The sequence below is a fragment of the Pleurodeles waltl genome, chromosome 10 (assembly GCF_031143425.1).
Source record: "Pleurodeles waltl isolate 20211129_DDA chromosome 10, aPleWal1.hap1.20221129, whole genome shotgun sequence".
In the NCBI taxonomy this organism is placed as follows: Eukaryota; Metazoa; Chordata; class Amphibia; order Caudata; family Salamandridae; genus Pleurodeles; species Pleurodeles waltl.
Window position 1 is genome coordinate 938,722,170 of NC_090449.1, and position 1,153,433 is coordinate 939,875,602.

Below are 1,153,433 nucleotides of genomic sequence, written 5' to 3' on the forward strand. Positions count from 1 at the left end.
GACAGCCACAGGCCACAGCAGACCTTCCCCCCTCTGGGAACACCAGCACAGCACCCACCCAGCGGGCCCATACCTCTGTCCCAAGGACACGTCAATCAGCGGTGTGTCCACCACTACAGGGCACCCAGGTTAACCCACCACCCCAACAACAACAGGGACCTGGGGGCAGTGGCAGTGGGCACACGGTCCAGGGGACAGAGGCCCAGGGAAACAGGGCAACTGGGAGGGCTGCTGTGCGATAGGGCGGGGACAGACCCAGGGAACCCACTCTCCACGAGGCCCTCACCACCATCATGGGAGCATACCTGGCCAGTACCGCTCCCAGGAGACGATGGCGACGGTACTGGCCAGGTGTCAGGAGACCCAGCGCCTGCAGGAGGAACAGTATTTGGGCTTCAGGGAGGAACTAAGAACCATCAGTTCCACCCTGGGCACCATCGTAGGGGTGCTGAATGTGATAGCCACCTCATTGCAGCCCACCGTGGCACCACAAAGGGCCCCTGACACTAGCATGGACCAAGAACTGCCTACCACCTCCGCCGGCGCTAGTGGACAGGAGGCCCCGCCACAGGACCAACAGGCCACCAGCACCCCACCCCCTGCAGAAGGAGAACCACCCCGCAAGCGGTCCCTGAGATCCAGGAAGAACACAGAGTAAGATGCCAAGACCCCCGCCAGCAAAGGATACCACCCTGATTGTCATCCCACTGTCCCACATTGTCACCCTGTCCATCCTTAAACTGCCCCAGCTCCACTTTCCACAGGCATCTGGACAATGCACCTGTGATCCCAATAGTCTGGACTCTGCCATGGACATTCCTCCACCATCCCCCCTCACCAATTTGCAACCACCCCACAATATAGAGCACTCAAATAAACACAGTTATTGCACAAAAAACTCAGGAGTCTGGCTGTGATTTTGAACAAAGGGATCAGACATTACCGTGCCAAAATGCTTATTTACATTGTGATGCCAACATACCAATGTCACACAGCTGTAGTCCATGGGTAAACAAAGCAGATGTCACACACTGGGGGCCACATTTCTGAAATCGCAAAGGAAAGTGACAACTCAGTTACCATACACTGGGTGAAAACGACAGACAGGAGAGAGGTAGTAGTGGTTAAGTACATGTAGTAGGCAGCTATGTATTCTTACCTGTCTGTCATTGGAAATACTGCTCTACAACTGTGTTCCTGTTGTCTATGTCGTCCTCTTCTGCTTCCTCCTCTTCACTCTCCACAGGCTCCACAGCTGCTACAAAACCACCATCTGGACCATCCTCCTGCAGAAAAGGCACCTGGCGACGCAAAGCCAGGTTGTGAAGCATGCAGCAGGCCACGATGATCTGGCACACCTTCTTTGGTGAGTAGAATAGCGATCCACCTGTCATATGGAGGCAGCAAAACCTGGCCTTCAGGAGGCCGAAGGTCCGCTCGATCACCCTCCTAGTTCGCCCATGGGCCTCATTGTAGCGTTCCTCTGCCCTTGTCCTGGGATTCCTCACTGGGGTCAGTAGCCATGACAGGTTGGGGTATCCAGAGTCACCAATTAGCCACACACGGTGCCTCTGGAGTTGCTCCATCACGTAGGGGATGCTGCTATTCCGCATAATGTACGCGTCATGCACTGAGCCAGGGAACTTGGCATTCACATGGGAGATGTACTGGTCTGCCAAACACACCATCTGGACATTCATCGAATGATAACTCCTCCGATTTCTATACACCTCTTCCCTCCTGTGGGGTGGGGACCAAAGCCACATGGGTCCCATCAATGGCACCTATGATGTTGGGGATATGTCCAAGGGCATAGAAATCACCCTTCACTGTAGGCAAATCCCCCACCTCAGGGAAAACGATGTAGCTCCGCATGTGTTTCAGCAGGGCAGACAACACTCTGGACAACACCTTGGAAAACATAGCCTGGGACATCCCTGATGATATAGCCACTGTTGTTTGAAAGGACCCACTTGCTAGGAAATGGAGCACTGACAGCACCTGCACTTGAGGGGGGATTCCTGTGGGTTGGCGGATAGGTGACATCAGGTCTGGCTCCAGCTGGGCACACAGTTCCAGGATTGTGGCACGGTCAAGCCTGTAGGTCAGTATGACATGTCTCTCTTCCATTGTCGACAGGTCCACCAGAGGTCTGTACACCGGAGGATGCCGCCATCTCCTCACATGTCCCAGCGGACGGGGCCTATGAAGGACAACAGCGAGCACAGAGTCAAACATCCCAGAGGTACGTAACCACAGCTTGCACAGAACACAATTCTTAATCCCTAGAATGGCTTGTATGAGTGTTGAGGCAAGGCCTAGGTATGTGTGACGCAGTTAAAATATTAAGGCATGTGGGCCCCTGAAATGGCGGCTGCCTGACCTGTGAAGTGTGACAATGGGATGTGAGGTAACTGCGCTGGTGTAGTACACTGTGGCGGTAGGCGGTCGAAGACCGCGGCGCAATGCTGTATTGGTTAACATTGAACCCTATGGGTCCCAGGAGCCATACGCACCGCCGCGGACGTGACCGCCATTTTCTATCTGCTTAATCACTCGATACCTGATCTTCGACAGGAGAGGACCTATACTGCAAGTGCTGCTGTGACTTCGGTCTGGAAGAGACAATGGCTTAAGTGACTGGGGAAAGGGCCCCTGCCTTCACCACTGAGGAATTGGAGAAACTAGTGGATGGGGTCCTCCCTCAGCACGCGCAACTCTACGGTCCTCCAGACAAACAGGTAAATACACTGGGAGCAAGCTGTATGGGCTATGCCTGTGTGGAGTGGGGTGGATGAAAGTTGGGGAGGGAGGGGAGATTGAGGCGTGCATGAAACGACGGTGATTGCATGTGCCACATTGCAAGGGTAGGGATGGGGGCCACTCACATTGACGGTGCAGAAGGTAATGACTTCTCTTCTCCCTCCGTACTTTTCATATAGGTGAGCACCCACCAGAAGTTAGATATTTGGCGTGCCATCGCCAAGGACGTCCGGACCCTGGGGGTCCACCGCAGATGGGGCACCCACTGCCGGAAGAGATGAGAGGACATCTGCCGCTGGAGCAGGAAGACGGCGGAGGCTCAGCTGGGGATGGCCTCCCAACGTGGGAGGGGTGCCAGTTGGACTTTGACCCCCTGATGTCCCGGATCCTGGAGGTGGCCTACCCCAAATTGGATGGGCGCGTGAGGGCATCACAGCAGACACAAGGGGGTGAGTACACTCTCATTCTGCTGACTTTGCGCGCAGTGGAGGTATCTGTGTGGGGGAGGAGGGTTATGGGTCTCCCTAGGCCAGGGCGAATTCTGTAGGCTAGGCCCCTCCGTAAGGCATGGCCCTGTGCCCCCGCCCCCACCCTCTGTAGGGTGCCAAGTACAGGAGATCATGGCCCTGTGTCATCTATGTGTGCGGATGTCGTCCATAGGCTTGTAGGCCATGTCCCAGGGATTGAGTAGTCGACCCCAAGTGCGCGGCGTAGTGCAGGGGGCTTCTGTGTCTGTCCTGTCCACCAACGGTGTCGCCAATGCATGCACTCAACATGTCTTTATTTTGTTTCCCCTCCCCCTTTTTTGTGGTCTTCCTGTTCATGTGTGCATTAGCATCATCAGGCGGAGGAGAAGTGGCACCGGAGCACGAGGGAGCTGCATCCCACATGGCCATGGAGGGCCACACCACGGAGTCTGAGTTCACCAGTGTGACGGAGGGCGAGGGGAGCTCTACAGCGGGGACTCGTGCCGACAACAGTGACACCGACTCGTCCTCTGAAGGGAGCTCCCTTGTGGTGGCGGCAACATCTGTGGCCACCCCAACAACAGGTACAGCCGCCACCCCCCGCACCAGCACCGCCCTCCCAGCAGCCCCTCAGCGTTTGTTCCGTGCCCGCACACCCAGGAAGGTGGGCATCTCCTTCGCCCCAGGCACCTCAGGCCCTGCCCCAGTCACCCCTGCTGCCCTCAGTGAGCAGGTCATTGACCTCCTGAGGACGCTCACTGTTGGGCAGTCTACCATTTTGAATGCCATCCAGGGTGTAGAAAGGGAAGTGCACCAGAGCAATGCATACCTGGACGGCATTCATTCTGGTCAGGCGGCCCTTCAGCGATCGTTCCAGACTCTGGCCTCAGCACTGATGGCAGCCATTGTCCCTGTGTCTAGCCTCCCCCCTCCAACTTCCTCCACCCATTCCCTATCACCTGTACCTCTGCCTATCCCAGGGACACCATCAGACCAGCCTGCACACATCTCAACACCCAAGGGGGGCTCAGCCAGACATAAGCACCACACATCCCACAGGCAGTCACACAAGCATCATACCCATGCAGATATAGCAACAGCCACTGCCTCCACTGTGTCCCCCTCCTCCACGTCTCCCTCCTCCCTCCCTGTCACCTCTACATTCACACCTGCATGCACACCATCTTCAGCCACTACGTCCCTCAGCAGCACAGACACCAGAACACCCCGCACACGTGCAGTCACCACCCCCACTGCCATTTACACATCTCCTGTGTCCTCTCCCAGTGTGTCTGTGACGCCCCCTCCCAACATACACAAACGCAGGCAGCCACCCACCCAACAGCGATCCACCTCACGACAGCCTCCAGCCCAAGCACCAGCACCCAAAACCACAAAACTTACACCTCCTACAACCACTACCTCTTCCTCCACTCCCATAACCACTACACCTACCCATCCCACTGCTCCCAAAAAGTTCTTCCTGTCGAAACTCAACCTCTTCCCACCAACTCCCCCACCCCGTCCATGTCATATGACTCGATTGAGCACCTCAGCCCCCACAAAACCCGGCCCTGCCATCAAGGTCTGCCAGGGACAGTGGAGTGCCCCACCCACCAGGGCAGCCAGTTTGGTCCGGAGCCAAGGCACGGCCAGCCCACCCCCGGAGAAACACCCAAAAATAGGCAGTGGCCGGCGGGAGAGGCAGATGACATCAGGCACCAAAACCCCAACCAGGCCTCCGCCAGGGAGTGTGGAGACAGCTGCCACACCGGGCAAGGTGGGGAAGGGCCACAGGCGAACTGAGAAGGCTGGGAAGGGCAGCACGGCCGACACCACCGCCATCAGCCAAGCTGCCCAGGAGTGGCCCACCAGCCCCATCCCATGTGGGCAGGACCCCAGCAACAGGCCCGGCCCAGCTGCCCAGGAGGACACCGCCAGCCACAGGTCAGGTGGGAAATGAGCACCCCGCCATTGCCGGGGCCGCTGACCTGCCCACTTCCATCTCAAGCACCGCTGAACTGGGCCCTTCATCTCAAGCACCGCTGAACCGGGCACCGCCGTCTCAAGCACCGCTGAACCGGGCACCGCCGTCTCAAGCACCGCTGAACTGGGCCCTTCATCTCAAGCACCGCTGAACTGGGCACTACATCTCAAGCACTGCTGAACTGGGCCCTTCATCTCAAGCACCGCTGAACTGGGCCCTTCATCTCAAGCACCGCTGAACTGGGCACTCCATCTCAAGCACCGCTGAACTGAGCCCTTCATCTCAAGCACCGCTGAACCAGGCACCGCCGTCTCGTGCACTGCTGAACTGGGCACTCCAACTCAAGCACCGCTGAACTGCTCCCTTCATCTCAAGCACCTCTGAACCGGGCACCGCCGTCTCAAGCACCGCTGGCCCATGAGCGGCAGGGGCTGGGCCGCATCTGTGTTGAGCCGGCCTGCACGAAGCACCCTGGGCAGCAGGCCCCCTCCAGAACCAGTGGAAGAAGGCATCCACTACCTCTGTCCTGCACAGGATGAAGCACTCTAGGCACCAGGCCCCCTCCAGAACCAGTGGAGACTGTCATCGACTTGAGAGACTGTGGCTTTGCACTCCCCAGGATTGAGCAGTGGGCAGCCCACCCACTGTATAGACTTGTGAGACTGTGGCTTTGCACTCCCCAGGATTGAGCAGTGGGCAGCCCACCCACTGTATAGACTTGTGAGACTGTGGCTTTGCACTCCCCAGGATTGAGCAGTGGGCAGCCCACCCACTGTATAGACTTGCACTCCCCAGGATTGAGCAGTGGGCAGCCCACCCACTGTATAGACTTGTGAGACTGTGGCTTTGCACTCCCCAGGATTGAGCAGTGGGCAGCCCACCCACTGTATAGACTTGTGAGACTGTGGCTTTGCACTCCCCAGGATTGAGCAGTGGGCAGCCCACCCACTGTATAGACTTGTGAGACTGTGGCTTTGCACTCCCCAGGATTGAACAGTGGGCATGGAGGCCCCTCGTGGATCTGGCGTCGTGCACTCATCCGGCTGAGATGCTCCCCCTTCCCTTCCCCCTGAGGTGCCTGTAGTTTTGCCATCTGATGCCCCTGCAGTGTTCTCTCCGTTGGATTCAGGTATCCTGTGTGGGCTTTGCCCATGTGATTTGGCCTGAGTGGTCCACGGACAATGCCTGCTACAATGCTCGGACTTGTACATTACTGTATTTATTATTGTGTTTTGGTGTAAATATTTAAATAGGTAGTTTTTTGATATATGCAAATGTTTCAAACTAATTCCTTTTGTCTTTGCATTCTTCCAGGAGGTTTGGGGGGTGTAACTGTGATGTTTTGCTATGCATTGATGTGTGTTTTGTAGTGGGTGAGGGTGGGGGTGGGTGTGTTGCGTATGTGTGTCCCCGTAATTTTTTGCCTCCCCCCTCCCCTGTGTCGTAGGTGCAGTACTCACCGTTGTCTTCTGCGCCGGCGTTCGTACTCCTGGTACAGGAGCAGGAATACTATCGCTGGGAGTATGTGAAGTTCCGGTTCCATGCTGTCCTGGCTCCTTGTGGGGTGTATTGAGGTGAGCGTTTTCCCTTCGGTATAGCGGTTTCCGCCGTGTTTTTATCTGCGGGGCTACCGCCCCGGAAAAGGTGGCGGATTGGTGGGTTGTGATACTGTGGGCGGTACATTGACTCCCGCCTGTTTGTTGGCGGTGACCGGCGCGCTGTTTGTTGGTTCCGCCGTGGCGGTCGGTGTGTTAAAGTGGCGGCCTCTGTTGGCGGTTAGCGCCACGGTCGGAATGCCATTTTTTTTGCCGCCATCCTGTTGGTGGTTTAGCCGCTGCTTTAACGCCGACCGCCAGGGTTGGAATGACCACCTATGTCTTTCAGCACCTGCTCATTTTTCTCAATTTCATTGATCAATTTGTGTTGATCATTTGTGAGTAAGCTGATCTCTACCACTACTGTGTACATCTTACATTCTTCCCTAGTGTCACTGATGGGTATCAGTAAATTGGAGTTAAATTTGTCAGTTGGGATGGGAGGCTACTCTCCCTGCATCCCAATGTTCCTCTCTGTGCATTTGCCTTCTGGGTCAGTCCACTTCTGGGCTCCAGGTAACACCTCCTTCCATCACGAGTGACTGCCCATAGTGAGGGTGGCATTCACTGCCTGAAGCATAAGCCACTGCTTAGAGGGGTCAGACGAGGTTGTTTGGGACAGGGTATCAATGGAGCCCCTGTCTTCTCGCTATCAGGAGGGAGTCCTCTCTTGGCATGGCAATTGAGTCGCAGGGTGTACAAAGTAAATTAATATGATTGAGGGAGTGGCCAGCAATCACATCCCTGGTCCCAGACGGATGGTGTGCCCCCAGACTAACTATATGTCCTTGTGGTGACTCGGGGCTCAACATCCTTTAGTGTGCTGGATTGCTCAGTCCAGTACAGGGGACTTCATGGGCCTCTCCCCATCTCCTCCATTGCCATCATCTTTCAGGCTTCTGTGCTGTGCTCTGCCACTGGTCCTCTACTTAGCTATCTGGCATCTCCAGGAGGCCATAAGGCCACAGCTGGGCAAATCCAGCATGCTGTTCACTTCCCTAGAATAGCTGGGGACCCTTCTCCCACCTTCTCAAACCTGGGGCTTGCGGGTCTATGTATCACAGTATCGGCCAGGGTGTGTGCCACCTGGGTATTTCAGCCAGGAGCCAAGGGCCACGTGCACGCCCTGGCTTAGGCAGCAGAAGTACTTTGCGGTCAGTGCTGATGTCTAGCTCTCAAGCTATACCACAGGGGTGAATTCCTTAGCATGCTGTGTGATGTTTAAAATGGCAATGTTGTCACATTATTGTACACAGGTGTGTGCATGTTTAGATACTAACACCAGTGAGGTGGAGTGCCCACAATAGCTGATATGCATTTTCTAACTGTGTTTTATACTTAACAAAGTTTTTCTATTTATGAATGCCATACACATTCACAAAGAGACAAAGACAAGTAGGAGATCCCTATTCATCCTTTTTTCCACAATTTCCCTAAACATAGTTAAGGCAGGGAGGTCTAGGTGCCCTGAAGTAGACCGAGCGACCCTTATGGGTTTATGGAATTCGACAAAAACATGTTGGCAGATTAGAGATGCTGGAACCATTGTATTCCTAGAGGGCATCCACACTCTTGATTTTAACTGCAGTATGGGTTCCAGACAATAAATTGTTTGGGTTAATCCATGACCAATTTCTAGCCTGAACCTGGACCGCTGTAAATTGCCCAGAAGTTATGAATATATAAGAGCTCCCCGGAAGTTGTTGAGCCCACCCTAGTGGTATATACCTCCAAGGATGAGAAAAAACACCAATAATGACGCACGCCACCATTTGGCAGGTGAAGTATTTTTTCTTAATATTTTAATATTCCTGTATGATTCAGCATTCAAATACATATATAGGTAACAATTCAGAGACCGTTGCACTTTTGGTGCGTGTTTGGACTATATTGGGAGAACGTGCATAGGCCTATTTACCTCACACCCTCCCTTTATTGTGTTGGAATATGCTCAAATTACCTTTTTTAAGGCTTAGGGAAGGCCTCAGTGAACTTTACGTGACACTGGCATAGTTGGCGTAATTTTGAAAATTTCATGGTATGCTTGTTAATTAAAATTCGTGAAATTACACCCTTACACCACATCATGTAATTACATGCCATTTGTGGTAAAAACCGAATTCACATGGGCCATTCATGGTAAAGATTTACTATAAATACATGGGAACAACAGAACACAAGTGTTGTTGTTCGTGGTGCTTTTACTTAAATGTGTCCTTATTAGACTTTTCATCCTTGGTGTGGTCTCCCATACCTTTTTGCCTCTGTTTCACAGGTTGTTGATGTGTGCTGGACTCTGTTTTGCTGTTTTGTTACTCTGGGCACTTTACCACTGCTAACCAGTGATAACGTGCAAGTGCTCCTATACAAAATGTGTATGTAATTGGTTCATCCATGATTGGAATATTTGATTTACTGATAAGTCCCTACTACAGTGCTCTATAGGTGCCTAGGGCCTGTAAATCAAATGCTACTAATGTGCCTGCAGCACTGGTTGTGCCACCCACAATAGTAGCTCTTGAAACATGACTCAGACCTGCCACTGCAGTGTCTGTGTGTGCAATTTTAATCTGCCAATTCGACTTGGCAAGTGTACCCACTTGCCAGGCCTAAACCTTCCCTTTTCTTACATGTAAGACACCCTTAAGGTAGGCCCTAGGTAGTCCCATGGGCAGGGTGCAGTGTACGTTTAAGGTAGGGCATATACTAATGTGTTTTATATGTTCTAACAGTGAAATACTGCTAAATTTGGTTTTTACTGTTGCAAGGCCTATCCCTCTCATAGGTTAACATGGGGGCTGCCTTTAAATATGATTAAAGTGTAAATTCCCTTTGGGAGCGGATACACATGTGGATTTTGGGGTCTCTGAGCTCACAATTTAAGAATACATATTTTAGTAAAGTTGATTTTAAGATTGTGTGTTTGAAAATGCCACGTTTAGAAAGTGAGCATTTTCTTGCCTAAACTATTCTGTGACTCTGCCTGCTTGTGGATTCCCTGCCTGGGTCAGTTTGACAGTTGGGCTGTTTGCACCTCTCTCTAGACAGTGAGACAAAAGGAGCTGGGGTGTAGCCTGCATATCCTGATGAGCCATCTGTGCTAGGTGGGAGGGTAGGAGTGGTCACTCACACCTGAAAGGGCTGTGCCTGCCCTCACACAATGCAGTCTCCAACCCCTTGCTGTGTGTCTGGGGCCTGGCCGGGGCAAGGCAGGATTTCACAAACAAGAGAGACTTTTCTTTGAAGTAAGCCTACTTCAAAGGGCAAAATGGGTATAAGAAGGGCACCCAAAACCACAGACTTTAGATCACTTCTGGAAACCAAGAGAAACCTCTCCCTGGAGAGGAGCCGAAGAACTGAGGAAGTAGAGCTGCCTGTGACTGTGCTTTGTGGAGCTATCCTGCAGATGCTGCTTCTGCCTGTGCAAGAGTACAAAGACTGTCTCTATGTGACTTCCTGCTTGTGAAGAACTCTCCAAGGGCTTGAAACTGAGCTTGCCTCCAGTTGTTGAAGTCTCAGGGACAGCAAAGACTTCCCTCTGCCAGCACCTGGAGCCTCTGCTGAGACTTCTGCCCTGCCAAGTGGTGCCCTATCCAGTTCCTGGGGCCTTGACAGGTGAAGCTGGTGGACCAAGGTTGGAAATCCACGCACAGATAGCTGTGCAGGGAAATTTCCGACGCAACCTCCAAGAGCGGCTAAAAATACAACGCACTGCAGGCTCCGCGGCTGAAATCGACACAGCGCTTGCAGCGCAGCTGTAAAATCGATGCATGCAGCTGAAAAAACAATGCTCGGCATCGCTGATGGAGGCTGCAATGATGCAACATCGCTAGGCGTGGAAAAACCATGCAAGCCTGCCCAGACAGGTGGTGCTTTGTCCGGATCGACGCATCTCTCTCCTGTGGGTAAAAAAGCAACACATGCCGATCGGACCGGAGAAGGAGAAACGATACACGACCTCCCTTGTAAATCAACGCACCGCTTACCTTTTTCGACACACACTCGCCCGTGCGGGTCATTTTGACGCAACCCAGGTAAATTTTCACGCTAACAGCGTTAGCATTGTGTTTTAAAAGAACATGAAGACTCTTTTTGCTTTTTAATTAATAACTTGACTTGTGTATGATGGATTTTTGTCGTTTTGGTCTTGTTTTGTTTAGATAAATATTTTCTATTTTTCTAAACCTGTGTTATTTCATTTTGTAGAGTTTTCATTGAGTTACTGTGTGTATTGGTACAAATACTTTACATCTAGCATGAAATTATGAATTTCCAGTTAAAAGAAGTATGCAAAATGTTGTGTAATTTTGCAGAAATTTTGTGTAATTATGTGAAAGCAAATTACGTGAATTTCGAACACTTCTAGGTTAGACCTTAATTTGTATTAGAAAATACAAGTCAGAAAACATTGTTCTTTTTGAACATTACAGCTAGCACATTTCATGAGAAAATCTCACTTGCAAAGTACTGCTATTTTCTTCTCCATATTTTGAGGTTCTCATTCTAACATTATCACAAGGGTGATGTTGCAAGAGTGATCAGCTCTGGTATATCTCTCAGCCAAATCTAAGTTTCCTGCCCCAGAAGTTACATTCCTTCATGGTGCTGAGTGTCAAAATAAATGCATCATTGTCTCAGCATCTAAAACGTATATGTTCAGTGCACAACACAGACATCAGCAACTGCAATAACTGCAATGAGCAGGATCTTCTTTCACAATGATAAGTAATAAAAAAGAGATTAAGTGGAGAGGTTCCTGTGATGTAAAGTATCCATACTGTCACCAGTCAGAATCCCATTAGATTTGGTATAGAATTTACATTATTACCACTATTGTAGAAAATCGGGCTACTGTGAAACCCTACTCGAGCAGCAAGCAGCAACCACGATTTTTGTCCAGGTGAAACACTAGCAAATGCAAAATGAACCTGTGCTCAATCTTCTGGTAGCTTGACATAAAAGCAGTCAGACTTACCTAAAACGCAATGAATAAAGTATTAATAGCACATAGACAATAATAAAGCAAAAACACAACACATAAAACATCCCACACCAATTTAGGAAAATAGAGTAAACATTAATAAACTATTTGACATTAAAATGACACAAATCCAATCAGTATAACCAGAAAAATGCTAATTTAAAGGTTTTGAGTACATTAAGCACTAAGAAACAAAATGCACCAACCGCACTTATCTGGTCACGCTACACCAGATCCAAATCACAAGTTTAGATAGACGATGGTGGAGTGTGGGCTGGATACAGGACTGAGTTCAACCTGCTGCCAAATTACCTTGTGGCATGGGCATCAAAATGTGAAACCCTTGCGTTGAAATAAGTGGGCCAGCACTGCTGATCCATCAAGGAGGATCGGCAATGTGAGGTCCGGCACTGAGATGCACCACGCAGAGGTGGAGTCAATGATCACTGATGGGGAGCTGTTATGCGAGGTCCTGCGTTGTCATCAAGGAAGCCAGTGGACCTTGCAGTGACTTTCACTATGATGGGTTAGTGCAGGGGACGAGATGCATTGTGCTGAGCCAGCGGCAGCATTGGGCTGCATCAGCATTGAAGAAGCCTTCAGTGCTTGTGTGGACTTGTACTGAGATTGGTCAAGGACGAGTTGTATGATGCTGGGTCGAGATGCATGAAGATGTGCTGATGTCCTAGAAACCTGCTATGCCCCTGTGACCTGGGCAGGGGCCAGCCAACTGACCCTTGGAGATTTACTGGAGTTCTGGGTCTACACAGGCAGACAGGATCCAGCAGGGCAGTTCACAGCAGCAGAAGAGTCCTGGTGTAGCAGCAGCAGGCCTTGGCAGGAAACCAGTCCTTGATCAGCAAGCAGGCCATCAAGGCAGCTTTCACAGCTGGGTAGTCTTTCTTTGTGGCAGAGTCCACAGGCACAGAAGTGATCTGCAGAGTGGATCTGAGGGTCGAATATTTATACCTGGTACCTGCTTTGAAGTGGGAGAAGCTTCTACAGTCCTCCTCCTACAGAGGTATCTGGAAGTTCCTGCGTCCCTGCCTGGCCCCAGTTTGCCCGGGGGGCACAAAAGACAAGTGTGAAACCCTTTGTGAGTGTGCTGAGGCAGATTATTTGTGATGTGCAAGTGTGGTAGGTGACAACTCCACCCACTAGTAAGTCAGAGATGGCCCATCCTGCAAACACCTATTCCCCCCTTGTCTCACATTCTGGGAGGAATACACAAAGACCGGCTTCCAGCTACACCTAGTCATGTTACCAAGGACACAGCCTACATGCACCAAATGTATGGGACAAGAAAATAGCAACATTCTAAAAGTGGTAATTTCAAAATTGTGACTTAAAATCCAACTCTACGATTAAAGAGGGTTTTAAATTACTGTTCTTTAGAGACCAAGTTCAACATTTCTACCTATTACCAATTGAAAGTTATCACGTAATAAATGAAATAAGATAACCCAATGTTTGCCTTTGGGAGAGGCAGACCTTGCATTAGTGAAAAACAAATGTATGAGATTTTCCCTGCCAGGACATGTACAAGTTCGGCTATTTAAATACACCACACCCTGCCCTCTGGGCTGTTCAGGGCCTAATCTAGGATGACATATCATGAGAAACCAAATAGGCTGTTTGTCACTACCAGGACAGGCCACACAACTAGTCAAATGTCCTGCCTTTTACATGCATAGCACCTTGCCCATAGGGCTGGCTAGGGCCTACCTTAGGGGTGACTTACATGTACTAAAAGGGGAGTTCCAGGCATGGCAAGTAAATTTTGATGTGAGTCCCCTGTGGCAGTAACTTGTGCACGCAGACCCTGCGCTAGCAGGCCTGAGACAGGTTTGAGAGGCTACTTCTGTTGGTGGTGCAAGCAGCGCTAATGCCCACTAGTAGCATTTAATTTACAGCCCCTGGGTATACGGATACCACTGTAGAAGGCACTTATAGGTAAATTAAATGTGCTGATTAGGTGGAAGCCACCCATACCAACTTTAGAAGGGAGAGCACCTGCATTTTAGCGCAGATCAGCAGTGCTCAGAGTCCTATAGCCAACAACAAAAGGTCAGAAAAATAGGAGGAGAAAGGCAAAAAGTATGGGGATGACCCTTTGAAAGGGGCCAGGTCCAAAAGAACATTTCAATCAGTTTGAAAGATAGAAACGTCACCTGCAATGCAATGTGTGTTGCGATGTTTATTATCTTAACTGCACATGCAAAGAAGCCTTTCATCATTGTTAATAAAAGCTTCTTTATATTTATCAATCTGTTTTTCAAAATGCTCTCTTAAAATGAATATTGCAATAAAAGATAAAAGAATAAAAAAGATAAAGAATAAAAGATAGGCATGGCGGTCCGTAGCATCCCGAATTTAAATAATAAAAAATAATCACTAATACGCATTAACCTGACACCCACTCTCAATGTGTCATACATCCAGAAAACTCTGACTTATGTTCATATCTTGACTATACAGGCGGTGTGGGTCTTCGGCACCACATCCCTGGGAACACCAATAAGTACTCTTCTTTTACCAACATGAGCTATATAAGAAAAGAGTAAATGAAGCATTTCAAGGGCGATAATGCACCATTTTTTCTAGTGAACTTGTATTTTATTATTGGTATATTTAAAGGTCGTGGTGGGGTGGAACCATAATTCCTTAATATAAGATTTTACCAAGCTAGTACCCTTTGCTACAGATGACAATGAAATGAGTTGCTCGTTAGTGTTTAGTTAAGTACATGTAACGTAATCTCATTATGTCCCATGTACGAACTCTTAATAGAACTCTAGTGACCGTGGCATGCACGTTCATCATGAGTGCGATGTTTATTGGTTCGTCGAGGCACGCGGGGCAGCCTTTCATCCCTGTACATAGAAGTATCCCTAATTTGAAGGACTTTTTTTTAATATGTTAACCTCAAATAAATATTTCAAGCAAAGATAGATCAATGGCACCAAAAGGACTAATAAGAAAAAAACAGCCCGGATTGGACCAACTATGGCATGAAAGGAGACTAGTATTTAGGTGGATGCACGAATGCGCTCAAACAAATTGCCCTCACTCACAGTGAGCATAGCTCGTGACAGATTTGGGGTAACCCACTGTTCTAATGATGTATATTTTGGTTGCCGGAAGCAAAATGTGAATGACAATTGAATAGACCAATAGGTGAAGGCCAATGGCCCAAAGAGCCCTCCGTATGTTTGTATGTATGTTATGTATATATTTTGAACGATTTTTTTCTAAAAGAAACAATACGTCTTGGCTAGCGCCAGACGACTTAAAAAGTACATGTTGGAAAACAGTTGTCCAAATAGTGTATCTTACAGTCAGGTTTATTCAAAGTAAATTGGCTAAAAGTCAACGGCTTTTTATTTTACAGAGCATTCTGAAGCAAATTAATGAAGTATTGCAATGCTGAAGAGTCCACCACAATAGTTCTTCATAATAGTACATAATATATGCACTTACTGAAATGCAGTGGGCGCATGACTGTCTGTTAGGGTGCGCCATCATATCGCTTGATTTTTTTGTTTAAATATGCACTATATGTTACGAACGTATTCATTTTTACTTCCAGCTATATAACCTTTCAGATTGCTATGCTTTGTCAAGCCACATTACCAGGAAGGAGATAACTTTACCTTATCTTGATGATTATGGTTTCCTCGTTGACACGCCAAGGTGATTTTTTAAGAAAATTACAATGTTTGAAAAGTATGGACATGCCTATTGTATTTCAAAGGTACCGTGATAGGCGTGCTGTACAAATTGCTTCATCCGAAAATGAAAACCTAATTCATTACAGCGAAAACGCAGTAATTCACTGAAAAAAACACAAAGATAAATCATTTCTTAGCTGCGGGACTGTAGATATTTTCATTTCTTTATTAAGTAGTCTCAGGAAACACCTGCTGTGGAGATCAATAACTCTCAGAAGAGAGAGTCGAGATTACTTATATCCTACTCATCATAACATACCACAAACTGGGAAAAGCTTTTATAATTTTCACTGGTAATGCTTTGGGTCTCTTTTGACTCAAGAAAAATGCAGGTTTTTTGAGACACCAAAGGCATCCTTTGGTATGAAACAGCAAATAAACAAGCATTGGTATTTTTTTTCAGTTTTATTTATCGCCCGAGTGCATTAGAGGGCTCTGCATGAGAACCAAGCACTGCACTTTTTTTTATTTTTCAGACATGATGAGCTTAAGTGAACTGCCCAGAATCAGAGGACATTGAGCAGAGGCTGATACTCAAACCGTTTTTTTCAGTTCCCAAGTCAGCAGTTCTATCTAGACTCAATAGGCAAGGGCATTTTAAGGATTCGGGGGGGGCCCTGGACATATTTTAGTGGCCCCTTTTTGGAACAGCTGTGAATTTATGAGCTCCTTTCAGTTCTTTCATGCCCTCTTTAGCCAGGTCACTCACTGAGCACAGGCACACTGGTTCAAATTCTAAATGTATTTTCATCTAATATTCAGGAATAGTGATATGTGTTTTCAGTTCAGTAACACAGCGGCAACTCACTAATAATACTGCGAATAATCTTTGTGACACTGTCCCATTTCTCATACGTGAGGTCATGTTTTGATCTAAAAGAAACATTTTTATGAATGTTGCATCAAACATAAACACATTTCTCTGCAAAATGTCTGTAATATACTCTCACACATCATTCACATTAAAAATAAATTAAAGAAATTGGTATTTTAAACAATCTCAGACAATGAAGAACGTGGCTGTGTGTAGAAAGTGCGCACTTCCAAAGGCTTTTGATTAATAGAATACAAAGTTCATGACAGCAAAGTCTCTTCTTGGAGAAAGGGAGTGCTCAAGTGGTTAAACACCCAGCCACAGGGTGTATAAAGCTGTTGCCCAAAAAGGGTCCCAGTCCATGTAAATGATGAGAAAACCACGGCACATCACATGATCGTAGTATGAAACATTTGCTATTTAATAGTGTTTCAGGAAAACAAATATCCTGATTCAATGAAATACATTCATAAGGTTGCTTGTAGATAGGTTCCAGAATGGTAAGAAAACAGCCGACACGTGTTTCGTCATCCTTGACTTTTTCAAGGCTGTGAAAGATGTAATATAACAATCATAAAGCTAGTTGGTATTAATGAGATGTATTTCAGTGTGAAATGTGAATGAAGCAAAGATGTGCAAGCCTGATAACAAGAAGGAAAACAAAAGAGAAAACCCCGTGTGATAGATATGAATAGATTGAAGATATAGAACAAGAATATTATGTCACCTTAATAGTGTAGTGATTCTATATAAAAAGGAAGAAAAAATACCAGTGGGAAAGTGGATACTAATATGACACTGTAGTTAAAAATCATGAAAAAGGTTAAAAAGTCAACTGCAACAATAAAGTGTTGGGTTGTCTGAGAGTAACAGCATATCCCCACATGTGATTATAAGGATATGACAGTGTGTGTCCAAGCAGGAAAAATAAGGACATACCTCATTTATATTTTGAAGGGTAGAATAACTGATGGGAGTTCCATATTCCAAACAGGTTTAACAAATTCGATCAGTATGGCAGAATGATAGACGGAGTCACAGGACCATGATAAGTCTATAATGCAATAGGGGAAGCATGGAACGTCGGTTTAATGAGGTCAAGGGAGAAAATTAGAAAATTAAAAGGGACAAAATATCTACTTATATGTCCAACTGGAGAAAATGTGTGTCAAAAAAACCTAAGTTATTGGTCAAAGATCAGGAAAATTCGAAAAATTGATAAGTTTCTTGGAACTACCGTTTGTTATATTTAAAACGATACTATATTTAAAAGAATCAATTATTATATAGGAGAACCAAAAGGAGATTTATAACGCTAACAAAAAAGACCGTGGAAATCGACAGTCCTTTTAAATCTTGAACTTTAGTGAGAGAGCATGTAATCGCCGTAATTTGTAAGAGTACGGTTAAGTTATGCACTACTAAAGGCAGGTAAAAGATATTTAGCAAATTACAAATTGCTACGGGTGAAAAAAACTAAACTGAAAGGCTAAAGACCATGATATAGCACGCGTTGACTCATCAAAGACATAAGCCAAATGGTTGGTACAAGAGGGGAAAGTGGTAGCAGAGCGCCCTTACCTGCAGCCGATCTGTAGGTTATTTTGGCCGGGTGCCGTGTCGTAACTAAGGCGAACACCGGCAACGCGTTTATAAAGACGGAACGGACAATGGAGATGGAAAGAGGACTCATAAAACAAGAATGGGGTCCGCCATCTTAGAATGGTGCATGGACACACAGTGTCGATAATGGTAAAAGGGAAAAGAGAAATTGTGTGCGATGTGGAAGAGGATAAATAAGGAAATTTAGAACCTCGCTCATATTGATGTTACTTGAGAACTGATGTATGTACAGACGTGCTGATAGTTGTGTGGGTGCTAATAAGGTATGGTATGTCATTGCAATGATACATTTCTATATTACAATATTACAAATGTATTGGGAAAATTCCTGGGCAGATAAAAAGGGCACACATCACGTTTTTGAATGGTATCATTAATAATATGCGGTCTATACAGATAACATTAGAAAATGATTAACAAAGATGTCAAAAAAGAGGAATGGAATGGATCTTATTTTAAGGAATTATGGTTCCACCCCACCACGACCTTTAAATATACCAATAATAAAATACAATTTCACTAGAAAAAAATGGTGCATTATCGCCCTTGAAATGCTTCATTTACTCTTTTTTATATTGCTCATGTTGGTAAAAGAAGAGTACTTATTGGTGTTCCAAGGGATGTGGTGCCGAAGACCCACACCGCCTGTATAGTCAAGATATGAACATAAGTCAGAGTTTTCTGGAAGTATGACACATTGAGAGTGGGTGTCAGGTTAATGCGTATTAGTGATTATTTTTTATTATTTAAATTCGGGATGCTACGGACCGCCATGCCTATCTTTTATTGCAATATTCATTTTAAGAGAGCATTTTGAAAAACAGATTAATAAATATAAAGAAGCTTTTATTAACAATGATGAAAGGCTTCTTTGCATGTGCAGTTAAGATAATAAACATCGCAACACACATTGCATTGCAGGTGACGTTTCTATCTTTCAAACTGATTGAAATGTTCTTTTGGACCTGGCCCCTTTCAAAGGGTCATCCCCATACTTTTTGCCTTTCTCCTCCTATTTTTCTGACCTTTTGTTGTTGGGTCTAGGACTCTGAGCACTGCTGATCTGTGCTAAAATGCAGGTGCTCTCCCTTCTAAAGTTGGTATGGTTGGCTTACACCTAATCAGCACATTTAATTTACCTGTAAGTGCCTTCTACAGTGGTATCCGTATACCCAGGGGCTGTAAATTAAATGCTACCAGAACCCACTTTGCCCATACCTTAAAATGTCTCTGTCAATAGATTTCTTCTTGCTTGATGCTGCTGCCATACGTTTAGCAAATTTACTTTGTTGGCTGAGCCAAACACCTTTCTCCTATCTTGCTAATCTATCTGGGCTTTGTGTAATATCTTAAGATGACTGTTAGCAGTAAACACTACATAGTTTGTCAGGCCATCCATAGATATTTGGGGGCATATTTATAAGCCCCTAGTGCCACCTTTCGTCACTCTAGCGTCATTTTTGTTTTACGCTAAGGCAGCATTAAGGAGGCCTTTCTCCCATGCCATATTTACAAAGTGGAGCAATGCTTGCATTGTGCCACTTTGTAAACCCTTGTGCCACGTTATGCCTGCTCCAGGCATAATGTATGCAAGGGGAGCGTTCCAACGCAGGGAAGCCCGACAAAATGGCGCAGTGAAATGTACAAAATTCCACTGCGCACTGGCATTTTTAAAAACTGCTCAGAGCAGGCATTAAAATGGCGTACCCATTTTAATCAATGGGCCTCCCAGTGCTTTGCTGCACTAGTGTCAACATTTTTACTATTGCAGCAAAGCTCCACAATAGTGTCAGAAATTTTGACATTATTGTCCTAATGACCGTCATGGAATATTGTAAATACAGTGCAACCATGGTGTCGTTAGAGGGAGTAGGGGTGATGCTAGAAAAGTGGCGCATCAGGAGCGATGCGCCACTTTCTTGTAAATATGCCCCCTGGTGTTAAAACCCTTCTTACAGATTTGTCTCAGTTCTTAACTTCAATAATTATGTCAGTTAGTGGTATCTTTTTTATAAACTTTGCAGACTCATTTTACTATTACTCTTTAAAAAAAAACACTTGGTCCTTAGTCACTTGCTCTTTCAAAGAAAATACCTAATGGGATTACAGACATTGAGAACAAAAGACGAATCTGTAGTACGAAATTAAATACACCACAAATAGTAATTTGTTGCAAAAAAATTATAACCAGTTTAATGTGTCAGATGAAAAAATACTATACCTCAGAATGCGTACACTACCAGAGATTCTGTCTTTCCCGTAATAGCTATATTGTTGAAAAAACAAGTTGCCATAACTATCTTGATTCTGCAGATTACTGTTCATTTAAAAAAAAAAAAAAACACAGATCATTAGAACGAAAAATTCTTGTTGTTTAACCTAGGGCTATAATAATGCCCCGTGACCCGCCTTTCCCCTTAGCTGCTGGCAGCAGGCTTTCTACTTTGCAATTCAACTGTAATAAATGATTGCAGTTGAGCAGCGATGGGGTGCCACACTTGACTTTAAGAAGGAAACAATAAACAGGCTTGTATACAAGGATTGGTTTCTCCAATAGATTATTTTCTTATTACGAGCCTTTCTGTGATAGACTTGTTTCACAAAATCACGACATACTAGAAGCACTTGCCCTGCCTATTCAAAATTGCCTGTTGCCCAGAACAATCTATGGGAAACAAAATACAGGCCCTGCTGAAGCAGATATGCTAATTAAAATTATTAATGAGTATTATGCATTATTAAGTAACAAAGAGAGATGGTAAAAATGACTAATCTAGAGAAATTAATGTGCACGTTTGAAAATGTGACCACGAAGAGTGGCTGTCAATATTCAAGAATTATACTAAAAACAATAAAAAATATGGAAAATAATGAAAATGAATTATAAAAATGCAGTAATATGTCATAAGATGTTTAATATGTCAAAAGATGTATGACGTATGTTCTGAATTATATTGTAGAGCTAACTTAGCCGAAGTTGTGCCTAGTTGTCAGGCCTCATGGCGAAGCTGAAGAATTGCACACTGTAGTGAAGCTGGGATGTTGAACTAACCTTGAACCACCTGATGTTAAAGTCAGCTTAAGCTATAATTTTCGGCAATGTACCGATGGACAGGAGATGATGGAATCGAGTTGATACAATTATGTGTAGAGTAGACTGGATGTACTTTCCCAGGACTTGAGCAAAAGGGACACTGACTGGAGGAGAAGATGCAACATTTTCGATACCTGATGAGCCGGATGATGAGGACATCGTACAGTGAACCAATCAACGAACTGTGAACGGTGTAATATTAGAATTCATAGATTTGTTAAGAAAAATTAATTGGAGAGAGTAATAACTGGTGATTAGTGAACCAATTAGGATTTGGGGGATGGACTGAAAAACTCTAATAAAAAGTCATGGCAATGGGCTAAAACTTCAGATGCGAGCGAGAGTGAGACATAAGGGTAGAATTGATGACATCAGAAGACTCGATTTGTGATCCTGTCATTGGGCTTATGCACTTGAGAGACTGATGTGTTGCTGATCAATTGATGACCTGAAGACGAAGACTGACTTTGTTGCTTATCCATTCTGTGGATAGGTAGCTGCGACAATGTGACTGATTAACTTTTGTGCCATTTCTTCTGGGTAACAACTGCTCTGTTTTATAGCATTCTCTTAGGTAAATGCTTTCCAAATTCATGTTTTTCTAAATTGTTTTCGCATGAAGTCCCACATGCCAATGCTAATCTGGGTTAGGTAAGGTTACTTTGGGTGACGCTAACAGTGAAAAATGATTGACAAACTGATTGCTGAACTCTGTTATTAATGTTGTCATATTCTTCTTTATTAGCTTATGTTGAAGCTTTAGAACAAATGTTTTCTCAAGTTCTGATTAGACTGTTATTGGTGGTCATTAATGAATTATATCTGAGCTGATTAAGATAAAGTTTGAATTAACATTATGGGGGTCATTCTGACCCTGGCGGTAAAAACCGCCAGGGCCAACGACCGCGAGAGCACCGCCAACAGGCTGGCGGTGCTCCCATGGGCATTCTGACCGCGGCGGTACAGCCGCGGTCAGAAACGGAAAACCGGCGGTGTACCGCCGGTTTCCCGCTGCCCTGGAGAATCCTCCATGGCGGCGCAGCTTGCTGCGCCGCCATGGGAATCCGACCCCCATACCGCCATCCTGTTCCTGGCGGTTTTGGCCGCCGGGAAGAGAATGGCGGTATGGGGTGTCGTGGGGCCCCTGGGGGCCCCTGCAGTGCCCATGCCAATGGCATGGGCACTGCAGGGCCCCCCGTAACAAGGCCCCACAAAGATTTTCAGTGTCTGCCATGCAGACACTGAAAATCACGACGGGTGCAACTGCACCCGTCGCACCCCTTCCACTCCGCAGGCTCCATTCGGAGCCGGCATCCTCATGGAAGGGGGTTTCCCGCTGGGCTGGCGGGCGGCCTTCTGGCGGTCGCCCGCCAGCCCAGTGGGAAACTCAAAATAACCACGGCGGTCTTTTGACCGCGCAGCGGTATTCTGCCGGCGGGACTTTGGCGGGCGGCCTCCGCCGCCCGCCAAAGTCAGAATGAGGGCCTATGCCTTAGAATTGTAACAAATTAGGAAATAAAAATTGGTAAAACATATATTGAGTTGTTATTCATGAATTATTGATGTAATTAACAGTTGATTAATTTTTTATCTTAGTGGTTATTGATTGCATTTTGAAATTATTGATATATGTTAGTCACTACATGGCTAGCATACTCCATGCGATTCAAAAGGTTCATCTGCCTATACGCGTCCCCTTGTAGGTTTTCTTACTAGGGACCAGACACGCTAACAGTTTTTTGTAGCAGCTTGATGGTTAGTTTCCTTGGAGAACTAGTTATGTGGTGATTAATGGTTATGGTAGTAGTTTGAGTTAGGGTTAGTTGTTTATTTTATGAGATTTTAATTTCGTTTTTCTGAAATGGCAGTTGTAGCAAAGATGATGTCCCCGTAAGCCCAGAAATGACTTTACCAGATCCTGGATCCTGCTAGTAGAGTTGGGTATGTTCTCGGCATTCTTGTGATTGTGTGAAAGTGATAGGTCGCTCTTGCAAAGGCTTATGCAAATCGCAGGTGAATTGTGATGTATGGGAGTTAAAAGTAGGGAGTCTGCGTACTCCAGTTGAGGTTAGTAGGAGTGTGCGTACTCCGCAGTATGAGAGTAGAGAAGTCATCGAACTTCAAATGTGTGTGGCGCTTTGTGCTAAAAAATTGTCCACATGGTTGTTGGTGACATACGGACCCTTCATGGTCTAAGACCCTGGAGTATATTGACAAGTGTAGGAGACAATTGGTTATTGTTTGTAATCTGTCTGGTTTAGTAGTAGGTTGATCGGGTGTGGTCAACAAGTCGGTATGTAAGTTAAGAGAGTAAGAGACATTTTCGACTGAGATTTGGCGAGTCCTATGTGCACCAGGACAGACCCATTGATCAGTTGGCAGTGAAATTCGCAGGTCGAATTTTGCTTGCGAATGTCGGAGACTGAGAAAGAGGAGTAGCTGCATGAGCGAAAGGGCCATCAGTGAAAATCCGTAAGGTCTCTGAAGCGATTGTGTACCTTCCTGTAGTAAACCAGCTGATTTGTTTTGGTTATTAATTTTGGTTAGTGCTCACAATAATTTTGCATTCGTTTTGTGTGAATTGGAGATCAGGAGGACAAGCCGCAAGACTTTGTCAGCTGAAGTGTGTGAGTGTGACGTCAGAGTGAGCTATGCTGGGATAGGTTGGTTAGTGAGAAGAGTCGCAAGCAGATTGGCAGCCGTCTGCAAGAGGTAATTGGGTGTGGAAGCGGGTGAAAGTAATCTTGAGAGTAAAAGTAATTTCCTTATTGAGTCTAATACACAAAAGATAGACAGATTACGTTTTTCAAAGCATTCAGGAGTGCCATGAAGGGCGATTCTTACATGAAGGCGACAGTTGGGGAGCCTGCCCCACCGTAAATTCTACGGCATAAATTGTGATGGAGGAGTGAGGTGTCACGCCATGTCTTTGGTTGAAGCAGTGGTGCAAATTGACAGAGAAAAAGGGAGCTTTACCGTTTCCAGAGCATGGAACGTTTAATTTGAGAATTTTGGATCAGTTGAGAATGGCATTATATGAGATGAAGCCACTTCTGAGGCCAGCACAGTTTGAGGCATTAGCGGTTTGGGAGCTCATAGCGAGACAGCAGCATGAAATCAAATTCCATACGAGAGTAAGAAAGGTAGAGAAGTCTTTAGCAGAAGCAAGATGAGACTGAAAACAAAAGAAGTGGAGAATGGCAATGTTACAGGGTGTGAGGTTGTTTCCAGCTATCACAGAGGAAGGTGAGTCAGAAGAGAAAGAAGAGACTAGTAAGAGTGATAAGAGTTCATCAGGTGGTAGGAAGGAGAAAAAGTCTTACGTAGAAGGAGAAGATTCAGATGTTGAGGATCTTATTACTCAGATATTAAGGAATCAGCACATGATGAGGGTCCAAGTATTCGTTCTGCTCCAACTGCCCCAGCACAGGCATTTGGGACAGTGGGACCAGTGCAAACAGATAATGGACAGGTACAGGGGGTATTGCAGAGTACTCCAAATGCAGTGACTACTTCAGTAGTCCAAGCACAAATGCATCCACCACCCATAAAGAGAATTTATCCAGAAGTACCGGTTCCTGAGTCAACCTTGAACTTAGTGGTTCCTACAGAGCAAGTGGTTCCGTGGCCAATGCTAGTTCAAACTGAGCCAACTCCAATGTTATTGCCTCAGGCACCAACACAGGGTGTGCCGAAGTTCACACCATTGACCGGGACACAGTAAGATGTGACAGCAGTGATAAATCAGAGTATGGGAGTAGCCCTTCTACATAATGCGGGTGTCAGAGCGGCACCAGATGCAATGTAGTTGCCAATTACAGTTGGTCCAGCGGTACCATTGTTAGCACAAAAGAAGGCGATTGCAGGAGAACAGGGTGAAATGTCATAGAGCCTCCTGAGGAGGGGAGTGATAGATCATGTGCAAGTAATATCATCTATAGGACAGACCTTTGATTGTCACGTAGGCTCTCATTATCCTAAATGAGACTACTGGATTTCTAGGCAGCAGGATCGATAACGGTGTGGGGGACTGAGTCTGACCCACGTGTAAAGAACTCTGTCACCCTAAATCCGTTTTTTTGCTCCGGCTAACTAGCAGTGCCTCATTTCTCCCATAAGGAAGAAATGATTTGGCAGCCGAGCGCATGACATCTTTGGAACTTCTCAGGGAAGTCGTGGTCACTCAGATCCAAACCAACTCTCTTATTTCCAATATGATCTCATATACAAATGACAAAGACAGTATAAGTTTTATATAATGTTTTAATAAAACGACTGTATTTTATATATTAAGGCGTGAGGCGCAATAACCAGAACAATACAACACGGTAGGATTGAAATAGTCACCAGGAGAGTAAAACATAAAAACAAAGCTATCATATTGTCTATCAGTTTCTACTCTCCCTCTGCTTGTTCTATTTAGAGCACAGCATGTTAAGCTTCTAGCTTGCCTTTCAGAATCACTGTGGAGACATCAGCCCTCATACCTGAGCAAAGACCTGTGATCTTGGTTGAGCATCTGCAACGAGGCAGTCAGCGTCTAGTTGTGGTTCCCTGGTCGGAATCTCCCTCTTCCGTGTATTGGGACAAGGAAGTGATTTTATAACAAACATGTCATCGTGATCACAAAATGTCCCTACGCAGGAATGCCAAATCTAAACTCCTACCACGTCTATCGGCAATGTACCAGACTGTATCCTTGACTGAAGCACAGAGTAAATATGTTATGGAGAACTTCAGTGCTGAAGTAGGCAAAACAGTGTGATATGAATAAAAAACAACACCGTAGAACTGGCTATTTGAAAAATAACAGTACGAAGCCTAATAAAAAGCATGTAGAGCAAAGTGCACAGAGGCTCTAAGCTTATCTTATTGCAGGGATTAACAGCACAGCAGTTGAGGGAGTGGTTAGACAGTCTACATACCCCTTGAAATACATCCAGAGGTGAGGAGCAGATTGATCGTGTGAGGCTGGGTACAGAGATAACTGAACTAGTCGAGGGATCAATGGGACTGAATAGGTTAGAATCCTACTTAGAAGAAGAGCTGGGATATTTGTGGCCAAGAATTACTAGAGAAGTGGGAAAGATACATCAGAAATTGGCAGACCTGGCAGATAAACATGTTATAGAAATTGAGGAAACAAAGCACTTGAAAAGGAGTTACAGATTAGATTTTGAGGCAAAAGATTTTGAACACATGAGGTCAGCAGGGATGAAAGCGCATCTCAAAGAGTTGTTGCAGAGTGATCAGATTTGGGGAGCCTTAGAGAAGTGGGAAGGCAGATGGGCGAAGAAGAAGGATTAATGGAGTATCACTACTGGGAAGGAACTTATTGTGCAAAACCAAATGTTCAATTAATTGTTCATATGCTGGAATAGCGGTTCAGACAAATAGTGATGATGAGGAAGAACAGTCTCTTGAAACTGAGAATGAAATCTTTAATGAAGAATACCCATTGATTGAGTTTTTCCCGGTGTTCACCGGGAAATAATTGCATGCCGCAGGGAACGGTACAGGAAAATGGGTGGGACCTGACAGGCAAGGAAGTGGGTCTGATTAAGGGCGTGGAACCGATCAAAGTCACTTTGAAGCCGAATGTAGTGTTTCTGCAGCTTCCACAGTAATACATGGCACAGGACGTTTTGATAAAAGTGGCGCAGATAACACAGATAATTTGAGATATCCTGAAACAAGGGGTTTTGAAAGAATTGTTGAGCAGTCCATGTAATTCACCGATAATGTGCACAAAGAAGCCATGTGGGAAAGTGCGCATTGTACAGGACTTGCGAAAAGTGATTGACATGGTGGTCAAGTGTTGTCCCATAGTGCCAAATCCAGCAGCAATAATGTTTCAGATTCCATGCGATGCAGAGTGGTTCACAGTGGTTGACTTGTCACAAGCTTTCTTTTCTGTGCCTCTTCATTCGGATAGTCAGTTTCTTTTTAGTTTTAAATTCCTAGACAGTCTACAGCTGGTGCAGACTTCCTCAAGGCTACACGGAGTCACCGTCTCTGTTTAATCAGATTCTGAAAAAGAACTTGGAGTCATTGGAACTACTGTGCCAATCAACTCTAGTACAGTACATTGATGATCTATTGACTGCTGCAAGAACGAGGGACGAGTGTAAGTATGACTCAGTTGCCCTGTTGAATCACTTGGGAAAATTGGGACATAAGGTGTCATCTTTGAAATTGCAGTACTGTCAGAAATCAGTAAAATATTTGGGTGACCAAATTGAAAAAGGGTCAAGAAGAATTTCCAGAGAAAGGATTACAATGATATTGCAGAGAAGTCCTCCGACTTCACAGAGAGATGTCAGAATGTTTCTGGGAATTGTAGGCTATTGTCGTCGGTGGATTCCAAATTTTTCTGAGATTGCCAAACTATTGCAACAGCTGACACATAAGGATGTTACAAATCCCATTACACTAGATGAAGATCAGATGAAAGCATTCACTGAGTTGAGAGAGAGTTTGTGCAGAGCTCCAGGGTTGGGAATGCCTCATTACACGAAACCATTCACATTGTTTTGTCATGAACGTGATGCTTGTTCGTTGTCTGTCTTGACACAGGTCCATGGAGGTGCTTATCGCTCAGTAGCCTATTTTTCAGCTACCTTGGACCCAGTTGCAGCAGCCTTACCAGGTTGTTTGCGTGCCGTTGCCGCAGTTGGTCAAAGTCATTCTCAATGTGAGGGAGTAGTGATGGGATGCCCTCTAATGGTAGTGGTTCCTCACTCTGCTGGGATTTTATTGACAAGGACAAAAACACAGTATTTGACTGGTGCCAGACTGACAAGGTATGAGACGAGCATTTTAGGTGCTCCAATTGTAACATTGGAAAGAAGTACAGTGCTGAACCCGGCAACATTACTTCCAAGTGACACTGTTGAAATTGAAAAAGAGGAAGACATTGAATATGATTGTCTTGAGGTAACTGAACTGTGTACCAAACCAAGGCCTGATATCAGAGATACATGATTGGAAGAGAATGACCAAATTGTCTTTGTTGATGGCTCATGTATCAGTGATGGTATAGGGACATTGAGAGCATGATATGCTGTGTGCACAATTACAGGTACTTTAGAAGCTTCCTGGCTTCGCGGAGTGTATTCTGCACAAGTGGCAGAATTGGTAGCTCTTACTAGAGCGTGCCATGTTTCTGTTAGATTGAGAGTCACCATCTATACGGATAGTCAATATGGATTTGGAATTGTTCATGATTTTGGTCAATTGTGGTCGCAAAGAGGTTTCCTGACCTCTACTGGTTCACCAGTGAGAAATGGCAACAGGACTAAAGAATTACTGTTTGCAATACAGTTACCTGAAGAAATTGCCGTGGTGAAATGCAGTGCTCATCAAAAGACACAGTATGACATCTCATTGGGAAATGGATATGCGGATCAAGTCGCAAGGTTTTGCGCATTGAACTGTATATCGTTCAAAGACAAGTGAGAGTTGATGTCGGAGCAAGAAAATACATGTACAAGTTTTGCAATAAAAGTAATCAATACTTTGGAAGAGTTGAAAACATTGCAGAGTAATCTTGACAAGGAAGAAAAACAACTCTGGGTGAAATTTAAATGTGTCCAAAGACCTGATGAGATTTGCGTTCCAGAGGAGGGCCAGATGGTTTTGCCAAATAGTTTGTTGTCACAAATGGGCCGCTATTACCGTGGGCAGGCACACATTGGGAGGGATGCCATGGTTCGGTTGTTCAGGATAGACTGGTTGTAGAAAGCTGTATGCACTATTTCAAAGTAAGGAATAGTATGCACAGAGTCCAAGGGTTCCCCTTAGAGGTAAGATAGTGGCAAAAAGAGATAATACTAATGCTCTATTTTGTGGTAGTGTGGTCGAGAAGTAAGCTTATCAAAGGAGTAGTGTTAAGCATTTGTTGTACATACACAAGCAATAAATGAGGAACACACACTCAAAGACAATTCCAGGCCAATAGGTTTTTGTATAGAAAAATATATTTTCTTAGTTTATTTTAAGAACCACAGGTTAAAATTTTACATGTAAATACTTTAAATGAAAGGTATTGCAGGTAGGTACTTTAGGAACTTTGAATAATCAAAATAGCATATACAGTCTTCACATAAATCACATATAGCTATTTTAAAACTAGACACAGTGCAATTTTCAACAGTTCCTGGGGGGAGTAAGAGTTAGTTAGTTTTTGCAGGTAATTAAACCACCTACGGGGTTCAAGTTTGGGTCCAAGGTAGCCCACCGTTGGGGGTTCAGAGCAACCCCAAAGTTACCACACCAGCAGCTCAGGGCCGGTCAGGTGCGGAGGTCAAAGTGGTGCCCAAAACGCATAGGCTTCAATGGAGAAGGGGGTGCCCCGGTTCCAGTCTGCCAGCAGGTAAGTACCTGCGTCTTCGGAGGGCAGACCAGGGGGGTTTTGTAGGGCGGGGGGGGACACAAGTCAGCACAGAAAGTACACCCTCAGCAGCACTGGGGCGGCCGGGTGCAGTGTGCCAACAAGCGTCGGGTTTTCAATAGAAATCAATGGGAGACCAAGGGGTCTCTTCCGCGATGCAGGCAGGCAAGGGGAGGGCTCCTCGGGGTAGCAACCACCTGGGCAAGGGAGAGGGCCTCCTGGGGGTCACTCCTGCACTGGAGTTCGGATCCTTCAGGTCCTGGGGGCTGCGGGTGCAGAGTCTTTACCAGGCGTCGGGATCTGAGGAGCAGGCAGTAGCGGTCAGGGGGAGCCTCGGGATTCCCTCTGCAGGCGTCGCTGTGGGGGCTCAGGGGGGGGCAACTCTGGCTACTCACGGTCTCGCAGTTGCCGGTGAGTCCTCCCTTAAGTGATTGTTCTCCACAAGTCGAGCCGGGGGCGTCGGGTGCAGAGTAGCAAGTCTCACGCTTCCGGCGGGAAACGCAGGTTGTTTTAAAGTTGCTCCTTTGTAACAAAGTTGCAGTCTTGGGTGAACAGAGCCACTGTCCTCTGGAGTTCTTGGTCCTTCTAGAGCAGGGCAGTCCTCTGAGGATTCAGAGGTCGCTGGTCCCTGGGGAAAGCGTCGCTGGAGCAGTGTCTTTAGAAGGGGGGAGACAGGCCGGTAGAACTGGGGCCAAAGCAGTTGGTGTCTCCATCTTCTCTGCAGGGTTTTTCAGCTTAGCAGTCCTCTTCTTCTTAGGTTGCAGGAATCTAGTTTCCTAGGTTCTGGGGAGCCCCTAAATACTGAATTTAGGGGTGTGTTTAGGTCTGGGATGGCAGTAGCCAATGGCTACTGTCCTTGAGAGTGGCTACACCCTCTTTGTGCCTCCTCCCTGAGGGGAGGGGGGCACATCCCTATTCCTATTGGGGGAATCCTCCAAAATCAAGATGGAGGATTTCTAAAAGTCAGAGTCACCTCAGCTCAGGACACCTTAGGGGCTGTCCTGACTGGCCAGTGACTCCTCCTTGTTTTTCTCATTATCTCTCCTGGACTTGCCGCCAAAAGTGGGGGCTGTGTCCAGGGGGCGGGCATCTCCACTAGCTGGAGTGCCCTGGGGCATTGTAACACGAAGCCTGAGCCTTCGAGGCTCACTGCTAGGTGTTACAGTTGCTGCAGGGAGGAGGTGTGAAGCATCTCCACCCAGAGCAGGCTTTTGTTTCTGTCCTCAGAGAACACAAAGGCCCTCACCACATGGGGTCAGAAACTCGTCTCTCAGCAGCAGGCTGGCACAGACCAGTCAGTCCTGCACTGAACAATTGGGTAAAATACAGGGGGCATCTCTAAGATGCCCTCTGTGTGCATTTTTTAATAAATGCAACACTGGCATCAGTGTGGGTTTATTATTCTGAGAAGCTTGATACCAAACTTCCCAGTATTCAGTGTAGCCATTATGGAGATGTGGAGTTCGTTTTTGACATACTCCCAGACCATATACTCTTATGGCTACCCTGCACTTACAATGTCTAAGGTTTTGCTTAGACACTGTAGGGGTATAGTACTCATGTACCTATGCCCTCACCTGTGGTATAGTGCACCCTGCCTTAGGCTGTAAGGCCTGTTAGAGGGGTGACTTACCTATGCCATAGGCAGTATGAGGTTGGCATGGCACCCTGAGGGGAGTGCCATGTCAACTTAGTCATTTTCTCCCCACCAGCACACACAAGCTGGCAAGCAGTGTGTCTGTGCTGAGTGAGAGGTCCCTAGGGTGGCATAAGACATGCTGCAGCCCTTAGAGACCTTCCCTGGCATCAGGGCCCTTGGTACCAGGGGTACCAGTTACAAGGGACTTACCTGGGTGCCAGGGTTGTGCCAATTGTGGAGACAATGGTACATTTTAGGTGAAAGAACACTGGTGCTGGGGCCTGGTTAGCAGGGTCCCAGCACACTTCTCAGTAAAGTCAGCATCAGTATCAGGCAAAAAGTGAGGGGTAATTGCAACAGGGAGCCATTTCCTTACACAAGCCCCCCCCCCCCAGCCCACAGGCCAGGAGACTCAGCCAAAGCTGGGAGAGTCTTCCTAGTCTGTCAGGCGAGGAAGAGTAGAGGACATAGGCTGGTTTGTTGCAGGGCCTACTCTGTCTTACATCCTCCTGTTCAGGTCATTCCCTCTGAGGAACTGACCCACTTCCACAGTGATAGGAATTAGTTTGAATTGACTCTTGTCTGTGTCTTTAATGTCTCCACCCATTCTCTCTATTTTGGGGTTAGAGGTATCCACCTCTGCTAATCTTATGTTAGCCAGGGTCACCCCTAGCTTACCAAAAGAGGTTACCCAGAGCTGGAGTAACCCCACCATGACCAACAGGGTCAGGGGGCCTAACTTGCTATTTGGCATGGGGTCAGACCACCATGCCAAGGATAGTGCAGCCATAATGGGCTAACACCCAGCAGAGGCCACTGACAGCTGTCAGTGCCCAGAACCACACCTTTAGCTCTTCACCTACAAGGGAAGGGGCTAAGTTACAGGCTTCTTTGGGTTCAGGGTGCCTGTCTGCTGTATTAGAGCGGGGTGTTACCACATCTTATAGTAAACACCCTTCTTCCACTCTTTCTTCTGTTAGCTGAGGAGCCACCCACTCAGGCTTAACAGTTGCCTGACTAGCCAGGACTTCTTGTGGGTCAGGTTGGACGTTACCTATGCCACTTGTGGAGTTCTCTCCTACTGGAGCAGAATCTCCTTGGCTTGCTGGAACCGTGGCTAAAGGTTGTCCACCCTTCCTACACTGTTTTATTTTCTTTTTCTTCTGGGGCCGGCTTGCAGTTACTGCAGGGGCAGGACCTCCAGAATCCTTGGGAGAGGACTGGCACTGGACCAGTTCCTCTCTTGGGCTCTGACTAACCTCTGGGTAGTCATTTCCAAGGAGACAATCAAGGGGGAGGTCTGTACTGACTACCACCCTTCTCCAGCTAAAAGTCCCACCCACTTCTATGGGCACAAAAGCCACAGGCCTATTAGTGACCCTGTCTGGGCTAACTCTTACTCTGGCAGTCTCACCTGGGATGTACTGGTTTGAGAACACCAGCCTGTCATGCACAATAGTGTGACTGGCACAAGTGTCTCTCAGGGCAGTGGCTGGGATTCCATTCACCAGTAGGTGGTGGAAGTGTCTACTTCCCTCTGGAATCTCCAACTCACCTGTCGGGCCCTTTTTCCAGTTGAAGGCTATGAAGACCTCCTCATCTGAGGAGTCATCCCCAATGGCTACACTGGTTACCCCAGGGATTTTGCTAGGGGGTTTGTTTTTGGGACAAGAAGTGTCCTTGGTGTGGTGCCCTGTCTGTCTACAGTTTTGGCACCATGCCTTAGTGGCATCCCAGTTCTTACCCTGGTACCCACCTTTGTTTTGGGTTGTGTCTTGGGGCCCACCCACCTGGTCTGGTGTTTGGGGGTCTACAGAGGACTCTTTTTCTTTATTTCTAGTGTCACCCAATTTCTCCTGGGGAGGCTTTGTAACCCCTTTCTTTTGGTCACCCCCAGTGGAAGTTTTGGTTACCCTAGTCTTGACTCAGTGGTCTGCCTTCTTTCCCAATTCTTGGGGAGAAATTGGACCTAGGTCTACCAGATACTGATGCAACTTTTTATTGAAGCAGTTACTTAAAATGTGTTCTTTCATAAACAAATTATAAAGCCCAACATAGTCATGCACTTCATTTCCAGTTACCCAACCATCCAGTGTTTTCACTGAGTAGTCAACAAAATCAACCCAGGTCTGGCTCGAGGATTTTTGAGCCCCCCTGAACCTAATTCTGTACTCCTCAGTGGAGAATCCAAAGCCCTCAATCAGGGTAGCCTTCATGAGGTCATATGATTCTGCATCTTTTCCAGAGAGTGTGAGGAGTCTATCCCTATACTTTCCAGTGAACATTTCCCAAAGGAGAGCACCCCAGTGAGATCTGTTTACTTTTCTGGTTGCACAAGCCCTCTCAAAAGCGGTGAACCATTTGGTGATGTCATCACCATCTTCATATTTAGTTACAATCCCTTTTGGGATTTTCAACATGTCAGGAGAATCTCTGACCCTATTTATGTTGCTGCCACCATTGATGGGACCAAAACCCATCTCTTGTCTTTCCCTTTCTATGGCTAGGAGCTGTCTCTCTAAAGCCAATCTTTTGACCATCCTGGCTAACAGTAGGTCATCTTCACTGAGGCTGTCTTCAGTGATTCCAGAGGTGCTGGACTCTCCTGTGAGAGAAGCAACATCTCTGACTATCACCTTTGGAGTCAGGGTTTGAGGGACCATGTTCTCCCTAACTAGGACTGGAGGGGGAAAATTCTCCTCCACATCACTAGCTTCCCCCTCTGTGAGGGCATCATCAGAGGGGTTGTTTTTAGCAAACTCTGCCAAGAGCTCCTGGAGCTGTTCTTTGGTAGGGTTTGATCCAGTTTTTATTTTTTTTATTCTGCAGAGTCCTTAACTCTGACATCCTAAGACGCAGGTAAGGTGTGAGGTTGAGCTCCACCACTGTCTCTTCTGCAGTAGACATTATGGGGGTCATTCTGACCTCGGCGGTAAAAGGCGCTTACCGCCGGTCAGAAGCCCGCCATAACACCGCCGCGGTCGCGGTAAACCGCCACGTCATTCTGACCCGCAACTGGCAAACCGCCAAAAACCCGACATCAACAAAAGGCCGCCACACCAAAGGTCAGCGGGAAACTGGCGATGACCAAACCTCCACCGTCACACCAACAGAAATACGCCCATACCATTCCGACCCACAAATCCCCACAGCGGTCTTTCAGCGGCGGTATTCCATTGGCGGTACACACCGCCGCGGTCAAAATACACACACCTTTACAAAACACTACCACATTGGATAATTCAAAATACACACACCTGAGACACATACACACACCACTCCCACACACCCAAATAAATATAAAACACACACCCACATCACCCACAAACCCTTACGACCACAATTGCGACTGAAGGACAGAGAGAGAGAGCACAGCATAGAGTAGACCATCACACAGAGGCAAATCACAACATCACCCACACAATTTCCACGCACAAATCACCATACACCACCACACTCACCACACTCTACAACACATACACCACCCCTCACCTCATCCACACCACCCCATGGCACCCCAAAGACACCCAAGGTTCTCTGACGCAGAACTCAGGGTCATGGTGGAGGAAATAGTTAGTGTAGAGCCCCAGCTCTTCGGGGCACAGGTGCAGCACACCACCATTGCCAGGGAGATGGAGCTATGGCAAAGAATAGTGGACAGGGTCAACGCTGTGGGACAGCATCCACGCAATCGGGACGACATCAGGAAGCGGTGGAACGACCTACGGGGGAAGGTGCGTTCCATGGTATCAAGGCACAACATCGCGGTGCAGAAGACTGGTGGCGGATCCCCACCTACTCCCCCAGAATTCACAGCATGGGAGGAGGAAGTCTTGCACATCCTGCATCCTGAGGGCCTCGCAGGAGTAGGCGGAGGAATGGACTCTGGTAAGTCAAATCTTCACTACTTCATTCCCCCCACCCCACCTGCATGCCAAATCATACCCCCACCCTCACCACCACCCCCATCACACCAACTCCTTGCAAATGGCTCACCATCACATCCCACCCATCCCAAAACCTAGCCCTGCATGTGTCCCCAAAGCATGGACACCCATCCCCAAAGCATGCCCACTGCACACACCCATCACCCCCACAAGCCACCGTCACAAAAGCCCCCACAAGGGAATGCCAGCACTCGGGTACACGGCCACCCACCCATTACACGAAATGCCACACACAGAAGCAATAACCATACACTTATACCCCTGCAGGACCCGAACACCACCACACCGCCACGGAGGGTCCAGAGATGTCCATCCCACCCCCAGAAGAGACCCCCAGTGATGACAGCAGCTCTGTCTCCCTGGACCCAGATGACCAGCCTGGCCCATCGGGGACCTCTGGACAGTCGGTTCCCCACAGACAGCCACAGGCTACACCAGACCTAACCCCCTCTGGGAACACCAGCACAGCTCCCACCCAGCGGGCCCATGCCTCTGTCTCCAGGACACGTCAATCAGCGATGTGTCCACCACTACAGGGCACCCAGGTTGACCCACCACCCCAACAACAACAGGGACCTGGGGGCAGTGGTAGTGGGCACACCGTCCAGGGGACAGAGGCCCAGGGAAACAGGGGAACTGGGAGGGCTGCTGTGCGACAGGGGGGGGACAGGCCCAGGGAACCGACTCTCCAAGAGGCCCTCTCCTCCATCATGGGAGCATACCACCACTCCCAGGAGACGATGGCGACGGTACTGGCCAGGTTCCAGGAGATCCAGGTACTGCAGGAGGAACAGTACATGGGGTTCAGAGAGGAACTGAGGAACATTAGTTCTGCAATCGGGACCATCGTCGTGGCCCTTAACCAGATAGTCACCACATTGCGGGACCATGTGGCACCACAAAGGGCCCCTGTCACTAGCCTGGACCAGGAACAGCCTACCACCTCCGCCGGCGCTAGTGGACAGGAGGCCCCCACACAACGACAGGCCACCAGAACCCCACCTCCTGCAGAAGAAGAACCACCCCGCAAGCGGAACCTGAGATCTCACAAGAAGACAGAGTAGGATGCCAAGACCCCCGCCAGCAAACGATACCCCCTGATGTCATCCCACTGTCCCACATTGTCACCCTGTCCAACCTTGAACTGCCCCTGTTCCATCCTTCCACAGGCATATGGACAATGCACCTGTGAGACTGAGAACTGGACTCTGCCATGGACATTACTCCACCATCACCCATCACCGTTTTACAATCATGTTCCTAAATGTAGCACCTCAATTAAATCACTTATTGCACTTAAAAAATCTGGAGTCTGCTTGTATTTTGAACAAATGTATTAGACATAACTGTGCAAAAATTTTCAGTTACATTGTGATGACAACATACCACTGTCACACAGCTGTAGTCCATGGGTAAACAAAGCAGAGGTCACGCAGTCGGGCCCACAGCTCTGAAAATGGAAGGGAAAGTCACAACTCAGTTAACAGGAACTCGGGGGGAACTCAGACAGTAGAGAGGCAGGAGACTTTAAGTAAATGTAAAATGGCGGGGTTGATTCGTACCTGTGTGCTACTGAAAATACTGTTGTATCACTGTGTCCCTGTTGTCTGTGTCGTCCCCGTCGTCTTCCTCCTCTTCACTCTCCACAGGCTCCACAGCTGCTACAACACCACCATCTGGACCATCCTCCTGCAGGAAAGGCACCTGGCGTCACAAAGCCAGGTTGTGAAGCATACAGCAGGCCACGATGATATGGCACACCTTCTTTGGTGAGTACATTAGGGATCCACCTGTCATATGCAGGCACCTAAACCTGGCCTTCAGGAGGCCGGAGGTTCTTTCTATAATCCTCCTAGTTCACCCATGGGCCTCATTGTAGCGTTCCTCTGCCCTTGTCCTGGGATTCCTCACTGGTGTAAGTAGCCACGAGAGGTTGGGGTAACCAGAGTCACCTATTAGCCACACACGGTGTCTCTGTAGCTGTTCCATCACATAAGGGATGCTGCTATTTCGCATGATGTACGCGTCATGCACTGACCCAGGGAACTTGGCATTTACATGGGAGATGTACTGGTCAGCCAAACAGACCACCTGGACATTCATCGAATGATAACTTTTTCTGTTCCTGTACACCTGCTCACTTCCACTGGGGGGAACCAAAGCCACATGGGTCCCATCAATGGCACCAATGATGTTTGGAATATGTCCAAGGGCATAGAAATCACCCTTCACTGTAGCCAAATCGCCCACCTCAGGGAAAACAATGTAGCTCCGCATGTATTTCATCAGGGCAGACAACACTCTGGACAAAACCTTAGAAAACATAGGCTGAGACATCCCTGATGATATGGCCACTGTTGTTTGGAATGATCCACTTGCCAAAAAATGGAGTACTGACAGAACCTGCATCAGAGGGGGAATCCCTGTGGGTTGGCGAATGGGGGACATCAGGTCTGGCTCCAGCTGGGCACACAGTTCCTGTATAGTGGCTCGGTCAAGTCTGTATGTCAGTATGACATGTCTTTCTTCCATTGTCGACAGGTCCACCAGCAGTCTGTACACGGGAGGATTCCTCCATCTCCTCGCAAGTCCCAGCGGACGGTGCCTAGGAAGGACAACATGGAGCACAGAGTCAAGCAACCCACAGGTACGTAACCACAGCTTGCACAGTACACGATTCGCTATGCATTGAATGGCTTGTATGAGTGGCAATGCTAGGCCTAGGCCTGTGTGACGCAGTAGAAATTAAGCCATGTGGGCCCTTGAAATGGTGGCTGCCTGACCTGTGAAGTGTGACAATGGGATGTGAGGTCAATGCGCTGGCGTGCCACATCGTGGCGGTAGGCGGTCGAAGACCGCGGCGCAAAGCAGCATTGGTTAACATTGAACCCTATGGGTCTCAGGAGCCAATGACGATGTTCGCCGGCGGTCGCGGTACGCACCGTCGCGGTACGCACCGCCGCGGTACGCACCGCCGCGGGCGTGACCGCCATTTTCTAACTGCTTAATCACTCGAGACCTGATCATCCACAGGAGAGGACCTATACTGCAAGTGCTGCTGTGACCTCGGTCTGGAAGATGCAATGGCTGCTGCGACTGGGGAAAGGGCTCCTGCCTTCACATCTGAGGAATTGGAGAAACTTGTTGATGGGGTCCTCCCCCAGTATGCGCTACTCTACGGTCCTCCAGACCAACAGGTAAGTACACAGGGAGCACGTAGTATGGGCTATGCCTGTGTTGAGTGGGGTGGATGTAAGATGGTGGGGAGGGGAGCGAATGAGGAGTGCAACGCACGACAGATGAGAGCATGTGCCACATGGCAAGGTTGGGGAGGGGGGGCCACTCACATCGACCATGCAGAAAAGTGATGATATTTCATTTTCCACCCTGTACATGTCACATAGGTCAGCGCCCATCAGAAGATCGACATTTGGCGTGCCATCGCCAAGGACGTCCGGGCTCTGGGGGTCCACAACAGACGGGGCACCCACTGCCGCAAGAGGTGGGAGGACATCCGCCGCGGGAGCAGAAAGACCGCCGAGGCTCTGCTGGGGATGGCCTCCCAACGTAGGAGGGGTGCCAGTCGTCAATTGACCCCCCTGATGTCCCGGATCCTGGCGGTGGCCTACCCCGATTTGGCTGGGCACATGAGGACATCACAGCAGACACAAGGGGGTGAGTATCAGCACATTCTGCTATATTAGCGCACAGTGGAGGTGTCTGGGTGGGGGAGGAGGGCTGTGGCTATCTCTCGGCCAGGGCGGTTTCTGTAGGCTAGCCTGTCCACTAGGCATGGCCCTGTGCCCCCGCCCCCCACCTCTGTAGGGTGCTAAGTACAGCTATCCATGGTCCGGGCTCACCTATGTGTGCATTTGTCATCCATAGACTTGCAGGCCAAGTCACAATAATTAAGTAGTGTACCCGAGTGCGCGGCGTAGTTCAGGGGGCTTCTGTGTCTGTCCTCTCCGCCAACAGTGCCGCCAATGCATGCACTCAACATGTCTTTCTTTCTTCTCCCCCCCCTTTTTTTTGTTTTTCCTGTTCATGTGTGCATTAGCATCATCAGGCGGAGGAGAAGTGGCATCGGTGCACGAGGGAGCTGCATCTCACATGGCCCCGGAGGGCCCTGCAACCGACTCGGAGTTAACCAGTGAGACGGAGGGCGATGGGAACTCCACAACGGGGAACCGTGGAGACGTCAGCGACACCGACACGTCCTCGGAAGGGAGCTCCCTTGTGGTGGCGGCAACATCCGTGCCCACCGCAACAACAGGTACAGCCGCCACCCAGCGCACCAGCTCTGCCCTCCCAGCAGCCCCTCAGCTTTCGCCCCATGCCCGCTCGGCCAGGAAGCCGGGCATCTCCTTCGCCCCTGGCATCTCAGGTCCTGCCACAGTTACCCCTGCTGCCCTCAGTGCGGAGATCATTGACCTCCTCCAGACGCTCATTGTTGGGCAGTCTACCCTTTTGAATGCCATCCAGGGGGTAGAAAGGGAGGTGCATCGGAGCAATGTATACCTGGAGGGCATTCATTCAGGTCAGGCTGCCCATCAGCGATCGTTCAATGCTCTGGCCTCAGCACTGACGGCAGCAATTGTCCCTGTGTCTAGCCTCCCCCCTCCAACTTCCTCAACCCAGTCCCACTCCCCTGTTCCTCTGCCTATCCCAGACACACCTACAGACCAGCCTACACACACCTCAACACCCAAGGGCAGCTCATCCAGACATAAGCACCACAGATCACACAAGCATTCACCCAAGCAACATCCACATGCAGACATGCCAACAGCCATTGCCTCCTCTGTGTCCCCCTCCTCCTCCTCTCCCTCCTCCCTCCCTGTGACGTCTCCACTCACACCTGCATCCACACCACCATCAGCCAGTACGTCCATCACCACCACACCTACCAGAACAGTCCGCACACGTGCAGTCACCACCCCCACTGCCATTTACAAGTCCCCTGTGTCCTCTCCCAGTGTGTCTGTCACCCCCTCTTCCAAACCACACAAACGCAGGCAGCCACCCACCCAACAGCCATCCACCTCACGACAGCCTCCAGCACAAGCACCGGCACCCAAAGACACCAGACTTCACTCTCCTACAACCACTTCCTCCACTCCCATACCCACTACAACTACCCGTCCCTGTCTTTCTAAATTGATTTTCCTTTCCAACCTTGACCTCTTTCCAACTACTGACCCACCCCCTCCATCTCATAAGACTCCAATCAGCACCTCAGCCACCACAAGCCCTGCACCTACTAGGACCATCGTTCAGGGCTATTGGAGTCCACCAGCTCCTAGGGCAGGAACATCGGCCAGCAGCAAGGGGACAGCCAGCCCACCCCCTGGGAAAAGAACCAAAAAAGGGAAGGGCCGGCGCGACAGGCCTGAGACGGCTGCCCCCAAGGACACCACCCTTGCACCGTCACCTGGCCCATCCACAAAGGGAGGCAAGGGCCCCAGAGATTCTGCCAAGGGGGGCAATGGCAGCAGGGCGGACAAGTCCGGCAGCAGGCCAGCTGCCCAGGAGGGCCCCACCAGCCCCATTAGGGGTGTGACGGAGGACACCCACGGGCCCAGGACTCCAGCACAGGAGGGCCCCGCAAGCGAAAGGTCGGATGGCGACTGAGCGGGAATTATTGGCCAGATCTGGTTCCCTAGGAACACAAGACAAGCACCGCTGAACAGGGCCCCGCCGTGAGACGCACCGCTGAACAGGGCCCCGCCAAGACAAGCACCGCTGAACAGGGCCCCGCCGTGAGAAGCACCGCTGAACAGGGCCCCGCCAAGACAAGCACCGCTGAACAGGGCCCCGCCGTGAGAAGCACCGCTGAACAGGGCCCCGCCGTGAGAAGCACCACTCCGCTGGGCCCTTCCTGTCAAGCACCGCTCCGCTGGGCCCTTCATCTCAGGCACCGCTCCGCTGGGCCCTTCATCTCTGCACCGCTCCGCTGGGCCCTTCATCTCAAGCACCGCTCCGCTGGGCCCTTCATCTCTGCACAGCTCCGCTGGGCCCTTCATCTCTGCACCGCTCCGCTGGGCCCTTCATCTCAAGCAACGCTCCGCTGGGCACCGCCGTCTCTGAACTGCTCCGCTGGGCCCTTCCTGTCAAGCACCGCTCCTCTGGGCCCTTCATCTCAAGCACCGCTGCGCTGGGCACCGCCGTCTCTGAACTGCTCCGCTGGGCCTTTTCTGTCAAGCACCGCTCCGCTGGGCCCTTCATCTCAAGCACCGCTCCGCTGGGCACCGCCGTCTCTGAACTGCTCCGCTGGGCCCTTCATCTCAAGCACCGCTCCGCTGGGCACCGCCGTCTCTGCACCGCTCCGCTGGGCCCTTCATCTCAAGCACCGCTGGCCCATTGGCAGGGCCGGATCTGTGTCGGGCAGGGCTTCACAAAGCACTCTGGCCAACATGCCTCCTCCATAACCAGTGGAGTCTGTAATCCACCTGATGGACTGTGGCTTTGCACTCCCCCGGATGGTACAGTGGGCAATCCACCCACTGTGAAGACTTGGAAAACTGTGGCTTTGCACTCCCCAGGATGGTACAGTGGGCAACCCACCCACTGTTGAGACTTGTGAGACTGTGGCTTTGCACTCCCCAGGATGGTAAAGTGGGCATGGAGGCCCCTCGTGGATCTGGCGTCGTGGACTCATGTGGCTGAGGTGCGCCCCCTTCCCTTCCCCCTGAGGTGCCTGTGGTTTTATTATCTGATGCCCCAGCAGTGTTCTCTCCAATGGAATCGGGTCTCGTGTGTGGGCTTTGCCCATGTGTTTCTGCACATTGGCCCACGAACAATGGAATGTAGCCAATATGTGCCGGACTTTTGGACTATGTATATATTGTTCATATTGTAATATATTTATTTTATAAATTTCATATTTCACTTAAGTTCAAATATGCTTTAATATACTTCAATTTTAATGATCATTTTATTTTGTCTTTGCATTATTCCGGGGGGTTTGGAGGGTGTCACTCTGACTTGTTGCTCTGCATTGGAGTGTAGGGATTTGGGGGGGGGGGTGGGTGTGTCGCGTATGTGTGTGCCAGTAACCTTTTCTCCTCCCCCCTCCCCTGTGTCGTAGGTGCAGTACTCACCGTTGTCTTCTGCGCCGGCATTCGTGCTCCTGGTAGAGGAGCAGGAAGACAATGGCTGGTAGGATGTTTAATTCGGGTTCCATGCTGTCCAGATTCCTCGTGGAGTGTGTATAAGTGAGCGTTTCCCCGTTCGTAGTCTGTTTCCGCCGTGTTTTTATCGGCGGGGCTCCCGCCCCGGAAAAGGTGGCGGATTGGTGGGTCGTGATAGTGTGGGCGGTACATTGTCTGCCACCTGTCTGTTGGCGGTGACCGCCGCGCTGTTTGTTTGTCCCGCCGTGGCGGTCGGAGTGTTAAAGTGGCGGGCTGTGTTGGCGGTTCCCGCCAGGGTCAGAATTCCATTTTTATTACCGCCTGCCTGTTGGTGGGTTGGCCGCCGCTTTAACACCGACCGCCAGGGTTGGAATGACCCCCTATGTTTCTAAAAGTTGGAATACTTTTTAAGAATCTAAAACTATCTCTAGAACTTAATTCAAACTTTTACAAAACTTTTAAACTCTAAAAGAAATGCTAACAGGGACTAACACAAGGCCTTAGCAGGACTTTAAAAAATTTAGAAAAATAGCTCAAATTTCAAAAATCAGTTTCTAATGACAATTTTTGGAATTTAATCGTGTGATAAGGTATTGGCTGAGTAGTCCAGCAAATGCAAAGTCTTGTATCCCACCGCTGCTACCAATGTAGGAAGTTGGCTCTGTATGCACTATTTCAAAGTAAGGAATAGTATACACAGAGTCCAAGGGTTCCCCTTAGAGGTAAGATAGTGGCAAAAAGAGATAATACTAATGCTCTATTTTGTGGTAGTGTGGTCGAGCAGTAGGCTTATCAAAGGAGTAGTTTTAAGCATTTGTTGTACATACACAAGCAATAAATGAGGAACACACACTCAAAGACAATTCCAGGCCAATAGGTTTTTGTACAGAAAAATATATTTTCTTACTTTATTTTAAGAACCACAGGTTAAAATTTTACATGTAAATACTTTAAATGAAAGGTATTGCAGGTAGGTACTTTAGGAACTTTGAATAATCAAAATAGCATATACAGTCTTCACATAAATCACATATAGCTATTTTAAAACTAGACACAGTGCAATTTTCAACAGTTCCTGGGGGGAGTAAGAGTTACTTAGTTTTTGGAGGTAAGTAAACCACCTACGGGGTTCAAGTTTGGGTCCAAGGTAGCCCACCGTTGGGGGTTCAGAGCAACCCCAAAGTTACCACACCAGCAGCTCAGGGCCGGTCAGGTGCAGAGGTCAAAGTGGTGCCCAAAACGCACAGGCTTCAATGGAGAAGGGGGTGCCCCGTTTCCAGTCTGCCAGCAGGTAAGCACCCACGTCTTCGGAGGGCAGACCAGGGGGGTTTTGTAGGACACCGGGGGGGACACAAGTCAGCACAGAAAGTACACCCTCAGCAGCACGGGGCGGCCGGGTGCAGTGTGCCAACAAGCGACGAGTTTTCAATAGAAATCAATGGGAGACCAAGGGGTCTCTTCCGCGATGCAGGCAAGCAAGGGGGGGGCTCCTCGGGGTAGCCACCACCTGGGCAAGGGAGAGGGCCTCCTGGGGGTCACTCCGGCACTGGAGTTCGGATCCTTCAGGTCCTGGGGGCTGCGGGTGCAGAGTCTTTACCAGGCGTCGGGATCTGAGGAGCAGGCAGTCGTGGTCAGGGGGAGCCTCGGGATTCCCTCTGCAGGCATTGCTGTGGGGGCCGAGGGGGGGAACTCTGGCTACGCACGGTCTCGCAGTCGCCGGGGAGTCCTCCCTGAAGTGATTGTTCTCCACAAGTCGAGCCGGGGGCGTAGGGTGCAGAGTAGCAAATCTCACGCTTCCAGCGGGAAACGCAGGTTGTTTTAAAGTTGCTCCTTTGTAACAAAGTTGCAGTCTTGGGTGAACAGAGCCGCTGTCCTCGGGAGTTCTTGGTCCTTCTAGAGCAGGGCAGTCCTCTGAGGATTCAGAGGTCGCTGGTCCCTGGGGAAAGCGTTGCTGGAGCAGTGTCTTTAGAAGGGGGTAGACAGGCCGGTAGAGCTGGGGCCAAAGCAGTTGGTGTCTCCGTCTTCTCTGCAGGGTTTTTCAGCTTAGCAGTCCTCTTCTTCTTAGGTTGCAGAAATCTTGTTTCCTAGGTTCTGGGGAGCCCCTAAATACTGAATTTAGGGATGTGTTTAGTTTTGGGAGGGCAGTTGCCAATGGATACTGTCCTTGAGAGTGGCTACACCCTCTTTGTGCCTCCTCCCTGAGGGGAGGGGGGCACATCCCTATTCCTATTGGGGGAATCCTCCAAAATCATGATGGAGGATTTCTAAAAGTCAGAGTCATCTCAGCTCAGGACACCTTAGGGGCTGTCCTGACTGGCCAGTAACTCCTCCTTGTTTTTCTCATTATCTCTCCTGGACTTACTGCCAAAAGTGGGGGCTGTGTCCAGGGGGCGGGCATCTCCACTAGCTGGAGTGCCCTGGGGCATTGTAACATGAAGCCTGAGCCTTTGAGGCTCACTACTAGGTGTTACAGTTCCTGCAGGGAGGAGGTGTGAAGCAACTCCACCCAGAGCAGGCTTTTGTTTCTGTCCTCAGAGAGCACAAAGGCCCTCACCACATGGGGTCAGAAACTTGTCTCTCAGCAGCAGGCTGGCACAGACCAGTCAGTCCTGCACTGAACAATTGGGTAAAATACAGGGGGCATCTCTAAGATGCCCTCTGTGTGCATTTTTTAATAAATCCAACACTGGCATCAGTGTGGGTTTATTATTCTGAGAAGTTTGATACCAAACTTCCCAGTATTCAGTGTAGCCATTATGGAGCTGTGGAGTTCGTTTTTGACAGACTCCCAGACCATAAACTATTATGGCTACCCTGCACTTACAATGTCTAAGGTTTTGCTTAGACACTGTAGGGGCATAGTGCTCATGCACTTAGCCCTCACCTGTGGTATAGTGCACCCTGCCTTAGGGCTGTAAGGCCTGTGAGAGGGGTGACTTAACTATGCCATAGGCAGTGTGAGGTTGGCATGGCACCCTGAGGGGAGTGCCATGTCGACTTAGTCATTTTCTCCCCACCAGCACACACAAGCTGGCAAGCAGTGTGTCTGTGCTGAGTGAGGGGTCCCTAGGGTGGCATAAGACATGCTGCAGCCCTTAGAGACCTTCCCTGGCATCAGGGCCCTTGGTACCAGGGGTACCAGTTACAAGGGACTTACCTGGGTGCCAGGGTCATGCCAATTGTGGAGACAATGGTACATTTAGGTGAAAGAACACTGGTGCTGGGCCCTGGTTAGCAGGGTCCCAGCACACTTCTCAGTCAAGTCAGCATCGGTATCAGGCAAAAAGTGGGGGGTAATTGCAACAGGGAGCCATTTCCTTACACTGGTTCAATCCTAAATTTAGGCAGGTGGCAGAAGCAGTAGGTCATTGCTGTATTATTTGTCAGCAGCTAAACGTGGGAAAAGGGACAGTGGTGCATTTGAGCCACAATGGAAGAGCAGGAGGACCATTCAGCAGAATGGAACTGGATTTCACTGAGATGCCAGCGTGTGGAGGTTTGAAGTACGTGTTGGTGATTGTGTGTGTTTTTAGTCACTGGTTTGAATCATACCCTACTAGAAGAAATGACAGTCTCACAGTAGCAAAGTTTTTACTAAGGGAGTTTCGGGTTTCCGATCTCTTTAGAATCAGATAGAGGAACTCACTTCAACAATGAGGTGATTAAACTCATATGTGCAGCACTAAACATTGAGCAGAAATTGCATTGTAGCTATCGCCCTGAAGCCTCAGGACTAGTGGAACAGATGAATAGTACCTTAAAATCAAGAATTACAAAGATGTGTGAAGCCAGCAATCTGAAATGGCCAGATGCATTACCTTTGGTGTTGATGTCGATGAGAAACACACCCAATAGAAAGAATAAGCTGTCACCCCATGAGATCCTTATGGTAGAGCAATGAGATTACCTGCAGTTCCAGCCAGTGCACTTGTAAGTATTACAGATGATAGGGTGTTTGACTCCTGCAAGGGTCTGGCTGATGTGGTTCGCTCTTTCTCTCAGCAGGTGCAGGACACTACCCTGCCACCCATCCACGATCCAGGACACAATCTGAGAGCTGGTGACTGGGTCGTTGTCATGAAACATGTTTGCAAGACGTGTTTAGAGCATGGTGGGGAGGTCCATATCAGGTGATCTTAACGATAACGACAGCTGTGAAGTGTGCAGGACTTCCAAATTGGATACACCCGAGCCATAGAAAGAGAGTGGTTTGTCCACAAGAGCATGAAGAGGTGTTGTTGGGAGTACCAACAACAGCGAAACAGGTTGCCACACCTGAACCAGAAAAAGAGCCAAGAGAGACTGAAGCTGAACCACAACACTTGGAAGAAGGTTCAATTACCCCTGTAAGAGACGAAGGTGAAGCATTACAGGACAGTGCGGAAGAATCAATCTCAACGGATACAGCAGAAGAGCCTAGCTCAGCAGAAGTTCTCCCAAAAGCAGACAGTGCTGAAAAGCAAACAGAGTGAGTGTCAGACCAAGAGGGGGAAAGAGTTGGGATGGATCAAAGTCAAAGTGATCTGACTCCTCCTGAGCCCTTTGCAGGTCCATCAAGAGAAAACACCATTGAGAAACAAAAAGAAAAGAGTCCAATCCTGAGAAGAATATTGACAGAAGGATCAAGGAAACAAGATAATTCTCCTGAATTGCAGATAGGGAAGAAAAAGGAATTGGTCATAAATGAAACAATACAGGAAGAATTAAATACTACGAGGAAAGAAGAATTGAGTGAAGGAGAACTGAGTGGTGATCGAAAGTTGAAAAGAAAGAGAATAGCAAGTCGGTGTTACACAGGTCCTGAATGGGCATATGTAACTACCAATGAATAACAACACAAGTTCATGTCTTTTTGTTTTAATAGAGAGGTTCCGAGTCAGTACTTTGATGTAACCTGAAGGTGATCAGGAAGCTGATTGTTGAGCTAATCTGAAGAAACCATAAAGAAACGGTTGGATAAAGTAAACTGGAAGAGACATTGATAACGTGATCTAACATTAAAAACCGGATGTGACAAGCTGCTAATCTACTTTGACAAAAAAAAAGGGGTTCGTGAGTGTGAAACTGAACTGCAAAAGATTATTTTTTTTGCTTTACTGCACTTTACATAAGAGTTACTTCTGCTTTCTGATTCTTTACAGATAATGGCTGAGTTAAATAATCAAGTTAGAAATGCTAGGCGCTGTAGATATATGAGTGTTGTATTGGCAATTATGTGTGGAATGTTGTTTATAGAAGTGATTGTGGAATGTCTGTAATGGATATGAAGGAGAAGAATAATATACCTGCTTTTGAGACTACTACACTAACAGCTCTGGAAAAAATCAAGTTAAATGAGAAATATTTGCATGATAATACTAATGCACAGGGAGAGCTTTCTTCTAATGTTTTCTATTGCTTGTTGGGTGAGTATGTTGAAACAATGGATGCAAAGGATTGTCTTGTGTGTACTCAGATTCCTTCGTCAGTAGAGGAAGGAGTTACATACCACAGCTTGCCATTAATTTACGGAAATAGCTGTAGTCTGCTACTAACAAGGTTCTATAACCAAGAGTATATTCAGTATTTTTATTCCAACCACGATGTTGTGTTTTCACTTGTTCCTACTATTAGGTATTTGAGTAAGGTAGCTAAGGAGCATGATATAGTACTAGTTAGAGGATTCTTTGAGCAGACACTAACATTGGGGAAAGCTTACGCACATAAGAATAACCTGACATGCTTGCTTACACCTTTAGAAAAGAGCTTCATAGGGCATACTGATGATAGAAGGAAGGCATTGAAATAAAAATTAGAAAAAGGCTTAGAGAAAAGGACTTACAAGAATGATTATGCTTACACTGGAATTAAAACACAAGTGAAATTAGCATTATATGCATTACATGTAGGGAAGCTTTGTGTATATATAGGCCAAAGTCACGCACTGACACTACATTTGGGGAACGAGTGAATGTAGGCATGTGTTTTTATGTTGAATGGTGCGGACCCTATGATTCCTGGGATCTATTACATATGGACTTAGGCCTTCATTACGAACATGGCGGGTTGGCCCGCCATGCCGGCATTTGTGGCTGAATCCACCAGCCGGCATGGCGGGCCAACCTGCCACATAATAAACACGGTGAGGGCCGCCATCAGCAGCCCTCACTCACCACTAGGCTTAAGCCGTCAGGCAGCCTGGCGGTGAGTGGAAACACTATCCGACAGGGTAGCTGAGCGGCCCTTCGGATAAGGTTTCCATTTCTGCCAGCCTTTCCCTGGTGGGTTCACCTGCCAGGGAAAGGCTGGCGGAGGGGGTGGCCCTGCACTGCCCATGCACTTTGCATGGGCAGTGCAGGGGCCCCGGTGCAGTGCCCCGTCGCGCATGTCACTGGACGATGTTCGGGCAGCGATCTGTGTGACAGGTACAGTTGCACCTGCAGCACAGAGGCATTGACGGTGGCTCCATGTGGAGCCGCCGGCAATGTCCCGGCCGGACCTTTCTGTGAGCCGGCGGGCGGAAACAATGTTTCCACCCGCCGGCCCACAGAAATGTTCGTTATTTGGCCAGCAGGGTTCTGGGGTCTCTGGCGGTCAGTGTTTTGTCCGCCAGCATGAACACGGCGGTATTACCGCCATGTTCATAATGACCGCCTTAATGCTTATTACAGTCTTCCAAGGGGATGGTATGGGACTTGTTATTTGGGGATAGTTTTCCCAAAGATTTATCAGATAGATGACCTAAAGAAGTTACTGAAATTGACTTAATTACATCATAAGCGACAGAGGAGGGAAACCGCTTCTACAGTTGTGGGCGATATCTTTGGTGCAGTGAGTCCTTCAGTAGGAGTCATTCTGAATTCGATCAAAATGCGAAAGTTGTCTACTATTGTGGATAACATGCTGACAAATTTTACAGGACCAATACTCCTGATAGATACCGAATTAGCTGCGGATAGAGCTATGACGCTTCAAAATCGGCTTGCTTTAGATATTCTTTTAGCGAAAGTTTGTAAAATTATTATTTCTAGGTACTGTTGTTCGTATATTCCAGACAACTATAAAGAGATACGAGATTTGCTCACTAACCTGACTAACTCAAGAAAGGAATTGAAGGAATTGAAGGAACCAGGAGTTTGGGAAAAGGTTGGGAAAGGATTTGCTTCAGTGGGAAACGGCTTGCATATTAGGATTATGGGATTCATGCAAATTATGTCAAAAGATTAAGTTAAAAAGGGCTAAAAAATAATCATAGGAGGGAAGAAGGAAACAGGGAAAGAATCTATAGGGAAGATTTGAGAAGAAGGCAAAATACAGAGGAAATAGAATTATGAAAATGTTGATAGTGAAGTAGTGTGATGACATATTTAGGCATTAGAGGAAGGATTGCTGAAGCAGATATGTTAATTAAAATTATTAATGAGTATTATACATTATTAAGTAACAAAGAGAAATGGTACAAATGACTAATCTAGAGAAGTGAATGTGCACGTTTGAAAATGTGACCACGAAGAGTGGCTGCCAATATTCAAGAATTATACTAAAAAAGATAAAAAATGTGGAAAATTATGAAAATGAATTATAAAAATGTAGTAATATGTCATAATGAGATGTATAACGTATGTTCTGCATTATATTGAAGAGCTAACATAGCCGAAGTTGTGGCCAAGTTGTCAGGCCTCATGTTGAAGCTGAATAATTGCACACTGTAGTGAAGCTGGGATGTTGAACTAACCTTGAACCAGCTGATGTTAAAGTCTGCTTAGCTAGAATTTTCTAGAATTTTCTGTAATGTACCGATTGACAGGAGATGATGGAATCGAGTTGATACAATTATGTGTAGAGTAGACTGGATGTACTTTCCCAGGACTTGGACAACAGGGAAACTGACTAGAGAAGAAGATGCAACATTTTCGATACCTGATGAGCGAGATGATGAGGACATTGTACAGTGAACCAATCAATGAACTGTGAATGGTGTAATATTAGAATTCATAGATTTAACAAAAATTAATTGGAGGGAGTAATAACTGGTGATTAGTGAACCAATTAGGAATTAGGGGGATGGACTGAAAAACTCCAACGCAAAGTCATTGCAAGGGGCTAAAATCTCAGATGTGAGAGAGAGAGAGAGTGAGATGTGAGGGGAGAATTGACGTCAGAAGACGCAATACATGATCCTTTCATTGGGCTCATGCACTTGAGAGCCTGATGTGTTGCTGATCGATTGATGACCTGAAGACGAAGACTGACTTTGTTGCTGATCCATTCTGTGGATAGGTAGCTATGACAATGTGACTGATTAACTTTTGTGCCTTTTCTTCTAGGTACCAAATGCCCTGTTTCATAGTATTCTCTAAGCTAGATGTTTTCCAAATTCATATTTTTCGAAATTGTTTCCCCATGAAGTCCCACATGCTAATGCTGATCTGGGTTAGATAAGGTTACTTTGGGTGACGCTGACAATCACTAATATAAACAATATTCCACACATAACTGCCAGAACAACACTCATATATCTACAGCGTCTAGCATTTCTAACTTGATCATTTAACTTAGCCATTATCTGTAAAGGATCAAAAAGCAGAAGTAACTCTTATAAAAAGTGCAGTAAAGCAAAAAATTCTTCTTTTGCAGTTCAGTTTCACACTCAGGAACTCCTTTTTCTTTTGTCAAAGTAGATTAACAGCTTGTCACATCCGGTTTTTAATGTCAGATCACATAATCAAGGTCTCTTCCAGTTTACTTTATTCAACAGTCTCTTTATGGTTTCTTCAGATTAGCTCAACAATCAGCTTCCTGATCACCTTCAGGTTACATCAAAGTACTGGCTCGGAACCTCTCTATTAAAACAGAAGGACATGAACTTGTGTTGTCATTCATTGGTAGTTACATATGCCCATTCAGGAGCTTGTGGTTATTCATGAATTATTGATGAAATTAACAGTTGATTAATGTTTTGTCTTAGTGTTTATTGATTGCGTATTGAAATTATTGATGTACATTAGTCACTACATGGCTAAGATACTTCATGCGATTCAAAAGGTTCATCAGCCTATTCACGTCCCCTTGTAAGTTTGCTTACTAAGGACCAGGCGCACTAACAGCCCTAATTACGACCCTGGCGGTCGGCGGTAATATGGTGGAAAGTATTGCCAACAGGCTGGCAGTACTCTCCACCATGTTATGACATTGGCCGTTTGGCTGAAGACAAACAACCAGTGTACCACACCGACCTCCACGGCGGTAACAGTTGCTGGGCTGGAGATAGCAATCTCCAGCCTGCCAGCAGAACACTGACAGGCCGTATTGTTGGTCATAATACGGCCGGCGAAGGTCTACTGGCGTGGCACTGCTGCTGGCAGCAGTGCCACCTTACCGCCATCCGCCGGCCTGACCACAGCCGGATTTCCACCATCCTTCTGCCGAAAATCTGTCTATGGTCATAATATGGCTGGTAGGCACGGCAACGGTCTTTTGACGGCCATCGCCACAGCGGTAAGTGGTTTTTACCACCAATGTCATAATGAGGGCCATAGTCTGTGAGGCACCATGGATGAATGAACACCACTGTGTGTTTTCAGAGATGTGTATTAAAATTACAGCATGTAGGAAACATTGATTTAAACTCCTTAATAGGAGTAAAAACAAAATACAGTAATACACAAGATGCAATTTAGCAATAGTTTATTTTCAGTAAGATAACCCAAAAGATACTGTAAACTTGAATAGCTAAAAAACTTGTCCTCATGTTTTTGCATTTCAAAACACATTCTTAACATTTACTCCAGAAACATGGCGTGGTATATACTAAAGGGATTCTGATATGGTTGCCTTTCAGATGGCCAAGTGAGATTTATGAAACTTGTAGAGATGTTTGAAGAGAGCAAATTTTGTTTTTTATTGCACATGTAAGCTCTCTGTAGGTTGTATGTTCTTGTTTCATTAAGCATTTCACATAAATATGTGAATATATCGACTTAACATGTGCATGAATCCAGATTTCGACCCATAAAAACAGTTTTTTTGAGGTGGGCCCTCTTAGGCATATCATTAACAGTTGGACTGGGTCAGAACACAGCAGTGTGCCGGTGTTTATGCATTTGCACACTTTGAACCACATACATTTACCTCAGAAATTTTCCAGCTTAAGGATGAACATCAGACAGTGAAGCCCAGAAACAGAGTGGCAATCACTGCTCACTATTTCTTAGTTAAGTTGTCTTTAGTTCATGCATAAACTTGGAGACATTCTCAGTTAAATGCAGTGCTTTAAAAGGACAGGTACTGTCTAGTACTGCATGTCTACACTTCTTTAAATTGAGAACCAGAATACTGGCACTTCTCAGCACTACTGCAACATATTTAAAGGGAGAATACCAGCATTTCCCAGAAGCAAAGAGATACTCTAAGAACATGCACTTTTCTATTTACATTTAAAGGGCTTGTTAAATGTTTGTACTGTAGACAACACATATGCATAAAAACAAGTGCTCAGCTATTCCATGAATCTGTTTCTTGACAGGGATCTAGGTTTCTGGACTTCTGCTGGATGTGAGTCCCCATAACAGAGCAAAATGTGCTTCTATTAAATATAGTTTTGAGCACTGCAACTATCAGCGACCCTGTTTTTGCTGTCTTTATGACTGCATACTTTACCACTACTAACTAGTGCTAAAGAGCCCACTCCTTAAAAAATTGACATTGTCTTTTTCCCCAATGAGCATACTTAATTTACTTGTAAGTCCCTAGGAAAGTGGCACTACAAGTGCTCAGGACCTGCAAATTAAATGCTACTAGTGGGCCTGCGGCACTGATTGCGCCACCCATTTAGGCAGTGTAGGAAAGTACCATCTTGCCTGGCATGTTACCCCCATTTGTATATGTATGTAAGTTTGTTTTTGCCTGTCACATTGGGATCCTGCTAGCCAGTACTGCAATGCTTATAGTTTGTGGCCTGAATGTGTATACCTGTGTAGTTACTAACTGTGTCACTGCGGCTCTGCTAAGCAGAACCTCAGTGCTTATGCTCTCTCTACCTTTAAATTTGTCACTATAGGCTAGTGACCACTTTTACCAATTTCAATTGGCACACTTATAATTCCCTAGTATATGATACCTAGGTTCCCAGGGTATTGGGAATCCAGGAGATCCCTATGGACTGCAGCATTTATTTTGCCACCCATAGGGAGCTCAGTCAAACCTTTACACAGGACTGCCACTGCAGCCTGAGTGAAATAAAACACACGTTATTTCACAGCCATTTTCACTGCACTTAAGTAACTTATAAGTCACCTATGTGTCTTACCTTCACTTGCTGAAGGTTAGGTGCAAAGTTACTAAGTGTGAGGGCACCCCTGCACTAGCAAAGGTGCCCTCACATCGCTCAGGGCAATTTTCCTGAACTTTGTGAGTGCGGGGACACCATTACACGCGTGCACTACATATAGGTCAGTACCTATATGTAGCTTCACAAAGGTAACTCAGAATATGGCCATGTAACATGTCTAAGATCATGGAATTGTCCCCCATTCCAAACCTGGTATTCAGGAGCCAATACCATGCATCCACGGGCCTCCACTATGGACCCTGGGTACTGCCAAACCATCTCTCCGGGGTTTGCTCTGCAGCAACTGCTGCTGCCACCCCACAGACAGGTTTCCGCTCTCCTGGTGTCTGGGCAGCCCGGTCCCAGGAAGGCAGAACAAATAATTTCCTCTGAGAGAGGGTGTTACACCCTCTCCCTTTGGAAATAGGTGTTAAAGGCTGGGGAGGGGTAGCCTCTCCCAGCCTCTGGAAATGCTTTGAAGGGCACAGATGGTGCCCTCCATGCATAAGCCAGTCTACACCGGTTTAGGGAACCCCCAGTCCCTGCTCTGGCACGAAACTGGGCAAAGGAAAGGGGAGTGACCACTCCCCTGTCCATCACCACCCCAGGGGTAGTGCTCAGAGCTCCTCCAGTGTGTCCCAGACCTCTGCCATCTTGTTTCCATAGGTGTGAGGGAACATCAGAGACCCCTCCTGATAGGTGCTTACCTGACTAGGTGCCAAGCCTCCTCTGAGGGCTATTAAGGGTCTCTCCAGTGGGCTATTCCTCAGATAACAACTTTCAAGAATTCACCAGAGTTCCTCTGCACCTCTTTCTTCAACTTCTGCCAAGGATCGACCGCTGACTGCTTCAGGATGCCTTCAAAACAGCGACAAAGTAGCAAGAAGACTACCAGCAACATTGTAGCGCCTAATCCTGCTGGCTTTCCCGACTGTTTCCTGGTGGTGCATGCTCAGCGGGATGCCTGCCTTCACCCTGTACTGGAAGCCACGAAGAAATCTCCTGTGGGTCGACGGAATCTTCCCCCTGCTTCAGCAGGCACCAAACGTCAGCTTTACTGGTACTCTGGGACCCCTCTCATCCTGACGATAATGGCCCCTAGAACACAGGTGGTGGACCCAAGTGACCCAGACTGTCCAGTGGTCCAACTCTCCAAATTTGGAGCAGGTAAGTTCTTGCCTCCCCTCTCCAGACAGTAATCCTGTGCACCGCATGAAATGCAGCTACAAGGGCTTCTGTGCACATTTCAGGAAATCCTACATGCACAGCTGAGCCTAGGTCCCCAGCACTCTGTCCTGCGATGCTCAGCTCCCTGAGTTGATCTTCGGTGTCGTGGGACCTCCTTCTGCAGTGTTGAGACGACCACTGTGTTCAGACTTCTTGAACCCGTGTTCAAGGACTTCTGCGGGTTCTTCCTGCTTGTGGGTGGGCTTTCTACGTTGCTGAGGGCTCCCTCTGTCTCCTCACCCAAGTGGTGACATCCTCGTCCTTCCTGGTCCCAGGCAGCACTCTTTTTTCTCTAACTGTGACTCTTGCAGCTAGTAAGGCTTGTTTGTGGTATTTTGCAAAGGAAACAACTCTGCTTCCTCTAGCACACCTTGGGATATCTTCAGCACAAGGGAGAAGTTCCTAGCACCTTTCATTGTTGCAGAATCTTCAGCTTCTTCCATCCGGAGGCATCCATTTTGCACCTTCATTCGGGGTTTAGTGGGCTCCTGCCCCCGCTGGACACTTTCGCGACTCTTGGACTTGGTCCCCTTCTTTTGTAGGTCCTCAGGTCCAGGAATCCATCTTCAGTGCTTTGCAGTCTGTTGTGGTCTTTGCAAAATCCCTTATCATGACTTTAGTGTGTTTCTGGGGAAATAGTAGAAATTTACTCCTACTTTCCAGGGTCTTGTAGTGGGGTATCTTGGACACCCTTAGTGTTTTCTTACACTCCCAGCGACCCTCTACACACTACACTAGCCTAGGGGTCAATTTGTGGTTCGCATTCCACTTTCTTAGTATATGGTTTGTGTTGTCCCTCGGCCTATTACATCCTATTGTATTCTACACTTTTTGCACTACTTTCTGACTGTTTTACTTACCTGATTTTGGTTTGTCTGTATATTTTGTGTATTTTACTTACCTCCTAAGGGAGTACATCCTCTGAGATATTTTTGGCACATTGTCACTAAAATAAAGTACCTTTATTTTTAGTAACCCTGAGTATTGTCTTTCTTATGATATAGTACCTATATCATATAAGTGGTATAGTAGGAGTTTTGCATGTCTCCTACTTCAGCCTTGGCTGCTCTGCTATAGCTACCTCTATTAGCCTAAGCTGCTAGAATACTACTAATCTACTAATAAGGGATAAATGGACCTGGCACAAGGTGTAAGTACCATTGGTACCCACTATAAGCTAGGCCAGCCTCCTACATTGGTGGTGCAGCAGTGGGATAAGTACTTGTAACTGCTTTACCACTTTGTCATTGCTGCTTTTCATAAGAAAACCATATTCTAAATATTTAGAAATATACAGAAATAACCTTAAGAGTCTTACTTTCTTTCTAAAAAAATTCAGAAAAGTTTTTAAAAGTTTTTCTCTTTTCTTTAACATTTTTCTAAACTTTTTCTCTCTTCCCTAACCTCTTTCTTTCCACTATGTCTCTGGTAGAGGCCACTCCTAAAGTTGTGAAGACAACTTATGAGAATCTAAACTTTAACATTTTGAGGGGTGTCGTCTGTATAGAAAGGAGTTTAGGGATTGGTAAGAACCATACCAAGGATCTCCTTCTTAGCCTTCTCCTTGAAAGTGACCAGAGTCAGACTGGTCAAACCCAGGATCAGGAGGTAGAGGAGGGGGTGCCCAGGTAGAATCAGGGGAGGGCCCTGAGGACTCTGGGGAGGGTACTTCCAAAGACCTTCCAGTTATCAGGCCACCTAGTGAAACTGGTAGTTGGAGGGGGTCACACATCAGCAGCGCACCTTTCACTCCAAAAGGCCAGGTCACTAGGGTTCAGGTAGTTAGGGAAAGGTTCACTTCTGCTAATTCTCACATTTCCTCTGTGTCAGAGAATTCCCAAACCTCTCATCCCGAGGATTACACCCTAGACAGGGAACTCAGTAAGCTGAGGTTGGAAGAGGCCAGGCTGAAGCTAAGACAGGAGTAGTTGGCCTTAGACAAGAAATCCCTAGATGTAGCGAGGGAAAGACAGAAGCTGGGGTTAGTTCCCCATGGTGGCAGCAGCAGTAATCTTGATAGTCATCCTGTCAGAGAAACAGATTCAAGAAACCTGCAAAAGATTGTTCCCCTTTACAAGGAGGGGGATGACATAAACAAGTGGTTTTATGCACTTGAGAGGGCCTGTATAGTACAGTTGGTCCCTCAAAGGTAGTGGGCTGTTATATTGTGGCTATCTTTCACTGGCGAAGGTAGGGACAGACTCCTTACTCTCAGGGAGAATGATGTCAACAATTACAAAGTTTTGAAGGATTCACTCTTAGATGGATTTGGCTTAACCTCTGAACAATACAGGATAAAGTTCAGAGATACCAGAAAAGAGTCCTCGCAAGACTGGACAGACTTTGTAGACTGTTCAGTGAAGTCCTTTGAGGGATGGTTACATGGCAGTAAGGTGACTGACTATGAAAGTCTATATAATCTTATTTTGAGAGAGCATATTTTGAATAATTGTGTGTCTGACTTGTTGCATCAGTAGTTGGTAGACTCAGATCTGACCTCTCCCCAAGAACTGGGAAAGAAGGCAGACAAATGGGTCAGAACAAGAGTGAGCAAAAAAGCTCATACAGGTGGTGACAAGGATGGCAAGAAGAAGGATTGTAAGTCTTCAGACAAGGGTGGGGACAGAGACAAAAAGAGTTCAGAGTGTTCATCAGGCCCACAAAAATCTTGGGGAGGTGGGTCCAAATCCTCTTCACACAATCAAAAGAAGCCATGCTGTTATTTATGTAAGACTAAAGGCCGTTGGGCAAGTGATTCCACTTGTCCAAAGAAAAACACAAAGGCTCCCACAACCACAACTGCTACTGCGTCCACTAGTACCCCCAGTAATAGCAGTGGTGGTAGGAAGAACACTACAAATAGCCAATCAAAGGGTGTAGCTGGGCTCACCATTGGTAATGTAGTTGGGGTTGGTCTTGTTAGGGAGATCACAGAGGCTGTTTTAGTCTCTGATGGTGGTATTGATTTTGCCACCTTGGTTGCTTGTCACTTTAAAATGGGTAAGTACAAGCAACTACCCCTAATAAATGGTGTTGAGGATGAGGCCTACAGGGACACAGGAGCCAGTGTCACCATGGTGATAGAGAAACTGGTTGCCCCTGAACACCACCTACTTGGTCAGCAGTAACAAGTGACTGATGCTCATAACAACACTCTTAGCTACCCCATGGCTGTTGTGAATCTCAACTGGGGGGGGCGGTTACTGGTCCAAATAAAGTTGTGGTGGCCACTGATTTACCTATAGACTGCTTACTAGGAAATGATTTGATGACATCAGCTTCGGCTGAAGTGGAGTTGGAGGCTCATTCAGCAATGCCAGGCATTCCAGGGCATATCTCTGCTCTCACAAGGGCTCAGGCCCAGAAGCAAGGAGGACAGGGAAGCTTGGATCCTGGAACAATGGACCAAGTGCTCCCAAAAGCTAGGGGTAGAAAGGGTAAATCCTTGCCTTGCCCACTATCCATCTCTCTCCAGAAGATTCCCCTTTTGAGGAAGAGGAATCCTCGCCCTGTGCAGAACCTACACCAGATGAGCTGGCAGCAGACACTGCTGAGCTTTTGGGCGCGGGGGCCTGCTAGGGAAGATCTGAGTGTGGCACAGCAAACCTGTCCCATACTAGAGGGTTTAAGACAGCAAGCTGTCAAACAGCAGTATGGGGATATCACTGATAGCCATAAAGTCTATTGGGAAGACAACCTGCTCTATACCGAGTCAAGGTACCCTAAACCTGGAGCTGCCAGGAGATTGGTCATCCCTTTGCAGTATAGGGAGTTTCTTCTGACTTTGGCTCATGATATTCCTATGGCTGGGCATTTGGGCCAAAGTAAGACTTGGGACAGACTTGTTCCATTGTTTCACTGGCCTCATATGTCAGAGGACACCAAGCAGTTTTGTCGCTCCTGTGTGACCTGCCAAGCCAGTGGCAAGACTGGTGGCACACCTAAGGCCCCCTTAATACCACTCCCAGTGGTTGGGGTGCCCTTTGAAAGGGTAGGTGTTGACATTGTTGGCCCCCTTGACCCTCCAACAGCTTCAGGAAATAGATTTATCCTTGTGGTAGTGGATCATGCCACTAGGTATTCTGAAGTCATACCCTTAAGGACCACTACAGCTCCTGCAGTGGCAAAAGCCCTCCTGGGAATCATTTCCAGAGTGGGCTTCCCTAAGGAAGTGGTATCAGACAGAGGTAGTAACTTCATGTCTGCATATCTCAAGGCAATGTGGAAGGAGTGTGGTGTGACCTACAAGTCCACCACCCCTTATCATCCACAAACAAATGGACTGGTTGAGAGGTTTAATAAAACTCTCAAAGGTATGATCATGGGACTCCCTGAAAAACTCAGGAGGAGATGGGATGTCCTGTTGCCATGCCTCCTTTTTGCTTACAGGAAGGCACCCCAGAAAGGAGTGGGCTTCAGCCCCTTTGAACTCCTCTTTGGACACCCTGTAAGAGGTCCCCTTGCTTGTGTGAAGGAGGGTTGGGAACAACCTTTAAAAGCTCCCAAACAGGACATTGTGGATTATGTACTTGGCCTCAGATCAAGGATGGCTGAGTACATGAAAAAGTCCAGTAAAAACCTTCAGGCCAGCCAAGAGCTCCAAAAGCAATGGCATGACCAGAAGGCTATTCTGACTCAGTACCAGCCAGGACAGAAGGTGTGGGTAGTGGAGCCTATGGCCCCAAGAGCATTCCAGGACAAATGCAGTGGATCCCATCTCATTGTGGAAAAGAAAGGTGAGGTCACCTATTTGGTGGATCTGGGCACTGCCAGAAGCCCCCTTAGGGTACTTCATGTCAATCGCCTGAAACCTTACTATGACAGGGTTGACTTACCCCTGCTCATGGCCACTGATGAGGGGCAGGAGGAAGAGAGCGACCCTCTCCCTGACCTCTTCTCCACCACTGAAGCTGATGGCTTAGTGGAGAGAGTTGTATTGGCAGATTGCCTTACTGCTGAACAGAAGGACAACTGCATAAATCTCCTTGATCAGTTCTCTGACCTCTGCTCACTGATTCCAGGTACAACAACCTGGTGGGAGCATACAATTGATACTGGAGACAGTTTACCTGTCAAAAGTAAAATTTATAGACAGCCTGACCATGTCAGAGACTGTATTAAACAAGAGGTACAGTAAATGTTGGATCTGGGAGTGATTGAACCTTCCGAAAGCCCATGTGCCAGCCCAGTGGTGCTTGTACCCAAACCTCATAGTAAAGATGGTAAAAAGGAAATGAGGTTTTGTGTGGACTATAGGGGTCTCAATCAAGTAACAAAATCTAATGCTCACCCTATACCCAGGGCAGATGAGCTGATAGATACACTGGCTTCTGCCAAGTATCTAAGCACTTTTGATTTAACTGCAGGGTATTGGCGGATTAAGTTATCAGAAGATGCTAAACCAAAGACAGCATGTTCAACTATTGGAGGGCACTATCAGTTCACTGTTATGCCCTTTGGATTGAAAAATGCCCATGCCACTTTTCAGAGGTTGGTGAATACAGTCCTCCAAGGATTGGAAGCCTTTAGTGCAGAATATCTGGACGATATTGCTGTCTTTAGCTCCACCTGGGATGATCACCTGGTCCACTTGTGGAAAGTTTTGGAGGCCCTGCAAAAGGCAGGCCTCACTATTAAGGCTTCAAAGTACCAGGTAGGGCAGGGGAAAGTGGTTTATCTGGGCCACCTGGTAGGTGGGGGAACAGATTGCACCACTGCAGGGGAAGATCCAAACCATTATGGAATGAGCTCCCCCTACAACTCAAACCCAAGTGAGATCCTTCCTAGGACTCACAGGATACTACAGGAGGTTCATAAAGAATTATGGCACTATAGCTGCCCCTCTCACACTAAAGAAGATGCCTAACAAGGTATTATGGACAGCTAGCTGTCAAAAGGCTTTTGATGAGCTCAAACTGGCCATGTACTCTGCACCTGTCCTAAAAAGCCCTTGTTACTCCAAACAAATCATAGTTCAAACTTATGCTTCCGAATTAGGGGTAGGGGCAATTCTATCACAGCTTAACACTGAGGGCCAGGATCAACCTGTTGCTTTTATCAGAGGGAGATTGACCCCTAGAGAAAAGCGTAGGTCTGCCATAGAGAGGGAGGCCTTTACTGTGGTCTGGGCCTTGAAAAAGTTGAGACCATACCTGTTTGGTACTCACTTTATTGTTCAGACAGACCACAAACCTCTATTATGGCTTAAACAAATGAAAGGTAAAAACCCTACATTGTTGAGGAGGTCCATCTCCCTACAGGTAATGGACTATACAGTGGAACATAGACCTGGGAGTACCCACTCCAATGCAGATGGACTGTCCAGATATTTCCACTTAGACAATGAAGACTTATCTTAGACTTAGACAATGAAGACTCATCTTAGCCTTATTGTCCCTCGTTTGGGGAGGGGGGTTGTGTAGGAAAGTACCATCTTGCCTGGCATGTTACCCCCATTTTTACATGTATGTAAGTTTGTTTTTGCCTGTCTCACTGGGATCCTGCTAGCCAGGACCCCACCGCTCATAGTTTGTGGCCTGAATGTGTATACCTGTGTAGTGACTAACTGTGTCACTGACGCTCTGCTAATCAGAATCTCAGTGCTTATGCTCTCTCTGCCTTTAAATTTGTCCCTTTAGGCTAGTGACCACTTTAACCAATTTCATTTGGCACACTGGAACACCCTATAATTCCCTAGCATATGGTACCTATGTACCCAGGGTATTGGGGTTCCAGGAGATCCCTATGGGCTGCAGCATTTCTTATGCCACCCATAGGGAGCTCAGTAAAACCTTTACACAGGACTGCCATTGCAGCCTGAGTGAAATAACGCACATGTTATTTCACAGCCATTTTCACTGCACTTAATTAACTTGTAAGTCACCTATATGTCTAACCTTCACTTGTTGAAGGTTAGGTGCAAAGTTACTAAGTGTGAGGGCACCCTTGCACTAGCAAAGGTGCCCCCACATTGTTCAGGGCAATTTCCCCGAACTTTGTGAGTGCGGGGACACCATTACACGTGTGCACTACATAAAGGTCAATACCTATATGCAGCTTCACAATGGTAACTACAAATATGGCCATGTAACATGTCTAAGATCATGGAATTGCCTCCCCATTCCAAATCTGGTATTGGGGAGCCAATTCCATTCATCCCCGGGGCTCCGCTATGGACCCCGGGTACTGCCAAACCAGCTCTCTGGGGTTTTCTCTGCCGCTACCGCTGCTGCCACACCACAGACAGGGTTCTGCCCCCCTGGGGTCTGAGCAGCCCGGTCCCAGGAAGGCAGAACAAAGAATTTCCTCTTAGAGAATAACTGGACCTGGTACAAGGTGTAAGTACAATTGGTACCCACAATAAGGCAGGCCAGCCTCCTACAGGTATAACTGCTGAATTTCTATGGTTTTGTACGAGTAAGTACAGAACCTAAGTATAACGTCTTTTTCAGAGAATATTTATATATGTATATGGACTGGAAAACAACAATGTGCTAACAGATTGACACCACCTGAGGAAGACGGAATGTTGAAATGGATTGTGGTACCTGACTCTGCTGACTGCCTTTGAGATTAAAATCTTCCTATCTTGTTTGCGGGAGTGCAGTGTTTCTTTGGCTTTTGTGAAGCATTAAATGAGGGTTGTGGTCTTAAACCCTAACACTTGCACCAACAGTTGTGTGCTCTGCTTTTTAGACCAGATTGTTTTTTTCTATTTTGTAATCGGAAGCAGCCAGCACTGGTGACAAGTGCTTTTGAAACTTAGATGGCGAGGAGATACTGATCCCCTGCACTTGTATTTGTACATGGAAGTCTGCAAAGACCAGAGTTTGCCTACTTCCAATTCACCTGGCACCACTCAACAATCAGAGGATTTAACTTACCAAGGAATCTGTTGAGCACGGTTCTTTTTGAACTCATACCCCAGAATGCCAATGTGGCCCTTTAATGCCCACAGTGTCCGGAGACAGGGGCACCAACTATGAACTTTCCTTGACACGTAGAGGTACTGTTTAAAAAAGTGATTTATTTACTGCTAGTAATGGTGCAGGCATTTAACGATGTACACGCTGTCAACAGCATGAGAACACTAGCAATAGTTGGTGCAAGAATATCGTGAGAGTGAATGAATGATGGAACTTTACTAACTTTGATTATTACTGTGAGACTTGTGGCGCCTGCACCATAAATAATTATGCTTTCAGCAGTAATTGAAAACTACATATCCTATAATGCCTTGTGTGCTTGTAAAATGGGCTGGAAAACAACAATGTGCTAACAGATTGATAGCAACAGAGGAAGACGGAATGTTGAAGTGCATTGTGGTACCTGACTCTGCTGCTTGACTTTGAGATAAAAATCTGTCTATCATGTTTCTGGGAGTGAGGTGTTTCTTTGGCTTTTGTGAAACATTATATATATGTATATATATATATATATATATATATATATATATATATATATATATATATATGCATATATATATATATATATATCCACCCAACCCTGCGTGATGCACGGTCTTCAGCAGTGCGCAGGGGTGGTTGACCTTAGATTCTGATCTGCAGATAGTCCCTGTGGCCAACCCCATAACCACCCAACCCCGGCCGTGCACAGCAAAGGTTGGCTGCAGGGCCTGGCCTCCAGCCAGTCCCTGCAGCCAAACCCTTTAACAAGCCAACCCTGCATGAATCCCTTTCACAGGCTGATATCAGCCCCGGGACCCCATCCCAGGGAACTGCGTAAATATTTTCTTTTAAATTTGGAGGGTAGAGGGCATATTCCCTCTCCCCAGACCAATCTTGGCCCCATGGACCCCATCCCCTGGGACCCGGCCATGTGACCTCACAACCGTGGGAGTAGTCTGAAGGCCCCAATAGTCCCTGCTGGCTCCCCGTCTCCTGCGGGAGCCAGAATTGCTGTCACAGAGAGGGAACTGCTATAGAAGCTCCCTCTCTGTAAGAGCAATTTCCTCTGAGTGCCTGCCTACATCTTCGCTGGCAGGCAGACAGAGCAAACCTCTTCTCCAATGAAGGGTGAGCTGTTTGACAGTCCTCCTTTCATTGGAGCAGAATGTTTGCTGTGGCGTTTTGCCAGCTGTGGGAAAACTGCGCTGATTGCAGAAGCCCCATAACCTTTTGCCCCCATTTTTCACTCATACTGGTGTATTTCTGACTGACAGTCCCCAGGGCACTGCTAAACAGTCCCATAGTCTGTGCTCTGATCAAAATGGCTATGCAAATTAGGTTCATTATAATTGGCTATGCCAACCTACCTATAAGTCCCTAGTATATGGTTGGGCATGTAGGTTTACGGACCCCAGCATGTGTAGTACACCCATAGGTACACTGCTGTGGCGTCCAGTGCCATTTTAAAGGTAGGCCTGCCTTGCTGGCTACTTTTAAGTTAAAGGTAACCCCAAATTCAACTTTGGAATTAAAAGTGCTTCCAAAGTCCTTATTTTTACATATGTCACCCGTAAGGTATGCCCTAAGTGTCCCCAGGAATGGGTGCAGTGTAACTATAAGCAGTGACTTTGTAAAGTGAGCCATGGTGAGGAAAAAAACAGCTAAGTTTGTTTTACCCATTGTAGTGAATGGGCTCCGTAGGCTAATACGGAGAGACTTTATTTTAAAATAATAGAGTCTTATATTTTCATAGGAAGGCAATAAATATGGCATGTTTAGTATCAAATTAAAAGTTGTAATAAATCCAACAACTTGTCACTGTTGAAATTAATATAACTTGTACCTAGAAACAGTTTTAGAACTCTCACAAAAATGTTACCCACTTTAGCCCTGTAGTGCCCTTCTCTGATTAGTCAGCCTCTGGCAGCCTTACCCGGGCAGCCTTAATGAGGTGTAAAGTTGTCTGAGCTGAAACAAAAGAAGCATCTGGTGGGAGGACATTTGCTTCAGCAGATGGTAGAACAAGATGGGGGTACAGCCGCCAAACTGGTCTTCAAAGGAGGGAAGGAAATTTGGGACAGCAACTGTACCTCCCCCTTTTCATGCAAACCCAGACATCCAGGTGCCCCCTGATTAGATTAAGGAATGGGTGTGTTAAGGGAATCTTAGCCACACTTGTGGGTGGGCTCAGACCTAACCAACCAAACCAAACCAGACCTAAACTCTAAGATAGAATTTTTGCTATCTTGGATTTTGAAGGAATGTTGCTCCCTGTGATTGATTTTTCCACACTTCCCAGGAAGTGGTCACTCCAGAGGGTGATGACCTGCGTGTGATTGGACAGAGCCCCCGCCCCTGCTTTTCACCGCAGGAGAAAGGATAAAAGTGGCAGAGCTGATCCCCCACCTCATATTCCTACTGGAACAAGACAATAAGTGAAAGGACTGCCCTGTTGCACCCCTGGCCTGCACCTGGACAGTGCACTCGGAAGAACTGCAACAAAATCACACTTGGTCTTTACCAACAAAAGGGCTTTGCCTGGCTTCTTTTTCTTTAAGAAGGAACTCCCTGTATCCTGCAGGTAGAAAATAGCGGACCAGAGTTCCCTTCATCAAGCCCTGAAGAAAGTGACCAGCTGACCAGTGACCAGCGGTCATTTTTGGAATTGAACCAGGTGCATTCTGGGAGTTGGAGTCGTAACCCCAAAAGAGCAACTCAGAGCTTCTGGAACCTTGGGTGAGTTGTGTACACATAAATAACCTTAGAAGAGTTTCTGTAAGAAGATCCAGAAGCTTAAAGAAGTTTGGAGTAACTTTGGAAAGAAGCTCCATAAATGGACCGACCTGATGTTGTGATTCAAGCCGGCCAACGTCTACCTCAACCCGGCCGGATTTTCAGGTTCGTCCTGCTAAAAAGCTCCGGAGCCCCAGACTTCCAGGATTTCACCAGGGGCTCGGGAAAGGCAATCTGCAACAAAATCCACTTGCTGTGGATGGTCGTCTGACATCGGGGAGAAAAAGCTAAAAAAAATTCAACTTGGTCCTGGATGAGTATTTCTGTCCTGAAAAATCATTGAATTCCAAACGTAAAATCCTTGACCGAGGCCTCCTGGGATGCATATCTGAAGAGGGCTCCAAGAAGGTCGGCTACAACAGGTGACCTCATCCCGGACCAGTAAACTTTCAAGAAAAAGATTAAGTCAGAAGGTAAAACTTTGTCTGAGGCCTCCACTCACTGCAGCCAAGTGGGGCTCCATTACGGTCGGCCTCAAATTTTGACTTTGCCCCGGTTGAGTGCAACCATATGTCCAGATTGGTGCTTTTGATTTCTATGTGCTATAAAACATTTATACCCTCATTATGACCCTGGCGGTCTTTTGATTGCCAGGATAAATGTGGCGATATCACTGCCAACAGGGTTGGCACCTAATCCCCGCACCCCTACACACATAGCGCTCCCCACACCCATACACACAAAGCACCTCCACCCCCTCCCCTCATACATGCACACACCCATACGCACCACGCATACACCCATTCACCTCCACTTTCAGACACGCATCCACTCACACTCATCCATACATGCACTCACTCACACATACTCACACTCATCCATACATGCAGTCACTCACACATACTGACACGCATTCAGGCATGCATCCACACAAACATACTCACATGCATACTCACACACATATACACTGATATGAAGAGACGCATTCACTGCAACATCCATACATGCATTCACTCACATGCATACAACACGCACACACCACAACACTCACAGGCGCATTTACACACGCACACACACACATTCATACACATAGGCAGACACCATATACAACATCCAATACCCTCCCACCCCCTCCCCTGTCGGATGCCCAACTAATCTTGTCCGGCAAGGAGGGCATCCGGCAGGGAAGGGGCACTGCCAGCCGGACACCGCTAGGCCATAATAATGGTCTTAATACAGCTGGCAGAGTGCTACTGGCGGTGCGGTGCAGGTTGTAGCAATGCCAGAGTGCCACCGTCCACCAGAATGGCTACAACCGGATTTCTGCCCACAGTGTGACGGTAATCCATCAGTAGCCATTATATGGTGGGTGGAAGATCACCAGCACTGGCAATCTTCTGGTACCAGTGGCTTCGAAGGTCTACAGAAAAGACCGCTGAAGTCATGGTGAGGGCCTTAATCTTCAAAAATATATATCTCCGGTTCCCTTTATAGAAATGTTGCCATTTTAGTTTCATTTTAAACATAAAAATAGAATCTATTTTTATTGATTGGTTTTGGAGTTTTATTGTATTTTGTGTTGTACTTATTTACTGTCTTGTGATTATGAAATGCTTTACATACCGTCTCCTAAGTTTCACCTAACTGCTTATTGGTAAGCTACCAAGGGTTGAGCTTGGATTAATTTATTGAGACCCTGACAGGATGTAGTGGGAGTTTGTGGTGTATTGCTAAGTGTAGGTAGTTACCTGCTCTTTCCAATATTCCACTTTCCAACAGCAGCTGTCAAAGCTGCCACCAATCGAAAGCAAACAGCTATGTCCCAGGGGTGAGCTACCCGGGACATAGCAGGTGCCATCCCTGAGGGTGGCGGTCCCCAGGACTATCACAGGCTCCTCGAGGAGGGCCACGCATCCCCCTTCTAACACAGAATAGCCATGGGGAGGTGGTGGTCCCCGGGTCTGCAGGGGGTCCGTTTCGGACCCCTTTTAAATTTTTTTACAGTTTGCCCCAGCGAGGTGTTGCCCCTTTTTCACTGTGGGGGGCGGGCGCAGCCACCTGCACCAAATTTAGTGAATGCCCATGGAACCTGGTGAAGCCCAGGGCTGCAGAGGGGTGCACATGGCCCCCAGCACCATATTTCTGTAATGCTTTTGGGAGGTGCTGGTCTCCAGGGCTGCGTGGCACCTCCACATAGAATTACATTATAGCTCCGGGGAGGTGATGGTTCCTGGGGCTGCGAGGTGCCACATGCCCCCCCCCTGCATTTAATCTAACAATAGCGGTGGTCCCTGAGACCGAGGGGGGTCAGGAAGACCCCTCATTTAAAATAAGACATGCCCCAGGACCTGGCCCAACTAAGGGCTTATTAAAAAACAAGCACAGGAGCCCGTGCTTGTTTTTTACAATTTTTTTCCGAGAGTTTGCAAGAACGTCACAATTTTGTGGTAAAAATTGAAACAACTAGTTTTTTTGCTCTGGTGGGTTTCCTCTGGGGCCTCAGCACCAGCGCTAAGGAGTCAGTGTGACTCTACCCTAACCCCTTGGTTTTTTTTTACACTTTTTTGTGGGACTCGATTCAAGTCCCAAGATGGCTGTCAGCACTTCCTGGTTTGAAGTGTTGGCAGCCAATTAGAGCTGTGCATTTGCCACACATTGTAATGAATTCATATTAGCTTTTATTCTGACTCACGAGATTAGCTTAGCCCTTTGGCTTGCAAGCCTATGCCCCCGTCTTTTAACCTACTTGGCGTGCTCTGTTTAAGTCCATTAATTTTATTACTTCTTTTAAGATGGCTGCCACTGTTTATAGTTATGAAAATGTTTTGATTTGCGCTATCAGTGCTACTCTGTGAAGTCATCACTATCAGAGTCATAATCAAGTGATGTACGTAGGTATTCACATCATGTCCCTTTCTTACTTACATGTGACAGGAACATAATGTTCACTTGTTGGGGATTGTTTGCATAATTGCCGCCACAAGTCTGCCTACTTATCAATTGTTTGGGAATATACCTGCGCCAGGGGTCCTACAAGATCTGTATAAATATATTTCACACAGACCAGCATATCAGAGGGATTCCTTCCAAATGCCATCTATGTCATCTATGCTGCAGGTCACCTCACTGCAGGATTCAGCCTTTGTGTCATCACAGAGTCTGAGCTAGAGAACTCATTCCAAGGTAACAAGGGTTGGGGGGCTCTTCTCATGGACATAGTACTGGCAGATTAGGTTTATCATACCTAGCTCTTGTTAGGTTAGAGATTAGGTTCTCCTTGCTAGGGATTTTACATTTAAGGGTCTTTATATTCCCGACTCTCATCTTCAAAATGGTGCTTCTTTTATTGTTCATTATCATAATCGTTGCAGCTCATGCGTTTTACCGTAGATTGCAGTCCTTTCAATAAATATATTGAAAATTCTCCTGCATCTCCTTCATTGCCTGTGTGTGACTGAGACTTATTGCTAACATGAGAAAAGGGTAACTTCCGTTCTACCACGACTGCCCTGAGATGTCGCACTCAGGAGTCAAAGCATAAGACTGCCAGAAACCACATTTTACTGTTTGGGTTTTTGGTGAGGTACTGCTTGTGAGTCGGGAGGGTTGGGCTGGCAGTTGCAACTTGTTACAGGACTGGCTTAGTCGCCTACAAAGAAAAGTGCTGTCTCCCCTAAACCAGCAGTCTTGCCTAGGAGCGAGAGTCCAACTATGATAGCATGAGCTCATAATCTTCACGAAGTCATCGCTGCCTCAGATATACAAATTTGTTTTCCCTTTAATATCTCAAAAATTACTGAACGAATTTACACCAAATAAATTATAGCACAATCTGCGTACCGAAAGCAAGCTTTCTGCCAAATGTGGTGTAATTCCATCTAATGGTTAGGGCTATAGCCTTGTTCAAAGGTCCTATGGGAATTACCATGGGAAACACAACTTTTCTGACCCCCCTTTTTCTTAGCCCCTTCTTAATGGATCACCCCGAAACTTTCTGTGCACAACAAGAATCACTGGGGCACATTTGTTTGGAAAATGAAGATTCATCTAATAGTGCAAAGATAGAGGCAAGTCAAAAAGCACTTTTTCTATGGAAACATGATCCTAACTATAACTACCGATTGGCGACAACCAGTAGGTAAGATATAAATATATTTCTCTATATATCTTACCTTCTGGCGGTCGCCAATTGGTAGTTATATTTAGGACCATGCTTCCATAGAAAAACATTTTTTTGACTTGCTTATATCTTTTGCACCGTTTGATGAATCTTCACACAATTTTCCCAAAAAAGTGCTCCACTGATTCTTCTTGCGCATGGAAAGTTTTGGGGGGATCTGTCAAGCGGGGGCTGAGAAAAAGGTGGGGTAAATAAACATGTGTTTACCATGTTAATTCCCATAAATCTGCCGTTATCGAGAGATTCAAGGAAATCTAAATTTGTATATTTCTGACTGTGACAACTTTGTGAATAATGACGAGATCATGCAGGGAAATGCAGAGCTCTAAGTGGCTGCCAACACCTCAACCAGGAAGTGTTGTCAGCCATCTTGGAGTTTGGCTTCAGTCAGTCCCAAAAAATAATAAAAAAATAAGGCAAAGGGCCAGGGTAGAATCACTCTGACCCCTTAGCTGTGGTGCTGGGGTCCTAGAGTGTCCCCCACGAGAGCTAAAAAAAACACCTTTTAAAAAAATGTTTGCTGTGAATTTGCAAATTCACAGGAAAAAAGAAAAAACAAGCGCTGGGTCCAGTACTTGTTTTTGTGAGGCCCCTAGGTGGGCCAGGAACCGGGGACATATTCAAATTAAAGGAAGAGGGAGCAACGATAATCAGTGCAAGGGGGCCGTGAGGCCCTGTCACCCTTTCGCGCAAGCTAGGGACAGAAAAATTAGCTTCCACTGCTGGTCACAACAAGAGGAAAATTAAGGTTTGTCATTCTTATTTGGAACTGGGAGGCTGTTTTATTTTCTCTTACAGCTTGCTACAATTCAGTGATTCTGTTGAGATTGATTTTACTTCTTTTCAAAACATCATGTCTAGGAGTCACTTCCAAGACTGCACTATAGGGAACATGTAAATAATCAAATACACAAGCAGTACCAGCGTTATCAACCGTGTGTACCCGGGCTGCACCTCTTCCACCATAGGAATAGCTTGTAGGGCTGTCTCAGGCGTGTCCTCAATGAATACATAGCACCTTACACAAGCCAGTTCTGCAACATCCAGAAGCTCTGCACTCTTCTGGATTCTGTCTGTCACCAACACGTGTTGCTGTGTTCCGATCATGCGCAAAGCTATAACATTTATGGGAGAGGGTGGGTGGCATCAGGCTTCAAGATTTTTACCCCAATGAAAATCGAGGCCATTTTCCAGCACTTGTTGCTGTTCAATATGTTAATAGAAAACGTACTGTTGGTATAATGTAAGTTTAGGGCATAGTCATAAAACTGCAGTGCCACTATAGCCTTAGAACCCGCTGTAGCGGGCTCTACCGGCTATTAAAGGCCTGCTTCCGCGTTAAAGGCCAGAGCCGAAGGCGAGGGCCTTTAACAAGGGAGAGGGCCTTTAATAGCTAGTAGAGCCTGCTACGGCGGGTTCTAGGCTATTAGAACATTCTGCCATTAGAGGGCAGAATGTTCTCCTAAATAAAACAAAGGCTTCACGAACCGGAGGGGATTACAATCCCCTCAGGCTCTGTGAAGCTTTAAAGAAGATTGGAATGTTGGCGCTGCGGGCTTTTACCGGCCAGTAAAAGCCCGGAGCACTCCATTGTTTTCAATGGAGCTGCCAAAGTTCCAGTGTTGAACATTGGAATGCTGGGGGCTTCTTTTGAGACAATGGAGTGCTCTGGGCTTTTACTGTCTGGTAAAAGCCTGGAATGTCAACATTCCAATGTTACTTGTTCACAGCAACAGCTGTGAACACAGGCCTCACCAGTCTGAGGGGATTTTAATGCCTTTAAATCCCCTTGGACTCTGTGAGGACTTTGTTTTTATTTATTAGAACATTCTGCCCTCTAGTGGCAGAATGTTCTGATAGCCTTATAGCTCTTCATAGCTGGGTTATACCGGCAATTAAAGTCCTGCTCCCTTTAACGCTGAAGCTAATGGTCGGTATAGCCCACTAGGGCGGGCACTAAGGCTATATTAATTGCTTTCTACTATTGAAAGTGTTAAGACACACACTAAAACCACGCCAGAAAAGCAGAAAGCACCCTCGCTGGTTTGTGTCAAAAAGTATAAATATGGGCCTCAAAGCATTAATCTGAGGTCCAGGAGCCCCTCAAGCCTCTATGTACTGATGCTTTGCACTTACAGCACTATTGAATATGTGTGGATGATCACGATAAGACAGTTGCAATTATTTGTTTACTAGAATTAGGGTGCATTGAAGACCTACTCACCTCACATTAAGGTCACACGTACTGTGTATAACCCAGTCTCTCTTTCTCAATCATGCTGGATGGATGCCCCCACCGTCATGAGTTATACGCACGCCCTGTGTCCCCCATGCAATTTTTTACAGTAACATTCCTGTTACTTGTGATATTTTCCTCCAGCAATGCAAGTAAACACCCTCTTTGGTCTCATAATGTGCAACGACCTGAACACGCCCTTTTGTATCTAAACGTCATTATGCCAAGGTTTTGGTTATGCTTACTTCAGAACTCGTATTGCTATATTTTACTTCTGCCCAGTCAGAATTTCCAAGCATTTGTTATTTTATTGCTATACTCTAATTTCAACATTTTAAGTTTCCAGGCTCTCGTGACTCTTTCATCCTCCTTTTTGGTTTGGCTGAACTAGTTATACATTTCAACAGTTTCTATAACATTATTCGTTAGATTATTATGTTCTACAGAGCACCGCTGGAGCAAGCTAGCATTTTATGTTTAGCTTCATTACATCATGTAGGTGTATCCAACACTTTCACTTGTGATTTGAAGTGTCCTTAATGGGTACATTTATTCCAAAATGTAGTTTAAGTTTGGGTTTGTTACCTTTTGCAGGTGTTAACAAGGTTGTAGATTAGATGAACCCAGTTCATGCACCCCGAAGAATACACATTGCACAACACACATCAAAAGTACTATATCACCTGGACACAGAGGGCACTCTATGGATTTGATTAACATATAGGCCCTCATTCTGACCCTGGCGGTTCTCTACCGCCAGGGCCAACGGGGGCGGGAGCACCGCCGACAGGCCGGCGGTGCTCCCTTGGTCATTCTGACCGCGGCGCTTTGGCCGCGGTCAGAACGGGAAAACCGGCGGTCTCCCGCCGGTTTTCCACTGACCTAAGAATCCTCCAAGGCGGCGCAGCTCGCTGCGCCGCCGAGGGGATTCTGACCCCCCCTACCACCATCCTGTTCATGGCGGGAAAGCCGCCATGAACCGGATGGCGGTAGGGGGGGTCGCGGGGCCCCTGGGGGCCCCTGCCGTGCCCATGCCAATGGCATGGGCACGGCAGGGGCCCCCGTAAGAGAGCCCCGCAAAGTATTTCAGTGTCTGCCTTGCAGACACTGAAATACGCGACGGGTGCCACTGCACCCGTCGCACCTTCCCACTCCGCCGGCTCGATTACGAGCCAGCATCCTCGTGGGAAGGGAGTTTTTCCCTTGGCTGGCGGGCGGTCTTTTGGAGACCGCCCGCCAGCCCAGGGAAAAACTCATAATACCCTCCGCGGTCTTCTGACCGCGGAGTGGTATAATGGAGGGCGGGATCCTGGCGGGCGGCCTCCGCCGCCCGCCAGGGTCATAATGAGGCCCATAGTAATTAAAATTACATTATGTTAAAAAAGCCCAAAGAAATTCCATTAAAAAAACAAAAGTTGGGAAATAGAATTGAACAAACATTAGAAATTCACTTAAAAAACCCAAAGGTTACAGGGACATTATAGTTAGACTCCCATTTGACAATATCAAACCATAGAAATTCAGCAGTTATAGCTACCTGAGCTAACTATAACATGTGCCCTCATAATGTACTGCTTATGACTTCACATATTACATCACTAATGACATGGTCAGTGACATCAATGATGATATCATTGATGACATCATCCACAGAACCACTCACACACCCACTCATACCCTCATTCAAACTCTTGTACACACACACACACACACACCTACTCACACACTCATTCACATACCCATAAAACTACTGACACAAACCTACTCATTCACTCACACAACTACTGACACAATCACTCACTCACACATACAGCACTAACTCAGCTATTCACACACTCATACAGCTACTCAAACACCCACTCACAGCCGATACAGCAACTGACACATCCTTTCATGCACCCATACATCTACTTACAGACCCACTCACACACTGATGCACCCACTAACAGACCCACTCAAACACTGACATACCCAGTCATATTCCCACTCAGATCCTCACACACCCACTCGCAGACCCACTGAGACACTCACACACCCACTCACAGACCCACTCAGACCATCGTGCACCCACTCAGAGAGCCCCTCAGACACTGACAGACCCTCTTACAGACCCACTGAGATACTGGTGCACTCACTCACAGACCCACTAAGACCCTCATGCATCCACTCACAGACCCACTCAGACACTTGTGAACCCACCCACAGACCCACTTCGATCCTCCTCCACCCACTCGGAGACCCTCTCAGACACTGACACACCCACTCCCAGACCCACTCACACACTGATGCACCCATTAACAGACCCATTCACACCATCACACATCCACTTCCAGAACTACTCACGTACCCACTCTTAGACACTCTCACACCCAAAGACACCCTCTCACAGCTTTTCTCACACCAAGAGAAACAGACCATTCAGCTGTGCATGGTGCAGGGTTGGGTGATTATCAGGGTTGGCTGCAAGGCATGGCCATAGGCCAGGCCCTTCAGCCTACCCACACTGTACACGGCCAAAGGCCATGTACGGCAGTGGTTGAAGTAACATATAGTAATTAAAATTACTTTACTTTAAAAAAGAAAATAATAGAAATTCACTGAAAACACCAAAGGTTACAGGGACCTTATAGTTAAGTTCTGAACTTACTCATACAAAACCATACAAATTTAGCAGTTATTGTTAAAGTTATTTCAAGTACCTATAACTTGCGCCCTAAGGTAACTATGACTCGTGCACTCCCCATGCACTGCTATTTACCTCAGATATTACAGCACTCATGACATCTTCTATAACATCATTAAAAATATAAATGAAACATTACCAGTCAAGTTATTTAGGAAAAGAACTATGCATGGCAGGGGCGCAAGTTATAATTACATTAGGGCCCAAGTTATGGTTACTTCAAATAACTCTGGCTATAACTGCTCAATGTCTATGGTTTTGTACGAGTAAATTCAGAACCTAACTATAACGCCCCTTTAACCTTGTTTTTTCAGTGAATATATATCTATCTATATATATATATATATATATAGATATATATATATAAATATAAATATAGATAAATACATATATTCATTGACGAAAATAGAGGTTACAGATACGTTATAGTTAGGAACTAGAATTAAAAATCTTTAGAAATTCACTTAAAAAAACAAATGTTACAGGGATGTTATAGGTAGGGTCATATTTGACACACGTAAAACCATAGACATTCAGCAGTTACAGCTAACTATGACTTGCCCCTCATAATCCACTGCTTATGACTTCACAAATTACATCACTCATGTCATGGTCAGTGACATCACTGATGCCATCACTGTTTCCATCTCAATAAGATCAATGATAACATCAACCAGTGAGTGTATCTGGCTCTATGAATGTGTGAGTGGTGTATCAGTCTGTCTATGGGTGAGTGAGTGGGTGAATCAGTTGCTGTATGGGAGAGTGAATAGATGTGTGAGTAGTTGTATGGGTGTGCAAGTGGCTGTGTGAGTGGCTGCATTGGTTGAGTGAGTGTGTGTGTGAGTGGCTGTATGGGTGAGTGACTAGGTGTGTTAGTGAGTGAGTGGGTGAGTCAGTGACTGTATGGGTGAGTGAGTGCATGTATGAGGGGCTGTATGTATAACTTAATGGCTGTGTTAGTGACTGCATAGAGGAGTGAGTGGATGAGAGTAGTTGTATCAGTGAGTGAGTGGGTGTGTGAGTGGCTCCATGAGTGAGTGAGTGGGCGTGTGAGTGCCTGTACAGGTGAGTGAGTGGATGTTGGATTGGTTGTGTGGGTGAGTGACTGGGTGTGTAAATGTCTGTATCAATGAGTGAGTGGCTATGTCAGTGACTATATGGCTGAGTGTGTGAGTAGTTGTATGGGTGAGTGAGTGGGTGTGTGGTGGCTGTGTGGGACTGTTAGTGAGTGGGTCTCTGAGTGGGTGCATGATGGTCTGAGTGGATCTGTGAGTGGGTGCATGAGTGTCTAACTAAGTCTGTGAGTGTGTACGTGAGGATCTGAGAGGGTCTGTGAGTGGATGTGAGAGTGTTACTAGGACTGAATGAATTAGTGTATTAATGACTTTGTGAATTTGTTTTGTTGTCATAGATATTCGCGACGTCATCTAAACATTACACGTAGGGCTATGCTGAGCTTTGCAACATATTCGTGAATATCGCACAGCGTGAAAAAATATTTTTAAGGACTTAATTTCACTCACACAGATCCCTATATCACAGCTCTGCAGTCAGTGCACCATTATCCTGACCCCTTATGCGACTTTTCAATTTATTTTTCAGCCCCAGGGAGCGTGTCCTGTTACCTAAAATGGCGGCTGCAACTTTCTGGTCAGTTTGCAGCCAGCCAATCACAGCACTCCTGTTGGCACGTGCATTTGCAAATAGGCCACAATAATCGAGAAATCTTTGGGAAGGATCCATGGCCCTAGAAATACAAATTTATTAACCCTTTAATTTTTCAAAAGCTACTGAAAGGATTTGCACCAATTTTGGAAATGGCAATCCGCATACCAAAACCTACCTTTTTGCCAAATTTGGTGAAATTCAATCCACTGGTTCGGGCTGTAGTCATGTTCAAAACTCCTAAAGGCATTAACACAGGAAACACACTTTTTTTACCTCCCCCTTTTTTATCACCCCCCCCCCCCCAATTAACGGGACAACCCAAACCTTTCTGTGCACAGCAAAAATCACTAGCCACTTATTTTTTGGAAAACTTTGTGAAAATTTGCCAAACAGTGCCAAATATATGGGCATGTAAAAAAACTATTTTTATGAAAACATCATGGTACTAACTATAACTACCTACTGGCAACCGCCAGTGAGTTTTATATATATATATATATATATATATATGTATATATATATGTATATATATGTATATATACACATCCTTGATGTTGACGCAACCAGGATTAAGATACTTTTGTTCGGTGTGCCTCACTGTGTCTATGTATCTGGCCCATACTCCATTGCAGTCAGCCTGAACTCTTTACTTTGTCCCGGTCCGGCATGACCAGATATCTCTGGTTTGTGCTTCTTTCTTTCACGCACTATTCTGCAGTTTAATGTTTAAAAATTCATAAGTCAAATTCTACTTATTTGATTTTTTGTTGTTTTAGTCTTGTTGTGTTTATTAAATTAAGCTCAGCTCTATGTTTTTAACCAGGTGTGGTATCTTTTCATGTGGTATTTTCACTGTTATACTGTTTGAAGTGTTGCACAACTGCTTAACACATTGGCCCTCATTATGACTTTGGCGGTCTCAAACCGAGACCGCCAAAGCCATGGGTGCCATGAGACTGCCAGTGGTGGCGGTCTTCCACCCGCCATAATATGGTTACTGACGGATTTCTGCCACATTTAGGGCAGAAATCTGTCAGTAGCCTTGCTGGCGGACGAGGAGCTTGGGCAGTGCCACCACCTGCACCGCCTTGCCAATAGGATGCCGGCAGTCTTATGTTGACCATTCAGACAGCCTGGTGGTGTCCTGCTGGTGGGGCACTGCTGGCGATAGCAGCACCCCTTCCCGTTCCCTAGCATAAGACCTCCTCACCGGACAATGTAAGTCGGGCGTCTGACATGGAAGGGGGTGTGGGGGGTGTCTGGGTGGGTGTGTTGTGTGTGAGTGTGTATTGTCTGTGTGTGTTTGAATGTGTGTGTGTGTGCATTCATTTGTGAGTGTTGTGTATGCATGGTTATTTGCATGTGAGAGAATGCGTGTATGTATGTTACAGTGAGTGCGTGTCAGTATGTCAGTATGTCAGTGTGTATGCGTGTGAGTATGTGTGAGTGAATGTGTGTGAGTATGTGTGAGTGAATGTGTGTATAGATGAGTGTGAGTGAATGCATGTATGGAAGTGGTGCACTGGTGAATGAGTGGTGTGTGTGGGTGTGCATGATTGCAAGGGGTGTGCTGTCATTCTAGGTGGGGCGGGGGGTGTGGGGTTGGGTGTTTGGTGATTGCTGGGGGATGCGGGTAGCCTCCTACCAGTAAAAAGGGAAGGAATTCCCTGTCGCCGGTAGCCCTACTGCCAGGTTTTTGTGGCGGTGGTACCCCTACAAAAACCATGGTGGTAAGCGACTCATTATACCGTTGGTGGTCAAGTGTGGATAGCTGGGTCGGAGATGCACATCTCCGGCCTGGCAGTTAATACCGTCATGGTGGTATGATTGGTGATGTGGCGGGTTGTCGGCGGTGATACCGTCACATTAACCCTGGCGGTTAACATGAGGGCCATTGTCTCTTAAGTTAAGCCTGACTGTAGTGTACCAAGCTATCATGAGATGAGCACAGGTTAATTTAAGGTGTGTTTGTAACTTACCCTGACTAGGATTGTGTTTTCTGCATGGTCAGGGTGCATGCCTTTGCCAACCAGAAACCAAATTTCTAACAGACACCATTCTGAGTTTTCTTTGTCCAATGGGAAATTCATGTCAAAACCAATGTTTCTGCACTGATTTCCACACTTAATTCTCAGTTTCTGTGACGTTTTCTAATAACATGTGAAGACAAGGTTTACTTGGTGTGTTGTGTTTTACAGAAATTCAGGTGCAGTAATATTGTATGCAGTATTACCACCTTTCTTGTAAACAACTATTTGGGTGGAGACAAGGTTTACTTGGTGTGTTGTATTTTACAGAAATTCAGGTGCAGTAATATTGTATGCAGTATTACCACCTTTCTTGTAAAAAACTATTTGGGTGGTTACTTCTGTTTTGGCAAACAGGTTGCAATGGCAGGCCTGAGACATGTTTTGTTTTAAAGGGCTACTTATGTGGGTGGCACAATTAGTGCTTCAGGTCTACTAGTAGAATTACATTTAAAGCCAAATCTTCCCTGCCTTCAGGCTTCATTTGATTAATCAGGCTCCAAGTGCCAGAAGGGGAAAAGAGAGCTGAAGACTCCAAAATGACATGGAAAGTCTCTACACCCTAATTGGCAGAATGGAGTTCTCCCAAATTGTCTCTTCAAAAGTTCATGGATGTAAGCTTTGTTTCCTCAGAGTCCCACATGAGGTCATTGTCCTTAGTGGTGTCTTCATCCAGACTATCTTTCAGCACTGCACAAGGTATCATAGAAATTGCAAGTAAACAGATTGGCTCAGACAAAGCCTGTTGGGGTTTCACCTTAAACCTCCTGCATTATTTACCTCTGCTTTCCACACTAGTGTGCTTGCCAGATAAAGCTTTGATGGTCCGCCCACATAACATGGTGACTTTCAGATCTCCCCCTGTATGAGGTATATTGTTGACCTTAACTATGAGGGGCTATATTTTGAATCAATGAGTGTCTTTCATAAATGGGATACAATTTATTTGGGCTGATTAGGAGGTGTAACTTGATTTAAATAGTAGTTTTGCCTCAGTTTCTTACCCGTTTAAGTCAATATCTTTATATCTCCCCAAACATTTTTTTAACAAAGGTTGAAGCCAGCTGTATAAAATCATATGGGGTTATAAAAAACCTTGCTGTGCCATCTGTTTTCTGCAGTTACCACGTGATATGGATGGTATTGCCCTTCACTCATTATGGTTCTACTCCCTTTCTTCATTTGGGTGAAGACTCTTGTCAGTCATGGGTATGTTCAACTGGTTCTTATTTTATTTTTTCCAGAGCATGGGATTTCTGGCTGCACCTTGTCACCTTTGCAGGGCCTCATTAATACAGGCTATTTCAAATGCACTAGGTTTATGATGCTTTTTGTCTATCATAAGATTTGGCTCTTCATTAAAATGCATTGTAATATCTCGACCTTCAACACGTAGACGCACTTAAGTTCGAACCCTAATATGATGTTGCAATTGCACAAAAACTATGTACAGTTCTGTCATGCATCGATAGAACCTTTTCAGGTACTTGCAGCTTAGGGACTTCATTGCCCATCTTACAGCTAATGAAATCACAGTGGGTCATAATCAATTTCTTAATCAATTTTGTCATATGCCTAAATGCTGCTCTATTAGTACCTTGTATCAGATTTTTGTTCGGTGCAGTTCCAAAGAACATCAATTTGTGGCCAAGTGGACTAAGAATTTAGGCCTGCCAGTGTCTTTTGATGATATTAGATTAAGTATCCACCTGTCCCAAAGTACACTTAATGAATCACGCTTTAAAACCCATTCTTTCAAGATTATATATGATATGTATTAAATACCTCACAAGTGGTTTATAACGTGGTTTAGAGGAACCACTGATTGCTTTCAGTGTAAGGGGAGGTCAGGTGTGGACAGTATCCATATCTTTGCAACTTGTCCAATCCTTTTATCATTTTGGGCCCCACTATTTGATAAATTAAATAGTCTGCTACAGTATGGTTGCAATTTTGATCCAAAGCTCATCATGTTGGGTCATTCATGCTCAATACCTGGTAATCTGGTTGGGATCTGTTTTTATTCAATAACTGTTGCAAGATTAGGCATTGCTTAAGGCATGGTTACAAAGTGAGACGCCAGATCCAAGGGCATGGTAGCAGGAGTTAATTTCTGATTGTCACTTGGAATTTTTAATCATCCAGCATAATCTCAACAGGAGAACATTGATAAAGCTGTGGGCCCCAGTCAGGTAGGGGTTTGAGTCTTGTGTGCCTCACTGCATTTGGGAGATTAATGTAATTTAACTGCTTGATCTATTTGTTTTGTTTTTCTATTCCAATCTTACCATTACTGCTATCATGGTAGTATGACAAATGTTTTTTCTACTATTGCTAAAATATGTGTATTTGCAATTGGAAATTGAAATTAAATGTAGTTTTTGTATTGACTTTGGTATGTCATCCCTTTATAAATTCTCAATAAAAAAATACATTAAAAAGCCTTAGGTACGTGTAGTATCACCTGACTCTGCACTGGAAAGTTTGGGGGTGACCCTGCAGAGAAGGCCAGGTCCAACAGTAAAAAAACCTATCAAAATGTCAAATGTCATGTTCAGCACATTCTCCTGTTCAGCAAAGCAGGAGCAACATTTGGCACCTAATAATCACAAGTTTATGAACTTTGAAAATATATGACTATTGAATGTTTCCTTTCAGCCAAGTATTGATACCTGGGACCAAAAGATAGGTTCCTTAAACAGACATTTCTTTTTAAGCTGCTTTATAGCCTTATAGTCTGCTGCAGAGAGCTTTACTGGTTGTTAAAGGCCCTCAACCTGAATTATAGGCCCGAGCCTTAGGCTCGGGCTATAACATGGCAGAGGGCCTTAACAACTAGTATAGCCTGAGGCAGAAGGTCCATAACACTATTAGAACAATCCATCTACTGAGGAATAAATGTTTTAAATTAAAAAGGGAGAAACACAAACACAAACATTGGAATGTTGGAGCAAAAGGTCCATGCCAGCTGTTTTTATCCCTGAGCCACTTCGTTGTCTTCAGCATTCCAATGTTCTAATATAGCCTTATGGTCAGTCCACCATGGCAGGCTATACCGGACGTTAAAGGCCCGCTCGGCAAGGGCCTTTAAAGGGGAAGCTGGACTTTAATGCAGGTATGACCCAGCTACAGAGGGCTATAACGCTATCAGAACATTCTGCCACTGAGGGCAGTATGCTCTAATAAATAAAATAAAGGCCTCACAGAGCCCGAGGAGGTTGAAATCCCCTCTGGCTTGCTAGCGCAGGTGCTTTAATAAAAATTATTAATGAGTGTTTATGTATTTTGAATAATAGTTTTTTGTAGAAAATGAAATAACGTAGAAAAATAATGCACACATTTGAAAATGTGATCACTAAGAATGGCCACCAATGTTAACAAAGTTTACTAATCAATGATTAATTCTTATGAAATATTGAATATATATGTTAGACTAATGCAGTAATATGTCATAATAAGGATTATGAATTTAGCTTTAGCTTTATTAATTGTAGGCCTTAACTTAGCAAGTGTCTTGGCCTATTTTGCCAGGCCTCATGAAAAACTGTATTTCTTAACGTTTATTAACAATGCTGACCAAGTGAATTAAACTTTGAAATGTCTATTGTATTGTGACTACTAGGAGATGATGTTCTTGCTAATCCAACATTTTATATGTAACGTGTGTGAGTCTGACTTTCCCAGGACAAGAACAATGAAGATACTGACTAGAGTGGAAGCTGCAACAATATTGTTACCTGACAAGCCGGATGATGAGAACATCGCAAGAGGAACCAATCAACAATATGAGAACGGAGAAATATTAGAATCCATAGATTTGGGATAGTAGTTTTATTGGACAGAGTGCGAACATACGATTAACTGAACAATAAGTAATTCGGGGAGGATTTAGGTGACTTTAATATAACGCACATTCTGAGAGAGGAGCGTCATTCCGACATTCTGTCTCAATCTACCCACATTTCCTGACCGAAAGGTTATTATTTTCCAATGCGTCTTTACTAGAGACATGCTTATCTTTAATGCTTAATGACTTTGCCAACATTTTCCTGACTGAGAGCCTGATGCCTTGCTGATCGACTGATGTCCTGAGGACAAAGACTGATTCTGCTTTGCTGATCCATACTGAGGATAGGTATATTCTGAATTGTGATTATTATGCATATTTGTTTTCCTTTCTAGGTACCAACTGCACTGTTTTGTCTACGGCTCTATTATAGTTAGATGTTTTTCCAAATTTGTGTTACTAAATTGTTTTGCATGAAGCCCAACTTTCTGATGCTAATCTGATGTTAGTTAAGGATCCTGACTTACGACAATTGAGACTAATGCTTGATGGATTTCTCTGCTTAACTTCATGTACCTCCTCACGTTGATGCAGCTGACATTGCTATTGATTTACTCTGTAACTTTAGAATGTGTTGTAGTTTAATTATTGATTAGATTGTGTTTCTTCTGCCGTTTTGGACAGCAATTGTTATTCATGTATGTGATTTTGAGATTAATCTACATGATCTTAGCATTGTTAATGTAGGGAAATAAACATTCTAAACTTTTACTAATGGTGTGGTTATTCATGACTGGAGGGTCATGGTGCATGACAATTACTGACTCCATTGATTATTTATGTTATTAATTACTAAAGATTATTGATTATTGTGTATTGATTATTGATTATGTACTGGAGCTATGGTAGGAACTTCTTAATTGCGAGTCAAAAAGGTTCATCAACCCATTTGCGTCCCCTTGTAAGTTTACTTATTAAGGTCAGGTGCTAACAGGCTCCATGAGGCCTTTGTTCACAGCAACAATGAACATTGGAATGTTCATGTTCTAGGCTTCTGCCCGCCATTAGAATCCCTGAGCACACCAATATTTTCAGTAGAGCTCCCAACATTCTAGTGTTCTAAAATTGTATAATTGATTGTACAGGCTATATTTCTAGACCCAAGAAATACTGGGCAACATTTCTTTGGTTAGAGGTTCAAGATTTATGTTTGTTCATTTGAGAAGCAACAAAATATCGAGCACATTGGTGAAAACATTGTAAAACTCTTCACATGATTCATTGTATCTTCAGTTTGCAATGAGCTATTGATGCTGGGTTTGTTCCAATTCACTACAATAACATGTTGTTTTTATTAGTGCAAAAAGTACCAATGAAATACCTAAAGCTGGTTTGTTGAATTAAAGTTCAAAGACGGAAGGTACACAAACTCCACAGCAGTAAAACAGTTTTTCCATTGTTAAACATGTTTTAATACATATTAAATTCTTCTTAATTTTTCTAAATTGGATATATTTTTAACTTTAATGTCATTTGACACTGCCTGAACCTACAGTGCATTTTTCTGGAAATTGCCTTCTGCTTGTGCTTGTGCCACAGCGCCTGTGGGTTTATGAGTAAACCGTGTGAACTAAGAAGATGAGATTAATTAAATTGGTAGGGTCACCCCATGCCAAATTAATAACCCACTTTATGACACTATCCGTATTTCCATCTGTCCGTCTCTCTATTAACCACTTCTGTGCCACAGACATAATGGTTACGTCCCACGGCACAGTGCTCCTGTGCCGAGGACATAACCATTATATCCCTGCACCAGAGCTCAGAGTGAGCGCTTCCCCCACACCCCCCCAGGGTAGGGATGGAAGCCCTTCCCCTGACACCCCCGACCTCCCCACCCCGTAGCGCCTATTTTTATTAGGCCAATCTGCCCCCAAGAGGGGCAGAAACCACTAGACACCAGTCTTGCATCACTTTCACGCAAGGGGAGCGACCCCTTAGGCAAGGGGTGTTCCCCTGGAGGGCAAATTTATTTTAGGCCATTTCTGCTCCTCTTGGGGGTAGATCAGACTATTTTTGATAGGCAGCAGAAACCACTAGGCACCAGGGATTATTTTTGCACCAATTTTACGCAAGGGGAGCAACCCCTTTGGCCAGGGTCGCTCCCCTGTGAGGGCAAATTTATTTTAGGCCATTTCTGCTCCCCTTGGGGGCAGATTGACCTATTTCTATTAGGCCGATCGGCCCCCAGGGGGGCAGAAACCACTTAGGCACCAGGGATTGGTGTGTGTGTATGTGTGTGTTTTGTTTGGGAGGGGCAGCCCCTTGGGCAAGGGTTGCTCCCCATGGGGGCACATTACTGTTGGTCATATCTGCCCACCTATTTTTGGAAGGCCCAATTGCCCCCAAGGGGGGTAGAAAGCCCACCAGAGACCAGGGAAGATTTTTTTCCAAAATAAGAGGGTGGGGGTATGGCCATACCCCCACCCCAAATAAATGGGGCCAAATTTGTTCTCCCCATTAGGTAGGTTTGTATTTGATAATTTTGATGTGTCCAGATACTGTTGTGGGGCATTTCCTTTCACGGGCACTGTGCCTACCGACACAAGTGAGGTACCATTTTTATCGGGAGACTTGGGGGAACACTGGGTGGAAGGACATTTATGGTTTTTCTCAGATTCCAGAACGTTCTGTCACCGAAATGTGAGGAAAAAGTGTTTTTTTGCCCACCTTTTTAGGTTTGCAAAGGATTCTGGGTAACAGAACCTGGTGAGATCACCATAAGTCACCCCATCCTGGATTCCCCTAGGTGTGTAGTTTTTAAAAATGCACAGGTTTGGTAGGTTTGCCTAGGTGCCGGCTGAGCTAGAGGCCAAAACCACAGCTTGGCCTTTGGCAAAAAGCATCTCTGTTTTCTTTGGGAAAATGTGATGTGTCCACGTTCTGTTTTGGGGCATTTCCTGTCACAGGCGCTAGGCCTGCACACACAAGTGAGGTACCATTTTTATCAGGAGACTTGGGGGAATGCTGGGTGGAAGGAAACTTTCTGTCACCAAACTGTGAGGAAAAAGTGTTTTTTGGCCAAATTTTGAGGTTTGCAAAGGATTCTGGGTAACAGAACCTGGTGAGAGCCCCACAAGTCACCTCATCTTGGATTACCCTAGGTGTCTAGTTTTAAAAAATACACAGGTTTGGTAGGTTTCCTTAGGTGGCGTTTGAGCTACAGGCAAAAATCCCCAGCTACGCACTTTCCAAAAAAACAGCTCAGTTTTCTTTGTGAAAATGTGATGGGTCCACGTTGTGTTTTGGGGCATTTCCTGTCGTGGGTGCTAGGCTTACCCACACAAGTGAGGTACCATTTTTATTGGTAGACTTGGGGGAACGCTGGGTGGAAGGAAATTTGTGGCTCCTCCCAGATTCTAGAACTTTCAGTCACCAAAATGTGTGGAAAACGTTTTTTTGGGGCCAAATTTTGAGGTTTGCAAAGAATTCTGAGTAACAGAACCTGGTGAGAGCCCCACAAGTCACCCTATCCTGGATTCCCCTAGGTGTCTAGTTTTACAAAATGCACAGGTTTGATAGGTTTCCCTAGGTGCCAGCTGAGCTAGAGGCCAAAATCTACAGCCATGCACTTTGCAAAAAACACGCCAGATCTCAATGTAAAAATGTGATGTGTCCATGTTGCATTTCCTGTTGCGAACAATAGGCCTACCCAGGCAAGTGAGGTACCATTTGTATCGGGAGACTTAGGGGAACACAGAATAGCAAAACAAGTGTTATTGCCCCTTGTCTGTCTCTACATTTTCTCCTTCCAAATGTAAGATAGTGTGTAAAAAAGACATCTATTTGAGAAATGCCCTGTAATTCACGTGCCAGTATGGGCATCCCGGGATTTAGAGATGTGCAAAAAACCACTGCTTCTCAACACCTTATCTTGTGCCCATATTGGAAATAAAAAGGTTTTCTTGATACCTATTTTTCATTCATTATATTTCAGCAAATGAATTGCTGTATACCCAGTATACAATGAAAACCCATTGCAAGGTGCAGCTCATTTATTGGCCCTGGGTACCTAGGGTTCTTGATGAACCTACAAGCCCTATGTATCCCTGCAACCAGAAAAGTCCAGCAGACGTAACAGTATATTGCTTCCAAAAATCTGACATCACAGGAAAAAGTTACAGAGTAAAACGTAGAGAAAAATTGCTGTTTTTTTACCTCAATTTCAATATTTTCTTTTTATTTCAGCTGTTATTTTTTGTAGGAAAACCTCGTAGGATCTACACAAATTACCCCTCGCTGAATTCTAAATTTTGTCTACTTTTTAGAAATGTTTAGCTTTCTGGGATCCAGCATTGGTTTCATACCCATTTCTGTCATTAACTGGAAGGAGACTGAAAGCACAAAAAATAGTAAAAATGTCCCAGTAAAATGCCAAAATTGTGTTGAAAACTTTGGTTTTCTGATTCCAGTCTGCCGGTTCCTGAAAGCTGGGAAGATGGTGACCACAAACCCTTTGTTGATGCCATTTTCAGAGGAAAAACCACAAGCCTTCTTCTGCAGCCCTTTTTTCACATTTAAAAAAATAAAAAAAACTTAAATTTTGCTGTATTTTGGGTAATTCCCTGGTCTCCTTCAGGGGAACCCACAAACTCTGGGTACCTCTAGAATCCCTATTATGTTGGAAAAAAGGACAAAATTTGGCATGGGCAGCTTATGTGGAAAAAAAATTATGAGCGCCTAAGCGTGAACTGCCCCAAATAGCCAAAAAAAGGCTTGGCACAGAGGGGAAAAGGCCTGGCAGCGAAGGGGTTAATCCTCTTTACATGTCTGGCTTTGACTGCCTCTGGCTTTCATATGCTCCCTCTTTTCAATTGTTTTCTCAGCACCAGCGGTTTTGTTCCTCTAAAGAGATACAAGGTAACACATTTAAGCCCTGAAAACTGTACAATGAACATAAATGTCCAAAATTAGTTCGGTTAAAAATCGAATTTTCTAACAGATTTAAAAAAAAACATTTTATTCTCAGTGTTATCCATTTGAACAGTAGTCCCACTTCTGAACAGGAGCTTTTCAAGTGACGCACTTTTGTTTCTTGGTCGGTGGCTAGGATTAACGTACGATTGTCATGCATATTTTGGCTTCAATTGAATTCAATGAACCAGAAAATGAGAGTGCTTTCTCGGAATCATCATTCTTTACATCCTCATTACAGAAGCAATAATGAGTAATTATATTGAATCGGCCTCTTTTCAATTGATGCGTTTTACTTCACTGCTAGTATTTCGAAGTTCCATAACCATGATTCATGAGGAACTTGGCTAACTTTTTATGTTTGAAATAGAAGCTGGTAGAGACATCTCTGAATATTGCATTGACTGGCAAGTCACATGTATCTTATAGAAAACTTGACATATGCATATACCATGAAGATGGCCTGAGATAGTGGGGTAAGTATTTCTTTTTGCTGTGGTTTTACCAGTGTTATTATTTTGTTCCAATTATTTACATGATAAATATATATTTTAAAATGTATTTTTAGACACTGCTTTTTTTTGTAAATGAAGCTAGCATTTATTATCTACAAAGGAAAGAAGCATTTGCAATGCAGTGGGTCTCGTGTTTGCTCGAGTAAGATATTTGCGTTATAAATTCCGAACTGGGCATTTCTCGCCATATAAATTGAAAAACAAAAGTAAAACAGAAGTTTGCTCGCAGTCAAACATTTTAATGGCAAAAATTCCATTTTCCATGTTACATGGTCGATGAGATGCAAAGCGCTCGACTACTGCAAGATCGTACTGCGTAGGAAATAAATAGAAAAAAGTAGTCCTGGAACCATACGGAAAATACTGAATCTCGTATGTTTTCAGTAGTTGGCTGGTGCACTTGAGGAAGTCTAAACACAGGAAAAGGTATGACATATGCATGCCTTCCACTAATTAAAGCAAGCCAATGTTAAAAGGCAGGCCCACAAACCAACCAAGCTCATGGGCATGCACTGGGTGTGGTTACAAGCCCATAGAGAGATTACAGCAGGGACAGAGTGCTTTGGACTCGACCCTCAAAAACGAAATTCTAGAAGTAAAGTTTGATTGCTCCCATAAATCTGGATATTAAAATATCCAAAACATTGGGTTAAATATTTCCCCTGCCCAGCACCGAGGCTCTGGAACTCTCTGATTGAGGATTCCAGGCCTAAGAGCCCGTTACAAGTGGGCTGATAATTGACTCGGAATTTCCCTACTTAACTGCAGATGTCAGGGGCATGGGATGGCAGGATTACCATAGAATGTAAGGTAACGGAAACAAAATATGTATATTGATGTTTCTGCACCAATTCCCCGTTTTTCTCCATTTTCAGTCAGAGTTTCGCCCAGACATTTCCCATGCATTCAGGTGAAGTGTCCACCTGAAAAAACTCTGGACCCAGCACCAATAATGATAGCTTTAATACAGATCTCTTTTTCTGAAGGAACTTAAAAAACACATACATTCATATCCTATCTGAAAGACTAATTTTACCACCTCCACTGTGCTTACTTTACCTGCATAAACATAAACACTTATTGTTGTTCCCGTTTATCATGCACTTGCATAGTGTTTAATTAATTTCTCACTTCATCAGTGGCTAGATTTGCCTACACAAACACATAGTAATGGATTAAACTCTAAAATATACAAAATAGTGTGGCATGCTGGTTAGGCTAGTGCTGCAAGAAGTACGACCATTTTTAGCTGTCGAAACAGAGATCTGGCTCATTTGCTGCTGCTAACGGACCACTGCCTGCCCTTAAAAAATGAAACAGAAAGGTTTCATTTTTCTTTTTGAAACACATCCCACTTGCCTTTAAGGAAATCGGGCTACATTTCTTTTTTTAAAACTGCTTTATTTGAAAGCAAACACAGACATGGTGGTCTGCTGTCCCCCGCATGTCACCATCACTGTGTTATTGCCCATTCCCAATGGGTCGCAAATTGCGACCTGCCTCATGAATATTGATGAGGCAGGTCAATTGTGACTCCATTAGGAATCTCTAAAAGCATTTGTGACACATTAATACATTCGCGACTCTCAAATTGGGAGTCACAAAATTGTGCAGTTTGTGAGTCGCAAAAAGAAATGGCTAAACAGCTGTCCCATGGTGACTAATCTCATATTTATCAACAGAAGCATTGTAGAACACCATGTTAGCAACTGAAGTAATAAAAGTGATGCTTGTAGAAGTGCATTTGGCCCTATATCCTGTTTCTTGGTCCCACTTACATGTAATACTATAGAGAGATGGCTTTGGACCAGTCGCCTGCTCATGATTGGACATTTTGTTGCCTAGCTCAAGTTCCCTGTTCATTGCATGACTTTCTTCAACATTCTTGTGCTTGTCTTGCACTGGGGCATTTCCCATTCATCCTTGTTTCTGATTAGTGAGTTGTATCCTTCCAGTGCTGACACCATGGAACTGCTCATCCTCACTTCTCATTTAACATTGAAGACGTTTTCCTTCTTTCTCTGTACCCCTAAATCATGCATGCACCCTTTCAAATAACTCCCCCCTTTCTCTCTCCCCTCCACCATATGTTACTCATTAGTCTTGATTTATTTTTATATTTTTTTCTATTTGTTGGAATATGAGTGAGTGTGCATTCCCTTGCTTCCTGACCGTCTCTGTTTTTCCACTCCCAAGTCATGTTGCTTTTTCTCTGTGGCTTAGTGTCAGATTCTCTTTCCCCTCTATCACCTCCTCTGCTCTCTGGCTCATCTTACTTCTCTTCCCTCTTTTACCACTACATTCACCTGTTGTTCCCTCCCTACCCCCTCCTCTCTTTGTTAAAACCTCTTCCACCACCTCTCTGCAGTGTGTGCCATTGTGTCAGCATTGTACAAAGCTAAAAACTGTGTTGAGCAATTTCCACACTTTAAAGATTGCTGTCATGTTGAGTGAACATGCAATTTAAAATTCTTCTTGAATCCATAGAAAATCACATTCTGTATACTTTTTAGATATCTGGCATGATGCATGAAACAACGTGATGTGGCGCAATACAGCAGCCATTTTTAATGTATAGAAAATGTTTTCATTCTCTCAAGATGGTTGGCGTGTGGCATTATGCTGCAATGATTCCCACAATGAGGCAGCCATTTAGAAAGTATGAAACCATTATTTTCTATTCTTTCAAGATGGCTACTGCATTTCTTTACACCACATTGAATCACACACTGTGGTGACCATCTTGAAAGTATAGTGAATAGACTTTCAAGATGACTGTTGGACATGGCCCTCTCTCCAGGTTCACCCCCATTTGTTGCTGAATTTATTTTTGTTGGCTTTAAGACTCTGCACAGTTTACTATTGCTAACCAGTGCTAAAGCGCTTGTGCTCTCTCCTCAAAACATGGTGGAATTGTCATATACCTAAATGGCACTTTTGATTTACCTGGAAGTTTCTAGTACAGTGGTACCACATGCACATGGGAGGCATATTTGCAAGCCTTGTGGGGCAGGGCAGGTCAGCATGTGACCTTGCTGCACTGTCCTGCTCCACTGGGAAACGGGAGGAATACACTGTATGTACAAGATAAGGAGCATTTCTGTCCTCTCCTCCTGCGCTGGTACACAATGGGCTGCCTAGCGCTGTAGCAGCACCATGGTGCAAGGATGCCTGCTTTGCTAACAGGATTGTTTCTTTGTAGGTAGAGACACATTCCTGCACAAACATAATCCATGGGAGCTTTTTCCTCTTTCCATGTGTGCTGCAGAATGCAGTACACATAGAAAGAGGAAAAAACAGGGAAAAATGAACATATTTCTCCTTGTTGTGCCTTCCCTGGGAGGCGTAATATTTTGGTTTATTCCCACGCTTACAATGCTTTGTAAATCTGGGAATACACCAAAACCCATGGGTGTTGCATGGGGAAACCCACTTCAATGCCCATGGAACACCTCCCTGATGCGGTGCAAGGCAACTCAGCGACTTGTGCTGAGTTGCATTACACCATATCTACAAGGCCATGAAAAGCCAAGCAAAGTTACTTTGTGCGGCCATGTAGATATGGGCCTGCACAATGCACCACCAGTGCGTCACAAAAAGTGAAGCACCGGCGGCACATGGGGCTGGTAAATAAGCCCCTAAGGGCCTCATTAACAAAGATTTGACATAGGGCAGCGCAGCACAACATTTTGCTATGATGACCTCACCCAAATTGAAAGAGCAGGCATGCACCATATTTACAAGCTACAGTACTTTCCTGACCTTTCAGCCAGCGCTGGCCCACAATTTGGTGCCTAGCACCAAAGCAGTTACCCTTGCACCAAGGTGCCAGGGTGTCTTCAATGTTAGCAGGATTGTTTTGTGCAGGAGGGACCACCTTCCTGCACAAAAACAATCAACAAAGGCGTTTTCCTCATTCTATGTGTGCTGCAGAATGCAGTACACATGGAAAGAGGAAAAAACATGGAGATATGAAAACATTACTCCTCATTATGCCTGCTCTGCGGAGGTGGTAAAGCCCATGTTTACATGATTTATTAAATCTAAGGCAGCATAAGAATCTATGGGTATTGCGTGGGAACACCCACCGCAATGCCCATAGAACTCCTCCTTGACACAGAGTAAGGCAAGGCAGGGCTGTGTGCTGCCTTGCCTTACTCCATATCTCTGAGGCCATGCAGAGTTACACAGGGTGGCTTTGCGTCACATCATAGATATGATTGAGAGGCTGATGCCACCGGTACATCTAAAAAAGTGATGCTCTGGCGGCACAGGCCTCTTGTAAATAACCACAAGTATCTGTGAATTTTTAATCATAACTCTCAAAATGCCACTTTTAGAAAGATGCCATTTTCTGGTCCTAACCATTTGGTATATGTGGCCTCATCCGGGGACACATGACTAGATGTAGTTGGCCTTTGTTCCTTGTGTACTGCTCCAGGACAGTGAGACAAAGGGAAGCTAGGAGTTGGCAAGGTCGGCCACTCTGAGTTAATGAGGGGGTGGCGCTGTTACCTACCACACTTGCACTTCACAAAGGCTCTGCCTGAGCACTCCCAAAGGGGTTTGACACTAGTCTATTGTGACCCCAGGTAATCTGGGGCCAGCGAAAGGAGGCAGAAAATTTCAAGCCCCTATGGGAGGCAGAATCCTTTGAAAGCTTCTCTCACTTTAGAGTGGGCAAGAAGTACGATTATTGGACCTCAGGCACCAAACCCTCATTACACTTCTGGACCTGTGAAAGACTCTCTGCAGGGAAAAAGCACTGTTATGCTGCTGAAAGGACTGCCGCTCTGCTGGACTGCTGCCTTCCTGCCTGGGTGAGAAGGTCTGGACCTACAACTCTTACCCATGACCACCAGAGTGAATACAAGTTATAGGCTCATGTAACCAGCAACTGGACTCTGCAGCTATGAGTTTTACCATGCCAAGTTTTGCCATCCCATTCCTGGACCCTCAAAAGTGCATTTAAAGGTGCTTTGTGAGCCCATCTGTGTATGCAGCTGAACCAACACATCCCTGCTGCATGGTGCAGACAAAGGGAACGGTTTCATTGTGCCACTGGTTTCAAGCTAGCCTGGCTGATGAGTGGCGATACCCCTAAACCAGTCTCAGGATACTTGTTTATGGTCATGGGACCTGGCCTGGCAAATCAGGCTGGACTGTTCACATAGGGAGCAGGATCAAGATTGATTTGCAATGGCTGGGCCCATACTGGGGCAGCATGGTGGGCAAAAAATGGAGTGGGATGCGTCTCAAGGGATTGCAAGTGGCTGAGATTAATTCAAGCATTCCATCCATCACCTTACTGTTTTTGCAATTGCTGCCCTAGGTATGCCAGCTATTCCCAGACGTGGGTCTCAGGCTCACTGTGCCACTGGATATGAGTTAGCCTAGCTGATGAGGGATGATACCCTGAAACCAGTCCCAGGATGCTTCTTTTCATTCTAGGGTTTACCTGGCTTTGAAGTTGTGGCTGGATTGTTCCATGGGGAAGAGGGTCAAGACTGATTTGTATATGGCTGGGTCAAAACTGCGGTGGCATGGAGGGCAAAAAACATTTGATTGGGTTGTGGCCCGAGCGATTGCCAGTGGCTGAGATTAATTCAAGCATTCATCCATCACCTTGTTGTTTTGCATTTGCCGCCATAAGTGTGCCTGTTATGCCCAGATGCAGGTCCGAGGCGCACTGTGCCACTGAATTCAAGCTGTCTGGCTGATGAGGGGTAATACCTTGAAATCGGTCCCTGGATGTTTGTTTCTGGTCCAGGGAGGACCTGGGCTGGCAGTTTGGGCTGGACTGTTCTCATGGGGAGCAGGGTCAAGACTGATTTGCATATGGCTGGGTCCAAACTGGGATGCATGGTGGGCAAACAAACAATGGATTGGGATGTGGCCTGCGCAATTGCCAGTGGCTGAGATTAACTCAAGGATTCCATCTAGCACGTTGTTGTTTTTTGCATTTGCCTCCATAAGTGTGCCAGTTATGCCCAGATGCGTACCGGGGCTCGCTGTGCCACTGGATTCAAACTAGCATGGCTGATGAGGGGTGATACCCCGAAACTGGTTCCAGGATGTCTGTTTCTGGTCCAGGGAGGGCTTGGCCTGGCAGCTTGGATCAGACTGTGCCAATGGAGAGCAGAGTCAAGGCTGATTTGGATATGGCTTGGTCCAAGCTGGGGTGGCATGGTGGACAAAAAACAATAGATTGGGATGAGAAATTGCCAGTCGCTGAGATTAATTCAAGCATTCCATCCATCATCTTGTTGCATTGTGCAACCCCAAGCAAAACTGATGCACCTCCTCTGCTGCGAGGACTCTTCCGGTGCAAGTACTGAAGCCTCATCGGAACCACCACTGTGTGACCACCAATGAGTGAGGCACCCTCAGTGCAGACCCTCATATCGCAAGCCCCTTATCAACAACAGCAGCCTCTGTGATGGCACAGTGATTCACATCACAAGCCCCACAATTTCTTCTGAACCAGCCAGTGCACAAAGCATCCTCTAAGATGGACGTTACATCACAAGACCATCACAGTACCTCACATTGCAGCCTCGCTGCTCCCCAGAACCAATGTTGTGCAGGCCTTCTCCAATCCCGACCTCACGTTGCTTCAGCAGCATGATATATAACACATACTCGATGCAAGACTTTGAAAAGCTCAATAACCAGGAATTAAGGTACTCTTGTTCAGCAGGCCTACCTGGTCCCTGTAACCAGCCCACACTCCATCATGGTCAGCCTGAACTTGTGACTTTTTCCCAGTTAACTGGCAACCAGATAACCACAAGTGGCGCTTTGTGCTGTTCAACTCTAGTTTTAATTATATCTTTAAACCTGCATATCTTTGGTTGTACTGATTACATTTTGACATTTTGTTCTTATTCTATTATTTAAAATGTACTCTATTGTTCTAATCTTTTGTGGGATTTTTTCTTGTCCTGTGTTTCACTTGGTTACTGTTTAAGGTAATGTATAAATACTTTACACATTACCTCTAAGTTAAGCCAGACTGCTCTGTACCAAATGACAGCAGGGATGAGCACAGGTGTCAGGAATAAGGCTGTGCATGGTCCAGGACCCGCCCTGACCTCTGCTTCACGTTTTTGCTGCACGTCATCTGCGCCGCTTGTCATCCCAGCTTGCTCCAGAAGTGGTCATCAGCGTCCCTGCCCTGTGGTAAAGCTCATGTAGCTGCAGGGTCAAGACATTGGTGGACAAGATGCACTTATCAATGCCATTCTATGAATGGACTACAACTCCCAAGTTTTTAGAGGCAGCGGCCATCTTGTGGTGTGACAGGCAATAAAGCCCAGCCACACCCAAGCACATTGCTCACTATTTTGAAGACTTCGGTGCAGTCGGACCTCGTGGGGAGTTCCTCTGAAGAAAGCGGATTTCCTGCATGGCAGAGTGGCAGCATTTCAGAGTATCCTTGTTTCCATGTTGAATTAAAAAATTAGTAGGTCGTACTCGTATCGGTAAGGTCTTGACGAGTCAAATCTTGAAGGGGGTTGTTTACTCCCAAAAGTAAAGCGCCTCTTAGCAAAATGAGCAAAACGCTTTAAACCAAAAGTAAAGCGCTCCTTGCACAACGATCAAAGTGCTTCAGGCCAAATGAGTAAAGCGCCCTTAGCATGACAATCAAAGCGCTTCAGGCCACACGAGTAAAGCGCCCCGTAGCACAATGAGCAAAGTGATTCAGGCTAAATGAGTAAAGCGCCCTTGGCACTACAATCAAAGCACTTCAGGCCACACAAGGAAAGTGCCTTTGGCACGACAATCAAAGCGCTTCAGGCCACACGAGTAAAGCGCCCTTGGCAAGATGAACAAAGTGCTTCAAACAAAATGAGTAAAGCGCCCCTTGACACAACAAGCAAAGCGCTTCAGGCAAAACAAGTAGAAGCACCCCTGGCATAATGAGTGTTAGACTTTTCATCCTTGGCTTGGTCTCCCTTAACTTTTTGCCTCTGTTCCCCAGGTTGTTGATGTGTGCTGGACTCTGATTTTACTGTTTTTGTTACTCTGGGAACTTTACCACTGCTAACCAGTGCTAAAGTGCAAGTGCTCCTGTTTAAAATGTGTACGTAATTGGTTCTCCATGATTGGCATATTTGTTTTACTGTTAAGTCCCTAGTAAAGTGCACTAGAGGTGCCCAGGGCCTGTAAATCAAATGTTACTAGTGGGCCTGCAGCACTGGTTGTGCCACCCACACAAGTAACCCTGTAATCATGTCTCAGACCTGCCACGGCAGTGTCTGTGTGTATATTTTTACACTGTAAATTCGACTTGGCAAGTGTACCCAATTGCCAGGCCTAAACCTTCCCTTTTATTACATGTAAGGCACCCCTAAGGTAGGCCCTAGGTAGCCCCAAGGGCAGGGTGCAGTGTATGGGTAAGGTAGGACATATAGTAATGTGGTTTATATGTCCTGACAGTGAAATACTGCCAACTTCGTTTTTCACTGTTGCAAGGCCTGTCTCTCTCATAGGATAATATGGGGGCTACCTTTAAATATGATTAAAGTGTAGATTCCCCTAGAGAGTAGATGGACATGTGGAGTTTGGGGTCCCTGAACTCACAATTTAAAAATACATCTTTTAGTAAAGTTGATTTTAAGATTGTGCGTTTGAAAATGCCACTTTTAGAAACTGAGCATTTTCTTGCTTAAACCATTCTGTGACTCTGCCTTGTTTGTGGATTCCCTGTCTGGGTCAGTTTGACAGTTGGGTTGTTTTTCACCTCGCACTAGACAGTGACACAAAGGGAGCTGGGGTGTAACCTGCATTTCCTGATTAGCCATCTCTGCTAGGAGGGGGGTGGTGGAGTGGTCACTCTCATCTGAAAGGATTGTGCCTGCCTCTCACAATGCAGACTCCAACCCCCCGGTGTGTGTCTGAGGCCTTGCCTGGGCAAGGCAGGATTTCACAAGTAGGTGTGAGTCCCCTTTGAAGAAAGGTGACTTCAAAGACTAAAATGGGTATAAGAAGGGCACCCAAATCTACAGACTTTAGAAACACTTCTGGAACCAAGAGGAACCTCTGCCTGGAGAAGTGCTGATAGCTGAGAAAGAAGTGCTGCCCTGCCTGTGACTGTGCTTTGTGGAGCTTTCCGGCAGTGCTGCTTCTGCCAGAGTAAGAGGGCAAAGACTGGACTTTGTGTGCCTTCCATCTTGTGAAGAAATCTCCAAGGGCTTGAGTTAGAGCTTGCCTCCTGTTGTTTGAAGTCTCAGGGACAAGCAAAGACTTCTCTCTGCCAGCACCTGGAGTCTCTGGAGAGACTCCTGCTCTGACAAGTGGTACCCTATCCAGTCCCTGGGCCCTTGAAAGGAAAGCTGGTGGAAATCCAAGGAAATCGATTTCGGACTACTCAGGACCGATGCCGCTGCTGAATCCGGTGACGCCGCCTGCACCCGACGCTGTGACCTTCGCTGGAACGCGACGCTCTTCGCAGGACCGACGCCGCTGCAGCCCCGCTGAAGTCCACGACTCCGTGGATGTCGCCGCACCACGTCGTAACCGGCGCCGCTCGAAGTGCGTGGATTCAACGTTTCGCACAAACGCCGCAATCCCCGACTTCGCGCATCGGCTTGTTTTCATTCTTCACCAAAGGTACTGTACTTCGGGGTCTACACGACTCCGTGTCCGGCGCCGCTGGTGTCGACTTGTTGGGAATGACTCTGTCACGACACCGTGTTAACATCTCATCGAAGCATTTTTGTTTCTAAACGCTATTTTTGAGTTTAATCTTTAAAAAGTCATAACTTGACTTGTGTATGTTGGATTTTTGTCGTTTTGTTCTTGTTTTGTTTAGATAAATATTTCCTATTTTTCTAACCTGGTGTTGTGTCATTTTGTTGTGTTTTTCATTAAGTTACTGTGTGTGTTGGTACAAATACTTTACACCTAGCACTCTGAAGTTAAGCCTACTGCTCTGCCAAGCTACCAAGGGGGTAAGCAGGGGTTAGCTGAGGGTGATTCTCTTTTACCCTGACTAGAGTGAGGTTCCTTGCTTGAACAGGGGGTAACCTGGCTGTCAACCAAAGACCCCATTTCTAACAATGAGTAAAGTGCTTCATGCATGACGATGAAAGAGCTTCAAGTTCAATTAGTAAAACTTTTCTGGCCTCAGTTGCAAATATGAAAGCGCTTGAGAAAAACAAGCTGTAGTTTCATTGTTTTTTGGGAAGTACAATATGTGAGGTACATATTTAAATCTTTGTGCATTTCTAGGCTGAGATCAAACATTTATGTTATGAAAGCATATTTGTTACATGGTTAATATTCAGAGTATGATCATAGTCCAAAGCTCTTGCCAGCTTTAGGTACAGAGACTGCAGTTTGTTCTTGTTCCATGATTCAAAGAAGGGGCTATGCCCAGTTCACAAAGGGTCTCAATCCGATATCATGGAGACGCCTTTGTTCCAGAGTCTATTGGTGAGTTTATACTGTTAAGAAAGAGTATATGCATATTTGTCCTAACCATTTTCTTTTCAGAACTCTCTCCCTGCAGCTCCCTACCCTAATTCCCTTCCCCCCGCCTGGCTTCATCAATACTCTGCGCTCTGATAGCTTTCTAAGTTGGTGACACCGGTAGGTGGGCCTTTTGGTGAGCAGCGTGCAGATCCCAAGGAAAGGGCACTGTGACACAGGTTAATATGGGGTTGCTTGTGACTTCACCCTCACAAGGATTGTGACTGCCTCTTGAGAAGGGTTTCAGCCCTCTCAACCGATAACCCAATTTCTTACAATAGCTCATTTCAACTGTTATATTGAAATGCTCACTTATATTAAAGCAGCAGGCACTAGCAATACTAATAGCAGTCTCCACAAAGTTTTTAGAAGGGTTTCAGCCCTCTCAACCCATAACCCAATGTCTTACAATGGCTCATTGCTACTGTTGGTATTGAAATGCTCACTTGTTTTAAAGAAGCAGGCACTATCAATACTAATTGCAGTCTCCACAATGTTTTGGCAAATCATGTGATATTGGCTTAGCCAATATGTGTCTTCTCAGGTAACAGCACTTGCTGGAACCCGAATAACCAAAGGTCTTCTCCATAAGAATTGCCTTTACGATTTTGATCGCAATAGTATTTAGACTATCATCAACTGAGCAAAGTATGCCTCAAGACTAAGGCTCATATTTATGGAAAGTTAGCACTGCCTTAGCATAATTTTTTTACGCTAAAGTGGCGCTAACTTAACTCCATATTTATATTTGGAAGCTAGACCCTGCTAGTGTCAGAATATCTGAACTAGTGCCATTTTTAGGAAGCGTCAACCCCACTTGCATTGAATTGCGACAATGATATGCAAGGTAGGCATTCCCTCTCTATAAATGACGCCAGCCCCCCAGTGCGATATTTACCTCCTGACGCTAAAACGACTCACACTAAGGAGGTGGACCTAAAGAATGACGCTAAGTCTGATTAGCATCAAATTTTAACAACTGGTCACACCAGGTGTTAAAGTGCTGTTAGGCACATTTTCTTGGGGAAACACCATGGAGTCCACCATGGTGTCACTGTGTTGGGCACATAGAGGCCCACCCCAACCCCTGGCATCACCACCACCCACACCACAGAGACACTACAGAATGAGGGAGCCCACCCCAAGTAGGTATACGTTCCTTTCTGCTATGTGACACTGGGGACCACTTGCATGGGGTCCCCTGGCTGGCAATGGTTCTGTTGTGATTGTCCTGGGGACAGTGGCCCCCCGTGGTGGACATTGGGGTTGTGGTAATGTCTCCTGTCTATACTTAGACAGGTGTCATTTGTTGGCTGCTTGTGTGATACAAAATGATGCTAGGCTGACTAGTGGTAGAATTTTTGGCTCTAATTAGTCTAGTGTCATTTTTTACACTCTAGCGCCATTTTCCCTAATGCCATCCATCATCGGCTAGTGTTGTTTTCTAGACGCTAACCATTTATTTGCGCCATTGTGCGTCTTTTTTTAAATATGGCACACGGATAGCACTAGGCAATGGCTTTGCTTGCAGTAAAAATTTTGAAGCACAAATGCACTAGGTCAGTTGTGTGACATTTTTCATAAATATAGGCCTAAATCTGCCATTGTTTGGTATTCAACAAAAAGGTATGAACCTGTCAGACAGCATAGCTTGCAAAGTATTACATTGTTGTTTCTCAAAAATGTTACTTACTCAAATGGACTTGGCCACATGAGTTGCTAATGTATCACTTTTGCAATAATTTGAAATAACTTCTGACTTTCAGTTCACATACATTTAAGAGCTGTGAAGAATTGTGTGGGAGTGCAGGAAGATGTTGTGGTGCCATTAAAACAAGGCTGTCATTAAGAAAAGGAGGACGAAAGTCGAAAATATTATTCTAATGTACCACAACTGGATTTCTCTTCATTTAATTTGTTTTTCCTTTTTACAGTAAAGTTGCATTACTGTATCTAAATTGTGGTAATACCACTTGAATGCATTGTAATCCCATTTCTATTACTGCCAGCAGCAATCAGGTGCTTATTTTTAAAAAGGAAAATATGTTGAAAAAACATTTCATCATGGTATTCCCATTTAATGCTTTATTCACAGCAGTATCAAGATACAATAAAGCAGTTTCTGAATTGTGGTACAAGTGTAAAGTGCCAGGTTTTGTATAAATGAGGGCTAAATTAACCCCTTCGCTGCCAGGCCTTTTCCCCCTCCTGTGCCAGGCCTTTTTTTGCCTATTTGGGGCAGTTCGCGCTTAGGCCCTCATAACTTTTTGTCCACATAAGCTAACCAAGCCAAATTTGCGTCCTTTTTTTCCAACATCCTAGGGATTCTAGAGGTATCGAGACTTTGTGGGTTCCCCTGAAGGAGGCCAAGAAATTAGCCAAAATACAGAGAAAATTTCGTTTTTTTTAAAAAAAATTGAAAAAGTGGCTGCCGAAGAAGGCTTGTGGTTTTTCCCCTGAAATTGGCATCAACAAAGGGTTTGCGGTGATAAACTCAGCAGCTTCTCAGCTTTCAGGAACAGGCAGACTTGAATCCGAAAACCCAATTTATCAACACAATTTTGGCATTTTACTGGGACATACCCCATTTTTGCAATTTTTTGTGCTTTCAGCCTCCTTCCAGTCAGTGACAGAAATGGGCATGAAAACAATGCTGGATCCCAGAACCTTAAACATTTCTGAAAAGTAGACAAAATTCTGAATTCAGCAAGGGGTCATTTGTGTATGATCTTACAAGGGTTTCCTACAGAAAATAACAACTGAAAAAGAAAAATATTGAAATTGAGGTGAAAAAAACATCAATTTTTCTCTACGTTTTACTCTGTAACTTTTCACTGCAATGTCAGATTATCGAAAGCAATATACCGTTACGTCTGGTGGACTGCTCTGGTTGGGGGGATAAATAGGGCTTGTAGGTTCATCAAGAACCCGAGGAACCCAGAGCTAATAAATGAGCTGCACCCTGCAGTGCGTTTTCATTCTATACCGGGTGTACAGCAATTCATTTGCTGAAGTATAAAGAGTAAAAAAATTCTATCAAGAAAACCTTTGTATTTCCAAAAAGGGCACAAGATAAGGTGTTGAGGGGCAGTGGTTATTTGCACATCTCTGAATTCCGTGGTGACCATACTAGCATGTGAATAACAGGGCATTTCTCAAATAGATGTCTTTTTTCACACACTCTCCTATATTTGGGAGGAAAAAATGTAGAGAAAGACAAGGGCCAATAACACTTGTTTTGCTAATCTATGTTCCCCCAAGTCTCCCGATAAAAATGATACCTCACTTGTGTGGGTAGGCCTAGCGCCCGCGACAGGAAACGCCCCAAAGCGTAACGTGGACACATCCAATTTTTTGAAAGAAAAAAGAGGTGATTTTTGCAAAGTGCCTACCTGTAGATTTTGGCCTCTAGCTCAGCCGGCACCTAGGTAAACCTACCAAACCTGTGCATTTCTGAAAACTAGAGACCTAGGGGAATCCAAGATGGGGTGACTAGTGGGGCTCGGACCAGGTTCTGTTACCCAGAATCCTTTGCAAACCTCAAAATTTGGCTAAAAAAACACATGTTCCTCACATTTCTGTGGCAGAAAGTTCTGGAATCTGAGAGGAGCCACAAATTTCCTTCCACCCAGCGTTCCCCCAAGTCTCCCGATAAAAATGATACCTCACTTGTGTGGGAAGGCCTAGCGCCCGCGACAGGAAACGCCCCAAAGCGCAACGTGGACACATCCAATTTTTTGAAAGAAAACAGAGGTGATTTTTGCGAAGTGCCTACCTGTAGATTTTGGCCTCTAGCTCAGCCGGCACCTAGGGAAACCTACCAAACCTGTGCATTTCTGAAAACTACAGACCTAGGGAAATCCAAGATGGGGTGACTTGTGGGGCTCGGACCAGGTTCTGTTACCCAGAATCCTTTGCAAACCTCAAAATGTGGCTAAAAAAACACATGTTCCTCAAATTTCTGTGGCAGAAAGTTCTGGAATCTGAGAGGAGCCACAAATTTCCTTCCACCCAGCGTTCCCCCAAGTCTCCCGATAAAAATCATACCTCACTTGTGTGGGTAGGCCTAGCACCCGCGATAGGAAACGCCCCAAAGCGCAACGTGGACACATCCAATTTTTTATAAGAAAACAGAGGTGTTTTTTGCAAAGTGCCTACCTGTAGATTTTGGCCTCTAGCTCAGCCGGCACCTAGGTTAACCTACCAAACCTGTGCATTTCTGAAAACTAGAGACCTAGGGGAATCGAAGATGGGGTGACTAGTGGGGCTCGGACCATGTTCTGTTACCCAGAATCCTTTGCAAACCTCAAAATTTGGCTAAAAAAACACATGTTCCTCACATTTCTGTGGCAGAAAGTTCTGGAATCTGAGAGGAGCCACAAATTTCCTACCACCCAGCGTTCCCCCAAGTCTCCCGATAAAAATGATACCTCACTTGTGTGGGTAGGCCTAGTGCCCGCGACAGGAAACGTCCCAAAGCGCAACGTGGACACATCCAATTTTTTTAAAGAAAACAGAGGTGTTTTTTGCGAAGTGCCTACCTGTAGATTTTGGCCTCTAGCTCAGCCGGCACCTAGGGAAACCTACCAAACCTGTGCATTTCTGAAAACTAGAGACCTAGGGGAATCCAAGATTGGGTGACTTGTGAGGCTCGGACCAGGTTCTGTTACCCAGAATCCTTTGCAAACCTCAAAATTTGGCTAAAAAAACACATGTTCCTCACATTTCTGTGGCAGAAAGTTCTGGAATCTGAGAGGAGCCCCAAATTTCCTTCCACCCAGCGTTCCCCCAAGTCTCCCGATAAAAATCATACCTCACTTGTGTGGGTAGGCCTAGCGCCCGCGACAGGAAACGCCCCAAAGCGCAACGTGGACACATCCAATTTTTTTAAAGAAAACAGAGGTGTTTTTTGCAAAGTGCCTACCTGTAGATTTTGGCCTCTAGCTCAGCCGCACCTAAGTTAACCTACCAAACCTGTGCATTTCTGAAAACTAGAGACCTAGGGGAATCCATGATGGGGTGTCTTGTGGGTCTCGGACCAGGTTCTGTTACCCAGAATCCTTTGCAAACCTCAAAATTTGGCTAAAAAAACACATGTTCCTCACATTTCTGTGGCAGAAAGTTCTGGAATCTGAGAGGAGCCACAAATTTCCTTCCACCCAGCGTTCCCCCAAGTCTCCCGATAGAAATGATACCTCACTTGTGTGGGTAGGCCTAGCGCCCGCGACAGGAAACGCCCCAAAGCGTAACGTGGACACATCCAATTTTTTGAAAGAAAAAAGAGGTGTTTTTTGCAAAGTGCCTACCTGTAGATTTTGGCCTCTAGCTCAGCCGGCACCTAGGTAAACCTACCAAACCTGTGCATTTCTGAAAACTAGAGACCTAGGGGAATCCAAGATGGGGTGACTAGTGGGGCTCGGACCAGGTTCTGTTACCCAGAATCCTTTGCAAACCTCAAAATTTGGCTAAAAAAACACATGTTCCTCACATTTCTGTGGCAGAAAGTTCTGGAATCTGAGAGGAGCCACAAATTTCCTTCCACCCAGCGTTCCCCCAAGTCTCCCGATAAAAATCATACCTCACTTGTGTGGGTAGGCCTAGCGCCCGCGACAGGAAACGCCCCAAAGCGCAACGTGGACACATCCAATTTTTTTAAAGAAAACAGAGGTGATATTTGCAAAGTGCCTACCTGTAGATTTTGGCCTCTAGCTCAGCCGGCACCTAGGGAAACCTACCAAACCTGTGCATTTCTGAAAACTACAGACCTAGGGAAATCCAAGATGGGGTGACTTGTGGGGCTCGGACCAGGTTCTGTTACCCAGAATCCTTTGCAAACCTCAAAATGTGGCTAAAAAAACACATGTTCCTCACATTTCTGTGGCAGAAAGTTCTGGAATCTGAGAGGAGCCACAAATTTCCTTCCACCCAGCGTTCCCCCAAGTCTCCCGATAAAAATCATACCTCACTTGTGTGGGTAGGCCTAGCACCCGCGATAGGAAACGCCCCAAAGCGCAACGTGGACACATCCAATTTTTTGAAAGAAAACAGAGGTGTTTTTTGCAAAGTGCCTACCTGTAGATTTTGGCCTCTAGCTCAGCCGGCACCTAGGTTAACCTACCAAACCTGTGCATTTCTGAAAACTAGAGACCTAGGGGAATCCAAGATGGGGTGACTAGTGGGGCTCGGACCATGTTCTGTTACCCAGAATCCTTTGCAAACCTCAAAATTTGGCTAAAAAAACACATGTTCCTCACATTTCTGTGGCAGAAAGTTCTGGAATCTGAGAGGAGCCACAAATTTCCTTCCACCCAGCGTTCCCCCAAGTCTCCCGATAAAAATCATACCTCACTTGTGTGGGTAGGCCTAGCGCCCGCGACAGGAAACGCCCCAAAGCGCAACGTGGACACATCCAATTTTTTAAAAGAAAACAGAGGTGTTTTTTGCAAAGTGCCTACCTGTAGATTTTGGCCTCTAGCTCAGCCGCACCTAGGTTAACCTACCAAACCTGTGCATTTCTGAAAACTAGAGACCTAGGGGAATCCATGATGGGGTGTCTTGTGGGTCTCGGACCAGGTTCTGTTACCCAGAATCCTTTGCAAACCTCAAAATTTGGCTAAAAAAACACATGTTCCTCACATTTCTGTGGCAGAAAGTTCTGGAATCTGAGAGGAGCCACAAATTACCTTCCACCCAGCGTTCCCCCAAGTCTCCCGATAGAAATGATACCTCACTTGTGTGGGTAGGCCTAGCGCCCGCGACAGGAAACGCCCCAAAGCGTAACGTGGACACATCCAATTTTTTGAAAGAAAACAGAGGTGTTTTTTGCAAAGTGCCTACCTGTAGATGTTGGCCTCTAGCTCAGCCGGCACCTAGGTAAACCTACCAAACCTGTGCATTTCTGAAAACTAGAGACCTAGGGGAATCCAAGATGGGGTGACTAGTGGGGCTCGGACCAGGTTCTGTTACCCAAAATCCTTTGCAAACCTCAAAATTTGGCTAAAAAAACACATGTTCCTCACATTTCTGTGGCAGAAAGTTCTGGAATCTGAGAGGAGCCACAAATTTCCTTCCACCCAGCGTTCCCCCAAGTCTCCCGATAAAAATGATACCTCACTTGTGTGGGTAGGCCTAGCGCCCGCGACAGGAAACGCCCCAAAGCGCAACGTGGACACATCCAATTTTTTGAAAGAAAACAGAGGTGTTTTTTGCGAAGTGCCTACCTGTAGATTTTGGCCTCTAGCTCAGCCGGCACTTAGGGAAACCTACCAAACCTGTGCATTTCTGAAAACTAGAGACCTAGGGGAATCCAAGATGGGGTGACTTGTGGGGCTCGGACCAGGTTCTGTTACCCAGAATCCTTTGCAAACCTCAAAATTTGGCTAAAAAAACACATGTTCCTCACATTTCTGTGGCAGAAAGTTCTGGAATCTGAGAGGAGCCACAAATTTCCTTCCACCCAGCGTTCCCCCAAGTCTCCCGATAATAATGATACCTCACTTGTGTGGGTAGGCCTAGCGCCAGCGACAGGAAATGCCCCAAAGCGCAATGTGGACACATCCAAATTTTTGAAAGAAAACAGAGGTGTTTTTTGCAAAGCGCCTACTTGTAGATTTTGGTCTCTAGCTCAGCCGGCACCTAGGGAAACGTACCCAACTTGTGCATTTCTGAAAACTAGAGACCTAGGGGAATCCAAGATGGGGTGACTTGTGGGGCTCGGAACAGGTTCTGTTACCCAGAATTCTTTGCAAACCTCAAAATTTGGCTAAAAAAACACGTTCCTCACATTTCTGTGGCAGAAAGTTCTGGAATCTGAGAGGAGCCACAAATTTCCTTCCACCCAGCGTTCCCCCAAGTCTCCCGATAAAAATCATACCTCACTTGTGTGGGTAGGCCTAGCGCCCGCGACAGGAAACGCCCCAAAGCGCAATGTGGACACATCCAAATTTTTGAAAGAAAACAGAGGTGTTTTTTGCAAAGTGCCTACTTGTAGATTTTGGCCTCTAGCTCAGCCGGCACCTAGGGAAACCTACCAAACCTGTGCATTTCTGAAAACTAGAGACCTAGGGGAATCCAAGATGGGGTGACTTGTGTGGCTCGGAACAGGTTCTGTTACCCAGAATCCTTTGCAAACCTCAAAATTTGGCTAAAAAAACACATGTTCCTCACATTTCTGTGGCAGAAAGTTCTGGAATCTGAGAGGAGCCCCAAATTTCCTTCCACCCAGCGTTCCCCCAAGTCTCCCGATAAAAATCATACCTCACTTGTGTGGGTAGGCCTAGCGCCCGCGACAGGAAACGCCCCAAAGCGCAACGTGGACACATCCAATTTTTTAAAAGAAAACAGAGGTGTTTTTTGCAAAGTGCCTACCTGTAGATTTTGGCCTCTAGCTCAGCCGCACCTAGGTTAACCTACCAAACCTGTGCATTTCTGAAAACTAGAGACCTAGGGGAATCCATGATGGGGTGTCTTGTGGGTCTCGGACCAGGTTCTGTTACCCAGAATCCTTTGCAAACCTCAAAATTTGGCTAAAAAAACACATGTTCCTCACATTTCTGTGGCAGAAAGTTCTGGAATCTGAGAGGAGCCACAAATTTCCTTCCACCCAGCGTTCCCCCAAGTCTCCCGATAGAAATGATACCTCACTTGTGTGGGTAGGCCTCGCGCCCGCGACAGGAAACGCCCCAAAGCGTAACGTGGACACATCCAATTTTTTGAAAGAAAACAGAGGTGTTTTTTGCAAAGTGCCTACCTGTAGATGTTGGCCTCTAGCTCAGCCGGCACCTAGGTAAACCTACCAAACCTGTGCATTTCTGAAAACTAGAGACCTAGGGGAATCCAAGATGGGGTGACTAGTGGGGCTCGGACCAGGTTCTGTTACCCAAAATCCTTTGCAAACCTCAAAATTTGGCTAAAAAAACACATGTTCCTTTCATTTCTGTGGCAGAAAGTTCTGGAATCTGAGAGGAGCCACAAATTTCCTTCCACCCAGCGTTCCCCCAAGTCTCCCGATAAAAATGATACCTCACTTGTGTGGGTAGGCCTAGCGCCCGCGACAGGAAACGCCCCAAAGCGCAACGTGGACACATCCAATTTTTTTAAAGAAAACAGAGGTGATTTTTGCGAAGTGCCTACCTGTAGATTTTGGCCTCTAGCTCAGCCGGCACTTAGGGAAACCTACCAAACCTGTACATTTCTGAAAACTAGAGACCTGGGAGAATCCAAGATGGGGTGACTTGTGGGTCTCGGACCAGGTTCTGTTACCCAGAATCCTTTGCAAACCTCAAAATTTGGCAAAAAAAACACATGTTCCTCTCATTTCTGTGGCAGAAAGTTCTGGAATCTGAGAGGAGCCACAAATTTCCTTCCACCCAGCGTTGCCCCAAGTCTCCCGATAATAATGATACCTCACTTGTGTGGGTAGGCCTAGCGCCAGCGACAGGAAATGCCCCAAAGCGCAATGTGGACACATCCAAATTTTTGAAAGAAAACAGAGGTGTTTTTTGCAAAGTGCCTACTTGTAGATTTTGGCCTCTAGCTCAGCCGGCACCTAGGGAAACCTACCAAACCTGTGCATTTCTGAAAACTAGAGACCTAGGGGAATCCAAGATGGGGTGACTTGTGTGGCTCGGAACAGGTTCTGTTTCCCAGAATCCTTTGCAAACCTCAAAATTTGGCTAAAAAAACACATGTTCCTCACATTTCTGTGGCAGAAAGTTCTGGAATCTGAGAGGAGCCACAAATTTCCTTCCACCCAGCGTTTCCCCAAGTCTCCCGATAAAAATGATACCTCACTTGTGTGGGAAGGACTAGCGCCCACGAAAGGAAATGGCCCAAAACACAATGTGGACACATCAAATTTTTTATAGAAAACAGTGCCTACCTGTGGATTTTGGCCTGTAGCTCAGCCGGCAGCTGCGGAAACCTAGCAAACCAGCGCATTTTTTAAAACTAGAGACCTAGGGGATTCCATGATGGGGTGTCTTGTGGGGCTCGGACCAGGTTCTGTTACCCAGAATCCTTTGCAAACCTCAAAATTTGGCTAAAAAAACACATGTTCCTCACATTTCTGTGGTAGAAAGTTCTGGAATCTGAGAGGAGCCACAAATTTCCTTCCACCCAACGTTCCCCCAAGTCTCCCGATAAAAATGATACCTCACTTGTGTGGGTAGGCCTAGCGCCCGCGACAGGAAACGCCCCAAAGCGCAACGTGGACACATCCAATTTTTTGAAAGAAAACAGAGGTGATTTTTGCGAAGTGCCTACCTGTAGATTTTGGCCTCTAGCTCAGCCGGCACCTAGGGAAACCTACCAAACCTGTGCATTTCTGAAAACTAGAGACCTAGGGAAATCCAAGATGGGGTGACTTGTGGGGCTCGGACCAGGTTCTGTTACCCAGAATCCTATGCAAACCTCAAAATTTGGCTAAAAAAACACATGTTCCTCACATTTCTGTGGCAGAAAGTTCTGGAATCTGAGAGGAGCCACAAATTTCCTTCCACCCAGCGTTCCCCCAAGTCTCCCGATAAAAATCATACCTCACTTGTGTGGGTAGGCCTAGCGCCCGCAACAGGAAACGCCCCAAAGCGCAACGTGGACATATCCAATTTTTTTAAAGAAAACAGAGGTGTTTTTTGCAAAGTGCCTACCTGTAGATTTTGGCCTCTAGCTCAGCCGGCACCTAGGTTAACCTACCAAACCTGTGCATTTCTGAAAACTAGAGACCTAGGGGAATCCAAGATGGGGTGACTAGTGGGGCTCGGACCAGGTTCTGTTACCCAGAATCCTTTGCAAACCTCAAAATTTGGCTAAAAAAACACATGTTCCTCACATTTCTGTGGCAGAAAGTTCTGGAATCTGAGAGGAGCCACAAATTTCCTTCCACCCAGCGTTCCCCCAAGTCTCCCGATAAAAATGATACCTCACTTGTGTGGGTAGGCCTAGCGCCCGCGACAGGAAACGCCCCAAAGCGCAACGTGGACACATCCAATTTTTTTAAAGAAAACAGAGGTGATTTTTGCGAAGTGCCTACCTGTAGATTTTGGCCTCTAGCTCAGCCGGCACCTAGGGAAACCTACCAAACCTGTGCATTTCTGAAAACTAGAGACCTAGGGGAATCCAAGATGGGGTGACTTGTGGGGCTCGGACCAGGTTCTGTTACCCAGAATCCTTTGCAAACCTCAAAATTTGGCTAAAAAAACACATGTTCCTCACATTTCTGTGGCAGAAAGTTCTGGAATCTGAGAGGAGCCCCAAATTTCCTTCCACCCAGCGTTCCCCCAAGTCTCCCGATAAAAATGATACCTCACTTGTGTGGGTAGGCCTAGCGCCCGCGACAGGAAACGCCCCAAAGCGCAACGTGGACACATCCAATTTTTTTAAAGAAAACAGAGGTGTTTTTTGCAAAGTGCCTACCTGTAGATTTTGGCCTCTAGCTCAGCCGGCACCTAGGTTAACCTACCAAACCTGTGCATTTCTGAAAACTAGAGACCTAGGGGAATCCAAGATGGGGTGACTTGTAGGGCTCGGACCAGGTTCTGGTACCCAGAATCCTTTGCAAACCTCAAAATTTGGCTAAAAAAACACATGTTCCTCACATTTCTGTGGCAGAAAGTTCTGGAATCTGAGAGGAGCCACAAATTTCCTTCCACCCAACGTTCCCCCAAGTCTCCCGATAAAAATGATACCTCACTTGTGTGGGTAGGCCTAGTGCCCGCGACAGGAAATGCCCCAAAGCGCAACGTGGACACATCCAAATTTTTGAAAGAAAACAGAGGTGTTTTTTGCAAAGTGCCTACCTGTAGATTTTGGCCTCTAGCTTAGCCGACACCTACGGAAACCTACCAAACCTGTGCATTTCTGAAAACTAGAGACCTAGGGGAATCCATGATGGGGTGTCTTGTGGGTCTCGGACCAGGTTCTGTTACCCAGAATCCTTTGCAAACCTCAAAATTTGGCTAAAAAAACACATGTTCCTCACATTTCTGTGGCAGATAGTTCTGGAATCTGAGAGGAGCCACAAATTTCCTTCCACCCAGCGTTCCCCCAAGTCTCCCGATAAAAATCATACCTCACTTGTGTGGGTAGGCCTAGCACCCGCGATAGGAAACGCCCCAAAGCGCAACGTGGACACATCCAATTTTTTTAAAGAAAACAGAGGTGTTTTTTGCAAAGTGCCTACCTGTAGATTTTGGCCTCTAGCTCAGCCGGCACCTAGGTTAACCTACCAAACCTGTGCATTTCTGAAAACTAGAGACCTAGGGGAATCCAAGATGGGGTGACTAGTGGGGCTCGGACCATGTTCTGTTACCCAGAATCCTTTGCAAACCTCAAAATTTGGCTAAAAAAACACATGTTCCTCACATTTCTGTGGCAGAAAGTTCTGGAATCTGAGAGGAGCCACAAATTTCCTTCCACCCAGCGTTCCCCCAAGTCTCCCGATAAAAATGATACCTCACTTGTGTGGGTAGGCCTAGCGCCCGCGACAGGAAACGCCCCAAAGCGCAACGTGGACACATCCAATTTTTTGAAAGAAAACAGAGGTGTTTTTTGCGAAGTGCCTACCTGTAGATTTTGGCCTCTAGCTCAGCCGGCACCTAGGGAAACCTACCAAACCTGTGCATTTCTGAAAACTAGAGACCTAGGGGAATCCAAAATGGGTTGACTTGTGGGGCTCGGACCAGGTTATGTTACCCAGAATCCTTTGCAAACCTCAAAATTTGGCTAAAAAAACACATGTTCCTCACATTTCTGTGGCAGAAAGTTCTGGAATCTGAGAGGAGCCCCAAATTTCCTTCCACCCAGCGTTCCCCCAAGTCTCCCGATAAAAATCATACCTCACTTGTGTGGGTAGGCCTAGCGCCCGCGACAGGAAACGCCCCAAAGCGCAACGTGGACACATCCAATTTTTTTAAAGAAAACAGAGGTGTTTTTTGCAAAGTGCCTACCTGTAGATTTTGGCCTCTAGCTCAGCCGGCACCTAGGTTAACCTACCAAACCTGTGCATTTCTGAAAACTAGAGACCTAGGGGAATCCAAGATGGGGTGACTTGTAGGGCTCGGACCAGATTCTGGTACCCAGAATCCTTTGCAAACCTCAAAATTTGGCTAAAAAAACACATGTTCCTCACATTTCTGTGGCAGAAAGTTCTGGAATCTGAGAGGAGCCACAAATTTCCTTCCACCCAACGTTCCCCCAAGTCTCCCGATAAAAATGATACCTCACTTGTGTGGGTAGGCCTAGTGCCCGCGACAGGAAATGCCCCAAAGCGCAACGTGGACACATCCAAATTTTGGAAAGAAAACAGAGGTGTTTTTTGCAAAGTGCCTACCTGTAGATTTTGGCCTCTAGCTTAGCCGACACCTACGGAAACCTACCAAACCTGTGCATTTCTGAAAACTAGAGACCTAGGGGAATCCATGATGGGGTGTCTTGTGGGTCTCGGACCAGGTTCTGTTACCCAGAATCCTTTGCAAACCTCAAAATTTGGCTAAAAAAACACATGTTCCTCACATTTCTGTAGCAGAAAGTTCTGGAATCTGAGAGGAGCCACAAATTTCCTTCCACCCAGCGTTCCCCCAAGTCTCCCGATAGAAATGAATCCTCACTTGTGTGGGTAGGCCTAGCGCCCGCGACAGGAAACGCCCCAAAGAGTAACGTGGACACATCCAATTTTTTGAAAGAAAACAGAGGTGTTTTTTGCAAAGTGCCTACCTGTAGATTTTGGCCTCTAGCTCAGCCGGCACCTAGGTAAACCTACCAAACCTGTGCATTTCTGAAAACTAGAGACCTAGGGGAATCCAAGATGGGGTGACTAGTGGGGCTCGGACCAGGTTCTGTTACCCAGAATCCTTTGCAAACCTCAAAATTTGGCTAAAAAAACACATGTTCCTCACATTTCTGTGGCAGAAAGTTCTGGAATCTGAGAGGAGCCACAAATTTCCTTCCACCCAGCGTTCCCCCAAGTCTCCCGATAAAAATGATACCTCACTTGTGTGGGTAGGCCTAGCGCCCGCGACAGGAAACGCCCCAAAGCGCAACGTGGACACATCCAATTTTTTGAAAGAAAACAGGGGTGTTTTTTGCGAAGTGCCTACCTGTAGATTTTGGCCTCTAGCTCAGCCGGCACTTAGGGAAACCTACCAAACCTGTGCATTTCTGAAAACTAGAGACCTAGGGGAATCCAAGATGGGGTGACTTGTGGGGCTCGGACCAGGTTCTGTTACCCAGAATCCTTTGCAAACCTCAAAATTTGGCTAAAAAAACACATGTTCCTCACATTTCTGTGGCAGAAAGTTCTGGAATCTGAGAGGAGCCACAAATTTCCTTCCACCCAGCGTTCCCCCAAGTCTCCTGATAAAAATGGTACCTCACTTGTGTGGGTAGGCCTAGCGCCCGCGACAGGAAACGCCCCAAAGCGCAACGTGGACACATCCAATTTTTTTAAAGAAAACTGAGGTGATTTTTGCGAAGTGCCTACCTGTAGATTTTGGCCTCTAGCTCAGCCGGCACCTAGGGAAACCTACCAAACCTGTGCATTTCTGAAAACTAGAGACCTGGGAGAATCCAAGATGGGGTGACTTGTGGGGCTCGGACCAGGTTCTGTTACCCAGAATCCTTTGCAAACCTCAAAATTTGGCAAAAAAAACACATGTTCCTCTCATTTCTGTGGCAGAAAGTTCTGGAATCTGAGAGGAGCCACAAATTTCCTTCCACCCAGCGTTCCCCCAAGTCTCCCGATAAAAATGATACCTCACTTGTGTGGGTAGGCCTAGCGCCCGCGACAGGAAACGCCCCGAAGCGCAACGTGGACACATCCAATTTTTTTAAAGAAAATAGAGGTGATTTTTGCGAAGTGCCTACCTGTAGATTTTGGCCTCTAGCTCAGCCGACACCTAGGGAAACCTACCATCCTTGTGCATTTCTGAAAACTAGAGACCTAGGGGAATCCAAGATTGGGTGACTTGTTGGGCTCGGACCAGGTTCTGTTACCCAGAATTCTTTGCAGACCTCAAAATTTGGCTAAAAAAACACATGTTCCTCACATTTCTGTGGTAGAAAGTTCTGGAATCTGAGAGGAGCCACAAATTTCCTTCCACCCAACGTTGCCCCAAGTCTCCTGATAATAATGATACCTCACTTGTGTGGGTAGGCCTATCGCCAGCGACAGGAAATGCCCCAAAGCGCAATGTGGACACATCCACATTTTTGAAAGAAAACAGAGGTGTTTTTTGCAAAGTGCCTACTTGTAGATTTTGGTCTCTAGCTCAGCCGGCACCTAGGGAAACCTACCCAACTTGTGCATTTCTGAAAACTAGAGACCTAGGGGAATCCAAGATGGGGTGACTTGTGGGGCTCGGAACAGGTTCTGTTACCCATAATTCTTTGCAAACCTCAAAATTTGGCTAAAAAAACACGTTCCTCACATTTCTGTGGCAGAAAGTTCTGGAATCTGAGAGGAGCCACAAATTTCCTTCCACCCAGCGTTCCCCCAAGTCTCCCGATAAAAATCATACCTCACTTGTGTGGGTAGGCCTAGCGCCCGCGACAGGAAACACCCCAAAGCGCAATGTGGACACATCCAAATTTTTGAAAGAAAACAGAGGTGTTTTTTGCAAAGTGCCTACTTGTAGATTTTGGCCTCTAGCTCAGCCGGCACCTAGGGAAACCTACCAAACCTGTGCATTTCTGAAAACTAGAGACCTAGGGGAATCCAAGATGGGGTGACTTGTGTGGCTCGGAACAGGTTCTGTTACCCAGAATCCTTTGCAAACCTCAAAATTTGGCTAAAAAAACACATGTTCCTCACATTTCTGTGGCAGAAAGTTCTGGAATCTGAGAGGAGCCACAAATGTCCTTCCACCCAGCGTTTCCCCAAGTCTCCCGATAAAAATGATACCTCACTTGTGTGGGAAGGACTAGCGCCCACAAAAGGAAATGGCCCAAAACACAATGTGGACACATCAAATTTTTTCATAGAAAACAGTGCCTACCTGTGGATTTTGGCCTGTAGCTCAGCCGGCACCTGCGGAAACCTAGCAAACCAGCGCATTTTTGAAAACTAGAGACCTAGGGGATTCCATGATGGGGTGTCTTGTGGGGCTCGGACCAGGTTCTGTTACCCAGAATCCTTTGCAAACCTCAAAATTTGGCTAAAAAAACACATGTTCCTCACATTTCTGTGGTAGAAAGTTCTGGAATCTGAGAGGAGCCAGAAATTTCCTTCCACCCAACGTTGCCCCAAGTCTCCCGATAATAATGATACCTCACTTGTGTGGGTAGGCCTAGCGCCAGCGACAGGAAATGCCCCAAAGCGCAATGTGGACACATCCAAATTTTTGAAAGAAAACAGAGGTGTTTTTTGCAAAGTGCCTACTTGTAGATTTTGGCCTCTAGCTCAGCCGGCACCTAGGGAAACCTACCCAACTTGTGCATTTCTGAAAACTAGAGACGTAGGGGAATCCAAGATGGGGTGACTTGTGGGGCTCGGAACAGGTTCTGTTACCCAGAATTCTTTGCAAACCTCAAAATTTGGCTAAAAAAACACGTTCCTCACATTTCTGTGGCAGAAAGTTCTGGAATCTGAGAGGAGCCACAAATTTCCTTCCACCCAGCGTTCCCCCAAGTCTCCCGATAAAAATGATACCTCACTTGTGTGGGTAGGCCTAGCGCCCGCGACAGGAAACGCCCCGAAGCGCAACGTGGACACATCCAATTTTTTGAAAGAAAATAGAGGTGATTTTTGCGAAGTGCCTACCTGTAGATTTTGGCCTCTAGCTCAGCCGGCACCTAGGGAAACCTACCATCCTTGTGCATTTCTGAAAACTAGAGACCTAGGGGAATCCAAGATTGGGTGACTTGTTGGGCTCGGACCAGGTTCTGTTACCCAGAATTCTTTGCAAACCTCAAAATTTGGCTAAAAAAACACATGTTCCTCACATTTCTGTGGTAGAAAGTTCTGGAATCTGAGAGGAGCCACAGATTTCCTTCCACCCAGCGTTCCCCTAAGTCTCTCGATAAAAATGGTACCTCACTTCTGTGGGTAGGCCTAGCGCCCACGAAAGGAAATGGCCCAAAACACAACGTGGACACAACATATTTTTTCACAGAAAACAGAGGTGTTTTTTGCAAAGTGCCTACCTGTGGAGTTTGGCCTCTAGCTCAGCCGGCCCCGGGTGGGGGGGCAGAAATGCCCTAAAATAGATTTGACCCCCCCCCAAACTCCCCCTGCCCGGGAGCGACCCTTGCCTACGGGGTCTCTCCCCCTGCGTGACATTGGCGCCAAAAAACAAATCCCCGGTGCCTAGTGGTTTCTGCCCCCTTGGGGGCAGATTGACCTAAAATCGGCCAATCTGCCCCCAAGGGGGGCAGAAATGGTCTAAATACAATTTCCCCCCTAGGGCAGCGACCCTACCCTGATGGGTCGCTCCCCATCTCTAAAAAACAAACAAACAAAAAAAAAAACAGAAAACAGTGCCTACCTGTGGATTTTGGCCTGTAGCTCAGCCGGCACCTGCGGAAACCTAGCAAACCAGCGCATTTTTGAAAACTAGAGACCTAGGGGATTCCATGATGGGGTGTCTTGTGGGGCTCGGACCAGGTTCTGTTACCCAGAATCCTTTGCAAACCTCAAAATTTGGCTAAAAAAACACATGTTCCTCACATTTCTGTGGTAGAAAGTTCTGGAATCTGAGAGGAGCCACAAATTTCCTTCCACCCAGCGTTCCCCCAAGTCTCCCGATAATAATGATACCTCACTTGTGTGGGTAGGCCTAGCGCCAGCGACAGGAAATGCCCCAAAGCGCAATGTGGACACATCCACATTTTTTAAAGAAAACAGAGGTGTTTTTTGCAAAGTGCCTACTTGTAGATTTTGGCCTCTAGCTCAGCCGGCACCTAGGGAAACCTACCAAACCTGTGCATTTCTGAAAACTAGAGACCTAGGGGAATCCAAGATGGGGTGACTTGTGTGGCTCGGAACAGGTTCTGTTACCCAGAATCCTTTGCAAACCTCAAAATTTGGCTAAAAAAACACATGTTCCTCACATTTCTGTGGCAGAAAGTTCTGGAATCTGAGAGGAGCCACAAATTTCCTTCCACCCAGCGTTTCCCCAAGTCTCCCGATAAAAATGATACCTCACTTGTGTGGGAAGGACTAGCGCCCACGAAAGGAAATGGCCCAAAACACAATGTGGACACATCACATTTTTTCATAGAAAACAGTGCCTACCTGTGGATTTTGGCCTGTAGCTCAGCCGGCACCTGCGGAAACCTAGCAAACCAGCACATTTTTGAAAACTAGAGTCCTAGGGGATTCCATGATGGGGAGTCTTGTGGGGCTCGGACCAGGTTCTGTTACCCAGAATCCTTTGCAAACCTCAAAATTTGGCTAAAAAAACACATGTTCCTCACATTTCTGTGGTAGAAAGTTCTGGAATCTGAGAGGAGCCACAAATTTCCTTCCACCCAGCGTTCCCCCAAGTCTCCCGATAATAATGATACCTCACTTGTGTGGGTAGGCCTAGCGCCAGCGACAGGAAATGCCCCAAAGCGCAATGTGGACACATCCACATTTTTTAAAGAAAACAGAGGTGTTTTTTGCAAAGTGCCTACTTGTAGATTTTGGCCTCTAGCTCAGCCGGCACCTAGGGAAACCTACCGAACCTGTGCATTTCTGAAAACTAGAGACCTAGGGGAATCCAAGATGGGGTGACTTGTGGGGCTCGGAACAGGTTCTGTTACCCAGAATTCTTTGCAAACCTCAAAATTTGGCTAAAAAAACACATGTTCCTCACATTTCTGTGGCAGAAAGTTCTGGAATCTGAGAGGAGCCACAAATTTCCTTCCACCCAGCGTTCCCCCAAGTCTCCCGATAATAATGATACCTCACTTGTGTGGGTAGGCCTAGCGCCAGCGACAGGAAATGCCCCAAAGCGCAATGTGGACACATCCACATTTTTTAAAGAAAACAGAGGTGTTTTTTGCAAAGTGCCTACTTGTAGACTTTGGCCTCTAGCTCAGCCGGCACCTAGGGAAACCTACCGAACCTGTGCATTTCTGAAAACTAGAGACCTAGGGGAATCCAAGATGGGGTGACTTGTGGGGCTCGGAACAGGTTCTGTTACCCAGAATTCTTTGCAAACCTCAAAATTTGGCTAAAAAAACACATGTTCCTCACATTTCTGTGGCAGAAAGTTCTGGAATCTGAGAGGAGCCACAAATTTCCTTCCACCCAGCGTTCCCCCAAGTCTCCCGATAAAAATGATACCTCACTTGTGTGGGTAGGCCTAGCGCCCGCGACAGGAAACACCCCAAAGCGCAATGTGGACACATCCAAATTTTTGAAAGAAAACAGAGGTGTTTTTTGCAAAGTGCCTACTTGTAGATTTTGGCCTCTAGCTCAGCCGGCACCTAGGGAAACCTACCACACCTGTGCATTTCTGAAAACTAGAGACCTAGGGGAATCCAAGATGGGGTGACTTGTGGGGCTCGGAACAGGTTCTGTTACCCAGAATTCTTTGCAAACCTCAAAATTTGGCTAAAAAAACACATGTTCCTCACATTTCTGAGGCAGAAAGTTCTGGAATCTGAGAGGAGCCACAAATTTCCTTCCACCCAGCGTTCCCCCAAGTCTCCCGATAAAAATCATACCTCACTTGTGTGGGTAGGCCTAGCGCTCGCGACAGGAAACACCCCAAAGCGCAATGTGGACACATCCAAATTTTTGAAAGAAAACAGAGGTGTTTTTTGCAAAGTGCCTACTTGTAGATTTTGGCCTCTAGCTCACCCGGCACCTAGGGAAACCTACCAAACCTGTGCATTTCTGAAAACTAGAGACCTAGGGGAATCCAAGATGTGGTGACTTGTGGGGCTCGGACCAGGTTCTGTTACCCAGAATCCTTTGCAAACCTCAAAATTTGGCTAAAAAAACACATGTTCCTCACATTTCTGTGGCAGAAAGTTCTGGAATCTGAGAGGAGCCACAAATTTCCTTCCACCCAGCGTTCCCCCAAGTCTCCCGATAAAAATGATACCTCACTTGTGTGGGAAGGACTAGCGCCCACGAAAGGAAATGGCCCAAAACACAACGTGGACACATCACATTTTTTCATAGAAAACAGTGCCTACCTGTGGATTTTGGCCTGTAGCTCAGCCGGCACCTGTGGAAACCTAGTAAACCAGCGCATTTTTGAAAACTAGAGACCTAGGGGAATCCAAGATGGGGTGACTTGCGGGGCTCTGACCAGGTTATGTTACCCAGAATCCTTTGCAAACATCAAAATTTGGCCCAAAAAACACTTTTTCCTCTCATTTCGGTGACAGAAAGTTCTGGAATCTGAGAGGAGCCACAGATTTCCTTCCACCCAGCGTTCCCCTAAGTCTCTCGATAAAAATGGTACCTCACTTCTGTGGGTAGGCCTAGCGCCCACGAAAGGAAATGGCCCAAAACACAACGTGGACACAACATATTTTTTCACAGAAAACAGAGGTGTTTTTTGCAAAGTGCCTACCTGTGGAGTTTGGCCTCTAGCTCAGCCGGCCCCGGGTGGGGGGGCAGAAATGCCCTAAAATAGATTTGACCCCCCCCCAAACTCCCCCTGCCCGGGAGCGACCCTTGCCTACGGGGTCTCTCCCCCTGCGTGACATTGGCGCCAAAAAACAAATCCCCGGTGCCTAGTGGTTTCTGCCCCCTTGGGGGCAGATTGACCTAAAATCGGCCAATCTGCCCCCAAGGGGGGCAGAAATGGTCTAAATACAATTTCCCCCCTAGGGCAGCGACCCTACCCTGATGGGTCGCTCCCCATCTCTAAAAAACAAACAAACAAAAAAAAAAACAGAAAACAGTGCCTACCTGTGGATTTTGGCCTGTAGCTCAGCCGGCACCTGCGGAAACCTAGCAAACCAGCGCATTTTTGAAAACTAGAGACCTAGGGGATTCCATGATGGGGTGTCTTGTGGGGCTCGGACCAGGTTCTGTTACCCAGAATCCTTTGCAAACCTCAAAATTTGGCTAAAAAAACACATGTTCCTCACATTTCTGTGGTAGAAAGTTCTGGAATCTGAGAGGAGCCACAAATTTCCTTCCACCCAGCGTTCCCCCAAGTCTCCCGATAATAATGATACCTCACTTGTGTGGGTAGGCCTAGCGCCAGCGACAGGAAATGCCCCAAAGCGCAATGTGGACACATCCACATTTTTTAAAGAAAACAGAGGTGTTTTTTGCAAAGTGCCTACTTGTACATTTTGGCCTCTAGCACAGCCGGCACCTAGGGAAACCTACCGAACCTGTGCATTTCTGAAAACTAGAGACCTAGGGGAATCCAAGATGGGGTGACTTGTGGGGCTCGGAACAGGTTCTGTTACTCAGAATTCTTTGCAAACCTCAAAATTTGGCTAAAAAAACACATGTTCCTCACATTTCTGTGGCAGAAAGTTCTGGAATCTGAGAGGAGCCACAAATTTCCTTCCACCCAGCGTTCCCCCAAGTCTCCCGATAAAAATGATACCTCACTTGTGTGGGTAGGCCTAGCGCCCGCGACAGGAAACACCCCAAAGCGCAATGTGGACACATCCAAATTTTTGAAAGAAAACAGAGGTGTTTTTTGCAAAGTGCCTACTTGTAGATTTTGGCCTCTAGCTCAGCCGGCACCTAGGGAAACCTACCAAACCTGTGCATTTCTGAAAACTAGAGACCTAGGGGAATCCAAGATGGGGTGACTTGTGGGGCTCGGAACAGGTTCTGTTACCCAGAATTCTTTGCAAACCTCAAAATTTGGCTAAAAAAACACATGTTCCTCACATTTCTGAGGCAGAAAGTTCTGGAATCTGAGAGGAGCCACAAATTTCCTTCCACCCAGCGTTCCCCCAAGTCTCCCGATAAAAATCATACCTCACTTGTGTGGGTAGGCCTAGCGCTCGCGACAGGAAACACCCCAAAGCGCAATGTGGACACATCCAAATTTTTGAAAGAAAACAGAGGTGTTTTTTGCAAAGTGCCTACTTGTAGATTTTGGCCTCTAGCTGACCCGGCACCTAGGGAAACCTACCAAACCTGTGCATTTCTGAAAACTAGAGACCTAGGGGAATCCAAGATGTGGTGACTTGTGGGGCTCGGACCAGGTTCTGTTACCCAGAATCCTTTGCAAACCTCAAAATTTGGCTAAAAAAACACATGTTCCTCACATTTCTGTGGCAGAAAGTTCTGGAATCTGAGAGGAGCCACAAATGTCCTTCCACCCAGCGTTCCCCCAAGTCTCCCGATAAAAATGATACCTCACTTGTGTGGGAAGGACTAGCGCCCACGAAAGGAAATGGCCCAAAACACAATGTGGACACATCACATTTTTTCATAGAAAACAGTGCCTACCTGTGGATTTTGGCCTGTAGCTCAGCCGGCACCTGTGGAAACCTAGTAAACCAGCGCATTTTTGAAAACTAGAGACCTAGGGGAATCCAAGATGGGGTGACTTGCGGGGCTCTGACCAGGTTATGTTACCCAGAATCCTTTGCAAACATCAAAATTTGGCCCAAAAAACACTTTTTCCTCTCATTTCGGTGACAGAAAGTTCTGGAATCTGAGAGGAGCCACAGATTTCCTTCCACCCAGCGTTCCCCTAAGTCTCTCGATAAAAATGGTACCTCACTTCTGTGGGTAGGCCTAGCGCCCACGAAAGGAAATGGCCCAAAACACAACGTGGACACAACATATTTTTTCACAGAAAACAGAGGTATTTTTTGCAAAGTGCCTACCTGTGGAGTTTGGCCTCTAGCTCAGCCGGCCCTGGATGGGGGGGCAGAAATGCCCTAAAATAGATTTGACCCCCCCCCAAACTCCCCCTGCCCGGGAGCGACCCTTGCCTACGGGGTCTCTCCCCCTGCGTGACATTGGCGCCAAAAAACAAATCCCCGGTGCCTAGTGGTTCTTGCCCGCTTGGGGGCAGATTGACCTAACATCGACCAAAAAAAAAAAAATTGCCCTGGCGCCAGGGGGGGGGGGGGGAGGGCAGAAATGGGCTAAAATAAATTTGCCCCCCCAGGGAGCGACCCTTGCCTAAGGGGTCGCTCCCCTTGCGTTAAATTCACGCAAAGAAAAAACTCCCTGGCGTCTAGTGGTTTCTGCCCCCCTTGGGGGCAAATTGGCCTCATCAAAATAGGCCAATCTGCCCCCAAGGGGGGCAGAAATGGCCTAAATATAATTTTCCCCCAAGGGGAGCGACCCTTGCCTAAGGGGTCACTCCCCACCTAAAAAAATTAAATAAAACATATATATATATTTTTTTAAAATGATCCCTGGTGCCTAGGGGGCAGATTGGCCTAATAATAGGCCGATCTGCCCCCAGGGGAGGCAGAAAAGGCCTTCCCGAAAAAATGCCCCCCCTGGGAGCGACCTTTGCCCAAGGGGTAGCTCCCTTCTGTCAATTTCACCCAAAAAAAAAAATCCCTGGTGTCTAGTGGGGTTTCAAAAGCCCGATTGCAAGCAATCCGGCTTTTGAAACCCTGGGAGAGACTTCAAAGGGAAGGAAATACATTTTCTTCCCTTTGAAGCCCCTCCGGGCCTCCCCCAGTGATTAAAAGAGAAATGCTTTGCATTTCTCTTTCAATCGCACTGGAAGCTCGGCCCCTGTGACAAATCAGCGCGCGCTCGCACGCTGACGTCACAGGGGGGTTGGGGGGGTCAGGGGTGGAAGGGGAAGGTCTTCCCCTTCCATCCCCGCCTTGGGGGGACGGGGGTGCACGGGGGCGCGCTAGCGCTCCCCCAAGTTCCCCTGTGCCTTGGACGAGGTCACCTCGTCCAAGGCACAGAAGCGGTTAAGGGAGGCAAATGTTACCATAGCACAGGCTACAAAGAGGGTATCTAGAATGCCATCCTAGGTGTCCTCCAAATTAACCATAAAGCATGTTAACACACTGAAGACACAACCACATGCCAACGTATCACCACCTCTGCTGCCTTTTTCACCAAACACTAATAAGTAGTTGATTTAGATCCTACTCCTATCCCACCTATAGGCTATATTGTAATTGTAATTGTATTTATATAGCGCTTACTGCCCCTGATGAGGCATTGAAGCGCTTTTCTGCGATTAGACCGCTACTCTGTCCATCTCTCTTGAAAATATCAGTGCTACAATCCTCTTTCAATCTTTTATCATGTCATATTTTCCTATTCCCCAGGTCCTAAAAGGATCATTCTTTAAACATCTAGACATGTTTCTGCATCCTCATTCTCAGAGACATAATGTGGAACATAATGAATCAACAAAAAAAGCACCTAAAATACCTCAAATTAACCCTCTCCATGGTTGTAGTAGCAGAGTGCATGTTCTCTTGAGAAAGATGCCTCCTTATATCATGGTTAAGTTGCTCTTGGGTGGACTAAATATATTATAGAGGAATATCACTCTGAACTTTCTGTGAAATATAATTTTTGTTAACATGGTGAAACCCGCATTGGCCCTGGGTATATCCCATGAATCGGATGGATATAACACATGGTTAATAGATTATCTGGAATAATCTCTGAAAATTTGTTCACAGCCAGCTTCATCTAGGCAGGCCCACTAGAATGTTGATGTCATCACTGCACAATCTTGAGGGCTGTGATTTCTTAGGTCAGCACTCATGACACTCATGAGTAGACTACACAAATTACTAGTGTAACTACCTGCTTTCCTTCTAGGAGTAGTATCTTCCTGGCCATAACAGCGCCATATGAATCCATTAGATTGTGTAGCATAATTTAACTCAGATCTCACTGGAAGTGCTTCACCAGAACCAGGCCCTTCAATGAACCTGAAGAGTTGCTCATCAAATCAAATATGCAAACCAGAACTGCCCATCACCTGTCCCAGCACAGACTTAATGCTAATACAGGACATAATCGGCCCTCTTAAGTTCCTTATCCCACATGCAACCAACTTTCATTAACACCAAACAAACCCCTGCTATTCCTCTTCCCAATGTCATCCATTTTCTACTACCAGCTCCCCCTAACCATCAAACACTAAGCCCTCCCAGGCTTCTATTCACACACTATAAAGCACAAAGCCCCTCCAACTTCATCTTCATACTCACAGACAATTGCTGCTCCTTAATCGTTTGCTATATTCTCCTCCCTCTTGACACTTATACTTCTTTCCAGCACCACAAGCCACCAAAATCATACTCTCCTAGCATGCTTTCTTCTCTCTCCAATCACCTCTTCCTCCTCTCATACCTTCACATCTGGCATGGTCCAGGGTCTCAGTCGAACAGCCAGGTTTTTAGCATCCTATGGAACTCCTGTATATTTGGGGAGGTGCAGGAGGATGTCATCCCAGGCTTTGGCTGTGAGGTGGAAGGAGCATCCACCTGCTCACCAGCGTTGTATGCAGGGGTAACGGGCCAGTGCAGAGGAGGCAGAGCGGAGGTGTCTGGAGAGTTTGTGGAATCTCAGGCAGTGGTTGATGTAGACCGATTGGAGTTGTGCAGGGTCTTGAACACGTGGGTGAGGAGCTTGAACTTGCATCTCTTATGAACCAGGAGCCAGTGGAGGTTTTTTGAGGTGTGGGATGATGTGGACGCAATGAGAGAAATCTAGAATAAGCTTTGCTGCAGCGTTCTGGATAGTATGTAGGCCTCATTTTCTATGTAGAAGGTGTTTCCATTGTCCAGCCAGCTGGTGACAAGGGCCTGGGCGATGGTGCGTCTCGCAATTTGGGGAAGCCATTTGAAAAATGTATGTAACATGCACAGGATGAATACGCTGGAGGATGACACTGCACTTACTTGGGACCTCATAGTGAGTTTGCTGTCCATAGTGAGTTTGCTGGCATAGTCAGCTGGGTTTGGAGTGGGGTCTAGTTCTGTGGGACATCAGGAAGTGTCCCAAGGGAGTTGTTGCTGCCGTAGATCATCACTTCAGCCTTTCTTTCTTGAACTTGAGGCAGTTATTCCTCATTCAACTGGTGACGATAATCATGCATTGGGTGGGAGTTGGTTCTGGTGGAGCTGGAGTTTTCAGAGAGGAAGAGGATGAATTGTGAGTCCTCCGCGTAGGATATAATGTTGAGTCCGTGGGGTTTGATTTTGTGGGCAAGTGGGGACACATAGATGTTGAATAGAGTGTGATTAAATGATGAGACTTGAGATACTCCACAGATGATTGGTTTGGGTTTCAAGTTGCAGGGTGGAAGGTGAACTTGTTGTGTTGTGTCAGTGAGGCAAGGGGCGAACCATCCAAGGGCAGCTACTTGGATGCATATATTGTGAAGTCAAGTGATGAGCAAGTGGTAGGAAATGGGATCAGAGGCTGCTGTGAGATCTAGGAGGATAAGGGCCGCTGTCTCTCCTTTGTCGAGGAGGGTCTGGATGTGGAGGGCCCGGATGTTATCTGTGACCACAATCTTGTCTTCAGCACTGTGATTGTTGTGGAATCCAGATTAGGAGTCATCCTTGAGGTAATTGTGTTACAGGTAGATGGAGAGTTGTTGGTCGCTAGCTTTTTTGATGACTTTGGCCAGGAAAGGGAGCAGGTGGATGGGTCTGTAGTTGTTGAGTTTGCCAGGGTCCTCTGGATGTTTCTTCGGCAGAGGTTTGATTTCTGTGTGCTCACAGTCTTCTGGCAATGTTGCAGAATCCAGTGAGGTGTTGAGTAGGGTGTAAAGTTTAAGGCCAATCCTCAATGCTCCTAGGTTGAAGACATGGTGGGGGCACGGATTAGGCCCCTGAGTGGATGAATATCATGATGGTGATGGTGTCCTGAGCGTGAGGTGGTTCCAGGTGGATAGCCTTGGGATAGGCATGTATGTGGAGGTGTGGCCATTGCAAAAGACTTCAGGCTTGTGCAGAGGGTTAAAGGTACTGTATTTTTTGTCCTGGAAGAAATCCGCGAGGCTTTCACAAAGGTCCAGCAAGGGAGAGATGTTGTTTGTAGTTGTTGTTGTGTTGGTGAATTCCTTGACTATGCAGAAGAGCTCCATGCTGTCAAAGCGATAAGGTTTGATGCACGATTCCAGGACTTTCTTAGAAGCTCACTTAGTTGGTGGTGGTATGGGTGAGTGCTGATTTGTAGGAAGATCTGTTGGCTGGGTGTTTGTTGGTGTGCCATCTTCTCTCAAAGTATTGCAATTGTGCTTGTTCCTAAGGTCCTCGGTGTACCAGCTGGATTGCTTGGTGGATCTTCTGTGTTTCTTGTTATTGATGGGGGTGAAGTCTGCAAAGTTAGTGGTCCAAGTGTTGAAGCTTCTGATGTCCTGGTTCATTGGTTCAGGTTGTTGTGGTGGTTAGGCAGGTTAAGGGTGAGGGTGTTTGTTTATTTGGTCTATGGAGACTTGTTCCAGCTGCTGTGGGTGGCATTGGGTTATGTCAGGTGGGAGGGCATGGGGGTTCTGATGATGAAGTGGACAAATGAGTGGTCAGTCCATGTGAGTTTAGTGGTGTGGCTGTATTTGATGCAGTTGCTGGAGGTGAATATGAGGTTTAGCATGTGTGCTGCGATGTGCATATGATTGTGTATGAATTGGGTGAAGCCATTGCTGTTCAGGTTGTCAAGGAGGTGGGTGAAGTTAGGGTCTGTTATGTCATTGAGGTGGAAGTTAGGGGTCACCCAGCAACATGTAGTCCTTTGAGACAATGGCAAGGGGGGTAAATTAAGTGATGAGGTTGCAGAAGGTGGTTTGAGGTCCCAATGGACCGTATATGAGGGTTCCCCTAATGGTGGATTTCTCACCCATTTGGATAATGAAGTTGATGTGTTGAATTGCTAGGATGTTGTTGTCTGTGGTGCATTTGATGGATCTCTGGGGACAACGGCAATTTCTCCACTTGCCTTTTGAAGCGGTCATGGTGGGTGACTCTGTTGCCTGCTGGTATGGTGGTGGCGATGTCAGGGGCTGATGAGGTGTTGAGCCAAGTCTCGGTTAGGAAGATGATGTTGGAGGGATAGTGTCGCTAAAGTCCCAGGATACTGTGGTGTGTTTGCTGAGTGAGTTAGGGTTGAGGTGGGTACATGCGAGCTGGTGGTGGGTAGCTGGTGTTGCACGTTGAGTGGGCTGGTTGTTGTTGAGAGGAGTGGGGGCATGCGTGTTGTGGCAAGTGAAGTGGCAGAGGAAGCAGGTGAAAGGCCCTACTGTGGAGTGTGGTGTGGCAGAGTGCAGTGTTCGTGGTGACATCCAGGGCTGAGGCCGCAGAGAGCAATAGAAGTGTAGATGCGGGTGGCGGTTGGACCAGGGTTCCCTGCACTGGGTGCACCAGGCATTCTTGGGTGCAGATGGGCTTGCCGTAGGCGCACCTTTGTAACACTATTAAGTAGGTCCTGGGAGGGGGGAGGTGCAGTAGGGTGCAGTGGTGGGCTGGCGAGAAGGCAGGAAGGCGAGGGATAGGTGGGAGGAGATGGGGAAAGGAGCAGAAAAAGGGCAAAAAAGAAAGAGAGCAGGTGCAGCAAAAATGGCAGGAATTAAATCAGGAGCAGCAAAAAGGGTGGGAAAAAGCAGGAGCAGCTAAAGGGCAGGAAAGAGAGCAGTAAGATGTTGAAGAGGAGAGAGGGCAGAAGAGGAAGAAGAATGCAGCAGAAGAGAGAGGACTTGGAAGAATGTCGATCCTGGAGCTGGCTAAGGGCCAACAGAGGTAGGTGGAGAGTTGGGCCTAGGCCCCTGCTCCTGCACCATCCTGCACCCTTACCCATTACAGGCATCCTAATAACCTCCAATCATCTTTCAGTTCTTAACCTAACTCCTTCCCTGCCAAGACTTGCTTTTCAGCCCAATCCAATCATGGACTTTCCCTCCCTAACTATGTTCTACAGATCCTTAATTTTTCTTTAAACCACCACCCCTTGGCCTGCAACACAACATTCACTGACACCTACTTATCTATATTTGTCTCAATACTTTTTCTAGCCTCCACTCCTTACCACTGATATTTCCAGCTTGCCATCTATTGACTTGCTATAACTCTCTTCTCATGTACTGCCTATTGTGATGTTAGTTGATAATCTCCTCAATCTCTCTCAACTACATCCATGATAACTATGCTGCCATCTTGTAGTCGCCTATGCCTTTCCAATCCATTAAACTTCCTAATCTGATAAGTTACTTTTACTTTTGCCTGATCCCTTAACCCTCATTCATGCCCAGGTCTCTCTCCTCTTCCTTTTTTTTCCAAAACCTCTCATCTGCAAACCTCACTAAGTCTTAGCAAGACTTACCTTTATCCATCCTCTTCCTTTCTCTAGCAAGGGAAATGTTCAGTATCCTGTCCTAATTCTTCCATGCAGAAAGAATGGTAGCTAACCCCACTGTATCTCAAAAACTTTGTAAAGAGCTAAGTGACTGCTTTGTAAAAGAAACTGACTGTGTTGTATCTGATATAGGTGAATTGTGGATGAACTAGGGCTACTTTCATTACCAATTAGGCTCTCTCCTTATCCTTTGCCTCCAAAGCTCCTAAATCTCTTTGCCACCTAAAAGACAGCCAATGTTTGGAACTTCGTAAAGCCAGTTACAAATCTGTATCCACAGCACACTCCTTCCTGTCCATCAGCAATTTTCCTCACTTTTCACATACTTTTGTCAATATTAGGTAATATCCTGAAAGTATAATTCTCTCAAAATATTTACCCAGATGACTTAAATACTTGCCACCTTAAACCACAGTGAAACCAGCTCAGGGTTGACTCAAACAATTCAGATAATAATACCGTTGTCATGTAAGGAACATTCCTGGGTAAACTGACAGAAATATAGACTTTTACCCCACTTAACCAATATAATGAGGATTGTAAACACCTCAAAAGACAGCTCCTTTAGAGTACAAGGGTGTTCATAAAATTTTGGGAATGTATGCAGATGATCTCCTTATCTACATTATAAATGTGAATAACACTCTGTCCCAGTTACAACATGAAATAGCTACATTTGGGAAATGTTCTGCTTATTAAGTTAATTAATTGTGATAAAACAGAAATAATGCCCTGGAATCAAGTTTGGGAAGGAATGGAGAGGAAAGAAGTGATTAAATATTGAGGGATACTGATGGTTGAGGATTTAGAAAAAGATCCAGGCATTACTTAAATAGAGCAACAAGAGAAATTCCAGCATTACTTAATAAGTGGAGGAACTTGCCTTTGACAGTATATGGTCGGGTCAATTTGGTCTAAATTGTAATCCTGCCAAAGCTCACTTTCCTCTTTGATAATATCCCCTTGAATTTTGATATGCTTGTACAGTATTAGGGAAAATACAGGGGCCATCAGTAGCTACATTTGGGCGTGAAGAGGATTCAGGATGGTGTGGAAGAAGTTGAGGAGAAAACTAGCCAAATTAGGTCTCGGCATACCAGAGGTTCACCAATTTAAAAAAAAAACTGTAGGAAGATTTTGGGAACTCTGGAAATAAGACCAATTGGCAAGGTCCAGCACTGTATGGTGGAAGATATTGCTTTATGTGCAAATTTGGAACACCCAAATTTTTAAAGAAAGTTAGTCTGACAATTTTGCAGGCAGCTGCTAGGTTATGGTTTGAGATTAGGAAACGTCTGAAAATTCCGTATCTCCAGATTTGACCTGTGGTGTGCAGACAGAGCCAAGTTGGGGACAGAGCCATGTTGCAGACAAAGCCCTGTGGTGGGAACAATGGGTCGAGTGAACTGAGAGCTCAATTTTACCCTTTGAGTATTTGCAAATGACATGTTGGCTAAAGAAACAGTAGATTCCACTTGTCGAGTTGGAGTCAAACATGATGGAAAAGAAACCGAAGAATCTTGGTTCTACAAAAAAGAAAGTTTCAGTGTGGAATGAGCATTTGTTGGCAGCGTTAGATGGGAGGGACAAACCAATATATGCATCTTGGATGTCAGATCTGCTTCAGGGCCAGTTAAAGAGTTATGGCAAGGATTGTTCGGATGATTGTATTCTACAGTTAGATCTGTCACTCCTAAAAAGAACCACTTTTTCACTATGCAGTGGTACTATTGGGCTCAACAGCAGATGGCAAGGATTAATAGTAATGAAAATTGATGCTGTAAATGGTGTGGACTTCAGAATGCTAATGATATACACATGTTCTTGGATTCGCCATTCCAGACTTTCTACTGGCAGGCAGTTGGGTCTACACTATCCATGATGTTGAGGCTTGATATTCAAGTTAGCTGCTCCTGGGAAGTTGGACATAGTTGCAAATTGATGTAGGCTGCTGTTTTATAAGATTTTGTTTGCCAGGAGGGACATATGCAGACGGTGGCCACAAACAGACCCCTTGGGAGGTGAGGGATTGGTTGAGAGACGTAAATTGAGTTCATGCACCGGAGAAGGTGGTGCATAATGGTCTAACCTGCACGATTTGGGCACCCTACAAGAGATGGCTACGCATAACAGAAACATTAATCATTGTCCAATGATTATGGCTGGTCCCCTGTGCATACGTTCTTCTTTGGACAGCTAAATAATACTTGCATGCATGTGATGGTATGCAACCTGGGGGAGACACTCCTCTATCAACCTGGAGAGGGTAGTTTCTATGTGCTACAGAGTTGGTAGCACTTTCAGAGCTATGTGAACCTTAAAAAAGGATTGCAAACACCTGCCAGATGCTGGGGTAGGTTTTGACCACTTTAGCGGACAGAGTCAATCCTAAGTAAACAGCAATGGTGCTGGTACATTTGTTTCTGGACCTATATAATCTTACTCTGCCTGAAAATCTCCACAGGATCAGAATCCAAGACAAGACCTTTCACTTGATCACCCCTTTGCCCAAACACACAAAAGCATCTCTTAAAACACATTTCATCTTGTTTCCTTGTCCAGTCCTGTGTGGCATACTGGAGGGCTCTGTGATTGCTCCAGTCGGGTTCACCATCTACCTCAGATCACCTTGGTCTTTAGTGCTACAACTGTGTTTCCTGGGGCTGTGTTCTACACTGTGCCCTGGGGACACAATATACACTTGGGATAACTTTGTGTACCTCTGGAGGGTGCAATGGTATCATAGAAGGAGCCAAGAATGCTTGAGCATCCCTTTCTGTAACACTGACAGCTCTGGTGCACAAGTAGCACCAGTGCTATCAGGAGAGGGTTTTCAATCAGTTGTATGGAAGTGTGGCCCCATGCAAATAAGAAAAACTCTTTGCTTCTGCATCCACGCTCTATCATGGACGCAAGTGCAGAGGCAAACATGCTCTTATGTTACACTGAAAGTGTGCCACAAAAAGGTGGTGCACCTTTACAGTAGTATGCCGCCTAAAGGCAGCCCTCTGGAGGTTAGAAGGAGGTTTCCTTGAATCCCATACATCCCACTGTATGCAGGTACACTCACTTACTGCACCCGCCTTCATGGCGATCTCTCTCCTCTCTTCAAAGTGCAGGTGAAATGCCACCTGCATTGTAGAACAAGGTGTGGCTTAGAAGCAGCTATTCTGTATTTCACTTGAATGCACTGCCCCAGTTCCCAGCTCCCGTGGGGGCAGCACATTCTTTGTGATATGGCACACTGCCCCTTTTTGCACCCCGTGCACCATTTAAAAGATATGCTGTTGAGCAAACAGGGAAAATGGGCCATATACATAATACTACTGCAAATCTTCATGACGCTGGAACCACACTTGATTGAACACAAACAGTAGAAGGCTCAAGTGCTGTCAGTCTGCCATTTTAAACTGGATAATAGGAAGCCATTTTAAACTACACCTGATAAACAATCTGCTGAAAATGCACACCAAACTAGTGGTCCACATTTGCAACAATGTTAATTTGCAAAAAAATGCAATTGATGCCTAGAGTGTTAAGGTATTTAGAGCATGGCGTATTTCAAAGGCAAAATAAGTATTCATTCTGGTCCTTTTCAGTTACTGACTATAAAGAAGTGTTTTCCTTGATAATTAATGTAATACTAATTTTGAATGAACTTTTCACACAAAACAAATACAGGGCATTAATTCGTGCAAACAGTTAAGAAAATGATGAGTGCTGTCTGAGCAGGCCTTTCTAAAAAACACCAGATATTACTATAAGTATAATATTGCAGTTTTTATTCCAGGACTAATTGTGCCATTTCAGAATGCATTTAAGAAAGAAAGATAAACGACTTGCAAATGGTCTTTTGCCTAATTCCTTTAAAAAATGTTAACCACCAAATACTTCAAAATGCAGAATTGAATTACACAGACAGTAAACTTTTAGCCTGACTAACAAAGTATTATTTTGCCAGAAGACATATACTTAGGGATGAAAATGGATTCATTTTCACCTGTCAGTAGACCACAAAATGGTACTAAGCAGATGCAAATGCCTTTACCACTGAGGTGCCGTATGCCAAGACTGTACAGTTATGCAGTAGTAAACCATACACTGATGGAGAGTGGGAGAATAAAGGTGTGATTTTACTTCAAAGGTTGTCAGCACCCATAAATTGTGAGTTTGGGGGTTTTCATGAATTCCTTTAAACCTTTCCTACTTATTTACAAATTGTCAAAGATTTGATATGGCAAATGTCTGAATTAAATCGTCTTCAAAGGTGAGAAAGGGAATAGAACACCCCCAAATTTTGTGGGGGTGTAAGAAAGGAGTTTAGCCAAAGGGTAAAATAATTTCCCTGAGGAGAAAAGAAAAACAAAGAAAGAAGATAATTGTGTAATATTGCAAACTTTCACCTTTTCTACTTTGGTACAGTAGCAATGTTTACAAATTTGTATTAACATTGTAAGTATTACCCTTGAAAACCTTTGGCTGGGGAAGCTTTTCAAGCAAGCTGTTGGGACCATTTGTAAACTACATAAAGTCATGAAGCTGCATCATTTCGTAGGAGTACTTCTACAAATGAAGATTATATCCTTGGGGCCGAATTTAAGGGAAAGTGGAGCTGCATCCAATGCAGAGCCACTATTCTTGCCCCCCCCCCACAGTGTCCCACTAATGCCACCATGTGTGCGCTGTACTAATGATACAGTGCACCATGGTGGTATTAGGAACAATAGCATAAAAATGTTTGATGCTATTGTGGTGCTTTGCTCCACTAGCATCAAAAATGTTGACACTAGTGGAGAAAATTGCAAGGAGGCCCATTGATTACAATGGGTGCATCCTTTTGATGCCAAAAATGGAGCAATGAAATCTTGTAGATTTGATTGCACTATTTTTGCAGGCCTCCTTTGCATACATTATGCATGGCGCATGCATAATGTGGCGCAAAGGGTTACAAATTGGTGCCATAGATGCATGGCGCTACTTTGTAACAATGGCGGGGAGAAAAGGACACCTTAGCGTAAAGAAAATCACGCTAAGGTGGTGCTAAAGTGGCACAAGGAGGTCTTAAATCCGCCCCTTTGTTTGCTAATTAGTCCCTCTGACCTAAATTTAAGAAAAGTGGTGCTGCATCCAATGCAGCGCCATTTTTCTTGTGGCACTTAGCGCCCTCCTACCGCCACCATGGGTGCGCCGTATTTAATATACGGCGCACCATGGCACAGGGTAGGGACAATAGCCATAAAATGTTGGTGCTAATACTGCTGAGTGCATAGGAGCGCATTGAAAACAACTGGATGACCCTGTCGTAGTTTGGACTCTTGCTTTAGGCAAGACTGCTGGTTAAAGGATTACAGTACTTTTGCTTGTAGGCTACTATGCCTATCCTACAGCAAGTCGCAACTGTTGTCCCAACCTTACTGGCTCATTAGCAGCACCTCACCAGAAACACAATAGTAAAAGGTGATTTGTGGTAGCCTTTATGCATGGACTCCGGAATAAGACATCCTAGGGAGTGTCGTGGTTAAACAGAGATTAATTCTTTCTCACAGATATATCATGTCTCATACTAACACAGGCAATAACAAAGATGCAGTAAAGCTTCAATAGTTTTTATTTAACACAACTGCAGTTTGTGATATGTTGCATGGGCTGCAATGATTAGGATAATGAATAATGCAAGAAACAGAATTGTGAAGATGAGAGTCACTATTACAAAGACCCCCACTATCTTCGAATGCATAAGAAAGACATACAGTACAAGATGTAATATGCCCTAATACCCTAATGTGAGAGGCCTAACCTCCTACCTAAAGGAGAGCTGGGTTTGATAAACCTAATCTGCCAATGCCATGTCCATGAGAGGAGCCCCCAACCATCATTACCTTGGAATGAGGTCTCTATCTCAGACTCTGTAGGGACACGAAGACTAGGTCAGCGTCAAGATGATGTGCAGCATCGATATCAGCGATGGTGGCGATGACCTCTGATCGGAATCCCTCTGATTATCTGTCTAAAGTGCAATGTATATATACAGATAGACCAGAACCCCTGACGTAGGTGTGTTCCCAAAGAAAAGATAACAGACATGCTTGGGACGGCAATTCATATAAACAATCCATCAAAAGTATAGAAAGGGAAAATCCCTAAGTGTGAACACCTACTGTTTGTTTGTCTTTGTTGCTTGATTTTGACACCTTAGTGCGGTGGCACTGATAATGCAAATCATAACAAGTGGCCTAACTATAAACAAGGCAGCCATCTTTGAAGAGTTAAATAATTAAATAGGCTAAGACAGAGCAAGCTAAGTAGGTTAAAAGTCACTAGATGATGGGGGCACGAGTCTGCAAGCCAAAGGCTAAGCTAACTCCTTTTATCCCATTAAAACAGACTAGGATTTACTACACCCTCCCCATTGCCGCAACAGGTATGACGAAGATACAGGAACCCAAATGCTAAAATTGCTCTGAACTAAAAAAAAGCTAAAAGCATAAAAACTAGCTAAAAAATAATTAAAATGTGTTTAAAAAGGAATAAAACAGTTAAAATACATACTCACGATGTTAATGTCAACCATGACAAGCGCAGCGTGCCAAAGCAAGTCAATTTAAATGCATAATTTGTAACCGGGAATGGCAAGTCAATTCATCAAATTTTTTGCTGTCCTGATGATCTTGAAGAGTGTCATTGAAGTCACCAACCAAGGACCTCAAAAATGAGTCAACATCATCTGATGTTAAATCGAGTGCTGGGCGGACAAACGGATCCACAGAGCAGTAGTGAGCAGTACTTTCTGGTGAAAAGTAATTTGTTGAAGTGCCATCGTCCATGGTAGATCTCAAAGTGGAAGGCTCATAGGTGGCCTCGCGGAGCAACCTCAGTCTCAAAGGACATGACCATGTATGAACCCTCATCAGGGACATCAGCAGTTCATGGTCCACAGGAGATGTTGGTGCAACAGCAAGACAGACCATAGGCAGATGTTCAAAGAGGCACCATATGAAGCGAAAAACTGGTTGTACGCACCAGAGAAGGGGCCAAAATTACAACGACCAGTCATGCTCCAGTTCCACCAGCAAGGGTGCACCGAAGATCCAAACCATGCGTTCACGGCACAGTGGAGTTGGTGGGAGCGGCTTTATTGCTCTGCGTAGCTGGAAAGAAACAACCACTGCGAATCAGAACAAATAGCAGTAGTAGTCCGCCAATCAAAGCCAAAATAATTGGAAAGCCACCAAACACACTTGAAAAGAGCGAGTGGATGGCTCACGGGATGACTCCGAAGACTGTCTGGAAGATGGACACGAAACCAGACCAGACAGCCTTAAAGAAATGAACAATCCCAGTGGTGCTTGAAGCATTGAATATTCTGGATACCAGTTCTCCAAAGTGCTTGGGGAAGTTGTTAGAGCATACGTCTCTTTTGCGGATGTCAAGGCGACCTGTTTTTGAAACAACAGCGCCTTTACCCTGCTCAGCTTGTCATAGTTCACATTAATAGTATCTATGTGGGGCCACATGTCAGATACTTTTATCTCAGTTGTGGGGGGGCAAAATCGAGACCGAGATTGCGTGGGCAATTCCTGGTCGCATGCTGCAACAACTTTGATCGTTCAGTACCACATGACTTCCATTGGAAAGTACATGAAATACCGGGTGAATCAAAGGGACGGTAGTACCCTTCAGCAAAAAGGCCAAGTTTGCGAACCCCGCATTGCAAAGACTGTGAAGGGACACCTGCTTACATATCATGGAATGACTAACAGCAGTCTCACATTCGCTTCCGCTAAGAAAGACCTCTATTTTGCCTTTCAGACATTTATAGTCAAAGGGCAACTCCTACTCTTTCTTAATATAGCCATCTCCTAGTTGCTCGTACCTTCCCACTGCAAGATGTTTCAGGCAGCTTGAGAAATGAAAGTTCGAAATGGGTAAATTAATTATGCCATATAAGAGCCAGATAGTTGAAGGACTCTCTGCTACAGTGAAGGGCAATTTATCTAACTTTTCTATGTGAAGCATGGTGAAACTAGCCTCCCTTTTAGCCATTGTCTTATTCTCTGGAAACATTAAAAGCAGTGAAGAATTCACTCCTGTTAATATATTTCCATGGAATACGGCCATTTTTCAGTGTCTGTAAAGTCCAACCCAGCTGCATGATGGAACGTAGCTGTGTTTCCCCATGATATAACCAGGACAAGTCTGTCTGAGTGATATCAACGGCAGACAACCCTATGGCCCTCATTACAACCCTGGCTGTCGGTGTTAAAGCGGCGGTAATATCGCCAACAGGCCGGCGGCAAAAAAAATGGGATTCCGACCACGGCGGAAACCGCCAACAAAGACAGCCACTTTAACACTCCGACAGCCACGGCGGTACAAACAAACAGTGCAGCAGTAACCGCCAACAGACAGGCGGAAGACAATGAACCGCCCACCCTATCACAAGATGCCAATCCGCCACTTTTTCCAGGGCGGAACCAGCGCATTCAAAAACACAGCGGAAACAGTACACAGAAGGGGAAATCACTCACCTCTCCACACCCCACGAGGAACCAGGACGCCATGGAGCCAGAACTGCAGATCCTGCCGGCGATCGTCTTCCTGCTCCTCTATCACGAGCTCCAGAGACGGCGGCAATGACCATAGTGAGTACTGCACCAACAACACAGGGGAGGGGGGAGGGAAAAGAGAGTGACACACGCATGCAACACGTAACACCCCCACCCTGACCCACAACACCATACACACAAATACATGCTGCAACATTACATATACACCCCCCCCACCCCTCTTCAATAACGCAAGGACAAGAGGAATTGATTTGAACGATTGTAATCAATAAAACTCCAGTACTCAAAACTCTAAATACAGTATATACAAATATGTACACCAACTACACAAGTCTGGATAGTGCACCAATCATTGTCCGTGGACCACTGGGCCAAAAATGTATGGGCGAGGCCCACACTCGATGCCTGACTCCAAACGGAGAGAACACTGGAGGGGCATCAGATGGAAAATAAACAGGCACCTCATGGGAAGGGGGAGGGGGGCACCTCAGCCTGATGAATGCACAATGCCACTGCTCCACTAGGGGGCTCCATGCCCATTGATGTATCCTGGGGAGTGCAAATCCACAGTCTCTCAAGTCTCTCCAGTGGGTGGGTTGCCCACAGCTTTATCCTGGGGAGTGCAAAGCCACAGGCTCTCAAGTCTCTCCAGTGGGTGGGTTGTCCACTGCTTTATCCTGGGGAGTGCAAAGCCACAGTCTCTCAAGTATCTCCAGTGGGTGGGTTGCCCACTGCTTTATCCTGGCGAGTGCAAAGCCACAGTCTCTCAAGTCTTTTCAGTGGGTGGGTTGCCCACTGCTTTATCCTGGGGAGTGCAAAGCCACAGTCTCTCAAGTATCTCCAATGGGTGGTTTGCCCACTGCTTTATCCTGGGGAGTGCAAAGCCACAGTCTCTCAAGTCTTTTCAGTGGGTGGGTGGCCCACTGCTTTATCCTGGGGAGTGCAAAGCCACAGTCTCTCAAGTCTTTTCAGTGGGTGGGTTGCCCACTGCTTTATCCTGGGGAATGCAAAGCCACAGTCTCTCAAGTCTCTCCAGTGGGTGGGTTGCCCACTGCTTTTTCCTGGGGAGTGCAAGGCCACATTCTCTCAAGTTTTCTCAGTGGGTGGGTTGCCCACTGCTTTATCCTGGGGAGCACCAAGCCACAGTATCACAAGTGGATGCCTTTCTCCACTGGTTCTGGTGGGGGCTTTGTGCCCAGAGTGCTTCATCCTGCCAAGAACAGAGGTAGTGGATGTGATACTCCACTGGTTCTGGAGGGGGCTTTGTGCCCGGAGTGCTTCATCCTGCCAAGGATAGGGTGAGTGGATGTTTTTCTCCACTGGTTCTGGAGGAGGCTTTGTTCCCAGAGTGCTTCATCCTGCCAAGGACTGTGTTAGTGGATGTTTTTCTCCACTGGTTCTGGAGGGGGCTTTGTGCCCAGAGTGCTTCATCCTGCCAAGGATAGGGTGAGTGGATGCCTTTCTCCACTGGTTCTGGAGGGGGCTTTGTGCCCAGAGTGCTTCATCCTTCCAAGGACAGAGGTAGTGGATGTGATACTCCACTGGTTCTGGAGGGGGCTTTATGCCCAGAGTGCTTCATCCTGCCAAAGACTGAAGTAGTGGATGTCTTTCTCCACTGGTTCTGGAGGGGGCTTTGTGCCCAGAGTGCTTCATCCTGCCAAGGACAGAGGTAGTGGATGTGATACTCCACTGGTTCTGGAGGGGGCTTTGTGCCCAGAGTGCTTCATCCTGCCAAGGACTGAGGTAGTGGATGTATCTCTTCACTGGTTCTGGAGGGGGCTTGGTGCCCACAGTGCTTCATCGGACGAATGACCACTGGGGATGGCAGCCATGTCTGCGGTGGTGCCACTGGCTCACGATGTCGCTGGCCGCTGGTGGTGTTTGCGGCGGTGTCGGTCGTGGCGGGGCTGGCGGCGGGCTCTGTGGTGGCGGGGCTGGCTGCGGGCTCTGTGGCAGTGGTGCTGGATGCGGGCTCTGTGGCAGCAGTGCTGGCTGCGGGCTCTGTGGCAGTGGTGCTGGCGACGGGCTCTGTGGTGGCAGTGCTGGTGGCGGTGCTGGTGGCGGGCTCTGTGGCAGCGGTGCTGGCTACGGGCTCTGTGGCGGTGCAGGTGGTGGTCTTCTCCGCCATACAGGTTGGTGTCGACATGGACAGAAGGTGTGACACTGGTCCCTCAGTCGGTGCAACCATGCCCTCTCCTGACCTGCCCTTCAGTTTCTGGCCCTTCCCCACCCTGGATGGTGGCGCAGCTGTCTTGCCCATTCGCATTTCGTTTTCCCTGAGCCCGTGGTTGCAGGTGTTTTCTGCTTCTCTCTCTGGGTTGTGGGCAACTTTTTTAGTTTTGCAGGTGGCGGAATGTCCTTGCCCTTGCTCCGTGGCACACTGGCAGCCCTGATGGTTGGCGCACTCCAATAGCCCGCAGTTGCTGGCACCACTGTGCCTGGGGCTGTGGTGAGTGAGGTGCTGGATTGGGACCTTGAAAGCCTGGCCCTAGGGGACGGACCGGGGGGGAGGTGTAGGGAAGAGGTCAATATTAGCCAGGAAAGGTTTTTAGATACACTGGGACGGGTAGATGGAGGGGGTTTGGGAGTGGAGGTAGAGGTAATGGTTGTAGGAGGTGTACATCTGTTGAATTCGGGTGAAGGTGCATGGGCTGGAGGCTGTTGTGAGGTGAAAGGCTTTTTGGAAGTGTGTGTGCCTGCGTTTGTGTAGTTTGGGAAGAGGGCTCACAGACACACTGGGAGAGGACACAGGGGATGTGTGAATGGTAATAGGGGTGGTGAGTGCACGTGAGCGGTGTGTGGTGATGGTCGTGCTGGTGATGGAGGTAGTGTATGCAGGTGTGAGTGGAGACGAGACTGGGAGGGAGGAGGGAGATGTGGAGGAGGGGGACACAGTGGAGGCAGTGGATGTTGGTATGTCTGCATGGGTATGATCCTTGTGTGAGTGCCTGTGGGATGTGTGGTGCTTATGTTTGCCTGAGCCACCCTTGTGTGTTGATGTGTGTGCATGCTGGCCTTATGGTGTGCTTGGGATAGGCTGAGGTACAGGGGATTGGGTCTGGGTATAGGAAGTTGGAGGGGGAGGTTGGGCACAGGGTCAATGGTTGCAATCAGTGCCGAGGCCAGAGCCTGAAATTCTCTCTGTTGGGCTGCCTGGCCAGAATGAATGCCCTCCAGGTATGCATTTGTTTGTTGCAAATGCCTCTCAACATCCTGGATGGCATTCACAATGGTAGACTGCCCAACAGTGAGGGATCTCAGGAGGTCAATAGCCTCCTCACTGAGGGCAGCAGGGCTGACTGGGGCAGGGCCTGAGGTGCCTGGGGTGAAGGAGATGCCCACCCTCCTGTGTGAGTGGGCACGGGACACATGCTGAGGAGTTGCTGGGAGGGCAGTGCTTGTAGGGGGAGTTGCAGCTGTACCTGTTGATGCGGGGGCACAGAGAGGCCCACCAACGCAAGGGAGCTCCCATCAGAGGAGGAGTCACTTTCGCTGGTCTCTTCACCTGTCCCCGCCGTGGAGCTCCCCTCGCCCTCCGTCCCACTGGTGGCTTCAGACTCGTTGTTTCACCCTCCAGGGCTAAGTGGGATGCAGCTACCTCCTGCTCCGGTGCCACTGCTCCTCCGCCTGATGATGCTATTGCACTCAAGAACAGGGAGACCACAAAAAGGGGGGGGGAGACAGAAGAAAGACATGTTCAGTGCATGCAACACCACTACCGTTGGCGGACACTACAGACACAGTAGACCTCTGCACTGCGCCATGCACTTATAGTTCCTAGATTATTCACAGGGCCATGGGGTACAAGGCCTATGCCCGATTGCTGCACACATGGAAGTCACAGGAGCCTGACTAGGTGTAGATGGCACTAACCACTAGTGGGGTTGGGGTGCCACTGAGCCTGGCTCACAAGGGACCTTGCCTACCCAGCTCGCCCTGGCCTAGGGGAACCCACTGCTCACCTCCCCTACCCAGACACCTCGTAATGCTCGCAGAGTCAGATGATTGTGACTGTACTCACCCCATTGTGGCTGCTGTGATGCCTTCAAGCGCCTATCCAACTCCGGATAGGTCACCGCCAGGATCCGGAACATCAGTAGGGTCATGGTGCGATGGGCACCTCTCAAACGTTGGGATGCCATCCCCAGCTGGGCCTCTGCCGTCTTCTTGCTCCAGCGGCGAATGTCCTCCCATCTTTTCCAGCAGTGGTTGCTCCATCTATGGTGGACCCCCAGGGGCCGGACGTCCTTGGCGATGGCACGCCAAATATCCTTCTTCTGGTGGGCGCTGACCTAGAGGAATAGTACAAGGGAAAAGGATAATCTGTACCCGTCCGGACCGTCATACTCATTGGCCCACATTCCCACCCTTGCCCTGGGGCACATACACTCACCGTCCGCTGATGCAGGCCTCAGTCCCCCCCCATGTATCTTCCAACCACACCACTCCAAACAGGCATTGTCCATGCAGCATGCTCACAGTGTACTCACCTGTTTGTCTGGAGGACCGTAGAGTAGCGTGTACTGGGGGAGGACCCCATCCACTAACTTCTCCAACTCCTCCGAAGTGAAGGCAGGGCCCCTTTCCCCAGACACATGAGCCATCGTCGCTTCCAGACCCAGGTCAAAGCAGCACTTGCAGTGTAGGTCCTCTACTGTCGAAGGTCAGGTATCAAGTGAGTGAACAGACAGAAAATGGTGGTCACGTCCACGGCGGTGCATTCCGTCTCCGTCGGCGTACATCGTCATTGTCTCCTGGGACCCATATGGTCCAATGTTCACCAATGCACAATTGCGCCACGGTCTTCGACCACCTACCGCAATGGTGTTGAACGCCAGTGCAGTTACCTCATATCCCCTTGTCCCACCTTACAGGTCAGGCAGCCGCCATTTCAGGGTGCCACATGGCATTAATAATAACTGCATCACACCTCTAGTGCAGGTCCTGTCAGTACTCCATTTCCTGGCAAGTGGGTCTTTTCAAACAACAGTGGCCATTGCATCAGGGATGTCCCAGCCAATGCTCTCTAACGTGTTGTCCAGAGTGTTGTCTGCCCTGCTGAAACATGTGCATCTACATCATTTTCCCTCAGGTGGAGGATTTGCCTACAGTGAAAGGTGACTTCTATGCCCTAGGACATATCCCCAACATCATAGGTGCCATTGATGGGGCACATGTGCCCTTGGTAACCCCCTGCAGGAGTGAACAGGTGTTCAGAAACCGGAAGAGCTACCATTCGATGAATGTGCAGATGGTGTGTTTGGCCAACCAGTACATCTCCCATGTGAATGCCAAGTTTCCTGGCTCAGTGCATGACGCTTACATTCTGTGGAATAGCAGCATCCCTTATGTGATGGGGCAACTCCAGAGGCACAGTGTGTGGCTAATAGGTGAGGACGAGGACCCTATACCCTGTGAATAGTTCTCTGGGCCTTGGGTTGTCCCTTCGGGTTAGTGTGTGTCTAACAGTTGTCCCTCAATGTTTTCAGATGACTCTGGTTACCCCAACTTGTCATGGCTACTGACCCCAATGAGAAATCCCAGGACAAGGGCAGAGGAACGCTACAATAAGGCACATGGGCAAACTAGGAGGATTATAGAAAGAACCGTCGGCCTCCTGAAGGCCAGGTTCCGGTGCCTCAGTATGACAGGTGGGTCTCTCTACTACTCACCAAAGAAGGTGTGCCAGATCATCGTGGCCTGCTGTATGCTGCACAACCTGGCTTTGCGATGACAAGTGCCTTATCTGCAGGAGGATGGTCCAGCTGGAGGTCTTGTGGCAGCTGTGGAGCCTGTGGACAGTGAAGACGAGGAGGCAGAAGAAGAGGATATCGACAACAGAAACGTTATCCAGCAATAATTCCAGTGAGACAAAGGAGATATCACTGTCTCCCACATCTCATACTATTGTTTGACCTGTCATAAGTCTGTCATTTTCACCCAGTGTATGGACCCTGACTTGTCACTTTTCCTTTCCATGTAACAGATGTGGGTCCAACTTTGTGACCTCTGCTATATTTCCTCAGGGACTAGAGCTGTGTTACATCGGTATGTTGACGTTTAAATTGACATTGCTAAATTCCATAGTTATTGCAATTACACATTTGTGAAAGCACAGATTGACTCTAGATTGTTTTGTGATTGATGTGCGTTTATTTTTGTGCAAATAAGTGGAGGGTGTTGTAAACTGGTCAGGGCTGATGGTGGAGGAATGTCCATGGCAGAGTCCAGTCTATTTGTTTCACAGGTGCATTGTCCAAAGGGGCATAGGAAGTAGAGCAAGGGCAGTTGAAGGATGGACAGGGTGACAAAGTGGGACAGAAGGATGACATTCATGGGGGGTCTCATTTCCTGGCGAGGGTCTTGGCAATGTTCTCTGTCTGGTTCCTGGATCTCAGGCTCCATTTGCGGGGTGGCTCTCCATCTGCGGGGGGTGGGGTGGGTGTCAGGGGCCCCTTGTTGTGCCACAGTGTCCCTCCTGGTGTTGACAAGATCCTGCAGCACCCCTACAATGGTGACCAGGGTGGTGTTCATGGACTTGAGTTCCTCCATGATCCCCAGACAGTGTTCCTCCTGCAGCCGCTGGGTCTCCTGAAAGTTGGCCAGTACTGTTGCCATCGTCTCCTGGGAATAATGATATGCTCCCAGGATGTTGGAGAGGGCCTCGTGGAGAGTGGGTTCCCTGGGCCTGTCCTCCTCCTGTCACACAGCAGTCCTCCAAGTTCCCCTGTTTTCCTGTTCCTCTGTCCCCTGAACCGTGTGCCCACTGCCACTGGACCCAGGTCCCTGATTTTCTTGGGTTGGTTGGTTTGCCTGGGTTCCCTGTATTGGTGGACACACTGCTGCTTGACATGTCCTGGGGAAAGAGGGATGGGCCCGCTGGATGGGTGCTGTGCTGGTGTTTCCTGAGGGGGGAGGCGCTGTGGTGGCTTGTGACAGTGTCAGAGGAACCGACTGTCCTGAAGTTCCAGATGGGCTGGGCTGGTCATCTTAATCCAGTTGTGCAGAGCTGCTGTCATCACTGTGGGGCTCTTCTGTGGGGTGACTGGACATGTCTGGAACCTCCTGTCCGGTGACGTTAGGTAGGGGTCCTGCAGGGGTGTAAAGGCATGATTATTGCATCTGTGTGTGCCATTGTGTGCAATGGGTGAGTGACCCTGTACTCCAGTGCTTGCATTCTTGACTAGGTCCTTGTGTGATATGTGGTTTGGGGTCTGTGTGGGTATCTGTTGTGGACATGCTTTGGTGATGGGTGTCCATGCTTTGGTGTTGCATGCAGAGCTTGGTGTTGGAATGTGTGGGTTGTGATAGGGGGACATATGTGAGGTGTTGGAGGGATGGGGTGAGGGTGGATCTATGTGATGGCATGCAGGTAGGGTGGGGGATATAATAGTTAAGAGTTGCCTTACAAGAGTCCATTCCTCCTGCGAGGCCCTCAGGATGCAGTATTGCCAAGACTTGCTCCTCCCATGTTGTTAGTTGTGGGGGAGGAGGTGGGGGTCCACCGCCAGTCCTCTGTACTGCAATCTGGTGTCTTGAGACTACGGAACGTACCTTCCCCCGTAGGTCGGTCCACCTCTTCCTAATGTCATCCCGTGTTCTGGGGTGCTGTCCCACTGCATTGACCCTGTCGATGATTCTGCACCATAGCTCCATCTTCCTAGCAATGGAGGTGTGCTTCACCTGTGATACGAATAGCTGTGGGTCAACCCGGACGATTTCTTCCACCATGACCCTGAACTCCTCCTCAGAGAACCTCGGGTGTCGTTGAGGTGCCATGATGTGGTGTGGGTGATGTGTGAGGTGGTGTAGGTTGTGATGTGTGAGGGGATGTTTTTTTGTGTGTTGTCTGAGGTGCGTGGATATTGTGTGAGTGATGATGTTGTGTGCCTGTGGATGCTAGTGTTGTTTCTGGTGGTGACTTTCTCTGGCCTTCTATCGCAATTCTGGTCATAATGGTTTGTGGGTGATGAGGGTGTGTGTTTTATATTGGATTGGGTGTGTGGGAGTGGTGTGTGTATGTGTATCAGGTGTGTGTATTTCGATTTGTCCAATGTGGTTGTGTTTTGTATATGTGTGTGTATTTTGAGCGTGGCGGTGTGTACCGCCATTGGAATACCACGGTTGAAAGACCTCGGCGTGGATTCGTGGGTCATGATTGTGTGGGCGTATTCCTGTTGGCGTGACGGTGTCGGTTTTGTAATCGCCAGTTTATCACTGACCTTTGGTGTGGCAGACTTGTTTGGGTGTCTGGATTTTGAAGGATTCCGAGCTGTGGGTCGTAATAGCTGTAGTGGAATTCCGCAGCTGCAGCGGTGTGTTGGCGGTCTTCTGCATGGCGGTAAGTGGGATTTACCGCCAATGTTGTAATGAGGGCCTATATTTGATAGTGAATAAATTCTGTTGGACAGAGTATTCACGCCGTTGTCGACAACCGCTAAAGCCTTTTCTGAATTTTCCTTATCCAAATGCCTTAAACGCACAGCAGCCTCAATCTGTGAAAGTTTCCAAATTTCATTGTACATAGCATATAGAAACCTTTTTGTGTGCTGTTTTCTAGGACCCAGCAGAAAATCCTGCAAGTCTACATCTTCAGAGAGAGTGTTCAGGTGTTTCTTAACTGCGGCTAACGTGTTGGTCAGTGCCCATTGCTGGCACAGTTTACCCACACTGTGGGGGTCATTCCAATGTTGGCGGGCGGCGGAGGCCGCCCGCCAGAATTCCCCCCTCCGAAATACCGCGCCGCGGTCAAAAGACCGCGGCGGGTATTACAAGTTTTCCCCTGGGCTGGCGGGCGGTTGCTGAAAAACCGCCCGCCAGCCCAGGGGAAAACGACCTTCCCACGAGGATGCCGGCTCGTAATCGAGCCGGCGGAGTGGGAAGGTGCGACGGGTGCAGTGGCACCCGTCACGTATTTCAGTGTCTGCAAGGCAGACACTGAAATACTTTGCGGGGCCCTCTTACGGGGGCCCCTGCCGTGCCCATGCCATTGGCATGGGCACGGCAGGGGCCCCCAGGGGCCCCGTGACCCCCCCTACCACCATCCTGTTCATGGTGGCTTTCCCGCCATGAACAGGATGGCGGTAGGGGGGGTCGGAATCCTCATGGCTGCGGAGCGCGCTCCGCAGCCATGGAGGATTCACACGAGCAGCGGAAAGTCGGCGGGAGACCGCTGACTTTCCGCTTCTGACCGCGGCGGTCAGAATGCTCGTTGGAGCACCGCCAGCCTGTTGGCGGTGCTCCCGTGGTCGGTGGCCCTGGCGGCCACCGGCCGCCAGGGTCAGAATGACCCTCTGTTTGTCTTAACTATACTTGTATGTTGACCAGATACAAAGCGAGGGTCTGGCCTGTTAATTGAAAAAACACCTGAAGAGTTCAAAAAACGCATTTGACACTCATTAGTGTCAGTGGGCCATATTAACCACCCACCGGGATTGGAAAGTGAAGAATTATAGGTACCAGCCTTGACCACTGCATCCAACTTTTCCCCGGTGATATTAAGGAAATATTGGCAATCTTTAAACCTTGCCGGAGTGGGGATACTGTGCATGTTAATGTCTTTAAAGTTTGCTAACCCCAGACGGGATGACTCCTGGATAGTGTCATTTAAGAAAATCATTTGCACAGGAATCAGGCATGCTCGAAATAAAGCTTCCCTACCCTGTATCTGCCAATCTTGTGTTCCCCATACACTTTTCAAGTCAATAGTGCTCTTTCACTGCGGGCCAGGAAACAAGGGGATCTGAATAAATCAATTTTGTGTCAGTTAGCAACATTTTTCTAATTTGTGCTGGAGGTATTTTAAAATAATACCACTCTGCTTTTTTTGTGTCATGCCCAGAAAAATCTGTAAATTTATCACTATAGTATTTTGGGCTCCCCACCGGTGGTGTAAAACAGTGTTCCCACTGTGTGTAGTTTAATAGTGGCCTGTATCTAGTGGCACAGTGTAGATAGTAATGTCCTCAATTACAATGGCAGAACATTTCCCCATAATTCATTGTATGTTTATATACATAATCACTTTCAAATGCAGAATAGTCCTTCATTTCAGTTAGCATGGAATCAACTGTTTGGACATTCCAATCATCAGAGACAACATCAGGTGTAATTACATCTGTCATAGAAATTTTGAACATGTATGGTATTTGAATAATTTCTGTAGGCCCGTATATATCAAATGGAACTTTGTCCCATACAATCCCATCAGAAATCGGTATTGCTGTAACATTTACTGGGGACAAGTCTCTTCGGACCTTATGTGAGGAATGACATGGAGTTAAAACTTCATCTACAAGCTCAACAGAGGAGCGATCAGGAATATAGCAACCATTTATGAGCAAAAAGAAAACAGTCACAAAACCAATCCATAAAAATAATGCAAAAAATGTCAAACAGAGCCATAAATAGTTCCATGGGTATTTTAAATAGTTCTTTTTAAGCCATTGATACGGCTTACTTCTTGTTGAAACATTGTCAATCACAGTAGTGGATGAGTCTGAAGAAAAGTCATCAATGTCAATGAAATAGCCAGAGGTAGTCTCTGTAAACACGGGAGCCGCTGCACTATCCGTACTTTGGTCCACTTCACGTGGTGTCATTAGTCTGTGATGTGTTTGTGTAAAAAACAGCCAAATCTTGGACAGGAGTGGTCACTGAATTGGTGACAGGAACTAGCAAGAGTTTATTTTGTGCCCTCCCCATGGTCGAGGAGGTATCTGGAACAGCGTTGGACATTGTTGCATAGTCCGTAGAAGTGTTCTTCATCCTACTATGTAGATGTATGTCCTGTTGGGTAGTGAGAGGGGATCGGGAACCACCCAAGGGACCTCTTGGTCTACTGTGAAGGATCGGCCACATGGTGTAATTTGATGTCATCAATGGAGATAAATCTGTTCATTCGAGAGCCAGACAGCGGTGGTAAGATGACAGTCCTGGTAACTTGATTTCCCAAGACCGGTACAGGTGCTCTGTATGATGGACCGAATTCCTTCTTCACAGCGATCTTCTCACAAACCAGATCCCCAACTTTAGGAATCCAGCCAGTCAAAGTTTTTGCTAAATCTTTTATTCCTAAGGTGATAGCACTTGCAGATGATTTATCATCACAAAATTGCTGAAGCTCCTGTAAAACAGTAAGACGTTCATTTATGTCAAATGGTGTTTCTCGTGCCACCATACCAGAGGCATCAAAATCTGGGACATAATAGGTATCCCAAAGAGAACCACATATGGAGTGCTTCCCCCCAAGGAACGTCTTGGCAGATTTTTCAGAGCTCTCTGGACCCCAAATAGGTGATGTAACCAACTGCAGCCTGAACCTAATACTCAAGCTGTTAAGGACTGCTTTAGATCACGATTCCGCCTCTCCACAACCAAATTTCCCTCGGGATGGTATGGTGAGGAATATTGGCGTTCAACACCCATCGTCCCCATGGTGTCCCTGAATGCCTTAGAGGCAAATGCAGGGCCCTGGTCCGAATGGAATGCTGCAACTGCATATGTACCAGTATAGATCAACAAGTCTTTTATAACAGTACGAGCGCCAGCCGACCGCTGTGGCCATACCCACAGGAATCAAGAACAAGAGTCGACAGCGACTAGTATGTATTTGTATGCACCATCAGGCTGTAAGGGACCACAATGGTCCAGGTACACACACTGTAGTGGCCGGTTGGGCACTAAGAGGGATGTCTGAGGTGGGCATTTGACATTAGAGCCCTTTATCTGCTGGCAAATGTCACAGCAAAGGACATCGTTTTTTGTTCGTCTGCATAGACCAGGCCACCAGAAGCGTTTCTGTAAGAGTGTTATCGTGGCCGATATACCAGCATGTGCAGAAGCGACACCCTCATGCGCTGATTTTACTAGATCTAGTCTCTGGTCTTCGTTGGGGATCACTAGATCTCCATCCCAAGGAACTTATGCATAGGCAACATTCTGTGCATTGATATGGTAAGTATATTTTGTAGGGTATCCCTTCGGAAGGGGCTTGCCTGCAGCCAAATCTTTCACAGCAGTGAGTATTTTGTTATACAATCTCGTTTGCAAACGAGTCACTGCAGCCACAGAAGCCGTAGCTACTGCTGCTTTGGCCGCTTCATCAGCCAATGTATTGCCAGTAACGTGTACTCCTACACGTTGGTGGCCCAATGTATGTACCACATGGACACGTGGTAGCTTATCCTTAAGATCAGCCACCCTCCCCCACTATATTTTGTGTTTAATGGTGTTCCTTTTAGAGTCTCTAAACCCGTTCAGCTTCCAATGATTGAGATAATCATTGTATGACTGAACGCATTAATATGACTCATAGGGGGTCATTCCGAGTTTGGCGGGCGGCGGTTGCCGCCCGCCAAGCGGGAACCGCCAATTGGCCGCTCCGCGATCAGAAGACCGCGGGGGCCATTCTGACTTTCCCGCTGGGCCGGCGGGTGCCCGCCAAGAGAGCGCCCGCCGGCCCAGCGGGAAAGGGCCTGCAACACTGAAGCCGGCTCCGAATGGAGCCGGCGGTGTTGCAGGTGTGCGACGGGTGCAGTTGCACCCGTCGCGCTTTTCACTGTCTGCTAAGCCGACAGTGAAAAGCATACTGGGGCCCTGTTAGGGGGCCCCTGCACTGCCCATGCCAGTGGCATGGGCAGTGCAAGGGCCCCCAGGGGCCCCAGGACACCAGTTCCCGCCATCCTGTTTCTGGCGGTGAAAGCCGCCAGAAACAGGCTTGCGGGAAGGGGGTCGGAATCCCCATGGCGGCGCTGCTTGCAGCGCCGCCATGGAGGATTCGCCCAGCCGGGGCTAATCCGGCGGGAAACCGCCGGACCCGGTTTTCCGACGGAATGGGCAATGAAGCACCGCCAGCCTGTTGGCGGTGCTTCAGTCGTCCGACCGCCAGGGTCAGAATGACCCCCATAGACTATTAAAGTCAGGCTTCCTGGCTCTGTATGTTGGAGCGCTAGTATAAGAGCTTTAAGTTCAGCCAACTGGGCTGTGCAGTCTCCTAACATTTGTGTGTAGGTATTGTGTGGGTGGAAGACTCCATCTTCCATTAATCTGCTCACGGCTTTGCAAGCTGTGGAGTATTGAATTTTAGTACCTACAGCCGGTTGTGCTGAACCGTCAGTGTATATGACAGTATGGTATCTGTCTAGTGGCAAGATATTTAGAGTAGCAGGGTACTCTTGTTCGTAATTGAGGAACTCCTGTGTCTGAAGTTTTGGATCAAAAATGTAATTGACATCAGTGGCGGTCAGAGACGTTGCCCATTGAATCCAACGTGGATGTAATGCTTTAGCGTTAGGAACACTTGCTTTGGTGACAGCCTCTAAGGCCGGCACCGGGGTGACAACAATAATACGTTTCCCCTGGGCAAGTGGCCTCTCTTTTATGACGGCCATCTGAACTGCCATCAGAATCTTTTCTGTAGGTGCAAAACGCTATTCTTCATTGGAGTATAAATGTTATTTATATGCTATAGGTACTGTGTCACCCTCATTGAAGGTGAAATAAGTAAATCCAATGGCACCAGCAATTATTCTGATAACCAAATTTGTTTTATTATCACGTGTGTGCAAATGTTTAGCTTCTAGCATGTCCTGTTGAATTTACCTTAGGATGCGTGTGTGTTCAATTGTCTGCTAGAAAAAGTGGGCTGAACCAAGTCATAAAGTGGCTTGATAAATTGTGCATAATCTGGAATGTATGTTCTGCCAAAATTAAAGAAACCTAGAAATGACTGTAATTTTTTAAGTGTGTTAGGAGGGTGCAGTTGTGCACATTTTTCTAGAAAGTGCATGGCCAGGCTATTTCCCTCATTTGATAGCTCATATCCCAGGAATAATATGCTGAGAAAGGCGATCTTGCTTTTCTTAAAGTTGAATTTGTAACCTAGGTCTGCAAATCCCAAAATGATCAGATCTACCCTTGCAAGATGAATGTCGAGGTTGTCGTCTGTGAGATATATGTCATCCACGTAGGATAACACCTCGGTATCAATATCATGCAATATTGATGTTACACTGGCTGAAAATATCCCGGGCTGTGTTTATAACCTTGAGGTAAATGAGAAAAGCATTTCTGAGAGCCAAATGAGAATGCACTCAGGTCCCGACTTTTGTGTGCTAAGTTCTGGCAGAAAAAAGCCATTAGATATGTCTAATTTTGTTTTATGTTTTTTATTCACTATATTGTTTATTAGTGCTGTGCCATGTGAATCTTGTATAGCATATGTGCGTGTATGACTATTTAAATGTCTATAATCAATGACTATTCTGTATGAATGGTCTGGCTTTGCAACGGGGAATAAAGGATTAGTCATTGCAGATGTACAGGGCTCAGTTACTCCCTGGTATTCAAGTTGGGTGAGGATCTCCTTCTCTGGAGCTTTTGCTTCATGTTTTACAGGATATTGTGGCTGTGGTTGTGGTGTAGACCTAACAGGAATAACATGGAGTCTCTTTGTCCCAACCTACATGATTGCGACATAACGCAGGTGCCTGCGCTAAAGCCCATTCAGCAGCATAGGCTTCTTTTTCTGCTTCCGGAACAAGATTGGAGAAAGAAGGCAAAATGTCATCTTCCCCATGCGGGAGTTACGGACGTGCTCAGGTGGCCAGTCTCTTTCGGACAATAGGATATCACTAGTAAGTTCATCCCAAAATATCACACTAATGGTGCACTCCACATCTCCCGCTATCTGAATTTTTAAATCATAAACCCTGTTGGGGGGGAGAACACGGCCGTCCGCTGTTTCAACTGCGATTAAATCGCTAGTTGTTGTCACATCCAGATGATCTTTCAGACTCCGGCGACATTTCGTGACCTCTGCTGCGCTGTCTTACAGAGTCACTGCCCACGTCTTGTTCCTCAACAGTGTCCTCAAGTATACTTGCATTTTTAGCTGTCAGTGCTGCCACCTTTTTCTTTTTAAACTGTGGCTTTTGCTGAGGAGTCTATTCTTCTTTTTTAAAGGTAGTCTGCGGCGAGTCTTACTTTTGTTTCACGTATTCAGGACGTCGATCTGGACGGCCCCTTCTCTCTCGCTATGTCTATCCGGTGCGTCCTGATAGGAACGAGAGGGACGTGAATCAGTTTATCTGTCTGGGATTTTAATGTTCTCCCTATTTCTGAGATTGTATCTCCTTTCGGAGTTTTCCTGTGTGGAGAATCAGCTCTTTTATTTCTTCTATCTTTAAAATCTTTTTGTTTGTCCCAGTGCTTCTTAGGGCCCTCTTGTGCCTGCTTAGTACCCTCCTTATGGGTGGTACCTTGTAACTCCAATTTCTTTGGCTTGGCTCCCAAACTATCCTGCCCTATACTAGTATAGGTATTAGAAATAATTTTCGGTAGCTGTCTCTCTTGTTCGTGGTGTGGAGTTTCCCGGAGATGCTGGCGTATTGCCAGTGCTACCGCTTCCCCTTTAATGTCACTGAGTATTATTGAGGAAACCGCATCAAAGTTACACATTAATTTCATCCTCAAATCCAAGGGTGGTGCAGCCCCGTGCTCATTCTGTATTTGTTTTAACACTTCCAGTAAATGGGCCAGTGTCGGGGTACCATGTGTGGTAGTGTATATGGCAGCAAAGACTGTACCCCATTTGGCACAGTCATCCACTGAGGGAACCATCCCAAAGGGCAAGCACATAGTGAGTAGTCTATATTTTTCCTGTGGTCCCGTATGGGGAAACACAGCTTCCAGCTGATTCGTTTTCTGGGCAATCCAGAACATTATTTTTTCCCGTTCCGCGTGTACTTTACCCATGATAGTATGCACTGTTTGTGGATTAATCCCAGTAGCCAATTGGTAACAACCAGGTGCTGGCAGTGCTGGACGCGCTGGTGTTGTGTTCAGTGTTCGCATTATGAACTGAACCAATCGTCTATATAATGTCACTAATTACTTAAGGGACCTAACCTCACTCTTTGTAGTACATGTGGTAGGGCGCCTTCAAACCAGTTCTGGTGCTCTTGGTATGTGAGCGATATTTCATGATACTGGTATGCTCGGTACCGTGGAGGTACGTTTGCAATTTCATATGTGTGAAATGTATGTGTTCCTTGGTCTACCTCAGGAAAGGTGACCCAACAGTAAAATGTTTCTGTTTGGTATGCTTCATTAGCTTCTATTATAAGAGTAACATCCCTGCCCTCATCTGTAAGGCCATGTGTTGATAAATGTTGTGTTAGTGCTTATCTAGCATTTTCAGGAATGTCAATGGCAGCATCCATTTTTGTTTAGAAAAACGGAACACCAAAAATGGGGAGTATAAGTCCTTTTATGAGTTCGAGCTCGAACAACCTAAAGCTTAATCAGGTGTTACCTTTTCAGCTGAGGAGGAATTTCACAAAGAACACGGACGTCTCTGTATAATGGTACTTAGGGTACCTGTCGTCTGTGAGACAGTGATAGTATCCATAAATTAGTGCCTACACACCATCGTTGGTGGCACCATGTCGTAGTTTGGACTCTTGCTTTAGGCAAGACTGCTGATTAAAGGATGACAGTACTTTTGCTTGTAGGCGGCTATGCCTATCCTACAACATGTCGCAACTGTTGTCCCAACATTACCGGCTCACTAGCAGCACCTCACCAGAAATACAATAGTAAAAGGTAATTTGTGGTAGCCCTTACACATGGACTCGAGAATAAGACATCTCAGGGAGTGTCGTGGTTAAACGGAGATTACCCCTTTCTCACAGATATATCATGTCTCATACAAACACAGGTAATGACAAAGATGCAGTAAAGGTTCAATAGTTATTATTTAACACAACTGCAGTTTGTGATATGTTGCATAGGCTGCAATGATTAGGATAATGAATAATGCAAGAAACAGAATTGTGAAGACGAGAGTCATTATTACAAAGACCCCCACCATTTCGCAATGCATAAGAAAGACATACAAGATGTAATATGCCCTAATATCCTAATGTGAGAGGCCTAACCTCCTACCTAAAGGAGAGCTGGGTTTGCTAAACCTAATCTGCCAATGCCATGTCCATGAGTGGAGCACCCAACCCTCGTTACCTTGAAATGAGGTCTCTATCTCTGTAGGGACACGAAGACTGGGTCAGCATCAAGACGACGTGCAGCATCGATATCAGCGATGGTGGCAATGCCCTCTGGTCGGAATCCCTCTGATTATCTGTCTAAAGTGCAATGTATTTATACAGATTTACCAGGACCCCTGGCATAGGTGTGTTCCCAAACAATAGATAACAGACATGCTTGGGACGGCAATTAAAATAAACAATGCCTCAAAAGTATAGAGAGGGAAAATCCCTAAGTGTGAACACCTACTGTTTGTTTGTCTTTGTTGCTTGATTTTGACGCCTTATCGTGGTGGCACTGATAATGCAAAGCATAACAAGTGGCCTAACTATAAACAAGGCAGCCATCTTTGAAGAGTTAAATAATTAAATAGGCTAAGACAGAGCAAGCTAAGTAGGTTAAAAGTCACTAGGTGATGGGGGCACGAGTCTGCAAGCCAAAGGCTAAGATAACTCCTGTTATCCCATTAAAACAGACTAGGATTCACTACACCCACTTTTAAAGCCTGGCCTGTACAGGTGTTAAAAATAGCCGCTAAAAATGGCGCAGTAGAATCTCTTAGATTCCACTGCGCCATTTTTGGGGTCCCCCTAATAGAGAATTCCCCTTTAGCATACACTATGCCTGGCACACGAATAATGTGGCGCAAGGGGTTACAAAATGGTGCAATGCATGCATTGCGCCACTTTGTAAATATGGTGGCACTTCGTAAATATGGAGCTGTGATTTTGACCTTGTTGGGTCACATTACTGTCATAAAAAATGATGCTAATGTGGCGCAAGGAGGTACTAGGCTGTCTTAAATCTGGGCCACTGTGATTTGTTGTCTTCAATGTAGGGTGGACAAATATGGGGGGGCTGGTCATAATGGTTGTGAGAGGAATCATCCTAAAACTCTTGGATTAGAAAGAAGAGAATGAGAAAGAAGACCGGGCAACTGGGAAGAAATTGCACTTGCTGCTCAGTCACAAACTTTGTTTGAATCTTTATTCTTTTTGGGGAGAGGCAGGGGCTTGAGAAACGACCTAAGGCTGCTAAGGCTGTTTCCCGCCCTGTGGGCATGGTGGGCCTTGCTTTCCAGGTATAGGCATTCATATGGGGTGTTATTTACAAAGACCATGGGCAGGATTGAAATACTTCTATTAAAGTAAATACCAGGGAGCTGGCTTGCTCATGGGGCAATGAAGAAGTTTGTGTGTTTCTGCTCTGTGCCTCGTTCATTGCCAGCCAGCAATTGCTGTTGTTTCTTCACCATCTTAATTGTTATCTGTGGGCTGCGGTGGGGGGAGGACTCCAGCATAACTTTACTTGAGGCAAACTACCTTGAGTAATGTAGAAACTCAGAGGTGTTGTGTTTTTTTATTTGTTTCACCAGTGAAAGTTTGGCATTGGAGTAGCTGCGCAACTTGGTTTTATAGACCTTTGTGAGAGGTGTGTCTGAGTCCAATCCTCTATCTGACTCAGACTTTCATCCATATATCGGTGCCTTTTTAGACCCACTTCTGCAGCCACCAAGGGGGCCTTTTTAGACCCACTTATGTAGCCACCAAGGGAATTAGATGGAATCCTGGCCATGTGAATCAACCAGCAGCCTGGATCAGAGAGTTAGGCCCTCATTATGAACATGGCGGTAAACACCGCACCGCCGGCGGTTGCGGTAACAACCACCAACAGACGTGTGGTCTGAACCGCCAAATAATGAACAGGCAGCCTGAAAAACACTCACCGCCAGCAGAGGAGTGCTAACAATGATGACAGAGCCCGCCCACAGGCCGACGGAAAAGCCCTACCCACCCATCAAATAATGAAGCACTAGACTGCTGTCAGTTCCGGGGTGGGAACCACCACCACGCAAAGCCAGGCGGAAACAAACCAAATAAAAGGAGACACTCACTGTAGGCACACACAACATGCTGAAGCAGACATGGATAGAGTGTTGAAGATCATGCCAGCCCTGCTCCTTGCCACATACCTCCATATCCAAGACCGCCGACGAAGATGACGACTGTAAGAACTGCAACCTACTAAAAAAGGGAAGAAAGGGCACAGTTACATACTCACCCACTATACCCACCCCACAATGCTCCCACAACCCTTCACAGAAGCACAAGCCATACACCCCACAGCAAGAGGTACTTACCAGACACAAGACAAATCCAACCTGCCCAAAGTACACACATGTGCCCATCACCCCCAACTAATGAAACGATGAACCACGGAGCCTGAGTGCGTCTTAAACAACACAGGCCACACATGAATTTTATTCAGCTCAATGGGCAATATAAGTGCAACAAAAGGCCAATGGCCAGTCCAGTGTACGTAGTCCGATGGGCCACATTGGCCCCAACTTGACTCCCACAAGTGCAAAGGTACTCCACCTCATAGGGGCAACAATGGGGCATCCAGGCACCTCAGGGAACAGGGGCAGGGGGTGGTGGAGATGGGGACTTATGACTGGGAGTTGGGGCTTTGATTTACATTTGGAAGGTGGAGGGGTTTGGGTTTTGTGCTTGCAGCTGGTGGAGTGGACTTGGCCTGGGGTGCTGCAGATGTTCCAGGGCCAGCATGGGTCTCTTTCTCACAGGGGAGCTAGCACGGTAATGGGAAGGGCAGACAGTGGCGGGCTGTGACGTGGGAGGAGTGGACAGGGCAAGGAGGTGTGCACGTTTAGGGACGAGGCGGGGTGGGCCAGTGGGTTCAAGTAGGTCCACACGGGATAGGAAAAGTTTCTTATGGCCAATTGGGGTGGACCTGGAGGAAGACGTGGGAGTGGAGGTAGAGTGAGTGGAGGTGACAGGTGTTGCTGTGAGTGACGTAGGTGCAGGTGAATGGACAGTATGCTGAGGTGTGGTGGATGTGTGATGGGTGGGTGTTTTTGTGCGTTTGAGTGTTTTGGGAGGAGGAGGGGTGGACACAGTGGGACAAGACAGGCTGCCAATGTAAATGTATGTTGTCTGTGTGTCTGCGAGTCTTGTGAGTGTGCTGCATGTGTCAACTCAAGGTGTTTTTGTGAGTGCAGGTGTGTTGTCTGGGGTGGATGAATGGATGTTTGATATTGTGATGACTGCAAGAATAAGGTCAGCAACATTGAATGAGGGTGCAGTGCCTGTGGGTGTGCATGTAGATGGGACAGACAGAGAGGCGGAAGAGGTGGACACACTGGAAGAAGTGGATGTTGGTGTGTGTGCATGTGTGTGATGGCTGTGTGTATGCCTGTGGTGGGAGGTGTGGTGCTTTTGTTTTGAAGTGTACTTCTTGTGTGTTGAGGTGTGCGCCTCCGTGTCAGAATGTGTGAAGGGAGTCGGGTGCTGAAAGGGGTAGAGTTGGTTGGAGGGGGGACGGAATGAACTGAGACACTGGCTGCTGTCAAAGAGGAGGCCAGAGCCTGAAAAGATCTCTGTAGGCCAGACACAGCACTGTGAATGCCATCCAGATAGGCATTGGTCTGCTGCACCTCTGATGCTAGCCCCTGGATGGCATTGACGATGGTTGTCTGCCCTACAGAGATGGTTCTCAGGAGGTCAATAGCCTCCTCCGTGAGGGCAGCAGGGCTGACTGGGGCAGGGGAGGAGGTGCCTGGGGTGAAGGAGAGGCCCACCCTTCTTGGTGAGCGGGCACAGGCAACTCAGTGGGGAGCAAATGGGAAGGCGTGATGGTATGGGGTGGCAGAAGATGACACAGAATGGGTGGGCCCACTAGGGTCCGCCACCACCAGGGAGGAGGTAATAGAGTTACTACTTTCAGTGGTAGTTGGCTCCCCCGTGGTACTCCCCTCGCCCTCCAACCCACTGGTCCACTTGGCGTCAGACCACTCTGCCTCTGTGGAACCGGGGCCACTGCATCCCCACTCGCCGGTGCCTCAGCTCCCTCGCCAGATGATGTTGATGTACACAGACAAAACAAGAGAACAGGGATGGGGAGACAAAACAGGAGAGACACTTGTAAATAGCTGAATGGAGGTACATAACTGGTTCACACATACACCCACCCTGAAAATATTCCACCAGGCAGCACCTACTGGTATGCACATGGCTATGCCCCTGACTAGTGGCCAGAACCCTGCTCTACAGCCATTCCCCATAGCACTTAAGGAACTGACGTACTGCAGACTTGACCCTTACCCTGACCCTTGAGCTCCCTTTCTGTGAAGGGTGGGTGTTTGGGGGGTGCCATGGTGTGTGTTGTGAATGGTGTCTTGTGTGGATCTAGGTGAGGGTGCTGTTGTGTAGTTGGGTGTATGTATCGTGTATTGTGGCGTTCGGTGTCTGCTTCCGGGGCTCTCTGTATCAGTTGTCCTAATTTCATTGCAAACGTTTGTGGGGTGTGTCTGTGAGTGTTTTATAGTGTTGTGGATGTGTGTCAGGTGTCTGGGTTTCAAAATTGCCAATGTGTGCATTTCTTAATGTTGGGTCTACTTGCCACCCGTGGCGGTCTGTACCACCAATGGTCATTCGGCTCCCACTGACCGCCGTGGTGATTTGTGCTTCATTATTTAGAGGGCAGGGTGTTAGTGTGCTCGCCGGTGGCAGGGTGGGAGGTCCATCATTTCAGCCGGCAAGGTCCTGGCGGTACCTGGTGGCAGGGAGATTTTTGTCTGTTTCTGATTTTTGCATCATTATATGGTGGGTTTCTGTTCACCGCCAATGGCGGTCTTCTGTTAGCCGTCGCTACAACGGTCGACTGTGTTTACTGCTGTGTTCATAAGGAGGGCCTAAGTCTGTATTTGTCTGTATTTGCTGTAGACTGCTGCCTGAGGTGACCCTACTGATCTCTGCACGAAGAGGTTGCTCACTCTTACTAGCCTAAGCCATTGCTGCAACCAGGAAGGATTACAGACATGACAAACTCCTACTGAAAGTCCAGTAGGTCAGGGACTCCACTCGCACTGCTCCCCAGCTTCAGGGGGTAATAAAATTGCCAGTGTGAGTGGTAAGTCTGAGTTGTTGCCAGTGCCAGCAGTCCAGTCCTATAATCTGACTTGCACTTTGCTTTGTTCTTTCTTTATTTGGAAGGCACCTCTAACATAGCCTGCAAACAGACACGATAGAGGAATTTCCTGTATTCTTTTGTGGGCACCTGCAGAACCCACCGAGCAGCATTTGTCTTACCTGTCCAGGTTGCAATAGCAAGCAAGTCTAATTCTGAGGTACTGGGTTTTTCAGAACTGGTACTGATCCGGTAACCCAGCGGTGCCAGGGTACACCCAAAGACCTCGGGTACTTTCCTGATTCAGACCACAGAAACTCAGAGTCTTCTAGGTGAAGTCAAAGATCGAATTTATTGGCTGCAACCAAGCGACAAGCGTCCTAGAAGTACAACAGCACGGTTTGTATGTTCTCAGGAGACTGTGTTTCAATGCAAAGTCAGGTTTCCTTATATACAGTTTTTTAAGCTTCAGGCAAACATTCTTGACATTTTGGTTGGTCATTCACATGTTTTCACTACAAAGGAAAAAACAGTGTCATGATGAAACCTCATATTTCATGTCATCCAACCCATAATAAATTACCCGGCAAGGCCTAGTATTTTACATCAGATAAGTGTGGACCCCCAATAAAAACGGGCACCTCCCCCTCGTAAAGTAAGAAGAAGAAAAGAGCAGGTGCAGGTGTGAGCAAGATTAGGCAGGGTGTGTGAGCGATAATAAGGGTTTTATGGCATGGTGTGCCTTGATGCTATCTGATTCGGCCACTGGGAGAGGGACTGACCAAACAGGTTTGGCCTGAGGCAATGGTTCCAGCTTGCCCAGGTCAGAGAAAAGTCAATCAAGGTGTACGTGTCCTTGGAATCAAATCTGACTGTATTATAAGCCTATGTGAGGGCAACTTTTAAAATTGGCTGCCGTGTATAAAATGGGAGCCACGAGTGCAGGACGAAAATGGCGATTTCGAGGTGAAAACGCTGATGGAATTGAGCGAAAACGCTCATGCTTAGTGTGCTAGTCATTATCAGTCTTTTGATACTAAAATCGTACTGCTGTGGCAAAGTAAATTACATGGGTCCAGAATTTTTAGAACCACAAACCCTCCTTTTGCCCTTACATAGGCAATAAACCTATTCTCATGCTAATCTGAGTCCAGGTCTATGTTTATAAGGCCATGGAGATGTTGCTGGAGCAAAATTCTAGTACTTGGTAACTCTCTCTGGACAGGTCTCCTCGAACATGAAGTAGCACAAAAGGCCACATATGGCAGGACAAAATAAGGAATACCTCTATCTGCAGTAGGTGACATAAGATCACACACCCAACAATTAGTGATGTTCACTACTAACTAGTGTTGATGCAGAAGCTGTACAAAAGAATTGCTTACGAATTCTGATCTTCTAACCTGCTCATGTTCAGGAAAAGGGTGAAAAGAGTGCAAAGAAACAATAGTAGGAAAAGACATAGGTTGGGAAGTGGGTGCAGAAGTCAATTGAGTAGAGAAAAACAATCCCACCCATAAATGACAATGTCATGTTTAAAAGACACTAGAAAACACGTTATTAAGAACATATAGACAACGGGAGAAAGTAGTGACCACTATTACAAATGAAATAATAATTTTTCACAACCCTAACCAAAAAGCAAATCCTAAAATTATCTAGTAACATTTTTAGGGCTCCTCTGCATTTCAGTAATTTTTGTATGTTCAGGTGGAACAGTGGTGACTCTCATCAATGCTCTAAGGTGAAAAGGGAGTACTCTTTCCACAGAAAATGGCCTTTATTCTGCTTTTACTAAACAGAATAGTACTTTAAAACAATGCCAGCAATACAATCAGTCTCCTAACACCTAGTCTATACAATCACACGGAAACCTCTTGTGAAACCAACTATGCCCAGAGTCCGTTCAAAAAGCCTCTCTGGCAGGCTTCTATTGTCCATAAAATTTTCTTTTGTTGTTTTCTTTCGCATGGGCCTCTCAATTCAGGCCTCTTCGTGAGAAAAGTACTGCTTAGTTGGAGTGCCCTCCTGGCAAACACCCACAGCTCACTCGAAAGTCTCAATGTCTTAAAGCAATGCACTAGTGTCTCTCCTCTGTGGCAGACACTACAAACAATGTGCTCTTCATTGATCAAGGGCACAAATCATCTCGTACAGACCCAAGCACCATTAATTGGGAAATAGCTCAAGCTCAGCAGCACTTTCAGACTCCAACACTCATTATTTAGTGTCAGAGGACGCTCAAGCTGCTCTTTCATAGGCACCACAATATGGGGCCTTTTTCCAACCTTGAAATCTCCGGTGCACTGCCCTTCTTCCGTTGGAGCAAAGAAAAGGGGGGGGGTGGCCAAAACTCAGGCCAAGGGGCTCAAGGGATTGCACACTGTCAGAGGTTACCAGCACATGACAGGTAGAGAAATGAAACCTCAAAACAGCTCTGCCATCAACAACAGGAATCCTTCTCTTTAGCTCCTTTACAATGAAACTTTGGCTCTGCGATGTCCAACGCCGTCTGATGGAGCAAGTACGATACCATGCGCTGGCGATCGCTGTCCAGCTTTGCTACTTTCTGGGTGCTGAGACTGTAGGGCCAAGACGTCCGTCTTTCATCTGTAGCTGTCACTGATGGGAATTAGGCTTAAATCAATGTCCTGCAGGTTATTATGACTTGATACCCGCAGAATCTAGTGACGTAGGAAATGTGCCACAGTTGTTAGTTTCCTTCAATTTAGTAAAAAAAACAGTTCATGGTTTTTAACAAGGGGACTGCAAGCAGGTGGTCTGCAATCTTCAAAGGAGTAGCCATACACAATGGGCATAAAATACAAAGACAAAGGCAGAAGGGCAAAACAGGGTCTCTAGCATCTTTAATTGGGTTCTCTCCATTATTCTCTGCCATCTATAGCTACATGAGAATTCTATTTGAATGGATTTCCTCACACAGTGGCATTGTCTAATGGAGTAAACACATATTTTCCTCAATGATTAAGTCTAGGTGTTCCTCCTTACCTTAGAACATCTCAATAGAGAAATCACATGATACCGATTATCAGGGACATGTAGAAACCTTCCTTTAAAAACTGTGCATCAGGTGCACTATGCAATACACAGGCTAATAGTCAAATGTGCAAACAAAAAGACAAGAACTAGAGGGTCCTGATATTTGCATGATTAGGACACATCTGATCCCACCAAAAATTAAAGTAGCAGGAACAGAAGGGAACCGAAAACCAAATTAAAATAGACATTGAAAATTCGTCATGTTCAAAAAGGTAAACATAAGATATCTCCTATTGAAATGGAAAACTTGTCTTACTATAATATTGAGTCAGTTAACCAGTCTATCGCTACCCTGACAGTCAGGCTGGAAAACATTGAAGCAGGCCTAAGGCAAACTCTTGAAAAACAGTCTGGTCATACCAAAGGGAATTATACATAACATGGGGGTCCCCGGTACATCACTGCAGTCTGGAAATGTGAACCTGAACAATACATCAATAATAATAAAAGGGCTGACTGGTGAAAGGAATTCGAAAAAGAGAAATGGGACTAGGACAGAGCTAAAATCTCAATAACTAAGCATGATGTGACATTGGTCAGGGGAAGTAACAAAAGAAAAAATCTGTAGGAAGAACAAAAAAAAATATTTGGGTGATAGTCAGGCATGTGACACAACACCGAGAGTACGGGTGATACACAAAGGCCAAAGTTACACAAATTTTAACTCTACCGTTGGCGACTACACCATATACGGTACTCCTAGCTAATGTTTCAGTTCCTTCTTCAGGAAAAAATGAAAACCTGGTTTTCTTTTAAGGAATGAAAGCCATATGCTACTTAGGAAACAGAACATCATTAACTAATGTAATATAGAAATTAGGCCACCTTGAGTCACAGATCTATAATTTCATCCTTAGGTCCAATCAAGGCTACATAAATGTAGGGCTGCCTGTTCCTTTAAGGGAAGGGGCAGTAACGTGACTAAATGCAGGTGACACACTTTGATCCTGTATATCTCTTTTTATTTTCCTTCAATACCATTATAGCCAAATAGACATGCACTGGTGAAGTGTTGTCTTTTATGTTCACAGCATGAAATATCATTATCTGTGGAATTTAGTAACCAGAACAAGTTCAACCAACTGTTGCGTAGCGATGGGCATTGTCATGACCATCCCCTCACAACACAGGGGAGCTTGTAATAGTATCAAAAGCAGCAACAAACATGCAAAAAACAAATAAAAAATAATAAAAACGCACAAAACGTCAAGCCATCAGATATACTTGCTGTGTATCAAGCACAAAAAGCATAGACAAAACAATAGCATGTGTGAATAAGCGGTGACACACAACACCATGTCATGTACTTTATGCACTGTAAACCTGCAGCCCAAAACCCAATATTTGGGCCTGTTTAATTTGTCAGGTTTAAAATCCTTACCCTCCTTTTGACAGTAGATCACCAGGCAATGGAAATCTGCTGTCAAATATAACTTTACTGTTTCTCTTCTAACATACAGGACCAGCAAGAACAATTCATGATAGGACCAAATACATGAAAATAAAGTTCCATTACTTAACTGTTACCCTCTTGTCAGTTACTTCGCAACATCAAGCCACCTTAGTTTTACCTTTCTAAAAGTAAAAATTGTTACACTGACACTCCATATTAATTTGGCACCTACAATTTCCACTGTGAAAAATAAGTCTTAATTGGCAAATCGTTCTCATTAAGGCATGTAGCCTTCAACATTTTAGAAAAGGGCTGCATCTTATTTTCTGTCTAAGACTTAATGCAACACTTCGTTTTCTGTCAAATAAAAGCAACTAGCAGGCATCATTTTATTTTTTTAGAGCGGAGACACAAATGTATCAGTTCTGCAGAGCATTTAACATGATGTTGGGACTTTCGAAGAAACCCGTTTTTTTTATATTTTCCCTTTGGAATTAAGTTCTTTAATTGTATTGATGTTCAGCCTGCCACTCTGAATCTGTCAAAGACAGTAGGCCTTCCTATTTTCCTTCTAACCTGCAATAATTCACTCTATTTAAAAAAAAAAAAAAAATTCCTTTTTAGGCGCTAAAAAAAAAAAATTATCTCTATTTCCAGATTATTAAACTACATTTACTGTGAATAATTCACAAACCTTAATAACACACATACCAGTTGTTAGAATAAATGCTTGTTGCAATTCCATGCAATGGTACATATTTCATCAACCTCGAATGAATGAACGTCTCAGTAGGCCCAGCTGAGGTTAGAACCTTCAACCTCGATATTAAAACAAGCCTTTGTACTGGCACATTGACTCATTGAATCATAAGAAGGCACAACCTGCAAATATATATCAAACCTAAATGTATGCATTTACTGAAGCCTGAGACACTTTAAAAAGTACTCTGAATGAAAGAAAATGCAGTTTAAACAGTGCTTTTGCCCAAAATCGACTTTGATATTTTAGGCATTAAAAAATCAATATCCTACAATTTTCTTGCATAATATGCATTACCAGAATGTCTATTACACAATCCATGAGTCAGCCATTGAAAATATTAACTTTATACTTTATAGAAATGAGCTTGTTTGCTCCTGCGCCAAGGGAAAATTGCACATACAAATGTCATTTTAGCGGTGCAACATAACTTAAATAAAATTTTAATGTTAGGATGTCATAGTATAGGTATTAAGCTTTATAAATATTAAAAAACGATTTTGAAAGGCACTTATTTTTTTAATAATTTTTCCATAATTAATAATTTTCTTTAAAAATAAAAAATAAAAACCCAATTATTCTTTTTTTTGTGATAATTCCACATATAAAAGCAAGCTGCATCCCTTGCCTATTATTTGGGATACATTAACTCACAAGCCTAAGCGCATAAGCCTAACTTGAAATGCGTCACATTTTTGCGCCACTTTCATTTAAAAGGAAGGTTATGCAAAATTCCACCCATGTTTAACTGGGAAAGTGCTGGCTGAATTGAACATTCCTATCAAATATACTGCAGCTGAAAAGTTTGCCTGTGAACATCTAATACAATGCATCTAAGAAAAATGCTGTAAATGTATTTTTTTTTTTTTTGCAAAAATAGATAATTTCGTTTTTTTTGGGGCCCTATTTATATCTATTGAATGTGTTTTCTAATTTATTAAGCATTTAACGGCAGTTTTGTATATGTGCACAATTACTCATTCTATAAATTAAAGAGCAACATATAGCTATGTTAGCACATCACATGGTTCATTTCTGGATTTTTTCTAAGTTTCCACTTAATATTAATTAACCAACATTTTACTTAACAAACTGTAAACATCAAGAAGACCCACAAACACACATTGAGCTCATTTCAGATATAAACAGAAAACACTCAGTACACACAATACAGCGCGCTTTAGCCATTTTTCATAAATAGCGCAGTCGCAATTTACTTACAGAACCGTTTGCAGATCCTAGTTGTAAGTCATATTCACAAGAAAAAAAAAGAAAACCCATACTTTATTAAACGTGATGGGGCCTACTCCGTGCTTCACATATAGTTCATAGGTTGGAGTTCCAATCGGAGGAACCGGACATGAGTCCTCCAACCGGGAGTCCCTTTTACAACCAAGACAAAACAAATTTCCAAGTCTGCTAAGACCAGGCATCTTCGCTCACTAGTCTAGCTTCAAACTTCAAAGGATTATCGTTTACGATAGTCTCGTGAATACACGAGTCCTTCTGCTTTGGTACTTGCAAGTTCCAAATCAAAGTGATCCCGAAGGGATACCAAACCAAATGTCCAACTAAGGACCAAACCAAGTGTCCAACTAAGGACTGGGAGACGCTCCACTTATACTTAACTGAAAATATCGATGACGTCACCAGAAGACTCGTCTTATCGTTTCGCTCTACCAAACATCAAGGGTCCAAATCAGGGCGATAGCCAGGGCAGCAGTCCTTCGTAGCCGTCGGGAAGCGGGGAACCTCGCAGAAAAGACTTTCGGACCACGTCGACATGCAGGGGTCGATGAAGTGGCGGCCTTCCTCCAGAATTTTCACACGAAGCTCCCCACGGACCTCAGGCTTGGACCGGTACCGCTGGTATCGCCCCACGTTGGGCGCCAACTGAGGTACTGGGTTTTTCAGAACCGGTACTGATCCGGTAACCCAGCGGTGCCAGGGTACACCCAAAGACCTCGGGTACTTTCCTGATTCAGACCACAGAAACTCAGAGTCTTCTAGGTGAAGTCAAAGATCGAATTTATTGGCTGCTACCAAGCGACAAGCGTCCTAGAAGTACAACAGCACGGTTTGTATGTTCTCAGGAGACTGTGTTTCAATGCAAAGTCAGGTTTCCTTATATACAGTTTTTTAAGCTTCAGGCAAACATTCTTGACATTTTGGTTGGTCATTCACATGTTTTCACTACAAAGGAAAAAACAGTGTCATGATGAAACCTCATATTTCATGTCATCCAACCCATAATAAATTACCCGGCAAGGCCTAGTATTTTACATCAGATAAGTGTGGACCCCCAATAAAAACGGGCACCTCCCCCTCGTAAAGTAAGAAGAAGAAAAGAGCAGGTGCAGGTGTGAGCAAGATTAGGCAGGGTGTGTGAGCGATAATAAGGGTTTTATGGCATGGTGTGCCTTGATGCTATCTGATTCGGCCACTGGGAGAGGGACTGAATAAACAGGTTTGGCCTGAGGCAATGGTTCCAGCTTGCCCAGGTCAGAGAAAAGTCAATCAAGGTGTACGTGTCCTTGGAATCAAATCTGACTGTATTATAAGCCTATGTGAGGGCAACTTTTAAAATTGGCTGCTGTGTATAAAATGGGAGTCACGAGTGCAGGACGAAAATGGCGATTTCGAGGTGAAAACGCTGCTGGAATTGAGCGAAAATGCTCATGCTTAGTGTGCTAGTCATTATCGGTCTTTTGATACTAAAATCGTACTGCTGTGGCAAAGTAAATTACATGGGTCCAGAATTTTTAGAACCACAATTCTTTGGATCAGTCTGACTGTTGCTGCTCTGGCTGATCATGCTGCTCTCTGCCAGGCTTCATGGAGTATTATCTACCTGCACCAGCAGCCACCATGAAGAACATACTGTCTGATTCCGACCGAGGCATCCAGAGCTTGGACACCACACACCCCAGTTTTGTGGTCACTAGGCAGCATAGGTTTGGCCGCTATCATTCGAGCTTGTATTGAGGTGCACAGGGATGCACTGCTGCCATTTCCTGGCAATTGTGAAGCACTCTTGTGCCCCTGAGCAAGTTTGTGCTATGTTAAACTGGTAAAAAAAATAGAATAAGGAATCTGCCTGCCACCTATGCTCTAATCTCATCCTACAGTAGTTAGGAGGAAGGCATTATCATTTTATGTCAGAAAGAGATACCCCTCTAGTCGCTGCTGCTCAATGTTAAACTGGAAAACCGATGATCAATTACGGCTTCCATTCTTGCAACTTGTGTGATCCTAGGCAAATATGTTATTTCAGAGTTTTCTTTTTTTCATTGTCATATGTCAAAGTATCTTCAAATACATGAGTTCAAGATGCCTTCTGTGCAAAAATCTTGTGGTTGCTGTAATAGAATATAATGTTGCTCTCTCAAATCTAGGCCACATTTAGGTTGCACATAACTGAATTGCCTCTGTACACTAATGGCGTTGTTTTCAGGGCTAGGGCAGGAAAGTTTCTAAATGTATGATCACAAACCCGCCTCTTTAAATAAATGTCTCTCACTGCCACACTATAATCTGATGTACTAAGGTAAAACACTGTGGTGTGTTAAATAATGTGTCTATGTGTTTATGCATTACTTCATGCGGGAAAGCCTATAAATGGCCTGATGCCCATGATCAATCACGAAGCCCTCAGAGCCTCTGTGCATGCAGAACACTTTATGGCTTTGGCATTTGTTCGTGCTAGTTATTTTGGCTTGCTTAGATTAAGAAACTTGCTAAACCCCAAGCTGTTGGACCATTAAGTCTATTAACACTGGCATATCTTCACTGAATCCCATTTTTGTGGGGCGAGCACCCTCCCCAGTCTCCCCTACTTAAGTTTGCGATTGTTAACGCTGACATTTTTACTAATGGATATTGATGTATTTTAAATGTTAAAAATGAATGGAAAATGAGTTAACATAGAAAAATAATACACAAGTTTGAAAATGTGCTAAGTTATGTACTTGCTTTATTAATAGTAGGACTTAATTTACCGAGGTCTTGGGCCTAGTTGCACGGCCTCATGTCAAGTTGCATTGCTTAGACCAATCATAAAATGGCTGCTTAGAGAACTAAATTGTACTTTTCCATTGCGCTAACTGGATGCTAGTAGCTAGAATCCTTTCCTATGAGGACTGCTTGCTAGAATATGTTGTACCAGCTAGGGATACATTGTATAACTTGTAGTGTGTGTAAAGACGATGTTCCCAGTACTGGACAATGGATGCACTGACTGAATACATAAGCTGATACAAATTTGTTACCTGATGAGCTCCATGACAGGAACTGGAGAAGAGGAGCCAATCATCGTCATGTGAACAAAGGTTTAGTAAATTCTTAGATTTGAGGTTCTACTTTCATTGGACTAAACGTAAAGTGCACTACTTTGATCAATAACAATGTGGGAAGTAGTTTATGGGAATCTAACTTAGCCAGACTGCACTGAGAGGAGAGAGGCTATTCTCCCCATTCTTCTTGAACATTTAGATATTATTCTTTCTGAACTGCATGAAGAGACTTTGCTTTCCTGAACTTTAATGTTGAATTTCGATGCTTTGCTGACTGAACCGATGTCCAATTGATGAAGACAGTCACAGCTTGCTGAGCCATACTGAGGCGAGGTATAAGACGATGTTACTGAATGTTATGTCTATTTGCTTTTGTCCCTAGGTACCAACCGTTAATTTTGATAGAGTCATAGTTAGAAGTTGTTCCAAGTTTGTGTTGACCAAAATTATTTTGCATAAAGCCCAAACATGCTATTCTAATCAGAAGATTAGTTAGGATACTCACTGATGATGCTTGCTACGTGTAATAACAGTTGATGTCTTTTCTTTGCTGAATTCTAAATGTATGCCATTTCTCTTGCGCAGTTATTTCTGCTATTGATCTGTACTGTAACCTTAGAATGTGCAGTGGTCCAAGCCTTGATTAAATTGCGATTCTTTAGAAGATTTGGTCAGCCAGTATTTTTTTGTATGTTTATCATTTGATATTGAGACTAAGTTACGTGATACTATCATTATTAATATAGGGAAATAAACATTCTAACTTTTACATAAAGGTGTGGTTATTCATGGCCAAGAGGTCATGGTAAGTGAAAATTACTGACTCCCAAGATACATTGGTGTTATTGATTGTTATTGCTATTAATTTGTATTGGTACTGAGTCTTTTGGTGGGAACTACTCTAAGAGCAGTCCCCTTATAAATGAATGTTAATTAACCAAATAAGGTCAGACGCGCTAACACACTCCCTTGCTAAGCTCACATGCGTACTTGCATATTGTACTCTTGTCTGATATTTCCGCCCCACCTTTTTTAAAATTCACCTGTTTATTACATTGCGCCATTTCATCATTTCCATTTCATTACCTCAAGATACAACTGTGACCACCTGCATGCACTCTTTATTAGCAATAAAAACAAGTATTGCAATAGGTCTTGCATTTTCTTGAGTTAGAGCTATTGGCATTGTAAATTCATAAGTGGACTTTTCTTGCCACATAAATTGGACAACCTTGCCTCATAATTCCATCTTTTCCTACCATATAATTCCAGTGGCCCAGCATTTAACTAAAGCACTTCGATTTACCTTCTTCCTCTATCTTAAAACATATACAGTTATCATATAAACCTTTATCAGAAATAAACTTTTGGCATTAGGTTGTAGTGCTCAAAACACCATAAAAAGAATATCATTTGGGACGGATTGGATGGTGAAAGGAAAATGGGAGCCGGGAGTAACGATGGAGAGGACAAGTGGTATACTAACGGTGTCATGGTCTCTGGAGTAAGAAAGTGTTAGAAATTGGGTTTGTGGTTGGCAGTCAGGTTACCCTCTGTCCAATCAAGAACCCTCACTCTAGTCAGGGTAAGTCACACACAATCCAAAATTAGCCTGTGCCCACCCTCTGGTAGCTTGGCATGAGCAGTCAGGTTTAACTTAGAAGGCAATGTGTAAAGTATTTGTGCAATAAATCATACAATACCACCATATAGCACCACAAAAATACACCACACAGTGTTTAGAAGAATATATAATATTTATCAGGATAATTGTAGGTCAGACCAAGAATAAAGTTGCAATGTGAATTTGTAAAGATATCACTGAAAAGTGATATAAAGGCCCTCATTCTGACCTTGGCGGGCGGCGGAGGCCGCCCGCCAAAGTCCCGCCGTCAGGTTACCGTTCCGCGGTCGAAAGACCGCGGCGGTAATTCTGACTTTCCCGCTGGGCTGGCGGGCGGTCTCCTTCAGACCGCCAGCCAGCCCAGCGGGAAAGAGGCTTCCACGATGAAGCCGGCTCGGAATCGAGCCGGCGGAGTGGAAGCTGTGCGACGGGTGCAGTTGCACCCGTCGCGTATTTCACTGTCTGCGCAGCAGACAGTGAAATACATTTAGGGGACCTCTTACGGGGGCCCCTGCAATGCCCATGCCAGTGGCATGGGCACTGCAGGGGCCCCCAGGGGCCCCGCGACCCCCCCTACCGCCATCCGGATCTCGGCGGTCCGACCGCCGGGATCTGGATGGCGGTAGGGGGGGTCAGAATCCCCGCGGCGGTGCAGCAAGCTGCGCCGCCGCGGAGGATTCAATGGGGCCGCGGTACACTGGCGGGACCCCGCCAGTGGTGCCGGTCCGACCGCGGCTTTACCGCCGCGGTCGGAATCCCCATTGAAGCACCGCCGGCTTGTCGGCGGTGCTCCCGCGGTCCTCCGCCCTGGCGGTCAAAGACCGCCAGGGTCAGAATGAGGGCCAAAGTGTCTTAAGTCTTTAAAAAAGCAAAGTCTCATTCAAGCACAAAATACCTGGTTTGGAGTGGAAAATCTCTGCAAAGGGCCGCAGAAGAAGAGATACGTGGACAAATAGTGTGTGGGTCGATTTCTCCCCAACACACACGGACTTGCGTTGTTATTTTTCACGCTGGGAATAAAAGCGTCGTTTTCCGGGGCGCGGACAGTCTCTTTCTATGGGTCGCGGGGATTACCAGATGTCCCAGGTCTGTGCGTGGATTCTCCTGCTTGTTTTCCATCTGCACGTCGTTCTGCGGGGCTGTGCTTCGAAGTTTCGCTTCCACGGCAGGCGTCGCGTCGATTTCTCCCCCGGAAGTCAGGCGGCGTTGTCCTTGCGAGGCCGTGCGTCGAAGTTCTGATCATCCCGAAGGCGTCGCATCGATCACCGTAGGTGTGCTGCGTTTTTCTCGCCGCGGAACAAGCTGTGCGTCAAAAATGTAGGCGCACGAAGAATCCAAGTGAAAAAGAGAAGTCTTTTTGGTCCTGAGACTTCAGGGAACAGGAGGCAAGCTCTATCCAAGCCCTTGGAGAGTACTTTCACAGCCAGACAAGAGTTCAGCAAGGCAGCAGGCCAACAGCAAGGCAGCAGTCCTTTGTAGAAAAGCAGACAGGTGAGTCCTTTGAGCAGCCAGGCAGTTCTTCTTGGCAGGATGTAGTTTCTGGTTCAGGTTTCTTCTCCAGCAAGTGTCTGATGAGGTAGGGCAGAGGCCCTGTTTTATACCCAAATGTGCCTTTGAAGTGGGGGAAACTTCAAAGAGTGGCTAAGAAGTGCACCAGGTCCCCTTTCAGTTCAATCCTGTCTGCCAGGGTCCCAGTAGGGGGTGTGGCAGTCCTTTGTGTGAGAGCAGGCCCTCCACCCTCCCAGCCCAGGAAGACCCATTCAAAATGCAGATGTATGCAAGTGAGGCTGAGTACCCTGTGTTTGGGGTGTGTCTGAGTGAATGCACAAGGAGCTGTCAACCAAGCCCAGCCAGATGTGGATTGTAAGGCACAGAAAGATTTAAGTGCAAAGAAATGCTTACTTTCTAAAAGTGTCATTTCTAGAATAGTAATATTAAATCCGACTTCACCAGTCAGCAGGATTTTGTATTACCATTCTGGCAATACTAAATATCACCTTCCTGCTCCTTTCAGATCAGCAGCTGCCACTTCAACAATGTATGAGGGCAGCCCCAATGTTAGCCTATGAAGGGAGCAGGCCTCACAGTAGTGTAAAAACGAATTTAGGAGTTTTACACTACCAGGACATATAACTACACAGGTACATGTCCTGCCTTTTACCCACACAGCACCCTGCTCTAGGGGTTACCTAGGGCACACATTAGGGGTGACTTATATGTAGAAAAAGGGGAGTTCTAGGCTTGGCAAGTCCTTTTAAATGCCAAGTCGAAGTGGCAGTGAAACTGCACACACAGGCCTTGCAATGGCAGGCCTGAGACAAGGTTAAGGGGGCTACTTAAGTGGGTGGCACAACCAGTGCTGCATGCCCACTAGTAGCATTTAATCTACAGGCCCTAGGCACATATAGTGCACATCACTAGGTACTTATAAGTAAATTAACTAGTCCAATCAGGTATGATCCAATGTTACCATGTTTAAAAAGGGAGAGAACATATGCACTTTAGCACTGGTTAGCAGTGGTAAAGTGCGCAGAGTCTAAAAGCCAGCAAAACAGGATCCAAAAAGTGGAGGTAGGCAGGCAAAAAGTTAGGGGTGACCACCCTAAGGCATGTAAGGTCTAACAGAAAGGAAAATGGTTGACTGCAGTTTTAGTAGGGAATTACAACTGTAATTAGAGTAGAGTGAGGTCTATAGGTCTCTGGGCCCTGGTGCCGCTGCACCTGTTGCTCCATTGAAGCAAGAGAAGGGGTCGCAAGGAAATAAAAGAAAGAAAAGAAAGGAAGAGAAAATGAAAACACAACTAAGAGAAGAAATAGAGCAAAAGTGTGGGACAAAAGAAAAAAGGGAATGAAGCTAACAAACTAAAGGTAAAGAGGACAAAATAATGAAAGAAGTGTGAATAGAAAGAGAAAAATGAACATTGGAGAAAAAAAGAGTGATGGTGAGAGAAATGCAGCAAAAGAACCAGGACATGTATGTACTGACACATTTCCTACAGACACAGAAGTGAAAACCACTTTGACACGTCGGGTCCAGACAAGTAAATTGTGGCTTCCACATACAGACGGTAAAAAGAGAGATGTATATTAGAATGTGAATTGATAGATAAGGATAAGAAAAACACCAGAGAAAGGAAGGTAGAAAGATCTAAAAAAAGTCAAATGAATCATACAGAGTCAAAGGAAAGAGCAAATAAAAAATGGCAAAGAAAGAATGAATGGAAGAGAAAAAATAGTGAAAGAATGAACATCTTATGAAGAAAAAAGAGAGAAACTAAACAATGAAAGAAATAACCAAGTTTTTGTGAGTTTGAAATTGGAGGTATCAAGAAGAAGAGCGAAATGAGAAAAGAGAGAGCAGTAGAAATAAACAGTTGAAAGAAAGAGCTAAACTGTTAAAGTGTGGATTTTAAGAGCTGGAAAGATAAAAGTGGGGGAGAAAGAAAACTTTGAGACTAAACAGAGTAATGGAAAGAAGGGAGTCATATAGGGGAAACCAACCCTTTCAAAAAAAGATGGCAGCTAAGAATAGATTGAATTGGCTCCCCCACGTCCTCAAACAGAAGTCACAGTGAGGAACAGCAGGAGGAACTGCAGAACAGTAGGAGGTGCATAAGCAGAGTTGTATGTGAACCCCAATACAGCAATATTGTGGTGCTTCAGATCAGGATTGGGGGTATAGACAGAGCTGTGTCCCGGCCCAGTGCTGGAAGAACAGAAAGGCAGCGGGTGAGGAATGAGAAACGGAGCACCGTTTAACTCCTGGTATTGGAATAATGGGGTGCTGCAGGTTAGTGTGGAGGTGCACTGACAGAGTTGTATATGGGCTGCAGTACTGGAATAGTAACGGGCACACAAGGTCAGAAGTGAGGTATGTTAATGGAGCTATGTGTGGATCCTAGTATTGGCATGCCAGTGTTGCCGAGTGTTAGCCTGGAGGTGCCTTGATGAAGCTGCGAGTGGGGCCCAGTGTCAGAGTGGAATTGCTTCAGAACCGCAGAAGCCGGGAGTCCTTAAGGGCATGTGTGAGCCTTAGTACTGAGAAGAAATGAGCACTGAATGTTAGAATTGATTGAATTTGGCGGAGCAGTGGTGGTTCCCATCAACAGTGGCATTGGATGATAGACTTGAGATGCATTTGCTGAGCTGTGTTTTGCTCCTTTGGGTCCAGTATTAGCTTGGTAGTGGGACTGAAAATTAGAATTGAGCTGCTGTAATGGAACTGTATGTGAGCGGGGTCCCAGTATAGGAAAGGAAGTGACCTTGTCGGGGTAGAACTAGAACTGAGGTGCACTAATGGAGCTGCGCCTGAGGTCCTAGTACTGGAACAGCAGAGTGTACTGACTGTAAGAACTGAGGTGCTCTGGCAGACGGTGTGTGCGGGGTTCTGGCACAGCAGAGGGGCTTGGAGTGTGTGAGCTGAGGTGCACTGATGGAGCTGTGCCCGAGGTCTCAGGGCTGTAACAGTAGTGTGTACTGACGGTAAGAGCTAAGGTGCTCTGGCAGACACCATGTGTGTGGTTCCTAGCAGTGGCATGGCTGAGTGCTTAGAGTGTGTGAACTGCGGTGCACTGATGGAAGATCCAAGATTCCAGTCATGGAGCAGTGGAGTGCACTGAACATTCATTATATATATATATATATATATATATATATATATATATATATATATATATATAGAGAGAGAGAGAGAGAGAGAGAAAGAGAGAGAGAGAGAAATCGTTCAAATTACCTTTTTGGAATAAAAACAGCCATCTACAAATGCATGGATTGTGTGGAACTCACCACTACAGTTTTGAGAGTATGACTAATTGAATGACTAATTGATATGTAATAGGGTACAAGGGGCACACAGGGAATGCTCAGATTATATTCCATAACCTGCACCTTCAACACCCTCTGAATTAATTTAAATACTGCCCTGAAAGGAAATCAAACAAAACGGGCAGAAATTAAAATACTATAAACTATAATGTAGTGCCTCTTTGATTAGAAGTGTCGTGTTTGCCTAATTACTGTTGCCTTCTGCGAACATAAAAAGCAAATATGTCAGCTCTATAATGGTTAAGATGAAAAACTGCTTCCCAAGCCCAAGCATATATAACCGGTTCCACCCAAGCCCAAATCCGAGTGCCAAAAATTGGGAGATAGCCTCGGGGAATTAGACTACTCTCGAAAAAAGAAGTAATTCCTATTTCCTAAAAAGAGACATATTTGGCTAAAATGTGAAAAACGATGTGAGAGTGATTGAAAATTGGATCCGCACTGTTTCAGTGCAGACTTCCTTATGTATTTACAGTCAAGTAGTAGATCAACAAATTTAAAGGCCTAGATTTTCTATTATGGGTTGTACGTGCACCTCAGAAGCCAGAAAGGGGACAGAATATTCTGCACAATTTTTCTTTGCGGCTCTAGCCCCTTTAATGTTAGGTATATCAATGCAGTACTTTATTACCCTTTGAGCCACGTGAGTGCCTACCAAAAACTTCAGTAAATAAACCCAAAGTGTATTTAGGGGTAAAAACAAGCATGTCCACAAAAGGCTGCCGCACAAATTATTGTTTCATTCAAATCAATCATAGCATTTGCAAAACAATCATTAAGACATACTATAGCTATCAGCTCTAAAGTGTGGATGAATCGGCCTTGATAATGTTTTTTTTGCATCTCTTGCATGCACTTACGTAAAGACACACATGCACGCATCCAGTGGGAATTTTGCATATGGATTTTCTAACAATTTGGTGATGACTACTGGCATGCTGCATGGGCCCGCACAGATACTGATGTCTATGTAGTGATGCATGTTTATGCATGAGGATGCTAATTTTTAATTTGCCAGTCTAAGATGGCAAATGCCCATATAAGATCAGGAAATTAAAATATTTAAGAAAAAACCGAAAACAAGCTTGTGAGCAGTCTGGCAGAACTTTGCAGCTTCCATGCTCTCTGAAAAAATAAATAACATTGGAAGAGGGTGGTAAGAGGCGGGCAAGCATTCTGAGGCAGGAGAGTGCAACCTGTATTTTAAACAATGAATTTGATTGGTTGAGGCTTGAGAGGAGCAGGCAAAGCATCATGGAGAGAATGTAGGCGAGGGAAATCTGAAATCGGAAGCAGCACTCTTGTGAGAGAGCTAGAAAACATGCAGTCCCACTGAATGCTTGTAGAAAAAGAAAAACAAAGTTCACTGAATGCAAGCAAGTTCAGAAGTGGAAGGATGCAGGTCAGCCAGTAAGAACACTGTGAGTCTTAAAGACTAATTGTGGGACAATATGAATAGAGAGAAAAGCCATCAAATCAGGAGCAGGGATGAGAGATAGACAAGTAAGCCATCTGGTAAAATGCGAGGGGCTGACACAAAAGCCATTTTGTGTGTATTAGAGAAAATAGGTGTGGCTAACATAAGCAACCTAAAAATGGTAGTGCCAGTACAGAAAAAGTATTTTTTTTAAAAAGCATACAACTGCACTTCCAAGTGTACCAGAAGTGGTATTGTCTAAAAGTAGCAATTAAACGCAAATGCAAATGTGAATTGGTGCTTACAGTCATGATTAGCCTATGACATTTTACAGATGTGTACATTTTCAGCATTTACATTTTGCTTTGGTGAGTGGCAAACCTAATATTATTTCTTTGCATTGTGGCTAATGAGGCACTGCAGCAGCTCCTGCGTGAGATCTGTTAGCTCGCAAGGGCAGAGTGTGAAGGGGAGACACCGCGGTGTGCCAAACCCCCTACATCTTGCTGCTGCTTTGAGCACTGTCACTATCACAGAGGTCCTACAGCTACATGGCCATGCCCACCATCAAGGATGAGGCTTTCATCTCCCCTAACCTAAGTGCAACCATTTCCAGCCACAGCAGCTTGCTGCTGAAGCATCGGCTTTCTTTTTGCTCTTCAATGATCCACTCTCTCTTAGAATCCACCCTGAAATGTAGCTACAAACTATTATAATTGGAGCAGAGGTTCCTACTTCTAATGGCACTACCCTCAATTAGTACACCAAATCCATGTGAGGGTCATGAACACTGAGCAATAGCATTGCCACCTATATTGGCCAACAATTGCTTCTCTCATATCCCTGCTCCCCTTTAGAGGCCAATCCTCAGTGTAACTACTACACTCCTTTAATGGGATCATTGCCAGTTGCACAAATAACTCAAGCAGTAGATATGACAGGCAGCTATGGAGAATGTTTGAGGGATAGAAGAGGCACGGAACTAGGGTTTGATTGACGTTTACCTATGGTAATGCACTTTTCAACCTTTAGAAAGGCTTTTGAAGGGATATGAATGGGGGCCTTTGCCTTCATGTATGGAAGTTGAAACTGTAGCGGCGGCATTTGACCATGATTGTAAGCCATTGATCATTTCCCACCACCCTGGTTGGGGTGGTCACTGATTTGCACATGAGAATTGATCTGCAGATGACAGCTTACTCTTTTGGAAATTTGTCAGGTGGCCTTAGGGGAGTGGTATGGGAGGTCAGTGCATGCTCCTCCTAATGTCTTTACAAAATGTTAACCTTTTTTTAAGAGGTTGCAGTTCCCCTTCAATGGCAAAGGCTATGTTTTTTTTTTTTTTAAAGAGGTTGACATGCAAGCTGTCCCTCTCAAACCTCAATCTATGTATTCTTAGCCATACATAGAGAGTTGTCAAATATGGCCAGTGTCATTAATATTGTTCTCATGCACTCACCTGGTTCCAACCGCGGAGGCAATGCTGGACCTCTTATCCACCCAGAGGGGCAGCCAATGACCAAGGAACTACAACCCTTAAATTAGACACTGCCCGAGGGAAAGTAGGGGTGGGATAAAACAAGTAAAGATATACTTGCAGCACCAGCTCTGCTCAGCTGTCTTGCAACATTTTGTGTAAGGTGGTCTCCACTCCTTGGACCTTTTGGTGTTGGTGAGGATGCAGTTAACAGGGAATCAATAAAGAGAATAGTTAATTGACAGTTCTCAGCATATAGTGACTTAGGGGATTATTTACAAGCCCCTGTGTTCAACCAGATCAACACTTTTGTGATGTTCCTGTGGTGCATAATGCAGACCCATATCTACATGGCAACATAAACCACCCACGTGGCTGTCCATGGTCTTGTAGATATGGAGTAAGGCAACACAGTGCATGTTGCTGCGTTGCCTCACACAGTGTCTGAGAGGTGTGCCATGGGCATTGCTGTGGGTGTTCCCACTCAAAACCCATGGTTTTTTATACTGCCCCAGATTTAAAACCTAGTGTAAATCTGGAGCAGTGCCAAAAACGTACACCTCTACAGTTCAGGCATAGCGAGGAGAAATGTTTAAATTTATCCTTGTTTTTTTCCCTCTTTCCACATGTGCTGCATTCTGCAGCACACAGAGAATGAGGAAACTCCTCTTGTGAATGATTTTGTATAGGAAGATACCCTTTCCTGCACAAAACAATCATGCCAACAACACAGGCACCCATGCACCATAGTGCAAGGGTGCCTGTGTTGGTGCTCATCTGCAATTTGAGCACTGGTAACGGCTGAAAGGACAGAAATTATCTGTATCTGGTAGATATTATGTATTCATGCCCTTTTGAATTGGCATAGGGCAGCACAGAAAAATGAATTGCCGTGCTGCCCTACCCCAATTCTTTGTAGACAAAGTCTTGAGTATTTATTTACAATAGTATACACTTACATGCTTCATCTTAAACACTCCATGAATGCAGGTACAATTCAAAAATATAGCTGGCATTTCTGGCACTCCCAAGAATCAGTTAACATACTGTTTTCAGTTCAAGCTCAAAAACACATATTGGGCGCTCTAAAATCTTCTCTTGTTCTTCTTACAATTTAGCAAGGAATACTGATCTGAGGATTTTCAGGTTTGATGCAATTAAAGCTTGGAGCTCCCACTCCGGAAATGTGTCCAGAGCGCTAAGACCACAGAAACATTTTCAGACAAATACTGTCTGATTTCCAAAAGACAAGTTTTCTCTTTCAAAGGACGCCATACTGTCTTTAGTCTTATGCTAAATCAATACATCACTTTGCACTAACCTGTGATCATGTACCTAGCCTTGTCTTTAATCCTTCAACTGAAATCCAAAGGAAGACTTGTAGCCGTGGTCCAGGGAGCCAAAGAGGAAGAGGAATCACCCCATTGAACACAAAGACAAGGAACTGCCGATAATGTCATGATCACATGAACAGCAGAGAGGCTTGGGATGAGGAAGACTAGAGCTCTGGAGGATTCCGGCTGACTCGGAAGGCGAGTTCAGGGATTGTGCTTACTCAGGACAGAAACAAGGCCAAGCACCAACTCAGGCATGGTTCAAATACTCGATGAGTGAGGCTGAATCTTGAAATAGACCGTGGCTCACATGGGAGACAGGAAAGTTCCAAACCAGCCTTGGGAAAGAATACATCAGCCTTATGGTTTTGACCTTTACTGTAGACATTTGCAAATGACAGTTGGTACCAATAAACATTAACAAGTGGAATCAATTTAACTTAGTAGGTGGAGTCAATAGGTCATGGCAGTTGGAACCAATAAACCATGGCAGGTGGAGCCAATAAGCAATAACAGATGGAGTGAATAGGTCATCACAATTGAAACCAATAAACTTGAAAACATGTGGCTCTCCTTCACAAGTTTGCAAACTGAAAAAAACTAAGTGAACAATGGAGCATGAGGTTCAATAAGTTCATGTGCTCTGGGAGAGGGCCTGCAAAGGGGTGAAGCCTTGAAATGCCACAAGGGAAATACAACATGGACCCTATGCGCCAAGCCCACAGTACAGAGGACATAAGAGGGAGTTGTGACAATTGATGAGGGAGGAGGCTTTGTGGCTCTCTTTTAACATACTTTTTGTGCTGTGATGGGTTGGTTTTTCATTTTGACTACTAATTCTGGGCAAGTCATAAACCTCACTGGGTAGTTTGCACCCACTATTTATGACCTCTCCCATGACACATCAGGACCTTAGTTGTGTAATACTGAGGCATTTCTCCAAATATCATGCTTAGTGCTCATATATCTGTGCAGTATCCACAGAAAAATAACAATTTAAGTATTTAATCCCAACAGTTAGTAATCAAGACATTTTAATAAGATCAAGAAGTAATTTTGGCAATGTTCTATAGTTGTTACTTTGTAAATCTTTCATAGCTCATTAGAAAAAGTAAGTCTCAGGGGTAAGGCTTCAGCAGCAGACCGCCACTTGAGGATGCCCCATCACTTATGTTGGTGTTTTATCTTGATTTGAGCAAGGCTCTCAGCCCCTCAGCTTAGAGCCTTCCATGCAACTGCCATGTTTTATGCAGCCTGTTTAAAAGAGGCATGATGGCAGCCTAGTTCAAGATGCTGAACATAATGCCCCGGTGAAAGCTGTCCCTATCTGCTTTGTGAAGTTGATCCATGTCCTTTACTAATGGACCAATGATTGATAATGGCACCCCTAGGCTCAGTGTGTGTGATCACAAAAGTGATTTGAACATCTGGTCCTTACTTCCTAGATCCAAGATCATAGGGCAAATATATACAATACGGTCAATAGGATCATTTGCTGACAGACATAAATATTTGAGTTGACCATGCTCTGATAATTTCCAAAGACACCAAAATGGCATATATAGCATTTTTAAACTTAGAAACTGTTAATGCAAGCATGTTTTTGTGTTGGAGAGTCCATTGCAAATAATGTTAGGCCTAGATTTAAGAAAAGTGTTGCTTCATGTCATGAAGCTCCACTTTTCTTGCAGGCCATTTTCCCCCACAACCCCACCATGTGTGCACCTTATTTAACATATGGCACACCATGGCACAGATTAGGGACAATAGCATCATCATTTTGATGCTATTGTTGTACTTTGCAGGATTAGCGGCAAAAATGTTGGTGCTAATCCTGCAAAGTACATAGAGGCCCATTAAAAATAATGATGTGCCTCCTTTTAATGCTTTTAATGCCTGCTCTGTGCAGACGTTAAAAATGGCACTAAAAATGGTGCAGTGGAATCTCATATATTCCACTGCTCCATTTTTGCAGGCCCCCTAACGGACGAACGCCCTCCTTGCATACATAATGCCTGGCGCAGGCACAATGTGGCACAGGGGTTTACAAAGTGGTTCAATGCGTGCACTGCACCACTTTGTAAAGAAGGCACAGCGTTTTGCCACACTATCCTCACATTAGCGTCATAAAAATGATGCTAATGTGACGATAGTTGGTGCTAGGCCCATCTTAAATTTAGGCCTTCATTTTCTAAATGCAGATTTCAAACAGTCTTTATTATGAGAATTTAGCATATTTTATGTAAAGGCTGCAGTTCTATAAAATATGTCTCTAGGTTGTAGCTGATCATGTTTCCTGTTGAAGTTGATTTCAAATCTAGGGCCAAAATATATTTTAGGGTCCCGTCTTTGGCTCTCTAAGATTCCACTATTTAATTTAGGAATAGGGCCTTGTGAAGAGCAGGACGCAGTGTGGAGTGGGAGGGTTCTCTGGGTGGGGCTGGAGGATTGGCCTCCTCGGTGCCAGCTAGTCACGCTGCTAGAGGTTGGGCCGATCAAGGTAGGAGTTAGGGAAGGGTTTTTTGCATTTAAAAAAAAAAGAAAAAAAGGGAAAACATGGCCATGGGCCATGATATTAACACACTTCGGGCCATGCTTTGCTTGCTAGCTGAAGCTGGCTGCAGAGACCTACTCAGGCCTGGCGTCCTCGACCAGGCCTTGGTAGGCATGACACGCACAACCTGCGCTGCATCACAGGGGGTTGTGTCGGCGACTGACGCTTGCCGTTCCCCATTCAAGGGTAGGAAGTCAAAAAGGGGGGGCAGAGCGCAGCTCGTCCACCCCCCACTAACATTGAAGGGGGGGGCACATGGGGAGCCTCAGAGGAATACATGGATGGGTGGGGAGGAACTCGGGAGAGGGGGGTCATCTGGGGACACGGCAGGCCCTCTGGGACTGGGACTGGATCAGGTGGAGCCTGCTCAGCAGGCAGGGCAAGAGCTCATTGAGCCACTGGGGCTGGAGCAGCCCCTAGATCTCACCTTAACTGGGTGGGGATTGGCACGGAGGCTTCGGGTTCTAATAACTATGGACAATTGGACCTCTGCCTTTTTGATTTATGCGAGCATCTACTGTAAGAAATACCTAGACAGGGCCATTGCCATGTTTAAGTATATGGATATTATTCGGAAAGCCCAGTTGCACTTCAGGGTTTTGCATGGCTGAACTATGATGAGGAGTTCAGAGTTAGCATTAACCCCAAAAGTCCGTGAGGGGATGTGGATTCTGAATTATGGATGCAATGGATGGCATCTTCGCATTTGGAGGCATCCACCCACAAAGCTAGTCGTGTCCCTGTAGTTTACAAGCTTTTACCAATGTCCCACTCAGGGAGGGGTGGGTATGCCTCAGAGGGCTCAGGTACCTAACTCAGGAGCATGCTGGAACTTCAACAAGGGGTTTTGCTCTAGGCACCCCTACAAATTTAAACATGAGTGTTCCAAATGTGGGGGTAAACACCCAGTCATGCAATGTTTTTCACTCGCCAGTCCAGCCAAGAGGTGGAGGTCTACCAGGGGCAGAGAGGGCCAAGGCGCTCCTGGGCCAAAGGGCGCCTACTCCAATCAGGTTGGAGAGATTACTGTCTTGGTTGCGCGTGTACCTGGATAAAGATACAGCGCTAAAATTGAAATGGGGTTTCAGAGATGACTTCCGGGTGGGATATCGGGGGCCACGTGTAAGGAGATGGGTGGATAACTTGCAGTCAGCCAAGGCCATACCAGTGGTGGTGGCGGCGAAATTGAGCAAGAAGGTGGCCGAGGGCAGAATTTTGGGCCCCTTTTACGACTGGCCAATGGAGGATTTGATGATCTCACCTTTGGGAATGGTACCAAAAAAGATCAGAGGGGACTTTAGGCTGATACACCATTTGTCATGGCCTGAAGGGGCATCAGTGAATGATTTCATCTATACGCCTCAGTGGATGATGCCATTCGGCTCATACGGGGGGTGGAAAAGGTGCTGAGCTGGCCCAGCGCGATATCAAGGCAGCTTTTCGGCTGCTCCTCATTCACCCAGACAATTTTTCCTTGCTAGGTATGCAGTTGGGGGGGGGCATGTACGTGGACAGAGTGCTGCCTATGGGGTGTGCAATTTCCTGTGCATTGTTTGAGGCATTTCAGCCCATATTTATACTTTTTTAGCAACTCATTTGCGTCGCTTTTTGATGCAAAATTGGCGTAAACTTACAAAATACAGTGGTATTTTGTAGGTTTGCGACGATTTTGCGTCAAAAAATGACACAAATGTGGCGCTAAAAAAGTATAAATATGGGCCTTAGTATCTTCTTGCAGTGGGCTTTTGTTCAGGTGAGTGGACATAGGACGATGTCACACTATCCGGATGATTTTCTTTTTGTGGGGACATCACAGTCAGACTTGGGTGGCAGGGCACTGCGGTGTTTTGAGCAGTTGACACAAGATTTTGGGGTACCTTTCGCCCCAGAGAAAAAAGAGGGCCCTAGTTGTGTCTTGACTTTTTTGGGCATCGAACTGGACACGAGGGAGTTCATAGCTCGCCTACCGGCGGTGAAGGTTGCAGAAATTCTGCTATTTTTGAGGCAGATCTGATTGAAGTGGAACATTGAACTGCTCGTGGCTCAATTTTGCCTGTGGAGTGGTCCAAGGTGGTAGGACTTTTTGCAGGTGCAAGGGGTTGGCAATGTCGGGTGCATCCCTCCCACATCACAGGACTAGGTTGACCATGGGTCTGCGAGAAGACATTAAAGTATGGGACCTGTTTTTGACACAGTTTAATGGGGTCTCAATGTCTTTCCTGGAGGTGGACACTGTTTGGCAGGTGAAGATTTTTTCAGATGCGGCAGGTGCATCTGGTTTTGGTCTGTTTTGGGGTGGACGATGGTGTGCAGAGACATGGCCTGCGCAATGGTTGAGTCAACAAATGCAAAAACATCAGATGTTCCCCATGTCCATCATCTGTTCTTTTTGCATTTGTCGCCCCACGTGGGAAGGATATGCCCAGACGTGGGTCCCGTGCTCACTGCGCCACTAGATTCAAGCTAGCCTAGCTGATGAAGGGTGATACCCTGAAACCGGTCCTAGGATGCTTGTTTCCGCTCCAGGGAGGACCTGGCTTGGCAGTTCGGGCTGGACTGTTACCATGAGGAACAGGGTCAAGACTGATTTGCATATAGCTGGGTCCAACCTGGGGTGGCGTGGTGAGCAAAAAAACGATGGATTAAACCCAGATCTTTGTGACTGGGGATGAATGTTTGATTTGTTCTGCATTCTGTCCATCATCTGTTCTTTTTGCAATGGTTGAGTCAAGGCCTTTTTGGAATTCTTGCCTCTGCTGGTGGCATTGTCGTTATGGGGAGAACAATTGGCTAACAGGACAGTGATGTTTCATGTGGACAACTTGACGGTGGTTAATTTGGTGAACAGACAGAGGGCTAGGGATCTTAAAGTATTACGGTTGCTGAGGAGGTTTACGTTGGGTTGCTTAACTTTGAATATAATATTTAAGCCTGCACACATTCCAGGGGTAAACAATTCCATTGCAGACTCCCTGTCTCGTTTGCAGTGGCAGCGTTTCCGCCAGTTGGCACCCGGCGCAGAGGAGCACAAGACAGCGGTGCCAGCAGACACTTGCGAGTGGGATGGGTGATGGTATTGAGACTGGTGGAGGGGTCGCTAGCAGAATCAACCCTCAGGAGTTACCGCCTAGCATGGTTGGAATTTCAGAATTTTGAAGTTTGCAGGGGGGCAGTTTTGGAGACAGAAACAAGGAAAGCTTGAGGTTCGGGTGATGTGTTTTGTTTTATTTCTGATTTGGGGTGATGTGTTTTGTTTTATTTCTGATTTGGAAGGGTTTATTGCCAGCCACGATTGGGGGCAAGTTGGCAGGGGTGTTTTTCTATGTGAAGTTGATTTTTTGTCGGGGATCCGGCAAGGAATGACCTTCTGGGAAAAATGCTCAAAGGTTGGGGGAGAATCTGCACAGGATCAGTTTTTGTTCATGAAGCCATTACATTTGAGTTGCTTTTGGAGATCTTGCACGTGTTGCCCATTTGTTTGAAGGCCAACGAAGTGACTCTGTTTCGGTTGTGTATGATATGGACATTTTTTGTGGCATTTCGTGTGTCTGAATTGTTGGGAGTGGGGCAAGCTTGTGGTTTAAGGGTGAGTGAGGTGCAACATCCAGTTGAGAGACTAGGAATCTGGTTGAGCTGATCAAAGACAGATCAATGGGTAAGAGTAAGTGGATATGGTTTTACCAAGGGGGAGTGTTGGAAGCATGCCCGGTACGGAAATGGGACACTTTCAAGGAGCACAGGGTGAGTCGAAGGGAAGGTGTGTTTTGTCATGAGAATGGCACAAAGGTTACAGATTTTCAGTTGTTGTCTGTTTTGAGAATGGTTCGGAGCTGCCTAGGTAGACATGCGGGTAACTTTGGTACTCACTCCTTCAGAATTGGTGCAGCGACTGAAGCAGCCAGGTTAGGGTGTGATTGGGATCGGATCAGGTGAATTGGACGGGAGCAATCAAAATGTTGTGAGAGATATGTAAGGTCCTGATTTGGTTAAGGGGAAAGGCAGAGGCAAGTTTGGGGGTAGTGAGAGGTTGTCAGGTGTGGTTTTGCAATAGGGGTGGGAGGGTTGTTGTTTTACAAGCTGACATTTGTTTTTCTTTCCAGGTTGCGTGAGTGGCCCAGAGAAAAATAAGGTGATCATGTGGTTGGTCGGACACTCTTTTATTCATTGGGCTGCTAAATATGCAGAGAAGCAGGTCTATGGATGATCTCTGGGACTCCCGAGTAGTAGGCATGAAGTGTTATGGTGGGGAAAGAGCGGCATGACATGGGGCAATTTGCTTCCTTTTATTACATCGATTTTGCCGAAGTGGGGATGTCCTGATGTATTAGTATTGCACCTTGGGGAGAATGACCTGGTCCGTCTCTCTGGGTTCACCCTACTGCAACACATGCAACGAGCTCTGGCACTGCTGAGGTGCAACATGCATGGGACTTGCTTAGTGTGGACAGTATTTGTGCCAAGGAGGAAATGGCGTGGATCACTAAAACATGGGTCTATTGAGATGGCTCAGAGGTAACTCAATAGGGCTATGCAAGTTTTCTGCTGGGCTCATGACATTAGTGCTGACACACAAGGGGATAAAAGAAGAAGAGCAGGTGCTTTTCAGGGATGACGGTGTGCATCTCTCGGAGATGGGGAATGCACATTACATGATGGAGTTGCGTTTCTTACTGACCAACTTATGGGGAGAGAAACTTCGGTGGAGTGTGGTTGATGGATGGGCATGGAATGTTGCAGTGGGGTTCGCTGGTGGGGCAGCAAAACTCCAAGAGGGTTTGTTCTGGGTGGCAGTAGATGGGGGAGGGTGGAGAGTCAGATGCGGGCTTGTCAACCCTTCCAGGGGGGGAAAAGAAGCAGGTGAAGGGTGACAGACTGGGGGAGGCCCGAGTCAGGCAGGGGATAAAAAGAAAAGGGGAATGTGTGGGAATGGAAGTGGAAATTGGGTGAGTGCAGGATAAGTGAAGGAGTGAAGTGAGAATGGAAGATGGGGAGTTACAAGGTTAAAGATAAAAAGTTGTTCAATTAAAGTTCCGGTTATGTTGATTTATCATGATGAGCAAGCCTGTCCTAATAAATCGCCTTTTACACTAATCAATGGGTGTCGGAGTCTATGTCCAGAAGAGCTGTCCAGAAGAAGAAAAAGTACTTTATATCCTATACTCTAGTCATAGACAACATTGTGGCAGCAGCTGTGGAGGAACAACTACCTAGCACAGTCAATGACTAGTATAATCCTTGCTTTATTTAGTTTACCAAAACGGAAGCCGATACTTACAGAATAATGAATTCAAATTTACATACTGATATTGTAATCCTGTGGATGGACCTTTGTAGTGTTAAGAATTATTTTAAGCGTACTGTCACACAATGGCATTGTTCTTTCAAGTTACATACGTGTGATTCTCAATTCACTTTCTGAGAAAAAAAGGGGTGCCAGGAACCAGCCTTGCTTCAACTAATTTTTTGTTCTAATTTTAGGGGTGCATCCTTCTCAAGTTGGTAGTGTGGACATGTTTTGGAATGTAATTCCCGTGTAATATTCCACAGAGTTCTATTCATCACTATGCACTTTGGATTTCTTCCATAGCCAATAGGGTGTACCACCCTCACTTCACGGGCAGTTAATGCATATTTTTGATAATTTTGAGTAACTAAATTTACACTTAATGCCTGAGACTACGTCATTAAGTCATATTGTGTAACTAGAATTCTGTTCAGTGAAAAATTGTAACATGAAAAGTACTGAAACAATGCAATTGACATGCACATGAACATCATTTTCCATGTGCCAGTTGCATTTCTTTACTGCAGACAGTCAACATACATTTTCGATTGCTTTGCTAATCCAACGGGTTGCTTCAGATAATTTACGAGTGCACAACTGCAGTTCTGTAGGTGAGCAGCAGTTCTTTTAACAACAGAGCCTGTAAATCAACTGAAACATAGTTGAGTTTTTACCTAAATGGACCAGTCAGGTAATTTTGTTGAGCCCAAAACACATTTTTGTTTTTTCATTTCTTTCATAGGAGGAAAGTGCCATAGAGACTGGGCGGTGACTGTACATATACCAGCAACTTTCCCTTCCTGTCCTGAAGACTCGCCCCTCTGCTTTGGTCAGCATTTGGGCATTTTGGATTTGGAGGGAAAGCCGCACTGTCTTTATATCTGCAGTCTCTCCTGCATCCTCATCTTTCGACTCTACGTTTTGGGAAAAACCATGCAAATTCAATGCAGTACATTGCAAAAAGTCTGTTGATTGAGAAAGTGCAGTCACCACCTTTTGTGTTCTTTTATGTTGGGGTAATTGTGGGATTATGTTATTTTAAGGGTCAATTTTTGAACACTTTTGGATGGTTACATGCCTGGGGTTATAATGTACATATTCAAAATTTTCTTGTGTTTTTTGTGAATCTTGACAAGATTTGTTAATTATTTTACTGTGTTGTTGTTTTACCATGTGGAACCTGGTGTGCCCCATAGTAGGCTTTGGGTGTATTTTTAATGTATGATCCACATTCTCACTGCTGTCTGTTATTCTATAGTAGTTTTATTAATTGATGGGCTTGTGGATGGCCTTGCATTCATGAAAAATGTAGGTTATTTTTTGTGTTAACGTACCTATTGGTGAATAGGTTTGGAGTGGCTCCTGGAGTCGAGGCCCATGTAGACAGACAATAATTCCCCTTTTTTTCAGCTACCTTCGTCCTTATGTGGTTGTCCACCAGATTTATGTAAGTATGTGTATGTTTGAGAAGATTGATTGATTATTAGGTCTATTTCTGCAACTTTTAAAATATTTTGGAGGGGTAATTGATTTACGCTTATAATATTTGTGAATGGGGCATTTTTAAGTGTATTTTTTCATCTTCCATTGCTGATTTAAAGATGGTGGATAAGACAATGGCAGTCCTATGGGTGAGCCCTTAAATGTTACATATTTTTTGGGGGGGTTGGAGGTCAGTGAGGGCGGCTCTCCAGGCAGGGCAACAATGGTTTTGTTGTCCAGGCCTCATTCTTTGCTGTTCACGTGGCAACTGCCATTTTGAGGAGCCAATGATTGTTTGAGTGAGTCTGTGGCGGCTTTTTGTGTTTGTTTTCCATGCTTCCTTTGCTGGCCATGCAGTGACAATAGGTGGTACATCTTCCTCTGTTCAAGCGGCCAAACTATGGAATTCTTTACCACCAAATATAAGATCCACGGATAACTATCTAATCTTCAGAAGACTGCTCAAGGGTTGACCACCATACTCAAAAAGCAATGTACTGCATGTCCCTGTATAGGTAAACATTTATAATTTGATTATATGCATATATCTAGACGTGTATTTCTTTTTTAACAAATATGTATAAGAGCTATGTATATATTACTTACGAATAAATATATATGTGTATTATTCGATGCTTAACATGTTCATACGTTATTGCATAGTTTCTATATAAGTTGTTTTGATTAGATGTTTATGGGTCAGTTTATTTATCTATTCACAATAGGAAAATATTATTTAACTATTATTCTACAAGCATTTCACTTTTGGAATATTGAGGAATAGATAATGTTATAAAAAATAACTCTCTCCAATGCACTACTCTGTCTCACCCGAAACCTATCTCAATCTATCCTCTATCTCCACTCACTGACTAATTCCAGACCTCATTCTACTACTATGATCTTCAAAATAACCATTCCTAGACTCTTCCCTCCTCTATCCCTCCTGACTCACCCCAAAACTCAGTTTATTACTATGATCTCCCAAACAATCCTACAATATTTTCCCTCATGTAGCTCTCCTTTGACTCATCCCAAACCTCCTTTTACTGCTATGATCTCCCTCTTCCCTTTCTACATTTCTCCTATACTCATTCAAAACCTCACCTTACTACTAAGAGCTCCCAATCTGCACATTCTGGATTCTTCCCTCTATTATCCCTCCATTATTCTATCCAATTCAACTAAAAGATTCACATGTCTACCGCTCAAAAGAACTCTTATTTCCCTATACTAAAACTAATACTACACTTATATTTCCCTATACTAATCCACAACTAATCCTTCTGGGTTCCAGAGTAGTGTGCTACTTGCTGAAAAGGGGTAGTAAGCGATATATAAATAGAAATACAATTGTGTGCATCGTGTGAGTTGGGTGGCTATTTTGTCTATGTTTTCCATGCCTCCTTCTTCGTTGGCCATTTGGTGGTTATGAGTGACCTTATTTTGTGCGGCCAATGTGTGTTTCAATCATTTCTATCTACTTTTAAAAGCCATTATTTAGTGGCATCAATAGAAGATTCCTGTTTTTTTTTGTTTTTCCTGAATTAGTTATTTGTGCTTGTGGCTGCTTGTAGTAGTCTGTAGTACATAGATAATATTTTTGATTAATTTATTTAATTTTGTGCCTGACACCCATGTGCCCTGGAAGAATAAGATATCAGGGATTATTTTAAAATAATTTATTTGATTTTTGCATGCCCCCCAAGGGGTACCCTGTGCCCTGGAGTGATGCCAGATATTGATTAAATGATGTATTCAGTTCTCTGTGACCTCCTTGCCTCATGTTGAGACCTCATAGACCCTGAAGGGACTCCAGCTTCTATTTAAGTCATTTTTATTTACTTGAATTTTGCCTGCCTTTCCTTGCTTCCTAAAGGGGACAATGGGCCCTTGAAGGACGCAGCAATTATTTATTTAATTTATTCAATTTTTGCCTGCTCCCTATAGGGACTTCATGTGCACTGGAGGATACCAGTTTTGTTAAGTTGATTTATTTGATATTTGGCTGCCTTCTTCTGCTTTCCATAGGGTCTCTACGGGCCCTGGAAGAACTCCAACTATTATTTAAATAACTACATTTTGCCTGCTTCTCATAGGGTACGTCACTGGCCCTGGAAGTACAACACCTACTATTTATTTATTTTGGGGGTTTTTTGTCTGCATCCCCTTGTCTCCAAAGCGGCTTCCTGGCCCGGGCCCAGGATGGATACCAGCAAGTATTTAATTAATGTATTCACTATTACCAGCCTCCCATAGGGTCACCTTGGGACCTGGAGTGATGCAAGTTATCATTTAATTAATTTATTGGATTTTTGCCTGCCTCCTATAGGGTCATCATGGCCCTTGGAGCAAAACCAGCTATTATTTAATCAATTTATTTGATTTTTCCTGCTTTCCTGGGTCCACATAGGGTCTCCATGGGCCCTGGGACTACATCGGTTTTATTTAATAATTCATTTAATCTGTGTCCACCTTCCTTTGCATCCCAGAAGGGTTCCATAGTTAATTCATTTATTTGATTTTGACTGCCTCACAAAACTCCCCACAGGCCCTGGATTGACACAAACTAATATTTAATTAATGTATTTCAATTTTACCCATCTCCACTTGCCTCCTAAAGGGGTCCCATAGGCTAATGAAGGACATCAGTAATTATTAAATTAATGAATTTGATTTTGCCTACCTCCTACAGGGTCCCTATGAGCCTTGTGTGACATCAGTTAGTATTTATTAATTTACTCAATATTTCCCTGGCTCTCCCTGTCCTTCATAGCAGCCCCATGGACACTGGAGGTATACCAGCAATTATACTAATAATGTTTTATATTTTCCTGCCCACAAAAGGGGTCCTATGGGCCCCAGCAATTATTTATTTGATTTTTTCTTTTTTTCGCTGCCTCCTCTTGCTTCACAAAGGGTCGCCAAGGACCTTGGAGGAACACCAGCTATTATTCAATAATTGATTCAATTTTTGCCTGCCTCCACTTGCCTCCCAAATGTGCCATTTTGGCTTGGAGGGACACAACCCTAGCTTTTCATGTGTACTGTCTATTGAGCATATGTGATGATTAATGAAGGCTATTATCACATTAGCCAGGTGGCTGAAGTCTTACTGACTTCCTGCTTCAGTTTTATTCTGCATGTGCACAGTATGATACTGAGATGGACAGAAATCTGCGTCTTAGCCGAGGGTGACACCAGAGTCCTCTGCTAAGTCCTTCTCCTTGCGCTAAGTGCTAACCCTTGCAAAAAGTAAAAAAGGAGGTTCCTGGCACGAAAGTGACCAGTAAGGAGAAGAATTCTGTTGTCAGTGCCACCAGTGGCATCATGTCTTCCTCAATGTTCTGGGTGTGTAAAGTGCCTGCTGCAGCCTCCTCTGGGCAGGGAGAGCTGGAAGGTGGATCGCCCCTGGAACAATGACACCACGAGTAAAACCAAAGCTAGTGTCTCTTAGTGCTGCTTTAGTCATTTAGAGCAGTGAATCTAAAATCAATTTATCCCAGCAGCAAACCAATTCTTCACAGGAAAGTCAACACAGGAACAACAGACACAAACACCTGATCTTCCAGAAGTAGGAGCAGAATAGATCATTTAACTTACTGCAGAGCAGGATGCTGTTGTGACTGCTCTTCCACTGGACACATTAGCTTCACAAGTTTCAGCACTGACATGAAAAATCTCTCCCCATCTTCTCCAAGCTCACCATCTGATGATTTTGACATGAAGTCTGACTGAAACCCACTATGAGAAACAAGTTTTTTTTTAATTGTTGTTTTCTTTTATTAGATATGTAAATCATAGTTTAATTGTATAAAGGGTAAGATGAGTGGAGTTGATAGAAATGTGGGTGCAGAATGTAATGTTATGAAAGGTGGGGGGAATGGTAGAAGAAGAGGAAAGAAGCTGGAGGTAACAATGTGAAATAAAGCTAAACCTGAATCTACCACTGCATGAGCTCACCTTTACATCCTTTCACTCAGGCCACATTAGGAGCACATTAATGAATGCTTAATTTGCTGCAAAAATGTTCAAGAGAAGAAGCTGAACTGATAGTTTGCTTTCCTGATGAGGAACAAGAAGAGGATGTCAGTGTCATGTGAAGCAGCTTTCTGGTTGTCACTCATGGGGGCACAAAGGTAGAGTCACCCCAAAGTGCTCAAGCAGCCAACACGCTCCCTATGAGGTCACTGGTTGAGGTATCAAAACAGTATCAAAAATCAACTATAAAGGCTATGATTATCAAGGAATCCACCCTACCACCGAAACCATGCTAAAGTGCATTTATGCAATTGGAAACTAACCAAAATATTAGCACCTGATCTTCTCCCTTTTTCTTTAATGAAAGAAGAGAGGTTTCTTGAAGTTGTGGAAACACTTCCAAAAATGCCATTCACTAAGCCAGATCTAGTTTTCCACTGTTGCCATGTCAGCGCTACACCATCAACTGTTGCAATTGGTTGGTGAAGCTATCAAGGAGATCATTGTTCAGTCCATCCAACTCAGGACACAAATGCAGACACATCACTGCATAATAGATCTCTATTAAGGGAGTAAAGCAGCGGCTAACTGCTAGTCTCACCGCTGATGATTTGTTTTCGTGTATTTGGCAGCATGCAACAGTTCCAATGTTCACCATAGAGAAATTGCATACAGCTGTCAATATCTTGGACGAATATCATACCAAAGTATTTGAATGGCTTCAGCCCAGAGGTCTTAGCATTACATAGGTTGCCACTGATGATGGTAGTACAATTGTCAAAGTTTGATTGACAGAGGAAACTTCAGAGTCCTGTGCTTAACACATTTCATACACCTAATTGTGCCGGACTTCCTCAAAAAAGAAGTAGTCCACTACATACTGGTCACCTGTCACTGATTTTTAACTCTCTTAAGTCATTCTTCCAAAGACTTGAAGCAGTTGAGGATAATTTAACATGATAGTAGAGTACCTGTAAAAGCTTTTATACAGAAGGTGCCAACACGCTGGAATTCCACCTAATACATGCTGCAACACCTGTTTGAGCACTATAGGGCCTATCAACGATTATGCCCTGATATGTTCTTCTCCGCAGCAGCAAATCCTCTTCATCGGTCCCTTGCCTAAGGGGTATCTGGCCACCTGGAACTCTTATCAGCTACTACCCACTGTATCGTCCTGCTGGAGATTTTTGACTTCCAAAACACTGACTAGTCTGAACGTAGAAATCATCACCATGACTTCATCTAGCAGCTCCCCAACAATGGCACTCCCTCCTCAGACATTGCCTGCAGCCTTGCACCGCTGAACTTAACCTTCTCAGAATGTTTGTTTCAGGATGTCTTCTAAGTCCAATGGTAAGCAGTGACAGGGCCTAATGCACTTCTTGTATTTGACTCGCTCTCCATCTCAGTAGGCCTTATTTTTTTTACTTGACCTGGTTCAGCACAACTAGATGTCCATAACTGCTGCTTTGTTTTTTTTAGGTGTTAGATTGTACTAAAAACTTTAAACATTCATACCTCCTGTTCTACTAATTGGATTTTTTATGTTTTGGTATCAAATCATTTATTAAAATGTACTCTATTTTTCTGAATTGGTGGGGGATTTTTCTCATGTTGTCTTTTCACTTTATTTACTGTTTATTTGCTGCATAAATCCTAGGCCTGGGCGGAACTCATGGAGTTTCACTCTGTGGAATTCCACAGAGGTACATAAAAACTCCACAAGATTCTGCAGTGTTCTGAGAGTGGGCACATCACGCTGCTTACCCTCATTTGTAGCACCAGGAGCTTTTTTTGGCACTGGGAGTTTGTTCTGCACTGCAATATCAGCACAAACTGCACCATATGGCATGCCAGACAGTGCTGCTTATTTCTGCAGCTCAAGTAGATTTTCTACTCAAGATGCAGCTTTCTTAACAGGAGCAGTTGCCACCTGCCATCGCCCCTTGTGCTGAGAAATCTCCTTAGGTAGTATTCTAGGGCCCAAAAATCACACTAATGGACACAAATTCTCGCTCGCTCTCGCCAACTAAACTTTGGTGAGCCGTGCGTGAGAAAAAACTCCACCACAAAGCAGAGCACTGAGTGGGCAAAACTCTGCAAACTCCGTCGGCAAAGCAGAATTTTTCACCCACCCCTAATAAATAATTCACAGATTGCCTGTAAGTTAAACCTGACTGCTTTTTGTGCCAAGCTATGCAGGGTAAAGCACAGGTTCATTTAGTGACTTTTGCGATTCACCCTCACAGGGATTGTAGTTGTTGCTTGAACAGAGGTCATTCAACCAATAACCCCATGAACTAGATCATCAGGAAATCAGGTAATCTAGAAGATGAACATTCTCAAATTTGAAAACATGGCAGACATGAAGTGCAAAAGTAAGACTTATGCTCTTAAATTTTACATGTCCTGGTAGTGAAAACTAATTCAATTTTTCACTACTGTGAGAGCTACCTCTTCCATATAATAACATTGAGGGGGTCATTACTACATTGGCGGTAAAAGCCGCTTACCGCGGTACAGAAGACCGCCAACACACCGCCACTGCTATTGTGACCCACATCTCGGAATCCGCCAAAAGTCAGACACCCACACAAGTCCGCCACACCAAAGGTGATAACCTGGCGAAAACAAAACCGACACCGTCACGCCAACAGAAAAACGCCCTCACTATCACGACACACGAATACACGCGGCGGTCTTTCAACCGCGGTATTCCATTGGCGGTACACACCGCCGCGCTCAAAATACATACACTCTTACAAAACATCCCCACATTGGACAAGTCAAAATACACACACCTGAGACACATACACACACCACTCCCACACACCCAATATAATATAAAACACACACCCACATCACCCACAAACCCCTATGACCACAATTCACGACCGAAGGCCAGAGAGAGACACCACCATCAACAAACTAGCATCCACAGGCACACAACACCATCACCCACACAACTTCCACGCACCTCACACAACACACCACTACATATCACCACACTTATCACCACACATACCACCCCACACATCACCTACACCACCCCAAGGCACGGCAAAGACACCCCAGGTTCTCGGAGGAGGAGCTCAGGGTCATGGTGGAGGAAATCGTCCGGGTAGAGCCACAGCTATTTGGAGCACAGGTGCAGCACACCTCAATTGCAAGGAAGATGGAGCTATGGCGAAGAATAGTCGACAGGGTCAACGCAGTGAGACAACACCCAAAAAATCGGGAGGACCTCAGGAAGACGTGGAACGACCTATGGGGGAAGGTGCGTTCTGTGGTCTCCAGACACCACCTGGCGGTTCAGCGGACTGGCGGCGGACCCCCACCTCCTCCCCCACAGCTAACAACATGGGAGGAGCAGGTCTTGGCGATTCTGCATCCTGAGGGCCTTGCAGGAGTCGGTGGAGGAATGGACTCTGGTAAGTCAAATCTTAACTATTACATCCCCCACCCTACCTGCATGCAATCACATACCCCAACCCTCGCCCTCACCCCTATCACTTCAACTCCTCACAAATGTACCAATATCACAAACCACACATCCCAACACCAAGCCCTGCATGCAACAACAACGCATGGACACCCATCACTAAAGCATGCCCACTGCACATACCCATACACCCCCCTAAACCATCATCACACAAGCTCACACACAGGAATGCCAGCACTGGGGTACACGGTCACCCACCCATTGCACACCATGACACACACAGATGCAATAATCATGCCTTTACACCCCTGCAGGACCACTACCCAACGTCACCAGACAGGAGGGTCAAGACATGTCCACTCCACCCACAGAAGAGGCCCCCAGTGATGACAGCACCTCTGTCCACCTGGATATAGATGACCAGCCCGGACCATCGGGGGCCTCGGGACAGTCGGTTCCCCTCACACAGGCACAGGCCACCACAGACCTTCCCCCCTCAGGAAACACCAGCACAGCACCCACCCAGCGGGCCCATAACTTCGTCCCCAGGACACGTCAATTAGCTATGTGTCCACCACTACAGGGAACCCAGGACAACCCACCACCCCAACAACACCAGGGACCTGGGGGCAGTGGCAGTGGGCACACGGTCCAGGGGACGGAGGCCGAGGAACACAGGGGAACTGGGAGGGCTGCTGTGCGACAGGGAGCGGACAGGCCAAGGGAACCCACTCTCCACGAGGCCCTCTCCTCCATCATGGGAGCCTACCACCACTCCCAGGAGACAATGGCAACAGTACTGGCCAAGTTTCAGGAGACCCAGCGGATGCAGGAGGAACAGTATTTGGGCTTCAGGGAGGAACTCAGAACCATCAGCTCCACCCTGGGCACCATCGTAGGGGTGCTGAAGGAAGTACTCAACACCAGGAGGGACACTGTGTCACTACAAGGGGCCCCTGACACTGGCATGGACGATGAACTGCCCACCACCTCCGCCAGCGCTAGTGGACAGGAGGCACCGCCACAGGACCACCACACCAGCACCCCACCCCCTGCAGATGGAGAGTCACCCTGCAAACGGTCCCTGAGATCCAGGAACAAGACAGAACACGATGCCAAGACCCCCGCCAAGAAATGAGACCACCCTGATTGTCATCCCACTGTCCCACTTTGTCACCCTGTCCATATTGAAACTGCCCCAGCTCCACTTCCTATGCCCATATGGGCAATGCACCTGTGAGACTAATAGACTGGACTCTGCCATGGACACTCCTCCGCCATCACCCCTCACCATTCAACTTCCCCCTCCAATATCTTGTATTTAAATAAACACACCTAAAGCACCAAAAGATCTGGAGTCTGTCTGTGATTTCAAAATTGTGTATTTGCAATTACAGTGACAAAATGTTCTTGCAATAGTAATGTCAACATGCCTATGTCACACAGCTCTAGTCCATGAGGAATCTAAGCAGATGAGACACGTTGGGACCCACACCTGTGAAACCGTAAGGGAAAGTGACAACTCAGTGACCATACACTGGGTGAAAACAACAGACAGGAAAGAGGTAGAAGTGTAAAAGTACATGTAGTAGGCAGGAATGTATTCTCACCTGTGTTTCACTGAAAATATTGCTGGATCACTGAGTCCCTGTTCTGCATGTCTTCTTCCTCTGCTTCATCCTCATCACTGTCCACAGGCTCCACAGCTGCCACAACACCGCCATCTGGACCATCCTCCTGCAGAAAAGGCACCTGTCGTCGCAAAGCCAAGTTATAAAGCATACAGCAGGCCACGATGATCTGGCACATCTTCTTTGGTGAGTAGAATAGGGATCCACCTGTCATATGCAGACACCTGAACCTGGCCTTCAGGAGGCCGAAGGTCCGCTCGATCACCCTCCTAGTTCGCCCATGGGCCTCACTGTAGCGTTCCTCTGCCCTTGTCCTGGGATTCCTCACTGGGGTCAGTAGCCATGACAGGTTGGGGTAACCAGAGTCACCTAATAGCCACACACGGTGCCTCTGGAGTTGCCCCATCACATAAGGAATGCTGCTATTCTGCAGGATGTAGGCATCATGCACTGAGCCAGGGAACATGGCATTCACATGGGAGATGTACTGGTCTGCCAAACATACCATCTGTACATTCATGGAATGATAACTCTTCCGGTTTCTGAACACCTGTTGACTCCTGTGGAGGGGGGGGCAAAACCACATGGGTCCCATCAATGGCACCTATGATGTTGGGGATATGTCCAAGGGCATAGAAGTCACCTTTCACTGTAGGCAAATCCTCCACCTGAGGGAAAACGATGTAGCTCCTCATGTGTCAGCAGGGCAGACAACACTCTGGACAATACGTTGGAAAACATAGGCTGGGACATCCCTGATGCCATGGCCACAGTTGTTTGAAAAGACCCACTTGCAAGGAAATGGAGCACTGATAGCACCTGCACTTGAGGGGGGATTCCTGTGGGATGGCGGATTGCTGACATCAGGTCAGGTTCCAACTGGGTACACAGTTCCTGGATTGTGGCACGGTCAAACCTGTAGGTGATAATCACATTTCTTTCCTCCATTGTCGACAGGTCCACCAGTGGTCGGTACACCGGAGGATTCCGCCATCTCCTCACATGTCCCAGCGGACGGTGCCTATGAAGGACAACAGCGAGCACAGAGTCAAACAACTCAGAGGTATGTACTGACAGTCTACACAGAACACCAATCATACACAAAATGTGGCCTGTATGTGTGTTGAGACTCGGCCTAGGTGTGTGTGACGCAGTTGGAAATTCGGCCATGTGGGCCCCTGAAATGGCGGCTGCCTGACCTCTAAAGTGGGACAATGGGATGTGAGGTAACTGCGCTGGCGTTGTACACCGTCGCGGTAGGTGGTCGAAGACCGCGGCGCAATGCTACATTGGTTAACATTGGACCCTATGGGTCCCAGGAGCCAATGACGATGTACGCCGGCGGTGATGGTACGCACCGCCGCGGACGTGACCGCCATTTTCTATCTGTATAATCACTCAATACCTGATCTTTGACAGGAGTGGACCTACACTGCAAGTGCCGCTGTGACCTCGGTCTGGCAGAGACAATGGCTCATGTGTCTGGGGAAAGGGCCCCTGCCTTCACATCGAAGGAGTTGGAGTAGCTCGTCGATGAGGTCCTCCCCCAGTACACGCTACTCTACGGTCCTCCAGACCAACAGGTAAGTACACAGGGAGCATGTTGTATGGGCAATGCCTGTGTGGAGATGACTGGTTGTAAAAAGGAAGGGGGCAGAGTTCTGCGTGCATGAAAGACGGTGGGTGCATGTGCCACATGGCAAGGGTAGGGATGAGGGCCACTCACTTTGACGGCGCAGTTGGTAATGACTTCTCTTCTTCCCCTGTACATTTCATGTAGGTCAGCGCCCACCAGAAGAAGGATATTTGGCATGCCATCGCCAAGGACATCCAGACCCTGGGGGTCCACCACAGACGGAGCACCCACTGCCGTAAAAGATGGGAGGACATTCGCCGCTGGAGCAAGAAGATGGCGGAGGCTCAGCTGGGGATGGCCTCCCAACGTGGGAGGGGTGCCCGTCGAACCATAACCCCCCTGATGTTCAGGATCCTGGCAGTGGCCTACCCGGAGTTGGATGGGCACTTGAGGGCATCACAGAAGACACAAGGGGGTGAGTACACTCTCATTCAGCTGACTCTGAGCGCAGTGGAGGTGTCTGGGTGGGGGAGGAGGGCTGTGGGTTTCCCTAGGGCAGGGCGAGTTCCGTACGCTATGCCCCTCCGTAAGGCATGGCCCTGTGGCCCCCCACCCCACCTCTGTAGAGTGCCAAGTACAGCTATTCATGCACCTGTGTCATCTATGTGTGCAGATGTTGTTCATAGCCTTGTAGGCCATTTCCCAGGAATTGCACTGTAGAGCCGAAGAGTGCGACGTAGTGCAGGGGGCTTCTGTGTCTGTCTTGTCCGCCAACGGTAGTGGTAATCCATGCACTCAACATGTCTTTCTTCTATTCCCCCCCCTTTTTTGTGGTCTCCCTGTTCTTGTGTGCATTAGCATCATCAGGCGGAGGAGCAGTGGCACCGGAGCACGAGGGAGCTGCATCCCACATGGCCATGGAGGGCCACACTATGGACTCAGAATTCACCAGTGGGATGGAGGGCGAGGGGAACACCACAGCGGGGACAGGAGCTGAAACCAGCGACACAGACTCGTCCTCTGATGGGAGCTCCCTTGTGGTGGCGGCAACATCTTTCCCCCCTGCATCTACAGGTACAGCCGCCACCCCCCCTACCAGCACCGCCCTCCCAGCAGCCCCTCAGCCTTCGCCCCGTGCCCGCTCACCCAGGAGGGTGGGCATCACCGTCGCCCCAGACACCTCAGGCCCTGCCCCAGTCACCCCTGCTGCCCTCAGTGAGGAGGCCATTGACCTCCTCAGGTCCCTCACTGTTGGGCAGTCTACCATTTTGAATGCCATCCAGGGTGTAGAAAGGCAGTTGCAACAAACAAATGCATTCCTGGAGGGCATTCATTCTGGTCAGGCGGCCCTTCACCGAGCCTTTCAAGCTCTGGCCTCAGCACTGATGGCAGCCATTGTCCCTTTGTCTATTCTCCCCCCTCCAACTTCCTCTACCCAGACCCAATCCCCTGTACCTCTGCCATTCCCAAGCACACCATGAGACCAGCCTGCACACACCTCACCACACAAGGGAAGCTCAGGCAAACATAAGCACCACACATCCCACAGGCACTCACGCAAGCATCACACACATACAGACACACCAACATCCACTGCCTCCACTGTGTCCCCCTCCTCGTCGTCTCCCTCCTCCCTCCCAATCTCGTCTACACTCACACCTGCATGCGCTACCTCTACAGCCACTACGTCCATTACCAGCACACCCACCAGCACACCCCACAAATGTGCAGTCACCACCCCCACTACCATACACACGTCCCCTGTGTCCTCTCCCAGTGTGTCTGGGATGCCCCCTCGGAAGATACACAAACGCAGGCACACACCCACCCAACAGCCATCCACCTCATGACAGCCTCCAGCGCATGCACCTGCACCCAAAGCCACAAAACGTACACCTCCTACAACCATCACCTCTTCCTCCACTCCCAAACCCCCTCCAGCTACCAGTCCCAGTGTGTCAAAAACCTTTTCCTGTCCAGCCTTGACCTAATTCACAACCCCCCACCCCCCGTCCAACTCATAGGTCCCGAACTAGCACCTCAGCCACAACATCTCCGGGACCAGTGGTGCCTGTAGTCACAGGTATGTGGAGTGCACCGGCCACCAGGACAGCCAGTGTGGCACGGAGCCACAGCACTGCCAGTCCCCCCCCTGTGAAGCACCAGAAGTTGGCCAGTGCCCGGCGGAAGAGGGGGAAGACTCCAGCCACCCAAGCCGCTCCCAGGGGTCCCGGTGGAGTGTGGACTCAGCTGTGACTCCTCCCAAGGTGGGGAAGGGCCACAAGAAACCCGGCAAGTCTGGGAGGAGCAGCACGGCGGAGAAGCCCGCCATCATCCCCGCTGCCCAGGAGGGCCCCGCCAGTCCCATCCCCGCTGCCCAGGAGGGCCCTGCCAGCCCCATCGTCGCTGCCCAGGAGGGCCCCGCCACCCAATCCCCGCTGCCCAGGAGGGCCCCGCCAGCCCCATTGTCGCTGCCCAGGAGGGCCCCGCCAGCCCCATCCCCGCTGCCCAGGAGGGCCCCGCCAGCCCCGTCCACGCTGCCCAGGAGGGCCCCTCCAGCCCCATCGTCGCTGCCCAGGAGGCCATCGCCAGACCCATCCTCGCTGCACAGGAGGCCACCACCAGCCCCATCATCGCTGCCCAGGAGGCCACCGCCAGGCCAATCCTCGCTGCACAGGAGTTCCCCGCCGGCCACAGCCCAGCTGCCCAGGAGGGCCCCGCCAGCCACTGCCCAGCTGCCCAATGAAGGACCGCCAGCCCCAGCCCAACTGGGCAATAAAGGGCAGCCAACTCAAGCACCGCTGAACAAGGCACCGCCAACTCAAGCACCGCTGAACAGGGCACCGCCAACTCAAGCACCGCTGAACAGGGCACCGCCAAAGCAAGCACCGCTGAAAAGTGCACCGCCAACTCAAGCACCGCTAAATATGGCACCGCCAACTCAAGCAGCGTTGAACAGGGCACCGCCAACTCAAGCACCGCTAGCCCATGAGCTACAGGGGCACTGACGCAACTGGGACCGTCACGGGGTGTGTGATGCACTCTGGGCACCAGTCCCCCTCCAGAACCAGTGGAGACATCCATCTACTCCGTCTGTCCTTAACAGGATGAAGCACTCTGGGCACCAGTCCCCCTACAGAATCAGTGGAGACATGCATCCACTCCGTCTGTCCTTAACAGGATGAAGCACTCTGGGCACCAGTCCCCCTCCAGAACCAGTGGAGACATGCATCCACTCCGTCTGTCCTTAACAGGATGAAGCAGTCTGGGCACCAGTCCCCCTCCTTAACAGGACAGCCAGTGTGGCACGGAGCCACAGCACAGCCAGTCCCCCCCCTGTGAAGCGTCAGCGGTTGGCCAGTGCCCGGCGGGAGAGGGGGAAGACTCCAGCCACCCAAGCCACTCACAGGGGTCCCGGTGGTAGTGTGGAGTCAGCTGTGACACCTCCCAAGGTGGGGAAGGGCCACAAGAAACCCGGCAAGTCTGGGAAGAGCAGCACAGTGGAGAAGACCGCCATCATCCCCGCTGCCCAGGAGGGCCCCGCCAGCCCCATCCCAGCTGCCCAGGAGGGCCCCGCCAGCCCCAGCCCAGCTGCCCAGGAGGGCCCCGCCAGCCCCAGCCCAGCTGCCCAGGAGGGCCCCGCCAGCCCCAGCCCAGCTGCCCAGGAGGGCCCCGCCAGCCCCAGCCCAGCTGGGCCATGAAGGACTGCCAGCACAAAACCCGCTGGCCCATGAATGACCGCCAACTCAAGCACCGCTGAACAGGGCAAGCACCGCTGAACAAGGCACCGCAAACTCAAGCACCGCTGAACAGGGAACCGGCAAAGCAAGCCCCACTGAAAAGTGCACCGCCAACTCAAGCACCGCTGAACAGGGCACCGCCAACTCAAGCACCGCTGAACAGGGCACCGCCAACTAAAGCACTGCTGAACAGGGCACCGCCAACTCAAGCACCGCTGAACAGGGCACCGCCAAAGCAAGCACCGCTGAAAAGTGCACCGCCAACTCAAGCACCGCTGAATATGGCACCGCCAACTCAAGCACCGCTAGCCCATGAGCGCAGCGGCACTGACGCAACTGGGACCGTTACGGGGTGAGTGATGCACTCTGGGCACCAGTCCCCCTCCAGAACCAGTGGAGACATGCATCCACTACCTCTGTCCTTCACAGGATGAAGCACTCTGGGCACCAGTCCCCCTCCAGAACCAGTGGAGACATGCATCCACTACCTCTGTCCTTCACAGGATGAAGCACTCTGGGCACCATGCCCCCTCCAGAAGCAGTGGAGACTGTTATCCACTTGAGAGACTGTGGCTTTGCACTCCCCAGGAATGAACAGTGGGCAACCCACCCACTGTAGAGACTTGAGAGACTGTGGCTTTGCACTCCCCAGGATATGTCAGTGGGCAAACCACCCACTGTAGAGACTTGAGAGACTGTGGCTTTGCACTCCCCAGGATGGAACAGTGGGCAACCCACCCACTGTAGAGACTTAAGAGACTGTGGCTTTGCACTCCCCAGTATACATCAATGGGCATGGAGCCCCCTCGTGGATCTGGCGTTGTGCACTCATCCGGCTGAGGTGCCACCCCTACCCTTCCCCCTGATGCCCCTGCAGTGTTCTCTCTGTTTTGATCTGGTATCGAGTGTGGGCCTCGCCCATGGATTTTGGGTCCAGTGGTCCACGGACTGTAAATGGTGCAATACCTGGACTACTATTCTTGGTGTATATTTTGTTAATAGTGTATATATGTATATTTTTGCGTACTGGATTTTAATATATTCCAATGGTTACACTCATTTGCTTTTGTCTTTGCATTCTTCCGGGGGGGTTGGGGGGTGTTACTTTAATGTATAGATATGCATTAGTGTGTGTGTTGTAGTGGGTGAGGGTGGGGGTGGGGGTGGGGGTGTTGCGTGTGTGTGTCCCTGTTTTTTGCCTCCCCCCTCCCCTGTGTCGTAGGTGCAGTACTCACCGTGGTCTTCGCCGCCGGTGTTGGTGCTCCTGGTACAGGAGCAGGAAGACTATCGCAGGTAGGAGTTGGAGTTCCGGGTCCATGTTGTCCTCGTTCCTCGTGGAGTGTGTAGAGGTGAGCGCTTTCCCTTCGAAATTCCTGTTTCCGCCGTGTTTTTATCCGCGGTGAATCTGCCCCGGAAAAGGTGGCGGATTGGCCTGTCATAATAGTGTGGGCGGTACATTGTCCTCCGCCTGTCTGTTGGCAGTGACCGCCGCGCTGTTTGTTTGTACCGCCGTGGCGGTCGGAGTGTTGAAATGGCTGTCTTTGTTGGCGGTTTCCGCCACGGTCATAATTGCAAATCTTTTACCGCCGGCCTGTTGGCGGTCTTACCGCCGCTTTAACACCGTCCGCCAGGGTTGACCACCTGAGTGTTTTTATAATATTTCAGAAGTGATAGCTTTTGATTGGGCCAGGTAGGAATGTCATGTTTAGACTCAAATGAATTGTAATTTAAAATCCTCTTTAATGGTAAAGTCTGACTTTAAGTTACAATTCTGAAAATGCTAGTTTTGGAAAGTTGCCATTGTGCCTGCCCTAACCATTTTGTGCCTTTGGCAGTGTACTGGGTCACATGATTGTGAATGGCTTCGCTGTAGGGATTTCTGCATTCCTGCCACAGAGTGAGATAAAGGTGGCTAGGTTTAGGCAGGATGGGCCATCCTGCCTGGATTATTGGGGCCAGCGCTGTTACATGCCTCACTTATATTGCAAAGGGACTTGCCTCCAGCACACACAATGGAACCAAACATTAGTAGTTTTTCATCCCAGACTTCTGTGAGCCTCGACATGGGAAGGAAAGAACTTTCAAGAACCAGATATGGGGTAACAAAGGATGTCTCCCAACTTCAATGGCAAGCATTAGGTATCAATATTGGACCCTCAGAACACCACTTCAGTATACTCCTGTCCCTGTGGAAGAGTTTGGAAGATGAGTCCCCTGCTGCTACAAGAGGGCTGCCTTACAACTTGAGGGCGATCTGGACCATCTTCCTGAACCCAGAACCACCAGAAGTTGCTCCACGGTCTAGTTTGATGACCTTCTATGCAAGCTACAGTTACATAACAAGCTCCTGGGCCTTGAACCCTGCATCTGGCTCCTTGTGGTGTAAGGCCTAACCCTCCATGTGGTGTCTCCCTTGGTTGTGGTGTTGGTGGTATGTATCTAAGAACCTGGGACTTAGAAACATTTTCACCAAGATTTGGCTTGAAAACTGACAGAAAACTGGGAACTACATGCCATCGATCCACCTAAGAAGCATCACCAGTTCACTTGAATTTCTGGCAACTCCCGTTATGTTCTTCTCCGCAGCAGAAAATCCTGTTCAGCAGGACCTCTTAGTTAAAGTTTCTGGCCTTGTCGCGCTCTCATAACTTACAGCCTACACTGTCGCCCCATGGAGATTTTCGGCTCCAAAGAAGTGATGAAGACCGAAGATAAAAATCTTTACTGCAACTTTGTCCAGCAGCTCAACAACGATGATGCCTTCTCCTTGGATACTCCTTGGAACCTTGACCTGCTGAACTTCTACCTCCTCAGGAACCTGTTTTTTTCTGAATCTGACTGTAAACTGAGACCAGGCCCAATCCAATTCATGTATCTGACCTGTGCTCAATTGTGTTCAGCCTTAACTTTTTACTTTGCCCTAGTCTCCTGCAACCAGATATCACGGGATTGGCACATTATTTTTTTAGGTGCTCTTTTGCATTAAAAACTTTCAAAATTCACAACTCTGGTTCTACTGATTGACTTTAATTTGTTTTGGTGTCCTCTTGTTCATTAGAGAATACTCAATTTTTTTAAATTACTTTTGTGTTGTGTTTTCACTTTATTACTGTTAATGTGCTGCATAAATACTTTAAACATTGCCTTAAAGTTAAGCCTGATTTCTTTTGTGCCAAGCTACCAGAGAGTTGCACACAGGTTAATTTAGTGACATTTGTGGTTTACCCTGACATGTTTATTATTTCAGTGGGGCTTCTACCCCTCTCAACTAACAACCAGATTCTTTTTACAGATGGTGCTCTGTATATTGAGGTAAACAGTTCCTTGGCTCATGTTACAGCTAGCATGCTTGTAGTGCCTGGTGTCCTTGAATGGTTGTGGACCAGGAAATGATTTCTTGCAACCCACAGCTGCATTTCACTAACAGATCACTCATAAACCTGGCATGGAAAGGGAATCAAGGAGAGGGTTTTTATAAGTTCCTGTGGCACTGGGTGCCACATTCCGCCCCTTTCTCTCTTTAGTCCCTCTTTGTCTTCCTTTGCATAGAGCAAGATGTGTGATAACACATCTGTCTAGGCCTTGGTGTGACTACAGCAGAACACAACAATGGAGGAGATGCTCTAATGCCTACGTTAGGCACATTTTACTTTCCTCTTGTAGAAATGAGGGGTTTAGGAATTTACAGCATTACCAACCCCATCAGTTTATTTAAGACACACGTGCCATTTTCGGGAAATTCTGGGTAACAAAAATAGGTGGATTCCAGGCAAACCACACCTTCCTGGATTACCCTTTTTATCTAGTTTTGAAAAAACGTTGCTGTTTGAGTTCACTGTTTTCCAGCTGATCCCAGACATAAATGCTGCAGCCATCCCCTTAGGAAAATAGTACAAGGTTTGACTCTCAGCAGTCACTGGTTGTGATTTTTAATTGCTCCTGCTTCATACAATGCACCCACATACACAAGAGAGGCACTGTATTAATAAAAAATAATGGTTGTACCATTACTAGAACACTAACAGAATCCCAAGAGGTCTATGAGACCTGACAGCTTTAGAGTGGTCCTTCCCTAACATTTTGCCTGCCTCCCTCCATTTTATTGATCTGAGTTTTGCAGGTTTTAGGACTCTGCACACTTTACCACTGCTAAGAAGTGCAAAAATGTTTGTGCTCTCTCCCCTCAACATGGTGGCATTGACTCCTACCCAATTGGCATATTTAATTTACCTGTAAGTCCCTAGTAAAGTGCACTATAATGCTACTAGTCGACCTGCAGCACTGATTGTGCCACTCAGAAAGTAGCCCCTTAACCATGGCCCAGGCCTGCCATGGCAAGGCCTGTGTGTTCAATTTAACTGCCACTTTGACTTGACATTTAAAACTACTCGCCTAGCCTTAAGCTCCCCATTTATCACATATAAAACATCCCTAATGTAGGCCCTTGGTGGCCCATAGGTGAGGGTGCTCTGTGAGTAAAAAGCAGGACATATACTTCAATGTTTTACATGTCCTGGTAGTGAAAAACTCCCAAATTCGTTTTTCACTATTGGGAAGCCAGCTCCTCTCATAGGCCAGCATTGGAAATTCCCTTATATACTTTTAAGTAGTAATTTCTAATCTGAAAGGAGCGGTGTTGTCATTTTTGGTATGATTGGAAGAGTAGTGAGAAATCCTGCTTACTGGTGAAGTTGGATTTAACATTGCTATTTTAGAAATGCAACTATTAGAAAGTAGGCATTTCTCTGCACTTACTGCTCTCTGTGCCTTACAGTCTGTCTCCAATCCACATCTGGCCTGTGATGGTTGACAGCTCCCCTTGTGCATCCCACCTAGACAGCCCTAAACACAGGACACTCCGCTGCATCTTCATTCATTAGCATACTGATGGGCCTTCCTGGGCAGGCAGGGTGGAGGGGCTTTCACTTACACTTCAAAGGCTAGTCCTCACACAAATACTGATAACCCGCACAGATCTCTTGGCAGACAAGACTGGGTTAAAAGGGGGAACAGGTGCACATCAAAACCACTCTTTGATGTTTCGTCCACTTCAAAGGCTTATTTGAGTATATATAATGGGTCTGTTACCCCCTAAGGTCAGACCTTTTTGGATCTATCACTGGAATCTGTCAGATGGTCTGCTGTGCTGCCCAAAGGACACATCTGGACAACTTTGCTGGAAGTACTGCTCTCCTACTTGTTGCCCTGCTTCCTGCTGGTCCCTGACTCTGCTGGAACGACTGTGCCTTTCCCCACAAGTGCTCTCCAAAGGCTTGGACTGTGCTTGCCTCCTGTTCTGAAGTCTCAGGGTCATCAAAGGCTTCACCAAAGAGACAAAATCCAGCGTGTTTGAAAATGAACGCAATGCCTGCAAAAATCAATGCAGCGCCTGCCTCGCAGCTGAAAAATAGCCACATCACCTACTGGATCAAGGAAGCACCTGCTCCATTCTACAGGTGCATTCCGGATTTTCCACGCATCATCCCTGGGTGTCAAAATATCCCTGCACAGCAGTGAGGAACCAAGGCTGAGATCCCAAAAATCGACTCATCACCTTGCAGCATGGAAATAAACAACGCAACGCTTTTGCTGTGCCAGAAAATACAACACATCATTTTACTTTCCAATGCATCTCCTCCTCTGCGGCCCTCTGCATCATTATTTTGACACATCCCACATACTGTGTGTTAAAAGGATACAACCACTGATTCCTGTGAAATAAGACTCATTTAAACCTTTCAAAAGTGATATCTTGACTTCTGCATATCGTATTTTTGTTATTTTGGTCCTATTTTTTTAAGATAAATATTAGCTACTTTCCTAAACTGGTGTGGAGTACTTTTGTGGTCTTTTCACTGTGTTACTGTATGAGTTATTGCACAAATACTTTACACATCGCCTTCTAAGTTAAGCCTGCCTGCTCTGTGCCAAGCTAACACAGGGTGAGCACAGGATAATTTAGGTTGTGTTGTGACTTATGCTGACTAGGATTGTGTTCCTTACTTTGACAGGGTGCATACGTCTGCCAACTAGAGACCCAATTTCTAACAAGGTTGTGCTTAGATTGTAACTTTGTGCCTTGCAAATATCATACTATAGCTAAAAACACATTTTTCTCACATTTATGTACCCAAAAAGAGGAATTTGTATTCTTTTTAGTCAGCCACAAAATTACAACCATGCTTTTTTCACTCTTCTTATTAAAATAGTACCCACCATTTCTGGGAAAGTATTTTGTGCAGGACAAGGAGGGGGGGAAATCAATTGGCATTTTAAGAAGAATACATTGTACCAGTTTCCCCTGGGAGGTCCTTTTCATAGATTAATAGATTTCGGTGTTACTATATGGGTTTTCCAAACATTTCTTCATCAATTGCAAGTATGCAGTCAGCACAAACATTGGAACTATTGATCATCACTCACAAAAGTGCAAAGAAGATTTTTTTTTACTTCTCTGCATGCTTCAGAAACCTGAGTAGAGAGTGTTTTTAGTATAGCAACCAATTTTCCTGCTAGTTTCAGAAATAAATCCAAGCACTTCCTGGCACAGAAATTCTTCATTTTTTTGTAAATAAAACTCTCCACATTTTGAAACAATTTTAGACACTTCGAGAGTAAGTCACAAAGCCTAGGTACCTCCACCATCCCCAACCTTTTTTTATAAAAAGGACAAAATGTAGCATGGATATAATTTGGGAAAAGATGATGAAGACGTAAGCCCCACGAGCCCCTAATGTCAAAAAGGCATACCTCTGGTGAAACCTTTTTTCACTTTAAGGGCTATAAACGTTTAGAATAAAAAATTGGTATGATGCAGGAGTTTCGTATTCGATCACAGCTGGCATTTATTTGAGCTAAGGATGAAGTCAAATAACTGTCAATAAGATGAACCATGAACGGTACGCTGATGATTCCTGTTGTAGTAGGATAAGCACCGTATAAAATATTTAGGGGCTGATGTATCCATCAATTATGAGAAACTTCATCTGTATAATCAGGTATGTAATGCATGGGTTTAAGTCAGTGACCTATATTACCATACTTATTGAATGAGAAAGTACCCCTGACAAATGATGATGAAAGTTCCCTGTATTCATTAAATTAAAACGTTGCAATGTATTATATAACCTGCGGAGTTACAATGCTTTGCCCTAATTCACTATGTTATAAGGGAAGACACATATCAAAATAAAGCAGCTCTCGTGGGGCAAAGGCCAGGCACATTATTACAACATATGATGCTGCCTTTCCCCATTCCAGTGCTAATCAGTCTGGAATACGGATTCATGCGCGTGTACTTCCTGGGAGTCTACGGGGATTTTGTTAAGAGCACAATGTCCTTTTAAGAGCCTGTGTCATTTCGGTAATGCATATTTACTTAGGAAAAATATTACAGAAAACGATGATTATTGGGTCAGGAATTACATAAAATTATGGAGCTGAATAGGAAGAAAGACTTTTAAAAAAAGTAAGAATAATAAGGAGTTGACTCCTGCAATGGCTTCCACCACTTTGAGTGGGAAGTATATAAAACAGAATTAATTATCTGCACACAGGGAAGACAAGTGAAACAATAGGGGGTTATTTAAAGATTGTTCTTCATGAGAAAAAGAAAGATATTCTCGTGAGCTGTTAGCACATTTCAAAGTGACACTATTCATGTAAAACACACGTTCCTTTAGGGATAATGAGTTTAAAAGCGTGCTAAAAGCCGCAGATCAAAGAACAGTGGAGTTAAATCGAGAGTACACTCTTCTAAAGAAAATATGCTAAAGAAATGTCTTCAACCACTAACACGGGTATTTGTAAGAGCTAAAATGAGCACAGACACAGATATTTCCGAAAGATAAAATTAAAGTTTATCTGATAAGGGACAGAAAGACAAATCTTTATTTTTGTCACACATTTTGCAATGTATGGAGGGGCAAAGAAGGGAACCATGTGAAATAAATGTAAATGTGCAGAGGGAGTATAGAGATTTCCTTTAGGCTTTGCTACATCCTGGAACTGATAGGCACTGATTTGTTTCAAGACCGCTCAAAAGCTTCACATCTTTAAGATTCGGATTCGATTTTGCTCCATTATGTATGGAAACGTCATATAGATACGTAGGACATTATTATAAGTTGCACCTTTAAAATAAAGCAAAACATCATAATTGTCCTTATCATGTGATAATATGCAAGCAAATAATATAATAAGACTAGCCAATCATACAGTACTTTAAGAAGCATCACTGTTTTCCCGAGCATAGGGCTAATAAACAGGAAAGGCACCCTTAAGTTTTGATAGTAATGACAGAGTTACAGTCAGCCCCCGTCGCAAGATCTAGTATTTAGTGAACCGTTCTTAGAACTCACCGTGATCCATTAAAAACACTTAACAGAGTAATTTTCATTTGTACTATTTGACTGATTGTAATAATACGAATTGAAAACTGTCTAATGCTTTAACGCACATCTTTAAAACTTCAATTTATTAGTCATATCAGTGCATCCCAATAGGCCCTTATAGGAGATCCAGATACTCTTTTCCATAAACCCAATTTCTTTCTGTTCCTTCTTTATAAGTTGGTCTTCTTCAGTAGTCCTATGCATGTACCTGTATATGTTCGCTCATTCCTTAGGTGTTTCAGTTATAAGGACTAATCTCTCCTGCTGTGCTGCCGAAGTCCTTTATTCAGACAATCCAGCATGCCTCAAATGGACATAAAACGTTTTAGGTGGAAATAGCGCCAAAAAGCATAAAGCACCACTCTCAGTTATCTGGTCACAATGGGCCTGGGAAAGTCACAAGTTCAGGCTGACAGCAATGAAGTATGGGTCAGTTAGAGGGACTAGATTAGTCCTGCTGAAAAGTTACCTTCTCCAGTCCTGCGCAAAGGGTGTCATTTGCATTGACTGTTGGTACGAGGAGCAGCTTAAGTATCGCAGACAGTTGTTGCTAAAGCGTGAACAGCCAGTCTTTGCTTGAGCTTCCCACTGGTTGATTGTTGCAAATGGTTGCTGTTGCCATAAATTTCAGGCCTTGCATTGCTGGTCCACATGGATGGTCACTGTTGGTGTGAGGAGTTGGGTCCTGCTGGAGCTTTTCTCTGTCAGTCATGGAGGGAGGTCAATTCTGGCAATCAAGTGAACACATAACATTCGCGAGGAGTCCAAAACGTCTGTAAACTCACCTTTATTTCAGGAGGAGTTTTCACTTATGCCAGCCAAGGGTCTAGGACAAGGAATGCACTCCAGCAGATGCTAACAGAAGGGCTTAGGCAGGACCAGTTGGAGTTGGGCAGTGACAGGTAGGCTTGGAAACTTCTTGTGTCTCTCTAACTCAAACAGCGGGTCAGCCAACTGCCCCTCATGTCACTCTGGAGAGCTTGGCTTCAACGCAAGCACATTCAATCCCCCATCTTCAGTGAGCAGGACAGTCCTTCTTCATTAGAGAGCAGGACAGTCCTTTTTTCGAGTCTTCTAGAAAGTCCAGGAATATTCTGATGACAGATTCTGAAGATCTGCTTTTGTACCTAGTGTCAGCCTTTGTGGGGGGGGGGAGAATTCCCTGACCTACCCTAAAAACTGGTTCTGGTCAGTTCTTTGCCTTCCTCTGGTCTGCTCCCAGGTCCACAATATCTATGGTGAAAAAGGTAGGCCTGGTGTCTGGCTTCTTTGTGTGGACTGCAGGCAGAGCCTTTTAAAGTGTATTCAAGATACGGCACTGCTTCCCCCCAGTCATCGAGTCAAGCATAATCTCTCCCCTCACACCTACGCCCCTTTTGCCTCAGTGTCTGGAAGGATTGTGCAAACAGACAACAGGAGAGCCGTTCACAGTCAGGTGACCTAGAACACTGGCACGTTTGAATTTATAGAATGGCATTCTCAAAATTGCAATTTAAAATCATTCTTTATCATCAGGGAGAGTTTACATTACAATTCATTTGAGTGTAAACATCACTTCCTTATCTGCTCCCTATCTGAAATTAGCACTTATTAAATGTAATAAGATAACCAAATGTTAGTCTATAGGAGAGATAGCATTACAATAGAGAAAAACAATTTTATGCGTTTTTCACTGCCAGGACATGTGAAACTTAAATCCACATGTTCTATCCTTTAATTACCCTGCACCCTTACCAATGAGCCTTTAGGTCCTACCTTAAGGGTGACATAAAGGAAGGTTTCGGCCTAGCAAGAGATTTATTTTTTCAGGTGTTAATGGAAGTTTAAGGGTGCACTACAGGCATTTGTGGCAGGCCTGAGACATGTTTTGGGTTACTACTTTAATGGGTGGCACAATGAGTGCTACAGGCCCTGGGTACAGCTAGTGCCATTTACTAGGGACTTATAAGTAAATGAAATGTGCAAATTAGTTGTAGGCCAGTTTGGCTATGTCTGAAGGAGACACCATAAGCACTTTAGCACTGGTCATCAAGGGTAAAGTACACAGAAGCTTAATACCAACAAATCAAGTTCAACAAAGTAAGGCGTGCAAAGGCAAAATGGATACCACGTCGAGGATGTCAGGTCTAACAATACACATATTACATGTGGGAAAATCATGCATTGCTGCTTACCTCTCCTTTTGTCCATTGCCTGCGCTTGTTTTGATTTGTCATTAGAATTTCATGCAATGCTAGATAACATTACTTTGTGTGACTTGAATAGGTTTAGTTAACATTTACTCATAAAGGTGGGTGAACATGGTTACCACACAATAACACCCACTTTAATTACACTAACAGGTGTTTTGTGATATGTATAGCAATGCAATTCAGCACTGTGCTATTGATTTTTTTCTATGCAAAAATAAACTTAGTATGAGGCAAAAGTGATCAGCGCTGTTGTTTGCATCACATTGAAGTGCTTTTGTAATGCTAGAGCTTGTGCAAAACCTGTTAATTCAAAAATTAAAAACTTGATAGGAAGCAATACAAAAGCTGTTTTAGGAAGGCAGGATTTGGCAAACCAGAGCATATCTCATATAATACGGCCGAAATAGGCAAGTTGATGCCCAGGGAAACATACCCAACCACGACTCCCGAACAACGAAGTCGTGGACAACGAAAGTTGAACAACTCTTTTGTGAACCACGACTTCCTTGTTCGGTGCCTTAACCACGCATGTGCTGAACAACGCACAGAAGAAGGGAGTCAGCTTTGTCGGAGGACGTGATCAGGCAAGTGGGCCTGTTTTATGGGTGGGGGGCATCGGGGAATTTTTAGTTTTTGGGGTTGGGGGTCCGCGTGGTTTAGTTTTAGGGGTGGGGGGTTGGGGTATTTTTAGTTTTTGGGGGTGAGGGGTCCGGTTGGTTTAGGTTTAGGGGTGGGGTGGGGGGCTTGGGGCTTTTTTTATTTTAGGGGCTGGGTGGGGGTCGGGGTATTTTTAGTTTTTGGGGCTGGGGGGTCGGGGTGGTTTAGGTTTAGGGGTGGGGGTGGGGGGTCGGGGCATTTTTAGATTTTAGGGGCGGGTAGTTTAGGTTTTAGGGGTGGGGTTGTGGTAGTTTTAGGGGTGGGGTGGGGGGTCAGGGCGGGAGTGGGGGGGTCGGAGTAGTTTAGGTTTTAGGGGGGTGGGCGTCATGGTAGTTTTAGGGGTGGGTGGGGGTCGGGGTATTTTTAGTTTTTGGGGGTGAGGGGTCGGGTTGGTTTAGGTTTAGGGGTTGGGGGCTTTGGGCATTTTTTGTTTTAGGGGCAGGGTGGGGGGTCAGGGTATTTTTAGTTTTTGGGGCTGGGGGTCAGGGTGGTTTAGGTTTAGGGGTCGGGGTGGGGGGGGGTCGGGCATTTTTAGATTTTAGGGGCGGGTAGTTTCGGTTTTAGGGGTGGGGGTTGTGGTAGTTTTAGGGGTGGGGCGGGGGTCAGGGCGGGAGTGGGGGGTCGGGAAGTTTAGGTTTTAGGGGGGTGGGGGTCATGGTAGTTTTAGGGGCGAGTGGGGGGTCGGGTATTTTTTGTTTTTGGGGGTGAGGGGTCGGGTTGGTTTAGGTTTAGGGGTGGGGTGGGGGGCTTGGGGCATTTTTAGTTTTAGGGGTGGGGTGGGGGGTCGGGGTATGTTTAGTTTTTGGGGCTGGGGGTCAGGGTGGTTTAGGTTTAGGGGTGGGCGTGGGGGGTCGGGGCATTTTTAGATTTTTTGGGCAGGGTGGGGGAGTAGGGTTAGTTTAGGTTTTAGGAGGTGGGGGTCGTGGTAGTTTTAGGGGTGGGGATGGGGGGTCAGGGTAGTTTAGGTTTTGGGGGTGGGCGTTGGGGTAGTGGTAGAATTGTTTTAAGGGGTGCGGTGGGGGGTTGGGGTACGATTGTGTTAGGGCTTGGGGTTGGGGTGGGGGGAGTCGCATGCTGGAACCACACATGCCATTCACGCATGCCTTTACCAGGAATGCCTTTACCACGAAAAATCTTTGTTAAGGCATTCGTGGTAAAGTCATTTGTGGTAACAACGAGGTTGTTGTTCCGACCGGGTTGTTTAGGCATGCGTGGTTACAGCATGCATTTTTCCGACTCCTATTGTACCCAGGCTGGAAAATACAGACTTGGTTTCTGTATATCCTGACCAAACTTTAATATCAACCTATAGTGCAAAAGCTATGATTTTATATCCTTAACTCACATGGATTCCATTTAAAACTTATAAAATGACAATACTTTTGACTTTTAAAGTGCAATGTCAGATACATTTTAGATAAATAGCCTACAAACACCTACAGTAATTTGTTGTCAGAGAGGCTTATTAGATCCAATGCAGGCTTAGAGTGGGCTTTTGTGTACCCCTTCCTCATGATTTGATGGCTTTCTTGTTGATCTCATTTCCGTGTTTATGGGTCCATTGCTTTACTTTCTATTATTGTGTTGCCCCCCATGAAAAATGTTGGTCTCATTGTGTTTTCATTGAATGATTTGCATTAATTCGTTGCTGACCTAAAGGGACAATTTTTAGTTTTGGCTATACCACTCTGCACTCACTTTCCTTTCTCTCCTCCCAAACCCCTTGTTTGAATTTTTGTTTATTTATTTATACTCAGACGTTGCAAACTGCTACGGGAAAACTCATATTTGATAACCTGCTTCCCATGCAGTGTTTCATCTTGCTACCCCCATATTTTTCACTTTTCTTTTTAAATATTTTTATAAAAAGGGCCCAGTTGTACACTGCTACCAATATTGTATGCTTTCCCCAATTAGCTTGTCATTCAACGCATGCTGTTTTAAATCTACGTTTCTTAAATGGGCATAACTATCTTGAAATGTTAAAATAATATTAGAGTATAAAGATGGTCACAGGATGTAATAGGTGCAGAATCATGCTGGCTATTTTTGAATGATTTTCTTTTACTTTGCAAAAAATAATTTAAAGATTGCTACTGCAATTGTGCGCACACATGGGGTAGCCATTTTAATGACTTGTCTAGAAGCAAATGAAGAAAATATTCAAGGACGGCTGGTGTGAAGGTGCATGCTTTATGCGGACCCTTCTCTAAATTATTTTTCGTATGCTTTAAGATATATTTTTACAGGATGAACTGCTTGCTCAGATGGGGTGGCAATCCAAGGGGAGACAACAGTGCAATGCCATAGGTTTCATTGGAAAGATCGATTGACTTTGCCAATACTGGCTTCTTATGCTTATGTGACCAACTTTCCTCCACCTATTAACAAACTAAAGACTGTCCTATTTTTCTATGTGCGAAGCCTCCACAGTTGTAAAGCTACTACTAGTAAAATATATTTGCGAATAGCAAACAGTTATAAACTTACAAAAAAGTGTAAGTTTACTTTGTGAATCAGGCTCCAAAATTGTAAGTTTACCTTTGTGATAAGGCCCATCCTTCTTGGCACCTTCTTCTGTAATATATCTCTAGCCCCACTCAACTCTAGAACTTAATGTATGTATCTATAAAGCATTTATAAAAGCACACTGTGATAAAAAAAAATGGCATCCTGGTGCTGTGGCAGACTGCTTCACAAGAAATGGGTGGGAGAGAAGACAAAGTAATATTAGTTAATCGATAATAGTAGCTCAAAACCAAAATGGGGAACACATTACTTAGGTAAAAGCCATGTTTTCAAACCCTTCTGAAAACGCAGCAGCTCAGGAAGTCCTCTTAAGGTTAATGGAAGCACGTTCCACATTTGTGCTGCTATAACAGAAAAGGAACGGCCACCAAGGTGGACTCTGCAAAATCTAGGTACCTGTAAAAGGTTAGCAGAAGCTGAGCTAAGGGCTATCTGTGGAACATATCTTTTTAACTAATGCTGAAGCAAACCTGGTCCCATTCCCTGTACTGCTCTGGAAGCAATGTAGATTGATTTAAACTGAATCCTTTAACTGGGAGCCAGTGCATTTCTCTAAGGTGGATGATCTACAGGACCAGTTCAGCGCCAATGTCGCCACCACCGACTCGACTCTTTTGAGTCACATAAATAAGAAATAATGGGCAACTAGCAATAGGGCATTACAATAGTCCAGCCTACTGAGTACAGTACTTTGAACAATTAGTGCTTTCACAGAAGAAAGTACCCATGAATTTTTTTTTCAAGCTATTCAAAAGGGAAAAACAAGTCCCAGTGACTCTGTTTACATGATTCTCAAGAGTAAGTTGAGCATCAAAAATTACTCCCAGATTACAAACTGCATCCGATGCACACAGTTCCGCTTCAACAGGGACAGGCCAGAGATTAGTTGGCAAAGAATGACGAATCTTTGGCAGGGAACAACAGTGAAATTGTGGTTTGTCTCCTTTTAATTTTAAAGAATTAATTTCCATCCATAACATTTTGTCAGTCATACGACACTGAACCGAGGAGATTGAATCCTGATTCAAAGATAGAATCAGTTGTGTGACGTCTATATAGTTAATCATAGAAATACTATGCTTTTTTATCAGCCAAATCAGTGGCTTCAAATACACATTAAACAGATTCAGGCTGAGAGCCGATCGCTGTGGTACCCCTTGTTTGACATATCTAAACTCAGAGCAGAAAGCAGGAAGGGACAATGCCTGGCAGTGATCCTGTATGTAGGACTGTAGCCAATTTAACTCAGTGCCACCAGCACCCATTAAAGACAGCCTAGACATATCAATGGTATGATTAACCATGTCTAAAGCTGCCAACAAATCAAGCAGAACCAGGACCACAGTCTGATCACCATCAGTTCTACATTGAAGCTCATCCAAGGCACTTACTAAGGCTGTTTCAGTGCCATGGTTAGGCCTAAAGCCACATTGTTCTTCCTCTAACATGGCATGCTCTTCAAAATATTGGGCCAGAATCTTACTGATATGTTGCTCCAAAATCTTTATTGGATAGGGGAGGAGCGAGATAGGTCTAAAATTACTCATCTCTGTGGGATCAGCTAAAGGTTGTTTCAAGAGTGGTCTAACCATGGCCTCTTTCCAGACTTGAGGTACCATCTCTGAGGAAAGTGATTGGTTACACAGGTTCTTAGAGGTGGCAAAAGCTCATCAGATCACTTAATCCAGTACCCAGTTGGAAGTGGATCTAATGGAGAGCCAGACCTGATGGAGCTGGCTGTTTTAAGGAAACTCTCCTGCCAGATTGTAGAAAAAGTACCCTCTTTCTTGGCATGGTTGCCCCCTTATCTCTGCCTGATGTCAGTGTGTTTGACTGTGTTCACTGGGATCCTGCTAACAAGGACCCCAGTGATTATGCTCTCTTTCCCAAAATCTGTATTTCACCCAAAACTGGCACACTGGTGCTCCATTATAAGTCCCTAGTATAAGGGACCTAGGTACCTAGGGCATTGGGGTGCCAGGGGACCCCTATGGGCTGCAGCATATATTTTGCCACCCATAGGAAGCCCAAGCAAATGGTTCTGCAGGACTGCCATTGCAGCTGGCGTGAAAAAGTGCAAGCACCCTTTCAATGCCACTTTTCACTACACCGGGTCACTTATAAGTCACCCCTATGGCAGGCCTTCCAGCCCAGAGGGCAGGGTGCCAAGTACCTGTGTGTGAGGGCACCCCTGCACTAGCAGAAGTGCCCCCATGAACTCCAGGCCCATTTCCCCGGACTTCATGAGTGCGGGGACTCCATTTTACGTGTGTACTGGACATAGGTCACTCCCTATGTCCAGCTACATAATGATAACTGGGAACGTGGGCATGTTTGGTATCACACATGTTGAAATCATACTCAAAGGCTTTTGTAAGCATTATTTTTATGATTCCATGCACTCTCTGGGCTCCTTAGAGGACCCCCACTATTGCCATTACAGCCTTCTGAGGTTTTCCAGGCAGCCCGAGATGCTGCCACCTACCAGACAGGTTTCTGCCCTCCTATTGCTTGAAAAGCTCGAGCCCAGGAAGGTAGAACAGATGATTGCCTTTGGGAGAGAGGGTGTTACACCCTTTCCCTTTGGAAATAGGTGTTGCAGGCTTGGGAAGGGTGGCCTACCCAAGGCACTGGAAATGCTTTGAAGGGCTCATTTGGTGCCCTCCTTGCATAAACCAGTATACACTTGTTCAGGGACCCCCAGTCCCTGCTCTGCAGAAAACTGGACAAAGGAAAGGGGAGTGACCACTCCCCTGTCCATCACCACCCCAGGGGTGGTGCTCAGAGCTCCTCCAAATGGTCCCTGGGTTTTGCCATCTTGGATTCAAGGTTGGCAGGGAACTCTGGGAGCATCTGAGTGGCCAGTGCCAGAAGGTGACGTCAGAGCCCCCTCCTCATAGGTGGTCACTCAGCTAGGTGACCAATACTCCTTTCAGGGCTATTTAGGGTCTCTCCTTTGGGTGATTCCTCAGATTCAGATTGCAAGACTCCAGCAGAAATCCTCTGCACCATCCACTTTGACTTCTGACCGAAAAAACTGCATCTGGACTCTTCAGGACCCCACAAGCTGCAACGAAGAAGCAAGACGTCTTCTGCAACATTGTATCTCTGGCTCCTTCCAACAACTGCAACATTTCCCCAGTCATGCATCCTCTGAGGATTCCCCGTCTTCAGCCTGCATCAGAAGAAAGAAGAAATCTCCCTTGAAGTGAAAGTGTCACTTCCCTGGTTCTGCAGGCGCCAACTGTGATGACGACCGGCTGCGTGGATCCCCTCTCCTGCTGAGTTGCATGGATCCTGCATCATGGGTGGTAGACTGAAGTGGTCCCAACAGTCCTCTCTTCCAACTGTAGAACTTGGGTGAAGGTAAGCCCTTGCCTGCCCACGAAGGACAGTGCCTCCTTAGCAGCTGCCAATGCTTGTTGGCATCCTTTCTCCAAGAACTTCAGGCATCCTGAAGCTCCAGACCTCAGCACTCCTTTCTGTTATGCACAGCTCCCTGAGTGGTTTCCGTCAGCATGGGAGCCTTTCTCGTAGTGCTGCATGGGCCCTTTCTGCAACTCTCCTGTCCCCGTCGTGTGGGACTCCTGTGGGTGCTGCCTGGGCTTCTGTGAGCCCTCTGTGTTTCTGAGGGCCCCCTCTGTGTCCCCCCCCTGGGTAGAGTCCACCTGGTCTTTCCTGGTCCCCGGCAGCTCCACTTTCCGCTTACCACGAGTTTTGCATGTGCCAAGGTTGTTGGCGGAACCCGAAGACGCAAACCCAACTGCAATCCTCCTTCCAGCGTGGAACATCACCTGCATCCTTCAGGAACCCAACTTTGTCTTCTTGGGTGCAGTGCTGACTCTTCTCCTTCACCAGTGGTTCACCTTTTGCACCTTCATCCTGGTGGGTAGGGGCTCCTGCCCTTCCTGGACTCTGCTGTGCTTCTTGGACTTGGTCCCCTATTTCGATGGGTATTCTTGTCCAGGAATCCACTGTTGGTGTCCTGCAGTCTCTTCTGGGTTTTGCATTATTCTTCTTTACTTATCTGTGTGTGTTCTACAAAATTTGCTGTGATTTACTCCTGTTTTTCTGGTCACTGGGGTGGATTGTGGTACTTACCTTTGGGCTTTCCTAGTACTCCCAGCTCCCCTCTACACACTACACTTACCTAAGTGGGGAACCAAGTTTCGCATTCCATTTTTTAGTATATGTTTTTTCTCCTACGAGGCCTATTTCTTCCTATTGTGATTTTCACTAATTGCACTGTTTTCTACAGGTCTCCCAACAGTCACTTCAAATCGGGTGTACATAATGTTTATCATATTTATTACAACTTCATTTACCTGGACTTCAGTGTGGTAGCATTGGAAAGTGACACTATGCCACCCACTTCTGCAGTCTGGTGCTCCCAGTGACACTGCTTACAACACTTGATTTTTGTATGATACCTCCCCATGTTGCTAACTTATACTCAGGCTATTGTTTGACATCAGGACCCCAATACACATAGTCAAATGTGTGCTGTCTCAGTTGCCTCCAGCTTGGTGCAGAATCTTCCTCTTCATAGAAGATGCTTGGTAGAACAGGCCTTGCCGTACTCCCAGAAAGCACTGGTTGTGCTAGACAACATTAGATAGGTGCATGCTCCTGAGGTCAGCTCTAGAAGGTAGTATATAGGCTGATTCAAAAAAGCAGTTGTGAGTGCGAGAAGTAGTACTTTAGGAGTACCAGTTTACATTTATATACTCTAACATGCATTTCTGCAATTTCCAATGTCCTGTTAGCAAACGTGCAGAGTGTGGAGTCTTTTCTGTTTGTACTAATTGTATATTAATATTTATGATTATTCACATTTGTATACCAATTTTAAATGTTATGGGACCAGTACACAAAGGCATGCTAGATTACAGATAAGAGTACTAAAAGAAAACTGCTTTACACGCTTTAAGATGCATGTGTGAATAGGTCCCTATTGTGTATTCTCTTCAGATCGCCCAAAAGGCAAAGGAACAACAAAATGCCTTGAGAATATGAGAGGCAGGGGGTGACACTGCTGTTTCTGTGTGATATATCTTTAAGTTGGGTTTCTGCACAGTTCAGCCTTGAAATATTGGAACATGCTGCTTCTGAGAATGAGAATTTAAAAAGAGAAGAGAAAAACCTGAGAAAATAAAGGTGACATATTCAGTCGCGGCTGGTGCTGGGGCAAAGTGGCGGGGCACTAAACAAAAACACAACAAAAATACAATTAAAAAATAAAAATAAAATAACGTACCTGCCAACCGCCGCATTGCCACCCCATCACCGCTCTTCTGGCTACAGTCACTGCAGGCACAGGCTCCCATACTACCCTGTGACCAATCTTAACGCTGATCTCATGCTGATGACAGCATGACAGCAGCATCAGGATTGGCCTGAGCACCCTCGATTTTCACTTCGAGACAGACTGGGAGTCTGTGACTGTTGTTTCCAACCACACAACACAGCTCAGGTTGGAGACAGCTCAGTGCGCATGTCACACATCCACATGTGCACTGAAACAGTGCACACCACTCCCCCTCGTGCCTGTCAGACTCTGTGGCCCCACAAATAAAACAGTATTGCACATGTTTTATTATCATTTCATTTTTCAACTTTTGCAGAAGCTGCTGCTGGCGGGGGCTGCGGGAGTGACGCTCGGTGCCGCCACTAGACATATTCTCTTCTTACTGCTGACCGCACTGAAACATGCTGCTACGCAGCACTAGCTGTCATAGGAACTTGTAGGAGGACTGACATCGGTAGGTCCTTCACTTAGAAGCATTGACAGCCTCCTTTGAAAATCATCTCAAATACTAAAGACTTCAGATTTTTGAAAGAATAATGTTAGTGATTTTTTTAAACAAAGTGCTGATACAATTAATTTCATTAAGGTCATTGTTTTATACGACATCTTAGATCCAGAGCAGAAGAGGATTTGCGTTAGTAAATTGCTAGCTTCAACTGAAGCAATTGTAACATCACACCAGGATGTCTTTACCTGAATTAGCAAATTTACATCACGTATTTAAATTACCGAGGTACTTTGGCTTTACTAATCGCTCTTTTGCTTAAGTGAGAAACTGAACGTGACATTAATATGGATTATTTTTTTAAACATAGCTTTGTTGACTGGGGCACCGCATCATGTTTGCTCTCCTATTCAAGTTTTCTTCTTGCTTCTGCGTAACAATTACATTTGTTTTGTGAGTATAGAGCTGAAAATTCATATTCACAGAGATCTTCCATCACCAAATATTAACTCATGTTCCTCGGCCTCTATTTTCGACCCAATGACTCTGGACCGTTCTTAATGAACTCTAGTTACGAAAAATATAGTGGTTGAATAGACACGATTTTAAAAGGAATTTTCTTACTTTCCCTGGTTATGGTCCCAGTACAACTGCGTCTTCTACTTCGTCTGGTAAGTCAAGCTATACTACGTGGCACTTTTTTACTAAAATATTCTTTTCTTTTGAAAAATACATCTGAAATGTCTTTGAAATTCCCTATTTGAAACGAAATGTTGATATTACAGTGTTCCTGGCCAAAATGTTCCAATTGGGAATAATCTAAATACTGCTCTAGACTATCTTGCCTCTCAGCCTGGCTTGAGTCTAAATATGCTACTTTTAAAAAGATAAGAAATACATATATAAAAACCTTACACATAGCAGATATGAAACAGCTGGAAAATTTCAGAATTGACTGTTATTAGCCAGACTCCATTTTTATGTTGTCCATCATATCTCATTCAAGGCTTAGCACATACATTTGTCATAGGTCCCTGGAGCCATTACCCATAGCAAATATTAGATCAGGTTGGAACAGTAAGGCGTCAGATCGAGATCTGTGGTGGCGGCAGGGGACCTGCTAACAATGGGCAGATACTCCTTCCTCCATATTCCTGGTTGGAACATCCCTTTTACATGTGAGTAAAACCAGGGCCGGCTTTAAGGCGCTGCCCCCGGGTCAGCCACACCTGGCGCTGAATTTGTTGTGGGTGGGGGGCGCTGTGTTTGAAAATAGCTATTGTTTTAAAAGCATGTGAACTTCCTTTTACACAGCAGTTTTCAGGCAACAATACAAATGTCAAAATAACTCTCGTGATTAATGTTTCTACAAGGCCGGAAGTCGGAATTTTGTCTAGTGGCAGTTTCGACTCCTAAAGTAGCTTGGAGGGTCAATGTGCCTTCTGAAAGGAACATGAAAAATGTAGATCACAGAACGCAGGGGCAGATTTACGGAAAGTGTCACTGCACCGAGTGGGGCACCACTATCCCTGCGCCCCTTAGCGCCCCCCCCACTACTGCCACCATGTGTGCACCGTACTTAAAATACATTGCACCATGGTGCAGGGTAGGGGGCAATAGCAGCATTTTTCATGATGCTATTGCTGTCCTCTGCAGGAGTAGAGCCCAAATATTGGCGCTACTCCTGCAGAGTATACAGGGGCCCATTATAAATAATGGAAGTCCACTTTTAACACCTGCTCTGAGCAGGCGTTAAAAGTGCCGCACAAAATGACACAAGGAAATCTCTTGAGATTTCCTTGTGCCAGTTTTTAGGGCCCTCTAACGGGGTAAGGCCAGCTTTGCATACTTACAAAATGAAATGACGCAAATGCGGAGCTAAAAATTTATAAATATGGGCCAAAGTGTATTGAGTGCCTTTGATTAACACACCTCAACACCCCCATCCTCTTTCTCAATATAATTACTCACTGCCGCACAAGTATGAAATGGTGGTAGTGGCTGTACATAAAACATAACCATCAGCGATGATTCAGAACCAACACTAGAATAGGTTTTACTGGGAGTCACAGTGAATGGTCCAGCATGAGATCAAAGACGTGTATCTATGGCTCTACTTCTGGCCGGGACATTGAGCTGGATGCCCCCAAAGTATCTAGATTAGAAACATGTCTTAGGGCCTCTTTACGAGTTTGGCAGTCCGTACACTGCCATGATGGCGGTGGCGGTCAGACCACCATCGGCTTGGCGGCCGGACCACTGTAATACGAGTCATGCGGGCCTTTGGAGCAAAGACCATTGCGGTCCTGCTGGCACCGCCAGGCAGCATAGACCGCTGTGGTCATGAGGCAGCACAACCAGGCTGGCAGAGACAGTGTTTCCACCAGACACACTATGAGGTTGCATACCAAGGTGACTGTGGCAGTCCAACAACCATATCCCAGCAGGAGGAAACGGAGAGTATAAAGGAAGCAACTCACCTTCAGGCAGCTTTACACGTCCTGTCCCACCATGGAGCCCATCACATACGTCCTGCCTGTGCTTCTGCTCATTGAAAATTCTCAAAATCCATACCACCGTGGATGCACGTGACCGTGAGAACACACACCTACCTGTGGCATTAAGCTCAGCAACAAATCATCGCACTGTTATCCACATGACATGGAGGTCATGCTATGGGCACCAAGACCACTTGTCATTGTGTACACATTCAGAATCATTCACCAAGAAGGACATATTCACAGCCACAAAACACCCTGTTTAGGCAGGTCACTTACCCTGGACCACAACACTACACAAAAACACGTCTGCACATCTTAGGCACAGGGAGAGTAAAGTGTACACAGCATTGTGTTACACAACACTAACAACACAGCAACATCACATCTACCAATCAATCAATCAATCAATCAATCCATTTACAAAGTGCACTACTCACCCGTTAGGGTCTCAAGGCGCTGGGGGGGGAGGCTACTGGACGAAGAGCCACATCTTGAGGCATTTCCTGAACGTCAGGAGGTCCTGGGTCTGGCGAAGGTGGAGTGGTAGGGAGTTCCAGGTCTTGGCGGCAAGGTGAGAAAAGGATCTTCTTCTGGCAGTGGTGTGGCAGATGCGGGGGACGGTGGCGAGGGCGAGGCTGCCAGAGAGAAGATGGCGAGTGGGAGAGTGGAAGGTGAGTCGTTGAGGTAGGCAGGGCCTGTGTTGTGGAGGGCTATGTGTGCGTGGGTCAGGAGCTTGAAGGTGATCCTCTTTGATACAGGTAGCCAGTGCAGGTCTCTGAGGTGGGGGCAGATGTGGCTGCGGCGTGGGACATCAAGGATAAGGCGGGTGGATGCTTTCTGGATCCGTTGCAGCTTCGTTTGCAGCTTGGCTGTTGTCCCTGCGTATAGAGCATTGCGGTAGTCCAATCTGCTGCTGACCAAGGCGTGGGTGATGGTTTACCTGGTCTCGACAGGGATCCACTTGAAGATCTTGCAGAGCATGCGCAGAGTATTGTAGTAGAAAGAGGAGATTGCATTGACCTGCTGAGTCATGCTGAGAGTGGAGTCCAGGATGAAACCCAAGTTGCGTGCGTGGGTGGTGGGCGAGGGTGTGGTCCCTAGGAAGCTGGGCCACCAGGAGTCGTTCCATGCTGAGGGGTCGGAGCCGAAGATAAGGATCTCTGTTTTGTCAGTGTTAAGCTTGAGGCGGCTTGATTCCATCCAGTTGGAAATGGCGTGGAGTCCGTTGTGGAGGTTGTTTTTTGCAGTTGTAGGGTCTTTCATGAGGGAGAGGATCAGCTGGGTGTCATCTGCGTAGGATACTATGTTGATGTGGTGGGTCCGTGCGATGTTGGCGAGTGGGGCCATGTAGACATGGAAGAGCGTTGGGCTGAGGGAGGATCCCTGGGGGATGCCACAGACGATCTCGGAGGCCTCTGACAGGAACGGCGGAAGGCGGATTCTCTGGGTTCTGCCGGTAAGAAATGATGAGATCCAGCCAATAGCCTTGTCGCGGATTCTGGCGTGGTGGAGTCGAGTGCGGAAGGTGCAATGACATACTGTGTCGAAGGCTGCGGAGAGGTCCAAGAGGATGAGTGCTGCGGTTTTGCCCTTGTCGAGCATGGTCCTGATGTCATCTGTGGCAGCGATGAGAGCGGTCTCGGTGCTGTGATTTTTTCAGAATCCAGATTGGGAGGAGTCGAGCGCCTTGCTGTCTTCCAGGAAGCGGGAGAGTTGGGCGGTGGTGACTTTTTCGATGACCTTGGTTGAGAAGGGGAGAAGGGAGATCGGCTGGTAGTTCTTCGGGTCATCTGGGTCTGCCTTGAGCTTCTTCAGTAGGGCGTTGACTTCTGCGTGTTTCCAGATTTCCGGGAAGGTGGCTGACTCGAAAGAGCTGTTGATGGTGTCGCAGAGGTGGGGAGCTTGCTTTATTGAATATGTGGTGAGGGCATGGGTCCGATGGGGATCCGGAGTGGATGGAGGTCATGGTGTTGGCGATGTCTTCTTTGTTGACAAGGGTCCAGGTGTAAAGGAGGTTGGTGTTGCTTGGTGCGTTGGGTTCGTGGGTGTCTGTGTTCTGCTGGTGGGTCTTGGGGTTGAAGCTGTTGTGGATTTCTTCTATCTTGCGGCAGAAGTGGATGGCGAGGGAGCTGCAGAACTCCTGCGAAGGCAGAGGTTCGTTGGAGCAGGTCCTGGGGTTAGAGAGCTCTTTGACAATGCCAAAGAGTTCTTTACTGTTGTGAGCGTTGTCTATGCAACTTTTGAAGTGAGTTCTTTTGGTGGTGCGGATCAGCTGGTGGTGCTTGCGGATGGACTTTTTGAGTGCGATGTAGTTGGATTTGGTGCGGTCTAGGCACCAGGTCTCCTTCATTCTGTGGCATTCTCATTTGGAGTTCTGTAGGTTTGGTGTGGACCAGCTGGCCTTGGCGCTGTGAAGGGTGTTTGAGGGTTTTTTGAGCAGCGCAAGGGTGTTGGCACATGCTTCTATCCAGTGATGAAGGTTGGTGGCAGCTGTGTCAGGGTCCACGATTCCTGGCGGTGGGGTCTGGGCGAGGGTGGAGATCAATTGTTCTGGTGAGATTTTGCTCCAGTTGCATTGTGGGGGTTGTGTGCGGTGGTGGTAAATGGCTGGTTTCTGGTAGGAGAAGTGGATGCAGCGGTGGTCAGTCCAGTCGAGTTCGGTGGTGTGGCTGAAGGACATGTGGCTGCTGGTAGAGAAATGGGTTCAAGAATGTGGCCTGTGGTGTGAGTGGGCGATGTGACGAGTTGTTTGAGGCTGAGGTTAGCGAGGTTATCCAGCAGGTGGTTGGTGTTGACATCATTGTTGTATTCTAGACGGAAGTTCAGATCGCAGAGGAGGATGTAGTCTGTTGCGGCGAGGGCCTGGGTGCTGACGATGTCGGCAATGGTGTCGCAGAATTGAGCTCGGGGGCCCGGGGGTCTGTAGATCAGTGTTCCCTTGAGGGTGGTGTTGACGTAGATGTTGAAGTGGAAGTGTTCGACGAGGTTGAGGGTGTCGTGGGTGCTGGTTGAGACTTTGATGGTGCTTTTGTGGTTTACGGCGATCCCTCCTCCTGGTTTATTGGTGCGGTCTCTCCTGGTGATCTTGTAGCCATCAGGGATGGCAATAGCTATATTGGGTTCAGAGGCGAGTTCGTCCAGGTTTTGTGAGGAAGGCGATGTCCGGTGAAGTGGAGGTCAGCAGGTCCCAGAGTTCGACAGCGTGTTTGTGTATGGAGCGGGTGTTGAGTAGAATGCAATTGAGGTGGTTGTTGGCAGGTCTGTTGTGGCGCTTAAGGGTGCAGGTGAAAAGGCAGGCTTGGCAGGTGAAGGGTCCTTTGGTGTTCTTCGGGGTGGACGGGAAGCAGGTGGAGGGGCATCCTGGATTGAGGGCGTGGAGGTCGTTGGCAGTGTAGAGGCGTCTGGTGAAGCGGGGGCCCCGTGGGCGAGGGTTTCCTGGCGCTAGGCGCGGTCCAGGTGCGGACGGGTGCAGACGGGCTTGCCTCTTGCGCGGTCACGCAGCGACTGCCATTAAGAAGGGGAGGAGGGAGGAAGGAGCAGCTGGGAGTCGGGAGGGAATGGCAAATGGGGCGCGAGGGGGGCGGGGACGCAGGGACGCAGCAGTGGGAACTTGAGCGGCTCGGGGGAGCCGAGAAGGCAGCGGTGGGGGTCAGAGAGCGCTAAGGGGCAGAAGTGGCAAAAAAGTAGAAAATACGGCACACAATAAAATGAAAGAAAATACAATTATAAATACAGAGCACAGGCCTAGCGCTTACCGCTAGATACCAGGGATGAGGGAGCCTCGAACAGGTGAAGCAGCCTGGGCGGGGATGAGGGGCACGGGCGCACCAGGTGGAGCTGTGCACTTGGGGGAGAGATCTCATGACCAAAAGCAGGTCAGAGGTCACTCACCCGCATCGCGCAGCGACCACCATTAAGAAGGGGAGGAGGGAGGGAGGAGCAGCTGGGAGGGGAGAGGGAATGGCTAATGGGGCGCGAGGGGGGTGGGGCTGCAGGGACACAGCGGTGGGAACCTGAGCAGCTCGGGGGAGCCAAGAGGGCAGCGGTGGGGGGGCAGAGAGCGCTAAGGGGCAGAAGCGGCAAAAAAGGAGAAAATACGGCACACAATAAAATGAAAGAAAATACAATTACAGATACAGAGCACAGGCCTAGCGCTTAACGCTAGACACCAGGGATGAGGGAGCCTCAAACAGACGAAGCAGCCTGGGCGGGGATCAGGGGCACGGGCGCACCAGGTGGAGCTTCGCACGTGGAGGGGAAGGTCTTATGGCCAAAAGCAGGTCAGAGGTCACTCACCCGCATCGCGCAGCAACCGCCATTAAGAAGGGGAGGAGCAGCTGGGAGGCAGGAGGGAATGGCGAATGGGGCATGAGGGGGGCTGGGACGCAGCGGCGGGAACCTGAGCGGCTCAGTGGAGCTGAGAGGGCAGCGGTGGGGGGGCAGAGAGCACTAAGGGGCAGAAGCGGAAAAAAAGGAGAAAATACGGCACACAATAAAAGGAACTGAACTGATAAAATTAACTGATACAACTGACACTCTCACATTTCTCACATTCCAACACACATACGTATAGATGTGTCATGGAAAAGAGAAAACACTTACATAACAGCCCTGCAATGGACCCACACATTTCCCACACTGCAACACAATGGAAGGACAATGGGATGCACAAAGGCCAGAAAGACAAATATGCAAAGCTCACTAATCACACAGTACCTGTGCAATTGGGATGGGGGCTTCAGGAGCACTCAGGATAGGATGCTGCACTGGGACACATGTCACTTTGTACACACCCCCAATACAGCATTTGTACATGAACTGGCCCTTCAGGTATCTCAAGGACAAAACTACACCACTAGAGCCAAGTGATATGCCTATTTGCATAACCTGTAAGTGCAAGTCAAGAAATCACATACAATAGCAACAGCATAGTCCTTACATCTAGATGAAGTAGCTGCAAGGTACACACAGCAAACTGTCAAACGCAAAGGAAGACAGCACAACTGAACACCTTCCATGTTTAGACAAATAAAACTTGAGCTCCCACACATGAGGCGACTATACAATCCATAACAGGGGGACAAGTTTAACACTATTCATGCTGACATTGGCGAACACAAGATAAAATACTTACCATACCAAAAAGAACACACTGCAATGACACCCCAATGCATTAACATCCACATATACATACAGTCAACATCAACATCAACCTTTGTCTTGAATGACACCAGCACTGCCCATCAAGTAAGATATTGCAAACAACAGCAAATGGATCAGCAATCAAGCTGAAACACACACAACTGTAGACATACAACACATATTACTCAGGAACAACCTAAAGGTAAAAAAGGAATTGCATGACAAATGTGTACCGAAACAAAACAAAGTTTTCGGTTTATTTTTACAAAATGCAAAAGATCAAAGACCATTAGCCAGTCCAGCAGATTGTCAGTGCAACGTACTGTGCCCACACTTGACTCCTATTACTGCTAGGAACCCTTCACAGGAAGGGGCATAAAATGGGCAGGCAGGCACCTCAGGGATCATCTTTGGTGGGGTGGTTGGGTTGGAGTTTTGGAGAGGTAGACTGTTTCTTAGGAAGGGTGGGCTTCTTCATGGGGGAGAGGTATGGGTTCTTGCTGGGGGCAGGTATGACAGGGAAGGACTTGGATGTGGAAGGGATGGGCTGGGATGTTGGCCGGGGCTTCTTGGGTTTGGGACGGGGTGGAGGGAACAGGGGAAAGGGCAAGTTCATAAAGGAAACTTTTCTTTGGAATATGGGTATGGTCATCAGAAGGGGTTGGGGATTTGGAGGTTGAGGGAGTGGCTGTCTGGTGTGTCAGTGTTGATGTCCGGGGTGTGTGCATGTGTGAGGTTTGCTTATGTTTGGGTGCTGCCTGTTGTGTGTGTGAGTGTGAGCGTTTGTGTGTCTTGGGGGCTGGGAGGTAGAGGTGCTGGGACCACGTCTACAACAAAGCCGACTCCACCATCGCCCCCCAACTTCGTAAGATCATCAACCTATCCTTCGATACTGCGACCTTCCCAGACAGCTGGAAGCACGCCGATATCCAAGCCCTCCTCAAGAAACCCAAGGCTGACCTCAACGACCTCAAAAACTTCCGCCCGATCTCCCTCCTCCCCTTCCCAGCGAAGGTCATCGAGAAGATCGTCAACGCCCAGCTCACCCACTACCTCGAAGACAACTCCATCCTAGACCCCTCCCAATACAGATTCAGGTGCAATCACAGCACAGAGACTGCGCTCCTCGCCGTCACAGATGACATCAGACAGCAAATGGACAACGGCGAAACTTCAGCCCTCATCCTCCTAGACCTCTCTGCTGCCTTCGATATGGTCTGCCACCGCACCCTACTAACTCGTCTCCACGAAGCCGGAATACAAGACAAAGCCCTCAACTGGATCTCCTCATTCCTCTCCGGCAGAACCCAGACTACTCCAGCCAACCACGCACGCAACCTCGGCTTCATCCTCGACTCCGCCCTCACCATGTCCAAACAGGTCAACGCAGTCTCCTCCTCCTGCTTCAACACCCTCCGCATGCTCCGTAGAATCTACAAGTGGATCCCGACGGAAACCAGAAAAACAGTGACCCAGGCCCTGGTCAGTAGCAGACTTGACTACGGCAACGCACTCTACACAGGCATCCCAGCAAAAGACATCCAACGACTCCAACGCATCCAGAACGCATCCGCCCGCCTGATCCTCGACATACCCCGCCGATGCCACATCTCCCACCACCTGAAGGACCTCCACTGGCTCCCCATGGACAAGAGGATCACCTTTAAACTCCTCACCCACGCGCACAAAGCACTACACAACGCCGGACCCTCCTACCTGAACAACAGACTCAACTTCTACGTCCCCTCCCGCCAACTCCACTCTGCCAACCTCTCCCTCGCCATCGTTCCCGAATTCCAACGCAAGACCTCCGGCGGCAGATCCTTCTCCTACCTTGCCGCCAAGACCTGGAACTCCCTCCCGACCCCCCTGCACCAGACCCAGGACCTCCTCACCTTCAGGAGATTCCTCAAGACCTGGCTCTTCGACCAATAGCAGCTGCCCCCCCTCCCCTCAGCGCCTTGAAACCCTAACGGTACATAGCGCGTTTTATAAATTTAATGATTGATTGATTGATTGACTGGGTGATGTGGGACTGATGGATCTGTGTATGTTTTTTGTGGTGGTGTTTGAAGGTATGTTTGTAGTGGTGGATGACTGTGTGTCTGTTGGGGTGGTATCTGTGGGTATGGTGAGTGTGGTGGATGTCTGTGTGTCTGTTGTCATGGTGCCTGTGTGTATGCTTGATGTGGTGTGTGGACAGACATTAGCTAAACACTCTTTTTGCATGATCTGTATGAATCTGTAGATGTGTTGTCTCATTGTTGTGCCTGTAGGTATGCTTGATGTGGTGTGGGGGTCGGTGGGGTGGTGGGGGTGTCTGGGGAAGTGGTGACTGATGTGTATGTGGGTGTATGTTGAGTGCTTGCATGTCAATATGTCTTGTGATGTTTGTGTTTATGTGTGCTACTTGTGTGTGTTGAATTGAATGCCTGCGGATGTGTCTGTGTGCTTGGCATAAGTAGGGGAATGGGAGATTTGGATCGGGAAGAGGGAGGTGTAGGGGGTCAGAATGTGTGGGGTGACTGGCTGCCATCACTGAGGAGGCAAGAGACTAAAATGATCTCTGTAGGCTAGGCATGACACTATGAATGATTTCCAGGAAAGTACTGGTCTGCTGAGGTTGGCTGGCCAACCCCTGATTGGCGTTCACAATGGCAGTCTGACCCACAGAGATACTCCTTAGGTGGTCAATAGCCTCTTCATTCAGGGTAGCAGGGGTAACAGGGGCTGGGGTGGAGGTGACTGTGCCAAAGGAGATGCCCACTCTCTTGGGTGAGAAGGCACAGCCAACTGGGTGGAGAACAACAGGGAGGGTGGCGATAGAACGGGGGGTGGTGTACAAGGATTATACTGGAGTATGTGCCGATGGGTCGACCACCACTAGGGAGTGGCCACTGGAGGAAGAATCCGATGATGAAGAGGGTTTACCGGTGTCAAGCACTAACCTGTTTGTCCCATGGAGATATAATGTTGACCAAGTTGCTTATTCCCAATTTCTCTTAGATATTATTTGCTTCCCACTTAAATGCACATAATTGAAATGGGAATGCCCTGGGGGGAAATGGGATGGATGAAAGAGAGAGAGAGAGAGAGAGAGAGAGAGAGAGAGAGAGAGAGAGAGAGAGAGAGACTGGAGCCGCAGGTCCGGATCAGAACCACTGGTATGGCAATTGAAGAGCTATGATTTCCTATGATAAATTACATATCAGTTAAACAGCTCATAATTCGAAACCATGTATATACTAGTCTCGGTCTACTATATGCAAACTAGGTGTACCTGTTAGGTTCCCCTTTCCCACGTTATATGGCTCTCCCTCTCTTTAGGAATTTTTGGGAAACAATGTGGATTACTTGTAATTAAATAGGAAACATTGAACCTCCTATAATATCTATGACTACTCCCACTGTCACCCCAGATTGATCCCACATCACCTTAATTACTGCCTACCTAAAGGTACTAGAAGGTCCGTGGATAGTTTGTTTCTTGACCTTGCTGAGATTTCCTAAGATGCTGACTCACTCAACTCCATACACATTTAAACAGGTAACAAATAATGACAAAAAATTCTCAGGCAATTAGGTTTGCAGACATTCATGGGTTAATTTAAACACTTTACTTAGAATTCCAAGGAACACGCGTTCTGTGTCTTTTATTCATACTGAAAATGTAGGGTTATTATCAAAAGATTACGGTGCAAAGCTTTCATCACTCTGAAAACATTGGGTTAATGCCAAAACATCACAATGCAATGAATGCACTACTCTGGGAACATAGGGTTGATATCAAAAGAGCACAGTGCAATGTTTGTAACACTCTGGGCACATAGGGTTAATATCAATAACACAATCAATTGGTTTTATCACGGTTACATTACAGCGTAAGTTGAGCAGAGCAATGAAACTTTCAGGCCATTCACAGGATGTTCTGCATCACCAGTACCAATTATGCAAATGTCATATTAAACTTAGGGATAAAAAAAAGTATTAACAATACAGCGTTTTAATGAGAACTGCAAAAAATAATTTATTTTCTGCTATATATAGCAAGCAACAGAGTTAAGCGTTATTATGTGACTAGCGGCGAGCATCCCGGTGACCTTAAACACCAATGATGTGCCTCCTTAGGCGCATCACACTCCGAAACATCCGACTTTTGAATATCAGGTCAGCAAGTGCCAAGTTTTCACAAATAAATGATTTTCGAGCATGTGCAGGTCATTGAAGCTTTTTTAGTAGTCATTTCTCTCGATCTCTTCAACTTCTCAGAAGCAGCATTCAGGATACAGGACTGAACACGAAGATCAAACGTGGCGAAGCAGAGACTCCTTTTCTGCAGCTGGTGACCTTTGCAGCAAACAATTCACTCAGGCCGGGTGAGGTTTAAATATCTACTACATCCAGCCACACCCAGTTTGAGCCATTGGGAGCCACACCCAGTCTAAATCATATGCTGGAGACTTGAGCAACACACATTCTAAACAAGCATTGGTTCCAACAAGCATTGGCATATGGTTTCCTCTGTGGCACTCCCCTGACCCTACGGGCCACTGGGTCCCTCTGTGTCGGTGGTGTCTTGGCCGGAGGTACCATGGCCAGCTGCTCCTCACTTGGCTGTGCCCTGTCTCTTTTGCTTGCCTGGTCTGATGCTGCAAATACAAGGAAAAATAGGGTCACCACATGTCCCTGATCACACTTGAACAACAGCTCTGATTAGCAAACATTACCAAGATGTCATGAAGGCCCCACCAACAAACTCCACCAAAGTAGCCCCTACATGTACCATACCATATATATGCATGCCATCTGAACTGTCAACAGTTGCCAACAGGGTAATCAGGATCTCAGACAACTCCAGTTGCATGGGTGAAGTTGTACAATCACAATAATCATTTAACAAGTAGAAGACCACAACACCTTCAATGTTTTGCCTCATGGAGCATAACTCAGTTACCTGTTGTCATACAATAGTGGGCCAATGCCAACTGCATTTCCAAAGACCCCACACAAGGTCATGCAGACATGTATTTGTCACATACAGAATAACACAATAATAAGAAAAGATGCTCCCAGAACATGACTTGTTGCTGACAACAGTACTGTAGCCTGGAGAATATCTGCAATACAAACTTCACAAAGTTAAATTTATCCTAATGGAGTCATGGATGTAGTACCAATGTTACTCTAATAAGTCACACATTTGGCATTGAAAAGTACACTGTAGACATCATGTGCATGATGTCAGGGTGTCCCTAAAATCCACAACACAATGAATCAGCAAGTCCCAGGGAAGTCACCACTATTGCAACAGTAGAAGCCATTTGTCCTTTGTATGTTGGAGAGGGCCAGAGATTTGCAAATACCTGTAGAAGGCCATCAGCATGTTTCCCAATTAAAAGTTACATCACTGTCTCCATTTTGGTCCTGCTAACACTGATGTCTGTGGATGAATGGTTTAACCCAACCACATGTGATTTCATCATAACTGCAAGTCATTCCATGATGCATGCCAACAGTCAGCTAAAAAACATTTCCCCATTACACATGTACTGTGAACTTTGCTACATGATGCGACAATAATGGCTTGAAAATGCACATTGCGGCTAAAAAATCTAGTCATACATATATTCTCCCTCATTGCTACTGATGGCTGAGGGTATGTGTGAGTGAAGAATCAATGGTGACACATTCCTGTCTGTGGCACCACTTGAAATGTACTCCCATTTCAAATGTCCTATTCAACACACAGATTGGCATGCACATCTATGTGAGGAAATACAAGAATCATCCCAGGAACATGCATAGACCATGCACGAAACAGCAGCATACACATTTTGTCAAACGAGAAAGGTACACATGCCAACATGTAGGCACAAGCAATGCTGGCAAAAGCAATGGCACACAAATCATGTCCATAGACATTCCACACTTACCAAGGGAAAATATTGATATGTAGCTGCACCCAAAGGACAATGTATGCTCTGACACATGTATTATGGCCATCCTCACATTACAGACAGATGAGAGGTACCAGAAACTGTCAGACGCTGAAGACACGTAAGCTCTTGGTGGCAGATCCCAATATGCTTATTTAACCAGACAGACGGCTGAGGACAGTGATCAACCGTGTAACACTGTGGAGTAGTGATCTGTTGCATAGGATGTACACACACTACAAAAACAAACAGTACTTGATTGGTCAAATTACATAGCCACATGTCATCCCTGGAGAGCAAGTGTTTGTGTATTGTAAACAGTTGTATCCTAGGTCCCTTGACCGCAAGGCAAAGTACATCAATATGCAGCACATTAAGGGGGTCATTCTGACCCCGGCGGGCGGCAGGCGCCGCCCGCCGGGCGGAGACCGCCAAAAGACCGCACTGCGGTCAAATGACTGCTGCGGTCATTCTGACTTTCCCGCTGGGCCGGCAGGCGATCTCCAAAAGATCGCCCGCCGGCCCAGCGGGAAAGCCCCTGCAAAGAGGAAGCCGGCTCCGAATGGAGCCGGCGGATTTGCAGGGGTGCGACGGGTGCAGTGGCACCCGTCGCGATTTTCAGTGTCTGCAAAGCAGACACTGAAAATCTTTGTGGGGCCCTGTTAGGGGGCCCCTGCACTGCCCATGCCAGTGGCATGGGCAGTGCAGGGGCCCCCAGGGGCCCCAAGACACCCGTTCCCGCCATCCTGTTCCTGGCGGTAAAAACCGCCAGGAACAGGATGGCAGGAAGGGGGTCGGAATCCCCATGGCGGCGCTGCAAGCAGCGCCGCCATGGAGGATTCCCTGGGCCAGGGGTAAACCGGCGGGAAACCGCCGGTTCCCCTTTTCTGACCGCGGCTTTACTGCTGCGGTCAGAATGGCCCAGGAAGCACCGCCAGCCTGTTGGCGGTGCTTCCGCGGTCGTTGGCGCCAGGGTCAGAATGACCCCCTAAATATCTACACAAACAGTCACTCAACTACTGTGTCACACATGGTAAATCCCTAATCATCAGGAGGAGATGTCAGAACCGAACACATTAACATATCAATGTGACAGGCAGGATTATGCCCTGTGCTCACCCCCTTGTGGCTGCTGTGCTCCCGTCAAACACCCATCAAGGTCTGGGTATGCCTCCAACAGGATGTGTGACATTAGGGGGCCATATTTCAATGTGTGCCCCATCCTCTTTGGGAGGATAGCCCCAGCTGGACATCCACTGTCTTCCAGGCCCAGCATCTCAGGTCCTCCCCCCTCTTGCGACAGTGGGTGCTCTGCCGGCGGTGGACCTCCAGGGTACATACTTTCAGGGTGATGGCTCTCTATATCTCGAATGGCTGTTGACCTGCATGAATGCAAAACACACATCAAGAGATTACAATCTGTTTTGGCACAGATGTATGAGTCACACACATGTCAGAACCACCAAGCTAGACATTTTAAATTGGATAACACACCACAAGGGGAGAGTGAGTCAGGATGTGCCTTCCAGACTAGGGCTTGCCAAGGCCAGATGTAGGGTGAAAGGTCTGTGGTACTAAACACATTGCTTAGAGGACCTGAAATGACTCATACAAAATGCATACACAGCTCATGCTTTCATGCACATACACGTTGTCTAACAATTACAAACATTACAAAGAAAAAGATGTCAGTGGATGGCAGTAAAGTTTCCTAGTTATGTGCATCCACCACAATGAGGATATAGGACCCCAAAAACCTCACACAACACAATGTGACTGAACTTAACATATAGTACTGGCCATCAATACCGGCTCCATGTACATCCCATTGATTTCACACAGACTATAACAACAAGCACACAAGAAGTCTAACTGGCACACAGGGGCATATCGTAGCCTGTGAGGAGGGAAAGGATGGTGTTGGACAGTATCATTTGTGCCTATGAGATTCTTACCTGCTTCTCTGGCAAGCCACAGAACTGTCCACAAAGGGGCAGTACCTCATCTACTAGCCTCTCCAGGTCCTCTGGAGAGAAGGCAAGGGCCCTATCACCTGCTGAACATGGCATGATTGATCCCAGAGGCAGCAAACAGCAGGTCAGGTCGTGGAGGTGTTGCTGGCAGCAGTGCCGGGGTCAAGTGAGTGAATGTGCTCAGCATGGGGCTACATCTGCCACATATGCGTTCGTCACCACCGGTGTACACAGCCATTGGGCCGCGACTGCCACAGCCAACAACGTAAGCCTATAGCTGTGTCCTCCTCCGTTACAACCACCTACCGCCTTGACAACTTCCGTCAGAGGTTGTGGATGGTTCCTAATGTCCAGTGCAGTAGGTCAGGCATCTGCCATTTTAGCTGATGCAATGGTGTATTAGGCTTTATAAACTGTATCACACCTACAATATATGTTTTGTTGTACCACTAGCATCCTTATTCGGTCTTTTCATGTAGGTCATTCTACTCAACCACCATTGTAGTTTCTTTCAGGACACAGAAGGAATTTAACAGCGGTGCATGGGCCATCATCGTCGACGGTCATTTTGGCAGTCAGAATATGCAGTCACATTTTGAGGGTCAACTGAGTGGCACATCTTTGAGTTTCATCCAAATCCATGTTTTCAACACGTGAATTTAGCCAATGTGAAGGCTGACTTCTATGGGTTTGGCCGCCTCCCACATTTGATGGGGGCCATTGATAGCACACATGTTGGTTTGGTGCCACCGCAGGCCAATGAACAAGTCTACTGCAGCAGAAAGAACTTAATTCCAACAACCTGCAAGTTGACTGTTCAGCAAATCTCCACTTCTCACATGTCTGGGCCCGTTATCCCCCAGCCTCTGGAAATGCTTTGATGGGCACAGATGGTGCCCCTCTCTGCATAAGCCAGTCTACACCGGTATAGGGATCCCACAGTCCTGCTGTGACGCAAAACTGGACAAAGTAAATGGGAGTGACCACTCCCCTAACCAGCACCTCCCAGGGGAGGTGCCCAGAGCTCCTCCAGTGTGTCCCAGACCTCTGCCATCTTGGATACAGAGGTGTTGGGGCTCAATGGACAGCTCTGAATGGCCAGTGCCAGAAGGTGGCGTCAGAGACCCCCTCTGATAGGTGCTTACCTTTCTCATTAGCCAATCCTCCTTTTTGGGCTATTTAGGGTCTCTCCTCTGTGCTGTTCCTCAGGTAACAAATCTCACCAGAGTTCCTCAGCACTTCCCTCTTCGACTTCTGCCGAGGATCGACTGCTGACTGCTCCAGGACGCCTGCAAAACCACAACAAAGTAGCAAGATGACTACCAGCAACACTGTAGCGCCTCATCCTGCCGGCTTTCTTGACTGTTTCCTTGTGGTGCATGCTCTGAGGGCTATCTGTCTTCACCCTGCACTGGGAGCCAAGAAGAAATCTCCTGTGGGTCAAAGGAATCTTCCCCCTGCTAACGCAGGCACCAAACTTCTGCATCCCTGGTCCTCTGGGACCCCTCTCATCCTGACGAGCGTGGTCCCTGGAACACAGGAGCTGGGTCCAAGTGTCTCCCACAGTCCAATGGCCCTTCTGTCCAAATTTGGTGGAGGTAAGTCCTTACCTCCCCACGCCAGACAGCAATCCTATGTACTGCATGATCTGCAGCTGCTCCGGCTTCTGTGCACTTCCCCAAGGATTCCTTTGTGCACAGCCTAGCCTGGATCCCCAGCACTCTGTCCTGGATTGCACAACTTGCTGAGTTGAACTCCAACATCGTGGGTCCCTCCTTTGTGACTCTGAGTTGAGTGCTGTCCTCAGATCTTCTAAGTGCCTGTTCTGGTACTTCTGCAGGTGCTGCCTGCTTCTGCAGGAGCTCTCTGAGTTGATGAGCACCCCCTCTGTCTCCTCCTCCAAGGGGCGACATTCTGGTCCTTCCTGGTCCCCAGCAGAACCCAAAATCCTCAACCGCAACTCTTGCAGCTAGCAAGGCTTGTTTGCATTATTTCTGCATTGGAAAACTTCTGCATCCTCCAGCGTACAGTGGGACATCTTCTGACCAAAGGAGAAGTTCCTGGCTCCTTTTGTTGTTGCAGAATCTTTGGCTTCTTCCACCCAGAAGCAGTCCTTTTGCACCTTCATCCGGGTTTTAGTGGGCTCCTGCCCCCCCTGGACACTTTCGTGACTCTTGGACTTGGTCCTCTTCCTTTACAGGTTCTCAGGTCCAAGAATCCATCTTCAATGTTTTGCTGGTGGTTGTGGTTCCTGCAGAATCCCCTATCTCGACTATACTGTCTTTCTGGGGAAGTAGGGTAACTTTACTCCTATTTTTTAGGGTCTTGGGGTGGGGTATTTTGGACACCCTTACTGTTTTCTTACAGTCCCAGTGACTCTCTACAACCTACCATAGGCCTGGGGTCCATTCGTGATTCGCATTCCACTTTTGGAGTATATGGTTTGTATTGCCCCTAGGCCTATTTCTACCTATTGTATTCTATTGTGATTCTACATTGTTTGCACTACTTTTCTACCTGTTACTTACCTGTTTTGGGTTTGTGTACATACCATTTGTGTATATTACTTACCTCCTAAGTGAGGGTATCCTCTGAGATACTTTTGGCATATTGTCACTAAAATAAAGTACCTTTATTTTTAGTAACTCTGAGTACTGTGTTTTCTTGTGATATTGTGCTATATGATATAAGTGGTATAGTAGGAGCTTTTCATGTCTCCTAGTTCAGCCTAAGCTACTTTGCCATAGCTACCTCTATCAGCCTAAGCTGCTAGAAACACCTCTATTCTACTAATAAGGGATAACTGGACCTGGCACAAGGTGTAAGTACCACAAGGTACCCACTATAAGCCAGGCCAACCTCCTACAGTCTCCAGCTGTTCCTGCATGTCTTTGTACATTTCCCTCTGTAGCTATTTGATTTCCCAGAGTACAGTCAACACCTGGCCCATCACAACTTGAGACTCCTGATAGATACCCAAGACATGGCTGATGGTGTCCTGGCCAACAGCAGGCCCAGTGGCCTCACCCCGCTGGCCGAGAGCACCCCTTCCACATACCCTACTTCCATGGGCCTGACCCTTTGCGACAGGGTGCCCTCTCCATCGTATTCCTGGAACCTCATTGTCAGAAGTGTTGCACTGCAACTCAGGATCCAGGACTGGGGGGCAAGAGATTGTAGACACTGTGCTAGAGACACAGATAGAGGGGCGAATAGCTGCCTGTGATATTGAGGCAGCTGGGCTGGGAGGTGACGTTGTGGCCACAACGATGTTCACTGTTGCCATCTGACCAGGTTGGCCAGATGGACCAGAACCGTCCTCCATGTCCAGACGTACAGGAGTGTCTTCTTCGCTGAGGGCTTCATCCAGGGCTGTAATGGCAGTCTCTTCTGTGGCTGCTGTTTGCCCAGTGCCAGCTCGACCTGTTGCTGTAAAACATACAATGTTACTGGTTGAAGTGTGACATCTACCTCCAAAGGGTTCATGTTACAGTAAGCAGAGACCTGGTACAAAGTTAAGTTGCAGTTAGTCCTATTGTGACAAGTAACCATGGTATTGGGTGTATTGTGATGACATGTGTGAAGCATGCCAATTCTTTTTGACTCAAGCTGCTGCTAAAATGTGCAGATCATTAGCACTTGGGAGGATAGCCTGAAAATGACATCTTCCCACCAGTGCAGGCAAAACAGTGGCTAGGCAAGATGTGGCTTTGCCCATTAGGAGGCCTAGTTGAGTGATATGCACGCAGACCCAGGACTTTGTTGTATATCTGTCTGGAGTCATAATGTGTCTAGTGCAGTTTGAATGTGTCTGCTGCCAATACCAATCTGGTGACGAATCTCAAGGCCTAATGAATACTTATTATACAGATTGGGTAAGGTGTCATTCTTGTCCTCAAATATTTCATCTTGGGTTAGCAAGTCAAGATTGAGTTATGTTGACAGAGTGATCTGTGCTTTATCACTCCCAGGTGAGTATACTTCATTTGAGAGATGACAAACAAGGGTATTTTGGACAAGTGGCTACTGTGCTGGTGGGTAGAGTTACAGTTACAGGGCCTATTTTGCTTTGCAGTCATGCCTCTCCATTTACTCCCCAACACTTAGCAAATAGTATCCTCCCAGGTGGGTACACTTCAATTGAGAGTTGCAAAACAGGGGTCTTTAGACAAGTAAACTCTGGCCTGCTGTTTGGAGTCAGAGAAACAGTGCCTCCAGGGAGTTGCAGTCAGGTTATTCCCTCTACTTCACACACTTGACAAATAGTATCCTCCCAGGTAAGTAAACTTCAATTGGGAGTTGCCAAACAGGGGTCTTCAGACAAGTGAAAACTAGTCTGGTTTTTGGTGGAGGAGAAACAGTTCCTCCTGGAAGTTGCAGTCAAGTCACTCTCTAGTACACACACTATACAGTACAAATGTTATCCTCCCAGGTGAGTGCACTTCAATTGAGAGTTACCAAACAGGGGTATTTGGGCAAGTGTACACTGGGCTGGTGGTTAGATTTAGAGACACCAGGCCTTCCTGGCCTTAGCATTCATGCCACTCCCTCTATTTCTCACACTTGACAAATAGTAACCACCCAGGTCAGTAAACTTAAATTAAGGTTTTCCAAACAGGGGCATGTGTACGAGTGAACACTGGTCTGGTGTTTGGAGTTGCTGAAACAGTTCCTCATGGGAGATGCAGTCAGGTCACTCTCTCTACTTCACAAACTTGACAAATAGTATCCTCCCAGGTGAGTGAAGGTCATTTGTGATTTACCAGAAAGGGGTCTTTGGACAAGTGAACACAGGTCTGGTATTTGGAGTTGCTGAAAGAGTACCTCCTGGAAGTTGCAGTCAGGTAACTCTCTATAGTACACACACATTAAAAATGTTCTGTATTGCATATCTGTATGCAGACTGCATTTGGGTTTGGGCATGCATTTGCCTGTTGAGACATACCATGAGTTCTCTTATTACTATAGGATTTTGAAAGACTTACTGGCCCCATTTCGACTTATGGCATGTGATGAGCTTTGGTGGCTGTGCTGTTGCGTCCAACAATACAGATCGACAGTGTTTAATCTCAGATACTCTAGGTATTGATTGTTGGTGGGGTACATGAACAAGGCAGTGACAAGAGGTGAGCTGTGAGCATGCAAGACATGGCATTTTGGTGAGATCATTTTGTGTTGTGACTTACCAGACTCCACTTACCCAGGTATTCCTGTGAATCCCTGAGTGTGCAGGATAGCCAAGACCTTCTCCTCTCAGGGAAAGAGATGTAAGGGAGCACCAGTCTTGTTGGACTGCCGCTGGTGCCTGGAGACCAGGGAACGTACCTTGCCCCTGAGGTCGTTCCACCTCTTCCTGAAGTCCTCGCTTGTGTGCAGGGTAGTGCCTACAGCATTCACTCTGTCAACTTTCCTGTCCCACATTTCGATTGTCCTACTGAGATGAGTTTTCTGGACTTGTGCTCCAATTAATTGTGGCACTATTCTTATGATTTCATTAACAATGACTGACCACATCTTCTGAAAAATGGGGATTTTTCAAACGTGACATGGGAAAAAATGGATGACAATGACTTACTAAACAGGAGAAGAGCAAAAGGTGTGAATGGACAAAAGTGTGTTGCAGGGTATCTATTGGACTGTGAATAAAAAGGGTGCCTAATCTTTGAAGTGTTTGTGAAATAAAGTGTTCTGGCTTCTGTGTTTTGCATTGGAAATACAAAGGATTGTGGCCAGTGAACGGGTGTGTTTTAAAGTTTCCACTGTGGCAATGGGTGTCAGCTGTGTTCTTTTCAAATTCATCCAATGGGCATTTGTCTATTATTCTGCTGACTGCGCACTGCCGTAGTTCGGACTGCTTTTGGCAGCCCGCCATGAAGAGTCTGCCACAGATACTATGTGCTTGTAATATGCTCCATGGTTGGCCAAGATGCTGTCGGTGCTGGAGTTCAGACCACTTATTTACAAGCCATTGCACAGCTGGGGGTATGACATTTTTGCTTGTCGGTCGCGGTTCTGCCTGTATAACTAGTAATAGGGCGATCTGAATGACAACCAGCATTGAGGTCTTTTCAGGACTGCCAACATGGTGGTCTGGTGGTCCAACTGCCAAACTCTTAATGAGGCCCATAGTGATTTGGCATATTGTAATACAAGGAATAAAGGAGTTCACGAATGGAGATGACCACCACACTTACAGGCAATAAAGTATAGAAGGGGTGGCTCAATCGGGCATGGCTAAAAGTAACTTGTGATTTCTAAATTTACCATATGAAATCTGCATCAATGTGAAATGAAAGCATACAAGAGAAACTACATGTCAAAGATATGTTACATATTCAAAATATATATTAAATAAATAAAAGATAAAAAAGGAAAAAGACATCACTCCAAAATACGGGTGGAAAAAGCACAGCATGTTATGGCAATTACATTTTTGGTTTTCAGTAACAAAGTCCTGCTTTGAGAGTTTGTTATTGGAAAAAAAATCTTTGTCAGGTGGTTCCATCAAACATTATTTAGCTAAGCTTCAGTGCTTTAAATAGCAGAGACCCTCCTTGCCTTGCGAGGATCTCAAATTATGACAGACCACCAGAGAATCAGGTCACATAGCAGAGCCTACCTTCAGGTCAGTACCTATCAACCCAGTCAGGGGCTGCTCCTCTATTAGGGTGGAAGAGTGTCACCCCACGCCAGCAGCAGGAGTTTAAAACCTTTAAAAATAAAACAATAATAAACTACATTTACTATTGTTTAATTTTTAAAGGGGGTGTGGCCATGGGCTGACGAGCAGTGCTCAGTGAGCATGTATGTCTCGGGCCGGCCAAACACACATGAGCACAAGGGCTCTCTCCAGCCTGGCACTGTGTTGCCAAGTTGGAGAGAGCTGTCCCGAGCTCCCAGTCTGCATTGGAACGCCCATCCAGGGCGCTCCAGCCAATTATAACGCTGCTTTGAGCACTGTCATGATTGGCTGCGGGGCATGCTGGGAGCCTGTAATGCAGCAGAGATCGGCTGAACAACTGAACCCAGTATCCTTTAAATGAGCTCTCAGTATGTTTTCTGTTTATCCAGTGGTCTGACCATTGAAATGAAGAGGTGGTTGAGAACATGTTTTGGAAATATTATGAGACAGCAGGCAGTGGCAGCTTACTTTGAGGGTGAAAAATCACATTTCTTAGGATATCATGTTATAAATCTAGACACTGCATACAAAAGGTTGATTATTTGTGACATTCATACCAGGAAACTTTCTAGCAAGTCCATCAGGTGGTTACATATTTAATACAATACCTTGATTAATTGGTATTTTACTTATAAGCGTCCGTAATTTAATTTTAAACTTTCATTATTTTTGTGATTTATGTTGTGGTAATAAATAAAGAATTTATTGTAAAAAATTTAATTCACCACATAAAATAAACAAGTACCACTTTAAGGTCCCCACTATGACACTGGTGGTAAAGCCCACTTACCGCCACACTGACGGCCGCCAACACACCACCCGGTGGTCGATATCCGTCAACCATATTATGACACACACACACCAATCTGACAAAATACTGCCACACACACAAATCCGCCAGCCCAAAGGTCAGTGCTAAAGTGGGTGCACCAACACCCATACCGTTATGCCAACAAAACAACACCCACTGCATTATGACCCACGAATCACAACAGCAGACATTCAATGGCGGTAAACCATTGGCGGTACATACCGCAACGCTCAGAATGGACACCTACGTACAAAACAACACCACATTGGCCACTACCAAAAACACACACCTGACATCCATACACACAGCACAACCACACATCTACACCACTATAAAACACACACACCCACAGTGCCCACATCCCTTTGCCAACACCAAAAGACTGCAAGAGTTAGCCACCGACATCACAAAGACAACTACAAACACATCACTGACACCCATACATCACTCACGCACCCCGCATCACACACCTCAACACATCACCCAACACACTCTCACCAACACACAACATACAACACCCATGGCACCACAAAGACACACCCGTTTCACTGAGGAGGAGTTAAGGGTCATGGTGGAAGAAATTGTTAGTGTAGAGCCACAGCTGTTTGGAGCGCATGTACAGCAGATGTCCATTGCCCAGAAGATGGAGCTATGACAGAGAATCATGGGCTGGGTGAATGCCATGGGACAGCACCCAAGAACAAGGGACGACATCAGGAAGAGTTAGAAAGACCTACGGGGGAAGGTACATTCCATAGCAGCAAGGCACCAGCTCAACATACAGAGGAGCAAGTACTGGCATTACTGCATCCTGAGGGACTCTCTGGAGGAGCCAGAGGACTGTACAGGGTAAGTCAACATTTAACACTTATCACCCCCATACCTGCATGCCATCTCACACCCACACCCTCATTCCCATTACTCCACTTCATCCCACACACTGCACCTACACATATGACTAACACCAATGACAAATCCTGCATGCTATACCAATGCATGGACACCCCTCCCAGCCCTGCATGAACACACATCACCAAGGCATGCACAGGATAGGGAAACTAAAAATCCCACAATACATCACCCTACACAAACAAAAGGTGGCAGGGCAACAGCAATCATAGAGGGGAGGATAGGGATGTATAATATGTCATACACATGAAGCATAATACATCACTTACATCCCCACAGGTACCCCAGCTAATGTCAGCAGAGAGGAGGTGCCACAACAATCCAGTCCCCCAACATAAGATGCCCCCAGCGATGACACTAACTCTGGACTTCTGGATCTGGATGACCTACCAGGCCCATCAGGGACCACTGGACAGCCAGTCACTCAAGCCCACTCACAGACCACCACAGTTCCTCCCCAATCAGGATCCAACACCACAGCACCCACCCAGCATACTTACACCTCTGTCCCCAGAACACATCAATCAGTAGTGTGCCCAGCTGTACAGGGACCCCAGGCCACTAATCACCCCCAAGACAATCAGGGACCCTGGGTCAGTGGCGGTGGGCAAACCATTCAGGGGACAGAGGCACAGCCCAACTGGGATACTGGGAGGACTGCTGTGTGCCATGGGGAGGACAGGAGCAGGGAACCTACTCTCCAGGAGGCACTCTCCAAGAACCTGGTAGCCTACCAACATTCCCAGGACATGATGGGCCAGATCCTTGACAACGTGCAGGAGAATAGGCGCTGCAGGAGTGACATTATCAGGGGATCAGGGAGGACTTGCAGGCCATCAACACCACCCTAATCTCTATAGTAGGGGTTCTGGCAGACATGGGCAACATCATGAGGGAGGCAACAGCACACCAGCGGGCCCCTACCGCTAGCCAGTCCATTGACCATCCCTCCACTTCTGTTGCCGCTAGTGGGCAGGAGGTCCTGCCACAGGACCCACAGGCCACCAGCATCCCTCCCCCTGCAGAAGGTGAACCACCCCGCAAATGTTCCATGCAACCCAGACAGAAGCCAGAGACAGTTGCCAAGACCATAGCCAGGAAATGAGACTCTCCTGATTGTCCCCCTTGTGTCCCAAACTGTCACCTTGTCCACTTTGAACTGCCTTTGCTCCCCTTCCTATGGCCACTTGGACACTGTACCTGTGCTACAAACAGACTTTTAACAGAACCCTGGACTTTCCTCCATCATCACCCCATTCTATCGCACTTCCCCCTCAATTTTTTAGCACTACCATAAACACCCTTGGACACAACTAAACTACTTGTATGTTTTGAAAATGTGTACTTGTGGAAACAGTTACATCCATTGCACATGTACTGTACATTGTGAGAGCATCAAAATAATGACCTGTAGCTGTCTGGAGTCAGCACATCAGTACACAGTTGTTAAATCACCAACATCTGCAATATGACAAACCATAGTTGACAGTAAGTAGAGGTAAAAGGAAGTGACTGCGATCTTGCCACGGCCACACAGAATACACCAATAGTCATAGAAATGTAAATCTACACTGTCTCACCTGTGTGTCATTGGAAGTACTGACGGATTACTGATGTTCTTTTGTCCTCATTCTCATCCTCAGCATCTTCATCCTCACTGTCCTCAGGGTCCTCTGCTGCCACAGGGCATCTCCAGTCTTCTCCTCCTGCAGAAAAGGTACATGCCATCTGAGGATTAGGTTGTGCAACATGCAGCATGCTACTACTATCTTGCAGACCTTCTCAGGTGAGTAGCACAGGGATCCACCTCTCAGATAGAGGCCTTTAGGAAACTGAAGGTTCTCTCGATGATCCTTCTGGTTTGCCCATGTGCCTCATTATAACGTTCTTCAGCCCGTGTCCTGACATTCCTCACAGGGGTCAGCAGCCACAATAGGTTTGGGTAGCCAGAGTCACCTGCAAGTATTGAGGGACAACATTTAGCCTCACACAATCCTATGGAGTTAACACCAGAAGTCATACGCTAACATACAGTGGGTGGGGACCAAGGCTCACCTCTTAGCCACAGCCTGTGCCTCTGTAGTTGGGCCATTACATTTGGGATGCTGCTATTCCTCAGAACAAAGGCACTGATCCAGGATACTTAGCATTGACGTGGGGGATGCATTGGTCCGCTAGGCACACCATTTGCACATTCATTGAGTAGAAACTCTTACGATTTCTGAACACCTGTTGATCCTGGCAGTGGGGGACAAACTCAATATATGTCCTGTCAATCGCACCAATTATATTGGGGATATTTCCCATTGCATAGAATCCGGCCTCCACTGTGGCCAAATCTTCCACCTGGGGGAAAGAAATGTAGCTGCACATGTGTTTCACCAGGGCAGACAAAACCCTTGCCAGCACGATTGAAAACATTGTCTGTGACATGCCTGCTGCCAAGCCCACTGTTACTTGGAAAGATCCAGTTGCCAGAAAATGGAGCACGGATAGCACTTGCACAAGAAGGGGATCCCAGTGGAATGACGGATAGCTGATATCAGATCAGGCTCCAACTGAGCACACAGCTCTGTGATTGTGGCCCTGTTCAGTCTATAGGTCAGTATTATGTGCCTGTCCTCCAGTGTAGCCAAGTCCGCCAGAGGTCTGTACTTGGGGTTATGTCTCCACCTCCTATTCATCCGCAGCAGTAGGGCCCATATTTATACTTTTTGACGCAAAACTGCGCCAACGCAGTTTTGCGTCAAAAAAATTAGCGCCGGCTAACGCCATTCTGAAGCGCCATGTGGGCGCCGTATTTATTGAATGACGTTAGCCAGCGTTAGCCGCCGGCGCTGTCTGGTGTGCGTTAAAAAAAACGACGTACACCACGCAGCGCCGGCGTAGGGGGAAAATGGCGTATGGGCGTCCACAAATGGTGCAAGTCAGGCTGAGGCAAAAAAATCGCCACAACCCAATTTGCGCCATTTTTTTACGACGCCCATCCCCCATTGAAATGACTCCTGTCTTAGCAAAGACAGGAGTCATGCCCCCTTGCCCAATGGCCATGCCCAGGGGACTTCTGTCCCCTGGGCATGGTCATTGGGCATAGTGGCATGTAGGGGGGCACAAATCAGGCCCCCCTATGCCACAAAAAAAAATAAAAAAAATACTTACCTGGACTTACCTTAATGTCCCTGGGGTGGGTCCCTCCATCCTTGGGTGTCCTCCTGGGGTGGGCAAGGGTGGCAGGGGGTGTCCCTGGGGGCAGGGGAGGGCACCTCTGGGCTCATTCTGAGCCAACAGGTCCCTTAACACCTGCCCTGACCCAGGCACTAAAATCCAGCGCTAATGCAGGTTTTTTAGACCCGCCCACTCCCGGGCGTCATTTTTGCCCGGGAGTATAAATCCGACGCATATGCATCGGAGTCAGTTTTTAAGACGGGAACGCCTACCTTGCATATCATTAATGCAAGGAAGGTGTTCACGCAAAAAAATGACGCTAACTCCATGAACTTTGGCGCTAGACGCATCTAACGCCAAAGTATAAATATGGAGTTAGTTTTGCGTCTAATTTGCGTCGAAAAAAACGACGCAAATTCGGCGCAAACGGAGTATAAATATGCCCCTAGGTATCTAAGTGACACAAGAGTGAGTAGGCTGTCACAACTGGAACAACAAAACCACTAATTAAGTCCACATGGTGCACTTATGTATTTGGACAGAGTAAATGGCAAAGTATGTGCCAATTTAATCTGTGACACAGTTATTGTCGATAGGCCTGTCCTCCCCCCTAAAATGGCAACCACCTGTCCTGTATGGAGGGACAGGTGGAAGTAAGGTAATTTCACCGATGTTGGGCGTTGTGGCAGAAGGCGGTCTTGCACCGCCATGCAATTCCTCATTGGATAATTTGGGGCTCTATAGAGTACAGTGGCCAATGGGGATCAGCACCGGCGGTGATGGTGTACACCGCCGTGGACGTGACTGCCATTTTCTATCTGATTCCTCACTTGTTTCCTGACCTTCAACAAGAGAACACCTACACTGCGTGTGCTGCTGTGACCTGTGTCTGGAACCTACCATGGCCAGTGTCACCGAGCAAAGGCCCCTAGACCCCTATGGCAGGTGGAGCACCCACTGTTGGAAACGGTGGGAGGACCTGAGAAGCTGGGCACAGAAGACTGCAGAGGCCCAGCTAGGGATGGCCTCCCAGTGAGGAAGGGGTGCCCATCAGACCATGAACCTCCATTTTGTGAGCCTCTGCATCTCCCCTGTGTCCTGATACAGCCCAGTGTTCAAGGATTGCAAAAAGACCTAGGTAAGAAGCCCTGAGAATTTTCTGAGTAAATTGTATTATTTGTTCAAAAGTGTTTATTTCAGCTACCTGTGTCTGTTTTACTGTGGACTCTCTGTGTTTCAGGCAGCCTGGCCTCTTTTAAAGTGGTGTTTTCTTTTAAATTGTTTTTGCCGTGACTGTGTGAATTACCTTGCTGGTTTGTGGCACATAACCCCCCTCCCCTTTTTTTCTTCTAAGTAAAAAGGCTACATACATCTTGCAGAGTGTGTTTTTAGGAGACTGTTTTAATTTGTTTCTGTGATTTAAATTGTGCTTAAAAACTGTCTGCCCCCCCTGTTTTTTTGTCTTTAAAAAAGCCCGATTTCAGAGTGCGCGCCCAGCAGTATTCCAGTGTTTGTTTCATAAACAAGCTCTCCCTTACCTGGAAAGTAGACTCTGCTACCTTGGAAGTGTGGATTCAGCCTGTCTGTATCCAAAGAGATCATGAATAGAGCAGCAGTTGCCTTTCCCCCTGACCACAGGGACTGGACTTAGCTGAGTGGCTCCCTGAGTCCTTGTTGCACCTGAGCCCCGCTCCCCCACACCTGCTCTGGCCCCTTAGGTTTGTGGAGGGAAGTCCAAGACAGCAACCTCCATTTTGTGAGCCTCTGCATCTCCCCTGTGTCCTGATACAGCCCAGTGTTCAAGAATTGCAAAAAGACCTAGGTAAGGAGCCCTGAGATTTTTCTGGGTAAATAGTATTATTTGTTCAAAAGTGTTTATTTCAGCTACCTGTGTCTGTTTTACTGTGGACTCTGTGTTTCAGGCAGCCTGGCCTCTTTTAAAGTGGTGTTTTTTTAAAATCGTTTTTGCCTTGACTGTGTGAATTGCCTTGCTAGTCTGTGGCACATAATCCTCCACCCTTTTTTTCTTCTAAGGAAAAAGGCTACATACATCTTGCAGAGTGTGTTTTTAGGAGACTGTTTTCATCTGTTTCTGTGATTTAAATTGTGCTTAAAAACTGTCGTCCCCCCTGTTTTTTTGCCTTTAAAAAAGCCCAATTTCAGAGTGCGCGCCCAGCAGTATTCCAGTGTTTTTTTCTTAAACAATCTCTCCCTTACCTGGAAAGTAAACTCTGCTAGTTTGGATGTGTGGATTCAGCCTGTCTGTATCCAAGGAGATTCTGAATAGAGCAGCAGTTGCCTTTCCCCCTGACCACAGGGACTGGACTTAGTTGATTGGCTCCCTGAGTCCCTGTTGCACGTGAGTCCCGCCCCCCCCCAAGACCTGCTCTGGCCCCTTAAGTTTGTGGAGGGAAGCCCAAGACAGCCACCTCCATTTTGTGAGCCTCTGCATCTCCCCTGTGTCCTGATACAGCCCAGTGTTCAAGGATTGCAAAAAGACCTAGGTAAGGAGCCCTGGGATTTTTCTGCGTAAATAGTATTATTTGTTCAAAAGTGTTTATTTCAGCAACCTGTGTCTGTTTTACTGTGGACTCTCTGTGTTTCAGGCAGCCTGGCCTCTATTAAAGTGGGTTTTTTTTAAAAATAGTTTTTGCCGTGACTGTGTGAATTACCTTGCTGGTTTGTGGCACATAATCCCCCCCCTTTTTTTCTTCTAAATAAAAAGGCTACATACATCTTGCAGAGTGTGTTTTTAGGAGACTGTTTTAATTTGTTTCTGTGATTTAAATTGTACTTAAAAACTGTCTGCCCCCCTGTTTTTTTGCCTTTAAAAAAGCCCGATTTCAGAGTGCGCGACCAGCAGTATTCCAGTGTTTGTTTCTTAAACAAGCTCTCCCTTACCTGGAAAGTAGACTCTGCTAGCTTGGAAGTGTGGATTCAGCCTGTCTGTATCCAAAGAGATCATGAATAGAGCAGCAGTTGCCTTTCCCCCTGACCACAGGAACTGGACTTAGCTGAGTGGCTCCCTGAGTCCTTGTTGCACCTGAGCCCCGCTCCCCCACACCTGCTCTGGCCCCTTAAGTTTGTGGAGGGAAGTCCAAGACAGCCACCTCCATTTTGTGAGCCTCTGCATCTCCCCTGTGTCCTGATACAGCCCAGTGTTCAAGAATTGCAAAAAGACCTAGGTAAGGAGCCCTGAGATTTTTCTGGGTAAATAGTATTATTTGTTCAAAAGTGTTTATTTCAGCTACCTATGTCTGTTTTACTGTGGACTCTGTGTTTCAGGCAGCCTGGCCTCTTTTAAAGTGGTGTTTTATTTTTTTAAATCATTTTTTTTTTTGTCTTGACTGTGTGAATTGCCTTGCTAGTCTGTGGCACATAACCCCCCACCCTTTTTTTCTTCTAAGTAAAAAGGCTACATACATCTTGCAGAGTGTGTTTTTAGGAGACTGTTTTAATCTGTTTCTGTGATTTAAATTGTGCTTAAAAACTGTCGGCCCCCCAGTTTTTTTGCCTTTAAAAAAGCCCAATTTCAGAGTGCGCGCCCAGCAGTATTCCAGTGTTTGTTTCTTAAACAATCTCTCCCTTACCTGGAAAGTAGACTCTGCTAGCTTGGAAATGTGGATTCAGCCTGTCTGTATCCAAGGAGATTATGAATAGAGCAGCAGTTGCCTTTCCTCCTGACCACAGGGACTGGACTTAGCTGATTGGCTCCCTGAGTCCCTGTTGCACCTGAGTCCCGCCCCCCCCACACCTGCTCTGGCCCCTTAAGTTTGTGGAGGGAAGCCCATGACAGCCACCTCCATTTTGTGAGCCTCTGCATCTCCCCTGTGTCCTGATACAGCCCAGTGTTCAAGGATTGCAAAAAGACCTAGGTAAGGAGCCCTGAGATTTTTCTGGGTAAATAGTATTATTTGTTCAAAAGTGTTTATTTCAGCTTCCTGTGTCTGTTTTACTATGGACTCTCTGTGTTTCAGGCAGCCTGGCCTCTTTTAAAGTGGTGGTTTTTTTTTAATCGTTTTTGCCGTGAGCGTGTGAATTGCCTGCTAGTTTGTGGCACATAACCCCTCCTTTTATTTCTTCTAAGTAAAAAGGCTACATACATCTTGCAGAGTGTGTTTTTAGGAGACTATTTTAATTTGTTTCTGTGATTTAAATTGTGCTTAAAAACTGTCTGCCCCCCTGTTTTTTTGCCTTTAAAAAAGCCCAATTTCAGAGTGCGCGCCCAGCAGTATTCCAGTGTTTGTTTCTTAAACAATCTCTCCCTTACCTGGAAAGTAGACTCTGCTAGCTTGGAAGTGTGGATTTAGCCTGTCTGTATCCAAGGAGATTATGAATAGAGCAGCAGTTGTCTTTCCCCCTGACCACAGGGACTGGACTTCAGTTAACTTGCTCCTTATATAAGTTCCTATTGGTTATTGCATATGTTGTTGTGATAGGTTGTTGGGAGATGGTCTTTTCATTGGTTGCTGGCTTCAGGGCTGGGGTTATGATTGGTGGCTAGGGCTGAGAATCTGATTGGCTGTTGGTTCTAGGGCTGTGATTGGTGGATAGGGCTGAGAATCTGATTGGCTGTTGGTTCTAGGGCTGTGATTGGTGGATAGGGCTGCATTTCTGAGTGGCTGTTGGTTCTAGGGCTGTGATTGGTGGATAGGGCTGAGTTTCTGATTGGCTGTTGGTTCTAGGGCTGTGATTGGTGGATAGGGCTGAGTTTCTGATTGGCTGTTGGTTCTAGGGCTGTGATTGGTGGATAGGGCTGAGTTTCTGATTGGCTGTTGGTTCTAGGACTGTGATTGGTGGATAGGGCTGAGATTCTGATTGGTTGCTGGTTTTAGGGCTGGGGCTGTGATTGGTGGTCAGGAATAGGGCTATGATTGGTGATTAGGGCTGGGTCTCCCATTAGTTGTTTGAATCATGGCTTGAAATTGGATTGGCTAAGGTTAGGACCAGCTTCTTATTGGCCAGTATGGCTATTAAAAGTTAGGACTCAGGGCGTCTCAGCCCGGGCGGAGAGGCAAAGGGCAGAGAGGACAAGGGCAGCTGCCTGTTTTGGAGGAGAGGATAAGGGCAGCTGCCTGTTTGGGCGGAGAGGACAAGGGCAGCTGCCTGTTTGGGCTTGTTCGGGACAGGTAGGGACTAGGGACTAGGGCCAGAAATGCTCCCCAATTCTCAATTGACCAGGAATGGTTCCAGCCCCTACACATCCCTCAACATGCAAACACATATTCTACAAAGGCATCCAACTCATGCATCACAAACTGACCACAGACAGATTGCATTGTCCCATCACCCAATACAATACCCTTTATGCAACACATATACACATATCCCGAACAACTACAACAGTCAAACACCTGCATTCTCACGGCAAACACTACTCTGTCCACTCCCACTAACACAACCTGCCATCACCCACACAATACAAAACTACAGTATACATTTCTCTCAGTCTCAGCCTTCCAGATACACACTCTCTGCTCATACTAACCAACAACACTATCCGCTGTTTGCTCCACACAGACCACCTGTCATCATAACAATGCCCAAACCCTGCCTTCAAACACACCATCTACAAACACTCTTCCCCTCTCTTCACCAATTATACACAACCATACAATCCCCACATTTCACTCCACCACACATATTACCTCTTCCAGTCATCGCAACTAACACTAACTCCCCTGACACACATCCCTCACCTCTTACACACTTCGTACATTCATCTCCAAAACATCAACACCCCATCTAACACTCAAATTCCACTCACTAGCACTAACTCACATACAAATCCCTCACCAAAAACAACTACAGCAATACCCCCCTTCACTATTCCACAAAAACAATACAGACCACAAACATCAGCACATCAAATTAACACAAACTTACTTTACACTTATCATCATACCCACTCCCACTCTCAGGACTACACAAAGAATACAAATTCCATCCTATTTCCACCCCAACTTTCTCACTCTTCACAAACACCTACCACAAGCACCCCAACCCAGTTACTTTCATTCACTCGCCTCTCCTCCATTGCACAAATTAGAGCCTTACATCATGATCCACATGCTCCTCCACCACCCCTAACCCACACTCCATCCACACTAAACAAACGCAAACAAAATAAAAAACATGCCACTCATAGCAACCTTGCATCCCCTTGTCTATTACATAATAAGACTACCCTACAAAAAACAGTACACTCTTCATGGCTCTCTCAGCCACCAAGTCTACCACCCAAACACACAGACCAAACAAAATGCCTCCTTAACCTGCTGGAAGAGGAACAATATATTGAAAAGAAAGACTATTGTGAGCCTCAAACAGTTATTACAACTAGCAACACTCCTGCTTCAAACTCACATTATACTACTTACCCTTCTCCTAAACAAAACAACACTACCACTAACACACCTTTTCTAAACTGCCAGCTCATAAATGCTCGATCACTCTCAAAAAACAAGCACCACATCTACGACCTGCTCACAGACACACAACCTGACTTACTATCCATAACTGAATCCTGATTGGGAGATGACATGGCCCCAGTGTTGCACAAAGCCATTCCTCCAGGCTATCAAACCATCACACAAAACAGTATAGGCAAGAGAGGAGGTGGACTAGCTACTATATTCAAACAGGCATTCAACCTCTGTAAAACAGACAACATCTCCATACAAGGTTGTGAAGCCCTCCTTACCAGATGCCACCCTATTCCAACTTCCTACTGTAACTTTCTCCTCCTTTACAGACCTCCACCTAACAACTCCACATTCCCAGATTATTTCCTAGACACTGTCTCAAACCTTATTACACTATACTCCAACCTATGCATTCTTGGGGATCTAAACATTTGGTTTGACAAACCCAATATGCCCCATCCAAAAGCTATCACCACTGGCCTAGTCGCATTGAAACTACATCAGGTTGTACACAATCCCACGCACATCGCTGGACACATCCTAGATGTCATTTTTGCTAAGCTTGAACTAGTTACTATTCATAGCATCACACCAATCACTTGGAAAGACCACCATTTGATAACTTTCTGACATACAACTCCACAAATCAACACACCCCACAACTACTTACATACATACACCTATCGACCGTGGAGCAAACTCAATTTGGATGACTTAGAAACACAACTAACAGCCAACACAGATCTAGATACAATTAATTCTGTGCCAAAACTTTATGAGTAGCTACAGGAAGCTTTTGATATCCTAATACCACTCAGAAAAACTAAACACAACAAAGGAAAACCAACACTTTGGAGAAACACAGAACTTAAAAAGATAAAGCAACAAATCAGAAAATTGCAGCGGACCTGGCTCAAAACAAACAACAGTCAAGACAAACTGCAGCTACAAAAACTTAACAGGATATACAAATCATCAATCAAAAAAGCTCAAAAAAAGGTACTACTCAGACAGAATTCAAAATGCTCAATCTACAACCAAGGAATTTTATAAAATTCTCAATGAATTTCGAAAACCTTCATGCATGGAAGGAAGTCATCCCACTACTCAAGATTTCACAAACAAATTGGCAACTCACTACACAACCAAGGCAGACACATTGGACTTCTATTTAAAACAGAAGAAAAACATCAGCACCAACCCCTTTCCTAAAATACCCTCTAAGAATAAACCAACCCAACCTCTACAGTCCTTCAAACAAATATCCCAGGGTGAATTTATGGATTTGGTCTAAGCAAGCAGACCTTCTGGTTGCCCTTCTGACCCTTGCCCACCACAAATCTTCAAGAACATTCTTCTATCTACTTCTGCTGCCACACCTGTAAGAAGAATCATCAACAACTCTTTAACTTCAGGAACTTTTCCTGTAGACCTGAAACAGGCATACATATGACCATTATTAAAGAAAACAAACCTAGACCCGCAAGACCCCAACAACTACAGACCAATCACAAATGGATCTTTCCTGGGCAAATTGACAGAAAGAGCAGCATTCGCCCAGATGTCACAATTCATTGAAGACAATTCTATACTTTCAGACTTCCAAACTGGATTCCGCCCAGGAAGAAGCACTGAATCAGTACTCATAGCAATCTGGGATGATCTTAAAAACACAGTCAACCGAAATGGAGTTGCTGCACTACTTCTCTTGGACCTCTCAGCTGCCTTTGATACGGTTGACCATGACACCCTAATTCAAAGACTCCACGAAGCCGGCATACAAGGGATTGCTCTCGACTGGATTACTTCCTATCTTCAAAAAAGTTCTAATATCACCCACTCGCCCCCCTTCTCGTCCGAACCCTACCTCACAAAAGCAGGGGTCCCCCAAGGATCAATCACCTCACCTTTGCTTTTCAACATCTACATGATATCTTTACCAGAACTGATCAATGATTTCCATTTCACATGCTACAACTATGCAGATGACACACAAATACTAATTAAATTAGAATGCCCCAAAACATTGAAAACTCAGAAATCTTCAGTTGCCTCAGAACCGTTGATCAGTTGATGACCTGGAGCCATCTCAAACTAGATACCTCCAAAACAGAAATACTCATATGTGGTGAATGGAAAAATTATGACCCTCTGTGTGTCTGGCCTGACGATCTCGGACCACCTCCTCAATTATCCAAGGAAGTTAAAAACCTAGGAATCACCATGGATTCCAAGTTAACTATGAATGCCCAAGTGGACAAATTAGCACAAACAAGCTTCATCACCTTGAAGACTTCACGACGAATCTTCCCCCACCTTGGATTTCCACACAAGGTGCAAGCTACTATCTCGTTTGTACTATCCAAACTGCATTATGCCAATGGCCTCTACCATGGATCATCTCTATCTATTATGAAAAAACTTCAATACATCCAGAATTCCACAGCCAGGCTACTATTACATGTAAAGCCACAAGCCCACATCTCCCCTGCCTTGAGAGCACTACACTGGTTACCCTTTGCCAGAAGATGCACTTTCAAGCTTCTTTGCATCACTCACAAAGCTATTCATGGAACAGGACCGCTTTTTATCAGCAACAAAATAACCAAATGCAATCAACAAAGAAACCTCCACTCAAGATTGGCAACCCGCCTTAGAACACCATCATACAAGAAAAAGACTATAGGTGGTACATCCTTCTCCGTTCAAGCAGCCAAACTATGGAATTCATTACCCCCAACTATAAGAGCCACAGATAACTTTCTTGTCTTCAGAAAACTACTCAAGAGTTGGCTCTTTCCTTCATAACACCATATTCAAACAACTATGGACTGCATATGCCCATGTTGATAAATATTTTTTTCAGATTATGTGTATATTTCTAGTTATGTATTGTTCTTTAGAAAATATGTATCACTACTTTGTCATAACAATAAAATACACACACACTCTTTAAACCTGTTTGACTAAGTATATTTTACCCATGGTTCTAATTATGTATTGTATGTGCATATGTGTGTGTATTCATGTGTGTTTGTATGTGTGTGAGTATGTGTGTATGTGTATGTATATATATATATATATATATATATATATATATATATATATATATATATATGTATGTATGTGTATATGTTGTTTCTGTGCTTGGCATGTTCTTGGGTCATTGCATGGCTCCTGGGTGGGTTGTTATACTAGATATCTATGAATTCCTGCTCTCATCTTATCACACTTATCTACCCATCATCATATGTTATGTTTCTATCAAACTATCCTCCATTCTCACTCTGACTCATCCCAAATCCTTTCTACTACTTTCATCTCCTAAATAACTCTGCCTAAGCTCTTCCCTCCGCTTCCACATCTAACTCACCAAACCTCACTCTACTACCGTGACCTCCCACACAACCCTACTAAATTCTCCTGCATTTATCTCACCCTGCTACTATGCTCTCCCTAACCCTTCCACATACTCTTCCCTCCTCCATCCCCCTTTACTCATCCCAAGCCTTTGGGTTGAGTAAATGAAGGATATACTCCCAATTAACACTTCTGGATTTCTTTCCTCCTCCACCCCTCCATTACTCCAGTCAATCTAACTAACAAACTCTCATGTCCGCTGCTCAAATAACTCATAATAATACTAAAACTGTACTCATTATTTCCCTATACTAATTAATCACTAATTCTTGTTGGGTTCCAGAGCAGCGTGCTACACACCTAAAAGCGCTTCGACGCCTTGTCAGGGGTAGTAAGCGCTATATAAATACGATTACAATACAATACAATACAATCCCCTGATGGCCCTCATACTGGCAGTGGCCTACCCTGAGCTGGATGGGCACTCAAGAGAATCACAGCAGCCACAAGGGGATGAGTACAGTTGGTTTCATTGCATATTTTGGCTGGTGGGGTGGCAGTCCGGGTGCTAGATGTGTGTTAGTGAGTGCCCCTTAGGATGGGCCAGACATTGCAGTGTGGGTCAACTGAAGGGTAATGGGTGCATGACAAATACAGGTAACCTAGCTTGCTAGCAGTCCATTTCAGGCAAGGCCTCATGGGTCCCAGGTGTCTGCAGTTGGCGGTGTGTGGTCCTCCTCTTGCCTTGGTGACTCGCCATATCACTGGTAGTGCAAGTCACAGTGCTTAAGCCTGTTCCCTGTGTGTGACGGTGATGTGCATGCCAATAGTGGTGTTGGTGGAGTCATTGACCAAGTGTATCATTTGTCTCTCCCACTTGTCATCCTGTCCTTGTGTGCATTAGCATGATCTGGCGGAGGAGCAGGGGCACTAGTGACAGAGGGAGCTGCATCCCAGAGGACCCTGGAGGCCGAGTCCACAGACGCCGAGGGAACCAGTGGGACCGAGGGCGAGGGGAGCACCACGGCGGGGACTGGAGGAGACAACACAGACTCAGATGCCTCTTCCGATGGGAGCTCCCTGGTGGTGGCACAGACCTTTGTGACCACCCCAGCTGCAGGCACAGCCGCCACCCCCTGTACCAGCACCGCCCTCCCAGTAGCCCCTCAATGAGTTTCCCGTACCCACTTACCTGGAGGGTGGGCATCTCCTTTGCCCCAGGCACCTCTGGCCCTGCCCCAGTGATCCCTTCTGCCCTGAGTGAGGAGGCTATTGACCTCCTGAGATCCATCTCTGTGGGGCAATCAACCATTGTGAATGCCACCCAGGGGCTGGCATCCCATATGCAGCAATGCAATGCATTCCTGGAGGGCATTCACGGTGGATTGGCGGCCCAACAGAGATCGATTCAGGCTCTGGCCTCCTTTCTGATGGTAGCCATTGCCCCTGTTTCTACTGTCCCACCTCCAACTACCATTTCCCAGTCCCATTCTCCTCACCCCCCACCCCATCCCAGGCACACATACAAACGAGCATGCACACAAGACAACACCCAAGAGTGGCACAGGCAGACACAAGCACCACACTTCATCCCACAAGCACTCACGCAAACACCATACAGTTGCAGACACAACCACATCCACTACCTCCACTGTCTCTCCCTCCTCCTCCTTCACCTCCCTCACACTCACGTCCACACTCACACCTGCAAGCACTGCCTCAACATCCACCACCAGCATCACCACACCAAGCAGTGCACACACCTCACTAGCAGACACCTCCACAACATCCATCCACTTGTCCCCGTGTCCCTTCCCACTGTGTCTGTCCCCCCTCCTAATGGACACAAACGTAAGCACTCAGACACCCAACAACCATCCACCTCACATCAGCATACATCCCATGCACCTGCACCCAAGTCCAGCAGACGTGCACCTCCAACAACCACTCCCTCAACCTCCACTCCCATCTCTCCTCCCTTCTCCCACCCTACAGTCCCTAAAAAGCTTTTCCTTGCCCAACTTGACCTCTTCCCTCCCCCTCCCCCTGCTCATAGAACCAGGGTGTCAACCAGCCAGTCCAGCACCTCAGCCAAACAGTCCATGGGGACAGTGGAGGCACCTCCTAGTCGTGGAGGCTGGACTGTGAGGGATTCCACTCCAACAGCCAGAAAGGGGAAGAAGTCCACAACACCTACAGCCACGAAGGGGAAGGAGTCCACAACACCTACAGCCAGGAAGGGGAAGGAGACTACAACACCCACAGGCAGAAAGGGAAAGGAGCCCACAACACCCACAGCCATGAAGGGGAAGGAGCCCACAACACCCACAGCCAGTAAGAGGAAGGAGCCCACAACACCAACAAACAGGAAGGGGAAGGAGTCCACAACACCTACAGCCAGGAAGGAGTCCACAACAACTACAGCTCGGAAGGGGAAGGAGTCCACATCTGTGCAATGGGGGGAATGAAGCACTCAACTCCAGCAGAGGCTGGGAGGGCAAAACCACCAACACCGCCGCCACCACCTTGTGGTCACTGAGCCCTCACCACCAGCAGAGGCAGCCCAGGAGACACCATCACCTGTTGCCACAGAGCACCACTCCATACCAGCTGAGGCAGTGCAGCTATCACCGCCAGTAGAGGCAGGCCAAGAGGCAACATCACCTGTTGCCACAGAGCAGCACTCCACACCAGCTGAGGCAGTGCAGCTATCACCACCAACAGAGGCAGGCCAAGGAGGCACCATCACCTGTTGTCACAGAGCAGCACTCCACACCAGCTGAGGCAGTGCAGCTTACGCCGCTAGCAGAGGACATGTAGGTCACCTTCCAGGGACTGCTGCACAAGAGACCACTCCAGAACCAGTGGGCATGTTCCCAGCTCAGGGACTGTGACCTTGCACTCCCCAGCAAAGAGAAATGGGCATGGAGCCCCCTCCAGAGCCAGTGGGCAAGTCACCCAATCCAGAGACTGTGGCCTTGCACTCCCCAGCATAGAGAAATGGGCATGGAGCCCCCTCCAGAACCAGTGGGCATGTTCCCCAGCTCAGAGACTGTGACCTTGCACTCCCCAGCAATGAGAAATGGGAATGGAGCCCCCTCCAGAACCAGTGGACATTTTCCCCAACTCAGAGACTCTGACCTTGCACTCCCCAGCAATGGCACAGGGAGCCCCCTCCGTAACCAGTGGGGAAGTTCCCGTATTCGGCTGAGGTGCCCCCCATTCCCCTAAGGTGCCTGCACACTTACAAAATGATGCCCCTGCAGTGTTCTATCTGGATGTGTCAGGATACAAGTTGGGCCTTGGACTATGCCCTGTGGCCTTGTGTGCCCTTATGACTTTGGACTGGAAATTGGCCCTTTATGAACATTTGTATATATTTGGTTCGTGTGGTGGGTTTTGGTATGCTAATACATTGTCAGTACTTCCGAAATCTGGTCCTTGTTTTATTATGCTGTGTGTCATGTGCCATTGGTTTTACTCTGCAGCTGGTTGTGTGTATGGTGTGTGTGTGTGTTGGGTGTGTGTGTGTGTCACTCTCATTTTCCTCCCTCCCTTGTGTGCTAGGTGGCTGCACTCACTGTTGTTTTCTTCGTCGGCGTTGGTGTTCTAGGTGGAGCATAATGTAGAAAATCAACAGGAAGACTTGCAGTTCGGGTTCCATGGTGGCGTAGTTCTTCTCTGTGTCTCCAATGGTGAGTCCTTTTACTTCTGAGCTCTGTTTTCACTAGGCTTTTGTTGGTATTGGTACCGCCCCGGAAAAGGGGGAGGTTAGCAGTGTTTTAATATCGTGGGCGGTACTTTTTCTTCCACCAGGCTGTTGGCGGCACCGCCGTGGTCAGTGTTGTTTCCGCCTTGGCGGTTCGTGTGGTACATTGGCTATCTATGGGAGTTATCACTGCCATGGTCGTAATTTGGCAGTATTTACCACCAGCCTGTTGGCAGTATTACCGCCACTTTATCTCTCACCGCCAGGATCGTAATGAGGGCCTCAATCTTAACAACACAATGCAGAATTGTTCCTGTTCTCTTGTACAGTGACTCATTGCTTTCAAGCTAAAACTGTGCTTTGAAAAAAAAACAATGGTTTTAAGAATTTGGCAAAGCATACAGATCCAGAAATACAGGGCACTATGAAATATTAATTAGATGACGTTGGTCCAGAGTGTCACGTGGAGCTCCCGTCATGCTCCATAACTAGCTGCATCTGGGATCTAGCAGCAACATGGCTGTAGGGTGAGCTTTTCAGAATGTCTCCACAACGAGCTGGCATTTGTGGAGTGAAATACACAATACAGCGGGAGCAAGGGGCGAAGAGCAGAATGCTTATTCAAGCACAGAGTCTAGTCGGCATCCTCGAGATTCCGTTGCAGCAGTGTGTTCTCGAACAAGGCAATTTTCCCCTTCCTCCCCCCACAGAGAGCATTGGTGCAGCACTGATGCAGCCATGCTTTCTGTTCTCTCAAGCTCTGCGGATGACACAGCAAAAAGGCATATTGAATGCCAGCATATCAAGCATCAGGAGTCGATATATAGGGACAACCGTCTGAGATGCCCAGAAAGACATTATGGTGAGTCTGGCTTAATCTTTAAGCATTCAAAATGCTGCAATGGAGGCAAGCTGAGTGAGGGTGTAGGGGCAGCTGCCAGGTGCTTAACCTCTTTCTTCTGTAAACTACAGGGTCTCAGGGTCTTTCCATTTCATACTGGGGGGAAAAGATTTTGTGACTACAACCTATGATAAAGTGCCCAGGAAGCAAACAGCGCATGGCATTATTATAGGAATATAAGGATTGTAATGATATCCTTCAGTATACGAGAATAGCCATCACTGAAAAAGGTACTAGGGGCAAGGAGCTTTTGTGATTCCCTTTTGTAGGGGCCTGACCACCAATCAAAACTGGCAGCAGCTCACCCTAAGAATTCCTGAGGCCATAAGCCCATATGGTGCTGAAGCAACCGGTAGGGCAACACTAGGTTGACCTGCTTGTGGAGATGATCGAGGGAAGTCGTGGAAGCAGTCAGTATAGCACAGATGCCACCTGCTGCTCTCTCGCGAGTCTCTGGCATCTCCCTCCTGGCTCTCTGTGCTACAGGCTACCATATTTGAAGAGGATGAAGCGTCTTGCATGTGATGGATTGCCTAAATCTCGGATAGTTGTCAAAACCCCCAAATTGCATAGAAATCTTAAATTGTCCTCCACAGCGACCAGAGCAACCAAGAAAACTATCATGCTCTCTAATAAAGAGGCCCATGCCAATGGCTCTACAATGGTTTCACAACAGGGGGCTGCACCCCAACAGATGACAGCCACCGATGTTTCATCGGATATTGAAAAACCAGAGAAATTTGCTGATTTGCAATTACTAGTGGCAACTTACAGCTGCCAACAATATGGGTGCCAGACGTCTCTAAGGATGGAACATGAAAAGTTCCTTTCTGGGGGCCAGACAAGGGAACAGAACAGTAATAATTTCTAATCTAGTAAAAGTGCAAGTGTTAAATGCAAACCATCATATAGTATGTTTACTGCTGTCAATTCAAAGTCTGCGGGGAGTGAGAGAGCTTCCCCTGAAATTGCACCTCAGTCTCAGGAGTCCACTTTCAGATGTCAGAGGCAGGAGGTCCACCCTGCTAACCCAGGCACAAATGTTTTGGAATGTTCTAGTCAGGCATTTCTCCAGGCTTTATCCAACTCTGAGAGTATGGAAGGAGCTTCTCAGCCAGGGTCCTCTTTTTTATCCGTGGTACCTGTGGCACAGGTTTCAACCTCTTTGCCTCTATCACAGAGTTTGCCTATATCAAGTCTGCCCCTCTAGATTTCATCACTGGAAGTAATGCGCCCCGAGGTCTTATAAGAACTAAAGGAAATTAATCTATCCCAGGAGGAAGCTTGCAAGGAATATAATGAACAGTTGTGTCAAATCAATAGCAGTATTTTTCAACTTTCTTCCAGTATGTCACAGGTGGAGCAGCGGGTTTCTGATCTGGAAGATCAGAACAGGAAGCACCCCAATGAAATTCTGAGGATGCAGGAGGCCCTTGTCAAAAAGGAAGATCATCCTAGAGTCATTCTAGAGTCATCGGATGACTTCAGCTGGGCTATTCCTGTAATTATCTGAGGAAGTCATCCCAAGCCATCCTGAAGTATGTGTGTAGGGCGAAATATTTAAATGAGATGACGCCAGAGTCAGCACAAAAACTACTCCAGGATGGTGTCCTGATTACCTTAATTAAAAATGCGTGATGATCTCGTACTACTCCAGGAATACTAATTGACAACTTCAGGAGGAGTGTGAATTACTCCATGATGATTTCAGGACGATGTCATGATTACTGTGGATAACCCATGGATGATTTCCTGACATCTTCTGAATGAGTGTGGATTACTCCAGGATGATTTTAAGACAACTTCAGGATGAGTGTGGATTACTCCAGGATGATTTCTTAACATCTTCAGAATGAGTGTGGATTACACCAGAATTTTTTATAACAGCTTCATAATGAGTGTGAATTACTTTTAGAGGAGTTCATGACTACTGCAGGATGACCAAAGATTACAGTTAATATACACCAGGAGAGTGAGGAAACACACACTATGGTACAGACCCATATCAGCACAAAACATCCAAGATCACTTAGTGGAATTAATCAGAAGTATTCCCTATTCATAATAACCAAGAGTATCCAATGGGTGGGTACTCTAGGTTGTTATGAATGGGATTACTTCCGAATGATTCCATAAAATGTTTTTTAATGTGTGTGGCTCACTCCTTAATGTTAAAATAGCGACTTAGGGTTGGATAATTTCTTTTAGAATCTGTGACGCAAGTACATTCTCCAAATGACATTTATCCAATCCAGAATTCATGAAGTCTAATTTAAAAACACAAATCTGAAATTAAATACTTGGGAGAAATATGACGTCCCTGTAAAAAATAAATCTGATTGGGTTTAAAACATGTTTCTTTTTTAAATAAAGTGGTGAGTGATATAAAATGAATTTGTGAGAAAAGCAGATGACAGCAAGTACGCCAACGTGCATTTAGTAGCAGCCTTGATGACATTACCCCATACTCGCTGTGCAGTGTCTTCATTTGAGCTAAACAACATTACTCTAAGTTTTGATATGGTGGCATGTGGCAATATACCGAACAATGTATTGGCTGAAATAAAATGAATTGAAATGACTTACCATTGTTAGCTTTTATTTAGCCAAAGCACGTATTTGGCTTCAAAGAGAAATAGGACACTGTACAAGACAACATTACAAGCAAGCAACAAGAATTTTAAAAAGCCAAAGAAACAAGCAACTGTGTTGTGTGTTTCCAGATTCAGAGTATTTTGCCCTCTTTTGTAATTGCAGATCATTATGGCAAGATTCCTTCTCATAGGTCAGTTGTTGAGAGGTAGCCAGCTTGCACAGAGATGTCATAACATTCTAAAAAGATAACAAAAGCATATATTAGTATCCTTTCTTCAACCAAGTTACTTTAGGTTTTCTTTTAGACTGGCTGCTTTCATAAATCACTGGATCCCCCTCCAGCATAAAGGGTGCCTTAAGAGATGTTTTTAACCCTGCTTTGCTTATGGTGCTTGTTTCAAAAGTGCATGTGTGAAACTAGGACATTGTTAGATCGAAGGTGAAGAAAGAAAGTGTCCCTTTCTGGACTGTACGAACAATGGGGCAAGTAAGATTCAGAATATCAGTCCCAGAGTTACAACATAACATAATGATAGAAAATCCTTTTTTCCCCCTCAACAGACAAGGGAATCTGCAGTTTCAATCTCTGCCATACATTAACACTATAGTTTGACAGCATAGTGTCTTTACACATTGCCCCTCTAACATACAGGATAAATCACAGATGTACAAAGGTTGAAAGCAGCAGGTGTGTCCTCCAATTACCAGACACTGTGAGTCACTAGATGTTGCCTGTGCAAACAGGGAGTAACCATCTTGGGGCCAACATATGCTGCCCTCTCGATGGATATTGGAGGGAGCACCATAGAACTATGCTTGCAGCATGTCCATCTGAAAAGAAACAAGCATTTGCAATGCAATGGGTCTCATGTTTGTTCGACTTCAAGCTATTAGCATTGTAAGTTTCTAACTTGGCTTTTCTTGCCACACAAACTGAAAATAAAAAGTAAAAGAGTTGACATAAGCAAGCCAATTCAAACGGCCACAGCCATCCTGAGCTTGAGCGCGAAGGAGAAAAACAAAAGGAAAAAGAAGTTCGCTTGCAGTCAAAGTGATCACCGAAAGAGCAATTATCCATGTAACAGGGTTGATGGCCAAGGCAGTAACAAAAAAGCCCCAAGGAGCGACAAACGTAAAGCATTTACCAATGAAAAACAAAGGATTTTTGAAAGGCAAGCCCTTGAACGAGCGATAGTGATGGGTGCGGTTAAAAGCCCAGATACATACAAACACGTCGGAAAAGCAGCAATTGTGAGCTGCTATGTTTGACCTAAAAAATGAGTTAAAAGATTTCCATAGTGTCCAGTACATGACTGTAGGAAAGTACCACTTTTTTGCACGGTTACCCCCACTTTTTGCCTGTTGTCAGCATGTTTTGATTGTGTGCACTGGGATCCTGCTAACCAGGACGCTAGTGACTCTCTCCCTTTAAATTCAGTTGTTTGGGCCACAAACCTCCCACATTTGGCATACTGGTGCCCCCTCATAAGTCCCTAGTATATGGTATCCAGGGCATTGGGGGATCAGGTGTTGATCATGGGCTGCAGCATCTATTATGCCACCCATTGGAACCCATGTAAAATATGTCTACAGGCCTGCTTTTGCAGGCTGCGTGAAAAGGTGCATGCACCCTTTCACTTCCGTATCAAACATGTCAGAATCATACTCAAATACTGTTGCCAGCATTGATTGTATGATTCCATGCACTTTAGGGGCTCCTTAGTGGACTCCCAGCATTGCTCCTAACAGTATTCAGGCCATCCTACAGACAGGTTTCTGCCCTCCTTCTGCTTGATCAGCTCAAGTGCAGGAAGACAGAACAAATAATTTTCCTTTGGGAGACGGCAGCAGCACCCTCTCCCTTTGGAAATAGGTGTTGCATGGCTTGGGAGGGGTACCCTCCCCAAGTCACTGGTATGCTTTGAAGGGCACATTTGGTGACCTTCTTGCATAAACCAGTCTGCACAAGTTCAGGGACCTCCAGCCCCTCCTCTGGCACAAACCTGGACTATGGAAATGGGAGTAACCACTCCACTGTCCATCACCAACCCAGGGATGGTGCCCAGACCTCCTCCAGGTGGCCACTTGATTGTGCCATGTTGAATCCAAGGTGGGTAGAGGCCTCTGGGAGCATCTGAGTGGTTAGGTCAGGCAGGTGATTTCACAGCCCCCTCCTGAAAGGTGGTCACCCTGCTAGGTGACCAATCCACCTTCCAGGGCTATTTAGGGTCTCCCTCTTGGGTGGGTCCCCAGATTCAACGTGCAAGACACCAGGAGGACTCCTCTGCAATGTTTACTTTGACTTCTGGCCACTGGAACCACAACTGTACTCAACAGGAACCTACAATCTACAGCTACAGTGACAACTCTGTTCTGCAACATTGTTTCTCCGGCTCCTTCCAGCACCTGCAACATTTCCCCGGCTGTGAATACTCTGAGGGTGACAAGTCTTCAGTCTGCGCAAGAAGGAATCTCCCTTGGAGGGAAGTAGTCACTCCCCTGCATCCGCGAGCGCCAACTGCAACATCCACCGGCTGCATGGGTCTCCTCCCACCCTGAGGTGCGTGGATCCTGCATCTCAGGTGGTGATCTGGAGTGGTCCCCTTGATCCTCTCTGTCAGCTGTCCAACTTTGGAGATGGTAGGCTCTTCCCTCTCCTCGCAAGACAGTATTCCCATGCACCACGTCTCTTGCTGCTACCAAAACATGTTGGCATCTCCTCCAAGAGATCTTCTGGCTCCGTGTAGCCCCAGCCCCCAGCACTCCTCCCTGTGACACACAGCTCTCTGCGTGCTTCTCCAGCGACGGGGAACTCATTTCCAAGTTTGCTGCGTGGGCCTCACCGTGACACCTGTGCTTACTGCCCATGGGTCATCTGTGGGGGCTGCCTCCTCTGCTTCTGGCTATGGTGGTAGCTGGGTCTTGCAGTATCCTTCTCTGAAGTTCTTTTGGTGGGTTGGGGGAAAAAACAATCACTTCCCTCTTTTCTCCTGTTTGCTGGCGGGCACTTTAGTACTTACCTTTGATGTTTCCTAGTTCCTCCAGCTCACCTCTACCAATTCCACTTCCTTGGGTGGGCCCGACTTTTGCATTCCACTTTCTTCATATATGGTTTGGGCACGCCCCCCCCCCGGCCTTCAGTATTACCTATTGCTTTTCACTGATTTCTATAGCTCTTTATACCAACTTCTGATTGCTACTGTATATATAATAGTGTGTTTACTTACCTGCTATTGAAGTATTGCCCATCTAGCATTTTAGTATTTGCGGCACTAAATCAAAGAACCTTTATTTTTGTAACATTGTGTGGTTCTTTCATGTGTGTAAGTGATGTGTGACTATAAGTGGTACTGCATAAGTTTTGCATGTGTCCTAGATAAGCCATGGCTGCTCATCCACAGCTACCTCTAGAGAGCCTGGCTTCCTAGACACTGGCTACAATGCACTAATAGGGAATACCTGGTATAAGGTGATAATACCATAGATACTCAACACACACCAGGCCAGCTTCCTACAATGATGGCCTACAAATAAGTGTTTAGACCACCAAAGAAAGTCCCAAGTAGAGCTGGATGCACTGCGTGCTCTCAGTGCTGTCACCAAGAGTTCTGGTTTAAGCCCTGTCTGGCTTGCTTATCTGGGTAGAAGTGACTGAAGGAGTGGAAAGACAATACAAAACATCATTAAAAGAACACTCCTGTAATAATGTGAGCTGCTAGGGGACCACTTAAGCCTAAAGGTTTTATCGCTGAAAACAAATTGTAATGTTCATTACTGTTTTTACACAATTTGCAGCTTTGACTTGAATGTTCATTATCAGAAGGATAATTAATTTAACTGAAATATCTTACCAATTGAAGAATCAATTTTCAGTTGATCATTGCCCAATATTAGTCTCAGCACACAATCATTTGAAAATGAATAGGGCCCAATAAAACCTTCACCAGCTGCTGCATCTCAACCTGAAGATAACAATAGAAAGCATTATTATACATGCCGTCATATATACATGCTTTGAAAAAGAAAAAAAAAGGGTTTAATTTCTGAATGGCTATTTGACATTCATAAGCGTCCTGTGTAATAGTGAGAAAAAAAACTGGTGAATTAGTGCCAGAAATACACAGTAGCCATGTCAAAAATGTACTCCAATATGGATTTCGTTTTGCAGGGAATCTAGAATGTTTGTCAAAGCACAGTGCCGCCTGCATATGCAAAGATTGGGTATCATGCAAGGGGTGCCTAGATGCCAAGGAATACTGCTATTATGTGAGGGACAGCATATCACCAGTGTGGGCAATAGGCACAACACTTCCCACCCACGCACTCACAGAACATCAAATGTTTTTCTAACTTACCCTCTCCTGCTGGACTGACGCCAAATGGTGCTCCAGGCAGTTTTGCTTCTCCCTCACATAGGCAGCTGCAGTTCCCTGGTCAGTACTCCTGAGAGAAGTGGGCGGGAGTCCTTTGGGCAGACTGCAGGAGGCGGCAACTGGGAGTGAGTGACACAGCTTAGGGGAGGGTTTCAAACAGAAGAGTGTGGGAAGCATCAAGCATGAGAGAGCATTAGCAGGTGGCCATCAGTGAGCATGGGCAGCTGGATGTTGCAAAGGTGAGAGACTATGTTATATGAAAAATGTAGGTGTGTTACAATCCTGTGTAAAAGTTTGCCAACATTTTCTGATAGGAGCATCAGAAAGAATGAAGTAAATAAGAATGCTAGCAGCTGAAGGACAGTATTAATCAGCATCCGCAAATATTTTATTGAGTCATCCATTTAAACTCAATATTTGGTATCAGAACGTTCTATGTAGAAGCCTCCACACCCTTCTAACCCCACCACCTTCAAAAGTTACCAGGAAAAAAGACGGTTAAAGACTAAGGGGGTCATTACGACCTTGGCGGGCGGCGGTAACCGCTGTGCGGCCGCAACGCGGCCCCCATTATGACATTCCTGCTGTGCCGGCGGGAATGAGGCCGCAACATAGGAGCCGGCTCCTAATGGAGTCGGCGGTGTTGCGGCCGTGCGACGGGTGCAGTTGCACCGGTCGCGCTTTTCACTGTCTGCTATGCAGACAGTGAAAAGCTGGCTGGGGCCCTGTTAGGAGGGCCCTGCACTGCCCATGCCAGTGGCATGGGCAGTGCAGGGGCCACCAGGGGCCCCAGGACACCCCTTCCCGCCAGCCTCTTCCTGGCGGTGCAAACCGCCAGAAACAGGCTGGCGGTAGGGGGGTCATAATCCCCAGGGCAGCGCTGCTTGCACCCTCCCTGTGTTCAGGCTGTTTCAAAAGTATGCACAAAGCCTCAACTGTCAGTATGCTCAGACGTGGATTGGAGGCAGGCTGCAAAACACCAGTCATAAGCACAGACAAATGTGCAATTTCTAGAAGTGGCATTTCTGTGATAGTAATAACAAATACACATACACCAGTAAGCAGCATTTCTCATCACTATCACAACCATACCAAACATGCCTACGCTACCCCTCATAAATCAGACAATACCCTTTACACATAAGTCAGGGCACTTCCAATGCAATCCTAGGAGAAGGCAGCACTCACAGCAGTGAGACCCCAAGTTAGGCTGTTTGTCACTACCAGGACAGGCCACGCTACCTGGCACATATCCTGCCTTCTACATAAATGGCACTATTCCCGTAGGGCTAGCTAGGGCTTACCTTAGGGGTGACTTACATGTAGTAAAAGGGGAGTTCTGGGCCTGGCAAGTAAATGTAGATGCCAGGTCCCGATGGTAGAAAACTGTGCACACAGGCCCTGCGCTAGCAGGCCTGAGATAGGTTTGACAGGCTACTTCAGTGGGTGGTGCAAGCAGAGCTGCAGCCCCACTAGTAGCATTTAATTTTAAGGCCCTAGGTATAGGGATACCACTTTACAAGGAACTTATAGGTAAATTAAATATGCCAATTAGGTATAAGCCAACCATACCAGTTTTGTAAGGGGGAGACCATGCACTTTAGCACTAGTTGGCAGTGTAAAAAGTGCTCAGAGTCAAAACGTCAGCCAACAAAGGTCAGAAAAATAAGGAGGCAAAAAGCAAAAAGTCTGGGGAATGACCCTGTCAAAGGGCCAGGTCCAACATGACCCCTACCAGGCTAAAGCCTGGGGAGAACCGTCAATACCTTGATGGATTTCCCTGCTTGGGGCAATAGAACCAGGACCCTGGCCCGCAACTGCAGGGGCATGATCCAGTTCTATGCCAGTTTGAACCCAGTTGAATTCCTCTGTCTATGCTCCCAAGGCAATCTAAGCTAACCCATGGAGGCATCCTAGTTGTCTGTGGCCAGAGCCAGGTCCCAGGCCATCCTGGGGCCTCTGGTCTCTGAAACCTCTCTGAGTGGGGGTGGGAGCTCCAGGTGCATAGCATCCTCTCTCCACTCTCTGTCCCACCAGTTCAGGAGTTACTCCCTGCCACAGGTCTTCTAGCCTAGTGACTGGTCCCATAGACTGAATAGGGTCCAGGGGATAGTCTCTCCTCCTTCCCCTCCTTCTAGGGTTTCTCCTCCTCCTCCGAGGAGTGGTACCCCAGAAACCAGAACTGCCAGGGCGCTGGTTACAGTCGTCCTGGTCAGCTCACCCACCAGTCCAGAGGAGCCCCCCTGTAACTGGTCCCCAACCTAGGGTCCTTCCCCTCTGGCTGAGCCAGGGTCAGGAACAATCATTTCCTCTTCCTGCCCCTCCTTCTAGAGTTCTGCACCCTCCCATCAGGAGTGATACCCCCAGAAGTAATGGTAGAGAGACTGGGGACAGCCATCTCCAGGTCAAGGGAGCTACCCCGTACCTGGTTCTCCAACCTAGGGACGGTACCCTTGGGCTAGACATGAGTTAGGGGAGCGTCCTCCCTCAAACCCTTCCCCTCAGGAACTGAATCCCTGGGGACCACATCAGTATAGATGCTGGTTACAGCAGTCTCTACTCCCAGATCTAGGGGGTTTCCCAGGACCTTGTCTTCCAACATAGGGATGATACCCTTGGGCTGGACATGAGTTAGGGGAGTGCCCTCCCTCAAACCCTTCCCCTCAGGAACTGAATCCCTGGGGACCGCATCAGTAGGGATGCTGGTTACAGCAGTCTCTACTCCCAGATCTAGGGGGTTGCCCATGACCTGGTCTTCCACCCTAGGGACGGTACCCTTTGGCTGGACAGGAGTTAGGGGAGTGCCCTCCCTCAAACCCTTAAAAGGAAGCATCCTCACCCCCCTTTGCAGGGTGGTGCTGCTGATCTCCAGAGTTGGAGCAACCCTGTTTCCAGGTGTCCCCCCTTCTCCATCAGACTCTAGGGGATCCCTCTTAGAGGATCGGCTTTTGGTAACGACTACCCTCCCACCTTGGGGCCCCACCCCGGTGCCTTCCAAGACCTACGGAGGAGGACAGGTCCCTGTTGATCCTGCACCCTCCCCACTTAGAACGTTTTCGGGGTCGGTTGAATTCCAGCCTTGGGGCCCCTTCTGGGTGCCTTCCAAGACATGCGTAAGAAGACAGGTCCCTCTGGATTCTGCACCCTCCCCGCTAGAATTTTGGCCTGGATTACCCAGAACCTCCCCCACCCCTTCCCGGGGTAAACCTAAGATGGCCCTTGATGTCTGACCAGTTCCTCTGGCACTAAGCCAGAGGTCAGCCTCCTTTGCAAGCTCCCTGGGGTCAGATAACTCACAGTGTGACAGGTGTTGGCATAGCTCTGAAAAACAGCAACCAAACATGTGCTCCTTTGGAATGAGATTAAACAGCCCTTCATAATTGGTTGCTGTGCTACCCCCCCACCCATCCTTTTAGTGCTTTGCAACAAGTCCCCATGAAATCCTCCCAAGACTGATGAGACTGCTTCTTTTGCTGCCTCTGAACCTCAACCTGTAGTCTTCAGGGGTGAGACCATACTTTTCTATCAGGGGCTTTCTGATGTGGGGATACCCCTGCCTGTCACTCCCTTCTGGGGCCAGTAGGGCATCCCTTTCCACCTCAGCAATATAGCTCTCTAGGACAGTTCCCCAATCTTTCTCAGGAATCCTGCGTGCAACTAGAGCATCCTCATACTCCTTCAGCCACTGATGTATGTTGTCCCCCTCCTTGAACCCAGGTATTAAGTCTGTGGGTAGGCAAGGAGTGTGCCCAACACTACAATCTATGCTGCCACCACTGGACTCCACCTGCAGTACTGGTGAGTCCAGATTTGTCAGACTGCACTCTAGAGCAAGTTTTCCCTGGCAAAGGCCCTATCAGCCTCTGCCATCCTCTCCTGGACTAAGGCTTTTTCCACCTCAGCCTGTCTCTCTTCTACAGCCAGCCTGGCTAGCTGTACCATCAGGTCCCTCTCGTCCCGCCTATCTCTGAGCTTCTCAGGTGACAGGGAATGGGTGGTTGCGCTGCTGCTAGACAAGGACCCAGTAAGGGACTCCCTATCTATGGGGGTCCTCTCTTTCTGCTGAAGTCCCTGGCCAGTCATCTTCTCCCTCAGTATCTAACTCTTCAGGGTCACTGTCCCCCTCGGGCGTGGACTGGGGGCCCTCCTCCTCAGAGTCCTCACTACTCTCATGGGTCTCTTCAGGGTCACCCTCAGAACCATCCCCTCCTGGACCTCTTCTACTGTTGCTTTCTCACGCGCTGCTCAAAATAATATAGGGCTCGCCTGAGGACCATCATATCGGTTTCTCCACACATACCTGGTATACCTTTCTCCCTGCAGAATCCCTTTAACTCTTCCAGAGTGTAATACCACAACTCAGCCATGTCAAAGGTAGACTCCATTTTGTTAAGAGCACAACACTGGCGTAAAACAACAAGAGTCCAAAGTACAAGTATACAGCACAGGAGTAAAAAAAAAAAATGACTAGCTTGAGAGAACAGGAGGATAATTTATAAAAAGAGAATGAAAAAACATGTAATGGTCTAAGTGCAATTTGCGGTGCAAAAATGAGTCACAAGGTGCTGTGTAAGTGCAAGTCCTATCCTCACCGCTGACAACCAATGTTAGAAATGGGGTTTCTGGTTGGCTAGGGTATGCACCTAAGCCAGGAAAAACCCACCCGATCTAGTCAGGGCAAGGGAGTTACACGTCCAAGATAAACCCTGCTCACCCCCTTGGTAGCTTGGCACGAGCAGTCAGGCCTAACCCGGAGGCAATGTGTAAAGCGTTTGCACAACACACACAACACACGTGACCAAAATGTACACCACAAAGTAAACACAACACTGAGCTATGTAAAAATAAACTGTATTGCACAAAACATACTTAGACCAACATTACACATTAGTAATACCCTGCTACCTTAGCAGTTGTCAGAACGTTACACGTTACTAATACTCTGCAAGAATACACAGTTGTCACATTAGAACAAGTAAGTACTAAGGATTCTGCAACATAAGCAGTAATCAGGAATTACAGCAAGAATTCTATGCACTTGTCATGACTATCTCATAAATACCCAGAAATGGAACATTAGAGAACATATCACAAGTCATAAAAACTACATATCGGCATGTCATGCCCATAAAAGGAACATCAGCACATATATGTAGTATCAGGGAAGCAGGTAGAAACATATAACCCCCCTAAGGCTCATATGAGGCTCACTGAGGCAATATTTCCTAGAAAGTACCTGGTCTCCTGAAGAAAAGGCACTTCCAGTGCCTAGAAGAGGAGCGGGGGGCCCCCGGGGCTCCTATGTGCACAACGGGGGCCATGTGGTGCTCCTGTGGGAGAGGGGCAGACTGCACCCTTCCCTGTGATATAAGAATGGGCCCCTCCTAGGGCCCGCAATCTCTGTGAGCCCCCCGGGCCTCCAATGGCCCTGTCCCAAAGGGGGGCCTCGACACCAACAAGATTATGTAACTGGGGCGATCGTGCCCCTAAGGCAGTGACCGGAGGAAGGGAACTCCCTTTCCGCCCCATGTCCTGCGTGATGGTAGGCAGCCGCCCTCGTCCTCGGTGCGGCTGCCAAAAATTAGGAAGGAAGCAGGAGCCTCCGATGAGGCTGCCCTCCTGCTTCCCAAAGCGGGTGCACCCGGTACGGTGCGCGAGCCGCTCTCCAGCCCACCTGGGCTGTCTTGTGGAGCAGGCACCAAGGATGGTGCCTGCAGGTGCCCCAGGGGCGCGTCAAGAAGCGGGCTTCGTCCCAGGGGCACTGTTGGAGTGTACTCGCTCCTGTTCTTCTTTTCTTGGTGCCCTGGGGGCACTGGATGGAGAGCAATGCACTCAGGCCACCACAAACCACCCAGGCTGTGGATGTAAATCCCGGCAGGAAAGATGCAGGTCACAGGTCAGCACAGCAGCAGCAGTCCAAGGTGGCCCCGGTGAGTCCTCTCAACAGCATCCTGTCCAGCTCCAGCTAAGGTTCCTGGAATTCCAAGAATGTCCAAAGTGATGTCTAAATTGTGTGAAAAATCCCCCAGTACTTATACTAAGTTTACAGTGTGTTTTACAATGGGGAGGAGAGGGGGTTCCAAACAGTTACAACTGGTTATGGGAGCGCCCTTTCTCTCCTCCAGTACAGGCTCCAAACATCAGTGGGGGGTAAACAACCCTATTGTGCGAGGCCAGGGCACAGCCTTTACAAATACAGGTGTGCCCCGCCTCTCCCTTCTCTCAGCCCAGGAAGGCTATACAATATGTAGATGCACCTCTGTGGCACCTCCACCCTCCCTGTGTTCAGCCTGTTTGAAAAGTATGCACAAAGCCCCAACTGTCAGTCTGCCCAGACGTGGATTGGAGGCAGGCTGCAAAACACCAGAGTCATAAGCACAGATAAATGTGCACTTTCTAGAAGTGGCATTTCTGTGGTAGTAATAAAAAATACACCTACAACAGTAAGCAGCATTTCTCATCACTATCACAACCATACCAAACATGCCTACGCTACCCCTCATAAATCGACAATACCCCTTACACATAAGGCAGGGCACTTCCAATGCAATCCTATGAGAAGGCATCACTCACAGCAGTGAGACACCAAGTTAGACTGTTTGTCACTACCAGGACAGGCCACGCTACCTGGCACATATCCTGCCTTCTACATAAATGGCACCCTTCCCATAGGGCTAGCTAGGGCTTACCTTAGGGGTGACTTACATGTAGTAAAAGGGGAGTTCTGGGCCTGGCAAGTAAATTTAGATGCCAGGTCCCTATGGTAGAAAACTGTGCACACTGAGATATGTTTGACAGGCTACTTCAGTGGGTGGTGCAAGCAGAGCTGCAGGCCCACTAGTAGCATTTGATTTACAGGCCCTACGTATAGCGATACCACTTTACAAAGGACTTATAGGTAAATTAAATATGCCAATTAGGTATAAGCCAATCATACCAATTTTGTAAGGGAGAGCACATGCACTTTAGCACTAGTTAGCAATGTAAAAAGTGCTCAAAGTCAAAACGTCAGCCAACAAAGGTCAGAAAAATAAGGAGGCAAAAAGCAAAAAGTCTGGGGAATGACCCTGTCAAAGGGCCAGGTCCAACACTAGTGAAATATTGGGAGAGAATATTTAAATGGATTAGTTCTAAAGTGCATACCTCTCTTGGTACAGACTCCTTGGGACCACTTTTTAGTATTTCTAGCCACACAAGCTTATCTATTCATTCAAAGAAAATTTTCTTTATTGCCTCCCTAGTTGCTAAATCATTAATTTTGCAGGCATGGAAGTAATGGTACCTCCGTCTTAAAAGACCTGGGAGCATAAAATGCAAACAGTATGCATCAAGGAACAATTGTATGCTCAACGAATTAGTGAAACTTGTAAGTTAAGGGTGTTTGGGGAGCAAGTAGTGAACTAGCCCCATAAAAAGTGGGTGCAGTATTTTTTATTCTGGGGAAATAGTAATATATTAATGCACTACGTATATTCTGTTGAATCTTTCCCAGCAGAGGATATTGCATTCTTGTTTTTCATGGATTACTTTGTATATTGATTTTGATTGATATCGTTTTGAATTCATATTTGTTTCTTTATCGGCCTGCAAAAATTGCTTAAATACAAATTTAATTAGATTATGTCTAACAATAAAAGGGAAGTTGACTTGTAATTTGAGGCCTAATGACCAATGAAACCTGGGTATATTTGTTAATGTGTGTTCATATATGAATTCTCCCTTGATGTTGTTAATAGTTACAAATGTATATTTTGGGCAAGATTTGTAAACCAAAATTGCGTGGCTGTATAATTGAAAAGCCACTTATTTTCTGTCATTATTGAAACCAGACTTCATTGCTATGGTATTGCAATAGTTAGTTAGTAATTTTACAGCTAATAAGCCTGTTCTAAAATGTAATTACACCACCCAAATTTGCAAAATTCACGAATTTCATAACAAATCAAATTTGGGAAATTTCTTGATAGTTTGTGTCAAGCTACTGAAAGTAATTTTTCATTGAAATACATTTTCTTCTCGAGCCATTGTCTTATTCTTATTTTGTTGGAGATTTTAACACAAGTTGTGCTCTTCCACAACAAAAATTTGACAAGATACCCGCAAAACACATTTTGCTCTGAAAGCACAATTTCACTATAATGTCATGGAATTTCCTGAAGTTTAATGGACAAATAAGCAAATTCACAACCCCTACTAGATACAGTATGATGTAGTCCTATCTATGATAGTTGGCTGATGTAGCCCTAGATTTATTATCGATAAGAAATCAACAGTTTTGGTTTACATGTGTTACATTTCTTGGGTGTGGGCTTTTCAGTAGAGGGGACGTTGCTCTGTCTGGAGTAGGTTTTAGAAACGTTTCTCTCCCCCATTACTTTTTAGGTTATTTCTGATGTACCGCCCTCCCTCTCCGTAGATCTCTCTCTCTCTCTCTCTCTTTTTCTCTATACCTCTCTGTCTCCCTATGCCTTTCTCTATCCCACATTCTATTCACCTTCAGTCTCTCTCTCTCTCCCTCTCCATCTCTTTCTCTCTCTCTCTTGCTTTCTCTCTCCAGGCTTTTGGTTCTGAGGGACGTTATAGACAACGTGAACTTCACTCTCCTTGTCTATTTAATGTCACTCAGAAACCCTTGTTAAACAATATGCACATGATTCACTTTTACCCATCTATAATTCTATATTTTAAAGGTTGATAGGTGTTTGATCATTTAAGCTACCAGAAGAGAGATCACCTGTGCTAGATTTACAATTTTAAATATCTACTGTTTCGTGTGAGAGACAGACCCACACATACAAGGCCATAAACAACGCAAGACCAGCCTACCTGAACCACTGTGTCTCTTTCTACACCCTTCCACTTCCTTCGCTCTTCCCAGATGGCCCTTGCCACTGCCCTTAGCATGCGCAAACCCACCACTGGAGGACGATCTTTCACCAACATTGCAGCAAAGAGTTGGAACATCCTCTCCCTGCACCTCAGACAAAGCACCTCGCTCACAATCTTCAGGAAGAACCTCAAGACGTGGCTCTTCGGATGAGGCCCCTGCCTCCCCCCATCACCTGGAGACCCTCACAGGTGAGTAGCTACACTTTACAAATATTGATTTTATTGATACATGTTTTGCAAATCCCAAGATATCAAAACGAGTTAAGGTTGGTTGCCATCTTTGCTTTTTGACATTTGAACATTTTATTTCTAGGAAAGATGGAGTTCTTCTATGGAGTACATTGTTTTCTTTTTTCCTTCTTTCCCAGGTGTTGAAATGTTTTCTTTTATTTGTTTTTATTGTGGATTGTTGTTTTAACGAATACGGCATTCAAGAGACACCTGCAGTGTGCAGACCAGTCCATGTATCTGTCTTGTTTCAGATAGTTTAACTTTAAAGGACGCAGAAAGAAGCTTGTATTGAGAAAAACCTTGAAAAATTATTGAGTATCTAATTTCATTAGTTTGATTTAACCTGATTGGACAGTCTTATGAGAACTGCATGTAGCTGGATAAAATGTAAAATGTTAGTGCATGTGAGACTTTTAGAGCAGACCAGAACGGGAGAATTTAGAGCACTACCTTGGAGAGAGGACAGACTTTGAGGAGACCCCTTGCTGGTTCATCCTGTGCTTTGCAAGATTTTATCAATTTGGTTGTCTATTAATTGAAGAATATTCATTCTGATCATAAATTATTGTTCACCTGATTTCTGCCTCCTGGTGTACATGAACTTTAAACCTTCATGGTTTGATACTAAACATGCTGTGTCCTTTTTGTAAAGCTTAATGTGTTTCACATAATATTGTGTTGATTTGTTCACCAGGCTCATCTGTGGGGCACTAAACTCCTTAGGGTATTAACACTGCTCCAAGTCCATCGAGATAAGTGCTTTATTGTACTTCATTTTGCATAAGGAAAAGTGCTAACCACTTCCAGCACTGTAACTAACGTTAAGGCTACTGCATTCACTTGGTGGAAAGGTACCACCTCATGGCATAATAACATGGAACATTTTGCATGGCTAGTTCAGGTGAACAAGGCTGCCTTTGGGCAGAAAAGCCACGAACACCATTATCCTTTAAAGCTGATTTTTGGCTTATGAACACTCCATATGCACTAATGGTAGTAACAGCTATTGCAAAGTGTTTTATGTAAATACAGGAATGATTTGCTTTATTGCTACGTTTTGGGAGCAATAGAGACAAGGAGATGGCAACAATAGGGCATGGTAGCAGAGTTTCATTGATTTAATGTTAAATTACAAAAATATCGCAGCTAGACTATTGACTAACAAAATGTCATCAACATATGTATGTATAGATAAGTATATACTTACTATGCAGAAATCCAAATTTATTGACTTTCACAATATATTGTCAAAATATGGTGATATAAAGTTAAGAACAGAGTATACTTAACTATATACACTGTCCTTCATAATATTTAGGCTATGCTATTTTTTGGTAGTACGATATTTTGGGTGAAGGATATTTTGATATACAATTAAATAAATGTTAAGTCATTTTTCTACCCATGCAGCTGGAAGAATCACACGCTAAGGGCCACATTTACAAGCCCCTTGCGCCCCTTAGTGCCACATTTGCGGCAAAATGTTTGCCACAAATGTGACACTTAGGGGCCACTATCATAGCTCCATATTTACAAGGTGGCGCAAACTAGGTTTGTGTCACCTTGTAAACCCTTTGCAGCACATCATGTATAATATATGCATGATGTATGCAAAGGGGATCTTTCCTCATTAGAGGGTCGCTAAAAATGGCATAATGGAATCTACAAGATTCCATTGCGCCATTTCTAGCGTAATTTTTAATGCCTGCTTAAAGCATGGGCCTCTTAACACTATGCTGGAAAAGCTTTTTTTTTTACGCTAATCCAGTACAGCGTTACAATAATGTAAAATAAAAATGGCGCTGTTACCTCTAACATGCACCTTGGTGCCCTGTATTGTAAAGACGGCACTACCATGGAGGTGTTAGGGAATGCAATGGGGGTGCAAGAAAAGTGGCACATCTCTACAGTAGTGATGCGCAACTTTCTTGTGAACATAGCCCCAAATGTCGGTAAAATGATGAGCATCTGAGGATCTACCAAAATAATATTTTGGGTGGCCATTTTTAGGTCTAGCGTTACAACTAGTGTTTCCAGTATTATGTTAGCCTGTATTTTGGCTATGATAGACTTGTAGGACAATATCATGTCTGTGACATTCTGGAATGCAACCAATTATAGTTCATCTTTACAAATGAAAAAAAGAAACACATCCTTTACAGTGTTCAGTAAAAGATGCCCATTCACTATCATAACATTTACACATCAGGCTTATTTTTAGCTTTAGAGATTACACGAAAAGTCTCAGGAAGTGTCACTAAAGTGGGAACTATTCATGTGAGCGCAGGTCGCTATTAACAAAAGTGCAGCCTGGCATTTGAAAAGTTACTGTGCCTGTGGCTGCACTGTTTATTTATGACACTTGTCCAATTGAAATCATATAGGTGGTCATTATAACAATGGCTGTGACTGTTAAAGTGGCGGTAAGACAGCCAACAGGCTGGAGGTAATTACCCCCAAATTATGACCATGGTGGTGAGATCTCCCATAGACAGCCAATGCACCACACAAACCGCCAGGGTGTTAACACCACTGACCACGGTGGCAGCCATCAACAGCCAGGCGGAAGACAAGGTACTGGCCACCATATTATGACATAGCAAGCCGCCACGATTTCCAGGGCGGTACGTACGCCATCAAAAGCCTGGCGGAAACAGAACACAGAAGACAAAAGACTCACCATCGGAGACACAGAGCAGATCAATGCCACCATGGACCCAGAACTACAAGTCTTCCTGATGCTCTCTACGCCATGCTCCACCTGGAACACCAACGCCGACGAACACGACGAAGGTGAGTACAGCTGCCTAGCACACAAGGGGGGGAGGGAGGAAAAGTCGAGTGACAAACATAAGCACAACACACACCATACACACACACACCATACACACAACCAGCTGCAGAGAAAAACCAATCTCACAGGAAACACGTCATAATAATGCAAGGACAACATTTAGCCAGAACTGATAGTGTAATTTGATGCCAACAGCCACCATATTGTCCATGATAATAGAAATGTGAGTAAATGCTTAGAAAGTCCAAAGTACAAAAGCCCCACGTGGCCATAGGGCACAGTCCAAGCCCCAACTTGTTCCCTGACGAAATCCGCACTACACTGTACAGGGGCATCATGTTGGAAATGGCCGGCACCTCAGGGGGAAGGGGGTTTGGGGGCACCTCAGCTGAAGTTGGGAACTTACCCACTGGTTCTGGAGGGGGCTCCATGCCCATTTCCCTTTGCTGGGGAGTACAAGATCACAGTCTCTGAGGTGGGAAAATTACCCACTGGTTCTGGAGGGGGCTCCATGCCCATTTCCCTTTGCTGGGGAGTGCAAGGTCACAGTCTCTAAGGTGGGGAACTTGCCCATGGATTCTGGAGGGGGCTCCATGCCCATTACCCTTTGCTGGAGAGTGCAAGACCACAGTCTCTGAGGTGGGGAACTTGCCCACTGGTTCTGGAGGGGGCTCCATGCCCATTTCTCGTTGCTAGTAGTGCAAGGTCACAGTCTCTGAGGTGGGGAACATGCCCACTGGTTCTCTGAGGGGGCTCCATGCCCATTTCCCTTTGCTGGGGAGTGCAAGGTCACAGTCTCTGAGGTGGGGAACTTGCCCACTGGTTCTGGAGGGGGCTCCTTGTACAACAGTCTCTGGAGGGTGGCCTGCCTCTACTGGAGGTGAGGGCTGCTGTGTCTCAGCTGGAGGTGAGGGCTGCTGTGTTCCATCTGGAGGTGAGGGTTGCTGTGTCCCAGTGGAGGTGAGGGCTGCTGTGTCCCAGCTGAAGGTGAGGTCTGCTGTGTCCCAACTGGAGGTGAAGGCTCCTTGCCCACTGCTGTTGGAGAGGAAACTGTGCCAGCCTCTGCTGGAGGTGAGGGCTCCTTGCCCAGTGCTGTTGGAGGGGAAACCCTGCCAGCCTCAGCTGGGGGTGAGGGCTCTTTACCCACTGCTGTTGGAGGGGACCTCTTACCTCTCTTAGTTGGTGGAGTGGGAACGTTCCCTTTCTTGGGTGGTGGAGTGGGATCCTTCCCTCTCTTGGGTGGTGGAGTGGGATCCTTCCCTTTCTTGGGTGGTGGATTGTGATCCTTCCCTCTCTTCGGTGGTGAGTGGGATTCTTCCCTTTCCAGCCTCCATGACTAGGAGGTGCCACCACTGTCCCCGTGAGCTGTTTGGCTGAGGTGCTGGGCTGGGTCATTGTGGCCCTGCTCTTATGGGCAGGACAGGAAGGTAGAGGGGGAGGGAAGAGGTCAAGTTAAGCAAGGAAAAGCTTCTTAGGGATGGTGGGGCATGATGAGGGAGGAGGGATGGGAGTGGAGGTTGAGGGAGTGGTCGTTGGAGGTGTATGTCTGCTGGACTTGGGTGCAGGTGCATGGGCAGTGTGCTGATGTGAGGTGGATGGCTGTTGGGAGTGTGATTTCATGTGTTTGTGTCTCGTAAGGGGGGGCAGACAGGATGGGAGAGGACACAGGGGATGCATGGATGGATGTTTTGGAGGTGTCTGCAAGTGAGGTGTGTGTGCTGTGTGGTGGGGTGATGGTGGTGGCTGTTGATGCAGTGCATGCAGGTGTGAGTGCGGATGTGACAGTGAGGGAGGAGGATCAGGAGGAGGGGGAGACAGTGGAGGCAGTGGATGTTGTTGTGTGTGCAACTGTCTGTTGTTTGTGTGAGTGCTTGTGGCCTGAAGTGTGCTGCCTGGGTTTATCTGTGCCACTCTTGTGTGATGTTTTGTGTGCATGCTTGTCTGTATGTGTGCTTGGGATGCGTTGGGGTTGACGAGATTGGGACTGGGAAGTGGTAGTTGGAGGGGGGACGGTAGGAACAGGGACAATGGCTGCCATCAGAGAGGAGGCCAGAGCCTGGAACAATCTCTGTTGGGCCGCCAATCCCCTGTGAATGCCCACCAGGAATGCATTGCATTGCTTAATCTGGGATGCCAGCCCCTGGATGGCATTCACAATGGTTGACTGCCATACAGAGATGGATCTCAGGAGGTCAATAGCCTCCTCACTGAGGGCAGCAGAGCTGACTGGGGCAGGGCCTGAGGAGCCTGGGGCGAAGGAGATGCCCACCCTCCTCAGTGAGCGGGCACAGGCAACTCAGTGAGGGGCTACTGGGAGGGCAGTGCTGGTATGGCAGTGGTGGCTGTACCTGTAGCTGGGGTGGTCCCAGGGGTGTCCACCACCATGAGGGAGCTTCCATCGGAGGAGGAATCAGAGTCAGTGTTGTCATCTCCTGTCTCTGCCATGTTGCTCCCCACACCCTCCGTGCCACTGGTTCCCTCGGCATCAGTGAACTCTGTCTCCTGGGTCCTGTGGTATGCAGCTCCCTCTATCGCCAGTGCCCCAAGTACTCTGCCAGATGATGTTAATACAGACATAGACAGGATGGCAGAAGAAAAAAGACGGGGGAGAGAGTAAGGGAGCACTGGGTCAATTACAGCACCAACACCACAGATGGCATACACATTACCGTCACACACAGGGATCAGGATTGAGCACCATGCATCACACTGGCATTCCATTGGCTAGGTACCACAGCAAGTTGTGAGTAAACCCCCGCCAACTGCACCCCTCCTAGGAGTCATTAAGACCTGTCTGACATTGAATGCAACCTAGTTATGTTACCAGATTTTGCAATACAACCATTACACTTGAGCTGGATCACGCCAATATGTCTGACCTGGCATTAAGGAGCACCCACTAACAGACACCCACCACCAGGATTCTATGCCACCTACCAATTATAGTTGTAATGCCCACTGTACTCACCCCTTTGTGGCTGCTGTTATGCCCTCAAACGCCCATCCAGCTCTGGGTAGGCCACCGCCAGTATTCAGGCCATCAGGAGGTCAGGTTCCGATGGGCTCCCCACCCTCATAGGGAGGCCATCCCCAGCTGGGCCTCCGCGGTCTTCCAGGCCCAGCATCTCAGGTCCTCCCACCTTTTCTTACAGTGGGTGTGCCGCCTGCTGTAGACCCCCAGGGTCCGCACGTCCTTGGCGATGACACGCCACAATTCCTTCCTCTGATAGGCGCTCACCTGCAGAGGAAACACAGACAGGAGGACACCATTACAGATACAATCCAGCCTGCCACACATATGACCCACAAATACCATTTCCAGCTTTATTGGCACACACATCTCCCAGCGCCCACCATGTACACTACCACCAGACATACCATCCCCCCAAATGACACAATTATTGCACACACATCTCCATGCAACCTTGTCACATGCGTAGTGGCTAAGGCGTACTCACCTGTTGGTTTGGAGGCCCATACAGCTGTCCATACTGGGGCAGGACCCCATCCACCAAGTGCTCCAACTCCTCCGAAGTGAAGGCAGGGGCCCTTTCACGAGCAGCACTCGCAGTGTAGGTGTTGTCCTGTGGAAAGTCAGGAATCAAGTGAGGATTTAGATAGAAAATGACGGTCACTTCTGCGGCGGTGTACACCGTCAGCGCCGCCGCTGATCCCCATTGGCCACTGTACTCTGTAGAGCCCTATATTAGCCAATGAGGAATTGCACAGCAGTGCAAGACCGCCTTTCGCCAAGATGCACAACGTCGCTCAAGTTATCTCACTTTCACCTGTCCCTAGATACAGGACAGACGGTCGCCATTTCATGGTGGTGGACTACATTCACATAATCCATAACTGCGTCATTGCTACAATTTGCACATATATTGACATTCCCATTATCCCATCACATCAATGATCAATGTACACTGAGGAGGTGGTTCCTTTGTTCAAATTGTGACACCCTACTCACTCTGGTGTCCCTTAGATACCCACCACTGCGGAGGAATAAGAGGCAAGACCCTGTGTACAGACCCCTTGTGGACTTGGCTACACTGGAGGACAGGCACAGAATGCTCACCTATAGACTGGACAGGGCCACAATCACAGAGCTGTGCGCCCATTTGGAGCCTGATCTGATATAAGCTCTCCGTCATCCCACTGGGATCCCCTCTCTTGTGTAGGATCTATCAGTGCTCCATTTCCTGGCAATTGTTTTTTTCCAAGTGACAATGGGCTTGGCAGCAGGAATGTCACAGCCAATGTTCTCAATTGTGCTGGCAAGGGTTCTGTCTGCCTTGGTCAAACACATGTGTAGCTACATTGCTTTCCTCCAGGTGGAAGATTTGGCCACTGTGAAGGCAGGATTCTATGCAATGGGACATATTCCCAATATTATTGGGGTGATTGACAGTACACATATTGCGTTTGTCCCCCCTCACCCCCCCCCACCAGAATGAACAGGTATTCAGGAATCAGAAGAGTTTCCACTCACTCAATCTGCAAATGGTGTGCCTGGCGGAACAGTACATCAGCCATGTTACTGCCATGTATCTTGGGGCAGTGCATGACACCTTCATCCTGAGGAATAGCAGCATCCCAAACGTGATGGCACAACTACAGAGACACAGGGTGTGGCTAATTGGTGAGCCTGACTCCCCAACCAATGTGTGTCAGTGAATGCCTTCTGGTGTTCACCCCATACCATTGTGTAAGGCTAACTTTTCTCCCTCAATTCTTGCAGGTGATTCTGGCTACCCAAACCTATTTTGGCTCCTGACCCCTGTGAGGAATGCCAGGACAGGGGCTGAGAATTGTTATAATGATGCACATAGGCGAACCAGGAGGACTATTGAAATGACCTTTGGCCTCCTAAAGGGCAGGTTCAGAAGCCTCCATCTAAAAGGTGGATCCCTGTGCTACTCACCCAAGAAGGTCTGCCAGATAGTAGTGGCATGCTGCATGTTGCACAACCTGGCCCTCAGTTGACATATGCCTTATCTGCAGGAGGAGGAGACTGGAAATGCCCCTGTGGCAGCAGTGGACCCTGAGGACAGGGAGGATGAGGAGGCAGAGGATGAGGATGTGGACAACAGAACATCGGCTATACGTCAATACTTTTAATGACACACAGGTGAGACTGTAGAACTGGCCATTCCTTTGTTATTGATGTTTTCTGTGTGGCTGTAGCAGGATGGCATTCACTTCCTTTGCATCCCTACTTACTGTCACCTATGGCTTCTCATTTTGCAGATGTTGGTGATATAACAACTGTGTATTGATGTGATGACTACAGACAGCTACAGGTCATTAATTATATGATATCACAGTGTTCAGATCATTTGCACATGATGTGACTGGTTACATAAATGCAGATTTTCATCACATAAAACACTATCGCTCCAGTTGTGTTCAAGGGTGTTTATTGTAGTGCAAATAATTGACGGAAAAGTGCAATGGAATGGGGTGATGGTTGAGGAAAGTCCAGGGTATTGTTCCAGTCTGTTTGTAGCACAAGAACAGTGTCCAAGGGGCTATCGGAAGGGGAACAAAAGCAGTTCAAAGTGGACAAGGTGACAGGGTGGGAAACAAGAGGGACATTCAGGAGGGTCTCATTTCCTGGTGGTGGTCTTTGTCTTGGCAAGTGTCTGTGGCTTCTGTCTGGGTCCCAAGAAATGTTTGCGGCGTGGCACACCTTCTGCAGGGGAAGGGGTGCTGGTTGCCTGTGGGTTCTGTGGCAGGGTCTCCTGCCCACTAGCTGCAGCGGAAGTGGTGGGCTGGTCAGTAGACGGGCTAGTGGTCAGGCCCATTGGTGTGCTGTCCATTCCCTTAGGATGTAGGCCATATCTGTAAGCACCCCTGCTATGGAGACCATGGTGGTGTTGAGGGCTTGCATTTCCTCCCTGATATCCTGAGGGTGTTCCTCCTGCAGCCGCTTGTTCTCCTGCATGTTGGTAAGGATCTGGCCCATCTTGTCCTGGGATTGTTGGTAAGCCCCCAGGACATTAGTGAGTGTCTCCTGGAGAGTCGGTTCCCTGGGACTGTCCTCCCCCAGCGCACAGTGGACCTCCCAAGCCTTGCCCCTTTTTTGACCCCTCCTCCCTCCCTTGCACCATTTTTGCATGGGAGTGTAAATATGGGGTTAAGACCATAGAGTCATTTTTTGCACACGAACGCCTACCTTGCATCTCATTAAGGCAAGGTAGGTCTCCACTTTCAAAAAATGACTTTAACTCCATAAATTTGGTGCTAGAGGGGTCTAGCCCCAAAGTATAAATATGGAGTTGGTTTTGCACCGAATTAGAGTAAATAAAAATGACACTAATTCGGTGCAAACAGAGTATAAATATGCCCCCAAGTGTGTTAGTAAGTCAAGTAATGTAGGGAATATTTTCATGTGTTTGGGACCATGTTGGGGTATGGAGAGGGGTGCCCACTTCTCATATCTATACTTAAATTTCACATTCAGCTTCAGTCTCGATAGAATCTTACCCGGGTATAAGGACTGTGGTGAAAAATGGTGTGTTGAGATAGTGTATGGGTAATGCATAAGCTAGTCATTATTCGTGATATTTGTTGTTTGGAACCGTAACATCTGAAGGGAGAGAGGATAGCTTATAAATAAAGAGAGAGAATAGGGAAAACATAAAAAAGACAAGGGGAGATTAGGTTGAGAGTAACAACCAGTAGCCCACCCATACTACACCCAGTAAGTACTTTCTGGGAGGTAGGAAGAGGAAGTGGAGGCCCCGGGGAGCCTTGGCCGCTGAGGAAGGGACAGAGCAGAAGGTGCAGTATTTGCTCCAAGGAGAGAACAGATATTAACATTAACTTGTCTTTAATACATTATTGAAATGCAAAAACAAAGTATTTGGAGTATATTCAATATGTGTATTATAAGCCATGAGAGATGCAAGCCCTGTTATATTTACTTGAGAACTTGACGGATAAATACGACAGTGTTTTAGACTTGAATTTGCCTACAGGTTGAACATAGAGTGATGTTCTTAATGACCAGATGTGGGTCTGTATGACATATAAAAATTACAAATCAGCATATAGATAAGTTAGTTGTCCATGATATCTAGAACTTTATTGAAGTGCTTAAGGGGCTGAAGCCTGGACATACTTGTAGTGGAGCCAACCTAGGTAGATAAGAACTAGGAAAACTTAAGTTTGTTATTGGTAATTGTTAGAAATGGGGACTCTAGTTGGCAGTCAGTTTACACCATGTCCAAGTAGGGACCCACAATCTAATCAGGGTAAGGGTGATACCCCGCTCTGATAACCCCTGCTCACCCCCTTGGTAGCTTGACACGAGCAGAAAGGCTTATCGCAGAAGCAATGTGTAAAGCATTTGTACATAACACACAGTAATACAGTGAAAACACCACACCAGTTTTAGAAAATAGCCAATATTATCCGTGTAAAACAAGACCAAAATGGAAAAAATCCAACATACAGTAATAAAGATATGACTTTTGCAAGGATTACTTAAAAATACAGTCCTTTGAAGGTAATAGCTCCCTCTGGGTGTAGTGAACAACAAATCTAACAGTTCAGGCTGACCAGGGCGTCCCGACTGAGCTACGGTGTTAGGAAGGCCTGCAAACAGTACCTTTGAAATGTAGGGCATCGTGATCCTCACGATGAGATCTGGAGTGCAGCTTCACTGGCATCAGCAGCCGGCAGGGGAGTTCGTTCCTGAGGTGAGTGCAGGGGACATCAGGGCACTGAAGTCATACTTGTTGCAGATCGAACTACGGCTGATGACGAAGTCAGGAGCACTGGCGTTGATGGCATTGAGGTTATGGTGCAATGCAGGATGATGCGACGCGTGGTGCCCACAGGTCACGGTGCAGGCAGCGGCTCTGTGATGGCATCCTACGGCATCATTGAGACCAGGGCTGCAGTGTGAAACAGAGCAGTGCGAAGTGCAGTGTCTCTAGGTCGCGGTGCATGCAACGCCCTCATTGTTGCTGAAGCACTGTCGTCGGTAGGCCCAAGGTGGTGGTAAGATGTGGATGTGGGGAGGGCTCTGTGCAGTGCCCACGGGTCTCAGTGCAGACAGGGGCATCTGTTGACAGTGCTGGTGTCGTGGACTGGGGTTGTGGTCCGGGACGGGACCATGCTTTGTGTACATCACAAGCGGAATCCACAGGCCACAGTGCAGGAAGCATTCTCTGTGTCAGCGTGGAGAGGCGTTGTTAGGGATACCAAGGCTATGGGTTGAGCAAGGCGATGTGGAGTGCAGGACCCACAGATCACGGTGCCAGCAGCAGCTCAGTGACGGTGTTAGGTGTCAGTGTTGTGAGATGAGGGTTGCGGTGCAAAGCGGGGCATGGCTCCTAGCAGCACTGTCACATCACACTGCAGGCATAGGCATCGTTGACAGTGTTGTGGTGGTTTTTCTTCTGTTGCAGCACAAAACACAAAGTTCCCCGTGATGTAGACATATGAACCTGAAGTCTTTGACATACTTGAGACTTCAAACAGAAGGCAAGCTCTACTTCAAGCTCTTAGAGAAACTTCACAAGCAGGTTACACAGCAAAGTCCAGTCTTTGTCCTCTTTAAGGCAAAAGCAGCAACTGCATGCCAACCTAGCAAAGCACACACAGCAAAGGGACAGTACTCCTCCTCCAGCTCTTCTGCTTTTCTCCATGGCAGAGGATCTCCTTTGTCCAGAAGTGTTCTAATGGTCTGGGGTTTTGGGTCCACTACTTATACTAATTTCTGCCTTTGAAGCAGGCAAGCTTCAAAGGAAAGTCTCTGTTGTTCACAAGTCCCTGCCCAGGCCTTGCTCCAGATGCACTCCAGGGGGTTGGAGACTGCATTGTGTGAGGACAGGCACAGCCTTTAAGGTGCAGATGTCAGCTCCTCCCTCCCCACTGTAGCCCAGGAGACTCATCTGGACATGCAGAACACACCTCATCTCCCTTTGTGTCACTGTCTAGAGGGAATTCACAAACAGCCCAACAGTCAGTCTGACACGGATATGTATTCAGCAGCCAGCCAGAGGCACAGAATGGTTAAACAAGGAAATGTCCACTTTCTAAAAGTGGCATTTTTAAACAGACAATCTAAGAAATAACTCTACCAAAAGATGTATTTTTAAATTGTGAGTTCGGAGACCCCAAACTCCACATCTCTATCTGCTTCCAATGGGTAACTGCACTTAAAAGATATTTAAAGGCAGTCCCTATGTTAGCCTATGGGAGAGATAGGCCTTGTAATAGTGAAAACTGAATGTGGGAGTATTTTACTATCAGGACGTGTAAAACACACAACTACATGTCGTACCTTTCAAATACACTGCGCCCTGCCCATGGGGCTACCTAGGGCCTACATTAGGGCTGGCTTACATGTAGTGAAAGGGAAGGTTTGGGCCTGGCAAGTGGGTGCACTTGGCAGGTCAAATTGGCAGAGCAAAACTGCACACACAAACAGTGGCAGGTCTGTGACATATTTACAGGGCAACTCACGTGGGTGGCACATTCAGTGCTGCACACCCACTAGTCACATTTGATTTACGGGGCCTGTGCACCTCTAGTGCACTTTACTAAGGACTTACTTGTAAATCATATATGCTAGTCATGGATAAACCAATCCCCAATGTAATTTCCACAGAGAGCATATGCACTTTAGCACTGGTTAGCAGTGGTAATGTGCCCAGAGTCCTAAAGCCAGCAAAAACAGGTCTGAAAATATAGGAGGAAGTAGGCAAAAAGTTTGAGGATTACCCTGCAAAATGGGCCAGGTCAAACAGTGATCATAGTACTGAACAACAGTATCAAAGTCGAACAGTAAAAGAATGATCGTAGGTTACAGTGATCGTAGGCTGCATAGATAAGAACTAGAAAAAGATAAGTTTGTTATTGGTAAACATAGTATTGAACAACAATATCCGAAGTGTATGATAATGGATATATCATAGGCTTGGTATTGATAAACAACATTTGGAGAAATGCATGGGTAACTTCAACATATCTGATAGAGAGTTTATGTGAGTTGGAGAAGTTGGTGATACAGAATTTAAGGTGTTAGTTGTTAGCCCTTTCGCTGCCAGGCCTTTTCCCCCTCCTGTACCGAGCCTTTTTTTGGCTATTTGGGGCAGTTTGCGCTTAGGACCTCATAACTTTTTGTTCACATAAGCTACCCACGCCATATTTGCGTCCTTTTTTTCCAACATCCTAGAGGTACCCAGACTTTGTGGATTCCCCTGAAGGAGACCAAGAAACTAGGCAAAATACAGTGAAATTTTCTTTTTTTTGTTTTTAAAATGGGAAAAAGGGGCTGCAGAAGGCAGCTCGTGGTTTTTTCCCTTAAAATGGCATCAATAAAGGGTTTGCGGTGGCAAGATCACCATCTTCCCAGCTTTCAGGAACAGGCAGATTTGAATTGGAAAACCCAATTTTTCAATACAATTTTGACATTTTACTGGGACATTCCCCATTGTTCCTATTTTTTGTGCTTTCAGCCTCCTTCCAGTTAGTGACCAAAATGGGAGAGAAACCAATGCTGGATCCCAGAAAGCTAAACATTTCTGAAAAGTGGACAAAATGATGAATTCAGCAAGGGGTAATTTGTATACATCCTACAAGTGTTTCCTACAGAAAATAACAGCTGAAATAAAAAAATGTTGTAATTGAGTTGAAAAAAACCTGCCATTTTCTCCACTTTTTACTCTGTAACTTTTTCCTGCGATGCCGGATTCTTTAAAGCAATATACCGTTACGTCAGCTGGACTCTTCTGGTGGCGGGGATATATAGGGCTTGTAGGTTCATCAAGAACTCTAGGTACCCAGAGCCAATAAATGAGCTGCTCTTTGCAATGGGTTTTTATTCTATTCCAGGTATACAGCAATTCATTTACTGAAATATAAAAAGTGAAAAATAGGTATCAAGAAAACCTTTGTATTTCCAAAATGGCCACAAGATAAGGCGTTAAGAAGCAGTGGTTATTTGCACATCTCTGAATAATTCTGGGGTGCCCATTCTAGCATGTGAATTACAGGGCATTTCTCAAATAGATGTCTTTTTTACACGCTGCCTTACAATTGGAAGGAAAAAATGTAGAGAAAGACAAGGGGCAATAACAGTTGTTTTGCTATTCTATGTTCCCCCAAGTCTCCCTATAAAAATGGTACCTCACTTGTGTGGGTAGGTCTAGCGCCCACAAAAGGAAATGGCCCAAAACACAACGTAGACACATCACATTTTTTCACAGAAAACAGAGGTGTTTTTTACAAAGTGCCTACCTGTGGACTTTAGCCTCTAGCTCAGCCGGCACCTGGAGAAACCAAGCAAAGCAGCTCATTTTTGAAAACTAGACACCTAGGAGAATCCAAGATGGGGTGACTTGTGGGGCTCTAACCAGGTTCTGTTACCCAGAATCCTTTGCAAACCTCAGAATTTGGCCCAAAAAACACTTTTTCCTCTCATTTCGGTGACAGAAAGTTCTGGAATCTGAGAGGAGCCACAAATTTCCTTCCACCCAGCGTTCCCCCAAGTCTCCCGATAAGAATGGTACCTCACTTGTGTGGGTAGGCCTAGCGCCCACAAAAGGAAATGGCCCAAAACACAACGTAGACACATCAATTTTTTTCACAGAAAACAGAGGTGTTTTTTACAAAGTGCCTACCTGTGGATTTTGGCCTCTAGCTCAGCCAGCACCGGGGTAACCTAGCAAAGCAGCCCATTTTTTAAAACTAGACACCTAGGGGAATCCAAGATGGGGTGACTTGTGGGGCTCTGACCAGGTTCTGTTACCCAGAATCCTTTGCAAACCTCAAAATTTGGCCAAAAAAACACTTTTTCCTCTCATTTCGGTGACAGAAAGTTCTGGAATCTGACAGGAGCCACAAATTTCCTTGCACCCAGCGTTCCCCCAAGTCTCCCGATAACAATTGCACCTCACTTGTGTGGTTAGGCCTAGCGCCCACAAAAGGAAATGGCCCAAAACACAACGTGGGCACATCACATTTTTTCACAGAAAACAGAGGTGTTTTTTTACAAAGTGCCTACCTGTGGATTTTAGCCTCTAGCTCAGCCGGCACCTGAGGTAAGCTAGCAAACCAGCGCATTTTTGAAAACTAGACACCTAGGGGAATCCAAGATGGGGTGACTTGTGGGGCTCTGACCAGGTTCTGTTACCCAGAACCCTTTGCAAACCTCAAAATGTGGCCAAAAAAACACTTTTTCCTCTCATTTCGGTGACAGAAAGTTCTGGAATCTGAGAGGAGCCACAAATTTCCTTCCACCCAGCGTTCCCCCAAGTCTCCCGATACAAAATGGTACCTCACTTGTGTGGGTAGGCCTAGCGCCCACGAAAGGAAATGGCCCAAAACACAACGTGGACACATCACATTTTTTCACAGAAAACAGAGGTGTTTTTTACAAAGTGCCTACCTGTGGATTCTGGCAACAAGATCAGCCGGCACCTGGGGAAACCAAGCAAACCAGTGCATTTTTTAAAACTAGACACATAGTGGAATCCAAGATGGGGTGACTTGTGGGGCTCTGACTAGGTTCTGTTACCCAGATTCCTTTGCAAACCTCAAAATTTGGCCAAAAAAACACTTTTTCCTCTAATTTCGGTGACAGAAAGTTCTGGAATCTGAGAGGAGCCACAAATTTCCTTCCACCCAGCGTTCCCCCAAGTCTCCCGATAAAAATGGTACCTCACTTGTGTGGGTAGGCCTAGCGTCCACGAAAGGAAATGGCCCAAAACACAACGTGGACACATCAAATTTTTTCACAGAAATGCAGATGTGTTTTTTACAAAGTGCCTACCTGTGGATTTTGGCCTCTAGCTCAGCTGGCACCTGGGGAAACCAAGCAAACCAGCGCATTTTAGAAAACCAGACACCTAGGGGAATCCAAGATGGGCTGACTTGTGGGGCTCTGTCCAGGTTCTGTTACCCAGAATCCTTTGTAAACCTTCAAAACTTGGCCATATTAAACACTTTTTCCTCTCATTTCGGTGACAGAAAGTTCTGGAATCTAAGAGGAGCCACAAATTTCCTTCCACCCAGCGCTCCCCCAAGTCTCCCGATAAAAATGGTAGCTCACTTGTGTGGGTAGGCCTAGCGCCCACGAAAGGAAATGGCCCAAAACACAACGTGGACACATCAAATTTTTTCACAGAAAACAGATGTGTTTTTTACAAAGTGCCTACCTGTGGATTTTGGCCTCTAGCTCAGCTGGCACCTGGGGAAACCAAGCAAACCAGCGCATTTTAGAAAACTAGACACCTAGGGGAATCCAAGATGGGCTGACTTGTGGGGCTCTGACCAGGTTCTGTTACCCAGAATCCTTTGCAAACCTCAAAACATGGCCAAATAAACACTTTTTCCTCTCATTTCGGTGACAGAAAGTTCTGGAATCTAAGAGGAGCCACAAATTTCCTTCCACCCAGCGCTCCCCCAAGTCTCCTGATAAAAATGGTAGCTCACTTGTGTGGGTAGGCCTAGCACCCACGAAAGGAAATGGCCCAAACCACAACGTGGACACATCACATTTTTTCACAGAAAACAGATGTGTTTTTTACAAAGTGCCTACCTCTGGATTTTGGCCTCTAGCTCAGCCGGCACCTGGGGAAACCAAGCAAACCAGCGTATTTTTGAAAACTAGACACGTAGGGGAATCCAAGATGGGGTGTCTTGTGGGGCTCTGACCAGGTTCTGTTACCCAGAATCCTTTGCAAACCTCAAAATGTGGCAAAAAAACACTTTTTTCCTCTAATTTCGGTGACAGAAAGTTCTGGAATCTGAGAGGAGCCACTAATTTCCTTTCACCCAGCGTTCCCCCAAGTCTCCTGATAAAAATGGTACCTCACTTGTGTGGGTAGGCCTTGCACCCACAAAAGGAAATGGCCCAAAACACAATGTGGACACATCACATTTTTTCACAGAAAACAGATGTGTTTTTTACAAAGTGCCTACCTGTGGATTTTGGCATCTAGCTCAGCCGGCCCCTGGGGAAACCAAGCAATCCACCGCAATTTTGAAAACTAGACACCTAGGGGAATCCAAGATGGGGTGACTTGTGGGGCTCTGATCAGGTTCTGTTACTCAGAATCCTTTGCAAACCTCACAATTTGGCCAAAAAAAAACACTTTTTCGTCTCATTTCGGTGACAGAAAGTTTTGGAATCTGAGAGGAGTCACAAATTTCCTTCCATCCAGCGTTCCCCCAAGTCTCCTGATAAAAATGGTACCTCACTTGTGTGGGTAGGCCTAGCGCCCACGAAAGGAAATGGCCCAAAACACAACGTGGACATAGCACATTTTTTCACAGAAAACAGAGATGTTTTTTACAAAGTGCCTACCTGTGGATTTTGGCCTCTAGCTCAGCTGGCACCTGGGGAAACCAAGCAAACCAGCACATTTTAGAAAACTAGACACCTAGGGGAATCCAGGATGGGGTGACTTGTGGGGCTCTGACCAGGTTCTGTTACCCAGAATCCTTTGCAAACCTCAAAACTTGGCCAAATAAACACTTTTCCTCTTATTTCGGTGACAAAAAGTTCTGGAATCTGAGAGGAGCCACAAATTTACTTCCACCCAGCGTTCCCCCAAGTCTCCCGATAAAAATGGTAGCTCACTTGTGTGGGTAGGCCTAGCGCCTACGAAAGGAAATGGCCCAAACCACAACGTGGACACATCACATTTTTTCACAGAAAACAGATGTGTTTTTTACAAAGTGCCTACCTGTGGATTTTGGCCTCTAGCTCAGCCGGCACCTGGGGAAACCAAGCAAACCAGCGCATTTTTTAAAAGTAGACACCTAGGGGAATAAAAGATGGGGTGACTTGTGTGGCTCTGCCAGGTTCTGTTACCCAGAATCCTTTGCAAACCTCAAAAGTTGGCCAAAAAAACAATTTTTCCTCTCATTTTGGTGACAGAAATTTCTGGAATCCGAGAGGAGCCACTAATTTCCTTTCACCCAGCGTTCCCCCAAGTCTCCCGATAAAAATGATACCTCACTTGTGTGGGTAGGTCTTGTGCCCACAAAAGGAAATGGCCCAAAACACAACGTGGACACATCAAATTTTTTCACAGAAAACAGATGTGTTTTTTACAAAGTGCCTACCTGTGGATTTTGGCCTCTAGCTCAGCCGGCACCTGGGGAAACCAAGCAATCCACTGCATTTTTGAAAACTAGACACCTAGGGTAATCCAAGATGGGGTGACTTGTGGGGCTCTGACCAGGTTCTGTTACCCAGAATCCTTTGCAAACCTCACAATTTTGCCAAAAAAAAACACTTTTTCCTCTAATTTCGGTGACAGAAAGTTTTGGAATCTGAGAGGAGCCACAAATTTCCTTCCACCCAGCGTTCGCCCAAGTCTCCCGATAAAAATGGAAGCTCACTTGTGTGGGTAGGCCTAGTGCCCACGAAAGGAAATGGCCCAAACAACAACGTGGACACATCACATTTTTTCACAGAAAACAGATGTGTTTTTTACAAAGTGCCTACCTGTGGATTTTGGCCTCTAGCTCAGCCGGCACATGGGGAAACCAAGCAAACCAGCGCATTTTTTAAAACTAGACACGTAGTTGAATCCAACATGGGGTGACTTGTGGGGCTCTGACCAGGTTCTGTTACCCAGAATCCTTTGCAAACCTCAAAATTTGGCAAAAAAACACTTTTTCCCTCTATTTTCGGTGACAGAAAGTTCTGGAATCTGAGAGGAGCCACTAATTTCCTTTCACCCAGCGTTCCCCCAAGTCTCCTGATTAAAATGGTACCTCACTTGTGTGGGTAGGCCTAGCACCCACAAAAGGAAATGGCCCAAAACACAATGTGGACACATCACATTTTTTCACAGAAAACAGATGTGTTTTTTACAAAGTGCCTACCTGTGGATTTTGGCCTCTAGCTCAGCCGGCCCCTGGGGAAACCAAGCAATCCACCGCATTTTTGAAAACTAGACACCTGGGGGAATCCAAGATGGGGTGACTTGTGGGGCTCTGATCAGGTTCTGTTACCCAGAATCCTTTGCAAACCTCACAATTTGGCCAAAAAAAACCACTTTTTCGTCTCCTTTCGGTGTCAGAAAGTTTTGGAATCTGAGAGGAGTCACAAATTTCCTTCCATCCAGCGTTCCCCCAAGTCTCCTGATAAAAATGGTACCTCACTTGTGTGGGTAGGCCTAGCGCCCACGAAAGGAAATGGCCCAAAACACAACGTGGACATAGCACATTTTTTCACAGAAAACAGATATGTTTTTTACAAAGTGCCTACCTGTGGATTTTGGCCTCTAGCTCAGCTGGCACCTGGGGAAACCAAGCAAACCAGCGAATTTTTTAAAACTAGACACCTAGGAGAATAAAAGATAGGGTGACTTGTGGGGCTCTGACCAGGTTCTGTTACCCAGAATCCTTTGCAAACCTCAAAAGTTGGCCAAATAAACAAATTTTCCTCTCATTTTGGTGACAGAAATTTCTGGAATCCGAGAGGAGCCACTAATTTCCTTTCACCCAGCGTTCCCCCAAGTCTCCCGATAAAAATGATACCTCACTTGTGTGGGTAGGTCTTGTGCCCCCAAAAGGAAATGGCCCAAAACACAACGTGGACACATCACATTTTTTCACAGAAAACAGATGTGTTTTTTACAAAGTGCCTACCTGTGGATTTTGGCCTCTAGCTCAGCCGGCACCTGGGGAAACCAAGCAATCCACTGCATTTTTGAAAACTAGACACCTAGGGTAATCCAAGATGGGGTGACTTGTGGGACTCTGACCAGGTTCTGTTAACCAGAATCCTTTGCAAACCTCACAATTTTGCCCAAAAAAAACACTTTTTCCTCTAATTTCGGTGACAGAAAGTTTTGGAATCTGAGAGGAGCCACAAATTTCCTTCCACCCAGCGTTCGCCCAAGTCTCCCGATAAAAATGGTAGCTCACTTGTGTGGGTAGGCCTAGCGCCCACGAAAGAAAATGGCCCAAACCACAACGTGGACACATCACATTTTTTCACAGAAAACAGATGTGTTTTTTACAAAGTGCCTACCTGTGGATTTTGGCCTCTAGCTCAGCCGGCCCCTGGGGAAACCAAGCAATCCACCGCATTTTTGAAAACTAGACACCTGGGGGAATCCAAGATGGGGTGACTTGTGGGGCTCTGATCAGGTTCTGTTACCCAGAATCCTTTGCAAACCTCACAATTTGGCCAAAAAAAACCACTTTTTCGTCTCATTTCGGTGTCAGAAAGTTTTGGAATCTGAGAGGAGTCACAAATTTCCTTCCATCCAGCGTTCCCCCAAGTCTCCTGATAAAAATGGTACCTCACTTGTGTGGGTAGGCCTAGCGCCCACGAAAGGAAATGGCCCAAAACACAACGTGGACATAGCACATTTTTTCACAGAAAACAGATATGTATTTTACAAAGTGCCTACCTGTGGATTTTGGCCTCTAGCTCAGCTGGCACCTGGGGAAACCAAGCAAACCAGCGAATTTTTTAAAACTAGACACCTAGGAGAATAAAAGATAGGGTGACTTGTGGGGCTCTGACCAGGTTCTGTTACCCAGAATCCTTTGCAAACCTCAAAAGTTGGCCAAATAAACAAATTTTCCTCTCATTTTGGTGACAGAAATTTCTGGAATCCGAGAGGAGCCACTAATTTCCTTTCACCCAGCGTTCCCCAAGTCTCCCGATAAAAATGATACCTCACTTGTGTGGGTAGGTCTTGTGCCCCCAAAAGGAAATGGCCCAAAACACAACGTGGACACATCACATTTTTTCACAGAAAACAGATGTGTTTTTTACAAAGTGCCTACCTGTGGATTTTGGCCTCTAGCTCAGCCGGCACCTGGGGAAACCAAGCAATCCACTGCATTTTTGAAAACTAGACACCTAGGGTAATCCAAGATGGGGTGACTTGTGGGACTCTGACCAGGTTCTGTTACCCAGAATCCTTTGCAAACCTCACAATTTTGCCCAAAAAAAACACTTTTTCCTCTAATTTCGGTGACAGAAAGTTTTGGAATCTGAGAGGAGCCACAAATTTCCTTCCACCCAGCGTTCGCCCAAGTCTCCCGATAAAAATGGTAGCTCACTTGTGTGGGTAGGCCTAGCGCCCACGAAAGAAAATGGCCCAAACCACAACGTGGACACATCACATTTTTTCACAGAAAACAGATGTGTTTTTTACAAAGTGCCTACCTGTGGATTTTGGCCTCTAGCTCAGCCGGCCCCTGGGGAAACCAAGCAATCCACCGCATTTTTGAAAACTAGACACCTGGGGGAATCCAAGATGGGGTGACTTGTGGGGCTCTGATCAGGTTCTGTTACCCAGAATCCTTTGCAAACCTCACAATTTGGCCAAAAAAAAACCACTTTTTCGTCTCATTTCGGTGTCAGAAAGTTTTGGAATCTGAGAGGAGTCACAAATTTCCTTCCATCCAGCGTTCCCCCAAGTCTCCTGATAAAAATGGTACCTCACTTGTGTGGGTAGGCCTAGCGCCCACGAAAGGAAATGGCCCAAAACACAACGTGGACATAGCACATTTTTTCACAGAAAACAGATATGTTTTTTACAAAGTGCCTACCTGTGGATTTTGGCCTCTAGCTCAGCTGGCACCTGGGGAAACCAAGCAAACCAGCGAATTTTTTAAAACTAGACACCTAGGAGAATAAAAGATAGGGTGACTTGTGGGGCTCTGACCAGGTTCTGTTACCCAGAATCCTTTGCAAACCTCAAAAGTTGGCCAAATAAACAAATTTTCCTCTCATTTTGGTGACAGAAATTTCTGGAATCCGAGAGGAGCCACTAATTTCCTTTCACCCAGCGTTCCCCCAAGTCTCCCGATAAAAATGATACCTCACTTGTGTGGGTAGGTCTTGTGCCCCCAAAAGGAAATGGCCCAAAACACAACGTGGACACATCACATTTTTTCACAGAAAACAGATGTGTTTTTTACAAAGTGCCTACCTGTGGATTTTGGCCTCTAGCTCAGCCGGCACCTGGGGAAACCAAGCAATCCACTGCATTTTTGAAAACTAGACACCTAGGGTAATCCAAGATGGGGTGACTTGTGGGACTCTGACCAGGTTCTGTTACCCAGAATCCTTTGCAAACCTCACAATTTTGCCCAAAAAAAACACTTTTTCCTCTAATTTCGGTGACAGAAAGTTTTGGAATCTGAGAGGAGCCACAAATTTCCTTCCACCCAGCGTTCGCCCAAGTCTCCCGATAAAAATGGTAGCTCACTTGTGTGGGTAGGCCTAGCGCCCACGAAAGAAAATGGCCCAAACCACAACGTGGACACATCACATTTTTTCACAGAAAACAGATGTGTTTTTTACAAAGTGCCTACCTGTGGATTTTGGCCTCTAGCTCAGCCGGCACATGGGGAAACCAAGCAAACCAGCGCATTTTTGAAAACTAGACACGGAGTTGAATCCAACATGGGGTGACTTGTGGGGCTCTGACCAGGTTCTGTTACCCAGAATCCTTTGCAAACCTCAACATTTGGCAAAAAAACACTTTTTTCCTCTAATTTCGGTGACAGAAATTTCTGGAATCTGAGAGGAGCCATAAATTTCCTTCCACCCAGCGTTTCCCCAAGTCTCCCGATAATAATGGTACCTCACTTGTGTGGGTAGGCCTAGCGCCCACGAAAGGAAATGGCACAAAACACAACGTGGACACATCACATTTTTTCACAGAAAACAGATGTGTTTTTTACAAAGTGCCTACCTGTGGATTTTAGCCTCTAGCTCAGCTGGCACCTAGGGAAACCAAGCATACCAGCGCATTTTTTAAAACTAGACACCTAGGGGAATCCAAGATGGGGTGACTTGTGGGGCTCTGACCAGGTTCTGTTACCCAGAATCCTTTGCAAACCTCAAAATTTGGCCAAAAAAACAATTTTTCCTCTCATTTTGGTGACAGAAATTTCTGGAATCTGAGAGGAGCCACTAATTTCCTTTCACCCAGCGTTCCCCCAAGTCTCCCGATAAAAATGGTACCTCACTTGTGTGGGTAGGCCTTGCGCCCACAAAAGGAAATGGCCCAAAACACAACATGGACACATCACATTTTTTCACAGAAAACAGATGTGTTTTTTACAAAGTGCCTACCTGTGGATTTTGGCCTCTAGCTCAGCCGGCACCCGGGGAAACCCAGCAATCCACCGCATTTTTGAAAACTAGACACCTAGGGGAATCCAAGATGGGGTGACTTGTGGGGCTCTGACCAGGTTCTGTTACCCAGAATCCTTTGCAAACCTCACAATTTGGCCAAAGAAAAACACTTTTTCCTCTAATTTCGGTGACAGAAAGTTCTGGAATCTGAGAGGAGCAATAAATTTCCTTCCACCCAGCGTTCCCCCAAGTCTCCCGATAATAATGGTACCTCACTTGTGTGGGTAGGCCTAGCGCCCACGAAAGGAAATGGCCCAAAACACAACGTGGACACATCACATTTTTTCACAGAAAACAGATGTGTTTTTTACAAAGTGCCTACCTGTGGATTTTGGCCTCTAGCTCAGCTGGCACCTAGGGAAACCAAGCATACCAGCGCATTTTTTAAAACTAGACACCTAGGGGAATCCAAGATGGGGTGACTTGTGGGGCTCTGACCAGGTTCTGTTACCCAGAATCCTTTGCAAACGTCAAAATTTGGCCAAAAAAACAATTTTTCCACTCATTTTGGTGACAGAAATTTCTGGAATCTGAGAGGAGCCATAAATTTCCTTCCACCCAGCGTTCCCCCAAGTCTCCCGATAATAATGGTACCTCACTTGTGTGGGTAGGCCTAGCACCCACGAAAGGAAATGGCCCAAAACACAACGTGGACCCATCACATTTTTTCACAGAAAACAGATGTGTTTTTTACAAAGTGCCTACCTGTGGATTTTGGCCTCTAGCTCAGCTGGCACCTAGGGAAACCAAGCATACCAGCGCATTTTTTAAAACTAGACACCTAGGGGAATCCAAGATGGGGTGACTTGTGGGGCTCTGACCAGGTTCTGTTACCCAGAATCCTTTGCAAACCTCAAAATTTGGCCAAAAAAACAATTTTTCCTCTCATTTTGGTGACAGAAATTTCTGGAATCTGAGAGGAGCCACTAATTTCCTTTCACCCAGCGTTCCCACAAGTCTCCCGATAAAAATGGTACCTCACTTGTGTGGGTAGGCCTTGCGCCCACAAAAGGAAATGGCCCAAAACACAACATGGACACATCACATTTTTTCACAGAAAACAGATGTGTTTTTTACAAAGTGCCTACCTGTGGATTTTGGCCTCTAGCTCAGCTGGCACCCGGGGAAACCCAGCAATCCACCGCATTTTTGAAAACTAGACACCTAGGGGAATCCAAGATGGGGTGACTTGTGGGGCTCTGACCAGGTTCTGTTACCGAGAATCCTTTGCAAACCTCACAATTTGGCCAAAGAAAAACACTTTTTCCTCTCATTTCGGTGGCAGAAAGTTTTGGAATCTGAGAGGAGCCACAAATTTCCTTCCACCCAGCGTTCCCCCAAGTTCCTGATAAAAATGGTACCTCACTTGTGTGGGTAGGCCTAGCGCCCACGAAAGGAAATGGCCCAAAACAGAACGTGGACATAGCACATTTTGTCACAGAAAACAGAGATGTTTTTTACAAAGTGCCTACCTGTGGATTTTGGCCTCTAGCTCAGCTGGCACCTGGGGAAACCAAGCAAACCAGCGCATTTTAGAAAACTAGACACCTATCCTAGACAGGATGGGGTGACTTGTGGGGCTCTGACCAGGTTCTGTTACCCAGAATCCTTTGCAAACCTCAAAACTTGGCCAAATAAACACTTTTTCCTCTTATTTCGGTGACAGAAAGTTCTGGAATCTGAGAGGAGCCACAAATTTCCTTCCACCCAGCATTCCCCCAAGTCTCCCGATAAAAATGGTAGCTCAATTGTGTGGGTAGGCCTGGCGCCCACGAAAGGAAATGGCCCAAACCACAACATGGACAAATCACATTATTTCAAAGAAAACAGATGTGTTTTTTTACAAAGTGCCTACCTGTGGATTTTGGCCTCTAGCTCAGCCGGCACCTCGGGAAACCAAGCAAACCAGCGCATTTTTTAAAACTAGACACCTAGGGGAATCCAAGATGGGGTGACTTGTGGGGCTCTGACCAGGTTCTGTTACCCAGGATCCTTTGCAAACCTCAAAATTTGGCCAAAAAAACAATTTTTCCTCTCATTTTGGTGACAGAAATTTCTGGAATCTGAGAGGAGCCACTAATTTCCTTTCACCCAGCGTTCCCCCAAGTCTCCCGATAAAAATGGTACCTCACTTGTGTGGGTAGGCCTAGCGCCCACAAAAGGAAATGGCCCAAACCACAACATGGACACATCACATTATTTCACAGAAAACAGATGTGTCTTTTTACAAAGTGCCTACCTGTGGATTTTGGCCTCTAGCTCAGCCGGCACCTGGGGAAACCAAGCAATCCACCGCATTTTTGAAAACTAGACACCTAGGGGAATCCAAGATGGGGTGACTTGTGGGGCTCTGACCAGGTTCTGTTACCCAGAATCCTTTGCAAACCTCACAATTTGGCCAAAAAAAACCACTTTTTCCTCTCATTTCGGTGACAGAAAGTTTTGGAATCTGAGAGGAGCCACAAATTTCCTTCCACCCAGCATTCCCCCAAGTCTCCTGATAAAAATGGTACCTCACTTGAGTGGGTAGGCCTAGCGCCCACAAAAGGAAATGGCCCAAAACACAACATGGACATAGCACATTTTTTCACAGAAAACAGAGATGTTTTTTACAAAGTGCCTACCTGTGGATTTTGGCCTCTAGCTCAGCTGGCACCTGGGGAAACCAAGCAAACCAGCGCATTTTAGAAAACTAGACACCTAGGGGAATCCAGGATGGGGTGACTTGTGGGGCTCTGACCAGGTTCTGTTACCCAGAACCCTTTGCAAACCTCAAAATGTGGCCAAAAAACACTTTTTCCTCTCATTTCGGTGTCAGAAAGTTCTGGAATCTGAGAGGAGCCACAAATTTCCTTCCACCCAGCGTTCCCCCAAGTCTCCCGATAAAAATGGTACCTCACTTGTGTGGGTAGGCCTAGCGCCCACAAAAGGAAATGGCCCAAAACACAATGTGGACACATCACATTTTTTCACAGAAAACAGAAGTGTTTTTTACAAAGTGCCTACCTGTGGATTCTGGCACCGAGCTCAGCCGGCACCTGGGGAAACCAAGCAAACCAGTGCATTTTTTAAAACTAGACACATAGTGGAATCCAAGATGGGGTGACTTGTGGGGCTCTGACCAGGTTCTGTTACCCAGAATCCTTTGAAAACCTCACAATTTGGCCAAAAAAACACTTTTTCCTCTAATTTCGGTGACAGAAAGTTCTGGAATCTGAGAGGAGCCACAAATTTCCTTCCACCCAGCGTTCCCACAAGTCTCCCGATAAAAATGGTACCTCAGTTGTGTGGGTAGGCCTAGTGCCCACGAAAGGAAATGGCCCAAAACACAACGTGGACACATCACATTTTTTCACAGAAAACAGATGTGTTTTTTACAAAGTACCTAACTGTGGATTTTGGCCTCTAGCTCAGCTGGCACCTGGGGAAATCAAGCAAACCAGCGCATTTTAGAAAACTAGACACCTAGGGGAATCCAAGATGGGGTGAATTGTGGGGCTCTGACCAGGTTCTGTTACCCAGAATCCTTTGCAAACCTCACAATTTGGCCAAAAAAAACCACTTTCGTTCCCCCAAGTCTCCTAATAAAAATGGTACCTCACTTGTGTGGGTAGGCCTAGCACCCACGAAAGGAAATGGCCCAAAACAGAACGTGGACATAGCACATTTTTTCACAGAAAACAGAGATGTTTTTTACAAAGTGCCTACCTGTGGATTTTGGCCTCTAGCTCAGCTAGCACCTGGGGAAACGAAGCAAACCAGCGCATTTTGGAAAAGTAGACACCTAGGGGAATCCAGGATGGGGTGACTTGTGGGGCTCTGACCAGGTTCTGTTTCCCAGAATCCTTTGCAAACCTCAAAACTTGGCCAAATAAACACATTTTCCTCTCATTTCGGTGACAGAAAGTTCTGGAATCTGAGAGGAGCCACAAATTTCCTTCCACCCAGCGTTCCCCCAAGTCTCCTGATAAAAATGGTACCTCACTTGTGTGCGTAGGCCTAGCGCCCACGAAAGGAAATGGCCCAAAACACAACGTGGACATAGCACATTTTTTCACAGAAAACAGAGATGTTTTTTACAAAGTGCCTACCTGTGGATTTTGGCCTCTAGCTCAGCTGGCACCTTGGGAAACCAAGCAAACCAGCGCATTTTAGAAAACTAGACACCTAGGGGAATCCAGGATGGGGTGACTTGTGGGGCTCTGACCAGGTTCTGTTACCCAGAATCCTTTGCAAACCTCAAAACTTGGCCAAATAAACACTTTTTCCTCTCATTTCGGTGACAGAAAGTTCTGGAATCTGAGAGGAGCCACAAATTTCCTTCCACCCAGCATTCCCCCAAGTCTCCCGATAAAAATGGTAGCTCACTTGTGTGGGCAGGCCTAGCGCCCACGAAAGGAAATGGCCCAAACCACAACGTGGACACATCACATTTTTTCACAGAAAACAGAGATGTTTTTTACAAAGTGCCTACCTGTGGATTTTGGCCTCTAGCTCAGCTGGCACCTGGGGAAACCAAGCAAACCAGCGCATTTTAGAAAACTAGACACCTAGGGGAATCCAGGATGGGGTGACTTGTGGGGCTCTGACCAGGTTCTGTTACCCAGAACCCTTTGCAAACCTCAAAATGTGGCCAAAAAAACACTTTTTCCTCTCATTTCGGTGACAGAAAGTTCTGGAATCTGAGAGGAGCCACAAATTTCCTTCCATCCAGCGTTCCCCCAAGTCTCCTGATAAAAATGGTACCTCACTTGTGTGGGTAGGCATAGCACCTAGGAAAGGAAATGGCCCTAAACACAATGAGGACATAGCACATTTTTTCACAGAAAACAGAGATGTTTTTTACAAAGTGCCTGCCTGTGGATTTTGGCCTCTAGCTCAGCTGGTACCTGGGGAAACCAAGCAAACCAGGACATTTTTTAAAAACTAGACACCTAGGGGAATCCAAGATGGGGTGACTTGTGGGGCTCTGACCAGGTTCTGTTACCCAGAATCCTTTGCAAACCTCAAAATTTGGCCAAAAAAACACTTTTTCCTCTAATTTTTGTGACAGAAAGTTCTGGAATCTGAGAGGAGCCACAAATTTCCTTCCACCCAGTGTTCCCCTAAGTCTCCCGATAAAAATGGTACCTCACTTGTGTGGGTAGGCCTAGCGCCCACAAAAGGAAATGGGCGAAAACACAACGTGGACACATCACATTTTATCACAGAAAACAGATTTGTTTTTTACAAAGTGCCTACCTGTGGATGTTGGCCTCTAGCTCAGCTGGCACCTGGGGAAACCAAGCAAACCAGCGCATTTTTTAAAACTAGACACCTAGGGGAATCCAAGATGGGGTGACTTGTGGGGCTCTGACCAGGTTCTGTTACCCAGAATCCTTTGCAAACCTCAAAATTTGGCCAAAAAAACCCACTTTTTTCTCTCCTTTCGGTGACAGAAAGTTTTGGAATCTGAGAGGAACCACAAATTTCCTTCCACCCAGCGTTCCCCCAAGTCTCCTGATAAAAATGGTACCTCACTTGTGTGGGTAGGCCTAGCACCCACGAAAGGAAATGGCCCAAAACAGAACGTGGACATAGCACATTTTTTCACAGAAAACAGAGATGATTTTTACAAAGTGCCTACCTGTGGATTTTGGCCTCTAGCTCAGCTGGCACCTGGGGAAACGAAGCAAACCAGCGCATTTTGGAAAACTAGACACATAGGGGAATCCAGGATGGGGTGACTTGTGGGGCTCTGACCAGGTTCTGTTACCCAGAATCCTTTGCAAACCTCAAAACTTGGCCAAATAAACACATTTTCCTCTCATTTCGGTGACAGAAAGTTCTGGAATCTGAGAGGAGCCACAAATTTCCTTCCACCCAGCGTTCCCCCAAGTCTCCTGATAAAAATGGTACCTCACTTGTGTGCGTAGGCCTAGCGCCCACGAAAGGAAATGGCCCAAAACACAACGTGGACATAGCACATTTTTTCACAGAAAACAGAGATGTTTTTTACAAAGTGCCTACCTGTGGATTTTGGCCTCTAGCTCAGCTGGCACCTGGGGAAACCAAGCAAACCGGCGCATTTTAGAAAACTAGACACCTAGGGGAATCCAGGATGGGGTGACTTGTGGGGCTCTGACCAGGTTCTGTTACCCAGAATCCTTTGCAAACCTCAAAACTTGGCCAAATAAACACTTTTTCCTCTCATTTCGGTGACAGAAAGTTCTGGAATCTGAGAGGAGCCACAAATTTCCTTCCACCCAGCATTCCCCCAAGTCTCCCGATAAAAATGATAGCTCACTTGTGTGGGCAGGCCTAGCGCCCACGAAAGGAAATGGCCCAAACCACAACGTGGACACATCACATTTTTTCACAGAAAACAGAGATGTTTTTTACAAAGTGCCTACCTGTGGATTTTGGCCTCTAGCTCAGCTGGCACCTGGGGAAACCAAGCAAACCAGCGCATTTTAGAAAACTAGACACCTAGGGGAATCCAGGATGGGGTGACTTGTGGGGCTCTGACCAGGTTCTGTTACCCAGAACCCTTTGCAAACCTCAAAATGTGGCCAAAAAAACACTTTTTCCTCTCATTTCGGTGACAGAAAGTTCTGGAATCTGAGAGGAGCCACAAATTTCCTTCCATCCAGCGTTCCCCCAAGTCTCCTGATAAAAATGGTACCTCACTTGTGTGGGTAGGCCTAGCACCCAGGAAAGGAAATTGCCCAAAACACAATGTGGACATAGCACATTTTTTCACAGAAAACAGAGATGTTTTTTACAAAGTGCCTACCTGTGGATTTTGGCCTCTAGCTCAGCTGGTACCTGGGGAAACCAAGCAAACCAGGACATTTTTTAAAAACTAGACACCTAGGGGAATCCAAGATGGGGTGACTTGTGGGGCTCTGACCAGGTTCTGTTACCCAGAATCCTTTGCAAACCTCAAAATTTGGCCAAAAAAACACTTTTTCCTCTAATTTTTGTGACAGAAAGTTCTGGAATCTGAGAGGAGCCACAAATTTCCTTCCACCCAGTGTTCCCCTAAGTCTCCCGATAAAAATGGTACCTCACTTGTGTGGGTAGGCCTAGCGCCCACAAAAGGAAATGGGCGAAAACACAACGTGGACACATCACATTTTTTCACAGAAAACAGATTTGTTTTTTACAAAGTGCCTACCTGTGGATGTTGGCCTCTAGCTCAGCTGGCACCTGGGGAAACCAAGCAAACCAGCGCATTTTTTAAAACTAGACACCTAGGGGAATCCAAGATGGGGTGACTTGTAGGGCTCTGACCAGGTTCTGTTACCCAGAATCCTTTGCAAACCTCACAATTTGGCCAAAAAAAAACACTTTTTCCTCTCATTTCGGTGACAGAAAGTTTTGGAATCTGAGAGGAACCACAAATTTCCTTCCACCCAGCGTTCCCCCAAGTCTCCTGATAAAAATGGTACCTCACTTGTGTGGGTAGGCCTAGCACCCACAAAAGGAAATGGCCCAAAACAGAACGTGGACATAGCACATTTTTTCACAGAAAACAGAGATGATTTTTACAAAGTGCCTACCTGTGGATTTTGGCCTCTAGCTCAGCTGGCACCTGGGGAAACGAAGCAAACCAGCGCATTTTGGAAAACTAGACACATAGGGGAATCCAGGATGGGGTGACTTGTGGGGCTCTGACCAGGTTCTGTTACCCAGAATCCTTTGCAAACCTCAAAACTTGGCCAAATAAACACTTTTTCCTCTCATTTCGGAGACAGAAAGTTCTGGAATCTGAGAGGAGCCACAAATTTCCTTCCATCCAGCGTTCCCCCAAGTCTCCTGATAAAAATGGTACCTCACTTGTGTGGGTAGGCCTAGCACCCAGGAAAGGAAATGGCCCAAAACACAATGTGGACATAGCACATTTTTTCACAGAAAACAGAGATGTTTTTTACAAAGTGCCTACCTGTGGATTTTGGCCTCTAGCTCAGCTGGCACCTGGGAAAACCAAGCAAACCAGCGCATTTTAGAAAACTAGACACCTAGGGGAATCCAGGATGGGGTGACTTGTGGGGCTCTGACCGGGTTCTGTTACCCAGAATCCTTTGCAAACCTCAAAACTTGGCCAAATAAACACTTTTTCCTCTCATTTCGGTGACAGAAAGTTCTGGAATCTGAGAGGAGCCACAAATTTCCTTCCACCCAGCGTTCCCCCAAGTCTCCCGATAAAAATGGTAGCTCACTTGTGTGGGCAGGCCTAGCGCCCACGAAAGGAAATGGCCCAAACCACAACGTGGACACATCACATTTTTTCACAGAAAACAGATTTGTTTTTTACAAAGTGCCTACCTGTGGATGTTGGCCTCTAGCTCAGCTGGCACCTGGGGAAACCAAGCAAACCAGCGCATTTTTTAAAACTAGACACCTAGGGGAATCCAAGATGGGGTGACTTGTGGGGCTCTGACCAGGTTCTGTTACCCAGAATCCTTTGCAAACCTCAAAATTTGGCCAAAAAAACACTTTTTCCTCTCATTTCGGTGACAGAAAGTTCTGGAATCTGACAGGAGCCACAAATTTCCTTCCACCCAGCGTTCCCCCAAGTCTCCCGATAACAATTGCACCTCACTTGTGTGGGTAGGCCTAGCGCCCACAAAAGGAAATGGCCCAAAACACAACGTGGGCACATCACATTTTTTCACAGAAAACAGAGGTGTTTTTTTACAAAGTGCCTACCTGTGGATTTTAGCCTCTAGCTCAGCCGGTACCTGAGGTAAGCTAGCAAACCAGCGCATTTTTGAAAACTAGACACCTAGGGGAATCCAAGATGGGGTGACTTGTGGGGCTCTGACCAGGTTCTGTTACCCAGAACCCTTTGCAAACCTCAAAATGTGGCCAAAAAAACACTTTTTCCTCTCATTTCGGTGACAGAAAGTTCTGGAATCTGAGAGGAGCCACAAATTTCCTTCCACCCAGCGTTCCCCCAAGTCTCCCGATACAAAATGGTACCTCACTTGTGTGGGTAGGCCTAGCGCCCACGAAAGGAAATGGCCCAAAACACAACGTGGACACATCACATTTTTTCACAGAAAACAGAGGTGTTTTTTACAAAGTGCCTACCTGTGGATTCTGGCAACAAGATCAGCCGGCACCTGGGGAAACCAAGCAAACCAGTGCATTTTTTAAAACTAGACACATAGTGGAATCCAAGATGGGGTGACTTGTGGGGCTCTGACTAGGTTCTGTTACCCAGATTCCTTTGCAAACCTCAAAATTTGGCCAAAAAAACACTTTTTCCTCTAATTTCGGTGACAGAAAGTTCTGGAATCTGAGAGGAGCCACAAATTTCCTTCCACCCAGCGTTCCCCCAAGTCTCCCGATAAAAATGGTACCTCACTTGTGTGGGTAGGCCTAGCGTCCACGAAAGGAAATGGCCCAAAACACAACGTGGACACATCAAATTTTTTCACAGAAAACAGATGTGTTTTTTACAAAGTGCCTACCTGTGGATTTTGGCCTCTAGCTCAGCTGGCACCTGGGGAAACCAAGCAAACCAGCGCATTTTAGAAAACTAGACACCTAGGGGAATCCAAGATGGGCTGACTTGTGGGGCTCTGACCAGGTTCTGTTACCCAGAATCCTTTGCAAACCTTCAAAACTTGGCCATATTAAACACTTTTTCCTCTCATTTCGGTGACAGAAAGTTCTGGAATCTAAGAGGAGCCACAAATTTCCTTCCACCCAGCGCTCCCCCAAGTCTCCCGATAAAAATGGTAGCTCACTTGTGTGGGTAGGCCTAGCGCCCACAAAAGGAAATGGGCGAAAACACAACGTGGACACATCACATTTTTTCACAGAAAACAGATTTGTTTTTTACAAAGTGCCTACCTGTGGATGTTGGCCTCTAGCTCAGCTGGCACCTGGGGAAACCAAGCAAACCAGCGCATTTTTTAAAACTAGACACCTAGGGGAATCCAAGATGGGGTGACTTGTGGGGCTCTGACCAGGTTCTGTTACCCAGAATCCTTTGCAAACCTCACAATTTGGCCAAAAAAACCCACTTTTTTCTCTCCTTTCGGTGACAGAAAGTTTTGGAATCTGAGAGGAACCACAAATTTCCTTCCACCCAGCGTTCCCCCAAGTCTCCTGATAAAAATGGTACCTCACTTGTGTGGGTAGGCCTAGCACCCACGAAAGGAAATGGCCCAAAACAGAAAGTGGACATAGCACATTTTTTCACAGAAAACAGAGATGATTTTTACAAAGTGCCAACCTGTGGATTTTGGCCTCTAGCTCAGCTGGCACCTGGGGAAACGAAGCAAACCAGCGCATTTTGGAAAACTAGACACATAGGGGAATCCAGGATGGGGTGACTTGTGGTGCTCTGACCAGGTTCTGTTACCCAGAATCCTTTGCAAACCTCAAAACTTGGCCAAATAAACACATTTTCCTCTCATTTCGGTGACAGAAAGTTCTGGAATCTGAGAGGAGCCACAAATTTCCTTCCACCCAGCGTTCCCCCAAGTCTCCTGATAAAAATGGTACCTCACTTGTGTGCGTAGGCCTAGCGCCCACGAAAGGGAATGGCCCAAAACACAACGTGGACATAGCACATTTTTTCACAGAAAACAGAGATGTTTTTTACAAAGTGCCTACCTGTGGAATTTGGCCTCTAGCTCAGCTGGCACCTGGGGAAACCAAGCAAACCAGCGCATTTTAGAAAACTAGACACCTAGGGGAATCCAGGATGGGGTGACTTGTGGGGCACTGACCAGGTTCTGTTACCCAGAATCCTTTGCAAACCTCAAAACTTGGCCAAATAAACACTTTTTCCTCTCATTTCGGTGACAGAAAGTTCTGGAATCTGAGAGGAGCCACAAATTTCCTTCCACCCAGCATTCCCCCAAGTCTCCCGATAAAAATGGTAGCTCACTTGTGTGGGCAGGCCTAGCGCCCACGAAAGGAAATGGCCCAAACCACAACGTGGACAGATCAAATTTTTTCACAGAAAACAGAGATGTTTTTTACAAAGTGCCTACCTGTGGATTTTGGCCTCTAGCTCAGCTGGCACCTGGGGAAACCAAGCAAACCAGCGCATTTTAGAAAACTAGACACCTAGGGGAATCCAGGATGGGGTGACTTGTGGGGCTCTGACCAGGTTCTGTTACCCAGAACCCTTTGCAAACCTCAAAATGTGGCCAAAAAAACACTTTTTCCTCTCATTTCGGTGACAGAAAGTTCTGGAATCTGAGAGGAGCCACAAATTTCCTTCCATCCAGCGTTACCCCAAGTCTCCTGATAAAAATGGTACCTCACTTGTGTGGGTAGGCCTAGCACCCAGGAAAGGAAATGGCCCAAAACACAATGTGGACATAGCACATTTTTTCACAGAAAACAGAGATGTTTTTTACAAAGTGCCTACCTGTGGATTTTGGCCTCTAGCTCAGCTGGTACCTGGGGAAACCAAGGAAACCAGGACATTTTTTAAAAACTAGACACCTAGGGGAATCCAAGATGGGGTGACTTGTGGGGCTCTGACCAGGTTCTGTTACCCAGAATCCTTTGCAAACCTCAAAATTTGGCCAAAAAAACACTTTTTCCTCTAATTTTTGTGACAGAAAGTTCTGGAATCTGAGAGGAGCCACAAATTTCCTTCCACCCAGTGTTCCCCTAAGTCTCCCGATAAAAATGGTACCTCACTTGTGTGGGTAGGCCTAGCGCCCACAAAAGGAAATGGGCGAAAACACAACGTGGACACATCACATTTTTTCACAGAAAACAGATTTGTTTTTTACAAAGTGCCTACCTGTGGATGTTGGCCTCTAGCTCAGCTGGCACCTGGGGAAACCAAGCAAACCAGCGCATTTTTTAAAACTAGACACCTAGGGGAATCCAAGATGGGGTGACTTGTGGGGCTCTGACCAGGTTCTGTTACCCAGAATCCTTTGCAAACCTCACAATTTGGCCAAAAAAAACCACTTTTTCCTCTCATTTCGGTGACAGAAAGTTTTGGAATCTGAGAGGAACCACAAATTTCCTTCCACCCAGCGTTCCCCCAAGTCTCCTGATAAAAATGGTACCTCACTTGTGTGGGTAGGCCTAGCACCCACGAAAGGAAATGGCCCAAAACAGAACGTGGACATAGCACATTTTTTCACAGAAAACAGAGATGATTTTTACAAAGTGCCTACCTGTGGATTTTGGCCTCTAGCTCAGCTGGCACCTGGGGAAAAGAAGCAAACCAGCGCATTTTGGAAAACTAGACACATAGGGGAATCCAGGATGGGGTGACTTGTGGGGCTCTGACCAGGTTCTGTTACCCAGAATCCTTTGCAAACCTCAAAACTTGGCCAAATAAACACTTTTTCCTCTCATTTCGGTGACAGAAAGTTCTGGAATCTGAGAGGAGCCACAAATTTCCTTCCACACAGCGTTCCCCCAAGTCTCCTGATAAAAATGGTACCTCACTTGTGTGGGTAGGCCTAGCGCCCACGAAAGGAAATGGCCCAAAACACAACGTGGACATAGCACATTTTTTCACAGAAAACAGAGATGTTTTTTACAAAGTGCCTACCTGTGGATTTTGGCCTCTAGCTCAGCTGGCACCTAGGAAAACCAAGCAAACCAGCGCATTTTAGAAAACTAGACACCTAGGGGAATCCAGGATGGGGTGACTTGTGGGGCTCTGACCGGGTTCTGTTACCCAGAATCCTTTGCAAACCTCAAAACTTGGCCAAATAAACACTTTTTCCTCTCATTTAGATGACAGAAAGTTCTGGAATCTGAGAGGAGCCACAAATTTCCTTCCACCCAGCGTTCCCCCAAGTCTCCCGATAAAAATGGTAGCTCACTTGTGTGGGCAGGCCTAGCGCCCACGAAAGGAAATGGCCCAAACCACAACGTGGACACATCACATTTTTTCACAGAAAACAGATGTGTTTTTTTCAAATTGCCTATCTGTGGATTTTGGCCTCTAGCTCAGCCGGCACCTGGGGAAACCAAGCAAACCAGCGCATTTTTGAAAACTAGACACGTAGGGGAATCCAAGATGGGGTGACTTGTGGGGCTCTGACCAGGTTCTGTTACCCAGAATCCTATGCAAACCTCAAAATTTGGCAAAAAAACACTTTTTTCCTCTAATTTCGGTGACAGAAAGTTCTGGAATCTGGGAGGAGCCATAAATTTCCTTCCACCCAGCGTTCCCCCAAGTCTCCCGATAATATTGGTACCTCACTTGTGTGGGTAGGCCTAGCGCCCACAAAAGGAAATGGCCCAAAACACAACGTGGACACATCACATTTTTTCACAGAAAACAGATGTGTTTTTTACAAAATGCCTACCTGTGGATTTTGGCCTCTAGCTCAGCTGGCACCTAGGGAAACCAAGAAAACCAGCGAATTTTTTAAAACTAGACACCTAGGGGAATCCAAGATGGGGTGACTTGTGGGGCTCTGACCAGGTTCTGTTACCCAGAATCCTTTGCAAACCTCAATATGTGGCCAAAAAAACATTTTTTCCTCTCATTTTGGTGATACAAATTTCTGGAATCTGAGAGGAGCCACTAATTTCCTTCCACCCAGCGTTCCCCCAAGTCTCCTGATAAAAATTGTACCTCACTTGTGTGGGTAGGCCTAGCGCCCATGAAAGGAAATGTCCCAAACCACAACATGGACACATCACATTTTTTCACAGAAAACAGATGTGTTTTTTACAAAGTACCTACCTGTGGATTTTTACCTCTAGCTCAGCCGGCACCTGGGGAAACCAAGCAACCCAGCGCATTTTTAAAAACTAGACACCTAGGGGAATCCAAGTTGGGGTTACTTGTGGTGCTCTGACCAGGTTCTGTTACCCAGAATCCTTTGCAAACCTGAAAATTTGGCAAAAAAAACACTTTTTCCTCTCATTTCAGTGACAGAAAGTTCTGGAATCTGAGAGGAGCCACAAATTGTCTTCCACCCAGCGATCCCCCAAGTCTCCCGATAAAAATGGTACCTCAAATGAGTGGGTAGGCCTAGCGTTCACGAAAGGAAATGGCCCAAAACACAACGTGGACACATCACATTTTTTCACAGAAAACAGATGTGTTTTTTACAAAGTGCCTACCTGTAGATTTTGGCCTCTAGCTCAGCCGGCACCTGGGGAAACCAAGGAATCCACCGCATTTTTTAAAACTAGACACCTAAGGGAATCCAAGATGGGGTGACTTGTGGGGCTCTGACCAGGTTCTGTTACCCAGAACCCTTTGCAAACCTCAAAATGTGGCCAAAAAAACACTTTTTCCTCTCATTTCGGTGACAGAAAGTTTTGGAATCTGAGAGGAACCACAAATTTCCTTCCACCCAGCGTTCCCCCAAGTCTCCCGATAATAATGGTACCTCACTTGTGTGGGTAGGCCTAGCGCCCACGAAATGAAATGTCCCAAAACACAACGTGGACACATCACATTTTTTCACAGAAAACAGATTTTTTTTTACAAAGTGCCTACCTGTGGATGTTGGCCTCTAGCTCAGCTGGCACCTGGGGAAACCAAGCAAACCAGCGCATTTTTAAAAACTAGACACCCAGGGGAATCCAAGATGGGGTGACTTGTGGGGCTCTTACCAGGTTCTGTTACCCAGAATCCTTTGCAAACCTCACAATTTGGCCAAAAAAAAAACACTTTTTCCTCTCATTTCGGTGACAGAAAGTTTTGGAATCTGAGAGGAACCACAAATTTCCTTCCACCCAGCGTTCCCCCAAGTCTCCTGATACAAATGGTACCTCACTTGTGTGGGTAGGCCTAGCACCCACGAAGGGAAATGGCCCAAAACAGAACGTGGACATAGCACATTTTTTCACAGAAAACAGAGATGTTTTTTACAAAGTGCCTACCTGTGGATTTTGGCCTCTAGCTCAGCTGGCACCTGGGGAAACGAAGCAAACCAGCGCATTTTGGAAAACTAGACACCTAGGGGAATCCAAGATGGTGTGACTTGTGGGGCTCTGACCAGGTTCTGTTACCCAGAATCCTTTGCAAACCTCACAATTTGGCCAAAAAAAACACTTTTTCCTCTCATTTCGGTGACAGAAAGTTCTGGAATCTGAGAGTAGCCACAAATTTCCTTCCACCCAGCGTTCCCCCAAGTCTCCCGATAATAATGGTACCTCACTTGTGTGGGTAGGCCTAGCGCCCACGAAATGAAATGTCCCAAAACACAACGTGGACACATCACATTTTTTCACAGAAAACAGATTTGTTTTTTACAAAGTGCCTACCTGTGGATGTTGGCCTCTTGCTCAGCTGGCACCTGGGGAAACCAAGCAAACCAGCGCATTTTTTAAAACTAGACACCCAGGGGAATCCAAGATGGGGTGACTTGTGGGGCTCTGACCAGGTTCTGTTACCCAGAATCCTTTGCAAACCTCACAATTTGGCCAAAAAAAACCACTTTTTCCTCTCATTTCGGTGACAGAAAGTTTTGGAATCTGAGAGGAACCACAAATTTCCTTCCACCCAGCGTTCCCCCAAGTCTCCTGATAAAAATGGTACCTCACTTGTGTGGGTAGGCCTAGCACCCACGAAAGGAAATGGCCCAAAACAGAACGTGGACATAGCACATTTTTTCACAGAAAACAGAGATGTTTTTTACAAAGTGCCTACCTGTGGATTTTGGCCTCTAGCTCAGCTGGCACCTGGGGAAACGAAGCAAACCAGCGCATTTTGGAAAACTAGACACCTAGGGGAATCCAGGATGGGGTGACTTGTGGGGCTCTGACCAGGTTCTGTTACCCAGAATCCTTTGCAAACCTCAAAACTTGGCCAAATAAACACTTTTTCCTCTCATTTCGGTGACAGAAAGTTCTGGAATCTGAAAGCAGCCACAAATTTCCTTCCACCCAGCGTTCCCCCAAGTCTCCTGATAAAAATGGTACCTCACTTGTGTGGGTAGGCCTAGCGCCCACGAAAGGAAATGGCCCAAAACACAACGTGGACATAGCACATTTTTTCACAGAAAACAGAGATGTTTTTTACAAAGTGCCTACCTGTGGATTTTGGCCTCTAGCTCAGCTGGCACCTGGGGAAACCAAGCAAACCAGCGCATTTTAGAAAACTAGACACCTAGGGGAATCCAGGATGGGGTGACTTGTGGGGCTCTGACCAGGTTCTGTTACCCAGAATCCTTTGCAAACCTCAAAACTTGGCCAAATAAACACTTTTTCCTCTCATTTCGGTGACAGAAAGTTCTGGAATCTGAGAGGAGCCACAAATTTCCTACCACCCAGCTTTCCCCCAAGTCTCACGATAAAAATGGTAGCTCACTTGTGTGGGTAGGCCTAGCGCCCACAAAAGGAAATGGCCCAAACCACAACGTGGACAAATCACATTTTTTCACAGAAAACAGATGTGTTTTTTTCAAAGTGCCTACCTGTGGATTTTGGCCTCTAGCTCAGCCGGCACCTGGGGAAACCAAGCAAACCAGCGCATTTTAGAAAACTAGACACGTAGGGGAATCCAAGATGGGGTGACTTGTGGGGCTCTGACCAGGTTCTGTTACCCAGAATCCTTTGCAAACCTCAAAATTTGGCAAAAAAACACTTTTTCCTCTCATTTCGGTGACAGAAAGTTCTGGAATCTGGGAGGAGCCATAAATTTCCTTCCACCCAGCGTTCCCCCAAGTCTCCCGATAATAATGGTACCTCACTTGTGTGGGTAGCCCTAGCGCCCACAAAAGGAAATGGCACAAAACACAACGTGGACACATCACATTTTTTCACAGAAAACAGATGTGTTTTTTACAAAGTGCCTACCTGTGGATTTTGGCCTCTAGCTCAGCTGGCACCTAGGGAAACCAAGCAAACCAGCACATTTTTTAAAACTAGACACCTAGGGGAATCCAAGATGGGGTGACTTGTGGGGCTCTGACCAGGTTCTGTTACCCAGAATCCTTTGCAAACCTCAAAATGTGGCCAAAAAAACAATTTTTTACCTCATTTTGGTGATAGAAATTTCTGGAATCTGAGAGGAGCCACTAATTTCCTTCCACCCAGCGTTCCCCCAAGTCTCCCGATAATAATGGTACCTCACTTGTGTGGGTAGGCCTAGCGCCCACAAAAGGAAATGGCCCAAAACACAACGTGGACACATCACATTTTTTCACAGAAAAAAGATGTGTTTTTTACAAAGTGCCTACCTGTGGATTTTGGCCTCTAGCTCAGCTGGCACCTAGGGAAACCAAGCAAACCAGCGCATTTTTTAAAACTAGACATCTAGGGGAATCCAAGATGGGGTGACTTGTGGGGCTCTGACCAGGTTCTGTTACCCAGAATCCTTTGCAAACCTGAAAATGTGGCCAAAAAAACAATTTTTCCTCTCATTTTGGTGATGATAATTTCTTGAACCTGAGAGGAGCCACTAATTTCCTTCCACCCAGCGTTCCCCCAAGTCTCCCGATAAAAATGGTACCTCACTTTTGTGGGTAGGCCTAGCGCCCACGAAAGGAAATCTCCCAAACCACAACGTGGACACATCACATTTTTTCACAGAAAACAGATGTGTTTTTTACAAAGTACCTACCTGTGGATTTTTACCTCTAGCTCAGCCGGCACCTGGGAAAACCAAGCAACCCAGCGCATTTTTAAAAACTAGACACCTAGGGGAATCGAAGATGGGGTGACTTGTGGGGCTCTGACCAGGTTCTGTTACCCAGAATCCTTTGCAAACCTGAAAATTTGGCAAAAAAAACACTTTTTCCTCTCATTTCAGTGACAGAGAATTCTGGAATCTGAGAAGAGCCACAAATTTTCTTCCACCCAGTGATCCCCAAGTCTCCCGATAAAAATGGTACCTCAAATGTATGGGTAGGCATAGCGTTCACAAAAGGAAATGGCCCAAAACACAACGTGGACACATCACATTTTTTCACAGAAAACAGATGTGTTTTTTACAAAGTGCCTACCTGTAGATTTTGGCCTCTAGCTCAGCCGGCACCTGGGGAAACCAAGGAATCCACCGCATTTTTGAAAACTAGACACCTAGGGGAATCCAAGATGGTGTGACTTGTGGGGCTCTGACCAGGTTCTGTTACCCAGAATCCTTTGCAAACCTCACAATTTGGCCAAAAAAAACACTTTTTCCTCTCATTTCGGTGACAGAAAGTTCTGGAATCTGGGAGGAGCCATAAATTTCCTTCCACCCAGCGTTCCCCCAAGTCTCCCGATAATAATGGTACCTCACTTGTGTGGGTAGGCCTAGCGCCCACAAAAGGAAATGGCCCAAAACACAACGTGGACACATCACATTTTTTCACAGAAAACAGATGTGTTTTTTACAAAGTGCCTACCTGTGGATTTTGGCCTCTAGCTCAGCTGGCACCTAGGGAAACCAAGCAAACCAGCGCATTTTTTAAAACTAGACACCTAGGGGAATCCAAGATGGGGTGACTTGTGGGGCTCTGATCAGGTTCTGTTACCCAGAATCCTTTGCAAACCTCAAAATGTGGCCAAAAAAACAATTTTTCCTCTAATTTTGGTGATAGAAATTTCTGGAATCTGAGAGGAGCCACTAATTACCTTCCACCCAGCGTTCCCCCAAGTCTCCCGATAAAAATGGTACCTCACTTGTGTGGGTAGGCCTAGCGCCCACGAAAGGAAATGTCCCAAACCACAACGTGGACACATCACATTTTTTCACAGAAAACAGATGTGTTTTTTACAAAGTACCTACCTGTGGATTTTTACCTCTAGCTCAGCCGGCACCTGGGGAAACCAAGCAACCCAGCGCATTTTTAAAAACTAGACACGTAGGGGAATCCAAGATGGGGTGACTTGTGGGGCGCTGACCAGGTTCTGTTACCCAGAATCCTTTGCAAACCTCACAATTTGGCCCCAAAAAACACTTTTTCCTCTCATTTCGGTGACAGAAAATTCTGGAATCTGAGAGGAGCCACAAATTTCCTTCCACCCAGCGTTCCCCCAAGTCTCCCGATAATAATGGTACCTCACTTGTGTGGGTAGGCCTAGCGCCCACGAAAGGAAATGTCCCAAAACACAACGTGGACACATCACATTTTTTCACAGAAAACAGTTGTGTTTTTTACAAAGTGCCTACCTGTGGATTTTGGCCTCTAGCTCAGCTGGTACCTGGGAAACCAAGCAAACCAGCGCATTTTTTAAAACTAGACACCTAGGGGAATCCAAGATGGGGTGACTTGTGGGGCTCTGACCTGGTTCTGTTACCCAGAATCCTTTGCAAACCTCAAAATTTGGCCAAAAAAACACTTTTTCCTCTAATTTTGGTGACAGAAAGTTCTGGAATCTGAGAGGAGCCACAAATTTCCATCCATGTTCCCCTAAGTCTCCCGATACAAATGGTACCTCACTTGTGTGGGTAGGCCTAGCGCCCACAAAAGGAAATGGCCGAAAACACAACGTGGACACATCACATTTTTTCACAGAAAACAGATTTGTTTTTTACAAAGTGCCTACCTGTGGATGTTGGCCTCTAGCTCAGCTGGCACCTGGGGAAACCAAGCAAACCAGCGCATTTTTTAAAACTAGACACCCAGGGGAATCCAAGATGGGGTGACTTGTGGGGCTCTGACCAGGTTCTGTTACCCAGAATCCTTTGCAAACCTCACAATTTGGCCAAAAAAAAACACTTTTTCCTCTCATTTCGGTGACAGAAAGTTTTGGAATCTGAGAGGAACCACAAATTTCCTTTCACCCAGCGTTCCCCCAAGTCTCCTGATAAAAATGGTACCTCACTTGTGTGGGTAGGCCTAGCACCCACGAAAGGAAATGGCCCAAAACAGAACGTGGACATAGCACATTTTTTCACAGAAAACAGAGATGTTTTTTACAAAGTACCTACCTGTGGATTTTGGCCTCTAGCTCAGCTGGCACCTGGGGAAACGAAGCAAACCAGCGCATTTTGGAAAAGTTGACACATAGGGGAATCCAGGATGGGGTGACTTGTGGGGCTCTGACCAGGTTCTGTTACCCAGAATCATTTGCAAACCTCAAAACTTGGCCAAATAAACACTTTTTCCTCTCATTTCGGTGACAGAAAGTTCTGGAATCTGAGAGGAGCCACTAATTTCCTTTCACCCAGCGTTCCCCCGAGTCTCCCGATAAAAATGGTACCTCACTTGTGTGGGTAGGCCTAGCGCCCACAAAAGGAAATGGCCCAAAACACAACGTGGACACATCACATTTTTTCACAGAAAACAGATGTGTTTTTTACAAAGTGCCTACCTGTGGATTTTGGCCTCTAGCTCAGCCGGCACCTGGGGAAACCAAGCAATCCACCGCATTTTTGGAAACTAGACACCTAGGGGAATCCAGGATGGGGTGACTTGTGGGGCTCTGACTAGGTTCTGTTACCCAGAACCCTTTGCAAACCTCAAAATGTGGCCAAAAAAACACTTTTTCCTCTCATTTCGGTGACAGAAAGTTCTGGAATCTGAGAGGAGAAACAAATTTCCTTCCACCCAGCGTTCCCCCAAGTCTCCTGATAAAAATGGTACCTCACTTGTGTGGGTAGGCCTAGCATCCACGAAAGGAAATGGCCCAAAACACAATGTGGACATAGCACATTTTTTCACAGAAAACAGAGATGTTTTTTACAAAGTGCCTACCTGTGGATTTTGGCCTCTAGCTCAGCTGGTACCTGGGGAAACCAAGCAATCCACCGCATTTTTGAAAACTAGACACGTAGGGGAATCCACGCTGGGTGACTTGTGGGGCTCTGACCAGGTTCTGTTACCCAGAATCCTTTGCAAACCTGAAAATGTGGCCAAAAAAACAATTTTTCCTCTCATTTTGGTGATGGAAATTTCTTGAACCTGAGAGGAGCCACTAATTTCCTTCCACCCAGCGTTCCCCCAAGTCTCCCGATAAAAATGGTACCTCACTTGTGTGGGTAGGCCTAGCGCCCACGAAAGGAAATGTCCCAAACCACAACGTGGACACATCACATTTTTTCACAGAAAACAGATGTGTTTTTTACAAAGTACCTACCTGTGGATTTTTACCTCTAGCTCAGCCGGCACCTGGGGAAACCAAGCAACCCAGCGCATTTTTAAAAACTAGAAACCTAGGGGAATCGAAGATGGGGTGACTTGTGGGGCTCTGACCAGGTTCTGTTACCCAGAATCCTTTGCAAACCTGAAAATTTGGCAAAAAAAACACTTTTTCCTCTCATTTCAGTGACAGAGAGTTCTGGAATCTGAGAAGAGCCACAAATTTTCTTCCACCCAGTGATCCCCCAAGTCTCCCGATAAAAATGGTACCTCAAATGTATGGGTAGGCATAGCGTTCACAAAAGGAAATGGCCCAAAACACAACGTGGACACATCACATTTTTTCACAGAAAACAGATGTGTTTTTTACAAAGTGCCTACCTGTAGATTTTGGCCTCTAGCTCAGCCGGCACCTGGGGAAACCAAGGAATCCACCGCATTTTTGAAAACTAGACACCTAGGGGAATCCAAGATGGTGTGACTTGTGGGGCTCTGACCAGGTTCTGTTACCCAGAATCCTTTGCAAACCTCACAATTTGGCCAAAAAAAACACTTTTTCCTCTCATTTCGGTGACAGAAAGTTCTGGAATCTGGGAGGAGCCATAAATTTCCTTCCACCCAGCGTTCCCCAAAGTCTCCCGATAATAATGGTACCTCACTTGTGTGGGTAGGCCTAGCGCCCACAAAAGGAAATGGCCCAAAACACAACGTGGACACATCACATTTTTTCACAGAAAACAGATGTGTTTTTTACAAAGTGCCTACCTGTGGATTTTGGCCTCTAGCTCAGCTGGCACCTAGGGAAACCAAGAAAACCAGCGCATTTTTTAAAACTAGACACCTAGGGGAATCCAAGATGGGGTGACTTGTGGGGCTCTGACCAGGTTCTGTTACCCAGAATCCTTTGCAAACCTCAAAATGTGGCCCAAAAAAAATTTTTCCTCTCATTTTGGTGATACAAATTTCTGGAATCTGAGAGGAGCCACTAAATTCCTTCCACCCAGGGTTCCCCCAAGTCTCCCGATAAAAATTGTACCTCACTTGTGTGGGTAGGCCTAGCGCCCACGAACGGAAATGTCCCAAACCACAACATGGACACATCACATTTTTTCACAGAAAACAGATGTGTTTTTTACAAAGTACCTACCTGTGGATTTTTACCTCTAGCTCAGCCGGCACCTGGGGAAACCAAGCAACCGAGCGCATTTTTAAAAACTAGACACCTAGGGGAATCCAAGATGGGGTGACTTGTGGGGCTCTCACCAGGTTCTGTTACCCAGAATCCTTTGCAAACCTGAAAATTTGGCAAAAAAAACACTTTTTCCTCTCATTTCAGTGACAGAAAGTTCTGGAATCTGAGACGAGCCACAAATTGTCTTCCACCCAGCGATACCCCAAGTCTCCCGATAAAAATGGTACCTCAAATGTGTGGGTAGGCCTAGAGTTCACGAAATGAAATGGCCCAAAACACAACGTGGACACATCACATTTTTTCACAGAAAACAGATGTGTTTTTTACAAAGTGCCTGCCTGTAGATTTTGGCCTCTAGCTCAGCCGGCACCTGGGGAAACCAAGGAATCCACCGCATTTTTGAAAACTAGACACCTAGGGGAATCCAAGATGGGGTGACTTGTGGGGCTCTGACCAGGTTCTGTTACCCAGAATCCTTTGCAAACCTCACAATTTGGCCCCAAAAAACACTTTTTCCTCTCATTTCGGTGACAGAAAATTCTGGAATCTGAGAGGAGCCACAAATTTCCTTCCACCCAGCGTTCCCCCAAGTCTCCCGATAATAATGGTACCTCACTTGTGTGGGTAGGCCTAGCGCCCACGAAAGGAAATGTCCCAAAACACAACGTGGACACATCACATTTTTTCACAGAAAACAGTTGTGTTTTTTACAAAGTGCCTACCTGTGGATTTTGGCCTCTAGCTCAGCTGGTACCTGGGGAAACCAAGCAAACCAGCGCATTTTTTAAAACTAGACACCTAGGGGAATCCAAGATGGGGTGACTTGTGGGGCTCTGACCTGGTTCTGTTACCCAGAATCCTTTGCAAACCTGAAAATTTGGCAAAAAAAACACTTTTTCCTCTCATTTCAGTGACAGAGAGTTCTGGAATCTGAGAAGAGCCACAAATTTTCTTCCACCCAGTGATCCCCCAAGTCTCCCGATAAAAATGGTACCTCAAATGTATGGGTAGGCATAGCGTTCACAAAAGGAAATGGCCCAAAACACAACGTGGACACATCACATTTTTTCACAGAAAACAGATGTGTTTTTTACAAAGTGCCTACCTGTAGATTTTGGCCTCTAGCTCAGCCGGCACCTGGGGAAACCAAGGAATCCACCGCATTTTTGAAAACTAGACACCTAGGGGAATCCAAGATGGTGTGACTTGTGGGGCTCTGACCAGGTTCTGTTACCCAGAATCCTTTGCAAACCTCACAATTTGGCCAAAAAAAACACTTTTTCCTCTCATTTCGGTGACAGAAAGTTCTGGAATCTGGGAGGAGCCATAAATTTCCTTCCACCCAGCGTTCCCCAAAGTCTCCCGATAATAATGGTACCTCACTTGTGTGGGTAGGCCTAGCGCCCACAAAAGGAAATGGCCCAAAACACAACGTGGACACATCACATTTTTTCACAGAAAACAGATGTGTTTTTTACAAAGTGCCTACCTGTGGATTTTGGCCTCTAGCTCAGCTGGCACCTAGGGAAACCAAGCAAACCAGCGCATTTTTTAAAACTAGACACCTAGGGGAATCCAAGATGGGGTGACTTGTGGGGCTCTGACCAGGTTCTGTTACCCAGAATCCTTTGCAAACCTCAAAATGTGGCCCAAAAAAAATTTTTCCTCTCATTTTGGTGATACAAATTTCTGGAATCTGAGAGGAGCCACTAAATTCCTTCCACCCAGGGTTCCCCCAAGTCTCCCGATAAAAATTGTACCTCACTTGTGTGGGTAGGCCTAGCGCCCACGAACGGAAATGTCCCAAACCACAACATGGACACATCACATTTTTTCACAGAAAACAGATGTGTTTTTTACAAAGTACCTACCTGTGGATTTTTACCTCTAGCTCAGCCGGCACCTGGGGAAACCAAGCAACCGAGCGCATTTTTAAAAACTAGACACCTAGGGGAATCCAAGATGGGGTGACTTGTGGGGCTCTCACCAGGTTCTGTTACCCAGAATCCTTTGCAAACCTGAAAATTTGGCAAAAAAAACACTTTTTCCTCTCATTTCAGTGACAGAAAGTTCTGGAATCTGAGACGAGCCACAAATTGTCTTCCACCCAGCGATACCCCAAGTCTCCCGATAAAAATGGTACCTCAAATGTGTGGGTAGGCCTAGAGTTCACGAAATGAAATGGCCCAAAACACAACGTGGACACATCACATTTTTTCACAGAAAACAGATGTGTTTTTTACAAAGTGCCTGCCTGTAGATTTTGGCCTCTAGCTCAGCCGGCACCTGGGGAAACCAAGGAATCCACCGCATTTTTGAAAACTAGACACCTAGGGGAATCCAAGATGGGGTGACTTGTGGGGCTCTGACCAGGTTCTGTTACCCAGAATCCTTTGCAAACCTCACAATTTGGCCCCAAAAAACACTTTTTCCTCTCATTTCGGTGACAGAAAATTCTGGAATCTGAGAGGAGCCACAAATTTCCTTCCACCCAGCGTTCCCCCAAGTCTCCCGATAATAATGGTACCTCACTTGTGTGGGTAGGCCTAGCGCCCACGAAAGGAAATGTCCCAAAACACAACGTGGACACATCACATTTTTTCACAGAAAACAGTTGTGTTTTTTACAAAGTGCCTACCTGTGGATTTTGGCCTCTAGCTCAGCTGGTACCTGGGGAAACCAAGCAAACCAGCGCATTTTTTAAAACTAGACACCTAGGGGAATCCAAGATGGGGTGACTTGTGGGGCTCTGACCTGGTTCTGTTACCCAGAATCCTTTGCAAACCTCAAAATTTGGCCAAAAAAACACTTTTTCCTCTAATTTTGGTGACAGAAAGTTCTGGAATCTGAGAGGAGCCACAAATTTCCATCCATGTTCCCCTAAGTCTCCCGATGCAAATGGTACCTCACTTGTGTGGGTAGGCCTAGCGCCCACAAAAGGAAATGGCCGAAAACACAACGTGGACACATCACATTTTTTCACAGAAAACAGATTTGTTTTTTACAAAGTGCCTACCTGTGGATGTTGGCCTCTAACTCAGCTGGCACCTGGGGAAACCAAGCAAACCAGCGCATTTTTTAAAACTAGACACCCAGGGGAATCCAAGATGGGGTGACTTGTGGGGCTCTGACCAGGTTCTGTTACCCAGAATCCTTTGCAAACCTCACAATTTGGCCAAAAAAAAACACTTTTTCCTCTCATTTCGGTGACAGAAAGTTTTGGAATCTGAGAGGAACCACAAATTTCCTTTCACCCAGCGTTCCCCCAAGTCTCCTGATAAAAATGGTACCTCACTTGTGTGGGTAGGCCTAGCACCCACGAAAGGAAATGGCCCAAAACAGAACGTGGACATAGCACATTTTTTCACAGAAAACAGAGATGTTTTTTACAAAGTACCTACCTGTGGATTTTGGCCTCTAGCTCAGCTGGCACCTGGGGAAACGAAGCAAACCAGCGCATTTTGGAAAAGTTGACACATAGGGGAATCCAGGATGGGGTCACTTGTGGGGCTCTGACCAGGTTCTGTTACCCAGAATCCTTTGCAAACCTCAAAACTTGGCCAAATAAACACTTTTTCCTCTCATTTCGGTGACAGAAAGTTCTGGAATCTGAGAGGAGCCACTAATTTCCTTTCACCCAGCGTTCCCCCAAGTCTCCCGATAAAAATGGTACCTCACTTGTGTGGGTAGGCCTAGCATCCACGAAAGGAAATGGCCCAAAACACAATGTGGACATAGCACATTTTTTCACAGAAAACAGAGATGTTTTTTACAAAGTGCCTACCTGTGGATTTTGGCCTCTAGCTCAGCTGGTACCTGGGGACACCAAGCAATCCACCGCATTTTTGAAAACTAGACACCTAGGGTAATCCAAGATGGGGTGACTTGTGGGGCTCTGACCAGGTTCTGTTACCCAGAATCCTTTGCAAACCTCAAAATTAGGCCAAAAAAACACTTTTTCCTCTAAATTTGGTGACAGAAAGTTCTGGAATCTGAGAGGAGCCACAAATTTCCTTCCACCCAGTGTTCCCCTAAGTCTCCCGATAAAAATGGTACCTCACTTGTGTGGGTAGGCCTAGCACCCACGAAAGGAAATGGCCCAAAACAGAACGTGGACATAGCACATTTTTTCACAGAAAACAGAGATGTTTTTTACAAAGTGCCTACCTGTGGATTTTGGCCTCTAGCTCAGCTGGCACCTGGGGAAACGAAGCAAACCAGCGCATTTTGGAAAACTAGACACCTAGGGGAATCCAGGATGGGGTGACTTGTGGGGCTCTGACCAGGTTCTGTTACCCAGAATCCTTTGCAAACCTCAAAACTTGGCCAAATAAACACTTTTTCCTCTCATTTCGGTGACAGAAAGTTCTGGAATCTGAGAGCAGCCACAAATTTCCTTCCACCCAGCGTTCCCCCAAGTCTCCTGATAAAAATGGTACCTCACTTGTGTGGGTAGGCCTAGCGCCCACGAAAGGAAATGGCCCAAAACACAACGTGGACATAGCACATTTTTTCACAGAAAACAGAGATGTTTTTTACAAAGTGGCTACCTGTGGATTTTGGCCTCTAGCTCAGCTGGCACCTGGGGAAACCAAGCAAACCAGCGCATTTTAGAAAACTAGACACCTAGGGGAATCCAGGATGGGGTGACTTGTGGGGCTCTGACCAGGTTCTGTTACCCAGAACCCTTTGCAAACCTCAAAACTTGGCCAAATAAACACTTTTTCCTCTCATTTCGGTGACAGAAAGTTCTGGAATCTGAGAGGAGCCACAAATTTCCTACCACCCAGCGTTCCCCCAAGTCTCACGATAAAAATGGTAGCTCACTTGTGTGGGTAGGCCTAGCGCCCACAAAAGGAAATGGCCCAAACCACAACGTGGACAAATCACATTTTTTCACAGAAAACAGATGTGTTATTTCAAAGTGCCTACCTGTGGATTTTGGCCTCTAGCTCAGCCGGCACCTGGGGAAACCAAGCAAACCAGCGCATTTTAGAAAACTAGACACGTAGGGAAATCCAAGATGGGGTGACTTGTGGGGCTCTGACCAGGTTCTGTTACCCAGAATCCTTTGCAAACCTCAAAATTTGGCAAAAAAAAAACACTTTTTAACCTCATTTTGGTGATAGAAATTTCTGGAATCTGAGAGGAGCCACTAATTTCCTTCCACCCAGCGTTCCCCCAAGTCTCCCGATAATAATTGTACCTCACTTGTGTGGGTAGGCCTAGCGCCCACAAAAGGAAATGGCCCAAAACACAACGTGGACACATCACATTTTTTCACAGAAAAAAGATGTGTTTTTTACAAAGTGCCTACCTGTGGATTTTGGCCTCTAGCTCAGCTGGCACCTAGGGAAACCAAGCAAAGCATTGCATTTTTTAAAACTAGACATCTAGGGGAATCCAAGATGGGGTGACTTGTGGGGCTCTGACCAGGTTCTGTTACCCAGAATCCTTTGCAAACCTGAAAATGTGGCCAAAAAAACAATTTTTCCTCTCATTTTGGTGATGGAAATTTCTTGAACCTGAGAGGAGCCACTAATTTCCTTCCACCCAGCGTTCCCCCAAGTCTCCCGATAAAAATGGTACCTCACTTTTGTGGGTAGGCCTAGCGCCCACGAAAGGAAATCTCCCAAACCACAACGTGGACACATCACATTTTTTCACAGAAAACAGATGTGTTTTTTACAAAGTACCTACCTGTGGATTTTTACCTCTAGCTCAGCCGGCACCTGGGAAAACCAAGCAACCCAGCGCATTTTTAAAAACTAGACACCTAGGGGAATCGAAGATGGGGTGACTTGTGGGGCTCTGACCAGGTTCTGTTACCCAGAATCCTTTGCAAACCTGAAAATTAGGCAAAAAAAACACTTTTTCCTCTCATTTCAGTGACAGAGAATTCTGGAATCTGAGAAGAGCCACACATTTTCTTCCACCCAGTGATCCCCCAAGTCTCCCGATAAAAATGGTACCTCAAATGTATGGGTAGGCATAGCGTTCACAAAAGGAAATGGCCCAAAACACAACGTGGACACATCACATTTTTTCACAGAAAACAGATGTGTTTTTTACAAAGTGCCTACCTGTAGATTTTGGCCTCTAGCTCAGCCGGCACCTGGGGAAACCAAGGAATCCACCGAATTTTTGAAAACTAGACACCTAGGGGAATCCAAGATGGTGTGACTTGTGGGGCTCTTACCAGGTTCTGTTACCCAGAATCCTTTGCAAACCTCACAATTTGGCCCCAAAAAACACTTTTTCCTCTCATTTCGGTGACAGAAAATTCTGGAATCTGAGAGGAGCCACAAATTTCCTTCCACCCAGCGTTCCCCCAAGTCTCCCGATAATAATGGTACCTCACTTGTGTGGGTAGGCCTAGCGCCCACGAAAGGAAATGTCCCAAAACACAACGTGGACACATCAAATTTTTTCACAGAAAACAGTTGTGTTTTTTACAAAGTGCCTACCTGTGGATTTTGGCCTCTAGCTCAGCTGGTACCTGGGGAAACCAAGCAAACCAGCGCATTTTTTAAAACTAGACACCTAGGGGAATCCAAGATGGGGTGACTTGTGGGGCTCTGACCTGGTTCTGTTACCCAGAATCCTTTGCAAACCTCAAAATTTGGCCAAAAAAACACTTTTTCCTCTAATTTTGGTGACAGAAAGTTCTGGAATCTGAGAGGAGCCACAAATTTCCATCCATGTTCCCCTAAGTCTCCCGATACAAATGGTACCTCACTTGTGTGGGTAGGCCTAGCGCCCACAAAAGGAAATGGCCGAAAACACAACGTGGACACATCACATTTTTTCACAGAAAACAGATTTGTTTTTTACAAAGTGCCTACCTGTGGATGTTGGCCTCTAGCTCAGCTGGCACCTGGGGAAACCAAGCAAACCAGCGCATTTTTTAAAACTAGACACCCAGGGGAATCCAAGATGGGGTGACTTGTGGGGCTCTGACCAGGTTCTGTTACCCAGAATCCTTTGCAAACCTCACAATTTGGCCAAAAAAAAACACTTTTTCCTCTCATTTCGGTGACAGAAAGTTTTGGAATCTGAGAGGAACCACAAATTTCCTTTCACCCAGCGTTCCCCCAAGTCTCCTGATAAAAATGGTACCTCACTTGTGTGGGTAGGCCTAGCACCCACGAAAGGAAATGGCCCAAAACAGAACGTGGACATAGCACATTTTTTCACAGAAAACAGAGATGTTTTTTACAAAGTACCTACCTGTGGATTTTGGCCTCTAGCTCAGCTGGCACCTGGGGAAACGAAGCAAACCAGCGCATTTTGGAAAAGTTGACACATAGGGGAATCCAGGATGGGGTGACTTGTGGGGCTCTGACCAGGTTCTGTTACCCAGAATCCTTTGCAAACCTCAAAATTTGGCCAAATAAACACTTTTTCCTCTCATTTCGGTGACAGAAAGTTCTGGAATCTGAGAGGAGCCACTAATTTCCTTTCACCCAGCGTTCCCCCAAGTCTCCCGATAAAAATGGTACCTCACTTGTGTGGGTAGGCCTAGCGCCCACAAAAGGAAATGGCCCAAAACACAACGTGGACACATCACATTTTTTCACAGAAAACAGATGTGTTTTTTACAAAGTGCCTACCTGTGGATTTTGGCCTCTAGCTCAGCCGGCACCTGGGGAAACCAAGCAATCCACCGCATTTTTGGAAACTAGACACCTAGGGGAATCCAGGATGGGGTGACTTGTGGGGCTCTGACCAGGTTCTGTTACCCAGAACCCTTTGCAAACCTCAAAATGTGGCCAAAAAAATACTTTTTCCTCTCATTTCGGTGACAGAAAGTTCTGGAATCTGAGAGGAGAAACAAATTTCCTTCCACCCAGCGTTCCCCCAAGTCTCCTGATAAAAATGGTACCTCACTTGTGTGGGTAGGCCTAGCATCCACGAAAGGAAATGGCCCAAAACACAATGTGGACATAGCACATTTTTTCACAGAAAACAGAGATGTTTTTTACAAAGTGCCTACCTGTGGATTTTGGCCTCTAGCTCAGCTGGTACCTGGGGAAACCAAGCAATCCACCGCATTTTTGAAAACTAGACACCTAGGGTAATCCAAGATGGGGTGACTTGTGGGGCTCTGACCAGGTTCTGTTACCCAGAATCCTTTGCAAACCTCAAAATTTGGCCCAAAAAACACTTTTTCCTCTAATTTTGGTGACAGAAAGTTCTGGAATCTGAGAGGAGCCACAAATTTCCTTCCACCCAGTGTTCCCCTAAGTCTCCCGATAAAAATGGTACCTCACTTGTGTGGGTAGGCCTAGCACCCACGAAAGGAAATGGCCCAAAACAGAACGTGGACATAGCACATTTTTTCACAGAAAACAGAGATGTTTTTTACAAAGTGCCTACCTGTGGATTTTGGCCTCTAGCTCAGCTGGCACCTGGGGAAACGAAGCAAACCAGCGCATTTTGGAAAACTAGACACCTAGGGGAATCCAGGATGGGGTGACTTGTGGGGCTCTGACCAGGTTCTGTTACCCAGAATCCTTTGCAAACCTCAAAACTTGGCCAAATAAACACTTTTTCCTCTCATTTCGGTGACAGAAAGTTCTGGAATCTGAGAGCAGCCACAAATTTCCTTCCACCCAGCGTTCCCCCAAGTCTCCTGATAAAAATGGTACCTCACTTGTGTGGGTAGGCCTAGCGCCCACGAAAGGAAATGGCCCAAAACACAACGTGGACATAGCACATTTTTTCACAGAAAACAGAGATGTTTTTTACAAAGTGGCTACCTGTGGATTTTGGCCTCTAGCTCAGCTGGCACCTGGGGAAACCAAGCAAACCAGCGCATTTTAGAAAACTAGACACCTAGGGGAATCCAGGATGGGGTGACTTGTGGGGCTCTGACCAGGTTCTGTTACCCAGAACCCTTTGCAAACCTCAAAACTTGGCCAAATAAACACTTTTTCCTCTCATTTCGGTGACAGAAAGTTCTGGAATCTGAGAGGAGCCACAAATTTCCTACCACCCAGCGTTCCCCCAAGTCTCACGATAAAAATGGTAGCTCACTTGTGTGGGTAGGCCTAGCGCCCACAAAAGGAAATGGCCCAAACCACAACGTGGACAAATCACATTTTTTCACAGAAAACAGATGTGTTTTTTTCAAAGTGCCTACCTGTGGATTTTGGCCTCTAGCTCAGCCGGCACCTGGGGAAACCAAGCAAACCAGCGCATTTTAGAAAACTAGACACGTAGGGGAATCCAAGATGGGGTGACTTGTGGGGCTCTGACCAGGTTCTGTTACCCAGAATCCTTTGCAAACCTCAAAATTTGGCAAAAAAACACTTTTTTACCTCATTTTGGTGATAGAAATTTCTGGAATCTGAGAGGAGCCACTAATTTCCTTCCACCCAGCGTTCCCCCAAGTCTCCCGATAATAATGGTACCTCACTTGTGTGGGTAGGCCTAGCGCCCACAAAAGGAAATGGCCCAAAACACAACGTGGACACATCACATTTTTTCACAGAAAAAAGATGTGTTTTTTACAAAGTGCCTACCTGTGGATTTTGGCCTCTAGCTCAGCTGGCACCTAGGGAAACCAAGCAAACCATCGCATTTTTTAAAACTAGACATCTAGGGGAATCCAAGATGGGGTGACTTGTGGGGCTCTGACCAGGTTCTGTTACCCAGAATCCTTTGCAAACCTGAAAATGTGGCCAAAAAAACAATTTTTCCTCTCATTTTGGTGATGGAAATTTCTTGAACCTGAGAGGAGCCACTAATTTCCTTCCACCCAGCGTTCCCCCAAGTCTCCCGATAAAAATGGTACCTCACTTTTGTGGGTAGGCCTAGCGCCCACGAAAGGAAATCTCCCAAACCACAACGTGGACACATCACATTTTTTCACTGAAAACAGATGTGTTTTTTACAAAGTACCTACCTGTGGATTTTTACCTCTAGCTCAGCCGGCACCTGGGAAAACCAAGCAACCCAGCGCATTTTTAAAAACTAGACACCTAGGGGAATCGAAGATGGGGTGACTTGTGGGGCTCTGACCAGGTTCTGTTACCCAGAATCCTTTGCAAACCTGTAAATTTGGCAAAAAAAACACTTTTTCCTCTCATTTCAGTGACAGAGAATTCTGGAATCTGAGAAGAGTCACAAATTTTCTTCCACCCAGTGATCCCCCAAGTCTCCCGATAAAAATGGTACCTCAAATGTATGGGTAGGCATAGCGTTCACAAAAGGAAATGGCCCAAAACACAACGTGGACACATCACATTTTTTCACAGAAAACAGATGTGTTTTTTACAAAGTGCCTACCTGTAGATTTTGGCCTCTAGCTCAGCCGGCACCTGGGGAAACCAAGGAATCCACCGCATTTTTGAAAACTAGACACCTAGGGGAATCCAAGATGGTGTGACTTGTGGGGCTTTGACCAGGTTCTGTTACCCAGAATCCTTTGCAAACCTCACAATTTGGCCAAAAAAAACACTTTTTCCTCTCATTTCGGTGACAGAAAGTTCTGGAATCTGGGAGGAGCCATAAATTTCCTTCCACCCAGCGTTCCCCCAAGTCTCCCGATAAAAATGGTACCTCACTTGTGTGGGTAGGCCTAGCGCCCACGAAAGGAAATGGCCCAAAACACAACGTGGACATAGCACATTTTTTCACAGAAAACAGAGATTTTTTTACAAAGTGCCTATCTGTGGATTTTGGCCTCTAGCTCAGCCGGCACCTGGGGAAACCAAGCAAACCAGTGCATATTTTAAAACTAGACACGTAGGGGAATCCAAGATGGGGTGACTTGTGGGGCTCTGACCAGGTTCTGTTACCCAGAATCCTTTGCAAACCTGAAAATGTGGCCAAAAAAACAATTTTTCCTCTCATTTTGGTGATGGAAATTTCTTGAACCTGAGAGGAGCCACTAATTTCCTTCCACCCAGCGTTCCCCCAAGTCTCCCGATAAAAATGGTACCTCACTTGTGTGGGTAGGCCTAGCGCCCACGAAAGGAAATGTCCCAAACCACAACGTGGACACATCACATTTTTTCACAGAAAACAGATGTGTTTTTTACAAAGTACCTACCTGTGGATTTTTACCTCTAGCTCAGCCGGCACCTGGGGAAACCAAGCAACCCAGCGCATTTATAAAAACTAGACACCTAGGGGAATCGAAGATGGGGTGACTTGTGGGGCTCTGACCAGGTTCTGTTACCCAGAATCCTTTGCAAACCTGAAAATTTGGCAAAAAAAACACTTTTTCCTCTCATTTCAGTGACAGAGAGTTCTGGAATCTGAGAAGAGCCACAAATTTTCTTCCACCCAGTGATCCCCCAAGTCTCCCGATAAAAATGGTACCTCAAATGTTTGGGTAGGCATAGCGTTCACAAAAGGAAATGGCCCAAAACACAACGTGGACACATCACATTTTTTCACAGAAAACAGATGTGTTTTTTACAAAGTGCCTACCTGTAGATTTTGGCCTCTAGCTCAGCCGGCAACTGGGGAAACCAAGGAATCCACCGCATTTTTGAAAACTAGACACCTAGGGGAATCCAAGATGGTGTGACTTGTGGGGCTCTGACCAGGTTCTGTTACCCAGAATCCTTTGCAAACCTCACAATTTGGCCAAAAAAAACACTTTTTCCTCTCATTTCGGTGACAGAAAGTTCTGGAATCTGGGAGGAGCCATAAATTTCCTTCCACCCAGCGTTCCCCAAAGTCTCCCGATAATAATGGTACCTCACTTGTGTGGGTAGGCCTAGCGCCCACAAAAGGAAATGGCCCAAAACACAACGTGGACACATCACATTTTTTCACAGAAAACAGATGTGTTTTTTACAAAGTGCCTACCTGTGGATTTTGGCCTCTAGCTCAGCTGGCACCTAGGGAAACCAAGAAAACCAGCGCATTTTTTAAAACTAGACACCTAGGGGAATCCAAGATGGGGTGACTTGTGAGGCTCTGACCAGGTTCTGTTACCCAGAATCCTTTGCAAACCTCAAAATGTGGCCCCAAAAAAATTTTTCCTCTCATTTTAGTGATACAAATTTCTGGAATCTGAGAGGAGCCACTAATTTCCTTCCACCCAGCGTTCCCCCAAGTCTCCCGATAAAAATTGTACCTCACTTGTGTGGGTAGGCCTAGCGCCCACGAAAGGAAATGTCCCAAACCACAACATGGACACATCACATTTTTTCACAGAAAACAGATGTGTTTTTTACAAAGTACCTACCTGTGGATTTTTACCTCTAGCTCAGCCGGCACCTGGGGAAACCAAGCAACCCAGCGCATTTTTAAAAACTAGACACCTAGGGGAATCCAAGATGGGGTGACTTGTGGGGCTCTCACCAGGTTCTGTTACCCAGAATCCTTTGCAAACCTGAAAATTTGGCAAAAAAAACACTTTTTCCTCTCATTTCAGTGACAGAAAGTTCTGGAATCTGAGACGAGCCACAAATTGTCTTCCACCCAGCGATACCCCAAGTCTCCCGATAAAAATGGTACCTCAAATGTGTGGGTAGGCCTAGAGTTCACGAAAGGAAATGGCCCAAAACACAACGTGGACACATCACATTTTTTCACAGAAAACAGATGTGTTTTTTACAAACTGCCTGCTTGTAGATTTTGGCCTCTAGCTCAGCCGGCACCTGGGGAAACCAAGGAATCCACCGCATTTTTGAAAACTAGACACCTAGGGGAATCCAAGATGGGGTGACTTGTGGGGCTCTGACCAGGTTCTGTTACCCAGAATCCTTTGCAAACCTCACAATTTGGCCCCAAAAAACACTTTTTCCTCTCATTTCGGTGACAGAAAATTCTGGAATCTGAGAGGAGCCACAAATTTCCTTCCACCCAGCGTTCCCCCAAGTCTCCCGATAATAATGGTACCTCACTTGTGTGGGTAGGCCTAGCGCCCACGAAAGGAAATGTCCCAAAACACAACGTGGACACATCACATTTTTTCACAGAAAACAGATGTGTTTTTTACAAAGTGCCTACCTGTGGATTTTGGCCTCTAGCTCAGCTTGTACCTGGGGAAACCAAGCAAACCAGCGCATTTTTTAAAACTAGACACCTAGGGGAATCCAAGATGGGGTGACTTGTGGGGCTCTGACCTAGTTCTGTTACCCAGAATCCTTTGCAAACCTCAAAATTTGGCCAAAAAAACACTTTTTCCTCTAATTTTGGTGACAGAAAGTTCTGGAATTTGAGAGGAGCCACAAATTTCCATCCATGTTCCCCTAAGTCTCCCGATACAAATGGTACCTCACTTGTGTGGGTAGGCCTAGCGCCCACAAAAGGAAATGGCCGAAAACACAACGTGGACACATCACATTTTTTCACAGAAAACAGATTTGTTTTTTACAAAGTGCCTACCTGTGGATGTTGGCCTCTAGCTCAGCTGGCACCTGGGGAAACCAAGCAAACCAGCGCATTTTTTAAAACTAGACACCCAGGGGAATCCAAGATGGGGTGACTTGTGGGGCTCTGACCAGGTTCTGTTACCCAGAATCCTTTGCAAACCTCACAATTTGGCCAAAAAAAAACACTTTTTCCTCTCATTTCGGTGACAGAAAGTTTTGGAATCTGAGAGGAACCACAAATTTCCTTTCACCCAGCGTTCCCCCAAGTCTCCTGATAAAAATGGTACCTCACTTGTGTGGGTAGGCCTAGCACCCACGAAAGGAAATGGCCCAAAACAGAACGTGGACATAGCACATTTTTTCACAGAAAACAGAGATGTTTTTTACAAAGTACCTACCTGTGGATTTTGGCCTCTAGCTCAGCTGGCACCTGGGGAAACGAAGCAAACCAGCGCATTTTGGAAAAGTTGACACATAGGGGAATCCAGGATGGGGTGACTTGTGGGGCTCTGACCAGGTTCTGTTACCCAGAATCCTTTGCAAACCTCAAAACATGGCCAAATAAACACTTTTTCCTCTCATTTCGGTGACAGAAAGTTCTGGAATCTGAGAGGAGCCACTAATTTCCTTTTACCCAGCGTTCCCCCAAGTCTCCCGATAAAAATGGTACCTCACTTGTGTGGGTAGGCCTAGCGCCCACAAAAGGAAATGGCCCAAAACACAACGTGGACACATCACATTTTTTCTCAGAAAACAGATGTGTTTTTTACAAAGTGCCTACCTGTGGATTTTGGCCTCTAGCTCAGCCGGCACCTGGGGAAACCAAGCAATCCACCGCATTTTTGGAAACTAGACACCTAGGGGAATCCAGGATGGGGTGACTTGTGGGGCTCTGACCAGGTTCTGTTACCCAGAACCCTTTGCAAACCTCAAAATGTGGCCAAAAAAACACTTTTTCCTCTCATTTCGGTTACAGAAAGTTCTGGAATCTGAGAGGAGACACAAATTTCCTTCCACCCAGCGTTCCCCCAAGTCTCCTGATAAAAATGGTACCTCACTTGTGTGGGTAGGCCTAGCATCCACGAAAGGAAATGGCCCAAAACACAATGTGGACATAGCACATTTTTTCACAGAAAACAGAGATGTTTTTTACAAAGTGCCTACCTGTGGATTTTGGCCTCTAGCTCAGCTGGTACCTTGGGAAACCAAGCAATCCACCGCATTTTTGAAAACTGGACACCTAGGGTAATCCAAGATGGGGTGACTTGTGGGGCTCTGACCAGGTTCTGTTACCCAGAATCCTTTGCAAACCTCAAAATTTGGCCAAAAAAACACTTTTTCCTCTAATTTTGGTGACAGAAAGTTCTGGAATCTGAGAGGAGCCACAAATTTCCTTCCACCCAGTGTTCCCCTAAGTCTCCCGATAAAAATGGTACCTCACTTGTGTGGGTAGGCCTAGCACCCACGAAAGGAAATGGCCCAAAACAGAACGTGGACATAGCACATTTTTTCACAGAAAACAGAGATGTTTTTTACAAAGTGCCTACCTGTGGATTTTGGCCTCTAGCTCAGCTGGCACCTGGGGAAACGAAGCAAACCAGCGCATTTTGGAAAAGTAGACACGTAGGGGAATCCAGGATGGGGTGACTTGTGGGGCTCTGACCAGGTTCTGTTACCCAGAATCCTTTGCAAACCTCAAAACTTGGCCAAATAAACACATTTTCCTCTCATTTCGGTGACAGAAAGTTCTGGAATCTGAGAGGAGCCACAAATTTCCTTCCACCCAGCGTTCCCCCAAGTCTCCTGATAAAAATGGTACCTCCCCTGTGTGCGTAGGCCTAGCGCCCACGAAAGGAAATGGCCCAAAACACAACGTGGACACATCACATTTTTTCACAGAAAACAGATGTGTTTTTTACAAAGTGCCTACCTGTGGATTTTGGCCTCTAGCTCAGCCGGCACCTGGGGAAACCAAGCAATCCACCGCATTTTTGAAAACTAGACACCTAGGGGAATCCAGGATGGGGTGACTTGTGGGGCTCTGACCAGGTTCTGTTACCCAGAACCCTTTGCAAACCTCAAAATGTGGCCAAAAAAACACTTTTTCCTCTCATTTCGGTGACAGAAAGTTCTGGAATCTGAGAGGAGAAACAAATTTCCTTCCACCCAGCGTTCCCCCAAGTCTCCTGATAAAAATGGTACCTCACTTGTGTGGGTAGGCCTAGCATCCACGAAAGGAAATGGCCCAAAACAGAACGTGGACATAGCACATTTTTTCACAGAAAACAGAGATGTTTTTTACAAAGTACCTTCCTGTGGATTTTGGCCTCTAGCTCAGCTGGCACCTGGGGAAACGAAGCAAACCAGCGCATTTTGGAAAAGTTGACACATAGGGGAATCCAGGATGGGGTGACTTGTGGGGCTCTGACCAGGTTCTGTTACCCAGAATCCTTTGCAAACCTCAAAACTTGGCCAAATAAACACTTTTTCCTCTCATTTCGGTGACAGAAAGTTCTGGAATCTGAGAGGAGCCACTAATTTCCTTTCACCCAGCGTTCCCCCAAGTCTCCCGATAAAAATGGTACCTCACTTGTGTGGGTAGGCCTAGCGCCCACAAAAGGAAATGGCCCAAAACACAACGTGGACACATCACATTTTTTCTCAGAAAACAGATGTGTTTTTTACAAAGTGCCTACCTGTGGATTTTGGCCTCTAGCTCAGCCGGCACCTGGGGAAACCAAGCAATCCACCGCATTTTTGGAAACTAGACACCTAGGGGAATCCAGGATGGGGTGACTTGTGGGGCTCTGACCAGGTTCTGTTACCCAGAACCCTTTGCAAACCTCAAAATGTGGCCAAAAAAACACTTTTTCCTCTCATTTCGGTGACAGAAAGTTCTGGAATCTGAGAGGAGAAACAAATTTCCTTCCACCCAGCGTTCCCCCAAGTCTCCTGATAAAAATGGTACCTCACTTGTGTGGGTAGGCCTAGCATCCACGAAAGGAAATGGCCCAAAACACAATGTGGACATAGCACATTTTTTCACAGAAAACAGAGATGTTTTTTACAAAGTGCCTACCTGTGGATTTTGGCCTCTAGCTCAGCTGGTACCTGGGGAAACCAAGCAATCCACCGCATTTTTGAAAACTAGACACCTAGGGTAATCCAAGATGGGGTGACTTGTGGGGCTCTGACCAGGTTCTGTTACCCAGAATCCTTTGCAAACCTCAAAATTTGGCCAAAAAAACACTTTTTCCTCTAATTTTGGTGACAGAAAGTTCTGGAATCTGAGAGGAGCCACAAATTTCCTTCCACCCAGTGTTCCCCTAAGTCTCCCGATAAAAATGGTACCTCACTTGTGTGGGTAGGCCTAGCACCCACGAAAGGAAATGGCCCAAAACAGAACGTGGACATAGCACATTTTTTCACAGAAAACAGAGATGTTTTTTACAAAGTGCCTACCTGTGGATTTTGGCCTCTAGCTCAGCTGGCACCTGGGGAAACGAAGCAAACCAGCGCATTTTGGAAAAGTAGACACGTAGGGGAATCCAGGATGGGGTGACTTGTGGGGCTCTGACCAGGTTCTGTTACCCAGAATCCTTTGCAAACCTCAAAACTTGGCCAAATAAACAATTTTTCCTCTCATTTCGGTGACAGAAAGTTCTGGAATCTGAGAGGAGCCACAAATTTCCTTCCACCCAGCGTTCCCCCAAGTCTCCTGATAAAAATGGTACCTCCCCTGTGTGCGTAGGCCTAGCGCCCACGAAAGGAAATGGCCCAAAACACAACGTGGACACATCACATTTTTTCACAGAAAACAGATGTGTTTTTTACAAAGTGCCTACCTGTGGATTTTGGCCTCTAGCTCAGCCGGCACCTGGGGAAACCAAGCAATCCACCGCATTTTTGAAAACTAGACACCTAGGGGAATCCAGGATGGGGTGACTTGTGGGGCTCTGACCAGGTTCTGTTACCCAGAACCCTTTGCAAACCTCAAAATGTGGCCAAAAAAACACTTTTTCCTCTCATTTCGGTGACAGAAAGTTCTGGAATCTGAGAGGAGAAACAAATTTCCTTCCACCCAGCGTTCCCCCAAGTCTCCTGATAAAAATGGTACCTCACTTGTGTGGGTAGGCCTAGCATCAACGAAAGGAAATGGCCCAAAACACAATGTGGACATAGCAAATTTTTTCACAGAAAACAGAGATGTTTTTTACAAAGTGCCTACCTGTGGATTTTGGCCTCTAGCTCAGCTGGTACCTGGGGAAACCAAGCAATCCACCGCATTTTTGAAAACTAGACACCTAGGGTAATCCAAGATGGCGTGACTTGTGGGGCTCTGACCAGGTTCTGTTACCCAGAATCCTTTGCAAACCTCAAAATTTGGCCAAAAAAACACTTTTTCCTCTAATTTTGGTGACAGAAAGTTCTGGAATCCGAGAGGAGCCACAAATTTCCTTCCACCCAGTGTTCCCCTAAGTCTCCCGATAAAAATGGTACCTCACTTGTGTGGGTAGGCCTAGCACCCACGAAAGGAAATGGCCCAAAACAGAACGTGGACATAGCACATTTTTTCACAGAAAACAGAGATGTTTTTTACAAAGTGCCTACCTGTGGATTTTGGCCTCTAGCTCAGCTGGCACCTGGGGAAACAAAGCAAACCAGCGCATTTTGGAAAAGTAGACACCTAGGGGAATCCAGGATGGGGTGACTTGTGGGGCTCTCACCAGGTTCTGTTACCCAGAATCCTTTGCAAACCTCAAAACTTGGCCAAATAAACACATTTTCCTCTCATTTCGGTGACAGAAAGTTCTGGAATCTGAGAGGAGCCACAAATTTCCTTCCACCCAGCGTTCCCCCAAGTCTCCTGATAAAAATGGTACCTCACTTGTGTGCGTAGGCCTAGCACCCACGAAAGGAAATGGCCCAAAACACAACGTGGACATAGCACATTTTTTCACAGAAGACAGAGATGTTTTTTACAAAGTGCCTACCTGTGGATTTTGGCCTCTAGCTCAGCTGGCACCTGGGGAAACCAAGCAAACCAGCGGATTTTAGAAAACTAGACACCTAGGGGAATCCAGGATGGGGTGACTTGTGGGGCTCTGACCAGGTTCTGTTACCCAGAACCCTTTGCAAACCTCAAAATGTGGGCAAAAAAACACTTTTTCCTCTCATTTCGGTGACAGAAAGTTCTGGAATCTGAGAGGAGCCACAAATGTCCTTCCACCCAGCGTTCCCCCAAGTCTCCTGATAAAAATGGTACCTCCCCTGTGTGGGTAGGCCTAGCGCCCACGAAAGGAAATGGCCCAAAACACAACGTGGACACATCACATTTTTTCACAGAAAACAGATGTGTTTTTTACAAAGTGCCTACCTGTGGATTTTGGCCTCTAGCTCAGCCGGCACCTGGGGAAACCAAGCAATCCACCGCATTTTTGAAAACTAGACACCTAGGGGAATCCAGGATGGGGTGACTTGTGGGGCTCTGACCAGGTTCTGTTACCCAGAACCCTTTGCAAACCTCAAAATGTGGCCAAAAAAACACTTTTTCCTCTCATTTCGGTGACAGAAAGTTCTGGAATCTGAGAGGAGAAACAAATTTCCTTCCACCCAGCGTTCCCCCAAGTCTCCTGATAAAAATGGTACCTCACTTGTGTGGGTAGGCCTAGCATCAACGAAAGGAAATGGCCCAAAACACTATGTGGACATAGCAAATTTTTTCACAGAAAACAGAGATGTTTTTTACAAAGTGCCTACCTGTGGATTTTGGCCTCTAGCTCAGCTGGTACCTGGGGAAACCAACCAATCCACCGCATTTTTGAAAACTAGACACCTAGGGTAATCCAAGATGGGGTGACTTGTGGGGCTCTGACCAGGTTCTGTTACCCAGAATCCTTTGCAAACCTCAAAATTTGGCCAAAAAAACACTTTTTCCTCTAATTTTGGTGACAGAAAGTTCTGGAATCCGAGAGGAGCCACAAATTTCCTTCCACCCAGTGTTCCCCTAAGTCTCCCGATAAAAATGGTACCTCACTTGTGTGGGTAGGCCTAGCACCCACGAAAGGAAATGGCCCAAAACAGAACGTGGACATAGCACATTTTTTCACAGAAAACAGAGATGTTTTTTACAAAGTGCCTACCTGTGGATTTTGGCCTCTAGCTCAGCTGGCACCTGGGGAAACAAAGCAAACCAGCGCATTTTGGAAAAGTAGACACCTAGGGGAATCCAGGATGGGGTGACTTGTGGGGCTCTCACCAGGTTCTGTTACCCAGAATCCTTTGCAAACCTCAAAACTTGGCCAAATAAACACATTTTCCTCTCATTTCGGTGACAGAAAGTTCTGGAATCTGAGAGGAGCCACAAATTTCCTTCCACCCAGCGTTCCCCCAAGTCTCCTGATAAAAATGGTACCTCACTTGTGTGCGTAGGCCTAGCACCCACGAAAGGAAATGGCCCAAAACACAACGTGGACATAGCACATTTTTTCACAGAAGACAGAGATGTTTTTTACAAAGTGCCTACCTGTGGATTTTGGCCTCTAGCTCAGCTGGCACCTGGGGAAACCAAGCAAACCAGCGGATTTTAGAAAACTAGACACCTAGGGGAATCCAGGATGGGGTGACTTGTGGGGCTCTGACCAGGTTCTGTTACCCAGAACCCTTTGCAAACCTCAAAATGTGGCCAAAAAAACACTTTTTCCTCTCATTTCGGTGACAGAAAGTTCTGGAATCTGAAAGGAGCCACAAATGTCCTTCCATCCAGCGTTCCCCCAAGTCTCCTGATAAAAATGGTACCTCACTTGTGTGGGTAGGCCTAGCACCCAGGAAAGGAAATGGCCCAAAACACAATGTGGACATAGCACATTTTTTCACAGAAAACAGAGATGTTTTTTAAAAAGTGCCTACCTGTGGATTTTGGCCTCTAGCTCAGCTGGTACCTGGGGAAACCAAGCAAACCAGGTCATTTTTTTAAAACTAGACACCTAGGGGAATCCAAGATGGGGTGACTTGTGGGGCTCTGACCAGGTTCTGTTACCCAGAATCCTTTGCAAACCTCAAAATTTGGCCAAAAAAACACTTTTTCCTCTAATTTTTGTGACAGAAAGTTCTGGAATCTGAGAGGAGCCACAAATTTCCTTCCACCCAGTGTTCCCCTAAGTCTCCCGATAAAAATGGTACCTCACTTGTGTGGGTAGGCCTAGCGCCCACAAAAGGAAATGGGCTAAAACACAACGTAGACACATCACATTTTTTCACAGAAAACAGATTTGTTTTTTACAAAGTGCCTACCTGTGGATGTTGGCCTCTAGCTCAGCTGGCACCTGGGGAAACCAAGCAAACCAGCGCATTTTTTAAAACTAGACACCTAGGGGAATCCAAGATGGGGTGACTTGTGGTGCTCTGACCAGGTTCTGTTACCCAGAATCCTTTGCAAACCTCACAATTTGGCCAAAAAAAAACACTTTTTCCTCTCATTTCGGTGACAGAAAGTTTTGGAATCTGAGAGGAACCACAAATTTCCTTCCACCCAGCGTTCCCCCAAGTCTCCTGATAAAAATGGTACCTCACTTGTGTGGGTAGGCCTAGCACCCACGAAAGGAAATGGCCCAAAACAGAACGTGGACATAGCACATTTTTTCACAGAAAACAGAGATGATTTTTACAAAGTGCCTAACTGTGGATTTTGGCCTCTAGCTCAGCTGGCACCTGGGGAAACGAAGCAAACCAGCGCATTTTGGAAAACTAGACACATAGGGGAATCCAGGATGGGGTGACTTGTGGGGCTCTGACCAGGTTCTGTTACCCAGAATCCTTTGCAAACCTCAAAACTTGGCCAAATAAACACTTTTTCCTCTCATTTCGGTGACAGAAAGTTCTGGAATCTGAGAGGAGCCACAAATTTCCTTCCACCCAGCATTCCCCCAAGTCTCCCGATAAAAATGGTAGCTCACTTGTGTGGGCAGGCCTAGCGCCCACGAAAGGAAATGGCCCAAACCACAACGTGGACACATCACATTTTTTCACAGAAAACAGAGATGTTTTTTACAAAGTGCCTACCTGTGGATTTTGGCCTCTAGCTCAGCTGGCACCTGGGGAAACCAAGCAAACCAGCGCATTTTAGAAAACTAGACACCTAGGGGAATCCAGGATGGGGTGACTTGTGGGGCTCTGACCAGGTTCTGTTACCCAGAACCCTTTGCAAACCTCAAAATGTGGCCAAAAAAACACTTTTTCCTCTCATTTCGGTGACAGAAAGTTCTGGAATCTGAGAGGAGCCACAAATTTCCTTCCATCCAGCGTTCCCCCAAGTCTCCTGATAAAAATGGTACCTCACTTGTGTGGGTAGGCCTAGCACCCAGGAAAAGAAATGGCCCAAAACACAATGTGGACATAGCACATTTTTTCACAGAAAACAGAGATGTTTTTTACAAAGTGCCTACCTGTAGATTTTGGCCTCTAGCTCAGCTGGTACCTGGGGAAACCAAGCAAACCAGGACATTTTTTAAAAACTAGACACCTAGGGGAATCCAAGATGGGGTGACTTGTGGGGCTCTGACCAGGTTCTGTTACCCAGAATCCTTTGCAAACCTCAAAATTTGGCCAAAAAAACACTTTTCCTCTACTTTTTGTGACAGAAAATTCTGGAATCTGAGAGGAGCCACAAATTTCCTTCCACCCAGTGTTCCCCTAAGTCTCCCGATAAAAATGGTACCTCACTTGTGTGGGTAGGCCTAGCGCCCACAAAAGGAAATGGGCGAAAACACAACATGGACACATCACATGTTTTCACAGAAAACAGATTTGTTTTTTACAAAGTGCCTACCTGTGGATGTTGGCCTCTAGCTCAGCTGGCACCTGGGGAAACCAAGCAAACCAGCGCATTTTTTAAAACTAGACACCTAGGGGAATCCAAGATGGGGTGACTTGTGGGGCTCTGACCAGGTTCTGTTACCCAGAATCCTTTGCAAACCTCACAATTTGGCCAAAAAAAACCACTTTTTCCTCTCATTTCGGTGACAGAAAGTTTTGGAATCTGAGAGGAACCACAAATTTCCTTCCACCCTGCCTTCCCCCAAGTCTCCTGATAAAAATGGTACCTCACTTGTGTGGGTAGGCCTAGCACCCACGAAAGGAAATGGCCCAAAACAGAACGTGGACATAGCACATTTTTTCACAGAAAACAGAGATGATTTTTACAAAGTGCCTACCTGTGGATTTTGGCCTCTAGCTCAGCTGGCACCTGGGGAAACGAAGCAAACCAGCGCATTTTGGAAAACTAGACACCTAGGGGAATCCAGGATGGGGTGACTTGTGGGGCTCTGACCAGGTTCTGTTACCCAGAACCCTTTGCAAACCTCAAAATGTGGCCAAAAAAACACTTTTTCCTCTCATTTCGGTGACAGAAAGTTCTGGAATCTGAGAGGAGAAACAAATTTCCTTCCACCCAGCGTTCCCCCAAGTCTCCTGATAAAAATGGTACCTCACTTGTGTGGGTAGGCCTAGCATCCACGAAAGGAAATGGCCCAAAACACAATGTGGACATAGCACATTTTTTCACAGAAAACAGAGATGTTTTTTACAAAGTGCCTACCTGTGGATTTTGGCCTCTAGCTCAGCTGGTACCTGGGGAAACCAAGCAATCCACCGCATTTTTGAAAACTAGACACCTAGGGTAATCCAAGATGGGGTGACTTGTGGGGCTCTGACCAGGTTCTGTTACCCAGAATCCTTTGCAAACCTCAAAATTTGGCCAAAAAAACACTTTTTCCTCTAATTTTGGTGACAGAAAGTTCTGGAATCTGAGAGGAGCCACAAATTTCCTTCCACCCAGTGTTCCCCTAAGTCTCCCGATAAAAATGGTACCTCACTTGTGTGGGTAGGCCTAGCACCCACGAAAGGAAATGGCCCAAAACAGAACGTGGACATAGCACATTTTTTCACAGAAAACAGAGATGTTTTTTACAAAGTGCCTACCTGTGGATTTTGGCCTCTAGCTCAGCTGGCACCTGGGGAAACGAAGCAAACCAGCGCATTTTGGAAAAGTAGACACGTAGGGGAATCCAGGATGGGGTGACTTGTGGGGCTCTGACCAGGTTCTGTTACCCAGAATCCTTTGCAAACCTCAAAACTTGGCCAAATAAACACATTTTCCTCTCATTTCGGTGACAGAAAGTTCTGGAATCTGAGAGGAGCCACAAATTTCCTTCCACCCAGCGTTCCCCCAAGTCTCCTGATAAAAATGGTACCTCCCCTGTGTGCGTAGGCCTAGCGCCCACGAAAGGAAATGGCCCAAAACACAACGTGGACACATCACATTTTTTCACAGAAAACAGATGTGTTTTTTACAAAGTGCCTACCTGTGGATTTTGGCCTCTAGCTCAGCCGGCACCTGGGGAAACCAAGCAATCCACCGCATTTTTGAAAACTAGACACCTAGGGGAATCCAGGATGGGGTGACTTGTGGGGCTCTGACCAGGTTCTGTTACCCAGAACCCTTTGCAAACCTCAAAATGTGGCCAAAAAAACACTTTTTCCTCTCATTTCGGTGACAGAAAGTTCTGGAATCCGAGAGGAGCCACAAATTTCCTTCCACCCAGTGTTCCCCTAAGTCTCCCGATAAAAATGGTACCTCACTTGTGTGGGTAGGCCTAGCACCCACGAAAGGAAATGGCCCAAAACAGAACGTGGACATAGCACATTTTTTCACAGAAAACAGAGATGTTTTTTACAAAGTGCCTACCTGTGGATTTTGGCCTCTAGCTCAGCTGGCACCTGGGGAAACAAAGCAAACCAGCGCATTTTGGAAAAGTAGACACCTAGGGGAATCCAGGATGGGGTGACTTGTGGGGCTCTCACCAGGTTCTGTTACCCAGAATCCTTTGCAAACCTCAAAACTTGGCCAAATAAACACATTTTCCTCTCATTTCGGTGACAGAAAGTTCTGGAATCTGAGAGGAGCCACAAATTTCCTTCCACCCAGCGTTCCCCCAAGTCTCCTGATAAAAATGGTACCTCACTTGTGTGCGTAGGCCTAGCACCCACGAAAGGAAATGGCCCAAAACACAACGTGGACATAGCACATTTTTTCACAGAAGACAGAGATGTTTTTTACAAAGTGCCTACCTGTGGATTTTGGCCTCTAGCTCAGCTGGCACCTGGGGAAACCAAGCAAACCAGCGGATTTTAGAAAACTAGACACCTAGGGGAATCCAGGATGGGGTGACTTGTGGGGCTCTGACCAGGTTCTGTTACCCAGAACCCTTTGCAAACCTCAAAATGTGGCCAAAAAAACACTTTTTCCTCTCATTTCGGTGACAGAAAGTTCTGGAATCTGAGAGGAGCCACAAATGTCCTTCCATCCAGCGTTCCCCCAAGTCTCCTGATAAAAATGGTACCTCACTTGTGTGGGTAGGCCTAGCACCCAGGAAAGGAAATGGCCCAAAACACAATGTGGACATAGCACATTTTTTCACAGAAAACAGAGATGTTTTTTAAAAAGTGCCTACCTGTGGATTTTGGCCTCTAGCTCAGCTGGTACCTGGGGAAACCAAGCAAACCAGGACATTTTTTTAAAACTAGACACCTAGGGGAATCCAAGATGGGGTGACTTGTGGGGCTCTGACCAGGTTCTGTTACCCAGAATCCTTTGCAAACCTCAAAATTTGGCCAAAAAAACACTTTTTCCTCTCATTTCGGTGACAGAAAGTTCTGGAATCCGAGAGGAGAAACAAATTTCCTTCCACCCAGCGTTCCCCCAAGTCTCCTGATAAAAATGGTACCTCACTTGTGTGGGTAGGCCTAGCATCAACGAAAGGAAATGGCCCAAAACACAATGTGGACATAGCAAATTTTTTCACAGAAAACAGAGATGTTTTTTACAAAGTGCCTACCTGTGGATTTTGGCCTCTAGCTCAGCTGGTACCTGGGGAAACCAAGCAATCCACCGCATTTTTGAAAACTAGACACCTAGGGTAATCCAAGATGGGGTGACTTGTGGGGCTCTGACCAGGTTCTGTTACCCAGAATCCTTTGCAAACCTCAAAATTTGGCCAAAAAAACACTTTTTCCTCTAATTTTGGTGACAGAAAGTTCTGGAATCCGAGAGGAGCCACAAATTTCCTTCCACCCAGTGTTCCCCTAAGTCTCCCGATAAAAATGGTACCTCACTTGTGTGGGTAGGCCTAGCACCCACGAAAGGAAATGGCCCAAAACAGAACGTGGACATAGCACATTTTTTCACAGAAAACAGAGATGTTTTTTACAAAGTGCCTACCTGTGGATTTTGGCCTCTAGCTCAGCTGGCACCTGGGGAAACAAAGCAAACCAGCGCATTTTGGAAAAGTAGACACCTAGGGGAATCCAGGATGGGGTGACTTGTGGGGCTCTCACCAGGTTCTGTTACCCAGAATCCTTTGCAAACCTCAAAACTTGGCAAATAAACACATTTTCCTCTCATTTCGGTGACAGAAAGTTCTGGAATCTGAGAGGAGCCACAAATTTCCTTCCACCCAGCGTTCCCCCAAGTCTCCTGATAAAAATGGTACCTCACTTGTGTGCGTAGGCCTAGCACCCACGAAAGGAAATGGCCCAAAACACAACGTGGACATAGCAAATTTTTTCACAGAAGACAGAGATGTTTTTTACAAAGTGCCTACCTGTGGATTTTGGCCTCTAGCTCAGCTGGCACCTGGGGAAACCAAGCAAACCAGCGGATTTTAGAAAACTAGACACCTAGGGGAATCCAGGATGGGGTGACTTGTGGGGCTCTGACCAGGTTCTGTTACCCAGAACCCTTTGCAAACCTCAAAATGTGGCCAAAAAAACACTTTTTCCTCTCATTTCGGTGACAGAAAGTTCTGGAATCTGAGAGGAGCCACAAATGTCCTTCCATCCAGCGTTCCCCCAAGTCTCCTGATAAAAATGGTACCTCACTTGTGTGGGTAGGCCTAGCACCCAGGAAAGGAAATGGCCCAAAACACAATGTGGACATAGCACATTTTTTCACAGAAAACAGAGATGTTTTTTAAAAAGTGCCTACCTGTGGATTTTGGCCTCTAGCTCAGCTGGTACCTGGGGAAACCAAGCAAACCAGGACATTTTTTTAAAACTAGACACCTAGGGGAATCCAAGATGGGGTGACTTGTGGGGCTCTGACCAGGTTCTGTTACCCAGAATCCTTTGCAAACCTCAAAATTTGGCCAAAAAAACACTTTTTCCTCTAATTTTTGTGACAGAAAGTTCTGGAATCTGAGAGGAGCCACAAATTTCCTTCCACCCAGTGTTCCCCTAAGTCTCCCGATAAAAATGGTACCTCACTTGTGTGGGTAGGCCTAGCGCCCACAAAAGGAAATGGGCTAAAACACAACGTAGACACATCACATTTTTTCACAGAAAACAGATTTGTTTTTTACAAAGTGCCTACCTGTGGATGTTGGCCTCTAGCTCAGCTGGCACCTGGGGAAACCAAGCAAACCAGCGCATTTTTTAAAACTAGACACCTAGGGGAATCCAAGATGGGGTGACTTGTGGTGCTCTGACCAGGTTCTGTTACCCAGAATCCTTTGCAAACCTCACAATTTGGCCAAAAAAAAACACTTTTTCCTCTCATTTCGGTGACAGAAAGTTTTGGAATCTGAGAGGAACCACAAATTTCCTTCCACCCAGCGTTCCCCCAAGTCTCCTGATAAAAATGGTACCTCACTTGTGTGGGTAGGCCTAGCCTCCACGAAAGGAAATGGCCCAAAACAGAACGTGGACATAGCACATTTTTTCACAGAAAACAGAGATGATTTTTACAAAGTGCCTAACTGTGGATTTTGGCCTCTAGCTCAGCTGGCACCTGGGGAAACGAAGCAAACCAGCGCATTTTGGAAAACTAGACACATAGGGGAATCCAGGATGGGGTGACTTGTGGGGCTCTGACCAGGTTCTGTTACCCAGAATCCTTTGCAAACCTCAAAACTTGGCCAAATAAACACTTTTTCCTCTCATTTCGGTGACAGAAAGTTCTGGAATCTGAGAGGAGCCACAAATTTCCTTCCACCCAGCATTCCCCCAAGTCTCCCGATAAAAATGGTAGCTCACTTGTGTGGGCAGGCCTAGCGCCCACGAAAGGAAATGGCCCAAACCACAACGTGGACACATCACATTTTTTCACAGAAAACAGAGATGTTTTTTACAAAGTGCCTACCTGTGGATTTTGGCCTCTAGCTCAGCTGGCACCTGGGGAAACCAAGCAAACCAGCGCATTTTAGAAAACTAGACACCTAGGGGAATCCAGGATGGGGTGACTTGTGGGGCTCTGACCAGGTTCTGTTACCCAGAACCCTTTGCAAACCTCAAAATGTGGCCAAAAAAACACTTTTTCCTCTCATTTCGGTGACAGAAAGTTCTGGAATCTGAGAGGAGCCACAAATTTCCTTCCATCCAGCGTTCCCCCAAGTCTCCTGATAAAAATGGTACCTCACTTGTGTGGGTAGGCCTAGCACCCAGGAAAAGAAATGGCCCAAAACACAATGTGGACATAGCACATTTTTTCACAGAAAACAGAGATGTTTTTTACAAAGTGCCTACCTGTAGATTTTGGCCTCTAGCTCAGCTGGTACCTGGGGAAACCAAGCAAACCAGGACATTTTTTAAAAACTAGACACCTAGGGGAATCCAAGATGGGGTGACTTGTGGGGCTCTGACCAGGTTCTGTTACCCAGAATCCTTTGCAAACCTCAAAATTTGGCCAAAAAAACACTTTTCCTCTACTTTTTGTGACAGAAAATTCTGGAATCTGAGAGGAGCCACAAATTTCCTTCCACCCAGTGTTCCCCTAAGTCTCCCGATAAAAATGGTACCTCACTTGTGTGGGTAGGCCTAGCGCCCACAAAAGGAAATGGGCGAAAACACAACATGGACACATCACATGTTTTCACAGAAAACAGATTTGTTTTTTACAAAGTGCCTACCTGTGGATGTTGGCCTCTAGCTCAGCTGGCACCTGGGGAAACCAAGCAAACCAGCGCATTTTTTAAAACTAGACACCTAGGGGAATCCAAGATGGGGTGACTTGTGGGGCTCTGACCAGGTTCTGTTACCCAGAATCCTTTGCAAACCTCACAATTTGGCCAAAAAAAACCACTTTTTCCTCTCATTTCGGTGACAGAAAGTTTTGGAATCTGAGAGGAACCACAAATTTCCTTCCACCCAGCGTTCCCCCAAGTCTCCTGATAAAAATGGTACCTCACTTGTGTGGGTAGGCCTAGCACCCACGAAAGGAAATGGCCCAAAACAGAACGTGGACATAGCACATTTTTTCACAGAAAACAGAGATGATTTTTACAAAGTGCCTACCTGTGGATTTTGGCCTCTAGCTCAGCTGGCACCTGGGGAAACGAAGCAAACCAGCGCATTTTGGAAAACTAGACACATAGGGGAATCCAGGATGGGGTGACTTGTGGGGCTCTGACCAGGTTCTGTTACCCAGAATCCTTTGCAAACCTCAAAACTTGGCCAAATAAACACATTTTCCTCTCATTTCGGTGACAGAAAGTTCTGGAATCTGAGAGGAGCCACAAATTTCCTTCCACCCAGCGTTCCCCCAAGTCTCCTGATAAAAATGGTACCTCACTTGTGTGCGTAGGCCTAGCGCCCACGAAAGGAAATGGCCCAAAACAGAACGTGGACATAGCACATTTTTTCACAGAAAACAGAGATGTTTTTTACAAAGTGCCTACCTGTGGATTTTGGCCTCTAGCTCAGCTGGCACCTGGGGAAACCAAGCAAACCAGCGCATTTTTGGAAACTAGACACCTAGGGGAATCCAGGATGGGGTGACTTGTGGGGCTCTGACCAGGTTCTGTTACCCAGAACCCTTTGCAAACCTCAAAATGTGGCCAAAAAAACACTTTTTCCTCTCATTTCGGTTACAGAAAGTTCTGGAATCTGAGAGGAGACACAAATTTCCTTCCACCCAGCGTTCCCCCAAGTCTCCTGATAAAAATGGTACCTCACTTGTGTGGGTAGGCCTAGCATCCACGAAAGGAAATGGCCCAAAACACAATGTGGACATAGCACATTTTTTCACAGAAAACAGAGATGTTTTTTACAAAGTGCCTACCTGTGGATTTTGGCCTCTAGCTCAGCTGGCACCTGGGGAAACGAAGCAAACCAGCGCATTTTGGAAAAGTAGACACGTAGGGGAATCCAGGATGGGGTGACTTGTGGGGCTCTGACCAGGTTCTGTTACCCAGAATCCTTTGCAAACCTCAAAACTTGGCCAAATAAACACATTTTCCTCTCATTTCGGTGACAGAAAGTTCTGGAATCTGAGAGGAGCCACAAATTTCCTTCCACCCAGCGTTCCCCCAAGTCTCCTGATAAAAATGGTACCTCCCCTGTGTGCGTAGGCCTAGCGCCCACGAAAGGAAATGGCCCAAAACACAACGTGGACACATCACATTTTTTCACAGAAAACAGATGTGTTTTTTACAAAGTGCCTACCTGTGGATTTTGGCCTCTAGCTCAGCCGGCACCTGGGGAAACCAAGCAATCCACCGCATTTTTGAAAACTAGACACCTAGGGGAATCCAGGATGGGGTGACTTGTGGGGCTCTGACCAGGTTCTGTTACCCAGAACCCTTTGCAAACCTCAAAATGTGGCCAAAAAAACACTTTTTCCTCTCATTTCGGTGACAGAAAGTTCTGGAATCTGAGAGGAGAAACAAATTTCCTTCCACCCAGCGTTCCCCCAAGTCTCCTGATAAAAATGGTACCTCACTTGTGTGGGTAGGCCTAGCATCCACGAAAGGAAATGGCCCAAAACAGAACGTGGACATAGCACATTTTTTCACAGAAAACAGAGATGTTTTTTACAAAGTACCTACCTGTGGATTTTGGCCTCTAGCTCAGCTGGCACCTGGGGAAACGAAGCAAACCAGCGCATTTTGGAAAAGTTGACACATAGGGGAATCCAGGATGGGGTGACTTGTGGGGCTCTGACCAGGTTCTGTTACCCAGAATCCTTAGCAAACCTCAAAACTTGGCCAAATAAACACTTTTTCCTCTCATTTCGGTGACAGAAAGTTCTGGAATCTGAGAGGAGCCACTAATTTCCTTTCACCCAGCGTTCCCACAAGTCTCCCGATAAAAATGGTACCTCACTTGTGTGGGTAGGCCTAGCGCCCACAAAAGGAAATGGCCCAAAACACAACGTGGACACATCACATTTTTTCTCAGAAAACAGATGTGTTTTTTACAAAGTGCCTACCTGTGGATTTTGGCCTCTAGCTCAGCCGGCACCTGGGGAAACCAAGCAATCCACCGCATTTTTGGAAACTAGACACCTAGGGGAATCCAGGATGGGGTGACTTGTGGGGCTCTGACCAGGTTCTGTTACCCAGAACCCTTTGCAAACCTCAAAATGTGGCCAAAAAAACACTTTTTCCTCTCATTTCGGTGACAGAAAGTTCTGGAATCTGAGAGGAGAAACAAATTTCCTTCCACCCAGCGTTCCCCCAAGTCTCCTGATAAAAATGGTACCTCACTTGTGTGGGTAGGCCTAGCATCCACGAAAGGAAATGGCCCAAAACACAATGTGGACATAGCACATTTTTTCACAGAAAACAGAGATGTTTTTTACAAAGTGCCTACCTGTGGATTTTGGCCTCTAGCTCAGCTGGTACCTGGGGAAACCAAGCAATCCACCGCATTTTTGAAAACTAGACACCTAGGGTAATCCAAGATGGGGTGACTTGTGGGGCTCTGACCAGGTTCTGTTACCCAGAATCCTTTGCAAACCTCAAAATTTGGCCAAAAAAACACTTTTTCCTCTAATTTTGGTGACAGAAAGTTCTGGAATCTGAGAGGAGCCACAAATTTCCTTCCACCCAGTGTTCCCCCAAGTCTCCCGATAAAAATGGTACCTCACTTGTGTGGGTAGGCCTAGCACCCACGAAAGGAAATGGCCCAAAACAGAACGTGGACATAGCACATTTTTTCACAGAAAACAGAGATGTTTTTTACAAAGTGCCTACCTGTGGATTTTGGCCTCTAGCTCAGCTGGCACCTGGGGAAACGAAGCAAACCAGCGCATTTTGGAAAAGTAGACACGTAGGGGAATCCAGGATGGGGTGACTTGTGGGGCTCTGACCAGGTTCTGTTACCCAGAATCCTTTGCAAACCTCAAAACTTGGCCAAATAAACACATTTTCCTCTCATTTCGGTGACAGAAAGTTCTGGAATCTGAGAGGAGCCACAAATTTCCTTCCACCCAGCGTTCCCCCAAGTCTCCTGATAAAAATGGTACCTCCCCTGTGTGCGTAGGCCTAGCGCCCACGAAAGGAAATGGCCCAAAACACAACGTGGACACATCACATTTTTTCACAGAAAACAGATGTGTTTTTTACAAAGTGCCTACCTGTGGATTTTGGCCTCTAGCTCAGCCGGCACCTGGGGAAACCAAGCAATCCACCGCATTTTTGAAAACTAGACACCTAGGGGAATCCAGGATGGGGTGACTTGTGGGGCTCTGACCAGGTTCTGTTACCCAGAACCCTTTGCAAACCTCAAAATGTGGCCAAAAAAACACTTTTTCCTCTCATTTCGGTGACAGAAAGTTCTGGAATCTGAGAGGAGAAACAAATTTCCTTCCACCCAGCGTTCCCCCAAGTCTCCTGATAAAAATGGTACCTCACTTGTGTGGGTAGGCCTAGCATCCACGAAAGGAAATGGCCCAAAACACAATGTGGACATAGCAAATTTTTTCACAGAAAACAGAGATGTTTTTTACAAAGTGCCTACCTGTGGATTTTGGCCTCTAGCTCAGCTGGTACCTGGGGAAACCAAGCAATCCACCGCATTTTTGAAAACTAGACACCTAGGGTAATCCAAGATGGGGTGACTTGTGGGGCTCTGACCAGGTTCTGTTACCCAGAATCCTTTGCAAACCTCAAAATTTGGCCAAAAAAACACTTTTTCCTCTAATTTTGGTGACAGAAAGTTCTGGAATCCGAGAGGAGCCACAAATTTCCTTCCACCCAGTGTTCCCCTAAGTCTCCCGATAAAAATGGTACCTCACTTGTGTGGGTAGGCTTAGCACCCACGAAAGGAAATGGCCCAAAACAGAACGTGGACATAGCACATTTTTTCACAGAAAACAGAGATGTTTTTTACAAAGTGCCTACCTGTGGATTTTGGCCTCTAGCTCAGCTGGCACCTGGGGAAACAAAGCAAACCAGCGCATTTTGGAAAAGTAGACACCTAGGGGAATCCAGGATGGGGTGACTTGTGGGGCTCTCACCAGGTTCTGTTACCCAGAATCCTTTGCAAACCTCAAAACTTGGCCAAATAAACACATTTTCCTCTCATTTCGGTGACAGAAAGTTCTGGAATCTGAGAGGAGCCACAAATTTCCTTCCACCCAGCGTTCCCCCAAGTCTCCTGATAAAAATGGTACCTCACTTGTGTGCGTAGGCCTAGCGCCCACGAAAGGAAATGGCCCAAAACACAACGTGGACATAGCACATTTTTTCACAGAAGACAGAGATGTTTTTTACAAAGTGCCTACCTGTGGATTTTGGCCTCTAGCTCAGCTGGCACCTGGGGAAACCAAGCAAACCAGCGGATTTTAGAAAACTAGACACCTAGGGGAATCCAGGATGGGGTGACTTGTGGGGCTCTGACCAGGTTCTGTTACCCAGAACCCTTTGCAAACCTCAAAATGTGGCCAAAAAAACACTTTTTCCTCTCATTTCGGTGACAGAAAGTTCTGGAATCTGAGAGGAGCCACAAATGTCCTTCCATCCAGCGTTCCCCCAAGTCTCCTGATAAAAATGGTACCTCACTTGTGTGGGTAGGCCTAGCACCCAGGAAAGGAAATGGCCCAAAACACAATGTGGACATAGCACATTTTTTCACAGAAAACAGAGATGTTTTTTAAAAAGTGCCTACCTGTGGATTTTGGCCTCTAGCTCAGCTGGTACCTGGGGAAACCAAGCAAACCAGGACATTTTTTTAAAACTAGACACCTAGGGGAATCCAAGATGGGGTGACTTGTGGGGCTCTGACCAGGTTCTGTTACCCAGAATCCTTTGCAAACCTCAAAATTTGGCCAAAAAAACACTTTTTCCTCTAATTTTTGTGACAGAAAGTTCTGGAATCTGAGAGGAGCCACAAATTTCCTTCCACCCAGTGTTCCCCTAAGTCTCCCGATAAAAATGGTACCTCACTTGTGTGGGTAGGCCTAGCGCCCACAAAAGGAAATGGGCTAAAACACAACGTAGACACATCACATTTTTTCACAGAAAACAGATTTGTTTTTTACAAAGTGCCTACCTGTGGATGTTGGCCTCTAGCTCAGCTGGCACCTGGGGAAACCAAGCAAACCAGCGCATTTTTTAAAACTAGACACCTAGGGGAATCCAAGATGGGGTGACTTGTGGTGCTCTGACCAGGTTCTGTTACCCAGAATCCTTTGCAAACCTCACAATTTGGCCAAAAAAAAACACTTTTTCCTCTCATTTCGGTGACAGAAAGTTTTGGAATCTGAGAGGAACCACAAATTTCCTTCCACCCAGCGTTCCCCCAAGTCTCCTGATAAAAATGGTACCTCACTTGTGTGGGTAGGCCTAGCACCCACGAAAGGAAATGGCCCAAAACAGAACGTGGACATAGCACATTTTTTCACAGAAAACAGAGATGATTTTTACAAAGTGCCTAACTGTGGATTTTGGCCTCTAGCTCAGCTGGCACCTGGGGAAACGAAGCAAACCAGCGCATTTTGGAAAACTAGACACATAGGGGAATCCAGGATGGGGTGACTTGTGGGGCTCTGACCAGGTTCTGTTACCCAGAATCCTTTGCAAACCTCAAAACTTGGCCAAATAAACACTTTTTCCTCTCATTTCGGTGACAGAAAGTTCTGGAATCTGAGAGGAGCCACAAATTTCCTTCCACCCAGCATTCCCCCAAGTCTCCCGATAAAAATGGTAGCTCACTTGTGTGGGCAGGCCTAGCGCCCACGAAAGGAAATGGCCCAAACCACAACGTGGACACATCACATTTTTTCACAGAAAACAGAGATGTTTTTTACAAAGTGCCTACCTGTGGATTTTGGCCTCTAGCTCAGCTGGCACCTGGGGAAACCAAGCAAACCAGCGCATTTTAGAAAACTAGACACCTAGGGGAATCCAGGATGGGGTGACTTGTGGGGCTCTGACCAGGTTCTGTTACCCAGAACCCTTTGCAAACCTCAAAATGTGGCCAAAAAAACACTTTTTCCTCTCATTTCGGTGACAGAAAGTTCTGGAATCTGAGAGGAGCCACAAATTTCCTTCCATCCAGCGTTCCCCCAAGTCTCCTGATAAAAATGGTACCTCACTTGTGTGGGTAGGCCTAGCACCCAGGAAAAGAAATGGCCCAAAACACAATGTGGACATAGCACATTTTTTCACAGAAAACAGAGATGTTTTTTACAAAGTGCCTACCTGTAGATTTTGGCCTCTAGCTCAGCTGGTACCTGGGGAAACCAAGCAAACCAGGACATTTTTTAAAAACTAGACACCTAGGGGAATCCAAGATGGGGTGACTTGTGGGGCTCTGACCAGGTTCTGTTACCCAGAATCCTTTGCAAACCTCAAAATTTGGCCAAAAAAACACTTTTCCTCTACTTTTTGTGACAGAAAATTCTGGAATCTGAGAGGAGCCACAAATTTCCTTCCACCCAGTGTTCCCCTAAGTCTCCCGATAAAAATGGTACCTCACTTGTGTGGGTAGGCCTAGCGCCCACAAAAGGAAATGGGCGAAAACACAACATGGACACATCACATGTTTTCACAGAAAACAGATTTGTTTTTTACAAAGTGCCTACCTGTGGATGTTGGCCTCTAGCTCAGCTGGCACCTGGGGAAACCAAGCAAACCAGCGCATTTTTTAAAACTAGACACCTAGGGGAATCCAAGATGGGGTGACTTGTGGGGCTCTGACCAGGTTCTGTTACCCAGAATCCTTTGCAAACCTCACAATTTGGCCAAAAAAAACCACTTTTTCCTCTCATTTCGGTGACAGAAAGTTTTGGAATCTGAGAGGAACCACAAATTTCCTTCCACCCAGCGTTCCCCCAAGTCTCCTGATAAAAATGGTACCTCACTTGTGTGGGTAGGCCTAGCACCCACGAAAGGAAATGGCCCAAAACAGAACGTGGACATAGCACATTTTTTCACAGAAAACAGAGATGATTTTTACAAAGTGCCTACCTGTGGATTTTGGCCTCTAGCTCAGCTGGCACCTGGGGAAACGAAGCAAACCAGCGCATTTTGCAAAACTAGACACATAGGGGAATCCAGGATGGGGTGACTTGTGGGGCTCTGACCAGGTTCTGTTACCCAGAATCCTTTGCAAACCTCAAAACTTGGCCAAATAAACACATTTTCCTCTCATTTCGGTGACAGAAAGTTCTGGAATCTGAGAGGAGCCACAAATTTCCTTCCACCCAGCGTTCCCCCAAGTCTCCTGATAAAAATGGTACCTCACTTGTGTGCGTAGGCCTAGCGCCCACGAAAGGAAATGGCCCAAAACACAACGTGGACATAGCACATTTTTTCACAGAAAACAGAGATGTTTTTTACAAAGTGCCTACCTGTGGATTTTGGCCTCTAGCTCAGCTGGCACCTGGGGAAACCAAGCAAACCAGCGCATTTTAGAAAACTAGACACCTAGGGGAATCCAGGATGGGGTGACTTGTGGGGCTCTGACCAGGTTCTGTTACCCAGAATCCTTTGCAAACCTCAAAACTTGGCCAAATAAACACTTTTTCCTCTCATTTCGGTGACAGAAAGTTCTGGAATCGGAGAGGAGCCACAAATTTCCTTCCACCCAGCATTCCCCCAAGTCTCCCGATAAAAATGGTAGCTCACTTGTGTGGCAAGGCCTAGCGCCCACGAAAGGAAATGGCCCAAACCACAACGTGGACACATCACATTTTTTCACAGAAAACAGAGATGTTTTTTACAAAGTGCCTACCTGTGGATTTTGGCCTCTAGCTCAGCTGGCACCTGGGGAAACCAAGCAAACCAGCGCATTTTAGAAAACTAGACACCTAGGGGAATCCAGGATGGGGTGACTTGTGGGGCTCTGACCAGGTTCTGTTACCCAGAACCCTTTGCAAACCTCAAAATGTGGCCAAAAAAACACTTTTTCCTCTCATTTCGGTGACAGAAAGTTCTGGAATCTGAGAAGAGCCACAAATTTCCTTCCATCCAGCGTTCCCCCAAGTCTCCTGATAAAAATGGTACCTCACTTGTGTGGGTAGGCCTAGCACCCAGGAAAGGAAATGGCCCAAAACACAATGTGGACATAGCACATTTTTTCACAGAAAACAGAGATGTTTTTTACAAAGTGCCTACCTGTGGATTTTGGCCTCTAGCTCAGCTGGTACCTGGGGAAACCAAGCAAACCAGGACATTTTTTAAAAACTAGACACCTAGGGGAATCCAGGATGGGGTGACTTGTGGGGCTCTGACCAGGTTCTGTTACCCAGAATCCTTTGCAAACCTCACAATTTGGCCAAAAAAAAACACTTTTTCCTCTCATTTCGGTGACAGAAAGTTTTGGAATCTGAGAGGAACCACAAATTTCCTTCCACCCAGCGTTCCCCCAAGTCTCCTGATAAAAATGGTACCTCACTTGTGTGGGTAGGCCTAGCACCCACGAAAGGAAATGGCCCAAAACAGAACGTGGACATAGCACATTTTTTCACAGAAAACAGAGATGATTTTTACAAAGTGCCTAACTGTGGATTTTGGCCTCTAGCTCAGCTGGCACCTGGGGAAACGAAGCAAACCAGCGCATTTTGGAAAACTAGACACATAGGGGAATCCAGGATGGGGTGACTTGTGGGGCTCTGACCAGGTTCTGTTACCCAGAATCCTTTGCAAACCTCAAAACTTGGCCAAATAAACACTTTTTCCTCTCATTTCGGTGACAGAAAGTTCTGGAATCTGAGAGGAGCCACAAATTTCCTTCCACCCAGCATTCCCCCAAGTCTCCCGATAAAAATGGTAGCTCACTTGTGTGGGCAGGCCTAGCGCCCACGAAAGGAAATGGCCCAAACCACAACGTGGACACATCACATTTTTTCACAGAAAACAGAGATGTTTTTTACAAAGTGCCTACCTGTGGATTTTGGCCTCTAGCTCAGCTGGCACCTGGGGAAACCAAGCAAACCAGCGCATTTTAGAAAACTAGACACCTAGGGGAATCCAGGATGGGGTGACTTGTGGGGCTCTGACCAGGTTCTGTTACCCAGAACCCTTTGCAAACCTCAAAATGTGGCCAAAAAAACACTTTTTCCTCTCATTTCGGTGACAGAAAGTTCTGGAATCTGAGAGGAGCCACAAATTTCCTTCCATCCAGCGTTCCCCCAAGTCTCCTGATAAAAATGGTACCTCACTTGTGTGGGTAGGCCTAGCACCCAGGAAAAGAAATGGCCCAAAACACAATGTGGACATAGCACATTTTTTCACAGAAAACAGAGATGTTTTTTACAAAGTGCCTACCTGTAGATTTTGGCCTCTAGCTCAGCTGGTACCTGGGGAAACCAAGCAAACCAGGACATTTTTTAAAACTAGACACCTAGGGGAATCCAAGATGGGGTGACTTGTGGGGCTCTGACCTAGTTCTGTTACCCAGAATCCTTTGCAAACCTCAAAATTTGGCCAAAAAAACACTTTTTCCTCTAATTTTGGTGACAGAAAGTTCTGGAATTTGAGAGGAGCCACAAATTTCCATCCATGTTCCCCTAAGTCTCCCGATACAAATGGTACCTCACTTGTTTGGGTAGGCCTAGCGCCCACAAAAGGAAATGGCCGAAAACACAACGTGGACACATCACATTTTTTCACAGAAAACAGATTTGTTTTTTACAAAGTGCCTACCTGTGGATGTTGGCCTCTAGCTCAGCTGGCACCTGGGGAAACCAAGCAAACCAGCGCATTTTTTAAAACTAGACACCCAGGGGAATCCAAGATGGGGTGACTTGTGGGGCTCTGACCAGGTTCTGTTACCCAGAATCCTTTGCAAACCTCACAATTTGGCCAAAAAAAAACACTTTTTCCTCTCATTTCGGTGACAGAAAGTTTTGGAATCTGAGAGGAACCACAAATTTCCTTTCACCCAGCGTTCCCCCAAGTCTCCTGATAAAAATGGTACCTCACTTGTGTGGGTAGGCCTAGCACCCACGAAAGGAAATGGCCCAAAGCAGAACGTGGACATAGCACATTTTTTCACAGAAAACAGAGATGTTTTTTACAAAGTACCTACCTGTGGATTTTGGCCTCTAGCTCAGCTGGCACCTGGGGAAACGAAGCAAACCAGCGCATTTTGGAAAAGTTGACACATAGGGGAATCCAGGATGGGGTGACTTGTGGGGCTCTGACCAGGTTCTGTTACCCAGAATCCTTTGCAAACCTCAAAACTTGGCCAAATAAACACTTTTTCCTCTCATTTCGGTGACAGAAAGTTCTGGAATCTGAGAGGAGCCACTAATTTCCTTTTACCCAGCGTTCCCCCAAGTCTCCCGATAAAAATGGTACCTCACTTGTGTGGGTAGGCCTAGCGCCCACAAAAGGAAATGGCCCAAAACACAACGTGGACACATCACATTTTTTCTCAGAAAACAGATGTGTTTTTTACAAAGTGCCTACCTGTGGATTTTGGCCTCTAGCTCAGCCGGCACCTGGGGAAACCAAGCAATCCACCGCATTTTTGGAAACTAGACACCTAGGGGAATCCAGGATGGGGTGACTTGTGGGGCTCTGACCAGGTTCTGTTACCCAGAACCCTTTGCAAACCTCAAAATGTGGCCAAAAAAACACTTTTTCCTCTCATTTCGGTTACAGAAAGTTCTGGAATCTGAGAGGAGACACAAATTTCCTTCCACCCAGCGTTCCCCCAAGTCTCCTGATAAAAATGGTACCTCACTTGTGTGGGTAGGCCTAGCATCCACGAAAGGAAATGGCCCAAAACACAATGTGGACATAGCACATTTTTTCACAGAAAACAGAGATGTTTTTTACAAAGTGCCTACCTGTGGATTTTGGCCTCTAGCTCAGCTGGCACCTGGGGAAACGAAGCAAACCAGCGCATTTTGGAAAAGTAGACACGTAGGGGAATCCAGGATGGGGTGACTTGTGGGGCTCTGACCAGGTTCTGTTACCCAGAATCCTTTGCAAACCTCAAAACTTGGCCAAATAAACACATTTTCCTCTCATTTCGGTGACAGAAAGTTCTGGAATCTGAGAGGAGCCACAAATTTCCTTCCACCCAGCGTTCCCCCAAGTCTCCTGATAAAAATGGTACCTCCCCTGTGTGCGTAGGCCTAGCGCCCACGAAAGGAAATGGCCCAAAACACAACGTGGACACATCACATTTTTTCACAGAAAACAGATGTGTTTTTTACAAAGTGCCTACCTGTGGATTTTGGCCTCTAGCTCAGCCGGCACCTGGGGAAACCAAGCAATCCACCGCATTTTTGAAAACTAGACACCTAGGGGAATCCAGGATGGGGTGACTTGTGGGGCTCTGACCAGGTTCTGTTACCCAGAACCCTTTGCAAACCTCAAAATGTGGCCAAAAAAACACTTTTTCCTCTCATTTCGGTGACAGAAAGTTCTGGAATCTGAGAGGAGAAACAAATTTCCTTCCACCCAGCGTTCCCCCAAGTCTCCTGATAAAAATGGTACCTCACTTGTGTGGGTAGGCCTAGCATCCACGAAAGGAAATGGCCCAAAACAGAACGTGGACATAGCACATTTTTTCACAGAAAACAGAGATGTTTTTTACAAAGTACCTACCTGTGGATTTTGGCCTCTAGCTCAGCTGGCACCTGGGGAAACGAAGCAAACCAGCGCATTTTGGAAAAGTTGACACATAGGGGAATCCAGGATGGGGTGACTTGTGGGGCTCTGACCAGGTTCTGTTACCCAGAATCCTTAGCAAACCTCAAAACTTGGCCAAATAAACACTTTTTCCTCTCATTTCGGTGACAGAAAGTTCTGGAATCTGAGAGGAGCCACTAATTTCCTTTCACCCAGCGTTCCCCCAAGTCTCCCGATAAAAATGGTACCTCACTTGTGTGGGTAGGCCTAGCGCCCACAAAAGGAAATGGCCCAAAACACAACGTGGACACATCACATTTTTTCTCAGAAAACAGATGTGTTTTTTACAAAGTGCCTACCTGTGGATTTTGGCCTCTAGCTCAGCCGGCACCTGGGGAAACCAAGCAATCCACCGCATTTTTGGAAACTAGACACCTAGGGGAATCCAGGATGGGGTGACTTGTGGGGCTCTGACCAGGTTCTGTTACCCAGAACCCTTTGCAAACCTCAAAATGTGGCCAAAAAAACACTTTTTCCTCTCATTTCGGTGACAGAAAGTTCTGGAATCTGAGAGGAGAAACAAATTTCCTTCCACCCAGCGTTCCCCCAAGTCTCCTGATAAAAATGGTACCTCACTTGTGTGGGTAGGCCTAGCATCCACGAAAGGAAATGGCCCAAAACACAATGTGGACATAGCACATTTTTTCACAGAAAACAGAGATGTTTTTTACAAAGTGCCTACCTGTGGATTTTGGCCTCTAGCTCAGCTGGTACCTGGGGAAACCAAGCAATCCACCGCATTTTTGAAAACTAGACACCTAGGGTAATCCAAGATGGGGTGACTTGTGGGGCTCTGACCAGGTTCTGTTACCCAGAATCCTTTGCAAACCTCAAAATTTGGCCAAAAAAACACTTTTTCCTCTAATTTTGGTGACAGAAAGTTCTGGAATCTGAGAGGAGCCACAAATTTCCTTCCACCCAGTGTTCCCCTAAGTCTCCCGATAAAAATGGTACCTCACTTGTGTGGGTAGGCCTAGCACCCACGAAAGGAAATGGCCCAAAACAGAACGTGGACATAGCACATTTTTTCACAGAAAACAGAGATGTTTTTTACAAAGTGCCTACCTGTGGATTTTGGCCTCTAGCTCAGCTGGCACCTGGGGAAACGAAGCAAACCAGCGCATTTTGGAAAAGTAGACACGTAGGGGAATCCAGGATGGGGTGACTTGTGGGGCTCTGACCAGGTTCTGTTACCCAGAATCCTTTGCAAACCTCAAAACTTGGCCAAATAAACACATTTTCCTCTCATTTCGGTGACAGAAAGTTCTGGAATCTGAGAGGAGCCACAAATTTCCTTCCACCCAGCGTTCCCCCAAGTCTCCTGATAAAAATGGTACCTCCCCTGTGTGCGTAGGCCTAGCGCCCACGAAAGGAAATGGCCCAAAACACAACGTGGACACATCACATTTTTTCACAGAAAACAGATGTGTTTTTTACAAAGTGCCTACCTGTGGATTTTGGCCTCTAGCTCAGCCGGCACCTGGGGAAACCAAGCAATCCACCGCATTTTTGAAAACTAGACACCTAGGGGAATCCAGGATGGGGTGACTTGTGGGGCTCTGACCAGGTTCTGTTACCCAGAACCCTTTGCAAACCTCAAAATGTGGCCAAAAAAACACTTTTTCCTCTCATTTCGGTGACAGAAAGTTCTGGAATCTGAGAGGAGAAACAAATTTCCTTCCACCCAGCGTTCCCCCAAGTCTCCTGATAAAAATGGTACCTCACTTGTGTGGGTAGGCCTAGCATCAACGAAAGGAAATGGCCCAAAACACAATGTGGACATAGCAAATTTTTTCACAGAAAACAGAGATGTTTTTTACAAAGTGCCTACCTGTGGATTTTGGCCTCTAGCTCAGCTGGTACCTGGGGAAACCAAGCAATCCACCGCATTTTTGAAAACTAGACACCTAGGGTAATCCAAGATGGGGTGACTTGTGGGGCTCTGACCAGGTTCTGTTACCCAGAATCCTTTGCAAACCTCAAAATTTGGCCAAAAAAACACTTTTTCCTCTAATTTTGGTGACAGAAAGTTCTGGAATCCGAGAGGAGCCACAAATTTCCTTCCACCCAGTGTTCCCCTAAGTCTCCCGATAAAAATGGTACTTCACTTGTGTGGGTAGGCCTAGCACCCACGAAAGGAAATGGCCCAAAACAGAACGTGGACATAGCACATTTTTTCACAGAAAACAGAGATGTTTTTTACAAAGTGCCTACCTGTGGATTTTGGCCTCTAGCTCAGCTGGCACCTGGGGAAACAAAGCAAACCAGCGCATTTTGGAAAAGTAGACACCTAGGGGAATCCAGGATGGGGTGACTTGTGGGGCTCTCACCAGGTTCTGTTACCCAGAATCCTTTGCAAACCTCAAAACTTGGCCAAATAAACACATTTTCCTCTCATTTCGGTGACAGAAAGTTCTGGAATCTGAGAGGAGCCACAAATTTCCTTCCACCCAGCGTTCCCCCAAGTCTCCTGATAAAAATGGTACCTCACTTGTGTGCGTAGGCCTAGCACCCACGAAAGGAAATGGCCCAAAACACAACGTGGACATAGCACATTTTTTCACAGAAGACAGAGATGTTTTTTACAAAGTGCCTACCTGTGGATTTTGGCCTCTAGCTCAGCTGGCACCTGGGGAAACCAAGCAAACCAGCGGATTTTAGAAAACTAGACACCTAGGGGAATCCAGGATGGGGTGACTTGTGGGGCTCTGACCAGGTTCTGTTACCCAGAACCCTTTGCAAACCTCAAAATGTGGCCAAAAAAACACTTTTTCCTCTCATTTCGGTGACAGAAAGTTCTGGAATCTGAGAGGAGCCACAAATGTCCTTCCACCCAGCGTTCCCCCAAGTCTCCTGATAAAAATGGTACCTCCCCTGTGTGCGTAGGCCTAGCGCCCACGAAAGGAAATGGCCCAAAACACAACGTGGACACATCACATTTTTTCACAGAAAACAGATGTGTTTTTTACAAAGTGCCTACCTGTGGATTTTGGCCTCTAGCTCAGCCGGCACCTGGGGAAACCAAGCAATCCACCGCATTTTTGAAAACTAGACACCTAGGGGAATCCAGGATGGGGTGACTTGTGGGGCTCTGACCAGGTTCTGTTACCCAGAACCCTTTGCAAACCTCAAAATGTGGCCAAAAAAACACTTTTTCCTCTCATTTCGGTGACAGAAAGTTCTGGAATCTGAGAGGAGAAACAAATTTCCTTCCACCCAGCGTTCCCCCAAGTCTCCTGATAAAAATGGTACCTCACTTGTGTGGGTAGGCCTAGCATCAACGAAAGGAAATGGCCCAAAACACAATGTGGACATAGCAAATTTTTTCACAGAAAACAGAGATGTTTTTTACAAAGTGCCTACCTGTGGATTTTGGCCTCTAGCTCAGCTGGTACCTGGGGAAACCAAGCAATCCACCGCATTTTTGAAAACTAGACACCTAGGGTAATCCAAGATGGGGTGACTTGTGGGGCTCTGACCAGGTTCTGTTACCCAGAATCCTTTGCAAACCTCAAAATTTGGCCAAAAAAACACTTTTTCCTCTAATTTTGGTGACAGAAAGTTCTGGAATCCGAGAGGAGCCACAAATTTCCTTCCACCCAGTGTTCCCCTAAGTCTCCCCATAAAAATGGTACCTCACTTGTGTGGGTAGGCCTAGCACCCACGAAAGGAAATGGCCCAAAACAGAACGTGGACATAGCACATTTTTTCACAGAAAACAGAGATGTTTTTTACAAAGTGCCTACCTGTGGATTTTGGCCTCTAGCTCAGCTGGCACCTGGGGAAACAAAGCAAACCAGCGCATTTTGGAAAAGTAGACACCTAGGGGAATCCAGGATGGGGTGACTTGTGGGGCTCTCACCAGGTTCTGTTACCCAGAATCCTTTGCAAACCTCAAAACTTGGCCAAATAAACACATTTTCCTCTCATTTCGGTGACAGAAAGTTCTGGAATCTGAGAGGAGCCACAAATTTCCTTCCACCCAGCGTTCCCCCAAGTCTCCTGATAAAAATGGTACCTCACTTGTGTGCGTAGGCCTAGCACCCACGAAAGGAAATGGCCCAAAACACAACGTGGACATAGCACATTTTTTCACAGAAGACAGAGATGTTTTTTACAAAGTGCCTACCTGTGGATTTTGGCCTCTAGCTCAGCTGGCACCTGGGGAAACCAAGCAAACCAGCGGATTTTAGAAAACTAGACACCTAGGGGAATCCAGGATGGGGTGACTTGTGGGGCTCTGACCAGGTTCTGTTACCCAGAACCCTTTGCAAACCTCAAAATGTGGCCAAAAAAACACTTTTTCCTCTCATTTCGGTGACAGAAAGTTCTGGAATCTGAGAGGAGCCACAAATGTCCTTCCATCCAGCGTTCCCCCAAGTCTCCTGATAAAAATGGTACCTCACTTGTGTGGGTAGGCCTAGCACCCAGGAAAGGAAATGGCCCAAAACACAATGTGGACATAGCACATTTTTTCACAGAAAACAGAGATGTTTTTTAAAAAGTGCCTACCTGTGGATTTTGGCCTCTAGCTCAGCTGGTACCTGGGGAAACCAAGCAAACCAGGACATTTTTTAAAAACTAGACACCTAGGGGAATCCAGGATGGGGTGACTTGTGGGGCTCTGACCAGGTTCTGTTACCCAGAATCCTTTGCAAACCTCACAATTTGGCCAAAAAAAAACACTTTTTCCTCTCATTTCGGTGACAGAAAGTTTTGGAATCTGAGAGGAACCACAAATTTCCTTCCACCCAGCGTTCCCCCAAGTCTCCTGATAAAAATGGTACCTCACTTGTGTGGGTAGGCCTAGCACCCACGAAAGGAAATGGCCCAAAACAGAACGTGGACATAGCACATTTTTTCACAGAAAACAGAGATGATTTTTACAAAGTGCCTAACTGTGGATTTTGGCCTCTAGCTCAGCTGGCACCTGGGGAAACGAAGCAAACCAGCGCATTTTGGAAAACTAGACACATAGGGGAATCCAGGATGGGGTGACTTGTGGGGCTCTGACCAGGTTCTGTTACCCAGAATCCTTTGCAAACCTCAAAACTTGGCCAAATAAACACTTTTTCCTCTCATTTCGGTGACAGAAAGTTCTGGAATCTGAGAGGAGCCACAAATTTCCTTCCACCCAGCATTCCCCCAAGTCTCCCGATAAAAATGGTAGCTCACTTGTGTGGGCAGGCCTAGCGCCCACGAAAGGAAATGGCCCAAACCACAACGTGGACACATCACATTTTTTCACAGAAAACAGAGATGTTTTTTACAAAGTGCCTACCTGTGGATTTTGGCCTCTAGCTCAGCTGGCACCTGGGGAAACCAAGCAAACCAGCGCATTTTAGAAAACTAGACACCTAGGGGAATCCAGGATGGGGTGACTTGTGGGGCTCTGACCAGGTTCTGTTACCCAGAACCCTTTGCAAACCTCAAAATGTGGCCAAAAAAACACTTTTTCCTCTCATTTCGGTGACAGAAAGTTCTGGAATCTGAGAGGAGCCACAAATTTCCTTCCATCCAGCGTTCCCCCAAGTCTCCTGATAAAAATGGTACCTCACTTGTGTGGGTAGGCCTAGCACCCAGGAAAAGAAATGGCCCAAAACACAATGTGGACATAGCACATTTTTTCACAGAAAACAGAGATGTTTTTTACAAAGTGCCTACCTGTAGATTTTGGCCTCTAGCTCAGCTGGTACCTGGGGAAACCAAGCAAACCAGGACATTTTTTAAAAACTAGACACCTAGGGGAATCCAAGATGGGGTGACTTGTGGGGCTCTGACCAGGTTCTGTTACCCAGAATCCTTTGCAAACCTCAAAATTTGGCCAAAAAAACACTTTTCCTCTACTTTTTGTGACAGAAAATTCTGGAATCTGAGAGGAGCCACAAATTTCCTTCCACCCAGTGTTCCCCTAAGTCTCCCGATAAAAATGGTACCTCACTTGTGTGGGTAGGCCTAGCGCCCACAAAAGGAAATGGGCGAAAACACAACATGGACACATCACATGTTTTCACAGAAAACAGATTTGTTTTTTACAAAGTGCCTACCTGTGGATGTTGGCCTCTAGCTCAGCTGGCACCTGGGGAAACCAAGCAAACCAGCGCATTTTTTAAAACTAGACACCTAGGGGAATCCAAGATGGGGTGACTTGTGGGGCTCTGACCAGGTTCTGTTACCCAGAATCCTTTGCAAACCTCACAATTTGGCCAAAAAAACCCACTTTTTCCTCTCATTTCGGTGACAGAAAGTTTTGGAATCTGAGAGGAACCACAAATTTCCTTCCACCCAGCGTTCCCCCAAGTCTCCTGATAAAAATGGTACCTCACTTGTGTGGGTAGGCCTAGCACCCACGAAAGGAAATGGCCCAAAACAGAACGTGGACATAGCACATTTTTTCACAGAAAACAGAGATGATTTTTACAAAGTGCCTACCTGTGGATTTTGGCCTCTAGCTCAGCTGGCACCTGGGGAAACGAAGCAAACCAGCGCATTTTGGAAAACTAGACACCTAGGGGAATCCAGGATGGGGTGACTTGTGGGGCTCTGACCAGGTTCTGTTACCCAGAACCCTTTGCAAACCTCAAAATGTGGCCAAAAAAACACTTTTTCCTCTCATTTCGGTGACAGAAAGTTCTGGAATCTGAGAGGAGAAACAAATTTCCTTCCACCCAGCGTTCCCCCAAGTCTCCTGATAAAAATGGTACCTCACTTGTGTGGGTAGGCCTAGCATCCACGAAAGGAAATGGCCCAAAACACAATGTGGACATAGCACATTTTTTCACAGAAAACAGAGATGTTTTTTACAAAGTGCCTACCTGTGGATTTTGGCCTCTAGCTCAGCTGGTACCTGGGGAAACCAAGCAATCCACCGCATTTTTGAAAACTAGACACCTAGGGTAATCCAAGATGGGGTGACTTGTGGGGCTCTGACCAGGTTCTGTTACCCAGAATCCTTTGCAAACCTCAAAATTTGGCCAAAAAAACACTTTTTCCTCTAATTTTGGTGACAGAAAGTTCTGGAATCTGAGAGGAGCCACAAATTTCCTTCCACCCAGTGTTCCCCTAAGTCTCCCGATAAAAATGGTACCTCACTTGTGTGGGTAGGCCTAGCACCCACGAAAGGAAATGGCCCAAAACAGAACGTGGACATAGCACATTTTTTCACAGAAAACAGAGATGTTTTTTACAAAGTGCCTACCTGTGGATTTTGGCCTCTAGCTCAGCTGGCACCTGGGGAAACGAAGCAAACCAGCGCATTTTGGAAAAGTAGACACGTAGGGGAATCCAGGATGGGGTGACTTGTGGGGCTCTGACCAGGTTCTGTTACCCAGAATCCTTTGCAAACCTCAAAACTTGGCCAAATAAACACATTTTCCTCTCATTTCGGTGACAGAAAGTTCTGGAATCTGAGAGGAGCCACAAATTTCCTTCCACCCAGCGTTCCCCCAAGTCTCCTGATAAAAATGGTACCTCCCCTGTGTGCGTAGGCCTAGCGCCCACGAAAGGAAATGGCCCAAAACACAACGTGGACACATCACATTTTTTCACAGAAAACAGATGTGTTTTTTACAAAGTGCCTACCTGTGGATTTTGGCCTCTAGCTCAGCCGGCACCTGGGGAAACCAAGCAATCCACCGCATTTTTGAAAACTAGACACCTAGGGGAATCCAGGATGGGGTGACTTGTGGGGCTCTGACCAGGTTCTGTTACCCAGAACCCTTTGCAAACCTCAAAATGTGGCCAAAAAAACACTTTTTCCTCTCATTTCGGTGACAGAAAGTTCTGGAATCTGAGAGGAGAAACAAATTTCCTTCCACCCAGCGTTCCCCCAAGTCTCCTGATAAAAATGGTACCTCACTTGTGTGGGTAGGCCTAGCATCAACGAAAGGAAATGGCCCAAAACACAATGTGGACATAGCAAATTTTTTCACAGAAAACAGAGATGTTTTTTACAAAGTGCCTACCTGTGGATTTTGGCCTCTAGCTCAGCTGGTACCTGGGGAAACCAAGCAATCCACCGCATTTTTGAAAACTAGACACCTAGGGTAATCCAAGATGGGGTGACTTGTGGGGCTCTGACCAGGTTCTGTTACCCAGAATCCTTTGCAAACCTCAAAATTTGGCCAAAAAAACACTTTTTCCTCTAATTTTGGTGACAGAAAGTTCTGGAATCCGAGAGGAGCCACAAATTTCCTTCCACCCAGTGTTCCCCTAAGTCTCCCCATAAAAATGGTACCTCACTTGTGTGGGTAGGCCTAGCACCCACGAAAGGAAATGGCCCAAAACAGAACGTGGACATAGCACATTTTTTCACAGAAAACAGAGATGTTTTTTACAAAGTGCCTACCTGTGGATTTTGGCCTCTAGCTCAGCTGGCACCTGGGGAAACAAAGCAAACCAGCGCATTTTGGAAAAGTAGACACCTAGGGGAATCCAGGATGGGGTGACTTGTGGGGCTCTCACCAGGTTCTGTTACCCAGAATCCTTTGCAAACCTCAAAACTTGGCCAAATAAACACATTTTCCTCTCATTTCGGTGACAGAAAGTTCTGGAATCTGAGAGGAGCCACAAATTTCCTTCCACCCAGCGTTCCCCCAAGTCTCCTGATAAAAATGGTACCTCACTTGTGTGCGTAGGCCTAGCACCCACGAAAGGAAATGGCCCAAAACACAACGTGGACATAGCACATTTTTTCACAGAAGACAGAGATGTTTTTTACAAAGTGCCTACCTGTGGATTTTGGCCTCTAGCTCAGCTGGCACCTGGGGAAACCAAGCAAACCAGCGGATTTTAGAAAACTAGACACCTAGGGGAATCCAGGATGGGGTGAATTGTGGGGCTCTGACCAGGTTCTGTTACCCAGAACCCTTTGCAAACCTCAAAATGTGGCCAAAAAAACACTTTTTCCTCTCATTTCGGTGACAGAAAGTTCTGGAATCTGAGAGGAGCCACAAATGTCCTTCCATCCAGCGTTCCCCCAAGTCTCCTGATAAAAATGGTACCTCACTTGTGTGGGTAGGCCTAGCACCCAGGAAAGGAAATGGCCCAAAACACAATGTGGACATAGCACATTTTTTCACAGAAAACAGAGATGTTTTTTAAAAAGTGCCTACCTGTGGATTTTGGCCTCTAGCTCAGCTGGTACCTGGGGAAACCAAGCAAACCAGGACATTTTTTTAAAACTAGACACCTAGGGGAATCCAAGATGGGGTGACTTGTGGGGCTCTGACCAGGTTCTGTTACCCAGAATCCTTTGCAAACCTCAAAATTTGGCCAAAAAAACACTTTTTCCTCTCATTTCGGTGACAGAAAGTTCTGGAATCTGAGAGGAGAAACAAATTTCCTTCCACCCAGCGTTCCCCCAAGTCTCCTGATAAAAATGGTACCTCACTTGTGTGGGTAGGCCTAGCATCAACGAAAGGAAATGGCCCAAAACACAATGTGGACATAGCAAATTTTTTCACAGAAAACAGAGATGTTTTTTACAAAGTGCCTACCTGTGGATTTTGGCCTCTAGCTCAGCTGGTACCTGGGGAAACCAAGCAATCCACCGCATTTTTGAAAACTAGACACCTAGGGTAATCCAAGATGGGGTGACTTGTGGGGCTCTGACCAGGTTCTGTTACCCAGAATCCTTTGCAAACCTCAAAATTTGGCCAAAAAAACACTTTTTCCTCTAATTTTGGTGACAGAAAGTTCTGGAATCCGAGAGGAGCCACAAATTTCCTTCCACCCAGTGTTCCCCTAAGTCTCCCGATAAAAATGGTACCTCACTTGTGTGGGTAGGCCTAGCACCCACGAAAGGAAATGGCCCAAAACAGAACGTGGACATAGCACATTTTTTCACAGAAAACAGAGATGTTTTTTACAAAGTGCCTACCTGTGGATTTTGGCCTCTAGCTCAGCTGGCACCTGGGGAAACAAAGCAAACCAGCGCATTTTGGAAAAGTAGACACCTAGGGGAATCCAGGATGGGGTGACTTGTGGGGCTCTCACCAGGTTCTGTTACCCAGAATCCTTTGCAAACCTCAAAACTTGGCAAATAAACACATTTTCCTCTCATTTCGGTGACAGAAAGTTCTGGAATCTGAGAGGAGCCACAAATTTCCTTCCACCCAGCGTTCCCCCAAGTCTCCTGATAAAAATGGTACCTCACTTGTGTGCGTAGGCCTAGCACCCACGAAAGGAAATGGCCCAAAACACAACGTGGACATAGCACATTTTTTCACAGAAGACAGAGATGTTTTTTACAAAGTGCCTACCTGTGGATTTTGGCCTCTAGCTCAGCTGGCACCTGGGGAAACCAAGCAAACCAGCGGATTTTAGAAAACTAGACACCTAGGGGAATCCAGGATGGGGTGACTTGTGGGGCTCTGACCAGGTTCTGTTACCCAGAACCCTTTGCAAACCTCAAAATGTGGCCAAAAAAACACTTTTTCCTCTCATTTCGGTGACAGAAAGTTCTGGAATCTGAGAGGAGCCACAAATGTCCTTCCATCCAGCGTTCCCCCAAGTCTCCTGATAAAAATGGTACCTCACTTGTGTGGGTAGGCCTAGCACCCAGGAAAGGAAATGGCCCAAAACACAATGTGGACATAGCACATTTTTTCACAGAAAACAGAGATGTTTTTTAAAAAGTGCCTACCTGTGGATTTTGGCCTCTAGCTCAGCTGGTACCTGGGGAAACCAAGCAAACCAGGACATTTTTTTAAAACTAGACACCTAGGGGAATCCAAGATGGGGTGACTTGTGGGGCTCTGACCAGGTTCTGTTACCCAGAATCCTTTGCAAACCTCAAAATTTGGCCAAAAAAACACTTTTTCCTCTAATTTTTGTGACAGAAAGTTCTGGAATCTGAGAGGAGCCACAAATTTCCTTCCACCCAGTGTTCCCCTAAGTCTCCCGATAAAAATGGTACCTCACTTGTGTGGGTAGGCCTAGCGCCCACAAAAGGAAATGGGCTAAAACACAACGTAGACACATCACATTTTTTCACAGAAAACAGATTTGTTTTTTACAAAGTGCCTACCTGTGGATGTTGGCCTCTAGCTCAGCTGGCACCTGGGGAAACCAAGCAAACCAGCGCATTTTTTAAAACTAGACACCTAGGGGAATCCAAGATGGGGTGACTTGTGGTGCTCTGACCAGGTTCTGTTACCCAGAATCCTTTGCAAACCTCACAATTTGGCCAAAAAAAAACACTTTTTCCTCTCATTTCGGTGACAGAAAGTTTTGGAATCTGAGAGGAACCACAAATTTCCTTCCACCCAGCGTTCCCCCAAGTCTCCTGATAAAAATGGTACCTCACTTGTGTGGGTAGGCCTAGCACCCACGAAAGGAAATGGCCCAAAACAGAACGTGGACATAGCACATTTTTTCACAGAAAACAGAGATGATTTTTACAAAGTGCCTAACTGTGGATTTTGGCCTCTAGCTCAGCTGGCACCTGGGGAAACGAAGCAAACCAGCGCATTTTGGAAAACTAGACACATAGGGGAATCCAGGATGGGGTGACTTGTGGGGCTCTGACCAGGTTCTGTTACCCAGAATCCTTTGCAAACCTCAAAACTTGGCCAAATAAACACTTTTTCCTCTCATTTCGGTGACAGAAAGTTCTGGAATCTGAGAGGAGCCACAAATTTCCTTCCACCCAGCATTCCCCCAAGTCTCCCGATAAAAATGGTAGCTCACTTGTGTGGGCAGGCCTAGCGCCCACGAAAGGAAATGGCCCAAACCACAACGTGGACACATCACATTTTTTCACAGAAAACAGAGATGTTTTTTACAAAGTGCCTACCTGTGGATTTTGGCCTCTAGCTCAGCTGGCACCTGGGGAAACCAAGCAAACCAGCGCATTTTAGAAAACTAGACACCTAGGGGAATCCAGGATGGGGTGACTTGTGGGGCTCTGACCAGGTTCTGTTACCCAGAACCCTTTGCAAACCTCAAAATGTGGCCAAAAAAACACTTTTTCCTCTCATTTCGGTGACAGAAAGTTCTGGAATCTGAGAGGAGCCACAAATTTCCTTCCATCCAGCGTTCCCCCAAGTCTCCTGATAAAAATGGTACCTCACTTGTGTGGGTAGGCCTAGCACCCAGGAAAAGAAATGGCCCAAAACACAATGTGGACATAGCACATTTTTTCACAGAAAACAGAGATGTTTTTTACAAAGTGCCTACCTGTAGATTTTGGCCTCTAGCTCAGCTGGTACCTGGGGAAACCAAGCAAACCAGGACATTTTTTAAAAACTAGACACCTAGGGGAATCCAAGATGGGGTGACTTGTGGGGCTCTGACCAGGTTCTGTTACCCAGAATCCTTTGCAAACCTCAAAATTTGGCCAAAAAAACACTTTTCCTCTACTTTTTGTGACAGAAAATTCTGGAATCTGAGAGGAGCCACAAATTTCCTTCCACCCAGTGTTCCCCTAAGTCTCCCGATAAAAATGGTACCTCACTTGTGTGGGTAGGCCTAGCGCCCACAAAAGGAAATGGGCGAAAACACAACATGGACACATCACATGTTTTCACAGAAAACAGATTTGTTTTTTACAAAGTGCCTACCTGTGGATGTTGGCCTCTAGCTCAGCTGGCACCTGGGGAAACCAAGCAAACCAGCGCATTTTTTAAAACTAGACACCTAGGGGAATCCAAGATGGGGTGACTTGTGGGGCTCTGACCAGGTTCTGTTACCCAGAATCCTTTGCAAACCTCACAATTTGGCCAAAAAAAACCACTTTTTCCTCTCATTTTGGTGACAGAAAGTTTTGGAATCTGAGAGGAACCACAAATTTCCTTCCACCCAGCGTTCCCCCAAGTCTCCTGATAAAAATGGTACCTCACTTGTGTGGGTAGGCCTAGCACCCACGAAAGGAAATGGCCCAAAACAGAACGTGGACATAGCACATTTTTTCACAGAAAACAGAGATGATTTTTACAAAGTGCCTACCTGTGGATTTTGGCCTCTAGCTCAGCTGGCACCTGGGGAAACGAAGCAAACCAGCGCATTTTGGAAAACTAGACACATAGGGGAATCCAGGATGGGGTGACTTGTGGGGCTCTGACCAGGTTCTGTTACCCAGAATCCTTTGCAAACCTCAAAACTTGGCCAAATAAACACATTTTCCTCTCATTTCGGTGACAGAAAGTTCTGGAATCTGAGAGGAGCCACAAATTTCCTTCCACCCAGCGTTCCCCCAAGTCTCCTGATAAAAATGGTACCTCACTTGTGTGCGTAGGCCTAGCGCCCACGAAAGGAAATGGCCCAAAACAGAACGTGGACATAGCACATTTTTTCACAGAAAACAGAGATGTTTTTTACAAAGTGCCTACCTGTGGATTTTGGCCTCTAGCTCAGCTGGCACCTGGGGAAACCAAGCAAACCAGCGGATTTTAGAAAACTAGACACCTAGGGGAATCCAGGATGGGGTGACTTGTGGGGCTCTGACCAGGTTCTGTTACCCAGAATCCTTTGCAAACCTCAAAACTTGGCCAAATAAACACTTTTTCCTCTCATTTCGGTGACAGAAAGTTCTGGAATCGGAGAGGAGCCACAAATTTCCTTCCACCCAGCATTCCCCCAAGTCTCCCGATAAAAATGGTAGCTCACTTGTGTGGCAAGGCCTAGCGCCCACGAAAGGAAATGGCCCAAACCACAACGTGGACACATCACATTTTTTCACAGAAAACAGAGATGTTTTTTACAAAGTGCCTACCTGTGGATTTTGGCCTCTAGCTCAGCTGGCACCTGGGGAAACCAAGCAAACCAGCGCATTTTAGAAAACTAGACACCTAGGGGAATCCAGGATGGGGTGACTTGTGGGGCTCTGACCAGGTTCTGTTACCCAGAACCCTTTGCAAACCTCAAAATGTGGCCAAAAAAACACTTTTTCCTCTCATTTCGGTGACAGAAAGTTCTGGAATCTGAGAGGAGCCACAAATTTCCTTCCATCCAGCGTTCCCCCAAGTCTCCTGATAAAAATGGTACCTCACTTGTGTGGGTAGGCCTAGCACCCAGGAAAGGAAATGGCCCAAAACACAATGTGGACATAGCACATTTTTTCACAGAAAACAGAGATGTTTTTTACAAAGTGCCTACCTGTGGATTTTGGCCTCTAGCTCAGCTGGTACCTGGGGAAACCAAGCAAACCAGGACATTTTTTAAAAACTAGACACCTAGGGGAATCCAGGATGGGGTGACTTGTGGGGCTCTGACCAGGTTCTGTTACCCAGAATCCTTTGCAAACCTCACAATTTGGCCAAAAAAAAACACTTTTTCCTCTCATTTCGGTGACAGAAAGTTTTGGAATCTGAGAGGAACCACAAATTTCCTTCCACCCAGCGTTCCCCCAAGTCTCCTGATAAAAATGGTACCTCACTTGTGTGGGTAGGCCTAGCACCCACGAAAGGAAATGGCCCAAAACAGAACGTGGACATAGCACATTTTTTCACAGAAAACAGAGATGATTTTTACAAAGTGCCTAACTGTGGATTTTGGCCTCTAGCTCAGCTGGCACCTGGGGAAACGATGCAAACCAGCGCATTTTGGAAAACTAGACACATAGGGGAATCCAGGATGGGGTGACTTGTGGGGCTCTGACCAGGTTCTGTTACCCAGAATCCTTTGCAAACCTCAAAACTTGGCCAAATAAACACTTTTTCCTCTCATTTCGGTGACAGAAAGTTCTGGAATCTGAGAGGAGCCACAAATTTCCTTCCACCCAGTGTTCCCCTAAGTCTCCCGATAAAAATGGTACCTCACTTGTGTGGGTAGGCCTAGCGCCCACAAAAGGAAATGGCCCAAAACACAACGTGGACACATCACATTTTTTCTCAGAAAACAGATGTGTTTTTTACAAAGTGCCTACCTGTGGATTTTGGCCTCTAGCTCAGCCGGCACCTGGGGAAACCAAGCAATCCACCGCATTTTTGAAAACTAGACACCTAGGGGAATCCAGGATGGGGTGACTTGTGGGGCTCTGACCAGGTTCTGTTACCCAGAACCCTTTGCAAACCTCAAAATGTGGCCAAAAAAACACTTTTTCCTCTCATTTCGGTGACAGAAAGTTCTGGAATCTGAGAGGAGAAACAAATTTCCTTCCACCCAGCGTTCCCCCAAGTCTCCTGATAAAAATGGTACCTCACTTGTGTGGGTAGGCCTAGCATCCACGAAAGGAAATGGCCCAAAACAGAACGTGGACATAGCACATTTTTTCACAGAAAACAGAGATGTTTTTTACAAAGTACCTACCTGTGGATTTTGGCCTCTAGCTCAGCTGGCACCTGGGGAAACGAAGCAAACCAGCGCATTTTGGAAAAGTTGACACATAGGGGAATCCAGGATGGGGTGACTTGTGGGGCTCTGACCAGGTTCTGTTACCCAGAATCCTTTGCAAACCTCAAAACTTGGCCAAATAAACACTTTTTCCTCTCATTTCGGTGACAGAAAGTTCTGGAATCTGTTCCTTTCACCCAGCGTTCCCCCAAGTCTCCCGATAAAAATGGTACCTCACTTGTGTGGGTAGGCCTAGCGCCCACAAAAGGAAATGGCCCAAAACACAACGTGGACACATCACATTTTTTCTCAGAAAACAGATGTGTTTTTTACAAAGTGCCTACCTGTGGATTTTGGCCTCTAGCTCAGCCGGCACCTGGGGAAACCAAGCAATCCACCGCATTTTTGGAAACTAGACACCTAGGGGAATCCAGGATGGGGTGACTTGTGGGGCTCTGACCAGGTTCTGTTACCCAGAACCCTTTGCAAACCTCAAAATGTGGCCAAAAAAACACTTTTTCCTCTCATTTCGGTGACAGAAAGTTCTGGAATCTGAGAGGAGAAACAAATTTCCTTCCACCCAGCGTTCCCCCAAGTCTCCTGATAAAAATGGTACCTCACTTGTGTGGGTAGGCCTAGCATCCACGAAAGGAAATGGCCCAAAACACAATGTGGACATAGCACATTTTTTCACAGAAAACAGAGATGTTTTTTACAAAGTGCCTACCTGTGGATTTTGGCCTCTAGCTCAGCTGGTACCTGGGGAAACCAAGCAATCCACCGCATTTTTGAAAACTAGACACCTAGGGTAATCCAAGATGGGGTGACTTGTGGGGCTCTGACCAGGTTCTGTTACCCAGAATCCTTTGCAAACCTCAAAATTTGGCCAAAAAAACACTTTTTCCTCTAATTTTGGTGACAGAAAGTTCTGGAATCTGAGAGGAGCCACAAATTTCCTTCCACCCAGTGTTCCCCTAAGTCTCCCGATAAAAATGGTACCTCACTTGTGTGGGTAGGCCTAGCACCCACGAAAGGAAATGGCCCAAAACAGAACGTGGACATAGCACATTTTTTCACAGAAAACAGAGATGTTTTTTACAAAGTGCCTACCTGTGGATTTTGGCCTCTAGCTCAGCTGGCACCTGGGGAAACGAATCAAACCAGCGCATTTTGGAAAAGTAGACACGTAGGGGAATCCAGGATGGGGTGACTTGTGGGGCTCTGACCAGGTTCTGTTACCCAGAATCCTTTGCAAACCTCAAAACTTGGCCAAATAAACACTTTTTCCTCTCATTTCGGTGACAGAAAGTTCTGGAATCGGAGAGGAGCCACAAATTTCCTTCCACCCAGCATTCCCCCAAGTCTCCCGATAAAAATGGTAGCTCACTTGTGTGGCAAGGCCTAGCGCCCACGAAAGGAAATGGCCCAAACCACAACGTGGACACATCACATTTTTTCACAGAAAACAGAGATGTTTTTTACAAAGTGCCTACCTGTGGATTTTGGCCTCTAGCTCAGCTGGCACCTGGGGAAACCAAGCAAACCAGCGCATTTTAGAAAACTAGACACCTAGGGGAATCCAGGATGGGGTGACTTGTGGGGCTCTGACCAGGTTCTGTTACCCAGAACCCTTTGCAAACCTCAAAATGTGGCCAAAAAAACACTTTTTCCTCTCATTTCGGTGACAGAAAGTTCTGGAATCTGAGAGGAGCCACAAATTTCCTTCCATCCAGCGTTCCCCCAAGTCTCCTGATAAAAATGGTACCTCACTTGTGTGGGTAGGCCTAGCACCCAGGAAAGGAAATGGCCCAAAACACAATGTGGACATAGCACATTTTTTCACAGAAAACAGAGATGTTTTTTACAAAGTGCCTACCTGTGGATTTTGGCCTCTAGCTCAGCTGGTACCTGGGGAAACCAAGCAAACCAGGACATTTTTTAAAAACTAGACACCTAGGGGAATCCAGGATGGGGTGACTTGTGGGGCTCTGACCAGGTTCTGTTACCCAGAATCCTTTGCAAACCTCACAATTTGGCCAAAAAAAAACACTTTTTCCTCTCATTTCGGTGACAGAAAGTTTTGGAATCTGAGAGGAACCACAAATTTCCTTCCACCCAGCGTTCCCCCAAGTCTCCTGATAAAAATGGTACCTCACTTGTGTGGGTAGGCCTAACACCCACGAAAGGAAATGGCCCAAAACAGAACGTGGACATAGCACATTTTTTCACAGAAAACAGAGATGATTTTTACAAAGTGCCTAACTGTGGATTTTGGCCTCTAGCTCAGCTGGCACCTGGGGAAACAAAGCAAACCAGCGCATTTTGGAAAACTAGACACATAGGGGAATCCAGGATGGGGTGACTTGTGGGGCTCTGACCAGGTTCTGTTACCCAGAATCCTTTGCAAACCTCAAAACTTGGCCAAATAAACACTTTTTCCTCTCATTTCGGTGACAGAAAGTTCTGGAATCTGAGAGGAGCCACAAATTTCCTTCCACCCAGTGTTCCCCTAAGTCTCCCGATAAAAATGGTACCTCACTTGTGTGGGTAGGCCTAGCGCCCACAAAAGGAAATGGCCCAAAACACAACGTGGACACATCACATTTTTTCTCAGAAAACAGATGTGTTTTTTACAAAGTGCCTACCTGTGGATTTTGGCCTCTAGCTCAGCCGGCACCTGGGGAAACCAAGCAATCCACCGCATTTTTGAAAACTAGACACCTAGGGGAATCCAGGATGGGGTGACTTGTGGGGCTCTGACCAGGTTCTGTTACCCAGAACCCTTTGCAAACCTCAAAATGTGGCCAAAAAAACACTTTTTCCTCTCATTTCGGTGACAGAAAGTTCTGGAATCTGAGAGGAGAAACAAATTTCCTTCCACCCAGCGTTCCCCCAAGTCTCCTGATAAAAATGGTACCTCACTTGTGTGGGTAGGCCTAGCATCCACGAAAGGAAATGGCCCAAAACAGAACGTGGACATAGCACATTTTTTCACAGAAAACAGAGATGTTTTTTACAAAGTACCTACCTGTGGATTTTGGCCTCTAGCTCAGCTGGCACCTGGGGAAACGAAGCAAACCAGCGCATTTTGGAAAAGTTGACACATAGGGGAATCCAGGATGGGGTGACTTGTGGGGCTCTGACCAGGTTCTGTTACCCAGAATCCTTTGCAAACCTCAAAACTTGGCCAAATAAACACTTTTTCCTCTCATTTCGGTGACAGAAAGTTCTGGAATCTGTTCCTTTCACCCAGCGTTCCCCCAAGTCTCCCGATAAAAATGGTACCTCACTTGTGTGGGTAGGCCTAGCGCCCACAAAAGGAAATGGCCCAAAACACAACGTGGACACATCACATTTTTTCTCAGAAAACAGATGTGTTTTTTACAAAGTGCCTACCTGTGGATTTTGGCCTCTAGCTCAGCCGGCACCTGGGGAAACCAAGCAATCCACCGCATTTTTGGAAACTAGACACCTAGGGGAATCCAGGATGGGGTGACTTGTGGGGCTCTGACCAGGTTCTGTTACCCAGAACCCTTTGCAAACCTCAAAATGTGGCCAAAAAAACACTTTTTCCTCTCATTTCGGTGACAGAAAGTTCTGGAATCTGAGAGGAGAAACAAATTTCCTTCCACCCAGCGTTCCCCCAAGTCTCCTGATAAAAATGGTACCTCACTTGTGTGGGTAGGCCTAGCATCCACGAAAGGAAATGGCCCAAAACACAATGTGGACATAGCACATTTTTTCACAGAAAACAGAGATGTTTTTTACAAAGTGCCTACCTGTGGATTTTGGCCTCTAGCTCAGCTGGTACCTGGGGAAACCAAGCAATCCACCGCATTTTTGAAAACTAGACACCTAGGGTAATCCAAGATGGGGTGACTTGTGGGGCTCTGACCAGGTTCTGTTACCCAGAATCCTTTGCAAACCTCAAAATTTGGCCAAAAAAAACACTTTTTCCTCTAATTTTGGTGACAGAAAGTTCTGGAATCTGAGAGGAGCCACAAATTTCCTTCCACCCAGTGTTCCCCTAAGTCTCCCGATAAAAATGGTACCTCACTTGTGTGGGTAGGCCTAGCACCCACGAAAGGAAATGGCCCAAAACAGAACGTGGACATAGCACATTTTTTCACAGAAAACAGAGATGTTTTTTACAAAGTGCCTACCTGTGGATTTTGGCCTCTAGCTCAGCTGGCACCTGGGGAAACGAAGCAAACCAGCGCATTTTGGAAAAGTAGACACGTAGGGGAATCCAGGATGGGGTGACTTGTGGGGCTCTGACCAGGTTCTGTTACCCAGAATCCTTTGCAAACCTCAAAACTTGGCCAAATAAACACATTTTCCTCTCATTTCGGTGACAGAAAGTTCTGGAATCTGAGAGGAGCCACAAATTTCCTTCCACCCAGCGTTCCCCCAAGTCTCCTGATAAAAATGGTACCTCCCCTGTGTGCGTAGGCCTAGCGCCCACGAAAGGAAATGGCCCAAAACACAACGTGGACACATCACATTTTTTCACAGAAAACAGATGTGTTTTTTACAAAGTGCCTACCTGTGGATTTTGGCCTCTAGCTCAGCCGGCACCTGGGGAAACCAAGCAATCCACCGCATTTTTGAAAACTAGACACCTAGGGGAATCCAGGATGGGGTGACTTGTGGGGCTCTGACCAGGTTCTGTTACCCAGAACCCTTTGCAAACCTCAAAATGTGGCCAAAAAAACACTTTTTCCTCTCATTTCGGTGACAGAAAGTTCTGGAATCTGAGAGGAGAAACAAATTTCCTTCCACCCAGCGTTCCCCCAAGTCTCCTGATAAAAATGGTACCTCACTTGTGTGGGTAGGCCTAGCATCCACGAAAGGAAATGGCCCAAAACACAATGTGGACATAGCACATTTTTTCACAGAAAACAGAGATGTTTTTTACAAAGTGCCTACCTGTGGATTTTGGCCTCTAGCTCAGCTGGTACCTGGGGAAACCAAGCAATCCACCGCATTTTTGAAAACTAGACACCTAGGGTAATCCAAGATGGGGTGACTTGTGGGGCTCTGACCAGGTTCTGTTACCCAGAATCCTTTGCAAACCTCAAAATTTGGCCAAAAAAACACTTTTTCCTCTAATTTTGGTGACAGAAAGTTCTGGAATCCGAGAGGAGCCACAAATTTCCTTCCACCCAGTGTTCCCCTAAGTCTCCCGATAAAAATGGTACCTCACTTGTGTGGGTAGGCTTAGCACCCACGAAAGGAAATGGCCCAAAACAGAACGTGGACATAGCACATTTTTTCACAGAAAACAGAGATGTTTTTTACAAAGTGCCTACCTGTGGATTTTGGCCTCTAGCTCAGCTGGCACCTGGGGAAACAAAGCAAACCAGCGCATTTTGGAAAAGTAGACACCTAGGGGAATCCAGGATGGGGTGACTTGTGGGGCTCTCACCAGGTTCTGTTACCCAGAATCCTTTGCAAACCTCAAAACTTGGCCAAATAAACACATTTTCCTCTCATTTCGGTGACAGAAAGTTCTGGAATCTGAGAGGAGCCACAAATTTCCTTCCACCCAGCGTTCCCCCAAGTCTCCTGATAAAAATGGTACCTCACTTGTGTGCGTAGGCCTAGCGCCCACGAAAGGAAATGGCCCAAAACACAACGTGGACATAGCACATTTTTTCACAGAAGACAGAGATGTTTTTTACAAAGTGCCTACCTGTGGATTTTGGCCTCTAGCTCAGCTGGCACCTGGGGAAACCAAGCAAACCAGCGGATTTTAGAAAACTAGACACCTAGGGGAATCCAGGATGGGGTGACTTGTGGGGCTCTGACCAGGTTCTGTTACCCAGAACCCTTTGCAAACCTCAAAATGTGGCCAAAAAAACACTTTTTCCTCTCATTTCGGTGACAGAAAGTTCTGGAATCTGAGAGGAGCCACAAATGTCCTTCCATCCAGCGTTCCCCCAAGTCTCCTGATAAAAATGGTACCTCACTTGTGTGGGTAGGCCTAGCACCCAGGAAAGGAAATGGCCCAAAACACAATGTGGACATAGCACATTTTTTCACAGAAAACAGAGATGTTTTTTAAAAAGTGCCTACCTGTGGATTTTGGCCTCTAGCTCAGCTGGTACCTGGGGAAACCAAGCAAACCAGGACATTTTTTTAAAACTAGACACCTAGGGGAATCCAAGATGGGGTGACTTGTGGGGCTCTGACCAGGTTCTGTTACCCAGAATCCTTTGCAAACCTCAAAATTTGGCCAAAAAAACACTTTTTCCTCTAATTTTTGTGACAGAAAGTTCTGGAATCTGAGAGGAGCCACAAATTTCCTTCCACCCAGTGTTCCCCTAAGTCTCCCGATAAAAATGGTACCTCACTTGTGTGGGTAGGCCTAGCGCCCACAAAAGGAAATGGGCTAAAACACAACGTAGACACATCACATTTTTTCACAGAAAACAGATTTGTTTTTTACAAAGTGCCTACCTGTGGATGTTGGCCTCTAGCTCAGCTGGCACCTGGGGAAACCAAGCAAACCAGCGCATTTTTTAAAACTAGACACCTAGGGGAATCCAAGATGGGGTGACTTGTGGTGCTCTGACCAGGTTCTGTTACCCAGAATCCTTTGCAAACCTCACAATTTGGCCAAAAAAAAACACTTTTTCCTCTCATTTCGGTGACAGAAAGTTTTGGAATCTGAGAGGAACCACAAATTTCCTTCCACCCAGCGTTCCCCCAAGTCTCCTGATAAAAATGGTACCTCACTTGTGTGGGTAGGCCTAGCACCCACGAAAGGAAATGGCCCAAAACAGAACGTGGACATAGCACATTTTTTCACAGAAAACAGAGATGATTTTTACAAAGTGCCTAACTGTGGATTTTGGCCTCTAGCTCAGCTGGCACCTGGGGAAACGAAGCAAACCAGCGCATTTTGGAAAACTAGACACATAGGGGAATCCAGGATGGGGTGACTTGTGGGGCTCTGACCAGGTTCTGTTACCCAGAATCCTTTGCAAACCTCAAAACTTGGCCAAATAAACACTTTTTCCTCTCATTTCGGTGACAGAAAGTTCTGGAATCTGAGAGGAGCCACAAATTTCCTTCCACCCAGCATTCCCCCAAGTCTCCCGATAAAAATGGTAGCTCACTTGTGTGGGCAGGCCTAGCGCCCACGAAAGGAAATGGCCCAAACCACAACGTGGACACATCACATTTTTTCACAGAAAACAGAGATGTTTTTTACAAAGTGCCTACCTGTGGATTTTGGCCTCTAGCTCAGCTGGCACCTGGGGAAACCAAGCAAACCAGCGCATTTTAGAAAACTAGACACCTAGGGGAATCCAGGATGGGGTGACTTGTGGGGCTCTGACCAGGTTCTGTTACCCAGAACCCTTTGCAAACCTCAAAATGTGGCCAAAAAAACACTTTTTCCTCTCATTTCGGTGACAGAAAGTTCTGGAATCTGAGAGGAGCCACAAATTTCCTTCCATCCAGCGTTCCCCCAAGTCTCCTGATAAAAATGGTACCTCACTTGTGTGGGTAGGCCTAGCACCCAGGAAAAGAAATGGCCCAAAACACAATGTGGACATAGCACATTTTTTCACAGAAAACAGAGATGTTTTTTACAAAGTGCCTACCTGTAGATTTTGGCCTCTAGCTCAGCTGGTACCTGGGGAAACCAAGCAAACCAGGACATTTTTTAAAAACTAGACACCTAGGGGAATCCAAGATGGGGTGACTTGTGGGGCTCTGACCAGGTTCTGTTACCCAGAATCCTTTGCAAACCTCAAAATTTGGCCAAAAAAACACTTTTCCTCTACTTTTTGTGACAGAAAATTCTGGAATCTGAGAGGAGCCACAAATTTCCTTCCACCCAGTGTTCCCCTAAGTCTCCCGATAAAAATGGTACCTCACTTGTGTGGGTAGGCCTAGCGCCCACAAAAGGAAATGGGCGAAAACACAACATGGACACATCACATGTTTTCACAGAAAACAGATTTGTTTTTTACAAAGTGCCTACCTGTGGATGTTGGCCTCTAGCTCAGCTGGTACCTGGGGAAACCAAGCAATCCACCGCATTTTTGAAAACTAGACACCTAGGGTAATCCAAGATGGGGTGACTTGTGGGGCTCTGACCAGGTTCTGTTACCCAGAATCCTTTGCAAACCTCAAAATTTGGCCAAAAAAACACTTTTTCCTCTAATTTTGGTGACAGAAAGTTCTGGAATCTGAGAGGAGCCACAAATTTCCTTCCACCCAGTGTTCCCCTAAGTCTCCCGATAAAAATGGTACCTCACTTGTGTGGGTAGGCCTAGCACCCACGAAAGGAAATGGCCCAAAACAGAACGTGGACATAGCACATTTTTTCACAGAAAACAGAGATGTTTTTTACAAAGTGCCTACCTGTGGATTTTGGCCTCTAGCTCAGCTGGCACCTGGGGAAACGAAGCAAACCAGCGCATTTTGGAAAAGTAGACACGTAGGGGAATCCAGGATGGGGTGACTTGTGGGGCTCTGACCAGGTTCTGTTACCCAGAATCCTTTGCAAACCTCAAAACTTGGCCAAATAAACACATTTTCCTCTCATTTCGGTGACAGAAAGTTCTGGAATCTGAGAGGAGCCACAAATTTCCTTCCACCCAGCGTTCCCCCAAGTCTCCTGATAAAAATGGTACCTCCCCTGTGTGCGTAGGCCTAGCGCCCACGAAAGGAAATGGCCCAAAACACAACGTGGACACATCACATTTTTTCACAGAAAACAGATGTGTTTTTTACAAAGTGCCTACCTGTGGATTTTGGCCTCTAGCTCAGCCGGCACCTGGGGAAACCAAGCAATCCACCGCATTTTTGAAAACTAGACACCTAGGGGAATCCAGGATGGGGTGACTTGTGGGGCTCTGACCAGGTTCTGTTACCCAGAACCCTTTGCAAACCTCAAAATGTGGCCAAAAAAACACTTTTTCCTCTCATTTCGGTGACAGAAAGTTCTGGAATCTGAGAGGAGAAACAAATTTCCTTCCACCCAGCGTTCCCCCAAGTCTCCTGATAAAAATGGTACCTCACTTGTGTGGGTAGGCCTAGCATCCACGAAAGGAAATGGCCCAAAACACAATGTGGACATAGCAAATTTTTTCACAGAAAACAGAGATGTTTTTTACAAAGTGCCTACCTGTGGATTTTGGCCTCTAGCTCAGCTGGTACCTGGGGAAACCAAGCAATCCACCGCATTTTTGAAAACTAGACACCTAGGGTAATCCAAGATGGGGTGACTTGTGGGGCTCTGACCAGGTTCTGTTACCCAGAATCCTTTGCAAACCTCAAAATTTGGCCAAAAAAACACTTTTTCCTCTAATTTTGGTGACAGAAAGTTCTGGAATCCGAGAGGAGCCACAAATTTCCTTCCACCCAGTGTTCCCCTAAGTCTCCCGATAAAAATGGTACCTCACTTGTGTGGGTAGGCTTAGCACCCACGAAAGGAAATGGCCCAAAACAGAACGTGGACATAGCACATTTTTTCACAGAAAACAGAGATGTTTTTTACAAAGTGCCTACCTGTGGATTTTGGCCTCTAGCTCAGCTGGCACCTGGGGAAACAAAGCAAACCAGCGCATTTTGGAAAAGTAGACACCTAGGGGAATCCAGGATGGGGTGACTTGTGGGGCTCTCACCAGGTTCTGTTACCCAGAATCCTTTGCAAACCTCAAAACTTGGCCAAATAAACACATTTTCCTCTCATTTCGGTGACAGAAAGTTCTGGAATCTGAGAGGAGCCACAAATTTCCTTCCACCCAGCGTTCCCCCAAGTCTCCTGATAAAAATGGTACCTCACTTGTGTGCGTAGGCCTAGCGCCCACGAAAGGAAATGGCCCAAAACACAACGTGGACATAGCACATTTTTTCACAGAAGACAGAGATGTTTTTTACAAAGTGCCTACCTGTGGATTTTGGCCTCTAGCTCAGCTGGCACCTGGGGAAACCAAGCAAACCAGCGGATTTTAGAAAACTAGACACCTAGGGGAATCCAGGATGGGGTGACTTGTGGGGCTCTGACCAGGTTCTGTTACCCAGAACCCTTTGCAAACCTCAAAATGTGGCCAAAAAAACACTTTTTCCTCTCATTTCGGTGACAGAAAGTTCTGGAATCTGAGAGGAGCCACAAATGTCCTTCCATCCAGCGTTCCCCCAAGTCTCCTGATAAAAATGGTACCTCACTTGTGTGGGTAGGCCTAGCACCCAGGAAAGGAAATGGCCCAAAACACAATGTGGACATAGCACATTTTTTCACAGAAAACAGAGATGTTTTTTAAAAAGTGCCTACCTGTGGATTTTGGCCTCTAGCTCAGCTGGTACCTGGGGAAACCAAGCAAACCAGGACATTTTTTTAAAACTAGACACCTAGGGGAATCCAAGATGGGGTGACTTGTGGGGCTCTGACCAGGTTCTGTTACCCAGAATCCTTTGCAAACCTCAAAATTTGGCCAAAAAAACACTTTTTCCTCTAATTTTTGTGACAGAAAGTTCTGGAATCTGAGAGGAGCCACAAATTTCCTTCCACCCAGTGTTCCCCTAAGTCTCCCGATAAAAATGGTACCTCACTTGTGTGGGTAGGCCTAGCGCCCACAAAAGGAAATGGGCTAAAACACAACGTAGACACATCACATTTTTTCACAGAAAACAGATTTGTTTTTTACAAAGTGCCTACCTGTGGATGTTGGCCTCTAGCTCAGCTGGCACCTGGGGAAACCAAGCAAACCAGCGCATTTTTTAAAACTAGACACCTAGGGGAATCCAAGATGGGGTGACTTGTGGTGCTCTGACCAGGTTCTGTTACCCAGAATCCTTTGCAAACCTCACAATTTGGCCAAAAAAAAACACTTTTTCCTCTCATTTCGGTGACAGAAAGTTTTGGAATCTGAGAGGAACCACAAATTTCCTTCCACCCAGCGTTCCCCCAAGTCTCCTGATAAAAATGGTACCTCACTTGTGTGGGTAGGCCTAGCACCCACGAAAGGAAATGGCCCAAAACAGAACGTGGACATAGCACATTTTTTCACAGAAAACAGAGATGATTTTTACAAAGTGCCTAACTGTGGATTTTGGCCTCTAGCTCAGCTGGCACCTGGGGAAACGAAGCAAACCAGCGCATTTTGGAAAACTAGACACATAGGGGAATCCAGGATGGGGTGACTTGTGGGGCTCTGACCAGGTTCTGTTACCCAGAATCCTTTGCAAACCTCAAAACTTGGCCAAATAAACACTTTTTCCTCTCATTTCGGTGACAGAAAGTTCTGGAATCTGAGAGGAGCCACAAATTTCCTTCCACCCAGCATTCCCCCAAGTCTCCCGATAAAAATGGTAGCTCACTTGTGTGGGCAGGCCTAGCGCCCACGAAAGGAAATGGCCCAAACCACAACGTGGACACATCACATTTTTTCACAGAAAACAGAGATGTTTTTTACAAAGTGCCTACCTGTGGATTTTGGCCTCTAGCTCAGCTGGCACCTGGGGAAACCAAGCAAACCAGCGCATTTTAGAAAACTAGACACCTAGGGGAATCCAGGATGGGGTGACTTGTGGGGCTCTGACCAGGTTCTGTTACCCAGAACCCTTTGCAAACCTCAAAATGTGGCCAAAAAAACACTTTTTCCTCTCATTTCGGTGACAGAAAGTTCTGGAATCTGAGAGGAGCCACAAATTTCCTTCCATCCAGCGTTCCCCCAAGTCTCCTGATAAAAATGGTACCTCACTTGTGTGGGTAGGCCTAGCACCCAGGAAAAGAAATGGCCCAAAACACAATGTGGACATAGCACATTTTTTCACAGAAAACAGAGATGTTTTTTACAAAGTGCCTACCTGTAGATTTTGGCCTCTAGCTCAGCTGGTACCTGGGGAAACCAAGCAAACCAGGACATTTTTTAAAAACTAGACACCTAGGGGAATCCAAGATGGGGTGACTTGTGGGGCTCTGACCAGGTTCTGTTACCCAGAATCCTTTGCAAACCTCAAAATTTGGCCAAAAAAACACTTTTCCTCTACTTTTTGTGACAGAAAATTCTGGAATCTGAGAGGAGCCACAAATTTCCTTCCACCCAGTGTTCCCCTAAGTCTCCCGATAAAAATGGTACCTCACTTGTGTGGGTAGGCCTAGCGCCCACAAAAGGAAATGGGCGAAAACACAACATGGACACATCACATGTTTTCACAGAAAACAGATTTGTTTTTTACAAAGTGCCTACCTGTGGATGTTGGCCTCTAGCTCAGCTGGCACCTGGGGAAACCAAGCAAACCAGCGCATTTTTTAAAACTAGACACCTAGGGGAATCCAAGATGGGGTGACTTGTGGGGCTCTGACCAGGTTCTGTTACCCAGAATCCTTTGCAAACCTCACAATTTGGCCAAAAAAAACCACTTTTTCCTCTCATTTCGGTGACAGAAAGTTTTGGAATCTGAGAGGAACCACAAATTTCCTTCCACCCAGCGTTCCCCCAAGTCTCCTGATAAAAATGGTACCTCACTTGTGTGGGTAGGCCTAGCACCCACGAAAGGAAATGGCCCAAAACAGAACGTGGACATAGCACATTTTTTCACAGAAAACAGAGATGATTTTTACAAAGTGCCTACCTGTGGATTTTGGCCTCTAGCTCAGCTGGCACCTGGGGAAACGAAGCAAACCAGCGCATTTTGCAAAACTAGACACATAGGGGAATCCAGGATGGGGTGACTTGTGGGCCTCTGACCAGGTTCTGTTACCCAGAATCCTTTGCAAACCTCAAAACTTGGCCAAATAAACACATTTTCCTCTCATTTCGGTGACAGAAAGTTCTGGAATCTGAGAGGAGCCACAAATTTCCTTCCACCCAGCGTTCCCCCAAGTCTCCTGATAAAAATGGTACCTCACTTGTGTGCGTAGGCCTAGCGCCCACGAAAGGAAATGGCCCAAAACACAACGTGGACATAGCACATTTTTTCACAGAAAACAGAGATGTTTTTTACAAAGTGCCTACCTGTGGATTTTGGCCTCTAGCTCAGCTGGCACCTGGGGAAACCAAGCAAACCAGCGCATTTTAGAAAACTAGACACCTAGGGGAATCCAGGATGGGGTGACTTGTGGGGCTCTGACCAGGTTCTGTTACCCAGAATCCTTTGCAAACCTCAAAACTTGGCCAAATAAACACTTTTTCCTCTCATTTCGGTGACAGAAAGTTCTGGAATCGGAGAGGAGCCACAAATTTCCTTCCACCCAGCATTCCCCCAAGTCTCCCGATAAAAATGGTAGCTCACTTGTGTGGCAAGGCCTAGCGCCCACGAAAGGAAATGGCCCAAACCACAACGTGGACACATCACATTTTTTCACAGAAAACAGAGATGTTTTTTACAAAGTGCCTACCTGTGGATTTTGGCCTCTAGCTCAGCTGGCACCTGGGGAAACCAAGCAAACCAGCGCATTTTAGAAAACTAGACACCTAGGGGAATCCAGGATGGGGTGACTTGTGGGGCTCTGACCAGGTTCTGTTACCCAGAACCCTTTGCAAACCTCAAAATGTGGCCAAAAAAACACTTTTTCCTCTCATTTCGGTGACAGAAAGTTCTGGAATCTGAGAGGAGCCACAAATTTCCTTCCATCCAGCGTTCCCCCAAGTCTCCTGATAAAAATGGTACCTCACTTGTGTGGGTAGGCCTAGCACCCAGGAAAGGAAATGGCCCAAAACACAATGTGGACATAGCACATTTTTTCACAGAAAACAGAGATGTTTTTTACAAAGTGCCTACCTGTGGATTTTGGCCTCTAGCTCAGCTGGTACCTGGGGAAACCAAGCAAACCAGGAAATTTTTTAAAAACTAGACACCTAGGGGAATCCAGGATGGGGTGACTTGTGGGGCTCTGACCAGGTTCTGTTACCCAGAATCCTTTGCAAACCTCACAATTTGGCCAAAAAAAAACACTTTTTCCTCTCATTTCGGTGACAGAAAGTTTTGGAATCTGAGAGGAACCACAAATTTCCTTCCACCCAGCGTTCCCCCAAGTCTCCTGATAAAAATGGTACCTCACTTGTGTGGGTAGGCCTAGCACCCACGAAAGGAAATGGCCCAAAACAGAACGTGGACATAGCACATTTTTTCACAGAAAACAGAGATGATTTTTACAAAGTGCCTAACTGTGGATTTTGGCCTCTAGCTCAGCTGGCACCTGGGGAAACGAAGCAAACCAGCGCATTTTGGAAAACTAGACACATAGGGGAATCCAGGATGGGGTGACTTGTGGGGCTCTGACCAGGTTCTGTTACCCAGAATCCTTTGCAAACCTCAAAACTTGGCCAAATAAACACTTTTTCCTCTCATTTCGGTGACAGAAAGTTCTGGAATCTGAGAGGAGCCACAAATTTCCTTCCACCCAGCATTCCCCCAAGTCTCCCGATAAAAATGGTAGCTCACTTGTGTGGGCAGGCCTAGCGCCCACGAAAGGAAATGGCCCAAACCACAACGTGGACACATCACATTTTTTCACAGAAAACAGAGATGTTTTTTACAAAGTGCCTACCTGTGGATTTTGGCCTCTAGCTCAGCTGGCACCTGGGGAAACCAAGCAAACCAGCGCATTTTAGAAAACTAGACACCTAGGGGAATCCAGGATGGGGTGACTTGTGGGGCTCTGACCAGGTTCTGTTACCCAGAACCCTTTGCAAACCTCAAAATGTGGCCAAAAAAACACTTTTTCCTCTCATTTCGGTGACAGAAAGTTCTGGAATCTGAGAGGAGCCACAAATTTCCTTCCATCCAGCGTTCCCCCAAGTCTCCTGATAAAAATGGTACCTCACTTGTGTGGGTAGGCCTAGCACCCAGGAAAAGAAATGGCCCAAAACACAATGTGGACATAGCACATTTTTTCACAGAAAACAGAGATGTTTTTTACAAAGTGCCTACCTGTAGATTTTGGCCTCTAGCTCAGCTGGTACCTGGGGAAACCAAGCAAACCAGGACATTTTTTAAAAACTAGACACCTAGGGGAATCCAAGATGGGGTGACTTGTGGGGCTCTGACCAGGTTCTGTTACCCAGAATCCTTTGCAAACCTCAAAATTTGGCCAAAAAAACACTTTTCCTCTAATTTTTGTGACAGAAAATTCTGGAATCTGAGAGGAGCCACAAATTTCCTTCCACCCAGTGTTCCCCTAAGTCTCCCGATAAAAATGGTACCTCACTTGTGTGGGTAGGCCTAGCGCCCACAAAAGGAAATGGGCGAAAACACAACATGGACACATCACATTTTTTCACAGAAAACAGATTTGTTTTTTACAAAGTGCCTACCTGTGGATGTTGGCCTCTAGCTCAGCTGGCACCTGGGGAAACCAAGCAAACCAGCGCATTTTTTAAAACTAGACACCTAGGGGAATCCAAGATGGGGTGACTTGTGGGGCTCTGACCAGGTTCTGTTACCCAGAATCCTTTGCAAACCTCACAATTTGGCCAAAAAAAACCACTTTTTCCTCTCATTTCGGTGACAGAAAGTTTTGGAATCTGAGAGGAACCACAAATTTCCTTCCACCCAGCGTTCCCCCAAGTCTCCTGATAAAAATGGTACCTCACTTGTGTGGGTAGGCCTAGCACCCACGAAAGGAAATGGCCCAAAACAGAACGTGGACATAGCACATTTTTTCACAGAAAACAGAGATGATTTTTACAAAGTGCCTACCTGTGGATTTTGGCCTCTAGCTCAGCTGGCACCTGGGGAAACGAAGCAAACCAGCGCATTTTGGAAAACTAGACACATAGGGGAATCCAGGATGGGGTGACTTGTGGGGCTCTGACCAGGTTCTGTTACCCAGAATCCTTTGCAAACCTCAAAACTTGGCCAAATAAACACATTTTCCTCTCATTTCGGTGACAGAAAGTTCTGGAATCTGAGAGGAGCCACAAATTTCCTTCCACCCAGCGTTCCCCCAAGTCTCCTGATAAAAATGGTACCTCACTTGTGTGCGTAGGCCTAGCGCCCACGAAAGGAAATGGCCCAAAACACAACGTGGACATAGCACATTTTTTCACAGAAAACAGAGATGTTTTTTACAAAGTGCCTACCTGTGGATTTTGGCCTCTAGCTCAGCTGGCACCTGGGGAAACCAAGCAAACCAGCGCATTTTAGAAAACTAGACACCTAGGGGAATCCAGGATGGGGTGACTTGTGGGGCTCTGACCAGGTTCTGTTACCCAGAATCCTTTGCAAACCTCAAAACTTGGCCAAATAAACACTTTTTCCTCTCATTTCGGTGACAGAAAGTTCTGGAATCGGAGAGGAGCCACAAATTTCCTTCCACCCAGCATTCCCCCAAGTCTCCCGATAAAAATGGTAGCTCACTTGTGTGGCAAGGCCTAGCGCCCACGAAAGGAAATGGCCCAAACCACAACGTGGACACATCACATTTTTTCACAGAAAACAGAGATGTTTTTTACAAAGTGCCTACCTGTGGATTTTGGCCTCTAGCTCAGCTGGCACCTGGGGAAACCAAGCAAACCAGCGCATTTTAGAAAACTAGACACCTAGGGGAATCCAGGATGGGGTGACTTGTGGGGCTCTGACCAGGTTCTGTTACCCAGAACCCTTTGCAAACCTCAAAATGTGGCCAAAAAAACACTTTTTCCTCTCATTTCGGTGACAGAAAGTTCTGGAATCTGAGAGGAGCCACAAATTTCCTTCGATCCAGCGTTCCCCCAAGTCTCCTGATAAAAATGGTACCTCACTTGTGTGGGTAGGCCTAGCACCCAGGAAAGGAAATGGCCCAAAACACAATGTGGACATAGCACATTTTTTCACAGAAAACAGAGATGTTTTTTACAAAGTGCCTACCTGTGGATTTTGGCCTCTAGCTCAGCTGGTACCTGGGGAAACCAAGCAAACCAGGACATTTTTTAAAAACTAGACACCTAGGGGAATCCAGGATGGGGTGACTTGTGGGGCTCTGACCAGGTTCTGTTACCCAGAATCCTTTGCAAACCTCACAATTTGGCCAAAAAAAAACACTTTTTCCTCTCATTTCGGTGACAGAAAGTTTTGGAATCTGAGAGGAACCACAAATTTCCTTCCACCCAGCGTTCCCCCAAGTCTCCTGATAAAAATGGTACCTCACTTGTGTGGGTAGGCCTAGCACCCACGAAAGGAAATGGCCCAAAACAGAACGTGGACATAGCACATTTTTTCACAGAAAACAGAGATGATTTTTACAAAGTGCCTAACTGTGGATTTTGGCCTCTAGCTCAGCTGGCACCTGGGGAAACGAAGCAAACCAGCGCATTTTGGAAAACTAGACACATAGGGGAATCCAGGATGGGGTGACTTGTGGGGCTCTGACCAGGTTCTGTTACCCAGAATCCTTTGCAAACCTCAAAACTTGGCCAAATAAACACTTTTTCCTCTCATTTCGGTGACAGAAAGTTCTGGAATCTGAGAGGAGCCACAAATTTCCTTCCACCCAGCATTCCCGCAAGTCTCCCGATAAAAATGGTAGCTCACTTGTGTGGGCAGGCCTAGCGCCCACGAAAGGAAATGGCCCAAACCACAACGTGGACACATCACATTTTTTCACAGAAAACAGAGATGTTTTTTACAAAGTGCCTACCTGTGGATTTTGGCCTCTAGCTCAGCTGGCACCTGGGGAAACCAAGCAAACCAGCGCATTTTAGAAAACTAGACACCTAGGGGAATCCAGGATGGGGTGACTTGTGGGGCTCTGACCAGGTTCTGTTACCCAGAACCCTTTGCAAACCTCAAAATGTGGCCAAAAAAACACTTTTTCCTCTCATTTCGGTGACAGAAAGTTCTGGAATCTGAGAGGAGCCACAAATTTCCTTCCATCCAGCGTTCCCCCAAGTCTCCTGATAAAAATGGTACCTCACTTGTGTGGGTAGGCCTAGCACCCAGGAAAAGAAATGGCCCAAAACACAATGTGGACATAGCACATTTTTTCACAGAAAACAGAGATGTTTTTTACAAAGTGCCTACCTGTAGATTTTGGCCTCTAGCTCAGCTGGTACCTGGGGAAACCAAGCAAACCAGGACATTTTTTAAAAACTAGACACCTAGGGGAATCCAAGATGGGGTGACTTGTGGGGCTCTGACCAGGTTCTGTTACCCAGAATCCTTTGCAAACCTCAAAATTTGGCCAAAAAAACACTTTTCCTCTAATTTTTGTGACAGAAAATTCTGGAATCTGAGAGGAGCCACAAATTTCCTTCCACCCAGTGTTCCCCTAAGTCTCCCGATAAAAATGGTACCTCACTTGTGTGGGTAGGCCTAGCGCCCACAAAAGGAAATGGGCGAAAACACAACATGGACACATCACATTTTTTCACAGAAAACAGATTTGTTTTTTACAAAGTGCCTACCTGTGGATGTTGGCCTCTAGCTCAGCTGGCACCTGGGGAAACCAAGCAAACCAGCGCATTTTTTAAAACTAGACACCTAGGGGAATCCAAGATGTGGTGACTTGTGGGGCTCTGACCAGGTTCTGTTACCCAGAATCCTTTGCAAACCTCACAATTTGGCCAAAAAAAACCACTTTTTCCTCTCATTTCGGTGACAGAAAGTTTTGGAATCTGAGAGGAACCACAAATTTCCTTCCACCCAGCGTTCCCCCAAGTCTCCTGATAAAAATGGTACCTCACTTGTGTGCGTAGGCCTAGCGCCCACGAAAGGAAATGGCCCAAAACACAACGTGGACATAGCACATTTTTTCACAGAAAACAGAGATGTTTTTTACAAAGTGCCTACCTGTGGATTTTGGCCTCTAGCTCAGCTGGCACCTGGGGAAACCAAGCAAACCAGCGCATTTTAGAAAACTAGACACCTAGGGGAATCCAGGATGGGGTGACTTGTGGGGCTCTGACCAGGTTCTGTTACCCAGAATCCTTTGCAAACCTCAAAACTTGGCCAAATAAACACTTTTTCCTCTCATTTCGGTGACAGAAAGTTCTGGAATCGGAGAGGAGCCACAAATTTCCTTCCACCCAGCATTCCCCCAAGTCTCCCGATAAAAATGGTAGCTCACTTGTGTGGCAAGGCCTAGCGCCCACGAAAGGAAATGGCCCAAACCACAACGTGGACACATCACATTTTTTCACAGAAAACAGAGATGTTTTTTACAAAGTGCCTACCTGTGGATTTTGGCCTCTAGCTCAGCTGGCACCTGGGGAAACCAAGCAAACCAGCGCATTTTAGAAAACTAGACACCTAGGGGAATCCAGGATGGGGTGACTTGTGGGGCTCTGACCAGGTTCTGTTACCCAGAACCCTTTGCAAACCTCAAAATGTGGCCAAAAAAACACTTTTTCCTCTCATTTCGGTGACAGAAAGTTCTGGAATCTGAGAGGAGCCACAAATTTCCTTCCATCCAGCGTTCCCCCAAGTCTCCTGATAAAAATGGTACCTCACTTGTGTGGGTAGGCCTAGCACCCAGGAAAGGAAATGGCCCAAAACACAATGTGGACATAGCACATTTTTTCACAGAAAACAGAGATGTTTTTTACAAAGTGCCTACCTGTGGATTTTGGCCTCTAGCTCAGCTGGTACCTGGGGAAACCAAGCAAACCAGGACATTTTTTAAAAACTAGACACCTAGGGGAATCCAAGATGGGGTGACTTGTGGGGCTCTGACCAGGTTCTGTTACCCAGAATCCTTTGCAAACCTCAAAATTTGGCCAAAAAAACACTTTTTCCTCTAATTTTTGTGACAGAAAGTTCTGGAATCTGAGAGGAGCCACAAGTTTCCTTCCACCCAGTGTTCCCCTAAGTCTCCCGATAAAAATGGTACCTCACTTGTGTGGGTAGGCCTAGCGCCCACAAAAGGAAATGGGCGAAAACACAACGTGGACACATCACATTTTTTCACAGAAAACAGATTTGTTTTTTACAAAGTGCCTACCTGTGGATGTTGGCCTCTAGCTCAGCTGGCACCTGGGGAAACCAAGCAAACCAGCGCATTTTTTAAAACTAGACACCTAGGGGAATCCAAGATGGGGTGACTTGTGGGGCTCTGACCAGGTTCTGTTACCCAGAATCCTTTGCAAACCTCACAATTTGGCCAAAAAAAACCACTTTTTCCTCTCATTTCGGTGACAGAAAGTTTTGGAATCTGAGAGGAACCACAAATTTCCTTCCACCCAGCGTTCCCCCAAGTCTCCTGATAAAAATGGTACCTCACTTGTGTGGGTAGGCCTAGCACCCACGAAAGGAAATGGCCCAAAACAGAACGTGGACATAGCACATTTTTTCACAGAAAACAGAGATGATTTTTACAAAGTGCCTACCTGTGGATTTTGGCCTCTAGCTCAGCTGGCACCTGGGGAAACGAAGCAAACCAGCGCATTTTGGAAAACTAGACACATAGGGGAATTCAGGATGGGGTGACTTGTGGGGCTCTGACCAGGTTCTGTTACCCAGAATCCTTTGCAAACCTCAAAACTTGGCCAAATAAACACTTTTTCCTCTCATTTCGGTGACAGAAAGTTCTGGAATCTGAGAGAAGCCACAAATTTCCTTCCACCCAGCGTTCCCCCAAGTCTCCTGATAAAAATGGTACCTCACTTGTGTGGGTAGGCCTAGCGCCCACGAAAGGAAATGGCCCAAAACATAACGTGGACATAGCACATTTTTTCACAGAAAACAGAGATGTTTTTTACAAAGTGCCTACCTGTGGATTTTGGCCTCTAGCTCAGCTGGCACCTAGGAAAACCAAGCAAACCAGCGCATTTTAGAAAACTAGACACCTAGGGGAATCCAGGATGGGGTGACTTGTGGGGCTCTGACCAGGTTCTGTTACCCAGAATCCTTTGCAAACCTCAAAACTTGGCCAAATAAACACTTTTTCCACTCATTTCGGTGACAGAAAGTTCTGGAATCTGAGAGGAGCCACAAATTTCCTTCAACACAGCGTTCCCCCAAGTCTCCCGATAAAAATGGTAGCTCACTTGTGTGGGCAGGCCTAGCGCCCACAAAAGGAAATGGCCCAAGCCACAACGTGGACACATCACATTTTTTCACAGAAAAAAGATGTGTTTTTTTCAAATTGCCTATCTGTGGATTTTGGCCTCTAGCTCAGCCGGCACCTGGGGAAACCAAGCAAACCAGCGCATTTTTGAAAACTAGACACGTAGGGGAATCCAAGATGGGGTGACTTGTGGGGCTCTGACCAGGTTCTGTTACCCAGAATCCTATGCAAACCTCAAAATTTGGCAAAAAAACACTTTTTTCCTCTAATTTCGGTGACAGAAAGTTCTGGAATCTGGGAGGAGCCATAAATTTCCTTCCACCCAGCGTTCCCCCAAGTCTCCCGATAATAATGGTACCTCACTTGTGTGGGTAGGCCTAGCGCCCACAAAAGGAAATGGCCCAAAACACAACGTGGACACATCACATTTTTTCACAGAAAACAGATGTGTTTTTTACAAAGTGCCTACCTGTGGATTTTGGCCTCTAGCTCAGCTGGCACCTAGGGAAACCAAGAAAACCAGCGCATTTTTTAAAACTAGACACCTAGGGGAATCCAAGATGGGGTGACTTGTGGGGCTCTGACCAGGTTCTGTTACCCAGAATCCTTTGCAAACCTCAATATGTGGCCAAAAAAACATTTTTTCCTCTCATTTTGGTGATACAAATTTCTGGAATCTGAGAGGAGCCACTAATTTCCTTCCACCCAGCGTTCCCCCAAGTGTCCTGATAAAAATTGTACCTCACTTGTGTGGGTAGGCCTAGCGCCCACAAAAGGAAATGTCCCAAACCACAACATGGACACATCACATTTTTTCACAGAAAACAGATGTGTTTTTTACAAAGTACCTACCTGTGGATTTTTACCTCTAGCTCAGCCGGCACCTGGGGAAACCAAGCAACCCAGCGCATTTTTAAAAACTAGACACCTAGGGGAATCCAAGTTGGGGTGACTTGTGGGGCTCTGACCAGGTTCTGTTACCCAGAATCCTTTGCAAACCTGAAAATTTGGCAAAAAAAACACTTTTTCCTCTCATTTCAGTGACAGAAAGTTCTGGAATCTGAGAGGAGCCACAAATTGTCTTCCACCCAGCGATCCCCCAAGTCTCCCGATAAAAATGGTACCTCAAATGAGTGGGTAGGCCTAGCGTTCACGAAAGGAAATGGCCCAAAACACAACGTGGACACATCACATTTTTTCACAGAAAACAGATGTGTTTTTTACAAAGTGCCTACCTGTAGATTTTGGCCTCTAGCTCAGCCGGCACCTGGGGAAACCAAGGAATCCACCGCATTTTTTAAAACTAGACACCTAAGGGAATCCAAGATGGGGTGACTTGTGGGGCTCTGACCAGGTTCTGTTACCCAGAACCCTTTGCAAACCTCAAAATGTGGCCAAAAAAACACTTTTTCCTCTCATTTCGGTGACAGAAAGTTTTGGAATCTGAGAGGAACCACAAATTTCCTTCCACCCAGCGTTCCCCCAAGTCTCCCAATAATAATGGTACCTCACTTGTGTGGGTAGGCCTAGCGCCCACGAAATGAAATGTCCCAAAACACAACGTGGACACATCACATTTTTTCACAGAAAACAGATTTGTTTTTTACAAAGTGCCTACCTGTGGATGTTGGCCTCTAGCTCAGCTGGCACCTGGGGAAACCAAGCAAACCAGCGCATTTTTTAAAACTAGAAACCCAGGGGAATCCAAGATGGGGTGACTTGTGGGGCTCTGACCAGGTTCTGTTACCCAGAATCCTTTGCAAACCTCACAATTTGGCCAAAAAAAAACACTTTTTCCTCTCATTTCGGTGACAGAAAGTTTTGGAATCTGAGAGGAACCACAAATTTCCTTCCACCCAGCGTTCCCCCAAGTCTCCTGATAAAAATGGTACCTCACTTGTGTGGGTAGGCCTAGCACCCACGAAAGGAAATGGCCCAAAACAGAACGTGGACATAGCACATTTTTTCACAGAAAACAGAGATGTTTTTTACAAAGTGCCTACCTGTGGATTTTGGCCTCAAGCTCAGCTGGCACCTGGGGAAACGAAGCAAACCAGCGCATTTTGGAAAACTAGACACCTAGGGGAATCCAGGATGGGGTGACTTGTGGGGCTCTGACCAGGTTCTGTTACCCAGAATCCTTTGCAAACCTCAAAACTTGGCCAAATAAACACTTTTTCCTCTCATTTCGGTGACAGAAAGTTCTGGAATCTGAGAGGAGCCACAAATTTCCTTCCACCCAGCGTTCCCCCAAGTCTCCCGATAAAAATGGTAGCTCACTTGTGTGGGTAGGCCTAGCGCCCACAAAAGGAAATGGCCCAAACCACAACGTGGACACATCACATTTTTTCACAGAAAACAGATGTGTTTTTTTCAAAGTGCCTACCTGTGGATTTTGGCCTCTAGCTCAGCCGGCACCTGGGGAAACCAAGCAAACCAGCGCATTTTAGAAAACTAGACACGTAGGGGAATCCAAGATGGGGTGACTTGTGGGGCTCTGACCAGGTTCTGTTACCCAGAATCCTTTGCAAACCTCAAAATTTGGCAAAAAAACACTTTTTTCCTCTAATTTCGATGACAGAAAGTTCTGGAATCTGGGAGGAGCCATAAATTTCCTTCCACCCAGCGTTCCCCCAAGTCTCCCGATAATAATGGTACTTCACTTGTGTGGGTAGCCCTAGCGCCCACAAAAGGAAATGGCACAAAACACAACGTGGACACATCACATTTTTTCACAGAAAACAGATGTGTTTTTTACAAAGTGCCTACTTGTGGATTTTGGCCTCTAGCTCAGCTGGCACCTAGGGAAACCAAGCAAACCAGCGCATTTTTTAAAACTAGACACCTAGGGGAATCCAAGATGGGGTGACTTGTGGGGCTCTGACCAGGTTCTGTTACCCAGAATCCTTTGCAAACCTCAAAATGTGGCCAAAAAAACAATTTTTTACCTCATTTTGGTGATAGAAATTTCTGGAATCTGAGAGGAGCCACGAATTTCCTTCTACCCAGCGTTCCCCCAAGTCTCCCGATAATAATGGTACCTCACTTGTGTGGGTAGGCCTAGCGCCCACAAAAGGAAATGGCCCAAAACACAACGTGGACACATCACATTTTTTCACAGAAAAAAGATGTGTTTTTTACAAAGTGCCTACCTGTGGATTTTGGCCTCTAGCTCAGCTGGCACCTAGGGAAACCAAGCAAACCAGCGCATTTTTTAAAACTAGACACCTAGGGGAATCCAAGATGGGGTGACTTGTGGGGCTCTGACCAGGTTCTGTTACCCAGAATCCTTTGCAAACCTCAAAATGTGGCCAAAAAAACAATTTTTTACCTCATTTTGGTGATAGAAATTTCTGGAATCTGAGAGGAGCCACGAATTTCCTTCTACCCAGCGTTCCCCCAAGTCTCCCGATAATAATGGTACCTCACTTGTGTGGGTAGGCCTAGCGCCCACGAAAGGAAATGTCCCAAACCACAACGTGGACACATCACATTTTTTCACAGAAAACAGATGTGTTTTTTACAAAGTACCTACCTGTGGATTTTTACCTCTAGCTCAGCCGGCACCTGGGGAAACCAAGCAACCCAGCGCATTTTTAAAAACTAGACACCTAGGGGAATCGAAGATGGGGTGACTTGTGGGGCTCTGACCAGGTTCTGTTACCCAGAATCCTTTGCAAACCTGAAAATTTGGCAAAAAAAAACACTTTTTCCTCTCATTTCAGTGACAGAGAGTTCTGGAATCTGAGAAGAGCCATAAATTTCCTTCCACCCAGCGTTCCCCCAAGTCTCCCGATAATAATGGTACCTCACTTGTGTGGGTAGGCCTAGCGCCCACAAAAGGAAATGGCCCAAAACACAACGTGGACACATCACATTTTTTCACAGAAAAAAGATGTGTTTTTTACAAAGTGCCTAGCTGTGGATTTTGGCCTCTAGCTCAGCTGGCACCTAGGGAAACAAAGCAAACCAGCGCATTTTTTAAAACTAGACACCTAGGGGAATCCAAGATGGGGTGACTTGTGGGGCTCTGACCAGGTTCTGTTACCCAGAATCCTTTGCAAACCTGAAAATGTGGCCAAAAAAACAATTTTTCCTCTCATTTTGGTGATGGAAATTTCTTGAACCTGAGAGGAGCCACTAATTTCCTTCCACCCAGCGTTCCCCCAAGTCTCCCGATAAAAATGGTACCTCACTTGTGTGGGTAGGCCTAGCGCCCACGAAAGGAAATGTCCCAAACCACAACGTGGACACATCACATTTTTTCACAGAAAACAGATGTGTTTTTTACAAAGTACCTACCTGTGGATTTTTACCTCTAGCTCAGCCGGCACCTGGGGAAACCAAGCAACCCAGCGCATTTTTAAAAACTAGACACCTAGGGGAATCGAAGATGGGGTGACTTGTGGGGCTCTGACCAGGTTCTGTTACCCAGAATCCTTTGCAAACCTGAAAATTTGGCAAAAAAAACACTTTTTCCTCTCATTTCAGTGACAGAGAGTTCTGGAATCTGAGAAGAGCCACAAATTTTCTTCCACCCAGTGATCCCCCAAGTCTCCCGATAAAAATGGTACCTCAAATGTATGGGTAGGCATAGTGTTCACAAAAGGAAATGGCCCAAAACACAACGTGGACACATCACATTTTTTCACAGAAAACAGATGTGTTTTTTTACAAAGTGCCTACCTGTAGATTTTGGCCTCTAGCTCAGCCGGCACCTGGGGAAACCAAGGAATCCACCGCATTTGTGAAAACTAGACACCTAGGGGAATCCAAGATGGTGTGACTTGTGGGGCTCTGACCAGGTTCTGTTACCCAGAATCCTTTGCAAACCTCACAATTAGGTAAAAAAAAACACTTTTTCCTCTCATTTCGATGACAGAATGTTCTGGAATCTGGGAGGAGCTATAAATTTCCTTCCACCCAGCGTTCCCCCCAGTCTCCCGATAATAATGGTACCTCACTTGTGTGGGTAGGCCTAGCGCCCACAAAAGGAAATGGCCTAAAACACAACGTGGACACATCACATTTTTTCACAGAAAACAGATGTGTTTTTTACAAAGTGCCTACCTGTGGATTTTGGCCTCTAGCTCAGCTGGCACCTAGGGAAACCAAGCAAACCAGCGCATTTTTTAAAACTAGACACCTAGGGGAATCCAAGATGGGGTGACTTGTGGGGCTCTGACCAGGTTCTGTTACCCAGAATCCTTTGCAAACCTCAAAATGTGGCCAAAAAAACAATTTTTCCTCTCATTTTGGTGATAGAAATTTCTGGAATCTGAGAGGAGCCACTAATTACCTTCCACCCAGCGTTCCCCCAAGTCTCCCGATAAAAATGGTACCTCACTTGTGTGGGTAGGCCTAGCGCCCACGAAAGGAAATGGCCCAAAACACAACGTGGACATAGCACATTTTTTCACAGAAAACAGAGATGTTTTTTACAAAGTGCCTATCTGTGGATTTTGGCCTCTAGCTCAGCCGGCACCTGGGGAAACCAAGCAAACCAGTGCATTTTTGAAAACTAGACACGTAGGGGAATCCAAGATGGGGTGACTTGTGGGGTTCTGACCAGGTTCTGTTACCCAGAATCCTATGCAAACCTCAAAATTTGGCAAAAAAACACTTTTTCCTCTAATTTCGGTGACAGAAAGTTCTGGAATCTGGGAGGAGCCATAAATTTCCTTCCACCCAGCGTTCCCCCAAGTCTCCCGATAATAATGGTACCTCACTTGTGTGGGTAGGCCTAGCGCCCACAAAAGGAAATGGCCCAAAACACAACGTGGACACATCACATTTTTTCACAGAAAACAGATGTGTTTTTTACAAAGTGCCTACCTGTGGATTTTGGCCTCTAGCTCAGCTGGCACCTAGGGAAACCAAGAAAACCAGCGCATTTTTTAAAACTAGACACCTAGGGGAATCCAAAATGGGGTGACTTGTGGGGCTCTGACCAGGTTCTGTTACCCAGAATCCTTTGCAAAACTCAAAATGTGGCCAAAAAAAAAATTTTCCTCTCATTTTGGTGATACAAATTTCTGGAATCTGAGAGGAGCCACTAATTTCCTTCCACCCAGCGTTCCCCCAAGTCTCCCGATAAAAATTGTACCTCACTTGTGTGGGTAGGCCTAGCGCCCACGAACGGAAATGTCCCAAACCACAACATGGACACATCACATTTTTTCACAGAAAACAGATGTGTTTTTTACAAAGTACCTACCTGTGGATTTTTACCTCTAGCTCAGCCGGCACCTGGGGAAACCAAGCAACCCAGCGCATTTTTAAAAACTAGACACCTAGGGGAATCCAAGATGGGGTGACTTGTGGGGCTCTCACCAGGTTCTGTTACCCAGAATCCTTTGCAAACCTGAAAATTTGGCAAAAAAACCACTTTTTCCTCTCATATCAGTGACAGAAAGTTCTGGACTCTGAGACAAGCCACAAATTGTCTTCCACCCAGCGATACCCCAAGTCTCCCGATAAAAATGGTACCTCAAATGTGTGGGTAGGCCTAGAGTTCACAAAAGGAAATGGCCCAAAACACAACGTGGACACATCACATTTTTTTACAGAAAACAGATGTGTTTTTTACAAAGTGCCTGCCTGTAGATTTTGGCCTCTAGCTCAGCCGGCACCTGGGGAAACCAAGGAATCCACCGCATTTTTGAAAACTAGACACCTAGGGGAATCCAAGATGGGGTGACTTGTGGGGCTCTGACCTGGTTCTGTTACCCAGAATCCTTTGCAAACCTCACAATTTGGCCCCAAAAAACACTTTTTCCTCTCATTTCGGTGACAGAAAATTCTGGAATCTGAGAGGAGCCACAAATTTCCTTCCACCCAGCGTTCCCCCAAGTCTCCCGATAATAATGGTACCTCACTTGTGTGGGTAGGCCTAGCGCCCACGAAAGGAAATGTCCCAAAACACAACGTGGACACATCACATTTTTTCACAGAAAACAGATGTGTTTTTTACAAAGTGCCTACCTGTGGATTTTGGCCTCTAGCTCAGCTGGTACCTGGGGAAACGAAGCAAACCAGCGCATTTTTTAAAACTAGACACCTAGGGGAATCCAAGATGGGGTGACTTGTGGGGCTCTGACCTGGTTCTGTTACCCAGAATCCTTTGCAAACCTCAAAATTTGGCCAAAAAAACACTTTTTCCTCTAATTTTGGTGACAGAAAGTTCTGGAATCTGAGAGGAGCCACAAATTTCCATCCATGTTCCCCTAAGTCTCCCGATACAAATGGTACCTCACTTGTGTGGGTAGGCCTAGCGCCCACAGAAGGAAATGGCCGAAAACACAACGTGGACACATCACATTTTTTCACAGAAAACAGATTTGTTTTTTACAAAGTGCCTACCTGTGGATGTTGGCCTCTAGCTCAGCTGGCACCTGGGGAAACAAAGCAAACCAGCGCATTTTTTAAAACTAGACACCCAGGGGAATCCAAGATGGGGTGACTTGTGGGGCTCTGACCAGGTTCTGTTACCCAGAATCCTTTGCAAACCTCACAATTTGGCCAAAAAAAAACACTTTTTCCTCTCATTTCGATGACAGAAAGTTTTGGAATCTGAGAGGAACCACAAATTTCCTTTCACCCAGCGTTCCCCCAAGTCTCCTGATAAAAATGGTACCTCACTTGTGTGGGTAGGCCTAGCACCCACGAAAGGAAATGGCCCAAAACAGAACGTGGACATAGCACATTTTTTCACAGAAAACAGAGATGTTTTTTACAAAGTGCCTACCTGTGGATTTTGGCCTCTAGCTCAGCTGGCACCTGGGGAAACGAAGCAAACCAGCGCATTTTGGAAAAGTTGACACATAGGGGAATCCAGGATGGGGTGACTTGTGGGGCTCTGACGAGGTTCTGTTACCCAGAATCCTTTGCAAACCTCAAAACGTGGCCAAATAAACACTTTTTCCTCTCATTTCGGTGACAGAAAGTTCTGGAATCTGAGAGGAGCCACAAATTTCCTTCCACCCAGCGTTCCCCCAAGTCTCCTGATAAAAATGGTACCTCACTTGTGTGGGTAGGCCTAGCGCCCACAAAAGGAAATGGCCCAAACCACAACGTGGACACATCACATTTTTTCACAGAATTACAGATGTGTTTTTTTCAAAGTGCCTACCTGTGGATTTTGGCCTCTAGCTCAGCCGGCACCTGGGGAAACCAAACAAACCAGCGCATTTTAGAAAACTAGACACGTAGGGGAATCCAAGATGGGGTGACTTGTGGGGCTCTGACCAGGTTCTGTTACCCAGAATCCTTTGCAAACCTCAAAATTTGGCAAAAAAACACTTTTTTCCTCTAATTTCGGTGACAGAAAGTTCTGGAATCTGGGAGGAGCCATAAATTTCCTTCCACCCAGCGTTCCCCCAAGTCTCCCCATAATAATGGTACCTCACTTGTGTGGGCAGCCCTAGCGCCCACAAAAGGAAATGGCACAAAACACAACGTGGACACATCACATTTTTTCACAGAAAACAGATGTGTTTTTTACAAAGTGCCTACCTGTGGATTTTGGCCTCTAGCTCAGCTCGCACCTAGGGAAACCAAGCAAACCAGCGCATTTTTTAAAACTAGACACCTAGGGGAATCCAAGATGAGTGACTTGTGGGGCTCTGACCAGGTTCTGTTACCCAGAATCCTTTGCAAACCTCAAAATGTGGCCAAAAAAACAATTTTTTACCTCATTTTGGTGATAGATATTTCTGGAATCTGAGAGGAGCCACTAATTTCCTTCCACCCAGCGTTCCCCCAAGTCTCCCGATAATAATGGTACCTCACTTGTGTGGGTAGGCCTAGCGCCCACGAAAGGAAATGTCCCAAACCACAACGTGGACACATCACATTTTTTCACAGAAAACAGATGTGTTTTTTACAAAGTACCTACCTGTGGATTTTTACCTCTAGCTCAGCCGGCACCTGGGGAAACCAAGCAACCCAGCGCATTTTAAAAAACTAGACACCTAGGGGAATCAAAGATGGGGTGACTTGTGGGGCTCTCACCAGGTTCTGTTACCCAGAATCCTTTGCAAACCTGAAATGTTGGCAAAAAAAACACTTTTTCCTCTCATTTCAGTGACAGAGAGTTCTGGAATCTGAGAGGAGCCACAAATTTTCTTCCACCCAGCGATCCCCAAGTCTCCCGATAAAAATGGTACCTCAAATGTATGGGTAGGCCTAGCGTTCACAAAAGGAAATGGCCCAAAACACAACGTGGACACATCACATTTTTTCACAGAAAACAGATGTGTTTTTTACAAAGTGCCTACCTGTAGATTTTGGCCTCTAGCTCAGCCGGCACCTGGGGAAACCAAGGAATCCACCGCATTTTTTAAAACTAGACACCTAGGGGAATCCAAGATGGGGTGACTTGTGGGGCTCTGACCAGGTTCTGTTACCCAGAATCCTTTGCAAACCTCACAATTTGGCCCAAAAAAACACTTTTTCCTCTCATTTCGGTGACAGAAAATTCTGGAATCTGAGAGGAGCCACAAATTTCCTTCCACCCAGCGTTCCCCCAAGTCTCCCGATAAAAATGGTAGCTCACTTTTGTGGGTAGGCCTAGCGCCCACGAAAGGAAATGGCCCAAACCACAACGTGGACACATCACATTTTTTCACAGAAAACAGATGTGTTTTTTACAAAGTGCCTACCTGTGGATTTTGGCCTCTAGCTCAGCTGGCACCTAGGGAAACCAAGCAAACCAGTGCATTTTTTAAAACTAGACACCTAGGGGAATCCAAGATGGGGTGACTTGTGGGGCTCTGACCAGGTTCTGTTACCCAGAATCCTTTGCAAACCTCAAAATGTGGTCAAAAAAACAATTTTTCCTCTCATTTTGGTGATAGAAATTTCTGGAATCTGAGAGGAGCCACTCATTTCCTTCCACCCAGCGTTCCCCCAAGTCTCCCGATAAAAATGGTACCTCACTTGTGTGGGTAGGCCTAGCGCCCACAAAAGGAAATGTCCCAAACCACAATGTGGACACATCACATTTTTTCACAGAAAACAGATGTGTTTTTTTCAAAGTACCTACCTGTGGATTTTTACCTCTAGCTCAGCCGGCACCTGGGGAAACCCAGCAACCCAGCGCATTTGTAAAAACTAGACACCTAGGGGAATCCAAGATGGGGTGACTTGTGGGGCTCTGACCAGGTTCTGTTACCCAGAATCCTTTGCAAACCTGAAAATTTGGCAAAAAAAACACTTTTTCCTCTCATTTCAGTGACAGAAAGTTCTGGAATCTGAGAGGAGCCACAAATTTTCTTCCACCCAGCGATTCCCCAAGTCTCCCGATAAAAATGGTACCTCAATTGTGTGGGTAGGCCTAGCGTTCACGAAAGGAAATGGCCCAAAACACAACGTGGACACATCACATTTTTTCACAGAAAACAGATGTGTTTTTTACAAAGTGCCTACCTGTAGATTTTGGCCTCTAGCTCAGCTGGTACCTGGGGAAACCAAGCAAACCAGCGCATTTTTTAAAACTAGACACGTAGGGGAATCGAAGATGGGGTGACTTGTGGGGCTCTGACCAGGTTCTGTTACCCAGAATCCTTTGCAAACCTCAAAATTTGGCCAAAAAAACACTTTTTCCTCTAATTTTGGTGACAGAAAGTTCTGGAATCTGAGAGGAGCCACAAATTTCCTTCCACCCAGTGTTCCCCTAAGTCTCCCGATAAAAATGATACCTCACTTGTGTGGGTAGGCCTAGCGCCCACAAAAGGAAATGGCCGAAAACACAACGTGAAGACATCACATTTTTTCACAGAAAACAGATTTGTTTTTTACAAAGTGCCTACCTGTGGATGTTGGCCTCTAGCTCAGCTGGCACCTGGGGAAACCAAGCAAACCAGCGCATTTTTTAAAACTAGACACCTAGGGGAATCCAAGATGGGGTGACTTGTGGGGCTCTGACCAGGTTCTGTTACCCAGAATCCTTTGCAAACCTCACAATTTGGCCAAAAAAACACTTTTTCCTCTCATTTCGGTGACAGAAAGTTCTGGAATCTAAGAGGAGCCACAAATTTCCTTCCACCCAGCGTTCCCCCAAGTCTCCAGATAAAAATGGTACCTCTCTTGTGTGGGTAGGCCTAGCGCCCATGGAAGGAAATGGCCCAAAACACAACGTGGACATATCAAATTTTTTCACAGAAAACAGAGGTGTTTTTTACAAAGTGCCTACCTGTGGATTTTGGCCTCTAGCTCAGCCGGCACCTGGGGAAACCAAGCAAACCAGTGCATTTTTAAATCTAGACACGTAGGGGAATCCAAGATGGGGTGACTTGTGGGGCTCTGACCAGGTTCTGTTACCCAGAATCCTTTGCAAACCTCAAAATGTAGCCAAAAAAACAATTGTTTACCTCATTTTGGTGATAGAAATTTCTGGAATCTGAGAGGAGCCACTAATTTCCTTCCACCCAGCGTTCCCCCAAGTCTCCCGATAATAATGGTACCTCACTTGTGTGGGTAGGCCTAGCGCCCACAAAAGGAAATGGCCCAAAACACAACGTGGACACATCACATTTTTTGACAGAAAACAGATGTGTTTTTTACAAAGTGCCTACCTGTGGATTTTGGCCTCTAGCTCAGCTGGCACCTAGGGAAACCAAGCAAACCAGCGCATTTCTTAAAACTAGACACCTAGGGGATTCCAAGATGGGGTGACTTGTGGGGCTCTGACAAGGTTCTGTTACCCAGAATCCTTTGCAAACCTCACAATTTGGCCAAAAAAAAACCCTTTTTCCTCTCATTTCGGTGACAGAAAGTTTTGGAATCTGAGAGGAACCACAAATTTCCTTCCACCCAGCGTTCCCCCAAGTCTCCTGATAAAAATGGTACCTCACTTGTGTGGGTAGGCCTAGCACCCACAAAAGGAAATGGCCCAAAACAGAACGTGGACATAGCACATTTTTTCACAGAAAACAGAGATGTTTTTTACAAAGTGCCTACCTGTGGATTTTGGCCTCTAGCTCAGTTGGCACCTGGGGAAACGAAGCAAACCAGCGCATTTTGGAAAACTAGACACATAGGGGAATCCAGGATGGGGTGACTTGTGGGGCTCTGACCAGGTTCTGTTACCCAGAATCCTTTGCAAACCTCTAACTTGGCCAAATAAACACTTTTTCCTCTCATTTCGGTGACAGAAAGTTCTGGAATCTGAGAGGAGCCACAAATTTCCTTCCACCCAGCGTTCCCCCAAGTCTCCCGATAAAAATGGTAGTTCACTTGTGAGGGCAGGCCTAGCGCCCACGAAAGGAAATGGCCCAAACCACAACGTGGACACATCACATTTTTTCACAGAAAACAGATGTGTTTTTTTCAAATTGTCTATCTGTGGATTTTGGCCTCTAGCTCAGCCGGCACCTGGGGAAACCAAGCAAACCAGCGCATTTTTGAAAACTAGACACGTAGGGGAATCCAAGATGGGGTGACTTGTGGGGCTCTGACCAGGTTCTGTTACCCAGAATCCTATGCAAACCTCAAAATTTGGCAAAAAACACTTTTTTCCTCTAATTTCGGTGACAGAAAGTTCTGGAATCTGGGAGGAGCCATAAATTTCCACCCACCCAGCGTTCCCCCAAGTCTCCCGATAATAATGGTACCTCACTTGTGTGGGTAGGCCTAGCGCCCACAAAAGGAAATGGCCCAAAACACAACGTGGACACATCACATTTTTTCACAGAAAACAGATGTGTTTTTTACAAAGTGCCTACCTGTGGATTTTGGCCTCTAGCTCAGCTGGCACCTAGGGAAACCAAGAAAACTAGCGCATTTTTTAAAACTAGACACCTAGGGGAATCCAAGATGGGGTGACTTGTGGGGCTCTGACCAGGTTCTGTTACCCAGAATCCTTTGCAAACCTCAAAATGTGGCCAAAAAAACAATTTTTCCTCTCATTTTGGTGATTCAAATTTCTGGAATCTGAGAGGAGCCACTAATTTCCTTCCACCCAGCGTTCCCCCAAGTCTCCCGATAAAAATTGTACCTCACTTGTGTGGGTAGGCCTAGCGCCCACGAAAGGAAATGTCCCAAACCACAACATGGACACATCACATTTTTTCACAGAAAACAGATGTGTTTTTTACAAAGTACCTACCTGTGGATTTTTACCTCTAGCTCAGCCGGCACCTGGGGAAACCAAGCAACCCAGCGCATTTTTAAAAACTAGACACCTAGGGGAATCCAAGATGGGGTGACTTGTGGGGCTCTCACCAGGTTCTGTTACCCAGAATCCTTTGCAAACCTGAAAATTTGGCAAAAAAAACACTTTTTCCTCTCATTTCAGTGACAGAGAGTTCTGGAATCTGAGAGGAGCCACAAATTGTCTTCCACCCAGCGATCCCCCAAGTCTCCCGATAAAAATGGCACCTCAAATGAGTGGGTAGGCCTAGCGTTCACGAAAGGAAATGGCCCAAAACGCAACGTGGACACATCACATTTTTTCACAGAAAACAGATGTGTTTTTTACAAAGTGCCTACCTGTAGATTTTGGCCTCTAGCTCAGCCGGCACCTGGGGAAACCAAGGAATCCACCGCATTTTTTAAAACTAGACACCTAGGGGAATCCAAGATGGGGTGACTTGTGGGGCTCTGACCAGGTTCTGTTACCCAGAATCCTTTGCAAACCTCACAATTTGGCCCAAAAAAACACTTTTTCCTTTCATTTCGGTGACAGAAAATTCTGGAATCTGAGAGGAGCCACAAATTTCCTTCCACCCAGCGTTCCCCCAAGTCTCCCGATAATAATGGTACCTCACTTGTGTGGGTAGGCCTAGCGCCCACGAAATTAAATGTCCCAAAACACAATGTGGACACATCACATTTTTTCACAGAAAACAGATTTGTTTTTTACAAAGTGCCTACCTGTGGATGTTGGCCTCTAGCTCAGCTGGCACCTGGGGAAACCAAGCAAACCAGCGCATTTTTTAAAACTAGACACCAAGGGGAATCCAAGATGGGGTGACTTGTGGGGCTCTGACCAGGTTCTGTTACCCAGAATCCTATGCAAACCTCACAATTTGGCCCAAAAAAAACACTTTTTCCTCTCATTTCGGTGACAGAAAGTTTTGGAATCTGAGAGGAACCACAAATTTCCTTCCACCCAGCGTTCCCCCAAGTCTCCTGATAAAAATGGTACCTCACTTGTGTGGGTAGGCCTAGCACCCATGAAAGGAAATGGCCCAAAACACAACGTGGACATAGCACATTTTTTCACAGAAAACAGAGATGTTTTTTACAAAGTGCCTACCTGTTGATTTTGGCCTCTAGCTCAGCTGGCACCTGGGGAAACGAAGCAATCCAGCGCATTTTGGAAAACTAGACACCTAGGGGAATCCAGGATGGGGTGACTTGTGGGGCTCTGACCAGGTTCTGTTACCCAGAATCCTTTGCAAACCTCAAAACTTGGCCAAATAAACACTTTTTCCTCTCATTTCGGTGACAGAAAGTTCTGGAATCTGAGAGGAGCCACAAATTTCCTTCCACCCAGCGTTCCCCCAAGTCTCCTGATAAAAATGGTACCTCACTTGTGTGGGTAGGCCTAGCGCCCACGAAAGGAAATGGCCCAAAACACAACGTGGACATAGCACATTTTTTCACAGAAAACAGAGATGTTTTTTACAAAGTGCCTACCTGTGGATTTTGGCCTCTAGCTCAGCTGGCACCTGGGGAAACCAAGCAAACCAGCGCATTTTAGAAAACTAGACACCTAGGGGAATCCAGGATGGGGTGACTTGTGGGGCTCTGACCAGGTTCTGTTACCCAGAATCCTTTGAAAACCTCAAAACTTGGCCAAATAAACACTTTTTCCTCTCATTTCGGTGACAGAAAGTTCTGGAATCTGAGATGAGCCACAAATTTCCTTCCACCCAGCGTTCCCCCAAGTCTCCCGATAAAAATGGTAGCTCACTTGTGTGGGTAGGCCTAGCGCCCACGAAAGGAAATGGCCCAAACCACAACGTGGACACATCACATTTTTTCACAGAAAACAGATGTGTTTTTTTCAAAGTGCCTACCTGTGGATTTTGGCCTCTAGCTCAGCCGGCACCTGGGGAAACCAAGCAAACCAGCGCATTTTAGAAAACTAGACACGTAGGGGAATCCAAGATGGGGTGCCTTGTCGGGCTCTGACCAGGTTCTGTTACCCAGAATCCTTTGCAAACCTCAAAATTTGGCAAAAAAACACTTTTTTCCTCTAATTTCGGTGACAGAAAGTTCTGGAATCTGGGAGGAGCCATCAATTTCCTTCCACCCAGCGTTCCCCCAAGTCTCCCGATAATAATGGTACCTCACTTGTGTGGGTAGCCCTAGCGCCCACAAAAGGAAATGGCACAAAACACAACGTGGACACATCACATTTTTTCACAGAAAACAGATGTGTTTTTTACAAAGTGCCTACCTGTGGATTTTGGCCTCTAGCTCAGCTGGCACCTAGGGAAACCAAGCAAACCAGCGCATTTTTTAAAACTAGACACCTAGGGGAATCCAAGATGGGGTGACTTGTGGGGCTCTGACCAGGTTCTGTTACCCAGAATCCTTTGCAAACCTCAAAATGTGGCCAAAAAAACAATTTTTTACCTCATTTTGGTGATAGAAATTTCTGGAATCTGAGAGGAGCCACTAATTTCCTTCCACCCAGCGTTCCCCCAAGTCTCCCGATAAAAATGGTACCTCACTTGTGTGGGTAGGCCTAGCGCCCACAAAAGGAAATGTCCCAAACCACAATGTGGACACATCACATTTTTTCACAGAAGACAGATGTGTTTTTTACAAAGTACCTACCTGTGGATTTTTACCTCTAGCTAAGCCGGCACCTGGGGAAACCCAGCAACCCAGCGCATTTGTAAAAACTAGACACCTAGGGGAATCCAAGATGGGGTGACTTGTGGGGCTCTGACCAGGTTCTGTTACCCAGAATCCTTTGCAAACCTGAAAATTTGGCAAAAAAAACACTTTTTCCTCTCATTTCAGTGACAGAAAGTTCTGGAATCTGAGAGGAGACACAAATTTTCTTCCACCCAGCGATCCCCCAAGTCTCCCGATAAAAATGGTACCTCAATTGTGTGGGTAGGCCTAGCGTTCACGAAAGGAAATGGCCCAAAACACAACGTGGACACATCACATTTTTTCACAGAAAACAGATGTGTTTTTTACAAAGTGCCTACCTGTAGATTTTGGCCTCTAGCTCAGCTGGTACCTGGGGAAACCAAGCAAACCAGCGCATTTTTTAAAACTAGACACCTAGGGGAATCCAAGATGGGGTGACTTGTGGGGCTCTGACCAGGTTCTGTTACCCAGAATCCTCTGCAAACCTCAAAATTTGGACAAAAAAACACTTTTTCCTCTAATTTTGGTGACAGAAAGTTCTGGAATCTGAGAGGAGCCACAAATTTCTTTCCACCCAGTGTTCCCCTAAGTCTCCCGATAAAAATGGTACCTCACTTGTGTGGGTAGGCCTAGCGCCCACTAAAGGAAATGGCCCAAACCACAACGTGGACACATCACATTTTTTCACAGAAAACAGATGTGTTTTTTTCAAAGTGCCTACCTGTGGATTTTGGCCTCTAGCTCAGCCGGCACCTGGGGAAACCAAGCAAACCAGCGCATTTTAGAAAACTAGACACGTAGGGGAATCCAAGATGGGGTGCCTTGTGGGGCTCTGACCAGGTTCTGTTACCCAGAATCCTTTGCAAACCTCAAAATTTGGCAAAAAAACACTTTTTTCCTCTAATTTCGGTGACAGAAAGTTCTGGAATCTGGGAGGAGCCATAAATTTCCTTCCACCCAGCGTTCCCCCAAGTCTCCCGATAATAATGGTACCTCACTTGTGTGGGTATCCCTAGCGCCCACAAAAGGAAATGGCACAAAACACAACGTGGACACATCACATTTTTTCACAGAAAACAGATGTGTTTTTTACAAAGTGCCTACCTGTGGATTTTGGCCTCTAGCTCAGCTGGCACCTAGGGAAACCAAGCAAACCAGCGCATTTGTTAAAACTAGACACGTAGGGGAATCCAAGCTGGGGTGACTTGTGGGGCTCTGACCAGGTTCTGTTACCCAGAATCCTTTGCAAACCTCAAAATGTGGCCAAAAAAACAATTTTTTACCTCATTTTGGTGATAGAAATTTCTGGAATCTGAGAGGAGCCACTAATTTCCTTCCACCCAGCGTTCCCCCAAGTCTCCCGATAATAATGGTACCTCACTTGTGTTGGTAGGCCTAGCGCCCACAAAAGGAAATGGCCCAAAACACAACGTGGACACATCACATTTTTTCACAGAAAACAGATGTGTTTTTTTCAAAGTGCCTACCTGTGGATTTTGGCCTCTAGCTCAGCTGGCACCTAGGGAAACCAAGCAAACCAGCGCATTTTTTAAAACTAGACACCTAGGGGAATCCAAGATGGGGTGACTTGTGGGGCTCTGACCAGGTTCTGTTACCCAGAATCCTTTGCAAACCTGAAATTTTGGCAAAAATAAAACTTTTTCCTCTCATTTCAGTGACAGAGAGTTCTGGAATCTGAGAGGAGCCACAAATTTTCTTCCACCCAGCGATCCCCAAGTCTCCCGATAAAAATGGTACCTCAAATGTATGGGTAGGCCTAGCGTTCACAAAAGGAAATGGCCCAAAACACAACGTGGACACATCACATTTTTTCACAGAAAACAGATGTGTTTTTTACAAAGTGCCTACCTGTAGATTTTGGCCTCTAGCTCAGCCGGCACCTGGGGAAACCAAGGAATCCACCGCATTTTTGAAAACTAGACACCTAGGGGAATCCAAGATGGGGTGACTTGTGGGGCTCTGACCAGGTTCTGTTACCCAGAATCCTTTGCAAACCTCACAATTTGGCCAAAAAAAACACTTTTTCCTCTCATTTCGGTGACAGAAAATTCTGGAATCTGAGAGGAGCCACAAATTTCCTTCCACCCAGCGTTCCCCCAAGTCTCCCGATAAAAATGGTAGCTCACTTTTGTGGGTAGGCCTAGCGCCCACGAAAGGAAATGGCCCAAACCACAACGTGGACACATCACATTTTTTCACAGAAAACAGATGTGTTTTTTACAAAGAGCCTACCTGTGGATTTTGGCCTCTAGCTCAGCTGGCACCTAGGGAAACCAAGCAAACCAGCGCATTTTTTAAACCTAGACACCTAGGGGAATCCAAGATGGGGTGACTTGTGGGGCTCTGACCAGGTTCTGTTACCCAGAATCCTTTGCAAACCTCAAAATGTGGCCAAAAAAACAATTTTTCCTCTCATTTTGGTGATAGAAATTTCTGGAATCTGAGAGGAGCCACTAATTTCCTTCCACCCAGCGTTCCCCCAAGTCTCCCGATAAAAATGGTACCTCACTTGTGTGGGTAGGCCTAGCGCCCACAAAAGGAAATGTCCCAAACCACAATGTGGACACATCACATTTTTTCACAGAAAACAGATGTGTTTTTTACAAAGTACCTACCTGTGGATTTTTACCTCTAGCTAAGCCGGCACCTGGGGAAACCCAGCAACCCAGCGCATTTGTAAAAACTAGACACCTAGGGGAATCCAAGATGGGGTGACTTGTGGGGCTCTGACCAGGTTCTGTTACCCAGAATCCTTTGCAAACCTGAAAATTTGGCAAAAAAAACACTTTTTCCTCTCATTTCAGTGACAGAAAGTTCTGGAATCTGAGAGGAGCCACAAATTTTCTTCCACCCAGCGATCCCCCAAGTCTCCCGATAAAAATGGTACCTCAATTGTGTGGGTAGGCCTAGCGTTCACGAAAGGAAATGGCCCAAAACACAACGTGGACACATCACATTTTTTCACAGAAAACAGATGTGTTTTTTACAAAGTGCCTACCTGTAGATTTTGGCCTCTAGCTCAGCTGGTACCTGGGGAAACCAAGCAAACAGCGCATTTTTTAAAACTAGACACCTAGGGGAATCCAAGATGGGGTGACTTGTGGGGCTCTGACCAGGTTCTGTTACCCAGAATCCTTTGCAAACCTCAAAATTTGGCCAAAAAAACACTTTTTCCTCTAATTTTGGTGACAGAAAGTTCTGGAATCTGAGAGGAGCCACAAATTTCCTTCCACCCAGTGTTCCCCTAAGTCTCCCGATAAAAATGGTACCTCACTTGTGTGGGTAGGCCTAGCGCCCACAAAAGGAAATGGCCGAAAACACAACGTGAAGACATCACATTTTTTCACAGAAAACAGATTTGTTTTTTACAAAGTGCCTACCTGTGGATGTTGGCCTCTAGCTCAGCTGGCACCTGGGGAAACCAAGCAAACCAGCGCATTTTTTAAAACTAGACACCTAGGGGAATCCAAGATGGGGTGACTTGTGGGGCTCTGACCAGGTTCTGTTACCCAGAATCCTTTGCAAACCTCACAATTTGGCCAAAAAAACACTTTTTCCTCTCATTTCGGTGACAGAAAGTTCTGGAATCTAAGAGGAGCCACAAATTTCCTTCCACCCAGCGTTCCCCCAAGTCTCCAGATAAAAATGGTACCTCTCTTGTGTGGGTAGGCCTAGCGCCCATGGAAGGAAATGGCCCAAAACACAACGTGGACATATCAAATTTTTTCACAGAAAACAGAGGTGTTTTTTACAAAGTGCCTACCTGTGGATTTTGGCCTCTAGCTCAGCCGGCACCTGGGGAAACCAAGCAAACCAGTGCATTTTTAAATCTAGACACGTAGGGGAATCCAAGATGGGGTGACTTGTGGGGCTCTGACCAGGTTCTGTTACCCAGAATCCTTTGCAAACCTCAAAATGTGGCCAAAAACACAATTTTTTACCTCATTTTGGTGATAGAAAATTCTGGAATCTGAGAGGAGCCACTAATTTCCTTCCACCCAGCGTTCCCCCAAGTCTCCCGATAATAATGGTACCTCACTTGTGTGGGTAGGCCTAGCGCCCACAAAAGGAAATGGCCCAAAACACAACGTGGACACATCACATTTTTTCACAGAAAACAGATGTGTTTTTTACAAAGTGCCTACCTGTGGATTTTGGCCTCTAGCTCAGCTGGCACCTAGGGAAACCAAGCAAACCAGCGCATTTTTTAAAACTAGACACCTAGGGGATTCCAAGATGGGGTGACTTGTGGGGCTCTGACCAGGTTCTGTTACCCAGAATCCTTTGCAAACCTCACAATTTGGCCAAAAAAAAACCCTTTTTCCTCTCATTTCGGTGACAGAAAGTTCTGGAATCTGAGAGGAGCCACAAATTTCCTTCCACCCAGCGTTCCCCCAAGTCTCCCGATAAAAATGGTAGTTCACTTGTGTGGGCAGGCCTAGCGCCCACGAAAGGAAATGGCCCAAACCACAACGTGGACACATCACATTTTTTCACAGAAAACAGATATGTTTTTTTCAAATTGCCTATCTGTGGATTTTGGCCTCTAGCTCAGCCGGCACCTGGGGAAACCAAGCAAACCAGCGCATTTTTAAAAACTAGACACGTAGGGGAATCCAAGATGGGGTGACTTGTGGGGCTCTGACCAGGTTCTGTTACCCAGAATCCTATGCAAACCTCAAAATTTGGCAAAAAAACACTTTTTTCCTCTAATTTCGGTGACAGAAAGTTCTGGAATCTGGGAGGAGCCATAAATTTCCTTCCACCCAGCGTTCCCCCAAGTCTCCCGATAATAATGGTACCTCACTTGTGTGGGTAGGCCTAGCGCCCACAAAAGGAAATGGCCCAAAACACAACATGGACACATCACATTTTTTCACAGAAAACAGATGTGTTTTTTACAAAGTGCCTACCTGTGGATTTTGGCCTCTAGCTCAGCTGGCACCTAGGGAAACCAAGAAAACCAGCGCATTTTTTAAAACTAGACACCTAGGGGAATCCAAGATGGGGTGACTTGTGGGGCTCTGACCAGGTTCTGTTACTCAGAATCCTTTGCAAACCTCAAAATGTGGCCAAAAAAACAATTTTTCCTCTCATTTTGGTGATACAAATTTCTGGAATCTGAGAGGAGCCACTAATTTCCTTCCACCCAGCGTTCCCCCAAGTCTCCCGATAAAAATTGTACCTCACTTGTGTGGGTAGGCCTAGCGCCCACGAAAGGAAATGTCCCAAACCACAACATGGACACATCACATTTTTTCACAGAAAACAGATGTGTTTTTTACAAAGTACCTACCTGTGGATTTTTACCTCTAGCTCAGCCGGCACCTGGGGAAACCAAGCAACCCAGCGCATTTTTAAAAACTAGACACCTAGGGGAATCCAAGATGGGGTGACTTGTGGGGCTCTCACCAGGTTCTGTTACCCAGAATCCTTTGCAAACCTGAAAATTTGGCAAAAAAAACACTTTTTCCTCTCATTTCAGTGACAGAGAGTTCTGGAATCTGAGAGGAGCCACAAATTGTCTTCCACCCAGCGATCCCCCAAGTCTCCCGATAAAAATGGCACCTCAAATGAGTGGGTAGGCCTAGCGTTCACGAAAGGAAATGGCCCAAAACACAACGTGGACACATCACATTTTTTCACAGAAAACAGATGTGTTTTTTACAAAGTTCCTACCTATGGATGTTGGCCTCTAGCTCAGCTGGCACCTGGGGAAACCAAGCAAACCAGCGCATTTTTTAAAACTAGACACACAGGGGAATCCAAGATGGGGTGACATGTGGGGCTCTGACCAGGTTCTGTTACCCAGAATCCTATGCAAACCTCACAATTTGGCCCAAAAAAACACTTTTTCCTCTCATTTCGGTGACAGAAAGTTTTGGAATCTGAGAGGAACCACAAATTTCCTTCCACCCAGCGTTCCCCCAAGTCTCCTGATAAAAATGGTACCTCACTTGTGTGGGTAGGCCTAGCACCCACGAAAGGAAATGGCCCAAAACAGAACGTGGACATAGCACATTTTTTCACAGAAAACAGAGATGTTTATTACAAAGTGCCTACCTGTTGATTTTGGCCTCTAGCTCAGCTGGCACCTGGGGAAACGAAGCAAACCAGCGCATTTTGGAAAACTAGACACCTAGGGGAATCCAGGATGGAGTGACTTGTGGGGCTCTGACCAGGTTCTGTTACCCAGAATCCTTTGCAAACCTCAAAACTTGGCCAAATAAACACTTTTTCCTCTCATTTCAGTGACAGAAAGTTCTGGAATCTGAGAGGAGCCACAAATTTTCTTCCACCCAGCGATCCCCCAAGTCTCCCGATAAAAATGGTACCTCAATTGTGTGGGTAGGCCTAGCGTTCACGAAAGGAAATGGCCCAAAACACAACGTGGACACATCACATTTTTTCACAGAAAACAGATGTGTTTTTTACAAAGTGCCTACCTGTAGATTTTGGCCTCTAGCTCAGCTGGTACCTGGGGAAACCAAGCAAACCAGCGCATTTTTTAAAACTAGACACCTAGGGGAATCCAAGATGGGGTGACTTGTGGGGCTCTGACCAGGTTCTGTTACCCAGAATCCTTTGCAAACCTCAAAATTTGGCCAAAAAAACACTTTTTCCTCTAATTTTGGTGACAGAAAGTTCTGGAATCTGAGAGGAGCCACAAATTTCCTTCCACCCAGTGTTCCCCTAAGTCTCCCGATAAAAATGGTACCTCACTTGTGTGGGTAGGCCTAGCGCCCACGAAAGGAAATGGCCCAAACCACAACGTGGACACATCACATTTTTTCACAGAAAACAGATGTGTTTTTTTCAAAGTGCCTACCTGTGGATTTTGGCCTCTAGCTCAGCCGGCACCTGGGGAAACCAAGCAAACCAGCGCATTTTAGAAAACTAGACACGTAGGGGAATCCAAGATGGGGTGCCTTGTGGGGCTCTGACCAGGTTCTGTTACCCAGAATCCTTTGCAAACCTCAAAATTTGGCAAAAAAACACTTTTTTCCTCTAATTTCGGTGACAGAAAGTTCTGGAATCTGGGAGGAGCCATCAATTTCCTTCCACCCAGCGTTCCCCCAAGTCTCCCGATAATAATGGTACCTCACTTGTGTGGGTAGCCCTAGCGCCCACAAAAGGAAATGGCACAAAACACAACGTGGACACATCACATTTTTTCACAGAAAACAGATGTGTTTTTTACAAATTGCCTACCTGTGGATGTTGGCCTCTAGCTCAGCGGGCACCTAGGGAAACCAAGCAAACCAGCGCATTTTTTAAAACTAGACACCTAGGGGAATCCAAGATGGGGTGACTTGTGGGGCTCTGACCAGGTTCTGTTACCCAGAATCCTTTGCAAACCTCAAAATGTGGCCAAAAAAACAATCTTTTACCTCATTTTGGTGATAGAAATTTCTGGAATCTGAGAGGAGCCACTAATTTCCTTCCACCCAGCGTTCCCCCAAGTCTCCCGATAATAATGGTACCTCACTTGTGTGGGTAGGCCTAGCGCCCACAAAAGGAAATGGCCCAAAACACAACGTGGACACATCACATTTTTTCACAGAAAACAGATGTGTTTTTTTCAAAGTGCCTACCTGTGGATTTTGGCCTCTAGCTCAGCTGGCACCTAGGGAAACCAAGCAAACCAGCGCATTTTTTAAAACTAGACACCTAGGGGAATCCAAGATGGGGTGACTTGTGGGGCTCTGACCAGGTTCTGTTACCCAGAATCCTTTGCAAACCTGAAATTTTGGCAAAAAAAAAACTTTTTCCTCTCATTTCAGTGACAGAGAGTTCTGGAATCTGAGAGGAGCCACAAATTTTCTTCCACCCAGCGATCCCCAAGTCTCCCGATAAAAATGGTACCTCACTTGTGTGGGTAGGCCTAGCGCCCACGAAAGGAAATGGCCCAAAACACAACGTGGACATAGCACATTTTTTCACAGAAAACAGAGATGTTTTTTACAAAGTGCCTACCTGTAGATTTTGGCCTCTAGCTCAGCCGGCACCTGGGGAAACCAAGGAATCTACCGCATTTTTGAAAACTAGACACCTAGGGGAATCCAAGATGGGGTGACTTGTGGGGCTCTGACCAGGTTCTGTTACCCAGAATCCTTTGCAAACCTCACAATTTGGCCAAAAAAACACTTTTTCCTCTCATTTCGGTGACAGAAAATTCTGGAATCTGAGAGGAGCCACAAATTTCCTTCCACCCAGCGTTCCCCCAAGTCTCCCGATAAAAATGGTAGCTCACTTTTGTGGGTAGGCCTAGCGCCCACGAAAGGAAATGGCCCAAACCACAACGTGGACACATCACATTTTTTCACAGAAAACAGATGTGTTTTTTACAAAGAGCCTACCTGTGGATTTTGGCCTCTAGCTCAGCTGGCACCTAGGGAAACCAAGCAAACCAGCGCATTTTTTAAAACTAGACACCTAGGGGAATCCAAGATGGGGTGACTTGTGGGGCTCTGACCAGGTTCTGTTACCCAGAATCCTTTGCAAACCTCAAAATGTGGCCAAAAAAACAATTTTTCCTCTCATTTTGGTGATAGAAATTTCTGGAATCTGAGAGGAGCCACTAATTTTCTTCCACCCAGCGTTCCCCCAAGTCTCCCGATAAAAATGGTACCTCACTTGTGTGGGTAGGCCTAGCGCCCACAAAAGGAAATGTCCCAAACCACAATGTGGACACATCACATTTTTTCACAGAAAACAGATGTGTTTTTTACAAAGTACCTACCTGTGGATTTTTACCTCTAGCTAAGCCGGCACCTGGGGAAACCCAGCAACCCAGCGCATTTGTAAAAACTAGACACCTAGGGGAATCCAAGATGGGGTGACTTGTGGGGCTCTGACCAGGTTCTGTTACCCAGAATCCTTTGCAAACCTGAAAATTTGGCAAAAAAAACACTTTTTCCTCTCATTTCAGTGACAGAAAGTTCTGGAATCTGAGAGGAGCCACAAATTTTCTTCCACCCAGCGATCCCCCAAGTCTCCCGATAAAAATGGTACCTCAATTGTGTGGGTAGGCCTAGCGTTCACGAAAGGAAATGGCCCAAAACACAACGTGGACACATCACATTTTTTCACAGAAAACAGATGTGTTTTTTACAAAGTGCCTACCTGTAGATTTTGGCCTCTAGCTCAGCTGGTACCTGGGGAAACCAAGCAAACCAGCGCATTTTTTAAAACTAGACACCTAGGGGAATCCAAGATGGGGTGACTTGTGGGGCTCTGACCAGGTTCTGTTACCCAGAATCCTTTGCAAACCTCAAAATTTGGCCAAAAAAACACTTTTTCCTCTAATTTTGGTGACAGAAAGTTCTGGAATCTGAGAGGAGCCACAAATTTCCTTCCACCCAGTGTTCCCCTAAGTCTCCCGATAAAAATGGTACCTCACTTGTGTGGGTAGGCCTAGCGCCCACAAAAGGAAATGGCCGAAAACACAACGTGAAGACATCACATTTTTTCACAGAAAACAGATTTGTTTTTTACAAAGTGCCTACCTGTGGATGTTGGCCTCTAGCTCAGCTGGCACCTGGGGAAACCAAGCAAACCAGCGCATTTTTTAAAACTAGACACCTAGGGGTATCCAAGATGGGGTGACTTGTGGGGCTCTGACCAGGTTCTGTTATCCAGAATCCTTTGCAAACCTCACAATTTGGCCAAAAAAACACTTTTTCCTCTCATTTCGGTGACAGAAAGTTCTGGAATCTAAGAGGAGCCACAAATTTCCTTCCACCCAGCGTTCCCCCAAGTCTCCAGATAAAAATGGTACCTCTCTTGTGTGGGTAGGCCTAGCGCCCATGGAAGGAAATGGCCCAAAACACAACGTGGACATATCAAATTTTTTCACAGAAAACAGAGGTGTTTTTTACAAAGTGCCTACCTGTGGATTTTGGCCTCTAGCTCAGCCGGCACCTGGGGAAACCAAGCAAACCAGTGCATTTTTAAATCTAGACACGTAGGGGAATCCAAGATGGGGTGACTTGTGGGGCTCTGACCAGGTTCTGTTACCCAGAATCCTTTGCAAACCTCAAAATGTGGCCAAAAACACAATTTTTTACCTCATTTTGGTGATAGAAAATTCTGGAATCTGAGAGGAGCCACTAATTTCCTTCCACCCAGCGTTCCCCCAAGTCTCCCGATAATAATGGTACCTCACTTGTGTGGGTAGGCCTAGCGCCCACAAAAGGAAATGGCCCAAAACACAATGTGGACACATCACATTTTTTCACAGAAAACAGATGTGTTTTTTACAAAGTGCCTACCTGTGGATTTTGGCCTCTAGCTCAGCTGGCACCTAAGGAAACCAAGCAAACCAGCGCATTTTTTAAAACTAGACACCTAGGGGATTCCAAGATGGGGTGACTTGTGGGGCTCTGACCAGGTTCTGTTACCCAGAATCCTTTGCAAACCTCACAATTTGGCCAAAAAAAAACCCTTTTTCCTCTCATTTCGGTGACAGAAAGTTTTGGAATCTGAGAGGAACCACAAATTTCCTTCCACCCAGCGTTCCCCCAAGTCTCCTGATAAAAATGGTACCTCACTTGTGTGGGTAGGCCTAGCACCCACGAAAGGAAATGGCCCAAAACAGAACGTGGACATAGCACATTTTTTCACAGAAAACAGAGATGTTTTTTACAAAGTGCCTACCTGTGGATTTTGGCCTCTAGCTCAGTTGGCACCTGGGGAAACGAAGCAAACCAGCGCATTTTGGAAAACTAGACACATAGGGGAATCCAGGATGGGGTGACTTGTGGGGCTCTGACCAGGTTCTGTTACCCAGAATCCTTTGCAAACCTTAAAACTTGGCCAAATAAACACTTTTTCCTCTCATTTCGGTGACAGAAAGTTCTGGAATCTGAGAGGAGCCACAAATTTCCTTCCACCCAGCGTTCCCCCAAGTCTCCCGATAAAAATGGTAGTTCACTTGTGTGGGCAGGCCTAGCGCCCACGAAAGGAAATGGCCCAAACAACAACGTGGACACATCACATTTTTTCACAGAAAACAGATATGTTTTTTTCAAATTGCCTATCTGTGGATTTTGGCCTCTAGCTCAGCCGGCACCTGGGGAAACCAAGCAAACCAGCGCATTTTTGAAAACTAGACACGTAGGGGAATCCAAGATGGGGTGACTTGTGGGGCTCTGACCAGGTTCTGTTACCCAGAATCCTATGCAAACCTCAAAATTTGGCAAAAAAACACTTTTTTCCTCTAATTTCGGTGACAGAAAGTTCTGGAATCTGGGAGGAGCCATAAATTTCCTTCCACCCAGCGTTCCCCCAAGTCTCCCGATAATAATGGTACCTCACTTGTGTGGGTAGGCCTAGCGCCCACAAAAGGAAATGGCCCAAAACACAACATGGACACATCACATTTTTTCACAGAAAACAGATGTGTTTTTTACAAAGTGCCTACCTGTGGATTTTGGCCTCTAGCTCAGCTGGCACCTAGGGAAACCAAGAAAACCAGCGCATTTTTTAAAACTAGACACCTAGGGGAATCCAAGATGGGTGACTTGTGGGGCTCTGACCAGGTTCTGTTACCCAGAATCCTTTGCAAACCTCAAAATGTGGCCAAAAAAACAATTTTTCCTCTCATTTTGGTGATACAAATTTCTGGAATCTGAGAGGAGCCACTAATTTCCTTCCACCCAGCGTTCCCCCAAGTCTCCCGATAAAAATTGTACCTCACTTGTGTGGGTAGGCCTAGCGCCCACGAAAGGAAATGTCCCAAACCACAACATGGACACATCACATTTTTTCGCAGAAAACAGATGTGTTTTTTACAAAGTACCTACCTGTGGATTTTTACCTCTAGCTCAGCCGGCACCTGGGGAAACCAAGCAACCCAGCGCATTTTTAAAAACTAGACACCTAGGGGAATCCAAGATGGGGTGACTTGTGGGGCTCTCACCAGGTTCTGTTACCCAGAATCCTTTGCAAACCTGAAAATTTGGCAAAAAAAACACTTTTTCCTCTCATTTCAGTGACAGAGAGTTCTGGAATCTGAGAGGAGCCACAAATTGTCTTCCACCCAGCGATCCCCCAAGTCTCCCGATAAAAATGGCACCTCAAATGAGTGGGTAGGCCTAGCGTTCACGAAAGGAAATGGCCCAAAACACAACGTGGACACATCACATTTTTTCACAGAAAACAGATGTGTTTTTTACAAAGTGCCTACCTGTAGATTTTGGCCTCTAGCTCAGCTGGCACCTGGGGAAACCAAGGAATCCACCGCATTTTTTAAAACTAGACACCTAGGGGAATCCAAGATGGGGTGACTTGTGGGGCTCTGACCAGGTTCTGTTACCCAGAATCCTTTGCAAACCTCACAATTTGGCCCAAAAAAACACTTTTTCCTCTCATTTCGGTGACAGAAAATTCTGGAATCTGAGAGGAGCCACAAATTTCCTTCCACCCAGCGTTCCCCCAAGTCTCCCGATAATAATGGTACCTCACTTGTGTGGTTAGGCCTAGCGCCCACGAAATGAAATGTCCCAAAACACAACGTGGACACATCACATTTTTTCACAGAAAACAGATTTGTTTTTTACAAAGTGCCTACCTGTGGATGTTGGCCTCTAGCTCAGCTGGCACCTGGGGAAACCAAGCAAACCAGCGCATTTTTTAAAACTAGACACCCAGGGGAATCCAAGATGGGGTGACTTGTGGGGCTCTGACCAGGTTCTGTTACCCAGAATCCTATGCAAACCTCACAATTTGGCCCAAAAAAACACTTTTTCCTCTCATTTCGGTGACAGAAAGTTTTGGAATCTGAGAGGAACCACAAATTTCCTTCCACCCAGCGTTCCCCCAAGTCTCCTGATAAAAATGGTACCTCACTTGTGTGGGTAGGCCTAGCACCCACGAAAGGAAATGGCCCAAAACAGAACGTGGACATAGCACATTTTTTCACAGAACACAGAGATGTTTTTTACAAAGTGCCTACCTGTTGATTTTGGCCTCTAGCTCAGCTGGCACCTGGGGAAACGAAGCAAACCAGCGCATTTTGGAAAACTAGACACCTAGGGGAATCCAGGATGGAGTGACTTGTGGGGCTCTGACCAGGTTCTGTTACCCAGAATCCTTTGCAAACCTCAAAACTTGGCCAAATAAACACTTTTTCCTCTCATTTCAGTGACAGAAAGTTCTGGAATCTGAGAGGAGCCACAAATTTTCTTCCACCCAGCGATCCCCCAAGTCTCCCGATAAAAATGGTACCTCAATTGTGTGGGTAGGCCTAGCGTTCACGAAAGGAAATGGCCCAAAACACAACGTGGACACATCACATTTTTTCACAGAAAACAGATGTGTTTTTTACAAAGTGCCTACCTGTAGATTTTGGCCTCTAGCTCAGCTGGTACCTGGGGAAACCAAGCAAACCAGCGCATTTTTTAAAACTAGACACCTAGGGGAATCCAAGATGGGGTGACTTGTGGGGCTCTGACCAGGTTCTGTTACCCAGAATCCTTTGCAAACCTCAAAATTTGGCCAAAAAAACACTTTTTCCTCTAATTTTGGTGACAGAAAGTTCTGGAATCTGAGAGGAGCCACAAATTTCCTTCCACCCAGTGTTCCCCTAAGTCTCCCGATAAAAATGGTACCTCACTTGTGTGGGTAGGCCTAGCGCCCACGAAAGGAAATGGCCCAAACCACAACGTGGACACATCACATTTTTTCACAGAAAACAGATGTGTTTTTTTCAAAGTGCCTACCTGTGGATTTTGGCCTCTAGCTCAGCCGGCACCTGGGGAAACCAAGCAAACCAGCGCATTTTAGAAAACTAGACACGTAGGGGAATCCAAGATGGGGTGCCTTGTGGGGCTCTGACCAGGTTCTGTTACCCAGAATCCTTTGCAAACCTCAAAATTTGGCAAAAAAACACTTTTTTCCTCTAATTTCGGTGACAGAAAGTTCTGGAATCTGGGAGGAGCCATCAATTTCCTTCCACCCAGCGTTCCCCCAAGTCTCCCGATAATAATGGTACCTCACTTGTGTGGGTAGCCCTAGCGCCCACAAAAGGAAATGGCACAAAACACAACGTGGACACATCACATTTTTTCACAGAAAACAGATGTGTTTTTTACAAATTGCCTACCTGTGGATGTTGGCCTCTAGCTCAGCGGGCACCTAGGGAAACCAAGCAAACCAGCGCATTTTTTTAAACTAGACACCTAGGGGAATCCAAGATGGGGTGACTTGTGGGGCTCTGACCAGGTTCTGTTACCCAGAATCCTTTGCAAACCTCAAAATGTGGCCAAAAAAACAATCTTTTACCTCATTTTGGTGATAGAAATTTCTGGAATCTGAGAGGAGCCACTAATTTCCTTCCACCCAGCGTTCCCCCAAGTCTCCCGATAATAATGGTACCTCACTTGTGTGGGTAGGCCTAGCGCCCACAAAAGGAAATGGCCCAAAACACAACGTGGACACATCACATTTTTTCACAGAAAACAGATGTGTTTTTTTCAAAGTGCCTACCTGTAGATTTTGGCCTCTAGCTCAGCTGGCACCTAGGGAAACCAAGCAAACCAGCGCATTTTTTAAAACTAGACACCTAGGGGAATCCAAGATGGGGTGACTTGTGGGGCTCTGACCAGGTTCTGTTACCCAGAATCCTTTGCAAACCTGAAATTTTGGCAAAAAAAAAACTTTTTCCTCTCATTTCAGTGACAGAGAGTTCTGGAATCTGAGAGGAGCCACAAATTTTCTTCCACCCAGCGATCCCCAAGTCTCCCGATAAAAATGGTACCTCAAATGTATGGGTAGGCCTAGCGTTCACAAAAGGAAATGGCCCAAAACACAACGTGGACACATCACATTTTTTCACAGAAAACAGATGTGTTTTTTACAAAGTGCCTACCTGTAGATTTTGGCCTCTAGCTCAGCCGGCACCTGGGGAAACCAAGGAATCCACCGCATTTTTGAAAACTAGACACCTAGGGGAATCCAAGATGGGGTGACTTGTGGGGCTCTGACCAGGTTCTGTTACCCAGAATCCTTTGCAAACCTCACAATTTGGCCAAAAAAAACACTTTTTCCTCTCATTTCGGTGACAGAAAATTCTGGAATCTGAGAGGAGCCACAAATTTCCTTCCACCCAGCGTTCCCCCAAGTCTCCCGATAAAAATGGTAGCTCACTTTTGTGGGTAGGCCTAGCGCCCACGAAAGGAAATGGCCCAAACCACAACGTGGACACATCACATTTTTTCACAGAAAACAGATGTGTTTTTTACAAAGAGCCTACCTGTGGATTTTGGCCTCTAGCTCAGCTGGCACCTAGGGAAACCAAGCAAACCAGCGCATTTTTTAAAACTAGACACCTAGGGGAATCCAAGATGGGGTGACTTGTGGGGCTCTGACCAGGTTCTGTTACCCAGAATCCTTTGCAAACCTCAAAATGTGGCCAAAAAAACAATTTTTCCTCTCATTTTGGTGATAGAAATTTCTGGAATCTGAGAGGAGCCACTAATTTCCTTCCACCCAGCGTTCCCCCAAGTCTCCCGATAAAAATGGTACCTCACTTGTGTGGGTAGGCCTAGCGCCCACAAAAGGAAATGTCCCAAACCACAATGTGGACACATCACATTTTTTCACAGAAAACAGATGTGTTTTTTACAAAGTACCTACCTGTGGATTTTTACCTCTAGCTAAGCCGGCACCTGGGGAAACCCAGCAACCCAGCGCATTTGTAAAAACTAGACACCTAGGGGAATCCAAGATGGGGTGACTTGTGGGGCTCTGACCAGGTTCTGTTACCCAGAATCCTTTGCAAACCTGAAAATTTGGCAAAAAAAACACTTTTTCCTCTCATTTCAGTGACAGAAAGTTCTGGAATCTGAGAGGAGCCACAAATTTTCTTCCACCCAGCGATCCCCCAAGTCTCCCGATAAAAATGGTACCTCAATTGTGTGGGTAGGCCTAGCGTTCACGAAAGGAAATGGCCCAAAACACAACGTGGACACATCACATTTTTTCACAGAAAACAGATGTGTTTTTTACAAAGTGCCTACCTGTAGATTTTGGCCTCTAGCTCAGCTGGTACCTGGGGAAACCAAGCAAACCAGCGCATTTTTTAAAACTAGACACCTAGGGGAATCCAAGATGGGGTGACTTGTGGGGCTCTGACCAGGTTCTGTTACCCAGAATCCTTTGCAAACCTCAAAATTTGGCCAAAAAAACACTTTTTCCTCTCATTTTGGTGACAGAAAGTTCTGGAATCTGAGAGGAGCCACAAATTTCCTTCCACACAGTGTTCCCCTAAGTCTCCCGATAAAAATGGTACCTCACTTGTGTGGGTAGGCCTAGCGCCCACAAAAGGAAATGGCCGAAAACACAACGTGAAGACATCACATTTTTTCACAGAAAACAGATTTGTTTTTTACAAAGTGCCTACCTGTGGATGTTGGCCTCTAGCTCAGCTGGCACCTGGGGAAACCAAGCAAACCAGCGCATTTTTTAAAACTAGACACCTAGGGGTATCCAAGATGGGGTGACTTGTGGGGCTCTGACCAGGTTCTGTTACCCAGAATCCTTTGCAAACCTCACAATTTGGCCAAAAAAACACTTTTTCCTCTCATTTCGGTGACAGAAAGTTCTGGAATCTAAGAGGAGCCACAAATTTCCTTCCACCCAGCGTTCCCCCAAGTCTCCAGATAAAAATGGTACCTCTCTTGTGTGGGTAGGCCTAGCGCCCATGGAAGGAAATGGCGCAAAACACAACGTGGACATATCAAATTTTTTCACAGAAAACAGAGGTGTTTTTTACAAAGTGCCTACCTGTGGATTTTGGCCTCTAGCTCAGCCGGCACCTGGGGAAACCAAGCAAACCAGTGCATTTTTAAATCTAGACACGTAGGGGAATCCAAGATGGGGTGACTTGTGGGGCTCTGACCAGGTTCTGTTACCCAGAATCCTTTGCAAACCTCAAAATGTGGCCAAAAACACAATTTTTTACCTCATTTTGGTGATAGAAAATTCTGGAATCTGAGAGGAGCCACTAATTTCCTTCCACCCAGCGTTCCCCCAAGTCTCCCGATAATAATGGTACCTCACTTGTGTGGGTAGGCCTAGCGCCCACAAAAGGAAATGGCCCAAAACACAACGTGGACACATCACATTTTTTCACAGAAAACAGATGTGTTTTTTACAAAGTGCCTACCTGTGGATTTTGGCCTCTAGCTCAGCTGGCACCTAGGGAAACCAAGCAAACCAGCGCATTTTTTAAAACTAGACACCTAGGGGATTCCAAGATGGGGTGACTTGTGGGGCTCTGACCAGGTTCTGTTACCCAGAATCCTTTGCAAACCTCACAATTTGGCCTAAAAAAACCCCTTTTTCCTCTCATTTCGGTGACAGAAAGTTTTGGAATCTGAGAGGAACCACAAATTTCCTTCCACCCAGCGTTCCCCCAAGTCTCCTGATAAAAATGGTACCTCACTTTTGTGGGTAGGCCTAGCACCCACGAAAGGAAATGGCCCAAAACAGAACGTGGACATAGCACATTTTTTCACAGAAAACAGAGATGTTTTTTACAAAGTGCCTACCTGTGGATTTTGGCCTCTAGCTCAGTTGGCACCTGGGGAAACGAAGCAAACCAGCGCATTTTGGAAAACTAGACACGTAGGGGAATCCAGGATGGGGTGACTTGTGGGGCTCTGACCAGGTTCTGTTACCCAGAATCCTTTGCAAACCTTAAAACTTGGCCAAATAAACACTTTTTCCTCTCATTTCGGTGACAGAAAGTTCTGGAATCTGAGAGGAGCCACAAATGTCCTTCCACCCAGCGTTCCCCCAAGTCTCCCGATAAAAATGGTAGTTCACTTGTGTGGGCAGGCCTAGCGCCCACAAAAGGAAATGGCCCAAACCACAACGTGGACACATCACATTTTTTCACAGAAAACAGATATGTTTTTTTCAAATTGCCTATCTGTGGATTTTGGCCTCTAGCTCAGCCGGCACCTGGGGAAACCAAGCAAACCAGCGCATTTTTGAAAACTAGACACATAGGGGAATCCAAGATGGGGTGACTTGTGGGGCTCTGACCAGGTTCTGTTACCCAGAATCATATGCAAACCTCAAAATTTGGCAAAAAAACACTTTTTTCCTCTAATTTCGGTGACAGAAAGTTCTGGAATCTGGGAGGAGCCATAAATTTCCTTCCACCCAGCGTTCCCCCAAGTCTCCCGATAATAATGGTACCTCACTTGTGTGGGTAGGCCTAGCGCCCACAAAAGGAAATGGCCCAAAACACAACATGGACACATCACATTTTTTCACAGAAAACAGATGTGTTTTTTACAAAGTGCCTACCTGTGGATTTTGGCCTCTAGCTCAGCTGGCACCTAGGGAAACCAAGAAAACCAGTGCATTTTTTAAAACTAGACACCTAGGGGAATCCAAGATGGGGTGACTTGTGGGGCTCTGACCAGGTTCTGTTACCCAGAATCCTTTGCAAACCTCAAAATGTGGCCAAAAAAACAATTTTTCCTCTCATTTTGGTGATACAAATTTCTGGAATCTGAGAGGAGCCACTAATTTCCTTCCACCCAGCGTTCCCCCAAGTCTCCCGATAAAAATTGTACCTCACTTGTGTGGGTAGGCCTAGCGCCCACAAAAGGAAATGTCCCAAACCACAACATGGACACATCACATTTTTTCACAGAAAACAGATGTGTTTTTTACAAAGTACCTACCTGTGGATTTTTACCTCTAGCTCAGCCGGCACCTGGGGAAACCAAGCAACCCAGCGCATTTTTAAAAACTAGACACCTAGGGGAATCCAAGATGGGGTGACTTGTGGGGCTCTCACCAGGTTCTGTTACCCAGAATCCTTTGCAAACCTGAAAATTTGGCAAAAAAAACACTTTTTCCTCTCATTTCAGTGACAGAGAGTTCTGGAATCTGAGAGGAGCCACAAATTGTCTTCCACCCAGCGATCCCCCAAGTCTCCCGATAAAAATGGCACCTCAAATGAGTGGGTAGGCCTAGCGTTCACGAAAGGAAATGGCCCAAAACACAACGTGGACACATCACATTTTTTCACAGAAAACAGATGTGTTTTTTACAAAGTGCCTACCTGTAGATTTTGGCCTCTAGCTCAGCCGGCACCTGGGGAAACCAAGGAATCCACCGCATTTTTTAAAACTAGACACCTAGGGGAATCCAAGATGGGGTGACTTGTGGGGCTCTGACCAGGTTCTGTTACCCAGAATCCTTTGCAAACCTCACAATTTGGCCCAAAAAAACACTTTTTCCTCTCATTTCGGTGACAGAAAATTCTGGAATCTGAGAGGAGCCACAAATTTCCTTCCACCCAGCGTTCCCCCAAGTCTCCCGATAATAATGGTACCTCACTTGTGTGGGTAGGCCTAGCGCCCACGAAATGAAATGTCCCAAAACACAACGTGGACACATCACATTTTTTCACAGAAAACAGATTTGTTTTTTACAAAGTGCCTACCTGTGGATGTTGGCCTCTAGCTCAGCTGGCACCTGGGGAAACCAAGCAAACCAGCGCATTTTTTAAAACTAGACACCCAGGGGAATCCAAGATGGGGTGACTTGTGGGGCTCTGACCAGGTTCTGTTACCCAGAATCCTATGCAAACCTCACAATTTGGCCCAAAAAAACACTTTTTCCTCTCATTTCGGTGACAGAAAGTTTTGGAATCTGAGAGGAACCACAAATTTCCTTCCACCCAGCGTTCCCCCAAGTCTCCTGATAAAAATGGTACCTCACTTGTGTGGGTAGGCCTAGCACCCATGAAAGGAAATGGCCCAAAACAGAACGTGGACATAGCACATTTTTTCACAGAAAACAGAGATGTTTTTTACAAAGTGCCTACCTGTTGATTTTGGCCTCTAGCTCAGCTGGCACCTGGGGAAACGAAGCAAACCAGCGGATTTTGGAAAACTAGACACCTAGGGGAATCCAGGATGGAGTGACTTGTGGGGCTCTGACCAGGTTCTGTTACCCAGAATCCTTTGCAAACCTCAAAACTTGGCCAAATAAACACTTTTTCCTCTCATTTCGGTGACAGAAAGTTCTGGAATCTGAGAGGAGCCACAAATTTCCTTCCACCCAGCGTTCCCCCAAGTCTCCTGATAAAAATGGTACCTCACTTGTGTGGGTAGGCCTAGCGCCCACGAAAGGAAATGGCCCAAAACACAACGTGGACATAGCACATTTTTTCACAGAAAACAGAGATGTTTTTTACAAAGTGCCTACCTGTAGATTTTGGCCTCTAGCTCAGCTGGCACCTAGGGAAACCAAGCAAACCAGCGCATTTTTAAAAACTAGACACCTAGGGGAATCCAGGATGGGGTGACTTGTGGGGCTCTGACCAGGTTCTGTTACCCAGAATCCTTTGCAAACCTCAAAACTTGGCCAAATAAACACTTTTTCCTCTCATTTCGGTGACAGAAAGTTCTGGAATCTGAGAGGAGCCACAAATTTCCTTCCACCCAGCGTTCCCCCAAGTCTCCCGATAAAAATGGTAGTTCACTTGTGTGGGCAGGCCTAGCGCCCACGAAAGGAAATGGCCCAAACCACAACGTGGACACATCACATTTTTTCACAGAAAACAGATATGTTTTTTTCAAATTGCCTATCTGTGGATTTTGGCCTCTAGCTCAGCCGGCACCTGGGGAAACCAAGCAAACCAGCGCATTTTTGAAAACTAGACACGTAGGGGAATCCAAGATGGGGTGACTTGTGGGGCTCTGACCAGGTTCTGTTACCCAGAATCCTATGCAAACCTCAAAATTTGGCAAAAAAACACTTTTTTCCTCTAATGTCGCTGACAGAAAGTTCTGGAATCTGGGAGGAGCCATAAATTTCCTTCCACCCAGCGTTCCCCCAAGTCTCCCGATAATAATGGTACCTCACTTGTGTGGGTAGGCCTAGCGCCCACAAAAGGAAATGGCCCAAAACACAACATGGACACATCACATTTTTTCTCAGAAAACAGATGTGTTTTTTACAAGGTGCCTACCTGTGGATTTTGGCCTCTAGCTCAGCTGGCACCTAGGGAAACCAAGAAAACCAGCGCATTTTTTAAAACTAGACACCTAGGGGAATCCAAGATGGGGTGACTTGTGGTGCTCTGACCAGGTTCTGTTACCCAGAATCCTTTGCAAACCTCAAAATGTGGCCAAAAAAACAATTTTTCCTCTCATTTTGGTGATACAAATTTCTGGAATCTGAGAGGAGCCACTAATTTCCTTCCACCCAGCGTTCCCCCAAGTCTCCCGATAAAAATTGTACCTCACTTGTGTGGGTAGGCCTAGCGCCCACGAAAGGAAATGTCCCAAACCACAACATGGACACATCACATTTTTTCACAGAAAACAGATGTGTTTTTTACAAAGTACCTACCTGTGGATTTTTACCTCTAGCTCAGCCGGCACCTGGGGAAACCAAGCAACCCAGCGCATTTTTAAAAACTAGACACCTAGGGGAATCCAAGATGGGGTGACTTGTGGGGCTCTCACCAGGTTCTGTTACCCAGAATCCTTTGCAAACCTGAAAATTTGGCAAAAAAAACACTTTTTCCTCTCATTTCAGTGACAGAGAGTTCTGGAATCTGAGAGGAGCCACAAATTGTCTTCCACCCAGCGATCCCCCAAGTCTCCCGATAAAAATGGCACCTCAAATGAGTGGGTAGGCCTAGCGTTCACGAAAGGAAATGGCCCAAAACACACCGTGGACACATCACATTTTTTCACAGAAAACAGATGTGTTTTTTACAAAGTGCCTACCTGTAGATTTTGGCCTCTAGCTCAGCCGGCACCTGGGGAAACCAAGGAATCCACCGCATTTTTTAAAACTAGACACCTAGGGGAATCCAAGATGGGGTGACTTGTGGGGCTCTGACCAGGTTCTGTTACCCAGAATCCTTTGCAAACCTCACAATTTGGCCCAAAAAAACACTTTTTCCTCTCATTTCGGTGACAGAAAATTCTGGAATCTGAGAGGAGCCACAAATTTCCTTCCACCCAGCGTTCCCCCAAGTCTCCCGATAATAATGGTACCTCACTTGTGTGGGTAGGCCTAGCGCCCACGAAATGAAATGTCCCAAAACACAACGTGGACACATCACATTTTTTCACAGAAAACAGATTTGTTTTTTACAAAGTGCCTACCTGTGGATGTTGGCCTCTAGCTCAGCTGGCACCTGGGGAAACCAAGCAAACCAGCGCATTTTTTAAAACTAGACACCCAGGGGAATCCAAGATGGGGTGACTTGTGGGGCTCTGACCAGGTTCTGTTACCCAGAATCCTATGCAAACCTCACAATTTGGCCCAAAAAAACACTTTTTCCTCTCATTTCGGTGACAGAAAGTTTTGGAATCTGAGAGGAACCACAAATTTCCTTCCACCCAGCGTTCCCCCAAGTCTCCCGATAAAAATGGTACCTCACTTGTGTGGGTAGGCCTAGCGCCCACGAAAGGAAATGGCCCAAAACACAACGTGGACATAGCACATTTTTTCACAGAAAACAGAGATGTTTTTTACAAAGTGCCTACCTGTAGATTTTGGCCTCTAGCTCAGCTGGCACCTAGGGAAACCAAGCAAACCAGCGCATTTTTAAAAACTAGACACCTAGGGGAATCCAGGATGGGGTGACTTGTGGGGCTCTGACCAGGTTCTGTTACCCAGAATCCTTTGCAAACCTCAAAACTTGGCCAAATAAACACTTTTTCCTCTCATTTCGGTGACAGAAAGTTCTGGAATCTGAGAGGAGCCACAAATTTCCTTCCACCCAGCGTTCCCCCAAGTCTCCCGATAAAAATGGTAGTTCACTTGTGTGGGCAGGCCTAGCGCCCACGAAAGGAAATGGCCCAAACCACAACGTGGACACATCACATTTTTTCACAGAAAACAGATATGTTTTTTTCAAATTGCCTACCTGTGGATGTTGGCCTCTAGCTCAGCTGGCACCTGGGGAAACCAAGCAAACCAGCGCATTTTTTAAAACTAGACACCCAGGGGAATCCAAGATGGGGTGACTTGTGGGGCTCTGACCAGGTTCTGTTACCCAGAATCCTATGCAAACCTCACAATTTGGCCCAAAAAAACACTTTTTCCTCTCATTTCGGTGACAGAAAGTTTTGGAATCTGAGAGGAACCACAAATTTCCTTCCACCCAGCGTTCCCCCAAGTCTCCTGATAAAAATGGTACCTCACTTGTGTGGGTAGGCCTAGCACCCACGAAAGGAAATGGCCCAAAACAGAACGTGGACATAGCACATTTTTTCACAGAAAACAGAGATGTTTTTTACAAAGTGCCTACCTGTTGATTTTGGCCTCTAGCTCAGCTGGCACCTGCGGAAACGAAGCAAACCAGCGCATTTTGGAAAACTAGACACCTAGGGGAATCCAGGATGGGGTGACTTGTGGGGCTCTGACCAGGTTCTGTTACCCAGAATCCTTTGCAAACCTCAAAACTTGGCCAAATAAACACTTTTTCCTCTCATTTCGGTGACAGAAAGTTCTGGAATCTGAGAGGAGCCACAAATTTCCTTCCACCCAGCGTTCCCCCAAGTCTCCTGATAAAAATGGTACCTCACTTGTGTGGGTAGGCCTAGCGCCCACGAAAGGAAATGGCCCAAAACACAACGTGGACATAGCACATTTTTTCACAGAAAACAGAGATGTTTTTTACAAAGTGCCTACCTGTAGATTTTGGCCTCTAGCTCAGCTGGCACCTAGGGAAACCAAGCAAACCAGCGCATTTTTAAAAACTAGACACCTAGGGGAATCCAGGATGGGGTGACTTGTGGGGCTCTGACCAGGTTCTGTTACCCAGAATCCTTTGCAAACCTCAAAACTTGGCCAAATAAACACTTTTTCCTCTCATTTCGGTGACAGAAAGTTCTGGAATCTGAGAGGAGCCACAAATTTCCTTCCACCCAGCGTTCCCCCAAGTCTCCCGATAAAAATGGTAGTTCACTTGTGTGGGCAGGCCTAGCGCCCACGAAAGGAAATGGCCCAAACCACAACGTGGACACATCACATTTTTTCACAGAAAACAGATATGTTTTTTTCAAATTGCCTATCTGTGGATTTTGGCCTCTAGCTCAGCCGGCACCTGGGGAAACCAAGCAAACCAGCGCATTTTTGAAAACTAGACACGTAGGGGAATCCAAGATGGGGTGACTTGTGGGGCTCTGACCAGGTTCTGTTACCCAGAATCCTATGCAAACCTCAAAATTTGGCAAAAAAACACTTTTTTCCTCTAATTTCGGTGACAGAAAGTTCTGGAATCTGGGAGGAGCCATAAATTTCCTTCCACCCAGCGTTCCCCCAAGTCTCCCGATAATAATGGTACCTCACTTGTGTGGGTAGGCCTAGCGCCCACAAAAGGAAATGGCCCAAAACACAACATGGACACATCACATTTTTTCTCAGAAAACAGATGTGTTTTTTACAAAGTGCCTACCTGTGGATTTTGGCCTCTAGCTCAGCTGGCACCTAGGGAAACCAAGAAAACCAGCGCATTTTTTAAAACTAGACACCTAGGGGAATCCAAGATGGGGTGACTTGTGGGGCTCTGACCAGGTTCTGTTACCCAGAATCCTTTGCAAACCTCAAAATGTGGCCAAAAAAACAATTTTTCCTCTCATTTTGGTGATACAAATTTCTGGAATCTGAGAGGAGCCACTAATTTCCTTCCACCCAGCGTTCCCCCAAGTCTCCCGATAAAAATTGTACCTCACTTGTGTGGGTAGGCCTAGCGCCCACGAAAGGAAATGTCCCAAACCACAACATGGACACATCACATTTTTTCACAGAAAACAGATGTGTTTTTTACAAAGTACCTACCTGTGGATTTTTACCTCTAGCTCAGCCGGCACCTGGGGAAACCAAGCAACCCAGCGCATTTTTAAAAACTAGACACCTAGGGGAATCCAAGATGGGGTGACTTGTGGGGCTCTCACCAGGTTCTGTTACCCAGAATCCTTTGCAAACCTGAAAATTTGGCAAAAAAAACACTTTTTCCTCTCATTTCAGTGACAGAGAGTTCTGGAATCTGAGAGGAGCCACAAATTGTCTTCCACCCAGCGATCCCCCAAGTCTCCCGATAAAAATGGCACCTCAAATGAGTGGGTAGGCCTAGCGTTCACGAAAGGAAATGGCCCAAAACACAACGTGGACACATCACATTTTTTCACAGAAAACAGATGTGTTTTTTACAAAGTGCCTACCTGTAGATTTTGGCCTCTAGCTCAGCCGGCACCTGGGGAAACCAAGGAATCCACCGCATTTTTTAAAACTAGACACCTAGGGGAATCCAAGATGGGGTGACTTGTGGGGCTCTGACCAGGTTCTGTTACCCAGAATCCTTTGCAAACCTCACAATTTGGCCCAAAAAAACACTTTTTCCTCTCATTTCGGTGACAGAAAATTCTGGAATCTGAGAGGAGCCACAAATTTCCTTCCACCCAGCGTTCCCCCAAGTCTCCCGATAATAATGGTACCTCACTTGTGTGGGTAGGCCTAGCGCCCACGAAATGAAATGTCCCAAAACACAACGTGGACACATCACATTTTTTCACAGAAAACAGATTTGTTTTTTACAAAGTGCCTACCTGTGGATGTTGGCCTCTAGCTCAGCTGGCACCTGGGGAAACCAAGCAAACCAGCGCATTTTTTAAAACTAGACACCCAGGGGAATCCAAGATGGGGTGACTTGTGGGGCTCTGACCAGGTTCTGTTACCCAGAATCCTATGCAAACCTCACAATTTGGCCCAAAAAAACACTTTTTCCTCTCATTTCGGTGACAGAAAGTTTTGGAATCTGAGAGGAACCACAAATTTCCTTCCACCCAGCGTTCCCCCAAGTCTCCTGATAAAAATGGTACCTCACTTGTGTGGGTAGGCCTAGCACCCACGAAAGGAAATGGCCCAAAACAGAACGTGGACATAGCACATTTTTTCACAGAAAACAGAGATGTTTTTTACAAAGTGCCTACCTGTTGATTTTGGCCTCTAGCTCAGCTGGCACCTGGGGAAACGAAGCAAACCAGCGCATTTTGGAAAACTAGACACCTAGGGGAATCCAGGATGGGGTGACTTGTGGGGCTCTGACCAGGTTCTGTTACCCAGAATCCTTTGCAAACCTCAAAACTTGGCCAAATAAACACTTTTTCCTCTCATTTCGGTGACAGAAAGTTCTGGAATCTGAGAGGAGCCACAAATTTCCTTCCACCCAGCGTTCCCCCAAGTCTCCTGATAAAAATGGTACCTCACTTGTGTGGGTAGGCCTAGCGCCCACGAAAGGAAATGGCCCAAAACACAACGTGGACATAGCACATTTTTTCACAGAAAACAGAGATGTTTTTTACAAAGTGCCTACCTGTAGATTTTGGCCTCTAGCTCAGCTGGCACCTAGGGAAACCAAGCAAACCAGCGCATTTTAAAAAACTAGACACCTAGGGGAATCCAGGATGGGGTGACTTGTGGGGCTCTGACCAGGTTCTGTTACCCAGAATCCTTTGCAAACCTCAAAACTTGGCCAAATAAACACTTTTTCCTCTCATTTCGGTGACAGAAAGTTCTGGAATCTGAGAGGAGCGACAAATTTCCTTCCACCCAGCGTTCCCCCAAGTCTCCCGATAAAAATGGTAGCTCACTTGTGTGGGCAGGCCTAGCGCCCACAAAAGGAAATGGCCCAAACCACAACGTGGACACATCACATTTTTTCACAGAAAACAGATGTGTTTTTTTCAAAGTGCCTATCTGTGGATTTTGGCCTCTAGCTCAGCCGGCACCTGGGGAAACCAAGCAAACCAGTGCATTTTTGAAAACTAGACACGTAGGGGAATCCAAGAGGGGGTGACTTGTGGGGCTCTGACCAGGTTCTGTTACCCAGAATCCTATGCAAACCTCAAAATTTGGCAAAAAAACACTTTTTCCTCTAATTTCGGTGACAGAAAGTTCTGGAATCTGGGAGGAGCCATAAATTTCCTTCCACCCAGCGTTCCCCCAAGTCTCCCGATAATAATGGTACCTCACTTGTGTGGGTAGGCCTAGCGCCCACAAACGGAAATGGCCCAAAACACAACGTGGACACATCACATTTTTTCACAGAAAACAGATGTGTTTTTTACAAAGTGCCTACCTGTGGATTTTGGCCTCTAGCTCAGCTGGCACCAAGGGAAACCAAGAAAACCAGCGCATTTTTTAAAACTAGACACCTAGGGGAATCCAAGATGGGGTGACTTGTGGGGCTCTGACCAGGTTCTGTTACCCAGAATCCTTTGCAAACCTCAAAATGTGGCCAAAAAAACAATTTTTCCTCTCATTTTGGTGATACAAATTTCTGGAATCTGAGAGGAGCCACTAATTTCCTTCCACCCAGCGTTCCCCCAAGTCTCCCGATAAAAATTGTACCTCACTTGTGTGGGTAGGCCTAGCGCCCACAAACGGAAATGGCCCAAAACACAACGTGGACACATCACATTTTTTCACAGAAAACAGATGTGTTTTTTACAAAGTGCCTACCTGTGGATTTTGGCCTCTAGCTCAGCTGGCACCAAGGGAAACCAAGCAACCCAGCGCATTTTTAAAAACTAGACACCTAGGGGAATCCAAGATGGGGTGACTTGTGGGGCTCTCACCAGGTTCTGTTACCCAGAATCCTTTGCAAACCTGAATATTTGGGAAAAAAAACACTTTTTCCTCTCATTTCAGTGACAGAAAGTTCTGGAATCTGAGAGGAGCCACAAATTGTCTTCCACCCAGCGATTCCCCAAGTCTCCCGATAAAAATGGTACCTCAAATGTGTGGGTAGGCCTAACGTTCATGAAAGGAAATGGCCCAAAACACAACGTGGACACATCACATTTTTTCACAGAAAACAGATGTGTTTTTTACAAAGTGCCTACCTGTAGATTTTGAGCTCTAGCTCAGCCGGCACCTGGGGAAACCAAGGAATCCACCGCATTTTTGAAAACTAGACACCTAGGGGAATCCAAGTAGGGGTGACTTGTGGCGCTCTGACCAGGTTCTGTTACCCAGAATCCTTTGCAAACCTCACAATTTGGCCCCAAAAAACACTTTTTCCTCTCATTTCGGTGACAGAAAATTCTGGAATCTGAGAGGAGCCACAAATTTCCTTCCACCCAGCGTTCCCCAAAGTCTCCCGATAATAACGGTACCTCACTTGTGTGCGTAGGCCTAGCGCCCACGAAAGGAAATGTCCCAAAACACAACGTGGACACATCGCATTTTTTCACAGAAAACAGATGTGCTTTTTACAAAGTGCCTACCTGTGGATTTTGGCCTCTAGCTCAGCTGGCACCTGGGGAAACCAAGCAAACCAGCGCATTTTTTAAAACTAGACACCTAGGGGAATCCAAGATGGGGTGACTTGTGGGGCTCTGACCAGGTTCTGTTACCCAGAATCCTTTGCAAACCTCAAAATTTGGCCAAAAAAACACTTTTTCCTCTCATTTCGGTGACAGAACGTTCTGGAATCTAAGAGGAGCCACAAATTTCCTTCCACCCAGCGTTCCCCCAAGTCTCCAGATAAAAATGGTACCTCTCTTGTGTGGGTAGGCCTAGCGCCCACGGAAGGAAATGGCCCAAAACACAACGTGGACATATCAAATTTTTTCACAGAAAACAGAGGTGTTTTTTACAAAGTGCCTACCTGTGGATTTTGGCCTCTAGCTCAGCCGGCACCTGGGGTAACCAAGCAAAGCAGTGCATTTTTAAATCTAGACACCTAGGGGAGTCCAAGATGGGGTGACTTGTGGGGCTCTGACCAGGTTCTGTTACCCAGACTCCTTTGCAAACCTCAAAATGTGGCCAAAAAAACACTTTTTCCTCTCATTTCGGTGACAGAAGTTCTGGAATCTGAGAGGAGCCACAAATTTCATCCACCCAGCGTTCCCCCAAGTCTCCCAATAAAAATGGTACCTCACTTGTGTGGGTAGGCCTAGCGCCCACGAAAGGAAATGGCCCAAAACACAACGTGGACATATCAAATTTTTTCACAGAAAACAGAGGTGTTTTTTACAAAGTGCCTACCTGTGGATTTTGGCCTCTAGCTCAGCCGGCACCTGGGGAAACCAAGCAAACCAGCGCATTTTAAAAACTAGACACCTAGGGAATCCAAGATGGGGTGACTTGTGGGGCTCTGACCAGGTTCTGTTACCCAGAATCCTTTGCAAACCTCAAAATTTGGCCAAAAAAACACTTTTTCCTTTAATTTCGGTGACAGAAATTTCTGGAATCTGAGAGGAGCCATGAATTTCCTTCCACCCAGCGTTCCCCCTAGTCTCCCGATAATAATGGTACCTCACTTGTGTGGGTAGGCCTAGCGCCCACGAAAGGAAATGGCCCAAAACACAACGTAGACACATCACAGTTTTTCACAGAAAACAGATGAGTTTTTTACAAAGTGCCTACCTGTGGATTTTGGGCTCTAGCTCAGTTGGCACCTGGGGAAACCAAGCAAACCAGCACATTTTTTAAAACTAGACACGTAGAGGAATTCAAGATGGGGTGACTTGTGGGGCTCTGACCAGGTTCTGTTACCCAGAATCCTTTGCAAACCTCACAATTTGGCCAAAAAAACACTTTTTCCTCTCATTTCGGTGACAGAAAGTTTTGGAATCTGAGGGAGCCACAAATGTTCTTCCACCCAGCGTTCCCCCAAGTCTCCCGATAAAAATGGTACCTCACTTGTGTGGGTAGGCCTAGCGCCCACGAAAGGAAATGGCCCAAAACACAACATGGACATATCACATTTTTTTCACAGAAAACAGAGGTGTTTTTTACAAAGTGCCTACCTGTGGATTTTGGCCTCTTGCTCAGCCGGAACTTGGGGAAACCAAGCAAACCAGCGCATTTTTGAAAACTAGACACCTAGTGGAATCCAAGATGGGTTGACTTGTGGGGCTCTGACCAGGTTCTGTTACCCAGAATCCTTTGCAAACCTCAGAATTTGGCCAACAAAACACTTTTTCCTCTCATTTCGGTGACAGAAAGTTCTGGAATCTGAGAGGAGCCACAAATTTCCTTCCACCCAGCGTTTTCCCAAGTCTCCCGATAAAAATGGTACCTCACTTGTGTGGGTAGTCCTAGCACCTACGAAAGGAAATGGCCCAAAACACAACGTGGACACATCACATTTTTTCTCAGAAAATAGAGGTGTTTTTTACAAAGTGCCTACCTGTGGATTTGGCCTCTAGCTCAGGTGGCACCTGGGGAAATCTAGCAAACCAGACCATTTTTTAAAACTAGACACCTAGGGGAATCCAAGATGGGGTGACTTGTGGGGCTCTGACCAGGTTCTGTTACCCAGAATCCTTTGCAGAATTTGACCAAAAAATCACTTTTTCCTCTCATTTCGGAAACAGAAAGTTCTGGAATCTGAGAGGAGCCATAAATTTTCTTCTCCCCAGCGTTCCCCCAAGTCTCCCGATAAAAATGGTACCTCACTTGTGTGGGTAGGCCTAGCGCCCACAAAAGGAAATGCCCCTAAACACTATCTGGACCCATCAAAAGTATCAAATATAAAACTCCTGTTTTTGCAGGGGGGGCACCTGCGTTTTTGGTCCAGGGCTCTGCAGCCTTCTAGGGAAACCTACCAAACCCAGAAATTTCTGAAAACTAGACACCCGAGGGAGTTCAGTGAGGTGTGACTTGCGTAGATCCCCCAATGTTTTCTTACCCAGAATCCTCAGCAAACCTCAAATTTAGCTTAAAAAATCTCATTTTTCCCACATTTCTGTGTGGGATCACTGCACTGGGACACATTTCATACCACCCAATGTTCCCCTCAGTCTCCCGGTAAAAATGATACCTCATTTGTGTAGGTGGGCCAAGTGCTTGTGAAAGGGAAGAGCCAAAAACATTGAGGGGGAACATAGGGGGCCCAAAAGGGCAGTTTGCAAAAAAACATTTTTAGGCTGACAAGTGCAGCAGAATTTTTATCGGTATAGATGAGACAATGCTGGGTGGTAGGAATTTTGTGGATTCCTGCAGATTCCGGAAGGGTCCATCACAAAAACATGGGAAAAATGTGTGATTTCCAGCAACGTTGGAGGTTTGCAGGGGGTTTAGGGTACAAAAATGGTGCGGAGTGCATGTGAAACACTCCACCCTGGAATCACCCAGATGTTTCGTTTTCAGATGTGTCTATGTCTTGTGGATTTTTCTACATGGCAGCGTCCCAAAGTCCATAAAGTGCAGCCCTCACCATTCCAAGTGGGACGATTTTGAGAGTAAGCCAAGTTCTCATGGCCCAAATGTAAAACTAAAACCCCAAATAATCAAATGTCTTCTTGCTTGCTGTGGAATAAGATGTTTTGGAGTGCAGGGGAGAGCTGAAAGACTGTTATCCCCTTCAGTTGAGGTGGGGGTGTAACCAGGCCCATACTGGTTGGTAGCCACCACCCTAATATTTTTTGTTTTTTTTAAATTCCCTGGCATCTACTAGACTTTCTGCCCCCCCCCCCCCAGGGTGTGGATCAGGGGTAATTGCCCCATCTGCCCATTGGTGGGCAGAACAACTTTGGCCCCATTTATTTGGGGTGGGGGTATGGCCATACTCCTGCCCTTTTATTTTTGAAAAAAAAACTTCCCTGGCCTCTGGTGGGCTTTCCAAAAATAGGCCCATCTGCCCCCAACGGGGGGCAGATATGGCCAACAGTAATGTGCCCCCATGGGGAGTGACCCTTACCCAAGGGGCTGCCCCCCTAAAGAAAACACACGCATACACACACACACCAATCCATGGTGCCTAAGTGGTTTCTGCCCCCATGGGGGCAGATTGGCCTAACAAAAATCGTCCGATCTGCGAAATGGTCTAAATACAATTTGCCCCCCAGGGGAGCGACCCTTGCCTAATGGGTCGCTCCCTATCTCTAAAAAAACAAACAAGCAAAAAAAAAACACAAAAAAAATAGCGCTGGCGCCTAGAGGATTCTGCCCCCCCTGGGGGCAGATCAGCCTAAAATTAATTTGCCCCCAACCCCCACCCGGGGAGCGACCCTTGCCTACGAGGTCGCTCCCCTTGTGTGACATTGGCGCAAAGAAAAGATCCCCAGTGCCTAGTTGTTTCTGCCCCTCTTGGGGGCAGATTGACCTAAAATCGGCCGATCTGCCCCCAAGGAGGGCAGAAATGGTCTAAATACAATTTGTCCCCCAGGGGAGCGACCCTTGCCTAATGGGTCGCTCCCCATCTCTAAAAAATGCCTAGAGGTTTCTGCCCCCCCGGGGGCAGAGTGGCCTAATAACAATAGGCAGATCTGCAGAAATGGCGTTAAATAAACTTGCCCACCACCCCCCCACTCCCCTGGGGAGCGACCCTTGCCCACGGGGTCGCTCCCCTTGAGTGACATTGGCGAAAAAAACAAAATCCCCGGTGCCTAGTGGTTTCTGCACCCTTTTGGGGCAGATTGACCTAAAATCAGCTGAATAGCCTAAATACAATTTGCCCCTCCAGGGGAGCGACCCTTGCCTAAGGGGTCACTCACCATCTGTAAAACAACAACAACAAAAATCCCCGGTGCCTAGTGGTTTCTGCCCCCCGAGGGCAGATCGGCCTAATTAAAATAGTCTGATCTGCCCCCCAGGGGGGCAGAAATGGTCTAAAATAAATTTTCCCCCCCAGGGGAGCGACCCTTGCCTAAGGGGTCGCTCCCCTTGCGTGAAATTCACGGAAAAAAAACATCCCTGGTGTCTAGTGGTTTCTGTCCCCCTTGGGGGCAGATTGGCCTCATAAAAATAGGCCAATCTGCCCCCAAGAGGGGCAGAAATGCCCTAAATATGATTTGCCCCCTAGGGGAGTGACCCTTGCCTAAGGGGTCGCTCCACAGCTTTAAAAAAAACAACAAAAACAAAACTAAAACAAGAAAAAAATAGCCCTGGTGCCTAGAGGTTTCTGCCCCCCACCCTGGGGGCAGATCTGCCCAATAATAGGCCGAAAAGGGCTTTAAAAAAATGCCCCCCCCCCCCCGGGAACGACTCTTGCCCAAGGGGTCGCTCCCTTCATGCCAGTTTCCTTTTGTAAAAGAAATCCCTGGTGTCTAGTGGGCATTTCAAAAGCCAGATTGCTTTACAATCCAGCATTTGAAATGCTCAGAGAGACTTCAAAGGGAAGGAAATTCCTTTTCTTCCCTTTAAAGCCTCTCCGGCCTCCTCCATGTGATCGGAAGAGAAATGCTTTGCATTTCTCTTCCGAGCTTCCAGCGCGATGGGAGGAGGCCTCTGTGATTGTCAGCGTGCGATCACGCGCTGACGTCACTGGGGTGGGGGGGTCAGGGTGGAAGGGGAAGGGCTTCCCCTTCCCTCCCTGCCTTGGGGGGTCCCCACAGAGGGAGCGCTAGCGCTCCCTCTGGTCTCTCTGCCCAGGACGTAATGGTTACGTCCTGGGCACAGGAGCACTGTGCATCAGGACGTAACCATTACGTCCTGGGCATAGAAGGGGTCAAAGTATTGTAGGAGAGAGTTCTAGAGAGCACACTCTTTTATGAGGATTCTGTTGCTAGTCCTTAGTAAAACGCGATGGGTTGATATGATTACTTACATACGTGTTGGAGAAGTTAGGTGATTTGGGATGTGAAGTAGTTTAGTATGTTAAACTAGGGAGGACGAACTTAGTTGTTGGCTTTTTGGAAACTGCTAATTGTTTGACAGTTGCCTCACAAAATACAATTATTCAGTCAAAGACTCTAGGTGTCCAACTTTTGTTGAGTGTGGTTGTTGAAAAATTATCCTAACTCTTTTATTTCGTTGAAGTAAAAAGCTTTGTCTTCTTTTGTGAATCTCATTTTTGCTGGTCCTGAGAAGGAGAGGGAGAAGTTAATCGCTTTTGATCTGTTTATTTGAGCTAGGAATCCTTTCCTACGATACACTGTGTCTAGTGCATAGTCCTGGGAGATGCTAATTTTAAAATCGTTCCAGGTTAGTGTTTTAATGGGTTGTGTTTGATTTAGGATCATCTTGGTATTTTCATATTTTGGAGGTCTGTAAATCATAGGATGGAGTGTTTTGAGGTGCTGAGAAGATCTGGTTGGGTCTCTGTGGGCTCTTTTAATCTCAAATTCCCTTTTAAAGTAACTTTTTAGAGCTTGTGGTAGACAGGATTCTAGAAAGGCCGCACAATTAATTTTTCCCTGATTGTTCAGGTAATCCAAAGATTCTAAGATTTCCTCTGCGGTTCTTTTCCTTCAAATTTGTGATTTCTTTTTTAAGTATGGATATCTTTTTTTCATTGACGTAAAGCTTTTTTTCAGTAGAGTGTTGAACTGATCCTCCATCTTGCTGACTCTGGTTTCAGCTTCATTTACTCCGAGCGTTATACTTTGAAGTTCTTTCCTAAGTGCCTGCATATCTATTTGTAAATTGTCCATGTTGATCTTGGTGTTGCTTGTTAGCTCATGTAGGGCATTTAGCTTCTCCAGAATAATGTCTGTGTTTGCCCCCAAGTCTGTTTTACCTTTAACAGGTGAATCCATGGTGGAAGGATCATAGTTTGATCTTTTTTGTTCAGGCTTGTGTTCCCTGCTATCTTTGGGGTCTCTTTCTTTGATTCTGGAGTCAGCCATTTCTGGAGGTATAATTTGTTTAATTGATAAAATGACTTCTTAAGTCCTTACGTCGTAAGAGCATTTGCATCAGAGGCTCAGAACATGTGCTGATAGGGTGCTTTTCTTTACGAGAGAGTGTGGTGCAAGTTTATGAAGAAGCTGATGTTCTGTATTAGCGATGGTGCTTCCAAAATTTGTAGAGACAGAAAGACTGAAGCGATTTGACACATTTATCCCTGCTAGGGATGTTGGGAAGCCCTGGTATAGAGTCAGGATTAGTGGAGCGTCAAGCACTAGGATATCGAAGTATCGGAGGAAACGTTTGGGCAATGACGGTCAAAAGTGCCCAGTAGAATCATCACTTTGGGAAGGCGTTATCACCGAAATGGGTGCATTAGGTTGGTACAGGGTAACGACTGGTGGTCTCCATAATATGACTTGGCTTATAGCTGATATTGGTTGTTGTGTCAGAGGAGTCCCTTTTTGATTGTTTTCTGGGGAGCACAAGGATATATTATGCCTGTTGACCAACAAGCGATATGTCCTGTGTGGCGTAGGAGGATTTCTAATGATTAATGGGCACTATCCCCTGCGTGACCTTGTGAGACTCTATCCTCGTGCAGCTTGCATGCGTGCTCAATAGTGTCAGTAGCTGACAAGCAGATAGCCAGATTGGTATCTGCTTTGGGGCCTGCTTCCGGGCCCGATAGTAGAGTGTTGTCTGGCAAGCCTGGGCAATATAAGCACCAATGTGGCAGAGAGGAGCTTTGGTGAGTATCGTCAATTTGAGCTGCCATTTGGAACTTCCGTGGGGTGATATATAAGCACAGTTGTCATTGCTATGCTGCTAACGGCAGCTTACCAAATACTTTTCAGAATACTACTCATTTTCACTGGGTTATGTGGCCACGAAGTCTGCTGTTATCGATTTTCACGCATTTGTTGTACTTGTTGCCCTTGGTGCTCTGATGGTTAGTAGAATCTAGTGGGTGGTGCTATCTTGGGTCCTCACACCAGTTGTAGGAGTCATGAGATTGTGGTGCATGGAGCGGCATAAAACTCTGAAAGTTCTTGTGGAAGATCTTCACCACCTACTGGAGTTGGGGTACAGAGAGTACCTGTCAAGCATTAATATAATTTTCAGACATTTGCCTATGGTTCTCTCCTCGATGGGGCAGAGCTGCCAGATTAAGGGGCATATTTATACTCCGTCTGCGCCGATTGTGCGTAAAAAATTTTGACAAACAATCAGCGCAAATGTTGCCCCGTATTTAAACTTTGACGTCCGAGCCCGCGGACGACAAAATTCCGCTGTGTGCGTCATTTTTTGGATACGGCAACCCGCCTTGCGTTAATCATATGCAAGGTAGGCGTTCCCGTCCAAAAAATGGCTTAAAGGGCTGTGCGTCGTATTTATGCTTTTGGTCAAAAATGACGCACGGCCGGGAGGCGGAGCCAGAAAATGACGCACAGCCCGATTTGCGTAAAAAATTAACGCCTGGGTCAGGGAAGGCGTTAAAATGGGGCAAACACACCTGTATTTAATCAGAACACACAGAACAAACAGCAGAGCAGCAGAGCAGCAACAGGGAGTCATGGAGGTGATTCTAATCCAGCATGCACGCAGAGCCCAGCAGCAACAACAGCAGCTACAACAACACCAGCAGGAACCCCCAAGGCAGCGCAGAAGGCAGGAGAGGATATTCCACCCAAGAACAACCCTTCAGGGCCTCAGGGAGCACAACATCATACAGAGGTACCGGATGAACTGGCAGGCCATTCAGCAGCTGCTGCGAAACATTGAACAGCAGTTGGCCCCCACTTTGGTGACACTCCGCACCATCCCAACAGAAACAAAGCTGCTTGCCGTACTTCACATGCTGGCAAGTGGTTCTTTTCAAACAACTGGTGCCCTGGTTGGCGGAATATCACAACCATCATTCTCCGCCTTTTTGCCCAAAGTACAGGACGCCATCATTCAACTGACACCCGCCACATCTGCTTCCCTAACACACTGCAGAAGCAGCAGGAAACTAAACAGGGGTTCTACGCAATCAGTGGCTTCCCACACGTCCTTGGTGCAATCGACTGCACACATGTACGCCTTGTGCCACCTGCTGCAACTGAACACCTCTACCGCAACAGGAAGCACACACATTCCATCAACGTGCAGGCCATAGTCGATCACCAAGGATTGATCATCAACATTGTGGCTAAATATCCTGGGAGTGTACATGACTCATATATCTTCCGTTACTGCACCATCTATCAACACTTCCAGGATGGACGGTATGGCAATGGACTACTTGTTGGTAAGTACAAAAACATACTTATATACACACTGCATAGCAACCCTCTAGGACACACAACACATACACCACAACAGCAACATGTCAACAGGAACATACTGAGGTCGTGACATCGCTAGCCATGTTTCTTAAGTCACCATTGAACCTGTCACACATCGGAATTTACTGTACAGCCTAGTGTGAAGATGTCAATGAGTGTGGTTGCCTAAATGTCACCTTGCAAATTGTAAGTGTCACAATGACCTTTACATTAATACATTGCATAAGTGTCAAGGTATGGGATGTCCAAGGTAATTTGATATGAACGTGTTAACAACACTTTCAATTTTAACTGTGCATGGAACTATCATCTCACCCCCAGTGAAGACACACGGACACCTGTATCACAAGTCACAATGCTAGGGAGGGCACACTGTACTGAAAATCCCAAAACATACTGCTGACAAACGGTTAGCAGACAAACAATTGTTCAGCCAAGGAAACAACACAATGCAGATGGTATAGCCTACAAGCATAGGATGTCACATTAGTACACAAAAGAGTCACGGACAACACAAGACAACTACTGCCATTAAAGGGCTTTTCAATAGTGCCATCTACATCAACATGATCCCATTCATTTTCTCTTGCAGCTGATCAGGGATATGGCATCCAGCCATGGATTATGACACCATTTGGCAACCCGAGTACAGCTGCAAGGCGTGCATACAACGAGGCCCATAGGAGGACACACAGCATTGTCGAGCGGACCTTCGGCATCCTCAAGTCAAGGTTCCGCTGCCTCGACATCACTGGTGGTAGCCTCCTATATTCCCCTGAGATGGTCTGTAGGATCATCCTCACATGTGCAATATTGCACAACATTTGTATCAGAAGAAACATTCCCCTCCTGGAACCAGAGCCACACATGCCTCAAGAGGAGGAAGAGGAGGATGCTGGCCTGCAACAGGAGGGGGAACTACAGAACACAGCTGCTGGTATACACAGGCGGCAACAGATTGTAAATAATTTCTTCTGAATATGATTACCTTCACCACTTTTTTTAACGAATTTAAATAAACACCTATTATAATCACCATATCATGGTCTGGCTATTCCTTTTCACACACCTTCATCTCTACTTATCAGAATAAGAGTGTTGCCTCATGGAGCATTGCTGAGATACTGAGTAGGACACGGAACATCCCAGAAATTATGTGATGCCTAACATACAATGGTCACATACACACACACTCTTAATGACATATATCATGTACATATCTCCTTTGAAGGCCTATAGCAGAGGACCACAACTATTTCACACATACATGTTGAAAGCAAGGTCCAACGCAGCATATGGCACACAACTATGACACCATCACTCAATAAGGGGAAAACAAGCCTCATACATGAGGCAGTCAATGTGCTTTGGCATCACTAACAGGAATGTCTGACAAGACCCTTGACAGCAGTTAGTCCAACTGCATCCAATATTTGCAAGGAATATCTGTGACTAGAGTTCCCTAGAAGCAGAACATAGACAGCACAAGTGCCACACATATGACATGCATTGCGCACATGACATTCCATGTACATGTCAGCCCATTTCCTAACTCCTGACACACCCATGCACCTGGTCACAACCACATGTCGGAAGAGGTCCCTGGAATACTAAGATGTGTACCCTGATAATACCTCCTCTACAAACACAGACCAACATTAGCAAACCAGTGTGCTACACCCTTTCCTAAGGTATGCCATTGTCAAAGAACATCTGACTGCATGGACGTCAGGTCAATTTATACACTGTCTTCTAGTTTCAAAGCCCTGTTAGCACATGTAGATTGCTTCCCCTTGTGAAAATGTCTGTTGGCCCTTAGAATGCAAGTCTCACCTACAGGACTGGTGAGAAACAGATGCAGCCCACACCTGTGATCACCTCCATGCACACCACCCATTACAAAAAGCACTGCCCCTGATGATGCCTGTAACAGCATAGGAGTAGCCATTATGTCAAATACATCATCAACCATTGATAGTAATTAAGCCATGTAACACAGCCCTTGGGTTCATTTGTCACCTTCAAAAACACAGGACATACACAGATTGACATGTCAACTGTCTAGTTTGTCCTCCAAACAGTCTCAGTCAGACCACTGATTATGTAACTTGTCCAGTAGCTTGCTCCTGAATCATCTAGCATTCTGTCAGCCTGACTGGCAACTCTCTGTGCGTCACACTAAAGTATCCCTGTGTCTACATATGTACCACACTTGCGATAGCAAACCTCTCATTCATCAGGGGGTATTGGGAATGGGCTTCTTCAATGCATACACAAATACATTGTATAGCATAATCTGCCTTTTAACTGTACCATTTGAGTTACATCCTCTCGGAAAAGCAAAAATCATGGCCCATCCCTTTTCTGGGTTGCATTTATGCATGAATGACAAAGTGTGACAGTGTCCCAGGGTCATAGGCAGAGATTGGGTACGGGGCTTTCAGCACAACCAGCAACCTCTGATAATGTACATGACTAATACACAAATGTCAGAACCATGACAGTTCACACACAGCATCACAGTGCGCACAACATTGTGATGGGCCGTGTGTGGTGAATAGCTGCGAGAATAAACAGCACAGAGGCTATGATGTTCCCAGATGCAGTGGGAAGTGCAGAGGCCAACCTGTGTACAAATGTTGTAATGACACCTGCTGGAACATAACAATTGAGACATTATCTCACTCAGCACACCAAGGTTGCCCTGTTGACTGTCTCATTACACGTCTTTAGTGACAGGGTGGGACCATCCACATGTTGGTTCACATGTCCACATCTACTTTACTCACATTGATCAACAAAGGATACTCAGTAGTTACAGGAATAGCTGCCAATGACTCATGATGAGTCCTGGTCCGAACTGTGACAAATTACATCCCAAAAAATCTACAGGATCATCATTGGGCTACACACATGAACAAGACACCTATGTGCAATTGATCACTGGAAATATGTGGACACGTGCTGTCTTGTATGCTGGTCCACCACAGCCACTTGATAGTTGGGGCTCACTTCTATGGCCTCAACTGTGGTGTCATCATACATATGAGATTGACCCTTGTCTGTCTGTGCAAACAACATGGTACCCACTTCCTCAATGCATGTGTATGACTCACTGTGGGATTCATCAACTAGTGCCTAGGAAGCTCTTACCAATACTCTAGGACATAGGATGTAGAAATTGTGGACCTTTGACATGTACATGTGTCTGCCATCCATCTGGTGCATGCTATGTCACATGTGGTGTCTACGTGACCCTAAAACTTGGAAGTATACTTTGTGGGTTTTTGTTACATGTATGACTAACACATGCCCTTGCTCACTCCAATGTTTACTTGCATCTTTGGGTTGGACACATGGACGTCACATTCATAAAACCAAATGTACAATAATGCTTCATGTGATGTACACACACACCTGGTCAACCAACAAATTAGTTGTCAAAGCACACACTTTGAGCCAAAGGCAAATAGGTATTGTACATATGTGCATCACATTGCTATCCTCTCCTTATGGCAAAAATGTACAATTTGTGCCACACATATATGTAGGCCACACTTATGACCATCTATGACGTCAGCCAACTGTAAACATACTGTAAAGGGTGTAGTGGATGATGTTACGCTGCAGTATGATGTCACACATGTGAACATACACCATCAACACCATACTGTCTTCAATTAGACAATCTCTGATGTGTTCCAATTGTAAAATAACCAAAAAACAAGTAAAAATGCCCCAAACCAGTTAATGCACTGTAATTTTGACGTCCCTAGCGGTGTGCGTCATTTTTTGTTTACCAAAACTGTATTTGCTTCATTTTTTTTGACACACAGGAGTGAAATATAGCCCGCATCCAGATATTTGTACAGTCAATGTATCATTATGTGGATGCGGGTTAGTATTCATGTCTGCGCGTCAAAACAAATGACGCAAATACAGTTTTGTGCAACAAAAAATGATGCATAACGCGAAAAAGGCGGGAATTTTCATACAGGAAGTGATGTAATAGGATATCCTGTTTACAGATCATGTACAGTGGGTGTACTTTCACTTTCACTTTGCAGTCTATGATCCTTCTAGACTGTTTGGCTGTGTAGAGAGTGTTGTCCAGAGATTTTGTGCTGTTTTTGTCCTGTGTGCTATCTGTAAAGTCCTTTTGTGAAATACATTTTGTTTGTGCATACTGTAGTACTGTGTTTTGCCTACATTTGTCCAAATATCTTGTGTATTTCTTGTTTGTGGGAGTCTGTTGTGGGTAGTGTTAGTTTGGGGATAGTTGGGCTCTTTTAGTGTTTAGGTTTACTTTTTTTCTCGTACTTTCACCCATTTCCCCTTTCTATTTCTTTTACCCCTATTCCTTCTCTTCAATTATAAGTATGTCTGGTAGGCCACGTCTTGGCAGGATGAGGGAAGAGGAGTTGGGGGGCTTCATCTGGCTGGTGACACATTTCTTGCCGCTCATGATCCAGGCAGGGGGCAGGGTCATACAGGCCTACCCGACAGAAGCGCACAGAATCCGGTGGGGAAAGGTGCTGCATCACCTTCAGCGTGTGTATGCCAGCCAGAGGAGTGACCACCAGCTGAAGCACTGGTGGGCTGACCCCATCACCAGGGAGCAGGATCTCTTGGACCACCTGGGAATCATGATTGGTGGCACTGTTGGTGAGTACGACTATTGTTATTGTGCACAAATGAAAGCTCTGTAGTGACATCAGTGGATTAGTGCAATGTCTGCCAGCTAACTTGATGACTGTGTGTAATTTTGGGGACATATAAGGGGCTCATTGATGCACTATGGCAAGGATCACAATTGCTAGCTGTCAGGTAGCACGTGCTCAGCAAACTTACAGGTATCTTTACCATGAAGGAAATTGGTGCAGCCTTTCTGTCAGCACAGCTAACAAAATAGGAGCCAATCATGTCTATATAGGGTATTTTTGACAGAGAAGTACAGATGTACCAACATTTAGGCAAACTATGTTGACGCAATTGCTAGACTGACTTTAGAATCACTACATGATGCTGAAAATGAGTGCTGCCTTCACGACAATTTATAATAGCAAAGTGGCTCAAACATTGGTCTCATGTGAGTCTGGTGAGTGTGGAAGGAAAGCGTTCACAGAAGTACTATGAATGTGTGGGATTATTGTGTTTCTTAATCTTTTAGGATAAATGTCAGTTCATGAATTGAATTCATCGTGTAAAGGTGTAAGGTGCCCTCAGCTAACATCGTAAGATGTTTGTTGGAATCGTTTGAGCCACAATCCAAATATGGATGGCAGTCCAAGTGTATGCACATGGCTTTACATCTCCATGGTTGGTGCAAATCACCATAGCTGGGCCACATCAATTGACTATACTATAACAATAGGATGGCTTACAGGAGTCCATGCCCCTCCCTCTGTACATTGGGCCTATGTGCACTAAATGTGTCATGGCCACAAGGCATGTTTGACTGGTAATGCAGTCCTCAAGTAACCAGGCGTTGGATGTTTCTCTTGGAGGCACATGATTAGACAATTACACTCCATATTTTTTAGTGCTCACCAATTATGGGGAAAGTTTGCAACCACATGATAGTTAGGGCCAATGTATGTGTGCAGATATGTGTGTAACTGTCACAGGAGACCCATGCTATGTACAAGTTGGCAGTGATATATCAGATGCAGTACCATCATGTCTGAATGGCTGCCATTTCCTTATTAAGCCTACACATTGTAAATGATACTGAAAATGTTGCACTGTGCACAGATTTTGAGCACATTTCTTCCTTCCATACCTTACAGGTGGACCGGCGCCCTACACTGTGGGAGAGGTGGTGACATTTGAGGACCCCGACCACTACAGTAAGTGTTGATATGTCTGTTATGTGTTGTGTTTGCTGGTTATGGACTTGTGTGAGTTGGACGCATAGCAAGGTGTGATGCTGTGGGCAAGTTTTTCACTTGTTCCATGAGTGGGAATGCAGTTGTCACATGTTTTGAGTTAGCCAATGCGTATCCAATGGTATCATGTAGGGATTGTAGGACATCCCTGTAGGCCCCACTGTGAGTACAGGGGATAGTCATGTCTCTGACACTTGTATCACCAAGAGTTGCAATGGAAGTCAGCCCCTATTAAGTCAGCCTGTCAGACCCACATTCTCTAAGATTGGTGGAGCTAATAGCTTCCCAATAGACATCTGCTTCACTATTTACCTACGTAATTTTGAAACAGTAGGTAGAACCTCCTATCATCATGTACTTCCACATGTGGTGCATCAAGTCTGTGGAACCTAAGTGGAATGGCCTAGGTGTGCATGCAATTCATGATCATGGGTGTTCTAGCAACTCTGTGTCTGATGTAAGTCAGGCCTCACTGGAAGTATATGTTGTGTACTAAGTTCAGATTTTCCTGACATGTCTGACCCTATGAGTGCTCTCTGGTTTGCTGACTCCAAAATGTAGATAGACCTTACCTGTGGTGTGTCTGTAGAGACAAATATGTGTGGATTAGCCTATACACTCCTCGGTGAACATGTTGTTGGCAAATTATAGTTGTGTATCCACCGCCCCCCCTCAAACACGGCCATGGGTTTGTGCATGGGGTACCTAGTATTGATGCTACCAGTATGTTACACATACCTGTGAATAAGTGACAGTTTTGTTGCATAGTAGTATACACACTCAGGTTTGGCACTTGGTACCATACTGGAAAGTCCAGTTACAACTTGCAGACCATGTGGCTTTAGTTTTGCTTTCCGTACACTGACGTTTATAGCCCAGCTCTTGGTGGAGGATATGCAGCATGATTCTTACATGTTAACTGTCAAAACTCAGATTGCAAGTCAAGGCCAGTCGTTACGCATCTTGTGTGTTAAGAATGTGCTTTGTGTGATGTGACCTTTGTTGTCTGGCCTGCCATGTACTTCCTCAGGGACATTCGATGCTCTGTATCGTGATATGAGCTGTTAGAAGTACAGTAGATGTATTGTCTGATTAACTTGCTGTGCTGTTTCACACAATGCAGTTACTAATGTGGCATATCTGCATTTGTCTTCACAGCAGCTAACATGACTCCAGACCAGGTCCATGAATTTCAGCGTCGGGCCATGCAATACCAGCACATCCTGCTGGTGGAGTCGGGGTTCCGGGGGATGGCCCGGCGATATCGCCATGAACGTGCCTCCGGGGCATGGCGAGCCTTCCCACAGGGTGGGCCTACTGTGCCCACCACAGCCAGTGATATCTTCCATTGTGATCCAACACAAGGGTTTACCAAAATGCTTTTGTCATGCTGGAATTGCTGTTTCAGACAGTGCAGAGGGACAGGATTTGGCAATGAGTAGGAGAGAGACAATCACTGGGCTGGGTGACAAGATATACAATGGTTTGCAGAACAGTCATTGAGTACAGTTGTTGCAAGACTGGCAAGTTACAAAGCGCAGGACCTTGGTAATAGTTGGCCATGTGGCAGGGACTAGTTCTTCCGGGTACTTTTCCTTGTGAATGTGATCTGTTCCATGTCTTCTTCTTCTGATGTGTGTGTTGCCTGCTTTGTCCTTGTTGTTGTTGGTTGTGAAGGGGCAACACACACCTCAGTGTTAGAAGACGTGGAGTCAGACATCCCGGTCGCTGCTCCCTGTGAAGGTCTTAAGGGCAGTACTGCTGCAGGGAGGGCATAATGGTTCGTGAGAATAGCAGCCACATCACAATGGTAGGCAGCCAGGTCGGCCCTGAGGGGTTCAATGTTGCATTCGTGCACGCGTTGACAGGATTGCTGTTGTAGGTGTTGAGTCAACTGTATTACAGCTGTGCTGATTTCCTTCTGGGTTTTCTGCAGTTCCTGCAAGATAGATGTTGGGGCTTGCATAGCTGCTGCCTGATCTACAGATGACATCATGCACGAACGCATCCTATCAAGGCTGGCTGCCATATTTTGCATCCCCACCCGCACCTCCTTGGCCAGCTCCCGCTGTACTCCAACTACAGTTCTCTCAAAGCTGGTGCCAGTGTCGTCTGAGTCCTCAGCTGTATTGGAGCTGGCAGGTCTTACAATTGGGGTGGTGTGTGGATCCTGTGCGATGGCTGCTTGTTCTGTGCTCCTCCTTGTGACTGAAGGTGGGGTCTGGAGGGTTTCAAGGACCTTTTGGATGGTCTCCTGGGGAATGTTTATCGGCTCGTCATCCATGTCATCATGGAAATCTGGGACAGGCACATCGGCAGGAGATCCATCTTCCTCTGCAATGAAACAGGGTACAATTAGTGTGTCTGTGTTGTGACAATTTTGACGTGACGTGCCTGCCTTTTGATGAATTCACTTTGTGATCTTGTTTTGTATTAATATCTGCAGTCCTTCAGATGGGCATTGTTTCAGGCCTATGGCCCACCTGTGTGTCACATGTATGTTATTGAGTTATCAGACTTGTCAGCCTCATTGCCTCTAGGTGTTGGTTTATGCCAAATCGTGAATTGCCACCTTCTTGTCCTACTCGACCCTCCGTGTATATACATTCTTAGGTGAGACCTTTCACTGGCTGTGGGTGTTCTGATGGCCCTGGCAGCACACTTAACTATCAGGACCTGCCCCAATCCCTGATCGTTCATATCGACTTAAATGTAATTGACATGTTGCATGTCCTATGCATGGCAATGTTATGATCTGATATGGATGTTGACATTGTTAATGTGTCCTGCTGATGTTGGGTAATGTGTGTTACATTGGATTGCCCTGATAGTCGTATCAGTGTCCTATTTCGTCCTCTGACTGTGCAGGTGTATTTCAGTGACCAGTTACATGTGTCCCCTCCTCAATGCTGTTGTCTGAGCAGTATGATATTTGTGATTTTGCCTTGTTACCCAGGCACAGGATGGACCCTGACATATGCAGCATGGGTGTGTCCTTAGTGCTGTGTCGCTCCTATTGTTGTTTACTTTGGCTGATGTTTGTGAGAACTATGGGCATTGACATATGAGTGTACTGGGGCCTTTGTCTTGTTTAAAGGGATTGTTGCAGATGTCATCCTCATCCCCTAATTTAGGTATGTATGTTCCATGGGGAGGTTACTGCTATTGGCTACTTGAGCTGCACACAGATCAGAGGTGGTAGTGGCAACTGTTGTCGCAGTTACATTGCAGTTGTCGGTTTGGCTAGAGGATTGCTATTAGGGCCCTAGTTAATGTAGGAGGTATGTTGGGTGACGAGTGCCAGGATGTAAGTTTGACGTAGTGGCCTTCCCTCCTGTCGTGGCTTTCCCTTTGCTCCATCATTGGCATGACAGCATGCCCCCATGGGACTGTTGTTGGTGTTGTGTAATGGTGTGCCCCAGGTATTCTCAGAACGGGCCATGCCCCAATGCCATGCCCCTTTACCCATGCCACTCCATGTATATGATGACTTACATGCAATGTGTAGTAGGTATTTCCCCCCCCCGGTTGCAGTTGACGTTAGTGCATTTCAATTCCCCATGCGACTTACCCTGCATGTGCGTTGTCTCCTGGTAGTCTGCGCTGTCCTGTCCTTGAATCCCTGTGACGATCTCCTCAGGGATGACGGCTGTGACCATCTCCTCCATGTGGTCCAGGGCCTCCTGGTATGCTGGACTCCAGTTAGCAGTGCTGCCTTCCTGTTCCTGGCCATCTTTTCCTTGGTCCTGCGTTTACAGTCATGCCAGCGTTTCTTGCACTCGATGAATGTTCTGCGTACTTCAGCCACACTGTTAATCTTGTCAACAATTTGTTGCCATAGAGCCTCTCTCCTACTGATTGGCAACTTTGAGGTGAGAAACAGTTGGTGCTGGTGTTCCGTCACCTCTTTAACCAGAATTTCCTGCTCCTCTGCACTGAAGCAACACTTTCTTTTCTTCTTAAAAGTGTCCTGGTTCTTGTGTGGGTCCTCCTGGCTGGTTCCTGGTCTGCTGTCATCTTCTTGGGCCTGTAGTGGCATCTGGGATCCATTTTGGCTCTCCTCTGGTGGAATGGCTGTGTTCGCTGTGTTTTTTGACGCTATTGCGTCAAAAAAAATGGCGCATATCCGGTTTGCGGTGTCGTAAATCGACCCACAGTCATTTCCGCCGCGTTAATTTAGTTTTCCTTTACAACTTGACGACGCAGTGTGTCAAAAATAATGACTCCCACCTGTTGTTTGCGCCGCCACGCATCAAAGTATAAATCTGACGCCCGCACGGCACACCAAAATGGCGTTAGCCGGCGGTAATATTTTTGACGCAAAACTGCGCTGGCGCAGTTTTGCGTCAAAAAGTATAAATATGGGCCTAAGTGGCTATCTTGCCCGGTTACTTTGATGCCCAATACCAGAAAGAACCAGAAAGCTATATGAACCTTTGGCACAAAGACATTTGGGTCCTTGCTGCCACCTTGCATGTTCACCCCTTTATTTAACTCTGTGTAGTCTGTTTTCATGCTGCCCTCCTACTTGCACCTTTATCTCTCTCCCTTATACCTCAAGCTCCAACTTGTACTCTGTGTTTCCCAGGTTGCACTCAACACAATTCAATGAAACTTAGGCACCTACTTGCACCCCGCATACTTCCATGACATCTTGCACACTTCTTTATTGCATTAGCTTCCCATTATGCACCATTTACTCTTTTGACATTCTGTTAGGCTCACCTGTGCCCCGCTGCCTCCCTTGAATTTTTCACTCTGGCTCCAAGTGCAGTCCCCTTATATCTAGTACTCTTTTGTGCTTCCCTCTCACTTTATACCTCCCTATGACTCCCTTTTTCAGAGCTAATCATTTTACCCTCCACCTAGAGGGATGATGTTCATAAAGCTATACTAATATTCAACAGTGGAGGAGCATGGGCAGAAGCCATGCAATCTTTTCTGTATGTAAGAATAAACTGAGGTGATATATCTCTTTAGTAAAGATTGCAAACATATTTTCAATGTATAAAAACGAAATTAACTATCATTGCCTATTCCTGATTCACTGCATTGTACTCTCCTAAAAGGAGTGACTGAATCTCTGAAGTCCTGGATGGATATCACCCTTTACCTCATCTTATAGGATTGTTTTTTTCTCTAAAACAAAGACTAAGGGCATGGCTAAGAGTTCCTCCAGTTTCTTCTGGAAATGTTACATGGGGAGAAAAATCAATCATTGGATAATCCAGCACCACAGAGGCTTTATGGAGAGGAAATTTCCTCAAAAGATCTAAGGATTTTTCATCACCATGAAACTCAAAGTGGGCCATGATGCAGCGCAAAGCAGGACCTCACATCACAAGATCTTGCAGCTCCTCATCAGAACCGAGGCAGTGCAACGTAACCTCATGCAGGACCTCACCTTGCAGCCTCACTGCTCCTCAATGGGACTGACATAGCTCTATGCAATGATTCACATCAAGGACATAAGGTAGAATTCACAATGGGACTAACCTGGTCCCTGTATCCAGCTACATTCTATTGCGGTTGGCCAAAATCTGTTACTTTGTGCTTCCAGGTTCTATAATTGCCTTGAAACTTTGAAATTGTGTATCTCCAGTTCTGCTGATTGGACTTTTGGTGTTTTGGTGTCCAATAATTCATTGCACGTTTCTCTAGTTATGCTAATTTGGTCTGCGATTTTTCTTGTGCTGTATTTTTACTTTATTACTGTTTGTGTGCTGCATTAATAATTCACACATTACCTCTAAATTAAGCCTGACTGCTTTTTTGCCAAGCTAGCAGAGGGTTAAGCACAGATTAATATAATAACTGTTTGTGGTTCGCCCTGACAAAGTTTGTGGCTGTTAATTGAGTAGGATTTACACCTCTTTCAACCAATAAATTTGTCACCCAGTCCTGGCCTCCAGAAGTGTAGGCTGTTTTGAAAATGTTTTGCCTAGAAAGACTGCTCCCATTTTATGAATGTGGGCTCTGATCTTCAGTAGGAATACAGATGCCACTGTGCAACATCCTAAATTATTATTTGGATTGCAACACTTGTATCATTGAGGGACAAAGGCTGTCATAATTGGTCTTTATCATTTAAGGAGGGGATGTGGCCTAACTGCCAAAGATGTCATCTTTACAACTGGAAACTCAGTGTGATTCCCAGGTGTGGTGCAACATCCAATGATTCTGGACAAATCACTCATGGCCTGATTTATGTCAGTTTTTGATGCAAAAGCGGCGCAAACTTACAAAATCCAAGTTTTCACTGCTTTTGCATCAAACATGACATAAAAGCGGCACAAATTTTTCATAAATCAGGCTCTTAATCTCCCTCTGCCTTAAGAAACACAAATCTCATTCACCTGGTGTAATATAATACTGTGATCCAGCAAATCACTTCAGTGCCCTTGAACAAAGTTTCTGCTATATAAACATTACAAAACATAAAATAAAAATAAATACAAAAATTCCAATATAAGATGTAGGCCCATATGTATCACACATAATGGGGAAAAACCTTTTATCCATCAGGACCATGGTTCACTTGCTCCTTACAGAATTCTGTCACTGCATTCATGACCATTCTGTACGGTTTATAGTGGGAATCCTGTTTCTGTAACATATGAGGGAAGATTTCTGCAAACCCTAACAAATGCCAATATTGCACTGTGATGGATTAGTTCATTAGTCGCAGTGCAAAAAATTGATTTGGCTGCAATGCAGCATTGTGCAAAAGCAGTGATTAGGTGACTGCTTTGCCACCATTATCTTATTTTTGTGATAGTAATCGTGATTGCAATTGTATTTAAAAATAGCACTTACCACCCCTGATGAGGAGCTGAGGAGCTTTTAGCGAGTATGTATATATTCTTTTTTTCAGTAGTTATAGATTGAGTTATCTCAAGTAACTCTAGCTCATTTCCTAAGGTAACTATAACTTGCACCCCGCCATGTGCAGTTTTCTCATCAATAATTTTAATGTTGCATGGATATTATCAATTATGTCATAGAGGATGCATGAATGATGTAATATGTGGGATAATTAGCAGTGCATGGCGAGGGCTCAAGTTATAGTTACTTTAGGGCATGAGTTATACTTATGTCTATGGTTGTGTGTGTGCAACATCTAGGCCTAACTATAACATCCCTGCAACCTTTGGTTTTTTAGTGAATTTCCACATTTTTTTAAATTATATTTTCTAACTGTAGTGTCTCTGTAACCTTTGTTTTTGTCAGTGAATTTCTATGGTTTCTTAATGCTATTTCTGAACAGTTACATCCCTGTAACCTGGTGTGTGAGTTGGTATGTGAGTGCCTGTGTGAGTGGTTGTGTGGGTGTGTGAGTAGGTACATGAATGTGTGGTGGGTGTGTGAGCGTGTGTGTAACTGGCTGTGTGGGTGTGTGAGTGGACGTGGGAATGGCTGTTTTGTTGTGTGAGTAGATACATGAAAGTCTGTGGTGGTGTGTGAGTGGTTTTTGTGTGTCTGTGAGTGGGTGTGTGACTGGGTGTGTGAGTGTTTGTGTGGGTTTGTGAGTGGGTGTGTGAGTGGTTTAGAGGGTCTGTGGATACATGTGGTCTGTGGAGGGTGTGTTGAAACCCATGGTACAGGGGCACATGCTGCTAAAATCAGTTCAGACTATGGAACCCTATTTATTGTGAAGAGTGATGGGAACAGATTTTTATTGACCAGATTTAGATTTAACAATTTACACCATCTTCTGACCTCCCAGAGGGGCTCCCGAAGTCCTCCTGGTTCTTTGGGTCATGGAGTTTGACCAAAAACTCTGCTACACCTGTCAGCAGAGAGGTCACTGTGCGTGCACTGCAGCCCAGTTATGGGCCACAAGGCGCAAGCGCAGACAGTCAGCGCTTGCGCTGTGTGGCCCATAACTGGGCTGCTGTGTGCTCTCAGCCTGACATTGGCGATGGAGCTGCTTCCTACTGCCAGCAGCCCATGAGCAGGGGCCAGAGGGAGGCCGAGACTACGTATTCATGCATGCACACTGCAAAGCAAAAAATAAGAATTAAAAATGCACCACTATGGGGCTTGACATCATCTTCATCCCTTTGCCTGCCAACTTCAGGTTGTGGAACCTGTGACAACTGAAACAGAAGGAAGACTAAACCGCAGTGGGATTTATTTTGTGGGCAAGGTGTCCCTTCCCAGAAGAGTTCCTTCTTCCTCCAGTTGCTAAGCCTCCCGACCTTATACACTTTATACAAATGTAAGAGGAATGTTCTAGAAACCCTCCTCCCGTTGAGTAAGTTGTTGTACAAACGCTGGCCGTATCAGGTCAGTGTTACAAGAACATGCTAGAAACTAGCCAGATCCCAAGTGTACTTCCAAAACTGAACTGAACCCTGCTCTACCATAACATTCTCAGCCTGGTACATCCTTATTTCTTCTACTCCTTCATGTTATGTTCCCGTCCTTGGTGAGAAAAGAGCAAAAAACACTTTAACAAGCTGTGTGCAGAAAAATACCTGCGCTACCAATGTGATGGTGCTTGAATCTAAGCGAAGCACAAAATGGAGTCAGTGGTCAAGATGGAGCTGATGGTTAAATACAGATAGCATTACAAATGGCCAAATCGAAATACTAAAAATATTGCTTTTCGCACACTTAAACAAATCACTTTTTTCTAGGCAAAAGAAAGTGCTACATACAGTTTCCAGTCACAAAATCAACCACAAAGCAGATTAAGCAGTCTCTTAAACACACTCTGGTAGCTTCTAGGATGTATTTGGCTTTTTAGCTTGTAAAAAAGGGTGGGAGTAGATTGGCATCTAAATGCCTTAGCACAGTATAGGAAAAAACCAATAGAGAAATTTAAACAGCGGTTATAAAAGTACAAATTGTGAAGAAACCAAGTAATAAAGTTAAACAGTCAAAGATAGAGGAAAAGAGCAGTTTTATTTTTAAAATATGCAGTACAAAGTCTGTGCTCTTGCTACCTTCTTTTTTCTTTGCTCATTGGGCTGTTTAGGGGACAGTGAAGCTGGGGCTACAGAATGAAGGTGGCTGTCTTTGGTTTCCCACCACAAACATAACGGCCTGTGATGGGGTAAGGGAAGGGCTCAGACCTGGCCAGAAAGTTGATGGCCAACAATAAAGCACAGACTAGTGTGCAAGGGGTAGGGAGTTACTCCTGAGGTCAGAATTGCCTTGGATTCAGAAGAGCTCAATCCACACTTTGTAGCGCCAGTTCAACCCTGCAGGTAATGCCCAAATCAAAAGCCACTAAAAATACTGTTTTTCATGCACTTAAACAGATTACTTTTTCTAAGCAAAAACAAGTGTTACATGCACTTTCCAAACACAATTTAAATGACAAAGCAGATTAAGCAGTCTCTTAAACACACTCTGGTTAACCTCAGGTGTGCATTTTACCTCTTTAGCTTGAACAAAAGGGTGGGGGTGGTGGCTTAACTTCAAGAGGGATGTTGAAATTAACCTTCTTCGTGGTAACCCCTACATTTTTTGCATTTCTCCTCCAACACTGTGCTAGAGTTTTGCTTGTTGGCCTTAGGACTCTGTGTACTTTCCCAATGCTAACCATTACTAAAGTGCTTGTGCTCACTCCCTTAAAACATGATTTGCATATACCTGATGGGCATATTTAATTTACATGTAAGTCCCATCTAGAGTGATATGCCATATATCCATGGCCTTTAAATTAATTGCTACCAGTGAGCCTGCGGCACTTATTGTGCCACTCATTTACGTGGCCCTTTAAAACATGTACCAGGCCTGCCATTGTAGCCTGAATGCAGTATTCCACTGCAAAGTCGACTTGGCATTCTTAAACTCCCCTTTCATTACATTTAAGCCACCCCTAAGGTAGGCCCTAGGTAACCCGTAAGGCAGAGTACTGTGTAATTAAAAGGTAGGACATGTACTTTTAAGTTTTACATGTCCTAATACTGAAAAACTTCCAAATTAATTTTTCACTACTGTGAGGCCTACCCCTCCCAAAGGATAACATTGGGGATTCCTTATTACATTTAATATACTGTAATTCCTAAACCAGAGGAGGTAGTGTGGTTCTAAAAATTCTGGACCCATGTAATTTACTTTGCCACAGCAGTACGATTTTAGTATCAAAAGACCGATAATGACTAGTACACTAAGCATGAGCATTTTCGCTCAATTCCAGCAGCGTTTTCACCTCGAAATCGCCATTTTCGTCCTGCACTCGTGGCTCCCATTTTATACACAGCAGCCATTTTTAAAAGTTGCCCTCACATAGGCTTATAATACAGTCAGATTTGATTCCAAGGACACGTACACCTTGATTGACTTTTCTCTGACCTGGGCAAGCTGGAACCATTGCCTCAGGCCAAACCTGTTTGGTCAGTCCCTCTCCCAGTGGCCGAATCAGATAGCATCAAGGCACACCAGGCCATAAAACCCTTATTATCGCTCACACACCCTGCCTAACTTGCTCACACCTGCACCTGCTCTTTTCTTCTTCTTACTTTACGAGGGGGAGGTGCCCGTTTTTATTAGGGGTCCACACTTATCTGATGTAAAATACTAGGCCTTGCCGGGTAATTTATTATGGGTTGGATGACATGAAATATGAGGTTTCATCATGACACTGTTTTTTCCTTTGTAGTGAAAACATGTGAATGACCAACCAAAATGTCAAGAATGTTTACCTGAAGCTTAAAAAACTGTATATAAGGAAACCTGACTTTGCATTGAAACACAGTCTCCTGAGAACATACAAATCGCGCTGTTGTACTTCTAGGACACTTGTCAATTGGTTGCAGCCAATAAATTCGATCTTTGACTTCACCTAGAAGACTCTGAGTTTCTGTAGTCTGAATCAGGAAAGTACCCGAGGTCTTTGGGTGTACCCTGGCACCGCTGGGTTACCGGATCAGTACCGGTTCTGAAAAACCCAGTACCTTAGTTGGCGCCCAAACGTGGGGCGATACCAGCGGTACCGGTCCAAGCCTGAGGTCCGTGGGGAGCTTCGTGTGAAAATTCTGGAGGAAGGCCGCCACTTCATCGACCCCTGCATGTCGACGTGGTCCGAAAGTCTTTGTTGCGAGGTTCCCCGCTTCCCGACGGCTATGAAGGACTGCTGCCCTGGCTATCGCCCTGATTTGGACCCTTGATTTTTGGTAGAGCGAAACGATAAGACGAGTCTTCTGGTGACGTCATTGATATTTTCAGTTAAGTATAAGTGGAGCGTCTCCCAGTCCTTAGTTGGACACTTGGTTTGGTCCTTAGTTGGACACTTGGTTTGGTCCTTAGTTGGACACTTGGTTTGGTCCTTAGTTGGACATTTGGTTTGGTATCCCTTTGGGATCACTTTGATTTGGAACTTGCAAGTACCAAAGCCGAAGGACTCGTGTATTCACGAGACTATCGTAAACGATAATCCTTTGAAGTTTGAAGCTAGACTAGTGAGCGAAGATGCCTGGTCTTAGCAGACTTGGAAATTTGTTTTGTCTTGGTTGTAAAAGGGACTCCCGGTTGGAGGACTCATGTCCGGTTCCTCCGATTGGAACTCCAACCTATGAACTATATGTGAAGCACGGAGTGGGCCCCATCACGTTTAATAAAGTATGGGTCCGCTATTCTTGGAAATAATTGAGAAAAGTTTTCTTTTTTTTCTTGTAAATATGACTTACAACTAGGATCTGCAAACGGTTCTGTAAGTAAATTGCGACGGCGCTATTTATGAAAAATGGCTAAAGCGCGCTGTATTATGTGTACTGAGTGTTTTCTGTTTATATCTGAAATGAGCTCAATGTGTGTTTGTGGGTCTTCTTGATGTTTACAGTTTGTTAAGTAAAATGTTGGTTAGTTAATATTAAGTAGAAACTTAGAAAAAATCCAGAAATGAACCATGTGATGTGCTAACATAGCTATATGTTGCTCTTTAATTTATAGAATGAGCAATTGTGCACATATACAAAACTGCCGTTAAATGCTTAATAAATTAGAAAACACATTCAATAGATATAAATAGGGTCCCCCCCCAAAAAAAAAACGAAATTATCTATTTTCAATTCAGCCAGCACTTTCCCAGTTAAACATGGGTGGAATTTTGCATAACCTTCCTTTTAAATGAAAGTGGCGCAAAAATGTGACGCATTTCAAGTTAGGCTTATGCGCTTAGGCTTGTGAGTTAATGTATCCCAAATAATAGGCAAGGGATGCAGCTTGCTTTTATATGTGGAATTATCACCAAAAAAAAGAATAATTGGGTTTTTATTTTTTTTTAAAGAAAATGATTAATTATGGAAAAATTATTTAAAAAATAAGTGCCTTTCAAAATCGTTTTTTAATATTTATAAAGCTTAATACCTATACTATGACCTCCTAACATTAAAATTTAATTCAAGTTATGTTGCACCACTAAAATGACATTTGTATGTGCAATTTTCCCTTGGCGCAGGAGCAAACAAGCTCATTTCTATAAAGTATAAGTTAATATTTTCAATGGCTGACTCATGGATTGTGTAATAGACATTCTGGTAATGCATATTATGCAAGAAAATTGTAGGATATTGATTTTTTAATGCCTAAAATATCAAAGTCGATTTTGGGCAAAAGCACTGTTTAAACTGCATTTTCTTTCATTCAGAGTACTTTTAAAAGTGTCTCAGGCTTCAGTAAATGCATACATTTAGGTTTGATATATTTTTGCAGGTTGTGCCTTCTTATGATTCAATGAGTCAATGTGCCAGTACAAAGGCTTGTTTTAATATCAAGGTTGAAGGTTCTAACTTCAGCTGGGCCTACTGAGACGTTCATTCATTCGAGGTTGATGAAATATGTACCATTGCATGGGATTGCAACAAGCATTTATTCTAACAACTGGTATGTGTGTTATTAAGGTTTGTGAATTATTCACAGTAAATGTAGTTTAATAATCTGGAAATAGAGATAGTTTTTTTTAGCGCCTAAAAAGGAAAAAATATATTTTTTAAATAGAGTGAATTATTGCAGGTTAGAAGGAAAATAGAAAGGCCTACTGTCTTTGACAGATTCAGAGTGGCAGAAGCTAGGAGAGCTACAGAATAAAAAAAAGGGGTTTCTTCGAAAGTCCCAACATCATGTTAAATGCTCTGCAGAACTGATACATTTGTGTCTCCGCTCTAAAAAATAAAATGATGCCTGCTAGTTGCTTTTATTTGACAGAAAACGAAGTGTTGCATTAAGTCTTAGACAGAAAATAAGATGCAGCCCTTTTCTCAAATTTTGAAGGCTACATGCCTTAATGAGAACGATTTGCTAATTAAGACTTATTTTTCACAGTGGAAATTGTAGGTGCCAAATTAATATGGAGTGTCAGTGTAACAATTTTTATTTTTAGAAAGGTAAAACTAAGGTGGCTTGATGTTGCGAAGTAACTGACAAGAGGGTAACAGTTAAGTAATGGAAATTTATTTTCATGTATTTGGTCCTATCATGAATTGTTCTTGCTGGTCCTGTATGTTAGAAGAGAAACAGTAAAGTTATATTTGACAGCAGATTTCCATTGCCTGGTGATCTACTGTCAAAAGGAGGGTAAGGATTTTAAACCTGACAAATTAAACAGGCCCAAATATTGGATTTTGGGCTGCAGGTTTACAGTGCATAAAGTACATGACATGGTGTTGTGTGTCACCGCTTATTCACACATGCTATTGTTTTGTCTATGCTTTTTGTGCTTGATACACAGCAAGTATATCTGATGGCTTAACGTTTTGTGCGTTTTTATTATTTTTTATTTGTTTTTTGCATGTATGTTGCTGCTTTTGATACTATTACAAGCTCCCCTGTGTTGTGAGGGGTTGGTCATGACGATGCCCATCGCTACGCAACAGTTGGTTGAACTTCTTCTGGTTACTAAATTCCACAGATAATGATATTTCATGCTGTGAACATAAAAGACAACACTTTCCCAGTGAATGTCTATTTGGCTATAATGGTATTGAAGGAAAATAAAAAGAGATATACAGGATCAAAGTGTGTCACCTGCAGTTAGTCACGTTACTGCCCCTTCCCTTAAAGGAACAGGCAGCCCTACATTTATGTATCCTTGATTGGACCTAAGGATGAAATTATAGATCTGTGACTCAAGGTGGCCTAATTTCTATATTACATTAGTTAATGATGTTGTGTTTCCTAAGTAGCATATGGCTTTCGTTCCTTAAAAGAAAACCAGGTTTTCATTTTTTCCTGAAGAAGGAACTGAAACATTAGCTAGGAGTACCGTATATGTTGTAGTCGCCAACGGTAGAGTTAAAATTTGTGTAACTTTGGCCTTTGTGTATCACCCGTACTCTCTGTGTTGTGTCACATGCCTGACTATCACCCAAATAATTTTTTTTTGTTCTTCCTATAGATTTTTTCTTTTGTTACTTCCCCTGACCAATGTCGCATCATGCTTAGTTATTGAGATTTTAGCTATGTCCTAGTCCCATTTCTCTTTTTCGAATTCCTTTCACCAGTCAGCCCTTTTATTATTATTGATGTATTGTTCAGGTTCACATTTCCAGACTGCAGTGATATACCAGGGACCCCCATGTTATGTATAATTCCCTTTGGTATGACCAGACTGGTTTTCAAGAATTTGCCTTAGGCCTGCTTCAATGTTTTCCAGCCTGACTGTCAGGATAGCGATAGACTGGTTAACTGACTCAATATTATAGTAAGACAAGTTTTCCATCTCAATAGGAGATATCTTATGTTTACCTTTTTGAACATGACGAATTTTCAATGTCTATTTTAATTTGGTTTTCGGTTCCCTTCTGTTCCTGCTACTTTAATTTTTGGTGGGATCAGATGTGTCCTAATCATGCAAATATCAGGACCCTCTAGTTCTTGTCTTTTTGTTTGCACATTTGACTATTAGCCTGTGTATTGCATAGTGCACCTGATGCACAGTTTTTAAAGGAAGGTTTCTACATGTCCCTGATAATCGGTATCATGTGATTTCTCTATTGAGATGTTCTAAGGTAAGGAGGAACACCTAGACTTAATCATTGAGGCAAATATGTGTTTACCCCATTAGACAATGCCACTGTGTGAGGAAATCCATTCAGATAGAATTCTCATGTAGCTATAGATGGCAGAGAATAATGGAGAGAACTGAATTAAAGATGCTACAGACCCTGTTTTGCCCTTCTGCCTTTGTCTTTGTATTTTATGCCCATGGTGTATGGCTACTCCTTTGAAGATTGCAGACCACCTGCTTGCAGTCCCCTTGTTAAAAACCATGAACTGTTTTTTTTTACTAAATTGAAGGAAACTAACAACTGTGGCACATTTCCTACGTCACTAGATTCTGCGGGTATCAAGTCATAATAACCTGCAGGACATTGACTTAAGCCTAATTCCCATCAGTGACAGCTACAGATGAAAGATGGACGTCTTGGCCCTACAGTCTCAGCACCCAGGAAGTAGCAAAGCTGGACAGCGATCGCCAGCGCATGGTATCGTACTTGCTCCATCAGACGGCGTTGGACATCACAAAACCAAAGTTTCAGTGTAAAAGAGCTAAAGAGAAGGATTCCTGTTGTTGATGGCAGAGCTGTTTTGAGGTTTCATTTCTCTACCTGTCATGTGCTGGTAACCTCTGACAGTGTGCAATCCCTTGAGCCCCTTGGCCTGAGTTTTGGCCACACACCCCCTTTTCTTTGCTCCAACGGAAGAAGGGCAGTGCACCGGAGATTTCAAGTTTGGAAAAAGGCACTATATTGTGGTGCCCATGAAAGAGCAGCTTGAGCGTCCTCTGACACTAAATAATGAGTGTTGGAGTCTGAAAGTGCTGCTGAGCTTGAGCTATTTCCCAATTAATGGTGCTTGCCTCTGCACGAGATGATTTGTGCCCTTGATCAATGAAGAGCACATTGTTTGTAGTGTCTGCCACAGAGGAGAGACACTGGTGCATTGCTTTAAGACATTGAGACTTTCGAGTGAGCTGTGGGTGTTTGCCAGGAGGGCACTCCAACTAAGCAGTATTTTCTCACGAAGAGGCCTGAATTGAGAGGCCCATGCGAAAGAAAACAACAAAAGAAAATTTGATGGACAATAGAAGCCTGCCAGAGAGGCTTTTTGAACGGACTCTGGGCATAGTTGGTTTCACAAGAGGTTTCCGTGTGATTGTATAGACTAGGTGTTAGGAGACTGATTGTTTTGCTGGCATTGTTTTAAAGTACTATTCTGTTTAGTAAAAGCAGAATAAAGTCCATTTTCTGTGGAAAGAGTACCACCTTTTCACCTTAGAGCATTGATGAGAGTCACCACTGTTCCACCTGAACATACAAAAATTACTGAAATGCAGAGGAGCCCTAAAAATGTTACTAGATAATTTTAGGATTTGCTTTTTGGTTAGGGTTGTGAAAAATTATTATTTCATAGTGGTCACTACTTTCTCCCGTTGTCTATATGTTCTTAATAACGTGTTTTCTAGTGTCTTTTAAACATGACGTTGTCATTTATGGGTAGGATTGTTTTTCTCTACTCAATTGACTTCTGAACCCACTTCCCAACCTATGTCTTTTCCTACTATTGTTTCTTTGCACTCTTTTCACCCTTTTCCTGAACATGAGCAGGTTAGAAGATCAGAATTCGTAAGCAATTCTTTTGTACAGCTTCTGCATCAACACTAGTTAGTAGTGAACATCACTAATTGTTGGGTGTGTGATCTTATGCCACCTACTGCAGATAGAGGTATTCCTTATTTTGTCCTGCCATATGTGGCCTTTTTGTGCTACTTCATGTTCGAGGAGACCTGTCCAGAGAGAGTTACCAAGTACTAGAATTTTGCTCCAGCAACATCTCCATGGCCTTATAAACATAGACCTGGACTCAGATTAGCATGAGAATAGGTTTATTGCCTATGTAAGGGCAAAAGGAGGGTTTGTGGTTCTAAAAATTCTGGACCCATGTAATTTACTTTGCCACAGCAGTACGATTTTAGTATCAAAAGACCGATAATGACTAGTACACTAAGCATGAGCATTTTCGCTAAATTCCAGCAGCGTTTTCACCTCGAAATCGCCATTTTCGTCCTGCACTCGTGGCTCCCATTTTATACACAGCAGCCATTTTTAAAAGTTGCCCTCACATAGGCTTATAATACAGTCAGATTTGATTCCAAGGACACGTACACCTTGATTGACTTTTCTCTGACCTGGGCAAGCTGGAACCATTGCCTCAGGCCAAACCTGTTTGGTCAGTCCCTCTCCCAGTGGCCGAATCAGATAGCATCAAGGCACACCAGGCCATAAAACCCTTATTATTGCTCACACACCCTGCCTAACTTGCTCACACCTGCACCTGCTCTTTTCTTCTTCTTACTTTACGAGGGGGAGGTGCCCGTTTTTATTAGGGGTCCACACTTATCTGATGTAAAATACTAGGCCTTGCCGGGTAATTTATTATGGGTTGGATGACATGAAATATGAGGTTTCATCATGACACTGTTTTTTCCTTTGTAGTGAAAACATGTGAATGACCAACCAAAATGTCAAGAATGTTTGCCTGAAGCTTAAAAAACTGTATATAAGGAAACCTGACTTTGCATTGAAACACAGTCTCCTGAGAACATACAAATCGTGCTGTTGTACTTCTAGGACACTTGTCAATTGGTTGCAGCCAATAAATTCGATCTTTGACTTCACCTAGAAGACTCTGAGTTTCTGTAGTCTGAATCAGGAAAGTACCCGAGGTCTTTGGGTGTACCCTGGCACCGCTGGGTTACCGGATCAGTACCGGTTCTGAAAAACCCAGTACCTCAGTAGCTATTCCATATTTGGTATCTGTGAACTTGTGAAGTTAAACCCTCTTTAATTGTAAAGTTGATTTATCATTATAAGTTTGAAAAGCCACTTTTAGAATGCTGGCATTGTCCTGCCCTTAGCCCTCTGCGCCAGCAGCATGCCTTAGGTCACATTACTGAGTGTAACGGACAATTGAGTCTGTGAATTCACCGCAGACAGTCACATTATAGTGGGCTAAGCAGAGCCTGAATGAACAATGAACTGACTTGATGGGAAGGCAGAGCTAAGCACAGCCCCACTTCCACCTGAATCAGCCGGGCAATGCCACCACACAATAGGCTTAACAATCCTGTACTGTCAGGTCAGCCAGATAGGAGCCAGGGCAGGGGAGACAGGGCACTCCTGGAACTTCAAAGATTCCTTCTGGAAACTTCTCCCAACTTCTAGGAGCAGGTCACTAGGGCATAAAAATAGGGCTCCAAGACCCACTCTGCAATTTACTACCGGACCTCCGGAAGGACTCTCAGAGGACTGCATGATGCTGTGACATGCTGGGCATTTTACCAGACTGATGCGGTACATGGAAGGACTGCTTTGCTGCCTTGAGCCTGCCGTGAACCTTCAGAGGCCAGCCCTGGTAGGGAGCCATGCACCTTCAGCTGCTCCCAGGACTTCAGAAGTGACTTCAAGGGCTAGTTTTGCTGGCCTCCCATTCAGGGCCACAGGGTCATAACAGGCTCTTACCATCTTGAACCCCCGGCACCTGAACCCAGTCTGTGTGAGTGCTGAACCTTCAAGAGGTCTTCATCCACTCCTGGACCTTTGATTGTACTGCTACAAGTGCATAGATGGACATTTTCTGAAACTGAGAATTTGCTATTTTGAACCTTAACGTTTAAAAATGTATACCTCTGGTTCTACTAATTGGATTTTGATGTGAAATAATTTATTAAATAGTACTTTATTTTCTTTAAATTGGTTTGGGATTATCATTGTGTTGTGTTTTAACTGAATTATGCGTACTGCATAAATACTTAACACATTGCCTCTATGTTTTCCTGATTGCTTTTTATGCCACGCTACCCTGGGTTAAGCACAGGATAAATTAATGACTTTTTGTGGTTCACACTACAAAGGATTCTTGTTGTTGCTTGACAAGGGCGCATACCTCAGTCAACCAACCACCCAATTTCTTTTAAGGCCTTAGCACAATATAGGGAAAAACTAGGAGAGAAACTTAAAACAGTCATGGGTAGAAGAAAACAGCAGTTTTAAAAGTACTAATTGCACAGAAGCAAAGACATACATCAAACACTCACAGGTAAATAACATTTTCAAATGTTCAAAATACACATCATAAAGGCTGTGTTCTTCCCACCTTCTTTTTGCTGAGCTGCTTAGGGCAGTGGTTCCCAACCTTTTGATTTCTGTGGACCCCCACTTTAACATTAATGGAACCCAGGGACCCCCACTGAATCATCATGGGAATCCGGTGGCCCCCGCCTGAGTCATTACTGGAAGCTGGGGACCTAATTTGTCAATATTTGTTAATATCTTTTAATTTTCTAGGCTCTCGCTGACCCCCTGAGAAGGCTTCGCGGACCCCAAGGGGTCCCCGGACCACAGGTTGGGAACCACTGGCTTAGGGCACAGAGAAGCTGGGGCTACAAAATGAAGGTGGCTGTCTTGGGGTTACTCTTCACAAACTAAAGGGCCTGGGTGGTTGTGAGCGGAGGGCTGATGGTTGATTGTAACCTTGAGTAAAGCAGAGACTGCTGTGCAGGGGGGAGGGAGGTACTCTGGAATTCAAAGTCCCCTTGGATACAGTCAGGCTCAATCCACACTTTGTAGTAACTGTTCAATCCTGCAGGTGAGGACCAAATGTAAAGCCACTAAAAATACTGCTTTTTGTGCACTTAAACAAATTAGTTTTTTAGCTACATAACTTTACAAACACAATTTAAACCATAAAGCAGATTAAGAAGTATCTTAAACACACTCTGGTTTGCCTTTTTAAGTTGTACAAAAGGGTGGGGTTGGGGTGGATTGCCTTCCAGAGACATTAGTACAGTATAGAAGAAAACCAGGAGAGAAATGTAAAAAGTCCCAGGTAGAAAACAACTGCAGTTTTAAAAGTACAAATAACACAGAAACCAAGTGATACATGTTTGAGTTCATCATGGTGTCAACCTGCTTTCTGTGTATCATCTCACACAATTATTGACATGCATTATTTCATAAATAAGTGGTTTTCAGGCTGCCATTAAACTCAGAAGTAAAACTGGTGACTCACAGCAAAGAGATGGGATGAGATAGAATTTTTTACAACATTCTTCAACTATATAAAAAATACCAGTATGAAAATATTTACAGTTATCTTTTCGGTATCAAATCCAACATGTCAATACTGCAAAACTAAGGATTAAAAATGACCTCCTGTGAAACTATGGGCCTCATTTATGAGGAAATGGTGCAGTGCGGTGCAACAAGCAATATTGCAGCATCAAGCTGCATCATTTCCAAACTCAGGAATGCACCGTATTTTCAAGAATACATTTCATCCCTGTGTTTACCACTGCACTGGTCCTAAATCAGCAACCTAGCTCCAATGCAGGCAGCCTACCGCCATGGTACAAGGATACCTGCATTGTGGGGGTGATTGTTTATGTGCAGAAAGGGACGCCTTCCTGCACATAAACAATCATTAATGACAATTTGCTCTTTCTCTTGTCTGCTACAGAATGCAAAATGAAAGAGCAAAACACGAGGTGAAATAAAAGTATTTCAACTCTTTGCGCCACTCTAACATCACCCCCTTTGGAGGTGATAGTTTTTTAGGCTGCCTTAGGTTTACAATTTCTCATATATCTGGGGTAGAATCAAAAATCAAGGAGTGTTGCATGAGTACGCCCACAGAAACACCCATTGCACGGCCCTTTGACACAGACAACTGCGAGCACGGCCCATATATACAAGGCGGCGTTAAAAAGTGGCTTAACGCTGCCTTGTAAATAATGGAGCATGGCACACCGCCACCATAGCATCACTAAAAGTGATGCTACGGTGGTGCAACGATCGTGTAAATGAGGCCCTATACTGGAAACAACATGAAACATGGGCAGCAAATTGCAGAGATTACACTGAACAGAGAAGCAATCCAGGTCAGGGGCGTAAGTATCAATGGAGCAGCAGGTGCAGTGGCACCGGGCACAGTAGCCTAAAGAGCTCCCTGGACCCTGATTATTGACGTTTTTTATTACTTAACTAGTGGTCGGGGGGCCATATTCCTTGCTTTCACCAGGCGCATTGCACACGTGTTACGCCGACTCATTAAGCTAAGGCAGGAATATACACAACTTTCAACACGAGATTGTAAAACCTAAAATAGTCTTGAAAGTAAAGCTGGCAGTACACGCAGGCTGCTGTGAAGTGATAATGTATCCAGTGTGTACTGATGCGCTCCTACAGACCAAAAGAAAAAGACGACTCTCACATCAAGGTATTTGTTGTTGATCGTTATAGTCACTGAACCCAGCCTCCCTTATTCATGAGTGATGGTGTTTCAAAACTCATGAAATAAACATCCGGCTGGCACCTTGATGTGAGTTCTTCCCTGCTGGACCTACAAATAATTGATGATTCTCATCAGTCCCTACAGAAATCCAGGTGAAAAATGGTCGACGTTCTGGGACGTGTGGCACCCGCTCCTTTTGCCTTGGTCATTTCAGCCTACCACCTTCTCCCTGGTGCGCTCCTGATTTACGCTGTCCGCCAGACGAACACCAGTGCTGTGGGACAGCATGTTCTTTGAAGGGTCGTTTTGCTTTATTTTTTTCGAATAATAGATCTAAAGGCCTTGTTAAGATTGCTGAACAATGTCCAAAACATGGCAACAGTTGCAATCGTCCGAGCCTCGTTTTCACATCTCTTCAGGCCTTTCAAGCAATGATCGGCCACTTCTTCGAGTAAACGTGCACTTCTACCTCGCCTCCTCTACCCTGCAGTTCCCTTGGTGGCTCGTAAACGATATATCAAATTTATTGGAGTGACTTGAGACGTCCATCGTTTCCTCTGCCAATTTTATTTGTGCGAGCCCTGCAGGCACATCTCGTCCCAAAATCTTCAGCATTTCTCTCGAGCCTTTCTTATTAACCCTTCCCTTCGAGCAGAGTCTGCTTACGCCGTGGACAAAGTAGGAAAATGGCCACAGAGAGCCTCCACTTACACAGAGCCCCCTTGTTAGAAATGGGGTCTTTGGTTGGCAGTCAGGTTACCCCCTGTCCAAGCAGGGACCCTCACTCTAGTCAGGGTAAAGAAGAATCACACTCAGTTAAACCCTGCTCACCCCCTTGGTATCTTGGTATGAGCAGGCAGGCTTAACTCAGAGACAATGTGCTAAGTATTTGTACAAACACACACAGTAATACAATGAACCATTACAAAACGACACAACACAGGTTTAGAAAAAAAGTAATTATTTTATCTAAATAAACAAGACCAAATACCATAAAAATCCACAAAATACAGTTAAAAATATGAATTTATCACTTCAGCAAGAAAACAGTGCCTTGAGGCACAGATACTGCAAGTTGGTATTATGCGGTGTTGTGACCGAGTCGTTTCCTACAATACGATGCCAATGGCGCATTGACGGAGTCGTTCAACCCTCAGGTACAGTACCTTAAGAAAAAAGTAGAAAACAGGCCAGTGCATCGAGTCGGGGAGAGCGGCTTCGCTGGATCCAATGCGGCGTCGGTTCCAGTGCAACAGGGCAGAAGGACAGCGGTGGTGGGTCCTCAATACAAGGCAGTGGAGGTGAAGTGACATCAGATGTGAATTGGTCCCTTGGTTCCGGCAGATGCGAAGTCCGGCAGAGTCACGATGCTGCGGGGAAACCTCACAGGTCGCGATGAGGTCACAGGGCCACAGGCGCTGTGATGGCAAGCGATCATCACGGACGTTGGACTTATAACACTGTGTGTCAGCAAAGTCGGGTGGGATCAGCAGCTGATACGACACGAGGCCTACAGAGTCATCGGACTTCTATGAGGTCCATGACCTCAGGGCAGGTAGCGTCGTGTTTCCGGGGTAGCGGTGTCAGCTCACAGGATCGTTGCATTTGTCGCACTCAGTGAGGTCCTTGGCATCGGGCCAAGCAGTGTTGTGGTTCCGGGCTGCGGCATCCTTCACGAAGTCGCATGGCGTTGTCCTACATCGTTAGACTGTTTTTTCTCCAGGAATTCACTTCTGGTGTCCAGGAACTGTAATGGCACCCTCTGGCAATCTAGAGTCCACAGGAAGTAGACTCAGTTCTGGTTGGTGAGGCCTTTGCTTTCCCCAAGACTTCAAAACAGGAGGCAAGCTCTACTCCAAGCCCTTGGAGTCACTTCTCAAGCAGGAATGCAACAAAGACCAGTCTCTGTCCCATTGCAGACGAAGAAGTAGCAACTGCAGGATAGCCCAGCACAGCACAGTCCAAGGCCAGGGCTGCACTTCTCCTCAGCTCCTCAGCTCTTCTCCTGGCAGATATTCCTCTTGAATCCTTCAAGTAATCTAAAGTCTGTGGTTTTGGGTCCATTACTTATATCCCTCCCTGCCTTTGAAGTTGGCAAACTTCAAAGTAAAGTCTCAAGTGTCTGTAAGATCCTTTCTTGTCCAGGCCAGGCCCCAGCCACACACCAGAGGGTTGGAGACTGCATTGTGTGAGTGCAGACACAGCCCATTCAGGTGTGAGTGACCACTCCTCCCCTCCCTTCCAGCACAGATGGCTCATCAGGATATGCGGGCCATATCCCAGCCCCCTTTGTATCACTGTCTAGAGAGAGGTGCAAACAGCCCAACTGTCAAATTGAACCCACACTTGGAATCCACAAACAGAATGGTTCAAGCAAGAAAATGCTTACTTTCTAAAAGTGGCATTTTGAAACAGACAGTCTAAAAACCAACTACACTAAAATATGAATTTTTAAATTGTGAGCTCAGAGACCCTAAACTCCATATTTCAATTTGCTTTCAAACGGAATCTGCACTTTAATAATATTTAAAGGCAGCCCCTGTGTTAACCTAAGAGAGATAGGCCTTGCAACAGTGAAGACTGAATTTAGTAGTACTTCACTGTTAGGACATGTAACACACATTAGTACATTCCCCACCTTTAACATACAGTGAACCCTACCTATTGTGCTACCTAGGGCCTACCTTAGGGGTGCCTTACATTTCTAAAAAGGTAAGGTTTAGGTCTAGCAAGTGGGTACACTTGCCAAGTCAAATTGGTAGGTTAAAACTGCACACACAGACACTGCAGTGGCAGGTCTGAGACATGATTACAGGACTACTCATGTGGGTGACACAACAGGTGCTGCAGGCCCATTAGTATCTTTGGTTTACAGGCCCTATGCACCTCTAGTTCACTGTACTAGGGACTTACTAGTAAATCACATATGCCAATAATGGAAAGCCAATTACACATACATTTTATATAGGAGCACTTGCACTTTAGCACTGGATAGCAGTAGTAAAATGCCCATAGTATCAAAAACGGCCCATCAACAATCGGGGGAACAGAGGCAAAACGTTAGAGGAGACCAAGCCAAGGATGCCAAGTCTAACACCCCTTCAACCCAGAAAATGATGTTTCTTTCTATTAAGCCTATATCCATTCTAGTTTTCCCTCTAAACCTTTTTCCCTCTGTGCTTAGGAGTATACCTTACTCTTTCACTCCCTATGTTGTTTTAAGGATTCTTTGGCCATATTTTCTTTTGTGTGACATTACTATAGTTTAAAACATAATTCAGTATTTATTGGCATCATGTTGCTTGATTTAGCAGGAAATAGGTCATAAAATTCGAATTTGTCCATTACAGTGGCTCCCAAACATGTCTTTCCGGAGCCCCGGCATCTTTAACAACACTGTCCTCTATTGATTCAACAGCCTTAGACTGGGCTCTTAAGGTTAAGAACCACAGCCCTGACTTACTGAACTTCACATAATGATATTCTAGTGAACGTTTGCAGCACTGCTTGAAGGACAAAAAATGACATAACACCAGATTTAGCAAAAGTCATCTCCAGATGATGCCATTGGAGGTGCTCACTCTAAAACGGCTGTTCAGTTTGATACTCAGCCTTGGGCTATGATACAAAGCTGAACCAGCAGTGCATTGCATATGATTCAAACTTTAGATAAATGATCCAGGACAAAATCATATCTGTAGGCGAATGCACAGGGTTCCGACATGTAAGTTGTGTGCTTTAGTGTAAATCACACGTTAGATGTAATCATATCAACCGATATGCTGCTTAACAACGTGCCTGTGGATAGTTGCTCATTCCATTAGGATTTGGCACAAAGCCAGAGCACGCAACTTATGTAGACATGCTTTTACGTTGCTCTGCCTCAGAACCTGTGATTTGCATGTATTAAAAGAGGGGTAGTGTTAAACTGTTTCTGCACTACTTGAGAGTGAACTTTTAGGCAAAGCCACTTTACGTGACTTTTCATAGCCACGTAGAAATTGAGTAAGGCAGCTGCGTTGCCTTACTCTGAGTCAGGGGAGAGTTCTATTGGTGTTGCAGTAGGTTTTTCCACTCCACACCCCTGGGTTTTAACGCATTCCCAGATTTACAAGGCTGTGTAAACCTGAGAACATGTCAAAACCTTATGCATCCCCAGGGGAGGGATAACAAGGAAAATACGTTTATTTCCCCTCATTTTTATCTCTTTCTAGGTGTGCAGCAGAATTGATTATTTTGGTGCAGGAAAGTGTCCCTTCCTGCACAAAAACAATCCTGCATGCAACGCTGGCACCTTGCACTTTTGCACCATGGTGCAAGGGTGTCTGAGTTGGTGTGAGGCAGCCAAAAGGGTGTCAGTGCAGGGGGAGAGGACAGAAATGCACCATATTTTGTAAATACAGAGTATTTCTACCCTTTCCCTGTGGAGCAGGGCATATAGGGATGGTCACTTGCTGTGCTGCCCTGCTTCCTTTGTTGTAAATATTCCTCTCAGGGGCAGATTTACAATCCCCTTGTACCACCATTACATCATTTTTTCTGACGCAGTGGTGGCATTAAGCAGTCCCCTATAGTGCACGACATTTACAAACTGGCACAGTGGGACCATTGCACCAGTTTGTAAAGCCTTGCTCCATATTATACATGCATCAGTTATAATATATGCAAGGTAGGTGTTCCCCCATTACAACCCATGCAGAACTTGCACAGTGAAATCTACAAAATTTTACTGCATCGTTCTACACCTTCACTGCATCAATAATTTAAAGCGTGCTCAGAGCATGCATTAAAGTGACACAAGGCTTCTTAAAATGGGAGCATTCCATGCATTGCTGGACTAGCATAATTATTTTGATGCCAGCCCAGCTATGCGTGACTTTAGAGCCAACGATAAGTAAGAATTACTGACGCACCTGTGGAAAATGTTGCCCCATGGATCTCTGTATAGTAAATACAGCACTACCATGTTGTCGTTAGAGGGAGCAGGGCCGCGCAAGAAATCTGACGCATCAGAGCTGATGCATCAGATTCCTGTAAATGAGGCCCTCAGGGGCTTCTTTACAAGCCCCTTACGTCACCTGAGCATCACTTTTAGTGATGCTTCGGTGGCGCAATGCCCTGCGCCATATTTACTAGGAGGTGTGAAGACACATTTTGTGACTTAACGCCACCTTGTAAATACGACCCCTTTACACGCATCACTTAGCGTGAAAGGGGCATGCAATGGGTGTTGCTGTGGGCATTCCACTGCAACACCTATTGCATTTTGACCCTGCCCCAGATTTACGAGGATTCGCAAATCTGAAACAGCGCCAAAAAATAACGCCTCCCCAGAGGTGGCGTTAGCATGGTGCAATGCGGAGAAATATTTATATTTCTCCTCATTTTTCCCTTTCCTATGTTTGTTGCATTCTGCAGCACACATACAAAGAGCAAAACGCCATTAATTATTGTTTATGTGCAGGAAGGTATCCTTTTCTGAACATAAACAATCACAAATAATGATGATTTGCTACTTCTATGTGTGCTGCATTTTGCAGCACACATAGAAGTAAGAAATCACCATTATTGATTGTTTATGTGCAGAAACTAACTCCATATTCATATTTGGATGTTAGACCCATCTAACCTCAAAATATTGGAGTTTGCCCCATTTTTTAGATGTGTGAATCTACCTTGCGTCAATGAGATGCAAGGTAGGCTTTCCCATCTAAATAATGGTGCCCACCCCATAGACCCATATTTATCCCCTGTGCTAAAATGACGCACCGGTGGGAGGAGGGGCTAAATAATGGTGCAAAGCTTGCTTTGCACCATTATTTAACGACTGGGTCAGACCAGGCGTTAGGGGACCTGTGGATCCATTTCCATGGTTGAACACCATCGAATGGGTCCACAGGTGTCCTCCTCAAGCCCCAGGAACACCCCCACCCACACCAGAGGGACACCAGAGGATGGGGGACCCCACCCAGGTAAGTAGGGTAATTTTTTTTTTTTTTATTAAAGTGCCATTGGGGGCTCAACTTGAGGCCCCCTGCGTGGCACAGGGTGCAATGGCCATGCTCAGGGGACACTGGTCCCCTGTGCTGGCCATTGAGGTGGTGGGCATGACTCCTATCTTTTCTAAGACAGGAGTCATGTGGTATCAATGGTTTTGTGTCAGTAAATGACGCTAGGCTGTTTAGATACATTTTGTCATTTTTTAGTGCAAACTCCCCTTCCCCCATACTGCCACTCCAACCAGGCTAACGCCATTTTCCCAAATGCTAGCCCACCCTTTGTGCCGGCTTGCGGAATTCCATAAATTTGGCACCCTGCTGGCTCCCTGGAATCACGCAAGCCGGCGCCATACTTTTTGACGCAAAACTGCGTTTGCGCGCTTCTGCATAAAAAAGTATAAATATGGGCCCCAGTGTTTAAAAGTTGATTGGCACTGCTGTTTCATGCCACTTTATGGCTTGCGCATGTCAGTACAAATCTTTCCTAAATCTGTCCCTGCTTGGTAAATCACCGGATAACGTTTTCCTATGGGAATGTAAGGAAGACTTTAATGATATATCAGAATCTCAAAATTAAAAATCTGAAACATTGAAAAAAATACACTTTGAAAGTAACCACTTATTTTACAGCAATAACCCCAATAACCAAACATACATTTCCAGTGAACAACTGTGCTACGGGTCGGTTATTATTTTAGAAAACAAAATGAAAAAATGCGTACCGTAATTCAGTTTCTCTTTATTAATGATTGGATGGATTTTAAGCTGGGCTTCATTAATGCAATGGGTTTGAGAACTCAGTATTCGTGCCAAAACATAAAAGCCAGGCCACCGTTAGCATAGATGTCACTACCAAGCAATATGCATTCCTCAAAGCCTAGGATTTATTAAAGGAAATGTAGCTACCCGTAAATATTCCAGTACTCCGCTGCACTGCCAGAGGATGAAGCCTAATGAAACTTTTGTGGAAAGGATGGGGTTTAAAACAAGCTACAGATTTTGCATGAAAAAAATGCAGCGGTTGATTTATTGGTTGTGAAACATTTAATTTATTCTCAGATCTATTTTCCTTGAAAAGTTTGGAGATTTTTTTATAGCAAACCTTTTTCAGTGACAAAATTGAAAATTGAACTTTCATGTAGCGGCCTTTGCTGCCATCTAGTGGCCATTTAAGCATTGTGCGTAGTTGACGTTACACTTGAACAAAGAGAAAATATAATATACCAGACTTTTCAAACACAAACTTTCCAATTTATTTTTCCTTGCTAAATTACTTGTTCCCTCTTGAAAAAAGCCCAAACTAATTGACAAAATAATGTTGACATTAAACTGTGTTATTATTGTTACATTCTTGCTAGTAAAAGGCTATTAAAGAAATACATTTTATATCAAGTAATTTTAGAAATCGTGAAGCTAAAGCATACATAGGTTTAATACATTAGGAAAGGGTCATTGAAACGTGCGGTCTTTGAAGTAAAAGAGCCGAGGCGCGGATGAGGCATTAGAACTTCGTTTTAATATAACCTTAAAATAACCAGTGCTCCTCTCCAATGTAGGGCTAGAGAGTGCTAGAAGTGGAAAAAATATACTGACGCAATTTAGAAATTGGGGTTAAAGATGTGGCAGAGGAAAGGGATGGAGTCATGAAAACTCAAGAAAGGTGGGGTCTGACAACCTCGTTATACTTATGAGAGTGACGCAAAGCTGCGTTCCATCTGCATTGCGTCAACAAAACGTGTTCTTTGATGTGCCTTTTCCATGCGTCATGGCTGTACCATATCTATGGAACAGCGCACATAACGTGGCATAAGGCAACTGGCCCTTACGTAACTCAAACTGATTTGCGGGTCGTAAAGCATTTGCAAGTGCTTAAATCTGCATTGAGACACATAGGAGTGTGTTGTGCCACGGGCTGCGTAAAAAAACAACGCATTTCAAAGAACATGAGTGGCAACCCATAACAAATGCAGAAAATGGAGGCAACAGCATTCACAATTCAGGAGGGCAACAATCCCTATCCGCAGAGAGGATGACCAGACAACAGGCCAGGGGAGGAGTTAGAGGAAGAGCTATTTCAGCATAGAGGAGAGCCAAATATTGATAACTGAGGTGACAAAATATTAACACCTTCTCTTTGTCACCTCCAAATTGCCATTAGGAAAGAAGGAAGTCATTTGGCAGCCCATAGTGGGTAAGATTATTGGTGTTGGCCAAGCTAAAAGGACAGTGAGCTGTAAAAAAGGTGGCATGATTATAAGCGCAGGACCAAGGAGAAACTGGCCAAGAACTGGAGTACAGCCATTCGGACTGGAGGAGAAAGAGAGGAACAGGAATTGGACCCGTTGGAGGAGCAGGTAGTGTCAACTATCCCAGTTTAAAAGTGAGTTTATTAAGAATAAGTTGAAACACAAGTAGATAATGCATTACAATATATATTAAACATATATTTGAAATTAAGAAGATGAAATTTTAGTCGGGGAAGGGGAGTTATACATGGTTTAAAATATGAACACTCTGGTTATTAGAAAGGAAGATTTAGTACAATGTGCAGAAACTATAGCAAGTAAGATAAGGCATTCTAATTATCAGAAAACTGGAACGTCAGGTAGATTGATGAACTTCTTGTTGAGCAGGTGTATGTGCAAAAGTTCATTTTGCATGGTTGTCTAAAAAACGGAACATTTCAAAATAAGTGATACAGGATGCAGTATCCAATCTATGATTATTACACACCGCATACCACCACGCCTGAAAAGATAATTTGGTTAGGTCTTTCCAATTTTTTGAGATTTGGTGTAACTCAACTGCTAATAGTAAGTCTAATATTCATTTGTCAAATGAATATGTGACCCAAGCTTCAGATAAGCTGCCTAAAAAGATGGTAGTAATTGAGAAAGGTATTGTGAAGTGAAATATTAAGTTAATTTGGTTCCAAACTTGTGTCCAAAAATCTTAATAGGAGAAGTCAGTTCAATATGTAGGAGAGAGTTGTTGTGGTGCTTGCCGCTCTAGAGGATTTTCTAATTTTAGTCCAAAGTTTGGTCCAAAAATGGATAGACCCCTCTATTTCCAAATCGTGTTCCCAAGATATCTCAGTACTTATTTTATCTCTGTCTGTTGTAAGAGAGTGTAGATATGAGTAAATGGTAGAGGCTTTGGTATTGATGGTTAGAAGAATGTGGAAGCAATTGGGAGGAGTGGAAGCAGAAAGAGGAGAAGACTGAAATTGAGCATAAACAGTGCAGAGGCATCTTGTAAAAGTCTAAATTTATGTTGAAAAGAAGTTGGGAGGCTAAAGAGATTATGACGTTGCAAAAACGATATAGCAGTTTTATTTTCAAAAAGCTGATTGATCCAAATTAGCCCTTTTGCAGAACCAGTCTAGTCAGCGCATGTGCTGTCTCTCGACACACTTTATCTACTGTATGGGGTCTTCAGTATTCCCATCACTTGTGATTGGTTCCTTCATATGCTTTTTCGAAATTCCCTTGTTTTCGTTGATGTATAGGTTACATTTGTCCCTTCTTTTTCTCTTTCGGTCACACCATGCAGACTGGCCATTGCATGGATCATCTCATGATCCGCCACATAAGTTAGTTTTAGCACACTACTTTTTCTCTTGCCTCAGCTTCTGGTTTAGGATTGTTGTGTTTATTGGTTGCCTTGGGTGCTGGGAGCCTACGCGCAACCTCCAATTTTAATGTACACCCTGTGTGGGTTTCCCCACACCTCCCTATGTGACACATGCCCCTTCTGGACTGCGTTCCCCTTTAGGCTCCCTGTGTGTAGGTTTTTTCTTCTCAAGCCAAATTTTGGCCTGTGGGCAGTGCTTCATGCAATTGTAAAGCGCTCCCTTTGTGGACTTCCACATGCCACACTACCTACCTGCCTTTCAGTTGCCATTGTTTAATTTTTTTGTTTCAAGTTTATTTTTATGATCTGCATCTTTTTTTAACAGAGCCGACCCCAGATTTGAACCTGGTTCCCCAGTCCTAAAGTCCGTAGCTCTGTATGATACGTCAGATTGCTAACTTGTTATTTACAACAAACACTTCTTACATGTGCCTGTGCCTTTAACATGGAAATGAGGTCATCCACTCCTTGACATTTTCTTGGTACTCTTGTGCTGAAAGTATTCTGTCAAGTCATTATGTTGTAAATAAATTAATTCCCAAGCACTGAAACAGATATGCGGTCATCACTGACAAAAGCACATAATGAGTCTGTAGCTACAGCAAAGCCTGGCTTCATCCAGAAAGGACCATCGTTAACTGGCATGACACCCAGGCCCATATTTATACTTTTTGATGCCAGTGCTGGTTTGCGTCAAAACATTTACCACCGGCTAACACCATTTCTACGTGCCATGCGGGCGCCTTATTTAATGATTGATGTTAGCCGGCACTGTGGGCTGGTCAGAGTAAAAAAAAATGACTCAAACCAGGCAGTGCCGTCGTAGGGGAAAATGGGGGTTGTGTGTCAAAAAATGGTGCAAGTCAGGTTTGAGTAAAAAATCATGGCTCAAACCGGTCTTGCGCCATTTTTTGACACACAACCCCCATTAAAATGACTCCTGTCTTAGCAAAGACAGGAGTCATGCCCCCTTGCCCAATGGCCATGCCCACGGAACTTCTGTCCCTTGGGCATGGCCATTGGGCACAGTGGCATGTAGGGGACCCCAAATTAGGCCCCCCCATGCCACTTTAAAAAATAAAAAAATAATACTTACCTCAACTTACCTGAAATTACCTGGGATTGGTCCCCCCAACCATGGGTGTCCTCCTGGGGTAGGTGAGGGTGGCAGGGGGTGTCTCTGGGAGCAGGGAAGGGCACCTCTGGACAGCTTCCATGGTCTGAGACCATGGAAGTGAGCCCACAGGTCCCTTAAAGCCTGCCCTCACCCAGGCGTTAAAAAACGGCGCACATCAGGATGTGCGCCGTTTTTTAAGGCCCGCCCCCTCCTGTGCATCAAAATGACGCAGGAGTATAAATAAGGGGCACAAGCCTTAAAGTCTTTTTTTGGATGGGAACGCCTACCTTGCATGTCATTAACGCAAGGCAGTTTCCTGCATCTAAAAAATGACGCACACAGAAGTTTTTTGACGTCCACGGGGTCGGGCGTCATAGTTTAAATATGGGGCAAGGTTTGCACCGAATGTGTGTCAAACTTTTTGATGCACATTCAGCGCAAACAGAGTATAAATATGCCCCACAATGCATTAGCAAACAAGGGCTTACAAAATTGTGAAAAGCACAGTGCTTTGATGCTTCCTTTCTGTTTGAAGCACTTTCTGTGGAATGGGAATCACAGCTGTGTTTGTGAACTTGTAGCAACACAACAAGATGATGGACGGAGTGCTGAAACTTTTCAAACACTCACCTCCATTCACAGATCTGGTTTTAATCCATGCTCACTATGCCACTCCAGTTTGGACCCAGTCATATACTAATCAGTCTTGACCCTGTGCCCAAACTGCGAGGCCAGGTCCCCACTCGACCAGAAACAAGCATCCTAGGGCAGGTTTCGGGTATCACCCCTCACCAGCCAGGCTAGCTTGAATCCAGTGGCACCGTGAGCAAGGGACCCACATCTGGGCATTCCCTGGCCACCTAGGGCAAACACAGCAACACAACAAGATGATGGATGGAGTACTGAGGCTATCAAACACTCACCCCCAGTCACAGACTTGGGTTAAATCCATTGAAATCAGAATGGGACGACTCCTGGTGGCCTGCCACTCTAGGAGCTGCCCCAACACCCACCACCCACCACCCACGCACGCAACCCCGGCTTCATACCGGATTCATCGCTCTCTATGACCCAGCAGGTCAACGCCATCTCATCCTCATGCTTTAACACCCTCCGCATGCTTCGCAAGACCTTCAGATGGATCTCCATTGAATCCAGAAGAACGGTCACCCAAGTCCTCGTTAGCAGTAGACTGGATGACGGCAACGCACTCCACGCGGAAACAAATCCAAGGTCAAGTGAAAACTTCAGCGCATTCAGAACGCCTCAGCACGACTCATCCTTAACCTCCCTCGCCACTAACACATCTCAGCCCACCTCAAGGACCTTCACTGGCTCCCCGTCAACAAAAGGATCATCTTCAAACTCATGATCCATGCTCACAAGGCTCTCCATGACGCCGGACCTCCCTACCTCAACGAGCGTCTCAACTTCCAAGTCCCAATAAGCCAGCTCCGCTCCGCCAACCTCACCCTCGCCATCATTCCCTGCGTCCACCGTACCACAGCCGGCGACAGATCCTTCTCCTATCTCACCTCCAAGACCAGGAACTCCCTCCCCGTCAACCTACATCTGACCAAGGACCTTCTGACCTTCAGGAAGTGTCTCAAGACCTGGCTTTTCTAGCAGTAGCACCCCCCAGCGCCTTGAGACCCTACCGGGTGAGTAGCGCGCTTAACAAATAACTGATTGATTGATTGTTCTTTTGCTCACCATGCCACCCCAGTTTGGACCCAGCCATATGCAAATCATTCTTGACTCTGTTCCCCATGGGAACAGTCAAGCCCAATCTCCCAGGCAAGGTCCCCACTGTATTGGAAGCAAGCATCCTAAGACCGTTTTCAATGTCTCAGCCCTCATAAGCCAGGCAAGCTTGAATCCAGTGGCGCAGTGAGCAAAGGACCCACATCTGGGCATACCCTAGCCACTGATGCACCCAAAAGGTCGATGAGTGTTTTTCAGAAGCATAGATGGTGAGATAGCTTGGTATGTCCCTGGTAGTGTAGTGCCATGGAGGTGTGGCTGAGCACATTGACCTGGAAGTGGGTCTGAATGGGAATCCATGGGATTGCAAGGACAAGAGGGGTGATGTATGAGCCACAAGTTAGCCTGAGTGACGGTAATGCACTGCTTCTTTTTGATAGTGATGCACTTATGTAGTAGCTGTAAAGAAATGGTGTAGAAAAGGGAATTAGTGCACTATACTTGACGTATGATGTGGGCCTGGCAGAAGGTGCTACAGATGTCAGGAGGGAGGCATAACCACAAATGTCTGACAATGCTACAGATGTCAAAGCAGGAGGATGTTAAACAGGGAATTGTGAAGTGAAAGGAAGAGTCAGTTGTCCAGGATGATGGACAGGTTTTGGTGATGGTTGGAGGATAAGGTGTCTGTGCCTAGTCATGTTGACAATCAGGGTAGGTAAAGGTTACTACTCTAGTGAGAGGTATGGCATGGGCCATAGATCTGACATGCAGGTAGGCATGTTGGGCAATCGCATATTGTAACTAATGTTGGTTGTGTCAGTGTCTCCAGAGAGTGAATGTATGATCTGGGCATCTGAGAGTAAGTGTTGGGCCTGAGCCTAAACGACAGAAGAGTTATGTTGGAAAATGGGTTATTGGTAGGGCAGGTAGGTACCTACACCTAGCAACAAGCCACTAACCTCCACATAGGTACAGTTAGGTCTCAGTAAATTAATCCCAGCTCAACCCTTGGTAGCTTGGCAACGAGCGTCAAGGCTTAACTTAGGAGACAAAGTGTAAAGCATTCAAATATCACAAAACAGTAATTAAATAAAACACAGGAAACAGTTTAAAAATCCAAAACCTATTTATAAAAATAGTTTATATTTTTATCTTTAAAATGACACAAAAACGATTAAAATCGGTTCAGGGGAACCGGAGATATGAATTTTTAAAGTATTATTATTTTCTAGCGCTTAGAAACAAAAAGCGCCAATCGGGTCATCTGGTTGCACCAGGACCGGGGCAAAGTCAAACTTTCAGGCCGACCGCGATGGAGCCCTGCTCGGCTACAAGTCGCGGGAGGCCTCGGTTAAAAAGTTACCTTCTGACTTAGTCTCTTTTTTGATGTTTTTCTTCCCCGGGACGAACCTGCCAGTTGAATCCGACCTCCTGGAGCCCTTGTCCGGATACGCGAAGTCGGTTTCCTCGGTGGTGATTTTTACCTTCGGACTTAGTCGTTTTTTCGAGATGAAAATCCTTCGACCGGGGTAAACCTGGATCTTGATCCGACGTCCGTGGAGCCCTTCTCGGATACGATGGCTGGGAGGTCCCGGTCAACTTTTTACCTTCGGACTTAGTCTCTTTTTTGGATGTTTTTCTTTACCGGGACGAACCACGAAGTCAGGCCGGGTCGCGGTTGAGGCAAGCCGGCTAGAATTTCCGCGTCGGGTCGGTCACTTTATGGAGCTTTTTTTCAAAAATTCTCCAATCTTTTCCAAACTTCTGGGGCTTCACCCAGATGTTCTTTTAAGGTTCTTTTGGGGTCCACAGCTCACCCCAAGGGTCCAGAAGTTCTGTGATGGTCCTTGGGAAGTGCGGACTTCAACTCCCAGAATGCACCTGGCGCAAACTCCTTTTTGGCCACTGGACAGTGGTCAGCTGGTCACTTTTTCAGGAGTTGGTGCAGGGGACTCTGGATAGCAATTTTTCACCTGTAGCAAACAGGGAGTCCCTCCTTGAACCAGTTGAAGCCAGGCAAAGTCCTTCTTGTGGTGAAGCCCAAGTGTGCAGCTGGTGCAGTCTTTCTGAGTGTAGGGTCCAGGTGCAGGCCAGGGGTCCAGCAGGGCAGTCCTTCTTCTCCTTGTAGTTCCTTCTTCTTGAAATTTGGTGGGGATCTGAGGTGTGGGTGCAGGTCTGCCAGTTTTATCCTTGCTTCTGGGTGAAAAGCAGGGGGGCCCTGGTTCTCCAATTAGGAACAGGGTCGTCCCCCTGTGATGACCACTTCCTGGGAAGTGTGGCAAAACTCCATCCCAGAAGGCAACAGTCTCTAAAAATCCAACATGGATGAATCTGATTTTTGGAGGTTACATCTGGCTGAGCCCACCCACTGGTGTGGCTAAAAATCATAAACACACCCCTCTCCTGCCCTCTCCTAATCTAATCAAGGGGGCACCTAATTGTCTGGGGTTGCAGGATGTGGGGGTGTTGCTGGGTGCTTCAAATGTCCTTCTCTGCCTTTGAAGACCAGTTTGGCCGCCCTCCCCCTTCCTGCCTCACCATCTGCTGAGGGGAGATTTCTCTCCCCCAAGCACATTCCTTTGTGTGAAGTCAGGCCACTTCACACCTCATCAAGGTAGCCTGGCAGAAGCTGCTGCAGGCTGGCCAATCAGAGCACAGCAGCAAAAACAATGCAGAGCTGAAATTGGCAACTTTTTAGGTAAAGTCTAAACTTTTTACCTGGACAAGTTATATTAAATCCAACAACTGGAAGTTGTGGGATTTATTACAACAATCAATTTGATACCAAATTCTTGGTATGTAACATTTAATGAGACTTTAAAATTTAAAATAAAGTCTGCCCATTCTAGCCTTTGAAGGCCATTTACTTCAATGAGGGAAAAACGAATTTGGCTGTTTTTACCTCACCAGGGCTTATAAATCTATTTTTATAAAGTCCCTGCTTATAGTTACATGGCACCCAGCCCTAGGGGCACATAGGGCACACCTTAGGGGTGACTTATATGTAAAAATAAGGTAGTTTAAGACTTTGGAAGTACCTTTAATTCCAAAGTCGAATTTGCATATAACTTTAATTTAAAAGCAGCCAGCAAGGCAGGCTTGCTTTTAAAATGACACTGGGCACCTCAGCAGTGCACCTAGGTGTGCACCACCTATGCTGTGGTCCCTAAACCTACATGCCCTACCATATACTAGGGACTTATAGGTAGGTTAACTTAGCCAATTATAATTAGCCTAATTTGCATATCCATTTTACACAGAGCACAGGCCCTGGGACTGGTTAGCAGTACCCAGGGCACCATCAAAGTCAGGAAAACACCAGCAAAAAGAGGAAAATGGGGGCAAAAAGTTATGGGGCCTCTGCAATCAGCCCTGTTTTCTCACACAACCCCCCCCCCCAGCCCACACGCCCAGGAGACTCAGCCCAACCCTGGGAGAGTCTTCCTGGCTTGTTAGGCGAGGAAGACAGTGAAGAAAACTGGCTGTCCCTTTGCAGGGCCTACTCTGCCTTATATCCTCCTGTCAGGGTCACTCCCTATGGGTAGTGAAGCCATCCCAACAGTAAAAGGACCCAACTCAAACTGAAACTTCCCTCTAGGGGGGTCTTCCTCCTTTCTCTCTGCCAACTTGGGTAGTGAGGTGCCCACCTCCCCTACTCCAAACTTTGCTAGGGCAACACCTAGCTTACCCAAAGAGGTCACCCAACACTTGAGCAACCCCACCATGACCAATAGTGTCAGAGGGCCTACTTTACTATTGGCCCTGGGGTCTGCCTCCCAGGCCAAGTACAGTGCTGCCAGGAAGGCTAGCACCCAGCAGAGGCTACTGACAGCTGTCAGTACCCAGAACCACACCCTAAGCTCTCCACTGACAGGTGGCTGAGCTGCTTTAAGGGCAACTTTGGGGTCCTGGCACCCCTCTTGCTGTCTAGAGTGGGGGGCTACCACCTCCTGTGGCAGACACCCTCCTTCCACTCTCCCTTCTGTCAGTGCAGGGGCAACACCTTGCATCTGGACAGCTGCCTGACTACTCAGGACTTCCTTGGGGTCAGGTGAGGCCTCACCAGTGCCAACTCTGGGCTCCCCCCCTACTGGGGCAGAAGGCCTTTGGCTCCCTGGAACTCTCTTTAAGAGTGGCCTACCCTTCCTTTTCTTCTTTCCTTTTCTTGGGGACCCCTGTCTCCTAACTGTAGGGACTGACTCCCCAGGACTTTGGTTTGGGGGGGCGCCCTGGGCGACCACCCCATCTGTGACCAGACTCACCTCTGGGAGGTCATTGCCCAGGATACAATCTAGGGGAAGGTCAGCACTGACTACCACCCTAATCCAGTCAAGGATACCCTCCCTCTCTAGGGGCACTATGGCTACAGGTTTGGAGGTGACCTCCCCTGTGGCTATCCTGACTTTCTTTGTCTTTCCTGGGACATACATGTCTGGGGTCACTAACCGGTCACTCACTATAGTGTGACTGGCACAGGTGTCTCTCAGGCCAGTGGTAGGGATCCCATTCACTTGAATGTGGTGGAAGTGCCTACTCCCACCCTCAGGGATCACCAGCTTACCATTTGGTCCTGTCTCCCAGCACAATGCTAGGAGGACTTCATCATCTGAGGAATCCTCCTCTATGGCTACACTGGACAGCCCAGTGCTAACCACCTTCCTTGGACAGGCTGCATCTCCTCTGAAGTGACCTGTCTGCTGACAGTCAAAGCAAGCCCTACTGTCCAAGAGTTTTTTTAACCCTGGGTCTCCCTGTCTCTGCTTGTCAGAGTGGGAGTGGGATTTACTCTCCTCCTTCTTAGGGTTCTGGGGTACAGAGGGAGTCTCTGTGGTGGGCTTACCACCTCCCTCCTTAGGTTTTTGGGGACCTGTCCCCCCCTTCTTGGAGTCTCCCCCCTGGGACTTGACAACCACCCTGGTTCTCAACCACTCATCAGCTGCCTCCCCTAGCTCTCTAGGGTTGGTCTGCTTAGAGTCCACTAGATGCTGGCGTAACCTTTCTTGGGTACAATTGGTCAAGATGTGCTCTCTCATGATCAGATTGTATAACCCCTCATAAGTATCTACTTTGTTACCAATAATCCAGCCCTCTAGTGCCTTTAGTGAAATGTCCACAAAGTCAACCCAAGACTGGCTACTGACCTTCTGGGTGTCCCTGAACTTCATTCTATATTGCTCTGGGGTCAGACCAAACTTCTTGGCTAAGCACCTCTTCACACTAGGGTATGAATCTGCCTCCTCCCCCCTTAAGGTCAGAAGCCTATCCCTCCCTGAGTTGGGGACCAACTCCCACAAAAGGGAACCCCAGTATTGAGGCCTAACCCTTCTCATTTGGAGTGCCCTCTCAAAGGCCCCCAGCCACTTATCTATGTCATCCCCCTCTACATAAGCAGGAACCACCCCCTTGGGTAACCTGGGGCAAACTCCCCCACCCATGGACACCTCAGCTTCTTTATCGCTGCTTCCATCTCTTTTCTCTTTGTATGCCCACTTTTTCTTTTCTAGGGCCAGCTTCTCTGCTTCCAAAGCTATGTATGCTAGCTGGGCCTCCAGCTCTCTTTCTCTGATGGATGGGTTCTCTCCTCCTGAAAGGACCCCCTTCCTACCACTAGCTTTGGGTCTGCCCCTAGTGACTGTATCTACTGAGGACCGTTCTTCCTCATCTTCACTTGGGCTCAGATGCCTTCCCTCCCCTGAGTGGTTAGAGCTAGCATCCTCCCTTCTTTCTCCCTCCTCTGGAGCTTCTTCTGACTCTACCTCTTGGGCCTCAGCCCATGCTGTCAGGGATGTAATCAGGATTTGCTTCCTGAAATCAGTGGTTGCAGGCAACCCTCTTTCCGTACACAACCCCCTAAGCTGGACTACTATCAGTGTGGGTAGGCTAGCCAGATCAAGCTCCATGGTTCCCTAGTTTTGTGTCACAAAAACTTTTTGCAAAAATTGGAAACACAAATTTAGAAAAATTACAAAAATTCAATAATTGAAATTAATCCAAATTTAAAAATTAAAAAATTTGTTTGCACTAGGACAATTTAAAGGATTTTTAATTTGTTTTACCCAAAACTGTAACGTGATATTGAACACAAGTACAGGATCCCGTCGCTGCTTCCAATTATGTTGGAAAATGGGTTATTGGTAGGGCAGGTAGGTACCTACACCTAGCAACAAGCCACTAACCTCCACATAGGTACAGTTAGGTCTCAGTAAATTAATCCCAGCTCAACCCTTGGTAGCTTGGCAACGAGCGTCAAGGCTTAACTTAGGAGACAAAGTGTAAAGCATTCAAATATCACAAAACAGTAATTAAATAAAACACAGGAAACAGTTTAAAAATCCAAAACCAATTTATAAAAATAGTTTATATTTTTATCTTTAAAATGACACAAAAACGATTAAAATCGGTTCAGGGGAACCGGAGATATGAATTTTTAAAGTATTATTATTTTCTAGCGCTTAGAAACAAAAAGCGCCAATCTGGTCATCTGGTTGCACCAGGACCGGGGCAAAGTCAAACTTTCAGGCCGACCGCGATGGAGCCCTGCTCGGCTACAAGTCGCGGGAGGCCTCGGTTAAAAAGTTACCTTCTGACTTAGGCGGTCATTCTGACCCTGGCGGTCAAAGACCGCCAGGGCGGAGGACCGCGGGAGCACCGCCGACAGGCCGGCGGTGCTCCAATGGGGATTCCGACCGCGGCGGTAAAGCCGCGGTCGGACCGGCAACACTGGCGGGCTCCCGCCAGTGTACCGCCGCCCCATTGAATCCTCCAAGGCGGCGCAGCTTGCTGTGCCGCCGAGGGGATTCCGACCCCCCCTACCGCCATCCAGATCCCGGCGGTCCGACCGCTGGGATCCGGATGGCGGTAGGGGGGGTCGCGGGGCCCCTGGGGGCCCCTGCAGTGCCCATGCCACTGGCATGGGCATTGCAGGGGCCCCCGTAAGAGGGCCCCTAAATGTATTTCACTGTCTGCTGCGCAGACAGTGAAATACGCGACGGGTGCAACTGCACCCGTCGCACAGCTTCCACTCCGCCGGCTCGATTCCGAGCCAGCTTCATCGTGGAAGCCTCTTTCCCGCTGGGCTGGCGGGCGGCCTGAAGGCGACCGCCCGCCAGCCCAGCGGGAAAGTCAGAATTACCGCCGCGGTCTTTCGACCGCGGAACGGTAACCTGACGGCGGGACTTTGGCGGGCGGCCTCCGCCGCCCGCCAAGGTCAGAATGAGGGCCTTAGTCTCTTTTTTGATGTTTTTCTTCCCCGGGACGAACCTGCCAGTTGAATCCGACCTCCTGGAGCCCTTGTCCGGATACGCGAAGTCGGTTTCCTCGGTGGTGATTTTTACCTTCGGACTTAGTCGTTTTTTCGAGATGAAAATCCTTCGACCAGGGTAAACCTGGATCTTGATCCGACGTCCGTGGAGCCCTTCTCGGATACGATGGCTGGGAGGTCCCGGTCAACTTTTTACCTTCGGACTTAGTCTCTTTTTTGGATGTTTTTCTTTACCGGGACGAACCACGAAGTCAGGCCGGGTCGCGGTTGAGGCAAGCCGGCTAGAATTTCCGCGTCGGGTCGGTCACTTTATGGAGCTTTTTTTCAAAAATTCTCCAATCTTTTCCAAACTTCTGGGGCTTCACCCAGATGTTCTTTTAAGGTTCTTTTGGGGTCCACAGCTCACCCCAAGGGTCCAGAAGTTCTGTGATGGTCCTTGGTAAGTGCTGACTTCAACTCCCAGAATGCACCTGGCGCAAACTCCTTTTTGGCCACTGGACAGTGGTCAGCTGGTCACTTTTTCAGGAGTTGGTGCAGGGGTCTCTGGATAGCAATTTTTCACCTGTAGCAAACAGGGAGTCCCTCCTTGAACCAGTTGAAGCCAGGCAAAGTCCTTCTTGTGGTGAAGCCCAAGTGTGCAGCTGGTGCAGTCTTTCTGAGTGCAGGGTCCAGGTGCAGGCCAGGGGTCCAGCAGGGCAGTCCTTCTTCTCCTTGTAGTTCCTTCTTCTTGAAATTTGGTGGGGATCTGAGGTGTGGGTGCAGGTCTGCCAGTTTTATCCTTGCTTCTGGGTGAAAAGCAGGGGGGCCCTGGTTCTCCAATCAGGAACAGGGTCGTCCCCCTGTGATGACCACTTCCTGGGAAGTGTGGCAAAAATCCATCCCAGAAGGCAACAGTCTCTAAAAATCCAACATGGATGAATCTGATTTTTGGAGGTTACATCTGGCTGAGCCCACCCACTGGTGTGGCTAAAAATCATAAACACACCCCTCTCCTGCCCTCTCCTAATCTAATCAAGGGGGCACCTAATTGTCTGGGGTTGCAGGATGTGGGGGTGTTGCTGGGTGCTTCAAATGTCCTTCTCTGCCTTTGAAGACCAGTTTGGCTGCCCTCCCCCTTCCTGCCTCACCATCTGCTGAGGGGAGATTTCTCTCCCCCAAGCACATTCCTTTGTGTGAAGTCAGGCCACTTCACACCTCATCAAGGTAGCCTGGCAGAAGCTGCTGCAGGCTGGCCAATCAGAGCACAGCAGCAAAAACAATGCAGAGCTGAAATTGGCAACTTTTTAGGTAAAGTCTAAACTTTTTACCTGGACAAGTTATATTAAATCCAACAACTGGAAGTTGTGGGATTTATTACAACAATCAATTTGATACCAAATTCTTGGTATGTAACATTTAAGGAGACTTTAAAATTTAAAATAAAGTCTGCCCATTCTAGCCTATGAAGGCCATTTACTTCAATGAGGGAAAAACGAATTTGGCTGTTTTTACCTCACCAGGGCTTATAAATCTATTTTTATAAAGTCCCTGCTTATAGTTACATGGCACCCAGCCCGAGGGGCACATAGGGCACACCTTAGGGGTGACTTACATGTAAAAATAAGGTAGTTTAAGACTTTGGAAGTACCTTTAATTCCAAAGTCGAATTTGCATATAACTTTAATTTAAAAGCAGCCAGCAAGGCAGGCTTGCTTTTAAAATGACACTGGGCACCTCAGCAGTGCACCTAGGTGTGCACCACCTATGCTGTGGTCCCTAAACCTACATGCCCTACCATATACTAGGGACTTATAGGTAGGTTAACTTAGCCAATTATAATTAGCCTAATTTGCATATCCATTTTACACAGAGCACAGGCCCTGGGACTGGTTAGCAGTACCCAGGGCACCATCAAAGTCAGGAAAACACCAGCAAAAAGAGGAAAATGGGGGCAAAAAGTTATGGGGCCTCTGCAATCAGCCCTGTTTTCTCACAAGTTATGTCCAGGTACAAGTGACCAGGGCTGAGTGAACAGATCTATGATACTCTGCTGAGGACTAACATGGGTAATTACAACTGTGGACAACCTTAATGTTTGTATTGTTACAAGTGTGATGATGCATATTGGTCTAGACTCTGGAGATGATTGTGTGTGTAAGGAAATCACAGGACTACACACAAATAAGTAAACCATAGTAATTGCATTCCCTTAACCAGTTTCACAGTGTAGCAAGGCTGCTTGCTGTGTAGAGGTGTGTGGATGTGTGTCTAGTATGAGCCCTTGGCCACATGGCGCACAAACTGCATTCAATATAATACTGAGAGACAGATTGGTGTGGAGTACTGTGTAAAAAACTGAGTAATGTATCAAAAATAATAGTTGACCAAACTAACATCACTTTGTTAGAAGCTGTGAGCTAAGTAATGGCTACAGGGAATGCAAGCATTCTGTTGACAAAGTACGATGGTCTCAGTAGTAGTGTCAGTAAGTGAACCTTACATCAATATAGGCATGATATGAAAATATGTTCAGCAGCATGCTAAATGCCATCATTACACACACACTCACCCTTGCAGGAAAATGTCAGCAAACTGTGAACTGCTTTGCAATGTGCGCAATGACACACAAATGACCCCCTTGTTACACAGTGGTTGTGTGAACAATGTACACATATTTCCATTTGGAAAGCAAAAATAGTGAAATTTTGCTTCAATCACTCTTAATAACGCATGTTCAACACACCTATGTGTAACATGAAGTGAATGTTAATAAAGTATGTTTGTTAACAAGAATACTATTGGCAATATCTATCATAGATTATCATAAAAATAAAAATTATTCACTGCAGATGAACAAACAACACCTCCCCTGCAGCAGCCTGTCCTGGATGACCAACCTGTTTGAGATGAGCTTCTGCCCCCCATGCACAATGACACCATCCAGCAACTCCTGTACTCCATGGAATCTCCTAAAGACCTGGTGAGGGATGAGAGCATTGCACGGCCTCCAGGTGAACTGCCACCCGCGAACAATGCCCCATTTGCCAGTCCAAGCCCTGCTGTGGACACTGAGGACCCCTCTTCCAACGGCAAGTGGTAGATGTCGAGCAGCAGATGGTTCATCAGGTGAGGGAGGGGATGAAGACCATAGCGGGCACCCTAGAAGTGGTCAGTAGGTGCCTCTGTCCAAATAAGGATACATCTGAGGTAATGAAAGGCACCTACACTTGCCTCCATAGTATGGGTTAGACCCTAGTTGACATTGCTGGTGTCATGAGGAAAGAACAACAGGCCTCAACATCTGACACCAGTGAGATTGCCACCAAGCTGGGGACCATCATTAACATCATGGCATCTATGGAGTACAAGTTGGACTCCTACATAGCAACAACGGGTGCCCTCCATAGAGACATTGTCACATTGCTGAGAAGCCATCAGACCCTTGTCAGTGCGGTGCCGCCTTCCTTGCTGGCACAGACAAATGCTGCCGAGGACAGGGGATCCACATCATCAGTACCTGATGTGTCTTTGCCTCAGATGCCTCTCACACAAACACTACCAACTGCAGGTGAGGCACAACACCCATCAGAGGAGGAAGATATGGACTTCTCCAGTTTCAATTGGAGAACTACCAGGTAACATTTGTCTGTGCCCCCTGGACAGTTCCCCAGTGGTCCTGTGTCTATCATCATGCTACCTCTTTTGCAACCCAGAACTGTCACTTTTTGTTTGTGCAAGTGTTAATCTTATCCACCTGTCGACTAGTGAAGTGGTCTACCTTCACTAATGGCAAATTGTATCTCCTCACTGAAATTCTCATCACCACTACGTGTTGCATGACATGATTCCCAAATGTTGATTAGGCCCAAGTGTAGAACTCTACTCCACTGGCAGAGTTTGTGGAATTTGGCCACTCTGTACTACGAGAAGTAGGGTGGAGTTCCCAAATTACACAATCCAGCGTGGTGCAGAGTTCATTTCCATGAGATTTGGTTTTGACGCTTTCTTGTGAGTGCCACAATACTCAAGGGCTGCTAGCGAGTGCATGCAAGACTGTGCGTTCACTTGTGCTGATTTTGGCCATGAGCGCAACACTTCGTGTTTAACTGTGCTGCTTCCAGCCACGCCAGGGGCCAAAACAATCCTGTTTGTGAGTGCAGTTGCACCTGGAGTAGATTTTCTACTCAAGATACATCTAAATCAGGTTTAAAATTGTTTTTGAGTGGATTTTCTTCTCCAATAGACCCTTCAAGTTGTTTTTTAGAATGTGTTAGACTTTTCGTCCTTGGCGTGGTCCCCCTTAACTTTTTTGCCTCTGTTCCCCAGGTTGTTGATGTGTGCTGGACTCTGATTTTGCTGTTTTTGTTACTCTGGACACTTTACCACTGCTAACCAGTGCTAAAGTGCAAGTGCTCCTTTACAATATGTGTATGTAATTGGCTTATCCATGATTGGCATATTTGATTTATTAGTAAGTCCCTAGTACAGTGCACTAGAGGTGGCCAGGGCCTGTAAATCAAATGCTACTAGTGTGCCTGCAGCACTCGTTGTGCCACCCAAATAAGTAGCTCTGTAATCATATCTCAGACCTGCCACTGCAGTGTCTGTGTGTGCAGTTTTAACTGTAAATTCGACTTGGCAAGTGTACCCATTTGCCAGGCCTAAACCTTCCCTTTTCTTACATGTCAGACACCCCTAAGGTAGGCCCTAGGTAGCCCCAAGGGCAGGGTGTAGTGTATGTGTGAGAGAACAGGGCTGATTGCAGAGGCCCCCTAACTCTTTGCCCCCATTTTCCTCTTTTTGCTGGTGTTTTCCTGACTCTGATGGTGCCCTGGGTCCTGCTAACCAGTCCGAGGGCCTGTGCTCTGTGTAAAATCAATATGCAAATTAGGCTAATTATAATTGGCTAAGTCAACCTACCTATAAGTGCCTAGCATATGGTAGGGCATGTAGGTTTAGGGATCCCAGCATAGGTAGTGCACCCATAGGTGCACTGCTGAGGTGCCCAGTGTCATTTTAAAGGCAGGCCTGCCTTGCTGGCTGCTTTTAAATTAAAGTTCTATGCAAATTCAACTTTGGAATTAAAAGTAGTTCCAAAGTCTTAAACTACCTTATTTTTACATATACGTCACCCCTAAGGTGTGCACTATGTGCCCCTAGGGCTGGGTGTCATGTAACTATAAGCAGGGACCTTATAAAAATAGTTTTATAAGACCTGGTGAGATAAAAAGAGCCAAATTCGTTTTTCCCTCATTGTAGTGAATGGCCTTCATAGGCTAGAATGGGGAGACTTTATTTTAATTTTAAAAGTCCCCTTAAGTGACAGATACTAAGAGTTTGGTATCAAATTAATTGTTATAATAAATCCCATAACTTCCAGTTGTTGGATTTAATATAACTTGTTCAGGTAAACAGTGGCCTGGCTTCACACAAAGAGATGTGCCTGTGGGAGGGGATCTCCCCTCAACAGATGGTGAGGCAGGAAGGGGGAGGGCTGCCAAACTGGGCTTCAAACGCAGAGAAGGACATTTGGAGCAACCCAGCAACACCCCCACATCCTGCAACCCCAGACAACTAGGTGCCCCCTTGATTAGATTAGGAGAGGGCAGGAGAGGGGTGTGTTTATGATTTTTAGCCATACCAGTGGGTGGGCTCAGCCAGATGTAACCTCCAAAAATCACTTTCAGCTATGATGGATTTTTGAGGAATGTTGCTTCCTGGGATTGATTTTTGCCACACTTCCCAGGAAGTGGTCATCACAGGGGGAAGGACCCTGCACCTGATTGGAGAATCAGGACCCCCCTGTTTTTCACCCAGGAGCAAGGATAAAACTGGCAGACCTGTACCCACACCTCAGATCCCCATCAGATTCCAACAAGGAAGAACCAAAGGAGAAGAAGGACTGCCTTGCTGGACCCCTGGCCTGCACCTGGACCCTGCACTCTGAAGGACTGCACCAGCTGCACACTTGGGCTTCTCCATTAAAAGGACGTTACCTGTCTTCTGCTGCTTCCAGAAGGGACTCCCTGTTTGCTACAGGTACAAAGGAGCTGCCCAGAGTCCCCTGCATCAAGTCCTGCAAGCAGAGCCCAGCTGTCCAGCGTCCAGTGGCCATTTGAGGATTCTGACCAGGTGCATTCTGGGAATTGTAGTCCCAACTCCCAAGGAGCAACTCAGAGCTTCTTGAACCTTGGATCAAGTTGTGGACACTTCAAGGACACAAAAAGGACCTCTGGAAGAAGATCCAGAAGTCTGGAGACGTTTGCAGCAACTCCATAAGTTGAAGAGGTGCATTGTGGGAGTTTTAGTCCCAGACCCCAAGAGGCACACCAGAGCCTCTGAACCCTTGACTGGTGCTGTGGACCACTTTCCTGAATCAAACACTTCTGAAAGTAAGTGTGACAGTGTTACCTTGTGGGTGGCCTGAACTCTGGACTTTGTTCCTTTCCAGTGTGACCTTTTTTAACCCTTTGAGCGCTAGTTGCTTCTATGCGCTTGAAAGCATTAATTATTAAAAAATTCATATCTCCGGTTCCCCTTATCAGATGTTATTCGTTTTGGTGCCATTTTAAAGATAAAAATATAATCTATTTTTATAAATTGATTTTGGATTTTTAAACTGTTTCCTGTGTTTTATTTAATTACTGTTTTGTGATATTTGAATGCTTTACCTATGGGCCTCCAGGTTCTCCTGAATAGGTTCAGTGTGTTTTGTGCAGATCATGGATTGGAGTTTAACTCTAGCAAAACTAAATTCATGATTTTTGGTTGTGGTTGCACCAAACAGTGCACCATCTTACACAATGAGGTTCCTCTGAGTAAGGTATGCTCCATCGATTACCTAAGGGTGAGAATTAGTAATAATATGAATTGGCAGGCCCAGGTGGAAAAAAACTCAGCTCTTTTAGCACATAGATCAGGGGCAATTCTGCGCTTTCAAAAGTCCACTACTGTGAAAGTTGTTTCCCCAGCCATTAAAATTTACTTAGCGAAGGCTCAGAGTGCAGCGGTCTATGATGCAGCGGTTTGGGGCTGTATTAAAACTAGCAAATTATCTGTGGGGGAAAATAACTTTGCAAGATCTCTTTTGGCATGCCCTCGCAGTACCCCGTTGGTTCCAGTGTTTCTAGACATAGGGTTCTCCCATATTTCTGACGTAATAGCTCTAAGGCCTTTAACTTTTTGGGTTCGTATCTGGACCACCCCGAATTAGTTGTATACAAGGACTCTCTACAAGATCTACTTGATAGACCGAATGCACTTTCTATCCCTTGGCTCAAGTATATTTCGGATTGGTTCCATACCTTGGGACTTAGTGACTTTTGGAGCCAGCCGCACAATTTAAGGAGGGCTCACAAGGAACATTTGAAATCAGTTTACTGGTCCCATGTTATGAGCAATTATCTGTTATGTACTTCATATGGTAGGTTGACATCCCAATTTCTCAATTTCAAGTGGTACCCGCATTTTGAACCTTTTCTAGACTTAATTTCTGATCAACTAAACAAAAGTTTGTATGTCCGGTTCAGGTATGGATGCCTACCTTTGAAGTCTCTTACTAGCCCATGGTGTTCCACTTCGCCAACCGATCAATGCCCAAGTTGTAACAGCCCTGCAGAAACTGTAGTGCACTTTATGTTTATCTGCCCCGCTTATGGGTTTGCTCGGCGGAAATGGCTCCGCCCCACCTGCAGGAATATGGGGTTGAGAACGTATAAAGATGCCCTAAGGTTGATGATGAGAGATTGTTCCTCCCTTTTAACTTGTGCGGTCAGCAAGTTCCTTGCGTCCGCATGGCACATACGCACACGCCTTTTAAAAAATCACAGTGATTTGTCTTTAATCAAACATCGTTCTTAATTTATTTAATTTAACTATTGTTTTATATAATAGTTTTAAGTTTAATGAGATTTTTACCCAATCAACAATGAGGAAGCCAAGATCGATGGTCCTTCCTCACATATAGGAGGGGAGACACATCTGTGATTTACATCAATATTTTATTGTACAATTGTTGATTTTCTATTTTTAATCTTTGATATTATATTTATTATGCACAGATTGTGGTTTTATTGATGTAAGTTATTGCTTTGATGGTTAAATTAGACCGAATAAAACTTGTGTGAACTGAACTGAACTGAATGCTTTATGCTTTGTCTCCTAAGTTAAGCCTTGTCGCTTGTTGCCAAGCTACCAAGGGTTGAGCTATTTTTAATTTACTGAGACCTAACTGGACCTAAGTGGAGGTTAGTGGCCTATTGCTAAGTGTAGGTACTTACCGTCCCTTACCAATAACCCATTTTCCAACAGTATGGTTAAGGTAGGACATATAGTAATGTGTTTTATATGTCCTGACAGTGAAATATTGCTAAATTTGTTTTTCACTGTTGCAAGGCCTGACCCTCTCATCGGTTAACATGGGGGCTACCTTTAAATCTGATTAAAGTGTAGATTCCCTTTGGGAGCAGATGGACATGTGGAGTTTGGGGTCTCTGAGCTCACAATTTAAAAATACATCTTTTAGTAAAGTTGATTTTAAGATTGTGGTGGTCATTACAACCCTGGTGGACGGTGTTAAAGCGGCGGTAAGACCGCAAACAGGCCGGCCGAAAAAAATTGCAATTACGACCGTGGCGGAAACCGCCAACAAAGACAGCCACTTTAACACTCCGACCGTCACAGCGGTACAAAGAAACAGCGCGGCGGTCACCGCCAACAGACAGGCGGAAGACAATGTACCGCCCACACTATTATGACAGGCCAATCTGCCACCTTTTCCGGGGCGGATTCACCGTGGATAAAAACACGGCGGAAACAGGAATTTAGAAGGGAAAACGCTCACCTCATCACACTCCACGAGGAACGAGGACACCATGGAACTGGAACTCCAAATCCTACCTGCGATAGTCTTCCTGCTCCTCTACCAGGAGCACGAACGCCGGCGGCAAAGACCACGGTGAGTACTGCACCTATGACACAGGGGAGGGGGGAGGCAAAAAACAGGGACACGCAACACGCAACACCCCCACCCCCACCCTCACCCACTACAACACACACACTAATACATATCTATACATTATAGTTACACCCCCCAACCCCCCAGGAAGAATGCAAAGACAAAAGGAAATGAGTGTAACCATTGTAATATATTAAAATGCAGTATGCAACAATAAACATATTTACACTATTAACAAAATATACACCAAGAATAGTAGTCCAGGTATTGCACCATTTATAGTCCGTGGACCACTGGGCCCAAAATGCATGGGCGAGGCCCACACTCAATACCAGATCAAAACAGAGAGAACACTGCAGGGGCATCAGATAGATAAACAACAGGCACCTCAGGGGGAAGGGAAGTGTGGGCACCTCAGCCAGATGAGTGCACGATGCCAGATCCACGAGGGGGCTCAATGCCCACTGTTCAATCCTGGGGAGTGCAAAGCCACAGTCTCTCAAGTCTATACAGTGGGTGGTTTGCCCACTGCATTATCCTGGGGAGTGCAAAGCCACAGTCTCTCAAGTCTATACAGTGGGTGGTTTGCCCACTGCATTATCCTGGGGAGTGCAAAGCCACAGTCTCTCAAGTGGATAACAGTCTCCACTGCTTCTGGAGGGGGACAGGTACCCAGAGTGCTTCATCCTGTGAAGGATAGAGGTAGTGGATGGATCTCTCCACTGGTTCTGGAGGGGGACTGGTGCCCAGAGTGCTTCATCCTGTGAAGGACAGAGGTAGTGGATGCATGTCTCCACTGGTTCTGGAGGGGGACTGGTGCCCAGAGTGCTTCATCCTGTGAAGGACAGAGGTAGTGGATGCATGTCTCCACTGGTTCTGGAGGGGGACTGGTGCCCAGAGTGCATCACTCACCCCGTAACGGTCCCAGTTGCGTCAGTGCCCCTGCCGCTCATGGGCTAGCGGTGCTTGAGTTGGCGGTGCCATATTCAGCGGTGCTTGAGTTGGCGGTGCACTTTTCAGCAGTGCTTGCTTTGGCGGTGCCCTGTTCAGCGGTGCTTGAGTTGGCGGTGCCCTGTTCAGCAGTGCTTTAGTTGGCGGTGCCCTGTTCAGCGGTGCTTGAGTTGGCGGTGCCCTGTTCAGCGGTGCTTGAGTTGGCGGTGCACTTTTCAGCGGTGCTTGCTTTGGCGGTTCCCTGTTCAGCGGTGCTTGAGTTTGCGGTGCCTTGTTCAGCGGTGCTTGCCCTGTTCAGCGGTGCTTGAGTTGGCGGTCATTCATGGGCCAGCGGGTTTTGTGCTGGCAGTCCTTCATGGCCCAGCTGGGCTGGGGCTGGCGGTCCTTCATGGCCCAGCTGGGCTGGAGTTGGCGGGGCCCTCCTGGGCAGCTGGGATGGGGCTGGCGGGGCCCTCCTGGGCAGCGGGGATGATGGCGGTCTTCTCCACTGTGCTGCTCTTCCCAGACTTGCCGGGTTTCTTGTGGCCCTTCCCCACCTTGGGAGGTGTCACAGCTGACTCCACACTACCACCGGGACCCCTGGGAGTGGCTTGGGTGGCTGGAGTCTTCCCCCTCTCCCGCCGGTCACTGGCCAACCGCTGACGCTTCACAGGGGGGGGACTGGCTGTGCTGTGGCTCCGTGCCACACTGGCTGTCCTGGTGGCCGGTGCACTCCACATACCTGTGACTACAGGCACCACTGGTCCCGGAGATGTTGTGGCTGAGGTGCTACTTCGGGACCTATGAGATGGACGGGGTGGGGGAGGTGTGGGAAAAAGGTCAAGGCTGGACAGGAAAAGTTTTTGGGACACACTGGGACGGGTAGCTGGAGGGGGTTTGGGAGTGGAAGAAGAGGTGGTGGTTGTAGGAGGTGTACGTTTAGTGACTTTGGGTGAAGGTGCATGCGCTGGAGGCTGTCGTGGGGTGGATGGCTGTTGGCTGGGTGTGTGCCTGCGTTTGTGTATCTTGGGAGGGGGCGTCACAGACACACTGGGAGAGGACACAGGGGACGTGTGAATGGTAGTGGGGGTGGTGACTGCACGTGAGCGGGGTGTGCTGGTGGGTGTGCTGGTGAGGGACTGTAGAGGTAGTGCATGCAGGTGTGAGTGTAGACGAGACTGGGAGGGAGGAGGGAGACGACGAGGAGGGGGACACAGTGGAGGCAGTGGATGTTGGTGTGTCTGCATGTGTGTGATGCTTGCATGAGTGCCTGTGGGATGTGTGGTGCTTATGTTTGCCTGAGCTTCCCTTGTGTGGTGAGGTGTGTGCAGGCTGGTCTGATGGTGTGCTTGGGATAGGCAGAGGTACAGGGGATTGGGTCTGGGTGGAGGAAGTTTGAGGGGTGAGGCTAGACACAGGGACAATGGCTGCCATCAGTGCTGAGGCCAGAGTTTGAAAGGCTCAGTGAAGGGCCGCCTGACCAGAATTAATGCCCTCCAGGAATGCATTAGTTTGTTGCAACTGCCTTTCTACACCCTGGATGGCATTCAAAATGGTAGACTGCCCAACAGTGAGGGACCTGAGGAGGTCAATGGCCTCCTTACTGAGGGCAGCAGGGGTGACTGGGGCAGGGCCTGAGGTGCCTGGGGCGAAGGTGATGCCCACCCTCCTGGGTGAGCGGGCACGGGGCAATGGCTGAGGGGCTGCTGGGAGGGCAGTGCTGGTACGGGGGTGGCGGCTGTACCTGTAGATGTGGGGTGCACAGATGTTGCTGCCACCACAAGGGAGCTCCCATCAGAGGACGTGTCCGTGTCACTGGTGTCAGCTCCTGTCCCCGCCGGGGAGCTCCCCTCGCCCTCCGCCCCACTGGTGAATTCAGAGTCTGTAGTGTGGCCCTCCATGGCCATGTGGGATGCAGCTCCCTCGTGCTCCGGTGCCACTGCTTCTCCGCCTGATGATGCTAATGCACACAAGAACAGGGAAACCACAAAAAGGGGTGGGGGGAACAGAATAAAGACATGTTGAGTGCATGGATTACCTCTACCATTGGCGGACAACACAGACACAGATGCCCCCTGCACTACGCCGCGCTCTTGGGCTCTACAGTTTAATTCCTGGGAAATGGCCTAGAAGGCTATGGACGACATCTGCACACATAGATGACACAGGGGCATGGATAGCTGTACTTGGCACTCTACGGAGGTGGGGTGGGGGGCCACAGGGCCATGCCTTACGGAGGGGCCTAGCCTACAGAACTCGCCCTGGCCTAGGGAAACCCACAGCCCTCCTCCCCCACCCAGACAACTCCACTGCGCGCAAAGTCAGCTGAATGAGAGTGTACTCACCCCCTTGTGTCTGCTGTGATGTCCTCAAGCGCCCATCCAACTCCGGTAGGCCACCGCCAGGATCCTGCACATCAGGGGGGTCATGGTTCGACGGGCACCCCTCCCACGTTGGGAGGCCATCCCCAGCTGAGCCTCTGCCGTCTTCTTGCTCCAGGGGCGAATGTCCTCCCATCTTTTCCGGCAGTGGGTGCTCCGTCTGTGGTAGACCACTAGGGTCCGGACGTCCTTGGCGATGGCACGCCAAATATCTTTCTTCTGGTGGGCGCTGACCTACATGAAATGTACAGGGGAAGAAGAGAAGTCATTACCAACTGCACAGTCAAAGTGATTGGCCCCCATCCCTACCCTTGACATGTGGCACATGCACCCACCGTCTATCATGCACGCAGCACTCTGCCCCCTTCCTTCTTACATCCAGCCCTCTCCACACAGGCATAGCCCATACGACATGCTCCCTGTGTACTTACCTGTTTGTCTGGAGGACCGTAGAGTAGCGTGTACTGGTGGAGGACCCCATCAACGAGCTTCTCCAACTCATCCGATGTGAAGGCAGGGGCCCTTTCCCCAGACGCACGAGCCATTGTCTCTTCCAGACCGAGGTCACAGCAGCACTTGCAGTGTAGGTCCTCTCCTGTCGAAGATCAGGTATCGAGTGATTGAACAGATAGAAAATGGCGGTCACGTCCGTGGCGGTGCGTACCATCACCGCCGGCGTACATCGTCATTGGCTCCTGGGACCCTTAGGGTCCAATGTTAACAAATGCAGCATTGCGCCGTGGTCTTCGACCACCTACCGCGACGGTGTACAACGCCAGCGCAGTTACCTCACATCCCATTGTCCCACTTTAGAGGTCAGGCAGCCACCATTTCAGGGGCCCACATGGCCTAATTTCCAACTGCTTCACACATACCTAGGCCTAGTCTCAACACACATACAGGCCACCTATTGTGTATGATTGGTGTTCTGGGTAAACTGTGGGTATGTACCTCTGAGTTGTTTGACTCTGTGGTTGCTGTTGTCCTTCATAGGCACCGTCCGCTGGGACATGTGAGGAGATGGCGGAATCCTCCGGTGTACCGACCGCTGGTGGACATGTCGACAATGGAGGAAAGACATTTGATAATCACCTACAGGTTTGACCGTGCCACAATCCAGGAACTGTGTATCCAGTTGGAGCCAGACCTGATGTCAGCAATCCGCCATCCCACAGGAATCCCCCCTCAAGTGCAGGTGCTATCAGTGCTCCATTTCCTTGCAAGTGGGTCTTTTCAAACAACTGTGGCCATGGCATCAGGGATGTCCCAGCCTATGTTTTCCAATGTATTGTCCAGAGTGTTGTCTGCCCTGCTGAAACACATGCGGAGCTACATCGTTTTCCCTCAGGTGGAGGATTTGCCTACAGTGAAAGGTGACTTCTATGCCCTTGGACATATCCCCAACATCATAGGTGCCATTGATGGGACCCATGTGGCTTTGGTCCACCCCCACAGGAGTGAACAGGTGTACAGAAACCGGAAGAGTTATCATCCATGAATGTACAGATGGTATGTTTGGCAGACCAGTACACCTCCCATGTGAATGCCATGTTCCCTGGCTCAGTGCATGACGCCTACATCCTGCGGAATAGCAGCATCCCTTATGTGATGGGTCAACTCCAGAGGCACCGTGTGTGGCTATTAGGTGAGCCCCTGGAAGCAAGACAGTGGGAATGGTTGTCTGGGGTTATCCCTACAGGTTAGTGTGTGTCTAACAGTTGTCCCTCGCCATTTGCAGGTGACTCTGGGTACCCAAACCTGTCATGGCTACTGACCCCAGTGAGGAATCCCAGGACCAGGGCAGAGGAACGCTACAATGAGGCCCATGGGCGAACTAGGAGGGTGATCGAGCGGACCTTCGGCCTCCTGAAGGCCAGGTTCAGGTGCCTGCATATGACAGGTGGATCCCTATTCTACTCACCAAAGAAGGTGTGCCAGATCATCGTGGCCTGCTGTATGCTTCACAACTTGGCTTTGCGACGACAGGTGCCTTTTCTGCAGGAGGATGGTCCAGATGGCGGTGTTGTGGCAACTGTGGAGCCTGTTGACAGTGATGAGGATGAAGCAGAGGAAGAAGACATGCAGAACAGCATATTTCCAGTGAAACACAGGTGAGAATACATTCCTGCCTACTACATGTTCTTTTCAACTACTACCTCTCTACTGTCTGTCGTTTTCACCCAGTGTATGGTCACTGAGTTGTCACTTTCCCTTACGATTTCACAGATGTGGGTCCCAACGTTTGTCATCTGCTTAGATTCCTCATGGACTAGAGCTGTGTGACATAGGTATGTTGACATTACTATTTCAAGAACATTTTGTCACTGTAATTGCAAATACATTATTTCGAAATCACAGACAGACTCCAGATCATTTTGTGCTTTAGGTGTGTTTATTTAAAAGCAAAATATTGGAGGGGGTAGTGAAATGGGGAGGGGTGATGGCGTAGGAGTGTCCATGGCAGAGTCCAGTCTATTAGTCTCACAGGTGCATTGCCCATATGGGCATTGGAAGTGGAGCTGGGGCAGTTTAATTATGGACAAGGTGACAAAGTGGGACGACAATCAGGGTGGTCTCATTTCTTGGCGGGGGGTCTTGGCATCATGCTCTGTCTAGTTCCTGGATCTCAGGGACCGCTTGCGGGGTGGTTCTCCGTCTGCAGGGGGTGGGATGCTGGTGTGGTGGTCCTGTGGCGGGGCGTCCTGTCCACTAGTGCCGGCGGAGGTGGTGGGCAGTTCATCGCCCATCGTCAGGGGCCCCTTGGAGTGCCACAGTGTCCCTCCTGGTGTTAAGTAGTTCCTTCAGCACCCCTACGATGGTGCCCAGGGCGGAGCTGATGGTTCTGAGTTCCTCCCTGAAGCCCATATACTGTTCCTCCTGCATGCGCTGGGCCTCCTGAAACTTGGCCAGTACCGTTGCCATCGTCTCGTGGGAGTGGTGGTATGCTCCCATGATGGAGGAGAGGGCCTCGTGGAGAGTGGGTTCCCTTGGCCTGTCCGCCCCCTGTCGCACGGCAGCCCTCCCAGTTCCCCTGTGTTCCTGGGCCTCCGTCCCCTGGACCGTGTGCCCAATGCCACTGCCCCCAGGTCCCTGTTGTTGTTGGGGTGGTGGGTTATCCTGGGTTCCCTGTAGTGGTGGACACACAGCTGATTGACGTGTCCTGGGGACTGAGGTATGGGCCAGCTGGGTGGGTGCTGTGCTGGTGTTTCCAGAGGGGGGAAGGTCTGTGGTGGCCTGTGCCTGTGTGAGGGGAACCAACTGTCCCGAGGTCCCCGATGGTCCAGGGCTGGTCATCTAGATCCAGTTGGACAGAGCTGCTGTCATCACTGTGGGCCTCTTCTGTGGGTGGAGTGGACATGTCTGGACCCTCCTGTCTGGTGACATTGGGTAGTGGTCCTGCAGGGGTGGAAAGGCATGATTATTGCATCTATGTGTGTCATGGTGTGCAATGGGTGGGTGACCGTGTACCCCAGTGCTAGCTTTCCTGTGTGGGACCTTGTGTGATGATGGTTTAGGGGGTTGTATGGGTATGTGCAGTGGGCATGCTTTAGTGATGGGTGTCCAAGCTTTGTTGTTGCATGCAGGGCTTGGTGTTGGGATGGGTGGTTTGTGATATTGGTACATTTGTGAGGAGTTAGAGTGATAGGGGTGAGGGCGAGAGTGGGGGTATGTGAAAGCATGCAGGTAGGGTGGGGGATGTAAAAGTTAAGATTTGACTTACTAGAGTCCATTCCTCCACCAACTCCTGCGAGGCCCTCAGGATGCAGAATCGCCAAGACTTGCTCCTCCCATGTTGTTAGTTGTGGGTGAGGAGGTGGGGGTCCGCCGCCAGTCCGCTGAACCGCCAGGTGGTGTCTTGAGACCACGGAACGCACCTTCCCCCATAGGTCGTTCCACCTTTTCCTGATGTCCTCCCGATTTCTTGGATGTTGTCCCACTGCATTGACCCTGTCGACTATTCTTCGCCATAGCTCCATCTTCCTTGTAATTGAGGTGTGCTGAACCTGTGATAAAAATAGCTGTGGCTCTACCCGGACGATTTCCTCCACCATGACCTTGAGCTCCTCCTCCGAGAACCTGGGATGACTTTGCCGTGCCATGGGGTGGTGTGGGTAATGTGTGGGGTGGTGTGTGTGGTGATATGTAGTGGTGTGTTGTGTGAGGTGCGTGGAAGTTGTCTGGTTGATGGTGTTATGTGCCTGTGGATGCTGTTGTTCTTGCTGGTGCTCTCTCTCTGGCCTTCTCTCTGTAAATGTGGTCATAAGGGTTTGTGTGTGATGTGGGTGTGTGTTTTATATAGTATTGGGTGTGTGGGAGTGGTGTGTGTATGTGTATCAGGTGTGTGAATTTCGAATTGTCCCATGTGGCTGTGTTTTGTAAGAGTGTGTGTATTTTGAGCGCGGCGGTGTGTACTGCCAATGGAATACCGCGGTTGAAAGACCGCCGCGTGGATTTGTGTGTTGTGATAGTGTGGGCGTATTTCTGTTGGCGTGATGGTGGAGGTTTTGTTTTCTCCAGTTTATCACTGACCTTTGGTGTGGCGGACTTGAGTGGGTGTCTGAATTTTGGCGAATTCTGAATTGTGGGTCATAATAGCTGTGCCGGAATTCCGCAGCTGCGGCGGTGTGTTGGCGGTCTTCTGCACAGCGGTTAGCGGCTTTTACCGCCAATGTTGTAATGACCGCCTGTGTGTTTGAAAATGGCACTTTTAGAAAGTGAGCATTTTCGTGCTTAAACCATTTCTGTGACTCTGGGGGTCATTCTGACCCCGGCGGGTGGCGGGAGCCGCCCGCCTGGAGGGAGCCGCCATATGGCCGCTCCGCGGTCGAAAGACCGCGGAGGCCATTCTGGCTTTCCCGCTGGGCTGGCGGGCGACCGCCAGAAGGCCGCCCGCCAGCCCAGCGGGAAACCCCTCCCCACGAGGAAGCCGGCTCCGAATGGAGCCGGCGGAGTGGGAAGGTGCGACTGGTGCAGTGGCACCCGTCGCGAATTCCAGTGTCTGCAAAGCAGACACTGGAATTCAAAGTGGGGCCCTCTTGCGGGGGCCCCTGCAGTGCCCATGCCATTGGCAGTGCATGGGCACTGCAGGGGCCCCCAGGGGCCCCACGACACCCCTCACCGCCATCCTGTTCCTGGCGGTCGGAAAACCCAGGGCAGCGGAAAACCGGCGGGAAACCGCCGGTTTTCCTGGTCTGACCGCGGCCAAACCGCCGCGGTCAGAATGCCCTGCGGGGCACCGCCAGCCTGTTGGCGGTGCTCTGAATGACCACCTCAGTCTGTTTGTGGATTCCCTGTCTGGGTCAGTTTGACACTTGGGCTGGTTGCACCTCACACTAGACAGTGACACAAAGGGAGCTGGGGTGTAGCCTGCATATCCTGATGAGCCATCTGTGCTAGAAGGGAGGGGAGGACTGATCACTCACACCTGAAAGGGCTGTGCCTGCCCTCACACAATGCAGTCTCCAACCCCCTGGTGAGTGTCTGGAGCCTGGCCTGGGCAAGGCAGGATTTCACATTCCAAAGAGACTTTACTTTGAAGTAGGCCTACTTCAAAGGAGAAATTGGGTATAAGAATGGCACCCAAAACCACAGACTTGAGAAACACTTCTGGAAACAAGAGGAACCTCTGCCTGGAGAAGAGCTGAAGAGCCGAAGAAGAAGAGCTGCCCTGCCTGTGACTGTACTTGGTGGAGCTATCCTGCAGTTGCTGCTTCTGCCAGAGTAAGAGGGCAAAGACTGGACTTTGTGTGCCTTCCATCTTGAGAAGAAATCACCAAGGGCTTAATTTAGAGCTTGCCTCCTGTTGTTTAAAGTCTCAGGGACAGCAAAGACTTCTCACTGCCAGCACCTGGAGTCTCTGGAGAGACTCCTACTCTGCCCTATGGTGCCATCCAGTTCCTGGGACCCGAAATGAGAAGCTGGCAGCCTAAAGACAAGGAAATCCACGCACAGAGCGCTGTGTGGGGAAAAGATTGTCGCGACTCCGATCTGCGGCTGATGCATCGCTCTCCTGCGGAGAGAAAAATGACGCGCCCCGACCCGGCAAAAGGAGAAACGACGCACGGTCCCGCTCGTGAGTGGAATCAACGCCTCGCAAGCCCTTTTTGAGGTGCACTCGCCCGTGCAGATTTATTTTTGACGCGCCCAAGGTACTTTTTCACGCTGACAGCGTTTGTGTGTGTTTAAAACTACTTAAAGACTCTTTTTGATTTTTAATTGATAACTTGACTTGTGTATTGTGGATTTTTGTTGTTATGGTCTTGTTTTGTTTAGATAAATATTTCCTATTTTACTAAACTGGTGTTGTGTCATTTTGTAGTGTTTTCAATAAGTTACTGTGTGTATTGGTACAATTACTTTACACCTAGCACTCTGAAGTTAGGCCTACTGCTCTGCCAAGCTACCAAGGGGGTAAGCAGGGTTTAGATGAGGGTGATTCTCTTTTACCCTGACTAGAGTGAGGGTCCTTGCTTGAACAGGGGGTAATCTGACTGTTAATCAAAGACACCATTTCTAACAGATTGAGAAGCATATTTTTTCAAACAGGAAGGAAGTGCCCCAGAGACCCACCAAGATTTCATTTGTCTGTACTGTTTCAAACTGCAATTATGAAATGTTTCACTAATTACATGTTTTTCTTGTTTGGTTGCTTTAAGGTGCACAAGAAAAGATATGTCACATCACTCACAGTACTGCCAAAGAGAAGGCCTGTACAGTTAAGTCCCAAATTCTCCTTTGCTTTAAGATGGCTCCAAAGAAAGTTGCTCCCAAGAAAGTGATCAGTGAGAAGAAGCAGCTTTCCACCAGCAGTGTGCTGACTGCAACATTTTGTGGGACACGTGTGCCTGCCAGGGTGGAACCTGGGAGCAGCACTTCCCCATTAACTATGCCACCCCAACCTCAGTCTAAGACCATGTCTGGCAGCGAGGCAGCCATGGCAAACAAGGTGACACCGACAAGCAGTGATGTTGAATTGGATTCTATTTCACAAAGTAACACTGTTAGACCTGACAACCTTAGGGTGGTCATCCCCAAACTTTGTGCCTGCCTCCCTCCACTTTTCTGACCCTGTTTTTGCTGGTTGTAGGTCTCTGCGCACTTTACCATTGCTAACCAGTGCTAAAGTGCATATTCTCTCTCGCATAAGCATGGTAACATTGGGTAATTCCCAATTGGTATATTTGATTTACTTGTAAGTCCCTAGTAAAGTGTACTACATGTGCCCACGGCCTGTAAATTGAATGCTGCTAGAAGGCCTGCAGCACTGGTTGTGCCACCCACATAAGTAGCCACTTAACCATGCCTCAGGACTGCCTTTGCAAGGCCTATGTGTGCAGTTTCACTGCCACTTCGACTAGACATTTAAAAGTACCTGACAAGCCTTAAACTCCCTTTTTTTCTACACATAAGTCACCCCTAAGGTAGGCCCTAGGTAACCAATAGGGCAGGGTGGTATGTAGGTAAACGGCAGGAAAGATATATGTATGTTTTATCTGTCCTGGTAGTGGAAAACTCCTAAATACATTTTCCACTGCAGTGAGGCCTGCTCCTTTCATAGTATAGCATTAGGGCTACCCTCATATACTATTTGAGTGGTAGATTCTGATCAGAAAGGTGTAACCAGGTCATATTTGGTATGGCCAGAATGGTAATAGAAAATCCTGCTTATTGGTGAGGTTGGATTTTATATTACTATTTCAGAAATGCCACTTTTAGAAAGTGAGCATTTCTCTGCACTTAAAATCCATCTGTGACTTACAGCCTGTCTCCAATCAATGTCGGGGCTGGGCTGGTTGACAGCTTCCTTGTGCATTTCACCCAGAGAATCACAAACACAGGATACTCAGTCACACCTGCACTCATCTGCATACTGAATGGGTCTTCCTGGGCTGGAAGGGTGGAGGACCTGACACTTACATTTCAAAGGCTACTGGCCTGTCCTCACACAATGGACTGCCAAACCCCCTACTGGGGCCCTGGTAGACAGACCTGTACTGAAAGGGGAACATGTGCACTTCTAAACCACTCTTTGAAGTCTCTCCCACTTCAAAGTCATCTTGGGTATATAAACTGGGTCCCTGACCCCACCAAACCAGACACTTATGGACCTCAACCTGCAACCTGTCAAGAGGAACTGCCTGGCTGCCAAAATGACTCATGTGGACTGCTTTGCTGAGAAGAACTGCAGCCCTGCTGCTGCCCTGCTGCCCTCTGACTTTGGTGAGAAGTGCTCTCCAAGGGCTTGGATTGAGCTTGCCTCCTGTTTTCTGAAGTCTCATGACCAAAAAGACTTAGGGCCTCATTACAACCCTGGCGGTCACAGCCAACAGGCTGGCCGTGCAATCCTGTGTATTACAACCACGGCGGCGCTGCCCAGGGGATTACGAGTCCCCTTCCCGCCAGCCTTTTCATGGCAGTAGGAACCGCCATGACAAGGCTGGCGGAATCGGGAGACGCGGGGTCCCTGGGGGACCCTGCATGCCCATGCCATTGGCATGGGCAGTGCAAGGGCCCCCTGGCACAGCCCCATGGAGCTTTTCACTGTCTGCATAACACAGTGAAAAAAGCAACAGATGCAACTGCACCCGTCGCACCACCACAACACCGCCGGCTCCATTTGGAGCCAGCTCCCGTGTTGCGGCCGACATGCCCGCTGGGCCGCCGGGCGGAAACTCGGTTTCCGCCCGCCGGCCCAGCGGGGATGTTGTGATGGCCACCACGGAAGTGCGGCCGCATTGGAGGCCGTGCTGCGGTTACCACGCCAAAGTTATAATGAGGGCCTTAATCTCTTCAAAGAACTCCTTTTTCAATGAAATCAATGCACAGCCTGCCGGAAACGACGCACAGCCGAACCAGAACATTGCAGCCTGACTTCCTGAGTGAAGAAATGACGCAGCACCTGCCTTGTGACTGGAAATCTAAAGCACAGCCCTACTAGATCGACCCACAGCAGAACCGGAATGACGTAGCCCAACTTTCTGGGTGAAAAATCGACGCAGCACCTGCTGTGTGACAGAAAATTCCATGCATCGCCTACCGGATCGATGCAACGCCTGTGACTTTGTCCCACATACCCAGGATTTCCACACATCGTCCCTGGGCGTCAAAAAGATCACTGCATCGCAGTGAGGAACCATGACTGTGCGCCGGAACTCGACACAAAGGGGGTCATTCTGACCCTGGCGGTAAAATCCGCCAGGGCCAACGAACGCGGGAGCACCGCCAACAGGCTGGCGGTGCTCCCATGGGCATTCTGACCGCGGCGGTACAGCCGCGGTCAGAAATGGAAAATCGGCGGTGTACCGCCGGTTTCCCGCTGCCCTGGGGAATCCTCCATGGAGGCGCAGCTTGCTGCGCCGCCATGGGGATTCCGACCCCCATACCGCCATCCTGTTCCTGGCGGTTTTGGGTGCCAATGCAGGGGCCCCCGTAACAGGAGCCGGCATCCTCATGGAAGGGTGTTTCCCGCTGGGCTGGCGGGCGGCCTTCTGGCGGTCGCCCGCCAGCCCAGTGGGAAACCCAGAATACCCACGGCGGTCTTTTGACCGCGCAGCGGTATTCTGGCGGTTCCAGCCAGGCCGGCGGCTTCCGCCGCCGGCTGGGGTCAGAATGACCCCCAAAGTCCCTTGCACCGTGGAAAGAAACAACACATCGTCTGTGCCGCATCAGAAAATCTGACGCACACCCTATATTTCCACGCATATCCTCCTCTGCGGTCTCTGTGTGTGTATTTTTAACGTAAACCAGGTACTTTTTGCAAACAAGAGAAATCTGTTGATTTCTAAGATTTAAGAATCTTTTCAGTCTTTCAAAAGTGATACCTCAACTTGTGCTTATTGAATCTAAATCTTTTTTACCTTAATTTAACCAGATAAATCTTATATTTTTTTAAACCAGTGTGGTGTGTTTTCACTGTGTTACTGTATGATTTATTGCACAAATATTTTACACATTGCCTTCTAAGTTAAGCGTGACTGCTCAGTGCCAAGCTACCAGAGGGTGGGCACAGGATAATTTGGATTGCGTGTGACTTACCCTGACTAGGATTGTGGTCCATATTTGGGCAAAGGTGAATACCTCTGCCAACTACAGACCCAATTTCTCACACTGGTGTTCAGCAGTGAGAATAGGACTTGTGTTTGTGCAGTGACATACAATAGCTATGTGTACACTACCTACCCACAGTTAAAGGTTGTTAGAAATGGGGTCTTTGGTTGGCAGTCAGGTTACCCCCTGTCCAAGCAAGGACCCTTACTCTAGTCAGGGTAAAAGAGAATCACTCTCAGTTAACTCCTGCCCGCCCCTTTGGTAGCTTGGCACAAGCAGGCAGCCTTCTATTCAGAAGCAATGTGTGAAGTATTTGTACCAACACACACAGTAATACAGTGAAAACACTACACAATAGACACCACACCAGTTTAGAAAAATAGGTAATATTTATCTAAATCAAACAAGACAAGAACTACAAAAATCAAAAAAAAAACAAATAAAGATATCAATTTTCTGCCTTCCTGGGACTGGGCTGCCCTGACCCCAGGAGGGCAGAACCCTGTCTGTGAGGTGGCAGCAGCTGTAGCTACAGTGCAAGCCTCAGATAGCTGGTTTGGCAGTACTTGGGTTCATTGGTGGAGCCCCCAGGATGCATGGAATTGGCTCCCCAATACCAGATTTGGAGTGGGGGGACTATTTCATGATCTTAGACATGTTACATGGCCATATTCGGAGTTACCATTGTGAAGCTACATATAGGTATTGACCTATATGTAATGCACATGTGTAATGGTGTGCCCACACTCACAAAGTCCCGGGAAATGGTCCTGAACTATGTGGGGGCACCTTTGCTAGTGCAAGAGTGCCCTCACACTTAGTAACTTTGAACCTAACCTTCAGCAAGTGAAGGTTAGACATATAAGTGACTTATAAGTTACTTAAGTGCAGTTAAAATGGCTGTGAAATAACGTGTGCGTTATTTCACGCAAGCTGCCATGGCAGGCCTGTGCAAAGGTTTGTCTGAGCTCCGTATGGGTGACAAAAGAAATGCTGTAGCCCATATGGATCTCCTGGAACCCCAATGCCCTGGGTACCTAGGTGCCATATACTAGGGACTTATAAGGGGGTCCAGTGTGCCAATTGAAATGGTAAATGAAGTCACTGGCCTACAGTGACAAATTTAAAAGCAGAGAGAACACAAGCACTGAGGTTCTGCTTAGCAGAGCCTCAGTGACACAGTTAGGCACTACACAGCATACACATTAGGCCATAAATTATGAGCACTGGGGTCCTGACCAGCAGGATCCCAGTGAGACAGGCAAAAACATACTGACCTAAAGGTAAAAATGGGGGTAACATGCCAAGGAAGATGGCACTTTCCTACAAGGTAGAGCATCAATTTTATCCATGAGGCCCGAGGCTGGCATTTATCAGCCGCTTTGCGGATGGTGCGTCGAAAGTTTCCCCGCACAGTGGCCTGTGCGTGGATTTCTGTCCTTTTCCACCAGCTTCACCTTTTTAAAGGCCCGGAGACAGGTTAGGGCACCACTTGGTAGGGCAGGAGTATCAGCAGAGAGTCCAGGTGCTGGCAGAGAGAAGTCTTTGATTTCCCTGTGACTTCAAAAACAGGAGGCAAGCTCAGTTCAAGCCCCTGGAGATTCTTCACCAGTGGGAAGTCACACAAAAGTCAGTCTTTGTCCTCTTTCAGGTAGAAGCAGCTACTACAGGCCAACCCAGCAAAGCACAGACACATGCAAAGGGGCAGTACTCCTCCTCCAGCTCTCCAGCTCTTGTCCTTGGCAGAGGTTCCTCTTGGTTCGAGAAGTAATCTAATTTTCAGGTACAATTGGTACAATTACTTTACACCTAGCACTCTGAAGTTAGGCCTACTGCTCTGCCAAGCTACCAAGGGGGTAAGCAGGGTTTAGATGAGGGTGATTCTCTTTTACCCTGACTAGAGTGAGGGTCCTTGCTTGAACAGGGGGTAATCTGACTGTTAATCAAAGACACCATTTCTAACAGATTGAGAAGCCTATTTTTTCAAACAGGAAGGAAGTGCCCCAGAGACCCACCAAGATTTCATTTGTCTGTACTGTTTCAAACTGCAATTATGAAATGTTTCACTAATTACATGTTTTTCTTGTTTGGTTGCTTTAAGGTGCACAAGAAAAGATATGTCACATCACTCACAGTACTGCCAAAGAGAAGGCCTGTACAGTTAAGTCCCCAATTCTCCTTTGCTTTAAGATGGCTCCAAAGAAAGTTGCTCCCAAGAAAGTGATCAGTGAGAAGAAGCAGCTTTCCACCAGCAGTGTGCTGACTGCAACATTTTGTGGGACACGTGTGCCTGCCAGGGTGGAACCTGGGAGCAGCACTTCCCCATTAACTATGCCACCCCAACCTCAGTCTAAGACCATGTCTGGCAGCGAGGCAGCCATGGCAAACAAGGTGACACCGACAAGCAGTGATGTTGAATTGGATTCTATTTCACAAAGTAACACTGTTAGACCTGACAACCTTAGGGTGGTCATCCCCAAACTTTGTGCCTGCCTCCCTCCACTTTTCTGACCCTGTTTTTGCTGGTTGTAGGTCTCTGCGCACTTTACCATTGCTAACCAGTGCTAAAGTGCATATTCTCTCTCGCATAAGCATGGTAACATTGGGTAATTCCCAATTGGTATATTTGATTTACTTGTAAGTCCCTAGTAAAGTGTACTACATGTGCCCACGGCCTGTAAATTGAATGCTGCTAGAAGGCCTGCAGCACTGGTTGTGCCACCCACATAAGTAGCCACTTAACCATGCCTCAGGACTGCCTTTGCAAGGCCTATGTGTGCAGTTTCACTGCCACTTCGACTAGACATTTAAAAGTACTTGACAAGCCTTAAACTCCCTTTTTTTCTACACATAAGTCACCCCTAAGGTAGGCCCTAGGTAACCAATAGGGCAGGGTGGTATGTAGGTAAACGGCAGGAAAGATATATGTATGTTTTATCTGTCCTGGTAGTGGAAAACTCCTAAATACATTTTCCACTGCAGTGAGGCCTGCTCCTTTCATAGTATAGCATTAGGGCTACCCTCATATACTATTTGAGTGGTAGATTCTGATCAGAAAGGTGTAACCAGGTCATATTTGGTATGGCCAGAATGGTAATAGAAAATCCTGCTTATTGGTGAGGTTGGATTTTATATTACTATTTCAGAAATGCCACTTTTAGAAAGTGAGCATTTCTCTGCACTTAAAATCCATCTGTGACTTACAGCCTGTCTCCAATCAATGTCGGGGCTGGGCTGGTTGACAGCTTCCTTGTGCATTTCACCCAGAGAATCACAAACACAGGATACTCAGTCACACCTGCACTCATCTGCATACTGAATGGGTCTTCCTGGGCTGGAAGGGTGGAGGACCTGACACTTACATTTCAAAGGCTACTGGCCTGTCCTCACACAATGGACTGCCAAACCCCCTACTGGGGCCCTGGTAGACAGACCTGTACTGAAAGGGGAACATGTGCACTTCTAAACCACTCTTTGAAGTCTCTCCCACTTCAAAGTCATCTTGGGTATATAAACTGGGTCCCTGACCCCACCAAACCAGACACTTATGGACCTCAACCTGCAACCTGTCAAGAGGAACTGCCTGGCTGCCAAAATGACTCATGTGGACTGCTTTGCTGAGAAGAACTGCAGCCCTGCTGCTGCCCTGCTGCCCTCTGACTTTGGTGAGAAGTGCTCTCCAAGGGCTTGGATTGAGCTTGCCTCCTGTTTTCTGAAGTCTCATGACCAAAAAGACTTAGGGCCTCATTACAACCCTGGCGGTCACAGCCAACAGGCTGGCCGTGCAATCCTGTGTATTACAACCACGGCGGCGCTGCCCAGGGGATTACGAGTCCCCTTCCCGCCAGCCTTTTCATGGCAGTAGGAACCGCCATGACAAGGCTGGCGGAATCGGGAGACGCGGGGTCCCTGGGGGACCCTGCATGCCCATGCCATTGGCATGGGCAGTGCAAGGGCCCCCTGGCACAGCCCCATGGAGCTTTTCACTGTCTGCATAACAGACAGTGAAAAAAGCAACAGATGCAACTGCACCCGTCGCACCACCACAACACCGCCGGCTCCATTTGGAGCCAGCTCCCGTGTTGCGGCCGACATGCCCGCTGGGCCGCCGGGCGGAAACTCGGTTTCCGCCCGCCGGCCCAGCGGGGATGTTGTGATGGCCACCACGGAAGTGCGGCCGCATTGGAGGCCGTGCTGCGGTTACCACGCCAAAGTTATAATGAGGGCCTTAATCTCTTCAAAGAACTCCTTTTTCAATGAAATCAATGCACAGCCTGCCGGAAACGACGCACAGCCGAACCAGAACATTGCAGCCTGACTTCCTGAGTGAAGAAATGACGCAGCACCTGCCTTGTGACTGGAAATCTAAAGCACAGCCCTACTAGATCGACCCACAGCAGAACCGGAATGACGTAGCCCAACTTTCTGGGTGAAAAATCGACGCAGCACCTGCTGTGTGACAGAAAATTCCATGCATCGCCTACCGGATCGATGCAACGCCTGTGACTTTGTCCCACATACCCAGGATTTCCACACATCGTCCCTGGGCGTCAAAAAGATCACTGCATCGCAGTGAGGAACCAAGACTGTGCGCCGGAACTCGACACAAAGGGGGTCATTCTGACCCTGGCGGTAAAATCCGCCAGGGCCAACGAACGCGGGAGCACCGCCAACAGGCTGGCGGTGCTCCCATGGGCATTCTGACCGCGGCGGTACAGCCGCGGTCAGAAATGGAAAATCGGCGGTGTACCGCCGGTTTCCCGCTGCCCTGGGGAATCCTCCATGGAGGCGCAGCTTGCTGCGCCGCCATGGGGATTCCGACCCCCATACCGCCATCCTGTTCCTGGCGGTTTTGGGTGCCAATGCAGGGGCCCCCGTAACAGGAGCCGGCATCCTCATGGAAGGGTGTTTCCCGCTGGGCTGGCGGGCGGCCTTCTGGCGGTCGCCCGCCAGCCCAGTGGGAAACCCAGAATACCCACGGCGGTCTTTTGACCGCGCAGCGGTATTCTGGCGGTTCCAGCCAGGCCGGCGGCTTCCGCCGCCGGCTGGGGTCAGAATGACCCCCAAAGTCCCTTGCACCGTGGAAAGAAACAACACATCGTCTGTGCCGCATCAGAAAATCTGACGCACACCCTATATTTCCACGCATATCCTCCTCTGCGGTCTCTGTGTGTGTATTTTTAACGTAAACCAGGTACTTTTTGCAAACAAGAGAAATCTGTTGATTTCTAAGATTTAAGAATCTTTTCAGTCTTTCAAAAGTGATACCTCAACTTGTGCTTATTGAATCTAAATCTTTTTTACCTTAATTTAACCAGATAAATCTTATATTTTTTTAAACCAGTGTGGTGTGTTTTCACTGTGTTACTGTATGATTTATTGCACAAATATTTTACACATTGCCTTCTAAGTTAAGCGTGACTGCTCAGTGCCAAGCTACCAGAGGGTGGGCACAGGATAATTTGGATTGCGTGTGACTTACCCTGACTAGGATTGTGGTCCATATTTGGGCAAAGGTGAATACCTCTGCCAACTACAGACCCAATTTCTCACACTGGTGTTCAGCAGTGAGAATAGGACTTGTGTTTGTGCAGTGACATACAATAGCTATGTGTACACTACCTACCCACAGTTAAAGGTTGTTAGAAATGGGGTCTTTGGTTGGCAGTCAGGTTACCCCCTGTCCAAGCAAGGACCCTTACTCTAGTCAGGGTAAAAGAGAATCACTCTCAGTTAACTCCTGCCCGCCCCTTTGGTAGCTTGGCACAAGCAGGCAGCCTTCTATTCAGAAGCAATGTGTGAAGTATTTGTACCAACACACACAGTAATACAGTGAAAACACTACACAATAGACACCACACCAGTTTAGAAAAATAGGTAATATTTATCTAAATCAAACAAGACAAGAACTACAAAAATCCAAAAAAAAACAAATAAAGATATCAATTTTCTGCCTTCCTGGGACTGGGCTGCCCTGACCCCAGGAGGGCAGAACCCTGTCTGTGAGGTGGCAGCAGCTGTAGCTACAGTGCAAGCCTCAGATAGCTGGTTTGGCAGTACTTGGGTTCATTGGTGGAGCCCCCAGGATGCATGGAATTGGCTCCCCAATACCAGATTTGGAGTGGGGGGACTATTTCATGATCTTAGACATGTTACATGGCCATATTCGGAGTTACCATTGTGAAGCTACATATAGGTATTGACCTATATGTAATGCACATGTGTAATGGTGTGCCCACACTCACAAAGTCCCGGGAAATGGTCCTGAACTATGTGGGGGCACCTTTGCTAGTGCAAGAGTGCCCTCACACTTAGTAACTTTGAACCTAACCTTCAGCAAGTGAAGGTTAGACATATAAGTGACTTATAAGTTACTTAAGTGCAGTTAAAATGGCTGTGAAATAACGTGTGCGTTATTTCACGCAAGCTGCCATGGCAGGCCTGTGCAAAGGTTTGTCTGAGCTCCGTATGGGTGACAAAAGAAATGCTGTAGCCCATATGGATCTCCTGGAACCCCAATGCCCTGGGTACCTAGGTGCCATATACTAGGGACTTATAAGGGGGTCCAGTGTGCCAATTGAAATGGTAAATGAAGTCACTGGCCTACAGTGACAAATTTAAAAGCAGAGAGAACACAAGCACTGAGGTTCTGCTTAGCAGAGCCTCAGTGACACAGTTAGGCACTACACAGCATACACATTAGGCCATAAATTATGAGCACTGGGGTCCTGACCAGCAGGATCCCAGTGAGACAGGCAAAAACATACTGACCTAAAGGTAAAAATGGGGGTAACATGCCAAGGAAGATGGCACTTTCCTACAAGGTAGAGCATCAATTTTATCCATGAGGCCCGAGGCTGGCATTTATCAGCCGCTTTGCGGATGGTGCGTCGAAAGTTTCCCCGCACAGTGGCCTGTGCGTGGATTTCTGTCCTTTTCCACCAGCTTCACCTTTTTAAAGGCCCGGAGACAGGTTAGGGCACCACTTGGTAGGGCAGGAGTATCAGCAGAGAGTCCAGGTGCTGGCAGAGAGAAGTCTTTGATTTCCCTGTGACTTCAAAAACAGGAGGCAAGCTCAGTTCAAGCCCCTGGAGATTCTTCACCAGTGGGAAGTCACACAAAAGTCAGTCTTTGTCCTCTTTCAGGTAGAAGCAGCTACTACAGGCCAACCCAGCAAAGCACAGACACATGCAAAGGGGCAGTACTCCTCCTCCAGCTCTCCAGCTCTTGTCCTTGGCAGAGGTTCCTCTTGGTTCGAGAAGTAATCTAATTTTCAGGGGTTTTGAGACAAATACTTATACCCCTTTCTGTCTTTGAAGTAGGCCTACTTCAAAGGTACGTCTCTGTTGATCACAAAATCCTGCCTTGCCCAGGCCAGGCCCCAGACACACACCAGGGGTTTGGGGACTGCATTGTGTGAGGGCAGGCAAAGCTCTTTCAGGTGTTAGTGACCACTCCTCCCTCCACTCTAGCACAGATGGCTCATCAGGATATGCAGGCTACATCCCCACTCCCTTTGTCTCACTGTCTAGAGGGGATTCACAAACAGCCTAACTGTCAAACTACCCAGACACGCAATCCACAAACAGGCAGAGCCACAAAACGGTTTACCCAAGAAAATGCCTACTTTCTAAAAGTGGCATTTTCAAACTAGCAATCTAAAAACCAACTTCACTAAAAGATGCATTTTTAAATTGTGACTTCAGAGACCCTAAACTCCACCTTTCTATCTGCTCACAGAGGGAATTTGTGATTTAATAATATTTAAAGGCAGCCCCTATGTTAACCTATGAGAGAGATAGGCCTTGCAACAGTGAAGACTGAATTTAGCAGTACTTCACTGTTAGGACATGTAACACACATCAGTACATGCCCCACCTTTAACATACAAAGCACCCTGCCCATGGTTCTACCTAGGGCCTAACGTAGGGACCCCTTACATGCAGAAAAGAAAAGGTTAAGGCCTGACAAGTGGGTACACTTGCCAAGTTGAATTGGCAGTTTAAAACTGCACACACAGACACTGAAGTGGTAGGTCTGAGCCATGTTTATAGGGCTATTCATTTGGGTGGTACAGCCAGTGCTGCAGGCCCACTAGTAGCATTTGATTTACAGGCCCTAGGCACCTCTAGTGCACTTTACTAGGGACTTACTAGTAAATCAAATATGCCAATCATGGACAAGCCAATTTGCACATATACTGTATACAGGGAATACTTTCACTTTAGCACTGGTCAGCAGTGGTAAAGTGTCCAGAGCAAACAAAACAGCAAAAACAGAGTCCAGTCCACTAACCAACCTGGGAAGCAGAGGCAAAAAGTTAGAGAAGACCACACCAAGGATACCAAGTCTAACATATACCCTCCCAGCTGAAAGTGGGGAGCAACTACACAACCTTTTGGGATTTCTCATCACTAAGGCGGAAGAATCTGGACAGACCATCAGCAATGGCGTGTTCTGTGCCACAGCGTTGTTCCACTGTGTGGTCCATTCCCTGTAGGGAGATGGACCACCTCAAAAATGTGTGATTCTCACCCCTCATCTGCATTAACCGTCTGAGGGGCCTGTGGTCTGTCTGAACCCGGAAGTGAGTCCCAAACAAGTAGGGTCTTAGCTTCTTCAGTACCCAGACCACAACAAAAGCTTCACTCTCAATTGCACTCCACCTACGTTCCCTGGTAAGTAACCTCCTGCTAATAAAGGCCACAGGTTGATCCAGGCCCTCTTCATTTAGCTGTGATAACACTGCTCCTATAGCATGCTCTGGAGCATCAGTTTGCACAACAAACTCCTTGAAGAAATCAGGTTCCTTCAGCGCAGGTGCTGAGTACATGGCTGCCTTCAGGGCATCAAACGCTGTCTGGCTTTTTGGAAGTCAACTCAGTCAAGGGAGCAACAATAGTGCCATACCCCTTGACAAACCTCCTATAGTATCCAGTGAGACCTAAAAAGGCTCTTAACTTCTGTCTGGGTCTTGGGAGGCTCCCAAGCCAGAATAGTGTTAATCTTTGGCAGTAGGGGTGCCACCTGGACACTCCCCACCTGGTGTCCCAAGTACATCACAGAACCCTGCCCTATTTGGCACTTACTTGCCTTAATAGTGAGGCCTGTCTTTTGCAGGGCCTCCAACACTTTACAGAGGTGATGTAAGTGCTCCTCCCAAGTGGAGCTGAATACAGCAATGTATTCCAGGTAAGCTGTACCGAAATCATCCAGCCCACCCAACACCTGGTAGACTAACCTCTGATAGGTGGCAGGGGCATTCTTCATCCCAAAGGGCATCACCCTAAACTGGTAGTGCCCATCTGATGTGGATAATACAGACCTCTCCTTAGTCACCTCAGTTAGAGCAATCTGCCAATACCCAGAGGTAAGATCAAATGTACTTAGGTATTTGGCACCCCCCAACTGGTCGATGGGCTCCTCAGCTCGGGGATGGGGTGTACTTCAGTATTGGTGACCGCATTGAGTCCCCCGTAATCCACACAGAACTGGAGTTCTTTTGGGAACAAAATCACAGGGCTGGCCCAAGGGCCACTGGGAAACTCACTAACCCCTAATGCTAATATCTTAGAAACTTCATCTTTGATGTTAGCCCTAACCTTGTCAGTCACCCTCTAAACTTTATGTTTAACAGGAGGACTGTCCCCAGTGTCCACATCATGTGTACACAAGTGTGTGACCCCTGGGATCAAGGAGAATAGGGAGGCAAACTGACCCATCACCTGGAGACTGTCCCTCTGTTGTTCTGGGATCATGGAGGAAGTGAGGTTCACACCTTTCACAGACCCATCCTTCTCCTTAGCAAACAGGAGGTCAGAAAGAGGTTAACTCTCTTCCTCCACCCTATCGTCTGTTGCTGGGAGCATTGTTAACTCAGTTCGCTTAAAGTGTGGCTTGAGGCGGTTCACATGCAGGACCCTCAAGGGGGTCCTGGGAGTCTGCAAGTCCACCAGGTAGGTGACTTCACTCTTGCACTCCACCACCTCAAATGGCCCAGTCCACTTGTCCTGGAATGCCCTAGACTCCACTGGTGCTATCACCCACACTTTCTGGCCAGGCTGAAACTCGACCAGAGTGGCATTCTGGTCATACCAGCGTTTCATGTCCTCCTGGCTTGCCTCTAGGTTCTCTTGTGCGACACCCCAGAAGCGGGCAGTCTGGATTCTAAGAGGCAGCATGTAACTGAATACATCATGGGGGGGTTTACTGGGGGCTTTCTCCAAAACCTCCTTTACCAGACTCAAAGTTCCTCTGACAGGGTGGCCATACAATAGCTCAAAAGGACTAAATCCAAGCCCTTTTTGAGGCACCTCCCTGTAAGCGAACAGAAGGCATGGCAAGAGGACTTCCCACTTACACCTCAAGGGCTCTGATAGGCCCATGGTCATGCCCTTCAAGGTGCAGTTGAACCTCTCAACCAGATCATTGCTTTGGAGGTGGTAGGGAGAGGTGAACCTATACGTTACCCCACACTCCCTCCACAGAGATTTCATATATGTTGAAATGAAGTTGGTACCCCATCAGATACCACTTTCATGGGGTACCCCATGTGGGTAAAAACACCCATCAATTTACGTCCCACCACAGGAGAGGTGATTAACCTCAGAGAAATGGCTTCTGGGTACCTCGTGGCATAGTCCACCAAGACCAGGATAAACCTGTTGCTCATGTCTGTCTTGGGATCTAGAGGCCCCACAATGTCAATACCAACCCTATCAAAGGGGGTAATAACCACAGGAAAAGGTTGGAGGGGAGTCTTGCATTTCACCCATTCTTGCCACTTGCCTGACAAGTTTGACAAGTCCTTCAGTGAGCATCCGAGTGCCTGCACATTTGGGGCCACTAAAAGTGGCTGACAAGCCGCTCTAAGGTCTTGTCCTGCCCCAAATGACTAGCTAAAGGCACATCATGAGCCAGACCCAGTAGGAAGGCTCTGAAGCACTGATGTATCACCCGCACACAGTCTGACCCAGGGTCAGGAACCTTAGGCTCCATCCTCCCAGTAAATCAAATGTGATCAAGGCTCCTTGCCAGACTCCTGGTCTGCAGCCTGCTGCTGCAAACCACCCAGAGTAGAGCAAATTTTATGTGCCTCACAGAATGCCTCCCGGGTGGGCCCTCCTTCCTGCTGCCACTTTGACAGCTCTGGGACCAAACCCAATTCAGTCACCTGTTCCCCTGTAGGCTCCAGGGCCTCCCCTTAGGTTCAGCCTCCTCTTGGACCATGGGAACCTTTGGAGCCAGTTCCCCGTGCCCCTTGCCCTTCCTCCTTCTGGCAGACAACTGGCCCACTCTTTCGGGCTCCAGGGTTTCCTGATCACCCTGACGGGCTGCCACGGACCAGGTAGACACACACACCCACTCAGGCAGACCCAAAATCTCCAAGTGCGACCTGTGTTCCACCTCCTTCCAAGGGGAATCCTCCAGTTCATTGCCAAGCAAACAATCCACAGGTATGGTTGGACTCACAGCTACTTTCAAGGAACCTGAGACCCCCCCTATTCAAAGGGAACCTGCGTCACACTGCACAGGCGCTCTGAGTTGTCCACTGCAGCTACTTGGTGAAGTACACGGGGATCTATCTGCTCACTGTAGTCATACTGGCTCCTGTGTCTCTCAGAGCCTCCACCCTCTGTCCATTGATGGTCACCCACCGCCTGTACTTCTTAGTGTTCTCAGGCACTAGTGTTCTCTGGACTATCTCACTGTCCCCTAGTGAGACAAGGGTCATCTTAGCTGGCTCCCACCCACCTGGAACAAGTTCCTCTCCAAGCGCTACACTGGCCAAACCCTGTGACTCAGCACCAGTGGGTGCCAGTGTCCACTTGGGACATTTAGGGTCCACCTCATGTGACCCTCCCGTTCACATGAAAAGCACTTGCGGGGACCCTTCTCTGCAGGTTTCCGTGTAGAGACCCATGGTTTCTTTTCTACTGGGGTCTGGGATTCCTCACCCTAGGCATTAGGTTGGGGCCCTTTAAAGACCTCCCACTGTTTACCCTTACCCCACCCCCCACTTCTTCTGATGGGGACCCTGCCCACCCCTGGCATCGTCTCTCCATACCTCTTTTGGACCTTGGTGCTCTCCCAACAATCCGCTTCCTGCGCAAGCTTCATGGGATCAGTCAGGTTGCTGTCAATCAAGTGCTGGTGCAGCTCTGGAAAACAAAGACTATACAAATGCTCCCATAAAATCAAATTGTACACCCCCTCAAAGATTGTTACCTTACTGCTCTTCACCCAACCATCCATTGACCTGAAAAAGGAATCTACACACTCCAACCAAGTTTGGGACTCTTTCTTTTTGTAGGACCTAAACTTGTCCTTATACTGCTAAGGGGTCAGACCATATCTTCTGAGTAGGGCGTCCTTCATCATTGTGTAGGTGAGTCCCTGAGGATCCCCTAAGGATGTCAAGGTGTCCCTCCCTTCTACCCCAAAGTGCTTCCACAGACCCACCCACTCCCCCCCAGTGTGCTTCAGGGACCAGTTTCAAATGGAGGGCAGACTCATGCCCCTTGAACCACATGTATATATCATCCTCCCTCTTATAGTTCTTCACTTAGTATTTTGGAATGTGTACCCTTCTCTCAGGCTGCACTGAGGCACTGCTGCCACCATCCCTACTGGACTCGTTCCTCTGATCCAGCTACCTCAAGCTGAGCTCATGAGCCAGTAGTAACTTTTTCTCCTCAATGGCCATTCTACTCTCTTTCATCTCCCTTTGCATCCTAAACTTCTATAATTCTAACTGGTGAGCCCTCGCTGCCTGCCTGTCCTGTAACTCTTCAGGAGTCCGACCCTTGGATGACAAACTTCTACCTGCCCTGAACACCCTCCCACAGGCATAACAGGTCCACCCAATACACCATTGTGTATACTCTGCACCGCCTCATCCTCATCCTCCTCCTCTGTTGGCCCCCCAACTTCCTTGGTTGTCACCCAGGCCCTCTGTGCCTTTTTCAGCTCCTCCTTCCTGGTGGAGCTCTTAATGGGACAGGGAAGATCCTTACAGAACTGTTCCAACTGAGCATCTGTGTAACTTCCTAGTTTTCCTAACTCATAAACAGCTCCAGCTGGTGCATCTCCAGATTGGGACATGATGGCAAATCAAAAGTGCAAAGTTTCAAGGCAGAAAAAAGAGTTCACAATGAAAAGTTCAGAATCAATAAAAAGATCACCAAAAATATGGAAGTAGAAAAAAAAGTCCAAAAAGAGAAAAAGCTAAATCACAGACACGTACTATTTGGTCATGTAATGGTATGCACTGAAAACTGTTGTGTACATTTAATCACTGGATGTCAAGTACAAATACTAGTTCAATCCCAACCGCTGATCACCAGTGTTAGAAATGGGGTCTTTGGTTGGCAGTCAGGTTACCCCCTGTCCAAGCAAGGACCCTTCCTCTAGTCAGGGTAAAGGAGAATCACCCTCAGGTAACCCCCGCTTATCCCCTTGGTAGCTTGGCACGAGCAGGCAGGCTTAACTTCAGAAGCTATGAGTAAAGCATTTGTACCAACAAACACAGTAATACAGTGAAAACTTTACAAAATGGACACCACACCAGTTTCGAAAAATAGGTAATATTTATCTAAATCAAACAAGACCAGAATGACAAAAATATAACATACACAAGTTAAGATATGAATTTTCAAAAGAATAAGGGGGTCATTCCTACCCTGGCGGTCCGAGACCGCCAGGGTAGGGGACCGCGGATGCACCGCCAGCAGGCTGGCGGTGCATCCAGGCCCATTCTGACCGCGGCGGTAAAGCCGTGGTCAGAAAAGGGAAACCAGCGGTTTCCTGCCGGTTTTCCCCTGGCCTGCAGAATCCCCCATGGCGGCGCTGCAGGCAGCGCCGCCATGGGGTTTCTGACCCCCTTCCCGCCAGCCTGGTTCTGGCGGTTTTGACCGCCAGAACCAGGCTGGCAGGAACGGGTGTCGTGGGGCCCCTGGGGGCCCCTGCAGTGCCCATGCCAATGGCATGGGCACTGCAGGGGCCCCCTAACAGGGCCCCACATTGATTTCCAGTGTCTGCATAGCAGACACTGGAAATCGCGACGGGTGCAACTGCACCCGTCGCACAAAAGCAACTCTGCCGGCTCCATTCGGACCCGGCTTCATCGTTGCTGTGGGTTTCCCGCTGGGCGGGCGGGCGGCCTTTTGACGGTCGCCCGCCCGCCCAGCAGGAAAGCCAGAATGACCGCCGCGGTCTTTTGACCGCGGTACGGTCTTCTGGCGGTTCCCGCTTGGCGGGCGGCGACCGCCGCCCGCCAATCTAGAAATCACCCCCTAAGTGTCTTAGACCCTCATTATGGCACTGGCAGTAAATCCCGCTTAGCGCCATGCCGACTGCTGCCAACATAACGCCCCCGCGGCAGACAACCGCCAGCCATATTATGACACATACATACCAGTCCATCACTATACAGCCACACACACAAGTCCGCCAGCACAAAGGTCAGTGACAAACTGGCGGTATCCAACCTCACACCGTTACGCCAACAGAACTACGCCCACAGCATTATGACCCACGAATCACCGCGGCGGACATTCAATGGCAGTAAACCATTGGCGGTACATACCGTCGCACTCAAAATACACACACTCGAACAAAACTACACCGCATTGAACAATTCAAAGTACACACAACTGACACACATGCACGCACCACATCCACACACCAACACCACTATAAAACACACACCCACACTACCCACAGCCCTTTACGACTAGAAAGAATTGCCACCAGAGAGAGATACAGCAAGAGCACCCACACAACCAGAGCCACATTACATGATCACCTATACACCATCCCCGCACCTTACATCACACACCCCAACACATCACCCCACTTACCCTCACCCACACCACTCACACTACACCCATGGAACCACAATGACACCCCAGATTCTCTGAGGAGGAGCTAAGAGTCATGGTGGAGGAAATCATCTGGGTAGAGCCACAGCTATTTGGAGCACAGGTGCAGCAGACACCCATTGCTAGGAAGATGGAGCTATGGCGGAGAATCGTGGACAGGGTCAACGCCGTGGGACAGCACCCCAGAATAAGGGATGACATCAGGAAGAGGTGGAATGACCTACGGGGGAAGGATCATTCAACAGTATCAAGACACCAACTAGCTGCACAGAGGACTGGCGGTGGACCCCCACCTCCTCCCCGCAACTAACAACATGGGGGGAGCAATTCTTGGCAATCATGCATCCTGAGGGCCTGGCAGGAGTAGAAGGAGGACTGGACTCTGGCAAGTCAAATCTCTATTACTATCACCCCCCTACCTGCATGCCATCACAAAACCCTACCCGTACCCTCACTCCCATCACTTTACCTCCTCCCACATAACCCACCATCACATCTCACTCATCCCAATACCAAGCCCTGCATGCACTACCAATCCATGGACACCCCTCACAGACCTGCATGGACACCTATCACTAAAGCATGCACACTAGAGAGAATCACCTAGCCCACCAAATAGCAACTCACACAAAGACAAACCTGCCAGGGCAACAACGACCAAAGAGGGCAACACACCCATGCACATGATGTCACTCGCAGAAACAATAACACTGCATTTACATCCCCACAGGCCCCCCAACCAATGTCACCAGAGAAGAGGTGCCAGCAACATCCAGTCCCCCCAGAAGAGGCCCACAGTGATGACAACAGCTCTGTTCGCCTGGATCTGGATGTCCAACCTGGCCCATGAGGGACACTCTCACACCACCACAGAGCCTCCCCCCTCAGGAACCACCACCACAGCATCCACCCAGCGGGCCCATACCTCTGTCCCCAGGACACATCAATCAGCAGTGTGTCCACCACTACAGGGACCCCAGTCCACCCCACAAACAGAGGACGATCAGGGATAGAGGCACAGGACAACAGGGAAGCTGGGAGGGCTGCTGTGCGACAGGGAGAGGACAGGCCCAGGGAACCGAGTCTCCAGGAGGCATTCACTGTGGTCCTGGGAGCATACCAACATTCCCAGGATACTCTGGGCCAGATACTGGACAAGTTGCAGGGGAACATGCAGCTGCAGGAGGGACAGTACCTGGGGATCAGGGAGGACTTGAAGGACATCAACACCACCCTGGTCTCCATTGCAGGGGTGCTGGCAGACATGGCCAACACGATGAGTGAGGCAGTGGCACCCCACCGGGCCTCTGCCACTAGCCAAACCGATGAACAGCTCTCCACCTCTGCTGCCGCTAGTGAACAGGAGGCCCCGCCATAGGACCAAGAGGCCACCAGCACTCCTCCCTCTACAGAAGGAGAACCCTCCGCAAATGGTCCCTGCGATCCAGGCAGAAGCCAGAGACTATTGCCAAGACCCCACCAGGAAATAAGACTCTCCTGTTTGTCACCCTTGTGTCCCACTCTGTCACCCTGTCCACCTTGAACTGCCATTGCTCCCCTTCCTATGCCCCCTTGGACAATGCACCTGTGATACAAATAGACTGGACTCTAACCTGGACTTTCCTCCATCATCACCCCAGCCCATTGCACATCGCCCTCTACCTCTTAGCACTTAAATAAACACCCTTTAAAAAAATACAAATATGGAGCATGTCAAATGATTTTAGTATGTATTTGTTTAACAAGGTTTAAACATTGAAAATCAACTGTACAGAAATGTATACATAGGAATGACCTGTACTTGGCTGCAGTCAACACACCAGGAGCAATAGTGGGGCACAAATATCTGCAAATAGAGATGCCAAAGGCTACAGTGCGTGGCCATAGAAGTGGGAAAATCAGCCTGCCAGTGACAATGTCAAACACAAAACTGTCAATTAAATGTGAAGTTACACTGTCTTACCTGTGTGTCATTGGAAATATTGACAAATTAGTGCACTTCTGTTGTCCTCATCCTCATCCTCTGCCTCCTCATCTTTACTGTCCACAGGGTCCACTTCTGCCACACGGCCATCTCCAGCCTCATCCTCCTGTAGAAAAGGCACCTGCCGACGTAAGGCAAGGTTGTGCAACATACAGCATGCCACGATGATCTGGAAGACCTTCTTCGGTGAGTAGTACAGGGATCCACCTGTTAGATGGAGGCAACGAAACCTGGCCTTCAGGAGGCCAAGGGTCCTCTCTATAATTCTTCTTGTTCGCCCATGTGCCTCATTGTAACGTTCCTCTGCCCTTGTCCTGGGATTCCTCACAGGGTCAGTAGCCATGAGAGGATGGGGTAACCAGAGTCACCTGCAAATTTCGAGGGACAACTGTTAGCCACACACCAACCCTTAGGGCCCACACCATACCCATACACCAACATCTACTCAGTGGAAACCAAGGCTCACCTATTAGCCACACCCTGTGCCTCTGGAGTTGAGCCATCACAGATGGGATGCTGCTATTCTTCAGGATAAAGGCATCATGCACAGACCCAGGATATTTTGCATTGACGTGGGAGATGTACTGGTCCGCCAGGCACACCATCTGCACATTCATGGAGTGAAAGCTCTTCCGATTTCTGAACACCTGTTCATTTCGCCGGGGGGGGGGGAATGCAATATGTGTACCATCAATTGCCCCAATAATGTTGGGGGAAATGTCCCATTGCATAGAAATCAGCTTTCACTGTGGCCAAATCCTCCACCTGGGGGAAAACGATGTAGCTGCACATATGTTTAATCAGGGCAGACAATACTCTGGTCAGCACTATTGAGAACATTGGCTGAGACATTCCTGCTGCCAAGCCCACTGTCATTTGGAAGGAGCCAGTTGCCAGGAAATGGAGCACTGATAGCACTTGCACAAGAGGGGGGATCCCAGTGGGGTGATGGATAGCAGAGATTAGGTCAGGCTGCAATTGGACACACAGGGGGTCATTCTGACCCTGGCGGTCATGGACCGCCAGGGCCAACGACCACGGGAGAACCGCCAACAGGCTGGCGGTGCTCCCATGGCATTCTGACCGCGGCGGTACAGCCGCGGTCAGATACGGGAAACCGGCGGTGTACCGCCGGTTTCCCGCTGCCCAAGGGAATCCTCCATGGCGGCGCTGCAAGCAGCGCCGCCATGGGGATTCCGACCCCCTTACCGCCAGCCTTGTTCTGGCGGTTTTGACCGCCAGAACCTGGCTGATGGTAACGGGTGTCGTGGGGCCCCTGGGGCCCCCTAACAGGGCCCCCTAACAGGGCCCCACCAAGATTTTCAGTGTCTGCCACGCAGACACTGAAAATCGCGACGGGTGCAACTGCACCCGTCGCACCCCTTCCACTCCGCCGGCTCCATTCGGAGCCGGCATCCTCATGGAAGGGGGTTTCCCACTGGGTTGGCGGGCGGCCTTCTGGCGGTCGCCCGCCAGCCCAGCGGGAAACTCAGAATTACCGCGGCGGTCTTTTGACCGCGCAGCAGTATTCTGCCGGCGGGACTTTGGCGGGCGGCCTCCGCCGCCCCCCAAAGTCAGAATGACCCCCACAGTTCTGTGATTGTGGCCCTGTCCAGTCTATAGGTGAGGATAATGTGCCTGTCCTCCATTGTTGCCAAGTCCACCAGGGGTCTGTACACGGGGGTATGTCTCCATCTCCTATTCATCCACAGTGGTTTCAATCTATGGGGCAAAATGGTGAGCAGCTGGTCAGTATCTCTTATTTCCAACCACTACACTTCAATGCATGTTGTGATTGCAACAGTATTTTGTTGGAGAGGTCCAAATGGTGCATATGTGTACTGTGACCCAGTTAGGAGCCATGGCCTGCCACCCCACAAAATGGCATCCACCTGTCCTGTTTGGAGGGACAGGTCGAAATGAGGTAATTCAGCTGACGTTGTGCGCCATTGCGGGAGGCGGTCGAAAACCACCGCGCAACTCCTCATTGGTTAACATTGGGCACTATGGGGTACAGTGGCCAATGGTGATGTATGCCGGCGGTGACAGTATGCACCGCCGCGGACGTCACTGCCATTTTCTATCTGTTCACTCACTTGCTACCTGACCTTCAACAGGAGAGGACCTACACTGCAAGTGCTGCTGTGACCTGTGTCTGGAACTGACCATGGCTTGTGTCACTGGGGAAAGGGCCCCTGCCTTTACCTCAGCGTAGTTAAAGAGTCTGTTGAATGTGGTCCTACCCCAGTACCGAATGCTGTATGGGCCTCCAGACCAACAGGTAAATACACTGTGAGTACGATGCATGGGGCGTGAATGCATGGAGTGCTGTGTGTGAAGGCCTCATGCAGAGGGTGGGTGGTGGATGTGCCCTGGGCAGTGTGCGGCATTTATGGTGGGCCATGTCTGTGCTAATGGGGATGGGAAAGGGCATGGTGGGCCATGAGTGTAACAGGCAGGACGGTCAGACTAATATCTTTCCCTGTGTCCATTTCCCTGCAGGTCAGCGCTCATCAGAAAAAGGGTATATGGCTTGCCATCACAAAGGACGTGCGGACCCTGGGGGTTTACTGCAGGCGGAGCAGCCACTGTCGCAAACAGAGGGAGGACCTGAGACTCTGGGCATGGAAGACGGCAGAGGCCCAGCTGGGGATGGCCTCCCAACGAGGAAGGGGTACCCGTCGAACCCTGACCCCCCTGATGGCCTGCATACTGGCGGTGGCCTATCTGGAGCTACATGGGTGCTTGGGGGCATCACAGCAGCCAAAAGAGGATGAGTACAGTGCCCCAATATACAACTTGCGCTTGGTGGGGTGGTATCCGGGTGAGGGATGTGGGCCTGTGGGTGCCCCTAGGCCAGACCTGACATTGCAGAGTGGGTCCCATGTTGGGCAGGTTTCTGATGTAAAATACCTCCAACTAAGCTAGTAAGCATCCGCCACTGGGCAGGAGTCTGTAGGTCTCAGGTATGCTGCAATTGGCGTTAGGTGTCCCTATCCATGGGCTGGTGACTAGCATTGTGACTGGTAGTGCATTGCCTAGTGCATAGGGCTGTTCCCTGTGGGTTGTGCACACCAACTGTGGTGTTGGTGGCACCATTGACCAAGTGTATACTTTGTCTCTTCCCACCCCTTGTCACCCTGTCCTTATGTGCATTAGCATAATCTAGCGGAGGAGCTGAGGCACTTGTGAAGGAAGGAGCTGCATCCCACAGGGCCCAGGAGGCTAAATACACCGACGGTGAGGCCACCAGTGGGACGGAGGGCGAGGGGGCACCACGGCGGAGACAGGAAGGGACAGTTCAGACACGGATTCCTCCTCTGATGGAAGCTCCCTGGTGGTGTTGGACCCCTCTGTGCCCACCCCAGCTACAGGTACAGCCGCCAACCCCGTACCAGCACTGTCCTTCCAGCAGCCCCTCAGCGAGTTTCCTGTGCCCGCTCACACAGGAGGGTGGGCAGCTCCTTCGCCCCAGGCACCTTGGGCTATTGACCTCCTGCAATCCATCTCTGTTGGGCAGTCAACCATTGTGAATGCCAGCCACGGGCTGGCAGCCCAAATGCAACAGACCAATGCATTCCTGGAGGGCATTCACACTGGCATGGCGGGCCAATATAGATCAATCCATGCTCTGTCCTCCTCTCTGATGGCAGCCATTGTCCCTGTTTCTAGCCTCCCCCTCCAACTTCCTCTACCCAATCGCATTCCCTCCAACCCCAACCTATCCCAAGCACACAGTCAGACTAACATGCCTCCAGGACAACACACAAGAGTGGACATGGCAAACACAAGCACCACACTTCAGCCCACTGGCACTCACACAAACACCATCCAGATGCAGACATACCAACATCCACTGCCTCCACTGTGGCCCCCTTCTCCTCGTCCTCCACCTCCCTCCCAGCTGTGTCTACACTCACACCTGCATACTCTACATCCTCATCCACTACCTCCATCACCAGCACAACTATCAGCACAAGCCCCTCACTGGCAGTCACCACCCCCACTTCCATGCACACGTCCCCTGTGTCCTCTCCCACTGTGTCTGTGCCCCCTCCTCCCAAAGTATACTAACGCAAGCACTCAGAAGCCCAACAGCCATCCACCTCACAACAGCATCCAGCCCATACTCCTGCACCCAAACACAGCAGACTGACACCTCCTACAACCACTCTCTCTTCCTCCACTCCCAAACCATCTCCCTCTTCCCGCCCCAATGTCCCTAAGACACTCTTCCTCGCCAACATTGACCTCTTCCATAGCCCTCCCCATCCCTCACATCAGGCCAGGTGGTCAAAACCCAGCCAAGCACCTCAGCCACCCAGTCTAGGGGCACAGTAGCGTCCACAGCTACACCAGGTGGGAGAGGATCCCGGGCACCAGGCAGCCACACTGATAGGGTGCCTGCACCAAGTGCTGCAAGGAAGGGCAAGGAGGCACCCCCTACTGCAAAAAGGAAGGGCAAGGAGGCACCCCAGCTGGTAAAATGAAGGGCAAGGAGCAATCCCTGGCTGCTGAGAGGAAGGTCAAGGAGCAGTCCCCAGCTGCTGCCAAAAGGAGCAGGGAGCCATCCACAGCTGCTGGCAGGAAGGACAAGAGGCCTGGTGCTGGGACTCAGTCGGAGCCCCCACCAACAACCATGGTGGTTCAGCCGTGCGAGGCTGCAGGGGAAGGGCTGGAGCCTCCTCCCATCACTGACAGCACCGCCACAAGCATCGCCACCAGCACCACTGCCAGCAGTAGTAGCCCCAGTGGGCAGCTGTCCGAGGCTGCAGAGGAAGGGCTGGAGCCTCCCCCACCACTGCCAGCACCGCCACCAGCACCACTGCCAGCAGCAGCAGCCCCACTGGGCAGCCATCCAAGGCTGCAGGGGAAGGGCTGGAGCCTCCCCCACCACTTCTAGCACCGCTGTTGTGCAGATTGGCCCCAGCACATCCTGTGGGTCTGATACCCAGGTGAGAGACTGTGACTTTGCACTCACCAAGATCTGCATCACAGGGCATGTTGCCCCCTCAAGAACCAGCGGAGAAGCCATCTACTCACCCCATCCTTCCCAGGATGAAGCTCTCTGGGCACAATGCCCCCTCCAGAACCAGTGGAAGAAGCCATCCATTTACCCCATCCTTCCCAGGATGAAGCTCACTGGGCACAATGCCCCCTCCAGAACCAGTTGAAGAAGCCATCCGCATGAAGCTCACTGGGAACAATGCCCCCTCCAGAACCAGTGGAAGAAGCCATCCACTCCCCCCATCCTCCCAGGATGAAGCTCACTGGGTACGATGCCCCCTCCAGAACCAGTGGAAGAAACCATCCACTCACCCCATCCTTCCCAGGATGAAGCTCACTGGGCAGAATGCCCCCTCCAGAACCAGTGGAAGAAGCAATCCACTCACCCCATCCTTCTGGGCACAATGCCCCCTCCAGAACCAGTGGAAGAAGCCATCCACTCACCCCATCCTCCCAGGATGAAGCTCACTAGGCCAAATGCCCCCTCCAGAACCAGTGGAAGAAGCCATCCACTCACCCCATCCTTCCCAGGATGAGGCTCACAGGGCACAATGCCCCTTCCAGAACCAGTGGGCAAATCAACCACTTGAGAGACTGTGACCTTGCACTCCCCAGGACCAAGCATTGGGCAAATCACCCACTTGAGAGACTGTGGCCTTGCACTCCCCAGGACCAAGCAAAGGGCATGTTGCCCCCTCCAGGACCAGTGGCATTGTACCATCTTCCGGCTGAGGTGCCCCGCCATTTCCCGTCCCCTTGAGGTGCCTGTCTATTTTTTACCTCATGCCCCTGCAGTGTTCTCTCTGTGTTGTTGCAGGAGTGAGGTTGGCCCATGGACTTTGAGGTCTGGGCAGTAGCTCCTTGCATTGTAAATATCTATATACTTTTTATTTTGGATGCACGATTTTCACCTATATTTATCTTATTACAACCTTTTTACACTATAGTAGTTGTCCTTGCATTATTCCTGAGCGGTACAGGGTGTATATGTTATGTTACTGCATCTGGTTGTATGTGTGGTGTATGGGGTGGGGGTGTTGCGTGTTGCATGTGTGTGTCACTCTCTTTTTCCTCCCCCCTCTCCTGTGTGCTAGGCGGCAGTACTCACTGTGATCATCTTCGCCGGCATTGGTGTTCGTAATGGAGCAGAAGGTAGAAGATCATGGGGAGGACATGCAACGTGGGGTCCATGGCGGCATGGTTGTTCCCTGAGTCTCCAGAGGTGAGTTGTTTCCCTTCTGGGCATTGTGCTTCTGTGCAGTGTTTCCGCCAGGCTTTTGATGTCATTGGTACCGCCCCAGAAAAGGTGGCTGATTAGGTGTGTCATATTCCTGTGGGCGGTACGTTGCCTTGCGCCTGGCTGTTGGCAGTTACCGCTGTGGTGCCTGTTGGTTTTGCCCTAGCCGTCGGTGTGTTAAAGTGGCTGTCTGTCTGAGAGGTTTCCGCTGTGGTCATAATTTCAAATTTATTACCACCGGCCTGTTGGCGGTATTACCGCTGCTTTATCACCGACCGCCAGGGTTGTAATGAGGGCCTTAATTCTTAGAAAACAGTGCAAATGCTGTTGAGACACAAAGTACCTGGTTAGCGTAACAAATAAAGCCACATGAGCAAGCGTGCATTGAAAAAGGCCAGCAATTCGTCGATTTCTCACTCACAAGCGAGACCATGCATCGTTCCTTCTCCAGTTGGGTTGGCATGCGTCGTTTCCTCTCTCTCACAAGAGAGCGATGATTCCCACACGGGCACCTAGGGTCAGGGCAGGCTTTGCGTAGATTTTTCACACCCAACGATGTTGCGTTCAACATCCGGTCACACAGTGTCAGGAAACCACACTGCGTGGGGCTTGCGTCATTATCAGCAGCCGCTAGAGACGTGTTGCACATCGTTTCTCTAGCCGCAATGCGTCGATCTCCCAGCCGCGATGCAGGTGGAACGTCTATTTTAGCTGCAAAGCCAGCGGCTTGTCGTTTATCAGCCGTGTTGCGGATGGTGCATCGAAAGTTTCCCAGCACGGCAGTCTGTAAGTGGATTTCTGTCCTTTTCCACCAGCTTCACCTTTCAAGGGCCCAGAGACTGATTAGCGCACCACTTGGCAGGATAGTAGTATCAGCAGAGAATCCAGGTGCTGGCAGAGATAAGTCTTTGATGTCCCTGAGACTTCAACAACAGGAGACAAGCTCAGTTCAAGCCCTTGGGGATTCTTCACCAGTGGGAAGTCACACAACAGTCAGTCTTTGTCCTCTTTCAGGCAGAAGCAGCTACTGCAGGCCAGCCCAGCAAAGCACAGTCACAGGCAAAGGGGCAGTACTCCTCCTCCAGCTCTCCAGCTCTTTTCCTTGGCAGAGGTTCCTCTTCGTTCCAGAAGTAATCTAGTTTTCAGGGGTTTTGGGTCCAATACTTATGCCCCTTTCTGCCTTTGAAGTAGGCCTACTTCAAAGGAAAGTCTCTGTTGTTCACAAGATCCTGCCTTGCCCAGGCCAGTCCCCAGACACACACCAGGGGGTTGGAGACTGCATTGTGTGAGGGTGGCAAGCACAGCCCTTTCAGATGTTGAAGAACCAGAACCTTATGGGCCTGGCGGCGCAGGGTACGCCTGAAATCTCCTTGGATTCACCTGCCTCAACTAACAGAGACACGGGACACTCTGTCAGGCGTAAAAGATCAGATTTTATTAGCTGCAGCTAGTACAGTTGTCCAAGAAGTACACAAGGTATGTTCTCAGGAGACTGCCACTTTACTTTGTGGCGCACAATCTTATATACCGTATAAAAACCATTTATTAACTACATACACTCCCAGAACACATAGAAAGGAGCCAGTAAGAATAATGTAAAGATAGAACAGAGCCAATAGAAATGTCAGAAAACAAGACAGCACCAATAGAAGGAATTGGAAAACAAAGTATCAAGTGACTTAAGGTTGCCTCCCCTCCAGCTGTGTTTGTCACCCCTCCCTTGAACTAATTCATTAACCGATCCACAACGAAGTTGCATGTGGTGTGATAAGTTTGTGTGCGTTTGGAGGACAGTTGTGAAATGAGAGAATACTAGCAAAGGACAGCGAAGGCCAGACGATAAGATAAGATCGGCGGAGAATAGTGTGAGCCTACAGATAGTTGAAACAAGGATTAGAAAACCAGACAGGGATTAGTGTACTCGGTCAGACCTTAATACCAGCCTTGTAAAGATAGAGGCAGAAGGCTGTTTTGAACACCATGTTGCAGAATAAGCAGAAAAGGCAGAATGGACTTCGTTCGCTGTGCTGCCTGAGTGAAGGCAACATAAAATGACGGCGGGCCACAAAATGGCGGGTTGATACGATCGTATTAAAAATCGAATTTCCTCAGACCCTCCTTTTGCCAGAACTCAGGCAAGATACACAAACTCATGTTAATCTGAGTCGATGTCTATGGCCATGAGGTCATCAAGCTGTTGCTGTACCATCATTTTGATATTCTCTGCTCTTTGTGACTTGGGTTTGGGAATACATGCAGTAGCACATAGGTTACAGATGGCAGGACCGCAGTGCATACAAAGACAACAAGAGAATATAAAAGCTAAAATTACTCCAAAGAATGTCAATACCTTCCAACCCCATTTGGACAGTAATCCCCAAAACCACTCTGAAAAGGACCAATCTCCTTCGTCCTGATGAATCGACTCGGAGATTATGTGTAACTTAGAGATAGCTTGGTATACTGTCGGAGCGTCATTAGGTATGAAAATACAGCAACTTGATCCGATCAATTTGCATACTCCACCACGGTCCGCAAGAACAAAGTCTAAGGCAACACGGTTCTGCAAGGTCATAAGACGATCAGCCTGTAGTTCAGCTGTAATGTTACTTAAAGCTCCTACAGTGATGTCTATGGTGGTTTCTACGACACGAACCAATTGCCTTATATTTCTGCTGTTGGCCATTGGACCCCAGAAGGGAAGAAATCCTTTGAGGAAATCTCCTCCCTCTTGTCCTGCTGTGTCTTTCGAATCCACAATCCCTCTGCCATATCTATTTTTATGATGGTTCGCAGGAGCGGTGTATATAGGGGGAAGAAGAAAGGCTATATAACAAGTACCAGAGAAATCAGCTGGCAACCATGTATAAGCCCTATCGTGGCAAACGAAGTATGTACCTTGAGATGGTACTAACGGCAGTGAATTCAGGGCTGAATAAACATATGTATGGGAACATAAACTTTCTCTTTGTCCGGTGTTTGGAGTTCTACCATTTATTTGCAGACAGAAATTTCCTTGTTGGGGTATGACCCGTATCGGAGGAGATTTTCCTTGCTTAACCTTATCATTGAGGCTGGAAATGTAATTAGTTATGTTCCAATTGGTATATGCTTTTCTTTCATCTATGGAAGCTTCACTTTTTTCCATGATTTTAGCCATAGCTACCATTCCCTTTATCAATAAACTATGACTGAAATCTGAACCAACACTATGTGAACTGACAGGTTGTTTAATTTTACTTTGATATGCATTATTGAAAATGACAAAATAAGCCCAAGCGGAACCTTCATAGGAGAATGGAAGAACTAAATATGGCATTCCTTTTTCTACCGTATGTGGTATGAGTCCACACACCCAACAGTCAGTTGTATTGATCACTAACTGATGTTGATGTAACAACTGGACGAAGGAATTGTTAAAGTATTCAGTTCTTCTGATGAGTTCATGCTGGGGAAGAGTGTGAAATAGGTGCGGAGAGATAGTAGAAGAAGATGTTGAGGTAGGAGAAGAGACAACTTTTTGCTGCAGAGTAATAATGATCCAGTTTACAGATGCCAAAAGAATACACGACAATATAATGACGCATAGAGCAATACTACAACGACTATATATTTCTTTACAATTATTCTTTAAATTTTTACTTTCTCTTTTATCTAATGTAGCCTCCATCTTTCTAAGTGGATGCTCACGGCAATCTTCCTCAATCACTGTAGTCACGATTATCTACCGTCCTATGACACTGTGAGGTCCTGCAGGCCTATTGCCACTTACTCAGGTCGTAACTAAGACTCCTACCGTGACCCTGCAACCGGGATAGAGTACTACATAGGAGAGAAATTTACAAGTTCTTTGGTCTTGGTCTCAAATTATAGCGTTCCTGTCCAGAGGCAGTCTGGTTTTGAAACAATGTTCCTGGATTTGTCGTGTTCAAGCGACGATGCGATGGTATTGCTTCTTGAAGGATGTCGTCGTCCTCTTTCTCAGAAAGTGTTCCAATTAGACGCGCATCACTGAATGGTACAATTTGCGGAACTTTCTCACTTTCAGAGTCACTGATGCCTCTACGGACCCACTGATCGAAAGGCAAGGGCAAAGGCACTTTCTTGCAGTGCACGGCATGCACCCAGTTTTTCTTTCCTTCGACTTTAACTGCTGTTCTTGTGGTCAAAAGAACCAGGCGTGGCTCTCTCCATCTGGGCTCCAAATTTCTCTGTCGTTGGAAATTTTTCGTGCAGACCCAGTCACCTGGTCGGATGGAATGACCTGGGTCTGTGGAAGCCTCTGGTAGAGCACTCTGAACCTGTTGATGAAGAACACGCAATTTAGTTGTAAGGTCATGCAAGTAGTCAATCAACATCGGGTATGGCAAGTCTGAGTATTTCTTAGGGCGAGGAACTCCCCATACATTAGCTGGGCGACCAAATATCACTTCGTAAGGGCTAAGCCCCAAACGAGAGTGTACTGCTGTTCTGGTGGACAGAAGAGCCAATGGTAAAGCATCAGGCCAATTAAGTCCTGTGCTAGCTTGCACCTTAGCAATTTTAAGCTTCAAGGTTCCATTGTAGCATTCTACTAAACCAGCCGACTGTAGGTGATTCGCCGCGTGGAACTTCTGTTTTATGCCAAGACCTGCACAAACTTTTTGCATGACTTGACCCACAAATTCGCTCCCATTGTCACTCCAGACAATGCGCGGCAAACCAAACCTAGGGAAGAATTCTTTCAAAAGTATTTTGGCAGTTGATAAAGCAGTATTGTCCTTCAGAGGGTAGGCTTCTACCCATCTAGAAAAAGCACATACTACCACCAGAACATATTTGAGGTTGTTGCATCGTTCCATGTGAATATAATCGATCTGCAACACCTCAAATGGATATGTTGGAGGAGCAAAATGACCTGCTGGAGTTGGGGTTCCCTTTCCCGGATTGTACATCAAGCAAACAATACAATGTTTTACTACATTATTTGCACACTTTGGGATCCCCTCATTTTGCCACACTGGAGCCAGAAGTTTACATATTCCTTTTGCACTTAGGTGAGCTGGACCATGTGCCATAGTAACTACAGGTAGTACATAAGCATCTGGTAACAGCCAACGTTGATGTTCTGATAATTCAACCCAACATCCCATCTCATCTAACATTCCTGTACTTTCCTTCCACTTTCTCAACTCATTCTCCGTAGCCTCTCCTTGAATTGATTTCACACTCTCTACTGTATCTTCACACATTCCCTTTTCTCTTACGCAGTTTGCGGGACCTGCAACATACATTCGACTTGTGTTGTCTCTGGCTGTCTTTTTCGCTACCTCATCTGCAAATGCATTTCCTCGACCAACATCGTCCACAATCTTTTTGTGTGCACTACACTTCACGATCGCTATCTGAGTAGGCATTGTAAGTGACTCAAGAAGTTCAGTCACTAATGGACCATGTTGTATCTTAGTACCATGGGAAGTAAAGAATCCTCTTTCCTTCCATAAACGCCCAAAGTTAAACGCTACACCAAAAGCGTATTGGCTATCAGTGTACACGTTTACTCTTTTTCCTTTGGATAACACACACGCTCTAGTTAAGGCTATCAATTCAGCTGTCTGAGCTGAATTATGTCTAATGCATGCTGTCTCCACAATCGTATGCAAAGTAGTAATAGCGTAGGCTGAAACTGTATCTCCATTCGGGAGCTTGAAACAAGAACCATCTACCCATAGTGTTCCATCTGGATTCACTAATGGCGTGTCTTTTAGGTCAATTCTACCCTTAGTCTCTTCTTCTGTACGGAGAAAACAATCATGCTGTTCAGAGACATCTCTCTCTTCTGGAAGAGGCAACAAAGTAGCTGGATTCAGGGTATTACATCGTTTGATGTGTATGTGACTAGCCAAAAGCATCAGCTCATATCCGGACAACCGAGCACTCGTAAGATGCTGCGTTTTTGTCCTATTTAGTAAAGTATCCACTGCATGTGGCACCATAACAATGAGAGTATTATCTAGCACTACTCCAGCAGACTGTCGAATAGAAATTGCTGCTGCCGCTGTCGCCTTAAGACAACTAGGCAATGCTTTAGCTACTGGATCTAACGTAGCTGAGAAATATGCGCATGGTCGCTGTTGATCTCCAAAACGCTGCGTTAAGACTGACAATGCACAACCCTCTCTTTCGTGGACATAGAGCGTAAAGGGCTTACTGTAATCAGGAGTACCCAATACAGGAGCAGAACACAAAGCAATACGCAAATCAGTAAAACTCTTCTGACATTCGTCAGTCCACGGAAGAGGCTGAGGCGTATCTTTTAAAGTTAGCGCCAACAGCGGTTTAGCCAATAAAGAGAAACTCGGAATCCACTGTCTACAATAAGAAGTAATGCCCAAAAAGGCACGTACCTCTCTTTGTGTGGATGGCACTGACATTTGTGCAATTGCCTGAATTCGTTCAGGGGTCAATCGTCGTCCCTCCTTTGACAAGAGATGACCCAAATAAGTCACCTCGCGACAGACATATTGTAATTTAGAAGGAGAAACCTTGTGATTCAGATTAAACAAATGACGCAACAGTGCAACGGTCACGTTTTTGCAAATCTCCTCTGAGTCAGCGGCAACTAATAAGTCATCCATGTACTGAATGAGAGCGGCACCGGACGGTAAGGAAAAGGCATCAAGATGACATTTTAGAGCTTGACTGTAAATAGAGGGACTTTCACAATAACCTAGAGGTGCGCGTTTAAACTGGAAGCTTCGGCCTCCGAGGGAAAAACCAAAAATATCTCTACTCTCTTCGGCGATGGGAATACTAAAGAAAGCATTCTTTAAATCAATAACTGAAAACCAAGTTGCTGTAGAAGGTATCATCGTCAACAGAGCAGTGATATCTGGGACTACAGGAAACTGCGGTACGACAATCTTGTTTACCTCCCGAAGATCAATTACAAAACGATAAACAGGAGGCTGAGAAGGATCAGTGCGTTTAAGAACCGGAAGAACAGGACTGTTACATGTATTTCCTCTCGTTTCCTCAACCACACCCTTCTGAATCAAATCATGGACAATTTCCAGAAGTGCTTTCTCACCTTCAGTAGAGATTCTGTATTGCGGAATACGTGGCATTTCAGCATTGGGCTTAAGAGTAACAACATAAGGTGGGATCTCAAGACAACCAACGTCATTCGGACCCGTAGCCCAAAGCGTTTCGGGAAGAGAAAGCAATTCAGGTGGGAATTGATCTTTTGATAAGTACATTGGACTAGTCATTTTCTGTCCTAGAGTGAGGTATACACCAGAAGGTGAACAATATATCGTAGCATGCATTCTTTTTAATAGATCTAAACCCAACAGATTTTCACCACAACCATTCGTCAGAAGAAGCGGAGCTTCTAAATCATAAGGGCCTATTGAAACAGGCAAAGGGCAAGAAACTGGATTGCGAACAGGGGCGCCAGAAAATCCTACAGATACATTCGTTAAGCCAGACAAAGGTGCGCCAGGGAGTTTAGAATGAATGATAGAGCTTCTCATGGCACCAGTATCTAAAAGAAATGGCTCTGAAACACCCATTGTAGTGACATTAACATAAGGTCCATTCTGATCCACTGGAATTGACGTAACCCCCTTACTTTGTCCATGGCTGTCCTATTCAAAATGAAGACTTTCATTCCCTCCTTCAATATACTGATCCTCACTGTAATACTGTGTAGACCTAACATTTTGCTGGTCAAAGTAATTTCCGGAATTTGGAGGAACAAAAGAACGCTGCTCTTGGGTTAACACACCTCGACCTCTACCTCTATTTGCTGACTGAAGACCACCACGACCTCGTGAAGCAGATGTTGCTCCATTACGCTGCAACAATGCCGGACAACTGTTCTTAAAATGACCTTCCTCCCTACAATAAGCACATTGATTGGGACCTAGCAAAGGTCTTGGAATGAATGGTTCAGGCTTTTGATACAACCTCTGAAACTGCGGAAGCTGTTGAAACTGAGGCTGAACATAACGAGGAGGATAAGCCTGTTGCAAGAGAACTTTAGTTTTTAATTCTTTCGTCTTTTTCTCTTGTTTTTCCCTTTCTTCTTTGTCTCTATTTTCATAATATTGTGCAGTAGCCAATATCTGGGCGGAAGAAGAAACTGCCCATGAACTCTCGGAGTCTTTTAGCTTGTGTGATAGTTCAGGAAGCAAGTTATATACGAACTTATCCACAAATAATCGCTGTCCCCCTTCTGTAGCCATATCTTGACCACTGTGATCAATGAATGTCTCCTCGAATCGGGTAAAGAAATCGGAAACACTTTCATCTTTCTTTTGTTTACATGCTGCTAGCTTATCCCAATTAACTCTCAAAGCAGGCATCATTGTTTTCATTAATGTAATAATCCTACCAGGGAGTTCTGAGATCAAAGCGTCGGGCTTTGCACCACCTACTTGACCTCTATCTGCGGCAATAATAGCGTTCCAATCGCCGCCTAATTCTTGAGCGTGATCCTCTCTACGAATTTTAGCCCATATTGTCTGTGGAACTACATTTCCCATCAACATGTCAATATCTGCTAGATTCATAGTACATGCATCAACTGTTTGCGACAACTCTTTATAGTAACCAGCAGGATTTTTGCGTGGATCTGGTAGTGACTGTTTAAGTGCTAAAACTTCAGACCTTTTCCAGGGGACATGTATCCATATGCGCTGAAAATGCGCAGGAATAGCTGGATTAGCACCTGCTGCTGCAACTTCTTCCTTCCATATTGGAGAAACCTCTCTCATGGGATAGTTTTTCAGTGCTGTCCTATCTGAAGGATCAGAATCAGGAAAAGTCTGTGAGAACAATAGGGATCTGAAAGAAATAAGTGTTCTGACAGCGTTTTCAACCTTAGGACCCACAATAAGTCCTTTGTCAAAGTCAGCCTGAACATCTAACAGATCCTGTGGGACCGAACCCAAATTCATATCCTCCCATTCTTTAGCGAGAGTATCGCACATAACTTTAAAAACATATCTCTGCGTAGGTGCATTCCATTGCAGAAAGGTGGACATAATATCAGACGTACTATATTGGGGACCCTTCTTGATCCATCTACAAGCAAGTGAGTCCAATTTTTCTCGCTCTTCGGAGTCTGGGAATTGACTACGAGACTGTCTTCGAGAAAAAGCTGGAGACACGTTTAAAGCTTCAAAGAAAGGTGATAAGAGACCAGAGACAGTATCTGCAAATCGCTTACGCATAGATGGAGAATTTGACATAAGGATAGGGGACAAGGTATTAGGTGAATTAACTAAAGGAGCATTAGGAATTGCCAAAGGAGCAGAAGGCAAAGGAGTTAAAGGCAAAGCTGGCATAGGCAATACTTGAGGAGGCAAATGTGGAAAAGCTGGAGCAGGCGGAAGCACAACTGGCGGCTGAACAGGCTGTAACATCGGGGGTGCATTAGCACCTTGTACATAGGGCGGAGGCAATTTCAATAAGTGGGACATTAAGGAATCTTCCTCAAAATCTTTTCTCTTATCAAGGGAATTGATAGGCAACGTCGGATAGCATTTATCTATTGCCATTCGATGCTGTCTGTCTGAAATTTCCATTGCATTATCTATTTCATCATCTTTGAATTGCTGAGCAGCCTGTAAAATCGTCATTCCCTGTGTTTTCCTATCTCGTTTCGCTTGTTTAATTTCTCTCTGTTTGGCTTCCTTACGCCAAAGGCGAAAAGAGTCAAACATTGCCGGCCGGGCTTTTCTTTTAAATAACGTTGCTTCTAAATTATCTAGCACATCAGTTTCGAAACTACCATTTTCTGGCCATTTTAAAACACCATCTTTCTTTGTATATCGGGTCCATGTCTTATTAAAGGCAATAGGACCAACACCATGTTTAGAATAGAGCTCATATGTGGGAGTTCCAACCGAAGGAATCGGACAGGAGTCCTCAAGCTGGGAGTCCCTATTACAACCAAAGCAACAAAGTTTTCCAAACTTAGTCAGACCAGACATCTCACGATTTTTACTGGCTGTTCACAAACATCAAGGGGGTAACACTTTCAGTTTACACAGCACAAATGCACTTACCCCTCGGCTTTGGCCACTGCAATGGCCAAATCTAAGGACCTAAGGACAAAACAAAGACCAAAATTTGTGGGCGCGACCCACCAAATACTTAACTAAGGATGTCTTCTTACACCAACAGAGGCCCGTCTATCGTCTCGCTTTACCATACATCATCAAAGAAAGGGCCAAGGCAGGGCGGCAGTCAGGGCAGCAGTCGTCAGTAGCCGTCAGGAAGGAGTAACCGCGCTGAAAAAGACCTTCGGACCACTTCGACATACAGGGGTCGCTTGACGTGGCTCGCGATTCCTCCAGAATTTTCTTGCGGGGTTCCTCACGACCTTCAGGCAGAACCGGTACCGCTGAAGCCGCCCCACGTTGGGCGCCAGTTGAAGAACCAGAACCTTATGGGCCTGGCGGCGCAGGGTACGCCTGAAATCTCCTTGGATTCACCTGCCTCAACTAACAGAGACACTGGACACTCTGTCAGGCGTAAAAGATCAGATTTTATTAGCTGCAGCTAGTACAGTTGTCCAAGAAGTACACAAGGTATGTTCTCAGGAGACTGCCACTTTACTTTGTGGCGCACAATCTTATATACCGTATAAAAACCATTTATTAACTACATACACTCCCAGAACACATAGAAAGGAGCCAGTAAGAATAATGTAAAGATAGAACAGAGCCAATAGAAATGTCGGAAAACAAGACAGCACCAATAGAAGGAATTGGAAAACAAAGTATCAAGTGACTTAAGGTTGCCTCCCCTCCAGCTGTGTTTGTCACCCCTCCCTTGAACTAATTCATTAACCGATCCACAACGAAGTTGCATGTGGTGTGATAAGTCTGTGTGCGTTTGGAGGACAGTTGTGAAATGAGAGAATACTAGCAAAGGACAGCGAAGGCCAGACGATAAGATAAGATCGGCGGAGAATAGTGTGAGCCTACAGATAGTTGAAACAAGGATTAGAAAACCAGACAGGGATTAGTGTACTCGGTCAGACCTTAATACCAGCCTTGTAAAGATAGAGGCAGAAGGCTGTTTTGAACACCATGTTGCAGAATAAGCAGAAAAGGCAGAATGGACTTCGTTCGCTGTGCTGCCTGAGTGAAGGCAACATAAAATGACGGCGGGCCACAAAATGGCGGGTCGATACGATCGTATTAAAAATCGAATTTCCTCAATGTGAGTGACCACTCCGCCCTCCACTCTAGCACAGATGGTTCATCAGGATATGCAGGCTACAACCCAGCTCCCTTTGTCTCACTGTCTAGAGGGGATTCGCAAACAGCCCAACTGTCAAACTGACCCAGACAGGCAATCCACCAACAGGGAGAGTCACAGAGTGGTTTAAGCAAGAACATGCCTACTTTCTAAAAGTGGCATTTTCAAACTAACAAATTTAAAAACCACCTTCACTAAGAGATGCATTTTTAAATTACATTTTTAAACTCCATATTTATATCTGCTCTCAAAGGGAATCTGCACTTTAATAATATTTAAAGGCAGCCCCCATGTTAACCTATGAGAGAGATAGGCCTTGCAACAGTGAAGACTGAATTTAGCAGTACTTCACTTAGGACATGTACCACCCATCAGTACATGTTCCACATTTAACATACACTGCACCCTGCCCATCTATGGCCTGCCTTAGGGGTGCCTTACATATAGAAAAAGGGAAGGTTTAGGCCTGGAAAGTGGGTACACTTGCCATGTCAAATTGGCTGTTTAAAGCTGCACACACACACACACTGCAGTGGCAAGTCTGAGACATGCTTACAGGGCTACTCATGTGGGTGGCACAACCAGTGCTGCAGGCCCACTAGTAGCATTTGACTTACAGGCCCTAGCCACCTCTAGTGCATTTTACTAGGGACTTACTAGTAAATCAAATATGCCAATCATGGATAAGCCAATTTACACATATAATTTATACAGTGAACACTTACACTTTAGCACTGGTCAGCAGTGGTAAAGTGTCCATAGCAAACAAAACGGCAAAAACAGAGTCCATCACACAGATACAACCTGGGAAGCAGAGGCAAAAATTAGGGGAGACCACGCCAAGGATGCCAAGTCTACCAAAGGTCAATTTGATTTTTCTCTTTTTGCTGCAATTTGTTTCCTGCTTGACATTTTATTCCAATCCTAAACAACATGTCTCTTGCTGGGTCGCAAGGAAGATCTGGAGAGTTTTACCTAGCTAAGCTGGAGACATATACTCTGAGCCAGCTGGAAGGGTTTTGCAAGGGGATGGGAGTACCTACCCGGGGTGCCTCTAGGAAGGAGGAGTACCAAAAGGCACTGAGGGCCTGGGCAGAAGCCTGTTCACAAGAGGATGTTGAGGTGGAGGGGGCCAGAGGATGATTTCCCAGAGGATTTGCCAATAGCAGTGGATTTGTGTCGCCTGCTAAACCAGGGAGCAGTGTCTCAAGTCACAGCCAGACCACAGAAGAAAGGAGGGAGGAGAGAGAGTTTCAACTGCAATTGGCCAGATTAAATATGGAGGCTGGGGAGAGGAGAGGAGAAAGAGCCGAGAGGGCCTCAGCTGGAACAAAATGACTTCTGGCTCATGAACTGAGTCTAAAAGAGCTGTAACTCAAGTCTAAACAGTCTGAGTCCAGCAGTGACGGTGGCAGCATGCATACACGACCTGCTGGAGACAAAAAGCTTTGTATACCCAGAGATGTGGTGCCAAGTTATGTGGTGGGAGATGATATTGATAAAGTGGTTTGATGCCTATGAAGTTGCACTAAGGGCTCATGGGGTTCCTGAAGAGCAAAGGGGGGCAGGCTTGTGGAAACATATATCAGTAATTGGGAGGGGTACACTTCTCACATTCGAACCAGAGGACCGTAACGCATGCCCGCTCATGAAAACCATTTTAATTGGCAAGTTTGGACTGACCCCTGAAAAGTATTGCAAGAAATTCAGGGACTGTACCAAACTTTCCCACCAAACTTGGGTAGACTTTTATGATTCTTCTAGCAAGGCACTGAATGGATGGGTGCGGGCAGTAAAGTAAATGATTATGTGGGGTTATGTAATTTGATCCTGAGAGAGCATATGCTCAGTATTTGCTTTATAGATCAAACGAAATGGAGTATGGTCACTCTAAGGGTGACTCCAAGTGTCCCAAGAGGGCACAGCCCCCGACTGGAGGGCAGACACTTGGGTTGGCTAGTGTAGCGCTCGGGGAGGAGATATTCCCAGATAGTTTTGGGGAGCAGATAGAGGTAAACCTAGTGTCCCCAGGGGATGCACAGATGGTGCCAAAAGCCCCCATGCCTGCAAATACTTCCAAATATAGGCATTGGGTCACCATCAATGGGCAACGGGTGGAGGCTCTGCATGACACGTGAGCCACCATGACTACAGTCAGGGGTCAGGTGGTGTCAGCAGAGCAAGTCCTCCCAAATACATACCACCAAGTCATAGTCGCTGACAATCGTGAGATCCACCTACGGGTTGCTCTGATTCCCTTTGAGTGGGGGGGTCTCTGGTACTCTGGTATTCTAAAAGTAGATGTGAGTCCTGCCATCCCTGTTGATTGTCTGTTAGGCATTGACCTTGAGCACACTACCTGGAAGGAGGTAGAGCTAAGGTCTCACTTGGAAATGTTGGGATTGCTTGAGGGGGTGTCTATGACCACAAGGTCCATGGCTGCCTGGGAGGGGAGTCAAGGGCGTCTGGAGCCTGGAAGAATGGCTCAGACAGCTGCCAAGGAGAGAGGCAAGGGGCGCGGGAAACCAGTCCCAGAAGTTTCCCCTGTGGTTGACGGGGCTCCTGAGGAGGAGGCCCCAGAGCCAACTGGGGAGGACATTGCTGCCCTAGGTGACCGGCTTGAGCTTGCTGGCTGGCAAGTTGAGGGTGGGCCCACCAGGGAAGAATTCTGCAAAGCTCAGAAAGAATGCCCCAGTCTTGAGGGTTTGAGGCAACAGACCTCAGCTCAAGCAGCAGGTGAAGCCTCTGGTGATCACCTTATATATTGGGAGAATTATCTCCTTTACAGTGAGCCTAAGGTACCGGAGGCTGGGGCAGCACATGTGCTGGTGGTCCCCCAGTGTTACTGGGCCTTCCTACTGGGCCTGGCTCACGACATTCCCCTGGAAGGACATTTAGGCAAGACAAGACCTTTGCCAGGCTTGTCACCACTTTTATTGATTCTGAATACGGACGGCCTCAGATGCATTCTGTTGGTCGGGTCCCACCTGCTAGGCCAGTGGGAAGATAAGGAAATGGCTGAAAGCCCCGCCGATCCCACTCCCCGTCATTGACACCGCCTTTGAAAGGGTGGGCATCGATATCCTTGGTCCATTGGACCCCAAAACTGCCCTAGGCAACAGGTTTATCCTCGTTTTGGTGGACCATGCCACCCGCTACCAAGAGGCAATCCCTCTGAGGACAGTGACTGCACCAGTGGTGACCAGAACTCTGATGAGGATAGTTACCCATATGGGATTCCCAAAGGAGATTGTGTATGACAGGCACAAACTTCATGTCTGCATACATGAAGTCCATGTGGGATGTGTGTTGGGTGACCTACAAGTTCACTGTGCCCTATCATCCTCAATCCAATGGTCTTGTGGAGAGATTCAACAAGACCTTGAAAGGCATGATCATAGGCCTCCATGAGGCCATGAGGCATAAGTGGGACGTCCATCTTGCCATGCCTTCTCTTTGCCTACAGAGAGGTATCCCAGCCCAGAAGGGGTAGGGTTCATTCTCTTTGATCTTCTCTATGGGTACCCTGTCAGGGTATCCTTAAGCATTGTAAAAGAGGGGTGGAAGAAAGCTCGCAAGGCAACCCCTCAGGATGTGGTTAGCTACATGCTAGCCCTCTGCAACCAGATGCAATGCTTCTGAAAAAGGCCAAGAGCAACCTCAAGGCCAGTCAAGCCGTCATGAAATGCTGGTATTACCAGAAGGCCACCCTGTTGAAATTTCAGCCTGGCAACAAATGGTGGGTAATGGAGCCAGTAGAGCTAACGGCTCTCCAGGACCCCTGGACATTGCCCATTTGAGATAAAGGAGGTAATGGAGCCAGTAGAGCTTAGGGCTCTCCAGGACCCCTGGACATTGCCCATTTTAGATAAAGGAGTGTACTTAGTGGACCAGCCGTCTCCAAGGAACCCCCTAAAGGTGCTGCATGTAAACAGACTAAAGCCCCATTTTGAGGTCAACATGCTTCTGGTGACAGATGAAGGTGTGGAGGAGGAGAGTGAACCTCTCCCCGACCTCCTCTCTGCCAAGGAAGGTGATAGGTCAGTGGAGGGTGTCAATCTCTCTGATTCCCTGACCCTGGACAAGCGAGGGGACTGCTACCAGTTACTGGAGCAGTACTCCTCCCTGTTTTCCCTCACCCCTGGACTCACACACTTGTTTGTCCATGATATTGACACGGGAGACAGTCCCCTGTAAATAATAAAATTTGCAGGTTGTCAGACAGGGTGAAGGTCAGCATCAAGGAGGAAGTTGCCAAGATGCTTCCTCTTGGGGTGATTGAGAAGTCCAGCAGACCCTAGTCCAGCCCTGTGGTGCTGGCTCCCAAGGCAGCCGCACCCGGTGCTAAGCCAGAACTTGCATGGACTACTGGGGTCTCAATTATGTCACAAAGACAAATGCTCACCCAATCCCCTGAGCTGATGAGCTCGTTGACAGGCTAGGTACTGCCAAATTCCTCATTACCTTTGATTTCACATACGAGTACTGTCAGATAGCCTTGATTGAGGGGGCTAAAGAGAGATTGGCTTTTCCTACTCCTGAGGGACATTACCAGTTCAGAGTGATGCCCTTTAGATTGAAAAATGCCACACTTAACTTTCAACAGTTGGTTAACGGGGTCCTAGCTGGCAAGGATGCGTTCTGCGTTGCCTATCTAGAAGACATTGCCGTCTACATTTACAGCTGGGAGGAATACCTGCTCCACCTCCAAGAGGTGCTCCAGGCCCTGCACCACGCAGGCCTGACAATCAAGGCCAATAAGTTCCAGATTGGGCAGGGTTCCGTGGTGTACTTGGGGCACCTAGTAGGTGATGGCAAGGTGCAGCCCCTCCAAGCCAAGATTGAGACAATCACAGCCTGGCAACCACCTAGACCCCAAACAAAAGTGAGAGACTTTTTAGGCCTCACTGAATACTGCGGTAGGTTTGTTAAGGGTTATGGCACCATAATGGCCCCCTTAACAGAACTTACTTCCAAAAAGCAAACTAGGTTGGTGAATTGGACAGGGCCTTGTCAGAAAGCCTTTGACTCTCTGAAGGAAGCCATGTGCACGGCACCCGTGCTCAGGGCCCCGGAGTACTCCAAGGAGTTTATCATGCAGATAGATGCTTCAGAGCATGGCATTGGCCCGGTTCTAGTGCAGCTGAATGAGGAGGGCCTAGACCAACCAGTAGTCTTTATTAGCAGAAGACTATTACCACTGGAACAGAGGTGGAGTGCCTATGAAAGAGAGGCATTGGCTGTGGTCTGGGCACTGAAGAAGCTGAGACCCTACCTGTTTGTGACTCACTTACGGGTTCAGACAGACCAGAGGCCCCTCAGATGGCTCATGCAGATGAGGGGTGAAAATCCTAAGCTCTTGAGGTGGTCTATTTCCCTACAGGGGATGGACTTTACAGTGGAACATTGCCCAGGGACTGACCACACCAATGCTGATGGTCTCTCCAGATACTTCCACCTTACCGATGAGAGTCCCAGGGGGTTGGGTAGCTCTCCCCACTTTCACCTGGGGGGACACATGTTAGACCTCACAACCTTAGTGTGGTCATTCCCCAACTTTTTGCCTGCCTCCCTCCACTTTTCTGACACTGTTTTTGCTGGTTTTAGGGCTCTGCACACTTACCATTGCTAACCAGTGCTAAAGTGCATATGCTCTCTCCCTTAAACATGGTAACATTGGTTCATTACCAATTGGCATATGTGATATACTTGTAAGTCCCTAGTAAAGTGCACTAGATGTGCCCAGGGCCTGTAAATTGAATGCTAATACTGGGCCTGCAGCACTGATTGTGCCTCCCACATAAGTAGCCCCTTAACCATGTTTCAGACCTCCCATTGCAAGGCCTGTGTGTGCAGTTTTCCACTCCAGTGAGGCCTGCTCCTTTCATAAGATAGCATTAGGGCTACCCTCATATACTGTTTGAGTGGTAAATTCTGATCAGAAAGGGGTAACCAAGTCATATTTAGTATGGTCAGAATGGTAATAGAAAATCCTGCTTATTGGTGAGGTTGAATTTTATAGTACTAGTTTAGAAATGCTACTTTTAGAAAGTGAGCATTTCTCTGCTCTTTAAATCCATCTGTGCCTTACAGCCTGTCTCCAATGAACGGCTAGGCTAGTTGACAGCTTCCTTGTGCATTTCACCCCAACAACCACAATCACAGGATACTCAGTCACTCCTGCACTCATCTGCATACTGAATGGGTCTTCCTGGGCTGGAAAGGTGTAGGGCCTGACACTTACATTTCAAAGGCTAGTAGCCTGTCCTCACACAATGGACTGCCAAACCCCCTACTGGGGCACTGACAGACAGACCTGTACTGAAAGGGGAACTTGTGCACTTCAAAACCACTCTTTGAAGTCTCCCTCACTTAGAAGGCATTTTGGGATATATAAACTGAGTCCCTGACCCCATCTGAACCGGCAACCTGTCAAAAGGAACTGCCTGGCTGCCCAAAGGACACATATGGACCGCTTTGCAGAGAAGGAATACTGCCCTGCTGTTGCCCTGCTGCCGCGCTGCCCTCTGACTTTGCTGAGAAGTGCTCTCCAAGGGCTTGGATTGAGCGTTCCTCCTGTTTTCTGAAGTCTCAGGGCCAAAAAGACTTCAGCTCTTCAAGAAACTCCTTGTGCGTCAAAAATCGACGCACAGCCTGCCGGAAAGGATGTACAGCCGTGGTGCGACTGAGAAATCGCCACACAGCCAAACTGGAACGACTCAGCCCCACTTCCCAAGTGAAGAATAAACGCAGTACTGCCTTGTGACTGGAAATTCGATGCAAAGCCCTACCGGATCGACGCACAGCTGAAACAGAACAATGCAACCCTTAAATGGAAGGTTTCAAGTCAAACCAATTTTGCCCTAGTTGCTGTTCTAGTGCTGCATCACGACGTGCTGCAAATGGTTGAAAAAAGCTTTGCAGCAAAGTGTTGTCCACACTATCCACCTGAGGACAGACATGTGGACCAGTTGTCAGGCTACTGATTACATATGCATCACTGCACACTGGATCTCTTTTGTGGGGGTAAAGCAAAAGTTATCTACAGGTCTTGTCCCTGAAGAAATTTTTATGAGTGGCAAATTGCAACAGTAGCGATGTGTGCAATGGAGAATTCACGTACAGCTGCAAACATCTTGGATTAATTTAATAGCAAGGTGTCTGAATGGCTGTGACCCAGAGGTCTCTGAATTGGATTTATTGCCACGGACAATGGCAGTAACATAGTCAAGGCCATGGCAGACGGTAGCTATTTCAGGGTCCTGTGTTTTGCGCTTTGCATCAACCTAATTGTGCAAGACTTTCTCAAATAAGAAGGCATAGGCCCTAATTATGACCCTGGCGGTGAGTGATAAAGTGGCTGTAATACCGCCAACAGGCTGGTGGTAATTACTGCCAAATTATGATTATGACCATGGCGGTGGTAACTCCCACAGACAGCCAACGTACCATACCATCAGCCAGGGCGGAAACACCATGCATGCCGGCAGTCGCTATCAACAGCCAGGCAAGAGACAAAGTACCGCCCACCATATTACGACACAGCACAGCGCCACATTTTCCGGGGCGGTACCAACGCCATCAAAAGCCTGGCAGAAACACATCACTGAAAAGAAAAGACTCAACGTCGGAGACACAGGGAAGAACAATGCCACAATGGAACCCGAACTGCAAGTCTTTCTGATAATCTTCTACGTTATGCTCCACTTGGAACACCAACGCCGACGAAGATGACAACGGTGAGTACAGCCCCCTAGCACACAAGGGAGGGAAGGAGGAAAACGAGAGTGACACACACACGCACCACACACACCCGACACACACACACACACACACCATATACACAATCAGCTGCACAAGAAAAACAATTTGCACCTAATACATGGCAGAATAATGCAAGCACAACAGGAATGCACAAATGTATTAATATCAACAGCTAATAAATAATCAAATTGTCTGTGAAACAGATATGTGCAAATGTACACAAAGGGACACTGCCCAGTCAAATGTTCAAAGGGCCCACATGGCAAGAAGGCACAGTCCAAGGCCCAACTCAAATCTTGACTTCATCCAGATAGAACTCTGTAGAGGCATCAGTTTGCAAGTGGGCAGGCACCTCAGGGGAATGGGGGGGTACCTCAGCCAAAGACGGGAACAAGCCCACTGGTTCTGGAGGGGGCTCTATGCCCAGTTCCCTGTCCTGGGGAGTGCAAGGCCACAGTGTCTGGGATGAGTGTCTTTCCCACTGGTTCTGGAGGGGGCCAAATGCCCATTGTGCTGTCCTGGGGAGTGGAAGGCCACAGTCTCTGGAGTGGGTGACTTGCCCACTGGTTCTGGAGGGGGTCCCTCATACAGCAGCCCCTGGAGGCTGGCCTACATGGCTTCTGCTGGTAGTGATGGCTGCACGTTGGTGACAGGTGGAGGTGCCTCCTTGGCAGCCTCTGCATGTGGTGATGGCTGCAGTGTGGTGGCAGATGGACGTGCCTCCTGGGCAGCCTCTGCAGCTGGTGATGGCTGCAGTGTGGTGGCAGATGGAGGTGCCTCCTGGGCAGCCTCTGTAGGTGGTGATGGCTGCACTTCCTCAGCTGGCGGTGGGGGCCCTGTGACCTCTGGTGGTGGTGGAGGTGTCACTCTGACAGCCTCCGCTGGAGTAGAGGGCTTCATCCCGTCCGTGACATGGGGTGTGGATTCCTTAGCCTTCCTGGCAGGGGTTGATGGCTTCTTCCCCTTCATGGCAGGTTGAACGTGGTCCTTAGCCTTCCGGACTGGAGTCAGTCAAGGGCTTCTTCCCCTTCAAAGCAGGAGTTGCAGGCTCATTCCCCTTGTTGGCTGGATGTGCAGGATCCTTCCCCTTCTTGCCTGGAGGTGCAGGCTCCTTCCCCTTCTTGCCTGGAGGCGTGGTATTCTTCCCACCACGACTAGGTGGTGCCACCACTGTCCCAGTGGACTGTTTGGCTGAGGTGCTGGGCTGGGTCGTTGGGACCCTGCTCTTATGGGCAGGACAGGGGGAGAGGGAGGGGAGAGGTCAAGTTGGGCAAGGAAAAGCGTCTTAGGGACGGTGGGGCGGGAGGAGGGAGGAGTGATGGGAGTGGAGGTTGAGGGAGTGGTTGTAGGAGGTGTATGTCTGCTGGATTTGGGTGCATGGGCAGTATGCTGATGTCAGGTGGATGGCTGTTGGGTGTGTGAGTGCTTGCGTTTGTGTTCCTTAGGAGGGGGGGACCGACAGGGTGGGAAAGGACACAGAGGACGCATGGATTGATGTTGTGGAGGTGTCTGCTAGTGAGGTGTGTGTGCTGCTTGGTGTGGTGATGCTGGTGGTGGATATTTATGTAGTGCATGCAGGTGTAAGTGTGGACGTGACTGGGAGAGAGGTGGAGGAGGAGGAGGAGGGGAGACAGTGGAGGCAGTGGATGTTGTGTATGCAACTGTGATGAAATGTGGCGCTTGTGTTTGCCTGTGCCACTCTTGTATGTTGTCTTGTGTGCATGCTCATCAGTATGTGTGTCCGGGATGGTTTGGGGTTGAGGAGAATAGGACTGGGAAGTGGTAGTTGGAGGGGGGACAGTAGAAACAGGGACAATGGCTGCCATCAGAGAGGAGGCCAGAGCCTGAATCGATCTCTGTTGGGCCGTCAATCCACCGTGAATGCCCTCCAGGAAAGCATTGCATTGCTGCATCTAGGATGCCAGCCCCTGGCAATGGTTGATTGCCCTACAGAGATGGATCTCAGGAGGTCAATAGCCTCCTCACTCAGGGCAGCAGGGCTCACTGAGGCAGGGCCTGAGGTGACTGGGGCGAAGAGATGCCCACCCTCCTGGGTGAGCAGGCATGGGCAACTCACTGAGGGGCAACTGGGGAAGGCGGGGCTGGTACGGGGGTGGCAGCTGTACCTGCAGCTGGGGTGGTCACAGAGGTGCCAGCCACCACCAGGAAGCTCCCATTGGAGGAGGTATCTGAGTCTGTGTTGTTACCTCCTGTCTCCGCCATGGTGCTCCGCTCGCCCTCTGTCCCACTGGTTCCCTCGGCATTGGTGGACTCTGCCTCTTGGGTCCTGTGGGATGCAGCTGCCTCTGTCACCAGTGCCCCTGCTCCTCCACCAAATGATGCTAATGCACACAAGGACTGGATGACAGAACAAAAAACGGGGGGAGAGAGTCAATGGAAACAGCACCATCACACACAGGGAAAAGGCTTAAGGACTATGCATTGCACTGCCAGTGAAATGGCTAGATGCTAAGGCAAGATGAGGGCCACACATTGCCAATTGCACCCCTCCTGGGACCCGCGATGCCCTGCCTGAAATGGACTGTTAACAAGCTAGGTTACCTGTATGTGATATACACCCATTACCCTAGAGTTGACCCAGGCTGCAATGTCTGGCCTGGCCTTAGGGGCACCCACTAACTCACATCCACCACCCGGATCCCACCCCACCTGCCAACATTTGTGATGATACCCACTGTACTCACCCTTTTGTGGCTGCTGTGAGTCCCTCAAGCGCCCATACAGCTCAGGGTAGGCCACCGCCAGTATGCGGGCCATCAGTGGAAGTCAGGTTCCGGCAGGCACCTCTTCCTCATTGGGATGCCATCCCCAGCTGGGCCTCGGCAGTCTTCCGTGCCCAGCGTCCCAAGTCCTCCCACCGTTTCCGACAGTGGGTGCTCCACCTGCCAAAGACCCCCAGGGTCCGCACGTCTTTGGAGATGGCACGCCATCATCCCTTCTCTTGATGGGCACTGACCTGCAGAGGTAATACAAACAGGAGAACACCATTAAACAAACAGTCCAGCCTGTCACACAAATGGCCCACCATACCCGTTTCCATCACCATTGGCACACACATCGCCCGGCGCACACCATGTACACCATCACAACACATTCCCCCCGACCCCCTGATGACCAATGTGTACTCACCTGTTGGTCTGGAGGCCCATACAGCAGTCCGTACTGGGGTAGGACCCCATCCAGTCAATCCAACTCCTATGAAAGTTAAGGTAGGGGCCCTTTCCCCGGTCACACGGGCCATGGTGGGTTCCAGACACAGGTCACAGCAGCACACGCAGTGTAGGTGTTCTTCTGTTGAAGGTCAGGAAACAAGTGAAGAATCAGATAGAAAATGGAAGTCACGTCCGTGGCGGTGTACACAGGGCCCCATATTATCCAATGAGTCATTGCACAGCGGTGCAAGATCGCCTTCCGCCACAACACCCAACGTCGGCGGAATCACCTCACTTCCAGCTGTCCCTACATACAGGACAGGCAGTCGCCATTTCAATGGGGGGGAAGAAACAGTCATATTGACATTAACTGCATCACAGATTAGATTGGCACATACCTCGCCATTAACACTGTCCCATTACATAAGTGCACCACGTATACTGAAGTTGTGGTTCCATTGTTCCAATTGTGACAGCCTACTCACTCTTGTGTCCCTTAGACACCTACCACTGTGGATGAATAGGAGGAGGAGACATACCCCCATGTACAGACCCCTTCAGGACTTAGCTACACTGGAGGACAGTCACATTATCCTCACCTATAGAATGGACAGGGCCACAATCACAGAGCTGTGTGCCCAGTTGGAGCCAGACCTGATCTCATCTATCCGTCATCCGACTGGGATCCCCCCTCTTGTGCAAGTGCTATCAGTGCTCCATTTCATGGCAACTGGTTCTTTCCAAGTGACAGTGGGCTTGGCAACAGGAATGTCACAGCCAATGTTCTCAATTGTGCTGGCAAGAGTCTTGTCTGCCCTGGTAAAACACATGTGCAGCTACATTTCTTTCACCAGGTGGAAGAATTGACCACTGTGAAGGCCTGATTCTATGCAATTGGACATATACACAATATTATTGGGGCGAGTGATAGGACACATATTGCATGTGTTGCCCCACCTCCAGAATGAACAGGTGTTCAGGAATAGGAAGAGTTTCCACTCACTGAATCTGCAGATAGAGTGCCTGGCGGACCAGTACATCTCCCACGTCAATGCTAGGTATCCTGGGTTGGTGAATGATGCCTTTGTTCTGAGGAATAGCAGCATCCACAATGTGATTGCCCAACTACAGAGGCACAGGGTATGGCTAATAGGTGAGCCTTGGTCCGCACCCGTTGTATGTTAGTGTATGCCTTCTAGTGTTAACCCCACAGGATTGTGTGAGGCTAAATGTGGTCCCTCAATATTTGCAGGTGACTCTGGCTACCCAAACCTATCGTGGCTGCTGACCCCTGTGAGGAATGCCAGGACAGTGGCTGAGGAACGTTATAATGAGGCACATGGGCAAACCAGACGGATCATCGAGAGGACATTCGGCCTCCTGAAGGCCAGGTTCAGGTGCCTTCATCTGACAGGTGGATCCCTGTCCTACTCACCCGAGAAGGTCTGCCAGATAGCAGTGGCATGTTCCATGTTGCACAACCTGGCCCTCAGATGGCATGTACCCTTTCTTCAGGAGGAGGAGACTGGAGATGACCCTGTGGCAGCATTAGACCCTGAGGACAGTGAGGATGAAGAGGCAGAGGATGAGGATAACGGCAACAGAACATCAGTTATCCGTCAGTACTTCCAATGACACACAGGTGAGACAGTGCAACTGCACAATCCTATGACTATTGGTGTATTCTGTGTAGCTGTAGCATGATGGCATTAACTTCCATTGCATCTCAAATTACTGTCACCTATAGTTTGTCATTTTACAGATGTTTGTGATATAACAACTGTGTACTGATGTGCTGACTACAGACAGTTACAGGTCATTATTTCTATGCTCTCACAGTGTACAGTTCATTTGCACTAGATGTAACTATTTCTATAAATACACATTTTCAAATCATAAAATACTAGTAGTCAAGTTGTGTTCAAGGGTGTTTATTGTAGTGATAAAAAATTGAGGGGAAAGTGCAATGGAATGGGGTGATGATTGAGGAAAGTCCAGAGTATTATTCCAGTCTGTTTGTAGCACAGGTGCAGTGTTGAAGGGGCCATAGGAAAGGGAGCAAAGGCAGTTCAAAGTGGACAAGGTGACTAAGTGGGACACAAGGGGGACAATCAGGAGAGTCTCATTTCCTGGCGGTGGTCTTGGCAAGTGTCTCTGGCTTCTGTCTGGTTCGCAGGGAACGTTTGCGGGGTGGTTCACCTTTTGCAAGCGGAGGGGTGCTGGTAGCCTGTGGGTCCTGTGGCGGGGCCTCCTGCCCATTAGCTTCAACAGAAGTAGAGGGCTGGTCAATGGACTGTCTCGTGGTAGGGGCCCGCTGCTTTTCTGTTGTCTCCCTCATGATGTTGGCCATGTCTGCCAGCACCCCTGCTATGGAGATCAGGGTGGTGCTAATGGCCTGTAAGTCTTCGATTATCCCCTGATACTGTCCCTCCTCCAGCCGCATGTTCTCCTGTACGTTGTCAAGGATCTGGCCCATCATGTCCTAGGAATGTTGGTAGGCTCCCAGGATCTTGGAGAGTGCCTCCTGGAGAGTCATTTCCCTGGTCCTGTCCTCCCCTGGCACACAGCAGTCCTCCCAGTGGCCCTGTTGGCCTGTGCCCCTGTCCCCTCAATGGTGTGCCCACTGCCACTGACCCCAGGTCCCTGATTGTCTTGGGTATGAGGTGAGGACTGGGGTCCGTGTACAGGTGGGCACACTGCTGATTGACGTGTCTTGGGGACAGAGGTGTGGGTACGCTGGGAGGGTGCTGTGGTGTTGGATACTGATGGGGGATGCTCTGTGGTGGACTGTGATTGGGCATGGGTGACCGGCTGTCCAGTGGTCTCTGATGGGCCAGGTAGGTCATCCCGATCCTAAAGTCCAGAGTTACTGTCATCACTGGGGGCATCTTCTGTAGGGGGACTGGATAGTTGTGGCGCCTCCTCTCCGCTGACATTGGCTGGGGTAGCAGTGGGGATGTAAGTGATGTATTATGCTTCATGCGTGTGACATATTGCACATCCCTGGCTTCCCCTCTATCATTGGTGTTGCCCTGCCACCTTTTCCTTGTGTATGGTGATGTATTGTGGCATTGTTAGGTTTCCTAGGCTGTGCATGCTTTTGTGATGGGTGTCCATGCAGGGATGGGAGGGGTGTCAATGCTTTGGTATGGCATGCAGGGCTTGGCATTGTGGTTAGTCATATGTGTAGGTGCAGTGTGTGAGATGGAGTGGGGTGATGGGAGTGAGGGGGTGTGATGGCATGCAGGTATGGGGGGTGATAAGTAGTAAATGTTAACTTACCAGTGTACAGTCCTCCTGCTACTCCAGTGAGTCCCTCACGATGCAGTAATGCCAAGACTTGCTCCTCCTATGCTGTGAGCTGTGGGGGAGGAGGTGGGGGTCCAAAGCCAGTCCTCTGTATGGTGAGCTGGTGCCTTGCTGTTATGGAACGTACCTTCCCCTGTAGATCGTTCAACCTCTTCCTGATGTTGTCTCTTGTTCTTGGATGCTGTCCCACAGCGTTCACCGTGTCCACGATTCTCCGCCATAGCTCCATTTTCTTTGCAATGGATATCTGCTGTACCTGTGCTCCAAACAGCTGTGGCTGTACCCTGACAATTTCCTCCACCATGAGCCTTAACTCCTCATCTATGAAATGGGGGTGCCTTTGGGGGAACATGGGTGTTGTTTGGTGTGTGTTAGGGAGAGTGTTTGAGTAACGTGGTGGGGTGTGTGATGTGGGGTGTGTGAGGGATGTATGGGTGTAAGTTGTGTGTGTGTCTAGTTGTCGCAGTTGTCTTGGTGTCAGTCTGGTTGCAATGATTTGTATTCGTAAAGGGTTGTGGGTAATGTTGGCGTGTGTTTTATAGTGCTGTGGGTGTGTGGGTGTGGTGTGGGTATGAGTGTCAGGTCTGTGTTTTTAGTATTTGCCAATGTGGTGTTGTTTTGTATGTGGGTGTCCATTCTGAGCGCAGCAGTATGTACCCCCAATGGTTTACCGCCGTTGAATGTCCGCCGTGGTGATTCATGGGTCATAATGTGATGGGTATTGTTTTGTTGGCATACCAGTATGGGTGCTGGGACTGCCACTTTATCATTGACCTTTGGGCTGGCGGATATGTGTTTGTGGCTATATTCTATCGGATTGGTGTGTGTATCTCATAATATGGCGAATGGATATTCGCCTCCGCAGTGGTATATTGGCGGCCATCACTGCGGCGGTAAGCGCGATTTACCGCCAATGTCATAATGAGGGCCATAGTTGGCAAAAGACTGACCACCTGCAGATGAATATGCACTCATTTCAGACATTCTTTTAAAGCCCAGAAACAGTTGCATATTATTCAGCATGGTAACAGAATACCAGTTGAAGCACTGATACAAGAGGTGCCAACACATTGGATCTTAACCTATTATATGTTGCAATGTCTGTTTGAGCAGTACAAACAGATCAATGACTAAGTAATTCTAAGAAGGGATGCAATAGGGAAAGATATGACCATGAAGGTGGACAAATGGGGCCTGGTCAAATGCCTGACACAGGTTTGACTTCCTTTTGAGGTTTTCACATGAGAAGTTAGCTAGGAGGACAGTGCGATGGGCCAAGCCATCCCGTAGCTGCATCTGCTACAGGAGCAGCTAAAGAAAGTGTCTTAAAGGTTTGCACTAGGAAGTGTGAACGAAAACCCAGAAGCGCATGCCTTAGCTGAGACCTTAATCCTTCACTTGGCTTGTAACGCAAGGCTACAAAATTAAATTATCTGATCCAAAGAGTACATCTGTGCCACCCTACTTGATCCACGCTACAAAAAAATTCTTCCCTCTTTCATTCCTTTTTCTGAGGGGAATGCTTCAAAGTACAAGAGGTGGATTGTTGAGCAAACCAGAGAACTGGAAGAAGAACCACTAGAGCATAGACTCCCACTTCGTAGTTCTGGGTGCCTCCTTCAACTTCCAGAGAGGGCAGTCTTGTCTCACAGCAGTCAAATCTATCTGGCAACAAGAATACCAGCAACAACAGCATCAGAATAATTAGGCGCAACCTCTGCCTTGGCTTGGTTTCAAGTGGCAGGTCTTAGGTCCAGTGCAGAGGCAAAAGCAAAAGAGGTCGAGTAAGTGGCAGCACCAATTACACTTTAAAGGATGTTCCAGGAGTATCTGCATGACCCAAAAGAGGTGCATGTGGATAAAAATCTATTGGTTTATTGGTACGGTAAGATATGCCAATGGCCAGAGCTCAGCAGGCTGGCAATAAATTATCCAACTTGTCCTGTAGCTAGAGTGCCTGCTGAATGTGTGTTCAGTGCACCTGGTGCAGTTGTAACAGTGAGACGGCCAGTTGCTCACCTCAAAATGTGGAGAGATTCACAATGATCAAAGTAACAAGCATTTTATACCACCTGATTACACAGTTCTAAAACACCACGGGAGGAGGAAGAGGATGATTGGTCAGAATCAGGTGTGCTTGCTGGCCAACTTCTGGGTGAACCACCTGAGATTGAGGATGGACTCTGTTTCTCGAACTGACTATGCCAATGCCACCATAGAACTTTTTTATTAGTTCTCGTTTAACTTTTTTCTTTCTTTACAAAAAAAAGAAACTCGCTAGTGAAATATTATGTTTGTGTTTGGATTTATGCTGCACCACCATTTTTTAGTCACATATATGGCCGGATTGGAGTTGGACCGATATGCAGTGAAGAATCCCCCTCATTCACTTCAGGACATTGGAGACGATGCCTGCCTCCCTCACATGCCATTGCCTATCCTTTTTTGTTACACCACCTAACAGGGCTGCCCCAGAAGATCATTGATTAAAAGACTGCCTGTGCCAATGCAAAATTCCAATGTGTTGATACCATAAAAGAAGAGATAATATTTTGTTCAACCACCATGCTTGGATTGGAAGTGGTAACCACTAACTATTGCACCATTGAGTGGTGATGATATATTGAGCGATTGTGAGTGATGATTGATAATGTATGTGGTGGCTGACAGTGAGGGAGGAAGCTCAATAAATCTGTAATCTTGTTTCGATGAATGCAATGTTTTTTTCCTGAAAGTGATTGACCTTTCAAACTTAATGAAATTTAGGGTCCACTCCTTTTTTCTGATTCCTCACACCAGATCAGTCACTTTAGTTACTAAATACAAAACTACACAAAAAACTCCAGTTCTGATTCTCTATTTGTTCTTCAACAGCAGTGCACTACACAGGTCTACCTTACTCATTTTGAGGCTGGGCCAGATTTACTCAGAATCAGGAGGAAGATGATGGAAGGAGTCAGGTAGGGACTACCCCAACTGCTAGATGCAGAAAGCTATTGACTTCAAAGACAAACCATGATGACGACAAAGACTCTGTGGCCTAGTACTCACTCAACTCTATGGACTGGAGAGAGGTGGTTCATTTGGGAAATGCTGCTGAGTATGTGTTTGCTGCATTGCTGGCTCAAATGTGAAACTCCTCTTATGTTCTTGCTCTGCCTCTGAGTCTTCTTGGTACACTCTGACTCCTCATGAAGCTTACCTTGCTTCTTTTTGTCCTTCTCCTTTATTCTATAATACACTTATTGTTTTTTCAATACAAAAGCCTTCTCCTAATTCTCTCCTTGATGAACAAAACTTGGTGAAAGCTCAACACTCCAGCTTGCCTACTGGACAGGTTCAGCCAGGCACCTAAGAGTGACAAACATTGCAAGAAGAATGGAGATGCAGCTCCCAATTTGGCAATACAGTGTCATTTCCCTTTCAACAGTCATAATGTTTAGAACTCAATCCTCCATAATTTGTAATTTTCAGACCTAGAAGATATAACATTTAGAGATCTATTATTTTGGTTCTGTCTGTTTGCAATGCATTTAACTGAACTGTGTCATATTTATCCCTTTGTTTCCTTCCACAACAGATTGATGATTGTGTGCTGCTCAGCGCTCTGATAAATAATGTCATGGTTTCTTTTGTGCAGTGTTTGTCTTTGTCACACCTTTCCCAAAATCCCCTTTCCAATCCATTCTTTTATCCCCTAACTTTCTTCCCCTTGGATGTGTGATTTATTGAGGTGTGACTTAATTTTACACCATGAATGAATTAAGCACTTACTGGGGTGGATGTGGTGAAAACAACACCAACTTACTGCATGACCTTCTATGACCTGAGCAATATTCCAGAACGGCCCCATCAACATCGTCATTAAGGCCTTTTGTTGTGTGTTGCATAAACTCTAAACTTTCACCAACCAGACGTGACTCTGAACCCACTTCTCCTGACTCCATGATTTAATTTCCTAAGTTTAGTTTTTAAATACTAGCTCCTCTCCATTGTTCAGAAGAAATTAATGCTGCTAGTTTTTATTATCATATGAGGGCTTCTTTTTTGTGTGTCAAATACTGTCATTGTGGTAGTCTGGTCTCTGCCTTCCTAAAGTTATGGTATAATATTACCCAATAGCTCTGTTTTCTTTCAATCGAGTTGACAGTGATGGATAACCCTTTGATTAATCCTGCAGTTGGAGTTTGCATACTTGGGAGTGGCTCCTTCTGTTTCCCCTGTTAGGTCACTAGCATGCTGCTACTGCTACCAACCCCTTAATATGCTACTTCGGGAAAAACCCTGCACTAAGACAACTCCCTTGCTTTATTTATTCAGGTAAAAGAAGAACTATGGTTTGACATGAACTTGTTTAGTTAGTAATTAACTTGCACTGAAGAAGATGTTGTTTGTGTGTATCTAATTATCTGTAGGCAAAATAGGCAATTCCAACCATCCCCTAGTGGTCAATATAGTCGCAGAGGGCAGTAGAGCAAGGGTATAAATAAATGACATATACTTTTTTTAGCTGATTTAAAATTCAACCTACACTAAAAGACAGCAGTGCAAACTAAAACACCAAAATAAACATTTGAGGCATAAATCAAGTCAAATAAGTTAGCCCTTTTTATTTTTTATAAAGAGAAAACCTACTGTTTTTACCCACGACATACCCACCCCTCTCCCCAAACAAATAGCCCAGTCCCCAAAAAGTCCAATGAAATTTCAAAGTGAAACCCGGTCCCAACCCCCTCCCCACCTCTCCCCTCCCACAACAAGTCCCTTCCACCAAAACAAAAGATTTTGAAAAATGGCTCAAAAGAGGATACTGTGTATTTGGGTCTGAAGCTGGTCTAGGCTCTGCTCGATTATGATGAGCGTCTCTCCATGTTGTCAATCCACTGCAACATACGGTGGAGCAATGCCCTGTCAGAGTGTGAGGGAGTGGCAGCAAGTTTAGTCAGGGACTCTGACAGCTGGCAGCAGTGCCGATGATGTAGTGGCCAGGAGGCTGGGGCTGGTGTGCTTCTCAACTGGGACCTGGGTCAGAGGTAGCTATTTCCCCTCTTCCTCCGCCAGGTCCACCAGCCACCAGTATTTAGCCGATATACTCTCTAGCCTCTGCTGCAGCAGACAGACTGCTATCTCCTGCCTGGTGGGGGGGCACTGGTCAACCAGAAGAAGTAGCTATATTGAGAAAAACAAAAATAAAAAAAAGACAAATTGTAAACAATGATCTGAGCAAATACGTAGGTATTAAGTAGGTAGTGTGTGGCAGTAGCAGTACACTGCTGGTCCTCTAGGAACTTTAGAATTTGATATGATTATGATTTGGAGAGTTGCAGGGTTAATTGTATTTGTTTACCCACAAATGCCTCACATAAAAAGCACTAACGCCCATATTTGTACTTTTTTAGTGCCGCATTTGCGCTGCTTTTTAATGCAAAAGCCGCTCAAACTTACAAAATACGTTTGTATTTTTTAAGTTTGCGCCACTTTTGCGTCAAAAAGTGGGGCAAACGCAGCACTAAAAAAGTATAAATAAGGGCCCAACTGCCTGGTAGAAAAGAATTATAGCAGAAAAACACCAGATTCAACAAATATTTTTTTTTTTAAAGGATTTTCACTTTTAGTGGAAAAATAAAAATAAATTACCTCTCATTTATGAGTAAGGCATGATACACAATGGCGTTCAGGTTGTTGTGCCAAATCAATGGAGGCATGTCAGCCAGCGCTTCAAGTACTTTGCAACTGTCTACAGCTGGGGCAGCAGTAGTTGACACTTATCTATCCTTAATTCTAATGGTCCTGCTCTTCTCCAAATGCCTTTTACTTGGTTTCTACCCTGACTCCGAAGAGGCAGATGAATAACAAATAAGATACATCACCCATGTTACGTTTAAAATGCAGCTTTATTATCCTGTCTGCTGCAAGCAGACAGTGGGGAAAATGATGTGCTGCGCTACAGGGAGAGGAACAGGCTATATAGGGGGTGATTCTCACCCTGGCGGGCGGTGGAGGCCGCCCGCCAGAGTTCCCCCCTCCAAAATACCGCTCCGCGGTCGAAAAACCGCTGAGGGTATTTTGGGATTTGCACTGGGCTGGCGGGCGACCGCCAAAAGGCCGCCCGCCAGCCCAGTGCAAATCATCCTTCCCACGTGGACGCCGGCTCAGAATTGAGCTGGCGGAGTGGGAAGGTGCGACGGGTGCAGTGGCACCCATCGCGTATTTCAGTGTCTGCAAGGCAGACACTGAAATACAAAGTGGGGCCCTCTTACGGGGGCCCCTGCAGTGCCCATGCCATTGGCATGGGCACTGCAGGGGCCCCCAGGGGCCCCACGACACCCCATACCGCCATCCTGTTCCTGGCGGGTGAACCGCCAGGAACAGGATGGCGGTATGGGGTGTCAGAATCCCCCATGGCGGCGCAGCAAGCTGCGCTGCCATGGGGGATTCCCAGGGCAGCGGAAACCGGCGGGAGACCGCCGGTTTTCCCTTTCTGGCCGCGGCTGAACCGCCGCGGTCAGAATACCCTGTGGAGCACCGCCAGCCTGTTGGCGGTGCTCCCTCCAACACTGGCCCCGGCGGTCCATGACCGCCGGGGTCAGAATGACCCCCATAGATTGTATTAGGCACATTCAGCACAGAGTACGCCAAACTTGAAATCAAATCAGGCACTTACTAGTCCCACTTCACTCACTGGCCTCACCCACCACCACAAATGTCCATTACCACAAATTCTTTCAAAGAAATTCATTGACTGGCCAGTAAGGAAAGAAAACTTGATTTACTCTACTGCAGAGTAAGGCAGAGGGATTAGGCCAATAGTTAGAACTTTTGTTATAGAATAGAGGGGGTGTCATTGACCATTGATTCATCATGTACCTAAGCTTTGGCTTATTCAGTCATGTATGAACGAAAGTCTAAATGGAAAAATCTGAACAGGCGTAAAATAAATCTGTTCTGGTAAACCATGAAATATATTTTGGAAACATTTCACATGGCCATAAAAATGTGGTACATGCTAAGAATAGATTTTGGAATTTGTGTGGTAGGCTGGGATGAAAGAACTTAGGAAATAATAAAGAAGTGAAGTACTATGAGGTGACTGAGTGGGTGAAGGGAAACATACCTTGTTTGTTCAGTTTGCAATGCATTGAAAACTTTGTAAATGCTGCATTACCTGAAGCAGACAGATTGCACAGCCAATACTGCAGTGACATATTGAACCATACTGCACTTCTTGGGTCATGGTTGGCAAAATTCGATGGGCAGGGAAGGGGCTGATTAATCATGATGGGTGGGATACATATCTGCCTCGCTAAACAAATACTGTGAGTCAAGGGATTAGAACACAAATTAAAATACCAACCCACTTTGAACTATAGCTTTTATAACCATAAAACAAAGTAGGCAAAGTAGGTGAGCAGCATGCCCCTCTCCAGAAGAGCTCCCTTATATATTCATCCAAGCACTATTTAATCATCCTTTCATTCATCCTACTATGTTCACCCATAGCCACCATGATTTAAGCTTTACTTTCTCTCATCTAGTCTTCCACCAAAATTCACAATCCATTATCCATCCATTTAGTATCTACGATCCACCTTTTTTTTCAACTTCCTTTCACCCATCCATCATTTTACCCAATACTCACCCAGACATCCTTTCACCCACCCATGCACCCTTTTCCTTCACTCATTTCACCCATCCTTTCTTTTAACCTTCTGTTCTTTCCCATTTCTATCAAGCCACCATTTTTAGCGTATATTCGGGGTCATTATGTCCCTTGTGGTCACCAGACCAGCAGGGTCACAGTGTCGGTCGGACCGCCACAGTCGTGGCAGTCCGACTGCCATATTATGACAGTGACAGGGCCGCCTCAGTCCAACCACCGACACCGCCAAGCCATCGCCAGCTGGCCGTCCTGGCAGTTGTAATCCACCAGGGCAGAACTGCAAGTAGCGCTGCCCTGGGGATTGCGAGTCTCCATCCACCAGGCTGTCCATGGCAGTTTACACTGCCATGGAAAGGCTGGCAGAATGGCGGGCTAGAGGGTGCTCCTGGGGGTCCCTACACTTTCCATGCACTTGTCATGGGCAGTGCAGGAGTCCCCATGCACAGCCCCATCATGCATTCCACTGCCCGAATTATGGGCTGTGGAATGCACGATGGGTGCTGCTCCACCCGCTGAACCGCCATGTTGCAGCCGGCACCATTAGGAGCCGGCTGCAATGTTAAGTCCCTGTTCCCCGCTGGGCTGGCGGGCGGAAACACTGTTTCCACCCACCAGCCCAGTTTTGAAGTCAACATAGGGCCAGGGGTGTTCAGGCCGCCCGTTTTGCCTGATGTCAGCAAGACATTTGTGGGTGGTCTCTGCCTCCCGCCAATGTCATAATGAGGGCCCATGTGTGCTTTTCTAAGTTGTAGATTGGAGAGGCAATCACTCAACTACCGCTGTGGCTGGGAACATGAGGGTTCGTGATCATGGCAATGCCCTTGTAGCTAGTGAATATATTAGTATTTGTCAATAAGCAAGCAGTATGACTTACCACCGCCCGTCCCTGAGGCCGCTTCCCTCTCTGCTCCATGTCTTCCTGCAGCGGCACTTGAGCCGGCACCACTGGTGGTTGGCATGGCTAGAAAAAAAATGATACCGTTTTATATCCCAGGTACACTTCCACGTATTTTTTTTATTTAACCCCTTCGCTGCCAGGCCTTTTCCCCCTCCTGTGCCAGGCCTTTTTTTGCCTATTTGAGGCAGTTCGCGCTTAGGCCCTCATAACTTTTTGTCCGCATAAGCTAACCAAGCCAAATTTGCGTCCTTTTTTTCCAACATCCTAGGGATTCTAGAGGTACCCAGACTTTGTGGGTTCCCCTGAAGGAGGCCAAGAAATTGGCCAAAATACAGGGAAAATTTTGTTTTTTTCAAAAAAATTGGAAAATGTGGCTGCAGAAGAAGGCTTATGGTTTTTCCCCTGAAAATGGCATCAACAAATGGTTTGTGGTGCTAAACTCAGCAGCTTCCCAGCTTTCAGGAACAGGCAGACTTGAATCCGAAAACCCAATTTTTCAACACAATTTTGGCACTTTACTGGGACATACCCCATTTTTGCAATTTTTTGTGCTTTCAGCCTCCTTCCGGTCAGTGACAGAAATGGGCATGAAACCAATGCTGGATCCCAGAAACCTAAACATTTCTGAAAAGTAGACAAAATTCTGAATTCAGCAAGGGGTCATTTGTGTAGATCCTACAAGGGTTTCCTACAGAAAATAACACCTGAAAAAGAAAAATATTGAAATTGAGGTGAAAAAAACATAAATGTTTCTCTACGTTTTACTCTGTAACTTTTCCCTGCAATGTCAGATTATCGAAAGCAATATACCGTTACGTCTGCTGGACTCCTCTGGTTGCGGGGATATATAGGGCTTGTAGGTTCATCAAGAACCCTAGGTACCCAGAGCCAATAAATGAGCTGCACCCTGCAGTGCGTTTTCATTCTATACCGGGTATACAGCAATTCATTTGCTGAAATATAAAGAGTAAAAAATTGCTATCAAGAAAACCTTTGTATTTCCAAAAAGGACACAAGATAAGGTGTTGAGGAGCAGTGGTTATTTGCACATCTCTGAATTCCGGGGTGACCATACTAGCATGTGAATTACAGGGCATTTCTCAAATAGATGTCTTTTTTACACACTCTCCTATATTTGGAAGGAAAAAATGTAGAGAAAGACAAGGGGCAATAACACTTGTTTTGCTAATCTATGTTCCCCCAAGTCTCCCGATAAAAATGATACCTCACTTGTGTGGGTAGGCCTAGCGCCCGCGACAGGAAACGCCCCAAAGCGCAACGTGGACACATCCAAATTTTTGGAAGACAACAGAGGTGTTTTTTGCGAAGTGCCTACCTGTAGATTTTGGCCTCTAGCTCAGCCGGCACCTACGGAAACCTACCAAACCTGTGCATTTCTGAAAACTAGAGACCTAGGGGAATCCAAGATGGGGTGACTTGCGGGGCTCGGACCAGGTTCTGTTACCCAGAATCCTTTGCAAACCTCAAAACTTGGCTAGAAAAACACATGTTCCTCCCATTTCTGTGGCAGAAAGTTCTGGAATCTGAGAGGAGCCACAAATTTCCTTCCACCCAGCGTTCCCCCAAGTCTCCCGATAAAAATGATACCTCACTTGTGTGGGTAGGCCTAGCGCCTGCGACAAGAAACGCCCCAAAGCGCAACGTGGACACATCCAAATTATTTGAAGAAAACAGAGGTGTTTTTTGCGAAGTGCCTACCTGTAGATTTTGGCCTCTAGCTCAGCCGGCACCTAGGGAAACCTACCAAACCTGTGCCTTTCTGAAAACTAGAGACCTAGGGGAATCCAAGATGGGGTGACTTGCGGGGCTCGGACCAGGTTCTGTTACCCAGAATCCTTTGCAAACCTCAAAATGTGGCTAAAAAAACACATGTTCCTCACATTTCTGTGGCAGAAAGTTCTGGAATCTGAGAGGAGCCACAAATTTCCTTCCACCCAGCGTTCCCCCAAGTCTCCTGATACAAATGATACCTCACTTGTGTGGGTAGGCCTAGCGCCTGCGACAGGAAACGCCCCAAAGCGCAACTTGGACACATCCAAATTTTTGGAAGAAAACAGAGGTGTTTTTTGCGAAGTGCCTACCTGTAGATTTTGGCCTCTAGCTCAGCCGGCACCTAGGGAAACCTACCTAACCTGTGCATTTCTGAAAACTAGAGACCTAGGGGAATCCAAGATGGGGTGACTTGCGGGGCTCGGACCAGGTTCTGTTACCCAGAATCCTTTGCACACCTCAAAACTTGGCTAAAAAAACACATGTTCCTCTCATTTCTGTGGCAGAAAGTTCTGGAATCTGAGAGGAACCACAAATTTCCTTCCACCCAGCGTTCCCCCAAGTCTCCCAATAAAAATGATACCTCACTTGTGTGGGTAGGCCTAGCGCCTGCGACAGGAAACGCCCCAAAGCGCAACGTGGACACATCCAAATTTTTGGAAGAAAACAGAGGTGTTTTTTGTGAAGTGCCTACCTGTAGATTTTGGCTTCTAGCTCAGCCGGCACCTAGGGAAACCTACCAAACCTGTGCATTTCTGAAAACTAGAGACCTAGGGGAATCCAAGATGGGGTGACTTGCGGGGCTCGGACCAGGTTCTGTTACCCAGAATCCTTTGCAAACCTCAAAATTTGGCTAAAAAAACACATGTTCCTCACATTTCTGTGGCAGAAAGTTCTGGAATCTGAGAGGAGCCACAAATTTCCTTCCACCCAGCGTTCCCCCAAGTCTCCCGATACAAATGATACCTCACTTGTGTGGGTAGGCCTAGCGCCTGCGACAGGAAACGCCCCAAAGCGCAACGTGGACACATCCAAATTTTTGGAAGAAAACAGAGGTGTTTTTTGCGAAGTGCCTACCTGTAGATTTTGGCCTCTAGCTCAGCCGGCACCTAGGGAAACCTCCCAAACCTGTGCATTTCTGAAAACTAGAGACCTTGGGGAATCCAAGATGGGGTGACTTGCAGGGCTCGGACCAGGTTCTGTTACCCAGAATCCTTTGCAAACCTCAAAATTTGGCTAAAAAAACACATGTTCCTCACATTTCTGTGGCAGAAAGTTCTGGAATCTGAGAGGAGCCACAAATTTCCTTCCACCCAGCGTTCCCCCAAGTCTCCTGATACAAATGATACCTCACTTGTGTGGGTAGGCCTAGCGCCTGCGACAGGAAACGCCCCAAAGCGCAACTTGGACACATCCAAATTTTTGGAAGAAAACAGAGGTGTTTTTTGCGAAGTGCCTACCTGTAGATTTTGGCCTCTAGCTCAGCCGGCACCTAGGGAAACCTACCTAACCTGTGCATTTCTGAAAACTAGAGACCTAGGGGAATCCAAGATGGGGTGACTTGCGGGGCTCGGACCAGGTTCTGTTACCCAGAATCCTTTGCACACCTCAAAACTTGGCTAAAAAAACACATGTTCCTCTCATTTCTGTGGCAGAAAGTTCTGGAATCTGAGAGGAACCACAAATTTCCTTCCACCCAGCGTTCCCCCAAGTCTCCCAATAAAAATGATACCTCACTTGTGTGGGTAGGCCTAGCGCCTGCGACAGGAAACGCCCCAAAGCGCAACGTGGACACATCCAAATTTTTGGAAGAAAACAGAGGTGTTTTTTGTGAAGTGCCTACCTGTAGATTTTGGCTTCTAGCTCAGCCGGCACCTAGGGAAACCTACCAAACCTGTGCATTTCTGAAAACTAGAGACCTAGGGGAATCCAAGATGGGGTGACTTGCGGGGCTCGGACCAGGTTCTGTTACCCAGAATCCTTTGCAAACCTCAAAATTTGGCTAAAAAAACACATGTTCCTCACATTTCTGTGGCAGAAAGTTCTGGAATCTGAGAGGAGCCACAAATTTCCTTCCACCCAGCGTTCCCCCAAGTCTCCCGATACAAATGATACCTCACTTGTGTGGGTAGGCCTAGCGCCTGCGACAGGAAACGCCCCAAAGCGCAACGTGGACACATCCAAATTTTTGGAAGAAAACAGAGGTGTTTTTTGTGAAGTGCCTACCTGTAGATTTTGGCTTCTAGCTCAGCCGGCACCTAGGGAAACCTACCAAACCTGTGCATTTCTGAAAACTAGAGACCTAGGGGAATCCAAGATGGGGTGACTTGCGGGGCTCGGACCAGGTTCTGTTACCCAGAATCCTTTGCAAACCTCAAAATTTGGCTAAAAAAACACATGTTCCTCACATTTCTGTGGCAGAAAGTTCTGGAATCTGAGAGGAGCCACAAATTTCCTTCCACCCAGCGTTCCCCCAAGTCTCCCGATACAAATGATACCTCACTTGTGTGGGTAGGCCTAGCGCCTGCGACAGGAAACGCCCCAAAGCGCAACGTGGACACATCCAAATTTTTGGAAGAAAACAGAGGTGTTTTTTGCGAAGTGCCTACCTGTAGATTTTGGCCTCTAGCTCAGCCGGCACCTAGGGAAACCTCCCAAACCTGTGCATTTCTGAAAACTAGAGACCTAGGGGAATCCAAGATGGGGTGACTTGCAGGGCTCGGACCAGGTTCTGTTACCCAGAATCCTTTGCAAACCTCAAAATTTGGCTAAAAAAACACATGTTCCTCACATTTCTGTGGCAGAAAGTTCTGGAATCTGAGAGGAGCCACAAATTTCCTTCCACCCAGCGTTCCCCCAAGTCTCCTGATACAAATGATACCTCACTTGTGTGGGTAGGCCTAGCGCCTGCGACAGGAAACGCCCCAAAGCGCAACTTGGACACATCCAAATTTTTGGAAGAAAACAGAGGTGTTTTTTGCGAAGTGCCTACCTGTAGATTTTGGCCTCTAGCTCAGCCGGCACCTAGGGAAACCTACCTAACCTGTGCATTTCTGAAAACTAGAGACCTAGGGGAATCCAAGATGGGGTGACTTGCGGGGCTCGGACCAGGTTCTGTTACCCAGAATCCTTTGCACACCTCAAAACTTGGCTAAAAAAACACATGTTCCTCTCATTTCTGTGGCAGAAAGTTCTGGAATCTGAGAGGAACCACAAATTTCCTTCCACCCAGCGTTCCCCCAAGTCTCCCAATAAAAATGATACCTCACTTGTGTGGGTAGGCCTAGCGCCTGCGACAGGAAACGCCCCAAAGCGCAACGTGGACACATCCAAATTTTTGGAAGAAAACAGAGGTGTTTTTTGTGAAGTGCCTACCTGTAGATTTTGGCTTCTAGCTCAGCCGGCACCTAGGGAAACCTACCAAACCTGTGCATTTCTGAAAACTAGAGACCTAGGGGAATCCAAGATGGGGTGACTTGCGGGGCTCGGACCAGGTTCTGTTACCCAGAATCCTTTGCAAACCTCAAAATTTGGCTAAAAAAACACATGTTCCTCACATTTCTGTGGCAGAAAGTTCTGGAATCTGAGAGGAGCCACAAATTTCCTTCCACCCAGCGTTCCCCCAAGTCTCCCGATACAAATGATACCTCACTTGTGTGGGTAGGCCTAGCGCCTGCGACAGGAAACGCCCCAAAGCGCAACGTGGACACATCCAAATTTTTGGAAGAAAACAGAGGTGTTTTTTGCGAAGTGCCTACCTGTAGATTTTGGCCTCTAGCTCAGCCGGCACCTAGGGAAACCTCCCAAACCTGTGCATTTCTGAAAACTAGAGACCTAGGGGAATCCAAGATGGGGTGACTTGCAGGGCTCGGACCAGGTTCTGTTACCCAGAATCCTTTGCAAACCTCAAAATTTGGCTAAAAAAACACATGTTCCTCACATTTCTGTGGCAGAAAGTTCTGGAATCTGAGAGGAGCCACAAATTTCCTTCCACCCAGCGTTCCCCCAAGTCTCCCGATAAAAATGATACCTCACTTGTGTGGGTAGGCCTAGCGCCTGCGAAAGGAAACGCCCCAAAGCGCAACGTGGACACATCCAAATTTTTTGAAGAAAACAGAGGTGTTTTTTGCGAAGTGCCTACCTGTAGATTTTGGCCTCTAGCTCAGCCGGCACCTAGGGAAACCTCCCAAACCTGTGCATTTCTGAAAACTAGAGACCTAGGGGAATCCAAGATGGGGTGACTTGCAGGGCTCGGACCAGGTTCTGTTACCCAGAATCCTTTGCAAACCTCAAAATTTGGCTAAAAAAACACATGTTCCTCACATTTCTGTGGCAGAAAGTTCTGGAATCTGAGAGGAGCCACAAATTTCCTTCCACCCAGCGTTCCCCCAAGTCTCCCGATAAAAATGATACCTCACTTGTGTGGGTAGGCCTAGCGCCTGCGAAAGGAAACGCCCCAAAGCGCAACGTGGACACATCCAAATTTTTTGAAGAAAACAGAGGTGTTTTTTGCGAAGTGCCTACCTGTAGATTTTGGCCTCTAGCTCAGCCGGCACCTAGGGAAACCTACCAAACCTGTGCATTTCTGAAAACTAGAGACCTAGGGGAATCCAAGATGGGGTGACTTGCGGGGCTCGGACCAGGTTCTGTTACCCAGAATCCTTTGCAAACCTCAAAATGTGGCTAAAAAAACACATGTTCCTCACATTTCTGTGGCAGAAAGTTCTGGAATCTGAGAGGAGCCACAAATTTCCTTCCACCCAGCGTTCCCCCAAGTCTCCCGATACAAATTATACCTCACTTGTGTGGGTAGGCCTAGCGCCTGCGACAGGAAACGCCCCAAAGCGCAACGTGGACACATCCAAATTTTTGGAAGAAAACAGAGGTGTTTTTTGCGAAGTGCCTACCTGTAGATTTTGGCCTCTAGCTCAGCCGGCACCTAGGGAAACCTACCAAACCTGTGCATTTCTGAAAACTAGAGACCTAGGGGAATCCAAGATGGGGTGACTTGCGGGGCTCGGACCAGGTTCTGTTACCCAGAATCCTTTGCAAACCTCAAAATGTGGCTAAAAAAACACATGTTCCTCACATTTCTGTGGCAGAAAGTTCTGGAATCTGAGAGGAGCCACAAATTTCCTTCCACCCAGCGTTCCCCCAAGTCTCCCGATACAAATTATACCTCACTTGTGTGGGTAGGCCTAGCGCCTGCGACAGGAAACGCCCCAAAGCGCAACGTGGACACATCCAAATTTTTGGAAGAAAACAGAGGTGTTTTTTGCGAAGTGCCTACCTGTAGATTTTGGCCTCTAGCTCAGCCGGCACCTAGGGATACCTACCAAACCTGTGCATTTCTGAAAACTAGAGACCTAGGGGAATCCAAGATGGGGTGACTTGCGGGGCTCGGACCAGGTTCTGTTACCCAGAATCCTTTGCAAACCTCAAAATTTGGCTAAAAAAACACATGTTCCTCACATTTCTGTGGCAGAAAGTTCTGGAATCTGAGAGGAGCCACAAATTTCCTTCCACCCAGCGTTCCCCCAAGTCTCCCGATACAAATGATACCTCACTTGTGTGGGTAGGCCTAGCGCCTGCGACAGGAAACGCCCCAAAGCGCAACGTGGACACATCCAAATTTTTGGAAGAAAACAGAGGTGTTTTTTGCGAAGTGCCTACCTGTAGATTTTGGCCTCTAGCTCAGCCGGCACCTAGGGAAACCTCCCAAACCTGTGCATTTCTGAAAACTAGAGACCTAGGGGAATCCAAGATGGGGTTACTTGCGGGGCTCGGACCAGGTTCTGTTACCCAGAATCCTTTGCAAACCTCAACATTTGGCTAAAAAAACACATGTTCCTCACATTTCTGTGGCAGAAAGTTCTGGAATCTGAGAGGAGCCACAAATTTCCTTCCACCCAGCGTTCCCCCAAGTCTCCCGATAAAAATGATACCTCACTTGTGTGGGTAGGCCTAGCGCCTGCGAAAGGAAACGCCCCAAAGCGCAACGTGGACACATCCAAATTTTTTGAAGAAAACAGAGGTGTTTTTTGCGAAGTGCCTACCTGTAGATTTTGGCCTCTAGCTCAGCCGGCACCTAGGGAAACCTACCAAACCTGTGCATTTCTGAAAACTAGAGACCTAGGGGAATCCAAGATGGGGTGACTTGCGGGGCTCGGACCAGGTTCTGTTACCCAGAATCCTTTGCAAACCTCAAAATGTGGCTAAAAAAACACATGTTCCTCACATTTCTGTGGCAGAAAGTTCTGGAATCTGAGAGGAGCCACAAATTTCCTTCCACCCAGCGTTCCCCCAAGTCTCCTGATACAAATGATACCTCACTTGTGTGGGTAGGCCTAGCGCCTGCGACAGGAAACGCCCCAAAGCGCAACTTGGACACATCCAAATTTTTGGAAGAAAACAGAGGTGTTTTTTGCGAAGTGCCTACCTGTAGATTTTGGCCTCTAGCTCAGCCGGCACCTAGGGAAACCTACCTAACCTGTGCATTTCTGAAAACTAGAGACCTAGGGGAATCCAAGATGGGGTGACTTGCGGGGATCGGACCAGGTTCTGTTACCCAGAATCCTTTGCAAACCTCAAAACTTGGCTAAAAAAACACATGTTCCTCTCATTTCTGTGGCAGAAAGTTCTGGAATCTGAGAGGAACCACAAATTTCCTTCCACCCAGCGTTCCCCCAAGTCTCCCAATAAAAATGATACCTCACTTGTGTGGGTAGGCCTAGCGCCTGCGACAGGAAACGCCCCAAAGCGCAACGTGGACACATCCAAATTTTTGGAAGAAAACAGAGGTGTTTTTTGTGAAGTGCCTACCTGTAGATTTTGGCTTCTAGCTCAGCCGGCACCTAGGGAAACCTACCAAACCTGTGCATTTCTGAAAACTAGAGACCTAGGGGAATCCAAGATGGGGTGACTTGCGGGGCTCGGACCAGGTTCTGTTACCCAGAATCCTTTGCAAACCTCAAAATTTGGCTAAAAAAACACATGTTCCTCACATTTCTGTGGCAGAAAGTTCTGGAATCTGAGAGGAGCCACAAATTTCCTTCCACCCAGCGTTCCCCCAAGTCTCCCGATACAAATGATACCTCACTTGTGTGGGTAGGCCTAGCGCCTGCGACAGGAAACGCCCCAAAGCGCAACGTGGACACATCCAAATTTTGGGAAGAAAACAGAGGTGTTTTTTGCGAAGTGCCTACCTGTAGATTTTGGCCTCTAGCTCAGCCGGCACCTAGGGAAACCTCCCAAACCTGTGCATTTCTGAAAACTAGAGACCTAGGGGAATCCAAGATGGGGTGACTTGCAGGGCTCGGACCAGGTTCTGTTACCCAGAATCCTTTGCAAACCTCAAAATTTGGCTAAAAAAACACATGTTCCTCACATTTCTGTGGCAGAAAGTTCTGGAATCTGAGAGGAGCCACAAATTTCCTTCCACCCAGCGTTCCCCCAAGTCTCCCGATAAAAATGATACCTCACTTGTGTGGGTAGGCCTAGCGCCTGCGAAAGGAAACGCCCCAAAGCGCAACGTGGACACATCCAAATTTTTTGAAGAAAACAGAGGTGTTTTTTGCGAAGTGCCTACCTGTAGATTTTGGCCTCTAGCTCAGCCGGCACCTAGGGAAACCTCCCAAACCTGTGCATTTCTGAAAACTAGAGACCTAGGGGAATCCAAGATGGGGTGACTTGCAGGGCTCGGACCAGGTTCTGTTACCCAGAATCCTTTGCAAACCTCAAAATTTGGCTAAAAAAACACATGTTCCTCACATTTCTGTGGCAGAAAGTTCTGGAATCTGAGAGGAGCCACAAATTTCCTTCCACCCAGCGTTCCCCCAAGTCTCCCGATAAAAATGATACCTCACTTGTGTGGGTAGGCCTAGCGCCTGCGAAAGGAAACGCCCCAAAGCGCAACGTGGACACATCCAAATTTTTTGAAGAAAACAGAGGTGTTTTTTGCGAAGTGCCTACCTGTAGATTTTGGCCTCTAGCTCAGCCGGCACCTAGGGAAACCTACCAAACCTGTGCATTTCTGAAAACTAGAGACCTAGGGGAATCCAAGATGGGGTGACTTGCGGGGCTCGGACCAGGTTCTGTTACCCAGAATCCTTTGCAAACCTCAAAATGTGGCTAAAAAAACACATGTTCCTCACATTTCTGTGGCAGAAAGTTCTGGAATCTGAGAGGAGCCACAAATTTCCTTCCACCCAGCGTTCCCCCAAGTCTCCCGATACAAATTATACCTCACTTGTGTGGGTAGGCCTAGCGCCTGCGACAGGAAACGCCCCAAAGCGCAACGTGGACACATCCAAATTTTTGGAAGAAAACAGAGGTGTTTTTTGCGAAGTGCCTACCTGTAGATTTTGGCCTCTAGCTCAGCCGGCACCTAGGGAAACCTACCAAACCTGTGCATTTCTGAAAACTAGAGACCTAGGGGAATCCAAGATGGGGTGACTTGCGGGGCTCGGACCAGGTTCTGTTACCCAGAATCCTTTGCAAACCTCAAAATGTGGCTAAAAAAACACATGTTCCTCACATTTCTGTGGCAGAAAGTTCTGGAATCTGAGAGGAGCCACAAATTTCCTTCCACCCAGCGTTCCCCCAAGTCTCCCGATACAAATTATACCTCACTTGTGTGGGTAGGCCTAGCGCCTGCGACAGGAAACGCCCCAAAGCGCAACGTGGACACATCCAAATTTTTGGAAGAAAACAGAGGTGTTTTTTGCGAAGTGCCTACCTGTAGATTTTGGCCTCTAGCTCAGCCGGCACCTAGGGATACCTACCAAACCTGTGCATTTCTGAAAACTAGAGACCTAGGGGAATCCAAGATGGGGTGACTTGCGGGGCTCGGACCAGGTTCTGTTACCCAGAATCCTTTGCAAACCTCAAAATTTGGCTAAAAAAACACATGTTCCTCACATTTCTGTGGCAGAAAGTTCTGGAATCTGAGAGGAGCCACAAATTTCCTTCCACCCAGCGTTCCCCCAAGTCTCCCGATACAAATGATACCTCACTTGTGTGGGTAGGCCTAGCGCCTGCGACAGGAAACGCCCCAAAGCGCAACGTGGACACATCCAAATTTTTGGAAGAAAACAGAGGTGTTTTTTGCAAAGTGCCTACCTGTAGATTTTGGCCTCTAGCTCAGCCGGCACCTAGGGAAACCTCCCAAACCTGTGCATTTCTGAAAACTAGAGACCTAGGGGAATCCAAGATGGGGTTACTTGCAGGGTTCGGACCAGGTTCTGTTACCCAGAATCCTTTGCAAACCTCAACATTTGGCTAAAAAAACACATGTTCCTCACATTTCTGTGGCAGAAAGTTCTGGAATCTGAGAGGAGCCACAAATTTCCTTCCACCCAGCGTTCCCCCAAGTCTCCCGATAAAAATGATACCTCACTTGTGTGGGTAGGCCTAGCGCCTGCGAAAGGAAACGCCCCAAAGCGCAACGTGGACACATCCAAATTTTTTGAAGAAAACAGAGGTGTTTTTTGCGAAGTGCCTACCTGTAGATTTTGGCCTCTAGCTCAGCCGGCACCTAGGGAAACCTACCAAACCTGTGCATTTCTGAAAACTAGAGACCTAGGGGAATCCAAGATGGGGTGACTTGCGGGGCTCGGACCAGGTTCTGTTACCCAGAATCCTTTGCAAACCTCAAAATGTGGCTAAAAAAACACATGTTCCTCACATTTCTGTGGCAGAAAGTTCTGGAATCTGAGAGGAGCCACAAATTTCCTTCCACCCAGCGTTCCCCCAAGTCTCCCGATACAAATGATACCTCACTTGTGTGGGTAGGCCTAGCGCCTGCGACAGGAAACGCCCCAAAGCGCAACGTGGACACATCCAAATTTTTGGAAGAAAACAGAGGTGTTTTTTGCGAAGTGCCTACCTGTAGATTTTGGCCTCTAGCTCAGCCGGCACCTAGGGAAACCTACCAAACCTGTGCATTTCTGAAAACTAGAGACCTAGGGGAATCCAAGATGGGGTGACTTGCGGGGCTCGGACCAGGTTCTGTTACCCAGAATCCTTTGCAAACCTCAAAACTTGGCTAAAAAAACACATGTTCCTCTCATTTCTGTGGCGAAAGTTCTGGAATCTGAGAGGAGCCACAAATTTCCTTCTACCCAGCGTTCCCCCAAGTCTCCCGATAAAAATGATACCTCACTTGTGTGGGTAGGCCTAGCGCCTGCGACAGGAAACGCCCCAAAGCGCAACGTGGACACATCCAAATTTTTGGAAGAAAACAGAGGTGTTTTTTGTGAAGTGCCTACCTGTAGATTTTGGCCTCTAGCTCAGCCGGCACCTAGGGAAACCAACAAACCTGTGAATTTCTGAAAACTAGAGACCTAGGGGAATCCAAGATGGGGTGACTTGCGGGGCTCGGATCAGGTTCTGTTACCCAGAATCCTTTGCAAACCTCAAAATTTGGCTAAAAAAACACATGTTCCTCAGATTTCTGTGGCAGAAAGTTCTGGAATCTGAGAGGAGCCACAAATTTCCTTCCACCCAGCGTTCCCCCAAGTCTCCCGATAAAAATGATACCTCACTTGTGTGGGTAGGCCTAGCGCCTGCGACAGGAAACGCCCCAAAGCGCAACGTGGACACATCCACATTTTTTGAAGAAAACAGAGGTGTTTTTTGCGAAGTGCCTACCTGTAGATTTTGGCCTCTAGCTCAGCCGGCACCTAGGGAAACCTACCAAACCTGTGCATTTGTGAAAACTAGAGACCTAGGGGAATCCAAGATGGGGTGACTTGCGGGGCTCGGACCAGGTTCTGTTACCCAGAATCCTTTGCAAACCTCAAAATTTGGCAAAAAAAACACATGTTCCTCACATTTCTGTGGCAGAAAGTTCTGGAATCTGAGAGGAGCCACAAATTTCCTTCCACCCAGCGTTCCCCCAAGTCTCCCGATACAAATGATACCTCACTTGTGTGGGTAGGCCTAGCGCCTGCGACAGGAAACGCCCCAAAGCGCAACGTGGACACATCCAAATTTTTGGAAGAAAACAGAGGTGTTTTTTGCGAAGTGCCTACCTGTAGATTTTGGCCTCTAGCTCAGCCGGCACCTAGGGAAACCTACCAAACCTGTGCATTTCTGAAAACTAGAGACCTAGGGGAATCCAAGATGGGGTGACTTGCTGGGCTCGGACCAGGTTCTGTTACCCAGAATCCTTTGCAAACCTCAAAACTTGGCTAAAAAAACACATGTTCCTCTCATTTCTGTGGCAGAAAGTTCTGGAATCTGAGAGGAGCCACAAATTTCCTTCCACCCAGCGTTCCCCCAAGTCTCCCGATAAAAATGATACCTCACTTGTGTGGGTAGGCCTAGCGCCTGCGACAGGAAACGCCCCAAAGCGCAACGTGGACACATCCACATTTTTGGAAGAAAACAGAGGTGTTTTTTGTGAAGTGCCTACCTGTAGATTTTGGCCTCTAGCTCAACCGGCAGCTAGGGAAACCTACCAAACCTGTGCATTTCTGAAAACTAGAGACCTAGGGGAATCCAAGATGGGGTGACTTGCGGGGCTCGGACCAGGTTCTGTTACCCAGAATCCTTTGCAAACCTCAAAATTTGGCTAAAAAAACACATGTTCCTCACATTTCTGTGGCAGAAAGTTCTGGAATCTGAGAGGAGCCACAAATTTCCTTCCACCCAGCGTTCCCCCAAGTCTCCCGATACAAATGATACCTCACTTGTGTGGGTAGGCCTAGCGCCTGCGACAGGAAACGCCCCAAAGCGCAACGTGGACACATCCAAATTTTTGGAAGAAAACAGAGGTGTTTTTTGCGAAGTGCCTGCCTGTAGATTTTGGCCTCTAGCTCAGCCGGCACCTAGGGAAACCTACCAAACCTGTGCATTTCTGAAAACTAGAGACCTTGGGGAATCCAAGATGGGATGACTTGCGGGGCTCGGACCAGGTTCTGTTACCCAGAATACTTTGCAAACCTCAAAATTTGGCTAAAAAAACACATGTTCCTCACATTTCTGTGGCAGAAAGTTCTGGAATCTGAGAGGAGCCACAAATTTCCTTCCACCCAGCATTCCCCCAAGTCTCCCGATAAAAATGATACCTCACTTGTGTGGGTAGGCCTAGCGCCTGCGACAGGAAACGCCCCAAAGCGCAATGTGGACACATCCAAATTTTTTGAAGAAAACAGAGGTGTTTTTTGCAAAGTGCCTACCTGTAGATTTTGGCCTCTAGCTCAGCCGGCACCTAGGGAAACCTACCAAACCTGTGCATTTCTGAAAACTTGAGACCTAGGGGAATCCAAGATGGGGTGACTTGCGGGGCTCGGACCAGGTTCTGTTACCCAGAATCCTTTGCAAACCTCAAAATTTGGCTAAAAAAACACATGTTCCTCACATTTCTGTGGCAGAAAGTTCTGGAATCTGAGAGGAGCCACAAATTTCCTTCCACCCAGCGTTCCCCCAAGTCTCCCGATACAAATGATACCTCACTTGTGTGGGTAGGCCTAGCGCCTGCGAGAGGAAACGCCCCAAAGCGCAACGTGGACACATCCAAATTTTTGGAAGAAAACAGAGGTGTTTTTTGCGAAGTGCCTACCTGTAGATTTTGGCCTCTAGCTCAGCTGGCACCTAGGGAAACCTACCAAACCTGTGCATTTCTGAAAACTAGAGACCTAGGGGAATCCAAGATGGGGTGACTTGCGGGGCTCGGACCAGGTTCTGTTACCCAGAATCCTTTGCAAACCTCAAAACGTGGCTAAAAAAACACATGTTCCTCTCATTTCTGTGGCAGAAAGTTCTGGAATCTGAGAGGAGCCACAAATTTCCTTCCACCCAGCGTTCCCCCAAGTATCCCGATAAAAATGATACCTCACTTGTGTGGGTAGGCCTAGCGCCTGTGACAGGAAACGCCCCAAAGCGCAACGTGGACACATCCAAATTTTTGGAAGAAAACAGAGGTGTTTTTTGCGAAGTGCCTACCTGTAGATTTTGGCCTCTAGCTCAGCCGGCACCTAGGGAAACCTACCAAACCTGTGCATTTCTGAAAACTAGAGACCTAGGGGAATCCAAGATGGGGTGACTTGCGGGGCTCGGACCAGGTTCTGTTACCCAGAATCCTTTGCAAGCCTCAAAATTTGGCTAAAAAAACACATGTTCCTCACATTTCTGTGGTAGAAAGTTCTGGAATCTGAGAGGAGCCACAAATTTCCTTCCACCCAGCGTTCCCCCAAGTCTCCCGATACAAATGATACCTCACTTGTGTGGGTAGGCCTAGCGCCTGCGACAGGAAACGCCCCAAAGCGCAACGTGGACACATCCAAATTTTTGGAAGAAAACAGAGGTGTTTTTTGCAAAGTGCCTACCTGTAGATTTTGGCCTCTAGCTCAGCCGGCACCTAGGGAAACCTACCAAACCTGTGCATTTCTGAAAACTAGAGACCTAGGGGAATCCAAGATGGGGTGACTTGCGGGGCTCGGAAAAGGTTCTGTTACCCAGAATCCTTTGCAAACCTCAAAATTTGGCTAAAAAAACACATGTTCCTCACATTTCTGTGGCAGAAAGTTCTGGAATCTGAGAGGAGCCACAAGTTTCCTTCCACCCAGCGTTCCCGCAAGTCTCCCGATAAAAATGATACCTCACTTGTGTGGGTAGGCCTAGCGCCCGCGTCAGTAAACGCCCCAAAGCGCAACGTGGACACATCCAAATTTTTGGAAGAAAACAGAGGTGTTTTTTGCGAAGTGCCTACCTGTAGATTTTGGCCTCTAGCTCAGCCGGCACCTAGGGAAACCTACCAAACCTGTGCATTTCTGAAAACTAGAGACCTAGGGGAATCTAAGGAGGGGTGACTTGCGGGGCTCGGACCAGGTTCTGTTACCCAGAATCCTTTGCAAACCTCAAAATTTGGCTAAAAAAACACATGTTCATCACATTTCTGTGGCAGAAAGTTCTGGAATCTGAGATGAGACACAAATTTCCTTCCACCCAGCGTTCCCCCAAGTCTCCCGATAAAAATGATACCTCACTTGTGTGGGTAGGCCTAGGGCCTGAGACAGGAAACGCCCCAAAACACAACGTGGACACATCCAAATTTTTGGAAGAAAATAGAGGTGTTTTTTGCGAAGTGCCTACCCGTAGATTTTGGCCTCTAGCTCAGCCGGCACCTAGGGAAACCTACCAAACCTGTGCATTTCTGAAAACTAGAGACCTAGGGGAATCCAAGATGGGGTGACTTGCGGGGCTCGGACCAGGTTCTGTTACCCAGAATCCTTTGCAAACCTCAAAATTTGGCTAAAAAAACACATGTTCCTCACATTTCTGTGGCAGAAAGTTCTGGAATCTGAGAGGAGCCACAAATTTCCTTCCACCCAGCGTTCCCCCAAGTCTCCCGATAAAAATGATACCTCACTTGTGTGGGTAGGCCTAGGGCCTGAGACAGGAAACGCCGCAAAACGCAACGTGGACACATCCAAATTTTTGGAAGAAAACAGAGGAGTTTTTTGCGAAGTGCCTACCTGTAGATTTTGGCCTCTAGCTCAGCCGGCACCTAGGGAAACCTACCAAACCTGTGCATTTCTGAAAACTAGAGACCTAGGGGAATCCAAGATGGGGTGACTTGCGGGGCTCGGACCAGGTTCTGTTACCCAGAATCCTTTGCAAACCTCAAAATTTGGCTAAAAAAACACATGTTCCTCACATTTCTGTGGCAGACAGTTCTGGAATCTGAGAGGAGCCACAAATTTCCTTCCACCCAGCGTTCCCCCAAGTCTTCCGATAAAAATGATACCTCACTTGTGTGGGTAGGCCTAGCGCCTGCGACAGGAAACGCCCCAAAGCGCAACGTGGACACATCCAAATTTTTGGAAGAAAACAGAGGTGTTTTTTGCGAAGTGCCTACCTGTAGATTTTGGCCTCTAGCTCAGCCAGCACCTAGGGAAACCTACCAAACCTGTGCATTTCTGAAAACTAGAGACCTAGGGGAATCCAAGATGGGGTGACTTGCGGGGCTCGGACCAGGTTCTGTTACCCAGAATCCTTTGCAAACCTCAAAATTTGGCAAAAACAACACATGTTCCTCACATTTCTGTGGCAGAAAGTTCTGGAATCTGAGAGGAGCCACAAATTTCCTTCCACCCAGCGTTCCCCCAAGTCTCCCGATAAAAATGATACCTCACTTGTGTGGGTAGGCCTAGCGCCCGCAACAGGAAATGGCCCCAAAACGCAACGTGGACACATCACATTTTTTCATAGAAAACAGTGCCTACCTGTGGATTTTGGCCTCTAGCTCAGCTGGCACCTAGGGAAACCTACCAATCCTGTGCATTGTTGAAAACTAGAGACCTAGGGGAATCCAAGATGGGGTGACTTGTGGGGCTCTGACCAGGTTCTGTTACCCAGAATCCTTTGCAAACCTCAAAATGTGGCTAAAGAAACACGTTTTCCTCACATTTCGGTGACAGAAAGTTCTGGAATCTGAGAGGAGCCACAAATTTCCACCCAGCATTCCCCCAAGTCTCCCGGTAAAAATGATACCTTACTTGTGTGGGTGGGCCAGGTGCCTGCAACAGAATAAGGCCCAGAACTTGTAGAGATAGAGGGGATAGCACAGGGAGTTTATAAGGACATATTCTTTTATACATCTTTAGACTGACTCTGCTTTGGGGACCCACATAAGTGAGGTGTCATTTTACTTGGGAGACTCAGGGGAACATTGGGGAGTAGGAATTTTGTGCTGGAGCGGTGATCGTACAAACAAAACTCAGGAAAATATGCTTTTTTATGCAAATTTTGCGGTTTGCAGAGGCGTCTGGGTAAGAAAATGTTGGGGGATTCACGCAAGCCACATCTCCCTGCAATGGAGATGTCTGGGTTTGGTAGGTTTCCCTAGATGAAGGCCGCACCCAGGACCAAAAACACAGGTGGCCCCTCCCCCCCAAACACAGGTAGTTTTGTAATATATCATTTTGATGTGTCCACATACGTCTGTGATGTGCCAAGCACTAAAATTGTGAAAAGAAACGCACTTAGGTTATGTGAAAAAGACCCCTCACCCACCAACCAAGTTGGTGGCATGCTTCATCATCGGGGTCCCACCTGAGACACCTAGCGTGTCTCAAGTGTGCTGCGACGCCTGATTACAGCGGAGCAGGTTTTGTCATTTGTACCACACATACTGGTTGGATTTGGCACGAGGGTGAGTGATGGTTCAGTAGATCAAATTTTATTAACAAGAGATTTCACAAAAGTGAAATGCACTGGTAATAACTGAAAGGCCAAAAAACTGAACCAATGACTCACAGCTCGTGAGCTGTAAAGCCACGACAAAGCACCAACCGCTTTACAGTCCATTCACACACCTTTCATACATGACATGCACTAGACCATTCACGCCGCCAGCCACGGGCCCAGCACATTACAAGACTCGCATCCACAGACAGCGCCAGTCAAGGGCCCATCACTTTCATACGACCACATGCCTGATACAGCAATCACACCAGCTGATGAGTGTGTGGACTGGCGTTTGGCTGGCACTGCCAGCCAAGCGCCACCCCACCCACACCACCAGCCAAGCGCCACCCCACGCACACCGCCAGCCCAGCGCCACCCTACCCACACCGCCAGCCAAGCGCCACCCCACACACACTGCCAGCCAAGCACCACCCCACCCACACCACCAGCCAAGCGCCACCCCACCCACACCGCCAGCCCAGCGCCACCCCACCCACACCGCCAGACAAGCGCCACCCCACACACACCGCCAGACAAGCGCCACCCCACCCACACCGCCAGCCAAGCGCCACCCCACGCACACCGCCAGCCAAGCGCCACCCTACACATGCCATCCCCTTTTTTTTGTTTTTAAACAACAAAGAAACCACTAATCATAAATTAGTACAAAATTACAAACACAAAAGCTCTAACTGAATACATGACTAATGCCAACCGTGAAACCGAACATATAAAAATATAAAACACCAGTTTACGCTCACGGAATTTCCCAATAATTCTTCTGTGTGTGGTAGCTCCTGAAACAGCCACCCACACACAGCCCAGGCTTTGAAGGACAATCAGGGCAGTACATCCTAGTCTCCTTCCTGATACCTCTTCGAGCACAGACTCTACATCTCTTAGCAGGAAAGTTTTTTTTGGCCGTGGGAGGAATGTGCTCAGCAAAGTGACGATCTTTCAATCTAGCCACATCCTCCACCACTGCTTCTCTAGGAACTCTTGCCTGTTCCAGCACAACAAGGCTAGCTATGATAGACTCCTGAAATTTCACAAATGTCATCCTTGACTCTGGAGAACTATCCTTAAACACAACAAAAGCATTAAAAGTTGCCAAGTGGAACAAGTGAACCGCTAATTTCTTATACCACACATAAGACTTACGAGCAGCAGTGTAAGGTTCTAACCTCTGATCTACTCTATCAACACCACCCATGTGCTTATTATAGTCTAAGATGCACACAGGTTTGCGCACTTCGGCAACCTGACCCCAAACAGCCACAGGTGAAGTACTCTCATCATGGATGGTGCTTAGCATGTATACATCCCTCTTGTCTACAAATTTCAGAGCTAGCAGCTCATCATTCCGCAAGGCACTGCACTGTCCCTTCTCAAGTTTTTTACAGACAAGCTCTTTTGGATAGCCTTTCTGATTAGAGCGGATTGTGCCACAAGCAACAGTGTCCACTCTGAACAACTCCTTGAACAACCGAACTCCAGTGTAGAAGTTATCTACATATAAATGGTGACCTTTGTTAAACAGTCGTCTACCAAGTTCCCACAAAATTTTCTCACTAACTCCAAAAGTGGGAGGACAACCAGGGGGGTCAATATTGGAATCCCTACCAGTGTAGACCCGGAAATTATAAACATATCCTGTACTACTTTCTGACAGCATATACAATTTAATTCCATACTGTGCCCTCTTGCTAGGAATGTACTGCCTAAAAACCAAACGACCCTTGAACAGGACCAAAGACTCATCTACAGATATTTCTTTCCTTGGAACATAGATCTCTGAAAACCGATCTACCAAATGATCAAGGACAGGTCTAATCTTAAAAAGACGGTCAGAATCAGGATGATCTCGTGGCAAGGCTAAAGCATTATCTACAAAATGCAACATCCGAAGAAGAAGCTCATACCGATTACGACTCATGATGGCAGGAAATATAGCAGTTGCCATCAAGGGACTAGTAGACCAATATGAAGACAGCGATGGCTTCCTTATCAGCCCCATCAAAAAAGTTAAACCCAAGAACTTTTTCAACTCTTCCAGATTTGTGGGAATCCACCGGCTAGCTCTAGAGTGTGGCCTAAGTCTGGCAGCGTTGTCCCTCAAAAACTGCTCTGCATACAAATTAGTCTGCTCAACAATCTCTTCCAAAAATATATCGTCCATAAACAACTCAAAAAAGTTGATGGGCAAAAAGTTTTCCGTATTAACTCGACACCCTGGAAAACCAGTAAACGCAGGCAACTGTGGCTGCTCCATGTTTGGTGCAACCCATGTGTCAGGTCTTCCAATGGGAAGCCTTTCAGCCGCTGGCTCCTGCACCATTGGCACATCACTGTCCTCCTCTAAAACAAGCCCTTCATCAGCACTGAGAGTGGCTTCATCATCAGATGATTCATCTCTGACAGAAAATTCACTTCCAGAATCCTGCACTTCCTCCTCTGCCTCAGATGCAGAGTCAGTCTCATATTCATGGTCAGAAGATGACTCAAAAAGCACACTAACAACCTGCTGAGCGGTCATCCTACGGCTAACCATGATCCTTCCTACAAAAATTAACTGGACAAATACACCACCAACAACCAGCACTGTGTAAGATAAGTAACAAAGTATAGGTTTATCACTAAGAGTTATAAACTCAAAAACTATACTGCTCACTTGCCTGAAAAAGCTTGACTCAGCAGCAACTACTCTGCACAGCCACAGCAATCACTAACGATATCCCACTAAAAAGAGAAAAAAAAAAGCAAATTAGACATAAGACAACACAATAATCATTGTGCATAAATCTAAGGACAATTTCACACACAATCCTGCATTCAGTACACCACCTACAAACATGTCATTCATGCATTGCAAAAATACTCACTTGGAGTAAATTTATTTACTTACCTAAAACATGCAACTACGCAAACCGCAGGACAACTACTGCCAAAACTGCAACAAGCCACAGCAAAGTCAGCAAAAGCTTTGAACTAGAACAAAAAGGAGAAAAACTGTTATTATCATAAAAGCAAATACTTCGCCAGTTGACAAACACTCTGCCACTAACCATTTTTTAATTTTCCCTTGTGTCTAGTGTTCTCTGCTTGGGGGAAGATGGGCCTAAATAAAATAGGCCAATCTACCCCCAAGGGGAGGGGGCAGAAATCGCCCAGATTACATTGCACCCTTTGGGGGGGGGGCGACCCTTGCCCAAGGGGCCACACCCCCACACAAAGCACACACACACACACACATACAGTATAGTATCCCTGGTGCTATGGGGATTCTGCCCCCCTTGGGGACAGAAAGGCCTAAAAAATAGGCATATCTGCCCCCAAGGGGGGCAGAACTGCCCAATAATACATATGGGCCCCTGGGGCCGACCCTTGCCCCAACACAAATAAAAAAAAAACAACAATAAAATCCCTGGTGTCTAGTGGCTTTCTGCCCCCCTTGGGGGCAGATCGGCCTAAAAATAAGGCCAATCTGCCCCCAAGGGGGGCAGAAACGACGATAAATATATTGTGCCCCCCGGGGGAGCGACCCTTGCCCAAGGGGCCACCCCCCAACACAAAGCACATATACAAACATATATTTCTGGCGCTATTGGGATTCTGCCCTCCTTGGGGGCAGAAAGGCCTAAAAAATATAGGCCTCTCTGCCCCCAAGGGGGGCAAAACTGCCCAAAAATACATGAGGGCCCCTGGGGGCGACCCTTGCCCAAGAGGCCGCCCCCAACACAAAAAATAAAAATCAACAATAAAATCCCTGGTGTCTAGTGGCTTTCTGCCCCCCTTGGGGGCAGATCGGCCTAAAAATAGGGCCAATCTGCCCCCATGGGGGGCAGAAACGACGCAAAATACATTTGCCCCCAAAGGGGAGCGACCCTTGCCCAAGGGGTCGCTCCCCCACACACTAAAAAATCACACACACACATACACAAATCCCTGGTGTCTAGTGGGCATTCCTGCTGCCCGATCGCATCACGATCGGGCAGCAGGAATGCTCAAAGAGACATCGAGGGAAAGGAAAACCCTTTCCTTTCCCTCAATGCCTCTTTCAGAGCACCCCCACCCCGCACGAAGGTGAAAAACTCACCTTCTCCCTTAGACGCGCTGGAAGCAAATGGCTTCCAGCGCGTCTTTCCCCCTTTCCATGAAATCAGCGCGCGATCGCGCGCTGACGTCATGGGGGGGGGAAAGGGGAAGGGATTCCCCTTTCAGCCCTGGCCTGGGGGGGTTGGGGGCGGCCCTCGGGGGAAGCGCTTGCGCTTCCCCCGACTGCCAGTCCCAGGACGTAATGGTTACGTCCATGGCGCCACACGGGCGCTGCCATGGACGTAACCATTACGTCCGTGGCGGGGAAGGGGTTAAAAACATGCAACTGCAATGCATCACTACAGTTCGATTAGCACTGCAGTATCTTCTATCAAAAATAGCACTCTGGACATTTTGTTGGTTCACAGTGTTAGAAAAGACAGAGAGTCAAGCCAACCAAAAAGTTTTTTAATGGAGGTTGAGAGCGATAGCCTATAATGATGATGACTCTGAATCATTGAAGCACTATGACAAGATGGAATATGTCCAATGAAAGACAGCAAAAAAAGATAAGGCAGGGATAACAGGAATGTAACAAACATTAGATAGGGGAATTGGAAATAAAAGGAGACAGTATAAAAAATAAACAAAGCAGAATTAAAAGTAGGATAATAGTGGGCAGAGGTAAAAGTTAGGGAAATAAAAATAATAATAAATAATAACTCATTGGGATGAGCTGAGCCCTTAGCATTGGCAATGGTGAGTAGGGCCTCCTCCATAGCATTGTCTGGACCCTCCTCTGTTCCCATCTTCTTGCCCTGGGGTGCTTTTGTAAGAAATAAAAAAGACAAAAAGAAATAGATTAGTGGTACAGTTACACAAAATTATTATAACAGGCAAATACAGTAACATTGGACTTATCTAATCTGATTGTCTATGGTACTAGCATGATTGGCAATCATTGAGTTGACTATACTCCTAAAATCCCTATTCCACATTTTCTTACCAAAAATTACATTTGGAACCAATGCATTGCAATGAATGATCTTTGATTCCATACTCATTTCTCAGCTCCCTTGATGGATCAACTCAGCATTCCTTTTTTGCAATTCATAGATGCATATTAGTAGTACTACACATAACTCTGAAAATGTTTGGGATTGTATGAGCTGCATAGATAAATGTCACAGAGAATGCTAACTCATTGATATCACTAATTCACTATGTTGACAAGAGGACAATGGAGCCTGCATTGCAATGGCTTCTTAAATTATCAGCAAAAGCGAGCACTGACAAATACAGTGAGGTAGCGCAGAGCACCTGCCTACCTCTAACCAAATCACATAATAATATTCTTAGCATAAACTAAACTTAACTTTCCTCTGAGTGTGAGCAGCATGCTATTCATAGAAAAGTAAGCATTGTAGAACACAAACACAATAACATAGTTAAGACTCACCAAGCCCCAGAATCTCTATGCCAAGTAGGTCGAGCAGGTATTGCTCGGGGATAGATCATATCTGCCCAGCAGTGCATCAGCTGCTGGATGGGGTACAGTGCCACACTGGTGCACCCTCCCCCAATGCAGCCCACGTTCCCACAGGAAGTACAGGCTGCCAGGCTTACCACCTGCTGCTAGCATGGAGGGGAGGCAGCACTGCACATAAAAAACAAGTGCTGCCACCTCTGCCTCGCAAAAGATGGGCCGGGGCTGCACCTTTTGGTGGCAACACTGACCACAAGGATAGGCGGCTGCTGCCACTGGCTGCTTGAGAGGTCCTGGCACCACCACTCCCCAGCTCGCCGCCCTTCTCTGCCATGGCCCTGGTCTGGGTGGGGTAAATAAAACAAAAATAAACAGGGGGAGGAAGGAAGGAAGGAAGAAACTGATATAAGGAAGTAAAGGGAAAAATAATAAACAAAAATACAAAAATTAATGAAAACACGAAAAAAACATAAACTACACACACAAAAACACACAATAATACAATAAATAAAAATGTGGTGTAAATTAATTAACGGGGTGGAGGATTTAAAAGATAATAGAAGGATTCAAACTAGGCCCAGTATGATGAACAGAGTAAGAAAATCAAGATGGTCACACTCATGCGAACCACGTGGTTTCATTCGCATGTGATTTTAAACACAAGAATGTACTTTGCATTGTGCTTGATGTAAAACGTAACACAAATGGGCCAAACTGGGAACTCTGTCCGTCCACAGATCTCTGTGTAGCACGGCAGAGTTTTTGGGCCGCTTTGCGGAGTTCCACGTAGCACGACTGCGTGCACTTCGCCCAAGCCTAATAGTGATACAAAATATCAATGTTCATGTTGTTGCCTCAGGTAAAGTAGAAACGCTAATGGTAACCACCCCACAATGGAAATACAGTCACTCTTATAAACCTGAGTGTTGTATGTCTATTCCAGAAAAGACTACTTATACCATAGTTTATGTGCATGTACACAACCAACTTTATAGCATCTCAAGGAGATTCAACTAAAGTCACTTTCAATTTCTCTTGTTCTGTATGGCCAAACATCCTGTACAATGCAGTAGCTTTATGTGGAATGTCTTGTCTACCAATTGAAAGTCATGGTGTGACAATACGTTTTTGTTATTGAACTGGCACACAGTGAAAAGGCCTTACTAAACACACTAATGCCTATCTGCCCAAAATGATGCCTGTCGGGCATGTGAGCCAATGAGAATGCTTCACTAATACACACATTTCTAGTTCAGTGAACATGACAACATATACAAACACATATTATATAACCTCAATGCTTAAGCTGAAGAGACCCAAAAAAGATCTTCAATTATGCTTGATGTGATAATATGCATGTACTCATAGCCAGACTCCTTCTGAATTACCATCATAACTATGCTGCACAAGGATGTACAAGGACCGTCCAAGACCTTGGATGTCAGCATGCAGGAAATGCAACTACTTCTTATTTGAGGTCTATTTTAGATGCTAAATGGTATTGAAAGGACCATTGGGATACCTAGTGTAAATGTGTTGCTCTGCCCCTGGGAGGCCTCACATGTATTGAGTGTGAGTGTAACCACACATGACATCAGCTTTTCAAATATATGCACATATTACTGATTTGGAGCCATACTACAGACTCTGGAACAAAGCAACACCTCCCCAGGCTAAGAGGAAATTATAGATTTGTGTTTTACAAACTTTGCAAGTAGTTGCGCAAAGTTGCATGCATGTAATGCCACACTTAGAAAGTATTCAATGCCAAAGATTATTGGGGTTCTCCTAGCGGGTAGGATGACATTCATGATTTGTAAACAGCTAACAAGTACCTATGTGCAGGATGGTTCAAGAGTGTGTGTTAGTGGCAAGCAGTAGTATGTGTCCCAGCACACCTGGAATTCTGTAATATGTTGTTACTAAACCATGCAAATTGTACATGTTGTATGTCTTTCATACACAGTGCTACAGTAAGTGACTATCTGTGTTGGGCTGTGTGTCATATTACAATGCATTTTAAGATGACCACTTACAATACATGAAAATGTCATATAGTCCTTTAGTGACTCATGTGAAATACACTAACTGTTGAACATAGGCCTCTGACAAAATAACATACACCTTTAAAGACTGTAGGACAATCTGTACATCATGTACTCAACTCAAAAACTCAGTGTTGGAAACTCATAATGATGTAATGATTACAATGTTGTGAAAGTATGAAAAATTTCATTAGTAGTAGTAGTAAACACAAGCTTTATTTGGTCAACACAACCATCAAAGCTACCATAACAACACAATTTAAAAAACATAAATAATTAAAAACATAGAAAGAGTTTTAAAAAAACCTGACAATTACAGTAAAAATATATACACTCCCACTTCATGTACCTGGCAAAATTATTTACAAGGGTTTAGAGTTCTTAAAAAAACGAGTGCGTATGTACCAAGCAGCCACAAGGAACTTGCTAACCGCAGAAATTAAAGTAATTGAGGTATCACTTTTGAAAATCCTTAGAGCGATATGACATTGTCTTATACCCATATTCCGGCAGATTGTGCAAATCCATTTACGCCGAGGAATGGAGTATGCCGGATAGAAGAACATAAAATGTTCAATAGATTCAGTACAATTACAACACATAGGATATTGGTCAGATGTTACGGGCAATCCCCATCTCCTTGTTAAGGACAACAATGGTAGACATCCAAAGCGGAAACGAGCATACAAACTCTTCCCCAATGTATCAGGTATGAGATCTACATTAAGTTCGAATTGGGGATACCACCTAAAAACAAGAAATTGATCAGTCAACCGACCGTGTGATGTGCAAGAGAGAAAATTGTTTTTTGCATAAGACCAATAAGCCACTTTCAGAATGGATTTACGTTTCCTCCCTAAATTCTGTGGATTTTCCCAATAGCTTCCAAGCCCCAGAATACAAAACCATTTTGACACATGCCTGAACCATTGAATGAATACTACCTTCAGTCTTCTCAAGAGGTCAAGGAGGGAGTCCCTATATACAATGAGCTCAGGGGTAGTCCAAACCCTTACCCAGAAAAGCAGGGGTCTCAAGGCTATCACATCAGCAACACAATTGAACCTGAGATCCAAATAAACCGGGATCAAGGGTGTACTGCGAGGGCACGCAAGTAAAACCCTGGCAAAATTATTTTCACCCACAAATCATCTATTTCCATTATAAAATCCCCACACCTCAGCACCATAGGCGACCGCGCCCTGCGCCTTGGCCAAATAGATCTTAATGGCCGAAGATACTTCTTTTGTCATAGAACTTTTATAGAAATGCAGGGCAGCTCCCGCCCTATGCTGAAGAAGTGCCACACTTTTGCTGATCTGGTCCTCCCATTGTAGATTATTTGAAATCCTCACTCCCAAATAGTCTATTGAACTAACCCTACTTAAAGGGGTCCCATCTAAAATAAAAGTGCATTTCGTAGTTGGTCCTGGACCAAACACCATTAATTTAGTTTTACTGACATTCAATTCCAGGCCAAAATCTGCACAATATGATTTGAACCTATCAACAAAAATTTGAAGACCCATAGGGGTCTTAGAGATAAGTAAGGAATCATCCGCAAACAGTAAAATAGGAATTTTCTGCAAATTTACAAAGGGGGCATCATTCTGACAAGAAGACAATACTTGTACCACCTCATTCATAAAAAAGGTAAATAAGGTTGGAGCCAGAACACATCCTTGACGAACCCCCTCTGAATAGGGATGTGTTCTGTTAATTCTCCCTGATTAACCCATCTCACATGGGCGTATGTATTCTCGTGTAATCTTTGTAGTAGGAATATTATGCTATTAGGAATACCCATCCTATGTAACACTTCCCATAATTTTCTCTAGGGCCCATATCAAAGGCGGATCAAAGGACCACAAAAACAACATATAGGTTTGCTTAGCAAGAACTAGGGCGGTCATTACAACATTGGCGGTAAAAGCCGCTTACCGCCGTGCAGAAGACCGCCAACACACAGCCGCGGCCGCGGAATTCCGCCACAGCTATTATGACCCACATTTCGGAATCCGCCAAAATTCAGACACTCACACAAGTCCGCCACACCAAAGGTCAGTGATAAACTGGCGAAAACAAAACCGACACCATCACGCCAACAGAAATACGCCCACACTATCACGACACACGAATCCACGTGGCGGTCTTTCAACCGCGGTATTCCATTGGCGGTACACACCGCCGCGCTCAAAATACACACACTCTTACAAAACACCACCACATTGGACAATTCGAAATACACACACCTGATACACATACACACACCACTCCCACACACCCATTACAATATAAAACACACACCCACATCACCCACAAACCCCCAAGACCACAAATTCCGAAAGAAGGCCAGAGAGAGACACCACCAGCAAGAACAACAGCATCCACAGGCACACAACACCATCACCCACAGAACTTCCACGCACCTCACACAACACCCCAATACATATCAGCACAATTATCACCCCCCACATCACCTACACCACCCCATGGCACGGCAAAGACACCCCAGGTTCTCGGAGGAGTAGCTCAGGGTCATGGTGGAGGAAATCGTCCGGTTAGAGCCACAGCTATTCGGAGCACAGGTGCAGCACACCTCAATTGCAAGGAAGATGGAGCTATGGCAAAGAATAGTGGACAGGGTCAACGCAGTGGGACAGCACCCAAGAAATCGGGAGGACATCAGGAAGAGGTGGAACGACCTACGGGGGAAGGTGCGTTCCGTGGCATCAAGACACCACCAGGCGGTCCAGCGGACTGGCGGCGGACCCCCACCTCCTCCCCCACAACTAACAACATGGGAGGAGCAGGTCTTGGCGATTCTGCATCCTGAGGGCCTCGCAGGAGTAGCTGGAGGAATGGACTCTGGTAATACAAATCTTAATTATTACATCCCCCACCCTACCTGCATGCTATCACATACCCCCACCTTCACCCTCACCCCCAGCACCCCAACTCCTCACATATGTCCCAACATCACACACCACCCATCCCAACACCAAGCCCTGCATGCAACAACAAAGCATGGACACCCATCACTAAAGCATGCCCACTGCACATACCCATACAACCCCCTAAACCATCATCACACAAGGTCCCACACAGGAATGCAAGCACTGGGGTACACGGTCACCCACCCATTGCACACCATGACACATACAGATGTAATAACCATCCTTTTATACCCCTGCAGGACCCCTACCCAACGTCACCGGACAGGAGGGTCCACACATGTCCACACCACCAACAGAACAGGCCCACAGTGATGACAGCACCTCTGTCCAACTGGATCTAGATGACCAGCCCAGCCCATCGGGGACCTTGGGACAGTCGGTTCCCCTCACACTGGCACAGGCCACCACAGACCTTCCCCCCTCTGGAATCACCGGCACAGCACCCACCCAGCGGGCCCATACCTCCGTCCCCAGGACACGTCAATCAGCTGTGTGTCCACCACTACAGGGAACCCAGGCTAACCCACCACCCCAACAACAACAGGGACCTGGGGGCAGTGGTAGTGGGCACACGGTCCAGGGCACGGAGGCCCAGGAACACAGGGGAACTGGGAAGGCTGCTGTGCGACAGGGGGCGGACAGGCCAATGGAACCCACTCTCCACGAGGCCCTCTCCTCCATCATGGGAGCCTACCACCACTACCAGGAGACGATGGCAACGATACTGCCCAAGTTTCAGGAGACCCAGCACCTGCAGGAGGAACAGTATTTGGGCTTCAGGGAGGAACTCAGAACCATCAGCTCCACCCTGGGCACCATCGTAGGGGTGCTGAAGGAAGTACTCAACACCAGGAGGGACACTGTGGCACTACAAGGGGTCTCTGACACTAGAATGGACGATGACCTGCCCACCACCTCTGCCGGCGCTAGTGGACAGGACGCCCCGCCACAGGACCACCACACCAGCACCCCACCCCCTGCAGAGGGAGGACCACCCCGCAAACGGTCCCTGAGATCCAGGACAAAGACAGAGCACGATGCCAAGACCCCCGCCAAGAAATGAGACCACCCTGATTGTCATCCTACTGTTCCACTTTGTCACCCTGTCCATCCTTAAACAGTCCCAGCTCCACTTCCTATGCCCATTTGGGCAATGCACCTGTAAGACTAATAGACTGGACTCTGCCATGGACATTTCTCCGCCATCACCCCTCACCATTTCTCTACCCCCTCCAATATTGAGCACTAAAATAAACACACTTAAAGCACAAAACAATCTGGAGTCTGTGATTTCGAAATAGTGTATTATCAATTGCAGTGACAAAATGCTCATTTAATTATAATGTCAACATACCTATGTCACACAGCTCTAGTCCATGAGGAATCTAAGCAGATGTCACACAGTGGGACCCACATCTGTGAAATCGTAAGGGAAAGTGACAACTCAGTGACCATACACTGGGTGAAAACGACAGACAGTAGAGAGGTAGTAGTGTTAAATTACATGTAGTAGGCAGGTCTGTACTCTTACCTGTGTCTCACTGGAAATATTGCTGGATCACTGAGTCCCTGTTGTTCATGTCTTCTTCCTCTGCTTCCTCATCTTCACTGTCCACAGGCTCCACAGCTGCAACAACACGGCCATCTGGATCATCCTCCTGCAGAAAAGGCACATGTCGTCGCAAAGCCAAGTTGTGAAGCATACAGCAGGCCACGATGATCTGGCACACCTTCTTTGGTGAGTAGAATAGGGATCCACCTGTCATATGGAGGCACCTGAACCTGGCTTTCAGGAGGCCGAAGGTCCGCTTGATCACCCTCCTAGTTCGCCCATGGGCCTCATTGTAGCGTTCCTCTGCCCTTGTCCTGGGATTCCTCACTGGGGTCAGTAGCCATGACAAGTTGGGGTAACCAGAGTCACCTGCAAATGGTGAGGGACAACTGTTAGACACGCACTCACCTGGAGGGATATCCCCAGACCCAGACAACCATTCCCACTGACTTGCCTCCAGGTGCTCACCTAATAGCCACACACGGTGCCTCTGGAGTTGACCCTTCACATAAGGGATGCTGCTATTCCGCAGGATGTAGGCGTCATGCACTGAGCCAGGGAACTTGGCATTAACATGGGAGATGTACTGGTCTGCCAAACATACCATCTGTACATTCATAGAATGATAACTCTTCCGGTTTCTGTACACCTGTTCACTCCTGTGGGGGGGACCAAAGCCACATGGGTCCCATCAATGGCACCTATGATGTTGGGGATGTGTCCCAGGGCATAGAAATCACCTTTCACTGTAGGCAAATCCTCCACCTGAGGGAAAACGATGTAGCTCCGCATGTGTTTCAGAAGGGCAGACAACACTCTGGACAATACGTTGGAAAACATAGGATGGGACATCCCTGATGCTATGGCCACTGTTGTTTGAAATGACCCACTTGCAAGGAAATGGAGCACTGACAGCACCTGCACTTGAGGGGGGATTCCTGTGGGATGGCGGATTGCTGACAACAGGTCTGGCTCCAACTGGGTACACAGTTCCTGGACTGTGGCACGATCAAGCCTGATTGTGATAATCACATGTCACTCCTCCATTGTCGACAGGTCCACCAACGGTCGGTGCACCGGAGGATGCCGCCATCTCCTCACATGTCCCAGCGGCGGTGCCTATGAAGGACAACAGCCAGCACAGAGTCAAACAACTCAGAGGTACGTACCCACAGTTTACCCAGAACACCAATAATACACAAAAGGTGGCCTGTATGTGTGTTGAGTCTAGGCCTAGGTATGTGTGACGCAGTTGGAAAAGAAGCCATGTGGGCCCCTGAAATGGCGGCTGCTTGACCTGTAACGTGGGACAATGGGATGTGAGGTAACTGCGCTGGCCTTCTACACCGTCGCAGTAGGTAGTCGAAGAACGTGGCGCAATTCTGCATTGGTTAACATTGTACCCTATGGGTCCCAGGAGCCAATGACGATGTACGCCGGCGGTGACGGTACGCACCGCCGCGGACGTGACCTACATTGTCTATCTGTTCAATCACTTGATACCTGATCTTTGACAGGAGAGGATCTACGCTGCAAGTGCTGCTGTGACCTCGGTCTGGAAGAGACAATGGCTCGAGTGTCTGGGGAAAGGGCCCCTGCCTTCACATCAGAGGAGTTGGAGAAGCTCGTGGATGGGGTCCTCCCCCAGTACACGCTACTCTACGGTCCTCCAGACAAACAGGTAAGTACACAGTGAGCATGTTGTATGGGCTATGCCTGTGTGGAGAGGATTGGATGTAAGAAGGAAGGGGGGAGAGTGCTGCGTGCATGAATGACGGTGAATGCGTGTGCCACATGGCAAGGGTGGGGATGGGGGCCAATCACTTTGACGGTGCAGCTGGTAATAACTTCTCTTTTTCCCCTGTACATTTCATGTAGGTCAGCGCCCACCAGAAAAAGGATATTTAGCGTGCGATCGCCAAGGACGTCCGGACCCTGGGGGTCTACCACAGACGGAGCACCCACTGCCGGAAAAGATGGGAGGATATTCGCCGCTGCAGCAAGAAGACGGCGGAGGCTCAGCTGGGGATGGCTTCCCAACGTGGGAGGGGTGCCCGTCGCACCATGACCCCCCTGATGTTCAGAATCCTGGCGGTGGCCTACCCGGAGTTGGATGGGCGCTTGAGGGCATCACAGCAGCCACAAGGGGGTGAGTTTACTCTCATTCTGGTGACTTTGCGTGCAGTGGAGGTGTCTGGGTTGGGGAGGTGGGCTGTGGGTTTCCCTAGGCCAGGGCGAGTTCCGTAGGCAAGGCCCCTCCGTAAGGCAGGCCATGTGGCACCCCACCCCACCTCTGTAAAGTGCCAAGTATACCTAGTCATGCCCCTGTGTCATCTATGTGTGCAGATGTCGTCCATAGCCTTGTAGGCCATTTCCCAGGAATTGAACAGTGGAGCCCAAGAGCGCAGCGTAGTGCAGGGGGCTTCTGTGTCTGTCATGTCCGCCAACAGTAGCGGTAATGCATGCACTCAACATGTCTTTCTTCTGTCTCCCCCCACCCCCTTTTTGTGGTCTCCCTGTTCTTGTGTGCATTAGCATCATCAGGCGGAGGAGCAGTGGCACCAGAGCATGAGGGAGCTGCATCCCACATGGCCCTGGAGGGCGAGACTACAGACTCAGGGCCTCATTCCGACCCTGGCCGGCGGCGGTAGCCGCCAGAATACCGCTGCGCGGTCAAAAGACCGCCGCGGCTATTCTGGGTTTCCCGCTGGGCTGGCGGGCGACCGCCAGAAGGCCGCAGCGGGAAACACCCTTCCACGAGGATGCCGGCTCCGAATGGAGCCGGCGGAGTGGAAGGGGTGCGACGGGTGCAGTTGCACCCGTCGCGATTTTCAGTGTCTGCATGGCAGACACTGAAAATCTTTGTGGGGCCCTGTTACGGGGGCCCCTGCAGTGCCCATTCCATTAGCATGGGCACTGCAGGGGCCCCACGACACCCCATACCGCCATTCTCTTCCCGGCGGCCGAAACCGCCAGGAACAGGATGGCGGTATGGGGGTCGGAATCCCCATGGCGGCGCAGCAAGCTGCGCCGCCATGGAGGATTCCCCAGGGCAGCGGGAAACCGGCGGTACACCGCCGGTTTTCCGTTTCTGACCGCGGCTGTACCGCCGCGGTCAGAATGCCCATGGGAGCACCGCCAGACTGTTGGCGGTGCTCCCGCGGTCGTTGGCCCTGGCGGTTTTTACCGCCAGGGTCAGAATGACCCCCTCAGAGTTCACCAGTGGGACGGAGGGCGAGGGGAGCTCCATGGCGGGGACATGAGCTGACACCAGCGACACGGACTCGTCCTCTGATGGGAGCTCCCTTGTGGTGGTGGCAACATCTGTGCCCCCCGCATCTACAGGTACAGCCACCACCCCCCTACCAGCACCGCCCTCCCAGCAGCCCCTCGGCCTTTGTCCCGTGCCCGCTCACCCAGGAGGTTGGGCATCACCTTCTCCCCAGGCACCTCAGGCCCTGCCCCAGTCACCCCTGCTGCCCTCAGTGAGGAGGCCATTGACCTCCTCAGGTCCCTCACTGTTGGGCAGTCTACCATTTTGAATGCCATCCAGGGTGTAGAGAGGCAGTTGCAACAAACCAATACATTCCTGGAGGGCATTCATTCTGGTCAGGCGGCCCTTCAGCGAGCTTTTCAGACTCTGGCCTCAGCACTGATGGCAGCCATTGTCCCCGTCTCTAGCCTCCCCCCTCCAACTTCCTCCACCCCGACCCAATCCCCTGTACCTCAGCCTATCCCAAGCACACCTACAGACCAACATGCACACACGTCAACACACAAGGGAAGCTCAGGCAAACATAAGCACCACACATTCCACAGGCACTCACGCAAGCATCACACACTGCAGACACAACAACATCCACTGCCTCCACTGTGTCCCCCTCCTCCTCGTCTCCCTCCTCCCTCCCAGTCTCGTCTACACTCACACCTGCATGCACTACCTCTACAGCCACTACGTCCCTCTCCAGCACACCCACCACCACACACCGCTCACGTGCAGTCACCACCCCTACGACCATTCACACGTCCCCTGTGTCCTCTCCCAATGTGGCTGTGACACCCCCTCCCAAGATACACAAACGCAGGCACACACCCACCCAACAGCCATCCACCTCACGAAAGCCTCCAGCGCATGCACTTTCACCCAAAGTCACCAAACGTACACCTCCTACAACCACCACCTCTTCCTCCACTCCCAAACCCCCTCCAGCTACCTGTCCCAGTGTGTCCAAAAAACTTTTCCTGTCCAACCTTGACCTCTTTCCCACACCTCCCCCACCCCGTCCGCCTCATAGATCCTGAACTAGCACCTCAGCCACAACATCTCCGGGACCAGTGGTGCCTGTAGTCACCGGAATCTGGAGTGCAGCGGCCACCAGGGCAGCCAGTGTGGCACGGAGCCACAGCACAGACAGCCCCCTACCTGTGAAACATCAGAAGTTGACCAGTGCCCGGCGGGAGTGGGGGAAGACTCCAGCCACCAAAGCCGCTCCCAGGGGTCCCGGTGGGAGTGTGGAGTCAGCTGTGACACCTTCCAAGGTGGGGAAGGGCCACAAGAAACCCGGCAAGTCTGGGAAGAGCAGTACGGCGGAGAAGACCGCCATCATCCCCGATGCCCAGGAGCCCACCTCCAGCACAATCCCAGCTGCCCAGGACAAGACCGCCAGCACTAGCCCAGCTGCCCAGGAGGTCATCGCCAGCACCAGCCCAGCTGCCCAGGAGGCTACCGCCAGCACCAGCCCACCTGCCCAGGAGGCCAGCACCAGCCCAGCCCAGCTGCCCAGGAGGCCACCGCCAGCATCAGCCCAGCTGCCCAGGAGGCCACCGCCAGCACCAGCACACCTGCCCAGGAGGCCACCGCCAGCACTAGCCCTGCTGGGCCTTAAAGTATCACCAGCAAAAGCTCCGCTGGGCCATGAAGGACCACCAGCAAAAGCCCCGCTGGGCCATGAAGGACCGCAGCAAAAGCCCTGCTGGGCCTTGAAGTATCGCCAGCAAAAGCCCCGCTGGCCATGAAGGACCGCCAGCAAAAGCCCCGCTGGGCCATGAAGGACCGCCAACAAAAGCCCCGCTGGGCCATGAAGGACCGCCAGCAGCTGAGACCCTGCAATGGAGACCGCCATCTCAAGCACTGCTGCACAGGGCACCACCATCTCAAGTACCGCTGCACAGGGCACCGCCATCTCAAGCACCGCTGAACAGGGCACCGCATCTCAAGCACCGCTGAACAGGGCACCGCCGTCTCAAGCACCGCTGCACAAGGCACCGCCATCTCAAGCACCGCTGCACAGGGCACCGCCGCCTCAAGCACCTCTGCACAGGGCACCGCCATCTCAAACACCGCTGAACAGGGCACTGCCGTCTCAAGCACCGCTGGCCCATGAGCGGCAAGGGCACTGACGCAACTGAGTCCGTCATGGGGTGAATGATGCACTCTGGGCACCAAGCCCCCTCCAGAACCAGTGTAGAAAAGCATCCGCTACCCCAATCCTTGGCAGGATGAAGCACTCTGGGCACCAAGCCCCCTCCAAAACCAGTGGAGAAAAGCATCCACTAACACAGTCCTTGGCAGGATGAAGCACTCAGGGCACCAAGCCCCCTCCAGAACCAGTGGAGAAAAGCATCCACTACCCCAATCCTTGGCAGGATGAAGCACTCTGGGCACCATGCCTCCTCCAGAACCAGTGGAGAAAAGCATCTACTACCCCAATCCTTGGCAGGATGAAGCACTCTGGGCACCATGCCCCCTCCAGACCCAGTGGAGACTGTCATCCACTTGTGAGACTGTGGCTTTGCACTCCCCAGGATATGGCAGTGGGCTACCCACCCACTGTAGAGACTTGAGAGACTGTGACTTTGCACTCCCCAGGATATGGCAGTGGGCAAACCACCCACTGTAGAGGCTTGAGAGACTGTGGCTTTGCACTCCCCAGGATATGGCAGTGGGCAAACCACCCACTGTAGAGACTTGAGAGTGTGACTTTGCACTCCCCAGGATTGAACAGTGGGCATGTGGCCCCCTCGTGGATTTGGCGTCGTGCACTCAAGCGGCTGAGGTGCCCCCCCTTTCCCTCCCCCTGAGGTGACTGTTTAGTTGCTCTCTGATGCCCCTGCAGTGTTCTCTCAGTCATGGTCGGGGATCCTGTGTGGGACTCGCCCATACCGTGTGGTCCCAGTGTTCCACGGACTTTCTTAGTGCACTACCTGGACTACTATGCTTGGTATATATTATGTACATGGTGTATATATATATATTTCTGCCTACTTGCTTTAATATATTACAATGGTTACACTCATTTTCTATTGTCTTTGCATTCTTCCGGATGGTTTGGGGGGTGTAACTGTGATGTATTGATATGCATTAGTGTGTGTGTTGTAGTGGGTGAGGGTGGGGGTGGGGGTGTTGCTTGTGTGTGTCCCTGTTTTTTGCCTCCCACCTCCCCTGTGTCGTAGGTGCAGTACTCACCGTGGTCTTTGCCGCCGGCGTTCGTGCTCCTGGTAGAGGAGCAGGAAGACTATTGCAGGGAGAATTTGGAGTTCTGGGTCCATGGCGTCCTCGTTCCTCGTGGGGTGTGTAGAAGTGAGCGTTTTCACTTCGGGATTGCTGTTTCCGCCGTGTTTTTATCCGCAGTGAATCCGCCCCGGAAAAGGTGGCGGATTGGCCTGTCATAATAGTGTGGGCGGTACATTGTCTCCCGCCTGTCTGTTGGCGCTGACCGCCGCGCTGTTTGTTTGTCCCGCCGTGGCGGTCGGAGTGTTAAAGTGTCTGTCTTTGTTGGCGGTTTCCGCCACGGTCGTAATTGCAAAATTTTTACCGCTGGCCTGTTGGCGGTCTTACCGCCGCTTTAACACCGACCGCCAGGGTTGTAATGACCACCTATATATTTCCAAAAAAAAAGCATCAACCTAAAAACCTGGTCTAACATACTGGTTTTTGGGCAAAAACCCGCCTGTAGTGGGGATAGCACCTGGTGGTCTTGAACCCAACTTAATAGCCTTCCCAAAAGCTGTTTAGCAAAAAATGTTTGGAGGTTGTCAATAAGGCTAATAGGTCTGTAATTTGCTGGGGAGCTCACATTGCCCTTTTTGTAGATCAGAATTATTTCGGCCCCTTTTCACATACTCGGAATTGGGCCTCCTGCTGCAATTTTGTTTGCGATCATATTTATATACAAGGACCATACCATTGGTTCAGATTTATATAAATCCCCCGGAATCTTGTCCTGTCCTGGCGCTTTAGCAGATTTTAGAGAGTTGATTGCTGCTATAGTTTCATCCATAGTGAAGATAATTGGAACTTCGTATATGGAGCATTGTAGTTCTGGATTATCCGGAGAAGAATACATTCTAGCCATCATCGGGGAAGAGCATTAATAAATTGGAAAGTTACTAGGTAGGGCATAACATTTAGAAAAGTGACTCACCCAGCTCTCTGGTTGAATATAATTACTCGTGGTGCTCTTGCCCCCTCTTTGTCTATTAGACAGTAGCTTCCAAAAAGTCATGTTGTCATTGGTTTTAATTGCATTAAGCAGGTTGTGCCAAACTGAATCTTCCCAGATTTTCTTGGCTTGCATTATGGTCTTATTATATCCCCTGGGAACGTGTCAGAAAAGCTGTTTTTAGTGCTAATTTTGCCTCAGAGTAGTCCTTGTTAACCCACACATTGGTTTAAGAATTACAATCAAGATATTTAATACTAGTCTTTTTATAAAAAAAAGTCTGGAGTTTCTTCAATAAATCTCCATGAATACTAAGAATAGGGATTTCATTGATTTTGTACTTCTCATATACAACCATTATGTTGACAAACAACTGATAGATCCCTTTTATCAAAGAGGAATTAGACAGAACTTTAGGCCAGCAGACCCGAGAGGAACTATTATCCAGCAATGGTGTTGGAACCACAGTACGGTGACCATTCTGTGATCTAAATATATCACTATACATAATAAGAAGCAAAGGATTATGATCACTCTCATAGCGTGGGTCCACCTTAATTTCTTTTAGGAGAGGCCACAACCTGACACCCACTAAGATAAAATTGATTACACTGGTGGACAAACCACGTTTAAAGGTCGGTGCAATCCCCAGATCAGAAGGAGTTCGACCATTGCACACCCTGAGACCGTATTTTAAGACATAAAGATATCAACTGGGAAGCAACACAAGAACGAGTGCACAGTTGTTTATCCATTAATTGTGGAATACCCCAAAGTTTGTCTTCTTCATCCATCAAACCACAGTTTAAGCAGGAAGGTTCGAAGGTACAATTCATATCTCCAGCTATCCCTAAGTTTGTCAAAGGGTGTAGGGTATCCAGACATTCAGACAACTGCACTAAAGTCTGAGACTCCATTCCCCGTGGGACAGATCGAGCATAAAAATTAATTAGAGTAATTTTGAAATCTTGATCAAAGGTGGTACTCCCATTAGATCGGGAGAATACATTTTTAACACAGAATCTGCGCACTGTAATCTCTTATTTAACAATACCATTAGGCCCTCTTTTGCACGACCTAAACCCCTCTCCGCTGGTTGAGCCTCAGTACAATGTGATAAGAACCCGTCTATATGTACTTGGTCCTCAGCCCAAGTCTCCTGAAAGAGACAAACATCCTGATTATTGATATAGTTGACCCATTCAGGGTCACCCAACTTCCTGTTAAGCCCTGCTAGATTCCATGACATAATAAATAATTCTGAACGAGTTACCTTAATAACAAATCTATGGAAGCAAACTAAAACGACCTAACCTACACGGCCTAACCTAAAGACTACCACATACTATCTAAACTTATCCTAAACCACCTACATCTACCTGTCCTTGGGATAGGTAGATGAAGATTATCTTACACTAACTTAACTTATCATACTCTATCTTAAATACTTTATCTTAAATACTAAACACAAATAACATGCTATACATCAGCTTCCCACCCCTTAACACAAAATACAAATATCAACTATACCTATACCTAAACTTACTACACATGTAAGCTTAAACATATATTTATGTTTTTTGTGGGGTGGGCAGATTAATTAATTCCACTGGCGGAATTGGAGGAATTTAGCAATTCCATGTTGCTCTGGTAACCCATAATTACTTATAAAATTCAGCTGCTCTTTAGCACTTTACATGAAAAACATGTGTTGTTGCCCTCTGATGGCAAACCCGGTGAGTTAAGAGTTTAGAAAACCTTTGTTCATTGCTGGGGATAGAGAGTAAGAGTCAGAGGACTGCTTGCTGACTTAAAGTCACGTAGTGATTCATCATGGCCTGTCCCTCTCCCCAGGCTCTCACAGCACTCAGGTCAGTGAAAGAGCGGCCAACTGTCTGGAAGAACTCCAGAAGTTCAAGGCTACGGAGCACAGACACAGCCCGAGCTTGCAGGCGTGCTCCCCAAAAATGTGACTGTGCTGTGGTTTCTGGCATTGTGTTTCCTGTCCCCCGGTGCCTGTGAAGAAGGTGAGTGGGTATCTATGTGCTGTGGTCTGCATGTATATTTCAGGAATGTGTGGTTCTGGCCCTGGGCGGTCCTCCGCCAAAATTGATGCATGTGCCTACCTGGTGTGTCTCAAAAGTATAAACTGCACTTTATGGACTCTTAGGGGGTCATTCTGACCTTGGCGGTCCATGACCGCCATGGCGGAGTGCGGCGGAAGCATCTCCAACAGGCTGGCGGTGCTTCCTGGGTGATTCTGACCGCGGCGGTAAAGCCGCGGTCGGAAAAGGAGAGCCGGCGGTTTCCCGCCGGTTTCCCGCTGGCCCAGGGAACCCGCCATGGCGGCGCTGCTTGCAGCACTGCCATGGTGATTCCGACCCCCTTACCGCCAGCCTGTTTCTGGCGGTGGCCGCCGCCGGAACCAGGATGGCGGGAACGGGTGCTGTGGGGCCCTGCACTGCCCATGCCACTGGCATGGGCAGTGCAGGGGCCCCCTAACAGGGCCCCACAAAGATTTTCACTGTCTGCTTAGCAGACAGTGAAAATCGCGACGGGTGCCACTGCACCCGTCGCACCCCTTCAACTCCGCCGGCTCCATTCCGAGCCGGCTTCATCGTTGAAGGGGCTGTCCCGCTGGGCCGGCCGGCGGTCTTCTGGCAGTCGCCCGCCAGCCCAACGGGAAAGCCGGAATGACCGACGCGGTCTTTTGACCGCGGTGCGGTCTTCCGGCGGGAACCGCTTGGCGGGCGGCGACCGCCGACGGCCGCGGTCAGAATGACCACCTTAGAGTCTTAAATTCCAACCAGTGTGCATTTCCAGGATAACTGATTAGGCAACATTTACACCCACCACAGCTGCAAATAATAACTATGGGTTTGAACTCTGGCATTCTGCGCTAGGCTCTTGTTTCTCATTTGCATATTAAAGTTTTTACCTGAAATGGTCTATTGAAGGTAATTAATAATTAATTGGTTTCTTTATCTCATTAAAGTTGGTGCTTTAATTGGCTGGTAGATAATTACTGCCTCCGCTACACAGCTAGTGGCTTGAGCCTCCTTCCTGGGCAGAGTAAAAGACACTGTGCACGGCCTTGAACAATGCTTCAACACTGGAAGTTGCACTTGATTAAGGAAAACATTCAGCTCCGTATTGCAGGCTGATACAGTGGCCCTGCCTTGGGGCGTTTTGTGCTTCATAGGTGAAAGGACTAATGAGGGCCCATGTTTATGGGCTCAATTGTGCATGTGCGATGTTCCCATCCAGTACATACATATGATTGTGCTCCCAGTATATGCTTCTCTCGGAGATTTCAATATGTGCATACGGTGGTGTTCCTTTGGTGGTCTCATTATGTGCGTGTGGTGTAGCTCCTGCTGTGTAAACACTGAGGGGGTCATTCTGACCTTGGCGGTCCATGACCGCCATGGCGGAGTGCGGCGGAAGCACCGCCAACAGGCTGGCGGTGCTTCCTGGGCGATTCTGACCGCGCGGTAAAGCCGTGGTCGGAAAATGGGAGCCGGCGGTTTCCCGACGGTTTCCCGCTGGCCCAGGGAACCCGCCATGGCGGCGCTGCTTGCAGCACCGCCATGGTGATTCCGAGCGCCTTCCCGCCAGCCTGTTTCTGGCAGTGTCCACCGCCAAAACCAGGATGGCGGGAACGGGTGCCGTGGGGCCCCTGGGGGCCCCTGCACTGCCCATGCCACTGGCATGGGCAGTGCAGGGGCCCCCTAACAGGGCCCCACAAAGATTTTCACTGTCTGCTGTGCAGACAGTGAAAATCGCGACGGGTGCCACTGCACCCGTCGCACCCCTTCAACTCCGCCGGCTCCATTCCGAGCCGGCTACATTGTTGAAGGAGCTGTCCCGCTGGGCCGGCCGGCGGTCTTCTGGCGGTCGCCCGCCGGCCCAGCGGGAAAGCCGGAATGGCCGCCGCGGTCTTTTGACTGCAGAGCGGTCTTTCGGCGGGAACCGCTTGGCGGGCGGCGACTGCCGACCGCCGCGGTCAGAATGACCGCCTGAGTTTCTATGATATTTCTGCCACTGTCGCTCAATCAGAGAGGAGACCATAGTCTGGATGAAGAAATGAGCTGATGTGGTGGAGTGAGAAGTTACTGGAGAAGTTAGCTCTTCACCTCCCCATGCTCCGCTGACACACTACATCTGGTACTTTAAAAACAAAGTGTGCACTATGCCTGCTGCATAAATTACATTTTATTATGTGCTCTTTATTGGCTCTAAGTTAGAGGCATTAATTAGGGTGTACAAAGACAGTAAAATGATTCTTGTGGGGGCAGAAGGAGGTCTGCCTTTTGTGCTGCAGCTGCTATAATCTAATACCTGTACTAAAAAGGGCTACACCAGGGGATTGATGTAATCCAGGGGATGCGCCTTGCCCCAGGGTGTCTTTGTTGGAGCTCTGGGTGTGCCTTGCACTACATTTCTACACTGTAGGCAGGGCAAAATGGACAGCGTGGTCATAGGGACGCAAAGTCAATGGTGAGGTTTTATCTCATTTTCTTTGCTGCGATTTAGTTTACTTTTTTAGAAATATTAACTCTTTGTTTGGGTGCGGTTGAACTCTGTGAAATGTTGCAGAGTTTTTATGAAACTCCACAGAATTCTGCAGAGCTCACATACACGAGTTCTGCCCAACCTTAGTTTTTTGTATTTTTTTGTTTTTTTAAACAAAGCCTAAACATAAATCACCCCATTCACTAAAAACCTTATGAATAAAGAAGAAGATATAAAAACATTAACCTATAAAACACTATCGAGAGCTAAATTGTCACTAATCCAAACCGATCCTAATCACTAGCTATTATTCTAACTATTCAAATAATAAACTAAAATGTAACCGTAAAACATTGTCCTTTAAAAATGTCTATAGGAGTTCGGAGACCTGTAACATGGCCTCCTCTATGTTGTCCACTCTCTGCCGTAAGCAGACCTGCTCACTCCTAATGACATCCAGTTTTTTTTTGTAATCTTCCTCAGTTCATGGATGATGCTGCATTTGAAGATTGAATCACATCTTCTTCTGGACCTCCTGGCCCGTGTGTCTGTTGGCTGGGTGACTGCAGGGGTAGCAGGTGGTATTAGGGGTTGGGGTTCCTGTTGCTGGCTCGGATCCACTGTGTTAGAGCTTGTGGAAGATGTTGCCCTTGAAGGTGTTGTGGGCCGAGGGACATTCCAGGACCCTACTGCCTTGGCATGCTCATACAGCTTATTAATTTTGTGGTAGGCCTTGGAAACATTCTTTATGTGTCCATATCTGTTCCAGCACATTTCATATGTCCTGGTCTTTTCAGCTGTCATATTATCTAGAGTGATCATGGAAAAAAGTAGTTAGCACATGCTGTACATGTAAATGATGTGTGTGAGAATTAGGCTGACATTGCAACACAATCATATGTGCCTAGCCAAACACCAGCTGGAGAGATGGATTTTTGGACAATATAACGTAAGTACATAGACATGTCCTAGTTGAGCAAGGAAAACTGAGTCTGGTGCCATCTGCGTACGTTCAGAAAATGTAACAGTAGTCACAATGAGATTACTACCTTATCATAAAGAACAATAATTCACAATCATGTTGATGTCTATATTTGAAATTGGACACATGGTCCAGTTTATTTTATTTTGGTATTTGGAGTAGTGTCATGCAAATGTGCTGATCCTTGCTTATCAACATAATTGTAAGTGGTTAAGGTGATACAGTCCAGGCAGTGTGACTCTGCGTTGCATACCCCATCTGGAGTAATACAAGGCCACACACATTGCTGGCTTCACTTACTCTGTTTCAGATAGTTAATAAATGCATAGGGCGTTGTCATGTATGTCCTGTAGACCATGGCTGGAGAACATTACTAATATTTACCCTCAAACAATTGTACACAAATCTAATATTTATCTTCTGTTTCAAACTTGTAAAGAAAATCATGGTCAGTCGTAATTAAACATGCTCACGTACACACGTCATCCCATGGCTGCATTCCGATATCTACAATGTAAATTGTATAACACATCTCACTTGTATGTGTATGCTTGCTGGATTACTTATCTGACCAAAAACATTGCTGCATATGATGCATAGACCCTTGCACCATGAGTCTGAGGGAGGCTCAAGTACCACGGAGGCTGGATTACAACAGACATACCATGTGGTAGGCTAAGACATTGAATATCTATATGTTTAAATAATAATGAACAGACACATGAACAGACACATGTAGCCATGTCATTTGTTGAGTGTCATGGGCTTAATACATTACTTATGAAGATTTTTATCATTCACAAAAACATATGCTGCAACTACCATATTCAAAATTGGTTAGATTGGCAGGGCAACCCTGCTGGCACTGCCAAACATGTTTTCACAAATCTGCCTTAGTTTTGTCATACTGCTAGAGGGACAGTTATGTTTTCTACCAACATATTAGGTGTAACACAGCAGGTATTTTTACCCACTCTTATGGTCCGTCAAAAAGAAATGTTATATCTGCAGAGCTCAAAAGTATGCATGATGTCTGAGACAAATATACGGCATGTTGATGGAACATATGTTGTATAATCACACAGTTTGTGATTCCGATTCCATGATATTTATCCTGTCCGTGCTTGGTAACAGTGCCTGTGCATTAATTTTGCTCATCATTTACATCTGCGCCATGCACAATTTTGGACATATACAACTGACCTCCCAGTCAGACATGCTTAGCAATACATATTTCACTGTGCTACGACATGCATTGAATCCAGATACTTTTGGTTTGTCCTACTTGCTGTACACGATAATGTGTTTGTGTGGAACACATGCAGAGTCTATGCCAGATGATGGTTACAAGGCCCAAAGCAACATGACTATAGATGTGCCAACATTACAACAAATGTAAAGATGTTTAGATCATGTGGGTCTGCTTACATACACCCTACATTCACAACAATTTTACTCATTGATCATACCTAAATAATCTCTGGGAAGGCTCTGTTCTGATTCACACACTGACAGCTAATTGATGGTAGGTGAATGTTACCTCCCAACACACAACACAATGTTACACTTCACATAGATCACATACAGACCTCAAAATGGTATATACATATACTTATAACAGTGTTAGCATGGGGTACTAGAAGGAGTTCACCTCTCTCTGTGTATCAGTCTATGTACAGTGAATGTGCAAGCCAGCCACTGAATGTATCTGATAGATATGGTGAAATCAGGGCCACTGGAAATATGCGATTGTGCAACTGCAGTTATTTTCACATAATTGTTGATTTGCCACATAATCCATCATCAGCTGCACAATGTGCAGATTTTATTCAAAAAACTGTTTCTACCTCAAGCTGTTCAAAAGTTACTAAAACATTAGTGACATGGAGTGCAGTGGAAGGCCCGTAGCAAAGGCATGAATGGTCACCTTTCTGTAGCTTATTGCAATATTTGGGTATTAAACTGGTATTAATGAGGTGCACATAATGCTCAGACAGTGTTAACAAGCATAAACATGACAAAACAATGAAGTAATACTATCAAAAATATGTTGCATAATGCCGCATAATTTGCCTTTTCTTGCCACATAATTTGCTCAACCCTTCATATAATTTGGCCATCCAATGTCATATAATTTCAGTGACCCTGGGTGTATTATCAATAAAGCACATGTGACTGTCAGGCATCCATTTATTTGTACACTAAACTAGGTAACTTCCACCATGTAATGTGATAGTACAGACACTTCTCCATTCAGGGTTATATGTCTGAAGCAATATATATGGCTCTTGCACGAGCACCATGGTAAATATGTTTTGCTAATCTGTTTGCTGTTTGTTTGAGCAGAACAAGGCCAGCTTGAATGGCCAAGACAAGTGTTGTTAACCACAAGTGCCACAAGTGCCACATGCCACAATACATTGCAAATCACTGCTTTACTCTGCACCAGAGAGAGATTCCTTGATTGTTGCATGTGGGTAGCCATTGAAATCTAATAGTAATATACACATTTACAAACTTGCAACACAAGGGAAACCTGCAAATGCACCAGTAAGTAGTACCTTCTCAGGAGTGCCATTAAATGGAGTTATACCTTAACATCTCCTTGTTACTTCATTTTCCTATGTGTCCTGTGTACAGCAGCACACAAAGATGGAGAAATATGGCTCACAGGATATATTGGTTAGCAGAAAGAAGCACCTTCATACTCACATGCATTCTTGCATGCAATAGTTGTGTCAATATCCCATGGTGCAAGTGTGCCTGCGCTGGGCCTAGGCAGCCAAAACAGCACCAGCACTGGGGAAAAGGCAACATTCTAAACTGTTTTGTTAGATACAGAACATTTTTTGCATTTTGCTTTCACTCATATCTGTGGTATGGGACATTATCTGTGTTGCAATGTGTGGCAGGCTCAGTATATGCGCCTTTGTTTACAATCACAGAACATTATGGAAACTACACTGTGATCTATATATGTAATACGGAAACAAACATCTTGATGTGCAGCACACACTCAGTCATCGCACACTGTTTGGAACTACACTCCTTTTGGACTGTGCTAGAGGGTCTGAAGGTGAACACACTTTTGCAGCACACACACTTTCAGTATGTGCATGCTGTTCCACATTGTACACATATTTCTGAGGGCAGGTCTTTGTGGGGCCCCTGTCTAAGGAGACTGCATTTCCTGACATGGCACATATAATGTCACACGCTCACCTCACATTTTCTCTTTGGGATGGTACAAGATTTGTGATCAACTCATCTATGCACTTGTACACTCAGGTCAGAGGTAGACAACTCTGTCCATGAAAAGGTAAGTTTATATCCAAGTTCCTCTTTCAGGTCATGTGCAATGAGTTTGTTTGTATACAAATACAGTTTTTTCTGCCTTTTGACATAGAATAACCACTCTCTTGACATCTCTGTATTCTTCAGTTGTTCAGATGTTCGCATAAAACATCTAGAAAGTTATACTTCTCTGGTTATTTAGTCACTGTACAATGTCATCTGCTCACATTGTTGTTTTACAAACCTTTGTTTGTCATTGCGTTTCTGTGAAATGTGACATGCCTGGCCTGTTCCTTTTATGCAGCACACTGCATCACATTGCATTTCTGTATAGGTGGGTTGATTAATATGAGGCATGGCCCATGTCGCTCAACAGGTCTGATGACATGATCGTTGCATGTGGAGGATTACTTTAATTTGAGGATACATGGGTGACTTGATGTTTACATTGAAAATGACATAAAAAGCAACAAAAAGAATGAATTCAATTTTTTTTTTCATGTTGAACATTTCTTTTATTTTCAGAAAATTGTTCATCAAGGTAAATGCAATTTAAGTAAAGAAATGTTACCCAATGTGGTTGCATCACCACCTACCAGCCCTTATGTTTTGGATCTCTCCTCTATCCTCCTCCTCATCCTTTGGTCCCTGCTCATCATGGTCCACGTCCCCAGTACGTGCAGACCATAGGGGGGTAGTATCGCAATTTCCCCCCTAAAATGTCCAGGCATCGGAACCAGGACTTCAGCACACCAAAAGAACATTCCACAGCAGTCCAGGTCTTGACCAGTGCCTGGTTGTACTGTTGTTCCGGCTCAGTCTGGGGATGTGCAATTTGGGTCATGGCTCAAAGTTGAAGAGAAATTACTGTCAATGAATTTGCTCACTGTTACAGTGACATTCCTGCTCATGCGTTTTATGTGTACAGAATAAACCACACAATTTCTTACACTATTTAACAATATGTTATATATACAGCTGTCCATTGGTTTACACTTGTCCCTTGCAGTTCTCTGTGTAATGGCAAATGATGAGCACATCCTGATACTTTGGATACTTCTACATTCTGATTTTCATGTTTATCCAGGAGCTCACTGTGATCGGTATTTTGAGATGTTCATGCCATGTTATGTGCACTCACTGCATGTGTAAAGTGACTGATTATTAATCAGATTGGTGGCCAGTTGTTCTTTCCTAGGTAGCTAATGACCTTGCCAACATGTTTGACACTCACATGTGGACTCACTGTCCATGTAAACCATGTTGTTTGCGGCCTACATAACATTAACACAGTTGTTTAATTTTTCACGTACTTTAGCATGTGAATTGGGTGCATAAATATGGTGCATTTCAAACAAGTCACATGGATTGTTATGCAACTTATTGTCAGCCTTCAGATTTTTTTTTTTACAGAGAAGTTGTCATGGTGCACTTTGACTGAAACATAGGTCTTGAAATGTGAGCCATTTTTATGTGGGACACACTGATGTTGTTACATATAGCTGTCTACCACAAAGCTAGGCGCAATACTTTGACTTGTAACATGAATGTGTCACTCTAACTTGAAGAGGATTCTTCTGTGCTTCTATGTCTTAATTCTGTCATCATTGCTGTGACCAGTGACCAGTGAATGTTGACATTGGTATCCTGAGGGCAATATGATGCCTTTTACAAGTTGCATTTTAATCTATGTTCATGAATGATGTATGACATGCTTGACAACATGTGTTAGACTTTGTGTGTTTCACATTACTGGATTAATATGCATTTCATTTGGGCAACTTAGACCACAAATTTTGCGAACTATCACTTTGCTTACATATGCCAATGTGGCTTAATACCTATACATACGTGTGTACCTAGAGAGTCAGTATGACTGAGACATATGTGTTTTTTGTACTGTTGGTGTCATAGAGTTACCCAATATTGGCATTTAAACATTTCTGGAGTCTGCACTTACATTGCATGCCACTCATGGGCTTTGCAATCTCTCCAGAACCTTTGGACAACATACAAATATACTGCCATGTGTGACACACTTTTTCATTTCCACAGAATTTGTTATCTCACATGTACATTTGTGGACCTTTAACTGATACCAAGAGTAGGTACACCATTGAGGAGGCACTTATCTCACACATATATATTGTGTAGCCTTGTTACTCACATGGACTTGTATGGCAGATGCATGGTTTTGGATGTGATTTGCCGACCTGTGCAGATGATATGGTTCAGTTTATTTACGCAGAATGGAATGAATCATTACTGATCACAGATGTTCTGAACTTACTGACACTGAGAGATTAGTGAAGGAACATCAGTATGTGAAATCATTAGCTACATGTTTCTGTATGTCATTTCTACTATGTACACATGACAGTAGGGGCCAGATATTTAGGAAAGTAGCACAGTATAGCACAGCAAGTCACCTATCTATGCAGCACTGTGTCCCTGGGAAAGGGCAGTAGTGCCCAGAATTTTGGCCAAACTATGCATTCCTGTCCTTTCACCCTGCACTGGCACACAATGCGCTACCTAGGATAAACATAGGCACACTTGCACATTCTTACACATAAATAACTCCTATAGGCATAGTCAACTATGTATGTGTGCCACGGAATGCAGCACACATAGGAAGTGATAGTCACTTCAGGAGCTACAGTTTTTTATCCTTCTTACACATCAGATGGGGGACACTATGGGGGTCCGACCGCAACATTATGACGGTGGTGGAGCCCCACAGTCAAACCGCTGACACCATCAGGCTGCCGCCAGCCCGCCAACGTCATAATGAGGCCCTATTTCTTGGACACATTCCCATGTTTCTCTTATTTGGTATACATGACATGCAACATTAACCATTGAAGTTTAATAAAAACACCCACAGTACACACATGGAACATCTCCCTTGCACACAGTAATGCAACACATCATTTTGCACAGGGTTGCATTAGTCCAAATTTTGTTGACATTCAAGACCACTCAAAGCTGCTATGTGTGTCTTGACATATCAGGCTTAGGGATTTGTATTACACATGTACCATGATGTATGGTGCAAGTTTGAGGCACACCCTAGATACTGGTGTCCCTACCTCTGTCAAGAGACACAGAGATGGCTATTCTTCCATATATTTCTATATTTTAGTTGGTATGTTGAATACTTCAGATTTAATTACCAACAAGTACGCCATTCCCATATCGCACATTCTGGAAGCAATAATTTATGATGCTGTGCCTCAAGCTGTATGTATCATGGGCACTTCCCAGTATCTTGCAAGCACATTGATGAACCTCCTCAGATAATCCACGACAGGCTGGATGCTGATGTAGTACATATGTTTTCTGTTCCAGAAAAGGTGTGCTGTTTCTGCTGGGGGAACCAATTGTACATGTGTGCAGTCCATAGCACTCAAGACATGGATACCCTGCAATGGAATAGAAGCCTTGCTCGGTATCCGTCTGTTGTTGTTGTGTCTTGAGGAAACAGAGGTACTGTGGTATGAGCTGAATGATGGCATCCAGAACAGTGAGCAAGAAGACAGAAAAAGATTCCTGGAATATTCCTGCCACTCTTGCTGTTGTGACCTGGAATGACCCAGAGGCCAGCAAGCAGAGCACAGCTATCTGTTTGATGAATGTTGGTGGGCCTGGCAGTTGGTGGCAGCAGACGTGGCCCAATCTTCTGAAGCAGCCTATCGAATTATATCACCTCATTCTCCCTCAGGTTGATGAGGGAGATGTACTACCAGAACACATGCTCCCTCCTCCTTCTCTGCCTACATGGTGGTGGTGTTCTTCTTGCGACACCGAGCTGCAGGATCACTACCTCCACGGCAAAGATGAGCTTGCCAAAATGTTTTTAGATGTTCAGGTTAATATAGCACAGCCACGGTATCATTTGCTACTCCTTGGTTTCCGATCAGCACAAATGTTAGCACATTTCAGGCTTTTTTTGCCACATCCATACAATGTGTCACACATTGTTAAAGCCATAAACATCACTGCATTTGTTTTCTTTATATTTTGCGGGGAATGCCTACCTTGCATATTTTAATTTCTGTGTGACGCAGGCAGCTTAGGTGCAGCTTTTATCCGAGGTAAATCTTATAAATCTAAGTATTTGGCCAACTGCGTTGTCTCATAGATTTGGAGTAGTGCTTGCGTTCAGGCCACTCTGTCAGGCTCTGGAAATCCTATTTGCAGAGAAAATTTGTTTTTGAGATAATGTACGGAGCTGGACCCACCCGCCACCACCGGAGGAAATAACATACAGGATTTAAACCTCACTTGTCAGTTGAAGTGGGTAAGACATGTGAGAGGGATATTTGGATTCCCACTTACTGATTGCAAGGATACAGAGGCACAGGGGAAAATGTGAAATTACTGTGGCAACATGGCTAAAAATGTAAAGTTGTATATATAAATTCAATGCACACTATGAGGAATGTAAGACCTTAAGATTTCATCTCAAGAGGGTAGTCTGTGATTTGCTTATAAAAACATGTGTTCACTTTGAAATCAGAGTGGATTGCTCGTCTGTGGTTAAGGTTTACCACGAGAGCTGAAATGCATGAGGACTGAAAGCAAGCTGCTGCATTGTGTATATGTCAAATAAAGCATCTCTTATTACATAAAGTTAGGCATACAGCATGCTTCTTTTGGAGGAAAAGTGTGTTTTATTATACTAACGGGGTGCTCTGTCCCCGCATTACTGAGGCTGGTTCGGGGCTTCTATTTACAGAAAAAAATTGTTTTGTATATATATATATACATAGACATATATATACACACACACATATATAGTTATACATACATATACACATATATATATATATATATATATATATACACATCTCAAGGTTCAATAAATACAGATGAGCAGCACACTTCACAGCTGGTGCCAGCATGGGGGGGACGCCTGATTCCCTGTATTTCTCCTAAATACAAATTACGCTGCATTTCGAGAGCTTGATATCAGCATATTTTATTGTAGGACACAATCACAGTTGCTAAAATTGAGCTCTCGGAGTGCGGTGTCATTTGTGGTATTGTAATATATAGTTTATTTTGGGCTGCCATAAGTGATGATGGACAAGATACTTACCATGTAAATAAGATATGCTCACCCTGACGGTAACATAGGCTCACTGGAAGGGCATTCTGCCTAAAGACATTGGCTGTGACATATTTTTTCTACGTCACCCTTGTATATTTTGTTTCTTCACAAGGTTTTGAATGCATTTTTATTTTTTGTACAACTTATTGGCCTTTTCACCCCTTTGTTTCCTGTGCCGCTGAAACCCCTAAACAAGGCAGTGGAGTTCAGTGTGATATATATATATTTACTTAAAAGGCCAAAGGTCACAGGGACATTGTGGTTAGTAACTATAACATGTGCCCTAAGATAACTATAATTCTCAATCCTGTCATGCAGAGTTTTTTTATTAATAATTTTAGAGCAATTGTTACAGTGATATTATCAATAATGTTTTAGAAGATGTCATGATTGCTGTAATATCCGGGGTAGTTAGCAGAGCATGTCAAGGGGGCCGATTATAGTCACCTTAGAGCACAAGTTATAGTTACTTAAAATAACTCTAACTATAGCTGGTGAATTTCTAAGGTTTTGTAAGAGTAAATTCAGGGCTTAAGTATAACATCTCATTAATCTTTGTTTTTTTAGCAAATGTCGATGCTATTTTTAATTCTATTTCCTAACTATAACCTCCCAATAACCTTTGTTTTTTCAGTGAAATTCATCTTTTTTAATGTAAACTAATTTTCATTACTGCACATTAATCCAACCACCGCCACACATGGCCTTTGACCATGCATGGCAGGGGTAGACAGCAAAGTCTGGCCTGTGGCCAGGCCCTTCAGCCAACCCTCTATAACTACCCAACCTTGTGCCACAGGCCAGACCCTGCGCCCAACCACATTAACCACCCAACCCCATGCTACACACTGCCTTTGGCAATGTGCAGAGGGAGTTGGATGCAGGTCCATGTGGCTTTCCTCCCTGGGCTGATTTTGTCCCCTGGGACCCAGGGAAATGACCATAGACACATATGCAGTTGAACCCCCAACTTTCAGTGTACGGGTATGGGACCTTAACCATTAGACCAAAAGAGACTCCTTGGCATGTGCTGTCCAGGCTTAGCTATGACACTGAACCCAAAGATTTTGAGTGGAAAAAGACATACATTTTACATCACTAGGAATGTTTAATAATCAAAACACTGGAAAATAAGCATACACACTGCCATGAGATACAATAATTTGAACCTTCAGCCTACTGACAGTCCAAGACCTTTACCATTAGGCAAGAAGTCACCCTGTTCTACTGTACCTCAAAACGTAAGTTTCAAATTTTAGCAAAACAATTTTCTAGAGTGACGCTTTGAAGTCATTTGCATGGAGTGACCAGTTTGACAGCTCTCATTTGCAGAAAGTGGAGTGTTTGCTCTGACTTGGTGGGAACTGTCAAATCTCTCACCAATTCAGAGCAAATAGCTATGCCCAGGGAGTATGCACTCCAGGACATAACAGGAGCCAGCCCTGGGGGAGTACTGTTCCCCAGAGCTATCTATGGCTCCTCAAGGGGGGTCGTGTGGCCCTCTTCCAACATTCCATTGTGCTGGGGCCTCCCCGAACCTGGTGGTGGTGGTCCCCGAACCCTCAGGAGAACTCCTTCATTCTTTTACTGTAGCACTGGGGAAGTGACAGTCTCTGGGACTGTGGGTGGGACCATGCACCCCTCACATTCTTAATCTAGTTAGCCCCAGGGAGGTGGCGATCCCTGGGGATTCAAGGTGGAGGGGCACGTGCCCCTGCATACATAATGTATTCTGCCCTGGGGAGGTAGCGGTCTCCAGGGATGCAGGGATACACTCTGCCCTCTGCCTGTTTCTCTGTAATATCCCTGGGGAGATGCCGGTCCCCTGGGCTAATAGAAGCCCTAGGAGGGGGCCCCATGCAACCAACTCCTTTTTAAAGCCCTCAATCTCCCCAGGACCTGGCTCACCCGAGAGCATATAAAAAAAGGGCAGGAGACCTCCCTTTTTTATTAAATGTCAGGAAAATCCGCAAGTTCAGATCTGAGGATTTTTCTAACATTTAAAAAAATGTTTTTTAGCCTTGGCTCGGTCCCTGAGGGACCTCTAGACGAAGGCTAGGGGCTTAGGTTGTCACTACCCAGGCCCCTTTTCGTTTTTTCACCTTTTTGTTAGACTTGGCTGAAGCTGTGTCCTCAGATGGCTGCCAACACTTCCTGGTTGAAGAGATGGAAGCCGATCAATTTTCAGCACATGGACAGTTGGTCCACGAAAGATCCACGTCCCTAGACATCTATATTTTGTAAAATCAAATATCTCCAAAACTACTGAAGAAATTCACACCAAATCACAAAAAGCATGCTTTTTAGAGCAAGAGCTAGCCTTCTACCAAAATCGGTGTAATTCCGTTCAGTGGTTTGAGCTGTAGTTGTGTTAAAAAATTAGAAAAATCCCATTTACGTAGAAAGGGGAGAAAGTGTTTTTGGATCCCCCCCTTTTTCACACCCCCACTTGATGGATCACAATGAAACTTTCACGATAGCGGCTGAACTGTAAAGGTTTTGATAATTTGGTGAAGATTCTTCAAATGGCGCCAAAGTTATTTGCAAAACAAAAAATACTCCATCTATGAAACAAATGGTCCTAATCATAACTACTTATGCCTCAATACCCCCGCAGGCCCTACCGGCTCCCGACCTCCAGTGGGTGCCGGTATTACTCGCACATGCAGGGAGCTGTAAAAAATGCTGCACCCTTTCTGCTGGAGCAATTTCATGATTTGTTTTCCTGTCTGCTTTCTAGGGGTCAGGAAAACATATGAAAAGTCTGCTCCCAGAGGAGGTTTCCTGCTCCTATCCACTGGTAGTGGATTTACTGTTCACTGTTGCTTGGTGAGAGTTGTCAAAACTACCTCCAAGTGACAGCAAATATGTATGTCCCAAGGGAGGGCATCTCAGGACATAGGGAGCCGGCTCAAGGGGTGGCTATCCCCAGGTTATGAGAGGCTCCAAGAGGGGAGTCCCCTTCTTTGTATTTACAGGGCCTGCTCCAGAGAGGTGGTGGTTTCTGGGGCCAAAAATTGCCCCGGAGGGAAAACATGCCTCCACCCTCCTATCAAACAGATTGGCCTTGCCCCAGGGAGGTGGCAGTCCCCGGGGCCGTAAACAGCCTGAGGAAGGGGGCCATGCAGCCCCACTCTACCTTAATAAACTGTGGCTTGTGCCGGCGAGCTGGTAGTCCCTGGGACCAAAATCGGCCAAGGGAGGGGGGTGATGTGCGCCACCCTCCCCAACATAATCATTAGAAATTGCCCCAGCACCTCCCCCACTTGGGGGCCGACATTTAATCAAGCACAGGAGACCACACTTTTTTTTTAAAAATTAAAAATTGCCAGGATCCATAGATCCTCAATGATTTTGGTGGCAGAAATGTAAACAAAATACTTTTTGGCCCAGGCGGACCTCAACACCAGGCCTAAGAAGTAATGGTAATCCTACTCTGCACCCTTTTCTTTAATTTTTTCTTTTTTTGGGACTCAGCTGAGTCCAAGTCACAAAACGGCTGCCAACACTTTCTGGTTGAAGTGTTAGCAGTCCATCATTTCTTAGTATAAGATCTATTGGATTCACGGAGGATCCGAGCCCCAAAATATACACATTTGTTTCTTCTTTAAAAACCTTTTCTCGGCCCCTGCTTGACAAATCACCCCAAAACTTTCAACACAGCAGCTGAACTCAGGATTCATCAAAAGGCAGCAAAGTTATTAGCAAAACAAAAAACATTTTTCCTATGGAAACTTGGAGCCAGATTTAGAGTTTGATGGACGGGTTACTCTTACACAAATATGATGGATATCCTGTCCACAATATTGTGATCTCCATAGGCTATAATGGGACTGTAATACGGCAGACAGAATATCAGTATATCCATCACATTTGTATGGATACATATATATCTATATATATATATATACATATATCCTAGTGGCAGTCACCACTAGATAGTTATTGTTAGGACCATATTTCTATAGAAAGAGTGTGTTTGTGTTTTGTTTTGCTAATAACTTTAGCACTGCTTGACGAATCTTTACAAACTTTTTAAAGAAAATATGATTCTCACTTGAGTTGCTGTCTGGAAAGTTTCTGGGTGATCTGTCTTGGGAGGGCAGAAAAAGGGAGGGTTCTCAAAACACTTTTTCCCATTCCTGTTTCCATAGGACAAATTGAACAGTGGTAGCGCCAAAACTACTGGTCAAAATTACACCAACTTTGGCAGAAAGGTAGATCCTGGTCTTGAAAGTGCCCCTTTTTCTTTTGGTGTAAATCAGTTCAGTATGTTTTGAGAAATTGAGGGGAAAACAAATTTGTATATGTAGGGACACAACAGATTCGCAACCCCTCCCGATCTCGTGCTGAGATCTGATTGGCTGTCAACACTTCAACCAGGAAGTGTTGGCAGCCATCTTGGGACTTGGCAGCTGAGTCCCAGAATAAAATGGAAAGAAAAAGAAAAGGGGCCAGGATACAAACACCTTGACCCCTTGGCTCTTGTGGTGGGGTCCCAGAGGGACCCCCCAAGGCCAAATAGGATTTTTTTTTATATTTACACCGTGAGTTGTGGCGAATTTGGCAACATTTTTTGTCAACGCGCTTCGTCAGTTTTTCAAGACCCAGGGTAGACCAAGTCCTGGGGACATTCTTTTATTGTAGTGCAGGTAGCCGCAACTTTTCTGTCAGGGTGCGGCCAGCCAACCAGTGCCTTGCTTTTCCCCCAGATTGGCAGATCCGTAACCAGATCAGCGGGTACAGATCAACGGAAGATCGGTGTCCCTATATACCTATATTTTGTGGCCTTAAATTTCTCCAAAACTACTGAATGAATTCGCACTAAGCCACAAAAAGTGTGCTCTGGGCAACAGGATGTAGCTTCCTGCCAAATTTGGTGTAATTCCATTCAGCGATTTGGGCTGTAGGCATGTCTAAAGGTCCTATGAAAAAAAATATAAATATATATATATATATATATATATATATATATATATATATATATTTTATTTTTTATTTTTTACTGAAAGAAACATTATAGTTATTTGAAATGTTCAGTAACAACGAAACAGAACTTTTGCAGATGACCCCCACGTTTTGCCCCCATTTGGACTACTAGATGCTGGTTTTCAACTCTGACAGTGCACTGGCCCCTACCAACCAGGATCCAGTACCATTGCTCTCTCCCTAAAAGCAACATGTGTAATTGGCATTCCCAATTGACAAGTACTTTAGCCCCCCTATAAGTCCCAGGTGATTGGTATTATGGTACCCATGGTCTGTGTGTTAAAGGGGTATTCAAGTAAACAGATGATGTTAGAAATGGGGTCTCTGGTTGGCAGTCAGTTTGCACTCTGTCCAAGCAGGGACCCTCACTCTAGTTACACTCCTCAGACAACCCCTGCTTGTTAGCTTGGCACAAGCAGTCAGGCTAATCTTAGAGGCAATATGTAAAGTATTTGTACCAACACACACAGTAACACAGTGAAAACAACTTAAAAGGACTCCACACTGGTTTGGAAAAATAGCCAATATTTATCTAAATGAAACAAGACCAACACGACAAAAATACAACATACACAGGCAAAGATATGAATTTTTAAATTAAATAGAGTTTTAATCCATAGAAATCAATGAATGCATTGTTTTTACACAAAGCACCTGGTATGAATGAAAAATAAAGCTGCACAGGTGAGCGTGCATCAGAAAAGTAAGTGATGCGTCGATTCCTGACTCGCAAGTGAGGCCATGCGTTGCTTCTTCTCTGGTCGGGTAGGCGATGAGTCATTTTCTCTCTTCCACAGAAGAGCGATGCGTCAGTTTCTGGATGGGCAGCCTCGGATCCATGCAGGTTCACTGCGGTTTTGACACCCAGTGGCGATGCATGCAAAATTCTGATGCATGATGGTGAAGAGTCGCGCTGCATGTGTGATGCAGTGATTTCGGCAACCGCAAGTTGGTGTTGAGTTACTTTTTCAGCTGCGGTGCAGGTGGTACATCAATTTTTCAGCCGAGAAGCAGGTCATCAATTTTTCTCTCTTTCAGCTCCAGTGTGTGGATTTCAGTGTTGTTTCCACCAGCTTCTCCTTTCAGGGGCCTAGAGACTGAATAGGGCCCACTTGGCAGGATAAGAGTCTCAGCAAGAGAATCCAGGTGTTGGCAGAGGAAGCCTTTAATAGCTCTGAGACTTCAGAACAGGGGGCAAGCTCAGTCTAAGCCCTTGGAGACACTTCACAAGCATGAAAACACAGCAAAGTCCAGTCGTTGTCCTCTCTAAAGCAGAAGTGGCAACTGCAGGGCAACCCAGCAAAGCACATTTATAGGCAAAGGGGCAGTGCTCCTCCTTCAGCTCTTCAGCTATTCTCTTTGGCAGAGGTTCCTCTTGATCCAGAAGTAATCTAAAAGTCTAGGGGTTGGGCCCCACTATTTATACCCAGTTCTGCCTTTGAAGTAGGCAAACTTAAAAGTAAAGTCTCTTTTGTTGACAAGATCCTGCCTTGCCCAATCCTGGCCCAAGACACACAACCAGGGGGTTGGAGACTGCATTGTGAGAGGAGGCACGAGTGTAAGTGTCAGCTGTTCCCTTCCCACACTAGCCCAGGAGACTTATCAGGAAATGCAGTACACTTCTCAGCTCCCTTTGTGTCACTGTTGAGAGGGAATTTACAAACAGGCCAACTGTCAGTCTGACCCAGAGGCAGGTTCCACAGGCAGGAAGAGGCACAGAATGGTTCAACGACAACAAGAAAATGACCACTTTCCAAAAGTGGCATTGTCAAACAGACAATCTAAAAACAAACTCTACCAAAAGATGTATTCTTAAATTGTGAGTTCAGAGACCCCAAACTCCCTGTCTCTATCTGCTTCCAATGGGAAAATGCATTAAAAGATTTTTGAAAGCAGTCCCCATTTTAACCTATGGGATAGAAAGGCCTTGCAATAGTGAAAACCACATTTGGCAGTATTTCACTATCAGGACATGTAAAACCCACCAGGACATGTCCTAACTTTTAAATGTACTGCACCCTGCCCATAGGGCTACCTAGGACATACCTTAGGGGTGACTATATGTAGTAAAAGGGAAGGTTTGGGCCTGGCAAGTGGGTGCACTTGCCAGATTGAATTAGCAGTGAAAGACTGCACATACAGACACCGTAGTGGGAGGTCTGAGACATATTTACAGGGCTACTCATGTGGGTGGCACAATCAATGCTGCAGGCCCACTAGCAGCATTTGATTTACTAGGGACTTACTAATAGATCAAATAAGCCAATCAGGGATAAGCCAATCACCAATACAATTTACACAGAAAGCATATGCACTTTTTCACTGGTTAGAAGTGGTAAAGTCCCCAGAGTCCTAAAGCCAACAAAAACGGGTCAGAAAAAATAAGAAGAGGAGGCAAAACGTAGGGGGATGACCCTGCAAAAAAGGGCCAAGGCCAACAGATGACAACAGGCCCACTATTTCACACTGCAGGGACAGTGTTCACTGATCTATTTCGACTTTGTCCTCACCATATTTGACAAAGTCACAACACTGCTCTAGGTATATGTCAGTCACCCCTCGAGAAGATTTATTGAGCCCAAGAGGCAGGGTGCAGTATATTTAGAGTGCAGACATGTAAGTACAAGCTTTTATGTCTCTATGATGATTTTACCACTATAGGTGATAGGCAGTCCAAAGGATGAAATGGACTTCCACCTAGACAGATCTGGGTTGCTAGCTCCCATATGGTACCACCTAAATATGTTGAGTTTGATGTCAAACAGCATGTCTTCTCTCTGTGACATGAATCTGGTGTCAAGGGAAGGCAGGTAGGCACCCAGATGGCTACCTTGAGGTTGCTCACCTGGTTACCCTGGCTGGCACGTGCTTTGGCTGGCAGGCCTAGGATTTGCCACCCAGCTTCCACGAAGACAGGCTTATGACCTTCTGCCAGACAGTGTGAGCACCCCCAGGAGTCAGGACAAGGGCTTACTCAGAAAGGAGGTCACGTCTCCCTCCTCCCAAGCAGAGCTAGTGAAGTGAAACATCAGCATGGTGAGCTTCAAAGGCTTCACCTGCTCCGATATGCATCTCAGATGTCCCCTGTGAAGGAAACAGCCCCCCATTTCTCCAGGTGGGCTTGGACCCAGGCAAGATGAGAAATTAATTTTCGCCATCTTTAGGAGAGCAGAAAGAGTGGTCTCTGGGTACTAAAGGTGACCTACACCACCGTGTATGGTCACCTCAGGGGTGGATTAGCTGTAAGGAACTAGTTGCCCATTGGTAACAAACGCCCATACCCCTAACTCCCTAAATCCAGGATCCAAGGGACCTCCCTGACACCAAACCCTCAAGAGTGGACACCAAGAAGACATTTTCATCGACAACAAGACCCTGCATCAAAGCAAAAGAGGGCTACATGATCCTTCTGGCAACCCAGCTTGGAAATGTGTGATCGACTTTATCCATGGCCAAAACTCAACACTCCCTGGCAGAGGGACCCCTGTGGAAGCCAGAAGCACTCAGCTTCTGCTGAGTCCCAGAAATAAACATTAAAAAAACAAAAGAGTCCAGAGTAGGGACAACCTGAGTCCTTAGCTCTAGTGCTGGGGTCCTAGAGGGAACCCCCCAGAGCTAAAAGGCATTTTTAAAACAAATGCCACCATGATTCACAGCGAATCTGGCGAGAAGCTTGGTCTCCTGTGCTTCTTTATTCTGAAGCTACTGGGTGGGCCAAGTCTCAGGGGCATTGTTAATTTAATACAGGGGGCTGCCTGCCACTTCTGCAGCCCCGGGGACTGCCTGGGGCTTTTATCATATTGAGTGCGGGGGCTGCAGAAACCCTCTGCCTCCCTAGAGCTTCCAACTTAATGAGTTTGGGGGGCTGCGCAGTCCCCCCACAGCCCTGGAGACTACCATCTCCCAGGGCATTAAACTTAATGAATGTGGGGGCCGTGTGATCACCCTGCAGCCCCAGGGAATACCACCTCCCTGGGGCTATAATAAAATAGTGAAGGGGATCTGTTGCGGAACCCTGAGCCTCGGGGACCACCACCTCCCTGGGGCTACATTATGTTGGAAGAGTGGTGCCCAGCCTCCCTCATGAAGCCAATTATGGCCCTGGGAACCACCTCCCACCAGGGCTGGCTCCTGCAGTGTCCCGGGGTGCCAACCCCGAGGACATAGCTGTTTGCTTAACAGCAAGCAAAGTCTGTTTTCTGCAAGTGAGAGTTGTCAAACAGGTCTCACTGGCAGAAAGTGGACTTTTCATCTGTCTTCCTTGCACACAAATATGGGTGCGGAGAAGACAAATGACAACATTGCTCCCGCAGGTAGGGTGCTGCTACTTGAAGCAATGAGGGAGCAATGCCGACTTCCATAGGATGTGTGGAGCTGGCTAAGACTGCGGGGGCCTTAAGGCATCCCTGTGGTCCTGCCACTGAGAGAGAGAGAGAGAGAGATTGTCATTCTAGTCGTCTCTCCATGCAATGGCTTCACAGAGTAAAACTAGCAAAATGTTTCATGCATATGTTCTGCTCTGCATCCAAACGTAACTATAACTCATAGTTACATAGAGATAGCCAGTGGCTGTGTACTAAGATGGTGCGCACTTCCAAACATTTTTCTTCTTTGCTGGTATTAAAATCCAAAAAAGTACATATTATTGACAGTTAGACATATTTAATATACGGAGTGCCAGAGTGGCTCCACACCCAGCCACAAGGTGTGTAGATTGTGATCCGCGAAGGTCCACAATGAGTGAATTAAGTTGAAAGAACCACGGCACATCCAAGCATTCCAAATGTAAGTCCTTTATTCTTCTTGGGTATTCAATGAAAACAGCAAACGTTGTACCAATCCATGTATATACAGCCAACACATGTTTCGTCGTGAAAACGACTTTTTCAAGGCTCATTAAAGACTGTAAGTTATTTGATCTGTGTCACAATATGGTCGTCTTGTAATATTCGGTGTAGAAGTTGCTTATCACATGTGTGGATATATCAATATAGAAACTGACCACTACAAACAAGAAACGGGATCGAACATATGACTGTTGGACTTATCATGGTCCTGGTACAAACCTTGATTCATTACCAAGGTGTACCGTCAAATATATATTGATATATCCACCCACTCACAGACCCACTCAAACACTGACGTACCCACTCATAGACCCTTTCAGACTCCCACTCACCCCCTCACAGGCCATCTGAGACTCTCACACACCCACCCACAGACCCACACAGACACGAATGCATATACTCACAGACCCACTAAGACACTGACGCATCCACTGTTACACCCAGAGAGACTCTCTCACTGCCACTCTCACACCCAGATACACCCTGTCACACTTCTTCCCACAATCAGAGAGATCCCTGTGGCCAGCTCCCACTGTTGGTTATGTAACTTCCAGGTCAAGACACCGTAGAGCGCAGATCACAAATGAAATCCAGGGCTCACGTTATTAGTCAGATTTGGTCTGATGGTTTACATTCAATAAGCCAGGGCTTCATTCCTAATAACACACGATCCATTGTGCGCGCACCCGGGAGTTCCCTGACTACTCATCCTGGCTTATTAAATGTAAACCATCAGACCAAATCTGACAAATAACTTGCACATTATAGTTAGGAAATAGAATTAAAAAACATAGAAATTCACATAAAAAAAAGATTCCAGGGACGTTATAGTTAGGCTCAAATGTTAAACATCAGAAAACCAAAGATTTTCAACTGTTATAGTTCGCGTTATCTCAAGTAACCATAACTCGTGCCCTAAGGTAACTGTAACTCACGCCCTCACCATGCACTGCTAATTACCCCACAAATTAGGGCACTCATGACATCTTTGATAACATCATTGATAATATCAATGTAATATTTGCAGTAAAATGTATGATGAGAAAACTGCATGGCTGTGGTGCGAGTTATAGTTACTTTAGAGCACGAGTTATGATTACTTGAGATAACTCTAACTACAACACATGAAGTTCTACAGTTTTGTATGTTTAAAATGTGAGTCTAGCTATAACGTCCCTGTAGCCGCCCCCACACCATTTTCTTTTGTTGCATCGGCTTGGGGAACGGGAAACTAGCAGTGAAAAAACACATTAGGGGTCAGGATAAAAGCTATCCTGACCCCATAGGATACATATCAAGGGCAAAAAAAATCTATTTTTTGCCGATTTGCAGATCTACAACTGTACCCCTGAATCCACGGATTTGCGATTCCGCAGGTGGATCCATGGATATAAACCAGCCCCAAAAACAAAACACTAGCTACATGCAAGGTTATGATGCACACGGCCGAAGACAGTGTGCAGCTTGGATTTGGGTGCATGCTGGAGGGCTGGCCGCTATGGCCAGGCCCTGCAGGCCAACCCCAGCTGCGCACGGATGGGTTGGGAGGTTATAGGGGTTGACCGGAGGGTGTCGCCACAAGCGAGGCTCTACAGCCAACCACTGCCACGCACAGCCCAAGGTAACTACTCGCGTCCTAAGGTAACTATATCTCGCACCCGCGTCATGCACTCCTAATTACCCCATAAATTACAACTCTGATGAAATATTTGATAACATAATTGATAATGTCACTGTAACATCTGCAGTAAAATTACTGAGCACATAACTATGCATGGCGGAGGCAAGAGTTATAGTTACTTGAAATAGGGGGCGTGGCTAACCGCCTAAGATGGCGGTCGCATAAACGAGGGGCTCCCGACCAGGCCCGCCGTAAAATTGTAATCCAACACATATCGGGAGCGGGGACAAGGCTGGAACCCAAACGCTAGTCTGGGTGAAGTGACAGGAACCAGATAGTGCAATCCAGGGCCCCCAACGAGGCCTTAATGCGCTCTAGCAAGAAGAAAGCTGAATGGGCCTGAATAAGAAGCGCAAAGACTGGCGGTGACGAGACCAGCTACGGCTGAGGGGCGCCGTGCAGAGGAGACTAAAGGCACGATTGGGGGTGGGACCGGCCCGAGTACGGCCTGTGTTCCGACCCGGCTGGCCGGGGTCCCTTCCTGCCCGTGGGCCCGCTGGAAGCAGGGCGACATCACACGGGAGGCCCCGCGACACCAGCGAATACAAAGAGCGGAATAGGCCTGGAGATGAGGCGCGAAGATTGATATGGCTGCGAAGCGGTGAGTGGGGATGGGTGTGGATGCGGCCGAGGGCGGAAAACCAGCCGAGTCACAAACCTATTTCCCGATCCAGCTGCTGGCGGCCCTCTCCCCGCCCTTGAACACCCCGGCAACTGTGCACACCATGCCGGAAGGCCCGCGACAATAACAGCCGCAGAAAACAGGGAAGACACACTGCTGCTGGGGAGGCGCACTGGACTGGGCTGCGGCCTGGGTTGAGACCTGGACCTCGATGCGGTTCAATTTGAGGGCATAAAGATAATGTTCCGCTAAGCAGAGGACCAACCACAGAAGAACTGCCCCACCAGAGAGTACAGACTACCGCTGAGATAGTCGGGGATAGCATAAGGGGGAGAAAACTAGACCACGCAGTGGCAAAGTGTTACTGCAGCACGCACAAAAGGAATAACTTACGAACCCCCTCCCGGGTCCGCCCCCCCTGCTATATACCACTAAGCAGAAATAAGATTCTGGCAACCTGATAAGATCCGAGGGCCCGCACGAGGGGCGGGTGCTCCTCCCTCCAGTACTGAACGTATGATAATCTGACCTGAGGTGCAAAGCAAAAGAACACCACAGAGAAGTCCAGTAATGGGCCGCACAAAGGACAAACCAATGGAAAACGGTGTAACCCCGACTCCCCAGAACCAGATACCGACATCCCAGGTGAAAGAAAACATGGACAAACTGGACACTATACTAAAAGAAATCAGAGACTCCCGGCAAGCTACAGAGAACAGATTGGATATGATCACAACGGACATGAATATAATGAAAGATGATCAAGCAAAACTCTCAGACAGGCTAAAGCAAACAAAGTCAACAGTGGCAGACATCCTCCCGACACATAATGACAATAAAAATGCCATTGTGAAGCTCCAGCGGCAGATGGAAACCCTACAGGAAAGGATCAAAGTCGCAGACGGGCGCTCACAGCGCAATAATATACGCATAATTGGGCTCCCAGAAGGCAAAGAAGGAAGCGACCCCACACGATACATTGAGACATGGCTACAATCCATAGCCATGGACAGACTGTCGGTTCACTTTGTGATGGAGAGAGCACACCATATCCCTTGCAGAAAACCCATACCAGGAGCCCCAGTAAGACCTGTAATAGCACGTATACTGAACTATAGAGATAGAGATACATTATTCTGCAGAAACTCTAGATTAGCATGGGGTCACAAACGACTGTGGATGCACACAATGAGACTCAACTAAGCATACACAACATGAATATAATATTATCACTTGGAATGTGAGAGGGATGGGAGCTATCCAAAAAAGGCACAGAATCCTAGCACAATTAAATCGCCGCAAAGCAAATATTGTTTATTTACAGGAAACTCATCTTACTTCACATGAAGCGGTTAAACTTTGTAAAAAATGGCGAGGCCAGATCCTCCACACCTCATACTCGGCATTTGCATGAGGAACAGCTGTGTGGATAAGAGCCGGTGTGCCCTTAGAAGTGGTTGATACTAGGATTGATGAAGAGGGCAGATTTGTTTTGATCAAGGGTAATTTGGATGGAAAACCAGTGGTACTGGGCAGCATATACACACCAAATACTGGTCAAGACGCCTTCCTAGAATGTCTATCAAGAGTGTTAACACTATGGGCACATATTCCCTGGGTGATTGGGGACGACGACTTTAATACGGTGTTAGATGTTACCATGGACAAGAACACCCCTCCAATGTCAGGAACAAATGCACGGAGACAAGCAGACGCACTAAGGAGATGGTTACAGGGATGGTCCCTAGCAGATGTATGGCAGGCAAGAAACACTAACATGAAGGAATACTCCTTCTATTCGCACCCTCACAAAGTGCACATGAGACTAGATCAGATTGTCTGCACTGAGTCATTGCAGACGCAAATGACCAAAACCACTTACCTGGGGAAGACACTATCAGATCATAACCCTTTACTAGTGACAATGAAATGGGGACGAACATCCACACCTATCCCAACATGGCGTTTGCACCCCATAATGTTGGAAGACACTGCCCTACGAGAGGAACTAGCAAGGACAATCAAGACCTTATCCGTGATAATATAGATACTGCTTCCTCCCCACTAATAGAATGGGAAGCATTCAAGGAGGTTATAATAGGGGCAGTGTCTGGAGTACGAAAAACACTGGTGAGGGAACTGACACAGGCAGAGGAAAGGTTGGGTATCCTTGAAAAAGAGTTGGTCATAAACCCTACTAACACTACAGCACTACAGGATCTTAGATCGGAACACGCCCGACTGGTAGAAAAACTCCGGAAATTTGATCATACTAGATATAAGGAACGGATGCACAGAGAAGGTGATAGGGAAGGCCCACTCCTAGCATGACTAATATGTGAAGAACCAGCCCCCACTCCCATATTGCATATCAGGACAATACAACATGGTGATGTAACTACCCAATTGGACATTAATACAGCTTTTAAAGATTATTACATGGCTTTATACTCCGCCCTAACGCCAATGGCAAAGGGAAGAATTGACTCCTTCCTGACTAAGATAAAACTCCCAACACTTGATGCAGAGGCTGGGCAGATATTAGGAGCTCAAATTACGAAAGGGGAAATCAGGGATACTATTAAAAACATGGCACACAATAAAACGCCAGAACCAGATGGCCTTCCAGCGGAATTTTATTCACTATTCAACACACAGCTCACCCCACACTTAGAGTGATTATATCAAGCATCTTTAGATATGGGACGACTACCAGACACTACTGGGCAGGCACTAGTGACGTCCCTTCTGAAGCCGGGTAAGGACGCAACGGATATCTCATCGTATAGACCGCTATCCTTATTAAACATGGAATATAAAATCCTAGCAAAAAAATTTAACACAAAGGCTCCTGCCATACATAGTTAATCTTATACACACGGACCAATGCGGTTTTGTACCAGCTAGGAACACCTCTTTAAATGTACGTAGATTATACCAGGTGATGGATGCGGCAAGGGGGAGGTTCCCACACGCGGGATGTCTCTCGTTGGACCTCCGCCAGGCCTTCGACTCCCTTAGCTGGGAATATATGATAAAGGTCTTAAAGAAGTTTCAGGTCCCGCCGGACTATATTAAATGGGTCAGCCTACTATATGTGACACCAACAGCCAGAGCACGTACAGGACAAAATATATCAGACATTTACCCGGTGTATAGAGGCACCAGGCAAGGCTGCCCTTTATCCCCCTTGCTATTTGTCCTAGCCATAGAACCTCTGGCACAACTGTTGAGACAAGAGGGCAGGGCATGGGGCATTGAAATGGATCATACACAACACGTAGTTTATTATATGCCAACGATATTATATTATATATCAAGGATCTTAACCAAAACCCTAACAAAGCTGCATATATCTTTCAAGAATTCATGCCCCTGTCTGGACTGGCCATAAATTTTAACAAATCCATAGCTTTCTCATTCTATGAGCCACATAAAAGCAGCATGCTACCATTTGGAGATCACCAACTACAAGTTGCAATGGACACTTTCCGATATCTTGGGATTCAAGTATATCGCACACCAGAAGACCTCCTGGAAGGTAACCTGAAAAGAGCCCTCTCCTCACTCAAAACACAGATCCAGTTCTGGATAACGTTACCAATTTCAATTGCGGGCAGATTGGCACTAGCCAAAATGGTGGCATTGCCCCACCTACTATACTACTTCACTAACCTGCCAGTGAAAGTTCAGGAGTCATATTTTAAGCTACTCAACTCTATGTTGCTGGAACTTATATGGGGGAAGGGACAACGCAGAATAAGCCTGGCAAAGTTACAGATGCCGGTAGAACAGGGAGGGATGAACGCACCAGACTTTAAGGCTTACTGCATGGCGGGGCAGCTCCAATGGTTGGCGTGCTGGCTTAGCGGCTGAAACCTACAAGAAATAAACTATAATCAACAGATGCTGGACAGGGGTAATCTGCACTCCTTGTTATGCCCCGGAACCCTGGTTCAGGGACACACCCCTCTCTTGTTGAAAATAGCACTCCAATATTGGCAGCTGGCGCTTCAATGCACTTCTGGCACGATTCCCTATTCTCCCAATATCCCACTGTTGGGATTACCAGTAACCATAGGTAATCTAACCCCTGCACAACTACAAAAATGGGCACAGGATGGCGTAGAATCCATAGGTTCTTTGTTTAAGGACCAACGGTTACTAACACACACCGATTATATCCATGAACACAATTTATCAACTTCACTTTTCCTCCTACATGCTAGTATTACGCACTACGTCACTAAACACTGGGCTCGAATAATAAAGAACCGCCTACACACGCACTGGTACACTCCATATACACTATAGGCCAAGGGACACATATGGTCAAATGGCTATATAAGGGGCTGAAAACTCACCTATATAAACCCATGACGGAATTAAAAATCAAATGGGAAACAGATGTAGGAAGAGAGATATCAGAAGAGGAATGGACCACCATATTAAACTACCCAAGTCAAATATCTCGTAATACGAGATTTAAATTAATCCAATATGCTATACTTCACAGAGTATATCTTACCCCACACAGATTACATATCCTATACCCAGAACTGCCCTCAACATGTCCTAGATGCAGGGAAGAGGAGGCAGGACTCACGCACATGCTCTGGGGGTGCCCTGCTATCTCCGAATACTGGGGATATATAACCAACTCACTGAATACATTAGCAGGAAAGACCATATACTGCACAATGGAGACATGTGTACTGGGAATGCTCCCACGTCCCAAAAAAAGAAAGTTCTCCTTAGATTGATAAACCTAGCACTCCTATTGGCTAAACGCCTACTGACTAGGCGATGGAAGGCCACAACAGCACCCACGGTGAACCAATGGAGAGCGGAGGTAATAGAATGGGGTAAAGCAGAAGGAATTGCCTTAGAAGGAGGAAAATGCCCGATGTAGGAAATACTCAATAGCCCAGGAATGGGATGAATTAGTAGAAAAGTTTATATAATTGAATAAAGATGAACATAACGAGGACATATCTCAATGACCTAATAAGAGCAACACGGAGCATCCACAAGATAGTAATCACCAAATACATAATAAAACCGTCGAATCATTCCCAACCCCCTGAAAAATGTTACATATACCAATAATGTATGATAAGAGATAACAGTCAAAACTGCAGTAATAGAGCATCCTTTCTCAACACCAAGATGCCTGATCAATAGTTTGTAGTTAAAAATAACATTCGATGTAAGGAACACAAGATGACATAATAATTGAAAGTACCACCACGATAATACACAATGTCCACTATACATGACTTACAGAGCGAGACAATTTAAGGATAATATGGTTGGTACGTAAAGATACAAATGATGTAACAGCATATAAATCGGTGAAAAATATACATGTAAAATCAATGTATGTCTTATGTGCTCCCCCCTGTTTCTTATGTTTACAAAAGCAATAAAATATGTTTTTAAAAAAAAATTGTTACTTGAAATAACTGTAACTATAACAGGTGAATTTTTATGGTTTTGCACATTTTTAAAAACTGAACCTAACTATAACGTTCCTGTAACCTTTGGTTTTTTAACTGGTCGCCAATAGGTAGTTATAGTTAGGACCTAGTTTCCATTGAAAAAGTGTTTTGTGACTTTCCTGTATCTTTAGCACCATTTGACAAATCTTCCCAAAATTTTCCCAAAACGTGTGCTTGGGAATCTTGTTGTGCTTGCGAAGTTTCGGAGTAATCCGTCAAGCGGAGAAAAAGGGGTGATAAAAAAATTGCATTTCCCATTTTAATTCCTACAGGGATTTTGAATATGACTACAGCCTGAACTCCTGGACAAAAATGACACCAAATTTGGCAGAAAGGTAGCTTTTGATCCAGAAAGAAGCCTTTCTGTTATTTGGTGTAAATCTGTACAGTAGTTTTTTTAAATATTAAAAGAAAACCAAATATGTTTATCTGGAGATGCAAAGGCTTCCCAAATAATCCTGATCTCATGCAGGGATCTGAGTGGCTGCTAACACTTCAACCAGGAAGTGTAGGCAGCCATTTTGAGACTCGGGTTCAGCCAAGTCTAAAAAAAAAAAGGAAAAAAAGGCAAAGGTGGTAGGGTATTCTTACCTTACATCCTTAGCCTTGGTGTAGGAGTACCCCAGGGAACTCCCCCAAGGCTTAAAAGTATTTTATTTTTAAATCACAGAGGAAATTGCAGCAAATCCACAAATTTCTATGTGATTTAAAAAAAAGCAAAAATATAGGAGAGGGCTACAGGGGCCCCCCTCCCAGGGCTTATCAATGCCCCGGAGATCGTCACCATCGCCAGGGTACTGCCTATAGTATATAAGGCCCACCATTGCCCTGGGGACCGCCACCTCCCCAGGGCAAAATGTATTAAATTAAGGAGACCTGTGGGCAAATGTACTGAAATAAATGTGCGGGGGGCCGCTGCCCCCTGCTGCCCCAGGGAATGTCAACTCCCTGCGGCAAATATACTTTAATAAAAATCGGAAGCCCACATGGCCTTCCTGTAGCCCTGGGAACAACCATATACCTGGGGCTATGCTACTATAGTATGTGGGAGGCCTGTATGACCCTACTATGCACTGGGGATCACACCACCCCGGGTCAGTATACAAATTTAATAGGGCCGTCCTGAGGACCCAAACGCACCCCGGGGGCCACCACCTCCCTGTGACAATATCACAAAATAAAAAAATAGTGGGGGCCCTATGGACCCCCCAGGAATTGCCACCTCCTCTGGGCTACAATAAAATATGAGAAAGGGCATCAGTCATGAATCCCTAGTCCTGGGGGCCACCACCTCCCCGATGCTAGATTCAATGATGGAGAGGGGCCACGCGCCCCTCTTGTGGAGCTATAGATGGGCCTGGGGATGGCCACCCCCCAGGGCCGGCACCTGCTGCCTCCCAAGGGTCCCACCCTCTGGAGAGAGCTATTTGCTTTTACTTGGTGGGACCTGTCAGCTCCCATCAAGCAAAAGCAAACATAACTGAGTTTTTATCTCTTCCCCTGCACACAAATATGTGTGCAGGGAAATTGTTGAAAACATTACTCCCTCAAGCAGGGAGCTGCTTTTTAAAGGACGACGGGGTCCTTGAGGCATCTTGCTTGACTGCTACTGTGAAATCATTCTATGGAGAGACCATTGCAACAACAATAGCCTCTCCATGGAATTCCTTCAAAGCGGCACATAAAAAAGATGTTTGGTGTAAATGTTATTGCTATGTTTTGATGCACAGTACAACTACTGGTAAAGCTGTTGGACTGTCACTCAGTAGGTAGAAGGCTCAAATCCTGGTATCTCATGGCAGTATGTCTGATTATTTACTAGTGTTTTGACGGTAAAATATTCCTAGTGATGGAACATTTACATCTTTTCGTCATCAAAGTCTTTGGGTCAAATGCCATTTCTATGTCTAGAAAATGTATAGTAAAGAGTCACCTGTGGGCTAGAGGTTAAGGTCTTAGGCCCTAAAATTAAAATATTTAAGGTAAGGTATATACTGAAAAGTGATTGTTCTCTTTTTACATGACAAATACGTTTTTCTTTTCAATTTGTCCTAAAATATTTCATTCTGAGTATATCATTCATCAAAGTTTAGAAAAACTCTCTCTCACCTTCTCTTACTCTCTGTCAATTTCTCTCTGTCTAAGAGTCTGATTCACAAAGATAAATATACACTTTTGGTCTAAATTTAGACCAAAAGTGTAAGTTTACACCTTTTTGGTAATCACAAAGGTAAGTTACGAGTAGTATCTTTACATCCACACTCAGGGGGTCATTCTGACCTCAGCGGTCAAAGGCGCTTACCGCCGATCAGAATGCCGCCACAACACCGCCGCGGTCGCGGTAAACCGCCACGGTCATTCTGACCCTCAAGAGGCAAACCGCCAAAAACCCGACATCCACAAAAGTCCGCCACACCAACGGCCAGCGTTAAACTGGCGAAGACCAAACCTCCACCGTCACGCCAACAGAAATACGCCCATGCCATTACGACCCACGAATCCACGCTGTGGTCTTTCAACCGTGGTATTCCATTGGCGGTACACACTGCTGCGCTCAAAATACACATACAGCTCCAAAACACAGCCACATTGGACAATTTGAAATACACACACCTGAGACACATACACACAACACTCCCACACACCCAATTAACTATAAAACACACACCCACATCACCCACAAACCCCTACGACCACAAATCAGAGACGAAGCCCAGAGAGAGACAGCACAGAATAGAGAACACCATCACACAGAGGCACACTACACCATCACCCACACAACAACCACGCACAAAACACCACACACCACTACACTCACCACACTCATCACCGCAAACACCACCCCACACCTCATCCACACCACCCCATGGCACCCCAAAGACACCCCAGGTTCTCAGACGCAGAACTCAGGGTCATGGTGGAGGAAATAGTTGGGGTAGAGCCCCAGCTCTTCGGGACACAGGTGCAGCACACCACCATTGCCAGGAAGATGGAGCTATGGCAAAGAATAGTGGACAGGGTCAACGCTGTGGGACAGCACCCACGAAATCGGGACGACATCAGGAAGCGGTGGAACGACCTACGGGGAAGGTGCGTTCCATGGTATCCAGGCACAACATCGCGGTGCAGCGGACTGGCGGCGGACCCCCACCTCCTCCCCCAGAATTTACAACATGGGAGGAGCAGGTCTTGAACATCCTGCATCCTGAGGGCCTCGCAGGAGTAGGCGGAAGAATGGACTCTGGTAAGTCTCATCTTCACTACTTCATCCCCCCCACCCCACCTGCATGCCAACTCATACCCCCACCACCATCACACATCCTCATTGCTAATGTCTCACCATCACAACCCACCCATCCCAACACCAAACCCTGCATGCCACCACAAACCATCGACAGCCATTACCTAAGCATGCCCACTGCACATACCCATCTCCCCCACAAACCGCCGTCACAACAGCCCCCACAAAGGAATGCCAGCACTGGGGTACACGGGCACCCACCCATTGCACGCTATGGCACACACAGAAGCAATAACCATACTCTTATACCCCTGCAGGACCCGAATGCCACCACACTGCCCAGGAGGGTCCAGAAATGTCCATCCCACCCCCAGAAGAGGCCCCCAGTGATGACAGCAGCTCTGTCTCCCTGGACCCAGATGACCAGCCCGGCCCATCAGGGACCTCGGGACAGTCGGTTCCCCTCAGACAGCCACAGGCTACAGCAGACCTACCCCCCTCTGGGAACCCCAGCACAGCACCCACCCAGCGGGCCCATGCCTCTGTCTCCAGGACACGTCAATCAGCGGTGTGTCCACCACTACAGGGCACCCAGGTTAACCCACCACCCCAACAACAACAGGGACCTGGGGGCAGTGGTAGTGGGCACACGTTCCAGGGGACAGAGGCCCAGGGAAACAGGGGAACTGGGAGGGCTGCTGTGCGACAGGGAGGGGACAGGCCCAGGGAACCCACTCTCCACGAGGCCCTCACCTCCATCATGGGAGCATACCACCACTCCCAGGAGACGATGGCAACGGTCCTGGCCAGGTTCCAGGAGATCCAGGTACTGCAGGAGGAACAGTTTATGGGGTTCAGGGAAGAACTGAGAAACATTAGTTCCGCAATGGGCACCATTGTTGTGGCTCTCAACCAGATTGTCACCACATTGCGGGACCATGTGGCACCACAAAGGGCCCCTGTCACTAGCATGGACCAGGAACAGGCTACCACCTCCACCGGCGCTAGTGGACAGGAGGCCCCGACACAGGAACAACCTGCCACCAGAACCCCACCTCCTGCAGAAGAAGAACCACCCCGCAAGCGGGGCCTGAGATCTAGGAAGAAGACAGAGTAGGATGCCAAGACCCCCGTCAGGAAATGATACCCCCTGATGTCATCCCACTGTCCCACATTGTAACCCTGTCCAACCTTAAACTGCCCCTGCTCCACCTTCCACAGGCATATGGACAATGCACCTGTGAGACTGAGAATCTGGACTCTGCCATGGACATTCCTCCACCATCACCCATCACCGATTTTCAACCATGTCCCAAAATTGAGCACTTTAATAAACACACTTATTGCACACAAATAATCTGGAGTCTGCCTGTATTTTTGAAAATATGTATTAGACATAAACGTGCCAAAATGACCAGTTACATTGTGATGACAACATACCACTGTCACACAGCTGTAGTCCATGGGCAAACAAAGCAGAGGTCACGCAGTGGGGCCCACATCTCTGAAATTGGAAGGGAAAGTCACAACTCTGTTAGCATACACTGGGTGAAAAGGACAGACAGTAGAGAGGCAGGAGACTGTAAGTAAAAGTAAAATGCCGGTGTTGATTCTTACCTGTGTGTTATTGAAAATACTGCTGTATCACTGTGTCCCTGTTGTCTGTGTCGTCCTCTTCGTCTTCCTCCTCTTCACTCTCCGCAGGCTCCACAGCTGCTACAACACCACCATCTGGACCATCCTCCTGCAGAAAAGGCACCTGGCGTCGCAAAGCCAGGTTGTGAAGCATACAGCAGGCCACGATGATCTGGCACACCTTCTTTGGTGAGTACATTAGGGATCCACCTGTCATATGCAGGCACCTAAACCTGGCCTTCAGGAGGCCGAAGGTCCTCTCGATCACCCTCCTAGTACGCCCATGTGCCTCATTGTACCGTTCCTCTGCCCTTGTCCTGGGATTCCTCACTGGGGTCAGTAACAACGACAGGTTGGGGTAACCTGAGTCACCAATTAGCCACACACGGTGCCTCTGTAGTTGTTCCATCACATAAGGGATGCTGCTATTTCGCATGATGTACGCGTCATGCACTGACCCAGGGAACTTGGCATTTACATGGGAGATGTACTGGTCAGCCAAACAGACCACCTGGACATTCATGGAATGATAACTTTTTCTGTTCCTGTACACCTGTTCACTTTCACTGGGGGGTACCAAAGCCAATGATGTTGGGAATATGTCCAAGGGCATAGAAATCACCCTTCACTGTAGGCAAATTCCCCACCTCAGGGAAAACGATGTATCTCCGCATGTGTTTGAGCAGGGCAGACAACACTCTGGACAACACCTTTGAAAACATAGGCTGAGACATCCCTGATGAAATGGCCACTGTTGTTTGAAATGACCCACTTGCCAAAAAATGGAGTACTGACAGCACCTGCACTAGAGGGGGGATCCCTGTGGGTTGGCGGATGGGTGACATCAGGTCTGGCTCCAGCTGGGCACACAGTTCCTGTATAGTGGCTCGGTCAAGCCTGTATGTCAGAATGACATGTCGTTCCTCCATTGTCGACAGGTCCACCAGCGGTCTGTACACGGGAACATTCCTCCATCTCCTCGCAAGTCCCAGCGGACGGTGCCTAGGAAGGACAACAGCGAGCACAGAGTCAATCAACCCACAGGTACGTTCCCACAGCTTGCACAGTACACGATTCTCTATGCATTGAATGGCTTGTATGAGTGTTGATACAAGGCCTAGGCATGTGTGACGCAGTAGAATTTAAGCCATGTGGGCCCTTGAAATGGCGGCTGCCTGACCTGTGAAGTGCGACAATGGGATGTGAGGTCAATGCGCTGGCGTGGCACACTGTGGCGGTAGGCGGTCGAAGACCGCGGCGCAAAGTCGCATTGGTTAACATTGAACCCTATGCGTTTCAGTAGCCAATGACGAAGTGCGCCGGCGGTCGCGGGACGCACCGCCGCGGTACGCACCGCCGCGGATGTGACGTCCATTTTCTATCTGCTTAATCACTCGAGACCTGATCATCCACAGGAGAGGACCTATACTGCAAGTGCTGCTGTGACCTCGGTCTGGAAGATACAATGGATGCTGCGACTGGGGAAAGGGCCCCTGCCTTCACTTCTGAAGAATTGGAGAAACTTGTGGATGGGGTCCTCCCCCCGTATGCGCTACTCTACGGTCCTCCAGACCAACAGGTAAGTACACTGGGAGCATGCTTTGGGGGCAATGCCTGGGTTGAGTCGGGTGGATGAAAGATGGTGGGGAGTGGAGCGATTGAGGCATGCATCAAACGACGGATGAGAGCATGTGCCACATGGCAAGGGTGGGGATGGGGGGCCACTCTCATCGAGCATGCAGAAAATTATAATAATGTTATTTCTCCCCCTGTACATGTGACATAGGTCAGCGCCCATCAGAAAATCGACATTTGGCGTGCCATTGCCAAGGACGTCCGGACCCTGGGGGTCCACAACAGACGGGGCACCCACTGCCGCAAGAGGTGGGAGGACATCCGCCGTGGGAGCAGGAAGATCGCAGAGGCTCTGCTGGGGATGGCCTCCCAACGTAGGAGGGGTGCCACTTGTCAATTGAACCCCCTGATGTCTCGGATCCTGGCGGTGGCCTACCCAGATTTGGATGGGCGCGTGAGGACATCACAGCAGACACAAGGGGGTGAGTACCAGCACATTCTGCTATCTAAGCGCGCAGTGGAGGTGTCTGGGTGGGGGGGGAGGGCTGTGGGTATCCCTAGGCCAGGGCGATTTCTGTAGGCTAGGCCCCTCCGTAAGGCATGGCCCTGTGCCCCCGCCCCCCACCTCTGTAGGGTGCCAAGTACAGCTTTCCATGGCCCTGTGTCACCTATGTGTGCAGTTGTCGTCCATAGGCTTGTAGGCCAAGTCCCAATGATTGAGTAGTGTACCCCAAGTGCGCGGCGTCGTGCAGGGGGCTTCTGTGTCTGTCCTCTCCGCCAACTGTGTTGCCAATGCATGCACTCAACATGTCTTCATTTCCCCCCCCCCTTTTTTGCTGCTCTTCCTGTTCATGTGTGCATTAGCATCATCAAGCGGAGGAGAAGTGGCATCTGAGCACGAGGGAGCTGCATCTCACATGTCCCTGGAGTGCCATGCAACCGACTCGGAGTTCACCAGTGAGACGTGAGGTACTGGGTTTTTCAGAACCGGTACTGATCCGGTAACCCAGCGGTGCCAGGGTACACCCAAAGACCTCGGGTACTTTCCTGATTCAGACTACAGAAACTCAGAGTCTTCTAGGTGAAGTCAAAGATCGAATTTATTGGCTGCAACCAATTGACAGGCGTCCTAGAAGTACAACAGCACGACTTGTATGTTCTCAGGAGACTGTGTGTCAATGCAAAATCAGGTTTCCTTATATACAGTTTTTTAAGCTTCAGGCAAACATTCTTGACATTTTGGTTGGTCATTCACATGTTTTCACTACAAAGGAAAAAACAGTGTCATGATGAAACCTCATATTTCATGTCATCCAACCCATAATAAATTACCCGGCAAGGCCTAGAATTTCACATCAGATAAGTGTGGACCCCCAATAAAAACGGGCACCTCCCCCTCGTAAAGTAAGAAGAAGAAAAGAGCAGGTGCAGGTGTGAGCAAGTTAGGCAGGGTGTGTGAGCGATAATAAGGGTTTTATGGCCTGGTGTGCCTTGATGCTATCTGATTCGGCCACTGGGAGAGGGACTGACCAAACAGGTTTGGCCTGAGGCAATGGTTCCAGCTTGCCCAGGTCAGAGAAAAGTCAATCAAGGTGTACGTGTCCTTGGAATCAAATCTGACTGTATTATAAGCCTATGTGAGGGCAACTTTTAAAATGGCTGTCGTGTATAAAATGGGAGCCACGAGTGCAGGACGAAAATGGCGATTTCGAGGTGAAAACGCTGCTGGAATTGAGCGAAAATGCTCATGCTTAGTGTACTAGTCATTATCGGTCTTTTGATACTAAAATCGTACTGCTGTGGCAAAGCAGATTACATGGGTCCAGAATTTTTAGAACCACAAACCCTCCTTTTGCCCTTACATAGGCAATAAACCTATTCTCATGCTAATCTGAGTCCAGGTCTATGTTTCTAAAGTCGTTGAGATGTTGCTGTAACATCATCCTAGTATTTAGCTCGTCTCTTGGTGCAGGTTTCCTTATGCATGATGTAACACAGAGGCCACATATCGCAGGAGCACACTGCACGCATAGACAGAACAGGAAAAGAATGGCCAAGATCATCCCAATGACCATCAGAATCTTCCATCCCCATGCTGATATCAGTTCCCAGAGCCATCCCATTAATGACCAATCTCCTTTATCTAAATGAATAGATTCGGAAATTCTATGCAGTTTGGAGATGGCCTGGTATACTGTTGGAGCGTTATCTGGGACAAAAACACAGCAACTCGACTGGATCAATGTACATACTCCACCCCGGTCTGCAAGTATGACATCTAATGCGACCCTGTTCTGAAGGGTCATAAGACGATCCGACTGGAGCTCAGCAGTCAAGTTACCAAGGGTACCAGCGGTTTCAGCCACAGTGGATTCAACCACTCTTATCAATTGCCTTATACTACTGCTGTTACTTATTTGTCCCCAGAACGGCAGAAAACCCTTTACGAAGTCCCCAAATTCTTGTCCTGCAGTGTCTTCTTCACTGAAGACGCCTCTAACTATCCTTGTCTTGTGGTAATCTGCCGCTGCTGTGTAGGTAGGGGGCAACAGGAACGAAACGAAGCATGTGCCCGAAAAGTCAGGGGGCAACCATGTAAAGGCTCTATCATGGCAGATGAAATAGGTACCCTTAGCTGCCAAAAGCGGAGGGGAGGTCTGAGATGCGAAGACATATGTCTCAGTGCAGACGCTTTCCCCTAGCTGAGCTCTGGGATTCTTGCCAGTACCTTGCAGACACAGGTGACCCTGATGGGGTACAACCCAAATCAGGGAAGATATCTTAGCTTGCTGTTTCTCATTCATTGTGGCTTCATATCCGGTCATGTTCCATCCTATATATGCCATTGTCTCATCTCTGGGGATAGTCTCGTAGGAGATATTGTCCTTCATCATGTCTATGATTCCTTTAACCAAAGCATTTTTCTTAGGGTTGTCTTCCGCAAAACGTAGGGGGTAGTGTGCATAGATGAATATCGTTCTGAATGCCCACACGGAACCATTGTGGCTAAAAGGCAGGATCAGATAAGGGATACCTTTATCTGCTGTGTGAGGCATAAGGCCACACACCCAACAGTTAGTTGTATTTATCACTAGTTGGTGTTGGTGCAAAAGCTGGATGAAGGAGTTATTAATGAACTCTAGTCTCCTAGCAGATTCATGTTTAGGGAGGAGTTGAAAAGAATGTGGGGAAACAGTGGAAGGAGGAGGTGCAGACGAGGTAGTGGGTGCCAATATCACATTAAAACAGAATAAAATATATCCTATAAAAAACATAAGTATACTAAATAACATAAAAATGCACAGCAGCAAAAACCGTTTCCTGGTTATCGTTTCACATATTCTCTTCTTGAAACTCAGTCTTTCAACATGTTCTCCATTTTGGAAAGATTCCATCCTCTAACCGTTGCCGCTCGTGGCGGTTGGTTTACTTCACTTAGGAGTGTTCTGAATGTTCCAGGCCGCCCTAGAACAAACCAGACCTGTAGACCTTGTGTCCACAGGCTACCCCCCTAAGTCTTTTCAGCCACGATCCTACAGCTGAACCCGGATGGAGGTTCAAAAAATACAAAAAGCAAAGAGTCATTCAAAAATAATTTTCCATATTGGAGAACTTTGCTAAAGAGAAGAAAAGTAAACTGTTTTATTTGTCCTTTATTCTTGGTCGTAGATTATAACGGTTAGTCCCAGGTATCGTGTGGTCCTGAAAAAGGAGTTCAGGTTCTGTAGTGTCCAATCGGACTGACGGTGATACTGCTGGTTGTAAAATGTCATCACTTTCTTTCTCAGTGAGTGTTCCTTTTATTCGTGCATCGCTGAAAGGCAAAAAACGTGGCACGGTTTCAGTCTCTGAGTCGGCGATACCTTCCTGGACCCACCGGTCACATGTCAGAGATAGGGGTACCCTTTTGCAATGGGTCCCATGGATCCAGTGTTTCTTCCCTTCTACTCGAACAGCTGATCTTGTGGAGAGAAGAACGAGGTGCGGTCCGGTCCACCTGGGCTGCTCGTTTTTGGTTCGCTGAAAGTTCTTTATTAAAACCCAGGATCCAGGCTCAATGGGATGACCTGGAGATTCAGAGACCGGAGGCAAGGTGTCGTGGACCTGTTGATGTAAGACATGCAATTTAGCCGTCAATTCATACAGATAGTCAAGCAAGACAGGATGCTCTATCTCGCTGAATTTCTTGGGCCTAGGCACTCCCCATATATTGGCCGGGCGGCCAAAGACTATTTCGTAAGGACTAAGTTTCACTCGTGAATGCACAGTCATTCTGGTTGATAGGAGTGCTAAGGGTAGAGCGTCAGGCCATTTGAGACCAGAGCTCGCTTGTATCTTGGCCAATTTTAGCTTTAGAGTGCCGTTATAGCACTCCACTAATCCAGCTGATTGGGGGTGATTTGCAGCGTGAAACTTTTGGTTGATGCCTAGCCCTTCGCATACTTTCTTCATCACTTGACCCACAAATTCACTTCCATTGTCACTCCAGATCATTCTCGGCATTCCGAACCTAGGGAAGAACTCTTTCACAAGGGCTTTGGCTGTGGATAGCGCAGTATTGTCTTTTAGGGGATAGGCTTCCACCCATCTTGAAAAGGCACAAACAACAACGAGTACATATTTTAAGTTGTTGCACCTCTCCATGTGGATGAAATCTAGCTGCAAAACCTCAAACGGATACGTAGGAGGTGCAAAATGACCAGCTGGAGTTGGGGTTCCTCTACCAGGGTTGTGTTTCAGGCATACCATGCAATTTTTAACTACATTTTCTGCGCACTTGGGAATTCCTGCATTTTGCCATACTGGGGCCAACAACTTACAAATTCCTTTCACACTGATGTGAGCCATTCCATGAGCCATTGTAACTACTGCAAGCACATACGAATCGGGTAGCAACCATCTCTGATGTTCTGACAACTCGACCCAACAACCATTCGCATCCAATTTACCCGTACTTTCTCTCCACGCACTCAATTCTCTCTCTGTGGCTTCAGCTTGAATCGATTTCACGCTTTCTATCGTGTCTTCACACATTCCAACATCACCAATCCATCTTGCAGGGCTCGCGACATACATTCGGCTCATCACATTCCTTGCCGTTTCTTTTGCGACCTCGTCAGCAAATGCATTCCCACGACCAACATCATCAGTCACCTTTTTATGTGCGCTACACTTCACAATCGCAACTTGCAACGGTAAAGTAAGTGAATCAAGGAGCTCATTTACCAACTGACCATGCTGTATTTTAGTTCCATGCGAGGTCAGGAACCCACGTTCCTTCCACAAACGCCCAAAACTATGGGCCACACCAAACGCATATTGGCTATCGGTATAGATAGTCACTTTCATTCCTTTTGATACTGTACATGCTCTTGTTAGGGCTATTAACTCAGCTGCTTGGGCTGAATTATGTGGGATACGTGCAGCTTCAACAATCGTACACAAAGTTGTCACAGCATACGCCGCAGTCGTGTCACCATTCGGGAGCTTAAAGCATGAACCATCCACCCACAAAGTACCATCACTCTTTGCAATGGGAGTGTCCAGAAGGTCTATTCTCCCTTTCGTTTCCTCTTCTGTTCTACGGAGACAATCATGTTGTTCAGAAGTATCTAACTCCATCACAATTGGCAATAACGTAGCTGGGTTAAGTGTAGTGCATCTTTTTATATGTACATGGCTTGCTAACAATGTCAACTCGTAACCTGACAATCGAGCACTAGTTAAATGCTGTGTCTTGGTTCTGTTTAACAACGTGTCCACTGCATGTGGAACCATTACGACTAATGTGTTATTCATCACTAAACCAGCAGACTGTCGGATAGAAACAGCAGCTGCCGCTGCCGCTCTTAAGCAGCTCGGTAGTGCCTTAGCTACTGGGTCTAAGGTTGAAGAGAAATAGGCGCATGGACGCTCCCTGTCTCCAAACTGTTGTGTCAAAACTGCTAACGCACAACCTTCTTTCTCATGGACATACAATGTAAAAGGCTTGCTGTAGTTGGGGGTACCCAACACAGGAGCTGAACATAATGCATCACGTAATTCGACAAAACTTTTCTGACAATCTTCAGACCATGGGACGGGATTCGGTATATCTTTACAAGTTAATGCCACCAAGGGTTTGGCTATTAACGAAAAATTAGGTATCCATTGTCTGCAATATGATGTAATACCCAAGAAAGCACGCACTTCTCTTTGTGTTCTTGGCACACTCATTGCTGCAACAGCTCTGATTCTCTCTGGGGTCAGTTGCCTTCCCTCCTTCGAAAAGAGATGACCTAAATAGGTCACTTCTTTTTTACAATACTGTAACTTTGAAAGGGACACTTTGTGGTGTAAATCCGACAAATGACGCAATAATGACAATGTTGCTTCTTTGCAGATCTCCTTAGTATCTGCGGCAACTAGCAAATCATCGACATATTGAATGAGAGTGGCGCCATCAGGTAACATAAGAGTGTCAAGTTGTGCTTTCAAAGCCTGACTATAGATGGATGGACTTTCACAATAGCCTTGAGGAGCTCTCTTAAATCTGAAGCTTCGTCCTCCCAAATTGAAGCCAAAAATGTCCCTGCTCTCTTCTGCAATAGGGATGCTGAAGAAAGCATTCTTCAGGTCTATTACTGAGAACCAAGTGGCTGAAGCCGGAATCATTGTCAACAATGCAGTGATATCGGGGACGACTTGAAACTGTGGCACAACTATTTTGTTCACCTCTCTAAGATCAATTACAAACCTATAAACAGGTGGCTGAGTAGGGTCAGTGTGCTTCAAGACAGGCAAAACAGGACTATTGCAAACGTTGCCTCTTGTCTCTTCAATTACATCCTTCTCAATCAGATCACGAATAATTGCCATCAACGCTTTTTCCCCTTCACTAGAGATCTTGTATTGGGGAATACGTGGCATTTTAACATTGGCTTTTAATGTTATCACATATGGCTGAATTTCCAAAAGACCTACATCATTAGGTCCAGTAGCCCAAAGAGTATTAGGAAGAGACGAAAATTCTGATGGAAATCTGTCCTTTGACAAATACATTGGTGAAACCACTTTCTTACCCAATGTGAGTTGCACTCCAGAAGGAGAGCAATACAATGTCGCATACAATCTCTTTAACAGATCTAGTCCTAATAAGTTCTCGCCACAACCTGTCGTCAAAATAAGGGGTGTTTCAAATGAACAAGGTCCAACAGAAAGAGATATAGGGTTAGAAATCGGATTTCTAACTGGGGCGCCGGAAAAACCTACTGATACATTTGTTTCGCCAGACAAATGTGCGCCAGGGAGTTTTGAGTGCATAATAGAACTCTTGGTAGCACCAGTATCCAACAGAAAAGGTTCTGACACACCTGATGCAATCACCTTAACATAAGGCCCACTCTGATCTACTGGAACTGAAACAACTCCCTCTCTTTGTCTATGGCTGTCCTAGCAATCATTACTGTCCAAATGCTCACCCTCTGTATAGTAATCATCAGTATAGTACTGAGCCGTCCTACCGGATGCATTAACCTGTTGATCAAATCTGTTCATTGAGTTTTGAGGGAGGAATGGGCGCGCGTTCTGGGGAACATATCCACGTCCTCTTCCTCTAGGTGCTTGTGGAACACCTCGACCTCTTAAACCGGAAGTACCATTTGCGCGCTGCAGCAAAGCAGGGCAACTATACTTGAAATGACCCTCTTCCTTGCAATATGAACACTGATTGGGACCTACTGGGATACGTGGTTGAGCATACTCGGCTCTTTGCGAGTTTCTCTGAAACGGTTGGGGCTGATAGTTATTCTGATAGTTGTTCTGTACACCACTATTCTGACCACCATGTGGCGGGTACGCTTGTTGTAACAGAACCTTCGTTTTCAAATCTTTTGTTTTCTTCTCTATTCTATCTCTCTCATCTTTATCTCTATTTTCGTAGTACTGTGCAGTAGCCAATATCTGCGCTGAAGAGGAAACTGCCCAAGAACTTTCTGAATCTTTTAACTTTTTACACAACTCAGGAAGCAGATTATGCACAAATTTATCGACGAACAAACGTTGACCACCTTCCGTGCTCATATCTTGACCACTGTGGTCCACAAACGTTTCTTCAAACCTGGTGAAGAAATCTGATACCGTTTCTTCTTTCTTTTGCTTACATGCAGACAATTTATCCCAGTTTACACGCATCGCAGGCATTATAGTTTTCATGTAATCAATAATTCTACCAGGAAGTTCTGTCACTAAAGGCTCAGGTTTAGCACCACCAATTTGTCGGGCATCTGCAGCAGCAATATTAGCCCATGTGTCACCTAATTCTTGAGCATGGTCTGCATGGCGAATCTTTCCCCATAAAGGCTGTGGAACAACATTCCCAAACAACATGTCTATGTCCGCTAAATTCATAATGCAAGACCCCGCAGTCTGTGACAATTCCTTGTAATACCCTGTAGGGTTCTTACGGGGATCAGGCAATGTCTGCTTAAGGGCTAAAACTTCAGCTCGCTTCCATGGAACGTGTACCCATACACGCTGGAAGTGAGGCAGGACAGGTGGATTAGCATTTGGGTCCCCTTCCCTCCACTGTGGGGGAACTTCTCTCATGGGGTACTGTTTCCCTTTCTTTTTAGCAGAAGAATCATATTTAAACAATAACCTGGAAACACCTTCAGTCCTAAACGACAATAACGTCGCAACTGCTTTCTCGACATCTGAACCCACAATCAAACCTGTCGAAAAATCAAACCGTACACGACACAACTTAGGCGGATTGGGCTCCAAACCATTTTCCTCTAAATCCTCAGAAAGAAAAGTACACATTTTCTCAAAAAAGTATCTCTGTTTCGGTTCTTCCCACTGATGGAAGACATCCATAACAGACTCTAGTTCATATCTCGCTGGTTCAGTGACCCATTTATGCGCCAAATAATTCAGTGTCTCTTTCTCCATACCATCAGGCAATTGGCTACGCAATTGCTTACGCTCTGTAACTGGGGTGGTAGCTAATGACCCAAAGAGAGGGGATAAAAGACTAGTCACAGTGTTTGTCATTCTCTGACGGATAGAGGGAGAGGTTGACAAATGAACAGGAGGAAAAACAGAATGAGACAAGGCAGAGACAGAAGCAGTATCAGAAACAATACCAGGAGTGGTAGTCGCTATAGTAGTCAAAGTTGTAGGAAGTAAAGGCAGAGCAGATGTCAAAGCCGGTGGCCCTTGAGAAGGCTGCACCGGAGGAATAGGAACCAACTGAAGAATAGCTGGTGGGTGCTGGGGAGGAGCAGGAGGCAATGCAACCACTGGTTGTGCAACTAGAGGTTGCGGAGGTGCCGTTGCATTCTGCGCATAGGGTGGTGGCGAACTTAGCAAATGCGACATTAGGGGATCTTTTTCAGAGTCTTTTGCTGCATCTTGCTGAAGAGGCGACAAAACTGGATAGCATTTATCTACTGTCATTTTATGTCGCCTATGCAACTGCTCATTCAACTGTTCTGCTTCGTTATCTTTAAACTGTATAGCAGCTTGCATAATCGAAATACCTTTTTCTCTCTTATTTTTCTTAGCTAATTTAATTTCCTTTTGCTTGGCTTCTTTACGCCATAAGCGGAAAGAATCAAACATTGCCGGCCGGGCTTTCTTCTTAAAAAGTCTAACTTCGAGGTTATCTAAGATTTCTGTGTCAAAGCTACCATTTTGGGGCCATTTTAAAACACCATCTTTTCTGGTGTAACGGATCCATACTTCATTATATGTGATGGGGCCTACTCCGTGCTTCACATATAGTTCATAAGTTGGAGTTCCAATCGGAGGAACCGGACATGAGTCCTCCAACCGGGAGTCCCTTTTACAACCAAGACAAAACAGATTTCCAAGTCTGCTAAGACCAGGCATCTTCGCTCACTAGTCTAGCTTCAAACTTCAAAGGATTATCGTTTACGATAGTCTCGTGAATACACGAGTCCTTCGGCTTTGGTACTTGCAAGTTCCAAATCAAAGTGATCCCGAAGGGATACCAAAACAAATGTCCAACTTAAGGACCAAACCAAGTGTCCAACTAAGGACCAAACCAAGTGTCCAACTAAGGACCAAACCAAGTGTCCAACTAAGGACTGGGAGACGCTCCACTTATACTTAACTGAAAATATCAATGACGTCACCAGAAGACTCGTCTTATCGTTTCGCTCTACCAAAAATCAAGGGTTCAAATCAGGGCGATAGCCAGGGCAGCAGTCCTTCGTAGCCGTCTGGAAGCGGGGAACCTCGCAGCAAAGACTTTCGGACCACGTCGACATGCAGGGGTCGATGAAGTGGCGGCCTTCCTCCAGAATTTTCACACGAAGCTCCTCACGAACCTCAGGCTTGGACCGGTACCGCTGGTATCGCCCCACGTTGGGCGCCAACTGAGGTACTGGGTTTTTCAGAACCGGTACTGATCCGGTAACCCAGCGGTGCCAGGGTACACCCAAAGACCTCGGGTACTTTCCTGATTCAGACTACAGAAACTCAGAGTCTTCTAGGTGAAGTCAAAGATCGAATTTATTGGCTGCAACCAATTGACAGGCGTCCTAGAAGTACAACAGCACGACTTGTATGTTCTCAGGAGACTGTGTGTCAATGCAAAATCAGGTTTCCTTATATACAGTTTTTTAAGCTTCAGGCAAACATTCTTGACATTTTGGTTGGTCATTCACATGTTTTCACTACAAAGGAAAAAACAGTGTCATGATGAAACCTCATATTTCATGTCATCCAACCCATAATAAATTACCCGGCAAGGCCTAGAATTTCACATCAGATAAGTGTGGACCCCCAATAAAAACGGGCACCTCCCCCTCGTAAAGTAAGAAGAAGAAAAGAGCAGGTGCAGGTGTGAGCAAGTTAGGCAGGGTGTGTGAGCGATAATAAGGGTTTTATGGCCTTGTGTGCCTTGATGCTATCTGATTCGGCCACTGGGAGAGGGACTGACCAAACAGGTTTGGCCTGTGGCAATGGTTCCAGCTTGCCCAGGTCAGAGAAAAGTCAATCAAGGTGTTCGTGTCCTTGGAATCAAATCTGACTGTATTATAAGCCTATGTGAGGGCAACTTTTAAAATGGCTGTCGTGTATAAAATGGGAGCCACGAGTGCAGGACGAAAATGGCGATTTCGAGGTGAAAACGCTGCTGGAATTGAGCGAAAATGCTCATGCTTAGTGTACTAGTCATTATCGGTCTTTTGATACTAAAATCGTACTGCTGTGGCAAAGCAGATTACATGGGTCCAGAATTTTTAGAACCACAGACGGAGGGCGAGGGGAGCTCCACAACGGGGACACATGGAGACATCAGCGACACAGACACGTCCTCAGAAGGGTGCTCCCTTGTGGTGGCGGCAACATCCGTGCCCACCGCAACAACTGGTACAGCCGCCACCCAGCGCACCAGCTCCGCCATCCAAGCAGCCCCTCAGCGTTCACACCGTGCCCGCTCGCACACGAAGGCGGGCATCTCCTTCGCCCCAGGCACCTTAGGCCCTGCCCCAGTTACCCCTGCTGCCCTCAGTGAGGAGGTCATTGACCTCCTCAGGACGCTCATTGTTGGGCAGTCTACCCTTTTGAATGCCATCCAGGGGGTAGAAAGGGAGGTGCACCGGAGCAATGCATACCTGGAGGGCATTCATTCGGGTCAGTCTGCCCATCAGCGATCGTTCAACGCTCTGGCCTCAGCACTGATGGCAGCCATTGTCCCTGTCTCCTGCCTCCCTCCTCCAACTTCCTCCACCCAGTCCCACTCCCCTGTTCCTCTGCCTATCCCAGACACACCTACAGACCAGCCTGCACACACCTCAACACCCAAGGGCAGCTCATCCAGACATAAGCACCACACATCACACAAGCATTCACACAAGCAACAGCCACATGCAGACATACCAACAGCCACTGCCTCCTCTGTGTCCCCCTCCACCACCCCCACTGCCATTTACACGTTCCCTGTGTCCTCTCCCAGTGTGTCTGTCACCCCCTCTTCCAAACCACACAAACGCAGGCAGGCAGCCACCCACCCAACAGCCATCCACCTCACGACAGCCTCCGTCACAAGCACCTGCACCCAAAGACACCACACTTGACTCTCCTATAACCACATCCTCTTCCTCCACTCCCATACCCACTGCACCTACCCTTCCCACTGCTCCTAAAAAGTTTTTCCTGTCCAAAATTAACCTCTTTCCATCACCTGACCCACCCCCTCCATCTCGTAAGAGTCCAATCAGCACCTCAGCCACCACAACCCCTGGACCTACAAGGTCCATAGTACAAGGAAATTGGAGTCCACCACCTTCAAGGGCAGCTACATCGGCCAGCAGTAAAGGGACAGCCAGCCCACCCCCTGGGGAAAAAACCAAGAAAGGCAAGGCCCGGCGCGAGAGGCCAGAGACGGCAGCCTCCAAAGGCACTACCCTGGCACCGTCAGGAAGTGGGGTGCCACCTGGCACATCTACAAAGGGAGGCAAGGGCCACAGAGAATCACGGAAGGATGGCAAGGGCAGCACAGCCGACAAGTCCGGCAGCAGGCGAGCTGCCCAAGAGGGCCCCACCAGCCCCATTCCGGGTGTGAAGGAGGACACCCACGGGCCCGGGACTCCAGCACAGGAGGGCCCCGCAAGCGAGAAGTCGGATGGCGAGTGAACTCCATATATTGGCCGGATATGGTGCCCTGGAGACACATGTCAAGAACCGCTGAACAGGGCCCTTCAAGACAAGCACCGCTGAACAGGGCCCTTCAAGACAAGCACCGCTGAACAGGCCCTTCAAGACAAGCACCGCTGAACAGGGCACCGCTGTCTCAAGCACCGCTCTGCTGGGCCCTTCATCTCAAGCACTGCTCCGCTGGGCCCTTCATCTCAAGCACCGCTCCGCTGGGCCCTTCATCTCAAGCACCGCTCCGCTGGGCCCTTCATCTCTGCACCGCTCCGCTGGGCCCTTCATCTCAAGCACCTCTCCGCTGGGCACCACCGTCTCAAGCACCGATCCGCTGGGCCCTTCATCTCTGCACCGCTCCGCTGGGCCCTTCATCTCAAGCACCACTCCACTGGGCCCTTCATCTCAAGCACCTCTCCGCTGGGCACCGCCGTCTCAAGCACCCATCCGCTGGGCCCTTCATCTCTGCACCGCTCCGCTGGGCCCTTCATCTCAAGCACCGCTCCGCTGGGCCCTTCATCTCAAGCACCGCTTCGCTGGGCACCGCTATCTCAAGCACCGCTCCGCTGGGCCCTTCATCTCTCATTGTTGGGCAGTCTACCCTTTTGAATGCCATCCAGGGGGTAGAAAGGGAGGTGCACCGGAGCAATGCATACCTGGAGGGCATTCATTCGGGTCAGGCTGCCCATCAGCGATCGTTCAACGCTCTGGCCTCAGCACTGACGGCAGCCATTGTCCCTGTCTCCTGCCTCCCTCCTCCAACTTCCTCCACCCAGTCCCACTCCCCTGTTCCTCTGCCTATCCCAGACACACCTACAGACCAGCCTGCACACACCTCAACACCCAAGGGCAGCTCATCCAGACATAAGCACCACACATCACACAAGCATTCACACAAGCAACAGCCACATGCAGACATACCAACAGCCACTGCCTCCTCTGTGTCCCCCTCCTCCTCATCTCCCTCCTCCCTCCCTGTGACATCTCCACTCACACTTGCATGCACAACATCATCAGCCACTACGTCCATCACCAGCACACCCACCAGAACACTCCGCACACGTGCAGTCACCACCCCCACTGCCATTTACACGTTCCCTGTGTCCTCTCCCAGTGTGTCTGTCACCCCCTCTTCCAAACCACACAAACGCAGGCAGCCACCCACCCAACAGCCATCCACCTCACGACAGCCTCCGTCACAAGCACCTGCACCCAAAGACACCACACTTGACTCTCCTACAACCACATCCTCTTCCTCCACTCCCATACCCACTGCACCTACCCTTCCCACTGCTCCTAAAAAGTTTTTCCTGTCCAAAATTAACCTCTTTCCATCACCTGACCCACCCCCTCCATCTCGTAAGAGTCCAATCAGCACCTCAGCCACCACAACCCCTGGACCTACAAGGACCATAGTACAAGGATATTGGAGTCCAACACCTTCAAGGGCAGCTACATCGGCCAGCAGTAAAGGGACAGCCAGCCCACCCCCTGGGAAAAAAACCAAGAAAGGCAAGGCCAGGCGCAAGAGGCCAGAGACGGCAGCCTCCAAAGGCACTACCCTGGCACCGTCAGGAAGTGGGGTGCCACCTGGCACATCTACAAAGGGAGGCAAGGGCCACAGAGAATCACGGAAGGATGGCAAGGGCAGCACGGCCGACAAGTCCGGCAGCAGGCGAGCTGCCCAGGAGGGCCCCACCAGCCCCATTCCGGGTGTGAAGGAGGACACCCACGGGCCCGGGACTCCAGCACAGGAGGGCCCCGCAAGCGAGAAGTCGGATGGCGAGTGAACTCCATATATTGGCCGGATATGGTGCCCTGGAGACACATGTCAAGAACCGCTGAACAGGGCCCTTCAAGACAAGCACTGCTGAACAGGGCCCTTCAAGACAAGCACCGCTGAACAGGGCCCTTCAAGACAAGCACAGCTGAACAGGGCACCGCTGTCTCAAGCACCGCTCCGCTGGGCCCTTCATCTCAAGCACCGCTCCGCTGGGCCCTTCATCTCAAGCACCGCTCCGCTGGGCCCTTCATCTCAAGCACCGCTCCGCTGGGCACCGCCATCTCAAGCACCGCTCCGCTGGGCCCTTCATCTCTGCACCGCTCCGCTGGGCCCTTCATCTCAAGCACCGCTCCGCTGGGCCCTTCATCTCTGCACCGCTCCGCTGGGCCCTTCATCTTAAGCACCGCTCCGCTGGGCCCTTCATCTCAGCACCGCTCCGCTGGGCCCTTCATCTCAAGCACCGCTCCGCTGGGCCCTTCATCTCAAGCACCGCTCCGATGGGCCCTTCATCTCAAGCACCGCTCCACTGGGCCCTTCATCTCTGCACCGCTCCGCTGGGCCCTTCATCTCAAGCACCGCTCCGCTGGGCCCTTCATCTCAAGCACCGCTCCGCTGGGCCATTCATCTCAAGCACCGCTCCGCTGGGCCCTTCATCTCAAGCACCGCTCCGCTGGGCCCTTCAAGTCAAGCACCGCTGGCCCATTGGTAGAAGGGGCAGGGCCGGATCTGTGTCGGGCAGGGCTGCACGATGCACTCTGGGCACCATGCCTCCTCCAGTACCAGTGGAGTCTGTAATCCACTTGAGAGACTGTGGCGTTGCACTCCCCAGGATGGCACAGTGGGCAATCCACCCACTGTAGAGACTTTTGAGACTGTGGCTTTGCACTCCCCAGGATGGCACAGTGGGCAAGCCACCCACTGTAGTGACTTGTGAGACTGTGGCTTTGCACTCCCCAGGATGTAACAGTGGGCAAGCCACCCACTGTAGAGACTTGTGAGACTGTGGCTTTGCACTCCCCAGGATGGGACAGTGGCCATGGAGGCCCCTCATGGATCTGGCGTCGTGGACTCATGTGGCTGAGGTGCCTCCCCTTCCCTTCCCCCTGAGGTGCCTGTAGTTTTTCTATCTGATGCCCCTGCAGTGTTCTCTCCAATGGATTCGGGTCTCCTGTGTGGGCTTTGCCCATGTGTTGAGGCCCATTGGCCCACGTACAATGACTGAAACCCAATTTGGACAGGACAATTTACATATGTGTATATAGTTATAGATGTTGGAATTTTTTTTTAACTTAGCCTTACAATATATTTGAATTTCATGATCATTTTATTTTGTCTCGGCATTCTTCCGGGGGGTTTGGCGGGTGTCACTCTGAGTTGTTACTCTGCATTGATGTGTAGGTAGTTGTGGGTGAGGGTGGGTGTGTCGCGTATGTGTGTGCCCGTAATCTTTTCTCCTCCCCCCTCACCTGTGTCGTAGGTGCAGTACTCACCGTTGTCTTCTGCGCCGGCGTTCGTGCTCCTGGTAGAGGAGCAGGTAGACAATAGCTGGTAGGATGTGTAGTTCTGGTTCCATGCTGTCCAGATTCCTCGTGGAGTGTGTAGAGGTGAGCGTTTTCCCGTTCGTAGTCTGTTTCCGCCGTGTTTTTATAGGCGGGGCTCCCGCCCCGGAAAAGGTGGCGGATTGGTGAGTTGTGATAGGGTGGGCGGTACATTGTCTCCCACCTATCTGTTGGCGGTGACCGCCGCGCTGTTTGTTTGTCCCGCCGTGGCGGTCGGAGTGTTAAAGTGGTGGTCTGTGTTGGCGGTTTCCGCCAGGGTCAGAATTCCATTTTTTTGACCGCCTGCCTGTTGGCGGGTTGCCCGCCGCTTTAACACCGACCGCCAGGGTTGGAATGACCCCCTCAGTGTGGATCATCCACAGTCGGGGCAGATCATCTGCACTCGGGCCACATCATCCCCTCTCAGCCCGGATCATACACACTCAGGCCGGATCATAGACACTTGGGCCAATCATCGGGACCACAACCGTAATCAGTGTAATCACAAACACCTGCACATCATCAAACTCACCTGCAACCCTGGTCCCAAAAATGGATTAAAGCAACATACAAGGGCTCTCCCAGGTGTACAAAATGGAGCCCGCCTCTTACTCACCCCACTTGAGAGGATAGTCCTCTCCACCTTGGACCCCCTTCTGCTCCATGGGCTGCCTGTGACTGATGACCTCAGTGTGGTCTCAGGTAATTTGCAATGTTACTAACAATGACCACAAATGGCTAATGTTTGTGATACTCATAAAATGTAACCATGAATGGTGTCCCAAATAAGTGCTATCTGCATGGTGACTCACACCTCCATGTGTCTCAGCTAGTCCATTACACTACAAGTACCAGAATCCGTTGTGATGGCAAAAGAAATTCACAATACCTCAGTCCCAAACAGTGAGCCATCACTGCTGCCTCATCCATTTCACACAGGTGTATGGCAATAGAAGAGATCCCTCATACATTTACCACTGCTGTTGGCATGTAGATGCAAATGTGTAGTTATGTCACAAGCTGTACGTAATCAAATATCTTGGACATGTCGGATGGCCTTTCTGTTCTGTTGCCACATACAGCCAGAGAACAGTCACACACTGGAGCACAGATCCCTGCACCATCAGTGAGGCAACTTCATGGAGCACAACAACCCATATCATCAGCACAAATTGGCACGTAGATATGGCTAGGGGAGGGCATTCGCCTATATACTGTTACTAGTCAATTTATAGTTAATGTGCATGGAATGCATGAACTGTGTCAAACCTGTGAAGTGAACTATGGATGCATGTATCACGTATCAACTAGTATGTTAACTCAACCCACACATAACATTGTAGGCCATGTGACAATGTCCAGAAAGGTACAGCCTGCAGTGACCTCTGCAACATGTGTGGGTGTGACTTCTGGTCAGGACACATCACTGGGCAGATGTCAGACACTGCTAAGGATACATGAAAATGGCTTCACCAAAAGCTTTTGCTCATAAACTGTGTTGCAAATGTCAGCAGGATGTGGTGTCTGTCTAATCTCACTGTTGTCACTCATCTCCATATGCTCACATATGGCTCATAACAGTATACAACACAACAAGCTGACATGTTTGCTAAATATATGTCACCCAAATACAAGGCTCTGTCACTCTGGGGAACACGTTTCCCATTCTTCATGTAATCAAGTAGAGAGTGAGGCAACACAGTGATTAGTCCACCTTTGTCACACTCCATGCAGGGCACTTCAGACCATGCAAAGTGGCCTGCTGTGTCCTCATAGACATGATTTAGTGGTGTGTGCAGCTGGATTTGCAAAAGAGTGACCCTCCTGTGCCTGGAGGGGCTCATTAAGATTTCCACAAGTTCACCATGGAGAGGTGGAGTCAAACCTGTTCCTAATTTCTTGACATGGATACTTGCTGACAAGATGCCAGGAAACATTTGTTAAGGTGATTTTGTTGGTGAGGGGTGTACTGATACCAGCAGCCTTGAGGGATAGAGGAGGAAAAGCCTAGACACCAAGTGGTTGAGCAGCACATTGTTAAAACAGTAAAGCTGGAGAACAGCCCACCTTTTCTACTTGAGAAAGTTGTGGGCTCCTTAAACACTGTTAATCTCACTTTGCCAACAAAATAACTAATGAGTGACCCTCTGAATAGAGGACCACAGCACAGGATGTGTGCTGAACAGGACTGTATACTGTGTCAGGTAAAATAGATCATGAAGTTGAACATGTACATTTGAAACACAAGCCAAAGGGAAAGTGCACAGTAGAGATGGCTGCCCTCTCAGTCCAAAATTAGCAATGTTGTTCTGTTGGGGGAGGGGTTGAATAAATGTTACCCATACCTTGATTGATAATTGTATATATCAAACATGTACATATCAATGTACTGACAAATTCTGATGGGCAAAGATTCCCCGGCTCTGCATATTCTGGAAGACTCCTTTACAAATTAGCATATTCTACATTTTAGTTAGGATGCATGTTGCCAATGAATATGTAAATGTGTCCCGAGGAAGCCAGTGCAGGACACCCAAGTTATTCCCGTCATATAGCTCTAAGTGACGTCCAATTACATGCTTGCCTACAAGTATGAAACCTGGCTGATCTGGGGCTGCATGTAACTTATAGATCACTGGTCCATATCTCTTACATGTACATCATCACCATCATCCTTTGCTATCAGTAATGGATACATATGTTACTTTACAGCTGCTGCAAGGACTACATCAGTGATAAGGATGATACCATCAATGGGTTTAGAAGACATCCTAGCTGCAACAGTCAAACCCACTGCCATCCATCCATCAGAAAAGTATGCCGTATGGTGTGGTAATCTATTGATACCCTACTCTTGAACAAGAACCACTTCCTTGTGGAAGTGAATGAGCAGATATTGCCATTTTAGCATCTATCCTGTAGCTGGTATGCAAAATGTATCCTAAAAAAATAGTGATGCTTATGTCAGGTGTGCATAATCACATTTAATACACTGTGAATAGTAACCATGGTGTCACCTCTCTCCAAAGCAGCTGGATCACAGACCAGTTCTTCTGCAACACACTCAAGGAGCCCGGTCCAGCAACTGACATCTAGGGGAATCCAGTACCATAAAGACCTGTGGTTGGAACTGGTATGTTTTCCTAGTGATTTCACATCTGCATTGAACACCTCAAAGCCACAGTGTGAGCTATCATGTGTGGCGGCACTCAAACTGGGTTACATGTGGTTACTGTTTAACCACAACCATTTTGGAATAAAGCCACTCCTAAAAACAGATATTTCCATGCTAACTCTTCTTGGAGGAGCATTGCTGTTCCTGAATTCCTGACCAGTGGCCATTTTTGGATCTGAGCCAAGTGCATTCTGAGAGTTGAAGTCCCAACCCTCAAGGAGCAACTCAGAGCTTCTGGAACCTTGGGTGAGTTGTGGACACCTGAAGAACCTTGAAAGTAATTCTGAAAGAAGATCCAGATGTTTGGTGACTTTTGGAGCAACTTTGGAAAAAAGCTCAATAAGTGGACCGAACCAACATTGTCTGTCAAGTCACACATCAGTGTGTGCCTGGGTGTGTTGGTGTATAAATTATTGTATGCCTGGGTGTGTCAGTATATGCATCCGTGTGTGTCTGGATATGATAGTGTATGTATTCATGTGTGCCTGGGTATGTGGGTGTATGCATGAGTGTGTACTAAGATGCATCAGTTTTTGTATCAGTGTGTGCCTGGGTATGTTAGTGTCTATGTCAGTGTGTGCCTGGGTGTGATAGTGTATGTTTTCCTGTGTGCCTGGGAATGTACGTGTATGCATAAGTTTGTACCTGGGTGTATCAGTGTCTGAATCAGTGTGTGCTTTGATGTATCAGTGCGTGTCTTTGTGTGTCTGGGGGTGTCAGTATCTGCATCAGTATGTTCCTGGGTGTGACAGTGTATTTATTACTGTGTGCCTGGGTATCTATCTGTATGCATGAGTGTGTGCCTGGGTGTGTCAGTGCATGTGCCAGTGTGTGCCTGCAGGCTAATGTATAGATTAGTGTGTGCCTGGGGGTGTAAGTGTCCGCATCCGTGTGTGCCTAGGTGTGTCAGTGTAAGTATCAATGTATGCCTGGATGTATCAGTGTATGCATTAGTGTGTGCCTGGGTGTGTCAGTGTATGAGTCAGTATATGCCTGGGTGTGTTTCTTTCTGTGTCACTGTGAACCTGGGTGTGATAGTGTATGTATTCTTGTGTGCCTGGTTATGTGAGTGTATGCATGTGTGTGTGATTGGATGTATCTTTGTCTGTTTTAATATGTGCCTTTGTTGTAGGACTCTCTTCATGGGGACAAGACTGCTGGTTTCAGGTGGCAGCACCACCGTGAGCAGGGGGACTGAGTCTTATCCAGCGCGGTCAGATAGCTGTCAGCCTAACCCTTTCAGCTTGCTAGCAGCACCTTACCAAACCCAAAAGTAAAGGTGATTTGTGTCAGTCTGACGCATGACACTCTCTGACTACTCAGGGAAGTTGTGGTAGAACAGATCTTTCCCCTTTCTCTCAGTTACCAAGTCTCATGCACAGACAGACAGAATCATGGTTTGGTGAAATATATTTATTGAAACAACTGCGTTCTTTGTAAAAAGGTATGAATTGCAATTAGTAGAGAGATGAAGCACAACACAGCCATTATTATGTCAAGAAAAGTGAAAAAGATTAAAAGTCCCAACATTCTGTCATTCAGGTGAATCTAAAATTCCTACCTGCACTACCGAAAATCTAGATGAGAGAGATAGCAGTGTTAGTCCTAATTTGCCCATACTAGTCTCTGAAAGGAAACCCATCCCCATATCTGAGTAATAAGCAGGGGTTACTTGTTGGTCTGCTGGCAGTCCTCCCAAGCAGATGGAACAATGAGGTCAAGTTCAGCAGAGCTGCAACTGCATGATACAGCATGACATGACCGGCTGGAATGTCCCCTTTAACTTAGTTTGTGGCAGCATGTTGTATTATAACAAAACGTGTTGTTGTTCTCAGAACTGCCCTGATGTGTTAATGTGTCTTTTCTGTGTAAGGTAGACATCGGACAGGCAATACTCTGTAAATTTTCATGTACAGTCTTGTGCAACCTTAGGCTGAGCACAAGATGAAATGTTGTGCAAGAAAACCTAATAACAAATTCTGCGTTGAAGGGCAGCTGATACAAATTATAAAATTTCTCAGCTAAAATTCAACATTGTTAAAATAATAAAAAGGAATACATTAAATAAACTAGGTAAAAGGACACGGGCCAAAGGCCCACAGTTAAATTAAATGTACCTATGCAAAGAGCTGAAATAACCCCATGACACCTGTGTGTATTACTGTGTGCATTAGTATGTGCCTGAATGCATCAGTGTATGCATTAGTGTGTGTCTGGGTGTGGCAGTGCATGTGTAAGTGTGTGTCTGGGTGTGTTAGTGTATACATCAGAGGTGCCTGAGTGTGTCAGAGTATGTATGAGTGTGTGCCTCTGTGTGTCACTGTATGTGTGAGTGTGTGCATGGGTGTGTCACTGTATGTGTCAGCGTGTGGCTAGATGTGTCATAAGTGTGTGCCTTGCTATGTCAGTGATTACATCAGTGTCTGGCTGGGTGTGTCAACGTATTCTTCAGTGTGTGCCTGAAGGTGTCAGCGTTTGCATCAGTGTGTGCCTGGTGTGTCAGAGTCCATATCAGTGTGTGCTTGGTATTTCAGTGCATACAAGAGTGTGTCCCTGGGTATGTCAGTGTATGCCTGTGTGTGTCAATGTTTCTATCAGTGTGTGCCTGCTTGTGTCAGTGTTTGTATCAGTGTGTACCTGGGTATCTGTATGAATGCATGAGTGTGTGTCTGTGTGTGCCAATGTATTTGTCAGTGTCTGCCTGGGTGTGTCAGTGTATGTATCAGAGTATGTCTTGTATGTCATGTGTATGCATGAGTGTATACTTGGGTATGTCAGTTTATGCATGTGTGTGTTTCCCTAGGTATGTCATTGTATGAATGAGTGTGTGCATGGTTATGTCAGTGTATGTATGACTGTGTGCCTGGGTATGTCAGTGTATGTGTAAGTGTGTGCCTCAGTGTGTCAGAGTATCCCTCAGTGTGTGCCTGGGTATGTCAGTGTACGAATTAGTGTACACATGGGTATGTACATGAATGTATCAGTGTGTGCCTCTGTCTCTCAGTTTATCCATTATGTGGTCATGTTATAGTGTATACAAGAGTGTGTTGGGGTATGTTATTGTATATGTCAGTGTGTCCATGGGTGTGTTAGTGTATACTTGAGTGTGTGTCTGGATATGTTAAGGTATGCTTGAGAGTGCACTTGAGTAGATTATTGTATGCATGAGTGTGAGCTTGAGTGTGTCAGTGTATGTATTAGTGTGTGTCTGGGTGTGTTACTGTATACATCAGTGTGTTCCTGAGTATATGAGCATATATATCCATGGGTATGTGGGTGTGTTAGTTTACGCATCTCTATGTACACTGGGCATGTTAATGTATGTATGGGTGTTTGTCTGAGCTTGTTAGTGTATGTAAGAGTGTATGCCTGGGTGCCTTAGTGTATGCATGAATGTGTGCTTGGATGTCTCAGTGTATGCATGATTGAGTGTCTGGGTGCAGCAGTGTATGTTGTATCAGTGTATGCCTTGGTGTGTCAGTGTATGTATCAGTGTGTACTTTGGTGTGTTAGTGTATTTATGAGTGGGTGAGTTTGTTAGTGTCTGTAAGCGTGCATGCCTTGGTGTCTTAGTGTGTTAGTGTATGCATGAATGTGTGCTTGGTTTTCTCAGTGTATATATGATTTTGTGCCTGGGTGTAGCAGTCTATGTTGTAGTATTGTATGCCTAGGTGTGTCAGTGTATGCATCAGTGTGTACCTGGGTGTGTTATTCTATACAAAAGTGTGTCCCTGCATGTGTCAGTGTATGTGTCAGTGTGTGCCTGGTTTATTCAGTGTATGCATCATTGTATACCTGGGTGTATCAGTATATGCATCAGTGTGGAGATGTGTGTGTCAATATATTCATCAGTATGCATCTAGGTGCGTTAGTGTATGCATTACTGGGTGCCTGGGTGTGTCTCTTTATCCATGAATATGTGCCTGGATGTCGTACTGTATTCATCAGTATGTGTCTGGCTGTGTTGATGTATGTATCAGTGTGCACCTGGGTGTGTTGGTCTATACATCACTGTGTTCCTGGTCGTATCAGCATATGCATGATTGTCTTATTGGGTGTGTCAGTGCATGTAACAGTGTCTGTCTGGGTGTGGTAGTGTGTCCATGAGTGTGCGCCCGGGTGTGTTTGGGCATGCATAAATGTGCATGTGAATATATCAATGTTTTCAATATGAAAGAAAAAAAAAACAAGCAACTATCTACTTCTAATCCAAAACCATGTTTTTACTTTTGCATACAAATGTATGGCCAGACAGGAAATATCACATTTACTATAATCTTTTTATTATTATAACTCAATAGCAAAAATCTGAATAATGTCTGTTAAATACATTCATTACAACTTTGAAATAATCTATGTGCTATTCTAGGATATTGACAACAGATTAAAAAACAAAACAAACACCACCACTACGTACTGTCAGTCTAACCTCATTCATGCTATACACGTATAGAAATCGCACATAACAATTTGTCTTGTAATTTTTATAATGCACAACATCAATTTTACACTCCATAGATTTTAACCTTTGAACATTGCATTTAAATCTTAATTCATTGCCTCATATTTAGGGACCACACAAATTCTCCTGTGGCTTGTTGTCTTCTTCTCTTGGAATATATGAAACAGCATCAATTGTGCACTCCATATATTTCAACTTCTAAACATTGCATTTAAATCTTAATGCATTACCTAATATTTAGGAGTCACTGAGATTCCCTTGTGGCTTGTTTTCTTCAATGCGCATTTCGGCATTAATGTCTTCTTCAGGAAATGCCACAACATCATCCATGAGTACAAAGCATGATGTTTAATTCAGTCACTACTTAATATATATGTGGATGCTCAAGCCATCACTCTTCTACCCAGTCTGTGGAAGTCTGTAAAACCAACACCAGGAGAAGCCACCCTTATGATTCTTCCCAAACGTTCATTTGTTAGGGGCACTCAGTATGATTAAGATGGATAATAGCTTAATTGTACTATTGACCATACAAGAAACATGAATCTCTTGGCGTACTCAGCAATAGACTCTGGCCCTCATTCTGACCCTGGCGGTCGGTGATAAAGCGGCGGCCAAGCCGCCAACTGGCCGGCGGTCTAAAATATGCAATTCTGACCCTGGCGGGAACCGCCAACACAACCCGCCGTATTAACACTCCGCCCGCCACGGCGGTACAAACAAACAGCGCGGCGGTCCCCGCCAACAGCCAGGCGGCAGACAAAGTACCGCCCACCCTATCACGACCCACCAATCCGCCACCTTTTCCGGGGCGGGAGCACCGCCGATAAGAACACGGCGGAAACAGACTACGAACGGGAAAACGCTCACCTCTACGCACTCCACGCGAGATTCCGGCAGTATGGAACCAGAGTTGCAGGTCATCCCCGCACTCCTATACCTGCTCATATACCAGGAGCACGCCCGGCGGCGCGGAAGACATCGGTGAGTACTGCACCTACGACACAGGGGAGGGAAAAGATTACCGGCACACACCCACCCACCCACACCCACTACAACACACACATCAATGCATTCCCACAGATCACTGTCACAACCCACAAACCACCCCCCTCCGAAATAATGCAAAGACCAAAAGAAGAGATCATAAACGGGCAGATATATTGAAATATGTACACCAGTAATCCCAATAAATAAATAAACTATGTACAAAATATACACAGCTACTAAATGTAGTCCAACCACTGTCCGTGGATCACAGGGGTCCTGTGCAAAGGGGCAAGGCCCAGTCCCACGACAAGAACTCCACGGAGAGAACACTGCAGGAGCATCAGAAAGAAAATAGGACAGGCACCTCAGGGGGAAGGGAAGGGGGGGCACCTCAGCCACTTGAGTACACGACGCCAGATCCACGAGGGGACTCCATGACCACTGGGCCATCCTGGGGAGTGCTAAGCCACAGTCCATACAGTCCATACAGTGGGTGGCCTGCCCACTGGGCCATCCTGGGGAGAGCAAAGCCACAGTCCATACAGTCCATACAGTGGGTGGCCTGCCCACTGGGCCATCCTGGGGAGAGCAAAGCCACAGTCCAAACAGTCCATACAGTGGGTGGCCTCCCCACTGGGCCATTCTGGGGAGTGCAAAGCCACAGTCCATACAGTCCATACAGTGGGTGGCCTGCCCACTGGGCCATCCTGGGGAGTGCAAAGCCACTGTCCATACAGTCCATACAGTGGGTGGCCTGCCCACTGGGCCATCCTGGGGAGAGCAAAGCCACTGTCCAAACAGTCCATACAGTGGGTGGCCTGCCCACTGGGCCATCCTGGGGAGAGCAAAGCCACAGTCCAAACAGTCCATACAGTGGGTGGCCTGCCCACTGGGCCATCCTGGGGAGAGCAAAGCCACAGTCCATACAGTCCATACAGTGGGTGGCCTGCCCACTGGGCCATCCTGGGGAGAGCAAAGCCACAGTCCAAACAGTCCATACAGTGGGTGGCCTGCCCACTGGGCCATCCTGGGGAGTGCAAAGCCACGGTCCATACAGTCCATAACAGACCCCACTGCCACTGGAGGAGGCAAGTTGGCCAGAGGACATCCTGCAGCCCTGCCCGAGATAGATCCTGCCCTGCCACGTCTGCCAAAGGGCCAGCGGTTCTTGCCTTGAAGGGCCCAGTTCAGCGGTTCTTGAGACGGCGGGGCCCAGTTAAGCGCTCCTTGCCTTGAAGGGCCCAGTTCAGCGGTTCTTGAGACGGCGGGGCCCAGCGGAGCGGTGCTTGAGACGGCGGGCCCAGTTCAGCGGTTCTGGAGACGGCGGGGCCCAGTTCAGCGCTCCTTGCCTTGAAGGGCCCAGTTCAGCGGTTCTTGAGACGGCGGGGCCCAGCGGAGCGGTGCGTGAGACGGCGGGGCCCAGTTCAGCGGTTCTGGAGACGGCGGGGCCCAGTTCAGCGCTCCTTGCCTTGAAGGGCCCAGTTCAGCGGTTCTTGAGACGGCGGGGCCCAGCGGAGCGGTGCGTGAGACGGCGGGGCCCAGTTCAGCGGTTCTGGAGACGGCGGGGCCCAGTTCAGCGCTCCTTGCCTTGAAGGGCCCAGTTCAGCGGTTCTTGAGACGGCGGGGCCCAGTTCAGCGGTTCTGGAGATGGCGGGGCCCAGTTCAGCGGTTCTGGAGACGGCGGCCGGTCTATGGCCAACTGCTCATTGCCTGGTGGTGCCCTCCTGGGCAGCGGGGATGGTGCTCCTTCAATGCCCACCTGGGCTGTGGGTGGTGGGGCCCTCCTGGCCAGCTGGGCTGGGTCCTCCCTGGGCAGCGGCTATGGGGGTGGTGGGCTCTCCCGGGGCAGCTGTGCCGGTTCCTCCCGGGGCAGCGGCTATGGGGGTTGTGGGCTCCTCCTGGGCAGCAGGCCTGCTGCCTGACCTCTCCGACTTGCTGCCCTTGCCCTCCTTAGTCGTGGGCCTGTGGCCCTTTCCTCCCTTTGGAGCTGTGGCTGGTGACTGTCTCTGGGTGGTGTCCGGGGGGGATGTAGAAGGCGGGCTCCTGCGGCGCCCCTTCCGCCTTCTGCTCCTCTTCCCAGGGGGTGGGCTGGCTGTCCCCTTGCTGCTGGGCGAAGATCCAGACATGCGGGCTGGCGGGCTCCAATACCCCTGCACCCTTGTCAAGGGGGCTGCAGGGCTGGTGGTGGCTGAGGTGCTCTTCTTACCCCGACGAGAAGGAGGGGGGGGCTCAGGGTCAGGAAAGAAGTTAGTAGTGGCGAGGAAGAGTTTCTTGGGACAATGGAGAGTGGGAGGTACAGTGGGAATGGGAGTGGAGGGAGAGGATGTGGTTGTAGGTGAGTCACGTTTGCTGTCTTTGGGTGCAGGTGCAGGAGGGATAGGCTGTCGTGAGGTGGATGGCTGTTGGGTGGGTGGGTGGCTGCGTTTGTGTGGTGTGGAAGAGGGGGTGACAGACACAGTGGGAGAGGACACAGGGGACGTGTAAATGGCAGTGGGGGTGGTGACTGCACGTGTGCGGACTGGAGTGGAGGGTGTGCTGGTGATGGAAACACTGGCTGATGGTGAGGTGAATGGAGGTGTGAGTGTAGACGTCACAGGGAGGGAGGAGGGAGACGAGGAGGTGGGGGTCACAGAGGTGGTAGTGACTGTTGGCATGTCTGCATCGGAATGTTGCGTGTGTGAATGTCTGCGTGATCTGTGGTGCTTATGTTTGGATGAGCTTCTCTTGGGTGTTGAGGTGTGTGCAGGCTGGTCTGATGGTGTGGGTGGGACAGGCAGAGGAACAGGAGACTGAGAGGAGGGAGTTAGTAGAGGGAGGCAGGAGACAGGGACAATGGCTGCCGTCAGTGCTGAGGCCAGGGCCTGGAACGATCGCTGATGGGCAGCCTGACCCGAATGAATGCCCTCCAGGTACGTATTGCTGCGATGAACCTCCCTCTCCACCCCCTGGATGGCATTCAAAAGGGTAGTCTGCCCAACAATGAGCGTTCGGAGGAGGTCAATGACCTCCTCTCTGAGGGCAGCGGGGGTAACAGGGGCAGGGCCTGAGGTGCCTGGGGCGAAGGAGATGCCCAGCTTCCTGGCACAGCGGGCACGGGGCGAACGCTGAGGGGCTGCTGGGAGGGCGGAGATGGTGCGCTGGGTGGCGGCTGTACCTGTAATGGCGGGGGGCACGGATGGTGCCACCCCCGCAAGGGAGCCCCCTTCCGAGGACGTGTCCGTGTCGCTGCAGGGTCCAGTCGTCCCCGTCGTGGAGCTCCCCTCGCCCTCCGTCTCACTGGTCCAGTCTGACTCTGTGGCATGGCCCTCCTGGGCCATGTGAGATGCAGCTCCCTCCTGCCCCGATGCCACTTCTCCTCCGCCTGATGATGCTGATGCACACAAGCACAGAAAGACAAACAAAAAGGGGGGGGGAGAGAGAAATAAAGGGATATTGAGTACATGGATCTCCGGTACAGTTAGCGGACATGACAGACACAGATGCCCCCTGCACTAAGTTGCGCACTTGGGGTCCGCTACGCATTCCGTGGAACATGCCCTACACGCCTAGAGTTGACAACTGCACCCATGGATGACATGGCCCAGGGATGGCTGTACTGACAAACTACTGAGGGTGGTGGCTGGGGACACAGGGGCTTACGGGGGTGCCCAGCCTACAGATATCGCCCTGGCCTAGGGGGACCCCCAGCCCTCCTCCCCCACCCAGACACCTCCACTGCGCGACAACAGAGTAGATAATGCTTGTACTCACCCCCTTGTGTCTGCTGTGCTGCCCTCACGCGCCCATCCAAATCAGGGTAGGCCACCGCCAGGATCCGGAACATCAGGGGCCTCAGTAAACGGCAGGCACCCCGCCTACGTTGGGAGGCCATCCCCAGCAGAGACTCGGCGGTCTTCTTGGTCCCGCGGCGGATGTCCTCCCACCTCTTGCGGCAGTGGGTGCCCCGTCGATGGTGGACCCCCAGGGTCCGGACTTCCTTGGCGATGGCACGCCAAATCCCGATCTTCTCATGGGCGCGGACCTATGTGACACGTACAGGGAGGGAGAAATACCACGTTCAAGTTTGTCAGCATTTTCCTTGCCAGTGGCCCAACATGCCCCCCATCCCCGCCAGGCCCCCCGCCATGCCCAACATGCCCCCCATCCCCGCCAGGCCCCCCGCCAGGCCCAACATGCCCCCCATCCCCGCCAGGCCCCCCGCCATGCCCAACATGCCCCCCATCCCCGCCAGGCCCCCCGCCAGGCCCCCCGCCATGCCCAACATGCCCCCCATCCCCGCCAGGCCCCCCGCCAGGCCCCCCGCCATGCCCAACATGCCCCCCATCCCCGCCAGGCCCCCCGCCATGCCCAACATGCCCCCCATCCCCGCCAGGCCCCCCGCCATGCCCAACATGCCCCCCATCCCCGCCAGGCCCCCCGCCAGGCCCAACATGCCCCCCATCCCCGCCAGGCCCCCCGCCAGGCCCCCCGCCATGCCCAACATGCCCCCCATCCCCGCCAGGCCCCCCGCCATGCCCCCCGCCAGGCCCAACATGCCCCCCATCCCCGCCAGGCCCCCCGCCAGGCCCCCAAGCCAGCCAGTGGCCCCAAATCCAGATTGAATTAAACTCACTTGTTGGTCTGGAGGACCGTAAAGTAGCGCATACTGGGGGAGGACCCCATCCACAAGTTTCTCCAACTCCTCTCCAGTGAAGGCAGGGGCCCTTTCCCCAGGCGCAGCAGCCATTGTCCCTTCCAGACCGAGGTCACAGCAACACTTGCAGTATAGGTCCTCTCCTGTGAAAGTTCAAGTCGCAAGTGGATAAGTAGATAGAAAATGGCGGTCACGTCCGCGGCGGTGCGTACCGCGGCGGTGCGTCCCGCCACCGCCGGCGCCCTTCGCCATTGGCTCCTGAAACCCATAGGCTTCAATGTTAACCAATGCGGCTTCGCGCCGCGGTCTTCGCCCGCCGCCCGCCGCGGTGTGCCACGCCAGCGCATTGACCTCACATCCCATTATCACACTTCACAGGTCAGGCAGCCGCCATTTCCAGGGCCCACATGGCTCAATTTCAACTGCGTCACACAGGCCTAGGCCTTGCATAGCCACTCAGACACGCCATTCACTGCATAGAGAATCGTTTACTGTGCTAGCTGTGAGTACGTACCTGTGGGTTGCTTGACTGTGTGCTCCATGTTGTCCTTCCTAGGCACCGTCCGCTGGGTTGGGCGAGGAGACGGATGAATCCTCCCGTGTACCGACCGCTGGTGGACCTGTCGACAATGGAAGAACGCCACATTATCCTGACCTACCGTCTTAACCGTGCCACTATCCATGAACTGTGTGCCCAGCTGGAGCCCGACCTGATGTCCCCCATCCGCCAACCCACAGGGATTCCCCCTCTGGTGCAGGTCATGTCAGTACTCCATTTCTTGGCAAGTGGGTCATTTCAGACAACAGTGGGAATTGCTTCTGGGATGTCTCAGCCCATGTTTTCGAAGGTGTTATCCAGAGTGTTGTCTGCCCTGATGAAATCCGTGAGGAGCTACATCATTTTCCCTGAGGTGGGCGAATTGGCTACAGTGAAGGGTGATTTCTACGCCCTTGGACATATTCCCAACGTAATTGGTGCCATTGATGGGACCCATGTGGCTTTGGTTCCCCCAAGAGACAGGGAGCAGGTGTACAGGAACAGAAAAAATTACCATTCAATGAACATCCAGGTGGTGTGTTTGGCTGACCAGTACATCTCGCATGTCAATGCCAAATTCCCAGGGTCAGTGCATGACGCCTACATCCTCAGGAATAGCAGCATCCCTTACGTGATGGAACAGCTACAGAGACACCGTGTATGGCTAGTGGGGGACTCTGGGTACCCCAACCTGTCGTGGCTACTGACCCCAGTAAGGAATCCCCGGACCAGGGCAGAGGAACGGTACAATGAGGCCCATGGGCGTACTAGGAGGGTGATCGAACGCACCTTTGGCCTCCTAAAGGCCAGGTTTAGGTGCCTGCATATGACAGGTGGATCCCTAATGTACTCACCTAAGAAGGTGTGTCACATCATCGTGGCCTGCTGCATGCTTCACAACCTGGCTTTGCGCCGCCAGGTGCCTTTCCTGCAGGAGGATGGTCGAGACGGTGGTGTTGTGGCAGCGGTGGAACCTGAGGAGAGTGACGAGGAGGAAGACGACGGGGCTGAAACAGACAACAGGGACAGAATCATTGAACAGTACTTCCAATAGGACACAGGTAACATTTCAAAGATAATTTAGTAACTGTTAACTACTCTCCTGCATCTCTGCTGCCTGTCTATTTGCCCCAGTGTATGATGACTGAGTTTTGGCTTTTCCCTCCCTATTTCAGATCTGGGGTCCCCACTACGAGTCCTGTGCTTCGTTTCCCCATGGACTACAGCTTTGTGGCAGCTGTTTGTTGACTTCACCATGTACAAGGACATATTTGCACTGTCATGTCAATTACAATATATTGAAATCACAGCCAGACTCCAGATAGTTTTGTGCAAAATTGGTGTTTATTTAAGTGCTCAAAATGGGATGGGTGGTTTCAAGTGGGTGGGGGCTATGGTGAAGGAATGTCCATGGCAGAGTCCAGAGTAACAGTCACACAGGTGCATTGTCCAGAGGCCTGTGGAGAGATGGAGCATGGGCAGTTCAAGGATGGACAGGGTGACAATGTGGGACAGTGGGATGACATCAGGTGGTATCCATTGCTGGCGGGGGTCTTGACATCCTACTCTGTCTTGCGAGATCTCAGGGCCCTCTTGCGGGGTGGTTCTTCTCCTGCAGGAGGTGGGGGTCTGGTGGGCTGCTGCTGTGCGGGGGCCTCCTGTCCACTAGCGCCGGCGGAGGTGGTTGGCTGTTCTTGGTCCAGGCTAGTGGCAGGGGCCCTTGGGTGTTGTTGAGTGTCCGCCCTGGTGTTGATGAGGTCCTGCAGCAGCCCTACCATGGTAACCAGGGTGGTGTTGATGGCTCTGATGTCCTCCCTGTACCCCCGATAGTGTTCCTCCTGCAGTACCTGGATCTCCTGGAACCGGGCCAGTACCGTCGCCATCGTCTCCTGGGAGCGGTTGTATGCTCCCATGATGGTGGTGAGGACCTCGTGGAGAGTGGGTTCCCTGTGCCCGTCCCCCCCCTGTCGCACAGCTGCCCTCCGAGTTGCCCTGTTTCCCTGGGCCTCTGCCCCCTGGCCGGTGTGCCCACTACCACTGCCCCCAGGTCCCTGTTGTTGTTGGGGTGGTGGGTTATCCTGGGTGCCCTGTAGTGGTAGACACACCGCAGATTGACGCGCCCTGGAGACAGAGGCATGGGCCCGCTGGGTGGGAGCTGTGCTGGTGTTCCCAGAGGGGTTTGGGGCTGTAGTGGCCTGGGCCTGTGTGAGGGGAACCGACTGTCCAGAGGTCCCTGATGGTCCGGGCTGGTCATCGGTGTCCAGGTCGACAGAGCTGCTGTCATCGCTGACGGCCTCTTGGGTGGGGGGTGTGGAGAATTCTGGCCCCTCCGCCGCGGTGTGTTGACGGTCGGGTCCTGCAGGGGTATAGAGGTATGGTTATAGTTTCAATGTGTGGCATATGGGTGTATCTATGGGTTCTTGTGTCCCCAAGTGCTGGCATTCGTGTGTGGGGGCTTTGGTGAGGGTGGCTTGTGGGGGGGATGTGTATATGCATTGGGCATGCTTTGGTGATGGGTGTCCATGCTTAGTGGACGCATGCAGGCCTAGGTTTTGGGATGTGTGGGTTGTGATGGTGAGACATTGGCGGGGAATAGGTGTGCTGGGGGTGGGGGTGAGGATGGTGGTGGGGGTGAGGATGGTGGTGGGGGTGAGGGTGGGGGTGAGGATGGGGGTGGGGGTGAGGGTGGGGTTCGAGGATGGGGGTGAGGGTTGGGGTATGATTTGGCATGCAGGTGGGGGGGAAGCAGTGGTGAAGCTTCAACTTACCAGTATCCATTCCTCCGCCGACTCCTGCGAGGCCGTCAGGATGCAGGATGTTCAAGACTTCCTCCTCCCATGATGTGAATTGTGGGGGTTGAGGTGGGGGTCCTCCGCCAGTCTTCTGCACGGCGATGTTGTGCCTGGATACCATGGAACGCACCTTCCCCCGTAGGTCGTTCCATCGCTTCCTGATGTCTTCCCAATTTCTGGGGTGCTGTCCCACTGCGTTGACCCTGTCGACAATCCTCTGCCATAGCTCCGTCCTCCGGGCAATGCTGGTGTATTGTATCTGTGTGCCGAACAGCTGGGGCTCTACCCGAACGATTTCCTCCACCATGACCCTGAGTTCTTCGTCTGTGAAGCGGGGTTGTCTTTGGGGTGCCATGGGGTGGTGTGTATGATGTGTGGGGTGGAGTATGTGTAGTTAAGTGTGTTGAGTGTGGTGGTGTGTGTTGTTTTGTGTGTGGATAGTGTGTGGGTGATGGTGTTGAGTGGCTGTGGCTGTTAGTTTGTGGATGCTGGTGTCTCGCTCTGGCCTTCTTTCAGAATTTTTTTGCCTAGGGGTTTGTGGGTGATGTGGGTGGGTGTTTTATATTGTATTGTGTGTGTGGGAGTGGTGTGTGTATGTGTATCAGGTGTGTGGGATTCAAATCGTCCAATGTGGCTGAGTTTTGTTCGTTTGTGTGTATTCTGACCGCGGCGGTGTGTCCCGCCAATGGAATACCGCGTTTGAATGACCGCCGCGTGGATTCGTGGGTCGTAATGGCATGGGCGTATTTCTGTTGGCGTGGCGGTGGAGGTTTGGTCACCTCCACCTTTCCGCCGCCCGCTGGTCTGGCGGTCGGTTGTGGCTGTCGGATTTTCGGAGGTTTGGCTGCTGCAGGTCAGAATGACCGTGGCGGGTTACCGCGACCGCGGCGGGATTATGGAGGATTTCTGACCGGCGGTAGGCGCCTTTTACCGCCGAGGTCAGAATGACCACCTTTGTCTGCTTTTCTGTGTTGCCTGGAAAAAAAATACCAGCCAGTGTTTTCATCAGTGTGTATTGGTGTGTCACTGTAAGCACTAATGTCTACTTGGGTTTATTTAAGGATGTATTATGAATGGAGAAGGACATAATGAGATATATATATTTCTGCAATAAATTGGTCTATAATCTGTGTAAAAAGAGAGAAATATATAAGTAGAATTTAAAGTTTCATATTATAAATTTCATGAACAAAGTTTTAGATTTTGCAATGAAATAGGTGTTGTTAAAAATGAACCATGACAAATTTGTACCAATATAAAACAATCATACATATAATAATTTAAGCATTTAATTTTCACTTTTTTACTGTTTACACCTTCCATACTCTTATATCATAAACAATGAGTTGTACAGAGATTCATCACTGAACAGTGGGAAGAACACAATCATATAGACTGTAGAAAAAAAACATAACTGCATAGTATGTCAGTGTAAAATAGCAACACTATGCATTACACTCGCTGCAATTTATTAACCAATAGTTTTAGCTATATATATTGAACTAATGTAATGAAACACTGTTAAGGTAACTACTTTTTTATTAAATGTGTCGTAATATCATTAATATATATGAAGGGTAGTAGTATAAGGAAAGCTTTATAAAGATATCACCCCTGGTAGGCCGTATGAGGTTATAGAAAATAGCAATCTCCCAACTAGACACAGTGAGTTCCAATTCTAATATTTTTTTTAATTTTGTAGCTCTTATCGCAATATCTGTTTCATTATCATGTTCTTATGATATTGTGTATTGTGTCCATCTGTCTTAACATTTTGAAAACAAAGTCAGTATCCAAAAATACTACTAACTTTTTCTTAACAAATTAATAACTAAATCAGTACTTCTTTCTCCCGAAAATAGTCATTTGTCCCGGTTTTTAGTTTGTGGTGTGTGATTCCAGTTTAGTGAAATCTGTGTTGTTTTGTTCCGTGGGTAAGTGCATATTACTATTTGGAATCTCTATACAGACATTTCCCCTGGTAGGTTGTGTAATGTCTTAAAACATTGTATTAAAATTGTCATAGGGGTGCTGTTTTCATTTTTTCAGTAGTAATATTCAGAATTTCAGTTCAAGAAACAGAATGTAGGTATTTGGTAGTTTATAAGGTAATCTTTGCCTGAATGTGAGGTTTTTGTCGTTATACTCTGTACATCTAGTTGTATTTTTTTAAGTAGATTGTGTAGTGTCTAGATGTAATAGTTAGTCCTTCATGAAAAATAATAGCTATACAGGTAAATGTTTTTCCAGAAACAGAGATTTGTCAAGCTTTAACGTTTGTAATTTGTGTTTCTAATTTCCTTCCATTTGCTGTGCATCGCTGTAGCATTAAGATGACATATTTTCCACTTCTTCCTTCATTCAAAGTTGACATAAGATCTGATTGACAATTTCCACAGGTGTTATTATGTGATGCTTCTTCAAACAACCTATCAATATTGACAGTTTTACAGTAGTCTGATAGAGTTAAGTACATAAATCTTTTTGAATCTATTTTTGTTTTTGATGAAAAAGAACAATTTTCACACCCATTCTGCCATAAGTAACTAAGCCTAAATAGGTTGTCAATAGGTACCATCTCTTCTTCTAAGATACCAAGCACTGCCATCAAGAATTCTTGTGCATCTTCTTGAGTGAGGTGAACAGATCCAATGCACAAATCTACAACATCTCTAATATGAGATGCAGAATATGTTTTAGTTCTATCCAGTACTCAGTTTGTAAATAAAAACATGCAGGTGCCCAAAGCCCTCCTCTTAAACACCCGGCTGCTGCAATTAAATGTGAATACTGAGGCAGCGTAATCTTGAAGCCACCTCGGGCCTCTTCAATCCATTTAAAGCCACTCCCTTCCCCTTCACGTCATTCTTGCAGCTTTCTGCTTTCTCCCATTGTGACACTTTTCCATCTTTCTCTTCCTCTGTCTTTTCCATATGTGTCTTCTGCTCGCAGCAAATGCTTGAGGCAGAAAAATAAGCACCGGCCCTCAAAAATAAGTGCTGGTACTCCGCACCGGAAACAACAAGTACAAATTAAGCACTGGTTCTATCACTGCACAAGCATTCTAACAAAGCAAAGAGTGCAAAGCGCAACCTTTTGTATTTTTTTCCATTCAATTGCTTGAACCAGATGTGGTAAAGACAACGGAGCATTGAGACCCACATTGGCTTAGCAGTTGACTCCATAGAGATTTGAAAACTGGTAACCAACAATATCACCAGCATTCTTAGTATTTTTTTTTCCTTAAACATCCTTGTTCTCTTTCTTGCACTTTTTCTCAGCAACATCACTATGGGCCAGATGTATAAAACTATTTTGCATTCGCAAACAGTGCGAATCACAAAATTCCAACATTTGCGAATGCAAAATAATCATACAGAATGTATGAAAGGCATTTGCAGTGCAATTTTAAGGAATCGCTACAGTAATGATTACCAAAAATTGTGACTCAATTTTACGAATCGCAACTTGTAATTCCCTAAATAGGAAATCACAAATAGGGAATTCCTATTTGTGATTCCTAGTGGATATGTATCAAGCATTTCCTAATGTGAGCTGGGCAGTTAGGAAATCCAATTACCACCAACTCCAAGCTGATGTAACCATGTCCAATTTTTAAAAATGCATTAAGAATGCATTTTCAAAAGTGCCATGTAGCACACACATGCCTCTAGGGCATGTGCGCACTTCACTTGTGCACAATTAAATTTGGGGTGCCTCAAAGGGAGCCTTAAGCTAGCGGCACCGTTGGTTTTGCATTTCTTCCTTTGCTATTCCCTAATCAGGAATCTCAAATTAGGAAATGCAAAAACTTTTGCTCCAATGGGCCTGAAGGCCCATTCGAACGAATGAAGTTGTATTTCTTAAGAGCGATTCCCTACTAGCGATTGCGATTCTGTGGGAATCGCTATTAGGGAATCTCTATTTTCTTACGTACCATTTTGCATTTCTTAAATAGTGATTTCTTAAAATGTGCTACTTAAGAAATGTAAAACAGTACTTTGATACATCTGGCCCTTAAATCATTTGAAAGATTTCACTTTGGGCAGATAGTATGTTTTTTGTAAACTGTATACTGTCCTAAATGAGGAGCATAAACACTACTCAAACGGTTGTACTCTTTGACACCACTTGAACCAGCATTTACTTTAATGTCATCAAATTATATAAGATATACCCGGACAAAGTTCCAGCCTATGATAAGGCTACATCTGTCATACCTTCCTTAAACATCGTAGAACCAATATTAATGAATGCTGCATAGACACTTAAACCTTGGGATTTATGAATTGTTGTAGCATATACTAGTCACACTGGGAACGGTTTCCTCCAAACATGCAAGTCTTTTACAAGCAAGAAACGAGCAACAGACCTTGCAAACTGTTTTACATCTTCAACTTGATCAAATATAATTGCTAAGTATTAAACCTCATTCCTGTTAGGAAACATAATGAAATCATAATCTTACCCATCCCACCATTAACTAATCAATCCTTCCTCAACATTTCAATTATGCCGCAAAATTACCCTACAATTTTCTCAAACATGTAAACATTTTTCTAATCCCGCAGCTCTGGAAACAGATTTCTCCAATGAATGCAACTTTGCTTGCAGTTCATCACTTCTGTTATTGTCACCCCCTGGTGTTCCATTTTCTTGATTGCTGTAAATTCCATAATTTATTTCTCCAGTTTTAGTAATTTCTCATTTAAACAGGATCCCTCCTGAATTGTAGGCATTAGGCAGACAATGGATTTCCCTTCTTCAATAAAATTGAACATTAATTATGCTGCTGACTTCTTTGTATGAAATGGGTTATTTATAAGTCAAATTTCTAAGCAATGTTTTCCTTCTTTTGTGAGATCTCCTATCTAATATCAGTCGATTTCCATATTCCATGTCAGATGCTTGATGCATAGTCCTAAGTAGTACTTTGATTTGGAAGTTTAACCAAATGTTTAAGTTTCCAATACTTCCAACATAATTGTATGTTTCTTCATATAGAAGGGTTTTGAAACCAGGCTGTCGTTTCATGAGGGTAAGCTGTAGTAGATCTCTGAATGCAAATTAATAATTTCCTCCAAATAGTACGCCATAGTCTGTCTTCAGAATCTGTTGCATTCTCAAGTGGACAAAGGCAAACATTAAGGGGGTTATTCTAACTTTGGAGGAGTGTTAATCCGTCCCAAAAGTGACGGTAAAGTGACGGATATACCACCAGCCGTATTACGAGTGCCATAGGATATAATGGACTCGTAATACGGCTGGTGGTAAATCCGTCACTTTTCCGTCACTTTTGGGACGGATTAACACCTCCTCCAAAATTAGAATAACTCCCTAAGTTTGAGACAATGCTCACCTCATAACTGATTAAAAGCTTACATTTTTTCAGTACTCTGGAAACTTCATGGCAAGCTTCTCCAGATAACGTTTGGTACTCTAGTTTGTTATCATGTTCTACATATAGCATAAGTAGGTGATTCAAAGTAATCCCTTTAAAGTTGTGTGTAGCTAATTTACTTAGTGCTGTTACTATACATGGCAAATTCAGGTTTGTAGTCCTCTGTAGGTCATTGGTGAGAACTTGAATTAAAAAGAGTTTACCAGTGCCAGCTTGACTCCTGACATATAACAGAATTGGCTTAAATGTTAAACATTTACATTCATTCTTTTCATGGAGGAATCAAGGTTCTATTTTTTCTTTTACCTCCTTATATTTTTCTTTCTGCTCATCATTCAGTTGTCCAACTAACTGCTCCAAATCAACATTTCCTTTGTTTTGCTTGTTGTATTACAGTCTCTACCTCATTCATGGCTATTGCAGCTTCAATTTCAATTATTGGTTGTCCAAATTAATCTTGACTTAGAGGTGCTGTACTTTGGCTGCTCTGTGAACTGTCCTTTCCTTTCTCAGCAGCAATTGTTTCCTCCTTTTCAATCTCACCATTTAAAATTTTCATGTAGTTGGGAAAGACAGAATACTAAATGCTGTCTTTCACAGCATTGAAAGAATTATTTTAGCAGTCATAGGGGGTCATTCTGACCCTGGTGGTAAAAACCACCAGGGCCAACGACCGCGGGTGCACCGCCAACAGGCTGGCGGTCCTCCCATGGGCATTCTGACCGCGGTGGTACAGCCGCGGTCAGAAACGGAAAACCGGCGGTGTACCGCCAGTTTCCCGCTGCCCTGGGGAATCCTCCATGGCGGCGCAGCTTGCTGCACCGCCATGATGATTCCGACCCCCATACCGCCATCCTGTTCCTGGCGGTTTTGGCCGCCGGGAAGAGAATGGCGGTATGGGGTGTCGTGGGGCCCCTGGGGGCCCCTGCAGTGCCCATGCCAGTGGCATGGGCACTGCAGGAGCCCCCGTAACAGGGCCCCACAAAGATTTTCAGTGTCTGCCATGCAGACACTAAAAATCGCGACGGGTGCAACTGCACCCGTCGCACCCCTTCCACTCCGCCGGCTCCATTCGGAGCCGGCATCCTCATGGAAGGGTGTTTCCCGCTGGGCTGGCGGGCGGCCTTCTGGCGGTCGCCCTCCAGCCCAGCGGGAAACCCAGAATACCCGCTGCGGTCTTCTGACCGCGCAGCGGTATTCTGGCGGGCCCCGCCAGGCCGGCGGCTACCACCGCCGGCCAGGGTCGGAATGAGGCCCATAATGTCTGAGTAACTCTGATTCAGAATGCCAAACCTTAAACAGTTGCAAATGTGCAAGTAGACGGAGTTTGACAACTAAGGTCCTAATTTAGAACTTGGTGGATGAAATACATGACGGATATCCAGTCTGCCAAATTATGACCTCCATAGGATATAAAGGAATCATAATAAGGCAGACTGGATATCCGTCACATCTGTGATGGACCAAGCTCCAAATCAGGCCGTAAGTTTTCTGTGGTTTATTAAACTTCCAGGTATGGCCTATTTCCCCTCATCTATATTTTCTATCACATTGTTTCTGTATCTATAGTGTTGCATAATCTCATAAAGACATGTTTGTATTTATGTATGTAAAATTTATAGAGCGCACTAAAGCCTATGGTGTCAAAGGGCTAGCAGAAGAGATGCGGTATGAGGTAAAAGCACAGCTCAGGGAAAAGTGAAGGCTGAAAAGTCATGTTTTCAACTGCTTTTTAAAAACTGTAAAAGAATCAATTTCTGTGATGTGGAATGGCAAAGTGTTCTAGGGCTTCACAGCTGCCACTGAGAAGGCGCTACCTCTTCACCTGAATTACAAAATCTGGGGACTTACACCCATTTCCGAAAGGAGGACCTAAGCAAATTACCCTCGAAGTACCAGTGAAATGAGGAATTCAACTGGTTTGAACTTTTTTAATGTAAGGCCAGGAAGGCCATGCACAGAGTCTTGAAAATAAACCTCTTTTTAACTGGACTCCTTTGACCGATACATACCTTGGAATATTCAGAATGATGCGAGCAGGTGTATCCTGAACTAACTAAAGTTTGTTGACACAAGACATTGTAATAGTCTGGACGAGATGTGATGAGTGCTATGGTGACCGCCTGCCGCACATTCTGTGGGATGTATGGGAAAATTTTCCTCAGGGTTCTAATAATAAGGAAGCACATACTAATCATAAGACTGACTTGTATATCAAAGCTCAGAGTATTGTCAAATATGATGCTGATGTTTTTGGCTGATTTGACTGGGTGAGAAGGAGTCCACATTAACCCGGCCACCAGATGTTAAACCAGACCAGTTCCTGGCAATTGAAGACCAGAAATTCTGTTTTGCCAGCGTTATGTTTGAGGATGATGTAATTCATCCATTTACTAATGCTGGACATATAGCGATTGACCTTTTCGGCAACTGGGGTCAGGTCATTGAAAATGGATACAATAAGTGGGTGGGTATCATCAGCCTACGACAGTACTTGCAATCCAAATGAACTCACCAGAGCTGTCAAGTGAGTAACACACACATTAAAAAGGGTTTGACTAGGAGTTGATCCTTGAGGATAAAAGTCTCCACCTTAAAGCCTCCACAGCTGACCGTTTGGAATCTATCCATAAGGAAAGAAGATAGAATATGGAGAGCCAAGCCCCAAACCCCAATGTCCTGCAGCCATTGAATCATCCAGGCTGGTCAAACTGTATTGAAGCTGCAGATAGATCAAGCATCAACAGAATGGCCACACCTCTACGATGCACCTGGCGGCAAATGCAATCTGCTTCCACTGCAAGGGTGAATTCTGTGATATGGCCAGACCAAAAGCCAGTTTGCGAAGAGTCTAGAATATCATGTGTTTCAATAAATTTGGCAAATTCCTGACTAATACATTTTTTAGGGATCTTAGCTGGCCAAGGGCGTAAGGAGATGGTGCAAACGTTTTTGAAATCTTCCAGATCTGCGTTAGGTTTTTTTCATAATGGGGTGACAATTGATTCCTTCCATGGAGTAGAAAAACTCCAGATTAAAGTATATTTGTAAACGTATTCTGCAAGAAGTCAGCAATAGGTTCAGGAGCTACATGTAATATTTTTTGGGAGCATGGATCTGTAGGGGATCATGATTTAAAACTTAAAAGTAACTCCTTAGTTTGCTGTAAAGAAATGGAATGGAAATGGAAGTGAATTCCAAGAGCTAATTAACATGAGAGCTAGAGCACAAACCATCAAGCAAAAAGCCACCATCCAAAGGAGGTTCAACTGAAGAATAAATATCTAGAATTTTGTTTTGGAATTAATGTGGCATTCTATCACAGAAAACTTGGAAAGAGATAACCTGAATCTGAGATGGAGGGGTGGACAAATCCTTAACTACTTTAAAAGGTTGTTATGAAGAATTACTCATGTCCTTAATCTTTTCATTAAAAAATGTCTTCTTAGCAGGTTCAATTGCCAGCTTACAGATTATATCACAGCAGCAGTAAGGGCTTATGATTTCCTTTTCGCCTCTGGATCAACAGTGGAACTGTACTTGTGTTCTTGTCTGCGGCACTCATGCCTCAAAACTGTGAGTTCCGCCGAGAACCATGGCGCAGAGGGTTTGTTTCTGGTCATAATTGTGATCCTAAGCGGGACAATACTGTCCAGAGAGGATGCAAACCAGTATGAAAACCTTCAGCGTTGTAACCTAGGTAGTCAACCAGGCTAGCTTTTGAGAATCGTAGTGCCTGTTTTAGTACATAGCACCACTCTGAGCATAATTGGTGGGAAAGTGAAATTTTTTAACTTGTATGAAATTGCTTCTAAATCATTTTTTACAATTTTTCAACTGTTTTTGATCATTTCTTGCAGTTAGCACTGCATTGCACTTTGTTCTGATTCCATGGGTTTTAATGCTTTTATACTGCTGGCCTTTTAAATTCAGCTGGTAAATCAACAATAATGTACCCACGGTTCCAAAACATAGAAAGGGTTCTCTTGAAAAGACGGTATACCAGAAAAAGCAATTTGCTTTAGAGCAAGAGCCCTCACTCACCAGCCGGTGACATGCTTCATCATTGGGCCATGCTCCTCGTCAGGCCGGCACTGCAATGCCTGACGGGCCCCTCAAGGGGGCTCTTTGCCGGAGATCTTTTAAAAGATGGTATTGGCCGGTCAAAATATGAAAAAGGATTGGTATAAAGAGATGTATAAAAATGTCTAAAGGAAAAAACTGATAATTTATTCAGATGTTAATGCCTCTGACATGATTAAAAACACTGTATAGGGATATGGCAAAATAATGTTTACAATCCCTCAACAAAAAAACATACAGTTCGTAAATCTTGTTGAAAATGGATGTTCAAGAAATAATACTTTTTGATTATGGTTCTCTTTCTGTATTCCAGGCTTTTGTTTTCCCAAATAGGGAACACAAATTACTCTTATCCTAGAGCTTATTTCTATAAGGATTAGGTACGTATTAGGTCCTGAAGAATCGCACAAGATCATTTTTGACTATGAGTAGCGAGAAACATGTTGACCTCCTGTTTTTGATTGAGTGACACAAGAACTTTGTGTTACCCCACTTCGTACCATTTTCAACAAGATTTACGAACTGTATGTTTTTTTGTTGAGGGATTGTAAACATTATTTTGCCATATCCCTATACAGTGTTTTTAATCATGTCAGAGGCATTAACATCTGAATAAATTATCAGTTTTTTCCTTTAGACATTTTTATACATCTCTTTATACCAATCCTTTTTCATATTTTGACCGGCCAATACCATCTTTTAAAAGATCTCCGGCAAAGAGCCCCCTTGAGGGGCCCGTCAGGCATTGCAGTGCCGGCCTGACGAGGAGCATGGCCCAATGATGAAGCATGTCACCGGCTGGTGAGTGAGGGCTCTTGCTCTAAAGCAAATTGCTTTTTCTGGTATACCGTCTTTTCAAGAGAACCCTTGCTATGTTTTGGAACCGTGGGTACATTATTGTTGATTTACCTATACTCGGGAGACCTACACACGGGACCAGGAGTGCCTCTCTCTTTTTCCTCCGAACCTCCCTTACTGCCCCCCCGCTGTGATTGAAACTTTTAAATTCAGCACCACTCTTAGCACAGTGAAGGTGATTTGGGGGAGAGAGGCATTGTGAGAAGCCATTTTTGTTAGCTTTCCAGTCAAAACACTGAACTTCAATATAAAATGAAGCCCAGGGAGCGGATGAGATTTTAGCACTTAGCCTAACTCCGCGCACAATTGTTGGGGGGAAAAAAATGAAGTTTTGGAAATTGCATGTAATTGCTTCTTAACAATTTGTTGTTGATCATTTCTTGCACTTAACACTGCATTGCACTTTGTTCTGATTCTGTGGGATTTAATGCTTTCATACTGCTAGCCTTTTAAATTTGGCACCACTCATGGTAAAGTGAAGGCAGTGTGGGTGGAGGAAAGCAATGTTGGGAGATGCCATTTTTGTTAGAGCTCCAGTTGTCATACTTGGCTTCATTATAAAATGAAGCCCAAGGTGCAAACACAATGCTGGCATGCCAAAGGCGTGCCTAAGGCAAGCCCATCTGCGCCCGTCCGTGCCTGCACAGGACCACGGGCCAGGAACCCTGGTCCTATGCATGTAGGTAGGCTAAAATATTCTGCTGCTCAGCTCCTCGCCCTTCAAGGTACCTGTAAGAACAGCGGTTCACATTCAGTTGATATAGAGAAAGGGAAAACACAATGCTCACACTGCCTAGAGTCCCTACTAGGGGTAATCAAACTTAGAATTATGCCTAACACCAAACCTAATCAACAGCTGTTTTAATCAATTGCAGCTAACTTCCCTTTCATAACTTGGATATATATTATTTTCTGGAAGAGAAACAACCAGATTATATTTTCCTGATAGAAACCTAATAGTATGACAACTCAGCGCCGGATCTTGTGCAGTTTCTTACATTTGTATGAAAGATCGATGAGATAAGCGGGGTGGGGGAATTGGCATCATTCCTAAAACCGATTATAGGTGCCTTACTAAACCTTGCCATCTCTCTGGCTGTAAACATCTGATTTTTGCTACATCGATGTCCCCTACTTACACCCTTTCAGGAATTCTGCTATATCATCCTCCAGGTCCTTTTGGCAAAATTTTAGAAACTCTCCAGAGGTAGTCGCCAATTTGGTCAATCTAAAACCTAACCTAATACTTCTGGGAGACTTTAATATCCACCTGGGGGACTCAGCTGGGGCCCAAGCAGCTCGGCTCTTGCAGGATCTCTCAGCAGCTTGGCTCATCCAACTTGTCTTGGGACTTAATCATGAAAAAGTGCATCTGCTTGACCCCGTTTTTTATATTGATCTTCAGTTAAAAACCCAGGACCCATTTCCAGTCACTTGGTCCGACCATTTTATGATTCCCTTCACTATCAATCCCTCTTGCCTTCGTCCTCCTTCCAGTTGTACCACACAAAACGATCGTTGGTGGTCTAAACTCAATATTGACTCATGGAAACAGATCCTTATTACAGCTATACCTGAACTCAACTCAGACCCTAATCTGGCTTATAGCAAGTTCTCACATTGAAACAACCAATCCTTGGACCTACTAGTTCCTATAAAAACTCAAACCAGATACACTAAACCTAAATCAGCCCCTTGGTGTACTCCTCACCTCAGGACTTTATGACGACTGTGTAAGAAAGCAGAGAGATCCTGGAGGTAAGACTACTTAGAAATAGGCAAAGCAAAATATTGGGAGATGATCAGAAATTATCACTGTGATATTAAATCTGTGAAAAGAGCATATTGTGATGAAAAAATATAAATGGCCTAAATGCATCACCCTCTAACTCCCCAATCCAAAAACATCATCATCGCATTGCAATGATTTTGCAAGTTTTTTTCAGAAAAAAAATTATGATATTAACCTTATTTTTTGCCCATCTAATTTAGAACCTAACTTCATGGTTCACAGAGATGGCCAACCGGTCCTTAACACTGTCCTCAGTAATTTTCCTGACATGACGCTAGAGAATCTCTCAATGATTTTCAACAAAGTTAAGCCAGGTTCCCCGAAGGATCTTGAAGAGACCTGGCTGACTCTGGGTTTAGAGTGGAGGGAGAGAATGATAAAAATATTAGCTTGCTGGTCCATCCAGCTGAGATGGTGGACTTTGTCGATCATCAGGTCTGCGTGATTAGAGAAGATACCACCATGATTATGCCCAGAGGAATGAGCAGTCATGCCAACCCTGTGGGAAAACCCTAGGTTTGACATCATTTCTAATAGTGATGCTGTGCCCTTGCGTGAGGGGTCATCAAAATGAAAGTCTCCTAATATCACTGTGTATTTATAACCTAAGTGTGGTTCAGTCGTCTGCCCCCAAAACGCCATAGTTCCCCCTCAAGCTGGGGGGCCAATAGACTAAGATCCTGAAAACGTATCTTTAGTCGAGACACTCAGTCTTAAAAAAGCAGCCTCCATCCCATCTTTGATGTTTAAAGTTATGGGATCAAGAGCACAGTCAAGCTAATTAATTGCTATGATTGCCATTCCTTCTCCCACCTGACCCTAAAAATCCTGACTGAAGATGAAATAACCTATCAGGATGGCATCAACGAAGTCAGGATGTGAATCTTCCCTAGACCAAGATTCAGTAATGAAAACATAATCAAGAACCAATGCCAGGATCAACTGGGTTTAGTTATTTTGTCAAAATGGCAGTTCGCTTACACAGGCACACCCAAAGTGCGTATAGATGTCGGCACCCTCTTGCTTTCAAGGTTTGAACTTCTTCTTGGATAGTAAGTATCCAACATATTTGTTTTTAAAATACCTGTACTTTCTGGATCAAACTCTCCTAGGCACTGAATTTCCAGGAAAGACTTCAAGATTCTGTTTTAAGTGCTAGCAAGGGCTAGACTGACTCGAACATTTGGAGTTGTATGCATCAAATTGTATATCCATATTTGCTCACCACAATTTCAGAATGACAGGATTATAGTCATAATATACTTAGAGGGTTCTTTTCTTCTGAGATTATATGTTTCTTTTGGTGATTTTCATGTCAGTGTATGTCTGACTGCAGATAAAAAGCTGTTCACTCTTACTTTGAAAATTATAGGTCTTTTCAAAGATAATACTTGCCACTTTTATGTGTTTGAAAGCATGAAACTTGTTGCCTTTGTCCTTTATCCCCATAGTCCAAGGATGGTGTATGTCACATTCTTTTCCATGAATGACAGTACAGCCATTCCCCTTTAAAAAATGGCACTGGTTTGATGCAGCCTTGTTTACAAGCTTTCTGAAAAATGACACTTGCTTAGGAAAAGTCACTCTAAGTCTTACTAGCTTCGAAATTTTAATTCCTGGTCAGACGACCTCTGATGCAAATGTGAATGTGTACTTGCTAGGAAATTCTGACTAAGTCTAGTTGTATGAACTCTGAATCTGCAGGAGAACCCAAGTATTGTGTACCAGTCCCCTTTCTAAGAGTCATAGCGCCTGATTCCCAAATATGACTGACATCCCGCCCGCCGAATTACGAGTCCATTATATACTATGGAACTCGTAATACGGCAGGTGGGATATCCGTTACATTTGGGACGGAGTTATTCCCTCCGCCGAAGCCGTAATCAGGCCCATAGTACAGTGCAGGAAGTCATTTAGCTGGACTGAAGATAACCACCAGCAAATTGTCAGGATATATGTGTTGTGTGCACATATTGGGCACAATGCCATCCCATATGTACACAATGTTCCCTCACCGTGACATGCAACCCATTGTCAGGATATATGTGTTGTGTGCACATATTGGGCACAATGCCATCCCACATGTACACAATGTTCCCTCACCGTGACATGCAACCCATGAATTGGGAAATTACAGTTGTCACATCATATCACTCAGTTGGGATGTGTGAGTGCATACTGTGTGGATGGCATCACTTCAACTGTCATGGCTAATGCAGGACAAGCAAAGGCATGGACAAATGTAATGTAAGACAACACCAACATTTAGTAGAGCATGGACCTATACATGTTCCTGTGTCAGCCATGTCTGGCATTTCATCAACAACCTAGACTGGACTTACAAAAAAGATTCACATCCACATTATGGCCCTTATTATGACATTGGTGGTAAGTCCAGCTTACCGCTACGCTGACGGCCGCCAACATACCGCGGCGGCAGCAGATATCCATTCAACATAATATGAAACACACACACCAATCCGAGAAAATACTGCCACATCCACAAATCTGCCAGCCCAAAGATCAGTGCTAAAGTGGCGGCACCAACACCCATACCGTTAAACCAACAAAACAACGTCCATCACATTATGACCCACAAATCACCACGGCGGACATTCAACGGCGGTAAACCATTGGAGGTACATACCGCCGCGCTCAGACTGGAAACCCTCATGCAAAACAACACCACATTGGCCAATATCAAGTACACACACCTGACACCCATACACACACCACACGCACACACCCACACCACTATAAAACACACAACAATAACCACAACCCCTTACGAACACCAATTGCTACCAGGAGACTGAGAAGAAGAGCAAAGAGACAACTAGAAACACACACCACTCACACCCATGCACCTCTCACACACTCCACATCACACACCCCACCACATTACCCAACACACCCTCACCAACACACATCACACAATACCCAATGCACAACAAAGGCACCCCGTTTCACTGAGGAGGAGTTAAGGGTCATGGTGGAGGAAATTGTCAGGGTAGAGCCACAGCTCTTTGGAGCACAGGTACAGCAGATTTCCATTGCAAGGAAAATGGAGCTATGGCGGAGAATCGTGGACAGGGTCAACGCCATAGGACAGCACCCAAGAACAAGGGACGACATCAGGAAGAGGTGAAACGACCTACGAGGGAAGGTATGTTCCGTTGCAGCAAGGCACCAGCTCACCATACAGAGGACTTGCGGTGGACACCCACCTCCTCCCCCACATCTCACAGCATGGGAGGAGCAAGTACTGGCAATACTGCATCCTGAGGGACTAGCTGGAGTAGCCAGAGGACTGGAATCTGGTAAGTCAACATTTAACACTTTTCATCCCCCAATACCTGCATGCCATCTCACACTCACACTCTCACTCCCATCGCTCCACTCCAACACACACACTTCACCTACACATCTGACTAACACCAATGCCAAGCCCTGCATGCCATACCAATGCATGGACACCCCTCACAGCCCTACATGAATACCTATTACTAAAGCATGCACAGCATAGGGAAACTGACATACCCACAATACATCGCCATACACAAGCAAAAGCTGGCAGGGCAACACCAACAATAGAGGGGAAGCCAGGGATGTACAAATGTCATACACTTGAAGAATAATATATCACTTACATCCCCACAGGTACCCCAGCTAATGTCAGTGGAGAGGAGGTGCCACCACTATCCAGTCTCCCAACAGAAGATGCCCCCAGTGATGACAGTAACTCTGGACTTCAGGATCTGGAGGACCTAACTGGCCCATCAGGGACCACTGGACAGCTGGTCACCCAAGCACAGTCACAGACCACCACAGAGCCTCCCCCATCAGGATCCAACACTCAGCGCCCACCCAACTTACCCAAACCTATGTCCCCAGGGCATGCCAATCAGCAGTGTGACCACCTGTACAGAGACCCCAGGCCACACCGCATACCAAAGACAATCAGGGACCTGGGGTCAGTGGCAGTGGGCACACAGTTCAGGGGACAGGGGCACAGGCCAACAGGGAAACTGGGAGGACTGCTGTGCACCAGGGGGAGCACAGGACCAGAGAACCGACTCCCCAGGAGGCACTCTTCGAGATCCTGGGAGCCAACCAACATTCCCAGGACACAATGGGCCAGATCCTTGACAATGTGCAGGAGAACAGGTGGCTACGGAGGGACAGTATCAGGGGATCGAGGAGGACTTGCAGGCCATTACCAACACCCTGATCTCCATAGCTGGGGTGCGGGCAGACGTGGCGGACATCATAACGGAGGCAACACCACACCAGCAGGCCCCTTTTCACGAGCCAGTCAACTGAACAGCCCTCCACTTCCGCTGCTGCTAGTGGGCAGGAGGCCCCACCACATGACCCACATTCCACTAGCACCCTTCCCCCTGCAGAAGGTGAACCACCCCACAAAAGTTCCTTGCTACCCAGACAGAAGCCAGAGACACTTGCAAGACCACCACCAGGAAAAGAGACTCTCCTGATTGCCCCCCTTGTGTCCCACTCAGTCACCTTGTCCACCTTGAACTGCCATTGCTCCCCTTCCCATGGTCCCTTGGACACTGCACCTGTGCTACAAAGAGACTGGAACAATACCCTGGACTTTCCTCCATCATCACCCCATCCCATTGCACTTTACCCTGAATTTCTCAGCAGTACAATAAAAACCCTTGAACACAACTCAAATACATGTATTTCATGTTTTTAAACAGTGTATTAATGGAAACAGTTATATCCATTGCAAATTAACTTTACAGTGTGAGAGCATAGAAATAATGACCTGTAGCTGGCTGTAGTCAGCACATCAATGCACAGATGTCATTGCACGAACACCTGTAATCTAAGAATCCATATGCAACATTATGTAGAGGTAGAAAGTGGGTAATGCCCTCATGCCAGAGCCACACAGAATACACAAATATTGACAGAAATGTGAAGTTGCACTGTCTCACCTGTGTGTCATTGGAAGTACTGATGGATAACTGATGTTCTGTTGTCCTCATCCTCAGCCTCTTCATCCTCACTGTCATCAGGGTCTTCTGCTGCCACAGGGGCATTTCCAGTCTCCTCCTCCTGCAGAAAAGGTACATGACGTCTGAGGGCCAGGTTGTGCAACATGTAGCATGCCACTACTATCTTGCAGACCTTCTCGGGTGAGTAGCACAGGGATCCACCTGTCAGATGGAGGCACCTGAACATGGCCTTCAGGAGCCGAATGATCCTTCTGGTTCGCCCATGTGCCTCATTATAATGTACCTCAGCCCTTGTCCTGGCATTCCTCACACGGGTCAGCAGCCACGATAGGTTTGGGTAGCCAGAGTCACCTGCAAATGGTGAGGGACAACATTTAGCCACACACTATCCTATGAGGTTAACATGAGAGGCATACACTAACATAAACTGGGTGGGGACCAAGGCTCACCTATAAGCCATACCCTGTGCCTCTATAGTTGGACCATCACATTTGTGATGCTGCTATTTCTCAGGACAAAGGCATCATGCACCGACCCAGGATATTTATCATCGACGTGGGAGATGTACTGGTCTGCCAGGCACACCATCTGCACATTCATGGAATGGAAACTCTTATGATTCCTGTACACCTGTTCATTCTGGTGGGGGGGGGGGTGGACAAATGCAATATGTGTCCCGTCAATCACCCCAATAATATTGGGGATATGTCCCATTGCATAGAAGCCGGCCTTCACAGTGGCCTGATCTTCCACCTGGGGGAAAGCCATGTAGCTGCACATGTGTTTTATCAAAGCAGACAACACTCTTGCCAGCATGATTGAGAACATTGGCTGTTACATTCCCGTTGCCAAGCCCACTGTCACTTGCAAAGAACCAGTTGCCAGGAAATGGAGAACTGATAGCACTTGAACAAGAGGGGGGATACCATTCGGATGACGGATAGATGAGATCAGGTCTGGCTCCAACTGGGCACGGTCATAATTTGTGGGAACTTACCACTATCCTGTTGGCGGTATTACCACCACTTTAGTAATCACCGCCAGGATCATAATGAGGGCCTATGTCTCACCACACATGTATTTTGAACACAAAACATTGAGTGCATTTGAGCAACTGGAATTAGCCACCATCTAAATCTCTTGCTGAAATATGACAGTCACGAAGTTGAATTGAATTATGTATCTTCCCATGCACTTCATTTGACGTAACATACAGTGAGTAAACAGGCCCCTTAAAACGTCAGTACACTGACATATTTTACATGTCTTGTGGTCATAATTGGGAGAAGTACATGATAAACCCAATACGCATAGCACACATGGGCAGGACAAATGCAAATACACTAATCCAAAACAATGACATTGTTTCTTTTCTTTTACATTTCAGCTGACCAAGGATGTGGCATCCAACATTGGATCATGACACCGTTTGTAAACCCACAAACTGAGGCAGAAAGGCCTACAACCAGGCATGCAGTCGAATGAGAAATGTCGAGCAGACCTTTGGCCTACTCAAGGGCCGGTTTTACTGCCTGGATATTTTGGGTGGGATACTCTTGTACTCCCCTCCTCCCCCACCCCTCTTGGTCTGCAAGATAACATTGACCTGTGCAAAACTGCACACTATTTGTGTCAGGACAAATGTATGTCCCCCGGGGTGAAGACCTGGAGGCACCAATGGAAGAGGGGGAGGATGAGCCACCACATCATCCTGACCTCCAGAACACTGCTGCAGGTGCACGGAGATGTGCACCCATTGTATGGAACTTCTTTAGTTGAACTGCCAAACATGTCAATAAATGAATTAATTTAACATATGCCTTGAAGTGTTTGTCACAGTCCCACTTTAAAAAATCCAGGAAGCCATAAGTAGGACACAACAGTTGTCAATCAAGTGTGAACATTGTCATCATTCTCAAAGTAACAGACACAATGCACTGATCTCTGAAAAGTGTAGTGTGTAAAGTATGCATTGCATGTCGAATAAATATGTTGAACTGAAAACACTCATATCCGACAATGAATTATTGGTACAAAAGCAAAACTAATATATATGAATCACAATGTGATGCTGCAGAGCTAAGCTGTATTCCAGGGTATGTAATTAGTAGCCATAAACTGCAACAGTGGAACAGTGTGAGATATGTGTCAACTCAATTGGTGAAAGATTCATGACACTGGTGACAACTCACAGCATCCACATCTTTTTTACTCACATGTATGACAAATATTAAGTGCATCACAGAGGACAGTATGTCGTGAGTCCATTTTAGTTAGTCGCTTGGGCACAGTGTTTGCTTGGGATAGGCTTGCGGCCTGTGCCTTTATATCTTGTAACTATTTTCTGTATTTCTGTATTCATATTTATTCATTTTATTATTGCTTGTTTTAGGGCCATTGTTTTAATTTCATTATCAGCTGCTATTCTGTGAAAGCGTCATTATCAGTGCTATGGATGGCATACTTTGTATCATGTTCTTTTCCTCTGAATCACAAGAACTGAATGCAAGGCACACAGAATAATATTTTGCACTGTCGGACCCAAGTCTGCGTTAACAGTCCAGGCTTGGGTACATACCCACGTCACGCTTCTGTACATGAACATAAACATGGCCCCTATAAAAACACCTTGTAGGACAAAGGACATTATCAGGGGTTCCAGCCAAAATTTCCATCCATCCATACTGCATGCCGGTTTTCGGCTAACCTCAGCCTTGGTGTCTACATGGATCCTGATCTAGGGACTGGCGACCTGGCCTTGTACCAACGTAATGGGGGTGGGGCACGCTTCTCATAGACACTGGGTGGACAGATGTGGCTTACACTGCCATGCTCTTGCTTAGGGGCTGGAGATTAGGCTTTTTAGGCAGGAATTGGATACTTATGTAATGACAATATTTTGCGGTTGTTTATATTTACATCTCTAATTTTCACAATCCTGATTTTGTTATTCCTCATTATCCTAATCATTGCAGCTCATGCATTTTAACACATATTGCAGTATTTTCAATAAATGTATTGAAAAGTATCCTTCATTTCTTTTCTTGCCTATGCCTGAGAGGTTTTCAGAGTTCCATGCAAGGCTGCCACAAATCACCTTTACCAGTTGGGATTTGGTGAGATGCTGCTAGTGAGCCGGGATGGTTGGGCCAACAGCTGCCAGCTGGTGTGGGAGTGAGTCAGTCACATACAACACAGAAGTGCAGAGTACAAGAGTCCTTAGGACAAGTACACCGGTATGTGTAGCACAGTGTCCAACAAATCTGTGATCTATTTGCATGCATGCCAATCAACAGCATAGCATGTCTCATATTGTTGCCAATATGTCTGAGTACATCAGGACACAGAATGGCTTGTATATTTATGTGGGACCATTAGCTGTAATGACCATTACCCCATCCCACCCCTACTCACTATGCAGCTGACAAAGGATATAGGTCCTCATTAGGACATTGGCGGTAAATCCTGCTCACCACCATGGTGACAGCCGCTAACATACCGCTGCGGTGGTGGATATCCATCTGCCATATTATGACACATACACATCAAACTGACAGAATACAGCCACATACACAAATCCACCAGCCCAAAGGTCAGTGGTAAACTGTTGGTACCAACACCCATACCACTACGCCAACAAAACAACGCCCACCACATCATGACCCATGAATCACCACGGCAGACATTCAACAGTGGTAAACCATTGGCAGTACACACTGCAGCGCTCAGAATGGACACTCTAATACTAAACTACACAACATTGGCCAATTAAAAAAACACACACCTGACACCCATACACACACCCACCCACTCACACCACTATAAAACACACACCTACATTACCCACAACCCCTTACGAATACAAATCATTGCCACCAGACAGACATCAAGACCACTGCGACAACTACACACACACACCCATACATCCCTCACTCACTCCACTACGCACACCCAATCACACTACCCAATACCCACACACTTACACAACCCACACAACACCCATGGCCCCACAAAGGCACCCCCGTTTCACAGATGAGGAGTTACGGGTCATTGTGGAGGAAATAGTCAGGGTAGAGCCACAGCTCTTTGGAGCACAGGTCCAGCAGATATCCATTGCATGGAAGATAGAGCTATGGCAGAGAATTGTGCACAGGGTGAACGCCATGGGACAGCATCCAAGAACAAGGGATGACATCAGGAAGAGGTGGAACAACCTTTGGGGGGAAGGTACGTTCTGTGGCAGCAAGTCACCAGCTCGCCATACAGAGGACTGGATTCCCACCTCCCCCTCCAACTCACAGCATGGGAGGAGCAAGTCTTGGCAATACTGCTTCCAGAGGGACTCACTGGAGTAGCCGGAGGACCGGACACTAGTAAGTCAACATTTACCACTTATCACCCCCATACCTGTATGCCATTTCACACCCTCACTCACATCACTCCACTTCATCCCACACACTGCACCAACGCAGATGACTAACCCCAATGCCAAGCCCTGCATGCCATACCAGTGCATGGACAGCCTTCCCAGCCCTGCATGGACACCCATCATGAAAGCATGCACAGCATAGGGGTACTAACAATCCCACAATACATTACCATATACATTCAAAGGTGGCAGGGCAACAGCAACGATAGAGCGGAAGATTGGGATGTACAATATGTCACAGGCATGAAGCATAATACATCACTTACATCCCCACAGGTGCCCCAGACAATCTCAGCAGAGAGGAGGTGCCACGACTATCCAGTCCCCCAACAGAATATGCCTCCAGTGTTGACAGTAACTCTGGGCTTCTGAATCTGGATGAACAACCTGTACCATCAGGGACCACTGTTCAGTCGCTCACCCCAGCCCACTCACAGTCTACCACAGAGTCTCTCCCATCAGTATCCAACACCACAGCACCCACCCAGCGTACCCACACCTCTGCCCCCAGGACACGTCAATCAGCATTGTGCTCACCTGTACATGGACCTTAGTCTACACCTCACCCCCAAGACAATCAGGGACCTAGAGTCAGTGGCAGAGGGCACTCCGTTCAGGGGACAGGGGCACAGGGCAACAGGGACACTGGGAGGACCGCTGTGTGGCAGGGGGCAGACAGGCCCAGGGAACCGACTCTCCATGAGGCACTCACTAATGTCCTGGGGGCTTACCAACAATCCCAGGACAAAATGGGCTAGATCCTGAACAACATGCAGGAGAACAAGCGGCTGCAGGAGGAACACCATCAGGAGATCAGGGAGGACTTTCCAGCCCTCAACACCACCATGATCTCCATAGCAGAGGTGCTGGCAGACATGGCCAACATCATGAGGGAATGGACAGCACAGTAACAGACCTCTACCACTAGCCAGTCTATTGACCAGCCCACCAAATCCACTGCAGCTAGTGGACAGGAATCCCCGCCACAGGACCCATAGGCCACCAGCACCCCTCCCCCTGCAGAAGGTGAACCACCCCACAAATGTTCCCTGCGACTCAGACTGAAGCCAGAGACACTTGCCAAGACCATGCCAGGAAATGAGACTCTCCTGATTGTCCCCCTTGTGTCCCGCCCTGTCACCTTGTCCACTTTGAACTGCCTGTGCTCCCCTTCTTATGGTCCATTGGACACTGGACCTGTGCTACAAACAGACTGGAACAATACCTTGGACTTTCCTCCACCATCACCCCATTCTATTGCACTTTTCAGTCACTTATTTGCACTACAATAAACACCCTTGAACGCAATTTGAGTGACACTGTTTTATGTGTTGAAAACACACATTTGTTGGAACAGTCACATTTAGTGCACATGATCTGAACACTGTGATAGCATACAAATAATGACATGTACTGTCTGTAGTGATCACATCAGGACATTGTTGTCACATCACCAACATCTGAAAAATGAGAAGCCATAGGGGACAGTAAGTTGAGATGCAAAGAAAGTGAATGCCATCATGCTACAGCCACACAAAAAACATCAATAGTCAGTGTAATAGTCAGTTCCACTGTCTCACCATTGGAAGTATTAACGTATAACTATTGTTCTGTTGTCCTCATTCTCATCCTCTGCCTCCTCATCCTCACTGTCCTCAGGGTGCACTGCTGCCACGGGGCACCTCCAGTCTCCTCCTCCTGCAGAAAAGGCACATGTCGTCTGAGGGCCAGGTTGTGCAACATACAGCATGCCACTACTATCTGACAGACCTTTCTGGGTGAGTAGCACCGGGATCCACTTGTCAGATAGAGGCACCTGAACCTGGCCTTCAGGAGCCTGAAGGTCCTCTTAACTATTGTTCTTTTTCACCCATGTGCCTCATTATAACATCCCTCAGCCCCTGTCCTGACACTCCTCACAGGGTTCCAAAGCCACAGTAGGTTTGGGTAGCCTGAGTCACCTGCAAGTATTGAGGGACACCATTTAGCCTTACACAATGCTATGGCGATAACACCTGAAGGGATACACTGACATACAGTGGGTGGGGACTCTGGCTCACCTATTAGCTACACCCTGTGCTTCTGTAGTTGGGCCATCACATTTGGGATGCTGCTATTCCTCAGGAAAAAAAGCATTATGCACCAACACAGGATACTTGGCAGTGACGTGGGAGATGTACTGGTCCACCAGGCACACCATTTGCACATTCAGTGAGTGGAAACTCTTAGGATTCCTGTACACCTGTTCTTTCTGGCGGTGGAACAAACGCTGTATGTGTACAGCCAATCTCCCCAATAGTATTGGGGATATGCCCGATTGCATAGAATCCTGCCTTCACAGTGGCCAAATCTTCCACCTGGGGAGAAGCAATGTACCTGAACATGTGTTTCACCAGGGCAGACAAAACCCTTGCCAGCATGATTGAAAACATTGGCTGTGACATTCCTGCTGCCAACGCACTGTCACCTGGAGCACTGATAGCACTTGCACAAGTGGGGGTATCCCAATGGGATGACCGGTAGCTGATATCAGGTCAGGATCCAATTGGGCACACAGCTCTGTGATTGTGGCCTTGTCCAGTCTATAAGTCAGTATAATGTGCCTGTCCTCCAGTATAGTCAAGTCCATAAGGGGTCTGTAAATGGGGGTTTGTCTTCTCCTCCCATTCATCTGCAGCGGTAGGTATCTAAGGGACACAAAAGTGAGTAGGCTGTCACAATTTGAACAATGGAACCCTCACCTCAGTGTACATAGTGAATTTATGTGATGGGACAGTGTGAATGGCAAGGTTAGTACAAATCTAGGCAGTGACACAGTTAAAATTAATCTGATCATTGTCCACCACCGTGAATTGGCAACCGCTTATCATGTATGTAGGGACAGGTGAAAGTGAGGTAACTCCACTGATGTTGGGTGTCGTGGCTGAAGGCGGTCTTGCACTGCCGTGCAATTCCTCTTTGGATAATATGGGGCTCTATGGAGTACATTGGCCAATGGGGATTGTTAGAAATTGGGTCTTTGGTTGGCAGTCAGGTTACCCCCTGTCCAAGCAAGGACCCTCACTCTAGTCAGGGTAAGTAACACACAATCCAAATTATCCTGTGCCCACCCTCTGGTAGTTTGGCACTGAGCAGACTGGCTTAACTTAGAAGGCAATGTGTAAAGTATTTGTGCAATAAATCATTCAACAACACCATATAGCACCACAAAAATACACCACACAGTATTTAGAAAAATATATAATATTTTTCTGGATAAATGCAGGTCAAAACGATTAAAATGCAATAAGTAAATGTTCGGATATCACTAAAAAGTGATAAAAAAGTGTCTTGAGTATTTTAAAAGCAAACAAATGCCCTCATTACAACCCTGGTGGTAAAGTCCACTGACCGCCGTGCCGACGGCCGCCCACATACCGTGTCCACGGCGGAAATCCGCTATGGGTATTATGACCCACCCTTAGAAATCCTCTACAATACAGACACCCACACAAGTCCGCCACACCAAAGGTCAGTATATATTGGCAGTACCAAGACCCACACCGTTACGCCACCAGGAATACGCCCACACTATCACGACCCACGAATCAACGCAGCGGTCATTCAACCGCGGTAAACCATTGGCAGTACACACCGCTGTGCTCAAAATACACACACACATACAAAACACAGACACATTGGGCAATACAAAATGCACACACCTGATACACATACACACACCACAGCCACAGACCCAATCCAATGTAAAACACACACCCACAACCCCTTACAACAAAATTTTTGGAAGAAGCAGAGAGACAGAAAAGCAAAGACCACACCAGCATCCAGAGGCACACAACACCATCACTCATACACCATCCATGCACAAAACACCACACACACACCCAAAACATCACCCCACACATCACCTCACACATCACTCACACCACATCATGGCACCTCAAAGACACCCCAGGTTTTCTGAGGAGGAGCTCAGGGTCATGATGGAGGAAATCATCCGGGTAGAGCCACAGCTATTCGGATCACAGGTGCAGCAGACGTCCATTGCTAGGAAGATGGAGCTATGGTGGAGAATTGTCGACAGGGTCAACGCAGTGGGACAGCATCCAAGAACAGGGGATGACATCAGGAAGAGGTGGAACGACCTACGGGGATGGTACGCTTCGTGGTATCCAGACACCAGGTAGCCTTACAGAGGACTGGCGGTGGACCCCCACAACTTACAACATGGGAGGAGCAAGTCTTGGTGAACATGCATCCTGAGGGCCTCGCAGGAGTAGCAGGAGGACTGGACTCTGGTAAGGGAAATCTTTAATACTATATCCTCCACCCTACCTGCATGCCACCACAAACACCTACCCCTACCCTTACACCGATCACTCCACCACCTCAAATATGCCCAACTATCACAACCCACCCATCCCAATACCAAGCCCTGCATGCAACACCTATGCATGGACACCCATCACAGACCTGCATGGACACCCATCACCACAACATGTCCAAGAGAGAGACTCACCCAGGGCACACAATCACCACTCACACAAGGGCCAAGGCAATATTGCAAGCACAGTAGTAGAAGGAAACACACCCATTGAACAAGATGGCACACACAGATACAATAACACTGCATTTACACCCCTACAGGACCCCTACACAACATTACCGGACAGGAGGTACCAGCCATATCCAGTCCCCCCACAGAAGAGGCCCACAGTGATGACAGCAGCTCTGCATGCCTGGATCAAGATGACCAGCCCGGCCCATCAGGGACTTCTGGACAGTCGGTTCCCCTGCCACAGTCCCAATCCACCACAGAACCTCCCCCCTCAGGAAACACCACCACAGCACCCACCCAGCGGGCCCATGCCACTATCCCCAGGACACATCAATCAGCATTGTGTCCACCACTACAGGGACCCCAGGCAAACCCACAAACACAGGACAATTAGGGACCTGGGATCAGTGGCAGTGGGCACACGGTTCAGGGGACAGAGGCACAGGATAACAGGGAAGCTGGGATGGCTGCTGTGCGACAGGGGGAGGACAGGCCCAGGGAACTGACCCTCCATGAGACACTATCAAACATCATGGGAGCATACCACCATTCCCAGAAGATCATGGGCACTGCACTGGCCAAGTTTCAGGAGCTCCAGCGGCTGCAGGAGGGACAGTACCTGGGGATCAGGGAGGACTTGAAGTCCATTAACACCACCCTGGTCACCATTGCAGGGGTGCTGGCAGACATGGCCATCACCATGAGGGAGACAGTGGCATACCACCGGACCCCTGACACCAGCCCGAACGATGAACAGCCTTCCACGTCTGCCAGCGCTAGTGGACAGGAGGTCCCGCCATAGTTCCAACAGGCCACCAGCACCCCACCCCCTGCAGAAGGAGAACCACCCGCAAACGGTCCCTGCGATCCAGGCAGAAGACAGAGAACATTGCCAAGACCCCTGCCAGGAAATAAGACTCTTCTGATTGTAACCCTTCTGTCCCACTCTGTCACCCTGTCCACCTTTAACTGACATTGCCCCACTTCCTTTGCCCCATTGGACAATGCACCTGTGATACCAAGAGATTGGACTCTACCATAGACCTTCCTCCACCATCACCCCAGCCCCTTGCACATACCCCTATAGACATTAGCCCATAAATAAACACACTTGAATCACAAACCAATCTGAAGTCATTACTTTCACAAATGTATAATTACAACTTATTCCACAAATATCAATGTAAATGTTCATTTGCACATACCAATGAATGACAGTTGTTGGGCAGCAGTAAATATAGCAGAAGGCAGAATGAGGTACCCAGATCTGTGAAATGGAAAGCCAAAGTGTACTGTCAGTGTCCATACAGAGAGGTTAAGAGGCTGACTTTTACAATGTCCTACAGTAGTCAGATGTGAGATGAGCAGTGCCAGTCTCTTACCTGTGTCTCACTTGGTGTACTGCATGATGATGTTGTTTCGGTTGTCAATATCTTATTCCTCTGCCTTCTCTTCCTCACTGTCCACAGGCTCCACAGCTGCCACAATACCATCATCAGGCCCATCCACCTTCAGAAAAGACACCTGGCGTCGCAAAGCTAGGTTGTGCAACATGCAGCATGCCACGATTCTCTGGCACACCTTTTTCATTGAGTAGTATAGGGAGCCACCTGTTAGATGGAGGCACCGGAATCTGGCCTTCAGGAGGCCGAAAGTCCACTCAATAATACGCCTAGTTCGCCCATGTGCCTCATTGTAGCATTCCTCTGCCTTTGTCCTGGCATTCCTCACTGGGGTCAGTAGCCATGAGAGGCTGGGGTAACCAGAGTCACCTGCAAATGTCGAGGGAAATCTGTTAGACACACACTAACCCTTAGTGACTACCCCATACCCAGACACCTATTCATACTGTGTGTTTACCTTGGGCTCACCTATTAGCCACACCTGGTGCCTCTGGAGTTGGCCCCTCGAATAAGGGATGCTGCTATTCCTCAAAATGTAAGCGTCATGCACAGAGCCAGGATACTTGGCATTCACATGAGAGATGTACTGGTCTGCCAAACACACCATCTGCACATTCGTAGAATGGTAGCTTTTTTGATTTCAGTACACCTACTCATTTCTGCGGGGGGGACAAATGCCACATGTGTACCATCAATGGCACTAATTATTTTGGGGGTATGTCCCAGGGCACAGAAGTCAGCTTTCACTGTGGGCAAATCCTCCACCTGGGGGAATAAGTTGTAGCTGCGTATGTGTTTCAGCAGGGTTGACAACACTCTGGTCAACACGTTAGAAAACATTGGCTGAGACATCCCTGATGCCATGGCCACTGTAGTTTGAAAGGAGCTACTTGCCAGGAAATGGAGCACTGACAGGACCTTCACTAGAGGGGGTATTCCTGTGGGATGGTGGATAGCTGACATCAGGTCTGGCTCCAATTGGGCGCACAGTTTTTGGATTTTGGCACAATCAAGTCTGTATGTGATAATGATGTGTCTGTCTTCCATTGTCGATAGGTCCACCAGGGGTCTGTACACCCGAGGATGACGCCATCTCATCATCTGCCCCAGCGGATGTGGCCTATGGAGGAGAATGGTGAGCAGAGAGTCATGTACCACATAGTTTACACAAGTGTTTTTGCTTTACTGTGAGTAAATCCGTGTGTGGCGTGGTTTGTTCGTATTTCTGCCAAAATGTGCTGTGACGCAGTTAGGTGCCATACCATGTGCCCCCCTGAAATGACGGCTGCCTAACCTGTAAGGAGGGACAAGGGGAAATGAGGTAACTGTGCTGGCGTTGTGCAGCGTCGCAGTAGGCGGTCGAAGACCGCTGTGCAATTTAGCATTGGTTATCATTGGGCCCTATGGGTTCCAGGAGCCAATGACGATGTACGCTGGCGGTGACGGTATGCACCGCCGCGGACGTGACCGCCATTTTCTATCTGTTCACTCACTTGATACCTGACCTTCAACAGGAGAGGGCCTACACTGCAAGTGCTGCTGTGACCTCAGTCTGGAAGCGACAATGGCTCATGTGTCGGGGGAAAGGGCCCCTCCTTCACCACGGAGGAGTTGGACAAACTGGTGGATGGGGTCCTCCCCCAGTACATGCTACTCTACGGTCCTCCAGACAACCAGGTGAGTACACTGTGAGCATGATGTGTGGGCCATGAATGTATGGAGTGGTGTGGATGAAAGATACATGGGGGGTGGGAGCTGAGGCCTGCATGTGAGGATGGTGAGTGTATGTGCGTCAGGGCATGGGTGGGAACTGGTGGGCAATGAGTATGACGGTCCGAATGGGAGAGTGATTTTCCTTTCATCCTGTACCTTTCCTCTAGGTCAGTGCCCACCAGAAGAAGGGTATTTGGCGTGCCATCACCAAGGAAGTGCGGACCTTGGGGGTCTATCATAAACATAACACCCACTGCCGCAAGAGATGGGAGGACCTGCGCCGCTGGTGCAAGAAGACGGCGGAGGCCCAGCTGGGGATGGCCTTCCAAAGTGGAAGGGGTGCCCATCCCACCATGACCCTCCGGATGTTCCGGATCCTGGCGGTGGCATATCCAGAGTTGGATGGGCAATTGAGGGCATCACAGCAGCCACAAGGGGGTGAGTACAGTCTCATTCAGCTGACTCTATGCGCTTTACGAGGTGCCTGGGTGGGGGATGTGGGCTGTGGGTTCCCCTAGGCCAGGGCGAACTTGTTAGGCAGGCTCTGAGGCACTCCAACCCCAACAGTGGTAGTAGGCATCTACATCTAGTCAGGCTCCTGTGGGTTCCAGGTGTGTAGCAAATGGTATTAGGCATAGTCCCACATGGGCAGGTGATATTACAACTAACTGCTAGTGCATTGGGCTGCTCCTGTGTGTTGTGTCCGCCAACGGTAGTGGTATTGCTGGCATTGACCATGTGTCTCCTCTGTCTTTCCCACCCTTCTTGTTTTGTCATCCTGTCCTTGTGTGCATTAGCATCATCTGGCGGAGGAGCAGAGGCACTGGAGACGGAGGGAGCTGCATCCCACATGGCCCAGGAGGGTGAATCCATGGAGGGTGAAGGCACCAGTAGGACAGAGGGCGAGTTCCACGACGGGGATAGGAGGGGACACCAGCGACAGCGACTCCTCCTCTGATGGGAGCTCCCTTGCGGTGGCAGGCACCTCTGTGCCCACCGAAACAACAGGTACAGCCGCCACCCCCCCTACCAGCACTGCCCTCCCAGCAGCCCCTCAGCGTGTTTCCCGTGCCCGCTCACCCAGGAGGGTGGGCATCACCTTCACCCAAGGCACCTCAGGCCCTGCCCCAGTCAGCCCTGCTGCCTTCAGTGAGGAGGCTATTGACCTCCTGAGATCCCTCACTGTTGGGTAGTCAACCATTCTGAATGCCATCCAGGGTGTCGCGAGGCATTTGCAGCAAACAAATGCATACCTGGAGGGCATTCATTGTGGCAGCCCAACAGAGAGCATTTCAGGCTCTGGCCTCAGCACTGATGGCAGCCATTGTCCCTGTGTCCAGCCTCCCCCTCCAACTTCCACTACCCAGACCCAATACCCTCTACCTTAGCCTATCCCAAGCACACCATCAGACCAGCATGCACACACATCAACACACAAAAGTGGCTTAGACAAACATAAGCACCACACATCCCACAGGCACTCACACAAGCACCATACCCATGCAGACACACCAACATCCACCTCCTCCACTGTGTCCCCCTCTTCAACGTCCTTCACCTCCCTCCCAGTCTCGTCTTCACTCACACCTGCATGCACTACATCCTCAGCCACTACCTCCATCACCAGCATGCCCATCACTACACACCGGTCATGTGCAATCACCACCCCCACTACTATGCACACGTCCCCTGTGTCCTCTCCCAGTGTGTCTGTGAGCCCTCCTCCCAAAGTACAGAAACGCAGACACACACACACTCAGCCATCAGCCTCACAACAGCTTCCAACCCACGCACCTTCACCCAAACTCAGCAGACGTACACCTCCTCCAACCACTACCTCTCCCTCCACTCCAGAACCCCCTCCATCTTCCCATCCCAGTGTGTCAAAAAATATTTACCTAGCTAACCTGGAGCTCTTCCCTACACCTACCCCCGTCCTTCTCCCAGGACCAGGTTGTCTAGATCCCAGCCCAGCACCTCAGCCACCAAATCTGCATCCGCTGTGGTCCCTGCTATTCCAGTACGGTCAAAGGGAGCACCCGTCAGAGCTTCCAGTGTGCCACAGACAGAAAAGAAGGACCACCCTATTCCACCACCTGCAAAGCTAAAAAAGGGACAAGCTTTAAGCAGGGTACAGTCACACCATCCACCCAGCAAGGCCTCGCACAAAAACAGAGTGGACAGTGCCAAGGTCCCTGCAGCGGCTGTCAAGATGGGGAAGGGCCACAAGCCAAAGGCCACATCACATCTGGGCATGATTTCAACTGGGGAGGGGCTGGTGACCACCAAATCATCAGGGATGGCAGCCACATGCAACCCAGTCACCACCGCCGCTCCGACCGCCACCTGCACCGCCACTGCCAGAACATCAGTCTGCAGCATCCACCCATGGATCAGCCATCTGAGGCTGCCGGAGACGGTATGGTGTCTTCATCCACCCCAACAGTCACTTGCACCATGGCCAGCACTGCCAGCATCTCCACTGCAGCCACCGCCGCCTGCACCACCATCAGCACCGCCACATGCACAGCCGATGCCACTCTGTCAGACGTCAGCCCCATCCCCAGTGTGCAGCCGTCAGAGTCTGCAGATGATGTCCAGGACCCTGGATGCGCTACTTGAGACACCACCTCTAGCACTGACACGAACCAGCAATTGGCAGCCTAAGTCGCCAAAGGATGGAGTGTGGGTCTGCCTCCATGGAGTATCATGCTACCTGTTCTGGGTACATCGCGTGGCTGTGACACCCAGGTGAGACAAAGTCAACATGCCACACCCCAGGTGCAGCATTACTGGGCACAAAGCCCCCTCCAGAACCAGTGGAGAAAAACATCCACTCACCCTATCCTTGGCAGGATAAAGCACTCTGGGCACAAAGCCCCCTCCAGAACCAGTGGAGAAAAACATCCACTAACACAGTCCTTGGCAGGATGAAGCACTCTGGGAACAAAGCCTCCTCCAGAACCAGTGGAGAAAAACATCCACTCAAACTATCCTTGGCAGGATGAAGCACTCTGGGCACAAAGCCCCCTCCAGAACCAGTGGAGAAAAACATCCACTCACCCTCTACTTGGCAGGATGAAGCACTCTGGGAACAAAGCCCCCTCCAGAACCAGTGTAACATGTCACCGACTTGAGACACTGTAGCTTTGCACTCCCCAGGGCCAAGCAGTGGGCAACCCACCCACTTGAGAGACTTGAGAGACTGTGGCTTTGCACTCCCCAGGACTAAGCAGTGGGCAACCCACCCACTTGAGAGACTTGAGAGACTGTGGCTTTGCACTCCCCAGGACCAATCAGTGGGCAAGCCATCCACTTGAGAGACTTGAGAGACTGTGGCTTTGCCTTCCCCAGGACCAAGCAGTGGGCAACCCACCCACTTGAGAGACTTGAGAGACTGTGGCTTTGCACTCAACAGGACCAAGCAGTGGGCAAACCACCCACTTGAGAAACTGTGGCTTTTCACTCCCAAGGAGCAAGCAGTAGGCATGGAGCCCCCTCGAGGAGCAGTGGTGTCGTACCATCATCCGGCTGAGGTGCCCCCCTCCCCTTCCCACTGAGGTGCCTGTTTTTTTCCCGACCTGATGCCCCTGCAGTGTTCTCTCCGTTTTGAGGCAGGTGTCATGTGTGGGCTTTGCCCATGAGTTTTGGGACCACTGGTCCCCGGACATTTGATGGGACAGTGTACGGACTTGTGTACTTGCTGAAAATATTTGTGTATACTGATTATTTACTGTTCTCTTGGGCTATCTGATTGTTCGAATATTACACTAGTTAAACTCATTTCGTTTGGTCCTTGCGTTCTTCCAGGGGGTGATGGGGTGTATCTGTGATGTTATTGGATATGTGTGTGTGTGTGTGTGTTGATGTGGGTGGGGGGTGGGAGTGTTGTGTTTTGCATGTGTGTGTGTCACTCTCTTTTCCCTCCTCCCCTCCCCTGTGTGCTAGGTGCAGTACTCACCGTGGTCGTCGCCGCTGCCTTCTTTTCACTTTGTGGTGTATAAAGAGATACAGCAACATGGGCAGGACGTGTAGTTCGGGCTCCATGGCGTCCTGGTTCTTCGTTGAGTGTCGTGATGTGAGTGGTTTCCCTTCCAAAGACTGTTTCCGCTGTGCTTTTGATGGTGTTGGTACCGCCCCGGAAAAGCTGGTGGATTGGTGCCTTGTAATAGTGTGGGCAGTACATTGTCTTCCAACTGTCTGTTGGCGGTGTCCGCCGCGGTGTTTGTTGCTACTGCCGTGGCGGTCAGAGTGTTAAAGTGGCTGTCTATGTTGGCAGTTTTGCCCATGGTCTTGATTCCATTTGTTCACCGCCGGACTGTTAGCGGTATTACCGCCGCTTTGTCACCGACCGCCAGGGTTGTAATGAGGGCCAAAGTCTCTTTCAAGCACAAAGTACCTGGTTCAGGTGAAAAATCTCCGCAAAGAACTGCAGAGGAGGAGATGCGTGGAAACAAAGGGGTCTGTGTCGATTTCTCGGGCTGCACACGGCAATGCATTGTTTAGTTTTCATGCAGGGATGGCTGTGCGTCGATTTCCAGCGCTTGTCGTGTATCCTCTTCGGGTTGCAGGGTTTTCAGATGTCCCAGGGCTGATGCATGGATTTCCTGCGCTGGCAGGACCAAGTCACAGGAGCTGCGTTGATCCGGTGGGCGTTACATCAAATTTCCGACTGCACGGTAGGCGCTGCATGGATTCCTCTCTGGAATTCGGGCTGCATGATTCCGGCTTGGCTGTGCATCGATCCAGTAGTCCGTGCATCGAATTTCCGGTATGCTAACACTGCGTCGATCTTCTCATTGAGAAGTCGGGCTGCGTTGTTCCGGTTCAGCGTGCTGTGAAATTTTTACTGCGGTTTAGGCTGTGCATAGTTTCTGGGAGACTGTGCATCGAATTTTGCCGCACAGGGAGTCCTTCTTGTAGAGATGAAGTCTTTTGGTCCTGAGACTTCAGGGAAACCTCTGTCTGCCCCCCAAAGCTAACTGGGACTATCTCCCCCCCAAGCGCTACACAAGCGAACCCAGGTGTCTGTCCAGTGGTGGACTGTGCTCTCTTGGAACACTGGGAGTCAACCGTAGAGTGTACATGCTGGTAGCACTCTAAGCATTTGGGGATGAACTTCCCTAACTTCTTATTAAAGAACCCTGGTTTCTTCACAAATCTGGAAAAGGAATGGTTACCACCCCCTCCTTGGTAATTGTTTTGGGGGCCTTTTGAGAGTTCCTTATCTTTAAGTTTATCTCCCCCCTCTTTCTTCTGTTGGGAACCCTGACCACTTTGTGGGTGTCCCCCCAGAGGCCTTCTTGGACACTCTGGTGATAACCCAGAGGTCCGCCTCCTTAGCAAGCTTCCTGGGATCAGTCAGCTTACTATCTACCAAGTGCTGGCGCAACTCTGTAAAAGAAAAACTGAGCATATGCTCTCTCAGAATCAAGTCATATAACCCTTTGTAATCATCTACTTTGCTGCCCCGCACCTATCCATCCAGTGCCTTATTGGAGAAATCATGACAATCTACCCAAGATTGTGTGGAGAGTTTGGTGCTGTCCCTAAACCTCTGACGGTATTTCTCAGGGGTCAGCCCAAACTTGTCCAGTAAAACGGCATTCAACAGTGGATCGATATTTTGACCAGATGGAGCTAGTGTAAGAAGTGTGTTCCTCCCCACTGTTGGTACATAAAACCACAAGGCCACCCCCAGTGCTCCTCAGAGGTCCCATGGGCCCTTAGTGCAACTTCATAGGCAGCCAACCACTTGTCAATGTCATCTCTCACCACAAAACATGGCAACACATTCTTGGGTATACAAACCTTTTTCTCCCCAACAGGTCCTGCATGTATGCTGCCACCATCACTGCTGGACTCAGACTGTGTTGCCTTGATCTCCAGCTAATTGAGACTCAGTTCATGAGCCAAAGAAAGTTTATTCTCTGCCAAGGCTCTCTCAGCTACAGCCTGAGTGGCTGCTCTCTCAGCTTCAGCCTGTTTGGCTTCTCTCTCTGCCCTCCTTTCCTCCTATTGAGCCTCAATTTTCAGCCTTGCCATTTGCAATTGAAACTCTCTCTCCTCTCTCCTTTCCTCTGGGGTCTGTGTCGATTTCTCGGGCCGCACACGGCGATGCATCGTTTAGTTTTCATGCAGGGATGGCTGTGCGTCGATTTCCATCGCTTGTCGTGTATCCTCTTCGGGTTGCAGGGTTTTCAGATGTCCCAGGGCTGATGCATGGATTTCCTGCGCTGGCAGGACCAAGTCACAGGAGCTGCGTTGATCCGGTGGGCGTTACATCAAATTTTTGACTGCACGGTAGGCACTGCATGGATTCCTCTCTGGAAGTCAGGCTGCATGATTCCGGCTTGGCTGTGCATCGATCCAGAAGGTCGTGCATCGAATTTCCGGTATGCTAACACTGTGTCGATCTTCTCATTGAGAAGTCGGGCTGCGTTATTCCGGTTCAGCGTGCTGTGAAATTTTCACTGCGGTTTAGGCTGTGCATAGTTTCTGGGAGACTGTGCATCGAATTTCGCCGCACAGGGAGTCCTTCTTGTAGAGATGAAGTCTTTTGGTCCTGAGACTTCAGGGAAACCTCTGTCTGCCCCCCAAAGCTAACTGGGACTATCTCCCCCCCAAGCGCTACACAAGCGAACCCAGGTGTCTGTCCAGTGGTGGACTGTGCTCTCTTGGAACACTGGGAGTCAACCTTAGAGTGTACATGCTGGTAGCACTCTAAGCATTTGGGGATGAACTTCCCTAACTTCTTATTAAAGAACCCTGGTTTCTTCACAAATCTGGAAAAGGAATGGTTACCACCCCCTCCTTGGTAATTGTTTTGGGGGCCTTTTGAGAGTTCCTTATCTTTCAGTTTATCTCCCCCATCTTTCTTCTGTTGGGAACCCTGACCACTTTGTGGGTGTCCCCCCCAGAGGCCTTCTTGGACACTCTGGTGATAACCCAGAGGTCCTCCTCTTCAGCAAGCTTCCTGGGATCAGTCAGCTTACTATCTACCAAGTGCTGGCGCAACTCTGTAAAAGAAATACTGAGCATATGCTCTCTCAGAATCAAGTCATATAACCCTTTGTAATCATCTACTTTGCTGCCCCGCACCTATCCATCCAGTGCCTTATTGGAGAAATCATGACAATCTACCCAAGATTGTGTGGAGAGTTTGGTGCTGTCCCTAAACCTCTGACGGTATTTCTCAGGGGTCAGCCCGAACTTGTCCAGTAAAACGGCATTCAACAGTGGATAGATATTTTGACCAGATGGAGCTAGTGTAAGAAGTGTGTTCCTCCCCACTGTTGGTACATAAAACCACAAGGCCACCCCCAGTGCTCCTCAGAGGTCCCATGTGCCCTTAGTGCAACTTCATAGGCAGCCAACCACTTGTCAATGTCATTTCTCACCACAAAACATGGCAACACATTCTTGGGTATACAAACCTTTTTCTCCCCAACAGGTCCTGCATGTATGCTGCCACCATCACTGCTGGATTCAGACTGTCTTGTCTTGATCTCCAGCTAATTGAGACTCAGTTCATGAGCCAAAGAAAGTTTATTCTCTGCCAAGGCTCTCTCAGCTGCAGCCTGAGTGGCTGCTCTCTCAGCTTCAGCCTGTTTGGCTTCTCTCTCTGCCCTCCTTTCCTCCTATTGAGCCTCAATTTTCAGCTTTGCCATTTGCAATTGAAACTCTCTCTCCTCTCTCCTTTCCTCTGGGGTCTGTGTCGATTTCTAGGGCCGCACACGGCGATGCATCGTTTAGTTTTCATGCAGGGATGGCTGTGCGTCGATTTCCAGCGCTTGTCGTGTATCCTCTTCGGGTTGCAGGGTTTTCAGATGTCCCAGGGCTGATGCATGGATTTCCTGTGCTGGCAGGACCAAGTCACAGGAGCTGCGTTGATCCGGTGGGCGTTACATAAAATTTTCGACTGCACGGTAGGCCCTGCATGGATTCCTCTCTGGAAGTCGGGCTGCATGATTCCGGCTTGGCTGTGCATCGATCCAGTAGGCTGTGCATCGAATTTCCGGTATGCTAACACAGCGTCGATCTTCTCATTGAGAAGTCGGGCTGCGTTATTCAGGTTCAGCGTGCTGTGAAATTTTCACTGCGGTTTAGGCTGTGCATAGTTTCTGGGAGACTGTGCATCGAATTTCGCCGCACAGGGAGTCCTTCTTGTAGAGATGAAGTCTTTTGGTCCTGAGACTTGAGGGAAACCTCTGTCTGCCCCCCAAAGCTAACTGGGACTATCTCCCCCCCAAGCGCTACACAAGCGAACCCAGGTGTCTGTCCAGTGGTGGACTGTGCTCTCTTGGAACACTGGGAGTCAACCTTAGAGTGTACATGCTGGTAGCACTCTAAGCATTTGGGGATGAACTTCCCTAACTTCTTATTAAAGAACCCTGGTTTCTTCACAAATCTGGAAAAGGAATGGTTACCACCCCCTCCTTGGTAATTGTTTTGGGGGCCTTTTGAGAGTTCCTTATCTTTAAGTTTATCTCCCCCCTCTTTCTTCTGTTGGGAACCCTGACCACTTTGTGGGTGTCCCCCCAGAGGCCTTCTTGGACACTCTGGTGATAACCCAGAGGTCCGCCTCCTCAGCAAGCTTCCTGGGATCAGTCAGCTTACTATCTACCAAGTGCTGGCGCAACTCTGTAAAAGAAAAACTGAGCATATGCTCTCTCAGAATCAAGTCATATAACCCTTTGTAATCATCTACTTTGCTGCCCCGCACCTATCCATCCAGTGCCTTATTGGAGAAATCATGACAATCTACCCAAGATTGTGTGGAGAGTTTGGTGCTGTCCCTAAACCTCTGACGGTATTTCTCAGGGGTCAGCCCAAACTTGTCCAGTAAAACGGCATTCAACAGTGGATAGATATTTTGACCAGATGGAGCTAGTGTAAAAAGTGTGTTCCTCCCCACTGTTGGTACATAAAACCACAAGGCCACCCCCAGTGCTCCTCAGAGGTCCCATGGGCCCTTAGTGCAACTTCATAGGCAGCCAACCACTTGTCAATGTCATCTCTCACCACAAAACATGGCAACACATTCTTGGGTATACAAACCTTTTTCTCCCCAACAGGTCCTGCATGTATGCTGCCACCATCACTGCTGGACTCAGACTGTCTTGCCTTGATCTCCAGCTAATTGAGACTCAGTTCATGAGCCAAAGAAAGTTTATTCTCTGCCAAGGCTCTCTCAGCTACAGCCTGAGTGGCTGCTCTCTCAGCTTCAGCCTGTTTGGCTTCTCTCTCTGCCCTCCTTTCCTCCTATTGAGCCTCAATTTTCAGCCTTGCCATTTGCAATTGAAACTCTCTCTCCTCTCTCCTTTCCTCTGGGGTCTGTGTCGATTTCTCGGGCCGCACACGGCGATGCATCGTTTAGTTTTCATGCAGGGATGGCTGTGCGTCGATTTCCATCGCTTGTCGTGTATCCTCTTCGGGTTGCAGGGTTTTCAGATGTCCCAGGGCTGATGCATGGATTTCCTGCGCTGGCAGGACCAAGTCACAGGAGCTGCGTTGCTCCGGTGGGCGTTACATCAAATTTTTGACTGCACGGTAGGCACTGCATGGATTCCTCTCTGGAAGTCAGGCTGCATGATTCCGGCTTGGCTGTGCATCGATCCAGAAGGTCGTGCATCGAATTTCCGGTATGCTCACACTGTGTCGATCTTCTCATTGAGAAGTCGGGCTGCGTTATTCCGGTTCAGCGTGCTGTGAAATTTTCACTGCGGTTTAGGCTGTGCATAGTTTCTGGGAGACTGTGCATCGAATTTCGCCGCACAGGGAGTCCTTCTTGTAGAGATGAAGGCCCTCATTCTGACCCTGGCGGTCGGTGATAAAGCGGCGGCCAAGCCGCCAACAGGCCGGCGGTCTAAAATATGCAATTCTGACCCTGGCGGGAACCGCCAACACAGCCCGCCAACTTAACACTCCGACCGCCACAGCGGTACAAACAAACAGCGCGGCGGTTCCCGCAAACAGCCCGGCGACAGACAAAGTACCGCCCACCCTATTACGACCCACCAATCTGCCACCTTTTCCGGGGCGGGAGCACCGCCGATAAGAACACGGCGGAAACAGACTACAAACGGGAAAACGCTCACCTCTACGCACTCCACGCGAGATTCCGGCAGTATGGAGCCAGAGTTGCAGGTCATCCCCGCACTCCTATTCCTCCTCATATACCAGGAGCACGCCCGGCGGCGCGGAAGACATCGGTGAGTACGGCACCTACGACACAGGGGAGGGAAAAGATTACCGGCACACACCCACCCACCCACACCCACTACAACACACACATCAATGCATTCCCACAGATCACTGTCACAACCCACAAACCACCCCCCTCCGAAATAATGCAAAGACCAAAAGAAGAGATCATAAACGGGCAGATATATTGAAATATGTACACCATTAATCCCAATAAATAAATAAACTATGTACAAAATATATACAGCTACTAAATGTAGTCCAACCACTGTCCGTGGATCACAGGGGTCCTGTGCAAAGGGGCAAGGCCCAGTCCCACGACAAGAACTCCACGGAGAGAACACTGCAGGGGCATCAGAAAGAAAATAGGACAGGCACCTCAGGGGGAAGGGAAGGGGGGGCACCTCAGCCACTTGAGTACACGACGCCAGATCCACGAGGGGACTCCATGACCACTGGCCCATCCTGGGGAGAGCAAAGCCACAGTCCATACAGTCCATACAGTGGGTGGCCTGCCCACTGGGCCATCCTGGGGAGAGCAAAGCCACAGTCCATACAGTCCATACAGTGGGTGGCCTGCCCACTGGGCCATCCTGGGGAGAGCAAAGCCACAGTCCATACAGTCCATACAGTGGGTGGCCTGCCCACTGGGCCATCCTGGGGAGAGCAAAGCCACAGTCCATACAGTCCATAACAGACCCCACTGCCACTGGAGGAGGCAAGTTGGCCAGAGGACATCCTGCAGCCCTGCCCGAGATAGATCCTGCCCTGCCACGTCTGCCAAAGGGCCAGCGGTTCTTGCCCTGAAGGGCCCAGTTCAGCGGTTCTTGAGACGGCGGGGCCCAGTTCAGCGGTTCTTGAGACGGCGGGGCCCAGTTCAGCGCTTCTTGCCTTGAAGGGCCCAGTTCAGCGGTTCTTGAGACGGCGGGGCCCAGTTCAGCGGTTCTTGAGACGGCGGGGCCCAGTTCAGCGGTTCTTGAGACGGCGGGGCCTAGTTCAGCGGTTCTTGAGACGGCGGGGCCCAGTTCAGCGGTTCTTGCCTTGAAGGGCCCAGTTCAGCGGTTCTTGAGACGGCGGGGCCCAGTTCAGCGGTTCTTGAGACGGCGGGGCCCAGTTCAGCGGTTCTTGAGACGGCGGGGCCCAGTTCAGCGGTTCTTGAGACGGCGGGGCCCAGTTCAGCGGTTCTTGAGACGGCGGGGCCCAGTTCAGCGGTTCTTGAGACGGCGGGGCCCAGTTCAGCGGTTCTTGCCTTGAAGGGCCCAGTTCAGCGGTTCTTGAGACGGCGGGGCCCAGTTCAGCGGTTCTTGAGACGGCGGGCCCAGTTCAGCGGTTCTTGAGACGGCGAGGCCCAGTTCAGCGGTTCTTGAGACGGCGGGGCCCAGTTCAGCGCTTCTTGAGACGGCGGGGCCCAGTTCAGCGGTTCTTGAGACGGCGGGCCCAGTTCAGCGGTTCTTGAGACGGCGGGGCCCAGTTCAGCGGTTCCTGCCTTGAAGGGCCCAGTTCAGCGGTTCTTGAGACGGCGGGGCCCAGTTCAGCGGTTCTTGAGACGGCGGGGCCCAGTTCAGCGGTTCTTGAGACGGCGGGGCCCAGTTCAGCGGTTCTTGAGACGGCGGGGCCCAGTTCAGCGGTTCTTGCCTTGAAGGGCCCAGTTCAGCGGTTCTTGAGACGGCGGGGCCCAGTTCAGCGGTTCTTGAGACGGCGGACGGTCTATGGCCAACTGCTAATTGCCTGGTGGTGCCCTCCTGGGCAGCAGGGATGGTGCTCCTTCACTGCCCACCTGGGCTGTGGGTGGTGGGGCCCTCCTGGCCAGCTGGGCTGGGTCCTCCCTGGGCAGCGGCTATGGGGGTGGTGGGCTCTCCCGGGGCAGCTGTGCCGGTTCCTCCCGGGGCAGCGGCTATGGGGGTTGTGGGCTCCTCCTGGGCAGCAGGCCTGCTGCCTGACCTCTCCAACTTGCTGCCCTTGCCCTCCTTAGTCGTCGGCCTGTGGCCCTTTCCTCCCTTTGGAGCTGTGGCTGGTGACTGTCTCTGGGTGGTGTCCGGGGGGGATGTAGAAGGCGGGCTCCTGCGGCGCCCCTTCCGCCTTCTGCTCCTCTTCCCAGGGGGTGGGCTGGCTGTCCCCTTGCTGCTGGGCGAAGATCCAGACATGCGGGCTGGCGGGCTCCAATACCCCTGCACCCTTGTCAAGGGGGCTGCAGGGCTGGTGGTGGCTGAGGTGCTCTTCTTACCCCGACGAGAAGGAGGGGGGGGCTCAGGGTCAGGAAAGAAGTTAGTAGTGGCGAGGAAGAGCACTCTTGGGAGAGTGGTAGGTACAGTGGGAATGGGAGTGGAGGGAGAGGATGTGGTTGTAGGTGAGTCACGTTTGCTGTCTTTGGGTGCAGGTGCAGGAGGGATAGGCTGTCGTGAGGTGGATGGCTGTTGGGTGGGTGGGTGGCTGCGTTTGTGTGGTGTGGAAGAGGGGGTGACAGACACAGTGGGAGAGGACACAGGGGACGTGTAAATGGCAGTGGGGGTGGTGACTGCACGTGTGCGGACTGGAGTGGAGGGTGTGCTGGTGATGGAAACACTGGCTGATGGTGAGGTGAATGGAGGTGTGAGTGTAGACGTCACAGGGAGGGAGGAGGGAGACGAGGAGGTGGGGGTCACAGAGGTGGTAGTGACTGTTGGCATGTCTGCATCGGAATGTTGCGTGTGTGAATGTCTGCGTGATCTGTGGTGCTTATGTTTGGATGAGCTTCTCTTGGGTGTTGAGGTGTGTGCAGGCTGGTCTGATGGTGTGGGTGGGACAGGCAGAGGAACAGGAGACTGGGAGGAGGGAGTTAGTAGAGGCAGGCAGGAGACAGGGACAATGGCTGCCGTCAGTGCTGAGGCCAGAGCCTGGAACGATCGCTGATGGGCAGCCTGACCCGAATGAATGCCCTCCAGGTACGCATTGCTGCGATGAACCTCCCTCTCCACCCCCTGGATGGCATTCAAAAGGGTAGTCTGCCCAACAATGAGCGTTCGGAGGAGGTCAATGACCTCCTCACTGAGGGCAGCGGGGGTAACAGGGGCAGGGCCTGAGGTGCCTGGGGCGAAGGAGATGCCCGGCTTCCTGGCAGAGCGGGCACGGGGCGAACGCGGAGGGGCTGCTGGGAGGGCGAGATGGTGCGCTGGGTGGCGGCTGTACCTGTAATGGCGGGGGGCACGGATGGTGCCACCCCCGCAAGGGAGCCCCCTTCCGAGGACGTGTCCGTGTCGCTGCAGGCTCCAGTCGTCCCCGTCGTGGAGCTCCCCTCGCCCTCCGTCTCACTGGTCCAGTCTGACTCTGTGGCATGGCCCTCCTGGGCCATGTGAGATGCAGCTCCCTCCTGCCCCGATGCCACTTCTCCTCCGCCTGATGATGCTGATGCACACAAGCACAGAAAGACAAACAAAAAGGGGGGGGGAGAGAGAAATAAAGGGATATTGAGTACATGGATCTCCGGTACAGTTAGCGGACATGACAGACACAGATGCCCCCTGCACTAAGTTGCGCACTTGGGGTCCGCTACGCATTCCGTGGAACATGGCCTACACGCCTAGAGTTGACAACTGCACCCATGGATGACACGGCCCAGGGATGGCTGTACTGACAAACTACTGAGGGTGGTGGCTGGGGACACAGGGGCTTACGGGGGTGCCCAGCCTACAGATATCGCCCTGGCCTAGGGGGACCCCCAGCCCTCCTCCCCCACCCAGACACCTCCACTGCGCGACAACAGAGTAGATAATGCTTGTACTCACCCCCTTGTGTCTGCTGTGCTGCCCTCACGCGCCCATCCAATTCAGGGTAGGCCACCGCCAGGATCCGGAACATCAGGGCCTCAGTTGACGGCAGGCACCCCGCCTACGTTGGGAGGCCATCCCCAGCAGAGACTCGGCGGTCTTCTTTGTCCCGCGGCGGATGTCCTCCCACCTCTTGCGGCAGTGGGTGCCCCGTCGATGGTGGACCCCCAGGGCCCGGACTTCCTTGGCGATGGCACGCCAAATCCCGATCTTCTCATGGGCGCGGACCTATGTGACACGTACAGGGAGGGAGAAATACCACGTTCAAGTTTCTCAGCATTTTCCTTTCCAGTGGCCCAACGCCCCCCATCCCCGCCAGGCCCCCCGCCATGCCCAACATGCCCCCCATCCCCGCCAGGCCCCCCGCCATGCCCAACATGCCCCCCATCCCCGCCATGCCCCCCGCCATGCCCAACATGCCCCCCATCCCCGCCAGGCCCCCCGCCATGCCCCCCCGCCATGCCCAACATGCCCCCCATCCCCGCCAGGCCCCCCGCCCTGCCCAACATGCCCCCCATCCCCGCCAGGCCCCCCGCCATGCCCCCCGCCATGCCCAACATGCCCCCCATCCCCGCCAGGCCCCCCGCCATGCCCCCCGCCATGCCCAACATGCCCCCCATCCCCGCCATTTCCCCCGCCATGCCCAACATGCCCCGCATCCCCGCCATGCCCCCCGCCATGCCCAACATGCCCCCCATCCCCGCCAGGCCCCCCGCCAGGCCCCCCGCCAGCCCCAACATGCCCCCCATCCCCGCCAGGCCCCCAAGGCAGCCAGTGGCCCCAAATCCATATTGAATTAAACTCACTTGTTGGTCTGGAGGACCGTAGAGTAGCGCATACTGGGGGAGGACCCCATCCACAAGTTTCTCCAACTCCTCTCCAGTGAAGGCAGGGGCCCTTTCCCCAGTCGCAGCAGCCATTGTCCCTTCCAGACCGAGGTCACAGCAACACTTGCAGTATAGGTCCTCTCCTGTGAAAGTTCAAGTCGCAAGTGGATAAGTAGATAGAAAATGGCGGTCACGTCCACGGCGGTGCGTACCGCGGCGGTGCGTCCCGCCACCGCCGGCGCCCTTCGCCATTGGCTCCTGAAACCCATAGGCTTCAATGTTAACCAATGCGGCTTCGCGCCGCGGTCTTCGCCCGCCGCCCGCCGCGGTGTGCCACGCCAGCGCATTGACCTCACATCCCATTGTCACACTTCACAGGTCAGGCAGCCGCCATTTCCAGGGCCCACATGGCTCAATTTCAACTGCGTCACACAGGCCTAGGCCTTGCATAGCCACTCAGACACGCCATTCACTGCATAGAGAATCGTATACTGTGCTAGCTGTGAGTACGTACCTGTGGGTTGCCTGACTGTGTGCTCCATGTTGTCCTTCCTAGGCACCGTCCGCTGGGTTGGGCGAGGAGACGGATGAATCCTCCCGTGTACCGACCGCTGGTGGACCTGTCGACAATGGAAGAACGCCACATTATCCTGACCTACCGTCTTAACCGTGCCACTATCCATGAACTGTGTGCCCAGCTGGAGCCCGACCTGATGTCCCCCATCCGCCAACCCACAGGGATTCCCCCTCTGGTGCAGGTCATGTCAGTACTACATTTCTTGGCAAGTGGGTCATTTCAGACAACCGTGGGAATTGCTTCCGGGATGTCTCAGCCCATGTTTTCGAAGGTGTTATCCAGAGTGTTGTCTGCCCTGATGAAATCCGTGAGGAACGACATCATTTTCCCTGAGGTGGGCGAATTGGCTACAGTGAAGGGTGATTTCTACGCCCTTGGACATATTCCCAACGTAATTGGTGCCATTGATGGGACCCATGTGGCTTTGGTTCCCCCAAGAGACAGGGAGCAGGTGTACAGGAACAGAAAAAGTTACTATTCAATGAACATCCAGGTGGTGTGTTTGGCTGACCAGTACATCTCGCATGTAAATGCCAAATTCCCAGGGTCAGTGCATGACGCCTACATCCTCAGGAATAGCAGCATCCCTTACGTGATGGAACAGCTACAGAGACACCGTGTATGGCTAGTGGGGGACTCTGGGTACCCCAACCTGTCGTGGCTACTGACCCCAGTAAGGAATCCCCGGACCAGGGCAGAGGAACGGTACAATGAGGCCCATGGGCGTACTAGGAGGGTGATCGAACGCACCTTTGGCCTCCTAAAGGCCAGGTTTAGGTGCCTGCATATGACCGGTGGATCCCTAATGTACTCACCTAAGAAGGTGTGTCACATCATCGTGGCCTGCTGCATGCTTCACAACCTGGCTTTGCGCCGCCAGGTGCCTTTCCTGCAGGAGGATGGTCGAGACGGTGGTGTTGTGGCAGCGGTGGAACCTGAGGAGAGTGACGAGGAGGAAGACGACGGGGCTGAAACAGACAACAGGGACAGAATCATTGAACAGTACTTCCAATAGGACACAGGTAACATTTCAAAGATAATTTAGTAAATGTTAACTACTCTGCAGCATCTCTGCTGCCTGTCTATTTGCCCCAGTGTATGATGACTGAGTTTTGGCTTTTCCCTCCCTATTTCAGATCTGGGGTCCCCACTACGAGTCCTGTGCTTCGTTTCCCCATGGACTACAGCTTTGTGGCAGCTGTTTGTTGACTTCACCATGTACAAGGACATATTTGCACTGTCATGTCAATTACAATCTATTGAAATCACAGCCAGACTCCTGATATTTTGGTGCAAAATAGGTGTTTATTGAAGTGCTCAAAATGGGATGGGTGGTTTCAAGTGGGTGGGGGCTAAGGTGAAGGAATGTCCATGGCAGAGTCCAGAGTAACAGTCACACAGGTGCATTGTCCAGAGGCCTGTGGAGAGATGGAGCATGGGCAGTTCAAGGATGGACAGGGTGACAATGTGGGACAGTGGGATGACATCAGGTGGTATCCTTTGCTGGCGGGGGTCTTGACATCCTACTCTGTCTTCTTGCGAGATCTCAGGGCCCTCTTGCGGGGTGGTTCTTCTCCTGCAGGAGGTGGGGGTCTGGTGGGCTGCTGCTGTGCGGGGGCCTCCTGTCCACTAGCGCCGGCGGAGGTGGATGGCTGTTCTTGGTCCAGGCTAGTGGCAGGGGCCCTTGGGTGTTGTTCAGTGTCCGCCCTGCTGTTTACGAGGTCCTGCAGCAGCCCTACCATGGTAACCAGGGTGGTGTTGATGGCTCTGATGTCCTCCCTGTACCCCCGATAGTGTTCCTCCTGCAGCACCTGGATCTCCTGGAACCGGGCCAGTACCGTCGCCATCGTCTCCTGGGAGCGGTTGTATGCTCCCATGATGGTGGTGAGGACCTCGTGGAGAGTGGGTTCCCTGGGCCTCTCCTCCCCCCCCTGTCGCACAGCTGCCCGCCGAGTTGCCCTGTTTCCCTGGGCCTCTGCCCCCTGGCCGGTGTGCCCACTACCACTGCCCCCAGGTCCCTGTTGTTGTTGGGGTGGTGGGTTATCCTGGGTGCCCTGTAGTGGTAGACACACCGCAGATTGACGCGCCCTGGAGACAGAGGCATGGGCCCGCTGGGTGGGAGCTGTGCTGGTGTTCCCAGAGGGGTTAGGGTCTGCAGTGGCCTGTGCCTGTGTGAGGGGAACCGACTGTCCAGAGGTCCCCGATGGTCCGGGCTGGTCATCGGTGTCCAGATCGACAGAGCTGCTGTCATCGCTGACGGCCTCTTGGGTGGGGGGTGTGGATAATTCTGGCCCCTCCGCCGCGGTGTGTTGACGGTCGGGTCCTGCAGGGGTATAGAGGTATGGTTATAGTTTCAATGTGTGGCATATGGGTGTATCTGTGGGTTCTCGTGTCCCCAAGTGCTGGCATTCGTGTGTGGGGGCTTTGGTGAGGGTGGCTTGTGGGGGGGATGTGTATATGCATTGGGCATGCTTTGGTGATGGGTGTCCATGCTTAGTGGACGCATGCAGGCCTAGGTTTTGGGATGTGTGGGTTGTGATGGTGAGACATTGGCGGGGAATAGGTGTGCTGGGGGTGGGGGTGAGGATGGTGGTGGGGGTGAGGATGGTGGTGGGGGTGAGGATGGTGGTGGGGGTGAGGGTGGGGGTGAGGATGGGGGTGGGGGTGAGGGTGGGGTTCGAGGATGGGGGTGAGGGTTGGGGTCTGATTTGGCATGCAGGTGGGGGGTAAGCAGTATTGAAGCTTCAACTTACCAGTATCCATTCCTCCGCCGACTCCTGCGAGGCCGTCAGGATGCAGGATGTTCAAGACTTCCTCCTCCCATGATGTGAATTGTGGGGGTTGAGGTGGGGGTCCTCCGCCAGTCTTCTGCACGGCGATGTTGTGCCTGGATACCATGGAACGCACCTTCCCCCGTAGGTCGTTCCATCGCTTCCTGATGTCTTCCCGATTTCTGGGGTGCTGTCCCACTGCGTTCACCCTGTCGACAATCCTCTGCCATAGCTCCGTCCTCCGGGCAATGCTGGTGTATTGTATCTGTGTGCCGAACAGCTGGGGCTCTACCCGAACGATTTCCTCCACCATGACCCTGAGTTCTTCGTCTGTGAAGCGGGGTTGTCTTTGGGGTGCCATGGGGTGGTGTGTATGATGTGTGGGGTGGAGTATGTGTATTTAAGTGAGTTGAGTGTGGTGGTGTGTGTTGTTTTGTGTGTGGATAGTGTGTGGGTGATGGTGTTGAGTGGCTGTGGCTGTTATGTTTTGGATGCTGGTGTCGCGCTCTTGTCTTCTTTACGAATTTTTAAGCGTAGGGGTTTGTGGGTGATGTGGGTGTGTGTTTTATATTGTATTGTGTGTGTGGGAGTGGTGTGTGTATGTGTATCAGGTGTGTGGGATTCAAATCGTCCAATGTGGCTGAGTTTTGTTAGTTTGTGTGTATTCTGACCGCGCCGGTGTGTCCCGCCAATGGAATACCGCGTTTGAATGACCGCCGCGTGGATTCGTGGGTCGTAATGGCATGGGCGTATTTCTGTTGGCGTGACGGTGGAGGTTTGGTCACCTCCACCTTTCCGCCGACCGCTGGTCTGGCGGTCTGTTGTGGCGGTCGGATTTTCGGAGGTTTGCCTTCTGCGGGTCAGAATGACCGTGGTGGGTTTCCGCGACCGCGGCGGGATTATGGAGGATTTCTGACCGGCGGTAGGCGCCTTTTACCGCCGAGGTCAGAATGACCACCGAAGTCTTTTGGTCCTGAGACTTCAGGGAAACCTCTGTCTGCCCCCCAAAGCTAACTGGGACTATCTCCCCCCCAAGCTCTACACAAGCGAACCCAGGTGTCTGTCCAGTGGTGGACTGTGCTCTCTTGGAACACTGGGAGTCAACCTTAGAGTGTACATGCTGGTAGCACTCTAAGCATTTGGGGATGAACTTCCCTAACTTCTTATTAAAGAACCCTGGTTTCTTCACAAATCTGGAAAAGGAATGGTTACCACCCCCTCCTTGGTAATTGTTTTGGGGGCCTTTTGAGAGTTCCTTATCTTTCAGTTTATCTCCCCCATCTTTCTTCTGTTGGGAACCCTGACCACTTTGTGGGTGTCCCCCCCAGAGGCCTTCTTGGACACTCTGGTGATAACCCAGAGGTCCGCCTCTTCAGCAAGCTTCCTGGGATCAGTCAGCTTACTATCTACCAAGTGCTGGCGCAACTCTGTAAAAGAAATACTGAGCATATGCTCTCTCAGAATCAAGTCATATAACCCTTTGTAATCATCTACTTTGCTGCCCCGCACCTATCCATCCAGTGCCTTATTGGAGAAATCATGACAATCTACCCAAGATTGTGTGGAGAGTTTGGTGCTGTCCCTAAACCTCTGACGGTATTTCTCAGGGGTCAGCCCAAACTTGTCCAGTAAAACGGCATTCAACAGTGGATAGATATTTTGACCAGATGGAGCTAGTGTAAGAAGTGTGTTCCTCCCCACTGTTGGTACATAAAACCACAAGGCCACCCCCAGTGCTCCTCAGAGGTCCCATGTGCCCTTAGTGCAACTTCATAGGCAGCCAACCACTTGTCAATGTCATTTCTCACCACAAAACATGGCAACACATTCTTGGGTATACAAACCTTTTTCTCCCCAACAGGTCCTGCATGTATGCTGCCACCATCACTGCTGGATTCAGACTGTCTTGTCTTGATCTCCAGCTAATTGAGACTCAGTTCATGAGCCAAAGAAAGTTTATTCTCTGCCAAGGCTCTCTCAGCTGCAGCCTGAGTGGCTGCTCTCTCAGCTTCAGCCTGTTTGGCTTCTCTTTTGCCCTCCTTTCCTCCTATTGAGCCTCAATTTTCAGCTTTGCCATTTGCAATTGAAACTCTCTCTCCTCTCTCCTTTCCTCTGGGGTCTGTGTCGATTTCTAGGGCCGCACACGGCGATGCATCGTTTAGTTTTCATGCAGGGATGGCTGTGCGTCGATTTCCAGCGCTTGTCGTGTATCCTCTTCGGGTTGCAGGGTTTTCAGATGTCCCAGGGCTGATGCATGGATTTCCTGCGCTGGCAGGACCAAGTCACAGGAGCTGCGTTGATCCGGTGGGCGTTACATAAAATTTTCGACTGCACGGTAGGCCCTGCATGGATTCCTCTCTGGAAGTCGGGCTGCATGATTCCGGCTTGGCTGTGCATCGATCCAGTAGGCCGTGCATCGAATTTCCGGTATGCTAACACAGCGTCGATCTTCTCATTGAGAAGTCGGGCTGCGTTATTCAGGTTCAGCGTGCTGTGAAATTTTCACTGCGGTTTAGGCTGTGCATAGTTTCTGGGAGACTGTGCATCAATTTCGCCGCACAGGGAGTCCTTCTTGTAGAGATGAAGTCTTTTGGTCCTGAGACTTGAGGGAAACCTCTGTCTGCCCCCCAAAGCTAACTGGGACTATCTCCCCCCCAAGCGCTACACAAGCGAACCCAGGTGTCTGTCCAGTGGTGGACTGTGCTCTCTTGGAACACTGGGAGTCAACCTTAGAGTGTACATGCTGGTAGCACTCTAAGCATTTGGGGATGAACTTCCCTAACTTCTTATTAAAGAACCCTGGTTTCTTCACAAATCTGGAAAAGGAATGGTTACCACCCCCTCCTTGGTAATTGTTTTGGGGGCCTTTTGAGAGTTCCTTATCTTTAAGTTTATCTCCCCCCTCTTTCTTCTGTTGGGAACCCTGACCACTTTGTGGGTGTCCCCCCAGAGGCCTTCTTGGACACTCTGGTGATAACCCAGAGGTCCGCCTCCTCAGCAAGCTTCCTGGGATCAGTCAGCTTACTATCTACCAAGTGCTGGCGCAACTCTGTAAAACAAATACTGAGCATATGCTCTCTCAGAATCAAGTCATATAACCCTTTGTAATCATCTACTTTGCTGCCCCGCACCTATCCATCCAGTGCCTTATTGGAGAAATCATGACAATCTACCCAAGATTGTGTGGAGAGTTTGGTGCTGTCCCTAAACCTATGACGGTATTTCTCAGGGGTCCGCCCAAACTTGTCCAGTAAAACGGCATTCAACAGTGGATAGATATTTTGACCAGATGGAGCTAGTGTAAGAAGTGTGTTCCTCCCCACTGTTGGTACATAAAACCACAAGGCCACCCCCAGTGCTCCTCAGAGGTCCCATGGGCCCTTAGTGCAACTTCATAGGCAGCCAACCACTTGTCAATGTCATCTCTCACCACAAAACATAGCAACACATTCTTGGGTATACAAACCTTTTTCTCCCCAACAGGTCCTGCATGTATGCTGCCACCATCACTGCTGGACTCAGACTGTCTTGTCTTGATCTCCAGCTAATTGAGACTCAGTTCATGAGCCAAAGAAAGTTTATTCTCTGCCAAGGCTCTCTCAGCTGCAGCCTGAGTGGCTGCTCTCTCAGCTTCAGCCTGTTTGGCTTCTCTCTCTGCCCTCCTTTCCTCCTATTGAGCCTCAATTTTCAGCCTTGCCATTTGCAATTGAAACTCTCTCTCCTCTCTCCTTTCCTCTGGGGTCTGGCCCTGATCAGAGAAACTGCTCCCTGGTTTTGCAGGGGGCACAGCTGCAGTGGTAACTTCATCCACTGATGGCAAAAAATCCTCTGAGGGGCCATCCTCTGGACCCTCTTCCTCGACATTCTCATCTGAATGGGCTTCTGCCCAGGCCCTCATTGCCATTTGGAATTCCTCCTTCCTGGAGGATTTCTGGATAGGTACACCCATATCCCTGCAGAACACCCTCAGCTGTTTAACAGTGTAGGTCCCCAGCATGGCCAGATTGAAATCTTCATCTCCTGCATGAGACCCAGCCAGAGACATGTTGAATGAGGATTTTAGTCAAAGAATTGCCAGAAAAAAATGAAACTGCAAGAAGAGATAAAAAATCAAGTTGACCTTTAACTGTGGGTAGGTAGTGAAATACTGAGCTACTGCATTACACTGCACAAATACAAGTCATATCCTCACCGCTGATCATCAATGTTAGAAATGGGGTCTTTGGTTCGCAGTCAGGTTAACCCTGCCCAAGCAAGGACCCTCACTCAAGTCAGGGTAAGTCACACACAATCCAAATCATCCTGTGCCCACCCTCTGGTAGCTTGGCACTGAGAAGTCAGGCTTAACTTAGAAGGCAATGTGTAAAGTATTCGTGCAATAAATCCTACAATACCACCATATAGCACCACAAAAATACACCACACAGAGTTTAGAAAAATATATAATATTTATCTGGCTAAATGCAGGTCAAAACGATCCAAATGCAATAAGTAAATGTTGAGATATCACTGAAAAGTTATATAAAGTGTCTTAAGTCCTTTAAAAGCAAACAAAGTCCCTTTCAAGCACAAAGTACCTGGTTTGCATGAAAAATCTCAGCAAAGAACCGCAGAGGAGGAGATGCGTGGAAACAAAGTGGTGTGTGCCGATTTCTCGGGCCGCACACGGCGATGCGTTGTTTAGTTTTCACGCAGGGATGGCTGTGCATCTATTTCCGGTGCTCGTCGTGTTTCCTCTTTGGGTTGCGGGGTTTTCAGACGCCCGGGGGATGATGCGTGGATTTCCTGCGCTGGCAGGACCAAGTCACAGGAGCTGTGTTGATCCGGTGGGTGTTGCATCAAATTTTCTACTGCACGGCAGGTGCTGCATCGATTCCTCTCTGGAAGTCGGGCGGCGTCGTTCCGGCTTGGCTGTGCATCAATCCAGTGGGCCGTGAGCCGAATTTCCGGTCGCTACGCTGGCGTTGCTTCGATCTTCTCATTGCAAAGTCAGGCTGCATCGTTCTGGTTCGGCATGGGGTGAATTTTCGCTGCGGTGCAGGCTGTGCATCGTTTCTGACAGGCTGTGCGTCGAATTTCGCTGCACAAGGAGCCCTTCTTGTAGAGATGAAGTCTTTTTGGTCCTGAGACTTCAGGGAACAGGAGGCAAGCTCTAATCAAGCCCTTGGAGAGCACTTCTTCACCTCAGCCAGGGAACAACAAGGAAGCAGGGCAACAGCAAGGCAGCAGTCCTTCACAGAGAGCAGACAGGTGAGTCATTTGGGCAGCCAGGCAGTTCTTCTTGCCAGGATGCAGGTTCTGGTTCCAGTTTTTTCTCCAGGAAGTGTCTGAGTTGGTAGGGGCAGAGGCCCTGTTTAAGTACCCAAATGTTCCTTTGAAGTGGGGGAGACTTCAAAGAGTGGCTTAGATGTGCACAAGGTACCCTTTCAGTCTAATCCTGTCTGCCAACATCCCAGTAGGGGGTGTGGAAGTCCTTTGTGTAAGGCAGGCTACTGTCCTTTGACATGCAAGTGTCAGGCCCTCCACCCTCCCAGCCCAGGAAGACCCATTCAAAATGCAGATGTATGCAAGTGAGGCTGAGTATCCTGTGTTTGGGGTGTGTCTGAGTGAATGCACAAGGAGCTGTCAATTAAACCCAGACAGACTTGGATTGTAAGGCACAGAAAGATTTCTCCAGCATAGAGCCCGGGTACTGCCAAACTACCTTTCCCGGGTTTTCTCTGCAGCTACAGCTGCTACCAACCCTCAGACAGGTTTCTGCCCCCCTGGGGCCTGGGCAGCCCAGTCCCAGGAAGGCAGAACAAAGGATTTCCTCTGAGAGAGGGTGTTACACCCTCTCCCTTTGGAAATAGGTGTGAAAGGCCTGAGAGGAGTAGCCTCTCCTGGCCTCTGGAAATGCTTTAAAGGGCACAGATGGTGTCCTCTTTGCATATGCTAGTCCACACCGGTTCAGAGATCCCCCCAGCCGTGCTCTGGCGCGAAACTGGACAGAGGAAAGGGGAGTGACCACTCCCCTGACCAGCACCTCCGGGGGAGGTGCCCAGAGCTCCTCCAGTGTGTCCCAGACCTCTGTCATCTTGGATGCAGAGGTGTGAGGTCACAATGGACAGCTCTGAGTGGCCAGTGCCAGCAGGTGACGTCAGAGACCCCTCTGGTAGGTGCTTACCTTTCTCTGTAGCCAATCCTCATCTGAGGGCTATTTAGGGTCTCTCCTGTGGGTATCTCATCAGATAACGAATGCAAGAGCTCACCAGAGTTCCTCTGCACTTCCCTCTTCGACTTCTTCCAAGGATTGACCGCTGACTGATCCAGGACGCCCGCATAACCGCAACAAAGTAGCAAGAAGACTACCAGCAACATTGTAGCGCCTCATCCTGCCAGCTTTCTCAACTGTTTCCTGGTGGTGCATGCTCTGAGGGCTGTCTGCCTTCACCCTGCACTGGAAGCCAAGAAGAAATCTTCTGTGGGTCGACTGAATCTTCCCCCGCCAACGCAGGCACCAAACTTCTGCATCACCGGACCACTGGGTCCCCTCTCATCTTGGCGAGCATGGTCCCTGGAACACAGGAGCTGGGTCCAAGTGTCCCCGATAGTCCAGTGGCCATTCTGTCCAAATTTGGTGGAGGTAAGTCCTTGCCTCCCCACGCCAGACAGTAATCCTGTGTACTGCGTGAACTTCAGCTGCTAGACCTTCTGTGAACTTTTGCAAGACTTCCTTTGTGCACAGCCTAGCCCAGGTCCCTAGCACTCCGTCCTGCGTTGCCCAACTCTCTGAGTTGGACTCCGACTTCGTGGGACTCCCTTTTGTTGTGCTGAGTCGACCGATGTCCGCAGATCTTCTGAGTGCCTGTTCAGGTGCTTCTGCGGGTGCTGTCTGCTTCTGCATGGGCTTTCTGTGTTGCTGAGCGCCCCCTCTGTCTCCTCCTCCAAGGGGCGACCTCCTGGTCCTTCCTGGGCCCTGGCAGCACCCAAAATCCTCAACCGCAATTCTTGCAGCTAGCAAGGCTTGTTTGTGGTCTTTCTGCGTGGAAACAACTCTGCATCCTCCAGCACGCCGGGGGACATCTTCTGACCAAAAGACAAGTTCCTGGCATCTTTTGTCATTGCAGAATCTTCGGCTTCTTCCACCCGGAGTCAGCCCTTTTGCACCTTCAGCCGGGGTTTAGTGGGCTCCTGCCCCCCCTGGACACTTGTGTGACTCCTGGACTTGGTCCCCTTCCTTTACAGGTCCTCAGGTCCAGGAATCCATCTTCAGTGCTCTGCAGTCAGTTGTTGTCCTTGCAGAACTCCTATCTCGCTTTACTGTCTTTCTGGGGTAGTAGGGTAACTTTACTCCTACTTTTCAGGGTCTTGGGGTGGGGTATCTTGGACACCCTTAGTGTTTTCTTATACTCCCAGTGACCCTCTACACACTACACTAGGCCTGGGGTCCATTTGTGGTTTGCATTCCACTTTTGGAGTATATCGCTTGTGTTGCCCCAAGGCCTATTTTTCCCTATTGCATTCTATTGTGTTCTACAGTGTTTGCGCTACTTTTCTAACTGTTACTTACCTGATTTTGGTTTGTGTGTGTATATTTTGGGTATATTACTTACCTCCTAAGGGAGTATATCCTCTGAGATACTTTTGGCATATTGTCACTAAAATAAAGTACCTTTATTTTTAGTAACTCTGAGTATTGTGTTTTCTTATGATATAGTGCTAAGTGATATAAGTGGTATAGTAGGAGCTTTGCATGTCTCCTAGTTCAGCCTAAGCTGCTCTGCTATAGCTTCCTCTATCAGCCTAAGCTGCTAGAACACCACTTATTTACTAATACAGGATAACTGGACCTGGCACAAGGTGTAAGTACCATCAGGAACCCACTATAAGCCAGGCCAGCCTCGTAAACAGGTGAGTACAACTTGGGCACGATGCATGTGGGAATGATGCATGGAGATGTGTGTGCAAGCATTGTGTCATCGGAGGGAATGTCTTGTGGTGGTGTACATGGTGTGTGCCTGGCGATGTGTGTGTCAATGGCGATGGAAACGGGATTGGTGGGTCATATGTGTGACAGGCTGGATTGCATGTGTAATGGTGTCCTCCCATCTGTATCACCTCTGCAGGTCAGCACCCATCAATAGAAGGGATTATGGCGTGCCATCTCCTAAAATGTGCAGACCCTGGCGGTCTATGCAGCCTGAACACCCATTGTCGGAAACGGTGGGAGGACCTGAGATGCGGGGCACGGAAGATCGCAGAGGCCCAAGTGGGGATGGCCTCCCAATGAGGAAGGGGTGCCTGTCGGATCTGACCCCTCAGATGGCCCCCATACTGGCAGTGGCCTACCCAGAGCTGGTTGGGCGCTTGATGGCATCACAGCAGCCAAAAGGGTTAAGTACAGTGGCCATTACAACAATAATTTGTAGGTGGCATGGTATCCTGGTGGTGGGTGTCAGTTAATGGGTGCCCCTTAAAGCCAGGCCAGACATTGCAGGGTGATCCAGCTCAAGGTTAATGGTTGAAAGGGAAAACAAGGTAACCTAGCTAGGTTGCATTCCATGTCAGACAGGGCTTAGTGGGTCCCAGGAGGGGTGCAGTTGGTGGTGGTTGACCCTCACCTTGCTGTGGCATATAGCCAATTGTTTGGCAGTGCAATGCATAGTGCTCACTCCTGATCCCTGTGTGTGACAATACTGTGTATACCTTCTGTGGTGTTGGTGCAGTAATTGACCTAGTGCTCCCTTTCTCTCTCTCCCCCTTTTTTCTTCTATCATCCCACCCCTGTCTCAGCGCCGCTCTCCCACTAGCCCCTCAGTGAGTTTCCCGTGCCCGCTCACCCAGGTGGGTGGGCATCTCCTTCGCCCCAGGCACCTCAGACCCTGCCCCAATAAACCCTGCTGCCCTGAGTGAGGAGGCTGTTGACCTCCTGAGATCCATCTCTGTAGGGCAGTCAACCATTGTGAATGCCATCCAGGGGCTGGCATCCCAGATGCAGCAATGCATTCCTGGAGGGAATCCACAGTGGTTTGGCAGCCCAACAAAGATTGATTCAGGCTCTGGCCTCCTCTCTGATTTCAGCCATTGTCCCTGTACCTACCGTCCCCCCTCCAACTACCACTTCCCAGCCCCAGTCTCCTGAACCCCAATCCATCCCATGCACACATACACACGAGCATGCACACAAGACATCACACAAGAGTGGCACAGTCAAACACAGGCACCACACTTCAGCCCACAAGCACTCACGCAAATACCTGACAATTGCAGACACAACCACGTCCACTGCCTCCAGTGTCTCCCCCTTCCTCTTCCTCCACCTCCCTCACAGTCACATTCACACTTACACCTGCATGCAGTGCATCAACATCTACCACCAGCATCACCACACCAAGCAGCACACACACCTCACTAGCAGACACCTCCACAACATCCATCTACGCGTCCCCTGTGTCCTCTCCCACCCTGCCTGTCCACCTCCTAAAGGACACAAACGCAAGCACTCAGACACCCAACAGCCATCCACCTCACACACACACACACTGCCCATGCACCTGCACCCAAGTCCAGCAGACATACACCTCCAACCTCCACTCCCTCAACCTCCACTCCCATCCCTTCTCCCTGTTCCCGCCCCACCGTCCCTAAGAAGCTTTTCCTTGCCCAATTTGACCTCTTCCCTCTCCCTCCCCCCGTCCTGCCCGTAAGAGCAGGGTCCCAACGACCCAGCCCACCACCTCAGGCAAACAGTCCACACAGACAGTTGAGGCACCTCCTAATCATGGAGGCAAGACAGTGAAGGATCCCACTCCACCAGCCAGGAAGGGTAAGGATCCCACACCTCCTGCCATGAAGGGGAAGAAGCCCTCAACTCATGCCATGAAGGGGAAGGAGCCCTCAACTCCTGCTATGAAGGGGAAGGAGACTGCATCTCCTGCCATGAAGAGGAAGAAGCCCTCAATTCCTTCCATGAAGGGGAAGAAGCCCTCGACTCCTTCCATGAAGGGGAAGAAGCCCTCAACCCCAGCAGAGGCTGGCAGGGTGACACCACCACCATTGGTTACGGAGCCCTCACCTCCAGCTAAGGCAGTGCAGCCCACTCCTCTGGCAGAGGCTGCACCATCACCTGATGACACAGTGCAGCCCTATTCTCCAGATGAGACGCTGCAGCCCTTACCTCTAGCAGAGGGCTTGTAGGCCACCCTCTGGGACTGCTGTACAAGGAGCCCCCTCCAGAACCAGTGGGCAAGTCTCCCACCTGAGAGACTGTGACCTTGCACTTCCCAGCACAGAGAAATGGGCTTGGAGCCCCCTCCGGAACCAGTGGACATGTCACCCACCTGAGAGACTGTGACCTTGCACTCCCTAGCACAGAGAAATGGGCATGGAGTCCCCTCTAGAACCAGTGGGCAAGTCACCCACCCGAGTCCCCTCTAGAACCAGTGGGCAAGTCACCCACCTGAGAGACTGACCTTGCACTCCCCAGCAAAGAGAAATGGGCATGGAGCCCCCTCCAGAACCAGTGGACAAGTCACCCACCTGAGAGACTGTGATCTTGCAGTCCCCAGCAAAGATAATGGGCATGGAGCCCCCTCCAGAACCCGGGCAAGTTCTCAAGTTCAGCCGAGGTGCACCCCCCCCTAACCTCCTGGGGTGCCTGCTCACTTGGAAACTGATGCCACTGCAGAGTTCTGTGCAGATGAGGTCAGGAAACAAGTTGGGCCTTGGATTGTGCCCTATAGCCATGGGGGCCGTTAGTACTTTGGACTGGGTATTGGCCCTTTGGGGACATTTGAACATATCTCTTTTTTATCCAGTTGGTTAATTTGGTGGCTGTTCCCATTCAATACATTCTCATTACTGCTTTCTTGTTGTCCTTGCATTATTATGCCGTGTGTCATGTACCATTGGTTTTTGCTTGCAGCTGGTTGTGTGTATGGTGTGTGTGTGTCTTGTGTGGGTTGTGCGTGTGTGTGTCACTCTCCTTTTCCTCCCTCCCTCCCTTGTGTGCTAGGCGTCTGTACTCATCGTCATCATCTTCGTCAGCGTTGGAGTTCCAGGTTGAGCATAGTGTAGAAGAGCATCAGGAAGATTTGCAGTTCCGGTTCCATGGCGGCTTTGTCCTTCTCTGTGTCTCTGATGGTGAGTCTTTCTTCTTCTGTGCAGTGTTTCCGCCAGGCTTTTGATGGCGTTGGTTCCGTTGCGGTGTGCTGTGTCGTGATATGGTGGGCGGTACTTTGTCTTCCACCTGGCTGTTGATGATGGTGTGGTACATTGGCTGTCTATAGGAGTTATCACCGCCATGGTCATAATTTGGCAGTAATTAGCACCAGCCTGTTAGCAGTATTTCTGCCACTTTAACACTCACTGCTAATTACATAATGACCACCATAGTCTGAAGCTGTGAGTGTGTACTCCTCACAAATACACCCATAACTAAGCCCAGCAGAGTCATACTTGTGTCCTGAACAGGACCTGCTACATTGTGGAGGGGACTTCCAGAGTTCACAAGTATAAGTTCGGAATTCAGGATATGTTTGGGAGCCAATTAGCCAACTCGCCACCAAGAGCAACTAAACCAATCACAAAGAAACAGGGTAGTGGTGGTATCAGAGGCGGACATCCTCCAGTTGTTAGAAAGTAAATAGGAAAACAAGTATAATGAACAAACATATATTAAGTCAAATCTGGTGCTGAAATGTAACTTATGCCCCACTACCAACAGGAATAGTATTGTGGCCACGAGGGTTGCATTGCATTTGCATGAATAAAAGAAGATACAGCAGCATGCCAAGAGAAGTCCACAATTAATTTTCATCCACAAAAAGTCCATAACGAGCTCATAAGGTTGAAGTATTTTATTGATGTGTGTAATCAGTTCTTCTGCAAGTGACAAAATGTAGAAATATCCACAGCTATAGCCAACACGTCTTTAGTCACCTGCGTCACTTTTTCAAGGCTGCAAAGTATGTGAAGGTTACTGAGGATTACACAGTAGTATAACCATTTATATTTTTTGATAGGGATTTGATTCAAAGAAATTGGTTACATGCTAAAAGTGCAACTCAATAATTCCAACACAAAAGATCCATCGATTCCCGCAAAGAATGGGTGATTAAAAGCCCATCCATGTACAATATGCAAGCAAAGAAATAGTTGGGTTTATAAGCCCACATTGACCCATTGCTTATTCCAATTGTCATTGACTGGACAGGCCTTACATTGGTGACGTAGTTATTACTTCTATGTTTAGGTAATATTTAAATTTGAAAATATATACAAAAGCCAATCTTTTGTAACACTTAGTGATAGGACTTATGGAGATTAGGTCCCTCTTAGCCCTTATTAGGGCATGAGTCGAGCTGACTTTGGAAGCCTGTTTACTTGTTACCGTGTATGTTTGGTGGGAATGCTCACCGATCATTACCCTTCGTTTGGACAGCTACCTCATGTCATGCTTATCATTTGACTGTACCTTGAACACTTTTAAGGTCAGTATTACTATATATGAATGTTTACCTATTTTTCCTCATACCTTCTTCCCTTTTTCCATCACTGAGGAGTTGGCTTACTATCTTCTGGGTACCAGCACAGTTCTACACGGCACATGTTTTAATTTCTCATTTCAGTGCTCTGTTTCTGTTCCAGCGATTATGTGTGACATCTCTTGTCTTTCTTTAAATTTACCTTTCCTCAAATAGTTCTTTAATCTCGTGGCTTTTAAGTCTAGCAAATAAACAATTACTAGTTGCTGCAAATTGCAGAACACATGTGCAGGGCATAATATCCCATGGGTCAATGACAATGAGGAGCATGAAGAACAGGACGATAAGTATGGGAACAATGGGGAGCCAGCACAAAATGTAACATCAATAGCAGCAACATTGCTGATGTACCATGTACTAGTCATGTGTGGTACATGCGTGAATGACTCACACTATGTCAGAAGAGTGTGATTCCATGAAAAAGTGTATCTATGTAAGATAATGCACATCATCACAACCAGTGTGCAGTCAAATTACCTGCCCAGTTACAGTGTGAGAAAGTCATCCTGTTTGCATATAGAACCAAATTTAACTGATTGAAAATGTTGGTGACTGACCCTGGCTTTACCCTGAGTCTGCTAACCAGGCCTAGGGCCACTACTCTGAATAAAAGGCATATAAGTCTCTAGTAGATAATAGGACAAATGGGAAACAAACTACCTGTATGTCCCTAGTGTATAATATGGCAAGGGGGGATTAAACAACATATAAGTAGATAACAGGACAAGAGGGAATCAAACTACATATAAGTCCCTAGAAGATAATAGGGCAGGGAAGTTATGAGTGTCCGCTGTATATACAATGTGGTGACAGGTGCAGAGACAATCTCCAGAGGCAAACTGACAGTGTGTCCCGTGATGGGAGGCCTCTGGATGGGGGGGGGGGAACATGAGCAAATTGCACCATTCACATATCCCTTCACATATGTGTACTAGCTATCACAACCTTTGCCTGCACCGGATACTGTAAACCCCGCCATTTCCTGACTGCCTGCTGTCTGCACTTTGGAGCACAGCACATATTGGCAGACGTCTGTGCTGTGCTAGAGGGCAAGTCCATGGCATCCCTGGGGGTAAACTAAGCAATGGATTCAGGTGCCAACACATAGTGGGCACATGGGGCTACCCTTCAAAGGTGTTGTTTCAACAAAACATAGGAAATGTGCCCTATGCATGGTCTGATTCTTGTAATGAATATACTTTCACCCATATACACTTACAAAACATACACTGGACACATAGAAAGATACATTGCCCTAATGTGTGTTTTTTGCAGTGATTGTGCATGTCAAAAATTGACGCATCCCATGTGACGCGTTGGGACTTCCTCGTGGTGCTTTGCAAGTGTCCTCGCATCGGCATAAAGCATCAAAATAATAGATGCATTGGCTCAAAACATGCTGCATCAGCCCAGGAAGTGAAGCAATGGATCAGCCATGTTGCAAATCACGAACTGTAAAGTTACTATCATTTCCTCTTACACTCACAGTCTTTGTGTCTGTCATTGGGGCAGGTTGTGTGGCGCTGGAGTTGTGTTGGGGAGTACTGTTTCAGGAGTTATTTGTGCTGTCTGCTGTCTCTGTTGTGTCCCAGATGTCTGTTTTGTTGTGTCTATTTGTATATTGTGTTGTCATTTACTGTGTATTGTCTGTTTTTTGTCCTGGAGTAGATTAGTCTGTTAAGGTAGTTAGGGGTTGTTAGAAATGGGGTCTCTGGTTGGCAGTCAATTTGCACTCTGTCCAAGCAGGAACCCTCACTCTAGTCAGGGTAAGGGAGATACACACCTTGGATAACTCCTTCTCACTCCCTTGGTAGCTTGGCACAAGCAGTCAGGCTTATATAAGAGGCAATGTGTAAAGTATGTGTACCAACACATACAGGAATACAGTGAAAACACTGCAAAATGGAACTGGTTTAGGAAATTAGCCAATATTTATCTAAATCAACCAAGACCAGAACAACAAAAATGCAACATCCATGAGTAAAGTTATGAATTTTTAAATTAAAAAGAGTCTTGCTCCATAGAAAACAATGGATGTGTTGATGTCACACAAAGTACCTGGTTTGCATCAAAAATAAAGCAGCAGGGGCAAGCCTGCATTCAAAAAGTTAGCGATTCGTCAATTCCCTACTCGCAAGTGAGGCCGTGTGTCATTTCTCCTCCAGTCGGGGTAGGCAATGCATAATTTTTTTCTCCCGCAAGACAACGAGGCATCGATTTTTGAAAGGAACACCTCGGATCCGGGCATGTTCACATTGATTTTGTTTGTTGCCCATCGATGATACGTGTGAAATCTTGCTGCACGATGATGAGGAACTGTGCTGCCTGAGGGTTGAGTCAATTTTAGCAGCCGCAAGTGAGTGTTGCGCCGTTTCTCCAGCCGTGATGCAGTTAATGTGTTGATGTCTCAGCCCCTATGTAGGTGGTGCATCGATTTCTCAGCTGCAGTGCAGATGGTGCGTCGTTTTTACTGCTGCATCACATTTTTTACCTGCACGCCTCCTGTGCATGGATTTCGGTCCTTGGTTACACCAGCTTCACCTCTCAAGGGCCCAGGGACTGGAGTGGGTACCACTTGGCAGGGCAGGAGTCTCAGCAGAAAGTCCAGGTGCCTGCAGAGGAAGTCTTTGATGGCCCTGAGACTTCAAAACAGGAGGCATGCTCAACCCAAACCCTTGGTGATTCTTCTCAAGCATGAATGCACAACAAAGTCCAGTCCTTGTCCTCTTTCAGGCCGAAGCAGCAACTGCAGGCCAACCCAGCAAAGAACAATCACAGGCAAAGGGGCAGTACTCCTTGGCAGAGGTTCCTCTTGATTCTAGAAGTAATCTAAAAATCTGGGGTTTTTGGTCCACTACATATACCCCTTTCTACCTTTGAAGTTACCCACCTTCAAAGAAAAGTCTCTGTTATTTACAGGATCCTGCCTTGCCCATGCCAGGCCACAGACACATATCATGGGGTTGAAGACTGCATTGTGTGAGGGCAGACACAGCTCATTCAGGTGTGAGTGACCACTCCTCCCTCCACTCTAGCTCAGATGGCCCATCAGGACATGCAGGCTATACCCAGCTCCCTTTGTCGCACTGTATAGACGGGATTCACAAACAGCCCAACTGTCAGTCTGACTAGACAGGGAATCCACAAACATGCAGAGTCACAGAATGGTTTAAGCAAGAAAATGCCCACTTTCTAGAAGTGGCATTTTCAAACTGACAATTTAAAAAACAACTTTACCAAAAGATGTATTTTAAAATTGTGAGTTCAGAGACACTAAACTCCACATTTCTATCTGTTCCCAAAGGGAAACTGCACTTAAAAGTTATTTAAAGTCAGACCCCATGTTAACCTAAGAGAGAGACGGGCCTTGCAACAGTGAAAACCGAAGTTGGCAGTATTTCACTGTTAAGACATGTAAAACACAGCAGTACGTATCACACAATAACATACACTACACCCTGCCTATGGTGCTACATAGGGCCTACCTTAGGGGTGCCTTGCATGTATAAAAAGGGAAAGTTTGGGCAAGGCAAGTGGGTGCACTTGCCAGGTCAAATTGGCAGTTTAAAACTGCACACGCAGACACTGCAGTGTCAGGTCTGAGCCATGTTTACAGGGCTACTTAGGTGAGTGGCCAACCAGTGCTGCAAGACTACTAGTAGCATTTGATTTACATGCCCTGGGCACCTCTAGTGCACTTTACTAGGAACTTACTAGTAAATCAAATATGCCAATCATGGAAAAGCCAATTACACATACAATTGAGACAAGAGAGCTTGCACTTTAGCACTGGTCATTAGTGGTAAGGTGCCCAGAGTACCAAAAACAGCAACAACAGAGTCCAGCACACAGTCAAAACATGGGAAGCAGAGGCAAAAAAGAAAGGGGAGACCACGCCAAGGATGCCATGTCTAAGACATTGGTGGACCATTAATCCATAAATCAAATACACTGGAACTCTAGACAATTTTATTGGTTAACAATTATTATAACAAGCTAACTTAGAAGCTAATACATTGTGATAAGGGCTTTTATTGTATGTTTTGTAATCATACATCATTACACATGCAGGAACATTCCATTGTGGCATAATGGGCTATTTTGAAGCCCACTATGCTTGCAGTTTTTTTGTTTGTTTTTAATCCTTAGTACAATGGCCCAGAGTTGCAAACAGTTTACACTGGTTTGCACCAGAAAATTGACACAAACCAGCATTTAATTTTTTTTAATTTCCAGCTCAAATATTCTATTGTGCTTGAATTTGCCTGAAAGTAACTCAAATAAGTGCAAATCAATGCTTTGTTTTACTCTGCATCAGGAGGGCATTTGAATTTGAGGGATGGTGCATGGGTGTTCCCATGCAACCATCCATGGTTTACTCTATCCCATATATAATGAAAATAGTAAGCAGAGTTTTGTGGCAAAACAATAATGCCACTTTGAAGTAGTTGTTAAAAAGGAGGAATTTCTCTCTAACTTTTCCCGCTTTGCATATGTGCTGTATGGTACATCACACATCTGAAGTGGAAAAGGTTTGAACGTTTTTCTAGGCATATTATTTTATACTGGAAGGGTACAAAATCTGTGCTAGACATCAAGCGCAAATCTTTGCACTAGAGTGCAAAGGTATGTGTGTGGCACTCAGCAGCATGATCTTGTGCCAGTACTGGTGAGAGAACAGGATTGTGCCATATCTCTGTAGATATAGCACTTTCCTGCTCTCTCCCTGTCATGCAATGCAATGCATTACACCACCTTTTTATTTACTATTCAATAGCTTTGAAATCAGTGATGACTACTTGAGGACCACAGGGAGAAACACATCATTTTGTTACTAAAATGATGGTGAAGAATTGTGAAATGAGAGTTGTACCTCTAAATCAAGGGAAATTGAACGCAGGCATGTCATGTGCATCAGATGTTGTACTGTATCTGCTTTACGGATAACCAGAATTGCATTGAAATGCACTAGTCCAGAATACAGAGACATTGCTCACTGAAATCAAGTCAGAAGTTATGTGACATAATTATTTATGATGTAATCGAGTCACCAATCATGTAATATCACTCCTTGGGGTGTTATCAGTTAATCAAAGGGCATGTAGTGGGTTTTAAACCACACCTGGCATTTTGATAAATAGAAGTCCTTGGATCACTCATTCAGAGTCAACAGTACTAGACATGCCAGCACAGCTTCAGCAGGGCTAGTAAGGTTATTCTCTGCAAATAAAGCAAACGGCACTCTGCCCCATAGACTAGAAGCAATACAGTAGAGGAACACATGTAGGTCTGACTGTTGAAGGTGTTGCAGATGCTGGAGGTAGTCTATACTGTCTTTGGCCATGTACAGCTTCCGAGATTGTGTCTGAAGGAGTGTGTGAACGGTTTATTGAGCGTGTGAAGTTTCCTACTTTACCTCTGCCTGCACTCAGGCGTGACTTATATATGTCCAGTGTTTGTTTCTGCTTACACTGGATGTCACTTTTCCTCATGAGTTGGTTAAAACAGTGCTGATAACATTTGGTGACTGAGAGCTCTTACTTACTAGTGGCTCAACACACCTGAGGAAATTCACTTCAAATAATACTCACCTGGAAAGCATTGAAAATGTAAAATATACAATTATAATACACCCAAATCATTATTGGAACCCCTATGAACATAATGTTTTCAAACATTTCATTTCAAATCATCCTAAAAACACAAAATGCCCCCTGATGGCTCTTAGTGGCCTCTGTTGGTTACCGTCCTTACTAGCACAATTGTTCTTGGGTTGGGAACAGACGTCTAATGGACCGCATCACTTTGTTGGCAATGGCAGTACTGTCTGCCTTCTGGAATGCATCTGTGAGCAAGTTAAGGTTTGGTGCTTCACAGATGGGAGCAACAGGTGAGGAGAAGGGTTCCCCACGGGTCAGTCTAGCGGCTCAGGAGAGTATCGACAGGCAAATCCAACTGATTTCAGATAGGCACAGACCTGACAAGTGCCCCTGCATTAAAGCGCCTTCATCCATGTTCTATTGCATAACCGGGGAAGCCCATTATGTATTGATTAGTCTTCCTTGGCTTTTGGCTGGGAAGTGGGTGTCTTGGATTTCACCCTTTATGCAGGGTCATTACCAATTTTCTTGCCTTCACCCTTCTGGGTTCTGAACCCTTTTTTGTTGGCTTTTAGGATTCTGCGCACTCTACCATTGCTAACCAGTACCAAAATGCTTGTTCTCTCTCCATAAAACATAATAGAATTGTCTTATACCATTGCATTTACTTGTAGGTCCCATGTAAAGTGCCCACGGCCTGCAATTTAAATGCTACAAATGGGCTGCAGCACTCATTTTGCCACTCATTTAAGTAGCCCTTCAATCACGTCTCAAGACTGCGATTGCAACAAGGGTGTGCGGTTTTTAACTGCCATTTCGACATGGCAAAATAAACTTTTGCCAGGCCCAACCCTTTCTTTTTAATACATGCATACCCACAAGGCAGGCCCTGGAAAGCCCAGAGGTCAGGGTGCAGTGTATTTAAAAAGCAGACGTGTATCGGGTATTTAAAAACTAGATATGTACTTTTAAGTTTCACATGTTCTGGTAGTGAAAAGTCTTACATTTGTTTCTCACTACTGCAAGGCATACCTCTCCCAGAGGATAACATTGGAGTTTCTTTAATAGATTTAATAAGATATAACTTCCAAATGGGAACAAGTAACCAGTTCATGTTTGGTTTCTTTGGAATTGTAACGAAAACTCCTCTCTTATAGTGGAGTTAGAATTTAAATTAAAATTTTTAAAAAATGCAACTTTTTGAAAGTTGGCATTTTCCTTCCTTTGCATTTTTTGTGCCTGGAGCCTATGTCTGGCTCACATGGCTGGGCGTAGCTGACAGTTGGGCTTTGTGTATTCTTCCTAGACAGCCACGCACAATAGAAGGCTTAAGTGAGTCTGGATGAGCCATCGCTGGCAGGATGGGAGGACAGTGGTGGGCACAGCCCTACTTACAACTGAATAGGCTGTGTCTTACCTCCACACAAAGGGCTACATACGCCCTGTAGCTAGGAGCCAGGACTGGGGAGGCATGAAACCTGTATACTTCAAATGAAAACCTCTAGAAACTTCTCCCATTTCAAAGGAGACACCTTGTATAAATATTGGACTTCAGACACCAACTCTCCCATACACTTCTGGATCATTGGAGACTCTGCCAGGAAGAAGGACTACTGTGCTACTGAAAGGACTGTCACTGCCACAGAAACATAACAGGTTTTCAACCACCAAGACCAACATCCAGATTCAGCTTGAGCCAATCCCTCATCCCCAAGTGCTGCCCCTCAGGTCCTGGACCCTTGGTGTGGCCTCAGAGAGGCTGAATTGAAGTTTTTAGGCTCTTCATGAGTGAGCCCATTGGCACCAAAACCTCAACACTTTAACAGCCTCCCCAACGCAAAGGTCTGTCAACCTGACCCTTCACGTTACAGCATCGGCCGCTTCCAGGAAGCGCCATCGCAAAGTACTGGCCTGACTGTTTGTGACAACAACAGGATCTTCTCACTAAAGTGATGCCCATCCATGACACAAATTTGCTCTTCACACTACATCAAAGACCATCAGCGATGCTTCCCTGATCATCGAAGCACCCTCCACTGCGAACAGAACTCTTTGCGCTGGACTGAGAAGGTAACCTTCAATCAATCAATCAGTGTTTGTTAAGCGCGACTACTCACCTGCAGGGGTCTCAAGGCACGGGAGGGTTCATGTGGGATCCATCAGTGAGGTGGTTCTTCAAAAAGCCATGTCTTCAGCTCCTCTGTGAAGTTGAGGAGGGGGGTAGTCTGTCTGAGGTCGAGCGGACGGCATTACAGACTGAGGCTGCGCTGTGGGAGAAAGAGCTTCCCCCTGTTCTTGTTTTCCTGATGCAGGGTAATTCAGTGAGAGAAAGAGCTGGGCTGAGCGTAGGGTTCTATGGGGTTCGTGGAAGATGAGTATCTGTTTAGATAGGCTGGTCCGGTGTCGTGGAGGGCTTTGTGTGCACAGGTGAGGATCTTGAAGGCAATTCTTTTCTCAATGGGAAGCCAGTGTAGTGTGTGCAGGTGTTGAGAGATGTGGCAGTGTTGAGGCAAGTCAAGGACCAGTCTGGCGGTGGCGTTCTGGATGTTCTGTAGTTTGCGGGTGAGTTTTTTGTTGATTCCAGCATAGAGCACATTGCCGTAGTCCAGTCTGCTGGTGAAGAGGGCGTGTGTGACCTTTCAACAAGACTAACTTGGCCCCTGAATCTGACCCCCGGTCCATCGTGGTTGGCCTGAAATTGTGAATTTCCCCTTGTCTCCCATGACCAGATAACCAGGAGTGGTGCTTTGGGCTTTCTGGCAGTATTTTCACTTAAATGTTTAAAATTGCTTTTCTCTAGTTCTACTGGTTGGATTTTTTTCATTTGGGTCTTATTGTATTGATTGAAATCCATTATTTATTTCTAAATTGATGTGAGATCCTTTTCGTGCAGGTTTTTCATTGTATTATTGTTGAATTGTTACACAAATACTTTACACATTGCCTCTAAGTTAAGCCTGACTGCTCTGTGCCAAGCTACCAGAGGGTTGAGCACAGATTAATTTGAGGCATACCTGTGTCTTCACTCCCCTCAACCAGAACCCAATTTCCTATGCTACCATTGTAAATTTTAAAAAAACAATCACCAACAATGGTACCCAGGCAACAATGGCCTGCTCACCAGACTTAACAGACTTCAGGTCAAGTTTGGATGAACATCTCCACATTCATATTCAAGACAGGCTAGTAGAAATATAAGACAAATCTTTTTAGTCATTTTCATCCAAAGGTACCCACAAGAGAGTGCTTATATGCTAGTGTAATCATGAATTTCATAAAAGACTTTAGAATTGTCATGCTCCTGCCGGTCTTGAATTCTGGGGTGGATGGCTTGCTTTAATGCACTGTGCCATTTGAAATAAACCTTGATGGGCCCAGCTGCTTCTTCTTCAGTCTACACATGGTCTTTGGTGCACAAACTGACCAGAAAGGATCACTCTTGTTGTGCCCACATTTACTATGCTGTGCCTGGTACTCCCTCCTATCACAGAATTTGCAACTCAGGGAAGTCCTTCAGTGAAGACAGGTCTTCCTTTTGCAATCCATAGGGATTGCTATGACTGAGCTGGACAATCTGGTAGATTTTCAAATAGGCTCAGCACTGGGAGAATGCAATACAGTGGTGCACTCTGGCTGTGCAAAGTCTGTGAACATTTTCAAAGAGGTAGTTACTTGCAGCAACCCTGCCCTGAAAAACCCAAGCACAAACCACAATAGAAAGATAATCCTAACTTTCCAGGTAACTGCCTCAATCTTTTTAACAAATTTAATAGTGACAAGAGCCAGTTGACCATTTCTGAGCCATTAATTAGTATGTATGATCCCCTAATGCCAATGCACACCACTAGTTGATTCAACAACTCTCTTCTAGCACAGCACTTCGAGTCATGGCTATCAGGTTTCTTCAATCCAGATTAAGCTCAACTTCCTTCGTTTATGAACAATATTTTGTTATTATTTTTTCTATTATAAATATGTTGCATTGCAGACATATTTTTTCATTTATTTAGCACCAACATTTTGATGAGAAACGTTTACATAGCAACAATAAAGACACATAGATTGAGGGCAGACTGCTTATTTAAATTTGGAGCAATAACAATTCAGGTGTGGATTACTTGTAGCAGACGAATGGATATTGTAGCAGAGTCACCTTCTCTGCATGATCACTCTGGATTTGACATCTTTTACTGGACCCCTTTTAACTGCTAGCATGACTGTGTGCACTGGACACAACACTGCTCTTCTGTGTCATAGTGTGTGTGCCCTAGCAAAAAACATTACTGTTAAATTGCTTTCACTCAACTGGTACATGTAACTCACCCGTAAATTGTCCCACAAATTGCCCCAGTGTCATATAAATTAAATGTCATGTGTGGGCTGCAATGTGTATTAACACCATCTACATATACTACAGACGTTTATGGCTGTCAGGAGCAACACAGTGCTCTAATTGGGCTGCAGTTGAAAAACACTGCAGTGACATATGGAAATGTGCCTTTTCCATGTAGGAAATCCTGAAGCTATATGTTGATTTCACCCCTAGAGTGTTTCTTGTAATCCCAGAGGGATGGGTACCTAATAATAGAAAGAGGTCACACAAAACATATCTGGAATAGTGTGTTCTCTCATTGTCTAAATCCCAAAAACCTTTTTCCGCTGTGTAGGTTAGCTAGATTCTCAAGAACAGTTCTTGGTAAACCCCAAAAGTTCTAGCTTCAACTGGAAAAATATTGACAAATTCTTCAAAGTTATTTTCCACCTATTTTTAAAAATCAAATTTGATGCTGTGGTAGATTTATGATACTTGTAGTTGCAAAGCAACTTTTTAAAAATGTACTATTTGCTACCTGAGCTGATACTGCCTTAGAATTATTCTTGGCACTCATCTCACCTCCTGAGGCCCAAATCACATTTCTGGTAGGAGTTAACAAACATGCTCTGTAAACAACAATGTACTGGCTTCTAGACCCAGAAAGGAAAAGGTATTATCAGCAACTGGCCACTTAACATGGATTATACATCTAGAAGGGGACAGGAGCAGTTTCAGGAAGAAAGAACATCCATCACATACAAAAAATTTTATAGTGTTTTATTAGATGGTAAATTAACAATATGATAACGGTTTTACCACAAGGTGCGGCACATAACAGTCAACAAAAGTAAAAAGGAGAATTCAGGTTAGCTAGGAATTAAACGAAAACAATCATAGTTAATGCAACCATCTTGTTGTTTTGAAATCCTGCACCACACATAATAAAAAGTATCTATATCATATACAAGAAAATCAGGGGAACTAAGACATAGTTAAAATACAATGTGGCATTCTATTTAATGCAAATATAGCAACAGTAATATAACACAGCACAAAGCTTAACGTTGAAGTGCAGTCTTCCAAGTAAAATATGTAGTCTACTGATTGTACATATTTAGGGGCATATTTAAGTGCCCCTAGCGCCACCTTATTGCAGCCAAGGCGTATTTTTTTTAGTCTAAGGCGGCACTACAGTGGCCTTTTCCTTGCATCATATTTACAAAGTGGTGCAATGCATGCATTGCGCCACTTTGTAAACCCTTGCTCCACAGGCAGTCATAATGCATGCAAGGGGGTTGTTCTCCTGTTAGGGGGACCGAAAAAATAGTGCAAGGAAATCTAAGAGCCACTTTTTTTTTGCACTTTAAACGCCTGTTCAGAGCAGGCATTAAAAGGGGAAATACCATTATTTTTAATGGGTCCCTATGTACTTTGCAGGAGTAGTGCCAAAATATTGGAACTACTCTTGCAGAGTACATCAATAGTGTAAAAAAAATTACGCTATTGCCCCACACCCTGCGCAATGGTGTGCTGTATTTTAAAATATGGCGCCCACATGGTGGCGTGGGGGGGGGAGAGCTTAGAGGTGCAAGGAAAGTGGCGCTGTACTTGTGCAGCTCCACTTTCCTTGTCTGCCCTATAGAGTGCAAAATGAGCATTTGCAAAGTATCCAGAATTTCAAAAGAAGATATCATTCAGCAAGGGAAAAAAAACAGATTGGATAAAACCACGCTGCCAACCTGCTTTGATAGGCAGAGAGCTGAACAAGATTTAGTCACTTAAAGTGCATTTAACATTCAAAGTAGCATCATAGATAGGGCACTAAATAGCAATAATAATATAGAGCAGCACAAAGCTTGACCTTGAAGTGGAAAACTGCCAGAAAACTTTGTAAACTTATGGTCGTATAAATATGAAGTGAACAAGTGCAAAAAGAGTTAGCATTGCGAAAAGAGGCAGCATTCAGTAAAGTACATATAGGGGGTTATTCTAACTTTGGAGGAGTGTTAATCCGTCCCAAAAGTGACGGTAAAGTGACGGATATACCACCAGCCGTATTACGAGTTCCATAGTATATAATGGACTCGTAATACGGCTGGTGGTAAATCCGTCACTTTTCCGTCACTTTTGGGACGGATTAACACCTCCTCCAAAGTTAGAATAACCCCCATAATAATCAGACACAATGGGATACACAGTATGCTTGTATAGTGCAAAGAGTAAAACCAAAAAATACTCAAAGCAATTAAAAGAAAAGGATCTCAATGTCAACACAGAGATAGTTCCGACTTGCTTTACATATCATTCTTCCCCCCTACACAAGGTGGGAAATAACACAACAACTGCTCAAATTTATCGGTTTGGTCATTCCTCTTGTCACCCATATATTCTACATGTAGTATACTAATCTTTTTAATTAGCCATAAACCAAAAGATCGGCATCTGGATCTCTAGCACTACAAAATGAGTGATCTAGCAATTGTAGCTGCTATACATATAAACTTCTGTTCGGATCACGTAAAAACTTTGTTAGAAGCCACTAGTAAGCCCGGCTTCACTCCTTTACATACTCTTAGAGATAAAAAAGCAAATATCTGCTTCCTAAAGCAAATTACACCTTTGATGTGGAGGTGGTAAATGAGGCTGACAAAATCTGCTCCTATTCATTCCAAAGGATATCAGAGATTTGTGGTTCCAGTTTTAGCAAGGGGAAATATCAGATCCTGACCCTGACAGAGAAAGGAGACCTCATCTAAATAGGGGAGTGATTTAGGTAGTGCCTTGCCCTCTTCTCTTAGAAGATGTATTTAACTATTATAGATTCAGGGTTTACAGGAATGTCCACAGTTAAGTGAAAAGCAAGGTCTGCTTCTAAAGGATAAGGGCAAAGGGTGAAAACATACTCAGAATTGGATGTGAATTGTTTTAGAATCTTTGACTAATGCACAGTAGAAAATTGGCACCCCAACACAACCTCCCCAAACCATTCCTGAACATCGTTATTCTTCCCCAGAAGAAGACGGCCCTGCTGGAAGAATGAATATTAAAGAACTCCTGCTTTCACTCATTGACTAAAACTGATCTCCGAGGATCTGGTGGCTAGTCTCTTTTTTTGCCTGCTCAAGGAACACAAAAGAATGAAAGTCACTTGTCTTGCAAAATGCCCAGTTCACCACAGGGTACTGGGACCTGTAGGAGTCATAGCTGAAGAGAGACCTGTGAGTATAAAAGCCTATCCTGAGGACCTAAATGCTTGTGAAGTGACTAGGAGGATTTTTCACAGCAGTTGGTTTTGGAGTAAAGATTTTTCTTTTTAACCAACGGAGGACTGGGACAAGATCCTGAGGCTAGCCCAGGACGGTCATGTCCAAGGCAGGCAAGACAACCAATTGTATTCCACTCAGAAAGTGTTCCTTGCTGAAAACTGGTTCAGTGGGACCTCGCAGGATAAGTATCTGGTCTTATGGAGCTTTTCCCAGCAGTCAACTGATCAATTTCAGTTATGAGTGTTCTGTGATTGGTCCCAGCAGGAGCGATGACTGACCACCCTCTGCCCCCTAGACTCCACCCAGACACCACTCTGAATACTGATATGAGTTGAATCTCCAAGGGGTAGTGGGAATGGGATGAGAGAAAAGACACTGACCTAAGGTCAGAGAATGGAATGATCCAGCATTAAACACACAAAAGGTAATAGGAGGATGGATACTTGCCATGAATTTAACCACTGGCAATTGATCAGAGTACCATTCAACACATTGTTCTTTTGCTATCTATGCTATTTCAGATTCGAATCAGTCCTATGCAAAGCAGTCTTGATCCTGCTCCAGTAGGAACAGTCCAGCCTAAACTGCCAAACCAGGTCCTCTCTGAACCAAAACACAAGCAACCAGATCCGGTTTCACCCTGATTGGCACTCTTCAGTCACGTGTAGCTTGGTTCCAGTATCACAATGAGCAAGGGTCCCAGGCATGGGCCTGTCCTTTTACACCTAGGGTGTTACATCAAACACAGAAAAGGTGATGAGTAGATGCTCATTGAAAGCATCCTCCAATCACCTTTTTTGTGTTTGACACTCTAGCAGTAGCCTCTTCCTGCCTGATGTGTCAGCCGATGTTCTGGACCTGATTGAGAATTCTCTAGACAGCCTTTCACTAGAGAACATATTCGCAATTCTCTAGACAGCTTTTTACGTGAGAACATATATCTTCTTTAGTTTAGGATTTGTTATTTATTTGTTCCATAAACAATGGTAGTGATGTGCTCTGAGTGTGGCTCTTCTACAATACATACTTACAAGTAGTGCATCAACATTTCTTCTTCTCAAATCAAACCTAGTACTTTCTTTTTTCATGTTCCTCACCTGTGTAAGAAACTGGAGTATTGGTTTATGGGGTGGGAATCCATCTCAAATAAAAACTTACAATCATTGTCAGGGTGAACCACAAAAGTCACAAAAAATACCTGTGCTTAGCCCTCTGTTAATGTGGCACAAAAGAAGCCAGGCTTAACCCAGAGGGAATGTGCAAAGTATTTAACAGTAGTCCAACAGTAATAAAGTGAGAACACAACTCAAGACAACTCGTAAACCAATTTAGAAAAGTGGAGTAAATCAAGTAATTTTTAATAAACACAACATCAAAACAACAAAATGTAATCAATAAAACCGTAGTTATGTATTTTTAAAATGTAGGGCTCACAATAGTACCAAAAGGAGTTAGGCACCAGCCATAGTCATCAGATCATGTGCTTCACTGGGACAACATCAAAAGTTAAGACCGACCACGATTGAGTGTGGGTCAAATAAAGGGACCAGGTTCATCCTGCTGAAAGTTTTTACCTTCGGACTTAGGGCCAGATTTATTAAAATGTCACACAACGCAGTGCAGCAAGACACCTTACTGCTCTGCGTTGTGTGACAAGGAAAGGGCAGGAATGCTCCATATTTAACAATAGATGGCACATTCCTATTTTCTCCTTGCACTGGCCAACAACGTGCTGCCTAGTGCCAAAGCAGGCCCACTTGCATGTTGCAAGGGTGCCTGCATTCCAGGCAGGCTTGTTTTTTGCACAGGAAGGGACACCTTCTTACACAAAAACAACCCATTGAGCCTTTTTCCTCTTTCCATGTGTGCCGCAGAATGCGCTTTAGAACAGCTAGAACTGCTGGAACTTAACACCCACATCTCAGTTGACTGTCTCCCGCTTGTGCCATAGCTACAGGGTGTTGAGCAGCGTTTCCCCAGAACAGCTTTTTCTTCTAACCAAGTTGTGTTTATTAAGATTTCAGCATCACCACCCACCACACATACACACACATTAAAAATCCAATATCTGACGAAACAGTATACCCTCAATTATTACATGTGTTTCAGTTGCGATTATAGTTAGGATTCCGAAATTAATATGACACCAGTTTCTAAAAAAGAACCTCTTAATGCTTTAGGGTGCTCTGGATTTACTCTATGACAATCCCTCATGAGCAGCATTATGAATGATTAATTCTAATGTCTTTAACTTTAACCATGAAGTTTTAACCATTATATTACAAAATAGCTCTTTACCAACGCTTTGACATCACCGTATATTATATATTCAAAACACCGAGTTTAGTCAGCGGTAGACAATTTTACAAGGCAAATATTTCAGCATTTTCCATTCACATTCATTTTTCAAGCATCAGTAGCAAACTTAAGAGCCTGTTTTACAGTTCGGTAAACCCTAGCAGGGGAAGGTGAATTATGTTCAGTGTGTTCAAATATTCAATGTTGTAGAAAGGCACAGCTGGCATTGTGACGTTCTCTGCACCCATGCTGCTACGGGGACCCACCCTGGATACCTCCCTGCTATGGTGCAGTCTCTGTGGCAAAGTAGAATGAAAAGATGCCACACTTTGCTCAGTATTGTGGGGTATGCAAATAGAAAATATGGTCTGTTTCATGTTCGTCTTAATTTGTGCAGCAGAAGTTTTTTTTTTTCCTAAGAATGGCAGATGGCACTTGCGTCATAAAATGGAACCGCAAGGGAGCTGCCGGTTGAAACGTTCACAGGGAGCTGTGAGGTCAGCTCCATGCGGAGGCTAACATAGGCACAGTTACTGGCACAACAGAGTAGTGAGAAAGTAGGAAAACTCGTGGATGGACTGAAGATATTACATTGGTAATGGTCATTTGTACTGTGGTTGTATTCAGTAACATGCAGTAGTGGTGCAGACACAGACCATGAAATGCTCTCTTTTGGAGCCTGATTTTACATCCTTTTCGGTGTTAAATAGAGAATAAAGGGCCAGATGTATCAAAGGGTTTTACCCATTCTGTGTCTATGGAAAAAGGTCTTGGTACATATGGCCCAAAGTGTAGTAACTGTTTATGCCACCATTTGTGCACACAATATTAGTTCTAGTGCACACTGGCTCTGTACAATATCCTCCAGGTAGCCCGGTGGAAGCTGACTGTGTATAGCACAAGTGTAAGCACAGTGCCACTAAATTTGTAAAAAAGGCAAAGTGAGAAAACAGGTGCAAACACTTTGGTGCATACTTAAGAAAAATGGCGCTGCACACCGTGCAGCCACACCTTTGTTGAACCTCTTAGCACCCCCTAACGCCACCATTTGTCCCTCCTAACGGGGAAGTGCTCCCCTTCCATCCATTATGCCTGGCACAGGCATAATGTAGGGCAAAGGGTTACAAAGTGGCACAAAGCATGGATTGCGCCACTTTGTAAATATGGCGCAGAGTTTTTGGCCAACGCCACATTAGCGTAAACAAGATGATGCTAATGTGGCATTGGAAAGGCGTTAAGGGTTCTTAAATGTGGCCCTCTGTGTATACCTTTTATTGATATTCTATTTGGCTCTATTTCCTTTTGCAACCGTCTGTTGATTTGTTACAGCAAAATCCAGGTTAACTTTTTGTCCATTGTATATTAGCTGCAATTGTTTGCTCTGCATAAGTCGAGTCTACAGTTGCATCAGCTCTAATAGTATATACTGTTTGATGGCTTGTGGATATAAACAGTAAAAGAACACCGCACACAGGACAAAATTGTTTAGAGTAAAGCAAGAGTCCAATAGATAACAAATGATGTCTAATATCCATTGAGTAGACGGGATGAACAATGCATGATGTCCAAGTCAGACAATATTTGGCAGATGATGTTCTTTATTGACAGGATTATGTTGTTCAGGGTACACACTGTACTTCACTGCAAACACAGCCAACACGTGTTTCGTCACGCTGGTGACTTTTTCAAGGCTATTTAAACGTAATACAGGCACGACAACTTAAAACGTCAATCAGGCAAAAAATCAGAATCCATGCGTCTGAGAATAGGCTAATCCAAATGCAAGTCAATCAGTCAAACGGAAAATTCCAAAACAAGGCACAAGTGTATGGGTACTAAGGACCATGATAAGTTCAGGCGCCAATTCAAAGGAAACCGCAGTCACTGGCTTTAAGCAGCGTGTGTTTTTTGGATTAGCCTATTCTCAGACGCATGGATTCTGATTTTTTGCCTGATTGACGTTTTAAGTTGTCGTGCCTGTATTACGTTTAAATAGCCTTGAAAAAGTCACAAGCGTGATGAAACACGTGTTGGCTCTGTTTGCAGTGAAGTACAGTGTGTACCCTGAACACCATAATCCTGTCAATAAAGAACATCATCTGCCAAATATTGTCTGACTTGGACATCATGCATTGTTCATCCGTCTACTCAATGGATATTAGACATCATTTGTTATCTATTGGACTCTTGCTTTACTCTAAAAAAAATTGTCCTGTGTGCGGTGTTCTTTTTCTGTTTATCTCTACTTGTGCTAAAGAGAGCTTTCCTCTCTCTTTGACACTTGACTTTGCCCATGGGTGGTAGGGCATTAAGTTCACCAGCACCTTGTTTGTATTTTCTTTATATTTAAATAATTGTGTTTACTTCCCATGAGTGCGGCCTCTTTCACCTTTACTACCCTCTTGGCTTGTGGATATAGTTTAACACCCCGTGTGGTCCCAGGAAAATGAATGTTTTAATTCAGCCCTCTTTGGGTAGAATGTTCATATTGCCATGGTGACCTACACATCTGGATAATGTCCTTGCTTTAGTTACAGCGTGTGACAGCTCGAGGGCAATTATCCTATGTTAGTGCCTGAGCTACATGCTCTATTGTACAAGTCAGCAACTTTAAATGTCGTTATCCTTGTGCAATAGCTCCCAAAGGGGAAAGAATTGGCAATTTGCCATAGCAAAGATAACATTAAATCTGTGACATGGTTCAATGCAAAAATGATAACCTTATGATGTGTACACGTGTGACTTCTTTTTTCAGGGCAGTGCAGACTGATTTAGTATTTCACAATATCGAATTCTGTAACAAAGATAAATAATCCACTCACTCTTCTTCCTGATTTTCGAAATCGACTTCCACATGTTGCTTCATGACAGCCACATTTATAGATTTCAAAATCTGAGTTGCCAGCCTCTCAAGATGCCTGTGAGTAAGTTACATGGCCTCGTAAAAACGAAGTAGAACCGTACACGTTTTTCCCTCTATTATCTATTGTATTGCTGTATTTTTGGAGTGACACTAAATGCAGAACCGAAATCACCCCAATTGAAAACATTACTTCAGTCTGTGACAGGGCTGTTTCCATGGTGCCTGAAAAATATGGCGCAGCGAATGCCTCCCACAAACCAGTCATTTCAGGTTAAAAGGTACTCGTCGCTCCTTTCTCTTCAGATGAAGTGAGACTCAGAAACGAATCACAGGCCTGTCATTTTGTAAAAAGATAGAATCTGACCTTGCGGTAATAGAATGGACTCAAAATTGAATTGCGCTTCATGTTACACTGAAAAAAAAACTGCTAACGTGCAAATAGAGGACTTTGGATCCACTTTTTATTCTATTCTCTGGGAAATGTCTTTAATCTGGCTACATTTATGAAGCATGACATACATTCAAGGGTGAAAAAGAAGGGGCAGAATTAACATTCATCAAATTGTTCTATATTCAAGCACGTATTGTTTATGACAAATCTACCATACGAGAACAAGTCAAATGAAATTGAAATAGGGACAAATTTGGATCTGATGAAAAATAAAAGAAATCTATGCTGATAGGTCGTCTAGAACTGACTGCACACATTTCGAGACACTTGTGGATGCACCCGTATTCCCAGGCTTGCAACGAGATAGCTCTACACATAGCAGATTCCCAGATCTACTCCTTATTCCAAAATATTGCATACAATATATGCAATCCGTCGGTTTAAGACTTGCTGCAAAGTACACAAGGGTTTCTTTTTATCTTTACATACGAAATGTACATCTATGTGGTGATGTTTCTTTCGCTACAATTCCTGAAGATATAGGAGGTTCTTCGGCGGTAGAGGAAATCACATTTAGGACCTTATTAAGAGTTCTAGGTATTTGTCTGCTGTTAGAAATTGGGTTTCTAGTAGGCAGAGGTATGTACCCTATCCAAGTATGGACCACAATCTTAGGGTGAGACAGATACACAACCTAAATTAAGATGTGCTTACCTACTAGTAGCTTGGCACAGAGCAGATGGGCTAAACTTAAATGGCAATGTGTAAAGTATTTGTGTAGCAATTACAGTAACACAGTGAAAAACACCCAAAAAAAACTCAACACCAGATTAGAAAAATAGCTAATATTTATCAGATGAATACAAGAGCAAAATGACACAAATCAAATAAGTAGAAGTCGAGATATGAATTTTTAAAGATTAAGGGGTAAATTAACAAGAAAGTGGGGCATCGGTCCTGAGGCGCCACTTTTTTTGCGTCGCCCCTACCCCACATAGCAACACCATTGTTCGCTGTATTTGCAATAGGGCACAACAATGCGGTTGTGAGGACAATACAGTCAAAAAATGTTATGCTATTCTGGCACTTTGCTGCAGTAGTGTCAAAAATGTTGACGCCAATGCAGCAGAGCACAGGGACATCCATTGATTAAAATGAGGTGTCATTTTAACACCTGCTCTGAGTGGGCATTAAAAATGATGGAAAAAATGGCGCAGTGAAATACTGCGTCATTTTTTCGGGCCTCCCTGCATCGGAACACCTCCCTTGCATACATTATGCCTGGCGCAGGCATAAAGTGGCACACAGATTTACAAAGTGGAGCAATACAATCATTGCGCCACTTTGTGGATATGGCACAGGAGAAAGGCCTCCTTAGCACTGCCTTAGCATAGAAAAAATGAGGCTAGGGCAGTGCAAGGTAGTGCTAGGGGCTTGTAAATATGCCCCTAAATGTGAAAACAGTGGTTAGAATTCACTAGCTGCCAAAAGATTACTTGAGGTTGCGAGGGACTGGTGCAAATCCAAAATCCAGGCTAACCGCGATGAGGGGTAGGCGGACTACAGAACCCACACAGGGTCCACTGAACAGTACCTCTACTAGAGCAAATGCGTTGTCAGCAAGGACCCAATTCATCAATATTTTTACAGCGCCTGGGCACTACGTTGTCAGCAGACTTTGTGTATGTAGATGCAATGCATTGTCATCGGTCCTTACTGAGCGTCATCATTGGGCCACACAGTCATCAGGCAGCCGCTCCGTCACTGTCGGAGATGCAATGCTCCAATTTTTCTGTTGCACCCAGGACGATGCCTCACTTTGTAAAGTTTGTAGCTGCAAAGCCCACTTCTGAAGCCCAGGACTTGAAAGGGCACCACAGGTGATGACGCAGAAACGAAGGTTTTACATTTATTAGCGCATAAACGTAGTGCCGCAATAATCAAGTGTGACTTTAACCAAACTAATAAAGATTGTACGGGGACAAATGTGCCCTCAGAGTAGTTCGCCAACATTTATAAGCGTGCTTTATATAACGTGATGAATTAGAATTGTACTAATCTGACATAACCGTAAACGTGTGCCATGATTTGCTTGTTTGAAATGTTTTAACTTAGCATAACTTTAGTGGAGGCTTCGGCCTAGTTGCCTTGTCTCATGGTTTAGATGCTCGTGTTTTTCCAATGTGCTAATAAAACGTGTATTCTTGCTTGAAGCTGTACTTTTCCAGTGAGATCGGTTCACATGCTTATCTTTAAGGTTTCGTGCCAGCCTGGCATCTTCTTCTTTGCTCCAAGGTCAATCTGCAGGTGCAGACAATGGAAGCTCTGAAAGTGAGTTAATTGGTAAAATATGTTGCAACTTACGTTCCCGACTCCAAGGATAATGTATGCCTAGGTAGAAGCTTGTAAATTGTTGTTTTTGATTGGACAATTTGAAGCCAACCTATGAACCCTCCAATGGAAGACCCTACTGGATTTGAACTGTTGTTTATTTAAACCGGGTGCACAAGAAGAAAGCGCGCCATTACCCGCCATTTGCAGGACATTGCAGCCATTATGGCCCATCTTGCCGACCTCGTCATTTTGCCATCTTCTACGATGCCAATTGATGTTCGACGCCATTTTGAATGAGACTTTGATGCTTTCTCTAATCGAGAGAAAGAGACTTTAAGTAATTCTCGCCCTAGAGACTTTAACTTTGATTCGTCCCTTTGCATGAAGTAGTAGTTTTGTCCTTTTATCTTGCCGCTGTGAGGCAATTGCCCCGTCCACCCTGCCCCTTTGCCCCCGTCCCATGCTGATCGAAACCGGTACCTGTGAGACGAAGACTTCCTTGAATGCTGATTGAATTTGGTAAATATGAAAGGAAAATGTACAATTGCATTGTGTTTCTTTTTAGGTAACCAACTGCTGATTTTTGATAAGAGCCCTAGTTAGGAGTTTTCCAAATCAATGTTGCTAAATTGTTTTTGCATGAAGTCCCACATGCAGATGCTAATTTGAGGTTAGATGAGGATTCATTTGTTGCACGATGCAATTTGAGACCTTGTTATGCTGACTAATGTATGCAATTAGCTCATTACAGATTATAGTTTTAGTGGTTTGCGTTGCTATTATCGAATGCATTGTTATTCAAATGCTGCATAGATTGCATCTTTTTCGCCGTTTTTGACAGCTATTAATGTTCATTTACATATATCATTTGGTGTTGAGACACATTTATATCGTGCTAGCTTTGTTAATATAGGGAAATAAATTCACTAACTTTGAATAAACTGGTGTGGTTATTCATGGCCGGAAGGTCATGGTTCGCCGAAATGTTTTCTGGATTAATTGTGAAGTGTTATGTTGATCAGGGTATTGCTTATGTTCGTTATTGATTATTGATTTGATTAAATTGACTAATCTCGGGTGAAGAGAGCCCCACTTGGTCAAAAGATTCATCGACCCAAGAGCGTCCAAATACAGGTAATTTATTAGGACGGAACGCTCTAACACAGGCAAGCATTGAACTTACGGGGCAGAGTCCAGCAGCACCAGGAGAGTTGCCAGCAGTCTTTGATGTCCCTTAGACTGCAGAGAACAGGCAAGCCAACATTCCCATGGAGACTCTTGGTTGCAATGATGTAGAGACCAAGTCTAGGCCTTCTCACTGCAGGACATAAACAGAAGGCAGCAGGCCAACACAGCAAAGCAAGTTTAAAAATGGCAGTCCTTTCTACAGCAGCAGCAGTAAGCCAACACAACAATGCAGGTGCAGAGTGGTAGTCCCTCCTGGCAGCACAGTAGTCCTTCTTCCTGGCAATTCGTCCTTGGTTCCAGTAGAGATCTAATTTGTTGGGGTTTGAAGTCCAGTACATATAACAAAACAGGCCTTTGTTGTGGGGGAGACTTCAAAGGAAGCCTCTAAAGTGCACAAGGTTCCTTTTCATCCTAGCACTGTCTGCTAGGATATCTGTAAGGGGTAATCAGTCCTTTGTGTGAAGACAGGACACCACCTATTGAAGAGTAAGTGTCAACCCCTCCCCTTCCATCTGTCCAGGAAGACCCATCAGTATGCAGATGAATGCAGATGCAGCTGAGTGTCCTGTGTTTGTGGCTATCTAGAGGCAATTCCCAAAGTGCAGCTGTCACCAAGCCCAACCTAGATTTGTTTTCAGAGACAGCCTAAGGCACCAAACGGTTAAGGTAAGAAAATGCCAACTTTCTAAAAGTGAAATTTTTAAACTTACAATTTAAAATCTGACTTTACTATACGTTGTGATTTAAAACTGTGAGTCCAAAGACACCAAACTTCAAATGTGGCAGGCCTGACACATGTTTGTAAGGTTACTGTAGTGGGTGGCACAATTCGTGCTGCAAACCCACTAGTAGCATTTAACTTGCAGGCTCTGGACACATCTAGTGCACTTTATTAGGGACTTACAAGTAAATGAAATATTCTAATTGTACTGAAGCCAATGTTACCATGTTTTAGAGGAAAGAGCACCTGCACTTTAGCACTGGCCAACAGTATTAAAGTGCCCAGATTCCTAAAAGTCAGCAAAAATTAGGTGTGGAACAGGAGGTCAGAGGGCAAAACGTTAGCAGAAATCACACCAAGGATGCCAGGTCTAACAGCTAAAGAAAGGACTTGGGAGCCGGGGATACCTCTAAGGTTCAGACCGACCAGTGATTAAAAATTGACATTGAAACTGCTCCCTATCAGGCCCAGTATTCATGCCCATAACTTTACAGCCAAGCCGATAATTGAGCAATGATAGTAAGAATTGTTAAAGTAGTCCTTTTCAGCAATGTAGCTCTTGTTTACATTTACAGATTTTATTTAATCTTGCATTCCCTAATAAGGTGTTTGTTCTTTCCATGACTGTTAGCAATGAGGTCTTTGGTTGACAGTCAAGCTATCCCCTGTCCAAGCAAGGACCCTCACTCTAGTCAGAGTAAGTCACACACAATCCAAATTTTACTGAGCCCACCCTCTGGTAGCTTGGCACTGAGCAGTCAGGCTTAACGTAGAAGACAATGTGTAAAGTTATTTATGCAATAATCATGCAATAACACAGTATAAGCACCACAAAAATACACCTCACAGGTTTAGAAAAATATAGAACATTTATCTGAGTAGATTAAGGTCAAAACGATCAAGATTTGATGAGTACCAGTTGAAATCTCACTTTTGTGATGATAAATAGAGTCTTCAGTTCTTAAAAAGCAATAAGTGTCTCTTGCAAGCACAAAGTACCTGGTTTGCATATAAATTATCTGCACTGGACCACAGAGGAGGAGATGTGTGGAAAATTGGGAAGGGTGCGTCAGTTTCTCCAGGAGCACACAGACAATGCGTCAATGTTTTTCCATGCAGCAAGGGCTTTGCGTCGATTTCTGGCATGCAGGCCTGGGTCCTCTTCGGGTTGCAGGGTATTTGGATGCCCTAGGGATGATGCAGAGAAATCCTGGGCGTCCAGGGTGAAGTCACAGGAGCTGCGTCGATCCGGTGGGCGATGCCGGGAAATTTCTGTCGCCTGGCAGGTGCTGCGTCGATTCCTCTCACAGGAAGTCAGGCTGTGTCATTCCATCTCGGCTATGCGTCGATCCAGTGGGCCGTGCGTCGAAGTTCTGGTCGCAACGCTGCGTTGATCTCCACTGGGGAAGCCGGGCTGCGTCGTCTTGTTCGGCGATGCAGTGATTTTCTCACCACAGGGCAGACTGTGCATCAATTCCAGCAGGCTGTGCATCGATTGTCGCCGCACAGGGAATTATTTGCAGAGATGGAGTCTTTTTGGCCCAGAGACATCAGGAAACTGGAGTCAAGCTTAATCCAAACCCTTGGAGAGCACTTCTCAGCAGAGCCAGAGGGCAGCAAGGAAGCAGGACAACAGCAAGGCAGCAGTCTTTTATAGCAAAGCAGTCCAGGTGAGTCCTTTGCTCAGCCAGGCAGCTTCTCTTGGTAGGTTGCAGGTTCTGGTTCAGAGTTTCTTTCTCAGGAGGTATCTTGTCAAGAAGTGTCTGAGTTGGTGAGGTCAGGGACCCAAATGTGCCTTTGAAGTGGGGAGACTTCGAAGAGTGGCTTAGAAGGGCACAAGGTCCCCTTTCAGTTCCATCCTCTCTGCCAGGGTCCCAGTTGGGGGTTTGGCAGTCCATTGTGTGAGGGCAGGCCTCTGCCATCCCAGCCCAGGACGATCCATTCAGCATGCAGATGTGTGCAGGTGTGAATGAGCATCCTGTTTTTGGGGTTGTCTGAGTGAAATGCACAAGGGGGCTGTCAGCTAACACAGCCAGATGTGACATTTCTAAAATAGTAATATTAAATCCAACTTCACCAGGATTTCGTATTACCATTCTGGCCATACTAAATATGACCTTGTTACTCCTTTCAGATCAGAATCTACCACTCAAACAGTATATGAGGGTAGCCCTGATGTTAGCCTATGAAAGGAGCAGGCCTCACAGCAGTGTAAAACGAATTTACGAGTTTTACACTACCAGGACATATAAACTACACAGGTATATGTCCTGCCTTTTATCTACATAGCACCCAGTCCTATGGGTTACCTGGGGCCTACCTTAGGGGTGACTTATATGTAGGAAAAGGGGAGTTTAAGGCTTGGCAAGTACTTATAATGCCAAGTTGAATTGGCAGTGAAACTGCACAGACAGACCTTGCAGTGGCATGGTTAAGGGGCTACTTATGTGGGTGGCACACCCAGTGCTACAGGCCCACTAGTAGCAATTAATCTACAGGCCCTGGGCATATGTAGTGCACATTACCGGGACTGAGGAACAAACTTTGGGGCACTCGAATAATGAGTTTGCAGGCTTCTGAGATATTCATGGCCAGGCTGACAGCTTGGGTTCTTCTCTGTCAAGAAGGTGCAGATCCAGTGGAGAGTGGGTCCTTGGATGCAAATCTCATGCAATATAAGGAGGAGACTGTGTCAAATGCTACTGAGATGTCCAGCATCATGCTGATGTAATTTTTGGCAGCAATGAGTTCTGTTTCCTTGCTGTGGTTCAGCCTGAAGCTGGACTGCATTCTTTAAAGTATGTTTATTTTATTGAGAGCAAACAAGAAGACATACACCCCAGTCAACTTATCAAATTATTGTTCTGTGAACAGTGTGGAATACATCATCAGGCATGCATTATGCACCAATACAGGTTGCGAAAATTGTATGCATCTATAACTCATCATGTATGCAACTAAATCTTGCAAGAGTGCATCTGGATAATTGGTGTGGAGATGTGGATGCATAGTCCATTGTGGGGAAACTTGAACAAGGACGAGCTGGGTTGTTAACATACTTATGGGTCTTCGGTTTATGGCACATTATGTTTGGCTATAGATGAGTCGTGGTGTCCGAGTATGTGTGTTGAGTGAGCTATAGTCAATAATGAACAATAGGCAGTGCCATCACTGAGTGAAGAAGAAAGCTAATTCAGTGTAACAGGTGAAAGAGCAGGTCCCAGAGGCACTGTTGGGTGATGTGAAAAACAAGGAGGAAACCACTTTTGGGGTTGACATTTGGCCGCAATGCAGCCAGACACTGTGGGAGAACTGGAAAGGTAGAATGTGCACTGGCCAGTTTTCAATAATTTAAGGTGGCATGGTATCATCTTGTATGTATTGCTGTATGGTGTGTATTGCTGAAAATGAGTGAGGATTTATGGCCCAGTGATTTGAGATGAGGCACTTTCGGAGGCCTCGCAATTCCTCACCATGGGGTGCCTTCTACTCAGCCGCTCCCTCTTTGTGAATGGCCAGCAAAAGTGCCAGGGCCACAAAGCAGGTACGAAACCTGTACCTCCTCTTACACCTAAAGATACCCTGACACTAGCCTCCCATGTATGTAAGTTCAGCAGAGCTGTCACCTCTTTGAGTGTGTCATGTTTGGTGGACCAGTAATGTTGAAGCAGCGAGAGGCAGGACCACACCACATGGCAGATGTCCGTCCCTAAAAGGGGGCAGCTGGGGAAGGTATTGAGTGCTGAAGGGTAGTAACAATTAAGTTGTGCCGAGATGAAATATATTATATGTAACATGTAAAATTGAATATTCTTAAAACAGGAGTTCTGTGAAACTGTGTTTTGGATGGAATAACCCTATCTCCCATTCCTTCTCTCAAAGTGGTTTCCCACTATCTGCCTTCCACTGTTGCCGAAGGGCATCAAGGGGGGTGTTCAGGAGTTTGCCTATGGCCATCTGGAGCCATGTAATAAGGTGACATCCTGTGCCCATCATAAGTATTGTATGTATGACTTGATGCCGGGCAGTTTCGTGTCTATGGTACCCTACAGTTTTTTGGCTGTATTGCACGGTTGTTGATAAATAAGGAAGTGCCCTGTGGATGGGGTACCATCTGTAGTCAATTGAGCGAAGGGGAGGAGGTGGCCCTTGGTATATAGATCTTCCATGGTGTGGAGGGAACTCGTTGCCCAACCTCTTAGCTGTTGTATCGTGTAGAAACCTGTAAAACGGGGAAGGGCCACCAAGGGGGCGTTAGCGGCGTAGCACAGCCTTCCTAGTGAAAGCTGGTGTATGCAGAGCATATATGCTTGTGCTCTCGCCACCTGTAAGGGTCAGGCGGGTAGCACTTTGGAGAAGAGCAAGCTGTGTAACGTAGCCAGCGTGAGGCCACCACAGGAGTCACTGGCCTACCCCATGTAGTGTCCAGCTGCCCAGCGCAATAACCACTGTGCTGTGTGGTCAGAAAGTTAGTTCGAAGGAGGGAGCTTCCAGCCATACACCTTCACACAGAGCTGCAACATTTTAAGGGCCACCCAATGTCGTACTCCCCAGACTAAATAGCCCTGGAAGGTATCCAATTCTCTATAGAAAGGGTGAGGAAGAATAAGAGGAAGGTTTGCAAAGTAATACAATAATCTGGGCAGGGTGGTCCGAGAGCTCCTCCCAGAAGGGGCTCTGCTCAACATTGGGGGCATAAATTCTTCCCAGTAACACAGGCCTGCCATCTAAGCAGCCCTTCCATAAAACATTATTACCTTCCCTGTCCATTGTGACACCTGCCTCCTGGATTGGGAGTCTGGCCTCACCCAAACTAGTGCCCCTCTGGCATATGCCAAATATTTTGTGGCATGCAGTGTAGCCCTCCATCTCCGGTGTAACCTTTCCAACTCCTCGGATGTGGTGTATGTTTCCTAAAGGAATACTATATTTGCCTTCTGATGTTGTACATATGAATCTACAGTGTAACAGTTTCTTGCTGTATGCATTCCTCGAACATTAAGCATGAGGAACCAGATGTTTGTGGAAGGCATCATAAGCAGAACAGTTGTGGGGGATGCAATTTCAAGAGGAGAGATGGAATCGTGACATATCCCTGCCTCAGTTGATGGGACCACCACGTGTGTGTGATAGATATTTCCAGTTACCACCATATTAATAAGGGGAAGAATAATCCAGGGGGCGAATAAACACAACTGGGAGAGCACTCCACAACAGGCAGAATGCCCAAATTGAGAGTATTCAGCATTATCGGTTGGTGGGTGTGTGGCACTATGTGAAAGATGAGTTGCATAACTCAAGGGCTCCTTCGTGCATGAGTGTTGAGGTGGGGATGATTCAGCTTAGTTTGTGGTATTGTAGGCCCAAAGAGGGAGCATAAACAAGAAGGAAGGGAAATGTGGCCCACACACAGCCATTTACAATCAGTAACAGAGTGAGATTATGTATGCATTTTCAGGTAAATGTACCTCCTTCCTCCCGCCTTACCACGAAAACAATATACAGTAACAGCAATAAATGCAATTTTCTACAGGCAAAGGATACTGTATTCAAGGCAGTCTGCCGTTTGCGGGTTGATAGCAGGAATGGTTTGTGATGTGCCGTGGGGTCTTGTCCGAGCCTACTGAGTCCTCTTCAAATATAAACATGTTAGGTCCTGTGTCTCCATCTGTGAAGGAGACCATCATTCCAGATGTGACCGCTGCCTCTAGCGAACGCCTGTGTTCTTTGATAATTTGCTCTCAAGGCTGTGGATACACTGGCAGAGGTTTGAAGTGTGGCAATTCCCTTAGCTCTGCCTTGCCAGTGATGCTGGTGTAGTTTTGATTATGGAAGGTTCTCAAAATGGTGCTTGGGGGCCACATCGTCCTGCTGGTGCAACATTCCCAGGCCTCCATGGGATCAGTGAAGAAGAAACTTTTCTCATTGGCAAGTACCTTGAGATGATCTGGAAAAAGTAGGAATACTGCAGTACCAATTGTCAAAGGCGGCGCTTCCCAGCCATAAATGATGTGCGTTGTTGTTGCGCAAACCATGTGTAGTCCAGGAAAAGTATTACAGTCATGTACTCCAACCACAGAGGGTCCGCCTCCCTTGCTGTTCGTAATACAGCGTCTCGGTTGCAGAAGTGGAGCAGCTTGGCCAGCATAGGTCGTGGAGGGAACCCTGGGGGCCGGTGCAATGGGACCCTATGGGCCCTCTCCAACGTGTAAAAGGGGTAAGGTCTGCAGCAGATGTGAAGATTTTGAAACAGTTTTCAAGAAATGTTAGGGGGTCCTGTACCTCCACCCCCTCAATGAGGCCCAGTATGCAGATGTTGCTTCTCCGGAAGTGACCCTCACCATTGTCACATTTGCTTCAAGCTGCTGTACCATAGTGCATAGGTCTTGGAGTGCTACGTGGTGCTCCATCACTTGGGGTCGTATCTCAGCAAGGGTACTTTTCGCTCTCAGAAATATTGTCCACCAGCTTGCAGTGGTTGACTCGTATGACACGGAGCTCAATAGCGGGTGTCCCCAGGCGGGCCTCCTCATAGGTTCCGGGACTGGAGTTTCTGGAACAGAAGACAGCATTGGGCCCGTCGCCGCCGGTGGGAGTAATGCACCAGATTTTAATCAGCCCATTGCCGAGGAGGTGGTGCAAAGGAGTGCAGTCCATGAGTGCTCCCCCCAAAATGAAGTTCAGCTGGCGGTAGCTCTCAAGGTAGAGGGGAGGCGTTCTGTCCCATAACGAACGATGGGATACCATATTACACTTAACTGGCAACTTCAGTATGGGAAAAGATAGAGAAATGCTACTTCTAGTCCAAGAAGTTATAATTTAAAATCCTATCTAAAATTAATGTTAGATTTTGAGTTGCTATTATAAAAACGAATGAACTAAATGTGACTTTCTGTCAATGTCCAGGGTCACATAGGTGTGACAGCTCTCCTGCTCCATTTTATGTATTCATTCCAGACATGGGGACAAATGGGCCTTGGATATAGTGTATGATTTTGCTCTCCTGATTGTGATGTCCTTGGAGGGTTATTCTAAGGCCTTCCTGAGCTTCAAAGGGTAGAATCAGGGCTTACCCACCCCCTACCTGACTTCTAATGGCTGTCTGCCACTGACTAATACAGCTCACACCCAGGATTGCCAGCCCTTTGTTACCCTAGACAATTTGGATTAAAACCCAGAAAAAGTAGAAGTTTAGACAAACAGGGCATTCCCTACCTACTAAAGTGGCACCTTCAGTCCCTCTCATCAGAACACATATGTACCTGTGGAAGCTTCCAAAGAAGAACTGCTCTGCAGTCTGGAGAAGGAAAATTGAACCAGTTTGCCTTTAACCCAGGCTCTGGAGAAGTGACCCCAGGGGACAGTTAACTGACCTCCTGTTTGAGCTACACAGGCACAACAAGATTCTAGAGGTATGCCCTGCAAATGCCTCACTGACCAGTACTAAATGAACCTGCTGCTAATTTAGCTGATACTGCTAACAAACACTGGTGTAGACAAAAGCTGAGACTTCTTTCAGGTGTATGTTTTTTTATTTTGTGATATGCCTGGATGCAATAACAGAAAGCTCACAGAAGCCCACCAAAATACTGGTTGTGTGATACTCTATAGGAAGCATAGGATTTTAATTTACAAGTTTTAAGCCAGGCTCCTTATTAAACAGGCCACACCACTTGCAAAGGATTCATAGTTATACTTCTTAAGCCAAGACCCTTCTACGTACACCCCTCCAGTTTATTTTTGTCCCACTGAAAGCTCTGGGCACAGGAGTATTGGGAGAGAACTCACTGATTCCACTTGATATCCCCATATCAATAAACAGACATTGTGGTTTGTTTTCCCCTGCAATGGGGAAAAACATGTGAACCCAGGAATACCAGTTCCCTGTGTGTTTGTTTCCCCCTGGCATGTAGAATAACATGTGAACCCAGGAATACAAGTTCCCTGTGTTATTCCCCACTCTGGGTAGTAAAATGGGCCCAAATCTGAAGTCGAACAGGCAGCTCATAGATGCAAGGGCTTTGTGTCCGTGGTGGGGGTTTGGAGGGAGAGAAGTTAAAGAGAGAGCTGGGGGAGTATTTGTTGCTCCACAATGTGCCAGGTAAAGCAACTGTTCACAGTCCTATCAGCAGCTCTGTCATGTCCACGTTGGGTGTCTAGAGGTCCAGGATTACTGAGTCTGTTATTTGCAGGATCAGTAATTCCAGGACTGTGTCCACCTAAGATATACTTCTCTGGGCAACTTGCAATATGGGCCATAATCCAGTATTTTAGCACTAACCTTAACTGTCTCAATTGGGAGTGAAAACCATTGACAACATGCCTTGCAAGTTGAGAAGGTGATGAGTTTAAAATTGCACAGTATTTAGATACGTTGTAGCTGATCTCTTAGCCCACGTTGTCAGTTCCCCACCCAAGGTTAACCCAGGTATACCAGGTTATCCTTGGATGAATACTGATCCTTTATGCAGCGGAGCTACCAATGTATTGAATCTAAAACAAAAATAAAATGGTCAGAAGTTGCTGTATAAACAGTATTTTTGTAGTAAGAATTCCCTTATCATTCTCCTAACAACTGAACAGGAAGTATAAAAAGTCACGCATTGGCAAAGCCAATAGTGTCTTGTTGGCCAACCTTTTGACTTTTTTAATGCTTGTTGCAGATGCTGACTAGTATTAATATATATAATACAAAAGCATTGGCAAAGCCAATATGTCTAACTTGCTTTAAGCTTATGTCCGTTGTTGTGTGGCAGGTCTGGAAGCGATAATAGAAAACTCGGAGGGGCTCCCAATCGCGGCAAGGTGGCACAGGGTTTTAGTTTACATGCTTAAGCCACACCTTTTCTTACATATGCCACACCTCTTTGGAAGGATTCCTAATTAAACTTTTGACCATACCCACTGTTAGAAAGTACCGGCCCATATTTATACTTTTTTGCACTGCATTTGCGTATTTTTTTTTACGCTAAAGTGGTGCAAACTTACAAAATATAATTGTATTTTGTAAGCTTGCTCTGCTTTTGCGTCAAGAAATGACGCAAATGTGGCACAAAAAGAGGATAAATATGAGCCATAATTGTATTTTATAAGTTTGCGCCGAATTTGCGTCAAAAAATGACGCAAATGCGGTACAAAACAAGTATAAATATGGGCCTTAGTAGTAGCAACTCCAATAAGAAGATACTTCGAGACAAAGTGCACGTGCAATTCTGTTTTCCATTTGAACTATTAGGTTGGATAACTGTGTCGTCTTGTCTGAAAAAATGTGTGAGGACAGACTTTGCGAGTGTAGATGGGATTCTTAAAAAAAAAATAGAGGGGCATAAACAGAAGTGGCCTGATGATAGAGAATGATTTTTTCAGACCCTTCCGGGAAAGTTATAAGGAAAGATGAAGAGGGTTTAAGTAACCCAAAACACATGATATTTTATTGAATGTTATTGTCAATCCCAAAGCCATAGCTTGCACAGTGCCAAGCTATCACGGGTAATATTTTCCAACACTTTCAACCAATTCTAGATTTGTAGATGCAAAAGCACTTTCCTCGATGGCAAATCAATCTCGCCACTTGTAGTTCTACTTGTAGTAGCATAAAAATTATAAAGACTAGAGTTCAATGCAGCATTCACTTAAAGCTGACAGTGGTATTGGCGGCTGGTGACATTTGAAAGTGGTGGGGCATAAAAGTTGTGAATGAGTGTTACGTCGCAAGCAAGCCCGACTATCATAAGGGAGTTTCGGGGGAGAATTTTTTTTGTTTTTTTCAAAGAGTGGGCAAATAACTGCTTTATAATGTTATCAGAAGAACTGCATGATTGTGAAAATGTAATGCCCATTTCAGTGGAAATGCACCATCTGTGAATTATAGTGTGCTAACACACCATCCTTTAGTAATATATTTGCGAAAGTGTGCCCCAAACTGCATGACCACCAGTTACATACTACAGCCTTACCTTGTTCCCGATGAACAGATGTAGCTCATTTGTGACACTTGCGCCTTGTGCTACCTTTGGATTTTTGACAGTCCTTATGATTTCAGTTATGCAGCTTTGATGGCAGCACCCCGACTATGACAATTGTTCCAATGCAACTGCAGCATTTAATTATAGCACACCAGATCCATAGACCTTGATCTGATGCACTTCCATTTTGAGCCTGAGAATGCTGATGGTAATGCTACACTTTTCAGCGTCATCCTCAAGCACATGGTGGGTGTTGGTAATGATGACATATAGGCTCACCCTCTGGGAAGAACACTGTAACCATGGGAAACCATCAGACCCCAATAAAAAGTGAATAGCCTTATTTCAGAATAATAACTCATAAAAAGCTAAAGAAAAGTGCCAAGGTAACAAAGTGCTGACAGTTGCAATGAGTAGAAAATGTGTCTTTCAAGATGTGGTGGTTTTAATGCACAGGTTGGATATGCTGTGTGTGTGCAGAGTAGTTTAACTTGTTTACAGCTACAGCCATAGAAGCCTAAAGCTTTTGGAATATTTTAATTCAGTGCAAGAATCAACATTTTCCCAATTGTTATGCTGACCCACTTTATTCATTTTTGCAGATTTATTTAGCGTGAACTCGACCTAAAAGTACTGGAACGCTGTAAATGAGCATTCAGAGTCGTTTCCATTACACAAGATTAGATTCATTTTTCAATTATTTTTAGGCATGGTATAATTAAGCCATTTTCCTAGAATCACAGACTGTTAAGCCCACACGAGAACATGTTTATCCAGTTCCAAAGTCGACAGCTCTGGACATAAGGCCACATCACCTCTGCTCTTTATTGCAGAGGTGCTTACTTTTTTCCTAAAACATGCTATAAGGAAGAAGTCAATGACCAAAATGTTCCCTAAAATATTCTAGTAATCTGACTCTGACATAGTTGAGCAGCATTGCTCTAAAGTAAATAAGCAATCAAACCGTATTTTCAATGTGTTAATTATTACACATACCTTTTTAAGAATGAATATACAACTCATCTTTGCCTGTTTGACAATGCGGCCGAATGCTCAGTTTGGGTCCTACTATTGTGTCTCCGAGTCCTAGAAGAAACTTGCAAGTTCCACTAAGCTCCAAGTTGGCCAGTTTATTTTCAAAGCCGTCTCTCCTATCGTGCCAGAACTACAAATTAATCCTGTTTCACAAGTCGACCTGCGTGCATCCCCTGAGTCAATCCAGACACCACTTCCTTGCTGTTTATGTTATCAAATAGCATGGAAGCAGTGCTCCTCAGAAGGCTGAGCGTTGCAGCTGTAACCCCCACCGGCGCACTAACCATGCACATAGGTACGCATGTCGGGCTGGATGCAGAAAGGCGCCTGTCCAACCTGACAGGCACACTTTACTTTAAGCCAAGTTTCATGTGAAGCCCCATCCGGGTCTGCCCGCCCTGCGCTCTCTCACTCATTCTGACTGACAGTGACGCCTGACCTGAAATGAAAATATAATGGCAGCCCGGCTGGGAAATAAAACAACCTAAACTAAATCAGTCTTAGACTGATTTAATGCTGGAGCCAAGGGGGGGAACAAATACAAGGGAGGCGATGCTCCAGCACACTAATAGGGCAGCCTCCCCTGAGGCATGGGTCAACCTGGAATCTGATTCATTACAATGAAAAGTGTAGGGCTGATAGCATACTTCCAAGGCTAAGAACAGTGCAGCCAATTGAAAAGATTTATAATTGGAAAAGGGCTGTTCAAAGGGCAAGAAAAGTATCAGATCACTAGCTAAAATGGTGGCCACTTTCAAATACCACTAGGTCACTGTTGGCTAACTAGGAAGGGTAGTGGGGCAGTAACCACTATCCCGTCACACTCTGCTGCCTTTGCTGCAGTGTGCCAAAGCCAAGACTGGACTACTCCTGAGAAACAAGGTGAGAGCCCTGATCCAGCCCAGTTGTCCGCTTCCATAACTCATGTGACACCTTCTCCCTTTTTCGCTGCCTTGATGTCAGTCACAGGTACAAGGTGGGAAACATAGCAGCTGACTTTACAGCAAAATACATTTCTCCCTTAAATAAGCTAACAGAAGCAGCAGATCTCAGAGCAGCAAGTCCTAGTGCTGTTTTTAGGACTGGCGTCAGTGAAGACCCTTTTATTTTACAACAATTATATCTATACATAAGCACATGGGTTTTCAGCAAGCCCTCTTCATACAATAATCTGCTGTTGTTTGATTCATCTTTTAAGTCTTCCAATTGCGTGGGGTGGTGGGTCAGTGCACTTCAGCTAGTGGCTAACATTACTTTGAGTGACTATATTTTGCCCTGGAACAAAGGTCACATCCATACAGAAAGTAGTTTATTTTCAGTGCCAGGAACTACTATGTAAATGTGTGATTCTTGAGACCAAAAAACATATTTTTGCTTTTAGCCATTTCTTTTACATTGATGGGGGTCCCACATCATCCACCAGCAAATCGGTCTTGCAAAAAGCATGAGAAAACACAACAGGCATTGACGAATCCAATGCTGACCAATTGGCTTTGCAAAAGATTGTGTATATTTTCCGAAATTTACTTTTTACTGCACATGAAATATCAGAAGAACCTTTTATCTCGCCCCTTTTGAAAACTACTGGAAGTATTTCTTACATATGATTATTATTATTGTTATTATTATTAATATTATGATTATTAATATTAGTATTACTACTACTACTACTACCACTACTACTTCTTTGTTTGCTTATTTGGAAGAGAAAGGAAAAGTGACCATTTGAGAAAGTATATCAAATTCTTTTCTTTCTTTTTTGGGTATTGCTATAATTTACCATATGCCTCCTTTCTATAATATCCACAGAGGCCACTCAGTGCACAATGAATTCATGGTTTCAGAGGCAACAGCCAAACAAAATATCGAACCAGTGTGAGGAGAGTATGGATAAGAGAGCTCCAGACCCCGACACCCTCATTCTCTGGGGCACTCTGGCACAGACGTCTGATAGACAGGCTCCATGGAATGCTGAGTCTTGTTCTACCCACACAGTACTTTATTTGTAGTAGTATCTTGCTTTCCCTTGATCTGCTGCCTATCGGGATATTAGGCAGTTTTGCTGCTTGGCTGATGAAAGCCAATGCTCCTTAGGCTGTAAGCTGACTGCATAGGTAGTCTAAGCTAAATGCAAAGTAGTAGCTGAATATCATTTGCTTCATATTGCATTCTTTTTTTTCTTTTAATTTTTTTATTGAGTCAAATACAAGAACATTAACTTAACATTTCCAGGACAGAGAAATGCAGTTGTGAATATATATGCATAAGGAATATTGTACTTATAAATGCATATAAAACATGTAAATGAATTAGGCATACACAGCAATATAGTATCAAAGACTCCAAGTTTGAATAAAGAATGAAGAAAGAGAGAGGGAATGGGAGAAGGGATAGAAAAGGGAATCAAGTGATAGCCATTTGGAGAGAGAGGTAATAGACATTAGTTACAGCCAATGTAAGATGAAATAAGTATATATAAGAAGAAAAACAGGAAATATATTGACATTTTTTAAAAAGGAGGAGAAAAATCCATTTCCTTTGCAGTGCGTGAGAGATAGTTACTTAATGGCAACCACAGCTGATGACGTTTGAATAAAGTTTATGTTGAATCAAGCTTGTAGCTGTTAAGTCTATTATGATAACATACAAAATTCCACCACTGTCTGAGAGTAATGTTCTCCGAAGATTTCCAGTTAGAAGTAATAATAGAGATTGCAATAGAAAGCAAAGGGTCCACCAATTTTCCAAGAGGCCTGAATGAACTCCAGATATCGTGCATGCCACCCAAAGACAGTAATTCATATGACATTGGTAAGGAGATCTGAGCTGTTGCTGAAATGCGAGACCATATTGAGGACCAAAAAGTAGATAGGGATGGACAAGAAAAAAACATGTGAAAGTCAGTACCCTGCTGAGTGTGGCAGCGCCAACAATTGTCATTTTGTGCAAGTTTGAGTTTGTAAAGGCGTACAGGAGTGTAAAAAGGTCTATTATAAAAAAAATATAGGGTCTGTGTGAGGCTTGCAGTGCGTGCAGTGGATTGTATCTTATACCATATTCTATCCCATAAAAAAGTTGGCCAAACAACACCAAGATCTGATTCACACAACAGGTGATTTGAGTCTAGGTGAAACAGACGTTCTTAAAAGTTTATAAATTCCAGCTGCCCTAGGATAATTAGAAGTTACGATCGGGTGTGGAGATGATGCAAGAGAGGAATGATTATAACGTATAAGTTTATTGAGGGCCTCTTGGACTAGAGTAGAAAGAATGATATATTGGGATTTCATGCGAATAGGGAGATTATAAATTGCTGAGAGAGTAGTAAAAGGGATGAGAGAGTCTTCATGATTGTAGGAAAGTCCTTTTTTTGCCTGATCACCCCCACTCTTTCTGGATAGGTACTGGTGGTTACTGACTCTTGGCTGTGCCCTGGGTACTGCTTACCAGTCCCAGGGCCAGTGCTCTGTGTAAAATGGATATGCAAATTAGGCTAATTATAATTGGCTAAGTTAACCTACCTATAAGTCCCTAGTATATGGTAGGGCATGTAGGTTTAGGGACCACAGCATAGGTGGTGCACACCTAGGTGCATTGCTGAGGTGCCCAGTGTCATTTTAAAAGCAAGCCTGCCTTGCTGGCTGCTTTTAAAATAAAGTCATATGCAAATTCGACTTTGGAATTAAAGGTACTTCCAAAGTTTTAAACTACCTTATTTTTACATATAAGTCACCCCTAAGGTGTGCCCTATGTGCCCCTAGGGCTGGGTGCCATGTAACTATAAGCAGGGACTTTATAAAAATAGATTTATAAGCCCTGGTGAGGTAAAAACAGCCAAATTCGTTTTTCCCTCATTGAAGTAAATGGCCTTCATAGGCTAGAATGGGCAGACTTTATTTTTAATTTTAAAGTCTCCTTAAATGTTACATACCAAGAATTTGGTATCAAATTGATTGTTATAATAAATCCCACAACTTCCAGTTGTTGGATTTAATATAACTAGTGCAGGTAAAAAGTTTAGACTTCACCTAAAAAGTTGCCAATTTCAGCTCTGCATTGTTTTTGCTGCTGTGCTCTGATTGGCCAGCCTGCAGCAGCTTCTGCCAGGCCACTTTTATGAGGTGTGAAGTGGCCTGGCTTTACACAAAGGAATGTGCTTGGGGGAGAGAATCTCCCCTCAGCAGATGGGGAAGCAGGAAGGGGGAGGGCTGCCAAACTGGTCTTCAAAGGCAGGGAAGGACATCTGGAGCACCCAGCAACACCCCCACATCCTGCAACCCCAGACAGCTAGGTGCCCCCTTGATTAGATTAGGAGAGGGCAGGAGAGGGGTGTGTTTATGATTTTTAGCCACACCAGTGGGTGGGCTCAGCCAGATCTCTCCTCTAAAAATCAGATTCATCCATTTTGGATTTTTAGAGACTGTTGCCTTCTGGGATGGATTTTTGCCACACTTCCCAGGAAGTGGTCATCACAGGGGGACGACCCTGTCCCTGATTGGAGGACCAGGGCCCCCCTGCTTTTCACCCAGGAGCAAGGATAAAACTGGCAGACCTGCACCCACGCCTCAGATCCCCACCAAATTTCAAGAAGAAAGAACTACAAGGAGAAGAAGGACTGCCCTGCTGGACCCCTGGCCTGCACCTGGACCCTGCACTCAGAAAGACTGCACCAGCTGCACACTTGGGCTTCACCACAAGAAGGACTTTGCCTGGCTTCCACTGGTTCAAGGAGGGACTCCCTGTTTGCTACAGGTGAAAAATTGCTAACCAGAGTCCCCTGCACCAACTCCTGAAAAAGTGACCAGCTGACCACTGCCCAGTGGCCAAAAAGGAGTTTGCGCCAGGTGCACTCTGGGAGTTGAAGTCCGCACTTCCCAAGGACCATCACAGAACTTCTGGACCCTTGGGGTGAGCTGTGGACCCCAAAAGAACCTTAAAAGAACATCTGGGTGAAGCCCCAGAAGTTTGGAAAAGATTGGAGAAATTTTAGAAAAAAAGCTCCATAAAGTGACCGACTCGACGCGGAAATTCTAGCCGGCTTGCCTCAACCGCGACCCGGCCTGACTTCGTGGTTCGTCCCGGTCAAGAAAAACATCAGAAAAAAAGACTAAGTCCGAACGTAAAAAGTTGACCGGGACCTTCCAGCCATCGTATCCGAGAAGGGCTCCACGGACATCGGATCAAGATCCAGGTTTACCCCGGTCGAAGGATTTTCATCTCGAAAAAACGACTAAGTCCGAAGGTAAAAATCACCACCGAGGAAACCGACTTCGCGTATCCGGACAAGGGCTCCAGGAGGTCGGATCCAACTGGCAGGTTCGTCCCGGGGAAGAAAAACATCGAAAAAGAGACTAAGTCAGAAGGTAACTTTTTGACCGAGGCCTCCCGCGACTTGTAGCCGAGCAGGGCTCCATCGCGGTCGGCCTGAAAGTTTGACTTTGCCCCGGTCCTGGTGCAACCAGATGACCCGATTGGCGCTTTTCGTTTCTGAGCGCTAGAAAATAATAATACTTTAAAAATTCATATCTCCGGTTCCCCTGAACCGATTTTAATCGTTTTTGTGTCATTTTAAAGATAAAAATATAAGCTATTTTTATAAATTGGTTTTGGATTTTTAAACTGTTTCCTGTGTTTTATTTAATTACTGTTTTGTGATATTTGAATGCTTTACACTTTGTCTCCTAAGTTAAGCCTTGACGCTCGATGCTAAGCTACCAAGGGTAGAGCTGGGATTAATTTACTGAGACCTAACTGTACTTTTGTGGAGGTTTGTGGCTTGTTGCTAGGTGTAGGTACCTACCTGCCCTACCAATAACCCATTTTCCAACAATGATATAATTGGGAAATGAGAAGAATACCTTTAGCCATCCAAGCCTTCCAACACAAGGTTTTACCTTGTTTCCTAAGCAAACTATTGTGCCAAATAGGACTGTTAAAGAATTGCTTAATGGAGGTAAGATGCGAAATAAAAAAAGGTTTCAGTAAGTTGACTGAATGGGAGATAGTGCTGGGCAAACAGAATTTTGGGAGGGTTAGGCATAAATATAATGTGTTTATGGGAAAAGGGAGAAATAAATGTTTCTTCCAAAGAGAACCATAGCTTTTGAGGGGCTTCAATGAGCGTAGATAAATAGGGATGTATTTGCCTAATGCCAAAAGATTTGTGATAAGTTAAAAAGTCAGGAAAATTAACTCCACCTTGTACTTTAGGATGTTTTAATTTCGAGAGAGAGATTCAGGATTGTTTACCGTTCTGCAGGAACTTGGATAGAATTTGATCAATTGAACTAAAAAATAGTTATGGTATCTTAATAGGAAGCATCATAAGGAGGAAGTTAATGATAGGGAGACGCATCATCTTAATGGTGTCGAAGCGGCCCCACCACGTGAGATATAAGGGAGACCGTTTCTGTGTGAGATCTACAGGCTTTCCAGGTAAGATTTCTAAATTAGTCTTTAATGTATCCTTGAGAGTAGTGCAGTACCATACCCCAGGCATTTAGGCGGTCATTCTGACCGCGGCGGCCGGCGGTAGCCGCCCGCCATGCGGTCACCGCCATTTGGCCGCTCCGCGGTCAAAAGACCGCGGAGGCCATTCTGGCTTTCCCGCTGGGCCGGCGGGCGCCCGCCAAAGGAGCGCCCGCCGGCCCAGCGGGAAAGGCCCTGCAACATAGAAGCCGGCTCCGAATGGAGCCGACGGTGTTGCAGGGGTGCGACGGGTGCAGTTGCACCCGTCGCGATTTTCACTGTCTGCTATGCAGACAGTGAAAATCATGCTGGGGCCCTGTTAGGGGGCCCCTGCACTGCCCATGCCAGTGGCATGGGCAGTGCAGGGGCCCCCAGGGGCCCCACGACACCGGTTCGCGCCATCCTGTTCCTGGCGGTGAAAACCACCAGAAACAGGCTGGCGGGAAGGGGGTCGGAATCCCCATGGCGGCGCTGCTTGCAGCGCCGCCATGGAGGTTCAGCCCTGCCAGGGGTATTCCGGCGGGAAACCGCCGGATCCCCTTTTCTGACCGCGGCTTTACCGCCACGGTCAGAATGGGCAATGAAGCACCGCCAGCCTGTTGGCGGTGCTTCCGTTGCCCATTGCCGTGGCGGTTTAGGGCCGCCAGGGTCAGAATGAGGGCCTTAATCTTAGAAGAATTCCAAGATAATCCTGCATCAAGGAATACAGAGCAAGTGCAATGAGCATTAAGTGGTAAGACCACTGTTTTGTCTACATTAAGTTTATAGCCAGATACATCAGAATATAAGTTGAGCTCATGGAGGAATGCAGGAAGAGAAGTGTCAGGGTGAGACATGAACAAAAGAATATCATCAGCATATTCCATAAATTTGATGTGTGCATTATTAATTTGAAACCCCGTAAATTGTTCAGACGTTATTAATTGGTATAGAAAAGGTTCGAGAGACAAAATAAATAGTAAAGGAGATAATGGGTATCCCTGACGAGTACCCCTTTTAAGAGGGAAAAAAGGAGATCGATACCATTTGTTATAACGAAGAACATGGTGAGGAATAAAGAATGGATATAAAATGTCGGAATTTAGTACCTAGTCCATGCCATTCCAATGCTTTCGACAAGAAACCCCAGTAGACCCTATTGAAGGCTTTTTCTGCATCCAATGATCAAGCTGCCAGAGGAATCTTAAGTTTAGATGCCTTGTTAATAATATTTTTAAAAGTACGGGAATTATCTGTCTCATTTCTATTAGGGATAAAACCAGATTGATGAGAATCAATAAGGTCAGGTATATATGGGAGTAAATGGAGAGCTAAAACTCTGGCATAGAGTTTACAATCAGTATTAATTAAAGATATGGGTCTATAATTTTTACAGTCAGTCGCATCCTGATCCTTTTTGGGAATAAGATAATTCATGGCCTCCGTAAATGAGCCAGATGCAGAACCTGACATTATAAAGTGATTAAGTAATTGAAAGAGTTTGGGGAAGAGAGACTTAGCAAACTGAATAAAAAATTCTAATGTGAAGCCATTTGGGCCTGGAGCCTTACCCTTGGGGAGAGATTGTAAAGCTGTATACATTTCGGTAAATTGAAGGGGTTGGTCTAAAGATGAGAGGTCAATCTGCAATGGGTCTCTTGGTTTGAGATTAGAGAAATATTGGTTGAGAGATTCAACTGTTGGTATGTGTTCTGGAGTGTACAGGTCCTTATAGTAAGAAGCGAAACACAATGCTATATCTTTATCCCTAAAGTGTTTAACACCATTGTCATCTGTGATAGATTTAATAGTTGTTTTTTCTTTTCTTTGTTTCAAATATCGAGCTAAAAGAGAACCAGCTTTATTGGTACCACCATAATATCTGGCATTTATTTTCAGGAGGGTGCCGCATGCTTGTTCAGTTGTATATTGGTTAAACTCCATTTTAACTAAGACTAGTGCTTCAAGATGTGATTTACTAGTTTTGTGAGTATAATATTCATGTTCTCGGGACTTTATATTTTCAAGGATGGAAGTCGATTTTTGTTGAGCAGACTTTTTTTTGGAGTGAGCGTAACTTATGATGAAACCCCTAGAGGCTGCTTTGAATGCATCCCACACAAAATGAAATGATAGTTGATCACTATCGTTGATGTGGAAATAGTCTTCTATAAACTTACTGTAGGAAGCGATAAAAGTAGCATCTGAAAGTAGAGAGTTATTAAACCTCCATGAAGATGTTTTAGAACTATTAAGAAAAAGATCAAGGTCAGTAATCACAGGTGTGTGTGATCTGAGATCAAAATAGCACCGATTTCAGAGTTGACCATATGTTGCAATAAACCTTTACTCAGAAAGATATAATTAAGCCTAGAATGGGAATGGTGGGTAGGAGAATAAAAAGAGTATTCCAAGAGGTCTGGATTGCATACTCTCCAGGAGTCAGAGAGAGAATGATGTAAAATAAAGTTTTTAAAAGCTTTGTGGGAGGCATGTGGAATGAAACGTGACGTGGAACGTCTGTCGAGTAATGGATCGAGAATTTGGTTGCAGTCACCACCTATTAGTAAATTGTTTGAGGAATGTTCAGAGACAATACGTGAAAGATTCTTCCAAAAATTTGGATCCGGATGTGTGCGGCCGTATATATTTACGATAGTAAGAGAAATATTATCAATTGTAAATGTAACAAGTACCCAGTGACCTTCTGTATCTTGATGCTGTATAATTATGGTAGGTTAGAGAGATTTATGACAGAGTATTATTACCCCATTTTTGTTTGTGGTGGAAGGGGAGTAGACAATGTCCCCCACCCATTGTTTTTTAAGCTTAATTGCCTCAGAGTCGTTGAGGTGAGTCTCTTGCAACAAAGCAATGTGGCATTTCAAACAAGCTAGGTGAGATAAGACACGCTGACGTTTAATGGGGTGTTTCAGCCCCTTAACATTCCAAGTAACAGTTCTAAGTTGCATAACAAGAAGTATTAATAAACAACTGCTGTAACAAGGAAAAAAACTAGGCATATCAATTTAGCAAAAGCAAAGAAATGGGGAAGAAACAAGATAGCGAAGAAAAAGAAAAGGAGGAAGATGACCTCCAGAAGTTGTATATATAAGGATGTGGCAATACAGGGACTAAAGTCCACGAAAGCTAAAGAAGGCAAGATAGAAAGTGAATACCCCGAAAGGTAGAGGGACAGCGAAGAACCTGAAAAGAAAGGCAAGAGTGGCTTCAGCACAAGAAAAGTGATATTAGATATTTAAACATATGAAGGCGAGTTTCATGGAAGAAAAAAAAACATAAAAATGAAAAATGTACCATTCAGTAGACCAAATAACGTAATAACTACAGTAAAGGAGTGTGACATGAAGCACAATAAAAATCAAAGCTTACCAGTGGAACATATAGGAGAACAATGTGGATGGTGAGAAAGGGATACGGTTGGGAAAGTTACATGAGGATTGCACAAAGAACACTATCTAAAAAAAAAAAAAAAGAAAATAAGAAGATGCAGAGAAGGAAAACCATGGATATAAATACTAAACATAACCATTACTATTAAACTGTCCAGAAAAAAAAAAAAGAAGAAAGGACATTAAAGACAAATTAAATTATATCTTCAAGTAATTGCAGATGCTCCTTGTTCCATTGCTTCTGTTTTGTGTTGGTTAATAAAAGTTTGTAATGCTGAAGGTTCCTCAAGCGAGTAAGATTTGTCCTTGAATGTAATTTTGAAAAGGTATGGGTGAAGAAGACCATATAGAATATTCAAGGATTTGAGTTGTGGACGTAAGTCCAAAAACTGTTTGTGACGTGCAGCTGTAGCAGGAGAGAAGTCTTGTGTGAAAAACAATTTGTAACCTGACCATAGCAAATAGCCCATCTTTCTGGCTTCCAAGAGTATGTGCATCAAGTCAGTAAATTGGAGAAAGAGAATAATAATGCCTCTAGGAGGTGCACGAGGGCCAGTTGAAGTCTGTGAACCTAAAGAATGCGCCCGTTGGATAGAGAGAGGAGAGGTTGAAGGCAAGAGAAGAATTGAAGGTATTGCTGTTTGAAGGAATGCAATCATGTTAGAGCCTTCCGAACCTTCTGGAATCCCAAAAAGGCGAAGATTATTTCTCCTATTTCTATTTTCTAAGTTTTCAGTAAACCTTTTAAGTTGAGCTATGTCCTTGGAGATCTGAAGATTGACGGTGGTACATTCTTCAAGGTTACTGACTCTCTGTTCCAGAGTACAAATTCGTTGTTCGTGTTGGGACCATTGCTCCTCAATATGTTGCAAAGAGGCATTAGTGTCCATAATAAAGGGCTTTAATGCACGCAATTCCTCCATGACATAATCTAGAGTAAGATGTGTAGGGGATTTTGAGGGAGAATCAAGGTCTTTTTTTGTGCGCTTGACGGAGGAGGTGTTAGATTGTTTTTTCACAATTGCGACAGCAGCATGAGATAAAGAGGCGCTATCCTTTAAAAAGACTGCAGCACTATCCATTGTTAAAGCTGATGGTAGAGAAGATTCAGTTATATGTGTGCGCACCACTGAAAGAGGATTATTAGACTTGGAGGAAGATGATGACTGGCTACTCTGAGAATTATTTGGTCTCCCTATAAAAGCCAGCAGCAATTTGGTAATAGGAAGCCAGCAATGGGAGGTGTTGATAAAATTATATTATGATAAGAAGCTGCTGTAAGAAGTTTCCAACACCAGAGCAAAATATAATAAAATATTTGAAGCACCATTGTGCTTCACTTACATCACACAATTTATTATCTCTGCTATTAATAAAAATGTACTTTATTCCTTTAACTGATTTTTATTTTGTGACATTCTTGTTAATGCAACTTGGTGAGGACTTTTAAGCTTTTCAGCTATTTCACTGTTATTCTCTAGAGTTTAGATGTTTGTGTTGCTTCTCATGCCAAATGTCCAAAGGTTAGCCTAAGATATCCTCAGGGCAAATTGATTACCATTGTGAATGCTCACTGTCTGGCACTGCAGTTTGAGGTCATGGACCCTCGCCTCATAGGTTGCCTGCCTCATTCAAAGCAATAAGAAAAACATATTCACCTTGTTTCCTGAGAATATCTTTGTTCCTACAGAAGTGTGCCAATGTTTATTAAAATCAACAAAGCATTAGAGGAGTTGGCATTTAATCGTAATGAATAACACAAAAGCATGACATTTTGGAGATAACCCATTATTTTCATGGGATAGAAAATAAATATTTGGACACAAATATCCATATTGTTTTATAACACTGCTGCCATCATTTAGAGTGTCTCTATGAATGTGTGGTAAAGATACAGATGAGTAAAAGGGTGCTGCGCTCAATAATGATAGCATTAGTGTTCATTTTTCCTTGAATGGGGCTCATCATTCCGAAAGAGTGTTTCCTTGATTGTTTACTGCATTTAAAGATGACAGATGTCACATACTGAAATGTGGTATTAATGAGGTAATGCCACATCAATTTAAATGGCAAAAAAGTGACAAGTGTGTGGTAAACCACTTATAGCACATGTAACATTACATTTGTTTGGATCCAGCCTACTCTATATAATGCCGGAAAACCAAATGAAACCAAATTGTTTCTAAAAGTACATTTAACTCACAAATGCCATTGCCACTAGCCAATGAAAATGTGCCCGAAACTTACCACTTCGTTCTTGTTCAAAACACCACTTGTTCAAAACACCAGAGGGCATATATGCAAGGAGCTTGCACTTATGATGTGTCATTTTGTTTTACGCAGTGGTGGCATTATTGTAGTTCCATACTTCCAAGGTGAAGCATGTGGCCAGATATGTCTCTTGTTTGAGGCCTGCATGAGAAAAAACCTCTGTGGGAACCAGCTGCGTAACACAGATTTTAATGTATGCAAAGTGGGTGTTCCATTGGAAAAACACACTTACTACTGATGCAGTGATATCTGCAAGTTTTTCATTGTGTGTCGCTTCTTCAAGATGTGTCTCACAAAGCATGAGATACGTCACAATTCCTATACCCAGGCATAGGAACCGACGCAGTGGCTTTGTAACAGACATCTTACCATCTGAAGTCACTCTAAATGCTTGAATATGTCTGCATTTCACATCCTCACTTGTTGTAGGGGGTCTACACATGTGACAATCATGTTATAGGACCTCATGGCTAAGCTGGGACCATGACACATATCCACTGCAGCAAGGCAATGTGACGTTGTGTACTGCTTGTAAGGAACAGGCCAGGATCGTCACGTCTCAATGGAGGAAAGGTTCCCCAAGTCCAGGCCCGCATAGCCCAGAGGACAACAGCTAAGTATACACATAAGATAGGTAATACATGTATTGCCACTTTACATGACACCATATAGTTGTATTAACTCACATAACACTATCACTCACTATGTCACACTTACTGAGGCCTCCACATACACATTAGTAAACTATGCCCACTGTAATGTGACATATAGCATACTGCTTACACTACATCCAGAACCAACGTGATATAGCACAAGGTGCTACTCCACCATTTTATAGTCTTTCACATTACTTCCAACACATTAGGCTACTTGTGTCAGTCTGAACTGACGTGTCACCTCTGATTTTTGATGCATCGCTGAAGTTGAGTCAGTTGTGAGGACAATTTCAGCAATGCAACACTTTTGAGGCTCATGCATTGCGGCAGTGTTCCCACTGATGCGTCAGTGTTTCTGACGCATCCTTGGGTCTTTGCGCCATGGTGCCTCGTATTGTGAATACTACGTATGCATGGTGTCATAACCCTTTTTGATGCCACAGCGCAGCAATGTGTCAGTTCTTGTAAATGAGCCTCCAGGGTTGCTTCAATAAATAAATGAAAAGGAAACAGCCTAAAGAGCACATAACATTCCTCACACAAATGAGACTACATCAGGATGTATTTATTAATCTGTGAGAGTAATTGTTTTCACTTTCAGGATACTTTAAAAAAGTTATTGTTGAGTTTAACATTCCGAAAAAGGTGTATTCCTTGCAGTCTCATTCCCACCCTGGTGTATTGTGGGTTCACAAAATTCTGGTGACTTTCCGTTTCTGCATGGCATTGATTTTGTTTTAGAACCCTTTTACTATTTTTTTAGGTTTAAATAGGGATTATTGTTCACGAACGGTATTTGCAACCAATTTTGTTTCTAGTATTGCCCCATTGCATTGTTTTTTTTTTCTGCCCCAGGCAATTTCCTTCAGTTCGGACCTGAAGGAACTTAACTATGGAAAGCTCGAGAATGAGCGGCATTTGCCCTAATTGGGTAATAAATACTAAGGGAAAAAGTCGATGTGTGATTTTTAGTTAGGACAACAGGCAACTGTCCGACCAGCCTCAGGAAAGCAAAAAAAATATATCATACCAAAAATTACATTCATGCAGATATACACACAGGGACTTAGGGTGAGCCCTCTCTCATTGGAATTTCCAAGTGTCATTCACACTTTTATTCCACCCATCACACCACAGAGCATATGGCAATTGGTCAGTAAACTTCAGTTATTGTCTCTCTTGCATTGTGAGTGATAGTACTTCTCCTGATCACATGTGCATGTGTACAGAAAAAGAAGTGTGGTTCAGTGCCGAGACTGGAGGGCCATTGCTTTCTATTGCCAATGTTTTTTTTTCTTTCGTTATTTATGGTTATTTTTTTTTTTTTTTTTTTTTTGCTATCCTTGTGTGCTTAAACAATTTCTTCAGGGTTCAGTGATTCAAAGCCAATGAGACTTTGCAAAATATGAATTATAGTTTCATGTGCTGTGCTGTTACACTAAAAAAGGGCATAAATAGAAATTGCTTCGATGTCTGTTTTAAGTACATCCATACAGTTCCATTTCAATTATATTCAATGGTTAATTTTTCATCATTCTAAATTTTTGTTGAAAGAATATAGCTGCCACATTTAGGCATCGGCGTGTTTTCTTTTTTGCCTTTTCATTTTTTGTATCACATGCTTGAAACTGAAAAAATATGACTAACCAGGGCAACAACTTGCCAAACCGTGTTCCCTCTGTGCACCAATTGGAATGACGCCTTTAGTGATGCATGCGTTTTTTTCTTTTTACATTCCTTTAGGTTCTTACAACATCTTTCATTAAGATATTCTGATACAAAGATGCAACGGTAAAGTCTTAACTCAGGACTGTTGGGCTGCTGGCTGGATTATTCATTTAATTTGTTTTTGACGGACGTTTGTTGGTGCTACAAGCAAAGGGCTGGAGCTGTTTTTAATTTGGCAGTGAAGCAAATATTATCTTACTGTTAAATGTAACGATGCGTGTTTTGTGTATGACGTGTTAATGTCCAATTAAGTAAGGACGAATGGTATGTGAATTATTTTTGCTGATATTTTTATTACATGAATTTTGGGTAAGTACCAAATTTAGTCAGATTGGCAAATCTTTCTGGAGAAACTCACTGTGCTTCATAAAATATAAATATAATGAAAGTGGAAATGATAATCACTAATGGGTGCATGTTTACTGAACTTTAATAACCTTTAGCCCTTAACTGGTGCCTAGTAATTGTTCAGAACGTACCATTAAACTGCTAGTAAAGCAGATAACCTCTAGGTTTACTGTCAACAGCTGCCAGATTAATTGAGTGCAATGCTTCGCGAACTGGGACTTCTTATTTCAGCCGCAACATAGGAAGTTGTAGGAGTCCTGTTCATATTAAGCGTAATCAGTACTGCAAACCGGTGAATGACTGTAATGAATTAAAAGGGAGTGGTAATGAGGAAGAGGCCCTGCATGGTTGCTGCTCAGATGTGTAAGCAGAGAGATGCTTTCTTTTCGGTTATGGTCACGAACATACAGTCAAAGCAATACTAATGGTGGCACAAAGATGGATCTAAGGCAAAACTATCTGTTCTAACTATTCAAGCGAGCCTACCGAAAAACCGAAAAACAAGTAAAGGAGTAGTGTTGCGGGGAGCATTTATAGAGCGCCACACAACACATGGGCACATTTAGAGCATGCACCGATCCCCACAGAACAACGCATCATTAAAAACTCTCCAAAGTTTAAGACAACCAGACATCCAGTTTTACACATCAGCAAGCATACAGACATTTATGCGTGCACATCAACAGCCGTACATCAGTGCAGTACAGGTTGATGAGCACCAAGTGAGTATTAATGCAGCAATTCAGGATGAGCTCTGAGCGATGCATCTCACTGGTTGATACAACACATGGTGAGCTACATAGGCCGACCTCCGTGTGCTGCACTGCAGTTGAACATCTGGTGATACACCTCAAGGGAGCAATGGGTGAGGTAGATAGGCAGACCACCCTGATGTGCACTGCAGTTACACATGGGGTGATACACCTCAAGGGAGCGATGGGTAAGGTACATAGGCAGACCACCTTGCTTTGCTTTGCATTTAAACATCGGGTGATACACCTCAGGGGAGCACTGGGTGAGGTAAATAGGTAGACCACCCTTTGTTGCACTGCAGTTAAACATCGGGTGATACACCTCAGGGGCGCACTGAATGATGTGCTTTACAGAAGCCATGTACCTCATGGCAGTATTATTGCCTTGTAGTCGGGCAGCAATGGGCAGTGCTTCACAGGGGAATAATGGGTGAAGTGCCTCACCAGAACCCTTATTTTTATCACCTTATGACATCACTGTGTTGTGTGCATCAGGAGGGGCTGAGTGATGGTTAGTGAGCATTAGGTGAGCACTAGATGTTGTAGAGTCAGGGTATTTTAGGTAGCTGGGAGGACAGTCTGGCATAGGAGCTTTTCCATAGTTGAGGCAGCTGGTGACCTGAGCATGCATGACTATCTTTCCGGTGTCGGTTGGTATCTATTTGAAGATTTTGCAGAGCATATGGAGGATGTAGAAGCAGGAGGAGGTGACTGAGTTTACTTGACGATTCATGGATAGTTGCAAGTTGAGGATGATGCAGAGGTTTCTTGCGTTTTCTGATGGAGAGGCCATTGGTCTAAGTTCTGCTGGCCACCAGCAGCGGTCCCATGTGGAAGTGTTATTTCCGAAGATCAGGACTTCCGCTTCGTTGGTGTTTAGTTTGAGGCAGCTGTTTTTCAGCCATGTTGCTACATTGGTCATGGCATTGTGAAAGTTGTCTTTGGCGTTTTGGGGGTGTCGGCGAGTGAGAAGAATAGCTTAGTGTCGTTGGTGTAAGAGACTATATTTAATCCATAGGGTCTGACGATGTCTGCAAGGGGGGTCATGTAGATGTTGAACAGGGTTGGGCTGAGGGAGGATCCCTGGAGTACACAGCTGGTGATGTCCTTAGGTGTAGAAGTGAACGGAGGGAATCAGATGTTCTACGTGCAGCCTGAGGGGAAAGAGGAGAACCACTTAAGGGCATTTTGTTGAATGCCTATGTTGTGGAGTCTGTTGAGGAAAGTGTGGTGGGATACTGTATCGAACGCTGCGTAACAGTCCAGAAGGATTAGAGCTGCTGTCTCTCCTAAGTCAAGTAGGGTCCTGACATCATCCGTAGCTGTGATCAGCACAGTTTTCATGCTGTGTTTGGCACAGAATCCTGATTGTTAAATATCGAGAAGGTGGTTCCATTCGAGGTAGTTGATGAGCTGTTGGTTGATGGCTTTCTCTAGCTCCTCAGCCGTGAAGGGGAGCAGGGAGATTGGTCTGTAGTTTTTGAGGTTGCTGGGGTCAGCAGAGGGTTTCTTTTGGAGGAGGTCTGACCTCTGTGTGCTTCCATTTGTCTGTGAACGTTTCCATGGAGATGGAGGTGTTGATGATGCAGGTTAGTTCTGTGCTAATAGTGTTGGCTCTGATGTTGCAAAGCCAGTGGGGGCAAGGGTCAGTGGGTGCCCTGGAGTGGATGGATCACAGGATTTACTGCAATGGTCTGTGTGGTAATCAGAAACCAGGAGGTTATTGTCTGACTGATGTATGTTGCTTGAGCGATGTTGTCTAGTCTGGAAGTAGGAAGTTGGGGGTCAAAATTGTTGTATATGGTGGTAATATTGCTGTGGAAGTAGCCTGAGATTGTGTCACAGAGTTCCTGTGATGAGTGGATGGTGGTCTCTGTGTGTAGGAAAGTCCTTCTTTTTGCCCTGGTCACCCCCACAATTTTTGGACAGGTTCTGGTGGTTACTGACTCTTGGCTGTGCCCTGGATACTGCTTACCAGTCCCAGGGTCAGTGTTCTGTGTAAAGTGGATATGCAAATTAGGCTAATTATAATTGGCTAAGTCAACCTACCTATAAGTCCCTAGTATATGGTAGGGCATGTAGGTTTAGGGACCACAGCATAAGTAGTGCACCCATAGGTGCACTGCTGAGGTGCCCAGTGTCATTTTAAAGGCAGGCCTGCCTTGCTGGCTGCTTTTAAATTAAAGTTATATGCAAATTCGACATTGGAATTAAAAGTAGTTCCAAAGTCTTAAACTACTTTATTTTTACATATAAGTCACCCCTACGGTGTGCCCTATGTGCCCCTAGGGCTAGGTGACATGTAACTATAAGCAGGGACCTTATAAAAGTAGTTTTATAAGCCCTGGTGAGGTAAAAACAGCCAAATTCGTTTTTCCCTCATTGTGGTGAATGGCCTTCATAGGCTAGAATGGGGAGACTTTATTTTAATTTTTAAAGTCCCCTTAAATGACAGATACACAGAGTTTGGTATCAAATTAATTGTTATAATAACTCCCACAACTTCCAGTTGTTGTATTTAATATAACTTGTTCAGGTAAAGAGTTTTAAACTTTACCTGAAAAGTTGCCAATTTCAGCCCTGCATTGTTGTTGCTGCTGTGCCCTGATTGGCCAGCCTCTGGCAGCCTGGTGCCTTGATGAGGTGTGAAGTGGCCTTGCTTCACACAAAGAGTTGTGCCTGTGGGAGGGAATATCCCCTCAGCAGATGGTGAGGCAGGAAGGGGGAGGGCTGCCAAACTGGACTTCAAAGGCAGAGAAGGACATTTGGAGCACCCCAGCAACACCCCACATCCTGCAAACGCAGACAATTAGGTGCCCCCTTGATTAGATTAGGAGAGGGCAGGTTGAGGGGTGTGTTTAGGATTTTTAGCCACACCAGTGGGTGGGCTCAGCCAGATGTAACCTCCAAAAATCATTTTCAGCCATGATGGATTTTTGAAGAATGTTGCCTCCTGGGACTGATTTTTGCCACACTTCCCAGGAAGGGGTCATCACAGGAGGAAGGAACCTGCACCTGATTGGAGAATCAGGACCCCCCCTGTTTTTCCCCCAGGAGCAAGGATAAAACTGGCAGACCTGCACCCACACCTCAGATCCCCATCAGATTCCAACAAGGAAGAACCAAAGGAGAAGAAGGACTGACCTGCTGGACCCTTGGCCTGCACTCTGAAGGACTGCACCAGCTGCACACTTGGGTTTCACCACAAGAGGGACTTTGCCTGGCTTCATCTGGTTCAAGGAGGGACTCCCTGTTTCCTACAGGTGAAAAATTGCCAACCAGAGTCCCCTGCACCAACTCATGAAGACATCAACTAGCTGACCACTGCCCAGTGGCCAAAAAGGAGTTGTAGTGTACACCCCCAAGGATCATCTCAGAGCTTCTGGACCCTTGGGGTGAGGTGTGGACTCCAAAAGAACCTTAAAGGAACATCTGGGAAAAGATCCAGAAGTTTGAAGAAGTTTGGAGAACTTTTGAAAAAAGCTCCATAGAGGGACCGACCCGCTGCGGTAACTCTAGCTGGCTTGCCTCAACCGCGACCCGGCCTGATTTGCAGGTTCGTCCCGGTGAAGAAAATCTCCAAAAAAGAGACTAAGTCCGAACGTACAAAGTTGACCGGGACCTCCTAGCCAGCGTATCCGAGGAGGGCTCCAAAGACATCGGATCAAGATCCAGGTTTACCCCGATCAAAGGATTTTCACCTAGAAAAAACGACTAAGTCCGAAGGTAAAAATCTCCAACGAGGATTCCAGCGGCGCGTATCCAGAGAAGAGTTCCAGGAGGTCGGATTGGACTGGCAGGTTCGTCCCACTGAAGAAAATCTTCAGAAAAATTACTAAGTGCGAAGGTAAACTTTTGACCGAGGCGTCCCGCGGCCTGTAGCCGAGCCGGGCTCCATCGTGGTCACCTTAAACTTTGACTTTGCCCCAGTCGAGGTGCAACCAGATGACCCAATTGGCGCTTTTTGTTTCTAGGCGCTAAAAAAATAATAATTCTTTAAAAATTCATATCTCCGGTTCCCCTTATCCGATTTTATTCATTTTTGTGTCATGTTAAAGATAAAAATATAATATATTTTGATCAATTGGTTTTGGATTTTTAAACTGTTTCCTGTGTTTTATTTGATTACTGTTTTGTGATATTTGAATGCTGTACACTCTGTCTCCTAAGTTAAGCCTTGACGCTCGTCGCCAAGCTACCAAGGGTTGATCTTGGTTTAATTTACTGAGACCTAACTGGACCTAAGTGGAGGTTAGTGGCATATTGCTAAGTGTAGGTACCTACCTGCCCTTACCAATAACCCATTTTCCCACACTGTGGCTATAGGGTTAGAGAATTCTTTGGTGATTCTGAAGAGTTCCTTTTGTATGGTTAACTGCAGTGTCAATGTGGACAGTGATTGCTGCTCTTTTTGGGCCCTTGATGTGGTGGTGGTGGTAGTTATTGAGGGTGCCTTGTGGGCACCTCTGTCAGATTGGTCGTTGGTCACGCGCCATTGTTTCTCGAGTTAGTGGCAGTCGTGTTTGGTGTTTCTGAGATCTGGAGTTACCAACTCATTGGCTTGGAAGTGTTGTTGGTTTTAACTGGTTTCAGCCCGGAGACTCTCCTGTGAATTTGGTGATCCAGGTGGTGAAGTTTTGGATGGCCTGGTTAAGGTCAAGGTCTGCCGTGGACTCGGATCGTGTGATGCCTAGAGCCTGTGCCCACAGGGTCTTGGTTACCTTGTCCTTGCTTTGGTGGAGGGTGCTGAGATGCTTGGAGTTTGTGTGCTGGGAACTGCAGATGATAAAGTGGTCAATGACGCGGTCAGTCCAGATGGGTTCAGTCACATGGGTGAAATTGATTTTGTTGCTAGATGCGAAGAGGGTGTACAGTCTGTGTCCTGCTTTGTGCATGGGATTGGTGACCAGTTGGGTGAGACGGATATTGCTAAGGTTCTCTATGAGGGAAGTGGAGTTGGTGTCGTTAAGTTGGAAATTGAAATTGCCGAGTAGGATTTAGTGGAGGGAGTCGATGGTGAGGTTGGCGATGAGATTGGCGATGGTGTCGCAGAAGGCTGGGCATGGTCCTGGGGTATGTATGCAAGGGTTCCTCGCAACATAGTGTTGGCATAGGTCTGGAGTGAGATGTTAAGGTGATCCAGGAGGGGTGGTGGGTAGTTGTCAGTGATGGTGCATTTGATGGTTTGCTTAAAGTTGACGGCGATGCCCCCACCATGTTTATAGGTGCAGTCTCTGTGTATCGTCTTGTAGCCATTAGGGGTGGCTGGGGCGATGTTGGGGTTTGAGGTGGGTGTTGGCCATGTTTCGGCGAGGAAGGCAATGTCCGGGGCATGGGTGGTAATGGTGTCCCAGATTTCTGTGGCGTGTTTGTATAAGGAGCGGACATTCAGCAGGATGCACTGCAGTGGTGCTTGATTGTTCATAGTGTTCTGTGTGGGTGCAGTGCTGGCGTTAGTGTACGCAGTAGGGCCTGCATTGCAGGAGAAACGGCAGTTAATGCAGGTGAATGGTCCTTTGGTTGACTGTGAGGAGGCAGTGAAGCAGCTGTTGATGGGGTGTCTAACGTTCAGTGTTTGGAGCTCCTTCGTGGTGTAGCAGTGGGAGAACTAGGGGTCCTTTTGCTGGGCGCAGTCCAGGCACGGATGGGCGCAGATGGGCTTCGATTGTCAGTGCCGCACCCGCTGGGTGTGTCCGCTGCACTGTCATGCTTCAGTCTCCATTATATGTCCTGGGAGGTGGGAGGAGCCAGGTGGGAAGCTGGATGGCAGTAGGGCAGAGGCAGCAGTGGCGTGAAGAAGGCATCGGCAGGGGTGTGAGCAGATGCAATCAGGCTCAGGAATGTGGACCGAGTTGTTGCAATCAGGCTCAGGAATGCAGATGGAGCTGTTTCAATCAGGCTCAGGAATGCAGGTGGAGCTGTCAGTGGCAGGCAGAAGGGCTATGGAGGGTCTGGGGGGCTGAGACTGGCCCCTTTTGAATTCAAGACTCCAAAGAAAACAATCATTGGTAAGGCTAATAGGTCCGACTTGGAAGTCAGATCTATTGGCTTTACCATTGTTTTTTATGATCCAGTATGTCATGAACAGTGGGACCAAACTCCATCACCAGATGTGCTGAAGCAGAGCACCTGCTTGATGGCATGATTATTGTCATTATCGATCATGCTGAAACCAAGAAGGCCAGCCGAAGTCTCATGAGAGCAGGACTTCGGGTGGATATTTTGTTGGGCTGAAATAAAGCAGCATCCTGGCAGCAGGTCAAGAGGAGCCAACTTGCAGGCTGAAAATTAGGACTAAAAGAAACTAAAACTACATGAAACTATCAACTGTACTAAAAAGAAGCAGCTGGTGACTGGTTAAGAGGACGATGTCAGATGTGCTGAAATGCATATGCCACCTGAAGTTCAAGGAGAGATAGAGTGAGAGAGGCTTTGGGAATGCAACAGCACAGACAGGTCTTAAATTTAAAGATGCCCATGGGTCTTAAGATACACAGAAGGGACCTTTGAAATGAGCGCAGGAAGGGAAACTGCATGCTTAAAATCAACACAATTTATATTAATCAATCTCTATTTCTAAGGGGATGGAAATTAGAGTTGTGGTTAAAATTTATAATTTTTGTTCATCATAAGTTCATAGTTTGTTTTCTTTATTAGTCAAGTATAAATTACAGAACATAGCATAAAGCGTGTCCCAAAAGCTGATCCTTATTTTATGATTCTAAGTCAGGAAAATGGATAAAAATCAAGTTACTCATGAAGAGTTTCTCGAAAGAAAACATTCAAATCTCAGCAATTCAAAAACATCTGTGTCGGAGAGAATCAAGTAATGTTATATAAAATTGCAAAAGGAACGGCATCTAACAGCCCTGGTCATTAAAGATATCAGCACTCATAAAGAGTACAGTAATAGACTCCTTCAGCAAGAGATTGAGCAAGTCTGAGAAGTCTGCAAGTAAGATTCCCACTGTTCTTTCCCTAGGACACCTTTTATAGAACATAATGACATGACAATATAACAAATGTTTCAGATAAGTTGTACAGTTAACAAATTAAATGACAAGAGCACCTTGACATAGGAACAGTTTCCACTGAGATGGTACGTTTAGACAAAAAGAGTTCTAAACACAAAATACATTTTGTAGAAACTTTTAAACAAATTGAAACATCAAGAAATTTTCTCAATTGCCTTGGTCTCTAAAAAAAAGAACACTCATGTAAGTTTCAAGTAAATTCCCATTAAATCACCACTGATCTCACACACCTTCACAGTAGAAGTGTATTCACAAAGAAGCAAGTTTAAGATTAGTCTAGCAATTTATGAGATTCTGAAGCAGGTCAAGCAGTTAATAATGTATAGAAATTATAACTTTTGTAAGCATAGGGCATTTGTGTCATGAAAAAGGCCATGCAAAAAGTCATGATAGAAACCTTTCTGTTGAGCTAAAGCAGTTTGGAGAAAGTTAAGAAATCCAGCAAGTTAAGCAAATGTAGGTCATGCGATTTTTAGAAATGAAATTTCATGTTTAGAGTGCAGCATTTAGTTAGGCCTATATTTCACTCATACAGGTTATTGACTGGATTTTGTTTTTTATTGAAATCTCCAGCACGGTGCCCCTCTTCTTAGTCAGGTTGTCACCTAACAAAGTAAAGTATATGCCCATCGTAGGGTCAGATTCATATTTGAGTTTGAAATGTAGTTACTGCCTGAAGTCTGAGAGAGTGAGAGAGAGACTTTGGGGTTCCCATCCTTGAGTCAGGATATTATCAAAAAAAGCACAGGGCATGTGTGGACCCTACGGCCAGTTCTAAGTTCTTGGCCAGCATCATTAGACATGCTTGGATTGCTAAGCCTATATTGATAATTTTAACAGCAAAGCTCCACGTGTCAGAATGGAATGTGTTCTGGTTGAAAATACAAAACTCTCTAAAAGTGTCACACATGATATGGGTCTCTTTTCAGCTATGCAAATTGATGAGTGTACTGAGATATAATAAAGTATTATTCCTAGTGTTGAACTTGTGTTTTGTTTTTGGTTTGTTGTTTCTTGGTGTCCAGTATTCTGAGCATTCTGTTAGAAGCAACAATATAAATTATCTGTTGGTTTATTTTTTTACGTAATCGTTGAGCGCATGATTACCAACCATAGCTTGAAAAGACATGTAGCATTTTCTTTATAAAGTTAAGAGTATTTGGAATGCACCCCACCCATAAAGGAAGGACATTTCATGCTGGTGTTGCCTGATATTACAGTATAAAGATGGTTTTGTCAGTGGCGTTTTAGATCATCCTCATGCATTCAAAAGAGTTTCACAATTCCTTATAATGTATGATTGAATCATGTACCAGAAGGAAATCATCTAAAAAAACATGTAGGTCTGGACTACTTGGTTTATGGGCAGTCAGTATACATTGTAATCAGACAACAATGGCTCACAATATTAACTGACACAGTGCTCTATAAGTGATGTTCCCTTTTTTATAGGAGTGCATAAAACACGACAGTATAACACAAAAGTGCGTGTGCATTGAATCAAGATAAAAAGCTGAATACACACGCCATATACGATCATTTACAAGACTTGAATAGCCTGGCCTTATATTTCAAATACGTTTTCTCATAGGTGTGCTCTGCCCATTCTCCTTAGATGCACTCTATGGTTTTAAGATACAGGCAATTGATGGTGATATTTTGAATCATTGTTGTCTGATTCCTCAAGAACCGAGTGGCCTAGACCCACCCGTTTCTTTTTTTTAAAGTAATTTCCATCTGGTACAAGATTGAATCATGGCCTGCAAGGCATTGTGAAACGCTTACTTTAGAATGCATAAGGATGATTTAAAATGCCTTACACAGAACCGTCGTGATGATTTAAGGTCTGCTTCCCAGGTTTTGAGCAATACAGGCTTACTCCATTGAGAGTTAATGCTGCTGCCTGATAGGCAAAGGTCCTGCCACCCTGAATCAACTTTTTTATCTTTGTTATCTCAAAGGAAGGCTTTGGAGGAGTAAAGGGTCAATGAAAGCGCAAACCAGAAAAACAAGCATCCTATAAAAACGGGGAGTTTGATTTGAAGGATTTTAAAGCAAATGCAGACGCTTTGAAAATACGATTTCTCCATGGGTAGACAGTGTGAATCCTGCAAGTGCCCAGAAATAAGACAGTGGCATGGCAGTTTTAAAAGGAGGTGGGCTTCATTCAGCACCAGTTGAAGTTGGTGGATGGTACCTGGATCTTCTCACCTGTATACCTGTTGATATTTCAATTCAGGGGTAAAGCATCCCACGCAAAAAATCATGAAAATTTGATTTGCAAAAGATACAAAACTCACTAAAGCTTGTTTAGACTGTGCATTGCCTTACTCAAATAATTTCCCTGAGGACTGGATTTCTTTCTGTAACTGCATCTGTCTACGTATCAGAGTCAGAGGACATTGTCGAGTGAGCATACTCCTTATTGGGCATGCTCTGATCGGCTGTATCTTTCCCTCAAGTCTGATTAACCCAAGGGACAATGTGGGTATCGTTTGCTTACTTTCAAAAGGTTGGACTGCAATCATTTATTATCATTCATTATGGCCATCATGAGCAAAAGTACACATTAAAAAAGAGGGAGTACGTTCAAGTTCTAAGGCACTGCGCACTGTGGGTGCCAATCATCTTGTGTTTGAGACATTCATGCAAACTGTTAGCAATCTGCTTAGAGTGATAGCAATAATGTGTTTTATGCAGTTTGTACATCTGTTAGACCTGACATCATTGGCATTGTATTGTCCCCAAACGTTTTGCCTTCATCCCTTGATTTTTGCTAAACTGCTTTGTGTTGGCATTAGTACTCTGTGCACTTTTCCCCTGCTAAAGTGCTTGTGTTCTCTCCTTAAAACATGTTCAAATTAAACTATATCAAATGGGCACATTTATTTTCTTGTTAGTCCCTAGTAAATGGTACTATATGTAACCACGGCCTATAAATGAAATGTTACTACTGGGCTGCAGTGCTCCTTGTGCCACCCAGTAAAGTAACCTTTTAAAACATGTCTCAGGCCCACCACTGCAGCCTGTATTGCAGTTCCTCTAAATGGCTATTTCGACCTGGCAAAATAAACCTTTTGCCAAGCCCAAATCTTTCTTTCTATTAGTTATAAGACATTGCTAAGGTAGTCCATAAAGGCTCATAGGGCAGGATGCACGGTTTTTAAAAGGTAGGATGTGTGTTTAAGATTAACATGTCCTGACACTGAAAAACTCTTCAAGTCGTTGTTCACTGTTTTAAAAACTATCTCTCCCACAGACTAGCACTGGGTTTCCCTATACTTTTCAATAACTGATGATTTCATATTGGGAGAAGATAAAGAAAATGACGTTTACCCTCAAATTAATTGTAATTTTGAATCTTTTTAGTGTAAAGTCATATTGTAAGTTACCAATTTAAAAATGGCACTTTTATGAAGTTGGTATTTGGCTTCCTTGCCCACAACGACCACCAAGGAGAGACCTGCACTTTGTGCAGACAACAGCAGTCCCTGACACTCAACTAGCGTGAAGCTCCAGCAATGAAAAACATTTTGCGCGCCACCAAGCACTGTCGATGTTCAACCTGCTCATCTCATCAGAAGACTCTTCCTAGTGGTCCCCCATCAAAGCTGTCTTTGAGAAGGTAACTTTTCAGTGGGACTAACCTGTTCCCTGTATTCCACCCACACTCAATTGCGGGCGGCCTGAAAACGTGCCTTTCTCCTGGTTTAATGTGACCAGATAATTGTAAGTGGTGCTTTGTGCTTCTTGGCACTATTTTCACCTGAAACCTTAAAAATGAATATCTCTGGTTCTACTGATTTGTCATTTTGGTATCAATTTATTTATTAAAATGCAGTCCATTATTCTAAATCAGCTTGGGATGTTTCTTGTGTTGTGTTTTCACTTTTGTTAGAAATGGGGTCTTTGGTTGGCAGTCAGGTTACCCCCTGTAAAAGCAAGGACCCTCACTCTAGTCAGGATAAAAGAGAATCACCCTCAACTAACTGCCGCTCACCCCTTGGTAGCTTGGCATGAGCAGGCAGGATTAACTTCAGAGTCTAGGTGTAAAGTATTTGTCCCAGCACACAAAGTAACTCAGTGAAAACACTACAAAATGACACAACACAGGTTTAGAAAATTAGAAATATTTATTTAAACAAAACAAGACCAAAATGACAAAAATCCACCATACAAAAGTCAAGTTATAAATAAAAAAGCAAAAAGAGTCTTAAATCCTTGGGAAAACAGTAAAAACACTGTTAGCGTTGAAAAGTACCTGGGTAGCGTCAAAATAACACTCAAGGGCGAGTGTGCGGTGGAAAAGGTTAGCGATGCGTCGCCTTCACGCCCGCAAGCAAGACCATGCGTTGTTTCTCCTCCTCTGGTCAGTATGGCGTGCATCGTTTTTCCTCTCCGCAGGAGAGCGATGCATCAATCCGGGCAAGCACTCGCGTCCAGGCAGGCTTTCTGTCATTTTTTCACGCCCAGCGAGGTTTTTGCGTAAAAAATCCTGCCACGCGGTATCAGCAAAACTGCGCTATGGGGGTTGCGATGTTATCAGCCTCTGTTAGCGGGTGTTGTGCATCGTTTCTCCAGCTGCATGTGTCGATCTTCCTGCCACGATGCAGGTGGAGCGTCAATTTCTACCGTGAACCCGGCAGCACATTGTTTTTCAGCCGCGTCTCAGAAGGTGCGTCAATATTTACTCCGCATGGTGGTCTGTGCATGGATTTTCAGCCTCGGTCTGCCAGCTTCACCTGTCAAGCCCCCGGGAACTGGATAGGGCACCACTTGGCAGGGCAGGCGTCTCAGTAGAGAGTCCAGGTGCAGGCAGGAGAAGTGTTTGATGGCCCTAAGACTTCAAAAACAGGAGGCAAGCTTGGGACAAGCCCTTATAGATTTCTTCACAAGCAGAAATGCGTAACAAAGTCCAGTCTTTGTCTCCTTGCACAGGCAGAGCAGCAACTGCAGGATAGCTCCACAAAGCACAGTCACAGGCAGGGTAGCACTTCTCCTCAGCTCCATTGTGTAAGGGCAGGCAAAGCCCTTTCAGGTGTAAGTGACCACTCCTCCCTTCACTCCTAGCACAGATGACTCATCAGGATATGCAGGCTACACCCCACCTCCCTTTGTGTCACTATCTAGAGAGAGGTGCAAACAGCCCAACTGTCAAACTAACCCTGACAGAAAATCCACAAACAGGCAGAGTCACAGAATGGTGTATGCAAGAAAATGCTCACTTTCTAAAAGTGGCATTTTCAAACACACAATCTCAAAACCATCTTTACTAAAATATGTATTTTTAAATTGTGAGTTCAGAGACTCCAAATCCACATGTCTATCTGCTCCCAAAGGGAATCTACACTTTAATCATTTTTAAAGGCAGCCCCCATGTTAACCTATGAGAGAGATAGGTCGTGCAACAGTGAAAACCTAATTTGGCAGTATTTCACTGTCAGGACCTGTAAAACACATTGGTATATGTCCTACCTTAACCATACACTGCACCCTGCCCATGGAGCTACCTAGGGCCTACCTTAGGAGTGTCTTACATGTAAGAAATGGGAAGGTTTTCATGTAAGACACCCCAAGTCGAATTGGCAGTTAAAATCTGCACACACAGACACTGCAGTGCCAGGTCTGAGCCATGTTTACAGGGCTACTAATGTGGGTGCACAACCAGTGCTGCAGGTCCACTAGTAGCATTTGATTTACAGGCCCTGGGCACCTCTAGCGCACTGTACTAGGGACTTACCAGTAAAGCAAATATGCCAATCATGGAAATCCAATTACACAAACATTTTACATAGGAGCACTTGCACTTTAGCACTTAATAGCAGTGGTAAAGTGCCCAGAGTAACAAAAACAGCAAAAACAGAGTCCAGCACACATCAACAACCTGGCAAACAGAGGCAAAATGTTAGGGGAGACCACGCCAAGGATGCCAACTCTAACAATTTTATCACTGTTTGTGTGCTGCATAGACATACTTTACACATCGCCTCTAAGTTAAGTCTGACTACTTTTGTACCAAGCTATTAAAGTGTTAAGCACAAGTTAATTTAGAGATTTTTAACTCTGACAAGGACTATGTTTATTATCTGAGTTTCTTACAATATCACACTGTGATTTCACTGCTAGGCATTTCAAATATCATGTATTAACTATTGCTGAATTTCATTGTGCTCAATTCCTTAAATTCAGAAGGATAAAACCTAGGACTCTAACTTATGATGCACAATTAATAGAAAATTATGTGGCAATTACCTGTCAATTAAAAGTATGTATTGTTAAATATGTGCTTTCAATGCTATTTTTACTGACATTGAAACACAAATATGTCCCTGTAATTACTGGTAAGGTTCAACCAATGTCAGTGCACTACCTGGCACTAGTGGCAGACTGGCACAGCAGAGGAAGAAAGTGTGAACAAGCAGGAGTCCCTCAATCAGCAGATGGGTTGGCCGGATGATCACAGTTGTTTAGTTGGTAGCAAAGATGCATAATCTTTCCTAGTGAGCTAACCTGGATTATTTCTAGACACTGTCAAGGCACTCATCAGAATCCAGTCATCTGCGACTTATATCAGAATCACATATCACTTTTGTTTCCTCTGTAAAGTTTTTCAGCAGGCAGCCATTCTGACCATACCCCATAACCAACAGAAAATACCCTCCAATGTCGTCCAGCAGTACAGGAACAAGTAGGCATAAACCTGCTCCTGCTTTGCTGAATTTGATTTTGTTGGCATTAGGACTCTGTACACTTTCCCACTGCTAACCAGCACTAAAGTACTTATACTCTTGCCTTTAAGCATGGTAAACATGACCTACATCTGATTGGCACAATTAATTTTTACAATCCCTAGTAAATTGGTACTGCACCATGGAACACTGTGGGAGACTTCATCCTGCACTTCCTTCAAGTTTTCATACACTTACCCAGAACCAACACTCACCGTACCAACGCACCCAACACTGCACTATCTCACTCTGTCACAGTCATGCAACCACCCACACAACACTCCACAATCACATGCATGCTCCTGAACACCCGCTCATTCACCAAACACGCCACAGAGGTTTTAGACCTGTGGTACGACAATGCCGCTGACCTAATTTTCATCACAGAAAACTGGCTACAGGTTGAGCTCCCTGCTACCAGTTCTAGCCAAGGTGTTAGGGAAAATCATCAACCAACACTTCACTGAATACCTCAAGAACCACCAACTCCACTCAGTCTGGTTTCAGACCCAATCACAGCATGAAACTGTCCTCAGTGTCCTCCTGGACCTCACTGCAGTGTTTGACACAGTCTCCTACCCCATCCTCATCCAATGCCTACAGGACATCGGAATCCAAGGATAGGAACTCTGATTGATCTGCACCTTCCTGAATGGAAGGACACAATCAGTCAGCCTGGCACTGTGCACTCTGAATGCCAGTGACCTCATTTGGGGAGTTCTACCAGGATCTTCACTTAGCTCAGCCCCCTTCAATGTATACATAATCCCTCTAGCCAGAATTATCCACTCTTCCAACATCAATCTGAATACCGACAAGACCAAAAATTGTGATCCTTGGGAACGGCACATCACCGTGGGGCTCCACCTGGTGGCCAACTGAGCTAGAACTATCACCCACACCAAGAACCTCTGGGTCATCATTGACAGCAAACTCAACTAGACCACCCATTCTATGCTGTCACCACTTCATGTTTCCATACCCCCAATCAGCACCCAGAAAACTGTCATGCATGCCGTGGTCACAAGCAAGCTGGACTATGGGAATGGTCCCTATGCCATGATCAACAAAAGACTCACCACAAGGCTGCAGACCATTCGGAACCTTTTTATTTGACTGTATTGGGTTTTTCCCTCCTTTTCATCTCAGCTGGTGAGATCTCTCTGCCACCAGTGTTTATTGGTTTGGAGGTTTTTAGGCAGGGACTTCAGCAGAAGTGCTTGCCCACAGACATTGCATTAGCAGTTTTTTATTTATTATGGGCTCTGCGCTCTCAATGTTTGTAAGTGGAATACCAGAAATGTGGTGCTTCCCTTGAATTTGATGCAGTGAGGTATATTTCCTTCCTCTGTTAAGTGCTTCTCCTGGGTCTCAATGTCATGTCTCTAATGGACCAGAAGGAAGCACTTTCAGCTTTCAGAGTGTCCTAGGTTGATCAATAAAACATGTGTTTTGTTTGCAGTTTGGATGTGAAGGTACAAAGCCATTCTCTGCTACCTTGAGTGAGTAGATAGAACATACTGTTATAAAGACATAGCTCAAGGGTCTCGTCAAACTCGCCCTTTGGTTCAGACCTCTGAGTAGCAGGAGTGTCTTGGACTGAGGCTAAACATTTTCTGTCTGATGTTTCTCATAAGATGCCTTCATTGCACCCTTTGTGGGACAGATGCTTAGCTCTTTGTGTAGTGAAATTGTTTGCTTTCTTAACTTAGGTTTTACAGGGGCAGAATGACCAATAACTCAATGTGGCGATCACCAGGTGTGTCAGGATACATCAGAGGCCTTAGTGCTACACCAAATTTGCCACTTCACTGTTGGTGTTTATGTTGCTACCTCTTATAAACAATTTTGAATTGTACCCAAGAAGTCTCACTTTGTGGTCAGTGCTCTATTGTGCTCTAGTTAGGTTTGTGCTCTATATGTACCAGTACTTTTATAATAGGCACTTACATACACACATTTCTCACTATCTGCAAAGGTAAGAATCTGTTTGAAAGCTGTGCACATTCTGTACTGTAGTGTACCACACTCTCATTTATGATGTAAACTAATATCGGCCTCTGACAGCCCCTCACAGGCACCTCCACACAGCGCTTCCTGGAAGTGCCTACAGCCTCTCAATTGACAGCTGTCTGAGCATAGGCTTGATCAAGGCTTTTAGGTCCAACTTGGAAGTTCTCATCTGTTTAACTAGGAGCTGGTTGTTAGTTTAATTTTATGATCTATTATAAATGTTTAGATGTAGCTCTGTAGAATGAAGTACTGGAACTAGAAGGAACTAATGGGAAATATACTGATTACTTACCAGTAATCCTCATTAATCTATGTCCTACTATTTCTTATCCCGTTACTATGATTGTTCTCAAGTTGAGCTTGGGCTCTGCACAGGAGGGGGCAGTTTTTTGACACTTTTTAATAGATGCCTTTTGAGGGAAACTTTTAAGATATAGATAAATAAGGCCGCTGCTTATGATATAGGAAGCTGATTGGCTAAGACAAAGGCTTAGATGCAGATACCCTCACAAGGAAGAGTAGAGTTAACAGTGCCAAAAATTACCAATATGTATTCAGGTATTTCTATGTTAATATATAATTTCTCCTGCTCTTCCTGAAGGGCTACTCTGTCAGGAGCTACTACAGCTCCCAAATTCAATCCAAAATTCCCCCATGCCACATTTTGCAATGTAATAGACCTCTAGAGGCAGCACTACAGAATTTTGTAAATTGGTGTGTCTTTGATGGATTTAAGCAATGCTGAAACAGACAGATTTCCCATCAGTGTCAGAGTAGAACAATGAAAGTAGCTGTCTCTGCTCAGATGCTTCTGAACAGCTGCCTCATTTACAAATCAATGTATACTGATGGGGCATGACGTTTAATCTGCCAATCAGTAGCACAAGTCCTTACTGGGTGATCTCCCCATTAAGTCAACTCCACAAGGGTGCTGTCATGCAGTCATGCATATGGTATTATATGACTAGGTTAGGTCAGCAGGGCAAAGGTGCTTTCTACAGGATAATTGTAGATGTCCATATTGAGTCTGAATGTCAAGGGGACATTGGTTAAATCCACTACTAGACTTCCCTAGTGAGCTGACAGCACAAGAGTACAGTAGAATAAGTATTGTGTAGGTATCACTTTTGAATGAGTGAAACAAGGGCACAATACCACAGGTTACTATTAAATGGCCCTGCTCACATCGACCTCATCTTCCTAAACAGAATAAAAGGGAACATAGAATTTGCTTTATTATTAAATACTTTGCCTATTGTTTTTTAAAAGCTTTATAAATGTAAATAAAAGTTCTGTTAAAAAACTAAGCTTAACCAATGTTCTCCTATAGGAGGCCTGTCTAGGCAAGGTCGTAGAAGAGCATCTTTAGAGTGACAATCCTCTATACGCTATCTGCATATTCAGCATGGCATGCACAATTATATACACTGCGTTTTCATTTTCACAGGAAAATGCATTCTTTTAGAATATTCAGTACTAGCATCCTGCTTATTGGTTTATCATTCCTTTTTGGCACCACGTGGCACGTAATAGTTCCTGTAATATTGAACAAGTCTAAATTCTCCTTGTTCGTACGTATATGACATAGGAGAATAAAATCCTCATTATTCAGAATAGCCGCACCTCATAGGAAAGGAACGAACATGAATCTAAAAGATGGTAAACATATTGAGTTATATGAAAAATGACAGATTCTTTACAATTAGATTTTTGATAAACCACATTATACAACGGCTGCTATTTATTCTTATAACTGAGAATTTGCATCACATTACAACAGTGCACACAGCTGTTGGTGTCATGTGCCAGGGAACATTGTTCTCCCTGCTCTGGATTCAATTACCACCAACGCGCAGGTGACATATCATTGATTTCACCTATTGAGGTCGACTTAATCTTTGTAGTAGTCAGAACCATTCAATCACAAAACAATGGTGTTAGAAATTGGGTCTTTGGCTGGCAGTGAGGTTACCCCCTGTCCAAGCAAGAACCCTCACTCTAGTCAGGGTAAGTCACACACAATCCAAATGATCATGTGCCCACCCTCTGGTAGCTTGGCACTGAGCAGTCAAGCTTAACTTAGAAGGCGATGTGTAAAGTGTTTGTGCAATAAATCATGCAATAACAGTATAAACACCAGAAAAATACACCCCTCGGGTTTAGAAAAACATAGGATATTTATCTGGTTAAAATAAGGTCAAAGTACATGTTGAAATATCACTTTAGAAAATGATAAAAAGAGTCCTAAGTTCTTAAAAGCAATAAGTGTCTCTTGCAAGCACAAAGTACCTGGTTCGCGTCTAAATTATCCACAAGGGACCACAGAGGAGAAGATGCGTGGAAAATGGGGAGGTGTGCGTTGGTTTCTATGGGCGCACGAAGATGATGCATCAATGCTTTTTCATGCAACAAGCGCTTTGCGTCAATTTCCAGCATGCAGACTTGGATCCTCTTTGGGTTGTGGGTATTTGGACGCCTCGGGGATGACGCAGAGAAATCCTGGGCATGCAGGACGAAGTCAAAGGAGCTGCGTCGATCCGGTGAGCGATGCAAGAAAATTTTGGTCGCATGGCAGGCGCTGCATCGATTCTTTTTGCAGAAAATTGGTCTCCTTCATTCTGGCTCGGCTATGCATTGATCCAGTTGGCGTCAGTCAAAGTTCCAGTCGCAACGCTCGTGCTGCATCGATCTCCACACGGGGAGCTGGCCTTTGTTGTTCCAGTTCACAGTGATTTTCTCACTGCGATGCAGGCTGTGCATCGTTTCTGGCAGGCTGTGAGTCAAAGTTTCACAGCACAAGGAGTTGTTTGCAGAGACTACGTTTTTTTGACCCTGAGACTTCAGAAAACAGGAGGCAAGCTCAATCGAAGTCCTTGGAGAGCACTTCTCAGCAGAGTCCGAAGGCAGCAAGGCAGCAGGGCAACAGCAAGGCAGCAGTCCTTTTCAGCCAAGCATTCAGGTGAGTCCTTTGGGCAGACAGGCAGCTTCTCTTGGCAGGGTGCAGGTTCTGGTTCAGAGTTTCTTCCCCAGTGGTATCTTGTCCAGAAGTGTCTGAGTTGATAGGGTCGGAGACCCTGTTTAAATACCCAAATGCACCTTTGAAGTGGGGGAGACTTCAAAGTGTGGCTTAGAAGTGCACAAGGTCCCCCTTTCAATTCAGTCCTATCTGCCAGGGTCCCAGTAGGGGTTTTGCCAGCCCATTGTGTGAGGGCAGGCCACTGTCCTTTGACATGTTAGTGTCAGGCCCTCCACCCTCCCAGCCCAGGAAGAGCCATTCAGAATGCAGATTTGTGCTGGTGTGACTGAGTATCCTGTGTTTGGGGTTGTCTGAGTGAAATGCACAAGGGAGCTGTCAACTAACCCAGCCAGACGTGGATTGGAGACAGGCTGTAAGGCACAGAAGGATTTAAGTGAAGAGAAATGCTTACTTTCTACAAGTGGCATTTCTCTAATAGTAATATTAAATCCAACTTCACCATTAAGCAGGATTTTCTATTACCATTCTGGACATACTAAATATGGCCTGGTTACTCCTTTCAGATCAGAATCTACCACTCAAACAGCATACGATGGTAGCCCTAATGCTATCCTCTGAAAGGAGCAGGCCTCACAGCAGTGTTAAACAAATTTAGGAGTTTTACACTACCAGGAAATATAGAACACACATGTTCATGTCCTGCCTTTTACCTACATAGCATCCTGTCCTATGGCTACTAGGGCTTACCTAAGGGGTGACTTATATGTAGAAAAAGAGACGTTTAAGGCTTGGCGAGTACTTTTAAATGCCAAGTCGAATTGGCAGTGAAACTGCAGACACAGGCCTTGCTGGGGCAGGCCAGAGTCATGGTTAGGCGGCTACTTGTGTGTGTGGCACAATTCGTGCTGCAGGTCCACTAGTAGCATTTAATCTACAGGCCCTGGGCACATGTAGTGCACTTTTACTAGGGACTCATAAGTAAACTAAATAAGCCAATTGGGTATGAGCCAATGTCACCATGTTTTAAGGGAGAGAGCATATGCACTTTAGCACTGGTTAGCAGTGGTAAAGTGTGCAGAGTCCTAAAACCAGCAAAAACAGTGTCATAAAGTGGAGGGAGGCAAGCAAAAGGTTGAGGGTCAGGTCTAACAAATGGCATTATACCATAAACAATTCTGAACACCATGAACAATTTAACACTAAAACAAACTTAAAACTGAATAGAGTTTCAAAACTTTTTTACAATCCCAGAATCAATGTCACATATATGGTGTGCAAAACTAAATCATAAACATGCATGAAAAACATATGCTGACCAAAATGTCTGAAAAGATTCAACCTATTAAACATCAATACTGTTAAACACTCCAAAAGAATAATGTAAATTAGCAACAATATAATATGCACATAATTGTTAGATTTCAAAGCAGAGGATGGTGACAACAACAAATCATCAAAACACAGTTTCACAATCAATTTCAGATTTCATTTTTCAGAGCTAGGCCAATCCTATAACTAACATGAATTTAAACGTGTATGTGTGGGAATGGGTTAACAAATGTGGGCAAAAGCAAAAATAAAAGAAACACAAAAATTATTTGGAAAACATCTAACTAGAGCAAGTCACTACAAATATTCTGGTGTAAGTGCCTAACTGGAAAGGAAACAAGAAACCATATTTAGTTATATCTCTCCTCATGGAACAAAATACAGCAATGATTCATCAAACAAGACGGTCACCTTCTTCTGGCATCAGCTGACAGCAGCTTCAGGACAGTGCAGAACAAGGGCTGCACATTAGACAAATCCAAACTTCAGAATTAGTTGGCCATATTAGTAATGACCAATACAACTGAATAGGGCTGTTAAGACTAATATGAGAAAACTCATATGGCGACTTAAAGAAACAGAGTGTGACAGCAGAATCATACAGGGTTCTGGATAGTTTTGAGGCAGGAGAAGACGACTAGGACTGACCTCAACAAGAACTAACAAGAACAGACCTCAATTTCAGAGTTCCTCACTAATTAGAAGTATGCACAATCCATTCATTTGTCGTTCAGGAGGGTGCACTTGAGACATCAGATTTACCATCTAATGGCTGTAGATGGCACCATCGAATTTGCAACTATTCCAAAAATCTTCTCAGCAAAAGTGCATTGTCATCTAAATCATATCACACATTTCCACAAAATATTACATTCTCTAGTTATTTGTTACTTGAGATCTTTTCTAACGACACACAGTAAACTTAACTAATACTTTTCATATGAGAACTACAAGCATTGTTATTTTGAAAACATGGTTCTTGCCATCAATACAATAGGACATTCAACATCACATTAGCAACCTAGGGAAACAATTCAGATTAGAGGGGACAATAATAAACAAATAATTTACCGTTATTGCTGCAAAATAAATGTTTCAGAAGCCTTAACATACATTAGTTGATTATTATAACCTACTGCACACCTTACAATTCATATCAAATATGAAAAGCAAATTATTTAATTGCAAACATTATTTATAACATGTTAAAGCAAATCTAAATGTGCATTCATTTTACTACACACATGTAACTCACTTTAAGAAAATTCATGTAATCAACACACGTTTGTGTAATTCATATTAATTTGATACTTCCAATAACAGTCTTAATGTTAATTCACATTAGTTCTTCATTTAATATTAATGAAAAGCTCTCATGTTAAAACGTAGGCCCTCATTATTACTTTGTCGGTACGCCACGGCGACGGCCTCCAACATACTCACATATTATGACTGTCAGCGGTATTCCGCCAGAAGGCTGGTGGAATACCACCGACGGTCATGGTGGTGGACGGCGGTAAGGTGACACTGCTGACAGCAGAACTGCCACGCCAGCCAGCAAAACACCGCAGACCGTATCATGAGCAATGCTACGGCCTGGTGTTGCTTTGCTGCCGGATGCTGCTGCTGACAGCAGCGCTGCGTCCCGTCTCCAGTTGGAGGACCCCCTGCAAGCAGGTAAGTCAGGTTCTCCAACAGGGGACGGGGGTGTTGTGTGCGTGTGTGGGGTGTTGTGTGGGGGGTGTGTTTATGGTTTGGTATGCATGCATGCGGGTGTGAGTCGTGTTGAATGAGTGCTTGAATGACTGAATGTGAGTGTCCGTGTATGTTGTGTGTTGTGAATGCGCGTGTGCGACAAAGTATGTTGCTGTGTGTTGCGGTGTGTGCGTATGTATGTGTGCATGCGCGGGTGGATGTGGGTATGCATGTGTGCCCACTTGCGGGTATTTGGGTGCACTTGTGGATGTGTAAATGTGCGGGGGTGCAGGAGAGGGAGGGGGAGTGGGGGAGGACTCTGGGTAGGGGGGCAGGGGAGACCCCTATCAGTGCCAAGGAAGGGATTTCCTGCCACTGATAGTGCCTACCGCCATTGTTTTCGTGGTGGTATGATTGGCAGGAAAACCATGGCTGTAGGTCGGGTCGTAATCCCGAGGGTGGGATTTTGACGGCCGCCGGGCTGGAGACCGAAGTTTCCAGCCCAGCGGCCGTTACCACCCTGGCGGTCGGTGTGCTAAAGTGGCTGTCTGTGTTGGCAGTTACAGCCAGGGTAATAATCCCATATTTTTTTACTGCCGGCCTGTTGGTGGTATTACCACCGCTTTAACACCGACCGCCAGGTTCATAATGAGGGCCATAGTGTTCAATACGAATGGCAGTCTCATGGTCCACCATAATTCAAACATGCACATTTTACAACTCATGTCATTTTTCTCTGTTGGGCCTTTAAATGTAGGTTAATTTGTCACGATATGCTAACTTCTATGCCACTAATATATTTATAAAATTTGATCTCTCTTACAGATAATGGAATAAAAGGATTACAATAGTGGATACAATTGATGAAAATGCAATCCCAAATGAAAATGAAATCAGTTCATCAAACCTTAAGAATTAAGAGCCTATAATTGTCAAATGTTATTTGTAAAGCTTTTATTTTAAAAATATGTAGTTTTATTATTTTTCACTCAAAAAATATTAAAAAGTTACAAATGGCAGAATATAGAGCATTGCCATACTTAATTTGTAGATCATTCTTAGAATAACCATTTATCATTCAGAACATGTTGCTTTAGATGGTGATGTTTTCCTTCCAAGATTATTTCAGCATTCACCCAACAGTCCCTGTCACATGTTGAAAACTATGCAACTCATATTTTACAATGAAAACAGAAAAAGGATACACCAAACAGCAGGTAGCATGAGGAGTGGGTTATATCCGAGGTGAACGTTAAGTAGGTGTGTCTTGACCTTACTTTGATTCAAGACTTACCTGTGCCTGATTCCTGCCTCCCAGTCTCTGCCGGGTGCTGTCTGCCAGTCTTTAATGCCATCACGCTGCCTTCCTGTGTCTCTATCACTTAGATTTTCCACTTCAGCTCTTTTTTTGCCACTCTTTTTTTGTGATTTTTATTGCCTCCCCCTTTATTTTGTGCCTTTCTAAGCCTTTTTTTTGCTTTTTTCTCCCCTGTTCTCTGTGCTTTTTGTGTGCTTTTTTGCTGACCTTCTCTTGCTTCTTTCCCTTGCTTTCTCTGCCACTCCTGAGCCTTTTTTCACCCTTTTCTCCCCATCTTCTGTGCCTTTTTGTGCATTTTTTGCTCTTTTCTCTATGTTTCTTGGGCCTTTCTCTGCCTTTTTACTATTTTCTTCCCTCTTCTTTGCCTCCCTGTACACTACTTACCTTTTCCCTCCTTCTGCCTGTTGTGCTCTCTTGCTCCCCAGCTCTCTGGCTTACCTCCTCCTGTGCCCCCTTCCACCTCTCATTGCCCCCTGCTCTCGTCCCTCTACCAGACCTACCAAATGGCAGGCACAGCACAGACTTGCTGCTGATGCACTGTACTGCACCAGATGGCAAGCCAGTCTTTGCCCATCCCTGCCCTGCCTGCACCAGTAACTCATGTCCCCCCTCTGCCTTTACCCCACTGTGACTCTTCACATGCTGAATCCCGGGTGCTACTCTATGTGCTCCTACAGAGCCACACTATAATACACTGAAGGGGCACTCTACTGTCCCTCCTGTAAGTTTCCCTGCAATCTCCTCCATTCTCCTTCTTCCAGACCACGCTCCTCCCTATCCTGCATTCTCCTCAACACTTGCTCTTTCAGCAGACACATCACAAAAATGTGGGATCTGTACCACAACAACTCATCAGACCTACTCTTCCTCACAGAAACACATCTGCCCCTGACAGTGCCACAGCCGTGCCTCCCAAAATCACCGGACAGAACAGACTGCACAAGCCCGGAGGTAGAATTGCCATTGTCTTCAAGGGCCCCATTGCAGCACCATCACTTTTGACACAACCCCTGGAACATTGTGCATCTGAACTTTGGACTCACATTTCCTCCAAGCCTCATCTACCGACCACATACTTACTTCACTACTGCAGAATTCATTGCACTCCTCATTCTTGACCTAAGCACCTATACCCTTCTTGGAGACCTAAATTTCTACCTGGAAGACCACTCTGATTTGCAGACAATTGCCCTGCTCAAATAACTGGAAGTCCACAGCCTCATCCAAATTGTGAGAGGACCAACTCATGATGTCAGACACCTACTGTTCTCCATATTTGCCACCCTCACCAACATCATGGTGAACAAGCCTACTCCAATCCCTTGTGCTGACCATACCTTCAATAAATCCACCATTCCCACTCCATGTAACCACTAAACCACTACAGCCTAACCTGCCTGACGAAACTGGAACAAGGACTCTGATGAAGCCTAAAATATTGAACTCCTGAGATACCAGCCCAACACAGCAGCACCCAGCTCCAACTCCAACTTCAATGACTGGACCACCGCCTACGCTGATACTGTGGCACCACTCCCACCCAAAAAAAAGAACAAAACCCAGAAGGGAAGCCATCTGGTGCACAGAGGAGCTTGGAATGACAAAGTACCACATTGAATAGTTAGAGTGTAGATGGAGTGATAGACCTGACATCATTGGTGTGGCATTCCCCAAACGGTTTGCCTTCTCCTGTGTTTTCTGAATTTTGTTTTTGTTAACATTAAGACTCTGTGCACTTTACTACTGCTAAACAGTGCTAAAGTGCTCGTGCTCACTCCCTTAAACATGGTAACACTGGCCTACACCTGACTGGCCCATTTAATTTGATTGTAAATTCCTAGTAAAGTTGGAATACATGTACCCAGAGTCTATAAATTAAGAGCCATATTTATCAGAAATTCACGTAATGCAACGTAGTAAGCCACCTTGCTGTGCTGCATGATGGGGATAGGAAAAGGGCAGGAATGCACCATATTTACCATTATGCAGCACATTCTGGTCCTTTCCTAGTGCTGGTACACGTTTAGCTGCCTAGAGCCAATGCAATCAATCAATCAATCAATCATAGTATTTATAGAGCGCGCTATGTACCCGTCAGGGTTTCGAGGCGCTGAGGGCGGGGGCGGGGGGTGGGGGGGCTGCTGATTTAGCGGTCGAAGAGCCAGGTCTTGAGGAGCCTTCTGAAAGCGAGGAGGTCCTGGGTCTGGCGAAGAGATGTGGGGAGAGAGTTCCAGGTCTTGACGGCGAGGAAGGAGAAGGATCTGCCGCCGGATGTCTTGCGCTGGATTCGGGGTACGATGGCGAGGGCGAGGTTGGCGGAACGGAGTTGACGTGTTGGAGTGTAGAAGTTGAGTCTGGTGTTGAGGTAGGAGGGTCCGGTGTTGTGAAGTGCCTTGTGAGCGTGGGTCAGGAGTTTAAAGGTGATCCTCTTGTCTACCGGAAGCCAGTGGAGTTCCTTTAGGTGAGGGGAGATGTGAATTCGGCGGGGTATGTCTAGGATCAGTCGGGCGGAGGCATTTTGGATACGTTGGAGGCGTTTGATGTCTTTGGTTGGGATGCCTGTGTAGAGTGCGTTGCCGTAGTCAAGTCTGCTGCTGACGAGGGCCTGGGTCACCGTCTTTCTGGTTTCTGTTGGAATCCACTTGAAGATTCTGCGGAGCATTCGAAGGGTGTTGAAACAGGAGGAGGAGACGGCGCTGACCTGTTTGGACATGGTGAGGGCGGAGTCCAGGATGAAGCCGAGGTTTTTTGCATGGCTGGCAGGGGTGGGTGGGGGTCCGAGGGCGGAGGGCCACCATGAATCGTTCCAGGCCGAGGGAGTGCGTCCGAGGATGAGGACTTCCGTCTTGTCGGAGTTGAGTTTCAGGCGACTGTCGTTCATCCAATCGGCGATGGATTTTAGTCCCTCGTGGAGGTTTGTTTTGGCGGTGAGCGGGTCTTTGGTCAGGGAGAGGACGAGCTGGGTATCGTCGGCGTAGGAGATGATGCTGAGATGATGTTGGCGGGCCAGTTGAGCGAGGGGGGCCATGTAGACGTTGAACAACGTAGGGCTGAGGGAGGATCCTTGGGGGACGCCGCAGATGAGGTTGGTGGCTTTGGAGCGGAAAGGGGAGAGGCGGACTCTCTGCGTTCTGTCGGAGAGGAAGGATGAGATCCAGTGGAGGGCTTTATCTTGGATGCCGGCTTCCTGGAGGCGGGTCAGTAGGGTGCGGTGGCAGACGGTGTCGAAAGCGGCTGATAGGTCGAGGAGGATGAGGGCTGAGGTTTCGCCGTTGTCCATTTGATGTCTGATGTCATCTGTGGCGGCGAGGAGGGCAGTCTCAGTGCTGTGGTTTCGTCTGAATCCGGATTGTGAGGGGTCCAGGATGGAATTGTCTTCGAGGAAGTGGGTGAGCTGGGTGTTGACGATCTTCTCGATGACTTTCGCTGGAAAAGGGAGGAGAGAGATCGGACGGAAGTTTTTGAGGTCGTTGGGGTCAGCCTTGGGTTTTTTGAGGAGGGGTTGGATTTCTGCGTGTTTCCAGCTGTCCGGGAAGGTGGCAGAAGTGAAGGAGAGGTTGATGATCTTGCGGAGTTCGGGGGCGATGGTGGCGATGGCTGAGTTGAAAACATGATGGGGGCAGGGGTCCGTGGGGGAGCCTGAGTGGATGGTGTTCATGGTTGTAATGGTTTCTGCCTCGTCCACGTGGGTCCAGGCGGCGAGGCGGCAGTCGCGGGAGGAGACGTCAGGGGTGGGGTCTGGCGGAGGACCGGTGTTGAAACTGTCGTGGATGGTGGTGATTTTCTGGTGGAAGAAGGTGGAGAGGTCGTCGCAGAGTTTCTGGGAGGGCGGAATGTCGTTGGAGTTGGCTTTCGGATTGGAGAGTTCCTTCACGATGCCGAAGAGTTCTTTGCAGTCGTGGGCGTTGTTGTTGATGCGTTCGGTGAAGTGGGCTCGCTTGGCGGTGCGGATCCGTTGGTGGTGTTCGCGGTTGGCGTTTTTGAGGGCGGCGAGGTTGTCGGGTGTGCGTTCTTGGATCCATTTCTTTTTGAGCTTCTGGCAGTTGCTTTTGGAGGTGGTGAGATCGTCTGTGAACCAGGCTGGTTTTTTCTTTCCTTGGATGGTGGTGGGTTTCTTGAGAGGGGCAAGGGTGTTGGCGCAGTCGAGGATCCATTGATGGAGGTTGATGGAGGCTGTGCTCGGGTCGATTGCGTCTGGCGGAAGGTTGTTGATGAGGGTGCTGGTCAGTTGTTCTTGGGTGACTTTGCCCCAGCGGCGGTGGGGAGGTAGCTGGGTGCGGTGTTGCTCTGTGGTTTTCTTATAGGTGAAATGGACACAGTGATGGTCGGTCCAGTGGAGTTCGGAGGTGTGGCTGAAGGAAATGTGGTTGCTAGAGGTGAAGAGGGGTCAAGGGTGTGTCCGGCGATGTGGGTAGGCGTGTTGACTAGCTGGCGGAGGCCGAGGTTGAGGAGGTTGGAGGTCAGTGACGCGGTGTTGACGTCGTTGGCATTTTCCAGATGGTAGTTCAGATCTCCCAGGAGGATGTAGTCCGGGGAAGCGAGGGCGTGGGTGCTTGCAAGGTCGGCGATGGTGTCGTTGAAGGGGGCTCTTGGTCCTGGAGGGCGGTAAATGAGGGTTCCTCTGAGGGTCGTGTTGGGGTCCGTGTGGATCTGGAAGTGGAGGTGTTCAGCTGTCCTGAGGGTGTCGTCCGAGTGAGTGTGGATTTTGAGGGTAGCTTTGTGAGCGATGGCTATTCCGCCGCCGATTCCGTTGGTTCGATCTCTTCTGGTGATTTTGTAGCCGTCCGGTATGGCGATGGCGATGGCGATGTCCGGAGACGAGGAGTCGTTCCACCAGGTTTCAGTCAGGAAAGCCACGTCAGGAGCAGTGGTGTCGAGCAAATCCCAGAGCTCGATGGCGTGTTTTCGTGCGGAGCGGGTGTTGATGAGGATGCAGTTCAGGTGGTTGGGGTTGGATGTTTTCGTAGTTGGAATGGTCGTTCTGATGCAGGAGAAGTTGCAGGTACGGCAGGAGAAAGGTCCTTTAGTGTGCTTCGGGGATGCCCGGTAGCATTCAGTGGAGGGGCCAGGGTTGAAGGCGCGGAGTTCGTTGATTGAGTAGCGGATGCGGGGGGCGCGAGGGCCAGGGGGTGTGGCGCTGGGCGCGGTCCAGGCGCGGACGGGCGCAGACGGGCTTGCCTCTGGCGCGCCTCCGGCGCGGACGCGCAGCGCCAGCCATTAAGAAGGGAGGGGGGAGGGAGGAGCAGCTGGGAGGCGGGAGGCGGGAGGGAGTGGCAAATGGGGGCGCGAGGGGGGCGGGGCCGCAGGGAGGCAGCGGCAGGGAGCGGGGAGCGCACAAGGGGCAAAACAGTGAAAATGAGCAAAATACAAGCAGTTACAATAGGAAAGGCACACAATCAGAAAAACACAATGGCACAATATGCGATCGGGGAGACAGCAATCAGGGGGGCACAAAGGGGGCAGAAGCGCCGGCGGCGAGGCGCTGAAAAACAACGAAAAAAGCGAAAAAACACTTACGGGACGGCGGAAAGCGGCACACGGGTCAAGTGAAGCTAGTCAGAGCCCACTAGACCCCAGGGATGAGGCGCAGGAGGATGCCTGCGGGTGGAGGAGGGCCTCGAACACGCAAACGGCAGCGTGGTCGGGGGACAGAGGCAGGAGGCAGCAGGTTGGTGCTGCGGTCGTGGGGGGCGAGCTCAGGACCTGAAACAGGTCAGAGGTCGCTCACTCGCGACGCGCAGCGCCAGCCATTAAGAAGGGAGGGGGGAGGGAGGAGCAGCTGGGAGGCGGGAGGCGGGAGGGAGCGGCAAATGGGGGCGCGAGGGGGGTGGGGCCGCAGGGAGGCAGCGGCAGGGAGCGGGGAGCGCACAAGGGGCAAAACAGTGAAAATGAGCAAAATACAAGCAGTTACAATAGGAAAGGCACACAATCAGAAAAACACAATGGCACAATATGCGATCGGGGAGACAGCAATCAGGGGGGCACAAAGGGGGCAGAAGCGCCGGCGGCGAGGCGCTGAAAAACAACGAAAAAAGTGAAAAAACACTTACGGGACGGCGGAAAGCGGCACACGGGTCAAGTGAAGCTAGTCAGAGCCCACTAGACCCCAGGGATGAGGCGCAGGAGGATGCCTGCGGGTGGAGGAGGGCCTCGAACACGCAAACGGCAGCGTGGTCGGGGGACAGAGGCAGGAGGCAGCAGGTTGGTGCTGCGGTCGTGGGGGGCGAGCTCAGGACCTGAAACAGGTCAGAGGTCGCTCACTCGCGACGCGCAGCGCCAGCCATTAAGAAGGGAGGGGGGAGGGAGGAGCAGCTGGGAGGCGGGAGGCGGGAGGGAGCGGCAAATGGGGGCGCGAGGGGGGCAGGGCCGCAGGGAGGCAGCGGCAGGGAGCAGGGAGCGCACAAGGGGCAAAACAGTGAAAATGAGCAAAATACAAGCAGTTACAATAGGAAAGGCACACAATCAGAAAAACACAATGGCACAATATGCGATCGGGGAGACAGCAATCAGGGGGGCACAAAGGGGGCAGAAGCGCTGGCGGCGAGGCGCTGAAAAACAACGAAAAAAGCGAAAAAACACTTACGGGACGGCGGAAAGCGGCACACGGGTCAAGTGAAGCTAGTCAGAGCCCACTAGACCCCAGGGATGAGGCGCAGGAGGATGCCTGCGGGTGGAGGAGGGCCTCGAACACGCAAACGGCAGTGTGGTCGGGGGACAGAGGCAGGAGGCAGCAGGTTGGTGCTGCGGTCGTGGGGGGCGAGCTCAGGACCTGAAACAGGTCAGAGGTCGCTCACTCGCGACGCGCAGCTCCAGCCATTAAGAAGGGAGGGGGGAGGGAGGAGCAGCTGGGAGGCGGGAGGCGGGAGGGAGCGGCAAATGGGGGCACGAGGGGGGCGGGGCCGCAGGGAGGCAGCGGCAGGGAGCGGGGAGCGCACAAGGGGCAAAACAGTGAAAATGAGCAAAATACAAGCAGTTACAATAGGAAAGGCACACAATCAGAAAAACACAATGGCACAATATGCGATCGGGGAGACAGCAATCAGGGGGGCACAAAGGGGGCAGAAGCGCCGGCGGCGAGGCGCTGAAAAACAACGAAAAAAGTGAAAAAACACTTACGGGACGGCGGAAAGCGGCACACGGGTCAAGTGAAGCTAGTCAGAGCCCACTAGACCCCAGGGATGAGGCGCAGGAGGATGCCTGCGGGTGGAGGAGGGCCTCGAACACGCAAACGGCAGCGTGGTCGGGGGACAGAGGCAGGAGGCAGCAGGTTGGTGCTGCGGTCGTGGGGGGCGAGCTCAGGACCTGAAACAGGTCAGAGGTCGCTCACTCGCGACGCGCAGCGCCAGCCATTAAGAAGGGAGGGAGGAGCAGCTGGGAGGCGGGAGGCGGGAGGGAGCGGCAAATGGGGGCGCGAGGGGGGCGGGGCCGCAGGGAGGCAGCGGCAGGGAGCAGGGAGCGCACAAGGGGCAAAACAGTGAAAATGAGCAAAATACAAGCAGTTACAATAGGAAAGGCACACAATCAGAAAAACACAATGGCACAATATGCGATCGGGGAGACAGCAATCAGGGGGGCACAAAGGGGGCAGAAGCGCTGGCGGCGAGGCGCTGAAAAACAACGAAAAAAGCGAAAAAACACTTACGGAACGGCGGAAAGCGGCACACGGGTCAAGTGAAGCTAGTCAGAGCCCACTAGACCCCAGGGATGAGGCGCAGGAGGATGCCTGCGGGTGGAGGAGGGCCTCGAACACGCAAACGGCAGTGTGGTCGGGGGACAGAGGCAGGAGGCAGCAGGTTGGTGCTGCGGTCGTGGGGGGCGAGCTCAGGACCTGAAACAGGTCAGAGGTCGCTCACTCGCGACGCGCAGCGCCAGCCATTAAGAAGGGAGGGGGGAAGGAGGAGCAGCTGGGAGGCGGGAGGCGGGAGGGAGCGGCACATGGGGGCACGAGGGGGGCGGGGCCGCAGGGAGGCAGCGGCAGGGAGCGGGGAGCGCACAAGGGGCAAAACAGTGAAAATGAGCAAAATACAAGCAGTTACAATAGGAAAGGCACACAATCAGAAAAACACAATGGCACAATATGCGATCGGGGAGACAGCAATCAGGGGGGCACAAAGGGGGCAGAAGCGCCGGCGGCGAGGCGCTGAAAAACAACGAAAAAAGCGAAAAAACACTTACGGGACGGCGGAAAGCGGCACACGGGTCAAGTGAAGCTAGTCAGAGCCCACTAGACCCCAGGGATGAGGCGCAGGAGGATGCCTGCGGGTGGAGGAGGGCCTCGAACACGCAAACGGCAGCGTGGTCGGGGGACAGAGGCAGGAGGCAGCAGGTTGGTGCTGCGGTCGTGGGGGGCGAGCTCAGGACCTGAAACAGGTCAGAGGTCGCTCACTCGCGACGCGCAGCGCCAGCCATTAAGAAGGGAGGGGGGAGGGAGGAGCAGCTGGGAGGCGGGAGGCGGGAGGGAGCGGCAAATGGGGGCGGGGCCGCAGGGAGGCAGCGGCAGGGAGCGGGGAGCGCACAAGGGGCAAAACAGTGAAAATGAGCAAAATACAAGCAGTTACAATAGGAAAGGCACACAATCAGAAAAACACAATGGCACAATATGCGATCGGGGAGACAGCAATCAGGGGGGCACAAAGGGGGCAGAAGCGCCGGCGGCGAGGCGCTGAAAAACAACGAAAAAAGCGAAAAAACACTTACGGGACGGCGGAAAGCGGCACACGGGTCAAGTGAAGCTAGTCAGAGCCCACTAGACCCCAGGGATGAGGCGCAGGAGGATGCCTGCGGGTGGAGGAGGGCCTCGAACACGCAAACGGCAGCGTGGTCGGGGGACAGAGGCAGGAGGCAGCAGGTTGGTGCTGCGGTCGTGGGGGGCGAGCTCAGGACCTGAAACAGGTCAGAGGTCGCTCACTCGCGACGCGCAGCGCCAGCCATTAAGAAGGGAGGGGGGAGGGAGAAGCAGCTGGGAGGTGGGAGGCGGGAGGGAGCGGCAAATGGGGGCGCGAGGGGGGCGGGCCGCAGGGAGGCAGCGGCAGGGAGCGGGGAGCGCACAAGGGGCAAAACAGTGAAAATTAGCAAAATACAAGCAGTTACAATAGGAAAGGCACACAATCAGAAAAACACAATGGCACAATATGCGATCGGGGAGACAGCAATCAGGGGGGCACAAAGGGGGCAGAAGCGCCGGCGGCGAGGCGCTGAAAAACAACGAAAAAAGCGAAAAAACACTTACGGGACGGCGGAAAGCGGCACACGGGTCAAGTGAAGCTAGTCAGAGCCCACTAGACCCCAGGGATGAGGCGCAGGAGGATGCCTGCGGGTGGAGGAGGGCCTCGAACACGCAAACGGCAGCGTGGTCGGGGGACAGAGGCAGGAGGCAGCAGGTTGGTGCTGCGGTCGTGGGGGGCGAGCTCAGGACCTGAAACAGGTCAGAGGTCGCTCATTCGCGACGCGCAGCGCCAGCCATTAAGAAGGGAGGGGGGAGGGAGGAGCAGCTGGGAGGCGGGAGGGAGCGGCAAATGGGGGTGCGAGGGGGGCGGGGCCGCAGGGAGGCAGCGGCAGGGAGCGGGGAGCGCACAAGGGGCAAAACAGTGAAAATGAGCAAAATACAAGCAGTTACAATAGGAAAGGCACACAATCAGAAAAACACAATGGCACAATATGCGATCGGGGAGACAGCAATCAGGGGGGCACAAAGGGGGCAGAAGCGCCGGCGGCGAGGCGCTGAAAAACAACGAAAAAAGCGAAAAAACACTTACGGGACGGCGGAAAGCGGCACACGGGTCAAGTGAAGCTAGTCAGAGCCCACTAGACCCCAGGGATGAGGCGCAGGAGGATGCCTGCGGGTGGAGGAGGGCCTCGAACACGCAAACGGCAGCGTGGTCGGGGGACAGAGGCAGGAGGCAGCAGGTTGGTGCTGCGGTCGTGGGGGGCGAGCTCAGGACCTGAAACAGGTCAGAGGTCGCTCACTCGCGACGCGCAGCGCCAGCCATTAAGAAGGGAGGGGGGAGGGAGGAGCAGCTGGGAGGCGGGAGGCGGGAGGGAGCGGCAAATGGGGGCGCGAGGGGGGCGGGGCCGCAGGGAGGCAGCGGCAGGGAGCGGGGAGCGCACAAGGGGCAAAACAGTGAAAATGAGCAAAATACAAGCAGTTACAATAGGAAAGGCACACAATCAGAAAAACACAATGGCACAATATGCGATCGGGGAGACAGCAATCAGGGGGGCACAAAGGGGGCAGAAGCGCCAGCGGCGAGGCGCTGAAAAACAACGAAAAAAGCGAAAAAACACTTACGGGACGGCGGAAAGCGGCACACGGGTCAAGTGAAGCTAGTCAGAGCCCACTAGACCCCAGGGATGAGGCGCAGGAGGATGCCTGCGGGTGGAGGAGGGCCTCGAACACGCAAACGGCAGCGTGGTCGGGGGACAGAGGCAGGAGGCAGCAGGTTGGTGCTGCGGTCGTGGGGGGCGAGCTCAGGACCTGAAACAGGATGCAGGCACCCTTTGCTTCATTGTGCAAGGATGCCTGTGTTGCAGGCAGGATTGTTTTTGTGCAGGAAGGGCCACCTGCCTGCACAAACACAATCCTACTCAGGGGCATTTTTTTTTCTTTTCTAAGTGTGCCACAAGATGGCATCCGCATGATCACGGACAGGTGAGACCCTGCTGTCCTCATCCTCCTGGGCCTCTTTGTGGCCTTCAACACAGTATTCCACCCCAGCCTCAACCAACGTCCTCACAAAATTGCCATCCAAGCACCCACTCTTCAATGTCTATGCTCCTTCCTGAATGTTCGTACCCACTCGCTCATCCTAGCCCTCTTCTGCTCGGATGCTTGCATTAATGTCTGATTAGTACTGCGGGGGCTGATCACTCAGCCCGACTCTCTTCAACACCTTCATGTTTCCACTCACCAGAATGATCTGTGTCCATGGGATCAATGTAATCTACAGCTAAAACTCTCCCTCTCAAACAAAACACCCAACACCCGAACCAATCAGTTGTCTGATTATATCACTAAAGCCAATGACTTGATGAAAGCCAGCTGTCTCAAACCGAACACTGACAATACAGAAGTCCTGATCTTCGGCAGAAACTTCTTACTGTGGATACCACTTGATTGCCAGCAGATCACAGGCCCTCTCCCGCCCCAATCACATAAGCCACGAAACTCGATGTTTTCATCAACAGTGAACTCACCATGACCACCCTAGTCAATGCCACTCCCATCTCTTGCTTCCACACCCTGAAGATGCTTAAAAAGATCTTCAAATGGCTCCCCAACACCACCGAAAGAATCACCTTCGAGTTCCTAATCACAAGCAAATGGGACTAGGGAATGCCCTCTACACCAGAATCAGCATGCAACTGACCAGACAGCTACAAGCAATACAGATCTCAATAGACAGAGCCACACTCAACCTACCACGCCGCACGCATAGCATCCTGTACCCAAGGGTACTCTACTGGCTTCCCATTTACAAACAAGCTCTGTTCAAACTCCTCACGCAAACCTTCAAAGCATTACACAGCCCGGGCACAGCCCACATGAACAACCACATCACTTTCCACAAACCCACCAGACACATTCTCTCAATTGGACTTCTACTTGAGCACATCCCATGCATACGCAAAACCAGATCTGGTGGTTGGGTCTTCTTGTACATTGCTCTTTCAACCTGGAATGACCTGTTGTTACACATCAGAGCCACCTCTTCAATCCCTGAATTCCAAAAGAAGCTGAAGACATGGTTCTCCAAACATGCTCAGCCTTAACTACTGCAGCGCCAGGTTACTCTACCAGGTGATAGAGAGCTCTAAAAATGCAAATAACATAACATAACATCCTCCTCTGGGCAGATTCATGATGTGACTGACAATCTCTCAAAGCAATGGCTAAAGGACACTGACGATCCCTGCATATTGGTAACAATAGGCACTGCCCACAACTGCATTATCAAGCCAGATCTAAAAAAGGTAATTTTTATCATGACAGAAAGCTTTTATTTTTGTAGGTCCTCAGGATAATCCCACGTTCATAAAATATTAGCTAATGTGCAGTTTCTAGCCTCATATTTAACAAAATAACTCAAAAGGTATTATGCTGAATGACAGAATACTGAGCACCAATATATTGTGCTACTAAACTATTGCACTCTAAATATCAACATCGAAAATGTTTTGTAAGCATAGATTCACTATTCTTAAATTGATATTCAGGTGCTACATCCTGGATTTGCTGTTCATGTATCTTAATGAGCAATCATCCTTATTTAACATGAACAACACCATTGATTTCAAATCTCACATTTTACCAAATATAAATACAGTGTAGTTTTTGGGACAAAATGAACGTTTCAAAAAGAAGGCACACGTGTTTGTAAAAGAAGAAGAATTTGTGTGATTTAGTTATTTTTGCAACACGCATTAATTATAGGAAAGTACACCAAACGAACGATAGCACATTTCAGACACGTGTTTAATATATCACTGAAATCTAAAATAGACTAGTCTGAATAATTAGGCTACTTAAAGTATGTCTTGGTTAGTAATAGGTATATGCTGTGCATATGCTAACATTTTCTGTCCTTATGCATATGCATTTTATCTTGCATAGTTTTCAAGAATTTTAAATCAGGAGCTATCATTGGATTGATGCAAAAAGCTCAGAAGTCTCTTTTGAAACAGTTTTATGCGTAATTTGTTCTTGGAATAAAAGCAAATTAGGAAATCACGTTGAAAGTTTGCATTATAAAAGAGGAGCAAAATGAAAACAGCCGCAAGCACTTCTCACAAGCCTTTTCTGGACTGTTTCTTTTAATTGTGTTACTTAGTCATATAACTGGAAACACAAATCTAGCAAAAACATAAAAGACGGCACAACCTGCAAAGTAGACTGTCTACGGTTTTTGAAAGACACTGGAAATCCACATACGGGTTTACTGATAAATTGATGTAATTTAACCAAAATATACACCAACATACCTAAATGGCCGCCAGATGGCAGTAGAACTATGCCTGTATTCATATGATCATTTACTGTAGGGTTTTCCGTGCAGGGGTTTCCATTAAAACTGTGGAGTATTAAAACTGAAGAGAACGTCTGGAATGCCTCACAGAAATTGTAACTATTGCATAGAATACACTGAAATTTCTATAACGGAAAACACAAAACACGAGTTTAAAGAATCCTTGTCCTAACCAGCTCCAAGTGACAATGCTTCTGGCTCATGTTCTTGAAATGCAATCTCTAAATGTGTGTTGGGCTTTTTGCTTTCACTCCTTTTACCTCGTTTCCTGGCTTTTAGGACACTGTACACATTACCACTGCTAACCAGTGCTAAGGTGCTTTTGCTCTTTCCTTAAAACATAGTAGAATTGACTTGTAAAGCCTCAATAAAGTGGCACTAACTGCCCAGGGCCTGTACATTAAATACTAGTAGTGGGCCTGCAGTACTGAACTGAACCTTAAGTAGCACTTTTAAACATGTCTCAGGCCAGTGATTGTAGCCTGTGTGTGCAGTTATAAACTGCCATCTTGACCTGACAAAGTACACCTTTTAACAGGCTCAAACCATCCTTTTTAATACATATAAGTAACCCCTAGAGTAGGCCCTGGACAGCCCAGAAGGCAGGGTCCAGTATATTTAAAAAGATAGGCAGCAGTCAAAAACTCTTAAATGTGTTTTTCACTACTGCAAGGCCTTCCTCTCCCATAGGAAAACATTAGAGTTATCCTGTTATATTTAATGCATTGTAAGTTCCAAATATTAACAGGCAACCAGCTCATATTTCGTGTTCTTGGAAAAACGAAAAATTTGAAATCGGACTTTAAATTACAATTCTGAAAATGCCACTTTTAGAAAGTTGGTGTTTTCCTGCTTTAGCCATCTAGTGCCTGCAGGCTATCTCTCAGTTACATGACTGCGTGTAGTTGACAGTTGGGATTTTTATATTCTTTCTAAAGAGCCACACAAAATAGGGAGCTTAGGTGTGCCTGGGTAGACCATCACTGGCAGGATGGGAGGGTGGAGTTGAGCGTAGTCCTACTTACACTTGAATAGGCTGTGTCCTGCTTCCACACAAAAGGCTGCAAACCCCTTGTAATTAGTCTGGAGCCAGGACATGGAAGCCAGGATGCCTTGGGACTTCTTTGGGACTTCAAAGAGAAACCTCTAGAAGCTTATCGCCACTTCAAAGGCACAAATGGGAATACATATTGGACCTCAGACACCCATTCTTCAGTACACTTCTGGACCTGTGGATACTCTGCCAGGAAGAAGGACTGTTGTGGTGCTACAAGGACTGTCTGCTACTCTGCTGGGCTCCTGCTTTGCTCTACTGACCTGCTGCCTGCTGCCCCACATGCCTGGGAGTTAGAAGAACTAGACCTGCATCTCCTCATTCCAGAAACAAAGTAAATGACTTGCTGGCATGTCTCCTGTTTTCTGAAGTCTCAAGGGCACAAAGGACTTCCAACTCACATGCTACAGCACCTGTACTCTGCCAGCTGTGAGTCTTGCCCTGCCTAGCTGTGCCCATCAAGTTCTGGCCCCTTGGAAGTAGGTATGAAGTGCTTCTTCAACCATAACCCACACATCTTATTGGAACTGGTGCATCTTCACATTTGCATGAGTCAGCACCCGTGCATCCTTGTTGTTATTTAGAGCAGACCTGCGCATCACCTTCGGAACTAGCGTATCGCCTTCAGAATTGACGCACCACATACTGCGACAGGAAGAGCCTCACATCGCATTCTGAACGAATGCGTTGTCCTCAGAACTGAAGCACCAACACAGTTGGTGGGGAAAATAAATGCATCTCGTCCACTGCGGGGCTCGACATTGACTGATCACTTCGGTTGCACCTCGCATCTTCGTTGACAATGATGCATCCTGGATCAGGGTACTTTGGTTCAGCGTGCCTAAAAGGATCCATGTATCTGGCCCATGTCCCATCACAGCTGGCCTGAACCTTTGACTTTGCCCTAATCCAGAGTGATATTTTACATTTATTTTTTGAAAATTCACATCTCAACTTCTACCTATTGGATTTTTGTCAATCCTGGTCTTGTTTTATTTATTAATTTAAGTTCTATTTTTTTAAACTGGTGTGGATTATTTTTGTTTGATGTTTGGTGTTTTCACTGTTTTGCTGTTTGAAGTGTTGCACAAATACTTTACATATTGCCTCTTAAGCTTGGAAGCATTCACTCATTGCTTTGGTGCTGGCTCATTTCAAGTAAGTTTCCGTATATACTGCGGACTTTGTCAAGGCTTATCACTTGTGTTTGTAAGACCTAGACAGACTATGATTATTTTTCTTGATAATTTCTTTAATATGGTACTACTGGTGCATGAGGGCTTTGTTCCTTCTCCTTGAGTGTTTAGTATACTTTTGGGTGATGTTGTTGGATCTTCTGGCTTATTGGTCCCCTTATTCTAGAACCCTGTGTAGTTTCCTTTTGTTTAATTAAGTTGTGTATACTAGCACTTTAATGCAGCATTATGTTTAATCTTGAAATACTAACTCATTACATTTGCAATCAGTTAGGTGTGTTCTAAGAGTATTGCACTCTTGGTACACCCCTTGTGTGTATTTCATCACAGACATTGTGGGTTCTCAAAGTTTACTTTACCTTGTAAGTTATGTTTGGGTCTCTCTGGGCTGCTGGGCACCAGGTGATTCTTGTGCCTGTGCTAAAAAGAAAATAATTATATTGCTCTGGGACTACTTTTTGTCCTTGTCTTATGTCTGATCCATGTTTTTCATCTTTTTATACTCTTTTAGTAAGCCTATGCACTTGATGATGGTAGGTCACACTTCTTTTTTGTTATCACTTGTTGCGTTTTCCTTTTACCCACACATGCTTTCTCTTGTGATTTCTACAGATGTTTTTCTTAAATTATTCTCTCTTCTCCCCTTTCTTTCTTTAGGTCATGAATTATACAAATATCTTTATTGCGCTGTGACACTTTGGGCCTAATTACGAGACTGGGGGTCTTTAGACCACCAGCCTCGTGGTGGCGGAAAGGACCGCTGCTGTTGTGGTGGTCCGACCGCCACGTTACCGCCGCCTCCACCGGGATCAGTGATCCCGACAGGCTGATGGTGGCAGAGGTCGGAATCAGCCAGGGCAGCGCTGCATGCTTTTTTGTTAGATTAAAGTATTTTGTTGTCTTTTGCTGAATTAGCTGAAGCCTATTTCTCTGTATAGTTTATATTCGTTTTTTTTTTAATTTGCTCTTAAATTGTGTCTGATTAAATTCAATGAATAAATACAAGGCTTCTACTGTTTTATTCTCTTTGGGTGTGTATATGTGTATATATGTATATATGTTTCCTTAGGTTGTTTCTGGGTGTTAGGCTTACTGTAATGCTATACAAGTGTTTAAATTCATTTGTATAGCATTACTCCTTGTGATTGATGTTATCCCAGGTGAACCACAGTTAATTCATTATATACAAATTACAAATGGAAGCTGAAGAGAAAAAGGTTGAAAAGGAGGCAAAAAAGGCTGAGGTAGACAGAGCCTTAGCAGAGAATAAATTCTACTGGCTCATTAACTGAGTCTGAAAGAGCTGACCAACAAGGCCAAGCAGGTGGAATCCAGCAGTGATGGTGTCAGCATAAAATGTAAATGTAAATTAGCACTTGTATAGCGCACTACTCACCCGTTAGGGTCTCAAGGTGCTGTACTCATACCGCTATGGAACCGCTCCTGGCTTTTCCCTGTGAGGCACCCACTCCTGAGCACCCCCAGGGTGAAGCCAGGCATCCAAGTGCTGTTGGGGCCGTTGTGGAGATTAAGCAAGCTATTGCCCAGAGTGGGACCCATGAATTAGATTAGGCACTGAGGCGAGAATTATCTGGTCAAGGGGAATTGAGCCCAAGACCTACCGAAGCGGGACTTGAACCCTGGTCTTGAGCCAGATCTCTGCTTCAGGGTCTGCTGCTCTAACCATTGAGCCACACTTCTCCACTGCATACATACAGTCCCTGATGGACAGAAAATTACTTGTACACCCAGGGACTTGATGCCCAGTTATGTGTTGGGAGATGACATTGATAAATTGTTTTCTGCCTAGGAGGTTGCACTGAAGGTTCACCAGGAGGAGCACTCTGGGGTTGGTCTGTGGAAACACATACCAATGCTTGGGAGGGACACACTTCTTACACTAGAGGTTGGGGACCAAACCAAGCATACAACTATGAAGGCCATTTAAATTGCCATGTTTGGGCTGACTCCAAAGAAGTATTACCAAAGATTCAAGGACATCAAGAAGCTCCCCAGCCAGTCCTGGGCAGATATTGTTGATTACTTCAATAAGGCATTGAACGGCTGGGTGAGGGGCAGCAAGGTTAGTGATTATATTAGGTTGTACAATTTAATCATGAGAGAGAACATGTTCAGTATCTGTTTTCCTGAGTTGCACCAGCACCTAATGCACAGCAAGTTGGCTGACCCCAGGAAGCTTGCTAGGGAAGCAGACTTCTGGGTCAATATGAGAGTGTCTAAGAAGGTACCTGCGGGTGACCCTAAGAAGGGTGGTTCAGGTTCTCCCCAGGCAGAGTGATGGAGAGATTAAAAATGACCCAGATAAGTCCCAGAACAAAGTGGGAGAAAAGGGTTCCCAAGCCCTATCTGAGAAACAAGGGATGGTCTTAGTGGTTGGTGGCCTAGGGGTCCCCATTTCCCACCTGGCTGCTTTGAGTGCTCCCAGTTAGAATACAAGCAGGGCATTAAGGGTAGTAGTCCCCAGGGGCAAGCCATAGACCATGCTGTGTTCTCCCTCAGTTGGGTGATAAATTCAGAGGGTAAGCTAGTGCTCCCCGAGGGTGAGAGTTGTCACTTTCACTAGATAGACGTGAACAAGGTCCCAGTCACTGCTCTGAAGGACAATGGGGCTAACCATACCATGATAGTGGAAAAGGTAGTACACTGGCCAGGTGTGTGGGGTGGCTTAGGCAAATGGGCAAGACTTTTTCTGCCCAATGGCCCTGGTATCCCTGGAGTGGGGTTGGGAGGTGACCCACAGGATGGTCATAGTTAGTCCTCTGATACTTTTAGATAACATTCTGGGGAATGAGCTGCCCCAGTGGCAGGAAAACTGAGAGGTGTGGTCACCAAGAACACCCTGCCAGTTCAGTTGTTTTGGAGTACCAATCACAAGTGAGGATTACTGGAGCACAGAGATAGTGACAGGGTGAGTGAGGACTCACCCCTCTCTCCTGTCCTGCCTAAGGTACAGATCCTCGGTTGAATGGTCAGTGTCAGGATACCACGCCTGCACTAATGGGAGGTAGAGTGGAAGGAGGATACAAAACACCTGGGGCTACTGACTTCTACTCAGAGAAATCAAATGGCAGAGAATCTTCAAGAGCCCATAGGGAATTCCTTGCCAGCCCAAAGGCTGGAAGAGAAGTTTACCCAATGTCCCCACTCAGGGGGCCCACCTGCCAGTGGATGGCCTGGAGCCTGGTTCTTTACAGTGACAGCTGTCAGTGGCCTCTGTTGGTTACACTCCTTATGGACAGAGTTTTCCTTGGGTTCGGACAGAAGTCCAATCCAAGGAGTGGAATGAGCCACATCAATCTGTTGGCCATGGTGGTACTATGTGACTATTGGGATGCTTCTGTGGGCAAGTTAAGGTTAGGAGCTGCACAGATGAGGTCCACATTAAGTAGAAGGTTTCCCCATTGGTCAGTTCAGTGGCTCAGGAGGGTGTAGACAGAAGGATTCCAATAAGGACAGAGAGACATAAAACTGACAAGAGCCCCTACAGTAGCAGGCCATTTCCCATGTTCTATTGGCTTAGCAGGGAAGTCCATCAAGATACTGATTAGTCTACCCTGGCTTTAGGCTGGAGAGGGTCATGTTGGAAATGGCCCTTTTTAGAGGGTCACCTTCAAACCTTTTGCCTTCCTCCTCCTTTTGCTTGACCTCTTTTTTGCTGGTTTTAGTACTCTGGGCACCTTACCACTGCTGATCAATCAATCAGCATTTGTAGAGGGCAGCACCATAACCCCAGGGTGTATTTGGGCACTGGGTGTAAGGCCTTCATTGAAGAGCCAGGTCTTGAGTTTCATTCTGAAGTCCGCAAGGCAGGGTGTTGTTTGAAGGCCAAGGGGAAGGTCATTCCGGGTCTTGGTGAAGATGCAGGAGAAGGAACAGCCAGTGCTGCAGTTGTGATGGATGCAGGAGGCGTGCATGAGGGCTAGTGAGGAGGAGAACAGGTGTCTTATGGGTTGATGGAAGTTCAGTCAGTGGTTGTTGGAAGCTTGTCCTTGATCATGTAGGGCTTTGTAGGCATGCGTGAGGATCTTGAACTGGCATCTCTTCTGGATGGGGAACAGTGGAGGCTTCTGAGGTGAAGGATGATGTGGGTCCATTTTGGGGAGGTCCAGAATGAGTATGGCTTCAGCGTTCTGTATGGTCTGGGGTCTTTTGAGAAGCTGGGTGGAGTTGCCAGAGTAGAGTGATAGTCGAGGCTGCGGGCGACAAGTGCCTAGGTGATGCTCCCCCCCCACACACACAAAAACAGGTAGTTTTGTATTTGATAATTTTGATGTGTCCATGTAGTGTTTTGGGGCATTTCCTGACGTGTGCACCAGGCCTACTCACACAAGTGAGGTGCAGTTTTTATCTGGAGATGTTGGGGAATGCTGGGTAGAAGGAAGTTTGTGTCCCACCTCGGATTCCAGACCTTTGCAGCACCGAAATGTGAGGAAAAAGGTTTTTTTTGCCAAATGTTGAGGTTTGCTAAGGATTCTGGGTAACAGAACCTGGTTTGAGCACCACAAGTTACCCCATCCTGGGTTCGACTAGGTGTCTAGTTTTCAGAAATGTCCAGGTTTGCTAGGTTTTCCTAGGTGTCAGATGAGCTAGAGGCCAAAGTCCACGGCTAGGCACTTTGCAAAAGACAGGTCAGTTTTCTTTGGGAAAATGTGATGTGTCCATGTTGTGTTTTAGGGCCTTTCCTGTCGCGGGCACTAGGCCTACCCACACAAGTGGGTTACCATTTTTATCAGGAGATTTGGGGAAATGCTGGGTGGAAGGAAATCTGTGGCTCTTCTTAGATTCCAGAACTTTCTATCACCGACATGTGAAGAAAAATAGTTTTTTTTGCCAAAGTTTGAGGTTTGCAAATAATTCTGGGTAACAGAACCTGGTGAGAGCCCCACAAGGCACCCCATCCTGGATTCCCCTAGGTGTCTAGTTTTAAAAAATGCACAGGTTTGGTAGGCTTCCCTAGGTGCCCGCTGAGCTAGAGGCCAAAATCCACAGCTAGGCACTTTCCAAAAAAACACGTCAGATTTTAATGTAAAAACGTGATGTGTCCATGTTGTGTTTCCTCTCACAGGCACTAGGCCGACCCACACAAGTGAGGTACCATTTTTATCAGGAAACTTGGGGGAACACAGAATAGAAGAGCAAGTGTTATTGCTCCTTGTCTTTCTCTCCATTTTTTCCTTACAAATGTAAGACAGTTTGTAAAAAAGACGTCTTTTTGAGAAATGCCCTGTAATTCCCATGCTAGTATGGAGACCCGCAACTCAGAGATGTGCAAATAACCACTGCTTCTCGACACCTTATCTTGTGCCCATTTTGTAAATACAAAGGTTTCCTTGATACCTATTTTTCACTCTTTATATTTCACCAAATAAATTGCTGTTTACCCGGTATGCAATGAAAACTAATTTCAAGGTGCAGCTCCTTTATTGGCTCTGGGTACCTAGGGTTCTTGATGAACCTACAAGCCCTATATATTCCCGTAACCAGATGAATCCAGCAGACGTAACAGTATATATCTTTTTTAAAAATCTGCTATAGCTGGAAAAAGTTATAGAAGAAAATGTGGACAGAAATGTTTTTTTTCCACCTCAATTTCAATATTTGTTTATTTTAGCTATTACTTTCTGTAAGAAAACCGTGAGGGATCTACCCAAATGACCCCTTGCTGAATTAAGAATTCTGTCTACTTTGCAGAAATGTTTAGCTGTCTGTGATCCAGCATTGTTTATTGGTTTCACACCTTTTTCTGTCACTAACTGGAAGGAGGCTCAAAGCACAAAAAATAGTAAAAATGGGGTATGTTCCAGTAAAATGCCGAAATTGTGTTGCATAATGCGGTTCTCTGATTCAAGTCTGCCTGTTCCTGGAAGCTGGGAAGATGGTGATTGTAGCACCGCAAACCATTTGTTGATGCCATTTTCAGGGAGAAAACCACAAGCTTTCTTCTGCAGCCTTTTTTCCTATTTTTTTTTTTTTTTTAAACGAAATGTTTGCAGTATTTTGGCTAATTTCTTGATCTATTCCAAGAGAACCCACAAACTCTGGGTACCTCTAGAATCCCTAGGATGTTGGAAAAAAAGAACGCAAATTTGGCATGAGTAGCTTATGTGGACAAAAAGTTATGAGGACCTAAGTGTGATCTGCCCCAAGTAGCCAAAAGAAGGCCTGCCACCTGAAGGGGAAAAGGCCTGGCAGTGAAGGGTTAATAATTAACTTTCTTAGCAATCACTACAAAAGTTAGTCTCAGATCTGCATAAAAAAATCGTACCGTGGGCTACAGAGATTTTCTGCAGGTTTGTCCCACCCTATGTATGGTTGGTAACGTTTTTTGATGCTGTGCAACTGATCTCCTCACCTGTGATACTAAGTACTTACCTTTAGTTGGGAAAAGATTTTGCTAAACTAAAACATGAAATAATATTCCTAACTTCAATAAATATCCATATACAAAAAGTATATATCGGTAAAACTTATGTAAAGAAATTACAAAGGAGTACACTTCCGCAATAACTATTTCATTCATTCTTTTTGAATACCTGTGGAGCAGAATCTTTTTTAACCATATCATATTGGAGTGATGTAAAAATGTTTCACTTAAAAAAAGGTCGCATGCGTCTCCTTGAGACACAACTGTCATTCATACCTATCTAGATCTCTTACCCACACGACCTCCTCACCAAACACCTCTCCTCTCCCACAAACACCTACAAAGAATAGAGCATATTGAGGCTGGTGCATACTTATTGGCGCTCTGCCATGCTTTTTCATTTGGTTACGAAAACAGCAGATTCCGTGCTGCTCCATGTTTCAATTTAAAAACACATAAGTTCTAGTGTTTATTCATAACTTATTACAATAGAGAGCAGAAAATTAAGCTTGTGCCATCATTTATGAATTATAAATGCAAATGGTGAAGCTACACAGTCCACTTAGTATATGAAAAACTTGTAAGGCCTCTTTCAGATGTGTTAATACTGAAGAGCATTTCTCTCTCGCACCCTGTATGAGGAGATTAGCACATTCTATTAGAAAGTGTCATTAATTACTGCTGTTTGCCAGCATTCTGTGCACTCAGACAAAGTGTCAAACGTGAACACGAAACTGAGTGTGCATGTCCTTGAACATTAACAGCTGTGAATTTCGCTTTTCCTTCAATACATGCTCTTCCATTACCCTGGATCCCTAACTGTGATGATGCCAATTAACAGCTATAAACATCCGTGGCAAGGGCATTAACAACTGTTAACATATTGCCCTGCGGTCATTGAAATAGTTTGCCAATTTTCATCTGTAGCTTTATTCACTTATTTAGGTGCACAAATATACATTTTTTTATAACGCCAGGAAAGCTTATGGAAATACTTCATAAATTCACAAGTAAGTTCATGTGAAGGCCGTTCTAAAATGAATTTTACATAGTGTTCAGCGACTAGTGAGAAAATGTCTTCACTTCAGTACAATTGTATTCTATACTTTTTCAGCATGCTATTATTACTTATAGAGTAACAAAACCCTTTACGCACCCACCAGTTTTCGGCATGGGGCCTTCTAATCACCACCCTGGAAACAACTGTATCCCGCCACTGAAAAGAACACATTTACGACTATTTTGAATGGAGTGAATTGATGATGGAGGCATTAGTAAGTCAAGCTATTTGTGCTTGCATTCCTGTATGTGCAAATGGCTTTATTAATTAGTCCCTCTACATGATAGTTTGGCTCAGGTGGACTTCAAACTACACTGCCTTGGTATGCAGCAGTTAACATTTAATAGCACCAGCCATGGGCTTCTAAACACAGCTTCTTTCTTTTACAAACTAAGCAGTGTTCAGGTATGGGTAACAAACAGCCACATGAAACATACCAAGCCTAAATTTAATTAACAATGCCCTAATTCAAGTTGTTTTAATATGAACTAAAAATTCTTCAAATTTAAGATTGCATTTAAATTTTCAAAAACGATCTAGAAGACACTCACTGGAGGCCGGAGATAACCATTTGTGGAAAAAAAAAATGATTTGCAAATATCTAGTTTTTACAATTTTGGTGCCATTTCTAGGAATTGATGTCGGATTTGACTAATCACCCAAACTCAGAGCTTCTTACCATTATTTAACTTTAAGAGACTAATGATATCTTCAGAACAGCAGGCTTATGTTTCAAATTTCACAGTGCTTCTCACTAAGGAACCAATTCACTTAAGGTCCGTATACCTACTCAATAAAATGAGAAGCTTCAAATTTGCAGAAGCTTCTCTTTTATTGAGAAGGTAGTTTTTAATGCAAGTTTATGCCCTAATTTAAGCATCGCAGTACTTTGTGGGACCTTCAAATTTGATTAAAGCATCCACTCTGAGATTTAGGAGAAGTTCTTATAATAATTTGGGACAGCCAAATCTGGGAATTTGATAGTCAATGCCCAAATAATTTAAATCTTGAACCAATTTCAATGAGAAGTGGCACATAGCAATCAAAACCTTGAACGATTTATGAGGATTAAAAAGTATAACTTTTGATTTGGTTGCATTCATTTCAAGCTCATGTTTGGTGCAAAACAAATTAAACCTGTCTAATAACACTTAAAGGCCCATCAGTGGTTTGAACAACAATAAAGTGATATCCACAAATAAAAGGGTGGGGACCTTTTGACCCCGAATATAAGGAGAATAATTTTCACAAATTAACACAAAATATGTACACACATTTAGAAAATGTAAAGAAACGGTGTTGTAACAAGTACTCAACCTTTTGATCTCCCTTTCTGATCTTAATTTTCTTGGTTGGTTCTCCATTTGCGCTCCAGTGTAGCAGAGCATAATTTTCTGAGTAAGGTTTGAATTATTTCAGTAAGTAAACTCAATAGAACTTCCAGCTTTGAGAGCACCTCCCATATTTTAGTTCTAGAAACTAAGTTGAAAGTATCTCGTAGATTAACAAATGCCACATACAAGTGGCCGTGACTAATATAAAGGTTTCCATTTAGTTAAAAGAAAGAGAAAAACCTGGCCCACTGTACTAACGTTTATCCTAAATCCTACATGTAAATGAGGAAAAATCTGTTTTTTATCTATCCACAGGGTCACCTTAGCCAATAACTTTTTACTAAAAATGTTGTGTAAGTTGTCAAAGAAAATCATGGGTAGCTACAGGATATCTTCTTTTAAATAGGGATAATCTCATCACCACCCAAAGAATGATTGATTGGCACACCAGCTGCTAGGACTTTGGATAGTTTATTTATTCATGGACCCCCAGACTGTAGGTTGTAAGTGGAACAAATCACGAGGGATTTTGTACAGACCTGGGGCCTTCCCTGATTTTTCGGTCTGAAAGGTGTTCATAGTATCAGTTAAAGAGAAGTGAATTGGGGTAGTGCTATCTGAACAGAATTTAGTAAATCAGCATTTATTGCAGATTGATCATAATTCTAAAGATCTTGAAAGTGACCACATATAAATAAGTGAAGTGTAAGGCCCGTTCTTGTGGCTGGATGTGTAATTCGGATCTCAGAAATCAATTCCGTCCTCCACGGTCTACCATATGCCAAAAGGAATTGTTGTCTTTTCGATAAACAGATCCTCTCAGAGCTTGTTTTCCCTATTTTTTAAATGCCCTTTGTATATTTTTAGATTCTGTTCTAGAGTAAATCATTCTGATTGTATGCCCTTTTTTAATTGCAAATCACTAAGGATTTCTTAGTTGTGCTAAACTGGAAATCATGTCATCCATGTGTTTTAGGATTTAGATGACGTGGCTTAAATTAATTTGAAAAAAGGTTTTTAAGGCACTTGAATATTCTCACATGAGCTTCCATTATTTGAGAGTTAGAATTATCTTTTGAAGCATATACAACTAAATATTAGAGTCCGGGCATCAAAAATGTCATAGAGAGCATGGGGTAAGGATACAATATCGGACCATTTCATATTGCTTTAGTTGTTGGAGACAACAATAGAATTAGCACATTGAATAGCAATACCTTCTCAACCAATAAATAAATCGTTTTTTGAAAGTTAATATCAGGGGTTCAAGATCACTTGCCGGTCTAGGATGTGTGACCTTATTGCCCATAATTTGTTAAACCCTCTTGAAAGAGGCCACAGACAATCAAACATGGGCATGAGACATGGACAGAGCTATAAGATGGAGGGCCAACACTGACAAAGGTTTCTTAATAAGTTGTGTAAGGTAGGTACTCCCTTATATTTGTCTTCCTCCTTGGTAAGATAAGAAGCTAACCCAAGAGGATCAAAGCATGTGTTAAAATTCTGTGCAACTATTACATAGCAGTTCTTGCTAAGGGATTCTAAAATATTCCCTAAATGATTGAGTATGGCAGGCTGGGCATTCCCCTGTTATGAATATTTATCAAAGCAAAAGTTCTTCTACATATAAAGCCACTAATCAGCTCTAAAACATCATCACAGCCTGTATTTATCTGTTTAAATGTATAATTGAGTGATACTTTTACTTAGATCAGGAAGTCACCTGAAGGTCTTCCTGCTTTTGAAGCATGGGACTCAATACTAAAAGTCTTGAATATCATCCTCTGTACTAGAACAGTAGTCCATGTTTCCTGGAATAGACAAAAGTGGAAAGCATCAATACACAAACCTCAGTTGCTATCCACTATTTTTGATTTAATCCCAGCAATATTCTAGCAAAGTAGAGTGGAACAAAGAGCTTCTAGATTCAACATCTTGTTGTATTTTTTCATAGTCCCTTTTGATGATTTTGAACATGTCTGATATACAGCAATTCCAAAAGGGTTTGGGATGTTGCAACTTAGAGGGACTAAACATTCAGAAACATAATACTGGTGGACGGTTCTCATTCTGGGTGAAAAGGGGTCTTCAGTGAAATACTGGTCTAAGCATTGAGACGGATTTCATGAGGCAGCTTCATGAATGCCTCAGAAATCAGTTGGCTGTTTTTCAGGGAGAGCCCTTAGAAATTTCAGGTATTAAGCACATGTTAGAGCTATGAGACCTAGGATTGTTGATCGAATGAGGCAAAGATTGTGAGTACTTTCAGCTACTCCCTTAAAGTCAAGGGATTACTACATGGCCCCTCACTAGGTATAGATTCTCTGGGAATTTATCCCGAAATTAAAATGTGGTGCATATGAGAGAGGTCAGTTAAAGTATTCATGGTTTGTCCAGGATCAATGATCTCTTTTTTAATCTCTTAATCAATTTTTATACATCATCAAATGATTTAAGAGGAAACCCATGTAATTCTTTCAAGGAGAGTTGCTTGATTGTAGGTAATTTTGTTAGAACAGGGTCCTTTGGTACCACGCTCGTTTTCCAGACTATCATTCCCCAGGGCTCAAATTTAAGAGTGCGAGTGAAGTTCAAAAATATTAGAACATACTACATTTGCCTGTAGGTGTAAACATTCACTTAGTTGCTTGGACACATTTTCGACTGATGAAGAAACTAAGCCTGTCTTAGATTTTTTCATTTGCCAAGGTCTCGTAACCATGTAACTACTTTGTAGTCATTAGGCTTTCTTCTTGAATATTCTTGCCATTTTTATGCCATTTTTCCCTCCCCCATTCAGCGAGCCCTTTTTTGTTCGGCAGATATTCAAACTATTACATTTTCTATGTCATCTGTTGTGCAGTTTTCAGTTGGATGTTAGCTTTTTTTAAACAAATTGAGAGCCTAATAGTCTACCAACAACCCTTTTTTTACTCATTATATACATTTTGGGCACTCCTCAAAATTCAAATCGTATATAACATTGGTCCACCAGGTCTCCAACAATAATTTAAAAAAATAGAAAGGCAGGTTACCACCAAGTAGAAGTTCAAGAATAGTTTCCAAGTTCATCCATTTGAAAGGACAAGAAGCCAACTAATGTTCAAAGGTAATCTCTTATCAGTGCCATAATTGTAGAGGAAAAGAGAACAGTACCCTAAAAGGGCGAATTTCTTGGAAGAGCCACAGAAAAAGAGGACCACAGGGGGGGGGCCTGCCCTACTTTTACCTGGCGTTTATGGACATAGATAGGCCCGCCCTCGGTCTGGGCTTTACCTGAGTGCATTCTGCTCACACCCTGTGCAGAGGCGCTTGAGGTCTGGAAGGCTGCACCTCCTCCTCTTTGGGTCACAAGGTTTCCTGGGCTTGTAGTCCCCTGGCAGCTTTCTGAGCATTCAATGCAGCGGGCTGGTTGCAGTGATTTGTAGCTTTTGAGATCATGAATGGCTTGTGTCCTCCTCATCCTTTAGCCAAGAGGTTTCTGGGGCTCATAGTCCACTTGCAACTTCCTATGCACCTCACATAGTAGGGACTGGCCCTCCTTCTCTCCCTCCTCCTTGAGCATCAAGGTTTCTGGTGCTTGTATTCCCATGACAAAATCCTTAGCATCCTGCACTACAGGGCAGGTGGCGGCATTTTGCAGCACTTGAGGTCTTGAGGGGCACACCACCACCTCACTCTCTTCATTGGGCCAAAAGGTTTCTGGGGCTGTTAGTCCTCTTGCAGCATCTTTAGCATCCGTGTAGTAGGGTAGGTGACAACACTTATAGCGCTTGATGTCTGGAAGGACAATGCCTCCTCAAACTCCACATTGTGCCACAAGTTTTCTGGGGCTCGGGTAATATGGAACCTGTATTCTGCTTGCATGTCTGTGGATGTAAGTGGTGGATATGATTTCAACAGATAGGGTCGAACTCTACAGGTATGCAAACAGCAATTGTGCAAGCATTAGTTGATAACACCATTTATGCTTGTATATCCTGGCAAAGTCCTGGGCATCTGACTTCGCTTCCATTGCAGCAGGGCAGGTGGTGGTGCTTTGCAGCATTTGTAGTCTGAATTGGAGTTCGGAAAATCTGTTTTATTGATATTTAAGTTAAAAAAAAGATTTTTCATGACTTAATAGATACGTTTCTCGAAATGTCCTTTTACTTCTTTTTTTTTAGTTAGAGGCCCATCCCAATGGTGGAGATCTACACAAACAAATTTCAGTAATAGAAGTCTCCAACCCCTCATTTGAATGGCTGGAGACATATCTAAGTGCAACTCTTCAGAGGAAATTGTGAATTCCAATCAAGAGGAAATTACATATAGGTGTAGGTGTAGATATACTCATGAGGATATGCACATGTAGACTAGTCTTTATATATTGCTTCATTAAATTTCCAACTTTGCGGTGCCCTACGTCTTTTTCCAAGTTAGTCTCTCCCGTCACCAACAGAAAGCAGAGATATTGCCTATTTTGGCACCTAGGAGCTCATTTCATGGGGAAATCACTGGGTGTGATTTTCTCCACATATCTAAAAGGCCCATCTTTTCAAGTTTCACCCCCACTACTTACTATTTCCCTAGACATCACTATAAAAATATGCCTCAGATTAGGAGTCTGCTTTCGGATACTCTTTCTAACCTTTTAAGAAACCTGGTCAAAAAATCCGATTGGCCCTGATTTAGTGCATAGATCAAGGCCATGATGAGAGGGCGACAATCAGGTTTCCCCTTAAGAGTGAGGTAATCCCCCTCTACAGCTTTGGTAGTACTCTGAACGGGAACAGGAAATCCTCCTTTGGGATTGTTGCCACACCCCCTTCCACCCGTTACCAGAGGTGAAATTTAGCGTATGTACTTTCTTAGATCATCCTACCTTGAACTTTACTGAGTAGATGTGCCTCCTGTATAACATGTAGCATCTCATGCCCAAATGAATCGGCTATTATAAGGGGATTCAGCCCCTTCACGAGAAGATTTTCTTTACCTGCAGCTCATATATGTTATTCAGTGGCATCATTATTAGACTCCTCAAGGGGGGATTTGGTCTCACTTGGCAAGGCCAAAGGTTCAGGTCTTGCTCATAGAAGGCTTGTACATTCAGTATTGTGGGCTATTTCTTTCGTGGGGCGTCTGGCCTAACATTGCTACTACGCTGTCGTGAAAAGGGCAGCCTGGAGATTAAATATTTCAAATAATTTGTCTGCAAATTACGTGATTTGGTTTTCCCTTTCATCATTTTCGTCTGTGATGATTACTTTGTTTTCTCCTTGCATGTCTGTGAGTATAAGTGGAAGACTTGTTTCAGCAGATAGGGACAACCTCTAGATGTGTGCAAATAGCAATTGTAGAAGCCTTAGTTGATAAAGAATTCCATCATTTATGCTTGAATATCATCCATTTTTTTAAATATAAAAACATGGCGCGCTAACCCTCATTTGACATATTATAAATGTCAAAAGGAAACCCAGGGAAATACCCTTCCCCAAAATAGATGTACTTTCAACATCAACATTCGCAAATCCATTAAAAAAGGGATTGGAAGTAAGTAACTTGTCACGCAAGCGTTTGCCTTGTGTTTAATGTGCCTATTGGGATACAATGGACACTAACTTTTGGTCAGTAATTGCCATGCGTTCGCAGAATGTTAATGTTAATGTTAGGGATGCTTATAAAGCACACAAATACCGATGGGTGTCTTGGCGCTAGCTCTGATGTACCTTAGCTTCACTGCATGTTAAACAGCCAGGTTTTCAAGGTTTTCAGGAAGGCTAATATCGGTTTACATCGAGAGGTAGGGAATTCCAGGATTGGCGGCCCTGATCACAAAACTCCTTTCACCCCAAGAAACTCTGATGAATCCAGGGAGGATAACATTTTTGGGCATCGCTGACTGTAAGGTCCTTGCTGGAATACACCAGTTAAAAAAATTCTTCAGAAAATCAGGCTCCAAACCACGCACCACTTTATAGGTGATGCACAAAGCTTTGAAAGTGATTAAAAGCCTGACTGGCAGCCAATGAAATGTCCTTATGGCCTTTGAGGCCCACTGTAATTTGGGAATTTTCAGCAGCAAGCCTGTGGCTGCTTTCTGTATAGTTTGTTCAATAACTGATGTTGCATATTTAAGTATAAGCTGTTGCAGTAGTCTAATTTCCACAGAGCACAAAGGCACCAACAATTACTGGAAATATTTAATTGAAATGTCTTAACACGGGAGACAGCATACATTAAAAAAACTATGATGGTTTGGAATGAAAGAGGAAAGCAGGAATAAACCTGGCTGCTCTAAACAGCTTTTATGTTTTCAGATTAACTTTACATTTACCCAAAGGGAAGGTAAAGACAACATAAACATATATTTAGTAGAGAGACTGCTGTCCTGTCTCCTACTTTAATTAGATACGTCTTACATGCTTAGAATATAAATGCAAGTTATGTGGTCTCCGTGGCTCTAAGTAAATACGCTTTAGTATTATTTTCTTTGCCGTTTTGCCTTAATTACATTTTTGAAAGTTTCCTTAGCACTCTGTGTGGCTTTCGGAGTTTTGGCAGCAATGCTTGCGGCATAAGGGCTGGGAGCAAGCCTTTTCCCTGGTGCGCATAGCCAGAGACCATGTCTCACTCCTTTTAAACTAAAATATGGGAATCACACCACAAGCAGAAATAGATTTCAATGGGTAATCTTGGGGCATATGGCTGACTGGCTGCGACTTTTATGCTAGAGGCACAAATCAGGCTTAAAAATAATTGTTAAAAGTGGGCAAGAAATGCACCTCGATTCTTTCTTTCAACATAACTTGGCGCTGTAAAAGGCACAGTTTCCATGTTTACTTGGAAGTGAAGCGAATGAAATCCTTGGAAGCCACACATCATGTAGAGCGGTTTATAAAAGCACGTAGACCTTGGCTTTCTGGTGCTGGATTGCATGCTGTGTGCAAATGTTTGTGAACAGCGTGTAATTGAATGTGCGACCCATTTTTGCACTGCATTATAATGGTTCAAAAATGCTCCTATGTTAAGAATCACAGGCACACTGTGCACATTAAAAAGCTTCTTTTCAGCTGATATTTAAGCCTGAAGTTTGAATGTTTGGTGTCAAACTCGTAAAACAGTCAAATTTTGGCAAGCAGATTGGACTTTTTGGGTCGAAATTCGGCTTGTAAAAATGCCGTGCTGACTTGCGTTGTTTTTGAAGTCGTACTGTAAAGCATTCTAACTTCAACTGGAATGTTCGTGGTGTGAAAATGTGACTGGACGTCTTAGAATAGGTACATTTGGTATATCATTGATAGATACTGCAACATTCTTTTCATTTACATGTCGGCCTAAGTTTACTAAGGGGTTCCTTATCATAGAGTTCAAGTGACTGTAAATCATGTTGATGTTTCAAGTATTGAAGGGGAGTTGAGAAACTTCATGTTTTCAAAGGTGAACCAGGATTCCTGATTTATCCTAACTTTGCTTGAACCAAGTTTAAGAGCTCCCACTATAACTCAGGCCCAGCTGACTGGCCAGGACATCGGTCTGCAGGGAATTGGAACACTGGCTGGGAGTGGCGGTGTTTTACCTGCGGCCGGGGCGAGCTGGCATTAGATTTGATTGACAGCCGTCATTGTTTTGCAGCTGCTCATTGGTGACTCTTCATTCCAAGATAGGCCAGGGGGTCCCATCGGCCATCGACCGATGGGCCTGTGGCTGGGGCCCATTAATGGGACTTTTTTTGGTCTATTATTCAGTGCAACCAGCTTTGGTCGTCTCGGACGCCAAGAACAGCCTTTGCAAATGAAGTCAGGCCAGCCTGCTAGTTGTCAGAGGCAGAATGACAAGTGGCTGCTCCGGCTGTCACAGTATGCCCTGGCTCCCTCCATGTGTGGGAGAGCTGCTGATGGGAAGCAGTTACCACTTGCTTTGCAGAGGACTGAAGCAGGGGAGAGGACCTGAGAGATGGGTGTTGGGTGAGAGACAGAGAGGGAACTCCTCAGTTTATTTTTGTCCCCATCTCCTCCATGAAACAGGGTGGGATCAATAGTCTTTCCTGTTCTTCTTTGCCTGTCCCATATCAGTTCCTGCAGTCCATAGGTAGAGGTTGTGTCCTTAGAAACCTTTGAAACTGGGAAACAAGGTTGGAGTCCCAGCGTCAGCTCAACGGCCTGTGATCCTGTGCAAATCACATAATCCACCTGAGCCTAAAAAGAAATCAATCTGTAATGTTATCTGGTGCTCTTGTAAAGCGCTCCAACACTCCTGTGGCACATTTGTGCTATATAAAATCTCATGTATGTGAGGAAAGTTACACTATCTCTAATTACTTTTGCATTTATACACTAGCATCATTTCATTTGTTGGAAATTACGCATGAAGCTACCAGCAAGTAAAACACAAATAACGATGCACCTTCACCAGTTTCTGAGCACCGTAGGGCTTCTCTTAAGCACTGTAAAAATACTGTGCATATCCAAAAAGCCCCGGGTGAGTGTAAAAGGCTTAAGGAAAAAGAGGTCTCTCAGAGGACCTTAGGGTGAGAAATATTCCAAGAGCATTTAAGAGAATAGTGTGGAATAATTTAGTTTCCAGTCTTGACAAAAACTACTGGCCCAATAAGCTTTAAAATACTTTTAGTGCCACAAACGTTAGCTTCATGATCCTAACTAAACAGTGTGTTGCGAAAGGTTGCGATCTGTGAGTGTGTCACTTTTTTTTTGACTACCCAGGCCTAATTGTGGCCCCAATCCAACCCTGTCCTCGTGGATGCAAATTCTGCCCTAATATTGGTCGTCCATTGGAGGAAAATCATCGGAGGGTACACAGAGCAGGGATGGCTTTGGTGACATTAGGACCTTTTTGCAGTTGTGAAGCAGGCCCCTATTTTCCCTACTTTCCTTTTTTTCAGTGGCAGACTTTGAGCAGCAGTTGAACTTCATTTTAAAAATCATGTGGCACTGCACGATTCTCATTAGGACAATTTCATGCATTGCTAATTGCAAGCTAATGGGAGAAGCCTTGACAGTGTAAAGAACCACACTAAAAGTGTAGCACAATTCAAAGTTTGCCAGCTTCATTAATTCCATGAGGGTGATACATTTTAAGAACAAAGAGCAGGTAAAAGTCATTCAAAAACGAAATTTTGTGGACAGAAAAGATCACCAAGAGTTCACAGTGCTAATATTTTGAGTTGACCCTCTAGGCCTTGGGTTTGGGTAGATTTACACCTGCTCAGTGCCGAGAAACTCTCCTGGGTGATAGGGTGCCCAACAAATCTGCTTAACATAACAACGTCACATAACGTTTTTGAATATTGTCACTAGGATACTTGAATTCTGTTGTTGTGGAGTCCCAGTACTCTGGGGTCTCTAACACGGTCACAATTACTCTTTTAACACTTACCAATTAGGGTTACCTCAAACAAAACTGAAAGTCAAGTTCCTTTAGAAAAGCAGGTAAATCCAAGGTAAAAACAATATCTTTGGGCCTGATTTAGATTTCAGCGGACGGGTTACTTAGTCACAAGAGTGATGAATATCCTGTCCGCCATAATATAAATCCCATAGAAAATAATGGGATTTATATTTCAGCAGACAGGATATTCGTCACTATTGTGACGGATTAACATGTCCGCCAATGTCTAAATCAGGCCCTTTGTCCGTTAGGAGATTACTTGCAAAATATGATAGGAATGGTTTCCATTTTGTGTGTACTAATATTTAATCATCAATTAATCCTGAATATGCTCTTCCCAACCATCAATTTAGTTTCTAAATATTAAATATTTCATAGTGAAAGTAATAAGAAAAAAAAACATATCTCCGAAAATTCTAAGTTTAGTCTACGGTATTTACATGATAGAAGTGAGTCAGACCTTGCTTTTTCATAAATTTGTCTGCAGTGAGGACTGGTTGGTAAATATATCAAACAATGCCAGGGAAAGAATATGTGCTCATGTGGTAAAAATTATATAAGATATTAATTTGATCCATCTAACACAAGTAGCGTATGGACTATTTTGGACTATATTGGAGACCAGTTCCATGCAAAAGCCTAATTACTGGATATAAATATTTGTACTGCCCTTGGATCAGCCAAAGGTATTTTGAGACACTGAGTATATAGTTGTTCTAAGGTTATGAGCTGCTGGAGTGATATTTGGGATAGTCTACAGTTATTGTAGATTCATGTTCGCTGGCTCAACTGCAGATCTTTACCAATGCCTTAAGTTTAGGATTAAAAAAGAAATGAATTACTAGACCCTGCTAGTAGCTAACACATTCATTTTATGCACATTAATATCGAGTATAGCACCAACAGACATTACATTATTTTGTTATGAGAAAGGCATGGTCTCCAAGGGTATTTGCTTGTTTATAATGAACGTTAGAGTTTTTTAAGACCTCTATAAGTGCTTAATTAAAAAAAAAAAATGAGGACAAAATTGGTTTTCAACAGGTGTGCTGCAGAAAATAATTTGAATAAATCAATAACCCGTTACGTTTCATTAATTATAAAATAATAATGAAACAAAAATAGGATATTACTGTGGATTTAGCCAATTGTAAAGTTGCATTGTTCAAATCCATTGTAGTCGTATATGAGTTAGAAACATCTGAAGGAAGTCCCAGACGCGTGTGGTGCAGCTTTGTTTAATTATGAAGGACTACTAACTGATGCTAATGTGACTGCTACAAATGCACTAATGACATTGCAGTCTTCTTCGGGAATACATCAATTCATTAATTATGATTAAACTGCAACTTTACCAGATGCTGTAATATTGTACTAGTTTTTGCATAACATGGCTTTTAGGTATGTATACTGTGATATAATTTGCTGTTTAACCAGATTAAAGGACCAGTCTTGTGCTTGATGACACTTTCCTCATATTGAAAAGTAAAATTTTACTAATTTCATTATTTTTTCTTCAGGGTTCGGCTGGTTCCTTTGTCATGAAAAAGGAGGATCCACTTGATGTCTTTTTACTTTATTGATACTGATATTGTTCTGATCAATGATCGGTGAATTGCAGCAGCAGACTACAGTATCTGTCCACCATTAATAGTTTACTTCCACCACCTGATGCACTCATTCGAAATTAGCTACAGTTGTTTTCTGTTCCAAAACATTTCTTATGTGGGCTCAAACAGAAAACATACAAGTGGAGTAAGCATATTAAAAGTTCATTCCTGACCTTGTACCTTGCACAGCACAACTCTTTAACTCTCTTTAGTAAGTCAGGATTTATTTGGTTCCAATCTTTGCCTTTGCGGGCCAGCCCTGATACACACTGCAGCCCTGTCTGTGCACGGCCCACCTGCGTTTTGGTCTCAGCTTGTGACTACCCTAAGTATCACCACAAAGCTTTGAGAACCCTCTTCCAAGGAGCCAAACACCCTCTGTCACACAAAGGCACAGTGGGCACATGAAGCTTCTAAGAAGCATTGAATATGTGTGTCCAGCCTCCCACTTCCTTGGCATCACAATTTGCATGTTGAGCGTGGGAGGGCTTTACTTTGTCCTTTGTTCCAGGTAATGAAGTATTTTGCATGAATGGGAAGTGGGAATGGAGTAATGTGTGTGGGTTGATGGATGGGTTTATTCCTAGCATTTTTGGAGGAAAAGCATAACTGTGGAATCTCCTGGATTTGTCTGTTTCGTTTTTGAATTCTTCTTACTATTGGGACTATTTGCTGCTGTATTCTTCAGTTCACAGTGAATGAACTAAAAGCCTTTTATTCTACTAACCATTCCACTATAAGCTGAACCTAAACAAGAAACCCCACACTCTGTCAGGCTGTGTGGGGATTTTGTTGGAGAAAGAAATGGATTAGGTTTTGCAGTAGGTGATACAAACCTCTTGCTTCAATTGACTCAGCTGCACAAGCTCCATGTTATTTTTTACCTACTATATGCCTATTGGTACAGACTAAGAATGCACCCAATTCCCCAAGAGTCAAAGTGAACCTCCTAGAGTTGCCTTCACTTCCTTAGACAAGAAGCACCACCTTCACTTCCCAGCCAAGTTACTGAGCTAGGAACGGAGTACTAAATTGCTCTCCCAGCAGAAGGAAGCAAAGGGCTTATAGTAGGTCTTCCACATACAGTTTCTATGGTATTCATTATCCTTATGGTCACTGGATCACCAAACTGGCACATAGCAAAGGTAGCATAAAGTCCCCGTTGGTGTCTGGTGATATAACAGAGTTGACTGCTTACACCAACAAAAACTACACAACCGCCTCCTATTTCCTGCTGCTTGGTTCACAGCAGGGCAAGGAGGCCCCTGTTTACACTTTGATCCTTCTGCTACCTTCTTGATCCATAAAACTAGTGGTAGCAAGGACAGTGCTCAGATTACCAAAGGGCAAGCACGTCATAGCATCTCCTGTGCCTGACTGACGTCCCTACATGATGTTTAATCATCTACTCAGCTCCATGTTGTGAGTGAAGAATTTTGTTGAGTTGGGTCAGCTCAAGTCTAAATTGTTTGAAAAAATGTTTAAGCCTGAGCTATGCTCTTTGTCACCGAAGTGGTAAATTACTCTTTAACTTTTAGTCTTTTCCATGGGCACCTTAATCTCGACTATGGAGTCAGTAGTGGGTTGAGTAAGGACTACTAATTAAAAATTGTACAGCAGTTTCTTATGCTGGACATTTTAAAGGCCAAACCTCTCCATGCCATCTTATCTCTCATCTAGCAACAGCACCTATCCCATTTAGTACTTGGGGACTCATTTGGAGTTTAGTGGTGCGGGAGCACCATTGGTGTAAACATTTGACATGAGGTCCTTTTTTGTTGCAGGGCTGTGAGGTCAAAGTGAATAAACAAGGTGGGGGACCATCACACTTTATTCTACCTGTGACCGCCATGTGAGGTGTGACGATTCTAGGAAGGGAAACCATAATGGCCCACACATCCATGTGCCAGGAGAAAACGCCCTACATGTCAGGGCCATTGTTTCACTTTCACTTAAACAAAATACCTAAATGAGGAGCTTGTTTCTTGAAAACAAGACATTTTTGCTGAAATTGTGCATTAAACGTAGTGCCGCCTGAGCAAAGCTTCAGTGCCTTCCAAGGCACTGCTGCAGTGGTGCCTCCATTGAAGGCAGAGAGATGATCACCTGCCTTGCAGGAATCTCTGAATTTGGTGGACAGTCTACAACAGAGGAGCAGAGGTTGCAACCTCATTGCTATAGTGGACTGGCCGTGTGCCCTCCAGGGTCTAAATGTCAGACTTGATCTAAAGCAATTTAAATAGCCCCGTGTGGGCTTTCAATAGCCTTGAAGACTTAAAACTTGCTTTTCTCATTCGTTTTTGTAAAACACTCTAGTATTGAACCATTGCTCTCCAAATCAGGGCATCTGGTCTTGCATTTGTCAATGGAGGTCAAGGAATGTTTATGAAAAAATATTGTAATCAATTGCACTTGGAACGAGAGAATGAGATTAGTAATGTTATTTACATTCTTATGTCTCTTTTGCAAGTACATATTGCTCTATAGTTATCCGATGTCTCAAGCAGATATCATACGGACTTTACCTGTCATATTTGGATTTGTTGTCAAATAATGGACTTTGCAATGTATCAAAATACCTTAACATTGCTAAGTACATCCATACGACTGAATCGATTAAAAGGTGTCATGTGTGTACGCTTTCCACAACGCTTAGCCGAGTAATCAACTTCACAATATTATTAGATGCAAAGTTTCAGAAATCCTAATCAATATAGGAAAATATCTTTCATTAAACCTAGAAACAAGGGTTTTTCATGCGAGAGACTCAATAGACATATGCCAGAAGAACACGACTCAAAACCTAAAAATAAAACATGAAATCTAAAAAAATAATTTAGTCTTATGTCAAACAAAAATACATATGCAAATTATTTTCATTAATATGGCAGAAGAAAGGTGGTATCACACATGCAAATTGACGCAAATAAACGAGGCGACGTGCACTTTAACTGCAGTTTTGAAGAACTCCTCTCTAAATTATATTTAATCTCAGAAAGTTACTCCCTTGTCCTAAACCCCATCTTGGCACACGCTCTCTTGCCACCCACATAGAATTCCAAATCCGGATGCAAGGACTGCTGAGCAGTGAGCACTGTGTGTAATTCCGTTTCGGCTATCCAGAAACCTCAGAAGAGCCCACCAGGGCTAAAGATGTGCCGTAGCGTTTCACAAGACGTTGAACACACTGTTTTATAAAAGGAACTCTGCAGGCGCGCGCTCATTGTAGAGGGAACGCGTGCCCTCTCTTTTGAGGCTTTGCAATATGGAACTGTGGATAGAACGACAACATCGGCAGATTTTTTTCACTAAACACAAACACTTTTGAAATGAGTTCTGCTCTGTTGCTGACTTTAAAAAATACATTAATTATGAAAAATATGCCCCGTTCTAAGCAGTCACAATGAAACAATGGTTGTGTGCTTGCTTTCCTAAATTTTAGATAAGAGCTCCTCTTGTCTGTTTTTGAACTAAGAGGCACTGTATAGACAACCTAATGGAGTGCATATCAGAGCTCTCTTTATCAGATCCAATATTTGTAACAACGTAAAAGTAAAAAACATTTGGTTTGTGTGTGGTACATGCACACGAAGATACACAACGTCCACACAAGCCACTGACCCACCAAAAAAGCGATTTTCATGAAGTCCAAATGACATACAGACACAGAGATCAACACACTTGGAGGGATCAGTGTGCAGAGACCATCAACCAAACATAGCACTGTGCAGCAGGAGCCACAAGGCGATGAGCATTTTGGCGTGCTTGGTTATACAGCGGGAAAGCATGAGGATGTGCCCTCAAGAATACAAGTGATGCCTCTCAGGGGACCACTAGGTGAAACACATCATAAGGCTACTCTGGATGATGCTTTTTGGCCTGGCTATGAAACTCCAAATGGGAATACAGTGTGTTTGCACTTCAAGGCATTAATGGGTGGTGTGATTCAGCTGTGCACAGTTGTGGGGTATTACAGGAGCAGTGAGTGTTGCAAATTAAGTGAGCACTAAAAGTTGTTTGTCAGGGGAGCACTGATTGTTATACAGTTTAGGGGAACTCAACTCTGTGCATTATGGGTCATAGAGGGGTGTGTTGGAGGTGCACGGTGTGATATTCAAGGAGGCCTATAGATATAGAATGGCAAACATTTATGTGAAGTGGAGACATCTTAAATTGTTCCACGTTATGTGGGAATTGTAGTATTGTTCTTCATACTACATACAGCCAAATGCAAAAAATAAGTAGTGAGATCAAATTAACAAATGACATTTTAGAAGACAAAGAAGGTCCTTTTTGGCCTATCTTGATAATTCCTTCCTTTGAGGGTTGTGTTGCAAAGGGTAAGGTACACTTCATGGCTAGATACCATACTTTAAACTTCGTGTTTTTACAGGTTTCGTATTGCCCAAATAACATCCAGGGTACGCATTGTACGCATGGGAACCCATGAACGCATCAAAAACACTGCATGAGGTGTAATGGCGTTATTTCCACCCTCTTTAATATCCCACCAATACAGTTGGATACAATTAGAAATGTCAGCTTCTTGATGGTTCATACAACTATTGGCCCAAATGAATGGTCATATGACGGTAAAGATTTGAATCTCTATGTCACAAAACTGATAGTTACAATCCAGCAATGGCTTTTTATTCAGGTTTGATGAATATGTGAATGACAACATGATTGTGACCTTTCACACCTCCCTCGGTATAGACAGTATACACTTAAGTGAGAGAGATAAACCTGTTTCTAGTCAGACCTAAACATGCTACAGAGTATGAATTCAAGCATATATTTCAATTGTTAATTGAAGGAGCCTTGACGTTGCCTTACCTTCTGGTTAGTAAATAAACATAGGTGAGCCATACTACCATCAAATAGACATGTAAAAGCAGATGTCACATCACAGTGTCACTTCAAGGTGACAGATGTGCTGGAGCTTAGTGTACTGGCAGCAGAAAACGCATCTAACATAGCTTTTACACTATCTCAAACGCAGATTCAGCAAAATCAGCAGCTTCCCTTATCTTTTGATAGAGCTACCATTCGGCAAGTGTTTTCATTTGTTTTCTAAGTGAATCCTTTTGCACCAATGACAAAATCAGTGTCCTTCGCATAACATATATTTCTTTTACAGAGTTGGCAGATTATAAACTCACAATTGTTCAGCCAAGTCATTATCTGCACTTACATCATAGTGTCAAGGCCATGAAAAGCCATGAAAAGTGGCTGTGCGTGGCCTCATAGATATGTGTCTGCACACTGCGCCATCGAAGCCTCAAAAAAAGTGATGCACCTTTGGTGCAAGGGGCTTGCAAATATGCCCCTGAGTTTGTAGCCCACAGCACCTACCTGCATAACTCTTTGAGTCTAGTACAGCACTACCCTAATTGGTAAGTGTTAAAAGAGTGATTGTGACCGAGTTAGAGACCCCAGAGTACTGGGACTCCACAACAACAGAATTCAAGTATCCTAGTTGTCACAATGGGGCTTGGTAACTTTGATTGGCCTGGGAACCTCTTGCACAGATCTCTTACTTTGGGCCCCCAGAGATCTAAAGCGGCTTTCTGCTGTGGTTGATCCAGCATATTCAGACCTACTCTTAAATGAAATGTTGATTGCTTTTTTTGGGAAAATAAATGGGCCACAATTGGGCTTCACCAGATGGTGTATGCTTTGGGGAGTCATCATTTTCTTTACTCATATTTTCAATCTGACAGTAGGGCTTAAATAAATATATGGATTCTCCTTTGCCCTGCTGCAATTTGACAAGGCGTTCCAGATCTCTGTTAGTATACTCTAGCACACTTTGACTCTATATTGTATATTATATGGATATATATCATTGCACAGAAAGCTATTTATATCTCCTTTATGAAAACTTCCGAAGTTCATGAAAATTGTGATTGTGCTCAATGTTCCTTCTCGTCATTTTTCTTGATAGCATTACCAGCGAATTCCAACTTCTACTTTAAACGTTGATTACATTTGCCTGGTGAAAACACTCAAGAAGCTCATGAGAAGTGTCACCGCACGCAGAGAGCCTACTTGTTATTTACTTTAGACAGCAGCTATTGCAAATTTAAATTTTTACGTTGACTGTTATTTACATTTATATTATGAAAACACTCTAAAGGTTTATAGCAACTGATACTGCACTTTAGGTGCTGTCTTGTCACTTGATACAGACAACATAAAATACAAAGTGCATGTTTATACACTGCATTCCCACTGCAGCAGTAGAGGCCCCTGCTATCCAGCAGCATCACCTAGAGAAGCGGACTTGGGGCCAGATTTAAGAAAAATGGCATTACATAATATTTAGTACCACATATTTTGCAGCCCCTTGCGCCTCCCCTCTCCCACCACCATTTGTGTGCTGTATTTAAATTACGGTGCGCCATGGCGCAAGGTAGGAGGCAATGGAATCAGAATTTTGGATGCTATTGATGTATTGTTCAAGGTTAGCACCAAAATGTTCTCTCTAACCCTGAACAGTACATAGGGGCCCATTGAAAACAATGGCCTACCCCCTTTTAACCCCTGTTCTGAGCAGGCGTTAAAAATGCTGAAAAAAATAATGCAAAAAAATCTTTTAGATTTCTTTGTGCCGTTTGTTTGGCCCCCCTCACTTAGGACTGCCCCCTTGCATACCTTATGCCTGGCACAGGCATAATGTGGCGCAAGGGATTACAAAGTGGCGCAATGCATGACTTGCGCCACTTTGTAAATTTGGCGCAGTGCTTTTGGCCTCATTAGGCCACATTAGTGTAAAAACAAATGTTGCTAATGTTGCGCAAGGAGGTCCTAGGGGCTCTTAAATCTGCCCCTAGCTGTTTGGTTGAGCAGAAGCAACCCTTTGATGTCATTACGATCTGTACAGTCCCAAAAGGTGCAACAAAAAAGTACACAGGCAAGATGCCTTCCTCTGCAAACCTTTTGCTCCGGCACCCATCCAAGTGGAATGTATTCTCAATCACCATGAAGTCACTTTAAGAATTAAACTTCATTCAATGTATGGCCAGGCGCAAACATGCACTAGATGAATTATCTTTGGTTCACATCTCTGTGTCAATTTTTGCACCTGATTATAACTCTGTGGTAAATAATAGGGAATAACGTGCAAAAACAGTTTTTGTGAAAGATTATCCAAATAGTGCTAACGTTACTTCGCAATTCTCTGGAAAGAGCGGTGTATTTTCTCATTTCGTCATGATGCAAAGTGAAACATTAGCCAAAAACCAGTTTCGGCTTGTTACCAAATCAAAAAAAAAAGTGCTTCGTTTCAATCATTTTTATGAACGAAACAGACTGCAGGTTTAACCTTCTGAAAAAGTTTTAGAAGTTAGGAAGTTTGTGAACGCCATTCCATTTTTTTCATTGCCAGCATTATTTCCCCATTCATACAGGCCAACATTTGGAGAAGGCCGACCCAAAAGGAGGGACTGGAGTCAGAAATCGGTCGATAAAAGAATTTATTATCTCGAGTTACTTTTTGAAACCTGAGAATCTCTTTCCATTTCAAATGTAATGAAAGCTTCAAAACTGGATATAATTAATCTATTTTCTTCACAGTGATATAGATGTGAACACAATTGGTAAGTAATTTATAAATTGGTCCAGTTTAATTTAAGAAGTAATGAATTAATGTTTGACTGGCTTGGAAGAAACTGTTAAAAGCTCGTGTCTACATAATGTTTTGGGGTATTTTCTGAAGGGAGAGGGTGTATTTGTTGATTTTTAGATGTGTGCTGTATCTTGTTAACCCTATTGGTGTGTGTGTCGGCCAATGAGTTCCCTTGACTGCTGCTTTTTCGTAAAATTTTTATTGGGGGACCTGGGGGAATGCTGGGTGAAGGAAGCTTGTAACTCCCCTCAGATTCCAGAACTTTCCATCACCGTAGTGCGCGGAAGAAGTGTTTGTTAGACACATTTTGAGGTTTGCAAAGGATTGTGGGTGACAGAACCTGGTGAGAGCCCCAGTCACCACACTTTGCATTCTGGATTCCCCTAGGTGTCTGAAATGAAATTTCGATTTATATATCTTATCACCTGTGAGGGTCTCAACGCGCTGTCCATGGGCACAGGTAGATTAAGTCATTTGCCCATAACCACAGCACATTGTGCAGATGCAGAGGCTCGAACCCAGACCTCGAGCTCCTGAGGAGGTCGCCAAAAAGGTATAGGTTTGCTAGGTTTCTCAAGGTGTCGTCTGAGATAGAGGCCATAATCCACAGCTAACCATTACATACAACAATGCCCTAATGGGGAGAAACCGACAAATTATTTATACATCATAAAATCAATCAATCAATCAATCAAAGAAATTTGTAGAGCGCGCTACTCATCTGTGAGGGTCTCAAGGCGCTGGGGGGGGGAAGGAAGCGGGGGGGTCAGGTAGGGTCACTGGTCGAACATCCAAGTCTTGAGGTTCTTTCTGAAGACCAGTAGGTCTTTGGTTTTGCGAAGGTCGGTGGGGAGGGAGTTCCAGGTTTTGGGGGCGAGGTAGGAGAAAGACCTGCCTCCTGTGGTGGTGTGCTGGATGCAGGGGACTGTGGCTAGGGTGAGGTCGGCTGATCGGAGGTTGCGTGTGGGAGTGTGGAAGTTTACTCTTTCATTGAGGTAGGTTGGGCCGGTGTTGTGGAGGGATTTGTGTGCATGGATGAGGATCTTGAATGTGATTCTCTTGTCTATGGGGAGCCAGTGTAGGGATTTGGGGTGTGGTGAGATTCGTTCGTGTCGGGGGAGGCCAAGGACGAGGAGCGCGGCTGTGTTCTGGATTCTTTGGAGTTTGCGTTTGAGTTAGAGTGTGGTGCCGGCATAGAGGGCGTTGCCGTAGTCCAGTCTGCTGCTGATGAGTGCGTGGGTGACTGTCTTTCTGGTCTCTGGGGGGATCCATTTGAAGGATTGTTTTAGGGTGCGGAGTGTGTGGAAGCAGGAGTAGGTTAGAGCATTGATTTACTGTGTCATGGAGAGGGCGGGGTCGAGGATGATGCCGAGGTTGCGTGCGTGGGTTGCGTGCGTGGGTTGCGGGGGTGGGTGCGGGGCCTAGGGCGGTGGGCCACCAGGAGGTGTCCCATGTGGTTTTGTTGGGGCCGAAGATGATGACTTCGGTTTTCTTTGAAAACAACATAGGTGAAAGCAAAAAAGCTATTTATTAATATAAATATGTATACTCATTTATTTACTTATACATAAATATCAATTTAATTTATTCATCCTAATTGGACAGCCCATCTGATAAAACAACACACCCAGGGACAGATAGTGTGAGAAAAAGTGCTTGTGATAGATAGAAAAGAGAATAATACATATTCCAATGAATCAAAAACCTATACAAAAAACAGTAAAAACTGTTGGTTGGTTCTGTTTTGTTTCCTGCATTAACTCCATTCCAAATCCTCAGAGAGTCTAAATCAATGTCTTCAATCCTCCAAAGATCTTATGCAGAAACCAATCCAGACTATGATATATCCGTCGACCCCTCTATATCTTGGGCCAAATCCCAGCTCCACAGTGGGTCTTCTTCAGGACTAATACGATGGGAGTCCCTAAAACACCACAAAAACTCAATCAAAAACCATCACTTAAATCCTAAACACCTATGTTGTCTAACAAAATTAATCAAAACTTACCATACATATATCCTCTGACTTCTTCACTTCTTTTACTTGTCTATTTATGAGGAGGTCAAGTCTAAAACAATAAACCACATTACACTATTTACCATCACAAAAAACAACCCAATCTACAATTGTAAGGGTTTGAATATGATAGATTGTGTTGTTTTTTGTGATGGTAAATATTGTAATGTGGTTAATTGTTTTAGACTTATCATCCATGGGGGTCTCAGGGCGCTGTCCATGGGCACAAGGAGATTAAGTGATTTGGCCAGAATCACAGGATGCTGCACCAACACCAAGGCTCAAAACCATACCTCCAGCTCCCAAGACAGTCGCTAAAAAAAAGCAGAGATTTGCTAGGTTTCCCAAGGTGCCAGCGGAGATAGAGGCCAAAATCCATAGCTAGGCACTATGCAAAAAACGCATTCGTTTTCATTAGCAAAATGTGATGTGTCTACAAAGTGTTTTGGGGCATTTCCTGTCGCGGGCACTAAGCCTAACAACACACGTGAGGTGCAATTTTTATCTGGAGACTTGGGAGAATGCTGGGTGGAAGGAAGTTTGTGGCTCCCCTCGTATTCCAGAACTTTGCATCGCTGAAATGTGAGGAAAAGTTTTTTTGTAGACAAATTTTGAGTTTTGCAAAGGTTTCTGGGTGACAGAACCTGGGGAGAGCTCCACAAGTCACCCCATTCTGGATTTCCCTAGGTGTCTAGTTTTAGAAAATGTATAGGTTTGCTAGGTTTCCCTATATGCCAGCTAACCTAGAGCCCAAAATCCACAACTAGGCACTTTGCAAAAAATGCACCCATTTTCATTGGAAAAATGTGATGTGTCCATGTTGTGTTTTGGGGCAATTCCTGTTGCGGGCGCAAGACCTATCCACATGAGTGAGGTACCATTGTTATCGGGAGACGTGAGAGACTGCTCGATGGAAGGAAGATTGTGGATCCCTTTAGATTCCAGAACTTTGCATCGCTGAAATATGTGGAAGATGTGTTTTTTTAGAAAGGTTGAGGTTTGCAAAGGATTCTGGGTGACAGAACCTGGTGAGAGCCCCACAAGTCACTCCATTCTGGATTACCCTTGGTGTCTAGTTTGAAAATTATATAGGTATTCTAGGTTTCCTGAGGTGCCGGCAGAGATAGAGACCAAAATCCACAGCTAGCACTTTGCCAAAATCGAGTCCGTTTTCAGTGGAAAAATGTAATGTGTCCATGTTGCATTTTGGGGCGTTTCCTATAGCAGGCACTAGGCCTACCCACACAAGTGAGGTACCATTTTTATCAGGAGACTTGGAAGAACACATAACAGAAGAACTAATGTTATTGCCAATTGTCTTTCTCTACATTTGTGCCTTCCAAATGTACAGTGTGTAAGAAAGAAGTCATTTTGGGAAATGCCCTGTAATTCACATGCTAGTATTGATACCCCCGAATTCAGAGATGTGGAAATAACCACAGCTTCTAAACTCCATATCTTGTGCCCATTTAGAAAATTCACTCTTTATATTTTTCCAAATGAATTGCTGTATACCCGGTATACAATGAAGAACCATTTTAAGGTTCAGCTCATTTTTTGGCTCTGGGTACCTTGGGTTCTTGATGAACCTATAAGCCCTAGATATCCCCGCAACCAGAATTATCCAGCAGACTTAACAGTAAATTACTTTTAAAAATCTGCCATTTATGGAAAAAGTTAAAGTTAAAGAAGAAAACGTATACAGAAAGGCTATTTTATTCAACTCAATGTATTTTTTATTTATTTATATCAACTGTTAATTTCTATAGGAAAGCCCTGAAGTATCTATGCAGAGGACCCCTTGCTGAATTTAGAATTTTATCTGCTTTTCAGAAATGTTTACCTGTCCGAGATCTACCATTGGTTTTATACCCATTTCTGTCACTAACTGGAAGAAGGCTGAAAGCACACAAAATAACAAAAATGGGGTGTGTCCCGGTAAAATGCCAAAACTGTGTTGAAAAATGTTGTTTTCTGATTTAAGTCTGCCTATTCTAAAAGCTGGGAAGATGGTGATTTTAGCACTACAAACCCTTTGTTGATCCCACTTGCAAGAACAAAACAGATGCTTTCTTCTGCAGCACTTTTTTTCCATTTTTCTCAAAACCCCCACATTTTTGCTGTATTTTGCCTAATTTCTCAGTCTCCTCCAGGGGAAACCAGACACTCTGGGTACTTTTAAAGTCCTCAGGATGCTGGGAAAAAAGGACACACATTTGGCTTGGATAGCTTATGTACATAAAATGTTATGGGGGCCTAAGCTCAAACTACCCCAAATAGCGAAAAAAGGGCTTATCACTGGGGGGAGGGGAAGGCCCAGCAGCTAAGGGGTTAATGATTGAGTGTGATGGACGTGTATTGTATGATTAGCGAAATGAACTAATATAATGGAAAAAAAGAAAGTGGGTGGAGACTGATTATGTTGCTTGCATTTTTTTCAAAAGAAAAAAGCTGTTATCTTCATTAATGCAGTTCAAGTTCTTAGAGAAAAAATTAAAATATGTATTTTTCAAGCAAACGATTACAATCAGCTTTTCTCACCCATGGTTAGTTTTAGAGTACCTTAGATTGTTTGAATTAGTTACTTTATGAAGTGGCCCGACAGTCCAATAAATTTTGATTGATTATTTTGCTGCTTTTGGCACGTAAAAGTCATGGCTTTGCTTTGAATGTATAATGGAACAATGCATGTGGGAAAAACGCATGCCTTGACACAGTCGGAACAACGACCACTTTGTTTCCATGCATGCCTTTACCACGCATGCCTTTACAACAATTTTTTGTTTTAAAAGTTTGCCTAGTAAAGGCATGTGCGGGAACAGCATGCTTGGTTCTACCATGCCACCCCCACACCCGCCCTAAGGCCCAAAAGTACCCTACCCTTAATACTTAAACCACCCCAACCTCCCACCCCTAAAAACAAAACTCCCCCCACCCTGTCCCTAAAAAATTAAAACTACCCAGAGCCCCCACCCCGCCTCTAAAAACTGAACTACCCCGACACCCCCACCCACCCTGAGCCATAAAACCTTTCCTGACCCCCTCATCCTATAGACAACTGACCCCCCACCATCCCTAAAAACAAAACTACCCTGACTCTTCCAACCCTGTCCCTAAAAATAAAACTACCCCAACCTCCACCCCTAAAAACAAAACTACCCTGACCCCCACCAACCCCTAAAAACAAAGGTACCCTGACCCCTCGACCCCAAAAACAAAACTACCTGACCCCCCACCTGCCACTAGAAACAAAACTAGCCCAACCCCTTACACCCCTGCCCCTAAAAATAAAACTAGCCCAACACCCCTACCCCTAAAAACTGAACTACTCCGACATCCCCGTCCACCGGAGCCCTGAAACCTTCCCTGACCCCCTGACCATATAGACAACTGACCCCCCACCATCCCTAAAAACAAAACTACCCTGACTCCTCCAACCCTGTCCCTAAAAATAAAACTACCCCAACCCCACCCCTAAAAACAAAACTACCCTGACCCCAACCAACCCCTAAAAAAAAAAGTACCCTGACCCCTCTACCCCAAAAACAAAACTACCTGACCCCCCCACCTGCCCCTAAAAACAAAACTACCCCAACACCTTACACCCTTGCCCCTAAAAATAAAACTACCCCGACACCCCACCCCTAAAAACTGAACTACTCCGACATCCCTGCCTACCCGAGCACTGAAACCTTCCCTGACTTCCCACCCACCCTAAAAACAGCCAACTCCCTCACCCACCCTAAAAGCAAAACTACCCAACTCCCCCACCCCACTCCTAAAAGCAAAACTACCCCGACCCCCCACCCACCTGACAAAAAAAAAAAAAATCACCCCAACCCCCAACCAAAGCCCTTAATCCACCACCACCCCTAAAATCTACCCCCAACCCTGCTCCAGCCCCATTTACCTGAACGTGCCCTTTCCCGATCCACCCTAAAATAAAAAACCCAAACACAGCCCACCCCACCCCACCCCTAAAAAAGAATAGCCTAACCCCCACCCCAAGCTCTTTATCCACTCCCACCCCTAAAAATTACCCCAACCCTGTGTGACCCCCTACCCAAAGCCCTACCCTCAACTTTCAAAAGATCCCAAACACCCACCAGCACGCCCCTAAAAAAAAAAGCCCAGTTCCCCAAGTATTCTATTGCATTCAGCCACCTGCCTTTTGCATGCAAAATGAAAACATAAGATACAAAGGGGCATATTTATACACTGTTTGCGCCAGATTTGGTAATTTGTTTGATGAAAATCCAGCGCAAATTTAACTCCATATTTATATTTTGAATCTAGACCCATCTAGCGTCAAAAATATGGAGTTATCGTCATTTTAAGGATGAGTGAAACCGCCTTGCATCAATGAGATGCAAGGTAGGCGTTCCTGTCCAAAATGTGACTCAAACACCTTAGCGTCATATTTATCCAACAGGGCAAAAATGACACACGAGTGGGAGACGGACCCGAAAAATGACGCTAAACTCAATTTGCGTCAAAATTTAATACCTGGGTCAGGGCAGGAGTTAAAATTAGGCAAACACACCATCACAGATCAACAGGACAACATTGAGGTGCTACTGAAGCAGCTTGCAAGATGACGCCGAGCACAGGACCAACAGTAGCAGCCAACACCACCCCAATGTGACCCACAAAGCCAATGCAGAAGTCAGGAGAGGGTCTTCAGGAACAGGACAACCCTCCATGGCCTCAGGGAACAGGACATCATCCGGAGGTATCGACTGAATTGGGAAGCCATACAGCAGCTGCTGCGCCAAATTGAGCCACAACTAACAGCTAGCCTGCAGACACCACACTGTCCACCGGTGACCAAGCTGCTAGCTGTCCTGCATATGTTGGCAAGTGGCTCCTTCCAGACAACGGGTGTCCTCGTTGCTGGGGTATTACAGCCCTCATTCTCTGCCTTCCTGCCCAAGGTCTTAGAAGCCATAATCTCCCTCACACCCCGCCACATCAGCTTCCCCAACACCCAGCAGAAGCAGCAGGAGGTAAAACAGGGCTTCTACCAAATCCATGGCTTCCTGCATGTGCTCGGTGCAATTGATTGACTGCACCCATGTCTGGATTGTACCACCTGCAGCAACAAAGCACCTATTCCGGAACAGAAAGCACATGCATTCCATCAATTTGCAGGCCATAGTTGACCACCAGGGATTGTTCACTAACATATTGGCCAAGTATCCTGGGAATGTCCATGATTCATTCATATTCCGCCACAGCACGATCAATCAGCACTTCCAGGATGGACAATATAGAAATGGCCTTCTTGTTGGTAAGACCATAAAACTAGCAATATACACACAGCACAACAACCCTGTAGGACACACAAAACATACACCACTACATTGACATATGGGCAGGACGACACTGAGGTGTGACATTGGTAGTTATGTTGTACACCCTGACACAATTGCAAACACACCTCTGGACAAATGACGGCTGTCACAAACATTAGCTGTCACTCTAGAGCAACAAGGGACCAACTCAAAGCCCACAGTGACAGTGACATGGCCTGCACTGGAAGTACAACTTGGAAGATGAACCATTTACAATTACATCAGGCCACAAAGTCAATCCAACACCCTCCCAAGCAGTATGTAGCGTGGAAGGGGTGTGCATTGTGTGTTGCAGCAGGTCTAACACCATGAGACACATAGCATGATGATGCTGACTCACATGTAGGTGACACGGAAATACTGAGGCAGTTCCAACATCATACATCACTCCTGGGGTGCTGTTGCTAGGTAGCAATAAGGAAGTGGACTGTGCTACAAACACATACTGATGTGGCACTAATGCAAACTGCACACTGCTGCACACACTAAAAGAGCCAATTGTCCATCAAAATAGCATATGTACAGGGAGATGGCCCTTCCAGCACAGATACATCCACCTCCACAAGGCAGTTAGCCACATTACCTGGAGCAAGTTCAGGAGTGTAGGTGCACGGTTGCACATGAGCCACTGCAGAGGAAACAACTAAGGTTTGCCTAGAACCAAGTCACACATGGGACAATTGTGCATTGTCAATACTGAACACCTCAGTGCTGCCAACTCATGAAGATGTGTTGTACATTGTCAACTAGCCAAATCAAAGGGCCTCACTGTTGCATTTCATCTGCAATGACATATGTCTAATTGGATGGGATGTCCAGGCCATGTAGTTCAACCTTGTTACAACCACATCATAATCTATTGTGTGTGTGGAAGTAGCATGTCCCATCCAGTGAAAGCACACTAAAACATGTTGGACACTACACAATGCATGGTACATACATACTGATCAACAGTTCAGAAAAAAATCATAGATCCCTGGTCAATGAGCTAAACACAAGTTGTCAAGTCAAACAAACCGCTGCAAAAAAAACCTCACAGAAGCCCAGGATCTCATACAATACCACAAACACATATGAGTCACAGACAAAACAAAATATCAACTGCCATGCTATATGACATTCCTGTTGCAAGCACTAACAAAATACTCACTCCCATTATCTTTTGGAGCGGATCAGGTTTACGGGATCCAGCCATGGATCGTGATCCCATTCCCCATTCCCCAACCCAAGCACAGCAGCACAGCATGCCTATAATCAGGCACATCGGAGCACACGCACCATTGTGGAAATGACCTTTGGCATTCTGAAGTGCAGATTCAGGTGCCAGGACAACATAGGAGGCATCCTCCTATATGCCCCACACATTGTGTGCAAAATTATACTTACCGGTGCTATCCTGCACAACATTTGTGCGAGGAGGAACATCCTTCTATATGAGCTAGAGCAAGAACTGCCTGAGGAGGAGGAGGAGGAGGAAGATGGTGCCAGGGAAAATGAGGGGGAACAGCAAAACACAGCTGCAGGAATGCACAGCAGACAGCTAATTGTACAAAACTTTTTCAACCAATAGTCACTCTACACACCTTGTTAAGATATGTAAATAAACACCTTACTTGACCACACAATCCTGCTCTGGTTTCTTCTTTTTCCATCACATGTTCCTTAGGACAAAATCAATGGACCACAGCATATGACTCACATCCATGTTGCAAACATGGTCTACTGTAGCACATGACACACAACTATGGCATCTCCAATCATAAGGTAAATAAGTGCCCCATACCTGAGGCAGTGGATGTGAAATATCAGTGGAAACAGGAATGTATGAACAGACCCCTGACATTAGTAAGTGTGACATTTGCAATCCCTGCAAGAAGCTTGTGTGACAAGGGGGGCATAATTTCTGAAAATGGATAGCATGAGTGTCCCAGGAGTGACAAGCAATGGTCACAACACATGCCCTGCGCAGTCCATCCCTGGAAATAAGTCCTACCACTGCCATGTGTTAATTCTCTGCCCTCCCATCTCTAGGGGGCACTGTAAACAGACTATCTGTACCCTGAAAATCATTATTAACATGCACCCAGAGTCCCTTTCTGATTCCTGTTTGCTTTCCTTTTCCATATGGCATGCTATAGAAGAACTACATTAGCTTGCATGGACTTCAGGTCCCATAATGCACTGCCTGGTAGTCGGTAAGACCTGTAATCTTCTGTCCATTGCTTCCTATGGGAAAAGTCAGGTTGTCCCTTTATACTGGATTCTCTCCTACAGGACTTGTGAGAGACTGAAGCTACACACACCCGTGACCTCTCTTGTGCAGCCCAGCCATGTTACTCTGCCCTGGCCTTGCTGCTGCCTGGAACTGTTTATAAGATGCCATTCCTTGAAGCTCCTCGTCCTGCATTGGAGTACGATTCCTTTGTGTTCCGGACCCCTTGTTGGATTGTGTTACAGCCCTGATTCAACGTGAACCTGCTTTCTGTTTACCCAGTCACGTTCCTGCTTGTTCCAGTCAGAGTCTGTTCCCTTTTTTTCAGCCTTGTCATGTTTGTTTCTGTCAGAGCCTGCTTTCTGTTTCCCAGACCTGTTCCAGCCTTTGCATCAGCCTGAGCCTGTTCCCTGTGCCTGGCTTTGCCTCCTAGTTGGTTTCTTCACTTTCGGTTTCCTCTTGGGTTATCGTGTCTGGTAAGTGTCCTATCAGTCCTCACCTGTGTTGAAGTGTTTTCCTTTGTGCTTGGGTTGGCACCTGGTTTCCAGGAGGCAAATCCAGTCCCCATCCTTTGTCTAGTGTTGCATGTAGTCTTTAGTGCCTAACAGTGTGCTATGGCTGTATTTCAGGAATTGCCATTGTGTCTCCAGCTGGACCCACAAGGGCCAGTCTCGTGTATGTAAGTACAATCCTTGTTTGCGCCCTAAGGGTCCAGACACAGAATCACTTCTGCTGCCTCCTTTCTATGGGGCTTGAGTGGTGACTATCTGTAAGATTAATCTGCACAGAGGCACTGATGTTCCCTGTTGCTGTGGAAAGATCTGAGCCCTACCCTCTGTACAACCTTAGTGATAACCACAGCGTGTTTGTCCATTACTGACTAATTCCATAGTTGTTCAATCTAAGCTTGCTCTGCCTTCACAAATCTGTTTTCTCTGCCTTATCATAGCTGGCCTTTTCCCTTGTATACCTTTAGCTGCTCTTCTGCTTTGGTACACTACCTCCTTGCGAGATACTCTGTGAACTCAAGGGGTGCCCCTAACAGAGTCCTGACTAGACCCGCCCGAAACCGTAACACCATGGAACCCAATCCTGAGACAGGGTACACATGCCCACACACTTGAACTGGACACTTCTATGGAATGCACATATGAAAATATGTGAACACGAGGAGCCAGACAAGCAGGTCCACCACAGCAACATAAGTAACATAGGTAATTGTTATGAGTCAAACTGATGTGTACCAAACATTTTATGGGTGGAATTAAGGCATAGTGTCTCAAACACGGTACGTACCAAACAGGTACACATGTCCGACATTTGTGTAGTTCACACACAAGTCACCATGAAGTCATAACCAACAATTACTGACATGGGGGGGACATATTCTACATAGTACTCATCAGCCATCCTCAATCATCCCTGAGTTTTGTTTGTCGTGTGAAATGTAATGTCCTTAAAGTCAAACAACTACACACATCACATGAGTCAACACATATTACAAACACATATCATGACTGTTGTTGATCCCTGATTGTCATCAGATGTAGCTACCCATTTGGAACACATTCATACATTAGCAATACGTCCAATGTATTGCATGCCGTTCCTTCAGAAACACACATATTGTTGTTACAGATCATTCACACCCAAAACATACCGTACATGTAGCCAACTACTATACCACACACTGCAGGCCATAATATCCTATCTTCATGTTGATACAGGGTGCATGCATGTTAAATACTTAAAAATCACGCAATTACAGTTTGAGTCACAAATTTTGACGCAAATGCTTCGAAAAATCACGCAAACTAACCATACATCGTCCCGTAACGTGAAATTCACCTGCGCACCACATGCATGTGGATATCCATTGAAATTGAAGTCTACAGGTAATCTGTGGTATTTTGCCACACATGTAGGCTATGCATCGAAAAATCACGTAAACTAACCATACATGGGACCTTAGCGTGAATTCTACCTGCGCACCACATACATGTGGATATCCATTGAAATTGAAGTCCACAGGTAATGCATGGTATTTTGCTGCACATGTAGGTTATGCGTTGAAAATATTCATGCAAACATCGTATGCGTCAAAAAAGTGTACGCATGACAGAACACAGGCCGCAAAGGGGTCAGGAAGTGATGTAATAGGAAATCCTGTTTACAGGCACGGTACAGTGGGTGTACTTTCACTTTCCAGTCTGTGCTTTTTCTTGACTTTGTAGCTGTGCCTCGGTGTTGCTGGTGTCTCGATTGCGTTTCTTGTATCTTGTGGTGTCTCTCTTGTGTCTTTTGTGAATTCTGTTTTTTTATTGTAGCTGTGTATGTGCTTTGCTTTTGTGTAGTTTAGTGTCTTTCAGATTGTATTTGTACTGTTTGGTGTCTGTCTGGGGGTTAGATTAATTGGGTTAGTTGGAGTTTTTAGGTTTGGGCTGTAAGTTTCCTTTTTTTACATTTATTTTCCTTTTTTTTTTTTTACACTTTTTCAGTTTTGATTTGTTGTGCAAGGACATATCAGGAAGGGCGAGGCTGACCCGCGTGACGGAGGAGGAGCTTGGGGGCTTTGTGTGGCTGTTGTGACATTTCCTTCCCTTGATGCTGGAAATGGGTGGGCGTGTTATACAGGGATAATCACACAGAGGCGAGGCGGCTGCGGTGGGGCAAGGTGCTCTACTACCTCAAAAGAGTCTACCATACAGGCAGGAATGAGCGACAGCTGGAGCATCGCTGGGCTGACCTGGTGGCCAGAGAGCAGGATATGCTCAACCACCTGGGCATGGTGATCAGTGGCCATGTTGGTGAGTATCACATTGACAAATGTGTACAGTAGAATGCTCCTGAGGGACAGTAGCAGATGTCTTGATGTGTGGCATGCAATGTTTGTGGTAATGTTGAATGCAAGCAGAACAAAGTGTTAGTGTCCCTGTACTGAGATGGAGTCCTCATGTCTATACATGTTAATAATGCAGTCCTGAGGTTTGTTGAGTCATGTATGACTATCACTTAGGACCACATGTACCAAGATATTTTTGTCACAACGACCTAGTTTTCAGAATTTGTGTGTTTACGTCAAAAACAATGTTTATTCCAATACACATACCCAATTTTGCCATTCTGCAATCACATTGCCGAATTACAAAACAGGGTTTGCTAGTGGCATCTAGGAAGGGGCGTTCCCTTCCTATTTGCGAGTGGCAGTCTGTTGATTGATTGTTTGGTGACCGCGAATGCCGTCAAAAAACAATTGCAGTTACCACCAGTTTCAAGTTGGTGCTAACCCATTCGCAAAAGGGGAGGGGTCCCCATGGGATCCCTTCCCCTTTGTGAATGCATGCTAAAAAATTGTTTATGTTTAAGAGCAGGCAGTGGTCCCACGGACCACTGTCTGCTTTAAAAAAAATATTAAAGTTATTATATTTGTTTTTGACATGCTTTTCGTTTACCCTTAACGAAATAAGGCTGCATTAAAAAAAAAAAAAACATCTTTGTTTGAAAGCAGTCACAGTCATGGTGGTCTGCTGAGCCCAGCAGGCCAGAGTCCTTGTGAGGGGTTTCCAAGGGGTTTGCAAAATGAGACCTACCTTTTTAAATTCATGAGGTAGGTCATTTGCTACCCCTTTTGTGATTTGCAAACAGTGTCATTGACAGTGTTGTACATCAGATTATCCTACTCACAAATTGCGAGTTATTAAGTCTCGCAATGTGTGACTCACAAAACCTGATCTTCGTACATGTGGCACTTAGTCACACATTTCAGGTGCAATGGCAACACCTGTGCCCATGCATTCTGTCAATGATGATCAGGTAAGACACTGTCAGCATGCCACATTTCACTGTATCAGGACAGCAAAGTGGCCAATCCATGTTTAGCACTACATTGCATCATTTTACACACATGATCCCTGCCATTATGTTGGCAAAGGGGGCATACGCAGCTTAGGGTACCCTGCCAATGGGGCATTTGTTACCTACATACAACTGTGCCACATCTGTCATGAACCACTGAATGCATGATAATTGTTGACTGAAAATTGAGCCACATGTCCATCACACAGTAACTCAGTGCCGCTTGATGTACAAGCCACAACACCGAGTAACTTGTATTGCAGTGCACCAGGGAAGGGCCATTGAAATTGTCAGCAAAATACAAATCATGACATGGAGTACCATCTGAAATGGATTAGCCACAAATTGTTGTAGTCGGGTTTAGCACCACATGATTGTTAGGCCCAGTGCATGGGTGCAGATGTGTGGCTACACTCACTGAAGTGTCAGTGTCAATGTGAGTTTTCATTGGTATGTCTGTTGGACTGTCTACATGAAGGATCACCAGCTCACTCATGTAAAATGTTACATACTGTGATATGTTGTCCACACGTTTGTACCGTGATCTGACATTGAGCAAATATTTCCATTCCAAGTCTTACAGGTGGACCTGCCCCCTATACTATCGGGAAAGTGGCTCGGTTTTAGGACCCCGACGTATCCAGTAAGTGTGATAATGTCTGTCCTGTGTAGTGATTGCAGCTGTTGTGTGAGTGACTCTTATGTGTTGCACTAATTGCAAGATATGATGAGCTGGCACATGATCTGATATATTACTTGACTGGATGTTGACATAGTGTTCCCTGCAAGGGTTAGACATTCACAGGCAGAGAGTCATATCTTAGAAGTCTTGTGCTCCGCAATAGGCAGCAGCGTGTGAACAAGGTGATTACTAGCCACATGTAGACCCACATGTGACTTGGAAGTGCTCCAGTGGCAGTATATTGTCACTGGGTCATACCCTCATTCTCACAACACAGTGATGCGTCAATTTTACACACAATATTGTGCATCCCTGCATTGTAATGTACATGTAGGACTGTATGGGTAACTGTCCCCCAGCATCTAGCCCCATAAGTTGTACTCCATTTACTTGACACTTATGTGGTATGCAAAAGTCGGGAATGCAGGTCAAGGCCAGATGTGCTGGCATCAATGTTGGTGTTTTGTGAATTGTGTTGGCAGATCAGGTGTTGATGGTTGCCCACAACTGGACACATGAATGTAGACGTGAATGACCTATGGATACATTATTCCTAGGTGGCAGCCCTCCTCATATGTTCCACTCACTAAATCCATGTACAAGTGGACATGCCCTCTTGGTTGTCCTTGACAGTTGTGATGATGTATTGCATGACCATCCCCCCTGAGGCACAGGGGTAGGGGAACAACATATATATAGGTAGATATGATGGTCACAGTGTAGATGACAGTCATATCATCCAAGCATGCATGTGACCCAAACAACACTTACCCCTTATGATCAGCAACTGCATACCATCCTGCCACTTACATCTACAAGTCACTGGTCTTGTGTGCTTTGAAGTTGACTCAGATGATAAAGATTAGTCCCCCTGGCCCATATAAAGTAGTTGCTGCCTTTGCATTGTGACACATTGCACTACATCAATTCACAGTTCACTTTATTTGGTCCAACTCTTGTTGTGCTTTGCTGTGGCGTAAAAGGCATGATGGGTAGGCAGAGTTGCCTTTACACTCATCAGGGACATTGTATTATCTGGACTGTGATTTGAACTCCATGTGAAAATTGAGGCAGAGTGTTAGATTATCATCTGTACATGCATCACACAATCTAATTTTTACAGCTGCGAACATGGATGTAGCGGAAATCAGGCCTTTCCAGAAGCAGGCAGTGAGATGCTGACACATCTTGGATGTGGCGTCTGGGTACCAAAAGTTGGCAAGATGCTATTAAAGAGAGCGCGCCACAGGGGAATGGCGGGCTTTCAGCCAAGGGGGACCGGCATTTGCCACAAAGGTTGTGGCCACCACCACAACTGCACACAGTACCACAGCGGCCGTCGTCAAATCAGCCCCACCTGCTGCACAGTCAACCTCTGCACCACGGACCACTACACCTGCTGCACCATCAACCTCTGCAACACAGACCACCACACCTGCTGCAATGGACATGGCCACAATTTCTGAGCTCCAGAGGGAAATGAAGAAGGTGTTAAAAAAGATTGACACCATTCAGAAGGATGTGGACAAAAATACACAGAGACTTAAGGCAATTAAAAATATACTGAGGAGGGCCAACCTGTGAACTCTTGCTTCCCCTCACCCCTAATTCAGTACCCTCCCTTGTCATTCCTCATCCTGTTTTGTAGTGGGTTTAAGAGGTTTAGTGATAGGTTAGAGTAGGGTGGTTGTTTAGACAGGATAAGTAGGTTTCGGGGTATTTTCCATATTATTACACATTAGTTTGTGGGTGGGTGGGTGGGGGTTAATATTGGGGCTTTTGGGTATTTAAAAAAAAATAATAAGAAAAAAGACACCAAAAATACATATTTGTTTAGTATTAGGTAGTATATGTTTAGGTTAGTATATGTTGTCCTGCATGTGTCTCGTCATGTAAGAGGGGTGGGGGGTAAATGTTCAGAGTGTGTTGTTAAATGTGGTAACTAAGCTTAGTATAGGGTAGATAGGGCCAGTTGATGGTAATGTATAGTAAAGATAGATTAGGTTAGTATAGGTGTGTTACATAGTTTTAATTTCTGTTCTGTACATAGTTATTAAAAATGTAGGTCCTCCCTTACTGCATGTGTCATATGCTTGGGGCTTAGGGCCTTTGCATGAGTTTACAGTGCCAATTGTCTGTTGGCCTGTGAATTGCATCCTGCATCCACATCCCTCTCTTGACCTGTTAATTCTCACTTCCAACTAAGCTGTCTCATTGGCAGCTACAACAAATCTAAATCTCAATGCATCTGCCATCCATTGTACTCACCACTCAACGTGACTATGGTTCCCATGTATTAGACAGATAGGTGTGCTTTTTAAGCTGTAATTGTTTTGATCCTGTGTCATGATGTTGGGCACTGTGGGACATCTGCTTGCAGCCTGAAGTTAATGTGAACACTGCTAAACTGAGTAGTCCCTATTTTAGATGAGGTCAAGTATACAAATTTCACACCAATGTGTTTTACTTGTACTCCCAGATGACGGTATTGGCCGAACACTCTTACACTGCCATTCCTGCTGTATGTTGTGGGTGAGGCATGTATGTTGTAAAGCAAATGTCACATACGCAGTGACTTATCTGTAGGGGATGTGGCCAGCACTGATGTTCATCTTGTAGATACCTTGTGTGTAGATATCTGCCCACATTATTTCTGCACTCTGGTATTGACACTCTGTGACCATAGACATGTTACACGCATCAAAAATCACCAGCAAAATAGATGTGTTGCATTACACAGAGACAAAGTGGGTGTGTAGGTGTTGTTTATTTTGGAGTGCTGTAGTGCAATATTTACATAGTCCAAGTATGTGACCTCATTAGTGTAAAGCATTCTATTGTGATGCAACATAAGTGCAAGATTGAGGGACATGTCATTGGAACTGCTGAGGTGAAGTGTCGTTCAGTGAAGAGGAACATGAATTGCCAACTGAGTAGTGAGAGATAATTTCAGTCCATAGTGGAAAGGTTAACAGTGTGTCAGTGAAGAGTGCCTGTCACCAACTGTAGCAACACTGGCATGTTGTCAAGCACAGGACAAAGGAAAATCAGTGCCCATGTGGCATGGGCTGGTACTACTGGGTATTCCTACGGGTGAAAAGGATCTGCTCCACATCTTCATCCTCTGATGTGTGTGTCATCTCCTCTGCCCTTGATGGTGGTGCTGGTGGGCTTGAGGGAGCAACACACACTTTAGTGGTTAGAGAAGTGGACAACAAATTTCCGGCAGCTGCTATCTGTGTAACTACATATGGCATCAATGTAGCAAGGAGGAGCTGCTGATTATTGAGTAAGGCAGCAACATCCCTGTGGTAGGCAGCCATGTCTGCCCTGAGGGAGGCCAGTTCCCAGTACATGGAGTCCAGCTTGTTGTCATGCATGCAGCAGCAAGATTGGGAGGGAAGGTGCTGTGGCAACTCCCTCACAGCAGTGGTTAGGTACCTCACACACTGTTGGACTCCAGGCAGTAGGGATTGTGTGACTTGTTTGGCTGCTGTCTGTTCTGCGGATGTCATCATGCAAATGCACATCCCCTCAATGCTGGCTGCCATAGTTTGTATCCCCACCTGTACCTCCTTGGTCAGCTCCCGCTGTACTCCCACTACTGTCCTCTAAAAGGTGGTCCCTGTGTCATCAGAGTCCTCAGCTGTGTTTGAGCTGGCAGGTCGTACTATTGGGGTAGTGGGTGGGTCCTCTGGGATGGCTGCTACATGAATACTCCTCCTTGCGACTGGAGGTGGTGTCTGGAGGGATCCCAAGACATCTTGGAGGGTTTCCTGGCTGATGGTTGTCAGCTGGTCATCCAGGTCATCAGGGTAGTCCAGGACAGGCAGATCCACAGGAGAGCCATTGTCCTCTGCAATGAGATATTGTACAATTACTGTGTCTGTGTTGTGACAGTTGTAATGTGATGTCACTGACTTCCTATTGGTGGTACATTATCATCTTGGTTCCCATGCATTGTTCCTGTCATTAATGTTTACAGTCTCTCAGCCCTATGCCCCACCTGCATGTCACATGTAGTGTGGGCAGTTTGGGCAATTGTCTGTGTCACATCTTCTAGGTGTGGGTTCTGTCCAAATTGTGGCTGCCACCTTCTTGTCCTCATCAACCCTCCCTCTGCTTCCATTTGCATGATGAGGCCTTGCAATGATTGTTCATGTGCTGATGCCACAGCACCACACATGACAATATGGCCCGGTCCCAGTCTATCATTTTTCACATACACCTATGCGGTGCTGAGACCTAGCACCACACCATGCATGGCATTTCCATGAGACAATACAGGTGTTACCATTGGTAGTTTCTCATGTTGATGTTTGTGTACTACATTGAAATGCACTGATGGACCTGGCAGAGTTCAATTTCCTCTTGTGACTTTGTGGTGTGTTTACCATCCTACACACATATGTCCTCCCTCTCAATGCAGTTGTCTTAGCACTATGATACCTGAGATGTTGCATGGTGGCATTGCAGCTATTGTGACACAGGCACAGGGGTAAACCCAGGGATGGCCAGCATCGGTATGAGATTACTGCTGTGTACATCGTTATGTATGTTACAGTGCCTGATGGTTATTGAGTCTATGGATGACCAGTTGACAGGAGCTGCACTTGGATAGGGACTGAATGGGATTGATCACGTAGTCATACTGAACCCTCATTTCGAGTGTGTTTGTTCCATGGGCACCTAATTGCCATTTCCTAATTGACCAGCGCACACAGCACAGGTAGTTGTGGCAAATGTTGTCAATGGTGAATGCCACTTGAGCCAATGGCCTGAGATGGGGCATTGTCCTCTAGTTTACATTCTGAAAATACCAGCTGTCCTGTGAACACCAGACCAGTTTTCGTTCTACCTTACCCTCCTGGGTCTTCTTCAGCATTTCCATCAGCCTCGGCATGGCAGTGTAGCCCCATGCAAAGGATGTTGGTGTTGTGTTGTTCTGTGCCCCTGTATGCCCTTGCGCAGCCCATACACCTGCCATGGGCAGTGCAGGGAGTTCTGTGCTGTGCCCCTATGCCCTTTCCATTGCCTGATTTGCAGAGCCGACATACATTGTGTAGTAGGTATGTGCCTCCCCCTTATTGCACTTGACATTTAGGCATTTTGGTCCCCCATGCAACATACCCTGCATATGTGTTGTTTCCTGTTAGTCTGTGCTGTCCTGTCCTGCGATACCAGTAATGATTTCTTCCGGGATGATGGCTGCAACCATCTCCTCCATCTCGTCAAGGTCCTCTTGAGGTGCTGGACTCCCACCTCTGGTCTGCAGTGCTGCCATCCTGTTCCTTGTCATTTTTCCTTTGTCCTCCGCTTGCAGTCATGCCAGCGTTGCTTGCACTCAGTGACAGTTCTTCCGTCTATGCCACACTGTTAATCTTGTCCACAATCTGTTGCCAAATTTCCTCTCTACTCCCAATTGGCAATTTAGAGGTGATGAAGAATTGATGCTGGTGCTCACCAATATTTCATGCTCCTCTGTGCTGAAGCGACACTTCTTCTTCTTCTTGTCTCTCCCCTGGGTCTTGTCTGTGTCCTCCTGGCTGGTTCATGGTTGTCTGGGATCTACCTGAGGTCTCTCCTGGCCTCTGGGATTCATTGTGGGACTCCTTAGCACTGTTTGCTCTGTTTGTGTTGCTTTTTGACACTATTGCAGTGAAAAATGGCACATATCCGTTTTTCCGACATGTTTCCATGTCGTAAACCGGATTAGAGTCATTTTTCCTGCATTAACGTAATTTTGCCCTACAACAAGGCGCAATGGTTAGCGTCAGAAAAAATTACTCTAACCTATTCTTAGTGCCACCCAGCATCAAAGTATAAATATGATGCACAGGTGGTGTTAACAAATGGCACTAGCCAGCGCTAAAGTTTTTGATGCAAAAGTGCATTAGCACAGTTTTGCATCAAAAAGTATATATCTGGCCCAAAATGTAAACTGTATATGAATGGATATACAGTGATTGAAAGTAAAGAAACAAGGTGGGTGTGGAGCCTTGAAGAAAAGAAAGATGTGGAACTAAAGAAATTAAACAGAGAGGTGGAGAGAAACATTAGAACAGTTGTTGCTGTAGAACTGCCCAGTGCCCAGTAAAGAGGACTGTCGCATTTTGAAGGTGATGGTGAAGAGGTTATGGTTTGGTTTTCACTTCATTCAGCCATCCAATGGAGCTGGTTATGCATGAATAACTTTTAATCACAATAGTACCTTTTCGCTATTTTGCGGAGTTTTGATCTTTCCTTAACTGGGCTGTCCACATTTGAGCTTAGGTGCACATCTGGGTTCGTAGATAGTTGTCTGCTAATTGAAAGGGGGGCACCATGAGATTAAACAGGGCCGACCAGTGTCCCAGTGTCAGCTGGGACTAGGTAGCTCAGAGAAGAAAAAGTTAGTTAATCAAACGGGGATAAAATTGAAATGTAATTTTGATGTTTAGTTAAAAATTCAAGGGAATTAAATCTTCCTGTTTGGATTTCTGACCAGCCTCAGAGATGCAATGAAACAAGACAGATTTATTAGAAGGTACGCCTGGTGTTTGTGTAGTTTCCCCCATGAATTCGATCAGAGAAAGGATGCAATGGGTCGTGGTGCAAGTAATGAAATGGCTCATACACCAATTATCAGAGTGCCCCAGTGCCACTGCACCTGCTGTCCCAATGAAGCTACACCCCTGAATTTGATGTAAAGTTATGTCATTGCTGCGCCTACGTTTATTAATTGAAAGCCACAGCAGCATTTTACTGGTTCATATTGCACTACATAGCCAGAAGCTTGCAAGCTTTGTGTAAATATTCACTGTGTTGGTTCTTGCTACTGGGAGTGTCCCATTCTATTTATAACCAGGTTTGGGTGGCTGGTTTATTTTAGGAAAAGCAAGGGATGGTGGTTGGCTGTCGGTGGAAAATGAGAGGAGCCAGGAAGACATCCTTCTCCTTCAGGAGAGCCATGTACCCTTGATATTTATTTTTATTGGAGGCTGTCCAGTTTTAATTCTAGAGCCAGAGTATATTGCTTCAAACCCAGCACCTTTAATGTGAGGACTTGTACACTAAATACACAGTCTACTGGTCTGCTGTACAATATATCGTGGTTTCTCAATTTAGTTAACATTGTTGCACAGAATTTACAATCTTCTGTACCCAATCCTATTAGCAATTGTAAGAAAAATAAAAGTTTGGAAAATAGAGGAGCCGAGTTATATTTATCATTATGTTTTGTGCGACTGTAAATGACGTGGGCTGACAGGGCTTTAAGTGAGCCGGGTCCCTCAAGGTCTTAGACCCGTTAGGAATAAAAAAACGGACGTTGAACCGGGACCCTATCTGGCCTTATATTTATGTCCTTATCTTTACTGCTCAAAATACAGATCAATTTCTGTACAATGCATGTAAAACATGGTAAGGTAATTCATACTAGCGATTTAGTTCCAGTTTATATATCACTTGTTTTGATTAAATCTTGCATTCCCTAAAAGTGTCATCTATTTCCAGGATGTTCTGTTTCTGTATGTTTTTTCATGTTTCATATTGCTGTTGCATGTTGCATACATTGAACTGAGTCACTTCCACGTGTTTGTAACAGCCACGATTGAGAGCACTGGAGTTAAGGCTAAAGGCAGTGCGAGTTTCTTATGTCTGTAGGTCAAATTACAGATGCATGCTCATCCACTCCCTGGCCTCTTTGCAGGGTGCACAGAGCAGCAGTCACGTATTTTGGTAGCAATTGTGATTCTGTCCAAATGTGCGTGAAGGAAGTACACAGTGGTCAAAATATTGACAGGGTGAATGTAAGAAAATGCAGTGCTTACCGTTGGTGGGTGGGTGTGTTGTTTGTGGGTGGTAAAGTGAAGGAGATGTGAGGAAGTGCTTTCAGGAGAGAGTGAAAAGAGGGTGCTGAAGAGGAAAGAGATGAGATGTAAGGTGTGCAGATAGAGCAGATGTGGAGAGACAAAGAGACAAAGGAGAAATATGTGTAACAGAGTGAACAGAATAGAGGCGATTGACACACTCTGAAGACCAATACACCTTTCACAGACCTTTGTAATGTTTAATACACAGGTTCATATTTTCAAAATTGAAACATTTTCTAAAATTAACTATTTAAAAAATATCATTATTGTTACTCATTTATCTTAGGCATCTAACAACCATTAACAAAGCCAAAAGTCCTAACTGGTTTTAGGTGTTTGTCAGTTGTTGTGCTATTTATCTGGACCAACCATTGCAAAGCTCAGAGAGGCACCAGACTACCAATCGTGTGGCACACAATGGGAATCACAGAAATGTAGTTTTAGTTTACATGTTTGCTTATTTTTGCTTGATTTTGCCTCTTTCCATGTGTGCTGCATTCTGCAGCACACATAGAAAGAGGAACACACCTCTTGGAATTGTTTTTGTGCAGGAAGTTGTCTCTTCCTGCACAAAAACAATCCTGCATGAAGCGCAGGTATCCTTGCACCATGATGCTATAATGTCTGTGTTAGCACTAGGCACCCAATTATACACCAGAGCAGGGGTGAAGCACAGGAATACACTGTATTTCATAAATACAATGCATTCCTGTCCTTTCACATTGGTGTTGGGCAGTGCAGCAAGGAGACTTGCAATGCTGCGCTATGTCAATTCACCATAAATATGGGCCAGGGTTTATGTTGTGCTTACCCGCCCAACTGTGTTTTTGTCTATCCGACTATTGTAAGCAGCACATTAGCCCAGGGGAGGATTACAGGCACGGTATCAGAGAAACGAAGAAGCATTGACAAAGCCAATATTTTTCATGATTGTGACTTATTGGTTTTGCCGATTGTTTTTAGCCACTCTTCACAGCATCCACAATGACGTGCAGTGTTGCTAGAGTTTATTAGAAAAGCCTTTGATGCAGCCATCTACATCTTGTGGAGGCATGCTCACCAGGAATGTGCGCACCTACAAAATTATGTGAGCTTGTTTTTCCTTTCTACTTATTGGTCCAAGTTGATCATCGATGTTTTCACAATGGATGGCCTTGAAGGGGTGGAAAAAGGTCAAGAAGATGAATAACACACCGACGAGGGCTAAATACATAACACACATATCCATTCCTGTTGGAAATTGGATTATCAGTTGTGGGGCCAGCACAAGTAATAGTTCCTCAATTGTCCTCAGTGGAAACCAACCACTCCATTGTAGCATTTTACTCTCACAGTGTAGCGAGGCACAGCAGTCTAAGACCTACTCAAGGGAGGTGGTGTAGGCTAGTAATCACCAATCACTGTCACACAACAATAACACTCAATAAATACTTGTTCAGTCAGTACTTTTTGATGGGAAAAAAGAGAAGTACATTTATTACGCACATCACTAAATACTAAGCAATAAAGTACAAATATACATTGGTAGATAGGACATACCATAGGTGACAATGTGTAATCACTGGTGACCCCCTAGAGGTGTCACCCAAACATATCAATGGAGTTTCACCAGTCATTGTGTAGCAACTATAATCCTTTGGCATGAATCATTGTCATAATTGCGATAAGTATGTATCGATAAAACATGTTCAGTTGTCATGAGAAAAAACACTTATCAGGAATGAACTTATTGTCTGTGCATCATTTCATATTCTTGGACATTAAACTGTAGTGACCAGAACAGCCAACCGGAAACCTCCAACAAAGACAGTCACTTTAACACTCCGACCGCCACGGCGGTACAAACAAACAGCGCGGCGGTCACCGCCAACAGACAGGCGGGAGACAATGTACCGCCCACACTATTACAACCCACCAATCCGCCACCTTTTCCGGGGCGGATTCACAGCGGATAAAAACACGGCGGAAACAGGAATTCCGAAGGGAAAACGCTCACCTCTACACACTCCACGAGGAACCAGGACACCATGGACCCGGAACTCCAAATTCTATCTGTGATAGTCTTCCTGCTCCTCTACCATGAGCACGAACGCCGGCGGCGAAGATCACGGTGAGCACTGCACCTACGACACAGGGGAGGAGGGAGGGAAAAAACAGGGACACACAAACGCAACACCCCCACCCTCACCCACTACAACACACACACTAATGCATATTAATACATCACAGTTACACCCCTCAGCCCCCCTGGAAGAATGCAAAGACAATAGAAAATGAGTGTAACCATTTTAATATATTAAAATCAAGTAGGCAAAAATATATATACACCATTAACAAAATATATACCAAGCATAGTAGCCCAGGTAGTGCTCCAATTAAGTCTGTGGAACACTGGGCCCACACGGTATGGGCGAGGCCCACACAAGATCCCCGACCATGATGGAGAGAACACTACAGGGGCATCAGAGAGCAACTAAACAGGCACCTCAGGGGGAGGGAAAGGGGGGGCACCTCAGCCGGTTGAGTGCACGACGCCAAATCAACGAGGAGTCCCCATGCCCACTGTTCAATCCTGGGGAGTGCAAAGCCACAGTCTCTCAAGTCTATACAGTGGGTGGGTTGCCCACTGTTCCATCCTGGGGAGTGCAAAGCCACAGTAGTCTCTACAGTGGGTGTGTTGCCCACTGTTCCATCCTGGGGAGTGCAAAGCCACAGACTCTCAAGTCTCTACAGTGGGTGGGTTGCCCACTGTTCCATCCTGGGGAGTGCAAAGCCACAGTCTCTCAAGTCTCTACAGTGGGTGGGTTGCCCACTATTCAATCCTGGGGAGTGCAAAGTCACAGTCTCTCAAGTGTATAACAGTCTCCACTGGTTCTGGAGGGGGCATGGTGCCCAGAGTGCTTCATCCTGCTAAGGACAGAGGTAGTGGATGGATCTCTCCACTGGTTCTGGAGGGGGCATGGTGCCCAGAGTGCTTCATCCTGCTAAGGACAGAGGTAGTGAATGGATCTCTCCACTGGTTCTGGAGGGGGCTTGGTGCCCAGAGTGCTTCATCCTGCTAAGGAAGGAGGTAGTGGATGGATCTCTCCACTGGTTCTGGAGGGGGCATGGTGCCCAGAGTGCTTCATTCTGCCCGTGACGAACTCAGTAGCGTCAGTGCCCTTAGCGCTCATGGGCCAGCGGTGCTTGAGGCGGCGGTGCCCTGTTCAGCGGTGCTTGAGACGGCGGTGCCCTGTTCAGTGGTGCTTGAGGCGGCGGTGCCCTGTTCAGCGATGCTTGAGATGGCGGTGCCCTGTTCAGCGGTGCTTGAGACTGCGGTGCCCTGTTCAGCGGTGCTTGAGGTGGCAGTGCACTGTTCAACGGTGCTTGAGGCGGTGGTGCCCTGTTCAGCGGTGCTTGAGACGTCGGTCTCCATTGCAGGGACTCAGCTGCTGGTGGACCTTCATGGCCCAGCTTGGCTTTTGCTGGCGATCCTTCATGGCCCAGCGGGGCTTTTGCTGGCGGTCCTTCATGGCCCAGCGGGGCTTTTGCTGGCGGTCCTTCATGGCCCAGCGGGGCTTGTGCTGGCGGTGGCCTCCTGGGCAGCTGGGCTGGTGCTGGCCTCCTGAGCAGCTGGGCTGGTGCTGGCGGTGGCCTCCTAGGCAGCTGGGCTTGTGCTGGCGGTGGCCTCCTGGGCAGCTGGGCTGGTGCTGGCGGTGGCCTCCTGGGCAGCTGGGCTTGTGCTGGCGGTGGCCTCCTGGGCAGCTGGGCTGGTGCTGGCGGTGACCTCCTGTGCAGCTGGGCTGGTGCTGGCGGTGGCCTCCTGGCCAGCTGGGCTTGTGCTGGCGGTGGCCTCCTGGCCAGCTGGGCTTGTGCTGGCAGTGGCCTCCTGGGCAGCGGGGATGATGGCGTTCTTCTCCGCCGTGCTGCTCTTCCCAGACTTGGCGAGTTTCTTGTGGCCCTTCCCCACCTTGGAAGGTGTCACAGCTGACTCAACACTCTCACTGGGACCACTGGGAGCAGCTTTGGTGGCTGGAGTCTTCCCTCTCTCCAGCCGGGCACTGGCCAACTTCTGATGCTTCACAGGTGGGGGACTGTCTGTGCTGTGGCTCCGTGCCACGCTGGCTGCCCTGGTGGCCAGTGCACTCCAGATTCCGGTGACTACAGGCACCACTGGTCCCGGAGATGTTGTGGCTGTGGTGCTAGTTCGGGACCTATGAGATGGACGGGGTGGGGGAGGTGTGGGAAAGAGGTCAAGGGTGGACAGGAAAAGTTTTTTTGACACACTGGGATGGGTAGCTGGAGGGGGTTTGGGAGTGGAGGAAGAGGTTGTTGTTGTGGGAGGTGTTTGTTTGCTGACTTTGGGTGAAGGTACATGCGCTGGAGGCTGTCTTGAGGTGGATGGCTGTTGGCTGGGTGTGTGCCTGCGTTTGTGTATCTTCGGAGGGGGCGTCACAGACACACTGGGAGTGGACACAGGGGACGTGTGAATGGTAGTGGGGGTGGTGACTGCACGTGAGCGGGGTATGGTGGTGGGTGTGCTGGAGAGTGACGTAGTGGCTGTAGAAGTAGTGCATGCAGGTGTGAGTGGAGACGAGACAGGGAGGGAGGAGGGAGAAAAGGAGGAGGGGGACACAGTGGAGGCAGTGGATGTTGGTGTGTCTGCATGTGTGTGATGCTTGCGTGAGTGCCTGTGGGATGTGTGGTGCTTATGTTTGCCTGAGCTTCCCTTGTGTGTTGATGTGTGTGTATGCTGGTCTGTATGTGTGCTTGGGATAGGCTGAGGTACAGGGGATTGGGTCGGGGTGGAGGAAGTTGGAGGGGGGGGAGGCTAGACACAGGGACAATGGCTGCCATCAGTGCTGAGGCCAGAGTCTGAAAAGCTTGCTGAAGGGCTGCCTGACCAGAATGAATGCCGTCCAGGAATGCATTGGTTTGTTGCAACTGCCTTTCTACACCCTGGATGGCATTCAAAATGGTAGACTGCCCAACAGTGAGGGACCTGAGGAGGTCAATGGCCTCCTCACTGAGGGCAGCAGGGGTGACTGGGGCAGGGCCTGAGGTACCTGGGGCGAAGGTGATGCCCACCCTCCTGGGTGAGTGGGCACGGGGCGAAGGCTGAGGGGCTGCTGGGAGGGTGGTGCTGGAAGGGGGGTGGCGGCTGTACCTGTAGATAGGGGGGGGGCACAAATGTTGCTGCCACCACAAGGGAGCTCCCATCAGAGGACGAGTCCGTGTCACTGGTCTCAGCTCCTGTCCCCACCGTGGAGCTCCCCTCGCCCTCCGTCCCACTGGTGAAGTCCGATTCCGTAGTGTGGCCCTCCATGGCCATGTGGGATGAAGCCCCCTGCTGCTCCGGTGCCACTGCTCCTCCGCCTGATGATGCTAATGCACACAAGAACAGGGAGACCACAAAATGGGGGGGATGACAGAAGAAAGACATGTTGAGTCCGCTACCGTTGGCGGACACGACAGACACAGAAGCCCCCTGCACTACGCCGCGCTCTTGGGCTCCACTGTTCAATTCCTGGGAAATGGCCTACAAGGCTATAGACGACATCTGCTCACATCGATGACACAGGGGCATCACTAGGTGTAGTTGTCACTCTACAGAGGTGGGGTGGGGTGCCACATGCCCTGCCTTATGGAGGGACCTTGCCTATGGAACTCACCCTGGCCTAGGGAAACCCACAGCCCACCTCCCCCACCCAGGTACCTCCACTGCGCGCAAAGTCAGCAGAATGCGAGTGTACTCGCCCCCTTGTGGCTGCTGTGATGCCCTCAAGCGCCCATCCAATTCCGGGTACGCCACCCCCAGGATACTGAGCATCAGGGGGGTCAGGGGGCGACGGGCATCCTTCCCACGTTGGGTGGCCATCCCCAGCTGAGCCTCCGCCGTCTTCTTGCTCCAGCGGCGAATGTCCTCCCATCTTTTCCGGCAGTGGGTGCTCCGTCTGTGGTAGACCCCCACGGTCCGGAGGTCCTTGGCGATGGTACGCCAAATATGTTTTTTCTGGTGGGCGCTGACCTACATGATTTGTACAGGGGGAAGAGAAACTTATTACCAGCTGCACTGTCAAAGTGATTGGCCCCCATCCCTACCCTTGCCTTTGTTTCATGCACGCCGCACTCTCCCCCCTTCCTTCTTACATCCACCCCTCTCCTCACAGGCATCGCCCATACATCATGATCCCAGTGTACTTACCTGTTTGTCTGGAGGACCGTAGAGTAGCATGTACTGGGGGAGGACCCAGTCCACGAGTTTCTCCAACTCCTCCAATGTGAAAGCAGGGGCTCTTTCCCCAGACTCTCGAGCCATTGTCTCTTCCAGACCGAGGTCACAGCAGCACTTGCAGTGTAGGTCCTCTCCTGTCGAAGATCAGGTATCGAGTGATTGAACAGATAGAAAATAGCGGTCACGTCCACGGCGGTGCGTACCGTCACCGCCGTTGTACATCGTCATTGGCTCCTGGGACCCATAGGGTCCAATGTTAACCAATGCAGCATTGCGCCTCGGTGTTCGACCGCCTACCGCGACGGTGTACAACGCCAGCGCAGTTACCTCACATCCCATTGTCCTACTTTGGAGGTCAGGCAACCGCCATTTCAGGGGCCTACATGGCTTCATTTTCAACTGCGTCACACATGCCTAGGCCTAGACTCAACACACATACAGGCCACTTTTTGAGTATGAATGGTGATCTGTGTAAGCTGTGGGTACGTACCTTTGAGTTGTTTGACTCTGTGCTCGCTGTTGTCCTTCATAGGCACCGTCCTCTAGGACAATTGAGGAGATGGCGGCATCCTCCGGTGTACCGACCGTTGGTGGACCTGTCGACAATGGAGGAAAGACATGTGATAATCACATACTGGCTTGACTGTGCCACAATCCAGGAACTGTGTACCCAGTTGGAGCCAGACCTGATGTCAGCTATCCGCCATCCCACAGGAATCCCCCCTTAAGTGCAGGTGCTGTCAGTGCTCCATTTCCTTGCAAGTGGGTCATTTCAAACAACAGTGGCCATAGCATCAGGGAAGTCCCAGCCTATGTTTTCCAATGTGTTGTCCAGAGTGTTGTCTGCCCTGCTGAAACACATGAGGAGCTACATCGTTTTCCCTCAGGTGGAGGATTTGCTTACAGTGAAAGGTGATTTCTGTGCCCTGGGACATATCCCCAACATCATAGGTGCCATTGATGGGACACATGTGGCTTTGGTAACCCCCCACAGGAGTGAACAGGTGTACAGAAACCAGAAGAGTTATCATTCGATGAATGTACAGATTGTATATTTGGCAGACCAATACATCTCCCATGTGAATGCCATGTTCCCTGGCTCAGTTCATGACGCTTATATCCTGCGGAATAGCAGCATCCCTTATGTGATGTGTCAACTCCAGAGGCACCATGTGTGGCTATTAGGTGAGCACCTGGAAGCTAGTCAGTGGGAATGGTTGTCTGGGTCTGGGGATATCCCTCCAGGTTAGTGTGTGTCTAACAGTTGTCCCTCGCCATTTGCAGATGACTCTGGTTACCCCAACCTGTCATTGCTACTGACCCCAGTGAGGAATCCCAGGACAAGGGCAGAGGAACGCTACAATGAGGCCCATGGGCGAACTAGGAGGGTGATCGAGCAGACCTTCGGCCTCCTGAAGGCCAGGTTCAGGTGCCTCCATATGACAGGTGGATCCCTATTCTACTCACCAAAGAAGGTGTGCCAGATCATCGTGGCCTGCTGTATGCTTCACAACTTGGCTTTGCGACGACAGGTGCCTTTTCTGCAGGAAGATGTCCAGATGGCGGTGTTGTTGCAGCTGTGGAGCCTGTGGACAGTGAAGACGAGGAAGCAGAGGAAGAAGACATGGACAACAGGGACTCAGTGATCCAGCAATATTTCCAGTGACACACAGGTAAAAATACAAACCTACCTACTGCATGTACTTAAACACTACTACCTCTCTACTGTCTGTCGTTTTCACCCAGTGTATGGTCACTGAGTTGTCACTTTCCCTTACGATTTCACAGATGTGGGTCCCATTGTGTGACATTTGCTTTGATTCCTCATGGACTAGAGCTGTGTGACATAGGTATGTTGCCATTACCAATGAAAAAGCATTTTGTCACAGTTATTGCTAATACAGTATTCCGAAATCACAGACAGACTCCAGATTTTTTTGTGCTTTAAGGGTGTTTATTTAAGTGCTCAATATTGAAGGGGTTTGTAAAATGGTGAGGGGTGATGGTGGAGGAATGTCCATGGCAGAGTCCAGTCTATTAGTCTCACAGGTGCATTGCCCAAATGGGCATAGGAAGTGGAGCTAGGGTAGTTTGAGGATGGACAGGGTGACAAAGTGGGACTGTAGGATGACTATTAGGGTGGTCTAATTTCTTTTCGGGGGTCTTGGTATCATTCTCTGTCTTTGTCCTGGATCTCAGGGACCGTTTGCGAGGTGGTTCTCCATCTGCAGGGGGTGGGGTGCTGGTGTGGTAGTCCTGTGGCGGAGCCTCCTATCCACTAGCGCCGGCGGAGGTGGTGGGCAGTTCATCGTCCAGGCTAGTGTCAGGGGCCCCTTGTAGTGCCACAGTGTCCCTCCTGGTGTTGAGTGCTTCCTTCAGCACCCCTACGATGGTGCCCAGGGTGGAATTGATGGTTCTGAGTTTCTCCATGAAGCCCATATACTGTTCCTCCTGCAGGCGCTGGGTCTCCTGAAACTTGGCCAGTATCGTTGCCATCGTTTCCTGGGAGTGGTGGTAGGCTCCCATGATGGAGGAGATGGCCTCGTAGAGAGTGGGTTCCCTGGGCCTGTCCACCCCCTGTCGCACAGCAGCCCTCCCAGTTCCCCTGTGTTCCTGGGCCTCCGTCCCCTGGACCGTGTGCCCACTACCACTGCCCCCATGTCCCCGTTGTTGTTGGGGAGGTAGGTTAGCCTGGGTTCCCTGTAGTGGTGGACACACTGCTGATTGACGTGTCCTGGGGACGGTGGTATGGGCCCGCTGGGTGGGTGCTGTGCTGGTGTTTCCAGAGGGGGGAAGCTCTGTAGTGGCCTGTAACTGGGTGTGGGGACCCGACTGTCCCGAGGTCCCCGATGGGCCAGGCTGGTCATCTAGATCCAGTCGGACAGAGGTGCTGTCATCACTGTGGGCCTCTTCTGTTGGTGGTGTTGACATGTGTGGACCCTCCTGTCCGGTGACGTTGGGTAGGGGTCCTGCAGGGGTATAAAAGCATGATTATTGCATCTGTGTGTGTCAAGGTGTGCAATGGGTGGGTGACCGTGTACCCCAGTGCTAGCATTCCTGTGTGGGACCTGGTGTGATGATGGTTTAAGGGGGTGTATGGGTATGTGCAGTGGGCATGCTTTAGTGATGGGTGTCCATGCTTTTTTGTTGCATGCAGGGCTTGGTGTTGGGTTGGGTGGTTTGTGATAGTGGGAAATTTGTGAGGAGTAGGAGTGATGGGGGTGAGTGTGAGGGTGGGGGTATGTGCTGGCATGCAGGTAGGGTGGGGAATGTAATAGTAAAGCTTTGACTTACCAGAGTCCATTCCTCCACCTACTCCTGCGAGGCCCTCAGGATGCAGAATCACCAAGACCTGCTCCTCCTATGTTGTTAGTTGTGGGGGAGGAGGTGGGGGTCCGCCACCAGTCCGCTGAACCGCCAGGTAGTGTCTGGAGACCATGGAACGCACCTTACCCGTAGGTCGTTCCACCTCTTCCTGATGTCCTCCTGATTTCTTGGGTGTTGTCCCACTGCATTGACCCTGTCCACTATTCTTCGCCATAGCTCCATCTTCCTTGCAATGGAGGTGTGCTGCACCTGTGATTCGAATAGCAGTGGCTCTACCCGGACGATTTCCTCCACCATGACCCTGAGCTCCTCCTCCGAGAAACTGGGGTGTCTTTGCCGTGCCATGGGGTGGTGTAGGTGATGTGTGGGGTGGTGTGTGGGGTGATAAGTGTGCTGATATGTAGTGGTGTGTTGTGTGAGGTGCGTGGAAGTTATGTGGGTGATGGTGTTGTGTGCCTGTGGATGTTAGTGTTGTTGATGGTGGTGTCTCTCTCTGGCTTTCGTTTGTGATTTGTGGTCGTAAGGGTTTGTGGGTGATGTGCGTGTGTGTTTTATATTGTATTGAGTGTGTGGGAGTGGTGTGTGTATGTGTATCAGGTGTGTGTATTTTGAATTGTCCAATGTGGCTGTGTTTTGTAGATGTGTGTGTATTTTGAGGGCAGCGGTGTGTACCGCCAATGGAATACCGCGGTTGAAAGACCGCCGCGTGGATTCGTGGGTCGTGATAGTGTGGGCATATTTTTGTTGGCATGACGGTGGAGGTTTTGTTATCGTCAGTTTATCACTGACCTTTGGTGTGACGGACTTGTGTGGGTGTCTGAATTTTGGAGGATTCCGAAATGTGGGTCATAATAGCTGTGGCGGAATTCCGCGGCGGTGTGGTGGCAGTCTTCTGCACGGCGATAAGCGGCTTTTACCGCCAATGTCATAATGAGGGCCTATGTGTCACTGTCTAGAGAGAATTCACAACAGCTCAACTGTCTGTCTGACCCAGAAGTGGAATGCACAAGCAGGCATAGACATGGAATGGTTAAGCAAGAAAATGCCCACTTTCTAAAAGAGGCTTTTTCAAACTGACAATCAAAAAAACAACTTTACCAAAAGATGTTTTTTTAAATTGTGAGTTCAAAACCCCAAACTCCAAATCTCTATCTGCTCCCAATGGGAAACTACATCTTAAAAGATATTAAAAAGGCAGTTCCCATGTTAACCTATGAGAGAGATAGGCCTTGCATCAATGAAAACTGAATTTGGCAGTATTTCACTGTCAGGACATGCAAAACACATTAATACATGTCATACCTTTAACATACAATGCACCCTGCCCATGGGGCTACCTAGGGCCTACCTTAGGGGTACCATACATGTACAGATACTACAGTGGCAGTTCTGAGCCATATTTACAAGGCTACTCATGTGGGTGGCACAATCAGTGCTGCAGGCCCACTAGTACCTTTTGATTTACAGGCCCTGGGCACCTCTAGTGCACTGTACTAGAGACTTACACTAAACCAAATATGCCAATCATGGATAACCAATCACCAATACAATTTAGACAGAGAGCACTTGTACGTTAGACCTGGTTAGCAGTGGTAAAGTGCCCAGAGCATCAAAACCAGCCAAAACAAATTGCAGCACAGGGTCCAAAAGCAGGAAGTCAAAAGCAAAGAGTACATGGAAACCACGCCAAGACCTGCCAAGTGACAAAATGAAATAATACAGGGCAAAAATGTGTCTCATAATTTCTTTCGTCATGGCACATGATTTATTAAACCCTGCCAAATAATCTGGCCCTCCACTGCTGCATAATTCCAGTAGCCCTAAACACAATTCATGTCTCAGGTGTATGCAGCTAATCACCTCATACACGGCTTTAGAAATAACATCAGAAATGACATCACAACTACACCATTAGTGATTCCTAAATTGCTGTCATCCATGACATGACATCATTGACATCATTGATGAGTTCAAATACATTACTATTGACAATGACGTAATTATTCTGCACACCTATCTCATCACACCATTGTTGCATGAACTCATCATTATAAAATTGCAAATTAAGCCACATTTGGAGAGATTTTGGGCCAGATTTACAAGAAAGTGGTGCATCAGCTGTGATGCACCACTTTTTTTGTGCCCCCATAACGACACCATGTGAGCACTGTATTTATAATACAGTGCACCATGCAAGACATTAGGACAATAGCATCAAAATTTATGATGCTATTGTGGTACTTTGCAAGATTAACGCCATAAATTGTGGCACTAATCCTGCAAAGTAAAGGTAGGCCCATTGAAAGTAATGGGCATGTCATTTAAACACCTGCTCTGAGCAGGCGTTAAAAATTATGCTAAAAATGGCGCAGTGAAAAGTTCTGAAGGGGAATGCCCACCTTGCATACATTATGCCTGGTGCAGGCATATTGTGGTGCAAGGAGGCGCAAAGTGGCGCAATTCAAGTATTGTGCCACTTTGAAAATATGGCGAAGGAGAATGGCCTCCTCCTTAACGCCACATTAGAATAAAATAAAATACACTAGTGTGGTGCTAAGAGGTGCCAGGGCCTTGTAAATCTGGCCCTTTGTTTTAACACTCTTCCCACCCAAAAAAGTGTATGCGTCAGATCAGGTTTTGCAAATAAACAGTATGGCTTACATTTCTGCCCTATAGTCTGGCAACCTTTCTCCACACTCGACTCTTACAAGTGGCTGGATTGCATGGAGAATTTCCTTCATCAATGTATTTACTAATTTATACTCTTCAATCCTTAACTAAGAATAATCTCAAACCACAGTAGGTATTAATCTTCTGTATGTCACTACCAGGTCGCTCTATACACAGACTTACCTACCTTTCACTGGATAGTACATTCTAAGCGGCATATTTAAAAGCCCCTAGAGCCACATTGTGCTGCCATAGTGTCATTTTTTTTGCACTATGAAGGCTTTTCCCCAGCACTTGCGATTTGTCGATATCACTCACGAGCGAGACCGGGTGTAGTTTCTCCTTCAGTCGAGTCAGTGTGCATCGTTTCTTCTCTCCGCAGGAGGGCGATGCATCGATTCTAACTGCACTCTCAGTTCCGGACGGGCCTTGCATAATTTTTACATGCCCAGCGATGTTTGTATCGGAAATCTTGTTGCACGATAATCCAAAAACCACCCAGTGCGGGTTGAGATCTTGTCAGCCTCCATCAGCAATGATGCATGTCGATTCTCCAGCTGCGTGGATCGATCTTTCAGTCGTGCTGTAGGCGAGTGCCGATTTTCATCCGCGAAGCCGGTGGCGTGTCGATTTTTCAGCTGCGTCGTGGAGTCGCGTCAATCTTTTCCCCACACGGAGGTCGGTGAGTGGATTTCTCACTCTTGTCCTACCAGCTTCTCCTTTCAGGGCCCCAGGAACTGGATGGGTACCACTTGGCAGAGTAGGAGTCTCAGGAGAGGCTCCAGGTGCTGGCAGAGAGAAGTCTTTGGTGTCCCTGTGACTTCAAACAACAGAAGGCAAGCTCTAAATCAAGCCCTTGGAGAGTTCTTCACAAGAAGGAAGGCACACAAAGTCCAGTCTTTGTCCTTTAAGACAGACAGAAGTAGCAACTGCAGGATAGCTCCACAAAGCACAGTCACAGGCAGGGCAGCTCTTCTTCCTCAGCTCTTCAGCTCTTCTCCAGGCAGAGGTTCCTCTTGGTTTCCAGAAGTGTTCTAAAGTCTGTGGTTTTGGGTGCCCTTTGTATACCCATTTTGCACTTTGAAGTACGCTTACTTCAAAGGAAAGTCTCTCTTGAATGTGAAATTCTGCCTTTCCCAAGCCAAGCCCCAGACACACACCAGGGGCTTGGAGACTGAATTGCGTGAGGGCAGGCACAGCCCTTTCAGGTGTGAGTGACCACTCCTCCCCTCCGTCCTAGCACAGATGGCCCCTCAGGAAATGCCGACTACACCCCAGCTCCCTTTGTGTCACTGTGTAGTGAGAGGTACAACCAGCCCAACTGTCAAACTGACCCAGACAGGCAATCCACAAACAGGCAGAGTCACAGAAATGGTTTAAGCAAGAAAAGGCTCACTTTCTAAAAGTGGCATTTTCGAACACACAGGGGGTCATTCCAACCCTGGCGGTCGGTGTTAAAGCGGCGGCCAACCCGCAAACAGGCAGGCTGCCAAAAAAATTGAATTCTGACCCTGGCGGGAACCGCCAACACAGACCGCCACTTTAACACTCCGACCGCCACGGCGGTACAGACAAGCAGTGCGGCGGTCACCGCCAACAGACAGGCGGCAGACAATGTACCGCCCACCCTATCACAACTCACCAATCCGCCACCTTTTCCGGGGCAGTAGCCCCGCCGATAAAAACACGGCGGAAACAGACTACGAACGGGAAAACGCTCACCCTACCCACTCCACGAGGAATCTGGACAGCATGGAACCAGAACTACACATCCTACCAGCAATTGTCTACCTGCTCCTCTACCAGGAGCACGAACGCCGGCGCAGAAGACAACGGTGAGTACTGCACCTACGACACAGGGGAGGGGGGAGGAGAAAAGAATACGGGCACACACATACGCGACACTCCCCCCCCCCCAACTACCTACACACCAATGCAGAGCAACAACTCAGAGTGACACCCCCAAGCCCCCCGGAAGAATGCAAAGACAAAATAATATGTTATTGGAATTCAAATATATTGTAAGGCTAAGTAAATAAGTAAGTCGAACATCCCATAACTATATACACATATGTCAATTGTCCCGTCAAAATTGGCTTTCTGTCATTGTACGTGGGCCAATGGTCCTCAACACATGGGCAAAGCCCACACATGAGACCCGAATCCATTGGAGAGAACACTGCAGGGGCATCAGATAGGAAAACTACAGGCACCTCAGGGGGAAGGGAAGGGGGGGCACCTCCGCGACATGAGTCCACGACGCCAGATCCACGAGGGGCCTCCACGGCCACTGTTCAATCCTGGGGAGTGCAAAGCCACAGTCTCACAAGTCTCTACAGTGGGTGGCTTGCCCACTGTGCCATCCTGGGGAGTGCAAAGCCACAGTCACTCAAGTCTCTACAGTGGGTGGCTTGCCCACTGTGCCATCCTGGGGAGTGCAAAGCCACAGTCTCTCAAGTCTCTACAGTGGGTGGCTTGCCCACTGTGCCATCCTGGGGAGTGCAAAGCCACAGTCTCTCAAGTCTCTACAGTGGGTGGTTTGCCCACTGTGCCATCCTGGGGAGTGCAAAGCCACAGTCTCTCAAGTGGATGACAGACTCCAGTGGTACTGGACGACTCTTGGTGCCCAGAGTGTATCGTTCAGCCCTGTCCGACACTGATCCGGGCCTGCCCCTTCTGCCAATGTGTCAGCGGTGCTTGAGTTGAAGGGCCCAGTGGAGCGGTGCAGAGACGGCGGTGCCCAGCGGAGCGGTGCTTGAGTTGAAGGGCCCAGCGGAGCGGTGCAGAGATGGCAGTGCCCAGCGGAGCGGTGCTTGAGTTGAAGGGCCCAGCGGAGCGGTGCTAGAGTTGAAGGGCCCAGTGGAGCGGTGCAGAGACGGCGGTGCCCAGCGGAGCGGTGCTTGAGTTGAAGGGCCCAGCGGAGCGGTGCAGAGACGGCGGTGCCCAGCGGAGCGGTGCTTGAGTTGAAGGGCCCAGCGGAGCGGTGCTAGAGTTGAAGGGCCCAGCGGAGCGGTGCAGAGACGGCGGTGCCCAGCGGAGCGGTGCTTGAGTTGAAGGGCCCAGCGGAGCGGTGCTTGTATTGAAGGGCCCTGTTCATCGGTTCTTGAGACGGCGGTGCCCTGTTCAGCGGTGCTTGTCTTGAAGGGCCCTGTTCAGCGGTTCTTGAGACGGCGGTGCCCTGTTCAGCGGTGCTTGTCTTGAAGGGCCCTGTTCAGCGGTGCTTGTCTTGAAGGGCCCTGTTCAGCTGTTCTTGTCTTGAAGGGCCCTGTTCAGCGGTTCTTGAGACGGCGGTGCCCTGTTCAGCGGTGCTTGTCTTGAAGGGCCCTGTTCAGCGGTGCTTGAGTTGAAAGGCCCTGTTCAGCGGTGTTTGTCTTGAAGGGCCCTGTTCAGCAGTTCTTGTCTTGAAGGGCCCTGTTCAGTGGTTCTTGAGACGGTGGTGCCCTGTTCAGCGGTGCTTGTCTTGAAGGGCCCTGTTCAGCAGTTCTTCACATGTGTCTCCAGGGCACCAGATCCAGCCAATATATGGTGTTCACTCGCCATCCGACTTCTCGCTTGCGGGGCCCTCCTGTGCTGGTGTCCCGTGCCCGTGGGTGTACTCCTTCACCCCCGGAATGGGGCTGGTGGGGCCCTCCTGGGCAGCTCGCCTGCTGCTGGACTTGTGGGCAGTGCTGCCCTTGCCATCCTTGCCTGATCCTCTGTGGCCCTTGCCTCCCTTTGGAGATGTGCCAGGTGGCACCCCACTCCCTGACGGTGCCAGGGTGGTGCCTGTGGAGGCCGCCGTCTCTGTCCTCTCGCGCCGGCCCTTGCCTTTTTTGGATTTTTTCCCAGGGAGTGGGTTGGCTGTCCCTTTGCTGCTGGCCGATGTAGCTGCCCTCGAAGGTGGTGGACTCCAATATCCCTGGACTATGGTCCTTGTAAGTCCAGGGGTTGTGGTGGCTGAGGTGCAGATTGGACTTTTACGAGATGGAGGGGGTGGCTCAGGTGATGGAAAGAGGTTAATTTTGGAGAGGAAAAACGTTTTAGGAGCAATGGGAAGGGTAGGTGCAGTGGGTATGGGAGTGGAGGAAGAGGATGTGGTTGTAGGAGAGTCAAGTGTGCTGTCTTTGGGTGCAGGTGCTTGTGACGGAGGCTGTCGTGAGGTGGATGGCTGTTGGGTGGGTGGCTGCCTGCGTTTGTGTGGTTTGGAAGAGGGGGTGACAGACACACTGGGAGAGGACACAGGGGACGTGTAAATGGCAGTGGGGGTGGTGACTGCACGTGTGCGGAGTGTTCTGGTGGGTGTGCTGGTGATGGACGTAGTGGCTGATGAAGTGGTGCATGCAAGTGTGAGTGGAGACGTCACAGGGAGGGTGGAGGGACACGAGGAGGAGGGGGACACAGAGGAGGCAGTGGCTGTTGGCATGTCTGCATGTGGATGTTGCTTGTGTGAATGCTTGTGGGATGTGTGGTGCTTATGTTTGGATGAGCTGACCTTGGGTGTTGAGGTGTGTGCAGGCTGGTCTGTAGGTGTTTCTGGGATAGTCAGAGGAACAGGGGAGTGGGACTGGGTGGAGGGAGTTGGAGGAGGGAGGCAGGAGACAGGGACAATGGCTGCCGTCAGTGCTGAGGCCAGAGCGTTGAACGATCGCTGATGGGCAGCCTGACCTGAATGAATGCCCTCCAGGTATGCATTGCTCTGATGCACCTCCCTTTCCACCCCCGGGATGGCATTCAAAAGGGTAGACTGCCCAACAATGAGCGTCCGGAGGAGGTCAATGACCTCCTCACTGAGGGCAGCAGGGGTAACTGGGGCAGGGCCTGAGGTGCCTGGGGCGAAGGAGATGCCCGCCTTGGTGTGCGAGCGGGCACGGGGCGAACGCTGAGGGGCTGCTTGGAGGGCGGAGCTGGTGCGCTGGGTGGCGGCTGTACCTGTTGTTGCGGTGGGCACGGATGTTGCCGCCACCACAAGGGAGCTCCCTTCCGAGGACGTGTCGGTGTTGGTGATGTCTCCACGTGTCCCCGTTGTGGAGCCCCCCCCTCGCCCTCCGTCTCACTGGTGAAATCAGAGTCCGTTGCATGGCCCTCCGGGGCCATGTGAGATGCAGCTCCCTCGTGCTCCAATGCCACTTCTCCTCCGCCAGATGATGCTAATGCACACATGAACAGGAAGAGCAGACCAAAAAAGGGGGGGGGGGAAATAAAGACATGTTGAGTGCATGCATTGGCAACACAGTTGGCGGAGAGGACAGACACAAAAGCCCCCTGCACTACGCCGCGCACTTGGGGTACACTACTCAATCAGTGAGACTTGGCCTACAAGCCAATGGACGACATCTGCACACATAGGTGACACAAGGCCATGGATAGCTGCACTTGGCACCCTACAGAGGTGGAGGGCGGGGGCACAGGGCCATGCCTTACGGAGGGGACTAGCCTACAGAAATCGCCCTGGCCTAGGGATGCCCACATCCCTCCTCCCCCACCCAGACACCTCCACTGCGCGCTAAGATAGCAGAATGTGCTTGTACTCACCCCCTTGTGTCTGCTGTGATGTCCTCACGCGCCCATCAAAATCTGGGTAGGCCATCGCCAGGATCCGAGACATCAGGGGGGTCAATTGACGAGTGGCACCCCTCCTACGTTGGGAGGCCATCCCCAGCAGAGCCTCCGCGGTCTTTCTGCTCCCGCGGCGGATGTCCTCCCACCTCTTGCGGCAGTGGGTGCCCCGTCTGTTGTGGACCCCCAGGGTCCGGACTTCCTTGGCGATGGCACGCCAAATGTCGACTTTCTGATGGGCGCTGACCTATGTGACACGTACAGGGAGAGAAAATACAATATCATCATTTTCTGCATGCTCGATGTGAGTGTCCCCCCATCCCCACCCTTGCCATGTGGCACATGCTCTCATCTGTCATTTGATGCATGCCTCATACGCTCCCCTCCGCACCATCGTTCATTCACCCCACTCAACCCAGGCATTGCCCACAAAGCATGGTCCCAGTGTACTAACCTGTTGGTCTGGAGGACCGTAGAGTAGCGCATACTGGGGGAGGACCCCATCCACGAGTTTCTCCAATTCTTCAGAAGTGAAGGCAGGGGCCCTTTCCCCAGTCGCACCAGCCATTGTCTCTTCCAGACCGAGGTCACAGCAGCACTTGCAGTATAGGTCCTCTCCTGTGGATGATCAGGTCTCGAGTGATTAAGCTGATAGAAAATGGCAGTCACGCCCGCGGCGGTGCGTACCGCGGCGGTGCGTACCGCGACCGCCGGCGCACTTTGTCATTGGCTCCTGAAACCCATAGGGTTCTATGTTAACCAATGTGGCTTTGCACCGCGGTCTTCGACCGCCTACCGCCACGGTGTGCCACGCCAGCGCATTGACCTCACATCCCATTGTCACACTTCACAGGTCAGGCAGCCGCCATTTCAAGGGCCCACATGGCTTAATTTCTACTGCGTCACACAGGCCTAGCCTTGCATTGCCACTCATACAAGCCATTCAATGCATAGCGAATCGTGTACTGTGCAAGCTGTGTGAAAGTACCTGTGGTTTGCTTGACTCTGTGCTCCATGTTGTCCTTCCTAGGCACCGTCCGCTGGGACTTGCGAGGAGATGGAGGAATGTTCCCGTGTACAGACCGCTGGTGGACCTGTCGACAATGGAAGAAAGACATGTCATACTGACATACAGACTTGACCGAGCCACTATACAGGAACTGTGTGCCCAGCTGGAGCCAGACCTGATGTCACCCATTCGCCAACCCACAGGGATTCCCCCTCTGGTGCAGGTGCTGTCAGTACTCCATTTTTTGGCAAGTGGATCATTCCAAACAACAGTGGTCATTTCATCAGGGATGTCTCAGCCTATGTTTTCTAAGGTGTTGTCCAGAGTGTTGTCTGCCCTGATGAAATACATGCAGAGCTACATTGTTTTCCCAGAGGTGGGCGATTTGGCTACAGTGAAGGGTGATTTCTATGCCCTTGGACATATTCCCAACATCATTGGTGCCATTGATGGGACCCATGTGGCTTTGGTTCCCCCCAGTGAAAGTGAGCAGGTGTACAGGAACAGAAAAAGTTATCATTCGATGAATGTCCAGGTGGTCTGTTTGGCTGACCAGTACATCTCCCATGTAAATGCCAAGTTCCCTGGGTCAGTGCATGACGCGTACATCATGCGAAATAGCAGCATCCCTTATGTGATGGAACAGCTACAGAGACACCGTGTGTGGCTAATTGGTGACTCTGGTTACCCCAACCTGTCGTGGCTACTGACCCCCGTGAGGAATCCCCGGACCAGGGCAGAGGAACGGTACAATGAGGCCCATGGGCAGACTAGGAGGGTGATCGAGCGGACCTTCGGCCTCCTGAAGGCCAGGTTTAGGTGCATGCATATGACAGGTGGATCCCTAATGTACTCACTGAAGAAGGTGTGCGAGATCATCGTGGCCTGCTGTATGCTTCACAACCTGGCTTTGCGAGGCCAGGTGCCTTTCCTGCAGGAGGATGGTCCAGAGGGTGGTGTTGTGGCAGCTGTGGAGCCTGTGGAGCGTGAAGAGGAGGAAGACGACGGGGACGACACAGACAACAGGGACACAGTGATACAACAGTATTTTCAATAGCACACAGGTGCGAATCAACACCGCCATTTTACATGTACTTACAGTCTCCTGCCTCTCTACTGTCTGTGTTTCCCCCCAGTTTATGTTAACTGAGTTGTGACTTTCCCTTCCGTTTTCAGAGATGTGGGCCCCACTGCGTGACCTCTGCCTTGTTTGCCCATGGACTACAGCTGTGTGACAGTGGTATGTTGTCATCACAATGTAACTGAACATTTTGGCACCGTTATGTCTAATACATTTGTTCAAAATACAAGCAGACTCCAGATATTTTTAGTGCAATAAGTGATTTTATTTAAGTGCTAAATTTAGGGACATGGTTGAAAATCGGTGATGGGTGATGGTGGAGTAATGTCCATGGCAGAGTCCAGATTTTCAGTCTCACAGATGCATTGTCCATATGCCTGTGGAAGGATGGAGCAGGGGCAGTTTAAGGTTGGACAGGGTGACAATGTGGGACAGTGGGATGACATCAGGGGGTATCCTTTGCTGGCAGGGGTCTTGGCATCCTACTCTGTCTTCTTCCGAGATCTCAGGCCCGCTTGCGGGGTGGTTCTTCTTCTGCAGGAGGTGGGGTTCTGGTGGCCTGTCGTTGTGTGGGGGCCTCCTGTCCACTAGCGCCGGCGGAGGTGGTAGCCTGTTCTTGGTCCATGCTAGTGACAGGGGCCCTTTGTGGTGCCACATGGTCCCGCAATGTGGTGACAATCTGGTTAAGAGCCACGACGATGATCCCCATTGCGGAACTAATGGTTCGGAGTTCTTCCCTGAACCCCATGTACTGTTCCTCCTGCGGTACCTGGATCTCCTGGAACCTGGCCAGTACCGTAGCCATCGTCTCCTGGGAGTGGTGGTATGCTCCCATGATGGAGGAGAGGGCCTCGTGGAGAGTGGGTTCCCTGGGCCTGTCCCCCCCCTGTCGCACAGCAGCCCTCCCAGTTCCCTGTTTCCCTGGGCCTCTGTCCCCTGGACCGTGTGCCCACTACCACTGCCCCCAGGTCCCTGTTGTTGTTGGGGTGGTGGGTCAACCTGGGTGCCCTGTAGTGGTGGACACACCGCTGATTGACGTGTCCTGGAGACAGAGGCATGGGCCCGCTGGGTGGGAGCTGTGCTGGTGTTCCCAGAGGGGGGTAGGTCTGCTGTGGCCTGTGGCTGTGTGAGGGGAACTGACTGTCCCGAGGTCCCCGATGGGCAGGGCTGGTCATCTGGGTCCAGGGAGACAGAGCTGCTGTCATCACTAGGGGCCTCTTCTGGGGGTGGGATGGACATTTCTGGACCCTCCTGGGCGGTGTGGTGGCGTTCGGGTCCTGCAGGGGTATAAGAGTATGGTTATTGCTTCTGTGTGTGCCATAGTGTGCAATGGGTGGGTGGCCGTGTACCCCAGTGCTGGCATTCCCTTGTGGGGGCTGTTGTGACGGTGGCTTGTGGGGGAGATGGGTATGTGCAGTGGGCATGCTTTGGTGATGGGTGTCCATGCTTTGTGGACGCATGCAGGGCTAGGTGTTGGGATGGGTGGGTTGTGATGGTGAGCCATTTGCAAGGAGTTGGTGTGATGGGGGTGGGGGTGAGGGTGGGGGTATGATTTGGCATGCAGGTGGGGTGGGGGGAATGAAGTAGTGAAGATTTGACTTACCAGAGTCCATTCCTCCAGCTACTCCTGCGAGGCCCTCAGGATGCAGGATGTGCAAGACTTGCTCCTCCCATGCTGTAAATTCTGGGGGAGTAGGTGGGGGTCCGCCGCCAGTCTTCTGCACCGCGATGTTGTGCCTTGATACCATGGAACGCACCTTCCCCCGTAGGTCGTTCCACCGCTTCCTGATATCGTCCCGATTTCGTGGATGCTGTCCCACAGCGTTGACCCTGTCCACTATTCTTTGCCATAGCTCCATCTTCCTGGCAATGGTGGTGTGCTGCTCCTGTGTCCCGAAGAGCTGGGGCTCTACCCGAACTATTTCCTCCACCATGACCCTAAGTTCTGCGTCAGAAAACCTGGGGTGTCTTTGGGGTGCCATGGGGTGGTGTGGATGAGGTGTGGGGTGGGGTATGTGTTGTAGAGTGTGGTGAGTGTGGTGGTGTGTGGTGTTTTGTGCGTGGATATTGTGTGGGTGATGTTGTGATTTGCCTCTGTGTGATGGTGTACTCTATTCTGTGCTGTCTCTCTCTGGCCTTCAGTCGCAATTGTGGTCGTAAGGGTTTGTGGGTGATGTGGGTGTGTTTTTTATATTGTATTGGGTGTGTGGGAGAGTTGTGTGTATGTGTCTCAGGTGTGTGTATTTTGAATTGTCCAATGTGGCTGTGTTTTGTAAAGGTGTGTGTATTTTGACCGCGGCGGTGTGTACCGCCAATGGAATACCGCGGTTGAAAGACCGCTGCAGGGATTTGTGGGTCGGAATGGAATGGGCGTATTTCTGTTTGCGTGACGGTGGAGGTTTGGTCATCGCCAGTTTTTCGCTGGCCGTTGGTGTGGCGGACTTTTGTTGATGTCGGGTTTTTGGCGGTTTGCCAGTTGCGGGTCAGAATGACCGTGGCGGTTTACCGCGACCGCGGCGGTGTTATGGCGGTCTTCTGACCGGCGGTAAGCGCCTTTTACCGCCGAGGTCAGAATGACCCCCACAACAATCTTAAAGTAAACTTTACTAAAAGATGGTTTTTTTTAATTGTGAGCTCAGAGACCCCAAACTCCACATGTCTATCCGCTCTCAAAGGGAATCTACACTTTAATCATATTTAAAGGTAGCCCCCATGTTAACCTATGAGGGGGACAGGCTTTGTAACAGTGAAAAACGAATTTAGCAGTATTTCACTGTCAGGACATTTAAAACACATTACTGTATGTCCTACCTTAACCATACACTGCACCCTGCCCTCTGGGCTACCTAGGGCCTACCTTAGGGGTGTTTTACATGTAAGAAGAGGGACAGTTTAGGCCTGGCAAGTGGGTACACTTGCCAAGTCGAATTTACAGTTAAAACTGCACACACAGACACTGCAGTGATTACAGAGCTACTTAGGGGGGTGCACAACCAGTGCTGCAGGCCCACTAGCAGCATTTGGTTTACAGGCCGTGTGCACCTCTAGTGCACTTTACAAGGGACTTACTAGTAAATCAAATATGCTAATCATGGATCAACCAATTACATAAACATTGTGTATAGGAGCATTTGCACTTTAGCACTGGTTAGCAGAGGAAAAGTGGCCAGAGTAACGAAAACAGCAGAAACAGAGTCCAGCACACATCAACATCCTGGGAAACAGAGACAAAAAGTTAGGGGAGACCACGCCAAGGATGCAAAGTCTAACACACCCTTCGTGCATTTATTTTATTTTCATTCCAGGAATAAGAGAAACATATGCATTCAATGAATTGTGCACCAATTGCGGATACAAATCTGTGGTATCCTCACAATAGTGACATCTTCAATAGCTTCACTACTGTCCCCATGTGCTCATGTGCTCATGATTCTTGGGGATGGCAGAATCCCAAGAAAAAGCTGTTGTTCATCTTGTTATGTCATAATTATGTTGTGTTATGTGTATTTGTAAAGTGCACTATCACCTGCAAGGGTATCATGCCACTGAGCGTATGTTTGTGCCTATCAAACTCTTCAGATCTTTGCAGGATTTAAGAAGAGAGGAGGAAGAGGCTCTAATATGGAGTCAGAGGCTGTTCCTCGCATTAGGAGTGATGTAAGAGAGCGCCAGTCCTCTTGATCTGATTCTGTGTATGCATGGGATGTGTGCAAGTAGGAGCCCTATGGAGTGGAGGAGCCTGGGTGTTTGGTGGAAGGAGATGTGACTATTCAGGTAGGTAGGGCATTAGTTGTGTAGTTCCTTGAATTAATGCATGAGGAGTTTGAAATTAGTGTGTTTGTGTATTGGGAGCCAGTGGAGCTCTTTGATGTGTGGTGTGATGTGAGCTCTGTGTGAGAGGTAGAGAATGAGTCTGGCTTCCAAGTTCTGGGTGGTTTGTAGTCTTCTAGTGAGTTTCTTCCTCAACCTGGTAAAGAAGGTTTTCAGATGAAATCCTAGACATATGTCTATTTTTTTAAACAAATAATATACACCAGAAAGACATAGGTGTGCTTTTACGAACCTATAACTTGTTCTCAAAGTGATCCAACAAGTATCTTATTAAACAGTCACATTCTTTAGTATTTTAAAGTAGGTACTAGAAGTTTTTCAAATCATGGGCTGTGTATGACTGACGTTCTTCTATGTCTAGTACCTTAAAGTTCCACAAAGCTCCGCCAGGGTGGCTGATGACGGAAGCACCGCCAACAGGCTGGCGGTGCTTCAAACATCATTCCGACGTCGCCCAGCCGGGTCCGGCGGTTTCCCGCCGGATTAACCCCGGCTGGGAGAATCCTCCATGGCGGCGCTGCAAGCTGCGCCGCCATGGGGATTCTGACCCCCTTCCCACCAGCCTGTTTCTGGCGGTTTTCACCGCCAGGAACAGGATAGCGGGAACGGGTGTCCTGGGGCCCCTGGGGGCCCCTGCACTGCCCATGCCACTGGCATGGGCAGTGCAGGGGCCCCCTAACAGGGCCCCATGAAGCTTTTCACTGTCTGCTTAGCAGACAGTGAAAAGCGCGACGGGTGCAACTGCACCTGTCACACACCTGCAACACCGCCGGCTCCATTCGGAGCCGGCTTCAGTGTTGCTGGCCTCTTTCCCGCTGGGCCGGCGGGCGCTACCTTGGGTAGCGCCCGCCGGCCCAGCGGGAAAGTAGGAATAGCACCAGCGGTCTTTTGACCGCGGTGCGGACAAATGGCGGTTCCCGCCAGGCGGGCGGCTACCGCCGCCCCCCGGGGTCAGAATGACCCCCTTAATCTTTACATTCGAGTCCACAAATGCTTCAATAGGAAGATTCCCATCTTCACAGCGAGTGGGAACTGCCATTTCCCGACCAATTAGATTATATTTAATGGAGGGGGTTGTATTTCCTGTTTTCAGGAGTTTGGTTTAATACCACAAATAAGATCTAGCGTAAGACTATGTTAAAGCTAAAATTAAAATTAAAACATCCTTTCTAAAAGGGTTTGAGTGAGGAGAAATGCGTTTTTCTTAACTGTTTACAGTATACAGGCAGCCCTCTGCATCCACGTTTCTGCATCCACATTATTTCTAAAATCTAATTAGTTGTATAAAGTATATCCATACACTTTGAAAAATAGTTTCAGCTGTGTCTTGCTTAATACAGGAATATTTTGTTTATGACGGTATTTGGCTATTGAGAAGAACCTGTAGTGGTTGTTCCTTTCAGTAGTTACAACATTCTTTCCATCTTTTGACATTTTTAAACCATAGTGAAAACTCACCTGTGGAGCTTCGGAATGCATTCGAAGATTTCCAAATGAATGAACACGAAACAGACCCTAAAAAGTGAAGGAGCTGGAAAAGTTCTTGAAAGGGACAACATATTCAGATGTTTGGAACTTTTTCAACATCCTTAATGGGAAAAATAAATTAAATGCCGGCTTCTTGGCGTGCTGGAAAAGCATCCACGACTCTGCAAAGTTTAATTTTTCCATGTTCAACAGTAATACCATGTACAGAATTTCGCACCAAGTACAGCAGTTAACAATAACAATGTACAGCATGGATTAAAGTCATAGGGGAAACGAAAAAAGATGTCAGATCGTCACTTCCGAAACTTCATTTGGAAATGTACACATAAAATGCATTTCCAATGCTGGTGATTTCTGTGATTTACACTATATCCTATTAGTGTTTTTAAAAATGTTCATACAAATGTTTTGTGCACTCGTTGACACAAGTTAAAAAATACCGAATAAATAGAACCTACACAATGTCAAAACTGCTTTTGCTGATAAAAAATAGGAAAAACCTGCCTTCTTTATGCTCCTTGAGTCAGACAGGTAAACTTAGACGTTTGGTTTAGACGTAGACTAAACGTCTAAGTTTACGATTTTTGGGCATTCACAAACGGGCGGACCTAAAGATGCTACTCGCAAATGCCCTTTGTGAATTCCTAAAAATCGTCTATGTTTAGACCAAACGTCCAAGTTTTCCTTTCGGAATCCGGCCCCCAGATATCAACTCTAAAAATTGTTGCCATAATGAACAAACATTTCCCAATAGGTGATCTGTTTTGTGACGTATTCAGCCCTAAATTAGGACCGGATGAGATCCGTGTTACCCTGGCACAATTATCTTAAATCCAGTAATTTCGTGTACCTCTTTTTACTCAAAATTCTCAACATTACGCTATTACGCCCCTCTGTATGATTACACGCCGTTTGTGGTAAAATTTCGCTTTGAAGGAGTGGTTTGCTCTAAAGATTTACATTGAACGCACTCGGACAACATGAACAACGCGTGCGACTGTCTGTTTGCTGTGCTTTCCTTTTGCACTATTTTGTTAGAGCAAAATGCATCCTCACGTCCAACATGGGAGTGATGACGCTTTTTGTACAAAAATACAGATTCAACTGGCAGTTTTGTATTTTGTGTATTTTTACAGAAAAGCAAATTACGTCAATTTTGCTCGCCTTTACTGAAATTACCACATACAAGAATGCTTTGTGGATAGCTAAATGCAGTCTCCTGCTGTACCATGTGTGTTGCAATGTGCAGCCTTCATGCAGGCCATGAGCTCAACCAGCATGTCCATTTGGCCTGTACTGCGCATTTGGATTTGTGCATTGTGTTTAGCCTTTGGCTTGGTCCTGCGCCCAACCCTTAATTCTACACTGCCCACTGTGCACAATCTGCAGCCATGTCCAGCAGCATTTAAATGCAAGACCAGCCTTCTGCCAACCACTATTAACAAAACTGGCTGTGGATGGTCTCTGACTGTCCGTGAATATATTGTCACAGACTATTAATTCAGCACCCATGCCCGTATAGTTCACCATACATTACATTTAGTGTATGTGCAGTGTTTGGCTCCAGAGCATTTCTTTCAGGCATTTGTGGCTTCAAAAGTCATGCTCACACAGTCCACTGAGCATATTCTTCAGTTGTGGTCACACAGTCCAGAACCCATAACTTCCATTTGATCACAGTCGGGATGCAAGGGTCTATTGCTACACAGACTGACCTTTGGCCAGGACCAGCTTCCTATCTCCATGACTACTTATCCCACTGCACACAGCCTCCTCTCAATAAATTCGAGCTTGTGAACAGTGCATAGCCTTGTGTTGAACCACTATGTCTATCACTTCAACCCCATGGCCAAATAAACAACTATACATGACCTCTAGCCATGCACAGTACATTTCACAATTGCACTGTACTTGACTACAGTCATGCACAATTGAAGTAAATCATAACGCATGGTCTCTGTAGAAGGTATGTATCAATTCACTGCACCTAATTGGCCCTCTGTGCATAAGCTCCATCTGTGACCACTGCACACTCTGCACCACTGCTCAGTGCACACAATCATCAGCCAAGCACAGTAAGAAGGGAAGATTAAGGTGGTGGCTGCAATACTTGGCTTTCATACAAGCCGGGCCTTCAGAGTTCAAGTGTTCCCTTCAGTGATGTAAAATCTGTGACACAATCTGAGGCTGAAAGGAAGAATATAAGAGCGCATTGGTAAGCCAATATTAACACATGTAGCTGATGTACTTCTTACACAATAAATATACAGCCATGAGAAAGTGAATGGTATTCTTTGACAGACATGTAATCTGGGGTGGAGCCAAGCCACAATGGATGATGATACTCTCCTCCCCTCTCCCTAGCCCTGGCGCTAATTTCAGCTACCGTGCACCATGCACACACCTTAGCACCATAGTGCTAGGGTGTGTGTGTGTGTGTGTGTGAGTCTAGCATAGGCTTTGTACAGGAAGGTATCCTTCAGGTACAAAATACTGTCTCTACACAAGTAAAACAGCTTTTCCTACTTTGTATGTGTGCTGTATAATGCGGCACACATGCAAAATCTGAAAAACATGGAGAAATGATAATAATTCTCAGTTTAACACATACTTTACTGTGGCAATATGTTTTGGTGCTACACCCTGAGTACTGATGTTAGAAAATAGGGTTTAGCTTCAAAAAGAATGGGTGGTAGCACAAAAATGCCCATGTGCCACCCTCTTGACGCAAAGTAATGCAAACTAAAGACTTGCGCTGTTTTGTGTTACTTTTCCATACAAACCAATGCAAATATAAATTTGCATTGGTTTGTGAATTCTCAAAAAGGTTTAGCATCGATTTAGTGTTAAAAAAGTAATGCAAACCCAACTCTAAACCTTTGTGAACCTAGGCCTAGGTTTGTTCTCGTTCGACTTGAAACCTTTGGCTTAGAACCAGTGGCTGTACACATTCCCACTCAACATTTACTCTACACATGGCATAGGCAGTCTTGATTCTCCATGTACATATCTGGAGGATAACAGGTCCATAGTAATTTGATGGAAAAAGGGGAGGCTGCAGAGCTCTGTATGCTTACAAACACCCAGAATTGCTAACATGACAACAAACCCCCTGAATGTTGTCCCCTTGAATGTCAATGGTCTAACAAATTATATTTAAAAAATATATATTTTGTTGGCCTCTAAACTCACTGACATAACCCTTTTACAGGAAACCCATTTGACACAACTGAGACAGAGAAACTCAAGAGATACTGGGTGGGAATAATCATCTTTAGATGTTGACACCTGCAAGTGGGAAACATTGATGACACCCCTCTAACTAGCTCAAAAAAGTTTGGCATGGCAATCTTGATGAGGAAATCACTGGCATGTACAGTGTGACTGCTGCTTAGAACAGCACCAGGATGTTCATCTCCAAGTGACAGCGCTCTTCAGAAATACCTCATTCATTCATTCATTCATATGATGATGATGAGAGTCTTTATGTGTTTCTAAGGACTCCCAAGAACAGAGACACTACGCCTATTATTCAATGCAGAGAAAGCACTTGCTAGGATTGACCAGGATTATATGTTGCAAACCCTTTGTTGGAAAATGGGTCATTGGTAAGGGCAGGTAGGTACCTACACTTAGCAATAGGCCACTGACCTCCACTAAGGTCCAGTTAGGTCTCAGTCAATTAAACCCAGCTCAACCCTTGGTAGCTTGGCAACGAGCGTCAAGGCTTAACTTAGGAGACAGAGGCGGTCATTCTGACTGCGGCGGGCGGCGGTCGCAGGGGCCCCACGACACCCGTTCCCGCCATCCTGTTCCTGGCGGTAAGAACCGCCAGTAACAGGGTGGCGGGAAGGGGGTCGGAATCCCTGGAGGATTCCCTGGGCCAGGGGAAAACCGGCGGGAAATCGCCGGTTCCCCTTTTCTGACCGCGGCTTTACTGCCGCGGTCAGAATAGCCCAGGAAGCACCGCCAGCCTGTTGGCGGTGCTTCCGCGGTCCCCATGACCGCCAGGGTCGGAATGACCCCCAGAGTGTAAAGCATTCAAATATCACAAAACAGTAATTAAATAAAACACAGAAAATTGTTTAAAAATCCAAAACCAATTTATGAAAATAGATTATATTTTTATCTTTAAAATGACACAACAACTAATAAAATCAGATAAGGGGAACCGGAGATATGAATTTTTAAAGATTTTTTTTTTTTTTAGCACCTAGAAACAAAAAGCGCCAATCGGGTCATCTGGTTGCACCTCGACCGGGGGCAAAGTCAAAGTTTCAGGCCGACCGCGATGGAGCCCTGCTCGGCTACAGGCCGCGGGAGGCCTCGGTTAAAATGTTACCTTCACACTTAGGGCCTTATTACAATTTTGGAGGAGGTGTTAATCCGTCCCAAAAGTGACGGTAAAGTGACGGATATACCACCAGCCGTATTACGAGTCCATTATATCCTATGGAACTCGTAATACGGCTGGTGGTATATCCGTCACTTTACCGTCACTTTTGGGACGGATTAACACCTCCTCCAACGTCGTAATAAGGCCCTTAGGTGGTCATTCCAACCTCGGCGGTAAAAGGCGCTTACCGCCGTTCAGAAGACCGCCATAACACCGCCGCGGCCGCGGTAAACCGCCACGGTCATACTGACCCACAACAGGCAAACTGACAAAATACAGACATCTACAAAAGTCCGCCACACCAAAGGCCAGCGAGAAACTGGCGATGACCAAACCTCCACCGTCACACCAACAGAAATACGCCCACACTATCACGACACACGAATCCACGCGGTGGTCTTTCAACCGCGGTATTCCATTGGCGGTACACACCGCCGCGCTCAAAATACATACACACATACAAAACACTACCACATTGGACAATTCAAAATACACACACCTGATACACATACACACACCACTCCCACACACCCATTACAATATAAAATACACACCCACATCACCCACAAACCTCCACTCCTAGAGATTTGTGAACACGCACCGAGAAAAGACATCCGAGCACCCAGACGCCCAATTCACTGTGACCCAGCAATATTTGCACGCACTTCACACAACACAACAATACACATCACAACACTTAGCACCACACAATCCACCCTACACATCACCCACACCACCCCATGGCACCGCAAAGACACCCCAGGTTCTCTGATGATGAACTCAGGATCATGGTGAAGGAAATTGTACGAGTAGAGCCACAGCTGTTTGGGGCACAGGTGCAGCACACCACCATTGCCAGGAAGATGGAGCTATGGAGCAGAATAGTGAACAGGGTCAACGCTGTGGGACAGCACCCAAGAAATCGGGACGACATCAGGAAGAGGTGGAACGACCTACGGGGGAAGGTGCGTTCCATGGTATCCAGGCACAACATCGCAGTGCAGCGGACTGGCGGCGGACCCCCACCTCCTCCCCCAGAATTTACAACATGGGAGGAGCAAGTCTTGAACATCCTGCATCCTGAGGGCCTCGCAGGAGTAGCTGGAGGAATGGACTCTGGTAAGTCTCATCTTCACTACTTCATCCCCCCCACCCCACCTGCATGCCAACTCATACCCCCACCCTCACCCCCACCCCCATCACACCTACTCCTTGCAAATGTCTCACCATCACAACCCACCCATCCCAACACCTAGCCCTGCATGCGACCACAAAGCATGGACACCCATCACCAAAGCATGCCCACTGCACATACACATACAACCCCCCCCCCAAACCACCGTCACAACAGCCCCCACAAAGGAATGCCAGCACTGGGGTACACGGGCACCCACCCATTGCACGCTATGGCACACACAGAAGCAATAACCATACTTTTATACCCCTGCAGGACCCGAACACCAGGTCACCGCGCAGGAGGGTCCACAAATGTCCACTCCACCCCCAGAAGAGGCCCACAGTGAGGACAGCAGCTCTGTCTCCCTGGATCTAGATGACCAGCCCGGTCCATCGGGGACCTCGGGACAGTCGGTTCCCCTCACACAGCCACAGGCCACAGCAGACCTTCCCCCCTCTGGAAACACCAGCACAGCACCCATCCAGCGGGCCCATACCTCTGTCCCCAGGACACGTCAATCAGCGGTGTGTCCACCACTACAGGGAACCCAGGCTAACCCAACACCCCAACAACAACAGGGACCTGGGGGCAGTGGAAGTGGGCACACGGTCCAGGAGACAGAGGCCCATGGAAACAGGGGAACTGGGAGGGCTGCTGTGCGACAGGGGGGGGACAGGCCCAGGGAACCCACTCTCCACGAGGCCCTCTCCTCCATCATGGGAGCATACCACCACTCCCAGGAGACGATGGCGACGGCCCTGGCCAGGTTTCAGGAGATCCAGCTTCTGCAGGAGCAACAGTATATGGGGTTCAGGGAGGAACTAAGAAACATCAGTTCCGCCATGGGTACCATCGTAGTGGCCCTGAATCAGGTAGTCACCACATTGCGGGACACTGTGGCACCTCAAAGGGCCCCTGACACTAGCATGGACCAAGAACTGCCTACCACCTCCGCCGGCGCTAGTGGACAGGAGGCCCCGACACAAGAGCAACAGGCCACCAGAACCCCACCCCCTGCAGAAGGAGAACCACCCCGCAAGCGGGCCCTGAGATCCAGGAAGAAGACAGAGTAAGATGTCAAGACCCCCGCCAGCAAAGGATACCGCCCTGATTGTCATCCCACTGTCCCACATTGTCACCCTGTCCAACCTTAAACTGCCCCTGCTCCACTTTCCACAGGCATTTGGACAATGCACCTGTGATACTGATAGTCTGGACTCTGCCATGGACAATCCTCCACCATCACCACTCACCGATTTGCAACCACCCATCCAATTTAGAGCACTTGAATAAACACACTTATTGCACAAAACAATCTGGAGTTTGGCTGTGATTTAGAACAAATGTATTAGACATGACCGTGCCAAAATGTTCATTCACATTGTGATGCCAACAAACTGCTGTCACACAGCTGTAGTCCATGGGGAAACAAAGCAGATGTCACGCAGTGGGGCCCACATCTCTGAAAACGGAAGGGAAAGTCACAACACAGTTACCATACACTGGGGGAAAAAGTCAGACAGTAGAGAGGTAGGAGTCTTTAAGTAAATGTAATATGCCGGTGTGTACTCTTACCTGTGTGTCATTGAAAATACTGCTGTATTACTGTGTTCCTGTTCTCTATGTCGTCCTCTTCGGCTTCCTCCTCTTCACTCTCCACAGGCTCCACAGCTGCTACAACATCACCATCTGGACCATCCTCCTGCAGAAAAGGCACCTGGCGTCGCAAAGCCAGGTTGTGAAGCATACAGCAGGCCACGATGATCTGGCACACCTTCTTTGGTGAGTACATTAGGGATCTACCAGTCATATGGAGGCACCTGAACCTGGACTTCAGGAGGCCGAAGGTTCGCTCGATCACCCTCCTAGTCCGCCCATGGGCCTCATTGTACCGTTCCTCTGCCCTTGTCCTGGGATTCCTCACTGGGGTCAATAGCGATGACAGGTTGGGGTAACCAGAGTCCCCTAATAGCCACACCCGGTGCCTCTGGAGTTGACCCATCACATACGGGATGCTGCTATTCCGCAGGATGTAGGCGTCATGCACTGACCCAGGGAACTTGGCATTAACATGGGAGATGTACTGGTCTGCCAAACACACCATCTGTACATTCATGGAATGATAACTCTTCCTGTTCCTGTACACCTGTTCACTCCTGCTGGGGGGGACCAAAGCAACATGTGTCCCATCAATGGCACCAATGATGTTGGGAATATGTCCAAGGGCATAGAAGTCTCCTTTCACTGTAACCAAATCCCCCACCTCAGGGAAAATGATGTAGCTCCTCATGTGTTTGAGCAGGGCAGACAACACTCTGGACAACACCTTGGAAAACATGGGCTGGGACATCCCTGATGATATGGCCACTGTTGTTTGAAAAGACCCACTTGCTAAGAAATGGAGAACTGACAGCACCTGCACTAGAGGGGGGATCCCTGTGGGTTGGCAGATGGGTGACATCAGGTCTGGCTCCAGCTGGGCACACAGTTCCTGTATAGTGGCTCGGTCAAGCCTGTATGTCAGTATGACATGTCGTTCCTCCATTGTCGACAGGTCCACCAGTGGTCTGTACACGGGAAGATTCCTCCATCTCCTCGCATGTCCCAGCGGACGGTGCCTATGAAGGACAACAGCGAGCACAGAGTCAATCTACCCACAGGTACGTAACCACAGCTTGCACATAACACGATTCCCAATGCATTGAAAGGTTTGTATGAGTGTTGATGCAAGGCCTAGGTATGTGTGACGCAGTAGAAATTAAGCCATGTGGGCCCTTGAAATGGCGGCTGCCTGACCTGTGAAGTGCGACAGTGGGATGTGAGGTCAATGCGCTGGCGTGGCACACCGTGGCGGTAGGCGGTCGAAGACCGCGGCGCAAAGCCGCATTGGTTAACATTGAACCCTATGGGTTTCAGGAGCCAATGACGATGTGCGTCGGCGGTCGCGGTATGCACCGCCGCGGTACGCACCGCCGCGGGCGTGACCGCCATTTTCTATCTGCTTAATCACTCGATACCTGATCTTCCACAGGAGAGGACCTACACTGCAAGTGCTGCTGTGACCTCGGTCTGGAAGAGACAATGGCTCATGCGACTGGGGAAAGGGCCCCTGCCTTCACTGCGGAGGAGTTGGAGAAACTTGTGGATGGGGTCCTCCCCCAGTATGCGCTACTCTACAGTCCTTCAGACCAACAGGTAAGTACACAGGGACCATGGTTAGTGGGCAATGCCTGGGTTGAGTGGGGTGGATGAAAGATGGTGGGGAGGGGAGCGATTGAGGCATGCATCAAACGACAGATGAGAGCATGTGCCACATGGCAAGTGTGGGGATGGGGGGCCACTCACATCGAGCATGCAGAAGGTGATGACAATTTTTTTCTCCCTGTACATGTCACATAGGTCAGCGCCCACCAGAAAGTCGCTATTTGGGGTGCCATCGCCAAGGACGCCGGACCCTGGGGGTCCACAACAGACGTGGCACCCACTGCCGGAAGAGGTGGGAGGACATCCGACGCTGGAGCAGGAAGACGGCGGAGGCTGATCTGGGGATGGCCTCCCAACGTAGGAGGGGTGCCAGTCGTACTTTGACCCCCTTGATGTCCCGGATCCTGGCGGTGGCCTACCCCGATTTGGATGGGCGCGTGAGGACATCACAGCAGACACAAGGGGGTGAGGACAAATACATTCTGCTGACTTTGCGCGCCGTGGAGGTGTCTGGGTGGGGGAGGAGGGCTGTGGGTATCCCTAGGCCAGGGCGATTTCTGTAGGCTAGGCCCCTCCGTAAGGCATGGCCCTGTGCCCCCGCCCCCCACCTCTGTAGGGTGCCAAGTACAGGAATCCATGGCCCTGTGTCATCTATGTGTGCAGTTGTCGTCCATAGGCTTGTAGGCCATGTCCCACGGATTGCGTAGTGGACCCCAAGTGCGCGGCGTAGTGCAGGGGGCTTTTGTGTCTGTCCTCTCCGCCAACAGTGTCGCCAATGCATGCACTCAACATGTCTTTATTTCTCCCCCCCCCCCTTTTTGTGGTCTTCCTGTTCATGTGTGCATTAGCATCATCAGGCGGAGGAGAAGTGGCATCGGAGCACGAGGGAGCTGCATCCCACATGGCCCTGGAATACACCAGTGGGACGGAGGGCGAGGGGAGCTCCACAGCGGGGACTCGTGCTGATGTCAGTGACAGCGACTCGTCCTCTGAAGGGAGCTCCCTTGTGGTGGCGGCAACATCCGTGCCCCCCGCAACAACAGGTACAGCCGCCACCCAGCGCACCAGCACCGTTCTCCCAGCAGCCCCTCAGCCTTTGCCCCGTGCCCGCTCACCCAGGAAGGTGGGCATCTCCTTCGCCCCAGTCACCTCAGGCCCTGCCCCTGTCACCCCTGCTACCCTCAGTGAGGAGGTCATTGACCTCCTGAGGACCATCATTGTTGGGCAGTCTACCCTTTTGAATGCCATCCAGGGTGTAGAAAGGGAGGTGCACCAGAGTAATGCATACCTGGAGGGCATTCATTCTGGTCAGGCTGCCCATCAGCGATCGTTCAACGCTCTGTCCTCAGCACTGACTGCAGCCATTGTCCCTGTCTCTAGCCTCCCCCCTCCAACTTCCTCCACCCAGACCCAATCCCCTGTACCTCTGCCTATCCCAGACACACCATCAGACCAGCCTGCACACACCTCAACACCCAAGGGAAGCTCATCCAGACATAAGAACCACACATCACACAAGCATTCACACAAGCAACATCCACATGCAGACATACCAACACCCACTGCCTCCACTGTGTCCCCCTCCTCCTCGTCTCCCTTCTCCCTCCCTGTGACGTCTCCACTCACACTTGCATGCACAACATCTTCAGCCACTACGTCCATCACCAGCACACCCACCAGAACACTCCGCACACGTGTAGTCACCACCCCCACTACCATTTACACGTCCCCTGTGTCCTCTCCCAGTGTGTCTGTCACCCCTCTTCCAAACTACACAAACGCAGGCAGCCACCCACCCAACAGCCATCCACCTCACGACAGCCTCCAGCCCAAGCACCTGCACCCAAAGACACCAGACTTCACACTCCTACAACCACATCCTCTTCCTCCACTCCCATACCCACTACACCTACCCATCCCTGTCTTTCCAAATTGCTTTTCTTTTCCAAACTTGACCTCTTTCCAACAACTCCCCCACCCCGTCCATCTCATAAGACTCCAATCAGCACCTCAGCCACCACAAAACCAGGACCTGTAAAGTCTGTTTGCCATGGACTGTGGAGTCCCCCACCCTCAAGGGCAGCCAGTTCAGCTAGGAGCCAAGGCACGGCCAGCCCACCCCCGGAAAAGCATCCGAAGATTGCCAGTGCCCGGCGCGAGAGACCAAAGACACCAGGGACAAAAATCCCTACATTGGCTCCGGCAGGAAGTCTGGTGCCACCTGGCACACCGCCAAAGGTGGGAAAGGGCCACAGGCGAACAGGGAAGGTTGGGAAGGGCAGCACGCCCGACAAGTCCGGCAGCAGGCCAGCTGGCCAGGAGGGCCCCACCAGCCCCATCCCAGGTGTGCAGGAGGACATCCACAGGCCCGGTACTGCAGCCCAGGAGGGCCCCGCAAGCCACGTCCCAGGTGGGCAGAAGGACACCCACAGGCCCAGTACTGCAGCCCAGGAGGGCCCCGCAAGCCACCAGACAGATGGGCAGGAAGGCCCGCCAGCCACATGTCAGGTGGCGAGTGACATCCATGCCATTGCCGGATCCGCTGACCTGGACACTCATCTCAAGCACCGCTCCACTGGGCACCGCCGTCTCAAGAACCGCTGAACTGGGCCCTTCATCTCAAGCACTGCTCTGCTGGGCACCGCCGTCTCAAGAACCGCTGAACAGGGCACCGCCGTCTCAAGCACTGCTGAACTGGGCCCTTCATCTCAAGCACCGCTGAACAGGGCACCGCCGTACCAAGAACCGCTGAACAGGGCACCGCCGTCTCAAGCACCGCTGAACTGGGCCCTTCATCTCAAGCACCGCTGAACAGGGCACCGCCGTACCAAGAACCGCTGAACAGGGCACCGCCGTCTCAAGCACCGCTGAACTGGGCCCTTCATCTCAAGCACCGCTGAACAAGGCCCTTCATCTCAAGCACCGCTGAACTGAGCACCGCCGTCTCAAGAACCACTGAACTGGGCCCTTCATCTCAAGCACCGCTGAACAGGGCACCGCCGTCTCAAGAACCGCTGAACAGGGCACCGCCGTCTCAAGCACCGCTGAACTGGGCCCTTCATCTCAAGCACAGCTGAACAGGGCCCTTCATCTCAAGCACCGCTGAACTGGGCACCGCCGTCTCAAGAACCGCTGAACTGGGCCCTTCATCTCAAGCACTGCTCCGCTGGGCCCTTCATCTCAAGCACCGCTGAACAGGGCACCGCCGTCTCAAGCACCGCTGAACTGGGCCCTTCATCTCAAGCACCGCTGAACAGGGCCCTTCATCTCAAACACCGCTGAACAGGGCACCGCTGTCTCAAGCACCGCTGAACTGGGCCCTTCATCTCAAGCACCGCTGAACAGGGCACCGCCGTCTCAAGAACCGCTGAACAGGGCACCGCCGTCTCAAGCACCGCTGAACTGGGCCCTTCATCTCAAGCACCACTGAACAGGGCACCGCCGTCTCAAGAACCGCTGAACAGGGCACCGCCATCTCAAGCACCGCTGCGCTAGGCCCTTCATCTCAAGCACCGCTGAACAGGGCACCGCCGTCTCAAGCACCGCTGAACTGGGCCCTTCATCTCAAGCACTGCTCCGCTGGGCCCTTCATCTCAAGCACTACTCCGCTGGGCCCTTCATCTCAAGCACTGCTCCGCTGGGCCCTTCATCTCAAGCACTACTCCGCTGGGCCCTTCATCTCAAGCACCGCTGAACTGGGCACCGCCGTCTCAAGAACCGCTGAACTGGGCCCTTCATCTCAAGCACTGCTCCGCTGGGCCCTTCATCTCAAGCACTGCTCCGCTGGGCCCTTCATCTCAAGCACCGCTCCGCTGGGCACCGCCGTCTCAAGAACCGCTGAACTGGGCCCTTCATCTCAAGCACTGCTCCGCTGGGCCCTTCATCTCAAGCACCGCTCCGCTGGGCACCGCCGTCTCAAGAACCGCTGAACTGGGCCCTTCATCTCAAGCACCGCTCCGCTGGGCACCGCTGTCTCAAGCACCGCTGAACTGGGCCCTTCATCTCAAGAACCGCTGGCCCATTGGCGGAAGGGGCAGGCCCGTATCTGTGTCGGGCAGGGCTGCACAAAGCACTCTGGGCACTAGTCCCACTCCAGTACCAGTGGAGACTGTCATCCACTTGAGAGACTGTGGCTTTGCACTCCCCAGGATGGCACAGTGGGCAAGCCACCCACTGTAGAGACTTGAGAGACTGTGGCTTTGCACTCCCCAGGATGGCACAGTGGGCAATCCACCCACTGTAGAGACTTGAGAGACTGTGGCTTTGCACTCCCCAGGATGGTACAGTGGGCAACCCACCCACTGTAGAGACTTGAGAGACTGTGGCTTTGCACTCCCCAGGATGGCACAGTGGGCAACCCACCCACTTTAGAGACTTGAGAGACTGTGGCTTTGCACTCCCCAGGATGGAACAGTGGGCAACCCACCCACTGTAGAGACTTGAGAGACTGTGGCTTTGCACTCCCCAGGATGGCACAGTGGCCATGGAGGCCCCTCGTGGATCTGGCGTCGTGGACTCATCTGGCTGAGGTGCCCCCCTCCCTTCCCCCTGAGGTGCCTGTAGTTTTCCTATCTGATGCCCCTGCAGTGTTCTCTCCGTTGGAGGCAGATATCCTGTGTGGGCTTTGCCCATGTGTTTTGGCCCAGTGGCCCACGAACAATGGGTGATACACATATCGGACTGGACAATTTATGTATATAAAGTTATAGATGTGTGATATATTTTATACTCAGTCTTACAATATAATTTTAAATTTATAATCATTTCCTTTTGTCTTTTAATTCTTCCGGGGGGTTTGGGGGGGTAACTGTGATGTGTTGCTATGCATTGATGTGTGTGTTGTAGTGGGTGAGGGTAAGGGTGGGTGTGTCGCATATGTGTGTCCCCGTAATTTTTTGCCTCCCCCCTCCCCTGTGTCGTAGGTGCAGTACTCACCGTTGTCTTCTGCTCCGGCGTGCGTGCTCCTGGTAGAGGAGCAGGAAGACAATGGCTGGTAGGATGTGGAGTTCGGGTTCCATGCTGTCCAGATTCCACGTGGGGTGTATGGAGGTGAGCGTTTTCCGTTTGAAATGGCTGTTTCCGCCGTGTTTTTATCGGCGGGGCTACCGCCCCGGAAAAGGTGACGGATTGGTGGGTTGTGATAGGGTGGGCGGTACATTGTCTCCCGCCTGTCTGTTGGCGGTGATCGCCGCACTGTTTGTTTGTCCCGCCGTGGCGGGCGGTGTGTTAAAGTGGCGGTCTCTGTTGGCGGTTTCCGCCAGGGTCGGAATTGCATTTTTTTTACCACCAGCCTGTTGGCGGTTTTGCCGCCGCTTTAACACCGACCGCCAGGGTTGGAATGACCCCCTTAGTCTTTTTTTCGAAGATTTTCTTCAGCGGGACGAACCTGCCAGTCCAATCCGACCTCCTGGAGCCCTTCTCCAGATACGCGATGCTGGAATCCTCGGTGGAGATTTTTACCTTCGGACGTAGTTGTTTTTTCGAGGTGAAAATCCTTCGACCGGGGTAAACCTGGATCTTGATCCGACGTCCATGGAGCCCTCCTCGGATACGCTGGCTGGGAGGTCCCGGTCAACTTTTTACCTTCGGACTTAGGGGGTCACCAACGACCGCGGAAGCACCGCCAACAGGCTGGCGGTGCTTCCTGGCCAATTCTGACAGCGGCGGTAAAGCCGCGGTCAGAAAAGGGAAACCGGCGGTTTCCCGCCGGTTTTCCCCTGGCCATAGGAAACCTCCATGGCGGCGCTGCAAGCAGCGCCGCCATGGGGATTCCGACCCCCTTCCCGCCATCCTGTTCCTGGCGGTTCTTACCGCCAGGAACAGGATGGCGGGAATGGGTGTCGTGGGGCCCCCTAACAGGGCCCCATAAAGATTTTCAGTGTCTGCATCGCGACGGTGCCACTGCACCCGTCGCACCCCTTCAACTCCGCCGGCTCCATTCGGAGCCGGCTTCATTGTTGAAGGGGCTTTCCTGCTGGGCCGGCGGGCGGCCTTCTGTCGGTCGCCCGCCGGCCCAGCGGGAAAGTCAGAATGACCGCCGCGGTCATTTGACCGCGGTACGGTCTTCTGGCGGTTCTCGCCAGGCGGGCGGCTTCCGCCGCCCGCCGGGGTCGGAATGACCCCCTTAGTCTCTTTTTCGGAGATTTTTATTTACCGGGCCGAACCAGCAAATCAGGCCGGGTCGCGGTTGAGGCAAGCTGGCTAGAATTGCCGCGGCGGGTCGGTCCCTATATGGAGCTTTTTTTTACAAAAGTTGTCCAAACTTCTCCAAACTTCTGGGGCTTCTCCCAGATGTCCTTTTAAGGTTCTTTTGGGTTCCACAGCTCACCCCAAGGGTCCAGAAGTTCTGAGATGGTCCTTGGGGGTGCGGACTACAACTCCCAGAATGCACCTGGCGCAAACTCCTTTTTGGCCACTGGACAGTGGTCAGCTGGTCGCTTTCTTCAGGAGTTGGTGCAGGGGACTCTGGATAGCAATTTTTCACCTGTAGCAAACAGGGAGTCCCTCCTTGAACCAGTTGAAGCCAGGCAAAGTCCTTCTTGTGGTGAAGCCCAAGTGTGCAGCTGGTGCAGTCCTTCTGAGTGCAGGTTCCAGGTGCAGGCCAGGGGTCCAGCAGGGCAGTCCTTCTTCTTCTGTTGTTCTTCCTTGTTGGATGTGGTAGGGAACTGAGGTGTGGGTGCAGGTCTTCCAGTTTTATCCTTGCTCCTGTGTGAAAAGCAGGGGGGTCCTGGTTCTCCAATCAGGTGCAGGGTCATTCCCCCTGTGATGACCACTTCCTGGGAAGTGTGGCAAAAATCAATCCCAGGAGGCAACATTCTCTAAAAATCCATCATGGCTGAATCTGATTTTTGGAGGTTACATCTGGCTGAGCCCACCCACTGGTGTGGTTAAAAATCATAAACACACCCCTCTCCTGCCCTCTCCTAATCTAATCAAGGGGGCACCTAGCTGTCTGGGGTTGCAGGATGTGGGGGTGTTGCTGGTTGCTCCAAATGCCCTTCTCTGCCTTTGAAGACCAGTTTGGCAGCCCTACCCCTTCCTGCCTCACCCTCTGCTGAGGGGAGATTCCTTCCCACAGGCACATTCCTTTGTGTGAAGCCAGGGCACTTCACACCTCATCAAGGCAGCTTGGCCAAGCTGCTCAGGCTGGCCAATCAGAGCACAGCAGCAAAAACAATGCAGGGCTGAAATTGGCAACTTTTCAGGTAAAGTTTAAAACTTTTTACCTGGACAAGTTATATTAAATCCCACAACTGGAAGTTGTGGGATTTATGACAACAATTAATTTGATACCAAACTCTTGGTATGCATCATTTAAGGAGACTTTAAAAATTAAAATAAAGTCTCCCCATTTTAGCCTATCAAGGCCATTTACTACAATGAGGGAAAAACGAATTTGGCAGTTTTTACCTCACCAGGGCTTATAAAACTATTTTTATAAAGCCCCTGCTTATAGTTACATGGCACCCAGCCCTAGGGGCACATAGGGTACATCTTAGGGGTGACTTATATGTAAAAATAAGGTAGTTTAAGACTTTGGAACTACTTTTAATTCCAAAGTCGAATTTGCATATAACTTTAATTTAAAAGCAGCCAGCAAGGCAGGCCTGCCTTTAAAATGACACTGGGCACCTCAGCAGTGCACCTATGGGTGCACTACCTATGCTGTGGTCCCTAAACCTACATGCCCTACCATATACTAGGGACTTATAGGTAGGTTAACTTAGCCAATTATAATTAGCCTAATTTGCATATCCATTTTACACAGAGCACAGGCCCTGGGACTGGTTAGCAGTACCCAGGGTACCATCAGAGTCAGGAAAACACCAGCAAAAAGTGGAAAATGGGGGCAAAAAGTTAGGGGGCCTCTGCAATCAGCCCTGTTTTCTCACACCCTTCAAAGGTTGGGCCATGGCAAAGACTTCCTTGCCAATTTCAAATGGTTGTATACAACCCTTGCCACACAAGTGTATTGTGGTGGTTTCCTGTGGAATCCATATATGATTAGCAGAAGGATACCTTTTGTCACCCCTGCCTCTTTGCCCTGGAGCACCTGACAGCAGCTATCATCCAAACACCCAAGATAAGGGAGGTTACCACACCAGCAGAACCTTCAATACATTTATTGCATACAGACAACATACTACTCACACTTACAAATTTAAATACGTCTCTTCCAAAACTCATGTCTATTATAACAGATTTTTCAGTTATCTCATGCTACAAAGTCAAGTGGGACAAGAGCAAAGTCTTACCCATGCCTCTCATCACCAGGAAGGCTGCTATGACAGAAAATCTTCTCTAGTGGAAACCCGAAAGGCTTAAATATTTGAGCATACATGTCAAAAGAGGCTTAGAAAGGATGATATGGGAAAAGTTAGACCCACTCATAATTAAACCAGTATAGACTATGGAAAATTGTACTGGCTGAATGTATCATTATGGAGCAGAATGCAGGCAATAACGATGGCAGTGGTTCCTCTCTTCACATATCTACTGGATATGCTACATCTGAAAGTTTGACTTTTACTCTTATGAGCCATTGACAGAGTGATTAAGAACTTTGTTTGGGGTAACATGAAGCCTAGGCTGAATACCTAAATGAACAGCTCATTGAACATGGGGTGGTAGGACCCTGTCTTGTGTTGAAAATTACTATACAGCACCTCAGTTATCACAAACGGTGACTGTGCCAAGAGTAGTAGATAGGCTCCTCTGAGTCCATAAAGTATAGAGCACACACATGTGGGTAAAGATCTACAGGTGTTATATAATTCTAAAGCTCCAACATCATTGACTAAGAATCTTACCTTCAAAGCTATGGTGCAAACATGGATACATTCTCCAAAACTGCTGCAAAGTGGCACTCAATTACATGCTGGAGCACTTGTGTGGAATAATGGCAGCACATGTTTGAGGGGTGTCATGTTGGATCAGAAAAGTTGTAGGCGGAATTTCATCCATCCACTTGCAATGATGGAAATTTGTACAGGTGAAGCATTGTGTTCAAAGCAGATTGAGAATACCACCATGGGCAACAGTCCCCCATTTTTCTGATTTATGAAACAATGGAGACTGTATAAAGGGGTTACCTTTCAATTTTAGAAACTTATTAGTGCATCATTTAAATTGCAAACTTTTTATACATCATCTGCACAAAAAATGGCAAGGAATTCTACACAGAGTATGGAAGGGTAGAAGTGATTGAATATCTGAACAAAGTGGTGAGGGAACCTGGGAAGAATTATAGACTTTTCAAGTACTTACAAGACTGGCACTGGAAACTTCAGAGACTATTAAGGTCAGGGCTTTTAAGACACTTGAACTGTTCGAGGTGTAGCACTCCTGAATGTGATATTAGCCACCACCTAATGGCTGCTCTGCACTGTCCAGGTACTGGGTGTCAGCTGGGAATACCATACAAGAGACTATAGATCTGCACTCATCCCAACCAAAGACATTGGTCATGGTACATGACATGTCAGACTTAATACCCTTGACATGCGATGAAAAAAGCTTGTTGACAACAGCCTTAACAGTCACCTAGATGTGCATATTGTTACATTGGTGAGAACCCCAAATACTTACTCATGTTCAATGAAAGGCACAAATATATAAGACTGCAGCATATGAACATTATAGGCCTGATTCACAAAGGACCTCAACACTTGTTACGGAGGCCCTGCAGTCATGGGGGAGTTGCCACACTCAGGGTGGTATCTCCTCAATGATACCACAAATGGAAATTCCACTCCAAGTACAGAGACTTCCCCACGACTGTGAGGCACCTGCCATGAGTGAGGAGTCACTTTGTGACTCAGGCCCATTTTATATATGCTGCAAGACAAATAAGAAGTAGTCTATATTGTCATGGCCACCAGTTCATAACACGCCTACTCCCTGCCAATTCCCTCATTAACCTTCGTCTTCTCCCGCTTCCATACCCTTCATCTTATCAGGCACCCAGACAGAGGACATGTCTAGCAAAGAGAGCCTTACAAATCAAGCCAAACAATGAAAGTATCATTAGAGACCAGGAGTCCTGAAGAAAATGCTTCTGGGAGCAAGAGCTGGTCCCTGGAGTGAAACAGCACATTTCCTATGAACATCAGCCCAATGGGGAAGGAGAAAATGGAATCTGAAGCTTGGTACCCTGGTGCATAGGGTGGAAAACTGAGCACATCATGCTTCTCTGGGGTGTCTCCAAATACTCCCTTGGAGGCGCAAGCATCCAGGCATCAGTGAAACCATCTCCATTTACTTTTAGTGTAGAGGGTACATGCATGAATCCTCCTCCCCAAAATTACTTTTGTCCCCAGGGACCCCATTCCACATGCCCTATGCATTAGTAATCTATTCTGGGGCACCCCATCTCCCCAAGACGGGCACAAGATTGAGCATTATCATTTTCCATGGATGGAGGTGTGCCTCACCCCCTGTCTATGCCCATTTCGGGGGTAAATGGGAAGCACATTGCCTACATCTACCCACCCATGATGACCACAAATGGAAACAGCAGACGGGAGCCATTACCCATGCACAGCATGAGGGAATCAGCAGGAGCCCCGTGGGTTATGAACTTTCCACTGTAACCCTCCAACAAAAAAGGCATGGGCTCCCCAAGTGGAAAACCACTATCAAATAGAAAAGTTGTTGTCTGGAGCTGTGTTCTCAAAGAAAACAGCATTTCCACAAGTGGTAAGGCCGCTAATATTATACTCAAGCCAAGGGCTGAAGGAGCACCCCATACAGCCATGCGTGGCCTCAAAAATTAGAATATTGTTTCTCTTGGTGCACAGGAAGGGAAAGGGTATCATCAACATTTTGTAAAGTGATTTTGGAGCTGCTAGAACTATAGGAGGCCCATTCAGTGCCTCACATAGGTTCCCCCCACAGTTGCGCTAAGTTCCCCAGGGGATTAGCTTTATGGACAAAGGAGAAAAAAGGCTCCATGCATTGTTTCAATAATGTTTTTTAACAATTATGGTATTAACAATGCAATGGTATATGTTTCAATTAAGAGTAATTTAAGATGGTATAATTTCTATTGACTTTAATTGTATTATATGAGTTTACTATGCCTTATCTTTGCTTTGATTAATGTGGTGACACCCTGCCAAAGCCATTAAGCCAGACCTTTTATAATTGCACCTTATGAAACTGTGTCTAGGCATATGTTTAAGAGTACTGTGATTTATGGCTATGGCTTGCTGAGGTACCAACAGTTCTGCTGGAGTCACCATGAGTATTTCTACCTGCCTAGTTGGAGTTATTTGTAAATGAAGCATTGTATTCAGTAATCTTCGTGTAATAACATGCTTTTTCTTTTTCTATGAAAAACCTAATTGAATATTGGTTTATTGGGTTTATACAACACCTCCCAGCCTACACCACATCCTTTGAATAGGCCTTGGATTGCTCTGCTTTGCTATCCTAAGAGAGTCAAATGCTGCAATGGGGTACTTGGTTCCCAGTAATAATACAATTGCAGACCTATTACTTGTGAAGGACTCACAGCCTTTTCAACTAATTACTCAACTTCATACTACCAATGCCACCAAAAATGAAATAGAACCCCTATCACAATACATATACTTTGCTGATATGCTTGATGAATGCAAAATGAAAACCTTACCTCCCAACCAAAAGTATGACTGTCAAAAGAAATTATTTCCAGGAAGTGAAGTTCCCAATTGCCAAACATATTTTCTTATAGACACTGAAAATAACTATCTTAAAACCTATTTAGACAAGTATCTAGCTAACAAGTTCCTTTTACCCTCCTGATCCCAAGTGGCCTCCCCCTTGCTCCTTATACTAAAGGCCAATGAGGAGTTAAGAATGTGTAAAGATTACAGGACACTTAACAGCCAAATACACCTGACCAATGAAGAGTTAAGAATGCACATATAATACAGGACACTTACTGGCCAATTACCCCTGATTGCCTTCATATCTAGAAAAGTGCTTTTCGCTGTATGCATTAATACAATTGCAGAAAACTAATTGTTAGCAAAAAAGGAATGTCAGCCTTACCATCTCGGGGACAAACACACAGCGACTGTATTTACAGGCCACCAAACTTTACAATTTTTGCTTTCTGCTTGATTAATATTCCACTCAGTTTTTATGGATGCTCTTCTTCACAGAATTTGATTTCATTGTAACCTTTTATCTAGTAGCTCAGAATAAAAAGGCAGATTGTCAATGGAGAAACTTTCAAATGATAACACCTTAGAATCCTTTAAACAATTCATGCTAAAGCCACAACAGGTTATAGGAGCAACCACCCAAGAAACAAAAAAAAGATTTGACCAAGTTTTTAAAAGTGTGAGGATAAAAATTGGGTAAAACTCATCCCCACAAGAAAAATCATTACTGGCCTTCCTTTCCAAAGTAAAAGACTATTTACACCTACTAAAGAACTTCAACAATTGAATCAACACATGATTTTTAAATAGTATCATGTGATTTTTACAACAGGACAACAGGACACCCTGGTATGAATAAAGCTTCAGAACTAATTCAAAGAAGATTCTTGCTGCCTAACTTGCATAGAGATGTGATTGATGCTATCTGAGATTCTGATGATTGTGTTCAAGCCAATGTAGATCTCTCAAAACCCAGAGGCTGCCACTGCCTTTGTCCACTCCAATTCATGTTTGGGAACATAGGGCCAGATGTAGCAAGCAGTGTTGCCCATTCTGTGTCTGTGGGAAAATGTGTTTGTACATGTGGCCCATATATCCTTAGACTTTTTTACAACTTTGCCAAAAGATCAAAATACGTATTCTATCCTAGTTATCGTAAACAATTTAACAAAAATGGCCCACTTTGTCCCATGTTCCAGAGTTTCTGTTGTGGCTAAACTCAATGATTCACACTGTATGACAGCATGGTTACCTAAGAAAACCATCGGGGTCTGTGGATCACAGTTCACATCAAAGTTTTGGTAAGTCTGGTATTCTGTTTTTAAAATAGAAACAATTATATCCCCATGTTTTCACCCACAGTCCAGTAGACAGACAGGGAAGGTCAACCAGAGCTTGAAACAATTTTTATGAAGTTATCTAGCAGATTCATCAATTTCCTGGGTAGATCTGTTATGGTCAGCAGGGATTGCTTATATTTACTCCAAACATTCTTCCAGCCCCCTATTGACCCTTCATTCACCGGTATGGCAGGCACCCTGGTGTTCTCCCTTTCATACAAACTCTTGGAAATTCCTCAATTCTAGCACTAATATACAGAGTAAAACACATTCAAAGAACGATATCACTAGTACGAAAAATAACTTGTAACATGCTAAAGCAAAGTATTAGAGGCAATCTGATAAAAAAATGTCAGGAAGGAATGACGTATAAAACTGGAGATCAAATATGGTTGTCTACTCTCAAAGACTTCTTATTAGCAATAAACAAGTGCCAACCACATTTTATTAACCCTACAGGATAAAGCCAAAGGTCAATCTCGTAACGTTCAAGTTGAAATTACCAGTTGGTTGTCATATTCATCATGATTTCAACACATCTCTCCAGAAACCAGCAAGTATAAAACAATGATAAAGACTATCACCAGATTTAGTTAACGGGGAGCCTGAATATGAAGTTAGTCCTATCCTCAGCTCCAAATTTTGCATTACAACACTATGGTATCTGCTGCCCTGGGAAAGATTGGGGCATGAGGAAAATTCATAGGAGCCTGCACTTATTCCCTATCCATCCAAACAACCCACAATAATTGAAACGCCTTTGAGAAGAGTGTACAGTCATGATTATTTGAGCAAGCATTGAAAGACCACATACTGCCGCCTTTTAGATGCATTCATTAAGAACCACAATGTTCAATCTCACAGAATGCAGGCTTCATCATATTTGGGACTTCAATTCCCATAGTTGCAGCTAACAGCAATCTTGGGTGGCTCACACCATAAAAAGAAGCCACCCCCTGGCACACTAGCCAGTTATTTTGAGATTTCTAGAAAGACGAATCATCTCCTCTGCCTGAGTCTTGATTTAAATGTAGTTGAAAGGTGCTCTTCTGGACATCAACTTTAAAGATTCCATTCTTGATTTGTAAACCGACAATACAGTAGAATCAATATAGAATGACCCAAAAAGGAAAAAAGGAACAGGTAAAGGCATAGTTGTGCACCTCACTGTTGACCTTGCTTAGCTGAAAAGGAAGCTTACAAACAATTTGGTGATAAAAATATGTTGTAGTTCTTGGAAATAATAATCAACAAATTCCAAAAAAATAACAGAATGAGAAATAATAGAAGGATAAGGAAATCTTTATTCTTATGTTTGCAAAAAGAAAGGACATTACAGAGAAATGATTTGCCTTGAATCTTAGCAAAGAACACTATATAACACTACTTATCTTAAGTTCCTGAATCAGCCTGAGTGTTGTGCACAAAAATATTTTTTTTTAAAGTAAAAGGGAAAAAAATATTAAAATTGTAAAATAACAATATGACACCAAACTAGGATACCATATTACAACAAACCTTATGTCCAATGGACAATACAAACAAAGTTAGCAGGTTAACGTATGAATACAAAAGCAACATAACTGAATAACATTGCAATAAAAACTGCAACCTATAACTGATATGTGAAATACTAATGTGGTTTTATTAGGTTTGATCTATGACAGAATAAGTATATGAAGAAAGAGGTAATGCTCTTACTAAAAGGGCTCCACAGAAGTCTTGAGAAAAGATAATGTGTGCACTAATAAGAAAAAATCATATCAGAAATACATAAGACAGTCCAGGTGTGTAATTAGAGCATATTTTCAACATTACAGATCTCCCTCTCGGCTGTAACCCATCCCAAAACCTCTACCCCACAACCGGCCCGTCCAATACCTTGTTCCTTTTTGGACAAACTCAGGTGCTTGGTGTTGCCTGGAGGTACCCTATTCTGTTGAGCATTTTGCCACTCCTGAGGAGTTACCGCAGATCTTGTGGCGAATGTGACAACCCCTCAAAGTCCAACGCTTTCCGTAATGTGGATTTGATTGGAGTGAAAATAGTAAATCTATCACCCTTAAAGTCCAATACTTTTTCTAATGAGGTTACATTGAAGTGGGACCAGTAAATCTACACCACGCAAGATCACATAATTCTCCAATGTGTTTTAAATTGGAATGGCAATAGTAAATATACACCCCTCAAAGTCTAACAGTTTACCTAAAGAGGTTTCAATTGGAGTGGAAATAGTAAGTGTTCACCTATTAATATCTTCATTTTTCTACAATGTATTTTAGATTGGAGTTGGAATATTACGTTAGTATTCTTACAAGTTAAACACTTGGTTTGCTGTGTTTAATTTTTGTTAGGAAGATATTTTGCTTTTGTGAGCATTGTTAATGTTTTTACTTAATTGTTTGTAGTTTTGTAGGTGAAAGTAGTGTTTATATGTAAGCGTTGTTTGGATGTGAAACAATTTTGGTCATATTTTAACCACTGCTATTTTTATTTTCTTGATTTTTCAATGTCCCAGAATATTTTTTTTTATTTCTATTGTTTGGGATGGTGCACATGGATTGCTATTACTTTTTTGGACTTTTATTTGCATTCTCAATGTTTTTACCACTATACATTATTGTACTGCAATGTATTACTTATGATGCATTGTTACATTTTTTATGCACTGTATATTTTGCATTGTATTTTGTATTGTGTGTTGTGATTGTTATTTGATTATTAATTTCTACAGTTCAATCTTATTAAATAATGTTTATTTTATATTTAAAATTGATTTGGGAAAATACATGAACAAACAAATAAAACAAGTACACTGTTTAATTGTGTTTAGGGTTGCATCTAGTGTTGTTCAATTAGGTTGCTTAGAGTTAAGTTCTTGCCATGACGTCTAAGTACAGTAGGCCCTGGTTATTAGCAATGAGTTTGATTTTGTATTGCAACATATTGTGATATTTTTTTGGCTTGTTTTGAAACTTTGGATTTCAGTTGGTTTATTGATTGTTCAAGTTTTAGTTCTTTCTAGCCTTTGTTCCTTTCTAAATAGTTCCAAAAACTGGCACAGTATAGGGTGGCTTCATCCTAAAGTTCCATGGAAGGAATTGTGCCATCTTTCCACTGACATTTTTATTTTTGCTCGTTGTACCAAGGTTTTCTGTGACTGGAATGATGCAGTCTGCCAACCCACATATCTTCAAAGTAGTTCATTGGGGAGTTAATTTTTGTTCATCTTTTTCATAGTAAAGTGATTCTATAAATAAATTGTTATGTTTTGCTTCTTCAGTTACAGGGACTTATGCAAGAGTAAATAGATTTTTAATTTCATTGGCAAATTAAGCATTTGTGGAGGTTTACACAGTTAATTACGGTTTTTGTGAGTGCCTCTTGATACTTTCATTAAAATGTAAGTAACAACCCTGAATGGCTGTATGTGGGTATGTGTTTAACATAGCTAAAGTTAATAATACGTTTTTTTCTGGATTGTAATTGATGGTTTTGGATTGGATTTAATGTAATACCTCTTGGTATTTTGCACCTTGCATGTTTGGTGTGCATGTATAGACTAATGTTTTTTTAGTGTTTTTGTATTCTCCAAGGATTGTGTGTAGATTTGTATGAATGGTGGAGGGCACGGTTCGAATGTGCTGTCCATTATACACTTTGTGCTCTAGTTATGTTTTGACAAGTTATTGATGGTAGTATAGATAATTATTATTCTCCTATTCTTACCACCATCATGTAAAAGGAAAGTGCCATTTGTCTGTTGTACGGTTAATGTTTTGGGGTTATTTATACCCTCAAAATGTTTTGGAGCAGCAAGTGTTTCTCTGATTACTTTTATAGTTCTGGCTATAAATCTGCTTGAATTTGAAATTGCACGATTGTGGCTAGTAGTATAATCTGGAACATTAGTATTATATATTTTATTTTTGAACAGTTAGGGTATATGATTTTTGTCCGTGCATTCTTTGCTTGTGGGTCCTGTTACAGTCGATTTACTCTGCAGCTGGTTATGTGTGTGTGGTGTGTTTATGGTGTGTGTTGTGCGTGTGTGTGTCACTCTCCTTTTCCTCCCTCCCTCCCTTGTGTGCTAGGCGGCTGTACTCACCTTCGTTGTCTTTGTCGGCATTGGTGCTCCAGGACGGCCATGGCGTGGTAGAGCATCAGGAAGACTTGGAGGTCCGGTTCCATGGTGGCCGCAGAGTCCTCTGTGTCCCTGAAGGTGAGTCTTTCGTTTTCTGTGCTGTGTTGCCACCAGGCTTTTGATGGCGTTGCTACCACCCCAGAAATCCTGGTGGTTTGCTATGTCATAATATCGTGGACAGTACCTTGACTTCCACCTGGCTGGAGGTGGATATCACTGTGATTGGTGGTGTTAATGCCCTGGCAGTTGGTGTGGTACATTGGCTGTCTATGGGAGGGCTCACCGCCATGGTCATAATTTGGCAGTAATTTTTGCCAGGCTGTTGGCAGTATCACCGCCACTTTAATAGTGGTGGTCAGTACACCACCAATGTCATAATGACCACCTAAATATTGCTCCCGTCCATAAGGAGCAGAATTAGCAGTTGTTCCCTGTGGATGGGTGCAATGCAGGCTCCCGCTGTATATGGGGGCCAGCTGCGGCAGCAGTTGTTTTTGGGCTTCTCCCACTGCCCCCAACAAGACATCTGGTGGGTGCCCTGGATGGGCACCAGAACATCCACCTGTGCCAGTTCCAGCCCAGGGGGATTTGGTCCCGGGGGCCAAAATTAGTCTGGGTAGGGGTGACACATGCCCACCTCCCCTGAAAATGATGGCAGACCACAGGGGATGGGGTCCTCGGGCTGAAATTGGCCAAGGGAGGGGACTGTGTGCCTCCCTCTCCCAAGAAGTAAGGGTGGGCGTTGGCGATGGGGTCCCTGGGGCTGATATAAGCTCAGAGAGGGGGGCTGTGCAGCTCCCCTCCCCTTTTAACATAGGCCTTTTGGGAGGGGGTCCTCTGGGACTGAAGAGGATTGGGGAGGGGGCTGCATAACCCCCCTTCTCCATCATCACATACCTGTATGGCCTTGCAGGATGGGGTCCACAGGGTGGGTCTAAAGAGGTTAGGGGAGGGGTTCACATAGCCAACATCTCCCTTATTTAATAAAGGGCACTGGGGGAGTGGGGCTCCGAGGCCTAATAAAGCTCAGGAAGGGGAGCCACATGGCCCCCTCCCCGTTGATTAAAAAAGGCCCTTAGGATAGGGTCCCCAGGGCCTAATGAGGATTGAAGAGGGGGCCATGTAGTTGCCCTCTCCCTTGATTAAAAAAAAGGCCCTGGGGAAGTGGTTCCCCAGGGTGTGATGAGGCTCGAGGAAGGGGATCATGTAGTCACCCTCTCATCTAATTTTAAAAAGGCACTAGATCATTGAGTTCCCAGAGCATATTGAAGCTCTGTTTTTGTTTAAAAAAAACCTTAAATATTCAGTGAAAAAAACAAAGGTTAAAGTAACTATCGTTAAGTGTGATAAAAAGTTCTGTTTTTGTTTTTTGAAAAACCTTTCAAATTCACTGAAAAAACACAAGTTAAAGTAATGTTATAGTTAGGCGATTCTGTCAGTGACAACATTATTGTTTTGAACTAAAACACCCACAGAAATTCACCAGCTATATTTAGCAACAGTAACTATGAACTGCACCCCAGACATGCACTGTTTATGACCTCACATATGGTATCACTTGTGACATGTTCTATGCCATCATTGGTGACATCACTAATGATGTTATCCAAGCTTGTCTTGTATACCTTGCTCTATAAACGGGCATACCATAAGAGCTATGCAGGTAAGTGCAAAATAGCTCAGAAGAATATGAAGCTTCTTTACTACTATCATCCATACAACCATAGGGGGCGTGTCCAAGATGGCAACCGGGTCGGACGCATAGTTTGCAGCTCCGTCCCCGGCCTAAAATAAAAATACTGATAAAAGACGCCTAGACCCGCCGAGGGGTCGAAGAACATCTCCCCCAGAAGCGGAGGCACTAGGGTGGGGACGGCGGCGAGCAGAGTAGCGAAGGAGCCGCTTAAAGAGGTCAGAGCAAGACCGTGCATCGGGACGCCTGTGGCGGCTTCCTCGCAGCGCGGCCGCGCTCGGAGTCGACCAGGCGCTGCCCGCATCAAAGAAATGGGACAATCTGGACTGCGACCAACCGTAGAGCCGGGGTCCCCCTGAGACGGTGAGTTGCGGCTAGATCGCGCGGCTGATTCGACTCAGGGGCCCCGCTCTACTTAATTTGCGCCTGATAGACCATACCTCTTCCGCGCTGGGGAAGCGCATACACGCACAACAGGCCTCCTCAGCCCCAAGAAGGCCCATCAAATAGTCGGGACGACAACCGAGAGGTACCGGGCAGGCCCCCACGCCCTGGGCATCAGAAACACTCGGAAGATTAGCACACAACGTGGCAGCCAACTAGAAGGGTGGTAATGTGAAGACGAACGTGCGCAAGATACACACCAACTCACCACATTGGGGACAAAGAAATGCAAACCAAGATGGCGGAGCCGGGAGAAAAATCACCTAAACAGTACAAGAAGTTAACAGAAACGCAGCAAACTGTAAACTACTGAAACAGCTGCACCAAGGGGCGCTTCTTAGTAAGGGACAAAAAGGAAAAAGCAGCAGAAGTGAAAAATTTAAACAACGGCTGCCTGAAAACACCAGGTACTGCAAAGCAGCACTACCTAGTTGCACCGTCTCAAACACGCCACCAACGCCAAAGCGCGTAGCCAGAGCGAAATATTTAAACAACGTGATGCGAACCCTACCGACTAACAACAAAGTTGAACGTAAAACTCTTTATGGGTAAACCAAAGACCCCAGGAGCGCCTCCAAGAACCATGGATTCCGACACAACACCTCCACCAATTGGGGCCTCAGACACATATCAAGCCCTTCAGAAAATGGAAGCGACATTGCAATCGCATTCAACACAACCTGAAAAAGTGCTACAAGCCATACTGGACACTAAAATAACTTGGGAGGCGAAGATTGGCTCAGTTATAGAAGACGTTAACTTGCTCCGTACGGACCAACAGGCGTTATCAGAAAAGGTTGCTGGACTGGAAAAAGACGCGTCACACATCGACACATCTATGCTGGAGGTTAAATCGCAACTGAGCGCTGTAACAGCAGAGGTGGAGACACTTAAATGCAGAGCCGAAGAAGCTGAAGGTAGATCGCGCCGAAATAACATCCGGTTTGTGGGTTTTCCGGAACGCGCTGAGGGCCCCAGTGCAGAACTGTTCATCGAACAATGGCTGATTGAATCGGTTTTGGAGAACAACGTCCGAAAGTTTTTTTCCATAGAACGTGCACACAGGGTCCCGGGCCGACCTCCGCCACCAGGCGCTTATCCTCGCCCCCTAATAGCAGAATTATTGAACTATCGAGATAGGGACCTCATTTTACAATTATTCCGAAAGGCAGGCCCAATGTCGTATGAGAACTCACAAATAACAGCCTACCCGGATTTCACAGAAGAGGTACAAAAAAACGTAACTCATTCTATCGGGTCAAGGAGCGTCTGAGAGAACACAACATCAAATACTCTTTGCTGTTCCCCGCGAAGCTACGAATACAAGACGATACCCGCACTCTCTTCTTCTCTACTCCTGAAGACACATGGACATGGCTCCATGCAAAAGGACTAGCTGACCCTTCACCCTCTACAGATAGCTGCCTACCTCCGAGGGAAAAACGCAGACCCCGTAAAAAACAAGATAGCAAACCTACCCCAGAACAATCACGTGTCAAACAATCGCTGCTGCTGCAGTCTACGACGCGTTTCGCCAACGCATCACCGACATCCCTGTCTGGGCAATCAGAGGGAGGCCCGGACCCAGAGACAAACTCAGACTCAGCAGAATGTGCCCGCGGTCCCAACCTCAATCCTCGATTGGCAGTCGACATTTGTTAAATCTCTGTCCCGGTAAAAAAAAAAAAAAAAAGGATGGCGACCTACCCTCCGCCCTCATTTGGATATTTTCACGGTCTACTGCCACATGATGATTACTCTTCTTAACTGTTCTGCACGGCTCGCTGCCGCTCCCGCCCAGCAAAGACATCAAAACACGCAGTATAAGCCGGGAACAAGTCATTTAAACTCCTGCGGTCACGGATCACCCCACGCTCCATATGGACCGTTATGCCAGGATGACAAGTCCTGGAACCTACAAGTTCTTGCCACAACTGCGACTGCTGCTAAGTATGGCAGATGTTATAGTTGCAGTTGCATGGGCCGTTTGTTTGTTATATGTATCGACATGCATTAATGGTAGAGCGTCATACCATAATGTAAACCTAAAAGGCAGATCACATAACATAGTAGCTAACAGGCTCGGTGAGTTAAATATACACCAAACCACAAATATACCTGGACTCGTGCAACCAAAGGTGGTGCCCTTCCACATTGACCTATTAAAACTCCATGGCTTCTCAGAATCAGCGTCATACCACACAATATAAAATTCTCACATGGAACGCAAAGGGCATGGCAGCTGTAAGCAAAAGGCAACGGATCTACGCATACCTCAAGAGACACCAGATACATATAGCTATGCTACAAGAAACACACCTAGACGAGTCCTTGTTGGCGCACACCAAAACGAAATGGAGGGGCCAATTATACGGGACCACCTCCTCAACATATGCCAGAGGCACGATAATTTGGATTGCTCCCGGGGTCCCATATACTATGTCCCGCACACAAAGCGATCCAAACGGACGATACGTAGTACTGGAGGGTACTCTAGATGGTGGCCCCTTAGCCCTGATAACACTATATACTCTGAATATAAACCAACGCGACTTCCTCAGCACTCTAAACAGCAGCATCCTCAGTGACCCCGCAATAGATGCCATTTGGGGAGGGGATTTTAACAGCGTCCTAGATATCTTGAAAGACCGTTCCACCCCTCCATTAACCTATGCCCCAGCTAAATGAGCGTCGCTCGATTTGGCGGACTGGGCATCTAATAATGGGCTAAAAGAAATCTGGAGAACCTCCCACCCTACACTACGTGAATATTAATTCTACTCACCAGTACATAATCTTCATACCAGGTTAGACATGTTCTTCGCTACACCTAGCATAATCCCAAAGGTAGTCACATCTGGTTATTTAGTCCGCACTAATTCAGATCACAACCCTCACTTCGCTACACTGAACTGGGGCTTTACACATGCACGAATCCCTACATGGCGCCTGCAACCAACCGCCCTGACCGATCCCCCTTCTAGCACTGAGTTGGCCACATGCCTATCGAATTATTTTTCCCTCAACAAAAACACAACGTCAACCCGAGCCACTGAATGGGATGCCCACAAGGTTGTAATTAGGGGACACTGCCTGGCTGCATCTGTGGGTATCAAGAAAATGCTTTCCTCAGAGTTATTAAATATAGAAACTAATATACATAAGGCAGAGATTGAAGTTACAACAAATAATGGCTCATTAGAAACACTAAGTTCACTAAAAGCAAAATACAGGGAAATAGATGACAGTCTTAGTAGGCACGACTACAGACACTATAAAATGAGACAACATGCAGAGGGAGACAGATCGGGCAAATTGCTGGCGTGGCTGGTACGGCAATCACCGCAATCATCGCCGATAGGGGCCATCAGACTGCAAACAGGAGTAGTAGTTAACACTCAAGTCGACATAAACATGGTCTTTTCCACGTATTATCACTCATTATACCAACCCACTACCCCCCCAGCAGAACATCAACTAGCTGAATTTCTATCCCAGATTCCCCAAAACTCCAACATTATTAACAACGCTGACACCCTAGACTGCCCCATCACTACTGAAGAGCTTCGAATGGCCCTGTCACAGATGGTACGTGGCAAGACCCCTGGTACAGATTGTCTGCCAGCTGATTACTATAACTCACAAAGCACTCACCTCCTGCAACCTCTACTAGAGGTGTTCAATGAAGCACGTACTAGGAAACAGTTACCAGACTCAATGAGGTAAGCATTAATAGTGGTCCTGCCAAAACCTGGTCGTGACCCACTAGATGTCAAGTCATATAGACTACTTTCTCTCTTGAACACTGATTGCAAACTCCTAGGGAAAATCCTCACAAATAGATTGCTCCCTCATATGCCGCACTTAATACACCCTGATCAGTCGGGTTTTATCCCAGGCAGAAACAAAGTTTTAAACATTAGGCACCTAATCCGCATCATGCAACACACCACAGACCCATGTAGCATGGCCGTCTCACTGGATATAGAGAAGGCGTTTGATACGCTTGGTTGGGAATATTTATTCCGCACCCTCAAGGCATTCGGATTCCAGAATGGCTTCATTAACTGGATTGCTACGTTATACTCTGAACCTACAGCCCGCGTTAAGACCGGTCAGGTAATCTCAAAGGCCTTCCCTATAGGCAGAGGTACCAGGCAAGGCTGTCCGCTCTCCCCATTATTGTTTGAAATAGCTATGGAGCCACTTGCAGTTAAGCTTAGAGACTGCACACATAGATGGGGCATACGTGAATTCGACACATTCCACATAATATCCCTATACGCAGATGATGCCCTGATATATTTGCGCAACCACACCGCCTCCCTTACCGAGGTAATGCGTATACTGAACACGTTTGCTCTCGTCTCCGGCTTACATGTGAATTGGTCCAAGTCTTGTATCTTCGCTCTTACCTGCCTGTCCACTGAACAGAGAACGTCTCTCCCCACACATCAACTACCATGGACACAACAGTCCTTCAAATATTTGGGTGTTCAGGTGTATCATTCTATGTGAGACTTAAGGGAAGGCAACTTAGACAGATTTCTTCGCTCCACCCGTGGCTCCTTGACTTTTTGGAGTTCCTTGCCTTTATCCTCAATGGGCCGGACAGCCATAGTGAAGATGCTAATATTACCAAGATTCTTATACTATTTTACCGCACTCCCGGTGATTCTGCCTCGCTCATTCTTCCACAAAGTGCATTCCCTATTGACTGACCTGCTCTGGGGCAGAGATAGACGCAGAGTAGCCCTAACTACTGCACAATATCCACAATTAGAGGGAGGCCTGGGCATGCCAAACCTCGAATTATATTACGCAGCTGCCCAACTTCAATGGGTCACTAAATGGCTAGTTGAACCACACAATGCAGAGTCTACAGCAATATCGGCTTATACAACCCCAACAATGACTTTGACTAGTTTACTAGCGGGCCCCCCTTATCCACCAAACAACTCACCCTTACTGGACACGGTTAGACACTGCTGGAAGAGATACGTGCAGGGTAAATCATTCTCCCTTCCCTACTCCCCTTTACTCCTACTGCCACAGTTACCAGGGATATATACTCTATCTTCCCATCACGATCTACGGGCGGTTAACACTCTAAACACAGGCGACCTCTACATTGGCTCTAGCGCAGTCAAGTTCGTAGATCTGGTATCCGCGGGGTGGTGCGCTCAGGAACTTTCCTTTCATTCAATGCCATTACTAATCTCCTACGCAACCTATGGGGCTGCGGCCACAACGAACCGAACGAATCCCTTCTACTCACTGAAATACTTTCTATGGGTGAGTCAAAAGACGTGGTTGCCAAAATATACAAAACACTCTTAGCAAGTAGTTGCAAGGCCCTAACTCCGGTCAAACTCCGCTGGGACACTGTCCTCCATACCAACGACACAAAAATCCTGGGAATTAGCCATCAAATCAGTCAAGACCGTGTCTCGCAACTCCAGACTCAGGTAAACACAATTTAACTATGTGCATCAAGCATATCTCTCCCCTGCCAGTATCCATAAAATGTAGTCAGGCGCTAACTCAACATGTCCAAGATGCGCTACCCCTGCATCAACTTTCTATCATATGGTCTGGGAGTGTCATGCGATTAACACTGGCTGGATCCGTGTTGTTGACACAACTGCAGAAGTGATAGATCAATTGCTGACCCCTACTCCAGAATCCTGCTTGCTAAATATACGTCACCGCACAAAAGGCGACAAACATACTCACAAATTTGTGGACCTAGCCTTCGTGACATACAAACGTCTGATAGCCACACACTGGAAGGCCCCAAGTGCCCCGTCCCACTCACTCTGGTTGAGAGATATACACGACTATGCACTGGCAGAGTCACAAACATTACGACACTTACAACATATAAGGGTCTGATACAGGGAGGGACTGAAAGCTGGGACCTTTTTGTAGTCAAAATCGAATCCAGAGACGATAAGTACCCCCCATGAGTCAGCCCATTAACTTTCTCGGTTCACGCTGGACCCAAAAATTAACCATAGCAACAGAATTAGTTAATAGCAGAGCCAATCAATCGCATTGACAAGCCGAGTCTATAATTTATCTAACCACCAGCCACTCCCTGCTACGGATATTTATCCACATCAAAATGCACACATAGCTATGAAGATCTTAGTACCTGTATAGTAGTATGCTCCTATTATTATATCTGACGCCAACATTCTTAAACTAAAATAACAACAATCATGTCTAATGTTAATGGTTATATAAAGTTTATTTAATGTCAGTACATTAAAATACAGCTGTGAGGTATAGTGAAATGCACATACATTAAGAAAAACAAGTGAAGGGAAGCCGGAAATTCTCTCATTATGTATATGCTATGTACTGCTAATTTTGTACCTTTTTTTGAAATAAGTTGAATAAACAGATTTAAAAAAAATAAATAAATCCATACAACCATCAGAGGTAAAGCAAGCTTGTGGTATTTGTAACGTTAACCCTATACCATACACCTCATGGGTAGCCAAGTTAATGTGAACTATTAACCACAGGCAAAAGGGTAACCTATCCTGCACACAGTGCTTAATTTGTATACAATTGTTCAGGGAAAACCAAGTTCCTCCATGTACTCAAGCCCTGATACATAACGCTTGCCCTACTATGGAAAGTCTTTACCTATATTAAACTCCTGACAGTCACTGAACATACACTGAGAAATGAAATGGAGATGAGTAGAAAAGTGGGTACTGTTAACACTGTTTACTCTATGGAGAGAGTTTACTTTCCACCACACTGTTTGCAGGCAGTGAAACTCCTGTGAGAAATACACCACAGAGTATGAAAAGTATCTACTAAGAACTGTGTACACTTTATCACTTGTGACTATTCACTTAATATAACCAAGGTCTGAAGGTGCTAAAGTTCTTACTACTTGCAGCCCTCATTACTGTGTTGACAACTTTATAGATAGCCCATCTTGTGAAGCAACACAAGCAAAGGTACATAGTTTAGTACCTGGTGCACACAGTTGTCTATGTTAAATTGAAATTGCTATGCTGACACAATTCTGTCCGATAACTCAAGGCCTGCTTACAGTTTTGCCACAGGGCAGCACAGCAAGTCACTTTGTTGTGCTGCCCTGTGTCATGGGAAAGGGAAGGAATGTGCTGTATTAATAAAATACGGTGCATTCCTGTCCCTTTGCCTACTTCAACAAATTGGTGCCTAGAACCAATGCAGGGACCCCTGCACCATTGGCATGATTGTTTTTGTGCAGGAAGGAACACCTTGCTGTGCAAAAACAATCAATATAGGCATTCTCCTCTTTCTATATGTGCTGCATATTGCATCACACATACAAAGACGAAAATAGAAGAGAAATAAAGTTATTTCTCCTCATTATGCCTCCCCTAGGGAGGTGCACTGTTTTGATGCATTCCCGGGTTTACAGATCCTTGTAAATTAGGGAATGTGTCAAAACTCATGGGTGTTGAATGGGAAAACACACCACAACGCCCATAGAATGCCTCCTTGAAGTAGAATAAAGCAATGCCTTACTTCTTCTATATGAGGCCATGCAAAGCCATGCATAGAGGCTTTGTGTCTAGGGGTGTGTGGGGAACTCCATTCTGCTGACAGCGCTAACAGAGTTTTTAGAATTCCATGCTCCGCTTGGAGTGTGGAGTTATCCAAAAAACTCCACTAGCCCTGCCAGTGGAGTAGAGCTCACCTGGTGCGCGCTGCAGCCCAGTATGGGCTGCACTGTACAAGCACAGACAGTCTGTATATATATATATATATATATATATATATATATATATATATATATATATATATATATATATATATATATGCATATATATATATATGTATAGATCAATACATAGATATATAGATAGATATATATAGATATTTGAATTTATATTACCCAGTGACAGTCACCACTTGGTAGTTACAGTTAGGATCACGTTTCTATAGAAAAAACATTTTTGGTTTGCTAATAACCTTGGCACCATTTCACAACTCTTCACAAAAGTTTCCAAAAAAGTCCTTCCATCTCAGCTCCTTCTTGGAACATTTTGGAGTTATCTGTCAAGCAGGGGCCAAGAAAAAAAGGGGGGACCAAAACATGTTTCCCCATTCATTTTTCCATAGAAAGATTATACACAGCAACAGCAAAAACAGTTAAATGGTTTTATACCATATTTGGCAGGAAGGCAAATCTTGGTCCAGAAAGCATGCTTTTTGTGATTGTAGTTTTTAAGAAATGAAGATTTTCAAGAAAATAAGATCTGATTGGCTGCCACTACATCAACTAAGATGTGAGTGATGGCAGCCATATTAGGACTCAGGGACTGAATCCCCTGTTCCGAAAGTATGTTAAAAAAAGATATAAGAGGGCAGGGTAGGAATACCCTGATCCCTAGGCCTGATGGGGTTGGGGGTCAAAAACTGCATTGTTTTTTTATCAATGCTGCAGATTTGTGGAGGATCTGCAACTGTGATTGAACAAAAAAGTGTCTCCTGCCTTTTACCATAAACCCCCCTGGTATAGGCCAGGACCCGGAAGTAGAGCAAATATATTTTTGAGGGAAGGTAGTGCACTGCCCCCTGTCTGAGCCATGAAGAGACTCAAGGTACCCTATCTCCGAGTGTCTTATTTATTTAACAAGAGGAGAGAGCATGTATCCTCATCCCCAAGCCTCTAAGATGGGCAGGGGGCCCATCTCTTGGGGCTGATAACATTAAAAGGGGAAGGGAGCATGCAGCCCCCATCCCCAAGCCTTCTTAATGGCCCTAGAGACCCCATCCCCAGGCTGTGTAGTACATTAAGGGCAGAGGGAATGTAGCCCCCTTACACCAAACCATACAATGCCCCCAGGGATCTCACCCCCTGAGGCAAGGTCATTCATCATGATTGGGGACCCTATATTTCTGGAAAATGTGGTTTCCCTGCAGAAGTCTAATGTGCTCCCACCAAGTGGAAGCAACTGCCCCTGTCGGGTGGGAAAATACAGGTTTCTCTCTGCGCTTGCTCTTGCAGGCAGGGAAACACAGAACTGGTGGGTACCGGGCCCCCCAAATAAAAACAAAAAAGATTTCCGGCTCCTGCGTCACCCCATAGAATGGGGCCACTTCGCAGGGAGCTGAAGGAGCCAAAGGGGCCCTGGGGCTTCCCTTGCAGCCCCAATAATCTTTAACAAAAAATAAAGATGTGGGTGCCCTGGGTAAGCGTGAAGGCACCTAAACTATAAAATTAAAAAAAACTAATTTCTTATTCACTGCCCTGCCATGAAGCACTCCATAATGTCCTGGGAGGGCTTCCTATCAACATTTTTAAGAGTCTGGTGGAGATCCTAGAAGAGGCAGAGGCACCACCAAGCATTTCCTAATGTCACATTAAAAAAACAATGTCTCAAGGGTCATTAAGTGAATGACACATTTTTTTCAAGTGCACCTACTTGGACCTCTGTGCTCTTCAGCTGGAGTTCATGGCCCACTCGTGATTGTTTCTGTGGCTGCATTTTGTGGGCTAAAAGACTCCCAGACAATTTTTTTATTTTTTTTAAATAAAAATGTATCAATTTTTTATGCCAATCACTTATATTAAAAATAGCAATGTGTGAATTAATGAAATATACATTTGATTATAATTATTGGTGTTTTTTTTGACAAACTCAATAGGTCCGCTTTATATATGCTAACTCTTGATAAAGCATGTAGGCTAATTTTTTTATATTTAGGTGTATTTAGGTGTCCTGACTCTTTGACAAAGTCAGTAAGTCTGCCTTGCTTAAAATAACACCCTTTATATTGTGACATTACATAGTCAGCCTGGAGGGGTTGGGCAAATGGTCTGGCTGAAAGAAAAGCATCACATCCACCTTCTTGCCACGCATTGCCTTTGGCCATGAGCAATAGGGGTCAGATGCTGGTGGGGGGGTTGGTGCAGGCCGTGCATCCAACATGCATACTGTGCTTTGCCAAAGGCCATGCACTGTGGGGATTTGGGTGTCAGTAAGAAGCCCTGCACCCAATCTCACACCGCACATGGCCAAAGGCCATATGATGCAGGAGATAAGGTGCAGGACCTGGCCTGCATTTACTTTTTAAACAACCTTAGAATTTTGCTGAAGAAGATTAAATGGTTGTTATAGTTAGGTGAAAATGCCAGCTACAACATACTCATGCCCTCGCCATGCAGTTCTAATTCCCTCACATATTACATCGCTCATGACATGTTGTATGGCATCATTGATAACATCACTGCAGCATCTGCAAAGACATCTTTGAATCATTGTGCATGACAGGGGCACACTTTTTTTTGTATATAGTATTTATTATATTTTACCAGTACACACATTCCGGTTTTGCCATTCACAGTTTACTGTGTATATCAACAAACAGTTCACCCAACACCCCACTTCACTCCACTCGGCTCTCGTCAAAGGTCAGACATCTTGGCATCTTGTCTGTACTGCCCTATTTGTGACACTGAGCGTCATGTCATCCAATGCCACGCCAACATTATAGCACAATGGTGAGACCCACTGATTGCCAAATTGCCGGCACTCAAAATTCTTCTGGGTATTAAATAACATTTGTCCACCCCTCCCAAAAGCTGGGAGAACACTCCCTCCATCCCAGTGCACCACTCACGCTTCACTGTCATCCATCCACCGCAAAGCAGTTGGAGTCTGCAAAGCTGCCCATGCTCGCAGATCGTCCTCCACTTAATCATCTCACCTAGTGTGTTTCATGTGAATTTCCTCCGCCCACTCTGAAATATCTCTGAGGCTGTCCCTGCAACAAGGGGGTTCCAGTACCAGCCATCTAATGACAATGCAGCGTTTAGCCAACTCCAGCCCAAGGAGCATAAATGTTCTACTCAGCTTTCTTTGAAGTCAGCCTCCATCCCCCCACATTGCAAGCAACTAGTCACCCAAGTGGAGTATATAGTGTGTAGGGTCTCAGGGATAAAATACACCTGATGATTGTAATCATACTGTACCAAATTAAATCAGGAGTTGGATAAGACCGTTCTCACACCCTCATGCACTCTACCCCACTTCCTGTCTGTAATCCGTTCCTCCATTGATCCTCCCCACTTAGCCTGAATCTTTAACAGGGGTGCAACTAGATTGTTCCGCGGTGCTCTGTACATCATTGAGATCAGTTGTCTCCCTCTTGCCAAAGGTGGGGTGCAAGTTATAGTTACCTCAGCGCACGAGTTATAACTGCTTGAGATGAGTATAACTGGTGAATTTCAGTGTTTTCTTTAAAAGAGAGAGGGGTAAAAAGTAAAAGACATAAGGTTAAGACTTACAATAACAAGCAATAGGTTTACCAATACAAAAGAAGAAACAAATATAACAAAAACAAAGATAAGAAAGACAAGTAAGCATTAACGACCATGAAGTACAGGATTTGAAGAAAAAATCTAGTCAATTACCAGGCTAAAATAAATGTATCCAAAATAAATTATATGAAATTAGGCCAATTGGAAAATATGGTAGAGTAAGTAGTGACATATATCTTTTAACTCCTCTGAATGGAAGAGGACAACATGGTCCGTAAATTCACCAGTAGATGACTGGGTCTAAACACAATGGCCCTGATTTATACTTTTTTTGCAACACATTTGCATCATTCTTTGACGCAAAAGTGACATAAACTTACAAAACACATTAGTATTTTGTAAGTTTGCGCCACTTTTGCATCAAAAAATGAAGCAAATGCGGTGCAAAAAAAGTATAAATCAGGGCCATTGTTTAGTAATCCCACGTTCCTCTGACTAGTTAACATACGGATCTTTGACAAAGCAGATGAAAGACTGGAAATTTTGAGAGGGCTTAGGTAATATGTTATGTAATTTAAACCTACCTAAGCCAAGTCCCTTTCAGTTTTGGTAAGATCATACTGTAAAATACAAGTGAGTTGGCCAGCTTACCGAAAAAACCTCTGGTAACCTAAATATATTGAAAACGTTTTTCATTGGGTTGTAACTTTTCCATATAAAAATGGCAAGCTTTGGCGACAAACCTCATTGCAGTTTTTGAAGACAGAATCACTCATTTTCTGGATATGAAGCAGATGGGTCTTTCTCCCTTCTACCAACTTTACTGAACCTACACTTTACTCCAATGAGTCAAAACCAGGATCATAAACCTCCATTCTTTCTCAAGTCTCAACCATAGGTTATAGAATATACCTCAATGCTGCAAACACCCTGCTGGCAAAATGGTAGAGAGAAGGTGCCTCACACATCGGAAACCTCACATCCTGCATTGGCTTCCAAAGGTAACGCACATAATTTCAGAATGTGCTCCTATTCTTGAAGACTCCATGGTCACCTTTTATACAACCTGTCCGAATTCATATATACATTAACGGATAATGCTTTGAGATGGCCCTTGCAGAGAACGATAGAGCAAGAGAATTCTTTGAAATATAAAAGTAACTTATTCCACCAAACTAAACCCCCAAAGATCTGGTCCATTTCACAATTGTCCTCATTTTCTACCATTTCAAATAGGCTCAAGTGGCTGAACCTTGAAACTCATGTGAACGGTTAGCTATGTTAAATTTTCATGAAATGTTATACACTTTTTTCCATCTTGCTTAATTTTCTTTTTCTCCGCTAAGTAGTGGCATTTTTTAAAGTGTCTTCGCTATTTCTTAAATGCAGTTAGGTACTTGTATTCCTTCCATTTTTCATTTATTGGTCTCTCACTATTGAGAACTATTTAGAAGCACCAACGAAAATCTAGGTCTTTGAACTTAAAGGAAGCAAAAGTGTTTTGAAAGTATACTTTAATTTGTTTCTTTGGCACCATCTTGCATTGGATATATAAGGATGTGGGTTAGAGGCGAAATACAAGGCTCTAGTCACTGCTCTACTCTAAGCCTTAAAGAGATATTTCTTAAAAGTAGAATAAAGGCCAAGTTTAGAGTATATTTTGACATAATCAATATTTGTGAAGACTTCAGCTCAGTGTGGAATGAGCTTCACAGACTATAAGAGAGAATCAACTGGAGTGTCCTTTATCAGTGTACACACTTAAAAAAGTGATGGATTAGTTAACTGATTTTTTTATGGTCAGGGGTGGTTACTTGGGGGGCACATCCCAGTTATTTGTCTTTTATGCACACCTTGCCCCCTAAAATAGACACCAGCCATTTGCAAATAAGCCTTGACCCTAATACAATAACAAACGTCGAGCCCGAACTGCAAATCCAGGTCCTTTCTCAACAAGCACACAATAATCCCGAGACGCATTTTGGCTTAATTGGACCTCTTTCAGTAAGGTGTTGCTTGATTCCCATGGGACACTGAGCACAGGACCCATGTTTGGGCATTCTCATCACACTTAGGGAACTGCACTGAAGAAAACAAAAAAGTAATGGATGTGATACATGGACTAATCTCAGCCACTGGTTCTTAGGGCTGCAACCCAGTCGACAATTTGTTTGCCCACCTGGCTATCTCAGACAGGATGCAGCCATATGCAAATCAGCGTTGGTCTGACTCCAGTAGGAACAAACAAGCTTGGCTGCCAGGCCAGGTCCATTCTGAACCGGACAGACCTGAGACTGATTAAGGTGAGATTGCATGTTGGGCACAAATACTATGGACCGGGATGGAGCCTTAATAAGTACCCATGTCCAGCATTAATTCAAGCATTCCACTCTTCACTTTTACATATTCCTCAGTGTGATGCCCTAGGTGTGGCGGGTATGCGATGACCTGGGCTCCGTGCTCACTGTACCACTGAAACCATGCTGCACCTTACTGAAAAGGACTTAAGGGACTGGTCTGTAATTGATTGTGGCTCAGATCAGAATGATAATGGCCTGGCAGTTTGCGATGGACTGTTTCTATTGAACCAAAACCAAGGCTAATTTGCATATATCTGCTATCTGTCTGATGTGGCACGGTGGGCATGAAATTAGGGCTGTGTGAAATGTAAATGTCTCTATAGACGGTAGACTAAATAATCAGGAGGAATGGTGCCAATGTGTAACTCATGCTTATTGACTGCATAACTATGTCATTTTGGTTATAATTGTTTTTTTAAACTATTTTTGAGCTCCATTTGGCTTCAGCACATGTTAATTCTATATGTAGACCTATGTCACTGTCCTCAATCTGCTTTTCTCATTCTTATATCCTTCTTATGACTGTATACCACTTGGAATATGGTTCTACCATATTCCAAGTGGTATACAGTCTTATTTAATTCCCCTTCTTTTTCCAATTCCAACTCAGTACACTTGTCCTCAGCAGGGGTAGGGTTTTTACCCTTTACATGCACTTTTCCCCACATTGGTCTCAGTATATTTTGGGTGTGTGCAAACATTTGCATATAATGGTGTGACCCTCCCTTTCTTGGAATTTGGGATTTTGTTTTCCTTTTAACACAGCAAATTGTTACATGAATGCATGGTCTGTTTGGATGCATTCCCAAGGTTTTTTTAGAATTGGGGAAGGCTAGGACTGCGGACACGGTCTAGTCCTTTTTCTGAATGCATGATCAGCTTTGCTGCATTCACATGGGGCACGCTGATACCGCAGAGCAGTCTAGCCTGTTCCTGACATCATCCCATAGTGTTCTGACATGACACGCTTGTGCAGCATGGATTTCTTTTCATTGGTAGAGACACTGTTCACGTGAACCGTTAAGCTTTCACTTAAGTATTTTTGGAATAGCTCCTTCCAAAATATTTTACATTTGAGTGGCCTCACCAGTTTTCCGTCTTGGGAGGTGCACAATGGAGCAGGGAGCACCTGATGGCAAATCTAGGTAAGGTGAGTCCTCGCTCTTTTTATTATTATCTGGTAGGTTTCTCTTTCTGCAGTACAGTATGGGGCCTAGTTTTGAAAAAGGAACCTGTGCTGGTACAACATTTCTTTCCCCATATGTGTTTGTACCCAGGTTTGGTTTCCTTCTGGGCACTGCGACCCTTGCACAGGTGCCTCAACAATTGTGGCAACCCGTGCCATGGTTACAACATACGTTTCCCACGCCTGTTCACCTGTCCTTGGAGGATGTATGTGACATTTATTTTACTTTTTCTTGGATGAGACAAGTTGGGTTTCCCTTTACCTGCAGATCGGCAGACTCAATCCTAAATTGTTCTTATCCAGTGGCCCGGTGGTTATTTGCCTTCATTTTTCTTGCAGGTCATCTATTTTTTAGACATACTTCTCTCAAGATAGTGTTATAAGGACTCCATACATTTGGATGTAAGTTGATTTACTCTTTGTACTATAGACCTCTCAACATGATTTGTTCATAGACTTGCGGCAACAATGGCAAATCCTTTCCTCTCATATATGATCACAGTAACAAAGTCTATACACTCTTTTCTTTCTCTGTGGGACACATACTTGAGTACACATTCATCCTCAGTCTGCATATAAAGTGTTTGGCATCATCTTGCCCACTAGTGATATGGCAAGTACTCTGGTCTGCCTTGCTTCTGTGGTGTTTCACCTTTTCTCTGCCTGACACGCTCACAGTATATTTCTTTGCTCCTTCGACAGCTTGTGTGTAATATATTAATTTTTGATATGTTACCCATAATTGATGGTATGGGTTTCTGTTTCTCCCAATAGACCAAAAGGCTCATATATAGGAATTAATTCTTGAATGTAGGCAGAGAATCAGAGGTTTTGGTGAGGTATTAATTGTTTATCATGACATTACTACATTTGGTCTTTTTCTTTAGAAGGAGCCTGACCCTTGCACATAATTCAGTTTGTACGTGTCTACCATTTACATTGTCTTGACGAAGAGCCTGGACTAACCATTCTATTAGGGGTTGAAACGACAAAATAAACCCATGTTTATTTCCTGTTGACATTAGGAAGACTTAAAATGGTTAATTTGTGTTTAGTAACTCTGACCCAGTGGTGGCATCTCTATATTGTGGAAACTGTACATATTCTTTTGTTTACAATTTTTGTCTTATTTACTATTTTTTCACTTTTCACTGTACCACCACTTGGAGCATCTTCATCGTTTATTGAATCTGCCTCATTATATTCTTGAATACAAAGAAACTACTAAAAGTTGTCATACATTTTCTAAATTGTTTATTTTCATCATTTTATTACAGATTTATTCGATTTGATTTGAAACCCAGTACCATAGCGTTTAGGCTTCTTCCCACATTTTATACCCTAGAGACATTTCTGGCAGAACACTAAATTATGACTATACTAATGACTATACTAATCTAGCACATCAGGCAAAGGTAACAAAGTTATTATCATAAAAAGTTTATCAGTATGAAATGCATCCTCATAGATAATCAATTATGCAGGTACCCTACCAAAAAGGAAACATTATTAGCAAAATGTCTCTCCAGCTCAGCCTAGTAAACATACAAATATGAGTTTCAAAGATATTTAGAAAATGCAATGATTTTATCTCCCTACATCATCTTTGTTAACAAATACATGATTTTTCTTTATTTTTTGGTACACATACGTATTTAGAATTTTCTTTTAAAAAAAAGTAAGGAACATGACAAACTACTTTTAGCTCAAATTACCAATTTTAGCTTTAGTAAATATGTGTTTGATGCCTATCAAAATGCCTGCCACGGTTATATGTACAACTGACTCACATGGCAGAACCACTATAATATGTTAGAACTGAGCTCTATCGTACTTATTCTACCATCTACCTCCCATTCATTGCAGACACCACATAAACACTCATCCACAAGTCAAGAGGTGGTATCAGTAGGCTGCAGCAGCCAGAGAAAGCACAATGGAGACAATCGTCATTGAGGGGATTGAAGGTCCACATGGCAAGGGCCTCCAAGATACATCAACATCATACAGGTTGCTAGAACCTGCTGGTGGGTTAGTTCTGGATTTATAGTGCAGCTCTATCTGGTCAGGCCCTGTCCTTCCTCATACACAGCTAGCCAGCACACCTGGAACCAATTAGTGAAAGGCCTATAAATAGGACATAGAATGGCGGTGTCTTAACAACTTCCTCAGTATGAGAGGCAGCTGGATAATATTACTCCTGTTGACCAGACCTTTCTACTGATCTTATCCTAGTACCTGCCTTACTCTCCTTTCCCTTCAAGAAGATTTCCCTTCATTCTTGCTCCTCCCGTCTTTCACCTCCCTCTCCTGCACCTCTTTTGTTTTTACTCTTTTCCACTACTGATCCAATCACACTATTATTGGGTGTTCCCTCTGACTGATTACCTTGACTTGCACTTGTGCAAGCTCACAACTATTCCCCAGTGGGATTTATAACCATTATTTGAAGCTAACAATTGGCTATAAAATAGGTATTTTACTTGGAAAGTCTAGCAGTGGGGATACCGGGTGAATTATCTACAACATAACAGAAATTTTACTGTAAGGACATTTTACTCCTTATTCCCCTTAACTTTTTTCATTTCCCTTGACACCACTGCTATATAGTTCTCTATCCCAGGGGCCATGGAGACTTCTTGCTTTCCAGTCTCATATCCTGGTGACAAGTGGTCTATAAGGGGAGAATAGATGCTGTTTCATGTCTGCTCCTGATGGTACATTGGTCTCCAGCCTCCTCAACCAGACATTGTGACAAAGATCACAAACAGACCAAGAATATCAACACTATGCCTAAGATAGACACTGTAATGCAAGAAGTGGCCATCATACCAGCAGTGGCTATGAGAAGGCAAGGGACACCAAAAATATGTTACGTATGGCTACCATTGTGCTAGCGCCACCATTAAGACAGGAATGGAACCTATTATACTAATGATGCTCACAATATGTGAAGGATGGTCATCAATAGTAGGGCCAAGAATGTAGAAGATATATCATGAAGACTCACCAATATGCCAGAGCAATCATTTTGTAAGAGTGGTCACCATGAAGTCAGGAATGAGCACTATGTTACCAGGTAGGACATCCATGGGCCAGGAGAACTAACAGGTTCTAATGGTCCCAGAAGCAAACGATTGCCATGAGGGAGGCACATAGGGCCTCATTTACAGTTCCGAGTATGCATATGCTGAATTTAGAGCTGTTCTTCAGCCCAGAGGATATCTCAAGTCATTGGCAGGAACCACTGTCACAGTGATTCCTGTCAATAAGTAAAGTTTAATGGGTGGCTCTTTCAAACATGCTGCCTACACGTCAAACTTTTATCTTGTTTTTTTTTTCTTGAAAAAACAAAAAACCCCAAACTTTAATTTTGAAAAATGGAAACTAATGATCTCACACAATGGGAGTTTTCTCCAATGGAGTGGGTGTCATCTAAAGATTCTCACTGTCCATCATCACCAGGTTTTCCACTGTGGTAAGGGGCAGTAAAAACGGGACCCTCAACCGCCCACCATAAATCTGATGAGTGGTGTAATGGCCAAACATCAGACAGCCCTTGCTTCATTGGGCCATCAGATAAGTATGTCAGCAACTTATTCAGGGTAATCTCTCCTGCTGACATACCTAAGGTTCTCCCAACTGTAAATCAGGCAGGCAGAACTTCAGTTTGGACGAGAGAATACTCCATCACTATTGTGACTTTTGGACCGGGCCCTTGTTAGAGTGTCATTCCCAATCTTTTTGCCTCCTTCCTCCTATTTTTTCTGACAGGTTTCTGTTGGCGCTAGGACTCTAGGCACTTTACCACTGCTAACCAGTACTAAAGTACTCATGCTCTCTGTGTAAGTTGCATTGTTGATTGGTTTATCCATGATTGGCATATTTGATTTTCTAGTAAGTCCCTAGTAAAGTGCACTAGAGGTGCCCATGGCATGTAAATCAAATGCTTCTAGTGGGCCTGCAGCACTGGTGGTGCCACCCACATGAGTAGCCCTGTAAACCTGTCTCAGGCCTGCAACTGCAGTGTTTGTGTGTGCAGTCTTGCACTGCCAATTCGACCTGGCAACTTTTCCACTTGCCAGGCCCAAACCTTTCCTTTTCATTCATGTAAGGCACCCCTAATGTAGACCCTAGGTAGCCCCATGGCCAGGGTGCAGTGTATGTTAAAGGTGGGTCGAGTAATGATATGTTTTACATGTCCTAACCTTGAAATACTGCTAAGTTCGTTTTTCACTGTTGCAAGGCCTATCTCTGTCATAGGTTAACTTGGGGGCTGCCTTTAAATAACTTTAAAGTGCAGATTCCATTTGGGAGCAGATAGAAATTTGGAGTTTGGTGTTGCCGAACTCACAATTTAAAAATACATATTTTAGTAAAGTTGGTTTTTAGGTTGTTAGTTTGAAAATGCCACTTTTAGAAAGTGGACATTTTCTTGCTTTAACCACTCGGTGACTCTGCCTGTTTGTAGATTCCCAATCTGGGTCAGTTTGACAGTTGGACTGCTTGTGAATCCCCTCTAGACAGTGAGACAAAGGGTGCGGGTGTAGCCTGCATATTCTGAAGAGCCATCTGTGCTAGAGTGGAGGAAGGAGTGGTCACTTACACCTGAATGAACTGTGCCTGGCCTCTCACAATGCAGTCTCCAAATCCCTGGTGTGTGTCTGGAGTCTGGACAAGGCAGGATCTTGTGAACAACAGAGACTTTCCTTTGAAGTTTGCCTACTTCAAAGGCAAAAATGGGTATAAGTAGTAGACTCAAAACCCCATAGTTTAGATTTTCTTCAGGATCACTTCTGGAACCAAGAGGAACCTCTGCCAAGGAGAAGAGCTAAAGAGCTGAGGAGGAGTGCTTCCCCTGCCTGTGACTGTGCTTTGTTGGGCTGTCCTACAGTTGCTGCTTCTGCCTGTGAAAGACTGGACTTTGTGGTATATTCCTGCTTGTGAAGACTCTCCAAGGGCTTGAGCTTGAGTTGAGCTTGCCTCCTGTTTTGAAGTCTCAGGGCCATCAAAAACTTTCTCTGCCAGCACTTGCACTCTCTGCTGAGACTCCTGCCCTGCCAAGTGATTCCCTTGAAAGATGAAGCTGGAAGAACAAGGATGGAAATCCACGCACAGGGAGTCATGCGGGGAAAACACTACAAAATGGACACCACACCAGTTTAGAAAAATAGGTAATATTTATCTAAATCAAACAAGACCAAAATGACAGAAATCCAACATACACAAGTTAAAATATGAATTTTCAAAAGAATAAGGCCCTCATTCTGACCTTGGCGGTCTTTTCGCAAGACCGCTGAGTTACCGCCGCGGTGAAGACCGCCGACTGCGGCGGTGTGCCGCTGTGCGCATTCTGACCGCTGGGAGCGTTCCGCCGGAAAACCGCCAGCAGCCACACTGGCGGTCGGCGGGAAAGTGGAGACTGGTCAACCTCCACCGCCACGCCAGCAGAACACCGCCCACAGAATTACGACCCACATTTCTGTGTGGCGGTCTTCTGTTGGCGGTCTTCTGTTGGCGGTCACGTCCCTATGGCTCCCGTCGCCTCCCGGAGGACCAACGCACAAGGTAAGTTGATCGTCCGTGAGGGGAGGGGGTGGGGGGGTGTTGTGTGATGTGGGCGTGCATGGGGGTGTGCGTGTGAGTGTGTAGAGTGGGTGTGTGAGTGCGTGTATGCGGGCGGGGGGTGCTGCTGTGTCTATGGGTAATGTGTGCTGTTCGGCAGGTGCGCATGTCGGCATGTATGTGTGCGGGTATGTGTCCCCGTTGTGTATGTGTGTGTAGGGGGCGTGTATATGTGCATGTTGGGGGTGTGTGCATGTCGGGGTACATGTATGTGCATGTCGGGGTGGGGGTGGGGAGGGGGTTCGTACCACCTCTGGGGGGTGGCAGGGGGGTGGAGGGTGTGGGGGGAGGACTCGGGTGGGTAGTGGGGGGTGGGGGAGACCCCTATCAGTGCCAGGGAAGGAATTCCCTGGCCCCGATAGTGCTTACCGCCATGGTTCGCACGGCGGTTCCCGCCCGCAAGAAACCGCGGCGGTAGGCAGGGTCATAATACCCTTGGCGGTCTTGGGACGACCGCCGGGCCGGAGTGCGCAAACTCCAGCCCCGCGGTCATGACCGCCGCGGCGGTCGGAGTGGAGAAGTAGCGGTCGGTCGCGGCGGGGACCGCCGCGGTCAGAATGCCATTTTTAATACCGCCGGTCTGTTCGCGGTCCGACCGCCGTCTCTCCGCCGACCGCCAGGGTCAGAATGAGGGCCTAAGAGTCTTACTCCATAGAAAACAATGGAAATCTTGATTTTGCACAAAGTACCTGGTTAGCATAAAAAATAAAGCCACACAGGAGAGCGTGCTTCGGAAAAGGCAGCGATGCATCGATTCCTTCCTCATAAGGGAGGCCGTGCGTCATTTCTTCTCTGGTTGGGTTGGTGATGCATCGCTTTTCTCCCTCGCAAGAGAGTGATGCATTGATTTCCGGACAGGGCCTCTCGAATCTGCGTAGAGTTGGGTTGTCTTTGAAGCCCACAGACGATGCTGAGCTTCAGCAGTTTCACTCATATGTGCAGCATAGGTTCAATGCAACAAAAAATGTAAAACAAGATTCAGTCATGCTGAACTTTATAAAATAATTGTAGAAGACAGTATTAAATGTGCCTTTCTAAATGTAGATGTTTGCTTTCGTATATTTTTAACATTGCTGAGCTGACCGTTCAATTTCTCAGTTGAAGTATATTAAAAATCTCAACAGAACAACTATGCAGCAAGGCAGGCTGGATGCCTTTTCTCTACTAAGTATAGACGCGGAACATTAGTTTTGAGGATCTGATCAAAAACTTTGCAATTAGAAAAAGTTGAAAGAAAACTTTTCAAATATAAATAAAGTGGAAGTATACAAAAATAAACATTATTTTCCATCTTACTGTAAGTTTTGTTTCATTTCGAAAAATACAATTTTATGTTACTGTTTATTATTGTTCATATTTTGAATTAGATATATAAGGAGGCGACAAAATCATTTCAGTGTTTAGGGCCTTAAAGTTCTTAATCCGGCCCTGGCTAATGGTAGCTTGAGAGATATTCTCTGGAAATTCCTGCTCCATGAACATGTGACAGGGGTTTTCTTATTAGACAATGGGTTATGTTGCAGATAAAACTCTTCACTTTATCATCATAAAGACTGATTTAACATTCTGCAAAAGGTAGGATCTCATTACTCACTTTTAAAAAACGGATAATTCACCCTCTTTGTAAAATGATCTTTACGCTACTAATATCAGCAGCAAATCTACTAAAATTTTCGAAATAAATAGTGCATAATTTCTCATTTTATAACATTAAACAATGCATTTGCAGAAGGGAGCAGCATGAATAAATCAAGGAACACAAACAACTGTAGACAAGAAACAAAACAGGAAGGGAAACACAGCTAATTTTAACCTCAACAGTATGCAGGCTCTAATTAACCAAATGTGTCTGGCTTAGAGAATTATAACATCTAGTCATTAACTTTCAGGAAACTGTTACAAATATTCTTTAAAAAAATTCTAGATTTTCAGAGATGCGAAAATGCGTTTTGCCACTGTAGACATCTGCATCATCCAGAGATTCATTGAAATGTTTGAAGACGATTTCCAAATTTAGGACTTCATTATGGCCTTCAGAAACCATTGTTCCTGGGGCACCTTTAGAGACATTAACGGGGAAACATCATGGAGTATAAACATCAGAAATGTAAGTGCAACATGCAATCACTGCTATTTGTAAGCGTTACATTGAGATTGTTAGAATGATGTGATTGGAAGTCCATGTGCAATGCTGAGCGAATCTTCTGCGTTTTCTGCCCATTGGCTGCTACATCTGAACGTGCCTGGTGCTACGTCATAGCCATTCACTCTGCAGAGCTAGTCATCACTCTGAAAAGGAAGTCACAGCAACTTCGGCCTTCCGGATCACTGCAAAATGAAGCACTCTTTTGTTCCGATCCCAGACAATCCTTTTTGTAAAATGCATCAGTCAGCTATAATCAGATTAGTCCTGTGTATGAACGACAGCAGTGCTCTCTCATCAACAGTGAAGCTTATTTCGTTTCATTTGAAAGTCAAGTAGACATTGTGTGTTTCCCCCGAGGCAAGAGTGTTTGTGCGGAAGACCTTGTTCAATTTGTTCGTACTTGCTTAGGTTAAGTCGGGGTCAAATATTCCTTCGACTTCTTTAATGTTTTCACGTTTCTGTCTCGACTGATACTTGCAGTGGTTCCCTCAAGACATTTCAACAAAAAGATTTCTCATACAGATAGAGAACTTAAAAGAGAGCATTTATCAAGTCGCTTCCTCCACAGACATGCATTTATAGCCCCCACTGTGTGTTGGCTATGGGTTTATTTATATCTTGGACTTTTCATGAATCACCTTCTCCTTGCAAACTTACAATTCACTCTTTCATGAGCTGGTGCCAAAACTGGGCCTGGGCATTTCTTTAGAAACTTGAAGTGGCAAAAAATCTGTAAGAATATGAGAGAGCGTAATTTGATATTACATATTATAGACGTGAAATGCTTATGTCTAACAATGCTGTATTAATAAAACATTCATTAATAGCGTATTCGTAAAAATGGAGAATCATTCACATGTATAAACTAATGTCAACTGTAAGAAATAATTGTTTATAGTTTGCCTAACTGAGCACATTAAAACGTATAAAACTGCATTCATTAAGCTCGTATATATCTTAAGTTAGCGTGAGTCAAGCAGAAGCTGTGTAGTTCTCATATTAGAAGCGTATTTTTCCTGTTTCTTCAGTGTGCTGACTTGCAAACGACCATGACCCAGCTATTGTTCTTTATGTATTAGTTTGAAACATTGGGATATGTTCCCATCCGCATGCTAGAATCTTTTAGTATAAAATGATTGTGCCTCGAAACATTTGTAAATACTTCCAAGGACAATGAGACGCGGGAACAAGAACTTTTAACCTGAGACGTGTGCCAAGCTGATGAAGTAACCCCGGATATGCCACCTACGGAAGACTGATTATGAAGACCAATCAGAAGACGACATATTATCAAGAGATGACAAATGCATTACTTAATGTATAATTTGATAGGTTAACAATGATGGGGTGTATTGACTGACCAATAGAATTTTGGGGGAATGAATTACTAGAAAGGGATAAAAACCCATGACACAGGAAATAAAGAGACATTTTAGCCATTAGGTAGGGAATGATATTGAATGCATCCCGAAACTCTGTCACACTATTCTGTGATTTGAGACTTAGACAAACCATCCTTGCCCATATTACTGCCCCTTACATTTTCCTCCTTAAGAGGAGAGTGTCTCTTGCCTCTAACTTAGATAGACTGACAGAGATCTGACCGATGTCCTGAAGACGAAGACTGATCCTGAATGCTGACCTAATCAGAGGAGGGTAATTATAAAATTGCTAATGGAAATTCATTTTGCCTTTCTTTCTAGGTACCAACTGCTGTATGTTTTGATAGAGACCTTAGTTAGATGTTTTCCAAATTGGTGTTCAAAATTGTTTTTGCATGACGCCCAACATGCTAATGCTAATTAGAGGTTAGACGAGGTATTCACACCGACTGACAAATTGACGTGACTGACGTGGTGCTATGCTGAACTAGTATCTTAGAAATTCGAAGTGCTTTAATCCGCTTATATCTATCTGATTATTCATGTTACTAATTTTTGCATTATCGAAGGCTTATTGTGGTTGCCATCTTGTCATCGTGTTTATGTGTTTATTGACTTCGAGATTAATGCTTTTGCTACTAGATTGTAATCAATAGGGAATAAAACTTATTAACTCCATTAAGCTGTGGTTATTCATGACTGAAAGGTCATGGTTGCGCCGAACGTCTAATTTGATGTTAAACGTTGACAATGTTATTGACCTATTGATTGGTGTTTTGATCAGTTATCTCGTCCTACGGTGTCTCACCACTGGGTCCAAAGATTCATTGGCTTAAAACGAGTCCTGATGTGTATAAATTAACATAGACGGACGCGTTAACAGTTCTGGTAGCAGAGGACGGTTCGGCCCTTGGGGGCCCTAGGACGGAGTTTTCACTGTTGAATTGTTTTCTTGTGGTAATGCAATTTGGAAAGATGATGAGTTGCTAGATCTGCCATGGGCTTTCCCGGGATCTCGAAGCCTGCCTAAATGAGTTGGGAATGTTCTCGGCGCCATAGTATGTGTGGTTAGGGTTTTTGCGCTTATTAAATCTTATGCACTTTGCAGGTGATTGTGAATATTTGAGTGTGATTAGGCCAAATTAAGTGTTACTTAGAAGGAGTGGGCGTACTCCACAGTATGAGAGTAGGGAAGTCGGCGTACTTCATGTAAATGCAGCGCTTGTTGCTCAAAATTATCCACGTGGTTGGTTGTTGTATACGGGCCTATTGAGGTCTAAGACTCCGGAGTATGATGATAAAAAAGGTTTATGTTGTAATCTGTGCGGTTTAGTAGGTCAATCGGGCGTGGTTGACAGATCAAGTTTCGAGTTATGATGCATGTGTGTAACCTTCGATGGAGATTTGACAAGTTCTAAAGTGCACTAGAAGGAGTCATTGACAAGTCGAGAGTAGGATTTGCAGGACGAATTCTGCTTGCGTATGAGGGAACTGAGAAGGAGAGAGTAGCGGCCGAGGCTTCAAGTGAAATCTCTGTAAAGTTCTGAAGCAAATGTGTTACCCTTCCTGTAGTAAACCGGCAGATTTGTGTTCTCATTCAAGTGCTAGCAATAATTCGCATTAGTTTGTATGAGCTGTAAGGAGTTAGTGAGGTGTGGACAAGCCGCAAGACTTTGTCAGCTGCAGTGTGTGTGAGTGTGACGTCAGTGGTGCCGCGCTGGGATAGGTCAGATGTCGAGAGGGGTCGCGCACGGATTGGCTGCCGTCCGTGAGAGGCAATAGGTTGAGCAAAGGGTAGGTGAAGAGTGTCCTGGGAACTAAGCCGTTTTCTGAGTAAAAATAAAATAAAATGAATTTTGTTAAGGCATTTAAAAGCGCATTGAAATGAGATGTGTATATCGTTGCGACTGATGGGGAACCTATACCACCTGAGGGTACGCCAGCTTACACGGTTATGGAAGAAAAGGGTGTTGCACCGTGTTTATGGATAAAACAATGGCGTAAACTGACAGAGAAAGACGGGTGTCTAGCGTTTCCTGAACATGGAACATTTAATCAAAGGGTGTTAGAAAACCTGAGGTGGATGTTAAGTACGCAGCAACCACCTCCACGACCAGCACAGTATGAGGCTTTGGCAATTTGGGACCTGATGGCTCTTAAACATAGACTAGAAAGATTTCAAAGGAGACTGACAAGAGCTGAAAAATCCTATGCAGAGGCTAGATGGGATAATGAGAATAAAATGTGGAGACGAGGAATAGTGGATGGGTTGAAGCTGTTTCCAGCCATAACCCAGGGAGAGGAAACACAGGGAAATAAAGCTTCTTGCAAAACTGATAAAGAGCCAGTCAAACACAAAGAGAATAAAAGATCTTGGGAAGAAGAGGACGAATCAGATGATGAGGCGTTTATGGATAGGCTGTTACATGATCGTCCGCCACCTTACGCGGTGAACGACAATGCTCCAAGTACTAGCTTGGATCCTGGGAACCAGACGAAAGAGAAGGGTGTTACTGATACAGTGCAGAATAGCGATACAGCTTTGATACAGAATGGTGTCAGTGTACCCACTGCTCCAGACCCGCCGATACAGTTACAGCCTCCACCACAGATAAAAAGAATTTATCCTGATGTTCCAGTGCTTGAGACTACTACGAACTTGGTGGTACAGCCAGACCCGATATATACAAAGCCAAGGTTAGTGCAGATTGAATCAACTCCGCAGTTAGTGTCACAACCGCCGAAACTGATACCTGGATATAACCCAGTAGCGGGTCCTTAATAAGAACCTGCACCAGGATTATTGAATCAGACCTATGGTGTTGAAGCTCCAAGAAGCTTGGGAGCAGGCCAGACACCTGCTGCTATATCACTACCCATTACAGTTGGTCCCCCAGTGCCGTTATACGCACAGGAGAAAACAAGGATGTGTGAGCAGGGAGTCCTAACTCATGAAATGATAAGAGGAGGGCCTCTTATAACTCCACAAATAATGACACAGGGAGGACAGGTTTGTGAACAATCAAGACCCTTAATGGACCTTAGTCCAATAGGAGCACCTCTTGAAGCAATGCGACAAGCAGGATTGGGAGTCCTGACTCCCCAAACCATGAGTACAAATACCTCATACACTCCAATGATACATGCAGGGAACATTTCACTGCAGGGTTTTACAGTACAACAGCTAAATGAATGGTTAGAGAAAAACTGCACATCACAAAAGACTACAGCAACTGCAATCGAACCTGAAAAAGAGAAACGAGATGAATACCTAAACCTAGTACGACTAGGAGCAGAAGCTGCTGAATTGGTGGATGGAACAATGGGAGTAAATAGGTTGGAATCTTACACTGAGGCAGAATTAAGGTACCTATGTCCTAAAATAACCAAAGAGGTAGGCAAAGTACACCAGAAATTAACGAATTTGGCAGACAAATACAATATTGACATTGGGAGCACAAAACATTTGAAACGGAGTTACAGATTAGATTTTGACTCAAAAGATTTTGAGCACATGAGATCTGCAGGCATGAAGACACATTTGAAAGAGCTGCTACAAAGCGCACAAATTTGGGGAGCATTAGAGAAATGGGAAGGCCGATGGATGAAGAAAAAGGATAAGGGAAAAAGAGGTAGCCCAGTGTCTAATGAAACAACAGTCACACCAAACTTAGAGACAGTAAAAATCCTACCTATGAGAGAAACAGCTGGTGGTGTTTTGGTACATGTGCCTTGGTCCAGGGGACACATTTTGTCCTTTACAAATGATTATCCCAGGTTAAGAGAAAAACCGATCGAGTGGTATCAACAGACAGATAGATTCGTGAAGCTTGCGAAGTGTCTCTGGGAAGACTTAAATACCTTGTTTGAGATTATTGTTCCGCCAGACTTGTGGCTTGAGTGCAAGAGAGGGGTAGATCGGCCCACAAGAGAACCGGCAAGGGATAAAGTGACTGGAGCACCTTCTGAAGAGGTGATGAAATATTATCATAAAGTAATTGAGTTTTTGAAACAAAAGGTGTCGCCGAAGGTGACTGATTGGCAGAAAATTGACCGGACCTCTCAAGAGGTTAAAGAGTCAATACATGCATATTACGAAAGATTGTTAAAGGCATTCAAACATTACAGTGGTACCGAAACAATTGAGCCGAAGGACATGAATCATCTTGTGTTCAGATTTGTCGAAGGGCTGAGACCGGAGGTCAGCCAAATGATTAAAAATCATTTGATTTGTTGGCAAGCTAAACCGATTGATGAAGTATTACAGTACGCGAAATACTGTAGTGACGAAATTGAGTTAAAGCAGAAAAAGTTGAAGGAGAAGGTGATGGTGATGCAGATAAGAGCTGCACAGGCTGAAATACAGGGAAATGGTGGTCAGCAAATGATACAGCAACAACCGCAATTGAATGGTGTGTTTCAGGCACAGCCGAGAGGTAGAGGTCGAGGGTTTATGAACCGTGGTGCGGACATGAATAATGTTGTTGTTCAAGGTGATGGTCAAGGAGTGAAAAAGATGTCACCATGCCATGCGTGCGGGGGCGTGGGACATTGGAAACGGGATTGTCCAAATATAATGCAGGATGGTACAGTTCAGCAGAGTAACAATGCCGGTACATTGCAAAATTCACGAGGTCCAAGAATGAGACACCCGAATCAGAACTATCAAAATAATTTGGTACAAATGACAGGGGTGCAACCTATGCAGCAAATGCAAATGCCGCGTTTCCAAACAGTGTCAGTACAACCAATGCAACAGCAGATCCCTATGGTGCCTAGACAGCAAATGCAGTTACCCCTAGCTCCGATGGGACAGCAACAGGTGATGCTTCCTCAACAGGTCACAGGTCAAGTAACAAGTCAAAACAACACTGTACAACAATTCCCACTAAGAGGTGAAAATGAGATGAATGGGGACTGGTCAGATGATAGCTCAGACAGTGAAGAGTGCAGACTCGCCGCGTCCTTAGAGGTAGACCAAAGAGGCCCATATGTGGAGGGAAAAGTAATGGGCTACAAAGTCTCATTTTTAGTTGATACAGGAGCTACACGCTCTACTGTTCGCAGTGCAGAGGTACCAAGATTACCTCTCTCAGGGCGCACCATACGAGTGGTTGGTGTGGCTAATCAGTATCTGACTAATCCAATCACTGACCCAGTGCAGGTTGAAATTGGAAATTTCCAGGGCCTGCATAAATTTGTTGTGTGCGATTCAAGTCCAGTGTCCTTGCTAGGAAGAGACTTATTGTGCAAAACCAAATGTTCAATTACCTGTTCCGATGGTGGAATAGAGGTTCAGACAAACAGTGATGACGAGGCAAATGAGGGTCAGCTTATGGAAGAAGGAGGAGAGATAAATGAAGATTACCCTCTAATTACCCTTTTTCCAGCATTTACCTTGATCGATCTACCTGCTGATCTGCAAGGATCGGTAATAGAGAAAATATGGGATTTGACTGGAAAGGAGGTTAGATTAATAAAGGGAGTAAAACCAATCAAGGTGCAGATAAAGCCGAATGCAGTGTTTCCACAACTGTCACAATATCACATGACTCAGGATGTCCTTATTGAAGTGACACAGATAATTGCAGATTTCCTCAGACAGGGAGTGCTGAAAGAAGTCCTGAGTAGTCCGTGTAACTCTCCAATTATGGGTTTGAGAAAGCCCTGTGGGAAAGTTCGAATTGTGCAGGATTTGAGAAAAATAAACGAAATCGTGGTAAAATGCTGCCCTGTGGTTCCTAACCCAGCAGTAATAATGTACCAGGTTCCTTGTGATGCTGAATGGTTTACCGTAGTAGATCTATCACAAGCGTTTTTTCTCGATACCACTTCATGAAGACAGACAGTTTTTGTTCAGTTTCAAATTCCTGGATAAGGTATACAGTTGGTGCAGAATTCCTCAGGGGTTTTCTGAGTCACCATCCATCTTCAATCAGATATTGAAGAAGGATTTGGAACCTCTTGTGCTACCTTACAATTCGACTCTTGTGCAGTACATTGATGATTTGTTGATTGCATCTAAAACCAAAGACAGCTGCAAATATGATACAATTGCCTTACTGAACCATTTAGGAAAAAACGGACATAAGGTGTCACCTAAAAAGCTGCAGTACTGTCAAAAAGAAGTAAAATATTTGGGGCATCTGATTGAGAAAGGGTCCCGAAGAATATCCAAAGAGAGAATAACAGTTGTCTTACAAATGAATCCCCCAACAACAAAGAGAGATGTCAGAATGTTCTTGGGAATGGTGGGCTACTGTCTCCAGTGGATACCCAACTTCTCGATTATTTCAAAACCATTGACAAAACTGACAGGAAAGGAAGTTAAGGATGAACCATATACAATCACATTGACAAAAGAAGAGCTTGAGTCATTTCTAGAGCTGAAAGAATGCATGTGCAGAGCTCCAGCTTTAGGAATGCCTGATTATGAGAAGCCATTTTCGTTGTTCTGTCATGAACGTGATGCTTGTTCTTTGTCTGTTTTAACACAGGTCCATGGAGATGCAAATCGCCCTGTAGCATATTTTTCGGCTACTTTGGACCCTGTCGCAGCAGCCTTACCGGGTTGTTTGCGAGCAGTCGCAGCAGTTGGTCAAAGCCTTTCACAATCCGAGGGCATAGTTATGGGTTATCCCCTGACAGTGTTGGTTCCACATTCTGTTGAAATTTTGCTGACACGAACTAAGACACAACACATGACAAATGCCCGACTTACCAAATATGAGACAATTATTCTGGGGTCACCAAATGTCACACTGAAAAGGTGCACTGCATTGAACCCGGCAACTCTACTTCCCATTGAGAATACAGAAATAAAAGATGGGGAAGAATTTGAGCATGATTGTTTGGAGGTAACTGAGCTCAGTACCAAACCTCGCTCAGATATAAAAGATACCCAGTTAAAGGAAAATGATTACATTATGTTCGTTGATGGGTCCTGTCTAAGAGATTCATCAGGAACTTTGAGAGCTGGTTATGCAGTATGTACCATGTCCGGTATAGTCGAAGCCTCCTGGCTCGAGAAAGTGTTTTCTGCACAAGTGGCAGAATTGATAGCTCTCACAAAAGCCTGCCATGCTGCTGTAAATCTAAAGGTCACAATCTATACAGACAACAGATACGGATTTGGAATTGTGCATGATTTTGGCCAACTCTGGTCACAAAGAGGGTTTATGACATCCTCTGGTTCACCAGTGAAAAATGGAGAACAGATAAAAGATTTGTTACATGCGATTCAGTTGCCTCTTGAAATTGCTGTGGTAAAATGCAGTGCTCACACCAGATCACAAGATTTTGTGTCAATGGGGAATGGTTATGCAGACCAGGTTGCCAGATTCTGTGCATTAAACTGTATATCATTTAAAGAACAATGGGAGCTGTTACCACAACCTGAGAATGACACAACCTTAAGTTTAGCATTACGAGTGGTTGATACCTTAGACGAATTAAAGACACTACAAAGCCACGTTGGTAAGGAGGAAAAACGTTCCTGGCAGAAAATGCAGTGTATACAGAGAGAAGACGATATTTGGGTATCGAGAGAAGGAAAGCTAGTGTTGCCAAACAGTCTTCTGTCACAACTTGCTCGATTGTATCATGGACAGGCTCACTTGGGAAGAGATGCCATGATCAGGTCATTTAAAATCGATTGGTTCAATCCAAGATTCAGACATGCCGCAGAAATTACTTGTCACAGATGCGTCATTTGTCAACAAATGAACGCTGGAAAAGGAACTGTGGTACCTTTTAGCCACATTGGGAGAGCTGGTGGTCCATTTAATAAGATCCAAATGGATTTCATTGAAATGCCTGTTTGTTGAGGTCTGAGATACGTGTTGGTGATTGTGTGTGTTTTTAGCCATTGGATTGAGGCATATCCCACACGTAGGAATGACAGTCTTACAGTTGCAAAACTACTACTCAGAGAATTAATACCCAGGTTCGGGTTTCCGGTTTCTATAGAATCAGATAGGGGAAGACACTTCGACAATGAGGTGATTAAACTTCTGTGTGCCGCACTCAACATTGAACAAAAGCTGCATTGTAGCTATCGCCCTGAAGCTTCAGGACTAGTTGAACAGATGAATGGTACTTTGAAATCAAGAATAGCAAAAATGTGTGCAGCAACAAACATGAAGTGGCCAGATGCGTTACCTCTAGTACTGATGTCTATGAGAAACACGCCAGATAAGAAAACAGGATTGTCCCCACATGAAATCCTCATGGGCAGAGCAATGAGGTTACCGGCGGTACCTGCAAATGCACTAGTGAATATTACAGATGATATGGTATTGGATTACTGCAAAAGTTTGGCTGACGTGATTCGCTCTTTCTCTCACCAGGTGGAAGCTAACACGTTACCACCAATCGGCGAACCAGGACACTCTCTGCAAGCTGGAGATTGGGTGGTTGTCAAGAAGCACGTAAGAAACTCGTGTCTAGAGCCGCGTTGGAAAGGGCCATATCAAGTGATATTGACGACCACTACTGCTGTGAAGTGTGCCGGGGTTCCCAACTGGGTACATGCTAGTCATACAAAAAGGGTAGCGTGTCCTGTTGAAGAGGAACTTGAAAATTCCGGTGCAGAAACCTCAAGAGGAGAAGTCTCAGAGTCAGAGATCAGTCAAGAAGAATCTGAGACTACAGGAGAGCCCGCTGAGAACAGCCGTGTCCCTCAAACTATCAGTGAGTTCGAGAGAGGTGACGAAGTGCCAATCTCAGTGGAGGCAGCAGGAGAACAAAGTCAAGAAGAGGTTCTCCCAGAAGCAGACGAGTACATTTCAGAAACTGAATACAATATCGAACAAGGAGAAAGAGACGAAGGAGTGTCAAATTCAAATCAGAACGAATCAAGATCTGCCGAACGAATTCCAAGCATATCGGGAGAAAACACCATATTACCAGAGGAGGGTGCTGTCCAAGGTATTGAAGGAAAACGCCGAAGCAAGACGAACAGAGGTGACAATTGGCCAGAAAATTCACACTTCAGAATAAGAGAAATAGCAAACGAAACAATAATAGAGGAAAGCGATACCTCACGAGCAGACGATCTGAGTGAAGGAGAACAGCAAGGTGAACGAAGAATAAAAAGAAAAAGAATAGCAAACAGAAGATATACCGGTCCTGAATGGGCATACGCTACAACCGCTGAATGGCAACAAGAATTCTTAGCGTTCTGTTTTGATAGAGAAGTACCAGGCCAGTACTACGGTACCTGAAGAAAATACAACAGGAAGATTGAAAAAGAAAAAAAAAAAAAAAACATTGAAAATTGTGAAAGCTAAAAAGAGAAAATTTTACCGGAAAGTGACATTAAACCTGGATTTGACTTATAGAAACCTGATCACGACAAGTTGCTAACCTGAATTGACGAAAAGGGTCCTGGATTGAGTTAAGACGCTGTAAATTAGGCAGAAAGAGTTTGCTACTCAGAGTTGATTGTTGATCTACTGTTTGATTCTATACAAACATGGCTTATAGTAACAAGGGAAGTAAAGTGTGTGGCTGGTTAGGACTTATGATAAGTGCTGTATGTGCAATAATGATTGTGGGAGTGATTGTAGGAATGCCATGGAAAGAGAGTGAAACTACTAATACAACTTCAAAACCTGAGACTACCACTACAACTAATAAACTATCACCATGGGAGAGATTCGAGCAAGACACAAAACACCTGCATGAGGGAACTAATCCAAACGGGGAACTTTCTACTAATGTTTTCTATCGTCTACTAAATGAGTATGTGGAAACTATGAATGCGAAAGACTGTTATGTATGTACTAAAATTCCTTCGTCTGTGCAGGAGGGGGTTACTTATCATAGCCTCCCTCTTACGTACGGGATTAGTTGTAGCTTGCTACTAACAAGATTTTATAATCAAGAGCATGTGCAATATTTTTATTCAAATTTGGATGTTGTGTTTTCTTTTGTGCCTGTTATTGAATTCTTAAATAAATTAGCTAAAGTGCATGATATAAAATTAGTTAGAGGATTCTTTGAGCCAACACTAACATTTGGAACTGCTTATGCACACCGCAATAACCTGACATGCTTACTGTCTCCTGTAGAGAAAAGCTTTTTAGATCACACAGATGATAGACGCAAAGCACTAAAGGAAAGGTTAGAAAAAGGTTTAGAAAAACGCACTTATGCAAACGACTATGCTTATACTGAAATTAAAACACAAGGCAAGTTAGCTATAGATGCATTACACGTAGGTAGACTCTGTATATATAGACCAAAATCTGATCAAGATAATTTGTTTGTGGGAACGAGTGAATGTAGACATGTGTTTTTGTTTCAGAGCAAATGGACCTTTATGTTAAATGGACAAGACCCAGCGATTCCTGGAATCTATTACATCTGTGGGTTAAATGCGTATTACCGTCTCCCTAAGGGATGGTACGGGACATGCTATTTGGGAATAATATTCCCAAAGATTTACCAGATTGATGACTTAAAACAACTGCCTAAAACGTCTGAATTACAACATACCAGACAAAAACGAGAATCAGTGGCGGCTGTCATTGGTGATATATTTGGTGCAATAATCCCTTCAATAGGGGTTGTCTTAAATTCTATGAAGATTCAAAAGTTGTCTACTATTGTGGATAACATGCTGACAAATTTCACAGGAGCTATACTCCTGATGGATACAGAACTTGCTGCAGAAAGAGCTATGACTCTTCAAAATCGGCTTGCTTTAGACATTCTTTTAGCAAAGAGTGGAGGTGTGTGCAAAATGCTTAATGAGCGACATTGTTGCTCGTATATCCCTGATAATAGTAAGAAAATTAGAAGCATGCTTACTAACCTGACTAGAGATAGTGCAGATTTGAAAGATCTAAAAGAACTCGGTGTTTGGGAGAAATTTGGAAAGGGAATTGCCCGAGTGGGAAGCTGGTTTACCAACATTTGGAATGGGGTACTTGCAAAAATCATGATGGGATTATTAATTGTTCTGATTTGTCTATTGGGATTTTGGGGAATATGCAAAATTAATGAAAAGGTGAAAAGAAATTTGGCTAACAGAACCAAAAGAAATGAAGAAAGTGAAAGAGAGAAAATGTTTAATGAAATATGGGAAAGCTCACATAAAGGAAAAGATGTTGAAATGCGCATTATGCGCAAGGCAAAAAGTTAAAACCTGAAGGATTTGTGATGACGAGCGTCATCAGAGGAGGGACTGAGAGAGCGTATTTTGATATTACATATTATAGACGTGAAATGCTTATCTCTAACAATGCTGTATTAATAAAACATTCATTAATAGCGTATTCGTAAAAATGGAGAATCATTCACATGTATAAACTAATGTCAACTGTAAGAAATAATTGTTTATAGTTTGCCTAACTGAGCACATTAAAACGTATAAAACTGCATTCATTAAACTCGTATATCTTAAGTTAGCGTGAGTCAAGCAGAAGCTGTGTAGTTCTCATATTAGAAGCGTATTTTTCCTGTTTCTTCAGTGTGCTGACTTGCAAACGACCATGACCCAGCTATTGTTCTTTATGTATTAGTTTGAAACATTGGGATATGTTCCCATCCGCATGCTAGAATCTTTTAGTATAAAATGATTGTGCCTCGAAACATTTGTAAATACTTCCAAGGACAATGAGACGAGGGAACGAGAACTTTTAACCTGAGACGTGTGCCAAGCTGATGAAGTAACCCCGGATATGCCACCTACGGAAGACTGATTATGAAGACCAATCAGAAGACGACATATTATCAAGAGATGACAAATGCATTACTTAATGTATAATTTGATAGGTTAACAATGATGGGGTGTATTGACTGACCAATAGAATTTTGGGGGAATGAATTACTAGAAAGGGATAAAAACCCATGACACAGGAAATAAAGAGACATTTTAGCCATTAGGTAGGGAATAATATTGAATGCATCCCGAAACACTGTCACACTATTCTGTGATTTGAGACTTAGACAAACCATCCTTGCCCATCTTACTGCCCCTTACATTTTCCTCCTTAAGAGGAGAGTGTCTCTTGCCTCTAACTTAGATAGACTGACAGAGATCTGACTGATGTCCTGAAGACGAAGACTGATCCTGAATGCTGACCTAATCAGAGGAGGGTAATTATAAAATTGCTAATGGAAATTCATTTTGCCTTTCTTTCTAGGTACCAACTGCTGTATGTTTTGATAGAGACCTTAGTTAGATGTTTTCCAAATTGGTGTTCAAAATTGTTTTTGCATGACGCCCAACATGCTAATGCTAATTAGAGGTTAGACGAGGTATTCACACCGACTGACAAAGTGACGTGACTGACGTGGTGCTATGCTGAACTAGTATCTTAGAAATTCGAAGTGCTTTAATCCGCTTATATCTATCTGATTATTCATGTTACTAATTTTTGCATTATCGAAGGCTTATTGTGGTTGCCATCTTGTCATTGTGTTTATGTGTTTATTGACTTCGAGATTAATGCTTTTGCTACTAGATTGTAATCAATAGGGAATAAAACTTATTAACTCCATTAAGCTGTGGTTATTCATGACTGAAAGGTCATGGTTGCGCCGAACGTCTAATTTGATGTTAAACGTTGACAATGTTATTGACCTATTGATTGGTGTTTTGATCAGTTATCTCGTCCTACGGTGTCTCACCACTGGGTCCAAAGATTCATTGGCCTAAAACGAGTCCTGATGTGTATAAATTAACATAGACGGACGCGTTAACAAATACATTCAAGATGATACAAGGAACATCTAAACAAAGCAAAACAGCGCTAACCAGAAGACTTCAAGGAAGGCCTTCATCAGGAACCTGCTCCTGCAACTCACCAACCATAAATAAAGCAAGTTGTTGCGAGGATTGGCAGATAATTATCAATCTATCGGAGGCTGGATAACGTAAACGTTTCTGGCAAATATAGTACGTTTGGAACACTTTGTAATGTAAAAAATACATTTCGTTGAGCCATTTCTAGTTTTCCATTACTTTCTTTCTTTTGGTTATTGATGTTGATTCTTAGTAATCTTTTGTCGGTCATTGGCGTTCAGAGAGACCAAATTTAGATATTTTTATATTTTCTTGTCTTTTTTTGAGATTTGGCAACCATTATAACAGATGAATTTTACATAGCATCCAGACAGTAGAAAAGAGCAATACTGCAACAAAGTGGGAAGAGACTGATAACATGCCATTTTTGTGTGATTGGTCACATTTGGGGCAAGCTGTTGTGACTTCCCTCTCTTTATTTTTTGCAGTGTTATATAGAACCAAGCTGCCTTGATGGGCTAGAGCGCTTTATAAGAAAATTATGCATTACATATTTTTAGGCACATGGATATTAAGGGATTTTGGTAACACAAAAGGATAATGGTCAGAGTGCTTAAACTTTTCAAACACTTACTCCCAGTCACAGATCTGGCTTAAATCCATGCCTTCCCAGTTTAGACCCACCCATATGCAAATTAGTCTTGATCCTGCTTCCCATGGGAATAGTCAATCCCAAACTGCCAGGCCAGGTCCTCACTAGATTGAAAACAAGCATCCTGGGACCGGTTTCGAGGTATCACCCCCCATCAGCCAGGCTAGCTTGAATCCAGTGGCACCTCAAGAAAGGGGCGCACGTCTGGGCATACCATGGCCAACTTACGACAACTTTAGTAACACAAAAAGATAATAGACAGAGTGCTGAAACTTTTCAAATACTCACCATCTTTTTGTGCTGCATGTTAAGGGATTTGCCTGCAGTCACAGGATGTTGAGGGGAGGTCACGATTCAAACCTGACTCCCCAGTTTCAAGGTCGTCAGCTCGTCACCTGGCCTGATCTCCCCATTACTCAAAAATAAAGTGCTTCATATGACAGGATCTTTAGTATATGCCATCTGCTTTCTTAGTCGTGATTTACAGGTACTTTCAATTGAGTGCAGAATTCAAATGGTTTCCAGTGGGGTTGTGAAAGACTCCAACCCCCACCCTGCTTTAGCAGCTAAAGTGGTGCTGCTATTGGACCAGTTTACTTGGTAAGATGACCCACTAAACTGTTTATTTGTTTCAATTTTATTTTGATTTTGATTTTTGAAGATAAAAGAGTGTTAAGAGAATACCAAGTGTGGACTGAGACTGGGGGAAGGGCTGTTAGACGAAGTCAGTCAAGTTCCTTTAAATAGACTGAGAAAGAATTGATGAAATCATTGAAAAATGGAGAAGCAGAAAACAGACCAAAAGAAGAGACAAGGGTAAGAGAGAAAAATAAGATGATAAAAGAAAAAAAGATTTGAGGTAGAAAGTGTAAATGAATACAGGGGATAAGGAAGAAATAAATGGTGAAAGTAAGAACATGTGAAAGGAAGGAACCAAGTGCCATATGTACGAACACATTTTCCCATTGACACTGAATGGGAAAAGCCCTTTGCTACATCTGTCCCCAAGACAGGAAGAAAAAATGAAAGGCTAGATGAAAGGAAGGAAGGAGGTGTGAAAAACAAAGGAAGAAATATGGCAAGGATTGATGGAATGACGGACGGATGGATTGATGGATGGAATGGTTATTGGATAGAATGGTGGATAGATGGATGAGTGGCTGAATAAGTGTGTGAACGAATGTATGGAATGGTGAAATTATGGATGGAGGTGTGAAATGATGGAAGGATGGAAAGGTGTAAGGCTTAATGAATGGAGGGTGGATACAAGGGTGCGAACATGAATGAACAGATGGGTGAATGTAGAGTAAATAGAACTATTCTAGTTTTGCTCTCTCTGCGTAATTAGAGGTTTGGTTCTAAGAAAAGGCACTGGGGGGGGAGTTTAATTTTCTGGCTACTGCCTTGATGATTTCCTACCAATTTACCACCAATGTGCCATTATATACAGCACCAGCTCTATGAACTATTGTCTCAAGCTAATGTTTCAAGAGACCACAAAGTAAATATAATTTTGATCACAGTTTCATTAAATCGGCAGCAAACATTTGATCAGACCCCAGATGCTGAATAACTCACTATCTTCTACTGCACTGCAGAAAGCATCCAATATCAGGGGCTGCTAGTTCATTCTTAAGTATTCATTTACATAGAGTTTCTTCTTGGGACCTTTGTATGTTATTTTGATCTTAATAAAGCTATAATAGTAGGCCCTACTTATGCCTGGGTCGGATGAGGTTGATGTGTTTATTGCACCAGTAAATACAGAAACTACAGGGTGCAGTGTATAGCAGATGCAGCAAATAAATTAGATTTTTAGATTTCCCCATAAAACTGAGCATCACATATTTCTCATGGTAAATTTAGAGGAATAAAGTGATTACCACACATATTATCATTTTAGTCTTTGTAGAAGCAGGAATTTCCTCAGCAATCAAAATGTAGCCCTGACTTTAGAGATGAATTTTCAGAAGCAAGGACCAACAAGCCTCATTAAATTAGTTCATATGTATCAGAGAAATCCCCGTGTGAAGAGGCTATTCTTGTGGCCTGTGTGAGCCCTCTGACTCATTCCATGATGTTCTGCAGTACCACCGGTGCACAGAAAAGCTAACTGTTCAGCAGTGTTTAAACATGTTCTCAAGGAGTCGTATGCTAGTAAGTTCCCCAAAGACTGGTTGGAATGTTAGCACAATTGCACTTCTGCACATCTCTACCTCCTTTTAATTAGAGGTGGGGCCGTGAGTGGATGTGTCCTGTCATCCTGGGAAGTCCTTAAGCCTCACTTGAGGCCCTTGTTAGTGAGGATGCCCCAAGACATCGTTGCCTTTCTGCTTCTGCCCACACTAAAGGACACTGACTAACCTGTCCGGCACCAGAGAACAAAGGCCCATATTTATACTTTTTTAGCGCCGCATTTGCGTAATTTTTTTACGCAAAAGCAGCACAAACTTACAAAACACAATTGTATTTTGTAAGTTTGTGCTGATTTTGCATCAAAAAATGACGCAAATGCGGTGCTAAAAAAGTATAAAGATGGGCCAAAGTGCTTGGCCCGGTGGATAAGCCAGTAAGACCACAAAGCTCCAGGAGCTTGACTTGTGGTCTGGGAGGTGTGGGTGGGTGCCACACAAGAAGAGTGGCACCTGGTTTAGAATCTGTATGTAGACCGGTGGGCACACAAAGCTATTTTTCTAAAGAAAACAAAAAACAAATATATATACTCTCCTCATCAATGGATGATTCAAAGAGATTGCCTTTGCATTAAGGAGGACCCACAAGGCCTTGAAAGGCCTTCATAAAGTTTGCATGGTGTGCGGTGTAGGCCCCAGAAGTGCTTGGCGCCACCAAAGTACTTAGGAGTGTGTGGGGTCTGTCAGGAGAGCAGTACCCTCTTCACCCCCTTTAAATGCACCTGCCCTTGCAACATTTTCAGCACACTAAGGGACAGATTTACCAACATTTGGCACTGTATTTGCATCACAAAAGTGAAAGAAACCATTACAAAATGTATTTTTGTTCTTTACTTTCCCGTGGTTTGCACTGGAAATAGATTAAAAATAATGCAAAGCAGTGCAGCACTTTAGCATCAAGGGGGCAGTACATTGGTTTTTCCATGCAACCACCCATGCTTTTTGATGCAGAACCCTATCTACCAAAAATCTGAGACAGGGATTTCTGTAAAAAAATTAACAACATTGGAAAGCAGGTGTTAAGGCTTTGCATGTGTGCTGCACTGTACAGCACACATAAAAAGTTGTCAATGCATAGTATTTTGCACTGGAAGGGAACCCTTCCCATACAAAACTTATGCTAGACTCTCGCATACACCTCTGCACTTTGGTGAAAAGGTGTGTTTGTGGTGCACAGCAGCAAAATTCTCCACCATCGCAAGGGAGAGGGGAGGAGCTCTCCTGCTCCCTTCCAGTCACACAATGCAGCTCAGCATTTTTGGCAGCTGAGCTGTGTTGGGTGACACTTTGATAAATCTGGCCCGCAGTCTTCCAGGCCCCAGCATACATATCCTGTTTGCGTATGTCACAGCTTTTAGATATGGCTTGGAAATGGATTAAGTCCAAATACTAGACATTGGTGGGACAATCCTTCAATGATAGATCATAGAGAAATGCTTATTTTCGGATTGTTAAAACCAGCAAAGCTAGTAGGAATAATGTAGTATAAATGCCTATCACATGCTTGCTTAAGGCATGCATGGTGTACTGGAGTTTACGGGGTGAGGGTCTGCTTGTGTGTAAATTGTTAAAAATGCCTCCAGCACAGGGGTGCACATGACCGTTAGGGGGCATTTTGACTTTTGGAAACTTCCCAAGTGTGTGTTAATTTGCTTTGTTAATCAATTTATAGAGTGTTATTAAAGATTTATATTATTTCTTAATTCACATGTAGCATTCCAGTAGCAGATAAGGGGAGGTTGCCAAGAAATAGTGTATAGTTTTTTACAAAAACATGAAAAGGGGTGCTCAAGAAATGATTGTAAAAATACCAAAATGTATGTTAACAGTTTTCTTTTTAGGAAAATACATAGTTTACGAAAGAATATTACAGCACACATGTATTGTTATAAGGTTGATCAATGTTATCTCTGTAAATTGCACTAGTCTCAAGAGATCATAAAATGATCCCTTATGACTACTGTGTTTAACTGAAGTTGTGCAATCTATTTCCTAACATCATCACTTTAGAGAGGGAATAAAGCACCAAAGTCAATAGCAAAGCTTGCAATAGTGAAAAACAAATATGGGAGTTCTTCACTACCAGGACATGTCCAATTAAAAGGATGGACATGTAAAACTTAAAAATTAAAAGTACATATCCACCCTTTTAATTGTACAGCACACTGCCCCATGGGCTACCTAGGGCCCACACTAGGGGCGACTTATATGCAATAAAAGGGGAGTTTAAGGCTTGGCAAGGGTTTTAAATGCCAAATCGATGTGGCAGTATAACACTGCATCTAGACTACAAACGCAGGCCTGGGATAGGTTTTAAAGTGCTACTTAAGTGGGTGGCGCAATAAATGCTGCAGGGCCTCTAGCAGCATTTAATATACAGGTGCTTGGTATATGGTATACCACTCTACAAGGGACTCCTAAGTAAATTAAATGTTCTAATTGGGTATAAGCCAATTTAATCATGCTTTAGGGGAGTGACCAAAAGCAGAATAAGTCTAGCAAAATGGAGGCTGAAAGTGAAAGAGTTTGAGGGAAGACCACCCTAAGTCTGACAAGTCTAACAGCTTTCAAAAAATTTAACCACTAGCAGTTGCTTGGGTAGCAAGCCAACCCATAGATTTTCACCCAATCTGCCTCTCTAGACAAAGGCTCACTGTATGCACATCACAACTGACATTGCTCCTCATAGGTGCAGCCCATCCCAAACTGCCAGACACTAATTGCCATTTGTCAGACCTGGCATCCTTGGTGTGTTTTCCCCTCTAATTGTCTGCCTTCAATCCTCCTGTTTTGCTGAATTTATTTTTGCTGGCTTTATGACTCTGTGCACTTTTCCACTGCTAACCAGTGCTAAAGTGCTTGTGTTTGTGCTCATGCCTTAAAACATGCTCTAACTGGCATATTTAATTTACTCGTAAATCTCAAGTAAAGTGTTACTAACTGTGCCCAGGGCTTGTAAACTAAATGCTACTAGTGGGCCTGCAGCATTGATTGTGCCTCCCACTTCAGTATCTCTTTAAACATGTCTCAGGCCTGCTATTGCAGTCTGTGTGTGCAGTTTGAACTACCATGTCAATCTGGCAAAATAAACCATTTCCCAGGACCAATCCTTTTTTTTTAATATATATATAGTTCACCCCCAGTGCAGGCCCCAGACAGCTGAGAGGGCAGGATGCAATGTATTAAAAAAGTAAGTAAGTTGCCTTGTTACATTTTATAAGGGTCATTTCCATATGGAAAGAGATAACCAGTTCAAGTTTTGTTATCTATGGAATCACAATTTTAAATCCTAACTTATGGATCGGTCAGATTTTAAACTGCAATTCTTATAATGTCACTTTTAGAAAGTTGACCTTTTTGCCTTAGCCATTTCATGCTGCAGCCTGTCTTTGGTCATATGACTGGATGCAGCTGACAGTTGAGCTTTGTGTATTCCTACTCGTAACTGTACACAATAAGGAGCTTAGGTGTGCCTGGATGGGCAATCACTGGCAGGATGTGAGGGAGGAGATGGGCACAGCCCCACTTACACCTGAATAGGATGTGTTCTACCACTACACAAATGGCTGAATACCCTCTGTAGTTAGTCTGGAGCCAGGGTATGGAAGGCAGGAAACCTGTGTACTTAAAAGGGAAAGCTCCAGAAGCTTCACACACTTCAAAAGAATGCCTAGCTATACATGTTGAACCTCAGACACCAATTCTTCAGTACACTTCTGGACCCATGGATACTCTACAAGGAAGAAGGGCTGCTGGGCTGCTGAAAGGACTGTCATTCTGCTGGGCTGCTGCTCTGAAGGATTGCTACCCTCTGGTGCTGACCTCATGCCTTCGATGAGTAGGGCTTGACCTGCATCTGTTGAACTCAGGTCCATAGGGTGACACCGAGGGCAAGAACCTGATTGGCCTCCAGACTACAACCTCTAGGACAGAAGGCTCCAACAACCTTGAAGCTAGTACCTAGACTCTGTCATCTGTGAGTATGAGAAGGCCAAGTGGTACCACTGCAGTCCTGGACCCCTGGAAGTTGGCCTAAAGGTGTTCTCACAGCCATCTGTGGATCCAGAAGAGCCGATGCATCTCCTCTGCAATGGAATGCAACCCAGAGCAACACTGATACATGACCTCCACTGCGAGGACTCTCTCAGCGCAAGAACTCCACATCAAAACCGTAGCCCAGGCCGCATCAGAACCACCACTGTGCAAAGGTTCCCCAATGCAGGCTCTTGCATCTCAAATTAGAGCAGACCCATGACATCTAAACACGGAGGGCAGAAGGCAATCAACTTGACGGTCTTCTCGAGTCCACGGGCAACGTGGGTGGGCAGTGCAACCGTTAAGATTTAAATCAGGCCCTTAGTTATTACTTACACCCTATAGACTTATGATTATGATTATGGTTCTTTATCTACTAAAGACAGATTTCAGCTATGCAGTAGGCTGCATTACAAGTATAATACTTAGGCCCACATTTAAGAAGAAGTGGCGCATCAGCTATGATGCACCACTTTTCTTGCACCCTCCCTACCAGCACCCAACAACACCATGGTTGCACCGTATTTATAATATTGCGCACCAAGGCGGTCATTAGCATAATAGCATAATGTTTGACGCTAATGTGGCGGCTTGCTACACTAGCTTCAAACATTTTGACACTAGTGCAGCAAAGTGCAAGGATGCCCATAGGTTGTTATGGGAGCGTCATTTTGGTGCCAAAAATGCTGCAGTGAAATTTGTTAAATTTCACTGCTCCATTTTTGCAGGCCTCCCAGCACCAGAATGCCCCCCTGGCATGCAGGCATAATGTGGCACAGGGGGTTACAAAGTGGCATAATGCATGAATTGCACCACTTTCTGAATATTGCGCTGCAAAAAAGCCACTTTAGCGCCACCTTAGCATAACAAAATGATGCTATGGCGGTGCTAGGGTGGCGCTAGGGGTTCTCAAATATGACCCTTTGTATTGTAATTAACACCAAGGCATCAGATGTACTGAATACACTTCAAAATTAAGCTAATAGCATTAAAAAAAACATGTAAGCTGGGCAGTGCTGCAACGTGATTTGGGTATTACTTTCCCCCCACGTTCTCATGGTTCTCACCATAGTGCTTTATCTAGTAAAGACAGATTTTAGCATTACATTAGTGTACATGACAAGAATAGTTCTTAGGGGCATATTTATAAGCCCCATGCACCACCTCAGCACCACCTTAGCATAATTTGTTTGATGCTAAGGCAGCGTTAAGGAGACCATTCCCCCATGCTATATTTACAAAGTGCCACAATGCATGCATTGCATGACTTTGCATCTTCTTGTGTCACATTATGCCTGAACCAGGCATAGTTTATGCAAGGGAGGGGCTTTCCCCCGCAGGGAGGTCCAAAAATTGGTTCAGTGAAATTTAAAAAATTTCACCGTGCCATTTTTCTGTCATTTTTAAAGTGATGCACTGATAATAACCTATGGGCCTCCCTGACCTTGCCAAATGTTTTATTGCTAGTGCAGCAAAGCTCCACAACAGCGACAACGGGAACAACTGTCATGGTGTGCCGTATTGTAAATACCGCGCAACCATGATGTCGTTAGGGGGCCATAAGGGGGCGCAGGAAAAGTGGCACATCGGTACTAATGCACCACTTTCTTAGTTTCCTAAGTAAAACCACAGCTACTGATTTACCAAAATACATAAAAAATGATTTTGATAGCACTAAATGTAAATACATGAGTTGTACAGCATTACAATGTGATTTGGTATTGAGTGCTACTTTATCAATAGTAGGGGTGGGAGGAGCTCGCAGAGTTCTACTCAGTAGAATTCCATGAAGTTATCTAAAAACTCAGTGAAATTCAGTGGAGTTCCACGTGCGGCGAAATGCTGCCCGGTCCAGAGCAGCTGATGCTCACCCTGTCTCCAGCTCTCCCTGATGGCCTCAGCAGCGTACCTCATAACACCACTTAATTTCACGGGCTTCTGAGGACAGTGAAAGGAGTGAGGCCTGCAACTGGAGTTAGCACTGGTGAAGCCCCGCAGCAGCATCTTGCAGCAGCTCCAAGCTGACCAGCAGAAAGCAAAGCTTTACCTAGGGTTTCCCTAGTCCCCTTGCATCACTCACCGGCTAGTAGTAGTTGCAGGAGGTCTGTGCAATGGCCCAGGAGTGGGAGCAGCTGTAAGAGCAGCAGAAGGGAGGGTGGGGTGGAACAGGAGGTGATGCAGTAGTGCAGAGTACAGACCGGGTGGCGCCACTGGTGCACTGTTGAACTCCACTCCACTGTCGGCTGGTGGAGTTTCTTTTTCCAAACACTGCGCTCTGCTTGGAGGCAGAGTGCAAAAACTCAGGGACCTCCACCAGTGGAGCAGAATTCACCACACACCCCTAATTACTAGGAGTAAGGTTGTCATTGAATATTACTTGATTTTTTTCACTATATTCAAGTTTGAATAAGTCATCAAGCATCATAAAATGTACCTACACACCGTCTCTGACTTGAGCATTAAAGGTGGATTGAGATTTTTATATATCTCTCTTTCCATTTATCTCTTACTACATTTTCGCTCAAACAGCACTAGGTTGCTTCCAGCCTTTTCAGGTCCTACTATAGACCCTTATCAGGCAGAGTGATACTTCGGATCATATTTATACTTTTTGACGTAAACCAGCACCGGCGCTGGTTTGCGTCAAAAAATGTACCGCCGGCTAACGCCATTCCTACGCGCCAGGTGGGTGCCTTATTTAAGGATTGACGCTGGCCGGCACTGCGGGCTGGTCAGAGTAAAAAAAAAAGACTTAAACCAGGCAGCGCACACAGAGGAACTTTGACGTTCGCGGGGTCGGGCATCATAGTATATATATGGTGCACGGTTTGCGTCGAATGTGTGTCAAAAATTTTCACGCACATTCAGCGCAAACAGAGAATAAATATGCCCCTTCATTTTTAATTTTACCTAGAACACCTGGCCGTGGACAATCCCCTAAAAAGTTGAAACCAGTAAGCAGTCGTTTCCCCTACCTTATGCCCTTCTACAACTACTTTATCCACATTTACTTTAGCTTCATATATATTAATATGTCTTTATCCCGACTCCCTATACTTAGGAGAAGTTTGATGACACAGCCCCATTGATTTACATACCCTGTTATGTTTCTTATTAGGGAAATAATAGATTAATATCACACATTTTCAAGATTCTCTACAATCCTCTGTACTTTACAATATTATCATCTCACAACCAAATCAGTCATTTTAAATGTTATTTGTCTAATCAGCTCATTTACTCCTACTGTCATCGTCAGCCAATCAGAGCTTTGGTAAACAGTAACATATTGCCTTGAAGCAGCATCTTTTTCTTCTGGGAAAAGTAGTCTGCCGGCACACAATTGGAAAGTGCCAAGACTAACCACACGTTCAGTCAGTTCAGAGCACCCTGTGTCTGGCACCAAAGGTCCACCATGTATTTTTTCAGTCGTGTGGACTAATGAGGTACCACTCGACAAGTGCCATGAGTATATTGGCAACAGTCAGTTTGGGCACAGGTCCACAGATCAACTTCAATCCCTTCTTCAAAAAAGCCAATCCGACACGCCCAGACAAGTGCCACAGCTGTGAAGGCAGGGATGATGATGGGATTCACTCTGGAACACAGTGTCTGGGTTAACTACTCTTGCCCACGCCAACAGTTGGCTCCTTCTGCAGGATTGGATTGTCCCTTCCCACTTCATTCAGGTAGTACTCTCTGGGACTTTGAGGACAGGGAAAGCAGTTGTTCCTCCAGGTCAGACTCCAGGTGATGCTTCTTTTGCTCTCAGAAGTTGGCTGTCAAGCAGACACTAGTTCTTGTTGGTAAGTGGTCCTTAGGGTGCTCTGTGGAGCACTCCCTTCTTGACCCCAGAGAATTTGGAACTGAAACAACAGGTGGACCAGCAGATCCTACTCATATAAAGTGACAGTTGACAAAGTATGTGTATTCTCAATCTGCACTTTCAGAACAGATTCGGGTCATTTCCTTTTTCATATATCTTTCTGAGGCTGTCTTTCAGATTCAGCCTTTTTGTGGCGCTATGCTAGTCACAGGAGGTTGAAACAACTAAATCATCATGTTGAAAACAACTCAATCAGTAATGTTGTAGAATCACATCACTACAAAAGATTTTATTTCACGATGTGATTGTTTTACACAATGTTTATTACATTGTACTGCCATTTGGTAAAGTTTTGTTTTGACCAATGACTTTGTGTTTCACCACTGCGCATATTAGTTGCTCAATGTTCACCAGTAGCACATGGTATGTTTTGTTCAGTTTAGCCGCCTATGGGCTTTGACATGGCATTAGCCATTGCTTTCTGTATTCAGTTTAGCCGCCTATGGGCTTTGACATTGCATTAGTACCTATTGGCTTTGACATGGCATTAGCCATTACTTTCTGTATTCAGTTTAGCCGCCTATGGGCTTTGACATTGCATTAGTACCTATTGGCTTTGACATGATATCATATATTACATTTTGTATTCAGCTTAACTGCCTATTGGCTTTGACATGATATTATACATTGCATTTTATATTCAGCTTAACTGCCTATTGGCTTTGACATGATATTATACATTGCATTTTGTATTCAGCTCAGCTGCCTATGGGCTTTGACATGATATAAGACATTGCATTATGTATTCAGCTTAGATGCTTATTGGCTTTGACATGACACTAGACATTGCATTTGATATTTAGGTTAGCTGCCTATTGCCTTTAACATGACATTGCATTTGATATTTAGGTTAGCTGCCCATTGCCTTTAACGTGGAGTTAGACATTGCAGTTGAGAATCCAAGCTGTATTTTTCCAAGCTGTGTTTTTGCACCAGAGAACCAAGATGTTTTTCTCACAGTAGACTAGACATGATAAGAGAGAGTACATGGGTGTTGTTTTTCTCTCCGCTGGAGCTTGGGAACAGGAGTAGTCTTGGAGACCTGGCCAGTCTCCAAAAGGCTTGCTCAGTTTCCCAGGTCTGAGAGGAGGGGGCACACCTTTGTAACGAATGTAACAGGCTGCAGAGGGTCAGATTCGAATCTGCCGGACCTCGTGCTGGAGCTTGGCGCCAGCTGCCAGCATCCCGTGTGGGTAGATGAAACTCTTTCTCGCGGCTGACAGGGGTCATCAGCTTGCAGACCTTAGAAAGATGTAGCTGTAAATAGTTCCTACACGGTGAAGTATTTGTTTTGCTTTGCATTCAATATCTTATAAATATAACCTGCTGTGTATATTGCAAACTGATATATTTTGTTTGATTAACGCGGACTTGAAAGCTACTAATTTGTCATACATAAAATATTGGGGTTGGGGAAGAATTAACAACAATAAAAGTCTTCTTTGACCTCACAAGTGCATTTCTAGTGTGTTATGTTAGTGCTTAGAAACTAAATAAGAGGAAAGCACTACAATTGGTACCAGAAGTGGGGCCGGTCATTAAGAGGTGATTAAGAAGGGGTTTGACGAGTTAGTAGATTTCTAAGTGCACACTTTAAAAGTGTAATTGTTTTTTTTGTTGTTTGGAGAGTTACAGAAATTGTTTTTTGTTGTTTGGAGAATCACAGTAGCACGGCAGACCATGTCATGTGTTGTTAAACTGCCTGATGGTGCTACGAAAAACTGTGAATTGTTTGTTGTTTGGAGAATCACAGTAGCACGGCAGACCATGTCATGTGTTGTTAAACTGCCTGATGGTGCTAAGAAAAACTGTGAATTGTTTTCTGTTTGGGGAATTACAGAAGAAAATGCATGTGTAGCTAAAATGCCTGATGTAGAAAACGTGTGTTTTGGAAGTAATGATGACAGAAAGGTCTGGATACCTTTATCTGCTTACAGAGAAATGCAGGAGAAATGTAGGAAGTTGGAACATGAAAATAGGAATTTACGTGAGCAAATTAGCCCGACTGAAAGTTATAAAAGGGCTGTTTTTGAAGAATCTTTCTTGTCCCATTCCAGTAATGAGTTGGTTAAGACAGCTCCGAGCTGCACTGAGTTTTCGTGTGAGCCAGGGTTTTTGGCAGCCAAAATGCATTCCTTAACTGATAACACGGACGAGAGAGACCAGAATGTGATTTACGAGTTACCGTTGCAAAATGCACAAGTAAAACGAAGGATTTTAGAGCAAGACACCCCGAGTTTCAGTAGCTTGTTTGATTTTTGGAAAAAGAATAGCCCTCATTTGAGAGAAATCCTAACACTTTTGTATATGGTCACTGTGAAAAATAATATGCAGCTGCGCGCTTGTGATTTGGCAAATGAAATAATGCAGACTTTAGGTTTTTGCGCAGTGCAAGAAGGAAATACTTATGTACATGTAATTCAAGAACAAGGAAAGAAAATAGTGCCCCTAGCTAGAATCATACAATGGATCTGGTACTTGCAAGACAGGGCTAGAGTACCACAGAAAAAAGAATTACCGATGAAATTGTGTGCACCATTTGAATTCGTGTCCACTGAAGATAAAAAGCATGTTTGTTTTACTAATGATTCATTAACTGAAATGTTTCTTTCTGGCACAGTAGAAGGAACAGCGTTGTATAATGTGTGTCAGATTTTAAAGCAAGAGCTACGTGAGATGTGTCATTTTTATGCTGATTTTTGGTTCATTGCTAATGTTTTAGCACCTAACTGGTTCAATTACCTTGCAGATGTTAATGAGAAAAATTCAGAGAGAGAAGTGTACACCCAGAATTCTGCCTTAGTGGGGATGGCTAAGTGGGTGCCCCAGAAATGTGAACAGCTGAGAGAAAAAGCCACTTACGGGTGGGCAGAGATGAGAGAGATGCACATTCCCCTAGTTTTGATAAAAACTGTGCAGCACGCACAAAAGCAATTTGTCATGCAAGCAGTCACAGAGCAGTTGGGGAGAGGAAAGTTACCAGGACAGAAATGGCAAATTGATCAGGTTTTAGGGAAAGTGATTGCTGCAGATTACCAAGGAAAAATCGAAATTATGCTGATACCTAGAAAATAATCTGATTCATTCATACAAATTGGAGACAGAATGGCCCAAATTGACAAAAGTGCAGTGAATGGAGGTTTGGTAAAGAAGGAGTCTGCCCCAGCCCTTCTGACAGTGCAAGAAAAGGGAAGCTGTGGCGCAGCAGATAAAAACCTCAGTGCTGATGTGTGGGCTGAAGCCCCAAGTGATCCTCCAGAACCTGCAGAAAATATAACAAAGGGCCCCAAAAACGTCCTGCTGATTATAAAACAGGGAAAGAAAGAGGAAGGGTGCAGTTTAAATTAAAAATGTTATTTGCAAGAAAAGTCATACTTGTTTCTTTTGCAGATCCTACCACGTTTCGCCACTGTCCCTGAGTGTGCTGTGTGGTCCCCCTTCCGGTGTGTGCCTGTGGGGTCGGGGAAGGGACCGAATCCCCAACCTGAACCTTGCTGAGTAAAGTGCCAGCACCATGGATCCATTTTGCGCAAACTGCGCCTTCAGTTTAAGTTCAACTTGTTTGCCCTCTCGTATGGAACTCTGACTTTTGCTTATCTTCCAGCAAACCTTTCAGGTGGACCGTGCACCTTTACATGAGCAGAACTCATGCCACATCAAATTGCTAACACTGTTGAATTAGAGACTCATTCAGAGTATAAAAATTGCCCAGTCTTTTCTATGTAGATGTATCTGATGTGAAAGGTTATGAAATCAATGTGTTAATCCACTTCTATTGCCTTACAGGGATTGCTTTGATCATAATGTTTTTTTGTTTGTGCTGATGTTTTTTGTTTTTGTTTGAAACAGGAGATATGTGAAACAAAAATTCATTGGTCAAAGGGCGGAATGTACTGCCATTTGATAAAGTTTTGTTTTGACCAATGACTTTGAGTTTCACCACTGCGCATATTAGTTGCTCAATGTTCACCAGTAGCACATGGTATGTTTTGTTCAGTTTAGCCGCCTATGGGCTTTGACATGGCATTAGCCATTGCTTTCTGTATTCAGTTTAGCCGCCTATGGGCTTTGACATTGCATTAGTACCTATTGGCTTTGACATGGCATTAGCCATTACTTTCTGTATTCAGTTTAGCCGCCTATGGGCTTTGACATTGCATTAGTACCTATTGGCTTTGACATGATATCATATATTACATTTTGTATTCAGCTTAACTGCCTATTGGCTTTGACATGATATTATACATTGCATTTTATATTCAGCTTAACTGCCTATTGGCTTTGACATGATATTATACATTGCATTTTGTATTCAGCTCAGCTGCCTATGGGCTTTGACATGATATAAGACATTGCATTATGTATTCAGCTTAGATGCTTATTGGCTTTGACATGACACTAGACATTGCATTTGATATTTAGGTTAGCTGCCTATTGCCTTTAACATGACATTGCATTTGATATTTAGGTTAGCTGCCCATTGCCTTTAACGTGGAGTTAGACATTGCAGTTGAGAATCCAAGCTGTATTTTTCCAAGCTGTGTTTTTGCACCAGAGAACCAAGATGTTTTTCTCACAGTAGACTAGACATGATAAGAGAGAGTACATGGGTGTTGTTTTTCTCTCCGCTGGAGCTTGGGAACAGGAGTAGTCTTGGAGACCTGGCCAGTCTCCAAAAGGCTTGCTCAGTTTCCCAGGTCTGAGAGGAGGGGGCACACCTTTGTAACGAATGTAACAGGCTGCAGAGGGTCAGATTCGAATCTGCCGGACCTCGTGCTGGAGCTTGGCGCCAGCTGCCAGCATCCCGTGTGGGTAGATGAAACTCTTTCTCGCGGCTGACAGGGGTCATCAGCTTGCAGACCTTAGAAAGATGTAGCTGTAAATAGTTCCTACACGGTGAAGTATTTGTTTTGCTTTGCATTCAATATCTTATAAATATAACCTGCTGTGTATATTGCAAACTGATATATTTTGTTTGATTAACGCGGACTTGAAAGCTACTAATTCGTCATACATAAAATATTGGGGTTGGGGAAGAATTAACAACAATAAAAGTCTTCTTTGACCTCACAAGTGCATTTCTAGTGTGTTATGTTAGTGCTTAGAAACTAAATAAGAGGAAAGCACTACATACATACACCACCAATCACTGCACATCAAAGACATCATGAAGTACAATATGCCCAGGTATAGGCCTTGTTCTAAAATCTACAAGAATCTTGTTTTAGGGCATCACTACACAGTAACACAAATTTATCACAGTGAGCCTAACAGTTATACACTGCATGACAAACCAAACCTATCTCAAACAAAGCACACATCACTATCCATACACTTCAGTATAAAGGTTAGTGCAGTTGTTTTGGTATGCCTACACCTTTTTCCTCAGGACAATAACAATGTCCCTGTTATTATTATTATTGTTGTTATTTTTTGTGGCTGTTGTTATTCTTATTGTTGTTTTAAGATTATTGCCATTAGTATCATTAGCATTAATACTGCTACAACATTACTACTACGGACATGCATATAAACTCAATAATAACAATTTTGATTCAAAAAGATTCAGAGACCTATGATAAAAATAAATTCCCCATAAATAAGCATTTATTAGCTATTAATGAACAACAGTGCCATGTCAAAAAATATTAGTTAGAATTGGCATATTTAATAATTACTGCTTGAGTATTATACAAAGGGCAGGGCAAGCCCTACCCATAATAACGAACAAATAGCCTACAATAACACTATTTTCATGTACCACAACATAAAGAGACATTGATCATTTATTTACTTTTTAAAATATTTCTATTGGTTTTTTTGTTCACAACAGATACTGACACAATCAACATCCTGATTTAACTCCCCACCACATTTCCGTCCCCCCTTATCAGAACCCCTCATTATGGCTTCTAAATTGTTCAATCAGGGTCTCTTCTCACTTAACCAGTTGTGATCAGAGTCAGTGTCAAACACCGTTTTGCTGGCTATGTTCTTCGTCGCTGTCTGGTTTGTCAGATGTTGAGGGCTGATCCCCCGTTTCTGTGTTCGCTTCCTTAAGGCAATCTAACAAATAGTCCCATTTCCGTGCCGTTTCTACAGGGCCACAACCCCTCGCCGCTTCTTGGTGTGGTGCCCTCGCTTCTGCCTCGGCCCATTGTATTAATGTGTTATTCCAACTTTGTAGATGTGGACCTCCTGGGTCCTGCCAGTGCAGTGTGATTTCCCTTTTGGCCAGGATTAATGCTAAGTAAATTTTTTATTCTTAAATTTTGGCATTGGGGCGGGTGAATTCCCTTAGTAGGGCCACCAGTGGTGAGGCCTGCAGCCTTCTCTCTTTCACTGCAGTTATGTTCTGGAACACCCCTTCCCAGTAGTGCCCGATTCCTGCGCAACTCCATAGCATATGGATGAAGTCTGCGTCTGGTTCAAAGCAGTGGGGGCATCCACCACCCCTGGTTTTAAACAACTTTGCTAACTTATGGGGAGCGAGATTTTCTCTGTGGAACATGAAGATCTTGATCAGTTTGAAACGGGCATTTCTAGTACCGTGTATATGTGCTGTGATTCTTGCCCACTGTTGTTCATCTATGGGCACCCGATGTCCTCTTGCTATACCATTCGTGGCTTATCAAAAGGGAGTAGAGTGTCTTTTTGCAATCCTTTGTAAAGGGTAGAAACAACTTTCCCCTCCCCGACGACCGTGCAGATAGCTTGACATCCCATGTGGGTGGGCGGTTCGGACGGCCCTTGTTTCCATCGTTGTTGTATGAGTGCTACAAGTGACTTGTGTAAAAGAAATAGCCCTGGGGGGACGTCAAATTCTTCCATTAGTGCGTTGAAGGACAGTAATTCTTCATTACTGAACAGATCCCCCAGTGTATTTATGCTGTGTGCAGCTATTTTTGTAATGCCCGTCACGGCATGCCCACCCGGGAGTGTAGCCAGTCCGCATAGTGGTATGTCCAGTGTATATGGAGAGCTGATTCTCGCACGCTGTAGGCTGCGCAGTACATGTAAATCTGGCGATTTCAATGTGTTTTGCCCTCTGGGCTTCATTAGGATCCCTACAAGGTCTTTAACTGAGTGCTCTGTGTGATGGCCCGTGGCCAATTCCTACAGTGCGGCATGTATTGCCTTTGCTAACCACTGTAGCTGGCATGCCTTATAGTAGATTTCAACATCTGGTGCTGCCATCCCCCCTTCTACTATGGGTCTTTGGAGCTTATGCAGTGCCAACCTGTGTCTGCTCGCCCCCCTAATGAAACTGGTCAGAATGGAATTGATATCCCAGAATAATGGACGAGGGACAAGCAATGTCAAAGTCAAGAAATAGTCCATTAATCTAGGCAGGGCTACCATTTTTATAAGCACTAATCTCCCTGCCACCGGCAATGGAAGTGTTTTCCAAAACAGGACATCTGTCTGTAACTTCCGGATCGCCCGACCCACATTCCCCTCAAGTAGGTCCTCTGGCTTGTGATATATGTGCACTTCCAGTTATCGGAAGGTGGACGAGGTCCACTCAAGCCCTCGTGTATTTCCCATTCGGTGTCCCCTCCTTCAGGGGGAAAATGTGAGACTTCTGCAAGTTGATCCGTAGTCCAAACATTTATCCAAACATCTCGAGGAGAGCCATTGCTCAATGTATTTTGCTTTCTGCATTGCCTAAGAAGAGTATTATGTCATCTGCGTATAGCGCGATTTGGTGAGTTTGTACCCCAATGCTTAAGCCCTTGTAGTAGGTGCCTGTTCTCGCTGGCTGCACCAATGGTTCCATAGCTATGGCAAATAACAGTGGCAAAAGAGGACAACCGTGTCTGGTGCCCCTGCCGACCACATATGGCTCTGATATTATGCAGCCTGTGGGGTTGCGCGCTGTGGATTTTGTGTATGGCAGTTTTGTCCATTTAACAAAGCCCTGGCCCAAGCCTATACATACCATTACGTGTGCCAGGAAATCCCATCAAAGACTATCGAAGGCTTTTTCGATGTCTACTGCTATGATCGCTGTCCTATGTAGATTCGGGAACTTAGACTGTAAGATTGAGACCAGTCGTCTGATATTAGTAGCAGTGCTACTATGAGGGATAAACCCTGTCTGGTCTGGGTGAATCAGTGTTGGCATATGATGCAGAAGTCTTCTGGCCAGGATCCAGCTGAGTGTTTTATAGTCCAAACTGAGCATGGACAAAGGACGGTAGGAGGGCACATCTGTTGCGAGCGGTCTGGTTTTAAGAGTGGAATCACTGTAGCTTTGTCCGTGGACAGGGGCAGTGCTCCATTTTTCAGTGCCATTAGAGTGCACCAATTTGAAGAGCCAGTAGGTCTATATATGTACTATAAAACTCTAAGGGGAGTCCGTCTGCGCCGGGTACTTTCCTTCTAGCCATCGCTCCTACCGCCGCGGCAATATCCGTGGAGGAAATTAGTTCCTCCAGAGCTTGCAGAGCTGCCTCCCCCAATCCCGGGAGGTGAAGGTCATCCAGGTCCTGCAATTGTGCAGGGGACAATAGCTTCCTTCAGGGGGCATATAACAGGGAATAGTAGCTAGTAAATCTGTTGTTGATTTCCCCCTGTCGGAAAAGCTGCTTCCCTGCATGATCCTCAATCTCCATCACCAGATAGTGCTGTCGCGGAGGGGCAGAGAGCCAGGCCAGTAATGCCCCAGCCCTATCCTGCTCTGCATGCTGTCTTGTTGTATACTTTTATAGTCACAGCATCATCATTTTTCAATCAACACTGCAACTTTTTCTCTGGTCTCTGTAAGTAGAGGGGACACCTCTGGGGCACCAGGCCTCCCTTGTTCCAGCTCTCTAAGTTCCCCCTCATTTTTATCAATCTCTTTCACTAATGACTTTCTGACCCCCACTGCCTCTGCCATGCACTGGCCCCTAATGACTGTTTTAAAGGCCTCCCATACTAGTACGCGGGATGCAGTTCCATGGTTGTGTTCAAAGTGATCTTGGATTGTGTCCTTAATGGACTGTCAGAAGGCACTATCGTCAAGTGATTCCAATTTGAGTCGCCAATCCGTTATGTAAGGGCTGTCCCTTCTCCAGGCCAGCATTAGTAATAAAGGATTATGGTCTAAGACCGTGTGACATGGGTACTCAGCTGCTAATGCTGTACTACTGACTTCAGGGGATGCTAAAAAGACATCTAGTCGGACATGTAGGTCATGTAAGTGAGAGTAAAAGGAGTAGTCTTGCTCAGTAGGTTGGAGGTGTTTCCAACAGTCTGTGAAGCCCCATTGTCATTGCCAGTTAGTAAATGTCTTGGCCAACCTGTGTGTGGGGGAACGTTGTAGTGGGGGGAGGGATCTATCAAGCGCTGTGTCAGCAATGCAATTAAAATCGCCACCTATGATGGTTGTCTGAGTGAAGTGCGACTCCAGTGTGTGTGACAGCGATGTCAGGAAGGCGCCCTGTTCTTGACACGTAAATTCACCCCAGTGTAATGTCTCTACCCTCCAATATCCCAGACACCAGGAAAAAGTGGCCCTCCTTGTCTATAACTTTCTTCATTTTTTAGACCGGGACTCCCAGTCGAATCCAAACAAGGACCTTTCTGGCATATGACGAGTAGGTTGTGGAGTACACTTGACCGCGCCATCTTTTGGCTATAGCCTTAACCTTCTGACCTGTTAGATGTGTTTCCTGGATAATAGCTATATGTACCCCTCTTCTTTTAAGTTGGCTGTAAACTTTATATATTTTGTTCATGCTGTTCAATCCCCTGACATTCCAAGTTAGAAATGTATAGGTTAGGGGGCAGTCCATAATTTGTTGTTAAGCAAGGTATAACTATATGTTTTTCCCTGTGTCCAGTATCTGAAAACCAGCGAGGATATGCCCTTATGTATTGATGAATGTGGTGGAGACGATAGGTCTATAGGTGTCGGAACAATAGTAAACAAAACAGTTTCCCCAATTTCCCAACTCCTTCTCCCAAGCACCGGCATCAAAACTATCCCCGTCCAAACATTCAATAACTTTGTTAACATTGTACTTGGAGTGTCCTCTGTGTCCCGCCCGTGGTGCAGGCAGTTCTAATGCATATCCGTGGTGGGATATATTGTAACATGGTAGTGCTTTTAATGCAATCTTCGTAAGCTTTGCAGGTTCCATATGACTTCCGTCGGATCAATGGCATAAGATCAAGGCTTACCAATTGTCATCCATTGCGTCCGTGTAGACCTACCCAGTCTCCTCTCCTAGGGAGGGTCGGTGTGAATGTTTACGGGCTGGAGCCCATTATAGAATTACATCTGAGGTCCCTGGAGTCACTTTCGGCAGGATGTCTGAGGCATCATGAGATGAAAGGGATGCACTTCCAGATGTTGATTCGTGATCCGGGAGAACTTCGGAGGGGTGTGATGATCCTGGGCCCTTTCCGTTCAAAGATGCTGCAACATCCACTGCGTCCCGCATTCCCTGTAGTGCTTGTTTATGTGGCGGCGCTGCAGTTCTTGACAGTCTCCCGGTTCTCCTTTGCTCACTGGTGCGCAACCGATTTGTCTTTTCCGTGGTCTCCACTGTGGCAGGGTCCTTTGTTTCTAGTAATTCCCACATCTGCTGTGGTGGCGTGAAGAAAAGAACTTCATTATTTAGGTGGCTACTTTTAGTTTAGCTGGGAACAGCATGACGTATTAGATTCCCCGCTCCCGGAGTTTTTTCTTTGCTTCAGTAAAAGACTCCCTTTGCTTCTGTGTGCCCTTGGTGAAGTCCGGAAAGATAATTATATGTTGGTCCCCCATTTTAAGCTCCTCCTTCAACCTCGCCTGGGTAAGGATGTGATCTCTGGCTTTGAAGTGAAGCAGCTTAGCAATTATTGGTCGTGGTCTTGCTCCGGAGGTGGGGGCCTCGCCGGCACTCTATGGGCACGCTCGATTGCGAAATATGATGATAGGCCCTCGGGGCCACTTTGTCATGTAACCACTGTTCCAAGAAAGTTTCCACGTTTTTCGCTCCCTGTTCTGCTCTTTCTAGAAGTCCTAGTTTCTAAGGTTTTAATGCATGATGTTAATTCTGACATATTTTTTGTTAACTTTTGACAGTTCGGGGCGAGTTGATCAAGGGATTTTTCATTCGTAAAAACTCTGCCCGTCAGTCGGCAATGGTCATCTCTGAGGTGGGTCAGGTCACAGGTGATGTGTCGATCTTCGAGTCCAGGGCTTCTCGGGATGCTTGTATTGCTTGAAGTATGGTGTCGAGGGGGGTTTCCTGGGTCAGATCTCGATTTAGTTTTGCACTTCCGGTGGTACCCACCTCCTGCTGGGGCCCCAACGACACCCTCCCCCCCCCCCTCTCTCTGGGCCATCTCGTTTTTTCATCTTGCCCATCGTATGCTTGCTGTCCTCACTTCTGTTACAGGCATCAGTTCATGGGGAATAGGTCGTGTTGTCCAAGATCCTGTCTCCGTTCTGGGTTGGCGAGAGGAGAGAGGCTGTGGACCTCCCCAGAATGAAGCCACACGCTTCAGTTATGTGTTGCGTGTTTGCGCTCACCCCAGGACTCCGCAGCCCAGGCCGGCGGTACCCAGGTCTGCGTTCTGCCTCTCAAAGTGTGGGTCTGCTCCCACGTGCCACCGGGGTCCTCAGCGATCTGACATCCGCTTTGACAATGGGGGGTGAGCAGGCGATCCCCCTCAATGCAGGTGATGTGCCCCAGATACAGGTCATGAGACAGCACCCCCTCTAAGACTCTGCCATTCAGGCCCAGGTCCGGGGCATACTCTTATGGGCAGTGCGGTACTCCATTGGCGAACGGCGTGGGCCCTCCAGCCTGAGTATGCAGCGGCAATGGAAGGCCCCCACCGCGGAGGGTGAGCTTTTACTCTCACCCCACTTTGCAACCTCCACTCGTTCCAGGCAGGGGGAGATGGAGGGAGGGGCCAGTGGTACTCTCTGAGTCCTGGCACGGTAGTGGAGCCGCGCTTATGCCGCCCACGATCGGGCGTCTACCTCTAAGACGCTGTTGCCGGCAGCCACTCACCCCAAGCGCTGGTTTCCTCGGGGTCGCCGGCCGGAGGGCGAACTCCGTTCCGCAGCCGACATTTTCCAGCACACAGGGTCTCACCAAAGTCAGTCCTCCACTACGCACCAGGTGCTCCTGTCAGCGCCCCAAGGTCTCGGCTGCATCGCAGGAGATCCTCGCTTCTCTGCGGTGCGGGCACCATCTTGGATCATGGGCGCCCATCTCGGGATGCTTCCGTCGGCGCACTGGGGCTCCCCAGGTCCCAGGATCTCAGTTTTCTTTCACGCGCTAGGCGCTCCTCTTGTAGAGATGCCCCGGTTTGGGTTACCGTTGGCGGAGAACACAGGATAACATCAGATAGATGGAGGCCGATAGGAGCTCCGCTTTAAGTGTGCTGCTCCATCGGCCTCAGGCCACGCCCCCCCTAAAGAGACATTCATCATTTAAGATCTTATCCCCCACTGGTAGACCTGTTATCCTCAGGGTGGTTTTCCCCCAGACTCTTTGTCTTTCTCCCTCCATTTTGGCTGAAATTCGTTTTTGTTGGCCGTAGTACTCTTTGCATTTTACCACTGCAAGCCAAAGCAAAAGTGCTTGTTCTCACTCCCCTAAACATGGTGTATTTCATTTACATGTAAATACCTTGACGAATGGTCTACCATATACCCAGGGCCTGTAAAATAAATGCTTTTAGTGGGCATGCAACATTTATTGTGCTACCCACTTAATAGCCCCTTAAAAATGTTCAAGGCTTGTCATTGCAGCCTGGTTGTAGTTTTAAACTGCAAATTAAACTTGTATATATGTCCTCCTTGCCAACCCATAAACTCCCCTTTTACTGCATGTACGTTGTTCCTAAGTTAGTCGCTAGGCACCCCATGGGGCAGGGCCCATTGTAATTAAAAGGTTGGACCTGTACTTTTAGATTTTACATGCTCTGGTAGTGAAAAATACCTAAATTGAGTGTCACTACTGTGAGACCTACCTGTCCCATGGGATAATATTGGGTTGCCTTATTATTACATTTAAAAAGTGCTACCTTTTGACTGGAAGCATATAAGCATTTCATGTTTAGTATCTTTGAAATTGTGATTAAAACTCATCTTTAATGCTAAAGTTGGATTTTAAAATATAATTTTGAAAACACCACTTTTAGAAAGTTGGCATTTTCCTGTCCTATACTATTTGGTGCCTGCAGCCTGACATAGGTCACACAATTGAACTTTGTAAATTTCTCCCAGGCAATCACAAAAAAGAGGGATTAGGTGAGCCTGAATGGGCCACCATCCGACAGGATGGAGTGGGTGGAGCTAGGCACAACCCCAATTGCAACTGAATAGGCTGTGCTCTGCCTTCACACACAGGGTTTGTCACCACTGCATTGTCTCTGCAGACAACCTGGAGCCATGGCAGGGGAGTCAGGAAATTCCAAGCACTTTAAAGAGAACCTCTAGAAGCTTCTTCTACTTCAAAGAAGGCATAAGGTATCAAAATAGAACCCTCAGTCCCACTCTTTAGTTCACTTTCTGGATTGGGGGAAGGACTCTCAGAGGACTGCCTCCTTCTGTGGACTGTTGTGTACTACACAATACTGCTTTGCTGCACCTGGGAGGACATTTTTGCTGCCTGGATCATGCCTTGAGTCCTCTGAGGCCTGCCCTGATGCTTGAGCCCTGCTTCATCATCTAAACGCAAGACTACCAGAGTGACTCCAGGGGCTTGTTTGATGGCCTCCTGTACAGAGCCATGGGGATGTAACAGGGTCCTTCCATTTTAACCTGCTTCTGAACCCAGACTGAGTCAGTCGTGATCCCCCCAAGTGGTGCTCCTCCAGTCCGGAATGCTTGGTGGTAGTGCTAAAGGTGCCCAGAAAGCCAAAATCCTAAACTTGAGACTTGGAAGATTTTTTGCTAAAACCTGCTCTCAGAACCAAGTGAAAACCAAGACCATCTATCAGCCCAAGGTTTAGTTGGTCGGCTTGATGCAGCTCCCATTATGTTCTTCTCCAAAGCAGCCAATCCTGTTCAGCGGTTCCTCAGTGAAGGGATATCTGGCTTCCTGGAACTCTCATCAGCTAAAGCCTCCTGCTTCATCCCACTGAAGTTTGTCGACTTCCAAAAAGATACTAAGCCCATTCTAAGCAGAATTATTCACCACAGATTCATCCAGAGGCTCCCCGATAATGACACTGTATCCTCCAACACCGCCTACAGCTATGCCTCGTGAAACTTACCTTCTCAGAAAATTTTCTCCTGAATTTCTTCTAAGTCCAAAGGTAAGCTCTGACCAGGTCCAATCCATGTCTTGTATCCAACTCATGCTCCATCGTGGTCGGCCATATTTTTCAACTTTGACCCGATCTACACAACTGCTTGTTTGCTGTTTTTTACTTTGATCTTTTAGGCACTAGATATTACTAAATATTTTACAAATTCATTACTCCGGTATTACTGATTAGATTTTGTCATGTTATTAAATTTTACTCTATGTACCTGATTCACAAAGAGTCTCCGTACTCGGGGAGGAGGCTCCGCAGTCGTAGCAGGATCTCCGCACTTTTGGCAGGATCTCTGCACTGCAGTTTCCTATTGCAGAGATCCCACCGCAAGTATAGATATCTGGCCCCTACTGCAGAGCCTCCGCCCCGATTGTGGAGGCTCATTATGAATTTTTCTTGTGTTATATTTTCACTTTATTACTGTTTGTGTGCTGGATAAATCCTTCACACAGTGTCTCAAGTTTTTGTACCAAGCTACCAGAAAGTGTAGCACAGGTTGACAGGAATTATGACTGTTGCTTGAATGGGGGTCACCTTGCCTTTTATAATGGGACAGGAGCTTACAAGCAATGTCCTCAGATCTGAGGTTAAGGAAAGAGGACTCTGTTGCCATGAGCAGTCCAGAGCCCATTTATTTATATCTGGGGCCATGCCCGCTGTCCAGGGTGTATGCTACATGGGTAGAGGAAGGGTGGCACTCTACATCCCTCCCCACATTAGTCCAGAGCCCCACCATCCCAACTGCACCACTGATAGTCTTTTAGGATCCGACTGGGCTCTGAGTTTAAGCTTGGCTTTGGGATTTACTGGTGAATTCCACCACCTCACAGTCTTCCCTCTGGGTTTGTTGGGGGTGGCCAGACTGGGGGAGCTGCCCTTTTTCTCGTTTCCTTCACTACTCTGACTCAGCTCTGGGGTTTCCTAGCTGGCTGTCACCTCTCCCTCTGTGCCACAGCTAACTACTGTGGACATTTCCCAGGGGCTCGCCTTCTCGGCATAGTGTACCGGGCACTCTCTTGAACCAGGACACATTACTGGTGAGGAACTCACCCCCTTGCACTGCTGTGACTATCGTCCCTTGCACTCAGGTAACTCACCAGAGATCCTCTTCATAGGGAGTTTGAAACTTGTGGCTTGGGTGATGATCTTTGAAGAACACCACATCTCCTGCATGTAGGGTTGACGCTCATGCCCTTCTAAGCTGGCTGGCCTTGGTGTTGGTATTGGAACTTTTTCTATTTCTCCTGGTAACCCAAATAGTGCAAACATCTTCTCTAAAATGGGTTGTAACTTTTGGAACAATGTAGATTGGGTCACCTACACAAATGGGTGATTGAAGTGGTCATCCATAAGGACGGGTGTGGCTGTCCTATGGGGGAATCTTCCAAAGTCCATGCAAAGGTGTGTCCATGGCCACTGGGGGATGTCGTCCGTAGCACCCAGGGCTGGAGGTGCTCCACCTCCTTTGATTTGGCAAGGTATGCATTTGCCAACCATGTCATCAACCAGCTTGTCTGTCATTGGGAACCAGACATCCTTTGTCAGTCAGGCTTTCGTCTTGGCATAGCCTTACTGCACTTGATGCACCATGCTGATAGTTGACCATAGGCTCTGTGACATTACAATCTGGGCCCTCTCAACAGGAGCCCATCTACTGCGTAGCTGAGCATGTAGTGAATACGCCACAAATGTGTGAGGATGGCTGTATCCAGGGCGTTCCATCTTTTGGCCCCGTCTTGGAATCAGCTCTTTTACAGGCTATGAAGGGCTTCTTGGCCTCTTTGAAGACAATGGTCTGCCTTGGTTGCCTCCCTGATGTTCTTCACTATCATAGCGACTGAGAAGGCCCTCAGGAAAACCAGCCTGACAAAGTCCTCTGCCGATTCGTGTTCATCCCTGGCTTAATTTGCACCCATTGGCCGGTGCTGTAAGAGAAAGTGGGTTGGGTTGTGGGTCCTGGGCGAGTATGATAACATGAATTTGTACATTTGAAGCTGGACTGCCCATATCTCTATTTGTGGTGGTGGTTTCCTGGACATACTGGTAAATAGGAGGATGAGTGGTTTGTGCTCCTTGACTACTCTGAAGCAAAGTCCACAAAAGTACATCTGTAAGTGGCTGCAGTCCCAGAGATGCCGAGGGCCTCTCGCTCGATCTGAGCATACTAGGCCTCAGTGGCGATGAGGACAAAGATGTCATATGTGACTGGGCCCTATTTCTTGTGGGCTGTTTTTTGCATGAGCACTGTTCCTAGCACCACATGCTTGGCATCGACAAACAGTTCTGTGTTGCAGTGTGTGTCATAGTATTTAATGGTGGCATCGCTCACCAGGGTTTTTTTGACCTATCAGAAGGCCTCATCGGTCTGTTTGGTCCACTCCCACTTGGTGTCTATCTTTGTGAGGGCTATCAGTGGGTTTGTAAGAATCTCCAGGTTTGGGATAAACTTCCCACAGTATGTGGCCAAGGAAAGTGTGTATTTTTCCAGCTACGTGGGGTGCTGTGCCATAGTGGATGGCCCTTTCATTCTTGTGGTCAATGTGCATTCCTTCTTTGGAGAAAACACAACCCAAAGAACTGGATCGATTGCTCAGAAAATTAGCACTTCTCCTTGTGGTGCATCAGACTGACTCTGCTCCACCCTTGCACCAGTGTTGCCTAGAGGCAGTGGTGGTGCTCTTCCACAGTCTTTGAGAAGATCAGAATGTCATTGCTCATGTTGAGCACTTCCTAGAGGCTGAAGAGTACGCCCCTTATGGTGTTCTGGAACACTTTGGCAGCTGACTATATGCCGAAGTTGAGACACTTGTGCCTCCAGAGGCAGAAGTGTGTGGGAAACATGGCAATATAGCAGCATGATAGCTCTAGTTCAAGTTGGTGGTACCCCACGTTACAGTCTAATTTCGAGAACCACTGTGCCCCACTAAGGTCTGCAATTATATCGAACATGGTTGATGTCAGCTGGTGTTCTCTTCGAATCGCTGCATTTGGGAGGCTCATGTCCTAACAGAGGCGCTCCATGCCTGGCTGTCTTGGCTTCAGAGCTGTGACCAATGGTGCCACTAAGGGAGTGGGGGTATGACACCTTCTCTATGACATCAAGTTCTTCCACTTTATTCAGTTCCTCTTCAACCTGGAACCGGACATTGAATGGGACACACTTGTGTCATAGGAGCACAGGGCGGGCAGTCAAGTTAATGTGCAGCTTTAACTGAGTATTCCGCTGTCAGCCAAGACCCTAGAAGAGGCTCGGAAAGTCTTGCATGATAATGCTGGCCTGATCTGTGTGGAAGTATTGAGCAAAGAAGATGATGTCAAGGCTTTTTGTGGTGTGGCAACTCAGCAAAGTGCCAGTTCCACCTTTAGTGATGTGAAATTGTGTCTTAACTGTGCGGTCCTCACTTCTGATCTGTAGTTGGGGAGCACCCACCAGTGGTAGTGGAGACTTGTTGCCCTACGCAAGGATCTTGGCTTTAGATTGCACCAACCTAGGACGGGCTGTAGCTTTTTAAATCGCTCCTGGTCCATGATATTGGCTGAGGCCCCCATGTAAAACAATGGCAGCACTGCTACTTTCCCTATTATGACGGTGCACATGGGGGCCAGTTTCTTTCTCCTTCGTTCCCTTGGTATTATGCTTTAGCTTGCCGCAACCTGGGGCCAGGTTGTAGCTTATCAAATTGCTCATGGTCCATGATGTTGACCGAGGCCCCTATGTCAATCAGGGCCAACACTGCTACTTTCCCTATTATGACAGTGCATATGGGGGACAGTTTCTTGCTCGTTTGTTCGCTTAGGAGTGCAGCAAAGGTGCTGGAAACATCATTGTCATCACTGTCTGGGGTTCTTCTCATGGACTGGGCTCCACTCCAGCTTCCTTAGGGCATGGAGGCATCTCAGTGTTCTTGGGGGCATTTGTTTGCTCTGGGGTTTATGACCCTGCAATTCACTTTTACAGATACGGCCAAAGTGGTTTGCCTTCTCGCACTTGCAGAAAGTCAGTCTTGCCTTTTGTAGGGCACTCCTAACCTTGGTGTTCGGTCCATGCTGCAACTGCCGCACCTGCACATAGCTGTAGTAGAGGTGGTGGCTTCATGTGATCTCCCTTCTTGCCGGTAAATGGCATCAACACTTTATGTCTTCACCCTCGTGGGGCTGAGGTCATGCTGCTTGAGGCAATTGGTGGTCTGTTAAGGGCTAGTTCCATCCCCTCAGCCCAGCTGTTGGAGAGTTTGTAGAGCAGGCTAGGACCAGCATGGCATCAAGCGAGATGTCCAGTTTGTGGAGGATGAGACGGCAGGGTGTGGTGGACCTGCAGACTTGAATGAGCTGAACTCTGACCTTCTTGTGTTGGCTGTCATCAACGCATTCGCTGGTGATATGGTGTAGCTGCACATAAAAGGCATTGATAATTTCGTCATCCCTCTACCTGGCTTGGCTCAGCTTGAAACGCTCAAAGTTGGGGTTCAGTTGCAGGTCAAAGTATGCATTGAGCACTCTCACTGCCACATTGTAATCATCGGCAGCACCAGTGGCCTGCAGGGTCTCAAACAAGTTATGCAATTCCTCCCCTTCGAAGTATGGGAGGAAGGACCTCTTCACTGTGCTATCCATCTTGCACATGCCGTGGAAGTAATTGAGTCACCCGGACAAGACTGCCATCTGGGTGCCACTGTGGCTGAGTCTGCCAGGATGCTGAATGGCCTAAGGGTGACAGGGATGTATGCCAGCTGTGTCATGACGGTGCTGGGGGTCCAGCAGCTTCAGTGTGCTGGTCATCTGCCAAGGTATTCAAGAATGTGCACTTTGGGGTGTAGGGGCACACTCACTTGGCAGCAAGCGGTCCAGGATGGCGTGAGTAAACTGGGTTGAGAGCAGCCAAGTAGCTGGCCAGGTGGGGGAAGATGGTTCTGGATTAAAATATGGCCTGTAGGCTTGGCTACTCTCTCTAGAGGTTGGATCAACAGCCAGCAGGTGGTGCCAGAGACAAGCAGGAGAGGTAGCACTCGCTCCCAGTGCAGTACGGGGTGTCTGCTGCTATGTGGCTCCAGAGAGCATCAGGCACTCTTGACAATGCAAAGAGCTATTCACCAGTGGCATCAGAGTGTGCACTGCCAGCAGGAAGGTGGGAGCTGAGGTTCAGACATGGCGTGGTGTGTGTAGAGACATGCCTGGACACGCTCCTTGCAGAGTGGGCACTGTACACGGGGCTGGTCCACTCCCTGCAGCAGATGCTTCCTGGGTAGGTCAGCAGGCAGGGAGGTGAACAGGAGCTCGCCGGTCATCAGCTGGGGCAGGTGGGAACAGTGACACCAGGATGGCAGGCAACAGTCCTAGTACCTCGTCATCAGTGTAATGGGGCCGAGGCTTACATGCAATGGCCTTGGCCCTGGGGGTCAAGCAAGAGGACACTAGGCACACTTGGGTCTCTGTCTACCCATGGCAATGAGCATTCCACTATCCATTTAGTTATACCTAGAGGCCACGCCCAGCCTCCGGGGTGCATCCTGCATGTTGACGGGTAGTGGCAGGGTAGCACTGTATACCTTCAAACATGAGCCTAATTTCTCACACCCACATTAGGCACACACAGCAAATACTCATGCACAGGTCCTAAGGATATGCCACTTCCAATACAGGGGCATCTAACTTCAGAAAGACAACATACACATTCAGTAAAATATTTTCCAATTAGTTTGCATCATTTTATTGACTCTTTATGAAATATATGATGAATCGTGTTATCATTAGTTCAGTTTCACATTTTAGCATCAGACTTCAGGTGAAGCAATGGGTTGAAAGCTTTAGTCACACAAGCGCTGACCTCTTCATAAGTATTCACTTTAATAGTTAGTGTACTTCAGGAATAAAAACAATACACTGAAAGATACAGGGGAAATAATATCTCTGTGAAAACAATAAAACCGTTCAGAGATTTTTGGATTATCAAAATAAACCAGCACATTCCTCAAACCAGGCTCAACAAGGTGGTTAGTTACACACTGTTGTGGTCCTCTTTAATGCATCAAACTGATTGCACTGCCTTGAAGGACTCTTCCAAACTGCTGTTCGGAAGAGTTACTTGTCCTTCTATTGCATCTGGTAACTATTGTGAATGGTGAAATATTCATGCCCGGGTGACGCCTTTGCCACGTTTCATTTTATTCTGCTGTCGCCTTGGCGTGGATGTGTTTAAAGCTGTCTTCTGTCTGGGTTAACCAAGCTATTCTCTTCCCATGAGAATTTATGGATGTTAGCTGGTGGATTCTTCTTTTCTATGGACGAGTGAACCCTTTTTCCATAAATTTTCTTCATGCTTTTCCTACTAGCACCCTATGGTGCAGTTTTTGCAATAGGCAGGAAGTAGGGTTTAACTTGCTGTTCAGTGGCATGCTGCATTCCTTCCTTGTTTTGACAGTAAGAGTCTGTTTTTTCTGCATTTCCTGGGCAAAGCCTGTGGTAGCATATTTCAAGATGTGACAGAATGAGGTTTTGAACTGCATTTGGAAATTCAGATGGCTCTGTGACAGGAAAAATGACTAAGACCGCATCTCCCGTTCTGGCAGGAGGGCAAGGAAGGCTGACTTTCAGTAAGCAGCACGGGAGGGGACATTTAGAAAGAAGGCAGAGATAAATGAAAATCTGGTTAATAAGAGTGTGCTTGACACGTTACATCAAAGGGATGCTGCTAATGCAAATGATACAGATTTGGCAAATATAGTTAATACCTATTAAAGTTATCACTGGGAAATCTTATAAAAATAGCGAATATAAAAAGAATCTTTGGTTTGTAGTTTTACTTCTTGTGATCAAAGACAAGGTTTTGAAGCGGAAGTGAGAGTAATAACGCTCACCATCGTCTTGAGTTGCAGCAGCTGGTAATAAAACCTACAAATCCAGATATTCGCTAACCTTACAACCCATAATAGCTGAATTCATTGATACTCTCCCACACTATTGATTTTCTAACACTATGAAATACTAATGCTTCCCTTGATTAGACACACATCACTACTCCATTTGTATATTGTTTATTCTGTGATTAATAGAATTGGTGTAATCCCTTTCAGCATACTGAAAAAACTCAATCACGATGCAGTCGTTATGTATGAGGACAACCCCTGTTTCAATGGTGTTGTTTATGTCTTGCTAATCTGTTACTTGTAAAGTACCCTTTCCTTACCTTGGAATACGCATCATTTTGCAATTTAGGATATTTATTGGTGTGTGTAGTTGGAAAGTAGCCATATAATAGTTTGCGAAAACAATTTAAAAGAAATGAATTCCAAAGCAAAATAATGGTATACAGCTTGAGATTCAGATTTGTCTGAGCCACACAAACCAGAGTGGGTCACAAAGGTGATTGTACAAAGAGGGTTTTGTGGAAAACATACAGCAACTACTTGACCTATGGACACAACATGCATTCAGAATTGTACAAATGTACACAAAACATTTTTATAAATTAAGTCCAGAGTGGGATTGTTCACCTGTTCAGAACGAATGAGGATGACATTCAAGGCTGTTTTAAATTCGTGGAGGCCCAGATTTAAGAGGGCCTAGTGCTACTTTAGTGCCGCCTTCATTTTTTGATGCTAAGGTAGTCCTAAGGTGGCCTTTTTGCCACACCAAATTTACAAAGTATTGCAATGAATGCATTGCACCACTTTGTGATCCTTTGCAGATTTCTTTGCGTCATTTTTCAGCACTTTTAACACCTGCTCAGAGCAGGCATTAAAAGGTGGCACTCATTGGTTTCAATGAGCCTCTCGGTGCTTTGCAGGAGTAGCATTAAAATTGATGCTAATCCTGCAAAGCGCTGAACTAGCGTAAAAAATGTTGATGCTAATTTCCAAACTACCGCTATGGTGCACCGTATATTAAGTACGATGCTCACATGGTAGCATTAGGGGAGTGCTAAGAGGCGCAAGAAAAGTGTCTCTGCACTAAGTGCAGCACCACTTTTCATAAATCTGCCCCTGAGTGGTAATCTCAGTTGTCAGGAGTTAAACTGTTCCAATGAAAGGGACCAAAGGGATGGGGTGATCAGAAATTAGATGCTGAGCTACTGGAGATTTGTGTATCTAGATGGACAATAATGACAGATTGTCTGGCATGTGTGTAGTCAAAATGTCAGCAAGGTTTTCCGGATGGAAATACCATTTATTTTTTTGAATATGAAACATAATGATTTGTGGGAGATTCTTTTATATTTAGCTGACAGCCACCTGGGGCCATATTTCCAAAAGTGCCCAGGGGGCGCAACAGACATGTGCGCATGGTTTGTGTGCTCCTGGGCACTTTGGTGCTACTGAAGGTGGTCGCAGATGTTTATGCACCCCTTTCTGTAATACTCATAGTGCTGGCCTTTTAAATGCAGCCCTCTGGGGTGCAAAAAGGGGGTCCCAAGTACATCACCTTGAGGCGGGGCAGTCATTCACTGTACTCATCTGCAAAAGGGTTCTCTCTCTCTCCCCTTTTGAAAGTGCACGTGGGTGCTGCCTACACTGTGAAACACAGAGCAGCTTTATAGCAGTCACTCTATTTCATTTGAATGCACTGCACTCAGGGCAACACCAATTCGCTGCTGCGCTGAGGGCAGTGGATTAACCATAATTTGGCACACTTTCTATGTTTGTGCACAGCGCACCTGTTTTAAGGTGTGCTTTGGCGCAGACAGGGATAGTGCACCTTTATCGTAATACAGGCTCAGGTGTCATAACATAGGGATGTTGTGAGTGTATTTCCAGGTAGGGCCAACAGGGTCCAAGTAAATTTGTCCAGTGGGGAGGAGTGTTGGGGGAGACCTACATGAAAGCGTATGTTGTAGTCTAATTTACTCAGCAAAGGAACTACTGAAGAAGTGTGTAGGGATGTGTCAACATCAGGACAGTGCGCGCTCTGCGGGCGACGTAAATGCAAAAACCCAGTTCTTATGCAGGGTCATAATTCATGCATTGTGTTTCTATGCAGTATGTTAACCTTTTGCATTGAATAACTTTTACCTTGAAAAGCCCTTAATGCTGTTTGTAATGTACTGTTCATTTGCAAGGCTTTGCTGCAGGCTTGCAGGGTGTGGTTAGGGAGTGGTCCCTATTCTAAGACTTTCTAGAAGCCTTTCCTGCAGCATGGCTGGGTGTGGCTCGTGGGCGGGGCTTGGCTCTATTTAAGGGAGCCAGCCCAGCTCCACATGCTCACAATTCAGAGGTCCCGGTGCAGAGCAGCAGCATTTTCCTGAGCTCCCGTTCCAGAGGCCTACCTAGGCATTTCCAGGCCTGCCCTCATTTCCTTGGTGGTCCTCAAGCAGGGCGGTAAGGCGGAGGCTGGGTTAGGCCCCCAACAGCATTTTCAGTGACATTCGAGTTTTGGGCCTAATTCTGCATTCACGTGTGCGATTGTTTTTCCTGGAATTTAACCTTGGCCTTCAGGTCTGCAGTGTGCGTGATCATTTCATGGCATTTGCATTGTGATGTTCGAATCGGCAACAGTGTGCGCAATTCATTCCTGACATTAAACTCTTGGCATTCAGGTCGGCAGTGTGCGTGATCATTTCATGGCATTTGCATCCTGCTATTCGAATCGGCAACAGTGTGCGCGATTCATTCCTGGCATTAAACTCTTGGCATTCAGGTCGGCAGTGTGCGCGATCATTTCATGGCATTTGCATCCTGATGTTCGAATCGGCAACAGTGTGCGCGATTCATTCCTGGCATTAAACTCTTGGCATTCAGGTCGGCAGTGTGCGCGATCATTTCATGGTGTTTTGCATCGTGATGTTCAAATTGGCAACAGTGTGCACAATTAATTCCTGGCATTAAACTCTTGGCAGTCAGGTCGGCAGTGTGCACGATCATTTCATGGCATTTGTATTGTGATGTTCGAATCGGCAAAACTGTGCGCAATTCATTCCAGACATTAAAACTCCTGGCATTCAGATCGGCAGTGTGCGCGATCATTTCATGACATTTGCATCTTGATGTTCGAATCGGCAACATTGTGTGCGATTCATTCCTGACATTGAAAACCCTGGCATTCAGATCGGCAGGTTGCGCGATCATTTCATGGCTTTTGAATATCGACGCTTGAACAGTGTGCGCAATTCATTCCTGGCATTTAACTCTTGAAGTACAGATCGGCTGAGTGCACGATCATTTCTAGATCTTGAAATATTTGATGTACAGTTTGATTATTAATGTGCATAATAATTCCTGAACAATTGAAACTTAAGACTCTTAGACAGAGTGTGACTTTGTGGTGTTATTCATGATTCTAGTACAGTTCATTCATGAAGGAAAAACCATGTGTTCTTTGATTGTTGTTATAATGTAGTGACTATTCTAAGAACCAAATAGAGAGTGTTTAGTACTCAAAGTGTGAGATCTTAACTCTGGAATGCTTATATGACAGTTTGCATAATTCTTCTTGATTTCCAGGTACCCAGATTTCTGAAGCCTAGTTACAATGAAACTCTGGGCCATTCAAGTTCTCAGTATAATGTTATTTGAAAACAAAGCTTATTGAAAATCATTGTATTTAATATTGCAATTGTGTTGTTTAACTCTTGCTTCCACAGGTCTCCTTCCCCGCTGTTCCCAACCCAAAACCCATTCCCCCACTTGGCCATTCTTTAACTCTGTGATATAATATCTAGTGGAGTTTGGAGCTGCCAAGATGTGGACATGTTGGGAACATGCGCAAGCCCCGAGGATCTGGTCTCCCTGACAGGATGCCTCTGGGAACTTTTACCCCATTGGTAAGGGAGTGCCTATGAGTCTCCCCCACCCACTAGCTACTGCTAGTCATAATGTGGCATCCCAAAGCACCTCATCAGAACACTGCTGGACTTGTGAAAGGATGCCATGCAGACTGCACCTGCTGCACTTAGAATCTGTGATGTGTGAGAAGGATTTGGGAAGGTTGGACTACCTTCCATTTAATATCTAAGGACAGAGATCTCCAAGGATCATAAATCTGATTCCCTGGGTGGCTCCAGAAACATAGAAAATATGAACAGGACATTTCTGTGAAGAATTGTGTGGTTGTATGGACAGCAAAAGTAGTTTGAGAACTCTTTCAAAATTTTGCTCCAGGGCTCAAGAGCTTCAAGAGGATCAACAGCAAAAACTGACCTAATAGCAGTTCCATTGCATCGGATTGAATTTAATGTTGGTACTTCACAGAGAAGAGTTTCTTCTCAGAAACAATGACAAAGTCACTTTTAAGATTGGGTCACACAAACTTTACAAACTTCTCTATTTCCAGGTCCTAGGGAGGCAATCAACTTGGTTCATCTGACTCATAGTCCATGTGTCAGTCAGCCTCAAATCGCACCTAGGTCCCAGTCTGTCATGATCATTAACTATCACTGATGCTATTTGGCACTATTTACACTCAAATCATTGAAAACTCATGTTTCTGATTTTCTTCATTGGATTTTTGTCGTCTTCGTGTAATTTTGCCTATTAAATTTTATAAATTAAAGTCAGATTTTATTGTGTTTTTTTTTTTACTTTTTAACTGTTGTGGTACCTCTAACTACTTTTCATATTTTTCTAAGTGAAATCTGTCAGCTCTGTGTGATGACTTCCAGGGGCTGAGCTCAGGTTTAAATTACTGAAGCCTTTGACTGGGCCTAACAAGTTAGTGACTTTATTATGTGTGGTGAACTGCCATCCACCCCAATTATTATTTCACTTTCTCAAACTTGTTGGGATGCAAAAGTATACCTCCAAAATAATCATCTAAATCAAATTTCTGACTGAAGTCGGCCACAATTACAAATTCCTGCACAGAAACAATCCATAGAGGTGTTTGCCTCTTTCATTGTGTGCTACAGAATCCAGCACACATGTAAAGAGGAAAAAATGGGGGGGGGGATAAAAATATTTCTCCTTGTTATGCCTTCTCTGTGGGTGTGTAATGTTTTGGCGCATCTCCAGGTATACAGACTATTGTAAATCTGAGAGTGTTTTGAAATTGATGGGTGTTGTGTGGGAAAGCCCACCGCAATGCCCATGGAATGCCTCCCTGTTGCAGAGTAAGGCAACACAGCAACTTGTGCTGTCTTGCTTTACTCCATGTCTATGAAGCCATTCATAACCATGCAAAGTGGCTTTGCGTGGCATCATAGATATGATTTTGAAGTCTGCGCCACCAGAACCTAAAACAAAAGTGGCATTCAAACGGCGCACAGGCTCATAAATATGCCTCCATTTGTTTTACAACAGAGGACTGACTTTTTTTTCAAAGAGAGGATTGATCCATAAACTGATGGAATGTCATTTTTATTTAGGGATTTTAATAGTATTTCACTCCTAACTTTCATAACCATATCTCTCAAAGTTAACAGTTACACAATGGTTCCCAAGATCTACATTCATCAAATGCACTGCATTCACCAAACCCTTCCTATTTCAATTTGAAAGGGAGGCTAGTCAACTGTTACGTTCTCATGATATTTCTTTGTTGAGGCTTTCCTAGATTAAATGTTTAACTTTCTTTGAACTTTCTTCAAATGCGTGTTAATTTCATGTTTTACCTGTTTTCATTGTTTCCCTGATACACATAGCATTACATACAATCCTCTAGCCATAGAGGATTATTGCAAACTTTAAACATCACACTAACAAAACGGGAATATAAAAGTGAAAAAAATGCCCAACTTAACCCCTCCCTCCACATTCTCCCTTATCCCAAATGACTGAGCTAGTTAACAATTACTTGGGACAGTGAGGTAATTATTAAAATGTTTTGAGTCTGTACTAGAGTATGCTGTAAGGACTCTTACCCTGGTTTCTCTGGGGTAAGTCAGAAAACTGTTCAATATCAACAAGCCATTGCCCTATGTTCATGGGTAAAATCTTAGTGAAAGGTGTCCAAGTCTACTTCATAAGCCTTAAGTCTATGATCAAGAGATAATGTGATCTTGTTTATGGTGAGGGTGTCCCACACCCCGAAAAAACAATCTCCTAATGTTGGACTCTTTTTTTCCCCCCTTGCATTAGAATCTCTTGTGTTGCCACCATAACAGATGTAGTGATCTGATCCCCTCTCACCTGGAAATGATAGCCCCAATCAAATCACTTCTGGGCCCTTAGTTACATGCAGTTCGACGTCCAAGTCTATTTCTTTTATGACCTCATCCCAGCATTTATGCAGCTTGGCCCAGTGCCACAGCAAATCTGTCAAGGTGCCATTTGCTTTATAAATCCTCCAAGATGTTCTGGGTTTTGAGTTATCCCACTGAGATATTTGGTCATGGGTATAGGACCAGTATATCAGAATTTTGCAGTGGGTGTTTTTCACTTTCACACTACTGCTGGCAATGCAAGCTTTGTTATATTGTCTTTGCCAGCTTTAGCGGGTGATGTCCCTTTCCTATGTCTAGGTTTTTTTTAATCCAAGGAGGCAAGGCCTAGTAAGTATTTATGTAGGCTAAAAAATACTTGATGATCCCATCATGCACCCACTTTTCAAAATTGTGAGTGTATACAAGGCCTAATTGGGCATATGCAACCCTTCAATTTCCGTAATATTATATTGTCATTTGATGAATTTGAATGATGTCATAAAGGTTTTGAAATAAGGAACCCACCATGACTCGCCTTCCGTCCCTGCCTCTGTGGAAGCTTTGTTTTCCCATAGCCAGTGAAACATCTGAGTTAAACCATATGCAACAGAACTGGGACAAGACCTTATTCTCAATGAAACAATTCCCTATGTTCTCACATCAAGTGTGTCTCCTTATCACTGACCCTCTTAGCCAGGCTGATGTCATGTTTAAGCTCCCAAAGATATTCCTTTAGGCCCCTCCTATTGTATTAATGTCTTCTTGAAACTCCTGAGATATGATAGCTGATAAGCTGTGGCCTTCATCTCTATCAGGTGAGTATCTATTGGATCATGGGGTTTTGTTCCCCTTGTATCCTTTGCTACCCACATCGGCAGCCAGCATTTATTTGATGGTGCTATCTCTCCACCCTCATTTGGCTGCTCTAGTTAAGTTTCCAAGAGTTCCTTATGGTTCTGTGACAAAGCGTTTCAGTGACGATGATCCCCCCCAACTGGACCGCTGGGGGTGTTTGTGGTACCAGGCTGGGACTTGCCATCAGGGTATTCATATTATCCTTTTATCCTTTCTCCCCCAGCTTCCCAATAGCACAGATGAGGCAGCCTCTTGATTGCTCTCCTAACATCATTATTTGCTATACTTGTGTTTATGATGCCACTGGACTGTTGGGACCTTACTTTAGGCATAGTGGAGAATGCATTTGGCACTATGTATATGGCATACATCTCTCCCACCTGTAGGAGAATTGTTAAGGGCACTTTTTCACTGTCTCCAGTGCCATCTGCTTCCTGGTGTAGCCAAGGCCCAAAGTCTCTTGTCTGTTGGAGCAATATTGTTGGGTCTGCCACTTCCATGTTCACCAGGGAAGCATCTTGTCTTTTTGTCTTTCTGTAGCACTGCCCTAGATAGTTGTCACTTCTTTGCCTGGCCACATCCAAGATGGTGGGCACTCAGGGTTGACTCCAGTCCTGAAGTGCTCCCCGATTTCATGGCTCCTTATTACACTCTCCAGGCCACTTTTCATAGATAAAGACCCTCCATGAAGTGACCACCCCAGACCCATGTAGGGCAGGCAAGTGCAAGCCACATCATGGTATCGACTGCCGATCCAGCCATCTCAACCTCCATGGAAGCAGCAGTCTTCCATCTTTGTCTGCTTCTTCTCCATGTCTGCTCTAGGTGGTGTCTTGAGGCCTGGTCATGTCCATTGTCCTCCAGTTCCCCTTCACTGGATCCAGGTGGTGCAAGTTGAGGCTCTCATCCTTTCTCAAGTGCCACTGTGCCCTTTCTGCAAAATGATGGCTGGTGAGGGCTAAGATTAGATTTGGATGGATATCTCCTCGATGATTGTCAGTTCCAGGTAAGATGGTCATACGTGCTGTGCTCTGAAGTGTACAGGCCCTTCAACTAGTATTGTCAAGTGCTGGTGGGGTCCGTAAAGGGCTATAACAAGCTTATTCTCTGTGGTAGGACCAGAACCCGAGATTCACATCCATGTTTGCCATACCCCCTTGCCTGCCACTAGTTTTAGACTTCGATGCAGGGAATTCACCCCCACCCCTTCCAATTGGAATGCTATATGTTTTAATTTTATGCTAATAATAACAAATGTACACATTTGGGTCCATTCACAAAGGTAAATTACACTTGTGAATAATTTATATGTGTAACTCTCACACTTACTAACTTTACTACTTTTTGGTTTTCACAAAATCAGAGCATGAAGTTACTCAAAAGTGTAGACTTACATGTCTCTACATCCTGGAAAATGGGGGGGAGCTGAATTTACAAATGTAAGTTACCACTAAAAAAAAACTGTAGTAAGTCCAGCACCACACATGGCCAACCATTGGTACTGCAAAACCCTCCCGTAGAAAATAATAGAGTTAGGAACTTTAAAGAAAATAGCACATTTTTCATTAAATTGCAAAATATTTTGAAAACGAATATTGCATTTAAGCATTAAAGTAGTCATAAATGTTATTAAAATAGTATTGAATTACTTTTAATTAATTCTATACTTCTCTATCAATCAACCAAAAATGCTTTATTTGGTTAACATAAAAAACATATAAACATCATAATCTAAAACAACACAATAAATATAAATACACATATGGTTACCGACTCGCAAAATGGGAATGCGACTCACAAATAGGAAGGGGTGTTCCACTTCCTATTTGCGATTTGCATTGCGATGTAGAATTGCTTTGTGACGCGAACGTGGTCGCAAAGCAATTCGCAGTTCGCACCCATTTCAAATAAGTGCTAACCCATTCGCAAAACGGAAGGGGTCCCTATGGGACCCCTACCCCTTTGTGAATGGCCCTGAAAACATTTTTTCAGAACAGGCAGCTGCTCTGAAAAAATGAAACACAAACGTTTCATTTTTTTGTTTGTGTTGCAACTCGTTCTCCTTTAAGGAAAACGGGCTGCAATACAAAAAGAAAACTGCTTTATTAAAAAGCAGTCACAGACATGGTGATCTGCTGTCTCCAGCAGGCCACCATCCCTGTGAGTGCTGCGAATCGGAAGGGGGTCGCAAATTGCGACCCACCTCATTAATATTAATGAGGTGGGTCTTTGCAACCCCCTTCCGATTCGCAGATGGTGTCAGGGACACCATCCAGCATTCGGGTTTGCGACTCTCAAATTGCGAGTCAGTCAGACTCGCAATTTGAGAGTCACAAATTCGGATTTTGCTACATCTGGCCCCTAGGTTTCTTTAATGCCATTGCACCTCCAGCACAAATCAACCGTCTTCCTTTCCTCAGCTTGGTCTCCCATCAGCCTCCCATATTCCAAATAATGTCACACTTACATAGCAAAGGTTCCACCCACAATGTAATCTTACAACTCTGCATCAACTCCTCCTTATGATATTTAACTAAAACAAACAAAATAATGAATACGTAAATTCTAGCTCCAATTACAGAGGCTTTAGAGCTTAACAAAATATGCTTTTCTAAGACACACATTGTGAAAATCCCAACTTAGCGACAGTACATGCAAACGTACATCCTAATAAGGGCTGAATAATCATAGCAATACCATACAATTCATAGTTAATTGAATTACATCCATATACTCTTAGTCCACTCATTCCCCCAATGGGCTTGAGGTTTATTGATTTTACATAAATTCCCAAAACTTCACGTAGTGCCATCACTCAAAATAACTATATTGTGCCTTCACTTCCCTAACTTTTTGGGGATCAGAATACTTGTGATCACACTTCCAAACAAAGCCTCCCTTTTTTATGACCATCCAATCACCTGTGTCTATCCAAAGTTTCTTAGCATTCTATTTTTTATTGCAGTACTACTTCACCTTTTTCTGTACACACTGCTAACTCTTTCTTTGATTTCATCACGGTCAATGAAACATGTTTTGTTCCACTCAATCAGACAGGACACTCTTTACTTATTGGTTCTCTTACTTTCAGAGATATGAATGGTGACACACCTGTAACAAAAAGTGGGGTCATTCTATATGTCCACACCATTTTTCTTAACTCCTTCTTCCACAGAAGTTGATTAGCCAATGAGAGCTGCATGTTTTCCATTTCCAAATGATTAATTCTCTCCACCAGTCCATTTGCTTGCGGCCTAAACGGAGCCACCCTTTCATGAACAATTCCCATTCTCGAAAGATAATCAGTCATTGCTTTGGAAGTGAACTGGACCCTATTATCAGAGACTATAGTCCTTGGAACTCCTTGTTCCAGAAAAACATTCTCCAAAAATTCAATAACACTGGCAGTATTCACAATGTTTTCACAACAAACCACTTTTTGTGATAGTCAACTATTATCAAAATATACCTACATCTCAGTCCAAGTCTATTAGTAGGCCCTCTAAAATCAGTAGCTAAATCTATCCCATGGTCTCACTGTCATACAATTTTGGTTTTGTCACTTTTGCACATTCATAAGACTGTTTTACCACCTCCTCAATATCACCATCCATTCCAGGCCACCAGAACAAATGTCTCACCCCTCTTTTAGTCATATTATGTCCTGGATGCCCCTCATGTGCAATGGCATCTATGAGTTTTTAAAGTTCAGCAGGACAAACAATCTGATTTCTTCTCATTAATCTTCCCTCGGTTAAACTCAATTCATCTTTTACTTTGTAAAATTCATTTAACTCCTTTTTCAACACATCCTTATCATTCCATCCTCACACAACTTTACTTTCCACCTCATTCATCAATGAATCCTTTCCTCTGGCCTCACCCCATTCAACACTTCCCAATGCCATCTCTCCTCCTCTCTTTCCTCCAACGTCTTCACACTTTTCCTCAACCTCCTCAGTCACCAGCAACCTCTATGCTTTAAAATTTCTACAACCCTTTACAGAGTCCACTTCAAAATTATAATCAAGTACATACAACATCCATCTTGAAATATGTGGCATAACATTACCTTCCAATCCTCTCCCTCCTTTGAACAATTATGTTAATGGTTCATGATCCATCCTGACTTTGAAAGGTATGCCCCACAAATAGAATCGGAAATGCTTGATTCCCCAGCAACAGGCCATAGCTTCTGTCTCTCAGTTACAGAATGCGTTGATTCTGCCCCTCTCAATCTTCTTGATGCAAAACCAATCACTCGCTCTTCACCATTCACAACTTGCAGCAACACCGCCCCCAAACCTACACCACTAGCATAAGTAGTGATGTATGTTTTCCCAGTCACATCAAAATGCCCCAACATTGGATCTTGTGCTTAGTTTTCTGCCAACTTGGTCCTTTTAAACTGCTGTTTTAGTTCTGCCTGTGACTGTCTGAATTTACCTCGTCTATCTGGAAACTGGTACCTTTAAACTGCTGTATTTGTGCTACCTGTGTTTGTATGAATTTCCCTCCTAGTTTTTCCCAAAGACTGCATTAACCCTCATGCCCCCACGCAAGGGATTTAAAAAAGATGAAATACACCTCAGTGGCTACCCAGAGTGTGTATAGGAGAACGCTAAATGTGCTCAGTGGTTTAAACTGTGCTTGGAAAGTGTTTTTGGATTAAAAAAGTGATACGTTTGAGTGTTCGAAAACCAGTATTTCAGAGGTTTCAAAATTGTCCCTTAACTGAAAAGTAGAATATAATAGATAGAAAGTGTGGATTGTGCCTGTCTGCATCCAAGGAGATTCTGATTAGAAGAACATCTCACTGCCCCGCCCCATCAGCCTGAGCTTAAGGTTACTTGCCCCTTATATAAGTTTCTATTGGTTGTTGCATTAGATGCTGTGATCGGTTGCTAGGGTTAGTATTTCTATTGGATTAAGAGTTTAGGTTTTCAGTTCTGATTAGCTACTAGGGCTAGGGTGTCCACTAAACAAAGGGTTTAGGGTTACAATTCTGATTGGCTGTTCAGGCTAGGGTTCTGGTTGGTTACTCGGGTGTTCACTGGACTAAGGTTTTAGTGTTACAGTTCTGATTGGCTGTCAGGGCTTGGGTTCTGATTGGTTAGTAGTGCTAGGGTTCTCATTGGACTGAGGGCTTATGGCTTTGGTTTTGATTGGCTTTTAGGGCTAGGGCTGTGATTGGTTAATGGCGCCAGATCTCCCATTGGCTCTAGAGTTTAGGGTTAGGATTCAGATTGGTTACAGCTAGGGTTTCATTGGTCAAAAGCGCTATTTAAGCTTTGGGCTTAGGGTGTCTCAGCAAGGGTATAGAGGCTAAGGGTGGAGAGGACAAGGGCAGTTGCCTATTTGGGCCTGTTCAGGCCAGGTCAGGGTCAGGGCCAGGGATGCTGCCCAATTGTTCACTCACCAGCTACCATCTTAAGCCCTCCACATCTACCAATATCTAAACACATTATCAGCAAAGGCATTCTACTCATACACCACAAACAAACCTCATCCATATTTCAGTGTCTCAACAACCTCTACAAAAATCACAAACCACACCGATACGCAATTCTACAACACTATGGCACCTTAATTCTCACACTAAAAATAACTCGATCCTATACCACTAACACATTCACACGTCACCAACACAACACAAAGCCACATTATATTTAACTTTTATGGTCCCGGACACACACTCTCTATTCATGCAAAACACCAGCTCTCTCCTATAATTCCCCCTAACAGACCCCTTTATATCATGACAAAACCTGTTCTCAGCCTTCCATCTCTCCATCCATCAACACCTTCCTCTTCTTCTTTTTACCCATTACACACAGCCATACAATCCTTACACTCTGCTCCACCACTCCTATCTCTTCAGCGATCAAATCTAACACAAACACTCATAACTCATGTCCATCCCCCTTACATACCACATACACTCTTCTCCAAAACTGCTATTTAAATACCATTCACCAGCATTAACTCACGTACAAATCCTTCACAGAAAACCACTAAATCAGCATCTCTTCTCACTACTCGACAAAAACAAAACATGCACACCAGCCCATCAAAGTAACACACACTTTTATATTACTTCCTGCCACATCCACTCCCACCCTCATGACTACGCAAATAATACAAATCCTGAACCAACTTAATTTCTAAAGTCTCAATCTTCATCAACATCCACCACAAACTCCCAACATAGCAACATTCGTTCACCCGCCTCTCATCCATTGCACAACTTAGAGCCTTAGAATATGACCCACATGCTTCACCATTACCCCTAATCCGTTCTCCTTCCACCCTAAGCAGATGCAAATAAAATAAACAGCATGCCACTCTTCACAATTTCACATGCCCTTGTCTATTACACAACAAGGCTACTCTACAAGAAGAACACAACTCACCATCATACTCGCAACCACCATCCCCACCACCTACACACATAGACCCAGCAAAATGCCTTCTAAGCCTGTCAAACGAGGAGCACAATATAGAAAAACAACACTATTGTGACCCTCACATAGTTAATATCAGCACTAATGACACATCTGTTACAAAATATACTGATCACTCTTCCATAAAACAAAATTACACCACCACCAAAACACAATATCTAAACTGCCTGCTCATAAATGCTCAATCACTCTCTAAAAACAAGCACCACATATGTGACCTACATATTGACACACAACCTGACATTACTCTTCATAACTGAATCATGGTTGGGAGATGACATGGCTCCAGTGTTGCATGAAGCCATTCCTCCAGGCTATCAAACCATCACACAAAACCATATAGGTAAACGAGGAGGTTGACTAGCTGTTATATTCAAACAAGCAATAAATCTTAGCAAAACCGACATCTCCAGACAAGGTTTTGAGGCCCTCATCACCAGATGCAATCCTACACCAACTTCATCCTTTAACTTCCTCCTCCTTTACAGGACCTAGCAGTTCAACATTCCCAGACACATTTCTAGACACAGTTTCAAACCTTATAACACTACACTCCAACCTATGCATTCTTGGGTACCTACACATTTAGTTTGACAAACCCAATATCCCCCATCCACAAGCTATCATCACTGGCCTGCATCAGGTTGTACACAATCACACACACATCGCTGGACACATCCTAGATATCAGTTTTGCAAACCCAGAACTGGTTACCGTTCAAAGAATCACACCAGTCACATGGTCAGACCACCATTTGGTAACTTTCCAACATAAAACACCTCAAAGGAACACACCTAACACCACCTTACATACATACATCTATCAACCATGGAACAAACTACATTTGGAATAGTCAGAAACACAGCTAACAGTCAGCACCGATATAGACACAATAAATTCTGTTCAAAAGCTTTATGAGTGGCTACAGAAAGCTTTCAATACTGTAATACCACTCAGAAAAACAAAGCGTGGCAAAAGAACACAAGGACCTTGGAGAAATACAGAACTAAAAAAGATAAAACAACAAATGAGAAGGCTACAACAAACCGGCTCAAAACAAACAACATTCAAGACAAACTTCATCTACACAAACTTAATAAAATACACAACTCATAAATCAAAAAGCTTTTATGCAGAACTACTCAGACAGAATTAAAAATTCTAGATCTGCAAATAAAGAAGTTTATAAAATTCTCAATTAATTTCCAAAGCCTAAATGCATGGAAGGAACTCATCCCATTACTCAAGAATTCACAGACAAAACAGTAAATTATTACACAACCAAGGCAGACACATTGGACTCCTATTTAAAACAAAGGAAAACTACTAGCACCAACCCATTTCTAAAACTCCCCTCCAAGAGTAAGCCAACCTAGCCTCTGGACTCCTTCAAACAAGCACTACAAAATGAATTTATGGATCTGGTCAAAGCAAGCAGGCTTTCTGCCTGCCCTTTCGACCCTTGTCCACCACACATCTTCAAGAACATTCTTTTATCTACCTCTACTGCCATACCAGTAGGAAAAATCATCAATAATTATTTAACTACAGGAATGTTTCCTGAAGACCTTAAAAAGACATACATACACCCATTATTAAAAAAACAAACCTCGACCCGCATGGCCCCAACAACTACAGACCGATTACAAATAGACCTTTCCTGGGCAAACTGATAGAAAGAGCAGCTTTCACCCAGATGTCACAATTCATTGAAAACAGCTCCATACTTTCAGACTGCCAAACTGGATTCTGTCCAGGAAGAGGTACTGAATCTGCCCTCATTGCCATCTTGGATGTTCTTAAAAACACCATAAACCATAATGCACTACTGCTCCTGGACCTCTCAGCTGCCTTTGACACAGTTGACAATTACACCATAATACAAATACTCTACAAAGCTGGAATATAGGGGACTGCTCTCCACTGGATCACATCCTACCTTCACAACAGGACAAATGTCATTCATACGCCCCATTTCTTGTCCAAACCCTACTTCAGAAAAAGCAGAGAGCCTCGAAGCTCAATCATCTCACCCATGCTTCTCAACAGCTGCATGATGTAATTACTGGCACTGATCAATGAATTTCAGCTCACATGCTACAACTATGAAGATGACACACAAATACTCCTTAAACTGGAATGCCTCAAGGACATTGGAAACGAACAACTCTTCAGTTGCATCATAGCCGTGGTCAGTGGATGACATGGAGCCATCTCAAACTGAATGCTTCCAAAACAGAATTACTCACATGTGGTGACTGGGAAAATTATGCCCCACTGTGCACCTGACCTGACGATCTGGGATCACCTTCTAAAGAATCTAAGGAAGTTAGAAACCTTGAAATTACCATGGACTCCAAGTTAAAAATGAATGCTCAAGTGGATAAATTAGCAACAGGGCCCTACGTTGGTTACCGGTTGCCAGAAGTTCCACCTTCAAGCTGCTTTGTATCACTTGCAAAGCAATACATGGAAAAGGACCACTTTTCATCAGGAATAAAGTCACCAAATACATTAAAAAAAGAACCCTCTGCTCAAGATTGGCGCCCACCTCAAAACATCACCATACAAGAAAAAGACAATAGGTGGTACATATTTCTCTTTTCAAGCAGCCAAACTATGGAATTCATTACCTCAATATAAGATCCACAGATAACTATCGTATCTTCAGAAGACTGCTCAATAGTTGGCTATTTCCTACATAACCACCATATTGAAACAACAATGAACTGCAGATCCTTGTGTATGTAAACATTTATAGTTTGATTATATGTATATATGTAGATATGTGTACTACTTTGTGTAAATAGGTATAATAACTATTTTATCTTAAAATATATGCATACTCTCTGGGTCTGTTTTAACAAATGTATATTTTACTCATGTTAAATGTACATATGTAGGAATGTCTATGTGTAGGTGTATGTGTGAGTATATATTGATTATGTATATGTGTATCTATGTATGTATGTATACATGTGTATATTATTCCACGCTTTACATGTTCATTGGTCATTGCATTGTTTCTATATAAGTTGTTTGATTAGATGCTTATGAGTCTCTGTTTTTATTTACCTATCATTATAGGTAAATATTATCTTACCTATTTATCTAGAAGCATTTCACTATTGAAATATTGAGGAAAGATAAAACAATGTTATAAAGGTACACAATTAAATAAACTTCAAATAATGGAACTCTTGAAAGTCTGTGTTTATATGATACAACTTAAATCTCAATATATTATTTTCCTCACACATATTCTCCTTTACTATGTGATCATGTATCTATATATTTAATATTTTAGTCCTACTGTATAAGAGGGAAAAATAAATAAATAAAGAAATAAATAAACAAAATAAATATCTGTCTTAAAAACTTTTCTCTGTCACCCTCACACTATACTACTATTAATCTATCCTCTCCCTCTACTCTCTAACTGATCTAAAAAATAACCCTTCCTAGACTATTCCCTCCTCTGCTCCTCCTGGCTCACCCCAAACCTCAGTCTACTACTATGATCTTCCCAAATAACCCTACTAAATTCTCCCTCATGTATCTCTCCTTTGACTCACCCCAAATCCCATTTTACAACTAATCCCTTTCTACAGATTCCTCCCTCCTTCATCTCTCCTTTACTCAACCCAAACTTCATCTTACTACTGTGATCTCCCAATTAACACTTCTGGATTCTTCCCTCCTCTCTCCCTCCATTATTCTATTCATCTCCTATGCTCAAATTAAATCATACTTCCCTATACTAATACTAATACTAATACTAATACAAATAATAATACTGTACTCATATTTCCCTATACTAATCCACCACTAATCCTTTTGGGTTTCTGGAGTAGCATGCTACTCGCTGAAAAGCGCTTCAATGCCTCATCAGGGTTAGTAAGTGCAATATAAATACAATTACGATACAGTATCCAGTATTTCAATTCTTTTGCTTGCATAGCCAACTGCCATGATATATAAATTCTCCAATGATGAAAAATTATCATCCAACCAATTTCCTTCATATGTTTCGTTTGACAAGAGCGTATATAGACTTCCTAAGTCCACAAGTACTTTCATGGGTTTGCCTGTCAATAGACACTTCACAATGTAGTTTTTCTAATATGCCTGTAATTTTAGTTTTTATTGTATGTCTCTGAGACTGATATACTTTCTCTATTAATGTTTTCTGTTATGTTATGTCATTCCTCTTCTATGGTTAGAATGATTTCTTGTACACTTTCCCATATATCATCACATTCTTGTCTAATTACTTGTACTTTCCTTTCCATAACCTTTGTCTTACATGCTGTTGCAAAGTGTCCTCTCTTTCCACAATTCCTGCATCATACTTTCCATAAAAGTGTTATTGGTCTCTTTTGTGCCTCTGCGTTTCTTATCTTCTCTGACTTCAGGCATTCTCATAGTCCCTTTACTCTTATTTACCACTTCACTTAACACATTTCTTTGACTTTGATAACCATCTTCCATCTCCTTTATTCTCAATGCAGTACATTCCATGTCCTTGGCTATCTGTACGAGCTCCTCTAAAGTAATGTCTTTCATTAAGGTCTTTTCCCTTCACACTCTTACTATTAGTGCATCTCACTATTCAATCTCAGATCAATGAGCCTGTTAACTGTTCAAAATGACAAGATATGGCTAATCCTCTTACACCAGCCACATAAGATGCAATGTCTTCATCCATTCTCTGTGTTCTAGAGAAATATTTTTTTTTAGGACAATATTAGTCTTAGGAGTGAATTGCAAATCTAACATCTGCAACAATATTTCATATATGTTACATGGCTGTTGATCACACATTCCCAAGGATATTTCTGATAAATCTTCATACAGCCTCCTTCCCTCAATACCTTACTGATGTAACATACCTACTTGTCTTCTAACTGGTCCATACTTATAACCACCACTGGCATATATATATATGTTAAAAAGTAATTTACTCCATTGTTTCCAAGGAACAGGAGGTTCACCAGGAGTTGGTAGGAATGGTGGAGGAGATGCCATGCTTTGATCTGCCACATCCTTCGGGAGAAATACTTACAAAAAAATCTAAAAAAATATAACTAAAATAAAAATCTCACATAATTAATTGGAAAAAAAAACTACAACAATAATCTAACACAAAAAACTCAAATGTATTTTTTTTTTGTTCTCTTGTTATTTCTTTAGCTTGCTTGTGCCTAGGGTGAGTCGTCTAATTTCTGAAGAGGAAACAGTTAGCATTCAGTAGTTCCAAATTTTTATTCCTCTAAATCTCCAAGAGGAAATAGTATTGAAAAGTGTAGAAGAGTCTTGTGAGTATTTCTGTGAGCCACACTTCTTAAAAATGTTTTGTGTTGGACTTAATTCATATACTTGTGCTTTTAACCAATGAATTGTTGGAGCACACATAGTAAATGAGATTAGTACAAGTGCTCTTCAATGAAGAACACCCATGTGGCAGCTTGTCTGTGGGTCTGCACTTTCTAGGAATGTGCCTGACAATATGCTTAGCTTTTCAATTTCTCTTTTGCTCACGCCGGAGGAAGCTACACTGGCAGTTGCTTGTGAGACTGCAAGTGCAGCAGTTTCAGAACTGCTTCATCATGGCTTCCTTTCAGAGTCAAAGTTGCTCATGTATCAGCTTTACGGCTCTGCTCACACTGAGGTTGCGCGTGCTACCAGCTGTTTTACCAAGCCGGCAAGTGACTGCTCGTTCTTGCATAGCATTTTAATTATTTGGCATACCTATGTATAATGAAGATCATGCTTAAGTTAGACCGCGGTCTAGTTATATGTGGTAATGGGTCTATACACCGTCCAAGTAGTTATTTTCTTAGACATCCTTTAGATTCCTTTACTTCCTTAAACCTCCAGGAATGGGGATACGTAGATGTCCTCCCCATGCACAGAGTCAGCTTGTCACCATGTAAAGACTTCCTGCACAGGGTTTCTTTATCTTTAGGTTTCTTTAATGTCATCACATTTGCAGCACAAATCAACTGTCTTCCTTTCCACAGCTTTCTGTCCCATCAGCCTCCTACATTCCAAATGATGTCACACTTTCATAGCAAAGATTCCATACACTATGTAAGCTTACAAAGTTGTAAAGTCCTCATAACTAGCAGTCATTTATTGAGGAATATCACCTTTCTTGGAGGTTTGACAATCAAACATCCCTTCAAACGTCTGGGAGCTAGTGAGTCCAAAGATCCGAACTCACCCCAAAGACACCCATAATCCTACATGCAGCTCAATGGCCCTAGAGGGTCACAATAGTCGTTCCTTTATAACGTAACATCCAAAACTGCTCTGCTACCATTTTCATGATTAAAGGGACTCATCCTCTGTGAAGACAATGAGGAAGCGCTTATAGAATGAGTACTTTCTCTTGTACAGGTTTTAGGAGCATCTTCGAAATTAGAGGGAAGGGAGGAAATGCATACATTGTTGCAGGATAACCAAAGCATTCTCCGTTTCCATTAGAAGTTCTACAAAATAGCAAACAAAATGAAAATCTACCCTTTCCTATCCTGTGACAAATAGGTCAAGCATAAGACTACCTAACTGAGTACATGTGTTAGCACGTCTGACCTTAATAGGTAAACTTACAAGGGGACTTGAATAGGTAGATGAACCTTTTGACTCGCAATTAAGATGTTCTTACCATAGTTACAGTACATAATCAATAATCAATACAAGATAATCAATAATCATTAGTGATCAATAAATCGATAATCAATGGAGTCAATAATTGTCACGCACCATGACCTTTCGGTCATGAATAATCACACCCGTAGTAAAAATTTAGAATTTTTATTTCCCTATATTAACAATGCTATGGTCATGCAAATTAATCTCAGTATCAAATAAAACACATTCAGAAGCAATACTGGTTGTCCAAAGCGGCGGAAGAAACGTAATCTAATCACAGCTTGAACAACAACACATTCTAATCTTATGGTGCAAATCAATAGCAAAGTCAGCTGTGTCAATGTTATGATGTACATGAAATTCAGCAGAGAAATTTGTCAAGCATTAGTCCCTGTCATCATAATTCAATTAGTGAGAATCCTTAACTAACATCAAATTAGCATCAGCATATTGGGCTTCATGCAAAACAATTTAATAACTCAAATTTGGAAAAATATCTAACTATTGTAGAGCCATATACAAAACAGCACAGTTATTAACTAGGAAGAAAAAGCAAATATGCATAATAATCATAATCTGGATATACCTATCCTCAGGGTAGATCAGCAAAGCAGAATCAGTCTTCGTCCTCAGGACATCAGTCGATCAGCAAGGCATCAGGATTCAGCATCAGAATTCAAAAGGGCAAAGTCTTTAAGCATTAAAGTTAAGCATGTCTCTTATCAAGACGCATAAAAAAGTAGTAACCTTTCAGTCAGGAAAAATGGGCAAGTAATGCTGTCTTCTCTCTGTGCAGTGTTGTTAAGTAATAACCCTTAATATGACATATTACTTCATTAGTCTAACACAAAGGTTTTCAAACTGGGGGGTGGGCCCCCCTAGGGGGGCCCAAGTGATCCTAGGGGGGGTGCCAGACTCTGGCCAAAAGAAGCATTATACAGATAACAGGCGTTTGTTTTAAGCAGAATCATGTTATTGCATTTAAAAAAAGGTAACAGTACTTAACTGCAATGTTTAAATAGGGCTAGACATATTTAAACACTGCCATCTTTATAAAATAATTGTGAAAAATTCTGAGGGGGTCCCAAGAATTTTTATTTTCCAACTGGGGGGCACGGCATTAAAAGGTTTTGAGACCACTTGCCTAACATATATTCAACATTTCATATTATTAAATCATTGATTAGTACCTTTCGTTAACATTGGTGGCCATTCTTCGTGATCACATTTTCAAATGCGTGCATTATTTTTCTACATGAACGTATTATTCAAAATACATGAACACTCATTAATAATTTGTATTAAAACACCTGCGCTAGCAATCCCTCCTCTGATGACTAAGGGGCTCATTATGAACATGGCGGGATTCCCTGCCGTGTTCATGCTTGCAGTCTAAACATAGACCGACAGCCCCCTTGAGACCCTGCCGGCCGTATAATAAACATTTCACTGGGCCGGCAGACGGAAACAGTGTTTGCGCCGGCCGGCCCAGCGGAATGCTGGGCCAGGACATTGCCAAAGGCTCCACATGGAGCGATCCTCAATGCCGCAGTGTGGCAGGTGCAGCAGCACCCGCCACACAAATCACTGCCCATAAATCGGGCAGTGACCTGCGCGACAGGGCTGTGCACGGGGGCCCCAGAGCACCCCTTCCGCCAGCCTTTTCCTGGCAGGTGAAACCAGCAGGGAATGGCTGGCGGAATACGGGTTCTTTATCTGGAGGGCCCGTCGGATAAAGAATTCCGCCATCGTCAGGCTGCCTGGTGGCGGTAGCCTGATGGTGGTGGAGGGCCGCCTATGGCGGTCCTCCCTGTGTTCATTATGTGGCGGTCTCGACTGCCATGTTCATACTGACCCCCTAAATGTGTCATCACACTATTACCCACAATTTCTTTTTTTTTTGCACCAGCTAAAATTCTGACAATTCAATCCCTTCATAATTTTGTTTCCCCTTTAAAAAAATAAAAAAAAACTCTGTAAAATTATTCCCTTTTCTTTTCTTCCCACCGGTGATTTTTTTTTTACCTTTTTAATTTCAATTCTTTTGCACAATTTACACAATCCCCATATCCCCAATAGACAAACCACAACTATTCATATCCCCTACAATAGTTTCAATAGAATCCCATACCAAATGTTGCTGAGACAATTTCCCACTGAAGCAAACCCTTTGCCAACCTATTCCCAAACACCTGGTTCTTTCAATTCTTTCAAATCAGTACTTGCATTAGTCAGATTAGTGATTAAGTCTCTTATCTCTTTATTATTATCAGGTATATACGAACAACAATGCCTAGAATTAATCATTCTATAGACTCCACCATCCTTCGCTAAAAGAATGTCTAAAGCAAGACGATTTTGAAGAGTCATAGCGCTGTCAGCAGCTAATTCAATATATATCAGGAGTATGGCCCCTGAAAAAGTTGTCAGCATGTTATCCACAATAGTAGACAACTTTTGAATCTTTATCAAATTTAGAATGACTCCCACTGAAGGAATCACTGATCCAAATATATCTCCCAATATAGCAGTAGAGGACTCTCTCCTCTGTCTCTCATGATGTAATTCAGTCACTTTTGGAAACTTTTTCAAATCCTCCATTTGATAAATCTTTGGGAAAACTATCCCCAAATAACATGTTCCATACCATCCTCTTGAAGACGGTAATAAGCATTAAGTCCACAGATGTAGTAAATCCCTGGAATAGCAGGGTCCTGTCCATTCAACATAAAAGTCCATTTACTCAAACAAAAACACATGCCTACCTTCACTGTTTCCCACAAATAAAGTGCCAGTGCTAGATTTAGGCCTATATATACAAAGTTTCCCTACATGTTGTGGCCCTGATCCCGCCGTCTGCCGCCAGGACTTAGAGTTCGAGGTCCTCCACCACCTGCAGGCACCCACCTGAGCCTCATCCCTGGTGTCTATTGGTAGGCATATCTGGTTGTTCACCGTTTATTAAATTTCGTGTTATTTAGTTTTTTCATATCATTTTTACATTTTGCTTTCTGTTGTATTCTGCCCCTGTGCCTTCTTTGTACTAATTTCCCTTGCGTTTATTTGCACTATAAGCATAATCATTCTTGTAAGTCCTTTACTCTAAGCCTTTTCTAATTTCTCCTTTAATGCTTTTCTCCTGTCATCTGTGTGATCTAAGAAGCTTTTCTCTAAAGGTGTAAGCAAGCATGTCAAATTATTTCTATGCTCATAAGCTGTGCCAAACGTCAATGTAGGTTCAAAGAAACCTCTAACTATTACTGATGAAGGAATCTGCGTACACACAAAACAATTTCTCGCATCCATTGTCTCAACATTCTCACTCAATAAGCAATAGGAAACATTAGAAGGAAGTTCCCCCTGCGCATTAGTATCTCCATGCAAATATTTCTCATCAAACCTAAACTTCTCTAATGCCATTAGTGCAGTAGTGGTCTTGAAAGCAGATGTGTGGTTGGCTTCTCTCTTATCAAGAACAGACATACCCACAATCAGCACCACAAACAATATCCCACACATAATCGCCAAAGCAATGCTCATATATTTACAGAGTCTAGCATCTCTACTTTGTTGATTAATGTTAATCATGGTCTGTAAGAATCAGAAAGCAGAAGAAATTAGAAAAAATTGCAGCAAAAATCAAAAATAGACAGCTCTTCTTTCAGCAGTTCAGTTTAACTTCCAGGATCGCTTGTCAAAATCAGATAACAGCTAAGTCAAAATCAAGTTTCAAAAAGTCAAATCAGATTATCAATGTCTCTTCCAGTTATTTTCAACAGTCTCTTTCTCAAAAATGTCTCTCAGATTGTTTCAACAGTTCAGTTCATTAGCTTCCTTCAAGTGTCAAAATACTGATGCGGAACTTGTCTATCGAAACAAAAAGACATAAACTCTTGCTGCCATTTGTTCATAGTTGCACACGCCCATTCAGGACATGTGTATCTTCGACTTGCTATTCTCTTTCTTTTCAATTTTTGAACACCATTCAGCTCTCCCTCACTTAGATCTTCTCTTCTTGTGGTATCTACTTCTTCTTCAATTGTTGGTTCAACGACCATCTCTTTCCCTTTCTCTACTTGTGACTCTGGCCACTTATCTCCTTTCAGTGGACCCTTTGTCAGTGTTCCCTTCAGAGTCGAACTTGGACCTTCTCCTTGTTCTGTGGTGTTTTCTCTTGACGGACCTGTAACCAGTTCAGGAGGAGTCAGATCACATTGACTCCACCTCAACTCCTTCCCCTTCTAGGTCTGGCAGACTGTTTGCCTCTCAAGATTGTCTGCTTCTGGGAAAGCTCTCCTCTGACTAGGCTCTCCTGCTGCCTCAATTGAGATGAGCTCTCCGTCACCTTCCAGGAGGTCTCCTCTTTCGTCTCTCACAGGTATGACTGAACCATTCTCAACAGGTTCAGGTCTGGTCTCAGTTCCCCTTTGTTCTTCTCACGGCCTTGAGACTTGTCTCACTGTTATTGGTACTTTCAACAACGCTTCTTCGTGGTCCAGTAGACATGCCACTTTCTTCGTATGGCTTGCATGAATCCAGTTCGGAATTCCAGCACACTTCACGGCTATGGTAGTTGTCAAAACTACCTGATAAGGTCCCTTCCAATGAGGCTCCAAACATGTCTTTCTCACGTGCTTTTGGATCACAACACAGTCCCCAGCTCTCAGGCTGTGTATTGGGTCATGGATCGCTGGCAGTCTGGTGGCTTCCACCTGCTGAGAGAAAGAGCGAACCACATCAGCCAGATCTTTGTAGTAATCCAACACCATATTATCTGTAATGTTGACAAGTGCCTTTGCTGGCACTGCTGGTAACCTCATTGCTCTGCCCATGAGGATTTCATGCGGCGACAATCCTGTCTTACTGTCAGGTGTGTTTCTCATTGACATAAACACTAAAGGCAATGCGTCATGCCATTTCAAATTCATGGACGCACACATCTTTGAAACTCTTGACTTCAATGTCCATTCATCTGTTCCACTAGTCCTGATGTTTCAGGGCGGTAACTACAATTCAACTTCTGCTCAATGTTCAATGCTGCACACAGTAATTTAGTTACTTTGTTGTTGAAGTGACTTCCCTTATCTGATTCTAAAGAGATTGAAATCCGGAACTCGGTATCAGTTCCCTAAGCAGTAATTTTGCTACTGTGAGACTATCATATCTTTGTGTAGGGTACGCTTCAATCCAATGTCTAAAGATGCATACAATCACCAACACATATCTCAAACCTCCACACACAGGCATCTCAATAAAATCCATTTGCATTCTGCTGAATGGACCTCTCGCTCTCCCAATGTGGCTCAAATTAACCACTGTCCCTTTCCCTGCGTTTAGCTGTTGGCAAAAGACACATCGATGGCAAACTGCTTCAGCAACTTGTCTAAACTTTGGTTTAAATCAATCATGTTTGAACAAACAAATCATTGCATCCCTCTCAATATATGCTTGACCATGATAGTACCTTGCCATTTGAGACAACAGGCTATTCGTCAAAACCAATTGACCCTCCTCAGAAACCCACAATTCATCTTGTCTTTGCACACAGTTCATTTTGCTCCATTAAAGTTTTTCCTCCCTTTCAACATTATTCTGCAACACTTTTAATTCTTCCAAAGTGTCAATTATTTTCAATGGATAGCTTGTACAAGTTTCATCTTCTACAGGTAACAGTTCCCACTTGTCTTTGAACGATATACAGTTCAATGTGCAAAACCTTGCGACTTGATCCGCATATCCATTTCCCAATGACACATAATCCTGCTACTTCAGATGTGCACTGCATTTCACCACGGCAATTTTATCAGGCATTTGAATAGCATGTAACAATTCTTTAATTCTCTCACCATTTCTCACTGGTCAACCAGAAGAGGTCAGGAAACCTCTCTGTGACCACAATTGACCAAAATCATGAACTATTCCAAATCCATACTGGCAATCCATATAGATTGTAACTTTCAACTGAGAAGAAACATGGCATGCTCTAGTAAGGGCTACCAGTTCCGCTACTTGGGCAGAATACACTCCTCGAAGCCAAGAAGCTTCCAAGGTATCCATAATTGTGCAAACAGCATATCTTGCTCTCATTGACCCTGTATTGTCTCTCAGACAAGAACCATCAACAAAGAAAATGTGGTCATTGTCTTCCAATCGGGTATCGCTAATGTCAGGTCTCGGTTTTGTGCACAAGTCAGTTACTTCAAGACAATTATGCTCAACATCTTCCTCTTTTTCAATTTCAGTACTTTCACTCGGAAGTAAGGTTGCCGGGTTCAGCACTGTAAATCTTTTCGATGATACATTTGGTGACCCTAAAATACTTGTTTCATATCTAGTCAACCTTGCACCAGTCCAATATTGGGTTTTCGTCCTTGTCAGTAGAATCTCAATAGAGTGTGGGACCATTACAGTCAGGGTATGTCCCATCCCACTAGCCTCACACTCTGTAAGGCTTTGACCAACTTCGGCAACTGTGCACAAACAACCCAGTAAGGCTGCTGCAACTGGGTCCAAAATAGCTGAAAAATATCCTACTGGGCGGTTTACACCTCTATGGATCTGTGTCAGGACAAAGAAAGAACATACATCACGCTCATGACAAAACAATGTGAAAGGTTTCTTGTAATCAGGCATACCCAACGCTGGAGCCCTGCACAAACTCTCTCTTAATTCAGTGAACACTTCCATTTCATCCCAGTCTAACACTACGGGATCAGTGACTTGGAAATTTGGAATCTATTGTCGACAATAACCCACTGTTCCCAGAAACATCCTGACATCTCTTTTCGTAGTCAGGGAGTTTACCTGCAATATGGTTGTAATCCTTTCTCTGGATATCTTTCTTGAACCCTTCTCAATCTGGTGACCCAAATATTTCACTACTTTCTGACAATACTCTAATTTTCAGCAGAGGCACTTGAGGCACTTGATGACCATTTTTTCCTAAATGGTTCAACACGGCAATGTATCACACTTGCACTCGTCCCTTGTTTTGGACGTAATCAGCAATACATCAATGAACTGCACCAAGGTCGACTGGAAAGGCAATTCCAACAACTCCAAATTATTTTTCAAGATCTGATTGAATATGGAAGGTGACCCTGAAAACCCTTGAGGAATTCTGCACCAGCAGTAAACTCGATCCAGAAATTTGAAACACAAGAGAAATTGACTATCCTCATGAAGAGACACAGAAAAGAATGCTTGTGACAAATCGATGACAGGGAACCACTCGGCATCACATGGGATCTGGAACATTATTACAGCTGGATTTGGCACCACGGGACAATATTTGACCACAATCTCATTTATTTGTCTCAAATCCTGAACAATCCAAACCTTCCCACAGGGCTTCTTCAGCCCCATTTTGGGTGAATTACATGGACTGCTCAATACTTCTTTCAAAACCCCTTGCTTTACAAAGTCTGCAATTATCTGAGCCACTTACATAAGGACATCTTGTGGCATGTGGTACTGCGGAAGTTGAGGGAAAACTGCATTCAGCTTCACAGTAACCTTGACTGGCTCCACTCCCTTTATCAAACCTACTTCTTTTCCTGTCAAATACCACACTTTCCCTTTTACAGTTCCCTGCAAATCAGGATGGAACTCTTTCACTGTGAACATCAGAAAAAACTCAATCAATGGGTACTCCTCATTTGTGGTTTCACACTCTATCTCTTTGGCTTGTTCTTCTTCGTCATCACTATTCGTCTGAATCTCAAAACCATCTCAAAACCATCATTTGAGCAAGTAATCAAACACCTCGTTTTACACAACAAGTCTCTTTCCAGTAAGGATACCGGACTTGAATCGCAGGCTACAAATTTATGCAATCCCTGAAAGCTGCCAGTCTCAACTTGAACTGGATCTGTAATCGGGTTGTCAAATAGTGGTTTGCTACTCCCACAACCTGTACTGTTCTACCTGAAAAGGGCACATTTTGGACTTCTGCGCTTCTCACTGTAGAGCATGTAGCTCCTGTGTCAACCAAAAATGAAACCTTGTGAACCATAGCCTTTCCATTCACATAGAGTCCTCTTTGATCTACATCTAAGGAGGTCGCAAGCACACACAGCTCCTCATCTGAACTGTCACTCGTCCATTCATCATTTATTCCACTCTCACTGTGTAACGGGAATTGGTGCACTGTGTTCCTATTTCTGTTATGCCTTTGACCTGTGATCTGTTGAGAAAGCATCATCTGTTGCTGCTCCATCGAGGCTTGAGGTATTTGAATTTGCTGTCTAGGTACCACTGGAACCTGCTGTTGCATCGGCTGCAACTGTGACATTTGTGCACAGGGCATTTGCACCTGCTGCATGGGCTGAAATTTTTAAATTTGATTCACATTATTCTGAAAATTTGGATTGGGACCTCTCACTCTCAGTCCTTTCACATTCTGGAATGAATTGATGTCATTACTGAACAACACCTTTCTGCACCATCATTGGACACTCCTGTTTCCAATGTCCAACGGGTCCGCAAATGTGACATGGCAATAGCATCTTCATTCCCTGCACATCATTCTGAACTACTACAGTACTCACGTCTGGACCATGATTCATATTGCCTCCACGACCTCTACCTCTCATCTGAGGCTGAAACATCATGTTTCCCTGTTGTGGTAAATGCTGTGAAAAATTCCCTTGCACTCCTGTTTGAGCGGCTTTGATCTGCATCACCATCGCCTTCTCTTTCAACTTTTTCTGCTTCAACTCATTCTCATCACTACAGTATTTTGGATACTGCAACACCTCATCAATAGGCTTTGCTTGCCAGCAAATCAAATTGCTCTTAATCATCTGGCTAATTTCAGGTCTCAATCCTTCCACAAATCTGAACACAAAGTGAAGCATGTGTTTTGCCTCAATAGTTTCTGTACAACTGTAATGCCTGAATGCCTGCAACAGTCTCTCATAAAATGCATGTATTGACTCCTTTGCTTCCTGAGTTGTCCTGTCAATCCTCTGCGAATCAATATTCCTGGGTGAAATTCTCGATTTCAGAAACTCAATCACCTTATAGTGATATTTCATAACTTCAGAAGACAGTGCACCTGTATTCTTGACTCTCTCTGATTCACTTGTTGGCCAATTCACACTCCTCTAACACTCAATCCACAAGTCAGCTGGAACCACTATCTCTAGTAATGTGTTCACGTCCTCCCACAAACACGCAAGTTTCACGAACCTGTCTGCTCATACTGCTGATACCGTTCTACTGGCTTTTCTCTCAATTTTGGATAATCATTTGAAATGACAGAATGTCACTTCTGCTCCAAGGGACATGAACAAAATTCCCCCCTGGAATCTCTCTCATTGGTCAGCTCCAATCCCTTTTTCTCTTTTCTTTACCCATCTGCCTTCCCATTTGTCCAATGCCCTCCAGGTCTGAGCACTTTGAAGCAATTCCTTAAGGAGTGCCTTCATTCCGGCAGATCTCATGTGTTCAAAATCTTTAGCCTCCAAATCTAATTTGTAACTCCTTTTCAAATGCTTTGTTTTCTCTAATTCTATGCGGTACTTCTCTGCTAAGTGTGCTAATCTCAGATGCACATTGCTCACTTCTCTCGTAATCTTTGGGCACAAGAATCTCAGCTCTGCCTCTGTGTAGGATTCCAACCTATTCACCCCCATGGTCCCCTTATTGAGTTCGCCTGCTTCCATGCCCAGCCTAGTATAATTCAAATGCTCCTCTCCTTTAGGGGCACTATGTGGGGTATTCAGCTTGTCTAACTATTCAGTTAATTAAGAAAGCTTGCTTTCAGAGTAAACTTGTAAAATCTTACTAAATTTTGTGTAATTCGGTTTAGCTAGTTTTCCTGTATTGAAGAACATTATTTCCTATGGGAATTAACATGGAAATTCACATTTTTGGGACACCTTTCTTCCTTAGACCCAGCTTAGGGAATCAGTGTGAAGCATTCATGAAGGAGCCAGTGTGGATAAACTTTATTTTAGAAAGTTTCAAGCAGATTAGTGAAACGGCACCATGTACACTTATGTGTATGCATACCCCAAAAGTAAGCGGGAATGCTAGTGTGCACCCAAATGAGGAAATGCAGATCCAAGGTGGGCTAACACTCAATCCCGCTTCCAAATATTACATTTGTACTTCCTACCAAGAAGAAAGTGGAGCTGCACTTAAGAGGTTGCCTTCCAAAATCATTTAATGATATACATGGAGAGTTGACACCCAACATGTTTTGACCTGACAAAGGCCTGCATCACATCATCCACTTCAGCTTCTTGCTAGAAAGTTTCAAGCTGATCCTTCATGTAAATGTTTTTTTCTGATAAATGATTCATCCTTTTAAGTAGAATATTCTGATTTGCAAAGTGAGCCATGGACTTCCAATACCTGCAGCAGTCTGTCAATTAATACCGTAGTAATCAACTGCAGTTCCCACAGTGGTGTAATGAACAAATAGATTTCTAACATTCTGTATTTATGACAAAAGTCAGGCATACATAAAGTCGTCTTGATGGAATCAAAGCTCTAAAACTTAAAGCATTTACTTTAGAAATGAACAAAATGAAGCATTATTTTTGTCATAGAAATTATGGCAATTGTTATGAGTTCTCAAATATCTTCCTCATCCAAGGGGGCTTCAAAACACTGATTTCTCTGACAACGTTCTCTTCCATTTTAGTAGAATATTCTGACATCCACAGTGAAAAATGGATTTCCAGCAGCATTCTTTCAGTTAACTCCCTAGTAATCCACTGCAGTGTCACCACCAATTTCTAATGAATAACTAGAGCACTGACATTTTGTATTCAAGGCAAAAGTAAGGCACTCCTGAGCGCCATTTTGTTGCAATAGGATATGTCAAATTTAAAGCTTTTTCTGAAGAGCAGGCTGAAATAAATGAGCATTTAGATGATAATATAGGCATGAAACAGAGGGTTACAAATTTAAGAGGAGGTGTGAGTTTTAGTAATAGAGTATCTATATTACTAAAACCTGCAGGGATTTTGGCCTCGTTGGGCCACATCAATGTCAAAATAAATTACGTTAAAGTGGCGCAGGTGGCGCTAGAGGCCTATAAATATGCCCCTCTGCGTTTCAAGTTTTACCATTTTGATTCAATCAAGATGGCTTCAGACTGCCACACTTTTGTTATACGTAAGACTGTTAGTGCTCCAGTTGTTCTTTAGAACACTCTGTGAAGCTGCAGTAGAACACAGGGAAATCAACTGACAGTCTGCTCCTGTTGAAAGTAATGTTTTACTGAGAATGTCTGACTTCATTCTCATATGGCTGAGAAAACTAGTGTGAATTTACTGAAAATATGCTCTCATTTCAGCTTCTGGAGCACCTTCCATAATCTTGTTGTGTTAAATGATCACAAATCGGATAACTTGAGCACATAACTTTGTCTGAAGCCTCACAGGTTACACATCCACTCCTCTCCAGGTCAGCTCTCCTCTGCCTGCCCACGTTCCATATGGAACATCTGCTGCTTACATGACAACAGCAGAACATGGGCATGAAGTTTGAAACATAACATACACACACCCTTTTCCCTAACAAAAAAATAAATACATTACAATAATAAATACTCAACAAAATAGCAATAAATATTAGGTGGAAAGAAATAGAAATAAATATTTTAAAATTTACTTTTCTTTTGCTATCTACACTGAAAATGAGACTATAATAAACATGACTCTGTAATCAATCATTATAAAAACATTTTTGCACATATAGGGGGTCATTCTGACCTTGGCGGTCCATGACCGCCATGGCGGAGTGCGGCAGAAGCACCGCCAACAGGCTGGCGGTGCTTCCTGGGCGATTCTGACCGCGGCGGTAAAGCCGCGGTCGGAAAAGGGGAGCTGGCGGTTTCCCGCTGGTTTCCCGCTGGCCCAGGGAACCCGCCATGGCGGCGCTGCTTGCAGCACCGCCATGGGGATTCCGACCCCCTTCCCGCCAGCCTGTTTCTGGCGGTGTCCACCGCCAGAACCAGGATGGCGGGAACGGGTGCCGTGGGGCCCCTGGGGGCCCCTGCACTGCCCATGCCACTGGCATGGGCAGTGCAGGGGCCCCCTAACAGGGCCCCACAAAGATTTTCACTGTCTGCTGTGCAGACAGTGAAAATCGCGACGGGTGCCACTGCACCCGTCGCACCCCTTCAACTCCGCCGGCTCCATTCCGAGCCGGCTTCATTGTTGAAGGGGCTGTCCCGCTGGGCCGGCCCAGCGGGAAAGTCGGAATGGCCGCCGCGGTCTTTTGACCGCGGAGCAGTCTTTCGGAGGGAACCGCTTGCCGGGCGGCGACCGCCGACCGCCGCGGTCAGAATGACCGCCATAATCTTTGAGCCACATGGGGGGTTCCTTGCTCTAGAACCTTCCATCCCTTTGCCTCTTTTTCACTTCCTTTCAATTCGTCCTCCATGTGTTCACTCCATTCACTTCCAAGTTTAGCATTACTACTGCCAACATTTCTAGACTCACCATTTACCTCTAGTTCATTATCCCTCATATCCAATGGATCATCACTCATATTCTCATTTATTCATACTCCACTTCCCACAGCTTCCTCTAGTGCTCTGTGCTGATCAGTGTCTTTGGCTCCTTCAACCTCCAACTTCAACCATCTGAAGTCCTCCTCCGGACAGCTTCTCTCAGCTACCTCTTTATTCACTTTAGCTGCTCATTTCATATTCCATACTTTCTCACAAGTTATTCTAATTACATTATTCAACACTTCCACTACCTCCTCAGGTTCATAAAATTGCCTCTGCCCTTTTGCGACTTTACCAGATTTTTTAACCCTGATCCAATCACCTGCTTCTATATTTGCTGGTTTTGCTCTATGCTGTTCACCATATTGCTTTTTAATTTTTACATGCTTCTCTGCCATCCTATTCTGCAATAATTCAATAGACCATTGTTCCACACACAATTGATTCAGACAATTCAACGTATTATTCATTCTGGGTCTTTGTCCGCTCATTATCACAAATGTTGAGAATCCTGTGACATCACACCTCATAACCCTGTAATCCCACTCAGCCTTATGCAATTGTGTTTCCCATTTAGTACCTCTAGCAATTGCTGTTTGGATTACACTCTTTACAACCCAGTTGAACCTCTTGACCATGCCATTCCCACTCAGGTTGTACTGGGATGCAGTTTTATGCTGAACTCCATTTTTTTTTTTAAATAGTCTTTAGAAGCACTAGATAAAAACTGTACTCCATTGTCACTTAAAATTGTTTTGGTAACCTTCCGAAACAAAAACCTTATTCAAAAATTCTAATATACATTTAGTATCTGCTTCAGCGACAATATTGACAACGGACCACCTGGAAAATAAATAAATTAGTACAATGACATATTTTTGTTCCTCACCTACTGGCCCAGTCAAATCTATAGCTCATAACTCCCAGGGTTGTTTCCGAACAAAACTGTTACACATTTGTGGTCTCAATGTTTGTAAAGTTTTGTCTGCACCAATACAGCTGATGCATACTCTCACAAACCTTTCCACCTCTATATCCATGTTGGGCCACCAGAATAAATTCCTTACTACACCCTTAATTTTTACACTGCCAAAATTGCCTCCATGACACAATTCTATAATAGTTTTCAGGAAAAAAATCACTTTTTCCCCTTAAAATTGTACTACAGTCTGCTGATACTTGAGATTAAATTCCTAAAAGTTTTGGTCTGTACAGGTATATCATTTTTCCCAGGGCAACCATCTTGCAAGAATTTCTTAACTAAAGTTAAAACATCGTCTTTCTTACATTCTGTCATCCATTCTTCTTTTCTCACAGCCTGTTTTTTATCTCCAGACACAGTCTTTTTGAAACTTGTTCCAGATTTCATCTTCACCCTCTTCCAATTTGTTTGGTACCCTAGATAAACAGTGTGCTACCACATTATCTTTACCAGGTAGGTATACTATTGCATGGATATATTCTTTCATACCCATGGACAATCTGGCTATCCGTGCTGTATTCACAGTTCCTTCAGTTGTCAGTATTTTCACCAGTGGCTTATGATTGCAAAATATGGTAAGGAGTTTCCCCCACACAGTCGCCCTGAATCGGTTCAAAGTCCAAGCACATGCTAAAGCTTCATTCTCAATTACGGGATATTTCTACTCAGTAGGCGATAAGGCTCTGGATACAAAGGAAATGAAAACTTCTCTTCCTTCTGAGTCTTTTTTGATTTAGAACTGCCCCCAAACTTTTATTGCTTGCATCAGTTGCAATGCAGCTGTCTAAGCTTCGATCAAAACATTGTAAAACAGGATTGTTTCCTATTTCTGATGTAATACGTACAAATTCTTCCTGACATTCTGTGGACCATTCAAAATGTGTTTTATTTTTTTAATAATTGATGTATATGGAAACTTTTTTCTTCAAACTTCGGAATGTATTTGGAACAATATTCTACAATTTTCAAAAATGATCTGACTTCATCCTTACATGTAGGATGGGAGCTTCTTTAATAGCTTTTACCAAAGATTCCTTCGGTTTGACTTCTTGTGCTCCAATTTCGTGCCTCAAATAAGTGACATTGGGGGTCATTCTGACCATGGCGGTAATTACCGCCATGGCGGAGGTCGGCGGTAGCACCGCCAACAGGCTGGCGGTGCACCGCTGGGCATTCTGACCGCGGCGGTTCAGCCGCGGCCAGAAACGGAAAGTCGGCGGTGTACCGCCGACTTTCCGCTGCCCGTCTGAATCCTCCATGGCGGGGGAGCGCGCTCTGCCGCCATGGGGATTCTGACACCCCCTACCGCCATCCTGTTCATGGCGGCTCTCCCGCCACGAACAGGATGGCGGTAGGGGGTGCCGCGGGGCCCCTGGGGGCCCCTGCCGTGCCCATGCCAATGGCATGGGAACGGCAGGGGGCCCCGTAAGAGGGCCCCAAAAAGTATTTCAGTGTCTGCCCAGCAGACACTGAAATACGCGACGGGTGCAACTGCACCCGTCGCACATTCCCACTCCGCCGGCTCAATTCTGAGCCGGCATCCTAGTGGGAAGGTTGATTTGCCCTGGGCTGGCGGCCGCCCGCCAGCCCAGGGCAAATGTCAGAATCACCGCCGCGGTCTTTGCGGTGCGGTGTTCTGACGGCGGTACCTTGGCGGACGGCCTCCGCCGTCCGCCAAGGTCAGAATGACCACCATTATCTCTTCGAAAATTGCACTTAGAAAATTCCACCATCTAACCATTTTAAAAGAAATGTTCATCACACTCCACAGTCTTGAATCATGTTCAACCTTATTGGTTCCAAATATCAATATGTCATCCTGAAAGAACTTAATTACAGTGATTTTTCTGAATAAGCTGAACATCAGCCTCTTAAAGACTGTGGCAGCTGATGCAAGTCCAAAAGGCATCCTTGTAAATTTGAAACACCCAAACAGTGTAATAAATGCTGCATACTTCTTGGACCCAGGGGTTAGGGAGATCTGATGATAAGCTAATGATAGATCGATTGTGGGAAACAATTTTCCTCCCTTCAGACACATTACCATTTTGTTCATTTTTGGTAACAGAAACTGGTATCACAATATTATCGTTCAGATGATGCAGACCAACACATAATTGGGTTTTTCCATTGGTGCTTCTCACTACGACCAAGGGAGAAATCCATTCAGATGCCTCAATTGATTCGATCACATCAGATGCTTGTAATTTGTCAAGTTCCTTAGAAACTTCTTGTCTCACCATTATAGGAACATTCCTAACTTTATGTACCCGTGGAATAGCATTGATTTTCAAAATGATACGGTGTTCAAACCCCTTCAAATGACCTAAAGTGGTACTGAAAAAGAATGGAAAACTATTCAGTAATTCCTTTGCAATATTCAGTTTCCTCATCCACAACTTTTACTTGTTCGTTACTGCTGGGATGTGGAATGATACGCAGTTTTCCTTGATCACACCAACCCAGGACTGGTGGGCCCTTCTTTGATACATACAATTTAGCTCGTGTATTCCTATGTTTGAATCTAAATGTTAACCACTGATATCCTATTATTTCAATTTTCTCTCCATCGTATCCTTGTGGTTGAATAACTGGTACACATAACTCATTGCCTAGTTTCCCAAGTAATTTATCAGTCCACATATATTCATTTATTATAGTTACAGTGAACCTGAGTCAGCAAAAATATCTATTTCATCCCCTGCAATGCTCATCTGACATATAGATTATTCTTAATACATTCTTCACCTATATTAAGAATCATGTTATCAGAAAGATCCATGACATTTTCATACTTGGTGTCATTTCTATCCTCATCCTCTCCAGCTGGCTGCACTGAATCCTCTAATATGCATTTGATGTTACCTTTTTTCCTTCTGCATACTCTTGCAAAATGTCCTGTAATACCAGAGTTTGTGCATTTTTGTTTTACTGCAGGAAATGTTTTGCAGAACACTGAGTGGTTTTTACTGTCACATCTGTAACATTTACCTTTGTCCTTGAGAACAGTTTTGAATTGAAAGTTAAAATTCTTAGGTTTTGAGGTAATTTTGCAAACTGTCTCTACTCCTTTTATTTTTAATAACATCTCTTTAGCACACCTCCCTGAAACTTCTGCCTTGCGCACTATGTTTACAACATCTTCAACTGGTGTATCATCATTCACCCATATCCTTTCTTGACAAGCTTGGTTTTTCACATGCATGACTACTTGGTCCCTAATCAAATCATCTTGTAAGGTTCAATATTTGCAATCAATAGCTAATTTTTTTAGCTCTGCTACGTAATTGTCTATTAATTCATCTGCATTTTGTTTGCGTTTAAAAAGCTTGAATCTTGTTATCCCTATACACACTTTTGGTGTGAGGTAATTGTCCAAATCTTTAAATGCAGCTTTAAATACATTAATAAGGCCAACAAAAATGGCCTTTGGTATCTCATTGTAGACTTTTAAACCATATGGACCTAAGTATTGCATTTAAAAATAAAAAATTCTTCTCAGATGAAATTTTTTCTGGTTCATCTATAGTAGTAATGTAATTTTCAAAGTTTTCTTTCCATTCTGCCCATTTTAAGGCAGATTTGTTGCCCGATGGCCAAAACGCCTGTGGAGGACTGACACTGTAATTTTGCGTGGTCGTTTTCCCCGTGATAAGTGTCTCTTATGTTATATGTATATATAAACTTGCCTTTGAATAATAATACCAATGTTTTTATAAAAACATATATATACATATATAGTATAAAATCTTACTTAATGTTGCAATTGAAGATGAATTCTTCAAAATGTGTCCATTCCAATAAAAAGTGCTCTAGTAGACTTTCCTGGTGTGCGCGCTCTTTTTTTTCCTTAAGTATTGTTTGAGAAATTGTCTGGAGTGCGAGCTGTTTAAATTCAATGATTGAATCCAATATGGTGTCCATGTAAGGTCACGTTGTATGACCCTCATCTTTATGTTGCATGACCTGTACGCAAAGATGCATCAGTGCTTCCCATGCACCAACACAACACTTGCGCCTCCTTAGATATGGACACAAGTGGCAGCTTTCAAATGGTGCGCACCGCATTCGTTCAGTGCCATCAGCAATGGTAAAATGCTTTTAGTTGAATTACATATATTAAAGGTCGCTCTTCAATATTTGCAGCAGCCTCAATCATACCTTAAATTTCCTGGACGTGTAGTTATTCAGATGAAACTCCTGCCAACATTTTACCCAAAATATGATCCCTGGACAATCCAGTTACGATCCAATTCATTTTTATAAACAACAGAAACAGCTTTTCCTCCGCGTAGGTTCAAGCTTCAGACACTCGTCTCCGATTTGTTGTGTTAAATGATCGCAAATTGGATAATTTGAGTACACGAAAACTCTCCTCTGCCTGCCCACGCTCCAAATGGAACATCTGCAGCTTACATAACAGCAGAACATGGGCATGAAGCTTGAAACATAACAAACCTCTATGGGAAAATCATGAGACAACAGGTTTCTCTCAAACATGATTCATGAAATCCCAGCAGGGTAAAATCACCTTATTACACACCACAACTCCTAAAATTAATATGGTACCATCAACAAATGATTTATATTGTAACTAAAATTTATCACACTTTATACGTTCCCCTTTTTGTGACCCTCAAAACCTGCCATTCACTACAATGCATTTTTTGTATATTGGTCCCAGGATGGCCATCACTTTCTGGTTGAAGTGCTGACAGCCAAACAAATCTCACCATGAGATATGTGCTTAGGCTCCGACCAGAAATATTAACTATAAATACCTATTGGCAACCAGCAGTAGGTAGAACATATAGTTATATGCATATATGAGTGTGTGTGTGTGTGTGTGTTTGTGTGTGTGTGTGTGTGTGTGTGTGTGTATATATATATATATATATATATATATATATATGTATATATATACATATATATAGGGCTTAAAAGAACTTGTAGAATTCCACTGAATTCATATAAAGTTCGCAAGATTCCATAGATTTCAGCAGAAAATATACACCTCACACTGCTAGTGCTGCAGTTTAGCATCAACAGTGCAAGCAGCACTGAAAAATCAGTGAGGACCGCACCATGCTGTGCGCCCGAGCATCTGGACATTTGGGCAAATGCTCGGGGCAAAAAGAAATCGCAGCACCCATAAAAGAAATAGCAGTACCCATCAGGCACCGGAAAACAGAATGCAGCAAAATGTTGAGGCGGTTCAGATCCAGGGGGTATCCTGGCAAGGTAATCAAAGCAGCTTGTGAGAAGTTCTCGAAGGTCAGCAGGGAAAGCTTGCGACTGAGATCAGAACAAAAAGCAGACATATCAAATGCAAGCTAAAGTTCTTCAAGGCAGGTGATCACCAGTCAGCATTTTGGGTATATATTTTACCTGAGCTGCCAGAAAATCAACTAGAGATGCATTATGATTTGGTCATTTTTTACAGCAAAACAGATTTTTCAATTAATTTTTTTAGACAATAAGAAAGTGCCATAGCGTTAGTGTCTCAGATGCTAATGTACATAGAGCAGCAACTTTCTCTTCATGTCTTGAAGACTCCTCCCTATGGTTTGTTCAGCTCTTGGTCACTTTTCATTTATATTTTGGAGGCAAAGCATCACTCCCTTTGTCTCCAGTCTCTGCTCCATCCACACCCTTGAAATCTTAACTTTTTGAGAACAATAATGTAAGACCAGTGCAGCACTTTGAAAAAATGTTATTGTTCAAGAGAGGGTATGCACCAGTATATTTTGTCCCTTTTTTCCATTTTGTATTTTTTTTTGGTGGGTAGTCTGGAGTTGGGCTGCAGAAACCTATGTAGGAATTATTTTTTTATGGGAAGATGCTTGCACTTGTTTTGATGGTGGAGGCCTAGGATAATATATACTTTTTTGCAATTTTCTTGTGTCATTTGTATTAAGTTTGGATTAAATTTTGTACTGATTTGTTTATCATTTTACTATGATTTTGTTTTTACTGTTTGAGGCCTATTGTTCCCTGCACTAGGCCCTGGTTGTATTTTAGATGTATCTTTCACATTCTCACGTCTGCTCTGCTATATGATTTGTAGGCTGTTTTTGTCTGTATGTGTCCTTGGATAGCTCCTCTGGTCAAGGCCCATGAAACCAGACATCTTCCTTTGTTCTGACCTACTTTCTTCTCTTCTAGCATTTTTCCAAGTTTGTGTATGTGTGATATTGTTGATATACTGTGGTTGAAGAATTTTTAAAAATTTAATTTTCAATGTTGGCATTGTTGGTTTACTGGTGATGAGCAGTTGCATATGTCAGCCTAGATAGATTGGGTAAGTAATCTCTTCACAGTCCTTTCCCTGTAATGCTAGAAGATGTTTTTTTGGGGAGGTGTTTCATGCAGGACAGGACAACTGTGTTATTTATTCTCTATGTCTCCTTCTTTGCTGGTCATGCCATTAGGGCTGTTTTGTGCCGCCAGTGAGTATGTGTTGGCCATTTTGTCTTTGTTCTCTATTTCTCCTTCTTGGTTGGCCGTGTAGCGGTGGCAATTTTGTGTAGCCAGTGTATGTTTGCTATAGGCTGCCATATATTCTTTTTTCACCATGCCTCCTTCTTTGCTGGCCATGCAGCAGCAACCATTATTTGCAGTGAGTGTCTGCTATGTTTGTCATAGGCCACTATTTTTTTTGTTTTTTTCCTGGTATATGTATTGGTGCTTGTGGCAAATTGTAGTACATTATTGTTGTTTTGTATTAATTTATGGGGTTTTTCCTGCCCCCACCTGCCAAAGAGCACCAATGGGCCCTGGATTGATACCAGCATTTATTTAATTCAATAATTAATTTAATTACCCCTGCATCCGCTGCCTCCTATAGGGACCCAGTGGCTCTTGATGGACACAAGCAATTATTTAGTTAATGTACTTAATTTCTTACCTGCACCCCCTGCCTCCCATAGGAGTCCCATGGCCCTGGGTGGACACAAGCAATTATTTATTTAATGTTGTCAATTTTTCCCTCCACCCATTGCCTCCCACATGGTTCCCATGGCCCTGGATAGACACCAGCAATTATTTCATTCATTTGTTTATTTTCTCCCTGCTTTCCTGTCTGCCATAGCAGTCTCAAGGCCCTCGAGGGACACTAGCAATTATTTATTTCATGTATGATTTTTTCCCCTTGAAACCTCTTCCCTCTAAAGGGATCTGTGGGGCTCAATAGACCCAAACTAACGTTTTCCTATGTAATGTTATAATGAGAAAAATATTTAGTTTATGCATTGCTTGGGTGCACTATTATTACGCATTTGTGATGATTAAGAGGCTGACTTCACTTGTGTTACATTGACTAGATTTAGATTGCCCACATTTCACTGACTTCCTGATTTGTTGCTTTTTTTCTTTGATTGTTTGCAGGTGCACAAGACATCACACCACACGCAGTACTGATCCAGGCAAAAGTCTATGAATTATCCAACAGTGACACCTGAGTTCTTCTCTGCTATGTCCTTCTGCCCGTGCTTAGTGGCAACTGATAGTGCTAATAAGATGGTTCTCAAAGAAGGAGGATCTTGACAAGAAAGGGGTCCCTGGGGAGAAGAAAAAGAAGCCAGTTGCTATTTCTGGCATCAAGCTCTCATCCTTTTTCAGGAAACGTGACATAACTGCTGGGGGCTGGGATGATCACTCCATCAACGCTACCACAACCACCACCACCAAAACCTAAGCCCATAGCTCTCAGTGCTGCAGTGACTGCAGCCATAGAGAGCGGTTGTAGGAAGCTGTTCTGGTGTGTGGTGGGTACCTAAGGGACTTACACCTTATACCAGGTCCAGGTATCCTCTGTTAGTGTAGTGTGGGCAATGTCTAGAAGCCAGGCTCTCTAGAGGTAGCTGTGTATGAGCAGCCAAGGCTTATTTAGGAGACATGCAAAGCTTATGCATATCACTGTAGTCACACAGAACTTACACACAGGGCAGAAAACACTTAGGGGGTCATTCTAACCCTGGCGGTCCAAGACCAACAGGCTGGCGGTGCCCCGCTGGGCATTCTGACCGCGGCGGTTCGGCCGCGGTCAGAAGTGGAAAACCGGCGGTCTCCCGCCGGTTTTCCGCTGCCCAAATGAATCCTCCATGGCGGCGCAGCAAGCTGCGCCGCCATGGAGGTTTCTGACACCCCATACCGCCATCCTGTTCCTGGCGGTTCTCCCGCCAGGAACAGGATGGCGGTATGGGGTGTCGCGGGGCCCCTGGGGGCCCCAAAAAGAATTTCAGTGTCTGCTTTGCAGACACTGAAATTCGCGACGGGTGCAACTGCACCCGTCGCACCTTCCCACTCCGCCGGCTCAATTCTGAGCCGGCGTCCTCATGGGAAGGGTGTTTTGCACTGGGCTGGCGGGCGGCCTTTTGGCGGTCGCCCGCCAGCCCAGTGCAAAACCCAAAATACCCTCAGCGGTCTTTCGACCGCGGAGCGGTATTTTGGAGGGGGAAGTCTGGCGGGCGGCCTCCGCCGCCCGCCAGACTTAGAATCACCCCCTTAGTGATTCCTTCTCCCTTCTCGTGCCGACTGAAGACTTGCCACCCTCAGAGGATGCACAGGTGGGGAAATGTTGCAGAAGCTGGAAGGAGCTGTGGAAATAATGTTGCAAGCAAAGTCTTTGTCCAGTTCCAGTGGCTAGATGTCGAGGTAGAGGTTGCAGATGAGTCCTGCTGGAATCTTGCAAGCCAAATCTCAGGACCCACCTGTTAGAAATGGGGTCTTTGGTTGGCAGTCAGGTTACCCCCTGTCCAAGCAAGTACCCTCACTCTAGTCAGGGTAAGTCACACACAATCCAAATTATCCTGTGCCCACCATCTGGTAGCTTGGCACTGAGCAGTCCAGCTTAACATAGAAGGCAATGTGTAAGGTATTTGTGCAATAAATCATACAATAACACAATATAGCACCACAAAAATACACCACACAGTGTTTAGAAAAATATATAATATTTATCTGGGTATTTGCAATATAAAATTGTAGAGATATCACTGAAAAGTGATATAAAGTGCCTTAAGTCTTTAAAAAGCAAACAAAGGGGGTAATTACGATCTGACCGCCATGCGGCCGCCAATGCGGCCGCTCCCCCGCCGCGGCCATTTGGAGATCCCCGCTGGGCCGGCGGGCAGAAACCTGGGTTCCGCCCGCTGGCCCAGCGGGTAATCACGGCCGCAACATAGGAGCCGGCTCCAAATGGAGCCGGCGGTGTTGCGGCCGTGCGACGGGTGCAGTTGCACCCGTCGCGCTTTTCACTGTCTGCACAGCAGACAGTGAAAAGCCGCATGGGGCCCTGTCAGGGGGCCCCTGCACTGCCCACTGCCACTGGCCACTGGCCATGCCCCCCAGGGGCCCCACGACTCCCCGTACCGCCAGCCTTTTCCTGGCGGTTCAGACCGCCAGAAAAAGGCTGGTGGTTGGGGAATCGTAATCCCCTGGGCAGCGCTGTAAGCAGCGCTGCCCTGGCAGATTACATCCGCCGGGGCCATTGTGGCGGTAAACCGCCGGCCCCGGCGGTGCGACCGCGGCGCTACAGCCGCGGTCAAAATACGCTGGGAGGCACCACCAGCCTGTTGGCGGTGCTCCCGTCATTTTGGCCCTGCGGTTATAATACCGCCAGGGTCATAATGACCACCAAAGTCTCTTTCAAGCACAAAGTACCTGGTCTGGAGTGAAAAATCTCCGCAAAGGGCCACAGATGAGGAGATGCGTGGAAAAATGGTGTGTGCGTCGGTTTTGCCTCTTCACACATGGACTTGCGTAGTTATTTTCCACGCGGGGAAGACGTGTGTCATTTTCCGGGAAAAATGGTGTGTGTGTCGGTTTCGCTCCTTCACACTCGGACTTGCGTCGTTATTTTTCATGCGGGGAAGACGTGCGTTGTTTTCTGGCGCGCGGACCGGTCTCCTCTGTGGGTCGCGGGATTTCCAGATGTCCCGGGGTCTGTGCGTGGATTCCTGGGCTTGTTGTCCGGCTGCGCGCCGTTACGGTGGGCTGTGCGTGGAATTTTCTCCTTCACGGCAGGCGTCGATTTCCTCTCTGGAAGTCGGGCGGCGTTGTCCAGACGGGCCGTGCGTCGAAGTTCCAGTCGCACTGCAGGCGCCGCGTCGATCTTTTCCTTGCGGGGTCGAGCGGCATCTTTCCGGATCGGCGTGCAGTGAATTTTTCACCGCGGAGCAAACTGTGTGTCAAATTTTTCGGTGCACAAGGAGTCCAGTTGAAAGAAAGAAGTCTTTTTGGTCCTGAGACTTCAGGGAACAGGAGGCAAACTCTATCCAAGCCCTTGGAGAGCACTTCTGCAGCAAGACAAGAGTTCAGCAAGGCAGCAGGCCAACAGCAAGGCAGCAGTCCTTTGTAGAAAGCAGTCAGGTGAGTCCTTTGAGCAGCCAGGCAGTTCTTCTTGGCAGGATGCAGGTTCTGGTTCAGGTTTCTTCTCCAGCAAGTGTCTGAGGTGGTAGGGCAGAGGCCCTGTTTTATACCCAAATGTGCCTTTGAAGTGGGGGAGACTTCAAAGAGTGGCTAAGAAGTGCACCAGGTCCCCTTTCAGTTCAATCCTGTCTGCCAGGGTCCCAGTAGGGGGTGTGAGGGCAGGCCCTCCACCCTCCCAGCCCAGGAAGACCCATTCAAAATGAAGATGTATGCAAGTGAGGCTGAGTCCCCTGTGTTTGGGGTGTGTCTGAGTGAATGCACAAGGATCTGTCAACTAAACCTAGCCAGACGTGGATTGTAAGGCACAGAAAGATTCAAGTGCAGAGAAATGCTCACTTTCTAAAAGTGGCATTTCTAGAATAGTAATATTAAATCCAACTTCACCAGTCAGCAGGATTTTGTATTACTATTCTGGCTATACTAAATATGACCTTCCTACTCCTTTCAGATCAGCAGCTACCACTTCAACAATGTAGGAGGGCAGCCCCAATGTTAGCCTATGAAGGGAGCAGGCCTCACAGTAGTGCAAAAACAAATTTAGGAGTTTACACTGCCAGGACATATAAACTACACAGGTACATGTCCTGCCTTTTACCCACACAGCACCCTGCTCTAGGGGTTACATAGGGCACAGATTAGGGGTGACTTATATGTAGAAAAAGGGGAGTTTTAGGCTTGGCAAGTACTTTTAAATGCCAAGTCAAAGTGGCAGTGAAACTGCACACACAGGCCTTGCAATGGCAACCCTGAGACAAGGTAAAGGGGCTACTTAAGTGGGTGTCACAACCAGTGCTGCAGGCCCACTAGTAGCATTTAATCTACAGGCCCTAGGCACATATATTGCACTCTACTAGGGTCTTACAAGTAAATCAAATAGCCAATCATGGATAAACCAATCAACAGTACAATTTACACAGAGAGCATATGCACTTTAGCACTGGTTAGCAGTGGTAAAGTGCCCAGAGTTCAAAAGCCAACAACAGGTCAGAAAAAATAGGAGGAGGGAGGCAAAAAGTTTGGGGATGACCCTGTAAAAAGGCCAGGTCCAACACCACCCAAAAAAGAGACCCTAAGTAGCCCTGAAAGGAAGAATTGGTCTCCTAGCCAGGTGAGCACCTATCAAGGGGGCTCTGACGTCACCTGCCTGACCTGGCCACTCAGATGCTCCCAGAGGTCGGTGGCAACATTGGAATCAAGAGGGCAGAACCCAGGGACCCCTGGGGTGGTGATGGGCAGGGGAGTGGTCACGCCTCTTTCCCTTGTCCAGTTTCACGCCAGAGCAGAGACTGGGGATCCCTGAACTGGTGTAGACTTATTTGTGCATGGAGGGCATCAAATGTTCCCTTCAAAACATACCAGTGGCTTGGGGAGGCTACCCCTCCCAAGCCATGTAACACCTATTTCCAAAGGAAGAGGGCGTTACCCCCTTCTCTCAAAGAAATCCTTTCTTCTGCCTTCCTGGCCTTAAGCTGTTCAAGCATCAGAAGGGCAGAAACCTGTCTGTGGGGTGGCAGCAGCTTGGGCTGCTAGGAAAACCCCAGAAGGCTGGTAGGAGCAATGCTGGGGGTCCTCTAATGAGCCCCCAGAGTGTATAGAATCATACTTCCAATACTGGGAACAGTATTAGGGTATAATTCCGACATGTTTGATACCAAAGAAGCCTAGGTTCAGAGTTACCATTATGTAGCTGGACATAGGTAGTGACCTATGTCCAGTGCACACATAAAATGGCGTCCCCGCACTCACGAAGCCCAGTAAAATGGGACTGGAGTTCATGAGGCACTTCTGCTAGTGCACGGGTGCCCTCACACACAGGTACTTGCACCCTGCGGTCTGAGCTAGGAGGACCTGCCAAAGGGGTGACTTACAGTGACCTGGTGCAGTGACCTATAGTGAAAAGGGAGTATGCACAACCCTTTCACATAGGCTGCAATGGCAGGCCTGCAAACACACTTTGCATAGGCTCCCCATGGGTGGCATAATACATGCTACAGGCCATGGGGATCCCTTGGTACCCCAAAGCTCTAGGTACCTGGATACCATATACTAGGGACTTACATGGGGGCAGAAGTATGCCAAAAGTGGGGTGAAAATGATACACCAAGTTGGAAGGGAGAGAGCATAGTCACTGGGGTCCTGGTTAGCAGGATCCCAGTGAACACAGTCAAACACACTGACAACAGGCAGACAATGGGGTAACAATGCCAAGAAAGAGGGTACTTTCCTACAGCGATGAACATGAAATAGAATTGTCTCTGCTGCAAAAGGAATCAATGCAGGAAAGTCAACAAAAGAATCTGGAGTTGGCAACAGATTGTCCGGAAGAAGGAGCAGTAAAGGAGGTTTAGGTTCCTGCTGAGAAAGATGTAGTTGAGGAGACTACTTTTCATCCCTTGGCTTTACAATCTCCAGTAAGCAAAAGATTACTTGACATGGATAGGACCCCAGCCTAGTCCAGGACGCTTCATGGGAGAAAGGGAAAAAGGAAGGGTCCTGAAAGCCTTGCAAGTAAGGAAAGCGATGATGGTAATAACTGCTGGATATGGCCCTTTTCCACGGTTATCCCAATATTTGTGGCTTCTTCCTCTTATTTTTTCTGATCTGTTTTTGTAGGCTTGTGGACTCTGACCATTTTACCACTGCTAACCAGTGCTAAAGCGCAAGTGCTCCCTGTCTAAATTGTATTGGTGATTGGGTTATCCATGATTGGCATATCTGATGTACCAGAAAGTCCATGTTAAACTTGCCAGGCCCAAACCTTCCTTTTTACTACATGTAAGTCACCCCTAAAGTAGGCCCAAGACACAGCCCAATCAGCAAGGTACAGTGTATTTAAAAGGTAGGAAATTTACAGGTTTTTTTTACATGTCCTGATAGTGAAATACAGATACATTCGTTTTTCACTATTGCAATGACTCTCTTTCCCAAATGGTAACATGGGGATTGCCTTGAAATACCTTTTTAAGTGTAATTTCGCATCAGGAGCAGATAGGGATATAGGCCGAAGACTGCGCCGGCCGCATTATGTACATTCAGCTGAATGCAGGGCCTGTACATTGACGCCGGCGGCAATGTAGCAGTGCGGCGTGAGCAGCAGCACCCGTCGCACATGTCACTGCCTGTAAATCAGGCAGTGACATCTGCGATGGGGCTGTGCACGGGGGCCCCTGCACTGCCCATGCCAAGTGCATGGTCAGTGCAGGGGCCCCAGGGGGGCCCGAGGCACCCATTCCGCCAGCCTTTCCCTGGTGGGGTAAACCACCAGGGAAAGGTTGGTGGAAGCAGGAACATTATCCTGCGGGCAGCGCTGCTGGCAGTGCTGCCCTGACGGATATGTAACTCCACCATCGCCAGGCTGCCTGGCGGCAGAAGCCTGGCAGTGGTGGAGTTACAAAAGTGCCCGTTCTGCCACGGATAATATATGGCGGTCTGGGACACCATGCCGGTGGCGGTAATTACTGCCACCGCCGGCATGGTGGCCCAGACCACCATGTTCATAATGAGGGCCATAGAGTTTAAGGTCTATCAACGCATAATTTAAAAATACATATTTTGGTGAAGTTAATTTTTGAATTGTAAGTTTTAAAGTGCCACTTTTAGAAAGTAGGCATTTTCTTGCTTAACCATTCTGTGCCTCTGCCTGTCTGCTGGATACACGTCTGGATCAGGATGACAGTTGGGCTGTTTATGCATTCACTGTACAAAGTCACAGAAAGGGAGCTGAGGTGTGCCCTGCATATCCTGATGGCCTATCACCTGGATGATGGGTCTTCCTGAGCCAGATTGGTGGGAGAAGCTGACACTTGCACCTGAATAGGGCTATGTCTATCCTCACACAAAGCAGTTTCAAACCCCCTGGGGTGTGTCTGGGGCCAGGGCAGGGCATTGCAGGGTCTTCTGCACTACAAAGACTTCTTTTTGAAGTTTGTCTACTTCAAAGACAGAAATGGGTATAAGTACTGGACCTCTGACATCACACAGTTAGAATCCTTCTGGACGGAGGAATTTCTGCCAGGAAGAACAGCTGAATGCTGTACGAGGGACTGCCACTCTGTCTGTTGCTTTGTTGTGCCGGCCTGCTGCTTACTGCTTCTGTCATGGGAGTGAAAGGACTGGTCTTGGCTTCCTACATCCAGCTTCCAAAGGTTCTCCAAGGACTTGGACTGATCATGCCTTCTGTTAAGAAGTCTCAGAGATATCAAAGAATTCACCTTCCAGTGCCTTGGCTCTCTTGCTGAGAATCCTGGCTTGCCAAGTAGTGCCAAATCCAGTTCCTGGGCCATTGGGAATGAGTTTTGGTGCAGGACGAAAGTAGTGCATTGACTTCCATACTTCGGAACTAGTGTCGCTCTCTGACCCTACACTGCTGCCTGCACCAGAGCTGTGGCTCCCGCTGAGTGCAGCGACTGTGACCTATAATGCAGGCCTGACACCACCGCAGCACCTCTGAAGTACCGCCATAGTGTACCTACAGAGTGCCATGTCACCGAAGTCTGTGGCAACCCAACTCTGACCCCGCCACAGCAGCTGTGGCCCCGGGGTATGATTACAACACTGCAAAGTCAACGCCTCATATCTTGGCCTGCTGGATTCATTGACCCCACCTTGTTGTAAGGAACTGACGCCTCATTGCAAATGCTGCATCTCCTCCTCTGTAACTATAAGAACACATGCCTCATCTCCCCTGCCTACCAGTGAGGAACTGATGCCTCACCTACCAAGTGACAGCAAGGAACTCATGCTGCATTAGCTCCAGCAATCCTTCACCTTCTTGACTCCTGCAACAACATGGAGAGAACATTGCAGGGGCATAAGGTCGAAAATACACAGGCACCTCAGGGGGGCGGGGAACGGGGGCACCTCAGCCGGAGGATGGTACAACACCACTGGTCCTGGAGGGGGAACATGCCCTGTGCGATGTCCTTGGAAGTGCAAGGCCACAGTCTCTCAAGTGGGTGGTTTGCCCACTGCTTGGTCCTGGGGAGTGCAAAGCCACAGTCTCCCAAGTGGGTGGTTTGCCCACTGCTTGGTCCTGGGGAGTGCAAAGCCACAGTCTCACAAGTGGGTGGTTTACCCACTGTTTGGTCCTGGGGAGTGCAAAGCCACAGTCTCTCAAGTGGGTGGTTTGCCCACTGGTTCTGGAGGGGTCCTTGTGCCCAGTGTGCTTTATCCTGGCAATAATGTGGTGAGTGGATCGCTTCTTCCACTGGTTCTGGAGGGGGCCTAGTGCCCTGTGATGCAGCCCTTGGGGAGTGCAAGGTCACAGTCTCTCACCTGGGTTTCACACCTACAGGATTTGCAGGGTCCAGGATGCACTACAGCCCATGGAGGCAGGACTACACACTGCCTGCTGGCAGTCATGGCTGCTCAGTAGTGGCAGTGGCGGTGCTGGTGTAGGGGATGCCAGTGGTGGGGGGAGGCTCCAGCCCTTCCCCTGCAGCCTCGGTCGGCTTCCCACTGGGGCTGCTGCTGCTGGCAGTGGGGCTGGTGCTGGTGGCTGTGCAGGCAGTGGTCGGGCGATGCTCCAGCCCTTCCCCTGCAGCCTCGGACGGCTGCCCACTGGGGCTGCTGGCATTTGTGCTGGTGGCGGTGCTTTTGGCAGTGGGAGGAGGCTCCAGCCATTCCCCTGCAGCCTCGGATGGCTGCCCACTGGGGCTGCGGCTGCTGGCAGTTGTGCTGGTGGCGGTGCTTGTGGTGGTGCTGGTGTCAGGGATGCATGTGGTGGGGGGTGGCTCCATCCCTTCCCCTGCAGCCTCGGATCGCTGAACTGCCATGGTTGGTGGTAGGGGCTCAGAATCAGTCCCAACACCAGGCCTCCTGTACTTCCTGCCTGCAGGTGAAGGCCCCATGCCCTTTCCTTTCGTAGCTGGTGGTACCTCCTTGCCCTTCCCCTTGGCAGCTGGTGGTGCCTCCTTGCCCTTCCCCTTGGCAGCTGGTGGTGCCTCCCTGCCCTTCCATTTGGCAGCTGGTGCAGGCACACTGTCAGTGCTGATGGCTGGTTCCCTAGAACCTCTCCCACATGCAGTAGCTGCAGACACTACTGTGGCTGTGGACTGGGTGGCTGAGGTGCTCGCCTGGGTTCTGACCACCCTGGCCCGACTTGGAGGACGGGGGGATAGAGGTAGGGAAGAGGTCAACAGCAGAGAGGAAAAGCTTCTTAGGGACACTGGGGCAGGAAGAGAGTGAAGGTTTGGGAGTGGAGGAAGAGGGAGCAGTTGTAGGAGGTGTCTGTCTTCTGTGTTTGGGTGCAGGTGCATTTGCTGGATGCTCCTGTGAGGTGGATGGCTGTTGGGTGTCTGAGTGCTTGCGTTTGTGTACTTTGGGAGAAGGGGGCACAGACACAGTGGGGGAGGACACAGGGGACGTGTGCATGGATGTGGGGGTGGTGACTGCCAGTGAGGGGTGTGTAGTGATAGAGGTACACACTGGAGCCAGTAGATGTTGTTATGTCTGCATCTGGATGGTGTTTGTGTGAGTGCCTGTGGGATGATGTGTGGTGCTTGTGTTTGCCTGAGCAACTCCTGTATGTTGTCTTGGGTGCCTGCAGGTCTGAATGTTTGCTTGGGATAGGTTGGGTTTGAGGGGAATGGGACTGGGTAGAGGAAGTTGGAGGGGGAGGCTAGAGACAGGGACAATGGCTGCCATCAGGGAGGAGGCCAGAGCCTGGATTGATCTCTGTTGGGCTGCCATGCCAGAGTGAATGCCCTCCAGGAATGCATTTGTTTGTTGCAAATGGGCTGCCAGCCCATGGATGGCATTCCCTATGGTTGACTGCCCATCAGAGATGGACCGAAGGAAGTCAATAGCCTCCTCAATCAGGGTAGCAGGGCTAACTGGGGCAGGGCCTGAGGTGCCTGGGGCAAAGGAGATGCTCACCCTCCTGGGTGAGCGGGCATGGGAAACTAGCTGAGGGGCTGCTGGGAGGGTGGTGGTAGTACGGGGGATGGAGGCTGTACCTGTAGTTGGGGTGGGCACAGAGGTGTCTGCCACCAGCAGGGAGCTTCCATCGGAGGAGGTATCACTGTCCGAACTGTCCCCATCTGTCTCCGCCACGGTGTTCCCCTCGTTCTCCGTCCCACTGGTGCCCTCACCATCGGTGGATTCGGCCTCCTGGGCCCTATGGGATGCAGCACCCACCATCGCCGGTGCCTCTGCTCCTGTGCCAGATGATGCTAATGCACATAAGGACAGGGTGAAGAAACAAAAAGGCGGGGAAGATACAAAGGATACATTTGGTCAATGGCAGCAACAACACCACCGTTTGGCGTACACGACACACACACACAGGGAACAGCCCTACGCACTAGGCAATGCACTAACAGTCACAGTGCTAGTCACCAGCCCATGGACAGGAGTACCTAATGCTAATACCAGCATACCTGAGACCCAGAGACCCCTGCCCAGTAGTGGATGTCTACTAGCTTGGTTGGAGGTATTTTACATCAGAACCCTGCCCAACATGAGACCTACCCTGCGATATCCGGCCTGGCCTAGAGGCACCCTCAGGCCCACATACCCCACCTGGTGACTACCCCACCACGCGCAAGTAGTAAATTGGGAAACTGTACACACCCCCTTGTGGCTGTTGTGATGCCTGCAATCACCCATCTGGCTCCAGATAGGCCACTGCCAGTATCCAGGCCATCAGGGGGGTCAGGGTTCGACGGGCACCCCTTCCTTGTTGGGAGGCCATCCCCAGCTGGGCCTCTGCCGTCTTCCTTGCCAAGCATCTCAGGTCCTCCCACCGTTTGTGACAGTGGGTGCTCCGCCTGCCGTAGACCACCAAGGTCCGCACGTTCTTAGCAATGGCACGTCATATACCCTTTTGTTGATGGGGGCTGAACTGCAGAAAAAGAAACATAGAAAAAGACACCAGTCATACTGTTCGGCCTGTTACACTCATGGCCCATCATAGCTCTCACATCCCCTTATGCACAGACATTGCTCACCTTACATGCATCACGCTGCCCAGAACCCTTCCACCAAACCCCCTACACGTGGCCCTCACACACAGTACTCCATGCACTCATGCCCCATGCATCGTGCTCACAGTGTACTCACCTGTTGGTCTGGAGGCCCATGCAGCGTTCGGTACTGGAGTAGGACCCCATCCACCAGTCTATCCAAATCCACAGCGGTGAAGGCAGGGGCCCTTTCCCCAGTGACACGAGCCTTGGTCGGTTCCACACACAGGTCACAGCAGCACTTGCAATGTAGGTTCTATCCTGTTGAAGGTCAGGTAGCAAGTGAGTGAACAGATAGAAAATCGTGGTCACGTCTGCGGCGGTGCGTACCGTCACTGCCGGCGTACATCACCATTGACCACTGTAACCCATAGGGCCCAATGACAACCAATGATAAGTTTCCCTGCGGTACTCGACCGCCTCCCGCAATGGCACACAACGTCAGCGGCATTACCTCATTTCCACATGTCCATCCACACAGGACAGGTGGACGCCATTTCAGTGGGGGGCAGGCCATGGCACCTAACTTTGTCACAGTACACATAGGCACCATTTGGGCCTATCCAATGACATACTGTTACAGTCACAACATGCAATGTAGTGTAGTTTTTGGAAATGTGGAATACTGACCAGCTGATCACCGTTTTGCCCCCTAGATTACAACCACTGCGGATGAATAGGACATGGAGACAACCCCCCGTGTACAGACCCCTGGTGTACTTGGCAACAATGGAGGACGGGCACATTTTCCTCACCTATAGACTTGACAGGGCCACAGTCACAGAGCTGTGTGCCCAATTGGAGCCTGGCCTGATATCTGCTATCCGTCACCCCACTAGGATCTCCCCTCTGGTGCAAGTCCTATCAGTGCTCCATTTCTTGGCAAGTGGCTCCTTCCGAGTGACAGTGGGCCTGGCAGCAGGAATGTCTCAGCCAATGTTCTCAATAGTGCTGACCAGAGTGTTGCCTGCCCTGATTAAACAAATGTGCAGCTACATTGTTTTCCCCCTGGTGGAGGATTTGGCCACAGTGAAAGCTGACTAGTATGCAATGGGGCATATCCCCGTTATTGGGGTTATTGATGGTACACATATTGCATTTGTCCCCCCCGGAGAAATGAACAGGTGTTCAGAAATTGAAAGAGCTTTCACTCCATGAATGTGCAGATAGTGTACCTGCTGGACCAGTACATCTCCCATGTCAATGCAAAGTTTCCTGGGTCCGTGTACGATGCCTATATCCTGAGGAACAGTAGCATCCCATATGTGATGCCTCAACTCCAGAGGTACCGAATGTGGCTAATAGGTGAGCCCAGGGTTCCCACCCAGTAAATGTTGGTGTATGGGTATGGTGTTGGCCATAAGGGTTAGTGTTTGGCTAACAGGTATCCCTCGATATTTCAAGGTGACTCTGTTTACCCCAACCTCTCATGGCTGCTGAACCTTGTGAGGAATCCCAGGACAAGGGCAGAGGAACGTTACAAAGGGACACATGGGCGAACTCGAAGAATAATCAAGAGGCCATTCGGCCTCCTGAAGGCCAGGTTTCGTTGTCTCTATCTAACAGCTGGATCCCTGTACTACTCACCAAAGAAGGTGTGCCAGATCATCGTGGCATGCTGCATGTTGCATAATCTTGCCTTGAGACGCCAGGTGCCTTTTCTGCAGGAGGATGAGGCTGGAGATGGGCGTGTGGCAGTAGTGGACCCTGTGGACAGCGAATATGAGGAGGCAGAGGATGAGGATGAGGACAACAGAACAGCTATTATAAGACAGTACTTCCAGTGACACAGAGGTAAGACACTGTAACTTCACTTTCCATTGACAGTTTTGTATTTGACATTGTACATGGCAGGCACATTCTCCCAATTCTATGGCCACTTACTGTACCCTTTGGCATTTCTATTTTCAGATATCTGTGCCCCACTCTCTCACCTAGTGTGTTGACTGCAGCCTATTACAGGTCATTCCTATGTATTTATTCCTGTACAGTTGTATTGCAGAGTTTAAAGCCTGTTAAATGAATACTTTGTTCAATCATTTGACAGACTCCATACTTGTATTTTTTAAATGGTGTTTATTTAAGTGCTAAGAAGTAGAGGGGGTAGTGGAATGGGCTGGGTTGATGGTGGAGGAAAGTCCATAATAGAGTCCAGTCTATTGGTATTACAGGTGCATTGTCCAGGGCGGCATAGGAAGTGGAGCAATGGCAGTTCAAGGTGGACATGGTGACAGAGTGGGACACAAGGGTGACAATCAGGAGAGTTTTATTACCTGGCGGGGGACTTGGCAATGTTCTCGCTTCTGCCTGGATCACAGGGACCGTTTGCAGGGTTGTTCTTCTGCAGGGGGAGGGGTGCTGGTGGCCTGTTGTGCCTGTGGTGGGGCTGCCTGTCCACTAGTGGCAGCGGAGGTGGAGGGCTGTTAATCGGTGTGGCTAGTGTCAGGGGCCTGGTGGTGTGCCATGACCTCCCGCATGGTATTGGCCATGTCTGCCAGCACCCCTGCAATGGTGACCAGGGTGGCGTGGATGTCCTTCACATCCTCCCTGATCCCCAGGTACTGTCCCTCCTGTAGCTGCTGGATCTCCTGCAACTTGTCCAGTATCTGGCCCGTCGTCTCCTGGGAATGGTGGTATGCGCCCAGGATGTTGGTGAGTGCCTCCTGGAGAGTCGGTTCCCTGGGCCTGTCCTCCCCCTGTCGCACAGCAGTCCTCCCAGCTTCCCTGTTGTCCTGTGCCCTTGGCCCCTGAACTATGTGCCCACTGCCACTGACCCCAGGTCCCTGATCGTCCTGTGTTTTTGGAGTTGCCTGGGGTCCCTGTAGTGGTGGACAAACTGCTGATTGACGTGTCCTGGGGACAGAGGTATGGGCCTGCTGGGTGGGTACTGTGGTGGTGTTTCCTGAGGGGGGGGCTCTCTGGTGGTATTGGACTGTGCCTGGGTAACCGACTGTCCGGAGATCCCTGATGGGCCTGGTTGGTCATCCAGGCATCCAGAGCTGCTGTCATCACTGTGGGTCTCTTCTGTGGGGGGACGGGATGTTGCTGGCACCTCCTTTCCGGAGACATTGTGTGGGGGACCTGTGGAGATGTAAATGCAATGTTGTTGTTTCTATGGCTGACATCTTGTGCATGGGTGTGTTGCCCTGAATGGTTGTGATTGCCCTATCAGCCTTGCCTTGTGTAAGTAGTGATTTTGTGGGCTAGGTGATTCTCTCTAATGTGCATGCTTTAGTGATGAGTGTCCATGCAGGGCTGTGAGTGATGTTCGTGCATTGGTGTTGCACGTAGGGCTTGGTATTGGGATGGGTGGGTTGTGATGGTTGGGTGTATGTGAGGTGGTAGGGTGATGGGGGTGAGGGTAGTGGTGGGGGTATGTGATGGCATGCAGTTAGGGGGGGTGATGGTAATAGAGATTTGACTTACCAGAGTCCAGTCCTCCTGCTACTCCTGACAGGCCCCTTGGATGCAGTACTGCCAATACTTGCTCCTCCCATGTTGTTAGTTGTGGGGGAGGAGGTGGGGGTCCACCGCCAATCCTCTGTACAGCTATCTGGTGTATTGCAACCAGGGAACTCACCTTCCCCTGAAGGTCGTTCCACCTCTTCCTGATGTCATCCCTTGTTCGTGGGTGCTGTCCCATGGCATTGACCCTGTCCATGATTCTCTGCCATAGCTCCATCATCCTAGCATTGGATGTCTGCTCCACCTGTGATCCGAATAGCTGTGGCTCTACCTGGATGATTTCCTCGACCATGAACCTTAGCTCCTCCTCTGAGAACCTGGGGTGTCTTTGTGGTGCCATGGGTGTAGTGTGTGTGTGGTGTGAGTGAGGGTGTGTGGGGTGATGTATTGGGGTGTGTGCTGTAAGGTGTGTGGATGGTGTAAGGGTGATGGTGTTCTGTGGTTCTGGTTCTGTGGTTGCTCTTGGTTTCTCTCTCTCTCTCTGTTGTCAATTTATTTGAGTCATAATGGGTTGCAGGTAGTGTGCGTGTGTTTTATAGTGTTGTGGGTGTGTAGGTGTGGTGTGTGTATGTGTGTCAGGTGTGTGTAGTTTGAATTGTCCAATGTAGTGTTGTTTTGTTAGTGTGTGTGTATTTTGAGCGCTGCGGTATGTACCGCCAATGGTTTACCGTGGTTGAATGTCCGCTGCGGTGATTCATGGGTCATAATGTTATGTTATGTTATGTTACTATGTTTTATATAGCGCCTATCTACCCAAGGCTTCGTAGCGCTAATCAGATTAAATATTAACCAAGCTGGAGGGAAAGTGAGACCTCAAAAAAGAATGCTACCTTAAAATAAAAATACCCATGTTTTGATGGCTTTCCGAAATTCTGTCTCTTGACTCATCAAACGAATATTAAGCGGCAGAGAGTTCCAAAGTCTTGCACCCAGATACTTCAGGGATCTGCCTCCCCAAGTTATTCTTTTTACTTTAGTGAGCGCCACCAAGGCTTTAGAAGAGGATCTTAAAGCTCTAGAAGATTCATAAAATGAAGCTAGTGTTTTCAATAGATGCAGTCCTCTATTATATAGGGCTTTATGTAAGATACACAGAGCCTTAAACTTGATCCTTTTCCTCACTGGAAGCCAATGCAGAGCGATCAAAGCTTTCTTAGCCGAAGAGAACCTAGGCATTTAAACAGTAACCTAGCCGCCGCATTTTGGACTATTTGTAATTTATTAACCACATACTCTGGGGATCCCAGGAGGAGACTGTTCCCATAGTCCAGCCTCAATAAAATGAGGGCCTGTACTGCAAGTTTTTTGGCCAGGGGAGGAAGCAGACCAATTACCTTGTGAAGTAACTTCAGTATTCCAAAACAGGTAGCTGAAAGTCTCCTGGCCTGATAGTCTGACGTTAGTCTGGAATCCAACCAGATTTAATGTGGTCTTTCGGTGGTGGTAGATATTCTAAATGTATTACTGGCAAAATATTTTTCACCGGATTAGACAACCTTCCTAAAAACAGTATTTCCGTCTTTTCTTCATTAAGCTGAAGCCTACTCTCTGTCATCCAAGACGACACAGATTGCAAGCAGGCCGATAACACTGAATTCTCCCCCTCCTTACCAGAAGAAAAAGAGACTACTAACTGCGTGTCATCTGCATATGATACAAGCGATACACCAAAAGGTTCCACAACGTCTGCCAGGGGAGCCATACAGATATTAAAAAGAGTTGGGCTCAATGATGATCCCTGTGGTACTCCACATTGAAATCTAAACTGATCTGAGAAGAAGAAGCGGTCTAACACCTGGAACGTTCTGTTTTGAAGAAAGGAACTCAGCCAATTAAGCGCTTGGCCCTTAATGCCACATTTTTTCATTCTTTGAATCAATAGTCCATGGTTGACTGTATCGATTGCGGCACTTAGGTCCCGACATGATTACGGCCGTCGCCAGTCCTAGATCCATCCGTTTTCTGGTTTCTTCCGTGACCGATATTATGGCTGATTCGGTGCTATGGGCAGGTCTGAAGCCCATTTGCGTGGAGTGCAGAATATTATGTTCTTCCAGAAAACCCGATATTTGTATACTGACGTATTTGTCAATTAATTTTGCCATGATTGGAAGGAGAGAGATTGGCCTATAGTTCTTAAGTTTGGCCCCATCCAGGTTAGGTTTCTTTAGCAAGGGCTTTACTATTGCATGTTTCCATGATGCCGGTACGATGCCACTTTGCAAGGAGCTATTCAACAGCTCCGTTATCACCGGTATTATGGCTGAACCTCCCTGCCTAATTATATGAGGAGGCACGGGGTCCAAAGGGTAATCAGATTTCAATTTACTGAGAAGCAAGGAGGTACTTTCTTCAGAAATAGAGGGAAAATTCTGTAGAGTAATATCACCTTCCTTATCCTCAGTGGGCTGAACAGAACTTAAACCATCTTTGCCTGGAAAGTTCTTATAAACATCCTCGATCTTCTTTAAGAAGAATGAGGCAAAATTGTTGCTATGTTCCGCTGTGGACATAGTTCTGTAGGCGTAACGGTGTGGGTTTTGCTACCGCTAGTTTATCACGGACGTTAGTAGTGGACTTGTGTGTGTGGCTGTATAGTGAAGGATTGCTATGTGTGGGTCATAATATGGGTAGCGGTAAACCACTGCGGCGGCGGTATGTTGGTGGCAGTTGGCATGGCAGTAAGCGGGACTTACCGCCAATGTCATAACGAGGGCCTTAATCTTTGAAAATGTGTATCTTTACTTTCGTGTGTTGGATTTTTGTTATTTTGGTCTTGTTTTATTTAGATAAATATTGGCTATTCTTCTAAACTGGTGTGGAGTACTTTCGTGGTGTGTTCACTGTGTTATTGGTGTGTGTACAAATACTTTATACATTGCCTCTAAGATAAGCCTAAGTGTCAACACCAGAGCAGTACGCGCTCTATTGGTGGCAAAAATGCAAAAACCCAGCACTCTCAAAACAACATAATTTATGCATTGTGATGATATGTTGTGGTTTAACCTTTTGCATTGCAGAGTTCAATCCTGAAAACGTATTTTTAATATGCTTACAAATACTGTTCCTTTGCAATGTATTGCTGCAGGTTTTCAGAGTGTGTTAGGGTGTGGCCCCTTTCCAGGGCCTTCCAGAGACTTTCCCTGCAACATGCCTGGGCGTGGTTCTGGGCTGGGCCACGACTCTATAAAAGAGAGCCAGCCCAACTCCCAGTGCTCACTATTCAGAGGTCCTGGTGCAGATCAGCAGCTTCTTCCTGAGCTCCTGTCCCGGCGGCCTGTTTGGATCTTCCAGTCTTCTGCCCTTCATCCTTCATTGGTGATCATTGTTCCAGGTGGTAAGACAGTGGTTGGACTGTTCCGACACCGTTATTGAGAATTTTCATATTCTTGGTTTAATTCTTAAATGAGTAACAGATTACTTGCGCGCTACCATTTCTTGACATTTATATTGTAGTTTACAAATAGTCAAGACGCGCGATTTGTTTCATAAAGGTTTGACTTTGTTATTCATTGCGTGCTACCATTTCTTGACATTGGCATGGTGGCTTAAGAATCGGCAAGACGCGCAATTCGTTTTATGGTGTTTAAACATTGTTGTCCATTGCGCGCTACTATTTCTTGACATTTACATGATGTTTTACGAATTGGGAAGACGCGCAACTCGTTTCATGAGGATTTAACTTTGTTGTTCATTGCGCGCTACCATTTATTGACATTTACATGGTGGCTTAAGAATCGGCAAAAGAAGCGCGATTCGTTTCATTGTACTTCGATCTTGTTATTTATTGTGAGCTGTTCTTTCTTGACATTTACATCGTGTTTTACGAATCGGCAAGACGCGCGATTCGATTAATGATGATTTGACTTTGATATTCATTGCGTGCTACCATTTCTTGGTATTTTACATGGTGACCCTCGAATCGGCAAGACGCACGATTCTCTCCTCGAGTTTATTTCATGTTGTTTATTGTATGCCACTATTCTAAGATATTTATTATGTAATATTCGAGTTGACAAGTTATGTGATTTGTTTCCTGAATCCATATTGTGTTATTCATGGTGCACAATCCTTTTATGGTGTTTACTATATATACATATCTGCAATATGCGCAATTTGTGTTGAAACATTTTAAGAGTACACAGAAGGCCAGAGTTTCTAGATGCAATATTGTATGGTCCTAGTATACATTCTCAAAACAGGATTTATATGACTGGTTTAAAATTTAGTCAGAATGTTTTTTCTGATTCTCATGTAAAGGAAAGTACTTGAATAAGAAAGTTTTCATTTAATTCATCTTGATTCCCTTACAGGTATCCGGCCATCTTGAAACTTAGTTATTTTAAACTTAACTCTTAGATTGTTCATGTTTTCAGAGTGACTAGGCTTAGAATCTAATTCTAGTATTGATTTCAGGAGATATAATTTTCATATCGTGTGTTCTAACCTTTTTCTTACTACAGGTCTCCTTCCCAACTGTTCCCTTCCTAATCCCCTCTTCCCCTCTTGAACTCTCAATCTCTCTGATTTATCTATCAGAGTCTTGGAGCTGTTCAGTGGTGGACGTGTTGGGAACGTGCACAGACCCCGAGGATCTGGTGACTCTGACACTAAGTGCAGGGAGTGGGCAGGGTTATCTTAGCTGTGTGACTCCTTTACCCCAAATAGAGTGAGGGTCCCTACTTTGACAGGGTGCAAACCACCTCCAACTAGAGACCCCATTTGTAACAATGATGATGATGAGCAGTGATTATTAGTGCGGAGAGTGGTACAGAGGAAGTATGGCTGAACTCTATTCAACCTGCTTTGAAGCATTTGGTTTCACCAACACTGTTGACTCGTATATTTGCAAGACCCCAGAAACCTGTAATTACCACCGCCACCCCTACAATGGTTGTAGCATGACCTTCAGAATTGCAAACAGCACAATCCCCTAGCTTCACCTCCAATTCTTCAGGCTGTGGCAAAATAATAAAGCTCTCCACCCCAGTTTTGGACTTTTTATGCTTCTTCAGCATGTGTATAACATCGCAGTATTCCCCGTTTGCCATAAGAAATTATGTTGTTTTAAGTCAGTTGGGCACTCTGGCACCAGAGGCCAACTCCAACTTTTAAAAACAGCACACAATCATGTGGGAAGAGCACCTTAAAAATAGCTGGTGGTGGTGAGACAGACTAAGCAGTTGAAGTGATAGAATAGAGTGGTGATGTGGAAGAAGAGGATGCCAGCATCAGCTTTTGGCAAAGAAACCCTGTGGCTCTCTCCCATACTTTACAGTCCTCTCCTTCAGTAATCTCAGCGTGGCACAAGGCACAGTGAGATACAGTGACTTCCACTCAAAAGTGCCCACACAGTCAACCCACTGCTGGTACTCAAAGGTCACATACAGCAGTAGTACCACAAACAAAACACCCTACTATTGAACCTATGTTTACCAATGAGTCACTGCAACACTGAAACCATGAAAAATCCAATTTCTACAATGGGAATCTGGCTAAAATATTAGCACTTGACCCCCATTTTTTCTTTTATGGAAAAAGTGGGATTTCTGGGTTTTTTCTAAAATAGAACGCTTCCAGCCGTACCTTTTTTGTCACTGTTGCTGAGCCAATACTGCATTGTGAAGTACTGCACCTTGGTAGTAAAACTATGAAACAGAGTGCTGTTCAGTCCATCCACCTAACTACAGACATGAGGACCAGTTGACAAGCAACAAATTACATTTGCATGACTGCACACTGGATCTCTTTCCAGAGAGTTAAACAAAGGCTAGCTGCTGGTCTCAACGATGAAGATACTTTTGGGTTTTTTCGATGACAGGCAACAACTGCAGTGTTCCCCATGGAGAAATCACAAACAGCTGGCAACATTTTCAGCAAGTTTATTACCAAGGTCTGTAAATGGTTTTATCCCAGAGGTCTCGGAACTGGGTTTGTCATCAGTTATAGTGGCAGTAATATAGACAAAGCCATTGATGACAGGTGTTACTGCAGAGTCCTGTGTTTAGCGCATTTCATCAACCATATTTGCAGGACCTTTTAAAAAAAGACTAAGGCTCATATTTATACTTTTTAGCGCCCCATTTGCATAATTGTTTTATGCAAAAGCAGTGCTAAAAAATTATAAATATGGGCCTAAGTATTCAGTAGCATACTTGTCACCAGCCAAAGAATATGCTCTCATTTTAGTCATTTATTAAAAGCCCAGAATCAGTTGAGGATCATCAGGCATGCAAATAAACTACCTTTAACAGCCCTCGTACAGGAAGTGAAAACACATTGCAATTCAACCTACTACAAGTTGCAACTCCTATTTGAGTAGTACAAGTCTAACAACAATTATATAATTCAATTGAGAGAGGCTGCAAATGTCAAAGCCATGACAAGGTGGAGATGAAGAAATGGTGGCTAGTGGAGTGTCTGATACAAATGCAACTTCCTTTCGAAATTATGACACAGAAATTCAGCAAGGAGGATAGTACCATGGGCCAAGCAATCCTATTGCATCTGCTACAGGATCATTTGTAAAAGGTGGCACAAATTTTCGTCAATGTCAATAAAGAAGCAGTTTCTGTGGTGGATAGCTTAATCCTTCTCTTGAGTGCTAATCAAAGGCAACAAAAAGAGATTGTGTCCTCCCAAGAGTGTATTTGTGCCATAATATTGGATCTATTAGTTTACAAGACATACATTTTCAGTAAAGCAGGTGATCAAGAAGCAGAATGAGTGGAAATTTGAGGCAGAAGTTCTGAAGTGCAACCTTCAACACCATAGAGGGCTGTTGCTGTTTGCTTGCAGTCTTTGCAGCAGCAAGCAAAGCCATTACCACCACAGCAGCAACAGAATCATGTTCACTGCCAACCTCTCCAATTGGCTGGTTTCATTCAGCAGGCCTTATGTCAAGTGCATAGGGACAGGCACAGCAAATGGCAGCACCCATGACAATTCAGAAGATGATGCAAGATTATCTAGATGAACCAAAAGGGGTCTCCCTGGATCAAGAGCCATTGGCCTATTACTATGGCAAGAGGGCACAGTGGCCAGTGCTAAGCAGGCTGACTAAGAAGTATCTGGCATGTACGGTAGCCAGTATAAGCCCGGATGATGTGATCAATGCACCTGGTGCAATTGTCACAGTTAGAAGGACCAGTCTCTTGCCTCAAAACGTGGTGAGATTGACTATGATTAAAATGAAGAAACACGTTATACCAAAATAATATAGTGCTTCTGTAACAACCAAGGATGATGAAGGTAATTGGTCTGACTTAACAAGTGTGCTGAGTGATTATCCTCCATATGATTCCCCTGAGTTTGAGGGCAAACTACTTTCCTGATTCATACAACAGAAGTTACATATAAGAGGGCTGCGTTAATATATGATGGAGACAGATAAATGTTGTTATTGTCAGAGTGATCAGCCGGGTACGTGCAGCAAGTTGTCTGTGACTGGTGGTATGAGAGTGGTTCTTCTCACTTCTTAGTTAATGGCACACCACTGCACCTGCCTATTGTCCGCCTCCTTGCTCCTCCTGTACTTGATACTTACCTTGGCTCTCCAAAATATATATTTTATTTTTGCACTCCACACACCTTCTCTTCTGTAAGAATGCTCCATAATGCCCATGCTTGGCAGTTTGCCCCTGCACATAGACAGAAAATGCCAGAAGAATGCAGATGAAATATCCATCTGTATACAGTATCATTTTTCTCTTTCTAACTATAACTAGTTTTTTTTACTGTGCGGGCCTCCCTATTCTGCATTTTTCAAGCTTAGGTATCAATCAATTAGATGAAATATCCATTTGCATAAAGTATAATTTTTCTTCTCTTTCTAACTATAACTAGTTTTTTAACTGCAAGGGCCTCCCTATTCTGCATTGTTCATGTCTAGGTTTCAATCAATTAGATCTCTTGGGAGTCTGGGGGCTGAAGAGCTGTTTCAGTTTGGTAACTGAACTGTCATCTACCTTTCTCAACAGATGTGATGAGCTCATTGACTCAATGAATGCTGTGTTTGTCTGTCTCTCAACTTACCCAAATTTCCCCTACCCATTCATTCATGAAACCCCTACCCTTCTTCCCCAAGTTGTGGGATTGGTTGAAGTGAGTATCAATTTCCACCATCAACAGATCTCACACTTGGGTGGGAGGATGTGGTTAAAGAAAAGCCAACTATTAGAAGATGTGGTTACTAAAATGTATGCATTTGCCCGCACCACCCCTCCTTAATCAGGCACGAAAGGGACATCCAAGTACAGAGACTTATGATAAAAAAATTTTTTACAAAATCTATGCCAGAAGGATTTTACTAACGCAATATTCTCCTGAGTTCTGACTCCTGAGACTTGATGATTTCATCATGATTACTTTAGTAAATAACTCAACACTATGGGCCTGATTCAGAAAGGTAAAACTCTTTTGAGTAAGTTTACACATTGGAGTAAGTTTATTATTTTCTGTATCCACAAACAATGAGTGTAAAACTATTACAAAAGTGTATGTTTCATGTCTCTACCTCTAGAGTAAAGCATTTTGCTTACTCTTGTGCAAGTGGGTGGTATCCCTCCCTAAACTCCTCCCTTACGTGCCCTAGACTCCTCATACGCTTCCCTAATCCATCCCTTTTAAGTGTAAATGTGTACCTTTTCCTGCTCACTCCCCTGTGTCCCTCCTATATATAGTATTAAAATATGTGGCGACTCTGCAGTCGGGACCGAGTACTACAGTCACATAAGTAAAAGTAAAACTTACATTTTGTAGTATGTTTTATACTACTACTAAAGGTTCAACAAAGTGCAGTTACTGAATCAGGCTTTATGTTGTCAGTTGTATTTTTACATATTGGTCTCAGTCTTGGATTATCCAGTCACTCTGGGTTTTATTTTGCTTATTATGCATAATCAGAAGCATTTGGCTATTTCACTTCACCAGCATGATTCGGAATAAGAAAATTTGGATTGTGTGTGACTTACCCTGACTAGAATAAGGGTCCTTGCTTGGACAGGGGGTAACCTGACTGCCAACCAAAGACCCCATTTCTAACATATATGATGTGTTCCCTGTTAGAATTTAACCATATCACCAGCATTAAGAAAGCCCTTCTGAAAATCATGTGGTGAGGTATGGGCCAACTTGAAGAGGCAGCAAATATTGATTAATCCATGCAGGTAAGAAAATAAGTCCTCTGGAAGGACGGGTTGTTGTTCTGGTGTATATTGACAGACCCAAATAGAGGTCACTAGTAAGAGAGGGTAGTGTAAGGGCAGTTTGTAAGTAAAATACAACTATTACTGATGAGAAGATAAGTGAAGAGCGCATGATCGAGCTTTGTGTGGTCATGGTCAGTTTTGTGTTTTCAGATGTACACTGTGGGCCTAATTCACAAAAGTAAACTTACACTTTTGTGTAAATTTAGAATTTTTTGCAATTCACAAAGGAATTTTAGGAGTAGCATTTTTATGTCTACCGATCTTTTTATGTGCAGAGTTTCAACCATGGGTGTGGAGGCTCCACAGTGGTAAAGACACTACTCATAAAATTCTTTTGTGAATTGCAAACATTTGTAAACCTACTGAAAACGTGTTTTGCCTTTGTGAACCAGGCCCTGTGTGACAATGGCCTAGTAATGTGACAGGTGTTGAAGGACAACCTCTCATCAGTACATTGGCTGTGCTTTTTTTAATAATGATAGTTGATGTCCCACTAACTAGTAATGCAGAGACAGATATTCTAGCAGTAAGTAAAACAATGGTTATAAAACAAACAAAACATCTCACCCTCTCCTCCAACAATGGGCCCACCCTCTCACCCCAAAAACAACAAAAACAAGTTTAATGCTGTGCCCATTTCTCAATTTTTCCTCCAACTCTCTCATTCCATAACAGGTTGCCCCCTCACCCTAAAAAACACCACCTTAAAAACTCTAAATGTAAAAAAATATAAACTACCCTGTCCTCAACTGTTCCCAAAATCACCTACCAGAACATCATTTCCACCTCTTCCCTCCCTACAAAATATGGGCCGAGGGAGTGGGCTTTAGGACAGGTCATCTGGCAGGAGTAGATGAGCCAATGAAAGAAGAAATTAACATGAATTGTAGTATTAAATGCAAACACTATTTTATATATCGTGATAAAATAGCAGAACGTTGCTCATCTCCTCAGGCCATTTGAATTTTTTTATGTAATTCTTGGTCACAGAGGTTGTTAGAAATTGGGTTTCTTGTTGGCATAGGCATGCACCCTATCTAAGCAGGAACCACATTTGTACTCAGGGTAAGTCACAAACAGACCCTAGATCAGTGGTTTACAAACTTGCTAATGCCACGACCCCCCAGTGGGAAAAAACAAATCATCGGGCCCCCCTCAGAATTTTTCAAAACTATTCTATTAAGTTGGCAATGTTTAAATAAGGCTGGACTTATTTATGCATTGCAGTTAAGTTCTGTTACCTTTTTACAAATGCAATAAACATGTTTCTGCTTTAAACAAAGCACTATTATCTGAATAATCTTTTTTTTGGCCAGAGCTTGGTGCCACCCTCCAAAGGGTCCTACTACCTTTCAGGGGTAGCAGGGGGGGTCGTGGGTGTTGGGGGAGGACTCACGGGAGGGGAAGGGGGAGACCCCAATCAGTGCCAGGGAACGAATTCCCTGGCACTAATGTTGCATACCGCCATGGATTTCATGGCGGTTGAAAACCCCATGAAATCCATGGCGGTATGCGGGGTCCTGATACTGCCGGCGGACTAGTGACCGTTGTCTCCAGCCTGGCGGTCGTTACCACCGTGGCGGACGGTGCGGGACATTGGCGGTTTGGTACATGCCAAACCGCCAATGTCATTATGGGGCGGTAATGACTGCTGGCCTGTTTGCAGTCTTACCGCCCTTTTTGCCCCGTCTGCCAGGGTTGTAATGAGGGCCAATGTGTTAGGTATTTTTAAAACACTTCAAACAGTAAAACAGTGAAAATACCACACAAAAAGATACCATACCACGTTAGAACAATAGAGCTTATTTTCATAAATAAAACAAGACCAAAATGACAAACATCCAACAGGAAAAACTTGAGATATGATTATTTTAATAGTAACCTGTGAAATAGCTCTCAGAATTAAAAAGAGCCAACCAGGGAAATATGGTTGTGCTGGACCGCAACAAAGTCAAAAGTTCAGGCCAACCACGATGGAGCACAGGCCAGCTAGTGGGACCCAGTGATGCCTGCTGATTAAAACCACCTTAATCCTGATTGTATTGACATAATTGATACAGGGGGCAGGAAGCAGCGATGAATCGGTATTGATCCCCGCAGTGAACCAGATGCATCAATCCTTCCCACACAGTGTCAATTTTCTCCATGAAACAGTGGCTATGTATCGGGTCTGAGATGTGGAGGTTCTGAAGGTGATGCTCAGAGGTCGATCAATGCTAGGGAGGCAATGCGTCAAATATGATCCATGCATGTAAATCTACAATGGGGCAGAAGCACCTGTTCCGATCCATGTAATAGGGTCAAAGCGCCAGTTCTGACCCATGCGGCAGTGGCTATGTGCCAGTCTTGACTGGAACAGCAATTCATAGCCACTTTGAAGGGCCCAGAATGGAATTGGCACCATTTGGCAGGGCAAGACTCACAGTCCAGGTTCTGTAGCAGGTGAGTTGGAAACTATTTAGGGCCCTGAGACTTCAGAATATAGGATGCAAACCAGCAAGCGTTTGGAGTTAATTTGGTTCTGAGTTGGAGAGATTTAGGTCCAGTCCTTCTCACTACCAGGCAAGGAGGGCAGCAAGTCCATACAGAAGAGCAGGAGTCCAGCAGAGTAGCAGTCCAGTAGAGTGGCAGTCCTTGTAGCAGCCATCAGTCCTTCCTCCCAGCTGAGTATCCACAGATCCAGAAGTGTACTGACTTGGTGGTGTCAGATGTCCAGTTCCTATACCTAGTTGTGCTTTTGTAATGGGGGGACTTCAAAGAGATGCCTTCAAAGTGCAGAGAACCTGTTTTTCCAGCCCTGGCTCCAGACTCACTACAGGGGGCTATGCAGCCCACACAGCCTATTTAGGTTTAAGTGTCAGCTCCTCCATGACATCCTGCCCAGGATGGCCCATCAGGCACACCTAAGGTACTTTGTGTGGATGTCTAGAGGGAATGCACATAGCCCAGCTGTCACCCATCCCAGACGTGTGTTCAAAGACAGGCAGATGGCACAAAATGGCTAAAGTAAGAAAAAGTCAACTTTATAAAATGCAGCATTTTCAGAATAACAATTTAAAATCCAACTTCACCAGAGGTAGTGGTTTTAAATTGTGATTCCAGAGGCACCAAACTTGAGGGTCTCATCCCTTTCCAATTGGAAATTACACTTAAAAAATACAATAAGGCACTCCCAACTTTATCCTTTGGGAGAGACAGGCCTTTCAGCAGTGAAAAAATATATTTAGAGTTTTTTGTCTTCAAGGACATGTAAACCTAAAAGTACACTTCCTACTTTTTCAATGCACTGCACCCTGCCCTTTAGCTGTCCAGGGCCTACTTTAGGGTGATGTATATGTATTAAAAAGGAAGGTTTGGGCCTCGCAAGAGGGTTAACTTACAATATGATGCTGGCGCCTTACATTGCGCCAGAGCCGAGATGCACAAATCTTATATAGACAATGAAACGTAATCCAATGCGAACAGTTTATTCTATTTTAATCCACTTGTCCATGTTTTCTCATTATTCATATTTCTTTTCATGCAAAGAAAGTCTCATTCACAGTATGTAAATTTCAATAAAAATGCCAATCCAGGCCTTTTTTGTGTGAGGTGCCGATCCAGGCTTTCATCTTACAACACTGTGCAATTCTTCGTACGTAACACTTGGCCACAATATTGAAAATGAAGGTGGTGCTCAGAGGTAGATCAACACTAGGGAGGCAATAAGCACTTCATCAGGGGTAACTACAATACAAAAAAATCATATCAGATCCACAGTTAACAGCTCCACACATCACCTGTACTTTGCGTAACTGACATGTGCCCAAATTTAAACTAAAGCGGGTTAACTTGACAGATTGACATTGCTATTTAAAACTGCACATACAGGCTCTGCAATGGCAGGCCTGAGACATGTTGAAGGGCTACTTAAGTGGATGTCACAGTCAGTGTTGCAGGCCCACTAGTAGCATTTAATGTACAGGCCATGGTCACAGGTGGAGGGAAATTAAGTATGCCAAATGTGGATAAGCCAATGTTACCATGTTTTAGGCAGAACATGCATGCGCTTTAGCGCTGGTTAGCAGTGGTAAAGTGCCCAGAGTCCTAAAGCCAGCAAAATCAGGTTCAGCAAAACAGGAGGTCTAAAGGCAAAACCTCAGGGGCAATCACATCAAGAATCCCAAATCTAACATGTGTCATCCCCAGCTGAAAAGCAAGAGAGCTACTCAACCCTTGGGAGTTCTCTTCACTAAGGCGGAAAAACCTGGGGAGACATCACATTGGTGTGGTCTGTTCCAGGATGGTATTCCACCATATTGTCCATTTCCTGTATGGAGATTGACCACCTCAACAGTTTGGGATCCTCACGCCTCATTTACTAGTAAGGAAAGCGTTGGTGTTTAGAGAGGTGTAATGTGCTATTCTAATGCCAGTCTGTGCAACATTGGAGGAATTGTTGGTTTTCAGAGGGTGAAATTTACAATTCCCACTCTAGTCTGTAGAACAGTAGGGACAGTGTTGGATTTCCGAGGGGTGAAAATCACTATTACCACTTCAAACTGCACATTAGTAGGGAAAGTGTTGGACTTTGAATGGGTGACATTTACTATTCTCACTCCAGTCTGAAAAACAGTAGGGAAAGAATTAGATTTCAATGGGGTGAAATTTACTATTTCATCTCAGTCTGTCTGTTAAACTCTTAACATAAAAGTTATTAATTAACATACGGAGTCAGTTGGCTGGACTCCTGTTTCAGCTCAGAGCCACAAAAGCTAAACAAGACTGCCAAGAACCCATGACTACCACTGACTGTCAATGTGCTGCCTGGGAGACCGAGTCCCAACACTCGAAAGTTGTACCCAAGTCTGCTGGATCAAGCGAGTTATCGGAGTGCCGCTTTGTTGCCAGCAAGGAAGTTTAGTACTAGATAAAGAGAACCACTGATTTCGCTGTAACCAGAGACTAGTAGACGAATGACAACTGGTTTTTGGCTGGAGTTCAACCAGGCTTAAGGAATATCAACCCCAGTGGACAAAGTCACCCCCACCATGTTTGTGGGCCAAGGAGCAGCTTCAAGAAGACCCTCCATCAACAGATCGGCATCTCAGCATCCTTCAGCATCTTGTATCCCTTGAATCAAGACCTCTCACCCATACAGCCTTGAATTGGACTTTAGCCTGCTTTGACTGTGAGGTAACTGTTCTACTCAAACTTATTGGTCCCAGGCACTGGCTCCTTGCCAGAGTTGGTCACGACAGGCGTGCATTTATAGCCATTTTTCAGTTACTTGTCATGGCTAACTCTAAACTGCGAGTTGCTGTAGATTATAATGATTTATTGTGCTAAGTGGAAATCTGTGATTTATTGTTTCTTTAAAAATTCATATCTCTGGCAAACTCCAGTAGGTTTTTGTTGAGGTGACTATATAAAGATAAAAATACAAACTATTTTTATTAATTAGTATCAAAATTAATTTCTGTTGCATTTTCTTCTCATTTAACTGTTCTGGTACTTCTGAATACTTTATACCTGTTCCATTGATAAAGCCTGACTGCTCAGAACCACAGCTACCCAGGGTTGATCTAAGGTTTTTAAAGTGAACCTGACTGAACCTAATGCGGATTTGTGCCTTTATTGCGTGTTGGGGGGTCTTACAATCACACCTTATAACAAGCCACTTTCCTCACAAGTGCTATGCCAGGTTATAGGTTAAAGTACTATAAAACCTTTTATAGTCTAGCTGGGTATGAGGGAAAATCCTGAGTAGTATATTTATTGTGTGGAGGTGAATGGACACCCTAACTCTAGGGGTGGGTTGTCACTGGTCGAGGGCCTATCTTGGTGTGTTTATAAGCACTCTTTGTGCTATCCCCTTTGAGTGGTGAGTTTTATTTTCCATTCTGTATCCCAGCAGGGAAACAAAGGGTTTATTTGTTTTTGTAATTATTAGCATTATGTATGCCTATCTTGGTCTTAATGGGAGCAATCCTGGTGCTATCCCCTTTCAGTGGTGATTTTGGATTTCAGGGGTGTAGCTTAAGGGGGGTGTTTGGAGTGTTAGACCCCCTAACAATTGTATTTTCTGATGAATAGTTGGGTACAGGTGCTTTCAGTCGGGCATGATGAGGCGTATGGTAGATTTCACCTGGGACTTTTACATGCACAGACTGACAAAAACACACACACACTCTCTTCTCTGATTTAAAAGTCCTCAAGATGTTGTTCTCTCACTTACTACTCCTTTTCCACTGTCCTTTAAGTCCCTCTCATGTGCCCTGCTTGTCGTATAATGTATTTTAACAGTATATGCCAAAGTAATTGTTCAGAAATCTGAAGCTCACACTCCCCAGTCTTTCTGATCAAGATACGCCCCTGTTGGTTTTCCATCCTTTATTAGGCTTACTTATCTTGGTGATTGACATTACATATTGGGTTTCGCTTCACATTTTAGAATCATATTGCGAATGTCTGTATTAGTATTACGAGTATTGTGAAGGTAGACGGAAATTACAATGGGTGCGGCTTTTAATAAGTTTGTGATTCCTACCAGTGGGGAAGAGGCTACTCCACCAGCTGGTACCCCTGTCTATGAAATGTTGCTTATTGCAGGCATACATACTTGCCTATGGCTTAAAGAATGGAATATAATTGCTGCTGACAATAAAAAAAAATTAAAAAATCCTTCAAATTGTATATTTGAAGTGAAATGGATCTAGAACTTGAGGTGTGTCATGTTTGAGATGAAGTCGCAGCCCAGACTTGCATTGTTCGTAGCCTTGAATGAGTAGGACTATGAGCCGAATAGGAAAATGCATAAGAGAATGTTGAAAGGACAGGTTGGTATGACTGTCAACAATCCCTGGATATGAGATTTTGTTTGTGGAAGAAGGCATGGTGTAAGGACGTGTGACAGACTATGGGTGCTTTCCCTGTGAATACTGAAGAATTAGACAAAAATTAAACAAAAGATGTCCAAAAAAAATGAGAAAAAGAATAAAACTGAAAATAATGAGAGTGACTCTGAGGGAGAGGATGAGTTTCTGGACAATTTGGTGATTGAAATGAGAACCTCCATATGTTGAGTCTCGTGCAAGTGCAGGTGGAAAACAATTTAAGCAAGAAATCTCAGTTGAAGGAGAGATGAGGTGAAGTTTAGTTTGTTTTCACAAAGTGAGGCAGAAGTGGTGAAAGCCCTGCTTTCATTACTTAGCGTCAAGAGGGTGTTAAATGGGTGGTACATGGGTGTTCCCATGCTCCCTCCCATGCTTTTTGATGCAAAATCCTATCTGCTAACAGTAGACAGGTTTGTAGCCAAAACATAACACCTTTGAAACCAGGCGTTAAAAGGAGAAATGTTTTCATTTCTCCTTTCTTTTCCAACTTTGCATGTGTGTTGCACTGTACAACACACATACAAGGAAGGAAAAGTTTTAAATTAAGTCTAAGCATAGTATTTTGTACTGGAAGTGAACACTTCCAGTATAAAACCTATGCTGGACTCACACACACACGCCCTTGCACTATGGCGCAAAGGTGTGTGCGTGGCGATTGGCAGCCTGATTGTGTGCCATGCTAGGGAGAGGGGAGGAGAGTGGTGAGAGTCATACCTCTGTAGATATGGCACTCTCCTGCGCTCTCTCTGTCACGTAACACAGAGCAGCATTTTTGGCTGCTGCAATGTGTTGCATGAACATTTTGTGAATCTGGGTCTAATGCTTTCAAACTTAATGAGAATTTCGAAACAATGCAGAAGCTGGAATTTACAGTGAGAACATTTTGACATATAATAGATATGAATTGCCATTTTGGGATGCAGAAGCCTCAAAACATGCATAAAATCCATTTGTGAAGCTTGCACAATTGACAAAAGAACCTCATTATGACATTGGCGGTAAATCCCATTTACCACCACGCTGACAGCCGCCAACATACTGCCGCGGTGGCGGATAGCCGTTCACCATATTTATGACACACATACACCAATCCAACAGAATGCAGCCACATACACAAATCCACCAGACCAAAGGTCAGTGCAAAAATGGCATTCCCAAAACCCATACCGTTACGCCAACAAAACAACGCCCACCACATTATGACCCACGAATCACCACGGAGGACATTCAATGGCGGTAAACCATTGGAGGTACATACCGCTGCGCTCAGAATCAACACCCATATACAAAGCAACACCACATTGGCCACAACCCCTTACAAACAACAGCTGCTGCCAGGAGACTGAGAAGAAGAGCACAGAGACAACTAGACACACACACCACTGACACCCATACACCCCTCGTGCACTCCACATCACACACCCCACCACATTACCCAACACACCCTCACCAACACACATCACATAACCCATGGCACCACAAAGGCACCCCTGTTTCACTGAGGAGGAGTGAAGGGTCATGTTGGAGGATATTGTCAGGATAGAGCCACAGCTCTTTGGAGCATGGGTACAGCAGATTTCAAATGCAAGGAAGATAGAGCTATGGCGGAGAATCGTGGACAGGGTCAATGCCGTGGGACAGCACCCCAGAACAAGGGACGACATCAGGAAGAGGTGGAACGACCTACTGGGGAAGGTACGTTCCATTGCAGCAAGACACTAGCTCGCCATACAGAGGACTGGCAGTGGACCCCGACCTCCTCCCCAACAGCTCACAGAATGGGAGGAGCAGGTATTGGCAATACTGCATCCTGAGGGACTCGCTGGATTTGCCAGAGGACTGGACACTGGTAAGTCAATATTTACTACCTATCACCCCCCCCTACCTGCATGCCATCTCACATCCACAGCCTCACTCCCATCACTCCACTCCATCCCACACACTGCACCCACACATCTAACTAATCCCAATGCCAAGCCTTGCATCCCATACCAAAGCATGGACACCCCTCCCAGCCCTGCATGGACACCCTTCACAAAAGCATGTGCAGCATAGGGAAACTAACAATCCCACAGTACATCACCATACACAACCAAAAGGTGGCAGGGTAATACCAACCAATGGGTGGAAGCTACAGTAGTACAAATGTCAGACACTTGAAGCATAATACATCACTTACATCCCCACTGGTACCCCAGCCAATGTCAGTGGAGAGGAGGTCCCACACCTATCCAGTCCCCCAACAGAAGAGGCCCCAGTGATGACAGTAACTCTGGACTTCTGGATCTGGAGGACCTACCTGGCCCATCAGGGACCACTGGACTGTCGGTCACCCAAGCCCACTCACAGACCACCAATGAGCCTCCCCATCAAGAACCAACACCTCAGCACCCACCCAGCGTACCCACACCTCTGTCCCCAGGACACGTCAATCAGCAGTGTGCCCACCTGTACAGGGACCCCAGGCCACACCTCGCCCACAAGACAATCAGGGACCTGGGGTCAGTGGCAGTGGGCACACCGTTCAGGGGACAGAGGCACAGGCCATAAGGACAATGGAAGGACTGCTGTGCACCAGGGGGAGGACCGGAGCAGGGAACCGACTCTCCAGGAGACACTCTCCGAGATCCTGGGAGCCTACCAACGTTCCCAGGACACGATGAGCCAGATCCTTGACAACGTGCAGGAGAACAGGTGGCTGCAGGAGGGACAGTATCAGGCGATCAGGAAGGACTTGCAGGCCATTAACAACACTCTGATCTCCATAGCAAGGGTGCTGGCAGACATGGCCAACATTATGAGGGAAGCAACAGCACAGCAGTGGGCCCCTACCACTAGCCAGTCCATCGACCAGCCCTCCACTTCCGCTGCCGCTAGTGGGCTGGAGGCCCTGCCACAGGACCCACAGGCCACCAGCATCCCTCCCCCCTGCAGAAGGTGAACCAACCCGCAAACATTCCCTGCGACCCAGACAGAAGCCAGAGACACTTGCCAAGACCACCGCCAGGAAATTAGACTCTCCTGATTGTCCCCCTTGTGTCCCACTCTGTCACCTTGTCCACCTTGAACTGCCATTGCTCCCCTTCCTATGTCCCCCTTGGACACTGCACCTGTGCTACAAACAGGCTGGACCAATAACCTGGACCTTCCTCCATCATCACCCCATTCCATTGCACCTTCCTCTCAATATCTTAGTACTACAATAAACACCCTTGGACAAACTTCAACTACTAGTTTTTCATGTATTGCAAATTTGTAATAATTGAAACAGCTACATCTATTGCAATCGAACTGTACATAGTGAGAGCATAGAATGAATGACCTGTTGCTGGTTGTTGAGATCACATCAGGACATTGTTGTTATATCACCAACATCTGTAAAATGACAATCCATAGGTAGCAGTAAGTAGAGGAAACAAGTGGGTAATGCCAGCATGCCAATGCCACACAGAATACAACAATAGTCATAGAAATGTGAAGTTGCACTGTCTCTACTGTGTGTCATTGGAAGTACTGACGGATAACTGTGGTTCTGTTGTCCTCATCCTCATCCTCTGCCTCCTCATCCTCACTGTCCTGAGGGTCCACTGCTGCCATGGGGCATCTCCAGTCTCCTCCTCCTGCACAGAAGGTACATGGTGTCTGAGTGCCAGGTTGTGCAACATGCAGCATGCCACTACTATCTGGCAGACATTCTCGGTGAGTAGCACAGGGATCCACCTGTCAGATGGAGGCACCTGAACCTGGCCTTCAGGGGGCCGAAGGTTCTCTCAATTATCTGTGTGCCTCATTATAACATTCTTCTGCCCTTGTCCTGGCATTCCTCACAGGGATCAGCAGCCACGATAGGTTTGGGTAACCAGAGTCACCTGCAAATATTGAGGGATACCATATAGCCATACACTATCCTATTTGGCCAACAGGATAGGCGTACACCAACATACACTGGGTGGGGACCAAGGCTCACCTACAAGCCATACCCTGTGCCTCTGTAGTTGGGCCATCACATTTGGGATGCTGCCATTCCTCAGGACAAAGGCATCATGCACCGACCCAGGATACTTAGCATTGATGTGGGAGATGTACTGATCCACCAGGCATACTATCTGCACATTCATGGCATGGAAACTCTTACAATTCCTGTACACCTGTTCATTTTGCCGGGGGGACAAACGCAATATGTGTACCGTCAATCGCCCCAATTATATTGGGGATTTGTCCCATTGCATAAAACCCGGCCTTCCACCTGGGGGAAAGCAATGTAGCTGCACATGTGTTTTATCAGGGCGGACAAGACTCTTGCCAGCACTATTGAGAACATTGGGTGTGACATTTCAGCTGCCAAGCCCACTGTCACTTGGAAAGAACCAGTTGCCAGGAAATGGAGCACTGATATAACTTGCCCAAGAGGGGGATCCCAGTGGGATGATGGATAGCTGATATCAGTTCAGGCTTCAACTGGGTACACATCTCTGAGATTGTGGCCCTGTCCATTCTATAGGTGAGTATTATGTGCCTGTCCTCCAGTGTAGCTAAGTCCACCAGAGGTCTGTACACAGGGGTATGTCTCCATCTCCTAGTCATCCGCAGCGGTAGGTATCTAAGGAACACAAGAGTGAGTAGGCTGTCACAATTTGAACAACTATACCACAACAGCAGTCCACATCAAGCAAATCATGTTTTGGGACAGTGGAATTTAAAAGTATGTGCTTTGTATCCTGTGACGCAGCAATTATCGATAGGCCTGTCCCCACCCCCGAAATGGCGACCGTCTGTCCTGTGTGGAGGGACAGGTGGAAGTGAGGTAATTCCGCCGACGTTGTGCGTTGTGGCGGTAGGTGGTTGTGAACCGCCATACAATTCTTTATTGAATAATGTTGGGCCCTATGGGGTACAGTGGTCAATGGGGATGTACGCCGCGGTGATGGTATACACCGCCGCAGACGTGACCGCCATTTTATTTCTCAATCATCACTTGTTTCCTGACTTTCTACAGAAGAAGACCTACACTTACTGTGCTGCTGTGACCTGTGTCTGGAACCTACCATGGCCCATGTGACCGGGGAAAGGCCCCAACCTTCACTTCTGAGGAGTTGGAGCGACTGGTTGATGGGGTCCTACCACAGCACAGACTGCTGTATGGGCCTCCAGACCAACAGGTGAGTACCCTGTAGGCACGATGCATGTGGCATGAATGCATGGAGTTGTGTGTGAGGCATCGTGTAAGGGTGGGTGGAGGGGTGTTTTTTTTTTCTCTTGGGGTGTACATGTTGTGAGCTGGCCTATGTGTTTTGCAATGTTGATGGGATCGGGTATGGTGGGCCAGGCTGGACTGTTTGTTTAATGGAGTTCTCCTGTGTATTACCTCTGCAGGTCAGCGCCCATCAAAAAAAAAGGATTATGGCATGCCATCACCAAGGAGGTGCGGACCCTGGGCGTCTGTGGCAGCTGGAGCACCCATTGTCGCTATTCTCCACTCCACAAACCAAGATTTATTTATGTTTCTCTCCAGTTACACACAGACCTCTGCAGTGTTTTAACTAATACAGGTTTCATAATGCACTACAGCGTATTTTCCAATGACTAACAACTTTATTTTATTTATTTTTCATTTGAGCTCGCTGTTATTTTATATGTAGCTACCTGACGGTGAAAGACTTAAAAAAACTTACAGAATATTTTGGGGCTTATTTATTAGAGGCTTGTACCCCCCGGAGCATCACTCATTTTGATGCTACAGCTTCTCAATTATACATATGAGGCGACGCAAAGCCACCCTGCACGGCTTTACATGGCTTCATAGATATGGAGTAAAGCAAAGCAGCGCAAGTCCCTGTGTTGTCTTTGCATCAAGGAGGCGTTCCATGGGTGTTCCCATGCAACAACTATGGGTTTTGACAAAATCATGTAAACTGGAGCAGTGCCACAACGTTACGCTTCCCCGGAGCAGGCATAATTAGGAAAAAATTTAATTTCTCCTAGTTTTTTCCTCTTTCCATATCTGTTGCATTCTGCTGCACATATAGAAAGAGAAAAATGCCTCTCAGGATTGTTTTTGTGCTGGAAGGTTCTCCTTCCTGCACAAAAACAATCACACCTTCGTTGGCCCTAGGCTGCAATTTGTGCACCAGCACAGGGGGAAAAAACAGGAATGCACTGTATTTCATAAATACGGTCCATTCCTGCCCTTTTATATTGGCGTAGGGCAGTGTAGCAAGAAGACTTGCGGCACTGCCCTATGCCAATTCCCCATAAATTAGGACCTTTGTTTTTAGCCACATCTTTGACCACACCCCCACACTCACTGACCTTTGGCTTGCTAAACACTGTTGAATATTATTTACTCACTATAAAAATGATTTGCTAAGGGAATTAGGAACGTTTATGTTTGTCGATGATGAGGAGTACCAGGTTCTAGAAATGTTTGTCAGGAGGGGGTCCATACACCTAAAACTTTTTGCGAGGGGGTCCAAGCATCAAAAAGTTTGAGGACCTCTGATTTAGTGCCATGTTCATCAAAGTCAATCAATGTCTCTCCATGTGGGGGAGAACCCCCTGTAATTATGGGCCATATGTACAAACACATTTTCCCATTGACACAGAATGGGAAAAACCCTTTGCTACATCTGGCCCTTTATTCTTTCTGCTCAGCTTCCACAAAGGTGGGGAGGGGGTTCCAACCAGTTCTAACCAGTTCCAGGAATGTCCCCTTCTTCTCGAACACTGCCTGAGACAGCAGTTGGGGTAAACGAGCCCTTTGTGTGAGGCCAAAGCATAGTCTTTACAGATCCATGTGTGCCCAGCCTCTACCTCTCCCAGCCCAGGAAGACCACTCAGTATGCAAATGTACTCCTGTTACACCTCATCCTTCATTGTGTACTGGCTGTCTGTAAAGTATGCACAAAGCCCAGCTGTCTCTCTTCCCCAGATGTGGATTGGATTCAAGCTGCAAAAGCATCAGAGTTATCAGCACAGAGAAATTCCCACTTTCTAAATGTGTCATTTCTACAATGGTAATAAAAAATCCACCTACACCAGTAAGCAGCATTTCTTACTACCATTCCAACCATACCAAACATGCCTATGCCACCCCTCATAGATCAGAAGATACCACTTATACATATGTCAGGGCATTTCCAATGCAATCCTATGAGAGAAGCAGTGCTCACAATAGTGAGAAACTAAATAGGCTGTTTGTCACTTCTAGGACAGGCCGCACAACAGGGCGCATGTGTTACCTCTTACATGCACTGCAACCTGCCCATAGGGCTAGCAAGTGCCTACCTTAGTGGTGACGTCAGTATAGTAAAAGGGGAGTTCTAGGCAAGTAAATTTAGATGCCAGGTCCCTGTGGCAGTGAGCTGGGCAAGCAGGCCCTGCAGTGGCAGGCCTGTGACTGGTTTGCAAGGCAACATCTGCGTGTGTCGCTACCTGCGCTGCAGGCCCAATAGTAGCATTTAATTTACAGGCCCTGGGTATAATAGATACCACTGTACAAGGGACTTACAAGTAAATTAAATAAGCCAATCAAATTTAGAAGAGAGAGTGCCAGCACTTTAGCACTGATCAGCTGTGATAAAGTGCTTAGAGTCCTAGAGCCAACCAATAGGGGTAAGAAAAATAGGAGGAGGAAGGCAAATAATTTTGGGATGATGCTGCAAAAAGGGTCAGGTCGTACCCTATGCAAAATAAAATGCAGGGATTTCCGCCAAATTTCAGATTTCAGCAACAATAGCTGCTGATTAATTAAATTTTTCCACAATTTACAGCTACACTGAGTGGTCCTACAGGACCAGGTCAAGCACAGTGGTGGTGCCTAAGAGGGGAAGAGAACTGCATGCTTGGTGCAGTCCTAGAGGTAGACCAGTATGGCCCTTTCATGGAAGGAGAAATGAATGGCCATCCAGTATAATTTTAATCTGTAGAGGTGCTACTGTTTCATGCTTCACCGAGTGGAGGTACCTAACCTACCCCTCTCGTAAAATAAAATCTAAGTTGTGGACTTTTCAAACAAACAGGGGACTAATAAGCTGTCAGCTAATGTCCTCATAAAAGTTGGTTCAATGATAAATAATCATGAATTTATAATCAGTGACACAAGTTTAATTTGTTGGGTTGTGATTGCTTGTGTAAGCTGAACTGTGGGATATGTTGCCAACCGGATGGTGTCACCATTGAAGCACCAGATGAGGACTTAGATTTCAATATAAAATTACAAGAGAAAGTGATTAAAATATTCCCAGTGCTCACTCCAGAATGCCTACCTCAAAATGTAAGACATACTGTAAATAAGGAGGTTTGAGTTTTTACAGGAAAATAAATCAGGATGATTGAAAAAAGCAATACTGTAAAGTTGAATTCAGTGTATCCCATACTCTTCAATACAGACTTACTCATGAAGCAGAGGTGGGGATTTCACCTGTCTTTTACAAAATTACTGATCTGGACATTTTAAAAGAAGTGCTAGTGAGTCCAGGTACTTCTCTGGTGATGGGTTTACAAAACAAGCAGAAAATGGCACATAGTTCAAGGCCTACACAAAATAAATGATATAATGGTTCCATATTGTCCTGTGGTACTGAATTCTGTAGCAATTTTATTTGAGATTCCTGCAGAAGTTGAGGAGTTCACAATTATAGACTTGCATCATGCATTTTTCTTTCTTTCTTACTCTTCTTTGGGATAGACAGTGTATTTTTGTGCCCAGATTCTGAATTAGAGCCCCTGAATGGTGTAAGATTCTCAACGATGTACAGAACGTCCTTCAGTCTTTTGACAAATGCTGAAGAAAGTTTTGGAAAATTTTATTTTGCCCTTTAGTCATTGCTTTTTCATATTCAAATTCAATTCAAATTCAAATGTATTGATTCATTTAGACTTCGACAGAGGTCAACAATGCATAAGACCATAAGCATTGCAATTAAGAAAAATAATTAAGACACGACCAGCTCTACAGATGCCTTCAATTAGTACAGGGATAAAAATATTGTGAAAAATGTATACAATAAATTACACACAACTTCATCTGGAGGGGACATCACTTGAGCTATCAGATCACTAGTTTCAAACATGCCATATTTAAAAAACAAAGGTTTTATAAAATGATTCCTTGCCTCTACCACTTTCCTACATGGGCAAATATATAAAACATGCTGAACATCTTGAATCCCCCGGCAGTGGTCACATACTCCTGCCTTATCTCTAGTGTTCTTCCAGTGTCTAGTAATTCTTTTTAATGGTAACGTGCCCAGGCATAGCATGATTATAGCCTCATACTATGGTTTAGTGTAAACCCCAGATACTTTTGAGGACTTTGATATACAAAGTATCTTTGAGAGGCCTAGACATTGCTACCGGAACAAATACTCAGTGTCCAGAGTAAAGCTTAGGAGCATATTTACAAGACCCTTGTGCCCCTTAGCCATCCTGTACTGTCATTTTTTTATGCCACAGCAGTGCTAAACAGGCCCTCACCCTGTGCTGTATTTAAAGAGTAGTGCAATGCTACCATTGCACCACATTGTAAACTCTTGCGCCACATTATACCTGTGCCATGTTTAATGGGCCAGATCTACAAAAAAGTGACACATCGTTCCAGCTCCTGCCCCACCTAGCGACACCATGGTTACGCCGTATTTACAATACCGTCCACAACAGCGTCATAATTTATGATGCTATTGTGGCGCATAGCTGGATTAGCACAATAATTTATGGTGCTAGTGCAGCAAAGCACTAGGAAGGCCACAGATTGATATGGGCCTGTAAATTTAATGCCTGCCATTAAAGAAAATGACACTAGTGTCGTGCAAGGAAGGGCAACAGCCTTGTAAATATGGCCCAATGTATGCAAGGGAGGTGTTACCCAGCAGGGTGGCCCAAAAAAATGGTGCAGAGAAATCTACAAGATGTCACTGCATCATTCTAGTGTAATTTTTCAATGCCTGCTCAGAGCAGGCAGTAAAGTGATGCTAGTGCTATATCCTATGGGCCTCCCTGAGCTTTGCTGGTCTAGCGGCAACATTTTTGATGCTAGTCCAGCAAAGCACCACAACTGCGCTAAAAAGTTTGACGCAGTTGTACTAACGAGCGCCACGGTGGACTGTATTGTAAATACAGCGCTACCATGGTGTCATTAGAGGGGAGCGCAGGGCAGCGCAAGGAAACTGGCGCATTGGATCAGATGTGCGCCATTTCCTCATAAATATGCCCCTTAGTCTGAGCATCAAATTCTTCAAAAACAACTTCAGATGCGCTGGTGTCTATGATTTCAAATAGGCGATAGAACACTGGAATTTCTCTAGTGCAATCGCATAATTGCAATTGAAGGTATATTACCTTTTATCTCCCCAAAAGATTTAATCTCTCAAGAAGGCTCTCAGGGACCTTTCGGTCGCATGTAAAAGGTTAAAAGCCCACCTGATGACATTTGCCAGAAATCTAGAATAGGCAATGGGCATGGAAAACTCTAGGCATCATGCCTGTAAAGGAGTGGCTTAGCTCAGGGATGTGAACTTGCTTGTTCAATTTATGAGTAACCTGATGATAGTAACCAGAATGAGAGAGGGCTGTAGACTTGATACAGTTACTCTTTTACAGTGCTTCCCAGTGGGTCACAAGTTAATTTTTAGTGAATATGAAAGCCCAAACAATAAAAATGCCTTAGAATTTTGTATTTATCTTGTCACATTAGCTGCGCTTCAAGGATAGAGATTAAATGTCAGTGTATGTCTCCTGACAATTTGTTGTTTATGTTTTTAACATAGGGATTTGTGTTTATAAACTCCTACCACTTTACAGGCAGAAAAAGAATACTGAAGTGAAATATATTACAATTTTGCTTTGGTACATGGAGTGTGGGAGGAAAGGCTGCAGGAAGTCATTTTTTCGTAAAACACAACAAAATGTAAATATCTGTAAATAAACTGTAAACATTCAGCAGTTAGGAAATCAAAAATTAATCTTTTTTTTTGTCATTCTGAAGTATGATGGAAACATAGATTTTAATAGGATCAGAACAAATCAAAGCTTTGTGATTTTCTTGGTTACTTTGTGAATACTTAATAATGTACAAATAATAAATATGCACTGATACTTGATTTCCACATGTTATCGGTTGTATGCAATATAGTTTTATCAGTAGTAAAACTATATATTTGTGCAGGTTTACTGGCCATTTCAATGGAAAATTGGTTGTCTGTAAATGACATTGCATTACTACACAATGCATTAGCTATGTAAAAAAATCACCCACCCCATGGCCATTAAAGCTAGGTCGATTGAGAAAGTTTATCATTCTAAAAAGTGGGTTGTGGTTCTCAGAGGTTTAGGAAGCATTGTTCTATTAAATCATTTGCATAACAATTAGCATAAAGCACCCACTACCAAGTTACAATACTATAAAAAGGAAGTCATTTATATGGGACACCAAATCAAAAAAAGGAGTGAGAAAGGTGTGAAAAGAATGAATTTATATGTTTTTGAGAATGATTATAATGGTTTCTTTTTTGATAAACATATTTTATGAATTTTTGTTCATAACTTGAAAGTGTATACATAAGACACATTATCCATCGGTTACAATTAAAAAGCTAGTAGGTTGCAAGACCAACAGACCTAGAACACCATTTTGTCTTACAGAGATGGAGAGTAAACCTGTTTTTAGCATGTATGAAAAACATTGTTCCTCTTGACTCATCCATTTGCCCCATAATCTTCCATGTTTGCTTGGGCTGCCTCTGACCTCATAGACCACTCCCTCCTGCTGAGCATACCAATCCACTCCTCGCCGCCACATCGCTAGAGTTGGGGGCCAGGGGACATCGATCACACAGCCACATCTCTCTTTGCAACCAATAAAGGTGTATCTAGAAACATTTTTTGGCTCTGGTCGCTCCCAAGCCCTCCAGCACCCCAAGTAGTATCATGAGAGGGGAGAGCGGTACCTCCCACCCCAGAACACTGGTTAGTCAGTGGGTCACCCCAGCCCAATAAGTCGAGATTGCTGTACATGCCCACACCATATGATAATAGTCTGCTGAGGTGGGTCAGCAGCGGGAGCAAGTGGAGTCAGTGTGTAGGCCCGCCTTGGGCAGGCAAGTTGAGGTAAGGTAGAAGGTATATAGATAGTATGTTTGGACTTACAATAAATGTGATGAAATAGCAAGTTTGCGGGGGCCGTAAGGTCATCCCGCCAGTCTTCTTCATCTATAGGACCTACCCATCCCTCCCAGTGGAGTTTAATAAGTTCCAGTGTACCTGGTGAGTGGATTATCAATGTGCATTAAATCTGGGACATTCCACCATGGCCCAGTTCCCCCATAAAGAGCTTAGCCTCCAGAGCGCAATATTCTGGTAGTGTCATGGACACGGTCTGTGAATTTGAAAGGCGTGCCGTAATTGCATGTATTTCTAGAAGTGAGTGCGGGTGAAAGCATAAGTGTTTTGGAGGTCTTGAAAGAAGCGAATGTGTGTGCCAGTCCAAACATCCCCTTTCTGGGAGATGCCAATAAGGCCCCCGGCCTTCAATCCCAGGACTGTTGTGACCTCTTTTAGTCAGGTGCCATGCCAGAAAGGGATCTGCTGTGTGTCTTGTGTCCCACCGGAAGTGTCGGAGCACAGCTTTCCTTGCCGATAGAGTCACCCTGGTGAGATGGGGCATGGATTCAGGGTTGGAGACCTGCTGAGTATGGCCTGGAGGTGGCAAAAGCTCATCTGGGTTAGCTCTAAGTGGTAGGCAGGATCTGACCATCCTCTGGTGAACCATTTGTTCATAACTAGAGGGTGGGAGGCAAAGTAGTACAAATAGAGGTTGGTCATACCCAATCTCCCACCATAGGGACCTCACTGGTAGTGTGTAAATGCAAGGTGGGATCCATGAGATAGGAACGTCTTCGCTGTGCCTTCCAGAACACGAAACCATGATCGGGGAAACTAGAGTGGTAAGTTCTGAAAGACATATAAAGTGTGGGAGGATAATCATTTTATACAGGGTGATACCTCCCAGTAGGTTCAAGAGGAGGGATTTCCATCTGGCCAGGTCTGTCTTAGCTTTCCAGACTAATGGCTGAAGTTGTGAGGGTTCATGTGAGTTCTGCGTGTAACATCACCCACATACCCAGGTACCTAACGCACAGCTGCGAAATAGGAATGTTTGTTTGCCAACCAAAGAAATCCAGTGATGAAGCCAGTGGAGCCAGTATGGACTTGGCAGGGTTAATCTAAAGGCTGGATGCACTTCCAAAACTGTGAAGGAGGTGAAGGGAACGGGGGCTACTCAGGGAAGGATTCGCAAGGTAAATGGAGGACATCGTTGTCATATAAAGCTATACAGTCCTCTAGACTGATGTTCCAGTTCCAGCTCTTCAGATGTACATCCGTGTGGATGAGCTGGGCCAGTGGTTCAATCGCCAACGCAAAAAGAAGTGGTGACAGAGAACATCCTTGTCTGGTCCCCCTTCCTATGAGGAAGGCCGTAGAGAGGACCCGATTTTTTTTAACACAGGCCATCGGATTCAAGTAAAGAGCGTGTGCCATACCTTGGAACTTAGGCCTAAAGCCCACTCACATCAGTACCAGTTGAAGGTAGTGCCAGACCACCGTATCAGAGACCTTCTCAAAATCGATGAGAAGGAGCACCAAGTCAAACAGTAGACAGTGGTGTTGGGCTATGGTTACGTGTAACCTGCAAAGGCAGTGTTTACTACTACTGAGGAGCATGAAGCCACATTGATCCGGGTGTATCAACATACTGAGGACAGTCCATAGACAATTAGCCAGTATGGTCACCAAAATCTTTACCTCGCCGTTAAGGAGTGAAATTGGATGGTAGTCCCTGCACAGATTCGAGGGAGGTTACTTCCTATTAATCGCCGCCATCGTGGCCAGGTCAAGTTCCAGGGGAAATTTCCTGGAGTAGCCATACTCCTCACATAAAGAGAAAAGGTGGGGCACCAGGATGTCTCAGAACTGAGTATAGTATTGTTAGAAATGGGGTCTTTGGTTGGCAGTCAGGTTACCCCCTGTCAAAGCAAGGACCCTCACTCTAGTCAGGGTAAAAGAGGATCACCCTCAGCTAACCCCCACTCACCCCCTTGGTAGCTTGCAACGAGCAGGCAGGCTTAACTTCAGAGTCCTAGGTGTAAAGTATTTGTACCAAAACACACAGTAATTCAGTGAAAACACTACAAAATCACACAACACAGGTTTAGAAAAATAGAGAATATTTATCTAAACAAAACAAGACCAAATTGCAAAAAAAAAACACAATACACAAGTCAAGTTATCAATAAAAATGCAAAAAGAGTCCTCAAGTAATTTTAAACACAGCTAATGCTGTTAGCATGGGAATGTACCTGGGTGCGTCAAAATTAAATCCGCACAGGTGACTGTGCGTCAAAAAGGGCTTGTGATGCATCGATATCACTCACGACCGAGACCATGAGTCATTTCTCCTCCAGTCGAGTCGGTGTGCGTTGTTTCTTCTCTCTGCAGGAAAGCGATACATCGATTGGAACCTTACTCTCGGGTCCGAGCAGGCCTTGCGTCGTTTTTGCACACCCAGCGATGCTTGCGTCGGAAATCCTGCCGCGCGATGATCCAAAAACCACGCAGTGTGGGTTGCGATCTCATCAGCCTCCGTCAGCAATGCTGCGCATTGTTTTTCCAGCTGCGGATGTCGATCTTTCGGTCGCATTACAGGCAAGCGTCAATTTTCAGCCGTGAAGCTGGCGCCATGTCAATTTTTCAGCAGCAGATTGGAGTTGCGTCAATCTTTTCCCTGCACTGGGGTCGATGCGTGGATTTCTTACTGTTGGGCTGCCAGTTTCTCCTTTCAGGGTCCCAGGAACTGGATGGGCATAACTTGGCAGAGTAGGAGTCTCAACAGAGGCTCCAAGTGCTGGCAGAGAGAAGTCTTTGCTGTCCCAGAGACTTCAAACAACAGGAGGCAAGCTCTAAATCAAGCCCTTGGAGAGGTCTTCACAAGAAGGAAAGCAACACAAAGTCAAGTCTTTGTCCTCTAGCACAGGCAGAAGCAGCAACTGCAGGTGGGCTTCACAAAGCACAGTCACAGGCAGGACAGCTCTTCTTCCTCAGCTCTTCAGCTCTTCTCTAAGCAGAGGTTCCTCTTGGTTTCCAGAAGTGTTCTAAAGTCTGTGGTTTGGGTGCCCTTTCTATACCCATTTTTCTCTTTGAAGTAGGCCTACTTCAAAGAGAAGTCTCTCTTGTTTGTGAAATCCTGCCTTGCCCAGGCCAGGCCCCAGACACACACCAGGGGCTTGGAGACTGAATTGCGTGAGGGCAGGCACAGCCCTTTCAGGTGTAAGTGACCACTCCTCCCCTCCCTCCTAGCACAGATGGCCCATCAGGAAATGCAGACTACACCCCAGCTCCCTTTGTGTCACTGTCTATTGAGATGTGCAACGAACACCCAACTGTCAAACTGACCCAGACAGGGAATCCACAAACAGGCAGAGTCACAGAAATGCTTTAAGCAAGAAAATTCTCACTTTTTAAAAGTAGCATTTTCAAACACACAATCTTAAAATCACTCACGACCGAGACCGTGAGTCGTTTCTCCTCCAGTCGAGTCGGTGTGCGTTGTTTCTTCTCTCCACAGGAAAGCGATGCATCGATTGGAACCGCATTCTCGGATCCGGGCAGGCCTAGCGTTGTTTTTGCACACCCAGCGATGCTTGCGTCGGAAATCCTGCCGCACGATTATCCAAAAAACACACAGCGTGGGTTGCGATCTCATCAGCCTCCGTCAGCAATGCTGCGCGTTGTTTCTCCAGCTGCGGATGTCGATCTTTCGGTCGCATTGCAGGCAAGCGTTGATTTTCAGCCGTGAAGTCGGCGCCATGTCAATTTTTCAGCAGCAGATTGGAGTTGCCTCAATCTTTTCCCTGCACTGCGGTCGATGCGTGGATTTATTACTGTTGGGCTGCCAGCTTCTCCTTTCAGAGTCCCAGGAACTGGATGGGCACCACTTGGCAGAGTAGGAGTCTCAACAGAGGCTCCAGGTGCTGGCAGAGAGAAGTCTTTGCTGTCCCGGAGACTTCAAACAACAGGAGGAAAGCTCTAAATCAAGCTCTTGGAGAGTTCTTCACAAGAAGGAAGGCAACACAAAGTCAAGTCTTTGTCCTCTAGCACAGGCAGAAGCAGCAACTGCAGGAGGGCTTCACAAAGCACAGTCACAGGCAGGACAGCTCTTCTTCCTCAGCTCTTCAGCTCTTCTCCAAGCAGAGGTTCCTCTTGGTTTCCAGAAGTGTTCTAAAGTCTGTGGTTTTGGGTGCCCTTTTTATACCCATATTGTTCTTTGAAGTAAACCTACTTCAAAGAAAAGTCTCTCTTGTTTGAGAAATCCTGCCTTGCCCAGGCCAGGCCCCAGACACACACCAGAGATTTGGAGACTGTACTGTGTGAGGGCATCCATAGCCCTTTCAGGTGTAAGTGACCACTCCTCCCCTCCCTCCTAGCACAGATGGCCCATCAGGAAATGCAGACTACACCCCAGCTCCCTTTGTGTCACTGTCTATTGAGAGGTGCAACCAGCCCAACTGTCAAACTGACCGAGACAGGGAATCCACAAACAGGCAGAGTCACAGAAATGGTTTAAGCAAGAAAATGCTCACTTTTTAAAAGTGACATTTTCAAATACACAATCTTAAAATCAACTTTACTAGAAAGATGTATTTTTAAATTGTGAGCTCAGAGACCCCAAACTCCACATGCCTATCAGCTCTCAAAGCGAATCTACACTTTAATTGTGTTTAAAGGTAGCCCCTATGTTAACCTATGAGAGGGACAGGCCTTGCAACAGTGAAAAATGAATTTAGCAGTATTTCACTGTCAGGATATTTAAAACACATTACTATATGTCCTACCTTAACCATACACTGCACCCTGCCCTTGGGGCTACCTATGGCCTACCTTAGGGGTGCCTTACATGTAAGATAAGGGAAGGTTTAGGCCTGGCAAGTGGGTACACTTGCCAAATCGAATTTACAGTTTAAAACTGCACATGCAGACACTGCAGTGGCAGGTCTGAGCCATGTTTACAGAGCTACTAATATGGGTGGCACAACCAGTGCTGCAGACCCACTAGTAGCATTTAATTTACAGGCCCTGGGCACCTCTAGTGCACTTTATTAGGGACTTACTAGTAAATCAAATATGCCAATCATGAATAAACCAATCAACAATACAATTTACACAGAGAGCACATGCATTTTAGTACTGGTTATCAGTGGTAAAGTGCTCAGAGTTCTAAAGCCAACAAACACAGGTCAGAAAAATTGGAGGAAGGAGGCAAAAGGATTGGGGATGATCCTGCAAAAGGGCAAATTTCAACAAGTATTCTGTGGCGAAGCCATCATTCCCGGGGTCTTCCCGGCTGTGAGTCCACTTATCGCATCTCCTACCTCTGCAGAGGTTAATGGCTCATCGAGGCTATGGGTGTCAGTGGAAGCCAAACGCGGAAGGGGGATCCTGTCTAGAAAGCAGCATGGGAGGGACACATCCTCACTCGGTGAGGCTGTGTACAGCTTTTGATAGTAGTGGATGAACTCCTGAACAATCTCTAAGAGGGAGTGCCTGGGGTGGCCTTTGTCTTTCAATATCTCGGGTATGATACTCGTTTCCTGTTTTTGTCACCCCATCCATAGATCTTTGCTGCGGTGGCTCCTCAAAGGTGTTTGGTGCCTCCACAGAACATTTAACGAATTTCCTCATGGATCAGACATAGCTGATGAGAGAGGTCGTCTTGCAGTTGAGATGCAAGGCGTCTTTCCAGTCAGAGAGCTAGTGCCTCGAATTGGATGATATGTCTAGTTTTGTTATGCTCCGGGAGCGAATGAGTCACATGGCAATGCCCTGCAGTGTCCCTGTGCCAGCGGCCCATAGAGTGCCAACCACCTGCATCAGTCTTTCATTGTGACGAAAATATGCTTGGAGATCAGTACTCAGAGTTTTGATGAATGCCTTGTCTTGGAGATACCAGGCGTTCAGGTGCCACATGGGGTGCTGGCTGGGTGTGGGAGTTCCAAGATGAGTAAGGAGAGGGGAATGATCTGAAATCCCACAAAGCAGTATCTGGGCCAACAGTTGGCAGTCCAGGACGGCAAAAGGACTAACTTAATCATGCCTGGGTGTGGTGGGCCACTGAGGTATGTGTGAGTTCTTTTGCTCCACGTTCTCCAGCCAATGCAATGACCCAACCTGGCAAGCCAATCAGTAAGGTGGCACGTTCCAGCAATCCTAGAGCTAGTAGGGGTCCCAGTGGTATCTAGGTCTATGTTGGGTATCACATTAAAATCTCCCCCTAAAATTGTAAATCCCTGGGGGAGGTTCAAGAGAGATTCAGATAGTTCCCGGAGACTATCGGTGAGGGTAGCGGGTGGCACATAGACGTTCACCAAGTTAACCACTCATCCCTCCAGTGACCCAGCCAGGACAATAAAGCGGCCTCGTGGGTATCGCTTCTCATGTGTGACTGTGAGGGGGAATCAGCACCGCAAGAGGATAGCAACTCCTCTGGATCTGTGGGCAAAACCCGAGTGAAAGATCCTTTCATAACCCTTCCGCGCCAGGAAAGAGCAGCGCTCTCCCATGGGATAAGTCTCCTGGATTAGCAAGACCTCTGGGAGGTAGCAGTGGGTGTATGTAAGGACCGCTGCTCATTTCACATGGTCGAGCAGGCCATTAACATTCCATGATAGTATCTGAAAAGTCATTGTGGGCAATATTGAATATGTCTGTCGGACACCATGGTGCAGAGGGGGGCCTAGTCTTGGTCCAGTGAGTAAGTGTAGAATAGGTCAACAGTATAGCATATAGGGTCAAATGCCTTAGGTCGGTACTCTGATTGAGAGGGATGTGTATGTCCAGACCAAAAAGGGAAGGAAATAAATGAGCAAACAAGCATTGCATAACATAATGAAAAATACTTAGAAACTATTAATGCATTCTCCAACCCCCACTCCATCCTCTGTCCATACTTCTACCCCTGAATCATCTGTCACCCTTAGAAAAGAAGAGTTAAATAGAATAAACAAAGCATACAACAGTATTAAGACTATATGACAGGGGGAACCCCTTCTTATGGCTTAAAAATTGTACAACTGGTGCAGCCCCATCTCATGGAGGAAGTACTCGGGTAGGGAGCAAGTGATGTCTGCAGCAAACCTTCAGGTGAGGTTGTCCATCGGTCAGGCCGGATCCAGCTTAGGACCATTTGCCATATGCGTGTCAGATGGCAAAGTCCTTCAGAGCACAGGACTGCAAGAGAGATGTGTGTAGGTCAGTTGGGGAAGGAGGGCGCTGCCCTATGACTCTGCCCCCAACGGACCCCCCACCTCCTCCTCCAAAATAGGGTCTGTCACTGTGGGAGGCAGAGAACACAGTCCCCAGTGAGTGGATCCCGATGGGGACGCAGACCAAACATGACCTTGTCTCCTCGATCATGAACATTGCCTTCGTGGTCTGGGCCTCCATTGCGGGTGTCGAGGGCCAGTAGCGACCGGCCTGTGCGACAAGGAGGCGATTGGACCATGAAGAAGGTAGTCCTCTGTAAGCCACTGCCATGCTGTCTCCGGGTTGTTGAAGAAGTATGATTTGTTGGCATGTATGTCCCAGAGGTAGGGCCAGGAACAGTAGGTGGTACTGAAGGTCCATAGCCCTCAGTTTTTGTTTGACATCAGTGTATGAGCGTCGCTTTCTTTGGACCTCCCAGGTGCAGTCAGGGAATACCAGTACCTTGGTGTCACTACACCAGAGATCCGATGCTGTCCTGGCCTCACAGGGAATGGCATCCAGATCCCTGTATTCAGAATTCAAGCAATGATGAGCCTGGGAGAGGTGATTTGGAGGACAACACTTGTGTGCCCTTTCAATCTCGAACCAGAGGGTCAACCTCTCCGGGGGCATCCATGATTTGATTTAATGTTCTATGTAGTCAGCTACTAACTGTGGCACGGTACCCTTCACACCCTCGGACAGTCCAATCAGGCACAGATTGTTTCACCTAGAGTGATTTCTGCATTATCTGCCCTCCTATGGAGCTCCCCTGTATGTGTAAGTAACAGACACCTGGGTCTTTAGAGTGGAGACATCATCTTCTACAGTGGCAATTCTCGATTTGGCCACCATTATACATGTTGAGTTCTTGTTGCAGCAGCACTACGCACATCTGCACTTCTCCAATTTTAGACTCCACTGCTGTTTTTGATATCTGGATTGCCTCGAGGATAGCAGCTAGGTCTGTGGGTGAGGGGACCAACGGATCTCCGGCCAGCGGGCCTGGAGGGGCACTGGTGGGTCCAGTCATATATTGGTCTATGTGCATTTGAAATGTGGTAGATTGGGTGTGGTGGTCCTTACCCATCACAGCGGAGGACCAGGCCAGCCAGGTTACTCATCAGCAAGGAAGTGTCAGACAATGGTTGCATATCCACTCTGCTCTGAAGCCAGCAAGGAACTCATCCAAGAAATCACAGGTGGTGGGTTCTGTGGTGGGTACTGACGGGGCAGGCACAGAGATTCTTCCTATCAGGGCATAGCAGTGTGGCATCTGAGATGTGCAGGAGCTCTGGGCGAGGGGTGGCTACTGCCACAGTGAGCAAGCATGCCGTAGCTGAAATCAAGACTTCGGCCCGTGCAGGCAGCCACGGTTCTTCTCATGGATCTCGTGCCACTTTCCTGATGAGAGGGGTGGTGTGAAGCTGCAAAAAGTGTGCGTGTCCGTCTTGTGAAACCACCCCCTCCCCTGATTATCAGGTGCAGTCCTGCAAGGAACCAACCAGGAGTCCTGTATTTCCAATATACTTTCAGTTCCTTGCTCCACGAGTGTCTCTAGTAAGTTTAAGTTTACCCAAGGAGATCAGTAAGTGAATAGTGGAGAATCACAGTAGCAGAGGGTCAAGATATCTTCTTAAGCAGTAGCCCAAGACTCACAGCGGGAGCAGGGGAATGGACAGGAGGCCCACGGCCCTGCGAGGCAGGTCCCCCCCACTGGGCTGCAAGAGTTCAGGTTATTAGGGCGGCAGATGTAACCTGATGCAGCAACAGTCGGTTGGGCCCTGTAAAGCAGACTTCAGACTGCAAAATGCCAGCCTTCACTCACCAGGTGGCCTGGTCCCTCTTAAATGATCTAGCAGAGTACTCTCTCCCAGTTGGGAGCAGGAACTTAACGTCTTGTCACCGCGGTCTCCCAGCGCCACTCTCCTGGGTATGTGGAAGACCTGGCAACATAGGAGGGGAACCTTCAGAGCAGACCATGCCCCCAGGTCCAGGTGCGTCAGTCAGGACAGCTCTGCTCTTAACCGGTTCTGTGCCGCGGACGTAATGGTTACGTCCTGCGGCACAGTGCTCGTGTGCCCAGGACGTACCCATTACGTCCTGGGCACAGAGCTCAGAGGGAGTGCTAGCGCTCCCTCTGTGGTCTTCCCTCCCACCCCCCAAAGGCAGGGATGGAAGGGGAAGCCCTTCCCCTTCCACCCCTGACCCCCCCTGACCCCTTCAGTGACGTCTAATGACGTCAGTGCACATTTGTGCGCTGACCCCATCAGAGGCCACTTCCCCATTGCGCTGGAAGCTCAGCTCCCAGCTCAAATAGAAGAGAAATGCAAAGCATTTCTCTTCCGATCATGTGATGGGGGCCTGAGAGGCTTCAAAGGGAAGGAAAGGAATTTCCTTCCCTTTGAATTCTCTCAGAGCATTTCAAAAGCCGGATTGTAAAGCAATCCGGCTTTTGAAATGCCCACTAGACACCAAGGATTTATATTTGGATGAAACTGGCATGAGGGGAGCAACCCCTTGGGCAAGGGTCGCTCCCCAGGGGGGCAATATTTTTCAAGGCCTTTTCTGCCCCCCCTGGGGGCAGATCGGCCTATTGTTAGGCTGATCTGCCCCCAGGGGGGACAGAATCCACTAGGCGCCAGGGATCGTTTTTTTTTTTTTTAGTTGGGGAGCGACCCCTTAGGCAAGGGTCGCTCCCCTGGGGGGCAAATTGTATTTAGACCATTTCTGCTCCCCTTGGGGGCAGATCGGCTGATTTTAGGTCAATCTGCCCCCAAGGGGGGCAGAAACCACTAGGCACAGGGGATCTTTTTTTTTTGCGCCAATGTCACGCAAGGGGAGCGACCCCTTAGGCAAGGGTCGCTCCCCGGGGGTGGGGGAGACGGGGGGCAGGGGGGCAAATATATTTTAGGCCATTTCTGCCCCCATCGGCCTATTCTTATTAGGCCGATCTGCCCCCGGGGGGGGCAGAAACCTCTAGGCACCAGGGCAGATTTTTTTGTGTTTTTTTTTTGTTTGTTTGTTTTTTTAGAGATGGGGAGCGACCCATTAGGCAAGGGTCGCTCCCCTGGGGGGCAAATTGTATTTAGAGCGTTTGGCAGATCGGCCAATTTTAGGTCAATCTGCCCCCAAGGGGGGCAGAAACCACTAGGCACCGGGGATCTTTTTTTTGCGCCAATGTCACGCAAGGGGAGCAGGGGGGGAATTTATTTTAGGCCATTTCTGCCCCCCCGGGGGCAGATCGGCCTATTGTTATTAGGCCGATCTGCTGCCGGGGGGGCAGAAACCTCTAGGCACTAGGGAAAATTTTTGTTTGTGCTTTTTTTTGTTTGTTTTTTTTTTTTATAGATGGGGAGCGACCCTTTAGGCAAAGGTCACTTCCCTGGGGGGCACAATGTATTTAGACTATTTCTGACACCCTTGGGGGCAGATCGGCCGATTTTTGTTAGGTCAATCTGCCCCCAAGAGGGGCAGAAACCACTAGGCACTGGGGATCTTTTTTTTGCGTCAATGTCATGCAAGGGGAGCGACCCCTTAGGCAAGGGTCGCTCCCGGGGGGGGTGTGGGGGGCAAATTTATTTTAGGCCGTTTCTGCCCCACGGGGGCAGATCGGCCTATTGTTACTAGGCCGATCTGCCCCCGGGGGCAGAAGCCTCTAGGCTCCAGTGACACATTCTTTTTTTTAATTAATGTTTTTAAGAGGTGGGGAACGACCCCTTAGCCAAAACCCGGGGGCAGATTGGCCCATTGTTATTTGGCCGATCTGCCCCCAGGGGGGCAGAAGCCTCTAGGCCCCAGGGATAAAAAAAATGTTTTTTTTATTTTATTTTTTTTAGAGGTGGGGAGCGACCCCATAGGCAAGGGTCGCACTCCGGGGGACGGGAGGCAAATTTATTTTAGGCCTTTTCTGCCCCCCCTGGGGGCATATCGGCCTATTGTTATTAGGCCATACCCCCACCCCAAATAAATGGGGCCAAGGTTGTTCTGCCCACCAGTGGGCAGATGGGGCAATTACCCCTGAGCCACACCCTGGGGGGGCAGAAAGTCTACTAGATGCCAGGGAATTAAAAATGTATATATATATATTGGGGTGGTGGCTACCAACCAGTATGGGCCTGGTTACGCCCCCACCTGAACTGAAGGGGTAACAGTCTTTCAGCTCTCCCCCGCACTCTAAAACATCTTATCCCACAGCAAGCAAGAAGACATTTTGATTATTTTGGGTTTTAGTTTTACATTTGGGCCATGTGAGCTTGGCTTACTCTCAAAATCATCCCACTTGGAAAGGTGAGGGCTGCACTTTATGGACTTTGGGATGCTGCCATGTAGATAAATCCACAAGACCTAGACACGTCTGAAAACTAAACATCTGGGTGATTCCAGGGTGGTGTGTTTCACATGCACCCCGCACCATTTTTGTACCCACAATCCCCTGCAAACCTCCATCTTTGCTGAAAATCACACATTTTTCCCACGTTTTTGTGATGGAACCTTCCGGAATCTGCAGGAATCCACAAACTTCCTACCACCCAGCATTGTCTCATCTATACCGATAAAAATTCTGCTGCACTTGTCAGCCTAAAAATGTTTTTTTGTCAACTCCCCTTTTGGACCCCCTTAGATTCCCCCTCAATATCGACATGTTTTTGGCTCTTCCCTTTCAAAAGCACTTGCCCCACCTACACAAATGAGGTATCATTTTTACCAGGAGACTGACGGGAACATTGGGTGGTATGAAATGTGTCCCAGTGCGTTGTTCCCACACAGAAATGTGGGGAAAATGTGATTTTTAGCTAAATTTGAGGTTTGCTGAGGATTCTGGGTAAGAAAACATTGGGGGATCCACGCAAGTCACACCTCACTGGACTCCCTCGGGTATCTAGTTTTCAGAAATGTCTGGGTTTGATAGGTTTCCCTAGAAGGCTGCTGAGCCCAGGACCAAAAACGCAAGTGCCCCCGCAAAAACAGGTAGTTTTGCATTTGATAATTTTGATGTGTCCAGATAGTGTTTTGGGGCATTTCCTTTCGCGGGCAGTAGGCCCACCCACAAAAGTGAGGTACCATTTTTATCGGGAGACTTGGGGGAACGCTGGGAGGAAGGAAATTTGAGGCTGCTCTCTGATTCCAGAACTTTCTGTCACCGAAATGAGAGGAAAAGGTGTTTTTTCGGCCAAATTTTGAGGTTTGCAAAGGATTCTGGGTAACAGAACCTGGTCAGAGCCCCACAAGTCACCCCATCTTGGATTCCCCTAGTTGTCTAGTTTTCAAAACTGCGCAGGTTTGCTAGGTTTCCCTAGGTGCCGGCTGAGCTAGAGGCCAAAATCCACAGCTAGGTGCTTTGCAAAAAACAGCTCTGTTTTCTTTGTGAAAATTTGATGTGTCCATGTTGTGTTTTGGGGCTTTTCCTGTTGCGGGTGCTAGGCCTACCCCCACAAGTGAGGTACCATTTTTATCGGGAGACATGGGGGAACGCTGGGTGAGAAGGAAATTTGTGGCTGCTCTCTGATTCCAGAAATTTCTGTCACCGAAATGAGAGGAAAAGGTGTTTTTTCGGCCAAATTTTGAGGTTTGTAAAGGATTCTGGGTAACAGAACCTGGTCAGAGCTCCACAAGTCACCCCATCTTGGATTTCCCTAGGTGTCTAGTTTTCATAAATGCGCTGGTTTGCTAGGTTTCCCCAGGTGCCGGCTGAGCTACGAGGCCAAAATCCGCAGGTAGGCACTTTGTAAAAAACACCTCTGTTTTCTGTGGAAAAATGTGATGTGTCCACATTGTGTTTTGGGCCACTTCCTTTCGCGGGCGCTAGGCCTACCCACACAAGTGAGGTGCCATTTTTATCGGGAGACTTGGGGGAACGCTGGGTGGAAGGAAATTTGTGGCTCCTCTCAGATTCCAGAACTTTCTGTCACCGAAATGAGAGGAAAAGTGTTTTTTTGGCAACATTTTGAGGTTTGCAAAGGATTCTGGCTAACAGAACCTGGTCAGAGCTCCACAAGTCACCCCATCTTGGATTTCCATAGGTGTCTAGTTTTCATAAATGCGCTGGTTTGCTAGGTTTCCCCAGGTGCCGGCTGAGCTAGAGGCCAAAATCCACAGGTAGGCAGTTTGTAAAAAACACCTCTGTTTTCTGTGGAAAAATTTGATGTGTCCATGTTGTGTTTTGGGGCATTTCCTTTCGCGGGCGCTAGGCCTACCCCCACAAGGGAGGTACCATTTTTATCGGGATACTTGCGGGAATGCTGGGTGGAAGGAAATGTGTGGCTCCTCTCAGATTCCAGAACTTTCTGTCACCGGAATGAGAGGAAAAAGTGTTTTTGGCCAAATTTTGAGGTGTGCAAAGGATTCTGGGTAACAGAACCTGGTCAGAGCCCCACAAGTCACCCCATCTTGGATTCCCCCAAGTGTCTAGTTTTTCAAACTGTGCAGGTTTGCTAGGTTTCCCTAAGTGCCGGCTGAGCTAGAGGCCAAAATCCACAGCTAGGCACTTTGCAAAAAACAGCTCTGTTTTCTTTGTGAAAATGTGATGTGTCCATGTTGTGTTTTGGGGCATTTCCTGACGCGGGTGCTAGGCCTGTCCATGTAAGTGAGGTACCATTTTTATCGGGAGACGTGGGGGAACACAGAATAGCAAAACAAGTGTTATTGCCCCTTGTCTTTCTCTACATTTGTTCCTTCCAAATGTAAGACCGTGTGTAAAAAAGACGTCTATTTGAGAAATGCCCTGTAATTCACATGCTAGTATGGGCACCCCAGAATTCAGAGTTGTGCAAATAACCACTGCTTCTCAACACCTTATCTTGTGGCCATTTTGGAAATACAAAGGTTTTCTTGATACCTATTTTTCACTTTTTATATTTCAGCAAATGAATTGCTGTATACCCGGCATAGAATAAAAACCCATTGCAAGGTGCAGGTCATTTATTGGCTCTGCGTACCTAGGGTTCTTGATAAACCTACAAGCCCTACATATCCCTGCAACCAGAAGAGTCCAGCTGACGTAACGGTATATTGCTTTAAAAAACCTGACATCGCAGGAAAAAGTTACAGAGTAAAACGCGGAGAGAAATTGCTGTTTTTTTTCACTTCAATTTCAATATTTTTTTATTTCTCCTGTTATTTTCTGTAGGAAACACTTGTAGGATCTACACAAATGACCCCTTGCTGAATTTAGAATTGTGTCTACTTTTCAGAAATGTTTAGCTTCCTGGGATCCAGGATTGGTTTCTTACCCATTTCGGTCACTAACTGGAAGGAGGCTGAAAGCACAAAAAATAGTAAAAATGGGGTATGTCCCAGTAAAATGTCAAAATTGTATTGAAAAATTTGGTTTTCTAATTCAAGTCTGCCTGTTCCTAAAAGCTGGGAAGATGTTGATCTTGCCACCGCAAACTCTTTGTTGATGCCATTTTCAGGGGAAAAAACACGAGCCGCCATCTGCAGCCCTTTTTTCCCATTTTTTTTTTTAAAACTACATTTTCACTGTATTTTTGCTAATTTCTTGATCTCTTTCAGGGGAACCCACAAAGTCTGGGTACCTCTAGAATCCCAAGGATGTTGGGGAAAAAGGACACAAATTTGGCGTGGGTAGCTTATGTGAACAGAAAGTTGTGAGGGCCTAAGCGCGAACTGCCCCAAATAGCCAAAAAAAGGCTCTGCACAGGAGGGGAAAAGGCCTGGCAGCGAAGGGGTTAACCCGTACAATAGGAGTTTGAGGTGTGTCTGGCTCACGCGGTGCACAGCCTACCTTGGGGTGCAGGCAATAGGGCTGCGCAAGTCTTGGAGCCGCCCTGCCTCCGGTCACAGTTGTCTCTGCGGCCCTGCTTTAAGCATCTTACTCAGCGTTTGCAGCAGCAATCAAAGTCTCGGTTGGCCAAATATATTGATGCAGCTGGGCCAGGCGACGGGGCAGCCAGCTTCTACCCGGCTGAGCCTCGTGCCGCTCAGCCCCTAGGCCAGTCATCAGGGCCCAGTCCCCTCTCCGAGGGAAACGATCACTTACAGCTGGATTTCAGGTGGCAGGAGGGAATGTGCTTCCCTGGATGAGTGCTGGTTTATTGTATGTAGTGGTAATGGAGGCTTAAATATCGGATTTGGGCTGGATCTTAGGGTTCCCGTACAGAGCTGTGATGAGACATGTCTGCCATATTGGCCACCTTGGCCATGCCCCCGATCCTAACAGTTTCACAGAAAGAAAGGAGGATGTTTTTGGTAACGGTTGGCTATAGCATCAGTGAATTCCAAACTTTTCCTGGTTTACAAAACTTCTGCAGAATTTGCAGTGAGGGACCGGGGCCCTGGGATGAAGAATGCATGCAAACTTTCCTAGAACTCAGACACCATTTGTGTAGGGGACATGCTCTTGGAATGCCCATTTACAAAAAAAGTTGTTATTTATTTTGTCAGGAAAGAGAAGGGTGCACACTTTCTGATTTGACTCAGCAGTATGAAGCGGCTAAGTGGCCCATTACATATGTTTCTGCAACTCTTGATCCAGCATCCCGCTGCTCTGCCTGGTTGCATGAAAAATATGTTCAGAGTGAAGCAATTGTGATGGGATGCACAATCTTTTTTTGTTCCTCATTCTGTAAAGACAATGCTGACTCATACCAGTACTCAGCATCTCTCAAATAGTTGCTTAACTAAGTATAAACAGATAATCCTGCAATACTCTTGCCTTTCTCAAAGAGGTATGGGGGAGATGACTGCATTGATGTGATAGAGTTGTGCACAAAACTAAACTGATACTTTCAAATGTACCTTGCGAGTTGGCTGGCATCGTGTTTGTGGATGGTTCTTGTCTGAGACACCATCATGGAACATCGTGGAGCATTTGCAGTTTGCACAGTGACACATATTGTGGAGGCATTAAACTTGTGTAATGTAACTTCAGCATAAGCAGCAGCATTGATTATGATGAGAGGAATACTCTGTGTGGCCAGCAAATTGAGTGCTACAATCTGCACAGTTAGCCAATATCATTTTCGAATGGTCCATGAATTTGGACAGTTGTGGCCATAAGGGGGTTTTGTGACATCATCAGGTTTTTGTCAATGTCAGTTCAAACAGTGCCAACAGTGGAGAAGTCAAAGGAATTGCACAGTGAGGTGTCACCAAATAGAGAAAAAGTTAGGAAAAGGCCGGATGCTATCCCCACAAAAATGATTTGAATTTGTCATCAGTTATATTCTTTATTTGATTCATAAAAGACATGGAAATACAATAGACAAGTAAAATACAAGACGTCAATTGCAATTGAATAAGTGTGCAACAAAGAAATGACTAAGAATTAAAGCAACTCAGACACACTTTAATTGACAATGTGTACCAGCAATACCAAACAAGGGATAACAAAAAGTGCAATTATATAATGAGCAAATAAAAGCTACAATTATGATATATAGATAAAACCAGTGATACATGTACAGCAAAGAAAGTGACCCCTCATTGTAATGTTCCCCTATATTTGACAGACTGAATAAAATTTGCTACAGCAAAACAGATCAGAACAGATGGTTGCTCCTGTTAGTAAAACAGAGCAGGTCTGGATGTCAAAAATAGACTTCAGGAAGAGATTACTGGGGAGACTATAACATTTGCAAAAAACAAACAATGCAGAGTAGATTGGATCGAGACAGAATCACATGGGCGGGAACAAAGCTTGCTCCTATTAAACCTGTGCTCTGGATGGGCAGAGGAAATAGCTGAATTGTTCCTAAAATGTGTGAGAAAATGTCTGTGCTGTTAATTGATGGTCCGTCCAAGATAAGGCTCCATCTCAAATGTTGTTCTTGACAGTTAATATGCCCTGGCATGTGTCTTTAGATAGTTCAGTGTATTCCCTGACTTTGATAAACATATCAAGAAAATGGGTCTTAACTCAAGCCTTACTGTACGTAGCCATGGATTCTGGGTTAGTAAACAATTCTGGGATACAAAACTAATACAAACCTTATTAGTATAGTCTAATCAAGGGATCTTGATGGCCTTCTCCAGTCTAAGGCAGCCACTTAAGACCAGTTGATTAAAGTTGACCCTGAATACTGGGTCATGGTCAAGAAGCACATTAGAAAGATGAATTTGGAGCCACATTGGAAAGCCCTGTACCATGTGATCTTAATGATGACCACTGCTGTATAGTGCAGAGGTTTACCCCACTGGATACACGTGTCTCACATGAAAAGAGCGAAGACTGCAGATGAAGAACTGGTAGTGCTTAATTTGTAAAGAATAAGTGCTGGGCCCTAAAGTTTTGCTCAGAAGCCGGGGGCGAGCACTATCAATTTTGGTGTGTCGTACACAAAGGATGCATGGTCTTTATTTTACATAATTCTCCTTTATTTCACCACCAGACACTCCCTGTCTCATTATCTAACCCTTGCATGACCATTTTCACCCTGCGTTCTCCCTTTGTCACTGAGTGTCTTTCTCTTCCTCCTTTTATCCCTCTTGTGTGATTTTTTATCTCTAGCTCGAAGTCTGTTGAGGAAAAACAAGTGCCAGACCCCAAAAATGAGTGCTGATGGGCTCCACCTGCAACAACTGGATCAAATTACAGATATATAGAAGTTGTGACATAGACTACAAATTCACGTATTCAGACTTGATTTCACTGTGTGGATCCATGGGGAATAGCACAGAGTGCAAGAAGAAAAAAATCAAAAAGAAAAAGAACAGCAACATCAAATACGAGAATATATAATCTCAAAATCTCCAGTGCTAAAAAAAACCAAGAGCAAATCAAGGTGTTCCTGTTGCAAGTTGTGCAAATCGAGAAACAAGATAAGATGAAAATAAGGAAAGTGGAGCAAATGTGACAAAATATGAAAGTGTAACACAGGCTCATTTGTCAAAAGGTGTGAGAGAAACAAGAACATCGCAAACTCTTGATACCATTGAAGAGAAGTGAAGCAAAATCAGCTGAAGAAGTGACTGATCATTTTATAGTGTCAAAGATTTTGAAAGGCAGAAGTCATGAGATCAACTAGAACAAGAGTGACAAACACAAAATGCAAAGCTCCTGAATTGGCATATCTGACACAACTTGAATTAGGAAAAAAGATAGATTGATCTGAGATACTATTGATTTTTGATTCAAGAACCTCCTTGAATTGGCATGAACTGAAAGTGAAGGTGATCAACATTTAATATATTTCTGATGGAATGATGAACTCAAATATTTGAAGAATTTTTAAGAATAGAAGGTTTTATTTTTTTTATTTCTCACAAGTGTTCATTCATAATTCTTTTAGAATTATATTTTTGGTTTTTGTCTATGTCCGTATTTTAGAACTCTTAAATGTCTGCATCTGAAGAAAGTTGATGTTGTACTTAATTAGGTATGTAGTTGATGAAAGGCTGAACTTAGTTCTTTATGAACTACTATTACTATTGGCTTATGTGAATGAAAATTACTAGTGCAGCCCTGCAACGTCAGGTGACACCATGTCGAGAGTGTTTTTTTCTCTGTTTGAAACATTTAAAATATTCTCTTTTGGGAAGGTGTGCCAGACTTTTCTCATATGTGATACTGTGCAGATTCCATGTTAGTCTAGCTACTTGATTTATACTTAAACTTTTCTTGCCTTGGGAACTGAGCAGTCTCATTGTCATTCTGCTTGCTGATTTACATTTATACTTTACTTGACTTTTGAACTGAGCAGGTTTATGCTAGTACACTCCTACTATATTTTGGTTCTGGATATTTCCTTGCTTTGGAAGTTGACCATATGTCCTTATCTCTCGCAAATGCCAATATTTAATGCATTATTGATACTGATTAACTGGCTACATTATGCCTCCTATAATAATTCTTAAATTCTGAATAAATGTTTATGGTTTTGACTTTGAATTTTGAATGTTTTCTTTATTGGCGCGGGGCCTCTACATTTTGAGACTCACATAGCCCTGGTCATGTGCTTCAACCCTTTCAATGTATTAGTCACAATTGTTGACAGGAACTCACTCGTTTTCTCCATGTCAGAACATCAAAGTAGTTATTAAAGCAATTCAATGGTGACATTTTCGGCCTAAATCCAGATTTTCTCCTATTATCACAGAAAGGTGAAAAACATGAACATGAACTTACCACCGGGGTAAAAAATTCCTGCCCTTACAATTCTTTCTAAGGATTAGTCGATATTATAAAACGGAGAGAGGAAACAACGTTTCAGGAAATTATAGAAAGCATGGGAATACATGGCTGCCTTCCAGCGACTCAGACGTATTTGTAGCATGACTCATAAGCTCTGAAGGTCCAGGGCTATTCGCTTGACTGCATTTCTGGGTGTTCTTCAGATGCTTGACATAAAGTGTTTCTACGCGTGGTTCATAATTTTCAGTGTGTGATGTATACGTTTCAATATCAAACATGGCAGGTTTCTGTGCTTGATAAATAATGTTGCGTGGTTGAACCAAGTCCCCCCCCCCCTTCTTTATGGAAACTTTATGAACAAATACTTCCAAGCATAGAAATATCTGTGCGAAGTTGCGTTGTTATTTATGTCCACTAGGCGGAGCTCGTGGGACGGACATGAGATTTGCAAGATGTTGTAGAAAATCCATAACTGAGCCCACGTCGAAATTAGAAAAAAAATGTCATGCGTGTCAAAATGTGCAGCTCACTATAGTGGTATTGCGATGACGACCTCGCAATGCTCAAAACAATCGGTCACATTTTGGCGGGAAGTTCATACTTGGTAGATGAACATGATGCTTAACACCAGATAAATATTTTTAGAAACAATTCAAATCTAAGCATTCTTTTGGTGTGAATCCTCGCTCGACTTCGTATTTACGTGGGATGTGCAGTTCCCAAAGAACATATTGTGAAATAGAAAACAGACTGGGTTTTCTAAAATGAGTCCCACAAATTCTAAAAGCGATAAAGCAAAATAGATATTTATTTGAGTTTGAGCCACATTCGAAAAGAAAGCTGAAATGATCAGCCGATACGCCTATACTAGTAAAAGAGACTACAAATTAAGGGAAACCATTGAAGGAAATTTAACACTGATGGTAATTCCAGCTCAGTCGTTGAAACTCATACCCGACCAATCTGCTGGTATATGTCTTGGTTTTGGACTTTTAATGAACCAATACAATTTTGCTTTTTAATTGTGATTTAAAATCCCAGAGTCCGAAACATTGCGCGCTGAACCTTGCTCGAGAACATGCCATTACTGGTCGGTTGCTATTTCCTGCAGAACTCTGGCCTTTTGTTAAACAGGCTGATAAAATGTCGGTTGTTGAAAAGAAGGGCTGGGAAATACCAATCGAAGAACGTCTTTTAATCACCGAACCCATTTCCAATGCTCGGCCCTGCAGCGCACTCAGTGCAGTGGCATTTCTCCTGTCTGTGTCAAAGGTGCGCCTGGAGGACGGGGACACGCAGCGCTGCACGCCCTAGGCGTGCCACTCAAGGCGCACGGTGCCGAGACGCCACTGCGGCCCGTCCCGCCGGATAACGATCTGAGCCTCCGCCGGCTGCTGGTGGATCCGCACTGTCAGCCGCTGCGGACTCCTCGCCCGGGTTTTTTCAGAAGTGACACAGCTTTAATTGTCGCTCCTGTTTGTTATGACTGAAGGTGAGCCGTGGCCCCAGTCCAGCTCTAAAGCAAACACATCCAGGAGCATCCTCAAGGCCGCGTGTACCAATAACAAGCAGGCAGAGCAGATCCGTTTTAAGTAAACATGTTCGACGAAGACCACAAATTGAGGCAACTGCAGTCATCAATTAATGAGTCCGGCTGCTTGCGGAAGCGGCTCTCGGCACGCGAGTTTACACGCACCGCGAAGGACGGTTCACAAGAATTGCAATTTTTGCTGCATAGCATATGTGCAAGTCTCCAATCTCCGATTGTTTTTCGTATATAAAACTTCACTGGTTTGCCCCCTGGATTCAAGAAAATCGCAAAATTCACATTTCGTGTTTTCTAAGCTTAAACTTCTTTCGAGGAACTGCCAACCTTCCTAGAATGCACATGATTAAGCGTTCAAAATAAGCGTCGTGAGGAGCTTTAATTGAGTGGAAATTGAATTACAACCACAACAAAGTGAAAATGGATGTCGCTGGTGTGGCAATGCTCATGATAATTCAAGTGTGTGTGTGTCTGTGTGTGTGCGCGTGTAAAAAGTGTGGTTGTATGTACCGTGTAAATGCATTTTTTTGTAATCAAATCGGGAGTTGTGAAACGTCCTACCACGTGCCCAAGCTCGCATACAGTGTTGTAGGATTCACTGCATGAATCCTAAGGGTGACTTTGATGTGATATATTGATGCGTGCGTGAGAGGTCTCTGAAACAGGGAGCAGCGAATTATCTTTCCGAAAGTGTTTTTGGTTTTAGTTTTGTGAGCCTTTGGGGATTTGTTGTGGTCGCTTTGGATGTAGGCCTCATCTTGTATACATAGAATGAGGCGAGAGACGGGTGACTCGCTGGCTGACACCAGAGTAGATTAGGTAAAAACGCGTGCTCACTGGAGAGCACACGTGCAACGTGCATGCTGCCATCCACAACAATATTTGGGTACATCCAAGAGAAGCTCATTAAGTTGCATGGAAAAGAGAGTTATTTTATGAGAAAGAAAGTAAAATAAAGAATAACAGACACAATAGTCATCAGTTTTTAATTTCCAGTAACCAAAGCTATACAACATGAGGTGCACATGCACTCATAATTACACACAATGAAACAGAAGAGCACTCCTTATAGCATGGACACGCACATACCCACAAAACCAGTGGACAACAATAAGCACGCAAAAACGCTTCCACACAGAACAAATGACATTGAGATAGGCAGAAAAACACTCTTGTGCAATCAATGGCAGCCGGAAAACACATACCTGTGCATGTGTAGCAAACAACAGCCACCAATGGAATAGACAACACATGAACCCAAAACACAAGGCCAACACACACAGACAGCAAGTACCCTATGTAGGCACCGATGCACACAGACCAACCAACATACAGACATATGTCCACAAGCCAGCACCCAAGTAGAAAAAAAACATGCACACAGAACTCATCCAGTCTTGGAGGTCATCTATCTTCCTCAAGCCAAAACCTACAAATAATGAATTCCTCCTATTTGCAACAGCACCAAAAAACGCCAGATTAGTCTCCCTTTACAACTTAAACCTAACAAGCTTCAACATAAGCTCACAGACCATAACAATTGCTGGGATTCACCATGGACACAGAACTGTCATTCAAGCAGCACATTGCGAGGAAGACCAAGACCTGCATCGTTCCAACTCTCCTTCATGAAGAAAGTGAAGCCATTTTCCATCTGTCTTCTTGATACTTCTCTGCTGCCCCTGAAAGGAGTGCAACACCCACCAGCACAGCTCATCAAAGGCTTGAGGAAATTCAACAACATCACACCAGTTAAATGGCTGAAGCTGGCTCCCTCCTTCTGCCTGGATCACCTCCAGGATGGATTACTGCTTTCAAATGATTGAATGTGGTCCTGATATTGACATTTTGCTACTATTTCTGTTGTGACAGCACACTGATAAACTCGTGTCCACTTGTAGAGGCTAAAATGTGCTTGAAAATGTAATTCTGAAGATTCAAATGAGGTAGTTAATCATTATTCAGTGGGGACAATTCAGGTGTGAAAGTCTAAGAAATGAATTTGATGTTGAGGACAGAGATAACATCCAATGTTAAAATATTCAATTTATTAAGAGACAGTAGAATCCCTGGGCCACTAAAGAAAGTACATTAAAAAAATGCAATCCAAAAAGTGAGTGCTGTCATCATTTTGCCTAAAACTTGAGGCTTCTTCATGAGTAGAAATTGTGGCAGGCAGGTGTCTTGGCGCATTAACCGTCTATCCCTTCAGTACAGTCTGTGAGTGGTAGATAGCAGCTGTTGCTCTGAAGTGCTTTTTTTATGTTTATAATGCTAATGAGATTTAGAACTATGCAGATCAGTCACTGTGCACTGGCATGGAGGGTGCTAGTTTAGGGTCTCTGGTGAACTTGGTTGGTCCAGAGGTCAGTCTTGTGTGTTTACTACCATGGACTTGTGTGGGCTGCTCACTGGCTTTAGAGAGGTCTCCCTGTAGTCAACTCCAGGGCTGGCCTGGCTTGTTCTAGAGGGCCATCTCTTGTGTGCTCACTATAATGGGGTTTGGATGGAGGTGCACTACCTTTGGTGGAGCATCAGTGTAGTTATCTCCATGGTAGGCCTGGTTTGTACTTGAGATCCATCTCGTGTGTGTTCACTATCATTGCATTGTGTGTGCTGCAACACCATCTTTGGTAGGGTCTCTGTGAAGTTATCCCCTTGGTATGCATGGCTTGTACTTAAGATCATCTCTTGTGTGCTCATTATCATGTGGTCGTGTGTGCTGCTGCAACACCTTTATTGGGGTCTGTGTGTTGTTATCTCCCTAATAGTTCTGGATTGTACTTGAGGTCCATCTCTTGTGTGCTCACTATCATGGGGTTTAGTGAGTGGTGCATCACCGTTGATGGGGCGTCTGTGTAGTTATCCCCCTGGTATGCCTGGCTTGCACTTGAGATCATCTCTTGTGTGCTTACTATCATGGGGTTATGTGTGCTGCTGCACCACCTTTGGTGGGGTCTCTATGTTATCTCCTTGGTGGTTCTGGCTTATATTTGAGGTCCATCTCTTGTATGCTCACTATCATGGGGTTTAATGGGTGGTGCACCACCTTGGTTGGCATTTCTTTGTATGTATCTCCCTGGTAGGCTGGCTTGTATTTGAGGTCCATCTCTTGTATGCTCACTATCATGGGGTTTAATGGGTGGTGCACCAGCTTTGTTGGGGTGTCTTTGTATGTATCTCCCTGGTAGGCCTAGCTTGTATTTGAGGTCCATCTTTCATTTGCTCACTGCCATGGGATCGTGTGGGCTGTTACACCACCTTTGGTGGGGCCTAGGTGCATGTATGTCCTTGGTAGGCCAGGCTTGCACTAGAGGTCTTGCGTGGCAGGGTCCATTGCTTTAGTGATGCAGGGGCATCTTTTCGGTGCTCGGTGGAATGGTGAAGTGCTTTTATCTCACTGATAAAAAAGTTTTTCAACTGAAGCCATACTCACTTCTGATTGTGGGGTCAGACCGTGCAGGAAACCCTCCAGTAGGCCTAGTTTATACCGGAGGGACCTCCTCTTTGGCGCTCAATGTTGGGTTACTCATGGCCTGCTTTGGTGGGGTTTAATCAAGGTGGGGTCAGAGTGCACAAACAACTCCCTGGAATGCATTGTCTCTACCAGAGGACCTGCTCTCGGTAATAAGAGTCAATACACTGACGTTTTGAGGCCAGGGCAACGTGGGGTCTGGCCCAGGGCCCCAGTCATTCATGGACCCCCTGACAGGGCGAGCTCTGTTCTGCATAGAGTCTTGCCTTGGTGACTTTTAATTATTCATACATCGATTGTTTTAAATACCCTGTTCAAGCAACATACATTAAAAAAAGTTTATTCTAGATCAAAACAGGACCTCAAGTATGAGAAATGAGAGTGTCACTGTCACAGAGATTACTTACAGTAATATTATTGAGCTGCTGCTGTATTATAATATTGAAAACACAGGTCACTGTATCTAAATATTAGGTGTAAACACATTTAGAATTTGAATGAGGGTGCCTGTGCACTGTCCATGACCTGGCCAAAGTGGGCATGAAAGAGCTAAAATTGGATCATAAATTCAAAGCTGTTCCGAACAGGGGTGGGAAAATATATTTGGCCAAGGGCCCCCAAAATCCTTAAGATATGTTGAACCAATAGACCCCGCGTTGCTTGGCCTCTGGTGTAGAGTATACACTGCTAATGTCGGGTTCTCTTGTGTGTCCTGTGTCATTGACGCTCTTCCCCTTTCCTGGGGTGGATTTTCAGGGTAAGGATATCTCTGGACAGGCCTGTCTTATCCCAAGGGTCAAGCTTTCTCGCGGTCATTGTTGAAGTTGTGTGTGAGGGCAGCTCGCCCCCTGGAGTCTCGGGGGAGGGTTCCTTCCTGTCAGGCCTAGCTTGCACTACAGGGCCATCTCTCTGACACTGCTAGGGTGCTCATGGCCTGCGTCCCTCCTCCACGGTTGTTGTTGCAAGCAGGCTTTGTTGTTCTGAACTCGTCGGACAGGTTAGGGTGTTACTGCATCACTGGGTGCCCGTGGCCAGTACCACCCGCTCCGCCCTGTTGTGCGTAAGAGCGCAATTAAGGCTTCAGCTGAGCCTATGCCGAGAGCGTGTGGGGGGGCCCTGGAGCCAGTCAGAGGCCCCCCTCCCTCCACATGCCGGAGCCCCATCAACCACTCAGAGGCTCCCCTCCCTCCCGGTGCCGCGCCCTCTTCTGCTGAGACGCCCCTCCCCGCCCCTCACCAGCCTGCAGCCGCTGCTGAAAGTGCCTGGCGCGTCCCCCAGCCCCTCACAAGCTGCCTCCAGGACTCAGGACTCCAGTATGGCTGCCTGAGCGCACCTCAGCTCCCCTCCAGCAGCCGCAGCCCCCTCCTCCTGCCCCAGGAATGACAGCAACCTACGAGCGCCGGCTTCCCAGCACTATCCGCGCAAGCGACTTCCAGGCGCCTTTCCAGGCCGCAGCCAGCATGCACCACCCGTCGCAGGAGTCTCCCACCCTGCCCGAGTCCTCGGCCACGGACTCAGGCTACTACAGTCCAGGCGGTGGTGGCACGACGCACCCCCCTCACCACGGCTACTGCTCGCCCGGCTCGGCCACCTACGGCAAGGCGCTGAACGCCTACCAGTATCAGTACCACGGCATGAACGGCCCCGCCGGGAACTACCCAGCCAAGGCGTACGCGGAGTACAGCTACGGGAGCCCCTACCACCCGCACCACCACCCGCACCACCCGCAGTACAGCGGGGCCTACAGCCGCGTGCAGGCGCCCCCCAGCCAGCCAGGTAAGAACCGGGGTGGGGCCGGGGGAGGGTGTAAAGCGGTGGGGTGAACACAGAAAGGAGTTCAGGATGGGACCCGGGAATGGAAAGAAAGAAAGTAATATGGAAAGAAAGAAGGCAAAGGAAGGAATGAAAGAAAGAAAATAAGAGAGGGTGTGAAAAAGAGGGAGGAAAATAAAAAAACAAAGAATATCAAATAAAAAATGAAAGCATGGAATAGACTTGTAGAAGAGACAGGAATATTGTTTTGTAAAAAAAAAAAAAATGCAAGTTCGCTGGTTCACGAAGGTTCACGCTGCTTGCACTTTTTCATTTAACTGTCTCCCTCTCTGATCCTTAGTCTGTGCCCCTCTCTTTTAACCCGTCTTCCTCTGTCTCTATCTTTCCCACTGCATATCTCCCTCTTCTCCGTTGTATCTGTCTCTCTATCGTTCAACAGTCCGACTCTACCTCGCGCTGTGCCTCAGTCTCTGTCTCCATGTCTCTGTCTTTTCCACGGTGTCTGCCTCTCTATCGTTTGCACTTTGTTTCTCTGCTACTCTCGCCCGCTCCTTATCTCTTTCTTTTTCACTGTTTCTGTCTCTGCTCCCTTTCTCTCTCTCTCCCTGCCACTCTTTGCTTCAGTCTCTCTTTTCTACTTCTCCCTCTCTTCTGCTGCCCGCCTGTGGCTCTCTCCGGGCCGCGGCCTCTGCCTCTCCCTTTATCTTTCATTTATGGCCGAGGCGCCGCCAGCCAGAACCAAAACAAACCGCAGAAATATTTCCGAGCAGTTGAACAGCATTCCCATGCAGCGACTTCACGTCGCACAAACCAAAATAACACGCTGGGGTCAGTACCGCGAAAAACGAGAATACCCTCTCCTCTCCAAGCAGGGGCTATTTATACTTCTGGGTTTGTGGATTTGGCATTTTATTGTGAAAAAATAGGAAAGCAGCGAGTCAGAGCAAATGCAATAAAAGCAGGGGCAGCGCGGTCAGATCTGCTTGTAAGAAAAAGATTGATTTTTGATGCCTTTAAACCCTAGGGTTCAGTTTTTTTTTTGCTGGGCTGAGAGAACATAAAATGTGAAGATATATTGCTCCGCTAACCCCTTCTTGCTAAGTACTCTAATGAATTGTAGGAAAATGAGCCGCTCATCTGAGCGCTATTTTTTATTGTGGTGTAATAACTATCCTCACTCCATGGGTTCTTCCTCCCAGGGCTTTGCGCTTTCCGGACAGAGTGAGAGTGTGTTTAGATGTGATTTTAAGTCGTGTCCATGTTTTGGTTTATAGTGTGCTTCTCTCTCCGCCCTTGTTTGCGCTTTGCTTTGCGCGCAGTGTGTCTTGCTCGTTGTGGCCTTTACGCTTTGCTGCGTTCACTGGCGCAGGGAAAGCCTCTCCTTGTGCACGCAGGCCAGCCTGGGTCACCTGGCAGGGCCAGAAGTTATCTGATGGCACCAGAGGCTCCCGTCCAGGTTACCACTAGGGCAGTGACTACCTCGGCGCCGTTTCTTGGCGTTCACAGGCTGTAGAAAATTATACCCTACGTCTCCAGGCGCTGGCTCCTACGGTCACTGGGACGGACTGACCAGACACAGGTCGTGTAGGTCAGTCGGACAGGGGCAGAATTTAGATGGCACCTTTTTCCCGTTGTACATCCAGATACTAGCTTGAAAGCGGCGCCTCGGCGCTTTATGTGCGGTTTCTTTGCGCGCACAAGCCGTACAGGCCGTGGTGAGAGACTCTGGCAGAAGAGATGTTATTTAACGGTTCCAGGCACTTTCTGCCCAGCTCGCTGGAACAAACCGTCCCTCGGTGGGCTCTGTACAGATTCTTGGCGGGTGAGACCCTGGTAGAGATTTTATTTGACTGCTGCATCCGCTGTGTCTACAGGTTACTGGAACAAACCACCCTGGGCAAGCGCTGTACAGATTCTTAGCCGCCGACACAGGACGCGGGGGGTCTAGGGACCGAGTCAGGGCTATCAGGGTACCGCTTCATGTCCTCTTCCAGCCCTGACAGCCATGTTCGCTGGGCTCGTCCAGACACTCTGACAGGCCCGGCCCTCTTGGGCCTCGGAGGTGGCTTCCTTCGACCTGGGCCTCTCACGGACTTCGCTTCGGAGGCTGCGCGCCCTCAGTTAGGACCCGAATTACAAGGCCCCTTACTCAGGCCTGAGATGTGTTCCGCGGGTTGTGCAGGGCCCGGACCAATGCAAATTACTGGTTCACCTCAGCCCCTCTGCCTCACGCGCCGGCTTCACCCGCTGGTCTAACAACAAATGTTCTTTCACCTTTCCTCTTTATAATAATCCACCTCTTAACAGATCTTTTCTTACAGTACAAACCACTTTGTAAATGTAGCCCTTTATTTCTGCAGCAAAAGCTCTATTAGGCATTCTTAAATGTTGCCAATTTAACTTTTCCGGACTATAGACACGGGCCCTCGTAAATATGAGATTAGCACATTTATGAACAAATTGTTTAGAAAATTACAAGAAAAAACCTCCGCCAGTTACAAGTAATATCTATCTATCTATATGTGTGTGTATGTTTGTATATGTGTGTGTGTATATATATATATATATATATATATATATATACATAAATATATATATATATATACTACTGTCATTAACATCGGGTGTTTAACATTGTCATGTATAGACTTTTCAGAAATATAAACGTGTGTACGCGCATAATTGTACTAGTTCAATGTAAGTTGCCTGCTTGTTTCTATGGTGGGGACGCGCGAGGAGCAGATTATAAAATGCTACCAGCCTCCGCGCCGTTTCAGTATTTTCTAAACCGTATATGATTTATGAAGATATAGTAAATATAATAGTAAAAACACGCTACATGAAATGGAGTGAACAAAGCAAGCTAACTGGTCTCTTTTCTTTTTTTGGGGCGTGATTTAGAGAAAGAAGTGGCCGAGCCCGAGGTGCGGATGGTAAACGGAAAACCCAAAAAGATCCGTAAACCTCGGACGATTTACTCGAGCTTTCAGCTGGCCGCGCTGCAGAGGAGGTTTCAGAAGACCCAGTACCTGGCGCTGCCCGAGAGAGCCGAGCTGGCCGCCTCCCTGGGACTCACTCAGACACAGGTACCCGCCCTAGCGCTGCGCAGCGCGAGCGAGGCGCTTCGTTGTGAGAGACGCGCGCGGAGTACTGTGAGCGTCGTAGTGAAAGACGCGTACAGGGCCCGCTGATCTTAGGGGTGTCTGTGCGTCAGCGTGCGCCCGTGTGTAGAAACCAGAACAGGACCAATCCGAGCTCCTCTTGAGAAGTGTGCACAGGTGCCCAGGGTACTGTGGACTTCGTAGTGAAAGATGGAGGCTGTGAATATTACTAAAAAACATACGTATGTCAAATCCTTAACGAAGGCAATCTGAGCTTCTTGGTGAAAGATGTGCACGTGGCTCTAGGAGCTTTAGAGTGAAAAAAAAATACTTAGAACAGGCACGGGAACAATATGAGATCCAGAGTGTAACATGTCAGTGATATGGTCCACATTTGACACATGTAATAACTACCACTCCTGCAATGTGAGACTCACAGTGGAGGATGTGCACAGAGTATCGTTAGGGTATCGTAATATATATAAATATATTATCTAAAAATCTAAAAATCTGAAGGGGAGCAGTGCATATATTGATAGTATAATCTTCCTAGTGGGGTGTGGAATAACTCTCACGCTAGCACTGGGTGCTTGGTAGTGAAACGTGTGCATCGGGAAGTGTGAGCTCTATGCACGAAGATGTGTTTAGGGCCTGTGATCTTCGCAGTGAAATATGTAATGGCCGGTCCTAGTGCAGTCCGAGCTTCTCAGTGATGCAGCCACCAGTATGATTTTGATGGTGACATTTGTGACAACTAGTGTTCGACCACAGTGTGCGTCAAAGTGAAACAAGTGTATTCATAACTGGTGAATTGTGTATTAATTAGCAAGGATGGCTGTGAGCAGGTGTGTAGCACCCTTCACTCTTGTTCTCGGAGTTTCAGAATGAAATGTGTAACACCAGCGCTTCGCACTCTGAGCGACACAGTGAAAGGGGTGCACAACAGCCTGTGCGTTTCTTAGTGAAATAAGGGATGACAAACGCTGGATCAATCGGTGACCTACTCCAGGTGTGATCGTTAAGGTGGATAAATGAAATCTCTGGCACTCCGCGCCAGACAGTGCCAGGCACTTGGCTTCACAATGCTTAATGTGCACGAGTAATTGTCTCACTGCACCGAGAGCACAAGCAGAACGATTTGCACGGGTGACCAGACTCGTGCACTGCAGGACTCGCAGTTATGTACACGTGTAACTTCCGACACACTTATAGAGCTTTGCACAATATAGTGAAAAATCACCGGTCAGTGGATGTTATGAAGAGAAGCGTAGAGGGTATTGGGGGATGGGGGGCTGTCATTGGTCGATGTACTGGGATCTAGTCTACTGGCTGTTGTGTGGCTACAGTGAACAATGCGCGCATACAGCGGTCCGGCCCTGTTCCTTTATAGTGAAATGCAACTAACATCTGAGGCACTATGGGCTAGCGCCGTATAGACAAAAGTGTGCAAAGCGCGGCTCCCCCAGAATGTGCTGCTTCATAGAGAATGTATACACAGATTGTAGATGCAAAATAGTTGTTGGACCTGATGTTGCAGAACACACGAGGATTTCACAATCGAATCCACCTCCCTGCGGGTGCACGTTTTATGTGTCGTGATGGGCAGGTTCACTGCAGTGTGTGTGTGTTGGGGGCGCGGGGGGGGGTGGGGTCCAATCTCCTCTTCCGGGAACTGTGCGCCATCTTTGTTTTCCATATTTCCATAAACACGTATGCGTGCTCCAGATTACCACGTTTCACATAAAAGAATGACCCCCCAGGGCCTCTTAGAAGGAGCTCGAATAAACACAGGAGAATAAAGGGGTCGCCCTGCGAGGGAGGGGGCAGTTATTGCACCGCACGGGGGGGCAGTGGTCGCACATCCTGGCCAGGCCAACGCAGCATCCCATCTTCGCGAGGTCAGCAAATGTAGGTTCCGTTTCATAGGTTATAGCGAGAGCTGCCATAGGTTGTGCTTAGAAACCGAAAACGCTAGAGAGAAAACAAAACCTTTCTTTACCATCGTTGCTATTTTTCGTAGTTATTTTTGTGAATATATTATTATTTGTATTATTGCTGTCGCCGTGACGTGCATATTTATTTATTATTATTATCGACGATAATAATATTAATATTATTGCTAATAATAATAATAATAATAATGGTGATGATGATGATGGTAATAATAATGCATTCCATGCGCCCCCGGAGCTCGGAAGGACAGTCTGTAGCGCCAGGATAGCCGTGACAGTGTCTTGGGCGGGTGTAGGTTTATGAGTAAGCGCTGAAGGCCAAGTCACTGTGAATATCTTCCAGGCCTCATTGGGTTAAACGATGCTGCACAAAAATGCGTTTTTTCCTGACCATGAAAACGGCCGCTCTTTGGAAGAGGAGTGTGCGCCGCGACATCTCATTGTTCATGTGTTTATGAGCGCCAGGGCGCTAGATCTGATCAATAAAAAAAACAAAAGGCTGCCAGAGGGGGCGCGGGGACTTGAGGTGCACTGTAAACATCTGTCACCGCGGTGGGAGTTTGCCCCAAGCGTGCACAGGCTGCAGAATTACACACTGGAGCTGTGGGGATTACACGCGTGCACAGCAGATCTCACACTTACTCTGGCGCTGGCTGAGGCTGGGGTGTTTAATTATTCCCAAGAACACCCCCCTAAAAAAACCCTCTCAGTTTTAGACTTTCACTTTGTGTAATTTTATATGTGAGAGTTTTATTTTCATTCTACAACAGACCACAACCACTTAAAAAAATGGACTGTATAAACTTCATTTTTTTAAACAATTGGTGCTGATAATTTGAATTTTAAGCCACACAATGTAATCTGCACAAGTGATTCCGGCTGCAAGTTGGAGTTTGTCCCGTAGTTCTGGGGACCGCTCTGATTCAAGCTTGTGCTAGGGGAGTGGGTCCCTATTTTTGTCGTTTTATCCATTATACCGTGGCTAGCAAGGATTCATAAACTATCGTATGCGGTTAGGTTTAGATTTGTTTTCTTGAATGAGCTCAAATGCTGCAAGCAACTTCTGGGCACTGAGGCAAGCAATGGCCAGATATAACAGTACACAGTGGTAAATATCAGGGCACACGAGAGTGTCCTACAGTGTCATCTCAAATGCATGTTTCTATCGCATGCGACGCATAGGAATTAAACTCGGGTTCCTTTAGAAGTACAGCGCCTAGGATGCATTCGGCCTTGTACACGCGTTATTAAAGTGCCCAAATTCAGAAAAAAAACACTGCTTCCTACTGAAATATTTTCCCCTTTAACTTTCAGGTGAAAATCTGGTTCCAGAACAAGCGTTCGAAGATCAAGAAAATTATGAAGAACGGGGAGATGCCCCCGGAGCACAGCCCGAGCTCCAGCGACCCCATGGCCTGCAATTCCCCGCAGTCCCCCGTGGTGTGGGAGCCCCAGGGCCCCTCGAGGCCCCTTAGCCAGCACCCACACGTGCACAGCCACCACGGGCAGACGTCCAACGCCTCGCCGGCCCCCAGCTACATGGAGGCCCCCAGCGCCTGGTACTCCACCGCGGGGTCCCTCAACTCGCACCTGCAGGGGCACGGCGCCTTGCAGCACCCGCTGGCGCTGGCCTCGGGGGGCCTCTACTAGGGCCCGGAAAGGACTGCAGGACACCCGTGAGTGTGGCGGCTCGGCAAGGCTGGGGCAGAGTCAGTCACTCTGCCCGACTCCTGACTGCTTCTCTCCCAGCCCCCACAGCCTTCCCGAGGCCTCGGGGCACCCTGAACAGGCCTCTTCCCGCAAGGCCCGCCCGCCCCTGGCCCCCCTCCCACCGGACAGCTGTGTGCAGCTGAGGAGGTGAGAGCGCACACTGCGGAGGCTGCCAGTAGGTGCAACGATCTGCTCAACGTGTACAAACGTGTTGCATGTAATTTATTACATTTCAGAGGAGACTGTGTATTTTTTTTTTTTTTTTTACAGCTGGACTCGTGCAACTGCGGACACTTTCAATGGTGCCTTGAAATCTATGACCTCAACTTTTTTTCAGAGACTTTTTTTCGTCAACTTTTATTTTAACCATGTAAATACCTGTAGATAGGCGAATTAACTGTATATTCTGGATAAATAAAATTATTTCGGCCATGATCGCTGCTTCCGGAAGGTGACGTATTTCGCTGGCAAAGCAAGCACTGTAAGTCATTTCGAGAAGCATGCTGTGCGTTCTGGTCAGGATGCGGCGTTCTGAGGTAGGCATTAACACGACCTCTGCACAGGGCCGGGCTCCCTAAACTCCGGGGGAGCTCTTCAGAGTGACGTTTCCTCACTTCATTATCTGCGCCTTCGCTGCTTGGTTTTATTTAAATACATTTTTCAAATACACGTGAAACATGCAATGCATACACTATATATGAAAAGTGTCAATGCTGCTGACTATCTTTGTGAGGGGGTGGGGGGGTTGTTATCCTTACTCACCGGAGGGTTCACCTCTTGCGAGTCATTGCCTTCCCCACATAAAATACTAGTAGTAAATACTACATAGTACATTGCCTTCTGTGCCTATACACGGTGGATGGATGGATGGATGGGTGGGTGGATGAATGGATGGATGGATAGGATAGACAGAGAGACAGACGGACGGGTGTTGAATTCCGTATTTGGTAGGATTGATTGACCATGTGAGATACCAGTGAGCGCTGTGTGTCCGTGCTCGCTGAAGATTATATCTTCAAACCCCTTATTTCCATAACAATCTCTTACTTTCGTTCTGGAAATAATATATTACAAAAATACCTGTGAAAAACATCTGGCGTGCCTGGTGAAAACTGCAGTTGAACAGTTACCAGTGGTTTACACTTTGGCATGTAACTGTTGTCACCGATTACATAAAAAATACTTGCCAAGATGGAAATTGGGTTTTCTACATATTAATGTAGCAGCTGTCTAAAGCCTATATGTCTGCAGCTCTTCCAAGCAGAAACAGTTGTAACTGGTAGACTGGAATTTTCAGGATGGGGGAAGGGGATAAATTGATAAAAAGATACCACCGTGTAAAGTGCACAGGCCCGGCGATCTCCATGAGAGAGCGGACTTCTAACATGTACATATTTAAGATGCCTTTAGATAGCTGGGCAGTTTAAAAATAGAGAATTAAAAAGTACATTTGCGGGCACTGCCGGGCCACGCCCACCGCACGTCATGAATATTATCTCGAAGCTATTAATTATCAAGCGTGTAAAGCGGTGACCCGCGCCGAGGTCACGCACCTCTGGGCACCCTCGGGAGAACGAGCGCCAGGCAAGACGTGCAGAAGAAAGAGCCCGGCGTGATTTATTACTGCAGGGAGAGCGGCGGCAATAAAAGTGACAAAGCCATTTTTAAGGATTAGAACATAAAAACGGCTTCCCGTGAGCCGAGGATTTCAGCGAGCGCTTCTGTGTGTCTGGAGACGAAGCCTGCACAGGCAGGAGCTGCCCCCGGGCGCACGTACCTGTCTGCCAGCCTGCCTGTCTCCCCTCTCTGCGTCTCCCTGTCTGCCTTCCTCCCAGCCGCCCTGCCTGTCTGCCCTCCACCCAGCCGCCTTGTCTTCTGCCGGGCCTTCCTCCCAGCCTTCCTGGCTTCTAATGGCCTCCCACCCTGCCTCCCGGCCTTCTGCTGGGCCTGTCCTCCTGCATCCATGACTTGTGCCTCACAGCCACCCTGACTGCTGCCTCCCTGGCTTCTGATGTCCTGCCTCACAGCCACCCTGACTGCTGCCTCCCTGGCTCCTGATGTCCTGCCTCACAGCCACCCTGACTGCCGCCTCCCAGGCTTTTGCCTCCCTGTCTTCAGCCGGCCCTGCCTCCCAGCCTTCCTGGCTTCTGATGGCCTCCCTCCCTCCCTCCCGGCCTTCTGCTGGGCCTGCCCTCCTGCATCCATGACTTGTGCCTCACAGCCTCCCTGACCGCTGCCTCCCTGGCTTCTGACGGCCTGCCTCCCTACATCCTTGCCTCACAGCCTCCCTGACTGCTGCCTTCTGCCGACCCTGCCTCAAGCCTCCCTACCTCCCAGCCTTCCTGGCTTCTGATGGCCAGCCTCTGTCCCAGCCTTCTGCTGGGCTTGCCTTCCTGCATCCCTGCCTCCTTGGCTTCTAATGCCTGCCCCACCCCCCAACATCCTTACCTCACAGCCTCCCTGACTGCTGCCTTCGCCGAGCCTGCCTCCCTATCTCACAGCCACCCTACACCCCAGCCTCCCTGGCTTCCGATGGCCAGCCCGCCTACCTCCCAGCCTCTGCTCGGCTTGCCTCCCTACCTCCCTGACTTCTGCCGGGCCTGTCTGCCTCACTCGCCGCTGTTTGCCGCGCGGCAGTTTTTACTGTCCCGGTGCCTTGACGTGGTCTGTAGCGCTTTGAGGTGCGCAGAGACTCGCGCGTGTAAATGTGTGCAGTGATGCATAAACATACACATCTGTATGCGTACACCTACGCACACATGCTAACGCGCATCCATGCACGCTTTTCCATACAATTGCACCCGCTCGTGCTAAAACACATACATGCATAAAAATTCACTTATCCATTTTCATAATTCGTACCTATGCTCGAGCACATATATTTCCAAAAACTACACATTCAAACGTATAAAATCAGTTGCATGAGTAGATACATATTCTCAAACATATATTCACCCCTAGGGACACGCACAAGCATGCATGAACGACTACATGAATAGACACCTACATAAAACAGCCATAAACGCATGTATGTGCGAGCAAACACACTCATTCATTAACGCTCATATGTGGAAACGCGTACATATGCTCGAATATAGAGCCGTTTAAGACATGGCAAAATGGGCCGCGCCGAGGGTCTCAGCCTTTCACGACCCCCTAATAGAGCCAGCTCTGTTCTGCAGGGAGTGTTGCCCTGATGACGTTAAATAATTCTTAAACAGACTGTTTTAAATACCCTTTGCATTTGTTTTAATGCGGGTGATGTATGTCGTATATTACAAACATTTTGCAGAGAAATGTTTGGTGTTCAACACTATACACCACCATTAAAAAGTTCCTTTTAGATCAAAACAGGACCTCACATGTGAGAATGGAGTGTCACTGGCACAGAGAATATGCGCAGTAATATTAGTGAGCTGCTTCTGTGTTACAATATTGAGAACACACTTCACTGTCCCTGAATATTACCTGTAAACACATTTGAAATTTGGACCGGTGTACATGTGCACTGTCAGTGACCGGGCCCTGGCTAAAGAGGGCATGAAAGAGATGACATCGGATCATAAATGAAAGCTGTCCCGAACAGGGGCCCTAAAATACGCTTTGCCTTGGGCCTCCTTAAGGTGCCCCTGCTCGCAAAATTAGGTAATGTTTATGCACACACACATGCGTAAAACAAATATAAATGTCTGCAAACATTTATGTACACATACTCATGCTTTCCTACATAATTACACGTGCACAAATGCATATCTACATCCATGCACATCCAAACAGACTCTGTGCACACAGGTTCAAACGCATGCTAGCCTATATTAACACATAAACACGTACACGAATACTCGTGTTTTACGTGCTTACCCGTACACACAAACACACGCATATATACACAGATATATAAAGACATACATGAAAACACTTATCCTCAATCAGAGATTTACCGACATACAAGAGCACGCGAACACACACTTCTCTTATCTGTGCACGCACCCACGGATGCAGGCCTGGCCAGTCCTGCTGCACTATACATGCACTGAAGACGTATCTCCTCTGACACTCGGCTGCCCTAAAACCTGCGTTGTCTCTTCGGACACAGGGCACCTCTGCTCTGTATGGAATGCGCCCCCGAGGCCTCCCCTGCCTAGAGCCTGAATTCGCTGCTGGCGGCGCTAGACTCTGGGCGCCAAGAAGAGGAGAGCGCTTAACCATAGATCTGCGCGCTGCGCAGCTTTTAGATTTAGATATGTGTTTTTTAACACAACCACCCCGTGTGTGTGTTAAAAAACACATATATCTCATGCAGCCCCTCCAGTCATTTAGGGAGCACCGACTGTGGGCGCTACCTGGGCAGGATGCAAACCTTAGGGACTGAATATTACCCACCTCCGCATCCGTTATTCATGGTATAACCAGAACTAGGCAGATGCTGCAGGTGGGGGGCTTTCAGGGTCGATCTCTATTGTGAATTTACCTTCTGTCTTCATCCAATTATTTGAACATTTCCCGCACAAAGTGAATTTTTTATACTATTAATACGCTGCAGTTTTAGAGCGCCACGCCAGGCGTAGTAAGCCCTGAATAAACGCAACTTCAAGGCTGTTGTGGTCTTACTTGTTCTGTTTCTCCCCCGTAGTACGTTTTCTGACGTTGCAACGGGGGTACTGGGTGATGCCCCTAATATTCACACATTATTTTCACTCTCCTTAGTATCATTCAGCGCTGTCTTTTTTTTGTTTGGGGGGGAGGGAATGTTGCGTTATTGCTAGAGCTGCCGCCATTGAAAATAGGGGACTAAACCAGAGTCTCGGCATCGGCTCAACATGCTGCGAATCTGGGCAAATCGCTTACTCTTCTGGTGCCTCAAAAATAAAAACATACAAATAAAACAAAAAAGGAAAAAAAATGACCGTCACCTTGTGTAATGTAACTGAGTCTCATGCAAAATGTTCAATACCTTTATGAAACTGCAAGAAATGAAATACAAATGAAACAACTATTGCAATTCGGTATTGTTCAATCACGTGATTATCACGATTTTCGGGATATAGGGTACCCGTAAATACTCCCCTCCCAAAAAATGTATGCTTTTTTCTATTTTTCAGACCGGATTATTATGTTCTTGTTTTTTATTTCGTTTTGTTTTCGAACAGTAAATACACCATTCTGTATTTACAGCTGTTTTCCTCTTTAGAGTTTTTGTAGTTCACGTTTCGGGAAAATCAGATAATTCACCGACTCCACTTCCGTGAATCAGCGGCTAGTATGCCGGCTTGGGTTCTCTCTCGGTGTTTCCCAACCTTGACTTGTCCTTCGTCTGCAGCTCACATGTTATACATGTGGACGGAGCCTTTGCCAATTTCACCACGGGTTAGCAAACTTACACAGTTGTGCAACGTGTTCACTGATCCGAGATGTGCATGAATGTGAACTGTGAGCAGGTTGCACACTGATGAATTACACCTACGTGTTTTCGCAGATCAGCTAGGGGTATAATACTCCCCTCTGAAGTAGGACTACTACATTTAAGGCACGTATTTTGCTAATTTAGATTCTTGAATTAAATTTTCAAATGGACGATAACTTCCTGATGTCGGCAAACTTAACTCGCCTTTGTATTTGTTTTGTACATTTCAAAATACACGGGAGAAAAAAACATAGCCTTTTAGACGACGTGTTCAGTGAAGTTTAATACCCCATGAGTAACAGAAAAAAAGAAAGAGGGGCAAATATTTTTTAAGGCGCACATTATTATGTTTGATTCCTCTTTATCAATTTAGATTGGGTTCTAGTGAGGGGTTTGTGTACTTGCAATTCTTCTAGCATACCTAGGAGGTATTCATTGCCTAATTATGACTTTTCAAGAAAACTAGTTGCACCTCTCATGGAATTCTTAATTTTTGAAAGAAACATTTTTTTTCAAAATGTATTATTATTATTTTTTTATAAGTGAAACGTTGCTACGCATGTTTCACCTATTTCCCTGAAAGGGACTTAAAAAATGTAGGCACAGGTTTGTTAAACTGGGCAGCTGGATGCACCGCTGAATGAAAATTTGCAGCGCTGTGATACCCATATGGTAAAACCTATACAGGCCCGCACTCACAAAGAGGCGCGCGCCGATGATGCCTTATTATTCATTGACAAATCAAGCAATATTCGCCCACCTATTGTTTGAGCCTCTGGTTCATTTGTCTTTAGAATTTCGCACAAAGCCTGTCCATGCGGCTTTGCTAGGTCTGGCTTGACACGGTTTTCTCGCTGGTCTTAATGTTTTTTATTATGGGTTTAGCGCTACATGAGGGAAAGCTATTTGTCTCACTTTGGCTTTTCTGTGCAAAATATATTTTAAGCAAAACAGTTGCTAAACACAGCTCCGTGCAGTGCTTTGCTTCGCACAGCGCCTCTTTGTTTCGCACAAGCGCCCAAACCATGGACGTCATTTTGGGGTGGCATTGGTCCCCCAGCTTGCCCTTGCGACCGCTGGCACTTCCTTTGTGACCCCTGGCCTCAGGGGTGTCAAAATCAGTGTCAGGAAACAGGGGCAGCTCGTCCTTATGGGCGTCGCTTGGGGCCCCACTTTCTTGTTTTCTCCAAGTATTTCATGTTACACCATATAACGACAAATATAGTATTCACTATTCGTGTAATAAAAATACAAGTTCTGTTAGCTTGAAGGCTGACGTAATAAAACACTTGTAATTGTTTGTTGTCTGCATGTTTGCAGATGTGAGTGGGCTTATGCAAAAGAGAGTGTTGTATGAGTACTGTGTGTCTATGGGTAAGCATGTGTGCGTGAGTGAAAGTAAAGATGAAATGCCGTGTGATGTCACTTCAGCTTCCCCTAGTGTTTTGGTGATTTGACTTCCATGGCCCAAACAAAACATAATACATGGGGGCCCATGGTTGCATTCCTTTCTCCTTTAAAATCTACTTTTGCAGATATTTTTTTGCACTATTGTTACAAAAATCCTCATTTAAAGACACTTGTACAGTTTTCACCAGGGTTTCGAAAATGTGGAAGCAAAGTTCCAAACCTCTGACACCCATTGTTTTGGAAGCAAATTCAAAAGTATGTTATTAATGTTCCCCACTCAGTGCCAATCAGATTAGTAACCAGGACACATTTTTCTTTCTTTTTTTAGGCTTGGCTACACACCTACAAGCACTTTAGTGGACTCCACTTCTCAGTAAAACGTACGAGATATTTTATTAATTCACTCTTAGTGAACTTCTCTCATTAGGTTTTATTATTCGACTTGCACAGAAATGTTCTCTGTAAGGCTCTCGAAAGCGTGCTCACCTGCACTGTGTTATGCTGTCAGAAAGTCTCAGAATGTTGCACAGCCTTGGTCATTTCTGTCCAAGTGAAAATGACAGTTATGCATATTCAGTGAATGACTCCTAAGTACATGGATTTTTGACTCGGAGCTTGGTTTAAGGTCAGGAGGGGAACCCAAGGAGCATTCCTAATGGAGAGGGTGGCTACTGTCCTCTTATAGGCTGAGACAGTTGAGCAATGGCACTGGTTTATAGAAAAAGGGACAGGCCTTTTACCTGCCACCGTTAAGGGAGAGGTTCCTGCAGGCCTCTCTTTTTATAAAAGTTTCTGCCAGTATCACTCACCTGGGCCCTTGACCCCATCAGAGTGGGATGTGTATGGGACATATATGTACACACTCTAAGTGTGAAGTAAGGTCACTATGAACACTCTGTGAGTTTGACTGGCTGAGCACAGCAATCCAGCTTGAGGTTTCTTTATGTGAATGGCTTCTCAAAATGAGGGGCTGTGGCGAGGCTGCCCCGGTGCTTTTACCTGAGAGCAAACCCAGGAACACACCTTTCTCTTCCTCACAAAAGTTGACAGTGTAGTCAGGTGTCAGTAGTTGCTTGGTGGAAGAATGCCACATTTTTTGCGTTGGGAGTTTAGCCTTCCTTACCATTTCACAACACTCACAGCTCCACCCACTTTCTGTGGCATTTTTATAATAAGGTCTAGTAATGAACCAAACAAGAAGGTAGGAGCTCCCTGAAACCATTTTGGGGAGTATTCCTGTGGAAGACACCCCTAACATGCTCTGAAATAGCACCTCATTGACACAACCTAAGTAGGTTGTCACCGGTCAGGGGGTCCTTTTGTTTTAGCTTAGATGGAGCCTGGCCTGGCAGCTTGGGCTGGGCTGTTCCAATTGAACCATGGTCAAAACTGATTTGCATATGGTGGGTCCCTTTCTGAAGTGGCATAGTGAGTAAAAAACGATGGTATCTAAGTACCCACAAGTGACTGCAACAGTCTGAGATTAATTCAAGCATTCCCTCCATCACCTTGCTATTTTTGGATTGAATTCCCTAAGTGTGATGGTAAGTTCAAACGTGGATCCCATGCTCACTGTGCTGCAGGACTCAAGCTATACCTCAAGTAGGTGGAAACCAGTCTGGGGTTGATTGTTTTCCCAGTGGGAGAAAACTTGGCCTGGCAGTTCGACCTGGACAGTTTCTAATGGTGCATAGGCGAGTCTCTGTCTGGAGTGGCATACTGAGAAACAAAAAAAAATCTGGAATGTGGCCCGAGGGCTAAACAGTGGCTGAGAATAATTCAAGCATCCCTTCATCACGTTGTTTTTCCATTAACTTGTTGATGGTACAGGGAGCATGCAACATTCCATTGGAGTTGTCCCACAAAATTCGAGCAATGAAGAATACATATTTTTCCGTTCAGTGTACCAGGAGTTCTCGTGACCAAGAATAGAGAAATGCATCACTGTGCCTGAAAAATTATTGATCTCTAGGACTAGGGACACGGAATTTCATTTGCAGCCCTACTTCAAGGTGGGTCCTAAGCTTGAGGCCTGAAACCTGCAAGGTGTGCTGCCTGGATTGACCCTGAGAGAAGCAGCCAACTTCCTGTGGGGGAGGGGTGCTGGAAGTATATTCCTGCAGAAAGAAACTGTCTAGAATAGACCAGAAAATTGCTGCCTTCTAAACGAAGAACTGGGCAGGAGGGATAAGCGAACCATATATCATCAATGCTGCTTATGACCCCCAGTGTGCCCCAAGTCATTATCAGGGAGCCTCCTTTCCTCGGAAAGCAATATTTCTTGGTCTTCTGCAATCCCACTCTGCAATCCACCTGTTGTCTGTGAATGTGCACACAGAAAGGAGTATGGAAGACAGTGGTAGAACCACATGGCTTCAGTTGTGTGAGCAAAACATTAAACATGCATGATTACTCCACCCCCTGTTTATGAGGCTGTGGATATTTATTAATTCTTTCCTCACTTTCTCTTAATCATTGTGTAAAAATAGTAGGCAGTGGTTTGTGCACAGCAAACTCTGTGTTAACTATTTTAATTAAGCTTGTGAAACTTTTAAAATGTAACGAGAGCCACCCAAAGATACCATTCATGCAGATAGTGATTTGTGCCCACTGCCTGAGCTGGGAGAGACTAGAAAGTGTGGCAGAACTGGTTGATGTTGTACGTTTTGCCTCCAATACTAGGTGGTCCAGGACGCTAGAGGTGGACTCAAATTGTCAAAAATGAAGTACCATTAGTCCTATGACCCCCACAATTACTTTATGAAATATGTGATTAGATGGGATCAGACTAGAACCCTGTGAAATTCCACCACTTAAACGGAAGACCATGGCCAGTGCAGTGGCAATGATGAGGTGAGGCCAAGAACTACAATCAATATTCTAGCCATTTTAGGGTTTGTCAATGCCACTGACACAATACTTACATAGGAGAAAATGTGGACAGGGAAATGTGGACATGCTTCTAATCAGGGCGGGCCAAAAAAACAAATGCTGAAAACTAAATTAGGGAAACTGTCCTATTTTTCAGTTTGACTGTGAAGCAAGTTCAGATAGAAGAAACACAAAACATTCTTCAAGGATGGACTTAAAAATTGTAAATTCCAAGCCCCAAAAGAACAATTACTAGTGGTTAGGCATCCCGTGTCACCCCCAGGCCACAAACTAGTTTTCAAAGATGCAGGGTGCCAATAGCTATTCTAAATGGATGCCCAAGAGTCAATAAAAATGGTCTAACATAGGGAACATTTCTTTTTGTCAGTATTGTACATAAATACTAGAGGATATTAACACTTGCTCCTCTGCTGTTCAAAGAGGACTGATAGCTGTAATGTTAGTTCACATAAAATCATTCTCTAGAACTTCTGGGGATGAAGGGACAGCTGAGATCTATGGGATTTGGCTTTTGCAATACGATTGTTTACTCCCCCGCTAAATAATACATTCCTTCAGGTTGTGGTATCTTTCCCTTTGTGCAATACCTTCTGTCTACTTTTGGCTTGATAGTGCAGGCAGTGCCTGAGATTTTCGGTGGCTAGGGGGACAAAGCTGCCTCAGTTGTGGTGCACTTGGCATGATTAGTAAGTGGGAATCAATGCCACCCCAACTCAGCCATCATGATACACAACTAGTGCACCTGTGCACACTGGTTCAAATGAGCAGTGGCATCACCAGTATTGGGTAAAAGTAGGTTACGCCTGGCTTGCTCACCGTTCATCTGTGATGCAATGGATATTTCTGCTTGAGGTTTTTATTGGGCTTAATCAGAAATCCACCACCTAAGCAAGTTAGGCTCCTATCTCTATCTGCAAAGGTCAGTACTTTGGGTTTGTTGAAGTCCCCTCTGGCTGTCTTATGTAACTGCCTGTTAGTCTTGGGGTTGGTTTCCCTATACATGAACAATGGGTCAGGAAAGAGCAATCAGAAGCTCTCTAAGCTTCAGAGATGCTCTGTCTTTTATTCTCTGCGTCACATTTCCTGACGTACTGCTAAGAATTTTTGGAATATCTTGGAGGAGCTCTGCAATTCACCCTCCACCTTAGGTACAGCTAGGATGTATGAAAATAAAATAGATTCCAGTGTGACTACAGCCAGGTGTGACATGCATGCCCCACACATCCTCTCCATTTAGAAACAACATATAATCACACGTCACTCATGTCCCACATGGATGAGTGAAGGATCCAGATGCAGGGGACCGACAGACAATTTTTAAAATGCAGGGCCTTATTAACGAGGCCCTTGCGCCACCGGAGCGGCACTTTTAGCGATGCTCCGGTGGCACTGTGCCCTGCTCCATATTTACAAGGCATATACAAGGCAGTCTTGTAAATATGGGCCACCCCACACAGTTTTCTGCAGCAAAGGGGCATGCAATGGGTGTTGCTGCGAGTGTACCCACACAACACCCATTGCTTTTTGATGCTGCCCTAGAATTATGAGAAATCGTAAACCTGAAGCAGCGCCAAAAACTAACACCTCCCCAGGGGTTGGGTTAGAGTGGCACAACAAGAAGAAATTACTTTTATTTCTGCTCATTTTTTGTTCTTTCTATGTGTGCTGCATTCTGCAGTACACATAGAAGCAGCAAATTGCCATTAATGGTTGTTTATGTGGAGGATAGTGTCCATTCCTGCGCATAAACAATCACCTCCGCAACGTAGCCATCATTGCACCATGGCGCAGGGGTGGCTGCATTGGCTCTAAGCAGCTGTTTTAGCACCGGTGCAAGGGTAAACATTGGGACGTGCTGTATTCTTATAGATATGGTGCATCCGTGCATTTTGGAAATGGCGCAGCTCAGCACAGCAATGTTGCTTGCGGCACCGTGCTGCACCATTTCCTAGTAAATGAGGCCCTAAGTGACTCAGCCTGGCAGAGACTGGTTAAAATGCCATCTTGAAACTATATCCCTTTTGCTACTACCACTATCAGTCCTCTACAGACTGTAAAGCTGATTTAAGGTCACTCGATTAGGAGGATGCACATGGCGTTTCCCTGGAGACCCTAGAGCCTCGCTCAGGGTGGCAATCTATGGCACAAAAAAGAAAGCTCTGGCACACTTCCATGATTGTTGTGTGTGCTTAGCCGGGGATCAAACATTTACAGAACTTGCTTCCATAGATTTGTTTAAGCTGTACACAAAAATACCTGACCTTTTTCTAAAAGCAACCTTGGGAGAGCTCCTTTAAAGCCACCTTGGCATGCTCTGGTCATTCAGGGGCCACACAGGATATGAATAAAGGAGTCCTGCAAAATGAGAATTTTGTGCAGTGCCCTTTGGGCATCCTATGGGTTGGACTTGGCCCTTTCTGCAGGGCTATCCGCAAACATTTTGCCTTAACCCTCGTTTTCTGAACCCATTTGTGTTGGCTTTTAGGACTGCACTCACTTTACCACTGCTAAAGTGAATGTGTTCTTCGTAAAACAGTTAAATTGGCTCATATCAAATAGGCCTTTTTAATTTGCTTGCAGGTCCCTAGAAAAGTGGTTCTACATGTGCCTAGGGCCTGTAAATGAAATGCCATTGTCGGCAAGCAGCACCTATTGTGTCACCCACTTAAGTAGCTCTTTAAACATGTCTCTGGCCTGACATTGCAGCTTGCGTATGCAGCTTTAAACTATCATTTTGATCTGGCAAAATAAACCTTTTGCCACAAACCTCCTTTTAATACATATAAGTCACCCATAGGGTAGCCCATAGGCAGCCCAGAGGACAGGGTGCAGGGTATTTAAAAAATAGGAGATGTACTATTAAGTTGTACATGTCCTAGTAGTAACACATTCCTAAATTTATCTTTCACTACTGCAAGGCATATATCTCCCATAGGATAACACTGGGTTACCATATTGAATTTAATAAGTGATAACTTCCATTTGGGAGCAGGTTGAGTTTGGTGTCTAAAGAATTGTAATTAAAAGTGCTATTAAAGGTAAATTCTGACTTCTAGTTATAATTGTGAAAATACTACTCTTAGGAAGTTGGCATTTTCTTGTCCTAACCATTTGGTGCCTGCAGCCTGTTTCCTTGGTCATCTGACTAGGTGTAGCTGGCAGCTGATATTTGTGTATTGCTTCCAGCCAGTGAAGCAAAGGGAAGCTAGGTGTTGGCAGGATGGGCCCCTCTGAGTTAACGAGGTGGAGAAGGAGTCACCTACCACACTTTCCACATCGACAAGGGTCTGCCTAAGCACTCTCACAAAGGAGTTGACACTTGTCTTTTGTGACCCCAAGCAGGCTGGGGCTAGGACAGGAAGGAAGAAGAAGCCTGACACCTCAGGGGGTGGAAACCTGTAGAAGCTTCTCCTACTTCAAAGTTGGCACCAGGTGTAAATATTGGACCTCAAACCCCAACTCTCCAGTACAAATCTGGACCTGTGTACTCTGTTAGGAATAAGGACTGTTGTGCTGATAAAAGGAAAGCCACTCTGCTGAACCGCTGCCCAGAAGCACTGCTGCCCTTCTGTGCTGACCTGCTGCTCTCTTGCTTGGGTCAGATGGAATGGACCTGCATCTCTAAACCCAGGACCCCAGAGTGAAACCAAGGGCTAGTTGGATGGCTTTTGGATTAGAAGCAACAGGGACAAAACAGATTTTCAACAACCTTGAGCCAAGCCCCTGAACTCTGCCATCTGTCAGTCCTGCCCTCCCAATTGGTGCCATCCCAGTCCAGGACACTTGGAAGCGGGCCTGAAGCTGCTATGTAAGCTCATCTGCGAATTCAGCAGAACCAACACATCCTCTCCTTGGCACAGCGCATCTTCTGCAGAACCAGCGCATCACCTCTGCTGCTCAACGCATCGTCCTTGGAACCCATGCATTCCCTCTGCTACATGGAATTCCCAGATACAAAGAATTTGCCTCGCCCATCGTAGCCCATCAGAACTACAGCTGCGCGAAGCCTCTCAATGTAAGGACAACACCTCACCCAATGCAGCCCATCACTCCGACACGACACAATACATCCTCACACAAAGACATCACACCGCAGCTTCTCACAACCGCTGCTGCATGATGCAGCTCCTTGCCTGGACCTCACATTATCTCTGCTGAGTGGCACAACCTCAACATAGAACTCCGCATTTCTTCCTAAGCAGAATTTAAGGTACTCTTGTTCAGTGGGCCTAAGTGGGTCACCGTAGCTGGCCCGCGCTCCATCGCAGTTGGCCTGAACTTGTACCTTTGTTCCAGTCTGACCCAACAAGATACCCACAGCTGGTGCTTTGTGCTTTTGGTGTAATTTTCACTGAAATCTTGCACATCTCCGGTTCTACTAATTGGATTTTTGTTATTTTGACCTTGATTTATTTATTAAAGGTTACTCAATTTTTCTATTTCTTGTGTTGTGCTTTCACTTTATTACCATTTAAAGAGCTGCATAAATATTTTTCATATTGTCTCTAAGTTAAGCCTGACTGTTCTGTACCAAGCTACCAGACGATCACCTCCAACCAATAACCTAACTTCTTACCCTGTGAATAAATACTGAACAGTTGCCCTGTTCAGGTTACTACGATTTCTCAGTGACCAGTGATGGAGTCATTTCAGTGGCAGTTGAGAACAATGCTGTGCTCTTGGGCATAAATTTATCATTACTATGTCCCTTCAAGGTTGCAACCAAACCTGGATGAAGTTGAGCTCCACAAGGAAAACTGTGGACTACCTGGAGAAAGGAACACCACCTTATGAGAGGTGATTATTGGACTGCATTCCAACAGAAAAAACCCTGTCGTTGGAAATCATCAGCCTAGCTGCCTGGAAAGAGTGGGGGCAGTACAGAAGAGTTAAGATTCCAGCTAGAAGGGCTTCCTTACGGGGAGATGCTTTCTTGTTGTGGATTGCATAGCCAGGTCTGCCCTGCAACAGTTAAGTTAACAATTCCTGAAGTTTCCAATCATAGTTGAATTAGTTGCTCATTGACTGTCCCCTTGTAAGTTATAAGCTCTTGTCAGCAAGGATATTATGGCCTTTTTCTTTCCTCACTGTGCACCTTAAAAGTCCTATGATTCTGTAATATTGAAACCACATTTAGGGGCATATTTACATAAAGTAGTACATCAGCTATGATGCCCCACTTTTCTTGCGGCCCTCTGACCCCCCCACCGCCACCATGGTAGTGCCGTATTTACAATACGGTGCACCATGGCACACGTTAGTACAATAGAGTCATAATGTTTGACTCTATTGTGGTGCATTGTTGGACTAGCACCAAAAATGATGGCGCTAGTCCAGCAATGCGTTGGGGAGGCCCATTGGAAACAATGGGAGCGACACTTTAATGCCTGCCTTGGGCAGGTGTTGAAAATGACGGGAAAAATGGTGCAGTGAAATTGCGTAAATTTCTCTGTGCCATTTTCTGGATCTCCTAACGGGGGAATGCTCCCCTTGCATATAATATGCCTGGCTCAGGCCTAATGTGGCACAAGAGGTTACAAAGTGCACAATGCTTGTAGTTCACCACTTTGTCAATATGGAGCAGGGAAAATCCTGCTTGACGCCACCTTGCAATTACATTTGCTAGGGTGTTGCAAGGAGGCGCTAGGGGCTTGTAAATATGCCCCTCAGAGTTTTAGAGGTATTGGGCCTTGAAGTCTTACTCCAGCAGGCCTGGAGATTTCAGTACCTCTAGTACTGCAAAGCATCTAGAGTCCATTGTCAGACTCCACTCCAGCCCACTTTTTATGCATGTGAGACCCTCATCCATTTGAGCCACAAATCAGTATTTGGTGTGCTACGTTAAGGAGCTTTTATGACTGTTGAAAACAATATTATACAATGGCAAGGCTATTTTCAATGATGCTCCCACGCACCACTAATTTTCCAGACCGTAGTCCATGACTCTTGGCAATTGACTGTGTCAACCCTCCTATTTCCATGTTCAGTGTTACAGGCACACAAGAGAGGCTACCTCCATACGTTTCACTGCTCCGGGGTGTAGCTCACCACTTTGATCCTCTGGGATAATTTTTGACTGCAGCACAAATTTAAAAGAGTGACTGTGGGAATGGCCATCTTTTGCGTAGTGTACCCCAGATTTTTGCCATGTCTTAAACAGTGGTAAAGCAAATGTGCTACTCTTTTCAACATGGCAAAATTAGTATACTCCTAATTGGTATATGTAACTTACGTATAAGTCCCTAGTATATGATACAAAATGTACCCAGGGCCTGTAAGTTAAATATTGCTGGTGAACTTATTGTGTGAACCACTACATTGACCGTGCAAAAACGGCTTCAGGGCCTACCACTGGAGCAGGACTGTGGCAGTTTTAACACTGCAATCCAACCTGTCAAAATAAACCTTTTTGACAGGTCAAAATCTCCCTTTCAAATATCAATAAGACATCTCTAAGTAGGCTTTGTAGTCCAGAAGGTAGAGTTCCCAGTAATCAAAAGTAGAGCAAAACTGAATGTTAACATTACCTTACAGTGACTAGAACTGAAAAACCATTTTTCACTGTGGCGGGCCTCGCTATCCTATATAGAAAACTGTAGTATAGATTAAAAGCCTAATAGTGTAGCTAAGGAATGGGAATAAAATAATTAAACAACAATTTGTAATAGCTATGAAAAATCCAATTCAATGATGAAGTCAGATGTTAATAAATATTAAGGAAAAGTAACTTTATGAAAGTTTCCTTTTTCGTGTCTGAAGCTTCTAGATGCTAATTTGCATTTTCTCAAACACTTCTCCCAGCCAGGATTACCATTTAATAGGTGTGAAAATGGTATGAGATTCTTCCCAGGATTGAACAATAGACTGACCTGAAAAGGCAGAGATGACTCCTTTGAACCTCCCAGAATATGCAGGGTGGAGACTATGGGCCATATTTATACTTTTTGACGCAAAACTGCGCTAACGCAGTTTTGCGTCAAAAAAATTAGCGCCGGCTAACGCCATTCTGAAGCACCATGCGGGCGCCGTATTTAATCAATGACGTTAGCCGGCGTTAGCCGCCGGCGCTGCCTGGTGTGCATGGAAAAAAACGACGTACACCAGGCAGCGCCGGCGTAGGGGGATATGGGGCTTGGGCGTAAAAAAATGGGGCAAGTCAGGTTGAGGCAAATTTTTCGCCTCAACCCGATTTGCGCCATTTTTGTTTACTCCCAACCCCCATGGAAATGACTCCTGTCTTAGCAAAGACAGGAGTCATGCCCCCTTGCCCAATGGCCATGCCCAGGGGACTTCTGTCCCCTGGGCATGGTCATTGGGCATAGTGGCATGTAGGGGGGCACAAATCAGGCCCCCCTATGCCACAATTTTTTTTTTTTTAAATCACTTACCTGAACTTACCTTAATGTCCCTGGGATGGGTTCCTCCAGCCTTGGGTGTCCTCCTGGGGTGGGCAAGGGTGACAGGGGGTGTCCCTGGGGGCATGGGAGGGCACCTCTGGGCTCCTTCAGAGCCCACAGGTCCCTTAACGCCTGCATTTTGCAGGCGCTAAAAAACGGCGCAAAAGCGGCCGTACGTCATTTTTTTTGACCCGCCCACTCCCGGGCGTGAATTTTGCCCGGGAGTATAAATCCGACGCACATGCCTCGGAGTCGATTTTTTAGACGGGAACGCCTACCTTGCATATAATTAACGCAAAGTAGGTGTCCACGCTAAAAAATGACGCTAACTCCATGGACTTTGGCGCTAGACGCGTCTAACGCCAAAGTATAAATATGGAGTTAGTTTTGCGTCGGAATTGCGTCAAAAAAAACGACGCAATTCCGGCGCAAACGGAGTATAAATATGCCCCTATGAGTCTCCATTTTGACATTACAGTGTCAAATCATGCTTGAGGGTGAAAGCCTTTTTGACAGGTCTGCTGGGTTTACATATACAGTAGTACAGTGGGGAGCACCTGAAAGGCAGAGAGCAGGATACCAAGATAAGTCTTGCATATCCACTATCTGGTTGCTATAAAACCCTACTTTTGTTCAACAAGACTTCCGTCTCTGTCTCTCTCAGCTTATTGTAGGGGTGAGCAAAATGTGCATTAATTACAGCAAAATTACGCAAACATATGCTGAATTTGAATCCATCATTTCACACTATATTTTAATGTGAAATGCATCCTGGCATCAGTTTGTGGCATGAGGGTGCATTTAAAAAAAGCACTGCGAAGAACAGACACTTGCATTCTGTTGATACGTGCATTTTCAGAGATTTTTTTTTACCACAAATAATGCAATTCTAGATATATTTTTTTCACAGCAAATAGCACATGAGTATGCAAAGTGGCGTAATAGCATTATTTTGGAAATTGTGCATAACAAGCATAATACAAAATTGATAAACTTATAGCTGATCCAAACTGGTTTTAGTGTTAGCGGTTGAAAGACATCAAGATTATCATAATACAAATACACACGACCCCCAGGGCCCAAGTTTAATGTGTTGAAGACTTGCCATCTTGAGCAATGTAAAGTTGACCTGACACCTTATATCTCATTGGTTATGGTGTGCCAGGGACTGATTTAAACTTACTAGCTTACGCCACGCATAAATGTGGCATCTCCAGACACTTATTGCACAACACTCCCGGACATGAGGAAGATCAGAAGTGAACTGAACCCGCTGGTTGTGACCTAAGAAGATACCTGAAGGACTGGGCCTGCTCTGTCTTCTACCAAGGAAAAAGAAGTGGAATCCAAGTATAATAAGACTGCCCTTCAGTTCGAGATACAGGGATACAACAAGTTTCAAGAGGCCTTTCCTGAAACTGCCCAGCTGACCAGTTGGAATTCGACCTGGACTGGACCTGGTTGTTGCCATCTGCCTGATGCCCTGTAAGACTTTAAGTGCCTCCGCTGAAGTCTTGGGGAGCTCTAGAAGTCTACTCCTGTGGTATATTAGGACACAAAGGACTAAGTCCGAAAGTAAAATCTTTGACCAGTACAAACCTGGACAGTGTAAATAACCCTTGCTCCATTGTGGTCAGCATCAAATTGTGCTTATATCCTGGTCTACATCAACCTTTGACTACCATTGGCACTTTATGCTTCTTGGTGATATCTCTATTTAAACAATTCAGATCTCTGATGCCACCAATTGGCTTTTTGTCATTTTGATTATTAAATTTCACCCTTTTGTTCTAATTTGATTTGTTTTGCAGTTATACTTTATTATTGTTTTGGTGCTGCATAAATACAGCTCCAGGCCTAAGGGCCATGGTTGGAGTAGGTGTAATTAAGGCGGTCACAAATAAGAGCTTTAGGAGTTGATAACCGTGCAGCAGGTGCACAGATTTTCGCACAGTTTGCAGAGTTCATCTCAGAATAGTAGTGCCAATCTACCACAGTAATATTCGTCAGGGGAGAGGAGTGAGCTAAACCACAAGGCCCATTGCAGTCAACGAGGAGGTACTAGAGGGGTCTAAAACAAAGGGAGCTCACCACAAGTGGTTGCAGTTGCTGATCCTTTCCCTAGGCATCAGGCAATGTTGTTTTTGAAGAGTGTGCTAACAGTCCTGCACAGCTCTTCATGACATCTGATCTTCAAATAATGCTGAATTTATACAGCTTCCAAAACGTCATCAAGCAGCTGTGCTACTGATCTCCTGCATTAGGCAGTCTCTCCTGTGCAGGGATTACCCTAGCAGCCCTCTCTGCAGAAGGAATGGCTCTCTTTTACCCGAGGCAGTATAGCAGCACACCTCTTAGTTATGCGACCCAGAATAGGTCCCAGTCCGGAGGAAGCCAGCAGTCAACAGACCGAGACCTAGAACAAAGCATTTTCTTTCAACTACAACAGTGTGTAGGTCCACCTGGATCAGCAAGAGCATTCTGGAACAATAAACAAAATAAGCTACCCAGTATTTATTTCCAGAGCTGATCAATTCACACTGAGAATGCCCATTGCATCATCACCTCTTTGCAAGGATCTGGCCACTTAGAAGTACCCATTGGGCAATTCTACACAACCCAGACACTTTTGCTTATTGGCCTCAGATATCCAGATCAACTCTTTTGTGAAACAGACTTAGGCAAGACTGAGTTGAAAAGTCTCTGGTAGGGGGACCGGAGATACATTTCTCCCACAGAATATTGCAACTCTGTATTGAACTCCATGTCAAGTGAAGCAATATTGCAATTCAGGAGTCCAGGTCAGCCTTACCCAGGGACTCCACCATTTTGCAGTAGCATTCGCACAAACGAACTCCAACATTGATCTCCTACTGCACCCATCTAAACACACACAGGGCTTCTCTCTCTCCCTGCCCCTTACCTAGAGTGCATATATTTCTTTCACCCATGTATATGAAAGAGCCTGGTTAAGTGAGAAAAACAGAACCTTTCAAACAGGAGGGTCTGATGGAGACAGGTGAAAAAGCCTTACTTCTGGTAGAAATCATTGTGCCTCCACTGCCAGTTTTTAAATACCTGGGTAAAAAGGTAGAAAGGGTAGTATTCACTCTGTAATGGATGGTTACACCATCAATATTAAAACAGCTCTCCGGTGCCTCAATTCTTTTAAACAGGAGTCCTTTACAAAGCAAGCATGATTGCCTCAATCTCTGAGGTAAATTAAAAAAAACTAGCCATTTTGTAGTATGTTCAGTAGACCTACAATACTATTACTCATACACATATTTCGAGGTCTGCACCGCTCCTATCTTTTCTGTGCAGTAATTTCCATTCTGACTGCAGAAATCTCTGCACACATGTACCTACATTGTAGTACTGAATATGGGAGGGAAGGTAGGAGTAACTGGAAAATCGGGAATACTTACTACTAAAGGCAAGATGTTTTAGGAGGAGGAAAGAGGGGTAAAGCAAGGGATGGGAAACGATTTAGGGTGGCACATGCAGCCACCCTCAAAGGAGTAAGTGCAGACTGTCACAAACTGCATTTCTAAAGCCACTACAACCTAAAGGACTCAAAGTAGTAGCAAATGTACTCCAGCGCCATATATGGCTGACCAATGGTACTACAATACCCTCACATAGAAACTAATGGAGGCAGGGACTTAAAAGCAACTATGCCATGGAAAAAAATGTCAACATACAATAATTTATTTGGCCTTCTTAACAAAAATATCTACATTGAATTAGAGGTTAAAAACAGCATACATACATTAAAAACAATTATTAAAGTAGTTTCATAACTTTTTAATTTAAAAATAAGTGTAACTTTTATTTTGTATATATAGTAAATAAATCCAAACATTTTACCTTTGGTATTTTTTGCAAATATTTAAAAATAATGTTAGTTGTATGTAATATATTTAAGTTAATTAAATATTTAACTCAAAATGAGGTTACAAGTGCTGTAGCATTTTTTTCTACATATCAATTAAATATACTCAATCAATTTATTATAATAATCTTAGAAATATGTTTATTTTTTTTAAACAAAATGTAATCAACTTTTACATTTCTCCTCATACGTTTCCACATGGAGATCTCAATCCCAGTAGTGGAGATCTCTGCCTACATGTGAAAAGTTACAAGTCAATAACTTTACACTGGTATATTAAGATCCACTCACTGGTTTTAGGAGTTGGAGACACCTAAGCTTACATTTTGTTGTAAATTTACACTTTTAAATGGTGAATAGCCAAAATGAGTTCTTTTACTATAAAGTGTATGAGTTAACGTACATGTATATATGAATTTTTATTCTTGGAATAATGCTTGTCCCTTTGAGTATGAATGCATATGTTGATATGTGTGTACATGTGAGTATGTTTTCTACTGTTTGAGACTGCACATGACGGTAAGTGTGCATGACTGCCTGTCAGTGTGCGAATGTATATGTGTATGTGCGTGAATAATTATGTAAGTACGTGCCCACCATGGATAAAATGCATGGGATATGATGGGAATTCCTGGAGAACATGGCAATAAATGCCATCATCTAGCCCCAAACAGTGTAAATAGCTAGATATAGGATATACCTTGCCACATACAACTCTGCATACATGAATACATCAATACATGCAAGGCTATATATATGTGTTTTACACACACAACCAGCTCAAATTGATACACTTCTAAAACATCGCAGTCTTTGCACACATCTAAACACTAAACAGCAAATGCAACATACATTTTCATGTTTCAGTTTCAGTTTGTGAATATCCCAACATTCACATGGTTGTAGGCATTCATCGAATTTACATTTCGTCCCCACCCTGGAATGCACACTCCCTGCTTCTGTAGCAGATTTACTCTCACATAGTGTTACAATATATCTTCACATTTACGAATTGCAAACATGGATTTGCACTCATAAAGCATGCCATATGAGCATCCAAGATGAACTCAGATGCACAAGTGACTTTTTGAATTGGACCCACTATGTTTTGTCAGTCCTACTGAATACTATGGAAGCAAGATCACTGAAGTATTTATGGACTCTGTTCCCCTTTGACACAGTTCAATCAGCCAATATTTGTTCTTACTGATATCATTATCTACATACCACTTTAAACATTTCTATCAGCCAACCCATGACATGCTGCCAGGTTCTCTGCTCATTCAAACACCTCTTCCCAGTTCCCCTTTGTGTTCTCGTTCCTCTTACAGAACACATATGAACTTCAAACTCAATCACATGAGGTAACTGAGTCCGTTAGACCTAACATCCTTGGCATGGTATTTCCCCAAACCTTTTGCCTTAACCCCTCCTATTTGCTGAATTAGATTTTGTTGGCTTTAGGACTCTTCACACTTTACCACTACTAACCAGTGCTAAAGTACGGTTATATGTCGGAACCACGGGTGCTTTATGCACCCATGGCTCAACAATGAGGTTGGAACAACAACCTCGTTCTAACCACGAATGGGTTTACAACGATTTTACCGTTGTAAACGCATTCCTTGTAAAGGCATTAGCGATCGGCATGCACAGTTCCATCATGCTTCCCCCCTAGCCCCCCACCCCCAAAAATTACTGTGATCCCCTCATCCCCACCACTACCCCAACCCCAAAATTACCAGAACCCCAACCCCCTCCCCTAAAACCTAAACCCTGACCCCTCCTCCCCCTAAACCCTAATCACCCCAGACTCCACCCCACCCCAAAAACTAAAACTACCATGAGTCCCCACCCCGCCCCTAAAACCTAAATACCCCAACCCCCCAACCCACGCCTTAAAACTAAACCCTGTCCCCCCTCCCCCAAACACTAATCACCCGAGGCCCCCACTCCACACCCCCCAAAAAAACAGCCCCAGTCCTAGCCCAACTTACCTCCTCCTTCACCACGTCGACTCCGACTCCCTTCTTCTGTACCTTAACCACGCATGTACGTGGTTCAGACATGTGTGGTTAAGGTACCAAAACCATGAAGTCGTGGAAAATGAAAGCGTTGTTTTGCTTTCGTTTTTCACGACTTCGTTGTTTCGGAGTCTTTGTTCCGGGTGTTTCCCCTAAAGTGCTTGTGCTCTCTCCTTAAAACATGGTGACACTGGCCTACACCAAATTGGCACATTTAGGCCCATATTTATACTTTTTGACGCAAAACTGCGCCAACGCAGTTTTGCGTCAAAAAAATTAGCGCCGGCTAACGCAATTCTGAAGCGCCATGCGGGCGCCGTATTTATAGAATGACGTTAGCCGGCGTTAGCCGACCGGCGCTGCCTGGTGTGCGTGGAAAAAAACCACGTACACCAGGCAGCGCCGGCGTTGGGGAAAATGGCGTATGGGCGTCTTAAAATGGGGCAAGTCAGGTTGAGTCAAAAAAATCGACTTAACCTGATTTGCGCCATTTTTTTACGACGCCCATCCCCCATTAACATGACTCCTGTCGTAGTAAAGACAGGAGTCATGCCCCCTTGCCCAATGGCCATGCCCAGGGGACTTCTGTCCCCTGGGCATGGTCATTGGGCATTGTGGCATGTAGGGGGGCACAAATCAGGCCCCCCTATGCCAAAAAAAATTATAAAAAAAAATATATATATACTTACCTGAACTTACCTGAATGTCCCTGGGATGGGTCCCTCCATCCTTGGGTGTCCTCCTGGGGTGGGCAAGGGTGGCAGGGGGGGTCCCTGGGGGCATGGGAGGGCAGCTGTGGGCTCATTTTGAGCCCACAGGTCCCTTAACGCCTGCCCCGACCCAGGCGTTAAAAAGAGGCGCAAATGCGGGGTTTTTTGCCCCGCCCACTCCCGGGCGTGATTTTTGCCCGGGAGTATAAATACCACGCATTTGCGTGGCAGTCATTTTTCTAGACGGGAACGCCTACCTTGCATCTCATTAACGCAAGGAATGCGTTCACGCAAAAAAATGGCGCTCATTCCTCATACTTTGGCGCTAGACGTGTCTAACGCCAAAGTATAAATATGGCGCAAACGGAGTATAAATATGCCCCTTAGTTTACTGGTAAGACCCTAGTAGATGGAACTCCATGTACCCAGGGACTGTAAAGTAAATGCTACTAGTGGGCCTGCAGCACTCATTGTACCACCCACTTTAGTATCCTTTTAAAACAGATATCTGGCCTGCCACTACATCCTGTAGTGCAGTTTTAAACTGTCATTTCAAACTGGCAAAATAAACCTTTTACGAGACCTCAATCCTCTTTTTAATGCTTATAGGTCATGCCTAAGGATGGCCCTAAAGGATTACAGGGCAGGGTGCATGGTGTTTTACAAGTAGGACATGCGTGTTCAGGTTTTACACGTCTCGGTGTTAACAAAAAACCTCCTAAAGTCATTTTTTACTGTTGTAAGATATACCTCTCCCATTTACTAACACATGGTTATCATATTACATTTAATGCATGCTAACAATTGATTAGGATCAGATGGAGATATTCTGTTTAAACTCAAATAAAGTATTAGTAAAGTAGGACTTTATGTCACAATTCTGAAAATGCTACATTAAGAAGGTTTGCATTAAAGTATACAAAAAGTGATGGATAAAATGCTTGAATTAATCTCAGCCACTGGTAATTACTCAGGCTGCATCCCAGTCCATCGCTAGTTTGCAACTCAAGACTGGTTTTCCTCAAGTTAGGGCTCATCAGACAGGTATAGCTTGGCTCTAGTGACACATACACAGGGGGCATGGGACCGCAGTCTGGCTTACCTGCCCCACTTAGGGTGACATACTGAACTATACAGAAAAGTGATGGATGGAATGCTTAAATTAATCTCAGCTAATGGTTATTACTCAGGCCGCATCTCTGTCTATCATTATTTTGCACACCATGCCACCTCAGTAGTGATCCAGTCATATGCAAATCAGTCATGATCCTGCTCCAATAGGAAAAATCCTGCCTGAACTGTCAGACCAGGTCAAACTTTTCTTGAACTGGAACACAAGCAACCTAGGAGCAGCTTTACCCTAGTTAGGGCTCATCAACCAGATATCTCTTGGCTGCATGTCACTGTGTGCACAGGATCTACATTTGGGCATACCCACCTCACTTAGGGTAACACACTACAGCATACAAATACTGTTTGGCATGCTTGAATTATTCTCAGCCACTTGTAATTTTTCAGTGTTGCATCCAAGCCCATAATAATTTTACACACCATAGTACTTCAGTTTAGACCAAGTCATATGCAAAACAGTCTTGACCCTGCTCCAATAGCAACAGTCCAGCCCGAATTTCCAGGCCAGGTACTCCCTGAACCAGAACACCGGCAACCCAGTCACGTTTTGCTCTAGTTAGGGCTCATCAGTCAGTTATAGCTTGACTCTAGTGACACAATATGCACAAACTGCATCTGGTCATACTCATTCCAACTTTTAGAAAGTTGGCATTTTCGTTTTCCAACCATTTGTGTATTTTGCCAGTGGCATGGTCACATGACTGTGAATGGCTCTGCTGTATTTTAAAGGGCTCATCCCAGGCTAACCTGAGTGACTCCAAGGGTCAGTTGACTGACCTACTGCATGAGCTACAGGTACATAACATGCTACAGAGGCCTCCTTGCAACTGCTCAGCTGACCTGCTGCACTGGACCTGCCTGGACCTGCAACTGGACCTGCCCAAGACCTGCTGGCCTCTGCTGAAGTGATTTCCTTCTTCCTAAGAGGTGTCCCTCTGGTCCTGGACACTTGGCTGTCATTAGTTGAGCTCCTCAAATGAAAAAAAGGTGATATCTTGAGGTTTGGGCTCTTCACATTCGTGAACGGGCCCCTTTGCGCTGATACTTTGCCGCCTGCAATGACCACCAGCGTGACACTCCGGTGAGATGTGCTCCTCCCACTACAGCCACCGGCAATGTGAGGTCTGCACTGTGAGCTATAGAAACTATAGCCCATCGTGACTGCCAATGTGCAGCTCAAAGCCACGACTGTCTGTGATGCCCTACTGGGTCTTCGTACCACAGTGATAACAGGCCGCGACGCCCAGCCTGCTCTTTGCGCTACGGAGACAACCATCCACAAAGGTCTCTCTGCTCCTCACGGCTGCCTCCAACATGAATGGAACTGTTTGCACTGGACTCAGAAGGTAATTCTTCAGCTAGGCTATCCTGGTCCCTGTATCCGACCCACACTCTATCATGGTCGGTCTGAGCCTGTGATGTTTCCCCCGGTCAAGCACAACCAGATGACTGTGAGTGGCACTTTGTGATTTAGATGCTATTTTTACCTAAAAAATAAAACGTATATCTCCATTTCTACTGATTGGATGTCTGTCATTCTGGTATCATTTTATTTAATAAAGTTTACTCTATTTTCCTAAATTGGTTGGTGATTTGTTTTGTGTTGTGTTTTCACTATATTACTGTTTGGTGCTGCATAAATACTTTTCACATTGCCTCTGAGCTAAGCCTAATTGCTTTTGCACATACCTATCAGAGGGTTAAGCACATTTTAGTTTAGTGACTGTTGTTGTTCACCCTGACAAGGATGTAGTTGTTGCCTGAGTGGGGCTTCCACCCCTCTCCCCCAATAACCAAATTTCTTACAGAGGTCGTCTACTTATTGACTGAGTGGATTGAGGTGGGTGGCTCCACAGCAAAGACTCACTATTTAAGTGGAACTGCTTGGCCCATCTTCTAAACCTTCTACTGTCAAATCAACAAATCAGTACTTAAGTCAGTAACAGTAGACCTGCAGACAATGATGATAGCTTCTGATGGTGCACTCCTTCAAAGCCCTATTCATTTCTCCATCCTTTCTCCTGTTTTAGTAAACTTAAGCATTGCCTATAATTTCAGATAGATAATAGGAACATTTGTGAAAATCTTTGACAAGTCAGCAAAAATGTATGTGAAACACAAATCCTTCCAACATTTTCAAAGTGGCCAAAATTTGCAGGGACATAGGGATGCGTGTTTTCATATCAAAATGTTTGTCTCAGTAGAGTCACGTCTCTGCCCCGTGTTGGACTTCTAGAAAACTCATGGCTTATTTCTGCAGGTTTTTGGATTTATTTTGCCTTAATGAACATGAAAACAATGCATGTTGACTGAGGGCTTCCCTTGAACTAGACCTTTGTTCTCTCATCATGTTGAGAAAGATGGCTGGTGGTGACCGAGTTTGTCTATCACCTTCACAAAACTAATGCCTACTCCCTCACCTGTTAAAAGATCCCATAGACTTCCTCACACGTGTGCTAGATGGGTGGAGAGTACATGATAATCGTGCATGTTTGTCGTAGAGTGAGCATGGTGTATGTGTTGTATCAACCTGTATGGGTACAGGAATCCATTTTGGGATTCTATGTGTGAGTGGCATTAGAAAATGGCGTGTTTAGGGATTCAATAGAAACATAACCACAGTTACAGTAAACCAACCAGGTAATGGATCTGACTGTGGCTTACACCACCACATTACTCTCAGCGTAAGTGGCTTAGCTATAGTGAAAATAGGTTGCTGACACTTTAGGTAGAGGCTTATTCTTTATTTTAAAAACACTTATGTTAAAGCCAGTAGGTTTTGGTGTTTATTTTAAAAAGCCTTTTGCAATGTTTGATATTTCCTCAGCTGCCTCTATATTTTGTCATGTGTAGTACTTTGTTCTGTGTAAACTACAGAACTCTTTTAAAGGTAAAATCGCTCCTAGATTGACAGTGTCAATGAGTGCTATTAACTTTGTCACTGAGTTCTGAGGATCTAACCCATACCACCTTCCTGAGTACACCTTGAACTTATCTGCCTCTGTATCTTGAGGGCGGAGTGTTAAAAGGGTGTACTTGTTGCCCATTTTGTGGTCAATAGTAAAGCAGCCCTGGGACACCAAAGGTAATACGCTCCAATTGACACAGTTGGAATCAAGTAACCTATGACTGCTCTGGAAATCCCAAACCAGTTCCTAGAAGCATTTTTAGAACATCACTAATCAGGATCAATATGATGTCTTTCCTGGTTGTGAATGTGCAATCAAAGACTAGATGAGCCGTATATTTGTTCAGCCATTTTTGAAAAAAAGATTTATGTTAGGGCTTTGGGACCCCAGACAAGATATATAAGAGCATTCAGTAGCTTTTTGATATCTGTTGAACTGTTGTAGAGAATATCAGGAACTTAACAATGAGTACCTAAATAAATTGGCTATATTTTTATAAAATTAGAAACAATGTGCCTTTCATTTAATTAGGGCTCTGAACTATATGTAATTTGGGACATGTCTCATCATGGTTGATACTGTGAGTGTTGTGACTGCTGCAGCTGCTCTGGAGACGAGGGATTCACACTCTTGTAGGTGTGAAAGGATGTATGTGACATTTAAGTGGAGTTAGCACTGCAGCTTTAGAGGTGTAACCGAGTTATGTGACTGTTCCTTAAAAGGTGGTTACCCCGCAACATTGCCATATGTGCTTAGGCAGGTTAGACCTGAGTCTTTGGCAGAGGTCCAGAACAGATGAAGTTGGAAATTGGTTGGATGAGGATGACCAATCCAACTACTGTCAGAAGTCCTCAGGGATCTATTTACAAAGATACATCAACACATTAAATTTACTCAGAAATGCATCTACTACTGCATCTAGGAACACATCTATTTTTTTTGTTCTTCACCATTTCTGAGTGTAGATGTACACCTATGTGTAAACGTTCATGTCTCCACTCCCTAGGGGAGTCTATCAACAAAGGATTTACAGATGTAAAATTCCTCCCATTCACTTCACAAGTAGGTGGAGATCTCTCTAAGGGGAAAGTATAATGGTAAAATTTATGAAAATACTTTTTAATAATATTAAAGTTTATTGTTTTTCAAACATTAAATTATTAAAACATTTTTATATAAACCAGAAATGTGACTGGCCATATGCGATGTTTGACTTACTCCAATGCTGGGCTGGAGTACGCCTACTAATGTTTTGTGACCCTAAGGTTGTAGTATATGTTTCCCAATTTATAAGAAGTATTCCCCATGTATTAGCCACTCACCATTGCCCCTCCCACATTACTACTAAAATGTAGGCTTATGAGTGAGAAGTTTTCTGCCCCAAACACTATGAATGACAGGAAAGATAGGCGAGGGGGAAGCCTCTACCCACAAGAAAATGAATAGCATTTTGGAGCATGAGTAGTGTTAACGCGTCCCTTTATCATTAATTTACTCACTTTGGGACTCGTTTTAGGCCAATTAATCTTTTGACCCTTATTGAAGACACATTAGGACGAGATAACTAATCAGCATGTCAATCAATATGTCAATAACGTCATCAATATTTACCATAATAAGACAATTCAGATTAGTCAAAGACATTAATAATACTCAGAAACCACCATGACCTTGTAGTCATGAATAACCACACCAGTTTAGTACTATTATATGAAGTTTATTCCCTATTGATTACAATTCTACTAGTAAGTTTATTAGTCTCAAAACCAAGAAACACATTAGCATAGTTACAATATGGCAACTCTGATAAGATTTCATCAAAGCAAGAATCACGAATATTAGAATATAGCACGACGTCAACATAAGTTATCCTTAGCAGAGAATCATTATCACATTATTCAACAAAGCATAGATTCAGTCATTTGTCTATTTGCGTCGGTTTAGTGAACCCCTCATCTATCCTCGAATTAGCATTGGCATGTTGGGCTTCATGCAAAACAATTTAGTAACACCAATTTAGAAAACATCTAACTAGGGTCTCTGTCAAAAGAAGCAGTTGGTACCTAGAAAGGAAAAGCAAACAGACAATTACAATTTCATTGTCACATAGTTACCATCCGTATTGAGTCAGCATACAGGTTCGTCCTTCGTCCTCAGGACATCAGTTGATTCGCCATCTGCCAGGAACTCAGCAAGTCGGGTAAAGGGGCACTTCCCTCATAAGGAGGTAAAGTGTAAACAGGCAATATAAGGCAAGGATGGTTTTAACCCCTTCGCTGCCAGGCCTTTTCCCCCTCCTGTGCCGAGCCTTTTTTTGGCTATTTGGAGCAGTTCGCGCTTAGGCCCTCATAACTTTTTGTTCACATAAGCTACCCATGCCAAATTTGCGTCCTTTTTTTCCAACATCCTAGGGATTCTAGAGGTACCCAGACTTTGTGGGTTCCCCAGAAGGAGGCCAAGAAATTAGCCAAAAAACAGTGAAAATTTCATTTTTTTAAAAAAATTTGGAAAAATGGGCTGCAGAAGAAGGCTTGTGGTTTTTTCCCTGAAAAGGGCATCAACAAAGGGTTTGCGGTGATAAAATCACCAGCTTCCCAGCTTTCAGGAACAGGCAGACTTGAATCAGAAAACCCAATTTTTCAACCCAATTTTGGCATTTTACTGGGACATACCCCATTTTT

At 46.3% G+C, this 1,153,433-nt stretch overlaps 1 protein-coding gene across 1 annotated transcript; it reads left to right on the forward strand.

Annotated features, from left to right (window-relative positions):
• The first annotated feature begins 1,115,706 nt into the window (after nt 1-1,115,706).
• Nucleotides 1,115,707-1,123,415, forward strand: DLX5 (distal-less homeobox 5). The gene is made up of 3 exons (XM_069211734.1): nt 1,115,707-1,116,220; nt 1,119,119-1,119,303; nt 1,122,585-1,123,415. Exons 1-3 carry the CDS (start codon nt 1,115,824-1,115,826, stop codon nt 1,122,918-1,122,920), a joined length of 918 nt encoding a protein of 305 aa, XP_069067835.1. The 5' UTR covers nt 1,115,707-1,115,823; the 3' UTR covers nt 1,122,921-1,123,415.
• Nucleotides 1,123,416-1,153,433: the final 30,018 nt, after the last annotated feature.

Excerpts from the sequence above, each read along its gene's own strand:
- DLX5 (XM_069211734.1), top strand. The coding sequence starts at position 1,115,824 with ATGACAGCAACCTACGAGCGCCGGCTTCCCAGCACTATCCGCGCAAGC. Across the intron at positions 1,116,221-1,119,118 it reads GGCGCCCCCCAGCCAGCCAG|AGAAAGAAGTGGCCGAGCCC; the intron begins GTAAGAACCGGG and ends GGCGTGATTTAG. Across the intron at positions 1,119,304-1,122,584 it reads TGGGACTCACTCAGACACAG|GTGAAAATCTGGTTCCAGAA; the intron begins GTACCCGCCCTA and ends TTTAACTTTCAG.